Consider the following 1144759-nt stretch of genomic DNA (forward strand, 5'->3'; position numbering starts at 1 on the left):
TATTTTATTTTTTTAAAGATTGGCACCTGAGCTAACAACTGTTGCCAATCTTCCTTCTTTTTTTTCTGCTTTATCTCCCCAAACTCCCCCTGTACACAGTTGTATATCTTTAGTTGCACATCCTTCTAGTTGTGGGATGTGGGACACTGCCTCAATGTGGTCTGACGAGTGGTGCCATGTCCGCGCCCAGGATCCAAACCCTGGGCCGCCACAGTGGAGCGTGCAAACTTAACCACTCGGCCACGGATCTGGCCTCTATATTTTAAATAATTAGAGATACAAATCCAAAAACTAGAATCATAAATCAATAAAGTGTGACTGCTTTTCTAAAAAGTCATAGATCAACCTAACTATAAAATTAGTAGAGCCAAATTCTCTTTGGATGTTTCTTTTTGTTCTTTTTGAAGCAAAGCTCTATGATTTCAAAGGCAGAGTTTTCCATTTATGTTTCTTTGTTGCTGTTTTTATTTTTGCTGGCTTTGTGTGAGTTTGATCTTTTTAGCAGAAGAGAAGATCATTACATGATCATGACAGTTAAATCTTGAACATTTCACACACACAAAGTCTACGTTTCTGTTTTAAAAGTGAAAAGAAAGTTTTCTTAGAAGTGAAAACACTGATAATTGCCCAGCTGGAAATGTCAGTGATTTACACAATCAGGGTGTTGATCTATTTCCTCTGCAGGTGATAGTAAAAGTCTAAATAAAATACCACGACTTTTACAAATTAATTGATGCTGTTTTAATCCAGAAATTGATTTCCAACTACTTACTTATCCCAATGATTCCTAAAAACATAAGGAAAATGTTTAAATCTAGAGAGCAGGTCTGATGTTCCAGCCAGCTAATGCTGTATAACAAGCGGAGGGGCGCAGAATACGTGATCCCAAATTATGCCACTTCGGCGTGTAGATTATTTTGAGCTGAACACAATCAAGGCCCGACAAAGAGCTGTTTCTTTTCTCCTTAACCGCCTAAAGAGTTTAGATACAAGGTCTGTACTAGGAGAGAGCCAACATCAAAGATAACTTTTCATCAGAAAGACTTCTCTGCGTGGCCTGGCAAACATTTGTTTACCAGCCATTTCCTCTTCTCATCTTCCTGTCAATTGTCTTCCTCCCCTTTGAAGCCCCCGGCCCCTACCTGCTACTCCTTAGCTCAGGATGGCATATACACCTCAATGGCTTGACTGTCTTTGGGTCTCATGTCTTTGGGCTCATGTGCATATGAAATTTGTTTTCCTCCTGTTAGTCTGTCTTACGTGAATTTAATTATTAGATCAGCCAAACAACTGAGAAGGGAAGAAGGGAAAAGTTTTCCTCCCCTGTGCGAGCAACCCCAAACTCAACAGTTTAAAACAGCAAGCGGTATGTAGCTCACAGACCTGCACCAGGTGGACTCAGAGGGACTGACTCACTTCTGCTCCATGTGGCATCATTTGGAGCAGCACCTGGGAGCTGACAAAATCTGAAGTCCCACTAGTCTACCTGTCTGGAGGCTGACACCAGCTGTCCCCACAGCCCTTCCATGTGGCTGTTTGCCTTCTGTCCAGAATGATGGCTGGGTTTCAACAGTGAGGCTCTCAAGAGAGAGCGACGAAGAAGCTGTTTCACCTTCTATGACCTAGAGTCAGAAGTCACATGGCGTCAATTCTCCGGTGTTCCCCTTGCTGAGGCTGTCACAAACGACCACTAGGATTCAGAAACTCCACCTTTTGGTGGGGGACTGGCAAGGTTCTAGTAGAGCAAGTAGGATAGGAAATAGTTTTGCAATCATTTTTGGAAAATATTTTCTATCACACCTGATTTCATCACATCCACACAGTGTATTTATCTACTACGGAGTTTCGCCAGTGCCTTGTATCCAAATTAGAAATTCATTCATTCATTTATAAAACACATACTGAGGGGCCAGCTGAGTGGCATGGTGGTTAAGTTCGCACATTCCACTTCGGCGGCTCAGGGTTCACTGGTTCGGATCCTGGGTGCAGACCCACACACTGCTTGTCAAGCCATGCTGTGGCAGGCATCCCACATATAAAGTAGGGGAAGATGGGCACAGATGTTAGCTCAGGGCCAGTCTTCCTTGGCAAAAAAGAGGAGGATTGGCAGCAGATGATAGCTCAGGCCTTACCTCCCTGCCCCCGCCCCAAAAAAAGTACTGAGTTCCTTTAGTGGGTGATGGACATATAAACACTAATATGACATGATTAGACATGTGATAACTGTCAATGCCTCTGTTTAAAATAAATATTGCCTCCTAACTTAATAATCATTTGATTGACAATGATTTAGAGCAGTTGTTAAGAGTCAGAGTCTGCATCCAGACTGTCTGGGTGTAAATTTTGGCTCTCTCGCTCACTGCTGTCTATGATTCAGGCAAGTTATTGAAACATCTCTGGACCTTGTTTTCCTGTCTGTAACATGGGACTAGTAATAGTATCTCCCCATGAAGATTGTCATGAGGAGTAAATGTATTCATTCATGCAGTTGGTTAAACACTACCTGATACATAGTAAGCATTCAATAAATGTTAGCTAATTATCATAATAATTATTAATTAACATTACAACAATTTCAAATGTTCATGACATAATAATAATAGATGACAAAGAAGAGAATTAGAAAATAAATGATGCATACTGATAAATATATCCAGTAGGATATATTGGAGTATATGAGGAAGCCATTTGGTTTAAAACTAATTCAGCCTCACCTTGTTTTTCTAAAAAGTCCTGACACAGCCTTGGAGCATGCAATGTACATCTGCTTTAAACATTTACAATGTCCCAAAGACAAGAACGATGCCCTTAAAGACAGGAATGTGGCTTCCCCCCATATTGGCATCTCTTTAAAGATAAACCTCTCTTCCTAGAAACTGAGAATTAATTACCCACCTGCTGTGTTCACCTTGTGACCGCTGATCTGCTGTGCCAGCAAAGCAACCTCATAACTGTTGTAAAAGGGACATTCCTGCCATATGTGATGTGTGCTCTTTGTTCCAAGGTGGTACATAACCTCTCTGTACCCCCTGCTTCTTTGATGTGCTTTCTTCTGTGAGGAAGGAAGGCCCCGGGCTAGTCCTCAGATCTGGCTCATATAATAAACTCACTCCAATTTGATTTATAGATTAGTTACAGATTATTTGCACTGACAATACTGACAAATAAAAATGGCAAGCAATAGGATATATTGGAGAATATGAGGAAGACATTTGGTATAAACCTAATTCGGCCTGACCTTGTCTTTCCAAAAGGGCCTGACCGTGGCTGTTGAGCATGCATTGTATATCTGCTTTAGATATTCCCTACGGCAAGAGCAAAGGCCCTTGAGATAAAGGTACAACTTCCCTCACCCTCCCAACGTTGGCGTCTCCTTAAGGATTAAGCATCTTTCCTTAGGCTAGAAACTGATTGCTGTGCTCACCTGTGACGGCCCAGCTCGAGATAATAGACTTGCCTCCTGCTATGCCCACGAAGATAGCAGACCCACTACCTGCTGTGTCCATCAAGCGGTGTGCGACAGGGCAATCTTGTGACTATTGTGGGAGGGACATTTCAATCATATGTGAAACACCCTGTTTGGGGGTATATAACCACTCTGTGCACCCCACTTCTTTGGTGCCCTTTCTTCCTTTGGGAAGAAAGGCCCCGGGCCATGGTCCTCAGATTTCAGCTCAGAATAAACTCACCCAAATTTTCATTTACAGATTGGTTATGGATTATTTTCACCGACAATACAATATCTCATAACAAAGAACAGAAAAACTTTATGTGTGGAAGAAATTTTATATTGGAAAAAATGTAGCAAAATATTTAACATGATGTGTTGGAGTGGAAAACTGTGTAAAGTTTTTTTCTTCTCTTCTCTATATTCCAAAGATTTTTCCCCAAAAAATAAATTGCTTGTATAACTTTTTAAAATGTGTTTTAAGGAAATAGAATCTGCTGACCTATACCTAAAATAATAAAGCTATTTCCCATTAAAAGGAAAATCAGATTTTTCAACGTATACATTCTCTGTACTTCCAGTTCCCTTTAAAGCTGATCATATTGATCCGCATTACACTTTGCTCTCATCCATACAATGTACCTACTGCTGCAGCGAATGGAGAAGGAAAAGAAAAGTGGCTCGAAACTTGATGACATGTAACAGTCTGAATTCCTAATGTGAATTTGGTCAATCTCTGATGCCCCAAAGACCATCTGTCTACCTTTAATGTCTCAGATAACCATCCATATGTTTCAGATTTATCACTCTGGCCCTAGTGCATTTGCCAAACTCATGAATATTTGAATATCTAAAAATGATTGCATCAACAGAAAATGTGACAGATTTACAGCTGGGTTTTTCCTTTGGTTACCCATTGCCCTGCACTAGTGCTGGGACTTTGGGGAATTCAAATTAATTTCATCTGGAGGGATTTAAGATCCCAAAAGAAAGGACTTCCATAATAATGATAGCGAGCACTAGTCGAGGGCTTACTATGTCCTGGGCCCCAGGCTGTGTGTTTGATGTATATGATCTCTTTTCATCCTCACAACAGCTCTGCAAGGCATGAAATACTATTAACCTGTGATATTGTGATTAAGTATATATTTGGACTTCATCTCAGTTTCTGGCACAGAGCTCCTGAAACCCTTGTAATTTCCTAAGTGATAAGAGCCAGAAAGGTGTCTTTTGTTATTCATAACAAGCCCTTTTCAACCACACCTGGGTTTATGTTAATGCGGCAGTTTTTGGAAAGCCCCTAAGGATGGGAGCTTGTTGCCTGGAGAACCAACCATGTGATTGGAGGGTTGACCTTTCAGTTCCACTCCCTGCCTTCTAGGGTTGGGAGAGGGGCTGCAGGTTGAGTTCAATCACCCACGGCCAATGATTTAATCAAGCATGCCTATGTAATGAAGCCTCCATAAAAAACTAAAAAGGGGGCGTGCTGGCTGGCCTGGTGTCATAGTGGTTAAGTTCACGTGCTCTGCTTCCGTGACCAGCGGTTTGCAGGTTTGGATCCCGGGCGCAGACCTACACACGGCTCATCAAGCCATGCTGTGGTGGCATCCCACATACAAAATAGAGGAAGATTGGCACAGATGTTAGCTCAGGGACAATCTTTTTCAAGCAAAAAGAAGAATATTGGCAACAGATGTTAGCTCAGGGCCAAACTTCCTCAAAAAAATTTTAAAACTCCAGAAAGACTGGGTTTAGAGAGCTTTTGGCTTGGTGAACATGTGGAGATTTGAGAGTGGTGCTCTCAGAAAGCATGGAAGCTCTGTGTCCCTTCCCACAAACCTTGCCCTCTGCATCTCTTTCGTCTGGCTGTTCCTGAGTTATATTCTTGCATAATAAACTGGTAATGTAGTAAGTAAAATGTTTCTCTGAGTTCTGTGATCCACTCTGGCAAGTTAATCAAACCCAAGGAGGGGGTGGTGGGAATCTCTAATCTCTAGCTGGTTGGTCAGAAGCACAGGTGATAACCTGGACTTGTGAATGGCCTCTGAAGGGGGGGGCAGTCTTGTGGGACCGAGCCATTACCCTAGGGAATCTGATGCTATCTCCAGGTAGACAGTGTCAGAATTGAGTTGAATTGTAGAACACTCAGCTGGTGTCAGAGAACTGCTTGCTTGGTGGTGCGGAAAATTACCCTGCTCGTCAGAATTGGTATCCAAATTATTCAACACCATTTTACAGGAGAGGAAACTGAAGCTGGCAAAAATTAAATGACTTGCCATGGTCACATAGACAGAAGGTGGCAGAGCTGGGACTCACACGCCTTCCTTCCTTGGTGAAGGTAATTTCTCCTGGGCTGTAGTGCTCAAACCAGCTCATATAACAAAGTCACCCCAATTTTGATCTGTAGATTGATTACAGATTATTTGCATTGACAAGAGAAAATATAAACATGCAATATTCAGAATGAGAAAGAGCAAATGACTACATAGGCAGAGGATGCCTTTTAAAAAGTATGTACAAGTGTATGCTAAAAACTTTGTTGGTATTAAGAATTTTCCTAGCCTGAATTCAATAAATACTACTTTATCTAAAACATAAACATTCTATGACAGGGATGGTTTGAGTTTCTTTTAACACTGGAAGAATGAAAGCATTGATTGTTCAAGAGCTAAAACTGAAAACCAGATCCATTTAATGTTCTTCTTTTCAGGAACCGTCTGCTAGGGCTGAGGGGAACATTTCCCATGAAACCACTGCGATCTCTTAGAACAGCATAAGGTTAGAGCCAGAAGTTACCTTAGGAGGCAACTCTGCCAGAAGCCTCATTTTCCAAATGAGGAAAGCTGGATCCACTTTCCAAACTCACTTAGCTAATTAGTGAAGAGCCTCTCAGACAGAATAAAATCAACGTGTTGGCAAATGAGCCTTTTCTCTGAGAACTCCGTTAGGACAAGCCCGTTCTTCCTTCAGTTAGTTGTTAACGTGATTGTTGTTGAGGGAGATCTGTGATTAGTCCCCTCGAGGTCCAACCATCTCAACAAAGCAGCTCTCACATCCTCGCTCAGAGAATCCACCACCTCAGAATTTGGAACCCGCATAAACGTCTGAACCTACCACAGCCCGCCTGCATGACCCTGTTACCCAGCACCAGGTTCACTGTGGTACATGACAGAGACTCTCAGCCAGGTCTCAGGATATGTGGGAATATGCAAGGTAATAATGATTTAAGTCAACTCTTTTTCTTTTTTTTTGAGGAAGATTAGTCCTAAGCTAACTGCTGCCAATCCCCCTCTTTTTGCTGAGGAAGAGTGGCCCTGAGCTAACATCCGTGCCCATCTTCCTCTACTTTATATGTGGGACGCCTGCCACAGCATGGCTTGACAAGCAGTGCCATGTCTGCACCTGGGATCCGAACCTTCGAACCCCAGGCCACTGATGTGGAACATGCGCACTTAAACGCTGCACCACCGGGTCGGCCACTAAGTCAACCTTTTTGTGTTACTCTGACTAGTGGGGACTTCCAAAGACAAAGAGGAAGAAACCCTAAAGTTTAAAATGTCTTACCCAAAGAAATTCAATCCAGTAAGTCAAATTGTAGGGTGTAAGGTGGTCAAAGGGGGCCCGTGAGCATGAGAGAAAATACATCAACATGCAACATTCAGAATGAGAAAGGGCAAATGATTACACAGGCAGAGGATGCTCTTTAAAGTTTTTTCAATTTCCTCCCCTATAACTCTTCTTCGTCTTTATCTTCTTCCCAAATGTGATATTTCTTGCATAAGTCCCCTCGTTTGCTTCCACGTGAATGCCAGTACCTTTCCTCTATTCACGCTGCCTTTGTGCCTCACCATAGCCTAGACCCATCTATGAAATAGTCAGCACCGGCTTCTACCGCCCTCGCCAGGAGCCTCTCCTTCTCCCACTCCTGTACAAGGCACATGCAGGACAGTGGCCCAGACCTCGCCTGCCTCCCGCTCAGGCAATCGTATGTCTAAGTGACGTCCACCTCAAGGAGACATCAACCACACCATTTGTAGACAGAAGGCCTTTGGAAAGAGTTGATTTCCCTTCACTTCTACTATCTCCCTCCGTTCTGGTGATCTTCTAAAGACACAAAGCCTTAACTCAAAAGAATCAGCTCCAGTAATGTATGGGTATGTCAAGAAAGCAAGAGAGGGATTTGGAGGTGGAGAGGGTCTATAGAAACTCTGACTCATGCTACTGAAACGTCTGTTTTACTGGATTGCAGCTTGCACCCAGCGTTGCTCTAGCTCCTGAGTAAGTTTAAGGTCTGTCTCCCTCAGATTTCCACTTCCTGAGCCCTTTCTCATCAGACCTGCCTGAGAACTCTTCCTCAGTGGTGTCACTCTCCTTGAGCTGACCTCACAGGATCCAGGAGCATCCTGACAGCAGCGTTTAGGGTCTGAGATCATCTCTTCTGCTGGAGTTTTTCAGGTTTTGGGGCTTCCCTTAAGAGCAGCCCCGCCAGGGCAGTTGAACCTTTGATCAACACTTTCTCGGGCTTGGTTTCATCACTGTTACTATAAAGAGAGTAAAACAGTACCTGTGAGTCTTTCAGTCTAAGAAAGAGCAAAGCAGAAGCTTCCACACAGAATGCAGTTTTGTTTGGGGATAAATTAAAAACACAAGTAAAGCTTTCTTGCCAAGTGAATATAGACTTTGATATGTATCTTGTGCCTAAGGGTATCTGAAATGAGTACACTCAATGCGAACAGTCTCTCCTGAAACTTCATCAAGTACAGGCTGGCAGTGGGTAACGGCTTAGAAGGCCAGTCTGGGGTACAATCTACTATGCAATTCTACCATTTTGCAAGTGACTAAACTTCTGGGCCTTAACTTATTCATTCAAAAAAGAAAGAGTAATCCAAGCCTAGTTCATTGGAATAGCATTAGGAGGTACTATCACTGATAGCATCCACTGAAATTATACGCACAGTATATGAAGCTTTGTTTTTTGATATATTGAGAGAATCAGAGAGCCAGTTAAGTAATCAATCATTGTAATGAATTTTTTCCAATTACATTGCCCCATAGTCCATACGATCGCCCTAAAAACTGCAGATTCATGGACTTCAGAGTTGGGAAGTACCTGAGTGGTCATCATATTACAACTATCTCTCTCAACAATTCTGTGTGTTCTTGTCTTCTCATCACATTCCCAAATACCACAATTTTTGACAGCACACTTGAAAGGTTCAAACAACTCACAACCAGACCAAACAAATCAGCAACAATTTGGATGCTGTCACCCTTCAGCACTGCGCCACTGTTGAGTAAAACTCATTTCTGTTTCATCCCAGCTTGTCCCAACTAACACACCAGCTTTACTTGGTGTCAGCTGGAAACGATGCTACTTACTCACAGCAAGTTGGCCCCTCTCTGTGCCATTCTTCATGATCTCAAAAGGCTTAGCTCAATGCCTTCCTGACAGACATTACTTAAGAACATCTTTCTGACTGGAGCAATAAAAATCCATTTCCATATTATCTAAATTAGGCAACAGTCCCGTGAATGATCTTGGATACAGCAGAGTGCCGTCATACAGTGATGGAGAAACATTATTCCACCCTAATGAGATATGATGAAAACAGAGGACCCTGAATGGGTTATTAAGAAATCTGAATTGTTGAATGGGTTCTTCCACTAATTAGCTGTGTGGCTTTGGGAAACCAGCCCTCAGTTTTCTCAGTATCTATGAGGCATTTGGAAGACTCATTCTCTTAGGAGTCTTCTACTCTAAAGTTCCGTGGTTCTTATACAAGGACCGCAGTGGTTCCCTGAATGGTGTTACTGTTAGACCCCACACAGATAGTGCCTGAAAGGAGAGCAATGTCACAAATAAATTGGAAGACCTGTTTTTCCTGCTACGTAATGAATAACCAATTCTGTCATCAAAATGTGCTTAAGTCACTGGCATAGTAAAGGCTATGCCAACTGGCTATAGAATTGAAGATTGGGAACCAGACAACATCAATTTCTTGACATTCAGAAAGATAGGTAAAAGGCCAAATAGCACATCTTTTTTCATAAATGCATCATCATATAATGATTTGTGTGCACATAATCATCCCTTCCCTATGCTTTTCATCCTTCATATAGACACTTTTCAGGTTTTTGAAGCTTTTATCAAACACGGAGAAAATGTTTCATTAAATACATACCCTAATGCCATGAAGTAGTTTACTAACTAAACCATACGATGTGGAAAATTTAAAAATAACAAATTAAGTAAATGGGGAAAAGGTAATAGTCTTTACCACATTTAATGATTATATAGCTATCATAAAAGAAAGTAATAATAACTTAAAGAACTCAAGTTATCTTCTATAACCAAAGTATTCGTTGTACTGCAAGTGAATTAGCATTTTCTTATCAGTGAGATAGACTTCTTTTTTCTATTCTGAATTACAAATTTAATGAATTTTTAATTTATTTTTTCTAAATCTCTTGAAAATTATTTTTATTTTTTCCCATTCAATATTGGCATTCATATTTGGGCAAACAACTTGGTTTCAACAACCTTCAGGTCACTGCAACATAGTGTGGCGCCCAAATCCATACTCACAAACCATGGAACGGCTTCAGGAAGTCTCCAATTCCGCAAAGTTATAAGCAATCCCTTCATTAAAAAAAAAAAAAGATACTTGATCCAACATAAAACGACCCTGGGAAATTTCACCCAGGGGTTGACTCTCTGGGCTACCAGAGCAGTGCGTCAGAACTCCCTAAGACGCCAGAATGAAAGTCATTAAACACCTCACAGCAGAACCAGCCTTTCTAAGGACGGGTTCACTCCCAGCATGGGGCAAGACCTCCATTCTGGGGATCAGCAGCATCCGAGGGTCTGCTCTGATCTGAGTTTGAACTCCTGTAGGGATTCCTATGTCAAGGCTCCAGAGCGCCGAACACTTTGGATTTCGCCTGGGCTCACCTTCCCTCTTGCTTTAGTCAAACTTTATCTGATAGTCAGCTTTGCTTTTTGTAAAAGGCTGAAAACATCCCCCCAAAGATACACCCTGATCTCTGGAACATTAAATGGCAAAAAAGAATTTTGTATATGTGATTAAATTGAGGATCTTGAAATAGGGAGATGACCCTTGATTTCCCCAGTGGGCTCTCAGTGCAGTCACAAGTGTCCTCACTGCGAGGCACAGAGAAACTTGACACAGATAGAGGAGAACACCGTGTGAAGATGGAGGCAGGGACTGGAGAGATGTGTCCACAAGCCAAGGACCACCAGCAGCCGCCAGGAGCTGGAAGGGGCAAGGAGCAGATGCTCTCCTGGAGCGTCCAGAGAAAGCTGGCCCTGGCACACCTTGATCTCCACCCAGTCCTGTTGATTCTGGACTTCTGGCTCCAGAACTGTTAAATCTGTTGTTTCAAGCCATCAAGTTTGTCGTAATTTATTGCAGCAGCCACAGAAACCTAACGCAATTTTCACCTGGACTTTCCGTTGTTTTGCAGTGATTGTGACCTCAGAAACAAATGTTTGTATTAAACACTCCTGAGAGATATTCTGCAGACAGTGACTATGCTTGTTGTACCAAGGACCTCTCTCAAGACAGTTCTGCTTGAGAGAAACATCCATTTTTGTTGACATTAAGAAGTAATTCAGCTTGTTAAACACAGGAAAATGCAATTTTAGATTCCACTTTTAGCAGTTAGCGCTTCTTTATGTGCAAATAGAATTGGCATTCCTATTCTAACTAGCAGAAACTAATAAATAAATTAAATTCCATTTCCAAACTACTGAACCCTTATAATTATATTATTTATTATCTGTCTGTCCAGACCAAATCCTAATTACAGGTCTCAGAAGAGAGTTTTCAGATAAACACATTATCTAAAACGTGATAGATTTCAGAGGATTTAGTAAAAACAAGCAACTCCTTAGAAGAGGCTTTTTTTCCTTGTTAATATTTTGAATGTAGACTGCCTTTGAGATCGATGTAATTTCCAACAAATGTAATGTCAAACACTTTTATGCAGAATTATAATAATTGCTACTGTGCTGAGTTGAGACTGTTGTGTAATGTGTTTCATTAACATGAAATTCCCATTTTAAACATTTCAGCCATCCCCATCACCTCTGACCAGCACTGCTGCCGCACGGCCACATGACCACGGAATCTGCCAGCCGGGAGATGCCAGTGCTCTCAGGAGCCGGACAGTCTCCCTAATCTCTCATCTCATGGTGAAGCCGTCCAGGGCAAGGACCGAAGTGTGATGGAGCATTTCCCACTCACCCAGACACGGAGCTGACGACATCCCAGGGGAGAGCTTTCAAATGCCAACATTTGCGTAGAACTACGGTTGTTTACAGCAGCTGGGATCTGCTCACTCTAAAGTGACGTTTCACAACAACAAAACAGTGAAATGGAGCCCATTTTGTTTATGAAGTGTGAGTAAAGAGTAACTACTGGGCTGGGTTAAGCCCTTCAGGAATCAGGTCAAGGGGGATGCTGAGTTCACCCGGGGCTTTAAATAAGCAAGGAGCCCCTCCTTCGGCAGATTCCAGCTGCACCATCTCCAAGCTCCCACCTAAATAGCCCGCATCTGTGACTGGGAGGAGTGGGGTGGACACTGGGAACAAGGCCAGCCCTGGATCAACACTTGCTCAGCACAGCCACGGAGGAGAGTTTAAGATTTGGGACAATCAAGATTAACGTGGGCTGAGTATCAGGGTAATCATCCAAGCGCAAAAATGTGGGTCTGGTGTCAGAAACTAGCTTGCCAGGTGACCTGCCAACTTTTGTTGCTTGAGTTCTTCTCTAAAATTTTAATGTTGGTTGAATTGTGAATAGTCTATGTATGCCTGGTGTGGAACACAGAGGTTTACACGCGCCTCTGGAATGAGAAGCTGTGACTGAAGCAGAATTTCCTATGTTGTGTTCCAGAGAAGACTCATCCTAAGATATGCCCCCTGGAAAAGAAGGACGGCAGAGTTAAAGCAGCTGGAGACAGGCTGCATATTGAGCCCTCTGTGTGGGCAAAGGAATAATGGACATTAGCGTATTCAAAATTCTGAGAAGTCTTGGTGGCAGATATCACTATTTGCTTACCCAAAACTCCTTCTCCCCTCCTTCCATACCAACAGGGACCCAATATTTAGAGGAGGTGCCATGCAACTGGCTAAACTTTACATTGTCAGCCTCCTTTGCAGGTAGGGATGGAAATTTGACACAGCTCTGGCCACAGGGGAAATGACACATGAGACTGACTCAGATGATTAATATCATTTTCATCCTTTGATCTTCCCTTTCTTCCTTGCTAAAGTGGAAATGTGGTGGCTGGTGCTTCAGCGGCCATCTTGAGAACTCAAGGACAAATGTCAACAGAAGAGAAAACTGTAAAAAACTTGGGTCTCTAATGAAATTGCGAAGCTTCATATCAGCATAGCCTGACCACGTTCAGATTGACATTATATGAGAAGAAACAAATTCCTAATTTGGTTTAAGCCTCTGACCTCTTGGGTTTCTGCTACTGGCAGCCAAATGCAACTCCTAACTGATTCATCCTTTTGAAGCCAGCATGTGCAAACTTTTGGAATGTGCTTTGAGAAATGCTTCATGTGCACATCCACTGATCCTTAAACATGTTCACGGGACTCTCCTGTTTACTTGGAAGGCTGCACTTTTGACACTGTTTGAAAACTCAGTCTATCGCTTATAACTACACCTTTTAACTGAATAGGGGCCCCAACAGCAGTCACAGCATGCACGCTCCTTTCTGTAATTCCACCAACGTTTGGTTTCTCACAAAGTATGGCGATGCTGGCTGAAATCTCTCAGAACCTAAAGTTCGGGGGGAGTAGAATCTATCATTTTATTAAAATTAATTGTTAAATATATAATACAAAGTGAATTCAGCATCTAAGCTGATGGCACTTATAAATGGTTATATGAAGCTAATAACAGCAATTCTTGGTTCCAAAGCCTATAAATTTGGGATACCAAGGACGAATACAAGTTGTTGGCACTGGACATCTTCAAAGCAGGAGGAGCCCCTAGAGTTGTACGATTCTGCCCTAGGATGCAACTGGTTCAACACAAGAAAATCTAAAGTCTTAAATTTGAGATCTCCTTTGGAGAAATTTGACTGTTCAAATCAAATTATTGCCAGATCCTAACCACAATTGGCAGTAAGTCCTGCTGAAAAGGAAGTGCTAGTCTATGTAGTATGTAGGCTTTTAACAATTCTGATCTGGAGAGATGGGCTTAGTAAAGAAGATGTGTGGTGTTGTGTTCCTGCCTCTCTTGTGATTCTGCACATTTACCTCCTGTGGGGATGTGCTGTGATAGGCCACGTGCCGGGAGCTGGGAGAAGACTCACCTAAGATTGAGGACAGTTCCAAGGGTCAATTGCCCACTGTGGATTCGCAGACAACAGACAGAGCTTACAGGCAGGCCTCACATCCATGTTTCTGTAGCTGGAACCTAGAGGAGTCTAAATGTGCGGGCCTGTGATCATGAGTGTGGAGGGTTGGGGGCATGTCACACGGCAGTGGAATGCATCTCAGGCTCTGGGATGCACAGCTAGACTACCGTGGCTGAGGGAAAACCTCTGTCGACATGATGAGGAGAGAGGTGGTGTGCGCCCAGCCCAAGGCTCACTGTCCTGCAGTCTTCCCCCGCTTCCCCATTTGCTAATGGAAGGGACTCTGAGGGATAATGGGAGGGTGGACCTCTAGGATAAGGGGCCTGAGTCCTTGACTAACACATGGAAGGTTGCCCACCAGCCAGAAACATAACACATAATACTTGGAGTGAGAAAAAATAAATGTGAGAAGAATCTATTTCTCACTCACTCAAGGTCCAGGTGATTCTCTGGGAAACTTGCTCTTGATCCAGTCTGGGATGCTTCTGTTCTGTAGCCTGCCCATGTTGGCCTCAGTCTCCGTGCCAAGAGAAGGGAGTGTGTGGAGAGGGATTCTTGACTTCAGGTCCAAGTGACACTAGTCACATCCCTCCCGACACATGGGCCAGAACTAGTGGCACGGCCCCAACCTAACTGCCAGGGCCTGGGAAACAGAGTAATCCCATGGACTGTTGGGAGAGTGTTACTACATCTGCCACATGAATGCGGGGAAGAAGGACTCAGAGGAAGAGCCCTGAGGTAGGAAGGAGCATTGCATGTTGGAGGAAAGGGAACAAGACAAGGAAGGCTTGAATGTTGAGGGCAGAGGGATGAGCGCATGAGAGAGAGCAGCTGAGGTAGGTGGGGTCCAAGTGCAGCAGATATGTGGGAACACCTCTATTCTAAAAGCCCTAAAACCTCAGGAGAGCTGGGTACATGACATACATTTGCACTGTTAAAGAACCTTCTCCAGGCATGACCAGGTAGGAGGCTGTTTTGGGTGATTAGACTAGGATGATGGCTTTTGGGATGGAGAACTTGGTGATTGGATGTGCAGTGAAGGAGATGTAAGTGTTAAGGTTGAGGGTCAGGAGTATGGACTGTGTAAACGATTTGATAGTGGTACCTTTGACAGAGACGTGGAACACCATGGGGAGGACCAGCCAGGAAAGGATGCCCAATATCAAGACGAGCTGTGCATAACAAAGTAATTTCCTAGTCCCAGAGAATGGCTTATAGTTGAAAGAATATGTCAATGTTCTAGTGAAAATAACCAGTTATGCAGAAAAGTAGCTGTAGAATAGCAGCGTCTCCTACTTCTGTCCCATTCAGGGCATAGAGGAAGAATTTGATTGTACGCCACTTGCATTGTGAGTAGATAAAGCTGAGCTGTTCTCCCTTCTCCTCCCCTGACCGAGCACAGTTTCCCCAGCTCACCAACCACTTCCCACTTAAACCAGTAAAACCAGCCCAGATTCCAAGTCCCTGGCAAAGCAAGTCAACAGGCATAACTCCCCAGGGGCTTAAGACGGTGGCCCTTAAACATCATGGCACACCTCGAGAGCGTGAAAAATTAGTCGTAACTGTGTCTGACCCCCAAAGACCCTGACTTAATTGGTCTGGAGTGTGGTCTAGACATTTTGGAATCTTGTAAGCTTCTCTAATTATGCTTCCAGTGTGTGGCTGAGGGGAGCGCCTGGGCCAGGGAAAGAAGAGGAAGGCATAGTCCATACCTCTCTCCTCCTACTCAACAAAGGTTTTTGTTTTTTTGAATTTTTTTTTAAATTAAGATATAATTGATATATAATATTATGTAGGTTTAAGGTGTACAATGTGTTGATTTGCTACACTTATAAAATACAATACAATTTCCATCATGGCATTAGCTCAACAAAGGTTTTCTGAGTCAATTACTTGGTGGTTTGGAGTCCAATAGTTGTCCTGGCTCACAGCAGACACTTAACCCAAAATTTGGGATCCGATAGCATCACTAGCCTTTTTGTAGAACTTATTATCTGTCAATAATGAGCAATTGTCCTCCTCTCCTTCTCATCCAGGCACGCTCTGCAGATACATGTGAAAGTTTGCACTGCCGAGGCTAATTGTACACAAACACTCCACCGAATTAGAGCGTGTAACATTTTATCATGTTAGCCACCAAGTCATGTCCTCCAAATCAGTCTAGATAAGTCAGCACTTCTATGTTTTTGTCTCATTTCATTGCTTATTAGAACTAATAATCATCATAGTTTCTACTCTAACATTCATACTAATGGATTTTCAGGAAAACACTCAGCTTAGAAGGTGGTTAGTAGCAGACAGCCAGCAACCTTGCTGATGAACGCACAGATCTCCCAGCTTCTCAAAGCACCACTGGTCAGCTCTGATTCTATAGTCATGCCACAATGTCTCTGGCCTATGAATTAATAGTAATCACCCAACCGTGATGGGAAAATGGAGCAATCGCCCAGAAGCATGTGGGGGCAGGTGGCGGGAGGAGATTTGGAGATTTGGTGCGGTTATTAAGAGCTGTTAAATTTCTGCCTTATAATCTGGGAGACAGGTTTTATAACTATAAGTAGGTCATTTTTGTGTCATTTGCCTGAACAATACAGATAGACACCCAGCTGTATTATTAAGCTAATCAAAAGGATGCATACTAAGAGGCCGTGATAAAAATATGGCACCTCCAGACACATCTGGTTCTCTCCACAGTTTATGTAGTGACGAGTACATGTTAGAGTCAGACCCTTGAAAAACACCTCATCTTGCCCACTATTTCATCCTTAGTACTAGCACATAGTGGGTCCTCAGCACAAATGCAGAGCCCTCCCACACCCCAGAATGATATTTGCGTTCCAAACTAGGGAAAGACTTGATTTGTTCTGAATGAATCATTAACCTTTGTTGGTTTCTTCTGACCTTGATTAACTCAAATAACAACAACCACAATAATATTAATAGTTGATGTAGTAACTGCTTACCATGTGCCAGAAAATCCTGCTGTCATTGCCAAATGTTACCTATGTAGTCCACACCCAACCCTATGAGGCTCAGATATTACTATTATTCCCATTTTACTTCTGAGGAAACTGAAGCTTAAATGCTGATGGGGGAAATTTGGCAGCCCATGTTAAACAAGCAGTGTTTTTGAAATATTTGGGCTAAGGTTTTAAAAAACAAGAGAGTTCACATAAAAATCTAGATTTCTGAATTTTCTTTAAAAATTTGACGGTATGGCAACAAAGAGTCTGCATAGCCACATGACAAGAGTTGACTTGGCCCACAGTATGCTCTGCACGCACCTTCTGATTTGCCACCTCCCACCTGGCCCTCTGCCCTATTTATACCACCTCTGTGGCCTTTAAGGCATTTGCATTTCTGGGCCCAGCTTAAAGAGGTTATGGACTCAGATATGCAGTGCCAGAGCTGGACTTGGGTCTGTGTGTCTTCAAAACCCGTGTTGTTGCTCCTTAGAGTGTTGTAGAAGGCAGCATGCAGGGCACCTGACTGTGTCCCTTTCCTTGTCATGACTGGAAGGGGTCAGTTCTTACCATTTCCCACGACCCCATGACTCACCCTACCCAACACATGTACCACTCCCCACCCCTGTGGTCCAGCCACACATGCCATTGATGCAGGTGCATGAATCAGTGTGACTCTGTCAGATTCCAGACTCAGGTGAGGCAAGACATATAGATGGGCTGTTCCTGGCACTTGGTGAATGTGGCACCAGCTTAAAGCACCGCAGAAAACCCTTCGGCAGAGGTTACAGATGGGAAAGTTAGAAATGTGAATACATTAAAGAGACTAACCAAAGAGAAGCAAGATTCACCCAATAGATCTCAAAAGCCTAACCAACAACTCAGTTTTCCCTAAGACCACCTAATAGTGTGAGTTATCAACTCAGACTCACTAGACGGGCTCACGTTGGGATCGGCGAGGGGCCGTGGCATACCTCCTCGTAGGACCTAGGTCATTTTATGGTCTCCAGAACCAAGGCTTTAATGCTTTGCCGGGGAATATAGTGTTATGAAGTTAATAAATGGGTGCCTGGATTTTAAAATAACGTATTTTTTTTTTAAACTTGGAGAATGGCTCCATTGCCCAATTACCCAAAGAAACCCCAGTGGCTCCATGCTACCTCTTGTCCCTGGTGACAGCTAATATTTGTGAGGAAAAGTACCAGAAAAGAAAGCTCCAAAACCAGGGTTCAGAACAACAACACAAGTCTTAATTCAGAATTGGTAGTTCAAAGCAGCAAACAAAGGCAGTTTATAAACGGATGGGGCTGGATTAACATGCGCAAAGACAGACTGGGCGCCCATCCCATGGAAGAATTTGAAAGGTTCAAAGGGCCCTTGTGCCCACAGTATCATACCACAGCCATCTAGAGGGCTAGTCCTTACGCAGGATCCCAGTCAGAAGACAAGCACCAAGTCCTAGCATGATGGGAGAAGTAGCAAATTAACCAGCTAACATATTAGCAAAGACCCATTTATTTGGCTAGTCTGCTCTACCTTCTGGCTCCCATCATAGATCAGAGGCGGGAAGAGACACAAGCAAAGAGCTAGGAAAGGTTGTGGGAAAACTCAGGCTCCCAGGATACTTTCCGGCCCTGGAGGGCTGTGGTAGGTTCTGACCCATGACAGAGCAGGGTGGCCGGGCAGCTGGGGACCCCGGGGGGAGGGAGGAGTAAGGCCATCAAAGACAGCTCCCGGGGCTGGCCCCATGGTGCAGTGGTTAAGTTTGCATGTTCCACTTCTCAGTGGCCCAGGGTTCGCTAGTTCGAATCCCTGGTACAGACATGGCACCGCTTGGCAAGCCATGCTGTCCCACATATAAAATAGAGGAAGATGGGCATGGATGTTAGCTCAGGGCCAGGCTTCCTTAGTGAAAAAGAGGAGGACTGGCAGTAGTTAGCTCAGGGCTAATCTTCCTCAAAAAAAAAAAAAAGATAGCTCCTTCCTTGGCTTATGAAAGGTGCCCATGACTTACATGCCACAGGTAACCCATGACACTCCCGTGCTCCTCCCGTGAACTGAAAGGGAACCAGAGAGGAGCGTTCCTAGAGCAGACTCGAGAACCCACCCGGGGGAGAGCTCCCTGTGTCGCTGGCTTGCTGGCTGTCTCCCCACCACAACCCCAGACAGCGCTCAGAGAGACAAGGGAACTGAACTGGGAGAAAGGGGAGAGGACAAACAGAAGAGCACCTTCATCCTCAGCCAGGAAGGCATCCTCCCAGCCCTTAGGGTAAAATTAGGCCAAGTCAGGAGAATTCCTATCCCCCTCGAAAAAGCTTTGTGTAAGGGTTACTTATCGACATGAGTTTATTTGTGAATTCTCTTTTTTGATCAAACTATGAAAATAAGGTTTCTTAGAGTATCCTGGTTTGGGTGGTAGATATCTTCTGTGAGAAATACGATGCCCTGCATCTTCAAGAAGACATTTCCATGACTCCTAGGCTGCGTCAATTCTGTGTTTGCTCCCTGCACACTGCATGTAAGGATACCGTGCATGTCTTTCTCGAGGAAGTAACAAGGGTGGAGAGAGAAGTAGAATCATACCGTGTGAGGTAAGATTGAAAGAACCGCCAGTGTTTACCTGGAAAAAAAAAAAAGGCTTAGAGTGTGAATAATTGTTGCCTTCAAATATTTGGTCTGTCCAGTGGAAGAAAAACTATATTTATCCTAAGTAACCCAGGATGGCATAGCTAAAACCCCTAGGTAGAAGTTACAAATAGGAAAACTTCGATGATATTAGGAAGAGCTCTTTTATTAAGTAGAGCTGACCCAGTGGGGAATGGGCTGCCTCATAAGAGAATCATTTAATTCCTCTGAAGTGTTCCTACAGGAGCTGGGCGTCCGCCTGTCCCAGCATTGGAGAAGGGATTCATAGAAAGGCTTGGGAGGTCATTTCTAAGAGTCTTTGATTCTATATTTCAATTTTCTTTAAGTTGTCTTTTTAGGGCAAGATTGTTTATCTAAAACTATTCAACACACTGTATGGTGTAAACATGACCATGAAAGCTTTTGAACTGTGATGATATTGAGGATGCCAATGACAAAAAGAAAACTGTATCCCCCAAATGAATATCGTGTCTTAAACTAATATCCTTCTCATCGGTTAAGTTGAACTACATAAGAATCAGCAAGCACTACAGAAACTGGATAAATCAGGAGAGGAGAGAAATATAAAATACCAGAAAACTCTAGTGGAGTTTTTTGTTTATTTTTATTCTAAGGTTTCTAATTCTATAACCACCTATTCAAAAGATTGCTAAAAGCATGAAAGGGTCAGGAGACAGAAAACACAGAAAAATCTTTACCTCGAGTCTCCAATGTGAATACACGTTTTGTACAGAATCAGTTTTCAGAATCTAAACTCATCTGGACCCCACTAGTAGTGGCACCATCTCAGAAATGAGTCGCTTTGTTAATTTCCAGAGGCATCTGCAAGAACTAAGACGCATCCAGGCACTGCCTAGGTATAAGGATAGGTTTTGGAAGTGGGGGAAATACATTTTCCGCTGTAATGTAAGTTTTGAGGATCTTGGAAATGTTGAATCATTTTATGCAAGTTTGTATACTTTAAGCAATGATATATCCAGAAATAGTTTATCCAGGAATTTTTTAACATAAAGGGAAGTTAAATATACACATATATGTATATTATATATGTATGCATGTAAATAATAGATGAGATTCACAGCAACTGTGATTTGGAACAAGCTGAAATTAAAAAGCACCACAAAATTGACTTTGTTTCACTTGTTACATATTCACATGGATCTCTGTTTAATCTTTACCAGACAAGTCAATGAAAGACGGCAAGAAGGCGTGGGGTCTTTGTGTGCCTGAGGGGTTGAGGACGTCACCGAAGCAGGAGGAACAGCCAGAGCAGGAGCTGGAGCTGGGGCACAGGCCTGCCTGCTCTGAACAGCCATGGTTCTCTGACAGCTACCAGCCTGTGCTTCTTTGCCAACACAGACCCATCTAGAACTAGGAAGATCTTAAACCCACACAGTGTGAGAAGCATCTTCAGACCTGGAGCAAGTTCCTCCAAGTAGGGCCCCAGATCTTCCTTCTTGTGCTTATTGACCTGCTCATCACATATTGGGACAGCACCTACTAGGTACGTCTATAAACAGTCTCTATCCTGAGGAAATGAGCACTCTCTTAGGGCAATAGGAAATCTGCTCAAATATCACAGCACAAGCCACCATGGGGCAATGGTCTCAGAAGTGTCCCTGAGAACTAGAATAGTGAGGGCCAGAGGCGCCATTCTGACCAGGAAAATCAGGGAAGTCCCTGGACCGGAGGTGGCGTGGGAGGGGCATAAAAACAGCTTTCCCACAATTGGTCCCTTTTTAATAGTCTGATAAAATACCAAGTGAAAGAAATAGGATTTTCATTTAATAAGACTTTTTTTTTTTAACTCAAATAATGTATAAAATATCCTTACATGTATATGAAATGTTAAACAAATTGCCTGAAAATACCTGTATAATTCTGTTATTGAAGAATTCAACTGAGTTTCTATTTATTCAGAAAGTTCAGAGAACAAAATAATTCTCAACAAATGACTTATAGACGTCTAAGTTGCTAATTTTGTAGCAAAAATGAGGCATGGAAAGGGCTTCAGCAACTCCACCAAAATCAGATGCCATCATGATAAGGCACTCTCAGCTTTGTGGCACAGTGACCGGCTGAAAAAGCTCCAAACCAAAATATCCCTTTGTTAGCCAACAGCGCCCTCTTATGCTACGAAAAGAACATAGTATTTTTGTTGTTAAAATAACGTATTTGGATTTTCTACTTCCTAATGGCACACTATCATCTTGCCTTGACTTTGTCTAGACAAATGCACAGCAAGCAGGACACAGGCACGGTAAAGCATGGAGGCCCCCAGGAAGAAGCCCCTGACGACAAGGGACAGAGGGCGTGGGTCTCAGCAGGTGATGTAGGGAATCAGCATGGGGGTAAGTCAGTGAAATCTGGGCAGTTTAGCAGAAAACAGAAGATCACCGACTGCCCTGAGCAGGGAGACGTTGTGAGGATATATATTTAGGAAGATGTCTCAAATCAGTGATTTAATAGCTTTCTAGCCTGCTAAAAAGATTGACTGAGTTGCATCTCCAGAGCAGCAGCTGACGACATAGGAGCACTCCATCGTCTGACCCTCCTCATCCCTGTGCGTGTGTGACCTTGGGCACGATACCTTCTCCCAGCTTCAGTTCCCACATTTGTAAAATTCATCAAGGAGTACTTCCTAGGGCTATTGGGGCATTGAATGAGACAATGTGTGCTATTTGGCACACCTCTAAGAAGCAGCCTCTGAAGTGGAACGTGGGTGCAACAGGAGGCTGTGGGAATGCTCTGGAACACCTGAGGGGAGCAGCAGGGCTGTGCACAGGGAGAGGCTGAGCTATGATGGAGATGTGCTTCTCCCTGTGTCCAGGATCTGTCCCAGTATTCAGGAACTCGGGAAACATTTGCCAAGGGAATGAGTAAAGAATGGTTTAATGAATGGAGCTGTCATGCAGCAGTCTGCACACTCGCTTGCCTGGAGAGCACTAATCAGGTTCACAATAGGTTTGATCTTTGCTGTCTCAGACAAGTCATCTTCAGATCCACCCGCAGTGAGTCGATACTCTGGCCTGGGTCTTCCAGTCCTGTGCTCCCACCTCAGCTTCAGTTCTCACATTGCCAAAAAATCCCGTGTTGAAAGAGCAAAAGCATTGCTTAAAAATCAGGAGGAAGACAAGGGCTCCTGCTTTCTGGGCTACTATTTAACAATTTACTGGTGGCCCTATCCAATTAAATACAACAAGAAACAAAAGAGGTATAAATATTAGAAAGTTAATGATAAATTCATTATTTTTAATTTATATGATTGTCCACATAGAAAATCCAAGATAATCACTGAAAAGCTCTTGGAACTAGTAAGATAGTTTAGAACCAGTACCATATAATAAGATAAATACTTGAAAGTTTACAGATTTCCTACATATTCTTAGAAGAACTAAGGGAGAAGTGCAATGAATAAAAAGTTCCGTTTTTAGTAGCTTCAAAATATTAAAAATACCTCAGACTAAATAAGAAATGTACAAAACTATATGAAAGAAACTATAGATTTTCTTGAAGTAGCTTTTAAATAGCGTGAATAAATGGAGAAATCTACCATGTTCTTAGGGAGATAGGTACAATATTATAAAAATGTCCTTTCTACACAAATAATTTATCAACAAATATTAGTTCTAATGAAATTCCCCAAACAACTCATTTTTATAGAAGTTGATAAATTTATTTTAAAAATTGACTGGAAGAGAAAATTGCATGGAATACAAAAAAAAAGTAATGAAGATACCTACTAGAACTCAAACATAATATAAACCTATGATAATTAAATGTATGTTTTTGCATTGAAAAACACAGGTATCCATGGAATAAAAAGAGAATTCTGAAAGAGACATATTTATATGTGGAAACTTAGAATATGATAAAAGTGACATTTCAAACCAGTGGGGAAGAAATCAGGTAGTGTTGGGGGAATTATCTTTCAGTTCAGGAAAAAATAGAACCAAATTCCTGATACCTGCACTCCCAAGTTTGTTGCAGCATTATTCACAATAGCCAAGATATGGAAGCAACTCAAGTGTCCATTAACACATAAGTGGATAAAGAAAATACAGTCTATACAGACACTGGAATATTATTCAACCTTTAAAAAGAAGGAAATCCTGCTAATTGTAACAGTTCAAAGACATTGCTTACAAAGATGTTTCTAACAAGCTATATGCAAGATGTGATCACTATCGTATTATTTTGGTGAATGAAAATATAGCAACTCTGTAATGCACGTAGTGAAGTTATTAAAACACATTTAAACCAGATGTTTCTAACAAGCTACTTGCAAGGTGTTTCCATCACAGTGTTATTTCAGTAAATGGAATTAATACCCACACTGTAATGCACGTACTGAACTTATGAAGAACACCGCTTATAAAGACAAGCTACTTTAAAGGTGCTTTAATACAGTGTTTTTCAGTAAGTGGATTTAATAAACACTGTATTATATGTAGTCAAGTGTTTATAGAAACTACTTATAAAGATATTCCTAGCAAGCTACATGCAAGATACATTCCACACAGTGTTATGTCAATGAATGGAAGTAACAGCTACTCTGTAATGCCTGTAATGAAGTTATTAAGAACACATTAACAAGATGTTTTTAATAAGCTACTTTGAGGATGCATTCAGCACAATGTTAATTCAGTGAATGGAAGTAATATTCACTCTGTAAAGTATATAGTGAAGTTATTAAGAATATATATATATTTTTTCTTTTTTCAAACCTGTGTGGAGAAGTTTCCTGGGCTGGGAGGAGAAGTGGTGGTTAATTCTGTTGCTGGGCCCCTGCGCAGGCTTGGGGATTTTTTTTTTTTCCTAAGATCGGCACCTAGGCTAACAACTGTTGCCAATCTTCCTTTTTTTTAAGGATTGGCACCTGGGCTAACAACTGTTGCCAATCTTTTTTTTTTTTTTTCTTTCTGCTTTATCTCCCAAAACACGTCCCCTCCCCCCGCCCCCGTACATAGTTGTATATCTTAGTTGTGGGTCCTTCTAGTTGTGGGATGTGGCACGCCGCCTCAACGTGGCCTAACGAGCGGTACCATGTCCGCACCCGAGATCCGAACCCTGGGCCGCTGCAGCGGAGCACACGAACTTAACCACTCGGCCACGGAGCCGGCCCCAGAATATATTTAAACAAGATGTTTCTAACAAGCTACTTGTAAGATGCAGTCAGCACTGTGTTATTCAGTGAGTGGAAGTAAGGGCCACTCTGTAATACATGTAGTGAAGTTATTAAAAACACATTTAAACAAGATGTTTCTAACAATTTGTTTGTATTATGCTTCGCCTGATTATTTACACAAACGCAGTAAGAATAGTGATTGTCCATGTAGCTCTTTTTGATATTGCTTTGCTGGAACCTTGTAAGAAAGGTCCAAGCAGTCCCTCAGAGCCGTCTGGTCATATCTGAGTTTATCCACCTCAAATGTAACAGTTCTAGTCAAAGCTTTGCTAATGTAGCCAATATTTCCATTTTCTTTTATGAGGAGAATAGACTCTCATCGAATTTGTGTAAATACATATATTGTCATGAATAGACTACCTAAGAATTGCCAAATTCTGGAGGAATTGGGTAAGGAGCAAAAGATAAATGCTTCAACCTTTGTTGCAAAGATACGCTTTATCCAATGGTTATAAGTTATAGATAGCTTAAAGAAGAAGAGAAAAAATGGGTCCTTTACATCTGGAAAAACAATTTAAACAGTCATTTTTCCCTCAGAGCTTTAGACATTCTTACTCAGGTCAGTGTTATGATCTTAAAGTTATCAAAAACCTGTATTCTAGAGTATTTGTCAAAGGTTTTCCCATGAATCTCTTTGGAGATGAAACATATTTGTAAAACTCTCAGACTAAAACAATAACTGTCTGTAAATGACAAAAGATTTAAAAAAAAGCAATGGGTAAGGATCAGATGAGGATTTATTATAATGCAATTGCCAGGGAAATTTGAGTATTTTTGTGACATACATTTTTACATGGTAACTAGATTTACAAGTCATAAAATTGTACTAGGACATATCAGAATTTTAGGAATTTTGTATAGCTTTGGAACACTCATCTCAATAATATTCACTCATTTAATATAATCTAAGAAAGTCTATTATCACTTATGTAATAATACTTCCAATTTAATTTAACATACCAAGTAAGTGTAATTAATGTAGTATCTCTCTTTTTATAAGGAGAAGGAATAAATCTTTTGAGCTCTTCCAGACGCCCCCTGGAAAATTCCAAAGTTACATCCAGGTCAAAAAGATTTCACTTAGAATTTGAATTTTGAGGAAGCTCATCAAAAATATCACAAGGTTTGGACACTTGACCAAATAGGATCACAGATAATTATAAAGTATACTTAAGTATCTATTTAACCAAAGTAATAATAAAATGTCAAAGGCAATGCAAAAGGTTACATAGTTGTAAGCAAAACTTAACTCTTTTAATACGAAGACAGTTTTCCTAAGTAAAGACCTGATAAAAGCAACACAAGAAATTATTTTGCTAGAAAACAAAATTTCTGTTTTCTAGGCATATTACTTAAAAGGTAAAGAAGCTTTCACAATCTGTTATCAAAAGCAGACCAATGGCCAAAAAAATCTTGTCTTTTTAACAGAAAAGAAAGTAAAATTTTAATTTTGCATTAGGTTACTTTTGATATTAAAGTTCATTTATTCCAATCTTAGCCAGTCCTGACTGCATGTAGAATTGCTTTCCCAAGATTCCCCTCCATAAATCTTCTACAACTTTCTTTTTTACATTAAGATTTTGTCTTATGTTTCCTTTGTCCTATTTTGTCCTATATTTCATTTTGAAATAGCCAACCTCTCTTTAGGACAAAATTCTCTTCTTTTCCCTCAATAAAATACATTTCCACTCCTCAGACTTTCTTTTACTGAAACACACATCCTACTTTCCTCGCATATGGAGATGTTTCCCTTTTTACTTCTAGTAGCTTTCATTACATATATTAGAATTATTAACCCTTAGAGTCCTTAACTCTTAGTGAAAGCTAAGAAGTAAGCAATTGTGGACTGGCAAATTTGTAAATACGTTTCATAATTTCCAGAAGCATACACCCTTTTAAATAGTGCAATTTTTCAACGTGGCACAAGACATGGTTACTAACAGATGCAAACTTATCTTTAGTGTTTTTGCAATAGGAAGCCAAAAGTAGATAAACTTATGTTTAGCAATTAATGTTTTTCTTATTTGGAAAAGATTTAGGCATTCAATGACTTTCCTTTATTTAGTTTAACTTAGTGTAAGCTTTGATCTTATTGACATATATTTGAATTACCTGCTTTTAACATTCACTCTTGGATTAGACTTTAAATAGCCAACCATCATCTTTAATTACTTTCTTGCTGACAAATTCTGAAAGAGCAACAGTGTGAGCCTATCTCATCAATGAACCAGACAGATAAAAAACAGTTGCACATTTGGATTACACCCAATACTAATAACTCTGAAGACAGGCCTGTTTTTATTTTACACCAACAAACTTAAACAAGCTTTTATTTTAAGGATTATCCCAGACATGTAAACTTGAAGACTTTTGGGCTAGTTTCTATATTTCTGAGGGTATACTTGATTTATATAAATGCTTAGTTTCCTTTAAGCCAATTAAATAGAATGTTTTCACAAATTAATTTTCGCAATACCATCTGGAGGTAGAAAAATACTCTATAACACGTATACAAAGACATACATAACATATAAGACAGGCACAGATAGAGATCGTATAGCTTTCATCTAAGAAATTTTAGCCATGTCTCAGGTACAAAATTCAAAAGAATAGTAGGATCCAAATTGTATTTCTGGCAGATGTGCTAAGGTAGTGGTCCTTGCTCAGATAGTCAAAGAGGGCTTTTTTCCCAAAGATGTTTATTTGCATGCTATCAAATTTCAGAATTATTTCCCCCTTTTGAGAGAAAGAAATTCCAGCATGGTACTTTTCTAAGTCTCAGCCTAACAAATGAATAGGAATGGAGATGCAGAAGAAAAAGAGAAAGATAGTGTCAGGAGTGGAGCCTTAGCACATGATGGCTGCTTGGGCGGAGTCTAACAAAGGAGCCAGGGAAGATGAACAAGATAGCACTTGAGACAAAGAAGACGGGTGAGGGAAATTCAAGGAACAGGAGGGTGCAGAAGCCATTTTGTTCTCCTTCAGCCTTTTTTTTACTTGTTTTGGCTGATTTAGACATGATGTCCTATAGTAAGACAATTTTAGAGTTTTGTGCACGTCCTCGACACTCCAGCCTGCAGCCAGACACAGGAGTGAGGCCATCCAGGACCAGCCAGCCCCACTGACACTTTGACGGCAGACAATGAGAGAGCAGTAGGCCACCTCAGACCAATAAGATGATTTCACCACTCAGTAAAATAGTGAGCTAAAGAACTTATTGTATAGTAAAATGTCAGTTCTATAATCTAGGCAGTAGGTATGCAGGTGTGCACTGTACAATGCTTTCAATTTTTCTGAAAGTTTAAGAATTTTCAAAATAAAATATTAGGGAGAAAAAAGGACCATGGAACTGCCTGATTGAAGGACACGTTCCTGGGGAAAATAGCTAATGGATATCATCCTGTTTAGTGTCTAAATGATATTGATATCGACTCTGATATCAGTTTCCCCACATTAAACCCAGCATATATGGGGTTAAAACCAAAACACTCATTCCCTGCTTACTCTCTGGCTTCCTGGCTCCAGAATCCACTATCCTCCATGGAGAGAGACACCGTCAAGCACAAGCACCTGGACTATCTCCTCCCGCAAAGAGATATGGGCTGGTGGGAAAGCTGCTGACCAGCAAGGTCATGAGCTCCCTTCTCTCTGCAAGTGTCTCAAGGCCAAAGACAGGCTGGTGGGAAAGCTCTGACCAGCAAGGCCATATGCTCCCCCTCCACTACGTAAAGCCCCAAATAAAAACCCTTCCTTTTAGCTTTTCGGGGAGTTTGGGATTTGAGCGTTAGCTGCCCTCTCTCCTTGCTCAGTGCTGTGCAAAAATAAAATTCCTACTTTCTTCCACCACACCCGGTGTCAGAGATTGGCTTGCTGCGCAACGGGTGAGCGAACTCACTTCAGGTTCGGTAACAATATTCACATTTATAGTATATTATTGATTGTCAAAAATGCTATTTTGAACATTAAAAGATAACCATAAAAGATATTTTAAAAAACAACTAGTTGTTTTAAGTCTGTAGTTTTGGAGGTGGCTTGTTATGCCTCAAAAGCTGATTGATAAACTGAGGTGTCTGGTTCTCTGAGCTTTACAGGGAAAGCTTAAACCTCTCCCTTGTATGATGACAGCATCTCATGACGCCCCATCTTTCTAGGGATCCTGGGGGAGTAAAGGAGCTTATATTTTGCCTGGTCATCTTTGGCTTAAATTTCTTCTTGTCACTGAATTGGTTAGACTTTTGTAACCACTGCACCTACACTGTTGCTGTTCCACAAGGCATGAGCCAGACACAAAGGTCAGCCCCCCTTACTGACTGCCAAAAAAAAGAGGAAAAAATCTCACACAAGGCTATGCTTTTATTGAGGTATATTGAGGTATAATTTACACTGAATAAACATCCATTTAAAGTGTACCATTTGATGAGTTCTGATAATTTTATACACCTGTGAAGCCACCACCACTAACATAAAAAAGAACGTTTTAATCACCCCCAAATGGTACCCATCATCTATGATTAGTCATCTCTATGTTCTGGGCCCTGGGCAAGAACTGGACTGCTTTCTGGCACTATATATTAGTTTGCACTTTCTATATTTCATATAAATGGAATCATCCAGTATGTACTTTTACGTGTCTGGCTTCTCCTACTCAGGGTAATGATTTTGAGATTCACTGCATTGTTGCATATTAATGGTCATTTTCCATTGCGCTGTGTCATCTTCCATTGTATGGATATAGTGCCACAGTTTGTTTACCCATTCATCTGTTGATGAGCATCTGGGTTGTCTCCACTCTTGGCTATTATAAATAATGTTGCTGTGAATATTAGTGTACAAGTATTTGTTAGAACATATATTTTCAATCCTGCTGGGTAACTATGTAGGTATATGTTTAATATAGTGTAGTTGATATATGTTTGGTTTTTTTTTTTTTTTTCAGAAACTGTCCAACAGTTTTCCAAGGTTTACCATTTTGCTTTTCCACCAGCAGTGCCTGAGAGTTCCCACTGTTCTGCATTTTCACCATCACTTAATATTGTCAGTCTTTTCGACTTTAGCTATTTTGATGGGTTTGTAGTAATATTTCATTATGGATTTAATTTTTATTTCCTTGATGACAAATGATATGAAGCATCTTTCACATGCTTATTGGTCATTCATATATCATTTGGGGTCAAATGTTTGTCTAATTCTTTTGTTCACTCTGAGTTATTTGACTACTTCTTATTGAATTATAAGAATTATCCACATATTCTGGATATAAGTCCATTGTCAGATAAGTCCACAGATATGTATTGTGAATATTTTCTCTCATTCTGTAGTTTGCTTTTTAGCTTTCTTGATGGTATCTTTCAAAGACCAGAAGTTTTTAATTTTGATAAACTGCAGTTAATTATTGTCTTTTATGTTTTATGATTTTTTTAATGTCCTAAGACATCTTTGTCTACCACAAGGTTACAAAGATATTTCTTTTATGTTTTCCTTTAGAAGGTTTATAATTTTTACTTTTAGGTTTAGATTTATGATCCATTTCTAGTAAATCTGTGTGTGATTGTTAATTGTGTCAAGTTGGCTAGGCCATAGTATCCAGATATTTGTCAAACACCAGTTTGGGTGTTTCTGTGAAGATATTTTTTTAGATGAGACTAACAATTTGGGAAGAACAGACATTTTAACAATACGAGATCCTCCAAATTACAAACATGGCATAGCTTTCCATTTATTTAGGTCTTTTGAAATTTTTCTCAAAAACAATGTTCTGTAATTTTCAGAAAAGATATCTTGCATATGTATTGTTAAATCTATCTTTGCTTTTATTTCTTGGAGAGAGATATACATATCTTTATATACCCATATACACCTATATATCTACATATAGATATAGAAATTTCTAGAAAATAGATACACATATTTTAAAATTTATTTCCAATTCTTTGCTACTGTTGTATAAAAATAATATTGATTTTTTTATGTGAACCTTGTATTCTGAGACCTTCCTTAATTTACTTATAAGTTGTTTTGCAAATTTCTCAGAATTTTTCTATGTAAACAATTATGGCAACCCTAAATAGAGACAATCTCACTTTTTTATTTCTGATCTTTATGCTTTTTATTTTCCTTTCTTGTCTGATTGAAATGGCCAGGACCTTCAGGGCAACATTGAATAGTGTGGTGAGGGTGGAAATAGTTAACTCGTTCCCAGCCTGAGGGGTAAAATATTCAGAATTTCACCATTAACTATGCTAATTGTAGATTATTTTTTAGATGCCCTTAATCAAATTGAAGAAGTTTCTTTTTATTCCCAGTTTGGCAAATATCACAAATGAGTGTTGAATTTTGGCAAATGTCTCTTCTGTATCTCTTAGATAATTTTCTTGTTTTTCACCTTTATTTTGTTAGCACTGTTAATTGCATTAATCAATTTCAAAGAGTTAAACATATCTTGCTTTTCTAGGAAAAGCCCAGCTTGGTCATGTTGTATTATTAATCTTTTTATAATATTCTAGATTTGATTTGCTAATATTTTGTTAAGAAAATTTATGTCTATGTTTATGAGATATATTAGTCTATAATTTTCTTTTTCTGTAATATCTATCAGATTTCTTTAAAATTAGTGTTATAGTGGCCTAATAAAACACAGAAGTATACTCTCCTCTATTTTCTAAAAACGTTTATGAATCATTTCTGTTTTGGAAGTTTGATAGAGTTCACTGGTTAAACTGGGGCTTGAGTTTCTTGGTGGGAAGATTGCTGATAACATTCATTTAATACATATAGAGTCATTCAGATTTCCTTTCTTATCTTTTATCAACTGTATTTTTCAAAGAATCTGTTTATTCCAATTGTGGTGTCAATTGTTTTGGGCCTTAAGTTGTTTACAATATTCTTTTGTTATCCTTTTAGCATATGTAGGAGTTGTGGTAATCACGCCTTTATCATTCTCATTATTAGTGGCCTGTGATCTCTCTTTTTTTTGGATCAATATAGCTAGGAGTTTAGCAATTTGTTGATCTTTACATAGCATGAGTTTTGGTTTTGTCAATTTCTCTGTTTTCCATGTTGTTAACTTCTGCTCTTATCTTTAATGTTTCATTCCTTCTGTTTCCCTGGAGGCCCTTTGTTCTTTTTATAGCTTCTTGAGGTAGACCCTCAGATCATTGATTTTAGACATTCCTTCTTTTCTAATATTAGCACTTAAAGCTACACACTTCCTTCTAAAAATGCTGTAGCTGCATCACACAAATTTTCATATGTTGTACTTTCATTGTCATTCATTTTGAAATATTTTAAAACTTTGTAATTTCTTCTTGGGCACATTAATAATTTAGAAGTATGTTCTTTAATTTCCAAGTATTTGGGACTTTCCTAGATATATTATTTCTAATTTAAATTATTGATTAGTGATTTTGGATTTAGTTCCATTGTGGTTAGATAATATACTTTGTATAAGTTTAATTATTTTAAACATATTGAGACCTGTTTTATGATTCAGTAAATGTTCTATTTCGGTAAACATATACAATTTGTACTTGAAAAGAATGTGGATTCTGAAGTTTTGGGGTTTAATGTTCTATAAATATAAATCAGATCCAGGCAGTTGGTATTGTTTCTTGGGTTCTCTGTCTTTATCTAACTTTTGTCTTCTTTTTCTATTAATTGTTTAGAGAGGGATTTAAAATCCCCTGCTTTGGTTGTGGAATTGTCTCCTTCTTTTAACCCATTAATTTTTGCTTCATGTTTTTTAAGGCACATACATATTTTTAATTGTTATCTTCCTCATGAACTGATCCCCTATTAGCTTTTTAGATGTATCTCTTGGAATTATGTTCTCAGTGCTTGTTTTAAATTACATTATGCACCCTTAGATTTTTCAGTCTACTTAGAGTTAATGTTGTATTTCTTCACCAAAAAATGTAAAAAATTTGATACTATGTAGGTTCATACACTACCCTCTGCTGTCCTCTATGCTATACTTGTTATATACATACATCTACATATTTTTAACTCCACAAGATGATAACATAATTTTTTCTTTTAACAGTCATATATATTTTGAATTAAGAGAAATAGCCTTTTATATGTATATAAATACTTGTCATTTCTAATGCTCTTTATTTGTTCCTGAATATCTAAGTTTCATTCTCATATTTCCATTTGCCTTGAAGAACTTCCTTTAGCATTTCTTACAACGCATCTGGGTGGTGACAAACTCTTTTAGGCTTTCTTTTGATTTTATTTCTCAAGGATATTTTTGTGGGTTGACAGGGTTTTTTTTCCTCTTTATTCACTTTAAAGATGTTGTTTCACTGCCTGCTGGCCTCAGTATATTGTAGTCATTTGAATTATTATTACACTATTTTTTCCCTCAAATTTTTTATTATAGTAAAATACATATAACATAAAATTGACTATCAGCCATTTTTAAGTGCACAGTTCAGTGGTATCAAGTACATTTATATTGTTGTGCGGCCATCACACCATCCATCTCCAGAATGCTTTCCATCTTGCAAAACTGAAACTTTACACCTATTAAACAAAAAACCGTCCATCCCCCACCCCCACCCCAGCCCCTGGAAACCATCATTCTCCTTTACGACTCTACGATTTTGACAATTCTAAGTAAATTACATAAGTGGAATCATACACTGTCTGTCTTTTTATGATTGGCTTATTTCACTTAGCATAATGTTCTCAAGTTCACCAATGTTGTACCATATGTCAGAATTTTGAAACGTTTCCTTTTTAAGCCTGAATAATATTACATTGCATGTGTATACCACATTTTGCTTATCAATTCTTCTGTTTATGGACACCTGAGTCGCTTCCGTATTTTAGATGCTGCTGCTATGAACATGGGTGTACAAATGTCTCTTCAAGACTCCACTATAAATTCATTTAAGTATATAACCAGATTTAGAATTACTGGATCATATGGTAATTATGTTTTTAGTTTTTTAAGAACTCTCCATACTGTTTTCCATAGTGGCTGCACCACTTTACATTCCCGCCACCAGTGTATGAGGGATCCCTTTTCTTTGTACCCTCTCAACACTTATTTCTTGTCTTTTTAATAATAGTCATTCTGACAGGTGTGACGTATCTCATTGTAGTTTTGATTTGCATTTCCTTAATATTAATGATGTTGAACATCTTTTCTTGTGCCTGTGGGCCACCTGTATATCTTGTTTGCAAAAATGTCTGTTTGTACCCTCTGCCCATTTTTTGATGAAGTTGTTCATTTTTTGGTTGTTGAGTTGTACGAGTTCTTTATGCATTTTGGAAATTAACCCCTTATTGGATAGATGATTTGCAAACATTTTCTCCAAGTTAGTGGGTTGTCTTTTCTGTTAATGGTTTCCTTTGCTGTGCAGAAGTTTTTTAGTTTGATGTAGTCTTATTTGTTTATTTATTCTTTTGTTTCCCTTGTCTAAGTAGAGATAGTATTCAAAAAGATACTGTTAAGACTGATGTCAAAGAGTGTACTGCCTATGTTTTCTTCTAGAAGTTTTATGGCTTTGAGTCTTATATTCAAGTCTTTAATCCATTTTGAGTTAATTTTTGCGTGTGGTATAAGATAACGGTCTACTTTCATTCTTTAAACCTGGCTGTACAGTTTTCCCAACACAATTTATTGAAGAGACTTTCCTTTCTCCATTGTATGTTCTTGGCTCCTTTGTCAAAGATTAGCTGTCCATAGATGTGTGGCTTTATTTCTGGGCTCTCAATTCTGTTCCATTGATCTGTGTCTGTTTTTCTTCCAGTACCATGATGTTTTTGATTACTACAGCTTGTAGTATATTTGAATTCAGGGAGTGTGATACCTTTAGCTCTGCTCTTTTTTCTCAAAATTGCTTTGGCTATTTGGAGTCTTTTGTTGTTTCATATAAATTTTGGGATTATTTGTTCTATTTCTGTGAAAAATGTCATTGGGATTCTGATAGGAATTGCGTTGAATCTGTAGATTGTTTTAGGAGTATGGACATTTTAATTATGTTTATTCTTCCAATCCATGAGCACAGAATATCTTTCCATTTGTTTGTGTCTTCTTCAATTTCTTTCAATAGTGTCTTATAGTTTTCAGCATATAGGTCTTTCACTTCCCTGGTTAAATTTATTCCTAGGTATTTTATTCTCTTTGTTGTAATTGTAAATGAGATTGTATTCTTGACTTCTGTTTCTACTAGTTCCTCATTGGTCTATAGAAATGCAACTAATTTTTGTATGTTGATTTTTTTACCCTGCAACTTTACTGTATTTATTAATTATTTCTATAATTTTTCAGTGGATTCTTTAGGATTTGCTGTATATAATATTATGTCATCTGCAAATAGTGATGGTTTTACTTTTTCCTTTCCCATCTGGATCTCTTTTATTGTTTTTCTTTCTTGCTTAAGTGTTCTGGCTAGGATCTCTAGTACTATGTTGAATAAGAGTGGCAAAAGTGTACACCCTTCTTCCTTTTCTTGGAGGGATAGCTTTCAGTTTTTCATCATTGAGAATGATGTTGGCTGTGGGTTTGTTGTATATAGTTTTTATTATATTGAGGTACCTTCCTCCTATACCCATTTTATTCAGAGTTTTCATCATAAATGGATGCTGTATCTTGCTGAATGCGTTCTCTGCATCTGTGGAGATAATTGTGTGATTTTTGTTCTTCATTTTGTTAATATGATATATCACATTGATTGATTTGTGGATGTTGAACCATCCCTGCATCCCTGGAATAAATTCCACTTGATCATGGTGTATCATCCTTTTAATGTATTGTTGTATTCAATTTGCTAATGTTTTGTTGAGGATTTTTGCATCTATGTTTATCAGTGATATTGGTCTGTAATTTTCCCTTTTTGTCTTACCCTTGTCTGGTTTTAGTATCAGGGAAATGTTGGCCTTGTAAAATGAGTTAGGAAGTGTCCCATCCTCCTCCATCTTTTAGAAAAGTTTGAGAAGGATGGGTATTAAATCTTCTTTGAATATTTGGTAGAGCTCACCCAAGAAGTTCTCTGGTCCTGGACTTCTGTTTTGGGGAAGGTTTTTGATTACTGTTTCAATATCTTACTTGTGATTAGTCTATTCAGATTCTCTATTTGTTCTTGATTCAGTTTTGGGAGGTTGTTTGATTCTAAGAATTTATCCATTTCTTCTAGGTTATCCAATTTATTGGCATAGAGCTTTTCATGGTATTCTCTCATGATCCTTTGTATTTCTGTGTTATCCATTGTAATTTTTCCTCCTTCATTTCTGATTTTATTTATTTAAGACTTCTATTTTTTCTTAGTGAGTCTGGCTAAGAGTTTGTCAACTTTATTTATCTTTTCAAAGAATAACTTTTAGTTTCATTGATTCTTTGTTTTTTTTTTTTTAGTCTCTGTTTGATTTGTTTCTCCTCCTATTTTTATTATTTCTTTCCTTCTAATAACTCTAAGTTTTGTTTGATCTTTTTCCTAGTTCTTTTAGGTATATTGTAGGTTGTTTATTTGAGATTTTTCTTGTTTCTTGAGGTGGGCCTTTATTCCTATAAAATTCCCTCTTAGTATTGCTTGTCCTGCATCCCGTTAGTTTCGATATGTTGTGCTTTCATTTTCATTTATCTCCAGGTAATTTTTGATTTTTCTTTTGATTTCTTCAATAGTTGTTCAGAAGCATGTTGTTTAGTCTCCATATATTTGTGACTTTCACAACTTCCTTCTTGTAGTTCATTATTAGTTTCATACCAGTGTGGTTGGAAAAGATGCTTGATATGATTTCAATCTTTTTGAATTTATTGGGGTTTGTTTTGTTTCCCAACATATGGTCTATATTTGAGAATGTTCCATGTGCACTAGAGGAGGATATGTATTCTGCTGTTTTTGGATGCAATGTCCTATATGTATCTGTATCAGCTCCATCTGATCTAATGTTACATTTAAGGCCAGTGCTCCTTGTTGACTTTCTGTCTGGATGATCTATCCATTGATGTAAGTGGGGGTATTATAGTCTCCTACTATTATTGTGTTGCTGTCAATTTCTCCCTTTAGGTCTGTTAATAGTTGTTTTATATACTTTGGTGCTCCTATGCTAGCTACATATGTATTAATAGGTGTTATGTCTTCTTGGTGGAATGTCCCTTTTATCACTATATAATGTCCATCTTTGTTTATTGTTATCTTTTTTGTCTTGAGGTCTGTTTTGTCTGATATAAGTATGCCTACACCCACTTTCTTTTGGTTGCTATTTGCTTGGAGTATCTTCTTTGGTTGCCACTTGCTTCCATCATTTCACTCTAAGCCTATGTTTGTCTTTAGGGCTGAGATGGGTCTGCTAGAGGCAGCATATTGTTGGATCTTGTATTTTAATCCATCAAGCCACTCTGTGTCTTTTGACTGGTGAATTCAATCCATTTACTTTTAGGATGATTATTGATATATGAGAGCTTAATACTACCATTTTATCTTTTGTTTCCTGGTTGTTCTTTATTTCCAGTGCTTCTTTATCCTTGTATTTCTGTCTCCCATTTCAGTTTGGTGGTTTTCTGTGATGTTTTTCTATTTTCTCTTTGTGTTTCACTTGTGACTCTGCTCTGAATTTTTGTTTTGTTGGGTACCGTGAGTTTTGCATAAAAGATCTCATAGATGAGATAGTCTTTTGTCTCCTGATGGCATCTTATGTCCGTTACCCTATGTAGGTTCTGTCCTCTTCTTCTTCTCCTTGTATATTTTTGCTGTCACAAATTATCCTTTTTTTGGTTGTGAGTTTGTGGTTATAAATGGATACAATTATCAAATTGAAGTGGTTATAGTCATTTATGATGTTTTATTTCCCTTTAGCTTTTATGTTTTAATTGTTTACTAACCTATTCTGATATAGAGTTGCAATTTTCTGATTCTATTTATCATCTTGTTAAAAGTTTTGTAAACTTTCACATTTTTGTTTCAGGTAGGAGGGTTCCTTTCAACATTTCTTGTAAGACAGGTCTGGTGAAAATGAATTCCCTCAGCTTTTGTCTGTGTGGGAAAACTTTTATCTCTCCTTCATACCTGAAGGATAACTTTGCTGAATAGAGTATTCAAGGCTGATAGTTTTTGTCTTTCAATATTTTGACTGTATCATTCCACTCTCTCCTAGCCTGGAGAGTTTATTCTGAGAAATCTTCTGATAGCCTGATGGGGGTCTGTTTATTTTCTTCTCTCTGGACACTCTTAATATTCTTTCTTTGTCATTGATTTTTAACACTTTTAATATAACATACCTTGGAGAAGATCTTTTTGTGTTGAGATAATTAGGAATTCTATTAGGTTCATGTACTTGTATATCCAGTTTCTTCCCCAGGTTTTGGAAGTTCTCAGCTATTACTTATTTAAATAAGCTTTCTGCTCCTTCCTCCCTCTCTTCTTCTTCTGGGATACCTATTATCCCTATGTTGCTTTTTCTTATTGAATCAGATATTTCTCATAGAAGTTCTTTGGATTTTTAAAAAATCTTGTTTCTCTCTCCTCTTCCTCCTGAATCATTTCTAGATTTCTATCTTCAAGCTCCCTAATTCTCTCCTCCATAGCACCAGCTCTATTTTCAATGCTTTCCACTTTATTTTTCATCTCATCAATTGTGTTCTTCATCTCCATAATTTCTGTTTGGTTCTTTTTTTAGAATTTCAATCTCTTTGGTGAAGTACTCCTTCTGTTCATTGATTTTATTCCTGAGCTCATGAACTGTCTTTCTGAGTTTTCTTGTAATTCATTGTGTTTCTCTATGACAGATATGTTGAATTCTCTGTCGTTAGATTATAATCTTCTGTGAGTTCAGTTTGGTTTCTGGAGAGTTGTCATTTTCTTTCTGTTCTGCCATGTTACTGTAGTTCTTCATGGTACTTGATGAGTTCATCTTCTGCCAGTGCATTTATGATAGTAAAACCCTTTCTTATTTGGGTAAGTCTTTGGTTACTTTGCTTCTGAGTTACTTCTGGTTGTATTTGAGAGCCTGCACTTTCCACTCTTCACTGCCTCTGCTAGAGACATCATCATTGCTCTCTTTGTGCTTCTTGTGCCTCTGAGGTTACTGGTGCCTTGCTGCTTACAATGTTGCTGCAGTCTCAGGTGTCACCACTGGGGTCACCAGGCTACAAGCACTTCTGCCGCTTCCAGGGTTGCCTGGATCTCATGTTCCTCCACTGGTTCTCTGTGGGCTTTCCATGGGCTTGGGTGCTGCTACCCTGTGCCTCACCTCTGCTGCTGATCCTGGGTTGTCTGGGGGTGCTGACAGCACTGGTGCCAGGGGAGCTGGGTTCCTGTGTTTCACTGTCACTGCTGGGGGTCTGGGGTCTTATATGCAGCCCCCAGTGCTAATAAAGCCTGTGTCAGGGGTGCCACAACTGGGGGCTGGGTCATAGGTTCTGCTGTGGTTCCTGAAGCCTCAGGCTACAGGTTCCATCCACCACTGCCAGAGGGAGGCAGGGGCTAAGCCACAAGTGAGTGTTGCTGCTGTTTGTGCAGCCTCTGGTCCCTGGCGTGTGCCGCTGGACTTTGATACCTCAGATGAGGGTGCCTCTCCCCAGCCAGGAAGATCTGCATTTTAGAAACTGTTCCCATTGCTGAAAAGACTGGTACTACTTCAGGGGGAGGAGAAAGGGGCTGGGTAACTGGCTCTGCTCTGTGTCCTGAGATTCAGGACATGTGTACCACCTGTCACTGCTCAGGGGGCAGGGGTTGAGCCATGAGTGCCATGTCCGCCCCTGCAGCCTTTGTTCCCCAGTGTGAGGATCCATGTTTTGGATCACTGCTGGAGGAGACAGCATGGGCTACTCCCCTAGTTGCACTATCTCCTGGAGGTCTAGTCCACCCACCTTCAGATGTATAGATGCATGGATCTCTTAGGCATCCTGTTGTGCTGTGCAGGGGGTCCTTCATTGATCAATGGACATCTCACTGATTGTAACTTAGAGGGGAGAGACAAAGGGAACAGTTCACTCTGCCATGATGCTGACATCACTCCATAGTGTCTTTTGATGCACAAAACTTTTTAATTTTCATGAAGTCTATTTTGTCCATTTTTTTGTTGTTGTTGCCTGTGCTTTTCGTATCATATCCAAGAAATTATTGCCAAATCCTATGTTTTCTTCTAAGAGTTTTATGGTTTTAGGTTTTACATTTAGGTTATGGACCAATTTTGAGTTAATTTTTAAGATGGTGTTAGGTAGGGGTTTAACTTTTTTTTTTTTGTCTGTGGATATCCAGTTTTCCCAGCACCATTTGTCGAAAAGACTGTCTTGCCTCCATTGAATGATCTTGGTGCCCATGTTAAAAATCACTTGACAACACATCTGAAGGTTTATTTCTCACTCTCTATTCTATTTTATTGGTTTGTAGGTCTGTCTTATGCCAGTACCACACTATTTTGATTATTGTAGTTTTATAGTACATTTTAAAATTAGGAAGTGTGAATTCTCCAGCTTTGTTCTTTTTCAGAATCATTTTGGTTATATAGTGTTCCTTGAGATCCCATATGTATTTTAGGATGTGTTTTTCTATTTCTGCACAAAAAATCCCATTATTGGGATTTTATTACAGATTGCATTAAACCTGTAAATCATTTTGGATTGTGTTGACATCTGAAGAACATTGTCTTCTGATCCATAAACATAGGAAATATTTTCATCTATTTATGTCTCCTTTATTTTCTTTCAGAACGTTTGGTAATTTTCATTATACAAATCTCTCACCTCCTTGGTTAATTCCTAAATAATTTATTCTTTTTTTTTAAAGATTGGCACCTGAGCTAACAATTGTTACCAGTCTATTTTTTTTTTCTGCTTTTTCTCCCCAAATCCCCTCAGTACATAGTTGTATATTTTAATTGTGGGTCCTTCTAGTTGTGGCACGTGGGACACCACCTCAACATGGCCTGATGAGTAGTGCCATGTCTGCACCCTGGATCCGAACCAGTGAAACCTCTGGGCCACTACAGCAGAGTGTGTGAACTTAACCACTCGGCCATGGGGCTGGCCCCAGTTTATTCTTTTGATGCTATTTTATATTAAATTGTTTTCTTAATTTTTTTCAGATTATTCATTGTTAGTGTACAGAAATGCAATTGACTTTGGTGTGTTGACTTTGTATCTTGCTCCTTTGCTGAATTTGTTTATTAGTTCTAAGAGAATTTTTTGTGGCATCTTTAGGATTTTCTACATTTAAGATAAATCATCTGTAAGTAGAGATAATTTTACTTCTTCTTTTCCAATTTGCATACTTTTCCTTTCTTCTTTCTTGCCTAATTGCTCTGGATAGGACTTACAATACTATACTGAATAGAAGTGGTGAGAGTTGGTGTTCTTGACTTGTTCCTGATCTTAGAGGAAAAGCTTTCACTCTTTCATCATTGCTTTTGATGTTCACTGTGCGTTTTTCAAATATGGCTTTTATTATATTGAGGGAGTTTCCTTCTTTCTTCATTTGTTGAGTGTTTTTATCATGAAAGGGTGCTAAATTTTGTCAAATGCTTTTTCTGCATCAATTGAAATGATCATGTGGGGGGTTTCTTCCCTTCATTCTGCTAATGTGGCATATTACATTGATCAATTTTCTTGTATTGAACCATCCTTGCATCCCGGGAATAAATCTCCACTTGGTCATGGTGTATAATATTTTTAACATGCTGCTGAATTTGGTTTGCTAGCACTTTGTGAAGAATTTTTGCATCAATGTACATTAAAGATATTGGTCTGTAGGTATTGTTACCATATTTTAATGTGTGATTTTTTCCTGGTTGCTTTTAACGTTTTCTCTATATCTTTGATTTTTACCAATTTAACTATGATATGTCTAGGCACTATTCATATTTATTTTGTTTGGGATTTGCTGAGATTTAAAATCTGTAAATCTGACTTCCACCAAATTTAACAGGTTTTCAGTCATAATATCTTAAACTATTTTTTCCTGCCTGACTCTCTCTTGTCTCCTTCTCTGACTCTAATTATACATATACTAGAATGTTTGAGATGATCCCACTTGTCCCTAAGGCTCTTTAATCCTTTTCTTCAGCTTTATTCTCATTCTTCTTCAGATTGAATAATTTTCTATTGATGTGTCTTCAAGCTCACTGGGTTTTTCCTGTATTTTTTATATTATATTATTAAGTCAATTCAATTACTTTAAAATTTCTTTTGTTGTATTTTTCAGTACTAACTTTTTCATTTGGTTCTTTTTTATATTTCTTATGTCTGCTGATATTCCTTATATTTGCATTCATTATCAGAAGCTTGTTCTTCTTTTCCTCACTGAGCATAGTTAAAATAGCAGCTTTACGTTATCGTCTGATAATTCCACCATGTCTATCATCTTGGTGTGGGTCTCTGCTCATTTATTTTTTCTTTGATAATACCTCATAATATAATGACGCTTTGTATTTTGGGTGATTTGGGGTTGTTATTCTTGACATAGTGTATATTACATTGTGGAGACTCTGGATTCTGTTATATTCCTGAAAAGAGTGTTGAAGTATAAGTTCAGCTCAGACTCATACTGTAGCCTCTGTGTTGCTTGTGGTGGGTGGGGGCTCAAGAATCACTTCAGGTTGCTTTCAGTCTGCCCTGCAATGTGTGGTTCACGGGCCAGGCAGAAATTTGAGCAGAGTCTATATGCAGGATTTGGGTTACCAGTTCTTTGGTTCTCTTCTTTTAGCCATTCCTCTCCCTTCCCACTGTGATTGCTTTGGGATCCTTCTCCTGCTTCCTATTGCCAGGAATATGGTAAGCTTTTCATCAAAAACATTTTGTACACTGTATATCTCCACAAGCACAACTGGCCTCAGAGCAAAGCCACAAAAATAGGAAAATCACCCAAGCTAGCCAATTCCTCTAAGTTTCTACTTTCCTTCAAAATCTACCTGCTTGTGTTCATTTTCTAGTTACCTTATAGCATTGCTTTTGTATTTTGTTCAGAATTTATAGTTATCAATGTGGGAAGATCTGCTAGTTAGTTTCTTCCAAATAACAACATTTCAAATTGACAAGATATTATCTCCTGGAGTTTCACTGTATATCTGATGGAACCATAGAGTAAGTTTGCTAGATGAAGTGGGTGTGTTTGGGTGTGTGTGCATGTGATAAACTGTGTGTGAAGGTGGGGAGGTGGGAGTTAAGTGGGAAATGTAAATTGCTTGCAGTTTCCCACACACAGATATTGGTACTTTTATCTTGGAATTCTCTGTGTAGAAGTGGAACCAAGCTCAATAAGCAAAACATTTACTGCATGGGAATCAGTGCATTTTCTGTTATCAAGCAAGACAAAACTAAAATCAAACAAAGAAAGGCCACACTCTTCCAAAGTTGACAATCCATTTTTCAATAAACTATGGGGGGTTATCTGAATTCACTGAGAAACCACATCTTATAGCTCCTCTTTTCTAAATACTTGTAATAGTAGCATAACTGTACAGAGTTCATTGACCTCCCCGCCTTCCAAGGACACTGGGCCTGGGCCCTACACGAAGGAAAGTGTCTGGGCTCAGGGCCAAAGATGGCCACTTTGGCCCTGACTCTAAGGCACAAGTTACAAAGAATATGTCCTGCATCATGTTCCTTGTCTGGGCTGGCCACCCTAACAGGCACCTGACTGGACTTTAGAAACATCCCATCCGTGGGAACAAAAAAGATAGAAATACCACATCTGTGGGAACAAGAAGAAATAACTCAAAGTATACAAATGTCTGAAACCCTGAGTCAGAACCTAGAGAAAGCTTAGGATAAAAGGGAGTCAGAGACATAGAACAATTGGGAGTCTCACTGAGGAAAGGACACTTTGCCTCAGACCCAGACAATCAGCACTCCCGCCCGCCATACAAACTATTGGGAATTCCCAAGCTGATTGTGGTGCGGATGTTGTAAGTACTGATTTGTTGTTCCCCTTAATCCCTGCTCCTCTTTCTGTTTCCCTTTATCAATAAACTTTGATTACTTAAGCAACCAAGTAGCCTTGGCAGTACCTGTCATTCCTTGCCCTTTACGGCTGCGGACAACAACAACCTATCTGGTTTCTCTCTGATTTAAACCAACGAATTGGATGTCATAGTATGTAGTTCTTTGACATTTTTTCTCTTAACTGTGTGTTTTAGGGAATTTTTAATGTTAGTACATTTAGATCAACCACATAATAGCATAATATTCCACAATCTAAGTGTATCTTAATTTATTTAAGCATTATCCCTTTGATAGACATTCAAGTTGTTTCCAAAATTTTACAGTTAAAATCTCATTGTGCATAATTTTGTATATATATATAGTTGAATATATATCGATAAAAGTTGGATTACTGCTTCTAAGAGTATGTGTATTTAAATTTTCAATAGATACTCCTTCTCCTTCTCCTTCCAACATGTTGTACAAATTTATGCTCTTACCAGGAGTTTACAAGAGTGTCCATTTCTCTACCCACCATACCAGTGGATGTTGTTAATTTTTAAAATAATTTTCACAATATGCTAGATAGCGGATTTTTATATTATTTTTATTTTCACTTATATTTCTCTAGTTATTGGCGTGGTTGGCCATCTTTAGATATATTATAGGTCATTTGTTTCTCTGTGTGAACTGTCTGTTCATGGACTATATTAATTTTCCATTAGGTTATTTGTCTTCTTCTAACTGATTTTTAGAAATGCTTTATAAATTATAATCCTTAGTTTGTTATTCATATTGCACATATTTTCTCCCAGTCAGTGACATATCTTTAGTTTTTTAAATAGATTTTTTAACACAAAATTTTGTTTAATAAAAAATGTTTATGGACTCAAAACTCTTAGTTTTAAAATAGATAATTTTGTGTTGTTTAGGTAAATAATATTTACCTAAAATATTTACCTAAAAAATAAGATGAGGCTACTGCAAGAAAATAAAATTACAGGCCAATATCCCTACTGAACATAAATTAAAATATTCTCAACAAAATATAGCAAAACAAATTCAACAATATATTAAAAGGATAATATACCATGATCAAGTGGGATTTATTCCAGGCATGTAAGAATGGTTCAGTATCCACAAATCAAACACTGTGATACACCATATTAGCAAAATAAAGTATAAAAATCATATGATCATCCCAATAGCTGCAGGAAAACATCTGACAAAATTAAACACCCACTTAAGATAAAAACTCACAAATTGGGTAGAAAAAACATACCTTAGCATAATAAAGGCCATACATGACAAACCCACAGCTAACGTTACACTCCACAGTAAAAAGCTGCAAGCTTTTTCTCTAAGCTAAATAACAAGACAAGCAGGATGCCCACTCTCTCCACTTTCATTTGACATCACACTGAAAGTTCTAACCAAAGCAATTAGTCAAGAACGAGACATAAAAGGCATCCAAATTAGAAAGGAAGAAGTAAAACTGTCATTATTCACAAATGACATATCATTATATATAGAAATTCCTAAAGACTTCAAGAAACAACTGTTAGAACTAGTAAAAAAAATTCAGTAAAGTAGCAGCATACAAAATCAATATACAAAAATCTGTCATGTTTTTACATACTAATAGTGAAATGTCAGAAAAATTAAGAAACCAATTCCATTTACAATTGCATCAAATGAATAAAATACTTAGGAACAAATTTAACCAATGTGGTGAAAGATCTGTACACTGAAAAATATAAAACATTGATAAAAGAAATTGAAGAAAACATAAATAAATTGAAAGATATACCATGCTCATGGATTGAATAATTAATATTGTTAAAAAGTCCATACTACCCAAAACAACCTACAGATTCAGTAAAATCTCTATTAGAATTCCAATGAATTTTCACAGAAATAGAACAAACAATCCTAAAATTTGTATGGAACCACAAGAGACTCCAAATAGCTAAAGAAATCTTGAGAAAGAAGAGCAAAGTGGGAGGCATCACACTTTATTTCAAACTTTATTACAAAGCCATACTAATTAAAACACTATGATATTGTCATAAAAACAGACACATAGATCAATGGAACAAGATAGAAAGCCCTGACATAAATTCATGCTTATATGGTCAATTAATTTATGACAAAGGAGTCAAATACAATGGGGAGACGACAGTCTCTTCAATAAATGGTGTTGGAAAAATTGGACAGTGACATGAAAAAGAATGACACTGGACCACTATCTTATGCCATACACAAAAACTGACTCAAAGTGGATTAAAGACTTAAACATAAGACCTGAAATCTTAAAACTCTTGGAGAAAACATAGGCAGTAAACTTGACATTGGTCTTGGTGATGATTTTTTGGATTTGACATCAAAAGCAAAGGCAACAAAAGAAAAATTAGGAAGTGGGACTACTTTAAAATAAAAGGTCTTCTGCATAGCAAAGGAAACAATCAACAACATGAAAATGCCACCTGCCATATGGGAGAAAATATTTTCAAATTATCTATCAAATAAGGGTTAATATCCAAAATATATAAAAAATTTATTTGACTAAATGGCAAATAAAAAAACCCACAACAATTAAAAAATAGACAGAATATTTGAATAGTCATTTTTCAGACATACAGATGCCAAAAAATATGTGAAAAGGTGTACGTCACTAATCATCAGTGCAATCTAGATCTAAACTGCAATGAGATACCACCTCATATATGTTAGAATGTCTATTATCAAGAAAAATAATAATAAGTATTGGCAAGGTTATGAAGAAAAGGGAAACTTTACGCACTGTAGTGGGAACGTAATTTGGGACAGCCACTATGGAAAATAGTATGGGAGTTCCTCAAAAAATTAAAAATAGAACTACCATCTGACCCAGCAATTCCACTCCTGGGTGTTTATCTAAAAGAAACAAAAACACTAATGCAAAAAAATATATGAAACTTCACGTTCATTGCAGCATAGTTACAATCTCCAAGACATGGAAGCAATCTCAGTGTGCATCAATGGATTAAAAAAAGAGAGAAAAATGTGGTGTATATGTATTTTGAAAGTTATTAAGCCATAAAAAAGAAGAAAAATTTGCCATTTGCATCGACATGGATGGACCTTGAGGGCATCATGCTAAGTGAAATAAGTCAGATAGAAAAGACAAATACCTTCTAATCTCACTTATATGTAGAGTTTTAAAAATCCGAATTCATAGTTACAGAGAACAGATTGGTGGTTGCCAGAGGTGGGTGAAATGGGTGAACGAGATCCAAAGGAACAAATTTTCAGTCATAAAATACATAAGATATGAGGATATAATGTGTACCATGGTGACTATTGCTACTAATAGTGTTGTATATTTGAAACTTGGTAAGAGAATAAATATTCAAAGTTCTCATCACAAGAAAAAATTGTAAAAATGTGTGATTATGATGTTAACTACATTTGTTATAGTGATCATGTCATAATATATAGAAATATTCAATTACTATGTTGTATACCTGAAGCTAACATAATGTTGTATGTCAATTATATCTTTAAAAAACTGAATCAATGTGATACACATTGAGAAATGAATTTAATGAAATGTGTATGGTGGCTGTTTAAAAAGATGTATCTAAAAACACTACTTGCAAGCTGTGTTCAAACCAATGGTATTTCAGTGAAACGCAGTGAATGCAAGTGATTTCCCATTCTGAACACGTGTAAGTGAAGAGTTTAAGAACACTTGTAATAAGGATTTTTCTAAGAATGCTATTTGCAAAGTGCATTAGGAACAATGTAAGTTCAGTAAATGGAAATGTTACTCATTCTACAATGTGTGTAGTGAGGTGTTAAGGACACTTTAATAAAGTCTCTAAGAACATTACTTTTAAGCTGCTTGGAGAACAGTTGTGATAACATTGAATGGAAATGATACACATTCTGTATTGCATGTAATGTTGTGTTTAAAATACTTTCAAGATACCTTTTCTAGGGAGGCTACTTGCAAGCTGTGTTCAGACCAGTTTTATATCAGTGAATGGAATTGATACCCATTCTGTAATGCATGTAGTGAAGCATTTAAGAACACTTGTAAATAAAGATGCTTCTCAGAAAGCTACTTCTCCACTGCATTGGGAAGAGTGTTATTTCAGTGAATGTAAGTGAGCCCCACTCTGTAATGCAGGCAGTCAATGGTTTAAGAACACTTGTGATAAGGATGCATCTAAAAGCACTACATGCAGTGCTATTCTAGTAAATGGAAGTGATACTCTAGAAAGCTTGTAGAGCAGCGATTAAGAACATATGTAATAAAGATGGATCTAAGACTGCTATTTGCAAGGTGCATTGAGAACAGTGTTATTCAGTAATGGAAGTGATCCCACTTCTGTAATGAAAGTGGTAAAATGCTTAAGAACACTTGTAATAAAGATGTTTCAAAGAATGTTACTTGCAAGCTTCGTTTTGAACAGCGTTATTTCAGTGAATGTAAGTGATACCAATTGTCTAATTTAAATAATGAAGTGTATTAGAATGTTTATAACAAAGATGTTTCTAAGAATGATATTTACAAGCTATGCTGAGAACAGTGTTATTTCAGCGAACGAAAGTGATGCACGTGGTCTAAGGCAGGTAGTGCAGCATTTAAGAACATTTGTGACAAAATGTTTCTAAGGACACTACTTGCAGGCTGCTTTGAGGACAGTGTTTTTTCAGGAAAAGGAAGCAGTCTCCATTCTGTATTGCATGTAGAGACGTTTTTATGAACCTTTGTAATAAAGGTATTTCTAAGAAAGCTACTTACATGTTGCATTGAGAAAACAGTTAATTCAGTGAATGGAAGTGATCTCAATCCTCAATGCTTCTAGTGAAGTGTTTAAATGCTTATAATAAAGATGTTTCGAAGAAGGTTACTTGCAAGCTCTTTGAACAGTGTTAAGTCCATGAATGGAAGTCATCCTCATTCCTTACATGACTGTAAGGAATTGTTTGAGAACACTTGTAATAAAAATGTTTCTAAAAATACTACTTGCCAACTGAATAGAGAACAATGTTATTTCAGTGAATGGAAGTGGTACCCATTCTGGACCATATTCAGGGAAGTGTTCAAGAACACTTGAATTAAAGATGTTTCTACAAACACTGCTTGCAACATGCACTCAGCACAGTGTTATTTCAGTGAATGAAAGTGATACACATTCTGAAATGCATATAATAAATTGTTTACAAAAACTTTAAGGAAGTTGTTCCTAAGATAGCTACTTGCAAGCTGCACTCAATGAAATGCTATATTAGTGAACAGAATCAAACCCATTCCGTAATGCAGATAGTGAAGTGTATGAACAGTTGTAATAGGATATATTTAAGCACACTACTTTCAAGCTGTGTCGAGATCAGTGTTATCTCACTAAAGATATGTGATACCCATGCAGTAAGGCAAGTAGTCAAGTGTTTATAAACACCTGTAATAGAGACACTTTAAAGAAGGTGACTTCCAAGCTGAGTTGAGAATAGTGTTATTTTACAGAATGTAACTAATAACTATTCTGTAACGTATGCAGTGAAGTGTTTAAGAACACTTGTGATAAAGATGTTTCTAAGAATGCTATTTGCAAATGCATGGAAAGGAGTGTTATTCCTGTGAGCAAAAGTGATAGACATTGTGGAATGCATGCAGTGAAGTATTTAAGAACACTTGTGATAAAGATATTTCTAAGAACACTACTTTCAGGCTGATTTAAAACGGTGTTGTATCAGTGAATGTAGGTGATAGACATTCTGTAACTCGTGTAGTAAAGCTATTAAGAATATTTGTAATAAAAATGTTTCTAAGAATGCTACTTACAATCTGCATTGAGAACAGTGTAACTTTTTTTTTTTTGAGGAAGATTACCCCTGTGCTAACATCCACCACCAATCCTCCTCTTTTTGCTGAGGATGCCTGGCCCTGAGCTAACATCCGTGCCCATCTTCCTCTACATTATATGTGGGACGCCTGCCACAACATGGCTTCACAAGTGGTGCAGAGGTCCGCACCCAGGATCCGAACCGGTGAACCCCAGGCTGCAGAAGCAGAACGTGCGAACTTAACCACTGCGCCACCAGGATGGCCCCAGAACAGTGTAATTTTACTTAATGGAATTGATAATTTTGGATCACACATAGTGAAGTGTTTTAGAAGACTTGTAATAAATATGTTTCTAAGATCACAACTTCAAAGTTGCTTCCAGAAGAGTGTTATAATAGTTAATGGAATTGTTCTCCATTCTGTAATGCATGTAGTGAAGGATATAAGAATACTTGTAGTAACAATGTTTCTAAACAGGCTACTTTCAAGTTGTGCTGAGATTGGTGGGTCCCCAGTTGGGGACTTTTAGGGGCATGCCTAGGAATGGGCCAAGTCATAGGTGGGGACTTTTGGATGACACACTGTGCTGCCGAGTTACAGCCCACTCCAAAACAAAGATGCCAGTTACCCTGAAGCCAGATCTTGGGGGATTTCAGAAGTCATGCCATTCAAAGTGGTGCTGGAGCGTCCACAGATAACAGACACCTGGGAGCCCTGATTACCAGAGAGTTGTTCTGTACCTTACTGGAAAAAGGGCCATATGGGCTCTGGTGTGAACAACCTCTCCAGCCTCCAGAACTTCAGGGCTATGTTGCAAGGTGCTGCCACCCCAGGTAGAAGGCCTAGTGGTCAGGGGCCTGCTCTGTCCACACAACCCTAAAAGACATGGATGCCTCAGGGCAGGTGGGTGGGGGCAAACTTCACACGTATACTCCATCAAACGAGCATGCAGGTTGTCAAGGGCTCCATCCACCTGTACGGGTTGTGTAGGCACAGGCCAGGTTCCATGTGTGTGCTTTTGGGAATGCATCCTTCTGCCAGGGTCTAGCTCACTTCAAAACAAAAATGCCAATTGCCCTGAAGCCAGATCTGAGGGATCTTTGAAGCCATACCACGGCAGGCCTTGCGGCTGGGCCACCAGCTGAGAGACAACTGTGTGGCTTGACTACTGGAGGGGTCTCCCAACAAGCACTAGGAGCAGGTCCACAAGGGTTCTGGCTCTAAGGACCTTCCAGGCTCTGCATCAGGAGAGCAGCACAGGCAATCTCTAGTCCCAGGGAGATGGTCTGGTGGGTGAGGACTGCCCCTGTACACCCTGACCTAGAGGGCCTGAATGTCTGAGGGCAGGTGCATAGGGTAAACTAAGCACTGGCATACCACGTGAAGTGGCATTCAGGCCCCCTAAGATCAGTCCCCATGTCTGGGACATTTAAGACTAGGACAGGCCACAGGCAGTGATTTCTGGAGGACATATCATACTGACAAGGTCCAGCCTTACCCAAAACAGAGATGCCGATTCCCCAGACTCCAGGTCTCCTGGGAATTCCTTAGCCTTGATCCCAGGCAGTGCCAGGGATTCCACTGAGAAGAGTCACCTGGGAAGCCTGATGCCCAGAGAGACCCTGTGTACTTTACCAGCACAGGGTCATAGGAGATCTCCCTTAAATGACCTTCCTCAGGCAATGCATCGGGAACACACTGCAGGAAACCCCTGGCCCCAGCAGGTTGACTCGGTGGATGAGAGCAGGCCCTATTCAGAGAGCTTGGAAAGCGGTGGCTCTAAGCTGGTTCCTGGGGGTGGGTGCATGGGAGCTAAATGTGTATGCATGTGCTGCAAAACTCTGTGTCCAGGATTCCAGAGTCCAGTCCCTGTGTCAGGGCAATGTAGGGATAATCCGGGTCACTCTTGGGGACTTCTGAGGGACACAGCACATGGCCAAGGACCAGCCTGCTCCAAAACCAAGATGCCAATTAACCTGGAGCCAGACCTCAGAAACCATGCTAGGTCCAACCATAGCTCCAATGGATGAGAGACACCTTGGAACCACTATTGCCAGATAGGTCCCAAATCCCATAAGGACCTCAGGGCCATATGGGGTACAGCTGTAACCACCTCTGTGAGCTTTTTATCAATTGCACACAGTGGGGAACGGCTAGTCACAGGTAGATGGCCTGCTGGGTGAGGTTAGGCCCTATCTGCATAGGCTTAGAGGGCCTGATGCCTGAGCACAGGTGTGCAGGAGAGAAGGGGCCATGCGTGTGTCACATGGGCCTGGCCACAGGCACCACAGATGAGAGCCATCTGGGAGGCTTCACTACTAAAGAGGCCTGGAGGCGCCCACTGCCAGCAGATCCATAAGGAGATTGACTGTAAGGACCATTCCAGGCTCTACATAAGGGGTGTATTGCATGGAACTGCTGGCTCCAGGAAGATGGCCTGATGAACAGGGCTGCCTCTGTCCACACAAGCAGACAGCCTGATGCCTGAGGGCAGGTGCCTGAGAATGGACTGTGCATGTCCATGCAAGCGTGACTCGGCATTCAGGCTGCTTGTGATTGGTCCCCATGTCCCCACAGTAGGGATATACTGGGCCACCGCACTGGCCACCACACTGGCAAAGTACAACCTGCTCAAAAACAGACCTGCCTGTTCCCGTGGAGCCAGATCTCGTGGGAACTCCTTAGACTTACCGTCCTGGGCAGAACTGGAGAGTCAGCTCATGAGAGAACCCTGGGAGACCTGCACATTGCCCTAGTACAGAGCTGTATGGGGTCTGGCTCAAACGGCCTTCCCCACTCTGCGTCTGGATTGCAGTTCAGGGAACCACTGACCCAAGGAAGTTGACCTACTGGGCCCAGTTGGCACCTGTTCCCATAGGCCTAGAGGTATGGGATGCACGAGGACAGGTGGGGCAGGAGTGAGCTGCACATTATAGGTCTATTCCTACTCAGCATCCAGGCTCCCAGGAGTGGTCCCAAGGCCTTGGCCTGGTAGGGATCGACAGGCCACACGTTAGAACTTCCAGTGGACGCCCAGGCTGCGAGGGTCCAGCCCACTCCCAAACAGAGATGCCTGTTCCCCTGAAGTCAGGTCTCATGGGAACTCCTTAGCCTTGCTTTCCCAGACAGCGTCAGGAAATCCAATCATGAGAAACACTTGGCACAGGGCCACAAAGGGTCTGGCTGGAAAGACCTTTCCTTCTCCATGTCAGCAGTGCACTGCTGGGAGCCACTGGCTCCAGGCAGATGGTCTTCTCGGGTGGGACTGCCCCGTTCACACAGGCCTAGAGGCCCTAGATGCCTGAAAGCCAGTGGGGTTGGAGAAAACTGCCCTTGTGCCTGCCACGTCGACTTAGCATCCGAGCTGCCTGGTATCAGACCCCAGGGCTGAGCCTGTGGGGATAGTCTGGGCCAGAGGCGGGGACTCTGGGGGACGCCCCAGGCTTCCAGCATCCATCCTGCACCATAATAGAGTTGTTAATCCCCTGAAGACAGATTTGTGGGATCTTGGACCCAGATCTCATGGGATCTTAGAAGCTATTCCAGGACTGACCAGGGCCCCACGGGATGGTGGATACCTGGAATCATAATTTCAGGACAGGCCTTAGGCCCATAAGGAGAACAAGGCCTTATGAGGCCTGAGAGTAATCATCGTTCAAACCTCCTGCTCAATGGTGCAGTACAGGGAACCGATGTCCCCAGGAATATGTCCTGGGGGCCAGGGCAGGGCCAAGTCAACGAGCCTGGAGGGCTCGATGACTGAGGAAGGTGCTCGGGTGGGAACTCTGCATGTGCCGGCTGCTGCGATTCACCCCTGGGTCAGTGCCCGGGTCTCAGCTCTGTCTTCTGTGAGACACCAGGCTGCTAAAGTGCAGCTCATTTCTGAGCAGAAATGCCTGTTTCCCTGAAGCCGGATCTCAAGGACACACTTTATCCTTGCCATACTGGGCAGTGCCTGGCCGTCCAATCATGAGAAACACCTGGGAGACGCGACTCCCACAGAGGCTCTGGGTATCTTTCCAGTATAGGGCCCAGGATGGTCAGGCTGGAACAACCTTCCCCTCCCCACGTCAGGAGTGCAGTGCAGAAACCGCTGGCCCCAGGACGATGGCCTGCTGGGGTCGGGCGGCCTCCGTTCACACAGGCCTAAGGGTCCCAGATGCCTAAAATCTGGTGGGATGGGAGACAAGTGCCCATGTGCCTGCTGTACTGACTTGGCATCCAGGCTCTCAGGTATTGGACGCAGGGTCTGCGCCTGTAGAGGTAGGGGACTTCTGGGGAACGCCCAAGGGCTTCCAAGAACCATCCTGCACCATAACAGAGTTGCTAGTCCCCTGAAGCCAGATCTCTCAGAGACGTGGAGACTCGGAGACCGGGACCTAGAACTCACGTGTTCTTGGAACCACTCCGGGACTGACCAGGGCTTCAAGGAATGGGAGACACCTGGGCACCATGATGCCAGACGAGGCCCAGGCCAATCAAAACAGCAGGGCCTCATAGGTTCCAAGGGTAACCACCGTTCAACCTTTTCATCAATGTTGCAGTGCTATGATCCCCTGTCCCCAGGGATAAGGCCTGGTGGGCTAGGGCAGCCCTTTCCAACACCTGGAGGGCCTGATGCCTGACGGCAGGTGCTCAGGTGAGAACTGCACATGAGTGGGCCAGCGTGACTTATCCAGGCCACCTAGGATCAGTCCCTGGGTCCCAGCCGTGTAGGGACAGACTGGGCCACAGGTGGGGACTTCTGGGGACACACTTCGCTGCTGAGGTCCAGTTGGTTCCTAAACAGAGACTCCTGTTCCCCTGGAGCCAGAGCTCACGGGAAGACCTTGGCCTTGCCATCAGGGCAGTACAGGTAGGTCTGATCATGGCAAACACCTGGAAGGCCTGCGTCTCACAGAGCCCCGGGTATCTTCCAGGCACAGGGCTATAAAGCGTGTGGCTGAAACACCTTCCCCACCCACATCAGTAATGCAGTGCAGCGACCCACTGGCCCCAGAAAGATGGTCTGTTGGTGTGGGGTGGCCCCTGTTCACACAGGCCTAAGTCCTATATGCCTGAAAGCCAGTGGGCTGCGAGCCAACTCGGCATGCTTGCGGTGCACCGACTTTGCATCCAGCCTTCCTGGTATGGTTGAAGGGGTCTTGGCACTTTACGGATAGCCGAGGCCACAGGAGGGGCGTTTTGGGGGACACCCATTTTGGGGCTGCCAGGCGAATCCGGCTCCGAAACATTTATTAACTCCCTGAAGCCAGATCTCACAGGCTCATGGAGGCCGTTATGGGCCTAAAGAGGGCTCTGTGGAGATGCAGGAGACACCTTGGAATCGTGATTGCCAGGCTGTCCCCAGGTCCGTAAAAACAGCAGGACCTCATGGAGTCTGATGGCAACCACCATTCAAACCTCCTCATCAACGGCATGGTGCAGGGAACCGCTGGCTCCAGCATAATGACTGACGGGCTTGAGCAAGCCCTCTCCGACAGGGCTGGAGGCCTGATGACTGAAGGCAAGTGCTCGGGTGCAAGCTGCCTGCACGGGCCGCGGTGTCTCAGAATCCAGGTCCCCTGGGAATGGCCCATGGATCCCGGCCGTCTAGGGACTGACTGGGCCACAGGCAGGGACTTCTAGGGAAACACCCGGCTGCCAAGGTCCAACCTGTTCCTACAACAGAGATGTGTGTTCCCCTGAAGCTGGATTTCACCTGCACATCCTGGACTTGCCATACCGGGTGCTTGTGGGAAGACGGATCATAAGAAACACGTGGGAGAGCTGATGCCCACAAAGCCCTGTGTATCTTTCCAACACAGGGCCATCAATGGTCTGTCTGAAAGGAACCGTCCAAGCTCCACGTCAAGACTTCATTGCTGGCACCCAATGGCCCCAGGAAGACGGTCTGCTGGGGTGACATGGCCCCAGATCCCACAGGCCTCGATGCTGGAAAGTCAGTGGATCGGGAACCAACTGCACATGAACGCACCTCACTGATTCCATATCCAGGCTCCCTGGTACTAGATCCCAGGTCAGAGCCTGTAAGGATGTTCCGAGGACAGGCAGGGCTTCTGGGGGGGTCACCTGGGGATTCCAGGGTCCATCCTGCACCAAAACAGAGCTGCTAATCATCTGAGGCCAGATTTGCAAGATCACAGACAGAGATACACGGGATGTTAGAAGACTTTCCAGGACTGACCGGGGCTCCATGTTACGGGAAATATCTGTAATCCCAATTTCCATAAGGCCCATAAGGACAGCAGGGACTAACGGGGTCTGAGGATAACACATGAAACCTCCACATCAATGGCGCAATGGAGGGAAGCACTGGCCCCAGGAAAATGCCTGGTGGGCTGGGGCGGGCCCTAGTCAGCAGGCCTGGAGGGCCTGATGCCTGATGCTCAGGTGCAAACTGTCCATGCACTGACCAGCATTACTCAGCATCCAGGCTCCTCTGGCTCTTCCCCTGGGTAAGAACAGATTGGGCCACAGGCAGGGACTTCTGTAGAACACCAAAGGCTGCTGAGGGCCAACCTGTTCCAAAAAAGAAATGCCTGTCATCTGAAGACAGTTCTCACGGGAATTCCTCAGACTTGCCCTCCTGAACAGTGCTGGGGGGTCAGCTCATGAGGAACACCTGGGAGACATCACTACCACAGAGACCCTGTGTATCCTCCGGACACAGGACCATAAAGGATCCGGCTCAACGACCTACCATGCTTCGCATCAGAAGTGCAGTGGAGGGAACCACTGGCCCCAGGGAGACAGCCTGCTGGGCTGGGGTGGGCCCCTATATACAGGCCAGGGAGCCCTGGACGCCTGAAGGCAGGTGCTGTGGGAGCCAAGTGCGCATGCCAGTGCCACAGTGACTGGGCATCCAGGCTCCCTGGTATAGGTCAGTGGGTCTGGGACATGTAGGAATAGTCCAGGCCATGGACAGGAGCTTCTGGGGGATTATTCAGGCTGCTAGTGGCCCACTGGATCCAACAAAGAGTTACCAGTTCCCTTGTTGCCAGATCTCATGGGATCTCGGAGGCAGATCTCAAGGGATCTTGGCAGCAAGAGAGAATTCCTAATTCCCCTGATGCCAGATGTTGTTGGGTCAGGGGGGCACATCTCATTAAAAATCAGAAACATTTCTGGACCTCTGCAGGGTTCCATGGTGCTGACACAAATAATCCATAATCAATCTAAAAATCAAAATTGGGGGTGAGTTTATTATGAGCCAGGTCTAAGGACTATAGCCCGGGGGGGCTTCCTTCCCCAGGAAAGGAGGCACACTGAAGAAGTGGGGTGTAGACAGTGGTTATACACCATCTTGGAACAGAGAGTGTACGTCACATATGACGAGAATATCTCTTTTACTACTGTTACAAGCTGCTCAGCTGGTAGAGCAGGTCGGTGGTCACAATGCGAGCACAGTAGGTGGGTAATTAATCTTTAGTTTCCAGGAAGAGATGCTTATCCTTAAAGAAATACTGATGTGGGGGGAAGCTACATCCCTAACTTTAAGGGCATCATTCGTGTCTTTGGGACATAGTAAATGTTTAAAGCAGGTGTACAATGCATGCTCATCAGCCCATGTCAGGACTTTCTGGAAAAACAAGGTCAGGCTGAATTAGCTTTAATCCAAATGGCTCCCTAGTTTAGTCCAATATATCCACTGCTTTTCATTTATTTGTCAACGGAATGGAAGACAGCAGGGAATCATGACAGCTGCGTGGCCCCACAGTAAGAGGACAACACGGCCTTCTAGGGTCTGTGGGTAAGCGCATTTAAACTTTCTCTTCAATGACACAAAGCGTGCCCCAGGATAATGCCTGGTGGGTTAGGGCAGGCCCTCTCCAACAGGCCTGGAGGGCCCGATGCCTGAGGGCAGGTGGTCGGCTCCAAAAGCACAGGCTAGTCCAGCTTGACTCAGCAACCATTCTGCCTGTGATCAGTCCTGGGTTCTGGGGTTATAGGGACAGACTGGAACCACAGCAGGGGACTTCTGGTTGACACACCGTGATGCCAAGGTTCAGCCCGTGCCATAAAGAGAAATGTGTCTTTTCCCAAATCTACATCTCAGAGGATTTCCTCAGCCCTACCATCCCAGCAGTGCCCTCTATGGGCCTCTTGGCATGGCCCAGGCCGGTCCCCACATCTGGAGCCAGACATGGAAAAGAATGGGTGACATGGAAGGAACGACGAGAGGGCCACATGCGGGATGGCGTCCAGGCGTGGGACCCCCTCCCCTGTTCCCTCGCGGTGGCCCCGGTTGGTCCCCCCAGGTAGAGGGGCACCGGCGAAGCGAGAGCTGGTGGACCTTTCCGGGCCGCCCGACGCCTCGGCCTGGGAAGGCGGCGGCAGTCACTTCCCCACAGCTCTGCAGTCTAATCTCCGGTGAACAGATGTCACACTGACACCCTGGCACGACCAGGACGATCCCGCTAGCGCTGCTGACCTCCTGGAACTCTGCCTGGGGCACCGTGGTCAAATCCCACTCCTTGCCGTTTTGCCAGAGCTCCAGACGGAAGAAACTACACAAAAGCGGCCGCCAGACGGCGCTCGTCAACCGGCGTGAATGTGAGCGCGGGGCTGGGCTGCAGATGGCTCGCGAGGGCTCCCGGCCCCGACGCCAGGTCTCCGCCCGGCCACCCACCTCGCGTTGCAGCTCTCGGGCCGGGGCGGGAGGAGGGTGTCCAGTGCGGCGCTGGGGTGTCCACCTCGGAGCTCCCTGCCAGCACAGCGTGACCCTGGCAGCCGCAGGGGAACTTAGAAACTTGGGGGTGGGGAGGGACGTTGGCGGAAAAGGGACAGCCTCCCCACTTAACTCCGGGGCCAGCGGGCCAACGCGGACCGGGGAAAATTCCCTGGAGGCGCCGACAGGCAGGCCAGGGTGGCAGACAGGAGCGGCTGGAGCAGTCCCTGGGCTGCCTGGAGGACTTGGAAAAATTTTGCAGATGGGGAGGGACTGTAAAACCAAAACTATGCAAGTACTCATTGAACGATGGGACGGATCATTTTTATTCTGTCATTTGGAGCCCCTAAGGTCTTTCTGAAGCATACAAACAAAGCCCAGAAGTCATCAAGAAAATGACTCGCCTACATAAAACTTTGAACAATCTGTCTCTGCATACACCACAGGAAAGTCAAAGACGGCTTGCGAGGGTGCAGAACATTGCAAACGCAAGTGTGGTGATGAAAATGTGGATTTCAGGGTTACTTACCATAATAACAAAAAAGGGGTGGGGGATAATAGCTGTTCACTGAATAAGTCAAGTTCCAGTACATCTGCACAATGCAATACTATGAATGTGTGTGTGTCTTTCAAATGAAGTAAATGATGTTGAAATTGAAAAAAAGTTGTTGAACTTCCTTTGGCGTTAAAAAAATCTTTTTTAAAGTACACATATTTCTCTTAAAAAAAAAAAAAAAAACATATCCAGACAGGCAAAGGAACTAGAATCGCTACCCAACTTCAAAGAAGCAAGAAGAAACCCACCCCGATTTAATGCTTATCCATAGAGCTGATGGAGACCTGGTGTTGGCAGATGGATAGATACAATGATCAACGGAACAGAACAGAGAACCAAGCAAATATGCCCAAGTCCAGCTGAACTTTGACAGACGTGCAAGAGCAATCCCCAGGAGGAAGGATGGCTTCTCTGTCCAATGGGAGCTACTACCATGGTTCAGGATGGTGGTGGTAAGGATGAGGAGATAGAGGCAGAAGGGTTACTTGGCCATAGGATCATCTGGAATGGTTGGTAAATTGGAGAGGGAAAGGGAAGGTAAAGAAATAAATGCCAAACTTTCTGGCCTTCCAGGACTGTTCCAGGGCCGGATGACTTCTCTTCCCTCTGAATTCTGATTGAGCGCCAAACAGTAGCCCATTTCATTACCTCTGATCTTTTAAGGCATTCATTTGTGTACTCCCCCCACGAGATTGAGTGATGGGTTCTTAAAGACAAAAATAATGACAATATTTCCTCTATCCCCCAATGTTCTATATAATTTTTCATATATACATGTATTTAACAGATTTCCTTCATAAATCTAGATATACTTAAAAATGTTCTTCCAAAAATGGTATACGGGGGCAAGTCAAATTAAGTAATAACTTTATGAATTTAATAAATTAACTCTAAATTCTTTACCTTTCCAAAATATCAAATTAATAAATATTAGTTATTAAATGGAATAAAATATAATCTTACTTTCAAGAGTTTGACCTTCTACAGTTGCAGTTAAGTACCATCTTAGTAACCATCTTTAGTAATAAGCAGCTAGTGATAGCTTAGCGATTTGAATTGAGACCTAATTGATTGGATTTTTTGGACTAAGTGGCCTAAGGTTAAATATGCAATGAATGCACAATAATATATCAAACTTCATTTTTTGTTTCTCTCCTAACGGAGGCCTATTGCATGATTAGAAAATGAAAAATTCCGTTTTCAGAATTCATTTACTGTAAATTGACTGAAATTGAATGAAGAAAGGCCATGCCTACTTGCCTTATTGATGCTATTTCCATGTGGAGAATAATGATTTCTTGACATCGACTTGAGAAATGTAATTCATTTCACATTTAATCAATGGAAAGTAATCTTTGAATCAGAATCTTTTTTGTGTAATATCATAAGGCGTTGCATTCATGCAACATTTTACGTGGAAAGAAGTGTGGAATATCACTATCCATACAGATGTGTTATGAGTCATTCACCCCTTCTGTCTACCAGGAAGCTTCTGCCAATAGAGAAGAGGTCCCCTCTCAGGTGTTGCACATATCATAAGGACCCAAACAATCAAAAGTGATGTGTAGTCTGCTAAGAGAGCAAGCAGAAATCCAAGCAAGGAAAGTTTGGATGAGACACTATTGTACTGAAACCAGCCCTGCCAACCTTACTTGATGTGAAATTATAAGAAGGATGCACACTTTTAGCAGAGGACAGACAATAGAGTGGAAATGTTTCCTATCATGATGGGTAGTTTTCCCAAATCAAAAACCAAGTTCAAAGTTGTCACTCCTGCAAGGTTGCCAAGGATACAACGATCAGGAGACTCTCTAATTTTGCTTTGTTTTGTTTTGAGAAAACATGACGGTATTCTTGTAACATTACCTCATTGTTTGCGCTCTGCTGGATAAGTCTGTGGAGCCCTCTCACCATGGTCAGGTTTTCACTCAATCTAGAGTTTAATCTGGAATAACCATTTTCTGCAATTTAAGCTAACAATAAAAAATAAAAAATGTAGTGGCATCCTTAAGCACTTTAGAGTTAGACATAAAAGGGATGGCTATATTTATTATTACTTTAAGTGATAATTACTTATCATTGTACTAACTAGAATTCTTGGGCAAGTTCAGTTTTTCCTATTGAGTAACTTCCTTCATTGCATTTTATTCTATCCTTTTCTTGTATGCAGCTAAGATTCAATTTGTGGGCGGTAGCTTCACAAATCTCATTAGGCATATAAAATAATAAACTTTTATTAGATTTTACTTTTTAGAATTGTTTTCTGTTTACAGCAAAATCACACAGGAAGTAGAATTTCCATTTACTCCCTCTCCCACCCCACACTTTCCTCTAATACTAACATCTTGCATTAGTGTGGCATTTGTTATAGTTGATGAACCAATATTGCTACATTATTAGTAACTGAAGTCCATAGTTTACATTAGGGTTTGTTCACTCTTTCTGTTGTACAGTTTTATGGACTTTGACAAATGTATAATGTCATGAATACACCATTAGAGTATCATACAGAATAGTTTTACTATCCTAAAAAGGCCCTGTGTAAAGTGATCACTTTCATCCATCCATAAAATCAGTATATTGAGAACTTACCATCTGTGTAGCAGTGTGCTAGACCAGGTGCTCTGGGGAATTGAAATAAATCTGACGTATCACAATGGAGGCTCTCAGCTTAGAAACCATCGGCCCTAGCCGCTGTTAAAGGTTGGCTGTGTTAGTTTCGTAGGGCTGCAAAACACAAGACCACAAACTGCATGGCTTAAAACAACACAAATTTATTGGGTCACAATTCTGGAGGATAGAAGATGAAATCAAGACGTTGGCAGGGCCACACTCCGTCTGAAATCTCTAGAGGAGGATACTTCCTTGCCTTTTCCAGCTCCCGGCAGCCCGAGGTCTTCCCTGGCTTGTGGCAGCATCACTCTCATGCCTGCCTCCATCTTCACACAGCATCTTTCCTCTGTGTCTTCACATGGCATTCTCCTCTCTGTGTCTCTCTCTCCTTCTGATAAATCATATTGGACTAGGGGACCACCCAACTCCAATGTGACTTCATCTTAATTTTCTGATTACATCTCCAATGATCCTACTTCCAAATAAGTTCACATGCTGAGGTGCTGGGGAGTTGGGACTTCAACACATCTTTTTGGGGGCACAATTCAACCCATGACATTGATGATGCACAGATGCAGATTAGAATCAGCATCAGAGCTCAGGTTTCCAGGTCTTCAAAGCGACGGTTTTTCCCACTTCTCCTTTAAGGAGCTTGCATTCCAGTTCAACACGTAAGAATCACACATAGACAGAGCTTAGAACCCAGCAGCGGACAGGTTGTGACTAAGTGGTATGCCAGAGCTACTAAGCAGTGGGAGTGAGAATAATCGGTGGAAAATTTTTAGCATGAAACTCAGCAGACTTCATAGGGAAATGGGTCATGAGCTGTGCCTTGGGTAAGGATCAGTAGGATTCAGATAGCTGGAAGTGACTAAGAAAGGCAAGTGAGTCACCAGGGTGAGGAAAGTCATGAAGGCGCTGTGTTGACTGGGAAGGCGTGAGGGGTCAGTCTAGCATGGTCAGTCTTTGTCATGAGACAGAATCTTAAAAGGATTATGTCACCAAATCAAACTATCCCTGAAATGCACAACCATACTCTTAAGAGCTGAAATTAGATATTCCTGATTAAAATCTAGGTCATTTAAAAACCTGACCACAGTGGGAGGGCACCACAAAGTTACATAAAATAATTTTTCTGGTACGACAGGTCGCTAGGATTCCACATTATGTGTGAAAGATGACATCATTTGGCCCTGACTCTTCATACCTCCCTATTTCCACCCTCTTTTCCATACACTGTGTAGTGCCCTCTCACCATGGTTGAGTCACCCACCCTGAATCTTGACTTTGGGCTCAACCATGGACTTGCTTGTGACCAATAGGATGTCAGCAGATGTGGCACAAATAGAGGCTTGAAATGATCTTGTGCTTGGGGCTTGCTCTCTTAGGCACATCCACCAGTACCATGAGAAGTGCATGTGTGGACCGGCCTCTGGCAGAGGAGAGACGCATGGAGCTGAGGTCCATCACCAGGTTCAGCCTAGATTAGCCAACCTCTAGCCAACACCAGATGCCTAAATCAACCCAGACAAAACCAGCAAACACCTCCAAGCCAGCTCAGCCTGGATGGGGTAAACCCCAAGGTCGACGAAAAATGCCTATTTGTTGTTATATGCCACTGAGGGTTCGTGGTAATTTGTTACAGAGCAAAGTTAATTGATCCACCATGCAAGATACTTCAAAAGATGCCATTCACCTGCTTTTTTTGTTTTCCTGTTTTAACCATTTTTAATTGTACAATTCAATGGCATTAAGCACATTCACGTTGTTGTGCAACCATCACCTATTCATCTACTTTTATAATATGGAATAAAATATTCAAAAATTTGGAGACCAAAGAAAGGAGGTGAGTCGCATTCTATATGCCCACTGTGTCTAGAGTAGTGAACTGGATACTAACAGGACTGCAAAAGGGAGAAAATACTGTCCTTTTCCTCAGAAAGCTAACCAATCAAGTTGGTATGATATGCATAGCTGTAGAAAAAAAGACAAGAATAGCTACTTGGCTATTTACAAGTGGAAATTGCTTCTCTTGATGCACCTTCTGTGTGTGACACTCTGCTATACAGGTGACAACAAACAGGGAACTCACGGTGTGGAGAGAACTCCCACAGGAGACACAGCGATCCCGGTGAGAGAAACGAGTGTGCGGGCTTCAGCATTTGCGTGAACACCTGAATGCTGATCCTGGAGCTGCAGAGCCTCTGTCCGCACCTCCGCTTGCCCTTCTCTGGAGACAGAGAAGCCCCTTGTGGGCCTCCGCCCTGTGGAGCTTTCCCAGAGCAGGGTCTATAAACAAGAGAACGGCCTGTCTGCTTCTTAGGTAATGACATTCCTGGCAGATTCAGATTGCCAAAATGCAAATTCCCACAAATTAAGATTGCCACCAAGCATCAATTTTCTCTTTAAAACAAAGCTACTCTGATTCTATTCAAATCTTATAAAGAGAGCTGGAAATTTAGGAACAGCTCTAAGAGCTGCTGGAAAGTAGGGTCATATTTTGCCCCACTAAAAGAGAAGTGAAACCCACTGGGAAGGAAGGGGCTAGAAGCAGCCCGTGTTCTTCCTCCCTGGTATCCAGGCATGGCTCAACACCACGCTGCTCTTTACCAAGAACAACCGGCAGGCTCTTGCCCGAAGTGTCTCGTCTCTGGTGTGACCTACCAGAACTGCCACAAGCATTCTTCTCTTGGTTGTCATCCTCAAATTTAACAGCATATACATCAGAGACAATAGATTGTAAATGCATATTGCTTAGGCAAAGGCCAGGTGGTAGGAGGGTTTAGGAAGAAACACTGTTCCAGGAAGTCAGAAGCGTCGGGCACAGAAAAAGATTTACAGCCAGTGGGAAAATTGTGATATCAAATTGAGATGTTTTTTAATTGAGGTATAATTAACATATAACATGTGTTAGTTTCAGATGTACCATATAATAGCTCGATATTTGTGTATATTGCTAAATGATCACCACAACCAGTCCAGTTAAATCCATTACCACATACAGTTATAAAACAACTTTATTTCTTTAGCTGAGAATTTCTTTTTTTTAAGGAAGATTAGCCCTGAGCTAACATCCACCATCAATCCTCCTCTTTTTGCTGAGGAAGACTGGCCCTGAGCTAACATCTATGCCCATCTTCCTCTACTTTATATGTGGGATGCCTGCCACAGCATGGCCCAACAAGTGGTGCATAGGTCTGCACCTGCGATCTGAATCAGCAAACCCTGGGCCACTGAAATGGAACATGTGAACTTAACCACTGTACCACCGGGCCAGCCCCTGATGAGAATTTTTAAGTTCTACTCTCTTAGCAACTTTCAAATATGCAGTACAGTATTAATAACTGTGGTTACCATGCTGTATATTATAGCCCCTTGACTTATTTATTTTATAACCAGAAGTTTGTACATTTTGACTCCTTTCACTCATTTTGCCTACTCCCTACCCCCACTTCTGGCAACTACCAATCTGTTCTCTGTATCTATGAGATTGGGTTTTTGTTGTTTTTTAAGTTCCTCATAGAGTGAGATCATATAGTATTTTTCTTTCTCTGTCCTACTTATTTCACTTAGCCCAATGCCTTCGAGGTCCATGCATGTTATCACAAATGACAAGATTTTATTTTCAAGGTGAGATGTTTGAAAAGTCATTCTTTTTTTGTTAAGGTTGGCCCTGAGCTAACATCTGTTGCCAATCTTCTTTTTCTTGTTCTTCTCCCCAAGGCTCCCCAGTAAGTAGTTATATATTTTAGTTGTAGGTCCTTCTGGTTGGGCTATGTGGGACACTGCCTCAGCATGCCTTGATGAGCGGTGCCATGTCCGTGCCAAGGGTCCGAACAGGTGAAACCCTGGGCTGCCGAAGCAGAGCATGTGAACTTAACCACTCGACCATGGGGTTGGCCCCAGAAGAGTCATTCTTAAGTGGATCCATCTACTGGGATCCCAAGGAAACTGCAGAGATGGCAATGGGAAAGAGAAAGAGTGCCTCCAACAGCAACTGTCTGTTTCCACATTTTTAGGTCAGTTAAAAATGAGAGAGAGGGAGAGAAAAAAGGAGAGAGAGAGAAGAGAAAAAAATAAAAAAGGAAAGAAAATAAACATAAGGTAATGAAGCGAAGGTAGAAGACTGAAAAAAGAGCAAAGGTAAAATTTAAGAATAAGGTAAAAGAAACTTGAATCGAGGAAAAAGTTTAATACAAACAATGAAAAACCCAACAATATTAACATTTGATTCTTAAAATCAAATTTTAAATTAATTAAATTTAAACTTAAAATTAAATTTTAACAATTGGAACATAATTTAAGAAGTTGTGAATTTTTATATGGCATGAAAATAGATTTTTTTCTTCAAGTATGTTGGAAACAAGATTTTAAAGAGAAGAAAATCAGAGGCTGACCCCATGGCCCAGCGGCTAGGTTCCCATGCTCCGCTTCAGAGGCCCAGGGTTTCGCTGGTTTGGATCCTGGGCACAGACCTAGCATTGCTCGTCAAGCCATGCTGAGATGGCGTCCCACAGAGCAGAACTAGAGGGACCTACAACTAGAATATACAACTATGTCCTGGGGGGCTTTGGGGAGGAGGAGGAAAAGAAGAAGAAAGATTGGCAACAGATGTCGGCTCAGGTGCCAATCTTTAAAAAAAAAAAAAAAAGGAGGGGAAGGAGAAGAAAGAAGCCTAAGGAATGAACAGATGATGCTCACTGAAGTAGAAATTGAAAATAAATGTCAAATAGTCTGCACACAGCAAGGCAATAGAAAGTTCTAAAACTATGCTGAGAAAAGAATAAATAAAACAGAATAGACCTGTAAGGAAACAAGAAAATAGTCAGTGTAGGGATATCTATCTCTGAATTAAGTGTCTTGCCACAAGGCAATTTGATAGCAAAGTTGGGATTCATAAAAAATACTTATTTAGTTCAAGAAAAATTAAAACAACTTCCAACTTATAGTAAAAGCAAACCTACTCATCCTCCAGAAGGGATATATTGATATGAGATATATTGGGAAAACATCTCTATCCCCTCTTCAATACTTAAATACACACACACATGCATACACATTCACAATTTGTATCTTGAGAACAATTTCTTCATCTATACAATGTAGAAATTGAGCTAGATTTTCTTTTTCAAAATAATAGATTTTTTCATTTAAAAAATAATTTATGGTCATTGTAGAAAAGAGAAAGCTTTAGAGTAAGTAAAGATCCTCCATATTCCCACCAATTGGAAATAATTATTAATATCTTCATATATATTCTTGCAAATAAGCTATACACATGTATCCATATTTTATAAGTCTTAAATATTCTGTTTGGTAACACTTTCATTTATAATATCATTGAAATATCTCTGAAAAATAATATCGTTTGGTATCCTTTCTCCCAATAAACCACAAATTATATAAGTAAGCTCTCATTGATGGACTTAAAATGCTTTTCAGTTTTCTGCTTTATGAATAATTCTGTGATGATTATCCTTCTATAGACACCTCTGAACATTTATTCAATTATTATTATTAATAATTTCCTGCAAATAGAAGTTCTGTTTCAAAAAGTATGTATTTATAAATTTTAGTATGTATGAATTTGAATCATTTGATCAAGTTCCAAAGAAAAAAATTCCTTGGGAATTCGATTGGGATCTTGTAGAATTTATAAATTAGGTTAAGGAGAATTCATTCACTCACTCATTCAACAAGTATGTCCTGAGTGCCAACTATGGGCCATGCGCTAGACCAGCAGTGGGCAATCTAAAAAGCCTACAGTGAAGGCCCACTTACATAGAAGAGTCCAAAGCATCAAGCACATAGATACACAACGTGAAGTCGGACATGGCGAGCGCCAGCTGGTACGTGCTCTGAAGAAAAGCTAAAGTGAAGTAGACAAAGAGTGACAGGGCAGTGTTGTACAGATGATGATAGGAATCTGTTGGATCAAGGTGTCTGGAGGCAGCCACATGGTTATGAAGGGGAGATGCCAGGAGGCAGAGGAGCCAGAGAGCATTCTCCAGGGAGAGCAGGACAACAGCAAGGGTAGAGAGGGATCAGAAGTCCAACTCCAACAGCCTTTGGATGAATGCCAAGGATTTAGAATTTCCTTTTCAGTGTCATAAGAATCCATTGAAGAATTTTGTGCAGAGAAGTAACAAAACCCTTTAAAAATATTTCCTCTTTTCTTCCTGAAGTACGATATACTCTCCATTTATGTGTCTTCTTTATCTGTCAGAACTTTTCCATTTCAGTATACTCTTATTAAATGCATTATTAAATGTTTGTTTTACTTTATCACTCTTCTAAATAAGAATTTATTTTCATTGTTTTCAGAACTAGTGTTTTAGCTAAAGAAGACTAGAGACTCCTTCAGTACTTAATTCTATTTTTCTATGAACTCAGTGCCATGCTAATGATTTTCAAACACCTCTGTGGATTCACACAAGAAATTAAATGCCTAGGGAGGTGTGGAGAACAGCCCGGGGTTGCTTTGACTTCTGGTCCTCCCAGAGCTACCTCGGAGGGTATGTTAGAATAGATTCAACCACATTCAAATTGATGAGCTCTTTCTGGGACAACCCTCTTGCATTGGCTCCTGTGGAGTTTGGTTCTCAGGCCCTTGGGTCATTCCTAAATGAAATTTCCTAGAGCAGTGTTTCCCCAAAAGTACATTAGAATTGCCCAGAGAGCTTGTAAAAACAGCTATCCAGAGATTCCTGTTCCCAGAGATTCTGATCCCTAAGATTTCGGAAAGACTATTTGAGACCAGTTATAGACGTGCCACATTCTTCTAGTGGATCCGGGATTTCCTATCACTATTGTGACAGGAATCAGAACAGGCCTTGGAAAGCAAGGAACCTGACTGAAGTTGTTCAACGTGAAACCATTATACAGTTAGCTTCCTGATAGAGAGAAACACGTTCTTTCCTATATTGAAGGAATTCCACATCTGGGTTTTACCTGGGTCCTCATCTATAAACACATTTGTAGTCTAACAATTGTCTTAATATTTTTATAATTTTCTAGGAAACGCTCTGGATAAAATGTAGGAAGTGGTATGGCTGGAGCCATAGCACACTGGAGAGGTTATGCCCCCAGGCAATGTTCCTACAGATGAGCCTTTCCCAAGATGTGGGGAGTAACTTGGTTTAGTGCAATGACAATGAGTTAGGGTGTCAGATGGCCTAGATTCAAATCCTGAGTCATTTAACTTTGTAAAGCCTCAGTTTACTCAGCTGTTGAGTGGAGAAATAGCATGTATGCGTCTCAAGGAGTTGCTGTAAAGACCAAATATAAAAACACATATTAAAGTATTGTATTAAGGGCTGAACATGTACAAATTATCATTCCTTTAGGTTTCTAGAAGGCATATGTCATTGGTTTACTTATCGGAAGAAAGTGCTTCTTCTCCACATTCATCCCTGGGACGGAGTCTGCCAGACAGGGGAGCCTTGGATGAAGGAACACAGCTGAAATTCCTCCAGGTAACTTCAAACCACAAGCAGGCACCTGAAAAGAATGAAATCTATTTGTAATGTAGGATAGGTGTTTTTTGGGGGTCTTTTTCCCCACTGACTGCTACTCTCATCTAAGAATAACACACACACACAGAAGACAAACTCATAAAGCTTTGGGGAGTACACATTGCCTTTCTCATTTGAAGCACAGAACTCCTAAGATATTTGCAATTTTGCTGAGACCACCAGTTTTGTGACACTTGCAAAGGCCCACAGAGAAAGTACAGAGAACCAATGACACACAGAACTAGACATTATTGTTTTATTCATCAGTACTTCCCCGGCTGATTACACACTGTGTGTAACATAATACATTAAATACTACGGGGGATATGGAGAAGCATTAATTAGAAAAGAGCTTGTGATTCAGTTGGGAAAACAAGATGTACACCTGTGAACACTGAAGTAGTAATAAGAAAACATAAACAGCAATACCAGAGGATATGACATTAGAAGCAACAACGCAGTGCCCCATCGAGGTGCTGTGGCACTTTGATGCTCTCTGTGCGTGTAGGGAACATGTAAAGGCCTCAAACTCCCCTCCAGAGAGCAGAGGACAGAAGACCCTTCAGCAAGGATGCCTTTGGTTAAAGGTAACTCTTTTATCCCAATAAACCTCGACTTTCCACCGTGGGCTTTAAATGGTTGCATTCCCAAGCTTTCCCTCTGCCTTCTTCTTACTCGTGTGAATCCCTGGTCCCTCTTCCGAACCTCCTCACACCAGGATGAAAACTGCGTGCTGAAAACCATAAATCCTGAACACTATGAATATTAATGACAAAACACACAGAAGCCAGAGATCAAGCAAATAATATGACCCTGAAGGCTCAACACTCAGTGAGTGGAAAGAATTGACCAACCATTAGCCACTTGAAAAGGTTTTGCCTTAAAGCTGACTCTTTTTTAGTTGGCTAAGCTTTGTGTGTTACTGGTATTTTCTCAACCTAGAGTCTGCAATTATCAAAAAAACGTTCAGTAGTAAAAAGTTCTTTTTTTAATTGAGAGCACATTGGTTTATAACATTATATAAATTTCAGGAGCATATCATTATATTTTGACTTCTCTATAAACTGCATTGTGTTCACCACCAAAAGTCTAGTTTCCATTGGTCACCTTACACATGTGCCCCTTTACCCGCTTTGTCCTCCCCCTATCCTCTTCCCCTCTGGTAACCACCACTCTGTTCTCCTTATCTATGTTTGTTTGTTTATCTTCCACATATAAGAGAAGTCATAAAAAGTTCACGAGTGCTAGAGTTCAAATCTCAGTTCTGTAAGTAGTGGCTTTGGGCAGACTACTTAATTAGATTAATTAGAGTTCAGTTTCTTGATGAAATCTTCCATTTTCTAATGTAGATAAAATGCAGCTAATTTTGTTTTGTTGGAAAACTTGAACTGGTCTGGGAGGAACACAGTTCAAGAGTTCAAGCTTCCCGTAACTAACTGTCAAATAAGAGTCTAGGACTAAGCGGAGAATTGCAAGTGGGTCAGCCTCAGAAAAGTTTAAATTCTGACGAATTTAACGAGTGGTCTTTCCTGGATATGTTCATCCCAGGCCATAGTTCACTGTATAAAATCAGCAAGTGTAGGCGGTTTTCAAAAATGCAGCTGGAATTCCCACTAAGTTCCCATTCCCTTTCTGATTATCACTGAGGCTCCCTTTCCAGAAGTGTTAAGTTAGGGTTTCTGGTAACCTTGTCTCTGACAACTCCTCCGCTGGAGCATCTACACGCCGAGAGCAGGCACTTGAGGCTGTGGAAGGTTTGGCCCCTTACAAGGAACTCTCCTATTGCTATTGTGCTAATTGAGTAGCAAAAGGGATCTCCCAGTGACTCATCTCTTGACAGGCAGAATGTCTTCTTCTCAGGCACAAGTGAGTGGCTGACCTGCGTCAAAACCTACATAGCTCACAAAATCCTGATCAGCTGAATGGACAAAGAGGGATCATTTTCATGTAGGTTATTGTTCTAATCTAAGCAAAACAGACTCAGAAATCAAAATATTTCCATGATATCAGAAAACTTTTCAGTTCTAGAATGACCAGGAAAAAATGCCCGATTTCTTGATATTTGTAATCACAGAACACAGTGTCGTGTCGGGGACATGGGAGAATTCCCCCCACCGCTTGTCCTTTAGGTTCTTATGGCTGGTTAAATAATCAGAGGCAGGTCAGCAAGAGAAAATCAAACAAAATTTAATAGCATGTATACATGGGAGAAACCCAGAAGAAACTAACTCAGTCATCTGGCTGAGTCCGCCTGTTTAAGTATCCTCAGCTACAGACAAGGAGGACATTGGGGTTAATGATGTGGGACTTCAAAGGGGAGGAAGACAATCTACATAGAGATGGAATGCAAACGTTTGTTAAACGGGTTTTGCTAGGCCCAAAAAATGGGTTTGTTGGTGTCCTTTTATCACACCTATTTTCCATCATACTATAGCCATCACATGATATGAGCTCCTTCCTGGAACGGGACTTCTGTGTTAGAGTCCTGTAGGCGGTTTGTGGGGGGAGGAAGGTCAGATGCTCTTCCCGAGTCTTCTGAGCCTTTATTGTCTCCAGCTTGAAATAGTCTGCATAGCAGAGTGGCACATCTTGGGGCGGCCTGCCCTGAGCCCCATCAACAGTACCGTAGATGTGCAACTTACCTACCTGGAACCTGAATTTTACTGAAATTCTTCAAATTGTAAAGATAGGAAAAGGTTTGTATTTTGTGTGTGTGTGTGTGTGCTTCCTTTCTGAGGGCTGGTGACTAAATAAAATCAGAAATAAATATAAATTATTGGCATGAACAAGAAAACTAGTTGGTGGAAAATAAGCTTATTTCCAATTAAACTTTAAAAGCTTAGAGAACAAAGTATTTACTTCCAAAAGTGTCAGTAAGCCACAGTTTTGCCCCTTGGTGGCTCCCATTGTGCTTCAGTCAATTGGTTAATGAAGAAATTTTATTATTTCACTACTGCTGTCTTTTATCCTCCAGCTTTCATTTCTCATGAGATTTTAACACAGAAGGGACACTGAATAAACTTGCCTTAATACAATAAATTGCTTTCTTTAAAAAAATAATATAGAAAATATAGTGTGGCTACAGGTCACCAAAATATTAAAAAACCAAACAAGCTACTTGTGGAAGAGAAAGTTTAGTAAAAAGTTGGCAAAGTTCAGGGATATTAATTTAACGTTAAAGAAAAATCTTCATACAGCACATATACATTCACTAAATCTGGTATAGGTTTGTGTTTTTTTTAAAAAAGGCAAGAAATTCTTCCACCTTTCTCCTAGCCCATCTCCTGCAAAAATTGCTACTAAGTTTGGATTTATTATCTCTGCAGAGATTTATTATGACTTTCTTTTTAAATATTTTCAACAGCTTTATTTAAGTATAATTGACACTAAATTACACATAAAGTGTGCAATTTGATAGATTTGTACATGTGGAGACATCTGTGAAACTATCACAACTGTAGGGGAGGAAGACATTTCCTCTACCTGCTCTGAGTCCTTCTGGCCAGAGAATGAATTAAATTAACATGAGACAGAATAACAGGAGAAAATTAAACAAAGCTTTATAAGATGTATACATGGGAGAGGCTCAGGCAAGCTGAGCAACTCACCAAAATGGCTGAAGCCACCACCTTAAATATCATCTTCAGCTAAAGACAAAGGAGGATGTTGGGGGTGGGGAAGTGAGTTATGGGAGGTTACCAGACAAGTACAGTAAACAGGAGTAAGATTATTATACAGATTTAAGTCCTTGCCTTCCACATTGATTAAGAGTTTCTAGAGATAAGGTCATCCCCCCTTCTTCCTGGTACAGAGAGGGAGCACCTTTACAGATGGAGATTTCCTTTACAAATGTAAATGTCTTTTAACAAAGGGTAAGTACATTCTACTTTTCGGAGTTTCTTTCCTGTCTGCAGTTTTTAAAAGTAACCAGCCCAAAATAATCCTCATGCCAAAGAGACATATCTTGGGGCGGCCAATTCCAGTCCCCCTCATTACCATCAAGGTAATGAACACATGCATCACCCAAAAAAATCCTCATATGTAAGCCCTCCCTGTGCCTTTCTCTCATCCCCAGGCAACCACTGATCTGTTTCTATTGCTATAAGTTTGTTTGCATTTTCTAGAATTTTATAGGACTGAATTGTTTTAGTCTGGCTTTTCTTAGTCAGCATAATTATCTTGAAATCCATCTATGGTGGGGCAGGCAACAAGGGTTCGTTCCTTGTTACTGCTGGGAGATAATCTATCATACCCACCAGTTGGTTTATTTATTTAGCAGGTGAAGGGCACTCTAGCTTGTTTCAGTTTTTGGCAATTACAAATAAAGAGGCTGTAAATAATCATATACAAGTCTTTGTACAGATACATGATTTCTTTTCTCTTGGGTAAGACCTAAGAGTAGAAGAAATGGATAATATGTTAGGTGTAACTTTTTAAGAATCTTCCAAACTGGTTTTCCAAAGTGGTTGTACCATTTTACATTTCTACCAGCAGTGAATGGGGGTTACAGTTGTTCCACATCCTTGCTAACACAGAATGAGCAGCCTTTTAAAGTTAGATATTCTAATAGCTATATGGTGGTATTTCATTGTGGTGATAACTTGTATTTTCCTAATGACTGATCATGTTGAGTATATTTTTACATGCTTATTAGAAATCTGTATATCTTCTTTGGTGAGTTGTCCAAATTCTTGCCTATTTTTATTGATTTTTGTTTGCTTATCTCTAAGATTTGGGAGTTCTTGATATATTCTGAGTACAAGTTCTTTATCAGAGATAGGATTTACAAACCTTTGTTCCCCAGGCTATGACTCGTCTTTTCATTTTCTTTATAGTGTCTTTCAAAGAGCAGAAGTTTTCATATTGACAAACTCCAACTTATTGATTTGTTCTTTTGTGAAGTATACTTTGGTGTCATATCTAAAACCTTACCCAAAATCACAAAGAGTTTCTCCCTTGTTTTCTTGTAGAAGTTTTATAGTTTTAGATTTTACATTTAGGCCTATGGTCCATTTTCAGTTAACTTTTGTATATGCTATGAAGCATGGATTGAAGTCCATTTTTTTGTGGGTATGGATACATAATGGTTCCAGTATCATTTGATCAAGGACTATCTTTTCTCCATTGAATTGCCTTTGCACCTTTTTTGGAAACCAGTGTTCTGTTTACATGTAGTCTATTTCTCTATATATGTAACGTAAATATCACACTATCTTTAAAACTAACTTTATAATAATCTTGAGATCACCTGCTATTAGTCTTCTAACTGTTCTTCTCCAAAGTTTTTATAACTGTTTCAGAACTTGGCATTTTAATATGAATATGTATTTTAGAATGAGTTTTTCAATGTTTACAAAAGAAGCCTGTCAAGATTTTGATTGAGGTTACCTTGAATATAGATCAATTTTGGGAGAAATGACATTTTAAAAATACTTAGTCTTCCAATCCATGAGCAAGGTGTGTGTATATATATATATATATATATATATTTAGTTAGGGCTTTAAAACATTTTCTTGGCAGTGCTTTGTATTTTTCCATGTATAAGTCTTTAACAATTTTCATCAGATTTAACCTTAAGTATTTCATATTTTCTGATGATATTGTAACAGATATTTTATTTATTTATTTATTTATTTATTTTTAAGATTTTATTTTCCTTTTTCTCCCCAAAGCCCCCAGGTATACAGTTGTGTATTTTTAGTTGTGCGTCCCTCTAGTTGTGGCACATGGGATGCCACCCCAGCATGGCTTGATGAGCAGTGCCATGTCCGCGCCCAGGATCCAAACCCGCAAAACCCTGGGCCGCCGAAGTGGAGTGCGCGAACTTAACCACTCGGCCACGCAGCCAGCCCCAGGATATTTTATTTCTTGATTGTTCATTGCTAGTATATAGAAATAAACCTTATGTTTAGAAACTTCAGATTAGAAGAAAGTCATTTTAGGAGATGGTCTAAGGCATGACAGGTTAGAATTTTCACAAAAACTATTTATGTTTCCATTGAGCTAACGTAGAGTTGGCCCCCAAGTCCCCAGAAATCAGCTCCTGCCTCTTGGGTTTACGACCCTCCAAATGCACCTGCGGACCTTGCTGGGTAGTTTTCTTAGTGAAGCACAGACACACACACATACACACACACACACACAAAGCCGGACATCTACTATGCACACGGAGAGGAGAAATGTCCATAGAGCTCTGCCTGCAGATCTCCGTCAGAGGAGAAAGGTCAACGTTTATTCCCTTCAGGTCTTCCTTTGGAGAAGTCCAGAGTTCTATCTTCCATAAGAAGATGTGAACCCAAGTACCTGTCAGTCTCTACTTTCTGTCCCGTTTCTTAGAAAATGACCAAATTAAGTGAAAAGATGTAGAAACAACTTTTGCAAATGTAGTAGGTACTTTTCCAAATTCTGATTGTCTTCCAACCTCTCACCACTTTTATAAATAAAGAATAAAGATTTGAATATTGTGGTGTAACCAAACACCAGAGCCCTGAATTGACAAGCTGTGGGGGGAGTGTATTGAAGCTAGACGAAACATCAATGTCCATCTAATCTGGAGTCAAGAGGCAAATATGGCTTCAGAAATGTTTTGTTCAATCCTTACACTGTTAAAAGAAGGAAGAGGAGGATTTCAGTGACTTTTGGCTTTTGGTGAGGCAAGCACTCAGTTTATCACAGAAAATATCCTTGTCTAATATCGTTTTTTTTTTTCTTTCTGCTTTTCCTCCCCAAATCCCCCTGGTACATAGTTGTATATTTTAGTTGTGGGTCCTTCTAGTTGTGGCATGTGAGACGCCACCTCAGCATGACCTGATGAGTGGTGCCATGTCCACACCCAGGAGAAATAAATGTTTGCTGTTTAGACCAACCAGCCTATGGTATTTTGTTATAGCAGCTCAAACGGGCTAAGACACCATGTGTGATTTTTCAGGCCTGGGCGCAGGTAATTACACACTTCTCCCTGGCAGGCCTCATGGGGAAGGCCGCCCTCCCTGCACCAGACCTGATGCATGGCTGGGGTACTTCTGGGGCCCTTGTGCTTTCTCATCTCCTACTTGACATTCCACTGTGGGGTACTGGAATTGGCCGCCCCAAGATATGTCTCTTTGGCATGAGGATTATTTTGGGCTGGTTACTTTTAAAAACTGCAGACAGGAAAGAAACTCTGAAAAGTAGAATGTACTTACCCTTTGTTAAAAGACATTTACATTTGTAAAGGAAATCTCCATCTGTAAAGGTGTCTCCCTCTCTGTACCAGGAAGAAGTGGGGATGACCTTATCTCTAGAAACTCTCATCAATGTGGAAGGCAAGGACTCAAGTCTGCATAATAACCTGACTCTTGTTCACTGCACTTGTCTGATAACCTCCCATAACTGACTCCCCACCCGCAACATCCTCCTTTGCCTTTAGCTGAAGATGATATTTAAGGTGGTGGCTTCAGCCATTTTGGCGAGTTGCTTGGGTTGTCTGAGCCTCTCCCATGTATACAGGTTATAAAGCTTTGTTTAATTTTCTCCTGTTATTCTGTCTCATGTGAATTTAATTCGTTCTCTGGCCAGAAGGACTCAGAGCAGGTAGAGGAAATCTCTTCCTCCCCTACACCACCAGCTACTATGCTGTGAGCTCTTTGAGGTCAGAAACCCAGGTCTTCTTCATCTTCTCGTATCCACTCCCCAGCAGAGTGCAGACGCGTAACAAGGGCTCAGTTATGTCATTCTACGGAATTAGTCAGAATTCAGTAAATTTCACTCAGCTTTTGTGACAGTATGTACCCCCATGTTGGCTCTTTATTGTTTTGCTCCATGAGTTTATCATAATTTCCTTCCCCTTTAAAAGCTGGGGTCTACATATGACCTTTGACTCTACTGTTCTTAGAGTCCACTCACTCTGGGTTATCTCAACTGAAGCTACATCCTCAGTTACTGCCTCTATATCATTAATAATGCTGCAAATCTTTTCCTCTTTTGCAGACATTCATAGATTTCTGATTATTGCTGGACTTAATCTATGTCTACAGATACCAAAGCACCTAAAATTCAGCATGTTTAAAATTGAACTCATAACTACCCGTGATATAGTGATTTATAGGAAATATGTATTTGGTCTTCATCCCCATTTCTGGCACAGAGCTCCCCAAACCCTTGGAGTTTCCTGTGTTGAGAGTGATCAATGTATCTTTTGTTATGTTAATTAGGTGATTTGGGGAACTCACCTAAGGAAGGGAGCTGAGTGCCTGGAAACCACTCATGTGATTAAAGAGTTGGACTTTTCAGTTCCACCCCCTTGACCTCTGGGGAGGGGAGAGGGGCTGGAGGTTGAATCAATCCCCAACAATCCCCAATGACTTGACATTGGCCCAATGGCCAATGACTTAATCAATCACGGCTATGTAATGAAGCCTCCATAAAAACCCAAAAGGGCAGCTCATTGATCCTTTTTTAGAGAGCTTCCACGCTGGAGAATCAGAACACTTCCACATGCCACCATGCTGGGCCCCAACTCCATGAGAACAGAAGCCCCTTTGCTAGGGACCTCACCTTATGTATCTCTATATTTGGCTGTTGATTCATATCCTTTAATATCCTTTGTAATAAATTGGTAATCAAGTGAGTAAACAGATTTTTTTGAGTTCTGTGAGCCATTCTAGCAAACTAATTGAACCTGAGGAGGGAGTCATGGGCACCTCTGATTTATAGTCAGTTGGTCAGAAGCACAAGGTTTGTGACTGGCACCTGAAATGGAGGGCAGTCTTGTAGGACTGAGCCTTTACCTGTGGAATCTGATTCTATCTCCGGGTAGACAGTGTCAGAATTGAGGTGAATTCTCGCACACCCTGCTGGAGTCTGAGAACTGCTTGTTGGTGTGGGGTAGCCCACACACGTGCATTGGAATTGGGTCCAGGAAACCTTTGCACTACCCCACCTCTAAAGTTTTCTCCATTTCCAATGTTCCCAGACTTAGTAATACCGCTTTCTACTTGGTTACTCAAACCAGAACCATGGGGCATATATTTTCAATAGGTCTCTTAATTCCACCTACTTAGCATTCTTCCAGCCTGTCTCATTTCTGCTGCATGTGACTGTCTTAGTGAGTTTCTTATCATTTCTTGCCTGGAATATTGCAACTGGTTTCCCTGTTTCTAGTCATGCCCTGTTCTTATCCATTCCCCACACCACTTGCTCATTTCTCAAAGGCGACTTAACCAGTCCACTACTCTGTGCCAGTTTCTTTCCATTGCTTACAGAATAAAGTGTGAACCCCTTAGCAAGGAATATCTGATCCTCCTCATGATCTCAGCCTGCTTGTTCCTCTAGCCTATTTCCTTGTCAGTTCTACAAATGCACTCTGTGCAAAAGCCTCACTAAACTATATACACCTCCCTCAGGCAACGACACTTTACCCTTCCTGCTCTCTTCACTTAGATGCCTCCCTACCCTTGACTCATCCTCCAACTCAAAATGGCTGTCATCTTTAACTCTGTGGCTGGACCATGCGAGGCAGTTAGAAGCTTCCTTTCCCTGCTGCGTCCTATGTGGTAGCTATCCCTGCATCATAGCAATTACTACATCATTTTGTAACTATGTATCTACATCTCCTTTATGACCTGCCATCTTTGAGGGAAAGCATGTTTGTCTTCTGTGTTTCTGTATGAAAAGTATTATGATTAGTTGAATATCTTTTCAGGGAAACAGATCATAATTTACCTGCTCTGCAAGTAGACTTTAATGTTGGTATTAAATACATAATTTCTCTAATCCTCTGGTCTTTGCCTGAAAAATAGGGATAAAACAAAATGGCAAATACTTGTGCAATGCCTGGCACATAGAAGGCTCTCAATAAATGGTAGTTGCTATCATTGCCGGTATTGTCCTGTTGTTATTGTTGATTCCCCAGCATCCTTCTCAATGGCTGGTTTCTGTTAGCTACTCAGTTTAACTGTCTGAGGAATGACTATTTTATATATATAGGATTAATTTATTTGACTATTTCATTGACTTTGAATAATAAATAAATTTAATAAGTCTAATAAATATTGGACTCCCAACAACTTCTAAAATGATTCTTTTCAAATAGCAGGTATTCATTAAATCTTTATTAAGTGGATTTTTCTGTGGTCTTTTGCTTCTTTAGAAGAAGAGAAAATAATTACTCTAATTCTCTTCTTTTAGATTCATTTATTGATTTGATTTCTTCACTTACTGTCATTCACAATTTTATAGACAGTAATAAATTTAAACAGAGTATATGTTTGGATTAAATTATAGCTTTCCTGTTGTTTAACAGATTTTCAAGAAGAAGTTTAGGCTTTTGAAAATAAGCCTGGTTTAGTATACTCAATTTTCATGACCAGCTTTTAAAGCTCTTGAGAAATAATTTTAAAATATGATATACTATGCGTAGTCTAAGATGACAGCTCTCCTGTTAATTCTTGATCTTTGTCTGGATTATAAAACACTCATGATCTATTGATAAAAAGTATACGGCATGTTTATAGATTTAGTTAAGAAAAAGTTTAAAAGAAACTCTGGTGAAGTAACATTGTTTTGTATTACGTAGATATAATTACATCACGTTAGTGGCTATCTAAACCATTGAAGACAGAAAATTAGCATCATCCAGGTGGTCATTGTGGCATTTACTATCATGTTTGCTGGCCAGTATGGGGTTGATATTTTCCACAGCTGCTTCGGGTTATAATGATGACCTCATTATGTCAATGTATGCTTACTTCAAATTATTAGCCAGTGTAAAATGTCCTTTGCTAAACACATCATAAATTATCAGTATACCATGGAGTTTCCAAGTAAAACCAAGCAAACAATGCCAAAAGGCCTCTACTTACTTTTAAAACCCCACCACAAATTTCAATGCCTGCGAAAAGGGAGACCAGCAATTTTAATTCCCACACTTGTTAAAAATTAATAGACTCTATTTTTTAGAGCAGTTTTAAGTTTACAGAAAACTGAGCACATAGTACAGAGAGTTCCCATGTAACTCCTTTCTCCCACGTTCAGATAGTACAGAGAGTTCCCATGTAACTCCTTTCTCCCACGTTCACAGTTTCTGCTATTATTAACATCTTGCATTTGTGTGGTACTTTGTTACCATCAATGAACCAATATTGATACATTGGTATTAACTAATCTCCACAGTTTACCTTAGGGTTCGCTCTTTCTGTAGTACAGTAAGTTCTATGGTTTTTGACAAATGTATAATGACGTGTCCGCTACTATAGTATCATATAGAATAGTTCACCACCCTAAAAGTTACCTGTGTTCCATCCATTTATCCCTCTCTCTCCCCCAAACCCCTGGTAATGACTGATCTTTTCACTGTCTCCATAGTTTTACCTTGTCCAGAATGTCATATAGCTGGAATTATACAGTATGCAGCCCTTACAGACTGGCTTCTTTCAGTAAGCAATATGCTTTTAAGGTTCCTCCATATTTTTTCTTGTCTTAACAGCTCCTTTCTTTTTATTGTTGAATAATATTTCATGCTATGGATGTACCACAGTTTATTTATCCATTTACCTTTTGAAGTACATATTAGTTACTTCTAATTTGGGGCAATTCTGAATAAAGCTACTATAAACATTTGTTTGAGGGTTTTTGTGTGGACATATTTTCAAGTCATTTGGATAAATACCTAAGAGCACGATCACTGGATCATATGGAAAAAGTATATTTAGCTTTTTAAAAACCTGCCAAACTGTCTTCCATAGTGACTATACCATTTTGCATTTCTACTAACAATGAATGAGGGTTTCTTTGTTCCATTCTCACCAACAGAGTTGTCAGTGTTTGCAGATGTTCTCTATCAAATTAAGGAAATTCTCCTCTATTCCTAGTTTGCTAACATTTTGTATAATTAATTGGTGTTGTATTTTGTCAAATACTTTTTCTGCATAAATTGACAAGATTATGTGATTTTTCCTCTTTTCTTGTTAACGCGATGGATTACATTAATTGACTTTTCAGTGTTGAACCAATGTTGCATACTTGAAGTAAATCCCACTTGATTGTAGTGTATAATCCTTTTTATATATTGCTAGATTTGATTTGATAATAATTTATTGGGGATTTTGGCATGTATATTTATGAGAAATATTGGTCTGTAATTTTCCTTTCCTGGCTTAGATATCAAGGTAACACCGGCATCGTAGAATGAGTTAGGAAGTGTCACACAACGCTGCTAGGTGAGTAAGGCATCAATGATTCCATGGGGTAAAAGGCAATGAGTGCCCCATGTTTGGTATGTTTCCTGGACTCTGTCCTAGGTGCTTCTCTTGAATGCCTTGAACCTGTATCCTTTCCTTGTAATGAGCTATAGCTGTTGGAGTAACAGCTTGCAAACTTGAAGGTGGCTTTGGGAATCTGCTGAACATAAAGTTGGTGTCAGAAGTGAGGGCAGCCTCGGAGACTGTTCCCTCTAACTTTGCAATTGGCCTAAACTCTACACACCCTTGACTGCAATTCTCAGAGAAGTTATTCAGAGCTAGTTCAGAAAAGGCTAGTGGCTGATTAAGGATGTTCAAAACCAAAGATATTAGGCCAAAATGACAAAGAAAATAAGATATTAAGCCAAAAACGGAAAGCATTGATTACCTGAGTTTTGTGCATTTCATTACACTTTTCACAGTCTTCTAATATCACGTGAGGCGGATTTTCTTGCACTTTACATTTACATGAGTCTGTCCCTCATTAGACTATTAGCTCATAGAAGAGAAGGAATATATCTCACTCACCCTACATCTCTAGCCTAGACCAAGGCCTGGAGTACAGAAGCACTTAGCAAAAAACTGAATGAATATGCAGATACATGAAATATGCGTTCTGAAGTATTTGGCTTCTCCATAATGTCTGTTAAATCTCAGCAGAATCTCCGAAGTATTGAATCTCAGCAGTGAGAGGGTTATTAAAGGTCTTCAGACACAACCCCACCCAACAAAGGACCCTCCTCTTCCCTGTGCATCTGAAGATTTAGGGTGATAGAAGCCTCACTATCTTCTGAAGCCGTTTCTTCATCTTTGAACAGCTTAAATTAGAAAGCTGTTTATTCTACTGAGCTGACAGCTCTGGCTTTCTCCCGCAGATTCTAACTGTGTCCATAGGACTTTCCGTGCATACAAACAATCTCTTGAAAGATTCTTTGTCATTGATTTGAGAGCCATGTCTAGGCCATATGTGAGTTCAGAGTAAACTCGTTCCTGGTCTGAAGTCCTCTCACTCACCAATCCTTACAACAGATGGTTAGAAACCCGACTGAAATTGCTCAGAGCAGCAATAGCAAAGTGATGGCTTCCTTCTCAGGGTCTTACCTTTGTTTAATTAAGAAATGGCAAAAGAACTATGAGTTTTTGTGTATTAATATGTCAGCTAGTTTGCACACATTTCTTGTTTCATCTAATTTAATTATTCTCATCAAATTATAATATAAGGTGTCATTTTTTTCCATTAGCAGGTAAACTAATAGGAATAGTTAAGGGAACCAATCGTCCCTGGTTCAAAAACATGAAAACTTGCATTAGATTTTAGACTGATTTGATTGAAGAATTTGTAGAAATTATTGCATATGTTTTAGAAACAAACCCGTCACTGTCAGAGAGCTTGTCTCCCTTTAGGTTGGCAGCGTGAATCTTGAAATCAAGGAATCTGACCTTGATTTCTTGGCTCTATCTCTTTATCGTTAAGTAATCTAGAGCAAGTTATGCCACTTCTCTGTGATTCAGTATTCTAATCTGTAAGTCAGAATAATAGAATAGACTTTGTAAGGTTGAATTCAGGCTAAAATGGAATAATATATTCAAAAATTATAGTACAATGCCTGGCACATGTGTGAGCTGAAAAAATGGTGGTAGTTGTGATGATAGTGATGAAGAGAACATTATCTTTCAACCAAAGGACTTATCAAATATTATCACTGGAAGGGACTTTGCAATTTTCTAGATAAATCTTTATTGTTTCATACATACGTATATAAGAAAATTGACACCAGATCCTGAGAAGAGACAGTTTTATTCAAGATCATAGAACAAGCGGGCACCAGGCTGTCTGTCCCTGGGTCTATGCTCCTCCCAGCAGCCTGAAAGGTCCTCCAGGCTTAGCATCTTCTCACACCACTTGGTTGGAAACCAGCAGACAAGGCAGCCCCTGGCTCTCAGCTTGTCCTCCAGCCTATGCGAGGGGCGCAGGAGAGGGAGAAGGCACAGCCTGGTATCTTCCACAGGCTCTTTCTCTGCATTTTCTTTGACACTTAATTGCTAAGAACAGTCACATTAAAAAGAAATCTTCATGTCTCTGGGGTCCATCTGTTCCCACCACTCACCTTCGCATAAAAGAAATCTGCTCCTGAGTGCATCTCGATTTCAAATAAGAAGCCAAATATAATCTTAGCATCAGGCTGCCTCACAGGGTGTAAAGCCATGACAACAGGGCTCCTCCTGAGACAACAAGCTCGTCCCCTGCCCTCCCAGCAATGATGCTCCACTTAGTGGGGAGGATGAGAATAGCCTATCAGAGGGGCTTCCCCTGGACACATGCCCTCAGGCAGACAGATGTGCTGTGTGTGAAGGGAAGTGTCAGAGCTTTTCTCACTGCTGGTCTGGGTCAGAGCCAACGGGGCCAGATCATCATGGCCAATGGCCCCGCTATTCATTTCCAACTTCAACTTCTCACTCTCCCCCAAGTATGGTTTTTTCCATTTTAATATATTTTTAAAATTATTTTCTTGGACCTTCTCCCCACACCATGTGCTACAATGATACAGGATCAAAAAGGTGACCTCCTCTCTCATTATGACTGAGTGAAGAATGCAGAAGACTTTCAGGGCAAGGCTGGGAACACTGTTTCTTCTTAGCTTCCAATTTTCATTACATTCCTGCCCAATTTGCTCAGCCTGCACAGCAGGATGAGGGGTGGAAATCATCTGTCCACTCTTCTGTCTTCCTTCCCACAGAAGTGGAGGACAATGATAAGAGGTGGGGAGAGTGACATAATTTTAGGGTCAAGAGAGATGAAGGGTGGTTGGCACATTTCCGGGTACTTGTTGTTACTCAGAGCACAGACACTTCAAAAAATGGTAAATGGAATCCTCTCAAGCATGGTGGAAAAAATCAGCCTTTTGTTCACACATCAACACATATTTAACACTATCAGATTGTTTTATAACTTTCGATGTGCTTCCATATCTATCTCATTTAATCTTTACAACAGCATTAGATGGGTGTACTTTTTAGTTACTCGTTAAAGACAGAAAAGCCAGTATATACAGGGAAAAAGAAGGATCACGCACACGCCACATGAGCAACTCTTGGATCTATCCATTAGGCCTTGGGACACTGTCAGAATAAGAAGCCCACTTAACGTAAGCCTTATCTTTGTCTAGATTCTCTGGCAAATTGTCTGACACTTGACCCGTGGGTTAGAGGGGGGTGGGCAGAGAAGAGAGAAGGAGATGCTACTCTTGGCCACCAGTTCACAGAAAGGAACCCGGCTCCAAGGGAGACTAACTGTGATGCTTCTTAGAGCACATATAAACTCCACCTTTCTCAGACCAAGAAGGGACTACGGTACGGAGCAGGGGGTTCCAGAAAGTTCTTGTTCCCAAGATCATGGGAAAAATACTTAAGTCACCATCAGGATTCTGATCTCAGCAGTATCTCTAACAGATCTGCCATATGAGGCAAACCTCTTCACCCTTCTGAGCATCAGTTTTCTCATCTGCAAAATGAGATGCTTGGACAGATCACAAGCGTTGAGTGGTTCTACGGCAGCTCATAGTATCTTCTGCGAGCACGTAATTTTGGAGACTTGAAGGGACACATAAGCCATAAAGGGGGTTCTTCACATTGCCTTAATTAGTCACATGTTAGTTAGCACTGGGATTGTTTAATATATCCCAATTTTAATGATTTTTTTCTCCAAACATAAAATGGCTGAGATTAGAAGCAGGTATAATGAGGGGGGTTGTCATTTCCCAATCCTTTTACTGCTCAGATTAAGTTTTTCTGAACTCCATCTTCCCTTTTATGAGAACGTCATCCTTTCTTCCCTGAAAAATGAGAACCTTCCTTGGGTTTCCTCAAATTCCAAGAACAGTCCTAGTTGATATCCCTCCAAGGAGAGGAAATGAGAACCATGCTCAGTGCCCGGGGAACATGTGCTCTTTAGGTACACCGTCACTCACAGGAGTCACTAGCAGTTTCAGGAGCTACAGTGACCAAAGGGCTCAGGAAAATACTAGCCTGGAAAGAGTTTCTCTAGGTGCAGGAGAAAGGAGAAGGCCCTTTGTCCTCAATGTGGTGGTCAAATATTGTCACTGCATGCCAATACAGGCATGTGCTTTCCACGCCAAATGCTTTAGAAGCCCAATACCCTTGTGTGAAGCGAGAGAGAAGTCCACAAGACCACCCTCACTTCTGACGTCAATCGCAAGATTGGGTGTCCCCAAGACCACCCTCATTTTCAGTAATTTGCTAAGACTCATAGAACTCTCTGAAAGCTGTTACGCTCATAGTTCCATTTCTTTTTTTTTTTTTTAAGATTTTTTTATTTCTTCCTTTTTCTCCTCAAAGCCCCCCGGTACATAGTTGTATATTCTTCGTTGTGGGTCCTTCTAGTTGTGGCATGTGGGACGCTGCCTCAGCGTGGTTTGATGAGCAGGGCCATGTCAGCGCCCAGGATTCGAACCAACGAAACACTGGGCTGCCTGCAGCAGAGCACACGAACTTAACCACTCGGCCACGGGGCCGGCCCCTCGTAGTTCCATTTCTTATAGTGAAAGGATCCAGATTAAAATCAGCCAAGGGAAGAAAGACATGGGGCAGAGTTTAGGAGAGTCCAAACAGAGAGCTTCTAGTTGTCCTCTCCCCATGGAGTTACCATCAGTGCTAACTTTCTGGTAACAATGTGTGACAATACACACAGAGTATTGCTAACCAAAAAAGCTCTCAGGAGCCTTGGTGTCCAGAGTTGGGGCTTCATCACATAGACATGGTTGACTACTCATGTGGCTGAACTTCAGTTTCATTTTTTTTTTTTAAAGATTGGCACCTAGGCTAACAACTGTTGCCAACTTCCTTTTTTTTTTTTTTTTTTTAAGGATTGTCACCTGGGCTAACAACTGTTGCCAACCTTTTTTTTTTTTTTCTGCTTTATTTCCCAAACCCCCCAGCTACATAGTTGTGTATCTTAGTTGCAGGTCCTTCTAGTTGTTGGATGTGGGACGCTGCCTGGACGTGGCCTGACGAGCAGTGCCATGTCCGCGCCCAGGATCCGAACCCTGGGCTGCCGCAGCACAGCACGTGAACTTAACCACTCGGCCACGGAGCCGGCCCCTGAACTTCAGTTTCTAATCCCTCTGGAGGTGGAGATACTTTGAGACCCAAAGCCCCTGCTACGAACTACATTGTTAGACTACCTAGGATGGCCCAAGGCCCCCAGGTAAACGAAAACACTCTTATCAGGCAGGGTATTCCAAGGACTTAGAGAGTGCCTCCTAGGATCTGAGGGCAAAGGCCAAACCTCTCTTTGGGCAAGGCTAGTTTCTTTACTACACGCCTTGGTTTGCACACACACACACACGCACACACACAAAACCATTCCCGAGGCATGCCCCAGGTGCCAAGGTAACTGGACCAGAATGAATGAAAGCATGAGCCACATACTGTTTCTGGAGTTAGCCCTTCCTTAAGATCACGGAGAGAGACAGAGAGCCTTTCTTGGGTTTAAGAGGTCACTTTCTGTTCCTCTCACTGATCATTGACAAAACTGGAATTCTCTAGAAAGCATGTTGGTATGAGTATGTATGTGAGTGGAAGAAGGCTCAGAGGGGCTGGGCAATCAAAATAAGCCACTACCCAATCCACATAGTCCCTGATAGGCCATCACACATCATACCAGTCTAACATAGATATTTTCCCAAGGCAACAGGTTTTAGCCTAATAAATGTTTTCCCGGTAACATCTAAAGCAGGGTATAGTTTCTATGAAGAGTCAACTGTCTACTATATTGTACACTATTCCAAGCAGTGTTAACCACTGCATCTTGTACTACCTTATTCTTCATCACAAATAGCGCTTTGCTATTTTGGAATAGTATTAACATCTGTCACAGGCACAAAAGTGTACCTACCCCACTTTCCATGCTGTGCTATCAGTGGAAATAATGCATCTGACAACCAGTTTAAGATGTTGTAACAATCAAAAGATTATCCCTGAATGCCACCAGGTGTGCTATTTACTATCAAATAGGTATCGAACATTTCACAGACCATGCAGGTCTTCTCCACTGATAGGGAAGGATTGGCCTCACCGTGAATCACTCTGGTTCTGCATGAGAAGCAGTGACACTCAAAGCTCCAAGCCCTGCTAACAGGTGACTTTGATAAGAATAGAGAGTAAAACTTACAAGCTCTAAAATGAGGGCAGTGAGAGGCACCTCCTGAACGTGAGTGTTTCTCAGCTACCAGACTAACCAGCATCTCTGAGTTCGCATTCTGGAAGCAAATTGAGAATGTGCCCTTGAGAGCCAGGCAGTCACCAACTGTCAGCACAGTCAGACCACCATAGCCCACCTGTTCCTGAGGAACCACAGTGCACCAGCAGGTGTGAGGAAGATGAGAGGAGACCCCTGAGAAACCAGGCACAAACGCAAGAAATTAAGAAAGGAAAACAGAGTTCACAAGAAAATCTGTGAGGACAACTGATTGCCACTTTCGATCCAGCAGGTGCAATGGCTCCACAGAAGTGGCAGAATGCCAAGAGCAGGAAGGTAGGTGACACCTGCAGGGACAGAAACACACCTCAGTTCAGAGGACCTTGCTTTGAATGTCTGCCATGCTGTCGTGACTCTGGCAAACAGCACTCGGCCTGTCCCAACCTGAAGAATTGGGGTTTGAGTTGAATACGGTAACTGTAGAAGAACAGAATTTGCCGCCCCAGACTGTGTCTCTTTGGCTTGATTATTTTGGGCTAATTATTTTTAAGAACAAAAGACTCAGGAAGAAACTTTGATCTTCTCCCTAACTGCCTAAAAGAACTTGAGGTAGAAGACCTGTTCCAGGAAGGAGCCATCACCACAGACAACTACAGTATAATATGAACTAGGTGGGAGACAGGGGGATCCTAGCAAGGCCCCTTTGATCAAAGTCTTCACCCTGCCCCACTGTCTTTGCAAGGCATGGCAAACTTTGTTTACTAAGCATTTGCTTTTCCATCTCCACGTGAACTGCCTTTCTCCTCTTTGAAGTCTCAAATCACTACCCCCAATATCCTCTTTTATCCCCAATATCCCCAATATCATCTTTAGCTGAAGATGCTATTTAAGGTGATGGCTTTGGTCATTTTGGTGAGTTACTCCATTTTCATGGGTCTCTCCTATGTATACACATTATTAAATTTAGTTTGATTTTCTCCCGTCATTCTATCTCATGTCAATTTAATTTAGACCAGCTAGAAGAACTTAGAAGGGTAGAGGAAAATTTCTTCATTACACATAGAAGAGAAGGGACCTTTATTTAATTCTCATCAAAATGCTGGGCCTGGAGTAGTTCCATAGTACTTATTTGTTGAGTAAATGACTGAAAAGGAAGTGAGGGGCTCACAGGCTTTGCTTATGGCCAGACAGAACAGTTATGTGTTCTTGTGCTGACTGCGAGAGAAATATAGCCGCCTCAACACAGGGAGGGGCCTTTAGGGGCTGGTGTTGGGCTATATGAGGAAAGATATTAAGTTGTTTGTTTTATTTTTAGTTTGGGGTTTTTTTTCTTTGTTTCTATGTAAACTGAAAATTGTGAGAGAAGTAGAATCCATGAGAAGTTTGTAATGCACATCTGTCAGGAGCTGTGGGCAAGTGAGCAGGAGAAGTTAGATGGGAGTTGGTGCACAGCAGGAAGGAGACAGTGGGTGAGGAATGGCCTGTGCTTAAATTTCTGGGACTGGTGCAGAGCAGGAAGGAGACAGTGGGTGAGGAAGGCCCTGTGCTTAAATTTCTGGGACAGATAGAAATGGAGGAGGCGGAGCCTTCATAAGCAGCAAGAGCACTGAATGAGACCTGTATTTGACTTGTAGCCAACAAGAGGGTAAATCTGGGACCCCAAGAGGAAAGAAATCTTGCCCATTAATTCAGAGCAGTCAACCTAGGCCAGAAATGGAAATTAGAAGATTACTAGAACAGAGAGTGGCCCTAAACTTCTTCACAAGTGGTAAGAGTTAGAAGTTAACGTGGATAAGCATTCTCATGGTTTCATCACCAAGTGCTGGTGTTTTTTGATGTTTTACTTCATTTTTAACACTATTGCAAACCTTCTCTAAAGCTCATTATTTGAGTACCCCTGGACTTATTAGTAGGTGCTTCTAGAAGCTATTACTTCAGATATGAAATCAGACTTATGTGTTCAGACTCTGCCTCCTACAATGTACAAGCTCATGACAAAGACTCTCTCCTTGTCCAGACTCTAGCCAGGATCACTGAACTCCTTCCTCAACTTGGTCTCAGCCTTGGCCTATAAAGAGTTGAACAAACACTAACATAGTGTCTAACAGCTCAAGGCCAAATCTCTAGGATGACCCTAGCCCCCCTCCAAAGTGCCTGCCTCAGAAAACTCAAGGCCGCAAAAAGAATTGATTGTTCTAGCCAATGCCTGAGGACAGAGCTGCCATCTCCCAGGCTCCATGGGAGGATAGAAACCTAACTTCCATAAGTGCCAGATGAGCGTCACATGGGCCAACCCCCCTTCCCACTTTTGTAATTTTTCACTTCCCTGAGTCTACTGAGCCCCTGCTCACCTCCTTCATATTTCCTCATTTTCTCTTTAAAACACCAAATTGAATTTGAGTTCAGTTTACATTAGACTCTTTTCCCTATTGCAATAGTTATTACTGATTAAAATCTGTCCTTTGTTATTTACAAAATATAAGTGAGAAAATGGTTGGAAAATATGGACATATATTAAGGAATGAGTCTGAATGACAAATGCCCTAGGATATTAATAAAATCAGTCAAGAGGGGCCGGGCCAGTGGCTCAGTGATTAAGTTCATGTGTTCTGCTTTGGCGACCTGGGGGTTCGCAGGTTCAGAGCCCAGGCATGGACCTATGCACTGCTTATCAAGCCATGCTGTGGCAGGCATCCCTCATATAAAACAGAGGAAGGTGGGCGTGGATCTTAGGTCAGGCTAAATCTTCCTCAGCAAAAACAGGAGGATTGTCTGGAAATGTTAGCTCAGGGCTAATCTTCCTCAAAAAAAAAAAGAAAGAAAGAAAAAAGAAAATCAGTCAAGAAATTTAATTAACTTACCATGATTTTTGAAAACTCTTATAGTAGATTGGATACTGGCAACCTAGTATCTGTCTTCAGAAAAAGGTGAGGAAGAATGAACACAGAAATTACTAGGTACTAATTTTTTCCACTAATCATATTCATCTTGAGTAAAATCAATAAGGACAGAAATTCAGTGTATGACAAAAAGATTGTGGCACCAGGACCATAATATCAAGTATATTTTTAAAAAATGAACACACATTAAAAAAATAAAGATCTTTATTTTTATTTTTTTCCTATCAATATTACCAAGGTAAAATCAGAGGGAAAGAGGGGCTGGCTCCGTGGCCGAGTGGTTAAGTTCGCGCGCTCCGCTGCAGGCGGCCCAGTGTTTCGTTAGTTCGAATCCTGGGCGCGGACATGGCACTGCTCATCAGACCACGCTGAGGCAGCGTCCCACATGCCACAACTAGAAGAACCCACAACAAAGAATACACAACTATGTACCGGGGGGCTTTGGGGAGAAAAAGGAAAAAATAAAATCTTTAAAAAAAAAAATCAGAGGGAAAGAAAATAAAATTTACACTGGCTATTGAACATGATTTGTTTGTTTTAAATAACTTCGGAATGTGAGAACTCAAACCTCTTGCCAAATTATTTTTAATTGACTTATTTACAAATTCAGCAATGTAAGTGGAAACTTGCCCTTCACAAGGGATGACTGATGGTTATCTTCACACAAAACAAGTCTCTACTGAAGGGTCACAATAGCTGATCAGAAGATGTATTCCCATTAGTGTATGTCCTACATTAATGATATCAAGACCCAACATTGTGACACTGGATTGTGTTTCAATAGTGAGAGTAATTTAAGGATTAAAACTTTCATTGCACTAGGAGTTTGTGGTCAGCGTTGCTTGGGTACAGAAAGAGTACATCTAAAAACCTCAAAGCCAGGGGAAAAGTAGCTTTCAATGGGAAAATTAAGACAAATACTTGAAAGGATATAAAACCTTTAATAAAGCAAATGGATGGTTAAATGCAATTAATCCATGGAAGAAGGATATTCCCATGCTGGTGGCAACTCTACTAAATTATTTGCTAGCACCACACACAGGGCCTACTGGGAGCCATCTTCTCCTGTGCTGTGCAGTTACTGGTGAAGGCAATGGCTGTGCCAAACTTCACACATGGTTGGCCAAGCCTTTAGAAGAGTCAGATTATGACAGATTGGGGGGAACCAGCTTGATATTGTTGAAAATAAACAGTAGTGTATATCCACACTCTTGAGTAGAAAATTAGATAAAGACAGTGCCACCTTGCATATTAGTCAATGAGATTCTTTTGAGGTTGTTGTTGAGTCTTGAACCCAAGACTCGTAGTAGCTTCCTTCTCACCTCCAAAGTTAAAGGTAGAAGACTGTTTCTCTATCAAAAAATCTAAACGTGATGCTGCCAACTTCTTCTCTAACCTTGGACAAACCTTTTAGTTTGATTGAGTCTCTGTTTTTCATGTGCAAAACAGAGATGATTTTTAAAAAAAATTACTTCCTTTCCTAACTCATTTTATGAGGCAGCATTACCCTAAAAGCAAAACTAGACAAAGATATTACAAAAAAACTACAAACCAATAGCTGTCATGGACATAAATGCAAAAATCCTCATCAAAATGTTAAAATCAAATCCAACAATGTATTAAAAAATTATGCACTGCAACCAAGTCAGATTTATCCCAGGCATGCAAGGCTGTTTGACATTTGGAAATTAATTAAGGTAATCCATTACATCAACAGGCTAAAAAAATCACACGGTCATATCACTAGACGCAAAAAAAGCATTTGACAAAATCTAACATCCATTCATGATAAAAAATTCTCAGTAAACTAGGAATAGAGGAGAAATTCCCCAACATGATAATGAACATCTACAAAAAACCTACAGCTAACATCATACATAAGGATGAGAATCTCAAAGCGTTCCCACTAAGATTAAGAACAAGGCAAGGATGTTCCCTCTCACCACTCCTTTCCAATACCATAATGGGAGTCCTAGCTAATGCAATAAGACTAGGAAAGGAAATAAAAGGTATGCATACTGGGAAGGAAGAAATAAAACTGACTTTGTTTGCAAATGACCTGATTGTCTGTGTAGAAAATTAGAAGGAATAAACTACAAAATTCCTAAAACTAGTAATCAATTATAGCAAGATTGCAGAATAAAGGGTTAACACACAAAATTCAATTGCTTTTCTGTATATCAGCAATGAACAAGTGGAATTTGAAATTTAAAACACACTACCACTACGTTAGCACACCCCAAAATAAAATATTTAGGTATAAATCTAACAAAATATATACAAGACCTATATAAGGAAAACTACAAAACTACCTCATAAGTAAAATCAAAGAACTAAGTAAATGGAGTGATATTGCATGTTTGTGGATAAGAAGACTCAATATTGTCAAGATGCCAGTTCTTCTCAACTTGATCTACGGATTTATCACAACTTCAATCAATATCCCAGTAAGTTTTTTGTGTATAATAACAAACTAATTCTGAAGTTTATGTGGAAAGGCCAAAGACCCAGAATAGCCAATACAATATTGAAGGAAAAGAACAAAGTTGGAGAACAGCCACTCTCAGACTTCAAGACTTACTATAAAGATATGGTAATTGAAACAGTGTGGTATTAATGAAAGAACAGATGAATGGATCAACGGAACAGAATAGAGAGCACAGATATAGAACCATATAAATATAGCCAACTGATCTTCGACAAAGGAACAAAGGCAATGCAGTGGAGAAAAGATATTTTCAGCAAATAGTGCTAGAACAACTGGATATCCACTTGCAAAAAATGAATCTAGACACAGATCCTAACCCCTCAAAAAATTAACTCAAAATAGATCATAGACGTGAATATGAAATGCAGAACTATCAAACTCCTAGAAGACAGCATGTGAGAAAACTAAAAGACCTTGGGTATGGCAATGCCTTTCTAGGTACAGTATCAAAAGCACAATCCATGAAAGAAATAATTGATAAACTGGACTTCATTAAAATTAAAAACTCCTTCTCTGCAGAAGATAATGTCTAGAGAATGGGAAGACAAGCCACAGATTGGGAGAAAACATTTGCAAAAGACACACCTGATAAAGGACTATTATCCAAAATATATAAAGAACATTTAAAACTCAACAATAAGAAAAAAAAAAACCAATTAAAAATGGGCCTAAGACTTTAACAGATACCTCACTGAAGAAGGTATACAGATGGAAAATAAGTATATGAAAAGATGCCCCAAGGCATACGCCATCAGGGAAATGCAAACTAAAACCACAATGAGATACAAATCTGGAACATTGACACCACCAAACGCTGGCGAGAATATGGAGCAACAGAAACGCTCATTCATTGCTGGTGGAAATGCAAAATGGTACAGTCACTTTGAAAGACTGTTTTAGAAGTTTCTTGCAAAACTAAACATACTCTTACCCTAAGATGCAGCAAATACACCCCTCGATATTTACCCAAAAGATCTGAAAACATGTCCACAGAAAAATCTGCACATGGATATTTATAGCAGCTTTATTCATAATTGCCAAAGCTTGGAAGCAACCAAGGTATCCTTCAATAGGTGAATGGATAAATAAACTGTGGTGCATCCAGACAAAATAATATGATTTATTGCCAAAAAGTGAGCTGTCGAACCATGAAAAGACATGGAGGAAACTAATATGCATATTACTATGTGAAAGAAGCTGATCTGAAAAGCCTGCATTTGTATGTTTCCAACTATCTGACATTCTAGAAAAAGCAAAACTGTGGACACAGTAAAAAGATCAGCGGTTACCAGGGGTCGGGGGGCGGGAGGGATAAATAGGCAGATCACAGATTTTTAGCGCAGTTAAAATACTCTGTATAACACTATAATAATGCATACATGTCATTATAGATGGTCCAAATCCATAGAATGTACAACATCAAGAGTGAACCATAATATAAACTAAGGACTTTGGATGATATGTCAATGTAGTTCAATCGATTGTAACAAATGTACCGCTCTGATATGGGATGTTAATAATGGGGCAGGCTATGCAAGTGTGGGTGCAGGAAGCATGTGGAAGTCTATCCACTTTCTGTTCAGTTTTTCTGTAAACCTAAAACTGCTCCGAAAGAATAAGGTCTGCTTAAAAAATTATGAAATACCTTATTTTTAGGATACAAAAATAAATGACAAAGGAGAGTGTTCCCCAGAAGTTTACCCATAGTTAGGTAAATAAAACATATAATTGAATAGAAAAGAAAAGATACAAAATAATAAGGACAATGGAAAATTTACAGATAAAGTTGTAGTGACTTTATTTTAATTAACTGCTTTCATTAAGCATCAACCCTGTTCAAATTACATGTAAAGTTATCAAAAACTCTTTATAATTCCTTCCAATTTTTTATTTTATAAGCAAAATTAAAATTTTTATTCAGATTTCAAAGCAGTAACTCTTTCCTCAACTTAATTTCCCTTATGACTTTTTCTTTTGACTCATGGGCTTAGAAATATGTGGCCAAAATATTTGGAAGTTGTCTAGGTGTCTTATTGTTATTGATGTCTTTTTTAGTTTCTCTATGATCAGTGAACATACTCAGCATTATTTCAATGTATTGAAATGTATTGAGACTTGTTTTACGGTCCAACAAATGATCTCTCTTGGTGACACTTCATGTTCGCTAGAAAAGAACATGCACTCTTCAGTTGTTGAGTTTAGTGTTCTAAAGATACCAGTTAGATTATTCAATTAACAATGTTGTTCAAATCATTTACATATTGGTTGAGTTTGTCTACTTGCTCTATCAACTACTGAGAGAAGAGTATTAAAATCCCCAACTATTAGTGTAGATTTATGTGCTGACACTTTGATTTCAGACTTCTGGACTTCAGAACTGTAAGAATAAATTTTTGTTGTTTTAAGCCATCAACTTTGCGGTACTTTGTTATTGCAGCCAAAGGCATGTAATACAGATGTAAACATCTGTCTGCGTAAGGAAACCCAGCACACGCGCGGGCCTTAGAGAGTATGATAGGTAACTGCTTCTGTGTTTATAAAACTCACTGCTAAGAAAAACAATAGAAGGACATTAGAGCCCATTAAATGGGTTATATTTCTACTCTTAATATCAATTATACTTAGAAATATATAGCTTTTAGAAATAGCTTATTTTCCCAAAATTCTTCATCATTTAGTCAGTGGACTTGAAGGTCCAAATAGCTTCTCTTTTATTTTTGTTATCGCTCCCTATGAACTTCAGGTAGGAAGCATCACAGATTTCCACAGTCTTCGTGAGTACACAGCTACTGTTTGAGGACAGGAAGCTCCCTGAGGACAGGAAGTGCCTCCTTATTCCTCAGGTGGCTGCACCTCTCCCAGCAGGGTCTTGCTGCCTTGAATTGAAAGGACAGACTCTTCTAGTTAATACAAACATTCCTTCTCCTGTGTGTTTAATTATTCAGTGTAATTTTAATGGATTTCAGTGTCCAAATTCCAACCTTTTTCTTTTTTCTTCTTTGTATGATAATGGTTTAGTAATAAGAAGAGAGAAATAAAATATGTTGATTTTGAGGACTGCATTGGTTTTCTTGGGAGCAATATCCTGAAATCTTCTTCCTATGATTTTTTCTGGCACGTCAAAAGAGAAATTTGTGTGTATTAATGTTTTAATTTTCTTTGGCTTCTGTTCCAAATGTAAGTATTTATGTTCAAATATAAATATTTCATTGGTATGTGTCATCTAACTTTATAATTTTACATTCACAGATATCTAATAAGCTATAAATAGAAAGAGAAATATATTTCTTCTATTAACCTAAATTATTCTTTTTACACTTGTAGCTTCCAAATTTGAAAACATTGACCAAATGGGAATATTTTTGAAAAGAAAATTTATTTTCATATTTTATGTATATAAAATTGTGTGTCCAATCATTTATTTCTATTCTATAGTAGAAGTATTGAAAGAAAAAGAAAAAATCCATAAATTACAAGCTAATATAGAAGTAGAAAATGTCCGAACATTTTATTAAAGAAATATTCAGTTATGCTCAGTGTGTCAAGAATTATTTTAGTATAATTAAAAGGTGAATTGCTAATGAAATATCCTCCAAGTCCTACAGTGTTGGTTGGAGTATTTGTCTATACCTCATCAATCGGAGGTAACTACCATAAGATCTCCTAAACTCCAGTTAGTGTAAGTAAAAGTATTTTCAATTAGGATTCTAACATCTCTGAATGCCACCAAATATGGAAAAGGGTACTGAGGTATTTCCCATCTCATTTGAGCTAATCCATATACACACGTTGAATGGGAACAGTTGCGAGAGCTAATACTGTGGCTCTGGGAAAGACTCACTCACCTTTACAGCTTCTCTCAATCTGGTCAATAACAAGGCAGTGTCTGTCTGAATTAAATGAAATAATTTATTACTGTAATCGGCAAAGTGCCTAACACGTAATAGCACTTGATATATGTTTGCTATTATTATTTAACATGAGGGCACAAAATTAGCAATCTTTCATAAATGATACACTTAAAATCTATAATAAAGATCAATTTATAAACAACTAGTCACATACCTGTATTAATTAGCCATGCAATATATGGTATATGACCCAAGTTATTATGTATAGTGAGTCAATTCAAGTCTACAAACATTTCTTGAATATCTGCTAACAGTAGTGTTCTGAACTAAGTATTGGAAATTTCAAGTAAGGCATTTCGTTGCACTTTAGTGTCTCCCAACTGCTCTGGGAAAGTAGAAATATACCTAACTTTAATGAATTGAACAGAAGGCTATAGGAAACAGGATAAATTCACTCTGCAGGGGGTAATTGAGGGGGCATCAAGGAGAAGCTGGGCCAGGTGTTGAAGGATGAAGAGCACTGTTCCAGAAAGAGGCCTAGGGAGTGACTTTCCAGGCAGAGAAAAGTGAGCGAGCTGAATGGAGCATGTGAGGGTGCCTGGCATGCCCAGGGCAGGGTGTGTGTGGGGTTGACAGTTTCTGCAGCACACGTAAGGTGTGAGCTACAGAATGGAAGGAAATAACATCATGAAGGTAAATTGGCCCAGACATAAAGTGCAGTAATGCCAATTTCGGTTTAGTCCACAATGACTCTTATGATGATCTGTGTCCTGTAGGCAAAGGGGTCGGGGGGGTGGGGGGGGGGTCACTGAAACTGTTTTAGAGTTGGGGCATGGACAAATATTTGTTTCAGTAAATCATTCTGGAAGAAGTATAAAACATTGTGGGAAGATAGATTTTTTTATTGACATAGCTTAAGTGCAAAAGTGGTAGGTAGGACATAATGATATTAAATGAGAAAAGATTCTGTTGTTTATTTTAGGACAAAATGAAAAATAGCTGTGTTGCAAACTAGCAGAATTTGAAGAAGCTTTATCTAGTTAAACTACCTATGGATTAAATGAAAAAAAGGCAAAATATTTAGCCAATGTTTTATACACGTCTTATTAGAACAGTTAGGTATTATTCTGATTTTTTCCAGTCTATTGTATATATTTGATTGTAAATTGAAATAGTACTATTTCCTAAGTGACATTATGACCTATTTTGTTTGTATAGCTTAAGGCATAAATGTTTGATTTTCAAGAAATATTTTAGGGGCCGGCCCCGTGGCTGTGATTAAGTTTGAGCGCTCTGCTTCGGTGGCCCAGGGTTTTGCCGTTTGGGATCCTGGGCACAGACGTGGCACTGCTCATCAGGCCACGCTGAGGCGGCATCCACATGCCACAACTAGAAGGGCCCACAACTAAAATATACACCTATATACTTGGGGGATTTGGGGAGAAAAAAAAGAAATATTCTAACTTTAGATTATTAAAATGCATTTTATGTGTAATCATCCAATCTTGAAATGGCTTTTACAAGAGAACAGCTTCTCGCTCACCCTCACAGAAGTGTTTGAACTTTCATGTATCTCACCTTCACCATAGCAGCACTGAGACGAAGGCAGGTAAGACCTCAGATAACACTATCTTAATTCCATTCAAACCCTAGACAGAATTCAACAACATTGAAAAATTATGTTGGAGATATAAAAAGTGGATTGTACAGATCCTGTCTTCAAGGAGCTTACAGTGTAGAGGTGGGAGCATTATAATATAATTAGGTGCCTACAATAATATCCACAGCAGAGGGTCTTAAGGGAATCCAGAGGAACATCTAATTTAACCTGAGATGCCCAGGATTCTCCTCAGAAGATGCGACAACTGAGCTGAGCTTTCAGAAAACATGAGGAGGGGAGGGGAGGGAACTGGCTTGGACTATGGGGTATGGGGGTGGAGACGAATTTAAAGGGAAGAAGAGTAGAGAGGAGAACATCAACTAAGAATCTGTCATGAAAAATCAGGTGGGAGATTACTGCAAGGGGGCTGTGATAAATCTGAACTGTGACAATTGTATTAGGAATCAAGAGAAAGGAACCAACTGAAGAAATACCTAGAAGACAAAAACCACCAAGACGTGGAGACTAGCCAGCGGTGGGGCCTGGGAGAAACAGAACTGTGCTATTTTGAAGTCAACAGTATTTTGACGTCTACACTACAGTCTACACTATTTTGAAGTTTATATTAACGTGAAAACAAAGGCACACTATAAAACATCAGAGAAAGGTTTTAAAAAATCTCTTCAGAAAATGATTATGCTTTATTGGGAAGGAAACCAATGATGGATTGACTTTAGATATTGCCCAAGGAAGACAAGCCACATTGTGTAATTCCAGGCCTGAACTGGAACTGAAGATAAGCCATTCTTCCCAATCAATAGCTTTAAGCAATGTGTCTGATTAGTCTTGAAATGACAAGCCCGTCCATTCAATTATTTTTTAAGTCCCTTCCATGCTGAAGTGACCTTTGAATTGACAGAAAAGTAGGCAGCATGTTAAATATCCATAAATTAAAATATAATCAGATAAAGTAGCCTGGCAGATTGGCATTCCTATGTTAAGACAAGTTGATAAATTGTAGACAAAGTTGCTCAAGATTTGGTAATTTCCTTTAATAATTCTTGAGCTAAAGAGGACTACTTTATTTCGGTAACTCTAACAACAGCCGATCATCATAACAGTCATTATGGACTAAACCGAAATCTAGATTCAGCATCAGTGGTGCCCCCAGGCATAACCATAGCCCCACTGGCTATCATGATGGATACAATAAGCAAATTATGAAATCACTAAGAGCTTAACTCCCTACAGAAAGTATCGCTTGACAGAGGAGTGCTTCCTCTGCAAATGAACAAGAGAAGGACGGGAGTCAAACTAAGACATCCCTTTTAAAAAACAATGTAACCCCAATAAGATTAGGCAATAAACACCAATAACATCTGATAAGGAATAGCAAGTTATGAAGTAAAATTAGTATCTGGAAATACAGAACCAAATTTCAGGCGGATGTTGGAGCAGAATCAAGGAAGTTTACCATCAAAATTCACTTCAGGACTGAAGCCATAGAACCCCTAAAATATCTGTAGTATAATTAATATGGTATATGCTTCTGGTCAAGACTCATGCCATCATTCATCCTCTATATTTTCTATGTATGATTTATGGTTTAGAATAGGTGCCTTGAAAGCAGAAATAGGATTTTCTATCAGAATGACAAAATTGATATTTATTCCTTTTTCTTGCAATAATATTCACTTGATTGAATTAAAGAAACATGTATTGAGCTTTTAGTTGAGACAAGGCACTTTGCCAGGCCCTAGAAACCTTTGTTATCTTCAAAGAGCTTAGAGTTTGGTGGAGAAAATAGGCTTATATAGGGACAAATTCATAATATATTAAGAGCTTAGCTGAAGTTTCAAGTAGGGTTCCTTGGGAGAGCAGAGGAGAGACTCTCGGCCTAGATGAGTCTTAGCAATGTCTTCCTAGAGAAAATAAAGCCTAAGCTGAATCTTGAACTGGGTGTAGCAGTTAGCTACTGTATCAGCAGGCTAATTGCACAATAATGCTGAATAAAAGACACCCCAAAATATGGTGCTTTAAAACAATAATTGTGAGCTTATTAAGATGTTTGTTCTCATCTCCTGTCTCCCGCTGCTTTGAGACTTTCCAGGGCCCCAGTCTACCAACTCACGTTGCCATGGGAAAGGGCATGAGGTGTGGAGTTACGAGATCTCAATTCAGATCCTGATTCTGTCAAGTCTCATCTCTACCCTTTAGTAGCTTTGTGCCTTTGAGAAAGTCACATACCTTTGTCTCTGAGTCTGAGGGTCCTCCTCAGTGAAACAAGCCCAACGATACCTACGTCATGGGGAGGTTGTGAGGTTCAACTGAGATCACGAATGTAGCAGTGGTTTAAAAACTATAAAATACCACACAAATGTCGGTTATTAGACTTATTTTTTTATTCTTACTTGCTACTTTAACTACATTAGTCTAAATTTTGTACAATGTATCATGTAATATCTGTGCAGGCCTATGACAATTTTCTTAGACTTTATCTTAAAATAAACATATAAGATTATTAACCCTCTTTCAGAGATACAAAACCGGGGTTACAGAGCAGATGACTGTCTCCTCAGTGACAGGTTGGGACTGGGCCAGGGTTAGATATTAGCACAGTTCTATGCCAGTTAATTATTCTCTCAGCCAACTAAATTCTTCAGTTAATAGTCTATTATAAAATGCACTCATCTTTTATAAGGCGCTCTCATTTAATCCTCCAAATGACCTGGTGAGACAGACCATTTTGTTATACTATCTATTTCATGGACAAGGAAACTCTGGTTAAGCAAAATGCTAAGTGACCTTTCAAAGGCAAATAACTAAAAGCAGCAGAGCTGAGACTCGAACCTGAGCCTTGCCTTGCATCTCCTGACAGCACACGGCTAGTTGGAGACAGAACTAGAGCCAGCATGCAGGCTTCCCAGAGCCTCACCTGGTGTCCTCTCTGTGGAACCATGATGACGCTAAAGGATGATGGGGTAAACTTGTACATCCAAACATCTACCACTGACTTTAGGTCTTTTGTCCAATTCAAATTGCATTCTTGAAAGAAAATGAGGTCAGGAACTTTTTATATAAAATATTTGACATTTTGTATACTGATTTATTCAGCTCGAGTGTATTGAGGGAAGACAGAAGAAGAGTTTCAATTTGTTAGACTCTTAATTAAAGTAGTTCACTCCATTTCCTCATGCACTAATACACCAGTTTAGTAAAAAATCTATTTGACACAATTATAATCTAAAATGAAGACTTTTGAATTTAGATTCTTGAAGTATCAAAAATAATTATCACTCAAAAGTTTTAGAAGATATTAAATGATTTATATAAATACTATAATGTAAGACCAATTATCTAATAAGGGAAGAGGAAATATTTATCTGCATTTGAGTAGCAATGAAATAATCATTATGCCCAATTAGAAATATTTTAAAATTCCAGTGGTTCCTTGGAACCTCTATTCTTTCTTCCTTTAGCCCTGATAAAAACCAGGAAAATATGAAATTTAAATCCATATTGATGTAGAAGTTAGGTTTCTAAATCATGCATGCACCAATTTGCTGATAGCATTACACCTAGAAACCAACTAACTAAACCAATCTGACTTATTTGTGGTAAACCATTTCAAAGCAAAAGGTTACAAACAATAATTTTGCCAATAATGCATGTGATGGTTAATTTTATATATCAACTTGGCTGGGCCTCACTGCTCAGATATTTGGCCAAACGTTATTCTAGATATTTCCATGAGGGTGTTTTTGGATGATATTTACATTTAAATTGGTGGACTTTGAGTAAAGCAGATTGCTTTCCATAAAATGTGTTGGCTTCATCTAATCAGCTGAAGGCTTGTATAGAACAAAGGCAGACTTCCTCCAAGCAAGGAGAAATTCTTTCAGCAGACTGTCTTTGGACTCCATTGGCAAAATTTGTTCTTTCCGTTTCATGAGTGACCTGCCTTTGGACTTGAACTGCAACTGTTTCCTGAGTCTCTAGCCTGCCAGCTTTCCCCATCAGATTTTAGACTTGCCAAGCCTCTGCAATCATGTGAGCCAACTCCTTATAATAAATCTGTCTATCTATCCATCTGTCTATCTATCTATCTATCTATTTATTTGTCTGTCTGTCTATCTACCTATCTATCTTTCTATCTATCTATCTATCTATCTATCCGATTGGTTCTGTTTCTCTGGAGAACCCTGAGCAATACAATGCAATATGAAAACCACTGGGAAAAAAATAGCTAGTAAAGCTTTCCAGCCATGAATGACTTGTCACCATATTTCAGATGTGGCTTACTTTAGTTTTTGTATTTTAGCTTAGTGTTTTAAAAAAAATTTAGGGACATCAGCATCATGGCAGAGTGAGCTTGCCTGGGACTCTCTTCCCTCCAATATACAACAAAAAGGAGCAACAATATTCCAACAGAAAATAGCTCAAAAGCACAAGAATTCGCAGAGAGTCATGGCAGCCACATGACAGAGGGTGGAGAGGCTGCAGCCCCCCTCAGAGGAGCTGGAACAGGGTAAGAGAGAACTTTGGCCCCTCCCCTAAAGACTGGGATCACTGCTGCAGGAGGCTCCATGAGGGAAGGAGTGGTGGAGGGGTTGCGTGTCCGTGGGATCACCCAGGACTCCCTAGAGCCCTTGCATCCTAGAGGGAAGCCTTCTAACTGAGCGAAAACTTTTGCATGGGGTGACCTGATCAAGCCAAGACCCCAGGAGACCAGACAGTGAGAGCTGATCAGGAAAGCCGGGACTGCACGCAGGAGAAAGTGTCCCTCCTCTGACCTCTGCCATCTCAGCTGAAGACAGAGGGCTCAGAATATGTGGCTCTCAACCCCTATCCAGTTACAATAGGCTGTAACTGCAACCAAATAATATCACAATGGGAAAACCCCATTTTTCCAGCATCAGGCAATTTGTAAAATCTCCAGAACAGAGGGAAAACAATAAATACCCAGAATTCAGTCCTGAGGACTCAGAAATAAGTAAACTAAATGACGATGACTTCAAAATAGCTATCATCAAAAAACTGAATGAGATAAAAGAGAATATAGAGAAACAATTCAACAAATTCAGTAGCTACTTCATGAAAGAGATTAAAACCATAAAGAAGAATCAATCAGAAATACTAGAGATGAAAGACACAATGGAAGAGATAAAACAAAATACAGATTCCCTCAATGCTCATATGGACACCATAGAGGAGTAAATCAGCATAATCAAAGATAGACATGTTGAATGGCTCCAGACAGAGGAGGAGAGAGAACTGAGACTAAAAAGAAATGAAGAAAGTTTCCAAGAAACATGACTCAATGAGGAAATGCAACATAAGAATTATAGGTATTCAAGAAGGTGAAGAGAAGGACACTGGAGCAGAAAGTGTGCTCAAAGAAATAATAGCAGAGAACTTCCCAAATCTAGGGGATGAGAGGGAAATGTGTGTGGAGGAAGCTTCCAGATCTCCTAGATTTGTCAATGTAAAAAGACCAACTGCAGTGCATATCTTAGTAAAACTGGCAAAAATGAATGACAAAGAAAGAATGCTCAGGGCAGTGAGGCAGAAGAAAATAGCTTACAAATGAGCACCCCTATCAGACATTCAGCCAATTTCTCTGCAGAAACCTTACAAGCTAGGAGAGAATGGAATGACATATTCAAAACTTTAAAAGATAAAAATCTTCAGCCAAGAATACTCTATCCAGGAAAAATATCCTTCAGATATGAGGGAGAAATTAATTCTTTCCCAGACAAACAAAAGCTAAGGGACTTTGTAGCCACAAGACTCCCCCTACAAGAAATTCTCAAGAAGGCCCTCATAACTGAAAAAAAAGGGGGGGGGCGGAGAAAGGGGTCACAAAACACAGAATAAGGAGACAAATAGATAGACAGAATCAGAATAGGATAGCAAATATTCAACTATAGTATTAGGCTAAAGAGAAGGAAAACACCAAAAACAGACAATCTAGTCATTTTAACCACAAACTCACAATACAAGTTAGAATAAGATATGAGAATAATAACTTAGGAGGGGAGGAGGAAAGGGACTGAATCAGTTTAGACTAAGGAAACAAGAGACCATCAGAAAATGGACTATGTTATGCACGAGATTCTGAATACAAACTTCAGGGTGGCCACTAAACTAAGAAGCAGAACAGAGACACAAAAAATAAATGAAGAAAAAACAAAGAAATACACCATAAAAAAACTGCATAATTCAACAGGTAGACCAAAACACATAGGACAAGAAACCAAGGAAATGCAGGAAAACTGGAAAATGAGTGATATAATGACAGCATTAAGCCCTAATACATCCATAATGACCATCAATATAAACAGATTGAACTCTAAAAAGACACAGAGTGGCAAAATGGATTAAAGAACAAGATCCAACAATTTGTTGCCTCCAGGAAAAGCACCTCAGCTCCAAGGACAAATAGGCTCAGAGTGAAGGAGTGGAAGATAATACTCCAAGCTAATAGCAAACAAAAGAAAACAGGTTTCGAAATACTTATATCAGACAAAGTAGACTAGAAGATAAGGCAGGTAAAGAGAGACAAAAAGGGACAATATATAATGATCAAAGGGAGACTCCATCAAGACGAAATAATGCTTATAAATACCTATGCACTCAACACAGGAGCACCAAAGTTCATAAGCAACTATTAACAAACCTAAAAGAAGATATTAAAAATAACACAATAATAGTAGGGGACCTCAACACCCCATTCACATCATTGGACAGATGCCAGGGGCTGAGGCAGCATTTGATCAGCTGTTTGACAGGGTCCAGCGGATCAAGAAGAGCCAAGGGGTGAAGGGCGCCCCTCCACAAGAATATGAAGAGCTGGCCTTTCCCTAAGCTATGCTGAACTTTGAAAACTTGTTTTTCTTCTCTTTGTCTTATACCCCATTTTCCTACTCATGCTGTAATTTTCCAGATGGCTGTTTTAGAGAAAAGAGCATGCTCCCCCCGCGGGGTTGGTACTGCGAAAAATATGTGACCACCTTGCATAAGCCTTCAGGTTATCGCAAGGGGCAAGTTCCCCCTGACGCACATAGATAGAAGGAGAACTTTTCTCCCTAATGAGGGGTTCATACTGCACAGAGTATTTGGATCAAAGCTGCTGCCTCCTTCTGGTTAATGTTTTGCTCTTCCTCCAGTTTCCCTGATAAGCATAGATATACTTCTTCCTCTGTAGTTAATTAGAATATTCCTCCATATGTTAGTTATTGAAAAATATATTATTCCCCTGCATGTGTTTGGCAAAACATTATAGAAGTCTTTTCTTAATTGCTGAAGTCGCTTTCATGCAGGAAAAGATAGTTAACCTCTGCCCCACTAAAAGTTAACTCTGTTCCCTGTAAGATTATACTTATCAATGATTGCTTTTTGGTTTACTCTGCAAGAACATCTATACTGCTATATTTATCCCCTGCTAAAAAAGATATAAAAATGCTGTAAAAATCAATAAAGACAGACTTGCTTTGTACTTCCTTATCTCTCTGAGAATATTTGTAGAGTTATTTCTGTCCTAATCCTGAAAAATATAAAAACGACACTTGTGCGCAATAAAGACAGACTTGATTGCACTGACTCAAGTCTCACATCCCCTCCTTCACTGTGCCGACTCTGTCTCTCCCTCAGGAACCTGGACTCTGCTGGAGCTGGACTCCGGCAGACAGATCATCCAGACAGAAAATAAACAAGGAAACAGTGGAATTACATGAAAAGCTAAAACAGTTGGACTTAATAGACATATATAGAACACTCCATCCAAAAACAGCAGAATACACATTCTTCTCAAGTGCACACAGAACATTCTCAAGGATAGACCATATGTTACGAAACAAGGCAAGCCTCTATAAATTTAAAAAAATTGAAATAATAACAAGCATCTTCTCTGATCATAATGCTAAAAAGCTAGAAATTAATTACAAGAAAAAAAGCTGAGAAAGGCACAAAGATGTGGAGACTAAACAATATGCTATTGAACAAGCAATGGATCATTGAAGAAATTAAAGAAGAAATAAAAAAATATCTGGAGTCAAATGAAAATGATAACATGCCATACCAGCTCATATGGGATGCAGCAAAAGCTGTATTAAGAGGGAAATTCATTGCAACACAGGCACAACTTAACAAACAAGAAAAATCCCAAATAAGCAATCTCAAATTACCCCTAAATAAATCAGAAAAAGAAGAACAACCAAAGCCCAAAGTCAGTAGAAGGAGAGAAATAATAAAAATCAGAGCAGAAATAAATGCTATTGAAACAAAAAAGGCAATAGAAAGGATCAATGAAACAAAGAGCTGGTTCTTTGAGAAGATAAATTAAATTGACAAACACCTACCCAGACTTACAAAGAAAAAAAGAGAGAAAGCTCAAATAAACAAAATCAAAAATGAAATAGGAGAAATAACAGGCTCCACAGAAATACAACGGATTAGAAGAGAATATGACGAAAAACTATATGCCAAAAAAATGGATAACCTAGAGGAAATGGATAAATTCTTAGATTCTTACAACCTCCCAAAGCTGAGTCAAGAAGAAACAGACAATCTGAACGACCAATCGCAAGGAAAGAGATTGAAACAGCAATCAAAAACACCCCACAGAATAAAACCCCAGGACCAGACAGCTTTCCTGGGGAATTCTACCAAACTTTCAGAGATGATTTAATACCTATCCTTTTCAAGCTATTCCAAAAAATTAGGGAAGATGGAACACTTCCTAACACATTCTATGAGGCCAACATCACGCTGATACCAAAACCTGACAAAGAGAGCACAGAAAAGGAGAACTACAGGCCAACATCGCTGATGAGCATAGATGCAAAAATTCTCAACAAAATTTTGGCAACCCTAATTCAGCAATACATCAAAAGGATCATACATCACAATCAAGTGGGATTCATACCAGGGACACTAGTATGGTTCAACTTCTGCAAATCAATCAACATGATACACCACATCAACAAACTGAGGAATAAAAACCACACCATCATCTCAATAGATGCAGAGAAAGCATTTGACAAGATCCAACAGCCATTTATAAGAAAAACTCTGAACAAAATGGGGATAGAAGGAAATTACCTCAACATAATAAAGGCCGTATATGACAAACCCACAGCCAATATCATACTCAATGGGGAAAAACTGAACGCCATCCCTCCGAGACTAGGAATGAGACAAGGATGCCCACAATCACCACTCTTATTCAACATAGTACTGGACGTTTTGGCCAGAACAATTAGGCAAGAGAAAGGAATAAAAGGAATCCAAATAGGGAGTGAAGAAGTGAAACTCTCACTGTTTGCAGATGACATGACCTTATATACAGAAAGCCCAAAAAAATCCATTGGAAAACTAATAGAAATAATTAGCAACTACAGTAAAGTTGAAGGGTACAGAATCAACCTACAAAAATCAGTTGCTTTTCTATACTCCAATAATGAACTTACAGAAAGAGAACTCAAAAATATAATTCCATTTGCAATCTCAACTAAAAAAATAAAGCACCTAGGAATAAATTTAACTGAGGAGGTGAAGGACTTATACAAAGAAAACAGACATTACTGAGAGAAATTGATAATGACTTAAAGAGAAGGAAAGAGATTCCTTGCTCATGGATTGGAAGAATAAACGTAATTAAAATGTCCATACTACCCAAAGCAATCTACAAATTCAATGTAATCCCTATCAGAATCCCAAAGACATTCTTCAGGAAAATAGAGGAAAGAATTCTAAAGTTCATATGGGGCAATCAAAGACCCCGAATTGCTAAGGCAATGCTGAGACAAAAGAACAAAGCTGGAGGCATCACAATCCCTGGCTTCAAAAGGTACTACAAAGCCATAGGGATCAAAACGGCATGGTTCTGGTACAAAAACAGGCACACAGATAAATGGAACAGAACTGAGAGCCCAGAAATAAAACCACACACCTACGGTCAGCTAATCTTTGACAAAGGTGCCAAGAACATGCAATGGAGAAAAGATAGTCTCTTCAACAGATGGTGTTGGGAAAACTGGACAGCCATGTGCAAAAGAATGAAGGTAGACCACTATCTCACACCATACACAAAAATAAACTCAAAATGGATCAAAGACTTGAAGATATGGCCTGAAATTATAAAACTCCTGGAAGATAATATTGGCAGTATACTCTTTGACATCGAACTAAAAAGGATCTTTTCAAATACCATGTCCTCTCAGACAAGGGAAACAAAAGAAAAAATAAACAAATGGGAATTCATCAGACTAAAGAGCTTCTGTGATGCAAAAGAAGCTAGGATCAAAACAAAGAGACAACCCACTAATTGGGAGAAAATATTTGCAAATCATTTATCTGACAAGGGGTTAATCTCCACAATATAAAAGGAACTCACACAAATGAACAATAAAAAACCAAACAGCCCAATCAAAAGGTGGGCAGAGGAGATGAACAGATGTTTTTCCCAAGGAGATATACAGATGGCCAATAGGCACATGAAAAGATGTTCAGCATCACTAATCATCAGGGAAATGCAAATCAAAACTACACAAAGATATCATCTTACACCTGTTAAAATGGCTATAATCACTAAGACTAAAAATAACAAATGTTGGAGAGGGTGTGGGGAAAAGGTAACCCTCACCCACTGCTGGTAGGAATGCAAACTTGTGCAGCCTCTATGGAAAACAGTATAGAGATTCCTCAAAAAACTAAAAATAGACCTACCATAAGACCCAGCTATCCCACTACTGGGTATCTACCCAAACAATTTGAAATCAACAATCCAAAGTAACATATGCACCCCTATGTTCAATGCAGCACTATTCATAATAGCCAAACATAGAAGCAACCCAAGTACCCATCCACTGATGATCGGATAAAGAAGGTGTGGTATATATATACAATGGAATACTACTCAGCCAGAAAAAAAGACAAATTCATCTCATTTGCAATAACATGGAAGGACCTAGAGGAAATTATGCTAAGTGAAATAAGCCAGACTGAGAAAGACAAACACCATAGGATTTCACTCATAGGTGGAATATAAACAAGTACTGGGACAAAAAAACCAGTTCAGTGGTTACCAGGGGAAGGGGGTTCAGTGGGTCACTGGGGGTGAAGGGGAGCACTTATGTGGTGACAGTCAAGAAATAATGTACAACTGAAATGTCACATTGATGTAAACGATATTAACTCAAAAAAATTTAGGTCTGTTTTATTTATTTATTTATTTACAATTGAAATATAACATTGTATTAGTTTTAGGTGTACAATGTAATGATTTGATATTTGTGTATGTTGCAAAATGATTACCACAGTAAGTTTAGTTAACATCCATCACCACACAGAGTTACAAAGTTTTTTTCTTGTGGTGAGAACTTTTAAGATTTACTCTCTGAGCAGCTTTCAAATATACAATACAGCACTGTTAACCATAGTCATCATGCTGTACATTGCATTCCCAGGAATTATTTATCTTCTAACTGGAAGTTCATACCTTTTGACCACTTTCACCCATTTGGTCCACTCCCACATTCTGCCTCTGGCAACCACTAATCTGTTTTCTGTATCTACAAGTTTGATTTTTTTTAGATTCCACAGATAAGTGAGGTCATATAGTATTTGCTTTTCTCTTTCTGACTTATTTCACTTAGCATAATACCCTCAAGTTCCATCCATGTTATCACAAATGGCAGGATTTCCTTCTTTTTTTATAGATGAATAATATTCCATTATATAAATATCATGTTTTCTTTATCACTTATCCATTGATGGATGCATAGGTTTGTTCCACGTCTTGGCTATTATAACTAATGCTGCAATGAACATGGCATGAAGATATCTTTTCGAGATAAAGATTTCATTTTCTTTGGATAAATACCCAGAAGTGGATTTCTGGATCATATTTTAGTTCATATGGAACCTCCATACTGTTTTCCATAGTGGCTGTGTCAATTCACTTTCCCACAGACAGTACACAAGGGTTCCCTTTTCTCCACAGCCTTGCCAGCACTTGTTATTTCTTGACTTTTTGATAACTGCCATTGTAATAGGTATGAGGTGATACCTCGTTGTAGTTTTGATTTGCATTTGCATGATAATTAGTGACACTGAGCATGTTTTCATGTACCTGTTGGCCATTTATTTGCCTTCTCTGGAAAAATGTCTATTCAATTCCCTTGCCCATTTTTAAATTGGATTGTTTGGTTTTTTCTATTGAGTTCCATGAGATCTTTATGTATTTTGGATAGTAACTGCCTATCAGATGCATTTTCTCCACTCTATAGGTTGCCTTTTCATTTTGTTGATGGTTTCCTTTGCTGTACAGAAGCTTAATACTTTAATGTAGTCCCACTTGTTTCTTTTTGCTTTTGTTGCCTTTGCTTTGGTGCCAAATCTAAAAAGTCATTGCTAAGACTCATGTCAAGGAGGTTGCCCCCTATATATTTTTCTAGGCGTTTTAAGGTTTCACATCTTATATTCAAGTCTTTGATCCATTTTGAGTTGATATTTGTGTATATGGTGTAAGATAGTAGTCCAGTTTAATTCTCTTGCATGTGGCCATCCAGTTTTTCCAACAACATTTATTGATGAGATTATCACTTTCCCATTGTATAGTCTTGGCTCCTTTATCGTAAATTAATTCACCAAATGTGCATAGGTTTACTTCTGGGCTCTCTTTTCTGTTCCATTGATCTATGTATTAGGTTTTGTGCTAATACCATACTGTTTTGATTACTATGGCTTTGTAACATAGTTTGAAAGTAGGAAGTGTGATGCTTTCAGCTTTGTTCTTCTTTCTCAAGATTGCTTTGCTATTGAGGGTCTTTTGTGTTTCCATACAAATTTTAGGATTGTTTCTTCTATTTCTGTGAAAAATGTCATTGGAATTTTCATAGGGATTGCATTGAATCTGTAGAGTCTTTTAGGTAGTATGGACATTTTAACAATATTAACTCTTCCCCATGAGTGTGGGATTTCTTTCCATTTATTTGTGTCTTCAATTTCTTTCATCGGTGTCTTACAGTTTTGAGTGTACAGGTCTTTCACCTCCTTGGTTAAACTTATTCCTAGGTATTTTATTCTTTTTTGATGCAATTGTAAATTGGATAGTTTTCCTTTTAGTTGTATACAATGGAAAATCAGTAAAACCACTTTTATGAAACGGGTCCTGCTAGAAAACATAAACTTGTTTTGTACTGTGACTTTTTGTGATATGTTCCATTAAAACTGGTGTACTTCCTCATGGTAACCTCCTGAATCCAAGCAGTAACAGCATAAATAGATTCATTTTCCGGCAAAGTCTCCAGTGGAACAAAAAGCCATAGTAACCCTAGGGCAAAGAAAAGTGAGGAAAATTATTCCATGAAGTTAATGTGAAATCGTAAAATAAAGCATTCTTTCATAGTTATTCTGTGCTATTAGTAAAATAATGGGATGAGTTTGAGACCCTCATCTTTTTTGCTTGAGAGCCAACTCACGACTTCACTGCATAACTATTATGAAAGAGGCTATAAATATCCAGTCATTTCCATCCTTAGATTCACATAGTTCACACATATGTAGCCAAACACACCGGACTCAAAAGTTTTAACAAGCCCATTTAATCCTGGAGTGTGAGTTGTATGCATAATAATGAGAAAGAAAATTATTTTTGACAATAAAATAATAGCTTGAGATAAGTGGCTTCTAAATTAGAAGGTAGCAGTGCATCGTTCTGCTACTTTACAGCTCAAAAGCAAGCCTTCAGTCCACTAAGATTTTACCATGTAACTAAATATATGTGACTATATGAATTAGGTCTTGCTGTGTAACAAAACTACTCTAAAATTTAGTGTTTTAAAACAGCAATTTATTCAGTTCACGTTCTGTGGGTTGCAAATTTTTACACTGGGCCCAGCTCAGTGACTCTTCTGGTTTCCAATGGATTCTTTCTTGTGTCTGAGGTCATCTGCAGCTCAAGAGATACTGGGGCCAACTGAACCACGTGTCTCATCATCCATAAGGCTGGCTCAGGCTTCATCTAGTGGTGGCTTGTCAGGGTTTTAAGAAGGAACAAAAGCTTGTGAGGTCTCTTGAGACCTAAGCTTGAAACTGGCACAAGTCGTACTCTGCCACATTCTATTTGTCAAAGTCAGTCACAAGATCAGCCTCGATTCAAGTGGTGAGGAGACAGACTTCACTTCTTAATGGGAAGATCCTCAGAGTAATACAGCAAAGCGGCTTAGATACAGAGAGAAGAATATACCATATTCCTCCCCCTGGCCTCAATCATTTAAATAATTTCTACTCCCTTCCTCCCAAGATCCCCAAGAGGTTCATCCAATCACAGCATCACGTTTGAAGTCTAGGCTCTCATGATCTTCAGGGGTGGATGCCCAACTTCTTGATCTGAAGACAAATGAACTAAAAAGAAAAGATATTTTCCAACATATACACTTGGTATACAATGGTGAGACAAAGATAGAATAAGCACAATAACCTCTCCCATTTTAAGAGAGGAGTAAGAAGCACATGCAAGTCACTGGTCCATAATAAATCTAAAATTCCACCAGACAATTGTTGCCAGATCTCCCTACTCTGTAGGCAGAAAATGTTTATTTTTACATTGTTTGTTGTGGTAAGAAACACATAACATGGGATCTATCTTGATAACAAATGTCTAAGTGTACAGCACAGTATTGTTAACTATCAGTACAACGTTGTACAGCAGACCTCTAGAACTTTTTCGTCTTGAACATCTGAAACTCTATACTCCTTGAATAGGAATTCTCCATCTTCCTCTCCCTCCAGCCCCTGGCAACTAACAATCTACCTTCTGTTTCTATGAGTTTGACTACTCTAGATGCCTCATATAAGTGGTATCATGCAGTATTTGTCCTTCTGCAACTGGTTTATTTCACTTAGCATAATGTCCTCAAGTTTCGTCCATGTTGTACCAATTGAAAGGATTTCTTTCTTTTTCTTTTTCTTTTCTTTTTTTTGGCTGAGAAAGATTAACCTGAGCTAATATCTGTGCTAATCTTCCTCTATTTTTTTTATACATGAGTTTCCACCACAGCATGGTTGATAAGTGGTGTAGGTCTGCACCCAAGATCCAAACCCATGAACCTGGGACACAGAAGCAGAGCACACTGAAATTTAACCACTAGGCTATGGGGCCAGCCGCTCCTTCATTTTTATGGCTTAATTATATTCCATTGTATGTATATACCACATTTTATTTATCCATTCATCCACCAATGAACATTTAGGTTATTGCCACCGCTTGTCTATTATGAAAAATGCTGCAATAAACATGGAAGTAAAAGCATCTCTTTGATGTCCTGATTTCAGTTCTTTTGGAAATATATCTAGAAGTGGGTTTGCTGGATCACATGGTAATTCTATTTTTAATTTTTTGAGAAACTGCACCACAGTATTCCTCCTGGTCTCTTAACCTGTGCAAGTGATTGCATCACAGGTGGGTGGCGCAAAGAGCCAGCCCTGCCTGGGGAGGTCAGGGAAGGGATTATCCTCTATTTCCCCCCACCTAAGATGAAGGAATGTCCTATTATTTTATGTACTACTTTTTTTTTTTTTTAAGATTGGCACCTGAGCTAACATCTGTTGCCAATCTTCCCTTTTTTTTCCCTTTTTCTTCTCCCCAAAGCCCCCCAGAACATAGTTGTATATTCTAGTTGTAGGTCCTTCTGGCTGTGCTCTGCGAGATGCCATCTCAGTGTGGCTTGTGTCTGTGCCCAGGATCAGAACCCAGGAAACCCTGGGCCACTGAAGCAGACCGCATGGACTTAACCACCCAGCCTTGGGGCTGGCCCCTCTATCTTTATGTACTTTATATATTGTCACCCATATTTATTTCAACATTTTTTTCTTTATCCATAAGAGCTCACTTGTGTCCCCACTCTCTTTATTAATTGTATTCACATATATTAAAAATGAATTTATATTAGTTCTTATTGGGTGGCATATTCAGATAAATAAATTTGGTCAGTAAGTACAACACAGCCAAGCAGAGTTAGCGCTGAATTGGGGTGATTTATAAATCCTACAAAATTACAAACATTAAAGATACCATTTGTTCTAAGGTATTTTAATTTTTTAATTTTAACTTGCCGACAATTCAGGTCATATTCAAAGCAAAGAGGATTTCTCCACTGGCTCTTCTAGATGACAATAAGACCTGCGCTTGGCTCAAGCTGAAGTTAAAACGTTAAGTTACTTTTTCAATTATTTTAACCTAACAAAGTATGTTGTCAGGTAGTTGTCTGTTTCTAATAGAAGTGCCTGCTGGGCAGTAGGAGGAATAGGAGCATGTGGTGGGTGTGGAGATTAAAACACATCAACACAAAAACAAGCAGAAAACAAGCCCCTCCTGGTCTCAGTAATGCACAATGTAATCTCGGAGCTTGTGCTCCACCCCTACACTTACCTAACTTAAAATTATTTTTTTTTTAATTGAGTTAATGATAGGTTACAATCTTGTGAAATTTCAGTTGTACATTAACGTTTGTCATTCGTGTTGCAGGTGCACCACTTCACCCTTTATGCCCACCCCCCACCCCACCTTTCCCCTGGTATCCACTAATCTGTTCTTAGTCCATAATTTTAAATTCCTCATATGAGTGGAGTCATACACAGATTATCCTTCTCTAGCTGGCTTATTTCACTTAACATAATTCCCTCAAGGTCCATCCATGTTATTGCAAATGGAATGATTTTGTTCTGTTTTGCAGCTGAGTAGTATTCTTTTGTATATATGTACCACATCTTCTTTATCCATTCGTCTGTTGATGGGCGCTTAGGTTGCTTCCATGTCTTGGCTATTGCAAATAATGCTGCAATGAATATTGGGGTGCATAGGACTTTTGGGATTGCTGACTTCGAGCTCTTTGGATAAATACCCAGTAGTGGGATGGCTGGAGCGTATGGTAGTTCTATTTTTAATTTTTTGAGGAATCTTCCAAGGTGGCTGCACCAGTTTGCATTCCCACCAGCAGTGTGGGAGGGTTCCTTTTTCTCCACAACCTCTCCAACATTTGTTGCTATTAGTTTTAGATATTTTTGTCATTCTAATGGGTGTAAGGTGATATCTTAGCATAGTTTTGATTTGCATTTCCCTGATGATCAGCAATGATGAACATCTTTTCATGTGCCTATTGGCCATCAGTATATCTTCTTTGGAGAAATGTCTGTTCATGTCTCCAGCCCATTTTGTGATTGGGTTGTTTGATTTTTTGTTGTTGAGTTGTGAGAGTTCTTTATATATGATGGATATTAAGCCTTTGTCAGATATATGACTTGCAAATATTTTTTCCCAGTTAGTGGGTTGTTTTTTTGTTTCAATCCTGTTTTCATTTGCCTTGAAGAAGCTCTTTAGTCTGATGAAGTCCCATTTGTTTATTCTTTCTATTGTTTCCCTTCTCTGAGAAGACGTGGTGTCCGAAAAGATCCTTTTAATACTGATGTTAAAGAGTGTACTGCCTACGTTTTCTTTCAGAAGCCTTATGGTTTCAGGTCTCACCTTTAGGTCTTTGATCCATTTTGAGTTTATTTTGGTGAATGGTGAAAAAGAATGGTCAATTTTCATTCTTTTACATGTGGCTTTCCAGTTTTCCCAGCACCATTAGTTGAAAAGACTTTCTTTTCTCCATTGTATGCCCTCAGCTCCTTTGTCAAAGATAAGCTGTCCATAGATGTGTGGTTTTATTTCTTGGCTTTCAATTTCGTGCCATTGATCTGTGCACCTGTTTTTGTACCAGTACAATGCTGTTTTGATTACTGTAGCTTTGTAGTATGTTTTGAAGTCAGGGATTGTGATGGCTCCCGTTTCGTTCTTTTTTCTCAGGATTGCTTTAGAAATTTGGGGTCTTTTGTTGCCCCATATGAATTTTAGGATTCTTTGTTCTAATTCTGTAAAGAATGTCATTGGGATTCTGATTGGGATGGCATAGAATCTGTAGCTTGCTTTAGGTAGAAGGGACATTTTAACTATGTTTATTCTTCCAATCCATGTACATGGAATGTCTTTCCATCTCCTTATGTCGTCATCCAATTCTCTCAGAAAGGCCTTGTAATTTTCATTATATAGGTCCTTCACTTCCGTAGTTAAATTTATCCCAAGGTATTTTATTCTTTTTTTTTGCAATTGTGAATGGTATTGTGTTCTTGAGTTCTTTTTCTGTTAGTTCATTATTGGAGTATAGAAATGCTACTGATTTATGCCAATTGATTTTGTACCCTGCAACTTTGCTGTAGTTGTTGATTACTTCTAAGAGTTTTCCAATGGATTCTTTGGGGTTTTCTATATATAAGATCATGTCATCTGCAAACAGCGAGAGTTTCACTTCTTCCCTCCCTATTTGGATTCCTTTTATACCTTTTTCTTGCCTGATTGCTCTGGCCAGGACCTCCAGTACTATGTTAAATAAGAGTGGTGATAGAGGGCATCCTTGTGTCATTCCTGTTTTCAGGGGGATGGCGTTCAGTTTTTGCCCATTGAGTATGATGTTGGCTATGGGTTTGTCATATATGGCCTTTATTATGTTGAGGTAATTTCCTTCTATACCCATTTTGTTCAGAGTTTTTATCATAAATGGCTGGTGGATCTTTTCAAATTCCTTCTCTGCATCTATTGAGATGATGGTGTGGTTTTTATTCCTCAGTTTGTTGATGTGGTGTATCACGTTGATTGATTTGCAGATGTTGAACCATCCCTGTGTCCCTGGTATGAATCCCACTTGATAGTGATGTATGATCCTTTTGATGAATTGCTGAATTCTGGTTGCCAAAATTTTGTTTAGAATTTTTGCATCTATGTTCATCAGTGATATTGGCCTGTAGTTCTCTTTTTTCGTGGTGTCCTTGTCAGGCTTTGGTATCAGCGTGATGTTGGCCTCATAGAATGTGTTAGGAAGTGTGCCATCTTCCCTAATTTTTTGGAATAGCTTGAAAAGGATAGGTATTAAATCCTCTCTGAAAGTTTGGTAGAATTCCCCAGGAAAGCTGTCTGGTCCTGGGGTTTTATTCTTTGGGATGTTTTTGATTGCTGTTTCAATCTCTTTCCTTGTGATTGGTCTGTTCAAATTGTCTGCATCTTCTTGAGGTAGCTTTGGGAGACTGTAGGAGTCCAAGAATTTATCCATTTCCTCTAGGTTATCCATTCTGTTGGCATATAGTTTTTTGTAGTATTCTCTTATAATCCATTGTATTTCTGTGGAGTCTGTTATTATTTCTCCTCTTTCATTTCTGATTTTGTTTATTTGAGCTTTCTCCCTTTTTTTCTTTGTAAGTCTGGCTAGTGGTTTGTCAATTTTATTTATCTTCTCAAAAAACCAGCTCTTTGTCTCATTGATCCTTTCTACTGCCTTTTTCGTTTCAATAGTATTTATCTCTGCTCTGATTTTTATTATTTCTCTCCTTCTGCTGACTTTGGGCTTCATTTGTTCTTTTTTCTCTAGTTCAGTTAGCTGTGCTTTAAGGTTGCTTATTTGGGATTTTTCTTGTTTGTTAAGATGTGCCTGTATTGCGATGAATTTTCCTCTTAATACAGCTTTTGCTGTATCCCGTATGAGTTGGTATGGCATGCTATCATTTTCATTTGTTTCCAGGTATTTTTTTATTTCTTCTTTAATTTCTTCAATGATCCATTGCTTGTTCAGTAGTGTGTTGTTTAGTCTCCACATCTTTGTGCCTTTCTCAGCTTTTTTCTTGTAATTAATTTCTAGCCTTATAGCACTATGATTGGAGAAGATGCTTGTTATTATTTCAATTTTTTTAAATTTGTAGAGGCTTGCCTTGTTTCCCAACATATGGTCTATCCTTGAGAATGTTCCATGTGCACTTGAGAAGAATGTGTATTCAGCTCTTTTAGGGTGAAGTGATCTATATATGTCTATTAAGTCCAATTGTTTTAGTTTTTCATTTAGCTCCACTATTTCCTTGTTGATTTTCTGTCTGGATTATCTGTCAATTGATGTGAGTGGGGTGTTGAGGTACCCTACTATTATTGTGTTGTTTTTAACATCTTCCTTTAGGTCTGTTAATAGTTGCTTCATGAATCTTGGTGCTCCTATGTTGGGTGCATAGATATTTATAAGCGTTATTTCTTCTTGATGAAGTGTCCCTTTGATCATTATATATTGTCCCTCTGTGTCTCTCTTTACCTGTCTTATTTTGAAATCCACTTGGTCTGATATGAGAATTGCAACACTTGCCTTTTTTTCCTTGTTATTAGCTTGAAGTATTGTCTTCCACCCCTTCACCCTGAGTCTGTGTTTGTCCTTGGGGCTGAGGTGTGTTTCTTGGAGGTAACAAATTTTTGGATCTTGTTCTTTAATCCATTTTGCCACTCTGTGTCTTCTTATTGGAGACTTCAATCTGTTTACATTGAGAGTGATTATTGATGCATGTGGACTTAATTCTGTCAATCTGTCGCTCATTATCTTGTTTTCCTGCGTTTCTTTTCCTGTGTGCTTTAGACTACCCATTTAATACTGCAATTTCTTATGCTGGGTTTCTTAGATTTTTCCTTATTTATGATTTGTGACTCTGTTCTGTATTTTATTTTAGTGTCTACCTTGAAGTTTGTATTTAGAATCTCGTGTATAATATAGTCTATTCTCTGGTGGTCTCTTGCTTACTTGACCAATACTGATTTAGACCCTTTGCTCTTGCCCTCCTAAATAATTATTTTCATTTCTTATTCCAACTCATGTTATGAATTTGTAGTTAGAGTGATAAGATCGTCCGTGCTTTGGCAGTTTCCTTACTTTTACCCTAATGCTATAGTTGAATATTTGCTATCCTGTTCTGGTTCTATCCATCAGTCTCCCTAGTCTGTGGATTGTGACCCCTTTCTCCCTTTTTTCTTTTTTCAGGTATGAGAGCCTTCTTGAGGATTTCTTGTAGTGGAGGGCTTTTAGTTACAAATTCCCTTAACTTTTGTTTGTCTGGAAAAGATTTAATTTCTCCCTCATATCTGAAGGAAATTCTTGCTGGATAGAGTATTCTTGGCTGAAGATTTTTATCTTTTAAAGCTTTGAATATGTCACTCCATTCTCTCCTAGTTTGTAAGGTTTCTGTAGAGAAATCTGCTGACAGTCTGATAGGAGCTCCTTTATAGGTTATTCTCTTCTTTTTTCTTACTTCCCTGAGTATTCTTTCCTTATCTTTCCTTCTTGCCAATTTTGCTCCTATGTTCCTTGTAGTAGGTCTCTTTACATTGACAAATCTAGGAGATCTGAAAACTTCCTCTACACACATTTCTCCATCAATCCCTAGATTTGGGAAGTTCTCTTCAATAATTTCGTTAAGCACACTTTCTGCTCCATTTTCCTTTTCCACGTTCTTGGGAATTCCTATGATCCTTATGTTCTTACTCCTCATTGAATCCACTATCTCTCAGAGATTTTTTCCTCGATTTTTTTTAATTCTTAGTTCTCTTTCTTCCTCTGCCTGGAGCCATTCAGCCTGTCTATCTTCAATTATGCTAATTTGCTCTTCTATGGTGTCTACACCGGCATTTAGGGAATCCATATTCTGTTTTATCTGGTCCATTCTGTTTTTCATCTCTAGCAATTCTGTTTGATTCTTCTTTATGATTTCAACCTCTTTTGTGAAGTAACTCCAGAACTTGGCTTTTTTCTCTATCTTTCTCTCGACCTCATTGAGTTTTTTGATTATAGCTGCTCTGAACTCATTATCACTTAGTTTACCTAATTCCAAGTCCTCAGGACTTAATTCTATATTTTTATTGTTTTCCTTCTGGTCTGGGGCTTTTATAAATTGCTGGATGGTAGAGGCGTGGTTTTTTCACATGGTGCTAGAATTTGGTTGCAGTTATAGCCTGTCGCCACTAGATGGGGGGTCGAGAGCCGGGTGTTATGAGCTCTCTGCCTTCGGGCAAGATGGCTGCACCCAGTGGCTTTGCCAGGAGGGAGGGGCTTCTATTCTCACTAGCCGATCTGGATTCAGATCAGTTCTGTTCTATGGTCTCCCGAGGCCCTGGGTTTATGGGGTCCCCACAGACGGAAGCTTTCCCCCCGTCAGCGGGTCTCCACTGAACCAGCGGCAGGAGTCCTGGATGATCCCCGGTTGCACGGCCCCTCCCCCGCTCCTTCCCGACCCACGCCGCAGCGATCGCAGACTCTAGGGGAGGGAGCGATGTTCTCTCCTACCGTTCCAGCGCCTCCGAGGCCGTAAGTAAGGTTTATGATCTCCGCCTTCTTGGTATTGTAGGTCTCTAATGTGTTGGCATTAGATTTATTATCTGAAATTCAGTTTTTCCAATCCTTTGTTGTATTTTGGAAGGGGAGACAATCCCAGGTCAGCTCACCCCGCCATTTTGCTCCGCCCTTAGAGCCCTAATTTAAAATTATGAATTAAAAAATTGCACTACATTTAGAAAAGTCAGAAGCCTAGACAAAAAGTGTTTATTAAAAATATGAATTGCAAACATTTTTCTTTCTATAAGAGAAGGCATCATAGTTCAATGTCATCAACTTTCACATTTAGGGCAAAAGTAGGAAATTTTAATCTCTTCCATCACTAAAAGTGGTGGCGTTATGACATCCGCCAAGCACATGATACATTATTACTGGGGTTAAATATTAGGATAGAAGGAAAATGTTAACAGCTCCAAAACACATACATCCATTCTATATTCACATTATCACATTTTATTTACTTATTCATTCAACAATATTTATTTTGCTTCTACTATGTGCCAAGCACAGAGGTTGCAGAAATAATAGAAAGGAGAAAAAACAGACATGCCTCTGTTCTTCTAGAGTTTAGTGCCTAGTGAGGGGGATGCATAATTTCAAACAATCACGGAAATAAATGAGTAGACCAAGGAGAAGGCAGGGCAGGGGGAGGCCGGAGCAGGAGAGGGAGTTGACAGTGATGGGGATGAGAAGTATTTGGAGGATGAGGGAACAACTGACAGTATTTGGTGATGAGTTGGGTAAGAGGGAAGGGTGCCAGGAATGACAGCTAGTTTTCAGCTCTCATGCCTGGATGGATGGTGGTCCTTTTCATTGAGGCAGAAAATACCAAGATGACTAGTTTATGAAAAAATTCATAGGTTCATAAGTTCACCTTGACATGTTGAATCTGAGCTGCCTTTGACACACCTATGAAATGATACACAGAAGAGACATGGAGAGGTCTGGCCTGAAGAAACAAGTGTCTCATTTCTGGGGGTGGTAATTATAGTGACAGAAGCACAGGAGATCACCTAGTGAGGGGGCAGAACAAGAAGTGAAAGACTCCACTACAGGGGACTCCAACCTTTAACACATCGTAGTCAGGAAGAAGCTTGAGAGGAGCCAAAGATGGAGTTGCCTCAGAGCTAGGAGGAGCATCGGGAGAGGACTGTGGAAACTAAGAGCATACATCAAGACAGTGTCTTGTGTATTTACGTGTGTGATGTAGTAGACACTTAATCTCTATCAACCATCGGGAATTCAAGTGCATATTGCATAATTTTGAAAATTGGGAAAAAAATTAAGACCTAGGCATAAAATTCCAAAATTATAGCCCATAAAGATAATTTAGTTTATCTGATTTAGATTTTTGCTACAGCTTGATCTCTGACCATCTATTTTCAGCCAGGGCACTTGAAGTAAATATTGATACTCACTTTTCCTCCCATGCTTTCCCCAAGCCTCTGCAATCTTGCTGCTGCCCCGTCTCTTCAGTAAATGTGCTTTGCCAAAGCCACCAGTGGCCATCTTGTGCTAAATCCAATAGTCAGCTTTTAGACATTGTAGCCCTCTTTTTCCCTCTGAAGCATTTCTCCTTTCTTTAGACTTTTTCTTCAGCTTTTGTAATGGCACTTTCATCCTTACCTCCTTATCTCCCATCCTGACCTCCACAGCACCCCTTCTTAGTTCCTGCATATCTTCCTTCCTCCTCCACCAGCCCTTTAAATATTGGCTCTCCTCCGGGTTCTCAAAGTTCTCTCTGGTTTCACTCTATAAACTCTACTTGAATCACTTTTCATAAGTTCAGCCCAGGGGCAGATCCACTTGTTGTGGTGCCGAAGCTTATGCAATTCAGGGGATGCTCTTTAAAAAAGAAATTGTACACATAAAATTAGGTACTAGTCTTTGCAATGTGCCCGTGCCTCACAGGAAACCTGTCTCTGGTTCAGCTATTACATTTACACCAAAAGCTTCCAAACTAATTATTAATCCAGACCTCACTGTGAGCTCCAGACCCACATATCCAGCTGTCTCCTGGACATCTCCAAGGAGCTATGCTTTTTGCTTCTCAAACAGATGTCCAAAATGGTGCTCACAATCTTTCTCTTCACAACTGCTCCTCCTTCTTCATTCCCTTTCGCAAAAATTGGGACCAAAATTCATGGCTGTCTTTGATGACTCATGACTCTCATATATCTTAATTCTCTGCATGAAATCAATCCCCCAGGCACTTCAATCCAAATCTCAAAATACATAAATCCATCTACTTTATATCTGTGCAGCAACTTTCTTAATCCCAGTCCTCTTAGGTTTTGCCTAAATCACTGCAATAGCTTCCAAACTGACCGCTAACCATCCATCTTCTCTTGCTAATCCTTCCTCTGTAATTTCTGAATTATATTTCTAAGGCACAAATACGTTCACATTATTGACTCAGTTTAAAATCATTCACTGATTTCTAGTAGTTGTCAAGATGAGAGACTTTGCTGAGCCAACGAATTTGATCTACGAACCTCAGCATCTTCATCTCCCTTACTCCCCTGACCCTGTTCCCACCACAACCCAAGGACTATTGGAGGATGGAACACTGAAAGTTGCCCATTGACTTACCCCGTTGCATTGAACGCTCTTTGAGGACGGGCTCTGCAAAGACATGGCGTTGGGTGGGAAGGAAAGTAGTTCTGTGACTAACACAGAAAGTTGAAGCATTTCAATTTCATTTTTGTAATGTATTTTCTATTAGAGTTACAAGGAGAAACAGATTTCAAATAGAAAATATAATAGTTTCTGTGTTAAAATTACCTTAAACCGTTGAGTCTGAAATCAACTGAAAGTCTCAGAATAGAGGGAAATCAACTGGCACAGAGGAGAGCAATCAAAATGGGTGACTAGTCAGAGCATGGTGGCTGCTGGAGCCTGAGGGCTCTGAGACTCCCGCTGCCCAGGTGCTGAGTGGATCCCAGCCTAGTGGCCTGCCTGAATCTCCAATTCTGATGGTTTCATGCAAGTTGATGCCAGTTTTTGCCCCAAATCACACTACTTGGAAAATAGAATATATAGAACATATATTTTCACTGGAAAATAGAATGTATACTTAGAATATATATAGAATATAAACTGTCACAACTTTATGTATCAATCTTATAGCTGTTTTTTTCACACAAACAAGTTTTCCCAGGTTGCATACTCACAGAAAATGCTTTTTGTTCTTCCAATAATTAGTAAAAGAAAAACAGTACCCAGTGTTTAACAAGATTTTCCTCTAAATTCCACTTACAATATGAAATAAAAAATGCAAATTATTTTAATATTTAACACAATTTCCAGGACTATTTATACTGTATTTTAAGAAAATTTAATTTAAAACAGACAGACCTTCCTGTATTTTATGTAGCAAGCTAAACATATGTCAAGTCAAAATCCAAATATTTATGTTACTCAGAAACACAAAGTTTAAAGAGTTATACACTCGTTTATTTCAACAGACAGGAGTCATTCCATATACAGAATAGTCATGATAGAAGACAATATCTCAAATAGTTTGTAGATCAGAGAGGAGGTGAGCATTTGTGAAAGACTAATACTGTCTCCAAATAATTGTTGTCTTGTTTTAAAGACAAACATATTATTCAAACAATTTCATAAGATTTTGTTGGGAACCTGCTTGGCCCAGCATGTGAATTAGCCATAAATAACACACCATCCCTGAGAAGAAAGAGCCCTGAAAACTACGACTCAAGGAAGTTATATTTTAAATGAATTTCACTACTTAACTGGATTGGGGTCAAAAATGAAATTATATACCTATAACATTCAAGTTTTAAACATGTGAGCTCCCATTGCACATATCAACAGAAAGTCTTTCCTGCTGTGCCCTGAGCTCCTGTCTCCAGTGATGAGGCTGAAAGCTCCTGGTGCCCTTACCCAGATCGAGAGCCTGGCCTGGTCACGTTGCCTTGAAAGAGCCTGGGGAGGGCCGGGGATCCAGAGCTGACATGCTGCCAACAGGATGTCTCAGTGACCCAGCAGTTGTATGCCCTCCCAGCTCTGGAGGGGACCTGGAGCAGCTCCTGGGGTTGCTAAACTCCTCTGGGGAAACAAGGAGGGGGAAGCCCCCTTCTTCCAGCTCAGGCCGGGTTCCAGGGCCAGCCCCTCGATGCGCAAGCACACACACAAAATCTGCAGCTCAGAAAGGCCTTGGCAGGACGACCAGACTAACTTCCTCCCAAATTTGGAAAGCCATTGCCACTTTGTGGCTTAATGGTCTACACACTATCTTTGGTGAGGCTGGATGTCAGACGTGTCTTCTTAAAGTGGAGGCTCCACTCCTGACACCAACACTGTGGCTGCCATGGTCACTGTCCCCAGCAATATGGGGAGGAGAAAGTGAAGGAAATAAAGTTTGAGTGGTGCCATCAGCCCTGTGCATCACCATAAAGCTGGGGGTAACAATTACCACCGCTGAAATCACGTCCCCATCTCCCTGACAGGCCATTCAATAACACCTTCCATTGTATGATTAGGAGCTCAGCTCATCACCAGGATAGCACCACATAGACTAGCATTCTGAAGGAGCTGTCCAGTTAACCAACCTGCTTAGACAAATGACACTCTTCTTTGAAGAAGCAGAAAATGTTCACAGTAATCTTTTTTTCATAGAGTAAACGATAACTTAGTCTATTAGAATTATTGGCAGAGTTTCATCTGGAGGGCAATTTCTTTTTCTGCCATTGGTTGAAAACTCCTTTTATACTGTTAGCAGTTGCTGGATTCAAGGAGTCCAGTACTTTATAGTTTTTGTAATATATTTGGAAGGGAAATCAGTATCAAGTTGCTAATATTTGTAATATGTTTCAGACGCTGAGACATAAAGCAATGGTGCTATGATGAGTGGGCAACAGGTTCCAATGATTTCTCTCCCTGGCATTCCCTGTGCTCCCCTACTGCTCCTCAGAACATTGATTCTCCCACAGCTGTGGGTGCTCTGTGTGTCATACATTATTTCATGTCTCTTTGGACATAGCTGATAGGGATGGACACCAAATCCCACAGAAACCAAACTGGAATACAGGCCTAGAGAAGTTGCATAAGTGAAATAGCAGAACTGTGGTTGAGACAGCCGTTCCCTCCTGGGCACACTCAGGGAGGAGCACCAGTTTTTGGAATGAGATGGGAATGAGGATGCAGAGAGAAGCAGAGAAGAGCAGCCGCATGTGGCCTCAGAGAGACTGAAACACTCACCTTGGTGCCAGCCCAGGCTCCTGTTCTGTTGAGACTCTCCTTTGCTTTCTGCCCTTAGGTTTTGTGAGATAAGCATGTTTCCTCCCAATAAATACACCGATTTTTGCTTTAGCTAATTTGACTCGATTTCTGATTGTTTGAGGAGTGAGGTAGGAGGAGATGTGGGCAAATGATCACAGGACAATAAATGATTTGCTTCATACTGTTGCTAAGGATGGCTAGACAGTGTTAGAGTCCATTATTTTTATGATCCAGCATCACAATTCTATGTGAACTTCACATGTAAGTTAGAGTGCATATCACAGGTTGTAGGGGATATGCATGAAAAGTGTATTTTACCCTCCTTGTAAACAGTGCAAAAACTAAATTGCAAATTACATATAAGAACTACTATCAGAAACACCCTATGAGATGAGGAAATTGGCTCTAAGAAAGTGATGCAGTTTGCTCATGGTCACCTATCTACAGAGGGGCCTAATGAGACCTTGAACACAGGAGTGACAGTCAACATATGAAGTATCTGATATGGCATGGATGCGCAAGATGGAAGCTGGCGACACTGGAGCCTTGCCTGGGAGGCCAAGCCCCTGTGCTTTACCCTTTCGTTGCTGAATTGTGAGGAGGCTTCAGGGACCCTGAAGGAGGAGCACAATTGGCCCCAGCACCCAGGAGTAGGAAGTGGATGCTCAGGGAGCTCAGGACTGTGACTGTTTGCCAACCAGCACGGAAGTATTGCAGGATTTTAGCCATCCACACAACCATTCTGGTGCCTAGACATGGCTCTTGACTTCAAATTCAAGCCTCTTTCCACACCATAGGATTTAACAATGAGCTTTCCCAGGCTCAGACTTATTGTGTCATTACTGAAGTCAAATGTACAGTCATGTGACTCACAGAGGTTGCAAAGCACTTGTCTTTAGTGAGAAGTTCGCATAATGTGTAAGGCATGGGCAGCCTAGACTGAAGAGTGGAGAGGAGAGAGGATGGTGGGTGCTCTGTGGAAAGGCTCAGTGAACTCTCAGTTTCCACATCACAGAAGCCATCTAGTTAGCCTTTTTATTTATTTTTTAAATTTATTTTATTGAAGTCACACATTTATAACATTATGTAATTTCAGGTGTACATTATTATATTTTGACTTCTGTGTAGACTGCATCATGTTCACTACCATTTGTCACCATACATACGTGCCCTTTATCTCCCTCCACCCTCTTCCCCTCTGGTAACCATCAATCTGTTCTCCTCCGTAGTATCTCTGTGTTTGTTTGTTTATCTTCCACATATGAGTGAAGTCATACAGTAATTGTCTTTCTCCATCTGGCTTCTTTTGCTTAGTATAATACCTTCCATCTGTGTTGTCACAAATGGTATAATTTCATCTTTTTTTATGGCTGAGTGGTATCATATATATACCACATCTTCTTTATCTATTTATCCCTTGATGGGCACTTAGGTTGCTTCCAAGACTTGGCTGTTATAAATAATGCTGCAATGAACATGCATATATCTTTTTGAATTAGTGTTTTCATGTTCTCTGGATAAATACTCAGAAATGGAACAGCTGGATCATATGGTATTTCTATTTTTACTTTGTTGAGAAATCTCCATACTGTTGCTGTAGTGGTTGCACCAATTTACATTCTCACCAGCAATATGTGAGGGTTCCTTTTTCTCCACGTCCTCTCCAAATCTTGAAGATATACACATGGCCAACAGGCACGTGAAAAGATGTTCAACATAACTAATTATTAAGGAAATGCAAATCAAAACTACAATGAGATATCACCTCACACCCATCAGAATGGCTGTTATTAAGATGAGAAATAACAAGTGTTGGAGAGGATGTGGAGAGAAGGGAACTCTCATACACTGCTGATGGGAATGTAGGTTGGTGCCTTTTTAAACACTCCACAACAGGGCCAGTAGGGACAGGCTCTCTGATTACTGTAATGCCCCAATCCAGAGGCAGAGCTTTCTTGGATTACGTGGAGACACCTGCTCACCAAAAGATCGAAGTAAACACTTCTCCTTCACCCTAGCTATCCAGGAGCTGAGTCTGGGCTCATATGAGAACTTTGCTGTGTCCGTTCTAAAATTGTGCAACCAAATCTATATGACACTATGTTCGCACCAAAGTGAAGGTGGGTGAGTAGACTGTGAAGGCAATTAGGGGATAAATATTTATTGAGTAATGCTATGGGCCACACTTTATGTTAGGGACTGGGTTTACAGAAAAGTAATTTTAAAAACATGACTGATTCAGGAGAAAATCTCATAAACAGATAATTTCAACAGAAAGTGATAAATATTTCAATGAATGTTTACAAAAATATTAGGATAAACTCTTTTTATCACCACTGTATGGGATGAGGGTAATGAGGCTCAGAGATGCTAACTTTCTTATAGTAACAGCTGATCTCTTAAGTCAGGTTCCCTAGAAGCAGAGCCTAAGATGGAGATTCTTATTCCGGTGATTGTTGAGGAAGTGCTTTCAGAAGTAAGGGAATGAGGGAAGCAGGATAGGGCAGGAGTAAAAAGCTAAGCAAGGATGGTGTCTCAGTGATGTCTGTCCTCAGTCCCATCCCATGGGGATTAGCTGAGCATGACTTGAAATGGGGTCAGTCTCACCTTGAAGCCATGCAGCTGGACTTTTATGACTCCATGTCAATTGATCGTTGGCTAAGCATTGCCCCAAGGATGAAGGAAGGGAGCATAAACTCTCAGGCACTGTTGCTCCCATTTGACTGGGAAAAATTCTCCAGTGAGTAGAGCAGATGTGAATTTTTGCAGTCAACACTCACAGCAGCCAGGGTATACCTACATCTTTCCAGTAAAAGGGACCTGATCAGGCCATCAACAGTGTCCTCTATAGGGGACCCCTTGCATCACTCAGATGTACTTGCTTCCCATATTAAATTCATGCCATCCAGGCATAGATTCTCCAGGATTCTGTTTACTCAAAATCTCTGGGAAAATCTATAAGGCAAAGATTAGTGATGGAAACTAAACTTTATGCTGCTATAATTGTTAACAAGGCCATAACTAATACCCATAATTTCTTATTCTACCCTCCATTCTAGAGTCATCTCTCCTAAGCTATCTTTTTTTGCAGATATAAAGGGATTTCCCAGTGGGGTGCTCTGGATTCTCATCTGTATTCTAGCATTTCAGTCTGCCAAAGTCTTTGAATCACTTTCTTGAGAGTAAATAGGAAATTCTGGTATTTCAAGCTCATTTAGGGCAACTGTGGGTCCAGGTTTTAGTCAACCAACCTAGCAAACTGTTAAAGCCATTCACACCCCTTCAAGGTAATGCTTACATCTCTGCTTACAGTACTCATATGAGCAAATTTGTCTCAATCTATCATTATATTCTTTCCACCCTAATTTAACACCTTAAGTATTCATTCCCAGCCATAGGCCCCAGATTGCTATTGATAGAAGTTGGTAAAATCTTTATTTATTTACCTTTGCATAGGCTATACTTTGGCCTTACTCCCTGGGGCCTGATAATACTTGAGTCTGGTTCTATTTCTAGAGATAATGAAAGGTGGGGCATTTGGTCGTGAAAAAGGTTAGCAGGGCCCTGCAAGGCAACTACCTCAGGGGAGAACACTATAGGCTCTTCAGACACTGGAGGAAGTGTGCTTCTTTTGGCAAAGGAGGCTTAGAGGGTTGCAGAAGGACCCAGGTTTACTGGAATCTGCCCGTATGTTCCCATTCCACCCACAGGATTAATCTTTGGGATTCATTTCCAGATATCTTAGCCCTGTAATTACGGACGATAAAAGTTCCTTTTTTGCAGTCATAGAAAGAAACTTTCTGGTTTCTTATTCAGATTTTAGATTGAAAATTTAAATCCCTTAGCTCATCATTTTCTTTTCTAAAGTTCTCCAGCACACTCTGAAGCAACCAACATACTTCTTATTTTTACTAAAACATTCTCTGGCAGCAACTACTTGGTTGCTCATAGGCTTACCTTCTATAAGCGCATACCTAAGAGTGTCGATGTTAATTCAAGCAACTGTTTTGGTACTGCATGCTGTGGGTTATCAGCAGTGCCTTCACCACTGACAGGAGGATCATTAATGACTTTACATCTAATCAGAATAGAAAAATTTTCAGACAATCCACAATCAACACAGAGAAAATAACCTTAAGTTTGTTCTTCTGAAACACTTCTGGGAAAAATTTTTGTATCAGTTAGAGTTTGATAAAGTAAGAAGGACAACTATGAGATAAACAGAATAAGGAGTATATTATAGGGATTTTACTCTAAAAAACTATAAGAGTGAGTGAAAACTTCTATGAAAGGTGGTTGTCTCTGAATCTGACGTTCTGATTCACTACAGGTCAGCTGGTTAGGGTCAGGAATCTAAATAGACATAAATACATAATAGAATCAAAAATAGACATAAAGTGGGGAAGATAAAATTCAACTACACCAGTGGCTTTATTCATAATTCTAAGAACTGAATGCAATCAAATGTCCTTCAAAAGGTGAAAAGATAAACAAAATGCGGTATATCCATACAATGGAATATTATTAAAGAATCAAAAGGAATAAATTATCAAGTCATGGAAGAATCTTAAATGCCCACTGCTGGGTGAAAGAAGTCAGTTTGAAAAGGCTACATATTATATTATTCCAACTACATGATTTTCTAGAAAAGGCAAAACTCTAGAGGTGGTAGAAAGGTCAGTGGTTGCCAGGATTTTGAGGGAGAGGGGACAGTTGTACAGACGAAGGACAGGAGGCTGTTTAGGGTGGTAAAAGTGTTCTGTATGGTGCTCTACCAATAAATGAATGCATTTGTCAAAACTCATAGAACTTTAAAGAGCAAAGAATGAACCTCAATGCATGCAAATTTCAAATAACCACTTAGGAGACTGGCAGATTCCAGGATGAAATTCAGAACCTAACTATGTTACAAACGTGTGAGACAACCTCACCAAAGGGGCTGGGGGTCAAAGATGCTGACTGAGAAGTCTGACTACATACCAAAAACCAATAAGTGATCTTTTAGACCCAACCACAGGCATTTACAAAGGCTCTGCCTGGGAGGCCTCACAGGGAAGCTTCCCTCCCCACCAGATGTGGTGACAGCCAGTGCAAGGACTCAAGTCCTTTGGCGAGTCCTTGCTCTTACACATGTCTGCATCCCTAGCCCATGTCTCCATTCAGAGGTCACTTTACTGAGGCCCTCAGCCAAGGCCTCCTTAGGTGCCTCTACTGAGATCTCCTTCTGGGGGCAGGGGTGGAGATAAGCCTTAAAGACACTTTGCTCCACTCTGATGCAGTACCCAGTACTTTTCTTCTTCTGGGCTTTCTCTTCCTCCTCCTCCCAGGCTCCAGGTCTATGAAACAGCAAGAACCTTTTACTCAGGGCTCCCTCAGGTGTGGTGGGGGAGACCGGCAGGGCCTAGAGATCAGAATCTTCTCCATGTCCCATTTTCTCTCCATGACATGGCAAAACTTTCATTTACTAGACACTTGTTTTTCCATCTCCATGTGAATTACCTTCCTCCTCTTTGAAGTCCCAAACCACTACCCCAAATATCCTCGTTTGTCTTTAGGTGAAGATGGTATTTAAGATGAGGGCCTCTGCCATTTGAGAGAGTGACTCAGTTTTCCTGGGTCTCTCCCACGTATACGTGTTATTAAACTTTCATTTGTTTTTCTCTTCTTAATCTCTCATGTCAATTTAATTCTTAGATCAGCCAGAAGAACCTAGAGGGGTAGAGGAAAATCTCTTCCTCCCCCACAATAGACAAATCTCCCATGCAGAAGAATTCCAAGTAATTTATGCAGATATTCCACCCTCAAGAGCACAGAGCACAATCCCAATATCCTGAGTGTGGGCTGTGCATAGTGACTTCCCTCCAAAGAACATAGCATGGAAAAGGAGGGGAAAAGAATAACTTTGCCGTGGAGAAACCTGACACACACTACCTCAGCTGGGTGACCACGGTGAACACCAGCAGTGGTAAGTCATATTGGGAGCATGTACCTTTGATGTGATGCGATGAGAAAAGCATTTTACCTCTCTGGTCTTCCTCCGCAAAACACATCACACTAGTCTAACATGCAAAAACTCCAGAGAAGTCCCATTGAGGGACATTCTACAAAATATCTGACTCAAGATTCCTCAGAACTGTCAAGGTCATCACAAAGACAGAAAATATGAGAAACTGTCACAGCCAAGAGAAGCCTAAGGAGACATAACAGCTAAATGTAGTATGGGATCCTGGAACGTAAAGGGATAATAAGAAAAAACTAAGGAAATCTGAATACAGCATGGACTTCAGTTAATAATAATATATCAATAGCCAGCCCTGATGGTCTAGCAGTTAAGATTCAGGGCTCTCACCACCACGGCCCAGGTGTATTTCCCCATCAAGGAGCCACACCACTCAGCTGTCAGCTGTCACACTGTGGCAGCTGCATGTTGCTGAAAGCTATGCCACCAATATTTCAAATACCAGCAGTGTCACCCATGGTGAACAGGTTTCAGTGGAACTTCCAGATTAAAACAGACTAGGAATAAGGACCTGGCCATGCAATTCTGAAAAAAATTGGCCATGAAACCCCTCTAAATAGCAGCAGAGCATTGTCTGACATGGCGCCGGAAAGTGAGAGAGTGCCACGAAAAGACCAGGTAGGGTTCTGCTCTGCTGTCCACAGGTCTGTTAGGAGTCGGAGCCCACTCAAGGCCACTAACAACAAAATATATCAATATTTGTTCATTAGTTCTAGCAAATATACCATACTAATGTAAGTTGTTAATAATGGGGAAAACTGAGTGTGTAGCATATGGGAACCCTCTCTCTGTACTATTTTAATAAATTTTTCTGTAAATCTAAAACTATTCTAAAATAAAGAGTTTATTTAACAATAAATTAAAGGAGTAGATAAAAAAAGAATCTGGAATCTGTGAAGACAAACCATAACCTAGGAAGGCAAAGTTGAATCCGCATCTGCCTCTCACTGCCTCCAGCCTCGATGAAGTGGGTGACCCACACGAGAAGCTGGGATCCTGCTACACAGAGGTGCACACACACCTGGCCCAGGAGTCAGCGAAGCTGGAGGACGAGGTCCCATGAGAGATGGAGCAGTCGCAGGTTTGGCGGTTACCCTTCGCCATCAAGATGAGCAGATCCGTGACAACATGTGTGTGATACAGCAATGCCTGGTGCCCTACAATATGTTTCAGTGCCTAATGGCTGCTGCTTCACTTCCACCTTCTAAGCTTCTTGTGGCCATTCTCACCTTGTAACTATACAGGAGTTCTGGGAAACAATTCATCCTAGATAAATTAACACTGTATAAGTCTTTCAAGTAGACACAGAACCATATCATAGTCACTGGCTTAACCTATATGTAACATCCTGAAAGATAATGCTCCATCCTTGCAGGATGACACATCTAAGATGGCACTTCCAAGATGCCATTCCATCACTCTCTCAGGCCAGCAGATTCTGTATGGTGCTATATTTGGTGGAAGGTATGATAGGAGAAGGAGTGGCCATGGCAGCAGAAGTGGATGCCATGCATGGGCCCCTTTTTTCTATGGCAATATGTCCATTACCTCTACCCACTCCATGCCCCAGCCTGGAACTGGAATGATAATGTATTATATCAGGACACTGAAACATATCTTATCAGGGGCACCTTCTTGTTTCTTACATCAGACACTGGCAGAAACACTCAGTCTACATAAGCTACTGTTCCAAATTCATCCTAAGAACAGAGAGTTCATACCACAAAGAAGGTTGTTTCCTTTACTGTAATCTACATAAGGCCTGCCTCTTGTCACTCACTGGGAATGGCCTTCATTCTAGCTCTGGCTTTTGACATGAAGAGGAACTACCAGATCAAGTTCAAGCCTGAAATGGATTTTCCCACTGGGATAGATCTGGTATTTTCTGTTCAATGGCCTGACAACATTTAATACCTTTCATGTCTATACAACTTCAGAATTTTCTTTTCGTATTTCCATTTCCACAACCAGGAAAGTCTACATCTGTATACCAATGACTGAGAAAAGAAAGCTCTCAAATTGCGTAACCCTTCCATTCACTCCTCCTCCACAAGCTGAAGTCCAGACACGCAGCATTCAAGTCATGATGCACATGCATGTAGTTCTCTGTCTCCAATTCACTGAGGGCAGGGAGCCCTGTGTTGATCTCTGCATTCTCTAGCACAGAGGAAAAGGTCCAGCACAGGGCCGTTCATCATTAAGTGTATGTTGGGGGCCAGCCTTGTGGCCGAGTGGTTAATTTTGCACACTTTGCTTTGGCGGCCCAGGGTTTTGCAAGTTTGGATCCTGGGCGCAGACCTAGCACCACTCATCAAGCCATGCTGAGGCGGCATCCCATACAGCAGAGCCAGAAGGATCTATAACTAGAATACACAACTATGTACTGGGGGGCTTTGGGGAGAAGAAGATAAAAATGAAAGATTGGCAACAGATGTTAGCTCGGGGCCAATCTTTAAAAGATATAAGTGTATGCTGAATTAACACAAAATGAAAGAGATGACTAAAAATTTACATCTGCAGTGGCAACTTGGATTTTGGTGTCAGGAATAAGTAACTAGCTACAGTGAAACACCTGGACCACTTACTATGTAGCTGGTCCAGATGTTTTGGGCATTTTGAGCATCTTTTTAAATGAATGACTATGAGGTTGGAGTTATATATGAATGCCAAGCTGATTGATTCTGGGAGACAGGGTCCTGGATCAGTGTATTGCTTCCTAGGGGCCTTTGGGTGGCCATTAACTCTCAGGGCCAGAACTTCAGATACAATCCTTTAGAAGGCCCTTGATGACAAAACTACCTAAAGGTTAAGGTCACTGCAGTGACAAACATAGAGCACCACGTGAGTATTATTTGCCTAGAGGAATCTGAGGAAGAATTATTTTGTAACCTTAAGTTTTACACAAATAAACGACTTGAAAATTTTCCAGGCACAGTTTGCTTTTCTTTCTCTCCTTGGAAAAAAGCCTCCAAAATAGTCCTCACAGGGAATTTCAAGGGACTGAGCACACACTGCAGAAAGAATGAAGTGCATCAAAGATCATTTTCAGAAAAAAAATGCTTCCATTTGGATAAATTAACCAGGCGTTCACTTCAAGATGTTTTCAAAGACACTTATCATTGATACGGGGGAAATATTGCAACATAAAAATATCACCCCTGATTCGGTTTTTCCTTGAGGAATCACATTTGTCTTTGGTTTCAAATTATAAGTCAACATAATCAAAATTTATTCTTCCTCTACTCTCCTACGGAGATCCCTTTGAAGTGATTGTAACGGTGTCAGGTACAGGATATGAGGGAAGGTACTTGGTCATGTATAAATTCTTTTGTCCTGGCTTTATTTATTTCTAAAAATTTATCAGTAAGTAGCCCAGAAGATTGGTCATTAAAGGAAGCACCTGTGAAGTAGCTGCTGCGTAGCTGTGTGCTTACCTCACATCACTCGTCGCAGCACACTGAAGGGCACGACTGTGTTGAACCCTCGCTGCACTGGGAAAGGGGGAGATTTGTCAATTGTCCATTCCACCAACCGTGCCACTGAAACAACTGGGTTAATATCAGTTTAACTTGGCTCATTAATATTCGCCTCCCTCTGAAAGCATTTTTCCGCCCTGTGCTTAGTTCACAGCAATCCTTGCTTCAAATCCGGTTGCTCCCTTCCCAGATCTCTGAACGATGCAGCTGTGCGCCAGCTCTTTATTCTCTGTTCCTCATCCCTGGCTGTCCCCACCTTCCGTGACTTAACCAAAGTCATAGACCTGATGCTGGTATTTAACCCACCCACCTTCCCTCTCTTTAGCCTTTATGACCTTAATTTCTCTCTTACCACAAAGTGCACTTACTTCCTCTTTCTTGCTTATTTTATTTTTCTCTTGACTGCCTCTTCCTTCTCATTAGCCTCCAACCCTGTTTTGATTTTCATTCTCCTAAAAAATTCTTCCCTCAATTTTGTTTCTCGTTTTACCTATTAATGTATTTTCACTATTTATTTTATTGTAAAATCCCCTTAAAAACATAATCCTACCACAAAATTAGCAGATGTTAATATTTTGTTGTATTTGAATCAGATTCTCTTTATTTTTTGGTAAGAAAGATTGACCCTGAGCTAACATCTGTTGCCAATCTTCCTCTTTTGCTTGAGAAAGATTGCCGCTCTGAGCTAACATCTGTGGCAATCGTCCTCTATTTTGTATGTGGGGCGCTGCCACAACATGGCTTGATGAGTGGTACATAGGTCTGTTCCTGGGATCTGAACATGCAAACACTGGACTGGTGAAGCAGAGCACATGAACTCAACCCTTATGCCACCAGGCCGGCTCCTAGATTCTTTTTAAATAAAAGAAGGTTGCTGATGAAGTTGAAATGTACTTTATACTGTTAACAACCCACCAGCCCTGCCGCCTACAGGCAACAAGTATTTTGAATTTGAGTATATCTTTCTAGTCCACGTTTCTATACATTTTATATATAACAAAATGTATCCACAATAATGTGTAATATTCCATTGTTTATTTTCATATTTACATAAAAGTATTATAATGTATTTTTAATTATAATGTATTTTTTAATTTAAAATTTTTAATTTTAAATGAATTAAAAATTTTCCTTTTCTTATAAGGACACCCTCCCTGAAAATAGTCTAAATGACCTGTCTGGTAATTGCTTCCTAGCTTTTGTAGGGGAGAATTAAAATCCTTTCTTTTCCTTCCCTTTCTGGTTCTTCTCTAAGGCTCTGTAACAAAAGACAGATTAATAGGAGAAAAGCAAACAGAAGTTTATTAACATACATACCTCATATATACATGGGAGAAAGTCAGAGATGAGTAACTCAAAGGTTTGGTTAGAACTTGGGTTTACATAGCATCTTAGCAAAGGAATAGTAAATTTTTAGAGAAATGGCAAGAGAAAGAGAATGGACTTTGAGTATCTAGGGTGGCAAATTGTGGGAATGCAAATATATCGGAAACTAATACAAGATAAGAGCTAGTTAGTAATGTTTGTTATGTAGATTCTTCTGGTGTTCTGGTGGTTCTGGTTGAGATAAGGGTCTGAAGTTGGGCTGATAAGTGTCTAAAGTTGTCTCTAGCAATTAATTTTGTCCTTCTTGGTAGAAAACGGAAGGCAGAGAGATTCCTCGTATCTGCTGCTTCTCAGTTGCCTTCACCTCAAAATAATCATTGTACCAAAATAATCCTTATGCATATTTTAGGGTAGCATATTTTGCTACCCTACACTTTTCTTTAGCATTTTACCATTTAGACATTTATCCCAAGTTGTGTGGTTTAGCTTTGTTAGTTTGGAAATTTATATAAATCAAACTGTATAGTATATATTGTTATCTGAGTTCTTTGGCTCAATGTTACGTTTGTGTGATTTATGCCTGGTGCTGCATGTAGCACTGCCCCATTTATTTTTATCTCGTGTAGTATTCTATTTTGTGTAAACATAGTGAAATTTATTTTTTTCAATATGTTCTTGTTGGACATTTGGATTATTTCTAGGGTTTTTTTCTGTTATAACTAATGCCACTACAAACATTCTGGCACACATCTCTTTTGCATATGTGAACGCATTTCCTGAAGGAGGGGAATTGCTGGGTGATGGGGGTGCCTACCTTCAACCTTTCTAGACAATGCTCAGCTGTTTTGCAAAGTGATTGTACCAATTTATATTCCCATCAACAGTATAAAAGACGTCCTATTGCTATACATCTTTGCCAACAGTTGTTGGTTTTTCTTCTAGATGCTTTTCAGGTTCTCTCAGCATCAAACCTGAACATCTCCACCTGCCTTGAAGCACCTGAGTGAGTGCATCTTGTGTGTGTGGTGTTGTGACAAGGTCTGAGAATGCAGCAGTAAACAAGACAACATGGTCCTTGCCCTTATACAATTTATATTCCAGTGTGGGAAATAGATATCAAAAGAGTAATTATTTAGTAGCAACCGTAAAAGGTTAACATCTATAAATTAAGTAAGGCAGCTATGAGAACTTACAACAAGAGACCCGAGTTAGTGAGGGGAGTCAGGGAAGGCTTCCTCAAGTATAGGACATCAGAGACAAGATCTCATTAACTAGAGACAGAAGAGTGTAACCTTTTCAGGCAGGGGGAAGGGCATCAGTGAAGACTGAGAAGAGAGGCAGCCTGGAGGGCTCAGGATCTGAAAGAAACTCCCAGCGGCTGGAAATAGCACTTGAGAGGAAGAGTGGCCTGAGTTGAGGCTTGTGAAGGCAGACGCAGGTCCTGCTGAGCCCTGTAGGGCGTGTTAAAGATAGCGGTCTTTAGCATAAGCAAAATGAAAAGCCGTGAAACGGTTTTGAGCAGGAGAGAACCGCAAAGAGATCTGAGTTTAAGAGCTCACTCTGGCTGCGTGGTAGAGGATGTATGGAAGGAAGGACAGAGCCAGTGCCAAGCGCGCAGCTGGAAAGCAGTCACTACTGCTGAGAGAAGAGATGAGAGCAGCTCACACCAGTCTCTATTTTATTAAATCATAGACCATGGAAATCAAGAAAAATGCAGCAGGCATTCATGGCAATGTTTATAAATAAGATTAATGTACTTCTCTCAATTAAAAAATTAGCAAAACTTTATTTCTTTCTTATCAAGTTAGATAAAATATATTAACAATACTACCAAATCGTCATAGTCCAATAAGTTACCACGCACTGGCCCACTGTGATGCATTCCACCGTGGAAACCACTGGTTTAATGAGATGATGGCGCACATCCCAAAGAGAACTCAAAATTACCTCTTTTGCCAACTCATTCTGCTCCTCCTCAGGTAATCCTTATAGAAATTAAAACACCCTGATCCTCTCATTCATTCACTCATTCAACAAATGTTTCCTAAGTACTTACTAGGTGTCAGGCTCTGTGCTCTGAAGGTATGAGAGGTGCCTGATGTCTCACTGGAAGAAGGAGGCTAAGAAAAACTAGGGAGCAAAACATATGGAAATAATTGCAAGTTGTGCCAAGTGCTCTGAAGGGACATGATCAGGGTGGTGTGACCACAAGATAAAACAGGGGAGATGGAGGCGGGAGAGGCGGACATTTCTTTAGATAAGGAGTCAAGGAAGGATTCGGGGCCACTTGACTCCATTTTGTTTTTAGGTCCTAGTTAGCCACACAGAGGCCATCTGGTTCTCAGGAGTCTTTTTTATTTCATTTTACGCCACACCTTTTTGTTGTCTGCCTCAGTCTCTGGAATGTAAACTGCATAAAGGCAGATATTTTTATCTGTTTCATTCACTGATATATCCCCAATACCAAAAAAACCATACTTGATATCTAACACACACTCAAGAAATAGTTTTGAATAAATGACTGAAGAAGCAGGGTGTCTGTCATCCCTGCCCAGCCTGAGACTTTGTCTTGTCTTCCTGTCTTGGCCTGTCCCTCTGGCTCCAGCCTTGCCAATTCATTTATCATGCGCCAGTTCCTGACCATCCACCCCCTTACTGAGGCTGTGTTCTGCCCCCATTCCAGCGTCTGCTCTTTATTAGAAACTCCTCCAGTAAAACTGTCTACCTGGTAGAGCCCGTGTGTTGTCTGCTGGCCTCTCTCCCCAGGAAGTCCTCCACCTGTCTTGATGATCACCTCTGCCCCAGGGGTGTCTGATCATCGGCTCCTGAACGCTGTTGTCCACCCCATTCCTAATCCAAGTTTCTTCAGAAGCCAGAAGGGTGACACAGAATTAGGTGACTCTGGAACCACTATCGCTATCACTGACCCCAAAGAGCCTTGTGGCTGCTGTGAGGCCTTAAGAGAGAGAGAGTCATTCTGTTTTCAGCCCTTTATTTCAGGGACCATATACGTATGTGATCAGACCCTAGCATGGTGCCCAGCACACACAAACACGTAGGAGATGATAGTTGTTTGACCACTGAATGAACAAGGGAGTGAACGAGAAATAGACAGCTGAAGGAGGCATGTCAAAGAATGCCCTGCCATTCAGAACTGCTCACATGGCTAAATTTCCCCATGCCCACCTTCACTCATTCAGCAACAACTGCTGTGTTGCCCGCATCCCACAGGCCATTGGTGATGTTACTTTGGTATTTATTCTGTTCTTAACAAGAACCACCAATGGGTGAAAGACTTGGACACGCTTCAGCCAAGGCATAAGAGGCATGGATTTCCCACTTCACTTAGTCCATGATGACATTTTTGCTTGTCACACCACTGTTAAGATCCCAGAACATTATATTACTATCTCGAGTTTTTTAGCCTAGCTTCATTTTACCAAGAAAGGGTAAGGAACAGACAGCATGAATTCTGTTTCAGAATCTGGTGTCAGCTCGCCGTCACCTTGGAGGGACTAGTCAACCCAGCTTTGAACAAAGCTTGGAGCCCAGATCAGTCCATAGCCTGTGTTCTCAGATAAAATGCAAGTTTCGCTGCTTTGTGACAACTGCAGGTTATTCGCCCAGGATGAAGGCCAGAGTGGCTGTCTGTAACTCTGACTCAGGTGGGACTGTTCACTTCTCCACCCCGAGGCATTGCCAGCCCCACGCCACACCCCTGGGCCTGGAACTCCATCAGAGAGGAGGAGAGGACAGCCGGGCCAGGCAGGCATTCTTCCAGCAGCTCTGGCTCCACAGGCCTCACAACTGCCAAGAGCCAGTGCAACAGTGAAGTACCGTGTGTCCTCCAAAAGATGCCTCTGAGTCCGATTCCGGTGCACAGAAACCGCATCTGAAAAGAAAGTCTATTTTACTATTTACAACTATTTAGAAATTCAGGTCACCAAAATAAAGCAACTTTCAGTTACCTAATTGTTTTCACATGATCCAGGAAGATTAACAACATCTTCAATCTAAAAACCTATAAGTACTTCAGATGGCTTATCAGAAGCAGAAAGAGTGAGATTATCACAGGAGAATCTTTTTTTTAATTCCTTGAATTGTCTCTGACTTTCTTTATTATTTGATGTCCAAAGATTAAATAGAAAAATATCCATTCCAAAGTTTTCATCACTTATTCCTTCATTCTTTCCATTCAAGAAATAATTATGAAGTCTTACATGAGGCTTTCCTCTGGGCATGAAACGCTCATCACCCGTTAGGGGAGTGTTTCCTGACTCTTACCAATCATCAGAAGAACCTGTTCCCACTCAAAAATCTTGATTTGGTGGGTCTGGACTGAGATCCGACCTCCGTTTTTATAAAGCTCCATGGGATTCTGATGTACAGCTGGGACTGGGAGTCTCTGACCTAGGGACTCCCTGCTGGGTGAGGCAGACATTGACAAACTGTGAAAGTCCAGGAGGGCTGGGCAGGCAGGAAGTGGCATTAAATAGGTGCTAAACTGAAGCACTGCGCAGGTACAAGACGAGGGGAAGGGAAAAGCAGCCTAGCTTGGGGAGCTGTGATGAGGATGCTTGTTTCACTGGAAGAAGAGTGCTGAGCTGAATTTTGAAGGATGAGGCTACAGACACTCCTTTGCAGAGGTGGGAGGCAGGGAGGGAGAAATATAGGGGTAGAGGGGAAGCAAGGAACCATAAGCTGTGTCACACTTAGGTGTGGCTGAGTCTCATGAGCAGTGAGGAGAAGTAAAAGATGAGTCTGAAGAGATAAACAGGGATCAGATAATAAGAACTTTGTGTGCTGTGTTAAGCAGCTCATGTTTTAATCTATAGGTTATGAAACTCTATGGCAATATTTTAGGGGCCAGCCCAGTGGTGCCCTGGTTAAGTCCGCACATTCCACTTTGAGGGCCAGGGGTTCACCAGTTTGGATTCATGGCACGGACTTGGCACCACTTGGCAAGACATGCTGTGGCAGGCATCCCACATATAAAGTAGAGGAAGATGGGCACGGATGTTAGTTCAGGGCCAGTCTTCCTCAGCAAAAAGAGGAGGATTGGCAGTGGATGTTAGCTCAGGGCTAATCTTCCTCAAAAAAAAATTTTTTTAAGTAGAAAAGGAACTTAACTACTTTTTCATCCATAATGTTTTGAGATGGTGACAGGGTGCAGGAAGACCAGCTAGGAAGCTGTGGGTAATCAGGCAAGAGATAATGAGGGTATGGATTGACGAGAAAGGGAAGTGGGGCAGATGCCAGGAGGACCAGATAAAAAAGTTTAGGAGATAGAAGTAAGGGAACTTCGTGATTAATTGGATCAATTACCTCATTAAGTGAGGTAAGGGAGAGGAAGATGCCCTGAATTTTTGCGGTTTCCGGAAGATTTAGCTACGGACCAACTGTCACAGATGTCACTCAGCTCCAAGACCAAGTGCCCACCTTCTCCTTTCCCTAATAGGTCTGAGGTACCCTAAAATTTGTGTGCTACCCAATCTCATATCCAAATGGATTTTATATCAACATTTATCATAACCATTAGGCTTGTGTGCTTGCCTGCCTGACTTCCTGTCTTCCTGCCTTCATTTTTGAAATATCAGTTCTAGGATAGCATTTGGTTGTTTTTGTCAAGACCATCGCCATAGAGAAGATTTAGATAGTCTTCAAGCATGGAGGTCCGTTTATGTTGGGAGTGTGATGACAGCAGTACTTTGGAGGGATTTGTACAGATTTGTGGTAGACACAGGGTGATGGAAATCTGATTTGCATGGGACGGTCTTTGTATAACTTGTCTCCATGTAGTTATTAATAGCTCCCCATGCACTGTCAAAAGTATCCCAGTTTAGATGATAAATTGTCTGGTTACTCTAAGTATGTCATTTCCTGGTCAATCAGTGAAATGTTTTAATTGTTATTTGTTCTCGTGGTTCTCTTTTCTTCCATCCCAACAAAGTGTACATTGACTTTGCTTTTTACATTTTACCAATGCTCCAACCACAGATCCAACCTTAGAAAGAGGAGAAAAACAGTCCAGGCAGGAATTTCAAATTTTTTTTTTTTAAATCACTGACATTCTTTAGATTTGCATGTGCATAGTGATAATAAAAAGCAAAAATAAAATGCAAAATTTGGTGGGTTTAATTACTGTTTTTAAGTTCTCCACAAACAATGTATCAAGCTCACAACTACAAAACAAGGCAAGGCTAAGACCTAACTGATTTGATGGGTAAAGCTAGAATAAACCACATCTAGAGTTGGCCAGCTTATTACTTACACATAGAGCAAAAAGAAGAGTAAGCCAAAGGGGACAGCTCCCAGGTCCTTGCTTCACAGACCAAAAAGGACAACATTTAAACAAAAGGGTTGGATGAGTACAATGCAAGGTATGGACCACCCTATTGCTGGGTGCCAATTCTAGACCGCAGCTGAGGTTTTTCGTATTCTGCAGCTCCAACCTGAAGGGAGTGGGGCAGAAAGCCCTATATCTCATCAGAACCCAGGAAGTGATGAGAAACTCTTGTGGCAGCTTTCCAGGGAAGGTGGAGAGGTGAGTGGGAGATGGCCTTGTAGCAGCTTCTTACCACAAATCTCCCGTCTCCTGTGTTCCAGGAGGATGACAAGGCCTTCTGGCAAGTGTGCAGGAGATGCTATGGGACAGTCAGGAAGCTCTTCCCAATGTCCACTGTGGAATAAAAACCTAAAGCTGCTGGAAAGGGCAGAAACTCTGTCAACCTTAGGACATGGTGAAGACACATTGCAGCTTGGGGAAAGGAAACAGAAAGAGACCCTTTAACCTGCAAGAGCAGCAGAAATGTATCTTGGGCCTAGACCACTGGAAGGCTCCCCCAGCTCAGGCAGAGACAGAATCTCTCTGAAGGCCACCCTCACTGAGACCCAGGGACACAGAATCTGGCTAAGACTGAAGGTGGATTAGAAGAAAGAATGTACTTCTTCTCCAGCCAGGCTAGCAAGTAACAAGTAAGGGCGGCCTGATGCTGGCAGAGGACTGAGAACACGGCCAGAGAACTTCTCTGAGATGCAGGTGCAAAGGGGGCTCTAAAGCTGAGAGTGGAGCAGACACTGAGAAGAACCCTCTGGCAAACCAGCTCTCACTTTAAATATGAGGTAACCCTAGAGGATTGGAGAAGGGGTGCACTGAGTGTAACCATAGCAACAAACCCCAAACTCAGCACAATCCTTAGTGGATTGACTCAACCCCCACGAGCTTAACAAAAGACAAGGAGTGCCCATTTCCAGGCATAATACTATCTACCTCAGTTCCTACTCTTCTACACTTGATGTCTGATCTTCAAATAATATGTGTGTGTATTGCAAAGCCTTCAAAGAAAGAAGAGGAAAAAAAACATTGTCAAGAGACAAAGCAATCAACAAAACCAGACTCCAATATGACACAGATGCTGAAACTGCCATACAGGGAATTTAAAATAACTATGATTAGTATGTGGAAAGCTGTAGCAGAAGGTGGACTGCAGACATGACCAGATAGATAATTTCAGCATAGCTGTAAGAATGAAGCAAATGGAAATACTACAAATAAAAGATAAGAACAGATGAAGAATGCCCTCATTGGGCTCCTCAGTAGACTCCATACAGCTGAGGAAAAGATCAGCAAACTTGAAGATAGGTTAATAGAAATAACCAAATTGAAGCATAAACACAAAAAAAGACTGGAAAGAAAAAAAGAAAAACAAAGTATTCAAGAAATGATGAACAATATCAAATGGTCTAACAGAAACGTTAGTAGAATCTTTGACTGAGAAGAGGGAGAAGACAGTAAAAGAAATATTTGAGGAGAAAATGACCAAGAACTTAAAAAATTAATGATAGATGCCAAACCAAGATGCAAAGATCTTAGAGAATAACAGGTAAGCAAGATGAACACACACACCACACCTAGACATATCATATTCAGACTTCCAAAAACCAAAAACAAAGAGAAAATCTTGAGGTAGCCAAAGAAAAAAATACACTACAACAACAGAAACAAAGATAAACATTTCAGGGGCTGGCCCCGTGGCCGAGTGGTTAAGTTCGCGCGCTCCGCTGCAGGCGGCCCAGTGTTTCGTTGGTTCGAATCCTGGGCACGGACATGGCACTGCTCATCAGACCACGCTGAGGCAGCGTCCCACATGCCACAACTAGAAGGACCCACAACGAAGAATATACAACTATGTACCGGGGGGCTTTGGGGAGAAAAAGGAAAAAATAAAATCTTTAAAAAAAAAAAAAAAAAAAACATTTCAGCAGATTTCTCCTCCATGCCATACAGAAGACAATGGAGTAACGCCCTCAAAAGGAAGAGAGAAAACCACTGTTAAACATTGCTTGTATAACTAACTCCAGTTAGTTTTAGCAGAACTGGATTTATTATGTATTATTAGGTTGTTTACGGAATTTCTGGAAATGCAAGGGAGCCAAGCTTTGATGCTATGCTTCCAGCAGAAATACAGCTAAAGGAAATGCCCACCCTCTTCATGAAACTGATAAACTGGAAATCCCATTGCTATTGCTGCCTTCTACCCGTGCTACTAAGAACTGGATGCTGGATCCCTCACACAGCTACCAGAGAACAATCAAATGCTTCGCCAAAAGTCTGACAGAAAAATGGATCTCCCCACACGCTACTGTGACCTCCTCATGTGGCACGCTCCTCTAAGACCCAGCCGTGTGCATCCGCCTGGAAGAACCCAGAGCATTTGTGGAGCCCAGTTGCAGGAGACTGAAGATGTCGTTTACAGCTTTCCAGACTCCACAGAACAAGAAGACACTTTAAGAGAAGGATACAGTAGGTGCTGAGAGGGCCCATCTGTAATTTCAACCATGGTTATTTTACTGATTATCATGTAGTTAATTTGTGATAGAATCAGGATAAGGAATCAGATCTCTGATTTCTATTCCAGAAGGCTTTCCTTCTTGTTTAAAAGTGCACGAGGGGGCCAGTCCAGGTGGCCTCATGGTTAAGTTCGGCATGCTCAGCTTCGGTGACCTGGGTTCAGTTCCTGGGAGCAGACCTACACCTCTCCGTTAGCGGCCCTGCTGTCCTGGTGGCCTACATACTAAAAAACAGAGGAAGATTGGCACATATGTTAGCTCAGGGTGAATCTTCCACAGGGGAAATAAAAAGTCCCTGAGGTAAAGGCATTCTTAAGGAGTATTGATTCAATGCTCAAAGTAGTCACTCTGTGAACCGATGTCCTCTTTCTTGAACAAATTTGGCACTAATTTAAAAGGCACATCTAAAATGTAATTATAATATAGTATTTTCTCTTCCATTTTATTTTAGAAAATCTACTTTTAAATTATCACTTTATAATATAATTTTTCAAAAGCAGTATATACCACGTGATTCCACTAAAAGCATTTACACGTAGAAAAAAGGACTGGAAGCATATATTCTAAAACACTAACAGTTTTTATTTCCATGTGGTAGGATTGTGGGAGATTTTTGTTTTCTTCTTTGCTTCTGTGTGTTTCCTAATTTGTCTACCATGGGCACTGCATATGAGATTAAAAATAAAGCGTGAAGAGATACAGAACTTAGCATATGCTCCTCGCTTGCACCGCAAATTGCCCTTCAGTGTGTTTGAATGTACTTGCATAATCCCTTTCCATTGTTGTTGGCACACACACTTAATGCCAGCACAGTGCCTTGTACAATAGGAAAGAAATTTTGAAAATTTAAATTAATAAATGACTGAAAGGATAGATGGATGGACATATGGCAGATGGATGGATGGAAGCATACCTGAGTAAATGGTACTAAACTTGTTGCTTATTTTATCGTGAATTTGAACACTGGCCAAATTTTATATATTTATTTACAAAACTAAAAGCAATAGTTTTTTGGGGGCTTTTTTGTAAGGAAAATTGGCCCTGAGCTAACATCCGTGCCAGTCGTCCCCTACTTTGTATATGGGATGCTGACACAGCATGATGAGCTTGATGAGTGGTGTGTAGGCCCACACGGGGATCCAAACCTGTGTGCCCCGGGCCGCCAAAGCAGAGCACATGAACTTAACCTGCTATGCCACTGGGCTAGCCCCAAAACAATACAGTTTTCTATCTTAATTTTCCCTTCTCTCAATTTGGTATCTCACCCGAGAGATGTAAGTCAGGGTAATAATAACATTCATGAATAACAATGTAAAAATATAATTACTTCTTTTTTCATAGAATAACCTAAATCAGCACATCAGGAAATAAAATTTTTCTGATATGATTAATTCTAATATTGTTATCAGAAAAATAGTCTCATTTTATTTTAAAAGAGTTTTAACAAGAAAATTTCATGTTTCTTAGGTAAGCTGCAGCTTCAGAGATCATACTGAAAACTCTCTTTTCCAGGGCACTATTTGTAGACAAGGCACAGGGAGACAAGGCAAAGAGTTTCCTAATCTATACAATTTGATTCTAAATCATATGTAACTTGGCAGAGGTCAGAAGTGTCTATTTTTCTAATGTTCACAGGTGATTCCAAGAGTAGCCAATGCGGGTGAGGTACCATTGCCATAGGTAACGCAGGGCGGGAAGGAGGGAGGCACACGGGGGAAGACCTACCCTTGGAAATGAGGAGAGAAATGCAGTTCTCATAAATGAAAGTCAAAGAGGACAATATGTGAGCCAATTTTAGAAGAAAATTACACTCAATCCATAAATACGCGTATGTGTGTATACATATATGAGGAAAATGCATAGAAAGAAGCAGTAAGGTATACACCAAACTGTTGACAGTTTTCCCTCTGAAAGATCAAGACTGAATGGGGAAAGAGTAGTTGAAATGTCATTCAGATATGCAAGAGAGAAAATGCAAAAAACTCAGCTTAAATGACACGAGAGTTTATTTTTCTCTCACATAATGTTACAGGTGTGCAGTTCAGATCCGTTATGATGGACTCAGTGGTATAGGAACTCAGAGTCCTTTGATCTTGTTGCTCCAGCAGGCATACTCTCCACTCTCAAATTCACCTCGTGGACCAGGATGGCTGCTTCAACTCAAGCCATCATTTCTCCGTGCTAGACAACAGGAAGAAAAAGGGAGGGAAAAACATCCCCCTCCCACTCTGATCACTTCCTAGAGGTTGCACACACCACTTCCACTGAAATCTCCTGGCCAGCACTCAGTCACTTGGCCACTGCTAGCTGTCGGGGAAGCTGGAAAATAAAGTCTCTGTTCTGGATGGCTATATGCCTAACAAAAATTTGAGGGTCAATTACTGAGAAAGAAGATAAGAAAAATATTCTCTGCTGGTGGGGAAACACATTTTACACAAACGCAGAAAGCACAATCACAGGTTGTGAGCTGCTCTGTGCAGTTCGAGGAAGAGAACAAAAAGGGAGAGCCCCAGACGCTTGCCCTTGGATGCTTGCCATGGCATTGCAGGATCAGTGCCCTAGAGGGAGGCCTGTCAGACCAGTAATCTGTCCTCTTGTAGAAGAAAGGAGGAAAGACGAGGAAGAGGAGAAGAGTTTGAGGATGTGCCTTCTCCTACGGGCTGGTATTCTCTCCTGAATTCCCTCTGTCAATCAAGTGAGCTTCTCAGTCAAGTCTATGCTCAACTAGGGCGTGGCTGCTGCCTTCAGGAAGGAGCTGCTGCCAGTGGAAGGGCCCGGCACCACCTGTGAGCTCCTGCTTCGCTCCTCCATGCCACCACTCCCAGGGAGCCAGCCAGAACCAGTGGGGGGGACTTCAGAAAGGGGTCAAGAGAAGCCATTATTTAGGATAATTCTAAAACCACTTCCCCTTTTCTGATTCTCCTTTGAAATTATACCCAGCTACATTTAACTAACTCACTGGAGAGAACCCATCCTATTATTCAGTTCTCAAAGGGTAATTAAACATAGCCATTAAAATTTCAATACTGAAATCCTTTCCAATGTTGCCGAGAAAAACTCTAGAGAGCCTGTTAATTGAAATTCTAAGAAAAGGAGAGATGAACATCCAGAATATCTCAAAGTAAAACAAAATTAAAAAAATATTGTTATTGTTATTCTTTTGTTCTCCTCTTGGTGTCCATCGTGTGTACTGAAAGCTTGCCCTGTTTACTCCCTCCAAGCCCTATGTCGCTGCCAACTGCTAGGCGGATTGAGAGCCTGTGCCTGCATTAGAGCTGCCACACCAGTGAGCAGGGCTGTCCACATTTACAAAGTGCGCCTCTCCAAGTAACCTCCCCTCTCTGGGTCTCTTCCCTTGATTTCTTTAACTATTACAAGATACCAAACACTCAGCTTAAGCCCTAACAGCTGCCCCAGGATTTTCACAGCTCGGAACCACGCCTCTCACCCCAGCTCTACCCCTGCACTCATATGAATCCCCCAGGGGCAGCATCGCCTCAGCAGATTATAAAATTTCCGAGCGCCATACCCTGAGGATGCAGGGGCGGTCCCTGTTTTGTGGTCAGTTGTATGCTTCACCAAACCCTTGTCATGTCTTGGCTTTTTAATTTTCCAAGTCTTGAGCAACTTTCTAAACAGCAAGAAGCAAACTTCATTTGTGCCACCTTGTGTTCTGTAGCAGCAGGTCATGAGCTTGGTACAGTGACTCTCAACCTTGACCACACACTCTGATCACTGGGGAGTTGTCAAAAAATAGTGATACTCCAGGCATAGCCCAGACACTTTGAATCGGAATCTCCAGGGAATGGAGTCTAGTTAGAGGTATTTTTAAAATTTCCTCACCACACCCCATTGAGAAAGACAAGTCAGTGAAGTCTTTCAATCAGTCGAGCTGTCTGCCCTCACCTCCAGGAGTAGCGTCATTCCACCCAGTAATTCCCTCCTGCAGTGGTCACTCTGGGCTGCCTGGTGACTTACTTGCCATGAGAATTGCTGTCTGTGCAAGGAGATGACCCTCGGCAGGGAGAAATCCAGTCCCAGCTCAGAGATAGACTCCAATTAGTTCAAGCCAATAGGGGGCAGGTTGCCCAGCTCTGACCAATGGGATGTGAGAGGAGGTCTGCTGGAGGCCCTCTTGAAAAAGTGTCCTTGCTCTGAAGAAGGAGATATCCGTGTGACAATCCTTCATCTTTGGCTGGACGTCATCATCACCAGCAGCAGTGTTGGGAATGCTGTGGTGTCTGAGGCCAAGAGGGGACTGCTTCTAGATAAAGCAAACCCTCTAGAGAAGGGCTGAAGGAGGAGGGGGAGATTGTGGATCTGATCAATTAACTAATTCTGGAACTATCCCATCTTTGATCTGCTCTAAGCCTAACAAAACTTTGGAAAGCAGGAACAAAGAAAACAGAAAGAGGAAGTGAAGCATCACTCAACAGGTTGCTCATCCCGAAAGATGCTAAGGATCAGCACTAAATCATTTAGGCTGCTTATTCCTTTACCCTTTCCTCCTTCCTACCTTCAGAAACTGTTGGAAACAGCATGTGCAGCAGTGTCCGGAGTATAGAAGCCATCTTGCTCAGCCAGGAGATTCAGAACTCTGAACAGGGCTGCCGCAGCTGCCAGCCATCCTTCCCTTGCAGCAGAACTACCTTCTGCCTAGATGTGAAAAGCCAAATCCAGCACTACATTTCATCACTTTGGAAATTAGTCCATTTCCTCCACTTTCCAGAATTCTCAGTGTACTTAAAGTAACTTTATCAAGCTTTTCACACTCTAAGCCTCTATGGCACCCAGATGTATACCAAATAAGATATTCAGTCAAATCTCCATTTGCTGTCGGGGAAATGGATTAAAAAATCAAGCCACCAAGAAGGGTAATTTTAAGATGCTGCATTATTTTAGTTGAAACCATTGTCAGTGGTTTTTAAAGAAATAAAAATGATGGTTCCCACTTCATCTACTTATACATAGGCATATTTGTAAAGCTGTAAGGCAAAACCCTTATTCTTCTTCTGGGACCATGAAATTATATCAGATATGCTCACATATGTGTAATTGGCTTGGAGACATTTCAAGCCGTAATAGTGTTTTCTGAGATCTTCATGAGTACACTCCTATTAGAACTAGGAGTTTTCTGATAGAAAAGCATAACAGTAAACGTTAGAAAATGCCGGACTGTGGTCATTCTTTTCAGTCACGCATCTCAGTCAAGCATGATTTGGGGAACCTTGCTGCTTTTGATTTCTTCCTGGGAACTGAACCTCAGCCTGCCACGTTGAAACACAAGCACAATCAAGAGGAGAGGCGTCTCACTATTACTCAGTGTTTCAGATCCCAGTTGTCAAATAAGTCTTCACTAGAGAAATTAGTGGCATATATGATGAATTTATTTAATATAAAACTATGAAACCACATTAAAAATAAGTTCACTGCTAAACAGAGAAGAAAATGGCTCAATTGATTACGAAAAACATTTGTGCAGTAACATTAAAAAAGAAAGGCATTTGGAAAAACTCTGTTTTATGTTTGTCCCTCAGTTTTGATCGTTGCTGTCTTGCTTCTGCTCTTATTCTGGAGCTCGAGGATTTACTCATGTGCTTGGTGTTGGCATGTGAAAATGCTTTTATTCTGTCTAGGGACAGTTAAACAGCTGAGGTTTCTTTTCTTCTCACATAAAATAGTGGGGATTTGTTTGCCTTCATTTAATTGTGATAATAAAATCAAAAAGAGAGGAGAGTGCTATTTTCAAATAGATGTAATTAGAGACCTGACGTAAGAGTTTACGTTGCAGAATGAGATGTAGGCGTATAGTAAGTTCTCCAGTTAGTCAGCTACCAATTGTGTACCTAATACACAGTATATGCCCAGGAAATGTCAGTCTCCTTTGCGTGTGTGTCTTTCCAGGACTGAATCTAAGAGAATTTAGATTCTAAAGAACATAAAGATTGTCAGTACAAAAAGGCTTTATAGCAAGTTTCCAGAATATTCATAAATATATCACATTAATATTTTGTACATTAGATATTATGTGATTCATACATGCTATTAAGTGAGATAATGCTATTATTATTCTAAACTATTTTTAATACCTAAATAAATTATGACAATATTCCAGGCTTTGGGGCCAAAATTAAAACCTCATGTTATTTATTCTCACCAGAGCTCTTGACAAACTGCTGAAATTTTTGTTTAATCCATCCAGTTAAAACCAATGAGTGTACTTCTTTGATGCTATGAAACTGTTTTTAGTCAGTCTTTAATTTTCTTTTACAACCTCAAAAGCCACAATAGTACAAAAGTTTCTTTTGCAATTGAGTCAATGCTCATAATACTAGTGAATAATGAGAAACAAAGCGCGTCGACAACAAGGGGATTGGTTAAAAATGGTAAAACTTGGCATGCGATGCTATCATCAGAATGTTCCAGAAGAATAGGTAAAGGTATAGAATGATGTTCCCAATATTGTAAATATTAAATATGTATTTTGAGACAGTACATATTGCCCCATTTTTATTTTAACAAATAGGTAGATATATAGTCTTACATTTAAAAAAAGAGAATAAATAGAATGATGGCTTTAGTGTTTATCTCTGAGTGATAAATTTATGTATTTTCTTGTTTTTGTTTATTTCACTTTTCTAATTTGTGCACAATAGACAGGTTGTTGTAAGAAAAAATAGTATTTTGACATATCACTACTGTTTTTATTATTGTAAATTTTCTTTAATTATTTCTAGAAAAGTGAAAAATGTTAGGAATATCTTCTCATGACATGCAATTTAATTAGAAAACTTTAAAAATGTAATTTGTTATATGATACGTTTAAAAGAAACACACTTGCTGAGGAGATAAAGTTTTTGCTGCTATTCTCAATACCCTCTGAAACTTCCTTTTCGCCAATACTAAGTCAGCCCGTGGAAGGTACGATGACTGGTCCAGCGTGGGCTGGCGTGGGGCTGCGGGAAGTCTGAGACCCGGAGGACCTGGGATCCAGAACACGTGTCTTAGGCTCTTCATTCTAATGTTTGGCTGCAAAAGTGCAACAGAGAAGTAACTGCAAGAAAATTCTCCCTTCTGTTTTGAGTTTTCCTATAAAGTGTGGAAATCTTTGCAACATCAAAAGAGGTTTGAAATGACCTTGTGAAAATGTCTGAAAGAGCTAATTAAAACTAGGTTGTTATTGCCAGTTTCTATATTGAGTAAAGCTAAGTACCATAGGGATAATTTCCAAATGTCCATGTTTGGAAATCTGTTGGAGAAACTGTCTCTGTGTGCTCTCATAGCTTTACAAAAGCATTTTTTCACACAATCCTTGTAAAAAGAAAAAAGTCTTAGTCTTTCCGCCTTCTGTGTGTCTCCTTTACTCTCACAGGACTACCACACTCACAACACTTCTGACACCAGATGTGTAGGGGGCTTCCCCCCATCAAGCAATTCTCTGCGACACCATCTGGGTGTCTAGCAATGTAACTCAATTTGGACACTATCTGCCTGGAGACAGCATCAGATCCCCACAGGTGAAGGGCTCAGGCCCATGAGACTGCTTTCCACTTCAGACGCCAATTGCAAGTAGCCAGTCCCCAGCTTACCCACAACTGCTGTTTGGCTTGGCTATGAATGGGTTTCCCATGACCCCCTCCTCAAGTCTGATTAATCTGCTAAAGCAGCTTACAGAGCTCAGGGAAAGACTCACTTATATTTACCAGTTTATTAAAGAAGGATACAAATGAACAGCCAGATGAAGAGATGCATAGGGTGAGGGCTTGGAGGGTCCTGAGCATAGGAGCTTCTGTCCCAGTGGAGTTGGGGTGCGTCACCCTCCCAATACGTGGATGTGTTCACCAACCTAGAAGCTCTCCGAATCCCACACGATTGGTATTTTACGGAGGCTTCCTCAGGTAGGCATGATCAATTAGTAACTCCACTTCTAGCCCCTCTCGCCTCTCCGGAGGGTGGGGAGTGGGGCTGAAAATTCCAAGCTTCTAATCATGGCGTGGTCTTTCTAGTGACCAGACCCCATCCAAGAAGCCCACCCAGCATCACTTCATTAGCACAAAAGATGCTCCTAGTGATCTTACCCCTTGGGAATTTGCAAGTGTCTTAGGGGCTGTGCGAGGGACTGGGGACAAAGAGCGAGTATACATTTCAAAGACCAAATGTACATTTCTTTTTGTAAATCACTATATCATAATCCTACCGTTATTTATAAACAAGCGTGCATCCATGTGCTGCTTAATCCCCACCATCAAGCGGGTTCTCAGCACCGAGCAAGAATTCCAGTGTTTGGGGAAGGCAGGCAGGAAGAGGGAAGACAGCTCTCAAGTTTGGGAACTCTGACTACACAAGGAGACAGGTGCTCATACTCAGCAGTATGAACTGAGTGGGCAGCACGGCCACAGGCCCACGATTTTAGGGCTACTCAGAAACTTTATAATTTTTGTTTAAGTTACTGAGTTAAGTTCAGGAAGATTGATTTGAGTTTAAAGTGATGAAGAATATAGTAAAAACCAGGATGAGTATTTCTAAAATATTCCAAATTTCTTAGTATAGTCTTAAATTTCAGAAGAAAAGTATAAGACTAGAAATTAAACAGCTTATTCTTTCACCGTGATCTTTGATAGAACAGCTGTTGCATTTTTATTTTATGCAATCATTTATAGCCTTGGTTAGCACAAGCAAAGCAGCCTTTGCTGGTTTTCCACGTGATTCGTGTACCTCATCACCCCTCGCTTCAGCCTTTACTCTCCCTTGCGCTCACCATCCTGCTTCCCCTCCTTTGACTTAGCAAATTCCATCCCTGAACTCTCATGGAAGACCACATTAACCTCTTAATTTTCATTTAGGTAAAATCATGAAATTGGGTCACTTTTCTCCTATTCTCCTACTCAAATAAGCCCTGTAACACCTTGCTTCTCAGCGAAACTTGCTTGTCCATGCAGACCCCCTAACGGACACTGGTTACACATGCTCACTGTAACGTTTAAAAGATATTCATCAGAAAATATGAATTATATAACCACCTCTTAGAAGTATTAATTATTATTTCATCTCGGCAAAAGGAATGGTATGATTTTAATCTTTCACTAAGGCATTTACATCCAGGTAAAAAATCAGGTTTCGAATTCAGCTGAATCCTTTCTCATTCTTTATTTCTACAAATTATAAAGTCCTAATTCAAACTAGAGACGATCAGAAAGACCATCAAGTGTTTCATGGTTGTGGCAGATTGTGGGGTATATTCCAAAGAAAATTGGACTAAAAAACTACAGAGATTTTTCCCTGAAGGGCAATTTGTTTTTCAGATGCTAATCCACGAGTATATTGTCTTCAAAAGCTCTATATTTCTGTATGAAGATCGCAGCTTCTGGATGCAATTTTTAAACATGCTGACAGAATTATTTCTGTTGCCAAAAAGTGAGAAAAAAATTATCATGAGTAGTCAAACTTTTAGTGGTCAAGTTGTTTTTCACCTCAGTTCAGCTCTCTTAATCTCTTAAAAAATTGTGGTATCTAAACCTCATCAATAAATAGCATGATTGTTCAACTTTGAAATACTACTCGAGATCCTATGTAAATCTCTGACACTTGTCATTCAAAATCACAGCAATGTCTTTCTTGGCCTTATCAGGGCCATGAAATAACAAATCTCATCTGTCATTTCAAACACATTTGAGAATGTTCCCCCCTAACAGACTGAGTTCCTCATGGAGGAGAAGCCGTCTTGTATTTGCTGCTCTGGTGATTGAAAATACAAAAGTGTATCAATTTTATAAAAATAATATGCACACATATGTATATTTTTTAAAAAAACTAAGAAAAAATACCAAAATATTAACAATACCTGTCTCTGAATAGGAAGTTTTGTTTTGTTTTGTTTTTTGCTAAGGAAGATTTGCCCTGAGCTAACATCTATTACCAACCTTCCTCTTTTTGCTTGAGGAAGATTCACTCTGAGCTAACATCTGTTGCCAGTCTTCCTCTATTTTGTATGTAGGTCACTGCCACGGCATGGCCTCCAACAAGTGGTGTGGGTCTGTGCCCAGGAACCAAATATGGGCTGCCACAGAGGAGTGTGCCAAACTTAACCACTAGGCCATTGAGCCAGCCCAGGAAGAATTTTATTTTCTCCTTTATACCTTTCATATGTAGCAAATTGCCTACCGAGACTATATATAATTTTATAATCTCTCAAAGGAAATAAGAAATAAGGATAAAAGCCATAATAGAAAAACATTCCTTGGAGTCTGGGAGTCGCAGGTGTGCAGGTATCACGTCTATGCTGGATGCTCACTACCATACACAAAGTCTTCAAGAGGTAATTTCTTTACCATAACCATTGTCTTTTTTGCAGCATCAATTAGTAGTAGCCAGCTAAGATATTTTGTTGCGCCTTTTCCAAAAATAAATCATGGTCAAACTCTTTTCTAGACCATTAAAATTAAACTCTTCAGCATGCATATTAGTTAGGTGTATATAAAATTCCTCTGGAGAAAACAAAAGCAATTGTGAATTCCTGGGTAGGGGAGAACAATAGGGGTGAGAATGACTGGTGATGCCTGCACATGCATTGAATGCAGCCTTGGACACTGATATCTTTGGACATCTGAAAAAGAGCCTGTGGCAATCATCATGGAAAGGGAATTCTGAATGCCAGTAGCGGACAGAAACCAAAACAGTGCACGGTATACATTTGTGGGATCTACGGTCCTAGAATCCAGGCCTGGGACTATCTCTTCAAAATTCCATCTTTTGTATCTTTTGTATTAGTCAGGACTCTCCAGAGAAACAGAACCAATAGGATACATATAGCTATATAAGAAAAGATGTATTGAGAGAATTGCCTCACGTGATCATGGAAGCTGAGATATGACACAATATGCCATCTGCAAGCTGGAGACCCAGGAAAGTCAACGTCCTAATTCAGACTGAATCCAAAGGCCTAGGGGCCAGGGGAGCTGCCAATAACTCCCACTTGAGGCTGAAGGCCTGAGAACTCGCGTGGGCGGTGGGGGGGGGGGGGGGGGCGGTGTTGGTGTCAGTCCCAGAGTCTGAAGGCCTGAGAAGCAGGAGCTCCAGTGTTGAGGACAGGAGCAGATGGATGTCCCAGCTCAACAACTGAGAGAAAGAGAATTTGCCCTTCCTCTGCCTTTTTGTGCCATTTGAGCCCCTCAACGGATCAGAGGACGCCCGCCCACACTGGTGAGGGTGGATCTTCTTTATTCGGTCTACTGAGTCAAACGCTCATCTATTCAGAAACACCCTCACTAATACACCGAGAAATGATGTTTTACCAGCTATTTGGGCATCACTTAGTTTAGTCAAGTTGACACTTAAAATTACGCATCACACCTTCCTGAAGATTTATTTACAATAATAGTGGTTAATATGTATTGAGAAATTAATGTTCCAGACATTATAATAAACACCTCATATCCATGATCTCCTTTGATCTTCTCTATATCCCTATGGGTTAAGTCATCCGACCATCATTTTATAGGTGAAAAAATCAAGGCTTTGAGAAGTTAAATTAATGTGTCACAGAGCAAGAAAGAATCAGAGCCGGGGTTTGATCAAGTAGTCTATCACAGCGTAATAATCTGGATAACTACTATTATTACATCACAAACAGCATGAGTGAAGTAAAAATACCTCAAGAAATAAGATATCTTAGATAACTTATAGCTCTGCTTTGGTAAACCTCTGACACTCAGATAAAAACATAGCTCTATTTATCAAAAATGTCCAGTGTTGACAATGAATATTCATTCTCTGCATTATCCAGCTCGTAAGCACTCGTCAGGAGTCAGGAGCTCACCAGTTCTGCGTGTGGTCTCTCATGGGCCCTTCCAGCAGACCTCTTGCCCTAGCAGGATATAAAGGTTGCTAAGAAATGGGATTGAGTTCACTGACCCTCCCACCCTCACCTTGATTTTTCCTTCATTCTCCTGATCCTCTTTCTCTGCTTCCTCGCTATTTTTACAACCCACTTACCCTGATCATGGCAATTCAGATTAATGCATGACTGAGGGTTTCTTGGCCTTTGATCTCAACCCTACTACAGATATCTCTTTTATCCCCCTTGGCTTGGTGTATTTTTTTATAATTTTCAGCTTAAACTGGCCCTAGTAACTCCTTCTCTTCCTACTTGTCCACGTTGTCAACTCTCAATCTAGATGCTGTGGAAGCTGCAAGGATAGCATATGTGGATGTGCCCTCAAAGAGCTTGCAGTACGGTGGGGACAAGAGCTGCATGGTGATTATCACTGCAAAGCCAAGAGAGTTGTGCATCACAGAAGAGGTGTAAGTAAAGGGGCATGGTAAACATGAAACCAACCCACATCAGTTCCTCTTCAGAGCAAATTTGGTTATGAACAAGTTTGAAAAGACTTATTTTTTCTGTAGCACAGAAATGCGTGTGTGTGAAACTAGGTCAATTATAACATTAACATCACTATTACTCCCACCAGTAGAGAAGATTTAAGTAGAGAAACTAAGGCAGAGAAAAGGAAAGGGTGATCATGATTAATAAAACAGTCTAGTTTTTGCTTCAGTTACTTATTAAGCCCAGCTATATGTTTGACCATTGAGATCTGTATGATATCCACGTACGTGTAAAATAATTTTCCATATCCTCTTACTTCAACCAAATAATTAGTATTTAAGAGAGGCAGGACCTCAAATTCTTAAATCCACTTGTCATCACCACTGATTCCAGGGAAATGCCTACCTAGAGAATCTACCTAACTGAGCAAAACAAGCTACAAGACTCCTTTCCTCTCTCTGCCTTAAGGTCTGCAAGAAACGCCAACTGACAGCTTCCTTGGCCTCCTTCCATTAGCTCACTCTGGATCTTGTCCCCAAATGTCCCAGTGCTCTCAGGTAAGAGTACACAAAGAGATAAGCTAAGGAAACAAGTCAGTCTCCCTTAGGCCACTGAGCTGGCCTAAGCTGTCCACTCGATCCTGTCTTTCTGCTAGTTCCTCACAGTCTAGCTAGGATTTTTAGGTGAAGGGACTCTCCTCGGCATAAGTCAGGCCCAGGTGTCACCAAGACCAGGGAAAACAAAAGATTGACCAGAAAACCAACCCAAAAGAGCGATCACACCCAAAAGGATCTTATTGCAGTTTGGCTCTGCTTGCTAGAACAGGAGAACCAATATCTTGATTTTCATTAAAGCTCCTCTTCCCTGGGGCTGGAGTGGAGAGGAGGGAGATTTTAACTTCCCTTATGGGTTAGACTGTGCCGCTGACATTGCCTACTTTTAAGAAGTCTATAAATTCTATATGCAAAGATACATAGTGGCTGGTTCACTTAGAATCTCTTCACATTACATTAAAAAGAAAAAAAAAAAGAGGTCTGAAAAGGAAGCATACAATTCCCCAGAGCCCATGCCTTCAAAGCATACTACATAGTTTGATGTCCTTGTGAGAGTCAGCCCCAGAGTCTGCAGCAGACCCATCAGGTGGGGATTGCATGGAAGGGAGTGGAGTGTGCTGGATCCTGGTGGTGATTACAGACAGACATCATCAAGAAGGATTCACCTCCAGAAGTAGCAGGCTCTGCCCTGAGTGGGAAATAGTGAGAAGAGGCCCCATGTTTGATGAGTCAGAACATTAGCTATGAGAGAGTCAAAAGGAATCTGCTTGGAAAGGCCATGGGGCGGAAGGCAGTCTTAGGCCAGCACCAGTGATGAAGGAGTAGGGGGCTCTTCGAAGGGAGGAGGTGACCATTGGAGGCTTGTGGTGAGAGCAAAGGATGCTGTGAAGATGAGGCTCGTGGAACCCAAGATGGTAACAGGAACCAGAAGACAGACCAGGAAGAAAAAGAGTGCCAGGTCTTAAGGAACTGTACTTCGCTGTGGCAGCAGTGCTCTTTACATAAGAATCCAAGTGCCCACCCAAATGCCTCTTGACCACCCCTTCACTTACAAGGCACACAGATATATGGGCAGGTGAGGCCGAATTTCAAGCCTAAGTGGGCAATGTTAATACATGCTTTTGAAAGAGCCAAAAACTATCTGATTCCCTTTTTTGGATCTGTTGATAAACAATGATACTTCTGGGTACTGTTGACCTTGGACTTGTCTCATATTTCCATTTACTCATCTATAAAGTGTAATTCACACTATCTTTTAGACCAGCAGTGACACTTAAAGTGTAACCCACTCACAAAGTCCCCAGAGAATCGTGGAACTGAAACAGAAATCACACAGTCATTCACCCTCATGATTCAACTGCCTGAGCTCACCACTGCCATTTCATGAGTCACACGTGAGCCATTACATCTGCCATAATTTGCAAATGTGGGTGGAGATAACTTTAAGAATATGAAAACTAGATATTTAATAGTAATTATGAGGTATTCCAAATTTCATCTCAGCCATTGCACAATTGGATTTTTTTTTTTATTTCAGTAAGGAAATGGAGCAGGGGCCAAGATACACTCCCCTCCCCCAACTTACCCCTGACTTTCCTTCATTCTGCGTAGCTTTTTACCAAAAATGAAGTCAAATGAGAGAAACTGGAGCTAAGATGGAGTTTATGTTCAGTGAAGCAATGCCAAAGGACAATATGTCCTCCCCACTGTCACATGAGTTAGGCATCTGCCATTGGGCGAGCTTCACCACTGTCCGCTCTCACTCAGGGACAGGTGTTGGGGGCTCTCCCCTCAGTAACCCAGAGCCTCCTCTGAGTTTACAGGGGCCTCGCAGGCCTTTGAAATAAGGAGTGTCCACACAGGGCAACCCGAAGGAGCTCAGCAGATTCTCAAACAGAAACATGGATCCCCCGATGCGACTTACATCCGGAGAACTATCTCAGGCCCATCAACCCAGACGCTTCAGTTTGGCATTTTTAAAAAGTTTTTACCACTGTGTCCTCTGAGTAAATTTGTGTGCCCATCCAAAATGCATTCTCTCATTTAGGTGATCCTCTCCACCTTCTAAAAAGGTGGGGAATAGAATCATTTTTTCCATCTCACCCTGCCCATCCCCAGGTTGCTTATTTTCCCAGAAGGGTTTGCTTCCTCCCAGCACGGGCCCTAACAACTCCCCTATCTCCATGACGAGAGCGCAAGCCTCAACCAGAAGTGTAGGCAGAATTTCCCTCCCACAGAAACACCTTGCAGCCTCAGAAGATGTGCAACTGTCACTAAACGCAGTGAGACATCTGTGGGCTACCTCCCCAGCTAAATCTTCTGCCAAGACTTCCTCCTCCAAGAATCTTATCCAGTCACAGATATCAGCTCACTGGAAAGAGAGATGGGTGCCCAGAAGACTAGCACAGCCCCACTCAGTCCCCCAGCTGCTCTCAATTCTAGCTTCCACTTCCCACTGTCAGCCATGGGTTCTCTTTCCAGGCTTGATATGAATTCTAGGACCTCCCTCAGAGTAGTTCTTTAGATAAGTCCCAAGTGGCCTCATTTGCACTGCTGGACTTCCCTTCTGAAACTAGATTCAGTTCTTTAAAAAAAAAAAATTGAGTCCAAAAAGGACTTTAAAAATGGCTTTCCAGGGGTGGATTCCAAGATGGCGCCGTGAGTAGTCCTCTTTGTCTCTCGCCCTTCGAGTCTACAATTATTTGGACACTTATCGCTTGACAAAGGATATCCAGACAGCATCTCAGGACGTCTGAGACACCCACGCGACTATACATCGGAAGGCGGACGGACTTTCCTCCGGGAGGATGTGGAAATAGGTGAAAACTCTCCGACCCCGACGGGCAGCCTAGTACCCGCAAGCGGCTTTCTTCCAACGGACGCCCCCAGAGGATCCACACACATCTAGGGCAGGAGCGAGAACACAACAGAGGAGCGACGGTGGAAACAGGTGACCAGAACCCTACTTAAACCCCCTGCAATTACTCCTAAACGCAGAGGGAAACTTTGGAGTTGCACACCTGAGCCCGCGGGGAGAGTCTCTCCCCGCCATTGGCGGGGAGACCCAGCCTGGTGCTCGGGGCGCCCGGAGGGTCCCAGAGAGACGCCCGCCCCGGGGGACTAGGGATTGCCGGAGATCTCGGAGAGGACCGGGGCGGGGGAACTTTCAAAGGCGCATCCGGCGACCCGGTGGGGAAGCGCCGGAGCTCCGCCAGGCAGCAGACAAAACTCTCTGTTTGCCAGTAGCAGAGGGGCCACGCTGAGCACTCAGGGCTCCCGGCAGAGGCCCGGAGAGAAGCCCAGAGGGCGGGGCGACCCCCAGCTGCCGTTGCCCGCCCCGGGGGACTAGGGATTGCCGGAGATCTCGGAGAGGACCGGGGCGGGGGAACTTTCAAAGGCGCATCCGGCGACCCGGTGGGGAAGTGCCGGAGCTCCGCCAGGCAGCAGACAAAACTCTCTGTCTGCCAGTAGCAGAGGGGCCACGCTGAGCACTCAGGGCTCCCGGCAGAGGCCCGGAGAGAAGCCCAGAGGGCGGGGCGACCCCCAGCTGCCATTGCCCGCCCCGGGGGACTAGGGATTGCCGGAGATCTCGGAGAGGACCGGGGCGGGGGAACTTTCAAAGGCGCATCCGGCGACCCGGTGGGGAAGCGCCGGAGCTCCGCCAGGCAGCAGACAAAACTCTCTGTCTGCCAGTAGCAGAGGGGCCACGCTGAGCACTCAGGGCTCCCGGCAGAGGCCCGGAGAGAAGCCCAGAGGGCGGGGCGACCCCCAGCTGCCATTGCCCGCCCCGGGGGACTAGGGATTGCCGGAGATCTCGGAGAGGACCGGGGCGGGGGAACTTTCAAAGGCGCATCCGGCGACCCGGTGGGGAAGCGCCGGAGCTCCGCCAGGCAGCAGTCAAAACTCTCTGTCTGCCGGTAGCAGAGGGGCCACGCTGAGCACTCAGGGCTCCCGGCAGAGGCCCGGAGAGAAGCCCAGAGGACGGGGCGACCCCCAGCTGCCGTTGCCCACCCGGTGAGGCTAGGGATTGCCGGAGATCTCGGAGAGGACTGGGGCTGGAGAGAGTTCCAGAGACCCAGCTTAGTAGCCTAGGGGGAAACCCTACAGGCTCACAGAAGCCTTAGGGAAAGCCTCTGCACAGCACCAGTAGAAGGCACCCAGCCGCCAGCCACAAGGCTGGAAGACCCCAGGGCAAAAGCAGCATAGCTAGGTGTACTAACCACAGACTGAAGAAGATGCCAATAGCTCTCCTGCGACCCATAGAGGACAAGTGAGATTTGGTGGGTGCCGACAGCAACGGAGCGACAAATATAAGTGATCCCACCCCTGGCCGCTGGAAAAGCCCATAACACCGTTGCAGACCCCAAGGAGAGAGCGCATCTAGGTGGGCAACAACAGTAGGCCCCTGCAGCCTGAAGCCCCCCGTGACGGCCCCCACGGCAGAGGAGGGAATCCAAAGGGCCACTGTGGCTACGAAGAGGGGCCCAGGCCCAGTTAGCAACTACGGACAGGGTTCCTGGTTGGTGAAGTATAAACAGCTGCTCCCCCCACCGCAGCAGCTGAAACAAGTGAAAGGAGCAACTAAACTCTATCTCCATGCGGAGGCACAAATCAACATCATCAAGCAATATGAAAAAATACATTAAATCTCCAGAACAGAAAGAAAGTAACAAATACACAGAAAACAATCCCAAAGAAAATGAGATATATAACCTAAATGATGATGACTTCAAAACAGCCATCATTAAAATACTCACTGAGTTAAGAGAGAATTCTGACCGACAACTCAACGAGTTCAGGAGCTATGTCACAAAAGAGTTTGATACGATAAAGAAGAACCAAACAGAAATATTGGAAATGAAGAACACAATAGAGGAGATTAAGAAAAATCTAGATGCTCTGAACAGTAGGGCCGATAATATGGAGGAAAGAATTAGCAATTTGGAAGATGGCAATATAGAATTGTTGCAGGCAGAGGAGGAGAGAGAAGCAAGACTTAAAAGAAATGAAGAAACTCTCCGAGAATTATCAGACACAATTAGGAGATGCAACGTAAGGATTATAGGTATACCAGAGGGAGAAGAGAAGGAGAAAGGGGCAGAAAACCTATTCAAAGAAATAATGGCTGAGAACTTCCCAAATCTGGTGAGGGAGATGGATCTTCAGGTGACAGAAGCCAATAGATCTCCAAACTTTATCAATGCAAGAAGACCAACTCCATGGCATATAGTAGTGAAGCTAGCAAAAGTCAACGACAAGGAGAAAATATTAAGGACAGCCAGGCAAAAGAAACTAACCTACAAAGGAACCCCCATCAGGCTATCAGCAGATTTCTCAGCAGAAACTTTACAGGCTAGAAGAGAGTGGAATGATATATTCAAAAATCTGAAGGACAAAAACCTACAGCCGAGAATTCTCTACCCAGCAAAAATATCCTTCAAATACGATGGAGAAATAAAAACTTTCCCAGATAAACAAAAATTAAGGGAGTTCATTGCCACAAAACCTCCTCTTCAGGAAATCCTCAGGAAAACCCTCATTCCTGAAAAATCCAAAAAAGGAAAGGGGCTACAAAACCAAGAGCAGAGGAGATAAGTAGAAGGACAACAACAGAGAGTAGCAGCTCTACATCAGAACAGATTAAACCATGGGACGAGAAACAAAGGAAACTGAAGAAAACCGGAAAACAAGACACAAAATGGTAGTGGTAGGTCCCCACGTCTCAATAATCACTCTAAATGTAAATGGATTGAACTCCCCAATCAAAAGACACAGAGTGGCAGGATGGATCAAAGAACAAGATCCAACAATATGCTGCCTCCAGGAAACACACCTCAGCCCCAAAGACAAACACAGACTCAGAGTGAAGGGATGGAGAACAATACTCCAAGCTAATAATGAACAAAAGAAAGCAGGTGTCGCTATACTAATATCAGACAAGGTAGATTTCAAAGCAAAACAGATAAAGAAAGACAAAGAGGGACAGTATATAATGATAAAAGGGACTCTCCACCAAGAAGACATAACACTTATAAATATATACGCACCCAACACAGGAGCACCAAAATTCGTAAAGCAACTCTTAATAGAACTAAAAGAAGACATCAACAACAATACAATAATAGTAGGGGACCTCAACACACCATTAACACCAATGGACAGAACATCCAGACAGAAAATCAACAAGGAAATAATAGAATTAAATGAAAAATTAGACCAGATGGACTTAATAGATATATATAGAACACTTCATCCAAAAACAGCAGGTTACACATTCTTCTCAAGTGCACATGGAACATTCTCAAGGATTGACCATATTTTGGGAACCAAAGCAAACATCAATAAATACAAGAGAGTTGAAATAATATCAAGCATCTTTTCTGATCATAACGCTATTAAACTAGAAATCAACTACAAGAAAAAAGCAGAGAAAGGTGCAAAAATGTGGAGACTAAACAACACGCTTCTCAACAAACAATGGATCATTGAAGAAATTAAAGAAGAAATCAAATATTATCTGGAGACAAATGAAAATGAGAACACGACATACCAAATCATTTGGGATGCAGCAAAAGCAGTCCTAAGAGGGAAATTCATCGCAATACAGGCTCACCTCACTAAACAAGAAAAAGCTCACGTAAGCAACCTCAAACGACACCTAACAGAACTAGAAAAAGAAGAACAAACAAGGCCCAGAGTCAGTAGAAGGAGGGAAATAATAAAAATAAGAGCAGAAATAAACGATATTGAAACAAAAAAGACAATAGAAAGGATCAATGAAACAAAGAGTTGGTTCTTCGAAAGAATTAACAAAATTGACAAACCCCTAGCCAGACTCACCAAGAAAAGAAGAGAGAAATCGCAAATTAATAAAATCAGGAATGACAGAGGAGAAATCACAACAGATACCAATGAAATACAAGAGATCATAAGAGAATACTATGAAAAACTATATGCCAACAAATTGAACAACCTGGAAGAAATGGACAAATTCCTAGACTCCTACAATCTCCCCAAACTGAATCAGGAAGAAATGGAGAATCTGAATAGACCAATCACAAGTAAGGAAATAGAAACGGTAATCAAAAACCTCCCCAAAAATAAGAGTCCAGGACCAGACGGCTTCTCTGGAGAATTCTACCAAACATTCAAAGAAGACTTAATACCTATTCTCCTCAAACTGTTCCAGAAAATTGAGAAAGATGGAGAACTCCCTAACACATTCTATGAAGCCAACATCACTCTGATCCCCAAACCTGACAAGGACAACACAAAGAAGGAGAACTACAGGCCGATATCACTGATGAACATAGATGCAAAAATCCTCAACAAAATTTTGGCTAACCGATTACAGCAATACATCAAAAAGATTATACACCATGATCAAGTGGGATTTATACCAGGGACACAGGGATGGTTCAACATCCGCAAGTCAATCAACGTGATACACTACATCAACAAAATGAAAACCAAAAACCACATGATCATCTCAATAGATGCAGAGAAAGCATTCGACAAGATCCAACACCCATTTATGATAAAAACCCTCAGTAAAATGGGTATAGAAGGAAAGTACCTCAACATAATAAAGGCCATATATGATAGACCCACAGCCAACATCATACTCAATGGACAAAAGCTGAAAGCCATCCCTCTGAGGACAGGAACAAGACAAGGGTGCCCACTTTCACCACTCCTATTCAACATAGTTCTGGAGGTGCTGGCCAGAGCAATTCGGCAGGAAAAAGAAATAAAAGGAATCCAAATAGGTAACGAAGAAGTAAAACTCTCGTTGTTTGCAGACGACATGATCTTATACATAGAAAACCCCAAAGAATCCACAGAAAAACTATTAGAAATAATCAACAACTACAGCAAAGTAGCAGGGTATAAAATTAACGTGCATAAATCAGTAGCATTTCTATACACTAACAATAAACTAACAGAAAAAGAACTCAAGAACTCTATCCCATTCACAATCGCAACGAAAAGAATAAAATACCTTGGGATAAACTTAACCAAGGAAGTGAAGGATCTATACAATGAAAACTACAAGACTTTCTTGAAAGAAATAGGCGATGACATAAAGAGATGGAAAAACATTCCTTGCACATGGATTGGAAGAATAAACATAGTTAAAATGTCCATACTACCTAAAGCAATATACAGGTTCAATGCTATCCCAATCAGAATCCCAAGAACATTCTTCACAGAAATTGAACAAACAATCCTAAAATTCATATGGGGCAACAAAAGACCGCGAATTGCTAAAGCAATCCTGAGCAAGAAAAACAAAGCCGGCGGAATCACAATCCCCGATTTCAAAACATACTACAAAGCTACAGTGATCAAAACAGCATGGTACTGGTACAAAAACAGGTCCACAGATCAATGGAACAGAATTGAAAGCCCAGAGATAAAACCACACATCTATGGACAGCTAATCTTCGACAAAGGAGCAGAGGGCCTACAATGGAGAAAAGAAAGTCTCTTCAACAAATGGTGCTGGGAAAACTGGACAGCCACATGCAAAAGATTGAAAATTGACCATTCTTTTTCACCACACACCAAAATAAACTCAAAATGGATCAAAGACCTAAAGATTAGGCCTGAGACAATAAGTCTTTTGGAAGAGAATATAGGCAGTACACTCTTTGACATCAGTTTCAAAAGAATCTTTTCGGACACTGTAACTCCTCAGTTGAGGGAAACAATAGAAAGAATAAACAAATGGGACTTCATCAGACTAAAGAGCTTCTTCAAGGCAAGGGAAAACAGGATTGAAACAAAAAAACAGCTCACTAATTGGGAAAAAATATTTACAAGCCACTTATCCGACAAAGGGTTAATCTCCATAATATACAAAGAACTCACACTGCTTAACAACAAAAAAACAAACAACCCGATCAAAAAATGGGCAGAGGACATGAACAGACATTTCTCAAAAGAAGATATGAATATGGCCAATAGACACATGAAAAGATGTTCATCATCGCTAATCATCAGGGAAATGCAAATCAAAACTACACTAAGATATCACCTTACCCCCGTTAGATTGGCAAAAACATCCAAAACCAAGAACGACAAATGTTGGAGAGGTTGTGGAGAAAGAGGAACCCTCATACACTGTTGGTGGGAATGCAAACTGGTACAGCCACTATGGAAAACAGTATGGAGATTTCTCAAAAAGTTAAAAATAGAAATACCCTATGACCCAGCCATCCCATTACTGGGTATCTATCCTAAGAACCTGATATCAGATATCTCAAGAGTCCGTTGCACCCCTATGTTCATCGCAGCATTATTTACAATAGCCAAGACGTGGAACCAGCCTACATGCCCAGAAACTGATGATTGGATAAAGAAGATGTGGTATATATACACAATGGAATACTACTCAGCCATAAAAAAAGACGAAATTGGCCCATTCACAACAATGTGGATGGACCTCGAGGGCATTATGTTAAGCGAAATAAGTCAGTCAGAGAAAGACGAACTCTATATGACTCCACTCATAGGTGGAAATTAGCATATTGATAAGGAGATCTGATCGGTGGTTACCAGGGAAAAGGGGGGGTGGGGGGAGGGTACGGAGGGGGAAGTGGTGTACCCACAACATGACTAACAAAAATGTACAACTGAAATCTCACAAGGTTGTAATCTATCATAACATTAATAAAAAAAAAAAAAAAGAAAACAAAAAAAAAAATAAAAAAAAAAATAAAAATGGCTTTCCATTCCTCTTTGTTTTCGTTCTTCTGACTATTTTGTATCTGATTCTGCAAAACATTTGAAATGCTTACAACATTCCAGGTCACTGAAAAGGGGGAATTTCTTTTCAAAGAGCTCAAAGTTCTCAGGGAAAGTGTGGGCATCACTTCTCCTGGGTGGTCCATGGAAACACGAAGGCAGCAGTTGACCAAGACCACCAGTAACCATGAAGAGTAGAACAGCCAACACGCCACTGGACTCAGTTGGTAGCGGAGGGTCTGCAGGCCTCAGCTGGGCTTCCTGATGCCTCCACACTGCTGGTGAGGGATGCTGTCTCTTCGTGATGATTCTGATCCCCCCATCAGGAAACCCAGGCCAGATCCCCACATCCCTGAACCCACAAGTGCCTTTAAGATCAGCCCTCAGTTCACCCTCTTCTCCTCTCTCAGCCTGAATGAACCTTGTCTCCTTTGCTAGGACAAGGTGGTCTGTGTCCTTCTTTATCCTCTTTCCTCCTCTTGCTGGGGCAGGTTATTTCAATGTGCTACTCCTCAACTAGGGTCTTCTCTCATTTTTATTTTCAAAAGCTTTCTCTTCATTCAATAAATCTCATCTTTTTCAAAGAAAAAGCATTGTCTTTTAAAAACTACCATTTCTGATCTGGGTTTACAAAGCTTTTATTGAAAATATAAAGAAGTGTAACAATAGCCTATTTCTTTCTTTTTACAATCCTGCAATAACAGCTTAATTTTCTTCAAGGAAACACAGATACTTTTTACTAACTAGAAGAAAGGTCTTATTGAAGGAAGTGATAAAAAGAAAAATAGGAATTTATTGCATGCTATCTCACTATATCTGTTTGTAATCCAATTTATGGAAAATTAAGAAGTTCACACAAAGTTTAGCCTCAAATATAGCCTTTTTACTTTGACAGAATAAGATCAAACCCATTAGAAAGTTTCCAGTGTGCAGCTCTTTGTACATCATGCGTTAAGTCAATAATCCTGGAAAACATGGTAGTTCAGAAATGAATAATAAATGAAGCTTTCCCACATTCTGAAAGCCAGGGGAAATTTCTGGACTCATGTGATGTTTGATCCAGTTTCTATGTTCCCAAGTACTGTGATCTAGACACAATCAACATTTCATTTTTCATGGATGTAATATCTGAGGCAGTTCTGAAATTTCTTTCAATTACAAAGTTGCTTTCTAAAGGCTGTCACTCCAATTGTGCATTATTTTCCATGTTAAAGAAAAATGCTCTTAACCAACAACATATCAGATGTAGCTGGCTGTGACCCAAAAGGACTTATAGGGTGGCATCCATTTACTTTTGGAATTGATTATGGGATTGATCAGTTTTACACACTTAACACAACCTAATTTGACAGCCCACAAAAATGGATCTATTTTTGGTAGAAGCCTGATGTTAAACTGAAACAGAAACAAGCAATCTACCTGACAAAGAGTTCAAACAAAAACTCATAAGGATGCTCACAGATATTGGGAGAAGACTGGATGAACACAGTGAGAGTGTCAACAAAGAATTGGAAAATATAAAAAAGAACCAATCAAGAATGAAGAATACAATACTGGAAATGAAAAATTCACTAAAGGGACTCAATAGCAAAGTAGAGGATACATAAGAACAGATCAGCAAGCTAGACAAAAGACTAGAGGAAATCACCCAAGCTGAACAGATATAAGAAAAAAGAATTAAAAGAATGAGAACAGTCTAAGGGAACTCTGGGACAGTATCAAGCACACTAATCTTTGTATTATAGGTGTCCCAGAAGGAGAAAAGAGAGACAAAGGGGCAGAAAATCTATTTGAAGAAATAATAGATGAAAATATTTCTAACCTAAGGAAGGAAACAGACATCTAAGTATAGGAAGCACAGAGAGCTCTAAACAAGATAAGCCCAAAGAGGTCCACACCAAGACAATTATAATTAAAATGTCCAAAATTCAAGATAAAGAGAGAATCTTAAAAGCAGCAAGAGAAAGGCAGCAAGTGACATATAAAAGAAACTCTATAAGGCTATCAGCGGACTTCACAGCCAAAGTCCTACAGGCTAGAAGAGAATAGCATGACATATTTAAAGTGCTAAAAGGAAAAAACCTACAGTCAACAATACTCTATCCAGCAAGGCTATCATTCAGAATGGAAGGAGAGATCAAGAGGCTCCTAGACAAGCAAAAATTAAAGGAGTTTATCACAAAGAATCCAGTCTTACAAGAAATGCTGAAAGGACTTATTTAAGTGGGAAAGAAATGGCCACAAAGAGGGACAAGAAAATTACCAAAAAAAAAAAAAAAAAGGCAATAAAATCACTGGTAAAGGTAAAAATATAGCAAAGGTAGCAGATCAACAACCTATGAAGATAATATTAAGGTTAAAAGACAAAAGCACTAAAATTACCTATTTCAATGATAAAAGAGTAATGTATAGACACACACAAAACAAGAGATTAGATATGATTTCAAAAACATAAAGTGTGGGACAAGGAGAGGGAAAAAGTAGAGCTTTTAGAAAGAGGTCAAGCTAGAGAGACTATCAACTCAATACAGATTGCTATATACATAGAATATTATACAGGAACCTCATGGTAATCACAAACCAGAAACCTATAATAAGTAAACAAATAAGTAAGAGGAAAGAAATCAAACATATTATTAAAGAAAGCCATCAAACCACAAGGGAAGAGAGCAAGAGAAAAAGAAAGGAAGAGAGAAGAACTACTAAAACACCTAGAAAAAAAGTAACAAAATGGCAACAAATACATATTTATCAATAGCTACTTTAAATGTCAATGGACTAAATGTTCCAATCAAAAGACACAGAGTGGCCAATTGGACAAAAGAAAATAAGACCCATATATTATGCTACATACAAAACACACATTTCAGACCTAAAGACACTTACAAACTGAAAGTGAAAAGATGGAAAAAGATACTCCATGCAAATGTCGAGGAAAAGAAAGCAGGGGTAGCAATACTTATATCAGAAAAAATAGACTTTAAAACAAAAACTGTAACAAGAGACAAAGAAGGGCACTACATAATGATAAAGGGAACAATCCAACAAGAGGATATAACACTTGTAAATATCTATGCACCCAACATAGGAGCACCTAAATATATAAAGCAATTAATGACAGACATAAAAAGAGAAATGGAGAGTAACACAATAATAGTAGGGGACTTTAACACTCCACTTACACCAGTGGGTAGATCATCCAAACAGAAGATCAACAAGGAAACACTGGCATTAAATGACACATTTGACTGGATGGACTTAGATCTATATAGAACATTCCATCCAAAAACCAGAGAATACACATTCTTTTCAAATGCATATGGAACATTCTCCAGGATTCATCACATATTAGGCCACAAAACAAGTCTCAATGTATTTAAGAAGATCGAAATAATACCATGCATCTTTTCTGACCATAAAGGTATGAAACTAGAAATCAACTACAGGAAGAAAATCAGGAAAGCCACAAAAATGTGGAGATTAAACAAAATACTACTGAACAACAATTGGGTCAATGAAGAAATCAAAAGATATCTGGAGACAAATAAAATTGAAAATATGACATGCCAAATTCTATGCAATACAGCAAAAGTGGTTCTAAGATGGAAGTTTATAGCAATTCAGGCCTAACTCAACAAAGAAGAGAAATCCCAAATAAACAATCTAACAGGGCATCTAAAGAAACTGGAAAAAGAAGAACAAAGCCCAAAATCAACAGAAGGAAGGAAGTAATAAAAATCAGCAGAAATAAATGAGATAGAGACTAAAAATAATAGAAAAAAATAATGAAACCAAGAGCTGGTGCTTTGAAAAGATAAACAAAGTTGACAAACCCTTAGCTAGATTCACCAAGAAAAAAAGAGAAAAGGCTCACATAAATAAAATCATAAATAAAAGAGGAGAAATTACAACAGACACCTCAGAAATACAAAAAGTTATAAGAGAATACTGTCAAGAGCTATATGCCAACAAACTGGATAGTCTAGAAGAAATGGATAAATTCTTAGAATCGTACAACCTTCCAAAACTGGAACAAGAAGAAATAGAGAATTTGAATAGACCAATCACCAGTAAGATCAACACAGCAATCAAAAACCTCCCAAAAAATAAAAGTCCATGACCAGACGGCTTCTCTGGTGAATTCTACCAAACATTCAAAGAAGACTTAATACCTATCCTTCTCAAACTCTTCCGAAAAATTTAAGAGGTGAGGAGGCTTCCTAACTCATTCTACAAAGCCAACATCATCCTGATACCAAAACCAGACAAGGACAACATGAAAAAAGGAAATCACAAGCCAATATCACTGACAAACATCGATGCAAAATTCTGAACAAAATACAGGCAAATCGAATACAAAAATGCATTAAAAAGATGATACATCATGACCAAGTGAATTTTATTCCAGGGATGCAGGGATGGTTCAACATCTGCAAATCTATCAACGTGATACACCACGTTAACAAAATGAAGAATAAAAATTACATGATCGTCTCAATAGATGCAGAGAAAGCACCTGACAAGATACAGCATCCATTTATGATAAATGGATAAATAAAATGGGTATAGAAGGAAAATATCTCAACATAATAAAGGTCATATATGACAAACCCACAGCAAATATCATTCTCAGTGGAGAAAAATGGAAAGTTATCCCTCTAAGAATAGGAAGCAGACAAGGATGCCCTTTTTCACCACTCTTGTTTAACATAGTATTGGAAGTCCAAGCCAGAGCAATCAGGCAAGAAAAAGAAATAAAAGGGATCCAAATTGGAAAAGAAGAAGTGAAACTGTCGTTCTTTGCAGACGACATGGTTTTACATATAGAAAACCCTAAAGAATCCACTAAAATCTTTTAGAAATAATAAATGAATACAGTCAAGTTGTGGAATACAAAATCAACATAGAAAAATCAGTTGTGTTTCTATACACTAACAATCAAGTAGTGGAAAGAGAAATTAAGAATACAATCCCACTTGTGATTGCAACGAAAAGAATAAGATGCCTAGGAATAAATTTAACCAAAGAGGTTAAAGATCTGTACACCAAAAACTACAAAACATTGTTGAAAGAAATTGAAGAAGATACAAAGAAATGGAAAGATGTTCTGTGCCCTTGGATTGGAAGAATTAACATCGCTAAAATGTCCATACTTCCTAAAGTAATCTATAGATTCAATAAAATCCCTATCAAAATTCCAACAACATTTTTCACAGAAATAGAACAAAGAATCCTAAAATTTATATGAAATAAGAAAGACCCTGAATAGCCAAGGAATCCTGAGGAAAAAGAACAAAGCTGGAGGTATCACACTCCCTGATTTCAAAATATACTACAAAGCTATAGTAACCAAAACAGCGTGGTACTGGCACAAAAACAGACACATAGATCAATGGAACAGAATCGAGAGCCCAGAAATAAACCCACAGATTTATGGACAGCTAATATTTGAGAAGGGAGCCAAGAGCATACAATGGAGAAAGGAGAGTCTATTCAATAAATGGTGTTGGGAAAACTGGACAGCCACATGCAAAAGAATGAAAGTAGACCATTATCTTACACCATGCACAAAATCAACTCAAAATGGATTAAAGACTTGAATGTAAGACTTGAAACCATGAAACTTGTAGAAGAAAACATAGGCAGTACACTCTTTGACATTGGTCTTAGCAGCATATTTTCAAATACCACGTCTGACTGGGCAAGGGAAACAAAAGGAAAAATGAACAAATAGGACTACATCAAACTGAAAACCTCTGTACAGCAAAGGAAACAATCAACAAAACAAAAAGACAACCTAACAATTGGGAGAAGATATTTGCAAACCATATATCAGATAAGGGGTTAATATCCAAAATACACAAAGAATTCATACATCTCAACAAAAAAAAAAAACCAACAACCCAATTAAAAAATGGGCAAAAGATCTGAACAGACATTTCTCCAAAGAAGATATGCAGATGGCCAACAGGCATATGAAAAGATGTTCAATATCATCAGCTATCAGGGAAATGCAAATCAAAACTACAAAGAGGTATCACCTCACCCTGGTGAGAATGGCTATAATTAACAAGACAGAAAACAACAAGTGTTGGAGAGGATGTGGAGAGAAGGGAACCCTTCTACACTGCTGGTGGCAGTTCAAACTGGTGCAGCCACTATGGAAAGCAGTATGGAGTATCCTCAGAAAATTAAGAATAGATCTACCATATGATCCAGCTATCCCACTGCTGGGTATTTATCCAAAGAACTTGAAAATGCAAAGGCATAAAGATATGTGCACCTCTATGTTCACTGCAGCATTATTCACAATAGCCAAGACTTGCAAGCAACCTAGGTGCCCATCAAGGGATGAATGGATAAAGAAGATGTGGTATATATACACAATGGAATACTACTCAGCCGTAAGAAATGATGAAATCTGGCCATTTGTGGCAACATGGATGGACCTTGAGGGTGTTATGCTGAGTGAAATAAGTCAGAGGGAAAAAGTCAAATACCGTATGATCTCACTCATAAGTAGAAGATAAAAACAACAACAAACAAACACATAGCAATGGAGATCGGATTGGTGGTTACCAGAGGGGAAGCGGGGGGAGGGCAAAATGGGTGATTAGGCTCACGTGTGAGGGGATGGATTATGATTAATTTTTTGGTGGTGAACATGATATAATCTACATAGAATTTGAAATATATTACCATGTACACCTGAAAGTTATATGATGTTATAATCCAATGTTACTGCAATAATATAATAATAATAATATGAGGCAGAGCTGAGATTCAGACCTAGGGCTGTCCGTAATTATAACTGTACTGCCAGATGGAGCACAGGCTCAGTGTTCTGGTCTCTATACAAGTAAGTACTTATATGAGATTTTTCAGAAACAAGGGAATTACTTGAGAATAATCAAGAGTTTAGTATTAATAAATTATATACTGCCTTGCCATGCAACTAATTTAGCCTCCATTACTCTGCAAGCAGCAGACTGGATGAGCCTGTTGAGTCTGCTGCCTGAAACCTACTGTCCGAGCCCACAGTCTTCTGTCCTTGCTGCTTCCTGTCTCTTTCTGGTGAGACTCCTGCAATACACACGCCCAGGCAATTTGCACTCTGCCCCATCTGCGTGCTGCTTCTCTTTCCTTAACTTGCCTTCTTGCATCGCTGGCACTGCCATTTGGGTCACGCTGAAGACCCAGTTTTAACAGTTCTCTCTCCATCTTCTTCAAAGGTTCTGCTTTCTCCGAGGCTATAGTCTGCTCTCAGGAATCGTGGACTTCTAGAGGACCTCACTCCACCCCGTTCCTCTGGTCCTACTGTGTACGACCTCTCCGGTCATGAGCATCTTTGCCCACTCTGCCCGCCCTCACTGCACGGTGGTGCTGGCCAGGTCCAGGTTCATCACTGTGGTCTCAAGGCTGAGGCTGGACACGTAACTCACTGCCCCAGGGACTCTCAGTGTCAGGAAAAAGTTACCCATTTCCCGTACTTAGGATGAGGAAGGCGGTGACTGTGACATGTAGGAAGTCCCAGTGAGGCAAGGGAACAGACGGAGTCAAGGCTGAAACGACAGGAGGTTGTCTGTGAAGCAAAGCTGACCAGGGCAGCAAGGCCAGCCTCTCTGTCCAGGGACAGGCTGACACCCTTGTTGACTGAAGCAAACTCAAACCAACCAGGGTCCTAGGGTTCCAACCCAAGGCAGGTCCAACTTCATCATCAGTTCCCCGTACTAGCCAGGAAAAGCTGCTTTCTTCAGAGATAAGAGGGAAATGGATAAGCAAGGCCTCGGATGGAGCTAAGTCTGTAGCTGGAGTGTCAGAAATGTGAAGAAAACTCTATTTGGAGGAGGATTAGGGAGAAAAAGGCAGAGAAGAAAGAATGTGAAGGTGCTAGAAATAGAGTGTGTCAGGTGGAGCACCTTCATTTTTCTAGCTTTATTGAGATATAAATGATATACAACATTCTGCAAGTTTAAGGTGGTAACATGCAATGATTTGATACACATATATACTGTGAAATGTTTACACAATAAGGTTAATTAGCATCCTTCACCTCACATAATCACTATTTTTTGGTGGTTGCTGTGTAAGAGCATTTAAGATCTACCCTCAGCAACTTTCAAATATATAGTACAGCATTGTTAACTATAGTCACCACACTGTACTTTATATCTTGAGAACTTATTTCTTCTATACTCAGAAGTTTGCACCCTTTGACCAACATCTCCTCATTTCCTCTACCCCCCAACCCCTAGGGACCACCATTCTACTCTCTGTTTCTATGAGTTTGTTTTTTATAGTTTCCACATATAAGGGAGATCATACAGTATTTGTCTTTCCCTGTCTGACTTATCTCACTTCGCATAACGCCCTCAAGGTCCATCCATGTTATCACAAATGGCAGGATTTCAGGATTTCCTTCTTTTTTATTCCATTATATATATATATATATATATACATCACATTTTCTTTATCACTCCTCGGTCGATGGGCACTTCGGTTGCTTCCATGCCTTGGCTACTATGAATAATGCTGCACTGAAAATGCGGGTTCAGATAATGCTATGAGATGGTAATTTCAGTTCCTCTGGATAGATACCCAGTAGCGGGATAGCTGGGTCATATGGTAGTTCTATTTTTAGTCTTTTGAGGAACCTCCATACTGTTTTCCATAGTGGCTGCACCAATTTTCATTCCCACCAACAGTGTACAAATGTTCCCTGTTCAGATGGAGCATCTTGAAACCTCTGAATAGAGAGGTAAGGAAGGAAGGAAAGCTCCAGGAGGAGCATTGGGAGAAACCGGAGCAGCAGAAGGCTAAATGTTGTGCTGTGATTGAGTAGTAAGGATAGTGGACGTAAAGGCCTGAGAAGGAGGTGCGACTGTCATCAGGGAGAGGTGGCAAATTACTGGTGAGGTCAGAGTGTGGCTGTGAGCTCTGTTCCAGATGTAGAATGTGAGTAAATGTTGTGGCATGGAATATGGTGGGAGAATTTTGAGGCTCGGTTATCAAATGATTCACCCTTCTGAAGGCTGAAGTTGTCTACAGAAAGACTAGGTGCCCAGTCCTCAGGGAATAGGGGTACTTGGTAGACAACAGTGAAAACAACAGGGAGGGGATGAGGGGCCAGCCTGGTGGCGTGATGGTTGAATGCACATGCTCTGTTTCGGTGGCCCAGGGTTCACAGGTTCAGATCCCTAGCACCACCCGTCAAGCCATGCCGTGGCAGTGTCCCACATAAGGTGGAGGAAGGCTGGCACAGATGTTAGCTTGCCGACAATCTTCCTCAAGCAAAAAGAGGAAAGTTGGCAACAGATGTTAGTTTGGGGCCAATCTTCCTCGCAAAAAGAAAAAGAAAAAGAGGAAAAGGATGAAAGGGCTTCGCTTTCCTTAAGCACTAACTGCCCCAAGACTTCAGAATTAAAGCAAGACTTCTGGAATTCAACCAATTTTAATCCTTTAACTCATTTTATCGGTAATCTTAACCATTCCATATCCAGTCTATATTAAAAAAATAACAGAGGTAATAGAGTAGGTCAACTTGGAAAGGTATTTGTCAAAATAACAATGTCCATTTTTATCAACTTAACCTATGGCTGATAAAACCAAATAATAAAATCTGTATCACAACTGGCACAGGTTTTGAGTTTGAATGCCATGGTCAATACAGGAAATAATGAAGGCCAGTCACCACAAAACACCATAACATACACTTCTTTCTTTCCTGTCCTCCATGTTCCTCTCTCAGTCACCACTGCGAGCAGGACAGAAAGCCTGCACAGGGCTAGTTACCTGAATGGCACAGCAGGGTTCATGTTGGGGACACGTCTAATTAATGACTAAAAGCAAATCTAGCAATGAAACACATCCTGCCCTACTGAATAAGGAAAGAAAGAAACCAAAAAGAAAGAGGAGATGAGAGGAAAAAGAGGCAATGTCTGATACCAAATCTTACTGACGTTCAAGTTCCAGCGGCTTTAGGATAAATATGAAATCATTTTCTCTGTTTATGAAGGAGAATATTAAAATATGAACTTTTAGTTCAACTGTGACTTCTTTGTCTGCATTTCAATTCCAAGACTAATACACCAGCTTCAGAGGGGGCCAAAATCCACAAAGTAGACAAATCAAAGGAAGTTGAAAGAGAAATGAAAGACAAAAACGAAATGAGGTAGAAAATCTCATTAGGTAGAAATGATAGGATAGGAGGTTGAGTAAATGAAACACTATTCTACTAATGAAGCAGCGTAATAAAAAGAGAAGCCTGCTGTGCCCTAGTAAGAACAAAAGATTAGAAACAACAGCCCTTCGTAGGCTGGCCTACAAAGACAGGTGTGTGCGCACCATCACAAGATGAGTCAGGTTTTGAAACTTAGCTAGTCAAAAATGGTCGGGTGAGAAATGCCGTTTTCCAGAACAACAGCATGACTTCATCCGCGGAGGGAAGCAAGGGAAGGAGGAAGTGGGGGAGAGAGGAAAACTAGTCACTTTGCACATAAACAATACATTCATAGTCTTTTCTGTATGAACCCCAATTTTCTTAATTTGACCAGTTGAACTTTAAATGCCAAAGAACACTGGTTCTCTCCTCTCACCTAATCAATAACCAGCTAAACAAATCAAATAGGACACACAAATTGATCTCTCACTGCTTTCCCATCAGTCAGGCGACAGGGACGGACTAAGTCATCATGAAAGCAGCCTCAGGTTCCAGGCTACACTGTCTGGCCTGCACGGCTCTGCGCCGACGGCACAGCGTGGAGGAACCCACAGAGGGAAGGGAAGGCCTCCGCCGCTGGCTGGGTTTCCACATCCGTGGAAACCATTTCAGCACAGCCTCCGTGCACATCCCATCCTGGCCACTCCCTCAGCCGCCTATTCTGGGCTTCTGTCCTGCCACAGGCTTGTCCCCCGCTCTGCCACGCTGCTGCAGGAGCTCTGCTTCCCAAGGGTCAGGTCCAGTTAGTCACCATCCTGTTCAGAACAGGCTGCAAAACAGAGCACACCTGCCCGCTCGCAAAGGGGCCTTCCTGCTCGGCGCTATGCAGGAAGCGAGAAAAGAAAGCACTTTTTAACAAAGAAGCTGTTGACTGAGACACAATGTATTTCCGGGACATAGAGATCATAGATATTACTTATGAAGCAGATGAAGCTATAGGGTAAGGTTCATCCAGTCAGGGAACTTTTTTCTCCAAAAAACCCAAAATTTAGTAAAGATCAATAAACACAGACTCTCTTCCTAATTAATGTAGCTACGTTTTGACTTTTATTTAACAATAAATTGTAGTATCTGCAAGTAATGCTTAAACAATGAGCTATCTGATAAAATTAGATTAATTTTTCAAATTAATTTTAATCTTATATTTTCAATTTATATTTGATTATGTAGAAGAACAAATGTCAAGAGTTGTATTTCATCGTTAGAAAGTGTCTCATTACCTATGTTATCCTATTTAAATTCACTTACCCCAGAGCATCAAAGATGTGCTGGGAAAATAAAGCAAATACAGCAATTAAGATTAATCTCTTTGCCACCTGAGATAAATATTTTAATTTGATCTTGATCCAAAGATAATGTTTGCCATTGTCACCCATCTTAATAATATTTATGCACAGATCATACACATAGTATTAACTGATATAGAACAAAGTATAGTCTACTCCTATATGTTTACCTGAAACTTAAGGAATATGATTGCAGTTATAATAAATAAAAATTGATTTGTCACAAACCAAAATAACAAATTTGGTTAAATATAGATGCTAGTGCTTATATAAGAGGAGAACACTTCTGTCTAATCCCATCATAGAGGTAAAGTTGCATTGGTAATGATGAGGATATACCATCATCAATGGGACACTTCTCAAAAATATTAAATTGAAATGAAAAAGAGAATACCATTTGATTGAAATGCTGACTTGTTGGTTTTTGCAAAGCTATTCAGCCTTTCTTGCTATGGATGCTATTTTCTTAAGATTAGCAAAATGTGGCAGTTGGTTATAACGGTATTTACCAGGACAGCAAGACCTGCTTTGTTTGGGACCAAGCTTCAGCATGACATTTCCCCCACTGTTGTCTCATTTCAACCTTTTCTGTTTTAGTGTATATCTATTATTTGTTCTCTTCAATCTTATGAAGAAGTTCTGTGATGGCAGTGTTGTTATCAAATGGAGAAAACATCAAGTCTTTTTGGAAAAAATTAGCTATTTTCTTTTTCTTGGAAAGTGAATATGGGGGAAATTACAAGTGTGAAATGTTCATGATTGTAAGCACAAGTCCTGCCTACTGTTTCGATTTACATGGACTCTTCTCTTCCTCCCTTTGACTCCGACTCATCCTCTGTCAACTGTCTCCATTCTCCCGCCCTCTACCACATTACCCAACCTGGCCTCCACAGTCCGTACACTCTTGTAATTAAGTGCCTTTGCTATACATCTCTGGTGATGTATTTTTCTCTCCCTCATCAGATTATAAACATGTTGCAATCTGGGTCTCATTTTGGAAACTCAAAACTTTCCAACTTTACTTCCTAATTTTCTCCCTGTGCTTTATTTTATTCAATCAAAATGAAAGGTGATTTTGTAATAAAAATTTTTGCAATAAATTAATCAAAATAAGAGCAAAGAAGGTTTACCTTTCTTATTTTAAATGCGGTAATTGGCAGTAGCCTTAGATATAACAACAAACATCTGGAAAATTATATTTTTCAAGTGAAAAAAATCTGAGATGAAAGCATCATTTCCTAGGATCTCTTCCTGGCAAGTCTGATGCTAACTCATTAAGTCGGCAATGGGAAAAGAATACTGTTCCTGAATTCATCAAAGGTTTCCCACATTTTTCGTAAGGCCTAATAAACTCCAGCCCGTGCACATCAGCTCGTAAGCGGCCAGGTCACAGCCCACTATGTTGTTAGAGTAGCACCTGGAGTTCGTGTTCCTGGACAGGTCACTCACCGGTGACAAGTGTGCATAGTTGAGGATCAGAACGGAACTGAATAAACCACAGAGGAAGTGCCTGCCTGAAGCTGTGCCTGACAAAGGCATTCCTTCAGCAGAAAGAGACAGCACGCAGTCTGCCCCTTTCTTTCTGCAACCTCTTCGTCCCTGACATAGTCCTACTTCAGGATGACAAGAAAAGCCATGGGCATGCAAACGTTTTAAAACACTGTACCTGCTGAGACTTCCATCCACCCCTTCAAATGTCATCTTACATTTGAGGATATGGAAATTTAAAACTTTACATGCTGCTTTAGGGGGTAAATTTCATCAGACTCTCCCTAACTCATATTATGAGGCCAGCATACAAAAAAGAACAAATTGGGGGATTTGTTTTCCAAAATAAAAGAATAATAAAAGACAAAAAACTTATCCCAAAGCTATAGTAATAAGGACAATGTGGGAATGTTCAGGGATGAAGAAACAGAGACCAATGGAGCAGAACAGAGAAGCCAGGAACAGACTCAGCCTCATACAAAACATGAAGTGTTACAGGGCAAGGACTGTGGTTTATGGGGAAAGCATTGACTTTTCAACAAATATTTTTAAAATAATTTTTTAACAGTTTCTTTTTTCTTTTTTTTTTCGCGAGGAAGATTCACCCTGAGCTAACATCTCTGCCAATCTTCCTCCATTTTGTATGTGGGACACCTCCACAGCGTGGCTGATGAATGGCGTAGGTCTGCAACCAGGATCTGAACCTGTGAACCCAGGCCACTGAAGTGGAGCACATGGAACCTTAACCACTTGGCCAGGGGCCAGCCCCTTTAACAATTTTTTAAATAATTGGCTTTCCATATTTAAAAAATGAATGTGTTCTCTTATTTCACAGAATACATAAATAGCACTTGCAGGTAAATTGAAGATTAAAGACAAAAGACAAAAACAATGAAATCTTTAGAAGCACACATAGAATCTTCTTATGATGTCAGGGGAATGAAGAACTTCTTTAAAAAGCCACAAAAAGTTAAAATCATAAAGAAAAAGATCGATAAATGTGATCAAGTTAAAATTTAAGAACTCCTACTCGTCAAAAGACATCATAAAAATAAGGAAAAGCCACAAAGTGGGAGTGACATGTGCAACCAGTATAAAGAACTTTCACAAATAAATATGAAAAACAATAGAAGATGGCAAAAAGACAGAAACAGGCATTTCATGGAAGAGGAAATATGGATGTCCAATCAACATTTAAAAAGAATGCTCAGTCTCATATGTGATAAATGAAATGCCAATTAAAATCACAATGAAACACCCTTTCACGCTTCACAGTTGGGCAGGCATTTAAGAATGGCATGAAAAATGGTTTGGGTGTGGAATAATAGGAACCGTCATTCCCTGTTAATCGGAATATCAACACTTGTCATTACAAAGTAGAGCTGGACAAGCGCATGGCCTAGGTTTCACTAATTCTCATCCGAGGCATAGAGCAGATACATGTGAACCATTTCTGTAATAGGGAAGAGCTGGAACACTCAAATATCCATTAACAATAGACTGGATTGATGTGGTATATTTAAAGTGTGGACTACGAAGCAGCAGTGAAAATCAACTGCACGCATCAACACGGGTTTGATCTCAGAAACCAATATTGAACACAAACTAAAAATCACATCACAAAAGGATAATCATTATGTGATTCTACTTATTTAAGGGGCCAAAAGAGGAAAAGCCAACGCATTGTCTAGGAATACATATGCGTGTGGAAATCTCTAATGGAAGCAAGGGAGACACTTGCCCTAGGTTTGAGATACACAAAGGGATTAGAATGTTCTATTTCCGAAGCTGAGTGGTGAGTACATGGGTATTTGTTTTACAATTGTTCTTTAAACTATATATTTATATTAAACATGCACCTGTGCATATTTCTCAATAAAACCAAGCCACACATCAAAATAAATTCCAAGTGGAATTTAAATATAAAATTTGATACCGTAAGCTTCAAGAAGAAAGTATAAATATTTATATGATCTTGAGATGAGGAGGACCTTCGTAGGCTGTGATAGGCTGAATTGTGTCCCTCAAAATTCGTATGTTGAAGCGCTAGCCCCCAGGACCACAGAATGTGACCTTATTTGGAAATAAGGCCTTTAAACAGGTCATTAAGTGAAAATAGGACCCTTTCGGTGGGACCTAAGCCAATCTGCTGATGTTCTTAAAAGAAGAGGAAATTTGGGCACTCAATGAGAAACCTAGGATGTGCGCACAGAGGAAAGACCTTGGGAGGACACAGAGAGATTCGACTGTCTGTAAGCCGAGGAGAGAGGCCTCAGGAGAAACCAACCCTGATGACACCTTCCTCTCAGATTTCTAGCCTCCGGATCTGTGAGAAAATAAATTTTTGTTGTTTGAGCCATCCAACGGGTGGTGTTTCGTTATAGCAGCCTTAGGAAACCAAGATATAAGCATCATTCTAAATACCAAGAAAAAGCGTGATGTATTTTCTTATGTGATATCACTAAACATTTATGTGTCAAAAAATAAAAGGAGAACCACAAACACAGAAGGCTATTTGTAACATATTTAGTAAATATTCTTAACAAATAACTCCTAGATCTATAATAAAATAAACGTTCTAGCAGAAAAATTGGCAAGACATTTTCATGTGAAGAAATAGAAATGATTGCTAGAAAATAGAAAACAATTAATTTTTGTACAAACTAAGACTATTTTTTCTTATATTAAAAAATAAGAATCTCTTAACATAATTAACAATTAACAAAGAGTGTGGCTTCCATCCACTGGAGATCTCTATAGTCTAAAATCCTGCCTGGGTGGCCCTTTGATGGCACAGATCAGAGAGCTTTAAAAGTGGATTCTGTTTGCCCTAGAAATTTCAATTCTCACTTCTGGGAACTTATCTCAAATAAATAATTAGATACGCTATTATAACTGTGAGAATGTTTAGTCTAAAATGAGAAATAGGATAAGGTTAACTGTTCAACATTAAGGATTTGGTTAAACCAAGCATAGAAGCTTTCATATCATGCAAATACTTAAAATATTAAGAGGGATAAGTAGGCAGACTTTCTGGGTTGTGGCACCACAGGTGATTTCTACTTTCATGTTTATCAATATTTCCAAAGTTTACTTTAATAAATACATTTTGGTAATAAGAGAAATCCATAAAAGCTATCAAAGAAACCTGAATGCAATCACTGGATTCTGAGGAGAGCCAGCAGCAGAGCTCTGTGAGAACTGAGCTGGCTGTGGGCGTGAGAGCCCAGGAATGAGACTCACGCTCTGAGTCTGTCAGTCACTCACTCCCTCTGTTATCTTGGCCAAGTGACTAAAAGCACCAAGTCTTCGTTTTGTCATCTGGAAGATAAGGACAACTGTACTACTGCCTCAGAGCCTGGTTACAAGGATTAAATAAGATCCTGAAGGTAAAGAGCTCAGGTGGGCACAGAGAAGGCGGCTTCCCACCCGTGCTCCAACCACATACAGTAAAAAGCAGAATGTCAGCTGGAAGTAGTAAGGTCAGTTTGGATCGAGGGGAATGTAGAAGTAGAAACAGGCCACTAGAGATGAAAAGGGCCCACGGCGGGACCAGAACCCAAAGGACACTAGGAGTGATGACTCCGTGACCAGTTAGATAATTAACTAATAATTATAACTAATCATTCACTGGGATTACTGGGTATTGCTATGTGCCCTTAAATATGTGCTAATACATATATCATCTCACGCAATTCTCCATTCAACTCTATGGTATAGTAGTATTGTCGTTCTGTTTTAGAAGCAAAAGCACTGAGGGTTAGAGATTAGGTGACCAGTCCAACATCACACATATAGGAAGGTATAGCGCTAGGATGTGAATTTATGTGTAATTCAGAGCTAGCTTGTATATTTCCTATAAGCATCTCCATTTCTAAACGGATGAACCATGTCTAACACAAGCACAGTTTAATTAAGTTTTGGGTAACTGAAAAACAGTGATCTCCCACTTAATAAGCTTAATCTTATTGTGTACAATTAAAAAAATTATAAAAGTTTACTTAATAAATTACTGCCGTCATTTTCTACTAAGTATAATAAGGAAGAGAAAGAAACAAAACTGAGTTTAAATGAAACACTTTACAATACAAGGTAATAATTTTCACTGGTTAACTTTTTGCTTCCACCGTTAGGCCATCTTCCCTGCTTCTGGATGTTTACCTTTTGGGGAGTGTGCTCTGCTGCTTGTTACAGCGCAGATGCAAAGACCTCAGGAAACCCTCTTGGGCATCTCCCTCTCAGAGCTCAGGTGTGCTTAGAAGCTCTTAAGCAAGGCCTTGGGTACACAGCTCCTCCCTCCTTGGCCTCCTGAGGCTCCTCTGCTCACAGCCCCCTCCTGCCCTCAGGGGTGGGTCCTTAACATCTGCCCACAGCTCCCCCCGTCTCTTAGGAGAGTGGCTTCTAAACTGATTTTCAGAGGAAACACTTATCAGCATTATCCTCTCTCATTCTAACTCCATTTACTAATATTATAATAAAATCTCTGCTTTAAAAAAAAGATACACTTCACCACCTGTATTAGTTTCTTATTGCTGATAACAAATTACTGCAAATTCATTTTCTTACAGTTCGGGAGGTCAGAGGTCTGAAATGGGTCTCACTGTGCTAGTATCAAGGTGTCGGCAAGATTTCCTTCCTTCTGGAGTCTTTAGGAGAGAATCTGTTCCTTGCCATTCCAGCTTCTAGAGGCCACCCAAATTCCTTGCCCGATGGCCCTAGCCGGCTATCACCTGACTCTGCCTCCTCCTTCCATCCTCATATCTCCTTCTCTGACTCTGACGTCCTGCCTCCCGTCTTTCATTCCTGAGGACCCTTGTGATTACATTGCACCCACACAAAAAATCCAGGAGAGTCTCCCCATGTCAAGACCCTTAGTTCAATCCCATCTTCAAAGTGCCTTTTACCATGTAAGAAACATATTCACAGGTTCTGGGGATTAGGACACACATATCTTTTGGGGGGAGGGTGGGCATTATTCTGCTAACAACACTACCCTTCCTGCAAAACTTGAAAAAAATTATTTTACACATTCAAAAGTTTCTTGACAACAGTACAGAATATAATCAACTACTAAAATATGAGTTACAGATAATAAAACAATGGGGGCAATCAGTGTGGGTCAGAATAGATGGACCTAGAACAATGTTTTCCTAATTTTTCGCCAGCAAGAAACAAGGAGAGGACTCTCCATGGATGATACCCTGTCAGAGCGGTTTCGTGGACCAGGAGGTGGGGAAGGGCAGGTGGGGTCTACACAGCCAGGGATGAGCCAGGAGAGGACCCAGGTGAACACAGGTACAGAGTCAAGGAAAAGAACAGCCAGTCCTGCTCAGAGTTTATTCAGGACGAGACCAAGACATCAGGATCAATGGGCCCGGGATGGCAGCATGTAGCTGTGGGGAGGGGTTTTCCTGAGCTGCTAAGGCTCTTCACTTATTTGTGCAAGTACCCTGCCTTCTTTCACGTCTAGTCTCACCTTGATTTCTTGATCTAGATTGGATTCAAATAAAAGCAAAAAGCAGCAACTGGTGGGGACCACAGAGGGAAATCAGAACCACTAGGATTAAGGAGAAAGACTCAGACAGGCAAAGCCTTAAGTTAAGAATGGTAAAGCTCACTTTCATTTTCATTTTCTCCTCCCTGTATCTTTTGTGGATGATGATTATAATCAGCCAAGCTCATTTCTTCCGCTCTTTCCTATCTTCTAGTCTAACTTAGTGTCACCTTCAATCTCTAATAGACTAGGTAGATTTTTAGCAAGTATTAATTTTGTAAGTAAAATCCTATAATTAAGTATATATTAGATAGAACAGTTGTCCAAATATTTTATTAGTTTCCCAAGTCATTTAATCAAGTAGGACAATTTTACTGAAATTAAAATGGACTCAGTTATTATATTCTCCTACGTTTACTGTATATCAAGTATATCATACACTTATGTATACTGTGTACTAAGAAGTGTAGCTTGCTATCAGTTATCCACCCATAAGCTGCCTATTCAGTAGTATTCAGTAGACCATCATTTACTCTGTATTTAAGCACACACACACACGCACACACATATTCACACTATATCAGGGAGAAAACTACAAATAATGTCAGACTCTGACAAAATGAGACCCAGGTCTGTTGAAGACACAATCAATTGGCTAAAGACTTGGGAGGAAGCAAGATTTCTTCAGGCTGATGAGAGAGCCATCATGGTCAGATCATATCTCCATAAAGCTCTGGGAAGCCAGCCTCAAATTGTCCATGCCCACCTGCCCAAGGTCACCAAGAAGACACTTGTCACTAAACAAAGTTGGGTTATTGATCCTTGTGGCACCAGGGTTGGCTGCACAGCATAGACATCACAGGGCATCTTGGGGATGGTGTTAGAACGTGCTGTGATCAGGTTCGGCTTGTGCCAGGTAGTTGGGGTGTTCTGCTCTTACTTGGGGACTACCAGGAAGTGGGGACAACTCTACAAGTGCACATCTAAGTAACTTTTATCAAGAAGAGGGGGAAGCAGAATGGGGCTACAGTTGTAATTGGTAAAGAGGAAGCAGTTGTTGCAGAGCTGGGAGAGGAGGGCTTTTGATAAAATTTGTGATTTGCATGTGTTTTCATTTTTGTCCAGATATGATTGTGATACCGACCCTGACATCAGTTTCCCCACATTAAACCCAGCATATATGGGGTTAAAACCAAAACACTCATTCCCTGCTTACTCTCTGGCTTCCTGGCTCCAGAATCCACTATCCTCCATGGAGACAGAGATCTTCAAGGACAAGCACCTGGATCATCTCCTCCTGCAGAGATACGGGCTGGTGGGGAAGCTGCTAACCAGCAAGGTGATGGGCTCCCTCCTCTCTGCAAGTGTCTCAAGGCCAAAGACAGGCTGGTGGGAAAGCTCCGACCAGCAAGGCCATATGCTCCCCCCGCCCACCTAAAACCCCAAATAAAAACCCTTCCTTTTAGCTTTTCTGGGAGTTTGGGATTTCAGCATTAGCTGCCCTCTCTCCTTGCTCAGCGCTATGCAAAAATAAAATTCCTACTTTCTTCCACCACACCCGGGGTCAGAGATTGGCTTGCTGTACAACAGGTGAGCGAACTCACTTCAGGTTCAGTATCAGTTGTGTGGTGATACTATTTTTTACTCACTTTACCATAGTCACTGAGTGACCTTGTCTGATTTTGATGTTCTGGGAAATGGTTTACGTTCAACAGGAACACTGTGGCCTAGCCCTTCAAGCCAGCCCAGACCCCCGCTGACGGCAATCAGGGAGCTTGTTTCTTTTTCAGCACATGGAGTTGGAGTTGCCTGCTGGAACATGGCAGCATGCAGAGAGCAGGCCTTCGGTCCCCCCGTGTTCCCCAGCTCCAGTGCCATCCTGCACTGTGCATGGCCTCACATGCATGCAGGGAACACCCCGGCCTGCAATCCAAACTCCATCTGTGCCTCCTGCCATTGTATGCCCCTTGGCCAAAGGCACAGTCCCTGCACAGAAGGATGGTCCCAGTCAAGCAGCCTGGCCCAAGGCCCATGCAGGCCCTGAACGCACATGTTTCAACCAACATGATTTTCTGTAACAACCATAGTTCTCCAGATGGACTTGACCAGCATGGATTTGAAAGCAGAAAAACGTATTCCTCATCCCAGCTTGTCCATTTTCCAGTTATTGAGCCAGTTACTCAGCCTCTCATATAAGCTGCAGTTTCTTCACATATGAGAAATAAGAATGAGAATAGCATTTAGTGAGGGCTTGTTCCATGAGTTAAATGGAAACACACATATAAATTGTTTTGTATATTTTCTAGTATAAATTATTTACCCAATAACAGAATTGCTATTATTTTTATTGTTATATTAAATATTCTAAAAAGCATTCTAATGACTGGTGATGATTTCCAGAGGTGGGAATTGTCTATTTTAAGCACATGTGCTTTTCTTTGCTTCTGCTGTTAAAGGAGAGTTCATTTTCCCACTTGAAAAGCAACACTCTGCTAGTGTTCAGGAACACAATTTCTGTGGCTAACTGTTGCAGCAATTCCATAAACATAAGGCTGTGTGCAGAACTACCTAAGGAGACATGCCAAGACACACATCACCTCAGGGAATTTAAACTACACATAGTGGTATAATAAAAAAAAAAAACGAAACATTTTTTGGACCTCAAGAGGCAAGCGAGGGTGGGGGAAAGAAAAGAGGTGCCAGCCAAGGGGGGACATGGCACCTGCCACAGGCCCTGCTTCCTGACAAACAGGTTTCTCTCAATGTCAGAGGCTCCCTTCTCCCACAGTTCTGTCCTATCACATTCTGTGTGGCCAAGGGACACCCTTCAGCCATCTCTCAGGGCCTGGTGATGGATTATTGCTCCAGTTTACTTATACTCAGTCTCTTACATCCCTAGTTGCCTTATACTACCTGTCAGTACATTATAATTGGGGGGAGGGGGGAGGAATAAGAAAAAGTGAAAGAAAAAACCAGCAGCTCAATCACATTAGAATTGTAACTGGGCACCAACCCAGCAACAACGACCCCTCCCCATGCACAGGCCCTCCGTGGAGACGTCCATCTCCACCTCTCACAGGTCTGTGTGCAGCAGCAGAATCCATGCTGAAAGAGCAGGGGGCACAGCAGTGCCAGTCAGCCCCAGAATCACTCACCCTGCTGACATCATAGAAAACTTCTGACTGCTTCAGGAGACCATAGACACCAAAGCCTGCTCAGCATATCATTTCTTAATTCTCATTTCTCAATTCTTAAACTTGATTTTAGTATGTCTAAATCAGATGCTGCCGTGCCCTTTGTGGGGGTGTCATGGCAATATTCTGTCCCTAGGAAACCACCTCATGGGAAATAGCATGAGATTCATGCTGTAAGAATCCCCCGTGTGATCCCTATGGGGCTGACCCTAACAGCAAGGACAATGGTAGCAGGTAACACTCGTAGATCATAGTGGCACTTAAACAAGCATCTGGTTGCAGATATTAACTATAAGATAGATTCTTATTTTTAGAATCAAATATTTATGCAACTTTTGGAAGTCATTTGGAATAGATCCGGATAAAAGGACTGAAATGTCTGTTCCTCCCAAGACTTTCCTGCATGAATCCCTAGCAGGGCACTAGCCTGAAGACTGGGTAGCACTTGACCGAAGGGCAGTGCTTCATTCCCTTCTGTATCACCCGCTCTAATTCAGCAACATTGTTGGGCTGGATATTTTTGTAATCTTCTTTACTTTATTACCTCTCTCATCATAAAATAAGAGGGGTATTTGTGAACTCAGAATCCTCTCTGTCATCATCCAACTGCAACACAAAACATAGACATTATTCCTGGAAACAGGTGCAGGATTCAAAGTCAAAGATCTGGGTTGAAGTCTCAGCTGTGTGACCTGGCCAAACCGTATGACCTCTTTGAATCCTGATTTTCACCACTTGGTTTACCATTTTTAAATACGACTGTGAATGTTGGATGAAACAATTCATGCTGAAAAGAGCTTTGTCTATGTCTAATCTAAATACTTTCAGTGTGTGCAGGCAGCCTGTTGTCTAACTTAGAGATGTTGCATCATCTTAGGCTTTTCCTCAAACACCCTTAGGGTTTCTTCTCAGAAATATGGTTGTTAGCTTTTTCAACTAAACTTTACTCTTATTTCAAAAGAAACCCAAGATCAGCAACATTTCTATGCCTCAATAAAAACCAACAGTTTTAAAGGCCAGGCTCTGCCACTATAATCCAGCAGGGAGTGATTTTCTCTCTAAAAATGACAATTGTTGATTAACGCTTATTGATGGTTGGTGTCAAGATGGTGGCATAGGCAGACTCTGAATTCACCTCCTTCTGTGGACACAACCAATTTACAGCTACTCTTGGAACAATTACTCCTGACAGAAAACTGAAAACTGGATTTAAAAAATCCTCGCAAAAAGGGACAGTCCTGACTGAGGTGGAAGAGACAGAAATTCCTTTCTGGAGAGAAGAAAAAGCACTTTCACAAGCTGCAGTGCCTTACCACTGGCTGGGAGAAATCCTAAGGTACACAGCCTTCCCTGGAGAAGCAGGGAACCTGAGCGGGGGGGCATCCTTTGGACTCAGCATGACCTAGATGAATGTCATACTATCTGGCTTTCCTGGCTACTAACAACAATGGGGAATACTCCTAGAAAAGATATCCAAAATAAGGGGGGAAAAGCTGGCTCTTAAAGAGCCAATGCACAAATTCACTCATTTTGGAAAGCAATCTAAAATCACCAGAAAGAAAGGTGCCCAGTCCTTTCATGAAAAGAGACTCACCTGATAGGTTCTGGGTGCATCTCAGTGAGAGGGGAGACCTAACCAGGGACTGAGACATTGGCAGCAGCCAATGTGCAGACATTGTGACCTAGTACAGGTATGCTGACACAGCTGCTGGCAGACACTGTTGGAGTTCTTCCACTGGCCTGTTAGTCCAGAGTCTGCCCCAGCCACTGGAGCACCAATTTAATCCAACTCATCTAGGGCAGGCAGCCCACCATAGGGACTGGCCTCACACAACAGCAAGCCCTTAGGCAACTTGTGGGCCTGCAAAGGCTGGGTGCCTGGATCCTCTGCAGCCAAGCAAGTGGGTCCGCCTCTGTAGGGCAGGGCATGCGTGAGGAGTGGATGAAATTCGTGGGGCATGGGGGCAGTGTGTGGGGCTCCTGCTGTGGAGCAACTGTGTCTGCTTCAGAGGGTTGGGGCAAGTCAGGGGGCAAGACTGTGTTGATGGTGTGTGTGGTCCTGTGAACAGTGGGACTTGACAGCTGCAGAAGATGTGTGCTTCTCAAACAGCAACATAGGGTATCAGCCCAACCTTCCAAAGTCTGCAACAATTGGGTGCTCCTGTTCCTGGGGCCAGCTCCACTCAGCCACAATCCTGAGACAACTGACAATAGCCTTGTAGCTAGAGGCCTACAGCAATTGTAAGCCCCTGAGACTAGCAACCAGCCATGCTGGGGCCTACTCACTTAACAGAAAAGCTCAAACGAGACTATTAGACCTTGCAGCCAACTGTGCTGGGGCTCCCCCTGCCCAATAAAGTGACTAATGGGTCCATAGCAGCCACACACAGCTGAACATTACAACCAGCCAGCCAGGGGAACAGCCTAGCCTCCTTGGGCACCTGCAGTGAGAGCAACCCTGCCACAACAGAAGGACACATGTAGCCCAATCCGGGGATACCCCAGAAACATTTGGAACCAGTGACGAAAGGGAAACACACTGCCAAGCCTTATAAGTCAGCTCTTATATAAGGCCACCTTTTCAAGATCAGCAGACATAGCTGACCTACCTAACACATTGATACAAGCACAGAGAAAGAGGCAAAGGAATATGTTACAAGTAAGGGAACAGGACAAAACCCCAGAAAAAGAACTAAATGAAATAGAAATAAGCAATCTATCTGACAAAGTATTCAAACAAACTTCATAAGGATGCTCATTGATCTTGGGAGAAGAATGGATGCACTCAGTGAGAAGTTCAACAAAGAAAGGGAAAATATAAAAAAGAACCAATCAGGAATGAAGAATACAATACTGGAAATGAAAAATTCACTAGAGGGACTCAGTAGCAAAGTAGATGATACAGAAAAACAGATCAGCGAACTGGATGAAAGAATAGAGGAAATAACCCAAGGTGAACAGATAAATAAAAAAGAATCAAAAAGAACAAGAATAGTCTAAGGGAACTCTCAGACAGCATCAAGTGTACTAACATTCATATTATAGGTGTCCCAGAAGGAGAAGAGAGAGACAAAGGGGCAGAGAATCTATCTGAAGAAATAATAGCTGAAAACTTTCCTAACCTAAGGAAGGAAACAGACATCCAGGTACAGGAAACTCAGAGAGCACTAAACAAAACAAATCCAAAGAGGCCCACACCAAGACACATTATAATTGAAATGTCCAAAATTAAAAATAAAGAGAGAATCCTAAAAGCTTCAAGAGAAAGGCAACAAGTTACATACAAAGTAAACCCCATAAGGCTACCAGCTCACTTATCAGCAGAAACATTACAGGCTGGAAGGGAGTGGCATGATATATTTAAAGTGCTGAAAGGAAAAAACCTCCTACAGCCAACAATACTCTATCCAGCAAGGTTATCATTAAGAATGGAAGGAGAGATAGTTTCCCGGATAAGCAAAAATTAAAGGAGTTTACCACCAAGAAACCAGTCTTACAAGAAATGCTAAAGGGACTTATTTAAGTGGGAAAGAGAAGACCACACACAGGAATAAGAAAATTATCCCCCAAAAAAGGTAATAAAATCACTGCTAAAGATAAAAATATAGTAAAGGTAGCAGATCAACTACCTATGAAGATAACACAAAGGCCAAAAGAAAAAAATACTAAAATTACCTATTTCCATGATAAGAAGGTAACAGATACACACACACACAAAAAGAGGTTAGATATGATATCAAAAACATAAAAGGTGGGAGGAGTAAAAGAGTAGAGCCTTTAGCTCTTGGTCAAACCAAAGAGACCATCAACTTAATATAGAATGCTATATACGTAGGTTATTATATATGAACTTTATGGCAATCACAAACCAGAAACCTATGATAAATACACAAAAAAGTAAGAGAAAGGAACCCAAACATAATACTAAAGAAAGCCATCAAACCACAAGGGAAGAGAGCAAGAGAAGAAGAAAGGTACAAAGAAGAACTACTAAAACACCCAGAAAAAAAGTAACAAAATTGTAATAAGTACATTCTTATCAACAGCTACTTTAAATGTCAGTGGACTCAATGCTCCAATCAAAAGGCATAGGGTGGCTGATTGGATAAAAAAAAACAAGACCCATATATATGCTACATACAAGAGACACACTTCAGACCTAAAGACACTTACAAACTGAAAGTGAAGGAATGGAAAAAAGTATTCCATGCAAATGGAAATGAAAGAAAGCTGGGTTAGCAATACTTATATCAGACAAACTAGACTTTAAAACAAAAACTGTAACAAGAGACAAAGAAGGGCACTACATAATGATAAAGGGAACAATCCAACAAGAGAATATGACATTTGTAAATATCTATGCACCCAACATAGGAGCACCTAAATATATAAAGTCATTATTAACAGACATAAAGAAGAAATAAGCAGTAACACAACAATAATAGGAGACTTTAACACTCCACTTACACCAGTAGATAGATCATCCAAAGAGAAGATCAACAAGGAAACACTGGCCTTAAACAACACATCCGACCAGATGGACTTAGTAGATATATATAGAACATTCCATCCAAAAACCGGAGAATACACATTCTTTTCAAATGCATATGGAACATTCTCCAGGATTGATCACCTATTAGGCCACAAAACAAGTCTCAATAAATTTAGGAAGATCAAAACAATATCATGCATTTTTTCTGACCACAAAGGTATGAAACTAGAAATCAATTACAGGAAGAAAATCAGAAGAGCCACAAATATGTGGAGATTAAACAAAATGCTACTGAACAACAATTGGGTCAATGGAGAAATTAAAGGAGAAATCAAAAAATACCTGGAGACAAATGAAAATGAAAACACAACATACTAAAATCTATGGGATACAGCAAAAGCAGTTCTAAGAGGGACATTTATAGTAACACAGGCCTACCTCAACAAAGAAGAAAAATCTCAAACAATCTAACAGTGCACCTAAAGGAACTGGAAAAAGATGAACAAACAAAGCCCAAAGTCAGTAGAAGGAAGGAAATAATAAAAATCAGAGCAGAAATAGATGAAATAGAGATTGAGAAAACAATAGAAAATATCAATGAAATCAAGAGCTGATTCTTTGAAAAGATAAACAAAATTGACAAACTTTTAGCTAGACTCATTAAGAAAAAAGAAAGCAGGTTAAAATAAATAAAATCAGAAATGAAAGAGGAGAAATTACAATGGACACTTCAGAAATAAAAAAGATTATAAGAGAATACTATGAAAAGCTACACGCCAACAAATTGGATAATCTAGAAGAAATGAATAGATTCTTAGAATCATACAACCTTCCAAAACTGGAACAAGAAGAAATAGAGAATTTGAATAGACCAATCACCAGTAAGGAGATTGACACAGCAGTCTAAAACCTCCCAAAAAATAAGAGTCCAGGACCAGACGGCTTCCCTGGTGAATTCTACCAAACATTCAAAGAAGACTTAATACCTATCCTTCTCAAACTCTTCTAAAAAATTGAAGAGGAGGGGAGGCTTCCTAACTCATTCCACAAAGCCAACATGACCCTGATACCAAAACCAGACAAGGACAAGACAGAAAAAAAGAAAATTACAGTCCAGTATCACCAATGAACATTGATTCAAAAATCCTTAACAAAATACTAGCAAATCGAATTCAAGTCATTAAAAAGATCATATACCATGATCAAGAGGGATTTATTCCAGGAATGCAGGAATTGTTCAACATCTGCAAATCATTCACTGTGATACACCACATTAACAAAATGAAGAATAAAAATCACATTATCATCTCACTAGATACAGAGAAAGCATTTGACAAGACACAGCATCCATTTATGATTTAAAAAACTCTGAATAAAATGGGTATAGAAGGAAAGTACCTCAACATAATAAAGTCCATACATGAGAAACCCACAGCTAATATCATTCTCAGTGGAGAAAAACTGAAATATATCCCTTTAAGAACAGGAACCAGACAACAATGCCCACTTTCAGCACTCTTATTTATCAAAGTATTAGAAGTCTTAGCCAGAACAATCAGGCAAGAAAAAGAAATAAAAGGGATCCAAATTGTAAAAGAAGTGAAACTGTCACTAGTTGCAGATGACATGATTTTACATATAGAAAACCCTAAAGAATGCACTAAAAAACTTTTAGAAATAATAAATGAATATGGCAAAATTGCAGGATACCAAATCAACATACAAAAATGGGTTGCGTTTCTTTTCACTAACAATGAAGTAGCAGAAAGAGAACTTAAGAATACAATCCCATTTATAATTGCAATGAAAAGAATAAACTAGGAATAAACTTGACCAAAGAGGTGAAAATCTGTACACTGAAAAACAAAAAGATTGTTGGAAGAAATTGAAGAAGACAAGAGGAAATGGAAAGATAGTCCCTGCTCTTGGGATGGAACATAGTAAAAATGTCCATATTTCCTAAAGCAATCTAGAGATTCCATGTAATCCCTATCAAAATTACAACATTTTTCACAGAAATAGAACAAAGAATCCTAAAATTTAATAGGAAACAACAAAAGACCCCAAATAGCCAAAGGACTCTTGAGAAAAAAGAGCAAAGCTGGCAATATCACACTCCCTGATTTCAAAATATACCGTAAAGCTACAGTAACAAAAATAACATGGTACTGTCACTGAAATGGACACATAGATCAATAGAACAGAATCAAGAGCCCAGAAATAAAACCACGCATGTATGGACAGTTAATTTTCGACAAGGGAGCCAAGAACATACAATAGATAAAGGCAAGTTTCCTCAATAAATGGTGTTGGGAAAACTGGACAGCCACATGCAAAAGAATGAAAGTAGACCGCTGTCTTACACCATACACAAAAATTAACTCAGAATGGACTGAAGACTTTAATGTAAGACCCGAAACCTTGAAACTTCTAGAAGAAACCATAGGCAGCACCTTCTTTGACACTGGTCTTAGCAGCATATTTTCAAGTACCATGTCTGATCCGACAAGGGAAACAATAGAAAAAATAAACAAATGGGACTATATCAAAGTAAAACCTTCTGCACAGCAAAGGAAACCATCCACAAAACAAAAAGACAACCTAACAATTGGGAGAAGATATTTGCAAACTATGTATCTGATAAAGGGTTAATATCCAAAATATACAATGAATTCATACATCTCAGCAACAAAAAAAAAACTAGCAACCCAATTAAGAAATGGGCAAAAAATCTGAACAGACTCTTCTGCAAAGAAGATATACAGATGGCCGAGAGGCACATGAAAAGATGTTCAACATCACTAATCATCAGGGAAATGCAAATCAAAGCTACAGTGAGATATCACCTCACTCCCATCAGAATGATTATAATGAACAAGACAGAAAACAACAAGTGTTGGAGAGGATATAGAGAGAAGGGGACTCTCATACACTGCTGGTGGGAGTGCAAACTGGTGCAGTCACTATGGAAAACAGTATGGAGATTCCTCAAAAAATTAAGAATAGAACTACCATATGATCCAGCTATTCCACTACTATTTATCCAAAGAACAAGAAAATGTGAATGCATAAAGATACATGCATCCCTATGTTCATCACAGCATTTTTCACAATAGCCAAGACTTGGAAGTATCATCTAGGTGCCCACCAAGGGATGACGGGACAAAGAAGATGTGGTATATATACTCAATGGACTACTACTCAGCCATAAGAAATGATGAAATCTGGCTATTTGTGACAACATGGATGGACCTTGAGGGTAATATGCTAAGTAAGTCAGAGGGGGAAAGTCAAATACTGTATGATCTCACTCATAAGTAGAAGATAAAAACAACAACCAACAAACACGTAGAGACAGAGATTGAACTGGCAGTTACCAGAGAAGTGGGGAAGGAGGAGGGCGAAAGGAATAATCAGGCACGTGTGTGTGGTGATGGATTGTCATTAATCTTTGGGTGTGAACATGATGTAATTTGCACAGAAATTGAGATGTGCTGATGTACACCTAAAGTTTATATAGTGTTGTAAACCAATGTTACTTCAATAAAAAAATAAATAAATAAATGCATTATACCATAAACAAATAAAAATAAAAAAATTAAAATGGCAATTGTTGATTGGTTATTCCAGTATAACAACTCAGCGCAATTTTTTACAATAAAGAAAAAAGGCAAAGTTATTCAGTGGCTCCTAACCATATGTACCAACAGACGTGAAAAATTCAGAAAACCATTGATCCCTCTGAGATTTTGCCACTCTTGTCATCACATCAATGTGATATTCTAAGAGGAGATTGCCTTGTTGTATAAGACTAGAAATTCTACTTGTTTTATTCCTTAGAAAATAATGTATTGTGCATGCAATCCTAGATGCCAAAGATAGAAGGAAAATCTGCTTTTTTAGAGAATCTTCATTAGTTGACTCATCGGTGATTCTTTTATGAGACATTGGATGGGGAAATCAAATCACAAAAAATTCCAGAACATTCCAAATTCCCCTCCAAAATATAAGTGAATTTTCCAATTGCCTCATGGAGGTTTATGAGAAATGGTTTAAAAAAATTTTAGCAATAATAACTTTAAGTTTTCTAATGAAAAAACAATGAATCACTTTCAAAATGGAAAGGTAAAGTTATCAAAGAAAAAGAGAGAATAATGGCAGAAGAAGAAAAGGAATTACCAAGACTTTGTAATCATAACTATCTGGCATCTTCACAAGGAAGTTACTTAGGGTTCTCCATGGTAAAGTTGATCTTTCAATATTTTTCATAGCCCTCTGAATTTTAAACATTGTACACTTTCTTATAGGCTGAAGAGTTTAACTGGAGCACTCTTTCTGCTCCCATGAAAAAATTCTCTCTGTCCCCTGAACAGATCTAAATATTCTAACTCTTATAAAAAGAGAGACAGAATAACCACCCAATTGCATATCACAGTTGAAAAGCCATTTCTAAAACATCTAATTTATTGGTTATCAATCTGTATGTGGCTCCACTTATCTGAGGGATACGACACATTCCTGTCACATGCATATGCCCTGATGAGAACCATGCCACTAGAAACAGAGTCCCTTTCACCCAAGCCACTGGTATTTCCAAATAGCCACAAAGTGCAGTCAGCCTAGCACGGGACTCCAGAGTCACAGAGCCTAAGCAGAGTGAAGAGGGTGTCTGTGCAACCCAGTACCAGGTGTCGAAACCAGAGCAAGAGGGAAGGCATGCACTGGAGGATTCGATGTTGGTAGTGGTCCAGGGCTGGGCATCAGAACCCCAGCAAGGTGTGGAGAGCATCCATGTGGGAGGTCAAGGCCTGAATTAGAATGCTGAAGCCCAGGTGAGGTAAGGGAGGGGCATCTGTGAGATGAAGTACACAGTGTCACAGTTCAAGTGTGGCAAGGAGGATGTCCACAGGAGAACAGGAGCAATGACAACCCATATCAATGAGCACAGCTAGCACCCAAGTCTTGGTTTCTAAACATCATTTTCCATTAAAAGGAATTGGGCTCCTTAGAGGAAATAGTTGATTCTAGTGCTGGGGGAAAAGATTCAAGATAAGTCTAGAACGTTGTGTAACACAAGAAACTAAGTGCTAAAAAGAAATAAAGAAATAAAAGAAAAAGAAAGAAAGAAAATAATGAGGACATATCAAAAGGACACAGAAGTCAGCTTGAAGGAACTCCTACTATTCAAATCTGGAATTTGAGCACTGAACTAAATAATAATAGCAATGGATTACTACTCACTGAATAAAACAGGGAGAGACTATAATTTTATAAGTGAATAAAGCAATAAACAAATGCAAAGAGGGTAAAGATTTTCCTTGCAGTAGAATGCTAACTAATAAAGATCAAAGAAATGATGGATTAGAAAATCACCATTTGACAATCCAAGAAATATCAAAGGATGCTAAAACTAGTAGATGAAATTTGCTGAGGAATGAGGTGTTTACCGCATCTTGTTACGCCTTCACTGCCTCTCCCATCAATATGCATTAATTACAAAGGGAATAAGAGGAACTACAGTGGCGAAGTCTGGCAGACACCGTCTTATTCAAGTGATCAAAAGTCACAGGAACTGTAATGGGACAAGTCATAATCATGTGCCTCCTGATAGGATGCAGTACAAAGGACACATCATCACTTCTGAGAGATCCTCACCAAAAATGAAGAAGCTAAATTTAATTTTGAAGACACTTCAGACAAACTTAAATTAAGAATACTCTTCAAAATAATGATCTAGAACTTCAAAAGTGAAAGGTCACAATTGTCAAGAGAAGGCTAGTGGAGTAGGGAATTCCATCTTGCTGTCAGCAGCCTCAACCCAGACAGAGTCATGCCCAAAGCCTCTCTGTTCCTTTGAGCATTTATGGTGACATGTAGTGGGTGAAGTCCTTGTTCGAAGAAGAGAAGCCTTGGTCTGGGAGCAAAACTCAGAACACATTGGCTCACATAAACAAACTAGCAAAAGGGAAGGGTGGACCTAGCCTCGCATTCAGCTGCCCTGGGAACTCTCCATTTCTTTCGCTTTGTGTCTCATCTCTACTTCTCTCTGCTTTTTGCTTCAATTTCTTAGGTCAATTGTACATTCAGCTAGAACCATCGCCACAGAGAGCTGAAAGTATAGATTTGAACTTGAAGAATAGGCGGGTCTTTTTCATCAGTCCAGTTGAAAAATCTCAGGAAAGATTGTGTCCTGAGTCAATCACTATGGTTGAGATAGGAGAGAATCTATCTGGACATACCTCTGGACAGCATGGTCCGTGTCCGACTCTACAGCCAAGAAGCTAAGGTATCATATTTGAAAGTACCCACTGGAAACTACATGATTTATGGGAAAACTTCAGACCCTCCCAAAAGAGCCCTGACAATCAGAACAGACAAAAGATTTAATAAACAGAAACTTTTTTCCCTTTAACAATCTTCCCACTTTACCATATAAAACGCTGATCTTGGAGAGCACATATTTTCACAGAAGCATGGAACAAGTCTTAGAGTCTCCTAATATCAAATCTAGGCATTTTTTCCACTTCCTTTAGTATTAAGGTTATCTTTTAACTAAAAGTATTTTTTCAAGGAAACTTATTTTTTAAATTCATTTATTGTTTGACACCAAAAATTTTGGTTTAATTCAAAGAAAACAACAAGGTTAGGTACACAATACTGTAAATCTTGAATGTTTAGGGTGCCAGATTCTGGCCAGTTTTGAAAGGAATCCTTAGGTGTATCCTGGATAAATCAGAATTGCCCTTCAATATCGCACGCTCTGTTAAATGTTATTGAGAATTAACTAGATCTTTCACAAGAAGTTCCTTTTCTGCTACATTTATGAAATGGGAAGTTGAGTTGTATTCCTATGAACAGACTCTGAGGAGTTCCTACCATTTCAGTGGCTCCCATCCAAAGATCAGTGGCATCTGCCCTTATGTCAAAGGCTTCTTCAAAAGAAAGAGGAAGAGTTAGCCCAAGTTTGCCTTTTGTGAAACAAAACGTCTTTGTTCACCTGCTACTTTGGACTTGGGTAAAGAGTTCAAAACAAAACCTCCAAGGACACCCTGTCTCAGCACTTTAGAATTACTTTGGAAGAGTGACCACTACACACCTTCATTTTCTTTCAACTGTTGTTGATTTTCATAGCACAACTTTTTATTCTGAAAACTAAGTAGAAGTGTCTATGCTTGCCCTATAGCCAATGTGCAATTGCTTAACTGATGACACTTGTGTTTTAGGTTTAGAGCATGCAGTTGTTTTATCTTCACACATTTCAGTTCTGCTGCAGCAGCCTCTATGTTGAATCTTTCCCCACATGAATTTATCCCGCACATTTCTGCAGATCAAGCTCCCTACCACACCACTGTGCAAGTTATTCCCTGGCTCATAAATCTCTAGCGGCTCCCCCGATTCCTTAACTGGATATTCAGAATCATCCACATCTGAGCACTACGTGTTTCTCTTTATTTCCTATTAATCACCTGTCCTCTGCTTCAGTCAAACTGTCAAGTCCAGAAGAACCTTGTGTGCTGGAAATACACCAGCTTTGCAGCCAGTCAAATGTGGGTTTGGCTTCCAGCACTGAGTTTCCTAGCTAAACGTCCTTGAACTCTGAGCCTCAGCTGCCTTCTCTCTTGTCTGAGTTTCTGCCAAAAGTCCTGTAACTTAGTTTGCAGATTTTGCCATCCCACGTCCTCTGCCCATGTTCTTGCCCACTGCTCCTGATTCTCCATCCTTTACTGAGAACTCCGGTGATTGTTCCTCTCTTTTGGCCAAGCCAGGTCAACCCAGCTAAACTGGTTCTGCCCACTGGATATGTCCTAGATGTTGCTTTCACAAAGCCAGTCAGAAGCATAAGACCTATGGCTCCTGACTCCTGGAAATGGGCTTTCTCTAGTCCCTTCCCAGTGGCTGAGTGTATCATTTCTCCATCAGGGGCTAAAGATCTGGCTTTGTAAGCATGTGGCCAGGAGAACTGCAGGAGGCACACCAAAAATTACCCATCTTAGGTATCTTCCTCTGCTCTGTGGTCATAAGCACAGACAATAGGTATTAGTTCTAACTGAACTTGAGCTAGACAATCTGCTTCAGCATGCTGTGTCCCAATCTGAGAGGCATTAACTTGAGCCAACGGGAGTGCCCCAGCACAAAGGCAATCTGCAGAGAATTTGCTTTTTATTTTTCTTTCTTTACATCTGTCTTTGTCTCTGTGAGTATGTGTCCTTCCTGAATATGCTTGTGGTTTCTAAACTCTCTCATATATGGTTCTTCTGAAAGCCCTCATTTCCCAAAGAAGCTCTCTCCCAGGCTTTTCCTCCCTGGTTTTAGGTAATCTATTGTAAATCTCAATCTTATTTTTTGCCCCCAGCAGCTGTGGGTTGTTTTTCCACTTTAAAATGTTTTCAAGCAATGCATACCACTTTCATCTTGGGCGAGTTCTGAGTTCAGTAAAAGAGAGCTGAGCACCTTGTGCCACTCCTCCAGGTAGAACAAGATGTACACAATCATCTGTGGATATGGTCTGTTCTGCTTACTCTAGAACCAGGCATCAAGGGTCCCACACTAACTGCTGTCTTCAAGCCTGCTGCTGAGCCGGGAGAAGGTGGGAAAAGAGCAAGTAAAAACTCCACAAAGCTTTTCTACCAATATTTAGTTAGCTTTCCCTTGATTCAGTGTTTGCTTGGTTGCTGTAAACCTTTGACTGTTTTTCAGTGTTCTAACAAAGTTGGTTCCTACAGTTGGTGCTTGTTTTTCAATGTTTCTGTGGGGAGTACAGGAGCTTGGAGCTGCCTACTATGCCATGTTGCTAATGTCATCTTTCCTACCATTTCTAAGTTGCCTTTTTCTTTATTTGGCATTCACTTGGTTGCCACAGCCATTTGCTGTTTTCCATCTGACAATGTTGATTCTGACAGCTCCTGCTTTGATTTTGATGTTTCTCTGGAGGGGATGGGAGCTTAGAGCTGCCTGCCCCACCGTTTTGTTGGCATCATTGTCCTGAAGCACAGTTCTTGAATGGATGACAGTATCGCTCTGCCCAGTTCTCCCACGCCTGTGTAACTTAGCAGAGGGCTTCCCGGCACAGGCTCACAAAATATAACCTCCAAACTTCATCTCAGAGAACATATAGAGAATCGGAAATAACCTAGGAAGGCTGCCTCCTGACAGGAGTCATAGTGACCATTACCTGTCAGCTACTGCGTGGACTGACCGTACAGAATTCCTAACCCACTTACCAGGGCTTCTCAGGCTTTCAATTAATTCCTCTGTTGTGCTTTACTGTGAAGTGTGCAGGAGACTATGTTTTGTGCTACAATAAGTCACAATCATCAGCCAAGACAAAGAATTTGTAAAAATCAGATAGCTGTTTAACCAACATTTCAAAATCTTAGTATAATGATTAATTCTCTGGCATAGCCCACCCAAGAGGCATTCCCCTCAGGCTGAAGGACATTGCAACACGAGAAAATAGTGGTCTTGGCAAACCCATACTTCGCTTCGGGCATGAGGGTGGTAATGGTGCTATTGTTTTATCAGTGTAAGAGGAGTCTCCGCTGGCAGTTGCTGGAGAGAGGCCTGCTCACCAACTCAGATGAACAGCAGGGAAAGAACAGAGCTCGGCTAATGCTCGGCTTCAAGGCTTTCTATAATAAACCACAAATTTGTCAGGTGAACATACTGACAATGAGGGTTCTGCAAATATGGATTTTAATGGGCATTATATGTCAAGAAAGGTCCTTGGATTTAGAGAAGCACATGTTCCAATGAGCTCCACGCACAACCTCAATCCTGCTGCCTTCATTCTCAGGACACTCCTGAGAAGTAAGCAAAGACCAAACCCGGTGCTTCTGCTTTGACTGAGAGTGGAAAGAGGCAGAGAGCGCGAGAGTCACCAGGCAGCGGGGAACAGAAAGGAAACCAGTGTGGACTGTAGTTCCCTGATCTAACCCTGACTTCTTCCCCTACATGGCCCTCTTCTGTCTCTCCACAAGTTTCAGCAGGGTGTGGTTTTCACAGCCAGTGGCCCAAGCCTCCAGGAATCACGTGAGCACCAGGCTCAGCTGCACCTTGGGGCAGCACACCCAAGTATCTGCTGTATACAGAAGAAGATATATACAGCTGTTTGTTAAGGGCTCACCCTGGGGCAGCACACTCAAGTATCTGCTGTATACAGAAGATATATACAGCTGTTTGTTAAGGGCTTGCTTACACTGTGCCAAGCAGTGTGTTTAGTTGCAGTTTACAGGCACAAGTTGACTTAACTTTTGGTAAACCCGCAGATGGATGAACTGTGATTATCCTCATTTTGCACATGAGGAAACTGCTGCTTAGAGAGTATAAATGAATATCCAAACTTACATTGCAGATATCTCAACAGACAGACCATCTGATCCTATTGTTCAAGTGAGCTGGGTAGCCTCTTAAGAGCTGCCTATGAAAAGGCCATAAGGAGCAGAGGGTGGTATCTGAGCATCTGATGAACAAGTGAAAACCTCAGACGTTGGCACTCAAGGGGAGGGGTTAGATTCCTATAATACTAGATGTAACACACTTTTGGGGTGGGACAGGGTGAGGAAGATCGGCCCTGAGCTAACATCTATGCCAATCTTCCTCTATTTTGTATGTGAGATACAGCCACAGCATGGCTTGAGGAGCAGTGTGTAGGTCTGCACCTGGGATCCAAACCCACGAACCCCAGGCCACCAAAGCAGAGCTTGTGAACTTAACCACTACACCACTGGGCCAGCCCCTGGAACACACATTTTTAACTTGATGCAGTACATGAAAGTGTATACGAATTGCATTTGTTTTCGAGTCCATCACTTGGGACAGACTCACATAAAATATACTGTTATCTCAAAAAAACGTGTATTCAGTCACTTATAACTCTATATAGTGCTATCAAATGTAAGATCATTAGACAGATTAGGTGTTTCATCTAAAAATGACATTGGTAATTGCATTTGTAATAAAACGTATTTATAAATAAGCCCATTCATAAATATTTAATAACTGCCAAGAACTGCTTGAATGCGTGTCTTAAGCCAGGTATATCTATACCTCTATCGGTATCCATATCCATAGCTATGTTTATATCTATATCTATCTTTCTATCTATCCATATCTATTTACTTTACCAATATCCACAAGAGAGGACAGAATATATTCCACGAGAAGGACCAAAGCAGTAGCTAATAATTCTTACCTCAAGTCTTCTTTTGGAATGAAGTCAGGCAAAAATAAATAATAAGTGAAGTCAACATGAGCATAATTTCTTATTTATACATTTCTCTATTGCTTTCCCCATCACTTCTCAATCTTCACATAAAAGCTCTTGCCCTCCTTAAGTTAATGCCAAACACTATGCCACCCTCTCTACTTCCATCTCCTTTACCATCACCTTCTGGCCTTTAGACATTCCTTACCATGGATAGACTTTGGCATCTCAGTCATGGTCATCAGCTCCACAGTAATTACTACCATCATTCTGGGAGCTTCAGCATGTCAGGAAGGCCCCCGGGCGATACTGCAGCCTCGCAAATGCCTGGACTTCCTGTGAGCCATTGAGGAAGTCTTCTCTGTCACATCACCTCAGCCAGCTGCTCCCACCCAGAACTGCACTGTCACCGTTAGAAACTGCTCCTCTCAGAAATCACTGACTTAAACACTCCACACTGAACACCACCTTCTTTCCCTCCAAAAGTTGGCAGGACATCTCCTCTTGGATTTCTCATAGACGGTTCCAACTCAAAATGACTGAAATTAAAAGGAATCAGAAGCATGCCCGTTTAAGTCCATGGATTTAACTCTTTTTAATAGCCTGTGTTGACGGCAGTCTCCTGGGGATCCCTCAGTTGTGAGCTATTTTAGTGCTGGGTATGGCTGTGATGACTTCCACCAGGCTCTAGGACTTAAGTAGAAACATCAGCAGTCTGATCCTGGATCAGAGCATCTCATCATCAGGAAGGATGGGCACATCCCTAAAGGGGTATGGAATTCAGGGTTGTACATCACCTTCTCTACATGTTCTGGGATGACACACCTCCTGTGGTTGTTGTGGGCCTCATTGCCAGCCAGCTCCAGGATGTTGGCTGTCAGCTACCAGAAAGTAGCAGCAAGAAACACAGGTTTGGATGAGCTCAGGCACCGGGCATAGTGTCTCTTCCACAGGAGCTGGTCCACATGGCTTTTGGGGAACGGCAGTTCTGCCCTTACAGAATGAGAGCAAATCTGCTTCCTATACTTATAGGAGCTCCAACATCTCCTTTTCCTAGACATGGTGTTTGATAAGCTTTGCTCCAATTGGCCCAACTTGATTCTTCAGCTGGCCTGAGCCTCTCAAGATACCAGTGCTCAGTCTCACCCACTGTGTCCCCAGGGTTCAGCCCCTCATTGGTCGGAGAGCAGACTTGGTGACACCCTAGACTTTGGGATGTCATTGGTGTCCTCTTGGCCGTGATCAGGCCTAGGACTTTGGTAACCTAATGACTTGGCCCTCTTTTTGAGGGAACTCTAACTTTTTACTTGACTTTAACATTATAGAAAACAATACGTGCTTCAATGGAAAACCTTGCCCTGTCTAAAGGACACCACCACAGTTTACATGATTCTAGCCTGTGTTGTCTTTGAGCTCTTTTACAATCCTTCGCATATTTTGGGTCATAACAGACATGCAAAATGTATTCTCCAGTAGGGGTTCGATTTTCTCTGCTCTCACACTGTCATGAAACCAGTTTTCCCTCCATTCACATATGCACTTTAATATTCCTGATCGATATCCCTGTGTCTGTCCTTTGGATTCTTTTTTGACTGGTTATAATGTTTGCTGGTTTCTTCATGAGTTAAATAGAATATATTAACATGGGTTCCTATCTGTATGGTGTCATTACTTTACCCTTTTTTGAAAATTGTCTTTTAACCATTTCTGAGGTCACACTGACATGCCCAGTTGATTTACCTACCAGGAGGAGGAAAATTTTTGTGACGGAGAAGGGTACCACATGCATGATTGAAGCCAAAGAATGTCTCTTCTTGGCTTTCCTAGGTGATTCCAAAGCGCCAATAGAACTTGTTGACTCTCTGTTTTTCTAACTTCAATTTTCCTCTGTTCTAATTTACAGCTGATAAGCTACTTCCTGGTATAAGCAATGATGTTTTAGAGTTTGTTTTTTAAATTATTTTTACTGAGACAAAATTCAGATAACATAAAATTCACCATTTTAATCATCTTAAAGTGTACAATTCAGTGATTTTCTCTTTATTAACAATGTTATGCAACCATCATAACCATCAAATCACTATCCAGAACACTTTCATCACCCAAAAAGACACTCCACACCCATTAAGCAGTCACTTTCCATTTTCCCATCCCCCAGCCCCTGGCAACCACTAATCCACTTTCTGTCTCTATAGATTTGCCTATTTGGGATGTCCGTACAAATAGAATCATACAAGATGTGATCTTTTATGTTCAGCTTTTTTCATTGAGCACAATTTTTTCAAGATTCATCCATGTTGTAGCACATATGAATACTTCATTCTTTTTCATGGTTGAATAATATTCCATCATATGAATATACCACATTTATATTGAATATTAGAAACCTTTGAGTCAACACATTAAAATTTTATGTCATGATCAAAAGCCCTTTACGTCAGGAATGCAAGGGTGATTCAGCATTAGAAAATCCATTAATACAATAACACACATGAAGAGAATTAATGAGATGTCATGTGATCATGTTCACAGATGCAAAAAAGATATTGGCAGAATTCTACAGAAAATTATAATTAAAAATTCAATCAATAAGGAATTGGTGTAAAACATTTCCAAAAAACATGAAAACAATTTTTTACAAATGAAAAGTTATGACACTTCATGCTGTTATCAAGAAGTCAATCATCCTTTAACCAATTTATAAATTGAGTTTGATCCCAACAGAGATCCCACTTGATTGTGTTCTGGAGATAGAAATTATATCAGAAATAAAAATAAACAAAAATATCCATGAAAAATATTAAAAGAAAAAGTGAGTGAATTCTCCTACAATATATTATAAAGACTCAGAAATTAAAACTGTGTGATGTTGATTCGCGAGTAGACTGAGAAACCAGTGGAGTACAAAATCCAAAAACAGAATGCAACACATATGGAAATTTACTGTACAATAAAGGGAACAGTGATGAGAGAGATGTGATTTGGGGGTGATTTACTGGAGACTGCCCATAAATATGTAGCCGAGCCTTTGTCTCCCAGCGTGTTTGCTCCCCGCAGGGCTGGTGTTGTCACACGTGCAGGGAGGACATTTAACATGGAAACAAGAGCAGCTTTGGCTGTTGTCAGATGGACGAGATTTCTGCTGGCTCAGTACTCATTGTAACCAATTCTCAGGGCCTGCACTAAGTTCCCTGGGGAGCTGAGATGTTCCTGCTGGCAGTAAGGCTTTATCACCTCCCACTGATCCCATCTCTGTTTGGGAACCTTGGGGAAACCACACGTGGTTTCAGTAATTCCATCAGCTGATGACTTGCCTGGTGTAGGACTATCTTGGGGGCTCTTCCTCATCCCCAGGAACCATAGGTGGTAAGAGTCTGTGAACAGTCCTTGGAGGGACCAACTGCATGGGGACACAAGCATGGGCCACCCCAAGGTAGTATACTCTTAACCTATACCCCAAACTGGCACAAGCAGAAGACACCATACTCCTTTAAACAGAAGAAACATATTTGGAAATAATAAACACCCTTGGCTATGAGAAACAGAGACCATCTTCTCCAGAGGATATGCTGGAATAAGAACTAATAGATGTTCTCTGCATAGACAGAAACTCTTTCTAAGAAATGTTCCTCCGAGGAAGGAATGAAGGACTCTCTGGCTACTGTCAAGGGGCACACATCCAAAGGCAGAACCAGGGACAGGGCTGAGGAAGGTCAGAGCACCAGCATCACAATGGGCCACATTGATCATGTAAACTGATATTTAATGTTCTCCAATTACCACTGTGTCCCACTAGAAATATTTAAGGATTTTTTTTTCTTTAAGAGTCTTTGAAGAATGTGAATGCCCAATCTTTAAGGAGCACTTACAATGTATAAATCAACGCTATCAAGGCAGATTTCTTCATGATTCACAAATCTGAGTCAAGCACTAACATTTATTGTGATCGTAAAGACAAAAACATTTTAGGCACAGAGAGGCTAAGTGAGTTGTCTAAATCTACACTCTGGTCAGGAGCAGAATGGGAACTGGAGCCTGGCTGGGCTGGCGATAAGGCAAGGCATTTAACTACCATGTGCTACACTAACACATCTAGGTAGCTGTGTTCTTCAAATGATCAACATCTATATTTAAATTTATCTTAATATCTTATCTTTCTATTTTAGATTAGGGGTATTTTACACTATTATTTTGTTTGTGACATTTTTCCACTTACACGTAAAGATTTATTCTGTAAGCCAATACCAATTATGAATATAGCTTTAGAGATCCTAATAAAATGTGGATGCACAGATTGCAGCATGATGCTACAGGAAGCTACCTCATGAGAAAGTTGCATTTAAGGAACACAGGAACAGCTCAAGATTAGAATGGCAATGCAGAAACTCATTTTCTTTTATGCTTGGTGATCCAGGATATTTATGGGAAGAGAGAGATTATATCAACAGACTTTGTTATTTATCCTGAGAGTCTAATATTCCAAGTATCCCATCTCCAGTCTACGAGGTGTTCCAAATGAGACTAAAATTATTAACTATGCAGTCTTTAATGTTTCCTAATTTACAGAGTTATTTCCTTAGAGCTCTAACTAAATCTATGCAAACTAAAACAATTCACAAGGCTTTAATATAGATATTTGGATTCTGTATAGATTCCCCCAAATGGAACCCCTTCCCTGGGGATGGTGAGACAGAATCTCACAGAGATGGGTGGAGACAGAGGGAAGATGCTGGAGGGTGTGAGCTAAGGTTTTAGGCAGGAATCTTCAGAGTCTGAGAAAATTACCAAGTTCTAAAAACAGAACAAAAAACCAGGAATATGACTTTTACCTGGGAAAATGCCATTTCTGACTTCTATTTCTTTTCTTAGGTAAGATCAGCCTAAAACTCAAGATACTCCCTTCCTGGGCCACCGCCTCATGGACATGGACGAATTCAACATGTGGGGAATAGGCGGTCGGTCCTATGCTGTCCACTGGGACAGGAGGGACTCAGAGACAGGCAACTCCCACATGAAGACCACTAGGAGGTGAGCATTTCTACCCCTTTCTTCAGAACACCCTCCCATCCTAGTGGAACCCACAGATTACCTGCCAGCAGTGGGCATGTGGGCTGGACTGATCCTCCCCTTCAAGTCACAGACCCCACATCTCTGCCGGTACCTGGTGGGCACCAGCTTACTGGGTGAGGATGAGCAGAGCTCTTCCTTTCTCCTGTTCCTCCCATTCCCAGAGCCTTAAGCTCCAACTGCATTCCACTTTCTCCTCCAAGCTCTCTTCTCAGAGCCAAGTGCCTCCTCCTTGTTGGAGAGATACCTTTGTCATATGCTTAGTTTAAAAGTCATGGCTCCCCCCTACCCAGCTGCCCTGGGACCGTGTGCGTGTTCTTGGGCAGGCGAGGAGGTGAGTGGGAGAGGCCAGCGGAGAGTAATCAGCACTGGCTAAAGATTCCAGAGCCTATTTCATACTCCTAAGCAAGAGAGACTCCTCTCTCATGGTTTTCATCACATTAATCTCAAGCATCTAATTTCTTTTTTCCAGAAAATCACATCAAACTATCAATAATATGAAATCAAGAACACCTAATTCTTGGTACTGGAAAACGTCAAAGGGGAATTTACTCATCATGAACATGTGGTCTTCGTTGGACAAGTTGACAAGTTCCAAGTCAATCCAGCCCATCCTTCAATGTCTGCAGAGAAAGGACAAAGGGAACATGAAAGGAACATACACTCAGCTGGAGACTTTAGCTCGTGGCCCGCTAAGTTCACGGATCCCATGAGGAAGAAGCGGTTGAATATTAGACTAACTAGTTAAACTAGGTTTGATTATTCATTAAAAAAATCAATATCCTTTCAAAATGCATATTGAAACAGTGTAGCATTGTTTATAAGACCAAAGAATATTTTCAATATATAAAAAAGACTAGAAAATCACTGAGACATCAACATGAATCTGACACAGTAAATTTAAAAGAGAAATTAATTTGGAAATTTAAAAAGCATCTATACGCAAATGAGTTGAAAACATATGCACAAAAAAACCTGCACATGGGTGTTTACAGCAGGTTTATCCATAATTGCCAAAACTGGGAAGCAACCAAGATGTCCTTGGTGAATGGATAAATAAACTGTGGTACATAGACAATTTTATTCAGCACTAAAAAGAAATGCTAGTATCAAGCCATGAAAAGACATGGAGGAACCTTAAATGCATATTAGTAGGTGAAAGAAGCCAGTCTGAAAAGGCTAGCACTGTACGATTCCAACTATATGACATTCTGGAAAACTCAAAACTGTGGAGACAATAAAAAGATCAGTGGTTGCCAGGGGTTAGGGAGAAGACCTCCCCAGGCAGAGCATAGAAGACTTTTAGGGCAGTGAAACCATTCTCTATACTATAACGGTAGATACACATCATTACATATTTGGCAAATCCCATAGAAAGTACACCACTAAGGGCGAGCCCTAATGTATACTATGGACTTTGGGTGCTAATGACGTGTCTATGCAGGTCCATCAGTTGTAACAAATGCCACTCTGGTGATGTTGACAGTGGAGGGATTGTGCCTATGTGGCGGCAGGAGGCATATGGCAAGTCTACGTACTTTCTGCTCAATTTTCCCACTATTGTACCCCCTATTTCTCCCCAACTCTCCCTTATCAGCTCAATTTCCCGGGTTCTTCCTCTTTTGTCTCTTTTCTCCTCAACCCCCCAGCCGGGGTCGATATCCACAGGAATGGAATAAAGACGCCCCTGCCAGGAAGGGCACTTTCCACTGTGGCACCAAAAATATAAACACACTCTGCCAGGCAAAGGCGGTGGGATGAGCCTTGGGACAGAAGGAGACGAGGTGTCACAGGCCAAGGGCCGGTCATCTCCTCCAGCACGGGACTCACGGGCCTCCCTGAAGGTGACTGAGAGGGGGAGACCTGGGGAGCGGCAGGGACGGCCCCAGAAGACTAGAATTGGAGATCAGTGGGGTCGCAGAATCCCATGGCCTCCGGCGGGCGAGCCGCTGTGGGCGGGGCCTCTGGCACAAGTGGAGACACCTGGAGTCCGCAGTCCGCCGCCTGTGCGGAGCGGGTCGCCGCGGCTCTGTGCCGGGCCCGCCTTGCGGGCTGCGGACCCCGCCTGCGGGGTGGGTCCCGTCGTCGGCCGCCCCCGCTCCTTGGCGGGGGTTCTTTGCCTAAGCGGGGATGGTTGTCCGTGTCGGCGACGGAAGCCATCCCGAGAACCGCCAGGCTCTGTGCCCTGCCTTCTGGCATACCCATTCCCGGCCGTTGTCCCCACCTCTCCGACTGTCCCGTGTCTGGGCGGAGGCCTGGGGCGGGGTGTAGACAGCAACACTGTCTGCTTCTGACATAGAGATCCCCTTCTCCTTTGCATTTAGCTTGTATTATTTCACGCTTGAGATGATTTTTAGATTCAAATACCTTTGAGACAAACGTGTGAATAGGATCCTATAACGTCATTCATTTCTAAATATATTGTAATTTCACAGATTTCTGTAATTTCACGTCTATGTTTGTTTTCTATTTCTGAATATCTCGTGTCAAGTGTGGATGATGAGCTTGTAAAATGTGTGCTCTTTAGGAAATAGTAAATTATGCTTTTAATTTAAAAATTAATTTTTCTGTATTTCCAGGGACATTTGATAGAAATGTCTGTTATTTCATGTGAACATTTAAAAGAACAGTAAATCTGGATTCTCAAATTTCCAGTAGCCTCATTTATACCCTTGACACATTTTAATGTGAGATGTGTGAGTTAATAGCCCCTCTTCTGTTTCCGATGGAAATTCTGAAGTCCATGTTGGCTGGATTTTGGCAAGACCAAAGCCCATGTGTACACACTGCACACATTGCTCAGAGACTGTTTCCAAAGGCCCCCTTCTGATTTTCCTAGAACTAATGCTGATTTCTTTAACTTGTAAGAGTTTTTAGGGGCCGGCCCCATGGTGCAGCAGTTAAGGTTGCACATTCAGCTTCGGCAACCAGGGGTTTGTGGGTTCAGATCCCAGGTGTGGACATGGCACAGTGTGGCACACTGTGCTGTGGTAGGTGTCCCACATATAAAGTAGAGGAAGATGGGCACGGATGTTAGCTCAGGGCCAGTCTTCCTCAGCAAAAAGAGGACACTTGGCGGCAGGTGTTGGCTCAGGGTTAATCTTCCTGCAAATTAAATAAATAAAATAAAAAATTGAGTTTTTAATATTAAATATTTGGGCTGAAATGGATTTATATTTTGGAAGATGAATTTCTCAAGGGCAAGAGAACAGAAAACTCTGGTATTTGCAGCAGGTGGGGCAGGGAGGACAGCCCTGCCCGCTTCTCCCTCTGGTCTCCAGGGCTGAGTTCAAGTCCTGACACTTGAGCTCAGCTCACTCCACTCAGTCCTGCTGGGAAGCAGACACAGACGAAGGATCCAGGACTGCACGCCATTTGAGGGTCAAGGGATGATGACGTCTGAACTCCCCATTTACCTTTTCTTCAGCCCCCTCTCTCCTTATAGCAGTTAAGTGATGTAGCTCTGCCTGTGTGAGCATCCAGCCGATCTCCATATCTCCCTCCGGGTCAAGTCTTCTGCGTTCCCATTTATACACAGTGCTCGTGGAGTCTCCAAACAGACGGAAGTGGCTCCTCTAGGGCCCACTTGGGCTACACATTGATGGGAGGCTCCCAAGCTCCCCAGGAGAAGCTGAGCTCGTGAGATAGGTGTCTGCGTAACCAACATCTTTCCATCTCCTCTCTGGGTCTCTGTTTGTTGCCTGAGAATTAGTGTGATGAGAGATGAGGCGTAAAAAGGGAAAATGAATTTTAGTATAATTTCTTCTGCTTATGTTTTGTTTTTTTTTTTTTAAAGATTGGCACCTGAGCTAACATCTTTTACCAATCTTCTTTTTTTTTTATTTCTCCCGAAAGCCCCCCAGTACATAGTTCCATATTCTAGTTGTAGGTCTTTCTGGTTGTGCTGTGTGGGACATGGCCCCAGCATGGCCTATGAGCGGTGCCATGTCCATGCCCAGGATCCGAACCAGAGCATACGATCTTAACCGCTCGGCCACGGGGCCGGCCCCTATGTTTTCATCATTATTATACAATGAAAAAAGAGTTTCCAGGCACTCGTTAGAAAAACTCCATTGCTAAAGAGCCAGTCCTTTTTACAGAAGAAACTACAGCCCTACATAAACACAATGGTTGTGGGATGGCCGTTAATGAGAGTCACACAAATGGCCTGGAGTGAGTGTGTGTGAGGGAACCGGTGCCCCATCATTCCCTGGGAGTAACTGAACCTTCTTTCTCAGGCCCCCAAAAACATGTGACCATCAAGAAGCCTGTGTGTCCTAACGTCTCAGGGAGCTTCCAGGGTGAGAGCAGAGCTCTCCTCTGTGAGTCACACTGGGGAACCCTCGTGGGATGAGGCAGTGGATGTGTTGGCTGGGACGGTGGGATAAAGGGGCTTGGACTTGCAGATTCCAATTCCACTGTGTGGGGACGTGACCACACAAGGACTGGCAAGTGGGAAATTTGTGAATAATGGAGCTCCCAGTGTTGGAAACATCTGTCAGGCTTTTGTCTGTGTGAGTTTCTGCTAAGATCGGGATGCTCATGCCCCCAAACTGGTCTCATTTTTTTCATGATAAAATTATGTTTATGTACATACATACATATATATCTATATATTAATACTCTAACAATGCTTTGTTGGAAGTTAAGAAAACGTAGCAATCCAGTAGTACAAAGAGGGGAATGATGAACAAACGCAGTGAGTTTGTGCTCAAAATCCAGTGGCTGATGACCCACTTCAGAGATCCCAAAGCGCTCAACATGGGAGACCTCAGGTCTTTCCTACCTTCAGACCCTTGTGCACAGGACAATGCAACTCATCCACAATGTTCCCACCCTTTCCCCCACACTGTCCCCACACTGTCCCTGTTGAAAGTCAACCAACTGGACATTTTCTTTCACTCTCCATTTTTGGCCTTCCCATCATAAAGCATCTGCAGCCTCCCTTGGCCTGTCTCCAGCTGTGTTCACATCTCAGGAGAGCAGAGTGTCTTCAGGGAGAATTGGACCTATGAGACCTGCCAGGTAGCATCCGTGCCACTTGAGTGCTAACATGTCATTCTCAGCTTGTACTCTGAGCACAAGTTTCTCAAGATGCTCAGGTGAAAAGCTGCCCAAACCTTCTGGAGAACTGCAGACTTTCCCCTCCTTAAGAGCCAAAATGGGCATGTGCATTTCTGAACTAATTTGATCTAGGGACCTATTATCAAGGAGCATTTATTATAAATATTCCAAGCATCTTGGGTTCTACAGAACATCTTCTGAAAACATTGAGCTTGTGCATCTGAAATTTTCCTTAGGGCTTATGGTAGGCAACCAGTCAAGTAGTTGAAGCGAGCTTTCTGCCTCGGTTGGTCCCCAACAGCCTGGAACTGATTTCCTCTGCTATTCTTTCCCAGTGAAAGGGGTGCTGTTTTCGCCACACACAGCCCCGTGCTCACTGCTGCAACATACAGTCTGCTGTCGTACTCAGGGCCAGGTCTCTGAAGGTCTGCCCTGCCCTGTCCTTTTCCATCCTCAGCCAGCTGACTTCCACCGTTCTGTAAGACTTCTTCTAGGAAGAAGAGGGAATCATCACTTCTTCTAGGAGAAGCCTCCCCCTCCCCCCACTTCCCACCAAGCTAACCCACTCCTCCCAGGCTGGATTAAGCGCCCTCCTCTATACTTACTGCCACCATTCAACAAGTAAAAACAAAGAGGTACGTCTTATCACTTGTTTGGCGCTGGGCACTTCAAAGTGCTGAATAAATACTTGTGAAGGAGTCTCCAACTAGTATGTTTGCTCCCTGAGGACAAGTGTTGTATTTTACACATCTTTCTATCTCCAGCACCATGCAAGCACATAGTAGTTGTCCACTAAATACAGTTGTTTAACAAATACTTACATATACATCCAGCTCCTAATATCTCTTTGGAAGTCAAAATATTAACTATAAATTAATTTATACATTAATAGAAAAGAATTGGGATATGGGAAGGGCTCTTCAGCCTAATAAGTGAATTTTAAATGTACAAGAGAAGTTCATGCTGAAGACGTCACTCTGCATTTGCTGGCTAGCTCATAAGATTTTGACGTGAAGCAGGAGAGGACGGGGAGGCCACCCCACTAGCCACCACCTCCCGGTTAGATCTGGATTAGGCTCCTCCTACAGCTGTAACCCCAGGGGGGTCCACTTCTGTGCCCAAGGGCTTGCAAAGCACCTTCCCTCAGGCTAAGTAGGGTTCCATACACTCTTAGTGTTCCCAGCACGCTGCACAGCTTCATTTTTCTTTCACATTTTTGAGGTAGAATATGCAGTCAGCACTGTGTCCTACTTGTGCTGAGAAGGATTTAGGGAACTGCAGGCTAATTAATTCACAAGAATCCCTGGAGAGTGCTGCGCAAAGTGTTGGGGTGTCTCCTCTCTCGTATGACTGAATTACGCATTTATGAGACGCAGCATCGCTAACCTGAAAAGGAGGTCCAGGGCTCCAGAGGCCACAGAGCTGGGGTTGAGAGCACAAGCTCACGACACAAGCTCTGCCACTCACCAGCTCCATGACTCTCTGTAAACTGCTTAACCCCATTCAACGTTCATCTCCCAGCCTGTTAAATGGGTGCTTGTGACTAAAAGGAACTGAAATGATACAGAAAGTCTTCAACCACTAGTAAATGCTATTGTTACTTGTTGGTATTAATATCATTGTTGTCAAGCCTGCTCAAGGATGTGACAACCCTATGGTCTCTAAGACAAACATAAATGAGAACCATTCAAATCGATAGTTACCTCCCACAATCCAGTATTTAAAGCGACTCAGAAAGTAAGATGTTAAATGTACCCTGTTAAATTTTGTTGATTGTGTTTGTTTATTTCTACAGAATCATTCCCCTCCCCTACAAAGATGGAAGGAAAGAGGGAGAAAAACAAGGGAGGGGAGAAGTGCCCCAGGACAACAGTCCAGTCTCTGAAGTTTCTCCCAGGTCAGGATGAAGTGCCACCAGCCTCTTCTCTTGTCTCACAGGTGGCTCCCGGCCATCCATTAAACTTAAGTTCAGCAGTTATTTTTATTTTGGACACAATGCTTTTGAATGCCATGGAGGTACCCGATACTCTCTTAACTTGAACCCTGTTGAGCTAATGCTATGGCAGTTTGCACACCTCTATCCTCCACTGCACACAGGCCTCTTGGCTGGGCATGGTGCACACACAGCAGCATGTGCTCCTTGCACTTCTCCTACCTGCAGCTATTTGCACCCAGCCCTGGCCAATCTCTGGCACCATGGAACTCAGGATTTTCGTGCTCCATGTAAAGTGCAGGGAGCAAGGCTTGACCTCCCCACATTCTTTCTTGCCTTGGCTGCCCACCAAGGGATGTTTGATTAGCCCTCCTCTGTTTTGAGCTTCATGCCAATCTTTCTGACCAACTTGAAACACAGGTGTCTGAGTATGAAGTTGGAGAACCTTCCAGTCGCCCCCTGCCAGCCCTGGATGTTGCCAGAGGGAGAGTCTTAGGCCACACCTTCAGATAAATTCTGGTCACTACCCTTGACCGAGCTGCCCAATGTGGAGAGAGTGTGGAGGGCACATCCTGGGGAAAGTTGGTTCCATCTGGGTCTCTGCTACTGTTGCTGGTATGTTGGGGTGGGGAGGGTCTCCTCAGGGCCACACTGAGGTGCTATGCTTCAGGGGATGGTCTTCATCTCCAGGCCTGGTAAAGAACTGGCAGACACTTTTTGGCTGTGCTCTTGGCCTTCCTGCCTGACTCCTGGTCCTCCCCATGTTGCTCATTTTCTCTCTTAGAGTAGAAATTAATGATGGTAATAGCAGGCTTCCTGAAACTCTGCTGCTTGGGGTTGGCAGAGACCCAAGGCAGTAGTTTGCAGGATGGAGAAGGGCTGCAGGTCTTGGTGGGACCAGTTGAAGTCAGAGGCTTCACAGTAAAGCCCCTGGTCCAGCCCTTCAACTCGACGTCTTGTAGCCCAGGAGCAGAGAGATGGCTATTGCTTCATCACACTTCTAGCCCATCAACAAGTCCTAGATCTCTTCCCATTTGTAGCCTTTGGACATAATCAACTCAATCTGCCAGGAGTCCTTATAGTCATCTCGATAAAAGGCTCCTGCTGGCCCATGTACATTCATGGATCCCTCGTGATTTCCTCTAAAGTGCCTCTCTCACTGGGGTTGTAGATCAGGAATTTCTTGAGCAGCTTTTCACACTCCACAGACATGTAAAGGAGATTATAGTATATTCTGTTCAGTACCCACTCCCAGAGTGCCCCAAAAGTCTGTCCATTAAAAGGCAGGGACCTAGGGGGCTGTCCCCGTGACATAGTGGTTGAGTGTGGTGCACTCTACTTTGGCTGCCAAGGTTCGTGGGTTCTGATCCTGGGCATGGACCTACACCACTTGCCAAGCAGTGCTGTGGTGGTGACCCACATACAAAAATGGAGGAGGACTGGCACAGATGTTGGCTCAGGGCCAATCTTCCTCAAGCGAAAAAAGGAGGAAAATTGGCAATGGATGTTAGCTTAGAGCAAACCTTCCTCACCAAAAAAAAAAAAAAAGACAGGGACCTGGTGACCACCATGTACAGCATGACTCCAGGCATCTCACATCCCTGCAGGGCCATTGTACTTTTGATCCCAGAAGAGTTCTGGGCAGCATAAGGAGGACTGCCACAGAAGGTATCTAGCTTGTTCACAAAGGTTAACTCATTGTTGAAGCTAAAGTCTAGAACCTCAATGTTCAAGTCAACATCCAAAAGCAGGTGTGCCTTCAGGTCCCTGTGGATAGTACCTTTCTGGTGGCAGTGCTGCACAGTGAACACCGTGTGGTGGAATCTGCCTAGGGCCTCTTTCTCTTTTATGGGGCTATGATCCAGTAGGTAATCGAACACCTCTCTTCGCCTAGTGCACTTCATGACCAGATAGAGAGTTTCCTGGGTCTCAGTCATCTCAAATAACATCATGGTATTAAGGTGACGCAAAGCTTCATGCTCTAGACTTCACAGAATAGTCTCTGGAAGCTGGAGGAGCTTTGCTGACTCTTGTTAATGACCTTCACGGCCACCTCTGTCCCAGTCAGGATATGCTGGGCCAACTTCACCTCAGCAGTTACCCTAGCCAGTGGTCTTGAGGAGCTGGCGGTTGCCAATATGGATCTGCTCCTCAGCAGAGATGGCCAAGAGGTCCTGAAGTATGATGGACTTACTGCCAACAATACTAACAAAGGTAAAAAGGAAACTGAGAAAAATAACAAAGAAAATAAAGAATAAAGCAAAAAGTGGAAAAATAAAAAGAACCAAAAATTAAGAAAAAATAAAAACAAAGAAAATAAGAAAAATAAAAAAACAAAAATGAGAAAAAAAATGAGAAAAATTAAAAGAAAAGTGAGAACAAAGAAATGAATAAGAAAAAATGAGAAAAAGGAAAAAAGAAATAAAATAGACAAAACGCCAAAGAAGAAAAAATCTGCAAAGTCCCTCATCTTACCAAAAACCAGCTTCCTGGGCTAAAAGAACCAAAACTCTAGGCTGAGTCCAAGACTTAGGGGCTTGGAATTCCCTAACAATGGCTCCTTACAAGCTCATAGCAAGAAATGGACCTATCATGGCCAGGAATAATTCACAGTGGTTTTCTTACTTTTGGTTTCAAGAACACTTAACTCTTTAAAAATAAAAATAGGGAACCCCAAAGGGCTTTGAATTTATGTTGATTGATATATACCTTATTAGAAATTGTAATCTGTAGGATGCTTCAGTGGCCTTTTCATTTCTAATTTGAAAACCTGTAATAATTTTTGGCTTTTAAAGAGCTCATAATATCTACATTTAAAATATTCAATTTCTTTTTCTTTTGGGGCCGTCCCAGTGGCCTAGTGGTTGGGTTCACATGCTCCACTTCAGCGGTCTGGGGTCCACAGGTTTGGATCCTGGGCACAGACCTGACATCACTTGTCAAGCCATGCTATGGCAGTATCCCACATAAAATGGAGAAAGATTGGCACAGATGTTAGCTCAGCATCAACCTTCCTCAAGCAAAAAAGAGGAGGGTTGGCGACAGACGTTAGCTCAGGGCTGATCTTCCTCACAAAACAAAGAAAATTCAATTTCTTTAAACTTTGAATTATTGGTCACAAAGTGATGTCACAGTTTAACTGGCATCACAATACTATAAGAAAAGATTCTATTGCATAAATCACAGTAGGTTACATTATTAATAGCTATAAAGCTGAGGGGAAAATAGCTTTCATCATATTTTTATTTTTTTATAGTTTTCTCAGAATGTCTAGAGTAGACTCCTCCTTTCTGTGAGCCAGTGAACTCACCATGTCCATTTTGATATCTTTAAACGTAGAGCTTGCAGCTGTGGGTCGAGAAAGCAAGTCTTCTACTCTTTCTTTTTTAAGCTAACAATCTTTCATGCTTCATGTCTGTCTTAGTCAGCATGGATGGAGATCCAGGTGCTGCCCACGATGTCACTACCTCAGGGGAGGCAATAAAGAAGCCCCTTCATTTATTCCTTCTCTAAGTCTCTTCCTTTCCTTATGTAGATCCAAGTTTCCTAAACTATATCATTTTCCTTTTCTCTGAAGAACGTCTTTTAACACTTCTTGCCAGGCAGATTAGTGGCAACAGATTTTCACAATATTTTTGTCAGAAAAAGTCTTTGTTTCTCCTTTACTTTTCAGGGATAATTTTGCTGGGTACAGAATTCTAGGCTGATGGGGTTTTCTCCCTTTCTTGCTTTCATAGTTTCTGGAAAGAGTCTGGTGTAATTTATCCCGGTCCCTTTACAGATAAGGTATTTTTTTTTCCTTTGGCTTCTTTCAAGATTTTCTCTTTGTCTTTGATTTTTCTGCACTGTGAATATGATATGCCTAAGCGTAGTGTTTGGTTTTTTGTTGTTTTTCTTTGGTTCTTTGGTGTTTACTTGCTTACTGTTCTCTGAGCTTCCTGAATTTGTGGTTTGGTGTCTGTCATTAATTTTGGAAAATTCTCAGCTATTATTACTTCAAATAGTTCTTCTATTCATTTCTTTCTTCTCCTCTTGGTACTCCTATTATGTATATGTTATACCTTTTTTAATTGTTCCACAGTTCTTGGATATTCTGTTCTGTTTCTTTCATGTCTTTTTCTCTTTGCTTTTCAGTTTGGGAAGTTTGTATTGACATATCTTCAAGCTCACTGACCCTTTCCTCTGCTATATCCAGTCTACTGATGAGCCATAAGAAGCATTCTTCATTTCTGTCACCATGATTTTGATTTCTAACACTTCCTTTTGATTCTTTCTTAGAGTTTCCATCTCTCTGCTTATATTACCCATCTGTTCTTGCAGGTCATCCACTTTTTCTATTAGAGCCCTTCACATATTAATTATAGTTATTTTAATACCCAGTCTGGTAATTTCAAAATTTTGGCTGTATTTGAGTCTGGTTCTGATGCTTGCTCTCCAAGTTGTCTTTTTTGCCTTTTAGTATGCTTTGTAGATATTCATTGGAAGCTGGATATGATGTACAGTGTAAAAGGAGCTGAGTAAATATGCTGTAGTATGAGATTTTGTGTTTATCTACTTAGAAGTTAGACTGTGCTTACTATTCACTGTAGCTGTAAGTGTCAGAAGATAAATTTCCTCTGATGTTCTTGTTTTTTTCTTCTCTGTCATCTTTGAATTTTCCTAGAGACGTCTTAGATAAGGTCTGAGGCTTGTAGTTGTTTTCATGATAATCCCCTATCATGGTACAGGAGCTGTACATAATGCTGTGGTGGTAAGGTATAGAGGGAGAGGAAGCATTTTATAGTTCTATGATTAGGTCTCAGTCATTTAGTGAGCCAGTGCTCCTGGCTGTGACCTTCACAAGTACTTCTCAGCCACAATCACCCCTCACTTAGGTGAGACAAGAAGGCTAGAGGGAGCTGGAGTTGGGTATTTACTGTCCCCCATGTCTCTGAGGCTCTGGTAAAACCCAAGGTGGTTAGAGTCTTGTGAAATAGCTTCCCCTGAGCATAGACTTTTGTTAAAGAAAACAGAATGCTCTGAGGGTATTTCAAAGTTATTGCTTTTTCCATTTTGAGTTGATTTTTAATTGTATTTTATTTATTTTCACAATGGCCCTTTTCTTTGTTTCTCATTTTTATTATTATAATTATGATGTTTCATAGGTGATGATGGCAGGAGTGCTATCAGAAAGCAGGAACAATATTTTATATAATTTTTTAAATGTTAAACATATCCTGCAAGAATAAAGGCCTTTTAATTAAAGTTCATTACTGGTATTTACATTACTGGTAATTACAATAGATTTATTAGCATAATCAATCAATCAAGATTGGTGGGTCAATCCAGCATTTTTATGGCAATCTTCAAATCCTAGGAAGCTCTTGGTTGTTTCCACAGAAATAAACTTTGGCAGGGTTCTCTCAATTCCCATGGGTCTATAGATATATTCTCAATGAGTCTAGATTTATCAAAAATATTTGTAAATGTTTTATTTTAGATGTTAAACCATAAACCCAACCTTGATGGGTGGACAACAGTTGGGTTTGGGTTTCCAGGAATTAGCGTAAACTTAGAGCCAATATCTAGTATCCCCAAAAGGTCTGTATAGTAGATTGAATGGTGTCCCCCAAAATTCGTGTTCTTCCCAGAACCTCAGAATGTAACTTTATTTGGAAATAGGGTCTTTGCAGGTATAAATAGTTAAGATAAGGTCGTACTAGATTAGGGTGGGCTCTAAATTCAATGACAGGAGTTGATTATGAGAAGAGGAAAGGAGCGCCAGAGTTACACAGACACAGGGAGGAAGGCCATGTGAAGATGGAGGCAGAGATTGGAGTTTTGCTGCCACAAGCCAAGGAAGACGGGGAGCCACTAGAAGCTGGAAGAGGCAAGGAAGGATTCTCCTCAAGAGCCTTTGGAGGGAGCACAGCCCTGTTGATACCTCAATTTCAGATTTCTGCGTTCCACAACTGGGAGAGAATAAAATTCTATTGTTTTATGTACCCAGTTTGCAGTAATCTGTTATGGCAGACTTGGGGAGCTACTACAGTCTGGATAATTTTTTTTCCACAGTGCAAAGTAAGTAACCATGATTCCCTTTTAGAACAGATTAGAGTACAATTTGAAGTACGTACTTGTGGAGTTCTCAGTCCTACCTCAAGGTTACTTGGTTTCCCCTTCCATCAAGGAGTTCTGGTTCTGTGAACTGACTTAGGTCTGGAAACTGGGTGAAAGGCCGTAACTGTCCATTGATGTGACTTGAGTCAGCTTTCTGGCCATCAGACCTGGAGTTTTTCTTGTTAAGTAAATCATGTAACATTCTGATAGGCTGCTCATCTGTTCCATTCCTAGGGACACTGTGATTAATTTCCACTGCCAAAGATTCCTGCAGGTCCTAATTAGCCCTTTGTCTCTGATGCACATTATTATAAATGTATCCACTTTGTCTTTGGTGGTTAATGGCTACCATTTGACCTCTGCCACCCTGGAATCCTAACATCCCATTGAAAACAGAAAGCACAACACAGTGGCAGTGTCTCCCACCATAATACCTAGCCAAAAGTGAATAGCACTATAGAATTTTTGTCAATTGCTAATACTCCACTCACTGATATATTTCTCGATGCTTAAGTGACTAGAATGTCTTCATACAATACAGTGCAGATGGGAGGTCACACACACACACTATAGCTACTCTAAAATTCCTATCTTCTTAAGCTATTGTGTTCTTTCCTCTACATTATGCCAAAGAAGTCCTAGCCTCTCACCCTCATTAAACGTAGATCAATGTTGAGTCCAAGTTCTAGCCAATTAACAAAGTAAATTGTTAAAGCCACTTCCAGCTTCTTAATTAACATACTAAATCTGGAATTAATTTTAAGTGCACCCGTATAAATATTTGCAGTCTAATCCCATATTGTAGGCTGTTCCACTCAGTCTAACACCTTTAGAATCTATTTCCGTACACATTCCCTGGGTTTATGGCAATATAAGTTAATAAAAATTTGCAATTCTATTGATGTATAAGCTATTGCCTCCTTTATCAGACTTTGTCCTCACACCCTTGGAGCATACTAAGATCTTAGCCTTATCACAGGACTACAGGTAGGAAGGCAAGGGTAGATGAGATGGATCTTGAGTAGACTAGACATTCTCTTACAATGCAGCTGCCCAATATCAGATTTCTTCAAGCAAATCTCAGACATGAAAATAGGCTGCTTCCACTGGCTTGGGAACGACTCAGAGGTTCAAGATTCTTGCCTTTATCTGAGTCCTACAAGAAGTCTTCATTCCGTTTTTTAGAGTCTCAGTCCTTCACAATCAGTGTCTTAATTTTCATATAAGAGACTTGATGAGGCTATGAACTTAACTTATCCTTTGATTCTCTTTTGTAAAAACTTTATTGAGATATAATTCACATGGCATACAATACACTCATTTAAAGTGTACTATTAAATGGCTTTTAATATATTCACAGATTTGTTCAGCCATCACCACAATCAATTTTATAGTGTTTTCATTATCCTAAAAAGAAACCTTGCACTCCTTAGCCATCACACGCTAAGCCCTCAATTCGCCACCACCCCCAGATCTAGGCAACCACTAATCTGCTTTCTGTCTCTGCAGATGTATTTGCCTATTTTGAACATTTCATAGAAACAAAATCATAGAGTATGTGGTCCTTTGTGACTGGCTTCTTTCACTTAGCATAACGCTTTAAAGGTTCATCCATGTTGTAGTATGTATTGGTACCTTATTCCTTTTTATGGCTAAATAATATTGCATTGTATGGATATGCCATGTTTGTTTATCCATTCATCAATTGGTGGGCATTTGATAGCTAATGATGTTGAGCGTTGTTTCATGTGCTTATTATCCATTTGTATACCTTCTTTGGAGAACTGTGGATTTCCATTCTTTGCCCATTTTTAACTGTGTTATTTGTATTTTTATTAGTAAGTTATAACAATTCTTTATATATTCTAGAAACAAGTCCCTAATCAAATATAAACTGCAAAAATTTTCTCCCATTCTATGGGTTGTCATTTTACTTCTTAATAGTTCCCTTAGAAGCACAAAAGTTTTTCATTTTGGTGATGGTCCACTTTATCTATTTTGTCCTTTGTTGCTTGTGCTTTGGAGTCGTATCTAAGAAACCATTGCCTAATCCAAGGTCATGAAGATTTTCCCCTATGTTTTTTTCTAAGAGTTTTATAGTTTTAACTCTTACATTAGGTCTTTGTCTATTTTGAGTTAATTTTTGCATATGGTGTTAGGTAAAGGTATAACTTCATTCTTTTGCCTGAGGATATCTGCGTGTCCTGGCACGATTTGTTGAAAAGACTGTCCTTTCCACACTGAGTTGTCTTGGCACCCTTGTCAAAAATCAACTGATCGTAAGTGTGAGGTTTCATTTCAGGACTCTCAATTCTATTCCACTGATTTATATGTCTATTCTCACACTAATACCACACTGTCTTGATAACTGTAGCCTTGTAAGTGTTGAAATCAGGAAGTGTGGGAAGTATAAATTTTCCAACTCTGTTCTTTTTCAAGATTGTTTTAGCTATTCTGCATCCCTTGAATTTCCATATGAATTTTAAAGTCAGCCGGTTAATTTGTGAAAACGAAAACCTAGCTGGGACTTTGATAAAGATTGTCTTGAATCTTTAGATCAATTTGGGTAGTATTGCCGTTGTATTAATTTCCTAGGGCTGCCATAATAAAGTACCACAAACTAGAAGGGTTAAAACAACAAAAGTTTATTGTCTTCCAATTCTGGAGATCAGAAGTCTTCAGGATCATGGTCCCTCTGAAGGCTCTAGGGGAAAATCGTCCCTTGCTTATTCCTAGCTTCTGGTGATTGCTAGTAACCCTCGGTGTTCCTTGGCTTGCAGCAGCATCACTGCAATCTCTGCCTGTGTCATCACGTGACATTCTCACCATATGTCTGTGTCCAAATTTCATGCTTCTTATAAAGATGCCAGGAATATATTTAGGGACCTTCCTAGGCCAGTATGACGTCATCTTAACTTGATTCCATCTGCAAAGACCCTATTTCCAAATAAGGTCACAATTCACAGTTTCCAGGGGGACATGAATTTTGGGTTACATTATTCAACCCAGTAAAACTATCTTAACAATATTAACTCTTCTAAGCCATGATCATGGGATGTTTTTCCATGTATTTAGACCACCTTTAATTTCTTTCAATGATGTTTTGTAATTTGTAGGATATAAATTTTGCTGTTATCTTATTAAATTTATTCGTATTTATTCTTTTTGATGCTATATTAAGTGGAATTATTTTCTTAATTCCATTTCAGTTTGCTCATTGCTGCCATATACAGTTGATTTTTGTATATTGATGTATCCTACAACCTTGTTGAATTTGTTTATTAATTTTAATAAATATCTTAGTGGATTTCTTAGAATTTATGTTGTGATTCTGCAACTCAAAAAAATACATTTTGGTTTTTACTTTCACCAATATCTGCCCTGTGGTTACAAGAAGTAAGAGTTTTTTTATAACTTCCATAGAGGCTGTCTGGTTCTCTGACAGTGACCCTGACATGAGCTAAGAATTTAAGGACCAGAACTTGTCATTTGCTTTGGGAACAGTCTAGTGCTCTGAGATAAATCCACTCAATGAAATAGTCCTTTTGATCGTCATTCCTGCCATATGGTCCAGTGAAGCTGCCATTTGTCCCCCAGAACACTTGATTCAGAAGGCTTTTCATGACCATATGATTAATCATGATGCCACTGCATGCCATGGATCGATAGCATCTCATCAATAAGGAGCTTATCACTGTACTCAAATCCAAGAAAAGAACCAAAGCACTTCCTGAGTCCCATCGTTGAGGATCCATCTCCTAGAAACACTCAATTTATCAGTTAGGGTCAGCTAAAGGGGGGAAATCAAGCCAGTTATTTTTACAGAGAGAACTGAATATAAAGAATTACTAAATAGATATAAAGTTGTCAACAAAGAATTGGAAAGACAAAAGTAGAACGCTAATGTATCATTGAGGTAGCAACTAAAGAGAGCAGCTAGGACTGTTAGAACTGTTTCAACTCAGAAGCCTGGGGAAAGGACTCCATGAGGCCTCTGAGAAGGCAGAAATGGTTGGTTTATGCTGGTGTCTCTGAGGAGGCTGGTTCTTTGAACGTTGGAAAACTGGGGAAGCATGCAAGAAGCCAACAGGAAACAGACAGGAATGAACAGGTCTCTATGCCTCCCCCATCCTCGTGGTCTTCCTGTAATATCCCCTGTTGGTAAAGCATAACAGAGGACTAGCAGGTGAAACAGAAATGTCATTTGAAGAATTCCAGGCCAGCGTCACAAAGCAGAGCATAGAAGAATGGGTTTGAAGTGGAGAGATATAGCTTAATACTGGTCATGCTGTGCCATAATAATCATCACACGCTATGATGGTATGCTTTGCATGGTAAGGACACCGCAGCTCGTATGTCCAACCTCTGTCCAAAGCCCCACAACTGCGTCAAGCCTGAGTGTAAGCGCCAACAGTGTGGTTTGGCCTTGGGAGGACAGTTCACGGGAAGAGGCCTGAGCAAACTGTAGAAGCCAGCTGGGTTATCTGGGTGGAGAGTTCTAAGGTCCTGGGTACAGAGTGTGGTCTAGTTGGAGGCACAGCCTGTGAGGGCACATCTCCTTGGTCCCACTGACTCAGATAAAGGCACGGTTGGAGGAGGACTCTCTTACCTGGGGCTACAGAAGAGCCTAGCAAGAAGTAAGGGAAGCTTACAAGGTAGATAATAGTGTCACTAACATAAATGGCAACTGGAGGAGAAGGAACAGATTTAGGGAAAGTGGATGAGTTCAGTTTGGAGCGTGTTGAAAGACAGCATAGTGTACTGTTTAAGAGCACAGACTCTAGAGCCAGATAGCCTGGGTTCATAGCCTATCTCCTCTATTTATTAGCTATATTTTTAAGTAAAATTACTTAAGCTCTCTATGCCTCGGTTTCCTCATCTGTAAAATATAATAGCATCTACATCACGGGGTCATTGTGAAGATTAAATAAGTTATAGCATGTAAAGTGCTAGAACAAAGTAATTATTTGTAATCTTTGAAGTGTCTGTAGGATATCCAGTAGGCAGTCAGATATGTGAGTCTAAATTCAAGCATAAGGTCTGGGCTGGAGATACAGACAAGAGATACATAGTTGACACATGAGAGAAAGGAAGAGAATACCTCAGAGAAGTGTTGGGTAAGAATACAAGTGTCAGTGTTGGAACTCTTGAAGGCCAAGATATTCAGGGCATTAGAGGAAGAAAAGCACATGAAGAAGACAGCAAAATGTCCCCACCCATACACTCACAAGGACAGTTATTTCGCACTACAGTCACATGGATGGCTGCACGACTTTATTCCCCCACCCATGTTTGCAATAACCCATCAGAGAAAGACTTCCTCCTTTCACTCTTTCAAAACTGAATGCAGAGCCAGCCGGTGGTGTAGTGGTTAAGTTCACATGCTCCTCTTTGGCAGCCCAGGGTTTGCAGGTTCGGCTCCTGGGCACAGACCTAGCACCACTTATCAAGCCCTGCCGTGGCAGCATCCCACATAAAATAGAGGAGTATTGGCACAGATGTTAACTGAGTGACAGTCTTCCTCAAGCAAAAAGAGAAAGATTGGCAACAGATGTTAGCCCAGGGTCAATCTTCCTCACACATGCACAAAAAAACTGAATGCAAAGAAAAGTGCTAAGTTTAGGCAGTACCTCTGTAATAAGCACAAAAACCCGCAAAATTGAAATGGCAGAGCAAACTCAACTGACTTGTTCACACTTGTCATCTCTACTTGCTTGACTTCCACTCACTCTTCAAGCTATCACATTCTGGCTTCCACCTTCAGCACTCTGCTTCAACCCTGTTTTGGCAAGTCACCAAGATCTTACTGACATATAAAATGGACATCTTGCCAATAGTTAATGCTGTTGATTTCTTCCTGTTTCTTGAAACAATTGCTGCCGCATCTCTTGAATTTTCAGACACTGCTTTCGCGGGTTTCCTTCGTAAACCCATCTCAGTGTTTGCACAGGCTCTTCTTCCTTGGCATTTCAGCCAACTTTCTTTTCCATCAACACCAGTGATATTGCTAGTGAGCATAATAATAACAAATAACAAAAAAGATATAAGAAATTATCTTGTGTTGTTGAGATTAGTAGTATCTGAGATATGCAGATTGGTTAGAAATATGTTATAGGCATCTCCTCTTTATATTAACAGAGTATAGCATTCAGTAATCCTAATAGCCTGTATACAGTAGTCCCCCCTTGTCCACAGGGGATATGTTCCAAGACCCCGTGTGGATGCCTAAAACCACAGATAGTGCCAAACTCCATATATACTATTTTTTCCTATGCATACATACGTATAATAAATTTTAATTTATAAATTAGGCACAGTAAGAGATTCATGATAATAACTAAGAATAAAATAGAACACTTATAACAATATACTGTAAGAAAAGTTACCATAGAGCTTAGCAACCTCAGCATGTGATGTTTTCTTCTTGTTAAGTCAAAAACTTTCACCTTTTCACTTAAAGGAACCACTTTATGGCTTTTCTTTGGCATATCCGAATTGCCAGCATCACTGCTCTTGCACTTTGGGGCCATTATTGAGTAAACTAAGGATGACTTAAACACAAGTACTGCGATCCTACAACAGTTGATCTGATAACTTGAGATGGCTACTATGTGACTAACGGGCAGTGGGTGCACAGCGTGGATCCGCTGGACAAAGGGATGAGTCATGTCCCAGGCGCGATGAAGCAGGACAGCGCAAGATTTCCTCAGGCTACTCAGAATGGCATGCAATTTAAACTTTACAAATTGTTTGTTTCTGGAATTTTCCATTTAATATTTTGGACCACTGTTGACCATGGGTAACCAAACCGATGAAAAGCAAAACTGCAGATAAGGGGGGACTACTGTACTTCAGAGTCATGTCCTAGGCTTAGAGGCCATAGATTCCATGTCCTAGCCACTTACCTGAGAAAGCTGTTAGCTGATTCTGTCTGGCTTAGCTGAATCTTGCCACTGTAATGCTGGAGCATCAGCCCGAGTAAACCATCATGACTTAGCTGAGGACGGAGAGCTGGGATTTGACTGAGCATACAGAACAGGTTGTAACCAGTTTTGTATCTGCTTGCTTATGTGTTTATGGATGTCAGAATTTGGTGTGAAATTTGCTTTCATTGTGACATACTAAAAAGCTAGACTCACCCTATAATTTTCATTCAAGCCAGGATGCTTTTGAGAGTGAAAAAACGTCACTGGATAAAGTGGAGTCAATTATTTCTAATACAAGATTGTGCACATAGTTAAAACAAGTCATCAAGGGGATTGACAGTGAAAACAGTTCCGTGAATACATTACTTAGGGAAACAAAGAGTCAGGAAAACCACAAAATTATCAATTTATTTCCTTAACAAAATAAAATGCCATTTCAGGATAACACCTTTCTCATCACCACCTAAATCTCTGCTCTCATTCCCTCTTCCCTTGTGTTAAGTGCTGAGGAAGGAGTGCCTGCAGAGTTCAAGGAATACTGTCTCCCATGCGAGACAATACAGCTGCAAGAGGACAGCGGTGACATCTGACCTGGAGAAGGTGTTGATCAGCTCTGAGTCCCAAAGATCTATATTCAGCCTTAAGGACGTCACTGTTCTTGATGAATCAGATCTGAAAAGAATCCAAGCTTTCTATTTAAACTCTCCGTTTAGAGGTGGGAAGTGAAATGTGCACCATTTCAGTGATATCTAGACCTACTAATCAAGAGAGCTCTCTGCAGTGCTTACGTCTACTCAACATTTCTTCTGTGTTAGCATGGATCTGCTTTTAGTCAATAAGATCAGATTTTATTTCTCCTATTAGATTTTGTTTTAATTGAGGACAAACTAACATGTCTTCTGCTTCTTTACGTTCCCCTACAGTGCCTAAAATATAATAGGTGCTCAAAAATATTTTTCAATTAACCAGTTAGTTGATAAGATGATTCTCAGTTAGGAAACATAAGGACATTTACCAGGCTCAAGACATTCCAGCAACAGAGAAAAAGTCTTCATGTAAGGAGGTCCTAACAGCTACTCGAAGCTACACCCCAGCCATTTGTGGATCTCTTGATTCAAGGGGAAGGAGTTGCTTCTCCCCCTTTAACACTTCAGCCCAAGAGTGCACATGTAATTCCTCTCCTGACTTCCACAGCATGGCTGAGACAAGTTTGAGACTTTGAAAAAGACTCTTAAGACCCAGAAAGGAAAAGGCAGGCGGACACCTGAAGTTTTTGGCAATTAAACACTTAGGTTCCCTTCACTCATCCTCATCGTGGAGGTTGTTACAGTGATACTTGCATCCTCTCTCCAGATTTGCTTCACTCTGGTTGAGGCTGTTTGTAATCCCTCCCTCCAGAGGGTCTTCAAGCCTGTCTAGGCTCCTGGAAGTTCAGAATGAACAGTAAGGACAAGAGAGATAGGAGTTCTCTCCCACACCTAAGCCTAAGGGTCTGCCTGCAGTCTGCTGCTTTGCACATCTGCCCAGAGAGAACAGTCTCCCATCTCCTCTCTACTCATAAGACCATAGACCTGCCCTTCGCCTTCAACAGGACACCAAAGTCAGGCTACAGGCTAGCATGTCTAAGATCTCGACAAGACATACCACATAATATGGCAGACAGTTCTCTACATTGCCAGAAGGTTCGCTTCTGTCATCCTGGCTAGGGAAAATCAAGAATACACACTAAACCTTATGTTGAGGTATTGGTAAACAGACACTTAACTTCTTGCAGTTGTCAGCTTTGAGTAGAATATTCAGCATAGCAACGGAAATGTTTTAAGTCTTATGGCGACTGAAGAACATGTGACGGAGAAGGTCCTTAAAGTCCATTTTAGCATTAATAAATTATAATCAGAGAAAGAAATCCCAGTGGACTTCGAATGCATTGCAGGTGGAGAGAGGAGGCCTCCAGAGAAGACAGTAGATGTTGTTCTTAAACATAGTTTTTCTGGGAGCCCCTCGGCCAAATCTCCCTTAGGTTGAAGTCCCCAAATCTTCACCGTATGATTGATATTCTTCTCCTTTAGAGGAAAAGCAAATGGAATTAGCCAATTGTGTCTGGTAACTGTTAAAGTGTTACAAGGATCTGGATAAGCCTTTCCCAGAGGATAAGTTCCATGTGTTACATCCAATAGACATGTAATTCTTACCAAGTTCCCATCAGAAACCTAGCTGTGTCCCAAACTGTGCCAGTTTGCTGTTTGATGATGCTATTAAGAAAAATAATGAAGTAAGGTTGTATATAATTAGATCTCACTACAGTCAACATTTCTGCCCCAAGGGAGATTATAAATAGGGTCAAAACAACTTATTTTTAACAGATGCCTGTATTAAGTAAAATTTCTGTGTCCACTCCTCTAAGGGGGGTGGGGGGAGGGATGTTGATTTCTTACAAAAAATCTAAAGAGAAGAACTGAAAAGATCTGACCTAAGCAGTTAGCAGTGCACACAGCGACTGTGAAAGCTGCCCCAGCCCATATGCACCCTAATGAGCCTCAAGTTTCAGTATTTCCTGTTTTATGACACCCAGTCTGCAAGGTCCCTGGATGCACTTGAGTTTGATTTTGTTTCTACGGAGGCCAGCTGTGGAAGGGATGCACAAGGACTCAGAGTGACATAATACGGACCTTGGAAAATACACATATTTGTTTTGTTCATTATTTCTCTTATTATGGGATGTGCATTGCTGTGGGGATGAGAAGGGTGTGTTGAGTGGGAAAATATCTAAAAAAAAAATGGACTAGGTCTTATCCATACAGTCTTTGTGAGAGTTTTAATTTCTGAGACAATTTGGTGTAGAATCTGCTCTCTTGATGTGGAGAGTAACACAACATCAATTAACTATGCTAAAGTTTTGAACCAAATTGGTCTCGATTAGTTTTCTAGGGCTACCATAACAAATTATCACAAACTGGGTGGCTTAAAAATAACAGAAATGTATTCTCTCACAGTTCTGGAGGCCTGGAGTCCAAAATGAAGGGTGGGCAGGGTTGGTCCGCTTGGGGGAGTACAGGAGAGAATCCATTTCATGCTGTCTCCTAACTTCTGGCAGCTGCCAACGATCCTTCACATTCCTTGGCTTGTAGATGCATCACTTCAACCTCCTCCTTCCTTGTCTTGTGTATCCTCCCGTTCTGTCTGTCAAATCTCCCCCTGCATCACTCTTATAACACCCATTATTAGATTTAGCACCTACTCAGGTATTCCAGAATGATCTCATCTTGAGATCCTTAACTTGGTTATGTCTGCAAAGACCCATCCTCCAATTCACAGGTCCCAGGGGTTAGGGCGTGGACTATCAGGGGGCCGCTAATCAACCCACTACACCCTGTATTTTACTTTTAAATCCTCAAGTCCAGCTACCAGAGGGGAAGTCCTAGAGACCTGACCTAATTGCTTTCACAATCTTACTTTCCCAATAAATCCATGAGATCTATAAGAATTATTCCTCCACATTTTACAGGTTAAAATATCAGAGACTCAGATGGTGTACACGATGTATATGGCCAAGAGCTCACTACACATAAGAGAGAGAGGTAACAGTCATTCACAACAGAGTCCCTGATTTCTAAATTGTCCAGTTCTAGAGAATTATTAGAATCCAGAGCTGGCGCGTTTTACTGTGTTATTTACTGTCAGAGGCGATGAAAATGGCACCAGGCCAAAAGAAGATTCTGGTTGCTCTGCAAACTCTCTTCACTTCTCCCTTTAATGTTCATCTCCAACACTCCCCACCATGCAGTCCAAATGATCATTTCTTCAAAAATCTGAGAACAGCTATCATTTGTTTGAAGTATTCATGTCTTCAACCTCCTCTTTGAGGTTATTAACCTTTCCTGATAGTGTCTGGTTCCGTTGGTTGGGATAGCAGGCTGTCCACCTCGGGTTCTATCTTTCCTGAGGGAGCCTGTGGACTTGGGAAACCTTGGGAGGCTCCACTGGGTTGGGTGCATGCCAGCATCATGAAAGGTGGAGATTTTCTGCCTGAAGAGTAGCTCCCAGAGGACCCTTAAAACACAAATGTCTTTCAACTACTCTGTTTCCCATTGCTGTGATGGCCCATGCTTCCTGATGAGTAACAGGAATGTTATTGGGAGAGAAGGAAGGCAGGAATCTGCAAGGGGGCACCCATCCTCAGCTTAGAAGTGTTTGTCCTTGGGAAATCCCCAAAATAATCAGATCAGGGCTGAAGAAGGGAAAAACACACCCTTTGGCATCCAGGAACTGATCTGACACTCACAGCTAAGCATAAACAATATCACAGAACATGCACATCAAACAAGATCAAGATCGCTCTGACACCATGATACAGTAAGACAAAAACAAGGTTACTGTGAAACCCACAAAATACCAAACAGCCATCTCTCTCAGATAAAATAAATGGCTACTTCTTTTTTTTTTAGGAGATTAGCCCTGAGCTAACTGCTGCCAATCCTCCTCTTTTTTTGCTGAGGAAGACTGGCCCTGAGCTAACATCCATGCACATCTTCCACTGCTTTATATGTGAGACGCCTTCCACAGCATGGCTTGATGAGCAGTGCGTAGATCCACACCTGGGATCCGAACCAGCGAACCCTGGGCCGCTGAAGTGGAATGTGCGCACTTAACTGCTGTGCCACCAGGCGGAAATGACTACTTCTTTAACAGTTATAGCTTTAGTCTGCCCTCCCTATAGATAAAATTTATTTAAATGCCCAGTGATAGTATTGTTCCCATTTTCTGACAACATCCAATCCAAAGCAAACCTCCGCCTCCTTCTACCCTCCCCCAAATTACTCAACCAAAGCCCAAGTCCTATCACAGGTTTTTCTCAGATACCCTCTTACTGAGACGCCCCATGGTGAGCATTCTTTGTCTCTGCAACGAGTAACCCACCCACTTGTTCAATTTCAGGTGCGTTCCTGATGGTCTTTGGCTGAAGAACACGGACAGGTCCCTTCAGCTTGCTGATGTCTCTGTTGCTGCTCATAGCCCTCCCTCTTCCTTTCTGCATTGGTGCATTAAACTGCAAAACAACTTGCATCCCCTGTAGCCAATAAAAGAAGGGAGATAAAAATTCAAATTCTTACTATGCTCAAAGGACAACAAGAGATCATAAATTACCCTAAATAAACAGGAATGTCATTTGTAACATAAAATATCAACTGAACTCATGCAAATTTGAGATTTTCTATGCATCTTTCGAAAATTCTTAAAGTACTGTCATTTTAACCTTCTTTAATCACCTTGGTTGCTTTCCTCTGAGTGAATTCAATTTACTATATCCATTTTAAACTGCAGTAGCTTGACCTCAGCACAATGGTCCAAGTTTGATCTGACCAGAGAAAAACAACAGAATTATTCCCTTCCACACTCTGATGTCTATACCTCTACTCAGTTGCCTAAATTTGAATTTGCTCTCTTGAGAACCACATCACACTATGGCCTTCTCTTGAGTACGCTATCATCTGATTTTTCTAAGTCGTTTTATGAAATGCTACATCTCTCTTCAATTGCATTTGTGTGTTTGAGTCATTTATTTAACCAAGTGCAGACCTTACAAGTCCTTAATCAATTTTTTCAATTAGATTCAGACTATGTCTTAGTCCATTCAGGCTGCTGTAATAGAATACCATAGACTGGATGGCTTAAACAACAAACATGTATTTCTCCCACTTCTGGAGGCAAGAAGTCTGTAATCAGGGTGCCAACATGGTCAGGTTCTTGGTGAGGGCCCTCTTCCTGGTTTACGGATGGCCACTTTCTTGACATATACTCACATGGCAGAGATAGAGGGCTCTGGTTTCTTCGCCCCCTTGTAAAGGCAGCAAGCCCTTCATAGGGGCTCAGATCTCATGACCTCATCGAAATCTAATTACCTTCCAAAAGCCCCACCTCCAAATACCATCACAGTGGAGATCTGTGAGGGGCACAAACAGTCAGTCTGAGCACCATCAATCTGCTGTGATTTACAATGCAAATCCAGATGACAGACTAGCTGTAAAATAATGGAATATTTTTGATTCACCAGAATAGGTTGTAAAAGTGAATGAACAAAGCCCAGCAAAAGTAGGCACCCCAGGGGCCGGCCCGAGGCCCAATGGTTAAGTTCCCATGCTCCACTTCAGTGGCCCAGGGCTTCACTGGTTCTGATCCTGGGCGAGGACATGGCACCGCTCATCAAGCCATGCTGAGGTGGCATCCCACATGCCACAACTAGAAGGACCCACAACTAAAAAAATATACAACTATATAGTGGGGAGCAAAATCAGAAAAAAAAAAGTAAGCACCCCAAAATCCAGGCTCCCAAGATAGCTGTATATGGAATTTATAGTCAATGGGACCTATATAGGGCTCAAATAATAATAAACTAGCATCTTTTCATGGTTCCCTTAACATACTCAATTATGAAATACTTTGTTGTATCCAGTCCCCACTTATTCCTTAGGAAAATGAAATTGGTTCTTGATTGCTAGCAGCATGTGAATGCACTTGAGAAGGCAGGACTCAAAAAAGCCTCTTCATTTCCCACGGACAGATCATCACCGTGCCCCCTTTGGCACGAGAAAGATGGGCAAACTGAACAACTGCTTCCCACCCCAGGCAACTTCAAACCTCTGTCTCAGCTCTCTGCCTTCACTACTAGTGGAAAATAGCAATAACTGACCTTCAACTCTGATGAAACCTGGTTATCATTTTATGAGCTTCATATAAAAATGTATGAATAAAAACTAGACAGGGATAGCGTAGAGAAGCCCTTCAGAGAAGTCTTTGGCCGTATGAAATGGGTCACAGAAACTGCCCCCGTCATGAAACAACTCTCTCCAAGTCTACAACTAGAAAGGGCACCCACTTCCTTGGGTGAGACTTGGCCTTTTATAGAAAAGCAACTTTTCTTGGGTGGTGCACCTGGTATACTGAGTACCCCAACCCACATCAAAAGTTATTCATGGCAGACATACAACTAAAATGCACCAGCTTCAGTTTTTCTGAGGTTTGTTCTTTAGAGTAAAAATTTAGCTAAATTAAATTATATTTCAGTTAAGAACAAGAAACCTAACATTTATGGGATTTTTCTAAATTATAAATATTCATTAGTCTTCTATTACAGAAGGCAGAGAAAGATATTTAAAGAGGGAACAAGAAAGACGAAGACATCCAGGTGGGAGAGGCATGTAGGGTGAAGCCAGGTGGGTGGAGGAGCAAGGGATCCACAAGATGCAGGGACAGAGGAGTGTTTAGGGGACGAGCAGCAAGAGAGTAAAATGGCAAAGCAGAGTAAATGGGGAAGTAGCACTGCGGAGAAGGAAATCTTGCGTCTTCCCCGATGCTGGCAGCTGCCCAAGGAGGCCCTGAGGTCCATGTGCCCTCCGTCCGCCTTGTCATATGGAGGGCTCACTGGGCCACATTCACGCATCCAGGACTGCATGGTTCTCCAGCCGTCTGCCAACCTTCACTTAATCAAAGTATCTCCTTCGTATTCTTTTGGAGCCAATAGCAATCTTCCTGACTGCTCTAGAGTTTGCAAGTGGCCTGTCATATTCCAAGTAGTTTCCTCTTCAAAGATGGGCTCTTTTCCCATTGGAGGAAAGACACTTTACTCTGGGATAGTCTCTTTGACGTTAGCACATTGGATAATATGTTTTTCTTGGATTATGTAATTTTTAAAATATTTACCACACATTGATTCTGCAGCCAACGAAACATTTTGAAGAGTGCCAAGTGTCCCCATATGATATAGACTTTTCCTTCCAGCTTTTCATTTTTATGTTTTGCCTGCTTAATTCTGTTCTCTGAAAGGTCCCTGTTTTCTCTCCTTCCTGGATTAATACTGTATAATTGTCAAAGAGAAGCCATAAAGGTCTTCATTAATTGGATTACATTCCTATTAAATGTTGCCCCTGAAGATTTCTAAAATGCTATTTTCACAATTATGAGTGTAAATAAGAAAGGGACACATAATGGACACGTAATTTTAGAAAGATGGCTGGACGAAATTAATTCAAGTATCAGTTGAGGTCAGCAGATCCTACCCTTGATTGAGACAATATATGTACTATGAGTATTGGATAATTGCTTGAATTATAATAATAAATTTACATTTTAGAAGGATCTACTCGTTTAAAATGATTTGCAATGGACCTTAAAATGTCCAAATTTCTATGCATATGTGTTTAAAGTTGAGTTGATTCATTTGAGGCAAGTATTTGGAAAGACACTTATTAAATTTACTGGTTTTAGTGGCAAAAGTACTCCAAATAAAAAGACGGAAGAATAGTCACCAAAATGTTGAAGGCAATTATTTGATTATCTTCTTCTTTGTGCTTTTCTGTACTTTGAATTTTTAACAGTAAATATATTTTATTTTGTAGTCAGAAAAAGGTTACTTTAAATTATTTAAAACTACTAAAAGAAAAAAATTTTATGTGTTTAAAAATCTTTCAATATATTGAGAACTTGTTTCTTCAGCAGGCAAAAGAATATAGAAAATGCAATTAAAGTAACAATCTTCAGACATAAGAAAGAAGACTTTCTGGTTCCCAAGGATCTTCTGATAAGCTTTCTGGTTTAAACAGATAAGTCTCACCAAATCTTTAAATATTTTCATTGTTGCAATAGAACTGTTAGCTCACTTTCCAAGCACATTCTAAATCAAAAGTAACCTTTTCTTTTTTATGCTTTTTGGTAAGGAAGATTGGCAGTGAGCTAACGTCTGTTGTCAATCTTCCTCTTTTTTTTCCTCTCCCTAAACCCCCAGCAGATAGTTATATATCCTAGTTGGAAGTCATTCTAGTTCTTCTATGTGGGATGCCGCCACAGTATGGCCTGATGAGCAGTGCTAGGTCTGTGCCCAGGATCCGAACCAGCAAACCCCAGGCTGGTGAAGTGGAGCACATGAACTTAACCACCTGGCCACCAGGCTGGCCCCCAAAGTAACCTGCTTTTAATGAAGCTCTTATTTACCAAAAGCTTAAAACACTTGAATTGATAGATCTTCATTATCTTTTATTTCCTCTCACCTACTCCTTTTGCCCATAAAATTGTGATCTTTCTGAGATTTATAATATTGTAGAAAAACAAATGCTGGCACTAGTTAAAGCTTAAATAAAGTCACCACTGAGACAAATAAGCTCTAATTATTAAGTTAATCTTAATTATTGTTAGACTCGATTAGACATGGAAAGCCTTACTACCAAGTGTGGGAAATGTGAAGCCAGAAGGAACAGATATGCTGCATGAATGAACCATAACAGTAATGGTAGTAGCAGCTAGTATTTATGGAGTTGTTGCTACATGCCAGTCACTGTTCAGAATGCATTACCTGTATTAACTTACTCACAGAGCAGCCCTATGAGATATACTCAATTGTAAATCTCACTTAGAGGGAGGAATAGAAGCAAAGTGCTGTCAAATAACCTGCCCAAAGCTACACAGTGACACAATCCACAGACTCTGGGTGAAACCCAAGCAGCCTGGCCCTGGAGCCCACACTCTTGTTCACTCTGCTCAACAATTTCTCAAAAGCCGAGAGGCTAAACTTAGAGCAGTTAAACTTCATTGGGTACCAGCACATCAGCAGGTAAGTTCTGAACCTTTTCATTTCTCGCCTTGGAAATAAAACCAAGGAGAATTAAATAAACAAAGAAGATCAGGAAAAAAAAACCCTCACTAACTACGCCTTCGGTAAAATTAAGACAAAGATAAAACCCACAATCTCCAAATTATATGTAAGCATGGTCCAAGCAACTGAAACCAACAGAAATGATGTGGGAAGCCATAACAATGGGGTAGTGCCCAAGGGAAGACCAGAATGAGAGGCTCATGGCAGTGAAAATGCTGGCATCCATAGAGAGGGTCCCCCAGGGGAGGGGATGAGTCAGAACACAGCATTTAGGGAGGCCTGGGAGAGGTCCCCATGGTCTGCAAGCAGCCACAGAGAGGCAGATGTCAGAAATCCCCGTCCCTGAAAAAGAAGGGAGAACATAGGCAGGCATCGGCTGCATTCCTCAGGAACATAGATAGCTCAGGGATGGAGGAAAGAACCATCTGAACCAGAGTAAGATCAGAGAGTCAGGAAGTCTGGCTTCAGAGATGGCTCATAATAAATAAACTGTATACCATTAGAGCCACAGCGGACCATGAGTTGTGAGTTGAAAAGCCAGGGAAACTACATTGGGTCCTCCCCTCCCCTCCACTCCATCCAAAACAGCAGAATACACATTCTTCTCAAGTGCACATGGAACATTCTCAAAGACAGACCATAGGGTGGGAAACAAGAGAAGCCTCAATAAATTTAAGAAGATTGATATCATATCAAGCATCTTTTCTGACCATAATACTATGAAACTAGAAATCAGCTGTAAGGAAAAAGCTGAGAAAGTCACAAATATGTGGAGACTAAACAACAGGCTACTGAACAACCAATGGATCAATTAAGAAACTAAAGGAGAAATTATGAAATATCTGGAGACAAATGAAAATACATCATACCACCTCATATGGGATGCAGCAAAAGCTGTCCTAGGAGGGAAACTCATAGCAATACAAGCCGATTTTAACAAACAAGAAAATCTCAAATAAGTACTCTTAAACTACACCTAACTGAATTAGAAAAAGAAGAACAAACAAAGCCCAAAGTCTGCAGAAGGAGAGAAATAATAAAAATTAGAACAGAAATAAATGAAATAGAAACCAAAAAAAAGTGGAAAGTATCAATGAAACTAAGAGCTGGTTCTTTGAGAAGATAAACAAAATTGACAAACCCTTAGCAAAACTCACTAAGAAAAAGGGAGAGAAAGTTCAAATAAATAAAATTAGAAAGATGAGAAATTACAATGGATACTGCAGAAATGCAATGGGTTATAAGAGAATACTATGAAAAACTATACATCAACAAATTGGACAATCTAGAAGAAACGGATAAATTCTTAGACTCCTACAACCTCCCAAAACTGAATCAATAAGAAATAGGGAATCTGAATAGACTAATCACAAGTAAAGAGATTGAAACAGTAATCAAAAGCCTTCCAAAAAACAAAATTCCAGGGCCAGATGGCTTTTCTGGAGAGTTCTACCAAACATTCAAAGAAGATTTAATACCTATCCTCTCAAATTGTTCCAAAAAATTGAATACAGAACATTTTCTAACTCATTCTATGAGGTCAACATCATCTTGATGCCCAAACCAGACAAGGACATCACAAAGAAGGAAAATCACAGGCCAACATTGTTGATGAGCATAGATGCAAAAACCCTCAACAAAATATTGGCAAACTAAATACAGCAATACATTAAAACAATCATACAGGGGCTGGCCCAGTTGCGCAGTGGTTAAGTTCGCACATTCTGCTTCTCAGTGTCCTGGGGTTTGTCAGTTCAGATCCCAGGTGCGGACATGGCACCGCTTGGCATGCCATGCTGTGGTAGGCATCCCACATGTAAAGTAGAGGAAGATGGGCACGGATATTAGCTCAGGGCCAGCCTTCCTCAGCAAAAAGAGGAGGACTGGCAGTAGTCAGCTCAGGGCTAATTTTCCTCAAAAAAAATAAATAAATAAAAATAAAACAATCATACACCATGATCAAGTGGGATTTATACCAGGGACACAGGGATGGTTCGATACCCACAAATCAATCAATGTGATACACCACTTTAACAAAATGAGGAATAAAAACCACATGATCATCTCAATAGATGCAGAGAAAACATCTGACAAGATCCAACATCCATTCATGATAAAAACTCTCAATAAAATGGGTATAGAAGGAAAGTACCTCAACATAATAAAGGCCATATATGATAAACCCACAGCCAACATCATACTCAACAGTGAAAAACTTAAAGTCATCCCTCTGGGAACAGGAACAAGATGATGGTGCCCACTCTCGCCACTCTTATTTGACACAGTAGTGGAGGTTTTGGTCAGAGCAATTAAGCAAGAAAAAGAAATAAAAGGTATCCAAATTAGAAAGTAAGAAATGAAACTCTCACTGTTTGTGGATGATATGATTCTGTATTTAGAAAACCCTAAGTTTCCATCAGAAAACTATTAGAAATAATTGACAACAACAGCAAAGTTGCAGGGTACAAAATCAACTTACAAAAGTCAGTTGTAATTCTATACTCTCATAAAGAACTAACAGAAAGAGAACTCAAGAATACAATCCAATTTACAATCACAACAGAAGGAATAAAATATATAGACATAAATTTAACCAAGGAGGTGAAAGACCTATACAATAAACACTATAAGATATTATTGAAAGAAATCAATGATGACATAAAGAAATGGAAGGATATTCCACGTACAGGGACTGGAAGAATAAACATATTTAAAATGTCCATATTACCTAAAGCAATCTACAGATTCCATGCAATCCCAATCAGAATCCCAGTGACATTCTTCACGGAAATAGAACAAAGAATCCTAAAATTCATATGAAGCAACAAAAAGCCCAAACACCTAAAGCAATCCTGAGAAAAAAGAACAAACCTGGAGGTATCACAATCACTGACTTCAATATATACTACAAACCTGTAGTAATCAAAACAGCATGGTACTGGTATAAAAACAGACACACAGACCAATGGAACAGAATTAAAAGCCCATAAATAAAACCACACATCTATGGACAGATAATCTTTGACAAAGGAGCCAAGAACATACACTGGAGAAAGGAAAGTCTCTTCAACAAATGGTGTTGGGAAAACTGGACAGCCACATGCAAAGTAATGAAAGTAGACCATTATCTTATGCCATACACATAAATTAACTCAAAATGGATTAAAAACTTGAAGGTAAAACATGAAACCGTAAAACTCCTAGAAGAAAATATAAACAATACTCTCTTTGACATTGCTCATAGGAGCAGCTTTTCAAATGCCACATCTATTCAGGCAAGAGAAACAAAAGGAAAAATAAGCCGAGACTACATCAGACTAAAGAGCTTCTGTAAGGCAAAGGAAACCAGGAACAAAATGAAAAGACAACCTAGGAACTGGGAGAAAATATTTGCAAATCATATATCCAACAAGGAGTTAATCTCCAAAATATATAAAGAACTCACACAACTCAACAACAAAAAAACAAACAACCTGATCAAAAAGTGGGCAGAGAATATGAACAGACATTTTTCCAAAGAAGATATACAGATGGCCAACAGGTACATGAAAAGATGTTCAACATCACTAATTATTAGGGAAATGCAAATTGAAACTACAATGAGATATCACCTTACACCTGTCAGAATGGCTATAATTACCAAGACAAAAGGTAACAAATTTTGGAGAGGATATGCAGAAAAGGGAACCTTCATACACTGCTGGTGGGAATTCAAACTGGTGCAGCCACTATGGAAAACAGTATGGACACTTCTCAAAAAATTAAAAATAGAACTACCATATGATCCAGCTATTCCACTCATGAATATTTATCCAAAGAACATGAAATCAACAATTCAAAGAGACTTATGCACCTCTATGTTCATCGCTACATTATTCACAATAGCCAAGACATGGAAGCAACCCAACTGCCCATTAACTGATGAATGGATAAAGAAGATGTGGTCTATATATGCATAACTATACAAAGATGTGGTTTATATATGTTTGTGTGTATATACATATACATATATATACACAGTGGAATACTACTCAGCCATAAAAAGACAAAATTTTCCCATTTGCCAAGACGTGGATGGACCCTGAGGACATTATAAGCAAAGTAAGGCTGACTGAGAAAGACAAACATCACATGATTTCCCTCATATGTGGAAGATAAACACATGGATAAAGAGAACAGATTAGTGGTTACCAGAGGGGAAAGGGTTTGGGGGTTGGGCATAAGGAGTAAAGAGGCTCATGTATATGGTGACTGACAATAACGTACAACTGAAATTTCACAATGTTATAAACTCTTATGACCTCAATATAAAAAAAATTTCACTTAATTTTGAGTTTCTCAAATTTTTTCCTAGTATTGATTTGTAATTTCATTCCACTGTGTTTGGAGAATAGACTTTGTATTATTTCTATCCTTTTAAATTTATTGAGGTTTGTTTTATGATCTAGCATGTAATCTGTCCTGGAGAATATTCTATGTCCACTTGTAAAGAACGGATATTCCATTGATAGGTGGAGTGTTCTGTAGATGTCTTTTAGTAGTGTTGTTCCAGTCTTCCTTGTTGATCTTCTGTGTAGTTGTTCAATTGGTTACTGAAAGTGAGGTGTTATGGACTGAACTGCATTCTCCTAAAATAAATATGTAGAAGCCCTAACATCTAATATGACTGTATTTGGAGACAGGGCCTTTAAGGACATAATTAAGGTTGGATGTGGTCATAAGGGTGGGGCCCTAACCCAATATGACTGGTGTCCTTATGGGTAAACACAGAGGAAAGGCCATGTGAGGACACAGTGAGAAGGCAGCCATCTGTTAGCCACGGAGAGAGGGTTCGGGAGCAACCAACCCTGCCAGCACCTTGATCTTAGACTTCCAGCCTCCAAAATCGTGAGTAAATCAGTTTCTGTTGTTGAAGCCAGCCAGTGTGGTACTTTCTTATGGCAACCCTAGCAAACGATGCATGTGGCATTGAAGGCTCCCAACTGTTATTGTCGAGTTGCCTGTCTCTCCCTTCTTTGTTGTCAGGGGTTTTTTTCAGATATTTCGGTGCTCTATTATTAGGTATATGTATGTTTATAATTGTTATATTTTCCTAATTGATGATTTTATCATTATAAAATTACCTTCTTTATCTCTAGTAACATATTTTGCTTTAAAGTCTATTTTGTCTGATACTAGTACAGCCACTCCACCTTTTCTGTGGTTGCTATTTGCATAAGATATCTTTTCCTACCCTTTCACTTTCAATCCATTTGTGTCTTTGAATATAAAATATGTCTCCTATAAACAACGGTTTGGTTGGATCATTTCTTTTAATTCAGTCTGACAATATCTGCATTTTGATTGGATTGCTTAATTCATCCACATTTAATATTATTATAGGTGTAGTTGGATTTACAATTGCCTCTACTTTTTCTTTTCTATATATCTTAAGTCCTTCTGTTCATCCTATATAGCTCTATTCCCTTTTCCCTCTTTTTGTTGTACTATTATAATAGTGGATCTATTAATTATATCCATTGTAATATTATAACTATTAATGTTACAAATCCAATAATACATTGTTGTAATTATTCCTTTGCCATCTGTAGTTATCTCCTTAGTCCATTATAGCTTTGCTCCTACTCACCACCTTTGTGTTACTGAATTTTCACAGATTTTCTTGGACAGATGTTTCTTCATTTGTTTTTTGCCCTTAGGACCATTCCCAGGGGCTTTGAATTTTTTTTTTAATAGTGTTCATCAGCTTCACTGAAGAGCAGGTCAACAGATTTCCTCACACTGCCATGCAAGAAGTCAATCTCCTAATTATGACTTTTTAGGAATTTTTAAGCATTTTAACTTCAAATATAAATTGCAATCATTTTGTCTTTAAACTTTATCAAATATTTTAATTTAGCAGAACTAGCTTAGAAGAAAAAAATAAAGATGGCTACAGTAGCATTAAAAAAAATTTGTTCCTGTTCCGGCCAAATGCACAGGTAGCAATGAGTTTAAAATTGTTGATTTGCTGCTTCCAATTAAAGAGAGAAAAATGGAGAGGTTTACCCCTGTCAAAGACGGCAGGTCTATCATATCTGAGCTCTGACACAACTCACCACCCTGGAGAATACAGAAGTTAGCACCTGTAAGCCAACACCTGCTCCTCACGGAGTCTTCGCTGCCTTAAGGACTTTTCTCTGCTGCTGAGTGACAGCTGGAGCACGTGAACTTTTCTGTTATGAGACGTTCCACTAATGCAACTTAGGGACCATTCGCCCTAGCAAAACTTATCTCAGTGCTGTTTCAATCTACAGTTCTTGAAGTGGTGACTCAAATTTTGATAGGCAGATGACAAGCAAAGCTTTATGTTCAACAATATCTAGGGATTTTTTCCATCCGTAGAATAACAGAGATGGGGAAATAAAGAATTATATTTAGTATCACTACCAACCATATCCTGGGCATTTAAGGATTTGGCTCTGGAGCAGAGGACATTTAATTAGGCAAAAATACCTTAATAAGCTGCATGAAGGATGAGAAATGAAGCCCCCAACGCATAGATTTTAGTGTCAGAAAATAGAAAGATAAACTGCTCCTCAAGAGAAATGAAAAGGAGCTTGAAGATGAAGGAGCGTATAGAAATGAGCAGAGGAGAGGGGAACGAAAGAAATAAAGATGACTGGAGACTTGTAGAAAAATATTATCTGGCAAAAAATTTCCAGGGCAGGGACGCAGGGACGGCTGAACACTTGAGACAATAGGAGCGTCCACTAGCCGACATTTACATGTTTGTTCTCTGGTGCTGTGAAGGACCCGCCCCACCTCCCCAGCGTTCGTTTCAATGGTGCTGTGAAGGACCCGCCCCCTCCCGACCCCCCCCCGCCCCCCCCTCCCCCGCCACCTCCCCAGCGTTCGTTTCAACACTCCACGAAGTCGGCAGTTGGCAAAGGCCCCTGAAGTGTGGTGTTTTGAATAACACAAACAAAAAGGCTGCGACCCATGTCTGGGTTGGACAGACCAGAGACTGGATGAGCTGCTTATGATGCGGGGTCGGTGAGCCGAGGAGTTGAAAGAAAGATTTCTTAGACTCTCAAGATCTGGCAGTAGTGCTCTTTTATTTAGAGAATAGTGTGGAATAGCATGGGGACAGGACCCATGGGCAGGCGGAGCTGGTGCGTGGGGACAGGACCCACGGGCAGTCAGAGCTCCTGCTGCTGCCGCATGGGGACAGGACCCATGGGCAGTCAGAGCTGGTGCGTGGGGACAGGACCCATGGGCGGTCAGAGCTCCTGCTGCTGCCCCGAGTTGAGGGTTAGGGCTAAATTTAAGGCATAGATATATGATTCATCTCTTTACAAGACAAAGGAAAGAACATGAAAAAAAAAGTTAAAATGGTATCAGTGCAGGTGGGGTCTGGTCATTGGGTGATCCCATGACTTTTAGACAAGAATCAAATCGGATTAAGTAAAGGTTAGAAAGGTTAGACGCCACCACCCTAAACCAGTTACATGAGATTGCCAGAGAGCAACTAACTTAAGTTCTTGCCTTCCCCATTAAGAGCTTCTAGAGATAAGACCATTCCCCCTTCTTCTTGGCACAGAGAGGGAGGCATCTTCACAGATAGAGGTTTCCCTTAGAAATGTAAATGTTTCCCAACAAAGGGGCAAACAAATTCCACTCCTTGGAGCCTGAATCTCATCTGTAGTTTTAAAAGTAACCAGCCTAAAAATCCTCATCATAAGCCATTTTAAAATTAAGCAGCCTAAAAATCCTCATCATAAACCATTTTAAAATTAAGCAGCCTAAAAATCCTCATCACTTAGACCTGAGTGAGATTGGGGTCCAGCAGGAACAGGAAGTTTGTGACTGCAAGAATACAAGACCCCCACTCTGTCACAGAAATCTTGAGGGGATAGTCATTTCTCACTGTGTGAGGTGGAGAGGTTTCAGCCAATTAAATCTCAGTAAAGTGGAAAGATACTTGAGAACTTGGTTTCAATGTTTTAATAGAATTAACTATTCTTGTGAGATTCAACCTTTGAACATGTTCCCAAGATTATAAATGGGTTAAAGACCAAAAGTTTTACTCTAATTCAGAATTAATTTCCATATTTAAAAAATCATATATAGGTCACCAATTCCTAGGGCAAACACAAAAGCCAGTTTAACCTATAATGTAACTGAACTGTTCATTAATTACCCCGTAAACCATCCACCATAAAAAAACAAAAAAGAAAACTAAAAAAGAGAAAACAAGAAAAACGCCAGAGTTTCTATGAGAAAAATGCCCTCAAGGTATTTCATCGGTTTGCTTCGTTGTTACTTTGATTACTAGTCAACGAATTCAAAACAAAAGCAAATAATGAAATGTGAATCACTTCTGGGATTCTGGTTTTTAGTGACCCCTGGCTTAAAACCGTCACCCAGAGAAGTCCCTAAATAAAGCATTTTCCACTTCTAATGCTTTAAGTTGCGCTTGCTCATGGGAACCAAGGTAGAACACTGCCAGATGCCAAACCGCAGAACCGGTGGAAACCAGAAGGGTCCAAGATGGCGATGGGGTGCCATGCACAAAAGGAAACGTCTGCAAAGGTGCCATGCGTAAGAAGGGAAGATCTGCGCATGCCCCAAATGCCCCCACCCTGAGCAATGATGCGGAGACACCTCCCCCTTCACATCCTAGAAGAAACCTGCTCAAAACCCAAAGGGACTTTGGAGAGAAGGTGCTTTAGAGCATGCACTCTGCCTCCTCCATTCACTAATCAATAAACAAAGTTTCTGCTCTGCTGTTCCGAACCCAGTCTTGTTCTGTTGGTGGGAGCAACTCCAGGCAAAAGGACCAACTTGCAGGTCACTGATCTCTTAGGGCTCGGTAACAAAACTAGCATGCTATGTATCATTTTCAACAATTCAGGCTAACCACAGAACCAAATTTTTTGTGACACCATGAACTCAGAATTATTAGTTGTAGTTTGATATTAATATTTTTGTTTCAGTTTTCTTTCTATGAAAATGTTTTTAAATAAATTTATGAATGGCAAAAGAGGAAATAAATTCATCTCAAAATTTTTTTTTTTTTTTAAATGTTGACCTAGTACTTAGATCTTTTGCCCCTACTCATGCATCCCAGATAAACCTGTGTTGTTGTTACACAGTCCCCTGAATCCTAACTTGATACGAAGAGTCTAGTGGTTTGTTTTGCTTTAACTGGCCCTTCTCTGTGAAATTAAGAAGGAATCCACTCCAAAACCCATCCATACTTCTATCTCCCTTATAACTTCTTTGCCAACTGGCTATCTGACCTTTAAAATTATGAGTGTTTCCTACATAGTTTGAACTTTGATCATGATTTTCTTGTAGAATGCTCTTTTGGCTAAACTCAAGATAATTAACACAATTTGGCCTGGATTTTGTCAAGGCCAGAGTCCTTTTTTAGTTCATTGTAGGATGAACTGGGAAATAAGAGTTTCATCCTAGAAATAGCCACAAAGAGGCGCCATAGCCTTTTGGAGTTAGCAGCCAAGGGCAATTTCTGGAGGTACAAGCTACTTACAGTTCTCATTTTGTCCACCCACACTTCATATCCCACTTTGTAAAAAGTTTCACAATCCATTTTACCAGTGGTTGTATCATTTTCTCTCACCCTACAACAAATAGTTGTTCATTGTTCTTTTATTCAGGACCTAAATACTAATGAAGGTAAGATAATAATTACAAAAGCTTATATTTATTATTTACTGTCTTCCAAATATTGTACTTACGTGCGTTACATTCAGTCCTTGTCACAGGCTAAAGTTAAGTACACGTTATCTCATTTTATGGATGAGTACTCTAAGGCTCAGAGAGGTTGGAGACCGTCCCAGGATGTGAGCACACACACACTCTCCCTCACTCTGCACACTGCCTCCCTGGGGACTGCGGAAGCATGGAACGGTGGGAAAGCAAACCAATCGTGGAGCATGGTTTCTGTTTCAAGGGGCCCATGGACAAAAACAAAAGGTTTTTTTTACCACCCTGAATAGTAGACTAATTACTTCTGAGGTGCACAAATTTTAGCTTTTCTCATCAAAAAACAAAGAAGGAACACTAACAAAGCAGGTCATTGAGAGGACAAAAGGTACAGATAGCTAGAGATAGACAGATATCCACTGATAAAAGGCAGAGGGAGGACAGGGATAAATTTGCTGGAAAACCCCATCACAATTCCCTTAATGCCAAGAATTTTTTACAGATCCTCAGATAGAATATTAATTATGAATAATTAGCAGGTGTTTAAGCTGATAGGCATGGGAAAATATAACTTTTATTCTAATTAGTGCCAAGGAAGTGTAAAAAAATAAGTCAAATGCCCTCACATTTTTCTTAAAACATCAATTCTAGACTTCAGTCCAAGGTTCGCAGCATGATTACAAACATGCTAGCCCCAGGGCTTTAGAACTTCAGTGAGAATTTGGTTTTTGTTGTTCTAAAGCTTTCAGGTTCTGAGAAATGTTGCTTAAGAAGGCCCTCAGAGGAGCTGGCAGGACTGCAGATCTTGAGCTGCTGTTTAAGAACAGTTTCCTCTAAACCTGTCAAATTATGTAAACTAGATACTAGAAAAAGAGGTGAATACCAACAAAACTGAATTCCAACCTCAGAAGAATCTTCTTTCAAACATGTTCGTGATAAGAGAAAGCTGTGAGTCCGGTGCTGTGAGGAGGGTCAAACATTGCAGCCTCGTGCTCACCTGGAAGAAATAAGGGAGCTGAGGCGTTTGCAGGCCTGCTGTGTTTTCCCAGGACCCTTGCATCGGAACCGCTCAAGCCATTTGTTAAGCATGCATATGCCCTTGGGCTCCTCTTCAGATCTACTCTACCAGAATCTCTTGGCAAATCTGCTTTTTTGACAAGTTCCCCAGGTTACACTTTTGCACACTAAAGATTGAAAAACACTGGCAGTGAGGTACTCTGTTTTACTGACAGCACAGTGGGCAGCCTCTGATAGGAATGAGAAGCACCCCAACGTCCCCTGCTCTGATTAGCCATTACTGCTTCTCTGGCCTAGCTACATCTTGCTTTCTAGGAGCTGGGCCTGGAACAGCCTGGAAATTTTCAAGAACGATTCATAAATTTATTATTGCTGTTATTGTTATGTAACTCTAGTTTGCATCACCCCAGAGGTACTACATGCCCAGCCCCAAGTGTCAGTAGCTCCCAGGCCCCTCTCTGAGGCCCTTCCTCCTTTAACGACAAACTGATATAATGGGGTTCAGTCTCAGGTGAATGCAGCCTCTTCTATATCTGGCTCTCAGACACCGTCCAGGAGGCCCAAGCATATTGGATCCTTAGCCTGCCTTGACTGTGCCATGATCTGAAAATCGAGTATTCTGGGTGATTCCCCCCTAACAAGCTGCTCATGAGAACCCACAAAGGCAGAACCTTATCTCCAAAACTTGCCCCAATGAGACAGCTCCCTCTGAACCCCTAGTTGGAATGAAGCAGTGCCATTGGTGCCAGTGGTGATATAAAGAGATGATTGTTATTCAGCATCCCTTTCCTCTGTCTGACAAAATAACCTGCAGTGATAACCACACTCTGAAACAAAAAATAATCATGGCTAAAAAAGAAATGCAGGGGCCAGCCCCATGGCCCAGTGGTTAAGTTTGCCTGCTCTGCTTCAGCGGCCCAGGGTTTCACCGATTTGGTTCCTGGGCGCAGACATGGCTTATGCTTGAGGTACCATAGGACTGTATATCTTTGCATACTTTTAAAAGCTGATGCCTGAGGGTCTAGCTTCTAGTCAGCCTGAATCTAAGTGCTGAGATCCTCCCCTTAGTGATGCTGGTGGGTCTTGGCAAATCCTCAAGTACTGGGAACTATTAAAAATATGATAGGATGCTTGGACAACCACAGAGGTTTGACAGACAACCAAGAGCTAAGGCAAGGTTAAACAATATTCATCTCCTACACAAAGCCACTACTTCAAGACTGATAGAGGTGGTTGTTTCATCTACTGTATAGAAACCAACACAGAGTTAAGCAAAATGAAGAAACAAAGGAATATGTTCCAAATGAAAAAACAAGATAAAACCTCAGGAAAAAACTGTAATGAAATGGAAATAAGTAAGTGCCCTGATAAAGAGTTGAAAGTAATGGTCAAAAAGATGCTCACTGAACTGGGAAGAAGAATGGATGAATACAATGAGAACTTTAACATAGAAATGGAAAATATGAGTACTAAATAGAAGTCACTGAAAAGTAACTGAACTGAAAAATACACTAGAGGGGTTCAACAGCAGACTAGATAAAGTAGAAGAAAAGATTCTTTAATTCAAAGACAATGCAGTAGAACTCAACCAATCAGAACAGCAAAAAGAAAAAAGAATGAGAAAAAGTGAAGATAGCTTAAAGGACTTATGGGACAACATCAAACAGACTAACATTCACATCATAGAGCTCCCAGAAGGGGAAGAGACAGAAAGGGGCAATAAATTATTTTAAGAAATAAAGGCTAAAAACTTCTCTAACCTGGAGAAGGAAACAGACATCCAGATCCAGGGAGCCCATACAGTTCCAAATAAGAGAAACCCAAAGAGACCCACACCAAGACACATTATAATTAAAATCACAAGTTAAAGACAAGGAGAAAATATTAAAAGCAGCAAGAGAAAAACAATTTATTATGTACAAGGGAACTCCCATTAGACTAACAGCACATCTTTCACCAGAAACTTTGCAGGCCAGAAAGGAGTGGCACAATATATTCAAAGTGCTGCAAGAAACAAACTTCCAACCAAGCATACTCTATGGTCAGAGTTATCATTCAGACTTGAAGGAGAGAGAAAGAATTTTCCAGATTGGTAAAAGCTAAAGGAGTTCATTTTCATTAAACCAGTCTTACAAGAAATGTTAAAGGAGACTTCTCTAAGCTGAAAAGAAAGGGTGCTAATTAGTAACAAGAACACATATGAAAGAATAAATCTCACTGGAAAGTAAATATACAGTAAAGGTAGCAGATTAATCACTTATAAAGCTAGTGTGAAAGTTAAAACACAAAGGTAAAAATAACTATAATTATAATAATTAGTTAAGGAATACATAAAATAAAAAGATGCAAAATGTGACATCATAAACATAGAATGTGGTAGGGGAGTAATAATGTTGAGCTTTACAATGGGATTAAACTTAAGTTGTTATCAACTGAAAATAGACTATTATAGATATAAGTTGTTATATGTATGTCTCATGATAACCACAAAGCAAAAGCCTGTAATAAGTCAAAAAAGATGAAAAGAAAGCAATATAAGTGTATGACTAAAGAATGTCATCAAACCACAAAGGAAGAGAGCAAGAGAAAAAAGAAAGTAAGAGAGATAAAATACAAAAACAGAAAACAATTAACAAAATGACAATAAGCACATACCTATTAATCATTACTTTAAATTTAAATGGACTCAAATCTCTACTGAAAAGACATAGAGTGGCTGAATGAAGACTCATCTATGTGCTGCCTACAAGAGACTCGCTTTAGATTTGAGGACACACACACAGACTGAAAGTGAAGGAATGGAAAAAGATATTCCATGCAACCGGAAACCAAAAGGAAACTGGAGTAGCTATACTTATATCAGAGAAAATAGACTTTAACACAAAGACTGTAATAAGAAAGAATGGCATTACGTAATGATAAAGAAGTCTATCCAACAAGAAGATGTAACATTTGTAAATATTTATGCACCCAACATAGGCACACCTAAATATATAATACAAATATTAACAGACCTAAAAGGAGAAATAGACAGCAATACAACAAGAGTAGGGGACTTTAATACCCCACTTACATCAATGGATAGGTCATCCAGACAGAAAATAAGTAAGAAAACATTGGTCTTAAATGATGCATTAGACTTGATGGACTTAACCGATATTTATAGAATATTTCATCCAGAAGACACAGAACACACATTCTCCTCAAGTGCATATGGAATATTTTTCAAGATAGACCATATGTCAGGCCATAAAAGAAGTCTTAATAAATTTAAGAGGATTGTAATCATATCAAGCATCTTTTCCAACCACATAGTATGAAACTAGAAATTAATTACACAAAGGAAACTGGAAAAATTCATAAATATGTGGAGGTTAAACAACATGCTACTTAACAACCAAGGGTCAAAGAAGAAGTCAAAAAATACCTTAAGACAAATGAAAATGAAAATGTGACATACCAACATTTATGGGATGCAGCAAAAGCAGTTCTAAGAGGAACATTCATAGTGATAAATGCCTACCTTAGAAACAAGAAAATTCCCAAATAAACAATCTAACTTTATACCTCAAGGAACTAGAAAAAGAACAAATTAAGCCCAAAGTTAGTAGAAGGAAGGAAATAAAGATTAGACAAGAAATAAATGAAATAGAGACTACAAAGACAACAGAAAAGGTCAATGAAACTAAGACCTGGTTCTTTGAAAAGATAAAATTGACAAACTTTTAGCCAGATTCACCAAGAAAAAAAGAGAAAGGATTCAAATAAATAAAATCAGAAATGCTGCTGATATTCTCATGTTCCCAGCCTCAAAGTCTCTCCCAGAATCTCTCTCTTCTTTCTCTCTCTCCTTATCTCTCCCTCTCCCATCCACCCCCCACACCCCTCTCCCTTCTGTGCCTTTCTGGCAATGCATTCTGCTCCTACACCTGGCACTCTAAAGGGTGCCACCATGGACAACCAGCCACCAAGGGGCTAAGGCCATTCCTGTCCAGACACACTGCCACTCTTCTTCAGGGTTTTGATACCAGCTTAACACAAGGTTGATATGAGGGAAGCCATATTGTAGAAAAGAAACCATATTATAACTTTGAATGACTTCTGATTAACTAACCCTGACTCACCAGCTCCTTTGAATCTTTGTTTTAGTTTGCCTAGATAAGTAAGGGTCTGTCTCTGGGGGATTTTCAGGCTCTGTAGATTTTATGGCCCCTCCCAGCTGCAATAAGATGATAACTTTGTTCTTTTGAATTCTCTAGGAATGTGACGACCCCTGGGCAGAGAGTCTATGCTGATAGCCATCATCAGTGACAACTGAAAGATCGGGGTATAAGCTGTTGCTCCTATCTCTGATGCATATGCAGTAAAACAAAAGACTATGAGGAACTAAGATCAGATGTCTGCCCCCACCCAGAGACCAGCCCCCTATATAACTGGCCTGTACTCTTTGTTCTGGAAGATGGTTCTTTTGGACATTAGTCAGCCATCTTCCCCCTTGCTAGCAAGCTGTAATAAAAAACTCTTTCTCCTACCATCTTGCCTCTTGACTATTGGCATGTCTTGCAGTGGGCAGATGACCCCGCTTTGGGTTGTAACAGCTTTGCCACTTCCCAGGAGAATAGGCACAGATTCCTTATGTTCTCAATCCCCCATGTCATCTAGAGGTTGTATTACACATGTTTCCATTGCATTCTCAGAGATGCTACTATTCAGGCTCCCTGCAGTTCTTCTCATCATCCATCCCTAGTCTGTGAATATTTATCTAAGTTGGAAAAGGGTACCTGGATTTTATTCATGAGATAATTCTCTTAAATCTAACATTCATGCCTCTAGTTCTTTATAATATAAACACGGATGGCCCAAGAGCTTTTGCAACTCAGAATTGTGTTTTTTTTTTTCTTTTCTCAATGTTTTGTATTTCTCATCCTTTCCTGGGGCAATGACTGGAGAAGAGCCAAGGGGTACACACAAATAGAAAAACATAACCTTCAATAATTATTTTAAACACACATTCCCACTTACACACCAAACTGTAGGTACTCTTTCCCAAACTCAGAAAATTAATCTTTGTATAATTCTAGAAGAACATCTCTTGGCAAGATCTATGGAACTGTTCAATAGCAAATAGCTAGTAGGAAATGTATCAACCCCATTAGTAGATATTTTCACTGGAGCCCAAATAATTCACTCACTACTCAAAGATATCTATCCAGAAATAGAAGAGATATAAAGAGAAGAGTATTCTCTAAGTGATATTTTCTCCTGCTTCTAAATAATTTAAAGCAACTTTGAAAATAGACACTAGCCCTGGGACAGCAAGAGCCAACCTGTTTTAAACAAGTTGCTTATATTCTCCTTTGGATGTCTGTGCAAGAATACACTAAACATGGAAAATTAAGGAAACTTTTTTTACAGGATTGACCCCTACACTACAGATGTAGGTAAAGTTAATAACAAGAGAATGACTCTTAAAGGCTGAAGATGTGGCTGGGAGTGAGAGCTCCTGCACCCTTCCCCTTCAGCCTCAGTTACTCTGTTGAGAGCAACATCACCTCTCGTCTTCCTCAAAAGATAGGGAAAAGTTTCCCTTCGGTTGTGGATAGATAATCTAATTCTGTACTTGACTCAAAAGTTGGATATTAAGAAGATACCTATGAAGTCTTCATTTTGTTTTGTTTCAGTCAAGTAGCATGTCCAGCGATTGTCAGAAAATACTCATACTCCTAAGAATTCTCAGGCCATTTTCCAAACGGTTATCTAACATCATCCTCCAGTGATTCCAACGTGACAAGCAAAAGTAACAGCATTTTTAGACTCCTGTGGTAGATTAGGGGTAATTTCTGCCTGTCCTCCATCTGTGGTTCAGTGTGTTATGTGGCCCTAATAACATGGCTACTGACCTCATAGTTTGCATTTGTAATGCTTTCTCTTTAGATTCCGGACCTGTGATGAGGCCATATCCCTCTCAAATAAAATTGCCTTGGTTTTGAACATGTTGCCTTCATATGCAGGTTTCACTTATAGTGGAAGTTAACTACAGAAAATGGCATTTTTAATTTAATATTCCTAAAAATAAATCTGAGAGCTCATTGTGAAAATAAATTTAAATAAAATAAAATTTTAAAAATAAACAATACATTTTCATAATAAATAAAAATTGCAAAAAATGCCTAGATTCAACTTTGTGAACTTTTTCATTGATCTTAACTATACCTTCTGTGGCTCAATCTAATCCAGTTATTATTATTTTTTTAAATTCAGAGACTTGACCAAAATGCTTCTTTTTAGTACTGCTTTAACGTCACAGCGAGACTCCTCCTATGGCAGATGATTCTAGCCTTTTAGATTAGATTAGTATCAAAAGATACTTAATTACCCACTGTTTCCTGCTGGTTCAATGCATTTTTATCTCCACAGGTAGAATTAGAGTCTAGTCTATTACATTAGTGTCATTAACGAGGTGGACTTTGTAGCAGTGGAGTCACACGTTGCTTAATAGCGGACATCCTTTCCGAGAAATGCATTGTTAGGAGGTTTCATCCTCGTGCAGACATCACAGAGTGCACTTACACAAACCTAGAAGGGATAGCCTACTACACACCCAGCCTATATGGTACTAGTCTTATGGGACCACAGTTGTAAATGCAGTTTGTTGTTGACTAAAATGTCATTATGCAGCATGTGACTGTGTGGTAACCCAGCCTGGTGGTCTCTTCCCACCTTTTTTGATAATAACACCTCCCTGCCTTACAGGGAGCTCATTTAATGTAGCCAGGGGGGCTGATCACCACCCTCTCTCCTCCTCCCACCTCCTTCACCTTCCCACAGGCCTGGCCCATCAGACAGCCCATTCCTCCATAGGCATAGAACCTAAACAGGGTCGATCAAGTTCCTTTATCAGATTTAGAATCTGAACTCTGGGATGAAGACCTCTTTCCTTTTTTGGTATCAAGGACTTTAGTCTCATTGGAAGAGACACTGGATATATATGGGTGTGCTTTCCTGCTGCAATGTTTTTACCAAGCTCATCCAAGGACTTACAGAATGCCTTCCGCATCATCATGGCAGTTCCTCTGACCAAATAATTCATTTTATCATGAATATAGTGAGGCAGGGGGCTCATGCTCATGGAATTCTCTAGTTTTGCCATGCTCCCCATCATTAAGAATCAGCTCGCCTGACAGAGTGGTGAAATGCCTTTTTGAAGACAGTTGCAGCACTTGACTCAGTGACAACACTTTGGAGAGACGAGGCCATATCTTTCAGGATGCAAGACATGCTCTGAATCAGCAACTGGTATTTTTTTATGTATCCCATAGCAAGTTTTCATGGGTCCAGGAATCAAGGGGTGGAAATGAGAGTATCTCTTCCCACTGGCACACCTAAAAATCCATTAGCAAATGTTTGCTTTCCATCCCTGCAACTTAGAGTTCTGCTAGTTTAGAGGCCTCAGTTCCTCTCAGGTCCTCTGAAGGAACACAACAAAGGGACACAACAAGGATTTCTCTGAATCAGATGCTGAGACCGCTGTCTTGGCCAGTTGAAGCTGCAGTATTAGTTTCCTGTTGCTGCCATAATGAATGACCACAAACTAAGCGACTTAACACAACACCAATTTGTTTTCTTACAGTTCTGTAGGTCAGGAGTCTGACACAGGTCCCACTGGGCTAAAATTACTGCATAGGCAGAGCTGCATTCGTTTCTAAAGGCTCGAGGGGAGAACATGTTTCTTTGTACTTTCTGGCTTCTGGAGGTCACCTGTATTCTTTGCCTCATGACCCCTTCCTCCATCTTTAAAGCCAACAAGCTTGCATGTCTCTGTGCCTTTCTTCCATGTTCACACCTCTTCAAAAGGACCTGTGTGATTACATTGTACCCACTTGAATAACCCAGGATATTTTCCCCCATTTAAAGGTCAGCTGATTAGCAACCTTAGTTCCATAGGCCACCTTAATCTCTCTTTGCCATGTAGTGTAACGTATTCCTAGGTTCCTGGGATTAGGACATGGGATTATAGGGGAGGAAGACATTTCCTCTACCTGCTCTAGATTCTTCTGGCAGGAGAATGAATTAAATTCACATGAGACAGAATAACAGGAGAAAATTAAACAAAGCTTTATAACATGTATACATGGGAGAGTCTCAGGCAAACTGAGCAACTTGCCAAAATGGCTGAAGCCACCACCTTTAATATCATCTTCAGCTAAAGACAAAGGAGGATGTTGGGGGTGGAGGAGGAGTCTATCATGGGAGATTACCAGATAAGTACAGTAAACAAGAGTCAGGTTATTATGCAGAGTTGAGTCCTTGCCTTCCACATTGATGAGAGTTTCTAGAGATAAGGTCATCCCCCCTTCTTCCTGGTACAGAGAGGGAGACACCTTTACAGATGGAGATTTCCTTTGCAATGTAAATGTCTCTTAACAAAGGGTAAGTAAATTCTACTTTTCAGAGTTTCTTTCCTGTGTGCAGTTTTTAAAAGTAACTAGCTCAAAATAATCCTCAAGCACAGAGACATATCCTGGGGCGGCCAATTCCAGTCCCCCACAGGCTCCTTAGCGGCCATTATTCTGCCTATTACAGGTGCTTATGCCACTAAACCAATAGGTAAAGAAAGAAGTTACTGTGGTCCTCGGGGTGATTGGTCCTGATTATCAAGAGGAAATTGGATTGTTACTATATATGGAGACAGGGAATAACATGCCTAGAAACCACGAGACTCTTCTGTGGAAGTCTTAAAACTTAATGGAAGATTGTTCCGCTAGGCCCCTCCAGCGTCAGTTTGTCTGGCTTCCTTTGAGCCCCTCACTCCTCCAGGTGATGGAGTCTGGCATGGGAGGCTGAGGTACCAGGTCAACAGTGCAGAGCAGGAGGAGCAGATATGGCCACGGCTTACATCTACCTCTTCAGGTATATCACCATGGGCAACACAGGGGTTGGTAAGTCATGCTGATTGCTACAGTTTACAGACAAGAGGTTTTAGCCAGTGCATGGCCTTATGATTGGCGGAGTTCTGAGCTCGAAGGACAAGTATGGATGGGAAACAGATAAACTTCAGACATGGGATATGGCAGGGCAAGAGTCCTCTCATTCCACTGCAAAGTTATATTACAGAGGTGCAGCAGGTGCTTTAACTAGTTTAAGATATTGAGGGGGATCAGGATATGCCAGCTCAAAATATGCCACATTGGTGTAAGGATTATTTTCAGCTGAAGCCAACTGAGAACCAGCAGATGCTGGAAGGGTTCTCTACCCTCCTCTTTTTTGCCTAAAAGCAGGGCTTAAATCTCCCTTTGTGAAGGTGACCCCTCTTCCATTCCAGGAAGAGGAAAGCCAGTCATCACCAGAGAAGGAGCGTCAACACCGAGATGAGTCTGAATAAACAACTTCACTAAAATAACCCTTGCCTTCCATTAGTTTCCCCCATGTATTTTCTAATCTTTTTCCTACAATTTATCATCCCTCAAAGTCCAAACCCCCTTTTCTTTGTTAAAATGGTATGTAAGCCCCTGAGTATAGCAATTTCTTTGAGTTTCACTTCTTTTCTGTGAACTCTTATACATGTAAATTATTAATAAATTTATCTTCATTTTCTCCTGTTAATCTGTCTTTTGTTGGTTAAATTTGCAGGCCCTGGTCGTTGAACCTAAGTGGGTAGAGGAAAAGTTTTCCTCCCCAACAATATTACAAGCAGAAATACATTTAACCACTTGACAACCTGGTTAAAAGATGCCCCCCAGCATTCAAATTCCAACATGGTCATTATGCTTATGGGAAATAAAAGTGATTTAGAATCTAGGAGAGAAGTAAAAAAACAAGGTAGAGTCTTTGCATGGTAACACAGACTTATTTCTTCATGGAAACTTGTGCTAAGACTGCTCCCAATATAGAAGTGGCATTTATTAATACAGCAAAAGAAATTTATGGAAAAGTCCAAGAAGTCTTTGACATTAATAACAAGGAAAATGGCATTAAAATGGGCCATCAGCATGCTGCTACTAATGCCACACATGCAGGCTGTCAGGCAGGACAGCAGGCCTGGGAGGTTGCTGTTGAGGCCACTTCACGCTCTCACTACTGATGTGGGGCTATTCACTCCCTCTCCCACCTCTCCTCCTGATCAGCTGAGAAGGGAAACTTCAAAACAGCTTTATGCCACAGAAGACTTTAATCCTTCAACTTCTGCTCTAACTCTGAGTAAATGATTAATCTTCACTTAAAAAGACAGATTTTGACCATTGTATTTATATATATTTGCATTTGATGCAATTTCTAGATCAATTGATGTAACTATTTTTGTTAAATGCTTTCTTGTGCCCTTAACTGTGAACTGAATTCTATTAAACACACAAAGTCAACTGACTTCTGTAGGTGTGTAACAAACACTTGTGGTTACCTAATGCTTAATATTACAGAACCATCCTCAAAAACTTTGTCAATTTTTGAAGCCATAACGAAAGAGAGAACTCTTTTCATTCTGTATTTATCATTTACTTTCCATATATACAGTTTAATAACCTGCCTAGGTTTGATTTGCCAAGCGAGAATTTTTTAATGAATTCGCATAAATTCTGTACTGTTTAGAGCTTAAAGCTACAGAAGTGTTGTTAGGAATTGCTTGGACTTGAATTTTAAACATTTTGACATTGTTAACAAGTATATTGGTCTTTTCTTGTCAGTAGTCCAAGAAAAATATGCTCAACCTATGTTACTAAAGACAATGTATATGTTAACTTGTTTTAATGCCAAAAACTTGCTCTTTTGTGTAGAATTTCGTTAAGACTTCTTACAGAAAGGATTTGCTTGCCTTAACAAATAGTGTTTGGTAAAAACATAGTACAAGAGGTAAAAAGGGCGGAGGCAAGAACTCCCTACATTTAAGTGACTCCAAAGGAATGAATATTCTCATTTAGATGGCTCATCGAGGTCTTAATCTCACACAATATTGTCAGTTCACAGGATGAGATATTTTTTAGCTTTATTAATGTATAATTGACAAAATTGTAAGAGATTTAAAGTGTACAATGTGATTTGCTATACGCATACATTGTGAAAGGACGCCCACCATCAAGTGTATTAACGCTTCCATCACCTTACACATTTACCTTTTTTTTTTGGTGAGAACATTTAGGTTCTACTCTCTCAGCAAATGTCAATTAACACAATATAGTGTTATCATCTATAGTCACCATGTCATACATTAAATCCTCAGACCTAATTCATCTTATAGCTGAAAGTTTGTACTCTTTTATCAACTTCCATTTCCCCTTCCCCAGCCTCTGGCAACCACTTTTCTACTCTCCATTTCTATGTTTGACTTTTTTTCTTTTAGATTCTGCATATAAGTGATATCATGCTGTATTTGTCTTTCTCTGTCTGGTTTATGTCACTTAGCATAATGCCCTCCAGGTTTATCATGTTGTCTCGAATGGCAGGATTTCCTCCTTTTCAAAGGCTGAATAATATTCCTTTGTGTATATATGTCACATTTTCCTTACCCATTCACTCATTGATGGACACTTAGATTGTTTTCATATGTTGGCTATTGTAGATAATGCTGCAATGAACATGAGAGTACAGATATCTTTTTGAGATACTGATTTCATTTCCTTTGGATATATACCCAGAAGTGGGATTGTTAGATCATATGATAGTTCTAATTTTTGAGGAACCTCCATACTGTTTCCATAGTGGCTGTACCAGTTTACATTCCCACCAACAGTGTTCAAGTATTTCCTTTTCTCTGCATCCTCACCAGCATTTATCATCTCTAATCTTTTTAATAATAACATTCTAAATGTGTAAATTGATATCTTATTGTGGTTTTGATTTGCATTTCCCTGATGATTACTGATTATGAACATCTTTACATGTACCTTTTGGCCATTTGTATGTCTTCTTTGGAAAAATGTCTATTCAGGTCCTTTGCCCAAATTTTAATTGAGTTATTGGATATTTTTGCTATTGAGTTGTATGATTTCCTTGTATATTTGGGATATTAACCCCTTATTGGATATGTGGTATGCAAATATTTTCTCCCATTCCTAGGTTGCCTTTTCATTTTGGTGATGATTACCTTTGCTGTGCCAAAGCTTTTTAGTTTGATGTAGTTCTACCTGTTTATCTTTGCTTTTGTTGCCTTTGCTTTTGATGTCAAATCCAAAAAACCATTGCCAAGACCAATGTCGAGCTTACTCCCTATGTTTTCTTCTAGGAGTTTTATGGTTTCGGGTCTTACATTCAAGTCCTTAATCCATTTTGAGTTGATTTTTGTGTGTGGTGTAAGATAGGGGTCCAGTTGCATTCTTTTGCATGTGGCTATTAAGTTTTCCCATCACCATTTACTGAAGAGACTGTCCTTTCCCCGTTGTATATTCCTGGCTCCTTTGTCAAAAACTAATTGGCTATATATGCATGGGTTTATTTCTGGGCTCTCTCTTCTGTTCCAGTGATCTATACATCTGTTTTTATGTAAATCATATTGTTTTGATTACTCTAGCTTTCTAATACAGTTTGAAATCAGGAAGTATGATTTGTTCTATTTCGTTTTAATCAGCTTTGTTCTTCTTTCTCGAAATTGCTTTGGCTATTTGGGGTCTTTTGTTGGTTCCCTACAAATTTTAGGATTGTTTTTCTACTTCTGTGAAAAATGCCACTGGAATTTTGATAGGGATTGCTTTGAATCTACAGATATATAGTAGATGGGAAATAGATAGATAGATAGAAAGTATGGACATTTTAATAATATTAACTCTTCCAATCCATGAACACAGAATATCTTTCCACTTATTTATGTCTTCTTCAATTTCTTTCATCAATGTCTTATAGTTTTTAGTGTAAAGATCTTCCATTTCTCTGATTAAATTCATTCCTAAGTATTTTATTCTTTTTGATGCATTTGTAAATGGGATTTTCTTAATTTCTCTTTCTAATAGTTCATTGTTAGTATATAGAAATGCAATTGATTTTTGTATATTGATTTTATATCCTGCAACTTTACTAAATTTGTTTATTAGTTCTAACAGTTTTTTGGCAGAGTCTTTAGGGGTTTTTATATATAATATAACTTGATCTGCAAATGTCTTTATTATGTTGAAGCAAGATGTTGAAATTTGTCAAATGCTTTTTCTGCATCTATTGAGATGATCATATGATTTTTATCCTTCATTTTGTGAGTTTAATGTATCACATTTATTGATTTGCATATGTTGAACCATTCTTGCATCCCTGAAATAAATCTAACCAGATCATAGCATAGGAACCTTTAAAGGTATTGTTAAATTGAGTTTGCTAACGTTTTGTTGAAGATTTTCACAACTATGATCATTAACAATATTGGCCTGTAATTTTCTTTTCTTCTCAAGTGTGCTTTCTGGCTTTGGTATCCTGGTAATGCTGGCCTCCTAAAATACGTCTAGAAGTGTTACCTTCCCTTTAATTTTTTGGAAGAGTTTGAAAAGATTAGTATTAATTCTTCTTTGAATGGTAGAATGTACCAGTGAAGCCATCTTGTCCTGGAGTTTTGTTTGTTAGCAGGTTTTTGATTACTGACTCAAACTTCTTATTGGAATTAGTCTGTTCAGATTTCCTGTTTCTTCATGATTCAGTCTTGGTAGGTTGTATATTTCTAGGAATTTGTTCTTAGTTTCATTGATCTTTTGTATTGTGTTTTTAGTCTCTATTTCATTTATTTACACTCTGATCTTTGTTACTTCCCTCCTTCCACTAACTTTGGCCTTCATTTGTTCTTCTTTTTCTAGTTCCTTGAGGTGTAAAGTTAGATTGTTTTCTTTGAGACCTATCTTGTTTCTTAACACAGGCATTTATTGCTATAAATTTCTCTCTTAGAACTACTTTTGCTGCATCTCATAAGTTTTGGTATGTTGTGTTTCCATTTTCATTTGCCTCAAGATAGCTTGATTTTCTTTGACTCATTGGTTGTTCAGTAGAATGTTGTTTTATCTCCATGTATTTGTGAATTTTCCAGTTTTCTTTTTGTAATTGATTTCCAGTTTTATGCTACTGTGGTTAGAAAAGATGGTTAATATGATTTCAGTCATTTTCAATTTATTAGGAGTAGTTTTTTGGCCTAACATATAATCTATTGTGGAGAATATTCCATCCGTACTTGAGAAAAAGTATATTCTGCTGTTATTGGATGAAATGTCCTGTATGTCTGTTAGGTCCATCTGGTTTAACATGTAGTTTAAAGATTTTTTTTTTTTCCTTTTTCTCTCAAAGCCCCACTGTACATAGTTGTGTATTTTTTTGGTTGTGGGTCCTTCTCGTTGTGGCATATGGGATGCTGCCTTAGCATGGCCTGATGAGCGGTGCCATGTCTGCACCCAGGATTCAAACTGGTGAAACCCTGGGCCACTGAAGCAGAGTGCCTGAACTTAACCACTCAGCCACAGGGCCGGCCAGATCTACCCATTTTTGAAAGGAGGGTATTGAAGTCCTCTACTATTATTGTGTTGCTGTCTATTTCTCCTTTCAGATCTGTTCATATTTGGTTCATGTATTTAGGTGCTCCTATGTTGGGTGCATAAATATTTACAAGTATTATGTCCTCTTGATAAATATATCCCTTTATCATTATATAATGACCTTCTTTGTCTCTTGTTAAAGTCTTTGGCTTAAAGTCTATTTTTTCTTGTATAAGGATAGCTATCCCTGCTTTCTTTTGGTTTTCATTTGCATGGAACTTCTTTTTCCATCCCTTCACTTTCAGTCTATGTGTGTCCTTACATCTGAAATGAGTTTCTTGTAGGCAGCATATAGTTGGGTCCTGTTTTTTTATCCATTCAGCCACTCTATGTCTTTGATTAGAGAATTTAGCCCATTTACAATTACAGTAATTTTGATAGGTATGGATTTACTATTGCTATTTTGTTAATTGTTTTCTCATTGTTTTGTAACTCCTTTTTTCCTTTTCTCCTTTATTCCTCTCTTGGTCTCTTCCTTTGTTATTTGATAATTTTCTGTAGTGGTATGCTTTGATTTCTTTCTCTTTCTCCTTCGTATATCTGTTATAGGTTTTTGCTTTGTGGTTACCATAAGGCTTATATAACACATTTATATTTGAAAACTCTTGCTTTCGTGAAAATGCCTGTGCACTGCCATAGTAACAATGTGAACTCAACATAATTGTCTTTTTTACAGTCTTCTTTTTGTAAAAAAAAAAAAAAGAAAGAAAGAAACAGCCCACACTTCACACCATCCTTATCTTCTTCTCTACTTTAATTGTGCCTAGATTTTTAATGCATTCATTATTTTAACATATAATCAGCTACTATTTTATTTCTAATCCCATAGCAGTGATATATCTTGCACCTTTTACATCAGGGTGTTTCATTCAGAAAAAGAACATTGAAACAGGAAACTTAAGGTGGTGGTTAATGGAGATGTGGTGTTCTCTTACTGTATATTGGACCATCATTAGTGGAGCTATTTGAGAATGACTACAATCAGGGACACTAAAAGGCAAGGATCCCAAGCATATGAAAGAGTCAACAGAAACCACAATCAAAAACCAAGAGGCAAGCAAATCTTACACACAAATATGGATGCCATGGCCCAGATCCATTTCCCATTTCACAGACTTAGAAATTCTCAGAGTTGGAAAGGAAATTATAGCTCAACTGGTAAAACTTTAACTTTATGCTTAAGCCTTTATAAATAATATTGCTGTCATATAATCTGATAGAATGTTCCCAGAGGTGAAAAGCTCTTTATTTCTTTTACTTGTATCCAGTGTGAAGTAAATTTTGAATACTTTTATTTTTTTAACATATATTCAGATGCTAACTTTTTACTAATATAATATCAGTCTGTATATTTTGGAGGAAGAATACTTTGCCAACTCTAATGTATCTTTCCAGAAATGAATTTTTAAGACAGATCACTAATTCCTGGAAATCCCGGTGGACAAGACTCGCTATGACACTACCACTACAAAGTCTTGCTTAGCTCTTCTTCACACTTTTAGGTCTACAGAGTTGAAGTCATTTAGTTCCACCTGAAAATTCAGTTATCACAAGTTTTTTTTAAAGATTGGCACCTGGGCTAACATCTGTTGCCAATCTTCCTTTGTTTTTCTCCTCCCCCTAAGCTCCCCAGTACAGAGTTCTATCTTCTAGTTGTGGGTCCTCCTGGCTCTGCTATGTGGGATGCCACCTCAGCATGGCTTGATGAGCAGTGCTAGTTCCGTGCCCAGGATCCGAACCTGCAAAATCCCAGGCCGTCAAAGCGAGGACACAAACTTAATTGCTGGGCCAAGAGGCCAGCCCCGTATCACAAGTTTTGAACTAAATTCTAGTCCAGGATTTGGAGAATCCTGTTGTAAGAGACTGCATCAGTGTCTCCAATACTTCATCCTGCTCTAAATTCAGGACCTTTGCAGTCTACCCAGTAGGGCTACATTCCAAGCTCCTCAACCTTGGTCCCAGCCATGTGATTTGCTTGCACCAATAGAATAAGATAAAAATAAAGTGTTGGGTTAGCAGGTTTTGCATATGTCTGCTTGTGCCCTTCTACCTGTGCTCTTGCTAAGGGGAATAACATGCCTGGCTTAGCTCACTGGTCCCAGGAGGAGAATGAGAGATCTATGGAAAAGAGTCAGACTTCCCTAGCTGAGCCCACTGTAAATCAGCTGAATCTCAGCCAACTCTCAGACACAAGAACAAGCCAGCTGACATCAAGTGACATCAGCTGAGCTGAAGCTGAAGATAGCGGATTTGAGCCAACTCACAGATCCATGAGAATAAATAATTACTGCTCTAAGTCACTGAGTTTTGTGGTGGTTTATTATGCAGCCTTTTTGTAGCAATGGCTAAATGATCATATACCAAGGGCTTTGCAGCTCCAAACCAGGTCAAAATTCTCCTGGCCCTGCTGTGCCCTTGTACATTGGTTCTAGTAAAAGTCTTTTGTTAGGCCCCCGTGTCACAGCATTTGCCTTCATGACTAAGTTTGGTAACAGGTACCACATTCTTTGTTCCCTTTTAAACTTAGCTCCTAAGTTGGACTTCAGCCCTTGCAGTTCTTCAAAAGCTGAGGACTAGATTCTCAGTATTCCTCCAGAGCAGTAAGAACTCTACCCATTGAAATTAATGACCATGGCTGGGCCCAGCACTGCCAAACATCCCTGATAATGATAATATGACCACCTGGATTCCACATATTTCTGTACCTGGACTCCTGCCTGAAATCCTGGGCATGTTTCTCAACCTGTCTGAGTCTCAGTTTTCGCATTTGTGAAATAGGAATAATAATAGCAGCAGCTTTACACAGAGTTGTGAGGATGTAATGAAAATGCATGAAAAGCATGAAACAGGATTCCTGGCACAGAGAGATGCTATGCTGCTGGCTTTGAAGATGGAGGAAGGGGCCATGAGCCAGGAATGTAGGTGACCTGTAGAAGATGAAAGGGCAAAGAATTGGATTCTCCCCAGAGCCTGAAGAAGGAACACACTCGCTAACACCTTGATCTTAGCTTAGTGCGACCTTTGTCAGGTTCCCAACCTACAGAACAATAAGATAGATTTGTATTGTCTTAACCACTGTTTGCAGTAATTTGTTACAGCAACAATCAAAAACTTATACAAGCCACCACTAAAAACCTTAGGGGCTGAGTCTCTAATTGACTTCCCGAGGTAGAAACTTCACACACATATTACTACATTTTTTGTTGCTAAAGAAAGAAGTATGATCAAGTGTGCCTCCTCATAAAAAGGAAAGAGCATGAAAAGCCCACACATGGATTCTTCCAGGCTCTGTCTGTATCTTTTTCCCTTATGATCTGGCTGTGTATCCTTCCTACATCACTGCAATGAATTTTAGCTATGAGAACAACTATATGCTTGGTCTCATAAGTCCTAGCAAATCTCAGAGTGTATATGTGGTCTTAGGTACCCCCAACACAGCTATTAGATTATTATTATTATCATTACTATCTCTATTTATTTATAGTATGCTCCCCTACCTGCCCTTTCATTAAATCATTCATTCATTTCTTCAAGAAAAATGTACAGACATGTGCCACATAACAACATTGCATTCAACAATGGACCATACATACAACAGTGTTCCCATAAGATTAGTACCATATAGCCTAGGTGTGTAGTAGGCCATACCATCTAGGTTTGTGTAAGTACACTCTATAATGGTCACATAATGAAGGAATTGCCTAAGGACTCATTTCTCAGAACATATCCCTGTTATTAAATGATACATGTCTGTTTTAGGCACCTATTACATGACAGGCATATTACTAGCCCTTTGAGCCAAAGATAAGGAATTTAGTTCTTATTACGTATGAAATCTTGTGAATGAATATATGCCTCTAATCCTTCCAGGGTTCACCTATTGAAGAGGGCTGCATTTACGTTATTTTATTTCTTCTAAATATTTATCTAATTTAACAACAAGCACATACACTGTATAAACTGAATATTCCTGATTGCTAAGATGTATCTGCCTCCAAAACTTGAGACTTGATTAAAATATTTATTGAAAATAAAGGAAATACATTAATCAAATTAGCCTTCATCAATCAATAATAAGTAAGCAAAACTCTTTTTGATGTTTTTCTCATACTCCAGGTACTAAATTTGGTAGTTATCATATTAATACAAGACCAAAACCCCTTATCTTAAAACACCTTGAGGATAGATGTTTGTCAAAATTCAGAATTTTTCAGATTTGAGAAACGTACCTTTGTCATCTATCATGTAACAATTTCAGTGGGGACTGGGATGGCATCCTATAATCAAACACATTGATATTTCTGCAGCAAAACATATGAACAGTCACACTAGGTGGGATAACTATAGACCAAAAATATACTCTGAAACTGTTCAGCTCAGGTGTTGTTACTTAACAATGTGACAAACAAACTCTCACTTTTTAGAGCTTATTTGATTTCAAAATTGTGGATAAGGAATTTTGAACCTGAAATTTCACATTGTAATGTGAATAGCTGACATTTACATAGAGACCACTACAGGATAACCACGAGGATTATCTCATGTAGTTTTCCCTCATAACCACCTATTGATGTAGCTCCTACTATCCTGGTTGTACTGACGAGCCCACAGCTCAGAGCAGGAGGCCAGGACTCACCATCAGGCAGATTCTCCTCTTCCCTTGGCCTTCCACTTTGAATACTTTATTGTGCTCCAAAGGTGAAATGTTATTACCCAATGTCCTCAGTTGTCCCTTTTTCTACCCGTGTATGAAAGGCATATAGAAAGAATAACATGGCTCAAAAGCAAAGGAAAATGCACTGAATAGAAACTGTCTATGAAGCATGTCTGTCTTATGATAACTGCACTGCCAGACTCTGTGTTTTCATTGCCAAGCCCATAGAACATTTAGAAATGTAATTTGACAATTTATACATTTATTCATCCCAAAACTGCTTTTGAAAAAAAAATCGAAGCTGTTGTCAAATTCGTTTCCCACAACTTTCAATATTTGTATGACATTTTCCTACACTCATCTATTTTTGTTTACTTCTGTTAATAAATGGGAAGATATTTATTTCTAAGTTTCCATTCCTTAAGTCACGTAAAATATAATTGCTTCGCATTTTGGGTCTCATCCTTACTACCTCCATCTGTAGTTGCAAAATGTTTACAAATGAGGCATTCAGAGGAGTTCTGCTGCTCACACTACTAATAAAGCTTGGAATTAAGAAAATAATCATGGTCCTCCGGGCAACACTATCTTTGATGAACACTTCTTCCTTTTCATTGGTCTTTGTGGGATCAAACCAACCACCACTAAAAATAAGATGAGCTAAATAAGAAATGATACGGATAACAATAGGACAGAAGAAATGTTACAACAATGTTCACGTTGCCTAGTTCCACTTTGATTTAATTATTTCAATTGATATTTCAGAAGAAGTGTACTCAATTTTAGCATTTTATAACTGGCTTTCAAATAGAAAAATATGCAATTAGCCAGGTCTTACCTTTCAGGGGAAAAAAAATAGCACACCTTTTGAGAAAAGTAGAGGAGTTTGAAGACCTGAATTGTCAGGTTGAGTTTTTTCTATTGACATAATTATTTTTGTTCCATATCCCACTTTTCTCTCCTGAGGACAGTGTCTTTGTGGGGAGATTATGAAAACATTTTAATTGCCATTACTCAAACCCAAATGTTTATTCTATAGCCCCACTCTTGTCCTCAATTTTAATACTTTTGTGAATACAGAAACAAAAACTAAGTTACATAGTTTCAATATTGTAAAAGATAAAGCCAAATGTGAAATACAAATAATCAACTTGTAGCCCTTAAGCAGAATCCCATAGAGGACACAGGCAAAGTGGGAGGAGAGAAAAGGAGAATCTACTCACACTGTATTTGAGCAAATAGAAATTCACATGCAGCTACCACATTAAATAGGAATAATTTTTAAAGAAGTAATAAATTTTAAAACCACTACAACAAAAATAGAAAGAAAAAAGAGTATCTCATAATCCTTTCAGGAAAAAGAGGTTATCGATTTTAGAAAATATGCACCCAGAACAACCAAAACAAATCTTCATTATTTGAAAATGTATAAACTGTTTACAACATCAGCATAAGATTACAAAACTAAATTTATAAAAAGAGATTCTAGAACTAAGGAGATAAATTGGGGTAAATAAACACCATAATTCAAAATTTAAAAATATACTTGAAACAGTAAGGGATAGCATCAGCACAGGAAAAAACCAAGACAGTAGGGCAGAGGACAGCCTTGAGAATGTCCCAGATGATGTAGACAAAATATAATGTGAAATGAAAGAAATTAGGAAAAAAGAGATTGAAATGAAGAAAGAGTACAGAGATCTGACAACAGATCATCAGTGTCCCTAGGATAGGAAAGATAAAAAACATGTGTAGCAGGGATTTTAAAAAAAAAGAAGAAGAGTACACAAAAGGACATACCATCTGTTTAAGCCACCAGAGTTTTTGGACAATTTAAAAGGGAGAAATTTGTGAGGAAAATTTTGGACTGCTGGCTAATCTAGCTTGTAAGACTCCAGCAGATAAATGTTAAGAGCAAAACGAGAGGCAACCATGTTTGTAAACTGATTGTGCAGAGTTGTTCCAAGTCAATCCAGTTTTATAATACAAAGCTGGAGTTTTATGGAGCTGTAGGTGGTGATCTCATAGAGGCAGCTGGGAAGACAAACATAGCATTATAGTTAAGAAATTATTCAAGAAGTAAATAATAATGTAATATTACATGCAGTAACAAATCACTATAAAATCTGAAGAATGGCATAAAAGAATCTTCTAAAATCCTTCATAATGGAAACTCCTGAAACAATTCCTTATAAGACAATCAGGAAGATTAAAGCACACACACATGCATATGCCTACAGATGACACACCCTCCATGCTAATATACACACAGCGGTAGGGATTCACGAACCTCCCTACACGTAGCCTTATTACTACTTACAAGAGTCAACTTCTGAAAATTCTTTATTGTGGCCATATTTTTTTAAAGCAGAGATATTTTTTCAACCCAGATGCCAGATGACTTTTTTTTTTTTTGTATGACAAGATGGGCTTTTGGTCACACTCAAATAGGCATCTTACTGGCTTTTATTACCTCAAAGTTTTTGCTGTTTCAGAAGTAAGTGTCATTATGTCTTCCATGCAGTTGTTCAAAGGTTACATTTGATTATGGCTGTTATGTCATGGTAATAAAAGGAGATCTTAACATTTAAAATACAATTCCAAATTCCTAAAATAGAGCTGACTTAACTAATGCTAATTAACTAATTATTGATATAATATTCTTAGAATAAAAAAACAAAAATCATTATGAAGTCACTAGAATCATAAAAACTATGAAATATTTTTAAAATTTAAGCAAATGAGTGATAGTTACTATTTAAGTTTTTTAAAGTATATTTTCCAACCACATTCAGGTCAATGCGTGACTTTGACTCTTGCATAAATATCTCATTTAAATGTTCTTGCCTATAAAAGTTCAATGTCTTAAAAACTTTTGGTTTATAAACAGAAATTCTACTGCCTCCAATGAAAAATATATAAATGTCAATGAAATATCTTTGTGTCTTTTGGAATCTTTCAACAACTGTACCTTTAGTTTGTGAATGAGAGAAGCAACTAGATAATGAGTTGACTTTATCAGTGTAGAAAATGAAGTCATTCATTAAAGTCAATGAAATACTAAATTAAAGTATGTTGACTAATTGCTTCATTATCCCATTTGCTTATAGAACCTAAGGGTGTAAGAATTAAACTATAAATTGTAACAATAAAAGAGAGGTACTTTAATACTTATATCAAAGCACTCTACTGGGCGCAAGCCCAGGTCTTTAAAATTATCTATAATTGGACTTCCACTTACAGTTCCAACTTGAAAAGACCTCAGAAGTCATCATTCCCATCTGCACAACAAGAAAAAGCTGAACAAACTGAAAATCAATGACTTTTCTTGGACAAGGGAGACACTATACAAAAACAATTGGGTAATGTAAGCAGAGAAGTGGAAACTCTAAGAATCAAAAGAAAATACTAGAAATCAAAACACTGTAACAGAAATTAAGAATGCCTTTGATGAGTTCATCAGCAGACTGTACTCAGCTGAGGAAAGAATCTGTGAACTTGAAGATAGGTTGATAGAAACTTCCCAACTGAAATGCAAAATGAAAAAAAATAAGAAAAACAACAGAACATCTGAGAACTGTGGGACAACTTCAAAAAATATAACCTAGTGTAAACAGAATGACAGAAGAAGAAGAATAGAACAGAGCAGCAGAAATATTTTTTAAGAGTTAAATAATGACTGAGAACTTTCCAAAATTAACAACAGACACCAAGTCCCGGCTCCTGGAAGCTCAGAGAACACCAAGTAGGACAAACACCAAAAAATCACACCTAGTTTCAAAACCCTGCACCTAGATATCATATTCAAACTGCAAAAAACAAAGACAAAAGGAAAATCTTGAAAGACGCTAGAGAGAGAAAGCACTTGACCTGTAGAGGAATAAGGATAAGAATTATAGGGGACTTCTCAACAGAAACTAGGGAAGCAAGAAGAGAATGGAGTGAAATATTTAAAGTGTTGAAAGAAATAAAGCTCACAAACTTAGAATCCTATACCCAGCAAAATTATCTATAAAAAGTGAAGGATCCTAAGTTTATACCAAAAAGGATTGAAAATAGGTACTCAAACAAATACATATACATGCATGTTTATAGCAGCACTATTCACCATAGCAAAAAGGGGGTAACAGCCCAAATTCTCATCAATGGATGAATTGATAAACAAATTGTAGTGTATAAATACATGGAATATTATTCAACCAAAAAAGTGGATAAAGTACTGATACATGGTACAGTGAGGATGAACCTCCAAAACATTAAGTGAAAACAGCCAGACACAAAAGATCACAACAAATCTGGATTTCATCCTTGGTTGTAGAGTTGGGGGGGTGGTTCTTCCTTGGGTAATCTCTCTCAGCCTTAGGTGTAGTAGCTGCTCCTTATATCACTTTACTTCTTAATAATCAATCCCTTGTTACTCTAATCCCTTGCTATAGTTAACAATTCTCTTTTTTTAAATATTTTATTTTTCCTTTTTCTCCCCAAAGCCCCCCGGTACATAGTTGTGTATTTCTATTTGTGGGTCCTTCTAGTTGTGGCATGTTGGACACTGTCTCAGCATGGCCTGATGAGTGGTGCCATGTCTGCACCCAGGATCCGAACTGGCAAAACTCTGGGCCGCCAAAGCAGAATGCACGAACTCAACCACTTGGCCACAGGGCCAGCCCCCTAGTTAACAATTCTTAATATTAAATTTTTGCTTTCCAAATTACTATGTAAATTCTGTATCCTGATTGGGTCCTGGCTGATACAATATCTGGTATCATTACCTTTCAGCATGAAGGTCTTTCTTTAGCGTATCTAGTAATGTAGGTCTGCTAGCAACTAATTTTTCCAGTTTTTATTTATCTGAAAATGCCTTTATTTTGTCCCCTTCTTTTACTGAAGAATAGTTTTCTTGGACATGAAATTCTTGGTCCACAGGTGGGTGTTTTTCCTTTTATCAATTTGAATATGTCATTCCAATGTCTTCTGGATTTATAGTTTCTGATGAGAAGTCAGCCATTAATCGTATCTTTTTTGCCCCATGTGATGTCATTTTCCTCTCAATGCTTCAGAATCTCTTTGTCTTTCAGCAATTTGTCTACAGTATAAGTAGTTTTGATTTTCTTTTTGTTCATCCTACTTAAGTTTCATTCAGCTTCTTGGGTCTATAACTTAAAGTTTTTCAGAAAACTTGGGACATTTTTAGTCATTATTTTTCCAAATACTTTTCTCCCTCATTTTCTCTGGCCCCTTCTACTGGGTCCTCAATTACATGGATACTGGGATTACATTGTCCCACAGATTTCTGAAGCTCTACCCACTTTTCTCATCATTTTTTCTGATTGGGTAATTTCTATTAATCCATCTTCATGTTGTAGACTCTTTCTTCTGCCATCTCAAACCTACTTTGGGGTCAATTTAGTAAATTTTTCACTTAGGTTATTTGACTTTTCAGCATTAGACTTTCCATTTAATTCTATTTCATAGTTCCCATATCTTTGTTGATTTCCATATTTGTTCAATTATTAGTAGTATGTTTGCTTTTAATTCTTTTGACATATTTTTCCTTTACTTTTGAGGATATTTATAATAACTATTTTGAAATCTTTATCTGCTAACTCCAACATCAGGGCTCAGTTGGAGTTGGTTATCATTGTCTGCTTTTTCTGCCTATGTAAGGGTTACACATTCCTAGTCATTGAAAAGCCAGTGATTTTTTTGTTGAAAATTGGATATTGTAGATATCCACATAAAATTCAAACTTAATTCTGATTCAGTCACCTGGATTCTATTGTTGGTTTGACAGGGGCTTATTTCATGTGAATGATGTCCAGCTGGTTGGTTACCCTGCTCTCTGTGTCCCCCTAATGTGTCCCACTGACATAAGAGACAGAATGAATCTCTATAAATTTTGTAAAAACGTCCCTGTCTGGCTTACATCTGATTCTTTCCCATAAAAGCTCCAGGTATTAGCAAGAAGTAATTGGGGTACAAGATGAAGGTAAAGCTATTTAGATGGGCAAACCAATTTTATGGCATTGCAGGAAGAACAACAATCCTGGCACCTGAGGAAGAAATACTTAAGACCCTGGAGATGTGAAGATGGAGATATAATTAATGCTCTCTTAGTCCTCTGTATCTAGCACTAAAGCTTGATAGAACAAGCACATGGCCCAGCCAAATCAAATAGCATTTGTAGTTGGCAATCTTACTACTGCTGGGTTTGTAATCCCTTCCACATGCTACAAAAACAGGAAAATTTGTGACAACATGGCCCATTCTGAACTATTCTGCCATATCTGATGCTGTCAATGGCAGCTCTGAAATGTAGATCCCTCTCATGTGTACAAACACTTGGACCAGCACAAACTTGTTTCAGTATGACTGAAATAAGTTCACATGCTTACCCTAATGCTCAAATGACTTTGGGGTTATGCCATGTACAATGGTCAAAGCTGCACTCTCCCATGTGGCTTAATCAAACTGATGTCATGATGATCCAAATCAAATTTAACAACAAATTCTGGTGGACAGAAGACAAGATGCTATAGAATCAAAGGATGGATTACAAAGAGAGCTGTCCTCCATTGGACTCTTATGCCCTTCCACATCTTGCAAGGGCCTTGCTCACTCTTTACCCAGGCCATTTGTGAGGATTGGGATTGCAGACAGAAATTCCCCCCTCGAGGGATAAGGTAAAGTCACCCTTTGAGACAAGGAGCAGGCTTGTTTACTCCTCAATACAAAAGTCCTTAATTCCTGAATGACTGTAGGAGCATCAGAGCAAAGTGAATTGTTCCGTTAGTATCTCCCCTTTAAGTTACAACTAAATGGGCATTCATTAACCAGCAGAGGATTCCCTGTACAGCACAGCAGGACATCTAAGAGATCCACACAGCTAAATATCTGAAAGTAGATGGACTGGTTTCCCAAGAAGCCATGGAACTAGGTGAGTTCACCCCTCCTCCTCCCCAGAGGCAGCGAACCAGGTCCTGGATCTTCACACAGTGGTGGTGTGAACATAAGAGGAGGCAGGGACAGGCAAGCCTACATGAATGTTTTTGGAGTTGCAGCCCATGGGAATGCCCACCATGCTGCAGCAGGCCTGCCAGTGGGAATGCTCTATACAAAGTGGCAGTGGCTCAGCCCTCATGAAGGTGTCCACCCACTGAACACAGTACAGGTGAGAAGGCACCTTGCCCACTCAGAAGGTGGCCCCACTGGTAGAGCACAGTAACCTGCAGGACCTACAAACCATGAAAACTAGAGCTGATGTTATGAAGGACAGAATTAGTGAATTAGGGGAGAGAAATATAGAAATGTTCAGATAGAGGAAGAGAGAGAACAAAGATTTCTTAAAAATGAAGAAATTCTTCAAGAAATATCTCACTCAATTAGGAAAAGCAACATAGGATTATAGGTACAACAGAGGGAGAAGGGAAGGAGAAAGAAGAAAAGAGCTTGTTCAAAGAAATAATAGCTGACAACTTATCAAATCTGGGGAAGAAACTGGACTTACAAGTACATGAAGCCAATAGAACTCCTAATTACATAAATGCAAAAAGACCTTCTTCAGGGCATATAATATTAAAACTGGCAAAAGTCAATGACAAAGAAAAAATGTTAAGGACAGCAAAGCAGAAGAAAATAATATACAAAGGAACCTCTATAAGGCTTTCAGTGGATTTCTCAGCAGAAACCTTACAGGCTAAGAGAGAGTGGGATGATATATTCAAAATAGTGAAAGACAAGAACTTTCAGCCAAGAACACTCTACCCAGCAAAACTATCCTTCAGATATGATGGAGAAATAAAAGCTGTCCCAGATAAACAAAAGCTGAGGGAGTTCATCACCACTAGACCTCCCTTACAAGAAACTATGAAGAAAGCCATCCTACCTGATACAGAAAAGGAAAGGTTTACAAAGCTTTCAGCAAGGAGACAAATAGGTAGACAAAATCAGAAAATTACAGCTCTCTGCCAGAAGAGGTTAGCAAACACTTAATTATAACATAAAAGAAAAAAGGAAGGAAAGCATCAAAAATAACTATAAAACAAACCAGACTTAACTGCCTAGTGGTTAAAGCCCAGCACTTTAACCTGTCCAGGTTAAATTCCTGCTTCTGCTGCCTGGGTTGAATTCCTGGTTGTGGAACCACACCACCTGTATGTCAGTTGTCATGCTGTGGCAGCAACTCCCATAGAAGAACTAGAACAACTTAGAACTGGCATATGCAACCACATACTGGAACTTTGGAGGGGAAAAAGAAGAGGAAGATTGGCAACAGGTGTTAGCTTAGGGCAATTCTTTCCCTGCAAATAAATAAATAAGAATAAACACTTCAACTTGGTCACAAACTCAAACATAGAAAAGAAAAATTTGTGACAACCATAACTCAGAAAGGGAAGAGGAAAAGGATGGAACCTGCTTAGACTAATGGAGATAAGAGGCTATCAGAAAATGGACTACATCATCCATGAGATCTTTTATAAATACCTTATGGCAACCACTAAACAAAGAATCAGAATAGAGCCACAAATCATGAATAATGAGAAAACCATCACAGAAAACAACCAAATTGAAATGACAGTCAGAAATAACAAGGGAAGAGAAACAATGGAAATATAGAACAACCAGAAAATAAGAGACAAAATAGCAATAGTATGCCTTCAAATATCAATAATCACTCTAAATGTAAATAGATTGAATTCTCCGATAAAAAGACACAGTGTGGCTAGATGGACTAAAAAACAGGACCCAACAAAATGCTGCCTCCAGGAGACCATCTCAGCTCTAAAGACAAACATAGGGTCAGAGTGAAGGAATGGAAGATGATACTCCAAGCAAATGGCAAACAAAAGAAAGCAGGTGTTGCCATACTTTCATCAGACAAAGCAGACTTCAAGATAAAAAAGACAATGAGAGACAAAGAGGGGCAGTATATAATGAAAAAAAGGGACTTTCCACAAAGAGGAAATGACACCTATGAATATACATGCATCTAACACAGGAGCACCAAAGTATATAAAGCAACTACTAACAGACCTAAAGTGAGAAATTGACAGCAACACAATGATAGTAGGGACCTCAACATCCCACTTACATCAATGGATAGATCATCCAGACAGAAAGTCATCAAGGAAACAATGGCCTTAAATGAAACACTAGACCAGATGGACTTAATAGATATACAGAGAACAACCCATCCCAAAACAGCAGAATACACATTCTTCTCAAGTGCACATGGAATATTCTCAAAGACAGAACAGATGTTAGGAAACAAGGGAAGCTTCAATAATTTTAAGAAGATTGAAATCATATCAAGCATCTTTTCTGATCAAAATGCTATGAAACTGGAAATCAACTATGAGAAAAAAACTGCAAAAGTCACAAATATGAGGAGACTAAGCAATATGCTACTGAACAACCATTGGATCAATGAAGAAATCAAAGGAGAAATCAAAAAATACCTGGAGACAAACGAAAATGAAAATACAACATACCAATTCTTATGGGATGTAGCAAAAGTGGTTCTAAGTGGAGAATTTATAGCAATACAGGCCCACTTCAACAAACAAGAAAACTCTCAAATAAGTAACCTTAAACTACACCTAACAGAAGTGGAAAAAGAAGAGCAAACAAAATCCAGAGCCAGCAGAAGGAGGGAGATAATAAAATCAGAATATAAATAAGTGAAATAGAGACTGAAAAAAAAACAGCAGGAAGGATCAATGAAACTAAGAGCTGGTTCTTTGAGAAGATAAACAAAATTGACAAACCCTTAGCCACCCTCGCTAAGAAAACAAGAGAGAAGGTTCAAATAAATAAAATTATAAATGAAAGATGAGAAATTACAATGGATACTACAGAAATACAAAGGTTTATAAGAGAACACTATGGAAAACTATGTGCCAGCAAATTGGACAATCTAACAGAAATGGATAAATTCTTAGACTCATACAACCTCCCAAAACTGAATCAAGGAGAAATAGAGAATCAGAATAGACCAATCACAAGTGAAGAGATTGAAACAGTAATCAGAAACCTCCCAAAAAACAAAAGCCCAGGACCAGATGGTTTCTCTGGAGAATTTTATCATAAATTCAAAGAATATTTGATACCTATCCTTCTCAAACTATTCCAAAAAATTGAAGAAGATGAAATGTTCACCAACTCATTCTATGAGACCAACATTAGCCTGATACCAAAATGAGACAGGGACAACACAAAGAAGGAAAATTACAGGCCAACATCACTGATGAACATAGATGCAAAAATCCTCAACAAAATATTAGCAAACTGAATACAGCAATACATTAAAAGGATCATACACCATGATCAAGTGGGATTTATACCAGGGATGCAGGGATGGTTCAACATCCACAAATCGATCAATGTGATACACCACATTAACAAAATTAATAAAAACCACATGATCACCTCAAAAGATGCAGAGAAAGCATTTGAAAAGATCCAACATCCATCAATGATAAAACCTCTCAATAAAATGGGTATAGAAGGAAAGTATCTCAACATAATAAAGGGCATATATGACAAACCCACAACCAACATCATACTTAATGGTGAAAAGCTGAAAGCCATCCCTCTGAGAGCAGGAACAAGACAAGGGTGCCCACTCTTGCCACTCCTATACATCATAGTACTGGAGGTTTTGGCCAGCGCAATTAGGAAAGAAAAAGAATTAAAAGGTATCCAAATTGGAAAGGAAGAAGTAAAACTGTCACTGTTTCCAGACAACATGATTCTGTATGCAGAAAACTCTGAAGAATCCATCAGAAAACTATTAGAAATAGTCAACAACTACAGCAAAGTTGCGGAATACAGCATCAACTTACAAAAGTCAGTTGCATTTCTATACACTGATAACGAACTAGCAGAAAGGGAAGTCAGGAATGTAATCCGATTTGCAATAGCAACAAAAAGACTAAAGTATCTAGGAATAAATTTAACCAAAGATGTGAAAGATCTATACACTGAAAACTGAAAGACATTACTGAAAGAAATTGAAGAAGACATAAAGAAATGGAAAGATATTCCATGCTCATGGATTGGAAGAATGAACATAGCTAAAATGTCCACAATACCTAAAGCAATCTACAGATTCAATGCAATCCCAATTAGAATCCCAGTGACATTCTTCACAGAAATAGAACAAAGAATCCTAAAATTTATGTGGAACAACAAAAGACCCTGAATAGCCAATGCAATCCTGAGAAAAAAGAACAAAGCTGGAAGCATCACAATCCCTGATTTCAAAATATACTACAAAGCTATAGTAATCAAAACAGCATGGTACTGGCACAAAAACAGACACACAGATCAATGGAATAAATTGAAAGCCCAGAAATAAAACTGCACATCTATAGACAGCTAATCTTCGACAAAGGATCCAGAACATACAATGGAGAAAGGAGAGTCTCTTCAATAAGTGGTGTGGGGAAAACTGGACAGCCACATGCAAAAGAACAAAAGTAGACCGTTATCTTACACCATACACAAAAATTAACTCAAAATGGATTAAAGATTTGAATGTAAGTCCTGAAGCCATAAACCTCCTAGAAGAAAATATAAGCAGTACACTCTCTGAAATCAGTCTTAGCAGCACCTTTTCTAATACCATGTCTACTCAGGCAAGAGAAACAAAAGAAAAAATTAACAAATGGCACTACATCAGACTGAATATCTTCTGCAAAGCAAAGGAAACCAGGAATAAAATGAAAAGACAACCAAGCAACTAGGAGAAAATCCTTGCAAATCATATATCCAATTAAGGGGTTAGTTTCCAAAACATAGAAAGAACTCATACAACTCAACAACAAAAAAACAAACAACTTATTAAAAAAATGGGCAGAGGATATGAACAGATGTTTTTCCAAAGAAGATATACAGATTGTCAGCAGGTACATGAAAGGATGTTCAACATCACTAATTATTACGGAAATGCAAATCAAAACTACAATGAGCCATCACCTTACACCAGTCAGAATGACTGTAATTACCAAAACAAAAAATAACAAATGTTGGAGAGGATATGGAGAAAAGGGAGCCCTCATACACTGCTGGTGAGACCTTGAGGGTATTATGCTAAGTGAAATAAACCAGATAGAGAAAGACAAACACTGTATGATTTCACTCATATGTGGAAGATAAAAAACACATGGATAAAGAGAACATATTAGTGGTTACCAGAGGGGAAGAGGGTGGGGAGTGTGGGCAAGAGTGGCAAAGGGGCACATATGTATGGTGACAGGTAAACATTAGACTATTGGTGGTGAGCACAATGCAATCTATACAGAAACTGATATATAATAATGTATACCTGAAATTACTCAGTTGTAAACCAATATGTCCTCAATAAAATAGTTGAAAATAAATAATGTCTGTAGGAGACTCTAAAAAAAGTCATTAATTCCCTAGGCTCTGAGTTCCTCTGGTGCAGTGCACTAACACATACATGTTTGGAATCCCAGAAGAAAAAGAGAAAGATGAAATAGGGCAGAAGAAATATTGAAAAGAATATTGTCTGAGAGTTTTCTTGAATTAGTCATAGACATCAAGAATCTCAGAAAATAACAAATGCATAAATAACAGAAAAATAAATCCCAGAGATTGACATCAGGCATATTATATTCAAATTTCCAGAAGTAAAAGACAGAAAACACTTTGGAAAAGAAAAGGACATACATTACATGCAGAGGTACAAAAGTAAGAATAAGAATTTAAGCAGACATCTCTTCAGAAATGTTTAAAAACAAAGGAATTACATCTTTTAAGTATTGAAAAGAAAAAAGCTGTTAACCCAGAACTTTATACCCAGAAAAAGATATCTTTTAAAAATGAAGGAAAAATAAGGACTTGCTCAAACAAACAATTGTGAGAATTTGTTTCCAGCAGGTCTACTTTACAAAAAATTATTAAAGTTCTATGGGGGGAAATTGTTCCACATATAGCTGTAAATTTGGTATGTCGATGGGAGGAGGTAAGTTCAGGATCTTCCTATGTCACCATCTTGAACCAGACCCTAGATAACTCCTGTTTCTTAACATTTTTGAGTCACAGACAGATTCCCTAAATAATCTGATGAAAGCTAGGGACCCTCTCCCAGGGTAATAAATATACACACATATGTACAATACTTCACAAACAATTTCTTGTGGTTCAGGAAGCCCTTGAAAGCCATCCAGGGCCGTTCTAGAAATCACAAGGGACCAATGAAACCTCTGTCCTGGGGGAATCCTTGGCAACTTTTGTCCCAGTACTTTTGGCCACCCTTTTCCACAGACCTACAGTGCACTCCTTTCTCCTTTCCACCCTTCAAAGCCCAACCCTTCCCAACCTTTCTCTAAACCTTTCTAAAAACTACCCCCTGAACTGATCTGCTCCTCCCCAGGGACCATCATCTGCACAGTACACGTGGCTCTGTGATCATCATAAGAACTCCCTGTTTTTCTTGTCCAGGACGTCATATTGTCTCCAGAGCACAAATTTTGCACAAAATAGGTCTCAATTTTGTAATCTGTTTGTATTAGTTGGCTTAATTCCCCAGTTATAACTCATAGATGCTGGTCTTTTTATATCCTTTTTCAACCAGTAAACTCTCTTAAACTAGCTTGCTTCTTCTAAGGTCATCTTTTTTTAACTGACATTACACATGTACTATAGAAAATGGTCCTAAACTTTGATTGCTCTGGGAAAATGTTCCTTGAACTCATCACAAAACCAGACTTCAGGAGGAAAATTGAAACAACTGGGTAGGGATTCACATCTCTTTTAACATTACAGAAGCAAGCATTGTCTTTGACTGAAACACATCCTATTTTTCTTGTATTTTTCCTTTCTAGATATTGAAAAAACTGAGGGACACAGATATTTCCTCTTAGTCCCATAACATATCTCTGAAGCCAAAACTGAATTGAAAATAGGCGGCTGTGCCCTTTCAGAGCTTCTGGATTCTAAAATGCTACTAAGTAAAAACAGTACAAAATGTCAAATGCCAAGAAGTGGATAGCAATGCCAAGGGAACCACTTCCTTAATACGTAAACAGAATAAAAGTTCCAAGTAGTCCTAAAGATCTAAATATCTGAAAAGAAGAGAGAAAGTAATTACTTAGGGAAATAAAATCACCAGGAGGGAAGGAAGACTTATAGCCAATGGGATGTGAAGCCAGACGTGAAAGGGAAGAGAAGATGTTAATCCCTGGGATCAGTTCCTCGTGGTTAAAGAATGAGCATCTGACCATGACGTCAAATCTCAGAAAGGTAAAGATGAGTGCACCATAATGATTTTTCAGTAGGTAGAAGGCAGGAAAGTTTTCCTGTCAACAAGGCAAAGAACATTTGAGAAACTTGAGGTTATTGCTATTTTATTCTAAGAAGCCTCATTCTGTTTGGGGACCAGGAGATTTGTCACAAACATTTGTCAAGAGCCCCGATTTACTACATGTGTGAGCCTGGGGATAAACTAAAGGTAAAAATAAAAGCCACCACCTCTTGAAAGTTTACCGAGCTTTAGCAGATGCTCAGCACTCTGTCAGAGGTCACATAGAGGGAGTGAGAGTTAGGACTTCTGGAGCAGGTGGAATAAGACAGGTCTGAATTTGAATCTCATTTCTACATCTTGCCAGCTGTTGACTTTGGGAAAATTACTTGACCTGTGGAAGCCTCGGTTTTCTTATGTGTAAAAGTAAAGATAATAATAACTACCTGACGGAGTTGTCACAAGCGTCAAATAAAATAAGACATGCAAATCACTTAGCTCAATGCCAAGTATGCAGCACAGGCTGCCGATACATAGGATACTATTATTTAAACACATTATTTCATGTAACCTTCACATGCAGCGGTGTAAAGGAATTAGACTCTTGGGCAGGGACGTCACCTCACTACATGGCTCAAGAGATGCAGGGTAGTGTAATAAAGAGCCTGAAATGGGTTCCAGCAAAGGATACAACACAAGTACTCAGACAACTAGGATGGCTGCACATCACTATTGAGCAGCAATCACCACCCTGGGGTGGTCTCAAACCCCAGTGTAGACAATAAGTTTCATAGAATGGTACAAATAATGGCTAGAGGAGTTTAGAGGAGGGAAGAATTACCTACGGAAGGAATCCAACTGTTGTAAAACCTTAGCTTGACCCTAAGCTGGGGAATTTGAGAGCTGAAGGCAGCTGAGACCATTAGGCAGTTCAGGGACAGAAAACGTGAAGGTAGCCTCCAGGTTGACCTCAGTACCTGAGGAATGATAGTAACTAATTAGAATTCTGGTTTTAAGATGGAAGTGGTTAGAGAATAAAGGTGTGAGAATTTTGGGTAGCTGAATTTTAGTCAGAACTTGCAACACGTGGTACCATCACAGAATAGTTGTTCATACTCATTTACTAGAGGTGGAAGTGAATCTTACCTGGTCTGCAGGTGAAGCAGAAAAAACAAAAACCATGAAAAAATGGCAGGCTTATATGGAGTAGGAAATTCTACAGAGCAGATTGTAATGATGCAGTCTGCCTGTTGCCTGCCCGCCCATCTATGGTTTGTAGGTTGATTCCTCACACTATGTGGTGAAACAGATTGGGTGGTATAAATTGCAGGTGAAGTACGCGATGAGGAGGTGGTCAATAGCTGGAAGTAGGACACACTTAAGGAGACACAGAGGACATCCCCCTCGACCCCTTGGAAGATGGCTATGAACAGGAAGAGCAGTGAATGGAGACCACTCGTCAGGCTAGTTTTGCCTTTAGAGTAACTAACACTTAGAGAGTCACTCTTGCAAGGAATCTCCACAGGCGTCATTATGTTTATTCTTCTTCCGATCCTTGCTAATGTGCCAACCACAGCCTGTCCTTCCTGCCATTTGTGGTCTGAAACATAACTTCGTTATGATCAAAGTCTCAGGCCTAGAGTTATGACGCCTGCCCTGGCCCCAGAGTGATGGAATTCAGGGAGGGGAGACAGTGGGAAGAGAGAGGATTCTGAGAACAATGCCAGTGGCTGAGGGAGATCAGCTTCCACCGTCCTGCAGAGAAGGCTCAAACCAGAGAAAGTCCCCACTGAGGGAGCCTGACTGATGAGAAAATAGCCTGATGTGTGAGTTACCAGAACCTCCCTAAAACACCTCAACCCCATAATGCCAAGAAGGACTGACTCAGACAGCTTCACCCCCAGGAGGAAGGTGTTCTGCTGCAGCAAATGAAATGAAACAGACAGCTGCAAGTGTCTATTGAGCAGCAAGGCACATTACAAGCTAATTCCAGTGGGTCTTAAATCCCAGCCCCAGACCCTGTCTTGCCCTTGTGTGGACCCTGACTTCTGACCGTCAACCAAGATTTAGTCTACTTTGCTGTCATCAAAGACAGCTTTTGTCACATAGAGAAGTTTGAACCCTGGGATAAGGTCATAAAGAAGCCCAGTGAAGCTAATGTGTGGCAATCCTAATGTCTGACCACATGCCAAAAGAGCCACCCCGTCCTCCTCAGACTGAGAAGGCCTACAAATGTGAGTCCCAATTTTTGCCAAGTGGTCTCTTCCAAAGGAGACATGACGAATAAGGAGAAAATTAGGACAAGCTGGGACAGGGGCAAGATATTCTACCTAAGCACACCCAGGATGACACAAACAAAGCACGGGAAACATCATGTAGAGAGAAACCAGTGAAAATCACAAGAGAGCAAAAGCAGCCCACTGGTACAACAGTCCTGAAAGCCTGGTGGAGTCCTGGAATCAGTCCTCAGGGGCAAGAGGAGACCTCACCTCCTGATCCTCCAGAGGCACGACCCTAACAGCTCTTAAAGTGAGGAAACTGTGCCTTTCATTCCATCTCCATATTTAAGACTTATTCATTTTTTATTCAACAAAAATGTTTTGAGTAGCTACTGTGTGTAGCACACTGAGCTTAAGCAATATTAAATATATGCATATTAGATATAATATTAAATATACATATGTACTTTAATATACATATGTTACTGTTAAATGTGTATGTAAATCCTTTGTTATTATCATACAAACGTATTTACTGTGAATTTTTGTATGCGTTATTTTGTGAAATAAAATTCTTTATTAACTAATCCTTCCACAAGCCACATTCTTACAATAATACAAGGACAAATAATGTTCATAACAATGGTCTTAAAGCCCAATAAGATGTTGAAAATATTAACAGTACTTTGAGATTATCAAAGAATGATATAACACATTATATTTTAATATATCTATTATGTATTAGTCTGCTCGGGCCATCATAACAATACACAGACTGAGTTGCTCAAACGACAGAAATTTATTTTTCACAGTTTTGGAAACTGGAAATCCAAAATCAAGGTGCCGTCAGGATTGGTTTCTGGTGAGAGCTCTCTTCCTGGCTTGCAGATGGCTGCCTTCTCACTGTGTCGTCACATGGCCTTTCCTCTATGTGGTTGGGGAGAAAGAGATATCTCTGGTGTCTCTTTCTTTATAAGAAGAGAAACTTCTTATAAGGACACCCAGTCACACTGAGGGGTTAGCACTTCAACATATGAATTTGGGGAGAGGGGAGTAGGGAAGGAACAATTCAGTCCATAACATACTATAATACAAAGAAAGTCATAATCCATCCTATCCATAGCATCCATGGGAAGGAAATTAACATCAAGTATGTGCCATTTATAAGATATGTTTAATTATGGCCAATTTATCTGAGGCGATAAAATTAGTAACCAGAGAACTAGTGACCAAACATAGATCTGACTCCAAAATCTGTCATTTTTACCATTCAAACTAAGATAATTTATTGTGAAAATGGTAGCAATTTTTCTATGCCCTTTGCAGTATGACTTTGAAGCTCTTCTCATCAAGAAGTGGAGACTATTCCCCCACCCCTTGAATCTGAGTGGTCTTAAGACTTGCTTTTGTCGGCAGAATGTGGGGGAAGTGATGATGTGCCATCTCAGAACTCTGCCATTGCCACGTAAACAAGCCCGAGTTAGCCTGCTGGAAGATAAAAGACAATGTGGAGGAGAGCCATGCTGAGGCCAGCTGAAGCCATCCTAGACCAGCCTACAGCCAGCAACCCCCAACATCTGAGAAAGCCCAGCCAAGATCTGCAGATCCATCTATCTGACCCATAACTGTGCAAACTCATGAGGGAGCCTAGCCAAGACCAGGAGAACTGCTCAGTAATAAACACTTACTGTTCGAAGACACTGAGTTTTGGGGTGGTTTGATATGCGTTAATAGATAACTGATGCATAGTCTATCTTTCCTTGAATTCTAATTCCCTGAGGATCACCACAGGATTGTAGTATATGGTAACTTTCTGCTTGCCAGTGTATCTACCTAATCATAATATTGCATTCCCCAACCTCTAGGCATCCAAGACATGATTCTTAGGACTGTTCATGTAAGCACAGCGTTTACTTATGGCTAGGATAGAGGGTCTCCAGAAAATAGAATGATCAGTGGATACAATTAACTCTGGGAATGCTTCCTAAAAGTCAGTGTAAATTTTAGTAGGCTTCTAAATAATTTGTTGTGGTCCTGGAGCTGGAAGCCCCAGATTCTGGTGCTTTCTCCTTCTCCAAGTCCACCATCAAAAAGTAGCCGTAGTGAAACGGAGATTAACAAGCTACACCATCCAGCCCACACATTTAAGGCCCACATGCAGCAATGGAACATCTGATATCATGGTCCTCTGTGCGCATCACAACAGAAGTGGGCAGTCAAAGACTTGGCGTGGAAGAAGAGAACGAGAGTCCAGAAGCCCAAGTCGTAATTCTAGTTCCGCCTCTACCCAGCTGTATGACCCTGGGCATGTCACTTTAAGTTCTTTGAAGCTGGTAAACAAAATGGTTGAATTTGAACATTTCTGGGGACTTTTCTGTTTTAATTCTCTATAGTTTCTAAATCTCTATTCTAAATTGTCTTTTAAAAATATTTCAATTTTCCACCAAACTTTATCTCACAAAAGTCCTTTTTGTTGTCTCTTGTATTTTTCTTGCACAAATAAAAGGGGCAAACATCTATTGGCAGCTTACAAGCTGCCAGGCACTGTTCTAAGCCCCTTACACAGACTATTTCCTCTAGTCCTCATGACATCCCTAGAAGATCAACACTCTCATTATCATCCCCGTGTCACAGGTAAGGAAACTGAGACTTAGAGAACTAAGTTGTCCACCTTCTAATTTGTCCAAGAACTAATTTGTCCAAGTTCTCATGAACACCAAGTTGCACAATACACTTATAAACCAATTAGCATGGCTCTAGAAGCCAAAATGTACCACTGTATGGAGATGCCCCTCTCTCCATACTGCCCCCACAAGCCACACCATAAGCATGTAGGTTGTACCTTGAGGAATTATTTGTCTATGATTCTATAACATAAGGAGAGGAGACAAGAAAAATGAAAAATTTCAGTAGAAAGTAATTTTTTTATATAGCTGGAGAGAGATAGAGTGAGAAAAGATGATTGACGAACAATGGGATAACCAATCCTCAAGCTCTAAAAACAACACCCAGAAAATGACCAGCATTTTTTGCCTTTGGCATTTGTTTTGTTTTATCAAATATTTGTAAATATTTAAACATAATCTTTACTGCACATTGGAAAAAGTGATATAATTATAACATCAAACAATGAATTCCTTGAGGACAGAGAAATATTATACCCTGGTAAATAGATCTCCAGTGAGTATTTGTTGAATGAATGTTTCTTTAACAATGTTGTTCATGTGACAACATGGAGATTGTGCATAACTACAACTTTCGCAGCACCCTTCTTACTCCCAATCTTCAGGGCCTCCAGGTCCTTAGATGGACTGGACACTTTGCCACTTAGGGAAAGAATCTACCAAATTTTCACCATCATTACTGCCACCAGCCCAGCACTGAGGCCAGAGTTGCCCTTAACTTCTGGTTGATGATCCCTGCATTTGATTGCAATTGATGTTTAAGATTTATAGAATTCCCATATTCGCTCATTTTTTTTTCTAAAAGAAAATCATTGGGAATTTCATAATTGTAAGCCTCTGAGGTATATAATATGTGAATAGGCATAATTCCTGTCAAAACGAGCATTCTAAATGCTACAGAGTCTGTGGAGGGAAGTCGAGTTTGAATCAGAGTACTCGAGGCAGGTCGTCCCAGGTGAGTGAGGATAAATAAGTTTGTTACTACATAAAAGTGCACATCTGCCCACACACTTTTGCCCAGCAGCTGCAGCCACATTCTCTCTCCAACTTAGCAAGAGGCATTCTTGTGAAATCAAGGACAAAGATCAGATTCACACAAGACAATAGTTCTAAATGATTCTAAATTACACCAAATTGGTATAATTATGAATCCAAATTATTTTCCATTGTCTGAAAGGAGTTAGAGGGTTTGTGGAGAACAAGGCAAGAAGGAAATTAGTTATTCCAAGAGTTATTCTGCTGTTATTCTAAGAGTTTCAACTGGAAAATTTCATTTATACAAAGCAAGAATAACTGTTTTGTAATGAACTTATGGAGGCTTATGGAGAAGAGGTGGGTGGCACCAGGTGCTAAATTAAAACATCCTCATCCTCAATAGTACAAACATGTTAGTTTTCTGCCAAAATGTTGACATTCTTCTGGTGCTGGCCTCAGGGTAGAAGTAGTAAAGTGAACCCCCATAAATCTTCGCTTACATCCAGTGGGGATCTTGATTTTTCACTTTCAACCATGTCTATACACATAGAACCAATAGAGATCCCTGTCCTTCCCCATAGTTCAACACTTAATTGATTCAGCCTAGCTTCAGAGTTAACTATGAACATAACCAAAATGAGCAGATTTTGCTCGCTAAGATTCAGTTTTCAACTAATATAGAACCATATGCAACTGAAATAAGAAAAGTGCTCTTTTCAATGCTGAGATCCAGATTGGTTCTGGATCCAACCCTATCGGTCTCTTCCATTCTCCGTGTTTGTGATTTATTCTCAGGACATTATATTTTGTGTGTGCTTTTTTTCAAATGATAATACTTTCCATACTTTTCAAAGATTTTTCCTCTAAAATGGATCACAAGTCTCAAATTGATCAAATTCAGATTTTATGGTTTTACATTCAACATTTGAGATCTCCAAAACGTGTAATTATTCAGTTCCAAAAACATACTCAAATATGCCCTACCTGCCTCCATTCTCTAGTTTTTAAATCTAGTTCTTTTTGCAATCCCCTCCTAGTCATCAGCGCTTTCCATTTTAAATTCATAGTTGAGAATTTCTAGCATTAAGTGAAATTCTCAGAGAAGAAAATTACTTCTAGTGTAGATTATCTATTACTGCATGACAGATCCTCCCGAAATTTAGCGGATTAAAACAAAAAGAGTCATTTATTTGCTCATAGTTTTGCAATATGCTTTGCTTTTTGAGCTGTGAGCACCTTTGATTTTTTCTGTTCTGGCATCAGTTACAGTCGCTCAGCTGGGGCTGTAGTGACCACTTCCGAGATGACTCACATAAGTGGCTGGCAAGTTGGTGCTGGCTATTGGGGAGCTAAGCAGGAGCCATTGGCTTGGGGGGGCCTCACTTTTCTTTCATGTTGGCCTCTTCGTGTAACTGCTAGAGCTTCCTCCCAGCATAATGGTTTTCTCAAAAAGGAAGAATCAGAAGCTACAGGTATTCTTTAAATATTAACTCAAAAGTTCCAAAACTCACTTCTTCCACATTTTTATTGGTCAAAGCCATCATGGACCTACCCCAGAATCAAGGAGAGAGACATAAGCTCCCAATGAGAAAAGCATCGTATGCATATGGGGAAGAGTGGAATTTTTTAGCTTATTTTTGCACCTTAGCTCTCACAGTCTGCTCTCTAGCCACAACAATCCAAGTCTTTACTATACAAAAAATACGCTATCCCCTCCCAAGATCCCAAACATCTTGCTCTCGCAAAAGTATGAGCTCAAATTTCAGGATCTTGTGATCCAGACCACAAGATAAGGCTCCTCCATTGTGGTTCCTTGGGCACAAGTTCTTGGATCATTTATCTCAATTTGAAGACTTAGGAACTAAGTTATCACACCAAAAATGGAACAAGCAGAGGATCATTGCTGTCATTCCTCCCATTCCAAAGGGAAAGGGAAGGGAAGAAACACATAGTCACTGGTCCAGAGCAATTGTGAAATCCAGCTGGATTCCTTGACTAGGGCCCAGTGCTGCTGCCTGGAAGTAGTTCTCTGTGATTCTTAGCTTCAACCTATGAATCATCCTTCTTTCCTTATAAGAAATGACCTGTGTTGTAGTTGAGAAATTTCTTAGCCTGCTTTCTACCTGTAGAGCTGCAAGGCCCAGAGTCCCCTTTTTATTATAAACTGTCTTTGTCCCTGTCAGTCCAAGATGATACAGTTCCTTTAAAACCTTTGTGAGTTTCTTATGTATAATATTAGACAAAAGTCACAATTAGACTCCATTAGACAAAAGCCATGCCACATATTTTTTCTGATATAGGGATTTCTTTCCCTTGAGCTCCACATGAGACCAACATGGGAGAATGTCTTTGAGATTCTTAGAAACCTAATTGTCTAGTTGACAGGTGTACAAGACACCCTCTTGATATTATCAGAAGAATTTTTGTCTAGCTTAAAGACACTACCTTAAATCTCTTGTCTCTGATCTAAGGCTACCTCACTCTAAGGGCACATTATGCTGGAAGTGCTCTGGATTTTATCTTTGCTCTAAAGCCATTTATTACTTTTAGAATATCTTGCTATCTGGAGCGGCTGGGAATGAGAAACTGTTTTATTTCCAACACAGTAAGTTCTGAATCCTTTATATTTTCTCTAAATTCTGCTTGAAAATTAAATAGTTGCCCTCTAACTCATCTAGCTTCTCCTATACTTTGTTTTAGACAGCCGAAAGAAGCCAGTAGGCACTTCGAAAATTCTGCTTTGAAATCTCCTTAGTGAGACCCATGAGTTTGCTAGGTATCCAGTCTAACTTCCGTGCTGCCGAAGCCCGCAGTTTCAACAAATATTCCGTCACCATAGAACACAAGACCCCTTTTCCTCAGTCTTCTTATGAAAATTTTCTCCCTATCCTTCAAGCCTTCAGTAATAACCTCTTTGGAAATCCTCAGGCCTCTGCCTGTTGCTCAGACTCAAAGTCACATTTTTTAGGTTTCTGGCTACTGAGAACCCCATTTTTAGCTACAAAATTATTCTTCACTCAGTGTTCAATCAGAGATGCAAAGCCAGTATGAGTATTATGAGATAACAGAAGTCTTGTAGGAATTAGATCCTATAAAATTGTGGTAAAAGCTGGAGACATAGGAATTTGAAAGGGAGAGTTGGACAATCAGAGTGAAGTCACCAAGCAGCCCTCTTGAAGCCAGCATGTCAGGTTACCAGAGCAGGGTCACCAAGGAGAACAGGCAGGGAATGGATGGCAAGCTTGGTCTCTGCATCTGACCTAACCGTGGGCCTGGTCGCGGAGGACAGCCTGACCAGCAGTCCAGAAGAGGACCTGACACCAAGTGAAAGCGACTGGGACAAAAAGGGGTCTATTGGCACCTGTGTCGCTCACTGCCTCTGACCAGGATGGCCTTCAGAACATCACAGCTCCTGCTTGCTTCTGCCTGCTCAATTCCAAGCAACTTTCTCTTTTAGCCAACTCTGATCTGGAATCATACCATGAAGGGGATTCTGCAAAATGTAGTTTGTTGTAGCACAGAACACTTCACTTCCAAAACCAATGAGATCTGGATATATGTGAAAGTTTAAAAATGTTCTCTAGACTATATGCACCTCTGCATATCAAAAGTGTTCTCAGTAGTAACCAGTTTATTTCTCTTGTTTTGTTTTGTTTTGTTTTGTTTTGTTTTGTTTGTGTAGTGAGGTAATCCTTGGGGAAAAAAATACAAAAGAAAATCTTGACCAGCAGATGAGGTACATGGAACTTTCTTGGATGTGCTAAAATGTGTATAGAAAATTGTCCATCTTCAAATTTTGTCACTACCATAAAAAAGAAAGACCTAAAATTTGTATATGATGACCTTAGGCCAACTTTACTTTTGTGGTCTGGTTTTTATATTATATAGCCAATCCTACCAAGGGAAATTGCAGTGGAATTGGGTGAAGGAAAGGAATGGTGTGCTAGTCATGTTTTCCTCTTCTTAAATGCAGGTGGGATCGTGTCCCTTCGTCACTGGAAGTCTTTCAGGGACTACCCTCGTCTGAGTTCTGTCCAGCCTTGACCCCGCTGCTCCTTCCTCAGCTCCAGCTGTGTGGCTCAGAATTGCTGGGTTCTTCATGTGCTCCCAGGGCCCCCGCTCTGTCTGTGCTCCTTTCCCTCCCGGGGTGCCTTCCCATCCTCCGCAGCCCTCATTTATTCACTACACCCCCTTTCTGCCTGGAAGATGGCTATTCTTCACTCCAGATCCTGCTCCACATCACTTCCAGGAAACGTTTCCTAGATCCTGCAGCCCCTCATGCAGAACGGATCTAATTACTTCTGTTTCTGCTCTCAGGGTGCTTAACACATGCCTATTTTGTGGTGCATGTTACATTGTAGTAGAATGTGTACTTTGTCTGACTTCAGACCTAGCTAATGAGCTCCCATGGATCTATGAGTCTTGTTCTTCCTTGTATCCCCAGCCATGGGACAAGACTGGCACATAGATCTTCATAAATATGGTCAAATATGGATGTGCTGATAGGCAGGTAGTGGGATGAAAGCATAAATGAGAACATATGTGAGTAAATTAGTAAACATTTCCCCTGAGCTTTGCCCTGTTTCTTACTGCCAACTAAATACCATCCAGAATTAATGTGAGACCCTTAGATGACCAGTAGAGTTGGGGCGAGGAGCAGGTGGTCTCCGTGATTACCCAGATTCCTTGAGCAGTAGTTCTTGGGAAATTACAAACGGCAGTCAGGCAGACACAGCGTGACAAATCTAATGGCAAAACCCACAATTCTACCAGAAAGACAGATGTGTGAGTGTTCCCCTCCCACCCTAGATTACCTCCATGCTGTGCAATAAATGTACTGCATTTGTCACGCATTGGGACTGAGCTGCCTTCTTCTATTATGTGACTCCTCTGGCTGAAGCTGGCACCACTGAGAGATGCGTTTCCATAAACCAACTGGTGAAAAGATGGGATATGCAGAATCTTAAAAGTCCTGCCATTCACTGATTCAGACATCACTCTCTATCGTACCCCTCTTCCCAGCCATGTACTTACATACACACGCTCACACACAAACACATTCACACAGCGTTTTCTTCCTTCGACATCCACTCAGTCAAAAATTAGGCAAACCAGAGGAAGGAAACCCTGAAGGTCTGGACACAGAACACTCCTACAGGTCCTGGTGCACAAATGGGAAACAATGAGTCGAGACAAATCCCGTCCTCCACTGTCAGTTTTTTATTTTATTTTATGTTTTGCTTGAGGAAGATTGTCCCTGAGCCAACATCTGAGCCAATCCTCCTCCATTTTTTATGTGGGATGCCCGCACAGCACGACTGATGAGTGGAGTACGTCCGCACCCAGGATCCAAACCTGCGAACCTGGGCCACCAAAGTGGAACTCACAGAACCTCAACCAATCAACCCCAGGGCAGTCCTCTTACTTTTTATTTATTTTATAAATAAAATCTACCATCGTTTTGAAGAAAAAAAACATTTTAAAACTATATAGAACAAAAAGAAAACTTATTTCATCACCCCTTCCACCTCCCCCATACATAAACCCTTCTCCCTATTAGTATCTACCGTTAAGATTTTGGTATCAGGGCCGGCCCATGGCTAAATGGTTAAGTTTGCACGCTCTGCTTTAGCGGCCAAGGGTTTTGCCAGTTCGGATCCTGGGCACAGACATAGCACCACTCGTTAGGCCATGTTGAGGTGGCGTCCCACATGCCACAACTAGAAGGCTTTGGTATCATGACATATTCTATGTATATTTAGATACATACATATAGACATATGTTTTGAATGCAAATGTAAACAAATTATACATAGTTATGCAACTTGTTCTTTTCACTTAAAAATTCTTTCTATTTAAAGAGGTGTGGATTTACATAATTCTTTTTTTCATTCCCTTCCCTTCATACCCTCTTCTACATAGTCATATACTCATAGATACACACACACATATATATTTAGTTTTCATTGTTTGTTTTACCAATTTTGTAACATATTACATATTTTCTGCATCTTCCTTTTCTAACCCAACAATATCTCACGAAAATCAATTAGTTTAGCTCTAGTTCATTCTTTTTAATGGCTGGATTATTCCATTCCAAAATGCCATAAACATTCCACAGTGTGGACATACCATAAACCATTTCTCACTTGGTATATGTGACTTTTCTGTTTGTTGTCATTGCAACCAACGCTGCAATCAATACCCTTGTATACACATCCTTAAATATTAGCATTTCTATTTATATGTTATACATTCTCAGGAGTGAGCTCACCAATCCAAGGATATATTGTATTTTATTTTAAAAGATAATGTTAAATTCATTTCTCGAAATACTATAATAGTTCTAATTTCCTCTATCAATGTGAATATCCTTTCCACATATTTTTCTCAGGAATAGAAGTTATAATCCTTTTTTCCTTTTTTTTTTTGGTGAGGAAGATTCACTCTGAGCTAACATCCATTGCCAATCTTCCTCTTTTTCTTGCTTGAGGAAGATTGGCCCTGAGCTAACATTTGTGCCAGTCTTCCTCTGCTTTGGACATGGGATGCCTCCACAGCAGGGCCGACGAGTAGAATAGGTCTGTGCCCAGGATCCGAACATGTGAACCTTGCCCATGGAAGCAGAGTGGACAAAACCTTAACCACTTGACCACAGGGTCATTCTGAGAAGTTATAATCATTTTTAATTCTCACCAACCTAATTGGTGAGAAGTTAAATGTCATTGTTACTTTATTTTCCATTTCCCTGACCAACACTAAACTGAACCTTTTGCATATTTATTGATTTCTTAGATATGCTTCTCTGTGATTGGCCTTTTTATAATCTTTGACCCCCTTCTTATTTCATCATTTGTCTTTTTATTACCAGTTTGTACAATATTTTTTTTGTGAGGAAAATTAGCCCTGAACTAACTGCTGCCAATCCTCCTCTTTTGGCTGAGGAAGACTGGCCCTGAGCTAACGTCTGTGCCCATCTTCCTCTACTTTTATGTGGGACGCCTGCCACAGCATGGCTTTTGCCAAGCGGAGCCATGTACACACCCAGGATCCAAACTGGCAAACTCTGGGCCACCAAAGCAGAACGTGCACACTTAACTGCTGCACCACCAGGCCGGCCCCTGTACAATATTTTTATATTCATTTATTCATTCAACAAATTTATTAAATGCGTGCTAGAGTCAGGCACTCTTCTAGTCACTAAGGAAACATAAAAATTGCTGCCTTCAGGGAGCTTCCACTCTAATGTGAGAAGACAGACAGTCAGTCAATCAATCAATCAGCAAAATGCATATTGTGTCTGATGAGGTCAGTGCTGTGGAGAAACACAAGGCTAGAATAGAGCCAGGAAGCCCCTGAGCAAAGTCCCTTTATCTCACTTATGCAGTGAAAGTATTTTGATCCAAAATTATAATTTGTCATTTTACTTCATGGAATCTTTTGTCTTACAATGTTACTGAGGTCAAATTCTCTTTGAATACATTTATAGCCTCTACGTTTCTTGATCTGACTGAAAAAAACTAACAAAATTCAGTCCACACTTACTGTTTTCTTGATTAATCTCAGATATTTATTATTCCATACGAATTTTATCATTTTATGCAATTCAAAAAATTGGGATTTTAATTGGAATTACATTAAACTTATTTATTAATTTTGAGGTCACTGCCAAGTTTACAATGTCTTCACATCTAAGAACATAGCAGATAAGTTTATACTTTCCTATCTTGCCTTATCCTTCAAAAAGTCTTGTACTTTTCTCCATATAGTATCTATAGTTTAGCATTAAATTTAATTCCTAATAATTTCCTCATTTTTTATGCTATGAATTGGAATTATTTTTCCTATCTCAATTTATTACTTATTTTTGCTGGCTAACAACAAAAAAACTGTTTCATATTTATCTTTTATCCAATCCCCTCACCAAAATGCCATAATAATTTTATTAAGATTTTATTATTGAATTTTTTATGTATAAAATATTAGCAAAAGCAAATAATTTGATCTCTTTCAATATTTTACTATCTTCTCTTATCCCACTAGCTAGGCCTACTACAACAATGTTGAAATATAATGAAGATAGTTGGCATCTTGTTCCCAAATAAGAGGTTATAATTATTGTGGCAAAGAAAAAGGTGTATGGTGAAACCAAGACATGGATCATGAAACTTTCTCTCTTAATACATATCACTTCGGCTCATATTTCATGGGCCAAGGCAAGTCGTGTGGGAATACAATCTTCTCACAGAGAAGAGTTAGTAGGGGGTGCCATAGAAAAGAGCAGAAAATATTTTGAAAAATAATACAATCTACCACATCAGTCAGCAAACCAAAGCTTGCTGGCCAAATTCTCTTTTTGTGCAGCCTTTGAGCTAAAACTGGTTCTTAGATTTTTCAATTGTTAAAAAAAATTAAAAAGAAGAATGATATTTCATGAGACATGAAAATTATATGAAATTCAAATGTTCATGTCCATCAGTAAAGTTTCATTGGAGCACAGCCATGCTCATTCCTTTACGTGTTTCCTGCGGCCACTTCCTCATTACAACACGAGAGTTGAGTGTTATGACAGAGACCAATGGGCCTCAAAGCCTAAAATATTTACAACCCGGCTTTTTACATAAAAAGTTTGCAAACCCCTGTTCTATATAATATTTAAGAAATTTCCTTCTATGATTACTTGGGCTTTTTATAAGTAATGTTAGCTCTTTTTTTAATGTCTTTTCAACATTTAACGACACAATTTTTTTCTTTAATATGCTGATATAATAAATTACATTACCTTATTTCTTGATATCAAGATAAACCCTACTTAATCACCATGTATTATTCTTTTCATTTACTGCTAGATTCTATTTGCTAATATTTTAAATATATTTTGCCTTTATACTCATGAGGAAAAGTGGTCTACAATTCTACATTTTTATGACTTTATAATGTTTTGTTGTTATAGCTCTACTAGCTTCAAAAACATAAGATGAAATTAATATCTATCATTTCTAATGGTCTATATTAGTTTAGATAACATTGGAATTATCTGTTGCTTAAAGATTAAAGTTTAGCTGTAAAACATTTGCTTCTTGTACCTGTTTAACAGGAGAAGTTTTGTTTCTACCACGTTTCTCACTCTATTTCTTCTATAATAATCCAATTTATTTAAATCTCTACTTCTTGGGTGAATTTTGGTAGCACATTTTCTCATGTTCCAGAATCGAATTCCTATACTAGAATGAAGTCTCTTGCCATAAAACTGCACGTTTGTCTCTTTAACTCTTTACTACTCTTTTCCTTATTTGTTGCCTCTACTCATTCCTTGATCTTGCATGCTTTTTTCTGCCCTCTTTTTTTTCTTAGTTTGATTCAAAAAGGGGTTTTAAAAGCTCATGACCCACTCAGACACACACTGCGCAATCAACCTCTTAGCTCAGGTAAATGAGACATTTTGACATTTCAAATGGTGAAGTTGACACAACTGTCCTACGCCTTCCTCGTATCTCATGAAGATACACCATTGGCTGATGGCTCAGTAGAGACACCAACACAGACTGAGGCCCTGTTGGCTCAAGGGGTCTGGCATGTCCTTCCTCTTGGCTTTGCATTCCTCAGCAACCCAAAGGGCCACTTTATAGACATCTCAGCCAATAGACCACATTCTTACTGCCTGGTCACCCAAATTTTGAATCTTTAACCGGGCCCTGGGCCTAGAAAGTTTTCAGTGCAACATTTAGAAAACAATGCAGGATGGAGAGGCCTTCAAAGCTTGAGTTTTTCCAAACAGCAAGTCTGATCATCGGTTACCAAAGCTCTTAATCATGTTTACCATTTCTACTCTTTTTTAATTTCTATTTTATCCTCATTGATTCCATTTTTTAATTTTGTGCATTTTTCTCATTTCTTAAGATGAGTACTGGGTCCCTCTGTTTTCACCCTCTCTTCTTTAATGACAAAGATATATAAAGCTTTAAATTTTACTCTCTGTCCCCTGAGTCTTAAAATGAAGTGTTCTCCTTTTCATTGTTTTCTAGATGAGTTTGTAACTTGGTTTTAATTTCCCTTGATGGCTTTTTCTTAATTTCTGAATAATCAAGATTTGTTTGGTCATCTTATAACTATTTTTAATTTTATTGGATTATGAACTAACCAAACAAAGCCAGTTTTATTGGATTATCTACTGACATGATTTGAAAAACTGTTTCATGACTATATGAAAATGTATATTTTCTATGCTTGGGATACAAAGTTTTATTTATACCCACACATATACTCACTTATATCTACATATTTGCACACACACATCATGCATACACACATAAAAAGCACAGGTAGTCAAATTTACTTTTTACATTATTTGAGTCTTTTTTTGCTTAGTGGAACTATTCAAGTTTAGAAAGAATAGTGTTAAATTCCCCAAAATGATTATTATTCAAGTTACGAATAATATTATTATTTTCAAATTTTCCTTGTGATGCCAATAGCTTTTCCATTCAGCTGGTATTTTTGTTTTGTCTATACAGATTTTTGAGTATTACATCATCTTCATTGTTCCTTTCTTCACTGGATAACAACATCCTTCTTCGTCTTCTTAAAACTATTCACAAGTCCTACATTGTCTCATACTAATAAAGTCACAGCTGTTGCCTGTGTATTTGCATTTACATGGTACCTATTTTCCCAGCATTTTACTTTCAGCTCTTATTTAACGTTCCTCTTAGATGTGATTCTTTTCACAATGTATATCTGGGTTGGTGTTTTTTATCCCAAACTTGCTGTCCTCGTTTTTTTTGTTGTTTCGTTGTTTGTTTTTTTTTTTGAGGAAGATTAGCCCTGAGCTAACTGCTGCCAATTCTTCTCTTTTCCCTGAGGAAGACAGGCCCTGAGCTAACATCATGCCCATCTTCCTCTACTTTATACGTGGGACGCCTACCACAGCATGGCATGCCAAGCGGTGCTGTGTCCGTACCCGGGATCGGAAGCGGGGAACCCTGGGCCGCCAAAGCGCAACGTGTGTACTTACCCGCTGCGCCACCGGGCTGGCGCCTCTGTCCTCGTTTTTATCAGGACTCTTCAGAGAGCTCCTGGGGAGCATGCGTACACCACTCATTTGGTTTCTTCTTCCTTACTTTAGATATGCTATTCACTTAAATTTGTGGTCATCTCTTTTTCTGTTTTCTTACATTGGCTGATTTGGTCAACTGACTATCCTTCTCATTTTTAAATTTAATTTAGAAGCTCCTCAGTAATTTTTAATTCTACTCCTTGTTCCTTCCCTTTCTCAACATTCATTTTTCAACTATTATATGAAAACAAGATCCAAATATCTCCCTTTCTAAGATCTTTTATTCCGCATGTCTTCTTCTCCCTCTCCTTGGTTAAAAAGATTATTAAAATGCCTTTATTCCTCAGATCTTACACCCAAAATGCTTGGATTTGGCTGGCATAGTTTGCTATTTTTAGTCGCAGACTATTCAGCTTCCCCATGTGATGATCATGCTGTCATGCTCTGGCCTAACCAGACTAATACAATGTGTCTCCCTCCACAGAAACGTACTGGATCAGTAACACAGCCACAGAGCTCACACGGCCCCCAGACTGCACACCACATGCATGCCCATGTGCACACATTCACATTCCGGTTTAGTCCTTGACAACCTGATTTTGGATCTCATGCAGGTGCGTGGGCCCAGCTTCACAATGTAGGGTCTATAGTCTTTCATGCCCTCAACTATATAACCACCATCTCTGCCTACTTCAAAGCTACCAGCTGCTAGCTACTGGTGGCCCTCAGTTCAGATTCTTCCCTCTGCACCCCACACAGCTTATCTCCCAGGCACTTTCTATGAACAATCTTATTATATCCCCTAAAATTCACTTTTTTCAGCACACAAGTAATGACATCAACTCACAAACATTCCCATGGGACACGCCACCATACCCAACATGTCTTGGAAGAAATATGCCCTTTTTTTAAGATACCAGGCACCATTTTATTATTCACAACAATCTAAGATTTGTCTAATAATTAAATACATGCATAAAGAACATGTACATATGCAGAGAAAGAAGCTAGCATCACTGAATCAATGATAAAAATGGCAGAAGTTGGAGTTCTGTGAGACAACTGGGGTTTGATGCCTCAAAACAAAGTGGGGATATTCCACAAACATCTCCTGTCACCTGAGGGTACACCACAGGACATTAAAACATAAATGTTTCTTTGCTTAGTAATGTCAAATGAAACATCAGCCATCAGTTGAGTGTGGAATTTCCATCCACGTGTCCAACTTTGTCTGTGGCTGACTGAGAACTTCTTCATTTCCGGTTTAAGGGGGAACTTGGAGCACCTCACTAATCAGATTCGAAAAGAGGCTCTAGTGCAGAGATATGGAGAGTTAATGCAGCTCGAACTTCAAACCGAGTGTTGTCCTACAGGGAAAGAGTGCACATACCACCTTTCTTATGAGCATTCAGCAAAATAAATACCTTGAAACTGAAATCGATTACTTTGACAAAAGTGCAGAATATGATTTGATTCTAGCATGTTGACTCTATGACCTACTCTTACACTTTCTTTACTTTGTGACCTCCCAGCCCCAAGGGCAGTACCCTGCACACACAGGGACTAAGGTACAAATCCCTATTTCAAAAATAGCTGCCACCACACGTCCTCCTCCCCAGATCATCCAATACGAGCCTTCTAACAGTCTTCAGCTTCCCAGTGTGACTGGTACTCCCACGCTTCCTGCTCCACCCCCACTCACCAGTCAGGGAGCTTCTGCAATTAGAATGCAACATGACACACAAAGGCCAGTCGTCATTAAGCATTTACTACGTGCAAGGTACTGCCTTTTTATTCTTTCTACACACAATGCCAAAATTCTTACCTGCTTTTAATACGCTCCTCTAATTAAAAATCAGAGTCTTTTATATAGCATCCAAGGTTTTTTCATGATCCAAACTATGCTGGATTTACTTACCCTCCATGTCTTCATCATTCCCCATTCTCTATCCTTGCATTTAGTTTAACAAACTCTTATATAGCGCTTACAAAATGCCAGATGTTGTCCTAATTGCTTTTCAAGTGTTAATTCATTTGATCCATATAAGAACACTAACTGGTAATGTATTAGTTATGATAGGGAGGGCTGACTTGCAGTAACAAATTAACCCAAAAATATCAGTGGCTTAGCACATAAAGCTTTATTTCTCATTATGTGTGCAGTGTGGTTCAGAGAGGGCTCTCTCCACAGTGTCACCCAGGGACCCAGGCTGACAGAGGCACTTATGGTTTTATCATATAGAACACGTGGCCTCCAAAGCCCCTGCAAAAGAGAAAAGGAGCACAGCTGGGGAGGTGCGCTCGCATTCACTGGCTCAGTGTGAAATTAACACTCATCACTGCACACACGGTCTGTTGATGAGAACTAAGCCACCCTGGGTCCCAACCTAACTGTAAGGGACACTGGAAAGAAAGAGTGCATGTGATGTTTGGTGACCACAGTGTCTCTCAGGTAGGAAATATTAGTATCCTTTTTAGAGAGAAGGAAACTAAAAAATAAAGGCCTGGAAAAGTTAGGCAACTAGTCTAAGATCACACAGCTAGTCAGCTACAAATCCAAGATCCATACCCAGCCAGTCTGGTTTCATGGTCCATACTGTTAACCACTCCTTACCATGCCCCCAAGTATGTGCTTTTATCATTGCTTTCCTTCTTTTTTTGGAATGCTCTCCCAATTACATCTGCTTAGCAAAATCCAGTTTACCCTTCACAGTGCAACTTCAGCAACATGGAAAGATGTCCTCACACTCACCTGATAGAGAAACCGGCACTTTGACATCTGAATTTCCCAAATGTCTTATACATACTCCGGATATCACACTTATCACATTTACCCTTTGTGTGTCTCACGTTTATTCCTGTGCGATCCTTCTTCCCAACTAGATAATGAACTCTTCCTAGGTCAGGGACTAGTCAAACACATCCACCTCCCCAGCACCTGGCAGGGTGCCAGGCACGTGGTGCACATGACTGAGTGCTGAGTAAACAAATGGATAAATCTCTGCCTTGTTGTATGGAACGTATGAGGTTGTTATCAGGATCAAATGGGCTAATGTACATGAGAGTTCTAGTACACAGAAGGGGGTGAGAAAACAGTCAAGAGCAGAATAAGAATCTTTTATTGGGCACTAACTCTGTGTCAATCATTATTGCTGGGTTTTTTGTGCAGGTAGGTGTTCTGCAAATGGATTTCAATATATTTCCTTTAACACTGGAAGTGGAGTCTAAATAGGAAAAAAATCTAAAACTGTAAGAAATTTGCTTCCTTTGGTTTTATGGTTGGAAGCTTGTGTCTGTGGTTGACCCTCTTTATTCTGGGTGGCATGACTTTGGAGAGCCCTCTTGGTCTTACACATATGTCAAATACATGCTCTTAATTCACTGGGTAGCTCAGATATTGGTGGAGTCATCCAAATGTTAGAGCAAATGAAATAACATTGCTTCAGACCTCCATGAGAAAATCTGCACTTAAGCAGGCAGGCCTTCACCTTCCCACCACCGGGCCATCAGCTCCCACGTGCCTTTTCGTCGTTCTGGCAGAAGTGTCCCTACTCCTTTCCGAGGTCCCGCCTACCTTCTCAAGAGCACGTGTCCTGCAATCTCTCCAGCACTGTCAGCTGCCTCGCCGGGTCTGCTCCCACCTACTGAAGGTTCCCATCAATACGCAAACCTTCTCAGGAGATCCTTTCCTGAAAAGAATGCCACCTTTACTCATGCCAGCCCTCCCTCTGGACATTCTTGCATCAAAACTTCTGAAAGTAGTTGTCCATACTTGCTGTTCCACCTCCTCACTTTCCATTCCCTCGTCAAGCAACTCCAACTAGGTCCCCATCTATACAGCTGCTCCCCATTTCTCCTCTTACCCCTACAATCCATTCTCCATGGAGCAGCCAGAGAGATCCTCTTAGAACCTGAACTAGGTCATGACACTCCTGTGTCTAAAACCCCCGTGGCTTCTCACCATTCTCAGAATAAAATCTTAAGTGCATATCATCTCTCTACCTAGTGACTGCACTTCTCTGAACTTCATCTGTAAATGGGGCCAATAAGGCCACCTCCCACGTTAGTTGTGAAGATTAAATGTCAACAGATGTAAGACACTTAGAGTAATGATTGTGGCTGGCACATAAGAAATGCTATGTAAGTTATTATCATTGCTTCAATGGCATATTTTAGCAAAGATATTTGTGAGTTTGTGAAACAATAGAAAATATATATGTTGATCTTTCTTCCTGGTTCCTGGCACAGGACTACTAAAACCCTTGTAATTTCCTAAGTGATAAGAGCACTAGAAGCGTCTTTCGTTCTAATATTCAGTCTTTGACCCAGGTTCCTAACACAGAGCTCCTAAATCCCTCGGAATTTCCTAGGTGATGAGTGTCTTTTGTTCTAATGAGACAACTCTGGATGGGCTCCTGGATAGTTTCAGGATAGGGGCTGGTTACCAGAAGGACCAAGTCATGATTAGAAGCTTGGAACTTTCAGCCCTAGCCCCCCTTCCTTCAGGAAGGGGAGAGTGGCTGGAGATTGAGTTAATGATCGAATATGCCTACGTAATGAAGCCTCCATGAACATCCTAAAAGTACAAGATTATGGGAGCTTCCGGGTTGGTGAACACATCTCCATACTTGGAGGGTGATGCACCTGAGCTCCATGGGGACAAAGCTCCTGTGATCAGGACCCTTCCAGACCTCAACCTATGTATCTCTTCATTTGGCTGTTCATCTGCATACCTTATAATATCCTTTATAATAACATAAGTAAGTATTACTCTGAGTTCTATGAGCCATTCTAGAAAATTATCCAACCCAATGAGGAGGCTGTGGGAACCTAGATTCATAGTCGGTCAGTGAAAAGCACAGGTGACAACCTAGGACTTGCAATTGGCGTCTGAAGTGGGGGCAGTCTTGTGGGACTGAACCCTTAACCAATGGGATTTGATGCTCTCTCCAGGCAGTGTCATAACTGAATTGAATTGTAGGACACCCAGTCAGAGAACTTCTTGATGTGTGGAAAATCATCCACATGTATGGTGTCAGAAGTATCGTGAGTGTGTGAGCAAAGGAGAAACACAGGAGTGTTTTCTTGCCCCTGTCTCTTCCTGGTCCTCCATTCCATCTGCCTCCTTGAGTTGTCTCCTGAATCAGTGTCTCTCTCTCCTTCTCACCGTCCACCTCCCCTGACTCATTTTCACTCTCTTTTACAACTTTAGCTTTTTTGTAGTGGAGGCATAACACTGAGTACAGGATGGAGTTGTGAATAGCAGAAGAAAAGGGGCTGAGCTGCTGGACTGTATAAGAGAATACAGGGTGTACACAGGAGTTCCTTGGACGCTCTCTGGAGTTCCCTCATTCCATCAACTCTCTGGAGGAAAGAAATGGGCTGGTGATGGACCATGTGCTGCAATTGTAACATCCACTGCTACAGCTGTTCTACCAGCACCTCAGCTCCCAAGTTTGCTTTTAAATGTTCACAAGCTGACCGAATTTCTCTCTCTCTAAGATATCTCTTAAAAAATGACCACTATTTTAATAATATTTTGGACCAAGTTCTAATAAGAACTACAGAGATTGGTGTATGATTTTACAGTTCCCTAAGCACTTTCACAAACCTAGTCTCATTTAATCCTCCCAACGACCCACTTTACTTGAGGAAACTGGAGACCCAGACCCCTGGAAGTTAGAACTCTAACCCATGTCTTCCGGCTCTAAATCTAATGTCATGTCTACTCTGCTCCCTCCAAGAGATTTTTGCCCTATTTCCTTGCATAATTGGAGGGACATGAGCCAAGAAAAAGGAAGAACTGAAATAGCAAACCCACTCTTTTCCTAAGGCTTAACCAAAGCCTTAGGCCACCTTGTTCTTCCCCGAAATCTCTCTCATCTCTCCTAAATTGAGCTGCACAGGTCTCCACACAGAGGGAGCCCCCTGAGGCTTGCCTTCTCCAGAGAGCGTCCTGTGTTCCAATACCCCCTCCGTCTGCCAACCTGCCCTGGGGCCCACTCCCTGAGTCCTGCCACCAGTTTTCGCAACTAGCTAATCAGATCCACAGACCTTTGACAAAGATTCTGTGATGCTGCAAGTCTGAAGGTTGAAATCAAGGTGTCTCCTCTTTTCCAAATAACACAAACAGTGGCTTTCTGGAGGAACTTCCCAGCTATTATACACTCTTTCAACTATGTGGCTCTGGTGGGAAAGAGGCCTGTGGATTACCCTCATTTGAGCCCCCGGGCATGTTGCTGGGCACACAACTGCTCATAAACAATCCTAAGCCTGGAATGACCCTGGACCCAGCAGCACCCGGGGAGAACATGCTTTGTGTGAGGGCCAGGCCAGAGGAAAGGCACTTTATTAAAAATGAGTTTCCCTGCCTGGAAAATCAAATCAGACCTCTGTCCTCAGTCCTTTCTACCACCCACATGTGATCATCTTCCAGCTTGGGGCTGGAACTGATATTTTTAGAAATGGCCACTGAATTGGACTCTGCCCCTAAGCCCCAGGTCCATCCCCAAACTGGGCCCCATGTTGCAATTAAACACTCAGGTCGATGTGCCTGACACCAACAGTGGTCCTTCCCTGCAGGCAGTGGCAAACAGAAAACCAACACTGTTGGACCCTGAAACTTAGCAATTTTGCTTTGAATGATGGAGTTCTTGATAGTGGTTGCTGTGAAGTCCTGTGACAAGATAAACTGGCAGAACGTGGGGGTTCTCTCCTTATCTTGGCATGTGCTCTAAGTGCCCTTGAGCACACAATTCCCTCTGTCTCACTGTTTAGTCTTGTGAAACACAAATAAGAGGATTAATTGCTTCCTCTTAATGAGGTTAATGAGCCAAATGTTTACAAGATGTCTTGAGAAGTTTGCTGGAAGTTTTAAAACAAATTATTCCAAAACCGTTTCCTCAAAACCTCAGTTTATTGAATTCCTTAGATGGAAAACCAAATGCAACTCTAAAATGAGGTTTTAAACAAGCAAGCTTACAATCCCATAATATGCCATAAACCTCATCATAAACATTGGAAGCAACCTTGTCTAGCTGAGCCCAGGGAAACTGTGTCTTAATCTGTTTCTTTCCATTTCTCTAACTTCACATTACCAGAAATATGCAGTTCATTTCATATGACATTTATTCAAGGTTATGATAACAAACGAACTGTCTCTCCCAGTGATGCGTATGTTCCGGCGCTTCCTGGCCCAAGGTCTGTTTGCTTGCTCTTCTTTCAAATTTCATTTGTTCTTAGTCATCTTGGCCAGAAAGTTCCTGCTTCAGAGCTGAAGGTAAGTACATTTTCTATTACTTTCTCAGGTTCTTAAGTGCCTTGGGATCATAAATAGAGCAGTTAGGAACAAATTGAAGAAAAGGTTATGTAGAATTCTTAAGAGTTCATCTTTTTATTACGGTCTTTCATCCTTCCTGAGGGAGTATATTTTTTTCCTAATTAAACTATAACAATAAAATCTATTAATTGTTTGTCTAACTGAAGCAACCTTCCCTCTGGGTGAATTTATTGGCTTCTCTGTGTTCCCAGTCTTTAAATGATCATCAAGCTCTATTCAAGTACTGTGGCCATTTTTCTCCCCAGTGGAATTAGAGGTGAAAAACAATCATGCTTCTTTGATCCCTTCATGAAAGCCACCCTTTGACCTGATTAACTTTTCTGTTTTCACATGGGTGATAGTTTTGCTGCCGTGATGACTAGGAATGCTGGCATGTGGTTGGCATCCTGTGCTCTGGTATTAGTGTCTAAGCAGCTCTTTGGATGCAAGCATCTGGATTGTTTGTGGTTCTGGGGCAGTGTACACTCTCTGCCTTTCTCATCCATTAGTTCAGTAGTCCTCTGACTTCACTGGCAGCAATACAAGGTGTAGGATAAATGAAAGTTAAAAATGCATTTATTTTCATATAACTCCTCCAAAGCAGTCGTCATTTGGAAAGCTGTGCAGTCACTGCAGACGTCAGACACTTTGCTTGGCTGGCTCTGTCATGGGGACATACATTCTCCAGAACAGAGGTCTCAGTCTTTTTATAAAAACAGCTATTCATACTTATATTTCCCTAGGCTGTCTTGAAATAACTCTATTACCTATTCTCCTCCCAAACATACACACGTGCAGACATACACACATGTACACATACATACACATGTACACGCATACACATATACACATATGCGAAGCCCAAAAGAGGTAGTAATAGTAAAGAGATAAGAAGGGGATGTGAGAGTAAGGCCTTGAGCAAGATTGGGAGGAGGACCCCGAGCAGGAGTACAGAAGTGGTGGTTAGAAGCCGTGCTCTCTCCTTCCAGCATTGATCAAAAAGTCCACTGGATACTGAGGTGCCAGGCCTTGCTGCAAGCACCAGTCAGTGCCTGCTGTGAGCTCCAGGGGCCATGGACACAGAGAGGGGCGCCCTAATTCTGCCTTTTGAAAACTCTAGCCTAGGCTAGAGAGGGGGAGCCCCCCTCTAGAGGGAGAGCCCCACTAGAGATACAGAGTAGAGCGATACAGAACAGTCTCCATCCTTCGGTGGAGTTTTGCTCCAGCAGCAATTGCCCTCTCACAGGTTCTTGGCTGGGCTCTGGGCGTACACAGGTGGCAGGGACAGTTTTTATCCTAAAGAACTCAGAATCCATCTATGAGGGAAGACAGTGTGTTTCAATGTGAGTAATGCCATCAGAGAAATAAGGACAAACAGAACATAGGAACATGCACGGGAAGCTCCTTCAGGCTCCTTTGGGAGAGGAGAAGCAGTTTAGGAAAGTCTGCGCAGAGAAAGGGATATGCGTGCTAAACACGAAAAGGTGAAGAAGTAAGTGGGGAAGGGACGCCACACAAAAATCACTCTACACACACAGGCTCGAAGCGGAGAAGCATATGAGCAGACAGAGAGGCTCTGGTGTAGGTGGAACCCAGGTGGACTTTGGGCTCAGAGAGGTGAGAGACAAGAAAGAAGGTGTCGAAAAGGTGTCAATTGTCATTGTAAGAAGTTTGTGCTTTGCTCTCTGGCTATGAGGAGCCATGCTATTAAAATTTAGAACATGGCTTTAAAGTAAGTGCTTAACTCAAAATATGCACGTGCTAAGTTAAGCAGTGTGTTAGCAACGCATGGAAGACTTACATGGACCCTGACTTGGTGGGAAAATAAATGGTGCAAACAAGAGAGGCTAAAACGACCTAGCACATGTTCAAGTGGCAAAGTGTCAAGCCAGCAAGCGTTTCTGAAGCTGCTGCTGAGACGGCGGGGAAAGGTCAATGTGGAGAGACGCAGGAAGGGTCTTGGAGGAGGTGCGGGCCAGTGGAGTAAAACTTCAAGTGAGGAGGATTAGAGGTGGTGGAAGGTCACGGGTCAGGGTGAGGAGGGAAGGAGAGATACCCTACACGTGCAGAGAACCTCTCCAGCTGTGTAAACTTGGGCAAAAGCTCGCTTCTTAGGACCCTCATTTCCTTGTCCTACGATAGGGTACATTGTCATTCCTGCCTAATTTCAGTCTTCTTGTGACTCTCAAACAAGAAATACTGTAAGCACAGAGCCCTGTCAAGTGTTAAAGGCTCTCTACACCTGCCATAGACAGGCATCCTTGATGGCTGAATGCTCACACTGGGGAGCGCTGCCGCCTTTACCACACACTGGGAAAGAGAAGAATGAGGCTGCCTCGTACCCCAAACACAGGGTCGCTTGAAGGCCTCTCGTGATTGATTTTAGACAGAGGTCAAAGAAGGGTGTGCACTGGGTTCAGATCAGCCGTAGTCTATCATTAATGAGCAGTGCCACGTGAATAGTCAGTCTTTAGAGTTATAAATGCTTCTATTTAGTGAAATCCAGAAAATCGACAGCTGGTAAGGGTGATTCGGTGCTAGCAAAGGCTGTTGCGACAGCCCAGGTTTAGTAAGTGAACTAGAAATTCACCTATTGTTGGAATTTCTCCTCGCTTTTTCTTTCCAAGAGCACAGATTAATACTATCCCCAAGTCTTATGGTGCTATTTTTTATTTTATTTTATTTTACACCAAAACAGCCATAGAGTCGAGAAGCCTCCAGGCCCTGGTTCCTCCTGCAGCTCTATGCTCAAACTAACATGAGCCCTAAACGCCCACGTGCTTGTGGGGGCAGGACTGCTACCCAGTCAGACTAGCCTAGTGGGCCAGAATCCTCCTGCTTCCACTCATGCTCAGCCTGCAGAGGCTGTTTGGAATAAAGGAGAAAAAAATGGGCCTTGGAGCCAGGCAAACAAGTAAGTGGGTAGAACTTGAGCAAATTACTGAACCTCTCCCAGATTCAGTTTTCTTATGTATGAAATGGGTGGGGGAGCAGGAAATAGGACTAGCACCTACCTCTTATATTTAATTGGAGCATTAAGGGAGAATGTCTTTTACTGAGCAGCCCCTCTGACCTTTACCACAGAGACCATTGTAAGAGAAGCCATGGCAAAATCAACCTGCCTTTAAAGGACAGAATTTTAAGCACGTGCTGATGAATTGGGAGTTTGCTTTTTTATCTGTTAGAGTATTAATTAAAATTGCTAAACACATGTTTGCTCTACATAGTACACGGTAAATTACCTACAGCTCTGGCAGGTAAAGTCAATCCTTTCTCATCGTGTACACCACGGAGCAGCATTACTCAGATTAGCAAGCCACCAACACCTTCCCTCTTCCCTTTCTAAGGTGTGTATGTCTTCTCTCCTCAGCTCGATTTTGCTGGGTGCTATGGTGTTTCCTATCTTTTTTATTTCCAACCACACATAACCTGAAATTGGATCCTAGAAGGTGCTCACAAATGCCAATTCTTTATTTAATTACTTGGATTAAAGCCAAAAGATCCTAACGCTTTCCTTTCCTCTTCCTTCTCATCCCCCAACTCCCACCATACCTCTTAGATAACAACTGCTCCCAGCTAACACCCCGCGTCCTCTGGGACTGAGTTCCACTGTGGAGTGCACAAAGCACGAAGTCAGAGACCAAAAGCTGCCTGGCATGCTCAAGGCAGCCCTGGGGTCCTGTCAGGCTTGGGTCACCTGCTTCCCAGAGGTAGCAGTAAGAGGAGCCAGGTGAGCCAAAGAAAGCTTCAGAGCATCCATCCAAAGATATGAAGTAGGTTTAAAATTCTTCATCTGGAAGAGAAAAGCAGTTGTTTAATATTGTTTTATTTAAAGGCATTTGTTCAGCTAAACAAAGCAGTTAGAAACTATTTTGTGCTTTTGTGAAAGAGGGGAAATCTGGAGCTATTTCGGGGGTGGCGGTAGAAATGAAACTGTGCAGTGGACAATCTAGAACTCATCTTTAAGGTGAACTGCAACAAGGGTTTGGAACAGACTGAAGACAGCCTGAAATGCCAAGTATTTTAAAATGGACTTTTATTCTGCAGGCGATGAGAACTCTCTGAAGAAGAATAAACTTTACCAGGCTCACACTGCGTGCTTGGCTCTGGCCTGGGTAATTTACATATAGTATCATATATACACCCAACCGTAAGGCAAGATCTCTAGGAACTCTGTGAGCTAAGCAGCATTGTCTCCATTTACATATGAGGAAACTGAAGATGACAAAGGTTAAGGATATCTATTTCTTTGATGCTTTTTCTTGATTTCCACGATTATTTCTCTTAGACTAAAACAAAAATTAACATTCACAAAAAGTTTTTGTATTTTTAGGATAAATTGGAAATAAGACTTTCTAGTAATACCCAGAAGGTCAACTGTCCCTAACTAAGATCAAATCTTAGTTTGATCTTAATATGTCATTTCTCTCCCTCTCTCTCTCTCACACACACACACCGCTATTTCTCAGATTTCTCTTTCAAGAATATTGGAAATTTCGAAGAATATTAGAAATTGTTTTAAGGAGAAAAATAGATGAGTAAGCAGAGACCCAAAGATATATCATCACTAAAAATATGAACTCCTCCGGAGGCCAAATTCCTCATTATGATCAAGTGTTTGGAGATCAGATTTAACATCTTTTAGGTAACCCTCTGATGAACATCCTTAGCTGTATTCTTATCAACATATCCAGCTCCGTTCCCAGAAAAGTCTACCATTTCTCTGGAATATAGTTAAACAGGACAGCAGACCTAAGTATCCTACAGATTCATCCTTTCCACCTCAGTGACTGAGTCTTTTATCTTCATTTGCATCATATAATGTAATTTGAGAAAAATTAGTGTCCATTAAGTTGTGTTTATAAAACTCCAAGTATCCTATTTTGTTAGTAATCTCAACTGAGTTTTCCCTAGCCAGCTAGATAATACACTTATATCAAACCTCAGAGTAAATAAAAATAATAAGGATGACACAAGTGACAGTTGAAACTGGCTGAGATTACTATTACATTAAGGGGGGGAGGTGAAAGCTACAATAGTTCATATAAAACTTTTTTTCAATTTGGTAAGAAAGAGAAGCAAAAAAGAAAAACTCCCTTAGTGAAAACATTCTCAGCAGCGTACCTGCTGAACTTAGGTGCTCTCAAGGCCCTTCTAGCTCAGCAATTCAATTATGCTGTTCTGTATAAATGTCAATAGGGCCATAAAGTAAAGTAAACAAATCAATGAGCTTCCAATGAGAAGTTCTCCGTGCTGCAGTTGATTCTAAGGGATCCAAAGGCACAGGGAAAGAGAACTACGTCTTTGACGTTTAATAGCAACACTAGCACTGTTTCAAATTAGACTCTTCATTACCCCACAAACCACAGTGGATAACAATACACATGCTTGACTTTGGGCCATCTGTCAATCATACAAAAATATGAATTCTGGAAGGTCACACAGAATTAAACCCAATAAGAAATCAGGTGGAAGCCTTCACAGATCATTCCACAGCAGTCAATAGTGGTCATGTCTAAAAAGCATCAGCTTAAGGCCAGTGGTAGCGTTGGGCATCCAATGGCAGGTACCAGGGAAGGGCGGAATGTTGCACTACATGGACTGAAGATTAACATCACTTATAAAGTTCCTCACAACAGGCACAAAATCTTTTCAATTTGTTCCTTTGTTCAATCCCTTTTGTGAGAAGTCCTTCAAAGTAGTCTGCCCTATTCAAGTCAAACATCTGGGAGGAAAGGTGTGAACTGGCAAGGGCTCAGATCTTCCTGCAGGGGTGTGACCATGTAAAAGTTACTGGTGGGCCAATCAGCTACACACACCTTGACCACCACACTGACTCCTGCCAGGAGCTGCCAGGGCTGGGTGGTGTTGAATGCTGGGCGGGAAGGAAGATTGGGGATCCCGCCCATAGGGATGTTTGGCAAGCTCATTGACCAACCTACATCCTCCACCCTGCTCCACTCTCATTCTTCACCGTCCATCTTTTTAAGTTTCATTCAGAGCCATTAAGCTCTGGTCAAAGTCTGAATAACTCTTCCGCTTTCAAAGAATGGCCTCCGACATTTCAATGAGCTTCATCTTGATCTGCAATTAGAATCACACTCAAAATACTTCAAAGATGCCACAGAGGCACTAACCTACGAGAGCAGGAGATACCCTTTTACAACCCTATGCTAAGGCCCCTGAATTACAACCTTATGATAAGGCCCCTGGTCCATTCAGGACAAAGTCTACCACTTGGCTACTTTTAATTTACGTAAAATCTAACCTGCCCCTGCATGTTGGTTTTGAAGCTTTTACTGTTGTTTCGTATTTTTCATCTCTCCTTTTTTGCTAGATCGTTATTAGCTTATTTTACTACTCAGTTCTTCCACTCTTTTTCTTGGCTCTTTGAATTCAAGACCAAGAAATAGAAGCACAAATCAGTTATAAGGACAGTTTGTGCCCAAAGAGGAGATGCTGGGCACCTCTCGCAGCCAATATTGAGGCAGGAAAGGTCTGGTGTGTTTGTGGGCACTGAGACAGAAATAGGAAGCTAAAAGTGGAAAGGCCAAAATGCCATGAGAGTGCCCAGACGGCGGAGAGCATGGTTCAACTGGGATAACAAAGGGAGGTGATAAAATTCATGGCAAGTATGTAGGTCAAAATCTGCCAGGTGTTTCATTGGCAATAATCCAAAAGTTTGATAATCCTGCATTGAGGAGGCTATAGAGAGAAAGTGCACTCTTATGCACTGCTGGTGAGGATGTGTAAATTGGCACAACCCCTCTGGAAGGCAATTTGACAATATCTATGAAAATCATCAATGAATATACACTTCCACTAAACAATTCCCTTTCTGTGAGCTTATCCTACTTATACATGCACATGAGAAATTATATATTTACATGATTATTCATTATAACATTCTTTGTACAGCAAAGTGTTTGCAACAACTCAAGTGACTATCAAGATGGAACAGACTGAATAACTTAGGACATATCCACATAATGGAATACCATGCAGTGGTTTAAAAAACAAAAAAGAAGAAGAAAGAAAGGAAGGGAGGGAGGAAGAAAAGAAAAAGTGATCCATCTAATTCGTGAAAAGTCTCCAAGATCAAACAAGGTACAGAACAGTATGTATAATATACTACCTTTTGAATACAAAGTCAGGGGGTCGGGGGGCCTAGCACAGCAGGAGTACTAGCAGAACCTGTTTCTGCAGGACCTAGGGTTCCTCTAATTGGCACCTTTGGCTCTAGGACTCCCCATTGGCCGCGTCGAAACTTTCTTAGAGCTGTGCCACAGTCTGAGAATCTTCCTCCTCAATTCTCCTTCCTTCCCCCTTTCCACCCCCAGGAGTCTGGCCTGCCTCTTAGTCAGAAGGCTCCCCTGCCTGCTCCTGCTGCCTTTCCCCTTCATTCTTTACAGGCCTTTCTAATCCCATCTTGTCACCTGCTTCTCGGACACCCTAACTAACAACTGGGAGATGATGTACATTTTCATACTCGCTTGCATGTTCATAAAGAAACCCCAGAAGAAGATTGATTACCTCTTTGAGGAGTAGTAATGGGGCATTACTTTAATGAGATAAAGGGTTGGGAAGGAGACTTTTTACTATTCATACCTATCTCCGCATACATACATATATACATATATAAATATATGACTATAGTACTTATTCAAAGAATGAAATAAAAATGTTAACTGCATCTAGTAAAAACAAGGGAAGAAGGGAGCACAGAAGCTGGGATGCTGAGAGGACTTCTGTGATACCGTGATTTATAATAAGAAACATATATTTGGTCTTCCCTTTTCTGTCACAGAGCTCCTAAAACCATTGCAATTTTCTAAATGATGAGAGCAATAAGGGTGTCTTTTGTTATGTCAGTGAGGTGGCTTTTGGAAAGCCCCTAGGTAACCTAAGGATGGGGGCTGGTTGCCAGGGAACCAACCATGTGATTAGAGGATTGGAACTTTCAGTCCCACCTCCCTGACCTCCTGGGAGGGGAGAGAGGCTGGAGGTTGATTCAATCACCAATGGCCAATGATTCAATCAATCATGCCTATGTGATGAAACCTCCATAAAACCCAAAAGAATGGAGTTTGAAAGACTTCTATCTCGGTAAACACGTGGAGTTTTGGGGAGAGTGGTGCGCTCAGAGACCACGGAAGCTCCGCACCCTTTCCCCATACTTTCCCCTCTGCATTTCTTCCATCTGGCTGTGCCTGAGTTACACCCTTTTATAATAAACTGGTAATCTAGCAGGTAAACTGCTTCTCTGAGTTCTGTGAGCCGCTCTAGCAAATTAATCAAACCCAAGGAGGGGGTTGTTGGAAATTCCATCTATAGCCAATGGGTCAGAAGCAAAGATGACAACCTGAACTTGCAACTGGCATCTGAAGTGGAGGAGTAGTCTTGTAGGACTGAGTCCTTCACCTGCAGGATGTGATACTACCTCCAGGCAGATAGTGTCAGAATTGAATTGAATTGTAAGACACCCAGCTGGTGTCAGAGAATTGCTTGGTGTGGGAAAAAAACCCCACGCATTGGAACTAGAAGCTCTCAAATCATCCAGAGGTAATCCAGAATTCCACCTCACACATGTACCTCCACCCAGCTCAGCCCCAGGCACACCCGACAGCTCACACCTTAGACCCCAGAGCTCACTTCCCATGCTGGCTCTCTGTAAAGCCGAGCTTACAAAACTCTATCAGCTGGAAAAGCCTGAAAACCCTATAATAAAAACTACGCATCCACTCAGTAAAAGAGTAAGCCACCTTATTCTTCTTTCCTGCTGTTCTCCAGAAGAGCAACACAACAACCCCCCAGCAGCACAGAGAACATGCTGGCTCAGTGTTGCTAACTTATCATCAGAAAAGTTCAGGGGAGCCCCCCAAACACAGTCCACCATCTCCAGGATGCTTGCAGCCTTTCTGCTCGAGGCCTCCCATGGCATCGCTGTCTTTTCTCAACCAAAAGTGGGGACTGCGGGGTCTTTCCATTCTCTGAATTTCTTTAATTATCTTTGAGAGAGAAACTTGGGGAAACCATCCTGAATGAGTCAGATATACAGGTTTAAGGTTTATAAGTTATATTGTTTTTATTTTTTACCAAAGCCAATAAAATATCCTTATCAGATGAATATTTATAGAAGCGCTAAGATTAACTGATTTGTTGTAACAGATATTCATTTTTGGAGCCAAATAGGCTTTGATTTAAATTCCAGCTCCACAGTTTAAAGCCTGTGGAACTTCAGTATCTTGGCCTTTCCACCTCACCTCCTCAGATGCAAACTGGGGAGAATGTGACCACCTCACATTTTTGGCGACAGGATGAAAATGAGATATGCCATGTACAACATGTAGCAGAGTATCGGTTGGCACATGACAGAAATTTAACAGATGATAGAGCCTTCTCCTTTCTCTTAGAACCCTTTCAAAATTGAAAAATTGTATTTTTTACATTTTCTAGTCAAAGCCAATAATCAATATAAAACTCTCATTTTACAGGTGCCCATGCTCCCTTCTCTTTTGCAAAGAGCATCCGGCAAGTTGGGCCACATAACAGTAGTTGGGGCCACATTTGTTTGCCCCTGTGGTACCACGAACTCTGATGATTCATGTTTTCATGTTCCCCTAGATCCAGCCAAAAAATAAAGTTGGTTTTTGTTTTCCCTGTAGTCCTCATGTGATTATAATTGCCGCCCAATTCTCTACTTTGCACCCAAAACCTACCCCTTCAGCGCAAGTGAGTCAGCAAAGATTGTTTCTAGGTGCAGACTCTACAGCTGTGAAGGACGTCCCTTGCTTCTCCTTCATCACTCACCTTCCCATCTCTGCCTCCCAGGGCAACACCACAGAGTTGGAGCCTTTTAAGATCTTGGTTACTAAAGCTCAAGATGGAGGAGCTTGGTGTTCAGGCAAGGAATTAATCCCAGAGGTGAAAAACAATATAAGAAGGATCAAAATTTAAACATCACTCTGAAAACCAAGACTTAGCCACCGTGCAGCTCGATTAGTTGGGCTGAGAGTGGCCTCCCTTAGAGAGTGTGCCCAATAACCGGTCAATCAATAACTTACCCTCAAAATGAGGCCAGAGAATCAAATGACTGACTCACGTAGGGGAGGCTAGAGTCAGCAGGAAGAAAAAGAAAAGAAAAAAACAAAACCAAAACACCTGCTAGCTTAAGTATAAATTGATTGCCTCTTTATTTCAGAATAATAATTCTTGGTGTCTTTTCTAAAATGCTTTGTTTGGCCATCATTTTAGCAATTGTTCCAGCTGACTGAAAACGTTCTGGAGAGCTCTGATGGTTATTAATCTGCCCTCCCTGGCAGAGGGAGATGCAAAGCCGTTCTTTAGCACACGCTGGAGTCCAGATCTTCAATGGTCTAAAAGGCACTTTCAAATAAGTATTCCATGAATAGTTAACATTGTTTTTTTGCTTTTTATGTTTACCAGACACGTTGCTTTCTTAAAATAGCTAAAATACCCATTAGATTCACGTAGGCTCTGCCAAATTAAAAGAAAACAGAACCAGCCCTGATGGCTTACCAGTTAAAGCTTGGTGCACTCAGCTTCGGTGGCCCAGGTTCCATTCCCAGGTCTGGAACCACAACACTTGTCTTTCAGTAGCCATGCTGTGGAGGCGGCTCACATGGAACTAGAAGGACTTATAACTAGACCATACAACTATGTACTGGGGCTTTTGGGAGGAAAGAAAAAAAGAGAGAAAGGAAGATTGTCAACAGATTTTAGCTCAGGGTAAATCTTTCCCAGCAAGAGAAAAAAAAATTATAAACATAGTGTTCCCACATCAAATATAATTTCTCTACCCTAAAAGGTAGAATATGACTATAAATGCATGAATGCTAGTCGTGTTAATGAAACGTTTTGTGCCAAGAGAGATCATAGTGGAAGAGATGAGTGGGTTAGCAGAGGCTGGGGTCCTGAACCATTCCTTTAGTTTAGCCAGAGGCAGGTTTCAATAGAATATTGGAAGGAGAGAAGCAGCATGGATTTGAAGGGTGGATATTTATTGCCCAGTAAACTGTAAGCCCAGAAAAGAAGTGAATATAATAAAGAGATCTTGTAGATATATCTCCTGTTGGTTCTGTTTCTCTGGAGAACCCTAATGCAGGGCCCAAGGCTTGTGCCCATCATGAACCACCTATGGAAACCCTGTCTAGACAGAGACCCCTGTCTTAAACCTGAGTCCATAAATGTGATCAGATTTGGTATATATTTTTAATCTTGAATGCATTTGATGGAGGCATTGATAAAAAAAGAAATGTTCAAAGAGATTCTGGCACATCTTAAGAAGCTGGGGTTCTGAAACCCAGCTTCAGTTAACGTGCATTGCTGATCTGCTGCTGCCAATCCTGTAAATCCACAGGATGGTCTTGAATTTAAATAGAAATCAGTGAAGTCCATGGGACCACTTTCAACAGGCCATCAATCAGCCACTGTTACTGCAAATTCATGAATTGCTGCCACCCTGGAGTGGGGAGCTACAGGTGGTGTGTAACCCCACTCTTGGTTGAAGGGAGTGATGACTCTAATAGGTGTTTATGACTGCTTCCTGCGTACTGGACACCATTCTAAGCTCTCCACGTGCACTAACTCATTTAATTTTCAGAACCACGCAAGGTAGGTGCTGTTATTATCCCCATCTGACAATTGAGGAAACCATCCCGAAAGGTTAAGTAACTGCCAACGCCACACTCTGGCCAGGTGTGTAGTGGAGCCACCTCTTAACTGCCACACTGTACTCCTTTCTCAAAGTTGTGAGGGGTAACAACATATGCAAGAAACCAGACAGACCATTCCCCACCCCAACCCAAATTGCAACAAAAATCGACATGTACTATTTTCTTATTGTCTTAGTGCCCTTCTCAGAGCCCAGCAGGGGTAATAAGTTATATTAAATTTCTATGCCCCTGTTGTTCCCACTTAGGTATTGCTTGTAGAAAACACTGTCACTTGATTAAGACTTTACAATGACCCTCTGTTAACTAAACTCAATTATCTGAACTGGTGAGTTAGAGGAAGAGCTGATGTTTCTGTTGGAGTCCAGAGGCAGAAAAAGATCACTTCCCCAGCTCATCAGTCAGGTGGGAGGAGCTCCCCTTTCCTGTGGGAGCCTTTTTGTTCTACTCAGACTTCAACAGATTGGATAAGGCCTGACTACATTGGGGATGTCAATCTGTTTTACTCAGTCTAGTGATTCAAATGTTAATCTCATACAAAAACACCCTCACAGACACACCCAGAATGATGTTTGGCCAATGTCAGGCACTCCCGGGCCCAGTCAAGTTGACACATAAAATTAACCATCACAGGTCCCATCTTCTCCAGCATGTGTGGACTCTGCCGGCATACAGACTTCCCAGGGCCTAAGTAGGTAGAACTAGGGTGACTAATTATCCCAGTTTGCCTGGGACTGAGGAGGTGCCCGGGATGCAGGCTTCTCAATCCCAGGCCAAAAGGGATGGATTGGTCAGCCTTGGTGGAACCCTATCAGCAGCTTCAACCTGTCACTCCACTTCTTTCCTCATCATCTACCTACGTAACTCATAAACTTCCACCTTAATATTTGACCTCTGATCCCAGTCCTTTGTGAGGAAATTAGTTCCTTTCCAGGAAAACCCTTAGTGTAAGACAGTAATGAGTGCCCTATGGACTTTGGATCAAGAGCTACACTCCTAGATTCAGTCTCCCCAGGGCCACCTTACAACCTAGCAGCTGGCTTCCCACACACTCAAGTAGCAGGGAATTAAGCTCCATCTCTTGAGAGGAAGAGTAGAAATAATTTGTGGCCTTATCTTTATAACTGCTGCAATGGCTAAGGCAAATCTAATACATTTCATAAAACTGCCTGTGTCTAGCCATCTGGAAACTGAAACAGTATAAATTCCACAAGCTCTCACCAGAAGCAGACTTCTCAAAGCTGTGCAACTATGATCTAGTCAGCACGTTCTGCTTGAGGGCAACTGCACTCTTCTGCTGCCATAATTCAATTCCAACCTACTGAAATCTTGAAAATATTGGAAATCTATGGAAATATCATTCCTGTGAGTTCTGCTTTTGAAATAGAAGTAACACATATTGCATAGTCAGTTTCAGGAATGGTGTGTCAATACCTTTGCCATTATCCCACAAGCCGTAGGGTCAGCAGTAACCCAGAAAGACAAGCAGTGGAAAAGAAAGGACCTAAACATCTCATCCATCCACTGAACCTGGCCACCACCTCCAAGTTGAAAAAGGTTAGTCGTGTGCTTTCCTGTTTCTGCACAGGCCTTTCATTTCTTTTACTTCTTTTCTCAGTCTAATCTATCTCACATACAATTGGGTTCTTCAGAAGGATGGGGAGAGGGAGGGGGAGAGGCCAAAGATAATCTTTATTTTTATCTCTGGGCTCAAAATTCCACTAAAGGTGTTTTTCACAGAGCAGTTAAGATGAGGTTCTAGTAAACTTTTATTTAAATTATTGCACCACTATATTTAGTTGAGGCAATAGAGCTTTCTTAAAGCTGACGTAGCTTTTTATTTTGTAGTCTGTTTTGCAACTGTTATTTCTATATATTCTTTTTTAGGTGGATGTGTGGTTTTTAACCTCAGATCTCCAGCAAATACTACAAAGAAGAAAAAATTCTAAAGAATCAATCAAGTTTCCTGTCTAGTCCAAGTAACATCCCTGGTCTTAACCACAAGCAGGAGAAATGAAGCACATTGTCAATCTATATGAAAACATCAATGATACAGCAAGAAATAATTCAGACTGTCCTCTTGTGGTTTTGCCAGAAGAGATATTCTTCACAATATCCATCATTGGGGTTTTGGAGAATCTGATGATCCTTCTGGCTGTGATCAAGAATAAGAATCTCCAGTCACCAATGTACTTTTTCATTTGCAGCTTGGCCATTTCTGATATGTTGGGCAGCCTATATAAGATCCTGGAAAATATCCTGATCATGTTCAGAAACACAGGTTATCTCAAGCCTCGTAGCAATTTTGAAACCACAGCCGATGACATCATTGACTCTCTGTTCATCCTCTCCCTACTTGGGTCCATTTTCAGCCTGTCTGTGATCGCCGTTGACCGCTACATCACAATCTTCCATGCTCTGCAGTACCACAGCATTGTGACCATGCACCGTGCCATTGTTGTCCTGATAGTCATCTGGACGTGCTGCCTGGGCAGCGGCATCGCCATGGTGATCTTCTCCCATCACATCCCCACAGTGATCACCTTCACCTCGCTGTTCCCTCTCATGTTGGTCTTTATCCTATGCCTCTATGTGCACATGTTCTTGCTGGCCCGTTCCCATGCCAGGAAGATCTCAACCCTCTCTAGAGGCAACATGAAAGGGGCCATCACGCTGACCATCCTGCTCGGGGTGTTCATCTTCTGCTGGGCCCCTTTTGTCCTTCATGTCCTCTTAATGACATTCTGCCCAAATAACCCTTACTGTGTCTGCTACATGTCCCTCTTCCAGGTGAATGGCATGTTGATCATGTGCAATGCAGTCATCGACCCTTTTATATATGCCTTCCGGAACCCAGAGCTCAGGGAGGCATTCAAAAAGATGATCTTCTGCAACAGTTACCAGTACTGACCCCTGATTTTAGGAACCACAGGGATAATATTGTCAAGTGACAAAATAACATGACATACCACTAAACATTAATGCTCTCGACTGTCCTTTCCTTCCCTAACACGTATATGGATTATCCCACTAACTAGTGTTTGTAATCCTCAGTTCCAAGTGAACAGCCTTGCTGTAGGTACAACTTTTATGACTAGAGAGATAAAATAATGTACTAAAAAGAAGGACAGAATACAAAGCATATACAGCAAACAAATTTGAGAGCTTTGGGCTAAGGCAAAATCTTGTTCTCCTATAGATTAGCAAGCATCTCACTGGGGTAGCCTTTCGAGGCTGGAGGCCATTTCAACCAATTTCTACAAGTTAAAGTACCAGGGCAAGTACTCAGAGCAGAAACTACAGAATCTTTGTAAGCCAAAGGTGCTAATAAATTGCTGCAGCTGAATTTACCTGTCCTGCACTGCCATACAGAATCTCTGCTCACCCTACTCCCTCTGGCCTGCCTGCTTTATTGTATTACATCTCAAATCTTTTTGGAAGTAGGCAGGGTATAAAGTATAAATGTCAAATAACTACCTCTGAGTTTCCAATAATAAAGTCATCTGTTAGTTGTCTTTGATCACTCAGTATCCCACTGCCCTGAAAATCCCTGCCTGGTGAGAACTCCTCACACCTTAGAATTACAAATTTCAAAGAAGAAAATAAAAATTAATCCATTTTGTTCCTATGTGGGGATAAATAAAGGCCAGAAGAAAATTGTGACTATTTGCAGAAGGTATGATCAATCTTTGTGTATTTATCCAAATGGAGAAGTACAGGAAAAGAGACTCAAAGCCCCAAGGTATTTTGTGGAATAAGTAGAGTGTGCATGTGCATGCATGTGTGTGTGTGTGTGTGTGTTCACCATGCTTTTGGACTATAGGATAAACCAAGACCAAATCAACGCTTCAAGAATAGTGCTATTATTGAGACCCAAGCCATTGACTGATGAAAACATTTTACCTCCCCCCACAGATGAGTCTGAGTGGCAGATCCAGCCACTGGAAAATTTCACCCTACCATCAGCCACAGGAAACATGCCAGATATTGAAGAGTGGCATCCCCAAGGGGAATAAAAGAAACATAATTTGTAAGTTTATCTGTTTTTAATAGCTACAGATAAAGCTTAAAGAAGAAGCAAATTCTGATTGTAAATCCTTGCTAAGTTGGAGAACAATTTAAAGGGATGAATGATGAGAGAGAGAAAAGAAGCCATGTCTTCAGATGCACAGAGTGTGGTTGCTCAAGATCCACTGAGAGTCACAGTGTCTTCTGGAGGAGGCAATACTTGGCCTTCAGTAGAATTTTCCCTGAGCTGCTGAGAGGACTGCTGGTCTGGTGATGGGTTCAATATTAGATGTGAGGAGGGACAGGACCTTAACAAGCAGAGAAGAAAGCAAGGAGTTAAAGGGAAGGCAGCTGCGGGCATGTTTCCAGACAGCCTGCATCACAGATTGGAGATGAACCCCATAGTGTGTCTTCTTGTTCTCTGTGTTATGTAGAAATGCTTCTTTGCTCCTTCCCCCTCACAAAGGGATGATACTACTCTAATGTACATTAACCTGGATTATTAATATATAAAATACTATATATAAGCTTATTTTCCATAAAATCTAAAGCACACCCCTATGAATGATTTTTAAATGTTATTTCTACCATTAAAAGAATAATGTATAGCACACTTTTCTGTGATTGAACTGAGTAATGTCAATAAAATGTAACTTTTCTTTGAGGTTGTGCTGTTCTATGATACTATACATGTGTGTAACGCAATTTCGACCCAATCATAAATGGTCCTAAACTGTTGTGCTTATTGAATTCTGCCTTTGGTACTAGGTCTGCTATCCTTCCTAAGCTGTCAGCTGTCACATTCTCACTGTTGTTGGAGGAAATCACCATGAAATTCCTCCACCTCTCATTCTCTTCAATTGGTTGCATTTAATCTAAGAAACAAAGTCAAGAAGGTTATTCGAATAGTATATAAAGCAAAAATAAAGGCTGAGTGCTAACTCAGAGATATTTTCGAATCTAGGTCATCAGTTACATTCAAATGAGATCAGGGTCTTTAGTACTCATAGTTACTGAAAAAAATTATGGTTTCCTGCCTCTACCTTCAAACGTAATTCAAACAGAAACAGTATCAAACTGCACACATTTGAGTAAGGAAGATCAACAAGGTCAGATTTTTCCCTTGATTATCACTTCAATTCTTTTATAAAAATATCAAACTTTTTAAAAGCTTTGCTGATGCCATAAACATATGTTCAAGTTTTGTTGATGATCTAGCCTTGGATCAGAAAGCTGAGAATGTTAGGAAAAGGATGAAGTACTATAGCAGACTTGATGTCCTCTCTCAATGCAGGACAGAGCACTCTCTAATTAAAACAGAGAAGTTTCCTCTTCCTTGCCCTCATTTGTCCATTGCTATAGTCTGAATGTTTGCTTTCCTCAAAAACTCATAGGATGAAATCTTAACTTCCAAAGGTGGTAGTATTAGGAGGTGGGGCCTTTGGGAGGTGACTAGGTCATGAGGACGGAGCCCTCAGGAATGGGATTAGAACCCTCATTAAAGAGGCTCCAGAGACAGTGTCAAGATGGTGGCATAGGCAGACTCTGAACTCACCTCCTCCATGGACACAACAAATTTACAACTACTCTTGAGACAACTGTCCCCACAAGAGAACTGAAAACTGTATAAACACCACCCCACCACACACAATAAATGACAGAGCTGACAGGTGGCAGGGGCAGAAATTCCTTTCTGGAGAGGAAAAAGCCACCTTCAAGCCATGAGGCTTCATGGTTAACCGAGAGCAATCATAATGTACGAGCCTTCCTGGAGGAGGGGGTGATCTGAGCAGGAGAGTGTTACTACAATAAGCAGCTTTTGGACTCAGCACAACAGAGACAAGTGTCATAATATCTGGCTTTGCTGGCTGTTAACTACAATGGGGAATACCCCTAGAAAAGCTATTGGACATAAGAGGGAAAAAAAGCCTGCTATTAAAGGGCCCACATACAAATTCACCCATTTCAGAAAGCAATCTAATATCACCAGAAAGAAAAGTGCACAGTCCTTTGATGAAAAGAGACTCACTTGATAGGTTCTGGGTGCATCTTTGAGAGGTGGGACCTCCCCAGGCCAGGACCACCTCCCCAGGGACTGAGACATTGATGGCAGCCATTATTGTGACCTAGTACAGGCATGCTGACAAGAGCTCTGGCAGATGCCATTGGAGTTCTTCCCCTGGCCTATTAGCACAGAAGTCTGCCCCACCCACGAGAGCCAGCTCAGCCAGGGCAGGCAGCTGGCCCTAAGGACTGGCTCCACCCAACCTCAAGCCCACAGGCAACTTGTGGGTCCACATAGGCAAGGTGCCTCAAACCTCTGCAGCCAGGTGAGTGGGTCTGCCTATGCAGGGCAGGGCGTGTGTGAGGTGCAGACCCACATTGGTGGAGTGTGTGGAGCCTCTGCATTGGGGTGAATAGGTCTGCTTCAGTGAGTTGGGGCATGTGCATGGGGCAGGACTGTGTTGACAGGATGTGTGGTTCTGCAGGCAGTGGAGCTTGTCAACTGCAGTAGACTTGTGCTTCTCAAACAGCCACATAGGGGATAAGCCCAACCTTCCAAAGCCTAAGCAACAATTGGTTGCTCCTACTTCTGGGGCTGGCCCCAACAGCTGCAATCCTGAGAGATCTGGCAGTTGCCTTGCAGGCCAGAGGCTTACAGCAACTGCAAGGCCCTGAGCCTAGTGACCAGCCACACTGGGGGCATACTCACTTAACGGGAAAACTGCAACAGGAATATGCCATTAGACCTTGCAGCCAACTGTGCTGGGGCTCCCCATGCCCAATAAAGTGACTGAAGGAACCATAACAGCCACATGCAGCTGAGCAGTACAACCTGTTGGCCAGGAGGACAGCCTAGCCTCTCTGGGCACCTGCAGCAAGAGTAACCCTGCCACAACAGAAGGATACATGTAGCACACACAGAGGTCACTCCTGGAACATTTGGAACTGGTGATGAGAGGGAAGCACACTGCTGGGCCTCATAAGGCATCTCTTACATAAGGTCATCTCTCCAAGATCAGGAGGGATAGCTGACCCACCTAGTACATAGACATAAGCACAGAGAAAGAGGCAAAAGGAGGAGACAAAGGAATAAATTCTGAGTAAGGGAACAAGACAAAACCCCAGAAAAAGAACTAAATGAGACAGAGATGATCTACCTGAAAAAGAGTACAAACTAATAGTCATAAGGATGCTCACTGATCTTGGGAGAAGAATGGATGATCTCAGTGAGAACTTCAATGAAAAATTGGTAAATATAAAAAAGAACCAATCAGAAATGAAGAATACAATATTGAAAATGAAAAATTCACTAGAGGACTCAATAGCAGAGTAGATGATACAGAGTAACAGGTCAGTGAGCTAGATGAAAGATTAGAGGAACTTAGCATGCTAAACAGATAAAAGAAAAAAAGAATAAAAAAGAATGAAAACAGTGTTACAGACCTCTGGGACAACATCAAGTGCACTAACATCTGTATTATAATTGTCCTAGAAGGAGAAGAGAGAGACAAAGGGCAGAAATCTATTTGAAGAAATAATAGCTGAAAACTTTCCTAACCTAAGGAAAGAAACAGACACCCAAGTACAGGAAGCACAGAGAGTACCAAACAAGATGAACCAAAAAAGCCCCACACCAAGACACATTAAAATTAAAATGTCAAGAAGTCAAGATAGAGAATCCTAAAAGCTGCAAGAAAAAATCAACAAGTGACATACAAAGGAAACACCATAAGCTATCAGCTAACTTCTCAGCAGAAAACTTACAGGCTAGAAAGGAGTGGCATGATGTATTTAAAGTGCTGAAAGGAAAAAAATCTACAACCAAGAATACTCTACCTGGCAAGGTTATCATTCAGAATGGAAGGAGAGATAAAGAGTTCCCCAGACAAGCAAGAACTAAAGGAGTTTACCACCAAGAAAACAGGCTTACAAGAAATGCTAAAGGGAATTATTTAAGAGGAAAAGAGAAGATCACAAATTGGAATAAGAAAATTATTATTTTTTTTAAAGATTTTATTTTTTCCTTTTTCTCCCCAAAGCCCCCTGGTACATAGTTGTATATTCTTCGTTGTGGGTCCTTCTAGTTGTAGCATGTGGGATGCTGCCTCAGCGTGGTTCGATGAGCAGTGCCATGTCCGCACCCAGGATTCGAACCAATGAAACACTGGGCTGCCTGCAGCAGAGGACACGAACTCAACCACTCAGCCACAGGGCAAGCCCCAAGAAAATTATTTAAAAACAAAAACAATAAAATCATTGGTAAAGGCAAAAATACAGTAAAGGTAGCAGATCACCTATGAAGTTAATTTGAAAGTGAAGCTAATCAAACAGCTAAAGTACTTTTAGAAAAAAGTACTAAAATTATCTATTTATATGATAAGAGAGTAATGGATACACACACACAAAAGAAGAGGTTAGATATGATATAAACAACATGAAATGTGGCAGTAGAGTAAAAGAGTAGAGCTTTTAGCAAGAAGTCAAACTAAAAAGATCATCAACTTAATATAGACTGCTATATACATTGGTTATTATATGAACCTCATGGTAATCGCAAACCAGAAACCTATAATAAATACAAAAAAAAAAATTAAGAGAAAGGAACCCAAACATAATACTAAAGAAAGCTATCAAACCACAAGGGAAGAGAGCAAGAGAAGAAGAAAAGGACACAGAAGAACTACATTTTAGTATTTTAGCATTTAGCCCAGGAAAAATAACAAAATGGCAATAAGTACATTCTTATCAATAGCTACTTTAAATGCCAATGGACTAAATGCTCCAATCAAAAGGCATAAGGTGGCTGATTGGATAAAAAAACAAGACCCAGATATATGTTGCATAGAAGAGACGCACTTCAGACCTAAAGATACTCTCAAACTGAAAGTGAAGGGATGGAAAAAAATACCCCATGCAAATGGAAACGAGAAGAAAGCTGGGGTAGCAATACTTACATCAGACAAAACAGACTTTAAAACAAAATCTGTAACAAGAGACAAAGAAGAACAGTATATAATGAAAAGGGAACAATCCAACAAGAGGATATGATACTCATAAATATCTATGCACCCAATATAGGAGCACCTAAATATATAAAGCAATTATTAACAGACAGAAAGGGGAAATAGACAGCAACACTATAATAGTAGGGGAATTTAACACTCCACTCACACCAATCGATAGATAATACAAACAGAAGATCAATAAGGAAACACTGGCCTTAAATGACACATTAGACCAGATGGACTTAGTAGTTATATGCAAAACATCCCATCCAAAAACCACAGAATACACATTCTTTTCAAATGCACATGGAAGATTCTACCAGCTAGATCACGTATTAGGCCACAAAACAAGTCTCAATAAATTTAAGAAGATTGAAATAATACCAAGCATCTTTTCTGACCACAAAGAAACTTTGTGAAACTAGAAATCAACTACAGGAAGAAAATCAGAAAAGCCACAAATATGTGGACATTAAACAAAATACTAGTGAACAACAATTGGGTCAATGGAGAAATCAAAGGAGAAATTTAAAAAATAGATGGAGACAAATGAAAATGAAAAAACAACATGCCAAAATGTAAGGGACACAGCAAAAGGAGTTCTAAGAGGGAAGTTTATAGCAATACAGGCCTACTCAACAAACAATAAAATTCTCAAATAAACAACCTAAAAGTGCACCTAAGTTAACTGGAAAAAGAACAAAGCCCAAAATCAGTAGAAAGAAGGAAATAATAAAAATCAGAGCAGAGATAAATGAAATAGAGACTAAAAAAATAGAAAAACAATGAAATCGAGAGCTGGTTCTTTGAAAAAAATGAACAAAATTGACAAAACTTTACCTAGATTCACCAAGAAAAAAACAAAGAAGACTCAAATAAATAAAATCAGGAATGAAAGAGGAGAAATTACAATGGACACTTCAGAAATACAAAAGATTATAAGAGAATACTATGAAAAGCTACATCCCAACAAATTGAATATTCTAGAAGAAATGGATAAATTCATAGAATCATACAACCTTCCAATACTGAATCAAGAAGAAATACAGAATTTTAAAAGACTGATCACCAGTAAGGAGATCAAAACAATAATCAAAAACCTCCCAAAAAGTAAAAATCCAGGACCAGACGGCTTCCCTGGTGAATTCTACCAAACATTCAAAGAAGACTTAATACTTATCCTTCTCAAGCTATTCTAAAAAAATTGAAGAGGAAGGGAAGCTTCCAACTCATTCTACAAAGCCAATGATACCTTGATATCAAAACCAGACAAAGATAATACAATAAAAGAAAATTACAGGCCAATATCACTGATGAACATCAAGGCAAAAATCTTCAACAAAATACTAGCAAATCAAGTACAACAATTCATTAAAAAGATCATACACCATGGTCAAGTGGGATTTATTCCAGAGATGCAGGGTTGGCTCAACATCTGCAAATCAATGTGATGCATCACCTTAACAAAATAAAGAATAAAATTGAGATGATCACATAATCATCTCAATAGATGCAGAGAAAGCACTTGACAAGATCCAGCATCTATTTATGATGAAAACTCTGAATAAAATGGGTACAGAAGGAAAGTAACTCAACAAAATAAAGGCCATATATGACAAACCCACAGCTAATATCATTCTCAATGGAGAAAAACTGAAAGCTATCCCTTTAAGAACAGGAACCAGAGAAGAATGCCCACTGTCACCACTCTTATTTAACATAGTATGGGAAGGCCTAGCCAGAGTAATCAGGCAAGAAAAAGAAATAAAAGGGATTCAAATTGGAAAGGAAGAAGTTAAACTATTACTATTTGCAGATGACATGATTTTATATATAGAAAACCCTAAAGACTCCACCAAAAAGTTTTGGAAATAAATAATGAATTTGGTAAAATTGCAGGATACAAAATTAACATACAAAAATCAGTTGCATTTCTATACACTAACAACAAAGTAGCAGAAAGAGTAATTAAGAATATAATCCCATTTACAATTATAACAAACAGAATAAAATACCAAGGAATAAACTTGAGGAAAGAGGTGAAAGACATGTACGCTGAAGACTATGAAACATTGTTGAGGGGCTGGCCCTGTGCCAAATGGTTAAGTTCGCGTGCTGCGCTTTGGCAGCCCAGGGTTTCACTGGTTCAGATCCTGGGCACGGACACGGCACCACTCGTCAGGCAATGCTGAGGTGGTGTCCCACATGCCACAACTAGAAGGACCCACAACTAAAATATACAACTATGTACTGGGGGGATTTGGGGAGATAAAGTAGGGAAAAAAAACATTGTTGAAAGAAATGGAAATATATTCTATGCTCTTAGATTGGAAGAATTAACATAGTTAAAATGCTCTTATTTCCTAAAGCAATCTACAGATTCAATCCAATTGTGATCAAAGTTCCAATGACATTTTTCACAGAAATAGAACAAAGAATCCTAAAATTTATATGAAACAACAAAAGGCCCTGAATAGCGATAGGAACTCTGAGAAAAAAGAACAAAGCTGGAGGTATCACACTCCCTGACTTCAAAATACACCACAAAGCTATAGTAACCAAAACAGCATGGTACTGGCACAAAAACAGACACACAGATCAATGGAACAAAATTGAAAGCCCAAAAATAAACCCACACATCTATGGACAGCTGATTTTCAACAAGGGAGGCAAGAACATACAATGGAGAAAGGAGAGTCTCTCCAATAAATGGTGTTGGGAAAACTGGACAGCCACATGCAAAAGAATGAAAGTAGACCATTGTCTTACACCATAAACACTTGAATATAAGACTTGAAACCATGAAATTTCTAGAAGAAAACATAGGCAGTATGCTCTTTGACATTGGTCTTAGCAGCATATTTTCAAGTATCCTGTCTGACCAGGGAAGGGAAACAATAGAAAAAATAAATTGGACTACATCAAACTGAAAATCTGCACAGCAAAGGAAACCATCAACAAAATGAAAAGACAACCTAACAATTGGGAGAAGATATTTGCAAATGACATACATGATAAGGTGTTAATATCCAAAATATATAAATAACTCATACATCTCAACAACAAAAGGCACCATTGTCCCCACCCCACATTCAGAGTCCTGGCTCAGAGATTTTTGCCTGAGGAGAGAAGCAAGTCATAAAACAAATAGAGCCCAATCTGTTCCTAAAGTAACTGACTTCACTTTCAATAGAGTATGGAGAAGTCCCAACACTTTCAAAAGCAGTGGAAGTTGTCGCAAAAGGCAGTTAGGGGGAGAAGGATAGATTCATTGGAGATATAGGTGGATATATAGGCCAGACAGTTTTCTGAGAGAAGGGGGAGTGGTGGGGAGCCCTCCTAAGGTGAGAACAAATCTCAATCACTGACCTCAGGAACTATCCCTTCAAAGGATTCCAAATTTGGTTAGATTAGTCTTTGGAGCAATTTAGGACCCAGGATAGTGTTGAAAACAGGGAACAATCAGTCAGCACCTAGTGATGCTTCACAGCTGGGTACGGTCTGGGAAAGAGCTGTTAAGTAGAACCCTGTCAAAACCACCATCATCAAAGGTGATAGTAGGCAAACCTAAGGCTACACTCCCTGAGGAGAACATCAGAAGCATAATACTACAGGGTGAGGTGGAGGTACACTCCCCTAAGATAATCCAGCCAGTCACTAAACAAATAAACAAGCAACTAAGAATAACAAGCCTCAGAAGGGGGAAGGGGAACCAGTACCCAGACTTCCTACATTGTATTATCTAAAATGTCCAGTTCCCCAAAAAAATTACAAGACAAAGAAAGTTAAAGTTAAACAAACAAGAAAGTATGACTGATGCACCAGGGGATAAAAGCTGGCAACAGAAACTGCCTGTGAGAGCAACCAGATGTCAAATTCAACAAAGATGTCAAATTAGCTATTGTAAACATGTTCAAAAAATTTTTTAAACCCTTGATTAAATAAGTAAAATAAGGTGGCCAGCCCTGTGGCGGAGTGGTTGAGTTCATGGGCTCTGCTTTGGCGGCCCAGGGTTTCGCCGGTTTGGATCCTGGGCACAAGATATGGCACCGCTCATCAGCCCACGCAGAGGCAGTGTCCCACATAGCACAACCAGAGGCACTCACAAGTAGCATGTACAACTATGTCCTGGGGAGCTTTGCGGAGATAAAGAAGAGGGAAAAAAAAGAAGATTGGCAACAGATGTTAGCTCAGGTGCAAATCTTTAAAAAAAAAAACGAAGTAAAAGAAGGTGTGATTATAATGCCACATCAAATAGAGACCATCAATAAAGAGATAGAAACTATTTAAAAGAACCAAATGTAAGTTATAGAGATTAAATAACAATAACTGGACAATTAAAAGAGAATGCAGGAATGATACCACAGAAATGATGCAGTACAAGCTCCAAGAATTGGTCCCTCCACTGAAGCAAAACTCACTAAATAAAATTTTCTGGGGCCAGCCCCAGTCACCTAGTGGTTAAGTTTGGTGTGCTCCACTTCAGTAGCCCAGGTTTGGATCCCAAGTGCAGACCTACAACACTCGTTTGTTAGCAGCCATGCTGTGGTGGAGGCTCACACACAAAAAGAGGAAGACTGGCAGCTGATGATAGCTCAGGGCAAATCTTCCTTGGCAAAAAATAAAAATAAAAAAATAAATTTTCTGAACTCTAATAACCTAATTAAATACAGCAACTGGGAAGTGTTAATGAGTAAAGAGGCAGTTAAATTTCAGTAAGAAAGCATGATGGTGTATTTTTCAGTTTTATTGAGATATAATTGACATTCAGCACTATATAAATTTAAGATGTACAACATAATGACTTCACATACACATATTGCAAAATGATTATCACAATAAGTTTAGTTAACATTCATCACCTCATATAGTAATAAAAGAATATTTTTTTCCTTGTGGTGAGAACTTTTAGAATTTACTCTTAGTAACTTTCAAATATACCACACAGCGGTGTTAACTATAGTCATCATGGTGTACATTACATCCCAGTGTTTATTTTGTGACTGGAATTTTATACCTTTTGACCACCTTCATTCAATTCTGCCACACCATGGTGGAATTTTTTATTACTTACCTACGATCCCCCATTTCTCCAGCATGCTGGTGACCATGGAAATAGTGGCCCACATTTCTGGCATGACTTGCTGGTGCCAAGGGGAAAATATGGACCTTGTTCTCAAAAAACTGGAGTTGTGCATTTTGACCTATCTGGTGGTTCCCTGAGGGACCAGCACAGAAGGTGACTTTTGTTTCACTTGCCTCAAGCTGGAGCAATGTCCTAGAAGGTATGTAATGAGAGCACTTAAAGACATACACTATCCACAGCCATGAGGGCAAGGGATGGAGGACAGGGAAAGCAGCAGAAAGACTTAAAAGCCTGGGAAGTGGGATGCTAAGGAAGAAGATTCTTGGGCACATAAGGGCTCTGAAGGGCAATCATGTATACCAGGGAACGTGGAGTGCAACATGCATGTCCACAGCTCAGAAATGACCTCACAGGACCCTAAGCTTGCACCTCTGGCTGATCTTTGAGTGCTGCATAAGCAGGAAGCGAAGGCTACAGCAGAGTTAAGGCAGCCTAGCTTAGCGTTGGAGTGCCCTAGCTCAGAAGCAATCTGTAAAGACTAGGAGTGTTTCTTTTTTCTTTCCGACTCCAGGCATTTAAGAAAATCTTTGTCTGGTGGGTGGCTGACCACTGACATAATGGAACAGAGACTTCAGTGACCACACACAAAAAGAATACAGTCTTTGCAAAAATAGTTTGGAAAAATCATTAAAGAAATGGATGGCTGTCATACTCAACAGTCAACAATACCAAATCCTGGGGAGGGGAGAGAATCTGATTTTCAGAATTACCACATTATAGTATTCAAAGTGTCCAAGGTTCAACAAAAAAAATTATAAGTCATATGGAGAACAGGAAAGTATGGCCCATTCAGAGAAAAAGAAATGAAACAGACAGAAACCGTCCCTGAGGAAGCTCAGACATCAGACTTACTAGACAAAGACTTTAAATGAACTGTCCTAAATATGCTCAGTGCTAAAGGAAGCCATGAGCAAAGAACCAAAGGAAACCAGGACAACACTGAATTAACAAATAAAGAATATCAAAGGAGACAGATTATAAAAAGGAACCAAATAATAATTCTTCTTAAGCTGAAAAGTACAATATTGGCAATGAAAAATTTGCTAGAGATAGGTTCAAAAGGCTATTTGAGCAGGTGAGATGAAGAAGCAGCAAATGTAAAAGTAGAACAATTGAAAGTTTTCAGTTTGAGGAGCAGAAGAAAAAAATTAAGAACAATGAACAGCGCCTGTAGGCTCTGTGGACCACTATCAAGTGTACCAACATATGCATTATGGGAGTCCCAGAAGAAGAGAGAGAGAAGGCGCAAAAAGAGTACTTGAAGAAATAAAAGCCAAAAACTTCCCAAATTTAATAAAAGACATGAACCAATATATCTAAGAAGCTCATCAAATCCCAAGTAGAATGAATTTGAAGAGATTCACGATGAGACACATTATAATCAAAGAAAGAATCTTGAAAGCAACAAGGGAGAAATGCCTTGTCATGGACAAGGGATGCTCAATAAAATTAACATCCAATTTCTCATCAGAAACCAGGGACATTGTAAGGTAGTAGGATGGCCTATTTAAAATGTAGGAAGAAAACAAACTGTCAACTAAGAATTTTATATTCAGCAAGTTTGGTTTAACATTTGAAAATCAATTATTGTAATATACCATATCAATAGAATTTTTTTTAAAACCACGTGACCATCTCACTAGATGCAGAAAATAAATTTGACAAAATCCATCACCATTTCATCATAAAAATACTCAGCAAAGTAGGAATAGAAGAGAGCTTCCTCAATCTACCAAAGGGCATTTACAAAAACCCACAGGTAACCACCTAGTCAAATGGTGAAAGACTGGATACTTTCTGCCAGAGGTCATCACAAAGACAAGGATGACTTCTCTCACCACTCTTATTCAACACAGTGCTGAAAGTTTTAGCCAATGCAATAAGGCAAGAAAGGAGGGGGAGCACACAGACTGGAAAGGGAAAAGTAGAATTGTCCCTGTTTGTAGACAGTATGATGGTCTATGTAGAAAATTCCAGTGAATGTACAAACAAAGCAAAACAAAAAGAAACCATTTTAGAAGTAGTGCATGAATTCAGGGAGGTTTCAGCATACAAGATAAACATACAAAAATCAATTCTATTTCCAAACACTAGCAATGAACACATGGAAACTGAAATTTTAAATATACCATTTACAATTATTAAAATGTAGATATAAATCTAAAAAACATGTACAAGATTTGTATGCTGAAATCTACACAGCACTGATGAAAGAAATCAAAGAACTAAATAAATGGAGATACGTAACATGCTCATGGATTGAAAGACACAACATACCAAAGATGTCAAGTATCCTCAGATTGATATATTTGTTTAACACAATTCCCATAGAAATTCTAGAAAGTTTTCTTTTATAGACATAGACAAGAGTATTCTAAAGTTTATATGGAAATGCAAAGGAACAGGACAGCTAAAAACGTTTTGAAGAGGAATAAGATGGGAGGAATCAGTATACTCCACCTCAAGACTGTGGTATTGGTGGAGGAAAAGACATGATCAGTGGACCAGAATAGAGGACCCAGATAGACCTACGCGGGCACAACTCACTGATTTTGACAAAGGTGAAAATCAATTTAATGGAGAAGGATAGTCTCTTCGACAAGAAGTGCCAGAGCAACTGGACATTCATAAGCAAAAAAAGAACAAAAATACCTTGACCTAAACTTCATCCCTTATACAAAAATGAACTCAAATCAATCACAGCATAGACTCAAAAGTAAAATGTAAAAATCCAAAATTTGTAGAAGGAAGCATAGGAGAAAATTTTCAGGACCTATGGCTTGGTGAAGAATTCTTAGACATGACACTAAAAGCACAATCCATAAAACCACACATTTGATAAATTGAGCTTTACCAAAATTAAAAACTTTTGCTCTCTTAGCGATACTGTTAGGAGGATGAAAAGACAGCTACAGACCAGGAGAATGTATTTGCAAACCACATATCTGACAAAGGACTTGTTTATAGAACACATACGGAATTCTCAAAACTTAACAGTAAAAAAAGCAAACTATCCAAATAGAAAACTGGCAAAAGACATGAACAGACATTTGCCCAAAGAGAATACACAGATGGCAAATAAGCACATGAAAAGATGTTCCACATCACTCGCCATTAGGGAAATTCAAATGAAAACCTGAATGAACTACTCACCTATTAGAACAGCTGGTTAACATGAAAACAGTGACATCATCAAATGTTGGCAAGAATGTGGATTTCTCATACGTGCTGGTGAGGACGTACATGGTACAGCCACACTCGTAAGACAGTCTGAGAGGTTCTTAAAAGCTAAACATAAACGTACCGTACAACCCAGCAGGCACTCCTGGATCATCATCCCAGAGAACGAAACTTAAGTTCCCACAAAAACCTGTGCACAACTGTTCACTGCACTTTATTTGTGATGGCCAAAAAACTGGAAACACCCAAAATGTTCCTCAAAGGTGAATGGATGGACAACTGTGGTATGTTTACACTATGGAAGCTTACTTAACAATAAAAGAGAAAGAACCACTGACACACACAACTTGGCTGGATCTCAGGGGCATGATGCTGAGTGGGAAAAATTCCATTCATGTAGCATTGTAGAACTGACAAAACTCCCAAGATGGAGAACAGACCGGTGGTTGCCAGGGGCACGAACAGTGGGGGGCAGGGGGGGCAGCATGAGGGAGATCTTTGTAATAATGGAGCAGTTCTGCACCTGGATTGTGCTGATGGTTACGAGAAGGTACACATGATAAAATGACAAAACCAGACAGAATCAGACACACCCACTGTGCCCATGTCGGTTTCCTGGTGTCAGTACTGTAAGTGATGCAAGATGTTACCACTGGGGCAAAATGGGTGAAGGGTACCTGGGATCTTTCTGTACAATCTGCAGCTTTCTGTAAATCTATAAATATTTCTCTCTATATATGTATATATACACACACATACACTATATGCCATATTTATCAACATGTCACAGAATAGCTCCCTAAAGCTAGCCATCCCACTCTGGCTCCCTGGAGCTCAAAGCTTCCCTGAGGCCCAGGACCTGACATGTGGGTGCCGAGCAGCAGTGGAGGAGACAGGAGGGGTCTGTAGAATGCAGGTGCTGGGCTGTGGCAGCCTGTGACCCAGGGGGGCAGAGACCGCCAGGTGTGGGGCAGAGACAGCACTCAGGGTGCGCTCCTCCCAGAGCTGATGTTCTGCCTTCGGGAAGGAAGGGCCAGGACAAGGAGCTGAGCCAGCTCACAGTGGACCCTGCCTCCCTGGGAGTCCATCAGGCCCCTGCCCCTAATGCCCCCTCTCCAGCCCCTGTCATCTCCTGCCTCCTGCTCAACCCACCCCATCCCCAAATCATCTGCGTTTTACAGAGGAGGGAACTGGGGGCTGGGAAGGAATGAGCAGCTCGGCATCACACCCCCAAACTCCGGTCCTGCTGTTCCAGCCTCCAGGAGACTGCTGTGTCTCAGCACCTGGGATGCAGGTAAGTCAGGTCTGAGCAGCTGAGCAGTGGAGGGTCCCAGCACTGGGACCACACAAGTGGACCCTGTGCCCTCTGACCTCTGCCCCTCAGTCCCCACCCAGTGCAGGAGAACTGGGGTGCCCAGTAGACAGGAAATGGCTGTGAAATGCTGCCTGTGCCTGTGGGAGGGCCAGCCCAGAGGTCCAGGTCCCACAGTGCCCACCCCAGGGCACACCTTCGCCAAATGTCACTCCTCACACTGCACCTCCTCCGGGTCCTCGCCGTCTGACGCCACATTTATCCCGTTAACACCAGCGTGAGCCACTTCCCCTCAGCTCCCAGTCACCTGGACTCCGCCACCCTCCCCACTGTCTCCTGAAACCAGCAGCCCTGGAAATGGCTCAGACAGCGTCCCAGTCCCCCTCAAGTTCACCTGCCCCCAGACCCAACTTCTGGATGACTCTCCTCCCTTTAGGCCTGGCTGCTATGAGCACGTGGGCCTCCAGCACCACCCTGGGCCACAGCCCCAGGCTCTCCACCTCCACCCCGGCCTGAGCCTCAGGCTGTGTGCTCACTGGGGTCCCCACCTCACCTGAGCTCCAGCTACACTCCCTGGAGTTGAGGGGCCCATGCCCTGTAGGGCTGAGCCTGGAACCTTGGCCTCCTCCTCCCTCCCTGCCCCCAGCATCCAACTCATCACTGATTCTCAGCCCTGCCTCTTGGAGGAGCCCTCTCCCTCCGTGTCCACAGACACCCTCCCATCTCCCAACCACCTGTGCCCACCTGTCTCCTACTCAGCCTGTGTCCCTCCACCCCGCGCCGCCAGAGCATGAGAACGAATTCCACATCTCTTCCCCCATCCTGCAGGGCTTCATGGCTCTGAGCACAGCAGCCCCCGACACTGGCTCCTCTCTCCAGTCCCTCCCCTGCTGCCCTCACCCCACCCACCTGCCCCAGGGTCAGGGCCTGCAGCCCATGCCTCGGGCATCTCCCCACCCGGGGCTCCCCCTACACATCTGCTCATCAAAGGCCCGCAGCAGACAGGGGCCTGCGGGGGAGAAGCACTTGATGCGGGGCCGGAGCTCGGAGCCGTCCCATCTGGGTCTGAGCCCACGTCTGCCACAAACTGGCTGGGAGGTCTCGGCCAGAAGTGGTCTGGGAAGAAACAGCCGGTGCGGACACTGCTTTTGCTTTTCTATTTATCAGAACGGCGCCCACCTCAGTGCAGCTTTGACTTTCAGTGTCGTCAACATGTGTGAAAAGTGTTGACGGGGAAGGGCAGGTTGTCCTCAGTGTCAGCTCTCTATAGTTCACGGGCACTTTCTCAGAGCTGTGGAGACCCCTGTCCACCTCGGCTCTGCTCTGAGTCAGATCAGACACTGGCCCTGTCGGGACCAACCAGCTGGAGAATGTGACGACTCATGGGACGTGGTGCAGTGCCTGTGACCCTGAGCTGTACATCACAATCACCTGGGAACACTTCTTTTGCATTTCAACACGGTTAATTTAAAACTCACATACATCGTGAAGCTCACATCACCTCCACTCAAGGAAGGGGCCCACATTCCGCCCCGGCTCCTTTTCTGCGCCCTCCTGGGGTGGGCTGCGTGTCTGGGGGACTCGCTTGCTCTGTGTTGAGCTGGGGTGGGGGCTCGCAATTGACCAGGTGTCCAGCAGCCTCATTCACCCATTGCTGAGGTGGGTGGGATGTCTGCTGAGTGTCCGAGGAACTCGAGCCCCCTGTGCTGAACCCGGTTGCGACGCTGTGGGTCTGGGAGGGGCCCTCTCCGGCTGGGCGAGGAGCTGCTGTGCTCTGATTCCACGCACATGACTTCCTCCTGCAGAACGGGGACACCCAGCTGCGGGGCGCAGGCTGCTGAGGCGCCGGGTGCCAGTGCACGCGCTTGCGGCACCGCCGAGGCGCCAGAGGCCGACCGACCTGAAGGTGGAGCGCAAGGTGCGCGAGAGGCCCCTGCAGGACAAGCGGGCCACGGGTGGGCCATCCCCTGGGCTGGAGAAGGCGGCGTAGTACACTGTGAAGAACAGGAGGAGCTCGGGGGAGGCGCCATCTGTCCCCTCAGTGAGGCCTGCGGCGGGCACCCGGCTTTTATAACCTCCCTGTGCGTCACAATGCCCTCCTCCTGATGTCACAGCCGCACCCCTGGCCAATCGCCACGTGGCTCTCAGCTCAGTCTTGGTAGTGTGGCTAATCACCAGGCAAGTTGGCCAGCAAATCTCCAGGCAGCAGTCACTGCCCTCCTGAGCCACTGGCCCGACGCCATCCCCCATCCCTTGGCCCTCGCGCAGCCGACTCTCTCCCCTTCATTGCAGAGCCCTAATTTCACAGGCAGAGCAACCGGATATGGGGGCGGTGACCCGCCAATGTAGGGCACCCCAACCCGGTGCACCCAGGACCCTCGGGGATCTGCGAGCCAGCAGGGGGCAGGCTTTTTTGTCACCTGGTATGGGTCCTCCCTGGAGCCCCGCCCATCGCCGAAGCTTTACCCAGGGGTGTCCGTGACCCTAAGCATGCCTGTATCCTGATGCCGCGACTGCGCCTTTTGCTCCTCAGCTTCTGCCATCTGAGAGTCCGTTCTGAGGACGGGACCCCGGGAAAGGGAGCTCCAGCGCAGGCTGGGCGGGCTGCATGCGGCCTGGGGCAAGGACAGAGGAGGCAGACTCAAAGAAGAGGAAGGGTCCTCACGCCAGGGGCAGAGGACAACTGAGGGAGTAGGCTGCCCATCTGAGAAGGTGGAAGTACCTTCCTGGACGGCACCCATCACCCCTCCTATGCAGTTGTCTGCCCCTTCCCCAACGCTGTGGTCCTCAGCGAAGACTTTAGCCCCGCTCACTGCTGGCACCACCACACCCCTGTCGTCATTTCGGTGACTTCTACATCCACAATGACAATCCATTATCTACACCTGGACGTTTGGTCCTTGACCTCCTTGCTTCCTGTTGCAAACATTTTCTGTATTTTCCCCAGCAGTCGTTTCTTTCCTCTACACTGAATAACAGTAATTCTAATAAATAAAATGTAACTCGTACTGGTCTCCTGATGCCATGGGCTCAGAGGGAGTGGCCCATTCCCAGGGAATGAATCTTGACTGGAGGGAATCAGTCACGGTCCTCCCCTTCCACTTTGCTAGGAGTGGCTGAGAGCAAAGAGGGCATTTGACCCAGGTCTGGCCAATAGGGCCCGAGAGGACGCCTCTGTAGGAGGCAGGTGGTGTTTGGGAAAGTTTTCTCTCTTTAACTAAAGAAAGGCAGATGGGAGGAATCAGTCATCGTTCTCTGCCTTTGACCTGGTGGGGTGAGTATGTGCTGTTAGCAGCTGTAGCAGCCACAGTGAGACCCTGAGGAAAGAGGTGGAGAGAATCCCAGAGGAGCTGAGGTAAGACTGCCCCTGATGCATTCATCAGCCCTGGGGTCTCCCGACCCTGGGCTCCTTGTTGGTGAGATCATAGCCACCTTCATTGAAGCCACTTTGGGCCAGAAATTCTGTGACATGAAGCTGAAGGCACCCTAGCTGATCCACCTCATCCCCATAGTGATCTAAATATCTACATGTTTCTTGGGCTGATTCCACTAACTACCAAAATGTGTGTTTCTCCTGATGAGACATAGACCGCTGTAGGTCAAAGTCATGTCTCATTCTGTTGTGTCCTCCAGGGTCCTAGCATCTTGCTTCCCTTGGAGTCAGTGCTAAACATGTGTAATGAATACAAGTGTGTAACGAATGGTTTACAGTCGGGGCCATTGACAGAGCACAGCCCTTCACCCAGATCAATATCTTTACTACTGTAAAACAAGACAAAACAAGGAAAAAACAGAGAGAGAGATGGAGAACCTGAACAGCCCAGTGGACTCCTTGGGTCTCTGCTGTGAAAGCAAGTCAGAGGACAAGTCTAGGCCTGGCCCAGAGGAGGGAGGACCCTGAGGATGAAGGGCCTGTGTCCCCCAATCCCTGCGGGGAGGGAACCTGCCTCCTGCCCAGGAATTCGTCTGCGGACCATCAGATGAGCTTGTCGGGGACACGCCAGTAGGGGGTTGGCAGTTGTTCAGGCGGCTCCTGTCATCTCAATGCACACACCCTCTTCCTCTTCCTTACGGAGCCACACACCCATCCCAAGAAGACCAGGCTCTTGGCTCCCTTGAGCCCTGGTGTGGCCACGTGACTAAGTTTTGAGCAGAAGGGCTGTGTGGGATTTCTGAGGAGGATCTGGAAGTGAGGCAGCAGCCCCTTCACTGCCACCTCTACTTCCTCCTGCAGATACGGAGTGGGCACGTGATGGCTGGACCCTCTCATGTGGCACCTCAGGGGTGGAAGCCACGGGAGGGTGATGGAGCAGAAAGACGGAGAAAAGCCCCTAATCTTGGCACGGAGAATCCAGACTTTTTTACATGAGAGAGAAGAACTTCATGTTCTTTTTCCCAGTCATTGCTAGGTTGACATTTTGTTATATGCAGATGCGCTGATCCCTGACTATCCAGGGCTCATCCCCACTCCACAGCTCCCAGGGAAGGGGTCTGCCAGGCCTGCATCTCCCGATCGGCTGCTGCGGTCTCAGGAACGGGGCTCCTCACCTGCCCATGCCCACAACTCTAAAGACCCCTTCTCTTCGGCAGTTCCCAGAACTGGCCCATCCCCTTCACACCTCTGGGCCTCTGCGTGTGCTCCTCCCTCGCCCTGGGTGTCGGCCACCTGGCTATGCCTGCCCATCATCAGCTCAGTCATCTCCTCGAGGGTGCCCTCCTCGCCCCCTGCTTGCTCAGACTCCCCTGCCTTCTTCACTGTCCTATCACCATTGTAACCACAAATGCGTTTGTGGGACCGTCTGATTGCTGTCTCCCTTCCCCATGACACTGGGCAACCTGAAAGCAGGCAGCCCCATTTCGTTACCCCCTGTATCCCCAGTCTTGAGCATGGTCCTCGCACAAGGAAGGTGCTCACACATGCTCAGTCTGAGTCGGGGCCTCATGAGCCTTCGTGTTTCTGCTTCTGAGAGGTCAAGATGCTCCTGTCAGCACAGGCAGGGCCAGCAAGGGTGTTGGCCTCAGACAGAAGGCCCTGGCATGGATTTTCTGCCCAACCCCTTTCTCACAGTACAGTTTTAGGAAGGAGACTGCTGTGACCCTGAATGTGGGAGTTATTGGACATCCAGCCCCAGGGGCCGTGGGGAGATCTCTCAAGAGCACACAAAAATGCTCTGCTCCCCACTGCCACGGGCCACCTCCCACCCATCACAACCCCGAGGTGGATACACAAGCAACTCTGGATTCCATTTACCCAGGTCCTTGCTAGCTTAAGAACATTCTTCTACTTTCCATCCTTGGAGGTGGCTGATGAAAGAGGCCATGGGGCAGTCCACCAGCCTGTCCAGTGTCCTGTGGTGGCTCAGGAGATGCACAGTGACTGCACCCCACCTTCCTCTCTGCTGGCTGGAGACGCCCTTCTCCTCCTCCAGAAAACACAGGCTGGAGATCCTGTGGGGCCGGACCACAGACAGGTGAGGTTATTAGGGGAGGCTGCATGTGGGCCAATTCAGGAAGGTGCTGAGAGCCTGAAGTGGCAGAGATGACTGAGGGCCAACAGGGAGGATGGCATAGCAGAGCAAGGAAGAAGTTCCTGAGTGGGACAGACCATGAGCATAGTCTGAGGAGGTGCAGACCCAGGGGCACCACGAGGGCTCTGAGCTCTGCCCCCATTGACTCCACCACAGCTAGGACATGGGTGGGGACACATCAGGCATTGGTAGGTGGTCTCTAGATGCTGCTGGTCTGCTGGTGTGGGTGGACCCTAGGAGAGAGACTGTGGGGGTCACTGGGCAGCACTGGAGGAGTTGAGGTGAGGGCCCTGGGGGTCAGCTGGGACTGGCCAAAAGGCAGAAGAGAGGCAGCCTCAAGGGCCCATCACACCGGGGCATGGGCGGGGCTCTCCTTGGTATCACAGGCCTTTCTGTGTCTGGCCAGGTAGAGACTCCTACTGATCTTTCCAGCCTCAGAGCAGACAGCACTCACCTCTACTCTCCCAATCCTGCACATTCCAAGCAAGTCAATCGGTCCTATTTAGACCCCACCCAGGGCCCTGTGGGGTCAAGTCACCACATGCTCTCCACTACTGCCACTCCCTGGCCGTGTGGGGAGAGGCGTGGTCATAATCTTCATTTTCCTTCAGCCCCCCCCCTCACCCTCTCATCCAACCAAGGGGAAAGCATCATAATCTCCATGGTCCAGCAAACCTCGATGTGGTGGCTTTGTCATAACCGACATTTTCCGTCAACTATTTCACTCTCCCAACCACCCATGGGGTTCATTCTACAGAGGACATTTCTCTAAGACTTCCTGACACTAATGATTTAGCTCAACACTGAAAATAAGCATTCTGTTCTATTATGTGACATATTTAAGACGGTGAGGTAAGGCTACTATTGTCTTACTAAGGTTCCAAAGGAAAACCAGGACTATTTTAATATCTTTTATTTGAAAAAATTCATAGTTCTAAAGCCAAAGAAAATTTTTCTCTGCAAGAACGTATACACCTCTTCTTTTATTTCATATTCTGAAATTCAGGTAGGAACCATGCAGACAAAATTATAAATAGGAGACATCTGGGCATTTTCCCCTTGGCTGTTCCCAATTCCTACATGGCTAGTGCCTCCCGCCACTCTCTGGATGCCCATCATAGTCTTCAATGTAATGCAAGGCTCTGAGTCTTTCTCGCCATCTCTTTCTCTTCTGCACTTCCTACTTGCTAATTTCCTTCCCCAAACCATCAGTCTCTCTGAGAAAAAGATTTTCCTTACCTCATGACCTTTTTGACCTTGTCAGGTAACCAACTAATCTGCCCATCTAACCCTTGCCAAAATGATAACAGAGGAATGGCTGGCTGGGTGATGCCTCCTGGATGATATACATGTGTGCGTTTGTAAAGCAACTCTCAATGCCAAAATCCAAAAAAGAAAAAATAGGGGCATTTAAGAAGACATTTGGCCGTTTCGGAAATATTAGGAACACGTAATATTTTCAGCAACTCCTCCCTACCCTGATTGAAAGACCAGTCCAGATTTAATTCCTTAAAATTAATCACTTTCAGCCTCTTAATGTGATACACTCAGGCATTTTCAAACCTTCTCCTCAGATCCATTGTATCTTTATTTTCATTGTTTATGAATTATATCTCTAAATCATGGGTTTTAACCTGGAGAAAACATGGGGAAGGTTCATATTTGAGTCCATGCAAAGTTGTACGTGTATGTGTGTGTGGATATGTGCATTTTTCTGGGGCAGGCCAGACAGGTATCTTCAGATTCTAAAGGTGAACGGTCACTCAAAAGAGTCTGAGCCATCCTGCTTTCTGTTTCCAGCCCCTCTGGGCACATCAGGACAAGACCCCAGGAAAGCTAACGCTCTATTTCCCATGCCCAAAGTTAGAGCAGAATCAAGCGCACATTAGTAGTGAGAAAGGAGAAAAACTAACAAAGAGACTAACAACCATTAGCTTAAGCTTTAATTAAAAGCGTTGCAACATGACAGTAGCTCAAGACGAGTGCTCTGTGAGTGACCAAGATGTTTGAAGATTTTACGGGATAAATTGAGGAAAATTAGTCAAAGTTCAGTAATGTTCTGACAGTTGTTTACTGTTCAAGTTCTTGTAGGGTATGGGAAACCGAGGCGGGGTTAATCAAGGGACAGCATGAAAGGACAACAAGACTGCGGCTGTGGTTTGGCAGCCATTGGTTGGTCAATTTGGGTTTAGCAAGAAGAGTGGGAAGAAGTAGTTGGGGCTAAGATCTTGCCAAGGTCTATGGAAAATTTCAGTTGTTCAACGTCTTTCACACCAGCATGATATAAATAAGTTTAACTTTTTTCTTAAAGGCTTATTTTCTACACTTCAAAAATGCAATTTAATTAAACAATGACGAGCAACTCCTGAGCACGAGCTAACTATCAAATACTGAAAACAGACAAGTTTATGGGGTTTTTTTTTCTTTTATAAGATTTCATTTTTTTCCTTTTTCTCCCCAAAGCCCCCCGGTACATAGTTGTATATTCTTTGTTGTGGATCCTTCTAGTTGTGGCATGTGGGACGCTGCCTCAGCGTGGTTTGGTGAGCAGTGCCATGTCCGCACCCAGGATTCGAACCAACGAAACACTGGGCCGCCTGCAGCGGAGCGCGCGAACTTAACCACTCAGCCACGGGGCCAACCCCAAGTTTATGGGTTTTATAAGTAGCTGCTAAGGCAATAACATCGTGAAAGTTCTCCAGAATCGGCGACGTCTGTTTTCTGTGCCTAAGTACTTAGCCTACAACAGCAGCTACACTATTATTTCTTGACAACATTACTCCGGATGCCAGAAGATGACAATTCCCAGGAATCTACATCATTTGAGAAATGAAAGAAGTGCGGAAAAACTAAAACTGTAAATTTCATGAGTGAAAAGATTGCAAACCTTTACTTTTTTTGGTGGGGGGGTGGTATTCCTGTCTTGGTGATACGTTGTTTATAAGATCCATAAAAATTACTTTAAATAGCCACAGTCTATGTATTTATATGTACTATTAAGGTCCTGCTAACTATGGCGATAGTTTTCATAGGCAGTGTTCATCTACAAGGTACTCAACAACTGCCAACAATTTGAAAGGATCTCAAAACTTCCCTGTGAGTTGGAGCCAATATAAGCTAAAGCAGTAGTGATAACAGTTATGATTAAAGTACTTTATAGAAAATATGGCCTCAAAATGCTCCCGTAGTAATCATACTCTCAAAGAAGTCAACTTCTGCACAGATTACTCATTAGGTTGAGTGTGACAAATCAGAGCTGTGTTTTCTCCATCCAAATGAAATAATTGTTATACAAACATTTGCCTACATAATACCTATTAAACACTATTTGGAATAACTTTGAATTGTAATTTTACAGTATTATATATTAAAATAATGTTAAAATTGTAAACACTATAATATTGTACTAATTTCCAAAGTAGAAAATATTCTTGTGACAGAAGAAAAACTTCAAGTGATTCTATTAGAAAAGAAGAAAGATTTAAAATGATTTTTAAAAGACTCTGTGAAAGATTAAGATGATCCTGTGTAAGTGTGGAACTGCATTTCCTGTTCCATTTATCTAATTTTTTATCCTAATGCCTGTACCCCACTACTGTAACTTTACAATAAATCTTGAAATCAAGTAGTATAGGTCTTCTGATTCTGTTCCTCTTTTTCAAGATATACTGGCTATTCTAGGTGCTTTTGAATTTTTGTAGACAGTTTAGAATCAGTTTGTCAATTTCTCTAATACACACTGTTATTGTTATTATTAGGATTGTAGTGAATTTATAGACTCACTTTTAAAGATCAATTAATTTTTTTTTTCTTTTTGGTGAGGAAGATTGGCCCTGAGCTAACATCTGTGGCAACCTTCCTCTATTTTGTATGTGGGACACTGTCACAGCATGGCTTGATGAGTGGTGTATATGTTCATGCCTTGGATCCAAACCTGCGAACCCCAGGCCACCAAAGCAGAGCACACAAACTTAACCACCATGCCACTGGGTCGGCCCCAAAGACCAACTGCTTCTTAACAAAGTTACCAAAGCAATTCAATGGTAAAAGAAAAGAAATTCTAACAAATGGAAAATACTTTTAATAAATGAATACCTATATGAAAAAAATATGTACACCATCCCCTACTTCACACCATATATAAAAATTAATTCAAGATGGAGGATAGACATAAATGCAAAAACTGAAACTATAGAAAATCTAGAAGAAAGCAAGAAATTATCTTTATGACCTTGGAGAATAGCAAGCTTTCTTAAACAGGACATAGAAAGCAAAAAGCATATAAGAGAAAAAATGATAAATTCTGTTTCATTAAAATTAAAAAATTCTACTCAACAGGACACTCCAGGAATAAAATGAATATGCTAGCCTCAGGCAGAGAGAAAATATTCTCAAGAAATGTATCCAATGATGAACTTGTATCAAGTCTACATAAAAAATACCTGCAAGGGGCCAGCCTGGTGGCGTAGCCGTTAAGTTTGTACACTCCACTTCAGTGGCTCAGGGTTGGTAGGCTCGGATCCCAGGTGTGGACCTGTGCACTGCTCATCCAGCCATACTGTGGCAGCATCCCACATACAAAATAGAGGAAGATTGGGAACAGATGTTAGCTCAGGGCCAATCTTCCTCAAAAAAACAAAACAAAACAAAACAAAAAACCTGCAAATCAAAAACAAAAAGGCAAACAATCCAACTGAAAACTAGAGGATTGAGATTTGGCTTAGCATATAGAAAATCATAAGAAAAAAATCACTCTCTCACCAAAAATGAGAAAAAACATACAAAACACAGAATTATACATTTTGTTTGAACCTATCAGAAAGCTGAGGTCCCAGAGCAAGCAAGTGAGCTGAACTGGCCAGGCAGGTTTCACGGTATCTCTTACCTTTGACAGAGCACAGGAAGGAGAGGAAGAGGTGGTCTCTCCATTCAAGCAGTAAGAATCAATCAGGTAAAATTTCCACTAAGTCATAAAGCCCAAATGTGAGTCAGTGTGACTATTTAGAATAATTTACTCCAAGCTCTGTTCCTCGGGCTTCTACTGGGATCTCATGAGAAACATTGGTGGCAGATGGGAGTCCAGAGCAAACCCCTCAGTGGTGCCCGCAAGGGCACAGCCTACTTCCCTGGGCCCTTCTCTTATAAGATGCAAATTCTTAAGCCACTGAGGCAGAGGCAGGATACTGTCCCACCTTCAGGCCCCAGGTAAAGATCCACTAATTCTCAGGGGGTAGAAACAAAAGCCCTCTGCCTTAGCAGAGGGAGCGGGCAGGAAACCCTCTTCGGACAAGGATCCTGCCCCAACACAAATCAGAGACCAGCTACTCCTGGGAGAGGGGAAGGAAACACTCTCACACCAAAACTCACAAATGCAGGGCAAAGTTTGTCTGCCACTGGCAGGAGGAGTAGGAGAGAAAGCCCCACCCCAGACTCACAGGGCCCACCTACGGCTGAGCCTAGATGAGGAGAACGACTCCCCAGCTCCCATCACAAGCCTAGCACTAAGTTCCAGTCTTCTGCTGGGAAGAAGAGACAAGAGCACCTCCATGGCACAGGCATGCAGGGGTGCCGAAAGCAGAGCACTGAACTGGAAGACTGAGAAAGCCCTCCAGCACGGCAGGTCTGACAGAAGTACAAAATCGCAGTAACAAATTGCTGGGGGACTTTGAAGTCTGTGGTACTCTGAGGGTGATAATACTGTCGATGAAAATAATCCATAACCAATCTATAAATGAAAATTTTGGTGAGTTTATTCTGAGCTAAAATGTGAGGACCATGGCCTGGGGCCTTTCTTCCCAAAGGAAGAAAGGGCACCAAAGAAGTGAGCTATATAGAGTGGTTATATACCCCCAAAAGAGGATGTTTCACATAGGATTTAAATGTCCCTTTTACAATAGTCACGAGACTGCTCTGTCAGCGCAGTGACTGATGGAAACAGCAGGTAGGTCTGCTGTCTCGCTGAACACAGCATGGTGGCAGGTCTGTTGTCTCAAGCTGGGTGGTCACAGGTGAGCACAGCAATCAGTTCCTAGCCTAAGGAGAGATGCTTTCCTTAAGGGAATGCCAATGTTGGGGGAAGTTGTGCCTTTATCTTAAGGGCATTTGTTCTTGCCATAGGAAATGTTTAAAGCAAATATACAATGCATGCTCAATGGCCATGGTCAGGCCCTTTTGGGAAAAACAAAGTCAGGCTGAATTAGGTTTACACCAAATGGCTTCCTCATCTACTCCAATATATACTATTGCTTGCCATTTCTATTTGTCAATACCAGGAAAAAAGAGCCAAACCTAGTTCAGCTACTGAGTAGACGGAATCAACTTCCTGCAAATGAAAGCCCTATGGAGGAAGACACATACTCATCTCTGAATATAAATACTATTTACCTCATCTTTACTGTTCATCTATACCTGATACCCATTATTCAATCAAAACTTATCAAAGACACCAAAAGGTAAACAAATAAATCAACCCATTTTCAAGAGGTAAAGCAAACAACAAAACCAGATTCAAAGATAACTGAGAAGCTGGAAATAGAACAACGGGTTTAAATTAACTATGACAAATATGTCGAAACATATTAATTGGGGAAAATGGGGACAACATATATAACACATAAGGAAATTCAGTATATAGAGAAAAATTATGGGTCAAATAGAAATGTTAGAAATAAAACATATAGAATCAGAGTTGAAGAATTCCTTCAGCAAGCTTAAGTATAAGTCAAGTATAAATTATCCAAAGCACACACTAAGAGGAAAATGAGTGAAAAGCTAGAACAGAGCATCCCATAACTGTGGGACAGTAACAAAAGTCTAACACACCTGTAACTGGAATTCCAGAAGGAAAAGAAGAATCAAAATAATTTAAGATCCCAGAAGGAAAAGGGGGAAGAATAGGCCAAGAATCATCCAAAATTACGAAATGGCAGTGATCAAAAAATCCAAGAAAACAGCTGAACACATCAAAGTGACACATCAAAGAAAATCAAAGATAAAAAAGAGAATATTGAAGGCAGACAAAGAAAAAAATAGAGAGAGATGAACAAGAAAATGGATGACAGTAGCTTTCTTGCCAGATATTATGTACACCAGAAGACAATTAAATGATAGTTCTAAATCACTGAAAGCAAAACACTGTCAATGAAGAACTCTATAACAGGTGAAAAAAACCATCCCAAAGTGAAGGTAAAATAAAAACAGAAAACAGTGCCTGAAAGAATTCATTGACAGCTTGCAGGCACTACAAAAAAAAAATGTTAAAAGAAGTTTTTCAGAAAGGATTAAGATACCAGATGGGAAGTTGAGTGTATAAAAAATAAATGAAAAGGTTTAGAAATGGTAAAACTGGGGATAAATATAAAAGATATTTTTTCCTGACTTTAATTGCTTTAAAAGATATATGCCAATTAGAAAATAGGCACTTGGGGCCAGCCCGGTGGCGCAGTGGTTAAGTTCTCACATTCCACTTCTCAGCAGCCCTGGGTTCACCAGTTTGGATCCTGGGTGTGGATATGGCACCACTTGGTAAAAGCCATGCGTGGTAGGCGTCCCACATATAAAGTAGAGGAAGATGGGCATGGATGTTAGCTCAGGGTCAGTCTTCCTCAGCAAAAAGAGGAGGATTGGTGGTAGTTAGCTCAGGGCTAATCTTCCTCAGAAAAAAAAAAAAAAGAAAATGGGCACTAGGTTGAGTAGACACTTCACCAAAAAGAAGAGTTGAATATAAAGTAGAGACATGAAAAAATGTTCAACATTAGCCACTGGTGAAATGCAAATTAAAGCTATGACGAGACAGCACTACACACCTATCAGAATAACTAAAATTTAATAATGTCAAATACTGACAAGGATGCAGAGAAACTGGATCACTCATGCATTACTGGTGATAATATAAAATGATATATCCACTCTGGAAAATAATTTAACGGTCTCTTATTAGATTAAATATACACTTACAATATAATTCAGCAATTGCACTTCTGTGTATTTATCTTTAAAAAAACAAAAGGAAAAATATATGTTCACACAAAAATCTGGACACGAATGTTTGTAGCAGCTTTATTTGTAATAGCCAAAAAATTGGAAACAACCCAAACCTCTTCAATAGGTAAATGGATTTAAAAAATAATGTGATTCATCTATACACTGGAACACAAGTCAGCAATACAAAGAACTATTGGTACATGCCACAATTTGGATGGATCTCCAGGGCATTGGGCTGAGTGAAAAAAAGGAAATCCCAAAGGATTACATCTGTTATTCCATTTATATATCATTCTCAAAATGAAAAAATTACAGTGATGGAGAATAGATTAGTGGTTGCCAGAGGTTAGGGTTTGGGAGAGAGTATACCTCTTTTGGGGGGTAAAAATTTTAAGGGGTAAAATGAGGAGTTTCTTGGGCAGGTGGAACAGCTCTCTATACCGATTGTGCTTGCGACTACACAAATATACAAATGTGATAAAATTTCATAGAAATGAAAGAAAAGTTTACATAAAACTGCTGAAATCTGAATAAGGTCTGTACCTGAGTTAATAGCATCATGCCAATGTCAATTTCTTGGTTTTAATAATATACTTTGGTTATGTAAAATATTATCATTGATGTAAACCGAGTAAAGGGTACATGGAAACTCTTTGCAGTATTTTGCAATTTCTTGTATGTCATAACCTTTCCAGATAAAAAGTTATAGTAAAAAATCAATTAAAAAGGTAACTGACTGCTTAAAATAAAAGTCATATTAATAAGAATTGTTAATTACTAATAATTAATGATAATATCGTAGGGTTTCTAACATCAAATTGAAATATTCAACAACAGTAGCACAAAGGTAGGAGCCACTAAGGGAAAAAATTAAATTATATATAAGTAATAAGAGAATATCAAAGAAAAAATAGAATCATAAATTATACTTAATTTAAAAGAAGGCAGAAAGAGAGAGAAGAAAAGATGGAAGAGAAAATAACTTTCAATAAGATACATTTCAATTCAACCATATAAATATTTACATAAAATCTAAATAATGTAAACAATCCAATTAAATAGCTGAGGTTATTAAATGGATGGAAAAGTACGACTCAAAGATATGATTTAAGATAAAGACATAAAAGGGTTAAAAGTAAAATGATAGAAAAATATACTCCATGAAACACTAATCCAATAAATGGAGTGACCACATTAATGTTAGAAAGTAGAAACCAAAACGAGAAATATTACTAAGGATAAATAGAGACATCACACAATGATAAAGGGATCGAGTCATTAGAAAGACACAGCAATTCTAAATGTATATGCACCTAACAACCACAAGCAAAGTCTAAACCTGAAAAGAGAAATAGACAAATGCAGAATTACAGTTGAATATAGTAACATTCTTTCTTGGTAATTGATAGGTTTAAAACTGAAGACTTCTGTGAAATCTCAGATTCTGGTGAAAAATTCTGCATTTCCCTCTGGAAATGAAACCCGTGCCCAAATTGGATAAAATACTTATTTACAGATATTTCTGAATGTTACATAATCTGTGTGGTATTCATAGTTTTCAACAGAAGCAAAACTAGTGAACACTCTTGACTATAATTTCTGAGCAATATCAATTACAGAAGGAACATTTCTTCTTAAAGTATTTAGATTTCTTTTTATTAATATAGTGTGGTTTTTTTCAGTATTATTATTGTAGTATTGGGTCATTTCAAAGCAAAATCAAGAAAAACGTACTTTTCATCATTAGGCTCATGTAATGAAAAATTTGACACAAAGAGAACTCTTTTTAAAGCTTAATTCAATTTCAAAGGAGAATAGATTGTTAAAGATAAAAGAGATATGAGAGAGAATCTGATTATACATATTTATTTTTACTATGTTTCATTATTAAAGAAGTTACTGGGGAGCTGGCCCCACGGCCTAGTGGTTAACTTCGGCATGCTCCACTTTGGCAGCCTGGGTTCACTGGTTCAGATCTCAGGCGCAGATCTACACCACTCATCAGCCACACTGTGGCAGTGACCCACATATAAAATAGAAAAAGACTAGCATAGATGTTAGCTCAGGGCTAATCTTCCTCAGCAAAAAAAAAAAAAGAAAGAAAGAAAGAAAGAAAAAAGAAGTTAGAGGGAAGACAAAAAAATAAAATAAAACATCCCTGAGATTTTCTACATAAAGGAGGAAAACAACTTTTCTATCTTCCCTTCCACCTACCGAGATCTCTGTTCTAGATGAGCCCTCCCTAAGAACTCTAACCGGACACATTAAACAAAACCTGTATTTTCAAAGCTTCTGCTGTTCTTTGGTATGGGTAGAGTTAGATCCAGATAGGTAGCAAATTTATTTAGAAGATCATTTTAATGGTCCATTTTGTTGTTTGTTGCTGGTTTAATTTAAAAAAAGAATAACAGGCTAGGCAGGAAAAAGGTTGTGCAAAAGAGAGCTAATACGATCTGCACAATAAAGTTAAGAGCTATTTTGATTTTTCCAGCAGCAGCCTGAGGCAGGGGTGGACAAGGTGATCAGACCAGGGCAGAGTTAAGGGAAAAGGTTCAGCAATGGGAGGTTAAGAGTGAGACTTAAGGAATCATAGCAAACAAGTTCTTAGGAGAAAAAGGGTCAGTGAGCAATTTCCTTTTATAACAAAGATGGCCAACAACTTTAAAAATAGAGATTCCTAATATGCAGTTTCAAGTAGTTTCTCTTCTATAGAGTGGAGGAAACTCCCCAGCTAGCCCAAATAATCTGGAAGAGCCCTGCGCACACGGCTTTGTATTAGTGCTGCTTTGGCGAAAGACGTAGAAGAGATGCTGAGCGCAGTGCAGAGAAAGGGAACTGGTAATGAAGGGTTGAGGAGTCCACAAGAGCTGGAGTTCAGAGGGACAGCCAACAGAATCATGCAAATACCCTGAAAATCCTGAGAAATTTTGTAATGAGTTGGACTTCAGCAGGATGTAGGATGGGAAATTAGTGCTGTCTTCTTAAATACTGAATGAAGGATGAGCCCCCAAAGCTGGAGAAATTAAGAACACAATTTATAAGAACTCTCACTAGAAAAGATTCTCTGCGAGGTTCATTGAAACTTAACATAGCCGTTGCAAACCCAAAATATTTATTTAATTATTTTGCTTTAAAAATATAAGTGCCAATTTTAGTCATGTGCTCTTCCCAGTTTTCCATTTCAAGTGATCTATATGGAAAGATCCTGTGAAAGAAAACTTTATTTCTACTGAATTTTTAAAATCAAAGTAATGCCTGTTTCTCAACCCTGACCACTAGGATACTAATGGTTATTTCTCAGAATCCTCCAAAGGGCCTCAAACCAGTCACCACCTAGGCTTCTAACCCCAGCTACATCCCAATGCAGCACGTTTACTTCTCAGCAAGCCCTACGAAAGAAAGAAACCCCTCAAGAAAATGTAACCGTAGTTGCTAAGTTTTTTAAGGCTAAATGCTTCATGGAAAAATAAAAGCAAGAATATATAAGGAAACCATTCTCAGTTAACAAGAATTTTCTGGAGAGACTTAAATGCTCTATGTTTTGAATTTTGCATCTGAGATCATAAGCTCAGAAGCCCAGGGACAACAGTCACCTGTTACCTAACAAGGTGAATAATCCTAAGAGGGCTTCAACTTTTAGGCTATTTTGCCAATTTTATACAAAATAGCATTTTACCAAGATTTCTCATCAGAATGATAGTGTTCATCTACAAAGAACACTGAAAAGTCTTTACTTTGTGTGCATGGTCCCGTGAGTGCAAGGTATCACTATAAATGATAAACAATCTCATAATAAGCCCATAACATAAACAATCTCATCATTCCTGACCTTTTGCCATTTGACTTTACCAGGAAAGCCTCACCACTCTATGTTCCCCCTTTTCTGCCTTTCCATTACCCTTTCAGAACTATCAACGGCCTTCAAACTATAATGTGTTTCATACACCTGCCTCCAGCTTCCTCAGTCCAAGGCCGATCATCAAGTAGACTCTTCTAAGTACATGGGGATATCTGGACGAGTTTTCAATCACAGTCCACTGGGGAGTAACAGCAGTACTTGGTTCTCTGGAGGAGGCTGAGAAGTAGCCCTTGCAACAACTTTGGTATAAATTTAATGCCCTTTCATCACCCAGAGTCAATTTCTTCTAGCAGATTTTTGGCTAGGGCTTGAAAGTTCAGAGATATGGTAAATTTCCTTTAGGTGGCTCCAGCCACTTGTCATCAACAAATTTGAGCAATTAAAAAATGTCTTTTGAGAATTCATTTCCAGGAAAGAAAAAGGAAAATCAATTTTCTATCAATCACCTAGTGACTCAATAGCAGAAATAAGCTCATCTTAAAAACTAACAATAAATATAAGAATATTTTCTGAAGTTAACTTATAGAAAGTTGTAAGGTACAGAATTTGTAATTGAGGTTGTGACACTTTTGTGTACATATTCAATGGAAAAGTAGCCGACAAGCAGATTCATATTTTATATTCTTAAAGAGTACTTAAAATCTTATACTGTTAAAGAAATAAATGTGCATAGAGAAATCAGCAAAATTCTCTTTAATTTGGAGAAAGAAATTAAGTCTTTTGCACCTGATATTTTCACTGAAGAATGTTACCTCCTTTTGAATTCAGGCTTGTGACTGCTCCAACCAATAGACTATGGCAGAAATGGTGCTGTATCACTTCTGACGCAAAATCCTTAAAAATATACAGCTTCTACTTCGTCCACTCTTCGTGGCGACACTCACCCTTGGAACCAGGCCACAGTGCTGTGAGGAAGCCGAAACTAGCCCACATAGGAAGACCACACAGAAGCCTACATGGAGAGGAACTGAGGCCCCCAGCCAACAGCCAGCATCAAACACCAGACACGAGGGTGTACCAATCTTCAGATGATTCCAGCCCAGCCTTCCTGCCTGCCCAGACATCACGGAGCAGAGACAAGCCATCTGTGCTATTCTGCATCCAAATTCCTGACCCACAGAATCAACGAACATAATAAATGGTCATTTTACACCATTAAGTGTAGGGATAATTTCTTATGCTACCATAGTAACAGGAATAGGAATGAAAAGGGAGACATCAGAAAAGCCATCAAAGAAGGATGCTAAGAGCCTGCATGTCGCAGAAGTCAGGAAAGGAGAGACACAAGGAGGGAGAATTCTCAGCAGGGACTATCCAATTCTGAATAGAGGCCAACGAGGGTGGCAAATAGGGGAAAGTCTTTGATTTTGCAACCAAAGGAAATCTGCTCTTAGTGTCTGCTGCTGTAACAAACATACTGCCAGCTTTTGAGACGTAATGGGAAGTGGAAAGGGGGGCCGTAAATTTAGAGAATTGTTTGAGAAGCTTGGCTGTTAAAGAAAAAAGGAGAGAGGAGAGTAACCAAAGAGGGAAGTCACGGGAAGACTATTTATAAACAGAGGGAAATAAACATCTTCTTAGAACGCTGGTAGGAAGTCCATGGTAAAAATTAGCTGGGAGTACAGAGTGCAGAGGCAGAGGCTGGTGGAAAGTACAAGGTCACCTGGGAGGAGCGGGAAGGGTAGACATAGAAATTGGTCTTAAAAAGGAAAGGAGACGCTTCTTCCTCTGAGATGAGAAAATGAGGGAAAAATACGAGTAAACGACAAAAAAATATTTTAAGAAAGAAAAGAAGGAATTTGAAGGAATTTACTTCAAGTAGCCTTTTTTCCCTCTAGTGAAATAAGAAATAAACTTACATAGAAGGCTCAAGAAGAAAGGGAGTGAATGCTTGAGGATTATGTGGGATTTTTTTTCTCACTGTCCTCACTGTTTAGCTTACTGTCCTAATTTTTTTTTTTTATTCCTTCTGAAAAATACTAACAAGGAAAGCTATCTTAAAACCAATTCGCTGGCAGAGTCAAGCCACCACTGGTGATTTTTCAGACGTGAGATTTTTCTCACTTCTGGGCTCCAGCTGAATCATAAAATATCTCATCCCTTCGACATACTTCCTCTAGATAAAACATGTAACTCATCATACACTGATGGGTATATTATCTAATAACTTTGTCTTCTTTCTTGTTTTAGTGAAAACACAAGTTTGTCATTCGTTAGTTCAAAGTGGATTATTGTTTCTACATCTCCTTATTCCCCAGGGAAATTAGTCCAAGGCTATAAAAGCAAAGTAGAAACTGTTTATTCCTCTCTCTTCCTATCCTTTACCACCATCTACCTTATTCCAACGTGCCCATGAGAACAAACACTCTCCTTGCTCTCCAGATTTCTCCAGACTCAATCTGGCTTTCCTGTTTCCAAACTCCCTTTTGGGGAAAGACAAAAGTTATCTTATGAACTGCTCCATGGCTGCTCCCCTCGATCCTCCAAGCCCTGTTTGCTCTTTCCTTTGGTTCCCAACACTCCTCTGAGGTGCCCCGGCTTTGACAAAACATCTCAGGCGCATCACATCCGCTGCAGCAGAGCACCGCTTTTGGAGGCCTCCAGCATTACATACCCTACATAAGAGAATAAAAGACAATCTCTAAACTTTCTCACCCAGATCAACCAGTGGAGAGTTGGCAGGGAACTAGTGCTTCTCAACTCACCCAGAGGCTGACTAATCAATGAAGCAACCCATGAGCTGGGGCTCATGACAAACGAACACAGCAAGAATAGTCCGAGTGTTCGTTGAGCTTGGTGGGCTGCAGAGATTCACTCACAATGAAAGGAAGAATTCATTGTGAATTTAGTTTACTGAACTTGTATCTAGTTGCATTGTGTCAGCTATCACTTCCAAGCCTCAGCCTCTCTGCCATTTACCACTATCTGCTCCCACACTTGAAAGAGTGATTGCTTTTATTTAGGCAACTATTTGTACATTTCAAATGGTCATAATCAGTCCTGATTACAAGTGAAATTTGGTCCCAAAATACACCTCTACACACCCTCCCCGCTCATTGCATCCCTTCACCGTAGGATGTTATTTAACAGAAAAGTTAAAAATTTAAGAGGGTTGCTGGATACTGTTGCCATGAGATATTTTTTTTAAGTCTCCTCCCTCTGTCTGCCTTGAGAAATGTGTTTTTGATGCTCTATGACTCTAAGTGACTTTTAAAATCTTTCCCAGTTCTATGCATACGTGTCACCAGGATGACTTTCAGCCCTAAAAGGAAACTCTTGGCTAAATAATACCAAAAAATGTACACCTCATAAAATTTTCTCTAAAAGAATTAGTCAATCCACCTGTGATGCTATGAAAAGTGAGAGAATACATTGTCCCAAATTTCTAAAACACTAGAAACTGAGTAGAAAGAATGATACAGATGGACACTCAAAGAAATACACACAGCCACCAAGATTAGAAACAGAAGAGTTAGGTAAATAATGTGCCAGAATTAAGTAAAAACAAAATGTGGCATATAAATTACAGAATATGAGGAAGAGCCAAGGACATAGCACATTTAAAACTCAAATGAGACATGAAATTCACCTTCTTCAAGTGTATATCCCACTCTCTACTGTCAATAGCAATGAAATATAAAAGTAGGGTGACCAGTTGTTCAGGTGTGTCCAGGACTGAGGGGTTTCCTAGAATGATGGAATCCTAACACTAAACTAGGGCAATCTCAGCAAACCAGGATGGCGGTTTACCCTGGAGAAATATATGAACTTCCCCAACAAACTAGAGGCCGCTGAGTTAAAAAATTGCAAAGTTTGACTGTGACCCTTCTCCCCATCCTATGGTGGCTCTGGCAGAGAAGCGAAGAGAGCAGGCAGAGCCAACAGGTCAACAGGACATCAAAAGTCTGGTTAGTCTGCAGATTAGAGCCCAGCATGCACACAATCAATACCCAACTTCAAACACAATTTCTGGCTGAGTGAGGTGTCTAGACATACCAGTCACACACATGATCTAGTGAGTCTAAGGTATTTTTTCAAAAAGAAAAAATGTCACATCAGTGTGCTTGCCTTCTCCCAACTAAGCTTCACACGAAAGCAAATTGAAGCCTCAGGAGTGCACGCTGACAGCCAAGGTCCTCACTGCCACTCATGGGTCTGGGTCATGTCCTGACCCTTGTCACTTGCCTGTACTGCTGGGCTCACCTGCAGCTAGCCCCTAAAATTGTGCACCTGCACCCTGCCAGCCAGACTCCTTTCACCAGCCTCCACTGCTATGCATGTACCCATGCGAAGACCCTGCAGTGGGCAGGAGTGAAGACTCCAGAAGCCCCATAGCTGTTAGTGCATCCACAGTTGGCTCCAAACCCTGCTGCTGACTCCAGCCCCTGCCATTATGCCTGTGTCTGCAGCCAGACCCTATCACTACACAGGCATCAGCAACTGGCCCCTTCAGCCAAGCAGGTGCACACCACTGGCTCTGGCCACCACTACCACCTGCCCTGGTCCTTAGCCACTGGGCCTGGCAGTACAACTAAGGACTCTAACAACCCTTGCAGCCACTGCAGACCAGAGTGTCTCTTATCTTGCAGCTGTCACCAAGGATCACATAATTGTTGATATCATGGAAACCAGTGACCTACGCTAACAAAATATCATGCCCTCCCAGAATAGGAGCCACAAAACACCCCCACATTTGGCACCCTGCACCGCTAGACCCAGGGTCACAGCATGCTCCAGTGTGCCCCCACCCACAGGTGAAGGTCTTTTGTTACCAAAGACAGTCTGTAAGTATGGGAAGATGTGACTGTTTCTTCAAATGCACAGACACCTATGCAAGGCTACAGTCACAAAGAATCAGGGACAGATGACACTACCAAAGGAAGACAGTAAACTTCCAGTAACTGACCCCAGAGCAATGGACATACTCAAATTGCCTGACAAAGAGTTTAAAATAATTATTCTGAAGATGCACAGAGAGCTGCAAGAGAACACAGACAAACAATTTAATGAAATCAGGAAAACAATACAGAAACAAAGTGAGAAGTTCAACTAGAGATAGAAAACAAAAAATAACCAAATGGAAATTTTGGAGCTGAAAAATACAATGACTGAACTGAAGAATTCAATAGAGAGCTTCAACATCAGATTGTACAAAGAAGAAAGAATCAGTGAACTTAAAGATGAACCATTTGAAATTACCCAGTCAGAGGAGCATAAAGAAAAAAGAACATAAAGGAATGTAGAAAGCCTACAGGACTCAAGGGACACCATTAGGGAAACAATCTGCACATTATTAGAGCCCCAGAAGAAGCGAGGAAGAAAGAAGTAAAAGATTATTTAAAGAAATAATGGCTGAGAACTTTCCAAACATGGGGAGAGATTTGGACATCCAAGTTCATGAAGCTCATAGGTCCCCAAACTCAACTCAAAAATATCTTCTCCAAGACACATTATAATGAAACTGCAATAATCAAAGACAGACCATCTTAAAAGCAGCAAGAGAAAAGAACCTTGTTATTTACATGGGAACTTCCATAAGGCTATTAGCAAAATAGGTTTCTTAGTAGAAACCTTACAAGCCAGGAGAGACAGAGATGATATATTTAAAGTACTGAAAGAAAAAAACTGCCAACAAAGAATACTTTGTTTGTCAAAGTTCCTCCAGGGATGAAGGAGAAAGGAAGACTTTCCCAGACAAACAAAGTTAAGGGAGTTGGTCGTCGCTAGACCTGCCTTACAAGAAACGCTGAAAGGAGGTCTTCAAGTTGAAATAAAAGAATGTTAATTAGTAACATGAACACATATGAAAATATAAAACACACTGGTAAAGGTAAGTATATAGTCAAATTCAGAATGCTCCGATACTGTAATATGGTGGTATATTAATCACTCAACTCTGGTATAAAGGTTAAAGGACAGAAGTATCAAAAATAGCTATAGTTAAAATAACTTGTTAATGGATACATGATATAAAAAATGTAAATTGTGACATCAAAATCATAAAATGGGGCAGGGTAAAAGGGTAGAGTTTCATGTGCAATAGAGTTAAGTTGATGTCATCTAAAAACACACTGTTATAATTACAAGATGTTTTATGTAAGCCTCAAGGTAAACACAAAGCAAAAGTCTACAGTGGATATGCACAAGATAAAGAGAATAAAATCAAAGTGTACGACTACAGAAAATCATCAAATCAAAAAGGAAGACAACAAGAGAGGAAGGAAGGAACAAGGGAGCTACAAAATAGCCAGAAAACAATAAGAAGGCATTAATAAGTCCTTACCCATCAATAATTACTTTAAATGTAAATGGATTAAATTCCCCAATGAAAAGACATAGAGTGACTGAATGGATAAAAATAACAAGACCCAACTATATGTTGCCTACAGGAGACACATCGGCTTTAAGGACACACATCGGCTCAAAGTGAAGGGATGTAAAAAGATATTTCTTGCAAATGGAAACCAAAAGAGAGCAGGGGTAGCTATAACTATATCAGAAAAAAATATACTTTAAGTTAAAAACTGTAACAAGAGATAAAGAAGGTCATTATTAGTTATAAATAGGTCAATTCATCAAGAGGATATAACAATCATAAATACATATGCACCTAACATTGGAGCACCTAAATATATTAAGCAAATACTAACAGATCTGAAGGGAGAAATAGGCAACAACCTCATAATAGTAGGAGACTTCAATACCCCACTATCAACAAGAGATAATCATTCAGACAGAAAATCAATAAGGAAACATTAAACTTGAACTATACTTTAGACCAAATGCACCTAACAGACACATACAGAACAAGCCATCCAATACCAACAGAATATGTTCTTCTCAAGCACACATGGAATATTCTCCAGGATAAATCATATTTTAGGTCACAAAACAAGTCTTAGTAAATTTTAAAAGATTGAAATCATACCAAGTATCTTTTCTGACCCCAATGGTATGAAATAAGATATCAATAAAATGACAAAAACTGGAAAATTCACAAATATGTGGAAAGTAAACAACACAATCCTGAACAACCAATGAGTCGAAAAAGAAATCAAAAGGGAAATCAAAAAATACCTTGAGACAAATGAAAATGGAAACACACTCGCCAAAATTTATGAGATACAGCAAACCAATGCTAAGAGGGAAGTTTACAGTGATAAATGCCTACATTAAGACAAAAGAAAGGTCTCAAATAAACAGCCTAACTTTACAACTCAAGGAACTAGAAAAAGAAGAAACTAAGCCCAAAGTTAGTAGAAGAAAGGAAATGACAAAGATCAGAGAGGAAATAAATAAAATAGACACTAAAAAGAAAATAGAGGGGCTGGCCCGGTGGCACAGTGGTCAAGTGCACACGTTCCGCTCTGGGCAGCCCAGGGTTCACCGGTTTGGATCCCGGGTGAGGACATGGAACCGCTTGGCAAGCCATGCTGTGGCAGGCGGCCCACGTATAAAGCAGAAGAAGATGGGCACGGATGTTAGCTCACAGCCAGTCTTCCTCAGCAAAAAGAGGAGGATTGGCAGTAGTTAGCTCAGGGCTAATCTTCCTCAAAAAAATAATATAAAATAAAAAATGAGAATTCTTTAAAAAAAAGAAAATAGAAAAAAATCAATGAAACCAAGAAATAATTTCTCTTAAAAGATAAAATTGACAAACATTTAGCTAGACTTACCAAGAAAAAAAGAGGAAGGACAAAAATAAATGAAATTGTATGAACAAGAATACATTACAACTGATACCACAGAAATACAAGAGATCATAAGAGACTACTATGAACAATTACATGTCAACAAATTAGGAAAACCTAGAAGAAATAAATAAATTCTTAGAAACACACAACCTACCAAGACTGGATCATGAAGAAATGGAAAATCTGAACAGACCAATTACCAGTAAGAAGATTGAATTGGTAATCAAAAATCTCCCAACAAAGAAAAGGCCAGGACCAGATGGCTTTAGTGGTGAATTCTGCCAAACATTTAAAGAAGAATTAATGCCAACTCTTCTCAAATTCTTCCAAATTTGAAGAGGAAAGAATACTCCCGAACTCATTTTACAAGGCCAGCACTACCCCAATACCAAAGGCAGACAAGGACACTGCAAGAAAAGAAAACTACAGGTCAATATCTCTGATGACTATAGATGCAGAAGTTCTCAACAAAATACTAGCAAACTGAATTCAACAGTACATTGAAATGATCATACACCATGATCAAGTGAGATTTATCCCTGAGATGCAAGGATGGTTTAACACATGCAAATCAATAAATGTGATACACCAGAATAATATAATGAGAGACAGAAATCATATGATCATCTCAATAGGTGCAGAAAAGGCATTTTAAAAAATTCAACATCCTTTCATGATAAAAACTCTCAACAAACTGGGTACAGAAGGAGAACACCTCAACATAATAAAGGCTACCTATGACAAGCCCACAGTGAACATCGTACTCAACAGCGAAAGCTTTCCCTCTAAGATCAGGAACAAGACAAGATTGCCCACTATTTCCACTCCTATTCAACATCGTACTGGAAGTTCTAGCCAGAGCACTTAGTCAGAAAAAGAAATAAAAGGCATCCAAATCAGAAAGGAAGAAGTAAAACTGTCTCTGTTTGCAGATGACATAATCTTGTATATAGAAAATCCTAAAGAATGCATCAAAAAACTATTAGAACTAATATACAAATTCAGTAAATTATCAGAATACAAAATCAATATACAAAAATCAGTTGCATTGCTATACACTAACAGTGAACTACCCAAAAAAGAAATAAAGAAAACAACCCCACTTATAAAAGCATCAAAACAATAAAAATCAGGAATAAATTTAACCAAGGAAGTTAAAGATCTATACATCAAAAACTATGAGATATTAGTGAAAGAAACTGAAGACACACATAAATGGAAAAATATCCAGTGTTTATGGACCAGCAGAGTTAATATTGTTAAAATGTCCAGACTACCCAAAGCCATCTATAGATTCAATGCAATCTCTATCAAAATTCCAATTGTAGTTTTCACAGAAATAGGAAAACAATCCTAGAATTTGCATGGAACTACAAAAAATCCTTAATAGCCAAAGCAAACTTGAGAAAAAAAAAACTAGAGATATCACACTTCCTGACTTCAAGCTATATTACAAAGTAACGGTAATCAAAACAATATGGCACTAGCATAATAACAAGACACATTGACAAATGGAACAGAATAGAGAGCCCAGAAATATACCCAGGCACATACGGTTATCTAATAATTGACAAGGGAGCCAAGAATACACGTGAAGTATAGTCTCTTTGGTGTTGGGAAAACTAGATAATCACATGCCAAAAAAATGAAATTGGACACCTACCTTACACTACTCACAAAAATTATCTCAAAATTGTTTAAGGACTTAAGCCTAAGAGGTTTTGTATGCAACAGAGTTGAGTTGTTATCAATTTAGGTGTAAAACTCCAAGAAGAAAACAGAGGGTAAAAGCTCCTTGACATGTGTCTCGGCAGTGATGTTTTGGATATGACACCAAAAGCACAAGCAACAAATGCAAAAGTCAACAAGTTGGACTATATCAAACTAAAAAGCTTCTGCACAGAGAAAGAAACCATTAACAGGTGAAAAGGCAACCTACAGAATGGGTTAACGTGTTTGCAAACTGATAAGGGGTAAACAGCCAAATACGTAAGGAACTCTATAACGAAAACAACTCAATAACGAAAAAACTAATAACAATTTAAAAATTGGTAAAGGATCTGAATAGATATTTTTCCAAAGATGACATACAAAAAGCTAACAAATTATCACTAATCATCAAAGAAATACAAACCAAAACACAATGAGCTATCACCTCACACCTGTTGGGATGGCTATTGTCCAAAAGACAAGAGAGAAATGCTGGGGAAGATGTGGAGAAAAGGGAATCCTTGTGCACTGCTGGTGAAAACGTAAATTGGTGCAGCCACTATGGAAAACGGTATAGAAATTCCTCAAAAAATGAAAAATAGAACTGCCACATGATCCAGCAATTCCATTGCTGGGTAAATGTCCAGAGGAAATGAAATTAGGATTTTGAAGAGATAACTAACCCTGCTATGCTTATTACAGCATTAGTCACAATAGCCAAGGCATAGAAACAGTCTAATATCCATTGATGGATGAATGAATGAAGAAAATGTGAGAGATATATGTGTATAGACATATATTTTCATTCTACACAATGGAATATCATTGAGCCATAAAAAAGAAGGGAACTCTGACTTTTGCGACAACATAGGTGAAACTGGAGGGCATTATGCTAAGGGAAGTCAGAAAGAGAAAGACAAATACTGTATGATCTCACTTATATGTGAAGTATAAAAAAGCAAAACTCACAGAAACAGAGAGTAGATTGGTGGTTGCCAGGGGCAGGGGGGAGCAGGGAAAGCAAGACGCTGGTCAAAAGGTACAAACTTCCAGGTATAAGGAGAATAAGTTCTGAGGATCTTACCATAACAACAACAACAAAATGGTAATTATGTGAGGTGAAGTGTGTGTTAACTAACCTTACTGTGGTAAGCATTTTGCAATATATACACGTATCAAATCATCACATTATACACCTTACACATGTTATATGTCAATTATGTCTCAATAAAGCTGGAGGGAACAAAGCAAATTGAAGATTTTATTCTCCCTGGTCAATTCATTCACTTCCAAGAGTAGTGAGAAAAACCTGACAATGACTAAGTTTAGGTTCCAATATTTTACCCTAACTCTGTATGGTGAGGATAAAAATGGCACAAAACATTATGTTTCTTATAATAATAATAGTTTCTTTAATAATATTTTGATGAGGTCTAGTCTACTGCTAAACCTCAATATATAGTGAAAGAGATTTTGTAAGTAATGATCTATATTTTATAGGTGAGGTAAAAATCAAAAGTGGGAATGAATAATTGTAAACACAGGTCATCATCACTCAAAAGGCCAAGAAAAAGGAAAATTTAAATCATTATATTGACCACTATATTGTGTGTGAATTGTAGAGATTTTATAGAATTCAAAAATGTCTGATTTAACAATCTGTCAAAAATGCGATAAATTATTAAATTTAGTAATAGCATTACAAAATAAGTAAGAATCTAGAGCAAATCAACTACATGAGAAATTAATGAAAAAACTTTGACTTCCACTAGTTCTCGTCCAGCTTCCAACAGGCTATGTAACATTAAAAAAGTCACAAACTGTCTAAGCCTTGACATCTCATCTACAAAGTAAAATTGCCTGATTGTATAACATCAAAAAGTCCTTTGTTCTCTAAAAGTCCACTGTTCTATAATAGGTATATGTAACACATTATCAGTTTCCTGAAGCTTTTATGCATTTTTCATTAAAAGCTGTGTATGAATATCGTCTAATATGCTTGGTTAAGGAAACCGTGTGTGTATGGCAATTGCATAGCAATCTCTTTATCTTCACTTCCTTTACCAGTACTTCCATGGCTCATTCCTCAGCTAGGTTTGTTGTTTGTTGAAAATGTGTTTTGCTCATTCAGAGTATACATAGCAGATTATTTGTCTGTGGTTTTGTCAAAAGGTAGAACCCCCCATCAGGCCTTTTTCAGCACGGCATCCTGACTAAGCCAGGGAGATCACCTGGCTTCAGATCCCAGGACCTATTCTCTCCACGGCCTTGAGCAAATGACTTTGCTTCCCCTGCTCTGTTCTTCACTGTAAAATCGAGATAGTAATAGTACCTGCCTTCATGGATTTGTCACAAGGATTAAAACAATGTAAAGTCCTTAATTCTGGCACATAGTAAGCTTTATATAGATGCTTATTAAATAGTCTTTTTAAAAAATAAACTTATGGTATTCAAAATTGGATTTTTTTAACTAAAAATAGAAAAGATGGCTTATTGGGTTCCTGCATTCTGTATCATGGGTTTTACATTTTCCCTGATGTGAAATTCTAAATCACGACATTTAGATAACATGCCCAAATCATCTCCTTATTTCACGAGTCAGGAGCAAGTGTATAACTGAGTAGATGAAATCCCCTCATTTCTGTGGGAGTCATAACATCAGGGAGTTACGCCCCTCCGCAAACACACGTCATGAAGCTGACTCTCCCTCTTCATGGCGTGATCCTCAGTGTTGCTCTCCTGGTTCCTATGGCTCCATTTTTAAAAATTTTTCTCTTTAAGACAACTTGTTTAGAGGATGAATAGAGTTATTGGAAGAAAAGGTCACTGAGGGAAAGCAAATAGAAAGATTATTTAATTTCTACCTCTGTTTAGAAAACAAGGCTGCAATTTTCAGTCTACTCTCTACTGTCCACAACTTGCTAGGTAATCTAAGCAAATCACTTAACATTTTCTAAACTTCACACGTGGAACTAAAAGGAAAACTGGGATAGCTATTACCATCTCTCAGTGATTTGAAATCCCAAGACACACCTATATCTGATCCAACTCAAAAAATGCTTCAATTGGTGAAAGACTTATATGCTGAAAATTATAAGACATTATTGAAAGAAATCGAAGAGGACACAAAGAAATGGAAAGATATTCCATGCTCTTGTATTGGAAGAATAAACATAGTTAAAATGTCCATACTTCCTAAAGCAATCTACAGATTCAATGCAATCCCAATCCGAATCCCAATGGCATTCTTCACAGAAATAGAACAAAGAATCCTAAAATTTATATGGAACAACAAAAGACCCTGAATAGCCAAAGCAATCCTGAGGAAAAAGAACAAAGCTGGAGGCATCACAATCCCTGATTTCAAAATACACTGCAAAGTTATAGTAATCAAAACAGCATGGTACTGACACAGAAACAGACAAACAGATCAATGGAACAGAATTGAAAGCCCAGAAATAAAACCACCCATCTGTGGACCACTGATTTTCGACACAGGAGCCAAGGACATACAATGAAGGAAGGAAAGTCTCTTCAGTAAGTGGTGCTGGGAAACTGGACAGCCAGATGCAAGAGAATGAAAGTAGACGATTATCTTACACCATACACAATAATGAACTCAAAATGGATTAAAAATTTGGAGGTAAGACCTGAAACTATGAAACTCCTAGAAGAAAATATAGGTAGTACACTCTTTGGCATCGGTCTTAGCAGTATCTTTTCCAACAATATGTGTACTCAGGCAAGGGAAACAAAAGAAAAAATAAACAAATGGGACTACAGCAGACTAAAAAGTTTCTGCAAGGCAAAGGAAACCATGAACAAAATGAAAAGACAATCCACCAACTGGGAGAAAATATTTGCAAATAGTATATCCAACAAGGAGTTAATCTCCAAATATAGAAAGAACTCAAACAACTCAACAACAACAAAACAAACAACCCAAACAAAAAATGGGCAGAGGAAATGAATAGACATTTTTCCAAAGAAGATATACAGATGACCAACAGGCACATGAAAAGATGTTCAACATCACTCATTATTAGGGAAATGCGAATCAAAACTACAATGAGATATCACCTTACACCCGTCAGAATGGCTATAGTTACCAAGAAAAAAAATAACAAATGTTGGAAAGGATGTGGAGAAAAAGGAACCTTTATACACTGCTGGTGGGAATGCAAACTGTTACAGCCACTACAGAAAACAGCATGGACATTTCTCAAAAACTTAAAAATAGAAATACCATGTGATCCAGCCATCCCACTACTGGGTATTTATCCAAAGAACATGAAATCAAGAATACAAAGAGGTCTATGCACCCCTGTATTCACTGCGGCATTATTCACAATAGCCAAGACATGGAAGCCACCCAAGTGCCCATCGACTGATGATTGGATAAAGAAGATGTAGTATATATACATACAAGGGAATACCACTCGCCCATAAAAAAAAGACAAAATTGTCCCATTTGAAACAACATGGACGGACCTTGAGGGTATTACATTAAGTGAAATAAGCCAGACAGAGACAGACAAAAACTGCATGATTTCCCTCATATGTGGAAGATAAACACGTGGACAAAGAGAACAGATTTGTGGTTACCAGAGGGGAAGGGGGTTGCGGGATGGGAGAAAGTGGTAAAGGGGCACATTTATATGGTGATGGATAAAATTAGACTGTTGGTGGTGAGCACGATGCCATCTATACAGAATACTGATAACAATATACGCCTGAAATTTCACAATGTTATAAACCATTATGACCTCTATAAAATAATAAAAAAATAATTTTAATAAAATAAAAATACTAGACAGACTAAACAAAGCAAATCAAAACACTGTAGTGCCCCCTTATTCGAAGTTTTGCTTTCAAAGTTTCTGCTACCCGAGGTCAACTGTGGTCTGAAAATATTAAATGGAAAATTAAAGAAATTAACAATTCATAAGTATTAAATTGTGCATCATTCTGAGTATCGTGATGAAATCTCGAACCATCCTGCTCCATCCTGCCCAGGACATGACTCATCCCTTTGTTCAGCGATCCACGCTATGCTCGCTACCCACCCGTTAGTCACTTAGTAGCTGTCTTGGTTATCAGATCAACTGTCACAGTATCACATGCTTGTGTTCAGTAACCCTTATTTTACTTAATAACGGCCCTAAAGCACAAGAGTGGTGATGCTGGCGATTTGAATATGCCCAAAAAGAAGCCATAAAGTCCTTCCTTTAAGTGAAAGGCAAAAGTTCCTGGCTTAAAAAAGGAAGAAAAAAATTCTTATGCTGAGGTTGTGAAGATATAAAGTAAGAACAAATCTTCTATCCGTGAAGTTGCGAAGAAGGGAAAAGAAATCTGTGTTAGTTTTGCTGTCACACCTCAGATATGTATGTATAGGAAAAAACATAGTGTATGTATAGGATTTGGTACTATCCACGGTTTTAGACGTCTGCTAGGTGTCTCGGAACGTATCTCCCACGGATAAGGGGGGACTACTGTTCCAATGCCTGAGACCTACTCAGACCAAGCAGGGCAGAGTCGCTGAGGGTAGAGGCCAGACATAGACATTATTTTATTTTTTTAAGTTCCTGAATTGATTCTAAAGAGCAGCACTTCAATCTCAGAAGAACTTTAACCTAACATTAACTTCAGTTGTTTCTTTTATCTACCATCTCTTTCCTTTCTACTCGTCCAGGGCCCTATTGTGGATTATGTAAAATACAAGCTCACCAAAACGCAGTTTCCTCTCTCCTCTCCTCTTCTCTATCCTTACTCAGGAAAACCACCCCTGGCACCCTGTGCAATACACCTCACCCTCAAGTGCTAACTCTCCACGCGTCACGAGCTGCACCCACCTCCCCCGCCAGTAAGGCCTCCAAGTGCTGCTGAAGAAACGCAGCTGAGTCTGCCGCGGCCCTGAGAACTCAGTTTCCTGCCTCAGGTCCTGTGTCATCTCCTCTTCTTCTTTCCCTAAAAATCTATTTGCAACCTCCAGCTCTCTTCTGTCAACACCTCATTCAACTCCAAGTCGCTTATTTTGGCATATTCTCTTACCCCCTACTTAACAAAAGACCCCAACACTGCCTCTCATCCCTCCAGCCGAAAAGATGCCCCTTCTTCCTCTCGTGGCTCTCCAGATCACCTGATCTCTTGGCCTCACATCTTCATGCTTCTCTGGGACCTGACTATGCCAACCAGCTTCTCTTTCTCATGACACTGAAATCTCTTTTTCTCTAGTATCTTTCCTTCTCACCCTATAAACATGTTCAATATCACTTATCCTAAAAATTTCCCCTTGATTTCTCATTTCTCTTTTCTGTCTGATTTCTGTTCTCCCCTTATTTAAAATTGTTGAAGGAACAGTCTAGAATAATGGTACTGTGGTCATGACAGCTTTAAAGAGCCCTTAACACTTACAGACCAACTGAAATGTTAAAGAATGAAATCATATGATGTCTTGGATTTGCTTTAAAATAGTAGCGAACGGGGTCAAGTAGGAAGAGGTACAGATGAAACAAGATGGTCATGGCCATTGGCTGGTCATTGTTGAAGCCGAGTGATCAGTACACAGTGGTTCATTATTCTGTTCTATCTGCTTTTATAGATGTTAAATGTTTCCAAAATAAATAAAAAATTTTTTAAACTCTATATGCATTGTCCTCTCTTCTCACAGTCACTCTTCAGCCCGCTCTTACCTGGCTCCTTCCTATTCTTGCAAAAGTATTCTCACTATAGCCACTTGTGACCTTCAATTGCCAAATCCATTAAACATCTTTCATTAATTACCTTACTGGGACTGTTTACTACAATTGTTATTGCCAACCATTCTCTCCTTCCTGAAACACGCCGCTCCCTTTACTTCTGCAGCATGATAGTCCCTTAGCTCTCCAACTCTCTGAACTTTCCTTCTCTGTCCACCGCTCAAGTGCTGAGATCACCTCTTCACTCGGTCTTCACACTACACACTACACACTCTCCTCAAGTGATCTCAAGTCTTTGGTTTCATTTCTACCTATATGCTAGAGATACCCAACTACATATCTCCAACCCAAACTTTCCACTGGCTTCATTCTTAACTATCCAAGTGCCTAACGAGCATCCTTACTGAAGTCCCATAAACTCATTTGGCCTCAAGCTGAATCCACAGTCTTCTCTAAACTTGCTCCTTGTCCTCTGTCCTCTGTTCCTCCACCTGTGAAAACAGTTCTCTTCCATCATGTCCCTTATTATGCCAGACTCCTCCCCCCTCTTCACCACTCCCTTCCTTTCTTATCCACACACCTTCCCTCCCCAAAGTAACCAGAGACATTCTCAGAAAACACACACTTGATCATATCATTTTTCTGTTTTAAACCCTTCAAAATTCACCTTCAAAAAACCCTTCAAAATAGAATTAACATACGACTTCCTTAACATGACACACAGTGGCCTCCAAGAGCTGCCCTCCTCCTCACTTCAGTTCTCAGCACAGCATGTCTTGCAGTTTACACTCCAAATCCCTAAACTGTTTACCTTCCAGCTTGTGCGCCTTCACAGTTCTCACCTCTCTGTGTTGCTCATGTATCACTTCTGCCTGGAATGCACTTCTGTCCACTATCTGTCACCTGCTCTTTCTTGAAGCCTCATTCAGGTGCCTTTTTCTCCAGGAAGCTTTCCCTAATCCTCAGTCCCCTCCAATTAGGGTGATGGTTCTCTCTTTGCTGCTCCCACATCCCTGTGAATCCCTACAAAGAGCTCTATCTCCCCCATTAGACTGTGAGCTCCTCAAGGACAAGAACTTCTCTCTTTTACTTTAATGTCCTCAGCATTCAGCTCAGTGGCTGATAAATTATAGATGCTCAATAATTGACGACTAAATGAATGATTACCTAAAAGAAGATTCAAATGAAAGTTTTCTATCACTGGCACTTGATATAGCTATTTTACAGTCTATAAAATTTTCAATAGTCAAAATTAATAGATTCATAATATTTCTAAATAAAACACATACAATGATTGTCTAATGTGAAGAATAGCTAAAACGGTTCTATTTTGCTTACATGATATGAAATAATTTTTGTAGTGTGTGCCAGAATGCTATAAATGACAAGAACTATAGCATGCTTTTGTATAGTTCTCTAAATCAGTACTCCCACATTTACTTGAAGGTATCACAAATAACAATGACCAATTGATTGCTACCATGTGCCAGGTACTGTGCTAAATAATAACCACCATTATTTCATTTAGACTTGGTATGTTAGTTATATTAACCCATTTAGAAAAGAAGAATTTGAGGGTAAAAGAAGTTAAACTACAGGGGCTGGCCCCGTGGCTGAGTGGTTAAGTTCGCGCACTCCGCTGCAGGCGGCCCAGTGTTTCGTTGGTTCGAATCCTGGGCGCGGACATGGCACTGCTCATCAAACCACACTGAGGCAGCGTCCCACATGCCACAACTAGAAGGACCCACAACGAAGAATATACAACTATGTAACGGCGGGGGGCTTTGGGGAGAAAAAGGAAAAAAAAAATAAAATAAAATCTAAAAAAAAAAAAAAAAAAAAGAAGTTAAACTACACACCAAATATTATAGGAACTAGTATGTAACAGAGTCAGGACATGAATGCAGGTCTGCCTGACTGCAAAGAGTGAAGGCACTAAAATCTCTGAATCTTCCTGGAAAACATCAAAACCTCAACATAACTTAAAAGTACAATTTTATCCAGAATTAGAGTATATGGCATATTTCAAATACAACTTCAAAATCCTCTTTTATATCTCTATAATAACAGGATAAAAGTGTTGACAATACCCAAACTGAAAATGAAAATTAATTTAAATGAAATTATTGACAATTTTCCCAACAGCCCCATGAGTTAATTACTGTGATCCTCAGCTTTCAGATGAGGTGGTGGAGGGGACACCATGCAGTGCCTTCATTCTCGCCCCCTCCTCACCAATCTCAAAAGCCCCTTCGCCTTCTAAAGCCCTCCCAGGAAACAGGTCTGGGGAGAGACAGTTTTTTGTTGTAATAGGCGTAGAATTAAGTGTTGTTCTGGGAAGATACCAGAACTGAACAGACCGTGGAATTCCAAACATGACTTGAAACTGAAGAGGCTTGTTCAATGACAAGGAGCTCGCTCTAACCTGTACCCAAGGTTGATCCAACGAGTGTCCTACAGACGGTCCTCCATCTCGGCACAACTGTAGCCTCCCGCTTCCTCTTCGGTATGTGGAGTGACTCTAGTGTGGAAATTGGCTCTCCTTTCTCCTCTCCCAAGTTATCTCACCCCTCATTATACTGGGTTGGGCTTTCCTGTGTAATTCCTTCACTTTACTGAACCAAATAATTCATAGGCTGTCGAATAGATCCAAGATTTCACTGTTATGTTTTATCCCACTCAGATATGCAAAGTTTTTAATTAAATTTAATTTCTAATTGCATGCTGTGTCTGACGCAACAATTTAATCTGGTTCTTTGCAGGGAGAGTCAGTCAATTCACTATTTTCTTCATCATTTCAGCGTTAAACTCTGAGTTCACGGCTCAGCCCTGCCTGGCTCTCATTGCCATTTCCTCCCAGAGCGGCATATAAAGGCCGGGAGTTATCAGGGAATCAGTGACAAGGGAGTCTGTTCACAGCTTTCAGCAGGCACCTACTGACGTCCCTGGTGCCTCTGGTCTTTGGGCACTGCATCCCTCTGTAACTCCAGTTGTTTGGGCCACGCAGGATGCTCCTGTCAGATTCTGTCTCCCACTCAGCTCGTTTGCTCTCACTGAGAATCAGCAGTTATCTCCTGGCATGGCCCCACAGAGCAACCCCAGAGGAGGGCGGGCTCTCTGATCGTCAGGAAGCTGTGGCAGTGCCCACCTCCCCTGCAATCAAAGGGCCCCTGCCTCTGCCTCACTTGGCACGTAAGAGGCCAGGTGGACAGGCTGCACCTCCCCACACCCAGCGTGAACAGCCCCCCACTTCTCTCAGCCTCTCTCTGGGTCTCAGGGACTCCCACTCAAACTGAAGAGTTGCAACCAGACAAGGCAAGCCACATCTGGTGATGAAATCTCTTGGCATTCCTTCCAAATGCTGCTACAACTGCCATTATTGGTTTGATACAATGTTCCGGCTGATATTTACAGCAGAGGTTATGGAGTGAGCATGCTGTTTTCAGTATCTTTTGTCTAGATGGCTTTGCCACTCCCGTGACTCTCCAGGACAAATGTCACATTTATTCCTGGCCTCCATGTGAGGCCCACTGCAGATTCTCTTCCGCCCCCGGCTGCTGTGCTCCCAGTAGATATCAGCCAGCTCATCCCCACCTGCTCATCAAGTTAGATCCACGGAGAGAGAGTCGTCCTGTAGAAGCCCAGTAGCTTACTCACAACCAGAAACTAGGGTCGCTGACATTCAGTCGAGCACACGTCGTCCGTCTGCTCATGCCTGCAGCAGCCGGATGCAGAGACCTGAAGTGACCAGACCTCACCAAATTCTTTGCTGATGAATAATTGGGTCTGAAATCCTTGCCATAATATCTATTAATTGAGAGTTTTCTACATGTCAAGTTCTTCCATATTTTATTTCATTTAACACCTACAATGACAGGTGAGAAATTATTTCAGAGTATAAGGAAAATGCATTTTTTTGCAGATGAGAAACTGAAGCTCAGAGAACTGTGGCCCCGTGTCGGGGTCTGGGGATGGCAGGCGGTGCGATGGGGGTTTGAAGCATCTGGCCAGGCTCTCCCCAGGGCAGCCTCTGGACCCCAGGGAGACCAGTTTTCCTTTGATTGCTTCTTTGCTATTGTTTTATTTTTTCCCCTTCATATTCAAGGGAATATATTCAATCTTCGACCTTCTGTGTCATGTTTTTAAAACTGTGTTTTTAAACACAGGGGGAGGCCAGAGGGGCCCGCAGTGGGCTCAGAGCCCTGCCCCATTTCAACCAGAGTACTACTCTTTTATCTCATTTATTGACTTTCCACACATTTCATATGAGAAAAGGTTTGCAACACTTTAAAAAGAAGTCAGGGATAGTATGAATGAAAGAAAATAACAAGTGATTCAAAATCTTTTTTTTTTTTAAGATTTTGTTTTTTTCCTTTTTATCCCCAAAGCCACCCGGTACATAGTTGTATATTCTTTGTTGTGGGTCCTTCTAGTTGTGGTCAAAATCTTTTCTTAATCAATGTTTTCTATTTCTTTTATTTCAAAACCTAAGAGTGAACCGATAACAGAGTTGCCTAACAATTAGTATTTTGGAACCCCTCTCTCTTTCTCTATTTTCACCTCTAGCAGAGACAATATAAAGCACGAAATAAAAGGCAGCAGAGGGAAAGCAAAGGCTTGCATAAATAGCTCAGGAGTCATGGAGCAGTGACCAACGATTTCATTCCTCCCCAGGAATAGGAAATTCCCAGCTGGTTCACTGAGGACTGTTGGAAGTTGAGAATGATCAAACATATAAACTGTGTTTTCCAGATCAAACCAACTCAGAAGTTTTTAAATCACCAGAAAATAGTACTTCCCTGGCTCTCTCCTGGCTCTGTTAGGAACACCAGTCTGCTGACCCCCGCGCCCCCATCTGAGAGGCAGGAGGGCTGGCTGGAGCCTCAGGGTCCTGCTGGCCTGGTGCTAGCATTTACATTTCCCCAAGCTTGCCCCACTGCCTCAGGCTTGGCTCCAGGCCATGTCACCGGGAGCTGTTCTGCTACTGGTTCCCGCGATGCCCAGACCCACTGCTGTTCGCACTAGGCACCATCTCCAGTCACCTCCTCTCTGAGATAGACGCCGATCCCCACTCTTCTCTCTGAAGGGATCACCAGCCCAGCGCTGCAGATGCCCTGGGTGTTCACTGCAGGATGGGGCTCTTGGGTGTGGTTTGCTCTTTTCTTTCTGCCTTCTCGCCTGGGGCACTGGCGCCCGCATGGAGAGGTGGGGTCGGAGGACTGCCTAAGCCACAGATACCTGTCCTATTCACAGCACTTCTCCCTTCTTATTTGTTTCATTATCTCCACACTTAGTGAGCATCTTGGGGTGAGTTTTCTGGACAAAAGTATCCTCAGAACTTCATGTCAGAGCTCCACGGAGCGCTCTCTTCCAGACAGGCAGAGATGCCCCCAAATTCTCAGGTGAATGCAATTAGAACCACCTGCCTTACCTAGGATCACTCAGCCACTGCTCATCTAAGGGGTCAGCCAGCCCACAAAGCTCATCTTTTTTTATTAAACCATCAGAAGTTGGTCTAAGTCACTCTGACAGGGAAAATCTATTCATTCGATCCACAAGTATGTATTATATGCAAGCTGTTCCAAGCCAGAGGCACGAAATGAAGGCACATCTTTGAAGAACATAGGTATAATCACGATTATACACCCAGTATCTGGCATCTGTTAGCCACTCAATAAAGATTTGTTGAATAAAAAACTCAATGAGGACACGTCTCCTCCCCTTCACGCAGCTTAGAGTCTAGTGCTCAATAAAGACAATTAAACAAGCAGGGCCAATGCCGAGTGGAGAGTGCTGAACAAGGGGATCCCAGGGCACTAAGGGGACCCAGAGGAGGGACAACTAGACTCGAGAGTTAGACACTGCCTCCTGAGGGAAATTGCACTGAGGATGGGCAGGAGTCAGTGAGGGGAGGAAGGATAGGGAAGATAAGATGCTCTAGACAGAGGCAAAGGCCTGAAGGTGAGAGACAAGAGAACATGGTTCCAACTGAGGAACAAAAGGGGTGCTATGTGCCGGGAATACAAGGTACAGGGGGCAGAGTGGCAAGACACGAGGGTGAAGAGATAAGCAGAAGCCAAATCATGAAGAACACCGTAAGCCACTTGTGGAATTCAGAGGTTTGGACAGATTTTACAAAGTGGAAACGTTTCTGGGACTGGTTGGTGGGCAGCCAGGAATTAGTGAAAGTCAGCATCACTGGAGAGGAACTCAGCTTCCAGTAAGAACGCAAGAGGTAGCAGAGGGATACACTGAAAAATCATAGTTCTCTATAGACATTAGATGCTCCAACTCCTGGGTCTAATCCCGCAATGCCTTGAATCTCCCCTCCTCCCCTCTCCCCTCATTGGTTTTGGGACCTCACCAAAGCACACTGCGGTCAGAGGAAAGAGGACAGAGTCGATGGGCAGTTGTGTGAAATTTCCAAAGGACCATGCAGCCCCGTAGCTCTGGCAGGGACCACAAGCGTACCCCTGACTGCTGACTCCCTCTCACACATGCACACACAAGCCTTCTCACCCTCAAATTTTGAGAAGGAGGGGAAAAAAAAGGAGAGACAAAAATGCCCATGAGCAAGAGTAAAACGTTTGTTAGGGAACACTGTGAACTTTAATCTCCCTTTATTCTAGTATCCCAGTTGCCAACCTTCCCCAGTCCTGCCCAGCCAGTGCCCCATTGGGCCTGGTGGATGCCCAGGCCACGGCAGATGTGTCCCATGTGCTCCTATCCCTCTGTCTTTGGCCCTTCTGATGCAGGGTTGGCGAGCCGAGGAGTCAAAAGAAAGATTTCTTGGACTCTCAAAGTCTGGCAGTAGTGCTCTTTTATTCAGAGAATAGTATGGAACAGCATGGGGACAGGACCCATGGGCAGTAAAGAGCTGCTGCTATGGGGACAGGACCCATAGGTAGTAAGAGCTGCTGCAAACATGGGTTGAGGGTAGGGCTAAATTTAAGGCATAGGTATGTGAGTTATCTCTTTACAAAACAAAGGAAAGAATATGTAAAAACAGTTGTTAAAATGGTATCAGTGCAGGTGGGGTCTGGTTATTGAGTGGTCCTATAATTTTTAGATAAGAATCAAACCAGATTAAGTAAATGGCTGAAGCCACCACGATAAATATTATTTTTAGCTAAAGACAAAGGAGGATGTTGGGGATGAAGGGGGAGTGGATCATGGGAGATTACCACACAAAGTACAGTAAACAAGATGCAGATTTAAGTCCTTGCCTTTGGCATTGATTAAGAGTTTCTAGAGATAAGGTCATCCCCCCTTCTTCCTGGTACAGAGAAGGAGACACCTTTACAGAAGGAGATTTCCTCTACAATGTAAATGTCTCTTAACAAAGGGTAAGTAAATTCTACTCCTCAGAGCCTCCTTCCCGGCTGCAGTTTTTAAAAGTAACCAGTCTAAAATAATCCTCATCACTATCACTGGTCCCTGAGTGAAGCCCAGTGTCCACCAGTTTTATTTCCCCTTAAGGATTTATTTACTCTGCCTGGGTCTCATTTCAGGCTATTAGGGTGCTAAACCTCCTCTGGGCACAGCCTTGTGGCATCTGCATCACCACTAACCATTACAAGTTCCTCCTGGGAGGTTGGAAACAGACCATAAGAAAAGACACTCAAATATGGGGGAGCAAGCTCCATCCCAGAGGAAAGCCCATTGAGCTTGTGGGGGACTGGAACTGGCCACCCCAAGATATGTCTCTTTGGCATAAGGATTATTTCGGGCTGGTTACTTTTAAAAAACTGCAGACAGGAAAGCAACTTTGAAAAATAGAATTTACTTACCCTTTGTTAAGAGACATTTACATTGTAGAGGAAATCTCCATCGGTAAATGTGTCTCCCTCTCTTTACCAGGAAGAAGGGGAGATGACCTTATCTCTAGAAACTCTTAATCAATGCCAAAGGCAAGGACTTAAATCTGCATCTTGTTTACTGTACTTGTCTGGTAACCTCCTGTAACTGACTACCCCTACCCCCAACATGGTCCTTTGTCTTTAGTTGATGATGATATTTAAGGTGGCGGCTTCAGCCATTTTGGCGAGTGGCTCAGGTTGCCTGAGCCTCTCCCATGTATACATGTTATAAAGCTTTGTTTAATTTTCTCCTGCTATTCTCTCTCATGTGAATTTAATTCATTCTCTGGCCAGAAGAACCCACAGCAGGTAGAGGAAATGTTTTCCTCCCCTACAGGCTGCATCTTCCAGAATTGAAAGGCCTTCAGGTATTCCCCATTGACCCAAGAGCAGATGATCTTTTTATGTAACACAGCCTGGCCATAATATTCACTGGAAGATAGGGAAAGATGGCCAGAAAATGGGACCCTAATTGTTAACATCATACTACAATTAGATCTATTTTGCAAAAGAACCAGGAAATGGGAAGAAATCCCTTATGTCCGGTGCTTCACGGCATTATGTCTAAATGAAGGGTTAAAGGTTGAATCTAAGACTTCAAAAATACTTCCCATATTACAAGATCTTTCTGATGAGGAGGACCTGCTCCTCCATATCACCAAATATGGGACTAAGGAAAGCGCACCTCAGAGTCCACCTCGCTCATATACTCCAGCTTCGGCCCCACTGTTAGACCAGCTGGTGAGCCCCTAAGAGACCTCCACCTTATCCCCCTATCTCACCCCTGCTTAAGCCAAAGGTCGTAATGAGGCCAAACCTCTCACTCCCCCCCAACACCCGAGCAATACTTCTACAGGGAATTGCAGTCTCCAACAACCAAGGACCCATCACCCTCCTCTTCCAGACAGTACAACTAGATTCGGAACAATTGGATTAGCTACAAACCTGGGATATATCCCCTAAGACAAGTGCCTGGTGGTGAGGGGAGACTTATTAATGTGCACATCCCCTTTTCCAACTCTGATTTGTATAATTGGAAGGCACACACTAAAGGATTGAGGGCTGACCCAGAGGAATTCATAAACCCGATGAAGGGAATCTTCTCCACTCGCGATCCAACTGGGGCAGATATTCAAAGCTGTTAACTACACTCCTTACAGCTAAGGAAAAGTCAGCTGTTCTGTTCGAAGCCAAAGAACAAGCAGATAATGAATATGACCCAAGATCAGACATCTGCAGGCCTAGTGAACAGGCTGTGCCGGGGACTGACCCAGAGTGGAATCCCAATGATCCTGATGATCAAGAAAAGCTAGGATATTTGGAGGATCTGTTTTTGAAAGCCATGAAAATAGTAAGCCAGTCACCCATTAACTGGCCTAAGTTAAGAGAGGTCCAACAAGGCCCTGAGGAGAATCCCTCTGCTTCTTTTCAGAGGCTGTGGGACTGCCTCAGGCGATATACAAACTGGGACCCTGAGGCCCAGTGCAGTACAGTGATTCTAATTCTCTATTTCACATCTCAAAGTGCTCCAGACATCTGTAGGAAACTCCAAAAGCTAGCTATAGGTCCTGATACTAATCCTGCATAACAAGTAGAGGCTGCATTTAGGGTGTTTGATAACTGGGATGAAGCTGAGGATGAAAAGGAAGACAAGAAGATGAAAAGGCAAGCCGCCCTCCTAGCTGCTGGCCTCCAGTCTACTCAAGGTAACCTGAAGGAGAGAAGGAATATGCCACGGGTGAGTGACCCCAGCCCCCACTGAGGGACCAGAAGGCCACCAACAAAGTTGGGGGTTAATCAGTGTGCGTACTGCAAACAGGAAGGGCCTTGGCAGCAGGATTGTCCAAATTGTCCCCAGAGAGGGAAGAGATTGAACAAGACCAAGCTGTGGCAACTTCCCTTGGCTACAGATGAGACGTGATGGGGCTGTGAGGCTCTCCAATTGGCTCCAGGATCCCCAGATGACCTTGGCAGTAGGAAGAGAGCATGTTGAATTCTCACTCAATAGTGGAGCCACATTCTCCACGTTGAATGCCCAAAATAGACAAAAACCTTTCTAAAGGAAAGTGTGACATAAAAGAGGTATCAGGAAAAGAGAGACCAAAAGATTTCTGGAGTCCTTGACCCGTGAAATAGGATTGTCAACACAAATAATCCATAACCAATCTATAAATCAAAACTGGAATGAGTTTATTACGAGCCAAATGTGAGGACCATAAAGCCTGGGGCCTTTCTTCCCCCACAGAGGACGAGCACCAAAGAAGTGGGGGTGTACAGAGCAGTTATATACCCTTAAAGAGCATGTTTCACATATGATTGAAATGTCCCTTTTACAATAGTCACAAGACTGCTCTGTCAGCACAGCAATTGATGGACACAGCAGGGTAGTAGGTCTGTTGTCTCGAGCTGGGTAGTCACAGGCGAGCACAGCAACCAGTTCCTAGCCTAGGGAGAGATGCTTATCCTTAAGGAAATGCCAATGTGGGGGAAGTTGCATCTTTGTCTTGAGACCATTTGTTCTTGTCTTTGGAACATAGCAAATGCTTAAAGTAGATATACAATGCATCTTCAATGGCCATGTCAGGCCCTTTTGGAAAAACAAGCTCAAGCCAAATTAGGTTTACACCAAATGGCTTCTTCATATATGCCAATATCTCCTGTTGCTTGCCATTTTTATCAGAATCAAAAATGCTGAAGCATTCTTTTCTGCATGTACCAGAATGCCCTGTTCCCCTTCTACGGAGAGACATGCTATCTAAGTTAGGGGCCTCAATAGGCTGGGAACAAAACAAAATAGAGATCCAAGTCCCCAAAAGTCGGGGAGGGGAGCTGATGGCCCTATTACAGGATACAGCAGCACCTGAGAAGGAGCAGATTCCCCTAAACGTTTTAAGCTGAGCTAACTTGGAATTATGAGCACAAAGACTGGTGGGGCAAGCAGCTGGTGCCACACCAGTAAACATCAAATTGAAGCAGGTGGATCACTGGCCCCATGTAAAACAATACCCCTTGAAGCCAGAAGCCATAAAGAGGAATCTTTCCTGTAATCAACAGGTTTTTAGAATAGGGGAATATAGATTTGTTTGAGACCTTAGTGCTGTCAATGCTGTAGAGTACTGGATTTGTAATAGTATCTTCATTTTGTTTCTGGCACAGAGCTCTTAAAACTCTTGTAAATTTCCCATATAAGAGCCATAGGGGCATCTTTGTTATAATAATTACTTTAGTCCTCAGTTCCTGAAATAACTCCAGAGCAATAAAGGTGAAATAGGTGTCTTTCATTATTCTTAACAAGCCGCTTTCAACCACACCTGAATTTATGTTAATAAGGTGACTTTTAGAAAGCCCCAAAGGGTGGGAGCTGGTTGCCAGGGAAACCAATTTTGTGATTTGGGGGTTGGAACTTTCAGCCCCGTCCCCCTCCACACACCTCCAGGGTGGGGAGAGGGGCTGGAGATTGAGTTCAATTGCCAAAAGCCAATGGTCTAATCAACTATGCCTGTGTAATGAAGTCTCCATTAAAACCAAAAGATTGGGATTCATAGAGCTTCTGGGTTGGTAAATACCTGGAGATTCCAGGAGAGTGGCATGCCCTGAGAGAATCTGAGAGCTCCACGTTGCTTCCACACATATCTTGCTCTATGCATCTCTTCCAGCTGGCTGTTAAGTAAAATGTTTTCCTGAGTCCTGTGAGCCACTCTATCAAATTAATCAAACCCAAGGAGGGGATTGTGGGAGCCTCTGGTCTGCGTCTGGTTGGTCAGAAGCATACGTAACAACCTGGACCTGCAATTGAAACTACAGGGGCCAGAAATGGACCCCTTTGAACGGGATAAGCTATGTGACCAAGCTTTCAATAAGCTTAAAGCTTGCTAATGGAAGCCCCTGCAGTGGTCTTACAAGACCTGAGCAAAATGTTTGATCTATATGTTCGCAAAAGACAGAATAGCTAGAGCAGTGCTAACCCAAATGTTGGGACCCCTAAAAGGAGTGGTAGCCTACTTCTCAAAGTAGCTAGTGTAGGGGAAAAGACATTTCCTCTACCTTCTCTGGGTTCGTCTGGCCGGAGAACGAATTAAATTCACATGAGACAGACTAGCAGGAGAAAATTAAACAAAGCTTTATGAGGACCATGGCCTGGGGCCTTTCTTCCCGAAGGAAGAAAGGGCACCGAAGAAGTGGGTGCACAGAGTGGTTATATACCCCCAAACAAGATATTTCACATATGATTGAAATGTCCCTCTCACAGTTGTCACAAGATTGCCCTGTTGGCACAGCGCTTGATGGACACAGCAGATAGTGCGTCTGCTATCTTGGTGGGCGTAGCAGGAGGCAAGTCTATTGTCTCAAGCTGGGTGGTCACAGGTGAGCGCAGCAATCAGTTCCTAGCCTAAGGAAAGATGCTTAATCCTTAAAGAAACGCCAACGTTGGGAGGGGGAGGGAAGTCACCTTTATCTCAAGGGCCTTTCTTCTTGCCATAGGGAATATCTAAAGCAGACATACAATGCATGCTCAACGGCCTCGGTCAGGCCCTTTTGGAAAGACAAGGTCAAGCCAAATTAGGTTTACACCAAATGGCTACCTCATGTTCTCCAACACATCCCACGGCTTGCCATCTTTACCAGTCAATGCACACATGGGAGAGGCCCAGGCAAGCCGAGCAACCCACCAAAATGGCTGAAACCACCACCCCAACCATCACATCCAGCTAAAGATAAAGGAGGACGCTGGGGGTGGGGGGAACCAGCCACAGGAGGCCACCAGATAAGCACAACAAACATGCAGATTTAAGTCCTTGCCTTTGGCATTGATTAAGAGTTTCTAGAGATAAGGTCATCTCCCTTCTTCCTGGTAGAGAGGTAGATACCTTTACAGATGGAGAGTTCCTTTACAATGTAAATGTCTCTTACAGAGGGTAAGTAAATTCAACTTTTCAGTTGCTTTCCTGTCTGCAAAGAAACCAGCCTCAAATATCCTCATGCCAAAGAGACATATCTTGGCGTGGCCAAGACCAGTCCCCCACACTAGAGACCATGGTGAAAGGATGGCTCCCATGCTTGAGAGCTGTAGCTGCCACCTGCCTCTTAATCAAGAAAGCAGAACAACTGACTATGGGCCAACCTCTGATGGTGTGGACCCCCCAACAAGGCTCTAGCCTACTAGAAGCTAGAGGACATCTATGCCCATCCCAGAATAGAATACTACAATATCAAGCTATGCTGCTAGATTTTCCTCAGATTTCTTTAAAACTCCATCATACCTTAAACCCAGTTTCCCTCCTCCCTGATTCCAATGGGCCTGTTACCCACACTTGCCCAGACATGAATGCCAGCCACAGACGTCTCCAGAAGCAAACCATTAATTCCCGTTCTACCCTTCTATGAATTTACACTAGTCTATTCTCCTGGTGACATAAGGGAAGCCACTACACATGGTTACCAGTGGTCCCCAATGATGCGGGCTCAGTGAGTCGAGAGTCGAAAGAAAGATTTCTCGGACTCTCAAGGTCTGGCAGTAGTGCTCTTTTATTTAGAGAATAGCATGGAGTAGCACGGAGACAGGACCCATGGGCAGTAAGAGCTGCAGGCTTGGGGACAGGACCCATGGGCAGTAAAGAGCTGCTGGCATGGGGACAGGACCCACAGGCAGGAAAAGATGCAATGTGTTGAGGGTTAGAGCTAAATTTGTAAGGCATAGATATGTGAGTTATTTCTTTACAAGACAAAGGAAAGATCATGAAAAAAATCGTTAAAATGGTAGCAGTCTAGGTGGGGGTCTGGTTATTGGGTGGTCCTACAACTTTAAATAAGAAATCAGATCGGATTAAGTCAGGGCGTCCTATGCTTCCCGGAAGATGATATTGATCAGTATGTAGGGCACGGCACCGTGGGTTTCACTCCCTGGGGCAGCCTTGGTCCTCATCACCCCCAATAGTCAAGGGCTGGATGATAAACCATCAGGGGAAGATTCAAGTCCCCAAACGAACAGCTTAGGGACTCCTTAAGAATGCTCACGCTATCTTAAAACTTGGAAAAGCGGTTTGTCCCAAGATCAGCTAAATCCTATTTGGGTACGGCCGGGCTTGGTGTTACTAATTACTTACTCTTCTCTAAAATTAGAAGGAGTCACCCCTCTATGCATCACACAAGGATGAAAAAGGCTCCCACGCGTGAACAAGAGAGATCATCAAAAACAATTGATGACTCCAAGTTTTCCTGCAAACCACTCTGATTTGAAACTCTTGTTTCGGTGACACTGTACAGATACGTAAATCCCAATGACTTGTCAACCTTTGAGTGGCTGGCTATCCACCCCAGGCTCTGTCCTGGATCCACACCAACCCCATATCGTTTAGGCACAGTATGCTTTCAAGAAGCTTGCATTTTCCTAGGCAGCAAGACTAGATCCATCAGAGAAGGTTGGACAACCCAGTATGTAGACAATAAAAAAGCTGGTGGAATCTAGAGAGAGGGGGCAAGCATGCCCAGATCCTAAACGTACTAAATGCATTGAGGCTATAAAATTACAGGCGGTTGTTACGAACAACTCAGGGCAATGCCTGAGGTGACCCACAAACCTATTTGAGATTAGCTGGAAATTCTGCTCCTCTACTGGTCCCTATGACAATACCCATGCTCAGCAGGAAGCAAGTACAGAAGATGGACCTTTGACCTGTGCCCCTCGAGAATGAGGAGCAGGGCAAAAACTGGAGGAGGGATTTTGTCACTGACTAGTTACCCTAAGGAACTCAAGGGTGGTTTTGGATATTTTAACTGTTTTTCCAAATTGTTCTTTTTCCTTTTGTTATGTTAAGGAGATGCAATCACCAACCCCCCTGAAACAGACCAAGCCTCACCACAGAACTATCCCTATGACCTTGCCTTATTTATAATGCTAGATCTCTCCAGGAGAAGCTTAGGCCTTATTACCATAACCTGCAGTGTGTGTGGAAGCATGTTTTCCAACTGAGCCTGTGCAAATGAATTCCCACCTCTCCCTTTTGAATATTCATTCCCCATCCGAAATAAATGTCCCTGCTTCCCTTTGTTCAGCGACACCATGACTCTGGAAATGGTTCCTCATGGTCTCCTATCTGCTGCAAATATACCTTACTTTGTGAGACAACTACTTCTGGTGAAGAGTCTGATTTAACTCACCAGGAGGGAACCCACTTTGGTTTCGGTAACATTCGGAACCCGGTCTTATTCTGTTGGCGCGAGCAGCTCCGGGCAAATGGACCCACAAGCAGGTCACCGGTCCCTTAGGTCTCGGTAAAAGCCATGCTGCTGCACCCCCAGAAGTGGCTGGAGGAAGCCCAGAGCCACTATCCCCCATGACCCTGCTGAGGAGATGCTGCTGCTTCCAGACCACGTCATATTATATAATGATCCTGAACAGTTAGCCATAAGGTGTCCCTTTTGGATGTAAAGACTTTAGATGCCTGAAACCATGAAAGCAGCTTCTGGACAACCCAGTTATAAAACAACTTTTTTTCTTTAGCTGAGAATTTTTTTTTTAAGGAAGATTAGCCCTGAGCTAACATCCACCACCAATCCTCCTCTTTTTGCTGAGGACGCCTGGCCCTGAGCTAACATCCGTGCCCATCTTCCTCTACTTTATATGTGGGATGCCTACCATAGCATGGTGTGCCAAGCGGTGCCGTGTCCAACCAGGGGAACCGAACCGGCGAACCCTGGGCCACTGAAGCAGAACGTGAGCACTTAACCGCTGCGCCACCAGGTCGGCCCCTAAGGTCTTTGTTTGAATTGACCGATTGCTTTGCTCTCTCTAGTTGGGAGTCAAGCTAAGAAGAAAGACAATAGAAAAGTGACCAGGGTGCCAAGGTGAGGCAAGACTCCTGAACCTCCTTGATGTTGGCAAAGGCTCTTGTTCTGGGTGTGGCCATGTGATTGCAAGTTGGACCAGAGTTAAAACCAGACCCTGGAATCTGGGCAGTCTCCTGCCTTTCTGCTTTGCACAGAAGACTGAGCCTGCTAGCCCCAAAATGTAGCTCAAATGGATTTTTCATTTAAGTATCTATCTCCACTTCTTCCTGAAAACCCACGGAAATGACAGTAAAAGAATAAAAGGCAAGGAATTCATAAAAGTGCTGAAACAGGATGGGAGATGTCAGAAGACTAAAACTTCTGATGAATTTCAGGAGCGGGAGGGTAGACGGAGTCATATTGACAAATAAACAGACTAAGGGGATCACAGCCCAGGGGACAGCAGAGAGAAGACTGGAATGGAATCCACCAGTTTTTCACAGCAGAGCCCACCGGGGTCAGCAGAATGGGAGCCAGGAGGGAAGAAAGGAAGAAATTGAGGTGTTACATATAAGAACTATCTGCAGAACCATGGCATGGCCTATCCACTGTACCACTGAGGGAATCTTTGAAGCGAATGTAAAATAATACCTCCCAAAGTACCCAGGAGGACACCAGGAGGAGTCGGCTTCCCAGAGTGAGGAGCAGACCACCAGAGTAAATCCCCTCCCATTTTAGCTCAGAGGGGTGGGGGTTGCCCAGCCCATTAGTCTGTTCACACTCTTCAGGTACCATCTGACAATCGATGTGCCCCACCTACTGACAGACAGCCACTCAATCAGGCTTCTTCATCCGGGAGAGCATCAGGGAACCCCATCCAAGTACTAATTCAAACACGCCCACTCCTTCATTTACACCTATGAATGGAAAATCTAGGATCACCCAGCAATTGAGGGAAATGAGCAATACAAATGGGAAGGAGCAAGATTGATAGAATCATTGACTTTGGAGAAAAAAGTGATTCATGTAAGAGGACAGAATTTTTAAAAAGCCAATTTATCTTTAGAGAGATTAGACAAGACATGGATCTATGAATTCAAAAACAGTTTGCTATGAAAAGAAGGCAAGGAAAAGATAAATAAGAAGTCATAGGAATTAAAAATATAATTGCCAAGTTAAAAGTTCAATAGAAGACATGGGGCAAAGAAGAAAAAGTTGAGGTCTTAACGACAGGGATACATTCTGAAAAATGCGTCATTAAGCGATTTCATCATTGTGTGAACATCACAGAGTGTACTTACACAAATCTAGATGGTATAGCCTCCTACACTAGGCTATATGGGACCAATCTTATGGGATCACCGTTGTGTATGCCGTTCATTGTTGATCAAAATATCATTACGTGGCGCATGACTGCAATCGAGGAAATAATAGAAGACAATTTCCCAGAGTTGAAGAAAAATATTTGTAATGAAAAGCTGATGTTCCTGACTGTCTTTCCTTTTGTTCAAGCCTATAATTTGGATATGACGGCTAGATATTCAGCTGCCATTTTGGACCATGAATTGATCTTGAGAATGATAGAAGCCTTGATTCTTTATGGCACCCTAGAGCTCCATTTTAGCCTTGAAATGCCTACCTCCAGAGTATTTTTCTGTAAAAGAGAAATAAACTTCCATCTCAAGTAGGTCACTGTTTGCAGTTTTTCTGTTACATGAAATGAATCAAATTCTTAATTCTCTGCTGTCCAATGTGGCAGTCACTAGCCACATACGGTTATTTAAGTGTAAATTTAAATTAAATTAAAGATTAAAGTCCTCAGTCACACTAGCCATATAATAAATTCTCAATTGCTACATGTAGCTAGTGGCTGCTATAGTGGACAGGGCAGATGGAGAACATTTCCATCATCACGAAAAGTTCTCTTGGACAGCACTGTCCTAATGAGACAAAGAAAAAATGCAGACAGAGATTGTAATGTTCTGATAGAGGACATAAAAACTATCTCTGGGAGCCAACCCGGTGGTTAAGTTTGCGTGCTCCACTTTGGTGGGCAGGGTTTGCCCGTTGGGATCCCAGTGCAGACCTATGCACCACTGGTCAAACCATGCTATGGTAGGCATCCCATGTATAAAATAGAGGAAGATGGGCATGGATGTTAGCTCAGGGCCAGTCTTCCTCAGCAAAAAGAGGAGGATTGGGAGTGGATGTTAGCTCAGGGCTAATCTTCCTCATAAAAAACCTCTGTCTTACCTACCTGGCAGAATGTGCACCACAGTGAGGTGTGGCTGTGGAGTCACGGAGGAAGAGGCATTTGAGATGTGCTTGAAGGCTCACACAGACGTTGAGAGGTTGTTCCCAGCAGATTGAACAGCTTAAACAAAACCTGGAAGCAGAAAAGCATAAGTCATGTTCAGAGCAGTCTCATTTTATTGATGTGTAGGATGATTGGAAGATTAGCCAATATTTTGGAGATCATTTAAGGTAAGGGTGAGGACTGGGTACCTAATGAGGCAAGCACTGGGGGCTTTTGAAGGTTTCTGAATAGTAGGAATGACACTAGCAAAGCAGCACTTTGGGAGGTTGTGGGGGGGTCAGCAGAGGAAGAGACTGGAAGTAGTTTAGATGTTACTCAAATTCCAAACTTAGGGGCTGGCCTGGTGGCACAGTGGTTAAGTTCACCTGTTCCGCTTCTCAGCAGCCTGGGGTTCACAAATTCGGATCCCAGGTACAGACATGCCACCGCTTGGCAAAAGCCATGCCGTGGTAGGCATCCCACGTATAAAGTAGAGGAAGGTGGGCATGGATGTTAGCTCAGGGCTAATCTTCCTCAGAAAAAGAGGAGGATTGGCAGCAGTTAGCGCAGGGCTAATCTTCCTCAAAAAAAAAAAATCCAAACTTAAAGATAACAAGACTGGCCCAGTTTGTGGCCATGGGGATGGGAAGAGGAATTAAGGCATAAGACATTTCGGCTGCAGATCCTACAGGGTTTTCCAACTGATTCTATAGAGATGTCAAGGGAGAGAAAGGAGCCTGAGAGAATCCCAAGGTCTTTGGACTTAGGGACACGGGAAATGGTTCCACCAATGTAGGGGAGGCGGGAAGAGGAGCTTATAAGGCAAAGATTAAGATTCCTAGATTCCTTGTGTGCATTTTCCTAAAACACCAAGCAGAAGCTTAGAAGAGAAGTTAAGGCTGGAGATAAAGGATGTGGGAATCGTATACCTAGAGAGAGTCAAAATCATACATGTTGATGAGACAACAGAGAGAAAAATTATAAGATAAAAGGAAAAATTCTAAAGATACAATCTCAAGGCAAGCCTAAGTGTGGGAGATGAGAGAGATCAAAGAGCCAGAGAAGGTAAGGATGTTTGCACCGGAAAGTGGTCCAGAACAGGACAGGGAGTGTTTTGGAAGCTAAGGAAGTCTTAAGAAGCAGACAAGAATTTAAAATATTGTGGAGACAAAGAGGGTAGAGACAGAAAGGTGTTTGGAATTGGTGAATGGTAGGTCAGTAGGGTGGGGAGGGTTGATGCCACGTTGTCACGGGCCCAGTGGTCCTCGGGTAGAAAGGAACAGTAGGCAAGCAGTTTAGTGGTAAAGAGAAGGAGACAAAAATAGAGAACCAGCTTGAAAAGCTGTCAGGTTTCTGTTGGGAGATCCTAAGGATGCTTTTACACACTTCTGCTGTCATACTTCATTGCTTCTAATTACGTGATTGTGCCCCAGATTCTGCTGATTTGACTGAGGCATTCTCTAGTGTAAAGCAAGGATGCACGTAAGGGGTCAAGTCTGCCTTATTTATGCATCAACTCACAAGAATCTTAATATACTCTACTTAAAATGTGTATTACTGGTAAGGGCAAAAGCCAATACGTGGAAAACATGCAGTCAAGTCTTTTCTTTAGAACTAGACTTAAAAGTCTTAAAAAGTTCATTTGTTCTCCAGGTAAGAGTAGTGATGCAAAAAAGAAAAAAAAAGGAAGAAGGGTGGATTGAAGAAGAAGGGATGAGACAGACACAGAGCAAGTTGTGATCTGAAAGATAACAGGAAAAGAACATAAGAATTAGCACTCAATTTAGGCCAAAAACTCTGAACGTACTTTTCTTGAACATTGAGAGAAAAACCAACATAACGTAGGAAGAGAGTAGCAGTAACTGGCAAACTAGAATCTGAGTCCCTTTTTGTAAAGCTTGGTAGTTGACTGGGTAGAGATCCTTCCTTTAGAGTGACTTCCTGTCCTCTCCACCCACTGCACACCCAGTCCAGGCCCTCAGGCCTGCACCTTGTCTGACTGCAACAGCCTGCCTCCCACCTCTCCTGGCATTAACTCAAATTTGCCATCAAACTAATGTACAGGCACAGATTTTATTGGATCATGGCCATGTATTTTAAAAGAAAGAAAAACTTCCAATGGCTCCTTAGTTCCTATAAAACAAGCATAAGATAGAGTCTTCTCCTTGGTTTTCAAGACCCATATAATCCTCTCTCTATAATTTCTGGTACACTTTAGTGATTTTCTACTCTTGCCCAACACATACCATTGGCTCTAGTTAGGCTATTTCACCACTAATGAGCATCAGCTTTTACCCAAGTACTTTCCCACCCCATGTTCGCTTTTCTTCCATAACTGTGCAAATCCAACCCATTCCTGGAGGATTTATATAACGTGCTCATGCTTTAATCTCCCTTGATTTTACTAGTTCTAATATTTCCTCTCTCAAATTTTACACAACAGTGATTCTCAATGGGGAAGAAGGAAAGAGCCAAATATATCCTAATCACCTTAGAAGCTTTTTCAAACTCATGCCCTCATCCCAAAACTTTGCTATGGCGCCCCTCAACCACCTGTGAGTATCAGTGCTACTGCCGAGGGAATGCGCCATATCCCTCATTCCGTACAGCTATAATAAGCTACATACTACTCTAATTCTGACACCAATTACTACATGTGTGTGTTTTTCACACACTACCAACTAATGCTCTGACACCAGCTGGGTGTCCCACGATTCAACTCAATTCCGACACTGCCTACCCGGAGTTAGCATCAGATCTCACAGGGTAAGGGCTTAGTCCTACAGACTTCCCCGTCCCCATTCAGACGCCAATCACAAGTCCAGTTTCACCTGTGCTTCTGAGCCACTGGCTATAGATGGGAGGTTGCCATGACCCCTCCTTGGATTTGATTAATTGTGCCAGAAAGGCTCACAGGACTCAGAAAAACATTTTACTTACTAGATTATTGGTTTATTCTAAAAGGATATAACTCAGGAACAGCCAGATGGAAGAGATGCATATGGCAATGTATGGAGAAGGGGCATGGAGCTTCAGTGCTCTCTGAGCACACCACTCTCCCAGAATCTCCACGTGTTCACCAACCTGGAAGCTCTCTGCAGCCTGTCCTTCTGGGCTTTTATGCAGGCTTCATTACATAGGCATAATTGATTAAATAGTTAGTCGTGAGTGATTTAACTCAACCTCCAGCCCTCTATCCTCTGTGAAGATGGGGATGGGAGGACAAGAGATGTGATGGGAAGTTCCAACCCTCTACTCATGTGGTTGGTTTCTCTGGTGACCAGCTCCCATCCTTAGGTGATTCCAAATCCTTTAGGGGCATTCTGAAAGTCATATCATTAACATAACAAAAGACACATTTATAGCTCTCATCACTTAGAAAATTCCAAGGGTTTGAGGAGCTCTGTGCCAGGAATGGGGACAAAGACCAAATATATATTTCTTATTATGCATCACAATATTACACCATGCCACACAAGTTTGTTTTTAATTACGTGGAGCGTACTTTCCCACACATATGATTATTATAATGGTTCTTGGCCTGTTAGCTCCTTGAGGACAGAGACACTGAACGGCCACGCTCTTGGCATCATGCTGAGCATGCGGTAAGCGCTATTCTCCAATGTGCAGTTTGCCTCCTCCCAGGTGCATGGTAGGATTGATTCCCCAGCTCACTTTGATGTTATATCATGGAATTTATTTTGACAATGGAAATGTGAGTGGAAATAGAAACTCACATGCAAGTACGTGTCAGGATGGGGCTTCCATCATCCTGGATTCTTGAGTAATTACAATATGACTCCTTGCTAATTTGTGCTGAGCATGTAACATAATGGGAAAATGAATGTTTGTTATATTAAGTCACTGAGACTTGGGAGCTGTTTGTTTCTACAGGATAGCATTGGTTTTCAAAATGCTGCCCCTGGACCATCAACATCTGGGAGCTTGTTAAAAATGCAAACTCGCAGCTCCTACTCCAGATCCAACAGATCTAAATCCACATTTTAACAAGCTCTCCTCATGTTTCCTATGGCTATTCAAGTTCGAGAAGCACTGGCCTAGATTATCCTGACGAGCACAGAAACTGTTACTTAAAAATGACTGGATCAAGGGGCTGGCCCCGTGGCCGAGTGGTTAAGTTCGTGCGCTCCGCTGCAGGCGGCCCAGTGTTTCGTTGGTTCGAATCCTGGGCGCGGACATGACACTGCTTATCAAACCACGCTGAGGCAGCGTCCCACATGCCACAACTAGAAGGACCCACAATGAAGAATATACAACTATGTACTGGGGAGCTTTGGGGAGAAAAAGGAAAAAAAAAATAAAATCTTTAAAAAAAAAAAATGACTGGATCAAATCCTAAAATGGGTGTACAGAGAGCAAGGAAGAATGGTAATGCTTGTTATGTGGTGGAAAAAAAGACAGCTTGACTGATGTATAATATATACAATTGTACGAGGAAAGGCTAGAAAACATGACATCAATACTCTGTGTCGGTTTCTGTTGTCTCCATTTAATGAGATACTACAAGAAAGAGATGAGCTAAGGAAAGAATTAACTGAATGCAAGCAAGAGTAAAAGGAATTCGAGGTGGTGGCCCAACGATGTGAATGCACTTAATGCCACTGAACTGGAGACTTAAAAATTGTTAAGGTGGAAAATTTTATGTTATATATATTTTACCACAATTTTATAAGTAAATAAATAAATAAATAGGATTCTTTAGTGATACATTTGAAACCACCATAAAAAAAGTTTTTTTTAAAGATTCAAGAAAATCCAGAGTCAGGGACTTCAGAGTGGGAAGAGACAGCTCTTCTCAATCCAATAAGTAAAAGACAAAATTAAGAAAGTTGAACAACATAGACCAATTAAAACTCAGATCAGACACTAGGATCAAATCAAGGGGACAGCTTTCACCACCATCAAAAATCCCCTGAGTGGATTAAGGAAGCCATCTCAGAGTAAAGTCCAATAAGGATGGATCAAAAGGATCCAGTGAATCCTTTCAACTGGACAAAATGGATCAGAGAAAAGAAACTAAGAGCATGACTCTCCCTCAAAGCCTGATAGACTCAAAGCATACATAATTAAGATGAGAGCAAGAAAGAGTCCTTGGGGCAAAAAAGGAGGAACATGCAGCAAGCCTGGGAAATAGATCTGGATTTGCACTGTCCGATATGGTAGCAGTAGCTGGTGAGCCCTGGAACTGTAATACCATGGATCCTATTCTTCCTCTTCTGGAGTGGGAGTGTCTGTGTGTAGTCCCTTTTTCCATCATTGTCCATTGACTTGGAGGACGGTATCAGATAAGTTGTCCTTTTAGTCTATTGGTTTCCAAATCAAGAGGAGTCACATCTGGACCTGATGTAGAGACTACCTACCTTTTCAAAATTATACTCTCACCCCAAAACTCTGATACACCCTGCATCTACCAGGGAGAATTGCCACTACAACCATGGGAGAGTATCACAGCCCTCATTTTACAACACGTATAGTCTGAGCCTCAAAAATCCACACTTATTTATATGTAGCATCTTGAATTGTGGACAATGTTTCCATGTAACTTGAAACATTCAAGACTTGAAATAATTCATGCCCCACCAGTCCTTCGATAGCAGAGAGTCTCTAACAGCCACTGCTTCTTGCCCCACACTGAGTACTGATAGGTGACATCTTCAAAATGCTTACATTTTTACTAACAGACAGACTTTTGGGCAGTGTATAATGTCAAGTGTAGAATTTTATTTTATTTTCAGGAGTTAAATCATTTTGAACTGAGAAATGGCCATCCTACAGGTGATAAATACTGTCAAGGATACTTCACCATAATTGACCAATGAATATACCTTCTCATTTTGCAGCAGCTGCTGACAAATTGGTAAGAAGACCAAAAACATTCTGAATATCACACATCAGAAAAACCAGTTCATGTGGGTGGTCTGGTCCTTGCATTTTATTAATCATTTATTTGAACACATATTTTTACATCAAATAAAGTTCCTACAGAAACAGAATGAGTTAATATAAAATGCCATACAACAGTGAAATGGATATTTTGATTAGGGGACTTTGTGTTGGGATTCCAAGGGCTAGCTCATTTGCAGATATTTACCAAGTCACTATGTACATGTATTCCTTCCAAATGAAGACACATCTGAACACTTGGGTTATTTCTGCACTAATTATATGGAGATTAAAAGACATCTGAGCATTTCCTTAAAGACTTTTATAGAAAGGTCAGACCTTGTCTGAAGTCATGAAACACCCAGAGCAGAGAGTGAGCCTAATGGGAACTGAGTTCCCAGATGGAACCAGTGTAAACCACAAGGGCCAAAATTTGATTCCACCCATAAGATCTGCACTCTGGTGAGCTCAGGTAGCACTCAGTGAGTGCTACTTGGCAATCTGTTCTTGGGCAGCAGATTAAATACACATTTGCTTAGCAACAATAACAAACATCAACTGAGTGCCTGCTTTGTACCAGAAACTGCTGCAGGCAACAGGGCCACAGAGATAAGCAGGAAAGCCAAGCGGCTACCTTTCACAGAACCTAGGTTCCTAAGATATCCCATGTAAAAACAGACTGCGGTTTCCCATTATCATTACATGAAGATCACTTACATTCATGGATACACTCATGACCATTCACTAAAAGAAACAGGACACATTTGAAGGTCTGGCTGCATCTTCTAACCTCAGTTGTCAATTTGCCATTTTCCAAAGATTTGGATGTCTTATCCACTTTCCTGCTCATGCCAGGATCATTATTTTCTGGACTCCGAACTGCCAAAGGTGAGAGGTCATGTCTATAAGTTATTTTTGTGTACTACACCCACCCAGGAAGTTCCTTTGCCCCAACAGGCTTCAACAGCTCATCATTGTGCGGCCCTAATGGTCCACTGCTTTATTCACACTTTGTCCTTCATTTGGGAACAGTCTAGACATGAATATCCAAAAGAAAAGAGAAGATATTAACACCAAAAATAATCAAATGGAATATAAGAGCTGTAAGGACCAAGCCTTGCCGGCAGATAAGAACACTGGGATGGAGAGGTTAGAGACATACCAAAGGTCACACAGTTGCTGTGTGGCAAAACAGGCCTCCTGGTTTCCCAGCCACTGCTCTGATCACTGCCCTCTGCATCCTCACCTAGTATTTATCCCACTGCAACACTTCTTGAAAACAAATAGCCAATCCCTGTGGTTCTTTACAAGTTTTCAAGGTGTTCTCACATTTTCTCCTGTAGTTCTCATGACCATCCTGTGAGGTCAACACAGATGTGGAACCTGAAATGAGATGACTAAGGAGACATCACCTGTTAATGGCAGAGTCAGGACCTGAACTCAGATTTTCTCACTCCATTCTACTTTGGAGAAGGCAGCACTCCCTGGGTTAGAGAAGGCACCTGACCTTCTCTGGCTGCTGGAGTCAGACTGAGGTGCGATGTGCAAAGTATACAGCAACAGGGTTTGAGACTCCAAGACAGACTTGCCCCTGAGAAGATCAAAGATAGCTTGGTTATAGGCATGTGCTGCACACAGCACAGGGGTGCCTGGAGCCCCTGACATGCCCTCAAATGCTCATTTGGAAACCCTGGAGTGAGTCAGAATAGGACAGTAAGAAAGAGTCGAGAGTCTTTCACACCACATGAGGCAAGGTTTGGAACATGAAGGTTTATATCTGGGTAAGTGCAAAAACATGATTGACTAGAGGGTAATTAAGGAAATTCCATCCTTGGACAATTATGAACACAAGCCATAAAACTAGAAGTTCAGGAAAAGAGAGCTGTAGAGATGTCCTATAACAAATGAACAGGAAATGTCAAATAGAAAGAATTCGACCCCTCTATTCTGCCTCCCAAAGCATGCACAACTCCAGGAGCATCAAGCAAGGTTATGGCACTACTTCTGGGGAGAGAAAGCAGTCAGAAACGATGTAGATGTTCACAGACTTCTTTCCATTACTGTCAGCTCTTCATCACGCTTAGAGTTGCACCCAGGAGGTTTTACCTTCCCTGAGCACGCACTTAATAGATGGAGGATGGACAAGGCCCCCAGAAATGGGTGGGAGCAGGAGAAAAAGGAGGAGGAAAGCAGGACAGCAAGAAATTGTCACAGACCATTAGCAAAATGGATAAGTGGCATGCACTTGTCTGACCCAACAACTGCCACAGGAAGAAAAAAAAAGGGTGCATCTTAAGCACAAATTCGAGATGGAAAGAAGATAAGGGGAATGCACGGTTTTGATTTCTAGTTTTCCTGCTTTGCCTTGCCGTACCTGACTTTGCCATAAGGCAAAGGAAGGAGAAAAGAGAGCTGCAGGAGGAGAACTTCCTGTTTAATACCTGCTAGGGAACCTGCAGGCCATTCTGAAGCCATGGCAACAAATAAGCTCCTTAAAGGTCTTCCGCATCTCTTGGCTGCGGAAGGCATATATCAGAGGATCGATCACAGAATTACACATGATGAGTATGAGGTACATATTGAAGTGAGACATAAAGCAAGAACAGTAGAGGTTCCTAGGGCAAGAAATCATCAAAATAAGATGGAGAAAGAATGGAGCCCAGCACACGATGAAAACACCCAGCAGCATGGTCAGGGTGACAGCACCTTTCATGCTGGTCCGTTGCTGCACAGAACTGTATCCAGACAGAGCTGCTATCCTCTTGACATGAGTCTGTGCCAGGAGGAACATGTGTATATACAGAGACACCATGAGGAACAACATGGTGAAGAACATGGAGATGAGGCAAATGACGACATAAGTGGATTCATAGTAAATGATGAAAACAATACCGCAGCCTGTGCAAAAGGTCCAGATGCACGCAATGATCACCCTGGAACGCTTCACTGTCATGATGTGGTGGTAGCGCAGGGCATAGAAGATGGTGATGTACCTGTCCACTGCAATGGCCAGCAAACTGCACATGGAGGCCACCACGGAAATGCAGATCATGGAGTCAAACACATTGTCAATGTGACGCACAAAGGTTTCTGCTATCACCAGATGCTTATTATTTATTAAGTATATGGTGATGGTCTCCCAGGCATTGGACATGCTCACCAGCATGTCAGCTACTGCTAAACTGCACACAAAGAAATACATGGGAGAGTGCAGGTTCTTGTTCTTCACTATGGCACCTATGACCAAGATGTTCTCCAAGAGGCTGATGAGACCCAGAGTCAGAAACACCTCCACAGCGATGCCCATCTCTTCACATGGCAAAAACTTGCTCTTGTCATTTGGCCCCGAAAGGTTGCCTTCTGTGGCATTCAGGTTGAGATCCAAGAAATGAAGATGAAATGAAGTATTCATTGCTCCTCTTCTGGCAGCAAATTTACTGTAAAACAGGTTTTAATTCATGACCCAGAGAGGTTAACACTCTACCGAAAAAGTACAGTAGCGTGCTAAAAGCAAGCACAGCCTAAGAACAGGGCAGCATGGACTCAATGCACAGGGCGAGGCCAGCGTGCCCCGTCTGCCTTGTATCCCTGACTCCTGGAAGAGTGTCTCTCCCACAGGCAGGCTCAGAATCTCCACCAGCCTCCTCTGCCCTCCTTCCTTTAAGCTCCATTCTTTTACATACCTCTTCATGGAGTGACCACACATCTCAGTGTGCCCAGGACAGCTTCACGTTTTATGCTTGTTGGCCTGGGGCCCAAGTTCACTCTCAAAAGTGTCCCCAGCTCACAACCTACAAAATCCCTCCCAGTTTCCTGATTTTCACATTCCTAAGGCTCCTGCACTGCATTTGCTCACGTGAGCTCAGATTTCTGAAGGATATATGGGCCCATATTCTCTTAAGAGAGACAGACAGTTGCATTCTTAACATTTGTTCTCACACTTCTAAAATCCACTAGAATTCAGTCTCTGTTTTGTAACTAAGATTGTAACCAAGTTGACCCGTTAACTTGAGCATAACCACATATAAAAGTTACTGTCTTCAATTCATAAATTTAGCTTGCACATTCATGTTAAAATTGAGCCACACAGGATGCTGTTTTCCCCTCAAGAAATGTTTTCTCTGAATTCTGCATTTGAAATTCCATAAAGTCTGACTGGTAGCTTTCTAAGTTCCACATATGTCTGGCATGAAGAAACAAGGGATTGAAATTTACCAAGTTCGAGAGCAAGATAGTCCCTCCTTTGCTGCCTAATTTTTCTCCCATGATTTATATTCAAAAAGCCTTTGCTCTCCAAACTCAGAGCATATCTAGGGAAAGAGTTAAAATTTCTGTCACCATTCTCATCATCAATAATAAGTATTTATTAAACTGTAATCATTTGTTAATTAGGTCTAGTTATCAGAGTATATCAGAGATAGCAACCAATTATATTATATTAAACATCATATCAAGCTGTTTAAATATTCAACTAGCTCTCTTCTACAAGTAGATTTGGCATGATTTTGCATTCCTTTCAAGGCAATTTTAAGTGAATAGAAAGTCTGGCTATTTACCAGTGCTCTCCTTCGCGCTTCTTCTCTTGCACGGCAGCCCTTGGGCCCCTGGCTTGGGACACTGGCTCAGCCTGGGCACCTGGCATCCACGGCTGTGACAGCACCAGGGGCTAAATGCCATCACCCCCGGACAGGGACTCCTCTGAACTGAGGCAAAGGCAGCTTGAGCCTCCGTGGCCACTCCCTTGCCTTTATGCTGCCTACAGACCGCCTCCCTGTCGCCTCCCCCTCCCACCCAGAGTCTGTCCCCCCTCTCCCACAGCTTGCTCTTTTCCTGGCCACCCGCCTGAGGTACCACCTAGTGGTCAGAGCCATAGAGCATGACCCTGCCGCTCCCAAGGGGTCACTGCTCTGTCAGCCTTTGGAGCTCATGGTGACACCTGCATAGAACAACATTCTTCTCCTCTTTGTGGAAAATCCTTCCCCAAAAGTGAGTTCAAATGTTTTTTTCTAGTTGGTTATTCTTTTTGACTGCTTCTTTTCTCTTCCTCTTATGCTCTGATTAAGTTAAGCCCGTGGCTGGGTCTGCCATGCAAGATCTAACACTACAAACATGCTTTGTTACTTGAGCAAAAAGACCCCTGGCCAGATATCCTGGCTGTTAGCAATAGTTTCTGGACCTCCTGTTTTTCTGATCCCTAAAACTCTGACCTGCAGTCCCCAGGGATCTTTATTACACAGCACGAGTGAGAGATGCACAGTGACTTCTGGGACAAGCCCAGGGCGGAAATGCGCTACTTTACTCTTAGAGATGGGATTGGGGCTTCGCATATACCCAAACAACCCTTCCAACACGTGCAAGCATACCAGGCCACAGACAGAGTGGTCCAATGCCACCGGTGTCCTAGTGCCCTGCTGAGAGCCGTAGGATAGAATTTTGTGAAGAGATTTCTTAGGTTGAGAATACTGCTATGTGTACACAAGAGGAAAAGCTGACAAAACATAAGAAGATTCCAGCATTCCCTATTTGATTCCAGATCAGTGAAGGCTCTGCAAAAAGTCCTGGTTTCCCAATAAAGTGGTAAAAGTAGAGACTTCTGTCTGTTAAAGAGAATTGTCCAGACTACACAGCATGGCTGCCTTTGATGCTGCTCAAATGGCATGTGTCTCTAGGCCCTATTTGCAGATACTACTGTGAGTGCTGTATAAGACTGACCTTCTTAATCTTTACAGAAGCCCTAGGAAGTGGGTTCTATCATAATTCCCATTTCACAAAGGAGGAAACCAACATTTAGAGCGGTTACATAGCAAACCCAAGGTCCCATCACTGGGAAGCATGGTTAGTGCTTGAACCCTGGCAGCCTCACTCAGAGCCCAAGCCCTTTCTGGACACAGCGCTGCCTCTCCAAGGAGCCCTGGTGGTCATCGAACTTATTCTTTTAAAATGCTGCTGGATTTGCTTTGCAGTTTTCTTGTCTTCACACTGTCTTTAGTATTTAGGTTATCCTGGATTTGTTAAATAAATTGAGGAAAGATCTCAATTATTTTTCTATTCTGAAACGAGTTTAAGTGGGGTGAGAATTATCTGTTTCTTACAGGAAAACAATTCAGTTGAGGTCAATAGAGCTAAGAGATTATGGACGAAGCTCTTCAACTCTCCCTGCCATTGGAAATCTTCCGCCTCCTAAACAGCATCTTAATAACAATGCTGAACACACATAACACCGTGGCTTTCCATGAGCTGCTGAATTCCACATGATGGATACTCCCTTCTCAGTGAAAAGGCAGAGTAGCCACACCACAAACCCTGTGTTTTACTTTGTTTTGTGCCTTAAGCAATGACAACAGAGATGATCCTAAACTCAAATGCACGGAGAAAAGACATGCAGTCATGTCTACGATGGCTTCCAAGGGTGAATGAAATCTATCGCACACTGTGTGTCACAGGCTGGGTTCTCTGGGATGCAGACTCTGAGAGGAGTTTACTATGCAGGGTGCCATTAGGAAGCACCCTGGGGATCAGCAGCTGTGCAAGGGAGGGAGAGGGAGGCAGAGCCCTGCGTGGGCCCAACAACCTCAGCCTCCCCTATCTGGAGCTTCGAGAGGTAAAAACAGCTTGTCAGTTGCCCCACGTCAACAAGTTGTCCCACATCGGTCAAAATGGCAGGCCTTTATACCTGCCTGGCTCAGTCACCAGAAGCAAGCTGCCTCTGGGAAGGTGTGAGGTCTGGCAGGATGCACCCAAGGCCGACCCTGAGGGAGCTGACAGCTGGAGGCCGCTGCTGACCACTGCCAGAAGCTGGGCAGCAAGTCCTTCTTTGAAAAGGCCTGGGTGGCACATCTCCATGTCCATTGCTCACAACATCAATAAACCCTTTTTTTCTTTTTTCAGCTTTATTGAAGTATGATTGACATATAACATATGTAAATTTAAGATGCACAGTATGATTTGATACACGTATATACTGCAAAATGATTACACACTGAGATTAGTTAACACCTCCCTCCCCTCACATGATTACCTTTTTTTATATAGTGATAACATTCAAGATCTACTCTCTTAACAACTTCCAAGTGTATAATACAGTACTGTTAACCATAGTGACCCTGCTGTGCCTTAGAGCCCCAGAACTTACTCTTCTTATACCTAGAAGTATGTATTCTAGGACCAACATCTCTCCATATGCCCCAACCAAGCCCCGGGCAACCACCATTCTAGTCTCTGTTTCTGTGAGTTCAGCTCATTTAGCTTCCACATAGAAGTGAGATTATATAGTATTTGTCTTTGTCTTTCTGACTTATTTCACTTAGCATTATGCCCTCAGGGTCCAACCATGTTATCATAAAAGGTAGGATTTCCCTCTTTTTATGGCTGAATAATATTCCAGTGCGTGTGCATGTGTGTGTGTGTGTGTGTGTATCACATTTTCTTTATTCATTGATCTATCGATGGACACTTAAGTTGTGTGCACTGTCTTGGCAATTGTGAGTAATACTGTAATGAACATGGGGTGCATATATCGCTTCAAGATCCTGATTTCATTTCCTTTGGATAATACCCAGAAGTGAGACTGCTGGATCATACGGTAGTTCTATTTTTAATTTTTTGAGGAACTTCCATACTGTTTTTATGGTGGCTGCACCAATGGACATTCCCAGCAACAGTGCACAAGAGGTGCCTTTTCTCCACATCCTCGCCAACACCTGTTGTTGCTCATCTTTTTGATAATAGCCATTTTAACAGGTGTGAGGTGATATCTCATTGTGGTTTTGATTTTCAGCAAATTCTTTTTGAATGTCATTTCTGTGCTGAAGCCCATGTTTAATGCCATCATGGGTCCAGCCAAGAGGACTCCGAAGTCTACTGCTGAGGCAAAGCTTACCTGGATGAAACATTGAGAGAACAACACAACTCCAAAAAGTTAGATTACAATTTTTTTTAACTCCAAGGTTTATAAAACATTTTCATATATTAACTCATTTGATCCTCATAGCAACCCTGGGAAGTATTAAAGTTATTGCCATCTTCATAGATATGGACTTTGAGGATCAGAGAAGCTGAATGGATTCTTTTGACACCACTTGGTTAGTCGATGGCAGTGCCTCACAATGAGACAAATAGATCCTGGGCTGAATCTCTTTATTCACCCAGTACCCAGTGATCTGGCTGATTCTTGCTCAGACCAAACTGTACCGTAGCAGCAAAATCATAAAGTAGTCCTCCCTGACACACCAGAATATCAAGACTGAAAACCAAAAATGGCCTTGAGCAAACAGGTACTAGACACTGGATAGTCTGACACTTGTCCCCACAGCAACACTGATGTCTTCCTTCCTCAAGGAGAAAAGGGACGACTTGGAGTTTGAGGGTTTGGTGTGGGGTTTTCTGGGCTTTAAATTTTTTTGTTTATTTGTTTGTTTTTAATGTTTTCAGGTTTGTTTTGTTTTGTTTTGACTGCCAAAAAGATACGGTCTCTGTAACACCATCTGATATCCAGCTATGTAAGTCAAGATTCTGTAAATCCTTGGGGAGGTTTATTTTCAAAATCTTATGCACCTCTCATCTTTGAACAGGATTCAGTAAGCGTCCTTGGTACTTGGTACAAAGCTAAGAATCTTAGAGAAAAGGCTGAATAGAGAGTCTTTTCCTTCTAGAAGTGTATAAATCCTAATAAGCAAAGTGAACTCACTGTGTTCTTTTTGAAAGGTATTAGATCACCCACTGGAGGGCACTGTGAGATTTCTTAGCCCAACATCCCCATAATCATTGGGAAGTTAGCCACAAGATCTGGAGAGGAAGGTCTGTCAGTTTTTAAATCTTTCCTCATAGTTCTTGTGGGTACCTTGCCAATTTTTATTTCAGAAGGTTCTTCTATACTGGTTGTTACTTCAGGCTTCCCAATAAAACTGCTTTTTTATAACGCGATGTTCTCTCTACCCCAATTCTTTTCTTCTCTCCTTCTCCCTTGTCCACTAAAGTCTGATTCATTCTTTTAGATCTAGGCCAGCACCCCTCGCTGGGAATCTTTGGGAGGACATCCCTACACCAGCCGTGAGTGTCTGCTCCCTTCTGATCTCAGTGCATTACAGTTGTCTGTCTGACACCTCCCCCAGGGGACTGAGGACTTCCTGAGCACAGGACTCACCACAGTGGCCCTGGTGACCAGCACTGGCCCGACCCTTCCCCTTCCTTTTCCCATTAAGTGTTGCCTTAGTCAACCAGCGCTTCCTAGTCCATTGGTCACAAGGATTAGTTTGAGGGTGAGCATGGGATCCAATTCAGGCAAATGGGATGAAAGCAGACATTTCTCAGGGACTTCTGGGAAGAAATTTTATTTTTCTTTGGTGATCGCTACTATAAAAGGTGTGCTCTCTCTCCCCTACTAAGAGTGATTTAAGCCCTATAAACCCTATAGTCCTAGTTGCTGCCAACCATTAACTTTCACCCCAAGGACAGCCAGACTTAGGATGTACCAACACTGTGAAAATGAAGCCTAATAGTGGGAACCAAACCAGGATCTGATTGACGTTGACCCACCAGGTCCAGCCCTTCTTCAAGCCTGACCTTTTCCAGATTTTTCAGTTACATGAATTAATATATTCCCTTCATCATTTAAACAAGTTTGATTTGGCTTTCTTATATTTGCAGCTAAAAGGATCCTACAGTCCCTAAAATTCTACTGCACACTCTCTTTTCTCTTACTATCCTATCACACCACACCCTCAAAGAACATCTGAATCCTCACATACCAGCAGGTGGATTGCGCTGTTTTGACATTTCATAAAGAGCATAAACACTCTGAGTGGTTCACCAGAAAAGTGATGCAAACTCTTTCACAGAAAAAACCTTTTCCTTACAGCAAGAAGACTTTAAGATTCCATCTAGCTCAATGACTGTGCTTTCAACTAACCCACCAGCCCACAGATGAATGCATACTCTTCCATTTTGATGAACTTCCAGAAAGTCCATCTCTACATCTGCAGTCAGGGACACACTACAATTTTTTACGATAGTCTCTGAGCATTTAACAACCTTAATAGATTTCAAGTTGAATTGCTTTCACTTCATTCTCATTTTACATTGTGACTCTACGTAAGAATACCGATTTGAATTTATTATGAACATTTATATCCAGTACCACTTTCCATTCTGTCACTACACAGTCCTTCCCCACACTTATCAACACAATTTACTCAAGACATTGGTCCTCCTTATTACAAAATTCCAGTCTGCACAAAAATAATGTTGAAAGACATTGGGAAAAAATACAAGCCACTCATTTGACTAGGAGCCAATTCCCTCTTTCTAGACCACTTAAAAATCAGTCCCCAAGAAACTCCAGAGGAGAAAAGAGCAAGAGGTATCGGCCATTCTCTCTACTTGTCCAGTAGCTCGTAGGGCTCCAAATTGGCCACCCAAGCTGAAGCCTGAAAGAGCTACCATCTCCAAGTAGCACAATCAAATAATGCCTAGTTTATGAGTCAGTTATGCCTCAATAATGCAGCATAATAAACCATGCTAAAATATGGAGGCTTAAAACAAAAATAACTTGATGCTCATTTCAACTGCAGCCCAGCTAGGCTGTGCTAGATGTCAGGCTCGAAGACTCAAGATGGAGCTTGTTTCAGCTCTGCTCAAGTCTTGCTCCACTGGCTACCAGGGGCATCCTCCTACCTCATTCTAGGGTTCAAGATGAAGGGACAGTGGCGAGCTGGGGCATTCTCCTACCAGACCACCGGAGCACAAGAGACAAGTCAATCCATGCAACATACTTAAGGCCTATGATTGTGACCCTTCTCCTAACATTCGATTTTCCAAAGCAAGCCTCATGGCCACGTCCAAAATCACGTGGCAGGGAAGTGCTCCACCCACGATGGGGAGAAAGAAATGGAGTAAACATTTTCTGAACAATTATCCTGACTATTTCAGCTAGTCTCTGTTCTTATGAGCTCATCTGATTGGCCCAGCCCACAGATCATTGATCCAGGTATGGGTCAAGCAGCCTTGGCCAGGTAGAGTTTTCCCCTGGTACAAGTTTGGCACAGGCACTCGCTCCTTCCACTACGACTGAAGAGAGTGGGCAGCACTCAGAAAAGAGGATATGCACTAGGCAGTGACCAGAAAGTGTTTTGTCCACACTTCCAATCACTGGCATCTGCAAAGGAGAGAGAGGTGTGGACCTTTGAAAGTCACACACTGAAGATCCAGTGCATGTGGCAAGAATATTACTTTGGTTGTAACCTGTTTATTTCAAGAAGAGACTAAAGAGAACAGTTAAAAGAATTTTAATGTTAAAAAATGTATAAAGAATTAAAATGTTTAATTTTTAAGAAACCAATGATTTCAGGAATAAATATAAGACACATTAAACAGAATTTAACATCCAGTTTTCCTCCTTCCCAGTATGGGAAGGTGTGGAGAGGAGGTAAGTGATGAGAGAGAGAAAAATCAGTCAATCAGGATATATTTCTTATAAATATCCATGCTGGGTAAGTAAAAGTCTACAATGTAATGTCAATTACACTAAATACTTATTGAATATCTGGTAATAAAAGTGAGATATAACTATGTGGAGGTATGCTGAGACTATATTTCCTCAGTTTTCACAGCAAGGTGATCATTGTTATTCAGATTTTACCTCTTGGGGGCCGGCCCAGCGGTGCAGTGGTTAAGTGTGCACATTCTGCTTTGGCGGCCCTGGGTTCGCTGGTTCGCTGGTTTGCTGGTTCAGATCCCGGGTGCGGACACGGCACCGCTTGGCAAGCCATGCTGTGGTAGGTGTCCCACATATAAAGTAGAGGAAGATGGGCACGGATGTTAGCTCAGGGCCAGTCTTCCTCAGCAAAAAGAGGAGGATTGGCAGCAGATGTTAGCTCAAGGCTAATCTTCTTCTTCAAAAAAAAAGATCTTTACCTCTTGGTGTTTGCTTTTATTTATTTTATATTTTTTGAAACTGCTTATTAATTTGACAAGTTTTAGTCATGAGTTCTCTTACAATAGCATTCTAGATCCATTCTGTAGACCACACCTTCCATTTTTTGTTGGCATTCTTACTGGAAAAAGTTGTTAGGATCTTAGCTCTCGGACCCATGCCATCATGCATCATTTACTAAATACTGTACTGAATATAAATTAGTTCAAGTAGAGATATATGAAACTAAGGAAGAGTTTTCATGGTCCTTTCATTTACTTCTTGATTTCATTATTATCACACACAATCTAATACACACATAAAACTGGTCCTGGTCTTTAAAAACTTACATAGCCAGGAAAATTCACTAATGTGAAAAGGCTTTTCCAAGATTGTTATTAGTTAGTTTTTTTATGAACGCTTCTTAGTCCTCAAGTCTCCACGGTTGCATATGGAATCAGATACGGAAGAGAAGGAGCTACTCTTCTACTCAAAAATACCTCTATAAAAATCAAGCACCATCTCACTTAAAATATGTTTCTTTTCTAAATTGTGCCTTCATCGAATTTAACATATTTTCTAGTAATAAAAATGAAATTGAATTAAAAAAATACTGAGTAACAGAATCAATGCAAATCCACTCTCTAAAACTAAGGCAAGCAATTCATATTTACATTACTGCTGGAGTTTAAGTAGACCCTACTACTCCCCCGTGAGACTTTATCCAAGGATATAGTCCAAATGAGGGATAAAGCTATAATATGATAAAGATGTTGACTGCAGAATTATCCATAATAGCAAAAAAAAAAAAAGTAACACTAGGGTAATGACTAATCGAATCATTGTATGTCCACTGAGAGGAATATTACTCAGTTATTAAAAATCATTAATCAACTTAAAAAGGTTTAAGATATAAAATGCAAATGTACATTATGATCGTAATCATGTTAAAATATGTACACATTTGGACAAAAACTAGCAGGAAATAAAGGAAAATGAAAATAGACTGGGGTACTGGGTTCAGAGATGAATTGTTTTTCCTTATTTTCACCAACTTTGAATTTCTTAATTTTATAATGCCTCATCTGGAGCATAACGAAGTTTGACATCAGTCAGCGCAAAGTTCCAGGATGACCCCCAGCCCCTGAAGACTGGACAGTGCACACTAAACGCTTCGTGACACATCCATATGACAGGATGCTCTGCAGACAGGTTTTTAACTGTTTTAGAAAAATTGATAATGGCGGGGAGAAATATTGATGGCATGAATGTGTGATCCCAATTTCATTTGAGCAAAAGGATGACTGACTGATTGACAGGCAGATATGACTATTGGAACACATACAAAACTGTTCTCTCAGTAGTACAATTCCACGTGAGTTTTATTTTCTTCTGTGTGCTTTCCTCTCGTTTCCAGATTTTCTACAATGAATGTGTTTTATATTTGTAATTATAAACCATACATGCTATTTTTAAAATAAAGCTGCATCTCTCTGCAAATCATCAATATAATTAACATTTTATAACTCTCTCACCCACCCTAGTCCCTCTGGCCTGACCTCTATCTCACTTAAATTCGCCAGGTTTTGCTTTGCTCACCGCTGTTTTTTGTTCTGGAAATATGAGGCCCTGCTGACGCGATTATTCCGCCAGGATTCTAGCACCATTTAACCGTAACTTTGTTGCAACACATGCGCACTGGACTCTGCTTCAACTCCAATCTCCCTCAGTTTAGGCTGGTATCAACCCAGGCTGGGATTTTCCTCTGGGTTCTGATTTTTCCTTAATTGATTCCTGCGCAGACCCAGAGCACGGAGCCCTGACTCAGATGGCTCTTTGCTGCCCTCTCCTGGTCACAGATGGCACTACCTCAGCTGCCTCGAAACTCCACCAACTCCAATATTTAGACAAAATCTGAAAACACGAGGCTCTGGCAATTGGGGAGGACAGTTCTAGAAATCCTATGCTGAGAGCCTTTTATTCTATCTTAAGCAAAATAGAGGGAACTGAGCAAAGTCATGCTGCATTCCTGGCAATTTTGGGGTCTAATTTGCCATAGTAAAATTATTGTTCATCACAGCTAGGACTAGAACTTTGGGGATTATTGAAGGTGCAATTTTCAGTAGCCTGTGATCGTTCGAGAGTTAAACTTCAAAACGGAATTAGACACTGGAGTTTCTGCCTTTACATGGCAATTTGGGAATTTTGAGAGACCATGCCAACAAATTGCCAAAAACAAAGTCACAATGACACCCACTAACCATTCACAAAGACCCAAGAAAAAGTCCCAATAAGAGATGATACATTGCTACATTTCATAAATTAAAGGGAATTTGTGTTAAAAATGATGTACATATCAAAGCAGTGAGTTCTCGCTAATAGGTGCATAACAAAAGATATGTACGTGCCCAAAACATATGGATTGCTCAGATTTAATAGTCCTTCTTCTAATTCTGAAGGCTAAATACTTGAAACATTTCTGCAGATGTAAGGATGTTAAGAGCAGGTTCCATTCTAAGTGAAGCTCAGGAGCTGTTCTAATGGCTCTGAGTATGTGACACCAAGAAATCTTAAGTCCTCACAGATGCTGTCTTGTCCAGCTGTTGCCAATCCCTGAGGGACTGGTGACCCACAAGTGGGTCCTTTTGCCCAGAGCAGCTGGCACCAACAGAAGAAGACTGGGTTCACAATAACAGAGCAGAAATTGTGTTCATTGATCAACGAATGGAGGAGGCAGAGCTCGTGCTCTAAAGCACCTTCTCCCCAAAGCGAAGGTGAGCAGGGTTCTTCTTGGACATGAAGGGGAGGCGTCTCCGCATCATTGCTCAGGGAGTGGGCATTTGGGGCATGCACAGATCTTCCCTTCTTGCACATGGCACCTTTGGCACACGTTTCCTTTTGTGCATGGCACCCCATCGCCATCTTGGACCTTTCTGGTTTGGACCCAGTTCTGCAGTTTGGCATCTGGCATTGCTTTGCTTTGGTTCCTATGAGCAAGCGCAACTTAAAAAACAAAGCATTAGACATGGAAAATGTTTTACAGACTTCTCTGGGTGACATAGCCTTTCCAATGGTGTTCATAAAGGCTGGGGGAAAAGATAGAAATCAAATCTACTGATCCATTAGGTTTGAGATAAGAATCTTCCACAGCAGCATCTCAATTTGCCCTTTCAGGGATTTTTATAGGTTTCTCCCTTCTACAGATTTGGATTGTGTTCAGGGATTCATGCCCACCCCCCCTGCCTCCCCACACACACTGCCTACCACATACCTCAGAGCACACACTGCCTACCACATACCTCAGAGGAAGCTGGCTTTCCCCCCACCATACCAGTTCCAAGAATATGCCTAATGGTTTTGCTAATCCTAGTCAATGAGAAGGGGGGGGTGGATGGAATCTGCTGAAGGGCTTCTAAGAGAGCTACAAAAAAAGACAGTGCTCTCCCTCCTTTGGGAGTCATCAATGTGTGTGAAACTCTGGGGCTGCTGAAGCATCTTCTTGCCAGCAGGAAGATGGGGCCATGGTTATATGTGGCAGAACAGAGAGATGGAAACAGAATGGGAATTTGATTAGCCTTTGAATCAACCAACTCTGAGGCCCACTTTACCACTGGACCACTCAGTATAGGACATAATTTCTTATCCTTAAGCTAGCCTGAGCCAGGGTTCCTTTTACTTGCAATGAAATTCATGCCAAATAGCAGAGCTCTTTTCCCAAGTTGTTGATGCTTCCATGTTCTTCAAAATAAGCTTGCATTTACCGTCAAGACGGTACATGACTACCCTGTGAATGAGCAAAGGCACTCATTCACAAAGAGGCTGCCACTCAGAATCACAAAGAGGCCTTGCAAAGGCCCCTGGGAAGAGCTGATTCCCACTATCTCAGTCAGTCATAGATTGCTAGTTTTGTTCAGTGCTTCAAAGTACCTGCTTACCCACAAAACTAGACGAAAAGCTGCCTTTGCAGTATCTGTGGTACTGGCCATTAAGAATCCCAGAAAGCGGCTCCAACTTCTGGAATCTCCTGGAGTCTCTGAAATACAGGACCACTCCAGAGAAGAACTCCCCGAGTGCACTGTCCAGCATGGCCCGCGGCACTCCCAGGTCCAAATCCATTAACAGTCTCTGTGCTGGTCACTTTCAGTACACAGATTGCTAACGTTACAGCCTCTAACAATGGGTTTCTTTTTCCTTCATCTCATTAAAGAACTTGAAGAAAGGAACTTCTTTGAGCTAGCACCTTCATAGCCCAATATTTTCAAACAAAAGCTGAAAAGATAGTGCAGTCTAATAAAAGTACACACTGAATCAAAATTTTGGAACACATTAAACGAGGTGCCAAATCAATTTCCCCATCCCTGAATATGTCACTAAATCAGAGCTAGTCTATATGATGGCTTGGTGCGAATTAGGGAAAGGGGTACCCCCTGGGCAGACAGCCCCACTGACACATAGCTTGGTGATTAAATACTGCCTTTGTGCAAATCAGAAAAAGCCACCCCTTCTTCCAGGAGGACAGCCCTCCTACTCCCACCAGGGACACAGCTTGAGAAGCAGAGTATAGACTTCAGCTCCCATTTACTCTCTCAACTGTGGGCCTGTGCAGCATAATGTTTGTCATAGATGCACTCTAATGAGCCTCTTTTGGTCACAAGGAATTGTCTGAAGTATGCCAAGTAATTGTAGATTTTAGCACAAGGATTCAAATGCCAGGAATTCAGGAAAAGTCAAACAATTGACCTTAGGTCCTGTTAGGGCTGCTGGCTTGAAAATGGATGGGATACCCCTGGTCCAAATACTGAGCTGATGAAGTGAGTGATTATTTGGTACCAGACATAAATTCTTTGGGTTCTTTTTATTGGAAAGCCTGGAGAAAGTTTATTCCCTTTAGAGGAGCTCAAGCTGGGACAGTCACCAAGATTGATATGCCAAGCACAAATGAAAATTTTTTCTACGAATTACTCATCACACATTTTTTGACTTTCCAGATGTCCAAGACAAAGTAACAATTTCTAGACACTTGTCTAACTGCACCTGCCCCTTGATTGTGACAAAGGATACATCATTATTAAGTACTATGGGACCTAGATGGGTTCCTGCCACTGCAGTTGAAGTCCCAAGGCCTGTGTGGCCCAAGACCTGGGTTCAGAGAGCCTGTGCATCAACATCTTGCTTATCCAAGCATGTCTTTGCAGCCACAGAACTACGGATGTGCATCCTCTAAAACCAGCAGATATTTATTTACTTATTTCTTGTCAATGCCTCCTGAAAAGGGCTCACTGCAGGCACAGAGGGCTTATTGGGCTCCCACCACTGCCAAACTCTTGGTGTTGTAACTCTATGAGTTTTGACAAATGTAAAATGTCATGTATCCTCCACTACAGTATCATACAAAAGAGTTTCACTGCCCTAAAAATGCCCTGTGCTCCATCTATTTATCCCTCCCCCACCCCCAAACCACTGGTAACCATTGATCTTTTTACTGTCTCTATAGTTTTGCCTTTTCCAAAATGTCATATAGTTGGACTCATACACTATATAGCCTCTTCAAATTGGTTTCTTTCATTTACTAACATGCGTTTAAGTTTCTTCCATGTCTTTTCATGACTTGATAGCTCATTTCTTTTTATCACTGAATAATATTCCATTGTATGGATATACTACAGTTTTTTTTGTCCATTCACCTATTGAAGGACATCTTGGCTGCTTCCAGATTTTTAACTATGAATAAAGCTGCTGTAAACATTTCTGTGCAGGTTTTCATGTGGATATAAGTTCTCAGCTCATTTGAGTAAATACCAGAGAGTGTTATTGCTGGCTCGTGTAGCAAGAGTGTTTTTATTTTTGTAAAAACCACCAAACTGTCTTCTAAAGTGGTTGCATCATTTTGCATTTGCACCAACAATGAATGAGAGTTACTGTTGCTCCATAGCCTTGTCAGCATTTGGTGGTGTCAGTATTTTGGATTTTGGTCATTCTAATAGCTATGCATATTTTGTTAAATTTGTACTTTTTTGGGGTGCTAATGTAAATGATGTTGTGTTTTTTATTTCAAATTCCAGTTGTTCATTGCTGATATATAGGGAAGCAAATAACTTTTGTATATTATCCTTACATTACCTTACTATAACTGCTTATCAGTTCTGGGAGTATTTTTGTCAAGTCTGAGATTTTCTACACAGACAATCATTTCCTATGTGAACAAAGATAGTTTTATTTCTTCCTTCCTAATCTGTATACCTTATATGTCCTTTTCTTGTCTTATTGCATTAGCTAGGACATCCAGTATGATGTTGAATAAGAGTGGTGAGAAGGAATATCCTTATCTTGGTCCCAATCTTAGCAGAAAAGCATCTAGTTTCTCACCAGTATGTATGACGTTAGCTGTAAGCTTTTTGTAGGTGTTCTTTATCAAGTTGAGGAAGTTGCCCTCTATTCTTAGTTTTCTGAAAGTTTTTATCATAAATTCATATTGTTCAGCTTTTTTCTTGTTGTGAGGATGGGAGTGACAACTTCCAAGCTTTTACCTGTCAAAGCGGAAACTAGAAGTCAGTCCTTTCAATATTCCATTCTGTGTAATCTTGGCAAAAAGAATGTCTTACTGAGAGTCAATCAATATTTGACTATCTTCCCTGGTTGCCAACACCTCAGAGAGAACTATCAAAATGTTTTTCCAAAATTGATTTACCTACCAATCACTTGGTAGGTAGAAGAGAAATAATCAAGATTTTCTCTCTCTTTCTATGTGTGTGTTTGGGTAGGAGATGAGCAATAAGATGGAAGTACCAGGGCAATTGGGCCCCTCTAGGCGGTGGGTACTCCACGTCCCTGCTCAATCAAACATAAGAAATGAATTTTTAAAAAGCTTCATAGTAATTCCTGCCATACTGTAAGTTCTCTCTCAGAAAAGTCCAGAGTTTGAGAAAACTAGACATAACCAGATCCAATTTCAGCTGCCAATTGAAAGAAGTCAAATCTTTCTCTTCTTTAAAATCTAAACAACTGACACACCACCCTGACGCTTCTTCTTTATCACCTTTCTAAACTCAAAGAAATTTAGTTTAGTATGTAAGGAGGGAAATGAAAAACATTTTATATATAAAGAAACAGTCTTAGAAATATGATGTGGTGAGGGGAGTGGGCAGGGCACCAACCAACTAAGGAAAAGCAGGTGCTGGAGATTTGGAGCTTGAGGATGGGCTAACCGTAGGTGCTGAGAGTGAATCTCCTAGTCAGTATTTCTCATTACTGGAGAACATGGGCTATACCCTTTTCTCCATCCCTGAATTGGTCTTCTGCTACCCACTGACTCCTTGGCCAGTGTTTTATTCTCATGGTGGAGAATGTGTGGAATAATTGGATTTAAATGAGTGGAGAAGAGGGGAAGGCCCATCTGGGGGACCAGACCTTCTTTCTCCTTATGGAGGAGGGCAGCTCATGATACAAGATGGCCAATGGATTCTCTCTCCAGGGCTTTGAATCTGACTGGAGGCCACAAGGACCTGGAGACCTAAGGTCCAGCTTCCAACCACCCTTGTACAGCCAAGAGAGTGGTGGACGTCAAAGTGGCTGGGCTCAAAGCACAGCACAGGCATCATGAACAGACTACGGGAAGTACAAAACTCTTAGGGATACACTTATCATCCACAGGACTTAGGATCTGTGGCAGCATTTCCTAAAGGGCAGCCCATGAGCCATCTGCCTCAGCTTTCCTGAGGAGCTTATTACAAATACAGATTCCAGAGCATTCTTCAGGCCTCTGAATCAGAACCTCTGCTGGTAGGAGCCTGGGATTCTGTGGTTTGAATTAGGTCCTACTCTGAAGCACACTAAAGTTTGAAAATAACTGTGCACTGAGTACATGTTATCGGCCATGTACAGAATGTATATATTTCTCACAAATATAAGGAAGGTGTCATCCCCATTTTATAGGTGTAGACACTGAGGTTCAATATGATTAAGGAATATGCCCAAGGTCACACAGCTAGGAAGTGGTGGCACTAGGATTCTACAAGCGTAAACAAATTGCTTACAAAAAAGCAAATTTCTAATATAGAAAAATTTAAAGCAGATGAATGGGGACTCTAAAAGGACCTTCCTTTTTTTTCTTCGAATTTTTCCAGTTTGTGTTATTCTGAACACTCTGTTTTTAGATAGAATGTTGTGTCTCTCTGAAAGCAACAATGGCAATCACCACGCATAAATAGGTTCTAAATTCATGTGGATGAGAGTTAAGATGGCATGCCCTTCTCCAATTAAATTTATGAGACGTTTATGGACCTTGGGACAGATCAGTTAAATAACGTAGCATCTTGACATGAATTTCTATTTTCAGAAAATAGAGATCAAGAGGAGGCTATTTCCAGAGGAAAGAAGAAAGGAGTAGTATTTAGAAAATATTTCCTCATTTTAAAGCCTCTTCATCTTGGGAATAATTCCAGAATATTTGTCTCATGGCTGATCTTTAAAAAACACAGACATCTATGAGTTAAACTACTATTTCAATACCCGCCCTTTATCCATGAACGTGAAAGCTCCTGCCACGTGGCTCAGTTTCACGAGGGGCACAGAGATGAGGAAGACCCATTTCAGCCACAGGGAGTTTACAGTCAAGAGAAGTCGAAAGAGAGAAGCCCGGAAGGATGATTGCATAACCCAGGACGCAATAAAAGAGAAGTGCTGACAACTAAAGGAGCTGAAACTGGCATGAGTCTAACGGACTGGCAACATCCCAGCAGACGCCAGGGTTCTACAGACGGCTCAACTGAAGAGACACGCAGGGAGGGACTACTTACAGAGGGGGAGGCCCACGGAACTGGCAGCTGCAGGAGACCATGACCCTCCTCGGCCTGCAGGGGCAGGAGGAGGTTCCCAGGGAGAGCATCTTCATCCGACCCAGCAGGAGCTGTGAGAGCGTGCTGCCAGCGTCAGAACCAAGGCTCGGGCAGGGAGGGAGCAGGCATCCACGCCGACCTCTCTGTTTTTCCGCCTCTCCTCTCCTGCTGCTTCCTCCCACCTGGAGTCCGGCGGGGAGGACAGCGCGTGAAGCCGACCACCCCTAGGCGTCAGCCTCCGGGAAGATGGAGCTGCGGGTGGAAGGCCAGCGAAGCCCACAAAGGTGAAGGCCGCGTGGGAACTTCAGGCCGCACAAATCCCGAAGCTGCCACCGGAGAAGCGGAATGAAGCCGGAGTAGGGATCAGCTGGAGAAAGAAAACAGGAAAGCGAGTCTCAGGCAAAGGAAACAGCGTGAAGGAAGGCGGGACGCTGAGACGCTCCAGGTCAGAGGTTCGTCTTTGGTGGAAAGTGTCTTTAATGGAGCAGAAGGGAAGGGCCCGGACCAGAGCCTTAGGGACTTCCCATCCTTACCCACCATGAACTTGATCCTGAAAGACCTGGAGAGAATTTGAAGGGACTTAAGCAGGGGAATCACTTTGAATCACTTTATACAGAGCCAGGACTAGGGGGAGACAAATGAGGGGCTTGCCCAGGGACAAAATTTTTGAGTGCCAAAACCTCAGTAATCGAGATAAGTAACATTGAAATGCAGTATTTTAAAAAATTCAAATTAATGCAAAAAGTACCTGATGAACAAAATATCAAAATTTTGAATAAAGGCAGGATCAATTTTACTGACTTTCCCTTTGTAATGTTCATAGTTACAACAGCACAGTGAGCGTGGTGTGGAGGACACATTGGTAGCTAGAGGCAGAGAAGTCAATGGGAATGCCGTTCTGATAGTCCAGGTCTGCACTGTCCAGTACAGTAGCCAGCAGCCACATGTGGCTAGTTACCACTTGAATTCTTAATTTCATTTCATCTTAATTAATTTAAATTTTTTACATTGATACTCAGTTCAGTGATTGGAAGACTGATGTATGTTTGGATCAACTTGAACATGTGAATTTTTTTTTTTTTTGGTGAGGAAGATTATTGTTCAGCTAACATCTGTGCCAGTCTTCCTCTCTTTTGTATATGGAATACCACCACAGCATGGCTTGATGAACAGTGTGTAGGTCCGCACTCTGGACCCAAACCTGTGAACCCCAGGTGCCGAAGCAGAGCGTGCAAACTTAACCACTATGCCACCAGGCCAGCCTGAATATATGAATCTTTTTACAACTGGATTTTATGAAATCTAAATAAAGATTATTTTCTTTGAAAATTTAGCATTCAAATTGCAACGTGCTATAATAATAAAACACTAGATTTCAAAGACAGTATAAATAAAAGGATGTGAACTACTTCATTAAATTTACATTGAACACATGTTAACGTACTATTTTGATATATTCGGTTAAAGACAATATATAACCAAAATTAAAATCACCTGACAATCTTGGCTTTTTTAATGTGGCTGCTAGAAAATGTTAGATGCTGTATGCGGCTGACATTCTATTCCTATTAGCAGCACTGGGCTAGGTGGAAACAAATGTGCCCTGGACTAAGACACCTGCAGAGGGATGATGGGTGCGGCAGATGGAAGAAACAAGGAAATGGAATCTGAGATCTGATGGCTGCCTTGGCCGGGCCCTTGGAAGCAGAGCTTAAGACGGGGGATCTCACACAAGTGCTTAACTGAGGGAGTGCATTCATGAGCAAGCTGTGTGGGAGTGAGAAAAGCAGGTGAGGGCAGAAGAAGCTTGCAGGGATGTGGTTTCACTATAAATCTGGCCTCAACCTGCTCCCAGGGTAGATCAGGAGTTAAGTTGCTCCAGAGGTTGTCCTGTCCAGAGAGGAGACAGCTGGGCTGTCACACTCGCTACATCAGTCAGTATTGGCTACGGGCCACCCAAGGGTGAGAACCCGTAATCCCCTCAGCATCTTGCGGTTGGGCAGCTTTCCTCAGCTAAGAGCAGTACTCCAGAAAAAGTAGAAGTCTGGGGATGGCCAGCAACCAACCTCTGCAGTAGCTGAGAGGTGGGTTCACCAGCCCCATAAAGGGGGGCACGACAGTGTCTCTTACAGTGGATGTGGGTCTGAGTGAAAGGAATGATACTATGGTTTCCTGGCATGGCAGTTAGGAAGAGCATGGTTCCATTCACCAAAAGAAGAACTATGGAAACCGTTGTAGGTTTAGCACGAAAGATGAGGAGCTTGCTTTGTATATGTTATGTCTGAGGTGCCTGTGAGCCATCCACGTGGGGATGCCCAGGAGCCCACTGGATGTAGAGGTCTGAGCAGAGAGATGAAGGATCGCGTCATCAGCAGGAGGTGGACCCTGAAGCCAAAGGCTTGGATGAGGTGACTTGGAAGAGGTATCTGGAGAAAGAACAGAGGCCTGGGGCCAGTACCTTGAGGAATGCTGACATTTACTGTGTGCGAAGCAAACAGGAGAAAGAAGGGAGGAACATGAGGAGGAAGCTGGACCCACAGAAGCCAAGGGGGAAGGACATGTCATGGAGGAGGGAAAGTTCAACAGACAAACGCCTCCAGAAAGGTCAAGTGAGATGCAACGGAGAAGGCATGGGTGGTTTTAACAGAGCAGTTTCTATGGCGCGTGCCGTGGAAGGCAGACTGCTGCAGCTGAGAAGTGGATGGAGGCGTGGCAGACCCTGTGGGTCAAATTCCACACCCACTTCTCCTTTCTTCTTTATTAACAGAACTCCAGTTTTATTTTTGCAGCACAGCTCTAGCCAAAAATCTTGGTGACAAAGGAAAGGAAAGCAACTGAATGAGAGCAGGGTGGGTATGTGTGCCCAAGATGAATTTGCCATCGGTTGGGGATGGTGAAAAGAGGTTGTCTGTTTGGGTTCATTGTTTTGGGGTCAAGAAGCCACAAGGGATGAAGGTTGACAGCATTACCTACTAAACCCTATCTGGAGAAATGATGAATACTAGGTAGGTGTTCTACCAACCCAGTGTAGACAGCTTTCTTTTCCCTGAGAATAAGATGAACTGTGCTCCCCATGAGTGAAACACCTTTTGCCACCAAGAGCTCCCTTATGGATGCAAAACTCTTTGATCATTGTTAGATAAAGAATACTTTTGCCACCCCTTTGCTGCTCCTGTCCAGTTCCAGGGCTCTTTGGTAAATCCCCAGTGAACTCAGGAGTCCTAGGCTTGTGTGGCTCAGATCCACTATCCCCCCTGCTTCATTAGCCCAGAGACTGAGGCCCTGAGCATTCCAGCGCCAGCCTGCCACTCAGCCTCCTCAAGAGAATGTGTGTTCTGTGACTGGAAAAGGATAAAAGCAGGAGCAGGATAAGGGGGCTAGAGAGTGGGGGCAGGGTTCCAGATTATAAAAAATCAAATGAAAGAAGTGAGGAAGGGTCGTGCAGAAGGGGAAAGGGCCCTGCAGACCAAATAGCCTTTTCACAAGAAATTCTGCTTGCATTTTGAGGAGGGTTGCAGAGCAGGGGGAAGCTTCCCCATGGGTTCACAGGTTAAGAACCTCTCTGTAGGATTGACCTCAAACATTCCCTTGTGCTTCATCAGTGCAAGGAACTCCTGTGTGCCATAGTTATTCTCTCTCACTCACTTGCCAAGATTTATTAAATGTCATATTAAAATGCTAGGCATTGGAGTCACACAAAATAACGTGCAGCCCCACCAACTCCCTCAAGGACCACACAGTCTAGATGAAAAAGACAAACAAGCAGACAAACAGACACATACACAAAAGCATGTACAGCTCCATGGGTATGAAGGTGGAGCTTAGTTCCTGAGTGGGAGGTCCATGCCCTCAGGAAGAATTGACTTCTATGCTTGAAGAAAAACCAATAGGTAGTAAGTCAACAGAAGACAATAGCAATTCCTTGGGATTTAATAGGTGATTTTTTAAAAAAGGATTCTTCCTTCATATAATTTTCTTGTGCACAGGGTTAAACAAACTTTCCTTAATGTAAAATTTCATTTATTTTTAACATATAATGAATATATAAATGGAAAATTTAATGTATATTGCTTCCCAAACCTACTAGAGGGAGAATACTTTCTTCACAGGGCACTTGTATTTATTAAGTATTGTATTTACTTGGTAGCAAGTAACAGACAAGCGAAAAAGACATGGGTTAAAAAATAAGGGATTTGTTTTGTCACATAAAATGTGTGGGGAGAGCTCTACTTGTGTTATACCAGGCTAGAAAATTCAGAGTGCTCTCACAAAGAACTAGAAAAGCTGGACAAAATATATTTTTTTGATATCTGAAGGCATAGGAGAGTTATGGGTCCAAGATCTGAGAGAAGAAGGAAACAGAGAAGTGAACCCTGCATATGGGATAGCTCTTACCTCAGAGCTCTTGGCAATTCTGTGAGAGCCCAGTAAGAGGCTGAAAACTGAGCAGAACTTTCAAAGACCTACAGAGCTTAAAGGAAACTAGAGTTTAGGGGCAGTCAAAGATAGGGCTTGGGTAACCACTCTTCTTCAGTTTTGGATTAGGACCCTAAAGAGCTAAATTCTAGGAATAAGAATAAACCAGAAAGAAATAGACCCATAGGATCTTAAACTCAGGCTTGAATCACCTCAAATCCTAATTGATTAAAATGATTTGGAATTCTTAGTTCCTCTGGCCAAACAGACTACCAGAAGCAAAAATAAATGTTCTCTGAAGGAAGATAATATCATCAGGAGCTTTGAATTATCTCGGTAATTTTTCATACACAATGTTCAACACACAACCTAAAATAACCAGCAGACAATGGAAACAGTCCAGATGGGATCCAACAGCGGAGTTATCAGACAAAGCCTTACACAGGAAATGTATTAAATATAAATAGAGCAAAGGTTACAATTAAAGACTAAGATTGTCAGGCAAGGGGGGCTGGCCTCGTGGCCGAGTGGTTAAGTTCGTGCGCTCCGCTTTGGCTGCCCAGGGTTTTGCCAGTTCAGATCCTTGGCACGGACATGGCACCACTCATTAGACCACATTGAGGCAGCGTCCCACACACAACAACTGGAGGGACCCACAACTAAAATATACCTCTATGTACTTGGAGGATTTGGGGAGGAAAAAAAAGATCGTCAGGCAAGATTTTAAAAATATGATAGACTATTTAGAAAAGACATACCTTAAATATAAGGTCACAGGAATGTTGAAAGTCAAAGAATAGAATGTTATACCATGCAAATATGAACTAAGAAGAGCTGGTATGGAGTAAACAAAGACTACTTCAAGGCAAAAAGCATTACTAGAGAACAAGAGATTTATTTTATAATTATAAATGTTCAATTCATGGGAAATACAATTCTAAATGTGCACATACCTACACACACACACAGATACACACACACAAATTCTTCACCAGCAAATTCTATGACTCTTTTAAGGAAGATATAATGCTAATCTTTCATAAATCTTAAGTATGATATAATGCCAATCTCTCACAAACTTTTCTACCAAATAGAAAAAGAAAGAAAACTTCCCTTTGAGCTTTGTAAGGCCAGTAGAACCTTGATACCAAACCTGATAGACATTACCAGAAAGGAAAATCACAAATCAACCTCATGAATGAACAAAGATGCAAAAATCCAAAGCAAAATATTAGCAAAATGAATCTAGTAATATATAAAAATGATAATACATCACACAAGTTGGGTTTATCCTAGAGTGAAAGATTCACTTAAAATACAAAAACTAATAAATGGAATTCACTATATTTACAAACTAAAGGAGGAAACTCATATGATTATCTCAGTTGATCAGAAAAGTGCACTTGATGAAATTTAACAACCATTCATAATGAAAGCTTTTAGAAAACAAGAAATAGAAAACCTCCTTAATCTCGTAAATAGCATTTACAATATCTTATGTAATGGTGAAATGTAGAATGTTACATGCTCCTTTTCACTGATTCTATGCAGCCTCACACTGTGCACCCTAGACAGTATAATAGGGCAAGAAAAAGAAATAAAGATTAGAAAAAATAAAGGTGTCATTATCCTCAGATAGTATGATTATGTGTGTAGAAAATCCAACGAATTTACAGGTGAATTTTTAGAATTAATAAGTGAGTTCATCAAGCTTGCTTGGTGACAGGTTAAAATACAAATAACAGGTGTATTTCTATCTACCAGCAACAAATAGAATATGAAACTTTATTAAAGATATTACTTCAATAGCATCAACAAATACCAAACACTAAAGAATAAATTTAACAAAAGATCTCTATATAGAAAACTATAGAAAATGACTAAGAAAGAAAATTAAAGATTACCTAAATAAATGGAGGAATATTCATGGACTGGAAGACTCAATACTAAGAAATGTCAACTCTCCCCCAATTGACACAAAGATTCCACTGTACACCTACCAGAAGATTTAAAATGAAAAGACTGACAATACCAAATGTTGACAAGGAAGTGATCCAATGGGAACTTCCACTGCTGGTCATGTGTAAATTCACACTATCACTAAAGTTGATTTATAATACCCAATGGTCAGGCAGTTCTATGCCAGGAGTACATCACACAGAAATACATATGTACACCAAATTATATATATATAAGAATGTTCATGGCAGCATTGCTTGCAATAACTAAGAAAATTGAAATAACCTAAATGTCTATCGACACTAGAATAGGTAAATAAATTGTGGTATATTCATCCAATGGCATGCTATGTTAACAAAAATAAATGAAATATAACCACAACAGAGCAATATGGATGAATCCCATGGACATAATATTGAGCAAAAAACACCAAACTCAAAAAAATACGTACTGTACGGTTCCATTTACACAAAGTTCATAATCAGGAAAAAGTAAGTTCTGTCATTAGAAGTCAGAATAGAATAACTTTAGGCAGAAAAGAGGATGGTGGTTGTGAGAGTGCACGAGGGGGCTTCTGGAATGTGGAAATGTTCTTCTTGACATAGGATGGTTACACGCATGTGTTCTCTTTATGGTAATTCATTTAGATATACACTTACGGCATTGTAATGCATTTGATCATGCACTTGATGAAATTCCATATCCATTGACTTAGCTTTAAGCATTCATCCCTTTAGTTTTTCTTAAAAATAAAAATAAATTATGAGAAAAAAATGATAGGAATAGAGTAGTTCCAAGGTAAGTTAATTCAGCAGCACAATGACATTATCAAAGATCTAGAGTCCTGTCTTCCCACTTTTCCATCCTCAAATGTTTGCAGTCTCCCATATAGTTGGAGTATGGTTCCAGCAGCTTGAGGGTTGCTTGGAACACTGTTGAGAAAGCAGCAACCTAGTGCAAGCCTTATGTTGGGCAGATGCCAAATTTCAGCCCATAGAGGCTCAAAGGCTGACCCACAAAACACGCCAAGCTACTGCCATTGCAGAGACTAGAACCCCAATCTCATGGCTCCTAGTCCATTCTTCTTTCTTTTGCATTACAGTTCCAGCCCAATCTAGAAGCTTCACAAACAAAAGAAGCATTTTCTCTATCGAGTTATTATTTTTCCTTTTCATGGCACAAAATCATGCTTGAGGCTTCTCATTCTCTACTGAACAAATTAAATTTCCCAGTTTCTCATCTAAATAAAGACACTCGCCTGATTTATGAATGCCGTCTAATAATAATAATCATCATCATATATTGAGTGCTTACTATGTGCCAGGCACTTCGCAGACTGCTGAACGAGCCCTGTCTCAGTTAATGCTCATGTCAGCCCCATGAGATAGGCCCACTGATTTCCTCTTCCCAGCCTCCTTTCTTTCTCATCCTATCTAGTCCCAACTGCAATTTTACGACACCAGGTTCTTTTTTGGTGATGGAAATTAGCTGATCAGCAAGATTTGTGCTCCTTTTCCACTTGCTAAAGTCACTGTAAAGTAACTGCCATATCAGGGACCACACTCCCCAAACCCTCTCCCCACCTTGTATCTGGGTGGGGCTGCATGCTCAGACCGCTTCCAGACAAAGGTGGTCAAGAGTTAATATCTGGGCCGACCCCGTGGCTGAGTGGTCAGGTTCACATGCTCTGCTTCGGCAGCCCAGGGTTTCATGGGTTTGGATCCCAGGTGCAGACATGGCACCGCTCATCGGACCATGCTGAGGCGGTGTCCCACATATTACAACTAGAAGGACCCATAACTAAAATATACAACTATGTACCCGGGGGATTTGGGGAGAAAAAGCAGGAAAAAAAAAAAAAGATTGGCCACAGTTGTTAGCTGAGGTGCCAGCCTTTAAAAAAAAAAAAAAGAAAAAGAGTTGATGCCTGACACCGTGTGCTCTCTTGCCCTGTCTGCTGGCTGGATGATGCTAGAACAACCTTAGAGTGATGAGATGGAGGAGCACCCAGATGGCACCAACTGGGTCTTTGTGGGGCACTTGGAAGACCCGCCCAGGAGAGCCACCAAACAGGAATGTCTGCTTGGAACTTCACATGAGCAGAAGTAAACTTACATTTTATTAACCTGGGGAGATTTGGCATTGTTACAGCAGTTAACTTAGCCTACAAATACCAAAATTGTTCTTATTGGCGCTTTCCTGGCATGATTTACAATATGCACCGTGTGAATTAATATAGTTTCCAAAGCGAGTACAGATGAAACTAAGAAACACCAGTGATTTATTCATCAAAGTATTTCCATTTTAAATGCAACCAGAACTTTGCAGAAATGATAATTTAACTTATTACTTACAGCAGAGACTCTGCTACCCCAATTGTTAGTTTCCAATCAGAGACAGTGTGGTGGTTTAAAGTTTGGGGTTAAGAATCCAACAGACTGGGATTAGAAGTTTAGCAGTGTAATCTTGACCAGTTAGTTAATCTCTCAAAACCTCAGTTTCTTCATCTGTAATTTGAGACAAAGGGGTTTTGAGAAAATTAAGTGACAAACACAATGTGTGCTGGCACTCAGTAGTATGTGTAGCACATGCTAAGAGTCCAGTTTTGTTACTTTCAAAGGGAAAAATAAGAGCACTTCAGGCTCTGTGTTCTTAAGCTAGCCTCTGATGCTCTTCCATGGGAGTCTGCCTGTCGTACACGGTGTCTTGAGAGGGCCCAGCTGAGAACTAAGTGACAGAACCAAAATTCACTTGCATTTGCCTAAACATTGATGAAAGGAGGGACCTACCCAAAATAAGTGACTACTAAAATTTAAAATATCAATTAAATTACTTAGATTCAGTTCTGGAATATGGGCACTCCTGGACTCTGCTCCTCCAAGCTTCATTACTTTTGGCATCCAGCAAACAAGAGAATCGTGAGCATGCATGCTACCTGGAAAATAGGCCTTGTATTGAATTGTCTCATTCATAATATAACTGTCATGATGGTCAAATAGCAAAGAAGACTTAAATTCAGGAATAATAATGATTACTAGCATCCTCCTCCTCAACATCATTTCAACAAGAAGAAACAGTACTAGAAAAATGACTCAGACACCTTCTCTACTAAGCAAGTTATCCAATCACTCTGGTGCCCATTGTTGGAACCTGGGTTAGACATGCGAATAGACATCAAGCTTGGTCACCTTGCCCTCATCCTTCAGGGCCCCATCCTCTCATTGCTGTGCTTCCCAATGCTTCACAGAAGCCAACTCCACCACCCAGAGTCAAATGAAACAAAATCAACACCATCTTCCCACCTGAAATGATGGTTCTAAAACAACAGATGACATGGAATTACCTGGAAATCTTGCTAAAAGTGCAGATGCAGGATCCTATGGCAACATATTTCAATTGAGGAGGATCTAGGGTTGCAGCCTAGAAAACTGTGTTCTAACATGCATTTCTGGTGTGGTCTTGGGACTACTCCAATAGGTTTGATCATTTTTATGAAACATATCAAATATCTTTTAAAGGCAATGAAACAATTAGATAGTTGATTGCACTGTACTATAAAACACACTCACACAAGCACAAGCACACACACACAAACCAATAGCTTAAATAAAAGAATACTCCAACTAAATAGCTAAGAATAATAGAATATTTAGATCTCTTCTTTATTGAGATATAGTTGAAATAACATTATATTAGTTCTGGTACAATATAATGATAGGATATTATGAAATGATCATCACAATAAGTCTAGTTAATATCCATCACCACACATAGTTACAACTTCTTTTCTTGTGATGAGAATTCTCAGATCTACTCTCTTAGCAACTTTCAAATATGTAATACAGTATTATTTACTATGGAACCCATGCTGTACACTACATCTCCAAGGACTTATTTATTTTGTAACTGGAAGTTTGTACCCTTGACCACCTTCACTCATTTTGACCCCCTCCCCAGACCTCATTAAAAAAAAATGGCATCTCATTTGTACAGTGCCCAAGGTCATTCCACATGCATTATCCCATTTGATCCTCCCAACAGTCTTTTGAGAGCAGTTATTTTCTATGTTACATGTGAGAAAACAACGACGAAGAGGCTAAATGACTTTCTTAATATCATTTAGCTAAAAAGTGAGTGGAAATCCTGAACTTGAACCCAAATCTTCCAGCTCCAACTCCAGTGTTCTTCTCAGCACACTTTGCTTGCTTTGGCAAGTAAATGTGCATGATCAAATCTGCTACATACCAGGAAGACTTTTTCTTTCCACTGGCATTAATGTCATTTTATAGCAAGTAAAAAGATGAAAAAATAACCAATTTTAGGTTCTTACGGAGCCTTCTTCCAGGAAAATAGTTTTCTCAGGAAAAAAAGTGAAATGTCTGCTAAGTTCCAGTAAGCAAAAGAAAAGTAAGAGTTGAGCATACTAGAAAGTATCCACTTCAATTAGCTTTATTCTGCTGGCTTTATTGTTGAAGTTCAAGAACACAAATCTAGTCGGAGCTGGCCTGGTGGCATAATGGTTAAGTTCACCGGCTCCACTTCAGCGGCCTGGGGTTCTCAGGCCCAGATCCTGGGCATGGACCTAGCACTGCTCGTCAAGCCACACTGTGGCATCAGCCCACATAAAATACAGGAAGATTGGTACAGATGTTAGCTCAGCGACAATCTTCCTCAAGCAAAAAGAGGAAGACTGGCAACAGACGTTGAGTCAGAGCCAGTCTTCCTCACACACACACACACACACACACACACACACACACACACACACAAAAGAACACAAATCTAGTCAAAAGAGGAATCAAAGGGAAGACATTTTTATTTATTATTTTTTAAGGCACTTAGTAGGCTGGCCAATTACAAATGCAAATAAACACCAGCCAGGATCCCAGGAAGGGGACTCAGCAGTTGAAATTGTCCTCCTCGTTCCATCTTTCATAAAGAAATTATAAAGTCACTACCCTCCTTCTCCACGCGGTGGAGGGACACAGTATTTTGGATTTGGAACGCAGACGGATGGGAGGAGCCACGACGTCAGCAGGGGCGGTCCGGGAAGAAAGGCCTCCGCTTAAATGCGCCTTCTCCATACTCAGCCGGGTGAGCCGCCTCCAGTTTTCACCTGGGAACCCTTGGAGGGCGTGCTCTCAGGCCCCGCCTCGGACTCCGACATGCGTGTTGCCTGGACCTCGCAGGAACCAGGACTGCCACCTCCAAGCTAGTTCCCATCTGCTCTAGCGTCACCTCCTGGGCCTGGGCTCCGAAAGGAGTCCTTTTCAGCTCCCCTAAGAAAGAGCCATCAGTCTAAAGCAGGCCTCTCAGTTTAGTCTGCACACGAATCAGCTGCAGATCTTGAGCAGCTCTTCTCCAGCAGATTGGGGTAGTGGGGCGGGGGTCTGGGAGTCTGCTTTTCCAACTAGCTCCTTGGAAAATGCAGACACAGGTTTTTAAGATCTGATGAAATCAAAAGTGTAGTACGAATAGAAATCAGCAGATGAAGCCGTTGGTCTGAGGACCACACTCTGAGCTGCAAGATTATGACAGTCCTTCCTTTTGCCTTGGGAATAGTAGTGGGAAAGGTTCCCAAATCCTGACAGAAATCCTCAAGAACCGAACTGCCTCTCTGTGACCGAAGAATTTGCAGGCCCCTTGTCAGGTGTGTGGCTCTGGGAATCCAAAGTGAGCGGGAGGGGGCCTGTTGAGCCTCAGGTCTAAGGGGAGCCTTCTCACCACATTGCCAGCTTTTCCTTCAGGCTGGTCAAGCGGAATCTTAGGTTAGTGATTTGAGACCATTTTTTTCTTTCCCAATATAGGTTTTCATAGCTATATACTTCCCTGTAAGCACTGCTTTAGCTTCATCCCCTACATCCTGAAGTGTTTTCATTTTCATTCAGCTCAAAATATTTTCTGATTTTCCTTGTGATTTCTTCTTTGACCTATGGGTTATTAAAGTTTTTTGGTTTAATTTCCAAATGCTTTTGGATTTCCCAAATTTCCTTCTGCTGTTGATTTCTAGGTTTATTCTACTGTGGTAGGAAAAAAGACTTTGTATGACTTTAATCCTTTTAATTTTATTGATATTTGTTCTTTGGTCTATCCTGGAGAATATTTCATGTATGCTTAAAAAGAATGTATACTTTGCTGTTGTTGGGTGAAGTGTTCTATAGATGACATTCACGTTAAGTTGGTTGATAGGGTTGTTCAAGCTTTTATATCCTTGCTGATCAGGGTTATCTTTTACAAACATAAAACAGATGACCTCATTCATATAATCCTCTGTGGCTTTCCATCAACCTTGGAATAATATCCAGATTTCTTCCCACTCCTGCCTATTGCTATGTATTCATCATGTACCACTCTTCACTTTGCTCAATTAATTCAATGAACATGTTAAAGCTATTGTCTCCTGTTAGTGATGTCAGGATCAATTATAAAGATAATTAAGACAGTGTGGTACTGGTGCAAGAACAAACAAGCTGACCAGTGGAACAGAGTAGAGAACAGAAACAAACCCACACATACAGGATCACCTTATACATGACAAAAATGAAAAAATGTAGTATAGTGAGGAAAGATTGGTTTTTCTCAATAAATGGTACTGGGACAGCTGAAAATCCATGAGAAAACTTCTACCTTAAACCTTATATTACACTATTAACAAAAATCAATTCAGTAAGATTTCAGAGTGAAAGGTAAAAAAACAAAAATGGTTTTAGAAGAAAACATAGAAGAACATGTTTATGATCTTAGAGTAGACAAACATTTCTTAAGCAAAATATGCCAACCATGAAGCAAACAACTGGTAAATTGCATTATATTAAAATTAAGAGTTTCTTTCCATCAAATATATTCTCACAACACATACATTCAACAAAGCACTTGTATCCAGAATAGATATATTTTTAAAAACCAACAAGTCGATACACAAAGATAGTTCACTTGATAGAAAAATGGGCAAGAACTTAACAGATATTTCATGAGAGGACAAAGGCCAATAAGCATATGAAAAGTGCTCAATCACCTTAATAATCAGTGAAATGAAAACTAAAACCCCAGTGAGATACAGCTACATGCCTGACAGAATAAAATAAAAAAGACTGACACTACTGAGTGTTGGCAAAAATGTGGCGCAACAGGAATTGTGGAAACTCTTTGGCAGTATCCAATAAAGCTGAACCTAATGTACCTACTATGACCCTGCAATTCCACTCCTAGGCAGAAATGAGTACCTATGTGCACCAAAATTCATATACTAAAATATCTGAAGCTAGAGTACTATTGATCATAGTTCCCAAACTAGGAATGAACCAAACATCCATTGGATAAATATGTGGTTTATTCACATAGTGGAATACTATATAGCCATGAGAACAAACCATGTACAATTACATGCAACAAAAATCTCACAACACAATGTTGAGTGAATATGCCAGATACAAAAGCATACTGTTTGATTCCAATAATATAATGTCCAAAAACAGACAAAACTAATCTATGCTCTTAGAAGTCAGGATAGTGGTTACCTTTGGGGAGGTAGTAACTAGAAGGGAGCATGAGGGGAGCTTCTGGGGTACTGGTAATATTGTTTGTTGATCTGGGTGGTGATTGTATGTGTTCCATTTGTGAAAAATCACTAACTTGTTTGTATATATGTTACACTTCAACAAAATGATTTGCCTCTGCCTGGATAATCAGCTCAGACTAAAGAAATAATTCCTTCTCTCTTGGCCTCCCCCTTGGCCACTCCTAACTGATCCTTCTAAAAGGTGAGGGTGAGAGGACAACCACCTCCCCCACTCTGCCCCCTAACATACAGACTAAACTAGATTTGCTACAGGTCTGGTTGCTGAAGGAGCAGGTCTAACAAATGTGAAATCCAAGTCTACCTTTGCCTCCTGCCTGGCGACTCTTCAATTTTTCCCCTCCTCCCCTAGTAAGCTCAGGTGCCCTCCTGCTCTGTGCCTCAAAGCCTCTTACTCACGACTAACTACTCCTTTCAGGGGACATTTAAATAAGTATCAAAGTTTTGAACCAGAAGGATGGAGCTCCAATAGTTAACACTTCAAGCTACAGGTAGTGGATGGGCGAGGAGGCACCTGAACCTTTCTAACACCCCTGGAGGTAAATAACATGCCTCTGGAGTGCAGGCCCGACTTGGGGGATAAGTAGTGTTCAAATCTTGGCTCTGCCTCGTGCAAATTTGTATCCTCTCTGTGCGTTGGTTTCCTCATCATTAAAATAGGAATACTGGTGCTTACCTTATACAGTTGTTATAAGGATCAAAATGAGTTAACACATATAAAACATTTAGAAAAGTGATTGACATATAAGGTAGCAGCTTAATAAATATTAGCTGTCAACTTGGCTTTATCAAAGGTATGTTGTCCCCAAGGAAGCATGGTGCAGGATGAGTCCAGGGACCAGAGGGCTTTGGGGCCAACCCAAAAGTCTGCCCAGGCAAACTGAGGAGAGTACTCCTGGGTAGGCACATTTGCTCGGGATTGCAGTGAGGAACAGGCACACCTGCTTCGGGGCTAAATGGAAGCTGAGGAGAAATTGAGGACAGGCTAAGAGTTGGCTGTCCTCCAACCTCCATCCCCTATAAATCTGCTAAATAAACACATCACTAAATAAAGAAGTGTTGCAGTCATTGCACTGATTGCCTTTAAACAATCAGCAACATTGCTCTGGCAGAGGGTGGGAAATGAAGAAACTTCTTATCAGGTGTGTAGTATTCCAGAGAACTACAGCTAGGGAGGTGGTGACATCATACACTTATGCATCCTATTTGACCAAAGAGCCAGCAAACGCTGCAGGCATTTGATATAACTTAAACTATAGGGCCCTGGTCCCTTGATCTGGCCTCTACTTTGAAGACCCTGAAGAGACCTTGGCAGTGACTGGCTCACGATACACACAAAGCCTGAGGTAGACAATGAAAAGTTTATCAACAATGAAAAACAATGTTCAGTAGCTAGAATATTCATACTGGCATTTTCTCCCTGTAGGCAGACCTGTATAAGAAGCCAAATCTTCATTAGAAGGATACTTGAAGACATTTCAAAGTAACATAACGCTCAGCAATAAACTAAGACAGGCTGAAGAATACATTCCCAGGAGAGTTAATGGGACTGGAGATCTGGACATCTGATAGCTGACAAAGCTTTTTCTGCCTCTCCATTGCTCATCAACAACGCACCCTGCTTCTAAACCTGTCTCACTTGGTACACCTCTGCTCCGATGCCCTCTTAATGCTGTTGACACAAATTTAGACAGCAATCTAAGGTCTTCAATGTCCAAGTTTGGGGAAGGGGTAAGCTAGGAACTGTACTGACAACCCACCTTTCAGAGTCATTACACAGATTAGTTCACGGAAGTCAAAATCTCTAACCAATGCCTTCTCTCCCAGAAGGCAAGTTTCTTTGGAGAGTCACATTAGAACCAAAGGCTTGGGAGCACTGAAGGAGCAGTCACTACCCACAGGCTTGCAGCAGTCTGCAGTTTAGGACAACTTCCCTTTGGAGGCAGCTGAAAATGGCCAGCTTCTCTTCCGAAACACCGCAGCTATGTGGTGCCTTCCCTTTAGTATAGTCTAGGCCCAAAGAATTCAATTTGAGCGTTCTTAGCCATACCACAATCCAGCCATGTTCCCAGATCAATCCTCCCAATCTCAGGTTGTGTCCTTTCCACAATGGTTGATTTGATCTTTATTTCTACTCTTATCCTCAGAAGACAAACTGGATGACATGTCTGGGAGTGCCCTGCACCGTGAACTTCTTAAATCACTGACCCAACAGCGAAAAGCCATGCCCCTCTCGTAACAGTTACTAACAGTCTTGAATGGAAAATCACCAAATATTTAGACTGCAGTGTTTGTGGGGGTAAGTCCTACCAGCTTTTACCTTGGTGATGGGAGATGGTGGGCAGGGACTATCTTTTCCTAATAGTTCTTCTTGAGTCACTGCCCAGACCTTAATTGCAGAAAGGAGACATCAGGGAGTGGCGGAAAAGCAGAGAAGGCCACAAGGCCAACAAAGCTCAAAGGAAAAGGTAACAGCCAGAACTCTGCATCCTCTGAGCATGGCTCTGTGCCTCACCCGCACACGCAACAGCTTGCTCAGACCCCAGAGCCCTGCTTGCTCCATTCAGGCTCTCTATGCTCTTTTCTACCCACTGAAGGCCCTGGGGACTCCATTTTCCTCTTCTCTCTGCTTTGTATTACCACCACGTACTCCATCCTTTGGGGGAGTCTTCTCTCTCCAAAATTATTCATGGAGTAGAAGGAGCAGAAAGAGGCTAAAAATGTTTTATTACTTGCTTAGAATTAACTAAGACATTAGATGAGAATAAAGATAGGAAATAATAAAGAAGCTTTTCATACTCTACCAAACAATCAAAAATACTTTCTGGCACTTTCCCCGGAACTAAAATGAACCTGGATATGTAAGACTAAGACCTCACCCTCCCCTTCTCCCCAGCACCACTACCAAATCTTACCTAGCTAACAGCAGCCACCATAGTCAGAAGTACCATTATTTATTTCCCCAAATCACTTATGGCAAACCACTACTAAGGCAAAAAAGACTAAATTTCTGTAAACTGGTAACAGTTTGGAGACTGGCAGATTGCAGAAGGAAGAGAAGTTAAGTAGCCTGTGTTCTCTTGCTAAAAGATTTACTACTCTAATACCAGGAACAATCAACATATATAAACGAATTAAGAGACTACACTTTTTAACCACTCTGGATAATTACAGAAAGCAATGTATTTTTAAATATGCTTTAAATAAATGCTTTTAAAACAATATGCAATAACTGCTCTGCTTTGCTCTTTAAGGTTTTCACTACACCTAAAAAGTGGCAAGTTTCCTAAATGGTGATGTCAAGTAAGGACGAGAGTTCACCAGGTGTCAGTTTTGCGAGAGCAGTCAAGCAAGAAGCCAAGGCTGACAATTTTAACAGTTCCGAAATGGCAAATACAAATTCTGAAGGGTGACGAGACTCTGGACTCTAGTGTGCAAAGCATGATGCTGTACTAGAGGAAGAGGAGCTGCTGCTTTCTGGGCCGAAGAGGGGAAGGGATCTATAGCACGTAGTGCCGAGAACCTAGATAGAACACTGGGGAGAATTAATCTGAAGTCTATCAGTTTCTTTTACAGTCACATCTTCCCATTGCAGTTCCATACATAAATCTGAAGAAAATGTGCCACAGGTTTACATGGGAGAGGTTTTCATTAAATCTTAAGAAAAACAACTATAGCATTTTTGTTCAATGAAGAAAGGTAAATCTGTCTAATTACATTCTTGAAACCTAGGAACATTAATTGCTATGGTAGGAAATTCTTAAGAGAAAGAGAAAACCCCCCAAATCCAAAACAATTCTATGCTGGCATCTATACTGTTTCTATTCAGCTCCAGAATTGCATCATATTAGCAAATAAAGTATTATTTATAACTGGCTAAAATTATAGGTAACTTTTATGACCATCTAAAATTTAGTTTTAAACATAACTTTAGCAATACATATTGAACACTTACATTCAATTGTACAGAACACAATCCATTTAATCTTGAAAAACACCATATAACAAAACTACAGAAATGATCACAGACACCTGCAAATCAGTATGCTCCCTCACCAATTTTATAACTGTAATAAATTTAATACTGTAAACAAACATTGAACAAACCAGAGCACTGTGGAAAGAGTTCAGCGGCTGTAACAAGTCATATTATAATTTTTATGAGCTGAGAGAGTAGAGGCAAACGGAATTCTTAGAACATTACTTAAAAATAGATTTTTAAAGACAAAGGTCCCAACTCATTCTTATATACACACACAAAAGTTCATCTGTCACAGACAGCAAATGTTGAATTTAAACACTGGAGTTTCTGGCAGCATCCTGCACATTTAGAATAATTAAAATAAACAAATAGAAAGTTGTCAGATCTCTCTAAGATGGATCATTCAAATCTGTGTAAGATGGAACATAGCTGTTCTGGTGCTACTGCGTATGTGCTCACTGCTGCTTCTCAAATGCAAAAACCAAGTAAATACCTAAAAAGAAAATAAATAAATGTTAGAGCTTGGTTTCTCATATCCTCAGAGTAAACAGAACAACAATTTCAGCCCTGTTTGTAATTTGGTGAAAATTCTTAGGTTCTCAAGCAGCTTTTGAAGAGGAAAAATTCCATTATTTCTAAGAATTCCTCAGTTATTTTAAGTCATATTTAAGCAGATATGGGATTATATGTTTACTCGAAAACATCCACTTACTATAAGACTCAGTGACATCACAGTTCTTGAGAAAACCTATTCAACAGCTAAACATCTCTGAAAAGTTTGAGGTTAGAAATTTTTTTTTTTTTTTGAGGAAGATTAGCCCTGAGCTAACTACTGCTGATCCTCCTCTTTTCACTGAGGAAGACTGGCCCTGAGCTAACATCCATGCCCATCTTCTTCTTTCTGTGGGACGCCTACCACAGCATGGTGTGCCAAGCGGTGCCATGCCTGCACAGGGTATCCGAACCGGTGAACCCTGGGCCGCTGAAGTGGAACATACACACTTAACCACTGCACCAGTGGGCTGGCCCCCATAAGCAAAGAAAATTAAAACTAAAAAAATCTTACGACTTAATTTTTACCTGGAGCGAGACCAGTACACTAAGTGCACTACTATGAGTACTACTGGCAGTGGGACTCTAAGTTTTCTATTCAGAAAAATTAAGAAGAATTATATGGAACATACAATGTGCATGGTAAAATTCATCCAATTATCCAATTGTGTTGTAGGGCCTGGTGAGGAAAGTGAGCCAAAAGCCACATGATAATCAATGCTTACAGATATTATTTATCTGGCTTCTAAAGTGATATTCCCGCACGTATCCAGCTCCAAGAGTACTCTCCCTAAAATGAAGTTTCCTGCTTTCACATGTGTTCATGCAAAGACATCTAAATGTGTCTATGGCTCCCCACACTGAATCACACTGCAGTTCAAATCTACAATACCTTCTAAGATACCAATAGATTTCATGGTAAGAAAATACTGACAAGATGACAAATCCTCAAAACATCACAAGGATGTTCAGGGCTCGCGCTAGAACATTCAACCAGTGAGTCAAGAAATAGGCCATGTAACTGTAGAGTCCCTCTTGAGTTAACTTTTGAATAGGGGACAGGTGAATGACTGCAGACCACGGAACAGCCTCCCGATCCTTCACCTTTTTGCCCTTCCAACCCAACCTGTACAGGAGATCCATACCAGTCTTTCCAAAATACTACATTGGTCATGCTATTCTCTACTCCTTATCTACTAGTTCCTGATTTCTCTTAGGAGAAATGAAACATGGCTGGCAGTATAGGAAACAGATGGGCAGAAAACAGGCAGAGTGATCATCAACACTGTAGATTCTCCTAGAGGATAAGGAAGTAGACGATAAGGAAGCAAACAGTCTAAAGCATTCACAAGGTTGTTAGGAGACTTGGGAGAGGCCAGCATTACTGAGCTTGCCCTGCACTCCAAGGGAGGCTTCTGTAGTCCAGCCCTGCTGAACCCACCCCAAACACACCCATATGTCCTGCAAGCAACCTGGCAGCCTGTCCCATCCTGCCCTCATCTAGAGTCATTTAAAACCACTAAGAAGCAGTGTCTAATTTCAGGTAAGTAATTAGTAACTTTCTTTCCTTTCTAACTCAAATATTCTGAAAGTCTTACTCATTACATAAAATGTCTTCTGTGCAGGCATTTCCATTGAGATTTAAAGAAACAAATCTTGAACCACTTCTAAAAGCCAATTAGCAACAATTCCCTATGTTCCTTTCATCTTTAAAGCATCCTCTACAGAAGCAGCAGGCTTTGGTAATAAAAGTTTAATGATTAGACCAGTAGGAGTTTAAAACATAGCTTCTTACACTTATTAGACTGTGACACCAGGCAAGATACTCTCCTGCCCATGAAGTCCTCCAGTTGAGAATAGTGTAACTTATCAAAGAGCAGACTGACCTCGAATGCTAGATCCTGACTGCAGTTTGGCTGTTGCTCCTTTCCTATTGCTTTTCAAATCTCTAACCCCTCTTTTCCTCAACTGTCTGGGGCTATCTAATTCTTCACTTGCATGTAATCACTAGAGTCCACATTTAATATAAAAATACAGCTCTGAGCCACAACTAGTATCACCATCACAACCTTTGACCCAAGCTGTTTTCTGCACACAGTATTCTGGGATTGGCAGGATACCTAAGATAGCTAGCCCATCTCCACTCTAGGAAAAGTAATGAAATACGTAGCTTTATGCACACACTTCTTAGTTTATGAAAGAAGAGTATGTCTATAATATATCCTCTGATCCCATTTCTACTAAGGGTACCAAAATTCTCAAACAGGCTGCGAATTTTGGCCCTATTTATCTTCTTTCCTCATTGTCTCTATCCAATTTAGCAAGTCCCAAGAAGTTTTCCTTTCACATGAGCTTCCGTGAGGCCATGGTTATGAGTATGGACCACGTGGGTTAGCTCTATGACCTCAGCCAAGTTATTTAACTGCCTTCTTACCCGTGAATAGTCTACTTATAAAGTTGAGAGAATTAATTGAGTGACAACATATGAAAAGCTTAGAATGGCGCCTGGACACATGTTAGCCTCTCCTTCACCTATTTTTCCCGTTACAGTAACTTTAGCACTTAAAACAGTTTGCCTAGTGGTGCATTTATTTGTGTCTATTTCTTCCATTAGATTGTACACTTCTGGAAGGCAGAGATTACAACCTGTTTACTTTTTTAGCCCCCAAAGCCCTTTCACAGAACTTTATGTAAGTCAACATTCAATGTCCATCAGATGGATTGTCTTTGATTACCACTTACGCCTTCAACACAATCAACAAATATTCAAATGAACAGCGAGAACTACCTTTTAAGTCCTCAGGGCAACCATCTAAGGGTATTATCATCATCTCAATAGTGAGGCTCTGAGAGCTGAATTCCTCAACATCCACTTGCTGAAGAACCACAGGACTTCACAGATTTACCAGGCGTCTGACTTCTCTTTCAAAGACAGGAACCTCACTTCAGAACGTCTTTGTATCATGCCTGTCCCCAATCCCAGACCTTTCTAAAATATCCTGCTCACTGCTGCTTCACTAAGTGTCCTACTATCCATCATGGCTTCACTGTGAACATCAGAGTGGCCAGAACAAATAAAATACATGGAAGTGCTGTCTAAGCCAGAATGTACAACAGAATCTGAGGGGAAGACGTCACGTACAGATGGCTACGTAGTAATGGGCAGGAAAGGAAATGTTTCAGAACACTCATGCAAGTTTATGTTAGGCAACGTTCTGCATGTATTTTCTCTTGGCACTAAAGAGCTGTGCAAGAAAGGGGAAATAAGACATATGTAGGGACTTTGTGTAAACTAAACCATACAAACAACCGAATATTTGTCAGAAAAATTCTAAAGTTTTCAGATTTTAATGATCACTTTGAAACAGTCTTTGAAAATGTCAATACATCTGCACTGATGATATACTCACTTGTAGCTTCCCATTCTGATTTACTTAAGGTTCCCTAAAATTAAAAAAAGAAAGAAAATCTTAGATTGAATATGGAAGTACATATTATGCTTATTTTTCAATAACGGACAGAAGTGCCCAAACAACCCTAACTTTGCTACTAATACATATACAATTACTGTTAATATTATTGTGATCCGAACCTATAAAATAAGTCAATAAGATTAACCTTTAATGCCATTGTCTCACCAATTCTGCCCTCCTGCAAAATTCTGTAAACTACTGATTCTCAAAAAAAGGGGTAATTTGAATAAAGAGGGTATTCATGTGTGTGTGTAACTGGAAAAAGCATCTATCTTATATTTTTAACTTGGAAAATAAAAAAAATAAAAAAGCCTATCTTAAAACATCACATAGCTCCACAGGAGGGAATAAGATTCTTGTGTTTTTACAAATGAATCAAAATAAAGTACACATCATACAAAGGAAATAAATGATACTTAAAATAGTTATCCAAATATTAAGAAAAAATTTGTTATAGTAATGTGTGTGCTATTTTGCACATGCGTTGACTAATAAGATATAGTGGCAATTCTAGTAACTAATGTAATTTTGAGGAAGTGATGAATATAAACAATATTCTACGATGTCAGCAGAAATATGTTACACAAGTATCTGTAATTTCTATTAATGACAAAGTCACAGCTACAGGTAATACCACTGTGGTACTGCGGCATTCATAATTAAAGAAAATGTGAACTTCCACGTAGAAGTCAGTGAAAAGGAAAATGTAATTTTTTCCCATCTATGTTGATGAGCCTCTGAATTTTATCTACAGAACACTGTGAGTCAGCAGTGCCTAGGTTAAGATATAACGACACAGCAAGGAACTCTCAAACCAAGCCTATAACTTTTCCCCCATCCATATTGCCTCAGATCTAACACTCCACTCTCAGTTCACTGAAGTACATTTTATTCTATATTCTAGGGTTATAAAAAGTCATCACTAACTTAGGAGAAACAAACTACTGTGTATCTGATTTGCAACTCAGTGAACCCAAGAATTATAAACCAGTGAAATAATTTTCTAAGTTTCCATATACTCTATGCTTGTTTTCCCATTTTCTATTACATATGTCAAAAAACGAAAACTTACCAAAGGCAACCTTACTTGACTGTTCTTCATGTACTTTGCTGCATGTTCATAGTCATCTACCTTATCAGAGGCAAGTCTGGAATTCTCATTTGCAGGATATGGCTAGGGAAGCAAGTGAAATTCCTAGTTAAGATATTACATTGAAATTTACAATTCAGAATGAAATACACTAAATCACTGAAATAAAATAAGACAATAACCCCTGAGTATTACTTCAGGAATACAAACTACACATACTTTTGAAATATGAAAAAAAAATGAGTGGAGGGAATCCTCTCTTAACAAAGCAGCTCTTATGGTCAACCTTGATCATAATCATAGAATATTTACTATTGGACTAATCTGTACCATTTAATCACCACCAAGGACCACTTAGCAGCAAACACTTGCATCTCCCTGACTCCCAGTCAAAGGCTTTTTCTGTTACAACACAAAGCTGAAGGAAGGTATTATCAAAAGAGCTGCAAATTAATTTGAATATTATGGCAGTTTAATAGCCAAGGAAAGCATGACTAGCAATTAGAGAGAATACAAATGAAAAACTCCAGTCAAGAGGGAACCCTGCAAGTTCAAGAAGATAAGAAAAATAATCCAGCCTCCAAAATATAGGCAGTCTCCATATTTCCACAGGAATCTGAAAAAGGGCCATAAAAAAATGCTGGTTTTTTTAGGGTATACTGGCCAAATGTTTATTCAAATTATCTCAAGCACTATTTTTAACCCCTTTTAAGTAATATCTCTTTATATTATCAAGAACAGTGCTTTGTAATACATGTAAATTTTAATAAATTACATAGACTATTTAATATAACTACCACCTACTCTACAAAGGTTATATATTCTTTATACTTTTCTTTGTCTTATTACAACAAACCAGATACCAAGGAACCACTTTAAACCTAGAGCTCCCTGACGAATTTTTAAGAAAATGATCCAGAAATGTCTACTTTGCTATCTTCTTTTTTCCTTTTCTTTATAAATATCCTACAATAAGCTGAGGAATTAGAAATTTAGCTGTTTGCTGTTTAAAAAGCATTTGGCTTTTTGGACTTCCATACTGTTACCATTAGCAACTTTACTTTTTATTGTATCTTAACACAAAGGATATAAGTAAGAAACACACTTAGTATCACTAAGCTTTTATGAACTTTCAATCCCACATCTGGTTTCTATCACATCACAAACCTTCAAAACTTTAATTTGAAAGTCTGCCAAACTATTCTGTTGTAAATTTGCTCTTCACTTATCAGTGTAAGACTCCTCCATGAGATTATTTGCCTGTCCCTGGACATCTAGTTTCTCTCCCCCTATTGATCATTTTAAAAGACCAACAGGCCAGCCCGGTGGCGCAGTGATTAAGTGCGCACGTTCCGCTTTGGTGGCCCGGGGTTTGCCGGTTCAGATCCTGGGTGCGAACATGGCACCGTTTGGCAAAAGCCATGCTGTGGTAGGCATCCCACCTATAAAGTAGAGGAAGATGGGCATGGATGTTAGCTTAGGGCCAGTCTTTCTCAGCAAAAAGAGGAGGATTGGCAGCAGTTAGCTCAGGGCTAATCTTCCTCAAAAATAAATAAATAAAATAAATAAATAAATAAATAAAAGACCAACAACATATGATTATAAAGCTGCAAAACTAACTTCTTTCAAAACTTGCTAAAATGTACATCCTGTTAACTGTCTCCTCTTAAAGCAGTTACTTTTCCAGAACTGTTCCCAGGTGAGAAGAAAGAAAACAGGTGTGAGGACTTTATTAACTACAGTTCCTTGGCTTATGTCTTTTCATCTTTCCTTCCCTCTGCTATGATGCTCCAGATCAGGGCAAAACTTTACTGGTTCTATTGCTGAAACCCTGGGCCAGCTGAAGGCTGACAGCTTTAGGAAAAGACTTTTAATAGCAAACATCAGAAAATAGATGCATTTAAATCTCCAACCTGGACTAAGGCAATAGCATCCTGACTGTTCTTTCTGCTCTCGGCTTAACATCCCTCCAAAGCATCCTCCATACTGCCACCTGAGTGACGCTCTCACTCTTGTTGGGTCATGTCCCCTCCAGCTCAAAGTCCTTTACAGGCCTGTAAAAGTGACTTGGTGAAGAAGTAGGAAAAACTAAAGGACTTTTTCAAACTACACATTAATACTACTCATGTATGTCCTCAGAGAGCCACAGAGAAAGGTCACATCCTCAAGGATGGTACTAGGGAAGAAGGAAGAGTGGAGAACCACAGTGCTAAAGAAACACTGAAAGTTACCAGCACCTCCTCAAAACACTCCCTGCTCTTTCCTGGGTCTCTGCCTTTACTCTTACGGTCTACTTTCTGCCCAAAAGGCCCTTTTATACACTCACTGCACTTTAAATATTTCTTCATTACTGCGATTCTCACATTGGACTGAATTATTTGCTTGTATGTTTATCTCCTTATAATATACCATAAGATCCTTGAAGGAAGCTGACCCATCTTCAGTATTTACTGAGCACCCACCATTGAAAGTTTCTGTACCAACTAGGTGCTACAGAGTCTAATTATAAATAATCTGTGTAATTTATATAAATACTGAGTGTCTACATGGCCTTGAAAGAAATCTCAGAAACAGCCAAACAAGTTTACCATGACCTTCCATTTTTACACCTTTTCTAAATACTTACCTCCAGGGCCTGCATTCGTTTTAACAGCATTTTATTTTCGTTGTTCTTAATCTTTTCTTCATAGAATTCCAGAAATGTTTTTTTGTAGACTAGTTTCATATTGTACTTCTTCGCCATTCTATCCAAAAAAGATTATTTAATGAAAAGGCTTCCAAAATATTTGCAATTCCTCAATAATTTACTTTCTACAAAACAGTGACATCTTCTGGGCTTAAATATAAAAGCTACCATCTCCTTTATAAATTCACAATAGGATGATGCAAAATGAACGCAGAGGGGCCGACCCCGTGGCCGAGTGGTTAAGTTCACGTGCTCTGCCTCGGCGGCCCACGGCTTTGCCGGTTCAGATCCTACGCGTGGACATGGCACCGCTCATCAGGCCATGGTGAGGCGGCATCCCACATGCCACAACTAGAAGGACCCACAACTAAAATATGCAACTATGTACTGGGGGGATTTGGGGAGAAAAAGCAGAAAAACAAAAAGTAGATTGGCAACAGTTGTTAGCTCAGGTACCAATCTTTAAAAAAAAAGAAAAGGAAGAGCAACACACCAATAACCATGCCTCTAAGGAAACACGCATTCTAAAACTAATGGGTCACAGGTAGCGCTCTCTATCAATGTACGTAATAAATAGGTCAGGAAGTAAAATGAAAAGCTGTGAGATGGGGACGAAGTGCTGTAAGAAACACTTTTCTATTGATTCCATTTTGTTTAACTTGATCCCTCACAGCAGCACGGCAAATAGCTGCCAATTTCCTTCTTAAAATATTCTCTGACACGATACACTATTAATTTTTTTTTTTAAGATTTTATTTTTCCTTTTTTCTCCCCAAAGCCCCCCGGTACATAGTTGTGTATTTTTAGTTGTGGGTCCTTCTAGTTGTGGCATGTGGGATGCCCCCTTAGCGTGGCTTGATGAGTGGTGCCACATCCTCGCTCAGGATTCGAACTGAGCCTGGGGCCGCCGAAGCGGAGGGCACGAACTTAACTAGTCGGCCACGGGGCCGGCCCCCTACACTATTAATTTTTATCCTACATCTTGGACTGCTGCTTCGCAGTTTGTTTTACAGGTTTCTCTTACCCAAGTTCTAAGTTTTAAGGTTCTGAAGAGTCTGGCCCAGAGCCTTACTCATTTTCACTTCCCTGATGTTACATGGAAGGCTAACAGCTACCTGTTGCTCAACTCTCTCTTGTGTCACACTCATTTATTCCACCGCTTCCTAGACGCCTCCACCAGGATGTGTCACAGGCATTCTCTAACTTTCCACTTCCATATCCAAGGCTGAACCCCACTAGACTGTTCTTCTGCCAAGTTTTACTATTTCAGTAAATCCATCTTACGATTCCTGCCAGAAACCTCAAAGTTCTCCATGCCATCTCCCTCTCTCCTATGCCCACTGTGTTCAACATGCCACTACGTCCTCTCCATTTATCTATAAAATGTACTCCAAAGAGGTCCACTTCTTACCCGTTCATTGGCCCACTGTCCTGCTTCAATCACCATCACCACTAGGCTGTGCCAGTTTGCTTGTTTCCCTGCTTCTGTTCTTACTCTCCTTTAATGAATTTTCCAACTGCAGCCAGAGTAAGCCTTTCAAAAACACATCCACGTCACTTCTCTCCTTTACACCCTTCACTGGTTCTCCAACACACTCAGAACACACTTCAAAAGCCTGTAATATGGCCTCTGAGGCACTCATTTATAAAGAAATGCTGCCTCGACTCGAGCCACTTGGGCTCTGATTCCTTAAGACCCACTCACAGTGGCTTTCCTTTAGCTCCTTAAGTAGCCAAGCTCTTTCCCACTTCAGGGCATTCACACATATTGTCCCTTATGCCTGAACATTCTCTCTTCCAGTCTTCAACTGGCCGACTCCTAGTCATCCTTTAGATGTTGACTTAAACATCACTTCTCCACAGGTGGCTTCCTTAAATCCTCAATTACATTAGATTTGCCTGTTATACTGGGTTTTTTCCCTCACTGCATTTGTCAATGTTTATAATTATGTATCTGTAGGCAACATGAGGGAGCATGAGGGAACATGAGGCAACATGAGGGATGATTTCAGGAAGCAGACAGAGGAGGAGAGGAAGAAAGGGGAAAAAACTCTGAGAGGGAACATGAGAGGGCTTGTGAGGTGACAGCTGAGGAGAGAGGGTGAAGGGAAACATTTGAGGGCCACTGGGATTTGTATGTGAGAGGCATATGTAAGGCAAGATTCCCTGTAATTTGAATTAGCCCTCTTTAGGGGCCGGCCCGGTGGCTCAGTGGTTAAGTGTACACGTTCTACTTTGGTGGCCCGGGGTTCCCCGGTTCGGATCCCGGGTGCAGACATGGCACCACTTGGCATGCCATGCTGTGGTAGGTGTCCCACATATAAACTAGAGGAAGATGAGCACGGATGTCAGCTCAGGGCCAGTCTTCCTCAGCAAAAAGAGGAGGATTGGCAGCAGTTAGCTCAGGACTAATCTTCCTCAAAAAAAAAGAATTAGCCCTCCTTAGAAAGACAATAGGAGTAAAGACAAAAGTGTCTTCTATTCCAAGCAGTTCATTTTCTATCACAAATCTCCAAAATAAGCCCTTAGAAATGAATCTAAGTTTTACACCTAAGAAAGACCATAATTACAAAGAACAGAGACTCAATTTGATCAATTTGAATAGGTTTGCCTTATAAAAGCGAAGTATACTTTTGTTGGGTTTAATGAAATCGTAAAAGGGCATCTCAATAATCCCTATGCATTTCCAGATTCTGTTTCACCGAATGAATACCTGTTTCAATAAATACTTTTTAAAAAAATTTAGATGTTAAAGTGATGACTCATGACTACCATCATTAGGCAGTTTAAAGTACAAAAGATTACTGCTGCTTGCTTAGCATTTAAAAGCACTTCCATTATCTTTTTGGGTATACTCAAATTACCAACTTTGACAACCAAAAACACCAAGCCAACATACTAAACATATGAAACAACATACTCAAAACGTTTATTTAATTTCTTCTTTTATAAAGTTGAAGAGCAATAACACTTCCCAAAATTTTACTAATTTTAAGGAAAAAAAAGATTTAAATTTTTCAATTTTACAGTTTATAAATAGTCCATGGTATTTTCCTCATGTTCAGTCACATGCTACTTAATTTTCTCACATCATCGTATAAAATTATGTATTTTAGAACTCCTGAAAATCCTATACTCATAATTTTACAAGCTAACAGACACACAATTCAAATAACCACCAACCAAAAATAACTAGAAACTATAGCTCTTCTTTTTCCTCAGTGAATTGAAGACTTTTGATTTTAAAAAGTAGGAAATCAAGTTCAGCCAACTGTGACCTGGTCTACATTTAAGTTGACTCTTCCACTCTGTTATCAGGGAAACTCCCAAGGCCAAGATGTCTCCTAAGGCCTTGAAGCCCCACCTGATGAAGCCTACCCCAACTTTCCCTGTGTCTATGGTTTGCCAGGACTCCTAGGAATTCAGGTGCATGAGTGAATACATTCCTGAACCAGGGTTTTATTATCAACACTGCCTGTGAGACACAGGCAATTTCAAAGATATAGTGAAATGTCAAACAACTTTCAATCCCTGTCAAAAGGAGGATCTGCGTTTTATGAATAAATCTGTGATTTATTCATTTTATATTACCAACGCTACTAGCAGTTACTTTAAAAAAAGAATCATCTGTTATTTGCAATGTCAGGTACTTTCTGCCACAAGTTGAAGACAATAGGCTCCCTTTCTTACCTACAGGATAAAATAATTCCAGGAACGAAAGAAAACTAAATAAGTAAGGCTGTAAGAGACCTACGGCACCAACCCTGCCTTTGAGGTTAGTCTTCTTTTCAGAAGGCTGTACCTTTTCTTTAGGTCCCGTTTAAAATAAGGACTAAATAGAAATACTGATTTTTTTTCCTTTTCTTTCTGTCTTAAGGCAAAAAGAGAATAGTAACAGATTAATGACATTCTTACTCATTTAGCAATGGAAAATAGACCAAGAATTCAGGGACGTCCACAACACCTTCCAAGTTGAAGTCATATTTGCAGCCAAATAAAGGATAATCTCCTTTCTTCTGAAATTTCACAGTATATATTTCATTTCCAAATGATTCTGTTTCTGAAGCTTCAAGACGTCTTCTATAAAGGTTATCCCCAAACCAAAATAAGTAGGTTAAAATTATTAGCTCAGACTTATTTCAATGAGATTAAGCGTGTAAAAAAAACTACATGATGCAATTTAAAAAAGACACTTGATTAACTTTTTAAGTGGATTTGAGCCACTTTCCAGAAGCAATATACTAAAAGATCATTAACAATCTCATTAATAAAATTAGGCTGGAAGTAGGTTTCACTATCACAACAGCTGGTTACCTCTGCCCCTGTATGTGGATCTGGAGCTTGTCTAGCACTACAACCTCCAGCTCAATGTAACATCAATCTCCAACTTACACATCAAGACGTTTTAAAGGTTCACCTGAAAAATCTGTTTTTTGAACTTAAATTCTGAATACCGATTCAAATATACTATCAATGTGCTCAGCCCTTAGAAGATCAACATAGCATGTTTTATAAAGTCTATTTCTGATAAACATTTGCTACTTTAAAATAAGCTTAATTCTGAGTACTTTATAAACCACAGAAGTACTTACATTAGTTCAAAGCTATTGGGAGTGGTGCCAATAAAATAGCCTCCAGGGCTCAGTCTCTCACAAGCATTTCTGAGCAACATGTCAGCCTGCTCATAGGACTCAAATGAGTAATGACAGACAAACTGACAACTGCAGATGTCAAAGCACATTTTTGGGTCTCGAAATTTGTCAGTCAAAAGTTCCTGAAACAAATTAAAGTGGGTCAAGATTTTGAACTTAACTGCAACACAAAAACTTTTTAGTAAATTAATTTCTAGAATTAGTATCCTTAAAATAAAAGTAGACACGCCCTCCCACCAACCTATCCTTTCTCTCATTATGTATAATAAAGGTCATAAAGAAATCATTCTTTCATTCTGGTTCAACAGAATTTGATTCCCATTTTCAGAGTACTTTTAAAAAAACTAGGGATTCTGAAATCATGAGAAAAAATACATCCATCAAATATGACATTTAAGAGTTCATCCTTTTATTTGGCTTTACTTGAAAGCTAAACTAAAATGATATTGCACAGTAACTTGGGTTACAAGAAAACACAAAGCTGTCCTTTGGGACATTTTTTAAGAACACAATTAAGTGTTTTTAAAGGTTTCTAACCTTCTAGCAGTATACTATCACTTTTCCTTCTCTACTTTCACAACTGCAAACAAAATGTGTAGGATTAAAGGTACCTCTAATAGTTTAATGAGCTAACGAGTCAGACAAACAACATAAAGTTCAAGGTAAGACTTTCACCATTCACGTCTCTGTAGTTCTTAAACTTCACAGTTGTGAAGAGATTCAGAAACAGGTGGAAGGTAGAAAACACCAGACTCTGATATGTTGGGAAACTACTCTAATAAATTATAAGGTGAACAAAACATAAGTTCAATTCTATTTCAAAATACTGGAAAATAAATCTTGTCCAACAGAAAAGCAATAAATGATTCCAAAAGTTCAAGTTATTAAAAGCAAAGAAATTCCCAGAAGTACTCAGTGGGTCATTTAAAGAAATTTATCATTAATAGATTTTCTAGTTGAAACTGAAAATACACGTCGTAAGGTTTTTAATGTTTCAAAGCACATTTTAAAAAAATGAGCTGATTTTTAAAACAAAGCATTTATCCAAATGGAAAATATAAAAAATAAATCAAGCTAAAAAAAATCCTGTACCTTTGAACAATCAGCAGTTATAAATTCTGCATTGAAAATATATTCATTATCACGACAACGATTTTTCATGTCCTCATACCGCTGCTGACACTGTTTGACAGAAACATCAGCGATATCTGCAAGGAGGATGGGTGTTAGTAACTGTCAACAAAGACCCACAGAGATAAAATATAAATGCAAAGATGACACACATCTAGACATTAATCGCAACTGATAAACTCTGGCATGAAATCAAGCCTTAGTACAAGCAAAAAGCTTCTATTTCCTTCAAAACAAAAGACAAAAAACTCTTTGTTCCAATGCAAATGCCTTATTATTTTTCAAAAGGAATTAAAAGCTTTCTCAATAGGTACCGATAACAGAAAAATTGTATCATGATTTTTAAATGCTTATTCAAAGTTAAAAGTAGAAAGTTTAGATTCCAATTTGAATTATAAAACCTGACACTATATGCCTACTTTTGAAAATATCACGTTTATATTTTCTTAATAAAATGTTATTTGCCTTTTTCCCTGTGTTGAGATTTGCACTGACAGTGCAAAAGCAATGCTGGGTACCATGGTGGCACCTTATCATGAGTACAAGATAGTAACATCACATGGTACTGGTAATTCTTGCTATATTCTTCACCACTATACACTAGCATGAAAAAAAAAAGTCAATTTCATTTAAGAATGTCCTTGACTGAGCAGTAAAAATTTTATTACATCTTGGCTCTTGAATACATGTCTTTTTAATATTCTGTGTGATGAAATGGAAAGCAACAAAACATTTCTACATAGTAAAGCTTGAACAGGACTGGTGTGACTGGATTGTGAGCTACACTGGCCACTTTTTTCACAGAAAATTGTTTTCATTTGAAAGAACCACTGACAGACAAATTGATTATCCAGACTTATAATCTGGCAGATATTTTACTGGAAATGAACAAAGTGACCCTGTTACTTCAAGCAAAACAACAGACAGTATTTGTTACCTATGATAAAATTTGAGCTTTCAAGTGAAAATTACAATTCTGAAAAACGTGTACCTACCACCATGGCCTGGGCATCTTCTCAATACTTAAGACTTTTCTGAATGGTGGTGACATTAAACAAATGTGATTTCTTGATGTCAACATTTAGAAGATCTGCATAACTTTAGTGAGCATTATTTTCCACATATTATTAAATCTTGCAGGGCAAAAGATCCATTCAAAGTGCAAGATAGATCAATGGATTTAAATCTAACAGAACACAAAAAATTCATTGATATGGTTTCAGATTCCACATGGTAACTGACCTTTAGGGAACTACGACTTGCCAAGTTTTGATGTAGTATCAAAGACGAATATCCTCAATTATCTGAAAAGGCTATTAAAATATTCCTTCATTTTACAACTACTTATTATATAAACTACCACAACATATTGAATGCAGAATCAGTTGTGAGAATCCAGATGTCTCCTATTATTCCAGACTCTAAAGGGATTTGAAAAATATTTTTAAAATGCCAGTTGTCTCACTACATTTTATTTTTTAATGAATTCAAAATATTTTTAAAATTCTCAGTTTTAATTTCTATAATTAATAGATATAACCACATACAGAAAAGCTTTCTGGGGTCCTCGGTCATTTTTAAGAGTGTACAATGGTCTAAAATAAAAAACTTTGAGAAGTGCTAATTTAGGCAATACTTCATAGGGGGTGGTGTGCACATCCTATTATTCGTGACATTGGAAAGAACACGACATCTGCTTGTTCCACTTCAGTGTTAAGACTGACCAGTGGGTTCAGGTGCTTGATTAACTCAGTCATTAAGTTCCTATCAACATTTCACCTACTGTTTTAGCATCTTTTTATGATTGTTGCTTAGATCTATTATTTCATCAAGGGTGGAAAAATAGCGATTTTCATTATTTCTCCTGCATTTATTTATTATACTCTTTCAATAAGGAGGAATTTCCCTTTTCAACCATTTGTTTACCTTGAAATACATAGTTCATATAGGGTGGGCAAAATAAATACTCAACTCTCCTGCCCCCACTTAATTTATGAATTTCAGAATAATGAGTAAGTTTCCTAGCAACCTCCAAGGGTGAACAATGAGATTTTTGCCTTTATTTGATGTGGTTCAATCCACTGTAATCACTAGTCTTTTTTGATGATGAAATTGTCCTATCTCCGGCAAGAGGAAGCCTTTTTAAGTATGTGCTTTAGACATGACTCCAATTATTTTTCTTTGCTTCTTTCCTTTTAGGAAAGACAAGTTATCCCAGGCTCATTAACCATATTATAACACCATCAGTAAAGTCTCATAACTCGTTTAAAAAAATATACCCATTTTGTGTGCAGCCTCCAGATATCTTTTTGGAAGACATTTTAGTGTCATGTTGACAATGAGATCCTTCTTATTCTCCATTTACCTGACCGACCACAAATTATACTTTTCCACACCATTATTTATCTTACCAGTACAAACTAGCTTGTTAATTCTTCCCTTTTTCCACTTGAGCAAATCTCCACCTTTACCACATCCCAGGTCCAAAACAGTGATATCACATTTTTTTTTCTGTCGCACCTTTTCTAAAAATTCCCCTAAAAGAGAAATAAGTCATAACAAATTATCTCTTCTCCATTTTTCTAAAGCATAAACTGTTACCCCTAATAACCTACTAACTTCTGCCTGACATATAACATAAACTACTACCACACATTCATTTATGTAATTAATTCATAACTTTTGATAAGCTAAAATATGACTTTTTGATAAAACAGAATATGACTAACAGTTAATTAACTTGACCCTGTAGCTTTAAAGATGAAAGAGTATATGTCTGGTACTTAAGAAAGTTAAGACAGGTATTTGAAGGTTACTCTAGAATTTGATTCAACATTAAATAGCAGGCATTTTAAATTTTAATTAATACAAGAAGACAATATTTGTGGAAAGAGAAAAAAACAATTATTCATGATTTTTTGTAGTTTTCTCTTTCTAAAGCTAAGTGTTCAGCTAAATAAATCAAAATAATTATGGGATCATACAATTGCTTGATTTTCATAAAACCTGTAAGGTTTACCCCAAAAGAAATACAAGAATTAGTCAAAAAGCTATACATACCTCCTATTTTTACTATAATCAGAATTCCTAAATACTCTGAAGTAAAAATGGGATCTTTTAAAATTTATTTTATTTTTCCTTCTTCTCCCCAAAGCACCCTAGTACATAGCTGTGTATTTTAGTCATGGGTCCTTCTAGGTGTGGCATGGGGGATATTGCCTCAGCATGGCTTGATGATGCACTCAGGATCCGAACCAGTGAACCCCTGGGCCGCTGAAGCAGAGTGTACAAACTTAACCATCTGCCCACGGGGCCAGACCCCAAAATGGAATCTTTTATCCTATCCACTTCATAGGTGGCGGTGTGTATGTCCTATTACTCATCACACTGGAAAGAACATGACTTCTGCTGGTTGGGACACTTTTACCCTAATCTATCAAATCACATTAATAGCCAATGGATAATATCAGTAGGTCCTCATACATCAATAGCCAAATGGTTCAAATATCAGTTAAAGGAATATTAATATTCTTAGACAACCAAAGTATTCAGCAATTCTAAAACTTGGTACAATACTGAATCCTAGATCTACTCTTCCTATCTTTATTACTCTGAGTTTAACTCTTTTTTACTTCATGTGTGTACTATTTTGACTGCTGGAACATTCTATATAAATACTTCTACCTTTCACTGTCTATAGAATCTTAAAGTAATTTCGACAGAAGCACAAGCATTCCGTATGTAACTTTCTGCTATGACTCTTAAGAAAACAGCATAAAAAATAATACTGAAAGAGTGAAAAACAACAATAATTATAAAATCTCTTTATTTCCACACAGTAAGACTAATGAGAGAGGACATCATTGTGAAATTATTCAAAGATATCTTTATCACACTTAAGAATAGTACTCAACTAGTCACTGAGCTCTAAGCACCAACAAGAAAGAGAAAATGAATGACAAAGAATGGGTATTGAGAAAAGAAAGTAAAAAGCCATACGGGGAGCTTGGCACAGACCAAACTGATTACATCAGCTCCAGAAAGACAGGTGCATACAGCAAAGCACCCATTGAGAGCTGCTGGAACAGCTGAAGAAGCAAATACCATGAATATGCTCAGAGAAATTTTTGCTAAGTCTGACTTAAGACTTTTTAAAAACTACCTGTTTTCCTGATTATAAAAATAACACAACTAACAATATGGAAAATATGGCTGAACTTAAAGATATTTATTCAATAAATACATGAATATGTGAACGAATAAATAAATACTTCAGAAAAAATACCTAATGATAAGTTATCTGCAGTGTGAGGATGATGAGGAAGAGAAAAGCTGGAAATTAACTAAGACTAGGGTTCCCCTTTATCACCACTCTTATTTAACATAGTTCTGGAGGTCCTGGCGAGAGCAATCAGGCAAGAAAAAGGAATAAAAGGAATCCAAATGGGGGGGAAGAAGTGAAACTCTCGCTGTTTGCAGACGACATGATCTTATATATAGAAAACCCCAAAGAATCCATTAGAAAACTTTTAGAAGTAATCAACAACTACAGCAAAATTGCAGGGTATAAAATCAATTTACATAAATCAGTAGCATTTCTATACTCTAATAACGAACTACCAGAAAAAGAATTCAAGAACACAATACCATTCACAATCGCAACAAAAAGAATAAAATACCTCAGGGTGAATTTAACTAAGGAAGTGAAAGACCTATACAATGAAAATTATAAGGCTTTTCTGAAAGAAACAGATGATGACATAAAGAGATGGAAAGACATTCCATGCACATGGATTGGAAGAATGAACATAGTTAAAATGTCCATTCTACCTAAAGCAATCTACAGATTCAATGCCATCCCAATCAGAATCCCAATGACATTCTTTACAGAAATAGAACAAAGAATCCTAAAATTTATATGGGGCAACAAAAGACCCCGAATTGCTAAAGCAATCCTGAGAAAAAAGAACACAGCTGGAGGCATCACTATCCCTGACTTCAAAACATACTACAAAGCTACAGTAATCAAAACAGCATGGCACTGGTACAAAAACAGGTGCACAGATCAATGGAACAGAATTGAAAGCCCAGAAATAAAACCACACATCTATGGACAGCTAATCTTCAACAAAGGAGCTGAGGGCATACAATGGAGAAAAGAGAGTCTTTTCAACAAATGGTGCTGGGAAAACTGGAAAGCCACATGTAAAAGAATGAAAATTGACCATTCTTTTTCACCATTCACCAAAATAAACTCAAAATGGATCAAAGACCTAAAGCTGAGACCTGAAACGTAAGCCTTCTAGAAGAAAATGTAGGCAGTACACTCTTTGACATCAGTATTAAAAGGATCTTTTTGGACACCATGTCTTCTCACACAAGGGAAACAATAGAAAGAAAAAACAAATGGGACTTCATCAGATTAAAGAGCTTCTTCAAGGCAAGGGAAAACAGGATTGAAACCAAAAAAAAAAGCAACTAACTGGGAAAAAATATTTGCAAGTAATACATCCGACAAAGGCTTAATATCCATAATATATAAAGAACTCACACAACTCAACAACAAAAAATTAAACAACCCGATCAAAAATGGGCAGGAGACATGAACAGACATTTCTCCAAAGAAGACATACGGATGGCCAACAGGCACATGAAAAGATGCTCATCATCGCTGATCATCAGGGAAATGCAAATCAAAACTACACTAAGATATCACCTTACACCCATTAGAATGACAAAAATAACCAAACCAAATAGTAACAAATGTTGGAGAGGTTGTGGAGAAAAAGGAACCCTCATACACTGCTGGTGGGAATGCAAACTGGTGCAGTCACTATGGAAAACAGTATGGAGATTCCTCAAAAAATTAAAAATAGAAATACCACATGATCCAGCTATTCCACTACTGGGTATCTATCCAGAGACCTTGAAGTCAGCAATCCCAAAAGTCCTATGCACCCCAATGTTTACTGTAGCATTATTTACAATCGCCAAGATGTGGAAGCAACCTAAGTGCCCATCAACAGATGACTGGATAAAGAAGATGTGGTATATATATACAATGGAATACTACTCAGCCGTAAAAAAGAACAAAATCGTCCCATTTGCAACAACATGGATGGACCTTGAGGGAATTATGTTAAGTGAAATAAGCCAAATAGAAAAGGACAATCTCTGTATGACTCCACTCATATGAGGACTTTAAACCTGTGGACAAAGAGAACAGATTAGTGGCTAGCAGGGGAAAGCGGGGGTGGGCACAAAAGGTGAAGGGTTGCACCTACAACACGACTGACAGACAATAATACACAGCTGAAATTTCACAAGATTGTAACCTATCATTAACTGAATAAAAAATTTTAAAAAATTAAGACTAGGGTTCAAAGATTATCTTAAAAGTCTAGACTAAAAGTGCCATTAATAACTACCTTAAAAAAAAAAGAAGCTGACACCCACTCAATTACCCTAGCTGACACCTGGCAAAATCAAATAAATCATACTTTTGTTAATAAAACATGAATATCGGGGCCGGCCTGTGGCCGAGTGGTTGAGTTTGTGTGCTCTGCCTCAGTGGCCCAGGGTTTCGCTGGTTCGGATCCTGGGTGCAGACATGGCACCGCTCGTTAGGCCACGCTGAGGTGCCGTCCCACATGCGACAACTAGAAGGACCCACAACTAAAAAAAAATATATACAACTATGGACTGGGGTGACTTGGAGAGAGAAAAAAAAAAAAAGATTGGCAATAGTTGTTAGCTCATGTGCCAATCTTTAAAAAAAAACAAAATGAATATTAAAAACAAAAGTGAGAGAGAAAATATTAAAATGTGTTTGAAATAATGAGCCTAGTTCTCACTCTTTAATACTTGTCAGAATGGATAACCTATCTTAAAAAATTAGTAAATTATCATCAAAACTAGTAGAAAGTACCCATAATCGGCACTCGATTCTTCCCAGTGTACTCAAGAAAGCGTTCTCACTTTTCCTGAGTGAGGATGACTTTTAAAAAAACAGAAAACCTTATTGTGAAAAGCTTTAAAATACACTGGCTTTTAAAAATTCTCTAAACTCATGTGAGAGACTGACTACTTAATGTACTAGATATACAAAGTAATAAACATATTCCAAATCATATTTCCTCCACTGACTTCCATTTTAATTTCAAAGCTGAGTTTCCATAGATAAAATGCTGGCTCCAAAAAGTTAAATGTCTTCATCAATCCTCAAAGTAAACTTCTCTCCAGACACCGTACAACAAAAAAAAAGCTCAATGGATAATCAACACACAAGACCTTTACCCACTCATTAAAGGCCTTGACATCAAAAAGCATGGCACCGCCCATTTTCTTAATTTAATGGAACCTGAATGTTTAATCCAATAATATGTCTTTGCTCCAAAACTATTAAAGTAAAATATGATAATTACCTAATAGCACTAGGTAATCTAAATTCTAAGTATAAAAGAAGAACAGTGCCTTTTGAAAACCTTATTAACTTAACAACTTAGTATCAATTAAACATTCATTAATATACCATGTAGTCAACCAAAAGTAAATATGAAAAGAATTTCCATTTTATGATTTAGTTTTAGTTCTGGCTCCAGTTTTATAAGGCTAAGGTTTGATAATTACATGACTAGGAATTAAAGACCTAGTAGCTCACTGTATGATTAACCACTGGGGATTTAAAAATGAGACATAAGCTGAAATAAAAAATTCCAAACTACAAATCAAAAACCAATCATACCAATGAGGACACTTTTCATCCAATTATTAAAGTTTCTTAGGTAAAAAATACGACTTTGGCTACGCTTCTCCAAACCAACTTCCTGAAGCTCATTGTAGTGGGCGGCCACTGCTGAGCTGTGTCCTTCTTCCAAGCTCTGAAAATAAGAAAATGGAATAAAATCAAGGATCAGAATAGGGCAAAAATAAGTCTAAAAGAGTATCTGACCTATATAAGGATAAAACACTACTGAAATTGGTAAACTTCATTAAGCAACGGCATTAACCACAGAAATCTCACTAACTATAATCAGACATAAGACTTGTTTTCCCCTATTCTCTATTTTCAAAAACACTTCTTAGTTTAAAATTTTCATCTTGATCTTTCATCTATATCATTTTGGCACCAATGTCTTATTAAAACCAGTACTCTTCCAGAGTTCTGATCTATTCAATACAATAAATGTCAGTCAGTGGATGGGGTTCCTACAAGAGAATAAAATAGGAATGTCACATTTATTATATTATTATAAAATTGTTGTGAGCATTAAATGAGATAATATACACAAAGGGATTAGAAGCCAATAGGCTATGTTCAGTGTCACTGATTTCTATTATCATTTGCTATTAACCTAATTCAACAGTTTCAATTTGTGCTCCCTACCTAAGACCCTAGGCATTCTGCAAAAATGCCATGGTAGCTAAAGGGCTTCCCATCCCCCTACTTGCCTGTTCAACCAAAGTGCTTCATCTTTTACCTATTTTACATATTAGGTTTAAGATTTTCACTTGAAAAAAGGATTCTGATGCTAGTAAAATTTTAAAATCTACATATATAATTCAAGCTCTTCTCTTCACACTCCACCAATAACAAATGCCTGGGCTATCTGCCACTTTCCTCTTCAGGGCTGATGGCAGAATTTCAGTCATTCACTGAAGTACTGTTCATCCCTCCAAATCTAGATTCTGCCTCAGATTCCTTCATGACATGATATTCTCAGATGAAAATGACTTGCTGTCACTTGCTCTATAACATCCCTGCTAAATATCAGGCTTTTGCATGTTCTTAGCTAAAACTGTAACTACCCCAAGAAGAAGCTGGGAACAAGAGTTTAAGGAATTACATTAAGAAAACAATGTAAAGCTGGGTATGATTTTTGAAATTCATCATTTTAAGTGATAATCTCAACTACTTCAGACACAAAAAAGGAGATGAACACCTAATAAAAAAGGAAAAAAGGTAAATCATCTGGACTTTATCCTCTGTCTTTTTTAAAACACTAAGAAAAAGCAAACTACAAAAACTAGCTTTCAAGTTCAACTAATAAGAGTTCCGAAAGAACATAAAAATTATCTCATTAAAAGTTTCACCTAAATAAAAATAATTACATTTCAAAAGTTTAAACTCTAAGAGATGGAATCTATTAAAAATAGAATATTCTTAAGATTATGTAAAAACCAGTATTATTTCACAGCTGCTCCACATTTCAATTTGACATATTCCACCACGAATAAAAGAAAATACATTGGACATACTTTTCGCTTTTCAGGAACATCCTCAAGTTCTATTTTTCTCTTTTTCTGAGTGCCATCTCCAATGGAAGGTCCATCTTTTGGAAAATCATCAGTGTCCATTCTTCTTTTCCTTGAAATGCCTTCATCATCACCAGAACCTTTTTCCTCTGGGACAATTTCAGCATCAAGCTTTCTTTTCTTGGACAGAGTGTCTTCCCCACAACTAGAACTTTCCTTTACAAGATCATCTTCAAACTCCATTTTCCTCTTTTTTGGTGTGTCTACTTGCCCAGAAGTAGGAGCCGTTTCAGAAAGCCCAGTCCCAGGAGAGGCCATGTTTTCACTACTACTCAATGAAGACTCCGTTTCCAAATCTAGTGATGCTTTTGCCTCTTCCAGAGAGATCTTTTCACATTCCTCCGCTTTTGCAGAATTTTCCATTTTTGATTATTTAAATAGATGGTAAAACTTCATGAACACTGGAATAGCAAAAATTTGACATTACTTGTAAACACTAACACTGAGACTTAAAATAATTTTAACCAGAAACTAGCCATTTAAGTTCAGCGATCAATCAGTTTAAAAAAAATCTCATTATGGAGAGAATATTGAAAACAATGTCAATTGATATATATTACATATAAATTTCTGAAGATGCTAATGTGGAATACTACTTACAACCCCGAACATTTCTACATCTTATCCATAAAAGTCACCATTGGCATAAGAACTGACAAATGAAGTGGGGTTATTGTACAAGTACTGGTTCCATTACTATTTGATCCTTACTCTATAGCTTCAGTTCCCAAATTGGGTGCTGGACACTACAACAAACTTGTACAGGCAGAGCAGGATATTTTAAAATTTTAAGGGAAACACAGTGTGATCTGACATCTGGAAGATATCACAGATTCAGCTTCAAGTAGAGCAGTTTCAACCCAGCAGACTGCACTACAGTCCTTTCAATGACATCAGCACTTTGTGAAGCTGAGATGTTCGTGGTACCATAGAAAATCAGTGTTAAACAGGAAATGAAGTTGGCAGTGTTGAATCTGATTTCAAGGCTTGAGAAGTTGTACAGTACCCAACAGGTGTGCACATTATGCACTCGAGGTTAAGAATTAAACACAAATATTATTTTTTCTTACAATTTGTGTATTATTTTTAAAATAAAGTTGATAGGACATAAATACTTATTAAATTCTTTGGACTAAACTACTTAATAAGTGGAACTATTAGGTTCTTTTGGCTAAAGACAGTAAGGGCACCAAGAACAGGAAAAGTCTCGGAACCTACAGTTGACTTCTGAAATCCTTATTTCCTTTCAGGTGTCAGAATTACGAAGAAAGTGAAGAGAGCAGAAATGGCTTTGGACAGAAATTTCAAGACCCACTCTGCACTAAATGACCACTAAGCCTCTTTCACATGTTCCTTCACCTATGTGTAAAATGGGAGGGGGAGAGAAATAAGTAAACTATCTATTGGACAGGAATTTATTAAGTCATTCAACAAATTTACTAAACTCCTACTACAGAGGAGCTCAATGAAGCACTTTGTGAATCAGTCTTCAAAAAACTTACAGCTTATATACCACTTTTTTTTTTTTTTGAGGAAGATTAGCCCTGAGCTAACATCTGCTGCCAATTCTCCTCTTTTTGCTGAGGAAGACTGGCCCTGAGCTAACATCCATGCACGTCTTCCTCTATTTTATACGTGGGACGCCTACCACAGCATGGCTTTTGCCAAGCGGTGCCATGTCCGCACCGGGATCTGAACCAGGGAACCCCAGGCCGCCAAAACGGAACGTGCGCGCACTTCACCTCTGCTCCACGGGGCGGGCGGCAGGCCCCCGGCTCCCTATAAACCATTATTAAAATGTTAGGCTGTGTTAGTCAAATCAAACGAAGAAGGGAGAGCAAAAGCCCAAAAATTAGTGAGATTCAGCAAATTCAGAACCTGAAAGTTATGAAGAGAGAGAAAAAGTCTTTTGAGTAAAGAAACAGAATAAGAAATAAAGTTGCTTGAGGGAATGGGTAAAAACAAGTCACCATAAACTGGGAAGGATTTCAAGGGATATCAGCTTTCACTACCCAAGGTCTGAGGTTCAAAATACCAAGACGAGCCAAAACAGGAAGAACTGAAGAAGAGGGGGGAGAAAACCACCCAGAAATGTAATTTTTAGAATAACTACTTAAAATGATTATCTAGTAAAACTGGCCACTGAATTATCAAATCCCTATCTTCTCCCTGCCATTTATTTCCTAATAACGAAATGGAAATTGTTTTTAAATTCAAATAAACCCATGTGATTTATCATCTTCAACTGTAATTATCGCCTTAGTATTGCGAATAAGAGTGAATTTTATATACATAGGCAAATCTATTTCCACAGATGAGATGCCAAAATAAACGACACAAAATTCCAAACGACCGCAGAAATGGGTAATAATACTTGAAACTGAGGGTCATGTTTGAAACTGAGCGTCAAAGTGGAATAAGGAACACATTCCCAAAGCAAGAGAGGTGCCCCTCAGAATCCTCCAGGAAGGAGCTTAGGGTAAATAAAGACTGAACTGACACAGGGACGGATACGCATTAAACGACCAGAACGGCATTTCGATCTGGCTTTCCAGTCACACCTCTCCGCCTAGCCACGTCTCCGTCATCCCAGTTTCTCAGAGAACCGGAGAGCAGGGCGCGAGGGCCGCCGGGCTTCAGCTCAAGCCGGATAAGCTCTACGCCCCGACCCGCCAGCTAGACAGGGTCAACTGGGGGGGCCCAAGAGGACGCAACAGAGGCGAGAAGGGAATTCTGCAGCCGGGCTCACCCTCTTCAGGCACTGGCGCGGCCTAGCTAGAAACTCTGGCTCAGGTTTCCGTTCCGCCGCTCAAGACATTACAGACACTTCTTCGGATCCGACGCCCCCGCCCCAGCCCGCCCCTCGGCGCAGCCCTGGGGTGCGATCTGATACAGCTCTTCGGGCTTCTCCGGACCCGGGCTCGCTCGGTCTGGAGGAGCAAGAGCACCCGCCAACCCCCACAAGTATTGCCCATTCTGATGCGGGCTGAGGGCACAACAAAACTCTCGCGACGGGTACTCACTGAGGCACAGGGCTACTGCTAAGCGAGCCTATGTCAGTAGTGCCGTACCCCTCCCACCTCGACGGCGGCGGAGGGCCTCAAGCCAAAGAAGAAAGGGAGGGCCGGAGCTCCAGGCGCCACACTCACCCATACAGCTATCCACGATTCTGTTTGCGGAAGCGGCGCGCCGCGCCACGCGTGTGTTGTTACGGCACTTCCGGGGAGTGCGTGAGTCACGTGACGCCACTCTTGGCGAAGAGTGGAGCGTTGCGCAACCTTCGCGCCGGGACTACGAGTCCCGTCGTGCCTCGCGCGATGCGTGCTGAGGGACACGCCGAGCGGACACGGGCGCTCGCGAGCACGTTGCTGGTGGGCGCGGCTGGCTGGGCCCGGAGTCGGGGAGAGAGTCAGCCTGAGCCCCGCAGGTTCCGGCGCCCTGACCCACGCTGCCCTCGGTCACTCTCCTGAGTGACACCGCCGTGGCATCTGAGGAGCTGTCGTCCGTCCTGGGCGGCTGGAAGCGGTGGCTGCCTCCACGTTTTAAGAGGTAACCTGGGCCCAAGACCTCTGGGGGGCAGCGGGAGGGTCGAGAGGGCACCTTCAACCCTGTGCGCGTTGGGGAGCTGACCCGGGGCGCGAACCCGACAGCTGCGCGGCGCACACAGCTCATCTGGTTGTGGCGGGGGTCTACCAGCGGGGCGGGGGTCATCTACATTAGCCCGCCCCACTACCCCCGGCAGCCGAAAGAGGTCACCCCCGCCTTTCTATGTCGGGCCAGTGTCCTGGCAAATCCTGCCTTTGGGACTGTTTTTCGGTTTTCTGCTCTGTAACCCTTCACCCTGTGTTCTTCCCTCCCTCGGAATCCTGCTGAGGAGGGGCCTGGGAGCCCCGCCCTCGGAGTTTTAAAAATGAGCAACATCTTACTTCTTAGGGACTGGCAGGTCATTCCCTACCGCCATATTTGGGAAGCCATGCCATGCGTCCCTCTTTCTCATCTGTCAGATTCTGGAGAAGGGGCAGCCCATACCTATTCTTGAGAAACGTCTCAAGGTATAGTATTCTGTGTTGGCTGGACGTTGGTATGGGATGGTTGGGGGCACAACAATTTCTTTGTCCATCCCTCCAGCTTTCCACTGGAGAGTCGAAGGCACCTGCTATACTGAAACTCGAAAGCGCCATAGTTCAGGGCTTTCACACCCCCCCCCCCCCCCAGATTAGGGTCAAAACTGGACCTGTGGACTACGGGGATTGATGCGTCTGCATAGTATTAACGTTGTTGTGCCTCAGCACCTCCCCACCTTCAGGGTGTAAAAACGTGCTCAGATTTACAATCTATCTTGAATTATTCTTTGCCAAAATTGGTCCCTTACAAGCAGCTTTGAAAATGTGCTTTACTAGCCTGCCTTCTTGTCAGTAGGCACAGTTATATTAATGAGTACACTTTGCTTTGGGGAAGGCAACGTTTGCAGCGTATACTTTACAATCGAGTCACTTCCAAATTGTGGATATTAACCTTTCTGAGATTGTTGACCCCTTGTAAACTTTGGACCAACGGTGAGGTCTATTTTTAGCCATATATTTAGTGAGTCGTCAATTTCAGAGGACTGTACTTGTATTTTTTATTATATGCAGTGAGCTAGATTGAAAATTAACTTCAGTTTATGAATATGGACAGCCTCAAAGGTATAGGTCGTAGAGATTGGAGAGACCATTTGCATATCCAGGCATTAGAACTAGGCAATTACACAGCTCTTATTTGCTGCTTCTAATGCTAAAGTTTCTCGAGGTAATTGCTGTTGTAATTTCAGGGAAAATGAGTCTAATTTTGACTTTTTAAGAAACTTTTTCATTAGATTAAAAGCCTGTTAAGTATGTGTTTATACAGAGTCCACCATGAATTGATAATGTGCATGAGATAGGTGGACATCTCATTTTGTAGGTTTTATGTACTTAACTGGAAGTCATGGATATTCTGTTGAGAATACAGGAAGAATTCTTGCAGATAGTAATGGAGGGAGTAAATGGGCCAGATAAAAATGTTTTAAAAGTTAATCATTGGTGTTATTTTCCTCCATTATTGCTGGAGTAATATCTGGTTTTCTGGAAATTGAATTAAAGTAATAGCTAATGTTTGAGTATATTCTATGTGCTAGATTAAGTGCTTTACACATTTGAGCTCATTTAACTCTTACCTAATCCAGAGGGGTAGTTGTTATGATTGTTTTTGATTTTTAGGTGAGGGTTAAGTAACTAGGCCAAGGTCATGCAGCTGGAAAGTAGTGGAGCTAGGATTTGGATCCAGGCAGCCTGGCTCCAGAGACGTAGTCTATGCTAATGATGAAACGGTGCCTGCTAGAACGCCAGACTCAAAACTGGAAGTTGGCTGGCACATAGTAGGTTTTCAGAAAATGTTTTGATACTTCTTAGTGGTTGGGTTATTATGTTCAGAGAGAAAATAGCTGGATTGTGATGTTATCTTGCTAGAATGTGAGCTCCATCAAGACAGGATTATCATTTTGTTCAGGGGTTTAACCCAGGTTCCTTGAATAGTGCCCAGCACATAGTGAGTCCTTATTGAATGAATGAATCATCAAGAAAGGTTTTTAAAAATCTGTTTATTTTAAAGGACAGACAGGATTTATTTCAGCCCATTTAGAAGATTTCTTCATGTGCTGTTTTGAGTATTTGGCCCACTCACCCACTCACTTAGCCTGGTATGGATTTCTCCTGGTTTGGATTCTACTTTGTTAGTGAGAGAAAATGAAGTAGTAACTTGTAAGTTTTCTGGTCAAAGTAAAGGCAAGCAACAAATTCAATAGATACCATCCCTTTTTTTAAGTCATTAGTTCTCAAGGTGAGAGAGCATGCTGAGGTGTAATTTTAGTGTGATTTCCGTTGTAGAGTTGAAGATCACATTTTTGAAACATAGAAAGTGTTTTTAAAATGTAGGTGCAATGTTATAACTTCCTAAGAATGGTGTTCTTCAAGGTAGGAAAGAGAGGTGGTTTATAGAAGGTTTGTTTCTCCAAACAGTCTTGGAGGAAGAACTGTTGCTCCCATCCACTCTCCAAAATGTCCCTGCTGAAATTTTACTGCCTTTTTGGAATACATAGATAGTTAATGATAAACTTTAAGAAGTTTTTCCTATAGTTGAAAGTAAGATTTGGTTGAGAAATCTGTAAGTTTATTATATGTGATGTTTAGTTTTGTGTATCACTTTGACTAGGCTTTAGTACCTGGTTATTTATTTGAACACTAATCTGGGTGTTAACTGTAATGGTATTTTGAAGATTTGTTAACATCTACAATCAATTAACTTTAAGTAAAGGAGATTACCCTCAGTAATGTGGGTGGGCCTCATCCAATCAGTTGAAGGCCTAAATTTCAAACAGAAGTGTCTCAAGAAGAAAAAGTTCTTCCTCAAGACTGCAGCATTGATTGCTGCCTGAGTTTCCAGCCTGCAGATCTGCCCTACACATTTGAGAGTTGCTAGCTTCACGAGTGCGTGAGCCAGTTCCTTAAAATAAATCTCTATATATTTAGATAAAAATAACCTAATAATAGATTTCTAATAGATAGAAATATCTTTATCTAAATATAGATAGATAAACCTAAAATTAGATAGGTGTATATATTTTTTCTGTTGGTTCTATATCTCTGGAGAACCCTGTCTGATTCCGATCTTGGTACTGAGAGTGGCTCTGGAGGAATAGAATCTTAAGGATGAATTTTCTGAATTGGTTATGGCATGGTTGGAATTGGTTCCCTAATCTGATTAGTTTTAAAGGCACTAATGACTGTTTTCAGTGGTAAAAAGGACACTGATGGTCCATGGTGTCATGTGGCAATAGGGATACACAAAATATCCGCATTGGGGTTCTGGATGATTATGTATTTGATGACTTAAAATTTTTTGTCAAATTAACAAAAATAATGAGACTGTTTGCTGCTAACTGTGCTGGAGAAAATGGGGAAAGAAAAAGATGAGCTCAGATCTTCAAATTCCCAGCTCGCGCTCTGCGTAAATGACCTGAAATTTCCTTTGTCTGCCTAGAGAAACTCATATCCTGCAGATGCAGAGCTGAGATTACCGAAAAGTATCCAAGAGTCTCATCCTACAAAGTGGCTGAATCACAATGCAAAATGAATTCCCAATCTAACAGGGTGTCTGCTGTTAAAACGATGGCATTGATTGGGAAAGACTGAGATCCTCAACTGTAGAATGGGGTACTGAACCCCTGGATTTTGATCTGCTTTGCCAGTAGAAGCAGTGGTTCCACACTTGTTGAGAAGTTAACCCTGCTTTGCCTGGAGAACCTGTAGTGGCCTTCCCTGAAGTAGGTGCCTTGCAAGACCTTGCTGCTTCCCCTCAGGAACTACCCTTACCACACGTCTTTGCTTCTAGACTGTCACTAGAGTCAAGTCCCAGGGTCAGCTACAGAGTGGGACCCATGAGGAGGTGTGCTACACTCTTAAAAAATTGCATGATTTCTTTTAATTTATAAAGGTAGAAATCTGGGGGATAGGTGTGGGTAATGGTGGAAAGGACATAAAGTTTGATCAGGCCAAATTCATTGATAGAGGACCACTAAGCAGAGATTCTAGATTCACTGTTATAGCCTGAGGGATTAGAAAGGGCTCTAACAGTTTGGCTGGTTGGCTGAAGCATGGACCAAAAGGTGATCTTCGTTAAATAAGTTAAAATGCCAGACCTGCCTTGGTACACTGTAGAGGAAGGGATCCAAAGACTTAGGGAGATTGGAACGGATTTCTCATATAAGACCAGGTCACCCACTCTGCAAGGGTCCGGAGGAGATAGCTTTCACCATGACTGTGAGAAAAAAAGTTTGTGAGGAGAGCCCCAGCATCCATGGAAGAGCTCTATGATCACTCTTCTCTGTGGGTCAGAAATTACAGTGGGCCCTGCTGCTGCTGGACTGGGGATCCTTAAATGCAGTGAGGATAATTGGAAATTGGGCAGATATTACAGATACCGATTTTCTTAATGGCATATCTATGTGCCGAAGGAAAGAAGCCAGTGGAGAGGGCAGTTGAAGTACAGGAAAGAGAATAGCAGTAGAAAAATACAAGGAAAATGTGTTTGAGCAGAGTCTTGGAATAGAGAGGAAAGGATAGCTCTAGAACACACGATTGGCCTCTGAATGGAAGTTCATTTTCTGAGGAAGGAGTTAACTGATTCTGAGATGGATGTGGATGCAGGTAACTCTGGAAGAGGGAAGGCTGAAGTTGAGAAAATTCACCTGTAATAAGTTTGGTTCATTTTTAAAGGGAAGTGGGGAATGGTGCCATCTCATAGTTTATTCATTCAACAAATATTTTTGGAGTGCCTCCTTTGTGCGAGCCAGACTTTGTTTTAGGCACCTAGGATGCAGCAGTGAACAAGAAAAAAATCTCTGTCTTTGTGGGACCATAAGTGCTAAACACAGTAAGTAAATTATGTAGGATGGTAGAAGATAAGTGCTAGGAAAAAAGAAACAGCAAGATAAGGAAGATTGGGATGTTGGACTGGAAGAGAGGAGGGGAGGATTGGGAGCAATTTTAAATAGCATGGTCAAGGCAGGCCTCACGGAGCAGGTGCTGTTTGAACAGAGGCTTGTAGGAAGTAAAGGAGTTAGCCAAGTGGATAACTGGAGAAAGACTGTTCCTAGCAGAGGGAGCAGCTAATGCACAATTCTTAAAGCAGGAGCCTTTTTAGTATGTTGGAAGAGCTGTAGCAGGGCTACTGTGACTGGAGCAGAGTGAGCAAGAAGACTTGAGAGTAGGTGATGCATTCAGAGAGGGAAAGGGAGATTATGTAAGGCACTGTAAAGACTTATTGTGCTCTTACTCTAAGAGAAATTGGAGAGTTTTAAACAGAAGAGATATGATCTGATGTATATTTTATTGTCAGCTGAAAGTAAAGTATAAGAGACTTGAAGAGATTGGGAAAGGTGTGGAGTGGTCATTGAGAGGAATGGGAGAGGAAGCTGATCAGGAACCATCTTCGCTTGTCACGCAGCATCCAGAGCCTTTGTGAGATAGGGTGATGTGCCATCAATGTATGCTGGTACTAATTTACTACTTTGTGTGGTTCTTGTTAGTGCTCAGCCACTGAGATGTAGTTGTGGGAAAAACAGATGGCTGAACTGGCTCAAGATTAGATTTTGTGGGCTGGTATTGCAGGACAAAGTAGTAATTCAAGTAATGGACTGTAGAATCTAGGCCAGACTGAAACCAGGAGGAGTCGTTAGATTTGAGGGGAAAAAGGGGGTGGGGTAGGGTGGGGCAGGGCCCTAGACTGGAGACCAGAGAGAATAAGGGAGTGGAGGCTGGAAGTAGGAGAGGCCACAGAGAGCAGGAAAGGATAGTTTCAGGATTTCATTTGGAGAGCAGTATCAGATAATTTCAAGGTCAAAGTTATGGCCACTCACGTGAATTGCTAAAGAAGCTGGGATTTTGCATGGTCACCCAAATGGAATAACAAAAGTTTAGATGAAGGAAGAATATGAGCTTGGTTTGCCCAGGTCAATAGATGAGAACATGGAGGGAAACTAGAACTAATTATTGATACAGCATATGAAGTGCTGAATACTTAACATACTTTATCTCATTCAATCATCATAAATACCATATGATAAAAGAGTGATTAGTTAATCCCATTTTGGGGATGAGGAAGAAAAGCTAAATAAAGTAATACCAGAAAGGATTGGAACTCTTATCTTTCTGATTGCAAAGCCTGCATTCTTCCCATTACAATGGCTTGTGATAACAACTGCCAGAGCCAAAAAGAAAGGGAGTGGAAGTGGAACCAGGTGGATTCTGGGCCACCGTTACCATTACAGACCACCATGGCTTGCTTGCCTTAAGGAATTTATATCCTCTGAAAAGAGATGAAGAGAGAAACATTTGTGTAAATGGATAAATTTATGTAGTTATTTTGGAAAAATCATTCATTTTCTTTATAAGTGATACATTTGACATTTAAGACTGCTCTGGAAATCAGTGAATTATTAACGAAATTCCTTGGGAGTTCACTAGGGGACATAATTTAACTTTTTCTGAAGATTAAGGATTTAACAGTGGCTCCATTATTACCAGAACTGTTTATTGGCTCAATTCTGGTATCAGAAAGCTCAAAAGCAGAACAGGATGAAGGAGATGGATTATACAATAGAAATTAAATTGAAGTATCAAATGCATTAGGGAGAAGGAAAGTAACGGCCCAGAAAGTACTACAGATAAACTTGCATGCTTTTACTTTTTCTAAGCAGCAAACTAAATTTGATTTGAAACAGCAGTCAAGATGTGATTAAGAAAGAGATTGAAATGAATAAATTAGAATGGTAATCTGAAAGAAGAAAATTTGAATTTCCTCCTATTTGGTGATAATTGAGAGTTTGTATAATTAGAGGCAGTTCTTTTCTTCAGATCCCTTTTACTGTGTTTCAACCCAGTGAATTCTACGTTTCTTTCTTTCTCATGCCTGTACTTCAGGTTAAGGCCATGCTAAATATCAGTTGTGTTTGGCAAGGCCACAGTGTACTTTTTAAAGAAAATTACTTACTAGACTATTTTTTAGAGGAGTTTAGGTTTACAGAAACATGGGGCAGAGACAGTACATAGAATTCCCGTGTTATCCCTTGGCCCCTCTATACACAGTTTCCTCTATTATTAACATCTAGTATCAGTGTGGTACATTTGTTAGAACTGGGGAACCGATATCTGTACATTATTACTTAGTTTACATTAGGATTCACTCTTTGTGTTGTACAGTTCTCTGGATTTTGACAAATGTGTAATGACATTTATCCAGCATTACAGTATCACGCGGAATAGTTTCACCGCCCTCAAAATGCCTTGTGCTTTACCTGTTCATCCCTTCCCTCCTCCACCCTGGAGCCCCTGGAAGCCACTGGTGTTTTTACTTACTGTCTTTATAGTGTTGCCTTCTCCAGAATGTCAAATAGTTGGAATCGTACAGCATATAGCCTTTGCAGACTGACTTCGTTTACTTAGCAAGATACGTTGAAGATTCCTCCATGTCTTTTCATGACTTGATAACTCATTTCCTTTTATTGCTAAATAATATTCTATTGTAAACCTCAGTTTGCTTATCCATTCACCTATTCAGGCATTTCTTGGTTGCTTCCAGTTTTTGGCAATTGTGAATAAAGCTTCTACAAACATTTGTGTGCAGGTTTTTGTGTAGACATCACTTTTCACCTCATTTGGGTAAGTACCCAGGAGTGCTCTTGCTGGATCATATGGTAAGCCTATTTTTAGCTTTGTAAGCAACAGCCAAACTGTCTTCCAAAGTTACTGTACCATTTCGCATTCCAACTAGCAGTGAATGAGAGTTCCTGTTGCTCCACATACTCACCAATATTTGGCACTGTCGGTGTTTTGGATGTTAGTCATTCTAATAGGTGTATAGTGGTATCTCGTTGTTTTAGTTTGTAACTCTGGTAACATCTGATGTTGAACATCGTTTCTTTTTCTTGATATATAATTGAATATAACATTATACTAGTTTCAGGTCTACAGCATAATGATTCAGTGTTGGTACACCTTGCGAAATGATCACCACAGTAAGTCTAGTTAACGTCCATCACTACTCGTAGTCACAAATTTTTTTTTCTTGTGATGAGAACTTTTAAGATTTATTCTGTTAGCAAGTTGCACATATAAGTATGGTATTATTAACTATAATCACCATGCTGTATATCACATCCCCGAGACTTTTTTTATTTTATAACTGAAAGTTTGTACCTTTCACACTCATTTTGCTGTCTTCCCCGCCCCCCACCTCTGGCAATCGCCAGTCTGTTCTCTGTACCTATGGGTTCAGGTGTGTTTTTTTTTAGATTCCATATATAAGTAGATTATACAGTATTTGTCTTTTCCTGTCTTATTTCACTTAGCATAATCCCTTCAAGATCCATTCATGTTGTTGCAAATGGCAAGATTTCCTTCTTTTTATGGCTGAGTAATATTCCATCGTGTGTGTGTAATATACCCCATGTTCTTTATCCATTCATCCATTGATGGACACTTAGGTGACTTCTGTGTCTTGGCTGTTGTAAATAATGCTGTACTGAACATGGGGGTACATTATCTTTTTGAGTTGTTTTTTTATTTGTTTCTTTCAGATAAATACCCAGAAGTGGAATTGCTGGATTATATGGTAGTTCTATTTTTAAGTTTTTGAGGAATCTCCTGTTTTCTATAGTGGCTGCACCAATTTACATTCCCACCAACAGTGCACAAGTGTTCTCTTTTCTCCACGTCCTTACCAACACTTGTTATTTCTTGTCTTTTTGATAATAGCCACTCTAACAGGTGTGATGACTTGAGCATCTTTTCATATGCTTGTTGACTGTCTGTATATCTTCTTTAGTGAGGTGTCTGTCCAGATCTTTAGCCCGTTTTGTCCAGATCTTTAGCCCATTTTGTAATTGAGTTGTGTTCTTATTGTTGAGTTTAAAGAGTTCTTCATATACTTTAGATACAAGTCTTTTATCTAATGTGTGTTGTAAAAATATTTTCTCCCAGTGTGTGGCTTGTCTTTTCATTGTCTTAACCATGTCTTTCATAGAGTGTGAGTTTTTGATTTTAATGGAGTACACCTTACCAATATTTTCTCTTGATCATGCTGTTTGATGGTGTATCTAAAAAGTCATTGCCAAACCCAAGGTCACTTAGATTTTCTGCTAGAAATTTTATAGTTTTGCATTTTACATTTAGGCCTGTGATCCATTTTGAGGAAAATTTTGTGAAAGGTATAAGGTCTGTGTCTAAAAAAACCATAAAAACCTGAATTCATAGATACAGAGAACAGATTGGTAGTAGCCAGATGCAACGGGGAGGGGAAATGGCAAAAATGAGTGGGAAGGGTACAAACTTTCCTGTATAAAACAAGTAAGACTCATTTTTTTTGCATATGGACATCTCTGTGTTCCAGCACCATTTGTTGGAAAGACTACCCTTTCTCCATTGAATTTCTTTGCGCCTTTGCCAAGGATCAGTTCACTGTATTTGTGTGCATCTCTTTCTGGACACTATCTGTTCCATTGATCTGTCTCTTCTTTTTCCAATACTACACTGTCTTGATTATTGTAGCTTTACAGTAAGTTTTAAAGTCAGGTACTGTCAGTCCTCCAGCTTTGTCTTTAAGTATTCCATTCGCTGTTCTTGGTATTTTCCTTTCCATATAAATTTTAGAATCAGGTTGTCTATATTTACAAAATAGCTTGCTAGAATTTTGATTGGGATTGTGATGTGGAATCTGTAGATCATATTGGCAAAAATTGACATCTTAACAATATTGAGTCTTCCTAACCATGAACTTAGAATCTCTCTCCATTTATTTAGATCTTTGATTTCTTTCACCAGTGTCTTATAGTTTTTCCTCATATAGATCTTGTACCTGTTTTGTTAGATTTATACCTGGGGTCTTTTTTAGTTTGTTTTGGTTTTTCTTGGTGCTTTTATAAATGGTATTGTGTGTGGTTTTTTTTTTAATTTCAAATTACTATATTTCATTGCTGGTATTTACAAAGGTAATTGACTTGGACCTGAGCTAACATCTCTTGACAATCTTTCTCTTTTTGCTTGGGGAAGATTATCCCTGAGCTAACATCTGTGCCAGTTTTCCTCTATTTTGTATGTGGGATGCCACCAAAACATGGCTTGATGAGTGGTGTGTAGGTCCGTGCCCAGGATTCAAACCCATGAACCCCAGGCCGCTGAAGCAGAGCGTGTGAACTTAACTACTGTGCCACCAGGCCGGCCCCAGTAATTAACTTTTATATATTGACTTGTATCCTGTAACCTTGCTAAACTTGCTTGTTAGTTCCAGAAGTCTTTTTGTGGATTCTTTGGAACATTCTACGTAGTCAGTCATGCCATCTACAAATAAGACAGTTTTATTTTTCCTTTCCAGTCTGTGCACTTTTTTGTGTTATTGCACTAGCTGGAACATGCTGTATGCTGTTGGATAGGAGTGATGAGAAAGGACATCCTTGCCTTGTTCCCAGGCTTAGGAGGAGAGTGTCCACAGTCTCTCACTGTTAAGTATCGATCAGCTGTAGATTTGTCGTGGGTGTTCTTCATCAGGTTGAAGAAGTTCCCCTTTACTCTTAGTTTGCTGAGAGTGTTTAAAATCATGAATGGGTGTTGGATTTTCTCAAATGCTTTTGCTGCATCAATTCATGTGATCATGTGATTTTTCTTTAGCTTGTTGATATGATGGGTTACTTTCATTGATTTTCGGATATTGGACTCCTCTTTGCATATCTGGATTAAATCCCATTTGGTTGGGGCATATGATTTTTTTAAACATTGTCGGATTGGATTTGCTGTTATTTTGTTGAAGGATTTTTACATCTATGTTCATGAGAGATATTGGTGTGTAGTTTTCCTTTCTTGGATATCTTTATCTGGTTTTCATGTTAGAGTAATGCTGGCCTCATAGAATGAGTTAGGAAGTCTTCCTTCTGCTTCCATTTTGTGGAAGAGATTGTGGAGTGTTGGTATTATTTCTCCCTTAAATGTTTGGTAGAATTCACTAGTGAAACATCTGTGCCTGGTGCTTTCTTTTTTTGAAAGGTTATTAATTATCATTTCAATTTTTAATAGATATAGGGCTATTCAGGTCATCTATATCTTCTTGTATGAGTTTTGGTAGTTTATGTTTTTCGAGGAGTTGTCCTTTTCATCTGTTACCATATTTGTGGGCATAGAGTTGTTCATAGGATACTTTTATTACTTTTTTAGTGTCTTTGGGAATCAGTAGTCATGATTCTTATTTCATTTCTGATATTGGTAATATATATTTTCTCTGTTGGTTAGCCTAGCTGGAGATTTATCAATTTTACTGATATTTTTCAGAGAACCAGATTTAGATTTTGTTATATTTTCTGTTGTTTTCTTTTTTGATTTCATTGATTTTTTTTCCTCTGATTTTTATCTTTTTTTTCCTGCTTGCTTTAAGGTTTATATTACTCTTCTTTTTCTAGTTTCCTAAGGCAGAAGCTTAGCTAATTGAGTTTAGATCATTTTTGTTCCCTAATATGTGCATTCAGTGCTGTAAATTTCCCTGTAAGCACTGCTTTGTTGCATCCCACAAGTTTTGATAAATTGTGTTTTCATTTACTTCAAAATATTTTTTTGAACTTTTTAGACTTCTTTGACTTCTGGATTATTAGAAGCGTGTTGTTTAATTTCCATATATTTAGAGGTTTTCCTAAATAGCTTTCCTAAATATTTTTCTGTTAATGACTTCTGGTTTAATTCCATTATAATCCAAGAACATATTCTGCATGATTTCTGTTCTTTTACTTTGTTCACGTATATTTTATGGCCCAGGATGTGGTCTATTTTGTGGAAAGTTCTTTATAAGCTTGAGTAGAATGTATATTCTGCTGTTGCTGAATAGAGTATTCTATAAATGTCAATTAGATCGACTTGATTAATAGTGTTGTTTAGTTCAACTATATCCTTACTGATTTTCTGTGTGTTGGATCTATCAGGTACTGACAGAGGGGTATTGAAGTCTCCAATTATAATAGTGGATATATCTGTTTCTTCCTGTCAGCTTTTGCCTTGTGTACTTTGCTCCTCTCTTGTTAGGTACATACATGTTTAGGGTTATTATGTTCTCTTTACATTATCATTACATTATTGTTATGAAATAATCCTCTTTTTCACTGATAATCAAGGAAGTTCTGAAGTCTACTTTGTCTGAAATTGGTATAGTTACTCCAGCTATTTTTTTTTTAGTTAGTATTAATGTGGTGTATCTTTCTCCATCCCTTGACATGTAACTTATTTGAGTCTTTATATTTAAAATGGATGTTTTTTAGACAACATCTAGTTGGCCCTATTTTTTTTTAGTCCACTCTGACAATCTATCTTTTAATTGGCATGTTTAGACAATTCACTTTTAAGGTTATTTTTACATTTTTGGATTAATATCTACCATGTTTGTAAGTGTTTTTTATTCATTGCCATTTGTCCTTTGTTTCTTTTTCCCTCTCTTTTTCAGCCTTCTCTGATTTTAATTGATCATTTTATATGATTCTATTTTATTTCCACTTTCAGTGTACCAATTGTACTTTTTAAAATAAATTTTCTAATGGCTTTCCTAGAGTTCGTAATATACATTTTTATCTAATTTAAGTCCACTTTCAAATAACACTATAATACTTCATATATTGTTGTAAGTACCTTATCAGAGTGTTCTCAGTTCCTCCCTCTCATTCTTTGTGACAGCACTGTCTTTCATTTCACTTATTCATGTGCTATTAATCATATAATACATCATCATTATTATTACTTCAGACATATACCTTTTAGATCAATTAAGAATAAAAAAGATTTTATTTTGCCTTTATTGATTCCTTCTCTGATTCTCTTCTTTTCTTTATGTAGATCTGAGTTTAATTATTTCCTTCTTGAAGGGCAAGTCTACTGACAGGCAATGAATCCCTTCAATTTTTTCTTTGTCTGACTTATCAGACTTTAGTCTTTATTTCTTTTCCACCTTTGATGGATAATTTTGCTGGATATAGAATTCTAGTTTGGTGGTTTTTCTTTAAACACTTTAAATGTTTACTTTAGTCTCTTTTGCGTGGATTCTGATGAGAAGTTGGCTCAAACCTTTATGTGTTTTCCCTTATAAGTAAGGTATTTTTTCCCATCTAGCTTCTTTCAACATTTTGTCTTTGGTTTTCTGCAGCTTGAACATGATATGCCTGGATATGGATTTTAGATATTTATTTTGCTTAGTGTTCTCTGAGCTTCCTGGACCTGTGGTTTGGTGTTTGTTAGTAATTTTTGAAAATTCTCAAACTTTATATTACTTCAGATATTTTTTCTGCTCCTTTCTCTGTTTTTTCTCCTTTTGGCATTTCTATTATGTGTGTTACGCCTTTTGAAATTGTCCCATAGTGCTTGGATGTTTTGTTCTGTTTTTTTTTGTTTTATTTTTTGTTGGCTCTTTCTCTATTCCTCCCTCCCTCTGTCCTGCATTTCAGTTAGATTTGTTTCTACTGACCTCTCTTCAGGCTCACTGATTCTGTCCTTGGCTGTGTTGAGTGTGAGTCGAGTCTGGCTTGGCCATGAGCCCATTGAAGGCCTTCTTCATTTCTGTTACGGTTTTTTATTTGGTAGATTCTTTCTTAGAATTTCGATTCTGCTTATATTGCATGTTGTTTACTTTTTTCCATTTGCACTTTTAATATACTAATCATAATTATTTTAAATTCCCTTTAAAAGACAATGTTAATTTTTGTCAGTCCCCAAAACTTCGCAAACTAAAGGTACTACCTTGATTTCAGAAGTCATTTGTTAGAGATAAATTGAGTCTTTTAAAAACTGACAAATTGTTGACATTCACTGAACTGAATTTTACTGAGCACCCACTAGATGCCAGGTTTTGCACTAGTCCCTGTAACTAGCAGGTATAAAGACAAACTTCTTGCCCTCCAGAAACAGAATCCACAGAGAAAAGAAAATTCCAATATCTGATAAATTTTCAGTGGAGTTTCTTATCCAGATTGTGAGATTCAGGGACTTCAGAAGGAATTAGTGCCTGTGTTGTGACTTACAGGAAAATGGCAATTAAATGAAGTAGGACGGTCATGTACAGAGAATTTGTCTACTTTGTGATTGTGTTTTCACAGTTAGAGCTTCTGTGGGTGTGCCCTGTGGGCTGCAGGAGGTGGGAGCAAACCAGAAGGTCCATTCCTCTCAGTCTTGCTTTAACCTGAGCAATTTTTGCTTTGTTTATGTTCTTTATTGGACTTCCAAATAAGATTTTGTTTAACAGAAGAGTTTTTCAAATTCACACAATTGAGAACCAAATCTTGCTATTGCCAGTTGTTGTTTCAACTCTATATAACTTTTTGGTCAATGTCTTTTCATTTTTTATAAAAGAATGTAGTATAAATTCGTTAATTCCTTGTCCACTCACTTGGACAAGCAGTATTTCCAGTGCTGCCTGAATGTCTTAGGCTTCTAGGTTGTGAGGAATGCAAATGTGTTCATATAATCTTGAGCAGCTTGGGTTTGGTAAGGATCTAGAGGGAAGAAAGGAAATCTCGTGAACTAACTTATTTGGCTTTATGGAACTGGAATTTCAGGATATAGCTGCTGTAGAATCCCAACAGCACTCTAATATTTGTTTTCTCACTGGCATTTGTTCCAATCCATCCTACACTCCCCTCTGTTCCTTTAACTCAACTTCTCTTTTGTTGATTCCCACTGCGTCCTTATTGGTTTACTCTTGACCGCTGTCTTCACTCTCCTCCTCTCTGCGTCGTGACTACTACATGAGAGGCTCCTAACTTTCACATATGTGTTTTACTGCTTCCTCATGCCTGGTCTTGGGCCTGTCTCTAGGACACTGGGTATTATTGGATTGATTAGCTACAATTTCATAAACTAAGCTAAACTTCATGATTTTAAAAGTTTATTATTGAAATTACTGTGTTTCATTGGAAGAAATTCAAGATTAAGTTGTTCATCACTGCAGTTCTGCATTTGTACCAGACATATTTTAGGGGTCTCTTAGTTCATAATTTCTTCATGTCCACTCATCTGTTTGTCCAGATGTAGCTGAGTTGAGCTGGGTAGGGTTTATGAGAAATGGCACCTCCATCATTGACCAATAACCAAAAACTTTTATCTTTAATTGAAAAGATGAGCAGACTAGTAAAAATCCAGAAATGGAAGCTGCCGGTGAGTTGAGACCGTTATACACAAGTACTGGCCGTGAGACAAGATAATTCCTACTTTGCTTTGTTTTTTTTTGTTCCTGAAGCCTATCATTCTAGAATAGTTGTGATACTTACTGTACGTCCCCTCTGCTTTTACTTGCACTCATCTGGAGTGGGTTTGTTCTTTGAAATCTAGTGAGTGTTATTGTGTATGTCATCACTATTGTGATTGATTACCTTTGGAAGTCTAGAGCTGCACTGTCAGATATTGTAGCCATTACCCACGTGTGGCCATTTAAATTTAAATTAATTTAATTTTGGTTTTCAGTTTAAAATTTAAGACTCATTTCTTGGGCCCTATGTTTCCTTAGGGAACTTTTACCATATATCTTGGTCTCCTGAAAATTGTCACTGTCTCTTTGTTCTAGAAGTGGCCTTCTAGCTTAGTGACCCAGCATGGGCCTGTGGTGAAACTAGGTTTGAATCCCAGCTGCTTTGCTCAACAGTTGATTGACATTGGGCAAGTTATTTTCTCTGTCCGTGCTTTGGTGTCCTCAGATACACAATAATGACAATAGTCCCTCCTTCATAGGGTTGTTATAAGGATAATATGAGTTAATACATGTAAAGTGTTTACAAAACACCTACCACATAGTGGGGGCTCAAAAACATCTTCCCATTATGATGATGGTGATGAATGATACCTTTGCCACTATGCTGCCTCTGGCACTGAAGCGATTTGCTGGACCTGGAGAGATGGCCCCCAAATTCATATTGTCGGATGGGACCTGGCTGCAGGAGATTCTGATTTATTAGGTCTAGGTGGACACCAGGAATCTGTATTTTCAGACCACCTCCACTCCTGTGCAGCGTCTCCAACCCCCTGTGATTCTGATATACAGCCAGGTTTGGATGACACTAGCCCAGAGATTTCTCAGGGAATAAAGGTAAATCTTAGCTCAAGAGGTAGTACAGAGATGACCCTTGAAAAAACCTGCTAAGTCAAAGAGGCCAATCACAAAAGACCACATACTGTGATTCCATTTGTATGAAATGTCTGGAATAGACGAATATAGAGAGATAGGAAGTAGACTAGTGGTTGCCTGGGGCTGGGAGGGTAAGGAGAATGGTGAGTGACTGCTAATGGATATGGGATTTCTTTTGGGGGTAATGAAAATGTTCTAAACTTAGGTTGTGGTGATGGTTGCACAAGTGTGAATATACTAAAAACCATTGAATTCTACATCTTAAATGAATTAATTGTATAGTATGTGAATTACATCTCAATAAAGATGTTTTTAGAAACAGGCAATAAGAAGTGGAGAGGATAAAGATAGTTTTTAAAAATGGGAGGGTGTAGTTGGGGAAACCGGGGGAAAGGGTGCAAACTGGAAACTTAGAAAGATACCTTTTTTTAAAAAAAATCCTTTTTCTTTTATTCATATGCACGAACACATAATAATCCAGTGATCTGAAAGTTAGACTTATGGGAACTTCAACTTCTGGAAAACTGCCCTGTAAAGGAAGTAAGTTTAAAAGAAAAAAAGAAAGCCTTTTGCGTTCAGAAAACCCACCTGCACTAAAGCCATGGACAGGAATCATTCAAAGATAATGGCGCTAGAGAAAAGCCTCAGAATAAATCCAACCAAAGTAGAGACCAAAACTGTAAAGTAAAAGGTACAAAAGGAATTTTTTTTGTATGAAAAATGAAGCTGAACTTTATATTTGACAAATTTTAGTTTATAATTCCAACTGAGCTAATTCTTAGAATAAACAACCAATTGGTGATTTTTCCCCTTGACATACGAGTAGCATAGATTTATAGATAAAGATATAGATTGTAATAATATATCTTTTACTTAATGTCTGATTTTCACAGCAAATAGTAAGTCAGTTTTGTAAAAATAATTAAGGGCCTAATCATTTTTCTCTCTGGCCTTAGTCATTTAATATTTAAATCACTCTTTATTTGAAGCACCTGCCCGTATCCCTGTAGCTTTTCTCTTTGGTTGTTAACTGGTCTGATTTTCAGATTGTTACTTGTCATTGACTTTGCTTTTGATTATAGCAATCTCCAGTATCACTTTTAAAGGCTTCCTGGGAGCCTGTTTGTCTTGCAAGATTTGCAGTTTAAATTAACTTACTTGCATTGTGTTGTTGGATTATCTGTGAGACCCTGGTAGAAGCTGCTGTTAATTATTAATTAGGGAGGGTATGAGTCAAGGGGTTAATTTTATAGGGGGACAATTCATTAGTGGATGTTTTTATATGGTGACAGTCAACTTTGTACTCAGATAATGTTCATGTAAAATGGAGTATCTGTATTTATCGGAGTGCTAATTTACTGGGGTGCTAACTCAAATCTTGTTGACTCTTATTTAGCATACAATTTAAAAAATAAGATTATTCTCAACATATTAGAAGTACTAAGAAACTGGTGCGAGGCAGGGTGGAGATTGGGGGTCAGGTGGCACTACTTGATGCCGAGGGAAGGAAACTGATTTGCTCTGTAGGAATGCATAATCTAATTGTCTTTTACCAGTAGGGAAATGTATGTCTAGAGAGGTAATTTGCTCAAAATAATACCACTTACCACTATTAACTCTAATGGTTCCATCTTATGCTTAAGTCTGTGTTCTTTTAAAATTATGTTCTACTGTCCTTCTGACAAAAAGTTTCAGATATCTGGAAAAGTCTCTCTCTCTTCTCACCAACCAATAATGTGTGATTTACAGGTTTATGTAATTTAGTCTAAAGGCATTATAGAATAAATGAATACTGATATCAACTATTCATCAGACCTTAACATTTGTAATAATAACTAACACTTACAAAAGCAGGTTTACATCAGAAATTTCCTGTAATTCGTGTAACAACCCTCTGAGGTAATCCTCATTTTACTAGTGGACTTGGGCTAGGAGTCTAAAAGGGAATTGCATGGAATTGTCCCCCAAACATTAGGGCCCAGGTCTTTTGCTTCCAGATCTTATGATTTTTTCCATTATGTTACACTGTTTCTTTGTAGAGTAGCAGAAGCCCTACAGACACCCCTTTTGTAGTAATACAGTAGCCTCAAAACACTACTCTCCATGCTGTTCGCTGGACTTGTTTACTATATCCTATTTAAATGATGTGTTTTAATGAAATTTTAAAATTGAGCTATGTTAGAACACTATTCCTTAATATTAATTTCTGTGGATTTGGTAGTAATATCTGTCCTTTTACTTCCTAATAGTTAATGATTTATTTTTAGGGGGTTGGTTTAAAATGGAAATCTATACATAATCTAATTTTTTTTTTTTAAATCCAGTCTCTGTAGAAGCTGAAATCCATCAGTCACCATTCTTCAAAATGCAATGGAATGTATCAAGGACTGTACTCCAGGTGGCACATAGGACATGCACGGAACCACATAAAGCCGGTCTTTTTGGACACTGTCAAAACATAAAGGGACCATTACTTTTGTATAAAACTGAATCCAGAGTAGTTTTGGTACAGGGCCCTCAAACACAATGGCTGCACTTACCTGCTGCCCAGTGTGTTGCAAAGGAAAGGAAGCCATTTGATGCTCATCCACCTCAACCGGGGATCCTGCACCATAAACAGTGGGAACAAGATATTTTATCCAAGAGGGTTATATCATCCAATGCCACATCCCCCAAAAAGGAAGAACCTGATCCTTTACAAGACAAATCTATTAGTCTTTACCAACGATTTAAGAAAACATTTAGACAATATGGAAAAGTTTTGATTCCAGTGCACCTAATAACTTCTTGTGTTTGGTTTGGAACATTTTATTATGCAGCCATAAAGTAAGTTTTTGCTTGGTTGAGTACCTTTCCCTGTTTTACCAGAATGTTAATCTTAATTGTGCTAATGAAAGCCTTAAATAGTTTTTTAAATGCTTTGTCTTTAACTGATAGAGGGTGACTACTTTTCGTAGCTGTTTTTCATGTTATAGTAGTAATAGCTGACATACTGTGCACAGCAGGTATTATGCTAAATTTTTTAACTGTGTCTTCTCATTTGATCCTCAGCAGCCATGTGAAGCAGTAGTGCAGTCATTCCTATTTTATTGAGAAAACAGATTAAGCAAGAGTAAGTCAAAATAACTTACCTTTTCCCAAAATAACTCGGAGTCGGACTTCAAAGCCCATGCTCTTAATCACCGTGCTAATCTCCTAGCAACATTTAGGATGGCAGAGAAATAGTGTCAGATTTCAGAAACTTGACAGCACTGTGAGCTTACTTACATATTTCTTAAAGTATTCACAAAAGTCAAAAGATATCTATTATTTTGCCATGTGTATGATTTTGGTGGGAAATTAGTAAGATGTTTTTCCAAAGCCTGGTTAACGTCTGTGCTAGACACAAAAATGAGCAAATGGAAGACTGTTTTAATGTTACTCACATCTGATAAATGTCAAGGTAAGGTCTGTTGTTCTGATTAGAAGTTAATTTGTTGTACACTTAAAAATTTGTTAAGATGGTATATCTCATGTTAGGTGTTCTTAAAACTTTTTTTAAAACGTTAATTTGGTGGGCCTAGCCTCAAGATATTGTAAAACATAGAATTTCTAAATTTCCCTTTCTTATTAAGTACTGTTGCTTTCTTTTAAGGTAAGTTGTCTTATTCACATTGTTTTAGAAGCAGGAGTACACTGAGAAATAGCTGCTCCGTGATTTCTGGTTTGTTTCCACTGCTAGCAGAGCCGAGTGCGTGCCTGCGCATGCCCGTTGCCTTGGAACTGCTGTGTGGGCTCTCCTTGTGGTGGTCTGGGCGTGACCGGCCAGGAGCTCGTTGTCCTGAGGCCATGAGAAGGCACATCGTAGACCACTTTGATGTCTTAGTAAACTCTCCCAGGGGCTTTAGAACTATTTTATACTTTCCAAAAGTTCACTGATTTTCAGTGGTTCACTTTGGGTATATTTAATGGTTTCATGTTAAGGTATTAATAAAATATGATAGTTTCACATATAAAGCTCACTCCTTGGAAAAAGCTTATTATTTACTAAATTAAAAGATAATGGAATGGAGACTGTACTTATTCCTGGGAAATATGGGATTAGAGATGTTTCTTTACCAAGGTTCTGAAAGGATTTTTTACCTTGTGTAAATTGGTGCTGTTCTGTTTCTCTTCATATCTTTCTTTCTGTTATGTTCCTGTTATTCAGTTATATCCTCCTTCATTATGTATCATTATTTTCTTTCTCCAAGAATTGTTCCTTTCTTCGCACAAGGTCCTTGTATGTACACTTTATGGAATTATCTTTTTGTTTATTAATGATATTTTCCAGACATGTATAATATGTATAGAAGTCTTCAAAACTGTCCTTAGTTTTTTAACAGAGCATAAAATCGCATGCCATTTTGAATAAAAATCATTATAGACATTCAGTTCTTCTATTTAATTAATGACTTTCTACATATTAAATTTTCTTTTTTGAGGCATTGAGGATTTTTCTGATTCAGTATTGTGGGGGATGACATGAGTAATATTTGTTTCTTCTCCCTCCTTAGGTTGTCCTTAATAAGCATTGAACCTCCTGGCCTTAGAGGGAGAAATCTAAGTTTTTAATTCATTGAATATGAGATTCTCATTTGGACTATTAAAAAGAGTACTTTTGTTCCTTTCGCTTTTTCTTGCCTTCTTTAGTAAGAGTTCTATAACTAAAAAAACAGACTCCCACATAACCTACTGATATTAATTATATTTAAGATTTTTTCAGTGCTGTCTGGTACCTGAGGCAGTTGTGGTGACATTCTGCCATACCCTTGAAATGCATCTTTTTAGTTTTATCCTTCTCGTTCTGCGGAATGCTTGTGTGTAAACATGGTGGTAAGACTACCCACTTTAAAATCATATCCCTTATCCACTGCAACTTGCCTTTTCGCTGTTTGTCAGCATGGGAATTTGGGTGCCAGACCCATCACTGCTGTCCAGCTGTCACTACTGGTCCAGTTCTGTTATGGCATCACATAGCTAATTTATATTGTGCAGGTTGTGTTGCTTCCTAGAATAATCCTTGAAAGTTGATTTGTTCTAAGTGAAGATCTTATCACAAGTAATACTTAGAAAATTAGGATTTAGGATATTTTCGTATGGCAGTGTATCTTTTACTGTGAGGTGATTTTATTGGAAAATTGAATTGTATTAAATACAGATTTTCAATTCAACTGACAAGAAGCTGGCTTTATTTTATTTGGTTTTACCCGGAGAAAGTTCTCTCTTACTTGCTTGTTGCCTACTTACTATTAAAAGAAAGGGGAAAAAATAGTTTGTACCTTGAAGGATAGGCACTTGCCATCACACTGCATTGCTGCCCAGTGTTTGTTTTAGTCACTCTGACAACCAGCATTACTCCCCTTCTAGGCACTGTAGAGCAAACTGCCATTCTGTATTTAGTTAACTCAGCAGTAAAGATCACACACTTTTGAAATACTTTATTTCAGGGAGATCTAAATTGTACATGCTGATAGATTTTTATTTTAAACTAAGCTTTGTTGTCACTTCTGTCTGGCAAAAGCTTGCAGAGATCTTCTTCTAACCAGAAGTGCTCTGTTTGATCAAATGTAGCTCTGTGATGATAGTTTTTTCCCTACATTTAGCTGCCTCTTAGTTTGGGCCTCACGTTCCTAAAGTTACAGATCCACTGTGAGGCAAAATCTTGACTTATTTTTACTATACTTTATCTGGATTGTGGACATGCTTTTGCCCTTGTATGTTTCTACATCAGCTGAAACATCCACAAAGCTGGTGGTTTGTGAAGCACAGATTTCAGTCAGACTACAGGAACTTCAGAGTGAAAAGTGACAACAAGTGTCTGTTACTGTTTGAATCAGACCCTCATTAACGCTTCATATTTAGCAGTTCCAAAGAAAATGAAAGTTATTTTTATTTTTAAAAAAATCAATTCATCAAGTCAGTATTTTAGAAATAAGTGGAACCAGTTGCTTTATTTTACAAAGGGTACTTGTGCAAGTTGTCTGAGGTAATTATTGTTTGATCTTTATCATGGTTTGTTGTTGTTGATTTTTGCTGAGGAAAATTGGCCCTGAGCTAACATCTGTTGCCAATCTTCCTCTTTATGCTTAAAGAAGATTGTCACTGAGCTAACATCTGTGGCAATCTTCCCCCATTTCGTATGTGGGATGCCGCCACAGCATGGCTTGATGAGCAGTCTGTAGATCTGCACCCAGGATCTGAACCCGTGAACCCCGGGCTGCTGAAGCAGAGCATGTGAACTTCACTAGACCACCAGGCCGGCCCATGATAGTTTTTTGAAAATCACTCAGTTTTGTCTGCCATTTGATTAAATAATTGTCTTTTTTCCCCCTCCTGATTGCTGTTAAATATGTAGATTTTACATACTGGTCTTAGTCTGAACTAGGAAGTGATTAATGAAATAATATTGTATTGGTACTATAAAATATAATTAGCATGTTGTGGTGGCATGTAACCGTACACAGTGACTTGATTAGATCCATAGAATAGCTAAATCTTTGCAGTACAGAGTCTTGCTTTAATAGGATTCTGTTATCTAAGAAACCAGATTGGACTTGCAGTGGATTTTTTAGTTTAACTCTTTAAAGTTTCCTTCAGTTATCTGATTTTCTCTTGTTGTAGATGGTAGATAATTTCCTTGATGATGATCAGCCATATCTATTGAGAGTAGTTCCTGATTTCTTAGTATTGTAGTGAAATCAGAGAAGGGGACAACTTTTTCCCAATTAATCAAATTATTTTTTAATATAAAAAATAAATTAGGAGTTTACAACTACCATAATAATAATGGATCCAGGCAATTCCCTTAATTAGAAAGAGAAAGAGTACCTGTACAGTGGAGCAACCTGTGGACCCTGCCTTAACCAAGAGTCACAGTTACTCACACTGATGATGGAACAAACTGACATTATGTAGCCATGGTTGTGATGCACTGAGATGGAGACAGGATCAACTGTGCAGTTTTCCTGTTGAGAAATATTTAACCTGAATCTAATCATAAGGAAACAAGCAGATAAATCCAAATTGAGGGATATTCCACCATGCAACTGGCCTGGAAGCTTCAAAAGTACCAAACATCAAGAAAGACTTATGCCTTTCTCCTCAACAGAAAGTGTTGGGGAGCAATTCTAGAGAAAAGGAGACTAGAGACATGACAAGATAGTAATGAGGGACATACTGGGACAATTCAGGACATTTTAATATTAAATAGTATATGTATTATTGTATTAACTGTGTCCTGTTTATATGTTAAATTTCCTGAATGTGATTATTATATTATGTTTATGTAGGTGCAGGGCAGAACAAGAGCCTTGTTTTGATTTAGGGGTGAAGGGTCACAATATCTGAAAAACTACAGACAGTGAGAGAGTGAGAAAGCCAGTGTAGCAAAATGTTGGTAATCAGGGAAACTAAAAGTAAGTTAGGGGTTAACAGCTCAGATTAGAGACATTCTCTGCCTTCTCTCGCTGCCTCTAAAAATGTGTTGCCATTTATCGTAATTGCTTCTTTACTTGCCTTTTAAGTCTGATAATAGAATAGAAGCATCCTTTTAGAAAAATTAAAGTTTTCATCAAACCCATAGAGTCATTTATTCTTTGCGTGATAACACAATAAATGATATTATAATATCACTTGCTTTAACAATAACAATGTAGTGTGACATGTAGTTTTAGAGGTAAAAATCTTAGGCCTTCAAGTTTGAGTTGGAGCATTCTAGGGAAGTGGTGTTTGGTTGAGGAAACTAAGATCAGGTAAATGATTCTCATCTTTTTTTCCTCTTAGGTTACTTAAAGCTATTAATTTTGCTCTGATAAATGATTCTGTTTTTCTAAATATGTTAATCAGGTATGTCCATGTGCAGAAGCAAAGCAGAAGTTGTAAATAGTAAGATACAGGACGATATTGATGTTTTGTGTATATGTTGTTCTTTAGAGTGAAATTAAAGTGCTTGATAATGAAGAATCAACTTTTAAACAAAATTTGGTCTTGGTGTTTTTAGATAATCTTTTGAAAATATTTATCCCTAAAAGTTTGTATATATATAAATTACTTTCTGTTTCTTTCTTAGAGGAGTGAATGTCGTTCCTTTTCTAGAACTTATTGGGTTACCTGACAGCATAGTAAACATTCTGAAAAATTCTCAGAGTGGAAATGCACTAACAGCATATGCCTTGTTTAAGGTAGGTACTGTTATAAATAGATTGCACCTCACACTTAACTGATGACCTGCTTGGTTCCCCATAAAACTCCCTGTTAGCTTCCAGTAGTTATCTTTTGTAACTTAAAATATTGTATTTCGTCTCTTATATGTCTCATGACTAATGTAGAGTTAAAATTCTTAAGTGTAAATAAAATGATGGTTTAGGCAGAAGTGCCTTGAAAATAGGTAGATGATTCATAACCTGCTGTGATCAAATGTGAGACTTCTGAATTTCCAGGGTAGAAGTCATCTTTTTGACATTTCTCCTATTGATGGTATATTAATTTTCCTGTTCTGAGATCCACATGCCACCTGACTTGTTAGTGAAATTTAGCATTTATTTTACTGTTTATGATATAGTTCATCTTGTTAATTCATAAAATTGTTTTACCTGATAAACTTCAGGCTTAGTTGTTAGATGTTATGTTTCATTTTAGAAGTTCATAGTCTGTTGTCTGGCTTCAGACAGTGCCTTCTTTGTAAATAGATGGTTTCTACACTTAAGGGTCTTTATTTTGGGAGAGGAGACTCATTGTAAATTGTGCTTCAGCCATATTAATCTCATTTTTCCCAATTGATAAATAATTATGAGCTTCCATGTAGTTTCATCCTAAGGAAGAAAAAACAACTAGAAAACATTTGGAAACTAGATGTTATTTCATTTTTCTTCTGTTATGTAAAAATACTTACAATTATGGTTTTATAGTAGTACTCAAAGTAACATTGTTTTATTCTGTTGGCCTCATTAGACTCCTCTGAAATCTTGGGAGATTGCTTCCTTTATTATAATTTTGGCTAGAGGGCTAAAGCTTAATTGCTGAGTTTTTCAACATTAAAACTTATTAAATTCGTAAATTATCAAGTTTCTAGTTATTATGGGTGTAATTTAACCTTAGTAAATCAGACTATTATGGTGATGATTTCAACCATTTCCCTGTGTATAATTGCCCCATATCCCGTGCCCCCGTAACGTGTGGAGCTCTTGTAGTTCATATCACAGGGGCTGTGTTAGGTTTTTTTAATGTTTGTTTTCCTTACTTAATTATGCGCCTAGGACTTCAGAATCATGTCTTCATTTTCTTTGTATTTTCACTATGCCTGGTATTGTGCCTTGTAGGCAAATCAATGCTCAGTGCATGTTTATTGCATTGGAATTGAAACAGGAAGCTTTACCTGTAGGTAGATTAGTGTCAGCAGTGTTTGTTCCCTCTCACTGTCCCCCTGTGAGGTGGGAAATGTGGAGGGGGGTCTCCTGGGTATTTTCTGTAACCTACAGTTTGTCAAGTAGAGCAACAAACACTGGGATTTATTGCTGCAATCAGGCAAAGCCCCAAAAAGAGGTGGCAAAGATGAGAGAAAAATAACCGGTGAGTATGACCTTGTGGCATTGGCTGGGGTGTGCTCGTTAACCCCCTTGCACTGTCCTTGAAAGGCGCCATTGTTGGAGTTGAAAAAAATTTGTTGAGGCCCGACTGTGTGCCAAGTGCTATTCTAGGTCTTGGGAGTACTGTAATTAAATCAAACAGTACAAAATCCTGCCCTCATGGAGCTTATATTCTAGTGGCTGGAGGCAGACAAAGACAGTAAAGTTAAAAAACAATACACACCCACACGAAGGAAAGTGCTAAGAAGAAAGAACAGACCAGTTACGGGGGGTATGTTTGCATTGTTGTTTTGTTTTGTTTCAGAGGAGAGATTGCAAGCAGGTGAGAGAGTTGCTTAGGCAGCTGTGTGGGAGAAGAGCATTCCAAGCAGGAGAAACCCAAGTGCAAGGTCCTAAAGCTGCAGGATAGCTGGAGTGTTTGAGGGAACAGCGAGGAGTGAGTGTGGCTGGAGTGAGTGAGCACGCAGATAGGCAACAGAGTGGCCAGATTGGGGTGACCTTCCAGGCCATTGTGAGCATTCTGGCTTTTGTTCTGAGGAGATGGAAAGACACTGGGCAGTTCTGAGCATCTGACTTGTATTTTAACAGAATCACTTTGGCTGCTGTACTGAGAACAGTCCAGAACAGGGCAACAGTAGACGCCCAGAGACCTGGCAGGAGGTTATCGCAGTGGTCTGGGTGAGAGCCAGCAGCGACTAGGACCAAGGTGGTGGCAGGAATGGCAGGAAGAAGTAGGTGGATTCTGGATATATTTTGAAGATGGAGCTGATGAGATTTTCTAATGGATTAAATGTGAATTATGTAGGAGAAAGGAGGAGGCAAAGCTGTCTTATAGTATGGTTTTTGGCCCAAGCAACTGAGGAAGAGAGTCAGCATTTTCTGAGGTGCAGACAACTTTGAGAGGAGCAGGCTTGGTGTGGGACCATTGAACATGAAGAGGTCAGTTTGAACAAATGGCATTTTGAGATTGTATTAGACATGCAGGTGGAAATGAGTAGGTGGTTGTGTATACTGGAACTTAGGGGAAAAGCTCAGTCTGGAAATCTAAATTTAAGAATTCTGTGTATAGATGGCACTACAGACATGAAACTGGAGAGTACCGCCAAGGGAGTGAGGTAGGTGGAGAGGAGAAGGGGTCCAAGGGTTGAATACTGTCCCACCATCTTCGGAGGTAGCCAACCGGAGGAGGAATCAGCAAGGAGGACTGGAAAAGGGGCAGCCTGTGAGACAGAAGGAAACCAGGGAGGTGGGGTCTGGTGGCCAAGCCAAGGAAGCGCTCCCCTCCGAGGAGCAGAAAAAGCGGACTCAGATGGTTCTGTTGGCTCAGGGGCTTCCACGGCGACTGTGAGGAAAGCAGTTTTTGTGAAGAGTGGGCGGTGGGGGCGGCGTGGCGCTGCTGAAAACTTGGTTTGATAAATTCAGGAGAAAATGAGGAGGGCAATTGGAGATTGAGAGCACAGGCAGCTCTTTCAAAGGGTTTTTGGTGCATGGCACACCTACAGTTATGACTGAATTTTAAAACAAAAGCCTCAGAATGTGATGCAGCCTCTCTCTGCTTTTAGATTCTCTTTGTACCAGTTCATCTGCTATTTAGTTTGGTCCCTAAATCTCTGGTTAGAGTTAAACCTGTGCAAATCTGCAACCTTGTACAGTTTTACCACTTTTTGGCCTCATAGACGTTGCTGGTTGGGATTCTGGACCCAGGGTGGATTGTAATGAGAAAGTGGCATAAAGCCTGGAAAAGACAAAGGAATGAGATTTGGAAGTGAAACTAAATTCAGTGAAGAATAACCGCTTGGCCCATGCTTGCCTCTCACCATTTGAAGTGCTTTGTTTCCAGTTCAGCTCTGGGTATACAATGGCTGCAGGTCAGCAGCGTTTTTAAGGAATGGAAACGTGTGCCTTTGTTGTTGGTAGTGGTCGTGACCCCTTGTTCCGATTTCCTGGTGAACCTGCCTCGTCAAGGTGACTAACACTTGATTACAGACTTCAGTGCCACAACTGCAAATATTCTGTAATCCTGGGTCAGTGTCTGAGTGACAGATATTTATAAGATGAGTTCACAGAGGAAGCATCCCTTGTTAGACAGGAAAACCATACTGGATGTAACTATATTAGCCTTGTGAAGCAGTAAAGTAATTTGTACTATTTGGTTATTACCAAGAATTTTAATTTCAAATCATTTCTGCTTGAGCCAATAGTTCTAATCAGGTGTTGATCTCCCTCTGCTGTTTTCTTCAGATCGCAACCCCTGCCCGGTATACGGTGACTTTGGGAGGAACCTCCTTCACTGTGAAGTATTTGCGCAGTCGTGGCTACATGTCGACACCGCCTCCTGTTAAGGACTATCTACAGGACAGGATGGAAGAGACAAAGGAGCTTCTCACAGAGAAAATGGAAGAAACGAAGGATAGACTCACTGAAAAATTACAAGAAACCAAAGAAAAAGTTTCTTTTAAGAAAAAAGTGGAATAGGGTGCCTTATATAACAGGTTATAGACAGTTCCTGCACTCTAACCCTTCGGAGACTGTGGACAAAGATACATGGCTCCTGATTATTTTTTGGTTAGTTGCCTAAATATACCAGTTCTCTGAGGGTTAAAGAACTATGATACCTTTTTAACATTAAATATCACTAGAAAAATCAGTGTTTTTTGAAAAGAAAAAATGAACCCAGTATGAGAATTTCACATCAATAGCAGCATTAGGCAGTAGTTATGCTTTACGAGTCAGCGCTCTTACTCAGGGTCGGCAGAAGCAGAATCGTACTGTGCTTTGTTGCAGCTCTAATTTATGCAGATGAGGCCGTTGACACCTTGAGTAACTGAGGTGGCCCTCAGGAGGGTCTTCATCTTTATGTTATTCACTGAGGTTTTAACTATATTCAGTTCTCATTGTGGAGACAAACTGATCATCAAAACTACCTGTGAATAAGAGGATATTTAAGTCTTATGAGAAAAAACAATTACGTACCAGTTAAAATAGAGACTTTATATGAAGAAAGCTGAAAAAAGTGTAAACAAGATGTATTGGTTATATGTAAATGAAAAAATTGACCCTTTAAAAATGATTTTTACCTGAAGCTTGTCATTATCAAGATTTTTAAAGCAAATATATATGGCTATAGTACCTTTTCACTTAGAATATAAAACTCTACTGTGAATCATTTATGGCCTCTTCAACTAATCTTTCAGAGGAAAAGTGAAAATCATTATACCTTAAATTTGTTGTTGAAGTCAGACATTCTTGAGCAGCGACTCAGGCTTGTGGTTCTCGAGCAGACCCAGGTTTGGGAGGATGGAAAATGGCATCAGGCTGTCAGGGAGCTGACTCCCAAGGTCTTCCTTCCACAGTTAATGTTGATTTCCTTGTGGAGTAAATTTTTAAATTGTAGCTGCTGCTTTTTCCCTTATATTGAAACATCCTTGCTTGAGTGTTTTACTTGAACTTTTTCTATAGCAAAGCTATCTTAAATTATCTGCTTGCCATGAAATTCAGCCACTGTTGGGTACGAAAGTTGCCGTGATTGTGTGGGTGTGTTAAGGATGTGTGTGCCTTGTTTCCTTTTGCTCTAATTGCTTTGACTTCAATTCTAACCCTGAATAGGTGTTCAGAAGAGACAATGGACTCTTTCTAGGTTGTCGTTCTTGCGAGTGATCTGATAAAGCAGGAGAATGTCAGAGGGTCTGCCAGCAACAGTTCTGCAGGACTTTTCTATTGAATACTTAGTTTGGTCAAATTTAGAGACTACTTTAAAGGGAAAAAATGTTTACGATTGCTACATCTGCTACACGTCTAGTCATTACATTGTAACACTGTGGGTAGAATCTTTCTTGTCTTTTTGGATGTGGGGCAGAGCAGGGAGGTGACAGCTGCTGCTGTGCCACATGCAGTCTTTATCGGGCAGAATGGTTTGTCTCCTGATACAGAGTTGAAATCACAGTGTGATTTCAAGTTGACAGCACATTCTCAAATCTAAAACATCTTACATGTTTTAGCTTATTAAATAATTCACATTTTTGCAGATATTAAATGCCAAGATATTAATAAATTTCTTGTTAATTTCTTTTTTTTTGACCAACTTGAGAGTATGCCTATGTTGTAAAATCTTGTGTTATGTAGAACTCTTTCTTCTAAAACAGTTTCCTTTTACTTTTCATATTGCACAGAACATATTTTCCAATGGGGATAAATTGTGAGTTCTTAGAAGTACTAATAATCCTGAGACTAAGATTTGCTTTTCCTGAGTATCTGCCGTTTGTTCAGTCCCTTTGAGTTTTGTTGCCATTCAGTTTCATAATTGTGTTGTGTTACCAGTTATGGAAAGTGAGATGCTGATGAGTGCTTTGAAATTCTCTAGTAAAAAATTCTCTGAAGATGTGAGAAGTTTCTTTTGTCTTTATTTGGCATCAGGAACATTTCTATCATGTCAAATGCTGTTGCCTAGCATATTGCTAACCTGGTCCTTAAGGCAAGCTGCAAATTGCTTAAAAGAGGACATCTATAATATATTATTTGGAATATTAATAGCAGGCTAACAGAATATTTTAATGTGTATCAAGTTAAATTATCAAGAGATGTATATATAGTAAATACAGTTTGCTATATATAATAAACTGTTTCATTTACAGTAAACCTTATGCTTTGGATTGATTCACCCGTAACTTCTGTGGGCCGTGGGGCAGGCAGCCCACGTCTCATTGCAGGTCTGCATTTCAGTAAGATGTGTTGACAGGGTGAAGGGGCAGCTGTGACTGAGATTTAACCTATATGAAATGGATGAAAAGGGTTTACTCAGGAAATTAACAATTAAATAAAAAGATAGATTAGGTAAGAGACTTAGATTATTCAAGAATAATAGCAAAACCAACCTTTTTAAAAAAGTACCAAAAAATGTCTTTTACTGAAACAACTTTTTGCATACAAGAGATTGCTGTTTACAGATTTCAACAAAGGAGGAAAAGAATGCATATTTTGAGATTATCTTCCTCCCCCTAGTGAAAATAATAAAATTATGCCTTCAAATATAATCCTCAGTTTATTCGTTGTTATAGAATCTGCCCCCATTTATTTACAAATGAAAGGTAGTACTGTGGTCTTTTATGCTCCAGGATGAAATGGAGCTGTTGGCTATCTTATTTCAATAATTTTAGAAGATAATTCCAGAAATCTTAAAAATCTTAACAGTTTGAGTAGAAGAGGTATTTGAGGAAAAGAAACAAGTTGTGCATTACACATCTAGTTTTTCCTTTCTTCTTTGCACGGGGTTCAGTCCGTTTTCAGGATTTCTTAACCAGTTCAATCACTGTAAACAAGGCCACTGTAGAAGATGGTGATGAAGCGGACAGGAGGTTATTTTAGCAAACGATGCAGAAAATGCGTCTTTCCTAATATTTTGAAAAGATATCACTTCTATAAAATCTATTTGTGAGATAAACATTTCTGAATTACTTAAGGATTCTTTCTGAAAAGTACTTTGCTTGGTAATGTAGACATATTTCTTCTGTTGGCTACAGTTCAGTTTTTGAAATGGAGACCTTCATTTATTTCAGATTTTCAAAATTGAGTCCCCATAAGAAAGGCCTAATCTAAAATAGAGTAAATGTTACCAAAGTTGATTTGAAGTATTTTTCAGTATTAAAAGCTTACTACGTAATTGACTGTCCATGCCGTGTGGTCTGCAGGGCATCAAAGCGTCCTGGCCTAGCTGCCGAAGTAGCACACGAGTGTTCAGATAGCACGGTGTGGGCCCCTCTGCCGCCTTGGAATTTAGCAGCTGAACTAGAAAATCTGTAGAACCAGAGGTGGGTACTTGTAATTTTTCATTCTGCATATATGAACTTTGTTTGGTCTCTATTAGTCCATCTGTATGTTATGTAGTATCAGGTTAGTATTAAATGGGATTCCAAAAGAGTCTGCCTCATGTACCTGAAGGTACAATAGAGTCAAGACTTCATTCTTCTTCCTTAAAGACTTGAATGGTCTAGGTGACCCACTCCTCCCAGAATTTATCTTCAGCCGTGAGTTTTAGCCTTGATTCTTAGAAGATCTTCCTCCTGCACTTGGAGCTTGTAACTTGTATTTGAGAAATGCTGAGTCAGACCAATTGGATATATTTTTCCTCCTCTTTTTCCTTTGTGACTTCTGTGTCGAGTTGGTTCATGTCAGCCAGTCAAAACAACCATTTGATTGTCTTGCTTCTTCAGGGTGAGGCTTTGAAAATCAAGCTGTATTCTTCCCTGTGCATCAGTGACAGTCACCCACAGTAATAATCACAGATCATAATTATCTTGTGGCAATTATCTGGCTATTTTAATAAGAATGATCTTCTTAGTAGAAAGAATGCATCTTGATTTCAGAAACCTTCAGGGCAGAATCTAACATTCTAACATTAAAACTATTCTTTATTCTGATGACTTAATTGGACAGTCAGTGTGGGGAAGTACACCAGCAGCCCCAGAGTCATCCTCAGAACACGGGGCTTTTCTTCGCAGATCAGAGTGCTCGTGGAGAGTAAGGAGAGAGAGAAAGCAATTTCCACATTTTTGTTTTCCCTGGGACAACGTGGTCCATGAGAGCGGAACTCATAGGATAGTGAGATGTTCTGCATGCTGCCATTCTTCCTGAAAGTGAGGATTGCATAGAACATTTCTTCCCTCTCCCTCCCTTTGTCCTCCTTTTTCTGTTTTGAACTTTGACCAATTTAAATGTTAGAAAACTCGCTTTCAAGTGAGAAAGGAAAAGGCATGCTTGCACATGAGCAGCCTCACCTTCCAGGGCGTGGCCTGCCAGTCCTCCGTCTCCATCTCTGGGGGCAGATCCACGTGGCCCTTGCTCAGTCAGAGGGGGACTGTCAAATACCTTTTACTCCATTGTGAGAATCCATAAAGGTTACTCTAAGCACGTGACATAGGAAATAAGGGCAATTCTGTATCTTCCCTTATGTCAATTAGTTGTTTTAACTCCTTAAATCTAAATTAGATTTTTTTTTTTAAAGAACTCATAGCATTTTCTCTATATACACAAATATTTCAGCTGTTACCTTCTATGCGCTTCTAAGTGCTAGAACTGAGGGATTCTCTAATGATTGAAGCATATGTTTTATTGAATTTGAGTCAGTATTTTCTTTGGACAACTTTATATGGTGACTTAATTGTCACTGTCATTTTACTTCTCTAAGAACAGTGGCTACTTTGATCCTCTCTTATGCTAAGGGTGCCAAAAGCGAGGTGTGTGAAGTCGTCACACACGCCCTGGCCGCCCTCAGCCGTGTCTGAGATAGAGTCACGGGCTCAGTCGCCATGGTCCTCCATCAGCATGCACTTTTTATTCCCCTAGTGAGGAAGATGCAGGATATGGTGGGTTGTAATTTGCATTTCTCACTTCTTTTGGTTGAGGAAAAAAAGACAAATCTTAGTTTTCCCAAAAAGTTGGAAATATTATCACGTTTGTCCACAAAAACCTCAACTTTTGTTGAGAAGTCTAAACCATTTAATAACTGCATTATTTTGGAAGCATTTTAAATTAATAGTTTTCTGAGTCAAAAACCCCAGGCTTATAGAGAATTTTTATAGAATTTTGCCTTTAGTCTGTCACTTTAGAACGTTGAGGCCAATAATTTTCATTAAAGAAAGAAAGAGGCCCAGGAGAGCTGGGTCTGAAGTTGGGATCTCAGCCTCCAGGTGGGTATTGTTCCTCATGCCAGCCATTGAGATAGTCGGTCCATGCTTTGGGACTTTTGAAATTCCTTGTGTGTTTGAGCTAAAGCCTATTTATTAATGTTTCTACCCTCTCTTCTTCTGCTAGTGCCTTCCACCTTCTTTCAGCTTTTAATTTCATAATTTTTCTCTAATTCTTTTAGACTCTTACCATTTGCATCTCTTTCTTTAGAGGGCTGGAAAGGGAGAGAGCGGCTGTTCTGTCTCTTATTGATGGTTACAGAAAGGAAACGTTCGTTCGTGTCTTGTGCTCCAGCTTTGTTTTCCTCTCAGATTGTGTGAGGGGAAGGTTTGCCGCTGGCCAGTTCAGTGCTGGCATCTTGTGGCTATCTAGGTTGACCTTGGCAATGCAGTTAGGAGCTATTTTCAAACACCTAAATCCACACTTGAGAGCAAGTAATCAAAACTTTGGTGATGAGATGTAGTCTTTATACACCTGTACATGTTTAATCTATCATATATCCAAAGAGGATTTGACCTCAGGAAATACCCCAGTGCCCTCTTGGTAAGAAAAAGTGAGTTTGTTTTTTCCTCTTGCCCCTGTGTGCAGGTCATGCTGGGGGGCATGATGTCTAGTCTGTGTTTGTGGCATACTTGGAGCCAGCTCAGGTTGGAATTTTCCGTTTACTTGGGGCCAATCATTGAAACATCTGAAGTGATCAGAAGCTGGCATTTGTGGAAAGTTTTAGCACTAAGAAGTTCAGTATATCCCTAATTAAGAACTATTAGGTTTCACCAAAGGACAGAGCTTGGCCTCTGAAGCCCATGAAAATGACCAGCCGTATACCTTGGCTCTTCATACCCGTGTGCGCAGCTCTATGATCATGAAGTATTGCAGAGAAACCTGTGTTCTCAGTGTCAGCCTGCCAGGCCCTTTGCTCTGTGCAGGGAGACTGTCTCTTCTGGACCCAATAGGCTAAAACTTGCCGGCTGCATTTGCCTTGTGTCCCTCACCACTCGCGTGTGGGCAGCATGCGTGCATGTGGAACAGCTGAACAGCAAGAGGGGAAGCAGCAGATTGCTGCCGTCGTGGCAGTGGCCCTCTGTCTGTGTGCAGAGGGTGCCTGGCTCGTAGCTTCCAGCCTCTCCGGGGCTCTACTTTAGCTGTGCTGAGTGGAGACACTGAGAGGGAAGCCGCGCAGATGGTGAAAGATGTGTCAGAGTGAGCCGGAGAACACTTGCTTTCCTCTGAGGTTTAAAGAAGGTTGATGGGAAGGCGAAAGGCTGAGTGCTTGTGGGTAGTATTCCAGAAGGCAGCAAGGCGCCCATGTCAGCAAAGAGAAACGAGGAACATGGCCTGGGCTCTGGATGCAAAAAGGCAGAGGTGCCTAAGTGCAGAGCCCGGCCCCTCGAGCCTGAGGCCCATCCCGGGTCTACTTCAGGCCTAACCTGGGAAGTGGAGGGGAGCTGATGACAGTGCTCAGGGCAGCGTTAGCTACCCCCCAACCCCTTCACGGAAGGAAAGCCAGAGAAGGGAAAAAATGGGTGGGAGAGGTGACAAGCAGGGAAATTGTTTTTTTTTTTTTAACTATTTTCCCTTTGGATTTTCACATTTTATTACTGAGGCCATAAGACTCGTCCTCCCCCACAGTGTGGTTCATTAGCCAAAAATACCTGTATCCCTCTAGAATGATGGGGAAAGAAACAGACGTCGTTTACTTAACACCTGTGGGGAGGAGGTGTCATCTGTCCCTGGCGTTGACTGCTCCCCGATGTGGTCTGATTGCTGGAGCACCATGTCAGTGCTGCGTCCTTCACTGGCACGACCCTGCAGCAGCTGGTGCAGACAGCATTCCAGGGCAGAGTGCTGTGTACAAATCTGTAGTAATTGGGCAAAATGTTTTTAAAATTAAATCTAGAAGATGAAAGTCACAGTAGTCGCAGCTCCCTTTGTTGAGGGCCCTGTGTGGCGAGCACACTCTCTCCCTCAGTGTTCCCATCCGTGTTCCTGCTGTACAGGTGACACTGAGAGACAACCACTCAGGCCTGTAGGCTCGAAAGCCTGTGCTGCCCTTTAAGGTAAGTCGGGAATCTCAGAGACGTGGGGCAAAGGCCAAATCACCTGAGTCCCAGGCCAAAGTCGGGAGTGACAGACGGAGCCACCACTTAGGCAGCAGCTCAGGTTGGAGAAGAGGTGAGGGGTGGGGTCGCCTGCTGGCCGCCACGGGAGAGAAGGATGTGTGTGCTTTGGCTTCAGAGCTCGTGTCCTCTGTTGGCTAGTGCGGGTTGTAACACATTTTGTGCTTACAGATGCCTGGTGACAGTAGCGACAGTACAACTCTAGGAATGCAAATAGCTTTGTAAACAGGTCAAGTTACACAGAAGCTACTATATACAACTGTTTGTAAATATACATAAATGCTTATTGGGGAGGCCGTTTGAAAGTCTGCACTTTAGTCACAACCATGCTATGTTCAAATGATTAAAACTGTAGCTTTTGCACTTCTAATTTTTTAAAAAAGTGAGAGTGTAAAGTGGGTGAATGAGGTTTGCATTATTAGGGCAAAAGCCAAAGTCTAGACAGAAACATGGCATTAAAACAAAGAACTTTGCAAATGCAAAGTTTTTACTTTATGGCTGCTGTTTCAAAATGTGCATTTTAATTACAATCCATTTAAAGCAAACAGATCAAAACAGCATAATGAAAGAAATCTAATTATGATGTTCTGAGTAACAGACTCATTATAAGCTGTTGTATGCAAGTATCATCACAGAGAGTCAGAAATACAGTCTTTTGTTCCAGCGCTCACTGTATGGGATCTCTGGAAGATTCTGGAGCAACTTCGAAGCCTGCCCTGCGTTTCTGAATGTTCCCCTGAGGGTGCAGGGAGACGGCATTGCCGGCGATTCCTAGTTGATGAGCTTAGCAGGTGGCAGCTCTGCTCTTTCACAAACAAGCTGGTTGACAGAAAAAGTTGGTCAAAGAAAGCCAGAGGCTGGAGGGTTTGGGGTGCAGAGCGGCCTGTTTCGGCAGCACTGCAGTGCAGCGCAGGATTGCTGCAGCCCCAGGCTGGGGCGTAAGGAGGCCCAGGCAGAATCGGGGACCGTTGTCGAGGAGAGAGGTGCTAGGCTCCTTTTCTTACCGGGACTGAGCATAAGCCCATCTGGGAAAACAGTGGGTCCAGAGCTCGGCGTCCCTCTGCCTGGCTCTCCTGGCTGACAGTGCCTGGCACTTTCCAGGATGCTCTTGAGTGTGGTGTGCACTTTTGCAGAGGCGTGGGAGCGCCACTCTGATGCTTTTTGGCCACCATCATTTCAGCTCCAGCTGGGATGGACAGTTCCTGTGTGCATCAGCAGCTTCCAGGCATTGGTTGTCTGTGTTTTTCTGCCTCAGGGCTTCTGAAGTCTTCAGAGCTTGCTCAGTCCACAGTCAGAGCGGCTCTGGGAAGATAATCCCAAAGGTCAACGCTCAACAGTGGAGATGGGTATCCCTGCCTCTGTCCTTTAAAGGTGCAGCCTGTGTGGTTTCTGAGCCCCTTTTGCTTAGAGTGGAAACCATTGCGAGCAATTCACTGTCTCCTCTCCCCCCTCCCTCATTCACCTGCTTCCACCTCTGGGAACAGCTCCCAGATAAGCTACCTGCATCTGGATCCTTGACTCCGCCTTTACTTCCAGGGGACCCCACACCAGCAGCTACCAGATGACACTTGGTATAGACTCCTGGCAGAGGGGGAGGGAGGGGCGCTGTTGCTCTGTTGGGACAAGCTGACCCTAGGGTTTCCTGAATCTGATCATCAGGTAGGAATCTCAAGCCCTGAGTCCCCTGTTTGTTTCTGTGCAGAACTTTCTCTGTGATTTCAGTTTACACTAGTCTTAGCTTTACTCAGGGATAGCCAGTTTGGAGAATATTCTTTAATATTTCTCTGCTGAATATGAGATTAGAGTCTTTATTCCTGAGCATGGTGTGGTTTATCAGTGACTATTTGCTGTTTTAAAGGAAAGACATCCTTTTCTTATAGCTGTTTTACTCCTTATAGCTTTCTAATCCCCTTCCCAAAATAATCTTAAAGAAATTAATTCAGAATTTAAAATGGCTGTTATAATTATAGTTTTGGTCCCATACAATTATTTAAATGGTATTTTTAAGATTTCAGTTTCTAATTTCCAAAGTTGATTACTAACATATAGAAAATGCAAAAATAGATTGTATTTCCTGCAACCAAGCTAAACTTACTCTAGTAGTTTGGTAGATTGCGTAAGGTTGTGTACCTACACAACCCTGTCCTCTGTGAACCCACATGCTTATTTAGAGCTTAGAGATGGCATTATTCTAATCTCTCAGTGAAGGAAGTTGAGTCCTTTTGCTATGTTATCATGTACTGAAAACTTCTGGTCCGAGGGCCTTGCCTCTGAGGGCCTCTGTCTGATGCTGAATCGCCTGTTAGAAATCTTGGTCATGTTTTGGCTGAGTCAGCTTCGGTTCTTCTGTGACAGCCACCCAGAAACTTAAAGAGGATAACAGACTCCTCCGGCACCTCTGCTCAGGTGAGGCAGTCTTCAGGGCTGGTCCCGGGCTGAGGGCTGAGGCCGGCCCTGTGTGTTCTCTGTGGGATGCAGAGTGGAGAAAAGATGTATGATAGGATCTGACCAAGAGTTGTTTATAGCAGAATGTAATGATTTTTGAAAAATCAGAGTGAATAAAAGCTGAATGGAAAGGTTAGTTAGGGAAACAAAAGAACCATTTCTTTGAGATGAATTTTAAAACCTGCAGTTTTTTTCCCACATACATGCTTTGTTTTTGAAAGGGTAAAAAAAAAAACACATACACCAGGAGACACATGTCTATCACTGATTATTTTTAATGATTTTTATGCTATGGTTTGACCACAGCATTAAGAACAAGCAGAAAAAGCTGATTTCATCACTAACAAACAGCACTTAGAGCGACATCTTCCTTTAAAAGTATTGCAGTTAGGACCGTAGGTCTAAGCACTACACCACCATTGCTCAGTAAGAGAGGCAGGTGCACAACAGTTGGAAACCTTTTCTGTATATAACTGGGAATTATGTTGAAAAGTAAGCACAAATGCCTGTTAAAAAAAGACTTAAATGACTTGTGATTATTGTAGCTCATATAAACAACTATTGAAAAGTTCAAATACAGTTGTACTGTAGTAGGCTGCTTTATAATAAAATTTAGATGAACTAATGCTGTGAATAGTATTGTACATATTTTAAAACAGCTCTAAACTAGACAAGTATACAATTAGAAAATGTGATTTTTGAAAGCCATAAAATGAAAAGTAGCAATATACCAACAAAGCACATTAAAATGAACCAGTATCATTAACAGTAAAGTCTAAGCCTCAATTAGTTCTATAGAAAGGAAGCAATGGTGTGGTAACAAATTTTAGTACCTCTGAGTCTAGAACATTCTCTGATGACCCTCATGCTCAATAGTTCTCCCAAGAGATTGAACCTGGAGGGGTGGGAGTGTTGTTTCTGACAGTAAGGAGCCTTGGTTCTTAATGCTGAGTCTCGAGGGAGCCCCTGCAGTGGACAGCGCAGCAGACAGTGCAGGCGGGGCGGGACAGAGAACACAAAAGATAATTATCTTTTCATGGCCCTTTCAAAACAGATGATAAAAGAAGGGCTGACTTTTAGTTAATTCAGCATTAAGAGTTGCACTGTAGAGGTGTTTTCAGTTTAAGGATAATGGTAATTTGTTTTCTGGAGGATAAGGGTATGATTCTGTTGCGATTTTCAAAATCAGAACACACCACAAAGCAATAAAAAACATGAAATCTATTAGAATATCCTCTGGTGACAGAATAAACTGGAAATATGGATCAGGCAAACTTTCACTGATTGAGGCCCACACCCGTGATTCAACAGCGGTCTTAGTGAACACATTGTTTTGGGTTTTCTTTTTTAATATTAGAATATTTGAAGATAAATGCAGAAGTCAGAATCAGACACTAAAAACTGAGCTGGAAACAGATGAGTAAGAGAGGTGTGACATGATGTGCAATTGAAGACGTAATCCTTAAGTGACAGCAAAACCTAGTTTTTTGGGGGGTCGAGATCACTGAGACACCAAAAGGAACGGATGTAAGAGTCTCCCCTTGACTGATAGCCAGTTCTCTGCTAATTGTAACCCATAACGAAACGTGTTTTCTAAGAATGGAGTCTCGGTGGGTGCGTTCTTCCTGAGGTATTCTCTCCCTGGAAACTACTGTTAGTTCATTGGCGCCACAGCTTCCATTTGTCAAAGAAAAAGGGACCCAGATGGTCATAAACGAGTCTGTTCATGATGCAGATGGTCACGAACAGAGGCCTCTGCTGCGGGCCGATTCACTTACTCGGACATAATTTTTGCAATTTTAACAAAATGTTCACTTTTCACTGGGCGCTGACTTCATTATTCTACAATGAGATAATGTCTTTTCATAAAGCAATTTGAAAACTCAACATTTTTTTCTGACTATAACACTGATCCAACTGAGCAGTCCCAAACAGATTAAAATAAGAAGCATCTAGTGGCAACCAAAAAGCTGTGGGATTTTTTAAACTACTTTTTAAAAATGTTTTCACAGCAAAGATGTAACTCTCAATTGCTATACAGACGCTGGTCATAAACTGTGGCTTGCTTGTTCAGACTTCTTTGCTTTGTGTTATAATATTGATATTTAATAGGAAAATAAACTACATAGACTTTTATCTGTATGCATCCATTTGCAAATTTCCTTACAAAAGAGGACAGAGCACATAGGCATTCACAAATTCTATGCCATTTCTGTTAAAATTGGTATCTATACATTATACTACAGTATTAACAATTTTTTGTTCTACCCATTGGGTAGGATATGTGCATTATATATTCAAGTTATATACAGCACCTTACAAATAAAAACATAAGAGAAGACAGATAACTGAAAAAGCACCATTGTAAGTGAGGCACAACAAAGGTGGGGGCACAGAGTGTGGCAGTGGGGGAACTTGGTGCCTCTATCTGCTGAAAGAATATGCGACACCTTGGTTGCTTAACTACTACTGACATGCAGAACTCTTTGAAATGATACGGCTCTATGTGATATGTGTGTAAAGTGTGTGATAATCTCTCTATAGCTTTACCCCCACCACATTGCACATAAACAAGCACGGAAACCACATGTGAGGAAGGAAAGAAAAGGATGAGAGGGAGACAGCACTTTCTTAGCCAGGCATTCCTACTCACACACACTGGCTTTCTAAGGCAGCCAACCTGGAAAGCAGCAGCAGCAGCAGCAGCAGCGAGCAACTGACGATCTAACCCTGGTAGTAAATTATAAACTTAAACCATGGAAGAGATGCAGCACTTTGGGTATTAAAATAGCTTAAGCTGAAATCTTGATTCCTAGAAAATGTAGGATATTGCACGGCAGGAGAGTACTTTCCTCTGATCCCTAGATGGGTTCTGGCAGCTGGCCACAGGGCCTTGTTGGAATACATGAGTTAAGTGAGCCACGAAGCTGCTGAGACCAACATTTGTGGTCTGAGGTGACAGCCAAACTCCTTAATCTGTGACTCTGGGGTGCCCCTGGTAGAGACAGTGCTCCTCACACTAAGGAGGGGAGACTTGCCAACTTGTCACCCAATTGTGTTATCTAAATTTGCCACGGCCGTGGGAATCTAGGTGAACATAAGCAGAATGGGAGCCTGCATCCCTGCTCTTCAGCTAAGACTGGGGATGGGACACTGGTAGGGAGAGAGGAGGTGGGCTTGGGGGATTATGTCACCAACTAAGGCTCGGTGCCAAGCACTGGTGTATTTCTAGTTTTAGTTACATAGACAAAATCAAAAAGTTAACAAAAACCAAGTATTCTTGCTAGCTTCTTTTCCTTCATACGTTGCTGAGCTTTGACAATTTTAAGAAAAAAAAAATGAATGGCATATCAGTTAACAGCAGTTAATGTTGCCCTTCCAAGTAGCAAATGTGAAGGAGCGAGCACCAGCACGGCAAACACAAGAGGTGAGGCGCTGACCAGCGGAACTGCAGGGGTGAGCAGCCTCACAGCTCCGCTGCATTGCGGCTCAGAAAGACGCAGGAGCCTCCAGTGGCCAACAGCATGCTTTTCAGGGGCGGTGCAGGGCCCGGTGAGTCTCTGTGCTAAGGATCAGCATCTGAAGGGCACCACACCAGGACTCTTCCTAAAGACTTCCTAGCGGGAAGAGCAATTGGATGGAAGATGCAGGATCACCCATCAGGATGCAACTACCAGTTCTGAGAGGAAGGCAGGGGTTTGAATGGACTCTTCTAGATCAGAAGTTTCTAAAAGTGCTTGCCTTATGAGTGCTTCTCATTCCCATGAAACTAAAATAAAAGTGAAGAAGATCAACTGGAGATATTTAGAAACTCTCATCTGTGTACCACATTTCTATGCCAGTGTTAGAAGGCCTCCCAGTTTACTACTGGCCTGTATTTGCTCCCATAAGTTTGAGCTAAAATGAGTGGATTTAAGTATAGTCCTCATGACAAATCTTTGTAAATTTCAAATATTCTCCTCTGCCATCTTGAAATGTCTTGTGCATTATGTGTCCATGTGTACATGTGGTGGATGGATAGAGGCTATACTTGTCAAGCTTTCTTAATACTAAGTTTTGGTCAGAGATAGAAAGAAAAGATGAACTTTTGAAATGTGTAATTTGTTTAGCAAAATCTCCTTTGTACTAAGGACTGCTTCAGTATCTGAAGAAACTAACTTTCTGAAAAAGCAAACAGATGCCTGCAGACTGTTCCTATAAAGGGGACTCAATATGCCTTGGATTTCACACTCCTGGAACCTCCTGGAACAATGGACAAAAGTCACAATAGGATGCCCAGGAGTATCAGTTCCCACCAACTATTCTTTCAAACAATGCAATCCCTTACCACTACTGAACTAATAAACCTATCATTGATGGCCTAAATCACTGGTTTCTAAAATGGACCCTGAGGTTCCATAAGCATATAATGGCTTTTTGAACATTAGGCTCCACGGTACAAGTTGCATCTTCACAGTCATTCCTCTTTCTTTCCACGCCAGGCCAGCATGGGCACAGTGTGAACAGGGTAACTACAACCTTCAAAAGCCCTACTGATCTAAATCAGCCTTTCTCTGCGTTGAAGGGGAACTGACTATCAATTCAATTTATGACCTTGGCTGGATAAACTAATTCATTACAAAGGCCTAGCCTCAAAGACCATTCAAGTCATGGTTTGATATGTCTGTGTCTTTAAACAACTATTTAACCTAAAGGGCAATTCTCTAGGGTGGCTGAATGGAAGAACCTCTCTTTTGAAGGAAGATTAAAGTTCGCTGAATTAAATAATTATTTTGCCAGTACTGTGAACATCTGCAAATGTCCATATACTTGCAAAGTGACTAAGGAACGTACAAGTTTCTGACCACAGCTATTCTTGCAGCAGGTAGAAAAGTAAGGACTACTGTAAAGCCATTTTGAGCTGGAGTCATAGGATGGGTTCACACACTACCAAAACTGCAGGCAAGATTTGGAATGATGACACCAGTAGCTAACCTCATTTTGCGTCTGAGGGGACACTGACCACCAGTGGGGTCCTGACTGGGACAAGCGCTTCCTAATCTTCACCTGACAGGGCGAGGTGAGGCTTCACACCCTGGAGATTCCCAGCTTCCCTCAAGCACAGGCTTGTGATCTAGGTGATCAGCTACCTGTCAGGAGGCTCGAGGGTGGTGGGAAAGGAAATCTCTGGTCCCGAGTCGAGGCGCCCAGGGCTCGGCCCAGTCTCGGAATTCCCACTGCGACCCTCAGCGTACACACTTCCAAACAGGTCTGAAATATGGGTGACAACTGTCGCCCACATTTTTTCTCTCTCCTTTTGAGAGTTTGACTATTTCTGTGGATGTTACTATGTGAAATGGATGAATCTAATGGAGATTCCGATCCTCAAAACAAAAACCAGCAACCTACTGACCAAGAAAAGCAGCAGAAAGCAGCAGGGGACAGTGGACAGGATTTGTAGTTCAGAATGGTCTCTCCAGCTCTCAGCCAACAGCACAAAGTCACCCACAGAGAAACCACCTCGGAGACCCACAGACAGGAACACATTCAGCATTAACCGCGGAGACCAGAGTCCCTGAGTCATCACTCCAGTCCACTCTGGCACGCAGAGGCCGAAGGGACCTCACAGCACACAACAGGCTGGTGCTACCCTGTTAAGATAGGCCTGCCATGGGTGGTACTGGTCGAACTTGCTGCTGCTGCTGCTACTTATAAAGGCCAGATGCTTGCTTCTGCAGAAGAAAGTTATTTTACATAAGAATGAATGTTGGTAAATATCAGGAATATTAAGACTAACAATATTTAAAATTAGTTTCCTAGTTGCATTTTAACTGCATGTTGTGCTTTTTATCCTGTGCTCCCTGCACTGAGTTATAACTGACCGTCAGTTCTGGCCACCATCACAAAGGCTGAGTGGACTCCCGCAGCAGTTTGGGCGAGTGCTGAGGACTGCCTTCCTCCAAGAACACCGCGCCAGCGCTAGTCAAGCTCAGGGGCTTATTATGCTCAGCAACTTCGTCTCCTTCAATTCCAGGGCCTTCCTATGTGTGAAGTAACCCACTGCCGGTGCCACTCACACACCTGGGCGGGCGGGCTGCATGGGCAACGGCTGCTGAGAGCCGCCCGCGCGCTGACCAGCCGTCCAGACCGCACTGCACTATCTGGGGAAGGAGAGACAGCGAGGATGCACTGAGCAGTCACATATTTCAACAGGATTCAAAATAACCACCGTGCATGTTAAACAATTTATTGCATAAAATAATGTATGCATCTAGGTATATTTCATGCTACAGTGAAAAAACCTAAATTACTGAAGAAACTGCACTGCTGGAGGATGAGGGCAGTACTGCATGATACTGGATACATAAATGCATGTGTTGGGTTCATTTTTAGTAAAGTATGCAGCCTAAGACTAGCAGAGTGACTCAATAAGTCAGAAAGGCTGAAATTTAGTCTTTCCTCTCTTCCATCCAAAAGCCTCCCAGTGCTTCAGTGATGCACCGACATTTGACTCGCAACGCCGATGACTCTCCTGATTTACGTAAGTAAGCATATGTTAGGCTACGCCCCCAAACACCTTTTCTCGCATGATTGTGGACGACACTCCGGGATATTCCTTGGGCCTGATAATCCACAGGTGAGAAGACAACATACAGAACTTCACATAAAACAGTTCCCTCATATATATTTTAAACATTAAGATAGTGCAACTTTTAAAAACACATCGTCACAACACAAATTAACTCCTTGCATTCATCTAACTTCTCCACTTTATACCTTGGCACACAAAACAGGAAATGTGAATCATATTTTTAAAACAAAATAAAAGTTCCACACCTTGGGAGAAAAAGCAAACTGGCCACTTCTTCCCCATGATAATATATAATAACGGTTCCTTCTTTATTCAGTTAATTATAAAACGGGCCATTCTGGCCTCTTTCTCTTCAAAGTCTCCTTTCACAATTAAATAAATCAAATACCTCTGTGGGTTTTATTTCATGGTATCTTCAAATCCCTTTCTCTGTGTTCCCCTGCCCACCCTTTGCCAAAACCACCCCCCGTCCCAAGGCCTGCTCCCAAAAAAACACTGTTTGCGGTCAGACCAAACGGAAGTTTGTATTATTTCAGTCTAGTTTGCATGCAATTCCCCTGAAAGGAATCAGAAACAAAGATCACGTTTGCACATTTGGTTTTACTTAGTTGTAGCATGTAAAACTGAACAATGTTGTGCTCGGGAGCGGAGGGGCAGGGCAGCCCGTCTCCCTCCTCAGTTTCTTTCTCCTCAACTCGAACACACGTCGGAGGGTCAGACGAGGTTCCCAGGCTTCCTGTCTTTGCCCTGGATGGGCACCACTGTGCTCCCCGAGCTGTCCTGCTGAAACGGCAGTCTGCTCCCTCTGTGTGCGTTGCTGTGCTGGTGATGGAAGAAAGAGGCGCCTGGGTAGTGGCCCATCACCTCACTGTATGTGGGCGGTGGCCCCTCCATCCTCCCGTTACTGCTACAGGTGCTGGCACTTATGCCCGAATTGCTGCTGGGCGGGCATGGGCCCCCATTGTACACAGAAATGTCTATCAAATCGCTGTCAAATATGGTTCGGTTGGGTGGGGCCCTCACAGATTCTCGGTTGAGTTCCATCTGCTGTTCGGGGTCCCGGAGCTGCAGGGTACAGGGCCCCTGGTAAGGAGGTGGCTCCTCCCCGTCTGACAGGGAGATGGTAGGAGGAAGGTCAATTTCATGCTGCACGTAGGGGTAAGTGGGCTGGAAGCGGCTGAACCGATCCCTCTGGATAAAGGATGGGGCAGTAAACCTGTCCCTGGATCGCGGGGCGTACATGGTCTGCAAGGAAAAGAAGGGAGGCTTGAAGACATTCTCGGCACGATAATGACCCTGAACATGATGCTATCAAGGAAATTCATGCTTGCTCTGTGTTCTCACTCATCTGAAAAATTTTTCCCAGACAAAACAGGAAAAGGCTATTCTGGTAAAGAAATGTAGTTTTCTTATTCCTCATGACTTAGACCACTCATCTTGCCAAACTAGGGTTTATCCAGGATGGTTCAACAATGGAGAATTATGGTTAACTGAAAATCTGGGTTTCATAGAAATTAGTGCATATGCTATGTATACAATTTCCACCAGTTCAAATAGAATACAACAATAATTCCTAGAGTGCAGTAAATAGTAACTAGTGGAGGGGCATTGTGCAGGCAGGACTCTGGTCCTGTCTACCACGTGACCTGGCCCAGACCTCCGCTCCACCAGAAAGTAAGAGGACTGGCCTGCCTGCCCACTTTCTCAGATCCCTTCCAGATCTCACAACTATGACTCAGAAAAGTGGGGAGCAGCTCAGCGTTTTCGTTATCAATGTAAGTTATAACTTCACACAAGAGTACTTGGAGCAGGTACGAGGTATTGGATCAGTTTATGAATTGGGCCATTTATGGGTCAATTATGAATTTAGGAGCTTGTTGCTCTATCAATTACTTAAAAAATATATGGAACAAGTGACTTCTTTTTCTTTCTGGTTTCTAGACTTTTCCAGTTATTTCTTTCTGGATAAAACTTTCCTGTAGTTATTTTTCGTAACTGACATGAAAAATGTTTTCTATTCCAAAGTAAATATGATTATAGATTTTTTTTCCCCAAAATGAATCCAGGTACTATATTTCTTACATAATCCTCTCATCTAGTCTACCATCTAAGTTTCTTCTAGAGGAAAGATATTTTATATATATACACATATATATGTATGTGTATATATACATACAGATATATCCATTGACTCCTCTCATACCATATTTTTAATTTAAGGCAAAAAACTATGTTATTTTAAAAATCATACTATTAAACTCGGAGATGTGGGAATGAATCATGCTAAGGTATTTATAAACTATGCCAACATCTGCCAGACCTCATTGCTAGCAGCTTATGGGATCCTGTGAAGATCAGTGATTCTCAATCTCTTTCTGGAAGGAGCTTTAGACTAGCACAAATAATCCCTAGGAGTTCTGGGAAAAAAACCCCTCCCCACCTTTTGAACCAAAGTTACAGGCATATGCCTTAATTTAAACCTGTTATTTCTTAATCTATGCTGTAATACATTCAGCCTTTCCACGAATTTTGCTGTAATGGTTTATTTCCCTCCTCCCCTCCCCTCCTGCTACCCACACTGCACCCTTGTCAACCCCCTTACCTCCGAGGCGCCTGGCCGAGGTCCAGAGCTGTCTGAAGGCCACAGGCGCCCTTCCTGGCCGTAGAGGGGGGGATAAGAAACATCATAAGAAAATCATTAGTTTCATACAGCAGCACCCAAAATTATGGGATCACATTCCTCTTTGACAGTAGCAGAACTGCTTAAAACCCTGGACAACAAAGAACTGGTCCCTTATTACACCTACCACCTAACTGGAGAACTGTGACCAAAAGGACAAGTTAGAAAGTTTAGGTCACGGCCATAGTGAATTTGAAATAGATTGTATTTGAAATAGATTTAAAGTCAGACATCTTTCAATCTATACACTTGTATGTTTGAAATACATTCAAAATGTCGTCAAACCGTATTCAGTCAGTCCCTGGACTTGGGTCGGGTCTGGGTGAATTAAGCTTTCGTGCAGAGGCCTACCCCACACAAAGGTGTGTCACCACAGCCGGCTAAGCGCCAGCCAAGGCCCTTCTGAATTGCAACTCAGCTCTGAGTTAAGCAGCAGCAGAAGAAAGGGATTGCCCAGCCACACAGGATGGCTTTCAAACTGAAAACTGAGTTTCCAAAGCTTCAATGCCCTTCAGGCATCTTCTAGTGAATTTATTCTTCAGTCTGTATATTCATAAGGCAGATGTAACTTGACATCTAGTTGCTTATCTTTTTGCAAAAATGTTTGGCCAGACTGACAAGGTGACACACAAATAACAAGCATTATTAAGGGTCATTTATTACACCTAAACCTGTCTGCACAGCATTTCAGTATCTTATCCCTTTTGAACCCAAATTGTTGGCTATTAACAAGGATCTCTTGGGCTGCTGGCTAAAGACCTGTTACTGTAATAAAGAAAATACGAACTATTGGGAGGAAGCAGATGCCTGTATTTTTGGACACCCAGGAACATGCATAAATGACCTTGTGCAATCACTGAGCCTCCCAAGAGCCCACAAGCACCCCAGTGGACCTGGGAGAGGAACACCCCTCCGTCTGCAGACCCAAAGGCCCATTCTCTTGCTTTCTCATAGGCCAGCAGTCTAATACAAATATGCCCTTCCCTGCTAAACAGGGTGTTTGCTCAGTATTTACAATCTGTTACTAAGATAGCCACAGGACATTGTTCCTGGAATCAGCAGCAAGAATATGAACGGACCCAAATGCATTTAGAGGAAGCTTGGACTATCAGATTATGTAATGGGCCAGCATGGTGACAGGTGACAGACCAAAGGTGAATCTAATGAAGTGGCTGAGGGCAGCCTTCACCGGGCAAAGGCAGCTCGTACAGCGCTTTAGAGCGGGTTATTCCTTCGGGTCAAAGTGAAGCAATCCTATAGTTCTTGGCTGCTGCAGTGACTTTCATATTGGGAATAGTACAGAAACTCATCCTCCCATGTTTCTCAGAGTCCTAATTCCATCCTAGCTCTTCTTCCTGTCCTTCAAACTGCAGCATGGTGCCACTCCTGCCCACCAGGCACTCACTGATGTCCAGTTCTAACTTCCATCCTGAGAACTGTCAGCAGGCCACAGTGCGCAGCATAAGGGCCAGAGAGAATACCACCAAATGAAGTGGGAGGGCAGTGACCCAGAAGGGGGGGTTGCACATTTTCTGAAAATGGCAATAACCATCCTCGGTGGCTTTATTTTCCTAAAACTTAGCAACACTGGAAAAATGCTTCAGAGCCCCACATCCAGCCTTGGGCACACTCATTCTTGTATTTCACCAAATTCACATCAACCTCCTTGTCACTAAATCCACTCAGTGCTTTTTGGCCCTCTTATCGCCTGGCCTCCCAGCAGCACTAGACCTTCTCTCACTGACCCAGCAACATCACCGGCTCCTAGTTCACAGCCTGACTTCTCTGACCACCCTGCCTGCTCCTCGAGGCGTCTCTGGTTCTGCACCTAGGTTAAATGTCAGAGTTCCTCAGAGCCCTGCCCTGGGCCCCTCGCCTCTCACTGCAATCTCCCTGGGCACCTCATTCCCTCCGCAGCTTAAAGGGCCATCCTCAAAGTGATGGGCCTGTCTCTGGCCCCACCTTCTCCCACAAGCTCCAGATGTGGCTAACCACTGGGGACTCCAGGATTCTAACAGACTTCTAAAACTAAGTATGTCCAAAGTGGAACTCACTGACTTCTCCCCCAAACCTCTCATTCCTCTGTACCGGCGTGGCCTCACCAACTAACCATTCTCCCCCACCCTCACTCCACTTCCCTCTATTGCCGCCATCACTATTTTAATAATGATATAATTTATTTAGCTTTTCACTGACAACTGCCCCACCCATCTTATTTTTCAGGCCTTTCACCCATGTGGTACATAGGAGATGTTAAAACTACAAAACCTACAAGATGCTGTGGTGAGATTGGTTAAGGCCAACAGCCCAGAAAGCTGTCATTCCAATTCTGTGCCCAGTGCTGATATGTAGAGAATACAGACCTGGAAGATGACCAGAGTTCTAGAAAGACTGGATCCCAGCAGTCCTAATAGTTAGGGACCTGTCTAGCACTAGATTCATGCCACAACCTGCTCTGGCCACTCATCTCTGGGCTATCCCACACTGCCCATCGCCAGATCACCCTCATTAGCATTGAACTTCTCAGGCTGCTGGTGGAGCCCATGGATTCTTGTTCTCCTTGGTGAGTGAAGTCCTCTATGATCTAACGCCGTGACCAGCATTCTCTAAGGGCCCTGTATCATCTGAGAGACTACAGATAGCTAAACTCAAAGATAGGGGCTCTCTTGTCTAGACTCCTCAGTTTCTTCGTCTCCAAATGCTAGTGATGCCATTTTCAGGGAGAAGGGGACTTGTCATACAGCTAGCATCTACTCAAATAGCAGCATTTCCGGATCCTCGTTACAAAACCAATTTTTATCTCACAACGAAGCCTCTAATGTTCTTGGAAAATGCTTGTTTTGTTACATTGTATTATACTTGGAACAAGCTATGAAATAAGATAATAAAGTAGTTCACAGAATTTTGAGTAATAGGAACAAAATATCGCCAGTATTTTTACACAGGCTTAAATGCATTCCCTCTCTTATGGCTGTTTCTTTCTAAGAATACCAACCAAAAGGAAGTGAAGCATCCACCCGTCTTCATTACTTCATTACACATCTGCTGAATGCCTCCTAGCAGCAGGTCTTGATCCCTTTCCATTGCAACACATGGGATGATGGGCACAAATAACCCGACAGGTACTGTGCCGCGCCTCCCATGGGGCAGGTTCGGGGGGACGTGGAACGGGTCCGTGCAATCCCGAGGATTAAGGTGTCACCCTGACCCCTTTCTTCTACTTAAGAAAACATTCTGGAATGCAAGTGAGCATGACAGTACTCTAGGGATCACTTCAAATCAATTCTAGTTTATTTTTTAAGGTATATTATTCTCAAGTCACTCATGTTTTATCTATTATTAGTACGAGTTACTTGAGACACATGAAAACTGAGCAGGACATATGGGGGACTGTCACACCTGCTCCAGGAAGCTTACAAGAAGGGCATCCAATCTCAGGGGTGAAGGAAGCAGGCCTCAGAGCCCTCTCTGTATGTGCAGTGCCTTGCATGCATGTTTCTTATTCTCTAGTTTTTCTCCCTGGCACAAAGGCCCTGTAACAAGAAAGGTAATGAGCAATTATCTGATGACAATTTAATATTACCTGGATGGATGACACAGCTATCGACACAGATAGGGATCTGTAAGGGCAAGTTGACTCTGAGCTGGGAAAGCCCTAGACCAGAATCCTGGCACTGTCACTCTTCAATCTGTGCCCTCAGGCAGCTTACTTAGTTTTTCTAAGCCTCATTTTCCTTCTTTGTAAAAGGAGGTGGTTGTGAGGCTCAAATACATCAATGAATGTAAATTCCTTCACAGTGCCCTGCACGTGAGTATTCAATAAATAGCAGCTCTTAACATTACAGATAATGGTTACCTGCTGTTATACACAACTAAAGTGGGGATAATTTTCAGTTATCTCTTTCAAAATAATGAATTCACTGAAATTTCCTTGTTTGTTTGTTTATTTACTAGATCTATTCCAAAGGTGGCATTTTGAATGGAAAGGCTGGAAGCATGCGAGAGGCTTAAGCAAAGGTGCATTTATCTCAGATTTTTTCAGGACCTTTCTCAGTTGGGAGCTGATTCCTAAAACCAGCATAACTCACAAGACTCCTCACACAAGTTCTTCTCCACAGCTGCCCACTGCTTGATTTCAGCAGGAACCCAGGTGCTACACAGAACAAAGGCCCACAGTTGCATAATGACTGTGTGTGCTCTTCAGTCATTAGCTCAGCCTGCAACTGACTGTCCCCTGAGGAAACCACCATGAGCACAAACTCTGGCCGAGATTAAAAGGCCACACCTTGTCCTTCTGATGCCACAAGGTGAAAGCAGGAAGATAGCAGGCAGGTTAAAAGAAACAACTTTATAGCATTCAATTTTGTGCCAAACTTTTACTCTCTCTTGGATCTTCTTTTATTTGCTAAAATGAAATCTTTATTGTGAATGAATATGTTGTTATTTGTCATTCTCCTGCTAATGTAGTCACTGTCAGGAGATCACTCGTGTTTGACCATCTCTGAGTAGGGTGACAACACTTTTCCTCTGAATCTGCAAGGCTGTGGGCAGAGCCTGGACCACACAAACATGCTGAGGGAGGGGCTTTCCCTTGTGACAGTGTCCCTCAGCCTACATCCACAAAAACCACAATCACACATGAACACATACATGAGTGCACGTGTGTAGTTTGTCTCCCATGCTAAGTATACTTAGAATCATAAAGTCTGGTGCCCTGGCCTCCCTGGCTTGGCCCTGGAAGTTGCTTCCATGGGTGCACCGGTGAGCACAGACACTAGGACCCAGGCCTATGAATCCCTTTGACCACTATGAGGAGCTGGTTGGTCATCAAGGGGCCCTACTCAATCTAATCTTGTGGAAAAGGGACACAGGAGAGCTCCAAATTTTGCAGGCTTGAAGACATGCATTTTTAGACTCCTTTACACTTGAGGAATCTGCTTTGTATTTTCCCATTTCTGAATGGTCAGTGGACAGCCATATTTACGGAAAGATTTCCCATAAATTGAATCTGCTTGACGCTAAGACGTCTGCATTAAAGATTAAAAAATCACCTGATCTTTCAAATGACTGTATGATGCCAGCAGCCAAGATGTGTTATTTGCAGACCTGAAACACAATAATTGGATTTTTTCCCTTTAAATCTGACTGTTTGGCACCTTTGGGGGTTAGGAGGGGGTGGGAAATAAAAATCGACTTGTCTTCTTTTTTTATTGTTGTAAAATATACATAACATAAAATTTACCATTTTAGTCATTTAAAAGTATACAGTTCTGTGGCATTAAATACTTTCACATTGTCGTGCAACTATCACCCCCATCCATCTCCAGAACTTTTTCATCTTCCCAAACTGAAATGTTATACCCACTAAACACTAACTTCCCATTCCTTTCTCCTCTCAGGCCCTCCTAAGCACCATTCTATTCTCTATCTCTATGAATTCAACTATTCGAGGTATCTGGTCTAAGTGGAATCATATAATATTTGTCCTTTTGTGGACACATACTATTGTATCCTCCTTTCACTCAGCATAATGTCTTTAAGTTTCATCCATGTTGTAGCATGTGTCAGCATTTCATTCCTTTTTTAGGCTGAGTAATATTCCATTGTAGGTATATACCATATTTTGCCTATTCATTCATCTATTGATGGATGTTTGGGTTGTTTCCCGCTTTGGGCTACTGAGGAATAATGCTGCTATGAACAGGGGTGTACAAACATCTATTTGAATCTGTGCTTTTAAGTCTTTTGGGTATACAGCCAGAAGTGGAATTGCTGGGTCACATGGTATTTCTATGTTTAATTTTTTGAGAAACCACCATATTGTTTTCCACAGCAGTGGCGCCATTTTACATTTCCAACAGCAATGCACAGGGTTCCGATCTCTTCACATCTTCACCAGTACTTGTTGTTTTTTGATAATAGCCATCCCAATGAGAAAGAGAAAGAGAGAGAGAGAGAGAGAGAGAGAGAGAATTTGCCCTTCCTCCACCTTTTTGTTCTATTCGGGCCCTCAATGGATTGAATGATGCCTGCCCACATTGGTGAGGGCAGGTTTTCTTTACTCAGAATACTGAGTCAAACGTTAATCTCTTCTGGAATTGCTCTCCCAGACACATCCAGAAGTAATGTTTTATCAGGTATCTGGGCATCACTTAGCCCAATCAAGCTGACACATAAAATTAACAAATACAGTTAATGATACTGAGTTCCCATGTGCTTATTGGCCATTTGTATGTCTTCTTTGGAGAAATGTCTATTCAAGTCCTTTGCCTATTTTTAAATTGGGTTGTCTGTTATTTTGTTGTTGAGTTGTAGGAGTTCTTTATACATTCTGGATATCAATCCTTTATCAGACATATGATTTGCAAATATTTTCTCTTGTTCTGTGAGTTGCCTCTTCACTCTCTTGATAGCGTCCTTTGAAAAACAAAAGTTTTTAATTTTTGAAATCCAATTTATCTATTTTTTCTTTTGTTGCCCGTGCTTTTGGTGTCACATGCAAGAAATCATTGCCAAATACAATGTCATGAAGCTTTTTCCCCATTGTTTTAAGAGTTTTATGGTGCTAGCTCTTACATTTAGGTTTCTGATCCATTTTGAGTTAATTTTTGTATATGGTATAAGGGTTCAATGTCATTATTTTGCACGTGGATATGCAGTTTTCCCAGCACCATTTTTGAAAAGACTGTCATTTCTTCTCAAATGTTCTTGGCACCCTTGTCGAAAATCATTTGACCCTATATGGAAAAGTTTATCTCTGGGCTCTCTATTCTATTCCATTGGTCTATTTGTCTGTCTTTATGCCAGTATCACACTGTTTTGTCACTGTAGCTTTGTAGTAAGTTTTGAAATCAAGAAGTGTGAGATTTCCAACTTTGTTATTCTTTTTCAATATTACTTTGACTGTGTGGGGGGAGGGTGGTCTCTTGAGATAGCACATGAATTTTAGGATGGACTTTTCTGTTTCTGCCAAAAATATGTTGGGATTTTGATAGGGTTTGCACTGAATCTGTAGATTATTTTGGGTAATACCAACATCTTAACAATGTCAAGTGTTCCAATCCATGAACGTGAGTTATCTTTCCATTTATTTGCGTCTAATTTGTTTCAGCAACATTGTACAGTTTTCAGTGTACAAATTTGTCACATCCTTGGTTAAGTTTATTCCTAAGCATTGTATTCTTTTTGATGCTTTTTATTGTAAATTGAATTGTTTTCTTAATTTCCTTTTTGGATTGTTCATTGTTAATGTTAAGAAATGCAACTGATTTTGTAGCCTGCAACTTTGTTGAATTTATTTGTTCTATTAGATTTTTTTTGTTTGTTGGAATTTTTAGAGTTTTTTTACATATAAGATCATATCATCTGCAAACAGAGATAATTTTACTTTTCCTTTCCAATTGGAATGTCTTTTATTTCTTTTTCTTGTCTAATTGCTCTGGCGAAAACTTCTAATAAACACTATGTTGAAAAAGTGGTGAAAACATGCATCCTTGTCTTGTTCCTGATCTTAAGAGGAAAAGCTTTCAGTCCTCCACCACTGAGTATGATGCTAGCTGTGGGCTTTTCATAAATGCTCTTTATTAGGTTGAGATACTTTCCTTCTATCCTAGTTTGTTGAATGTTTTTATTATGAAAAAGTACTGAATTATGTCAGGTACTTTTTCTACATCAATGAGATGGTTCATGTAGTTTTTTCCCTTCATTTTGTTATTGTGGTGTTTTACATTGATTGATTTTCATGTGGAACCATCCTTGAAGTACAGGAATAAACCCGCTTGGGTTATGGTGTACAACTTTTTAGTATGCTGCCGAATTCAGTTTGCTAGTATTTTGTTAAGGATTTTTGCATTAATAGTCATAGGGGCAATTGGTCTTTGGTTTTCTTTTTCCGTCATTTCTTTGACTGACTTTGATATCAGGGTAGTGCTGGCCTCAGAGAATGAGTTAGAAAGTGTTCCCTCTTCAATTTTTGGAAGAGTTTGAGAAGGACTGGTGTTAATTCTTCTTTAAATGTTTGGTAGAATTCACCAGTGAAGCCATCTGGTCTAGGGATTTTCTTTGTTGAGAGGTTTTCAATCATTGATTCAATTTCCTTACTAGTTACAGATCTATTCAGATCTTCTATTCTTTACGATTCAGGCTTAGTAGGGTGTGTTTCTAGGAATTTGGCCACTTCATCTAGGTTATTCAATTTGTTGATATACAATTGTTCACAGTACTCTCTTATAATCTTTTTTATTTCTCTATCTCTTAGATCTTTTTCCACCCAAAGCATACAACTACAGCATTAAAAGGGAGTAATATGTGACCATGACTTACTGGGGCTTCCACTGCAAGCTGCAGCTGAAGCTTGCGGCCTTGGGTCCATGTGAGACCACTCCCATGCCCCAAAACTTCTTGGTTTTATGCTCTCAGCTAAACTCTCCTTTCTACACACAGAGGACCATAGGAATCATCAGATTTGGGGACTGGAAACAACCAGCTCTCTGTGGGAATGGAAACATCTCATACAGTGATTTTTAAACTGAGCTGCAAACTCTTAGACAGCTAGACAATCAATTTAAGTGGGTCACAGCCAGCATTCCAAAAAATGAAACAGAATAGAAAATATCTGAGTACGTTGTCTCTAAGTATAGTTTGGTGAAACTTCTGCCTTAGTTGTGTATATGAGTATTGCGGATTGTGATGTAAAATGTGTTTCTTACTGTTCTTCATGGTCAAAAACAATCTGAAGGTCTCTGATCCAAGCCAATTATCCCTCATTTTAGATGGGAGGAAACTGAGGCCCAAAGAAGGTACACTACTCACTGGAGATGACACAGTTAGTTTGTTGCAAAGCAATGCCATTGCTGGATATTTTGGCTTTTACCCAAGACTTCCTCCCAGTGAATGAATGTATTATATAGCCTCAAATTTGAAAATCTATTTTTTTTCCCCTGTCCCGGGGTGAGAATTTCAAAGCATAGGTAAAATTGATCTTTGGATATTCAGCAACACCTTTACCTTTTGATAAAATCAATTTTCTTACATTTCTTCCCTTTTTCCATGCAACCTCTCCACCATCCAGATACTTTAGTATTACTGTCTTTTCCACCCTAGATGGCAGTAACAGCTTAGATGTAAAGGCAGTACCTCTAGATGTCAATGACTGTGTTCTCTTCAGCATTTCCCCCTTTATTTCCTTCTGGAAATCCATCATCAGACTTCTCAAGACTCAATATTTCCCTCCCGACTCTACTCAATCTAGGGCACTTCCCTTAAGAGAAAAACAAGTCATCTAGGAAGGTCTGTTGGGAAGCAAAGAAAGGGAATCCTTTACACTTCCAGAACACGGTGGATGAGGGGGATCCATAGGCCCTGAGGAGCCAGCAGAAAACGAGCTGCGTGGGGCCTCTCCTGGGCTCGGTGCAGGGACAGAGTGAGCAAGTAGACTTCACGAGAAACCAGCCTGGGAATTAGAAAGCTCAGGGCAACAGGGAAATGTGGAACCGTACACTATCAGCCTAGGCGGGCACAATCACCTCCTTTAATTTGTGAGAGGAAGCTGAGGCACAGGGACAAATGGTTTCCCCAGGTCAGAGAGCTAGCAGGGGATTCACACAGAGCCAGAACCCAGCTTCCTCCCGTGGCTGTCTTTTGACAGCCTTGGGAGCCTCCCCAACAAGGACCGCTCAGAATTAGAATAATTTAGAGAACTTTTTCCCCCCAGAACAAACCATATCAACTTTCAAGGACTAAGTAAAAACAAACAAACAAACTTTGCCAATAGATTATTAACGCTAATGCCTATTTAGAAAGTTATTAAAATTTGTTTATGGGGCTGGCCCCGTGGCCGAGTGGTTAAGTTCGCGCGCTCCGCTGCAGGCGGCCCAGTGTTTCGTTGGTTCGAATCCTGGGTGCAGACATGGCACTGCTCATCAAGCCACGCTGAGGCAGCATCCCACATGCCACAACTAGAACGACCCACAACAAAGAATATACAACTATGTACTGGGGGGCTTTGGGGAGAAAAAGTAAAAAATAAAATCTTTAAAAAAAAATTTGTTTATAAAATTTTTATCAATTTTATTTAAAAATCTGATTTTAGCATACTTCTGTCACAATACAAACCATATTCAAATGAGTTACCTTGGAAGTTTATACATGATCAGAACATGATTGGAATTGTCTTCAGCATCAGTTGATGTGAGCAGAGGATGTTTTTTAATTGCAAAAGTAATACACAAATACATTCTTACCATAAAGGTTTTAAGAATACAGAACAAGGCTCCTTTGCCCACCTCCTCCCACCTCTGCTCCTCCCTGGAGGAAGCCATCAGTTTGCTATGGGTCCTTCCTGACTTTTCTCTACAGGATCAGTTTATAACTCAGACAACATCAGTGGTACTAATTGAGTCACACTTGGCTTTGAACCAAAACGGTATTCATGTCCTTCATATGACTTAAATCTAAATGGATTTTAGCTGATACCAAAAATGAAATCCATCTTCAGAGAATAAATAAGAAAAAGGAAGACTTGCCATCATTGAGAAATTTTTTTTTAAAAAAACTGTCCTTGAAAACTTTCCAAAAACTGACCTACAAACTCTGAAGGTAATTTCAAAACTGTTCTGTGCAACAACAACATCAGTTGAAGGACTCTTTGAGCTCTTGATATTGCTTTAAAAACAAATCTTGGGGGGCTGGCCCGGTGGCGCAGTGGTTAAGTTCGCACGTTCTGCTTCTCAGATGCCCGGGGTTCACTGGTTTGGATCCCGGGTGCAGACATGGCACCACTTGGCAAAAAGCCATGCTGTGGTAGGCATCCCACATATAAAGCAGAGGAAGATGGGCACGGATGTTAGCTCAGGGCCGGTCTTCCTCAACAAAAAGAGGAGGATTGGTGGTGGTTAGCTCAGGGCTGATCTTCCTCAAAAACAAAAAACCCCCAAATCTTGTCTATTAAAAAGGTCTGTCTACTTTTGTTCAGGTAAGAATCTGCTGTGTAGTAGCTATGACCTAGCATTCTTATCCAATTTTTCCAGCAACCTGGCCTCCTGTTTCTCTTACTTGAAGGGAAACATTCTCATTTTGAAGTTGTTAAAATTATCTATTTTCTAATGCTTCAATTAGAAACACCACAGGGTAAAACCTTTTAAATGGTCATTCTGGCAGCTTGACTATATGAATGCCCTCACTCATTTAGAGAGAGAGACAGCATGGCTGATGGTAGGGAACCTGTGCTTGGAGTTTACAGGAGGTGCTGACCTGCCCTTGCATTCCCCTCGACACTTGGAAATGCACTTTCAGCAGCTCCTGAAATAATGGAGAACTGTTATTGGGCAAAGCTGACAACAGAGAGCCCTGGTCTTATGGTGCAGTAAGAATTTGCCTCACCCACAGGAAAGCTGCCCCCTGACATCTTTCATCCTAGTCCCATGCTAAATGAAGCCTGTGCCTCTCTTTAGTCTGAAGTGTCAGAGATGTGCCTATTATAACTGCATCATCGAGCCCTTTAGTTCATTTTTTTTGCACCTTACTGAAAATAGCTCATTTCTATCATTTTAGAAATGCTTTTCTAAACACAGGCTGAAGTAGGGAGAAATGAGAACAGGCAGGTGCATGCAGTCCAGCTCTTCAGTCATGGCGGGAATGAACTGTGTGTGGTAATTACCACACCTCCTTCACTGGACCCCAGGACACAGCCCGTTAGCTTCTCAAGCACCATAAGCTCTGAGTCCAGTGCAGTGGGTTCCTGAGAAGCTTCTCAGAAGTGCCCAGAACTGCCCATTCTCTGGCCATCCTTGCTCCCAAGACCAACAGAGAGGAGCCCACAGCCACCTTTGCCCTCCTGGCCACAGACTCCAACCACAGAGAGATGGGCCCTGCCCCAGGAGATGACTGGACAGCACAGGCCAGGAATAAACATGTCAGACTGGGCATAGGAAACACTGTACTCTGTTGGTGCAGACTCACTTGGCTGAACAACTCATCTTTTAAGAATGCTCTTTACTTCCACAAGGAAGTTCTTTTCCATTTTTCTGGAAACCAGTGGCCCTCTTGGTTTATCTTTGTTTTCACTCTTCTGGTAGAGGCATGAGTGCAGAAAAATATTTCCTCTGAAAAACAATCACCACTGTGTAAACCAACAAATGGCAATGGCACCCTGCCCACTGCTGAAGGTTCCACATAGAGAGATGGGACCACAGCCAAAAGGTGAGCACTAGGCTATCTTAACTAGTGGCTGCTTTGCAGCCCCAGCCTGGGGGGTGCCAGACAGCAATAGAGGCCAGTGTGGCCTGATATGCTCATTTTTCGAGAAAAGATGTAACTTTCAGTTTTTAAGTGAAATCTCCCAATTTTTACAAGTTTGATCAAGTTTTGTCAAAATACTCTTTGGGGCAAACCACATACACTGGCCATACCCCAGGCCAAGTCTACAACTTCTGCAGAGAGGGTCTTTGGGTGTGGACTTCCACCATCCCAGAGCACCTTGGATAAGAAGAACCCAAGTTTCTACACCAACACAGCTGGTGACCACAGTCCGCATCCTCCTTCCCAACAGCTGGGGGACAAAACAAGTGGTCTCCTTCCCCACACCCCCCATGGAGCTGGCGTAGAACAGGCTGCGCTGAGTGCTGGCCTGGCCCTGCTCTGTCTCCCCAGGGAGGCCCAGGCGCTGGTATTTTCACAATGATTTACTCCCTGCAGCAGTTGGTAATAAAGAAATGCCTGATGTGACTCCTTTTGTTAATTTTTTAATTGAAATTGCTGTTTTTATAGGTCAGAATGGCTGAATATCCACAATTTCATATGGTTAAAACTAAGTAAAATGTTCCTGTCCCTCTGCTGTTCCTCAGTAGATGGCCAGCTACTTGGCCTTGCCTATTGGCCACTGCCCACCGTGCTCTGGGCTGTCCCGACAGGTTCAACTAGCCCCGCTGGGCTGGAGTACAGGCTGTCAGAAAAAGTCACTCAGGCCTCCCCCAGTTCTGGCAAGAAAGGCTCCAGTCACTTGTGCAAACATCTCTCATGGCTATGTCCAGAATATTTATGCCCCTTTATTGTTTTCCTATTACTTGGCAGTCTAAGATAAAGAAAAGAAATCTAGACAGTCTCAAAGCTTTGAAATCACATAAACCAGGCTCTAAAACATAAGCCAAGCCTACCTCAGAAAGAACACCTACAGGTTTGTATCAAAAACCCACCCACTGCTGCTTGCCATTATTTACACATTTACTTTTCTTGTATTTTAATTTAAGCCTGGGTTGCTCTTTTTCATTTTCATCCAGAAATGGCTGCTTCCACCAAATTCAAGGCTGTCCCATCCCCTGGGCTCCCTGAGAATGGTGTCTCAGAGGAACTGTAGCGATGAAGGATGACTGGCCTTGGCCAATGCAGACTCCATTCATTCCTCTCTTCGCCAAGAGGGGAGCTGGCGCACAAACTGTGTGCTTTTAACAGGCACTGTTGGAGCCAGCAAGGGCGGAGCCCAGGGGAGAGGGTACTGTGTGAGGAAGAAGGGGCGTGGTGGAATCAGAGGTGCTGGCACTGCCCTCACTGAGGAAGGTACCTTTGATTGCACAAAGCAAACCTTCTGGAATTAGGGCGAGCCCAGCACTTGGTCCAAAGGGGCAACTGGTCCAACCCACCATTTTCCAGAAGAAGACCTTTCCTCAGAACCAGGGAAATTCAGAGCTACTAAGATCCTATCTTATTAACCTCAGTCTTGCATTTCCCTTTAGGTTGAAGTGGAAAGCTCATTAGTGAGGAGAGCGGCAGCTCACACCAGGGTAGTGAAGTTTCCTCAACCAAATCAGAACATCTACATGTTTAGCCTCTTCCTCGAAAACAAAACCTAACTATTTTGTCCTTAATTTTTCCATCTTGACTATCAAGTCTTCCAGTAAAATATATAAAAATAAATTTAACCAAAAATGTTAAGTGCCCAGCCCTTCTCACATCAGTTTAAAATAAATACACCCTTCACTAAAATGCTCATGGAGACCTCACACAGTTCCAGAAGAAATGGGCCAAAAGCTCCCTAGAAGGGAGGCAGGGGATGGTGTCCTAGCACTGCACAAGCTCAGAACCATGAGACACTCACCCACAATGAGGCTAGCAGGGGGCATCCCACACCCACAAGCTGCCAACTAGCTGGGCGCTGCAGCCTCCTGCACTCAGGCCTCCTGGAAAGAGGGGATTTAGATGCTGACAAAGTGAAAGGCACTTCAGAAGCTCTCAGGTGCTCTGACAGACATGAAACCACATGGAAAGCAGCAGCCGCAAATACTCATCCATCTTCACCAGTCACCTTTCCCACAAGGAGCGCAAATTCACAAAACGCCATGAGGAGCCCAGGAGGCCGTCAGTGATGTGCTCTGTGTCAGTAAGAGCAGGGCCTTTCCCATCACACTGAGACTGTCCAGCCATGTGCCTGCCCTTCTAAGCCCCTCAGCAGAGGAGGCTGGTTGGAACAGGTGGCCATCTTGGGATTCTGAGGGAGGGCCACCTGGAAGGGCAACTTGATACTGCCCCATGCTGAATCCTCATGCCCCATTCCAAACCTGTCCTACAGTTTACAGCCACCTGATACACACCCCACTCCACATACACAAACGGCCACTAGAGACCCCCAGCCCTCCCAATAAGATTGAGAAATGCCAATTAGCCTTAGCCAGGTGGGTGCTGCTGATGGTGGGGAGGAAGGTCGGGGAAGACCGTGGCAAGGACACATTGCATTGTTTCTTCATTATCTGGCTCAGTGTCTGGTTCATGTCCAGTGAATGACTGAATGAACAAAGGCAGGCAGAAATCGCTGGGGGAGACTGTTTCCAAGGCAGAGTCCCAGAGCAGGACCCTTTGATCACGGAAGTTTCCTGTGGACCCCCAACTCTTTCCACCATGCTGCTGGGAAGTGTGCTCTTCACCCTGTTGAAGCCTCAGAGCCAGCCAGGAGAGACCCACTTATATTAACAGGGATTCTCTTCTACCAGCAAAGTACCTCTGGGAAGCGTGGCATTCAGCACCTGGCGAGATCAGGAGTTCTCCATTTTGGCAACACTGACATTTGGGGTCAGATATTCTTTGTTGTTGGGCTGTGCACTGCAGATGTTTAGAGCATCCCCTCCCCAAGCTGTGACAATCAAAAACACCTCCCAACATTGTTAAATATCCCCAAGGGAGCAAAATCACCCCTGGCTGGGAACCATGAGTGTAAATAAGATTGCTCTCCCAATACTATATTAAGAGAAGTGGCATTTTTTAAATGGAGTTAGGGAGGAGAAGTAGGTAATTAGGAGACAAGATGCCTGCGGGGGGGTGGGGAGGGTGCACATTCCTGGACAGAGAAGAGGACTGCAAGTGAACGTGTGGCTGCACTCACAGTGTCACCCTGATTTGTATCTGTGTTAGGAGAGAAGTAAGGTTTCTTCCTCACCCTCGCTCTTCCCTCTTTGGACTATAAGCTAGGCGAATAGTCTGGGTCATGAAATGGAGCTACAGTCTGGGCCTGAATTGTCTCTGGTTACTGTGTAAAAATGCATCTTGAGTTTGTAAAATGTTGAACAGAGCCCACTGCTAAGCTGTGCAATATCTATCTACATTCCCATTTTATTGAGGAGAGAAACCCAACCCTTGAGAAGCAACAGCACTCATACTGGGTCACTCCAAGAAAAGGAAAAATAGCATAGTCGTAGCAAAGGAATTAAACCCGATGCTGTGTACAGCCTGCAGCTCTACAACCCTTAGCTCAGAGCTCGGATGGAGCTCTCAGGGGCAGAGCTTTGAAGTGTTTATTAACAAAATTAGGCACAGACAGTGATAAAGATCTCTGCAGACACAATCAGTAGCTATTGATTGTCTTCACTTGCTGTGCTGCGTGTGGCCCTGAAGCAACTTCTGAAAGTCACTTAATTACCTTCTCGATTTCAGGAAAGGGAGGCCCTGCTGCCCAGCAGTCCCTGGAGCAGGGTGGACACAGGCAAACTGCTGCCCCCGGGAGAGGGGCTCCAGAAGAACCCACTTCCAAATGAAACAGGAGACACATTCCCAAGTAAAAACATACTTAAATTTTTGCTTTTCTACCTTTGTAAAATTGTCTTCCTGTTGCACCTCTTTGCTGGCCAGAGCAGGTGTGTGCCCATCCCAATACCTGACTGGGCTAGGGAGATCTCAGTCCAGGGGCCGAGACCCATGGCAGGCACTCAGGCAACAATGGATGGGCACAGAGATAGCAGGAATGGCCACATCTGCACTGAGGAGTGGAGGAAGGAGCCACCTCTCCCACCCGAGGGACTTGGGGGTGGGAGGGGAAGCAGATGGGCTGGGTGAGGACGAGGCTGGCACTGGAAAAGCAGTCTGAGCTGCCCTTGTGCAGCGACTCCAGCATGTTGAGGTGTGGAGCAGAAAGTGTAAGACAGGAACTTGGATAAATTCATGATCAGTACTTTGTGGAAACTTGAGAGCTCCTTGTTGATGATGACAAGGAGCAGGACAGTTTTACATATTTCCCCCAAGGCCGAGGTTCAGCATTTACAGTCCTTGCATGATGGCTGATCCTTCTGTAGTTGTGAAACTGTTGCTGTGACAAGATTTTCTCTCTGTCCTCTCTCTTTAAACTCAGGAGAATTACACGTATTTTGTATTCAGAACCAGAAGATTCGGTTCCTTCCTTCAGGTAACAGAGCTGTCCTTATACAACAGTGGGAAATCTGTAGGCATCAGGACACCAGTGGTCAGTGAGTCTGGACCCAGGGAGTACCGGACTGCCCAGATAACACAGGGCCCACGAGGAAAGCCATGTTAACAGGGCCAGGGGTGTGGTGGGGAGCTCATAGGCCTGACTCAGGGCCCAGGGAGATGAAGGTAGGAGACAGCAGAGGACGAGGGAAAGCAAGAGGGAGAAAAGGGTTTTTTCTCAGGACTGATCCTGGCCTCCCGATGGCATCCTGTCTCCTCTCTGGGTCTAAGGGGTGGCACACAGCAGCCCCATATCTTCCCTCTCCCTCTGCCTCTTATGGACACAGAACACTCAGCAAACCTCAACTTCCCCCATGTCCATGGGGATGGGACAGCAGTGCTAACGGCTCACTGAGCAACTCTGCAGCCCTGATGAAGCATGACCCCATCCTCCTGAGGGGTCCCAGAGGCCTTGGGCCCAGCTGCAACTCCACCATACCTGCCAGGACAGCTGCACCCCTCTACTCATCATGGCCTCTCTAAGGCAGTTTACCAGGCAGCCCTGATCCTGACACATACACTCTGAGTGGCTGAGAATCATGAGGGGATTCTGCCTCCTTTGCGCACTACCAAAGTCAAGAATTTATAATTGCCTAAACTCACCCTTCCCAGGCCTTTTGCTGAAAGCCACCAGAATCACAGACTATAAAACCAGCTCAGAACAGAAAGTTACAGTGGCCCTTGGTCTCCCAGGTACAGATCATAGGACAGTTTAGTTGAATATTAGAGTTTTATTTTCCAGAAAAGGAGGGTGATTCAGGGCAAAAAGTAGCTAGAAACCTTAGAAAATCAACCTGAAGAGCCTTCCTCTTATGTTCTGCTGTTCTGTAAGCCCCCTACACAATCCAACCCCCACAGACACACCTGAGGAGGCCCCAAGCCCCCACCGTCTGCACTGCCCTTCTAGCTCACCCACCCCCACGGCCCTGCTGAACCACCTTGGCATCTTACGGATGGAGGCAGTGACGCACGAGTCTGTTATTGATCACTGGAACACCTACCTCCTGGACCACATTTAAGAACAGGTCTCTTCATAAACAGCGTGGATGGATCTCACAAATATAATGTCGAGTGAAAGAAGCCAGACAGGAAGGAGCACCTGCTGTATGATTCGACTGTTATAGGGTTCAAAAGCAGTTGAAACTAATCTGTGCTGACAGCTGTCTAGGCAGTAGTGACCTTGTAGGGGGCAGGTCTGGAAGTGGGGCCTGAGTGGATTTCTCGGGGCTGGTCAAGTCTCTTTCTTGACTAGGTACTGGTTACACAGGTGTGTTCAGTTTGTGAGAATTCACAGCTGAACACTCAGGGCGAATGCACTTTTCCATAAGTTTATTAACCTTCAGTAGAGAGTTTTCAATACCTCTGAACCACAGTGGGCTAACGCGAGAGGCTGTTCTGCTTTGTGGCCCTCACTGGCACCCGGCCTCACTTTTGGAACCTGATACAGAGGCCTAGGCAGTACCCCAGGGGCCTAGGCCCACACTTACCGGCTGCAGCCCGTCCTCCTGCCTCCGACTCTGACTCGGGCGGTTGATGAAGGACCGTGTGGAGACTTTGTAGTGATTCAGCAGGCAAACGATGACCACGACCATCACTGTGACCACCACGACGATGATGATGATCTGGGCGAACTCCAGCTCCGCTGTGAAGGGAGAGGAAAGCGCTGCTAGCCACATGCCCCTTTGTGCCATTACCCAGTTCTCCAGACACCCACCTTCTTGAGGCACTCTGATCATTCCAACCATCAGGCACTGAAGGCCTCTTGCACAAATCCGGTCCTCATAAGGACCTCATGAGAGAGAAAATATTTTCCCCCAGATCTGCTGCCCAAGGTCCCTGCCAGACTTTGACATTCTAATAGCATTTGAAGAAAGGGAGACCCAGGCATGGGGGCCTTCCCACAGACCTCTCTGTTCAGCCTAACCTTGGTGCTCAGACAAACTCTGTCTTTGCAATTTTTTAATGAGAAAGGCCTTAGGAAAATATATTCTGTTGGCCCTACAAGACCTCTAGAGGTGCTGTGCCATGAGTGACCCCATTTCACACATGGAACTCAAAGTCAAGCCCAGTGTGCATGCCATGGCCACCTCATGGGCTAGCCCTCCTCAAGGGGCAGCCAGGCCCTCGAGTGCTGTCTCTTGGAATATGAAAAGCTCAGTGCTCTCCATTATCTAAACTCCGTTCTTACCAGATAACACCCTCCATACCCCCACCTCCAGGGGACTTAAGAAAGTCTCTCAAAACTGAAGTTGTTTCTCCTAGTGTAATCTCTCCAGGAAAGTTAAAGCCATCTTTATGGTTAAGTCAAGATTCCCAAAGCACATCCGCACAGGATCTACAGAGTACACTGAAGGGAAAATAGGTTTGTTGATAAAAAGCTCCAACCTCCCTTCCTCAAAGGCTTTGACTTTATAAGTAATTTAGGGAAAACATCTCCACTGTCTCCAAGCCTGCAGGCTGGAGACCCATAAAACCATATTTTATGAGCAGTCAGGTCACCACTGGGTTTCTGACACTGCCATTACAAAAGATTTCCTGGGTACCATTACTACACACTTCACACACGAGTACAGTGCCATGGAGCTACTTCTAGAACAATAGCACGTTGAGTTGGCAATTAGAGGTAGGGAATTCAAGCCCTTCAGTTTTGCAGGGAGGAAGCTGAGGCTCAATGCTCAAGGTCAGCCCTAGAACCCAGACTTTCTGCTTTCTGGCTTCTAGCTCAAGGCTCTGCTGAGGGTTGCTCACCTGTTTTCCTCTGAGTCTCCCCACACACTGAAAAGAAATGATTGTCTGTGCAGGGGAATCAATTTAAAGAGCAAGAGGCTCTGGGAGGAAGTGAGGAAGACACTGTACAACTTTGTTGTGAGGTAGGGAAGTATGGAGTATAATGAAGGACAAGAGAAAGAGGGAAGAGCCCTGTCAATTGTGGTACCACCTCGAACTTGCAACACACACACAGGCACACATGGACATGTGCATGCATACAAACACGTGCATGGATATATACACAAGAGCATGATGCATTCATGTACACATATACACACATGTATGGATACACACACAAGGCATGTATACAAACACAGGCATGGACACATACACACATACATGTGCACGCATGCACACACACACACTCTCAAGAGTATCCTCATTCTCAGGAAGATGCAGGAAAAGACTGGGTAGAATCTTTCCCCAAATATCTACAGGTGAGTGTTCCTGCTATCCACATCTTGGGAACAGAGAAGCAGGGCTGGGAAGGGGGTAAATAGAGGGTCTTCCTGGATTCCATCATGTCCTGTCCTGTGGCACTGCCCTCCTCCCAACACACACCTGAAGGACAAAGATTTACAAACATGCCTGCTGCACTGGGCTGGACTGTGCTTGTCACTGGGCCTGTCGGGGGCCTAGCCCGGAGATTTACCTTGGAGAACGGTGAGCTGAGTTTGAGAGAAGTGAACTGCTGAGCCCCATGTGGTGAGCCGCTGGGGCCAGGTAGGTCTTCCAGGCGCACCCCCACCTGGCAGTAAAAGGGCCGATCCCAGTGGGCACGGCTGACTAAAGAGGCTTAGGAGACAGTGCCCCCATGCAGCTCTGGAGGCTGGTGGTCAGCAAGGCCCAGGTGCTGGGCTCCCCACCCCACTGCACCCTGCGTAGCTGTCATTGTGCTGGATACCCCCCGAGACCTAATGGCTGATCAGCAGGGCTTGCAGGGGGCCTGGGTGCCCAGTTCAGCCCCAGGAGAACGTCTGAGCATCCACCTCCTGTGGGAAGGAAGCCACCAAATTTACGTACACTTAAAGGCCTCCCAGGGACTATCAGAAATCTTCATGGTGAGAACCTCCTGGAAAAGACTGAAATCGCTCCCAGTCAGCGAGGGCACAGACTGAGACCTTTGCAATTGGAGTACAGATATAAATGCGACCTCATTTATCCCCACAGGTGGTGGAATATGTGACATGTTAACCCAAAAAACTGTTTGCATGTCCAGGACACCCTGTGTCTTTTGGTGCCCATGTAACATGGCACCCATGTGAAGCCACCCTGGCCATGTGGCTGGATCTCTTGCTTTATCACTTATGACATGAGATGTGACTGTGTTTTTTCAGTCTGTCTCTCACACAAAACTATGATCAGGAACCTATTTTTATTTACTTTGTATTCTCGGTGTCAGGCATGGGGTGGTGCCTGGCATGTAGTTAAGCGGCTTCATCAGTAAGAGTCATCAATGAATGACTCTGGAGTACACACACTACAGCCAAGAGAGGGTTTTGGGGTGCATGGCTCCAGGCGCGTTCTGCCCACCTGCACAGGTGTGCTCCCTGTGAGGACAGCTACTGCTGACGGGACTGAGGCCTACATTGGCTGCAAAGCACAAGGAGTGCATCTCGAGGAACTGTGAGAATGTGCAGAGGGGCAAGCCACCAACCCAAGGACCATCACCACAGTGACGAGCAGATAAGGAGGCAGGGAGTTAATTCTGCTTAGGTCAAAGGCAGCTAATGTAGCATGAAGATTGAATCCAAAATAATGCCTTGTTTTACCAACGCTTATTTTGATTTTGTGGATGAATAGCACAGTGTTCATAAATTGCCTTTCAGGTTAAATCATGTCCTGGAATTAACAAATATTTTTCTCAAGAAAACTTAATTGCTTCATGGACATGGAAAGAGAGGAAAGCGATGACTACAGTGAGGGGTCTTCCACAAAGTCTTCATGGGTTAATTCCTTACTTGGAGGATATCTTTCTACATCATCTTTTCTTGAATATGGAAAGTTATACAGATAAACATTGGTAGCAGTCAAATTATATTTTCATAATTCTATGGACATTTTCGAGTATATTTGTTTTTTATTTGAAAAGGATTTTTATTATAAAAATAATGAAGACTTCTTTAAACAATATAGAAGGAAATGGCGTACAATGTAAAAGTTCCCCTTCACAGGCCTGCAGCACTCTCTGACCCCCCGCTCAACCCCACGCCATCCTAGGGAGGAGCACAGTTCACCCATTGTATGTATCTGTGCATTTGCCTATTGAATAAGGGCTTTCTTCTTTTTAATGAATGGAATCATTGTACAAATACATTGTTCTGCTTTTTTTCACTTAATACATCACAGACATCTTTAAACAAGAAGATACACAAACTAACTTTATGGTGGCTATCTATTCCAGAAGACAGATACACTAGAACTTACATTCTCTAAGTGATGGATGTTTAGGGTGGTATTTTATGTTTTGTTTTGTTTTGTTTTTTCTTTTTTCTGTTATGTGTGTGCATGTGTATGATGTGTGCAAGTATGAGTGTGTGGGCTGACCCACATTTGTAAGTACCTCTATAGGAAAGATCCCTAAAATTGAAATTTCTGGGCAACGATATATATCCTTTTAAATGTTGATGGCTACTGAAAATCTGCCTTATGAAAGAGCCTTTCCAAGGAGAGGGCGTGCCCCCACACTCTCATCAACCCTGGGCACTCATGCTTTTCATCTGTACTAATCTGACAAGTGAAAATATAAAGCTTGTTTTATTTTGTATTTCTCCAATTACTAGCAATTTTAGATCTTTCCCTATGGTTACTGGTAATTGGTAATTTTCATAATCATATTAGTTCATATTAATTTATTTGTAGTTTTCTCACTTCTTTCTTATTTATTTGTAAGTAGTTTTTACATATTACGGATACAAATATTTGTCTCTTACATGTGCTGCAAATATTTTCTCCTAGTCTGTCACTTCTTTAAACTTTGCTGTGAGTTTCTCTGTAGAAGATATACATTTTTATGTCATCAAATAGTGTCCATCACTTTCCCTTATGGTTTCTAAGATTCCTGTTTGATTAGGAAGGTCTTCTCGAATATTCTAAAAATATTTCTTCTAAGGTTTTGTAGTTTGTATTTTTAGGTTGAGATCTTAATTTGCTCTGGATTTTATTTCTTTTGGTCCGAGATAGCACATAGAACATTTTGTATTGTCTGAAAGTCATGAATCTTCTGATGTCATATCATATTAAAAGTTCATCACAAGCAAAGGTAAGAAAGATCTAAGTTGTGGGGAACAATGTACAGAATCACCATCATCTTTGTTTTAAAGGGGACTACTTGCTCTTAGGCTGTGCTTCACCAGCTTTCTTGTCAACGTGCCATGTATACTGGGCCCTGCTGCGCCCCTGTGCACCTGAAAGGACCCCCTCTCCCCCTCAGGTGTGCAAACTTGCTGTGCTTCCTCCCTTGGCTCCACCTTCCTGGGCTGCTTAGACAGCAACTCTCAAGTGCTTTGGTCTCAGGACCCTTCTATACTCTTAAAAGCTACTGATTATTAAAACTGAAAATTTTAAATATGTATTCACTAAAAAATAAACTCATTACATGTTAACATATGTAACACAATAAAAATAATTGTATTCTTCAAAATAAAAAAATTCTAATGTTAAGAGTAAGAGTGGCACTGCTTTACACCGGCATATCTCTTTACTATGTGTCTTAATAGAAGACAGCTGGATTCCCCTCTCTGCTTCACCTTCAATCTGTTGCGACATGTTGCTTTGGCTGAGGTATACGAAGGAGATCTGGCCTCAGTGAGCACCTGGGAGGGTCTCAGAGATCTTCAGGCTGCACTTGGAGAACTGGTGGTCTAGACTTACTGACCGCAGATGCTCTAGTAGAAACGGTAACAGCCTAGGTATCTTGCAGGCACTACTGATGCCAGGATTTGAGATGTAGTCAGCAGCTCCTGGGTCATTGTCCTGAGTTTTCACACGTGAGTACGGCCACAGCAGGTATGTCTATGGCACACAGGACACACAGCGACCCAGGGGGTTCACGGGCATTTGAGTAGCATGGAACTCATGATGGGCAGCGCCAGGGCACTGCCTGGCATGAACCGGGTCCCCAGGGCACCACTGACTGAGGCAAGCAGCTCAGCGGTGAAGCCCGACTGGCCACCTTGGATGACAGAAGCCCAGTCAGAGCCTGAGCTACGACATCCGTCCGGCAAGCATGAGAGGCAGCTCCTCCCGCAGGGACTGGCCCACAGGAGCGAGAGCAAGCACGGCAGCAGCAATTCGGCCCCTGGCTGCCCATCAGGGTCGCCTGCGGCAGCTCCTTGGAGGCCCTTGAGGCTCCAACATCAGGGCCTCACAAGATGCAGCAGGGTCCTCGGGTGTGGAGTGCACGCAGAGCCTCGCAGCCCCCAGTGCAGCATGCAGCAGGGTCCTCGGGTGTGGAGTGCACGCAGAGCCTCGCAGCCCCCAGTGCAACATGCAGGAGGGTCCTCGGGTGTGGAGTGCACGCAGAGCCTCGCGGCCCCCAGTGCAGCATGCAGCAGGCCTTCGCTTCGAAATCGGGCAGAATCAGTCAATGAAAACAGACTGCTTTCTTGAACACTAACAAACAGAACATAAGGTTTTAACTCTCTTTGGGGCTACAAATACTTCCCCAAGAGGGGTCCAAAGAATTCTCAGAGTGAAAACTGGAATACACAGAGAGAGGGTTCTTGGGGACAAGCGTAATGACTTCCAGACCCCTGAGTCCTGTGCTACTGATAACCTTTCCCTTCAAGATCCCCTTCAAGCTCAGGACGGAGTATGCGAGCATCCCCCCACACCACATCTGTCCTCCCACACCCTCTTTCACTTTAAACAGGACAATTCTACTTAAAAAGGCATTGGAGGGGCTGGCCCCGTGGCCGAGTGGTTAAGTTCGCGCGCTCCGCTGCAGGCGGCCCAGTGTTTCGTCGGTTCGAATCCTGGGCGCAGACATGGTACTGCTCATCAAACCACGCTGAGGCAGCGTCCCACATGCCACAACTGGAAGGACCCACAACGAAGAATATACAACTATGTACTGGGGGGCTTTGGGGAGAAAAAGGGAAAATAAAATCTTTAAAAAAAAAAAAAAAAAGGCATTGGAAAAGGCAAATAAGTAAAGACCATACCACCAGCAGGATATCTGCAGCCGGGATGGTAGGTGGGAAAGGGGCTGGAGTCCCCCAAATCTAGCCACCCGCCCCTCCCCTTCCTCTATCTCCATACACTTTGTAATAACTGTGACAGGTGATTCCTGTCCCTTCATTTGCCATTCCTGAACCCCCTCCTAAAGCCCCCCACACCTTCATGGAGACTGCTCAGAGACCATCAGGGCCCCCAAAGTGTTTGCCAGCCTCTGGATGTGGCTCTGTTGCCAAGGGACTGATTTTACACCTTCTTAAGAAAACAACTTTCACAGGGCAAGTAAAAGAAACTTCACATTAAAAAAAAAAGCAAAAAACCCTTGCATTCCCACTTCTGAAAGTGAGTACCATACAAAATTCAGCACACCTGTTCAGTTTCAAGGTTTCTGCACTCCTGATCTCAACCACAGATGTTTTCAGGGCTTCTGGGGACCTCATCCAGCAATTCCCTGGACTGTGCAGTCAGGGTTCAGGCAGGCCGAGTGCTCTCCACTTCTGGCTGAAACCACCATCCCTTCAAGGCAGCAGTTCCTGACCATGTTTCCCCACACAAGCACGCACACATACATACCCTCCCGCCTTACACTTTGCTCATTTCTCTTCAATGTGCTCCAAGCTTGGGAGGCCCAGGGTGCAATGGCTGTGCACAAGGCAGCAGAAGATATTGTGAGGCCGTTACCCATCCCACAGGGAATTCAATAGGCCCTGAAGGGGCATATTCATCAGACAGACTCAGGCACGCTACTGCTTCCTGAGAACCAAGGTGGCACCCAACCCTCTGCCCAGGAGCAGCAGTCTGCCCAAAAAAGTGAGGCACACACCAGCTGAGACCTGGCACTGCACTGGGGCCTCGCTGCCTCTCCCTCCCCCTGGTCTGCCCACATCTGGCCCTACAAGATGTCTGTTTTCCTGTGGTAGGGGAGAGGAAATGTGCAATGGTGCATAAAACTTGGGGTACACAGAAAAGAAAAATGCTTGTGGTTTTGGTTTTGGGGGATGGGGTGGGAAGAAGAGGCTGAGAAGAGAATGAATTCTGGAAGAACTACTAAAAGTTTTTTTTAAAAAGCCTGCAGGAATAATAAAGTTCTGAGAAAATAATAGGATACTTTAAGGCTTCCAAAATTTCATGTTCTCAATATGGATTCTGAACACAGCCCACTGGTCAGTTTTCCTTGATTCCAACAGCTACTGACGTCAACAGAAGAATGCCAAAAAGCAGGCCCTTCAGGGAAAGAATTTTAGGCAAAAGTCAAATTTTCACACTCTCCCTCCCTTTCATGGGGCTGCAGTTCAGGATGTTATAATAGATGAGTCATTGCAATCCCAACACCAGAAATTTTATAATAAATCTAGTCTAAAATTTACAGGAAGGCATCATAGAAGTTTATTACTGTAAAACAGTAAAAGAGATGGCAGTGATGATGGTATCTATTTTTATAGAAATGTCTCCAAGAAATTCCAGGCTGCACAGTGGAGAATTACAGGAACAGAAGAAATTGTGTGAGGTCTGTTGGTCTAGTCCTGGTTCAATGAAGAGCTTAACTGACTCATATTAGAGGCATGAGCGTCTGTACTATTTTTAAAGAACTCTGGGGAAGTGTGGTTCTACCACCTTAGGTTCCTAATATAACACTCATTTCTATTTGTGGGATGGTTAACACCATCTTCTATTTGGTCTTTCCTCCATTAATATATCATCCTTCACATAAGTCCTACTTTCTAGATGTCTAGTTGTTTTTAAGCCCCAGATGTGTAATTTATGCTCTCACAGAACATATAATGGGGGAGGTGGGGCAAAGTCTGGGCCCCTCATTAGCCCTCTCCTTTCACCAGGCCAAGTAAGCACCTTGGCAGCATTCAGAAAAGTTGTCATGCAGAATACTACGACATAACTGAAAGGGCTTCATGCTGTCCACAAATCCTTGCACAATACCCTGAATGGTTCCTCTCCCACCCTAACCAACAGCAGCACCTCTACCTCACTCGCCCAACTGCTGGAATCTACTGGGAACACTGAGACCAAGGCTAGCTGCCACTGAGGCTTACCCTGCAGGCAGCTCCTCTCTCCCAGGGAGCTCACCTAGGTCCCCACTATGGCTCAGGCACAGTGAATGTGTGCCTGCATTTCCTTCCTCTCTGTCATCCTGGGCAGAGATGGGTGTGGTGAGAAGATGACAGCCTTGGGGGTGTTTTAGTCTTTATTTATGGCTCCGTGACACTTTTAAAGTGCTGAATGTTCCTAAAGGCTGGAAAATTCTTTCCCAAATCCTACAGAGACGGGGTGGTAGGGGCAGGAAGATGGGTGGGGGCAGGACTGGAATCTACACAGACTATAATTGCCTCAAGTTTGTGACCTGTTAGTATAAAAATACTCTTGGAGACTCTAATGGCTGAATGAAAATTCACACTCATTAAACACCACGGTCAAGGGGAGAAAATTCAGCCTGTGTTATAACTTCAAAATTTGAAGTTCAGAAGGCAAAACAGTAAGAGCTGTCATCATAATGATTATATATATTTTGAATTTACTTTTCCTTGGGGTGGGTTTGCTGCTCCATTCTATCCCACAAAAGTAGAACAAGAGAACAGGAAAAGAGTCACCCCACAGAAACACCCAGATTTGGTGTTACCTCCCAGCTTTATCTTCCTTTAGAAGCTCTTTCATAACCCCTTGATGACGGGCTCACTACCCTTGGAAGGCTCCCTTGTGTGCATTCGAACCCTGTCTCAGCACTTATCACTGTCCTGTTAATGCCCATTTTCTGGTCTTCTTCCTCCAGGGAGTGAGCCTGGGAGAGTATCTTGTTCTTCTGTAGCATCTTCAGCAGGTAGCATGTGCCTGGCACAAAGTCAGAGTTCACTCTAGATAAACTGATGAAGAAATCCCTAGGAGGAAAGGGCTCTAATTGCCTAATCTGCTTTGAACAGTGTCTAGCACAGAACCATATTCCACCAAACACTAATGACTTCAGTGGTGCTGAAGTTTTGCTAAAGATGTTCATATTCTGTAACAACTATTCAACGATTACTATTCTAGGCAGGGAAAACTGTCACTGGAAAAAGAGCCTCATGGTTGCTATAAGTTACCTGTTTACAGAATCCTATTTATATTCATGTATTTACGGTATATAAAACATTTTGCAAGATAATAAAAGTGGGAGATGATACCTATGATCTGTGGGATTAGAGATAGTAGCAGAGTGCAGTCAAATGGCACAGGGCCCTCTGAGGATAAGGTGTGGCCAGGGCACATGTGCCTGACTGCAGTTAAAGGACATGTGCCTTCGATGGCATTGGCAGGCAGGTAGCAGTCAGTGACAATTAGATTGGTTATGGAATCCCTAGAATGCAGACACCGTGAGTCCATCCAGCTAGAACAACATGTTTTAAATTTACTAATGTCCAAGAATTCATCCAACACAACTTTTCACTATGCATTTCAGAATCTAGAGTTTTATGATCTCTTCAGAAAGAAATTTAGCTAAATACGTTCCAATCAAAGATGATTGACAGAATTTTCTGAAAACACAGCAGAGGAGTAAAAGCAATTACAAACCTTTTAAAAGTCTATCCCTCTGCCATGCTATACATGGAAAAAAAAATACATACATAAAACCATAATTCTCTCTACAGAAGTCATTTAAAATCCACCCTCACATTATTAATTTAGGAAAGTATTAGGAAAAAATACAGCTGCACAAGAAACCATCTTATTCACCATTAAGAGGAGTGGTTTCTGAATGCTCCCTAGCTAGCAGTCTGTCTGTCTGTCTCTCACTTTCCTTGGCTCTCTCTCCTCCCTTGAGAGTCACAGTTCTCTTTCTTAATGTCTACCGTTACTGCACTGTAGTACTGTAGTGACCTGAGAAACTACCCAATAAGCCACCCACATCCTGAGAAATACATCTTTTCTTTAAAATAGTGTTTTCATGACTCAGGGTAGGAAAAAAAAAAGTACCCATGAGTCTAGCAGTGAGTAACAGAATTTCCAGGGGAGGTTTTAGCCTCATGTACAGAGCATTGAAAAAGCAAAACTCCAAAGCAACAAACCTGTGTATTTATGCATAACATCTCCAACAGGAACAAACTGATCACAGATGAGAAAGAAGATGAAAAAACCTCAAAGACATCTTCCTAAAGAGAGTCCAGCCCTGAAGTGATCTCAGAGCTGACAGACCCCTCCTAGGCAGACACAAACTTCTGGAGAAAGTTTCTACTCTTCTCAATTCTGTCCTCAGACCAAACTCCAAGAATAACCACAAGAAACCCGAGAGAGCAGGCAGCACCCACAGCTGGCCTTTGGAAGTGTACCTTTTTTCAAGAACAGGTCTTTAAACGGGGCCTCCTTCAGTGTGCTGTTGTTCAGGTGGTCAGTGGACATAATCGAGTCCTCTGTAAGGGGGGGGTCCAACCGTGACACAGCCCTCCCCAGTTCAAAGCATCCCTTCAGCCTCAGACGATCTCCTCTCCAGACAGCTCAGAGCTGCAGTTATAGCCAGCGTGGGGTGTGAGAGAGAGAGAGTGTGTGTGTGTGAGTGTGTATGTGTTTCTGTCTGTCTCTCTCTCTACTGTATCAGCGGGGCCCAGCCCAGGTGCTAGACTCAAATGCTGTGGCTCTGACCGCAGACTGTGGCTACCAATTACCAACTGCTGTCCACAGAAATCAGGAGCTCTGTGGCAGGAAGCTGATGGTGTCACAGAGGAGATAACAAGTCCAGGGTCTCAAATCCTGAGAGCAGCTTAACACCCGTGTTGTATACAGCAATATATAGCAATGATTAGCCTGCATTTCTCGTATTTGGCCTCACATGGGACATGTTACACACACACATGAGCAGAATGCAGCTCGACAGATCCTCTTGTTCTATTACATTCAGTAATCTTTTTAACAGGCAAATATCAAACCAGACAAGGCAGAAAGGGGAAATCTGCAAATCTCAACACAATATTTCTTCCCTTGATCTCTGCTAGAAGCTTTCAGAGTTCGAGAAATGGAGAGAAAGAGCTTACCAAGGCAGCACGTGCAAACAGGCAGGGACGCTTAGCTACTCACGCTTCTCTGCTGTGGATCCAGCTTCAAGAGCACGTCCCAGCTTGAAGCGCCCACAGAGACCCTCACGCCAAGAGCCAGGCTGTGGGCTGTCCTCTGGGTCCTCCTCTCCCCAAAGTCTCTAACTGATGGGAGCAGCTCGCATGGCTCTCACAGCTAAGCTCAGTCCTGGCAACTAACAAAGTCACAACCACAGCAGGAAACATTCATAGCTTTTCTTCCCTTCCGCTTTCCCTTCTCTGTTAGCTCTGCCCCTTTCCTCTTCTCATTCTCTCCCCACCTCTTTCTTTCTCTCCCCACTCCCTATTCTCATCATTATTTCTCAATGTATGGTAGCACACATATACCACAGAGACTACTATAAAGTCAGGACTCTCAACCCTACTATGCAGTTTTAGTCTACAAGGTTCAGAAATTAGAGAGAAGAATCCTCGGTAGTGAGAAAAGGCAATTCAAACACTAAAGCAGAGACATATCTCAGGAGGGTGCTTTTTCCTGGTTCATTTTGTGCATGCACAGTGCCTTTTTCCTCAGAGGTCTAAACAGTTTGTTTCATACGTGGGTAAAACATCTCTGGTGCATTCTGATGCCCTGGGGCTGTGTGAAGAGACTTATGAGAAGGCTGCACGTCTGTCGCAGCACTTTTCAGAAAAAAATCACTGTGTGACCACAGTGAAAAGGGCAGCATGCTACGGTAATATTGCAAATAACCCCAGCCACAAGCACTGCTCTGTGCCTAAAATAGCCTTTGTTTTTCCTTATTTAGGGTAAATAGCAGTGACACGTGTGCCATGATAATAGTTTGGCTGTAAGAGGAGTTGTCAAAGCAAAACTAAACTCTGTTGGTTACTACCAGCATTAGAAACGAGGACAGTTACGTCAGCAGCCAGTCCCTGCTGTGGGACCCAGTGCGTCACCTGAGGCCAAGAGCAGTGTCTGGGCTTGATGGCACTGTGGGTCCCCAGGTTGGCCAGAAGACATCACTATTTCATGTTCTAATTACTGGGGGCTGGAGCAGAAAGGGAGAAAAGAATCATCAAGGAGATTTTTCAGAGATTTCATATGGATAAAAGAAATGGGAATTTCAGCAGGAAAATTAACAGTTTGCACGTGCCAATCAAGACAGCCTGATTTTTCTTGAGCAATTTCCAAATTAAAACATAACTCCCCTCTCTTGTGTTATATTTTTCCCCAGTTTCTTCTCAGAGTCACACAGCTGGGTGGACGAAGGGGAAGCAGCTCAGGAGATTGGGCTTGGGTGCAGTCACCAAGCGCAGGGAATCCTCCTCAGAGAAGAGCTTGCTTCAGAAAGCGTTAGCGAGTGCTCCCATTTCAAGCTGGCCTCACTGGTCTTGCGCTCTCCCTTGTCCCTGCAGCCCTGGGGTCCTTGCGATCTAGGGATAGCACTTTCTGGTCAGTTTAGTCAGGGTGACATGATCGCTCTGAAATCAAGCCCTTAAAGAGGAATATTCACAAGATCTCATATGACTGTCATGCATGTCTGTTTTTGAAAATTAGGGATTTAGTCAACATTATAGGATCTGAAAATCTGTTTTGTTGTTTGCTAATGGATATCTGCATTTTTAAATGGCTGCAAATAGTCCACTTTGGGGTTTAACATTATTTAATATGCATTTTTCATGTATCAAAAAATCAACATATTTTTTCATTTTTAATGGCTGCAGGATATTCCACTCTGCCTTAACACACTTATTTTGTTTGGGTGCTTCCTTATCACTGAGCATTTGGGTCATGGGAGTCAATCTTAATTAACCTCCTGTTCCATTCTGTTTAATCATTCTCACTGTTTGATCTGCTTAAAAACCACTTTAAAAGCCTCTGGCTTTACGGATGACAGTTTATTTTCAAAACATTGCCCACACCTCACACCAGACACACTGCTGGCTGGCATGTGTTCCTGTGGGATGTGTGCTGCCCTCCTGGCTGAGGGGAGTGTTCAATAGAGCCACCCAGTCTGTGTCTGACGTGTGCTCGCCATGCTGCCTGGTTAACGTGGGCATGTCACCACTCTTCAGCATTTGCTGAAGGGGTGTCCAGGCTAAGTCACCAGGTAGTGGTCTTAATCTTGTTCCTATTCGCTTTTAATTATCAGCCTGAGGAGGATGCTTCAGGAAGACAGCACAGAGGTCAGACCGTGATCCAGGGGTTCAGGCCCTGATAAACATCACATTCTAGCTGACCCTGACAGTATGTGGATTACTGGGGCTTTTTAATTGATAGGTACCAATATTTCTTTTCCCTGAATCCAGGGAAAATGGCAGCACACACAACAGAAGGGTGTGGGAAGAGACTAATTTGCTGAACAGAAACACATAAGTAGGAAAGTGTAAAAACATTTGCATTCTAGAACTCTTTCCTCCCTCATTGTCTTTAAATATGCATCTTTAAAATGATGCCCTACAGGCTGATTTTACTAAGGTAAGTTTTGTGTAGTTAATGAAATATCACAAAGCGGTACGAGATTTCTCTGTGTACAGCAGAAGCCTTGAAAATGGTGCAAGGAAGGGTCACCTAAGACGGACATTTTCTTAAGAGTCTGTTGATAGCAACATGGACGTAAACGGCTTCTGTCTTCACAAGCTCACTCTACCAACATTTTCAAGGTTTCCTCTATAAAAGTCTTCAGTTCATTAATTCATCTGACAAATATTCACTAAGCAGCTACAGTCCTCAGGAGGAAACACACTGGACCTTCGATGTAATCTGACAGAGAAGCATTTATTGCAGGATTGCGCTCGTCTTAGGTTCCACCTGCAGGATTGAATAAGCTCTAATGATTGGCTTCCAGCCAGGATCTGAATATGACAAGTAGAGGTGACTGGGAGTATCTAAGACCTGAATGGCCAAAAGAGGCAGCACAGGGCAGGGATTTTAGCTCGGGGGCTACTCATTAGCTTCAGAAAAAGTCTTTGGGTGGTAGAGGGGTGCTCTGCTAAACCAGCATCTCTCTCTGTCACGTATAACCTGGATAGCATCCAGCCTGGTCCAATCCTCCGATTTAATCACCACAGGCCTCTAGGTCATGCCCTGCTGTCTCTTCCTCATGTACTCCTGCCCTCAAAGGTTATCCCACTCACAACAGAAATTTTCACAGACAAAGATCATTTGGAGAGTTAGGAATACCTTTACAATGGTCACACAGCAGAAAATTAGCATCTATAAAGCATTTCTATAGATCTACTGCTATGTTCTAGGCACTTTCAGGCACTGTATAGCTTTTCTCTTCATACCAACTCTGTGAGGCACATGTCCTTATTCCCTCTTCAAAGAGAAAGGAGCTGAGGCTCAGAGCGGATGAGTATTTTGTCCAACGTCAAATGGCTGCTAAGAGGCAGGATGGGAGTTGGAACCCTGGGCAGTCCGACTTGGAAGCTCCTACCCACCCCTCCATCATTCTGCTCAATCAGCGGTGAATTTAGAATTATCCAACAACCAACAAACCAAAGTCCCCTGAAACTAACCAAAAGACGTTAGCAGATCAGTACATTTGGATTGTTTTTAGCCTAATTGTCTGATTTCTTTTGGGCACTAACTTGCAAATTCATGTTAAAGATTCTATATCTCTACATGATGCCAGAAGCTCTTGGAGCCATTTTATGTCTCATGTGCCTGTTAATGAACTCCTGTTAAGAATCGATGGCCCCCACCATCACAAATTCCCACGCTTTGAAGTCTATGACTATGCTGTAAAATTCTGCTCTGAGATGAAGTTTTCCACATAAAAATTAAGCCCTGGAATTTGATCTTTAGAAAACAAAACAGTACATTTTAAGTAAATTTGCTATGCTTAACGTCATGAATGAGGATTTTAAAAGAACACAAACTTTATGTTCCTGTAGACTCAAAACGTAGCAATAGTTTATTTGATATTTGTAGAGATTAGCCTATAGCAAGGAATAATTTACTAATTGCTTAAAAAATTGCAACACAGAGAGGTTTTTATGTAGAAATGTGAATGCTCTGCATGTGCTCCAATCACAGGGCTTGCTACTCCACCATTTGGTAGAAACGTCAGCAAATTTAAAAATACACGACATGATGGAGCTAGCAAGCTGACAAGGTGGATTAAACACTTATTGAATACATAGTCTAAATTAAATAGCCTAAAAATAGCTTCCTAATATGCAACAATACTCCCTGTATTAACAGACTGTGGAGTTTATCTTACACATTATCTATGCCACTACAGTATTTTTTTCCTCTAATGAGAAAAAAAGAATTACGTATTATTCTGCGTTTATGGTGGTATAGATTTTTATAATGGCTAAGATACTCCATCCTAAGTGGGTTATACACCTTTGAAAACTGCAGTTACTCTCAGGCCCCAGAAGGAAATGGAAGGCAGTATAAAGTTTTTATAGTGGCTAAATTCAGGGCCAGTTAGGCCTAAGTTTGGCTTCCAGTCCTGCCATCTGACTGTGTCAGCTTGAGCTAAGCCCCCTCTCCTCTGTAAAATGAAGCTAAGAATATCTATATCTTAGATGGTGGTCGGAGGACGAAATAAAACAACACATCCAACGCTTGTACTCCAAGTGTGGTTCAAGGACCAGCAGCATTAGCATCACCTGGCAACTGGTTAGAAATGCAGGATCTTAGATCCTGTGCCTGACTTACTGAAACCAGAACCTGCATTTAAACAAAATCCCCAGGTGATTCATCTGCATATCAACGTTTCTTCTGAAATTTTGGTCTAATCCAAACTCCTCATTTGGATTAAATTAGCAAACCTTGGGCTCTGAGAATCTGTGATTTGTGCACACCACACAGAGGAAATGAGAGTAGAATCCAGGTCTCCTGCTTTGGCTCCAAGCAACTGCTACTTAACAATAATTTTAAAGAACGGTACTCAGCATGCAGGTGTTAGTGTGTACATGTGTGTAAAATCATAATACTGTTCTCCTGGGCTAAGGGCAGGGTCCAGTACCACAGGGCAGGTGTTTCCTGCTGTCCTCCCACCTGTGCTGATGGGCGTTACTCATCCATCCACACCCTTTAGGAGAAGTAGTAGGGGCTGACGGTGTTGTCAGGGCTCATGAGAATGGTGAAGCTAATCAGCTTATGTTAACAGAGTCTCTGGTGTCAGAATACAATTGCTAGGGTATTTGGCATTTTTCATAAGAACTCCAGAAGTCCCTCAGGATTTCTGCTTACCATATGTTAAGAAAGAACTCCAATTTTGCCTTGGGGAAAAACTCAAGTGCCATGAGCAGACTCTTCTTAAAGACCAAGTTATGAAGATGCCATGGGTTGGCTCATCCCTGTAAACCTGGCCTGGCTCTCTCAACATCCTCCCCAGTCTCCCTGCTCCCTAAGAGAGCCAGATGCCAGGAAAGTAGAGTCCTGCCACTGGAGATTTCCAGAAATAGCATTCCACTTCTGTTGCATGTGTTCTGCTAGTGGTCAGCTCCTGGCTGATTTACTGGATTTTAATACTTAAAATATTCAATGTAGTTATTCAGAAAAATATTTTACTTTGCTTTTTAGATATGTTACATTTCTCAATTTCACCCAAAAGCTAGGAGGCTGAATAACCTTCACAAGTCATCCTATTTCTGAGTAGACCATAAAAGATGAGGCTGAAGGTGTTTGTAACTCAGATCCTAGATACTACTATTCTAATTCCTAGTGCTTAACTCCTTAAAAACTTTAACTGCCCCTTGAAAGATAGAAACCCCACTTTCAATAGCCCTATGCTCCAGGCAAACATTATGCACTCTTGTATACATACAGTATGTGGCACACATATGTGGCATTCATATTTGGTGTGTGTTGTTGCTAAATTACTGAACGACACTGTGATTGTTATCCTTGAGGATTCTAAGACAATGGTCCCTTTGCGATCGCAAGCATTTCTTAGATGATCTGAATGTGAAGGAGAGATGCATGCTATGGTCTCTGAAGCTCTTGTTATAAATTCTAGGATGTGTGCAGATAGTTTTGATACCTTTAGGCTCCTGGCTTTGGCAAAAGCATTAATTTCTTCAAATGTTGAGATAAAGTCACAGCACATTCCAGGGTTTTAGTTACTGTATTAGAGCATATACTAACAGCATATACTTTGGCCTAGAAAAATCATAGGTCAAAAATCCAAGTTAATCCCAAATCACATGAAATCTATATAACTATATTCCATTTTCATCTTTGGCACTTTAAGACTAGCTTAGCACAAATATGCTTTAAAAACAGGAATCACCGCTGTCTAGTATCAGATCACCTTTGAAAACATGAGGTCAATCCTCATTTATGTCAGTTCCAGAGCTGAGCACTTACCATGTGCCAGTCACTGTGAGGGAACAGAGGATACAAAGAAAGCCAGGACTGGTCCTTATCCATGACCATCTCTAGTTCATGTCCTAAGCAAGAGCTAGCAAAGTAGTGAGAACAGTATGACTCAGTGCAACACCCACCAGAGTGCTCAGCACGGAGCAGGTGAATGAATGAATGGGGGTCTGGTAGGAGCATACAGGAAGAGCGCTTAACTTAAATAATAACAGTAATAACAGCTACCACTTATATAGTACTTACTATGTGCCAGGCAGTATTCTATTTAAGTAAGCCATTTAATCCTTACAAGTAACCATATGAGATGAGTACAGATCTTCTTAAACTTATGATGGGGTTATGTCCCCATATACCCATCGTAAATTGAAAACATTGTAAGTTGAAAAAGAATTTAACATACCTACTCTACCAAAGATCATAGCTTAGCCTAGCCTACCTTAAATGAGCTCAGAACACGTACATTAACCTACAGTTGGGCAAAATCATCTAACACAAAGCCTATTTTATAATCAAGTGTTGAATAGCTCACGTAACTTATTGAATACTGTACTGACAATGAAAACCAGAATGGTTGTATGGGTACAGGATGATTTATGGGTTGTTTACCCTCGTGATGGCGTGGCTGACTGGGAGCTGTGGCTCACTGTAGCTGCCCAGCATCATGAGAGAGTATTGTACTGCATATTGCTGGCTCAGAAATAGATCAAAAATCAAACTTCAAAGTACAGTTTCTACTGGATGCATATCACTTTCGCACCATCCTAAAGTTGAAAAATCGTTAAGTCGAACCATGGTAAGTCGTGGACCATCTGTACTAGTTATCATCCCAGTCTCACAGATGAGAGAACCGAAGTACTGAGAGGTTATGTGACTTGCCCAACGTTACAGAGCTAGTAAGTGGCAGTGCCAGGACTTGAACCAGGAAGTCGCACTCTAAAATCTCCTCCTAACCACTCATCAGGCTAACTCTAAAAGTGGCAGGTCCAAGGATGACCCCTGAGCCAAATCCTATTTTTAGAATGGCCTTGATCTACAAGTCCCATTTAAAAGATTCAAGGAATTACTTCTCTGAGACCAAGTCTCTTGGAAGGGCTGGCAGTGCAGAGACCATTTAACTCCACCATCCAAGAAGGAAGTCTTCACATCTCAGAGAAGACACTGTTGGAAGCAAACTTAATTGTACTTTTGGGCAATTTTCCTTTATGTTAAACTAAACCTGTCTTTTTTTAATCCCTTTCCTTTTCTTGAGCTCTGAAAAGATGAAGTGGCTGGTTCCATACTGATAGCATAAAAAGAGAAATGAAAATAAATTTAAATATTTATTAAAAGGTCATTTTTAAACCCATTATGATGTCAGTCAGATTTCTTCATTTAAAATGAGGAATATTTATACATATGCGATGAAATCATCACATGGAAACAAAAAGAATTTACGTGCACACATGAGGCCCCTGCTTAACCAGAGATAATGAAGATCAACTGGGCTTTATGAGGACATCTTACCACCATGAAACAGACAAAAAACCAAAATGGTTAGGAGAGCAGACACTCACTCGCTCAAAAAGCCTGAGAGTGCCTTCTACATGGATAAGGATAAATGTGGTCCTGTTTTGATTAAAAGTGACCTTATTCAAGTCTGTTATTCTCAACAATAAACACCCAAATTAGGAAAGCAAAAGAATACAGTAAAATAAAGTAGCAACAATAAAAATGTTTGGACTTTTCACAGGAAGAATGGTTTTCTGTCAGAAACTCACTTAATTTTGGTTATACAAATAAAACCGAATTTTTCAAAATTTAAAGGGCTAGAAATGGTAATATTGCAAATGTCTTTATAATTTTTTTTTCTGTAACATACCTTACAGAAAAACTTTCAAAAACTGTCTATTAACCATTTAATCCTCTTTGAGGCAGAAATCCTATTGGTCACACCTTCTCTTCTTGGTGATTTTTACCTCAAACAGATAAAAAAGCAAATGGAGAATCTTGATGGAATTTTAGAGAAACGGCTTATAGGTCTCAGGCTACAGATTCTCTCTGTAGTCGTTGCGCCTAGAACACTGCAACATTAGCTCCTCTTGGTGCGATCTACTGCTGGTCAGGAGACCCAGTGCCAGTGCCATCTCTACTGCTACCTGAGAGTGACATACCACTGCTCAGTCCTCAGATGTCCTCTCACTTAATTTTTGGGACCAAACCCCAGTGTTCTGCACACTTCAATCCTTCAAGTCCCACCCTTAGGATTCTTAAAATATCTGCATTCCCCACTTGTACTACTGTTTACTTAATATCGATTTTTAATGGGACTTCAAATTATTTTTAGAAAATTTTAACCTCTCCTGAGCAACAATATCCATGAAATCATAGGTCTGATATGCTAGGGATTTTAAATAAAATACTATCTTTAGCTAAGTATATTATTAAAAAATCACATAATAAAATTAAATTTGAATACAATCTCTAATACCAATTATAAAATATAAAGAAAATTTTCTTACTGTTCACCCATTTTTTAAAAAGCTTGCTCTATAATGTAGTTTCAATCAATTATATAAGGAAAACATGATTTATCTACATATATGTTATGGTGTGTTTGAAATTGAACATACTTAAAATATATTATGGGAAATCCACTTCAAGAATAGTGGGGTAAGGAGCTCTATGGATCTGCTTCCCAGGAAAACAAATTTAACTGGTAAAAATTATTAAAAAATAACTATTTAAAGTCTATGAAAATTATACAAAAGGCATAAAGAAAATTAAGAAATATTTAGGAGTAAGTTAAACCTAAAGCAAGAAGAAGGAGAGAAATAATAAAGATTAGAGAAGAAAATAAAGTAATCAACGGGAAAACAGAGAAAATCAACAAAACCAAAATTTGGTTCTTTGAAAAGATCAACAAAATTGACAAATCTTTAGTAGATTGACAAAGAAAAAAAGACTCAAATTACTAAAACAGGAATGAAAGAGACAACATCAGTACCTATCTTACTAAATATAAAAAGAATTATAACGGAATAATATAAACAACTGTATGCCAACAAATTAGATAACTTAGATAAAATGGAAAAGTTCCTGGAAAGGCACTAACTATCAAAACTTACTCAAGAAGAAATAGAAAATCTGAACAGACTTCTAACAAGTAAAGAGACTGAGTTAGTAATTTTATAACTTCCCACAAAGAAAGCCCAGGCCCAAAGGGCTTTATTGGTGAATTTTACCAAACATTTTCACAGATTCTTCCAAAAAATAAAAAAGAACACTTCCCAACTCATCCTATGAAGTTAATATTATCCCGATAACAAACTCAGACCTCGCAAGAACAAAAAAATTACAGACCAATATCTCTTATTAAATTAGATACAAAGATCCTCAACAACATACTAGCAAACTGAACTCAGTAATATATAAAAAGGCTCATGCATCATCACCAACTGGGATTTATTCCAAAACTACAAGGTTGGTTTAACATCCAAAAATCCATTAAAGTAATACACAATATAAATAAAATATTCTTCTATTCAACATTTTAACATAGGTTTTAGCCAGGAAAATTAAGCAACAAAAAGAAATAAAAGGAACCAAGATTGAAAAGAAAGAAGTAAAGCTATCTCTATTCACAGATGACACAATCTGGTACATAGAAACTTCTAAAGAATCTACCAAAAAATTACTAAAACTAATAAATAAATCCATTGAGACTGCAGGATATAAGTTCAACAGACAAAAGCCAAACCTATTTCTATTCACTAGCAATAAACACCTCAAAAGTGATATTAAAAAAACAATTTCATTTTCAACAGCATCAAAAAGAAGAAAATACTCAGGGATAAAGCTAACAAAAGAAGCGTAAAACTTACTCCGTTTCAATTGCAAAACATCATTGAAAGAAATCAAGGAAGACCTAAATAAATAGACTATCCTCCACACTCATGGATTGGAAGACAATGGTACTAAGATGCCAGTAATTCACAAACTGATCTACAAATTTAACATAATCTCTATCAAAATCCCAGTTGGGTTTTTTTCAGAAATTGAGCAAGCTGATCCTAAAATTTATATAGAAATTCAAGGGACCTGGAATTGCCTAAAGAAGTAATCAACCAATGTGCTACTGGCATCAGGCTAAGTATTATCAATGAAATAGAATTGAGAGTCCAGAAATAAACCCTCACATTTACAGTCAGTTCATTTTTGACAAAACTGCCACGACCAATCACTGGAGAAGAAGAGTCTTTTCAACAAATGGTAATTGGAAACTGGATATCAACAGGCAGAAAAAATGAAGTTAGATATCTTCCTTATACCATATACAAAAATTAACTCAAAATGGATTATAGATCTAAATGTAAGAACTAAAACTATAAAACTCTTAGAAGAAAACATAGGAGTAAATTTTCGTGATCTTTAATTAGTCAAAGCCTTCTTAGTTACCCCACCAAAAGCCCAAGCAACAAAAGAAAAAGAGACATATTGGACTTTATTAAAATTAAAAACTTTTGTGGTTCGAAGGATGCCATCAAGGAAAAGTAAAAAGACAACCCACGGAATGAGAGAAAATTTTTACAAATCATATATCTGATAAGGGACTTATATCTAGAACATATAAAGAACGTTTACAACTCATTAATAAAAAGACAACCCAATTAAAAAATGGGCAAAGGATCTGAATAGATAGTTCTCCAAAGAAGATATACAAGTGGCCAACAAGCATATGAAAAGATGCTCAGCATTATTAGACATCAGGGAAATGCAAATCAACACCACAATGAGATTCTACTTTACACCCACTAGGATGGCTATCAAAAGACTGATAATAACAAGTGTTGGTAAGAACATGGAGAAATGGAACCCTCACACATTGTTGATGGGAATGTGAAATGGTGCAGCTGCTGTGGAAAACTGTCTGGCAGTTCCTCACAAAGTTAAACATACCACTACTATACGACCCAGCAATTCCACTCTAGGTGTATACCCAAGAGAAATGAAAACATATGTTCACACAAAAACTTGTACACAAATGTTCACAGCAGTAACATTCATAATAGCCAAAAAGTGGAAACAATTCAAATGTCCATCAACAGGTGAATGGATAAACAAAATGTGGCATATCCACAGAATGGATAAAAGTCATAAAAAGAAATGAAGTACTGATCCATGCTATCACGTGGATAAACCTTGAAAACATCATGCTAAGTAAAAGAAGCCTGTCATGAAAGACACATATTATATGACTCCATTTATATGAAACGTCCAAAATAAGCAAATCTATAGAGACAAAAGTGGATTAGTATTTGTCTAGAGCTGGGAGTGTGGGAGAAAATGAGGATGACTGTTAATGGGTATGAGGTTTCTTTGTGGAGTGACAAAAATGTTCTAAATTTAGATTGTGGTGATGGTTGCACAACTATGAATATACTAAAAACTACTGAATTGTACACTTTAAATGGGAGGAATTGTATGTCATGTGAATTATATATCAATAAAGCTGGTATAATAAAAAACTATGAAATGAAATTGTTTTATGATATTAATAATTAATAGTTGCTTTTACTGATCTTTATAATTTTTGTCTTTCCACCCTTAGTAATCAACGGATTTGTTTTTCGTAATATTTATGTTTTGTACCACCATTTGTAAGCACCCTTCTAGGTATGGATAATCTTTATTCTCAATAAATATAAAATTAGCCTGAATATAATTATCAATATATTTTTCCTCTTTAACATTAAATTTTGAAAAGCCAGAAATATCTATCAGAATAATGAAACATAGAGACTTGGGCAAGACTACATTGAGATAAATTTGCAGAGTGATTATAACTTTTTAATCTCACCACTAGTATTACCACATTAGAGTTCCTTGGTTAACCAGTGGTCCATAATGCGTATAAATTAGAATAAGGACAAGTTGAACCTATAGTGGTCAGAATCACGTTGATGGGTGGCAGTGTTAGCTGAGTGGCAGACCCACAGAGGGCCTGAGCCAGGAGCCGTCTCCTCTAAGCTCCGCTCCCACCAGGCGAGCTCATGGGCACACACTCCTGCTGCACTCACAGTGCTGTTCCTCACAGCACTGCTTCGGAGACACAGATTCTCTCCAGGATGCTGACACATGCTGTATGTAAGCTGTAGTTCCAGGTGTGCACATATGAATGTACGCACTTGCTAAATGAGGATGGTAATGGAAAATCAGAATATAAGAAAGTTCAAGAGGAAAAGAAAAATTTAAAAAGGCTGCCCAGTGCTCTCAATCCCATACTCCTCAGCACTCCCTCCTCCATTCCTAAACCACAGGTCAGACACCTAGGTGCAGGCTAGGCTTCCCTGCTACAAATGATCACAGAACATCTCCTGTGTAACCACCACTGTGCAAAGCACTCTGAGAAAAGAAGAGAAATCCACACCGAGGTCAGCTCATAAAAGCCTCACAATTTTGCTGAGGAAACAAGACCGGGCCAAAAAAAAAGCAATTAGAAAAATTTTAAATAATATTATTATTTTGCAAATGCTCTTCATAAATTTAAAAATGCTTCTACAGGTAGAGGCAATCAAATTTTAAAATGTGAAAGTCAGATAATAAATTCATAAGAAATTACTAGAACCTGAATCGCTTCACCATGTTTTGGGTTTCTTCCACACTCCAACTGGGAACCAGGACTTCTAGAAGAAACTACAAACTCCTTCTAAAACATTTGCAGATTGTAAATTTTATTTTTTCATGCCTCTGCTTCTCATCTCAGATTTCCAAGAGTTAAAGGCAACATTAAAAACTAAATGAATTACAAGATTCATTATGCTGCTTTGGAAAAAATCATACCTACACTCTTTGTGCATGATATTTCCTTAAAAGAGTTAAAATCCTGGTTGACAACAAAGCGCCAAGCCTACTAAGTTTATAAATAATAATATTTCCTATACTCTCTACACCAAATAATATTCATTCTTTGGCCTACAGCAGATCTTTCCATACGGCTCTGTAAGACAGACAGGTCTATATTTCCCTAATCATGATGTTACCCTTTTCTTGGCCTTCAGAGAGAAGAGATGCTGTGCATTGTTATTCAAGCCATGGGTCACAATCCATTAGGGCAGTCAGTGCAATAGAATGCAACCAGCATTTGAAGAAAGAGTAGAACAGAAAATATCAGAGTATAAATAGTAAGGATAAGCAATGTGAGAAGGTTTGTTTGGGCTCTGCATGTATGTGTCTGTGTTTGCACTGGGTTGTGATATAAGATGTATTTCTCAATGTAGGTCAGGTTTAAAAAAGTTTGAAAGGCACTGGTTGAAAAAGTAACTGACTATTCAAATATTTCATTTTTCCCCATTTAACAAGGTAAATCATCTTCTTCCATAAAACTCCATCCTTCATTGGGAACATACTAGCAATACACTAAAATGAAGGACTAATGAAGGTCCTTTTAAAGTTTGTGGTTGCAATTCAGAAGACTAACACACGCACACCAGGGTGGTGTCCTTCCAGTTGGAGGTCTCGGGCTGGAACCCGATCCGCTACCTGTGAATTGTATGACTCTGGATTAGTCACATAACCTTCCTTAGCCCCAGTTTCTTCTTCATCACCCCTAAATGCCCTATTTAATCATAAAGATAAAATGAAACAATATGTGTGTAAGTGGCATACAATTAAAAAGCATGTATTATTGGCCACATTTACAAGTAACAGCTGAATTCTATATTGCCTCCATTGCTCACAATCCTTGAATCCAACTCTGCATATATTCTTTAGAGCAGCGGTTTGCAAGTGGCTGCAGATTTTATCACCTGGGTATTTTACAAATACCAATGCGTAGGCCTCATCTCAGACTGGCTAAATCAGAAGTCTCAGAGGTAGGCTTAGGCATCTGTAATTCTTAAAGCTCCCCAGGTGAGTTTAGTGTGTAGCCAGGGTTAAAAATCAATGTCCTACACTGGATCACTGCACAGAATTTATTTTTAAATTCTGTCTGCTGTCTTCCTCTCTCTATATATAGACAGACAGGTGCGTGTACACACACATGTCTTTTTGGAGTACATTCCTTCATATTGAGGCTGACTTCAGGAAGAAACAAAAAACTAAGGCTGATTTACTTAACCTCTTCCTTCCTATTCTAATTACCCTGTGATATTAAATGTGAAACTCAAAATCTTTGACACCAAAACAGATTGTATAATAAAAGTCTTTAATTAAGTTAGACAAATTATTACTTTGGATATTCTCTAGGAAATCCTCAAAGAGGTTTTATTTACATGGCATTATTTTAAAATTATTGAGAGAGAGAAGTGGAATTCTACAGTGACCAAACAGAGCACAAGATCTGAATTTTGTTTTTCTTCTTCTGAATATTTTGACTGTTTAAAGACAGTAAGAAACATCTGAAAACAAAAGCACCAAGAATTCCAGTCAGAAGACAGGTACCAGCCTGAAGGCCACTAACTCACTCTGTTCTGCTGCTTCTTTTCCATTTGATTATAATGAGATCTCTGGATTAAAAATAATAAGTTGGTCTTTGAGACTAATTTTAAATGTAAGATGCTTTATAAATTAAAAAACCCAAAGTCAGAGTCAATCTCCAGTGCAAGCGATCAGCAAGTACTCACTGAGCTTTTAATGTGTTTGCTGGTCTAGTGGATACAGGAAGGACAAGTCACGAAGTAGGCTCTCTTTGGGTCTAGAGGCTAATCGTGTACATCAAACAAGACAGGGCCTGGTTGGCCAGAACTCCAAGACAGGTTAAATTGTTTGTAGAGATCATAAACGTTGTAGATTTTAAGAAGAAAAGAAATCAGTGAGGACTGTGGCAGAGGAGGCCTTTGGGAAGGATGGATGCTCCAGGGACATGTAAATTCTGAATACACAACTCAGAACATACAAGAAGTGGCATGCCCCAGACATGTGATGTTTCAGATTCTGGGTCATTTTGATTTCCTGCTACACATGAGTGGGCTTTCAACAGACGACCACACATACACCCTCTCACTTTCTCAGTACCTTCCTGGTGTCTTTCCCTATTTGCTTTATGTTTTATTGTTGTAGGAAAGGCCAGCACCTCAAGCAGTTAGGTATTTTCTCCTCTGTCTTCCACTCCTTTTGCTTATTTACTCCCCTCCACCACACCTTTACCCCATTTACTTCACCCAGACTTTCCTTAATTCTCCAGGCACTTTCCCTTTTCTCCTAAACCCCTCTTCTTCCTTCTCTGAGTTTCTTCTCTCCCTTTTGACTTTTTGTTTCTTTCTACCTTCACTATGTGAATTCTGCAATCTAAGTCTAGTTATGTTTGTGGCAACCCTGGATGTAATGACACTACCGGGGGGAAAGACAGACCAAGGTGAGGCTAGAAGCAGCTGCAAAAGTCTGGGTAACAGAACTATGGGTTCTGTTAGAGACAGAGCCAGAGACAACCATCATCCCTCTGCCAGCTACCTTGACTCAACTCTTTCTCGACTCTGGAGTACGTGCAAGAGGGCATGGCTGTAGTGCCACAGTCCATCCCCAAGAAAAACATCAAAGCAAGCTAGGCTGTCAGAAAAGCCGATGAGAATAACACCAGAAACTTTGATTAAAATATAAGAAATATGGCTTATGCAAACTCTCTCTCGGTCTCCACCAAGGATTTACAAACAAAAACAAACACCTTAAGTCTTGTTGGACGAAGCTGAGCTGTCGTGGGGTGGGGCAGGGGGTGGTTCTTTTCTACATCTCAGGAGCCACCACACACACGTGGACAAAAATCCAAGCAGAGGAGGGCAGCCTGCAGTGGCATCAAACTGTTGTTTCACTGCCTTTCTCCTACCACAGATTATTTAAACAGATTAAAAGATTCTGGAGGCAGGAACTAAAAACAAAAGAAAAAAGATGACAGGTGATAATTTAGCTGAGCTTCCTGAGTGCGCAAACAGCTGAACGAGGACACCATAAACCACAAAATCGATGTTGCTGGATTCTAGGATTAGGGAAGCATTACTTCTAAAATAGGGTCCAGATAGTTCCAAGAAACCAGCGGTGATCATATATATTTTTTTTGGTGAAGAGATTGTGCTGATAGCACAAGAACAAATCAGTCCTAGAGGCAGTAGGTCTAAAAAATGTTTTCCAAAATTGAAGCTGCTTATGGAAAATACCACGTGAGTCTGCTGCAAACCAAACCATGGGGAGAAATATGTGCCTTTTTTTCCTTCATGTGGTGAGGTAACAACCAGATATGTTATACTTTTCTTAAAAAATTCTAAGAAAAGGGAAGAAACCTAAATCTTAAAAATAATGCATCATTTTGACAATATATTTGAAAATATATTCCTTATTGGAGGCCCATTTGTGAATCTATTTTTAATATTCTACTTGAAAAATAAAAGATAATAATCCAAACATTTTCAGGAAATGGAGAAATCAATATATAGACTTGTTTCTCAGGCCTCCAAAAATTACTTTATCTATAAAATACCTGTGTAAAAATGTATAGCTCCAACTGGTTCATTCAGAGTAGAGAAGCCCAAAATGATATTGAAAAGGGGAAGAAAAAGAAAGCACCTGCCAGGGGTGTAAGAGAAGGCACAGGTGCATCCCCAAACACAGTGACACCACCTCTAGTGTAAATGTCAATCAAGACTGAGTCTATCTTTTCACAGCATTTCCATAAAGCTTCTCAAAATTTCACTGGGCTGAAAGGAAAGGAAATTATTCTTATAAGAGTATTATTTCATAGACAAATGATGTCAGACCATGTTCTCCTCAGGAACCTAGAAAATGATGCAACCCTTATAAAAAAGCTTTCTGGATTCCATATGTGAGGTGTTCCGTGAGCCTAAAACAAAGAAATTATTGGTAACTTAAAGGACAGCCATCCAATTTACATGAAAGAGATCCAAGATGAGCTATTATTATTTACACTTATTTTAGGATTAAATTTTTAAGGTTGAAAATAATCCTGTTTTTTGTAAACACTGCAAAGCTAAAGAAACAGACAAAGGATTCGACATGAGTAAACAGGATCATGAAGGAGTAAAGGCCTGATCGTAAACAACAGTTCTTAAATACCGGAGAAAAATAATCCCACTCTGTACCTGGCCAGGGCATTGGCCCTAGAAAGGATCCAAGAACCTACAAATCTGTACAAAGATCCAGCTATCCAAGAGAGAGGTTACTCTGCAAAACCTACTATCACAGGTCTACTAGAGATGGGAAAGAGGTCTTGTAAGTATAGGGAAAAGTAACTGGAATTGTCTACCCTTCTGTGTCTTGAAATGTCATCCCATTAAACTAAGCATGGACCCAGGAATTAGCAGGTCCTCAATTTATCCCTGAAAGTGGGCTTAGGGTGAACACGGGTTTTCTATGAAGGATGCTGAATGGTTGGCTGTTCTCAATAAAGGCCAGGACAGTGTGTTTCTCATATTTCCTGCATCTAGCACAGTGCTTGCTACCTGGTAAGCATTCAATAAATATTTGCAAAATATATGATCATGAGACTACCTAACACAGATAGAATTCTAAAGCGTGATGCCTAGGGCAGTGTTTCTCAAATGTGGTTCCTGGACCAGCAGCATTAGCATGACCTGGGAATGTGTTAGAAATGCACATTTTCAGGCCCATATCATATCTACTGAATCAGAAACTCTGGGTCTGGGGCCAAAAATCTGTGTTTCATGGAGTCCTCCAGGAGATTCTAACACACACTAGAGTTTGAGAACTGCTGGCTTGGGAAGTGGTGGCATTTCAAGAGTGAAAATCTCCAAGAAGAAAATGAATATACACATAATGTTTTGATATTTTCAACTTCCTGGGCAATCTGAATTCTCTAGATCTTTCATTCCCATGACTCTGGACTTGCAATCCCTTTTGTCTTTTTGAGTGGATGTAGTGTAATGTTACAGGGACACATTCACAAATAGGTCCACTCTAAATTTTTAGGCATCCAGACTGTTTCAAGATTGACTTACTGAAAGTTAAATCCTTGAATATTTCAGCGTGCATTTGTGAGTGCACACAAGTGCGTATGAGTGTGCAGGTGTATTGTAAATTAATATAGAATCAGAAAGTGTACAGTATCTTCAACTCACCCATTCAGAAAAAACTGTATGATAGGAAACAATTTCCTGAAAGGGACCTTGTAAAATCACAATCTTGTCAAGTGCTCTCTGATTTCTGATGAGAACAAAAAGAAACCAACGCTGTTTGAGAACAGAGCCTTGGGGAAGCCTTTGTTAACTCAAGACAGGCTTCCCCTATTTTGCCAACTAGGGTCTCTTTCTGATGTAGTAGTTTTAGTTATTTTGTTTTTAGAAATCTACTATTTTAAATTAATATTGTGACTGAATCAATTGCTTCTCTCTTTAACATCTCTCATTTCTGCTCATTTCACATGAAGGTCTAATTTCTTCAAGAATTCCACTGACAATGATAAATATGTAGACCATTCTGTATTTTGAATTTCCTCCTTAATTTCTATTTTGACTCATTAAATTTCATCTGCAATGGAGAATCTAGAACCTCTAGCCATATTAATTAAAATGATTATTTAAAAAAAAAGAATATGAGTCAAAATAACTTAACGATCAAAAGAAAACCCTACTTCTGATCACATTGTGCCCTCCCCCTACTGTTCCCTGCATGTTACTTTGGCTGAGGGAATTAAGTTCCTCTTTATATCATTTCAAAACCAACATGAATGTCACAGAAAAGCTAAGGTTAGGAAGGCATTTAGATGCTAGAGGAGGTAATGATAAATAATGCATGGGGAGAAAAAAGTAGCTTTCTACTTTTAATTCTCCTACTTGTATTTTATAAAGCAACTGGCCAGTTCATCTCTAGTAGTTACTCTACTACATTTCATAACATTTTCATGAAACTGTGTCTTTTACATAGTTTTTTCTTTTTTTTTGAGGAAGATTAGCCCTGAGCTAACTACTGACAATCCTCCTCTTTTTGCTGAGGAAGACTGGCCCTGAGCTAACATACATGCCTATCTTCCTCCACTTTATATGCAGGACACCTACCACAGCATGGCTTTTTGCCAAGCGGTGCCATGTCTGCACCCGGGATCTGAACTAGCAAACCCCGGGCCTCCGAGAAGCGGAACGTGCAAACTTAACTGCTGCGCCACCGGGCCAGCCCCTACACGGTTTTTCATTCTGTTATATCTGAAGGATACAGAAAGCAACCACCTATTTAAGCCCTAGCAGGTAAATCTGACAAACTCCCTGCCCTGGCTTCCACGTCAGGCAGACAAATGGATAATGTGCGACTGAGAACTTTTTGAGAAAGTAAACTTTTTCTTATCTGATGTCATACTGCAAACTTCCTAGTTGAAATCTATAGCTTTAAGAACACTGAAATGAAACATAAAAGCATTTTCTCTATGTTCTAGGTTTGAAAATAATTCTCCTTAGCTGATGTTCTTACTTCCTCTCCTTACTTTGCATTGTCTGTTTCACCTGAGCTCAAGTGATCTTCTTTTTTTTTAATAATAATAGAGGTCAAAGCCACAAGAAATGAGATACTACTTAATATCTCGGTAGGGAAGGAGAGAGAAGCGGAGAGAGAGGAGGGGAAGAGACTGTACGGGTGTGTATTTCAGGGCTCTGAGGCTTCCCCTACAATGAGACAACCGCTATCATAAAATCTGACTTCATTTGGCCTATAAGAGAAAAAAGACAAAATGCTACCTGTGACTCAGAGCCCTTCTCAGTTTCTATTCTTTACAAGGTACTTTTTTCAGCTCCCAGATTACAGTAATTTTTGCCTTAAGGAGTTTACCACACTTTCAACTTTCATTCACTTCAATTCATCAGTTATTCAGGTATTAGCTAGCTTGTGCATTACAAAATATTTTTGATCAGCTTCTTTAAGGGAAGAAGCAGGGGAAATCTGAGGGTTTGGTGGACAAATTCATTTAGGAGGAAGTAAATTTGCAGGTATTAGTTAATTTACAGTTCCCCATTTGATTTGTCCCCCTGACTTGGTATAAATTTGAGATATTTTTCTTCCAACATAGGGCTTATTATTATTACCGGGAATCTGCAATCTCCATATAACGTAACACCAGTCTATGTTAAGTAACAGATATTTTGGTTGATGTAGCAATTGTGCTTGCATTTGGAGAGAGTGTGGGAGAGCAGTTGTCTGCATCAGTAAAATGCATCACTAAAATTAAATGTTTTAATTTTCCTAATAGGCTTCAAAGGAGGAGGGAAATCAAATGTGCTTTTGAAAGATAATCTCCTGGAAGAGGAAGTCTGTATACAGACTTAATCAAATCTGGGGCAGAAGTTATGTTGCCAAAATTACTAATCATCAAAATGACCCTTTGTGCTCATTACTAAGTGTGGATACCCTTCACCTGGAGCAAGCTGCTAATCCCCATAGTCAGGCATAATCTGTTTCTTTTCTCCTTTCTTTACCTCGACATTAAAGGCTTAGAAAAGACCCTTTTTAAAAACAAAACCCAGAAGGCACTGTTATTTACCACCAAAGATAATAAATTAATGCAGCTTACAGCATTTATGCCAAAATAAAGAGAGCTGGTAACAGATTTGTTCCTGATGCATTAGAAATGAGCCCGCGTGACAAACTCCTGTTCTGTCTCCAGTGAAGCTGATGTACTGACTAGACAGGTAGATATTAGGTACTCAGGCTGTCTGGGTGCTATGGAAATCACGCCGAGAGCATTTGACCATCAGCAATGGGGCCAGACAAGCATGAGGCTCATTCTTATTCCAGCCAGGAAAGGGCCCTTGTTTGCATTGGCCTTTTCACTGAAAGGCTGCCATATTTGTCAGCTCAGACATGTTAAGATAGGCTCTGTCCTCATTATCTAATATTTCACCAGGCAGTAAAACCAAAGGATAAGGACAACCTAAGTGCCCATGTGGGCAGGAAAGCTTGAGTGCCGTCAGGCCCAGCACAAAGCCTGAAGCCTGGACAAGAGGAAGTCTACAGCAGAAGTTAATCACTTCATTTCAAAGGAAAGCTCTGAGGGATTTCAACAAACAATTATGATTTATCCTGGTTATATAATGAATCAGGAGACAGATGCTAAGGCACTTACTGCAGTATTATCCTCAGACATGTTCTTTATTTTCTTCCCCACTACATACTCTTAACTTAAATTTAATATAAATTAAACAGAATTAAAAGAAGTGGAGATATGCAACCATTGGTCTAGCGTTATTGAAGAATGGGTATGAGGAGAGATCACTTTTGCAGCCATTCCTCCACCTAGCTACCCAATGATCCATCCATTTATTAAAGCTTCATGAGTACCAGGCACAGTGCTAGTCACTGATGAGAACAAAATGGATAAGTTCCTGTTCTCAGAGAAGCCTGGACTTGCTGGGGGTGGGAGAGGGAATAAACTGATAGTTACAAACCAGTTGGCAAGGACTGTAACACAGATATTACAACCCACAACAGAAAAGGATATGAAGTACCTAGCCAGTGGGAGGAAGAGAGAGCTGGGAGAAGGCTTCCTGGTGGAGGTTAAAAGATAAGTAACAATTAGCTAGATGAAAGAGGGAGGGGGGAAGGAGACAGGATTCCAAAGGAGAGAGACCACCATGAGACAAAGGCTTAGAGACGACAAAGAGCATGGTGTGTCTGGGGCAACCCTAAGCAATGTGATGTGGCCAGAGCATTACGACAAAGAAGGCAAAGGAGGTGGGTACAGATTCCAGATCCTGGGGATAGGGGGAGCTACTGAAGAGCGTGGGGTTATATGATTCAATATCAACCGAGCTCTGTGGAAAATGGGCTCTTTGGGAAATGGATCAGAGGAGGACAGGGAGATAGGTTAACAACCTCTTCAAGGGAGGAGGCGATGAAGCCGTGAGCCATGGGCACAGCGGGTAGAGTAGCAGGCCATGGAAATACACAGGAAGAACAATGATAGGACTCAGGGGGAAAGGAAGAAGCAAGTGTCAAAAAGGACTCCCAGTTGTCAAAGAATGGCATAAAGTGGCTACAAGTTCAATTCTCTTCACTCTGAGCGTAACATTTATTAAGGCAAATAACACACCGGAATTGTGGAACTCAGAGGAGTCCCCAAAGAAAGCCAAAGGCAAAGCCAGAAAACAATGACAAACTATGCCAGCAAGGCTACAAGGTAGCAGTACCCTGCCTCAGGGTGTGATCTGTTCGAGGACTTCTGTGACAGCAGAGATAGTACCCACAACAACGACTCAAGCAGTCCTTGGCACATGGTGCACACCCCAAAACTATTTATTAAGTGAATAAATAAATGAAAATCACACCAATGTTAAGCCATCTGGCCTCTTACTCTGTGTATCTTGGGGAAAATAATAATGTCTCTTAAAATCTAGTTTCTCAGTTGAAAGTAGTTATAAAAATGTCCCCCTAAATATCTTAAGGGCCAAACTACTGTCTTTCTTTTTGGAACTCTAATAAAATTTACTATTTTTGCAACTTCTTTAGGTTCCCAATCCTATGTTTTCTAGAACTACTAACTAGATTCTAAGCATCTGAAAGGTGGTGCCTGGGCCACATCCTTCCCAGAAGGCTCAGCAACAAAAGGCATTCACCAAACACATGAAGATCAGGAGACCAGTTCCAGCTCTGCCCTTAGGAGCTGGGCAGGTATCTTTAAGTCAGTTGGCCATACTTTCTGCACCTCACGCTGTCATCTGCAAACATAGGCAAATATTTCCTCGACCTATTTCATAAAGCTGTTTTAGAAAAAAATAAGATCGTACAAAAGTAACACTTTGAAACCTTAAATTATATATATTTATATGATTTAATGATAATATTACAAAAGCAACTAGTTTGTGAATAGCAACTGATCTACTCTGGTTAGTGAATAAACCTTAAAATAAGAGCTTTAACTCACAGTCTTATAGTTTAGGTAAAGTAATCTAAAAGAACAATATGAATAAGCGAGCTTTTGCCCAGGAATATGTAGCAAGGTCTGATTTAGATGAGTGTTGAGATGAAGTGAGGCTATGTGGGGGGTGGGCCATGCAAGGGCAGAGCCCAGCAGCAAGCATGGTGAAGACACGGGCTCAGGCTGGACAGAACGCCCACTCAGGGCTCAGCATGGGGCCCAGCACAGAACTGATAGGGACACATATTCATTACTTCTCCTTCTCTCTCCAACAGCCTCTTGCCCTTTAGGCAACTCGAAGGTGAAGCGAAGTGACAGTTGCTGAGTGCTTCTGTGCCACACACTGTGCTAACCACTTTACGTTCTTTTGTTTTTCTTCCCTCACTTTTGGCAGGAATCACTATGTCCAGTTGTACAGAGGAAGATATTGAGGTTGAGCAGGATATTGTTACTTGACTAAAGATGCATGGCTAGCAAGTGACAGTAACTCCAACCCTCAAAGGCCATGCTCAGGGGCCGGCCTGGTGGCGCAGCGGTTAAGTGCGCACGTTCCGCTTCTCGGTGGCCCGGGGTTTGCCAGTTCGGATCCTGTGTGCGGACATGGCACCGCTTGGCAAAAAGCCATGCTGTGGTAGACGTCGCATGCGTAAAGTAGAGGAAGATGGGCATGGATATTAGCTCACAGCCAGTCTTCCTCAGCAAAAAGAGAAGGATTGGCAGTAGTTAGCTCAGGGCTAATCTTCCTCAAAAAAAAAAAAAAAAAGAAAGAAAGAAAAAGCCATCCTCATTTCAGTGTGGAATAAATCATGGAAAGATACATGCATCTTTTAAAAAGCTCTAGGGGCTGGCCCTGTGGCTGAGTGGTTAAGTTCACATGCTCCGCTTCGGCGGCCTGGGGTTTTTCCAGTTCGGATCCTGGGCACAGACATGGCAGTGCTCGTCAGGCCACCTTGAGGTAGTGTCCCACATGCCACAACTAGAAGGACCCACAACTAAAATGTACAACTATGTACTGGGGGAATTTGGGGAGAAAAACCCAAACAAAAAAAGAAGATTGGCAACAGTTGTTAGCTCACGTGCCAATCTTTAAAAAAATAATAAAAATAAATAAAAAGCTCTAAACTGTCAAATGCTGTAGTGTGCCCTCCGCTAACCCTCCACCACACACACACGTGCACGTATACACATGTGTGCACAAGTACACAGTCCTGGTAAGCACAGCAGCCGAGCTCAGAAATGTCCAGATGCCAGCAGTGCAGTGAATCCTCAGCCCCTGCCTGCTCACCCACCCACCAAGATGGGTTTGCAATTTATATTTTTAACCACTGGGTAAGGGGTGAGAGCCAATAGAAACCACAGAACTAAAATTACCAGGTTCACATTCTGGACAAACTAGAAAAGGAGGAATAAAAAATGAAGGGTAGACAAAACAGAAGCTAATGCTAAGATGCAGTTTTATAGTTGTATGATCTCTCGTTTCTTTTTATAACTGCATGAGTCCCTTTTTCAAGTTCCCAAAGATAAGGCTCCAAAGAATTTAGAGGAGTCTATCCAGAGAAGAGAGAATGCAAGCAGCTCAGCTGTTTGAAATATGCTACACTGTCTCCAGACAGTTTACTAGGGAGAGGAAAAGGAGAGACAAGCCTCTGTAAAAACTGCATTACAAGAAAAACAAACCAGCAGAAATGTATTATACAGAGCACAAATCCAGGTATCAACCAACTGGCATCCCTGTAATTATCCAATTTCAGAACTAAAAGTTGTATGTGTCTGAGTTTTTAAAAAAGTGAGCTTGTAATAATTAAGTGATGCTGCTTTTCTCTTTGCCAAGAGTTTCCTTAAAAATAGAGCTATAGTTCAAAGACATTTTTATGGTTTCATAAACCAGGAAAATACAAAATCCTTAGTGACCATTATTAGGTCCAGAGGCCTGCCTCTGGATGAGGCCATGATCCAGTCAACCAGGAGAGGAGGTACTGGTGGTCAGTCTCAGGAGAAATTCAGGGATGGGGACAGTCACCCTGTGCCTCTGTTAGCACCTACACCAGTGGTAATCATCCTCAGGGTCCAGAAAAGGCCTCCCAACAGGCAAGGTGATGCTCTTATTGTCATTTAAGCTTATTACAAGAATATCCTTGTTAGCAGCAGCCAACAGTCACAGAGCACCATCTTACATTGTGTGGGGATGCTGGGGAACCAAGCAGATTGAGACACAGTCCCTGAGCTAGAGGGACTCATATCTGCAGGCATGGAGAGCCCAGTGAGTGGTTCTAACAGAAAAGCTAGGGGACTGGAGATGACTGTCGAGACTGGGGAAGGTGCAGAAGCTTGCAGGAGACTGAGCAAAGGAGATAAGGCGGGGATGCACACAGCTGTGCCCAGAGCCAGGCTGACTTTCTGAAGCAGCAGGGAGCTCAGGGCATGTGATCCAGTATGGAGAACTTCGGGGCCAGGAGTTGGAACTCTATCCTATCAGTAGTGAAAAGATGTTGAAGGTTTTGGAGCAGAGGCTAGAGCATATGCAGCAGAGGCTAGAAAAAGCAGACTGGTCAGGAAGCCCCTGAAGTTATCTCAAGGAGGGGTGTCAGCAGAAATGAGAAATTTATAAGGAAGGACTGTGAGGAAAGCATAGCATTAATAATTTAGGATTCATTTATGGCTAACAAATGGTGAACTAGGAGAAGAGAAAGGAAGGAAAGGGAGAGCTATGAGAGGCCTTAAGAAGGAAGACTTGATGGGACCTTGTAGCTCACGGTAGCCAGCATTAGCTCTGCTGAGAAGGGACATGGAAATGTGAGAGAAGTCTAACCTCTTGCCAAGTGCATATGGCCCTCAGCTGACGTATGGACAGACTGCATTCCAAAAGCTCACTAAAAAAGTCATCTTTGGAATTTGGAACTAATTTTTCCATAGAAAAAAATATATCACAAATGGTGGGGTAGTATCTAGGACACCTCACAAGGTATAAGTGAAATATACGCCATAGGCAAAGGTGGCATTTCGGCTCTATTATATATAGAATCTTTGGTGGATTTGGGAAGCCAAATCCAACGTCATCATGTCTCCACCAGTTTAAACCTCAAATTCAGGATGATCCCAGAAACACCTGAGCGATGTGGGCACCTCCCAGCCACAGCAGTCAGCAGCCAAGAGAACGCCCTTTAGGCACCACATGGAGACAAGCGATTCTCTTCCTTTCAGCCATGCTAGTCATCCACGAAGGAGGAGGCTCCCCAGCTGGAGGTAAGTTGGAGAGCTTCAGGCTCAGTGAGTAAGGAAGAAGTGATTTCCTACTAAAAGGAACTGGCCTACTTAAATGCTTTACATATACAATCACATAACTATACATAAAAAATCAAATGACCACAACCTGACAATTACTTCTTTTGTGAGTATTTTCTGGATTTTTCTCACATTCATAAATCACCAATATCATCTGAAACAGATAGCATTATGTTATCAACTTATAGCAACTTGTGGTCCTCTGTGATCCCTGACTCAAAAAAGACTTAAACATCTTTTAAACTGGTCACTGTATTTTCATGGATTCTATTTTGATCTCTTGTATTTATCATCACTGAGTTTCAGCTTGTTTTTCATACCATCAAAAAACAAAAGTTGCTCCAAGCTAAATACATTACATTTATTATTATTGTTATTATTATTATTATTACAATATAGTTAATAAGTCAGCATCAGCATCTTATTCAGCTGCTTTCATGATCTGCAATACGTACCCACAAACACTATGTGTCACTGTCTCTTCTCCCAAGGGGAGACCGTGCCCTCTTCCTTTGAAAGTTAATACTTCTACGTGTTTCTCTTTCCTATATATTCCCTCTAGCTTATTCTCTGGCATCTAGCACCACACTCAGCAAACACTACTTGGAGGAGGACAGTGAAGAAGATGGTGGTGGTGGTGATGACGACGATGAAGATGAAGATGATGATATGCTGGTCTGGCAGGTCACAAGGTGGAACAAGGAAGTTATTCTCATCTCCTCGGAGAAGAGCGGTCCCAGATTGGTCAATCTAATTTGAGGGAAAATTTCAAGGTGTTCCATAGGAATTATAAATAGTTATCAAAATTAGAAAATACAATAGGAATGGAATCATTCATCAGAAAGATGATGCAAGCCGTTGTTTTATTTTTTTAAAAAAGGGACCCAGGGCCTGCCCAATAGCGTAGTGGTTAAGTTTCTGCACTCTGCTTCAGTGGCCCAGGGTTCGCAGGTTCAGATCCTGTGCATGGACCTACACACCATTTATCAAGCCATGCTGTGGCAGGCATCCCACATATAAAATAAAGGAAGATGGGCACAGATGTTAGCTCAGGGCCAATCTTCCTCAGCAAAAAGGGGAGGATTGGCAATGGATGTTAGCTCAGGGCTAATCTTCCTCACCAAAAAAAAAAAAAAAAAAAAAAAAGGCACCTATCAAGTTTGCAGCAAGTACTTTGAACCGAGACTCCATGGATGAGCTTCACTGGTTGGCCCTGTAACTATAAACTAGATGTGAAACTTGGTGTATTTGCATTTTTCTGAGATGAGGGTCATTGGCCTGCATCACATACTCAAGGTTAAGGACCACATGTTATTAGAGATCAATTCTCCCTATTCAATCTCTTATCCCACCAAAAAGAAGCAGAAAGGCATTGACCTCCCTCTCCTTACTCCCATTCCAGCTTCATTTGGGTGTGGAAGGTATACGCATAGTCTCTATTTAGAGACAAAAATTGTAGCTCAGTTTTAGAGATAACAATAGAAAAGCCCATCAATGATTGAGGAGCAAATTAAAATTTCAGGATAAGACTGTGCTTTTTCACCTTGAAAGTAACAGTCCATTTTCAGGTGACCTGATTTTGTTTTCTTAAGAGCTATGCTTCACATAGCCAAACTATACTAGAATTAGCCTAGAGCAAATCAATTTGCAACTAATAATGCAGTCGATAGTTTTCTTTATTAGGGTTCCATTTATTCATTAAAGAGGATTTGTGTAATGCTAAAGATACTATACACAAAATCTCCTTTCTTCCTTCACGTTTTCTTTCCCTCACTATCACCAAAAATGAATTCACATTTTAGTTTTCTGAGAATAAGAACAGCTCCATTTCTTAGGTTTTCTCTTAGGATTTTTCTCAAAGGTTGCTCTTTTTTCTAATTACAATCCACAGAATCATAACTCATACTGCCCACATTTCTAACATCACAACATTGAAAAGACTGGCCCCAGATAAGCAAAGCTTGTCACTGGCATCTCCAGGTGTTCCTCAGCAGCCCGCAAACCAATTTCAACACAAGCCACTCTTTGAGACTGTCGGTACTCCAAATGCAGGGTAGCTAAACATCAGTTCTCAAATCCTGGTGAACATGCCTTTTTTGCCCATTACACAACCACTAAAAAATTAGTCTCATTTCTCAAAGTAATCAAATTTCTTTTTAGTTAATGCAGGCATGGAACAGCATGCCTAAGAGTTTGCTTTCCCTTTATGAATCCTGTTTGTGTTTACTATATTATCACATCTGCTTCAAATCACACAGGTTGAAACTTGCAGAAATATGAAACTAGTCTCAAGCAAATTTAGATACTTACAAAAAGGCTAAACCACAAAGAAAAAAGAAATGCCACTAGGAAATTAAACACAGGATATTTGTTAAGTGTCAGGTCAAGACATCCAATAATAGTTTTAAAACATATGCTAAGGATTCCTTTCCACAGAAAACTACATATCGTTTTGCTGAATGTTGTCAATTCTTTCTTCAAAGCCACATCCTCACTGCCACCGAGCCAACAGGTTTCACTAAGCAGTGCTCACGGCCACCTTTGTGGGCCTCCCTCGGGAGACCCCAATGCCACACTGTCGACATCCCTCACCTAACACTCCATCTTCCACTACCCCTGGACGTCCTCCTGCTACTGTCTTGAATTTAAACTCGCCATGTGCCTTTGTTCTCTCACCCAACAAATCTGAAAGTTCTAAGCTCAAAGGGTCTAGCAGAGTGTCATAAACAGAGAAGATAATCCAGTCTGTTAAGTGAAGTGAGGATGAAGACTTGATTTAACTAACTCAGGATAGCATTTGTCATCTAGCTCATAAGTTTAGTTAAAACAATTTTTAATTGCAATCAGGAGGGCTTAAAGTGAAAAATATCTGAACATGATTTGGTGAACATTAAATGATGTGCTGTAAACTAGGCAAGAAATTGGGCAAGAAATCTACTCTCTTGATACTTGCAATAACTTTTAGGAGACAAAATACTCTCCCCGAAGATTTTATTCATAGTAACCCTCCCTTCAAACTTTTCCTTTGTATTTCTGGGAGTTTTTCTTTTTTAAAAGTATAATTAGTGACTCAGCTGGGGAAGGAAAAAACTGGGATGATATTTCACTTCTTCATTCTAAAAAAGCTTTGTGCTCTAAGAGGGCAAGAGACAAAAAGGGAGGGTGGGGTCTCCAATACAAATATTCCCATCAGAAAGACAAGTTTCAAGCTCTGAATTCCTTTTGGCTACTACTTAGAACCTGGTAGAATCTGATTCAAGAGAAGTAGTAAGGTCTGTTTGTTTCTAACATTTCACAGCAATTTGTAAGGAGATTCTTGAGAACACTTGCCACAGTAGAACTCCCTTCTAGGTTGTGGCATTTCAGAGGGCCAACAGAGAGCAGTGCGAAAGCTCCAACAGTGTCAAAGCCCAGGATTCTCAGGCAGCAAGGGAAGTGAATCCTGAGATAGGAAGATGCCAGGAAAAGCCATATTGTTCTGTCATTCTGCAATGCACTGTATGGTAAATGTTTCTGTAGTGCTTAGATACCAGGTGCTGGGGGTACAAAGATGAATGGGACATAGATCCTGCCCCAAAAGAGCTAGTACCATGATGAGGAAGATGTCCAGGTGAATGAATCACAATGTGACAAGGATCTAAACAGGAGTCTAGACAGGATACTGTGGACAGTGGAGCGAGCGGCCAGTCTGCCTGGGGCCAGGGACAGCACTGGAGAAGTGCTGCCTTGGCTGGTTTCACGCAAGAGCTGTATAGCCCAACCACATTCAGTTTTTTTCCTAGCAGACTTTCTAATAATACAAAAATAATCAAGTAAGAGGCAAAGATAACAAATGGCAGAACAGCCATTATTAAATTTGATAATAGATGTACTTTTGCAAATCTGGTCATCTTAAAGCCTTCTCAATTATCAAAGAAGAGAAGTGAGCATTCGGAATGACTGAAAGTTACAGACTTCCACTAGGCTTAACTTAATATCTTCATCAGCCCAAGGTCTCCATCCCAGGCTATGCATGAAGCCCACAGAGCTCAAAGTGGTTATAGATATCAGCCTGGAAAAAATGCAGCTTCTCTTTCAGGAAGTTCCTGACCAGAAAATATTGAGATGGGGACATGAGATGGAGCATGTCCACCATAAAATATTTGGCTTCTCTTCCCTCCAGAAGATCTAAACCTGTGGTCTCACCTTCATTACCTGAGCAGGTTCTAAACATATGAAATTGAATATGACATCAGTCTCTCTACCCCGAGTCAATTTCTCTGATTATACTCCTTCTACCAAAATACTATTACACTCCTCCCCAATCTAATAGAAAATGAATTCCAATCCAGGCTTGTTTGCTCAGCATGAATAATTGCTCAACCTATTCTTGTCACCTCTCACTTGAGCCAAGCATACTCCTAAGATTTCTAAGAAAAAATTAAGAAAAGCTTTATAGGAGAATCACTGTGAAGCAAAACTTACAAAGCAACAATTTCTTCCCAAACACTGACCTTCCCAATGTCCTGTAACAAGCACCCTGTGCAGGAAGGAACAGCTCCATCCATTTAGGGTGAGCACACATGTCTCCCAGACTTCATGAGGGCTTTGCAAGTCTAATTCACACTATTTTGTACCTTCCAAGATGCTACCATTAGGACAGGAAAATGCAAGTCCTTCAGCTAGAAGTCTTACCACTGGTACTGGTAAGAAATTCCCCATTCTATGAGGGGCCAAGTAAAAACGATCACTTCTGGATAAACAATGGTTTAAACAAGCTACCCTAAAACACCACCTGCCAGTTACCAGGATTTAGCCACCCTAATTTAAGTAAAAAAATGGTGAACTCTGGGCACTGGGAAACATTAGCAAGAGGCATGACTCAGAATTCATAAAACAACTCTGAGAACACCTACTTTGTTCCCACTGATTGTTACCTTCTCTGCTTTCCTTCTGGAGTTTCTTAATCTATGTGCATTGAAGGACAACAAAGATTTGGGGAACCTTTTGAATATGACAGCTGGCTGAGAAGGCAGCCAGAGGGAAGACCTGATGGGGGACTGATTTCTTCTGTTACTTGAAATCTATCAAGAAATCTGTAATCTTAAAGCTATTTCACTATCCCTCCAAACAGTTAAAACACTGGTCTGGCCTAAAGAATGAATCCTGTATATTCTTCACCCATGTTAGTAATGATTCATGAATTAATTACAGTTTTGAATATAGCTTGCTCTACCTTTTTGTTCAGAATTCTGAGCAACAGTGGCATTTGAACAGCATCAGGCAACCTCAAACCACCCAAAATGATCATCTACAATTTTAGGAGAACACATTTTTTCTGACCCTGATGAAGATTAACCCCAGGTCTTCATTTCATTGTCTACCAGAGACAGCAGTAAGCATGGAAAAGGTGTGGGTTCTTGGTAATCCCCACATGATGCAGGGGGCGTGGATGGAGATGGCAAAAATAGTACTGATTTTAAGCAGCTACGTTCAGCTTCATATGCTTTATATAGGGTCCTTGGAAGCACGGGAAGCTACAGGAATTGAATGTAGTGGTTCTCAGCTTTAGACTGCTTTCTGGAGGAAAGAGAAGACACGCTTACTAACTTCACACTTCAGAAAGGCAGCCCAAGACTGTATCTTATGGTCACCAGGGTAGTGCTCACCCCCAAGTAGTCCTGGGCAAAGAAGACTTGCTAGAGCCCTGGTGAGGTGCCCACTGGATCTCATCATAGGCAGTTTGCAAGAGACCTCAGACACAGAGCCAATCAAGGGCTTCTTGTTTACCTCTCCGAGTACAAAATCAGGAGCATGCCCTTTAAATGTATCTAGAGCTGTGATGATCAGCAGCATTTCTCCACTCATTAAGTACCCAATTAAGAAGACACTTGGCCAAGGCCATGCCACTTCCTTGCTGCCAGACTCCTGCCTTTCTTCACTGAGCAGAAGGCAGGAAGGTGCCTGGCAGAGTCCTGGGGGTGCTGTGAACTCCCTCATTCTCACTGGAGTCTTTGCCACTCTCTGGCTCTGACGACTGAGGCCAGCGGATCTGGCTTTCGGCTTGGCAGTAGTCCAGGCAATGAGCTGCAGTATAAGGTCGCTATGTCCTGAGCCATGAAGTGGTGTTTTGAGAAGACCTACTGCCCACTGTAGGGCTGACACACACACAGAGCCAGACTTGCCACTTTCTATTGTTGTGACCCTCCTAGATGGTCATGTGTCTGTAATTCTTTGTTGTCAGATACAAAGTATTCTGAGGGTCAGTTTGTTGAGCAAACTAAAATGTCATCTTCTATCACCACCTTTTATCTTTGCTTCAGTTAGATTGAGAATGTTCTTCCAGAGCCTAATGATTTTTTAAAAAGAAAAACCACCTGCAAAATAAAATACAACCACTACCACTCCCAAAAACACTGCTTAAACCCAGAAGCTTAATTTTGATGGAGATCAGCTGTCTTGCCTCACTTATGTACAACAAAGAAAGCAAATAAACAAAAATAAATAATACCTTATTCTTCTAGGGGAAATTTAATACAATTCAACCAAAATGTTGATATAATTATCAGTTAATATCAAAAAGGAAATTAACTCAAAGTAACGCTAATCATTAGAACAGATTTTTTTTAGAATATTTTTTCCTCAAAAGACATAAAGAGAGACTTCTTTTATAATAAGATGAACATAAGCAGAGTCCAACTTATGAATTAGATTGGTTCCCAAAATTCAATTATAATTGACTTATCCTACAACTGATAAGCATTTTTTCCTATGGAAACAAGAGTACAATGATTTATTCCCTTGACAGCTCAGCTCTATTACTGAGCTATTAATATTTCAGTCCTGAATGTGAGCCTGAGCCTGTAGGAGGACAAGATGGCTGCAAGAGGGCAGAGGGCTAGGATAGAAGCTTCTGGGGCTGAGCAGCATGAGGTGAAAGTTTCGATGGCAAGGAGGAGGGAAAAGGACACTTCTCTGGTTTCTACTATGTGCCAGACTTCTGAAACCTAGGACACCTCTCTAAGATGAGCACCTCAAGACAATATAGCCTCTGACACTGGATTACTGTCACAACTTCTCTTACCTTCTTATAAACCTTTTTTTCCAAATTATGTATTTGCTTCTATCAATACCCTGAAGTAAATTCATTCATAAAATATGTACTGAGTGCCCATGAAGGGAATTAAATTGAGAAGAGGGTACAGGGTGAGTGGGGCTAACATCCCTTATGACCTAGGTACTCATCAAGGTGGAGTACCAGGGCCTTTCCATGTGCCCTTTCACAACAACCATGCAGATTAGGTATGCTTATACTGATTGGATCGATGAGTCTAGCCAAGCTGTAAATTTAAATAACTTGACTAAGGTAAGAGCCAGTTAGACCTGAAAACTAGACCCACCTGGCTTAGAAGAACATGCTCTGCCTACTACAACCTGTGAACCCTAAATCATAATTAAGGGTACATGTCCCGAAGTGGTGGAAACTTCTCTGGCTTTAATTTCTCCTTCCCCTTCTTTAGTAAGAGCGAGGCATTGCCCAGCCTGTCTCGCAGCTAGGTGTGGCCATATGATGGCCTTTTGACCATGAGATATTCACAGACGTGTTGTGTGGGACTTCTAAGCAGGGTCTTCAAAGGAAGGGGGTGTGTATCATTTTGGACTTCTGCTCTTCCTCCATGGTCCAGCCTGCAATGTGGATGTCAGGGGTGGAGTTCTAGCAGTCATCCTAGACCACAAAGCAACCTCACAGTTGGAAGCTAAGTGATGGGAGGGTGGAGCCAAAAGAGAGAAAGACCCTGGGTCCCTGAGGACTTCGTGGAGCCACTCTACCAGCCCCAGATTGCCTTCTTCCAGAATTGTTTTTAACGTGAGGGAAAAAAATGCTTGTGGTTTTAAGGCACTATAGTCAGATGTCTGTTCCTCACAATTCCTAATAGCTATGCCCAATATAATAGCAAATCCACAGCGTAAGAAATTTATTAAACTACATTATTTTTAACAAACCGAGACATTTTCAACCTAGAGTTTAAAAGCAGAAGTTATCATTGTGTTATTCTCATTTTAAAATAAGCAGGTATTCTAACATTTTTGGCAAAAAAGTTCTCATAGCTCCATTTTAAAGAGAGAACTTTCTCTATTCTACCAACACAATTATGACCAGTGAGATGAACAGAAACCAGCAGAGGAAGTTCATTTGCATTCAGAAAAAAGAGGAAACGGAGCCAAGAAAAGACTCTTGGTTTGGTGCTAATAGTCTCAAATCTTCAGAGAATTTCAATGTTGAGAAAAATGTTTTTAAAAGCTGTAAACGATATGAGATTTTTATTTAGGTATTGGGTCTTCTGCAAAAGAGTAAATTCCTCAGCGCTGCTGTAATGACAGATGAGGACAGTGTTTCTGTGCGCAGGCAATATGGGGACAGCAGAGTGCACGGTTCCACTTCTGAGTAACAAAGAAGTTAAGCAAAATTAGCTATAAGAGCTCCTAGGCCAATAAGCCCCCACAGGTAAAAAGGCCTCATCTCTGCTTTCAGTCCATCTACTCCAGGAATTTCAAGCAATCCAGATACCTTTGAATTAGGAATATTCAAGGGACAAACTTTTCTTCCTTAAGTGTATGCATCTCAGCTGCATCCACAAAGGCTTATGTACCCACAAAAGTGCACATCATAGCAAAACAGTGAGGCTGGATGATGGGGGAAATGATTAATACCAACCAAAACAACACAAGATGAGGAGAAGGTCAGTGAATCCAAAATAGGAACAACTCAGAAGCATTAGCAACGTTCCTTCTCTTGTGGCGTATGGACCAAGTTCGGGCTTGGATTCTGTCTAGCTCCTCTACTTTAGTTGTGTAACTTTGTGCAAGATACTTAACCATGCTGGGCTTCAGTGTTCTTATCAGTTCAATGGGTATGTAACACTCTCTTCAGAGAGATACTGAATTGATTAAATTTCTAGCACAATATTCAGCATACAGTAGACGTTCAATAAATCTAAGTTATTTCCCACTTTCCATGACACTTTCACATCCTTTTGGGCAGATGTTTATAAACAAACAAAACATATGTATTTTTTAAATCTCCCTTCTTTTGGAAGGGGAGACTCACGTGTCAAGGACAGTATAAAGTCATAAAAACATAGCATAACACTACATTAGTTATTTTCACCGGGCCAAGACACATCTGAAGTCATTTAACACATAATAAGCATGCCAGGCACATTATTCTATTGAGAACAGAAGAAAACTCAAGCCTATCATGCCAAGCAGAAAAAGAGTGTTAGGTTCCACTCCAGTTCTATAATGACCTTCAAAAAACAGGGAAGAAAGCGGCCAAGGGAACACCTTGTTCACCTTGCTCATGACCTTCCCTTTGATCTCCCCTACACTGACTGGAGGTCCCCGTCCGAGGCCTTTCGGTCTTATCATAAATTCCCACCACATAGATGTGACTGTTAAAGCCCCACGTCTTAGACACCCGGCCCTTTCTACTAGACACCATGCTCCTGGGAGCAGAAGCTGTGCAAATATATTTCTGTAACCCTGGAGGAGACAGTTCTTGTACCAGAGGAAATTTGTAGCCCAGGTTTGCTGAATAAATGAAATGATTTATTGATTGACATGTCCGACTATAGCATCTAAGGCTTTGTTTAACGCTGCATAGAACATCATCCTATTCTTCAGAGCCACGTCTGATCAACACTGATGGAATTCTTCCCTCTAATACAAACACTAACTCTTTAAGACTCCCTTCAAAATGTGTGACCACACAAGGAAAGGGGGACTGTGTCTTAAGCACTATAAAAATACAAAATACTAAATTTTCCCCTCTTGACACAAAAATAAGGTGTAGGTACAGAATTCTGCTATAAATCAGTGCAACCATTTCTTTCCCTTAGCTGAGACAGGTTCTGTTCACTGCATGAACCACAGTATCATCCCTTTTGTTTGTTTGCTTGTTGACAAGGGAGTGTGAGAGAGAGAAAAGAATGAGTATTTCAGTACAGCTGGGCTGGCTCCCTCTGAAGGCCTGAGACCAGGTGCCAGGATGGCCCAGCTGTGAGGGCAGCTCATGCCAATGTCACGACCCAGCTACTACAAGAGGCTGTTATTTCCCGCCTCTGGTGGACAGCAGCCCCTGGCTGTGTGGCTGGAGATCTGCAGTCCCCCTCTCTGTCCAACACCCTGGAGGGCTGCACAACTTTTCTCAGGATGGCACTGGTGGGCCCTGACTCAGCTTGGTGTTGGAGACAACTCTGTTCCCTTCTGCTGCTCAGGCCCCTTGCCATACAAAGTCCTGTGAGAGGGGCTGTCTGGGATCAGGGAAAACACTCTCTTCAGCCATGTCTTTGGTCCCACCCTGGGTGTCTCTTGCCTGCCCCTCTATTATAGGCAACTGGTAGACCTAAAAGACAATGCAGTATTATTTTACAAAAACCCTCAAAGGCATAACTAGCTGGGGATGCATTATGTTTTATGGGGAGTTATAGGCACAGAAAGCCTATTTCTTTGGCAGTGTGACTTTGTTTTACATTGCTACTTTGAGTTCAAATCATAACATGAGATTTAATTACCTTTACTTTTCAGACACGGGCAATGGGGTAAAATACTCTATATTCCAAAATAGCACTGTAAGCATAAAATGACATTGATGGAGCAACTTTCACTATAAATCCAAACTGGCTGAGCCTCACTTTTTTTCTTTTGAGGAAGATTGGCCCTGAGCTAACATCTGTTGCCCATCTTCCTCTTTTTGCTTGAAGAAGTTTATTCCTGAGCTAACATCTGTGCCCATCTTCCTCTACTTTATATGTGGGACGCTGCCACAGCATGGCTTCATGAGCAGTGTGTAGGTCCACACCTGAGATCCAACCCATGAACCCTGGGCCACCAAAGTGGAATGTGCAAACTTGACCACTACACCACTGGGCTGGCCCCTGAGCCTCACTTTTAATGTCTCTTTTTTCTTTCCTTCTTTCTCTTTTTTTGTTGGGGGTGGGGGGGGCAGTGTGGGCAGAGGCACAGAAAGCAAGAATTCTTCAGAGAAGTCAGGAAATTCAAACTTAAGCTGTGCCAAGCCTAAAGAATAATACACACCTGGACACTTTAACAACCCCCACAAGCTACAGGGAAATTAGCAAGGGAGGACTGGAGGGCCACCACTTTGTAATGAAAGAAAAGTGCTTTCTAGGAAAACTGCCAAATCAGGAGAAAGAGGAGGTGGTGATGAGAGGGAAGAGCTGGCAGGAGCAGAGGAAAGGTTGCTGGGACCCCTCAGTGTCCCTTACCTGCTATGGCTAAACACTGACTTAGTTCTCACAAAGGCTTGGGGGTTTCCTTTTTCCTTTTTTGAAGAAAATAGAAACATTTAAATGAACTGTTTACATTCTCAAAAACCAAGGAAAGCAGGTAAGGAAAAGGTTCTCAGCACACTAATCATGCAGGTCTTATCCGACAGGGAAAGACAAGCAAGCCCAACCCTCAGGGACCGGCCCCCTCAGGAGAGGTGGGCAGCGTGGCTGCTGGCCTCAGTTCACATACACGGACAGAAAATTGCCAGAGATGTGCAATTTACCTTTAAACAGAACAACTCCCACTTGCTTCTGATGAGGACTACTTGAATAACTGTGATTTTTCCAACCCAGAATACTGCTCCATTTAGGGGGAAAAAAGGAAAATACGAACAGGAATCTGTCTTGTGGCTTTTTTTTCTCCCATGGGGCCAGGAATTTGATAAGCACTTAAGTATTTATTTATGTATGAGAACTACAGATCCGTCTGTTTATCAGCACTAGTAGCTATGACCATCTATACCTGTTCACCTACTAATGTTATGACTGTCAAGTCATTCTATAAGAATGCTCTGTACCTTATATTTTCTTTGTTGAGGTGAAACGAGTAACACGGAAAAGCAACAGCAAATGTCCATTCTCTCTATAGACTTATCTATCCTTAAATGAAGAATAGCTCCCTTTCACGTCCTTCCTTATACCACTATATCTAGAAAATTATTGTTGTGTGAACAGATTTTGGGAGTCAGAACACTCAATATTCACCCACCAATGATTCTTTACGTTGTTCTATGGTCCAACCATCCAGAATCCACCCACTCTTCCTACTGGCATCCAAAGGCACGGCTGGAAAGATTTTTATCTGAGTGCCTGGAAGGCATCTCTGTAATTCCACCACCCATCCCAAATTAAACTGGATCTAATTATCAGCCTAAAAAATGCTCTATGGATTTTGGTTTAAAAATTATTCAGGTGTCATGAACACCCTCATGTTACCAAAAAGAATCTTAGTTATCCCTAAAACACAAAGACGTCTGTCACATCCCCAATGATAAAAATAGTTTTACTAAGAAAGACAGACAAACAAGAACGAGTAAACCTTCAGGTAAACCGTCAGGTCTGTCCCCAAAAAATCAGAAATGGGAAAATGGGGGGTTGTTTCTTACTCTCCTAACAAAGAACTGTACTATTTACACTAGATCAAGCAAAACAGTCTCAATATAGAGGGTAACAGTTGGTTCAAGTTCTACCTTCCTTTCTCAATCTCATCTATTTTAAGTCTGTAGCACAGGAAACTTGGCAGCTGAATGTTTCCAAAAGTTAGCATGCCACTTCCCTACTTCAGATCACATATGAGGGCACAGCCTGGGAAATACAGAGATTCCTGGGGTGGGAGGAGGGCAGGCATCAACTCAGAACTCATATATCTCACAGTTCATCAATGTCCTATCAATAGTCTTTACTGAAATTGTTTTTAACTGAAATTCACTGAAAGTAAATTTGAAAAGGAAAGGACCTAGTTAAGATGGTGGAGAAATGGGAGAGGCTCAGATTTAACTGATTTAAGTCAACGGAGCTGGCTGAGAGTTACAAAGTCTCAAGGTGGCCAATTTGGGTCCTAGGGGTCAAGGATGATGTCAGTGACAGTCCCTCTACCAAATACAGTGTACACTGTCATTTACTCTCACAACAATCAACATCTACCTCTCTATAAGTAGGTATGACTATCATCTTTTTACCAATGAAGAAATGGAAGCTTAGAGACATTAAATAACTTGCCCAAGGGCATACATCTTAAAAAGTGACAAAGGCATGATTTTGGGGCCTGAATCTACCTAGTCTTAAAATTCTCAGTCACTCTGCAATCTCAAAGGTGTGGGAGGTCTCTGATGCCAGATGGTTGAGTGAAATTAAGGAGCTATATAATCTTTATTGGATATTTTAGACATTCTACTTTTTTTCTTCTGTTACTCATTGTTATACATCTTTGGTCTTTAAGTTTTCTCTAGTATAAATAAAACAATGATCATTTATAACTACAGGAGGATTTGACAATCAGGAAAACTTTTAGGTTCAGGCTTTCTGAATTTAATTTCAGATTCATAGTGCATCCTCCTTATGCTGTACCACTAGAGTAAATAAATGTATATTTTAACACCTGATACCTCACAAGGTCCAAGAAGCATCAGTATAAATCCTACACCAAATAAAGGGAAGTTTCAGTGTATGTGTTTGTTAATGGGTGTCATCACACCCTTGAGTTCTCTGAACATGTTTCTTGAACTATAATCAGGATACCACTCACGATGATGAAGAACACTTGCCACAAATGACTCCTCTGATCATCAAGTATCCCAGCTGCAGTGTTTAATCACACGGCAGAAACCATTTATTTTCTCATATACTTCTCCTTCTTGAAAAATCTCTTAATTATCTCATTTACTCCAATATTAAAATGGTGCTCAAAACTTAATTACAAGTCGGGGCTGGCCCCGTGGCTGAGTGGTTAAGTTTGCACTCCGCTGCAGGCGGCCCAGTGTTTCGTTGGTTCGAATCCTGGGAGCAGACATGGTACTGTTCATCTAAGCCACGCTGAGGCAGTGTCCCACATGCGACAACTAGAAGGACCCAAAACGAAGAACGTACAACTATGTACGGGGGGGCTTTGGGGAGAAAAAGGAAAAAAATAAAATCTTTTTTTAAAAAAAAAAAACTTAATTACAAGTGCAAAATCTTAAGGAGTTGTAAAGTGTGCATCTATTTCTCATTGAGAAATTTTCAAAATTCTAAATTCTATGGCCTGAGGAAAAATAATTAGGTGACGCTCTAAGAAAAGGTTAAAGGACAATAAGATATATTAACAGTAGCTCATTTTAAAAAGGGACAAACAAAACAAATTACTTACATATTGTCCCCCAAAATAATTTTACCTATTCATTTCAGGTCAGAAATCTTAAAATCTTTCAACCTTTCAAAATACAGAACCTGAAGAACACCCACAGTGTAGTGTCCCTAATATCTACTTGGAATACTCCCTGAGACAATAAGGTCTGCAAACTGTGAAGTTTTACATATCCCTCAGGCCATGTGACATACTCATAAGCCATTTACAAGTGAGGAAAAAAAGAATCAGAGCTCTTAGACTTTCCTAAGGTCACACAAGACTGCATGTGGAAAATTCGAGAGTAGCTCACTTTTGCTTTATTCCACACAATCTTGAAGTTTCCTGTTGAGAGAGCCATAGTTATGGGCACTGACTAGCTCACAGCGTACTTGCAGACTCTTCGATGAGTATTTCAACCACAGCTGTGCATTTTATTTCCTACATTATTATCAACTACACTGACAAGAGTTACTGCTTCTTGAACACTTGACATTGAAATTGGAGTATTCTTTTTCTTTTTTTGCGGGGGGGGGGGGGGCTGCTGAGGAAGATTGGCCCTGAGCTAACATCTACTGCCAATCCTTCTCTTTTTGCTTGAGGAAGATTGTTGCTGAGATAACACGTGTGGCAGTCTTCCTCTCTTTTGTATGTGGGACGCTGCCACAGCATGGCTTGACAAGTGGTGTGCAGGTCCATGCCCAGGATCTGAACCTGCAAACCCCAGCCTGCTGAAATGGAGTGCACAAACTTAACCACTACACCACCAGACCAGTCCCTGGAGTATTCTTTATTATTCTCAACATAAAAGGTTGAGGTTGAAAGAGGAAGCTTCATCTCATTAAGACTCTTTCATAGTTGAGCTAAGAAGATGACCACTCAGGGCTGACCCTGCGGCCGAGTGGTTAAGTTCGCGCGCTCCACTGCAGGCGGCCCAGTGTTTCGTTGGTTTGAATCCTGGTCGCAGACATGGCACTGCTCATCAAACCATGCTGAGGCAGCATCCCACATGCCACAACTAGAAGGACCCACAATGAAGAATATACAACTATGTACCGGGGGGCTTTGGGGAGAAAAAGGAAAAAATAAAATCTTTAAAAAAAAAGAAGACGACCTCTCTGATTTGTCTTGTGAACAAAAGATTAAATTCAAAAATCAAGGATGAGAGAAAAATTTTTGTTTTCAAAATCTTGTCACTTCAGTGACCTAAAAACCTTTAAGTCAGTCACTCAGAATCCTACTGGGTCACCTGAAATGCAAGTCCATATGGGCCCTTTGGAAGAGGTGTCAGCCCCACTTCTTCCCATTGGCATGGAGACTCTGATACTTAAGATGTGGGTCTCTTCTAGGGCTGGCCTAAGACAGAAGTCACAGAGTAGGAAGTAAGAACTCAGAATTCTCTTGGGTTCTGAGATTGTGCCAAGTTACCTCTCACTTCCGAACATCTGCTCAGAAGCCACAGAGAAAAAGTCAGCAGCCAGACAGTCTCACAGTGACTTGGAGTGTCACACACCTTCCTTCAGCAGTCTCTCCTACTGTATTTTGTGGGATATAGCTGGCTTATGCCAATAGATGCAAAAGCAAAAGGACACTCCTGTGTCTTCCTGACAATCTTCCTGACTCTTAAGAATGTAATCTTGGTCTCTAGACTTTGAGGAAATAATATTTAGATTATATGTACATATATATACACACATATATATGTACATACATATACTTATATACAGATACATATACATGCACACACATATATATTTAGAAATTTTAATTCTAGACAAATAGAGGCTAATAATCCTGTTAGATGTTTTAGCGGATTAGGCTTTATAGGTAATTAATAAATTATAAAAATAACTTAGTTATTTTTTGGGTTTTTTTTCCCCCGAGGAAGACTAGCCCTGAGCTAACTACTGACAATCCTCCTCTTTTTGCTGAGGAAGGCTGGCCCTGAGCTAACATCCGTACCCATCTTCCTCTACTTTATATGTGGGACACCTACCACAGCATGGCTTGCCAAGCGGTGCCATGTCCGCACCTGGGATCAGAACCAGTGAACCCCGGGCCGCCAAAGCAGAATGTGCGCACTTAACCACTGCGCCACCGGGCCGGGCCCTAAAAATAACTTAGGTTAAGTATCAAGACATCTTCCATGAATGCTATTTCAAGGCAGGTACCATTTTCCAAGCCTCTGCCATTCATTCATTCATTCACTCATTGGCCAGGGAGATGAGTCACAGAAATAGCTAGTAACATTTCAGAGATCCCTGTGATGAAGCAGCCACGCAGATGTTGTTCTAATCACCTACTAGGTATTGAAGTATCCCTTTGTTATTAATTAGTCAACAATTATTTATTAAGGAAAAATGAAAGTAGGGATTCTCTCTTTCCTTAAAGAGACCTTTACAGCCACTAAAGATTGATGATTCACAATCTAGACTGTTAGTTACTTTTATCTACCATGGAATTTTACGTTGGTCTTGCAGAAAGTGGATGCTACTGCATTCTGGAGTAGTAGCAGTGACATATCTAGTGACAATGACAACATTTAAGTTCCTGAAAACTGGCAAGACATTCCTGAGAAGAAAGGTATCAACTGGGTAGTTGATGTGCTTCCGAATCCCGTGATTGCCCAAGCTCACCAGATGGCCCACTGAGAACTTTCTCTTGCAGCATGTTGGGGATGGGGGAAGTTACTCTTGGGAGAATTAGAGGTACACATTTTTACTAAGTTAAATTATACTATAAGGTTTATTCTTAATAATACCTGTTAATAGAAAGTAACTTTGGCATAAATATTCTTTGGGAATTCATGCATGACACTGTTATTAATATTTTTCTTAGCTATAATGTATTTAACTAACATCAAAATTACTTTGCAATTCTGAGCAAACACTAACTGATACGGAAGATTACTCAGAAGCATATGAAGTCCCTGTGGGAATTTTTTGGCTAGCCAATAAGCATTTATTACTGAAGCCCTATATGTACGTATCCTACTAGAAATAAAAATTTGCTACCCATATACAAGCAAGTGCTGCCTATTATTCAGGTTCTGCCTCCAGAGATAGCTTTTCTTTTTACTGCTGCTTTAATGCTTTATGAATAAGCTGGGTTGGCTGTGGCCAAAATGTTGGGTGCAAAACAATGTCTTCCACAAGTGTTTCTCTCAACATTGCTTTAAGAACCTGCCCCTCCTGGTCAGAAAAGCCCAGGCAAGAATGGAGGAACTATGGACAGAACAGGGGCCTCTGTGTGCCCCACCCCAATGCCTGGACTGGTCTCCCATTGATGTCTTCCTATGCTTCAGACCTTATTATCTCTTGTTTTCTTCTGCCAGAGTGACACCTACTGGAAAGTATGTATGAATGCAGTCCATTCCTGTGGTATAGTCCTACTCAACATTCTCCCTAGTCTATTTTTGTACATGGGCAAGAATTTCAACCAGCTTGGATAAACACACAAGTTGCGTGGCGTGAAGATAAATTTGGCAATGGTTGCTAAGGAACTGACAACAGTACAATCAATAGGCAGTTTCCCAGAGCGCCCTACTCCAACGCCTTTTAAAGTACCAAGCAAAGTTTGCAAATATCATTCATTATATGTCAATATGTGAAATTTCCTTATACCTTGAAAAAAAAGATTAAATTTTTTTGTTGTTGAAAAACTTTTACCTAATTCAAATTCAAAGTAAATTTGAAATAATGAAATTTGTTCTCAAGAATTTGGGTATATTGGTGTCTGATATCTGGGTGCTTCAGCTTTCAATGAAAGTAATAATAATTATGAGGGAGAAGATGATCACAATAATCTTGAAAATGATGGCTAACATTATATAGTGATTACTACATGCCAGATGCTAAGATAAATGTCATTTCTTAACAATTTCTAGTCTCCCTATAAAAAATTTCTTCTAAAGAAAACCACCTTTAGGTACCAGTTTTTGAGAAAGTCAAGTTTAGATTAGGATCTTTTTCAAAGTGAAGGCAAAGTCTAGTATTTGCTTACTATTTTCTTAAGCCTGATGAATGGTCTGGAATATCCATGATTTTCCTGGATTGAGTTTCATCACAATTCATTGATAATGTCTATATTTTATAGAGCATTAATCACTCTTTAAAGGGTGGCTCCCTTTAGACAAGGGGGAAAAGAGTAACTTTACAGTGGAGAAACTTGACAAATACTACCTCAACCAGATGAGCAAGGCCACATCAACAGTCACAAGTCACACTGACAGTATGTAACCTTGATCTGATGTACAAAGACCAGGAGGTCATCAGCAACAACCAATCCTTCACCATGAAATTTTCCAAATACATTCCAACTTTTCCACTGGCATGTCTTTCTTTAGCAGCTGAAATTCCTTCTTCCTCAAATGCATCCCCTACCTTTGAAAACCTACTCAGACTTAGAAGACCAGGCTTATGTGCTATCTGTTCCATGAAACTGTTCTTGCTCCCTAAGTCAGAAGTTATTACTCTCTCTTCTGTCTACATGACTATTTGATCTAGGCTCATAATTAGTCTTTTTATAAAAAGCCTATCTGGGTTCAGGCAGAGCCAAGCAGCCATGCCTTACTCTCCCAATGTGTCCATTTTAACCCTCACCTATGTATTTCACATGATTAAAGAGATATACATATTGTAGATAATCACATGTCTTCATTGGATTGTAAAGTTCTTGAAAGCAGAATTCATAACTAATTTCTGTCAACTCAAACTCATCTATTCCAGTGAAGCCCTGTGGCCTCCTAATAACATGTAGAAATGGCAAGACCTATCACAAGAAGATAAGCTTGCTCACTAAAAATGTTTCCTGATCGCTTGGAAACAATAATCAATAGTCTCAGAAATTCAAAGTGACAATAAATAACTCACATTCAAATCAAGTTTCCAGACATGATGAATTCTAGAAAACAACATACACTAACGCTAAAGAAGATGGGTTTTATTTATCCAATTTATGAGTATGCAAATTATGTATCTCCATAACTGACTATATAGGGCAGGAATGAATTCCAAAACTATCATTTCCCTCATTCTGGCATAATAAATCTAATGCTTAACATAGACTTGTATTCTTTCTATAGTAATGAAGTCGCAAGGAAGACACTGACAAAGCTATTGAAACAGAATGGAAGAGAATAATTCACACACAAAAAACTACTTACCTACCTTCTTAGAAAAGAATACAACTCGTGAATAAGCTCTAAGTAATAATCTAAGCCTCAACTTTACTCTATCTATAAAATAATTCAATTATATATTCTAGAAACTTCTTTCAATTTGTAATTCTGTGTCTTTGTCTAATTACAGTGAGTTTCTTTGAGGCACACCCGGTTTACTTGTTAGGACAGACCATGCAATTATTTCAACCCAAACACCAACCTGATCTACATTTCTTTGTATTCTAAAGTAACAACCGCTATATACCTTATAGAGCTACGTAACAAAATTTAGATACTTTTAGTTTGCTGTCTTCTGGCTCATTTCAAATAAAAACAGTAATCTGAAAATCAACAATTTATCTAATATTGCATTCCACAGATAAGAGAACATCAAGACGTTTCATCAGAAGTAATCCAGGTGAATAATTTCTAAAAAACAGAAAGAGATGAGGAGAAGGAGGGAGAAGCCAAGCTGTGGCTAATTTTATTGCTGTCTTATTGAAATTGTACTTAAAATTTTGTATCCCAAACTAATTCAGAAGGGTAGCATTCAAGTAACATGATTCTACTATATGTCATTCTTTTCTCTTATAGGTCATGATCAAAAGAAAAATTAACTGTGTCCATAGTTTGTTTATATTTCCTTATTATTATTATTATTTTTTTACCTCGTATCCTTTTTCTGTTCCAAGATCCCATCCAGGACACCACATTACATTCAGTCATCATGACTCTTCAGGCCCCTCCCGGCTGTGACAGTTTCTCAGACTTTGCTTGTTTTGATGATCTGGACAGTTTTGAGGAATATTGGTCAGGTATTTTGTAGAATTCCTCTTGACTGGGAGCTGTTTGATATTCTCCCCCTCATGATTAGATTAAAGTTATAGGTTTTGGGGAGGAAGAACACAAAGGCAAAGCATCATTTTTGTCACTTCATGTCAAGAGTTCATGCTATTCACATGCCATCACTGCTGATGTTCACCATCACCTGGCTGTGGTAGTGCTTGTCAGATCTCTCTACTATAAAGTTACTCTTTTATGCCAATTTTCATATTACAGATTTGTAAGGCAGTCATTATGCACAGCTCTAAGGGGTGGGGAATTATGCCCCCCCCTTGTGGATGGAATATTTACATAAATTACTGATTACCTTTTGAAAATATGCACAAGTAGAAGTTACTCACTAAAATAGTATTTTTAGGCCAAGGTACTAAAACTTAAATTCTGTTATAATGTTCCTGAACGTCAGTTTTCCCCAAAGGAAATAATAACATTAAAGGGCAATAGTTCATTGTATCAAAAAATTAAGTAGAGCTGAGTCTCCGGTGTCTAGACAGTCATGTGCAGATTTGGTATCTACACATTCCCCTTTCCAGCTTATGTATGTAACCATATAAAGGTGATATATTAACAGAAAAGGTCCTGTCTATAGCCGCATTTTAAATTAAATGCTTGAAATAGTACTACCAAAATATACAACTATTTCATTTAACATATGTGGACTCCTTGACTTAGAAAAACACATAAAAACAACTAAACTGTTATATTCTCAGTTATATACACTACTATGGGCTAATGTTGGATTTTGGCCATAATTTGCAATATTTTTATATGGGAATTATATTTTTAATTCAAACAACTGACACTGAGCAAATAGCTGGAATACAAAATGTTTGTAATGCTTGCACTGCTTATGAATCATTCATCGATCTATTGATTCAATAACCACTTATGTACAGAATACCTACTGTGTGTCAGGCATCAGGGTAGTAGAGAAAAACAAGATAATTATATTATCTATTCAAGCACAAGACAGACAACAAATGGGATAAATGGGATTAAATTCCAGCTATGTGACTAGCATAATTAGAAGAGATAAAACATACAAAGAGTGAAAAACGAGCTAAGCAGAAACACCTAGACAGAGAGAGCACTGGATGGTGAGACTTACTCAGTAATTCGCTGTGCAAATGGCAACTTCAGTGAACAAATATCAGTTACACTTACAAAAAGGAATAGTCCAGCTAACTTGACTTGCTCCCAGGTCACAGACCACACCCATATGAGACCAGTCAGGACTACCTCCTATATTAACACCAAAGGGGGAAACACACTCAAAACACATAGTACAAGATACTGGTGGTGAGCCAAGGCTAGTATTTTTATACGAAGCGCAGACACTATTATCAGCAGTAGAAATGGAGATTAGCCAATGTGTCTGAGCTGTCAAGATGTAGATAATAAAGGTATAAGAAAACTAAAGATTAATTAAGTTCCATGGCTATTCATGGGAATCACCCCCTGTTCTTGGCATGGCTCAGGGAACACAATGTTTCAACTTCTGAAGAGGAAAAACCGATGTTCAAATCATGCAAATAATTATTTTAGAAGAAACAAGTCCTTTTAATTTAGGATTTTGCTAACTCTGTAATTTAATTTATTTGTGTTAAGAGGCAGTTCACAGACATATTTTAAGAGTGCTGTTCTTTAAAATCTCGCCTCACATCTTCAGACACTCTTCTGTCACTATAACCAGTGTCTAGACACCCAAATTAAGTACTGTAAACCCAGCAACAACCAAAATGACCCTTGTGACTTAGATAATGTGTACACAAGGTCACAAACACGTAAGTGTACAAATATTTTCAACATGCACCAAAGAAGAGACCTTTATTTGTAGACAAAAATATTGATGTTGCTAAGTGATAGTGAACAAATCATCAACTATGTGTCTTTTTTATTTACTTCCATCTATTTCCCACTCATAAACAATTTCAACACTGTTCCAGGTCTGTATATATTTAGACTCAACTAAAACACACTTACTAAAAATATGTAATAACAAAATACTAACCTATTATCATTTTTCAAATCCTTCCTTAAGAATATATCAAGGATGGGTGAAGTCTTAACTAATCAACATAATAAAGAAAGTAAATGAATCAAATAAAATAATTATGGTTAGTTTCAACCTAACTCTAGGTCTTTTTTTGCCAAGCATACTCTCAATTTTTCTTAAAAAGAGACAAATAAAGCCAGGTAAAGAAAATACATAAACAATCCCAAACTGAAACTCAGAAAATAAACTACATGCACATTCTCATAGGGTAGCCAATGAAGAGTGAAACTGGCTGATTTAAGGTTCTGTCATCAACCTTGTACCTTCTAGAAGAGCAACATCTTCTAAAATTGAGATACAACAGGGAAGGAAGAGTAGAAAGCAAAAGTCCCTTAGAAGCCACGGCAACAATCAGTCCCCAATCATTAGGAAGTGGTGGGAGAAAGATGGGCACCTGCCTGCCAACCAAAAGTCCAACCAAACTGTGCAAAGAACAGAGAGGGGCAGAGGGAAGGAAACATGGCGAGGGTAGGGTAGCATCATGACTTGTCAGAGGCTAAAGGAACCAGGGGCTCAAGGAATCCTGAAGATATTTTCAAAGATGCAGAAACCCAGCTCTCGAGATAATGTATGATCCCTCCAAATTCATCTAAAAAAGTGCTTCCAACATGCCTTCCAACAGCTCTGGGATTCCATGTCTTCAGCAGCTATCCATCTGCACTTCCCCAGCAAGGAAGAAGCAGAAATGTCATGGAAAAGGGCTGATGGACAACTGCAGAGATGCAGGTTCTTGCCCTGGCTCATCACTGGATGCTGCAGGACTGGGACACTCAGTTCACCTCTCTGTGCCTCACTTTGTTTATCTGTCCACTTCACAAGCCCAAATGCATTGGAGGTCTGGATTTTCTCATTCTGTCTCTGCAAGTGATTTCTTTCCCATTCTCCCTGATTTTCCCCTTGGCTGGGGGACCTCTATTGTCACCTCTCGTGTGCTCCATGATGCTTTCCTGCCCACTCATGTAACATCATTTCCCCCAATTTCACAGAGTTGCAGCTACTTTTAATCTACCCCTGTCTTTCTTCTACCACTCTCACTCTCCCTGCAAACAGCAGCGCTTGAGGTCACCCAAGCAAGGGTCACTTCCTTGCTCTCAGCTCTATCACATATGCTCTGTGACAGGTGAGGTTTCAGCCACCTTGCAGGACTCTCTTCCCAATGCATCAATATGCGATTCTGGTCCAGGAGCAGGACCCAAATGAGTCTGTACATAGATGAAGTACAAAATAGATTCTCTGCAGAAGGAAACCCAACAGGAGCACTTAATCAATGTGTCTTTACACAGTGACCCTGAAGGGAAGGTCAGCACAGCTGTCCCAGGACTGGGCGGGACACTCACTGTTACTCCATCAGAAAGGCCCCACTGCTGCTTACAAGGGGATGAAAGATCCTGCTTTGTTCATGACCAATGGAGGTGAAGTTGAAAACTGGGTCCTGCCAAGAGTTTCAGGAAGTGGCGGTGATGGTGGTGGTGGTTGTGGCGGCATTCAGAAAAATACAGAAAATCGCTGGCAAGGCACCTGGAAGATGAGAAGTGCTTAGTGTTCTGCTACTTCGTGATCCAGAGGTCAAGTTCCTGAGCATGGATGGAGAAGAACTAGCGTCCACACCATACACTGCTGCACAGAGGGTATGGCTCAGGGGTAGTGCGGCCAGAGGGTCCCAGCCCAGGGTGGCAGCATCTGTGTACATCAGAGGGGGTTCAACTGAGGTAAAGAATGGGACATGCCAAATTGGAAATCAGCACTGGCTGGAGACTGAGGAAGAGACTCATGCTGAGACAAGGGTCAAGGGTCAGGCTCTGGACAGCACTTTCAGTGTCAGTCAGGTTCCTTCTCTTCACAGGACTCTAGAACACTCATAGATCTGGGCAGCGACTGGGGGGTTGTCAGCTGGACCAACTCAATATTCTTAGGCTTGCACCTAGACTGTGGTCAGCTCCTGGTATTCTGATTTTTCTTAGCCCAATGGTGATGTGAGTCCTTGTGTGGTTATTTAAGCATATTACAAAACACTGCTTAGCAGTACTCAAATCTTTACAACCACCTCAACATAGCCAGTCCCATCCATCATGTCCAGTACCTTCCCTATTGCTGTTATCAGGAACACTTCCTTTCTTATTACCAAAACACACTTTCATAACACAATTGAACCCAGTCACTTTCTATATCTGTGAGCTTTGATTTATTCCAAGCTCTTTGGAGCTACCAATATTAAATCTCTCCACAGATCCATTATGGGTTCCAGAATTTTGTTTTTATCCATCACAATTTGCATAACACCAATCAAATGCAGATTTTTTCTTATGTTAGCTTTCCCTTTATTCTATTACAGAAATTAAACAATTCTGTGAATGAAGCCATTTTCCTATTACATTTGAAGTGAATTTCTGCTCAGGGCTCTGTATTTTTTTTTAAGACTGGCCCTGAGTTAACATCTATTGTCAAACATTTTTTCCTTCTTTTTCTTCTCCCCAAAGCCCCCAGTACAGAGTTGTATATTCTAGTTGTAGGTCCTTCTAGTTGTGGCATGTGGGATGCTACCTCAGCATGGCTTGAGGAGCAGTGCTAGGTCCGTGGCCAGGATCCCAACCATCAGAACCCTAGGCCACCGAAGCAGAGCACGCGAACTTAACCACTTGGCCACGGGGCTGGCCCCAGGGCTCTGTATTTTTTATACTCTGCAAGAAACCATCTCTTATTCTCTCTACAAGACTACAGTCATGCGTTGCTTAAAGACAGAGACAGGTTCTGAGAAATGCATCGTTAGGCAATTTTGTTGTTGGGTGAACATGATAGAGTGTACTGAAGGGCAACAAAATTTCCCACCCCAAAATAAGTTTCTTTAACATGCGGATTAATTTAGGCTGGTTATTTTTAAGAAAAAAAAGACTCAAAGTTTTTTCCTCTTACCTTATCCTTAACTGCTTAAAAAAATTCAGATTTAAAAAACCTATCTCAGGGGCCAGCCCGGTGGCGCAGTGGTTAAGTTTGCATGTTCTGCTTCGGCGGCCCGGGGTTTGCCAGTTCAGATCCTGGGTGCAGACATGGCACTGCTTGGCAAGCCATGCTGTGGTAGGCATCCCACATATAAAGTAGAGGAAGATGGGCACAGATGTTAGCTCAGGGCCAGTCTTTCTCAGCAAAAAGAGGAGGATTGGCAGCAAATGTTAGCTCAGGGCTAATCTTCCAAAAAAAAACAAAACTTATCTCAGGAAGTAAGCTATCTGCTCAGCATAACGTGAACTAAGTGGTAGATAGGGAGGAATCTAGAAAAGCCTGTTTGCTGGGCTCCCCTCTGTGTCCTTCTGGGTGGCCAAACACTTGTTTCCAAACCTTTGCTCCTTTTCATCTACCTGTAAATTGCCGTTTTTCCTTTGAAGTCCCTGACTTTCCATCCCCAACATCTTTTTTTGTCTTTAGCAGAGGATGATATTGAAGGTGAGGGCTCTGGCCATTTTGGTGAGTTACTTGGTTTTCCTGGGTTTCTCCCATATATATGTGTTGTTAAACTCGTTTGTTTTTCTCCTGTTAATCTGTCTCATGTCAATTTAGTTCTTAGACCAGCCAGAGGAACCTAGAGGGTAGAGGAAAATTTCTTCCTCTTCTACAGCACTTACACAAACCGAGATGGTGTAGCCTACTACACACCTAGGCTGTATGGTACTAATCTTATGGGACCACTGTCACACATGTTGTTCTTCATTGAGCAAAACGTTGTTATGTGGTGCATAACTGTATGACAGTATTTTATTGGAACCTTTTTTGTGGTACTTCTCATGTTCTAATTTATAGCAATGTGTTTTCCAGTCTAAAGTTAAGTCGATAATAAGTTCATTGAAGACAGCAACTGTGCCTGATTTCTCTTTGTGGACCCAGTCAACATTCCAAAAAGAAAAGGTTTACTAAGTGAAAATATGCTGGCTGGATTATGGTAGTAGTTCAGAATGATCCATGAGGCAGGTAATGTCATCTCCATTTTATAGAATAAACGCAGCTCAGGATAATTAAGAAACTTGCCCACATTCCCCTGGCTTCTAAAGTGGCAGTGCCTGAATTTGAACCTTCTTGACCACTCTGCTGCTGGGTTCACCAGAAAAACTAAGAAAGCAAGAACTTCAAAAGCTGGAAGCTGTTAAATTCCACAGACTAAAACAAGACAGTCCCATCTGCCCTAGGGCACAATTTGTCTGGAACACAACATGGTCCAGGGCTAATTTTAACTGTTTCTCTATTCTTACTAAATTTCTCCCCTCCAGTCTTCTACCAAAACTCTTAAGTCCTCTTCTTTCAGTGGACACAGCCTTTTTATGTTTCACTCTTATAGCACAAATACTCAAATTCAGTTCCCTTTCTTTAGATATGTAAAACATAATTACATATTTGTTCTTCAATTTAAATGCCTCTGTGAATAATATAAACTTAACAGAACCATTTGGTCTTTTTAAATCTTACACACAAAAACTCCTCGCCCTTAAGCTCTCTGACCAGACATACCCCAGCATCTTCTAGAAGGTATACCTCAGCCTACGATCTGTACTATCTTCCCTGGCTGGTGTTGATTCCTTAACCATGTGACTTTCACTGTTTCTGAGAAATGAAGGTAGCTGTTTTCATTATGGTTTTAGCCTAAACAAAACTCAAACTTCATATTATGAATGTTTAATAAAATTAACAGGGTGCTAAAAAATGCCAGCAGGGAGCTTAGCAAATTAGATGCTTGCATGGTACCTCCCTCTGTGCCTAGATGCAAATATTTCTTATTTTCATACAGCTTTTCTTTTCTTTCTTTTTTTTTTTTTTGAGGAAGATTAGTCCTAAGCTAACCACTGCCAATCCTCCTCTTTTTGCTGAGGAAGATTGGCTCCGAGCTAACATTTATGCCCATCTTCCTCTACTTTATACGTGGGATGCCTACCACAGCATGGCTTTTTGCCAAGCACTGCCATGTCAGCACCTGGGATCCAAACCAGTGAACCCGGGGGCTGCCGAGAAGCAGAACGTGGGCACGTAACTGCTGTGCCACCGGGCCAGTCCCCTCATACAGCTTTTCTAAAATCATAGTGCCATCCCAACCAGGCATCCCCCCTCTCAAATGTAACTATGTCTTTGTAAGGTGCATACCAGCACCAATTTATGATGAAAGTGAAACTCAACTAAGCAGCTACTTGCTTTCAGGGAGCTGGAAATTCAAGAAGTTGCTTTAGGATTCAGGAAATAATTCAGAGAGCCCTACCTTGAGATGGTAAAATGGAAGCAATCAGTATTTATTATATCATGTCATCTAGTATTTATTAAGTACCTAATAAAGTGGACCTGATGAGGATTATTTTGGGCTGGTTACTTTTAAAGACTGAAGATAGGAGGGAAACTCTGAAGGGTAGAATTTGCTTGCCCTTTGATGAGAGACATTTGCATTTGTGAAGGAAGTCTCCATCTGTGGGGGTATCTCTCTGTCTGCACCAGGAGGAAGCAGGGGATGACCTTATCTCTAGAAACTCTTAATGGGGAAGGCAAGGACTTAAGTCTCCATAATAATCTTGCTCTTGTTTGCTGTACTTGTCTGGCAACCTCATGTAACTGACCCCCCCACCACCGACAACATCCTCCTTTGTCTTTAGCTGAAGATGATATTTAAGGTGGTGGCTTCAGCCATTTACTTAATCCAATCTGATTCTTATCTAAAGTTATAGGCCCACCCAATAACCAGACCCCAGCTGCACGGATAACATTTTAAGGACTTTTTTTTACATATTCTTTCCTTTGTCTCTTTTTAAAAAAATTTTTATTTATTTATTTATTTTTGAGGAAGATTAGCCTTGAGCTAACATCTGCTGCCAACACTCCACTATTTGCTGAGGAAGTCTGGCCCTGAGCTAACATCCGTGCCCATCTTCCTCTACTTTATATGTGGGACGCCGGCCACAGCATGGCTTGCCAAGCAGTGCCATGTTCACACCCGGGATCCGAACAGGCGAATCCCGGGCCACTGAAGCAGAACATGCGCACTTAACTGCTACGCCACCGGGCCGGCCCCTTTCCTTTGTCTTGTAAAGAGATAACTCACATACCTATGCCTTAAATTTAGCCCTACCCTCAACTCATGTTGGCAGCTCTTACTGCCCATGGGTCCTGTCCCCATGCCAGCACCTCTTTACTGCCCATGGGTCTCGTCCCTGTGCTATTCCATACTATTCTCTGAATAAAAGCACACTACTGCCAGACCTTGAGAGTCTAAGAAATCTTTCTTTCAACTCCTCAACTCACCGAGTCCACATCAGACCCACATTGTTAGACACTGATGGATTTTTCAACAAATTTAAGACATTGTTCTTACTCTCAAGTAGTTTGTGCAGGAAGCTAATTTTCCAAATAGTTCTAGCTTTCAAAGAAGCCCAGAATCTGTCATCTCAACTTTAAGGTATAAAGAATCATGTGCTGGGGCCAGCCTGGTGGTGTAGTGGTTAAGTTTGCATGCTCCACTTCATCGGCTCGGGGTTTGCAGATTTGGATCCTTCATCAAGTCAAGCTATGGCAGCATCCAACACACAAAACAGAGGAAGACTGACATAGATGTTAGCTCAGTGACAATCTTTTTTCTTTTCTTCAAGTAATTTATTGGGATTATAATGATTTATAACATTGTGTGATTTCGGGTGTACAGTATTATCATTTCCTAAATACACTCATTGTGCTCACCCCCAGTAGTCTAATTTTTATCTATCACCATACATATGTGCCCCTTTATCCCTTTTGCCCACCCCCCAATCCCCTTCCCCTCTGGTAACCACTAATCTGTTCTCTTTATCCATGTATTTGTTATCTTCCACATATGAGTGAAACCATGCAGTGTTTGTCTTTCTCTGGCTTATTTTGCTTAACATCATATCCTCAAGGTCCATCCATGTTGTTGCAAATGGGACTGTTTTATCCTTTTTTATGATTGAGTCATATTCCCTTGTGTGTGTGTGTATATATATATACACACACACACACACCACATCTTCTCTAGCTATTCATCCATAGATAGGCACTTGGGTTGCTTCCACATCTTTGCTATTGTGAATAATGCTGCAATGAACATAGGGGTACATAAATCTCTTTAGATCATTGATTTCAAGTTCTTTGGATAAATACCAAGTAGTGGGATAGCTGAGTCATATGATATTTCTATTTTTAATTTTTGGAGAAATCACCATACTGTTTTCCATAGTGGCTGCACCAGCAGTGTATGAGGGTTCCCTTTTCTCCACATCCTCTCCAGCATTTGTTGTTTGTTGTCTTGGTTATTATAGCCATCCTGATCACTGTAAGGTGATACCTCATCGTAGTTTTGATTTTCAGCGACAATCTTCCTTAAGCAAAAAGAGGAAGATTAGCAACAGATGTTAGCTCAGGGCCAATCTTCCTCACCAAAAAAAAAAAAGAAAGAAAGAAAAAGAAAAGAATCATGCGCTCTGAATGGATGCTACTCAAGTAAATAATGAAATGCTACTTATTGCCTTCCTTTTTACCTCAAAAGACAATTTAACTGAAATATAGTCAGTAAGAGAAAGGAGATTAACAAAGGGAGACACATTATTTTCACAGGCATGAGAACTATAAATGCCAACATTTGGGCCTGTTGCAATCTTTTCTAGCATTAATAAATTCCAAGATGGCAAAAAAAGAAAACTGCAACAGCTGCACAGTCTTACCTCACCAAGCAGAATTTCAAATATTATCTTTTTAAGTGGCATAAATTCAAGACAAGGGGATGCCTCCATCAAGGGGAAGGTAGTAATACTGTCCCTCTAAGTCAGTTCACTCCATGCAGCGAGTTCACAACCTGACCGGAGAAGCTAGCTTTTCTGCTGCTTCATAACCCCTGGGATGACCCACCGGCAAGCAGGAATAGCACCCTATATCTGTGCCTTCGCTAAGCCGGGTGAGCAGTGTGGTGGGGATGGGGTGCCCCTCGACAGCCTCAGGCCTAATTAGTTCATATTAAGTGCCTACCACACTGACCTAGAAACGACAGTGAGTGAATGCCCTCTTCAGGTGTGACAAAGTTTATCACTTTTACTCCAGGATGCTGAGTAAACCCACCAACATTATTCAATTACATCAAACTGCGGCAGAGTCTGTGGTATTAAAAAAAAAAATCACCATGTTCAGCCATTTACTGTTGAGCTATTCCACTGCTAAATCATTCTCAAGTAGCACATGGTAATGAAATGGCAGGAGAGTAAGTTTGTAATATTCCTCTGTAGAGCTTTCCTTGCTTACTTCCTTTCTCTCAGCCATAGCTTTCCACCTGCTAAGTTACAAACATCGACTGCACCCACCTCTCTATCTGTGCACGTAAACCTATTTCTCTGCCTCAACTGCTGTTAGCTTTCAAAAACTCACTCTGAGCTGAGCTCCCAATAGAATGGCAGAGGGTAACCCATAAGCCCTAATCCTAAAAGGCCTCCCAGTAACGATGCAAATGCTCTCATTTCACAGGTAGGGGAACAGAGGTCCAGAAAGGGGAAGCAATGGGCTTGTGATCCCACAGTTATTGTGACTGCTCCAAAATCCCTTCTTCCCATACAACTACTAAATAATTCCATCTCAGCTTTGGGTTTAAACTAACTCCAGCACTATGACTCCCCAAATGAAGCCAATGGACTCTCTCACCTATTGGATTCTTCATAATCCCAGTCTTGTTCGATTGGCTTCCCCTGTCTTTTAAGAAATGTTCATAGGCATCACGTCTTAATGACTCAACCCCACCATGACCTGAACACAGCAGGCACTCACTAAGCGCCCTGGTGTAATACTTTAGCTTTCTTTGCTCCATAACATCTCCCATCTCTTTCCTGCCCCTCTAGTTTTACTGCCTCCCCACCCCCATGACTCATTTGCAGCTGACAAATACCACTACTCATGATGGACTGCTACAGGAAAGTCACATAAAAGAGCAAGCAAAGTTACTTCTACTAGTACTAACGACATTACTCCATAAAAGAGAAAGCCATTAACGAATCCCAACAGAGATAAAACAAGATTATACAGGACAATTCTTTGGGCACTGGGATATGGAAGGTCACTGAATAGGTCCTAATCTGAGAAAGTTAACATTTAACCAAATTTGTATTTTCCCAACTTCACCTAAGGATTCAGCCTGAATTTTGATTCTTCCAAAGGATTCATTTACATACAATTTGTATATCACAGAGCAAAGCCCCCGAAGAGTCTTCTTCCCTTCCATATTTATAGACTAGAGTTCTTGAGTTCTAGGCATTTGATGTGAATATGCATGCTAGTGGGTAGCTCAAAAGTGTGGTAAAGAGGCAATGAGTCTTGGGGAGCAAGGTCAGAAACACACAGTCTATCCAAGTCGTGGAACCACCTTCCCTTATAATCCATCTAGTGTCCATGAGATTCAAGTTGCCTAGGCAGTTAGTCGGGATCATCAAGAGGAGGATGATAACTCTGCCTTCTTCTCTTGGCTAAAGACCTTCCAAGGAACCCCAAATGGATCAGCCTGAATTGTCTGACCATTAAAACTTCAGGGTTGACTTCCTTCAATGGATATTTATATTCTCAGAAAGTTGGATTTATGCTTCATCTAATAATACCATCAATTACAAAAGTAATACCTGCTCATTACAGAAAATTTGGAAAATACAGAGAAACATGTAAAGAAGAAACACACAAAGTATCACCCACCATTATTTCTAACATTCTGAAGTGTTTCAGGGAGTTGACCCCTAGGTAGCATCTGAAACTTGAACTAAACTTCTCTGACCCATGGAACATCACTATTATAAAGGTGGCTTCTCTCTGTCTGCTGAAAATTTGCTGGTGTGTTCAGTCTTTAGTTTAAATGTCAATAAGTCCCTGGTTAGGTCTACCTAAAAACTCTGACTGCTCTCCTTTCTTTTACCCTACGTAAGGGAAAACAATGTGTTTCCAGTAGGTTCCTTGTAACTACACACAAACTCTACTTTCACAGTCCACAATGCAGGCTGCCACCATCAACAATTATTTCCAGAAGCTACTCAAGGTAAACCAATCTCTGGGCCTACTGCTGGGCTGATTTCACAATTTTCTTATCTCCTAAAAACACATCTTTGTACATAGTTTTCTTTTAGGGTTTGTAACTGTACTAAGCTCAGGGCTCAATTTCTTCCAGCTTCAAATACCTTCCCTGCTTAGGAGGTATTCCCTTAGGAGGGAAGGAAAGCACAGCTTCTGCTATTTATGGTGTCCAAGAAAGTTTGTTTACCCTATTAACAAAATCAACAGTTGTGACTCCATGGCACCCTAAAAATGTCCCTGGCCTACTGCAGCACCCTGATTGGGAAATAACACTCCAGGAAAACAGCCCTGGGGCAGATCAGTTCCTAGGGTAATAATCACATTTTCACTAAAGTTTCCCAATCCTCTTTCTGAATGTTATTTTTGAAAAGCAGCATGGTTCCCTAGCAGGCCCAGTAATTTAGACATCAGTGTCACGAGTTTGCAAATGGTAGGCTCAGTTCCATGGGTGACTCACACTGTGTGCATGTGTACACATGTGTGTTGTGCACCTTTGGCATGGGCTTTGTTCCGGTGTCCTACTCCATGCCAGTGCCTGTGCTGGTTCCCATCATCTACATTTCCTTAATTAACCCTTCCAGCAGCCCCCTGTTTGAGGTAGTTGTTAGGTCCTTATTGAAGAAACTGTGAAATCAGAAAGATTAACTGATTTCTGCAAGGGCATAAAGCAGATAAAGGGCAGAGTTTAGATTTGAACTAGGGTCTGGCTCACCCCACAGACTGCCTCTCGCTCACCAAACAACAGGTGACTTCACCAATCTAGCTCTAAGACCTAATGTAAGACTGACCAAGAGGGTCAATGTGCAAAGATAACTTATAAATTCTTACTGAGAGATGAAGTGCTAATTTTAACAATAATGCAACAGTACAAATTTTCTCGAGTTGAATAAGGTCTTGTTCTTCAATTCAGTTTACTGACCCTCCTTCAGGGTTCTCAGACCTTTTAGACCCTTAAATTACACACGTCCATGGCCCTTGTTCCCCACTAGCACACCATTCAGTAAACAAAAGCACTGTTACATACATTCCACGGGAGCACAATGGACAAAACGATAAAGGTCAGAGTCAGATGGTCTCAAAATTCAGATGGCTCAACACCCAGAAGGCTCACAGCTGCCAGGAGTGTTCTGGCAGGAGAAGACTGCAGAGATAGGATGGAGATAATTTTAGAAGCAGGCACTTAAGACCTTCAGCTCCAGCCCAACTTAAACACCATGCTTGTCCCAAGAAGGCACAAGGATACACAAAGCTGACTGCTTGTCTGTGCACTTCTTACCCAGGTTCAACAGCTTTCAAGGGAGAAGAGGGATTTAATTGGCAGGATTACATTGGAAGAACCATATCAATAAATCTTTAAGAAACATAAATGGGCAATCCCTAAATTGCCTTTCCATGAGCATCCTGGCTAACACAGCAGGGGTGCCTCCATATGGGGGCAGGCTGCTCTGTTCGCTGCCCAATTGCACCAGGTAATCACTAGTAAAAGGCAGCAACTGTAGACCTTATTTATCCAGAAAAGTGATTCTCCCTTAACACATGGGCAAGAGGGCAACAAAGTGATGCAAAAGAGAAACATCAGGAAGGACTCAGAGGGGATATAGGCAAAGGGGAAGCACCTTCCAATCCTTGGAGATTGGACACACGAGAGGCCCTTCCTTCTCGTAAACATGGAGAACAAGCAGATCCATGCTTGAAATAGCTTCAGTGGCAGGGAAACAAACTCCAGGGAGAGAATTTCTTTAAAAACACCAAGAACTCACAAGAAAAGGCACCATAAAAAGGAGAACAGAGAGGAGTTTCGTGTTTCTGGAACAGCACCTCCCTCCCTCCCTCTCTCACTATTCCTGAGGGCAGCGATGAAGAGGACAGCAAGCCTACCGTCCCTCGAGGAGCTGACAGAAGAGGAAGGGAGACTGACATCTAAACAAGAAGGGTGACACAGTGTGCACAGGATCATCATAGAAACCTGTGTAGAGATGTGAGGAGAAACCAGTAGGTTCTGCCTGGAGGCTCAGGGATGGCTTCATCAAGGAGGGGATATTGATCTGATTCGGGTAGAAAAGATGCACCAGGGTAGAGGAAACAGTGTGAGCACAGACGTGCAGACGTAAAAGGGCTAGTGGTCCTGGGAAATTCTGCACAGAAAGTGATCAGACATGAGGCAGGAAGGAAGATGATGCCAGATGTTGATTGCGTGCTTCAGGATTATGCAATAGCCAAATACTTACTGAGTCAGCAAGGCCTAGTCCAAAACTGGATATTAAATAACTTCTCCAAAAAATACACTGACTCATATTCCAAATTGACACAATTTTTTAAACCACGAACTGAATCCCCAATGTAAACTATACAGTATCAGTTGCATGAATAGAGCCTTACTACTGTTAGAAGTAGAATTTCAGTTCTAAATTATTCTTTTCATATATTATATTCACTGTGCTAAACTTCTCCCATCAGACAAGGACCCAAGGTAATTTACACTTTACCGATTTAGAGAGCATTTCCAAACACTGTGACTATGGGATAGTGACCCAAGGCATCTCAACTGCTAGCAATATTCAGCATTCACTAGAAATATGCCCACTGCTGAACAATGTACGTTCAGTGAGAAAAACCAGTTCTAGTCTCAACAAACTCACATCTCAAAAGAGAACCCAGGTATCCCACCTCCTGAGAAAACCACTGTCAATGTTTTGGTGGTTATTCTTCCTTATATCTCTATACACACACACACTCAAGTGTGCATACACACTTCCACATAACAGATCAAGGGCTCTCACTGTTTTTTTTTTTTTCACCCAACAATCTGTGGTGAATCTCTTTCTATAATTTCTTAAACCAAGTCCCCATGGTTGGCATTGGTTAGTATGAATCCAAGTTCTCACTATTATAAGGAACAATTTAAAGCAAACCATTTTTAATTGTTACAATGAGCATCCTTGAATATTTATCTTTGTGCACTGGTCTAATCTGCTGAGTAGAGCAGTGTGCATATTTTACATTTTGTTACATTTCCCCCAAAACCTTCCAAAATGGCAGTCCCAATTTACACTCTCGGGGGAACGCCTTGTTGGGTCAGGTTGGTTTTGTTTTTTTTGTTTGCTTTTTTTTTTTTTTTTTTGAGGAAGATTAGCCCTGAGCTAACTACCGCCAGTCCTCCTCTTTTTGCTGAGGAAGCCTGGCCCTGAGCTAACATCCTGGACCATCTTCCTCTACTTTCTACGTGGGACGCCTACCACAGCATGGCGTGCCAAGCGGTGCCATGTCCGCACCCAGGATCTGAACTGGTGGACCCTGGGCCACCAAAGCAGAACGTGCACACTTAACCGCTGCGCCACCAGGCCGGCCCCTCAGGTTGGTTTTGGAGGTGAGAGAGAGGCCTCAGCTACTTACCTTCTGATGAGGCCATGTTGACCACATGGAAACTCCATCATGGAAAGTGGAACAGGAAGGCCTCTGTGCGTCTAAACACGCAAATTTTCCACTACACTCACAGACAGCTGGCAGCACTCACAGAAAAGGGGCCAGGCACTGGTTCTGCACAGTCCTTATGTGGAAGTATCCACAGACTTCACAAGACCAGAGTGGGCAAGCCTCCTGGCAACTCCAGATGTAAGAGTAGAGAAAAAAAATGCTGTTGAGACACCAAGAGTCTTCCATCTTAAAAACTGCTATCAGCAGATAGCAATTATCTGTGTATTTCACACCAGATCTTTCTCCTGACACCCTGTAACTAACAACATGTGTGGAGTTTCCTTCAAATTACCTTTCCTACTTCTCATTATAATCTGAAGCGATTTATAAAGTTCCTACAAATCATACTGGATAGATTATTTTCTTTAATTCCAGCCACAGCTGTTGAAGTAGACTAATAAATAACTAACATAGATCCTCCACTGAACTCTCTGAAAAGGCTGTAGATATATTTAACAACCCACAGCATAAACACATCTCTAGCTCTCAACCAGGACTGAATACCTCTCAGAAACACTGTTATGAATATATCTAAAGGGGAAAAAAAAGGCTCTATAGGACAGATTTGGAATGCCTATTTCTTCCAGAAAAAAATACAAGCCCCAGCACTTCCTGTTTCCCTTACCCCTGCCCTTAACAAATGCAGACATCTGCAAACATTAGTGCCCTTATACACATCGAGTTTATTTAATGTCCATAATTTCAGATACAAATCTACTTTGTCTTTCGAGACTAAACAAAGAATTATGGCGTTCGCAATTTCTTGGCCACATCTTTTATTGATACACATTTTTTTAATTTGTATTTTTAACAAAAGACAAATACAGATAAATTGGAAAGATCTGGTGCAAAAACTGAAAAAACTAACCTTGTTTTACTCCTAGATTACTCTGCTAGCAACTGGTCCTGTAATTTTCAACTGTATGTTTTACTTATTTCCTTGTTCTTAGGCCAGAAGGAGTGGTAGCATGTTGGTGTCTACCAGTCTGCCCACCTCCCCAGGGATGTCAGGGCCTCCAGAGCTGTCCTAGCAGGCCTGACCATGGTTTTCAAGGTCCCAGTCAGCCATAGCTAGCCCAGGGCACAGCTACTTGGCCCCCTGTCGGGACATTTGACTGCCAGCTAGGCATCTGTTCCTCCCTTCCAGTATGACACTGGTTATACTTCCTTTATGTGCACTGGAGATTTTCTTTTTGAAATAAGAATTATATCTAGATAGTGTATTCTTTACCTGTTGCATGTGCTTAATCCAGGATGCAACTGAGCAAATATGCAAGCATCAATCCTTGTTAGTTTAATAAATTTCTGATGTAACTTCTTTCCTCCAACCAAGACACAGCCATCATGATACCTAATTCATCTGTTATCCCAATTTGGCCAAAGAGGAAAACACAAAATCATAACATTGATGAACACTGAAATAGGCAGGAGTAGGGAGTAGTAGTATAGATTGTCTTTAAAGTGGTGAAAAGGTGGTGGAAAATAATCTGTTTATCTGCAACACATACACACACACAAGAGCTTTCTACAGTGAGTCAAAAAGAGCTTGCATCTGTTTTTCCTGCTGGCAAAACATGAGCTTCCTCAAGTTTTGATTCCTCCCTTGAACAGCTCTATTTCTATGCCAATAAAACAAAATGAAATTGAACTACATTTAGTGACTGAAAAGTTACTCTGCTAAATTCTTCCTTTATCTAGTCAGTTTTCGAATAGGCACCCAGTTGCTCCACAGTGTGGATCTCTGTGCTCATCCATCAGATGCTCCACACCCACTTCTGGACCTCAAGTCTCTCCAGAGGCCTCAGAATAAAGTGCTATTGGGAAGGCATAAAGATGATTTCCAAACAAGGTTTCACTACTCCAACAAGCCTGTAAGAGTAATCACTCCACTTTGAAAAAAGGAGACCTTGGCAGGAACCACTTGTGTGGGTTTTTTTCTTTGTAATAATGGGAGGAGAATTAAAGCCAAAATAAAAAATTATGCCAAAGGAAACTGAATTTCTCATTAAGAACCAAAGAGGTGCAAAAACATTGGCCTCAATGTCCCTCCTAGGAACAAATAAGAGATTAGTCATCATTCCTTCAAAGGCTTCATTAAATGGATAAACCCTAGAGCCCTGAATGCTAACCAGAGCCAAACTTCCCTAAAGAAGGTTTTCACAGTGACAGTAAGATAGTCACAGAAAGAAATAAAAAATTTAAATGACACCCTTCACATCCAAAAAAATCTATGGATGGAAAGCTGCTTTTTGCTCCCATTTACACCATACCGTCCCTCCACTCTTTAAAATGATTCTTTAATGGTGCTTTGTCATATGCAGAACTATCCATATACATTAATTAGGTATGAGATAAATACAAAAGTATTCTTATTACCATTTTAGAGATGAGGAAATCAAGAGTCAATAATATGATCAAAGTTATACATACTATTTTCATCCATGCCTGGACTGCAACAATCAGGAGACCTGATTTCCTGATGCAACTCAGGCGTTGATGAACTGGATGCATATAACCCTGATCAAATTGCTGATCTTTAGTTTCCTCAGTTTCCAGGCAACCTCTCAAGTCTCCATTTCTGTAAGACACTTTTCACTTTTCTCTATACCCCATCCATTCCTTTAACCAACTTTCAGAAATAAATAAATAACTTCAAGTAAATTGATTGAAAAGAAACATAATACAAGTAATAAGCATAAAAAAGCTGAAATGGCAAGCAGCATTAATATCAAATACAAGAGACTTCATGACAAAAAGTATCGCCAGAGATAAAAAGGGATATTTTACCATGATGAAAGGGTCAGTTTATCAGGAGGACATAACAACTATAAATGTGTATGTGCCTGAAAACACAGCACCAAAATACAAAAAACAAAAATAGACAGAATCAAAGGGAGAAACAGACAATTCCAACTATCGTAAGTGAAGATTTTAATCCTCCCTCTTAGCAGTTGCTAGAACAACTTGATGGAGGATCAGCAAACTTTCTCTATTCAGGATGAGAGAGCAACTACTGTAGCCTTTCCGAGCTATACAGTCTCTGCGACAACTAGTCAACTCTGCTTTAACAACACAAAAGCAGCCAGAGACAATATGGAAAAAATGCATATAGCTGTGTTCCAATAAAATTTTATTTATAAAAATAGGCAGCGAGAGACATTAAGCCCACAAACTGTAGTTTGCCAACCTCTAAATAAATAATAATAATAATAATATAAAAAATGGTAAAGACATAAAAGATCTGAAAAACGCTATCAACCACCAGGACTTTTAAAAGACATTGTGACGACAGCATAATAGATATTCTTTTCAAGTATATGTGGAAAGACCCACATGTTAGGCCTTGAAACAACTGGCAATTAATTTTAAAGACTGAGGAGCCAGCCCGGTGGCACAGCAGTTAAGTGCACACGTTCCATTTTGGCGGCCCGGGGTCTACTGGTTCAGATCTCGGGTGTGGACATGGCACCGCTTGGCAAGCCATGCTGTGGTAGGCGTCCCACATATAAAGTAGAGGAAGATGGGCATGGATGTTAGCTCAGGGCCAGTCTTCCTCAGAAAAAAGAAGAGGATTGGCAGCAGTTAGCTCAGGGCTAATCTTCCTCAAAAAAAAAAAATTTTAAAGACTGAAATCACACAAATTACAATGTCTGACCACAATGAAGTTAAATTAGAAATTAACAATATAAAGATAACTAAGAAAGTCCCAAATAATCTGGAAATTAAACAATCCATTTCTAAATAATCTATGAGTCAAAGAAGAGATCATGAGGGAAATTACAAGATATTTTGAAATGAACAGTTACAAAGATAAAACATCTCAAAATTTGTGGGGCAGAGCTAAAGCAGTACTTACAGGGATGGTTATAACTTGAAATGCTTGCATTAGAAAAGAAGATATAAAATCAATGATCAAAGCTCCCACTTTAAGAAATTACAAAAAGAAGAGCAAACTAAATCCAAAGTAAGTAAATGGAAGGAGATAATAAAGATAAGAATACAAATCAATGAAATAAAAAATACAAAAGTAACAGAGAAAATAATGAAAAGAAAAGCTAGTTATCTGACAAGATTAGTAAAACTGATAAACGATTAGCTAGACTGGTTGAAAAGAAAAGAGAGAAGACACAAATTACCAATATCAGGAATAAAAGAGGAAATGCAACTACAGATCCAACAGATATTAAAAGGATAATAAAAAATATTATGAACAATTTTATGCCAAAAAACTTGACAACTTAGATGAAAATGGACAAATTTCTTGAAAGACATATGAATGCAAAAACAAATGGAAGAAAGAATAGAAAAATTGAAGAGCCTCATGTCAATTAAATAACTTGAATATATAATTGCATCTCTCTCACACACACATACACACACACATTCAGACACTCCAGGCCCCAGATGGCTTCTCTGATGAATTCTATCAAATATTTAAAGAAGAAATAATACCAACCAGACACAAATTATTTCAGAAAAATAGAGGAGGAGGGATGATTTCTCATTTCATTTTATGAGGCCACTATTACTCTGATACCAAACCAATACAGACATCATAAAAAAGGAAAATGATAGGCCAAATCTCTCATGAATCCAGATGCCAAAATCCTTGGCAAAATTTTAGCAAATAGAATCCAACAATATATTTAAAAAAAATACACCATGGCCAAATGGGATTTATCCCGAGAATAGAAGGTTGGTTTAATATCTAAAAATCAATGTAATTAATGAGATTTATAGATTAAACGGCTTTTAAAAACCCTATGATTTCAATAGATGCAGAAAAAGTAGTTGACAAATTTCAACATTCATTCATGATTAAAAAAAAAGAAATTTTCAGCAAAGTAGGAATAAAGGGAACTTCCTCAACTTGATTAAAAGTATCTAGAAAAACCATACAGCTAATATTATACTCAGTCACAAAAGGCTCAATGCTTTCTACCTAAGACTAGGCAGGATGTCCTTTTTTATCCACTTTTATTCATCATTGTACTAAAGATTCTAGCCAGTGCGATAAGGCAAAAAAAAAGAAATTAAAGGCATATAGATTGGAAAGAAAGAAATAAAACAGTCTGTGCAGACAATATGACTTGGTGCAGAAAAAACCCTAGAGAATCCACAAAAGAGCTGCTAAAACAAGTAAATTTAGCCAGGTCACAGGATACAAGGTTAATGTATAAAAATCTAATGTATTTCTTCAAACCAGCAAGAATGACTTAGAAATGGAAAGTTAAAAACAATTCCGTTTACAATAGCATAAAAATATCCTTAGGAAAAAATTTAATGAATGATCTGTACACTGAAAATTAAAAACTTTACATAAGAAACTCAAAGTAGATCTCAGTATATGGAGAGAGATACAATGTTTATGAATTGGAAGATTCCATATTATTAAGATGGCAATTCTTCCCCACTTAATTTTTAAATTCAGTCAACTGCAATTAAAATCCTAGCACACTTTTTCAAACAGATTGACAAACTAAATTGAAAATTTAAATGGAAAAGGACCTAACGCCATAAGAGTCTTGAAAAAGGATACAGTTGGAGGACTTACACCACCTAATTTCAAGTCTTATAAAGCTACAGTAATCAAGAGAGTGTGGTATCAGTGTAAGGACAGACATACAGTTCAATGAAACAGAATAGAGTGTCCAAAAATAGACCCATTCTTATATGGCTCATTGAGTTTCAACAAAGGTACCATGGTATTTCAGTGGTGAAAAGACAATGTTTTCACCAAATGATGCTGGAACAACTATATCTCTATGGGAAAAGTGAACTTGACTCTTACCTTACGCCATACCCAAAAATTAACTTGATAGGGACATGACTAAACACAAGAGCTAAAACTACTCAACTTAAAGAAGAAAACATAGGAGAAAATCTGTGAAGTTAGGTTAGGCAGAGATTTCTCAAACTGGGCACAAAAACCACAATCTATATAAGAAAAAAATTATAAAATGGACTTCACAAAAATTAAACTTTGGGGCTGGCCCCGTGGCTGAGTGGTTAAGTTCACACGCTCTGCTGCAGGCGGCCCAGTGTTTCGTTGGTTAGAATCCTGGGCGCGGACATGGCACTGCTCATCAAACCACGCTGAGGCGGCATCCCACACGCCACAACTAGAGGGATCCACAATGAAGAATATACAACTGTGTACTGGGGGGGTTTAAAAAAAATTTAAACTTTGCTCTTAATTATAATTAAGAAAACAAAAAGCAAGCCACAAATTAGGAGAAAATATTTCCAAAATACATTATCTGACAAGTTTATATACAGAATATGTACAGGTTCCTTACAATCAATAAGAAGACAAACAACCCAATTAAAAATGGGCAAAATATTTTAACAGACACTTCACAAAAGTAAATGCACAAATAACCAATAAGCACATAAAGAGATGTTCAACATCAGAAATGCTCAGTCACCAGGGAAATGTATATTAAAACAACAATAAGATGTATTACACAACCACAAAAATGACTAACGGTAAAAAGATTGACAACATCAAGTGTACAAGAATGTGGAACAACTGGAACTGTCATTCACTGCTGATTGTAATGCAAACACAGCCACTTTGAAAACCAGTATGGCATTATCTTTTAAATTAAACATAACCATATGACCTGGCTAGTCAACTCTTGAGTATTTACCAAAGAGAAATGAAAATATATGTCCACACAAAACTTCTTTGTGACTATTTATAGCAGTGATTATTCATAGTAGCCCCAAACTGAAAACAATTCAAATATCTATCAACTGATGAATGGATAAACAAATCATACTATAGCTTTACCACGGAGCATTGCTTAGTGATAAAAAGGAATAAATACTGATAGACACCACCACATGGATGAATCTCAAAAATGTTATACTAAATGAAAGAAGTAAACCTAAAAAGACTATATAATGTATGCTTCTATCTTTACTATATTCTAGAAAAGAGTGACAGAAAGCAGATCAGAAGCAGCCTGGGGCTCGGGGTCAAGGGAGGAATTGAGTACAAAGGCAGCTGGTAAACATAAATACATGTGTGTTGACTGGACCAGTGATAGCTGTGGTTAAAAACCAGTCTGCTCTGTCAGCAACAGTCTCCATGCTCAACAGCAAAGGAAATAACCCTGTGCAGGAGTCTTTCAGAGTATTCCAGTGGACAGGTTGGCTTCTCAAGCCCTCGTTGCATGCCTCATGTCTGCCTCTCTATCTACCTTTCCTCTTTTTAAGAGTCAACTTACACATAACTAAAAGGAATGAGAACCCAGCATGTGGATGCTGCCTTAAAGAAAAAGAGAGTAAGTGATAGAGAAGTGTAGATCAAAACTGCCTTGAAATAGTAATCTGTAAAATCTAAAGAAGGCAGTAAAATATAAAACCACCAGGGGTTTCAGCAGCAGAAATGAGAAGGAAATGGCTGGTTCTAACAATCCACAGGAAGCACAAGAAAGAAAGCAGCTTGGAGAGCCAAGAGATACACCTGAAGTCATTCTAAGGAATTTAACAGAAATACAAACAGGAAGGCAACAGCTCATGGCCCATTCAAATTAAATGCACTTTAAAATTGCATTTTATTTTATTTATTTATTTTTTTAAAGATTGGCCCTGAGCTAAGACCTGTTGCCAATCTTTTTTTTTTCCTTCTTCTCCCCAAACTTCTCCAGTACATAGTTGTATATTCTAGTTGTAGGTCCTTCTAGTTGCATAAAAATTCCATTTTAAATTAGCACATTTCATACAGTTTTCACAGCATCATTCCATTTTGCCTCTTGTCAAGTGAGAAAACTGTGCAAGTTTCCTTAAACCTTTACAGTCCAGTGAAAGGCACACTATGTTCAAGAGAGAAACTTAGACGTCCCTTTAACTCCCAAAGTAGAACATTATTCACCTATTGAGGTGAGTCATTAAACTCAATTCAAAAAAGCCTAGCCATCCATCCTTCTAGCTATAGACATAGATATTTTTTAAAACCTCTCACTCTATATAAACTCAGATATATGGAATACTACCTTATAGTAAGGGTGAGAACACAATCACTTCCAAAACATCAATGGTGATGAGCAACTGGGGTATCATTCATAAATAAAATTAATATTAAGTTAAACTCAGATATTTAAAACCAAATTTTTTGCCAGACCTAGCGTAAAATGCTTTGGTTCATGCAAAGAATATGAAAAATTGAGATCATGAGCTAAATGTAAATCCTTAATTCTGTTTCTACTATCGTGACCATTAAACCTTTTCTTCTTAAGATGCTCTACAACCCCAAAATCCACTAATTTCAATGTTATTTTCTTTATTTTCCCTTTCCTACTCTTTCAAAGTAAGTAACGGGGATTAAAACAGTCAAATGTTTGACAATAGTTGAGGACCAAAAATATATCAAAGTGAACGGATTATCAATCTCAAAAATCAATTATATGGATTGGAAGAATAAACATAGTTAAAATGTCCTTTCTACCTAAAGCAATCTACAGATTCAACGCCATCCCAATCAGAATCCCAATGACATTCTTTACAGAATTAGAACAAAGAATCCTAAAATTCATATGGGGCAACAAAAGACCCCGAATTTCTAAAGCAATCCTGAGAAAAAAGAACAAAACAGGAGGCATCACAATCCCTGACTTCAGAACATACTACAAAGCTACAGTAATCAAAACAGCATGGTACTGGTACAAAAACAGGTGCACAGATCAATGGAACAGAATTGAAAGCCCAGAAATAAAACCACACATCTATGGACAGCTAATCTTCGACAAAGGAGCTGAGGGCCTACAATGGAGAAAAGAAAGTCTCTTCAACAAATGGTGCTGGGAAAACTGGAAAGCCACATGTAAAAGAATGAAAATTGACCATTCTTTTTCACCATTCACCAAAATAAACTCAAAATGGATCAAAGACCTAAAGGTGAGACCTGAAACCATAAGGCTTCTGGAAGAAAACGTAGGCAGTGCACTCTTTGACATCAGTATTAAAAGGATCTTTTCGGACACCATGCCTACTCAGAGAAGGGAAACAATAGAAAGAATAAACAAATGCGACTTCATCAGACTAAAGAGCTTCTTCAAGGCAAATGAAAACAGGATTGAAACAAAAAAACAACCCACTAACTGGGAAAAAATATTTGCAAGTCATATATCTGACAAAGGCTTAATATCCATCATATATAAAGAACTCTCACAACTCAACAACAAAAAATCAAACAACCCGATCAAAAAATGGGCTGGAGACATGAACAGACATTTCTCCAAAGAAGATACATGGATGGCCAATAGGCACATGAAAAGATGCTCATCATCGCTGATCATCAGGGAAATGCAAATCAAAACTACACTAAGATATCACCTTACACACGTTAGAATGACAAAAATATCTAAAACTAATAGTAACAAATGTTGGAGACGTTGCGGAGGAAAAGGAACCCTCATACACTGCTGGTGGGAATGCAAACTGGTGCAGCCACTATGGGAAACAGTATGGAGATTCCTCAAAAAATTGAAAATAGAACTACCATACGATCCAGCCATCCCACTACTGGGTATTTATCCAAAGAGCTTGAAGTCAGCAATCCCAAAAGTCCTATGCACCCCAATGTTTATTGCAGCACTGTTTACAATAGCCAAGATGTGGAAGCAACCTAAGTGCCCATCAACAGACGAATGGATAAAAAAGATGTGGTACATATATACAATGGAATACCACTCAGCTGCAAAACAGAACAAAATCATTCCATTTGCAATAACATGGATGGACCTTGAGGGAATTATGTTAAGTGAAATAAGCCAGCGAGAGAAGGATAATCTGTGTATGACTCCACTCATATGAGGAATTTAAAATTATGGACTAAGAACAGTTTAGTGGATACCAGGGGAAAGGTGGGGTGAGGGGTGGGCACAAAGGGTGAAGTGGTGCACCTACAACATGACTGACAAACATTAATGTACAACTGAAATTTCACAAGATTGTAACCTATCATTAACTCAATAAAAAAAATCACTTATAGTAAGGAAAACCTCTCTCTATGCAGATTAATGTACACAAGTTCATTCAGATAGAGACCTCTCTGACTATGAGGGGCAGGGACACTGTCTGTCTTCTTCACTGGCTTATCCTTTAACCCTTGACATATAGCAGGTGCTCAGAAAATATGACAGATGAATTAATAGAAAACAATGGATGAATTAATAGCTGTAATTAACCAAAACCAAGAAAAACATGGTGCACCCTATTTATGGCCAAGTGAGGCTCATTTCTATTTTGCTGCATTTTGTTCTGCTTTCTAGCCAGCAGATTTGACACTGAGTCTCTAAGCTCCTGGCCAAGGGCTCCTCCTATTGCCGCTGCTCAGGATGGGGTCCACTGGCTTCTGGCTCTGGAGGCGGGAGAACTGAGGGCCCAGAGCCAAGTGTGCCATTACATAGTAGGAACACAAGAGGCCAAGAGGGCTTCTGCCATAGGGGCTAGGAATCAAAATATTTTACAAATACTATTGCTATTAAAATTGTTATATAGATGAACATGCTTCTGTACTGCCAAGTCTGATGATGGCTGATTCTTCTCCATGTATATAAAACCATACACAAGGCAAGCATCAAAAGATTAGGGGTGAGATTAAACTAGTTACTAAGGTCATTTGGTTGCCTGGATTGTTAAATTCCTTACACAAATCCCCTTACTCCAATGCCATCTAGCCACCCCACTTCAGACTTCTTTAGGAAACAGAGAAAACAGAAACTCTTGTGTCAATATTTCTTTTTTTCCCAACCACATGGTCCATGGAGTAGTAATTTGGCCCAACCCATTTGTAAATAAACTCAGATCACCAAATCATAGTAACTGACAGACCTACTTTATAATCAATTTAATGCCACATTTAGTCCAGACAGAATACTACAACAGAAGTTGCAGCCTCAAATTTGAATGTATACATGTATATTTCTGGGAAGAAGGAATAATATTTAATCCAAAAGTCTGCTGTCTTGGTGCCCCCTCATCACTCTTTAATATTTGAATTAAATAGTCTGAGCCCTCTTATCTCACATACTGCGGGAAGTTCATATCTTCCCCAAGATTTTAACAATCCCCAGGCATTTATGTCCTTAGGACCTGATTTACCGCTTCCATTGAGCTCTCCACCACCCAGTCCCTGCCTTGTTCCATTCTCTCAGTACCATCGCCCAGCACTGCACATGGTCTTGATTCTCAATTAACATCACTGAAAGAGAGGCTAGTACACCAGGCCTAAGTCAGGGGCAAGGAGGTTAGTGTCAACATCATAGCTCGGCACAGCAAAAACTGAAGGTCCTCCAAGCAATCCCGCTAGCAGAGACTTGATTAGCCCCGCTTCCTCCTCAGGTGCCAGCCTCCTGCATATCACTGCCCTCTCACCCTAAGGACGCTTTCTCTATTTTCTCCATTTATCCTGAACCCTTCACACTGTCTGATCGTCAGGACAACTCCAAATTTCTCTAAGAAGAGAAATCCAGCTCTTTCTATATTTTCAGATTATGAGCAGTGGTTGGAAGGAGTAAAAACTTTCTCCTTTCATGCTGAAGGAGGCTCATCAAGGTTCTAGCCCAAAGAGCAGATTTTTGATTACCAGGCATACTGCCTGCTCCTAATTCAGATGATAGCCAGCCAGAGTAACTTTTTTCTTCCCACTATACAATTTTCTCCACTATATTGTTATCATAAAATGTGATTATTATGTCATAAGACTGACTGCACAAGTAGGATACTCACACAACTGTCTCAGTATTTACAGTCTTTGTGCTGAAGGAACATCAAACATGAGGTTAGATCCTGACTTATAACTGGTGCCATCCTTTCCCAGAACCTTTGCTGCCTCCAGGAATGGACTGGTCCTAAGCTCAAGGCAGGCCACGGAGTTAAGAAATAGCAACTTGTGGTTTTGTACAGTGTAGGAGCAGTGGGTAAGTGAACGAGGCATGAAGGCAGCACAGTGTGGTCAGCAGATGAAATTAATGAGAACAATTCTGTTAAAAGGGAGTTTATCTCTATCCTAAATCCAAACTCTTAGCATGGAAGCCTTTTTCAATGAAGCTCCCTCAGAAGGAAAACTTTTTGCCTGGGCCTACCCCAGCCCATATGACTATAAATCCGGGACTTCTGCCAAATACTGTGCCCCAGCTAACGTTTCTTGTGCATCAACAACTTCTTCCCAACTCAACTATAAGCTTCCAGAAGGCAAGACTTACAACTCTCTTTGGGGTCTACTCTGGGCTCTGCAGAGTTCCTGCACATTACATACGTTGCCAAACTGTAATTAAGAACCTATGTTTTTCATACCAGAGGAATGAGATCTCTGACTCAGGCCAGCACAGAACCCATGGTGCCTCACGCCACTTGAGTCAGTAGACTCAGCCTGGCTGCCTCTCTCCTCTCGACCATTTGGAGATTGTTCTTAGACCAATTTGCTCATACTGTAGATGTTGTTAGAAATTTCATTCATTTTGGCCAGGATATTTTTGGAATCATGCTGGTTGGACACTTTGCCCAAGAACATGAAACACTGCTAGAACCATGCTCTTCCCTATCTAGAAACTTACTCCCTATTTCATAACCTACTCTAAGATTGTTCATTAAGTGGCTACAGGATTTAGTTAAAAAATTTTTAAAAAATTTTTAAACGGTGATATCTTTTAGATCCAAAGATTGTTTTTCTTCTGGAAGAAAAACAGAAGTTAGATGTGTTTTTCTTCCTCTTGTTACTTGTAGAGTCTGTAGGACACACTACATTCCAAGACAGTTATATTGATTTTTATGTTTTTTATCACAGCAGCCTGGTGACTCAATAAATTATCCTTCAAGAAATCTGGCAATACATGGCTAGAATCATTGGTGGGATCAAATTTCATTCTTTTGAATTAAATGTGAACTTTATAACCAGGTCATTTTTTGCCTCTATAACTTGCACCCTAAGGACACACATTTGAGGATAAGACTCAATCTGAAATATCATTTAGTCATCTTTAATTATCTGAGATACTTTGAAATAGAAAGCTTTCCACTAAAGTGATAAACATATCACTTTCATGAAAGAAAACATTATCCAAAGATGACAGTGCTTCAAATGGGAATCTCTTCCTCAGTGGGATGGTGCCAAAGGATGCCTCTAAAGAACAATAACAACATACAATAGGATGCAATGTGTGTGGAGAATGTATGTGGATGTAATGCAAGTTAATCACATCAGCAAGCTGTCATCTGCCCACATGTGTATTCAAACATCCTGCCAATATTCAGAGAATGGCTCTCTATTGATCTGAAGATTAATTTTTCTTTCTCAGAGTTTTTTCACACTAGAAGGGCTAGCAACTCAAATTTCTGGTTTTTGGCATGTTCACTCTGAATATGAAAAACACACTCCACAAAGCAACTTTATAGATTCCATCATAAAAGCATGTATTATTTACTTGTGCCTCATGCTCTGAACTCCACAGCAGCCCAGCTTCCTACAGGGCTTCCTAAAGGTCCTGCACAGCTACAGCTTGCTTTGAGGCTGCCAAAGTCTCAGTATGCATCTTATTATTTGCCACATGTGGATGACCTCCTTTAAAAAGGAGCTGATGTTTCAGGTAGCTTGCAGTAATCACCACCCATTTGTCTCATCAAAGGCCATCCTCAGAATGCCTTTCTGGGGACGTGGAAGATACAAATCAGAGAGTGCCTTGAACTCTCCCCCAGCAGCTAGTTCTTCCTAAAAGGCCACCACTGCTGCACAGTGAGCATTCGGCCTGTGCTAAGCACCCGGAGGGGCAGCACTGCCCAGTGAGGGTGGTGATGGGGGCAAGCCCCGGTCTGCTCAGAACCAGAATCAGAGAGTGCAGTCTTTGACCCAGTTCTCCCTACACATCTTTAATTTCTGTATTTTCCAATCAAGGGTTTCAAGTAGCCAATGCTATATCGATTTCCCATCAGTCTGACCTCAGTTGGGTCCTGTGTCTCTTTTGCTCTCCTGTAATCCAGAGCACTGCAAAGCTAGAACTATAGCCAAGAATCTAACCATCACTATTCTAAGCGTGGTCCACAGACCAGCCGCAGGCATATCACCTGAAAGCTTGATTAGAAAGGCAGAATCTCAGGCTTCATCCTGATCTCAAAATCAGAATCTGCACATCTTCATAAAATCCCTTAGGGATCCAGGTCAAGCAAATGGCAGGGTGCTGCTGACAGGAGGCTGCAGAGCTTAGGGGCCAAGACCCAGGGTGTCCCAACAAGGGGCAGTGGCAGCACAGAATAAACTTGTTTGTGGGCACATGGGAAATATCCCCAGGAAGTACCTACCCTAAAATATTTGAGAGCACTAAGTAGAGTCAAATGAAGTCACATTAACAGAAATTTCCAGGGATCTCTGTCCTCTCCTGTTGATACATGGCCTCCTGTCCCTCCAAAGTCACTCTCTGCTTGAGAATTTCCACCAAGTTCTGGTAGCCACTTAGGCTCTGCCGTCCTGTCACTAGTTCCCGGAACCCCAACTAGTGCCCAAACTCCTAGTGGCCTAGGGTGCAGGGAGGGAGAATGGCAGTTTCTCCTTTTTATTATACTCCTTTAGAGTGATCACAGCTGCATTTTACATAGTTTGGTAAAAAAGGTCTTCAGTTTTTCATTTATAGAGCAACATTCTCCCTGGGACCTGGTCCCTGTTAAGCTGGAGTCCTGGTTCTCACCCTGTGCTCAGGTCTCCTGCTCTCCTCCAACGGCTCAGGCATTATGACTGCACCCAGCTTCACCTGCATGGTGCCCTTTTTGAGGATGACCCCCAAACCTGGAGTGGCCACTACTTAGGTCCCTCTTCCAGAGGCTCCTCAAGCCAAATAAGGATGAGCCTCTGGTAGGCAGGCCATCCCACCACACTTCAAGACCCTCCCAGATACAATGGAGACTGAAGATGGGATCCCTGCCACCTGAAGCAGGCCCATTAACTTTCAATGGCATTGGTAAAATTTCTGCACAACCAATCAAGTTTACGAGAAAACCCATGTCTTCCTGGGGATCCTGACTGGTTAGTACTCCAGTTGTCCAGCATTACCAGGATCCAGAGGTAGCTCTATGGTCTGAAAGGCAGATTTTAAAATGCTTAGATGTAACATTTGAATGAGAGACTCAAAGGGCATGGAACCTACTACCTACTGAACACTTACTGTATGCCAAGTGCTGTGCTATGCTCTTCATTCTTCCAGCAAAACAAAAAGTTAATGTTAGCATCTCTATTTTACAGATGGAGACACTAAAACTCTTGGATGTTAAGCTGAAAATCACAAAAATAATAAGTCAGGGCTCAAAATGCAGATCTGTCAATTCCCAAACCACTCTCTTTCCATCATCAAACACTGTTTTCCAAATGAATCTAGTTCAGTGTACCTAAGTACCAGTGTGTCTGTGCCTGCTTGTGAGCATGCCCCCGTGCAAAGGCACACACATACTCACAAACCAAGCACAGGAATTGTAATTAAGCTCTTGTAACACTCAGGCACAGCGAGGATAAGCAGCTTTAACTAGGGCAGCCTTAATTTAGAACTGGGGTGGGATAGATAGTGACATGAGCCAGCTTAATTGGCATTTTAATTCTTTTTAAGATCAAAAAGATCAAGTCACACTTAAAGCTTCAGAAGCTGTAAGTAAAATCGTGGGTTTAGTTCTGACCTGGAGAAGAATGTAGGGCTTCAACTGCAGAGAACCTGCATTAAGCAACATCTACTTTGGGTGGAGCTATAATACATACAGGTCATTGCAGGTGATCTAATTGTCACGGCTTTTGCTAGAATGAGCAGGTTTTGAAGTAAAGTCAAGTGGGGAGGTGGTTAGTGAGCAATAATAAATGGTTATTGTTTTAAGCCAGTGAGGTTTTCAAGTAGTTTGTTACACAGTATCACTAGGTACTAGCTAACTGATACAGACAGTAAATTTCCTGTCTAGTAATAAATAAGATGTCTGGGAAACTTAGGGCTGGCCTTCATCAAACTCTATTGCCAGACAATAGAGTAACTACTCTGCTTAATGTTTTTCCTAAAAACCCCAGATTAAAAGATATGCCTCTATTTAACTTCATTTTTTTAAAACATAAAGAAACTATATATTGATTTTCTTTAGAAAAAAATTAAACAGGTATAACAGGATGTGAAATTGAAAGTTTTGAAAGAAGCATTAAGATGCAATAAATATAATATGTCAAAGCAAGGGTACAGATCAAGCATGTATTTTCAAAGGAAAGCATAAAATAAAAATAAACTGACACCAGACAGTTATAAGACCCTTCAACCCTTACTTGCACTGAAGTACACAAGGGCCACAGCAACAACTGAGAAGGTGCTTTCTCTGGCACTCTGAGGCTCATTCCCAATCCCAAGGGAAAGAAGAGGAGCACCTGATCTAGACTGACCTGGAGGCCCTGAAGTTGGAGAGAACTCTGTGAAGAGAAACTTCTCTGGAGAGTTTGTGCTGTGTATCTCACTAGGACCCCTGGCCCGGGACAGGGTGAATGGTGCTTCTCCCTCTTTCGTTTCAGGCCAAGGCAGATAGAGGTTCATGGGACCATCCAAAAAGTTTCAAACAAGTCAGAGGGGCTCAGTAGACTGCTGCCTGAGTCCCCCTGCAAGAAGTCCAGAGACCAAAGAGACATGCTGACTTGCTGCTTTGGAGGCAGTGAAGGAAAGCAGCTGCTCCTGCTGAATGAGATGGAGGCAGAGGGGTTTCCTAGAGTCTGCCAAAGCAAAGGATGTGGATCATGAGGGAGAGCTCACTGAAGTCGGTTCAAATGCTCCCCAAATAGTCCAAGTGGAAAAGTGACGGAATCCCAATGGAAAGAGTCTGTGTGCAGGGGGTTATCCAAATAGCGGGGGGGGATGGGCAGGGAAGGAAAACGCATCGCCTATACCAAGGAAAGTGCAGCAGAAGGTTCCCAGTGGGCAACTCTGAAGAACCCACGTAGACCAGTTTTCCATTGTTGCATAACCAATCACCAGGAACTTAGTGGCTGAAAACAACACCCACCGATTAGCTCACAGTTCTGTAGGTTGCAAGTCCTGCATGGCATGGCAGGGTCTCAAGAGACTACACTCTTATCTGGAGCTTGGGATCCTCTTCCACATTCATCCATGTTGGGTGACAGAATTCAGTTCCTCGCTGTTGTAGGACTCAGGTCCCCATTTCCTTCAACGTGGCCCACTCCTCTCACAACATGACAGCTCACTTCTTCAATGCCAGCAGGAGGGCATCTGCTACTGCTTCTTATCTCTTTTAAGGAATCACCTGATTAGATCAGGCCCATCCAGGATAATCTCCCTTTTGATTAACTGATTGGAGATCTTAATTACATCTGCCAAATCCCTCACCTGTGACACATAATGTAACCTAATCACAGGAGTGACTATCCTATAATAGTCACAGCTCCCACTCTCACTCGGGAGGATATTATCTAGTGTGTGTAAACCAGAGGCAGGAACATTGGGGACCATCTCAGAATTCTGCCTCAGATACCATGAAAGCACCAAAAAGAGTCAGCTATAAATACATGGAGATTCAAAGAGCACAAATGGTCCTATGGCCTTGCCACGCAGGCACGGCATTCCTCCCGCAATCCCTGCATGATGTGGTCTTGGTAAGAATGCCGGAGGAGGAAAGATGGAAGTGGGACAGATAAACAACTACTCCCCGCTCTGCTCCTTGGACTCCCACCCACAGATGCCAGCTTATATACTTGATACATTTAAGATAACACTATAAAAACATTATTTACAAAAGAGTTGGTAATATCATGAGTTTCTTACTAAAATTCCAAAAACAAAAACAAAATCAGTCTAGGATTCACTGCTAGGTTTTTAAAGAACTTGGGCTCATTTAAAGGAGTAAAAATACCTTTGGCCCAGGTAAATAAGACAAATCTAATCATTCAGGATATAGCTTTTGTGGCTGATGTCGCATCGCTCTGGTCCCTTTGTGCAGTGTGAAAGCTTCTATTTGAATGATGCAGATGAGGACTGCTGAGTATTTCTAGTAGGTGCCATGTTCCATGATACGAAGCTTAGTCAGTCAGTTATATCTCAGAAAACACATCTCATAAGCACAGTAATTTTTTAAACAGAATTAAGCTCTCAAGACCACCCAGTACAGACATGAAGACTGGCTTCTCCAAGTACCTGGGAAAATAAGCTATGTAAAATAAGACATTAAGCACATTTACATGATTAGGATACAGTATAATTCTACACAAATGTACAAAGTTGGCCTGTTGTAAAAGATTTTCTAGAATCATTTATGGATAATGTTCCATTTCAGAGGGCTGACTGGGCAGTGGCATCAGAGATCCTTTTGTTCTACATAACAGCAAGGCTATCAAACAAGCTGGTCAGAGAACTACACGGCTTATCCAGGGAGCGAGAACTCAGCCTGGCACAGCCAATGCTGAAAAGTAGATTAGACAGGAATACTGAAGCATTTATTACTTTAACCAAAAGAATCAGATCAGAAATATCTTCCTGTTTCACTACACTGCTTCAGGGAAAAAATGGTATAAGCAGCCAGAATCAACAAGTGACATTTACTGAGTGCATTCTAAGAGCCAGGAGGAGTTAACTAAGAGCTTCAGATGAGTTATTTCACCATAGCCCTGTAAAGTAAGGACTAGTATTGTTATCTAGCCTGCAGACAGGAGACCTGGACACTGCAAGTTCAATAACTTGGCCACAGAAACAAAGAAGCATCAGAGGTGATCACTCACTAGCCTTACAGAAAACGCGGATGGGACTAGATTTCAAATTATACTTCCAGTAATGACTATTTCTGTTTATAATTTAATTTTTTCCATATTTCTCATTTTTGTCCTAAGGTATCGCCCATGTTTGAGATATGTTTTAAATTCCAAAACACAGGGCAAATAAGCAATGGGGCTGGGGTAAACTCAGATGACTCCTAGGGGTGTATTCAAGGCAATGGACCCTGGGACAAGGATGGCTTCCAAATTAAAGCTCCTCCTCACACCATTCATCATAAAACAGTGATAAAGGATGCCATAATCTTGTGACTTTGGTATCAATTCCCAATTCATACCTCTGGCAGTATATCCAGCACAGGTACTCACAGAGGATATTTTTAAAGGCATTCTGTCATAATTTGAAATCTCCTGGTTTGTTTTATTGTATCCCATCTCTAATGAGAGCAAGAGCCAAAGCTCTTAAAGACTGTAGAATATCTTCCACAACAGGCCAACTTTTACACCTGTATCAAATTACAGAATAGTCTAATCATGTAAATACGCTTAACAAGAGGATAATCTTCTCAACCAAATTTTCCTAACAAATATTCACAGTTAAGACAGAGAACAATTCCATTTAGGACGTTCAGAGAACACACACACTTGATATTTATAAAGTGGATGCGCTGGAATCTAAAATTGCAGCACACAGTGGGGAAAGGGTCCAGGTTCTGCCTGGAGAGCACTGATCTGTTAATGGCAGATGAAATGGCATAAGAAAAGGATACTTGGAGGGGAGGACAGAGAAGAGAACAGAACGGTTATCTCAAGTTTGGCTTAAGTGAGGACACCTGTGAAAGCTCCTAGGCAGGGTTAGGCACATTGCTGACTCTGATTAGTTTTCTTCCCACATCTGGAATTCATCTGTAGTACCCATGTCCCGGAAAATTCAAAGTTCGAATGTCCTCATAATTTATAATGCCAGGCAGCATCAGAAATTGAAAACAAGAGCATCAATTAGAACAATGTCTCCTCTCAAACTGAGCTCCATGGAACAGACACAATCGGCAAGTTGCTAACAGAATGGGTCTTTTTCTAGAAACAGAATTCCATGGTTACACAGGTATGGAGACTGCCACATTAAGCAAAGTTGTATAGGCTTTCCGACTTCTAAGGACATTCAAACTTCAGGCTAATGTGAATGATGAGTCTTTCAGAAGAGAAATATAAGTGGCAGGGCCAGGAGGAGGCCAAGGGTGGGGTGCACATTCTCCAACAGCAACATCCCCTCTATTTTTTTGACAAATTCCTGTCTTCTTAATCCCATGTAAAGATGTATGTGAGTGTATTTTTTTAGTTGCCTCCTCTGGGTCACCTACCCTAAAGAATAGCTGTTCCTAAACACTTCCTGTGGGGCATTCTTGAGCAGCTGAGGGGGTGTGTACACAGTGTCTCCCACCTTGTTTGAATGTGAAGCTTCCTTTGTCAAGGAGACACCTATTAATACGTCAGCAAACAGAATATAAGAGATACAGGAAATGCAGTTTAGGAAAAATCAGACTAAAGCTATTAAGGTGATGGTTACTCTTCTATGCCCCACTATTATTCTAGGTTCATGTTTCTCTTCATCAGAAAATGCCAACTGGGCCACTTTCTGGTGATCCTGGAAGACAGTATTTAGCAGACTTGGTAAGCTGCCTCCAACTAAACAGTTAAGAAAATCAGACTCATCCTCAAGAATTCTTCTGAGGAATTACTAGTAACTTATTTCATTGCCCAAGCTCCTAATAAGGGTATTTTCAAAAAGAACTGGTAAATTACAGGGTCAGAACTATTTTTTGGTTCAGAACTATTTTTTGTTTTCAAATGTACACATATCTTCTACCCTCTTTTTCACGTGTATGCATTACTTGTGTACCTAGAGCTAGGTACACATTTCATTTTACCTAGTAAATTCCAGGTATGTTTTTAAACTTCAAGCTTCTGTAGGTAACAGTATCTACTTTGCACAACAGTAATTGATTATAAAATATCCTTAGAACAACTTGGAGCTCATGAAAAGGAAAAATCAATATGAACTGGCAAACCATCAGTACTTTTAGGGTATTTACCAGAGATAATATGAGATATGGTAGAAATTTTCATGTCTGCTAACTTTTGGAAGATGTTAAGTCTTTCTGGAAGAGGCCAAGTCCCTCTTCAGGAAGTTAATCAAAAGAAGGAAAACCCGAGGCAGACAGGGAAGCGCTGACCCCGACTCCCTCTGGCACACCAAGAAGAATACAGCACATTGACTACAAATGTTTCTGGAACTACAAGGAAGATGAATTCCATTTCTGGCAATATAGTGAATGAGATCCCCAGATTCATCCTATGCTGGAAACTAAAGTGCTGGATGAAATGAAATAAACAAACTTTAAAACAGAAATAAGAAAGCAAGCAACACTCAGAAGCAAAAAGCTAAGTGAAAGTGGTCACTTAGGGAATCAGTGAGCACTGAAGGTTTTCACCTTCAAAATATTTGCCAAGGCAATGAAGCCGAGTTTCCATTTTAATGGCTCTTGCAGAACAGCAGACGGAAGACAAAAGCTAGGGCATTTCCACTGTGGTGGTCCAACAACGGACACTGCTGCTGGACAGACCTGGATCAGAGAATTATATCCTCAGTGTAACTGTGAACTAAAAAACGCATCTGCTGTGCCCATCCTATTCCAGGGGCCTGCAAGGAAAATTACTAGTCTGGAGTACATGGGAAAACAATCTCCCATGAGAATTTGTAACCCTAAGCTTTCCCTTAGACAGGTTTTTTCTGGGTGAGTCAAAAACACTCAAGCCAATTAACAGAAAATGGTCAAAAGCTGAGAGAGCTCCAAGACATCTGGTAGATCCACGTGCATGTAGTTCTGGAGAGACCCACCTTCAACTCAGGTCTCAGGAATTCCCATAGATATAGTTCTAAGAAATATAAGCTTACACTTAAAAAAAAATCACAAAACAAACAAGAAATAAAGCACCATGAGTGAGAATGAGCAGAAGCATAGAAAGCTGAATGAAACTTGCAAAGACTTCAGATATGGAAAATATCAGATACAGAAGATAAAATTGAGTACATTCAATATGTTAAAAGAAGGGACTGGAAACTCTGTATAAGGAGCAAGATAATTTTTAAAAATGACCAATCCAATTTGAAAAAGAACCAAATAAAACTTCTAAAATGAAAAATATAAATTAAATACAAACTTACCAGATGTGTTTAATAATACACTAGACAGCTGGGATGTGTACTAATGACTGGAAGGAATTATCCAGAATGTAACACAGAAAAACAAAGAAATGGAAAGTACAAAAGAGAGATAAAGTGACATGGAGAATAGAGTCAGAAGGATTCATAGACAACTAATCATAAAAGAGGAGAAAGAGAACAAGGCAGAGACAATATCTGTAGAGGTGATGGCTGGGAATTCTCCAGAACTGCTGACAGACACCAATCCACACATTTGGGAATCTCACAAAATACAGAAGGCGGCTGGGGGAAGGGGGATAATAGACAGGGAAGGAGAGGAGAGGAGGAGGAGGCAGAAAAAAGAAAAAGAAATCCATGTCTAGACATAGAAGAACAGACTATCCTATATACAGACCTTAAAAACAGCCAGAGAGAAAAACTGCCCTACCTGTGGGGCCCCAAGAACTGTAACAAAACTTTCTTTCCAGGGGTCCCATGCGTGCCTCCAGGACTGTAATTCTTGTGCAGAAGACACGTATTCACCTGCCACCTTCCCAAAAACATGGTGACCTTAGTGGTGGTCATAAGAGACATTACAATGTTTAAGGGAACACCACCAGTAGATCAAGTAACCCTCAGACAACTGTGGGGCTCTCCCCAAAATGAAGCTACCCTCGGTTACTCAGGGTTCTTCTTAGACGGGTAACTGATCTACGTGAATCCTGCAGACAGCTGACATCCTACAAAGGGAGTCATCCAACTAGAAAAAGTGGAACAAAATTTGTCCCTGATCTGGTCACCTGTCCTTGGCTCTGGAAGGCAGTGAGGTCAGCCTAAACTCACTGGGCAGGGTTGGTATGGATGACAGACTTGCCTGGACTCCTGTGGGCCAAGGCAGTCTGTAAAATCATCGATCCATCCTGCTGTACCCAGATTAATGCCTGGGCCAAATGGAAAGGTCAACAGAGAAATGTAAGGAAAAGCCGCTTGACTTTCTCAGGCAGACTTTGATGGTTTATAAGATTTCTTCAGCTAGCTGGGTCTGGAACCCTGAGGGTCAAGGTTGAGGTCAATTCTGTTGGCCTCATTGTGTTGGAGTTCTGTTGATAACAGCCTTAATTAAACGCTGTATGAAACAAATTGAATGGATTTGGTCTCAGCCTTTGTCATGATCAATACAATGGCAGACTCGTGGGAAAATCTGCCAGAAGCCAATTTGGTATAGAAACAAGAGGTGGATATTATTGGAAGATAATTCTCCATGGGTTTCTTGTGGTTCTGCACATCTTGTGAGCACAGGCACTGACTGTCCTTTGTTCTGGATTATCATTTCAAGGACATCTGGATAGTAAACAGCCTTGGAAGATAAAGACAGTGTCTCTCTCTCTGGAGGAAAGGACATGTTTATTTCAGTATAACAAAGACAATATTTCCCTCCAAACCAAATGACAGACATGCTTACCGCTCATTATAAAAGATTTTGATTTCCTAAACTCAGGGTTTATCTAATTCAACCCACTGTATGTGCAGGCATCCACCTGGGCCCATCTGCACCTCAGCAGGATTTGGGGCAAGGATAATTGATGCAAATATGCTGATGCTAATACTGCTTGTTATTCTGTGAGTAATAAGGTCCTTTGTCTCTAATCCAGGAGTCTCATGTCTTCTACCTGCATCCAGAATAATGGCAGCCTAAATCATTAGCTTTTGTAAGTAGGGTAGAACCTCAGACTCTTCACAGATCTTGACTCAGACAAACCAAGAGAAAATGGGCAAAAAAACCTGAAGAGGCAATTCACAAAAGAAAAAAATCAGAATAGCCCGTAAGTGTATCAAGTAGATCCAAATTAGAACTTCAATGAGATGTTATCTCACACTCAACAGTCTGACAAAAATTCAAGATTCTCACAATATCAAGTGTTGGTGAGGACAGGAAGGAACTCAACACTGCTGGTGGAAGTGTGAATTAGCACAATCACTTTGGAAAACACTTTGTCTTTATAGTACAATTGAAGATGTACATATCCCATGATCTGGCAATATCATTCAAAGGCAGATGTACTAGTGAATCTCTTGTACATCTGCACCAAAAGACCTGAACAAGGAAATTTATGCCAGTACAGTCTGCACTAACCAAATATTTACGCAACTCAAATATCTATCTAAGGGAGAATGCATATATTCACCTTGTGGCACATTTACACAGTAGATTACTACACATGCAGCAATATGGGCGGATGTCATAAACACGTTGAAAAATAAAGCAAGCTGCAGAAGAATACAGATATTATGATTCCTCATAAAGTTTAAAAATATATAAAACGAAACAAATTAATTGTTTAGAAACACATACATACGAGGAAATCTATAAAGAAAAGTGAAGAAATGATAACCACAAATTCTGGGTAGTGGTAACTTCTGAAAAGAGAGGAAGCTCAGAGTAGGGTGAGCTCAGAGTAGGCATACATGAGACATGGAAGATAAGGGTAACATTCTTTGGTTCAACTGGGTGGTGGGAACATAAGTGTCCACTGGACAGTGATGTTTCTTAATACCTCACGCAAACATTACGAATGTTTGCTTGCAAGAAGCCATTGTTTTAAAAGGGATGCCAGCTGCCTAAAGAGCACAGGCTGATGCCAGCCTGCTTTCTTTCATAGAAGGCACCATTCAGCAGCATTGCCAAGAGCTTTTTCTCCCAGTGAGTTGCCACATTCTGGAATAACAAATGCAAAGTCATTTTATATAACCTCATCCACAGTTTGTAAACCTTTTTGGGGTTAAAATACATTGATGCCCTGAAATACTGATCCCTGAATCAAAAACAGCGTCAATGTGAAGTGCTGTTCTGTTGGTTTTTAGGAATAAGTGGAATTTAGAATGCCACCCAAACAATAAAGAGCCTAACTATGAAAGCATGTGTCTTGCTGTCATAGAGAGACAGGGTTCTGTCTGCATCCTCAGATTTCTACACAAATCACACCCTCAACTGCAGCCTCACAGGAAGAAGAGACAGGTGCTCACTGGATCAGCATCACATGAGACCAAGGTGATAAGTAAACAAAGATGGGAATGCCCCTGGCAGCACAGAAGTCTAAAACTTTCTGTAAAAAATGAGATCTTCTTCAGATCACTGAAAGAGATTATTCATGATTTTACTGCTACAGGGGCTGCTATAAAGATTCAATTTTATTAGAACTTTGTTATTGTAACATGTATCTGTAACATCTTCATTGTTCTACCTTCAATTTTGGGGCAGGGAAGAAGGAAGAGATGTAAATAAATCTTGATATAGGTCCAAGACTCACAATTTTCTTTTTTCTCACACAGGGAGACTTTTCAAAATCAAAACATTTCAGCTTGCTGAAGAAACATGCCCCCCAAAAATGCAAATATCTCACGCATAGTGATCTAAATACAATTTAGAAGTGTTTTTAGCCCTAGAGATCTTATATCATTGTCTGATTATTTTTTTAGGTCCTAAAAAAGGTGAAACAAAGAGAAACCATTGTTAAATGATGAGAATTAAACATAGGAATTTGTAAGTCAACTGAGATTTCTTCAAGAGGTTAGTAAAAACCTGAGGGGGGCTTCCATTAATGTTGCACATTAGCAGTAGAGGCATCTGTACTTTCCGGAAAATTTGCCTAAATGTCTGATCAACGGCTTGATTTGTCTGAAAATTTAAAGTTTATTTATTTATCTGGGATTCTTTGTGCTTTCAGGTTTTTTTTAAGACAATTGTCCCATAACCACAAGGTTTTTAGGACAAAGTTAGCTTTCATAGTTACATTCAAACTGAAATACAAGAGCAACCACCACTTCTAGGACCGAAATGGAACCCTGTTGTCTCTTGTCCTTTGCTATATATTTGGAAGCTCTACAAAAAGCAAAGTCAAAACTACCCATCTTTCTTTCACTCATGCCCTCAGGCAGCTCACCAAGGATTTTGGTTTATTTAAAACAGAAATAATTACAGAGGTAAGCTCTCGTGAAATAGAAGAGTGTGTTGCCAGTGTTCTGCACAAGGCAGGTATGCTCTCTGAGCCGTCTCCAGAACAGAAGACTATTTACACTGTTTTCCACTACTTACATTCTTTCTCTAGCAATAGGTGACCCCGTAATACTCAGGTAATTTAATTACTTCCTATTCAAATACAGCAAAAATATCCATGAAGAGAAAAGTTGCCCGCCCACTCAGTGGGTGCTTAGCCCACAGTGGTCATGGGAGAAAAACAACGGTGTAGAGTTGGCGAGGTTTTCGCTAACAGCACCCTTTAATTACAGCAGAGAGCAACGTTAAATTCTGCTGCTTGAAAGACCCTTTTCATCCTGCTCATCTATAAACAGTGACATGAGGGAGATTTGAGCAGAGACATTGAACCTGGAGGTCTCACCTACCCACTGGGACAGTGGAAGAGGCTGCGGCAGCAACATGGGCCTGGGTTTCACCTCAGGGCTTATGAGTGTGCTTAGATCATCAGTCTACACTGGTTAAATCTGATTTTGGGATGAGCTCTGAGACACAGCTACTCAAGGTAGAATTTAGACTATCAAATGGACTGACAGCTTCTTCAAATAGACACAACACATAGACACAAACACTGAACCTGAAATAGAGTCTTAAGACAATTAACAAGCAGCACCCCAGGAACTGATCTTATAGGCATATCATTATTTGGTCAGTCGCTATTTTGAGCCCCAGAATCTTGGTTCATCCATCAGCTAGGCCCTCATGACTCAGATATCTGTTTAATTATACAAGAATGGATTATTTAATTCTGAATGTTATAAAGGGAGAGAAGGAAGAAGGAAACTGAATTAATATTTGTTGGGTATCTGTTATATATTAGACACTGTGCTAGGTAACTTATTTGCATTCATTTAATTCCCACAGCAATTCCATGAAATTGGTTTATTATTTCATTGTACAGGTAAGGAAACTGAGGTTGAAAGAAATTAAGTTAACTCTTTCAAGGTCACATACCCAGTCCTGGAGCAGGTCAGGATTCAACCCAGGATTTGAGCACTCCAAAGGTATCATGGATTCTTTGAAAACAGGTGGGTCCATATTTATGGAATGAGAATGATATACAGTTTACTAGAAGTAAATGTAAGAGTCAATATATGCAACACACTACAAATGAAATACAACAATAGCAATTTCCAATCTCTCCATCTTCCCATTTAGAAAGTGGTGGAATGTTAAACAGAGTAAGGGAAGAGACACATACCTCTGTCTGAGACTGTTTGAATCATCCTCTTTTCATCAGCCCAGTTGCCTGCATTTATGCATAATGATATGCTATGAGCCTTATAGCTGAAAAAGACTTCATTACTTTCTGCTCGGAATTCTCAACCTGTTTGTATGCAATTTCTCCAAATTCCAATTTTGACTCAGTCTTCATCAACTGCACTTCTAAACTTTCTTGTATCTTGCAAACTTAAAAGGATAGGCTAACATGTGCCAGGTTAGGATCCACTTTTTACTCTTACCTTGGTTTGACAGGTGTTTTATAAATAATTTTTAACATGCTCCAGTGAAATCAAAGCCCAACATATCACCAAGGCTTAGCGCCCTGACATTTCTACATGGCAAGAAAACTCAAAAGCTCTTGAAGCTCACAGAAAACTAAGACACCATGAACTGAGGAGCAAGAAAGGTGAGAGGTGGAAGTGTGTGATGACCCATGAGCTCCCCATCAACTGATGGGTACACCCTCCCAAGAAACATGCAAAGCTCCTGAAGTTTGAATTTTCCCCGATGAAAGAAGGGAAAGAAGCATATAATTTAACTACTTAACTATCTAAGTATAGCAAAAAATGTTCATGAAGAAAAAAGTTGCTCACCCACAAAAACTTCTTGTGTTTAGTTCACAGTGGTAATGTGGAAAATGTAACTTATCTACTGCTGTCTAAATGCTTTCTGAAGCATTTGACAAGTCAGATTCCAGAAACCAGTACTAGGCTGAATACAACCCTAAAGGCAGGAATGGTGGAGAGATTACAGTGAGGACTGACCAGACACAGCAACCCCTTCAGGACCAAGCTCTGTGACCACAGGGTAGGGTTATCAAGGAAAAAAACAAAATGTAGTGTAGGGTAGACTGAGATGACTTGTTAATCAAACCATAAACATTTACTGAGCTTACAAAATGTGTAAGATCCTGTTCTGGTGCTGAGTAGGCCCCTCTGGGTGGTTTGGGCCCTTACTAGTTTAAAGGAAGTGCTGCTGGGCAACTAGTGTCTGTAGTCAAATAGGAGTCACTACACTCATCATCTGATATTTGAGAGCACAATCTCTGAATTCCAAAAGGCAGTGAGAGAAGACAGGATTTTTCCCCCAAGGTAATGTATAAAATAAGCCAGAAGAATTTTACTTTTTTGGTTTGTGGCAAATAATCTACATTGCCAAATTTATTTTTAAGCAAAATGTGACACCCCAAAATATTACAACCAATGGGAATTTGACTAATAATACCCAGGACAGTATTTGAACCTAATCACCCCCAAAAAATAGATGGAAAATTTAAAATTAAATTAAAGATGAATGCAGTTATGATTACTAGATGTGGGAGGGGCAGAATACTAGGAAAAATCAATCTCCAATTTGCTCAAGTTAAATGTAGTAGTCGTTGGTTTCCTAAGGCTCTCCAAGAAGAAATGATCAAGGCAATTTAACACTGGAACTAGGAACCACATAAAATAAGTCAATGAATCTAAGGAAGCGGAAATCTAGCATGTGAACAACAAAAGCAGTAAATCTCTTAGGGACATAATACACATTCAAAAAAAATCAACATTTGAAAGGAATCCAGCACTAAAATTGTGAGCATCCAACCTTCTCCACTCAAGAAATTCATGGTAAATGCCTTATAAAACCAATTAGGATATTCCTATTTCAGAATATTTTCTTAAAAAGTTGTCCACAGGAAACAAGGCCATGGATTAAGTGGCTATTAACTATACAGGGATCTAAAAAGATGAAGCACGTATTGTGACTCTGGAGGATATTTCTAATTTTAGTCAGGTACTTCATGCCACTAAAGGTGCGTAGCTGGAGGGTTAAAAAAATGGCAAAGCCAAAATATGGCCACATTACCTTATTATGCCTATGTCCATCCTGGAAGCACAATGCAAGAGACAACCATCAAAAAAACAGGAGGGAAATTACATTTAAAAACAAAACACTACAGTTTGTCTTCCAACCTATCTTAGAAAAATATATTGACTGCTATAAGAGAATTAAAAAGAACTTTAGTGATAAGCAGTACAAGTACTCCTTGTTATAAACGTAATTTCAATGCCGAAGAAATGTCTTCAACTAAATACATAAGCAGTCACAATAATGTATGCTCCAGATGTTTTACCTCTTTGCAGTCCCTGAAGCATCTTTCTCCAGTGCCAATGACAATAAAAATAGATTTCTGAGGTGGTTTCTGATACAGTCTGATTTTGGGGGTTTAAGGCAAGCAAACAAAATAGAGGCTAAGGTCATTTCTTTGTTTTAGGTTTAGAGATTTTTACTCTTGAGGGCCAATACTTCCCAACCCAGCACATCCAAAAGATAAATGCAGCTGGGTGATATTGTAGCAGATATAGTGACACTGTGAGCCTTTCATATCAGTGGGTCAAAACCAACCACTCTTTCTCACCCCCAAATTTCAAAGTCCTCTAGGGAAATTCTGTGATCATCAGAAGAAGATCACAGAATTCATGATATTTTCTCTATCCATAATTGTCAAAGAACACGTCCATTTTCTAGTGAACTGATACCTGTGTGATTATTTTTAAGAATATTTTCCTTTCCCTTTTCAGAAACAGGACTAAAAAGCACAGTGGAGAAGAAGCCTTCCAAGCTTGGCCAGTTTACTCCTCTTCCTTCCTCAGGCTGCACTTGGACCATTTCTCACAGATCCTGTTTGTAAAGATACAAGCGATGCTAGACTGACAATTTCCATGGATAACCCAAGCTAGGCTCAAAGGATCTTGCTCCCAAAAATTATTTCCATTTCCCTAACCTTAGTGTTTTAGCTTTTATTTGGAAGGCCTGGGTTTAACTCCATTTTTTCCAAGTAGATGAAAAGACCACTTCAGCAGCACCACCTCCACACCTCTTCCTTGTTTTTTTTCACAGTTTTTCTCTTACTCCTCATACATGCCACGTAGGATTAATCACAGGATATTATAGGATATATAGGATATTACAGGATTATAATCCTATAATTGCTTAAACTACATTTCCCTCGTTCTTTAGGTTAAGCCTCTTAGCTCCCACTTTCTGTAGTGGAGACGGAGGATCATTTACCAGGCTCTGGGTTGAACTCACCAGGTGCTGAAACCAGTCACCATACATCACGAAAGCTAACCCAGTTGTCTTAACCCTTCCTCAGATGTCTCCTTTTTCAACCCTTTAATCATCTTTATGACTTTCTCTGGAACTCTCTTTATGGTATGCCCCCACACCATAGAATCAAACAGTTTTAGAGCTGGAAGAGGTTTGTAAAGGTCATCCAGCCTTTTATAGGAGAGAAAACTGAGACCCAAAGAGGCTGAGTGACCTGCAGAAAGACTTCCAAATGATTACTGAGGCAGTTTTAACTAGAAATCATGGGTTCTGAGTCCTATGAAAACATATCACCTGTTGTGTTCAAGATCTAACTGTATACAGACTATCCTTTCTTTACACAGTTCAGATATGAAAAAATGACAGTTACTATAGTTTACTTAAATAACACCATCCCAAACAACACACTTCAAATTTCAGTTATCAGAGTATATTAACTGTGAGTAATTGCATAAAGTACAAACTCTACAGCTAGCTCTTCAAGTCCACAAATTCCTATGTAAATAACAGATGAGCATCATGATCAGTGACCAATCGCATCACTTCAAAATCTGCTGGCGATTGGTCACCACGCAGCTGTTATTCACACACAGACAGCAAAGAGTGTCGTTGTGCCCTGTCTCCCAGGGGTACACATACATGACACTTTACAAAGATGGGTAGTCAGAAGAGGGAACCAGCCAACAAAGATAAAAAGAAACGAGAAGTGCTATTGCTGGAAGTAAAATTTGAATCTACCATAAATGGAGGTAGAGAAGAAATAGCTGAGAGTGGGAATGGCTGACTTTGCTGCTGCCCAGAGAAACTCCATGAAGCTGAGCCTATTGACATATAGGAGGAAAGTGGTTGTGACAAGAAGGATGAAGCTGTCCAAGAAGAAATGATGCCAGTAAAAAAAATTCACATGAAAGGAACTCTCAGATATTTCACAACATTGAAAACACAAAGGATAAAATGTTGGAAGCTGAACCAAACTAAGAAAGGAGTATGACAATTCATCAAAGCACAGGAAAAATGCTTGCTCTGTATCAGAAGTTATAAAACAAGAAGACAGTAAGTACTGTTCAAATTATTCTTGATAAGTTTTACCAAGAAATAAAACACTTTAATTCTCAATGTCCCTAATGTTTAAATTACAGTATGCTAAATAAACATTAGTTTTACTATTATTTGTCATTTCCCTATACATTTATAACTGATAATAAAAGAGTTTTAAATGTTTTGACGAAAAGTGTTTAAAGGTCAGAGAACAACTATAATTTTTCCCATTGATTATTAGTGGGACTAACCTAAAAAAAAATCTCCTTTTTGTTGGTAGAAGCCAACTGAAACACGTAGGTTATGGGTGACTAGCTCCCACCATCTAAGGGAATTAAGAGATATTATTACATTTCTTTATTCAAAGCAACCACCCTATCTTGGAGTTCTCACAATGTGATAGAGCTTATGCTATGGGCCATCATGACAATCCTGTGAGATAGGGATTAAGTGACTTGTCCAAGCCATGTGGCAGAGTTGGAATCTAAAGCCAGTTCTCCCGTCTCCAAGCCACCCTCTCTGCCCACCCCACCATAGCCTACTCAGGTCCTCTTGTGGGAAGAATGGCACCTTTTATGAAGGATACATATTCCCACAACAGAATCCATCAGAAACAGCATTGGTAAGTAATGGGGGCATCTTTGCAGGAATGTTGGCATGGGATTATTAACTAACAGCCAGAAAACCTAACATACTCCTGCCTCTTCCAGAAGAAAAAGTGTGTATTCTATATTACTTATTTATCTTTGAGTATGCAACCGTTCACTGAGAGACAATGGATATTCTTCTTTAAAGCCATGGTCTTGCCTTTCTCATCTTCTGCTTGATCTATAGCCTATGATGCCCTCCCAGAATAAAACAAAATTCACTTCAGTATGGGCCTCATTCAAAATACATATTCTTTGCTTGTTTTGGCCTTCTCTAGTAAGCCTATGCTCATATTTTCCATACCTGCAATTGTTCTATTTTATACAGAGCTGCTTTAAACTGAATTCATAGGTCTCTTTCCTACCAAGGAAACCTCTTTTGATTCTTTTTCCTCTTTCCTTTTCATATTTGTTTCCCTTTTCTGATATTTAAAGTAGAAAAATCCAAAAGATTAAAAAAAGTCTCAATTCCCATTTAGAGTCTTTAAGATATTTTTACTTAGGAGTGGGAACCTCATGGATACCACTATTTGTTCTGGTACCTGATGGTGGGAAACATGTTGCCTGTTGGAAACAGTGGCCGACTGCCAACTATCTGTAGAAAAGAATTTTCAGAGGCTACAGAGAATAGAAATATTGCTGGGGCACAAAGTGCTGCATTTTTTCAATATCACTTACAATAGTATTTGGGGCTATCTTCCATGTAACTGAGGGAAAAAATCATGGGGTAAAATAAGTTAAAAAATAAATACTCTTAGTATCAATCTCTACTTTCGGGTATATAAATTGTAAACATTTTATCACATATTATCAGTTGACAGTGGCCATTTTAGATAGATAAACCAATAGAGACAGAATTCACACACAGTCAAAACTTAAAATTCCATGTAACATCATCAGTACCTCATGTTCATGTTAATAATCCTGACATAAACAACAAACTCTGCTGTTACCCTTCATTCTTAAGCTCTTCCTCCTCCAAATTCTTTCTATTACAGCAAATATTGCTGCATCCACTGACCTACAACAACCATCTGGACATAAAGTCCTACAAGACAGAAAGGAATCCACTCCCCCAAACAGCTCATGACGAGTTGTCTGATGAGAACCAATCTCAGCCTGTGGACGTGGGGCTGCTCCATGGATGACTACACAGTCCAGGCATGATTCTCAGATAGCTGAGTTCTCTGAGGATGCTGGGGAAAAGTCAAAATTCACCCCAAAGCACTGAGAAGACCTTCATATGCAGATCACCTTCATAGCCTTGGCCCAATCCTCCCAGTGGGCAGTCATTGTTTGGTGTCAAACCTGTGGATTTGGGGCAGTCACGGCCCAAGCTGGCTGAGAGTATATGAGAAGGAGAGCTACAGAGCTTGGCTCATTCTACCACCAACAGGAAGCTACTTTATTTTTTAGCCTATATATTATTTCTTCTGTAAAGGGTCAATAAATAATTAAGAATTTACTGAATAGCCATACTGTATACCTATGAGCTTAGTACTTACAGTATTAAATTTTTTTTAATAGGGGCTGGTCCAGCAGTGTAGTGGGTAAGTTCACATGCTCCGCCTCAGCAGCCTGGATTCACTGTTCAGATCCTGGGCATGGACTTACACACCTCTCATCAGGTCATGCTGGGGCGGCATCCCACATAAAAGAACTAAAAGGATATACAACTAAGATATACAACTATGTACTGGGGCTTTGGGGAGGAAAAAAAAAGAGGAAGATTGGCAGCAGGGCCAATCTTCCTGACTAAAAAGAAAAAGCATACCTTAAAAAAATTTTTTTTTAAAAAACTTGGTGGCTAGAATGAACTTCACATGTAAAACTTTGGTAATCCACAGGTCAATAATCAGCATTCAATTGTGGGTGTATAAAGGAATTAGTACAACTTAAACCCAAATAAGAGTATTGCAGAGAAAAAAATTTGTAATAAAATGTACCTTGATACAGTCCTAGAGCTGGTTAACAATCAGGGACAACAAAGAGGCTGTTTAGCTCTATGAAGGAATTTTAGAAGATGTGACCCCAATTGACAAAACTAAGCCACTCAGTAGTAATAGCACAAAACCTATATGATATGGAAATTTGAGTCAAGAGCTAAAGAAAACATAAGGCAAGCTGGTCCTAGGAGCAGATGGAGTGGTTTTCCATACCCTATCTGGAAAATTTATGGAATGAATATTTGCTACTTTAGTGATAATTCAAAGCCTTCTCAACATTTTCAATATCACCCAAAGATTTTACTTTCTAACCTAGATTTTCTATTGTGCTTATCCAGAACTTCTACACTGTATCCATATACTAATTTCCAAGATGTGTGAGGCCAGTAAATAAAAGGATTTTAAGTGTTATGTTTTCTTAGGTTAGAAATATCAAAAACACATTTTTGGTACAATTTCAAATGTTTCAAAGTATTATTTTATTTGCTAAAAATCTTGAAATAAAACTTCCTTCATTGTAGAATGCCCCTTGTACTTACCATAAATTAAAACAAACCAAAACAAAATAAAAAATCTGTTTCATTCACCTGTCCCTGATTCTTACAAAGAAAGAGGGGTGTGTGTGCCTGAGAGCATGGGGATGTTTGTGTGCATATGTGTGTGTGCACGCACACACGCACACACACACACAAAGGCACTTCACTTTTCCTCCTCTTAATTCTAACTGTTCAGGTCTCTATTTATATTAATACCTGCCCACCTGGTTGGCAGACCTTTTCACAATGTGCCCTTCAACATAAAAAAAAAAAAATCAGCACAATTTGAAAATAGACAATGACAACCCTGTGGAGGGCTGGAGAAAGAAAGAAAGGAACTAAGGGTGAGACCCAGACAGACAGACACGCTCAAGGAAATCACTTCCAACCATGGTCTGGGGCTATGCAGCTAATCAGGCAGGTATTCAGCTCTTCACTTCTGCAGACTTGCTTAGCATCGAAATCGGCTGTCTGCCCAGGAGGATGAGGTAATGTCTAGGTTTAATGCCAAAATCTCTCAACTGGCAGGACACATCGGGTAAATATTTCTACTGCAGGAGACCACATTCATTTCATGCTGCTGCCAGTTTTATTATTGTTATTATGCTCATTAATATTAATACTTAGCCATTCTACCTGTTTAAGATTGAAGATGGAAAAGTCAGGGTTTTTGCTGAAATCATGTTAGCAGGTATGGGAGGAAAAGTAAGCTTCCCACTCTGCTCCTCACCCCCAGTCGTCCTCTAACAATGACAGTCTCAGCACTTTCCTCCTGCAATTGCTTTCACACACCCTGGGCTGCACAGAGACCTTCCCATCCCGCCTGTGCCCCTCCAAAACTGCCTCTCCAGTGGCTGTAAATCTGGAACCTCTGGGTTTCCCCCCATTTCACCCTGTCAGTGAGAACGAGTGAGGGGGGTGGGCAGGTGGGGCTTGAAGCCCACTTCAAGCTACCTTAATAGTTGTAGTATTTGGAAATGTAGTAGATTGCCAGTGGTTTCTTCTCCATTCTAAAAAACAATTCTAAATTTGCTACACCATCTATTTTTGATGGCCTGTTCTATGGCCTCAGAAATTATGGGTACCATGGTCTCATAACTTGTTTCCTGTCTCTGTGGTTACTGTCAACAATATACATTCATGTAGTAGCATATTATCTTACCGAAGCATTTACAGAAATGATTAAGGCTTCTTTAAATTTTCCCTGTTGTTACTGATGAGGCTTCTGGCATCTGCCTTTATTCAGTTAAAAAGACTGGACTTTTGTTCTGGGAGTCAGCAACTGAATGTCAAACTTCACATGGGTTCATGAACACCTACAAGGGACAGCAAAACTTTCACCAATCTTATCTCCTCTCACCAAAGAGTTGGGAATAATGCTTCCCTCCCACAGGAGGGAAGGGGCAGGAGAACACGTTGCCAAGGCAAAGTCTTCCCCAAAAAGGCACTATATGGGTAGTATTATGTGTGCACAACATGAAAGAACATCTGAGACTGGACATCATTCTGCAACGAGAGAGAGAGCGAGAGATGCACTTCTACACTCTGACATCACCTACATCACCTCAAAGAGCAGGAGGAGTCCTGGAGAACACAATCAGGAGACAACACCTCAAATGTGCCAAAGGTGGGAAAATAAACAGAGGTGCTATTCCTGTGCTTGGTTAGGGCCAGCCCAACCCAAATAGCTGCTAAGATTGTATATACAGTGACTCTATCAAGTTAGTTTAATATTTTTTTAAAAGATCCAACAACCCTCCATAAAGAAACAGTTTCAAGTTATTCTTAACATTTCCAAATTTCAGAGTCTTGGACAACATCTCTACACCAGATATGTGCTTCTAAATGGGAAACCAAAATTCCCTGTGAATCATGAAGGTAATTCATTGTAGATGGGAATTGGAAATAGGTTGGAAAGGAAATGAGACAATGGTGATGTCTTATTGTTAGAAGAATGGAGACCTGGCTGTTTGTCCCAAGAATAATATTGGAAGGAGAGATAAGAGTGAAAAAGGAAGGAGATCGTGGAGGTTTTCCACAGTTGGGGAAGGTGTGTGGTCAGAAGGATTTCTTCAATGTCATTCTCATCTGGGCTTCCTCCCATGGTGACAGTTGAAAGGACTTTTCTTGCCCCCTCCCCATTGACAAAATATTCCTTCTCACCATAGTTTTGGTTTTTAGAAGTCATCCTTCTTTCTTCTCAAAAGGGGGGACCTTTGTCAGATACAAGAAAATTAAGGCCCCCCAAATGTGTTTTGATCTGATATTATGACACGAAAGCCACTTGTGCCTTCTTACAGGGCTTAGTGAACTGTTTTGAAAAATAGTAATAATTAAGAAAGGCTCAAAATGTACAACAGTCACCCTTTTAAAAATGGTGTAAGAACCCTTTTCTAAGCTATAATAAAAAGCTAAATAAAATTCCCAATAACTAAGCAGTCTAAACTTTATTTAGACTGAATGCTCATTATGAGTCGGGCAACAGTCTGGATGGAAATTACTAATTAACTGAAGATTATAGCTTTAAAACTCATTAATTCATCTTACTGCATTCCCTGAATACATGCACATTTTTTATGTTTTGTTAAACTAATAAAAACACAATTTTAAAAGATTATTAATGAGGGGGTTCTAATCCTTGTACTGCTTGGTTATCTATCTTCAAATCCACTGAGGTGCCAGTTGCAGGGCCAAGCACCTTCAGATTTGCTGAAGCAAATACATGTGTGAGTATGACATTTTATACTACGTGGTTTTAATTTTGGCTTACGTTAATGCAGTGGTTTGGCGGTAATTGCCACAAACCTTTAATTCACACCCTTTTCCTCCCATCTCCCAATCCCTTTGTGAACCTCAACTACGGGAGACCTTGACTCAAATACCAAAACCAAGAGTCAAATTTCTGTGAAGTCCTTCTCTCTGAAACTATTGAATGGTGCAACCCAGTTCAGTGTCGATTCTTGAGTCTCCTTAACTCTAAACACTCTAAATTTAACTAGATACTTTAAAGGATGAATTCTGATTTCCACTTCTCTTCATCTCCACTGGGAACATGGCTTAACTTCCACAGGAAAGATTTAGGTCAGATGAAAAGATGGTATTAATATCTTCAACAAAAGACTTGTTAAGCAATAGACTGTGCTACTGACTGTGGAATTCTCATCCCCTGAAAATGTTTTAGTAGAATCAAGAGGGAGGATGGGGGCAGAGCCACCTGGCTCACCCCATGATTGTAAGCAAGATCTCACTAAAATCATCCTGGGCAGTGAGGTTGCCTTATTTTTAAGGTAAGTGTTTTGTTTTTCGAGAGAAGCAGATTCCACAATCTTCCTTAACAATCTACTCCAATTCCTGCCAGTCATCACAACTTAGGATTCAATTCCTTATGCTTAACCTAAATCTTCAAAGCTGCCACTGGTGCTCATTTCCTCCTGTGTTCTCATTGGTACTGATGCAGAACAGCTGGTGCCTGTCCTCTGCATAATAACTCTTCCTGTTCCTCCAGACACAGCCAAATCTCCTTCAGGCCAAGAAGAGGAGGCCAGAGGGGTGGCAGGACAGCCAAGAGAGCCTGGGATTTGTTACAGAATTAAAAGAGGGACCTTAAAGGGCGAGGAGGGAGGAAAAATCAATGGGAAAAAATATTCCACAAAGAGGCTGGCAGCTGAAGGAAAAGGCAAACTGTCTGAGTTAGGAGATGAATGAAAATCTTCAAGCTTGCTTAATTTTGTAAAATAACAGTGCTACGATTTTTCTACATGATCTAGGTGGGACATATAATTCCTCTGAGTTTCAGCTGTCATCTCAGTACAAAATTAATAACTTAATTGCCTAAATACAGGAGGCTGGGCCCGATGACCTTAGAGGTCTCTTTTTGTTCTAGAATTTGTAATTTTATTAACCTATTCCTGACACATCTTAGCTACTCTGAAGGTTACTGACCCAATTCTGAGAAGCAGCTAAGGGAAGATTTAAGAATCCTTGACGTATTTCTTTCCTTTTTACTAGGCCACATTCTTACTAACAATCCCCTTTCAAGAACACCATCTCATACTTCAGGAAAGGAGAAAAAAAATACCCTTTTATTTTCTCTAAAAGATAAATAAATGGACTCACTGCAAGTGACAGCACCAAAGCTGTTTCTTAGGCTGATGAATAGAAAACATTTGTTGACTGAAGGCAGGCTTAGAGAAACAGAGGAGAAACATTTAGAATTTCATTTGTCAGTAGAATTTCAAGCTCTGAGATTTGTCACCTAAAGAACAAAAGAGATTTAGGTTGAATTCCTTTCTCAATTCCAGCTACTCCTTCTACCATCCACATTCACCTTTTGACACTGGAATTGAAACCGTTTCCAAATTTACAAACCAAGGCCATTAGACCAAATGATTTCTTTCTTTTTTTTTTTAATCTTCCTAGGCAATTCTTTTTTTTTAAAGATTGACACCTGAGCTATTATCTGTTGCCAATCTTCTTTTTTTTCTTCTTCTTCTTCTCCCCAAAGCCCCCCAGTACATAGCTGTATATTCTAGTTGTAGGTCCTTCCGGCTCTGCTATGTGGGATGCTGCCTCATCATGGCCTGACGAGTGGTGCTAGGTCTGTGCCCAGGATCCAAACCAGTGAAGCCCTGGGTTGCTGAAGCGGAGCATGCAAACTTAACCACTCAGCCACAGGGTCGGCCCCACAAATGATTTCTGATTTCACTTCTATAATGAAACTCTATATTTATGGATGTAGATTGGAATTTTAATACTTTTTCCAAGAATCCTACCACCTAAGCCCTTCTGAGTAGTTCCACACATTTACATTCAGAGGTCATTTTCTCAGACAATGATTTTATGCACTGTGAAAATCTGATGAACTTGGAAATCTCTCCTCAATGTCAAATAAGATCTTAAGAGCCATCCTAACTGCCATGCCAGAAGGCCAATGGCACTAGGGTTGAGGTAAACAGGGTTGGGTTGTACCTTAAACTGAATGTTAGCCCATTAGGCTCACTATTGTATCAAGAAAAAGTGTCCTTGAAGGACAACATGTACAGAGAAGATAAACAGTTACAAATTACTATTTTATAAGACTTGTTTAACAATCATTTAACAATTCATTGATAAAGCCTATATCCTGGGAGGCAGTGGGGGGACACCTAAACTTCTTACAGGTTATGCATTTTCTTCAAGTTCCCACTATAAATGTCATTTGTTTAAATGCATATTTTTCTATAGTATATGCATATTGTCAACACGTTGTATAAGAGAAGACACACTTTACTGGTTTTGTGAAGCTCAGACATAGATTTGAGAGAAGTCCTTAAGACAGAATTTGTTTCAGTGGGCACACTGCATTATGAACTCATTAAGAAATAAGCTTTTACAGACTTCGGTAACTAAGCTTCTCAACTGAGGCCAGGCTGGAAATGAATCATATTAAGCTCTCTCTTTTTTTTTTAACTGAAGTCCCTCGAAGCAGAAGTTAGATGAAGATTTTATTTCCCCTTTCAGTGAATAGATGCGTTTGTGTCAGACAAGCCAAAAGCTACCACAGTTGGAATACAGTAAATGTCAATATTTAATCTGTCCCTTCCTTTTCCATTTTTAAACCACAATGCATCATCTCAGCTTGATTAATAACACTCATCCCGCTTCTTCTCCCCAACTGATTCCAGCTCTTTTTGTTGCTAGGTAATACCGTCAGCTGTCCTCCAAACATGGGGAAGATAGCTTTCTGGTAATCACTGCTGATGGGCCTCCAGTCCACATCTGAGGATGGCAGCACAGCAGCTACTATGTCTGGGACCAGCATGCCTGCCTTCATTCCGCAGGGCACCACCAGTGCCTTCTCGGGACATGGGGACCTCTTGGCTCACCCGGCACATGGATGGGAGGAAGCGAGGGCCCTACAGGGGATGAAAGAGGCCCAATCTAACAAGCATTCCTCTTCCTAAGGATTGGAGTGGGGGCAGGGACACAGATGAGTGTGACTGCAGTTTTCATTTCTGCCTCCCTTTGCCTATTCTGTGTGCTCTTCTTCTCTAAAATAGTGAGGCCCAGTGACAGACAAAGTAAAGAAACTGTGATCTGCTCTGTGCCCTGCACTGAGACTTCCTGGTGCAGCACGTGGAAAACCACTGAATCTTGGCCTCCCTCAGTTTCTTGCTTAAAGAAGAAAAGCTCTTATGTTATGAGCCAGGCAAAGTGTTCTATGACTTAATGAAAGGATACTATTCAAATACTTGGAAAATATTTCCAAAGCATTCCAAGCAATTCCCAACTAAGAATACATTTCTTCTCAGAACATTAGGGACACCAAAGTCAGAAGCAGTAGGGGGCGTACAGTGCAAAAAGAGGAAAAACGCTTTCTTTCTACATAAGTTACTTTTAGTGACTAACACTTCTGAAGATCTAAATTTTCTCTTAATTTTTTCTAGTCCTAAAAGCTGACTCCATGGTCTAACAAAAACATAAAAATAAACTTCAAAATGTTTTACACAGAACACTTTTGTGCAAAAAAAAAAAGGAAAAATTCAAACAATTGAAAAGGAAAACCAGAGTGTCAGGACTGGCCTTCAGACAAAGAGCAGGCACACTCCCAGCAGTGGTGGACTTGCAGAAAATGGTTTTAAAATTGTTTAAAACAATTAAGTTTATGGGTTGTGGGCAAGATGTCAAGGTATTTAGAAGACAGGTTTATGTTTCAGGATTCCCCTCTATTTACTATACCCTTTTGGCAGGGCAGAGACATTGAGAGAAAGCAGGAGAATGGGAGCTATGTGGATGGAAGAAATAAGGAAGGTGGGACTGTGGCCTGACCTGTTGCTACTATGGAGCATCTAGATGGTTCAGGCACTTCAGCATCGACCAGAAGGCACAGGCTTTTGGGGAATGGCAAGACCGCTGCAGGACATTCTTCAGTCTCTGGATTCTGGGCATGCACCCATCTCAGGTGTCAATCAGGTGGGCTCTGCACAGGGGGGCTCACAGGAGGGTCAAGCCACTACGCCCAAGATCTCCCTGGAAAAAATCTAAGGTCCTAGGACAACCTTCCCAAGGCTGCCCTGGTCTTTGGAGACCCCACTCCTGGGTAAGTTTGGACAATGTCCCTTAGCCATATACTGTGTCCTCTTCAGGGAGGCGGACTGTCCTGCTGGGCCAAGGACAGTTTGCCTAAGGAGCCACTTCTTCCTGACAGATTATAAGAGGAGTGAATAAACAGGAGCAAGCTGGGATTAGGACATGGAGGGAAGGATAATCGCTTTTGTTATATAAAACAGACATTTCACATGATTTATACCTTTACAGCAAGGCAAAGGGAACAAGCAAAATCCTGGGCAGGGAAAGGACATCACTTCAGGCAGAGGCAACTTGGAACCAGAGGAAACCTTCTCAGAAAGCCAAGATTCCATCAAGAGCCCAGGAACATGGAAGGGAAATACCAAGATTCACCTTCCTGAATGCCTGGGTCATTGAGAATCCTGACAACAGGCCACTCGCATATACACTTCTGTACTTCTAAGTCCTGAGAGTGTCACCTTATGATCTCAAGCCCATCCTGATCATTCAAGGAACATAAACATGACCTATTTCTGGCCAGACTTGGTCTATGGTGGCACAGGTCTTAAAGAATGACAAGCTGCATTTTCAACTCCTGCCTAGACACTTATCTATCTTTATTAGCTTTGTCGTGGACCAACAATGAATGGTGGGCAAAAATTACATGAAAGCAACATAAATGACCTATACTGTATTAATTATATCCATAAAATATAGTATTACAGTGCTAAATACAATAAAGCAAGCTTAACAATCATCCATGAAGTGATGATAAAAACACTTCTACTTCTCCTTCAGTGATTAATCCAAGCCTCTTTATGGAATTCTGCAATTTCAGTGACCCAATAGCACCAACGTGCAAAGCTTTGGCATGACAAGGCACAGAGCTTCACACTGTCGCCTAGTGGGAAAAGTACTGGGTTGAGAAACAAGAGATCTGTTTTCTTGGCCTCTGGCTCTAGATCTTATTCTTTGTCTGTAAAATGGGCATAAAACTCACCTCTGGGCAACCTGACATTAACTTTATTACTGCTTACATACAAACAGCCTTGCCACACTCAAGTGCTTCTCTTGCTATAAAATCAAACGTTAGCATCTTAACTACAGGTTACTAAATTACACTTACCAACACTACATATCTTTAAAGGAAACAGACACAAAGTAGAGTCAATGGTGCCAGCAATTGATTATTTCAAATAGATAGTTTCTTAAAAAGTGATCAGTGAAATTTATTGTCATTCAACTTTAAATGTGTCTATCTTAGGGCATCTCTCCAAAAGTCTCTGTCTTTAAGCTGGAAACAAACACACAAGTCTGTAGACTGAGCATGATGGATGCATTCAGTAACACAGCCAGTGACCGCTGGCCACCAAACTTGGGTTCCAGAGCTTATCAGCTCCAGACAGAAAAAATAATTCTTGGGATGTTTTAATTATCCCAGTTGCCTTACAGGTAGACATTTATAATAAATTATTTAGAAAACACTCTCATGTAAATGCAACACATCTCAACCCCTCATCATTAACTACGAAGGACTCTGCATGGCATGTAGCAGGCTGAATAGAGTCCACTGCCTCTTCCATAAGGGTGGTTCTAAACGACAGCAAAGTGGCCCCCTATCCCACGAAGAGGATCAGAGATGCACTGGCCCCCCACTGTGTCCAACTAAATCCCTCTTGCAGCCCAGGGATTCACTCTGCTGCCAATTTTCAACCTCCAAGAGATTCAGGATAGAGTCACAGAACATCGTCATTAGAGAGAGGAAACAGATTATTTAAAGGGAAGGTAGTATAGGAGCCTTCAGTCTGCCTCTCCCCGCCCTGTGCCAAAGACTGCAATCTCTGGCACGGCCAACATCTGGTAAACTCCTAGGTTGCAAAAAGAACCCAAACTCACTATTTCACATCCTCTGAGGAGAGAAGCACTGCCGGACGAGTCTATTTCAATTCTAGGGAGGGGAAGCACTTCCCATTCACGACATTACAAAAGAGAGGTTCTGCCTCAGTCCTGCCTCACATTCTGGCTTCCTCCCCTCACGTGGCCCAGAGGGCCTGTATTGGGCAGACCCTCATCTGCACACACTCAGTGCTTCCAAGGACTGCTCCAGCCAGCCCAGACGGCAAAACACCCTCCAGTGATCAAGGCCACACTTGTCAGGGGGATGGCGGAAAGTTCACTTTTTGTGTTTAACATTCCTTTTTTTCCTTTCTGGAAAACACTATAAAAAACTTCCCATGGAAATTTCTATAAACCATAAGATGAGGTAGGGCTTAAGAGAGTTTTGGGCTGTATTTTAAATTTTTTATTGAGGTGTAATATGCATATAAAAAAGCACACATATCACAAGTTACAGTTTTCAGAAACTGAACACACCGATGTAAATTCTTTACTTGGTCTATAATAGTTTGAAATAAAAATTTCACAAAAGGATACATGAAGTGAAAAAATATTCAATTTCAATTGCTATCATTTCATAATACTTGGTAACAAAGTTATAAACAAAGCTTAAGGGAATATAATCACTAGACCACATTAGGTCATAGCAAGTCATTTTGGATACATTATCCATAATGGTAACTGGCCATCAGCACTTAGGGTAGATGGTGTATCCAAGACAGGAGTCTCCTGGTCTCTGAAGAACTAATCACAGTTTTCTAACTATTATGGAGGTTTAGGACAAGCATTCACTTCACTTTGCCACATCTCTTCTGAGTGGAGAAGATCTGGATTTTATTCACTTTTATCAAGAGCTATTTCCAGAAGGAAAAGAGATATAGGTAACTTTTATTCATCTTTTAGCCATTTTCTGTCATGCCTGGTAAACAATCCCCCCTCCCTTCCTCTTCTATTCCAGGTTCCTATAAGTCACTCATGTTAAAAGAAGTAGACAGACCCTAGGGGTATTTGAATGCAGCAAAGGTGTTTAGCAGAGATGTGACTCTGACCCACATGTTGGAAAAGACTGTTGCTACGACCCAATTATATGCCTGTTTGTGTTAGGAACACCTGGCAAGGGAGCCTCTATCCAGGCTGCGCTGCTCAGGGAATGTAAGTACTTTGACTTATGAGTCCTGACGAATATTTTCAATCTGTGTACCTACTATGGATGTAACAGAGCATCAGTGCTCACATGTGAGTGTTCACATGTGAGTGTGTACGTGTGCTATGTGCATCTGCAGAACAGGAGAGAGGGCATGAGATCAAGTACATACTGATGAGTCCTACATGATGAAAAAGAAGGATGATTCTGTTACAACCAAAAATGCCTAGAGACAAACACCAATTAAGTGTCTCCAGAGGCCTCATACCCCTCACACATCCAGAGAAGGTGCTTGACAATGTATGTCTTCTGCTGGTTAATCGGAAATTGCTGTCAGTGTAGTTCTCACGTGGTTTATGTAGCTCAGAAAGGCACATGGACGGGTGGCAGAGAGAAAGACTAGATAGATTTCAAGCCCCTACAACACTCAGGGCATATTTCAATCTTGCTCCTCTCCCCTTCAAAACAGCACTGTGGAGAGCACAGAGGGCCCTCTGAGAGAGAGCACTAAAGGAAGTGTCAGCTCTTCTTTAGCAGGTCCTGCTCCAGCTCTGCCCAGGGATCCTCTCACCACCAGGGTGTGGAGATAGGGACAAGGACCCAAGAGCAGAAACTTGAAGCAAGAGCAATGACACACAAGGCCAGATGGCAGATGGGGAGGCAAGTGGGACAAACAGGGCGAAGCCATCTCTGGAAGTCCTTGACAGTCTTGGGAAAGGGTGAGCTTGGAGTGGGGCAGCTGTGCTGGACCCAAAGAGTCAGATGGTGTCTCTTCCATGAGGTAGCCAGGGTTAGCCTTTAAAAACCCCAGTCAGCTCATTTTTCCTGGCGCACAGCCCTACACTGCCTTATCCTCTCACTTGGAGTAAAATTCAAATTTCTCACCAAGGCCCATGACACCCTAACCAGGCCTCTGACCTCTGTGCCCCTTGCTTATGTGCTCCAGCCACTGTGGCCTCTGTGCTGTCCCTCCTGCCTCAGGCTTCCAAACTGCTGTTTCTTGCACTTGGATGCTTTTCCATGAACCAGCCACATGGGTACTCCCTCACTTGATTCAGCTCTCTGCTCAAATGTTGCATTCCGGAAGACCTTCCCAGCCATCTGCTGCCACCACTCTGCATCCCCTCCCTGTTTCATTCTTCTCCAGCACACCTGTAATCACTTGACATTACATTATGTTTTTACTGATTATTTTTTGTCTCTATGAAGGCAAGGGCTTTGTTTCATGTTTTATATCCAATGTTGAAGATATAATAAGAGCTCAATGACACTTATTGGATGAATTCAAGAATAAACTAACCAATTAATCAATTAATGTGGGCAGGCAACCTATGGGTATTAAAAACCCTGACAATGAAACAGAGCAACAGCAGCAGCAGCAAGAAATGAAGTTGATGCCGTGATCGCTTCTTTGTGAAGGTCTCAGCATTCTCGCCCACAGAGGGCAGGACTGCCCCTCTCCAGGTCAGGGGAGCCACCTCTCTTCCTCTGGCACCCTCTCCTTGTTCTTGCCAGGTGGCTGCCAGGAAGCCACGGGGGCTCCCTGAACCGACACGCTTTTGTACTTCTTTCTGACTGCATCCCCAACCAAACAGCGAGGGCCAGAGACGTCTTCCAGCTCAAACGCCCTCCCACAGGCATCCCACAAGAAAAGGGTGAACAACCTAGCCAAATGGGCCTCTAGGCCACCAATGAGGGCAGTGTACCTTTTGTAATGCTTCCTGGAGATGGGGGCCAAATTCTTTAAGTTTCCTGAAGTGGATTATGGTTGGGGAAGAGAAGTGATAGCACTCTCAGAAATTTTACTAGGGAAAAAAAGATCTCTATTTAAAACAGAACTACAAAAATTCAAATGACCAATAAATATATGAAAAGGTCACTTAGCCATCTAGGAAAGGAAAATTACAGTTTCAATATAATACTACTACCCACCCACCAGAAACAGCTGAATGAAAGAGCCTGACGAATATGTGGAACAAGCAGAGCTCTCATAACTCTGCTGGTCAGAGTGGAGATGGGAAAGCCTTTTGGCCCCAGCAATTTCACTCCTACATTTCCAACAAAAATGCAGCCCAAGGGAGCTATGTGGGTGGCTGGTTGAGTTCTGCTGCGGCTGCTTTTTTTTTTAGGTGAAATTCACATTAATATAAAATTAACCACTTTAAAGTGAACAATTCAGTGCCATTTAGTACAGGTGTGTTCAATGTGTAAAAAATGCAGTGAGTTTTTGATATGCACTTTTCTAACGTATATATAGTCATGTGTCACTTAATGCCAGGGATACATTCCGAGAAATGCATCATTAGGTGATTTTGTAGTAATGTGCACATCAGAGAGTGTACTTACACAAACCTAGATGATATAGCCTGCCACACACCTAGGCGGTATGGTACTAATCTTACGGGACCACTGTCACATATGCGGTTCCTCGTTGACCAAAACAGCATTATGCAGTGCATGACTGTACTAATTCAATAAAAATTTTAAAATAGAATGACAAAATAAAAATGAAATCTCTTTCCTTGCTTCCACACCTTAAAAGAACATCTGTTTTGTAAACAGAGACAAGGTGAGTGCAGCATTTTCTCTTTAGCCATCTCTGTGTTATTTCTTCTTTCTCCCTGGTAGAATGAGCCTTGGTTGCTTTTGGTTACATAATCGGCCCTCCACATCTACAGGTTCTGCATCCGCGGATTCAACCAACTACAGATCAAAAGGTTCACAGTGGTTGTGTCTGTCCTGAACATGTACAGACTTTTTTCTTGTCATTATTCCCTAAACAATACAGTATAACAACTATTTACATGGCATTTACATTGTATTAGGTATTATAAGTAATCTAGAGATGACAAAGTATACAAGAGGATGTGCCTACGTTATATGCAAATACTACACCATTTATATCAAGGACTTGAGCATCCTCCAATCTGGTATCTTTGGAGGGTCCTAGAACCAATCCCCCACAGACACGGAGGAACAATTGTATGTCATCAGATATCTCTCCCAGATGATTTATGGGTTTTCCAAAAATGTGACAAAACCCATTAGGGTAACCTTTCTAGGTGGCTTTAAATTGTACCTTGCTATTTGTTTTCACAATTAGCCAAGCCAGCATATTTCCACTTCTCTGAAGAAAGAAAACTGCTTTACTCCAGTAAGGGGAAACGTCATAAAGAAGTAATAATAACCAAAAATAAATGTGCAGCAAAATTATTTTGCATGTGAAAATCACCTACAATGTCATATATCCCATGTGTGCAACATGCAAGTGCTTTTCATACTCGGCATTCACCATGCTAACAGCACTCAGAGCCCTTGGAGAAATAATGGTGTGTATTTAGTCACTATTTCCTCATTAGATGGTTTCCAAAGCCTCATCTTATTAGTGTTTGGAAAGCAGATAACGGGGTTAAAATTCAGTTTCCTGGATTGCTTCTTAGTTCTCGATATTTCCAAGTGGCTGATGCATCCCAGAACCATGGGTAATTATCAGTAATACATTGCTACTTCAGCAGAGGCAGCTTTTGGATTATCATAAAACTAAACCAAGGAGAAAAGAAGAGAAAAGGCCCCTTTTAAAGCAATTAATAGGCTTTATCTTTTTGTATTTTCAACCACAATTGATGTTTCCTGTTCTTATTTCTTGTGGTGATATTATTTATTTATCCCAGTACATTAATATAAAAATTATATCACACAGGACTCACTACTATCTGACATATGGGAAAAATTATTTCATTACTAAAATTGAAGCACCTAAGCAGATCAGCAGTGAGAATCCAGTGAGTGGGCAGGTGACCCTGGGACCATACACTGGGACAGGTTAATACCCAGACAAGAGCAGCTGCCATTATCACACATGGATTCACAGAACTGATGCCCTACACACATCCCTGTCTGCACTTCCTGCACAGGAAGTCACCTGAGACCGGGGAGCAGCTAGGTCAGTCATATGACCAAGACTTCCTGGTCAGGACTGCTGGGCTGAGATTGAAACTCAGGCCTTCCTGACTCCAAATCCATGTTTTTACTCCCCAGCTATACTGCCTCACACCAAGGCAAGATGCCCAAAGAACAAAAGCAGAGATGAGCAAAGTGAGTCCTCCCCCAGGGGTTTCAGTCAGCTGTGAGAAGGTGGGCACAATGACAGCCACTCTCAATACACGGTGGAAGTGTTTCCATGGGTCCCGAGGAGGCTGAAGAAGCAAACGCTGGTAGCCAGAAAAATAAGCAGTGAGTAAATCCCAAGGGCTGCTAGACAAAAGACACTAAGTGACTAAGCCCAGAGTGAGAAACAGATCCGAGGTGCCCTCGAGGCCCATCAGTGGATCTATGTAGACCAGCTGTGCAAACTCTTACAAGAGTCCAAGTTTTGACCTCTTAGGGGGCAGCAAGGTATGGCTTCCAGGCCAGTCAAGTGGTGCTCCACCACCTGCAACAAGCTTTGTCACGTCCTCCAGGAAGCCCTCTTGATTCTCGCAAGGAGATTCTGACACTGGGATGAGACCTCATTGTGCCTGGCACATGTCCCCACTTTAGCAATACTCACTGTTCTCATGACTTTTCCCATCAGCCTATAAGCTCCCTTCAAGGAGGGTTGGTCTTTTCTTCTTGGGATGCCCAATATCTAGCAAAGTCCTAGCAAATAATAGGTCTTCGGTAAATACTGGCTAAATACATACTGCAAAATATTTCTCCAAATATGTAGCTGGTGCCACCATAGATCACTCCCATTGGGTAATGTACCTTTCAAAATTCTCAGAAAAGCTGCACAAGTAAAAGTTATATTCTAATTTTTTAGAACAATCCTCTACAATAAGTGTTAAAATACGTCTAATAATACTGCTGTATCCAAGGCTGAGCTTAAGCAACTTTGTACAACTACCAAGGATATTTAAATCCGCCACCAAAACATCCAAATCAATATCAGATAAGGTAACACTTATCTGAAAAATCAAAGAGGGTATAAGCACTTGTGTTAGATATTTGCATTAAAGACTATCCCTCCTGGGGTGGGAGTAGGAGGAGTTACATCTTTTTAATTCTGATAGGAAAGAAAAAATTTCTTGAGAATGTTCATCAGTGAGATAGAAAGTGTTTTTAATGTCTTCTACAGGTCACATAAAAATCGTAGCTTAAAATTTGTTTTCTAAAACTACTCCCAAAATTCATGTTTTGCCCACTCTGACCTTTCCTCCTTCTAACCACTGGATCTCCTGCTCCTCTCATATGCCTGCAGAATCTTTCATCTCTCAGCAAAGGCCCCACCAACATCCACTGGGAGGCGGAGGGAGAGGCTAAGGCAAGGCCACCACTAGGGTGGGTTCCCCTCCTGGACACATCCTAATTGCTGTCAGACAAGAAGCTTCTCTTTTCTGGCCAGAACCAGCACCCCCAGGCTGGTGGAGGCCTGTGTAGCTTGGATGAGGCTCTGGCACAGAGGGACTGCTCAAGAATTGCCTGCTGAGCTAGGGGTCAAAGATGTGACCAGGTGTGAGTACTTTGCCCTGGCTGAAGAGGGCAGGGATGGAACACACACCTCTGCTGATCCCTTCCCCTGAGTGTGAAGTGGGGGTGGGGACTAATTATAAAACTTAACAAGATAACTGCTGACTACCAAAACAACGCCCTGTGTCTCACTCCACTGTCCCTGCAGTTTAGGACTTTCACTGAGAATTCCTTCACTGAATGGAGCGAAGGAGAATGCAGATATCCTATAGGCCTGCTTGGAGAGGGCTAGATCCGAGCCCATCAGATCAGGTTGGGGTGCGGTGCAGGCATGACAGCAGGAGACAAAGCAAATGTGCTGAGTCTGGGGTCATTATGAATGGGCAGGGCATGAGCACTGCTGGGGCAAGACCTGGATAAGGACCTGCCCCCAGGAACCTCTTGTCTCAGTCACTTCAGGACGTGGTTTCATTTTTCTGAGTCCCTGTTTTCTCATCAGTAAAATGGAGATAACATCTACCCTCACAGAGAATGGGAAGATTAAATGATACAATATACATAGCACCTGGCATTCAGTTCAACAAACATGTCTCGTCTACCTCTTCACAACTACTGGGCCAGGAAGGTGGACTAGAGGCACGGAGCCCACACACCCTCCACCCGCACTTGTAGAAGGTGCACCCAATGCCAGTGCTCCTTTCCATTTTAGTGGCTGCAGCCTCAGAACCCTTCCCAACATAGCAGTTGGGCAGCCACATGGGTTAGTGATGGCTTAAAATGGTCCCCAGGTCCAGGGGTGCATCTGGGCAGGGGCAGGGTAGGTGTTTTACAAAGATTTCAGCAGCAAAAATGGAAGACTGGACCTGGGGACAAGGTGTTTTAAGGGTAGAAAACTCAGTTCTCGGCACATCAGGCAAAGCTCAAAGCCTCAGGATATGTGAGACATTCAGTAACTGCAGCCCTAAGTCATGGCAGGTCTGGTCAGATGCTGAACCAGGGAGCACAGGGCTCAACAGATCCCCTCCAGGTTTGAGTCCAGAGACAGAACCCATGCCGAAACATGAGCAAGGGTTCAAGTTAGAAAGAAGTGGAGAGAAGGAGACACCCCTCTGCTGTACCTTTGGGCATTTCCAAAGTGTGAAGATCCCCGGTCATAGGCCCAGAGAGGATGCTGCTCATTCTCCTGTCTAACGGGTGAAATTTCCACTCCAGGCTCTCAGATCTTTGTGACTTAGAGGGAGAGAATTCTTTTCGTCTCCAAACTAGCATTTCTAACTCTTTGCTTCTGTTTCCACCCACCATCATAACATAGGAGAGGAAAGTTGCTAAAGGAGATGCAGCAAGACCTAGCTACTGACAAGCTGTAAAACTCAAACTGAGGGAGCTGGCCAGGTTCCCTCCAAGATCCCTTCTCTCCTATATTATCACACCACACAGAAAGGTCTGTGAGAAGTGACTGATTTTTCAACTGATTTGGACTCCTCTTCATCCCTCTTCCTACATTTTTTTTCTAGTCAATCACTTGATCACCACCTGGCTTAAGAGCATTCCCTGATTACTGTCTCCAGCAGAGCAACTACAGATAAAGGTGTAAGTTGCTGAAGAGAGAGAGGAAGAAAGGCACAAAGGGAGCAGGGGGAAAATTAAACATTCAGACTAAACATCAATTTCTGAGAAAACTGAATCAATTTTGACTTTTGGTAACTAATGCACTTTCTACCTGTCTTCTCCTTAGGTATGCTAGACAGCAGATCTCTGGCATCTTCTGGATTTCTTTGATTCCTAGGACAAGGGTTGAAGGCATACGATAAACAAATCATATGCTAAATTATTAGCAGAGCTGCAAAATCATTTTGCAAGTAAAAGGGTCATCCTTTCTCTTCTGGAGAAGAACATTTTTTATGTGCTGCTCCAACTGGGGGTGGCAGGGGTAAAAAGCAACCCAGAATAGAGATGGGTTAGGGTGCCAGAGGAATGCTTTTCCAACCAGCCTGCATTAAACAAGGGTATTATTGCAAACAAAAACAAGTGGGGAAAAAAAGAAATCTTTGGGAAAGAAAATCAGAGCATTATGGATAAAAACTGTGAGCACCTTTAAAACTCTGCATGTTACTACATGAGAAATCATTGACAACTCCACAGTTGTACAAATATTTCACCAGCTCTGCCCCAGCCCCATATCAACTTTCTTTACTTCCCTTCACCTTTCAGGCACTGGGATCCAGACACACACGATGCTCCATGCAATTGCCCATCCCAGCCACTACCTGATGTCCACCAGGTATCACAAACTTAACAAGTCCAAACCCAAACTACTCACTCCCACATTGCCCATGTCTCAGTCAATGGCAAGTGCATCCTTCCATGAGCTCAGGCCACAACAACCTCGGAGCCCTCTTGTCTTTTTTATTGCTCTCACATCCCACATCTGATCCTTCTGATCCACAGCAAATCCTGTTGACTCAACATTCAAAACATACCCATTACTATCCAAAACCAAGAGTGACAAATGTTGGAGAGGCTGTGGAGAAAAGGGAACCCTCATACACTGTTGGTGGGAATGCAAACTGGTGCAGTCACTATGGAAAACAGTATGGAGATTCCTCAAAAAGTTAAGAATAGAAATACCTTATGACCCAGCCATCCCACTACTGGGTATCTATCCTAAGAACCTGAAATCAGCAATTCCAAAAGTTCCATGCAACCCTATGTTCATTGCAGCATTATTCACAATAGCCAAGTCATGGAACCAACCTAAGTGCCCAGCAACTGATGACTGGATAAAGAAGATGTGGTATACATATACAATGGAATACTACTCAGCCATAAAAAAGGACAAAGTCGTCCCATTCACAACAGCATGGATAGACCTTGAGGGTATTATGTTGAGTGAAATAAGCCAGACAGAGAAAGACGAACTCTGTATGACTCCACTCATAGGTGGTAGTTAACATATGGACAAAGAGAACTGATCGGTGGTTGCCAGGGGAAAGGGGGGTGGGGGGAGGGCACTAGGGGTGAAGTGGTGTACCTACAACATGACTAATAATGATGTACAACTGTAATTTCACAAGGATGTTAACTTTCATAACCTTAATAAAAAATAAATTAAAAATAAATTAAAAAAACATACCTCTTACTTCTTATCCCCCTTCACAGGTACCACCCTGTAGGTCCATCCCACCATCATCATCTCTCACTTGTGAGGCAAACATGATAACCACTACCCTACGGAAACTCTTCCTTAGCTCTCACTTATATTATTTCAGTTTCCCTGCTCCCATTCTTGCCCTCATGGAGTCTACTCTCAATATAGCAGCCAGATGAATCTTTTTAAACACAGATCACATCATGTCCTTCAGAACCTTCTAGTGCCTCCCCACTTCAGAGTAAAACTCCTTCTTTCAGTAGTCTGTGAAGCACTACATGAGCTGGCCCCTCACTCTCCCACAACACAGCTGCTTCCTTGATGTACCTCAATTACAAAAGGCAGACTCTGCCCCAGGGTCTTTGCACCAGAGGTTCCTTTCCCTCTAGGTCTGCACGGCTTACTGCCTTTGGGTCAGCATGCAAATGTCACATCTTCAGTGAGGCCTTCCCTAACCACCTATTTAGAATTGGAACCCCTGTGAAATTTCTGATCTCTATTCTTTCCTTTATTTTTCTCCAAAGCACTCATCACTTTCTACTGTACTGTTTAACTAATCACTTTAGTTTAGCTCTCTCCTTGCACCAAAATGTAAGCTCCATGAGGGCAAGTACTGTCTATTTTGTTCATAGTTCCTGGAACATAGTAGGTGCTCAATATTTGTTAATGAATGAATGAATGAATGAATGAATGAAATGACCTTTTCACCTAAAGTCTCCATACAGGACTCACATATTATTAAGCGTTAACTTCCAGCTATCTCCCCAATCCTACCCTTAAACTCAAGGACAAAATCTAGAGTCCAAGATTTCTCCTCATCACACAAACTGATATTTAACCAGTTTTCCTTCCACCAGGTTCTTTATATTTCTTTTCCTATGGAGAAGCCCACTCTCTTCCCTCTTTCTGGTCCTGTCCATTCCCTACTCAATCAACCTGCTCCATTAGTCATGTGTTCAATACATGAGCACCTTCATGGCAAACAATGTTCTCTGTGATACACAGACACACCTATGACTGTTTCAGAAAACAGACAAGGAGCTTTGAAACAGTACTGGAGAACTATTACTCTTTACTATGAGTCTTTAAAAAGATGTGTATTAGGTTTATATATACAGAGAGAGAGAGAAGGGTGGGGGGGAGGGAGAGGGGGCTTGGTCCAACTGCGCAAAATCATTTAAGGGTTATCCAAAACTCATTGTTTATTAGCAATGTCAAGTGTCCTGGTTCTTCTGATTTGAAAAGAAACTAAAATCTGAACCATTAGAAAGTACCTAGAAGATCTGCAGGCTTTGCAATGAATTCCATTTAGTGTTTTCACAGTCAGAAAGACATGTTACTTGAGGGGCAGTTTATTTATCTGAAATTAGAAATAACAGTCACAATTGTTTTGAAGGGCTCTAAATGGTTTCAGAATTTGGGGAGAGTAATTTGGTCTTTTGCAGATAGGGAAATACATAAAATATAACTGAAACATGCTCCTCTAAAATAAAAAGTAATTCTTCCTTCCCTTGATTTCCCATCATTCCAGTTATTTTTGCTTTTCAAACATCTTAATGCCTAGAGGTCCTTCTACATAGGGCAGAAAGACACCCTCTTACCTTCAATCCCTGCTTACTACCTAGAAATTTGAAACCCTTTAAAGTACCAACTAACTGACTTCTTCTATTTCCACTCCAGTGTCTACCAGCTTCCTCTCCCCTTCCTTTCTTTTCATAACCAACTCCCCATCTCATTAGGCTGCATATTTGCTCCTCCAGGCTTCAGGGCTCACCTCCCTTGCCCACTGAGGCAAGGAGAGTTGCAACTCATCCCTCAGCATTCACTGGGTGCAGATGGATGCTTCCACTGGGAGCCAAGACTTGATACCAGCAGACAGAGCCCAGGTTAATTATCACTGCCCCCCCCATGGGAGATGATGACAAGCACTTAATCACCTCGAGCTGCCTAGCAGACACCAAGCAACTCCTGGCGGTGACCTCTTCACCCATCACCTTTGGGAGCCATCGACACGCTCAAAGGACTATTTTCCATGCCATGTGAGTCAGCTGGTCTCGGAGAGGCACTGCCTTGCAGTCACCACAGGCCCTAGACTCCACAGGACACCTCTGGCCTAGAACCACTCTCAGTCTCCTTGTGCTCCTTCCCCCTTGAGCAAATTGGCACTCAATTGTTTTTTTTGTTTTTGAAGGGAGGTGGGAAAGTTAAGATATTTAAATACTTGTAAACAATCCCTTGTCTAATTGCTCAATAAGAGGGGTGATTTTTGCCAAGCAAAAGAACTTATAACCACATTGCTAATAGGAATCTGTGTTTTGGGAAGGTAGAAGAATGGTGTTCACCAAAGACAATGGTGTGGTGTAGGAGAGCTGCCTGGACTCACCCACCACAGAGCTTTACCTTGCCTATGGTGTAGGAAGTGGGGTCCGAAGAATCCGGTGACTGTGGGAGTTGTGAAAGGCACTGATTCTCCCCTTGAAATGCCCCACTCTGGCCCTTCTCAGCAGGCCCAAAGCCCTCATCACAGTCCAGCTCCCCACTGTCTCTCCTGGGGCACAGTGTCTACCACTCTGAACTTGCTCACCTCTGTCACTTCTCCACCTGCCGCCACAGAGACCTCTTACTCTCCTTCGCAGACTCCAAGAGTCAAGCCTTCTTTGAGCCATGTCCAGCAGGCCCTCACTCGGCCTCACCTCTGTCACTCTGTCTCTCCTCCAGTAACAACCCCACCCCCTGATTCCCATCCCATCCCTGTACATGCTCTGCCCGCTCTCTCTCCTTCTCTTCTCTTGTAGGCCCTCCACATGCTACTCCCTCATCTGCAAACTCTACTCACCTTTCATGTCCCAGCTTAAATGTCATTTCCTCAGGGAAGCCTTTCCTGACCCTCAAAGTTGAAGCCTGTTATTCAGCACTCTCCCATAATTACCGATCTAATTGCCCACATCTTCGAAGAGATTGCAAGCTGTGGAGGACAGATGGGACTTTGCCTATCCTGAGCCCTGCAGAATTTCCCTGCCCAGCACAGGATCTGACTAACAGCAAGCATTTAATAAATATTTGTTGAATGAATGAATAAATGAATGATGGTGTCTGGGGATAGAACAAGGTTGTACCTGGAAGAGGTATGAGTAGTGGGGATAGGTTTAGGGGACTGGAAGGAACAGGAAGTGTGACAACAAGAGCCAAGCCTTGGGTAGCAGTCACAGCTTGAGGGCCCACTGGAGCTCTTCCCAGCAGATGGGGACACATGCTCAACTGTGTCCTATCATGTCCCCTAAGAAATCATGCCACTGCAACAGTTAGTGTCTAACCATCAGCCTCCACCTGCAGAAACCTTGATTCCTCAGGTTTGAGCCTGAATCACCCCATCTGCCTAGAAAGCAGTCACGGAGTTAGAGGCCTTGAGGTGAGAGAGAGCTGAGGCAGAGCAGAGGGAGATGCCTCCTCTGCACCTCTCTCCACTCCCAAACAGTCTCCTCATCGACACTCCCACAACTAGGCTACTTCCCCCTGGCAGGCTCACTCTCAATAGAGACAGAGATTTCACCCATCTGGGATAACTGTAGAAGGTGACGGGCAGACAGCTATATGTCAGTCAGTATCAAACTAAAGCCACTCTTCAGCCCACACTGGCATGTCTGTCTATGGCCCTAAGACACATGCATTCACGGCTTCCAGTTTAGATCTCCTGGGAAGATTGATCAGGCTTTACCAGAACGCTGAAATTTTGCTTAGGTGATCATTATATGTTCTTTCTTAAATGCTAACTCTGGCCACATCTCTCTGGCTGACATCGGTGACAGCTTGAATGGGAGGGACATGGGTATATGTGTGGCTGGAGTGACTTTCTATGTTCTATTTCACGTTATCTGTTTCTGACATGTGTCACCATGGTCCAAATTTAACTTTAAAAGTGTTCTTTCACATTATGAAGTTCTATTCAGGATGTTCTTAACTAAGAGGAAAAATTTGAAAATATTGAAGTTTTACACAATAGTGTATTTCAAATATTTTTAGTAGTTTTAACTAATTTGCTCTAAGTTACTATATGATTCCCTTCTTTGCCAGAGCAATAATTCCCTAATGAGAATAAGAAAGCCTAATTTGATTTTCCAAATTACAGTTACATGGTTATATGTCAGACTCATTTAAAATGGAAATCAATAACCATAGCAAAAACATTGAACATGGCATTCTAGCCCTATGTGTAGACACTTGCCAGAGAGCACCTTGTCTGAGGTGACACTCTGTGTGCCTGTGCTACAGTCAACTGAACCCAGAAGACACAGTGGCGATAGTGAAGTCAGTGCTTAGGGGTTGGCCTAATGTCTTACCATGAGTTATTTTAAAGGCCAGATAGCAATATAACCTCATCATGAAAGATTATTTTCCCTAAAATGAAGAAGACAAAAAAGCACCTAAACATGCTTGTTAGAACAAATCTTTAGTTTCTTGTTTAAGAACTGCTTTTGTTTTTTAAATCCTGAAAATTATTATATGGTGAACTCCACTCTTTAAGAAAGTAATTCAACTTAACAACTATTGCGTTTACTCACATTTCCTGGGAGTACATATGCTTCTGTTTGCATCCAGCCCTTCCACGTTCTGCCTCTGTGCTCCCTCAAACACCGCAGCATCTGATATCAACACAGAAACGCTCGACTAAGACCTCCAAGGGAACTCAGGGCCCTTCACTCTTCCTTTCCTTCCCCCATCCCCTGAATTCCAGCCAGCCACATCTGACTACATTTCAACCATAGCCTTTAAAGCTTTGAGAGTAGAGAGTAGGAGTTCCTTTCCTTCCCTTGAGGCCTGAGAGTCCAAGTTTCTATTTCTAAAACGGAAAATCACAAAGAACAGGTTTAGACCACAGTAGGAGGTAAGACATTTTTAAAGAGCTTACCAGAATCTGAAGGGTGGTGGGGGCCTCAGATATCAGAGGACAGGGGCTTTGCCTAGCTTGTTTGGCCACTTAGACTAGTATTTATGAAACACAGGCCCATGTCACCAAGTACTGTTGTAGAAGATTCTTCTCCAGAAGCATTTTAAAGGCACAGGCAGCTTCCCAAGTAAAGGAATACAAAACATCAGTGATTTGCAAACTTTTCTTGCTGAAAACCTAGTGTTCGACTCAAGGTCTGAAAGGGAACCACAGCTGTGGCTCTTTTTTAAATAGCCCTCTTAATGTATAACTATTATTATATCACCAAAGCAGCCTGTTAACCTACAGAATAATATTCCTGTTGAGCTGAGGCCTCCTGGCACCCTTTTCCACTGCTGTTCATTCAGCTCACACACACATACTGAGAACCTGCTTGTGCCTGGCACCCGTGCTAGGATCATAGCATGCCCTGAGGACCATATGGACAACAGGCAACAGAAAAACCATCAGAGAAATCGGCACGTGAGCCCGGATATGGCATGACACCTTAGAGAAGGAAGTCTGAGCACAGCCTTAAAGCAAGCATAGGAGTTGAGTCAAGTGGGTGAGGGGAGAAGAGCACTCAAGAAGTGACGTTCAATGCAAGAACTAGTGCTGCAGGGAAGTCAAGTAGGGGCTAGACTGCAAAGGGTCTTGTGTCTGGTAAGAAAGGCAGAGCCAAGCAAGGATTTTAGGCAAGGAACTAACATAGCTGGATTTATTTTCAAACCAGAACTCTGGTTGATGTTCAGAATGGACTGAAGAACAGATGCGCCTTTTGGGAGCGGGGCAACCATCTAGGACAGCATATCTCAACTTGGATGTCCATACTCATCACCTGGCAACTGTGCTAAAGTGCAGACTATAATCCAGTTGGTCTGGGTGGAGTCCAGGATTCTGGATTTCTAACTAGGCCCCTGGTGACACAAATGCTGTGGGTTTTCAGACAACACTGAGTCACCAGGGTCTTGGGAGAGAGAATGAAGGTATGAGCTCAGGCAAAGTCAGGCAGGAGGGGACAGCTTCCAGAGGTAGATACATTTGACTGTCACTCTTGTTGTTCCCCCTGCATCTGATTATCACAAGTAGGTCGACAGAAGGAAGGGAAGGAGATGAAAGGGTCAGTGAACAGATGAATGAAGACAGCATGCCTTTGGCATCCTTAGTTGACCTGAGATGGATCATCAGAGCCAGAGACCAAGAAAAAGCTGCCACCTTTCCCCTAACCAATGGGACATGCCTGCTGGATTTGTCCTGCAGCCCTGGTCCTCTACTACATCAATTTGAAGGATCTCCTTGACTGCCCATCAGTATGGGCATGTGTCTCTTTTACACTTTTCTCCTTTCTAAATGTGCACATAGCTCATCAAAAGGAGGAATGAATTGGGGGTTAGGAGAACAGCTGTGTCACATAAGTACCTGGATGTCCCCTGGACTCATCACCTTGCTTTGTGGACGACAGTTTTTCTCAGCTAAGAAAAAAGGGGGTTGGAATAGAAAATGTCTATGGTCCTCCTTCCATAATCCTATAACCCGAGCTCCACTCTCAGCCTTCTAAAGCCCTCCCCTTTCTTTCCAAAGATCTGCCTTCCAAGCCACTCTACCTGCACAGAGTCGGGCTTTATCCCAACTCAGCCTTCAGCAACTACTGAAGGGAAATAGAAGTAGTTCGCAAAATGAAAACAGGGAGCACTTTTCTAGAATAGAAGTGTTTCTGCTATTGTTTCTGTTTCCTTTACTGATTATAAAGGTTAACGGGTGGGCGTGGAGGAATTGTGATCAGCTGCTTTCTCAGGCAAGCGTGCATTTCCCAGCCAAGTGGACCTCTTTCAGCTTGTTCTTCTAGTCATGAGTCCCATCAACAAACACCTCTTCCTGGGATGGTCAGGGCCTCAACTTCACTCAGAAAGGAAGTATAACACCACAGGTGTCTTGCTGGAAGGCAAAATGAGGCATAAAAAATGTTCCTCTCTTAGGGAAAATCAGGACACAATAAGGGTTTCTTACTCCTGGTGTTCCTTCTTTTATTCTTTATCTCAGAAAAGTTCCACCAAATTATTAAAGTATTCATTAATATAACTTCAGTCTCTCAAAAAGCCTAGTTCTACTGTGGGGTCAAATTCAAACATGTTCATAAAAACTGATTTAAGTAACTTTTTTTTTAACGAGATATACTTGACATATAACATTATATTAGTTTCAGGTGTACAACATAAAGATCGTATATACATATAAAGGTTTCCCCTACTATCCAAAAGTTCGCTTTCCACAACTTCACTCTTACGAAAGAACTACGTTAGTACCTGTTTTCCCTAACAGAAAGAAATCTGAAGAGGATTTTTGCTTTTACAAAAAATGGTGAAAAGTGAAAATAGCGGTCAGAATTTTTGGTTTTTTTAAAGATTGGCACCTGAGCTAACGTCTGTTTCCAATCTTCTTTTTTTCCTTCTCCCCAAGGACCCCCAGTAAGTAGTTGTATATTCTAGCTATAGGTCCTTCTGGTTGTGCTATGTATGTGGGACACCATCTCAGCACGGCCTAGATGATGGGTGCCAGGTCCGCGCCGAGGATCCAAATCCACGAAACCACGGGCCGCCAAAGCAGAGCACAGAAACTTAAGCGCTCAGCCATGGGGCTGGCCCCACGTTCAGCGTTTCTTTTGCAGCAAGCCTTTATAGAGGCAGGATACATCCCCAAGGAGCAGGAGTGGCGCTGCCATGTTCCTTCCCCGGGAACTACACTCAGTATCTCAGCATCAAGTCGCCATAGCTCTTAACTGTGTCTGTGAGCATCTGTGCTTCATCTCAATTTATTTTGGTAGGTTATTTTTTGGATCTTGGAATGCTCAAAAATTTTTCCCATATAAATTAATGGTACTTGCTTCTTCACTTTATGCCACTTCGGCTCTTGAAAGGATTCACAGGAACACTCTAGTTTCGGATAGCAGGGGAAACCTGCATATTGTGCAATGATCATCATAAGTGTAGTTAACATCCATTACCACATATAGTTACCACATATAGTTCTTGTGATGAGAGCTTTTAAGATCTACTGTCTTAGCAATTATCAAATATACAATACAATATTATTAACTATAGTCACCATGCTGTACATTACATCCCCAGGACTTACTTATTTTGACCACCTTCACCCATTTTGCATAAGTAACTTTTCTTGATACATCAAAAAGAATAAGACAAAAAATGTTAGCCAGTAGAGAAGTTTCTCTGATATGAGGCATAATCTAACCTGATTTCAACATTACCCACCTCACTCCATTCTCTTGTTTAAAAATATCAGGCCAGGCAAACATTTGCAGGAGACTATACCTGGGAGCAGAAGACACACTCATCACCAGCTGTGGGGCAGGTGATGTCAGTAAGGTAAGTGGGCTGGGTGGAAGAGAACAACGAAGCAATCCTCACAACATCCACAAGAGTCTTGGCTTCTGGGTGGAGGAGACAGCAAGGGCCATGGGGAACCAGCTGCTACTCGGTCCCCACCAGGGACCACCAACAATGCAGGCCCAAATGTTACTACATCTTCCCATTTTCTGAGAGAGAAATTCGACCAGGTTACAGGAAGTCTCCTAATTTTTTTTAATGTTGGCAGTTTACTTATAATTTTTAAAACACTGAGAGACAACAGTATATACATCAAACTTAACACATGTCTGGACCAGATGTGGCCCATGACTGCCAATTTGCAACCTCTCACATACAAATCAATCCCCCGTCCCTAGGGAATTTACAGTCCATGGGTTTACAATCCAGACTCTCAGTTGCCTCCGTATCAAGTGTTAATGCTCTTACAGATTTAAAGATCCTTCATTGTCTGATTCCCCCAGATTAATCCAATTTATGTCACATATTCCCCTAACAAACAGTCCATTCTAATAAAACCGACCTACTACACCCCCATGAACATACTATTTTCATTTCCATCTCTGTCCCTTTACCCAAGTTATTTTGTTCTCTTATAACGGCCTCTCTTCTCTCTTCCATTCATGACATACAATCACATCCTACCTCTCCATACCATTTTCCTTCACTCCTCTGGTGAATGTATCTTTTATTATCAGTAGTACAGTTTAGCATGCAGTCACACACAGCTGTTATTGTGAGCTAACTGTTTCATATGTATTCATTATTTCCTAATGAGGCTGTCAGTTCTGGGGGGAAGGGGCACGGTCTTGTTGGCTATTCATAAGATCTCATGTGTTTTAAGCAGCGTTAACAGGACTCCACACATACCATAAGATATAAAGGCATTTGGGACATCAGCCACAAAACACACTACATTAATTAATATAAGACGGAACAGTCACTGCTAACTTGGCATTCCTTATAGTGGGAGGGAGAAGAGCTGCCCAGCCTAAATGAAAAAAGTCTAGTAAAGAAATAGCGTAAATCACAGAACTGAAAACAACAAACCAATGTGCACATCCTTGAATTCACCAGTCTGCTCTATTTCCATTTGGAGTCAAGTCACCAATTGATTGGGCTAAACCTTACTTGGGGGCTTTCCAGAAATCTGGAGGAGCCATACAAGACCCAGGGCAAACTCAGGTTCCAAACTGCAGCTCCCAGGAGACCATGGCATTTCTCTCTGCTCCAGGAACCACCTTACCCCCAGACCAAACAGGACATATACTCTTGCAAATGAAATCCAGAACCAACCCCATCGACTGGAATCCTTGGGTTATCCATTTTCCTAGACCAGCCTGAGTCCTCTATAACTGCCACCAGCAAACCCTGAGCCAGACATATCCAGCCTGACCTCAGGACTCCAACACTCACAAAGTATTTGAATTTGTCTAGTTGGGATAGTGTAGTCATTCAGAAACACCTTGCCTATGGACAAGTGCCAACAGCAACAACTAGAGAAGTTAGAGATGGCAGGAAGCGTCAGGCAGTGTGCTCCTTCCCTTTCCATCTAGGACTGTAGTCTAGGCAAGATGAAGACACATTTTAACATCTCTCTTTTGAAGCAAACACAACTCACCTGGCATATGATTGTTACGCTATAATTAGGTTTGCTTTTTCTGTGAACTATACTCTGTCTTCAAGTGCTTAAACCCATCTGACGTGCTGGTGGGGGTTGGGAGAAGGGGAGGTCAGCATTCACTGTATTCCTGTATAGTATTTTCATTTCAATTGAGAAGCTTAATTAATGTTGATTTCTACAAACAAATGCTGTTCAGAGAATGATAATGAATGCTGAGATTGCGAGTAAATTAAAAACTAACACTATCTTCAACAGTTTGTAAAGAACAAGCAGACAGGTATCTCACCACAAAGTCTTCTCTACATATTACCAAGGGAAAAAGAGATGCATTTTTGCTCATAAATGCCCACTGTGAACTATGAAACGTGGCCTTTTTCATTCACTGAAAACAAACGTATTTGTGGAGCAAGATTATTCATAAGATAATATAAAATTCTGTATTGCAGTAACCAGGGACCTATGTGATTCATAAATAAAATCATTTTATTGCACTTGACCTTAAACTGTCTTTCCATAACCTTCCTGCCAACATTAAGGCTAGGCAGGTGCAAGCTAAGGTAAGAAGACAGAGAGGAAGGGGTAGGAGAAATGAATAGGATGAAGGAACCTGTCAGGTGGATTTTTCATTAGCTTAGAGGATGCCCAAATCCTCAGATTTGGCTCACAGCCTTGGCAAGGTCAAGATACTGCAGACTCCACAGTGCTGCTCCTTTGTTCATATTCTAATTTGTTTCACAGCACAGGACAGAAGCTACACTGTTATGCTGAAACATTTCATGAAACTCAAGTCTTTTATCTGAAACCAAAGCCTAAATGACTTCTTTTATCTGCCCAGCTTGCTGGCCATCTCCTTCAAGTGCCTGAAGGAAAATGAGGAAGGCCAGTGCTGTTACATTTCCAGGTTTCAATGACCACCACCACATCTCAGAGGGCAGAGAACTGATTTGGTTACTGGGACTTCAGAAGGTAGTTCTTCAGAAGATGGCAGGGTGCAGGAGAAAGCGTTGCCTATGGACTGGCCATGGTTGTGGCATTGGCTGGATGGAACAGAGTGAAGCCTCATCCAACAGTCATGTCTTTTCCACCCTCTGTCCTAATGGGCTGCTGGTAGGTGTGCACTTCTGATTTTGGTGGCTAAGACAAATTCATCCAAGCAAAGTCCTTCTGCCTAAAACCAAGATATCCAGTTTCTTTGACTAGAAGGTCAAAACCAATACTTTTATGATCTGAGTATCCTTCTCCTCATGACTTTCCCTTATGAGATTCATATCTACTCTTGGAATAATAAGGTATTAATTATTTAGTAAATTTCTTCCATAGTGCTAAAGACTCCATAAAAGGCTGAAAAGAAATTTAAATAAATAAATAAATAAGAACCAAAACAAAAAACACTGTTCTTCAAGAATAATGTAGCATCATCAGTGAATGATAAGGACGAAACAGGGGAGAACTCGGTTTATCTGGACTGGTGGCTGTCCCAGGCAGAGCTGTGAGGTATGTAATTCTGTCCCAAGCATTATTCTCTTCTCCTAGCACCTCCTTCCTTTGCTGCCTCCAGGGACAGCTCTCTAGTGTCCTAGGCTAGTGGTTCTCAAAGTGCGGCCCCTTTGACATTGAAGCAGCAGCAGCATTGTCTGAAAACTTGTACAAAACAAACTGTCAGAACACCCCAGGTCTTCTGAATGTCAGAGGATGGAGTGACCTGATGCATGAAAAATCAGAGAAGCACTGCCTAAGCCTATTCGTTCCTCTTTCTCCCCTTTAAAAAAGAAAAACAGTGCTTCGTTTCTTTCTAATGGTGATGATGAAGCATACTGTGAGTGACAGATGTGCTAAGTGCTTAACACCGTCGCTACATTCACTGTCCCTAAGGGGCAGATACAGAGTGACAGGCTATCAAAGCAGAGAAGCTGATCAGTGTTCACTATTATTATTTGCACATAGCCTTAACCAGTCAAGGTTAAGAAGCCTTATGATTCCTCCAGATGCCTATTTATGCTGTGCCACTCTGAGGCTACAAAGGGCAGTCTTCAGTCTGAGACAGGCATTGGTCCTAAGAGGCAGGTGTGGAGCCCAACAGAACAAACCAGTCAGAAAGGCCACAGAAAACAGCCAACGGGGAAAACACCACCAGTCTCGAGGACATACTGAAAGTATTGCATACTAAGTGTGACATTGTTAATGATACGTAGAAGACTTTACAAAAAGATCGCTAAGAATGTGATTTCACCCACAGTAATGGCATTCCAAAAAATTGTCTGAAGACAAGCTTCTTTAACCAGGTCAGCCTGGGCATGGAGAGGTGAGTGTGGTTGCAGAGTCAGTAGCAAGAGGAAGGGGGCAATTATGATGGCCCCGCATGTTTCATCAGAGTGGTCTCAGTGCAGTGCTCTGGTTGCCCAACATATTAGGAAGAGATGCCAGGTGAGGGCAGGGCAGAGCACGGGCAAGTGAGGAAGGTGCTTGTGCAGCCAAGGGGTGAGGCATCAATCTGGGCAAACAGGAAACAATTTCCTTGCACCTCAGTCTTCCTGCACCCTGTACGTGGGATGAATCAAGAAGCTGCAGTCCTCACTTCAGAAGGAGAAAGAGGAAATGCCATTACTGTAGATCAAAGATTCCATTTCCCAAATTCATTCCTCATTTTAAAGCGTATTCTTTAAAAATAATGCAGAGAATAACTAAAAGCACTGACAGATTTAAGATTGTGGTTTCAACTACTTGAGAGTGACCTACTCACCCATTCATTCAAGAAATACTTCTAGACCTCACACTATATGCCAGGCAGGGTGCAAGGTGACTTCATATATAAGTCTCATGAAGCTTATGGCCCAGTGGTCCAGGACATTTGCTCTTTTGCTCCAGTACAAATTTGAGTCATGCGTTGTGAGGATTATATACAACCACTATGGGGGAGAGAGCCAGCTAAAGGACTGGAACCTGCAACTCACCCTGACATTTTTACTTTCTCACCATTCTTATACACTCTTGCAAAATGCTGAAAACTTTATTTCTTTGTGAAACATGACCATTAAACTTGAGGGTGAGGAAACACATGGGAAACATTTATTTCTCTATAAAAACATGATATTGGAGAAAGCCAGGAGACTCTACAAACATTTCTGCAGCCTCACATTTGGAGATTTGCAAAAGTCTTCAGGTACATCCTTCTGGATGTCAACAGTCTACTGAATATTATCTTCTTATATATAGTCATAGCAGAAGGAGTTTATTACTCAATCTCTCCTGATCCCCAGATCTGTGTGACATTAGTCTGGAGAAGGAGAAAACTCAACATTATTAATTCCATTCCAAATAATTCCTCTTCTTTTCTAATTTTTTTGTGTAAAATATATATAAGAAATTTTTCTCTTTTAAGTATACCATTCAGGAGCATTAATTACATTCACATTATTGTGAAACCATCACCCTATGTGTTTCCAAATCTTTTCCGTCATCCCAAAGAAATTTTTGCAACAAACAAGCTCCCCTCATCTCCTGACAACCCCTAAACTACTTTGTCTATGAATTTGCCTATTCTAGATATCTCATATAAGTGGAATTATACAATAATTGTCTTTTTATGCCTGGCTTATTTCACTTAGCATGTTTTTTCAAGGTTCATCTATATTACAGCCTGTATCAGAACTTCATTCCTTTCTATGACTGAATAATATTCCATTGTATGGAAATACCACATTTTATTTATCCACTCATCAAACGATAGACATCTGGATTGTTTCCACCTTTGGCTGTTGTAAATAATGCTACAATGAATACTGGTGTATAAATATGTGTTCGAGTTCCTGTTTTCAGTTCTTTGGGGTATATGACTAGGAGAGGAATTGCTGGGTCATTTGGTAATTCTACATTTAGCTTTTGAGGAACTGGCAAACTGTTTTCCATAGCAACTGCACCATTTTATATTCCTACCAGGAATGCACAAAGGTCCCAATTTCTCCAAATCTTTGCCAATGCTTGTTATTTTCTGATTTTTTATTATAGCTCCCCATTAGGTGTTAAGTAGTATGTGATTATAGTTTTGATATGTATTTCTCTAATGACTAAGTATGTTGAGCATCTTTTCATGTGCTTTTTGGCCATTGGATTTCCTCTTTGAAGAAATGTCTATTCAAGTCCTTTGCCCATTTTTTTCCTTGACATTTTATTTTTATTTAAATTTTTCCAATTTTATTGACATATAACTGACATATAGCACTGTATAAGTTTACTGTAAATAGCATAATGATTTGACTTACACATATTGTGAAATGATTATCACAATAAGCTTAGTTAACATCCATCATCTCATACAGATACAAAAAGAAAAAAATGGTTTTTTCCTTGTGATGAGAACTTTTGGGGTCTACTCTCTTAACAACTTTCATATATACCATACAGCAGTGCTAAGCATAGTCATCATGTTGTACATTATATCCCTAGTACTTATTTATCTTATAACTGAAAGTTTGTACCTTTGACCACCTTCATCCAATTCCCCCTCTCACCCCCCCACCTCTGGCAACTGCAAATCTAATTTCTTCTTCTATGAGTTTGGATTTTCCGTCTTTTCTTTTTTTTTTTTAGATTCCACATACAAATGAGATATATCATATAGTGTTTGTCTTTCTCTGACGTTTCACTTAGCATAATGCCCTCAAGGTCCATCTATACTGTTGCAAATGGCAGGATTTCCTTCTTTTTTGTAGCTGAAAAAATTTCTGTGTGTGTGTGTGTGTGTGTGTGTGTGTGTGTGTGTGTATACGACACTTTCTTTACCCATTGGTGGACACTTAGGTTATTTCCATGTCTTGGCTACTGTAAATATTGTAAATAATGCTGCTATGAACATGGGGGTCTAGATAACTCTTCAACACAAAGTTTTTCATTTCCTTCAGATATACTACCAGAAGTGGAATTGCTGGCTCATATGCTAGCTCTATTTTTAATTTCTTGAGGACCTCCATGCTCTTTTCCATAGTGACTGCACCAACTTACAATCCCACCGAGTGTGCATAAGGGTTCCCTTTTCTCCACATCCTTGCCAGCATTTCTTCTCTTGTTTTTTTGATGACAGCCATTCTAATAGGTGAGAAGTAATATCTCACTGTGGTTTTGATTTGCATTTCCCTCATGATTAGCGATGTTGAGTGTATTTTCATGTACCTGTTGGCCATTAGTATAACTTCTATGGAAAAATGTCCATTAAGGTCCTTTGTCCATTTTTAAATTGGATTTTATTTTTTTTTTGCTATTGAGTTGTATGAGTTCTTTATATATGTTGAACAGTAACACCTTATCAGATAGATCATTTGCAAATATTTTTTCCATTCCATACATTGTCTTTTCGTTTTATTTACCATTTCATTTGCTGTTCTTTGACCATTTTTTAAGGGAGTTGTCTTTTTGTTAAGTTTTAGGAGTTCTTTGTGTATTCCGGATATTAAACTCCCATCAGATACATGATTTGCAAATATTTTCTCCCATTCTTTAAGATGTCTTTTCACTTTCTTGATAATGTCTTTGGATGCACAAAAGTTGTTAATTTCGAGGAAGACAAATTTTCTACTTTTTCTTTTGCTGCTCATGCTTTTGGTATCATATCTAAGAATCCACTGCCAAATCCAAGGTCATAAAGATTTTCCCCTGTTTTCTTCTAAGAGTTTCATGGTATTAGCTCTTATATTTAGGTAATTGATCCATTTCAGTTAATTTTTGTATTTGGTGTGAGATACGATTCCAACCTCATTCTTTTGCATGTGGAAATTCAGTTGTCCCAGCACCACTGTTGAAAATACTACTCTTTCCCCAGTGAATGGACTTGACACCCCTGTCAAAAATCAGTTGGCCATAGATGTATGGGTATATATTTCTGGACTCTCAATTCTATTCTGTTGATCTAAATGTCTATCCTTATGCCACTACCATACTGTTTTGATTACTATTCCTGTAGCTCTGTAAGTTTTGAAATTGGGAAGTGTGAGTCCGCTAACTTTGTCCTTCTTTTCAGATTATTTTGGCTATTTAAGACTCCTTATAATTCCAGATGAATTTGAGGATCTGCTTTTGCATTTATACAAAAAAAAGCCGTCGGAATTTTGACAGGGCTTGCACTGAATTTGTAGATCGTTTTGGGTAGTGCTGATATCTTAGCAATATTAAGTCTTCTTATCCATGTATAAATGATGTCTTTCCATTTAACTAGATCTTTAAAATTCTTTCTGCAATGTTTTGTAGTTTTCAGTGTATAAGTCTTTCCTCCTTGGTTAAATTTATTTTTAGGCATTTTATTCTTTTAGATGCTATTTTAAATGGAATTACTTTCTTTTTTTTTTAAGACTAGCCATGAGCTAACGTGTTGCCAATCTTCTTCTTTTTTTTTTCCTTCCCAAAAGCCCCAGTACACAGTTGTATTCCCTAGTCGTAAGTCATTCTAGTTTTTCTACATTTGATGTCATCACAGCATGGCTTGATGAGCAGTTTGTAGGTCTACGCCCCAGGATCTGAACCAGCAAACTTTGGGCTGCCGAAGCAGAGTGTGTGAACTTAATCACTCAGCCATGGGGCCAGCCCCCTGGAATTAGTTTCTTAAGTTCCTTTTCAGATTGTTCATTGCATGTATATAGAAACACAATTGATTTCTCTGTGTTAATCTTCTTCCCTGTAACTTTGCTGAATTTGTTTATTAGCTCTTGTAGCTTTCTTGTGGATTCTTTAGGATTTTCTATACATAAGATCATGTCATCTGTGAATAAACATAGTTTTCTTTCTTTCTTTGCAATTTGGATACCTATTCTTTCTTTTTCTTGTCTAATTGTTCTGGCTATACTTTTTAGTAAAATATTGAATAGCAGTGGTGAAAGCAGGCATCCTTGTCTTGTTCTTGATCTTAGGGGGAACACTTGTAGTCTTTCACTACTGAGTATGGTGTTAGCTGTGTGTTTTTCATAAATTGCCTTTATTTTGTTGAGGAAGTTCCTTTGTATTCCTGGGGTTTTTGTTTTTTTTTGAGTGTTTTTATCATGAAAGGATGTTGGATTTTGTCAAATGCCTTTTTTGTGTCTACCAAGATTAGCATATGGTTTTTTTCCTTCATTCCATTAACGTGGTATACTACATTAGTTGACTTTCTTATGTTGAACTACAATTCCACTATTTTTTAAAAAGATAATTAATTCCAAATATTTATTACTATACAAAAACTATGCTCTGAGTATCAAGTTAAAGATTAGTTCAGGGGTCAGCCCCATGGACGAATGGTTAAATTTGCGCACTCTGCTTCAGTGGCCTGGGGTTCGCCGGTTCAGATCCTGGGCACGGACCTACACACTGTTCATCAAGTCACGCTGTGGAGGCATCCCACTTAGAAGAACTAGAATGATTTACAGCTAGGATATACAACTATGCACTGGGGCTTTGGGGAGGGAAAGAAAAAAGGAAGATTGGCAACAGATGTTAGCTCAGGGCCAATCTTTCTCACCCAAAAAAAAAAAGGCATTAAAAATTTTTTTAAAAAAGATCACTTCATTATTTCATTCAACATATATTAATTGTACTCCCAGGTATTGTTCTAAGTATTGAAGGTACTTCATAGTGAACTAAAAAGACATATCTACCCTCCTGAAGTAACATTCTGGAAGAAGAGACAGACAACAAGCAAGGTAAGTAAAACATAGAGTATGTTAATTAGTGACAAGTGACAAGTGACAAGGGGGGGAAAAAAAGCAACAGAAGGGGTAGAGAGAATGAAGAAGGTGAGATTTTAGACAGAGAGGCCTAACTTGCAGCATTACAGTTTATACACATGTCCATAACTCAGCATTGCTAGAAATAAAGAAAAACACTTTTTTTTTTTTTGATGAGGAAGACTGTCCCTGAGCTAACATCTGTGCCAATCTTCCTCTATTTTGTATGTAGGATGCCACCAGAGCATGGCTTGATGAGCAGTGCGTAGGTCCATGCCCAGGATCTGAACTAACCACCTCCAGGTCACCAAAGTGGAGCATGTGAACTTAACCACTACGCCACCAGGCCAGCCCCAAGAAAAACACTTGTAATGAAGAGGAAGAAATTGTCTAAATGTATTTAGTGTCTTTCCCACAACAATCCTCTGCGAAGCCACAAGCCCTACTAGGAAATCCCATTTCCTTTTGGCTTCACATCCTCCACCAACAGATACTGACCTTGATGTCGAGTGTAACATGATTTTTGGGTATTGTGAGCCAATGAGGGCATAAAAGGCACCAAATACTGCCCTCTTGAACTAGAACAAGATTGTTGAGTCCAACAAGTGATGAATGAATAGTACTTCAAAATCAAATGCTTCAACACACCCACTCTTTCCAATTTTCATCCCTTTTATTAATTTTTGATAGTTGAAAATATTCAGGACTGTGCATTTGTCCATAACTCCTATACATTAATTTCCTGATATTATATGATTCTTTAAGAAGTTATAAAAGGTTAAATCATCTTTTCATTTCTAGCTCCAACATGATAACAGAATCTGAACATATTCATCCGACCTTCAGAATAAATGAAAAATGCAGCATAAGAATGAAGAGCAGGCATGCTATTTGATAAGCTGATTTTAACATGCAAGCAACAATTGAGTACTGCTTAACTGAATTATAGCAATAAACAGAAAATATATTCACATTTTTTAAAACAGATTTTATGCAGGTTAAATATGACTTCATTTAAATTACAAAATAGCAATATATTTATTAGGAGCTATGTAGACTTTTACTAGGGAGATTCTTAGAGAAAATAATCATTTGACTTTACATCCAAGAGGCTGCCATCCTGCGCTGAGCAATGTTTCTTTTAGCCCGTTCACCTCACTTGCCTTTCTCCCATCACAGCAGACAGGATGCACTGTGTGAGCAACAGGAAACCTGTGCTTCCTAGTCTTGTGCCCAGGCCAACCAATTAGCATGTCACCAGGAGGGGCAGATGCACATGAATATGGAGCACAGAGCCTCATTTTTCTCTTCAGTCTATCAAGCCATGAATTCACTAATCTAGTTTTGTCCTAAAACCTTGGGGTGGGGACGGGGGTTGAAGAGAAGGAGGGTTCACAAGCCCCATCCACAGGGATGTGAAATTCAAAACAGTCAGGCTCTGTCAGCCCCAAAGGGTATTTCAGAATGCAAAGGCTCCACCTTTCTATATCCAGGTGCACTTTCTGGTGGAAGGTGCTAGAGACACAGCAACCTCCAAATTATTCCAAATGGCAGACGGTTTGGATGTTGTATCATTCATTTACATAAAGGAAAACTTGCTGTAAGATTTTGAGCCTAAAGATTTTGATACCTAAACAAAAGGTATAACCAGACATTTAATAAGGAAAACCAAAACAATGAAATGAGATTACTGGTTGACATGAGCTCAGAAAAATGTAGGGAAATGAAAATATGCAATGCCTAATTGTATTTATCAGATTAGAGCATTTTCTATAGAAACCTACTATTCTTTGTTCATTCAACAGTTTAAGGCAATGTAAATACACCCTTATTGCTACTGCACCTAAATACTTCTCTGCTGAGCTATTAGCAATAGTTTCATATTATAAAAACCGTAATAAAAAATGTGGCCAAACAGCTAGATGGAGTGTTCCCAGCAATATGGAGAAACAGTTGTGTTTATGCAGAGATTAGTCTTTAAAATTGAGAGATCTCCAAAGCTCCATTTGTACTTGAAAGGCTTGTCTTTTTGTTACCCAGTAAATAACTCATTCATATTCTACAAAGAAAACTCTCCAAATTGGGAGAAATAGTCATATTTAACATTAGGTAGGGAAATGGGGCTAAAAGCAAGAAAAGAAGTCTATTTCCCCCAGTTTCTTGGACTAGATTAAAGCTTGTCTTTATAATTTAAAATAGCCTCTGTTTTTTCCACATATAAAAGGCAGAAATTTCATGAAATGCTGAGAAACACTATCAATAAATGCAGAAATTATGCCAGAGAACAAGTTAAGAAACATATTTTAAAAAGAAATCTTGGGTCCTTTTCTCTTAGTCTGCAGCATATATTTCTTAGCTGCTAAGATTTTCCCCAAAGCTAGAAGAGTAGTTGTCAAGATGGTCTGAAATGCAGTGTGCCACAACTGGTCTTCATGCCAGGGCCATCTTTCCTACAGCACAAGAGTGCCCATGAGAGTATCTTGGGAAGACTGAAATGTGACCTGCAGTTAATTTCTCAGAATTAGGAATAAATATCAGAATTGTGTGAGCAGAGTGTACACTATCTGATATAAATCAGAGCCTCTGGAAGGCACAACGTACTTTGATCAACTCACTATCACAAAAACTGAGAATATGTGTTAAGAACTGTTTTTAAGCCTGTTCAAATATAAAAATAACACAACGGAGCTACAGCACTAACAGGCAACAAATGCAATGCATCCAATTCTTCATCAGTCAAGTGTCCATGGGTCGCTCCCTGGCTATGCTCTTCCAAATCCAAGGCTGGGGTGCAAATAACTGGAAAGTGGAGCCTGGCAAGCAGCAGGCTCTCTCAAAGAAATGAAGACGGAGAAAGGAGCTTTCTTCAGAGACAAAAAAGAGGGTTAGGGAAAAGGAGGGAGCCTCAGGGTCTATCCTCACCTGTGGAAGTCTAGAGGTTATGTGACCACGCCCAGGAAGAAATCACTGCTCACATGGCAGCCCTTCCCTAAGTGCACACACACACCGTGCCTGAATCTAGAAATTCTGTGTGGTATCTTCAGGAAATCACCAATTGTTTCAGAGAGATCCTTACAGCCATGGCCCCAGAGCCGCAAGTAGGAAAAACGCTCCACTATCCCTTAGAGCCATCCTCAGTTGTTGTCACTAAAGGTCTGGACTTGTCTGTTTAGCTGTTCCTTAAGAGCTGAGGGAAGGTTCCCATGGCAACCCCACCCAAAGTGTCCAGATCTCCCAGAGACACTTCCTGACAAGAGTGCTATTACACTGCTTGAGTCTAGATAGCAAATTTTCACCAACACATCGGATCCCTCTGGCTCCTTCATTACAGACAAGTTCCTAGATGGCGCTTTCCTTAGGGTCTTTGCATTTCTGGGTGATGTCCTGGGACAGCCCTGGTCCACCCCTTACAGCTACAACAACTGAGCCTGCCCTGGTCTTCTGCACCATCCCCCCGCTGCACTAACACACTCCTTCCTTGGAGAACTTTTCAAAGCTTGGGCATGGAAGACTTTTGCATTAAGTAGAGATGACAAATCCCAATTACATACCTCCCAGATTTCTTTTTTACAATCATTGAAATCAGTTTCAAGATGTAACTACTTATAGGATACTGAATAGCTCACAGTCTTATCTAAAATTCAGCTTATGTTACACCAAACTTGGCATCTTTTCCTGAAAAGCAACCCCTCTCCAACTGCAGTCTGGTGAATCACATCTTTGTTCACCCAGGCTTGACACCTGAACACTTACCCTGGCTTCTCCTGCCCTACCACCCAGCTCCACAGTCAGTCCGTCATCTTGTCTGTATTTAAGTTTTGAGAGTATTCACATTGACCCCTTGCTTCCTAGTCTTACTGCCACTGTCCTATTCCAACCTATCTCACACCTGGCATGCTTTATTTCCAGAATGTCCACAGTGAACAGTCTGTCTACTTTGGGGATAGTGAAGGATTCTACAAGCACTTGTTGTTGTTCTATTGCTGTAATTAGTTGTTATTGCTATCACAGTATACGATGTTAGTCCACTGCTCAAAAACTTTATGTAGTTTCTACAGAATGAAGTTTAACTACGTTAACTAATTAAACAATTGACTTCAAACCCTTCTTCATAATTTCCTTTCCTGTGAGAACTTTCCACTCTCCTTCAGTAAACTTAGTGTCTCTGTTCTTCAAGTCTTCCTGGATCTTCTTTGCGTTTGTTTCTAATGTCCCCCTACACCTCCTCAGCGCTCCCCACGACTTTTAAAATCCCAAACATTCTTCAAGGCTATCTGTACCCATCCCCAGACGCCCAGCTCTGGCTCTTCTCATCTTCTATAGTGGTCTGGCATTCATGAATACATCCATTCATTCACTTGACAGTTGTTCATGGAACACTCTTGTAGGTAAGCACTGTGACATTCAGTGGGGACAAGATAAGTCAGCTATCTGCTCCCACAGAACTTACAGAGAAAATAAACCAATCCATTCCAATATGGCATGGTAGGGAGCATTAATCACTCATAATAATGGATGAGGAGGTTGATGCCACCAATGGAGGCTGAGTAAGGTCCTTAGGGTCACGCAGAGGGCAAGCTATGGAGGACTTCTTCTAGAGCAGTACTATCTGCTATGAGTGGCACACACCTCAGCAGGGTGACTCATTCACTGTAGGAAGAAAACATGAGATTTCTTCTATCTCATTTCTTGGTAAAATCTATAATTTTGTGTTTATCTTATAAAGTTTATAATTGTAAAATAGTACATGTGTATAATTTTCAAATAATTAAACACACATAAAATGGGGATTATCCTCAAAATCTTTTACTGACAAGAGGTCCATGATCTAAAAAGTCAGGAGCTATGAATTCTCTACCTTAAATATCCTCATCTCTAATTCTCCTTTTTTGTTCCCTCACAACAGCAGCATCTCCCCATAAGACAAACATAATTTTCTTTACCCAGCAAATCTATTAGAAAATACAAAAAAAAAAAAAAGACACATATGACATTGGGCACATGATATGGGTCCACTCTAATGGACTGCTCTAAACTATCAATTTAGAGAACTAATGTTAATTAACTATTATTTTCAAATATATCTCCACTCCTCTAATGTACTGTATCCATGTAAAACACCTCCCTTTAGTATTCCTCTTCAAAAGGAACCTTGAGAAATTGTTCAGTGAAATGACAATACCTATGAATGAGGACTCAGGAGACTGTGGTTCTCGATTCACCTCTCTGTCATTGTGTGACATGACCTATGATACAGAGCTGGATCAAGTGTGTGACCTAAGGCAGAAACTTAGGGAATGCTTATGAAAATGAAGAGGTTGGCCTAAAATTTGTAGAGTTGGAGCTAATGTAAATGTCTCTATTTCTCAGACAGTGTAAACACTGAGAAATTGCAGAACTGGAATTTTTTCTTCTTTTTATTTAAACGAAAACTTTATATATGCAAGACCATATGTATTAGTTCCCTAGTGCTGTTATAACAAATTAGCAGAAACTCAGTGACTTAAAATACACATTTATTATCCTACAGTTCTTGAGGTCAAAGTCTGAAATGAATCCTACTGAGCTAAAATCAAGGCGTCAGCAGTGCCGTGTTCTTCCCCAGAGGCTCTAGGAGAGAATGTTTCTTTGCCTTTTCCATCTTCTAGAAGCTGCCCACATTCTGTGGCTCAAAGCCCCTTTCTCCATCTTCAAAGCCAGCAATGGTGGGTTGTGTCCTTTTCACATCACATCTCTCTGACTCTTCTTCCATTGTCACATCTGCCTCTGACCACAGCCAGGAAAGGTTCTCTGCTTTTTCAGGCCCACGCATTTGGGTCTGTCTGGATAGTTCAGAGTAACTTCTGCAACTCAAGGTCCTTAAAGTAATTACATGTGTAAAGTCCCTTTCGTCATTTAAGGTAACATATTCACAGATTCCAGGGATGAAGACACGCACATCTTTGAGGGACCATTATTCTTCCTACTATACCTTACATGTAATTAAACAAAACAATGCAGTGAATGTTTCAACATATGTGCAGAGCTGCTCTCATGGAGATATGTCTAATTTCACCTGGCACACACACTCCAGCCTGGCCACAAGTCTGGTCAAGTACGAAGCCCCAGATGATGCTTGTAAAAATGACATGTGCATAAGAAAGACCCATTCTCCTTCTTCAGCCAGAGAAGTGGAGCTAAGCCTTACATCACACATGCTGACAAAGCACTTTTAAAGTAACATGCAGCTTTCCTTCTTAGTTGCTAAATTTATTTTGCCTGAATGGCATTTTGAATCCCTTGTCATGCAGAGTCAACACAACTGTGTAGATTTGTTCCACTGTTCCTGCCTTAGAATCACCCACCAAGCTCCTCCCTATGTCCCCTCCACTCGGGACCTTCATGTTCTTTACGCTGTGTTCTTGATCCAGTTGGGAGTCTCACTATTACTACACTTTTCAAAAAGAAATGCATGAAAGTAAATCCTTACAACTCTCACCATTAGGAAAGGCAAAGAAATCATTAGAGCATGCAATAACGACAAAGATTATGGTGCTGGAACACATTGTCTTCCAAAAATATTCATCAGTTTGTTCACTCAATCAACAAACATTTATTAAATACTAGTCATATTCACAGCACTACGCAGGATAGAAAGATCTCTAAGGTATGGCTCCCTGCCTTCAGGGAGCTTATAACCATGAAGGCCAGGAGGATAAGCACTGAAATAAGTAAACAAGCAGAAGAGAAGGCCACATGTGCTAAGAGAATGGAGCTGAGAGTAATTCCTTACAGTAGAGGGCACTGGGGAAGCTTTTGGAGGGAGGCATTAGAGTGAACCAGGAAGGACACCAAGATAAGAACCTTTGGAGATGAGAGAAAAGGCAAAGGAGGGGTAGAAGTAATTTTAGATAACACTGTAAACCACAGAATTTAGAAGAAACCATGTGTGTTCAAGGAAAAGCAGGTGGCATAGTTCTGCTGACCTACAATTTATTAAGGTTCTTCAGCTTCAGATTGAGGTCCAAACCTACACTGACAGTCTAAATTAGTTTATGTCTGAAAATATAATATTGTTTTCTCATTTATAGGAATAGTTTACAAAAATAAAATTATAATAAATATATGTGTCTATAACTGACTTGTATATAATGTGTGTATATCTATGAATATTATGTCAAAATCAACATACATTGAGCGTCTACTATGTGGTAGGCTTTGTGCAGGACATTGAGGGTCTACAAACGAATAAAACACAGACCCTATCCTGGAGGGATTTACTCAGAATCTAGAAGAGGAGTAATTAAATAAATAATTAAAATCCAACATGATACAGGTTAGACGAATCCACAGAGTGATAAAGTAGCACAATGAAAAGAAAGAAAGAAAAAGAAGTCAACCCATTAGGAATCTAAAATGGCTCAGATACCATGATAGTTGCTCCGCTGGCCTTCCCAGGAGCACCTTACCCAAAGCTGCTCAGAGGAAGAAGGGCAGAGCTGTGCAGGAAGCGGTAGAGGAAGCCGGCAGTGCAGCCCACTGGGGAAGCAGCACTCTCTTATGGGTAGAGCATGCTCAGAGAAAGACACGCAGTAAGAGGTGTAAGTTTTAACCATTTCTAAAATCTAGTATCCCCTTTTCAAGCAAAACTCCTGCCAGCCCCTCAATCCCCTACAAATTGGTCATTTTAGTAATTATGTATTTATACCGTAACCCAGACCACAGGATACATTTTCCACCTAGACTTTGGACCCATCTCCTGCCTAGCAGCCTATGAGAAGGCTTCTCATAGAAGTCTTGGTTCTTGGAAGATGTATTCAAGTATTGCAAGTGAAACATGCAATTCTTCCCCTGCATGCTGGGAGCCAAACAAGAACATGTTTCTTCTAACAATGGAAAGAACTTGTGAGATGACTGGCACTCCTATAAGGAGACCTGTTAGACATACACATGGAAAGCAAAAGAATCATATATTGGAAGCAGTGACTGCCGGGGCTCTGAATAAAAAATAGACCAACAAACAGGCTCATTTCACAAATATTTTTGCTTTCTTCGTAATCTTAAAAATATACTACTGTAATTTATCATCCATTCATCTAGTGCCACCAATATTCGTTCAACTGTACACTAAACTATCAAAAATGACACCAAAAGCACTATGGTTTCCACAAGAGAACCAGTGATTGCATTTTGGGAAATTGAGAAAGATTTTTTACTGTACAGTTATAATAAAATAACCTTTCAATAAATATTCTTATACGTATTATAATTTCAGTTTTCCTAGTCCTTTATTAATAAATGTCTAAAATCAATGCAATAAAAGCATTTTGTTAAATGCTGATAAATTGAGCCCTTTGTGTTAACAAATATATTTGTTTTGCCCCAAATTTATACATTATAAATAATATTTTTAAAGGTGTGACTTGTTAATACAATACTTATATTTTTCTCCATACAGTGATAGTGTATTGTATATATTTTTTGTTTTCTGTATATTATGATATTTTGACATCTTAAAAAATTTTTCTAGCTGGGCAGTGACTGACCCTCCCAGGGCTAGCCAATGCTTTGAGATAGCCAAGGGCTCAGCCTGGAGCACACCTTTGATGCGCAAACTAACCAATCCAGAGCCAGACCTCCTCTACCTGGCCCATATACTCGTGGAGGCAATACTCCTCTGCCAGGGCCAGGTACCAGGCAACTAAAGACCACCCCTATAGCCCAAAGCCTGCCAACTAGCCAATCTTAAACTGTTTACCCTGACCTGCCTTGACTTTCCCACAAAAACCCCAATAAAGGCTGTGGCCCACGCTCGCCCCTCACTTTTCTCTTCTGCCTCTACTCCGACATTTTCTCCTGTGGCCCTGCATGGCATGCAGTGACTCCTTCTCTTGGACCTGTGAGTATAATAAACTTCTTTCCAAGCCTCGTTCTCTTCACCTCCTATGGCCACACCAACTTGACCTTACCACATCCAACACATACATTCTTCGAACAGATAGAAAACCTACAGTTCATTAACATGCAAGAATCACATCCAAAGAATTTGTTAAGACAGTTGCCAAAAAGAAAATTCACACCATGGAGGAGCTAGAGGATTGGAGAAAGGAAAAACATCAAAGAGAGAGCTTGAGATGAAATTTTTATGACTCATTCCCTTGTTCTCTTTCTTGTGCACCCATTACATCCTGTAGGAATGAGTCCACAGGCATCTTCTATAATAGGTGATATTTCCCATTGTAGGAAAGAGGGCAATTTGATTCTCCCATTTCAACTGAAGGCAAAGATAATGATTGGGTATTTTATATAAGGTTCCTGGAGTTGAGTGTTTAAGAAAGGAAGGAAAAACCGTATTGGTTTTCTCTCATTGCTCTCTAGTAAATGATGTCCAAGAAGAATTACTCAAGGTGGGACCTCTGCTCAAAATGATATAGAGCTGCATTCAGAGAAGATGGTTGCTAGAACATTATAAGTGAGGCTCAGTCACTGAAAAAGCCATCTCAGGATTCTAAGGGATCTTCCAATCTTGCAATTTAGAACATCAGGATGCTATTTTTAAATAAACAAAAATATAAACTACAGGCATGTACAGCCACACAAACACCCCACACATACACACATCACACACCCTTTGTCACTCCCCACTTTGTGTCTGTGTTCATTTCAGACCACACCCCACTTCTCAAAGTCTTTATCAACTTCTGTGGCAGCTGCCCACAGTGTTTGAAAGAACCCCAAAAAGACAAAGGCCAGGACCTGAGCTGGCAGGCAGGTGTTAGTGGACTCCCAGTGTGGCCTTCCTCTTCTGGTGTATTAGGGAGCCACCGTTATAGGGCTGTGTACCCTCTGTAAATCTCTATCAGCCCCTGAGATACGCTCTCATTCCCTGTGCCTTAACACCTCTGCTGAAACCTTCATTCTACATTTCATTTCAAACAGCCCCAAGTACAGACAGCAGACATCATTATCCAGTTTAAGAAGAAAAAGAAGAAGAAAGAGAAGTGAAGGAGGGAGTCAGATCGGTGGGGTGGAGGGAGGGAAGGGAAAAAAGATGAGGGAGTATATGTGTGTTTCAAAGTTTAACTCCTGTGTGGGAAGGTAGGAAGCAGAAAAAAAAAAGTTGTAGAAAAGTATCCTTCCAAAATTACTGTAATGATGTATTAAGAAAAGCCTAGGAGAGGGGTGACTGTGGTTTTAATTAGAACCTATGATGAGTTTCCCGCTGCACAGCAAAGCACTTTATATAGTTCCTCAACTATATATTAGTGACCTTGACTGCACATGAGACATGTTAGCCATGAATCCTACTGTAAAGAGAGATCCCAGGAGAATAACGCTCCTGATACATATATATAGGTTGACAGAGTGCTATCCATCACACTGTTGGGAACCATTTCTCTTTCAAAGTCCCCCTTGGCAGCTACCCTACTGTTGTGTTCTTCAGGTGAAGGGATGTCTTCTCCTCTCTCGCGTGGGAAGAGGGTCCTGCCTTGTGAAGATAATCCTGGTATGTGCCTGGGCCAGCCTGGCAGGCTGGGTTCTAGGACCAGAGCAAACCTTCCTGTGCAGGTGGAACTGAGGAGGAAGCACAGGAATGCCCAAATGAGGGGTTAGGGGCAGTCCATAAGGGGATGGGCACTTACCATGCCCTCACTTTGCTGTTGTCCTTCAACGGTAAGATGTATCTTACTGCCTAAGCCCAACTATAAATTCTGGGAGAGCAGGAACTCTAGCTTTATTCATCCTGCTATCACATAGCAGGCTCTTCTCTCCATAAATATTTACTGCTCAGTTCACATTTTCAGGGATGTCTGTGCTAACACTCCTCGACTGCCGCCTAGTGTGGGGCTGAACACAGATGAAGAGGAGGTGGGCAGCCAAGCTCCTGGGCAGCTTACCTGGGAGCAGACACATGCTCTGTTCCAGTTGTAAAGGGGTTGCATCTCTGTACCTGCTCTTCCTCTCCTGTCTTAAACAGGTGCACAAAGTAACTGAGCCCGACTCCTCCATGAAGAGTGAGGACACAAGGCATGGTGAGGAGGGCATGCCCGGGCTATGGAATAATGCTGAAAAGCTCCTGGTATTTCTCCACCTTCTCAATCAGGTGCAGGTGTCACTGCAGGCTCCAGCCTCTTCTCACCACAGGCTGCCCAGGGTCACGTCAGCATCTGCAGAGGCCTCACAGACGCACCCTAAACCACTGAAGCACACCCACATCCCACATAAGACAATGAATCATAGTTGACTAGTTGACGTGCTTTTATGTTCTGCTGACATTTAATTACAAGTGTTCATTTCAATTTTGCAGTTTTTTTCCTATCATAAAGGCAGTACCATTTTTTTCAGGTTTCCAACATTTGTGTGGGCCCTTGAAAAGCTTGGAGACCTGGAGTTCCCTGCCTAAATGCCCACTGGGTAGAATGACCTGCCTACCAAGCCTGGGGAAACCCTGATCGAGGTGCCAAGATGCGCTTCAGCATGCTTGGTCCTCTGCCGAGCTTCTCTTGGCCCCTCACCAGCAGTACCCACTCCTCCTTTCTGGGGGGGGGGGGGGGGTGTGTGTGCGTACAGGTATCCCAGCACTGGTCTACTTTACATCCTTTGTAGGTAAGGCCTGCCAAGTCTTACACAATTTGAATTGCCCAGCACAGTGACTGGTGCATATGAATCTTTTCAACAAATACTCATTGAATACTTACTAGGTTCCACATCCTGGTCTTGCTTTGGGGGATCCAGCAAAGTGCATACCCGAGTGGGATATCTGATGAATGAAGGAATATATAAATGATTATGACCTATATCTCTGAACTCAGTGTGCTATGATCTCCAAGGCAACACAAAACATCCAATATAACAGCATCTATCATAGGAACCAGTGCTTTCCTGCTCCCCAGCACCTTCTGGACAAGGTCCACTGTGTGTCAGCCTGAGCCTTGAGTGCCCTGGCACTCAGCACTCTGCCTACCTCACCTCTGCCAGCTGCCTGAACCTGTGGCTTAGGTGAACTCCCATTGTAGGCTAGGCATGTCCTCCTGCCACCCTCTTGCAGAGAGTAATCCTTCAATTTGGACAAATACCACCAGCCCTGTACAGCAGATAGTATCCAGCTATCTTTTCCACTAACTGAGTATGTTTTTCACCCAACTGACTTCTGCAAAGTGAGAGCAAGCAAGTAAGTGGAGGGAAGAGCCAAGGGTGAGTCTTAGTATTAATAAGAGCAAAGATTATGAACAGAACAGAGGCATTTGTTAATATAAGTCAGGAAGCAAATTCAGGACAAAACTGTAACCCAGAAATTCAAAATTCTATTTATTTAAAATTTAATTTAATGCACTTAAATCATCCCTTTAAATGTGGTATAATGGAATTCTTTTACACATTTATGTAACACATTTAGAACTCTTTCTAGAGCTCAGAAACTCCACCTAGGTAAAATTTAACCATAACAAGATAAAACCTAATTTATTTTAATCAAATGACTGCTTCCTATCATTATCGTTAACATTCCTCCTTCATGTGAACTCTGCTCTCTTGCTCATTCTCCCTAACTAAAGGGGGTTCTTCTATTATCGTAGCTGCAGAAAGGCAGCACACTTTATAAAGGAGACAGGAGGGCCCTTTCAGAGAATAACACTGCAATAAACAACCCCCCCAACAAAACACTGGGATATGAACAGCGCACCCTCCTGTTCTGTCCCCACATTCGGCAATAGCACCAAATGAACATGTGCAGTGTAAAAGCAGTGCCCATTAGTTCCTGCAGCTTGTTAGCATATTTTAATGCTGCAATCACAGCTCTCTATCAAGGTGCTACTAGGTGCCAGACTCTGGATTCACACATTGCATCATTAGTGTCCCCAGTGAACAGATTACACAGCAATATTGGGGATGAGGTTGCAAGGTAATGAGAAGGGGTAACAGTGAGAAAGGCAGATGGAGCACCTGGCAGTTTGTAATGAACAGATGAGCCGATCACACAGAGGGAGGGTCTAATTTTAGCTGACACTGGCAGACATTTTCTGCCCTGATGAACACCTCTCTCAAAACCCTGAAAATGATTATATTAGTTAGAAAGAAACACCTCTCTTGAAAAAATGTTGTGTCCAATATTTATCTCATTCAAGTTGATAACAGAAAAAGTCACTGATTCAGATGCTTTTTTGAGCCACAAGGGGCTCTAGGGATCAAAACTGCCTCCTGTGCCAGCAGGCCCAGAAAACCAGGGCCCAAGGTGCTAACAAACCAAGGTCACTGCAGAGAGCAGCAGAGCTGATGATTCTGTATTCTAACTCGTTCCTGTGACACAAGTAATGCACAAATCCATTGTCATCCCATGATAAACACAAGTTTCAGTGCTGGGCCTCCGAGAAAAATATCATTAAGGGTCCTGCCCCTTCTGAAGATTATACCCAAAGTTTCTATGTAACACTATGACAATTCAAAAGTCTCCTGATTTCCATAATACATGCATATGAACACATACCACAAACATACCAGCAGCAAAGCAAAACAAAGTCCATCATTTGTTTTCAAAGGGGAAAAGAGATGGACCCTACATCTTTTCTCAAATACAATGCCCACTGTTAGGCAAATGTTACATTTGCACACAATAAAATCCCATGACACACATGCTCACTCACATACACATACATGCAACCCAGAGGGTGAGAGGGTGAGAGAAATAGGAAGAAGTTGGTAAAAGGAACAAATTTTCAGCTATAAGATGAACAAGGCCTGAACTATCTAATGTAAAACAGGGTGACCACAGTTGATAACACTGTATTGTACATGTGAAATTTGCTAAGGAGAGCAGAACTTAAATGTTCTCACCAAAACAAAACCAAAAAAGATAAATATGTGAGGTGATGGATGTGTTAATTAACCAGATGGAGGGAATCTTTTCACAATATACACATATATCACATCACCATGATGTACACTTTAAATATCTTACAATTTTGTCAATGACACCTCAATAAAGCTGAAATTTAAAAAAGAAATTTTTTTAAAGAAAGTTGCAAAGTATGACCACATGTTGACTGCTATGACTATGGATCCTTCCTACGTTAGTGTTTTTTTCAACTCCCCAGCCCCAAGCTGACTGGTGGGAGAAGACCCCAACCACTTGTACTGCAAAGATCCGTCCCATGAGGTACTCTTCCTTCCTCCTCCTCTGCAGTTTGGTGAGCATCTCCACCTCAGCACCAGGTTTCACCCAAGTCTCCCAGGAGGAAGCTTCTCCCTTCTCTATGGTGGATCGCTTACCCCTCTAGACTTGCTCATGGCGTCCTCCTCCTCCTCTAGAGTCACCAACTGGCCTCTCCAAGACATCCCTCTGCCCTGAAATGACCGCAGTCTCTCCCTCCCTCCCTTCTTCCTTTCACAGCAGTGAGAGCCTGAGGGCTATCAGGCACTGCACTGGGCCCTGAGATTACAGCAATGAGAGGTGGGCTGCAGAGGCAGAGCAGGCCACATACTGGGAGACACTCCAAACTGGGGTACACCTCCAGGCTGAGGCACACACTAACTATCTATCTATTCATCTCCTGATGTGGCTTTCACACTGATTCCTCCAAATTCCTTTTTTTAAATAACCTTAACAATTATCACAGCATTATGACTATCTTCACAAACTGTTGAAAAGGTCCCAATTGTGGTGACTGGGGGCCTGCCCCCTCTGATAACCTTCCCAGTTATGTTTCTGTGTCTGTGCCCTCGTGGAGTTTACATTGACTTCACCTAAAGGCCACCTACTCTGTGGGGAAGGGTCCTTCCAGGTGACTCCCTCTTTACTCTTTGTCTTTCCCTCTCACTGCCTAATCTGAGAAGTTAGTGTGAGGACATCATACAGTGGGAAGAAAACTGGCCTAAGAGATAGGAAGGTCTCTGCCAATGACTCTTTTTGTGACTTTGTCTATAAAGTAGGGTACAGAGCTAGGTGATCTCTAAGGACATTCATGCACATAATTGCTTTGTAGCATAGCCTCACTCTCTTACTCAAAAACCTTCAATGACCTCCTTTTTTTTTTTTTTTTGAGGAAGATTAGGCCTGAGCTAACTGTTGCCAATCCTCCTCTTTTTGCTGAGGAAGACTGGCCCTGAGCTAACATCCATGCCCATCTTCCTCTACTTTACATGTGGGACGCCCACCACAGCATGGCTGGCCAAGCAGTGCCATGTCCGCACCTGAGATTCGAACCAGCGAACCCCAGGCCGCCAAAGTGGAACGTGCGAAGTTAACCGCTGCACCAGCGGCCTGGCCCTCCTCTCCACCTTTTAAGGTCAGATTGGCATTTAAAAACTTGGTTTCATGCCAAGCTCTGTCCCCATAAATTTGATAACACTAGACATTTCTATCTTCTAAGCGTATGTAACAGCAAGAGGGGAGGTCTCTCTGAGGTGTGCATTTTCTTTGGTTGCGCTTCTGTAGAAAATTATGTTAAGTCATAGACATAGACCTAAATCAAGTCAAAGAAGGTAAATAATTTTCCTTGCCTGGCTCAGCCACTACCCCTACAATAGGGAGAGCCTCAACTGGGCTTCAACCTGCTGCCTGCTTCAAATTCAGACTGGTTGCAAAGGCTTCCAGTCTGAGTACACTCCACTGCTGCACCTTACCAGAACAATACCTGGGCCTTTCCCCCAAGATGTAAGGAGAAAAGGGTCAAAGGTTTAGCTCAAGTTCCTTTTTCTTCCATTTTTTTAGAATCACACAAATAACGGAAGCCCAGAACCCGATTAAAGATAAGGGGGTAATACGCCCAGGTGCCCATTCCAGAACAGGTGGGCACCAATGGGAGGGGAGGTACCTTTTCTCAGAAAGGGGGAATAATACCATATTCTCCTAGACAATGCACATACACATGCCCACGGGTCACCCCACAAAATCTCTGGAGTCTTTGAAACAGGCAGATGCGTGTTTTTGTTTCTCTGATTGTAAGGGAACAGAACCAAGAGAAGTTGGCATTCTGCCAAGTGTTATGGTTTGCCTTCCGGACACCTGAGGCTATCAGTATAAGCTGGCATTGCACCCCCACATTGCACCTTGTTGCCACAAAAGGATGCTCCTTATAGATTATTCAAAGGGTGGGAGACTTTATGCACTAAGTATAAGAGTCTGATGGGGACAGCAGGCAAGAGTTTTAAGGAAAGAAGATGCCTTTCTGAAAGACCGCTGTACCTTCAGGATGACCTCGGAAATATTTCTGAGGAGCTATTTTGGAACAAGGATGGAATTGCTTGCTGCTTATAGCTGCAGCTCTTAAACACAGATTTCTTTCTTTCCTCTCCAGAATTGTGTACTTTAAAAATATTTTTCATCTTTGATTTCTTTTTCTTTCTGGGAAGAAAGAAACAAAAATCATCTACTTTTCCCTCTGCTGTTAGCTCTTATGATATAACAAGAATGGATGAAGGAGTGAAAAAATGATTATTGCTAAATTTAGGTTGTTGGAGTTTTTTCCAAATTAAAAGCCTAGGCTAGTGTCTCCATTGAGACATGACTAAAAGAGCTAGGAGCCCGGATGGTTAACTCATTCAAGGCCACTCCATCTCTGTAGTACAGAACACATCACATGATGGTTAATTTCAGCTTTATTTTTGTGATTACTCAAAGATGGTCCCTTCCAAGCTTGACTATAGACTCTCTTGGGTAATTTTTCCAAGGCAAATATATGACTAATGACAGTAAGCCCAACAATGAAGCCCCCCAAGCTGAGCTGAGTCATGCTCTTCTTGCCATTGGTCCCCTCACATTTCCCTATAATTTCATCCTGATAGCAACACACCCTCATGTAAGCACCATTCCTGGGTCTGAGGAAATACTGAGTAAAATGACCAGCAGAAAGTGGCCAGGTACTGGAGTGCAGCTAAGCAGGGGACTCTTGAGATTTTTACCTCATTTCCCACAGCATCATTAGCAGAGCTGATTGTGATAAGACCCAGCTTGGGAAAGTTCTCAGAGATTCATCAGAAATGAAAACAAGTCAGTTAAGTCTCTAAAACCCTTCTTAATTAAGAGACTAAACCCTGAAAAATGGTCAGGACAGACAGTCTCAACTGAAGCAGTACCAGGCTCATCAATACACACAATTAATACAGGTCACTCCATGCTCTGCATTCTTCTTTTAACGACCCAACAAGAAGTCCTCCTTTTCTGCTCTTCTGCAGCTTTTCAAGGACCATGTCTGAATTAAATCATTCTGTATTCTGTGGTGGAGTACAGTTTAAATCAATAACATTATCATACTACAACTCTCCTTTCACACTCTCCCTAATGCCTAATATTAGTCAAGTTTGCACTAAAATTGATCAGTAACAGAGGGCGTTTTCTCTTAACATCCCCTCTCCATCTAACCTCTCACCCACCCACCTCCTACCCTGCCTCCCCCAGGAAGCAGGATTGGCATTGATTTCTATCTGATTACAGGAGAGCCTGCCCTGACTTTCCCCAGTTACTTAAGCCGGCGTCTCATTGCGTGTCCTTAGAGACCAGGGCTTCGCTCAGGCAGAGAGTGTCTAGACAGTATTCATGACCCATCTGTCTGGCACGGCCCAGCGGATGGCAAACTCTATTAGAACTGAAACCATTTTTCCCTCCTCCTCCTCCCATCTCTCTCTCCCTTTGCAAAGCAGGAATCTGACACTGAAAATTACTATCATTGTTGCAATTCTCAAAATAGCACTGCCAGACTTTCATTAACATCCACGCTAGACTACTAAATATTTAAAGAAGTGGATAAATTTCATCTGAGGTGGGACAGCCCCACACACATGAAAGCAGTAACAGAATCAAAATGTAAATCTAAGAGGTTGTTTTTATCCACGTAAATTTAGTGTCACAGCAGGAGGAAATGATGCCTAAGGTTTATTGAAACTTTCCCTCCCATTTGTTCTCTGCCTTTGTTTATTTGAAAAGGCAGAATTGCCTTTCAAGACCCTACAAGATTTTAAATGATCAGAAAACTGTCTTGGAGAAACAAAGGCAGCAGACCAAAGAGGTGGGCAGGGGAGGGGCCCTCCTCTTCGGCAGAGGAGGAGGAGGGTGAGCACTGCCAGCACTTCCTCTGTGGCTCACCCCACAAAACACACGCAGGTAGAAATTTGTTGACAGCAACAACCCACAACTCGACTGGGCTCAGGTGAAGAGATGCATAGCCTCCTCCTCATCTTGTTTTAAATACCATCTTGGATCATTTTCACACAAGTCAATAACTGTTTTGCCATGGATTCTTTTTTTAAGTTGAAAAGGGGTGCAGGGAGCCCTGTCAAAAGAATACACACTGCTCTGCAGAACAGATTGATTCACTGAAAGCAGCCTCTACTATTGGCCTAGGCCAGAATTAAGCAAGTGGAACATTCAGAGCCCATGCCACTCCTACGCTACCATGCTCTGGACACAACAAAACACACTGGAAGACCCTTGTCCCACCCTTCCTGCAGTCAGCAACATCAAAAGTCTAATCCATTGAGCACCTAAGGGCCCAAGAAGCAGGAAGAGGCCCACTCCTCTGCCAGCACAGCTGAGTCTGAAGGGAGCACAGCATTCATACAAGATCCATCGGAAAATTAGGGGTCTAGGGCTAGAAAGCTCATATTTGGCCAAGGAGGGTGCTTGGTGCTCACAGCAGGTGAAGGAGGGAGAGTAATGGCAGAAATAGAGTCGTTCCGTTCATTGTGTACCACCAAGCTTGAGCAAAGCTGGCATCACACTCACCCTCCTGACAGAGAAAGTAAAACAGAGAGGGGAAGTGACTTCCCCCAGGTCATGTAAATAGTACACAGCCTGGGAGGAATTGAAGAAAGGATTAATTAATTAATCAATTAGTAGAGGAAACCCAAAGGAACTCAACAAAACCAATGATCCTGGATACACTGGGGCTCCTGGGTTAATTTTTTGTAATCTATTCGAAAATCCAGGATGTAACCAAGAGTATCATTATCTATATATCAATTAAAAATTTACATATAAACAGTTGCTCTCAATGCACTGACTTCTATGGGCCTTCATATTAATAGATGGTTTGATCTCCACCCTTCAAATCCTATAAACCTTTAAAAACTGATGAAACCTTTAAAAACTTGGAAAAATATCATGGAAAACAACAGCCAGAAGCAAAAACAAAACCACAGCCTGAGTTCAATTCCCAAGGGCAGCATGTTCTAGTTGTGTGACCCTGAATAAATTACCTAACCTCTCTGAGCACTGTTTCCTATGAAAACTTTCTAGGGTGATTTTGAGAGATAAATGAAATGATGCACGTAAAGAGCTGGCACTCAGCAAATGGCAGCAACCTGCCTATCTCATCTCCATCTCTAAGAAGCTGCAGGCCTTCAGATAAACTCCTTACACCCACTAGTCATCAAAGAAAGGGAGCAGTGTGGCCACTTCATCTTTAACTAAGTGATGATAAGATACATGGGAACAGAAAAGCGTGAAAAAAACAGGGTTGGTGAGCTCCTGGTATGCACCCCTGTTCTTGAACATTCAAGATGATAAAGACAGGTTAAGGCTGGGGTGGTCTAAGTGGTCTCCTAGCACAGCTTCCTCCCCAGAGTATTCCTGCACTCGTCCATTGAAGCCCTGCTGAGAAACACAAACTGCTATGACAGACATGACTAAGGCAACTGGCAAGAGTTTAATGTGGACTGTGTGTTAGAAAATATTACTGCAGCAACATCACATTTCCTGAGTTTTGGTAACTAAACTTTGGTTACAGAAGAAAATGTCTTTTTCTTTGGAAATATACGTTGAAGTATTTTGAGGTAAAGAGACATGATGTCTGAAACTTACTCTGAATTGGTTCACAAAAATTAAAATGTAAATATACAGAAACAATAATAAAAAGGATAAATTTTATAACTTTATTCTAAGTTTGAAAATTATTCCAAAATACATTTTAAAAGACAGCAAATAAAGACACAGGGCTGTAAATGTAATAATATTTATTGAGCATTTACTACACACCAGGCATTATTCTAATTGCTTCACCTAAACTATGTTATTAAATCCTGAGAAGAACCCTGTGAGGGAGATACCAATATTATCATCTTCATCTTACAAATGAGAAAATCAAGGTATAAAGAGGTTAAGTAACTTGCCTAAGGCCACAGTCAGTGAGTGGTGACTTCAGATTTGGAACTCAGGGCCTGATACTGTACTTTGTAGTTTAAACAAATTGTAGGACCAGCCTGGGAACCTAACCACAGTTTATAACATTGTTTATAACATTGTATCCACAGGAAAATATGTTCTCTCAGTAGCAATATGAAACCCAGGGTGCCAGGGATACACTGGCACAAAATGGGGACCTGACCTGGGAGGACTAATCAATCAAGTAACTGAAGCTACATACCATGCCCACACTCAGACACACTCACATGCTCACATACCCAACACATACTCGTGCACACACACACCACACAGAGACTCACATACTCTTGCATATACTCATACTTCTTCAGTGCCCAGCAGGAAGCATTTCACCTCACTAGGCTTGGCATGAACCAGCCCTTCCTATAGAGCATCTGGATATTCAGAAGTCAAAGGTTTGTCTCTCAAGGGTTGCCATGTTGGGAAACCCTGACCCCAGTAAAGCACAGTAAAAGTCTATCATGCTATTGGAAGCAGAATAAACAATTTACACCAGAGTAGGCTTATACTCTGGTTAGTATAGGTGTTTATAGTAATTAAATATACACTGTAATGACAGACAATTTGAGGGGATGTACCTTATGTCATCTTCTTTCTGTGTTCTATCATGTAGGCTGCTATGACTGTATAGGTTATTTTCAACCCTCCAGTTTCACTAGCAGGACACTAAGCCATGCAAAACAAAAATTTTTTTCATCCTCTGGTCAGACTTGAGTTTTCGAAAATAATCGCATTCATCCATTCACTCAGCAAATATTTACAGGGCCATGCGCCTTATGCTATATATGCCGTGTAGTTTATGCTATATATGACACATACCATACATTATATATGCCATACACTGTGTGCTGTGTAGGCTATGTACTATAGGCTACACATGCCATGCACCTGCTATATGTGCCATGCAGTATCGAAGGCACTAGGGCTACAGAAGAAATCCTTACAGGCACTGTTCAACTGAAGACCATGCTTACAGCATGCTGGGAAGTAGCAGACAAAGGATAAATGGTTTCCAATTCAATTCAATAAATATTTTTCAAGCGTCCATATGTACAGTCCATGTATGTTAGGCGTGTCAGAGCTTCCAAAAATGTAAGCATAGCCCCTGTCTTCAAAGAGCTTAATATCTAGTGAGAATTATACTTGTACAGGCATATCTCCTTTTATTGTGATTTGCTTTATTGTGCTTCACAGATACTGTATCTTTTACAAATTGAAGGCTTGTGGCAACCCTGCATGAGCAAGCCAATTGGTGCCTTTTGTCGAACAACATTTGCTCATTTCATGTCTCTGTGTCACATTTTGGTAGTTCTCACAATATTTCAAACTTTTTCATCATTATTATATTTGTTATGGTGATCTGTGATCAGTGATCTTTGATGTTACTATTGTAATTGTCTTGGGGGTGCCATGATCCAGGCCCATATAAGACTGCGAACTTAATAAATGTGTACGTCTTGACTGCGCCACCATCTGACCATTCCCCCATCTCTCTCTCCCTCTCCCCTGGCCTCCCTATTCCCTAAAACACAACAATATTGCAATTCAGCCAGTTAATAACCCTACAATAGCCTCTAAGTGTTCAAGTGAAAGGGAGGAGTCATATGTCTCTCACTTTAAATCAGAAGTTGGAAATGATCAAGCTTAGTGAGGAAGGCTTGTCAAAAGCTGAGACAAGCTGAAAGCTACGCCTCTTGTGCCAACCAGTTAGCCAAGTTGTGAATGCAAAGGAAAAGATCTTAAAGGAAATTAAGTGCGACTCCAGTGAACCCAAGAATGATAAGAAAACAAAACACCCTTATTGCTGATATGGAGAAAGTTTTAGGAGTCTGGATAGAAGACTAAACCGGCCACAACATTCCCTTAAGCCAAAGCCTAATCCAATGCAAGGCCTTAACTCTCTTTAATTTTACGGAAGGCTGAGAGAGGTAAGGAAGCTGCAGAAGAAAATGTGAAGCTAGCAGAGGTTGGTTCATGAGGTTTAAGGAAAGAAACCATCTCCATAACATAAAAGTGCAAGGGGAAGCAGCAAGTGCTGATGCAGAAGCTGCAGTAAGTTCCCCAGAAGATCTAGCAAAGATCATTAATGAAGGTGGCTACCCTCAACAACGGATTTTCAATGTAGACTAAATAGTCTTATATTGGAAGAAGATGCCATCTAGGACCTTTATTGCTAGAGAGGAGAGAGGAGAAACCAATGCTTAGCTTCAAAGCTTCAAAGGACAGGCTAACTCTCCTTAGGGGCTAATGTAGCCCGAGACTTTAAGTTGGAGCTAGTACTTGCTTACCATTCCAAAAATCCTAGGGGCCTTAAGAATGATGCTAAATCTACTCTGCTTGTGCTCTATAAATGAAACAACAAAGCCTGAATGACAGGATATCTATTTCCAACATTGTTTACTGAACATTTTATTCCCACTGTTGAGACATACTACTTAGAAAAAAAGATTCCTTTCAAAATATTACTGCTCACTGACAACATACCTGATCACCCAAGAGCTCTGATGGAGATGCATAATGAGATTAACATGGTTTTCAACATAACATCCACTCTGTAGCCCATGGATCAAGGAGTAATTTCGACTTTCAAGTCTTATTACTTAAGAAATATATTTTGTAAGGCTATGGCTACCATAGATGGTGATTTGTCTGATGAATCTGGACAAAGTCAATTGAAAACCTTCTAGAAAGGATTCGCCATTCTAGATACCATTAAGAACATTTGTGATTCATGGGAAGAGATCAAAATATCAACATTAACAGGAGTTTGGAAGAAGCTGATTTCAACCTTCATGGGTGACTTTGAAGAGTTCAAGACATCAGTGAGGGAAGTAACTGCACATGTGGTGGAAATAGCAAGAGAACTAGAATCAGAAGTGGATCCTGAAGATGGGACTGAATTGCTGCCATCTCATGACAAAACTTGAACAGATGAGGAGTTGCTTCTATGGATGAGCAAAGAAAGTGATTTCTTGAGATAGAATCTACTCCTGGTGAAGATGCTGTGAAGACTGTTGAAATGTCAACAAAGCATTTCAAACATGACATAAACACAGTTGATAAAGCAGCAGCAGGTTTTGAGAGGATTTACTTCAATTTTTAAACAAGGTCTACTTTGGGTAAAATGCTATATCAAACAGCACTGCATGCTATAGAGAAATGTTCATGAAAGGAAGAGTCAACAGATACAGAGAACTTCATTGTCTTATTTTAAGAAGTTGCCACAGATACCCCAACCTTCAGCAACCACCACCCTGATCAGTTAGCAGCCATCAACATCAAAGCAAGACCCTCCACCAGCAAAAAGATTATGACTCGCTGAAGGCTCAGATGATGGTTAGCATTTTTTAGCAATACAGTATTTTTAAGGTATGTACGTTGTTTTCTTAGACACAATGCTATGGCACACTTAACAGACTACAGTATAGTGTAAACATAACTTTTATATGTACTTAGAAACCAAAAAAATCACGTGACTCACTTTATTGTGATATTCGCTTTATTGCAGAGATCTGGAACTGAAACCGCAATTATCACCGAGGTATGCCTGTACACATGTAATGATCAAGCAGAACAGACAACATCTTAAAGAGAGGCACAAAGTGCTACAGGGTTCCACGTAGGAGAAATTTTTTTTGGTTATGGAGAGGGGGTCAGCAAGGGTGACCAAATTGATATACCTAGCAGATGGTCAAAACACTAAATACCAAAACAGAAAATACCAAAGGAGGAATTGGTCTGGGGGTGGAAGGAGAAAAAATTGATTCACCTTTGAATGCTCAGAGTTTGAGAGGCTTGGAAGAGGGCTTACAAGCAGTTGGACACTTTGGTCAGGCTAGAGATAAAAATATGGGGGTGGTTTTGATGGCATGTGGTGTCTGGAATTACCCAGGCAAGGGCAAGGAGTGAGAATTGTGGGCTAAAGGCTGAAACCTAGGGGACAGAGGAGCTGCCAAAGAGAGGGAACAGCTGAAGGTGTCCAGCGAGACCAGTCAGCTGCAGATCCTGTGACCCAAGGGCATGGATAATCTCAAAAAGGGTATGATCAACCTTATCAATTGCAGAAAAAGACTAGTAGTGAAAGAAGAAATGGAAAAAAAGTCCAGTGGATTTGGCAGGGAAAGCAAAAGCGGCTAGGAGAAGGGGAGAAGAAAGGGTTAGAGAGGGAGCAGTAAGGGGCTGTCGAACTGTCTTCCAAATGCAGCAGAAGACAGGCTGGCACTGGGAGGGAAAGGGACAGGAAATAGATGGAGGGTGAAGGCGAGCAGGGCAAGTCTGGATAAGTGTGGAGGAAAGCAGGAGAGGGCTCCAACTGAGGCGCTGCAAGGATTCTCAGGGGTACTGAGGGCCCTGCCTGAATGGAGGCTATCTCCAGCCATCATGCGGTGCCCGTTAGCAGTGGAGGGCTTCTAGGTAGGAGGTGGAGAGCAGAGTGCAGCCCTGGAGTCTGCAAGGTGGGTGCAACAGAGGGCTGTGGGCTCAGAGGCACAGGGTTGTAAGAAGGCACTTCAGGAAGTCAGAGGTAGGTAGGTGAGGACAACGGGCAGGAGGAAGGGGAGAGTGCTTGGGAGGAAAAGGAAGGATTAACCAGTTAAGATGGAGCAAGTGTGAGGGAGGGAGTTCCTGAGACTCCCAGGTGCTACGGGACAGGGTCAGACTGTCCCCCAGGTCAAACTCCTGCACTCCTAGAGTTTAACATCTTTGAAGTTAAACAGGCCACTGGGGATCACAGAATCCTGAATAAAGCCCGGGAGTTGGTCACTCAAGTGCAGCAGAGGGCGTTTCTAAAATGGTTTCATGCATACGTCAAATATGTTTTAATTCATCAGTTCATAATGACACATTATGAAAAAGAAAATCTGATTGGTTACCTCTGAAGGGCGAAAGGGAACTTTCTCATTATTCAGAAAACTGATCCTATATGATATCCACTTTATGGTAATCACATAGTTGATGGGGAATTTCTCTTTATAGAAATATTCCCACGAATAAATGGAGACAAAAGGATAAAATTAGGTTATGACCCTTTTGCAACCCCAATGACTGGTAATAATCACACTACAGAGAGACAACCAGATAGGATATGCCTCCCGATGGAAGACAACAGCACCTATTAAGTCACTTCACACATACAACATTCAAACCTGAATCTCCCTAAACCTCTAGACCTAACTACCAGCTGACAGGAATTATAAGGAACAGAGGAGCACATTCAGTGACTTCATGGGAAACCATTCAGCAAAATCCCGAATATGGAAACTCTACAGAACAAACAATCCAGACCCTTCCACCAAAAATTATAAGAAGTAGGGAGAACCCATAGAGTAAAGACTTCTTAAGGGACACATCAATCCACCCTGGAGCAATGCAGGGAGCTTCTTGGATCTTGGTTCAAACAAACAAACAAACTGGAAACAGAACAAAACACACATTTATAAGACAACTGGAAAAATATGAACTCTAACAGGATAGTCCACGATACTAGAGGATTACTGTTAACGTTTATTGAAATAATTATAGAAAAAAAAGTAAAGGTCTGGTCTTTGTGAGCCTGGTAGATAGGTTTTCTACATGAGTCTGCTTCCAAATACAAAATACTTGGTACGAACTAAACTTATTGTGGTGATCATTTTACAATAAATGTAAGTCAAGTCATTACGCTGTACACCTTAAACTTATATAGTGCTCTATGTCAACTATAGCTCAAAAAAACTGAAGGAATGAGTGAATGAATGAATGAACAAACAACAAACAAACTTGGGAGGTAGGGAGTTGACAGCCAAAGGTGAAGCACAGGATAGAATACCTCAGCGTAATGCTTAAAGCTGACTGATATCTTGAGCCTAGATGACAATTAGGATGCCAGTCCCCTTGGCAAAAAAAAAAAAAAAGAAGGTGGGAAGAGCTGGTTTGGGAAGAAGGACATTCAGCTCAGATTTTAATATGCTGAATTTTATCTTATTTGGTTGTTATTACCCTAAATGGCCTTGGACAAAAAAAAAAGTTTCCTTCCGAAAAAGTCCTGAAATTAAAGTTCTGGCTTAATTGGGTACACTTTATTAGCTTCAGTTCATTTGATTTTGAGATTCAGTTTAAGAGGCCACCTATGGAGAAAGAAGCAACTTCTCCCTCCAGTAGGGATGGGAGTTCCTCCACTCTCCACTTTCCCTGAATCAGATCCTCTCAGTTAATTGGAAATTCCACTGAAGCTCAAAGTGAAAGTTGTTCCGATCAATGACTGGCTCCATGTCAACTTTGGTCTTACTCTTAAAGTCTAGTGGCATGAATTCCTTAGTAGTGATTGCTTAAGGAAGGTCTATTCTTGCCAACACTTTCAAAGAACACAGCTCTTTCCAAGGCTACTCAATTATTGCTTCTGGGAAGTCAAAGGAACTCTGCTCTCCCCCAACAAAATGTGGCAAAGGGGCTTTGAAAATGTAGTGTTACAGAAAACATGCAGCTTGGTAGGAATGGTGAAGCAGAGGGTTCACTGAGTGAAAGTGTGGGAGTGGTGATGCCAGCATCAACCAGGGCAACAGGCAGGCAGTGCAGCTCTCCCCTACACATGCCCAGCAGACCCACAGGCAGTCTCTTTTTAGAGACAAGAGCAGAAGGCATAGCATGGTTTACCGGCTTTTCTCTATGGGCCCAACTCACCTTTCCAACTCTATCTCAGGCTACCCTCAGCCCAGACCTTCTGTCAGATCAGGAAGTCCACCTTCACTCTCCCCATGCTCATGTTATTCTCAGCCCAGACACTCTGTCCTCTCCATGCCACTCAGCACGCCTCCTCCATGAAGCTACCAGAATGATTCTCTGTAAACTCCTGAACCACAAATTGTTGAAACCGCTTAGTTCTCACTACCCTGTGTTCATTTTCAGTTATCTGTCTGGAAATCTTCTCAGCTTCCCAACTTGCCTATCAGCACTTGACTGTTATCCTTGATAATGGGATCTATGTTTTCATTCATCTTCCACAATGCCTGGAACAATGACCAAAGAAGGTATTTAACAATTTTATTTGTAAATATAATAATTTGCATAAAATAATTTTATTTTTATACATAATAAATAATTTTATTTGTATAATTTTTAGTTTTAGTGCTCAGGAGTACAATATTTTGATGGAGCAGACAAGAGAAAAAACATGAGAAAAGTTGGCAATTCGGGCTGACAGCATTTTCCCTCTTCTGCAAAAAGATGTGTCCAGCAAAACTCTTTCCCTATGAGACAATCAACACCAGCCCAGTCCTCCACATCTGTGCAAAACCCTTTGGAGCTCACAGAAAAATAAACTAGCTTCAGTCAATGGATAGCCTGACCACAGTTAGCAAAGTAGAAAAGCAGGTGAAATTACTCAGTGTTCCAAAAACCTTTTTTGAAGAGAAAAATTATTTACAGCTACTGTAAACAGGGCTTCCATTATCATTATCATTGCTGACTTCACAAACGACAGTTACATTTTCTTTCTAACCTTAATTCAGGCTAAATTCTAGAGAGACAGAGATGACCCACGACATCTGAGCCATGGTGCATGACCACAGCCAACAAAATAGGCAGAAAACTGATTCGAGCTCATCTGGAAATCCAAAAGATTCTACCTTGCTTTACCCTAAGCACAATCAAATAGCAAAACACTGAATGTTTCCTCCAGGCAGGAACAAAGCAAATTAAGTAAATAAATCGTGTTCTTTTTTTTTTTTTTTTGAGGAAGATTAGCCTTGAATTAATATCTGCCATCAATCCTCCTCCTTTTGCTGAGGAAGATTGGCCCTGAGCTAACATCCCTGCTCATCTTCCTCTGCTTTATATGTGGGATGCCACCACAGCATGACTTGATGAGCAGTGTGTAGGTCCACACCCGGGATCTGAACCGGTGAACCCCAGGCCACCAAAGCGGAATGTGCAAACTTAACCACCGTGCCACCAGGCCGGGAAGAACAAGGAGGAGGCACTATTTGTTCTTCTGGAATGTAACATTTTATACACAAGAATTCCTGTAATATTTCAAGTTCTTAAGGTGGAAAGGGGAGCCTAATCATCAGAGTTAGCACTCTGTGCAGAGCAGCATATTGTCCACCTGCTTGTAGGAAATGCACTGGTAAATTCATTAAAACCCGCTTACAAATGGAGAACCTCTAAGCCTTGTTACACAGCTATTAATTGGAAGTAAAATATCCTTTCTTTACTCTATACTCTTGCCTGATAAGGTATGGGGAAAAAAATATCCCTTTCCTTATCAGATCATCCTCTAGCATCAACAAAGAGCAGGGGAGCTACAACCTTTCCCAAAGGCTCCTGACCATAAAGAACAGACCAGATAAAACAAATTCAGAGCAATTGTCCCAAAGGGACAAATGGACCTGGCTCCCTCTGGTGCTTGCAGAGAACCAGGGGAAAGCAGTGTAAAGGGGCTGCTAGCCAGATCACAGCAAGCCACCTTCAGCTGGCAGGCTTCCCTAGAAGGTCCTCCCCAGGGGACAGAGTAGGTGGGAAACATCCAGAACTTGTGGGGATGAACTCACCTTTAAACAGCTGGAAATTCCTCTTACATACAAAGAGAGGCTCTGGCATTCAAAAGTAGATGATACAAAGTCAGGATGGTCCACCTCTCCAACAAATGGCCACACAATGACTGGGGATGATGACAGTCATGATGCAATTATCTAGGCTACGTTTTCATGTACATTATTTCATTTAAATCCTCATAGCAATCTTATATGGCAGAAATTATTCCCATTACACTGATAGAGAAACTAAACTTTAAAAGGGTTCAGCCACTTCCTTAAGCTGGAACCTGAACCCAAGTTAACCTGAAGCCACAGCCATGGTCTTGCCCTTTATTATTCTGTCTCTTGGCTCTCAAGTCTCTTAAAAGAGTACATTGCAAATAACCTCCCATTTTAGCTATTAGGACATAACGATTTCTAGCTATATCTGAACAGTAGGAACCAACAGTTTGCCAACAGGATCTTAGGATTCCTCTGTTAGAGCAAAACTCTTGTAGCTGCCTGGGCAACGCTGAGCCATTTATAGATATAACTGCTTCACCTAGCTTCTAAGCAAAATTAAAGTGTTCACATTTTTAAAAATGAATGGATAGGATATTTGGAAATAGGTTTTAAAAACCAGGAAAGAATGAGAAAGGGAGAGAGGTGGGACGGGAAGAGGGTTCAACACGGAAGGAAGACTGCAGTGAAAGAGCCCTGAAGTGAAGAGGCACCTTCAAGAGACCCAGAAACAGCCTGTGAAGTGCCCCAGGGCAGAGGGCCAAGGGTTAGTCTGCCTGCTTTTCACACAGCACTCTCAAATCCAGTCAAGGTACCACACAAGATCACGATATTCTTTCCGCAGTTTATCATGTATGTGTTTGCTGTTACTCAAGTCTAGAGAAAACAAAATAAGAAATTGCCTTTATATGCTCTTCTCCTCCCAAGACGCCCTGGCAGAGACTAGAGGACATACATCAAGTGCTTAAGATTCTGTTCTACGAGCTTTATGTGGACCATCCCCCTCAATCCTTAGGATACTCACGCCCCATTGTGCAGATGAGGGCACAGAGCTGCCCAAGTGTTGGGTAAGTGTCAGGGCCAGGATCCCGAACCAGCAGTCAGGCTCAGAGCAGGAAGGACAATTCACTTCAGGGACCCCTTGCCTACGTCCAGGAAAGCTGCAGTATGCAAACTACAGTGTTGAAGACCACAGGCCACTGCACAAAACATCACCAGAGGAAACACACAAACCAAACACCAAGAAAGCACAGTCCTAACCTTAAACTGTCTTCTCAAAGTACAGAGATGGGACTCTAAGAATGCAAAATATAAGGAAATACAAATTGACACAACAGAAAAACTTCAGGAAAACTACTGCACTGTTAGACTCTTGAATTTAGCAAGCCTAAAGAGCAGGCTTAAAATTTGCTAGGCACAGTCATTTTCTAAGCTTTCCCCCTTATAAAAATACAGTAGGAATAGAGAAAATGGTTTCTTTTTAAAAATCTCCTCATGTTTCACATTACAGTATCAGTATTTACATAGTCTGATTTCCATAACAAAAATTTAAAAACCTGTAAGTAAAAATAAATATAATTCCTCAAAATAATGTCAGTAAAAGTGGGGAGAGAAGCTGAATGTTTCATGAAGTGACCTCAGTAAGAAGACCCCACAAAGAGGGTCAGGGCTGCAAACATCCCTCCAGCACGCACTACTGTAAAAGCACTCTCATCCTCAACCCACTTACTCAGCCCAAGGAAACACAGGGAACAACAAGCCACGTTTCCTAAGAGAAGTTCCGCAGTATTGCAAAGCTGCCTCCCTTCCCTTTCCTCTTCATAAAAACCGTGAGATCAAAAATCAGTGAACTTCAAGCTCTGATTCTACCTGTTTCAAGTTCAAGAAATGCTCAAAGCCTCAGCCTTGGGATTCACACATGTAAACACCTCACTTAACTTATTTTCTATCCAGTATCAAATAGAAAAATACGTGATCAGAACCTTTTTTAAAAGTCCCATATAAATTTCTTTCCTATTTTAATTAAACAATTATGAACTCTCCACATCTTTATTTAACTTTTTTAATTAAAGATTTTTATTTAAAATTACTCTAAAAATTCTACAAAACTGGTATGAAGAATATGAAATCAATATATTATTTCTCGGAATCCAATCAGTGCTTCTAAGATAAGTAGCAAAAGCTTATTCCAAAACACAGTGCCACTAGCCATCTTTGAAAACAGAATAAATTTCCCACTTTTAGACACACCAGCTTTCTATCCTAAAAGAAGAAAACACTTTTGTGAAAATGCATATGTCTTTTCTTTTCCAAAGAACAGTATCCTTCCCGTTTCCCCGTGACCTTACCTCCTACCATTTCAAAAATGCAATTAGACTTGATGCCAAAGTAAGTAGGAGGGACTTACAGTTGAAGATGCCTGGAGGTGGGTGTTCAGTCACCAGGAGACAGTTTTCTTCATCACTGTTGTCCCCACAGTCATTCTGTTGGTTACAGACCAATGAACCAAGATACAAGCATTTACCGCTGGTGCAGGTGAATTTGCACTCTGAAAAGCACAATATAAAGCATGAAGTAGTCAATGCAAGTTTGACACTCTTGAGCTGTTATTTTTTTCTTCCCCATTTGCATGCCATGATAGTTTGAGAACTCAGTCTCTCTGGAGAGCCCAGGAAATTGAACTCAGAGGAAGGCTATCTTGGTAAAGGCCTTCCTTCTATGAAATGCACAGGACAGGGCCCCTGGGGTACTCTGGGGCCTGCCACACCTTACTCTTCCCACATCTCTAACCCACAAAAAGGGTAACACAGGCGCTTTCTCTCCATGACCTGCCCAGCAAAAGTCATAGCTATAGGGCTTATATTTTGCTTGAAAAAAGTCCTTGGCTATTTTCCATGCCTCCAAGGATGAGAAGAGCCTGTGCAGTAGTAATTGGGGCTACAGCAGAACTTGGGAGCTCAGGCTTGACAAAAGGAGGCTCATATGTGTTACTTCCAACTTGTCACTAGATGTTGTAAAGCTCTGGGCAAAATATTTAACCCCTCTGGTGTTCATTCATCTCATGCCTAAGGAAAACCAGGTTTAATACCAGTCAGGGGTAGCACTGACTTTGTAATATAAAACATGGGAAAATAGTGTGTGCTCTCTGCTACCTGAGAAGCATCCATGCCAAGTGCCATATGAGTGACTTAAAGAATAGGACAGAGCCCAATCCAAATCTCTATATGCCACACTGAACATGGGATCCCAGAAATCTGTACAAACCAATATTTGAAAACGGAATTTATTTTTATAAGACTCTAACATAAATTTGCAAACTTAACACAATACTATCAATTTAAGCAATTAAGGATAAAGGAAATTATACAATTACATACACATGGGCACATAAAATCTACATATATCTTACATTGAATGTCACCTTGCATTCTGACTATGAGCTTTCTCCTAAGAGCACCCACAGAAGCTGCCAGGATTTTCCCACTCAGTGGGCAGCTGGTAGAAAACCTCAGGAAAAGGGTCCCAGAACTCCCACTGATGCTGACTATCCCAGCCACCTCATTTCTCCTCAATTTTTTCTGTCTAGAATATGAGTGGAAGGCCTAGAGCAAGTCCAAGGTCCTTTCCACTCTAAAATTCCATTATTCAAATGAAACTCTGGGCATCAGCACACTGAGGCCTCCTCCAGAACACTAACAACACATGCAACTGCGAAGAAAATAACCCCTTGCCTGTCGTAAAGAGACAGAACTTCCATCCTCAAAGCATTTCTGTGACCCAGTATGAAAGGGATATCACAATTCTCCATTTGTTCACATTCTCCTAAACGAGTAAAGAAAAAGAGACCAACCACAGCCCCTGACCTAGTTTAGAATAACATGTGAATACAACCCAAATGCACAACCACAAGTTCGTCACTGGCTGCACTGTCCAGGTTAAAATATCTGTGTGCTGAATGTGATCCAGGCCATGTGGTAGGAGTGTTGCTGAAGCCAAACTCTCTCTTCCCATAAGGTGGAAGGATTAAAATCCAGCTGTTTGAAATCATATTTATGAAGTGACTTTTTTTAACTTAATGGAAAAAAGGGATGTCAAGGAAAGAATTTATCCTCCTTTCCAAAAGAAATACTGGAGTTCAGATTAATACCAAACATGAAAAGGACATCAGCCAAAAACAGGTACTCCTGATGTTGTTGAAATGGTAATTGGAAAAAAGGGAATACTAACCTAAATTGAATTAAACTTCAACTAAAAAATTAACCATTGCTGTGGTTTTAAAGGATCTCAGGTTAGACTACTATGTCCAAGTTCAGGTGGAACATGAAACCAGCAGGGAAATGAAACCACCTCCACACTTTACTCATTTCAACTTGTTCAAGGGAGCCACAGTATAGAGTGACAAAATATTTTCAAGGAAATGAATTATGTGATTCATTCATTCATATAACCAATATTTTAGCCCCTTCTATGTTACATGCCAGGTATTGAGACATGAAAACATGGAGATGAAAAAGCAAGCCCTCTTCAAAGGGCCTACAATATAATAATTTTTTTAAATGTGAGCAGTGACTAATATATTGGCTAACTCCTTCCAAGATGTATTTTCCTTCTTTATATCATTCACATCTAGAGTGCTGCCCGGCAAGTAACAGGCACTTGGTGAATCATCTATTTGTTGAATAAATGAATGATCTAATCTGAGCCTCATAAGCACCCTGTGGACTAATTAGGGTAGATACTATTATTCCCATTTCACAGATGAGGAAATTAAGACTCAGAGATTAAGTGACTTGCCCATAATTAAACTGCTAATAAATGGCAAAATCCAGATAAGTGCCCAAATCCTCTGCCTCCTGTCTCAGGCTCTCCCCATCACTACCTCTGAGTTTCCAAATCTGCTTTCAAGAATGTGTAAGACTCATTTGTAACGAGGATGCCCACCTATGTAACAAAGTTGTCAAAAGAGTTTGTTTTCTTAAGTAGGCTTAACGTTACTCAGGATGCATGAACAAGGCTTGTGCTACCGATTTCCTTAGAAATCTCTTACTTCTTAGATAACAGAAATATTAACATCACCCCATTGAATTTCAAATTCATAAAATCCAAATCTTCTCAGTGGTAAGTCATTAGGTGAATATCAAACTAAAGGTCTCTCCATCACAGGGCAACTTGAATCAAAACAACTAGGTTGAAATTTTGAACCTATTGACTACTTCATGTGATATAGAAAATACTAGAAAATTGCTAAAGTGCTATTAAGTGTTAAAGATTAATGCTAAAGCTGGAATGAAACTGCAGACCAGAGTAAAACGTCTATCCAAGTTAACATAACTGGTGTTGATAGAGGCAGACTTCCAACTTGATCCTGACTCACCCTGCAAGGCCGTCTCCACCACACTTTGCTATCCAAAAGTCCAGTGGTTTTAGACATTAGGGGGTGGTCCTCTAACAACCAAATTATTGTGATATTTCAAACAAACTAAGAACCCTAGATGAGAGGCTCTAACCTTGGCTACATACTAGAATCACCTGGGCATCTTTCAACACTACTGATGCCTGAGCTCCAGCCCAGGCCACTGCTCTCACCGGCCCGAGGTGCAGCCTGGCAGTGAGGGTTTCTAGAGATCCTCAGAACGATTCTGATGGCAGCCAAGATGGAAAACCACTGCCCAGTGAGAAGTAGATAACTCATTTATATTAAGCCCTCTCTTTAGCTAACAGTATTTTATTGGAATGTTCAGTTGGTATTTGCTAATTGACTTAAAAAAACCACTAAAAATTAATCTCTTAAAATAGGCAGGTACTGTGATGATTCCTGGATATAAGGCCCAGTTGCTACAGCTCTGTACTGTCAACAGGATATTTCAGGAACTTTGAGACCACGGGTGTGACCCCTAAGCTACATTTTGACACACTAGAGCCAGGAAACGTCCTCAATGGAGAAAACGCAAGTCAGAGAAAGAAGACAGGAAAATAAAAACATACAGTTTCTTATTATATTTTGTATATTCTTTGCAGAACTTGTTGAGTATTTCTGCCAAGTCAGAAGCTGAAGGAAATCAGAGATTGTTAAACACTGGAAACATTCTGGCTACAAATTCATGGTGATTTCACATGTATAATATTGGAATGGAATACAAAATGAACAACTCAAAAACCAGTTTTTCCTTCAGGAGCTATAGATTTAATAAAAAATTTTGCAATATTTAACTCCTCTTCTTTAGAGTCAAGAATTATTAAATGAAGAAAATGGCAGTCCTTTCTGATTTACGAAAAAATTTCTAGAATCAGCAGTAGATCTTACAATCACTTTATATATTCTTAGCAATAAATTTGGGGTCTTCTTTAGTTTCTCTACATTCCTACATAAAGCTTCTAATGAATTTCAGTGACTTTGAATTGTCATAGATTCATAAAGTTCTAATGCTGAGAGGGCCCTAGAGACACAGTGGTCCAATCTCTCATGTCACAGATGAGGAAACAGTCCAAAGGGAATTCCTAATTTACTCAAAGTCAAAGAAGGAATTTCCAATAATGGAACATAAAACCCAGAATTTCTACCAAACTGCAGGAAAAAATCTTTTTGTCCTAAATCTCATTCTAATTATGCACAAAATAATATTAACCAGTCGGAGTATACCATTTGAGAGAGGAGAAAGGAAAAGAATGATTAAGAGTAAGAGAATTTCTTAATATTTTGTTACCATTGGAAAAAAACAAGCAGTTTTAAGAACCCTGAAACCAAGAAAGAAATGAAATATCCTAAGGTGTTCTGTGAATTTCAAACTTTTATACAAAACAAAAAACTATATTAAAAAAATTTTAAGGACCAGTAGCTTAATAATTTGAATATTCTAAATCTAAACATGGACAGGGTTCAAAGATAAATGCTCAATCTTGATTTCTAGGAGAACAAATATGCATCTCAGAGACCAAAGTTAATCCACTTGGTAGAGTCAACATTATATTAGTTAAAAGGCAACAAAAAGTACTTGAAAGTTGCTAAGAGGGTAGATCTTAAATGTTCTCATCACAAAAAAAGAAATAGTAATTAGGTAATGTGATGCAGGTGTTAGCTAACGGTATGGTGATCATCATTTTGCAATATATAAGTGTATCGAATCAACACATACACCTTGAACTTACACAATGTTATATGTCAATTACATCTCAATAAAGCTGGAGAAAAAAAGGCAACAGAAAGTTGTTCTCAATTTTTCCTACACTGTTTTTAAAGCCTCAGTTTTCACAGATATGATCTCAGTCACAAAATAAGGACCTATGTACAGTATTACATCACAGCAATAAAATCAGCATTTTTTGTGAATTGGCTAAGTATTCTACGGTAGCTATTTCTGTTAAAATTCATGTAACAACATCGACTCAGTCAGTTCACACTTTTATCATTCACAAACCTGAAAATCGAGAGTGATTTTGGCTCCAACATTTCTGACAGTAAAATCTAGGACTTGTTCTCAGTAATGAGGGCTTTCTTAATGTACTTATATTGTGAATAAGAAAGAGATTAAATTTAGCCATTAGCAACCTATAAGTGAAGAATTAACAGGTCTCTAAAATTAGTATAAATAATTTTACCATAACCAATGTAAGTTTAGTATAGAGATTACAATATTTTTATTGATTTATATATATATTGCCTACTCCACACTGCAAGGTACAAGATTACATATCATAAAAGTAAAGTTCAATAAAAATGAAAAACAACCAGTAAAAGACAAAAACCATGAACCTAGAAAAGCAAGGGAACAAAGAAAAACTTTGTGACTGAAGAGAGTTCCAATAACTGAGCACTAAACCAATCTCCAAGCAAATGAGCTGCCATGGAGACAAGGAAACTAGAGGCAGGGTGGTGAGCCCTTGCTGGCCTGTAGTGGTAGGCATGCCAATTAATCAGAAACAGACTTTCTCCTGCTTCTAAGACTTAAGAGGGTGGCCGGCCCGGTGGTGCAGCAGTTAAGCGCTTCGATAGCCCGGGGTTCGCCAGTTCAGATCCCGGGTGTGGACACGGCACCGCTTGGCAAGCCATGCTGTGGCAGACGTCCCACATATAAAGTAGAGGAAGATGGGCACGGATGTTAGCTCAGGGCCAGTCTTCCTCAGCAAAAAGAGGAGGATTAGCAGCAGATGTTAGCTCACGGCTAATCTTCCTCAAAAATAAAAAAGACTTAAGAGGATCTGTCACTCTTTTTATTAAAAGGGTGCTATACAACAATATGGAGCCTACCTTAGATACCAATTTTATCAAAAAGGGAAAAGGACTCCCCATATTATTTCCTATACCAGCCTTCAGTGAGGTTGGAATACTGGAGTAATTTCTATAAAGGGAGCCAGAATGACAGCATCCAGAAAGTAAAGCTTTGAGAATCTTCAAAAATGAAAAGGTTAATCCTTAGGGCTATTCTTCTTAAATGTTAGCTTTTGAAAGCACGTGAATGGCATATGGATGATATATGTACATTCTCTTACAAAATTTTTCAATGCAAGGAATACATTTTGAGTAACCTGTAAGAGAATTAATACCTCACATATTATCAACATTGATCTCTTTGGAAATTTTGTATGTGTGTGCAAGGAAGATCGGCCTTAATGTCTGTTGCCAATCCTCCTCTTTTTTTTTATTCTCAAGCCCCATTACATAGTTGTACATCCTAGTGGTAAGTCATTCTAGTTCTTCTATGTGGGATGCCACCACAGCATGGCTTGATGAACAGTGTGCAGGTCTATGCCTAGGATCTGAACCAATGAACCCCGGGACGCCGAAGCAGAGCACGCAAACTTAACCACTTGACCACGAGGCTGGCCCCTCTCCCTGGAAATTTGAGGAAGAGATCTGCAGATGTTGCATGTTCCTCACCTAACATCACACAGAGATTTACATGGCATGCTGAGAGGTAAAAGTAAAGACAATGCATCTCTAACAACGTTCTCCCCTCACTCAAAAACAGGGCTGACTTTCCTGATCATGAACTTGGAACAAAGGGGAATTTAATTTGAAGGTTTACATTCTGTGTAATGAATTAAGCTATCCCACAAGCGTTTAATAAAAGTCATATCTTAAGTGGTGCTACTGAAACCATAGTTGTCCTTCAGAAAGATGAATCTGACATGATAAAAGGATATTAGCCCATATAATAAAATTAACATAGAAGAGCCTTCTACTGAAGACAGGAATAAGACTTTTTAACTCAATCCACTTGATGATGTGGCTTATCCTTCCCACTATGGTGCTGAAAAGATTATTTCAATGTTTCTGAAAGTCTCTGAGAATCATAAGTGAAAAGTGTGCTCTTAAAAATTCAAGGTACTTTCAGTCTTTAGACTTTTGGTTCTACAATTACCCTTCAGAGCAGCTTGAAAAAATTACCCAACTTTCATCAAAAAACCATCAGGCATTTTAAAAATGAGTAAAGTCCTTCAGGACTTGAACTGCCAAACAACACTATTTCTATGTTTAAAACCAATGAACGAATGAATTTCTTGCTGTGTTTTTCTAGATAGAAAACGTGAGAAGTTATTCTTAATAACTTCTTAGAACAGTAATAAAAGCAAGCAGGTAAGAACCACCTTAAAACACTGAGGAACAAAAAACAACATATGCAACACACATGGGAAAATAGTTTGAAAGGATACTGACCAAAATACAGACAGTGGCCACCTCTGGGTGCTGCAGTCATTAGCAATTTGTCAGTTTCTTGTGAATTTTATGTATGACTTTATAATCAGGAAAAATACAAAGCCTATTTTAAGGGGAAAAATCTCTGTGAAAACCACATGTTTTTAGAATTCTAAATCCATCACAATCCTAATTTTAAAGATGCTAATAAAGTATCTAATTCTCCATGGCATCATCCAAACAGAAATCCAGACACACAGCTCCAACCCCACAAGGATAAACATGATTTCAGTTACATTTCATTTCATGAAGTACATATTGAGCACCTACCATGAGTGGAGCAGTAGTAACAGTAGGGATACCATTTGGCAGTATCTTCCTGAGTAACTGTCTGAGGGTCGAGTAAGGGGATAGGAGGTCCGCCAAGAGCTGGGGCCAGTCCTGTGGAGCCTTGTGGGCCACTGGACAGAAAGCTGCTTTGACTCCAAGTGAGACCTGAGGCATTAAAGGATTTTGAGTCCAAGGACTGATACTCTGACATTTAAAAAAATATTTTATTAGAGCACTGCGTGTGTGTGTGTGTGTGTGTGTGTGTGTGTGTGTGTGTGTGTGTGAAAGGTCCAGGTCAATCGGTTTATATAGAGGGGAAAAAACACCCATGTAACCAGCACCATGATCAAAATATACAAAGGCACATGGGGTGGGGGTTGTGGGGGTGCGGGGAAGGTCCCTGGGGTGTTCTAACTTTCATTTTAACAGGATGCTACTGTCTGTGATGTGAAAATAAGACTTGGGGGGCCAGGCACCCAGTCATGGATGCCTTGCTGAGGACTGTTAATGGCTCTCAATCTATAAGTTTTAAATGTATCTGAATGTCATGGTAACTGGGGACATTACTGAGCATTTAACATGTATTCATCAAGACTAACCTTACATAAAACCTTCTCATGACTTTGCTCCACTGAGTAAGCAGCATAAATCACAAAACTCAACAAGAGTTCTAAGTTGTCCACTAAAAGATGTCCTTTCCATATGCATTTGGGGTACACAGGTTATGAGGACCACACCTAACTGGCAGGACCAACATAAACACAGGTGTTTTACAACACAAACCTGGACCCCAGAGTGGGTACCACAGGGGTGAGAGGGCAGCATTTATCCTGGGGTATTGCTACCGCTGGGCCTCAGGGCTCTTTCCATCTAAGCTATTCATTCATCCAAGAGTCCTGCACTGCTCTGGACAAGGAGCACAGCCACAGGCACCAAAGAGAGAAGCAGATAGTCCATTGTCCTGAGATTCAGGAAACTGGCTTCTCTTCCAGCTCTCAAACTAAATACTGTGTTTATCTTCAGTAAAGATTAAGTTAAGCAAGAATCGTAACCTCTAGATTCCTTACTGATAAATGAGATGCCTGTATTAAACCTTTCCTCTGAACAACCTAGGTGTTCCCCTTGAGGCCTCAGAGTCTTTGGCAGGAGATGGGATGGGGTAGGGTCAGCAAAGGAATACTGGCAGGTCCACTAAGATCTGCATACAGGTTAGGGTTTCCTCTGAGACTTCGTTGGAAAAAGGCATCCCCCAGCTAAAATATCTGAAAGCCACTGAATGTCTTCCATTCTAAAAGTCCTTTCAGTTCTTATAATCCACAATTCCATAAAATTTTAAGAATCTTTTTCAATTATTTTATTGAGGTCATAATGGTTTATAACATTGTGTAATTTCAGGTGTACATTATTATTTACCAGTTTCTGTATAGGCTGCATAGTGCTCGCTATCAATAGTCTAATTTTCTTTCTCCAATCCATTAAGAAATTCTTCCAGCTTTACCTTCAAAATACATCCAGAAACTGGCCCCTTCTCACCATCTCACTACAGTCACTCTAGTCCAAGCTGCCATCATCTCTCACCTAGATTACTTCAATAGTCTCCTAGCTAGTCTCCCATCTTCTCCTGTGTCCTTCCCAGCACATTCTAGTCCCAAAAGGGCAGACAGAATGTTCCTGCAAAAATGGAAGCTATATCAGGTCTCTCCTCTGCTTAAAACTCTCAAATGGCTTCTATTTCACTCAGAGGGAACCCAAAGTCCTTATAATGAGCTCTGTACAACCCTCCATGATTGGGCCCCTATCAACTCACTGACTTCCCCTCTCCCTCCCTTAGTTGGCTCTGGGTACAGTGGCTTCCTTGCTGTGCCCTGACCACACAGGGCTCACCTACACTTGCTGTTCCTCTGCCTGGAACACACTTTCCCGGGGTACCTGCTTGGCTAACTCCCTCACTTTCGTCAAGGCTTCGCTCAAACGTCACCATCTCTGTGGGGTCTTCTCCAACTACTTTGCTTAAATTTAGACACCCCTCCCCCCATTACATTCCTCCCATACTCCTGGCCCTTCCTAACCTATTTTCCTGCTTTATTTTTCTCCACAACTCTTATTTCCATCTAACATTATATCTAAATATATACATAATGTTTCTCGTCATTTTTTTCCCACTAGAACGTAAACTACATTTCCCAATAGAATATAAACTATATAAGGGCGGGTAGGAATTTTTGTCAGCCTACTTTTACTGATGAATTCCCAGAGTCTGGAACACACCCTGTCATATAGTAAGCATTCAATAAATATCTGTTAAATAAATCAAGCAACAGAAGTAAAAGCTTGTCGCGAGGTTCTTATAGGAACCACAATTAACTACTGGTATCCCTTTGAGTGAAGAGAGCTTTCTCTAACTGAGCAAATATCCTCCCTAGGGAGAGAGAGAGACAGAAAAAGAGACGGAAAATGAGGTAGAAAAGAGCCAAACAGAAGGGAATAAAACTCAAATCTACTATTAGCAAATTACATAAGATTTTTTAAGACAAGGAGCTGGTTAAAATTATTAGCCAAAATAGTTTAATTACCTGTGTTCTTCAGTAATGGAATCATTTCCTCTCTTGTCTTCAATGTCATAAATATTTAGGCTCTTTCCATCTGTCCCTTCTCAATCATCTGGCCTAATTCCTAAATCATAATGTCCTCTCTCAGTGGTAGTCCCCATGTGTTTTGGAAAGAAAGCCATTGTCTGGCTAAAGCACTGGACTGTTTATTTATGAAACAGCTAGCTCCTTCCCTCACAGCTTCCAGCACCTTGAGAACTGGATGTGGACACTCAGTTCTCCATGTGTCTTATTTTTTAATATTTGCAAACAAGCTCAGGAGCAAAGGAGTAAGGCAGATATTTACTGATTCATGGTGTTGCAGACCCAGTCTAGTTCTCACATTGATCACAGCTAGTTATTTCTTCTTATTTGGGTAAAAACTGCCTCACTTCTTGCCTTGAGTCTCCCCTGGCTGTCTCCATGGTAGGTCCTCCAAATGTCACCCACCTGTTACGAAATTTCTCTTCTTGAAAACTTCTACCTTCTGAGACCTCCATAAAATCAAACCTTGAAGACCTCAAAAGTGCCACAGGGAGTTGGCTACATAAACTCCTGTGTTCCCTGTCTCCTTTAGCTAACACACACTGGAATTTTGAGATGGTATCTTTATACTTTTATAATGAATAGTAGGATGCTCCACTGCAGGGAGAATGTCCCCTGCCCTAAACAAGGAAGGTTTGCTACCCTTTTGTTTTGTCTTATTTCCCCTATTGGTTCCTTAGAGGTCCTTCTTTGTCCCTTCAAATAAACTTCCCTCTTTAGGCCTTATTCAGCCCTCCTGTCTCCCAGGATAAACTTACGGCCTCATATTCATGATGGTGCCATATCCAGCTAAGTCTCAAAGCTGCCTCGCAACACACACAGTCCTAGAGATGCTCAGGGATGTTGGTAGACAGAGCTATCTCTTCATCTCTAGAGGAAGACCTTCAGATACTTAAAACAATGGCCTTTGGTTTCCACAAATAGTCAAATTTGAGGCAAGGGATGGATCAATGTGGGCAGAAAGCCACTGCCATGTACTCCCTCGAATGCCATACTTTAGAGAGAACAAAAATAGGGGGGCCTTCTTGGTTCTCAGCAGGAGGCTCCCAGTGATCTAGGAGCAATTCTGCCTTGGCCAGGAGAGATGTAGGAACCTCTAGCCCTGCAGTCCACTTCCATGCATGGTTACTGCTTTAGTGGAGAAAACGACCTATTTCTGACAACCTAGGCCAAGTTCCACAAGAAGACTTTTTCTTGTCCTGAACATGCTCATTTCATAAAGAATTTCTTTACAGTACCATGGACCAATTAAAGATTACCTGAATTCTTTGTCTACCTCCCCAATAACCAAAAAGAGACTATTTCTGGTAACTTAAGAGACTTCAAACCAATGTGATTAATAATCAGGACCAGGGTCTTCCACCCTCCTCAGCGAAACATTGGTTGATAAAAGTCCTACCTTCTGAAATTAATAACTAATCTGTCTTTCTGCTCAGTCCTTCCCAAGGGCAAAACCCAGCTGGGAGCCTGTTCCATTTGTGTGATGTGACCTAATGACCCAGCACCTAGGATCTCTGGGCATCCTCTTGTTCTTGGTCATTTGTCCCCAAATCTCCTCCTGCTGATCACTCTGCTCCACAGACCGATGCTCAAGAAATCTTGTCTCCCTATCACAGACTAGAATCACTCTCAACCTTTGCCTGGCTTCCTTTCTGGCCCCCCTTCCGACAGAATGGGCCTCAAATGCCCTACTCTAAGGACTCATTCACCATTGTTGGAGCTGAGCCCAAATCAGCTGGACTGACAACCACAGTAGTATCCATGACTCCATAGTGTAGAGGTACATGATGAGAACAATTCATCCTCCCTAGGCCATCCACTCCAGTATGGAAAACTCATGTTTGTCCTCACTCCAGCCTTAACGCTCCTGCTGAAGCTAACCGCATTCTGTCTTGTTCTGTCCTTAATGGAGATGGAAGTAACTGGAGTAACTAAGCAAACAGAGATAGAAGTCTAGCTTAAATAACCATTCACATCCTCGAACATGGTTCTGAGGTTACTCTTTAACTTTCTCATCTCCAAACTCTAATTTGCCAAATTTTTCCACATTACTAGAAGGAGTAAATACACTAAATGGACATGAAATCAAGTTTATTTCTATTTCACAGCCAATATAGGAGTTTCTCTCAATACTATTTCTGTAAACAAATGTATAAAACAGCTATATTAATTGACATAAATAAGAGATGAATATGGCATAGAATCTGAGTCCTAAAACACGCAGTGAAAGCAAATTCATAAAAAAACACAAACCAAAGTAATTTTTCCTTACATTCAAGTATAACAAAGCATCCTATTTAAAAATGTAACATTCCCCATCCATGTCTAAGATTCCCTATCTATGTTCCTTGCTTTATTTTTTCTATAGCACTTAACATCTTTTAATAAGTCACATAACTAACTTCTTGTTTTGCTTTTTTATGTAGTGACCTCCAATCACTAAAATGTAAGTTCATCTAAATGTAGGGAATTTTAATGGAATTGTTTATTGTTACTTTCCTGAGGCCTAAAACAATATCTGGCATGTAATAGGTTCCCCCAAAATATTTGCTGAACGAAGGAAAGTTTTTTCCATCAAGTAAATTGTTATTTCTAAATCATAAATACGACATCATTTATCTAATTTAAATCCTTCAATAGGTTCCCATAAGCTTCAGAATATAGTCCATATTAGCTAGGCATATAAGACCCTCCCCCTCCTAATGTGGTCCTGACCATCTTTCCAACCTCATTTCCCATCCTCTCTACACATCACCCTGAAAACAACCAGACACACCAAAACACAAGGAGGTTCTCAGGCACACCCATGGCTTTCCTCATTGTGCCTTAATGCACACTATCTCTCCTGGCTGGAATGATTTGATCCCTCCCCACCCGCCTCTTACCTGACAAATGCCTACAACCTTTCAGGCAAAAAAAAAAACCCCTGCCATGTCAGTAAAGCCTTCCCCAACCTCTCCATTCTCATCCACAATTAAATACTGCTGCCTCTACGTTCCCATGGCAACCTGTGCATCCCTCCAGTATAGCACTTGTCACGTTACTGTCATTATTTGTCTATTTGTCTGTCTCGCCCACTGGCGAGACCTCTTGAGCCCAGAACACGTCACATCTTTGCATCCCCAGCATCTAGCACAGTAGGTGATTAATAATTGCTTTGACTTAAATTGAATCAAAAGCACTGGGGTGAGGTAAAGCGAGAAGTGCACTTGGGGTTCAATTTTGTTTCTTCCACCTGCAGCTGAAGTCTATGCTTTCATCACAGACTGTCCACACACTAAATACAAGCTAAAGAGAAAGATGTAAAAAAAAGCAGTACATGCTTCACTCTACTGGTTTCACACTGAACCAGGAAGGTCCATTCGTCTTTGTTAATTCAAGCCATTAAAACTGTGTAAATCATACAAACTAGTATGCTTATCTCCTCTCCACTACATGTTCAAATTAGAAGCCAAGAAACACTAGAAGATAATTTAAGTATATATGTTTTTCATACAGAGAGAAAATTATACATAGAAATAATAAAATGTCAATGATTATAGGTTTCCTATCAGACAAAGAACATATCAGAAGGAACCACATGAACAGGACTCTCTACAATTCTTCAAGTGCGCACATGGGGAACAGTCACCAAGGATTTCTATAGATAAATGAAAACAATGAGTTAGTAATAAGAAATGCAGACTAGGCAGGAGGGAGGAGGACGAAAGGGGTGGTAGGGCACATGTGTATGGTGATGGGTACTAATTAGTCTTTGGGTGGTGAGCATGATATAGTCTACACAGAAATTGAAATATAATGATGTACACTTGAAATTTATATAATGTTATAAACCAATGTTACTTCAATTTTTAAAAAAAGGTCACAATTTAATCTGGAACAAAAAAGAAATGTAGACAAAAGAGTGACTGAATGTGAGTACCCATGGACTCAGCCTTCCTAGTTCCTGGAAGCAGCCAAAGTCACAACTCAATGGGAAATGTAGTAAATAGGGATTTTCCTAAGTCTCCTTAAAATCAGCAGCTTTTTTCCCTAAGGGCCAAAACTGATCAGAGTTCTAGACAAGTGGTGACTCACTATGATTACACCAATATTATGAGATAAAATAAAGGCTTCTGGACACCAACAGTATTACAGGCATTCACTTATCAATCCTCAATAACAGGTTAAGTTATGCTCAGCCAGTGAAAACTGCTGGGATTAACCATGGGACTCACTCAACTCCCCAGGCTGCTGCTAGTAACTGCAGCCATACTCCTTTCCCAGCGTCATCTTTTAACTCCTGTTTAGTGGAGATCATGTTACTAAGGTTGAGCTGCAAGCAGCTAGAGGCCACAAGCGGTGCACAAGCAAATTAAAAGGGAAATTCGAGCCTGTTACACCTCGGCAGTGGTAACTAACAACATACTCTTGTGGTACATGGCTTGTGGGGACAGAAAAAGAGGAAAAAGTAGGTATCTTACTAGAGACAAACCTGCAAGCATAATTTTTGTTTATTGCTCTTGTTTTTAACAAACATATTTGTAGCAGTATGCAGGGTCTCTCTTTACTTGCAAGTGGTAATTAGTAAGGCCTAATTATACTAGAGACAGAGAATATTTCTTTGGATACTGGAACTTGAAGGGCTAAAGCCCTTTTCCTGTCACCTTCTACAGTGTGAGCCCCATGGAACCAGTGTACTGAGCTATTTTTCGATAATATAAATGTTCAACGAATAAAGGAATAATAAAATAACGGAATGAATTAAGGAAATACATATTGGCAAAAAGTTGCCATTAATTCACTAATACTTAGACATGAATGGGCAACTTGTTAATCACAACAGAAATTAACATGTATTCACCCTACAATGAGCATCGAAAGTGTAAGTCAGCCATTGTGTTGGAACCAACTGGTTACCTTACTGCCTGGGTCCTAGATCAGAGATGTTTCAAGCTGTTTGTACAGGTGGAGGACACCAGTATAGGTGCAGTATGCACAAACCCGAGGCTGCAGGTACAGTGTGAGTTCATCTGTGCCCATGGTCTCCAGCCCCTCCCCACCAGTAGGCCTGCTTTGCCTGCAGCTGACACAGCTTGTGTAAATACCTGCATTTCTGCTTCCCCTACAGTGCCCAAGGTATCTTTCAATTCTATAAACAGCAATCAGGGAAACACCAGGGCGGACGGGGGCAGCCTCTCAGAAGAAGGTCTACAAAATGCAGGGAGGGAGAAATGAGAGGCAGCCGGCAGCAGGTGCTGCGCCGTCTTCCGCCAAGGACAGACTCTGTCCTCAGTGCCCCAAGGCCAAGCAGAGACTCACAGAACCCTAAGAGTCCCACGTAGCAAGGAGGCTTGGATCAGGTGAAACGGACACTCGGGCTTCAAGGGGGAGCACTCACCCCTGGACACAAAGGCCTCTACAGGTTTCTCCACAGCCTTGGACAAGTTACAGCATCCCCACTCTTTAAGTTCCCCTCTAGACTAACCAAAATTAAAGCAGTCACCATCCAAACTTACTCTCACCAAACATCAGATGCCTTTAACTTTTACTTTCTTTACCCCCATTGTTATTTATTCAATCATTTAGCATTCGGTCAAAACAACTACTATATGCCAGGTCCTGTAATAGGGGTTTTTTGCACATTATCATAGATGAGGAAGCTAAGCCTCAAAAAGCTTCAGAGAGCAGATGGTCACCTGAGGAAGAGCCAGGAAACAATCTTTCACATGCTCACTCTCCCCTGCTCTGGGCACTGAGCCCCCTTGGCCTACATGGAGCTGTGGTGTGTGGGTGGCAGGTGGAGGGGCAGGAAGAAGGGGCTCCTGTGGTAACAGTGGTGAGAGAGCTGCAGCATCTGCAGACCAGAGGAGAGTAGTGCAATGCCCAGGTTGGCTTCCTAAATTCTACACACCTTTTCCTCCTAATCCACTGCCTATCCCCAAGACACAAGTCATCTGGAAATGCGTCAAGAGGTACAAAAGTATCTTCACACACAGGCCCAGAAACACATGCACACAAACAACCTCACACACAGTAAGGGCCCAAAAGGCAACTTGAATATTCTATCCTGCACAGCTATCCCCCTCTACAGAGACTTTAAAAAGTTAGTCTGTGGTACTAAATGCAGAAAGGTATTCTCTGCTCCTTTTAAGGTTCAATGATTATCTTTCCTAGCGACCCTGGTATGCTTTTCTGGTATAATGTGGAGGAAGGCTACTTTGGGGAGCTTCCCCATCCCATCAATGTACCTGGGGGGGCTGCTCAGGTGAAAATATCCTCCTGACTTAAGTCTCTGCCAGGCTGCACTGAGTCCCTTGTACACTTGGGATGCAGAAGACTGAGGGGCCTTCCAGCACCAGCGAATGTAACTAATGTCTTCTATGGTGTCCAGACCATTCCAAAGTGAATATTCCGCAGGCATCCATTACCCTCTGCAAAGCTCAGGAAGCGATGAGTCAGGGCTGACCAGGGACCACAGTGTTCTATAAGCCATGCAAGAAGGCTCCCACTTGGTCTCCAAAGCCTAAACAATGTTTTACTTGGACGTCTCCAGCAGAATAAACGTTGGTGCTCAAATATGCTTTCATGAAGTTTATCTTCAATTAAGGCCTGTGTTCTATACTTTTGTGAAGAATTAAGATGTTAAAAAGACATTCTGTGCTCTGTTGGCTGTGTCCCAAGAACCTCCCTCTTTAAAAAAGGTTCTGAATATTGCAGTTGTCACGTTTTCCATTATAAATCACACAGTATTGTAGCCACTTGTTAAAGGACAGTTGTTTCTCCTCTGAGGATGCATGCAGAATGGTAGAGATTCTGTTCTCATTCACCGCACTCAGACACATAATTTATGCAGGACTTTCAACAAGACCACCCAGCTGACGTCTGCATAAGTGGGGCCTGTGTGAACATGTACACAGGAGTGCATGTCCAGTCTTCTACCAGCCGAGAACACAGAATGTTAGGGCTGGAAGAAACCCTAGAAATGATGTAATCCAACTCTCTCATTTTAGAGATGAGAAATTACAGGTCCAAAGAAGAGGGGAGCTATAAGCAGGAAATAGAACCAGAGTGCCTGGGTTCAAGTCCTGGTGTGACCATTTATGACCTGTGTGACCTTAGGCAAGTTAAACAAGTTGGGGCACAGTTTGCATGCCTGTAAAATACAGACAACAGCATCTACCTCATGGGGATATTTTAAGGATGAAATTATATAATTTGTGTAAAGAAATTAAAAGAGTCCCAGATTTATAACATTAGATCTGAAACTAAGTTTGGTCAAATCATGATCCAAAACTTTGGCTTAATGACTTCAAAGCTAATTGCTTCCCTACTTGGATCATCACTTATATTGCACAATATGTTATAAAATGACACAAAGATTGAACATCAAAGAACATACATCTGTGTTATATATGTCTATATACAGAAGTCCTTGTCCCAAAACTTAGGTGGATTCCCAAATTCCATTATAGCATATAACTTCTCCCAGTAAAATGCAGTAAAGTGTAACTGAAAAATTTAAGGGACGCATTTAGACTCTTAATGATTCTATAAATATAGCCCTAAGGTAATTTATAAAGCTAATAAAATACATTCCATCTGAAGCATTTACTGCAAGTTTTTATTGCTGGTGACAAAAGTACGTGAAGTTTTTTATGTCATATAATCAAGCCACAAATGAATTCAATAATCTTTGTTTTCATTTACACAAAATTTCTATTTTCTGGTTTTGAGAACCAATTGTACAAAGAGTGTAAAGGTGGCAGAGTTGGGATGAAATTGCCTTGAGGGTGGGAGTCACGTGTGATGTGTGACAGGCTAGTACTTTATCTCTGGCACAATGCCTGGCTTATGAATAAATGCTTCTGAAACCAAACTATTGTCTGGCAGGCAGTGCCAGCAAACCATAGCTCAAAATGTGTGTTCATTAGCTGCTATTCAAAACTTTGAACTTGGCACAGCAAAGGTGATTTAGGTGTTTCAACATAAAAGGCACAAAAGCACAGGTTATTCAAAAGGTGACCATTTTAGACCTGAGGGCTGTCCATAGCGACAAGAGCCTGAAATGTAATAATAAAGACCCAGAAGCCGTAAGAGATGAAGCTGAAGACAAAGAAAACATGAGAAGAGATCTGGGGCAGTGATGGGAGATGCAGTTTTAAGGGCCCCTCAGGCAGGAAGAATGATCTGGAAGAGGCCTGGCTCGGGCCAGGTCCAATGGAGTGAACCTTCACGTCCCTGATGGCAAGCCAGACAGGAGCACAGGGGCTGTGAGTCGCTAGAACCAGGTGAGGTTCCCACCGAGCTGACCCCTAAAGACAAGTGTCCAGGCAGGGGTGGCAGCCCTGGGACAGACCCAGTGCCCAGGAATAGGGGAGGGGAGCATGAAAGAGCCTGCTCCCAGCACCACAAGTACCCACCATGGCCAAGGCTGGGCTGGGAGGTGAAAGAGAGTAATAGGGAAAAGGCTAGAGAGGAAGAATGGGACTAGCCTGTGAGCATCTCAGGTGACAAGCAGGTGTTCCAGAGTTCAGTGCAGGCACAGAACTCCTAAACACCCCAGAATCCAAGCCTCCAGGACTATCAACAACTTAAACAAAGGATGAGTGGAAGAACTGGGAAAGCCTTTCATTTCCAGGGCCTCACTTCCCCAGTGGATGAGTGTTATCTACCAACACAGACCTGCAGTCCAGTGGTATTAGGATTTGGCATGTTGTAAAACATATAGTAAAGCAGGTAGATAAAAGGAAATGCACAAAAAATTGCCTATAATAAATTAATTGAGCAAATAAGAATCCTGACATCACCAGGCCACTGTAATGGGGGCATGAATTCATGTAATTTGAAATAGAGAAACTACTGAATCATCAAATTATTTGCAAATAAAGTGATGTGTAGGCCATCGCACTAAAGCAGAAAAAATTATTTGGTTTTCTTTAGCACCTTACTTTTGCACTGAACTTTTGTACAAAGCTTGTGAATTATATAAGGCAGTAAAAGAGAATGAATCAATTTATACAAATATATTTCTTAAAATACTTTTTCTAATTTTCAGTACTTGGTCAGATCTTGGCCTGGTCTATCTCTACCACACTGAGATGTGAACTATGGAATCTCAAGCTATAAGCCATTCCCCATTCAGAACTATCTGCCCTCATTTTTCTAGTGTAGTAATTGATTTCAGAGGCAGTATAGCACGGTGGTTAAGAGTGGATACTGCTGTCAGAGTATCTGGGGATTTGAAGCACTGCTCTACTATTTACCAGCTATGCAACACTGGAAGTCACTTAACCTCTCTCTCTCTCTGTCCTCCAGTTCCCTTAGCTATAAAAAGGAGACAGAAAGAAAACCTATCTCATAAGGTTGCTATGAGAATTAACTCAAATAACATAAACAGAAAGCACCAAGAATGGTGTGTAGCATAGAGAGGACCACGTAAGTGTATGCTATGATTATTAATGACACCTTCTATTCTAACAAATTTGGTTTTTTTTCCTTTATTATAAATCTTGTGTTGTTCATATTTTTTCACCAATAGCATCCAGCATAGCTTTTTTTGCTATAGGAAGTAATTTTTTTGCAAATAGAAAACAAAATTTTGCTGAATAAATGAGTGAATGAATGAATTCCTATTTCACTACATATAGGTCCAAAAGTTTTAAGGCACTAGCATCATACCAAGAAACACAGATATCTGAAGTAGGCACAGACCTTTTCACGAGCCACTATATAATTAACACAATGGTTCTTTGATGAAGTCTGTTTTCACTATTTATCACTACAGCAGCATGTGATAATGAGCCCTGCTGACCTAATGCATCAATAAGATAAAGAACCTATGAGTGAAGGTGAAGCCACAAACCACTAAACACAAAGTTACTGTTATTGTTGAAAAGAAAACTGGAAACAAAACCAGTTCAAAAGGTGATGGTGTTAGGATGATCCTATTCACACAACTTGAAAAACAGCAAGAACATGAAGAGACCCAGGGCTGCTGCATGTTCTGGCTGGTGAACACAGCAATCACGATCACTCACATTCGTAACTGGGCAACGGACTTCAGAAGCATTATCTCATTTAAGATTCACAACAAACCCACAAGAGATATTACTGGGCACGACTGGGCCCACTTTCCCAAGGGTAAACTGAGGATGACATTTTGCCACAGTTCAGGACAGCTAATGTGTGGCAGAGTGCAGACTCACACACAGGGGTTAGGACTCCAGTTTCCAGTATCAGCTCTGCTAAAAAAAAATCTTTCCTTCAATCCAGCAGCTTCCATTATCACAAAGAATCAAGCCCCCCACCAGCCCCAGGTTGTTACTGAAGATCTGGTTGACCCTCCCGTCAGCCCCCTGACTTGAAGTCACTGAGTTGACTAACAGCCAATGTAGAGCCCAGAACCAAAGGTCTCCACAGTGGGCAAAGCACCACGGAGATGAGGTTAGGAGCCAAACACAGCCCTATCCACCCACCCTTCCATCCTGGAAGGATCTCCGCTGGGACTCAAATGCAGCTTCAGGAAGGACTGACTTGGGGCAGAAAGCATCCCCTCCAGGCAGACAAGGCTGCCCACCCACACTGCTGATTGATGGTACAGCAGATAAGGCAGCCAGGAGTCCTTGTCTCTAGACCACAGCCTTGGAGAATTGAAATTTAGTGGGAAAGATGATACCGTGTACTCCAAAGGGTTGCCAAGACCTGTCCCAGGGAGGCCGGGGCGGGGCGGGTGAGGTTTGTCCCTCTGCTAAGTCCACTTCAAGTATAAAGCCCTGGGGCTGTTTCAAAAGCAAATCAGGTCCCATCAGTACTCGACATACCTCGCAGCCCCAGGAGCATGACCAGCTCCCTCAGACAGTCTTGACCACAAAGGAGACACAGCTGCTCCCCAATCAGATGTCCTGAGTTCAGAAAGCACCCATACCTCATCCTCAGTGGAGTAGCATCAGGACCTCCCCTGCTGCTCTCCAGAAAGTCTAATCAACAACTGAGGCACATCACATGCTGGAGATAGACATGCACAAACCCCATTTGTTGGGAAGGCTAATTATCTGGAGAAAGGTCATTCCTCTAGTCTATTACCCATCTTAATTAACAAACGCAAATGACAGATCTTTTTCAGGGCAGAACAGACTGTGTGTTTTGGAAATATGAATAGTCTCTCAGCTGAGAGTAAATCAGCATTTCTGGGACCAAAGATCCTATGTTCTACTCTTACAGAGACCTCCATGCAAGGGAAGACCCCAAACATCTCCTCTCTAGTTTGAACTACAGGTGAATCTCAATTATCTACGGTCATGGGTGAAAACGGTAGTAATGGTGATTCTCCAAAGAACTGTTCACATAGGCTTCACCAGGAGGTTTTGTACTTCATTGTGCTTAAAGATGAGCCTGGTGTTCAGAGAGTCTACTTCATGGCAAATAATGAAGCCACCCTAAGAAGCGCTACACTGTCAAAGGGCTGGGGGTTGTGTGGGCTCCCTCCTGCTCTGAGCTTCCCGACACTTCAAGCTGAAGAAGGTGCAGTTTGAAAGCCAGCCTCCTGGTTCACTATCCCTGGCCTGAGAAGATGAGGTCTTTTGATGTAAAGGACCTCCTGCTAGGCTGCAGTAAACACAGAAACACAAAAGTAAGAAGAAATGGCGAGTTGCATCAGTGGGGAACTTTATCGTATTCTCCAGTTCATCACATCATTATAAAATTGAAACACAATTTCTGTCTTTAAATCCAAATTCCACAGCCTGATATCAAAAGCACTCCGGGATCTGAGTCCTGCATGCCCTCTGGCCTCTAAATGACAATGACAATCATGATGCTGACTGTACAAGGCACTAAACTGCGCACTGTACATGCACTGCTCCATTTAATCCAATGAGGTAGGTATCAATAATCCCACCCTACAAGGATGAAACAGGCTCCAAGAAATGGTAGAAATGACTGTTTCTCAAGTCTGCTTAGCTCCAAAGCCCACCTGTTTGTCCTTTCAACCAAGAGACCCACTTTCTAACAGCAGGCATTATGACTTGTTCATCTTTGTATTTCTTTTGTGCCTAGCACAAAACTAGGCACAAGGTAGGCCTCCAATAGGTATTTGTAGAACAAAGGGTAGCTGACCATTCAGTTCATCTATGGTTTGAGAAAGTATGTCCAGAATACCACCAGAGAGAATGTCATCCATTTATTTAATTGCCACAAACAAGGAAACCTTGGATGTGATTAGAAATGCTAACTCTCTTTTTATAACTACTGTTTTCCCCAAGGATTTCATGTGCCAATTGTATTGTTTCATATAAAGACGACTAAAAATTTCTTTGGAAAAACTTATTAAGTAATGCAAATTATTACACAACAACCTCAATAAACCCTAGACATCCAGTAAAATTTTCTGACTGAATGATGGACTAGAATTCTCTGATTTCTAAAGATCTAATTTCTGTACTCAAGCAGAGTCACTATCACTTTTCCCAAATCACATTCCACCATGCTATTTTCTGTAAAAGATATTGTTCTTGGAAAATTACAACAAGCACCCGGTCACAGGCCTGAGGCCTCAAGTGCTCACACTAGAGACAGGGTTAAATGGAGAAATTCAGTTTACAGAAAACTTGATGCAGATTTAAAATATACTGTGATACAAACTTCTGCATAAGCATACATTTACTTTGTCCAAATTTTCCATCAGCTTAAACACATAATTGCTGGACATTATGAACAGCCAATCAATTGCATTTCAGTGAGTAGCAGACATTTACAATTCTCTTTTCCTGCCCAGCACTGAAAGTTTTTGTTTAGGGAATTCCCTACTTAAAGGTTCTGTGGGAAGTGGAGCTCCTTCACAACAGAAAATGCAAATACAAATACAGCCCAGGGCTCCAGCCTCCCTTGCAGCCAGGGTGCAGTCATGTGACCTTAGCTCCAACAACCCAACACACCGTTCTGGGCTCACCTAGACTTCACACCTGTGGTGTGAGCTAGTGGTGTGAGACAGAAGGGTCAAAAGGAGCCCTTCCTGCTGGTTTCTGTTGCTTGCATTCTGCCCTGTCACATACGCCACTTTCACCATGTGCCAGAAGAAGGAAGCAGCACTTCCAGGAAGTCAAGGAGAAGAATCACTAACAGTCTTCTTTTGAATAGCTCAGTCCATAGATGGTAAAAACGTGAGAGTCTGAGAGTAAAGTGATCAACTATATTTCATGTGCAAATCAGTACATTAAGTGCTCAGTTCATTTGGGCATTTACTGAGCACAGAGTAGCTGCCAGATTGCTATTCCACACACCAGGGTTACAAAAACAAGGAAGACAAACTCCACGCACTCAAAGAACTCATAATCTAGAGGTGGAAGAAAATCATCTTCTCACAACCATAATTACCTAATTAGCTGTCTGCCTGCCCTGGTAAAATGGAGGACCATAAAATCAGGCAGCTTGTCTGTCCTTTGCTTCTGTCTCTCCAGTTCCACAAGTTCCCAGCCCATAACAGACAATTGGATGAATGGATGAGTAAATAATTGAATGAACTGAGTTCATTCAAACAGAAACGTTATGGTAAACCTTGTAACAGAGAAATCTAGAGTCCTGCAGTCAGAAAAGATTTCACAAAGGAAATACTTGCTAACCTAAGCCCCAAAGATAAACAGGAATTTCTCAGAGAGAGAAGAAAAGTGAGCATGCTCTAACAGCAGGAAACAAATGAGCAGAGGCTGAGCATAAAGAATACGCCAGGCACTGGGAATAGCAGGCTGTGTGATGGGGCCGGCATGAAAAGTATGCATGGGGAAGGGGCGGACAGTGTAGTAACTGAGGCAAAGTCACTGAGCTGACTGCTGTCAAGGAGTTAGGGGTCTACCCTGAGCAAACACCAATTTAAGAACTTGGTGCAGACTACTGGTAGAGTCTCGCAATGGCAATTTCGACAAAAACATCCTATTTCCAGGCTTACAACAGTACAGAAATACTTGCTCTTTTATATGAAGCCATTGTGTCTCCAGGAGTTCCCTATAAAAAATGTAAATATTTTACCTGGAAGTAGTAACATATTAGTTCATATCAAACACTCTGTTCAAATATCTATCAAGCACCTATTATGGCAAAACTATGAGATAGTGGGACTAAAAAAGATGATTCTGCCTTTGAGGAATCTACACAGATTTGCTTATCATAATAACTAACTGCCCCCTTCTATGGCGGCCATGCACCTCATAGACCTCTAACTGTAGGAGGGAAGATGCTGCACTCAAAGTCCATCTTCTCATTTGTGCTGAATTTCTGCTCCCCACTAGCAAAAAATCATCCACTAAAATCAAGCTAACTTCTTAGAAACAGCACTTTCAGTTTCCCATAAAATGACATCAGTTTTATGAATTTTTCTAGGCATCCAACCTGTCTGGTCTCACCTCATATTTTGCTAGGCTAATCACAAGCCAAACTGGAGGAAGGGGAAAAAATTTACATACAGTGTATTTCAAAATCCAATGTAAACCAATATCTGTAATTTTTGACTCCCTATATGCTATGTTTTCATTCATTAATGCAAATGATCAAGCATGACTATATAAACAATAGCAAAATTGAATGTTTATTAAAAGGGTATATATATCTGTAATGGATTTTTTAAACTTATTTTGAGATAATTTTAGACTTACAGAAGAGATGCAAAAATACAACAGAGTTCCTATACACCCTTAATCTCACTTCCTTTAGTGTTATAATCTGGCAACTACAGGACAATTATCAAAACTAAGAAAGTAATATTGGCATAATACTATTAACTACAGACATTATCTGGATTTCACCAGTTTTTCTCAATAATGTCCTCTTTTCTGTTCCAGGATCCAACATGGGAGCCCAGGTTGCATTTAGTTGTCCTGTCTCCTTAGTCTCCTCCATCTGTGACAGGTCCTCAACCTTTCCTTATCTTTTAGGATCTTGACACTTTTGAAACGTATTGGTCAGGTATTTTGTAAAACGTTCTTTGACTTGATTTGTGTGATGTTCTATCATGATCAAACTAAGATTATGCATTACAGTGAAGAATACCACAGAGGTGATGTTCCCTTCTCACTGCATCATATCCAAAGGTACAAAATGTGGATATATTTATTACTGCTGATGTTGACCTTGAGCACCTGATGTCTGCCAGTTTTTTTCACTGTCATTTTTTATTTGTAACTAATAAAATATTTAGCTTGAGGGAGATACTTTAAGACTACTCAAATATCCTTTTTCTTCGTAACTTTCACTGACTAATTTTAGCACCTATTAATAGATCTTACCTATAGCAATTATGACTATGGTATTCTAATGGTGAGTTTCTATTTTCCTCTTTTCTTCTACATGTATCAACTCAAATTCTCTATGGGAAAATTGTTCCTTCTCTTCCATCCATAATGCTTTTTATTCTTGTGAACTGTTCCTAATGCAAGAATGAAATGGTACATTAAGAGGAATTAATCTAGGGGACGCCCATGTTGCAATATGTAATGCATAACTTGCAAATATTCTAGTACTAAATGACAAAATACAGGTTGCAGATACAGAGGTTTAAGAACATAAGTTCCACATAAGATATAAGAGGCTAATAGTTTGACTGATCAGTAGCTTCAAGTCTTCCTATGTGTACTAGCAATAAATAAGAGGGAAGATTACTTAATAATCCATAACATGGTAACCCCAAATGGTACAGTGTAAAATCACCTATAGTCAAGGACAGACTCCCCAGAGGGCAATTAAGCATTTTAAACAGTATCCCCAGGGGGACCTCATATACATTCCCCTTCTCTGAGGAGCAAAGGCAATGGCCTTGCCCTCCTGGGCTCCACTCAATCACCCAGTATCAGGGGGCATGTCTTGTCTGCATTATGAAGGCTGCCCAGTGACTTCCCTAGTGAAAGAACATGGTGTAATTATTTCTTGTAAGAAAGGTAAAGCTGGAAACAGGCAGAATCTAGTTCATTAAGGGCAAACCTACTTGGGGGTTAGGGTGGGACTATGGCACAAAGGCAAGATCTTCACTCTGTGCACACAAAGACGAATATAGTAATCACTTGCTGTAAAGTGATTTTAAGCTAATTTCCATTGCTCAAACATGTAACTCATATTTACAGTAAAAGATTTATAAAACCTAGACAAACTAAAAACAAAAGAAGGAAGAGAATGAGAAGAAAGACAAAAGGAAAAGAGAAAAAGGGGATTAAGAGAAAAAATTAAAAAATGCATCCTAACATCATGAACCAGAAGAAAGCACTGTTAATAACTTGTGTATCTTCTACTGGCCATTTTTTTTTTTTTACAAAAATGGGCTTATACTTTATGTTCTCTATTTCTCTTAAGATTCTATACTTAATTGAGTCAAAGGCGATAGTAATTGTAAGACATTACTTTATGTGTCAATAAGAAAGAGAAAATACAAGCAATTTTAATTTTAAGATGTGATCATATCCCAGTTTTGGAGATGTGGCAGTTGGGGGCGGGGGGGGGAAGGGTGCAGAGATATGCTCCAAATTGACTAATTACAGTTTCTTAAATACTTTCTATGTTATTAAAAATGCCTTCCAAGCATTATTTTAATGGCTGTATACTGTCATATACACTGCCAAATTACCTCCAGAAAAATTCATTCATTCACATAGTTACTCAATATTTATTGAGCACCTACTTTGTGCTGAGTGCTAGAGGTAGAATAACTAGCACAATGAAATGGAGTCCTTGCCTTCAGGGACTTGGAGAGACAAACAGTAGTAAAAGAAAAAACACATAGATATATCATTAGAAACTATGATAAGGGTGTCAAGAAAAGGTCTGTGAGGCACAGATAGGCAGTCCACTGTCCTGTCCACACCCAGGGTACCCTTCTTGGACAGTGGCCAGGCACATTCCTATCATTTGGCCAGAGACTGGTTCTCTGAGCTCTGAATGGCCATCTCCACCAAAGGAGGTCAAAACCTTGAACAGAGAGCCCTGGCACAGGTCCTCCCTCCAGCAACATTGGTACAGATCAGAAGAGTCAGGTTACATATGAAAGTGACTGGAGGGGAGACACCCTGTCTTGCTCATCTTTACATCCAATCACAGTGTTAATGCAATGCCTCAGCACTGTAGGAGTTATATAAATGCTGGGTAAAAATTCTTCATGATAATCACACCATCCCTCAATTAATCCATTGTTATAATGAGGAGAAAATGGCATTTTCCTATAAGCTAAATTATTTGTATGTCTCTAAAAAAAAATCAAATTAGCGAAGCTGTAGAATCACATTCAGACTGGCCTTTATGAATGAAGCACCCAGAGTTAAGCACGTGATGTCAAATAGTAAAGCAAGTAATATGTGCATTTAAAACAAGCATAACAAAAGTCTTCCAAGTTCTTCACTCTCTCGCACTTACCCCCAGATTATCCAAAACATTCTGCAAAGGGAAAACAATCAGAAGAAAATCTTAAAATCCATATCACCACGTGCATTGTTTATTATTCTATTCCACAGTACCTCAGACCATGTTAAATTTATGGGACACATGAAAGAGCACAGGCCAACAGTGCTGGCCTTAAACTGCCATTAATAAACAGTCATTTTATTTTACTGCTGAATCAGTGTCTTGGCTCCAAAGGTCAAGGACTCAAATCCACCTTCAATTGCCACACCACCCGATCCTTAGCACCCTGACAATCGTATTTCACCTCACGGACAGTTGGCCTCTGGAGGACACACACTTCACCCTGTAAGCGTGTGGAGGCCCCTGGACACCTCCCTCAGTGTCCTCTTGCCCAGCACACATGGGAACCACTATACTGAAGACCTACAGGCAAGCAGGGACAGGATGCTGCCAGTGAGAGCTGGCCCAAGTGCTGTGAGAAATTGTGTGCTATGTGGCTGGTTCTGTGTTCCACTCTGGTCTGCCCCAGCTCCACTCCAGTTTCCTCTTGGAGAGTCAAGCTGAATGAGTAGGCATTTCTGGGAATTCTGGAGCAGGCAGATTAAGTACACCAGGGAAACAGGCTGCCAATAAGTAAAATCATCATTTGTTCCATGACACGTATAGGACAAAAAGGACAAAGTGTCCTCCTTAATGTGTCATCCAGTCTTGGTCCTGCATGATGCCAGACCCTCCATCTTCTCTGTAACAAAGAACAGGATTAGGCAGCACTGCTCACGTCACTCTTTTTTCACTGAGGTCACATTGGTTTATAACATTATATAAATTTCAGGTGTACATCATATTTCAACTTCTGTATAGACTGCATCGTGTTCACTACCAAAAGTCTAGTTGCCATCCAACACCTTACATATGTGCCCCTTTACCCCCCTCTCACTCCCATCGCTTCTGGTAACCACCAATCTGCTCTCCATTTCTATGTGTCTGTTAGTTCATCTTCCACATATGAGTGAAGTCATACAATAATTGTCTTTCTCCATCTGACTTATTTTGCTTGGCATAATACCCTCAAGGTCTATCCATGTTGTCACAAATGTCAAGACTTCATCTTTTTTTATGGTTGAGTAGTATTCCTATTATATATCTACACCACATCTTTTTTTTTTAATGGAGGTAACACTGGTTTATAACATTATATACATTTCAGGTGTACACTATTATATTTCAATTTCTGTGTAGATTACATCATGTTCGCCACCCAAACAGTAATTACCATCCATTACCATACAGGTGCTCTTTTACTTCTTTTGCCCTCCACCTTCTCCCCTTCCCCTCTAACCACCAACCTAACTTCTGTATCTCTGTGACTGTTTGTTGTTGTTACTGTTGCTTATATCTTCCACATGAGTGAAATCACGTGGTATCTGGCTTTCTCCGTCTGACTTAGTTTCCTTAGCACAATACCCTCAAGGTCCATCCACGTAGTCAAAAATAGCAAGATCTCATCGTTTTTTATGGTTCAGTAGTATCCCATTGTATATACCACATCTTTTTTATCCATTCATCAGTTGATAGGCACTTAGGTTGTTTCTAAGTCTCGGCTATTGTGAAGAATGCTACAGTGAACATAGGGGTGCAAATATCTTTTCAAATTAGTGCTTTCATGTTCTTTGGATAAATACCAGAAGTGAAGTAGCTAGATCACATGGTGGTTCTATCCTTAATTTTTTGAGGAAAGTCTACAGTGTTTTCCAGTGTAACAGTGGTGGGAATTCCACAGTAGTGGGAATGTAAACTGGTGTTTTACATAACAGCAGTGTATGAGGATTCCCTTTTCTCCACATCCTCTCCAACATTTATTTCTTGTCTTTTTAACAACAGCCATTCTGATGGGTGTGAGGTGATATCTCAATGTAGTTTTGATTTCCATTTCCCTAATAATTAGTGACACAACATCTTTTCATGTGCCTGTTGGCCACCTGTATATCTTCTTTGGAAAAATGTTCAGATCCTTTGCCCATTTTTTAATGGGGTTTTTGTTGTTGTTGAGTTCTTTATATATTTTGGATATTAACCCCTTATCAAATATACTTGCAAATATCCTCTCCCAATTGTTAGGTTGTCTTTTCATCTTGTCAATGGTTTCCTTTGCTCTACAGAAGTTTTTTAGTTTGATGCAGTCTCATTTGTTTATTTTTTCTTTTGTTTCCCTTACCTGGGGAGACACACTATTCAAAAAGATACTGCTAAGACCAATGTCAAAGAGCATACTGCTTACATTTTCTTCTAGGAGTTTTATGGTTTCACGTCTTACAGTCAAGTCTTTAATCCATTTTGAGTTAATTTATGTGTATGGTGTAATCTAATGGTCTACTTTCATTCTTTTACACATGGCTGACCAGTTTTTCCAACACCATTTATTGAAGAGACTTTCCTTCCTCCATTGAATGTTCTAGGCTCCTTTGTCAAAAATTAGCTGTCCATAGATATGTGAGTTTATTTCTGGGCTCTCGATTCTGTTCCATTGATGAGTGTCTGTTTTTCTGCCAGCACCATGCTTTTGATTACTATAGTTTTATAGTGTATTCCAAAATAGGAGAGTGTGATATCTCCAGCTTTGTTCTTTTTTCTCAGGCTTGCTTTGGCTATTCAGGGTCTTTCATTGCTCCACATAAATTTTAGGATTCTTTGTTCTATTTCAATGAAAAATGTCACTGGGATTCTGACTGGAATTGCCTTGAATCTGTAGACTGATTTAGGTAATATGGACATTTTAACTATGTTATCTCTTCCAATCCATGATCTTAACAAATACGGATCCACAGCTTCTTGTTTATAGGTCACTGTCATTTCAGGAAGCTGAGCAACTTGCAAAAACCAGCCATAGTACCTCAGCACCACTTTCCCAATAGAGACACGTGATCCTTACCAGCTGGAAGTTGCCAAGGCCACTTGGAGGTTGGAAATTCGCCAGGTGTCATCAGTCAGGAGGGCTGGTTAGTAAGAATCCAGGGTGGATCTGTCTGGAAGTCCCAGGTACACCACTCTGATGAGGGGCAGCCATCATGGTGCATGGCTCTGTTAGACCACAGAATGAAACTGCTGCAAAACTAGAGGTGACTTTATCAGTCACCATAAAGAAATGTGAAATTGCTGTTTTGAAAGTTGCATAGTAAGAATTATCACAAAACCTTTACTCAGTCTAAAGAAAAGAACTTAGGGAGGAACCACCTCTCACAATGAAGTGAACTGTCTGCTCTTTTAGAGGAAAGAAAGTGAGATGTGCCCAGAAAAGGGTCCAGGAGCCCCTTGGTGCTGGTGTACACCCCCCCAGCACCATCACATACCTTCAAAGTCAGCAAGGGGCAAAGTGCCCATGTGTTCCAGAAAAAGTCAACAGTGAAAATGCTCCAAATGGTAAAAACACTCACATACTCACACATCAAAATTCTTCTCATTAAAAATAATTTTTGTGCCCATGGTACTGACATATGAGAGAGGAAAAACACACTGTGGCTGAGATCAAATTATTGTGATAGTATTGTCTTTATGTAAAGAGGAGGTGATGAACTTGTTAGTTTCTAGCCTCCATTCTGAACAAGGTACTTTAAGAAGATCATATATACTAGTTAAGGCAATGGGTTTCGGTACAAATTCCACCTCTACCATCAATAAGCTGTGCTGTATTGTCTCACTAAGTCTCAGTTTTTTCATGTATAAAAAAGGTTTAATACCTGATTCTTAAGGTTGCTGTGAAGATTAAACAAGATGCTATACAAGAAGTGCTTAGTACAGTACTGACTGATGTTACATATATAATAAAATGGCAGTTAATAATATTATATTTGTTATTATCATCATTATCATTAACACCTGTTCATCAAAAAACAAATCTGAAGCTACAGTTAAGACATCCATGCCCTTTCCCAGGGAGTGCCCACTGCATCAGGGAAGGGCAGTACTGTCCTCATGAAAGAAGGGCACTTATAGAGACTGCTATGTTACACCTACTTTTATATCAATGTAATTTCATTAGGTTTCTCTCATACTACATTTTTCTTTCATTACTTATATAATCCACATATTAGATTTGTGATTCCTGTTCTTTGCATGCATTTCTGAAATATCACAGACAACTGAAATGGATATTAAAATAGGTCCTCAATTTGTATAATTACTTTTTAAAAACCTAAACATAAATTTAAAATAACAACAAAAAATACTTTTGGGGAGAAAACCCTTGCTTAGCAAGAGTTCCTATGAAAAGAATTAGGAGTTTTCATGTTGTGTAAATTGAGCATGTCCGTTGAGTCACACTATGACAAGTGTAACACCTGGCACAGAGGACACTTGCAGTAAACAGGCCATGCCAAGGTGGGAAGGTTGCTAAAAAGATTAACATATTCTCATGCTGTGTTGTCAAGCATGGAGCCCAAGTCGAAGTCACATATCACAGCACTCTACACCATCAGACATCTGGACTCTGGAGCATCCTGTGCACATCTGAACACCCACTTTAGAGGGCACTTAAAAATAGTGTGAATACAGAGCAATGTGACAGCAAAGCTGCCAAAGGAAAGAGTAGCCTGTGACACAGCATGGACCCCTGACTAGAGGGGTCAAGTTCAGAATGTAAAACCACACATCAGAGATACTCAAGAAAGGATTCCACTCTCCAAGACACCTCTCAACCCCATAGGACATTAATCAAGAAATAGCAGAATTTGAAACCACTGGTCTCTCAGTAAAATACACTTAGAAGGAGAAGTAAAAGTCATTTTCCAGGCCACACTAACCATGGGGATGGGAAGTGGGACTGTGATATTGTGATTTATAATCAGAGATATATATTTGGTATTAGTCCCTGTTTCTGCACAGAGCTCCTAAACCCTTGGAATTTATGAAGTGCTAAGAGCCACAAAGGTGTCTTTTGCTATTCATAACAAGCCCCTTTCAACCACACCTGAGTTTATGTTAATGAGGTGACTTTTGGAAAGCCCAGCAAGCTGAGGGCTGGTTGCCAGGGGAACCAACCAAGTGATTAAGAGGTTGGAACTTTCAGCCCCACACTCCAACCTCCAGGGAAGGGAGAGGGGCTGGAGGTTGACTTAGTCACCAATGGCCAATGATTGAGTCAATCATGCCTACACAATGAAGTTTCTATAAAAACCCAAAAGGACAGAGTTCAAAGAGCTTCTGGGTTAGTGAACACATAGAAGTGCTGGGAGAGCGGCGAGCTAAGAGGGCCCCTTCTCACATACCTTGTCCTAAGCATCTCTTCCACCTGGCTCTTCCTGAGTTATATCCTTTAAAATAAGCCATAATCTAGTAAGTAAACTGTTTTCCTGAGTTCTGTGAGCCACTCTAGCAAATCAATCAAATCTGAGGAGAGGTCATGGGAACCTCCAATTTATAGCCAGCTGGTCAGAAGCACAGGTGACAACCTGGACTTGTGATTGGCCTCTGAAGGGGGCAGTCTCATGGGACTGAGCTCTTACCTTGTGGGATCTGATGCTAACTCCAAGTGGACAGTGTCAGAATTGCATTAAATTGTAAGACATACAACCAGTGCCACAGAATTGCTTGGAGTGGGAAAAATCCACACATTTGGTGGCCAAAAGTGTGAGTGTTGTCCATAGACAAGGAAAACAGAAGACTTTCCTTTACAGGGACAAACAAATAACAAAAATCAGAGCTCTCCCATCTCTAGCCTCTATTCAGTTCAGTTGTTTGCTCATTTCGACTCAGACACCACCTCCCTTTGCGTGCTTCACTGTGGGCAGGGTGCATGTGGATGATCTTGCTCTCTTTCACCCAAACATTTTCCTTTCAGTCCTTGCCACTCTCCCATTATCCTGGGATTTATACACAACATTAAAAATCTGCTTTAGGGTCAGACTCCTCATGCCCTTTCTTTTAGATGTAATATACATCAGGATCAATTTTAATTCTGTTCATTTACACTCTAGGTCTTATAAAGACATAGGCCTATGAGGTTTCTGCACAGCAGTAAGACATCCCCCAACAAAAGACAACTAACTAAAGTCAGAACACGGCATACAGAATCATCACATCATACAGTTCACCATCAGAAGGAGGTCTCAGAGATCATTTTAATTCCTGATTTCACAGAGAAACTGAGGCACAGAGAGGTTAAGTAACTCACCCAAGGTCACCCAACTAGGTAATGGAAGATCTGGCAATATATACCCCATTGTCATTTGTTCCCAAAAAGAATGGTAGGAGTTTTAGTATCCATTCTCAGTTGTGCTCTTTTAATAATAACATTATAAAACAGTAATATTAAACTATACTGGACACGTGCAATTGATTTTTACCACAAAAGACAGACCAGTTATTACTGGCCCATTATTTTTATAAAATATTTTCATTTTTACTTAAAGAAAGAAAATTTGTAAGATACAGTAAGTAAGTACAAGAAAGTAAAAATCACACCAGTGCTATCACTCAGACGTAGCCACTATTAACATTTTGGTGCATACCCATTTACATTCTCTTTGTTCTTTGAGTACAAAAAGATAAAGGATCATCCTCTTCATATTGTTTTATGATCTACTTCTCTTCGCTTACAATCTAGCATAAGCATTTCTCCAGGACATGAAATACTCTTCACAAACATCCTTCGTAATAGCTACACAATATTTCATCATAAGAATCTACCATTATTATTTAACAACGTATTATTCTGAGCCTGGTTCATCCTATTTTAATATTGCTATCTTTCTAAATTTTTATTTTGTCAGCCAATGACTGTGCAATTCCTTCTAGTTTCCTGTCATGTGCAAATGTGATATGCACGCTTTTTATCATGTTCACTCAAGTTCTTGACAAAAGCCTTGAGACACACCATGAGAGAGTTCCTGCACGGCTGACACTTACTTGTTCCTTCATCAACATTCTTTGGGATGTACAATTAGGAATTCAAATAATGGAAGAGTCCCCCCAGTCATCACAAACAGGTGACGTTTCATTCATTCAATATATGTTTACTAACTGCTGTCTATAAACAGCACTGACTTAGGAGCTATAAAAATGTCTGCAAAGTGTTAGGAATTTATGATTCTTGCCCACAAAAATATGCTCAGATTTGGCATCCCAAAGGTTACCTAGAAGGCTTGAAAATTTTTCATAAATTTTTTTTTTTTTTTAGAAAGATTGGCCCTGAGCTAACTGCTGCCAATCCTCCTCTTTTTGCTGAGGAAGACTGGCCCTGAGCTAACATCCATACCCATCTTCCTCTACTTTATATGTGGGACACCTACCACAGCATGGCTTTTACCAAGTGGTGCCATGTCCGCACCCGGGATCCGGACCAGTGAACCTTGGGCCGTCGAAGCAGAACAAGTGAACTTAACTGCTGCACCACCAGGCCGGCTCCCATAAATTTCTTTTTAATAAAAAAAAATCCATGCAATACCAAAAACATGTTTTGGAAACATATCTAGATTATAAAAACTGTCCAAGTTACTGGAGATAAAAATCTTATAATTCAAGAGGATCTCGTCATGATGTCAGCATAAGCAGGCTCTGAACATCTCCTCCAACGAACACAACCAGGGTACAAATATTTTTGGAAAAAATACCTGGATAGAAAACATAAAATTGGATAAAAAGAAACCCACAACAAGGGGCAGTCCTGACTAAGGCGGAAGAGGCAGAAATTCCTGCTGGAGAGGAAAAAAGCCACCCTTGGGAGCAGCAGAGCTTCTCAGCTGGCTAGGCAGGAGTCACCCTAAGGTACGCAGCCCTCCCTGGAGGAGTGAGGTCCAGAGCGGGGGCGACACTGCTATAAGCATCCTTCAGACTCAGCCCAACTGAGATGAGGGTCTTACAAGTCTGGCTTCGCTGGCTATTAACTGCAGCAGGGATACCCTCAGAAAAGCCATAGGCTGAAAGCCCAAAAGACCCGGGTCTTAAAGGGCCCATGCACAAACTCACTCACTGCAGCAACCTAAAATCACCAGAGAGAAGGCTGACAGTCCTTTGGTGAGACAAGACTCACCTGGGGGGCTCTGGGGACATCTTGGTGAGAGGAGGGACCTCTCCGGAGCCTGAGACATTGGTGGGTGCCATTGTTCTGACCCGGTCCAGGCCTGCTGACACAGACCCCGGTGGGCACCATTGAGGTTCTTCCCTTGGCCTGTTAGCCCAGGGGTCTGGCACATCCATTAGAACACAGATTTAATCCAGTTCAGCCCCAGGGACCGGCCCCACCCAAGAGCAAGCCCTCAGGCTACTACTTTTCAGCCTGCATTGACTGGGTGCCTTGATCCTCTAAAGGCAGGCCAGTGTGTTCACCTTGGTGGGGCAGGGCCTCTGTGAGAACCAGGTGAACGGTGTGGGGCAATGGTGGAGAGGTGGGGGCCTCTGCAGTGCAGCATCGGGGTACATTCCAGCAGGAGGTTGAGAACTGTGCATGGACCAGGACTGTGTTGATGGTATGTGTGGGGGTGAGGCTTATCAGCAGAAGAAGACCTGTGTTTCACAAATAGCCATAAAAAGGATCAGCCCCACCTTCCAAAGCCTGAAGTAATTGAGTGCTGCTGAGCCTAGGGCCAGCCCCACTCGGCTGGACCCCTAAGAAAACTGACAAAAGCCTTGCAGGCATGAGGCCTATCACAGCTGTAAGCCCCTGAGCCCAGCATCCAGCTATACTGGGTAACAACCCAATTAAGAGGATAGCTGCAATAGGAGTGTGCTGACAGACTTTGTAACCAACAGTGCTGAGACTCCCCACACCGGATTTACAAACAGCTGGCCAGGGAAGGAAAGACTAGACTCCCTGGGTACCTGCAGTAAGAGCAACCCTGCCACAGCAGAGGGATACAAGAAGCCCACAAAGGGGTGACTCCTGCATCATTTGGACTGGTGATGAGAGGAACAACACACTGCTAGGCCTCATAAGGCATCTCATACATAAAGCCACTTCTCCAAGATCAGGAGACACAGCCGACTCACCTAATACATAGAAATAAGCACAGAGAAAGAGGCATAATGAGGAGACAAAGGAAGCAAGCAAGGGAACAGGACAAAACCCCAGAAAAAGGACTAAATGAAACAGAAATAAGCAACCCATCCAACAAAGAGTTTAAACAAAAATTCCTAAGGATGCTCACAGATATTGGGAGAAGACTGGATGAACACAGTGAGCTCATCAACAAAGAACTGTAAAATATAAAAAACAACCAATCAGAAATGAAGAATACAATACTGGAAATGAAAAATTCATTAGAGAGACTCAATAGCAGAGTAGAGGATGCAGAAGAACGGATCAGTGAGCTAGATGAAAGACTAGAAAAAAATCACCCAAGCTAAACAGAAAAAAGAAAAAAGAATTACAATGAGAACAGTCTAAGGGAACTCTGGGACAATACCAAGCATGCTAACATTCAGATTATAGGTGTCCCAGAAGGAGAAGACAGAGACAAAGGGGCAGAAAATTTATTTGAAGAAATAATAGATGAAAATTTTCCTAACCTAAGGAAGGAAACAGACATCCAAGTACAGGAAGCACAGAGAGCTCCGAACAAGATAAGCCCAAAGAGGCCCACACCAAGACACACTATAATTAAAAGGTCCAAAATTAAAGATGAAGAGGGAATCCTAAAAGCGGCAAGAGAAAGGCCACACATGACATACAAAGGGAAGTCCATAAGACTATCAGTGGACTTCTCAGCTGAGACCCTACAGGCCAGAAGAGAATGACACAACATATTTAAAGTGCTAAAAGGAACAAAACTACAGCCAAGAATACTCTATCCATCAAGGCTGTCATTCAGAATGGAAGGAGAGATAAAGAGCTTCCCAGACAAGCAAAAATTAAAGGAGTTTACCACCAAGAAACCAGTTCTACAAGAAATGCTGAAGAGACTTATTTAAGTGAGAAAACAATGTCCACAAATAGAGATTAAAAAAAAAAAGTTATCAAAGAAAACAAACAAAAAAAAGGCAATAAAATCACCTGTAAAGGTAAAAATATAGTAAAGGTAGCAGATCAACTACCTGTGAAGATAATATGAAGATTAAAAGACAAATATACTAATATCGCCTGTTTCAATGATAAGAGGGTAATAGATAGACACACACTAAACAAGAGACTACATATGATTTCAAAAACGTAAAATGTGGCAGGAGGGGAATGAAAAAGTACAGCTTTTAGAAACAGGTCAAGCTGAAGAGTCTATCAACTTGATACAGACTGTTATATACATAGAATATTAAATAAGATCCTCCTGGTAATCACAAATCAGAAACCTATAATAAGTAAGCAAAAAAGTAAGGCAAAAGAAAACAAACATATTACTAAAGATAGCTATCAAAACACAAGGGAAGAGAGCAAGAGAAAAAGAAAGGAACAAAGAAGAACTACTAAAACACCCAGAAAAGAAGAGTAACAAAATCGCAATAAATACATTATTTATCATTAGCTACTTTAAACGTCAATGGACTAAATGTTCCAATAAAATGCCATAGGGAGGTCAAGTGGATAAAAAAACAAGACCCATGGATATGCTGCATACAAAAGACACACTTCAGACCTAAAGACACTCACAAACTGAAAGTGAAAGGATAGAAAAAGATATTCCATGCAAATGGCAAACAAAAGAAAGCTGGGGTAGCAATACTTATATCAGACAAAATAGACTTTAAAACCAAACTGTAAGCAGAGACAAACACAGGCACTACATAATGATAAAGGGAACAATCCAACAAGAAAATGTAACACTTGTAAATATCTATGCATCCAACATAGGAGCACCTAAATATATAAACCAATTAATAACAGACATGAAAGGAGAAATAGACAGTAACACAATAACAGTAGGGGACTTTAACACTTCACTTACACCAATGGATAGATCATCCAAACAGAAGATCAATAAGGAAACACTGGCCTTAAAGGACACATTAGACCAGATGGACTCAGTAGATACATATGGAACATTCCATCTAAAAAGCAAAGAATACACATTCATTTCAAATGCACATGGAACATTCTCCAGGACTGATCACATATTAGGCCACAAAACAAGTCGCAATAAATTTAAGAAGATCGAAATAATACCATGCATCTTTTCTGACCACAAAGGTATGAAACTAGAAATCAACTACAGGAAGAAAACCAGAAAAGCCACAAAAATGTGAGGATTAAACAAAATGCTACTGAACAACGATTGGGTCAATGAAGAAATCAAAAGAGAAATTAAAAAATTCCTGGAGACAAATGAAAAGGAAAATATGACATGCCAAAATCCGTGGGATACAGCAAAAGCAGTTCTAAGAGGGAAGTTTATAGCAATTCAGGCCTAACTCAACAAAGAAGAAAAATCCCAAATAGACAATCTAAAATTGCATCTAAAGGTACTGGAGAAAGAACAACAAACACAGCCCAAAATCAGCAGAAGGAAGGAAATAATAAAAGTCAGAGCAGAAATAAACGAAATAGAGACTAAAAAACAATAGAAAAAATTAACGAAACCAAGAGCTGGTTCTCTGAAAAGATAGACAAAACTAACAAACCCTTAGCTAGACTCACCAAGAAAAAATGAGAAAAGGATCAAATAAATAAAATCAGAAATGAAAGAGGAGAGATTACAACGGACACCTCAGAAATACGAAAGATAATAAGAGAATACTATGAAAAGCTGTATGCCAACAAAGTGGATAATCGAGAAGAAATAGATAAATTCTTAGAAACACACAACCTTCCGAAACTGGACCAAGAAGAAGTAGAGAATTTGAATAGACTGATCACCAGTAAGGAGATCGAAACAGCAATCAAAAACCTCCCAAAAAAATAAAAGTCCAGGACCAGACGGCTTCCCTGGTGAATTCTACCAAACATTCAAAGAAGACTTAATACCTATCCTTCTGAAACTCTTCCAAAAAACTGAAGAGGAGCAGAGGCTTCCTAACTCATTCTATGAAGCCAAGGTTATCCTGATACCAAAACAAGACAAGGACAACACAAAAAAAGAAAATTACAGGTCAATATCACTGATGAACATCGATGCAAAAATCCTCAACAAAATACTAGCAAATCGAACACAACAATACATTAAAAAGATCATATATCATGAGCAAGTGGGTTTCATTCCAGGGATGCAGGGATGGTTCAACATCCACAAATCTATCAATGTGATATACGACATTAACAAAATGTAGAATAAAAATCACATGATCATCTCAATAGATGCAGACAAAGCATTTGACAAGATACAGCATCCATTTACAATATAAACTCTAAAGAAAATGGGTATACAAGGAAAATATTTCAACACAATAAAGGCCATATATGACAAACCCACAACAAACATCATTCTCAATGGAGAAAAACTGAAAGCTATCCCCCTAAGAACAGGAACCAGACAAGGATGCCCACTGTCACCACTCTTATTTAACATAGTATTAGAAGTCCTAGCCACAGCAATCATGCAAGAAAAATAAATAAAAGGGATCCACACTGGAAAAGAAGAAGTGAAACTGTCACTCTTTGCAGATGACATGATTTCATATCTAGAAAACCCTAAAGAATCCACTAAAAAACTTTTAGAAACAATAAAGGAATACAGTCAAGTCACAGGATACAAAACCAACGTACAAAAATGGGTTGCATTTCTATACACTAACAATGAAGTAGGAGAAAGAGAAATTAAGAATACAATCCCATTTACAATTGCAACAAAAAGAATAAAATACCTAGGAATAAACTTAACCAAAGAGGTGAAAGATCTGTACACCAAAAACTGTAAAACACTGTTGAAAGAAATTGAAGAAGACACAAAGAAACGGAAAGATATTCCATGCTCTTGGATTGGAAGAATTAATATTGTTAAAATGTCCATACTTCCTAAAGCAATCGATAGATTCAATGCAATCCTTTATCAAAGTTTCAACAACACTTTTCACAGAAATAGAAGACAGAATCATAAAATTTATATGGAACAACAAAAGACCCTGAATAGCCAAAGGACTCCTGATAAAAAAGAACAAAGCTGGAGGTATCACACTCCCTGATTTCAAAATATACTACAAAGCCATAGTAACCGAAACAACATGGTACTGGCACAAAAACAGACACACGGATCAATGGAACAGAATCGAGAGCCCAGAAATAAACCCATGCATCTATGGACAGCTAATATTCGACAAGTGAGCCAAGAGCATCCGATGGAGAAAGGAGAGTCTCTTCAATAAATGGTGTTGGGAAAACTGGACAGCCACATGCAAAAGAATGAAAGTAGACCTTTCCCTTACACCATGCACAAAAATCAACTCAAAATGGATTAAAGCCTTGAATATAAGACCTGAAACCATGAAACTTCTAGAAGAAAACATAGGCAGTACGCTCTTTGACATTGATCTTAGCAGCATATTCTCAAATACCATGTCTGACTGGGCAAGAGAAACAAAAGAAAAAATGAAGAAATGGGACTACATCAAACTAAAAAGCTTCTGCACAGCAAAGGAAACCATCAACAAAACGAAAAGACAACCTAACAATTGGGAGAAGATATTTGCAAACCGTATATCAGATAAGGGATTTCTATCCAAAATATACAAAGAACTGATACAGCTCAACAACAAAAAAACCAACGATCCAATTAAAAAATGGGCAAAAGATCTGAACAGAGATTTCTCCAGAGAAGATATACAGATGGCCAACAGGCACATGAAAAGATGCTCTACATCATTAGCTATCAGGGAAATGCAAATCAAAAGTTCAGTGAGGTATCACCTCACTCAGGTGAGAATGGCTGTAATTAACAAGACAGGAAACAACCAATGTTGGAGAGGCTGTGGAGAGAAGGGAACCCTTCTACACTGCTGGTGGGAGTGCAAACTGGTGCAGCCGTTATGGAAAGCAGTATGGAGTATCTTCAGAAAATTAAGAATAGATCTACCATATGATCCAGCTATCCCACTGCTGGGTATATATCCAAAGAACTTGAAAACGCAAAGGGATAAAAATACATGCACCCCTATGTTCACTGCAGCATTATACACAATAGCCAAGACTTGGAAGCAACCCAGGTGCCCATCAAGGGACGAATAGATAAAGAAGATCTGGTGTATATATATACAATGGAGTACTACTCAGCCATAAGAAACGATGAAATCCAGCCATTTGAGACAACACGTATGGTCCTTGAGGGTTTTATGCTGAGTGAAATTAGTCAGAGGGAGAAAGTCAAATACTGTATGATCTCACTCATAAGTAGAAGATAAAAACGACAAACAAACACACAGCAATGGAGATTGGATTGGTAGTTACCACAGGGGAAGGAGGGGAGGGCAAAAGGGGTGATTAGGCTCACATGTGAGGGGATGGCCTATAATTAGTTTTTGTGTGGTGAACATGATGCGATCTACACAGAATTCAAAATATATTACGATGTACATCTGAAAGCTATATAATGTTATAATCCAATGTTACTGCAATTTAAAAAAAATAAAATAAAATAAAATTTTAGGCGCCAAAAAAAATCTTATAACTTAAGATTTAACTACTGGGCAGCTATCACTGCTAAGTAATGAGTTTATGAAAATGAGGTGTTTATAATGAAAGTTTGAATTCAAGTCACAGTAGCATGGTCCTATAACCAGAGCAGCAGCTTTGGTTTTGAAGAAAGGGCAACAGGCTGTACCTGACTTCTTTGCAGAAACAAGGAAACTCAAGGTTACAAGCAAAAAGGAACCAAGAGCCTAAAGCCTCAGAGAAGAGCTGGAAGAGAAGGACAAAGGATATTTTTGGCTCTTATCTATTTAAAAGGCGGTATTTAATGCTGAAAATATCATGAAAAGTGCATCAGATGTTCTCATTTTAAGTGAGAAAAGACAAAGTATGGCAAGATTAAAAACTGATTTGGCAAAATGCCATTGGTACTGATTCTGATCACTATTTTATTATGTAGTTGTCCTGGATAAGGACAAACTACCCTTGGAAACTATGCTGTGAAGTAAGCCCAGAAACCTAAGAGAAATAAACTCCAACATGAACTGTTGGTGGTGTTACCTGCCAGAGGGGTGGCATTTTGAAGGATGCACAATGAGAAATAGTCGTGGTGTTGGCTGAGGTGGGGCCAGCTGGGAGAAGAAAAAAGGGGCTGAAAGGATCCCATTCTCCACATATCCGGCCCCAAATGACTGCAGCCTGCATCTGAGGAACAAAGCTGGGAGTGCTAAGACTGAGCAAAATGTTTGTCATGTCCTTCATGTCCCTTGACCTCTGCTGGAGAGAAGCACAGGCTCTCCTTAGACCCGAAGATTTCATCCCATGGAGTGTCTTCTCTCCCATTAGACTTGCCATTTTGTTTCCCATTTCTTAGTAACTCACAAAGAGAATTTTTTTTTTTTTTTTTAAAGATTTTATTTTTTCCTTTTTCTCCCCAAAGCCCCCTGGTACATAGTTGTGTATTCTTCGTTGTGGGTTCTTCTAGTTGTGGCATGTGGGATGCTGCCTCAGCGTGGTCTGATGAGCAGTGCCATGTCCGCGCCCAGGATTCGAACTAACGAAACACTGGACCGCCTGCAGCGGAGCGCGCGAACGTAACCACTTGGCCACGGGGCCAGCCCCTAACAAAGAGAATTTGCTTAGCCACCACCTGCAGTTGTTTCTCTCATACTTGTTATCAACACGTTTGAGTGATGTGCTTAAAAAGTGCCAGAAAATACAGAAATTAAAGTCTAAGAACTGACCTTGAAGATATAAGCCCTTTTGGTGGACTGAGTATTTGAAAGATGGACATTTTTTAAAAAGCAGTGATTCAAAACAAGACATAATTTAAATGTACCAAATACTGTTATGTGCCTCATAATGTTTTGGTCAACATTGCACTGCATATCTGACAGTGGTCCCATAAGATTACTATCATATAGCCTAGGTGTGTAGTAGGTGTGTAGTAGGCTATACCATCTAGGTTTGTGTAAGTGCTGTAGGAGAGGAAGAAATTTTCCTCTATCCTTCTAGGTTCTTCTGGCTCGTCTAAGAACTAAATTGACATGAGATAGATTAATGGGAGAAAAGTGAACAAAAGTTTAATAACATGTACACTTGGGAGAAATCCAGGAAAACTGAGTAACTCACCAAAACGGCCAAAGCCCTCACCTTCAATACCATCCTCTGCTAAAGACAAAAGAAGATGTTGGAGATGGGGAGAATCAGGGACTTCAAAGAAAAAAAGGTAATTCACAGGTAGGTGAAAGAACAAGGGTTTGGAAAACAAGTGTTTGGCCATACAGAAACAGAAGAACACAGAGAGGAGCCCAGCAAACAGGCTTTTCTAGGTTCTTCCCTATCTACCACCTAGTTCACATTATGCTAAGCTGATAGCTTACTTCCTGAGATAGGTTTTTTAAATCTGAATTCTTTTAGGTAGTTAAGGGGGAGGTGACAAGAAAAACTTTGAGTCTTCTGTTTCTTAAAAATAATCAGCCTAAAGTAATCCTCATGTTAAAGAGACACATTTTGGGGTGGTCAATTTTGTTTCCCTTCAGTAAACTCTGACGTTCACACAATGACAAAATCACCTAACAATACATTTCTTAGAAAGTGTCATCATTAAGTGTCATGTGACTGTATATAGCAAACAGCACCAGCTAAAACACAGATAATTACCCAGATTCTCCTTCCCTTTAGAGAGAACAGTAGGCATCAAAAGAACATAAAACAAAAGCACCTTGACCACCCATTTGCCCAGCTCACTCCTGGCCATGTGACCATCCAGACAACGGTCTTGCTGTCTCTCAAACATCAACTTTGTTCTGACCCCAAACCCTCTGCACTTGCTGGGCCCTCTGCCCAGAACTCTCTTTCCCTGCATCTCCACATGCTCTCTCCCTCCCTTCTCCTTAGAGAGGCCTTCCCATATCACCCATCACTCTCTTATCTTCTTCCACACTTTATTTTCTGTAAGATTTGATTGCTATCTGAAATAACATGATATATTTGTTTATTTCTTTATTATCTGTCTCCTCAGGCAATCTGTGAATTCCTTGAACGCAGGGGCTATCTCTGTCCTGTTCACCCCTGTATCTCCAGTCCCTACTACAGTGCCAGGTATATAGCAAGTACTTAATAAATATGTGTTAAGTGAATAAATCTAGGAGTGGGACTCACATCATGGACCCATAAATAAACCACATCCACTGTTCTATCACCATTAAGCCAAAAGTAAGGCTTCCTCCTGGTCCTAGTGTTTTTAGAGAACGTATGAGAGAAGAGAGATTTGGTCCCACACACATGCTGTCAATACTGATCAACTTATAAAAACACATGTGAACACAGCTGGGTTTGTTGTTACCCCAGTTTGTTTCCAGCCATGGGCTCCCATCATAAATCCTCTTTTCACCGTCTTGAAGTGTCTCCTTCCCTGTTATCACATTTAAGAGTCTTGTCTGCTCACCTGTGAACTGGGCTACATAAACAGAGGGACTCACTCAGTGCCAGCAAGTCTGGGCTCCACACTGAGTACCAAGTACTAAGTCCCTGCTTCCTGAGGGGTGCACCCTTCCCTCACTCCTCTAGACTTTGACCCAAGCCCAAATTCCTGCTGGAAATGGAAATTCCTTAGGGCCTCCAGGATCTTAAAGGGACATAGGGTGGTACATAAAACACCCTCATGGCACATTTTTTACATTCATAAATAAAATCACCAAGTCTTGCATGATCCCCTCTGTCTCGTTTTTTCCCACACTAAAAAATAACTTAATTGTATAAATATATATGACATGGGCATGCTGCCCTGAAAAAGCCTGCCATCCAAAGTAAACTATGCAGTGTTTTTATTAAATGAAATGTTTTCCTGTTTTGAAAGTCATTCCACCATTATATTCCCAGCGGCTAGCCCAGTGCCTGGCATAAAAGTCAGCAAGAGAATCAATGCTGATTGGCTCTCCAGGCCCAAGAATATTCTTCACATCAAGCAAGACAACAGGAGGAAGGGTAACAGAAAACATACAGAATCTAAACTGTTCAGCAGCATGTATGTTTAAAATACGTTTCTACCTTATTATAAAATAAAGCAAAAAATTTGTCTTTAAACGACAAAGATGTAATAAAGATTCTTACTGTAGCGGGAAATCAATCTTCATTGAATGCATTCAGAATGATTAATCATGTAGGAATATTAAATTCAACTTACAAGTGGTATCCAAGAACTAGAAGTTTGCTTTGTTGTTGTTTAACAAATGTCTTAGAAAAGTATATACTCACATAAGGTTATACAACGAATTCCAATACTGTTACCTCATTCAAAACTCTCTGGAACAGCTCTTATGGAAATGTCCTCAGACCCCATGGGCAAACATGATGCCACGTGTGGACCCACTGACATTGGATTGAGGTTTTCAGAGGCAGCAAAAATTCATTTGGGGGCCAAGTTATATAAATTAGGTGAGTCTATAGCTAACAATTGCTTGCTGCCATAAAGTCGTGTTTTGAGTAACAGCAACATCCCTCAGATAACAATAATAATATTTATATAAATAATATTTATTGAATTCTTACCATATGTCTGGTAAGTGCTTTACCTGCATAAACTGATATATTTTCCCAACAACCCACTAAAGTACATACTATTATCTTTATTCTCATGTTACAGATGAGAAAAGTGAGGCAGAGAGAGGTCAAGTTACTCACTCAATGCCACACAGGCTGCTACGGCAGAGCCAGGATTTGAACCCAGGTAGTCTGGATCAGAGGCCACATGTGTTTAAGCACATTGCTGTTCTCTCTCTCTCTACAGCAAAACATATATAGCATCTTAAGATGACTGCTACTTAGAATATCACTGATTTGGATATTAAAGTTTTAGATGCTCCTTGGAAAATGGTCATGAATGAGGTATGTGTGTGTTATGGTTGGAAAGTGCATGGAAAGAGCTCTTTCTTCCTGGAGGTAGGGTAACATCTTAGAGTAAGATCCCCTAGAAGGGAGTCAAGACACCCCTATGTTCAGTGCAGCATTATTCACAATAGCAAGACCTGGAAACAACCCAAGTGCCCATCAATGGATGAAACGATGAAGAAGATGTGGTATATACAGACAACGAAATACTACTCAGCTATAAAAAAAGATGAAATATTGCCATTTGCGACAACATGGATGGACCCTGAGGGTATTATGCTAAGCGAAACAAGTCAGAGGGAGAAAATCAAATATCATATGATTTCACTCACAAGTAGAAGATAAAAACAACAATAATGAACAAACACATAGATACAGAGATTAGACTGGTGGTTAGAGGGGAAGGGTGGAGGCCAGATAGAGAAAGGGGTGATAGGGCACATGTGTACAGTGATGAATGTTAATTAGTCTTTGGGTGGTGAACATGATGTGGTCTACACAGAAATTGAAATATCATGATGTATACCTGAAAATTATATAATGTTATACACCAATGTTACTTCAATTTAAAAAAAAAAAAAGAAGGGAGTCAAAAGTCTAGCCACCATCTCACTGATGAGCTTTACATCCTGGTCTTCTGAGAATTAACAGGACCAATCTTATAGGTAGATAATAAACACTGAACAGCCAAAGGAATCTTGAGAAAGAAGAACAAAGCTGGTGGTATCACGCTCCATAATTTCAAACTATATTACAAAGCTTGAGTAATTAAAACAGTATGGTATTGGCATAAAAACATAGACACAGATCTATGGAACAGAACAGAGAGCCCAGAAATAAGCATGCACATATATGTCAACTAATTTACAACAACGGAGCCAAGAATATACAATGGGGAGAAGACAGTATTATCAATAAATGGCATTGGAAAAACTGGACAGCCACACGCAAAAGAATGAAACTGGACCACTATCTTACACCATACACAAAAATTAACTCAAAATGGATTAAAGACTTGAACGTAAGACCTAAAACCATAAAACTCCTAGAAGAAAACATAGGTGGTAAGCTCCTTGAAACAGTTCTTAGCAATGATTTTTTTAATCTGATACCAGAAGCAAAGCAACAAAAACAAAAATAAACAAGTGGGACTATATAAAACTAAACAGCTTCCGCACAGCAAAGGAAACCATTAGAAAAACAAAAAGGCAACCTACTGAATGGGAGAAAATATTTGCAAATCATATATCTGATAAGGGGCTAATATCCAAAATATATACAGAACTCATACAACTCAACAGTAAAAGAAACAAATGATTAAAAAATGGGCAGAAGACCTGAATAGACATCTTCCCAAAGAAGACAAACAGATGGCCAACAGGTACATGAAATGATGCTCTACATCATTAATCATCAGGGAAATGTAAATCAAAACCACAATGAGATATAATCTCACACCTGACAGAATGGCTATCATCAAAAAGAACAAGAAATAACAACTGTTGGGGAGGATGTAGTGAAAAGGGAAGCCCCCATGCAATCTTGATGGGAATGTAAGTTGGTGCAGCCACTAGGGAAAACAGTATGGAGATTCCTCAAAAAATTAAAAATAGAACTACCATATGATCTAGCAAGTCCACTTCTGGGTATTTATCTGAAGAACATAAAAACACTAACTTGAAAATATATATGCACCCCTATGTTCATTGCAGTGTTATTTACAATAGCCAAGATATGGAAACAACCTAAATATCCATCAATGGATGAATGGTTTTATAAAGAAATTGTGAGATATATATATATATATGCATACACACACACACACACACACACACGAATATTATTTGGCCATAAAAAAGAATGAAATCTTGCTATTTGCAACATGAGTGGACCTCTAGGGCATTATACTAAGTGAAATAAGTCAGACAGAGAAAGAGAAACATTGTATGATCTCTCTTACATTTAGAATAAAAAAAAAAACCAAGATCACAGATACAGATGATATATGGGTGGCTGCCAGAGGTGGGGGATGGGAGGCAAGAGAAAAGGGTGAACTGTTATGTTTTTGGGTTTTTTAGTTTAAATAAAAAGAGAGGGGAAAAAAAAGAAATCATCTAGTTCATTTTAACAATAAAGAAATTGTTCAGAGATGTTAACTGATTTTCCAGACTATATATATAGAGAGAGAGAGAGAGAAAGAGATTTAAAATATACACCATCCACATATTTTATATAATTTCCCACTAAGGGCTTGTGGCAAAGAGAAATAGAAGAAAGAGGATGTCCCCTTTTGGTGTGCTAATTTGGTCCTATCTAGACTTCCACTTCTGGGTGGGTGCACTCTACCCTCGAAACTGATTCATATTTTCCTTCTTTTCTACTCTCTTCTTTCCTTCTCTAACTATTCCTTTTGCTGTTTATCCATATTTGTCTTTTCTTAAATTCTCTTTCTTTCAGAGTCCAAAATATTGCACTGAAAGATTTTATCAAAATTAGGTTAGAGTTGGGATCGGTGCTGGAAGAGTTAGAGATAATTTCTGGCATACAACAACAATAATAGCAACAAAACCCTATGCCATATTCTCTTACCATTATTTCTATGCTAGAAAACACAATAATGCTTTTCATAATGGACTTTTCTGTCCAGCAAGTTCATTATCTTCTTTGTGGCTAAATGATCTATATACATATTTAAACTTTCAAAATATGAGAAAAAAATAGTATGAGAAGCTCGATATATACATGTATCAGTATTCTTTAGCTACAAACAATAGTAACAAACTCTTGCTAACTAAAGCAAGCAAGCAAACAAGCAAGAAAAGAGAGAGAGGGAGAAAGCAAGCAAGCTAGCTAGCTGGGCAGATTTACTACTGTAAGGCTACCGAGTGGCATGCTGAATAACCAGGCCTGGGAAAGCCAGGGACTTGGGCATTTAGGTAATCTACGTAGCAGGAACTCACGTGCTTAGTATGTTAGGAGCTGCCATTAGATGACTCAGTCCTAACTGCCTTCTAGTTCTCTGTGTCTCTGTTAATGATTCAAACTCCTAGAAGAACGAACCTGATCATTCTGGCTTAGCTTGCCTCTGGAGTCTGTGACTGACAGCTCACTAGAATCAGGTAGAATGCCAAAAGGACAGATAGCTCCCACAAAAGAATGGATGCTGGGAAGGAAGCAGAAACAAGACAAGTCTATAAGTTCTAATTACTGGCCTTACAACATAAACACATGCCCTTCTTTCCATAAATACCATTTGAAAATATTTCAAATATAAAATATTTGGGGAAAAAAACACTAAACAAACAAAAAACTACTCCTCTCACCCCACACTACCTGAACTTCACACCCAATGTTGTCATGTCGATGAATTCCTGCTAATGATAATTACCACAAAATCTTCTATTAAAATACCATCACCTCTAGAGTAGCCCTCTCAGCCTCAAGGTGGAATCAATGAGTGCTGAAAGAAGTGAGGACCAGTGAGGAGGGAAGGCGCAAAGCAGCAGAGCTGGCCCGGTTTCTCTCTCTCCAGACCTGAATGGGCTGATGGATTGTTTCCAGCACACATGGCCACACACAGAACCTCTCCTTATCTGTTCCTAACTAAGGAGTGGACTTTAGGAGTCCCCAGAGTTCAGGTCCAGGTAACACTGGAGTTTTGCTAAGAGAACTTTAGTAATTCTCCAAAGGGGCAGACACAGTAGGGGTGGGAGTTAAATGGAGGGGCCCAGAAACAAAGGCATGCACATGTACGAGTCTGCAGAGGCAGCTTTCTGCTAACTTTAAAGTCTAGCCAAGAATAGCCTGGGCTGGCATAATACACAGAGCAGCCATACCGAATTCCTTCTCCTGCTCCAGCCCTGACTGCCTGTCTGCCAAAAGAGCTCCCGGACTTTATGAGGATGTGGGGTAGTATTGGTTCTACTTCCGGAGTCTTTAGTTACTCCCAGAATCTGCTTTCAAGTCTAGATCTTATGCTGCTTCTCCCTCTGACCCAGGGATGGGCTTCATTTCCATTCCACAGCCACTCTGCTCCCCTGCGGATCCTCCTCTGGACCCAGGAGGGAAGACAGGACCTACCTGACCCCAAAGTGATCTCCTGGGCAGCAGGACCCTGCACTGAATTCACCTTCATTCCCTCACTCCTCCATGAAGAGGGCAATGGCTTTGGCCTTGGCCATCCCATCCATGTTTTGCCCACTAGTCTATTTTAATCTGTTTAACGTGTATTCCCTGGCAGTCTGCTGCCTGCATCCTCCTTCACCCAGCTCTCCCTTTAGCCCCTTCCCCCCTCTCCAGACTTCGTTATACAAAGCTGTTCACATATCCCCCATCGCTCACTGCCCATGCATGCATCCATTCCTGACCCCTCAGGCCATGTCCTGACACCCTCCCCTGGACGACCCCCTCACTCCAGCTGTGCCCTCCATGTCTGCATTGTCCTTTAATGCCCGTCTTCTACACCGTTCTATCCTAAGCCTCTTTCTTCTTGGGCTATATACCATCTCTCCAAAATTGCATTCCCTCTCTTGGCCTCAATTATTACCCAGTGAAAATTATCCCAGTTGCTTCCATGCAGAAACACTGGAAATAAAATGAAGCTGTATGTGATCCAAGATGAAGGAACAACAACCTTTAAATCTGAAGCTGCGGCAGGCCAGTGTACACATGGAGTAGACCACCCCTTTTCAGAAAAGCCCAGTGATAGGTTCCACCTCTTATATGCCAGTGGGCTCTGGGCATGGTCTGGAAGCAGGAGAAGACAAGAGGAATCATGTGATAATGTGTAGCAATAGACCCCTGTGGGCTGAAGTCTATGAACAGGCTTTACTGGCTCCAGCAAATAAAAAGTGGGGTCCTCAGGAGATGTGTGAGTGTGTGTGTACATGTGTAGAGAAGCCAACCAGAGAAGAAGAAAAGATTCAGGAGATGGGGATACAGCTTCAGCTCACACTGGCCCAGAATCCTCAAAGGAAAATACACTCTGGGGCCCCATCCACCACGGACCAGGCAGCAATGCTACATGTAACATCAGGTTCATGTGTCCTGCAGCTTGCTCCATGAGGGAAAGGAGTGGATCCCAGGGCAAGACAGGTGAGTAGGAAGTGGGGTTTTCCTAGAAAGGAGGACGACAGAGGTTTACAGGGGAGGGCTCTGTGAAGCAAGAAGGAGCTCTCTTTCTGAAGAGATAGAGACAGGGCAGACCTCCAGACAGGAAAGAAAGAGCAGGAGCAGGCTGTCCCCAGGAGAGGATCATCTATAAAGAACGTTAGTTTTGCTTTTCTCCCAAACTCTGTAAATTGTCTTATTTCATACATTATGTGTTCATTCCAAAATTTTGTCTCCTATCCTGTAGCTGCTGCTGGCTATCTGCAGCCTTCAGCAAAGCTGGCCTCACCTCCGCCAAGAATAGTTCGGTACAGAAACATTTTTGAGGGAGGGCAGTAGTCCAGCTCTCCCTGTGGCAGACACAGGGGCTGGGGAGCTCAGAGCGAAGTGGGATGAGAAGGGAGGTGCTGGGGGCAGAGAGGCAGCATCAGTATGCACAGAGGAAGAAGGGTTGTAAAATGTGCTCCTTTCCCCAAAAGTCTGCTGCGAGGAGGGGAGGTAGGTATTTGCAGTACAGACAGTACTACCAGCTACAACTGCTGTTTCCCAAATCTCCACATTCAGCCCTGATTAAAGACGGATACACCAGTTCATGTCCAACTGCATGCCTGACATCTCCACCATCATGATATCCTCAAGCACCTCAAACTCAATACATCCAAGACTAAACTTGAGGTCTTCCCCACAACATGTCCTCCTTCTGCATTACCTACGTCACCCACCTGTCCTCTAGGTGCCTCAGTGGACATCTTAGCATTAGTTTTGACTCCTCCTCTCCCTCACGCTCTACTTCCAGTCAATCATCATTCAACAGAACCTACCTCTAAACTGTTTCTCAGTTCACGTCCCTCCTTCCCACAGCCACTGCCACTGTATCAGCCCTGCTCATCAGTCCACCTCATCTCTCTCCACCCACATGCAAATTCTAAGCTCTGGAAGGATGAAGCCACCGCCCAGGCTTTCCCCACTCATCTCTGGGCTGTTGTTCCTGCTCTCCAGACTTCCTGGGACTACCTCCTACCCTACCTACTCCCTCATTTGGCCAAGTCCTACTTCTGATCTCTGTTTATAAGCCATTTCCTATGGAAAGCCCTTCCCTGGTGTCGGTTAAGCCTTACAGCGCCCTGGAAATGGTGGCAGTGATGGTAAGTGTTTACTCCCCAGTCTGGGTCCTCTCTCAGGCTTTACGCCCCCTGGGGGCTCACCTCATACAGTATGTGCCTGGCACATACTAGAAGCTCAACAAACACTCTGAATGGAATGGATGAATTTGGTGTTGACTTAGTGGCACAGCCTCATCATCAGAGGTTTATACAGCAGTGTTTAACGTGGATGAAATGAGGTGATGTTACTTAATTCTTCAAGATGTACTTCTTCGCTCTGCTGAGAGGCTCTAATATTTTGATAACTTCATTTGGCAATCATTTTCTTTCTAAGGAAGATACACAAAGTCTGACAGAAAAATAAAATGAGGTGAATATCAATCACAACTTGGTTTTAGTCATTCTTATTTCTTCTTCCAAAACACCAAGCTGAGCAAATCTCACAAAGTTGACTGTGGTCTCCCAGCCATCTGAATTCTACAACCAGATGAAAAGCACACAGTGGCTTTTAAAACAACGCAACTCTTTGGCAAGAAAGTAACATTCCATCAGTTAAACTTAGGCAACTTATTATTTGCAGGTTATTCCACTTTTGGGGTAAAACTACATTTATGATGTACATATCTTAACTCTTTTTTTTTTTTGTCTTAATCAACACAACCCCTCTTCCCACTCTCTGGATACTGACAGGTGTTTATAAATCTCTCAGCCATAGATCTGGCTTTGAGCAATAGGAAACAGATTCTTAATGCTCAAGAAAAGAACGTGTGTCTTTGACATAAACAGACAAAAAGAACCAGCGAGCCTTGCCCAGAAACATCAAGGGGGAAGGTGAAAGGGAATTTAAAAAACATGCTGCTCAGCTGAGCATCATCTATGACCAAGCACAAACTTCCTTCTGCCTGGCCTCAGTCACCTCTGCTCTCCCCAGGATGCTGACACGACACTAGCTCTGATCAAATCACTCCCCAGCTTGAAACCCTCAAAGGCTCTTTACTCACCTCCACATAAACGCCATACCCTCACTCTGACTGCCCACCTGCTTCCATATACTCCTGGTCAGGAGCCACTTGCGCCTCTACTACTCCCGCCTCAATTTCTCTCCTCTGCTGCCTGGAATCTCCCTCCCTGGGCTCCAGGCTCAGCTCAGTCTTCCTAAGCTGCCCCAGGAGCCTGCCTCCCAGCTACCCTAAAGTGCTTCATTGGTGCATTCCTTAGCACTCAGAATCCTCTGCTTCATGTTGTAGCTATTTTGTCCACACCAATTAGTTATCTCTCCCAATAAAACAGGATACTAAGGTTAGGAGAAATGCCAAATTAATTTTCATTGCTCCTCCATCCCTGGCCAAGAGCAGGTGATAAAAAACAGAGAGACAAAGAATAAACAAATAACACCACTAAGAGTGCTTCAGTGAAGCCCAAAAGACAAGGTATTCACTCATAGTGCAACTGGAGACCAAGGCCTCTACTGATTTAAAAACAAAAAACAAACTGATGAGTTTCTGGCATTCATCAGTAACAACTTCTGAAGTTGCCCCCTCAGCTCTCTCTCCCCTGCTCTCATGACTAGGCACCAAATTCAGCGGTTCATCATACTTAACAGCAAAACATCATACTTATTTAGTGGATAATTGTGTATAATTCTTAAATTTAATAAAACAACAAACTTTAATTTCAATTAACATTTACTTGCATGTACATGAACTGGAGCAAGGTAATTCGCTGGGAACTTGGACAGCCCTCATTAAACCCTCACAACAGACCCATGAAGGAGGTAGCGTCCACCTGAAAGATAGAAGTGGACATCCACTCTCACTGCCACACAGCTAGTTGGTGGGGAGAGAGGGCTGACCCAATTGTGAGGTGAGCATTCCTTACACTGTGCCATATTGCTGCAGAGTTTATTTTCCAATTACAAATGTTTCACTGAACAGAAAACCTCTACTGATCTGAAAGCCATGTTTACACACAGCCGTTGCAGACATAGTACAGTGCGAAGACGATCCAAGGAAGGCTTCCTGTCACTATTCAGAGCCAGAAAAGAGTCACTCCTTTGGTCAGGGCATCAGCCATAACTAAAGTGATCATATACATGATTGATGGTCCAATCTAGGACATTTTTTGAGAGTGAGAGGGAGCACTGTACAACAGGCATACATGGGGACACCTGGCTACCCTTTCCATAAGGAAATACTCTGACTAGAAGGGTTCTCTGGCATCTATACATCATTATTAGAATTATTAACTCCTGTGTAACATTTTAAAATTTGCAAAGCACTTTCCAAGTGCTTTTTTAAAAATTTGGCTCTGTATCAGCACCTAGGAAAGTGTACATTTATACATGTCCCATCTTACGGATGAGAACGGTTTCAGAGAAACAGAACGTCTATGAAGGTGCATAGTTCCAGGTAGAAGAGCAGGCCAGACCCAGTGCTTGTGTGTCCACCATTCCAGTGTGCTCTGATGTGCCCTCGCCACTCAGGTTGCCTTCCAAGAGGCAAGCTTCTTGAGAGAACAAGACAACAATGTTGGCAAATGACAGGAAATGGAGAGAGAAGGAGGGGGCGCTATTCTAAGGTAGACAGAGGGCTCGAGCAGGGCAGCCCTGGGGGGCCACAAGGGAGGCAACAAACGGTTCAGATCCCAGGTGCAGACCTACTCACTGCTTGGCAAGCCATGCTGTGGCAGGTGTCACACATATAAAGTAGAGGAAGATGGGCACGGATGTTAGCTCAAGGCCAGCCTTCCTTAGCAAAAAGAGGAGGATTGGCAGCAGATGTTAGGGAAGGGCTAATCTTCCTCAAAAAAAAAAAAAACTGAATAAAGAAACACTAGACGTGTAGACTGTACAGTAGGTTCTGTACTGTGACTTCCCAGATCACAAACTCAGAGAAGGGCAGGACAGAGACAGAATTAACCATCAAATCCATCCATAATCCCCTCACTCCATTATGGCCTAAGGTCCCAGCATCCTGACCACCAACACAGTGTCAGGACTAGCCACATACAGCCGCATGGCTAAGTTTAAGTTGTAACTTGCCTCTCTGCTCACACCTACCCTCTGTGAATGTGCTACAGATACATGAATTAAAGACTAAAGGTAGGCACAGAGGAAGCCTGGGCCCAGCTGGAGAAACTTCATCCCGGACAAGTTGCCTGAGCCTGTCTCCACATCAAGGCTTTGTGGATTTCAGGGTTCTTCATAGCCTAGCTCCTGGGTCTTTCCAGCACGGCAGGGATGCTATGGAGGGAAACTAGCAGCCTGGTCTGGCACTTCACATAGCTTTTAGCTATCTCTTTAGCTATTATAGCCATATGGGGTTGACAACATGACTCCTATTTTATAGGAAAAAACCCTGAGATCCAGATTAAGTAACTCACTTAGATCCCACCCCTAACAAACAGCAGGACTTAGATAAAAATCTAGATCTTATGAGTCCAAGCCCACCCTCTCCTATCCATGCTATGTTCTCAGCACAGAGAAATGGCTCTATGTGTGTGAGTCGAGGGCGGTGGGGGGGGGGGGGGGGCAGTCTGCTGTATGTCCATGAGAGGCATTCTCTGAGTGAACTGGAATCTTTATACTCCAGGTCCAAATAAACCTCCTCCCTGTCCTATGAGCTGCTGCCCAATGTTTGAGCACTGAATGGAGCACCATGAGGCAAGAGCAAACCAGAAGCATGAGGAAGGCAGATCTTTATTCCATTCTAGATTATAAGCCAAAATATCCAAATAACTGGAATTTTTCTCATTGTTCATGTTTTTCAGAGAAAAAAAGACCTTGTGAGAAACAAGGTTTATACTGAAAATATACCAGCTTGATTGTTGAACAACACCTGGCTGTACACAACATAATACAGGAAAAAACACAGGTGTTCTAATGCTTCCATACTTGCTTACTTCCAGACACTCTGAAAGACCATCACAGTGACAAGACACACTCCTGTGTGGTCTAGCTGAGCCTAGAATTAGAGAAGGTGAACAGGGCTGTACGTCCACATACTGGAAACCACTGTTTGCATACAGGCTACAATTTTATCAATCTTCTGTCAAAAAATGTCCTTACAGCCCAAGTTTTCTTAAATATACAACTGTAATATGCATTTCCTCATGAGCTAAACCACCTCTCCTAGAGTGTCATTTAGATCCCAGGTCTCTGTGGACACTGATAGGCTGGAAGGGAAATACCTCCTGACAAAAGTTGACCTTCACCACATTTGAGGCACAGTCCAGTCATCTGTGCTGACTCCAGAGGGTGAAGGCTCTAATCTTAGCTATGCATCTTACCAGAGGTGTAACCTTGACTTAACCTTGTGCCTCAATTTCCTTATCTGTCAAAAGGGCTTCATAATAGCACCTATTTTATCGAATTGTTTTGAGGCTTGAATAAGATCATATATGTCAAGTGCTTCTATATATGAAATGCTTAGAAGATTGCTTGGCACATCGTAATTTTCAATTAGTACCATTTACTCTCTCTCATAACCTTCACCCTGAGGAGGCAGGGATGAGGAACCATATGCATGTATTCACATTATACTTAGTCAAGACTGGACAACAGCAGAAGGCAACCAGTGAAGGCCAAGGCTGGGTGTTTAACAGATAGGAAAAGGGGCTGATAGCTTAAGTGGCAAAGATAACTCACAGCGGGAGCACCAGTGTGGTCCACACATTCCTACCTTGGAAATGGCGCTCCCTGGTACAAGCATTGGCCTGGGTCTATCAGAGGATCGTCTCCACAAAGTGAGCCAGGATGAGAAGATGTACGTGATACCTGGAACTAGGTACACAGAGCAGCTAGAATTCACAGCACAAGCAAGGAAATTGCGTCTAAGAGTCCAAGGCCAAAGACCAACTTGGAAGACTTAGAAAGAGATACACAGCACCAGCTGCTGGAAGTTGGTGTGAGGCAGGGATGAGAACAAGAAGGAACTCAAATAATATTACACAAGGAGGTGCACGAGGCAGGAGGGGCAAAGGGTTCTAAACCAGCAACAGGGAAAGGTGCCTCTGTATCAACACCTTTTTCTGAGTGACAGCTGCCTTGTGTCTGTGATGTTTCTGGAATGTCAGCTCCTTCCCTGGTTAGGCTGAATACTCCTGAGGTGGTCACAGCAGAGTCTCCTGCAGCTTACAGAGCACCTTCTCTTTTGTAAGTCTCCTCTCTTCTTGCCAGGCCACACAAGATAGCCAGGGAGGCCATGCATCAGCCCAAGTCACAACAAAAGGAAACCCCAAGAAACCACAATGTTCTAGTCCCATCCGCCCCATGGAAAGCAGCCTTCCAGGATTTCCTGGCTTAAACTCACATTTTCAACATCTCTAGCCTCACCACTAACCCCATCCATGGAGAATCAGATTCCAGGGCATGCCAGTCAAGAAGTCACCCAGAATGCCAATCTATACCAAGCACCAACACAGTACAGGGGACCCCAAATATCTTTACAAATATCAAGACTTGGGGGAAACTGCATTTATCACATCTCTTTGCACGAGCACACAGTATGAGCTTGGAAGCGACGTTATGATTAGTACTCTGTACGGGAAGTGAATCCCAAGTAGTAACAGGTGGTTGTTAAACTGCGTTCTAGGGAAAGGGGCTGCTCACCTGCAGGGTCTTCACTTTGCTGAGTGGGATTCACATGTTTATCGCCAGCAGTGCAGAGGCTGTGTGGGACACCAGCAGCTCACTCAAACTCGGCCTCTCCTCCCAACAAATACGGTACCAATATTAACGGAGTATCAGTTCATCAGCATGTCCAACTGTGGGTACACCTACCTCGTGCCAAACTTGCCCTTAAGCCAGAGACCCTCGCTCTTCCTCGCACACACAACTATTCTCACCTCCCCACATGTCTTTCTGCCCCTTCTTCTCTCTATCAAGACCCATGCTCAAATTTGAGCTCTTCTGATAAGCTCAACAGTACTGGGTTTGTTTGTTTTTTTTATTTCTCATAACTGTTTGTTTTTATTGTGGTAAAATATATGTGATATAAAATTTACCATTTTAACCATTTTTAGGTGTACAGTTCTGTGGCACTAAGTACATTCACATGGCTGTGCAACCATCACCACCATGCTTCATTCTTGCTTTCACTCCTAAGCATTGCAAAAGCAGAATGACATAAAAACTGGTGAGGTTATGTTAAGAAGTAGACACATAAAAGTCTGTATTTTCCAACTTACAACACAGACAACACTATCTAACAAATGCTTAATATGCAAGTTCAGTTTAGAACTTCAACTTCCTATCTGTCTCTCCGTATGTCCCTCTCACCCTGTATTGGATTCTGAAGGAAATGCCTGTTTTTATCTGCTCTCCCACGTGCTCCAAGGAACTGAGGCAGCACAGTGGGAGACACCAGGATCTGGCTGTATTGCAGACAGACTTGCAATTCAACTCTGGCACTGCAGCCAAATAGTCAATGTAGCCTTGAGCAGGCTGTCTCTGGGCCCGTGTTGTTCCCTTACCAATAAATCTGGGATAACGCACATACCTCTGAAGGCTGTTACAGGGACTGAATGAGATCACATATGTGAAAGCACCTGGCAAGGCAGACAATTAATCTTCATTCCTTATGTCAACTCTGTGAAATATCATATCTGAGATCAATGATAGCATAATTCCAAAAGGGCAAGGAAAACACCCTTAATTTTCTGAAATTTTATCACAAAAGAAACAAATAAGTTTGGATGATAAGACCAGCATGGTTTCCCATCTTACTCCTGATACAAAGGAGCCTGGAGCCCAGACGCTGCCTAAAGGTGTGTGGGACCATGTGCTATCATCCTGCATCTGGAACCGAGCAGTGTCTTCCTTACAACGCTCTGGAAACATTCTAAAATACCACAGCCAGCTGAGAGGAAAAAACGTCCATATTACTATAGTCACTGCTGTTGGGTAAAATTTTAAAATGGAACCATAAAACACCCACCCCAATGTTAAATGTGTTTATTTCCTCTATTCCATTTCTTGGTTTTCACATTTGAACATAGTGTCCTGAAATGCACAGATGCAGACCTGTGATTCCATCTTAGGCCCATGGAGGCACACATCCGTGACCTGTGATGACTCTGTGTTTGATACTTTATATATATTACTTCATTTAACCCTTACCAAAACCCTATTAAGTACTTACTATTATCTCCATTTTAGTGTTGTAAAAAGTATACCTCAGAGAGGTTAGCTAACTTGTCAACATCATAGAGCAGGAATTGGGGGGAAGGGAGTACCCAGGATAGGCTGCTCCTGCTGGAAACCACGTCCTCTCTGGCCTCTGAGCTTATCCTACAATGGTAAGCGCACAACAGTCCAAATGAAGGATTCTAGAAATATCTGCACACCAATCATCAAGAGTCTAGGACCCAAGAAAGAAATTCAAGAGGCCACAGGTCAAAGCAGTCACCTGCTTTCTGCATAAGTCTCTGATTTCTCCAGAGCTAAAGGGCTCCATTTGGTGGTAAATTTAACATTTGAGTCTCCCTTTAGGATACTCTGCTCATAAATAAAAAGAGCTGGGAAATGGAAGGTTTTAGCAAAACAAAAGCATCTGTCAGAACAAATAGTAATTTGAATGTTTTTTACTTTATAATTCCTGTATTTGTTTTGATGTTATAGCTATTTAAGAGCTACAAAAATAAGGAGTTTATAACTATCTTTATGTTGTATATATTATGTAACCTTAAAATAAATACAATTTCAGGCAACACTGAAATTATGTCTTGTCCTTATTGTAAATGGGTATCGACACTCCTCAGACATTAGGCTACCATAATGCCTCTAAAAAAGAAAACAATCACATTTGTCGCAGTAGGAAAACTTTGGAAAGAGTGTAGAATGGTTTATAGGGAAGAAAATGGAGATGCATTTGGCGCTTATTAGAAAAAAATGTAAATTTTGTATTATTTACACACAGAAGAAATGTTATTAAATAAGGGTTAGGTTTGTAACTGAGGACCAGATGCCAGGCTAGATGGGGCAACGTAAAAACCAAGCACGCACACCACAGTATGTTCTGATGGCTCTCTTAGTAAACCTAACTTTCCTCATGCCAAGAGCATGCAAGATTTTACAAAAAGCCATTATCAATCATTTCTACATCTATTAAACTGCAAGCGGGAAGATCATCTAGGCTTCTGTGCATATCACAGAAGATTTCATAGATTGGGGCTGGCCCCATGGCCGAGTGGTTAAGTCTGTGTGCTCCGCTGCAGGCGCCCCAGTGTTTCGTTGGTTTGAATCCTAGGCACGGACATGGCACTGCTCATCAAACCACGCTGAGGCAGCGTCCCACATGCTACAACTAGAGGGACCCACAACGAAGAATATACAACTATGTACTGGGGGTCTTTGGGGAGAAAAAGGAAAAAATAAAATCTTTATTAAAAAAAAAAGATTTCAGGGGCTGGCCCCGTGGCCGAGTGGTTAAGTTCGCGCGCTCCACTGCAGGCGGCCCAGTGTTTCGTCGGTTCGAATCCTGGGTGCGGACATGGCACTGCTCGTCAGACCACGCTGAGGCAGCGTCCCACATGCCACAACTAGAGGAACCCACAACGAAGAATACACAACTATGTACCGGGGGGCTTTGGGGAGAAAAAGGAAAAAATAAAATCTTTAAAAAAAAAAAAAGATTTCATAGATTATGAAAGACAGAGAGGAAGACAGTGGAAAGACAGAGTCTAAGAAAGATAAAAAAAGTATTAGTAAAAGGATCAATATATTTAAAAATGCAGAAACTACTTGGGGATGAGAAAGTGATCCAGTTTGTCTGGAATTTCAGTCCCAGCAAGAGAAAGAAGGAAGACAACACCAGGGTGCCTTGAACTCCAGGCTGAGGAGTCTAGACTCTTTTTAGGAAGCAAGGATATTGGCAGATCTAGAGAGGGGAGAGAATAGAGGCAGGAAAACAGACTGCCTCATTACATTCCTTTCATCTGCGACACTTTACATATGGCTGGCAAGAGCTCTGTAAAAATGTGCTTAATAAAAGCAGTCCCACTAGGGAACTGCTGTACCAGCACTAGCAGGACAGGGACTCCTGAACTGCAGATAGAAAGGGGGCAACATCACAGACCATGCTGTGGGGAGTTGTCCCTCTGTGTTTTTCTTTCTAAAGAGCCATCAAGGTCTTATTATTTGGGAAATGCTGCCCACTGTCTGGCCATTTGGGACCTTTATATTGCACAGTGTCATATTAAAGACTTGAAAAGTTCTACAGTAAAGAAACCAATCTAAATTTCTTCTTCCAGAATTTGGCCATGAATGTATCCCTACCCCTTTTATTGAGAAACAGCTCTCAATATCTCCTAAAACAAGCATCCTCCAGGCAACTTTGGAAAGTGAGAGCTAAGATCACCCATGGGTAGCACACGGATGCGAGCTTGTAGGGATGAGTAACAAGCTGAAGGTCTGGGTGGTAGGAATGGGGTGGGTCAGCATCCTTCGGGGCTCTTTAGAGCCCTGGGAACAGTGCAGCTTCGGTCACATGTCCAGGTAAGACCACATCCACCCATGCAGAGTCCCAGCACTCTTGCTAGTGTGAAAGAATCCCATGGAGGAAAAATCGGCATCGCAACAACTCAGTTTAAGTGATTCTTCCTTTTTGGTCACTAGTGGCTAAGAAAACCTGGTCACCAGCATCCATAAAATAGTTCTCTTTGAGATATCTGAAAACTATTAAATCAACTCTCATCCTTCTCCTTTATGAGTGAAATCACCTAAATTTATTTAACAACTAGGTCTGATTATCCTTTTCACGAGAAAGACTTGTAAATCCTACAGGAATTTAGCTCATTTATCTAGTTATCCAAGGTTAAATGTTTTTTCTAACATTGAAAGAAATGATTCAAAGAGCCAAAGGAACCTAACTGTGTAAACCTTTATGGTATCTAAAGGTGGCATTGGGGGTAGGGAAGAGGCGGAATCTCAAACCAGCAATTTCTTTAGGATGTACACAGTAATACCAGGTAGGCTGCTTTGCAAGTCACCTGAGTAAATGTCAGACGAAATCTCCATCACCATTGTAACGCTTCAATGGAGAGATGACTGATCCAGTCTGGAAGTATTCCCATTTCTCTCTGCCCACAGGCACTGGGGTTTGTTTTTATGAGTCTTATCTTGCTGGAGTCTATCCATCTACATCATTACCTCAGTGAACTACAGCCAGGCAGAGAGACTGCCTGAAAGAACAAAAACAGTAAACTTAGGATGCTTGACTTTTCATTTGCCCAAATGAAATATTAGCACTGTCGTCATAACTCCTGGCACTCAGGTAGCCTTTAGAGCAGCTGCTGCAAAGAGCGCCATAAACATGCATTAATTTCATGACACACCACAGGGCAGGCAGGGCTGCTCCATCTCACAGCTGAATGGCAGAGACAGGCCACAGCAACTGTAAACAGGCAACCGGAAGAAACTGAGATCAGCACAGTCTCAGAAGTGAAGACCAACCATTCTTTTTGGAAACTCAATCACGAACCTTAATAAAGTTCAAATCTTTTGACCCAATAATTCTGCTCCTGGGAGTTTATCTTAAGGAAATAACCCAATATACAAAAGAGCTTTTTACACAAAGGTGTTCATGAGAGTATTATCTATAAAGGCAAAACAGTCAAAAACTGCAATGTCCAACAATAAGAGCAGAATTTTAAAATTCAAGTAAACATATATAAAAGAATATTATGCAGCAATTTTAAATCATGTTTGTAAAGAAAATACTCATAATGTAATATAAAGAGAATGACCAGGTTATCAAATTGAATATATATTATTAACACAGTTATGTGAGAAGAAATTTGCACAGGAAAAGACTGGAAGGATACAAGCCAAAATGTTAACAGTGGAAAGCTTCATATGGCAAGACTATGTATGGGTAATTGTTTTTCTTCTTTTGACTTTTCTGTACTTTCCAAATTTTCTTACAATAAGCAGGTATTACTTGTAAAAGGGGAAAATTACATTTTTTGCTATAAAATAGTATCTAAATAATTAAAATTATTTCTAAATTACAGGTGCTAAGAAAATTACAAACAATCTATCAATTCCTGTATGCAAAGATTAGCCTAAGAATATCCTAATTAGGAAAGTGAATTTGCAATATGTATCCATGTGGGTATACCTACATTCACACAGGAAGTAGGATTTAACACAGGACTTCTAACCACACAGGTGGCCCAAGCTTCCACCACCTGTCACGGTAATTTCACATACTCCAAACAAGCAGTGGGCTTGCCATGCAAACACAGCTTCACACAAGTCTCCTAGCCTTCTCTCCTAGCCAGACTGTAGCTCCTAGGCACTTCTTAAATAGGAATCCTGCCCCCCTCACCCCACCCCCGCCCCACCACCAAGAGAACTAGAACATAAAATATAAACTGATAAATTTTTTTCTTTTTTGTTTAAGTGCTCTGATGACCTCTTTTTGTGTGTGTGAGGAAGATTGGCCCTGAGCTAACATCTGTTGCCAATTTTACTCTTTTTGCATGAGGAAGATTGTCCCTGAGCTAACATCCATGCCAACTTCCTCCATTTTTGTTCATGGGATGCTACCACAGCATGGCTTCATAAGCAGTATGCTCGTCCGCACCTGGGATCTGAACACGCAAACCCCGGGGTGTCAAAGCAGAGCTCGCAAACTTAACCACTACACCACCAGGCCGGCCCTCATAAACCAACAAGTTTTTTTAGGTGAAGGTATGGTTAACTGTGTACTGACTTTTGTCTTGCCTTAAAACAAGATTTAAAGCCAAGGAAAAATGCTTTAACCCCTTCACTATTTAAGATATCTAAAGCAAGACTCCTTTCCATTAACCTAGAGAATCAGTAAAATCAGTGAGAAACTAAGATGTTAGCATTTTTAGTGGCCCTGGGATAAGAAAAGACTAAAGTCAGAAAACATAAGAACAGCAAATCAACTAAGGGGGTGGGCACCAGCCTCCTGCTCACCTCCATCTAAGACTACAGCTTTACCCAGCTGCTGGGGCAGGGACTGAGGATCAGCTCTTTCATCCTACACCATAAGTAACTTCTACCAACTCTGTGGGTAAAGAAAAATGAGAAGAGCAAGCAAAGAATAAAAATGATGAGCCGAGTCCACAGGGATCCACCTCTAGAGAAGGCCAGGTACTTACACCTCCTTTATTTTACCACTGGTTATTTCCCAAAGATATTGGGAAGCTAAAACCATTGTATGCCCAGCTCTGATGACTAATATTTAACACTTGACATCTTCTTTTAAGAATGGGCACATTAGTGAATTCGATCATCCCTGTTGAAGGAATGGGACAAGTCAATTCCTTTTTTCAAGAATTGACTCTCCCAACCCACCCTTCCCCTTTAAACACCACTCTCTACACAGTGCTGGCTCTCAGTGCTTCCCAGACTTTCACATGCACTGAGCACCTCAGGATCTTGTTCGGATGCAGGTCCTGATATAGCAGGGCTAGGCAATGCAGAGACTAATTAAATCTCAATCTCTGAGGGTGAGACCAGGCAGCAGTAAGGCTTCCTAGGTGACCCCCATGTGCAGCCAAGATTGCACACAGCGCTAGAAGATTTGGAAAGGCCACCAGCTCAATCTAACTCCTGGCTACTCTGCGTGTGCCCCCTGCACCAGCAACACCAGCACGTCAACACTGGCCTCAGAGTTGTTGTGAAGACTGACAGAGGTAATACAGGTAAAGTACGCAGTAAGTTCTCTAAAATATTAGCCATGGTTATTATTTTACTACTAGTAGTAGTATGATTATTATTCAGGCTGATGCAACTGAGAGGAGGCCAAATTTGTAAGGAAACAGAGTTCTTGGGAAAACTTTGAGTTAAAAGAAGATTAAGAAAATATGGGTTGGGGAAGAGCTTTGAGAGGGTAGCTGAGAGCATGTGCGTGGGGAGGTGATGCAGGGCCCTGTGCACTGCCCACTACTAGGGTGGTAACAGTCATCACAACAGCTGCCATTTATTTGGGCCTTAATTAATGCACCAGGCACTGTCCTAACTACCTCAAATTCTCCAGGCAAAACCTAGGGGGTTTCATTACTCAGAGTCTACTGTCCCAAGGCCCCAGACTCAGGGCAGCCTTGGATCCTGATGAAGTGGGGGCTTTCTTTCCCTCAGGGCAGAGGAGTTGCAGAGCACCCCAAAGAGTGGTGAGGACTGGACACAAGTATCTAACTGTGAGCCAAAGTGGACCAGCACCAGGCTCAGGATGGTGAGGAAACTGTGCCTACAATCCCTCCCCCGCCACCTCCACTCCCTGGTCAGGTCCCCCTAAAGGGCTAACTGCCCAAGAGGGTACTGGCACTAAGGCAGGAGGCTCAGCAGCCAGGCAAAGGAGGCGACAACTGCAGGAGCTTTTCAGCCCTCAGTGGGCAATGACACAGCTGGGGAGCATGGGGCCTAGTCCAATCTACATTTTGAATCCTGTGTAGCTCTTCCTCAGGTTCTTTTTGTCCCATCCTATCCTCCTTCCCTTTTCTCATTCTCTCTTCCTCTCAGAACTGCTTTTAAAAGCTTCCTCATGAGCAAGCTGTGATGGCCTAGTGGTTAAAGTTCAGCACACTCCGCTTTGGCAGCCCAGGTTTGGTTCCCAGGCGCAGAAACACACCACTCATCTGTCAGTAGCCATGCTATAGCAGCAGCTCACATAGAAGAACTAGAAGGACTTGCAACTAGAATACACAACTATGTACTGGGGCTGTGGGGAGGGAAAACAAACAAATAAACAAACATAAATAAATAAATAAAAGCTTCTTCCCATGTACCTCAATGCCTCTCTCCCTCCAGCTGTCTCCCAGGGAGTAGGGAAGAGAGAGTGAAGGGTGGTGCACCTGGCCACTTCACAGAGGTACTTCCTGTCATGGCCCTGCATGCCCAGAGGGGGAGATGACATTTCATGAAGTAACAGCTCATGTGACTGAAACAGCTGAAGTGTACCACATAAGGGAAGATCGGGCCAGCCAGGCTGGAGTCTGAAGATGGTTCTAGAGAGCTCAGCTTCATGTACTATTCTGAATTGACATTTAAATAGCAATTTCACTCATTTTCAATGGGCCATGATCATCCTAGGAGGACCTTCCCCAGCACAGGCCCCAGGATGGAGGCTCTCATGTTACAGATGCAGATACTGAGAGGTCTAAGGAGTTTGCTCAAAGGTCGGAGCACACGGAGCAGCAAAGACTGGATCAGGCAACCTGACTCCAGACTGCGACTCCACATCAGAAACCGCCAAGGTCTGGAAAGCATCATGTTCTGTGTTCAGCATCTCACATATGTTGTCTCGTTTTTCCTCAGAGCAACACTGTGAGAGCTGCACATGACTATTTTTATTTACAAATGAGCAAAGACAAACAGAAAGGAGCTCACTGACTGTCCCGGGGCAGAGCCCTAGTCAGTGGAGAACGCAGAGTCCAAGTCAAGTCTATGTGGCTCCCCAGCCTGAGCCGCAACCTCTCTCCAGACACCCCAACAACCTGACCTGCTCTCTCCACAAAACTGGAAAAGCTGCAAACTTTTAGGACTCACAAGACCAGAGAATATGGTCACTTCTTGTGATTATTTTACCACCTTTCAATTTTAAAAAACCCCTCTTTATGTAAAAGTGTTTTCCCTGGGTTCAACTTCACAGCCTCCATTTTACAAGTGAAGAGCCAGAGGCCCAGAAGGATTAAGTGGCTTCCTGGGATATTAAGTGAAGCAGACAAAGAACCAGGACCCAAATTCAAAAGCCCCTGTGTCTCAGGCCATGGCTCTGGGGCACCAGCCAGACTGAGAGGTTCCCTGCAACACGTGCAACTGGTAGCCAGGGGTCCTATCACTGTCAAACAGTGATACCAGGCTTCTCCATGAACTCATTTATAGGAGAAAGATTCTAACTGCAAGGTTAGTTCAGCAGAGTTGCTACCCCACTACTATTTGCACACAAATAACTCTGAGGAATATGAGGAGGGAGAGGTTAATCATCAGCAATAACTTTATTCTCTCAGAGAGTCTTCCCAGTTATGTAAAGAAAAATCACATCCCCTGTACCTTGCCCTGCAAATGACACATTTCCTTTAGAGAAGAGACTTTCAAGATATTGGGTGTGCCCTATTACTCAAGAGAAGCAAAATCATAAGATGTCAAATGCTTCTTCAAATTCCTCTTTAGAGAGAAGGAATACAAGCTGTTATTTTGTGAAAATCAGTCACCATGGCAGCCTGAGCCCCTTGACTCTGTATGGCCTTCAGTTCATAAATGCAAATGTACATTCATTTAATACAGCTGTTTGGTATTTTATTACCTATCAACTAAGAGTTAAAATAAACTTTACATTTAAGTGTGGAGGATTCTCACCTGTGAAAGCATTTGTGGCCTGAAAACCAGCTTCCTGCATACTGCTCCCCAGACAAGCCTGTGCTCCAACTCTTAAGCTGTCCTGTCAAGAGGAAACCACCTGGACGAGGCCTCAGGTCACTTCCATCTTAGCTTGTCGGAGTCCATCGCTCTGCCCTGTCCAGCTTTTGGTAGCATCTGATGCCCACCTGCCCTGCTCCCAGACCCTGAGAGCAGGCAGTACCTGGGACGGCACCCAGTCCCACAACGTGCACACTTGGGGCACACAGTCACGTCAGCCGTCCAGCCAGAGAGTGGAGGCCATGGTGAGCCGAGGAGTGGAGGAAGCTGTCCCGCTGAGACCTGCTTTCCCACCTTAGAGTGAGGGCCTCCTCAGCCACTTGGCAGCCAGCATCCTCCACGGATCTCAGTCACTCCAAGGGAGTTCAGTATGGTCTGATCCGTTGTTCCCTGTGCTTCGCCTCTCCACTTGCTGAAATTAAAAAGAAAGAGATCACTTTCCTGATGACCTGTAGGAACATTAAATTCAGTAGACCCAGAGAGGCCAAAAAAGAAAAAGAAAAAGCTACCCAGAGCTGTGCTCATGACCACGTTGTGGGCACTGGGGGAGCTCTGGGCAGGGGAGGGCTATGGTGCCTTTTCCTGAGTGCCTGTGAAGGGGCAGGAAGGGGGGCTTGGGAGTGGAGCCCACAAGACGGCATTCGCTCCTCCAAGCCTCTCTAAGAACAGCCACAAAGGTCACACAACATTCAAATGTCCTTCCCGAGATTACTCATAGTTCACAGACACCCTGAAGAAGAAACCCATTTCCCAAGCTGGTTCTTGAGGTCTTAGAAGTGGGGTCTGAGGTTCATATCCACTGCTGTCAGCACTCCAGGAAGGATTTGGGTTGAGCAGTCTTAAAAAGTGACTCAAGGGGGAAAATAAAGACCCATATTAATTTTTTAAAAAGAGTGGGGAAAAAAAGCAAATTTAATCTATAAACTGTTCCATATCTATTAAATAGTAATAAAAGCACTTTACAAAATTCTTTTCAGATATTTTAATGTTTCAGATATTTATATTATACAAGCAGCAACGTTAACAACAAGAATGTCAGAAGGCCAAAGGACCAGACTTTTAAAACACAATGCCAAATATGAATCTCCAGTATTGGAGAAAAGAAACCTTTTTTCCATTATCATGACTTCATCCTAATCAATTAATAACTAATTTTTAGAAAATGTAACCTTATTCCTCTTTTTCACCATCAAACTAGAGAAATGAAAAAGAAGTTAAGAAAACAGCGCATAACAGAAATGAGCCCTCTGTTAAAACACTCTTGCTGCTGTAAACATGAATATAAGGTAATAAAGTAAAACGTCACTAATATAGACTAACTATAAGGAAGATTTCATGTATTAATGAAGCACTTTAATTATATTAAGAAATTCAACTGCACTGCCTTCATGTACCTGCAGTAACAATCTCAGTTAATAAGGTATAGACAAGTAGGAGTCCTTAAGTTTAATGAATAGGTGAAAAATTCATTTTAATTAAAAATAATTGGGGCTGGCCCCGTGGCCGAGTGGTTAAGTTCGCGCGCTCCGCTGCAGGCGGCCCAGTGTTTCGTTAGTTCGAATCCTGGGCGCGGACATGGCACTGCTCATCAGACCACGCTGAGGCAGCGTCCCACATGCCACAACTAGAAGAACCCACAACAAAGAATACACAACTATGTACCGGGGGGTTTTGGGGAGAAAAAGGAAAAAATAAAATCTTTAAAAAATAATAATAATAATTTATGTACGTAGTTTTGAAGCACTTGAAAATATGAGAAAACTTTTTTCTCTGAATTTAAACATTTTATATAAAATGACCAACACATACAGTATCAGCATACCAAAGTCCCACACTAACTTCTAAAGTAAACTGATCACATGCACTATAGTTATCAATTTTAGGAAATGAAACTGCCAGAAAGAAAACAAAAGCCCAACTGCCCTAAAACCTTGATTTTCTTTGCCCTTTTCTACGATGTTTTCAATGCACAGAAATGCTAGACTTTATTTGTTCTCTTTCTCTGAACTCAGAGACAACCTGAAGTATGGTGAGGCTTTTGTTGTTTTATTGTGGGGTTTTTGTTTATATTATTTTGTTTCATTGCAAAAGGTATGCTATGTCTCTTTTTAAAAAAGCAAGCTATCCTATATTACATTTCAAATGGCTATGGGAAAGATTGAGGCAGATGTGGATAGAAACAGAAGAAACAACAAACTTTTTTTTTCTTTTTATGTCTTTATCACTGTCACCAATTCTTCTAAAAGACAGGTATGGCAACAGGTGTGTAACAGCCCATTTTGAGGTCTCAGGTATGGTCTTGGCCAGTATTTTTAGGGCATGATGTCTGTGGTTTCCAATAAAAGCCAGAGGGAAACAATTGTGTAATCTCATTAATAGATAACTTGTATATTCCTACATACTCTCTGAGTCTCCTTATATGCAATTTTCAAGTTAAAACAAAACTGTAACTGCCATAAAATGTTCTCTTCCTAACCACTCACAGTACAGATAAGATATACTTTCTAGAAATATATAAGAAAGAAGTGAAGATCCCCAGAACCTGTTCAGCGAGGGACCCGACCATCTGGAACAGGGCCAGGAACCCAGCCATGCTCAGTAAGACAGTGTCAGAAGACCCAATGGGCTAGGGAACAGAGGAGGGTGATGGAGATCAAGTCAGCAAAGGTACAGCACCTCTGCTTTCACAGCTTAGTAACCAATCAAGAAACAGCAAAAAGGCAGAGAAACTGAACAAATGGTGCCTCACAGGCTTGTCCTTCCTATCTTCCACTCTCATGTGGCTCCTGCTCATGATTCGCTGCTCTACTTCTAGTCTTAGCTCAAACAACGCTCCTCAGAGATGCTTCCTTTAGCATCGCCCAGGCTAAATTCAGAGCCTGGTTACCAGCTTCCAGCTTTCCAGCACTTGTCATAGTAGTGGCTGCATGCAGGGTCCTGATGGCTTAGCACCCATGTCTCCACTGTATTCTAAGCACCATAAGGACAAGGACAGGGACTGGCTCACTCTCCATTTTCCCTCAGCACCTAAGACACTGCATGGCACCCAGTAGGTACTCAGTAAATACGTGTTTCCTGAATAAATGGATGAGTGGATGAAGGCCATTGGTGTTCAAGGAGTGCACACAGAAGAGCTCAGCAAATACCTGCAAAACAAACCCACCCCAAGCCGTGAACAGACAAACAGCATTTCCCAGGCTGAGAGGCTGTTCTGCAGCTCTGGGTCTGAGCCTCTGAACTGGCAGAGCTTTTCCTATTACCCCACTACTTAAGATGAGACAGTGATTATGAGAGACCATTCCTATTGCATTCACACTTCACAGAACGTCCTATCCAATAAAAGCCCTTAAAGGTCATTGCTTTAAATCTCCTCAAACCACAGAGAGAAAACCCTAACCCCACAGAGGTTAAATACCCTCCCCCCAAAAAAGTAACTTAGCCCCAAAAACCAGTGTGCAGGAGTCAGGACTAATGCCTCGGTCTCTCGTCCTCCAACCACTAATCTTCCCACGCTACTTCTGAATCTGAGGCAATTCCCTAAACTGAAAGGCCTTTAAGCCTGATAATACTCAAATCAGGAAAATTAAGGGGGAAAAACAGACAAGAAGAATAAAGACAGAAAGAGGCAACTTACCCAGGATGCAAGGGCACAAAGTAATCCTGAGCCATACATTCAAGAGCCCCCTCTACAGGTATGCTGCCATCATCCTGTTGTCTACACACAGACACACACAGAAACACAAACACACACACACACAATGTTCTATTTATACAGGGAAGATGGGCAGGACCAACCAGGAAATAAATTAATTCAATATTTCACTTGAAAAATGTCATTAAGTCCCTCCCATAACAGAGCAACAGTTACTAAGGAAATAGAGCACACCAAACGGAAAAACACCCCCACAGGAAGAGACATTTTTTTAAAATATGAACACTCACAAAACCTAACCAAATAAGTTGTGGAATATGTTTGCTTTACCACTTATTCATGAAAATGTATACGAAACACAGTCCTCCTAAGAATCATTGGGGAATGAAAACTTAACTGCATTCAACAGATCACAGCTTTCATAAAAGTACACTGCAAAAATAGACATACGCAATTCAGGAAACATTAGGGTCACACACTGGGCACAGAGGCCAAAACCCAACAGAGAAGTGAAACAACCCTTTTTCAAAATCTAGTCACATTAAAAAAAAATTGTAGTGCATAAAGAATAAACACTGCAGTTTCATTTTTTATTTCCTCTCACTGTGGACAGACTGCTTCGCTGGCCAAGTGTCGGTTACCTAGGTAATGGCTAGACTGAGCAGCCGTATGGGCTCCGGGCTGCAGAGACTCTGGGAGCTGAGGCCCCATGCCTGTGTCTGACGACCCGTCACTGTTCTACCCCTCGGAGAAGTCCCAAGGAGAAAAGAACACTGAGAGATGAAGAGATGCTTCTACCTTGACAAACTGAGGCACTGTTGTAAAATTTAAAACATAAAAATTAATACATTGAGTTGTACTGCACTGCTTACTGAAAGAAATCTCAACTACTGGATGGTTCATTTAAGCTCAAAGTGGCAGTGGACTTTGAGTGAGACAGATGTGAGAAAAAGTGGCAAAAAGAAACCTGAGGATCTATTTCCAACTCAAGTTTGAAACAGGTGTCACCCTGGGAGAGAGATACCACACTTCTGCACACAAGCTCCTCTGCCTCAGGAACAGACAGTACAGACCTTGGCAAGTGCCCATCAGTCTCAAGATTTCCTAACAGCAAAAAAGGAGGCCCTTAGAAAAAACACGGCCCCTGCCCCAACAGCAGCTGTGAGACAGAGAGGAGCACCAGACAAGGTGTCCCTCCACTGGTTCTGGGCCCACTTACAGGACATGGTCAAGTCCCTCAGCCTGTCAGGCTCCTATTTCCTCATTTGTCAAGTGAGAAGGTGAAACTCAAGGTCCTTTCTGATCTGAGTATGCCCTTGTGGCCACGTCTCTGGTCAAGGGACAGGACAAACATACAGGAAAAAGACACAGCAAACAAGGCAGAAGATCTGCACATAAATGCAAGTCTGAGAACAAGTCAGAGAAACAGGATGCCTGCAACCGGAGGAAGATGAGTTGGGGTGTTACAGATTCTTTATGCTACTTTTAATTTCTGTGATTCAGGGGTGTAAAACAATTCATAGCTTCAATGGTCTCTGGTTACTTAGTCACCATTTCAGGAAGCAAGTCCAAAATCTAAAACACTCATTTCAAATACACACAGGCTGTGTACAAGAAAGAGTGGCAGTTATATTAGAACATCTTTTAAGATGTCACCTTGGCAGTCCGGCCTTGTGGCCAAGTGGTGAAGTTCGCATATTCCACTTTGGCGGCCCAGGGTTTCCCCAGTTTGGATCCCGGGCGTGGACCTAGCACTGCTCATCAAGCCATGCTGAGGTGGCACCCCACATAGCAGAACTAGAAGGATCTATAACTAGAGTATACAACTACGTACTAGGGGACTTTGGGGAGAAGAAGAAAAAAGAAAAAGATTAGCAACAGATGTTAGCTCAAGGCCAATCTTTAAAAAGAAAAAAAAAGAAAGAAAAAAGACAACAAAAAATTCCTTAAAAAAAATGTCACCTTGGCAAATAGAACACTTGAGATAAATCCTGAAGAATCTATAATCTGACGCTGTACTCAAACCAAGTTGGAGAAAGCTTCCCCCCAAATAATGAACCAGAATAACTCTAATGAATCAGTAAATCTGTAACTGTCTCCTTCACACTATCTAGGAGCGAATAAAGCCATAAGGGCTCGTCTCTCCCACCTCTTCATTTCATGAGGAGACTGAGGCTTAGGGAGGAGACGGAATGCAATGAAGGTGACTGTGATGATGAAGGCAGAGCTGGAACCAGGACCCTGCGCCCATCTAGGGCCACGCTCCAGGTTCTCCCTTGTACACAAACTGGCCAAAGGAAGAAGCTGAGAAGGGAGCACAGTGCACACCTCTACCAACTGCCAGTAGGGATCAGGGAATACTGAGATAATTTCTACTTTCCCAGGCCCAAATTGGGCCATGCCCACAACAAAAAAAAAGGCAAGGAAGGGTCAGAGGCTTGGCACAGAGTCAGACAGTCCCCAGGCGAATGTGTACTGAAGGTCATCTGACCTAGTCCGAGCACATCACAGTCACTTGGAATGTGGATGCCAGCTGAGCGGAGGACGGCTGCGGGAGAAATGGTTTCCCCTCCCAGCCTCATGTGAGGAGCACAGGCTGGCCACACCAGTAGTGGGGCTCTGAGATGCTCCACACCTAGCACTCACCCCCAACCCCCAATTTTCTTCAGATAAAATCAGGCTATAATGGGCATGACAGGCAAAGAAAAAGGGGATCATACGGGGCTAACAAGTGTTAGCAAAAAGGGAAGGAGAGCTGTGTTCTCCTCCTTTGGCGAGAATAGGAGAAGAGAATATGGACTGACAAGCTGTTTGTACAAAACAATTTTTCTCCTCCTTGCACACACTCTCCAGTGCCCTCATCACCCATCAATGCCTGCTCTGCCAACACCTGCACTGGGAGTGCCCACACCAAGTCACTGCCCTGCCTCAGGCTTCTAGTAGACATCTGCGCCTTGTCCACGATTTTCCCTGCTCTTTGGCCTACAGAACACCGCACAAGCTGCATCTTCTCATTCAGTATTTCCACAGCTATTTGTGGGGTCATTATTCTAGCCAGGCATTATTTTAGGTCCTGGAGGGATAGCAGTGACCAAAACAAACCAAGCTCCTGTCCCAGTGGTGCCTATATTCTTGCATACCTGTCTAGGGAGATGTTTCCTGACAGAAACCTTTTCTTGCTAGTCGTTATATCCTCAGCATTGTCCACAGAGACTAGAATACAGCAGGTGTTCAATAAATGCTGGTTATACTGCACTGAATCACATCTGAGGTTCAGCTAGGTCACCTCCTTGTCACTCTACTACCTCTGTACTACATTAGCTGCACAAAGTACCAAGGGCACAGCACACAAGGAGGCTGCTGGCTACAGGGCACTCAAACCCTGGAGAGCACTACATCTGGGAAGTTCTGGCTGGGAGGCTACAGCACAGGCAGTGCCAACTCCTCCGCCATTTAAAACACGCTCAAGTGAGAGCCTCACACCCAAACAGACTAGAGGACAAAAGGCCAGGTTCTGAGTCAGACTACCTTGGGTTCACCTCATTTTAGGCTATACATGATTTTGGCAGTTACTTAACCCCTCTGTTAAGTTTCCTCATCTGTAAAATGGAAACAACAATGGCATCTACCTCATAGAGTTATCATGCAATTAATGAGAAAATATATACAAAACATTGGTCTCTAAGAAATGCTAAAGGAATAATAGTTGCTAAAATGATTAAAACTCACTCAGCAGATGAGCGATAAATTATGCCTTTGAGAATATGCCCCACCTACCCTCTTCCAGTTCTTATCTGACCAAATCGGACACAACATGGCATTTTATCTTGTAGTTCCTCAGTTGATTTGTCTTCATTTTTTTTTAAGTTCTCAATAGACTAAAATCTAAGCTCAAAATCCTTCTATGTCAGCTAAAATTAATAACAAGAGAGAAACAGGGGAAAGGATACAAAATTAGAGAAAATGTGTGGGTGAGGTATTTGGTAAGAAATGTGGTAGAATAGTAGAAGAAAAAAAAAGTGACAAAAAAAGAGACTTGCCCTTAAAAGGAAGAAGAACCTCTTGACATTCAAATTTTTTCATGTTTTCATATTGAAATATCAAATTTAAAAAACAGCAATAGGCAGTAATAAATAAATTTAACCAAGGTTTTACATCTTCTTGACAGATAATCGTGTATGGGCCAATTTGCCTTTCTTCCATCCTTTTCCCTGTTTGGTTTGTTCCCTTTGTAAAGTGCTAACTTTTTAAGCCCTTTACACGCATTTCTCAAGCTTTCACAAGGCCCCAAGAAGGAAATTCTGCACAGAAAGGACATCTTACCAACCCCTCCCAACAGCTTAATAAATCCACCACTCTTCTATACAACAGGAGGTGTTGGAACAGAACCACCAAATACTTCAATAGCTAATAAAAATTAATCAACAGTAAAACAGCCAATGCTCCCTATAGAAATGAACAATTTGCATAATTTCAGTTGCTTGCATCAACAAAGGTTTCCTAAATGTCCCTTGTTTATGAAGCTCCAAACCAGCTCCACATTTACCTCTTTAATCAAAACACACAGGGAATGCCTGAATTTTCATTAAGTATTTTTGTCTTGTTTGCTCATATTTATCTTCTGAAAAATACATTCCTTTACGAAAAAGAAAACTTTCCGCTTCATAATTTTTTACAACTCAATATCCAGTTTGAGGTGGGTAGTGGTGAAGACAAATACTCCAATAATATTTTTCTTAGATATTTCCAAAGAAAAGTCTATGTTCCAGGACAGACATGGGAGAAAGGAGATGTACAATCAGCACCTGACAGGCACCTCCCCAACACCTAGGGCCTGCAAGGCTCTGACCAGCGGCCGGCCAGCAGAGACCATTGCTGAATTTAATGTAGGTGCAACTGTGGGTCACACACACACAGTGTTGTTTACCAATTTCTGCCCTAGTAGACTATTTACTGCCTGAACATGCCAAATATGACAAAATTTAGGAGAAGTCTCACTTACCTCTGGAGAGAGAAGGAGATTCCTATTGTCTGCAGAACAGATCCTTCTCATAACCTCTTAGAACTTAAACTTCCACTCAACCACTGTGCTTTTTCTCTCATTTAAGGAAACCAGAAGAAGAAACAATATGCAATGTATCACACACCACCATAGGAAGATCACAGATCCTATGACTACCTTAGAGAAACCACACGTTCTCACATAAGAGCTACAAGATAATCTCTAGACTAGCCTTTGAAGAATGACTTGGAATTCAACTGGGAAAGCTGTCATTTGAGACACACCAAATTCTGTAAATAGAACACATTTAGCCCAGTTAGCCTCGGTGGAGTAACTTAATCTGATCACAGAAATCTAAGGAGGTGAACATTTCAGCAGATGTCTGAAGGACATAACACAAAATGGTACTGTCTGAGGTTGGCCCCCGGAGCTGATGTCATCGGCAGCAACCAGTCCGAAAGTGTGACAAACAAGCTCTCAGTGGTACAGTTACACAAAATAATGAACGCTACATCTGTGAGAGGCCCCAGCACACCAAGCCATTTGATGAGCAGTGTCTGACTCCACATATATTAGGGAAACACTGATAGAGTTTCACATCTTCCTGGAAGGCTGGATGAGGCAGGGCCATGAAAGTCCATCTGTCCTGAAGAGCAGCTGTTGAAAGGGTCAGAGAATTCAGGGGAAAGGCTGCCTGGTATTTAACTAATAGGACTACACAAACCCTGTCCCTGTGTGTTCTCGATGCCTCCAGCCAAGCAGAAAGAGTTCATTAGACCAATTTCCGCTGCCTTGGTAACAAAAGCCTATGCGTGTGCTCTTACACAGTAAAAGCAAACGAGTGTTATTCATGGGGGAAAGCACTACAGACAGGTACTGTGTGTCCCGCGAAGCAGCACAGGCGGCAGTGGAGACATGCCCTCCTGTCATAAAGAACTGGCCCCTCCACAAGTCCAGTGTGATCAGAAGCAGTCTCTTACAGCACCTGAAGCCATGTGTTTACGAGTTTGCTCAGATTTAGAAGCACTTATCAGGGCTACAGAAACTATTTCATTCTGAATAGTGTGCTCAAACCAGCATCAGCATCTTTGATGCCGAGTGAATCTGTCTTACATGTCCACCATCAGATGTGGATAAGAGAATTCTTGGCATATTACCAAAGAAAACAGCAGGGCTCTGGCAGCAAGAAGAAATTTTAACCACCAAATTTGGAACCTGAAATCACTGTTCATGTTCCCATCACTTGCCAAAGTTAGCTACACACTGTCTGTGAGGCCTTCCGTGATTAAGTATGACACGGACCTTCCCAGCATGACAAGTGACTTTCTCTGCATTTAAAATAACATCTTCTTTCAGTTCTTCCTTTTTCCCTCTCAAAATCTAGCCCTTGTTATTCCCTTCTCTTCTCAGGTCAACAAGCAGGAAGTGACCCATTCTAACCCCTGCTCTGCAGTGGAGCCCTCAGCAAGCTTCTTCAGATAGAGGCCAGGGCCTCCTGCCTTCACATCCCCCGGAGGACAGGAGAGAGGTACAGACGGTAGAAAAGGGAAGGCAGGAGGAGACTTTACCATAATGTACAACATCATCAACCCATTTCCCACCTTCCCACAGTCTAGTGAAGTGAATTAGTTCCCTCAAACAGCAAGGAGGAGGATTTGATTTCATTCCTCCAGGAAAGCTGTTGCTGCTTTTCACCATAATACTCTCTCTAGGCCAGTGTTCCCCAAATATCCCAAGAGGAAGCAGGCAATCATCAAAACTAAATTTTGTCCATTTTGACTTAAAAACTAAATACATCTGAAACAGGAAAATACCAATATGTAAATACAGAAGACTAACATCAAAGACCAAGGAGCTGCCTATTTATTTGGGCAACCTGGCAGGAGGAAATGATGGAGAGAGAGGATGGGGGTAGGTGCTGAGAGTGGCTCCCATTAAGAGACAAATTGTTGCCATCAGGGGCTCTGCAATCTTCCCTGCACTCACAGTCGCACACTCCATGGAGACACTGCTCAGAGGAGCAAGCACAGCTTTGGAGTTAGACAGATAGGGCTTCCAACGACAATTCTGCTGAGAAGTACACAATACCCTACTCAGGCAGGTTACACAATCCCTCTGAACCTCAGTCTCTTCATCTGTCAAACGGGGCATTAATATACTACAAGGCAGAGGTGAGGACTAAATGAGAAAATAAATGAAAGGCATGTACATGGCGCCAGAACATCTAACAGGCCCTCAATAAATAGTTAAGGCACTTATGGGGAGCAGGAAGGAAGGGCAGGGATGACACTGCCTGTACTTGTCAGACCCTTGAGAGATGTGTGAAAGGTGTAGTCAACTGACCAGGCTATAAGAAGGGTGGGAGGAATAGCAAGGAAGGAAAAGGAAAAATAGAGCATCTCAAAGGGGCCCACTGAACAAACTTCACTCCATGGTTGAACACTCAAGAGTTAAAAATCTAGGGCCTGTTAGATTAGAATTTAATATTCTCATCTTCAAATAATTACTTAAATAGGTCAACATCAGGTATGTTTTACTTTTTTCCTTACCACAGGTGAAAACTCGGGCATCCACCCTGCCCCTGCTATCCTGGCCCTCCCCTTTCACCCCATTAGGCCCTCATTCCCACCCCAACACACAGAGCCAATCAATATTTACTGCATACCCACTAACTGTAGGGATTCCCCACATCAGAGAAATGACTCCTATTGAAATGATTCATCTCCTCACTTCCTTTGAATAAAAACATGTTATTATGTTCAATAAAACCATACAAGAAATAATAGCTAAAGATGACATTTAAATAACTTATACGAATATCTAAAAATGGCTTCCTGGAAGAAAAGGAAATGATTGGCATTTTCAAGGATATTTTAAGAGCTCCATCTTTTCTCCTCCTTCTGCACCCACCTCCCCCATCGAATGAGACATGACCACAGTCAGAACTGCACAGGCCCCTGGCCTAAATGTAAACTTGGGTAAAAGAGGGTTTTATAGTGAGGACGGAGGCTGCCATTGAAATTTAAAAGCAGTCTAGCTACTCTACTACCATCTCTTTCCCTTCTGGTTCCCATGGAAACAGACCTCAGATCGCCAAAAACAGGGTAAAGATAGCACCATGCCCAGTTTTCCTGCAATCTGTTTCCATGGGAACTAGAAGAGAAAGGAATGGAGGCTGGGTAGCTAGACTGCCTGCAAATCTCCATTCCCGTCAGCTGGAGATGCAGACAGTGCTGGCACGCCAGTCCAGTGGCCTGCAGGTCTCCACAGGCTCTTCAGGAATGACATGTCCACTCAGGGATAGAGTCTCAGAAAAAGGAAAGCTCAGCGGGCTAGACTGTGGGACCAAAGTCAGCTGCGATCCTCCAGACACACACTCAGCAGGTGATTCACCTTCTCAAATGTCCTTTCACCAACCAGGGTTGATCCATTTCAGACCAGTGTTTCCACATCGGGCTGGGCAGCAGGATCACCCCAGACCTAGTGAATCAAAATCTCAGGGGGCTGGGACCAGTATTCTGTAGCTTTTAATCAGCTCCAAAGGTGATTCTGACGCTTGGCCATTCTGGGAACCCAATGATCTAGATCAGAGCTTCCCAATGTTTAAGGTGCTCATGGATCCTGTGGGGACCCTGGTGAAACGGAGATTCCAGTTCAGCAGGTGTAGGGTGAGACCTGAGATTCTGAATTTCTAACCAGGTTCCAGAGGATTCTGATGTTGCTGGTCTTTGGACCACATCCGAGTAGCGAGGATTTACATTCTAGTGAATCTGGCTCTAGAAACCTCCTCCACAGACCAAAGATGGAAACTACAGCCATTCCCACAGTAGCAGCTTATTCCCATCTTCAGCCATCAGTCTACACCTGAGCCAGGCCTCTAAGGCAGATAGCTCTGGTCTTACGGGCTGAAGAGGAGTCAAATCATACTTTATATTACCCTCCCTCTACCTGTTTTCTCTGCCTCCAGAGACAATCTGTGTGGATAAGAAGGTAACAGAACAATCAAAATTCCTCTGTACTCATCAGGGGAAACAGGAGTGTCTCCTCCAAATCTGATTTCTCTAAGAAAGGTCAAAGCAAATTCTGCATAGTTGAGGATCAACTAGCGGTGGAAAATATACAAAATATTTACAATATTTATAAATAGAGATGCATTATCAAAGAAGAAGGGAACTGTCCACATGTCATTTTAAAAGAAGTGAGAGAGAATTTTGAAAAACTCTACAATTATTATAAGGAAATAACTCAGCTGGCCTTAAAATCCCTAATCTAAGATAAAATGTACAGAGTAAAAGTAGACTCCATGTTTCAACTAAAACTATGCAGAATAATAGAAAAGTAACGTTTATTTCTACACTGAACCGCAAAATAGTTTTAAACTATACAAAATGCCAGTGCGTTAGTCAAAAGCAAGTCACTGATTTTCAATTTTAAGAAATCTCCATTTTGCTTATATATAAAAAGGGAACCATTTCAATTTATGTCATTAAATACATTTTGTATCTTCTCCAAAAAGCATAATATATATTAATCTTTCAAAATTAAAATATACACAAAGAATTCAACTATAAATCATTGAACTACATTACAAGCTTACTTGAAAAATAATCTTCTGATTCTAAAAATGTAAAAGGTGCAAATCAATTCTTTGATTAGTCAGCACACAAGCAACAAGGAGAGCTCGGCATCTTGTATAGTCCTCTAACTGCAGGCAGCCAAAGAAAACTTCCCACGTACAGTCTGTGACACACACTTTCATTCCAATGAGGCAAAAATATACATAGATTTATTTATACATGTGTGTATAATGTCACATACAAACTTTAAAAAAAAACATGAGTTAGTTTTGAGACTCAGTTGCTTTTTAGGTTCCCAAAGCACATGAAGCCAGAGTGCTGTAACTGCTGTGACGAGAAAATAAAGTCAAAATAAGAGATTTCTGCATTTGCTTAAAAACAACAAACACACACAAAATAACAAACAGCTGTAGAAGAAGATGCCCAAGGGGAGTGAGCTGTTAAGTGCTCCACTAAAAAAAGATAAAAATAATTGGGAATAAATGCAGAGATGTGCATACACCCAGCTCTACTGAAATCTGTTAGTCTGCGAGACCCTAGCCAGAAATCTGTTGTGCGTATTTATTAGTGTACATGTGTTTACTTAGTGTCTACATGAAGAAACAACTAAAGCAGGGTCAGCAAACTTTCTGCAAAAGGTCAGATGGTAAATGGCTTTGCAAAGCATGTGGTCTCTGTCCCTATTCCTCAATTCTGTCGTTACAGCATGAAAGCAGCCACCACAAACAACACGTAAACTAATGAATGTGACGTGTCCCAATAAAACTTTATTTATACAAACAAGCGCTAGTTAGGTTGTGGCCTATGAGTCATAATCTACCAACTGTTGGACTAGACTACAAATTCCTTATTTTGGGGGAAATGTCTTACTCAACTTCCTCTCCATAGCTTCAGGGAAGGGAGGAGGGAAAAGGCAGTAGGATCTGTCTCATATCCATTTTTCAGTCACCCCTGAGGAAACCCTGGACTCTCAATAGCCCAAACGTTCTGGCATTTCCCAGCACTTATACACAGGCTCTGTACAGCTGCTACTAATTAACATACAATAATTACTTGTTGTGTGCTGTTTGTGTTCTCTGTATTTTTCTTGCATTTATCTTGTCTCTTTCACCAGATTCTAACAGTCCCAAGGGCAAAACTTGTTTATTTGCATTTTCCCTCAGAATTTAGCTTAATGTTCACAGTTAAGGATACTTCTGACAGACAAATCCCTCCTTTTCAAAGAGTAGGTAGACATATGGCTAAACAAGAAAAAAAACACTACCATCTTTTATGTTTACCCCCAATGCAACTGTGGCAGAGAGGACAATCTCCAGGTCTACCCTACAAAGACCAGGTGTGCAACAGACGTGCTCGCTAGGACTGTCTGAGGGCTAGGACTGGCCTTATCTGATAGTGTCCCTAGCTATTGCACATGGTAATAGTTATTGAAGTCAACAATATATCAAAGTAGAAGGAACTGTATGGTGAACTAAACTAATTTCTTACACTTGAACAGAATCGTGGAATTCGGGAACAAGAAACGCTGTTATATATAATCCAGTTCAACCCATTGTCCCATATAAGTAGAAATTATGGCTCAGATATGACCACAAGTTATGCAGAGCCAGGCCTAGAACAGAGTGTAAAATTGTGCTAAATCTAATGCAGTCTTAAACATAATAAAGAAATGCTTGCTGTTTTAAGGAACCCTATAATGAATCTTCCTTTACAAATAAAAACATATGCATTACAAAGATGTTTCTTCCCTAATTGAGAAGTTCCTTGAATGTGGGTTCTGATAGACTCAGTGTGCCTAGTGGAAGGCACATCAGTAACTACTCACAGTGTTTATATGGGAGATAAGGACAGTCCGCGGAGACAATATAAAGTTGTGGCTTGGGGTCCAGCAGGAGCAAAGTATGGAACACCATGCCTCTGGCAACTGCCCCAATCTGAGAGTATGCTACACCATCCATGGGACGCATTTCACAGATCTGGCTCCTCAATTTCAGTTTCTCTGTTCTCATGAAGCATCAGAGCAAAAAGAACACAGGTAGCAATTTCCAGAGCCATCTAAATTGCCAAGCAAGAGAACCTTCCCTGCGGCCATCTCTACCTCCCACAGCTGGAACCTGGTTTCTAAGGAGAGCAAAACCTTCCTGGAGCCACTAGCTTAGTCTGAAAACCTTGGTAGCATACTCTGACAAGAAAAGGTGGAAGGATAGAAAACCACGAAGCGACATCACCCTCGTCTAAAAACAAGGTAAGGCCTGATGTCATAGAAAATGGCCAGCTCCATGGACAATTCCAAGCTGTTTCTTTCAGCCACTCTGGCAGAACAGGAAACAGAAAGAGCATCACCTTTCATGTTTGTATTATTGTGAACAATAAAACTTGTCTTATAGGGGTGATGCAAACACTAAACAATGTAGAGTCTTTATAAACTGCCTGACACAGAGCAAGTACTCATTAGTGTTATTATTACACTGAGCATTGCCTTAAAAGAAATCATTAAGGACAGTCAACACAATCAACTCAAATAAAAAAAGGCAAAGTGAAAACAAGTTTCAAATAACGTGTTCACATGGGGCTCACTGATTACAGTGTTAAATCCAAGGCTAGAGTCTCTGTGACACATAACATAGTTCCATATGTGCACCCTTTGCCTTTTTCTCTCTGTGCCCACTGGCAAATGAGCAGAGACCACAAACGCATCTCTGTACCCAAGACTGTAAGTTCCTACAGGGCAATGTTTTTCAAACTTCGGGTTGTGACCCATTAGTGGGCTGTGAAATTAATGTAGTGGATCATAACCAGTACTTTTTTTAATAGAGAGGGAAAGAGAATACATTCCAGGAAGTATGGGTGAGTACTGCCTCAAGAAACTTTGGCACAGAAATATATATGTGTGTACTACTATGTGAGCACCAGGTCACAATGTAACATTTATTTCTTACTGTGAATCATGGTCAGGATATAACATTCATTTCTTACTGAGAAACATTATGCTATTAACACAGATCATCTACACAGCTCCCTGTGTGAAGGGCCACTTGCAATCAGGAATTTAATTAGTGTTTTTGCTGAGTATTAAAAATGTCCATGCACTAACTATTCCATACTAATGGAGATATATTCTAGTGATAGGAGCGCAAAAACTCTCCAGAATCCCCCACAGTTCCAAGCCTAAGCCCTGCTCTTGGGCAGCTGGCATGGCCAGGCAGCAGAGCTGGGCTGAAAGGGACGATCTTCACAATTACCCCTGACTTGAAGATGAGGCAGAAGACACAGGAGGAGGCAGTCTGACCTCACTGTTTACTGAGATCACCAGCAGAGAAAAGACACTCGAGGAAAGGATATTTATCTAGAGAACATCAAGTTCATTTTCAATATTTACTAACAGGTAATCAAAGTATTTATCAAAGGTCTGAGGACACAGAAGTAGCTCTCTAGAATGCAAATCTGATCAGGTTGCTTCCCTGCTTAACATTCTTCAATGGCTCCCCACTGCCTTCAGGATGTAGCTCAAACTCAGGAGCATCTATGGCCTTTCATGGTCCAACCACTGTCTCCCTTCCCATTCTCATCTCTCTCCACTCCCATGATCCAGACGACCTGAGCATCTCCACAGATGCCATGGCCAGCCCTGTGCCTGCAGTGCCCCTGCCAGCAATGCCCTCATCAGGACCTGAGCCCCCACACCAAGGCCAGCTTGGTCCTCAGGCCTCTGAGGGTTCCCATCACACACAGCTCTCTCTTACAGCACCTGTTACCCCAGAATATTTTTCACTTTTCTGTTTGTACCAGGCTGCATTGCTCCTTGAGGGCAAGAAATGCATATCATTCCTGTACCTCCAGCACCAAACACAGGGCTCCAGAGGTACGAGGTGCTCCATAAACACTTAACTGAACGGAAAAAGACAAAATACACCAAGAAGGAGGGTGAGTGGTTGCCATTCTTCAGTTCACACATGCCCTGCCTATGTGAACCTGGCCTCAGCATCTGGTTAAAGTACACTGTCCTACAGCCAGCCCTGGCCCTTCCATTCTTCATCTCGATGTCCAGCTCACTGCTGGACACATGCACACTGACTGAACTTCCTCTGGCAAAAAGAATTATGGTCTATAATATTTTATTCTTTCTCCATTGACCCTCTACCCAACCTGAACAGAAAGTCACAACACTAACCAGAGGGGTAACCGGAAAAGAGAACAGACAGCTTCCTAAAGCTACAGACAGCTCATAGATAAAGACTCTGAGCTGGAAAGGACTGTTACAAGTAACACGTGAACACATCTTTGTGATATATAGAGACTGTATAGTTACTTACAAATTATATATATGTTATATATTGTGCATTGTCATATATATACAAGGTATATATATGAGTACGTGTGTGGAAATAGAGTATAAATACAGATATAGAGATAGAAATAAAACATACTTATCAATAAAGATGAATTAACACATGGCATTGGGGGTAAAAGTCACACATACTAGGTTCATCTCAACAAGATGACAAATCCATTTCCAAAATCCAAGAGATGAGTGACTCTGCTTGTGAAGTTATAATAAACATTAGAAATGGCAGCTATTACAAATGACAAAGCCATTATTGGGGGGGAAAAAAACAAAACCTGTGTGTGGTAAGTTCCTGGTGGCGCAACATAACCTGCCCAGTCATTGTGCATTCTCTTGCATGCTGAGCCTGCTCATGCCCAATCTTGGGGTAACAGAAACTCACTACCTGCTCAGCAATGCCATTCACTCACCTGCATAGGTCATTGGCAGGAAGGCGAGGTGTGTCTGTTTTGTTGTTTGTTGTTTTTTTTTGAGCAGATGAGCCCTGAGCTAACATCTGCTGCCAATCTTCCTCTTTTCACTAAGGAAGACTGGCCCTGAGCTAACATCCGCGCTCATCTTCCTCTATTTTATATGTGAGACGCCTGTCACAGCCTGGCTTGACAAGCAGTACATAGGGCCACGCTCAGGATCCAAACCAGCGAACCCCGGGCTGCCAAAGCGGAGCCCATGAACTTATCCTCTATGCTACTGGGCCGGCCCAGGTAGGCCTGTTTTCGAAAGGATTCAGCGGGATTAAAGGACAGGAGAGTCTGACTCTGCTGCGGAAACCAGGAGCACTTTTGAGCAAGAGAATCTCATCTTCTGAGCCCATGATGGGGCAAGCCCACCCTTCTGGTCCAGTCCACGCCCACATGGGAAACCTTGCCTGTTTCTTCCTATGGGCAAAGGAGATATTACTATCCAAGAAGATAAGAAGGAAAGGAGCTGCCCTAGTAGTTGGTACTGACAAACCCCTGGCACAGGTAAACTCATTAGTGTTTCTAATCCAGTGTATAAGCTTGTTAGAGCCTGAAAACGATGCTCACTGATGTAGCAGATTTGCCCATGGAGATTAGAGCATTCAGGAAATCTTATTAACCCCTGCCAGCTTTCACAAATCAAAAGTATTTCAGACTCAAAGAAAGAGGGGATTGTCAAGGACAGACATTCATTTTGCACACCACTAGCCGCATAAGCAGCAGAGCTAAGGGCATCTTAGGGCCTCCACCTCACCCCAAAGCTGAACCCTAACACCCCTCCCCAATCGGACTCCTGTCCCATGGCACATGTGGCTTCCTGGCGTATGTGATGTTTAAGTACTTTACCTCCCAGGGGAGGGGCAGGGTGAGAAGGGGGCATACGCTTTGTGGGGCTCTCATCCTGCTGCGCTCCAGAGAAGCTCTGCTTCTTCCCATCCTGTCTCCCTAGCGACCAGTTCCTGGTGTATAACCCCAGACACTCCCCATACGGACTCCCTGAATCACAGACCTTCAAGCTCTCAAATGCTTCATCTTACAGAAAATCCTGGGGTCATTTTTTAATTCTGATGGGCATTTCAAATATTTCAAAATAATAACTGACATGTGCATATATTTCTTTACAGCATAACATTATTTCACATCTATTATGAGGCTGGTCTTTCCTACAATCAAGTAATTTTACCTCTCTCTCCCTTATAGGCAAGACCAGTCAGAAAGGCTAAATAAAGGCCTCGCTGATGGCTGCAAGGATAGACTGCAACAAAATTCGACTTACAGGACCTCTTCCCGCTGGAAAGCCAGCCTCTTTAGACTGTACCAACTCGGCTTCTCCAGAGAAGCAGAGCCAGGGCTGCAGCACCATCATTACCTCCCCATCACAAAAGAATAAGAAAAAGTGCCCCTTCCCCTGACTCCAGCCCTGAGGAGACACTCCACGTGATCATGACTACCCAGAAACTGAGCAGCTGGATCTAGCACCTACAATAACAAACAACAAACAAGAAACAAGAAATACAACAAAACAAAGAAAGCCAAATAGCTTGGACTTCACCTCTCCCAAACAAAACAGATCAGAAAGGGCAAAAACATAAATAGGACAAAAAAGAACCATAAAAGAAAGTCCTAGTGCTTTGCTAGAAAAACAAATTCAGGTTAAAAAGGGGGCAGGCAAGAGGGAGATGGTGCTTGGCTGGTAGGAAGCGAAGACGACTCAGTTCACTGAGGCCTGGGCTCCTGTCACCCTCCCCTGACCTTGGACAACTAATTAATCCAACTTCCCTAGTCTCGAGCTTCCTCACAGGTAAAGGGAGAGACAGGACTAGAAGCCTACCAGAGGCCCTTTCTGTTCCAAAATGTCTGAAAGAAGAAATTTATGAACAGTGCACATTAAGCTACTAGTTTCTACAAAGTTCAAACAGGCCCTTGGCTAGGAGCACTTTGCAAAACTTAAGGTGTTCCTAAACAACCTGGTCGCAAAATACCCACAAGAAAGTGCCTAGAGAAATACTATAATTGAAGTGAATCAGGTACGTGCCATGGAAATATCTACAAGAGGGCCTGGGCACACAGCAGGCTCTCATTTACCTCAACGGATGGATGGGACAGATGAACCAAAGACACACAACAGAAGGATAAAATCAGAGTTGCTTTATTAGAGAAAACTGCTGTTTTTTAATATTCATTCAATTCCAATATGATTTTTGAAGTGAAGTTCTGATGTAGGCTGGACTATTAGTAACTACAGATCCTTTAAGAGAAAGTAGCCACACCTGGGGTCCAGGCCAGGGGGCAGCAGCCACTTTACATGGTCAAAACCACCATATGCATTCTCCCCATCCCACTGCAGCACCTGACATCCAAGTCCTCACCCTCTCCAGGTCCCCTCCTGATATATCTGTTATTCTTCTCTTTCTTTTGTTGCTTCTTCCTCCTCAGCTCATCCCCTAAGTGGTGGTGTCCCCAAAGTCCCACTATCATGTCTCCCATCTTATCCCTCTAGAGACTCATCTTCACAACCATCTATGTGCTGATAACCCCAAATCTGTAACTTTGGCTCAGGAAACTTTTCCTGAGCTCCAAATCCACTTCCTAGTCTCACTTGCATATCCTCCCAAAATACCCAATTTTAAAACTTCAAAAACAAATTCTTCCTCCCAAACCTATTCCTTCTCTTTTTGTACTCCCTGACTCAAAACAGAGGGCAGTCATCCCAGACTCTCCATATTCCTTACCTGTACTCTCAGTCACCCAAATCGAACCTCTTCAGTCTACTCTGTTCACACTGCCATGGCTATGTTTCTAGAACACCCCTCTGTTGAGGGCTTTCCTGGATGGAAACTGACTGTGGTTCCCCAACGCCTATGGTGTAAAGCGTAATTCCTGAGTGTGATCCATGGAACTCTTTACATTCTGACTTTCCCAGACTGTTGGCCTTCCCTCCACCCATGTCCCTACAATCAGCCACACTGGGCTTGTAGCCTTCTCCTAAACCCATCAGGCTCCTTCCTGTCCCAAGGAGTGACCCACAGAGGTCTGGGCCTGAGACCTCTTTTCACTCCTTTCCTGCCTACTAGTCCCTATGTATCCTGGAAAGTACTTCTTAAACTTCATGTGCCTTCCTTGGCTGGACCCACTTCATTCTACCAGCTGTCCGCACCACCCAATACACAGCCCTCTCACACTGTCACAGTCCACTAGTCTCTCCCACCACCATGCAGTGGTTCTTAAGACTCTGTGTGGATCAAAAGCATCTGGGGAGTTTTTTTTAAAACTAAGATTCCAAGTTGCGTTTCCACAGGTTGTATTTCAGTGGAGCTCAAGTGGGTTATAATGCCTTCCCTCACATCACCAAAGGACTTTTGCATGAACAGTAAATAAGACTACCCTACATGGCTCTGATAATCAGAACTAGGACAAATGAGTGAAAAATACAGTTTCCAGTCATTGACAGAAAACAAGTTTTAATAAATAAGAATGATGCAAACTAAAATGGCTTGCCTATGAGGCAGTAAGCTCCCCATCACTGCACTTGTTGGAGAAAGGCTTAATGACCACGTTAAGGATACTGACGAGGGATTCGTCCATCAGATAAGACTGCATCAGATAGCCAAGAAATGCTTTCTACTTCTGAATGATTTTACAAAAATAGTAATTGTGTATGGGTTAACCCTTACTGAATCTCACTCAGAACTCTATTGTCAACAGTGACCTCAGGGACACACCCTAAAGGATGAATGGTTCTCTCTGATACCAATTAAAGACCAACTATGACCCAAATTCCCATAGAAGATATTTACAGACAGAAGGTCCAGAACTAAGGCCAGTATTCATCAATTTTGCCTTAAAAAGGGAACTTAAACCTCAAGTATTCTTGCTACTAGAAGCAAAGAGGTATGAAGGATTTTTTTTTTATTTGAGAGGGATTAGACCAAAGAGAATTCAGATGTTAAAGACCAAACAACCCACATATTTACTCAGAAGGATTTTTTCTCATGTTGAAGTTTTCAATATCAAATAAATATATTACAGACCGTGATCTCTAAGAGCCTATATTACAAGATGGTCAAACCAGACATAAAGGAATATCGATCTCCAAAAATCAAATATTTAATTTTAGCTGATCAATCTAACAAGCCTGATTTTTCCACAGAAGGACCTTCCACAGGAGTTAATCATTCCATCAACTGTCTTTAGGGAGACAGTGTGAGAAAGAAACCATGCTCTGGATTAGTCTCTCCTTCTACTGAAAGTAACCAGGTTCTCCTACGGAACACTCACTGACTTTGAGATAAACACATAATTCACTGTGAGTTCAGGACGTACAGGAACAGATATTTACTTTGAATTTCAAATAATCAGTATATCCTTATGGCAAAAAATAATAATAAAAGACAGCTAGGGAATCTTTGTGACTTTGAGACAGGCAGCCCTTTGAATGAAATGACTTCAATCTAAGAGGCTTTTACAGGAAGTATATTTCAGTACGAAATCAATTTACTCTAATGACATATCCCCACATCTACATACAAACTGGGTGTTGTCAGAAAACTGTCAGTGGAGGGTGTGCATAGGCTGTCTTCTAAGTGACATTGTTGAATTTTACTTATGAGCAAAAGGTTCTTTATAATGAATTTCACCACTCTCTACAGAGCACTACAAATATTGACAATTATCATTTCTGTAACATTGACTACAAAATTAAAAGCAGCCTGACTTGGTGCTAAAATTATCTGTCTCATTTCCCACAGACCAGCTTCCATTCTCAGGTGGCATTAATGAAGACATGTGAGGGGAACAAAATTTCCCATGTGTCTACAAGAAGGCAGCACCCAGATTTAGTTAATAGAGCTTTTTAACTCCTGTAGAACCAACACTCAAGGTAAACAGGTAAAGAGCTAAAGACTGACACTGGAGCACCAAGGGTGCTGACATGCAGGAAACCTTTCCAAGGATGGAAACCTGCTCTTCTAGGGAAAAGAACAAACAAAGCAATACTAAAGTGTTTCCCCAATGACTCCTATCTACATTCATCTTTCCCTTTCCAACTTGTTTGCACTCACTGTCTGCCTCACACCATAAGCAGCTTTTCTAACTGCTTGTACTGCATAACTGAGCAGCACATCACATACTATATTATTCACTAACTGCTTTGAGTGTGCACCTTGTCTCCCCAACCAGACTGTAAGCTGCTTATGGATAAGGACATTGTCCTATGTTCCTCTTATCTACTCCCTCAGAGCACTTTACACACTTCCAACACACAGCTGGTATTCTATTGAATATACAGTTAATACTGCCTGCCTGCTGGGTTGCTTGCTTGCTTCTTCCCTTTCTTTAATGGGGAATTATTGAGGGACTGTTGCATATATAATAGTATCAAAGCATCATTATCTTTAGGTATGCAGGAAACAGAGAACAAGGCGTCTCCACTGATGATTTTAAAACTGACTTGTTACTTGTATAACATGTGCCCCTACACAAAAAAAGTCAAATAATACCTGTCATTATAGAACATTTAAAAGAACAAAGCAATAATGTTCACTGTGGAAAATACAGATAAGTAAATAAAAAAATTAATACTTATAATCTCATCACCAAAGCTAACCAGTATTAATATCTCGGCACATATACTTCAGATGAGTTAACTATGCATACACATTATTTTAACAAAAATAGTATTATATTACAGAGACGATTGTATAATGTTTTCATTAAATATATAATTCATTCTATATTAATTCTCTTTTGGAACAGAACATTTATGTGACCTCACTATATTTGAGGACAATATTTTAAAATTTAAAGTAAAACTCATCTTCACTCCTTGCTGATAACAAGATCAGGTCTAGCAGAGATGGCAGCAAAGAACACAAACAGTATATGGAATTATTTAGAGACTTTTAATACTGACAGGCATCGCAAAAACTAAAGTGTCAAGTCGCATTATGATTCCACCTAAAAGAATGTTCTAGTGTTGTTAATTCGGCAATTAAAATGTTTCATATTTTTAAAAAGGAAACTTTATAATTATAAAGACTCATGGTATTATGAGACCACAACCAGTATTTATTTTATTTTTATTACAGTACTACTCCTGACACTACATATTTTATCATGGAAATGAGAACTACTATTATCATTGTCAGCTGTCAAAACACCTCCTGAAAGCCAAGGTCATAAGCCAACACTAACTCGAAGACAACGTGATAGTTAAAAATGCAAAACTGTCCTCAAAGCTGACTCCTAGACTCTTCTGACATGATGCTTAACAGGTTTTGTTCTGTTCAGACAACGCTCTTTTTGGTGCTGGAATAATTAAACCACATAGGTGCACTTGAGAAATCTGCATTTTAATTCCTACTATCGTTTTCCTCTGGTAGAGTCCTAAACACTTTCTTTAAAGGAAGCAACTTGCAGCCTGCCCACCCAGCCACCCCCATTCTCCATTCTTTCTATTCTCAAGCCTTTTCTGCCAATTGGCATTTTTATGATTAACCTCGTAACTACAGCACACAGAACCGGTTAGAAACATGATTAGTTTCTCCAAAAAGATGAGTCAGGCAAACTCTCATATCTCAAGCAAAGAAAAAAGAATAATAGTTTTCCACTTAAGCTATTCTCCGAAGGTATAAAAGTATCCAACAAGCTCAGATCCAGCGACCTACCAACTTCTCAGTAATTTTCATAATGGGAGTCAGAAGGAAACTTTCTGCCCTTAACACAAATAAATACTAAATCTCACTCAAGAATAATTTGATGTTTACCATCTTTGCATTCTCTTTTTCATTTCTATTAAATTGGTTTCCATACTGTTAGATCTATCAAGCTGCTTTCTGCTAGTTTCACCTTTCGATTCTTTTACTTGTTTTATTCAATTTGTCTTCTAAGATATGTTTATATTTCTACTAAGGTCCAGGTGGAAACATCTGGATGCATTCCTAAAGCAAGTAGATTGAGATCCGAAGGTCACCTGGGCTGTATCCTGCCGGGGCAGTGGTTTCAGCATCAGACAACTACACTAGGTTGGCTCTATGGTATTCTTAAATAGCTGCACCAAATGATACCTTGATCTCTTATGGGTCAGTTTCCTCTACCTACAGACTTTATTGGCATATTCCAAAGCTCCACACGAGGTCTATTTGAACTGCAAAAAACTTTGAATGATAAGGTCACTAGAACACTAAAGTGACACAAATTTCTGAGAGTAAAATTGTGACTCATATGCTGAAAAACCAAGAAATGTTCCAGCATAAGCTGTTAGAATATCAGACTGGAACTGCTGCCTGACAGTCCTACATAAGCTAGCACAACACACAACTAGCCTTAACAGAAATGTACAAGGCAAAGCAAGGATAACAAATTCCAAAATGGCCTCTCTTCTCTTACACCTCTGCTCACATTGTATTCTGAACATGTCTTTGCCCAACCACCTACCTCTGTGGGTAACAATCACAAATTTATGCTCCCCTTGCCAATTAAACCACCATATAGTCAAGACGTGCCAACGACGTCAAAGCCTGTTGCTGCGATGAATCAGAGCAGGCATGCCTGGCTCTGCTGTGACCCTCCTCTGACAGGTGACAAAACCCCCATGAAGGACAACACGGTGTGTAGCTGACATCATGCTAGGATAAAGAAGCCTTTAACGGGAAACATGCAACTCATTATTTCCCATCCGTCAAATTGTTCTAACAGGCCCTTCTCAGCTGTGTCAATGTAGTCTTCACTAGAGCAATAATACCTGACACGAATGAGGGTAGTGATGATGTCATCTAGACAACCCACAAGGTTATATGCACTCAAGCCGATGAAAGAACCCAGAAAGGTGATGTCCTAATCTAGCAGAAAAGACAATACAAATCTGGCTTGGGGCCATGGTGTTCTTGGCTGTCTTGTCTGAGGGGTTGTACTTAGAGCCATAAAACCATCATCCAAATGAAGTGCAACAAGAAGCACTTAGAGCTTAAGGAAAGAAGTATACACTCTTCTTCAAACTGAACATCTATCTCCCCTACTAAAAATCATCACCAGAAAAGTTGGCACACTGTGTATACCAAAATAACACAAGAAATGGGAACTTACATTCACAGGCATATTTTGAGTGAACAAGAGAAGAGAAGCCCTGTGACCACATCAAGGATCTTCTTGATGAGCAATGGGGTCCTTTCACAGGGCTTGCTTTGGTGCTCAGAACTTTAAACATATGCTACTATCCCCACCCTCCCTACTCCATAAGCCAGTATCTACAACACACATTCAACATCTAAACATTCGGTGCAAACCTCAAAGGTAATTTTTTTAATTGAGATTCATAATACATCATCGTGAAATTTCAGTTGCATATTATTTCTTGTCTGTCACCACACAATTGCTCCCCTTCACTCCCTGTGCTCACCCTCCACCCTCCTTCCCCTGGTAACCACTGAACTGTTTTCTTTGTCTATGTGTTTGTTTATATCCCACATGAGTGAAATCATATGGTGTTTGTCTTTCTCAGTCTGGCTTATTTCACTTAACATAATACCCTCCAGGTCCATCCATGTTGTTGCAAATGGGATGATTTTGTCTTTTTATGGCTGGGTAGTATTCCACTGTATATATATAGCACATCTTCTTTATGCAATCATCGGTCAATGAGCACTTGGATTGTTTCCATGTCTTGGCTATTGTGAACAGTGCTGCAATGAACAGAGGGTACATGTGTTACTTCGGATTGTTGATTTCAAGTTGTTTGGGTAGATACCCAGTAGTGGGACAGCTGGGTCATATGGTATTTCTATTTTTAGTTTTTTGAGGAATCTCCATACTGTTTTCCATAGTGGCTGCACCAGTTTGCAGTCCCACCAGCAGTAGATGAGCGTTCCCTTTTCTCCATATCCTCTCCAACATTTGTCATTTTTTGTCTTGGTGATTACAGCCATTCTGACTGGTGTAAGATGATACCTCAATGTAGTTTTGATTTGCATTTCCCTAATGATTAGGGATGTTGAGTATCTTTTCATGTGTCTGTTGGCCATCTGTATAACTTCTCAAAGGGAATTCTTTATATAAAATTTGACAGAGTTGTTATACTCATCTTCACCCATGTGCCTCCTCCTCTGGGAAAAGAAAGACCAAATTCAGTGGGGAGAAATGGGGGGAAAGGTGGGATGGAAAATATCAGAAATTCTCCCTAGGGCCAGGAATGGACACCTTCCCTTACTTGCACAGTAGAAAAGTAACACATACCAGTCTTCCTCTTTTACTCAGTTTCCATTCCTGAGAAGCCTTGTGTGAGAAGATGTCCAATTGCACTGCCTCTCAGTGGCTCTTTTACCTTTTGAGTAATGATGCTAGAGATTTCTTCTTGTGTCAAATTATCTTTGCAAATAAACTTAAATGGCCAGTACATTTATTGGCAGAAATTGGAAAATACATGTTATATTTACTTATGTTCTTTTCATGACTATTCATGGTTATTTTGGATGTATGACCTGGAATTTCCATGACTTAAAAACTCAGGGATCTTTTATCATACTCACTTATTGTAGTACTGATCTCTATAACGGAGGCTCAAGATCTAATCAGATAAAACACACAATGGCATTAAGAGCAAAAACTAAAGAAAATCATCACTGATAAGTACTGGTAACTGTCCTTGGTGGGTACAGTGTCATACTTTATATATCCTCACTTGTATTTACCTTGCTACATCCCCAATTAGATTACAACTTTCCTGAGGACAAAGAACACATTTTTCTGAGAAGAGAAGCTCTATAGGATATTTTATTCTTAGTCTAACCCTAAAATAAAGCTGTTTCCAAAGTGGCTGAGAGACGTTGATTTTTTTCTCCACTGATAAGGAGAGAAATACCAGCAGGAAAGCTGAAAGCCTGGGTTCTGAGTAAGGCGACCTTGGCTGAGATCCTGGGTGGCCAAGCCTTGTCCATCACTCAAGAGAGAACACCCTTCTCCAAGACTCACTACAGCTTGAAGTTTAAGTCTTTTCATTCCATGGTCCACCTACAGCTCACATTCTCTGTGCTCCGTCAGAAGCTGAAAACACTTTCGTCTCAATGATTGCAAACGCCAAAGAGAGTTCAAAACTAATCAACTTCCAACTGCACCTTAGCCATATGCCTGTTGGTTGGAAGGAAATCTTTGAAACACACAAGCCAATCACAAGAATAGTGTCACCTGAGAGTGAAACAGGCTGGAGGAATGTGTACTCTCTGCAGTCGTAGCGGGCCTGCACCAGGATGTGCTTAATGTAGCTGTCACCAGAAAATTTAATTCTCAGGGGCAATATTTTGGATGTAGTACCAAAATTCATATCATTTATCATTTATGCAATTATAAAATCAAATTCAGCCGGCAGTGTCTCTGGATTAGGTGTCCACAAGAGACAACTCCCAGGGAATTAAATTTCCAAAAATGAGTTTGCAATCATGGTTACCAGCCTTAAAAAATTCAACCCCTTCCTTGCTATTACTACATAGCAATGGAACAGCAGAGTATTAGAGGTAGCAGGTAATGGTATGATTTTGCTTTCAAGCTGGCTTAAACAATTGTAAAGACAGGGAAGCTCATTACTTGACAAGAAGTCCAACCCATTGTTGGACAACTCCAATTGTTAGAAACTACATTCTGACAATGAAGCACAACTTTGCTTCCTTATACCTTGTACCCACAAGCCCTGGACTGATAATCTCAAGCAGTGCCAAAACCCCACTCCTTCCTCCACCAAAGAGCTGCTCCATTTATTTGAAAGCCTTTGTCTTGCAACTATAGAGTCCTCTCCATCCTTCGGCTCCTTGGCTGCTTCTCATGTGACACAATACTCAAATTCTTGGCCATCAGTGTTCCTGCCTCTGAACCATCTCTAGTATGCCAATGCCTATACTTTAGCACAAAATCTGAAATTGAACCCAGATGTGGCCTGACCAATGTGGGCTTCCATGGGGCAATCACACGTACTGGGTTAGACACTAGTCTTCTGTGAATGCAGCCCAAAAGTCCAATGGTGGAGTTTTGTTCGTTTGTTTTCAGCTGCCTCATATTCTTGATGTACATCACAGTTTGTGGTTTTGTTGTGTTTCGTCTTACTGCTAATCCTTTCCCCTTCTAGTCTTCTTCACTTTCTCATCCTAAAATTGTGTAACTGAGCTTCTGAACCAAAATACAGTTCAGACCTTTATTTCCACCCATGTTAAATTTCAGCATATTTGTGTTAACTAACTTGTCTAGACTATCGATATCTTTCTGAATTATGATTCTGTTATAACATATTTACTGTTTCCAGCTGGAAATACAAGCCACCTATCTTAGTCCATTCGGACTGCTATAACAAAAACACCATAAACTGGGAAGCTTATAAACAACATTTATTTCTCACAGATCTGGAGACTAAGAAGTCTAAGATCATGGTGCCAGCAGATTTGGTGTTTGGTGTCTAGTGAGGGCACACTTCCTCACAGACAGCTGTGTTCTCACTATAACCTCACATAGTGGAAGGGGAAAGCTAACTCTCTAGTGTCTCTTTTATAAAGGTACTAATTCCACTCATAAGGGCTCTGCCCTCATAACCTAATCACCTCCCAAAGGCCCTACCTTCCTAATACCACCTTGGGGATTAGGATATCAATATATGAATTTTGGGGAGACACAAACATTTAGAGCTTAGCAGTATTTTTATAAACTTCAATTACTGAAAAACTCCAAAGAGAACAGTGTTAGAATCTCCCTACCTCTGCAATAAACTGTTTTCAGTAATCATAATTGGTGGTGGTAGTATTAGTATTTTTCTTCTAACTCTGTTGTACATGTAAAATGAGATAAATCAAATCAGTAAGCATAAAATATTCTAATTCCATCATCCCTCATGTCCATGAGAACCAGGATTCTCAGAAGGAAGGATATAAATGTAATTTGGAAAAGGTTTAGGTAAAAACCCAGTAACCCTAAAATCCTAACTCTGAGGCAACAGTGGTTTATAACATTATATAAGTTTCAGGTGTACAATATTATAATTTAGTTTCTGTGCACACTACAGTGTGCTCACCACCAAGAGTCTAGTTCCCATCTGTCACCATACAATTGACTCCTTTACCCATTTCACCTACCTCTCAACCCCCTTCCCCTCTGGTAACCAACAGTATGTTGTGTGTATCTATGAGTTTGCTTTTGTTTTCTTTTGTATCTTCATTTTTTTAATTTCACATGAGTGAAATTATACAGTATTATCTTTCTCCGTCTGACTTATTTCACTTAGCACAATACAATACCCTCAAGGTCCATCCATGTTGTTGCAAATGGCAAGATTTTATGTTTTTTATGGCTGAGTAGTATTCCACCTTGTGTGTGTGTGTGTGTGTGTATACACACTTACACACATCCATAGATACACCACATCTTCTTTAGCTATTCCTCTGTCAATGGCACTTATGTTGTTTCCATATCTTGGCTACTGTAAATAATGCTGCAATAAACATAGAAGTGCATATATCTTTTCACATCAGTGTTTTGGTATTCTTTGAATAAATACCCAGAAGTGGAATAGCTGGATCATAAGGTAGTTCTATTCTTAGTTTAGGGATCTCCATACTGTTTTCCACAGTGGCTGCACCAATTTACATTTCCACCAACAGTGTACAAGGATTCCTTTTTCTCCACATCTTTTTGATAACAGCCATTCTACAGGTTTGAAGTGATATCTCATTGGGGGTTTTGATTTGCATTTCCCTAATAACTGGTGATGCTGAATACCTTTTCATGTGCCTGTCGGCCATCTGTATATCCTCTCTGGAAAAATGTCTATTCAGATCTTCTGCCCATTTTTAATTCAGGTTATTTGTTTTTCTGCTGTTGAGTTGTATGAGTTCTTTATATATTTTGGATATTAACCCTTTATCAGATATATGATATGTAATATCATCTCCCATTCAGTAGGTTGCCTTTTCATTTGGGTGATGGTTTCCTTTGCTGTGCAGAAGCTTTTTAATTTGATGTAGTCCTATTTATTTTTTTTCTTTCTTTTTTTTTCCTATTTGTTTATTTTTGCTTTTGTTTCCCTTGCTGTTGGAGTCAATTCCACATAAACATCACTAAGACCGATGTTAAGTCGCTTATCATGTATGTTTTCTTCCACGTATTTTATGGTTTCAGGTCTTACATTCAAGTCTATAATCCATTTTGAATTAATTTTCGTGTATGGTGTAAGATAGCGGTCTAGTTTCATTCTTTTGCACGTGGCTCTCCAGTTTTCCCAACACCCTTTACTGAAGAGACTTTCCTTTCTCCATTGTATGTTCTTGGCTCCTTTGTCATAAATTAGTTGTCCATCTGAAATCTTTAAATTGAATATATTAAGATGAATTCACAAGATCTTTTATCCTGTGATATGTATATAGTGCTACCTCTGTCCACTGTAAAGGCCTAAAAAGGACCTAATATCAGTGAGCATCCCTAGTATTCAGACTATGCTCTTTAAATGCAATGTCCCATTAAAAGAAACCAGGACTTTTTGGAAAGATGGTTCGTTCCAGGTCTAGTGCAGAAAATGTACAAAATGAGCCTGGAACATCTTGTCATACCAGATAGCGAGGAAACCATCAAAGGCTGCTAGGGTCATGTCAGCAGACAACTGGAAGAAATTCTCATTGGTCAAGAATGGGATGATTTGAACTTCAATAATAATAATAATTGTAATGGATTTAAACTCATTTGTTTAAATCCATAAGTTCATAATTATATTTTAAAAACTAATCAGTCATCTTTTGAGGGTGACAGGGAAACTTGGTGACTAAAAGGAACATCAAGCATTTACATGAACTGTACCACTGGGTAACCAAATGGCAGATAAGGGGAAGCATCTCCTTACAAAAATGCTCCAGCTAATAATAAAAAGAAAATAACAGAATTACAACATGACCAGCTTATAGCCCCTGATAAACTAATAGAGTTAGGAACATTAAAAAAAAAAAATAGACAAGCAGACATTACATGCCTCCTGGTGAAAGAACACAATACATCTTCTGGACTTGCCAAAGAGACCAAATTCTGATCAAGCTTCTGGATACAGCTACCAACTTACAGGAATTACAGAGGACAGAGAAACATGTTGAACCGCACTATGACTGTGTAAGTAGCAAAATCCAGAGTGAAGGAAGCTATAGGTTAATAGGTCCCAGATCTTTAACAAATAAACTTCAAAGAAAACAAAAAGGATAGAGGGAAACCCTGCATATTAAAAGAAAACTTAAAAGACATATCAAGGTTTTTTTCATTGGGGAAGATTATAAATTAAACTGGGATGATAAAATCATAAACAAAGTCAGGAAGTCATTATTATAAAAGTCTAGATAGCAGTTACCTTTGGAAGGAAGCGGGGAGGAGTGAAATGTGATAGGAAAGGGACACATATAGGGGCTTCTTGGGGCGAGTGGCAAAGTTCTATCCCTGACATCAGTGGTAGTTACAGGCGTATTCACCACAGAATAACTTATCGACCTATATATTTGAATTGTATGTTTCTATATCTGTTTTATTTACAATAAAAAGGTAAAACTTTTAATGATGAGAAATTATTTTTAATTTTAAATAAAATGCCTGTCTTGCCTTTTTCTTCTTTCTACACACCCTGCATCTTCTCCATTTGACTTATGCTAAAACAGATATTAAAAGTGGACAATAAGAATTTTTTTCTCAATCAAATATGCTAAACTAGCTTGAAAACATGCACTTGCATTATCTGGGTCCATTGCAAACTTGGTTTAGTGGCACTGCACCCATCCCAAGCAGCTGTGGGTTCTGGCTGTCAATGGCTTACAGCTACTCCTTCTATAGAACCTCCCGTTGGCTGAATAAGAGCCACCTCCCTCAGAGGTTATACATGACCCACACTGCATTTTTGAACCCTCAGCCCCCAGGCAGCTGGTAGCCAAAGAGTGACTGATACTGAGGACAAAAGGCCTACCCGCTTCCCTCACAGGGGGACTAATCCACAGTGCAATTCATGCTCTGGAATCCCCACAGGACGGTGCTGAAGCAAGACTCTGGCTGAGACCACTTACTTACTTATCTCCTTTCCACACTGCCCAATCCTGCTCTCCTCAATCCCCTGCCCCTGAGAATATGTCCTCAATAAATCACTTGCGATCATATGGCTATCTCAGATTCTGCTTCTAGAAAACCAACTTAACTCTCTTGAAAATGAAAAGTCACTTTTGCAGTAACGAAAGTGACTTCAGCATACATAAATTACTGATAGGTATGCTAGGTCTCAGTAAGTCATAATAAGTAAGTGTTTTGCCATTCTAGAAATACAAAATACCATCAGCATGTCCCAACATCTTTCGTTACCTTATGTGGATGAGCCACTAACTCCCTCAAAAAACTCCCTCATAACTAGCTTCTAATAGCAACTTCTTAGGAAGGACACAAAGTAGAGGATCCTAATCTTTTGTTAGTTGATAACCAGGGCTTCTGTTCAACAGCATCTCAAGAATTGTCTAGGTTATCCAGATGAAAAGATCAACTTGGCATCTCACTAAATCTCCATATTCATCAAGCCTTCAAGTCTTCCTAAGTTTTAAGCACTGTTGGAGTATCAAAGTTTCACTCCAATTTTAGATTAAAAGAATAGGTAAGGTCTGATTCAATGAAACAAGCAAAAAACTTGACAACACAGACCAAAGTAGAGGAGCACCCATAGCCTCTAAGACGTTCCCTCTGACTTTGTGCCAAAAACTCTTCACCACAGTGTGACAGTATGACAACTTTAATCTGCTCATCAATCCTATTTACTATCAATGTGTCAAAAAATCATGAAAATGAGGTGGAAACAAGCATCTCCTTCCATTCATTTCCCTTTCAGGAGTCCAATTAAGTCAAATTGGAACCCTCTCTGTGTTGACAGTGGGTTCCACAGCAGAACCTCCACGAAGATGGATACTGGTGACACCGGAGATGGCCTCAAGGCACAAGGTCGACCCTAAACTGACAAAGGACACAATGAGGGTCTATAGCATATCTATCATTATCTAATAAAAAAAAAAGAAGCCACATTCAAAACAGTAGGAAATTTCATGGCATTTTTATTCACTCTTGCCTCAACACATTCCCAGCCTGGCATGACCTTGATTTGGAAGAGGTGGCAGCCCAATTTCCAATTCCCTCCCTTGAAACAGAGGGAGAAGAGCAGACCTAATTTTCAAAGTTCTAACCTCTCTACGGACTGCCTGACAGAATGATCTCTGTGTCACCTAACTCAGAGCTCAGACAACAAGAAAGTAACATAGCTTGTATCTAAGGCTAGGGAAAGCACTGGGAAACAGGATACAGCAGTAAAAGCTGCAGGGAGACTACGAGATCCACAGATGCCAGTGGTGAGAGATTACAGAAAGAGGAATATAACACAACATTTAAGGCCCACAGAAGAAACCAAGGTGAGACTCATAGGGAACTAAAACATTTGAAAGCAGCCACGTATATGGGGAAATCAAAAAATCACACACACACACAGGCCCAAGCAAGAGATATATCCAAAAAAGGCCTGAGAAGACATTAATCCTTCACAACTGGTTGATGTCAAGGCTCAGAATACAGCCAACTAGTCAGTGAAGGTCTTCCCTAGCAAGTAGCCACTCTGAAAAGACAAGGATAAGTGGCTGTTTTTTTCAAATGCATAGTTTTCAATGAAAAACATAAAGCATACCAAAAAAACCCCCCAGGATTTATACAGTGATGTATGTCAATTATACTGTAATAAAGCTGGAAAAAAAAAAAACATGGAAAACATTCATAGGAAGAAAATAAAGTGGCAGAAACTGTTCCTGAAGAAACACTGGTATCACACTTACCAGACAAAAAGCGACACATTCAAAGAGCTAAAGGAAAACACGAGCAAAGACCTAATGGGAATCAGGAAAATGATACATCAACAAAATGGGAATATCAACAAAGGGACAGAAATTATAAAATGGAACCAAAAAGACTTTTTAGAGCAGAAAAACACAATAATTGAATTGAAAAATTCACTGGGGGGTTTAATAGTAGACTCCAACAGGTAGAAGAAAGAATCAGAGAACCTGAGGACAGTTCATTAGAAATTATCAAGTCTGAGAAGCAAAAGAAAAAACATTGAAGAAAAGTAAACAGAGCCTAAAGAACTTAATGTGACACCATCAAATGGACAAATACATGCATTATGGGAGTCCCAGAGGTGAAGAGAGAAAGGGTAGATATTATTTGAAGAGAAGTAGCCAAAAATTTCCAAAATTTGGGGGAAGACATAAATCTACAACTGCAAGTAGTTGAACAAACTCCAAGTAGAATAAACACAAGGAGACCCACACAAAGACACATTATAACCAAACTGTTGAAAGACAAAAAGAAAATCATGAAAGCAACAAGAGAAAAGCAATGTATCACATACACCAGATCTTCAATAAGATTACCAGTGGATTTCTCAGCAGAAACCTAGCAGCCCAGAAGACAACACAATGATAAATTTAAAATGCTGAAAGGAGAAAAAAGCGTCAACTGAGAATTCTCTATATGGCAAAATTGCTTTATTTAAAAATGAGGGAAAATTAAGATATTCCTAGATAAACAGGAGCTAAGGGAGTTCATTACCACTAAACATGCCCTACAAAAAATGCTAATGGGGGGCCAGCCCCATGGCCAAGTGGTTAAGCTCGTGTGCTCCACTTTGGCAGCCCAAGGTTTCTCCAGTTCAGATCCTGGGCATGGACATGGCACTGCTCATCAAGCCATGCTGAGGTGGTGTCCCATATAGCACAACCAGAAGGACCTAAAACTAGATAACACAACTATGTACAGGGGTGCTTTGGGGAGAAGAAAAAGAAGAAAAGAAAAAAAATTAGCAACAGATGTTAGCTCAGGTGCCAATCTTAAAAAAATTTTTAAAAAAGAAAGAAATGCTAATGGGAGTACATCAAGCTGAAATGAAAGGACACTAGACAACTTAAAGCCATAGAAAAATATAAAGTTTTCCAGTAAATGTAAACAAATGGACAAATATAAAAACCAGTAATATATAATTTTGGTTTTTCATCCCACTTTTTATTTTTATACAGGACTTAAAAAGGCAAATGCATAAAAAGTAATTATAAATCTACGTTAACGGATACACAGTATACAAAAAGATATAATTTGTTACATCAGTAACAAAGTGGGGAGCAGAGATATAAAGGAGCATTTATATGCAATTGAAGTGAAACTGGTATCAATTTAAAATAGATTGCTATAACTTTAGGATATTATATGTAATCCTCATGGTACTGACAAGAAAAAGCTCTGTAGAAGATACAAAGAAGTAAATGAGAAAGGAATCAAAACACGTCACTATAAAAAAACTCAACTAACACAACAGTAACAGAGGAAATAATGAACAAAAATGCTATAAAACAAACAGAAAACAGATAAAACAAAATTTTTAAAAAATAAGTCCTCACCTATCATAAATGGATTAAACTCCCCAATCAAAAGACACAGACCGGCGGGGTTTAGAATTAAAAAAAACAAGATCCAACTATATTCTGTCTATAGGAGACTCACTTTGAATCTAAGGATACACATAGGTTGAAAGTGAAAGGATGGAAAAAGATATTCCATGCAAATACTAATGAATAAAGAGCAGGAGTGGCCATACTAATATCAGGCAAAATAGACATTAAGTCAAAAACTGTTACATGAGACAAAGAGCATTACATATGATAAAAGGGTCATTAAACTAAGAAGATATATCAATTACAAACATATATGGACCAAACATTAAAGCTCAAAAATATATGAAACTATATTAACAGAATTGAAGAGATAAATTAGCTCTACAAAATAGGAGATTTCAATACCCCACTTTCAATAATGGATACAAAGAAGACCAATAAGGTACATGACCAACACTACATAAATCAATTTCACCCTAGCAGGCATACACAGAACTCCACCCAACAACAGCAGAGTACACATTTTTCACAAGTGTACATGGAATATTCTTTAGAGTATAACATTCGTTAAGCCACAAAACAAGTCAATGAATTTAAAAAGACTGAAATCATAGAAAGTATCTTTCTGATAATAATGTAAAACTAGAAATCAACATCAGAAAGGAAAGAAGAAAATTCACAAACTTGAGGAAACTAAATAACATGCTATCAGACAACCAGGGGGTCAAAGAAGAAATCATAAGGAAAATTGGAAAAAAATCTTTAGATGAAAATAAAAACACAACATACAAAACTTACAAAATGTAGCAAAATAGTGCTCTGAGGGAAATTTATAACTATAAACACTCACATTAAAAAAGAAGATCTCAAACTATGTAACTTTACACCTCAAGGAAGTAGAAAAAGAAGAACAAACTAAACTCAAACTTAGAAGGACAGAAATAATACAGATTAGAGTAGAGAGAAATGAAATTGAAAACAGAAAAACATTAGAGAAAATCAACAAAACCAAGAGTGGATTCTTTGAAAAGATCAAGAAAATTGTCAAACTTTCAGGTGGACTACACAAGAAAAAAGGAAAAGATTCAAAATACTAAAATCAAAAATGAAAGTGGGAACATTATTACTGATTTTATAGAAATAAAAAGGATTATAAGTGAGAACTACAAACAATTATACGCCACATATTGGATATGGACAAATTCCTAGAAACACATAATGTACCAAGACTGAATCATGAAAAAACAGAAAATCTGAATAGACCTGTAACAAGTTAGGCAATTGAATCAGTAATCAAAAACCTCCCATAAAGGAATATCCCAGGACCAGATGTCTTCACTGGTGAATTCTACCAAACATTTAAAGAATTAACACCTATCTCTGTCAAACTCTTCTAAAATATTGAAGATGAGGGAACACCTCCTAACTCATTCTATGAGGCCAGAATTACTCTGATATAAAGCCAAAGACACCATAAGAAAACTACAGACCAACAACCCTTATAAACACCGATGCAAAAATCCTCAACAAAATACAAGCAAACAAATGCAACAGCATATTAAAAGAATTATACAACATGAAGAAGTAAAATTCATTCCTTGAATGCAAGGATTATTCAAAATAGAAAAACCAGTTAAAGAAATATACCACCTTAACAAAATTAAGTGGAAAAAAAACACATGATCATCTCAATTGATGCAGAAAAAAGCATGATAAAATTCAACACCCGTTCATGATAAAAACAGTCAACAAACTAGGAACAGAAGGAAAATACCACATCATAAAGGCCATTTGTGAAAAACTCACAGCTAATATCATACTCAATGGTGAAGGACTCAAAGTTTTTCCTCTAATATTTGGCATAAGACAAGGAGGCCTACTTTCACCATTTCTATTCAGTATAGTACTGGAAGTCCTAGCCAGAGCAGTTTGGTAGGAAAAAGAAATAAAAGGCACTCAAATTGAAAAAGGAGTAAAATTATCTACTCTGTTCACAAACGACATGCTCCTATATGTAGAAAACCCTAAAGATTCCACACAAACACAAAAAAGAAAAACTTAGAACTAATAAATGAATACAGCAAAGGTGCAGGATACAAAATCAACACACAAAAATCAGCTGCATATCTATACACTAACAATGAACAATACAAAAAGGAAATTAAGAAAACAATTCCATTTACAATAGCATCAAAAATAAAATACTTAAAAATAAACTTAACCAAGTAGATGAAAGATTTGTACACTGAAAACTAAAAAACGCTGCTGAAAGAAATTAAAAGAAAATATCAATATAAATGGAAAGATATCCCATGTCCAGAGATTAGAAAACTTAATATTGTTAAGATGTCAATACTATCCAAAGTGATTCTACAGTTTCAGCGCAATCTCTATCAAAATCTCAATGACATTTTTTGCAGAAATACAAAAATCTATTCTAAAATTCACAGGAAATATCAAGGGATCCCAAATAGCCAAAACAATCTTGGAAAAGAAGAACAAAGTTGGAGGTCTCACACTTCTTGATTTCAAAACTTGCTACAAAGCTACAGTAATGAAAACGTGTGGTACTGACATAAAGACAGACATACAGTCTAATGAAATAAAAATCCCAGACCATTCAATGGGCAAAGGACAATCTTTCAACAAATGGGTTGGGAAAACTAAATATCCACATGCAAAAGAATTAAGTTGGACCCTTACCTAACACCATATAAAAAAATAAACTCAAAATGGATCAAATCTAAACATAAGAACTAAACCTATAAAACTCTTAGAAGAAAACACAGAGGGAAAGTTTCATGACCTTGGATTTGGTAATGATTTCTTAGATATGACACCAAAAACACAAAAGAATAAATAAACTGGACTTCACCAAAATTAAAAACTTATGCATCAAAGAACACTATCAAGACAGTGAAAAGGCAACTTCCAGAATTGGAGAAAATATTTCAAATAATATATCTGATAAGGGATTGATATCCAAAATATATAAAGAATGCTTACAACTCAAAAACAATAAAAGAAAACAACCAGATTAAAATATGGGTGAAGAACTTGAATAGACATTTCCCCAAAGAAGATATACAAAAGGCCAATAAGCACATGAAAAGATATTCAACATCACAAATCATTAGGAAAACGCAAACCAAAACTACAATGAGGTACCACTTCACACCCATTAGATGAGCTATTATCAAAAAGAAAAGAAAATAACAAGTGTTGGTAAGGACATGGAAAAATAAGAACCCTTGTGCATTGCTGGTGGGAATGAATAATGTTACAGCTGCTGTAAAACACAGTATGGCAGTTCCTTAAAAAATTAAACAGAGAATTACCATATACTCCAGCAATTCGACTTCTGGGTATATATCCAAAAGAACTGAAAGCAGGGACTTGAACAGATATGTGTACACCAATGTTCAGAAGCATTATTCATAGTAACCAAAAGGTGGAAACAACCCAAGTGTCCTTCAAAGGATGAATGGATAAACAAAATGCGGTGTATACATACAACAAAATAGCATTCAGCCTTAAAAAGGAAGAAAATTCTGACATTTGGAACAAGACTGATGGACCCTGAAGACATTATGCTAAGTAAAATAAGCCAGACACAAAAGTACAAATATTGTATGATTTCATTCATATGAAGTACCTAGAAAGTCAAATTCATAGGACAAAGTAGAATGGTGGTTGCCAGGGGGCTGGGCAAGGGGGAAATGGGGACTTCGTGTTAACAAGAACAGAGTTTCAGTTTGGGAAGAAGAAAAAGTTCTGGAGATGGATGGTGGTGATGGCTGCACGTAATGTCATGGAGCTGTACAATTAAAAATAGTTAAAATGGCAAATTTTGTTATGTATATTTAACCACAGTATAAAAAAAGTTAATTTTTTAAAAAAAATTAACAATAGCTACCTCTAGGAGTGATTTTTATTTCCTTTTTAAAATTATTTATCTCCATTTTCAAAATGTTTTCAAAATCTTTTATTACCATTTTAATAACAAAAGACTATTTTCGTTTTATTATTCTAAAAAAAGAATATCAGCATTATATTTTGGTACTGTACCTATTCTGGCTATAAATAGTTTTATTAATGTTTAAATATGCTAACTTTTTACCTTTACATATGAAAAGGACACAAAGATTAAGAAATAAATAAATAAAAGGAAAACATATTTAAAGAGATGACGTGCTCACCATACAAAACATTAATTTTTGAAAAGCCATTATTTTAATCAGTGAACGTTATTCTCAAGCTGCAATGGAAAGCAGTACCCAAAATATGGGAAATCAAACTATTAAATACTTCCCTTTTCTCTACCAAAATATGCTGCTATGTCAGAGGTATCATAAATTAAGCAGAAACAAAATTTTAAACTATTTTATGAGTTATTCTACAAGACTGTGTCTTTTCCCTCATCTAACCCCAAAACAGACCAAAAGAAAAAATCCCCTAGACTCAACGACTGTCCTCTTCAGAGAAAACAGTCAATGGAAAGCATCATTTCGAAACACCATCATCTTCCCTGTCTACTCTCCACCCTGAGTCTCCACAAATTTACCCAGCTAAAAACAATAAAACACACTAGCCAGAATCTGTGTATAGGACCCATATGTATAAACAACTACGTTTGATCCTACAACGATCTTAAGTGTTAGCAATTAAGTCTTCTTTTTTTTTAATACAGAGTAAGAACCACCAATAATTTCTGAAAACTAAACTGTTTTACACAAAAATGTAAAGATGGAGAACATGGCACAGTTCAATGCTATTTTCACCAGAACCCTATCTTTGCAGAGTAAACATATGTGTTAGAGTAACCTTTACACTCTTAGAAACATTCACAAACAAATCCACCAACGCAGTATTCAAGACAGGCACAGCAATGTTCAGGGCCGAGGATCCTGTCAGAGTCAACAGCAGCAGTTACTGTTTTTAGATCTGTCTGTTTCAGGAAGCTCAACCACTCTAAACTTGTGAAATTAGACAAGAAAAGAAAAGAAATCTGATTTTACCCACTCATTCCTCACCTCCATAGAGTATCTGACTAGAAGTCCTCTTAAACAAAATAAAGGGAGAACATATTATATTAGTTAGTCAGTTGTAAAAAGGAAAAATCAAGAGAGAACAGAAAGGAAGAATGGTGGATGATATAAAACATCATCACATTCAGAGAAGTTGCAAGAAAGACAGCATATGAGAATAGAGAACCTTATCCACCCTATAGTTGTCTTTTTGGGTCACAGAAAGAAGGAAAAAATGTAAGAAGGGAGAGGGGAAACTTGAAGCTGTAGGAGATCATGAAATTCTTAGCGTTCCACTAAATGAAGGCTCAAAAATGTTCCAGCATCGGGCTGGCTGAGTGGTGTAGTGGTTAAGTTCACATGCTCCATTTTGGCAGCCTGGGGTTTGCCGGTTCAGATCCTGGGCGTAGACGTATGCACCACTTATCAAGCCACGCTGTGGCAGGTGTCCCACATATAAAGTAGAGGAAGATGGGCACAGATGTTAGCTCAGGGCCAATCTTCCTCAGCAAAAAAGAGAAGAATGGGCAGCAGATGTTAGCTCAGAGCTAATCTTCCTCCAGAAAAAAAAATGTTCCAGCACCATCACTTGCTACTTATATGCATCTACCTCTGTAACCAATATCCAATGAGACTAAGGTTCCTTTGACTATACAACTACTCTCTGCCATAATTCTATTTCCAGTCCTGAATAAACATTGTGGTATAGTGAAAGAGAGTAAGCTTTTAAACTTGGTTTTGAATCCTCACTCTGCCTTTTGCTGAGTGACAGTAATCAATTAACCTTTGTAAAACTACTTTGCTGATCCACAATAATGGAAACAACAGAACTTTTTCCTTCCCCTCTGGATATCAAACAAACACAAAAGACTGAAAAAAGGTTGAATGGAATTTTCAAACTCCATTTTCCATGCAATTAGGAGACAGATAGAATCTACAGACTTCAAAATGCCTGTAAAGACTGCTAGAGGCAGCTGAGATTAAGCAGAAAGTTCATAGGCGGAAGTGAAGAGGAGCACAGAGAAATGAAAAGACTCAGGGTTGGAAGATCCCAAGCACCACAGGTGAAAACATAACTGAAGGTGAAGGGAACATCCTGAAGAACATAAGCCTAACGCCATGATTGCAACAATGCATGCAAAAAACAGGATGAGCAAGGTGGTGGCAGAAGCCCTCCAGGACCTACATAGGTTCAAAGAAGCAGAAGAAATAAAACTGTTCAAAAAACTCTCAAAGCTGGAAAAATAAAATCTCATGAATGAGCCATATTGATGCAGCAGAGATGGAGGGAGGCTCTGGGTTATGAAGCTTGGAAAGCCACCCTGGAAGCTTCCCCATACCCCAATATCTCTTACAAAAAGTTAGTCTTGTAAAACCCAACTCACTCAATGATGAGTAGTAGAAATGGAATTGGAAAAGCAATAAAAAAGATATTCTATGAAAAACAACGTAAAACCATAAAACTTACCAAGAGACAAAGAACACTCCCTAGAATGTTGCCATTGGGCAGATAAAAGTTGTGACCAAATCTTCTGCCATAAATTTTTAAAACTTAAAGAAGTAATCACCTCTATGGAAACAAAGAGGATGGAAAAGAGGCCACAAAGTACACTAGTAAGATAATATAATTGACTAACATCAAGTACAGGAGGGGACAGAGGGGAAAGGGAGGAAGAAGACATGTGCTAAACATCATTGCTCATTGTAGGAGCTTCTCTCTAACAAAATACAGGAGTAAAGGTATTTCATAAAGTCATAATGAAAAAAGTTACTACTAGAAAAAATATAAACAATTGTAAATATCAAAAATAAAACAAATTATAAAAATATCCCATTATCAAGAGACTTAACTATAAAAACAGAAACATAAAATAGTATAAAAGAACTCAGACCAAATATATAAGCATAAATAGAAAACAGGAAACATAACAAAAAACACTTAAAACTATAAAAACAGAAGACATATAATGTAACAGAATTTAGACCAAACATAGCTATCATATCAATAATGACCTTAAATCCAAACTAAATTAACTTACTTCACCAATTAAGAATTTTCCAGATGAGGCCATAAGCAAAATTCAACTCATTCTCAGCAAACGAGGAACAGAGGGGAACTTCCTCAACTTGATAAAGAACATCTACGAAGAAACCTACAGCTAATATCACACTTAACGGTGAGAAACTAGCTTTCCTGCTAAGATCAGAAAGAAGACAAGGCTGTCGCCTCTCATCACTCCTTTTCAACATTGTACTGGAAGTCCTAGCTTATGCAATAAGTTAAGAAAATGAAATAAAAAGTATACAGATTGGGAAGAAACAAATAAAATTCTTTGTTCACAGATGGCATGACTGCCTATACAGAAAAATCCAAACACATGGACAAAAACTCTGGAAACTAATAAGTGATTATAGCAAGGTTGCAGGATATAAGGTTAATATACAAAAGTCAATCACTTTCTTACTACCAGCAATAAACAAGTAGAATTTCATATTAAAAACAATACCATTTAGATTAGCACCCCCCAAAAATAAATACTTAAATGTAAAACTAACAAAATATCTATAAGATCTATATGAAGAAAATTACAAAACTTTGATGAATGAAATCAAAGAACTAGATAAATGGAGAGATACTCCATGTTCATGGATAGGAAGGCTCAATATTGTTAAGGTGTCAGTTCTTCCCAACATGATCTATGGATTCAACACAATCTCAATCAAAATCACAGCAAGTTATTTTGTGGGCATCAACAAACTACTCTAAAGTTAACATGGAGTGGCAAAAGAACAAGAATAGCCAATACAATATTGAAGAACAACAAAATCAGAGAACATACACTACCTGACTTTGAGACTTACTATAAAGGTACACTAACCAAGACAGTGTGATACTGATGAAAGAACAGACAGACAGATCAATGGAACAGAATAAAGAGCCCAGATAGACCCACATAAATATAGTCAACTGTTGACAAAGGAGCAAAGGCAATACAATGCAGATAAAAATAGTCTTTTTAACAAACAGTGCAAGAACAAGTGAACATCCCTATGCAAAAAAATGACTCTAAATACAGACCTTACACATTCCACAAAAATTAACTCAAATTGGACCATAAACCTATATGTAAACTGCAAAGCAATAAAACTCCTAGAAGTTAACATAGGAGAAAATCTAGATGACCTTGGGCATGGCGATGACTTTTGCATACAACACAAAAGTCACAATCTATAAAAGAAATAATTGGAAAGCTAGACCTCATTAAAATTAAAAACTTCTGCTCTGTTAAAGATACTGTCAAGAGAATAAGAAGACAAGCCACATACTGGGGGAAAATATTTGTAAAAGACATATGTGATAAAGGACTGTTATTTAATATATACAAAGAACTCTTAAAACTAAATTAAAAAATGAACAACCTGACTAAACGATGGGCAGAAGACCTGAGCAGGCACTTCAGCAAAGAAGATATCCAGATGACAAATAAGCATACAAAAAATGCTCAACATCAAATGTCATTAGGGAAATGCAAATTAAAACAATGAGATACCACCACACATCTAACAGAACAGCCAAAATCCAGAACACTGATAATATCAAATGTTGGTGAGGATATGGAGCAACAGGAACTTTCCTTTATTGCTGGCAGATACACAAAATGGTATAGCCATTTTGGAATACAATTTGGTAGTTTCTTACGAAATTAAACATACTCTTACCATAGAATCTAGCAATTACACTCCTTGGTATATACCCAAATGAGCTGAAATCTTATATCCACACAAAAACTTGCACACAGATGTTTATAGCAGCTTTATTCAATATTGCCAAAACTTGGAAGCACCAAAGATGTCCTTTAGTAAGTGAATGGATAAATAAATTGTGGTACCTCTGAAGCCAGGTACCTGAGGGTTACTGTAAATATTTAATAAAATTACCTTTTGACTTTGTTCCCAATACAGACATAGATGCAAAGAAGTTAATCTTGTCAATTTGCTTTTTCTACTTTAACCTGAGGGGTGACTCAAGGGCCACAAAGATTTATGAGCTTGTTTTAAGCAATTAATGCCTTCAAGGAAGTTATGATCACCAGATAACCAGCCCCCAGCTGCCACTGAGCTCAGACGTCAGACCACCCAAGGGCTTATCTAGAGCGAAAGAAACACGGATTATCCCTTTGTTTCTCCACAACTCCCCCCACCAAGTCCCTTCGTTCTATAAAACCCCTTGCTTTCTTCACTTGTTAAGGCATATTTGAGAGAACCTATCCTCCTGCCATCTCATTTTGGCCAATTAGAATAAATCTTTCTCCATCGCCAAGCACTGATGCCTCAGTGACTGGGTCACTGCACACTGGGCACCCAAACTTGAGATTAAGAGGTTCAGTATCACATCCAGACAATGGAATACTATTCAGCACTAAAAAGAAATGAATTATCAAGCCATAAAAAGACATGAAGGAATCTTAAATACATATTACTAAATGAAAGAAGCTAATCTGAAGAGGCTATATACTATATGATTCCAACTTTATGACTTTCTAGAAAAGGCAAATCTATGGAGACAATAAAATAATCAGTGGTTACCAAGGGTTGCAGGGAGGGAAAAATGAAGAGGTGGAGAACAGACAATTTTTAGGGCAATAAACTGTTCTGTATGATACTACAATGGTGGATACATGTCATTATAAATTTGTCAAAACCCACAGAATATGCAAAACCAAGAGGGGACTGTAATGTCAACTATGGACTTTGGGTGACAATCACGTGTCAATGTAGGTTCATTGGCTGTAATGAATATACCACTCTGGTGTGAAATGTTGACAGTGGGGCTATGGTATAAGGGGCAGGAGGTATATGGGAAATTTCTGTACCTTCCACTCAATTCTTCTGTGAACTTAAAACTGCTCTAAAAAATAAAGTCTACTAAAAAAATAAAAATTCAACCCATAGAGGATTGTTTTGCTCAACTCAATACAAATAAATTTGAAATTCTGAGTGAAATGAAAAGTTTATAGGAAAGTATAATTTAACAAAACTCATCATACCAAAGCTTTATTAACTGACTGACTTTCACAGAAAAAAAAAATAGAGAAGCTTGGCAAAGAGCTACCCCACAAATAGCGTCAAATCAGTTTCCCTGGAGTAGTCAACAATACAGATAATTCTAATGCTATTTATACTGCTCCAGAAGAGAGAAAGAGAGAAACTTCTTATTTTTTATAAGAAGCAAATATAACATTTGATACCAAAGCCTGACAAAAAGTGGACTATTCACTTACTACATTCAATGCAAAAATCATAAAGCATTCTGCAACATCAACTAAGAGTATAATATGATCAAGTATAGTTTATTTAGGAAACAAAAATAGAGTTAACAAATTTATTATTTATCATATCAAAAATTTATCACTATTATTAATCATACTAGTCTTGCTTAATAGAGAAACACCAGATGCAAAACTAGGAATAAGACAAGGATACTTCCTACCACCACTGTGTTTAACACTGTACTAGAGGTACTGGCCAATGTGCTCTGATAGCTGTCCAGAAAAAAACTGAAGATTTTGTTAAAAAATGGAAAAGAGGAGGTCAAATGATGGCTATTTGCAAATAATATGATTGTATATCTGGAAATTCCAAGAAAATCATCTGAAAAACTGCTATAAATAATCAGATCCTATTTACAGTAGCAACAAAAAAAGATTATGCTTCCAAGATTAAACACCAATAAGATTGTATACAGAAAAGCTTAAAACACAACTGATGGACACAAAAGAAGACTTGAATAAATGAAAAGATATACCATGATCTAAGATAGGAAGATTCAACACCATAAAGACATCAATTCTCCAAAGTGTACACTTTTATCATGATCCCAATTAAAAAATACACACTTTTCAAAACTAGACAAGGTTGATTCTACAGCTAAAATGGAAAAAATTAACAAAAAAGTATAACCAAGGGAAACAGAGGGGAGTGGGAAACCATATCAGATATTAATATATGTATAAAGCCTTAATTAATAGATTAATTAAATGAACAATGATTGAAAAACAGAGAAACAGACCAATGAATTAGTATGAAAAGTTCAAAACTAAACCCAGATACAAATGGTAATTTAGCATATGATAAACGTGGCATTTTATTAGTAAGTAAAAAATGGACTATGCAATAAATGGTATTAGGATTGGGTAACTATCTGAGGAAAAAAATTGAATCAATAACATACACCACAGCAGGATAAATTCCAAACAGATGAGATTCAAACGTTCAAAAAAAGGGGAGGGGAGCTCTAAAAGTAATAGAAGACGAGATGCGAAAATTCCCTTATAACTTCAGAAGACCCTCCTAACTATGATTCTAAATCCAGAAGTCACACACAAAAAAAGATCTGATGATAGATTTGACTAAATGAAATGAAAAACTGAGGCAAGGAAGGGGGAAAAAACCTTTAGTGTAAAAATCAAATAAACATTTGAGAGGAAATTTGTAATTCATATCACAGAGAAACGATTAATCCCCTTATTATATAAAGAGTTCCTGGAGATCAATAAGAAATATGACCAATAATCCAACAGGAAAATAGGAAAAGAGTATGAACAAATAGTTAAAGAAAATGAAATACAAATGACTCATAAACATGTGAAAAGATGTTCAATCTCACTAATAAAAATACAAATTAAAATAACTCAAGTTTTACCTAGCAGACTGACAGAAATTCTATAAAAACTGATAACATACTCTGTTGGCAAAGATGTGAAGCAACAGGACTCTGGTATACTGCTGATGATCATTTAAATTGGTACAACCCTAAGGAAAAGCATTGGTAATAACTACTCAAAATTAAAATGCATATATTGTTAGTACAGCAATTCCACTCTGGGAATTGACCCTGCAAATGTATGTTCACATAAGAAAATATATCTATATAAGGTTATTCATTTTAGCATCATTGGTAATACCAAATGACCAGATACAAATAGATGTTTATTTATATGACATTGGGTAAACAAATGCTAGTATATCTATTCAATCCAGTCTAATACTATGAGGCTATACAAAAAAGAATGAGGCCACTCTCTGTGAAGAGATTTATGAGAATTTTCAAGATAAACTGTTAAGTGAAATAAAGCAAGATGTAAAACAGTGTGTACAGAATCTACAATTTGATCATAAAAGGTAAATAATAATATATTTTATATTTGATTTTATGTGCTTAAAATTTTAGGAAGTATATCCAGGAAAACAACTGAAATGGTTAAATATTGGGAAGTGAGAGAACCTGATGGGATGGAGAATAGGGACAGGAGGGAAACTTTTCAATAGATGTCTTTTTTTCTGAGCTTTTTAAACCACTTAATGAAAAGGCATATTTAAAAATTTGAAGTTAAAAATGAACACAATATATTCCACAGAGTTGTGAAGATCAAATTAGACAGTCCAGGCCCTAATACAAAGTAGATGCTCAATAAATGTTAAGTTCCCCCCATCAACAGAATAAGGACAACACTACAAAGCATAGTGATGACAGCCCAAAAGCAAAGCAAGAGGGCCACAAGACACTGGACTCTCGACATCCCCACATGGGAACTCAGTGAGGCCCATCAGAAGGAAAATACCTCTGTCTCTCCAAGCCCGACCTGGTCTCTGGGCCCCTTCAGAGATCCAGTTTTCACATCTCCAGTTTCTCATAATTCATTAGCCACTTTCTTTCTCTTTAAAATGAGTCCACAAACTTTCCTTCATCCTGCTAGGCCATCTAGTACTACTTCCATTTGATGCCAAAATCTTTAATTAAAAAAATATACATGCATGCACCATAGGAAATCTGCCACTTTCTCTCCACCTTCCCCTTCTAACTTCCTTGAAATCTGGATTCCATTTCAAAGACTTGCCTGAAACTGTGCTCTTCCACAACAACTCCCTTCTTGCCATTTTGATGGCTTTTGCTCAGCCAGCCCTTATCCAATTTTAATCTTTCTGCACAGTGATGATGCTGCCTGTCCACTCTTTGATGCTCCTTCCTTAATTTCAGCAGCACCATATTCTTCAATGCCACAAGTACTTATTTTATCAATTAAGGGCTAGATGCTGTGCTAGAATAACCTCACAGAGCTGTGGTGAGAATTGATGGGTTAATACTTTTATTTTATTTATTTATTTATTTTGAGGAAGATTAGCCCTGAGCTAACTACTGCCAATCCTCCTCATTTTTTGCTGAGGAAGACTGGCCCTCTGCTAACATCCGTGGCCATCTTCCTCTACTTTATATGTGGGACGCCTGCCACAGCATGACTTGCCAAGCGGTGCCATATCTGCACCCAGGATCCGAACCGGCGAACCCCGGGCTGCAAAAGCAGAACGTGCGAACTTAACTGCTGCACTACCAGGCCAGCCCCATACTTTTAGAATGCTTAGAAAAGTGGCTCGATCGATCACCATCATTATTATTACTATCATCACCATTTGTTTAGAAGACAATGGGATAACCAATCAGAAGCTCAGGGACATGAAGATCTACAGTGGAGTTATTAGTCCACGGACAGCAGTCAAACAGAAAAGCAACAGGCCCATGAAAAGATACTCACTTTTAAGAATAAACACACGAGGAGGATCCCTAATAAATAAAGGGAGAATCAGATGTCAAAGAAGTAGTTTACTAATGATAGTAATAAAGATAATAATATAGTGTCTACCTTTTATTGAAGCACTTGCTTTGTTGCACTTCGATAAGCACTTTAATATACTGTCTCATTTAACCACATATAATTTTGTGAAATATGTATTGCTATCCTCATTTTATGAGGAAATTGAGGTTTGCTCCAAAGCACATGGCAGTTTCAAGATGAGTGAGTACTCAACAGAGCCTAATGCAGCAAGGAAGTCCAGTAGAACAGGCCTGACAAGAACCCTTCAGATTTGCTAACACGAAAATCATTGTGAAAGCAATTTCAATGAAGTAGAGAGGGAGATGCTAAATTGGAAGCAGCTGAGAAGTAAACAGGACGTGAGGAAATAAAGAGAGCCCTTAAACATTCTCTTTAAAGAAGATCAACCATAAACCGAAGGACAAACTGGTCAACAGAGTGAGCGGGGGTGTTCGTGTTGGTTGTTGGTTTGGGGTCTGGTTTTCCACTGGGTTGAGCCGGGTTGGGTAGAGTTTTGACTAGAGTATCTTGTAGGCTTAGTGCACTCTCCAGATCTTCCATCTTTCCAAGTCCTACTCAGTCCTCTTTGATGGCTCAAAGCTCGGCCATCAACCTCCCACAGAGATCCACACCCATGACTTGAAGACGCACTTTGCATGATAGGGACTTGAGGTTCTAGACTTTTGGTTGTGTTCCAGGCCAGCCCTTCCAGTGGCCTAGAAGGATATGTCCACCTGAATGTCCCACCATCACCTCAAAATTAAAATGCTCAAACCTGAAGCCATCATTTAAACCCACAAGTCTGCTCCCTCTTCCGCATTTGTCACTGTTCTTTATACATAGTAGGTGCTCAACAAATACTTACCAAGCAAATCATTTCAGAACCTCCTCCAAAAAGATATACACACTTGTACCCAAAGCAGTTAATAGAGCAAAATGTATAAAATTCATTTGCAAGATTTGGTATACTAACTCTGACAACTTTTTGAAGATTACGTCTTTACCTGAACTTGACTTTTCCTTCTTTATTATGAATGTTCACTAAGGAACAATACCAATGTGAAGAGGTTAATAAAATATCCCAAAATAGTCACTGGAAATCCTTATCCCTTATATACATTTCACATCATTCTCAAGAAATCTGATCCCATATGCTGAATACTTACATCTTACCAGAAAGCGAATCCTTTCCTTACTGACACACAATCAAGAATGAATTCCATTCATAAAACTAAAATAAAATCAAATATTCATCTTAATATATCCATCAAAGTATAAATGCTACAATTTACAGCAGTATAATACATTATCAGAAATTTCTGCTTGTGGTGATGTATTAAGCTATTTTCATGAAATTTATTAAAACACTCCCAGAAAGCTTAAGTGGTAAAAGCACCTCACTATTTTTATTTCTCCAAAATAAATAAAGCAAAGGCATACAATTCAGATCCTTTAAAATGCACATACAACTCACCTGCAACAAAACAAACAAGAAAAGAAAAATTGAGATGAAACTAGCTTAACAAAAGTGGTACATCAAACAAGGTGTTTGGCTATTAAGCCACACTGGAGCCTGAAGCAAAAGGAAACCAGTGATATTGATCCTGTCTTTATTTAAAATTTTAACATTTCGTTCATCAGGAACTTACATCATAATTTTGATTTTTTTAAATATTCTTTATCTTCATTACTGAGGGGGTTTTTGGCGCCTCCTTAAATTTGGTGCCTGACTCTAGTCTTGGCCCTGTGAGGTGATGACCTGATTTGGGAAAAATAAAAGAGCAAATAGCACTAACATATTTACCTTCTATTTCCTGCTTAGGACACAAAAATGATCTAGCTATACAGCCCTTACACTAAACCATCATTCACTTAAAAACATCTATTCCTCTAATTGCTAGTCCTGCCATTTACACAGCACAAATTCTCACCTTTAGCAGCTTATGATAAAAAAGGAACATGACTAGTGAAAGCAAACAAAGAATATGTAGGGAAAAAAATTAAAATGTACCAAGATATATTTCTTAAAAGAACATTTTCTAAAGAACAAAAGCAAAGTTTTTTCTGAGGAATTTGAAGGAAAGCAGTTTTCTTTCTACTGCTCCCCTTCCCAACTTCTTCCCCCACTGACCAAACTGCACAAAAGTAAAAATCCACAGTTGCTGGTGCTGATTTCATAATTATGTGTGAAGAAGAAGAAAACCCTGAGTCAAAGCCTTTACATGACACAAATTTACATTATCCAAAAACTGATCTGGGAGGTATAATGTTGAGTACAAAAGGAAGTAAGAGGCATTTTTAAAATCAGGTTTGAAGTAAAATCCCTTTTATGAAAAGAAAAACAAGACGGAAAACAGATAATTTTTCACATAGAGAAACTGTCAAATTACATAAGTGAATTGCAATATAACACAAAACCTGACTGCATCACTTGATTTTCTTCTTAGGATAAAGTTTTCTATGCTATGAATTAATATTTTCTATGTCATTAAAAAGAACAGGATTTTTTTAAAATTCTAAATATAACTATACTGGCTCTCACTGCTTTCTTCACAAATAAAGATTTTAAGTTTTTGTGTTTATTCCTAATACATTATTTTTCAAAAAAGAGTCACCAATATAATTATCCAAATCTGACAGCTATAAAATTGTATGGAAAAGACTAGAAAACAGAAGACACAAAGAAACTAATACAGAGCTATAAGCAACACAAAATTTGAGGCAGATTAATAGAGCTCAAAAGAGAATAAATAGCCACTGAAGCCAAACAAACTATGGCTTTAAAAAATCGCACAGTCACAGGCCTAGAAATGTGTTTTTGAAAATGTCTGCTACTATACCTGAAATTACAGAGTAATAACTTTCAGAGGGGAGCTAGAGAGGGAGCCAAATAACGAAGAGATTTCCGTGGTGAGAAGCAGTTCCCAAGAAGGCAGACTCAGAGGTGCAGGGATAGAAAATAAACCTGTTCTTCAGTGAACAGCCTGTCTGCTAGACCAGATAAGAAATGGGGAGCTAAATCTCTCAGAACTTTGAAGGATGCTCTGGATGAAAAATAACTACCCTCTGCTTGCTGACTTTATAAACACGGAAGGAGACCAGGGGACAAAAGGTTGCTTTGAAAAAAGCTCAAAATCAAGTATCTTAAATCATGCTCTCCTTATAGAGCTCATTTTGTCTCACTAAAATATTCCATTTACTCACTACTGCCAATTTACTTTTCTCCACTAATTTATTAGAAGTCATTTCACGCACAGATGCAGGCAGAGAGGGCCCAGGTCCTGGAGAATCCCACACAGGAAGAACCCACAATCGCTCCTGTCAGGCTTTGCAATGTATTCTTGAACTACACTTAAATATGGTCCACCTGATGCTGTGGGCATTCATAATAGGTCAAAGGAAATACTGAGGTCAAGAAACATCTTGAAGTTCAGAATTACCCTGCTTCTCACCCTGGCTTATCTCTCCAACGCCCTGTTACCAACAGGCAGCAATATTTCAAAAGCCTTCACTGAGCTTATCTGGTGAGAATTACAGAGTTTTCGCCTCCATATAAAGAAGAGGTTTCCAAAATTAGTGCAGTCCAGAAATAGGATTAACACCACCTTCGTAGGTGGTAATTCTCTGATAACTGGAAGAGTTCAAGAACAGTCAGGGTAACCTCTTGCCAGAGGGAATTCATTCATCCACAGCAAACTAATTGTCCTGAGAGTCCTGTTCCCGCTGCAGTCCTAGGAGGAAAGCAGCAGACTCAAATGAGGTTTTCAAAACACTGTCCCTTCCCTGGGTTAGAGGATGCATTTTAAATGTTTTAGTTTAAAAGTTTCCCTGCTAGGCTAGACATAGCATAAAAGTAAAAAATAAAGAAGATGCAACATATTACGTCAACACATGACTTCATTGCACATTCTACCTAATTAGATTAATACAAACTTGAAAGCAGGATGCACAGAGTTGGAGCTAAGAGACCTAAAAATGAAAACTACAGAAGCATTTCTAATGAGATATGCAATAAAATTCATTATCTCATTAAAAAGTCAAAATCTCAGGATAACCTAAGAAGTAACTCCGATAGTATGATTCTGCAACAATGTGGACACCACTGTTTCCAAGTCAAAACAAAAATGTCTTATGGTCAGTGAATCAGCAATACATAGTTTCTTGGTTTTGTTTTGTTTTTTATCCCTTCTTCCATTTAGGGATACAGGTCAAGAACTGTTTATTATCATTTAAAAAAAATAATAAAAATTCAACATAGTGATCCTGAGTAATGCAACCTTAGCATTAAATTACACCAGTTTTAGAACTAGAAGCCAATCATGTCCTGAAATACACATATTTAGAAGTCACTTCATTCAGGGTTCCCAAAATTTCAGTCACTTGAGTGCCCTCTTCTCTATTTTTGCCATAGCTCCAGATGAACTGACTATTTACTTACTATTTTTCAATAAATCAAATCACTTTTTTGGCTGAAAATAAGTTTATTTAAAAGGAGATTTCTTGGTCCTGGAGCTAGTGGCGTCCAAGCTCAAACCCTTCATAAATTACCACACTCTGGTGGGCACACACGCACCCATGAAGGCCAAACATCTCTTTCAGGAAGCAGTTACACCTGCTATTGAGAAGGACTTCAAGGATGAGACTTTTGACCCTGAGCACCCAGAAAAGTAAAGCTTTGAGCCCAAGTAGGAAGGCAAGCTCTTCCAGCTGTACCCCAAGAATTCCCATGCCTGGAGCAGAGAAGTGGTGACCGCTGGGTTTGCCTGTGAGCTGAAAACTGCACTGAATCATCCTCACCGACCACCAATGGCGCATGTGAGTGAGTGGGGAGGCTTTTCTCTCATTTCATTTCCATTAAAGATCTTGACTACCATACAAAAACAGATTTCTATCACCACCACAAAGAGAAAGCCAGTATCACGAGGCATAAATAAGAATAAATCTAAAACTAAAATAACAATGAGAAAATAATCCAGGAATAACTTTTAGGAAGAAACATTTAAATGAACGTTAACAAGTGTCTCAAATGAATAATGAACATGGCTTCCCTGCAGGGAAAGAGTTCAGTTCCTGCTTCCACCACCCTGTAAAACTCCAGTTTTCTTGATCTACCAGAGGTCCAGAGGCAGCCTGGTATCTGTAAACAAAGTACCATCAAACCAACAAGAAAACTCAAGATGTTACACCTGGCTCATGCTTAGCAGCTGTAGGATCCTGGGCAAGCCATTCCACCTCTCTGCACCTCTGTTTCCTGTCAGTGAACTAACACCACTTCCCATGGCTACTTCACAGGGCTGTTCATTATTAGTGACAATCAATTCATGCTTTTATAAACCATAAAGTCCATACAAACAAAAGGTTATATCACACTAGGAGTAGCAGTAAATTAATCAAGACAAGTAAAGATTTAACCAATATAAAAGGCTTTATGAAGAAGAAGAGCAGCAGCAGCATTTTTTTAAAATCTAACCAGTGAAAGACCTCATACACCAAACAGCTTGATGTGTGACAGATGCAGCAGGATCCAAGTTCATCAACAATTATTCCAAGTATTGATTTTTCCCTATTAATTCTTGGGCTTTCCTTGTTCAAAGCCTGAAAACTTTGTGCAACAGATGAGTCCTCCTGCAACTCCATGCCTGGGTGGGTGAACGTCAGGGCTAGGGCCAGGGCCAGACTGTGGAATTAATAAAGCTGATAATTTGCAAACTAAGTGATTTACCTTCAGCTGTCACCATTTGCATAAAAAGTGAACTCTACAGGAGAAAGTGTGAAATGTTGGCTGCCCCCCAAGAGATGTGATTTCAGGAGCTGAGCCCAGAAAAAGGAACCAGAATCTGGAAAAGCAAGCTTCTGACGTCCCAAGAGAAAGAAGGGGACACTGAGTCAAGGGCAAGTAGGGACTACTATCCTTGGTGGAGAGGGAACACAATTTACTGTGAAGCAAGAGAGCTTTTCCAACCTGGTGGAAACAGCATTGCCGCAGTTCACCCAACAGCCCACCAGACAGCAACTCCAGCAACAACTCAACACCCAGGGTCCTCCCGGGGTCTGTGGCCTCTGTGGCACGATATCAACACATCAGCTTGGAATCATCAGAACACCGAACATCCTATTAAAAGTAGCATTAAAGCTCCCATTGTCATCCAGTGCCATTTTAAACTCAGATGAAGAAAAAACAAATCCAATTTTAGCCTTATTGATGGGCATTTATTCTAATTTTTGAGGACAGGCTTAAGATCCACCAAAAGCTCCATGACCAAAACACAGAGATGGCCACAGGCAGAAGGGAAGGAGGGGGTGAGGGTGAAAAGTGGGAGCTACAGGTGAGGGAGTGGCCTCACCTCTGAGGGACTCAACTCTTGTCACAGAGAACACTCCTAATGCTGACACACTAAAGCAACCATCACCTTAACAACAGACATGAGGAAAGGTCAGGTACATTGTACAAATGGACCAAATCATTCAAAACAGCAGATACTCAACTATGTGGTAACACAGAAAGTTCTATTTCAAATGACATTAAGAGAAAAATATTCAACACAATGTGAAATTCAACTGTGTACATTAATAAAGATTAAAAGAAGACATAGATTCTCCTGGCAGAAATAGCTGGTGTCATACAATAAGGGATTTTTTTTTCAAATAACTTTTATTTTTACCATACGAGTAATAAATTTTCATTGGAGAAAATATGAAAGTACAGATAAACAGGGAAGATGAAATCAGCGATGATCCTTTCATTCGATGATCCTTTCACAGACACATTATTTCTATTTTGGTGTATTTTCCTAGACATTTTTTATATGATTATAAACATACACATTTTTAACTCAAGTGGCATCATAGTGTTCATACTACTGTTTTGTAACTTGCTTTCTTTAACATTTTTCATGTTCAATAACTATACTCAAGCAATATTGTAAGGTCTTACCCGTGGCACAACAGAAAATACACAAACATACCAATTACTCAACTAATCTCTGTTATGAATTTATTAAAAAGATGGAGGTTAATCAATTTCAAACGTTAATTTTTTGAGTGATGGATGCCTCCTAATGAAGAAATGCTATTTGTAAATCTATTAAAATGAATTCAGGCACACATGAAACACTCTATCTTCTTAAAAAAAAAAAAATCACCTCAGTAACTGAGCAAGCATGCGTCTTCCATCCAAGTTGCTTTTGGGAATGTGTGCATTATGCTTGGGAGTTGAAGAAGTTGGGAGTCTTTACTGACTGAAACTGTTCCTAAGAGCTTTGGGTACACCTGGGGGTAAATTTAAGGACTATCTCTTTGTGGCAACAGATCCTGCCTTTATATTAAATTATCTTCCTTGGATATTGATGTCTTATTATTATGAAATATCTCTATCTTTAGCAATGCTGCTTGCCTTACATTGGTATATAAGCTACACCAGCTTTCTTTTGGTTGGTGTGTGTGCATGGTGTATCTTTTTCCATCCCTTTACTTTCAACCCTTCTGTATCCCTTTATTTAAGGTATGTCTACCGTAAGCAACAATCTTTTTAAATATCCAGATTGACAATCTCTTCAGTTAAACAAAGTATCTAGTCCAGCTGTTACTGAACCAGATTCCTTTTTACCCATTGCCCAGAAAGCCAATCACCAAGACAAGATTGCAGCAGAGAGAGAATTTAATCACAAGGCAACCAAGTGAGGAAGTGGGAGAACGAGTCTCAAATCTGCCTCTCTGAAAATGGGAACTCAGGGATGTTTATGGGGTAGGGAGCTACATAATCTGAAGTGTGGGAAAAGATGATTGGAGGTGAGGAGAGGTGAGGTAGCTGATACCTGCGCAAGCGTAGTCAAGCTTCATGCCTCTTCATAGGATGCATATTCACAAAATGGTGGCGTTAGCATGATCTAAGGGTGGAGTTTTTAGCTCCTTGACATCAAAAAGGTCACTTGTCAAGCATTTGTGCAGGCCCAGTTGATGAGCTGGTGGTCTCAACCGGCCTGAATTGGACAAGGCAGGTCTCAGTTCCTGAAATACCACTCTTAATTACTCTGTTGATAAAACAAGGTCAGTTGAACTGGTCCAGGAGGGCCCACGGTTACACAGCTACATTTTATGTAATTATAAGCTTGAGTGAAAACTGACCATGTTGCTATTTGTTTTCTGTTTGTCCCACCTGTTTTCTCTCTCTCTCCTTTCTTACCTTCTTTTGGATTCATCAAGTACTTTTTATCATTTTAATTTCCCTTCTATTACCACATAATTATACATTATTATTATTTTAGTGATTACTATGATTACTACACTCTTAACTCATTAGAATCTAACAAATAAGTACTTCAACAACTTAACAATGAAAGTGCCTTTACTCCACTCCCATCTTTCAAGCTATTATCATGTATTTTAATTCTATATACATATTACACCTCACACAAGATACTGCTGTTGTTGTTCTGTAGTCAATATTCATGTAGAATTATCCAAACATTTATTGTTTTTATTGCTCTTCATTTTTCCCTATTTCCATGCTTCCATCTGGCAGCATTTCTCCTTCTGCCTCAAGAATTCTCTTTAGGATTTCTTTTACTGTAGGTCTTCTGGTAACAAATTATCCCTGCTTTTGTTTGTCTGAAAATGTCCTTTCGTTGCCTTCATTTTTGAAAGATATTTTCACTGGGAAGTGAATTCTCGGTTAACAGTTACCTTCTTCATCCCTTTAAATATTAATCATTTCATTGTCTTCTGATTTCTATTATTTTTGTTGAAAAGTCAGCTGTCAGTCTTATAGCAGCCCCCTTTAAAATAATAGGTGTTTTCTCCTCTGGCTTTTTAATAGTTTTTAATAGTTTCTGTTTGTGTTTTGGTTTTACTATGTGTCAGGAGTGATTTTCTTTGTATTTATCATGTTTGGAGTTTACTGAGCTTCATGAATCTCTGACTAGATGTCTTTAGACAGTTTTGGATAATTCTTAGCCAGTATCACTTCAAACATTGCTTCTGCCCCAATCTGTCTCTCCACTCACCATTGCCCTTTACTTACACACACGGTGGATCATCTCACCATGTCTCATATGGTTCTTATGCTCTTTTCTCTGTTTTTCTATTCTTTTTTCTAAGCTTCAGTCTGGATATTTTCTATTGACCTATATTGCAGAGTTTACTAATTTCCTACATCCAATCTGCTATCAAATTTTTCTATTTAATTCCTCATTTCATTTATTGCATTTTTCATTCCCAGCATTTCCATTTGAGTCCTTTTTTTATTCCATTTCACTTGTGAAATTCTCATCTACTTCCTTGAACATCTTAATGACAGCTCTTTTAAAATCCATACTAATTATTCCAATATCTGAATCACCTGTTGCTGTTTTCGCTGTCAGTTGTTCCTCATTTTTTATTCTTTTAATCACTTGGCCCTACTTCCTGGCATGCTTGTTAATTTTTCATTGAATGCCGAACACTGTGTATCAAAAATTAATGAGATAATCTGAGATTCTGGCTGATGTCATCATCCTTCAGAGAGGATTTATTTTTGCTTTCTGGCAGGAACATAGACTAGGAACAGATCACTGTAATCCCATCTGAATCAAACTGGTTCAAAGGTGAGTTTTAGTCTTTTGTGAAGGCTGTCCTATTTCAAGTTTCCTCTTATTCCTAGGGTGGAATCAGGCCCACACAGGAAGTCTAGGGTGCTTATCAGGGACCCTCCTCCTTTGCAAGTCCTAACTCCAATTTTTGTTTCCCCAGATCCCTGACACTGCCTTCACAGCCTCCCGGCCTTTAAGAATAGCTCTCTCTTCACTTCTTAGCCGCTGAGTCGTTAAAACATCAACAAATGCCTTGAAGAGAATAGCAGTGCAGATTATTGGGCTCATCTTAATATTCTTCCCTTCCCCAAGATCCTGTCTCTTAAGTCCACACTGTCTTTGTAGCTTTAACTCTAAGTTTTGTCACCACAGCACCAGAAGACTGCCAGCAGCTCCATCAATGATCCTAGCTTCCTGGAAGCCACTTTCTGTTTGGTTTCTTGCCTATCCACCCCAAGTCCCTTATAAACTAGCAAATATCTCAAGGGGAAAAGCATCACAGAATGTTGGGTTTGATCACTATGCTTCCCTTCTCTTCAGTATCCTGGTTCCTCAAGTGCTAGCCACTTTCTTTTTGTACTTTGTCCAGTTTTTCTAGATCACTCTGTGGGAAAAGTTGATCTACAAGTCACTTCACTTTCACTAAAAGCAAAAATCCTTCTATGGTAAACCAAACTACTGCTTTCATCTTTGAAGCTCTGTCCTACCCAGGTATCTTCCCTCTTCTGTTAGAAGCTGCTCTAAAAGCCCTTAAAGGCACTTAGTTAAAGAACAGCTGATTTAAAAGCCTAGATAAGCAGCATCCAATTATTCTAAATATCCATCAGAACACTGCCCAGGCCAACTACATACACTCCCTTGCTCTTGTTGCAAGTCTGAACATTTCCTGGGCTTTGACCAACTTGGATTTGCCAACTCCCACTGTTGGCTACATCTCTATGCATGATAGCCCACATCTGGTCTAACTTATTTTTCTTATGGGAGAATCTTCCTTCTGGGTCTACCTGCTCCATACTCCCTGTCACTATACCAGGTAATCAGACCCAAACATAACACTCAACTTCACCAACCTTGACAAATCTGCCTATACTCTCAACCCAAGTCAAGCACCGTAAAATGTCTGTATTCCAAGCTTCAAGATCTTCCTCCCCTTTCACAAGTTTCTCCTGTGAACTCTGATGGTAAGCTGGCCTTCACCTTCAGGCAAGAGAGGAAGGTATTCGAGCTCTGTTGTGTCAGTCTCAGTCTACTGACAGAGATGCTATGGGCTAGGAATGCCTGAGGTACTCACCTGGCCCAACTACCTGTGGCAGCCCCCCCATACATTTCCCTGACCAGTGCCAATGCTGTGGCTGGACCAGGCCTTGTGGTTCTTATTTAGATTGCAAGACACCTAAGCAAAAAAACATCAGAGAACTTTGAAGAACAAGATTTATTACTCAAAGGTCCTGGAGAATACACGGCATGCCCAAGGAAACACAGTGAGGTCACAGGTGGAGAGAGAGGCAGGGATCACAGACCTGAGGTTCTGCCTTTATTAGGGTCTGAGAGTGGAGTGCCTAGGGTTTTGTGGGTTCACTCTTTATTGGCAAATTTAAAACATAAGAACAGGAATTAGAGAGCAAGAAGGGAGAAGTGGGGTCACTCAAGCAATCAGGGCATTCTAAAAGGAGAACTTCATTGGTGGGGCAGCCTGGTTCCTTATCTAGTTGGTTTGCTAGTAACTATGTCATACAGTATACTTATTCAAGAAGGATATCTTTGAAATGGATGCCTCAGCAATCAAAAGCTTAACGTCAGGCACTTACGCTACAAGCTCACTCCAAAAGTAAACTAGCTTCTCTCAGCAGCAAAATATCTAAGCCTTCTGGAATATATAACAATATACTCAGTTACCTGCATAGCAATTTGCTGCTTTTCAGATCTTCCACAATGAAATTTTAATCTGTAAATGACTTCTGTGGACCCCTCTTTCAGGTTTTGGGGTTACAATGCTTCCCATCCTCTGCCACTCACCAAGAAAAAGAAATACTCAAATAACTGGGGTATAAAAGAAACACAGAATAACTTGAATATTAACCATAAACTGGAAAAGTCACTAAGTCTTCCTTCTCTCCAAAAAAAACATGATGCATCCCAAAGACAGATTAAAAAATCCTATATTTTCCCTTAATATATATAAGATAAGTATTTTTATACCTTTCTCTTAAGAACGAGGGCATTTTTGAGCCCAGAAAATGTGTGATTTAATACTGTATGTAATATACTGTGCAATTGATGCTTATTCAGTGATAACATTGATTTTAGCACCAGCATTATTTACATAAAAAAATATTTTAACCCACACATTAAATAACAACTGTGTTCCAAGATTTTCCCAATTTTCCCCATTTACATCTAAGAGGCAGATTGTGCCATTTTCTAATAAATGTAAAAAGTTAACCTTTATTTCTTTGTTTTTCAATACTGGACTTTTCCAACGTATCCCACCTGGGCTCTTCTCATAAACCACTTGGGAAGATAAAGCTGACAGAGTCAGCAGAGGAGGTGTCATTAAAGGCAGTCCTTTGAGCACTATTCCATCCTCACAAACATACAGGAATAATTTGAAGGACTGATTTTCACCCATAAAGCCCAAAGGTTCAAGTTGTCCTCGATGCCATACAGCTGTCTAGGGACAAAGGCTCTCCTTCGTCAGAGGGACATCTGAGAATTTTTGTGACTTGCTGTCACCTTCCTAGGGTGCTAGGAGCATGTTGCCACAGCTGGCAGATCTGCAGGCCACTTTGTCATGCTGGCTGCATTGGGAAGACTGCACCACAGCCCAAGGTCACAGGGCTATGATCTACCATAGCCCTCAGAGATCACAGGGACACAAGACCCTTTAAGCAAGGATGATTCTCAAGCAAGGGTCCTTCTAGGGTTGCTATATATTCACACAGAGGTGAAAGGGTAGAATAAAATAGGCTCTCTGAGGGTCTTATGTGCAGAGGTTCCCGGGACTGACCTTTTTCCAACCACTCCCAGGACTTCTCTCTCCCTTTCTCTATGGTATTGTGGTGCCTCTCACTAATCTGAAACTGGCGAGATGTAGGCACAATTTTGCATCTCTGATACATGAAGGCCCTCCTCTGTGTGCAGAGTAATCCCCAGGCTGCTGTGGGAGCCTTGCTTGTTAGAAAGGTGTGTGCACTTAAAAGTATAGTATCGTATAGCATGAATGAGACATAAACTATCACACACTGGGGATTCATTTGTGGTCAACTTAGCTCTGCAATCAAAGCTAAACACCTTTAAAAACAGAATCAGAGTATATCAGTGTTTTACCAGGTGCTATGGGTTGAGGTCTGGGTAAAATAAAGAGAAAATATGTTCCTACTTCTCCAAAGACCACAATTTGAATTTGATAAGAAAAGCCCCTGACAGACAACACCGTAGTCCCCCCTTATCCACGGGAGATATGTTCCAAGACACCTAGTAGACGCCTGAAACGGCAGATGGTACTGAACCCTATATACACTACGTTTTCTCCTAAACATACATACCTATAATAAAGTTTAATTTGCAAATTATGCACAGTAAGAGATTAACAACAATAACTAACAAAAACAACTATAACAATATACTATAATAAAAGTTATGTGAATGTGGCCCCTCTCTCAAAATATCTTATCTCACCCTTCTTCTTCTTGTGGTGATGTGGGATGACACGCTGCCTACATGATGAGATGAAGTGAAGGGAATGACATAGGCATTGTGACGTAGCAAATTTTCCATTTAATATTTTCAAACCACGGTTGACCGTGGGTAACTGAAACCAAAGACGGCAAAGCCGTGTCTACTGTATGCTGTGATGGGTCCTACTTCATATCACAACATAATGGCACCTGTGGGTCAGCCACAGGCTGAAAAACTTTAGTCAAAGAAACTCCTCTGAATTCTAAACTCTCTAGAAAAGGTCTTTCTAACCAACAAAGTTACCCTGAGCAGTTGTCACCATTCTTGTCACTTTGAACACATCACTCAGTTTCTTCATCTATGAAATGACAGTTTTTGAGAAAATTATCCCTAAGCCCTTGACAACTCTTACATTATATAAATTAACAGACATAAGTGCTGCCCTGACACTCTTGGTACCTGATGTCACCATCTATGTGGTGGGTGAATCAATGATTCTCCACCTAAAAGGAGACGTATGTGTCAGGAGGATTCCAAGGGAAAACAAAAACTCCCTTTTGATGAAATCAAGATGTAGGAAAAAATCTGAAAGGTGGGAGCCACTGGACTATCTTAAGGCCTAGATGGCAAAAGAGATAAAGGGAGCAAAGGCAGAAACAGGCAGAAATGGCCATTGTCCTCCAAGTCCTTACATTTGGAAGAAGAAAAAAATCAACAAAGAAAACAGCTGTGAACAATTAAAAAATGGTACATCAACAGATGCAAAATGTTTTTGTTCAGATGAAATGCACACATGAGTGCCAAGGAGACTAACTTCATGTTCACAACACAGGGAAGACTGCAGGGGAAGGCAGTCCTTTAAATAACTGTTTACCACAGGGAAACCAGGTTCACCACAGAGATAAAAACCACCAAAACTTGAACTCTTTTGTCAAAGGAAGAAAAGGATCCAAGCCTGAATGGTACTTGCAGCCCATGTCCGCTCCCTTATAACTGCATGGCAGTATGCTGCCTGCTAGCTGGCTATGGGGAAGGAATTTGCTTGTGGCACAGTCAGAGCTAAGAAATAACTGACTCCCACCTCTGCTGCAAGGTCAGACAAGGCTAGCATCCTAACCCAAAAAGATGGGCCATACATCACATGCCGACTCACACAGGTATCTACAAAAATAAGAACACAAAAAATAGGAGGAAGGAAGAAATAAAAATCAGAGCAGAAATAAATGAAATAGAGACTAAAAAAAAAAAAATAGAAAAAATCAATCAAACCAAGATCTGGTTCTTTGAAAAGATAAACAAAATTGGCAAAGCTTTAGCTAGACTCACCAAGAAAAAAAGAGAGAAGGTTCAAATAAATAAAGCCAGAAATGGAGGAGGGGAAATTACAACGAACACCTCAGAAATACAAAAGATTATAAGAGAATACTATGAAAAGCTACATACCAACAAAGTGGATAATCTAGAAGAAATGGATAAATTCTTAGAATCATACAACCTTCCAAAACTGAATCAAGAAGAAATAGAGAATTTGAAGAGACCAATCACCACTAAGGAGATCAAAACAGTAATCACAAACCTCCCAAAAAATAAAAGTCCAGGACCAGACGGCTTCCCTGGTGAATTCCACCAAACATTCAAAGACAACTTAATCCCTATCCTTCTCAAACTCTTCCAAAAAATTGAAGAGGAGGGGAGGCATCCCAACTCATTCTACGAAGCCAAGATTACCCTGATACCAAAACCAGACAAGGACAACACAAAAAAAGAAAATTACGTATCTCTGATGAACATCGACACAAAAATCCTCAACAACATACTAGCAAATCGAATACGTTAAAAAATCATACACCATGGATCACGTAGGATTCATTCCAGGGATGCAGGGATGGTAAATCAATCAATGTGATACACCACATTAACAAAATTAAGAATAAAAATCACATGATCATCTCAATAGATGCAGAGAAAGCATCTGACAAGATACAGCATCCATTTGTGATAAAAAAAAAAAACTCTGAATAAAATGGGTATAGAAGGAAAGTACCTCAACATAATAAAGGCCATATAGGACAAACCCACAGCTAATATCATTCTCAATTGAGAAAAACTGAAAGCTATCCCTCTAAGAAGAGAAACCAGACAAGAATGCCCACTTTCACCACTCTTATTTAACATAGTATTGGAAGTCTTAGTCAGAGCAATCACACAAGAAAAAGACATAAAAAGGCTCCAAATGGGAAAGGAACAAGTGAAACTGTCACTATTTGCAGATGACATGATTTTATATATAGAAAACCCTAAAGAATCCACCAAAAAACTTTCAGAAATATAAATGAATACAGTCAAGTTTCAATATACAAAATCAGCACACAAAAATCAGTTGCATTTTTATACACTAACAATGAAGTAGTAGAAAGAGAAATTAAGAATACAATCCCATTTACAATTGCAACAAAAAGAATAAAATACCAGGAATAAACTTAACCAAAGAGGTGAAACATCTAATGCACTGCTATAAAACATTGTTGAAAGAAATTGAAGAGGATACAAAGAAATGGAAAGATATTCCATGCTCTTGGATTGGAAGAATTAACATAGTTAAAATGTCCATACTTCCTAAAGCAATCTACAGACTCAATGAAATCCCTATCAAAGTTCCAACAAGACTTTTCACAGAAATAGAACAAAGAATCCTAAAATTTATATGGAACAAAAGACCCTGAATAGCCAAGCAATCCTGAGAAAAAAGAACAAAACTGGAGGTATCACACTCCCTGGTTTCAAAATATACTACAAAGTTATACTAACTCATATGGTACTGGCACAAAGACAGACACACAAATCAATGGAACAGAACTGAAAGCCCAGAAATAAACCCACACATCTATGGACAGCTAATGTTCAACAAGGGAGCCAAGAACATACAACAGAGAAAGGAAAGTCTCTTCTATAAATGGTGTTGGGAAAACTGGACCACATGCAAAAGAATGAAAGTAGACCATTATCTTAAACTATACACAAAAAATTAACTCAAAATGGATTAACGACTTGAATGTAAGACCTGAGACCATTAAACTTCTAGGTGAATACCTATGCAGTACACTCTTCGACAATGTGTCTTAGCAGCCTATTTTCAAGTACCATGTCTAATCGGGCAAGGGAAACAACAGAAAAAATAAACAAATGGGACTATATCAAACTAAAAAGCTTCTGTACAGCAAGGGAAACCATCAGCAAGAAGAAAAGACAACCTAACAACTGGGAGAAGATATTTGCAAATCATATATCTGATAAGGGGTTAATATCCAAAATATACAAAGAACTCATACAACTCAACAACAAAAAACTAACAACCCAATTAATAAATGAGCAAAAGATCCAAACAGACATCTCTCCAAAGAAGATATGCAGATGGCCAACAGACACATGAAAAGATGTTCAACATCATTAATTATCAGGGAAATGTAAATCAAAACTACAATGAGGTATCACCTCACTCCCGTCAGGATGGCTATAATTAACAAGACAGGAAACAGTAAGTGTTGGAGAGGATGTAGAGAGATGGGAACCCTCACACATTGCTGGTGGGAGTGCAAACTGGTGCAGCCACTATGGAAAACAGTATGGAGAATCCTCAAACAATTAAGAGTAGATCTACCATATGATCCAGCTATTCCACTGCCGGGTACTTTTCCAAAGAATATGAAAACACATGCCCCTATCTTCATCGCAGCATTATCCACAATAGCCAAGACTTGGAAACAACCTAGGTGCCCATCAAGGGAAGAATGGATAAAGAAAATGTGGTTTATATACACAATGGAATACTACTCAGCCATAAGAAATGATGAAATCTGGTCATTTGTGACAACATGTACGGAACTTGAGGGTATTCCTAAGTGAAATAAGTCAGAGGGAGAAAGTCAAATACCATATGATCTTACTCATAAGTAGAAGATAAAAACGACAAACACATAGAAACAGAGATTGGATTGGTGGTTACCAGAGGGGAAGGAAGGAGGGAGGTGGGCGAACGGGGTGATTAAGCACGTGTGTGTGGTGATGGATGGTAATCAATCTCTGGGTGGTGAACATGATGTAATCTACACAGAAATTGAAATATATAACAATGTACACTTGAAATTTATATAATGTTATAAACCGACGTTGCAGCAACAAAAAAAAGAAATAAGAAATAAATAATAACAAAATGTAAAAATGAAAGAAGTGATCATTAGTTTATCAAATACCAATAAAAAGAATTTAATGTACAAATGAAAATAAAAGAACACAAAGTTTTGCAAGCTTGTCCTTCCTTCCAAATAGAGATAGCAGAAAATGAACAAAATAACAGATCCCTTCTAGTAGACCCAAAATTCTATGAAGCACGTGGCCTTCTTTAGCACTTGATCATCAAAATTCCTTCCATATACAGATCAAGCTCCACAGCGGAATGCAAAGCAGAACAACTCCCTCCAGTGTTAACAAAATCAGTAAAAAGATCAAACATAAAGAAAAATGGAAAAATCCCCCCCCACAAATAGAACCTTGTGTTATTTTTATATTATTTTATTACCGTCTTTTTTAAGCTCTAGGTTTAAATAGTCAAAAAACATCTGAGACATATAACACAAGTGAAGCTGAGGAAGAGTTTTCCCCAGCGGTTTTATAGTTATAATTATTTAAGGTATCTCATTCATATAACTGTAAGAGGAAAATTATTCAGTATTACCTTTAACCTTGAACTCATTTTTTTAAATGGTGCTTTCCTATAGTTCCTGTAAGTATGTAACTATTCCCATGAGTTTTTATTTTCCAGGTTAGCCAAGGGCAGCCTTGATGACTCTTGGGACTTTTCCAAAGCAACCTGAAAATGTAGGACTCCTTCCAGTCAAGTCTGTGGGCATTTCCTCCACCTCCAGGCTAATCTACCACATTCCCTAAAGAAGATGATAAGGGAGGCCCCCCCGGTAACACAGTGATTAAGTTCACGTGCTCCGCTTGGGTGGCTGGGGGTTCGCTGGTTCGGATCCTGGGCGTGGACCTAGCACCACTTGTCAAGCCATGCTGTGGGGGCATCCCACATAGAAGAACCAGAAGGACCTACAACTAGGATATACAACTATGTACTGGGGCTTTGGGGAGAAGAAGGAAAAAGAAAGACTGGCAGCAGATGTTAGCTCAGGACCAAACTCCTCACACACACACACAAAAGTAATTACGAAAATGTATTAAAAAAAAAGACAAGATGATGACAAGGACACCAGAAGGCATCGCCAGTTCTCACAATGCCCAAGGCATTCAGCTTTTGAAGACCTCCATAAAGCTTATTTTGAAATCTCCCCTGAGAACACTGTAATAACTGACTGAAAACATCATTCACTGTGGTTTACATTCCTGAGGATGACACCGGAATAAAAGTCACCTCTGCTGGCCAACACAAGTGGTCAGACCTATGGCCAGGAAGAATAACAGTCCCTGAGAGTCCAGTGAAAGCTGAGGCTTGATGGACATGAGAGCTTCTTGCCACCACCCCCTACTGCCACTAGGATATACAAGGACTCTCTCATATGAAGGATGGGTCTGTAGGCAGGGAGTGTCAGGAGACCCTGAGTGGGTTCTGCTGCTCCACTCTGACAAGACTGAAGTTGGACCCCTGAGCAGCTCTTTGAGGGTGGGGTAGAATCTTATTTGTATTTGTGTCCCACCTATAACAGATCCTGGCATACAGGAAGCACCCAATAAACTCTGATTGACTCAACAGTAGAATGGACAGATGAATGAATGAATGAATTTGAAATATAAAATAGGAAAGGTTATATGGATCCTCTGCCTTCCCCAATAATAGTCATAACTTTTCATTTGCTCTTATCTTTACAACAGCCCTCCAGGTAGGTACTGTTCTCCCCATATTGCGGAGCAGGGAACTGAGGCCCAGCAAGTTAAACAATTTGTCTAAGGCCACAGTAATACTAAGAGGTAGAACAGGAATTTGAACTTATATCTCTCTGGTTCCAAAACCTAAATCTTTCCAACATACCAAATCATCTTCTTAATGAAAGTTTTGATTCTGCAAAGTTTCCCAAGTAAAACAAAAGAATAAGCAAAAGTAAATTTCAGAATTAAAAAATTATTAGACTGTCCACTGTAAATAACATGAACCAAAGCATGCCAAAACACAAAACTAAACTGAAGCTCAAAACCCATCTGGAAGCTGTTATTCTATTGCAAATGGAAACAGAGAATGAAGCCCTGCAACCTCAGACCCAGTGAAGAGGAAGTCAGGTCAGGACTGAATGAAGAAGGAGTTTAGGGGATGAGAAGAGAGCAGGGCCGCCTGAGGCTGCCTCCTCCACTCCTCCCTCAGGGAGAATTTACTGCTTATTCCACGCCAGTGCCTATGGCCTCTCTGATTAGATCAGACTGTAAAATCTCTTAGGGCAAGGACTGTGTCTTCCACCTATACTTTTTTTCTACCATGTCATGTATCACCACACTGCACATATCACAAAGGTTCAAAAAAATGTTAGTTGGATTAATGCTAAATCTAACCAATGAACAAATGAATGGTGAACTCTGTAAACAAATCAAAGTAATAGCAAAAAAGAACTGAAGTGCTCCCTGGAAATGGAAAGGGTTATACTTTCTTTTGGTTGTTAGAGAAAACACAGTCCCACTCTTTTCTTTCCCCTGACTGCAAGCACAAGCAGGCCTACCAGCACTTCCTCTCTTGGTTCTGATATGAAAGAAGTGGGTAATGCCAGCCTGCAGATCACAAATATTATTTATCCTGGCCATTTATCTAGCTCTATTATTTGTCCTGATGCAATTGGTAAGTGATCACATGACCATTCTAGCCATAGTTCTAAGTTTAGTGATGGAATACTTCAGAGAAGGTGAACCCTGCAGAATGAAGGCCACATGGCTTCAGTCACAAAGAAGGGCAATAATCCCTCCCAGTAAATTCACTTCTGGGTGTCCTGATAATCTCAAGTAGAAACTATCTTTTAAAACTTTATGTTTAGCAATTGGTTGGAGGTAAGTCACATGGGAATTGTATATCATACTAGCAGATCCAATAACAAAAACTTTGTGACACTTTATGGAGTAGTTCATACGGCACAGACACTCTTGAATGAAGAATGGTCTCCCATGGGTCAGCCTTTCCATTCAACAGTGTCTATGGGGAAAGAACCCAAAAAACAGCAGGATGTTCACTTTTCATCCCACACCCAGGTTTCTGAAGGAGCTGTGGCAAAGCTCTCCAATGCCCTCCTAATTTCCAAATCCAATGAGTCTCATTTATTCTCCATCTAATTTGACCTTTAAGAAGCATCTGATGTGCTGAAGGCACCTGCCTGTCCCCCTCCACCATTACCAGAACTCCACTCTCCCGGTCTCTCTCTGACCATCCATGGTCTCTGACATCCTCAAGGGCAACTCTTCCTCCACTGAGCCCCTAAAATTTGCTCCTGCCTAGGGTGCTTCTCTCAGCAAAATCATCCATCCTGAATTTTATTGACTTTACCTAAATTTGCACATCGGTGGAGAAAAGCGAAATGAAGGATGGCAGGAAGAAGGAGCAAGAGGGGGAGGAAGTAGAAGAGGATAAACCACAGGCTTGCTCATCTACATGTGTGTAACTGGCAACCACACAATCAAGACTCAAATGTGTACAGAATTTAGCTTTGGCTGTCCTATGGCAGGAATTCAAAGCCTAAAGCTAAGAAATCACCTTCATTTGCTTTGTCACTGTAGTTGCTTAAATTACATAGAGTTAAAACAGCCACTTGCTAACCGACAAACAGCAAGATAGGCTTATTATAGTTGACAAAGATAATGCCCAGTACAAGCTGATTACAGCTCCAGCAAGGACAGGCTGAGTCCCCAACAAATCATTTTTCAGAAAGGCAGGCAGTGGATCACCCAGTGTTTTTTGGTTTTATATACAGTCATCCTGAAGTCCCTCTCCCTTCTTTCCTGCATCATTCCCAATGTCCCTCAAACCTCACTCTGAGTCCATCTCCCAAGTCACAGAAAATGCTTACTCCATAAAGATGGATCATATATAAGATCTTATTTTAAGTGATCAAGGTCTAAGCAAATAGTTTTCTGACTGACTATAATCTGTTTTTTCTTAAGGTCTTTAACATCTTTAATATATGATTATTAAGAGTGCTGTAGAGTCCAAAAGGAGATGGGGTGCTCTGTCCTATGGGACTCCTCCCATGAACCAACCCCCACGTCCTCAGTAAATTCACACAGAGAAAAATAAAACTGTAAGTAATAAACATAACAGGTTTGGCACATTTAATAATTACTTGCAAGAGAAACTAGAACCAGAATGCACAGAAAAAAACCTATTTGGAATTCAATTTTCATTGGCCAAATCATCCTCAACCAACTCATGAATTCTCAGGGCCATTTGATGGGTATTTGTTACCAGCATTCTGAGGCACTCTAGAGTGACACTCAGAACCATACCCTACTTTCCAACAAAACCAAATGTCTCTCCCGTGACAGTCCATGGTGCACGCCAGGGTGTGCGTGGAGGGCAAGCCGAGTCACTTACAGGCCCCAGGGCCAAGTACAGCCCTCTGACACATCTAATCTGCTCCACTAAGAATATGCCCTTCGTTTTTCCACTTTCAGCGGCAATTACAATCTTTTTCCAGTTATAGAAAATGGAAAAATGTACTAAGTATATCTTATTATTTTAAATAAAGTCAAGAAGAGAGGACAAAAGCAAAGGACATGAAACAAAAAGCAAATATAATATGAAAAACCTGTGTTATTTTCAGGTTTTAGAAACAGAAACAGATTCTCTAAAACCAGTTAATCCTGAACAACAGTGTGGTTCCACAACCATGCTGGAAATTCCTTCCTAATTATGACTCAAAATCCAGAAGACACAAAAGAAAAGACTGATAAATATAATCACATAACATCAAAACCTTTAGCCTGGTAAAAATCAAAGTTAAAAGACAAATGACAAAAACTGAGAAACAGTATTTGCAAGTTTTACCACAAAGTCTACTTCCCTAATATATAAAGTGCTCCTAGAAATCCATAAGACACAAAAAGTGCAACAATCCACAAATACAAACAGCTCTCAAAATCTTATGAAGGATGCACAACCTCACTTATAATAATATAAATGTAAATTAAAACCACATTTAGATATCACTTTCCACCTATCAGGTTGGTAAACGCCAAAAATGTGGTAACATAGTCTGTTGCTGAGGATGTGGTAAAACAGGCACCCTCACCCACTGCTCATGGGGTGTGTGCTGGTTCAACCCCCAGGAAGGGCGACTTGGCAATCAACCAACTGCAAATGCATATACTCTTTGACTTGACAATTCCAATTCTGGGAATTCATCCTAAAGGTATGCTTGCTTGTAATTAATCACAATGAAACTAGGTGAAATGAAATATTCCTTGTGTTTTACTTGTATGTTATTGTATTATAACAATTATAACAATTAAGATTATTATTGTATGTTACGTTATTGTAACATTATTATACAAATAACATTCTATGCTATTCATTGTACTTTGTATAGGCAAAATCTGGAAATAAGTCAAATGTTCACCAATAGAGGACTGGTTCAATAAGTTATGGTACATCTATTAAACGGGAGAACAGACAGCTGTAAACAGGAAGGGAGGGGAAGAGAAGGGAGAGGAGAGAAGAGGAAGGAAACTTTCTATGTGCTGATGTGGAAGATCTCCAAGACATATAAAGTATAAAAAGAAAGGTGCAGGAAAATGGGTATAACACTTTTTGGATAAACAATAGATGGTGATGGTTAATATATTTTCAAACTTGTTTATAAATGCATAAGGAAATTCCAGAAGGAAACAAAGGAAAGTAATAACAGTGATTGTGGGGACAAGAGTAGGGACAGAGTGGAGAGAAGTAGATTTCTGAATGAACATCTTTCGATAATTGATTTTATTTTTGATGATATTACCTAATCAAAAAAATAATAGTTTTTTAAACATGACGTGACAGCTCTCTTTCATACCAGACTCCGTATCAGCAAGCTGAGGAATAAGAAGACTATGAGTGCATCTTCCTCAGACAATTCTTTTGTCCCCTACATTCTTTTGTTACCTACATCGTTTGCCCTTCCCCATCCTCAGGGGATCCTTAATAGCCCCTTACAGTACTTGGTTTACCAATCCTCTATACTCAAGTCTATTTCTATGACAATGAGTTTCAGAAAACAGAAATTATTCTTGAATATCATAATTTGAAACAAAACAGATGGAATCCATTTTCCTAAGCCAGCACTAGGTAAACCTGGAAAAGCTGAAACCTCTTACGTTAATCAAATAAGAATAGCTTGTTGACCTTCTTAGACATGAGTGAGTTTGAAAGACAACCACCTTCCCTAGCCTCTCCCACAGCACTTTTCCAGACGGTCTGACCTACACCCTGCACTGTGCCAGACCTGCAGGGATATCTAAGGTGCAATGCCTTGGACAACATCGACCAAGACTGGAGCTGAACAAGGAAACCTCAAGGCCACCCAACGGTCCTGGTATAGAGAGCCTCTGTGCTGGGGTCTAAGACAACCCACCCGAATGTAAGTGCCTGGATCCACCCTTACAGGATATAGGACTGTACTCAAATCCTTCCAGTTGTTTACCTTTACCTAAACATTTCCAGAAATGACTTTCCCTAGTGACAAACTGCACTGTCTAACAACACTCAGGCCATAGTTTTTGCACAACTCCTTGGCCTCTGTACAATTTAAGCTAGTTCCTTCTTACCATATCTTATGGAGTAATTAGGACCACTTTAATTCTTTTACTGTTTGAACCTAGTGCTCATCTATCTAAAGCCTTTTATCAAGAGATCCGTAGAACAATACATGTGCTTTCCATTCACAAGTGAGTTTTATTTTGTTTTTTGTTTTGTTTCTTTTTTAGCTTCCTTCCTCTTTTGTAGCATCTTGGGGAATGAGGGGCAGGAGGGTTAGTTTAGAAAGTTTTAGCTCATGTATAAAATAACTCCTTTTTTCATTCATCAAAACCTAAGTCCTCAGAAGGCAAACTGAATCTATTTCCCCCTCAATGGATATGAGAAGACACATAGGTAACCCCAATACAGTCAGCCAGGCCTCAAGATCTTGTATGGCATGCAGTCTAACACATGCTCTCCTTATGCTGTGCTCCTGCCTGCCTTGTGCCTTTAGTGTTGGCAACTCTAGGGTCAACTGAGCAGCCAGAGTGAGACAGCCATATATTGCTGAAGAAATCTAGAGAATCAGTCTATTCATTAAAGATGACCTCCAATAAATCTTTAAAAAGAAGGAACCAAAAGCTTTCCTTTTGGACCACGGCCAAGTTCTCATTTTACAGTCAGCAGCAGGCCCCAGCACTCCAAAACAGAACCAGTAACTGCGTATTTTCCTCTGTTCCCTCTGCAGCTGGAGAGCAAGCATGACGTCCTGTCAGAGAGACCACAGGGGGCCTCGAGGAGCCTACTCATTTGCCTGCCCCATTCCTGGAACCACTGCAAACATTTTCCTTTCATTCCAGCAGTATAAATTCCAGAAAGGGACTCATCTGCATTTGGCCTCGATGCATATCAGTAAATATATAAACCAAAATTGTGAAATATCTCCCATAAATAACACTGAGACAGGTAAACCAATGTAAGCCTCCTTAACCCATCCAAAAATTACCTCTTCTCCTGAAGCATCACTTCCCTCAGGTAGCATCAATCCTTCTTAAAGCAGCTGCTTTTAACAGTTTTCTTGGGAACTAAATATCATCTTAGCAAGCTGCTACTCCCTTCCACTGAGTTGCTGAAAATTAATAATTGAGCTGTAAACACCAGGGTCAGCAAACTTAGGCTACGGAAAATTATTACTCTCATAACGGCAGTTTAGAGGTCTCCACAAAACTCACATTTCCAAACGAAATAAGCCCAGTTCCCAAAATGGGCTGCACTGGAACAAGGAAACAGTCAGAGACAGTAATGAATTACAAATGACATGCTAATTACCAGTCTACATCCAAAAATAGCTCAAGACTGCGGAGTTGTTGTTGTTGTTAAAATAACTACAGCCTTTATTCTAGGGTTGGGCAAAAGCATCTGATTTACTCAAATGCTTCAGCTTCTAAACATAATCACTTTTATATGTACTTTTATGGGAGGTAGGGAGTGGACAGAAACTTTGGGGGCCAAGGCATGGGCCCTCAGAGATAGCAGTGGGCTGTCTGGGGAGACCTGATTACCGTCTCTCAGGCATGTCCACTAGCATCACCAAACCCACCCAGTATGGCTGATGGAGAGGGGCCTCTCCTGTTTGCCCTGTTAGTGGCACCCATCTAGACTCTACAGAGAAAGGAAGGGGACAGAAGAAACAAAGTCTCTACACAGTGTCATTAGCACACTCATCACTCATTCCATGGTAGGTGAATGACCAGCAACAGTGCCCAGGGTTTTACACAGTTTAGATTAGAATCCTGCCTTCAAGAAACTTATAATCTGCTAAAGAGAAAAACAGGAAAAAGTGCACGAGCACGACAGAAACACGGTCATTTCATGCCACTGTCCTTGGTTCCGTAAGGACAAGATGAGCATCTCTCTCTGCATGTGCAAGTTCAGCTCAAGAGATAAATACCACACGAGAGGTTCCTGTTTGTGCTCTGTATGCAGAGCATGGCCTCCAAGGTTTAACTTCAGAATTTGGAGTCTAAGCCCTGTTTAAGAGACTAATGCCCCCACCCTAGCCCAAAACTCAACCTTCTGTCACCTTATTACCCCTCTAAATATGTTCCATCCTCCCACCCCATCTCTCAAATTCTAGAATGCTCCAGCAGGAAGTCTCCTTCAAGGTCATCTGGTCCAGGAAAAGTTCCTCCAGGCTTAATGGAGCTGTGGGAAAAGAGTGTTCTTGTGTGAAATAAGTTTAGGAAATTCTGGGTTAAACAACACTAAGGTTTTCTTTACCACAGGACTTCTCAGCGCCTCTAATATGCTAAAGGTACATTAAGAATCTCCAAGAAAGGGATATAACAGGCAGCATTGATAAATTCAGTTGACTGGAAAATATTTTCTTTCGTCTATCTCCTAAGACTACTATTCCTCTGAACACACACTGGGCTAGGCTCTGGGCCCACCTTCTCCTTCAATTGTTGGGCAAACATTTGCTGAGCACCCACTCCATCTGGGCACACACAGGACACTGAGGATATAAAAATAGAAAAGACACATTCCTCCAGGTACTCATGGCTGAGGATTCTGAGACTCTGAGAGGTGTGCTGCTCAAAGTCCTGGAGCTAGTTACCAACTGGTTTCAGAGCTCAAACTAGTTGCCAGCTCCCCGTTAATCACACTTTCTTCCTTACCACACCCCATCACTGATCATAAGAGGTATTCAGCCTTAGAAATGTAAGATCAGACAGAGGTCTCCAGAGAGAGGTCAGGAGTGGCCTAGATCCCTCATTAAAATAAAATACAGTGCATTCCCTTTGTCCACTTGAACAATCCTGTTTAGCATTAATACAACCAAGGAATTCTTGGGTAAGGTAGTTGATAATAAAAAGACGAAATAAAGATATCAAGTTCCTCATCCTGCTGTCACTCCAGTTTTCATCTAATGGCAAATTCTCACATACCTAGGCAAAAAATCAGAGATAGATCCAGGCATCTCCAATGGGACTGGCAAAGGAGAATAGCTGAGCACATGAGGCATCTACACCACGCAGCATAGGCACTAGTACCCACACCACAGCCCTCCCTTGGGACAGGGGTCATGGCTGACTCTGAGGACACCATGTCCTTATGACAAAAGGCCATCAGAGCTTGCCCCTCTCAATCCTGCCTGAGGTTGGGCAGGCAGGGAAAGGTGGGAGTGTGGGGAGAAAAGCCACAGTCTCCCCTCTGTGCCCTCGACAAGCCCCACTGGCAAGAAAGCACTCACTGAGCCTTAAAACCATGGCTGTGTAGAGACAAGCGAGGACAGGAAGCCGCTGCTAGGGAGGGCAGAATTCCTCGAGAGCCAAGACTTATCAGGCACTGGGTAGAGCCAGATGGGTTGTGACCAGCTGTTCCTATTTCCAGTACCTTCTCCTAAGTGCAGGCATTCACTCTCCAGACAGAGCCAGCAACTTGACTGTGAAAGGCTGATCTGTGTAGGCACCAGGTAAACATAGGTAGGCAGCCCTTCAACACAGTCCCTCTTCTGAGGAGAAACAAGACCCTCCAGGGGCCCAGGGGCACTGGACTCCCCTTTGTTTCTACACCCATGCATGGAGACCCTAAAATACCCTTCACCACCAACAGACATCACCAATCGCATCTGTGTGGAGATCCCGAGTCTGAATATTTCCCTGAAATTCACTTGTAATTGTCAGGCCAGCCTGGTCTCCCCACTAAAAGCTAAAAGTTGCATCACAGAGGGCTTTTATCTTGATTTCAGGACTAATTCAAGAGTGTTCTAGTCCTGGTTCCACATGTCTCTGGCCCATGTAGTCAGTTACTCGGGCTTTCCCTTCCTCTGAAGCGGGGAGGTTGTGGTAGGGGGTGTTAACGACTTAACTTGATGCTGTGACAAACAAACAGGTGTTCCAAAAACAAAACTCTAAAGAAAGATCTTCAAGTGCTCTTGCTTCGAGATATCAAACAGGTACACCATAAACTTGAAAAGCTTCCCTACTTCTATTAAAATGTGTTAATTTCCAGAAAGAAGAGTCTGGCCCAACCATTAATCTTCCACAATTGCTCACACATATCCACCATCCAAGGCAGTGGGATGCAGCTGACTGTGCATTTCCTATCCAAACCGGGGCCAGTTTATAAAAACGATCTTCACTTTTCAAAGGAAATCAACTCCTCCCTTTTTTTCTTCTTCTTCTTCTTCTCCCCAAAGCCCCCTAGTACATAGTTGTATATTCTAATTATAGGTCCTTCTGGCTCTGTTATGTGGGAAGCTGCCTCCGCATGGCTTCAAGAGTAGTGCTAGGTTGGCGCCCAGGATCTGAACTGGTGAAACCCCAGGCCACTGAAGCAGAGCATGAGAACTTAACCACTTGGCCATGGGGCCGGCCCCAACTCCTCCCTATTTTTAACCACAAATGTCACTTAAAATGCCTAAACACTACATAAAATCATCACTCTAAGCACTCTGTCCTAGAATTTCAGAGGGAATAACGAAGGCATCCCACGGCTGTTTCCCTCAGAATTTAAAGAATGGAGTAATTTTGGACAAGCCCATATGTTCAGATTACACATATGCATGACTTACTGACTTCTGCTTTCCCAGACTGTGACAATGGGGCCCAATGATGTTCCCACCTGTCCAGGACTTAGAACAATTCCAAGTTGAAGCAGGATGGACTTAAATTAGACTGCTGCATCCCAGGTGCTCAGCAGCAATCCTGTCAATGTGTACCTGGCCCCAGGAGCTGTGCCCTGGAACTGTTCTGGTCAAACTGCATTTTTATCCAAGCTCCCTGGCGCCCAGGCCCCATAGACCAGTGAATTTCTACCAGATTCTACAGAATGCCAACTTCCTGTTGATAAATGCCAGGGATCTCTGCTGTCTTTAAAAGCTAACCATGCCCTCACTCTTGCACTATCTCTCCCCAGGACCAGAGCCCTGCTCCTGAACGTGGCAGGGAGGTTGCCCCTCCACAGCCACCTGGCTCCTCTATGGCTATGCCAGGCCTCTCACACCAAGGTGCCCCTATGTGGCCCACTGCATGCCTGCTCCTGGGAGTCCTCCTGGTCAACACCTATGAATAGGACAGGTCCCACTCTACTTCCAGCTTTAGTCCAAATCTTGGCCCCACTCCATACGCCTTCTCATCTGAACAATCAAAGAAAGGTCTGTCTATCATCTTAGATATAACACATAGGCATGGTAGAGACTCGACATTAGACTTGAAATTTTGGCACCAGTATCATGGCTCTGGAGTTTGGGAAATGACATTTCAGTGTTTCCATAACTGAAACAGGTACTTCCCTTCAATCTGGTCCCCAAGTTTACCAGGGAGCTCCGGTAAAGAGTTGAATTGTCTCAGGCCTCTATAGGACACTAGAGAAAGGGCTATATTACCTCTACTAGGCCAGAAAACACCAAAGGGCCAGTGCCACTCTTCCACCCGCAGGTTAGCAAATCAAAGGCCCCTCCAAGATGAAGAGACCCTCAGGGCCCCAGAGTCACTCAGTCTTAACCTCCCCTCCTATGAACACCCACAGCCAGCCATGGGAGACTGGAGACTTCTCTTATCAAACAGGGCAGTAATTTCCTTTCAGACCTGGCAGCAAAATGAAAAACATCCCTAGGAGAGAACATTAAGCAGTGAATGGTACACCATAAAAGACCAGGCACTACATGGACAATATTTCCCTCATCTCCATAAGAACCCTATGCGAGTTTAAGGTATCTTATTTTACAGATGAAGAAACTAAAATCCAGAGAAGTGAAGGAACTTTCCCAAGGTCATACAACTAGTAAATGGTAGGCCCAACAATCAAACCCAGGTCTGTCTGCCTCCAATGATCATGAACTTTTCACATAGCCTTGTATTATATGACTATGACCTTACAGAAAGCAGATACTTTAAAAAATTCTTAAATATTAAAAGACTGAAAAGAAATGCACAGAAAGGAAAAGAGGGGTTATGTGAAAATAATGAAACCATGGGAGACTTTTGCCTTTTTCTTTGTTTCTAAATATTCTTGCTTTTATTATTTAAAAATGTTTTAAATTAAATAATAAGATGCTGTTCAAAATCAAAACTGCATGTACATCAGTGAAAGGGTACTTTCCATTAATTCTATTATAATTTCTTAACAAAACAAAAGGAGGCCTGTCAGTCATCAGTGCCATTCACTGACAGGCACATGGAAGGTGAAGAGCCCTGGCCTCTCATGGTGGGGGCTACAAGATTGATCCTGGTCACTTCTGGGCCAGAGCCTGGAAATGCTGAGACAAAACTTTCCATATATTACCTGAAACAACAACATAAAGTCACTCTTCCCAACTTGGAAGTCACCAGACCACTACTATCATAACTCACTAAGTATACAATGCTAAACATTTCAAGGTGCCAGTTGATCCTTTAAAATTCATTCTCTTTCTTCTACAGGTTTAAGCTCACATACAAGCTATTTGGATACGTGAAGCGATATTTAAATGTTACTAGTAGTCCTGGGTGATACCACAACTACAGGCTGACTCGTGGGGAAATGGCGAAGAAGCCCTGTGCCCACACCCAGACTTCCAAATGTGGGAACCACTGGTTCCCATGGTTCAGGCTCAGGCACAACGTGATCTCTACATGTGCAGCTTGATGGGGGAATAATTCTACAGAAGGAATCCTACAGAAGAATCAATTTCTAAGTTTCCCTAGTCACGGGATCCATCACAGCTTTCCAGGATGTTGGGCACTTTATGCAAGCTTACACACGTTGGTATTTCGAAGGCAAGCCTTTGTATGAGGGAAAATTCCAAGCAAGAGAGTAAATATCTCACGTTTCTACAAAGTCCAGATGCCAACAGGGAGCCTCACTACTGTAGATACTCTTGTTTAAGCAACTTCCCTTAGAAAAGCTGTTGGCTTAATTCTTCAGTTGCAAACAAAGATTCCACAACTCATTTCATTCAGGGCAAGACGGGTTTACCTACAAATCAAATGCTTGATTTTCACTGTGCTTGACTACTACAAAATATTTATGCATGTCCCTAAAATCTGACCAGCCAGTCACCAAAGTGCTCTTTTATTCCTGAGCATTTTCTAACGACCAGTGAACAAATTCGACAGAATTCACTTTTATATCCATTGAGAGTATGTACTGCAAATTTCTTAGCTTTTCTACAATCTCTCAGCTATTCCATATGAGATCAAACTAAAAAGATAAATATTTTTTACTCTTCTACACAATGGGCTGGCTCTCAAACAGGCAGGTAGGCTGGTCTAACATTAATTAACAGGTAAAAAGTGTACAACCAGAATTTTCCTGGCGACCACTAAAACTATCGCTTTCAGCTGGCCTTACAACATCCTCCAGCCACATCCTCTGGTGTGGGTGAGGTCTAAAAGGGGTATAGGCTACAGTAAAGAGCTCTCACTTCAAGGTTCGCTCCATCACTTACTAAGAGTCTGACCTGAGGCAAGTCACTTAACCTCTTCAACTTCTATTTATTCACTTGTAATTGAGGTTTTTGAATATATTTGATAGCTTTGGTCCCTTTCACTTCTAAAGAAAGAGACAGAACTTGCTCTCCTGTTAATAACAGCTTTAAGCTACCACACACCTCATCTTTTTGATGACAAAAATCTCTTGCTATGTATTCAGATTGAGTGATTAAGTCTTTTTAAGAAGAGATCATTTATCATAATTATCTCTTATCTAAGCCATTTCTGGTCAGGTGCTTCTGATGTAGCTGAGGCTACAGCCTCCAAGTGACAGTCACCTTGACCATTATCAGTCCTTTTATCAGGGGCAGAAACTAGCATTTAACATGTACATTTCTCAGCCTACTATATAGAATTAAAGGAGAATCTCTAGGACAAATCTGTCATTCCAACCTCAGAAATAATTTAGCATGAATTTAGAAAAAGCTACCACTAAACTTTTACTAAAGGACTCCTCCAGCCCCCAGAGGCCTGTGAGCCTGACTCCTACAAGATCCCTAAAGAGGACAGATATGCCTAGTTTTGGACAGTGCCATTAACATATGATTCTCTGGGACTTAAAGCAAGGTAAAATGCAGTATTAAAAAAAAGTTTAAAGGTAAATTTTAAAAGTAGCTTCAAAGAGTGATCAGCAGAGGTTACAATGACTAATGAGGTAATACTAACACCTGAAAATTCACATGCAACATGAAAAAACGAAGGAAGGTGACATTCATCCAAGACTTCTCACTTAGTGAAGCAGTCAGATTTTTTAAAAGAAAAAGCATTCTAAATTTAAGATTTAATCCACAAATGAACCATAAGATAACTGTACTTTCATAGTTCTTCTATGATGGCAATGAAGGGCGGGTACATTACAATATTCCAGTCCAGCCAAGCCAATTTATTAGTCTATGATTTGCATATATTTGCATAACTTCTACATGAGTAGGTGTTCTCTTCACGCATCCAAACTTAAATAATTTCAGTATCTGTTCTGGGGCCATAGAGGGGAAACAGAAGCCATAAAATAATCACAAACTACTAACTTACAGAAAACACACAAACACATATAGTAACACATGAGATCAACTACAGTTTGACTATATGGTAAAAGCTTCCCAGCAGCAACCTAGAAATAACGTCTCCTCTGCCTCTACCCACTCTGCTAAATTATTACGTCCACAAAACGATCAGTTTTCCAAAAATAGAAAACTTATTTAATTCGATAGAGGCCATAGAAGGAATGTAAAATTGAATTACAAGGAATGCCAACCCATGCTCCAATGCTTCAAAGATTGTCAAAAAATTTCTAACTTCGCCAAGATCTAAACCAGTGATTTCAGGTTTATATTTTCACCATGTGTCCACCTTAAAAGTTAAGAAGTCAAGAGTGAAGGTTCACAGTATTCCTTTGACGGGGTGCCCAAGCCCCAGAACCAAAGTACGCTTGCCCCAGGAGCATCCTCACCAACATCCAGAATTGATCTCCACACTGCTTTGGTCATTCATCATTCCATTCCTGAGTGTCCCCTGGATTGGAAAGATCCCAGATATCTCTCCAGTGGCCTTTGTACATCAGAGGTACCAAGGAACAAGTAAAGGGGTAGCAAATGAAAAAACCTGTATCAGGACTGTTGATCTCCCACAAAGTAGAAGGCAATTTATTGCTGCCTCATTTATTGCAAAATAAATCCTCCGTGTAACAACCAGAAAACAATGTGCTGCTAAATCAAGTGGAGAGCTAAATTAGGTGGAGAAAGCAGAAACCAAGAAATCTCCACTTTCCACGCTTCGTGATATTCAATCAACCATGTAGCCCTCTTAGGCTTCAATTTCTTCACCTGGAGGCATGATTTTTAAAGGTTTTCAACATTTCAATTTTAAATTTTGGAGAAGAACTGGGCATGAGAAAACTTACCCAAGAGTATCCTCTCTCCTTTCTCAAAATTCAACTGGAGATGTTTCATTTCATTTGATATTGTGAAGGGTATCCCAAAACATAAAGATTGGAGAATGTCTAGAATATTTCTAGATGCTAAAAAGATTTTATAACTCAAACTTCCCTGACCTATAGTCATCTCAAGGCACATCATCATTTGAATTAGCTGGAGAAAGCAGCAGGAATAGAGTATGGGTCACAGAATCACAAAAAAGCACAGAACATACCCAGGAATAATGTCAGCAGTCAATCCACAGATAAAGCATGTTCACATCAAGGTATACTCAACATTGCTGTTATTGTTTGCCACATGCTTTCGAAACATCTAAGACAATGAACCAAGAAAAACATCAGGCCTTCAGAAATGCTTTATGATTGTCTCCATCCACTCCACTATCCAAATTGTAGCCAAATAGCTCCTTGGGCCAGGAAATTTCTGAATCCCACACTGCTTCCTTGTTATCTGCTGAGCCCTTGGACGGCATACAACAAATGCATGCAGACTGACTAAACTACAAACCCCAATATCTAGCACTTCTTTCGGTAGCCTAGAAGGGTAAATTTTGTTTTACTGGGACATTTTCCAAAATTTCATCTGGCTGGCTCAAAAAGTAACCTAATCAGCTAGCCCAACAGATTTGGGGGCAATATGTCCCTGGTAAACAGGAAACTCCCTATGCTGTGGCCTCTGCTTTGGACACCTAATCTCAGGCATAAAAAGCAGTCTTCAAAAAAAAGAATTATAAGCTTAAGAATGCAAAAGAAAATTACAATGGTCATGAGATGGCACATTTTTATTCCTAGAAACACTGCTTTGTTAAAATTCAGTAGTTCTTAAAGATAAATCACATTTATAGTAAATGTAACCCTCCTTGTTCCTGAGACTCTTAAGACCTTAGTTGCTAAGGTTTGAAGTAAATCAGCTGCGATTCAGACCAGGCCAGTCTACAAGGTTTGCTGTGGGAGAAAGAAGGGCTGAGCTTGTGATGAGGTGAAAGGCGTACTAGGGACCCAGAGACCTGAGTCAGGTCCTTGCGTCTCCGTTTACAAGCTCTGCAACCATGAGCAAATTATTGCAGCTGTCTTGAGTCTCAGCTTCTGCAACTATACAACTCAAGTTGTAAAAAGCTTTTGCGAGGACTAATATTTTATGATTTCAATCAACAAGTACTCAACAATTATTTAATGAATAAATAAATGAGTGAATGTATAAATGAATGAAAAAAACTAACAATTGATTTTGCCTTCAGATGCTCCTTTTGGTGGCAGAGAGAGCTTTGCTGCTGATTCTATCATTTATCGTTTTGTTTTCCGGAGCACAACAGACTGAGCCTCAGTCAGAGAGGTATAAACACGTCAGCAAACACAGACTGGCTGAGGAGAGGAGGAGAGGAGCAGTGGATGTGTATGTCACTATTCAGACATACTCTCTCGAGGGGCTATTTTGCTGTGACTCAGAGGCCCAAACTCCATGCAGTCTTGATAGTCCATTTTAGTTTTGCTCAGGTTTTTACTGCCTATAAACTGAGGAAATACCTCAGAGTTTAGTTAGCCTCAGGAAATTAAAATCCCAGTGTGTCACAACAGATCCGGATCTGTCCGCTGTGTGAGCTGTCTCTCAAAAGCCATGGTCTCTAGGTCTGCTCACTGTTACTGGTGATGACAGTCCTCATGTAGACTGTGCCCTCCTAACTTAGAGGCAAAGGTTGGCATAAATCAGCTACAGTTTCAACTCAGGAATAGAAGTCTGGTTCATTTTTCAGGTATACTCTAACTTCTTAGAACACACCCAGCGCTTGACTTCTAATTAGTTTTACATCTCAGTAAGTGTTTTGCTGCTGCCCACAAATAAGGAACAAATAAGGAATAAGTCACACATCTGACGGTGGACAAAAAAAACTCTTTCAAGATATCCTGATTTTGCTTCTTATCAAAAAAGAAAATATGCACGTATTAATACAAGAATAAGGCATAAAAAAGATAACCTAAAACAAACCCAAATCTTTTTTTTTTAAGAATATCTGCCTGGAGAGTAAATTTTTTAAAAAGAGAAAAATGAAGAAAGCAAATAAATGGAATATTTAATAGCTATCAATTCTTCTGGCCAATCAAAAGTTGGATAGTGTTCTAATGGGTTCAGGATTATTTTATCCAGAATAAGTTAGATACCCAAAGACATAAATGTTGCGATAGTAGGAGAATGCTTAGATTATAAACAAAAGCAGATTAATGAAGAGGCTGCTGCTACAAATTCTTAAACTGACTTTATTAGTTAGGGTTCTCCAGAGATATAGAACCAAAAGGATACACACATACACACACACACATACACACACACACACAGAAAAGCTACTAGTGTAATTTCAGTCCAAGTCCAAAGGCCTGAGAACCAGGGGAACCAATGGTGTAAATCCCAGTCCAAAAGCAGGAGAAGACCAATGTCACAACGGAAAGAGGCCAGCAGGAAGCAAAAGGGGCAAAGTCATCCTTCCTCCACCTTTTGTTCTATGCAGGCCTTCAACAGATTGGATAATATCCATCCACATTGGGGAGAGCAATCTACTTTACTGAGTCCACCAACTCAAATGCTAATCTCATCTGGAAACACTCTCACAGATACACCCAGAAATGTTTAAACTGGGCACCCTTTGCCCCAGTCAAGTTGACACACAGAATTAGCCATCACATTGACTACGAGCTAAACATTTTAGCTACCCAAAGTATTAACACTTTTCTATGGAGAACCATGAACAGGAAGGAATCCCCAGTTCCTCTTTCTCTTCAAGGATCATGTGACCGAGGTGCCTGAGAATCACGGGGAAACAAAGTCATCCAGTTTGATGATAATCAGCAGAAGGAACGGATGCCTCCATCAACAACGAGGAGGCCCATCAAGTGTCAGGACCCTGCTTTCTCCTCCAGCCACATTCAGTTAGGACGACTGAAGGTCTTCCCTGGGGGTGTAGCCCCACCCAGCTCCTGAGCCCACCACATCTACCAATGTATAAAAACTATACAACTGGATGTGGGAAAGATACACATGCAGAGCAAGGAATCAGTCTCGTCGTCCCAAACGGAACATACAGAATGTTCCCCCAGAAGCTGCTGCACCTCTCACGTGATCTCCCAACGCTCATATGAAAGGCTGAGACAGACTCTGGTTCTTCTATAGGTAGGAGGAAGCCTATTCTTGAGCATGATTCTTCACCCTTCTAGGCTCAAGTAGTCAAGTTTAGCAAAGAGTTTACAACTGGTGATCTGCAATCCAGCTGGTCTCTCCATACCTCTCTCTCCATGGCAGTCTTCATGGCTCAGGACTGCACACAGCTGTGTTTGCAGGTGAGCAGAGCTCTCTAAGACAGGGACAGATGGACCCCAGATGATTTTACCAATGATTTAAATGTCTTTCACTTTGCAAAGTATTACACTGGACAACTAGCAATTCTTAATCATAGTCTTATTTATGCTTTCTCCACCAAAAACTAAAGATCCCAAAAGATGGAGTCAATGTTTTTTATTCAACTGTAAATCAAAGACAGATGACACTCTGGAAGGTTTAAATTTAAGTGATTAGACAATTAATTAGCCAACTAGTCGTACTAAATCTTATTTATATTGACAGATTTATCAATCTTTGAACAGTTCAATGTGCTGCAATCTACAATACTCTATTAATCCTTTCTAACACTGTAAAAGTTATCACAAATACTATTATATGCCTCATATAATCTCTCATTTCCTCAGTTTCCATCTATACAGTAGGGACAAATGGGAAAATGAATATGATGTGATTTCAGTCCCTAAGAAGTAAACCATTACACACTCTGGAATGAAATTATTTTACTTTTAGAACTCAGAATAATATAATACGAGTTCAGAGCACATTCAAAACAACTACTATACAGGTCCAGTGTTAGGACCCTTACAATAATGTGGAAAATATCAAGCAGCAGAGCATTCTGAATTGTTGCAAAGCAGAACAGAGCCCGAGCTCCTTATGAAGTCCAACTGGTGATTCTAAAAGCCCCCAACTGCCAAAATGTCCAAAGGCTTGGATGCTGCTCTGTTTCCAGAGTGTCTTAGTTCTTCTGCCAAAGCTCCATACTTGCTTATTTTTTTCTAGGTGGTGTTTTAAATGCTTCTAAGTAGGACAGTTGTATCAGTAGGCATTTCTGGTTTGTTAGTGTCGCCAAAGAGCAGAAAGTACGGTCTATCGCCAAGGTTGGTGGGATCGTTATTATAGCCCTTAATTCACCTTGTAGAATTAGTTTCTAAGCCATTTTTCATTTGTAGACACAATACAGTATTGCATTAATTCATTTATGGATCCCTTTTTTTAAAGATTATTGAAACTGTATTACTTCAACAATATTTTAGTGAAATAGCCAAAGGTGTATATCTGATCCTGTCATTAAATTTTCCTTTGTGTAAACTTGAGATAATTTTCATGTAAACAACTCTAATATGGATGGTCAAAGTAAATCTTTCAGTTTCAATAAACTCTTGTCCTTTAAACAGATATGGAATAGACTTTACTGGTGTAATTTGGGCTAACATGATGTGGGTTATATTCTACTTACATTTAGTTGAGAAATTATAAAACTGCTATAGTTTATCAATTTTAAAAAGCCCCACAGAACACAATTAGAAGTGCTACAGAAGTAAATCTTTAGTTCAAAATGTGAGAGGGATATAAATTGATAATTATTCCAACTCCATCATCTTCACAGAATAATTATTTTGGAGATAATGATAATAGTACCTGGTCATTTATCTGATGGCTTCTAGGTCTATATTAGATTTCCTAAAAACTCAAATGATTAAATTAAAACTAGCTATGCAGGTACATTTTGCCTTAATCTCTTTGCCTCCTTTGATATAAGGTTGTTAACATTTTTCTCTTCATTGAACCAATGTCACCGGTGTTTTTTTAATTGATCTTCTATTAATTATTCTCAATTGCAGGAAGTTTATATTAATTACTAGCACTTTCTCTGAAATAAATATTCAATCATCTTATTTTAATTTAGATTAAGTCCACTCCTCACAATAAGTGTTTCTCTCTCTACTCGCCCATACTAACTTCCATATGAAATCAGACTAGTAACAGTAATAAGAATTTGGTTGCTCCTCTCCATAATTTGAGAGCGGATGGTGGAGAAAATGTATGAGCCCGCTCAAAAAACTCAAGTCATCACAGCCAGGGCCTGAGACAAGACTGTAACGAGTACGCACAGGCCAAGAGTAGATTATTTATCCAAAAGATGTCCCTACCTCCTCATCCACCATCCAAAGTAAAGCAAGGGCTCATTTCTCACATCTCTATATCAGATCCAACACAGGAGACAGAGAACACAAAACCCATTTTATCCTTACCTTTGGTCATGTATTAATACATAATATTCATTAAAATGGATTTGTGAAAGAAGATTGATTACAAAGCTTTTCAGTGTTCCCAATTTCTAATGGCAGAAAATCAACAGTGAAATCTTTCCAACTGCACGTAGAGATGGAGTAAAATTCTTTCTTTTTTCCAGCTTCATTGAGGTATGATCCACAAATGAGGTGAAATGCTTAAAAGTACTTCTGAGTAGTTATAGGAACAAGACAAGATATTACTTCAGGGGATTCTGAAACCAGGAGTTCACTAGCCAAAATCACCCAAACTGAAGACTTTCTGTAATACATACTATGTTGGGTAATTTTTTTTAGATGATATATGTAAGAGTGAGCATGAGTTGCAACAGGCCCAAGGCATCCAGGCATAGACAGGAAATACTTTGGATAATACGTATACCAAGGGCTAAATCTCTAAGGCTGTACTGATGAGTTAAAAGGATACACAGTACTAAATGTTAAAGCTCAACAACTGCTTTCTGACAACTCGTGAGAGACAGACAAAAACCTAACAACAGAATAGATCATCGCCATTATAGTAACACTTCTTAAGTCATATACTTGCGGCCTTCAGGCCCTTTTCAGAAGACCTGCTCTCTTACTTGTTCTTCATCTTGGGATGATCTTGCCATAGGCCGACAACCCCCAAATTTCTATTTTGTAGTGACAATCTCTTGTGGCTTCAGACTGCTGTCTAACTGATCTCTAGCCATGTCTCAACGGAGGTCCTAAAGGTGTGTCAGTCAATGAGTCTCACCCCAAGTGAGCTCCACCTCTCAGGCTGCCTCTCTCTGCTCATACCATCTTCTCATTTACCCAGGACTAAAACCCAAAAGTCATTTTGGAACCCACATTCGCTCAATGGGCACACCCAGGGCCTCCTTGCTCCAGGCCCTCTTCTCTGTCACTGCTGCCTAATTCAGGCCTTTTCACTTCTGCTAAGAGCCTCCTCACTATTCTTTCTGGCTGGTCTTCTCAGCTTGTCTCTCCCTTCCACTCACTCCTAGCCACGGCCACCAGACTCAACTTGCCTAAACACGTATCTAATGACATCATCGTCCCTGAAAAGCCCAAAATGTTACTCCTACAGCAGAGGATAATCTATGCACAGTATTCAAATACTTTATGGTCTGGCCCCTACTTTGTTTTCCAATCTTATCTCTATCTCTCACCTTCTTTCTCAAGCACCCTACATCCCAGCTGCATCTGCTATTCCCCTAATATACTGTTAGTTTTCTCACATCCTGCATTTGCGTGAGCCTTTCCCTGTGCTCAGAATGCTCTCTCCTTATATTTTTCCACCTTGAAAACTACAGTTCATGCTCTAAGACCCACTTCAAATGTCACCACCTCAGTGAGCGTATCCACAAACCTTCCTAGATAGGTATATCTCTGCTCTGGGTCCCCTCAGCACAACATGCTGAGCACGTCACTGTGGACTATGACCAAGGACATACTTGTGGGTCTCCTCCATCAGATCATGAGTCCCTCTATAAGGCAGGGCCCGTTTCCCATTCATCTTTGTGCCCAAATACTGTACAGAGTGCCTAGCACATAGCAGGAGCTCTATATGTGTGTGTTAAAGATAATTTTATCACAAGCTGGTTATGATCCTTCTTTCCCATTGCTCCTCTTCCAAAAACAGCTTCTTTGTCTTGGTGACTTATAAGTATCTTCATATACTTTTGAAAGCCAAGGTGTGCCCAGACTGAGACAAGCTTCTCTATCCTCTCACATTCTAGTTTTATTTCTTGATTTGACGCGGCATTCCATGCACTAAAGAGAATGGAGGCATAGAAGATTGGCTAAGGGTGAGCCTAGCCTTACAAGCTGCCATTCTACCCAGAAGGCACTGCAAAGATTTGATACTGTAAACTTAATATGAAAACCTTCCTACTGTATCTGATTGTTAGAAATCATTCCAGTAAAAACCTTGAGGAATTCTTATCATAAATAATGTATTATTAGCCTTAAAAGATCACAACTTAAAATTTTTCCAATTTTCAGGAAAAACAAGAGTCTGACTAGAAATTTTCCCATTTTTCCATTTCTTCATGTTTTCTGATGGTCTCCCATATCAGCAGCCCTGACAACACAAGAGTAACTTGAAGGCAAAGTGGGTTGTTCCTAGAAGTTGGTTATCTGGCCCTACCCGGAGTCTTGTCTAAAGATTAAGCCTCACTCAGAAACATGTCCTAGAGGGTTGCTGGCCTCTAATAGTATTTATTACCTCTAGGATAAAGTATAGCTCTCAATTCTGTTCTGTCTTTTACTTTCTTTTACTTAGTTCATATTTGTAAATCTTGTAGTTTCAAGTAGATCACCTCTATACTTCAGTATACCTTTCTTTTGGATTCCTAATGGTGTCTGAGAGTGTGCTTTAAAAAAATAAGTTTTGGGGGGCCAGCTCGGTGGTGTAGTAGTTAAGTTCGTGTGCTCTGCTTCATTGGCCCGGGGTTCATAGATTCGGATCCCAGGCATGCACCTAGCACCACTCGTCAAGCTATGCTGTGGCAGCATTCCACACAAAATAGAGGAAGATTGGCAACAGATTTTAGCTCAGCATCAATCTTCCTCACAAAGAATAAAAATAAAAATAAAAAGTTTTGGGAGTTTAATTAAAAAAAAATGAGGATACCCAAAAGAACTAAAAGCAAAGACTGGAAGAAATATTTGGACATCCATATTCATAGCAGCAATATTCACAATAGCCAAAAGGTGGAAGCAAGCCAAGTGTCCACTCAACAGATGAATAAACAAAATGTGGTATATCCATTCAATGGAATATTATTCAGCCTTAAAAAGGAAGGAAATTCTGACATATGCTACAACATGGATGAACCTTGAGGACATTGTGCTAAGTGAAAAAAGACAGTCACAAAAACACAAATACAGTATGATGCCACTTATATGAGGTATCTAGAGTAGTTAAGATCATAGAGACAGAAAAGAGAACAGTGGTTGCCAGGGGGAATGGGAAGTTAGTATTTAATGGATACAGAGTTTGAGTTTTTCAAGATAGTTCTGGGGATGGATAATGGTGACAGTTGCATGACAACGTGAATGCACTTAACACCACTGAACTGTACACTTAAAAATTGTTAAAATATACTGTTTTCTATAGCAACTATACCATTTTTTCATTCCCACCAGAAGTGCACAAGGGTTCCAAATTCTCCATGTTATGTATATTTTGTCACAATTTTTAAAAAGAAGAGCAGACACTTGAGAACCAATTAAAGATCAGAAAATAGGTACCCGACTTAAATATCACAATACTAATTGGTAATAAGTTCTTTTAATGATGACTCAAAAGCACCCTTATATCTTGCAAAGCACTAAAAAACAGTTCAAAAACCCACCTGGACCCATGAAACAACTTTTTCTCAAATGATTCAAGAATCTCAGCACATTTTCTTATTTTTATGAAATCAATGGGCATACAGAGACATGAGGAGTGAAGTGATGGGACGTGTGGCAGTTGCCACACTAACATCAACACCACAAGACGTAGAACTCCTGCCCAGTCACTGCACTAGGTAAATGCAGCTCAATCCAAGTCTAGAAATCAAGAATGCCAAAAGCAGCATCATTATAGAATGTAACAGCATGGGTAAAATAGAACAGAACAGAAACTGCATAACAGGTAATAGCTTTGGAACTTTAGTAACAGCTTTGGAACTTTAAAAAAGTAAACGTAGACTCAGGTTGCAGAGCGTTTAGGATGAGTCCTCCCTGCCCCAATGCCCCATCTCCAAAGCACCCCCTTACACTCCACTCTGGAAGACAGAGAAGTGATCGTGGTAACTGACAAGCCCAGCACACCATGGCTTCCCTGCTCCTCTAGCTACATCCGTGGTCTCAAGAGAAAAACTTCTGTTCCTAAGTAGAATATGCTGCCTAGGCAGTGTGAGCACCACTCCTGACCTGTCCTAGGCACTCTCTCCTACATGATCATTTGGCAGCTGTAACGCCTTGTATCTGTAAATTATCTTACACTTATTCAGCAATCCTGTCTCCCAAACACGACTTGCCCGGTCAGACCGAAGGCACTGTATGAGAGCACAAGTGAAGAGCCCCAAAGCTCACAGCATATTGTGAAAGCTGAGATGAAGCACTCATAGTCTGAGGCTTCCTCTACTATCCTCTAAACAAGTGTGTCCCTTGACTTCCCTACTGGAATCCCCTAGTACAGAAAAATGTGGAGAACCATGGCAAAGCAGATCCCAGGAAAAGGAGGAGGAAATTGTTTAGTAAAGATCAGGCTGAATCCACACAGACCCAGACACCCCATCAACAACAAGCACTTCTCCCAAGCACTGAGCTTGCAAAGTTAACCATGCATCAACAAGCAGCCTTCAGCAGGAATCATCCCCAATACAAAAACAAAATATTATATGTAGTTCAATAAGAAAGTCTACAAAGAAAAACCCCAGTGGAAAACTCCGACAGTCCCCTTTTGCGTTGTTGGGTTACACAATTTATAACTGGATCTCTCTTCTCCCTCTGCTTGTCCTCTCCAAATCCTGTCGACAATCCTCAGTCCTGTCAACATGTCCCTCTGCCTACACTCATTACATTTCCAAAATGATTTTTCCAAGTTAAATGAACTTCACATTCTCATGCTCTACTGCAAATGCTCTTAACCTTTTTGGAGGTCAAAACTTTACTGAGAATCCCATCAAAGTTCTCGCTTTCTCTGCAGGAACAGGCACAATTTCAAGTAATTCACATATCTCCTGGGTCCCCTGGGGCTTAGAAACTTCTGTCCTAGTGGCCGCCTCCTTCCATTTTCTTTCTACACTGAATGTGAGAAACACTCAGGCAGCCTATCTCCACTTGTAAGAATTATGTAACTCTAACAAATTTGAAGAATCCATAAGGACTCCTTTTAAAGGAGTGGCCCTGTCCACCTTGCTGATATCAAGACTCTAAGGGAGGGTCATCTCACCTAGGCTCAAGAGCTTCAGCCAGTCTGACACGCAGCAGCCCTGAAGGACATCCCTCCTTCCAGATTATGACACCTGCTCCCAGTGACTGCCCTCACACATGTACCAATGTGACTTTATGGGGACCGCTGAGACTCAGTCTGTTACGACTGGCATCAGTTGCCACAGGCAAGTTATCACAAGAACATGACCTTGGTAAGCACATTTTACACTTGAGTGCTGTTCATCCGGGTGACACCAAGCAGGGGGCAGGGAGGCAGGAAGACAGACAGAGACGGTGCCAGAGTGTGTTGCCAGGCACTGCCCCCCACCCTACAAGCTGCAGAAGCTGCCTCATCCACACAGAGAAATCGAGCCCACGAAGCCAAATTTTTGAGCTGCTGCTGAGAATCCCATAAAAAGCAATGCTATTTCTAACCTCCTGCACCATGGAAAAATACACATGCCACCAAGCAACCCAGAATCTCTGAAAGGTTTATTTTTATACTCTTTCCCCACGCCCCCCACGTTTACCTCCCCCACAAAATTTTTAGGTGGAAAATTTGCTAGCTTTTTAGCAGTTTGACACTACTGTGCTAGGCACTGACTAATGAAGCTGCTGGCATGTTTGATTTTAAAGTGAAACGTAAATGTGTTTTCCTAATACCACTCTGAATGTCTACTTAATAAGAAAATAATATGGTCTAATAGTAAGACAGAATTCAACAAATAGGCAGAGAAAATTTCCAAGTTCCCAGGCCATAGACAGAAATGACAGAAGTAACGATTTTCTGTTCCCAGCCTTTAAAGTGGTATTCCCGCCTGCTGGCCTTCCTCTCTGCATTGCTGGCTTTTCCTAATTCAAACATTGCACTCAGCATCCCTGATGTCCTTGCTGAGTTTCACTTTTTCTCAGTGCCACTCTTAACCTTAAAGTTGAAGAATGAGGGGAAGATAGTGAGATGGAGCTCAGATCTGAGTCCCTTGACTCTGCACAGACATGGAGCGCGCAGAAGGGAGGGAGGAGAGAGAGGAGGTAGGAGGGCCTGAATGAGGCCTAGAGAACCTAGAAACTCTTTCAGAAGCCAAAGGGGACCCTAGAACTAGTCCACCTGGAATCTGTCCCAGGAACCCTCCCACTGGGAACCTTGGCATCACTTCCCTCACGACAACCTGGAAGGCCAAAGAGGCACCAACCCACCACTGCCCAGCTCCTCACACAGACAGGAAGTCTAAGTGCAGCTCCTGAATGATCCTAGCCTAAGTGTAAGGCGGAGTTTAAAACCTCCTTCAAGTTAGGGAAGCCTCAGAACAATCTGGTCATTTACACTACAGCTCCCAATGTTTTTGTTTGATCACATTTTCACAGTTTAATCTATTTTGTGGTACAGTGTTAAAGATACATCTGGAGAAATAAGCTTTGTTTTATTTACCATTGTAGATAGCAGGGACCTACACTCAAAGGTGATGCTTCTCCCAGCACTACTGGTCCTCTTTGATTTACCTTAAAAGTTTAAACTTAACACAAAGACAGGAAGTTCAGGTAGAGGATGCATCACCTGTATCTAAGGCTATTTTTTAATTGCTGGAGCATCTCCCGACTGGGACAACAGGTCTCACACTGGAAGACTTTCGCATGGCTCCCTGGTCCTCACCATCCACTTCCCATCCCTTAAGGACTCTGAAGGAAACTAAAAGGGAGGTGGGACTTTTCCCCAATTGAACCTTTCTCATCTGGGCAGAGAGCCAACCAGATCTAAGTCTGAGGTTTCATCCTCTCCCATGAAGAAGACAGAAAATGGTGCAAAAAGTTTAAATTAATGATTTCTTCACCTACATTCCAGCAGCGTTGTGCTCAATCGAGGCATCAGCACCAGCATTCCACCACATCTGGCTCCAGCAAGATGCCTCATGAAATTCCCCAGCTAACCTCCTTAGTCCTGAAAGAGGACAGAGAGATCTGTGCCCCTGCACTCTCTCTTCCTCTGATCCTGCCAGCACATGGTCCCTGGGTAAGAGCTAGCATTTGGATGGAAAATAATAACTGACACTTTATTGAGTTCCAACTGTGCATCAAAAGCTGAATTAGGCATCTTCACAATTATTCCACAAGACAAACATTAGCCCATTTAAAGATGAGAAAAGCTAAGACTCTGAGAGGGTTAGGACTTGCCAGAGTAACAATATGAATAAAAGTGGCAAGGACAGAATTTGAGCCAAAGGCCATGTTTCTGACTAGACCTTACAAATGTGAGGTTAAAATTTTAAAATACATTAATGACAACCTAAACACGGGGACCCAACCCCATTTTAAAACCAAGTTCAAAAAAATCCACTGTACAGTAAGACAGGACATTCTGCAGTTAATGCAAAAATCCAGATCTCCTTGGGCCTTCCCAGCCAAGCAGATGGAGCAGAGTGGCAATGCCACCTGTCCATCTTATCAGCACTTAGGAAAGTTTCACGGTCCAGCTGTGAGCTTTAAGGGACAGAATTTTACAAGTAACAGAGCAAATATAAACTCCAAGACACTCAGCTGTAAGAACCTATTTTAGGTGTGAAAGTTCTTATAACACCTCAGAATCCAAAAATGTGCCTGACAATGACCCAAGATGCACAAAGCAACACGTAGTTCCGCAGACAGGGATGTGTTCTTTAACCACCATGATGTTCAGAAGGAGCAACAGAGCTTTGTATTTTACTTAACATTCACATACAGTAACGCAGTCAAGAAAAAGTTTTCTGTTACCAATTTTGAAAGTTGCTTAAAATAGCTGACAGAATGAGGTAACCCCATACATAGGGGGAAATCAGGTACTTAAGTAATTTGCAAGAATTATTTCTATTTTTGTCAACATTTTGTAAATCAAGCTGCACAGTTCTTAGGGTCCAGTGGTGTGTTCAGTTACCTAGTAAAATTCTACTTGAAGACAGTTTTAGTTTTTGGTGGGTAAAATCAAAAAGGACTGTATCTGAGATGATGGAAGAGAAACTAAACTGTGCCTATACTCTTCAGCCCGCGTAGAGATGAGTGGCCGCCTCCCATGTTAAGCTGGTGGTGGGTGTGCCAAATTATGGAAGAAAAACAAGGCAACTCATCAACACTCAACAAGTCGGGAAGATAAGGGATTCTCAAACATCAGGCTGTCCTGTCAGGTAATATAGAACACATGAATGAGAAGTATTTCATCAGTCACTGAACATCCACGAAGTGCACAACCTGAATGCTCCCTGGGAAAGCTTACCACTCAACCTGTGAGAGCCTATCAAATGGGCTCCAAGTTTTCAGATATCTCATAAGTAAAATCCACTTAAGAAAGAAACACATAAGAACAGCAGACACTCAGCAATACAGTGGAATTGCACACAATACTGACTCAGGGTATGTGGTTTGTTACGTACTGCAGGCTTCTTAGCACCTATAATTTTAAGAAGGTTCCAAACTGTGCAAAATCCATTTAAATTCAAGAATCTGTATGCCTCAGTGAGGAAGCGCATTAAATCTCTCCTGATTCTCCAACTGCCTCATCTATTTCCAACAGCAAACAAAAATAAAAAGGCTTGGATATGCACTGAGAGCGCCTCCAGGGCAGATACTCATCAATTCATTTGACAAAAGTTTTATTGAACTCCTCCTACATACCAGGCACTGTTTTAGGCCCTGGAGGAAAAAATAAGTGGGAGGGAGGGAGATTCCTGACCTTACAAAGCTTGCACTCTAGTAAGGAATTTAACATGAACAATGAGTCATACCTAGCATATTAAAAATTTAGGGAAAAGATCCACCTTATATTCCACAGATTTTCTTACTTTCCTGAAGACTCATATATTTCTTCATTTGATGTTCCCCACAGCCTGGCAATCAGGCAGGACAGGAATCACTTAAGAGTTGACAAAATAGAGGCACAGAGAGATGGAGAGGCATGCCTAAAGTGAAAAGCTGGTGATGGGCAAGCTGATGCACGGCAGGGTGCTCCTGGTACCCTCCCAGCACCTTCACTGACTGTCCCCCACTGGGGCTGGCTCCAAATAGGGTTTTGGGTCTGAGGATGTCCAGAGATGACCAAAACACATAGGTGTCATCTAAGCTTCTACTTCCAGATACCCCAAGGCCCAGCCACTTACACCTCACCCTCCAAAAAGAAACATACAGCACGCAAATGTAAAACCAAATGCAGTAAATTAGGAGGTCAACCCCTACTTCATAGTATAGACCACATGTGCTACCGATACAGATAAAGAAAAACTTGCTCACTTGATGTCACAACAGCTAAGAGAGAGAAAGGAACTGAAATTTATTTAGTGTGTACTATATGCCAGGTATTGTATTAAGCATAGTGGCTTATTTATTTCTCATGGCAATCCAATTATTATCCCCATTTTATGAAGTAGGAAACCAAGCAAAACAAAGAGTTTAGAATGAGAAATAACGTATCTGGGTATTAAATGCTCAGTCTCAGCAATAAACACAAGCTGAACAGCAAGATTATTTTTCTTCAGGTATTTTATTAAAATCTACAAATATGTGTTTTATATACATTTACAGCCCAATGTGAGTCTACTTGTGTATTAAACAAAAAAGAAAAGTCATACTTAATCTGATATCATGTAACCTTCCTCCTTTCAGAAAAAGATAAATTAGTAAGAGAGTCTTTGCATCTATAAGTTGGTAAGACTTTCTTGAGAGGAACACCATCTCAGAACAGTTAGTGCTGTGACAAGCTCTGCTTCACAAACACTATCAAAGAGAAGAGTCTTAAGTCTACTCACCTTTTAAGCTGTATGAAAACTGGTATCAGTTCTTGAAAATGGTCCAATCAAGAGACAGCAGTTGGATGTTACAAATGTAGAGCTTAAGCTGCTAAAAGAAAAAAAAGAATTTCAGTGAACCATTTCCTGGTTTCTCTTATTGCATTATCCTCTTCCCCAAGTTGCAAAAACTATTTGAGGACTGTCACAATAAAAGGCACAAATGCCAAAATGAATAAAATAAGAACACAAAGATAAGCATCAAACAATAAAGAGAAGGAAGAGAGAATTACAGCAAAAAATCTGGGGTAAGGGATGTGACTGAACTCATCAAGTTCTCATCTTCCAATTAAATGATACATACTTATTCCTCCAAACACACAGGGCTTTTCTTCAATGAGAAGCCACAAACAAATAATAGACAATGTCTTTATTGGATTTTGGGAGTTTTTTTAATCACAGACACCCTAAGTATGGCTGTAAAAAGAACATTTTCTTTCTTAACAATCCAAATTATCTCCCAACCACACAGATCCACCCAACCCTTAACTGTAAAAGAAGGCAGGCCCAGTAGCACCTTTTCCCTCCCATGAAACACACGTCTTAATTTTGTGAGAGCAGAACTGACTCCTGCATGGTGAAGACCTAAGCTAGGGTGATGACATCCAAGATTCTGTCTGCAAGGCCGTCTTTACACCTCCCCTCCACCCTGTTGGTAGAACATCCTCCCATTTGGTGCTCCAGACTTTGTCTAGTTCCAGTTTACACAATCTGTCACCAGCATCTTCATTCCAGATTGATGAGTATACTCCGTGTGCACCACACCATTCCAGGTCACATCAGGTAACCGCTTCGCACCTTACAAAGCAGTTTCAGGTAAACTCAGTCAGCTCTGCCTCAGATACCACAACCTCTCAGCACCTAGCCTGCCAATGTGCAGTATTACACTCCTGTCCAAGGTTGAATAAGCCTCCATCTGTCTAGCTTGTGTACGCCGCTGTGTACCCTCCAGGAGACTTGTCCCTCAAAGCATGTTCCTGCCATATGTCACTGCAGAGTGAGCAGCCAATGCTAAGACATCCGGATAAAAAATAACTGTGGCTAGCCAGAGGATCCTGTGAGATTCCTGTGGAGGTCCACCCCAAACTCATAACCCAAACAAATCACTGTTTTTATGTAACTCCTTCCTATCAATACTGTGAACCTACAAACATTATTTACTTCTTCTATTTTCTACCTACTGAGAGAAGAAAACAATCTACTTCTGGTTTTCCAGACGATTGTTTTTATTTCTTAACTGGGACTGCTCTCTTCAGTCTTTGTAGGACTCAAATGCTCAGATTTCTGGGGAAAAGAAGTCAGTGGAATAACCAGAAATGTACCGTGGTAGGCAGAATTCTATGGTGACCCTCAAAGGGTCACATCTTTGTATAATCCCCTCCTCTTGAGTGCAGGCAGAACCTGTGACTTGCTTCTAACCAAGAGAATATGGTGAGAGTAACAGGATATCACTCCCTTAATTAAGTTATACTATTAAGACTACAGCTCAGCAGACTAGAGATTGAGAGACTCCCTTTCTGGCTTTGAAGAAGTGAGCTGCCATTTCGTGACAGGGACTGTGAGGGAGCCACATGGCAAGGAACTGCAGAGGCCTCGAGGAGCTGAGAGCAGGCTTCCAGCTGGCAGCCAGCAAGGAAACAGGGACATCAGTCCTACAGCTAAAAGGAAATGAATTCTGCTAACAACCTGAATGAGCTTAGAAATGGGTTCTTCCCCACTCACACCTCCAGATAAGAACACAGCCAGGCCGACACCTTGATTGCAGCCTTCTGAGATCCTGAGAAGAGAACCAGCTAAGCCATGACCAGACTCCTGACCCATGGAAACTGTGAGATAATATATGGGGATTGGTTTAAGCTACTAAATTTATAGTAATTTGTTATGCAGCAACAGAAAACAAATTCACTTTAGTAATTAAATATAGAAATATACAAAACACATATGTGTATACTAAACGCATACACAACTATTACATCAGAACAGCCTTCCCTACCTGCCTCATCCATCCATAAGTGAAAATTCATTTCTCCTACTTGACAATGAGCTCCTTGTGGGCAAGAACCACATCACCATCATCCTGGCACCCCCAAGACTTTGCAGAGTATGTGGCACATGGGAGGCCCTTAACACTTTTTTTGAAATAAGCCAAATTAAAAGGGTTATGATTTGTCAATCTCTAGTTACTTCAATAAGGCTAAAGCAACAGAACTTATGCAAGCCTTCAAAGCAGAGATCAGAGCCCCAAAATTAATTTCAAAAGAGGTAGCAGACACTTAGCATCACGCTCTAACCCCAGATGAAGAATATACAATTTCTCCAGTACTGGTTATTTCATTTTACCTGTGAACCTGAGTCAGTGCTTAGAAATGTTCCTCAGCAGTTACTACTTTTGCCAAATATCCTCGCCACTTCTCTGACATTTAGCTAACAGCTGAAGGTTAAAAAACATTCCCTAAGAAATTTTCCAAAGTAAGAATTTGTGACTTGTTCTTAATTTTCCATTCATATCAATAATTCATTCCCAACCAAAATGGAAAAACCTATATGGGTCAAATAACCCAGCTCTAATTTTGAAACAAAATGCTAATCCAACTTCTTGACAACCTATTTCTAAAATTCTTTAAGAATTTTTTCTTTTTAAATTGATGATTTTTAATTCTTCTAAGCAAGATTTTATTTAAGCTCTGTTTAAAATGAAAGTTCAATACTTAAATATATTGTTTCTACTATCCTTAAGTGATAAATTGTTTTTTATTATAAAGAAGACTGTGACTAAAGTTGTGTCTACTTTAGATTTTGAAAGGACTGATTTAATAGAAAGGATATTTTAAAATATTCAAATAAGTTAAGTTACTTGAGAGTACAAAATAAAAACTTCACTCATTACAGAAACCTATCATGCTCTCCTGAAATCTATATTCAGGATCTTATTATATATTCCGACTCCTTCATAAATCACTCAGCAAATCTGAACATTCTCTCCAAGGTTTATCCCCTGGTACTCGGCCTCTCAGGCAGCAGAGTTGTCACATTCAAGCCAAGAAAAACTAAAAACACCAGTTCCATGACATATGAGACAGAGAATTTCAATAAACTCAACTCTTCTTCTCAGCATAATTTTAACTCTCTTGGGCCCATCTCTACGAGTGAAAACAGCCAATGAGCCACAGCAGGTAACTGGAGGAGTCACTGAGTCAACCCCTCCCTGTGCAGAGGAAGAAACAAGCCTAGATGATAGACTCCACCCAGTTCCCTCCACCCTCAATTCTAGTAAGTGCATGCCTTTTCCATAATCTCACAAAACACAGCTCAACACAAAGTCCAGTGCGTCAGAGAAAGAAGACTGAGCATTAATATTATGGCCTCCCCAAAGGAAATTAAGCCTTCAAAAGAATGGTTCCCTCAAGAGAAAAAAACTGAAGAGAATTAATAATCACAGGCGTTCACAGAAGGTGCTGGCAGAGTCCCTCATATACATACCATTCCCCAATGCTTGAAGCATTTGAGGAATCCATGCGTGGCTTTCCAAAGTGATAAAGTATGGTCCTCTGCAGCTGATGATCTCACTAGTCCCAAACCATCTCCTGAATGCCATGTTCCTGACACATTTCCAGCAGTTTACGCAGCACTGTAGGTTCAGTGGCTGCAGTTTGGGAACCATGAATTGGTGAGAAGCACAGCAAGAAGACGCAGAGGGCAGGTATTCCTGAAAAGAAACATGCAGCAAGGACCTCCCTAGCACCAAGAAGGGGATACATGAGTGGTGAAGTCTGAAAAATCAAAACGGAAGTGAGGCACATTTACTCTCAATCTTAACAACATTCTCATTTTCTCTTTGAGGTAAAGGAAGACATTTGTTTCAGACAAACGTTAAGAGAGGAACCTGGCTGCACGCTTCCTTCCTTTCTCTGAAACAGGACTGGCTCCCGCTGGTGACTGGTTCCTGTGAAGTGAAGCCATTTAAAACACAATGACTTCTGGAGACAAGAGGAGAGAGCCATTTCATAGAAATTATAAACTGGAATAGGAAAAAACACAAAGCAGTAGGTAATTTACATTAGTCTTACAGAAAGAGATTAAGGAAAATAAAAAACAGAGGCTCCCTTCCCAAAACTATTCTTGCTCTACGTCATTTTTCAGAAATGTTGAGGGGATACTTAGGATGAACCCACACTCCCACCGTAGATGCAGTAACAGGCATAGATTTTTGTGACGTGTCATTTTCACGACATAAAATGCACGTGTGCCTTCATTCAACTCATAAATTCCGCAAGGATTTTGTTTTGATATCTTTCTCTCCTGGGGCTGAATTATTTCAGAGTAAACTGACACCAAGAAATACTGACCAGGTGCCCTGCCCAAGGATCTGCTCTCTCACCACCTGAGCTTGTCCCGGGGAAGGGCCGGCGGGCAGGTAGCACTGCCAGCAGCCTCCCTACAGAGCCCAGGCAGTGATGCACACCACCCTCCACAAAGCCGACGGCGGTGTGGACACACGCAGGGTCCAGCCACTGAGCCACCAGGAGTCTGACAAGATGTTTCTTAACAAAGCATGAGCAACCATTTCATCGGGTGCCTCTCAAAACACGGAAAGGGCGGCTTTGGGCAACTCCCAGCAGACACTAAGCCGGCCGGGAGGAAGGAGAGGGATCTCGAAGCCAGACGCCGTCTGTCCGCTGTCTGGCTTACTTCTAGCAGAGTTTTCCGTTCCAAAAATAGAAACGAGGGACCTCTTCAAAGCAGATGCAACAGTGAAACACGTCCCATTCTGCTTGCTGGGAAGAAATAAGGCATGGCGACGGCCACGCCCGCAAATCATCTCTTCTTGCAGCACCAAGGACCAGACAAGCGGTCTTTCCTGGAGGACGGCTGAGGCGGCCAGGCTCTTCAAACAGACCCTGTCCCCAAAACCCCTCGAGGGTGCGGCGAATGGACGAAGGCAGACCAAGCGGGCTCCCACACAGGCCTCCTCTGGGCCTCCGAGGTCTGCGCCGACAAGGCGGCAGAGGACAGCCGCAGACTTTCAGAGAAGGGGCCCCAGGCCAGGGCTCTTCCCGTTCTGCCTCGCCCTTCAACCCAGAAAACCTTTCAGTGCATCTGCCTAAAGCTAAGCAACACACAGGTTTCCCATCTCCCTTGCTGTTTTGGCTCGAGTTCTTCAGGCTGCAAAATTCAAAAGCTCCGTGTCCTAAGCTTATAAAGGCCAGAACCATCTATGAAGAAACTAGGACAAGGCCACCCTCAGCCAACGCTGTCCTGCAACGCAGCACCACATCCAACATGGCGGCCAGGACCCTTCACGGGGACGCGACGGAGCCTGTGCACCCACGCACGCATGCGCACGCGCACACGCACACGCACACACACAGGCACGCACACATACCTACATACTTGGAAAACCTTCCGACGGGATGCTTCAGGATCCTAAATGGCAGAAGTCAATATTTCAAAGCATAAAGGGGGCGAAAGTTTTTAACAAAGCTAGAAAGAGCACCTTAAGGAAACAATAAAAAAAGATTTCTTGTAAGTGACATTCAAGTCCAATAGTGAATAGTTTCCTAGTTATTTCCAAACTCAAGGGAAGCAAGACAAAGATCGACATCTCCGCAAAAGATCACAAAGTACTTAAAAGGAATGAAAAACTTCACAGCGATTGGAAGACGTCAAGATGCTTTTTGCTGCTTCTGCAAGAAGTACTGTCTCCTTTCCCAAGCATCCTGGAAGGAGTTCTCAGGGTCAAATTTTCTACCATATACTATCAGAAAAGAAAAAGAACCTAACTTATTTCTCTGAATATCTAAAATTTAATATGGGAAACAGGACAAACAAATAAATAAATCTGTGCTGTTATACTACAATGTCAAGCCTTTTTCATAAGCCAAAGATAAAAATTTTCAATATTCTGTTGACCTCTATTAATATTTAACATTAAATACAGACCCAACTCTCCACAGAGAGCTGTTTCTATGTGCTGAATCCCTGGGACTGTGAGGAAGGAATGCTAAATGCCAGAAAGCGATCTGAGAAGTCACTGCGTTATGTGAGGTGGAAAGAAGAAACCCAAGTATGTCCAAATCTACACTCAAACTCATTCAACCGCGCAATCCGCTGGCAGGATATATGAGCACCCACTAAGTGCCAGACACAATCCCAGGCTCTCAGGGACATCAGCAAACAGAACAAGGGTGAAGAGTTGAACAGTGAACCTACTGAACACATAAATTAAGTAGTTTGCTCAGAAGCGGTAAGTGCCACGTAGAAAGGCAAGAGTAGAGCAGGGTGGGAGACAGCCAATGCGGGGCCAAGGGAAGCAGTGCTGGAGAAAACTCCCTGAGAAGGCAGTATCTGAGCCAAGCCTGGAAGGAGGCAAGGGTGTTAGAGGATGAGTCTTCCAGGGAGAGGTCCAGGAACAAGAAAGCAGCGTGGCTGGACAGAGAGAATGAGGACAAAAGTATCAGGAGATGAGGTTGGAGAGGCCACAGGCATCCCAGGGGCTTGTAGGCAATAGTAAGGACTTGGCTTTTACTCAAGAAAAATGAGGAGGTACTGAAAGAGTCATGCATTCATTCAACAAGGACTTACAAGATGGTAAACATGCCAAGCCCTGTGCCAGATTCTGCTGAAGATGTGGGAGGAGGAAGAAGGTTGAGAAGAGGCAAAAACTGGACTCTTCAACCTTCAATAGTAGCTAAGGTCTTCATTCAGTAGACTAAGTAATCAAGAGTACACTCCAAGCCTTAAGTGGGAATCTGAAAATGAGCATTCTATGGGCTCAGAGGATGCCTATCCATCCTCTACTTATGCATAGATACTGAACATTTACCACAGTAACACCAAAGATACAGAAGATCCTAAAATTGTCTAAAGCAGCAGTGAAAAATCAAAATTAAGTTCAAAATCATTTTAGTCTTAACTATACCCCATTGGATTCTAAATATTTAAATCTATAACAGTATTATGATAGCTCTAAAGTAACTACACTGGTTTAAAAACAATAACACCCTATTTCCCAATGTTTCTGAACTGCAAAATGTCTACTGTTCATTGATATCTAGATACGTATTTTTTTTTTGTCATTTTGGTAAACTGAGCCAATAATAAAACCTATGCTTGGTATTTTTCCTCTATTAAACTACACGGACTATATTTTTTAATACTTCCTCTGTAACTCCTCCATAATACTAGTCATTCTGTACTTTCAAGCATTTTTAATGCAATATATATGTGTGAATGTGTATCTATACGCATATATATGCATATACATACACACATATATATGCGTATATACATATATATGAAAACACATATATATGTATATACATATGTACATATACTGAGTTATGATATTAAATATCTGCATCTACATATCACATGCATAACTTTTTTAAAGTTTCTAAAAACAAAACTCAGCCTTATTATGTGAACTACCTTCTATCTTCTCTTCTGCTCTATTGCAGATCACTTTTTTTTAAATTTTTTATTTTTTCCTTTTTCTCCCAAAGCCCCCCGGGTACACAGTTGTGCATGTTTAGTTGTGGGTCCTTCTAGCTGTGGCACATGGGACGCCACCTCAGCATGGCTTGATGAGCAGTGCCATGTCCGTGCCCAGGATTCGAACTGGTGCAACCCTGGGCCACTGAAGCACAGCGTGCAAACCCAACCACTTGGCCACAGGGCCGGCCCCTGCAGATCACATTTTTAGTGCTGGGTGTGACCTACTAAAATGATTTTATGACCTGCCAATGACTTGTGACCTGCAGTTTTAAAACATCGGTCTAGGCACTTAAAATAATTCAGGTACTTAATTAATTTATAACCATTAATGAAGTAGTAACCCACGTCACAACATCAGCTATCCTCCCTTTGTCCACCTACCCTCCCAGCCTGCAGAGAAGAACAAACTCTAGTCTACTAGTGAAACTTTAAGGTGTCCTGAAGAACAATCCTTCAAAGCACAACCCTGCAAGACACAAGCGCTAACCAGAAAGCAGTTCTCTGCTGGAGCCAAAGAGACCTCACCCCATCTGCACTATCTGTGCACAAACTTTCCAAATAAAGTCTGGGATCCAGTATTCTGAAATAACATAATGAAAACGCAGTCTACTGCTAAAAGATCTTTGCCTTCAGCTTCCAATGCTTTGATAAAGTTGTAAATGGTCATTAAAACAGGCCCAGTATAAGCATGACTTTGCACTCCAGCGCAGAGCAGATTCAGAAGCAGCAGGTCTGCAGTGAGCCCCAAGACTGCATTTCTAACAAGCTCCCAGGGGATGTCAATGTAGTCGTCCAGTAACAAAGTGCTAGACAGCCCCAGGTTGTTTACAGATCAAGGTAGCCCTCCTTAGCCCCCTAATAAAGTGTATTCACATACACAGCAGACCCCTCACAGGCAGCACCTGCTGTGAAGGCAGGTGTTTAGGTGACATCCACAAGCATGTTAATGTAGGCTTCAGCTAATGGCAGCCCATCAATGGTGGTGATAGAAATGGCCATCTGGGAAGAGTGGAGGACAGCACACAAGTAAGGGAGTAAAAGAACTCAGAGAGGAAATCAAGTTGGGAAGCAGGATCAGGCATAGTGCAAAAACCTATAAACTGTCCCAGAACGAAAAAAGAACATCTATTTGGAAGTAACCACATATATCACCAACTTGGATACACTAAAAGTAAGCCGTGTTATGACAAATGGGCCTGCTAAAGCTCCAGTAGGCTGGAAAACATCTATTGATGATGAAACCATCATTCAAAAAGATGTCCATTTACCCTATTTTATTTGAAAGGATCACAGATGCTCCAAATATTCCCAAGTCAATTGATCATTTTAATTGAAAATGAACACATACTTCTACTTCCTCATTAGGGGTCAAGTTCAGAACACAAAGATTGATTATAAAGACTGTCATTAGCCAATTGTTTATATTCTATTAGGTCACAGCTTTTTTAAAAAAAATACCACATTCCTCTTCATTTTACATCATTCTTAGAAAATAATTCCTAGCATTTTTTCCATGAAATCATCAAAAAATAACTATTGGAGTTGAAATTCTACCCACTTGGAGGCCACTATTTAACAACTAAAGTCTGCACATGCTGTTCTACATGCTACTGAATCAATACGGGTAAAAATAAAATTCCAGAAAAAGCAGAACCTACACAAGTACAGCCTTCTCTGATTTGAAGCCATGCAATCTTTCCTCATTCTTGCGGGTTTCATTAAACTAAGAAGCACAGAACACTGTAAACTGATTTGCTAGTTTCCATACTTGCTGCCAAATTTCCACTTCTGCAAAACCAATTTCAATTAAAAAAAAAAAGTAAAGCTAATCTTCTGGTTCTTCACATGGTCCAATTTATTCAGAAGTGGGATAAAAAGTTGGAGGGAAGGAAATCAATCATTGGCAAATAACGCAAATGTTAATTTATTGTCTTTATTTTTTAAATCGCTACATTGTCTCAGAATCATTTCCTCCTCCAAGTTCTGGAAAGTTTTTAAATGTGGACACTGCCAAACAATGACCTTGTTATAAGCCAAAGTTTAGTTATTTTAAGGAATTTACTACCTTTTAGCTGAAGGAGTTCTCATGAAAATCCTTTCAAACCACCAACTTTGTTAAGAATTTTTACAGGTTTACAATATAATACTACATAGCTTCTAAACATTTTAAGATTTTACTCTGTGCATTAGTTTAGCCTTTAAGAAAGCAGTACAATCTAAAATTAATGACATAGGTAAGAGAAAGGGAAGCTAAAAGGGTTAAGCATGAAGCGACTTTAGTGTAGCAACACTACATTGCAGGGCAAAATCAAGCTAAGGGCAGGATGCAGTGTGTGCGGTATGTTTAAGCTGCTAGGTACTAGACAGAAGAGTAATCTTGAAAGCATAACATTTTATGTCCACTGACTTAAAAATATCTCCTCTTCTCAGGGTCTTCAATAGTAAACCCAGATATGCATATAAAGACCAAGAAGCATGATGTTTTCAGATCCTCAGATGAAATTAAATCCCACTTAGCCAGAATCCAAACAGCTGGGAAGTTCAAATAACTGGAATTTTTGTGAGAAGGAAAACAATTACAACCACCAGACCTTAATACACAATATGACTGTCCAAGTTCCCAATTACAATCGCTGCCAGGACCAAGAGGGAGAGGGGAGAGGAAGAAGAGGAGTCAAGCCAAGAGGAGAAAGCAAGAGAAAGGGACCAAATGGAAGAGGAGGGTGAAGGAGGAAATTGAGGCATGGGGAAAAGAATGGACTGAGAGGAAAGGCAAAGAGTCAGCACTGTCTGCAACGTCTCAACAGAGATACCACATATTCTGCCATGTGATAATGAAAACAAAGGAAATCAGTATAATGCTGTGGTCTCAGCCTTAGGAGGAAAATCTCTCTCCATACATATCTTGAAAAGTACAAAAATAAGAAAAAGTTTGATTAAAGAATGCACCAGTCTGCACATTACTTAAATCAAAGCTCAGAAAGGACAGTTAGTGACTCACAATCTATGTTAGTTCTCATCGTGAGACAAGCTCTTACCACAGGCCCCAGGAAAGCTGCTGGACAATGCTTATGTGTAGGTGGTCTCCACTACACCAGACTGAGTGAGGTTCCACTATCTCAGGCTTCAACCTCCCAGGGTAGCAGAGGATGAGACTGAACAAGTGAAGGAGCCAAGCTGCATATGACATCTGAAGTGAGGTTTGTTCATCTCAAGCTATGCAGCAGTAGGAGCTAGATCTGAGCAAAAACAGACAGCTCATCTTAAGCATGTGAACGCTGCACAGGTTGTTTTCAGAAAGTGAATTATCACACATAAGCTATCCCCCCTGGAAAACTTCACGATCCTGATAAAATTGTGTGCCTCCTTCTCAAATTTCACCACAACATGTGACAGGTGGAATTGGTGCTGCTAGTTTCAAAATAAATAAGACAGATCACTCTTCTGATAACTGTTAATGCTGCAGGCCTGTGTACATACACAAAAACAACACACACACACACCTCTAGTGACTGGAAGTAGAGTTTTCAAAAGTAGCAAACATTTCTCTGATAACTTACAGTGCATGACTACATATGATCACAAGTAGAAAATGTTTCTAATACATTTAATTATTTGGGGCTTTCAAGTAAAAGTACATTTTACAAATATAGGTATAATTGAAGACTGCCATGCAATTTTAGAAGTCATCTTCATAATTCAGAAATGCAATCTGAGAATATTTTTACCAACCTCCCCCTTGCCACAGATACCCTGTTGATTCTAGCCAAGACCTCAGCCAGAACTCAGAAAATGATGGTATTACAGGAAGAGATTCCATGTGAAAGTGGATCTACCATTCAGATAACATAGAAGATTTTCTATCTCACTGGAAGATAAAAATTGCAACTTTTAGTATTGCTCTTATTCAGAATGCTGTTCATTTCAATTCTACACCAAGTCAATGACTCGTCCACCCTTTGAGGTTGTGATGAAAACTTAGCTAACAACTTGAAGGCAATTCCAAGGGGTGGGGAGGGGACAGGGCTCCCGGAATTGGGCCAGGACTTCCGGGCTGGGCTCACCTAAAGCAGCTCCCTTTCCTCCACATAAGAGCTATCACCAACTACCATCCCAATACGAACGCCACTTCAGCCACTTCCTTTCATCTAAGATGATCATTTTGCCAATTAAAAAACAACTCATTCTCAGCAATGCCTGGTAGAAGCCTAGAACTAGAGAAAGCAGCCATTGGAGACCCTGAGAAATTTCCCCACCTCTGACCCAAGAGCATAATGCCAGAAAGAAAAGAAAATGCAAATCCCTGAGTTTGGTGCCTGCCTCAGTTTGTGGCATGCACTAGTCTTCAAGACTACTTCTGCCCACATCAGTGTCAAGTCTGAGGCACAAGGCTCTGTGCAGGAAGAATAAAGCATACGCTTTGTCCTCAAGGAGTCCACGATCTACTTATGAATCTCCAGCTGGGTAGCAGAATGATTTAACTATTCATAGCAAAATGGCCTTCTGTGTCTCTGAGTCCAAAGGGAAAAGGGGGTGTGGTGTGGACAAGTGCTACTCGATGCACAACCTACAGAACCACTGCAGCAAAAGTGCCCGGCGCTCTGATTAAAACGCACACTCCTGAGCACCATCTCAGCTCCCTGGAGTCCAGAATCTCTTGGGGTGGAGTCTAGGAATCTACATTTTTAATAAGCTCCCCAAATAATTCTTAAACAACCAGCATTTAAAAAACAGAGCTCTAAACCCAAATTAAACTGATCTACCTGAGGGAGTGAGAAAGGGTGCTTAGTGTCTAGAGGCTGGAGGAGAAGAGGTGGAGGAGAGGAGACTGGGAGGAGCAGGCCAAGAGGCTCCATGGAGTGCAGAGCTTAGTGTAGCAGAGCAAGGATTCTCTAGGAATGACACAGGGGGGCTCACCCCTACCTGGGGTGACTTGAGCAAACCCTGACTGTCAAGCACCACCAATGAAGTGGGGGGCAGGGTGTGAGTGACAAGTCCTGGGGTACACACTCCATCCCCAAATAACTGATACAAGCCCTCTTACCTTTCTTGGTGACTTGGGGCTCAAATGAGATTTAACTGCTCTAGAAAAATAAAGAGATGTAGCATGCCTTGCTCCTGAGTACCATGGAAAAGTTCATTCCTATTACACATTCCAACAAGTCAAGATGAGCCCAGAAAAGTGCTCATCTCTCCAGGTGACATCCATGCTGCACAACAGAAGAGGGTGGCATTCCAGGTAGAGAGGCCAGGAAGGGCATGGTCTGTTGGGTGTCACTAGAGAAATGGGGTGAATTGGGGAGCACTGGGAGAGGGGCTGGAGACAGAGACCCAGCCCACGCCACTGTTACCCTGTGGCCACACAGGCAAGTCCAGCCTTTACCTTTTGAAGCAAGGCAGGGAGAAGTCAGCTGTGCAGGCCAGGTAACTAGAATGATGGCTCTCAGAGTTGGGGTCCCAGACCAGCAGCATCAGCATCCCCTGGGAACATGTGAGAAATGCAAAGCCTCTGGCTCCATTCCACATCTACCAAATCAGAAACTGCATTTTAAGGAGCCCTCCAGGTGATTCTGACACACAATGAAGTCTGAGACCCTCTGCTCTAAAGTACAGGGAAGGACATATGAGGAGAGGAGAGAAAAAGCAGAGGTAGAAGGCAAGTAGGTCCAGAGGCTGCTGCAAAAGTCCAAGCAAGAAACACTGAGCATCTAAGGCAGTACCTACATGTAGGAATGGGAAAAGTCAGGTGGAAAGATACTCAGAAGTAAAATTGCAGGACTTGGTGATACAGAGACCAAGTGTGCAGAGAGGAGGTGGGGAGCCAGAACAAGTCCAGGTTTCTGGCTTGGGTAACAAGCTTTAAAACAAGTAAAAGTGAAGAGAGCTTTTACATCATTGTACAGATAAACTTGCCAACATCTGCCTCAACCCTGAAATACTCGTCTGTTTACAAACCACCTCGGAATCTTCCAGACTCAGGAAGATTGTCTTTTAAACGCTTTTATAAAATAACACAGTTGTGAAGTGCACCCACGTGCTTTCTTCAGATACATTCTTCAACTACATTTTTCAGCGATGCCTCCAGGAAAGCTTTATAAACAAAAATCAGTCCCGATTCAAAGTCCTGGAAGAAGGGAAAGGCTATAGAGAAATCACTGCACACACTCCAAAGGGCAGCCATTTGCAGAGAAAACCATGAAACAATGCTTACCACTCACCACAATTTTGAATAGGAAGGAAACGCAGTACAGTGTCTAATATAAAACACATGTTAAAGGCTTCTTTGCCCAAGAATGTTATTTACCTAAGTTATTGGGCTCAGGATATCTATGAAAAAAAGTCCACTCTTAATTAGCTATCCTCATAAAGGAAGCTGTATAAGTGAATGATGGCAAATACTTCAAAAATCATTCATTTCTGGCTTTATAAAATGTTTTTACACTTATTGTGAAATATGGGTTTGTCTAATGTTTTGGATATCCCCTTTTAAAAAAGCAGCAGGCCCACTCTAAGGATGAGACTCTGGGGAGCTGGGAAGCTGTCGGATGTATCTGTCTCCAGGCCCTGTCCTTCTCTCAGCTGCTTAACACAGAGCAGCATCCGGCAGGGCTGTCAGGTCCCGTCATTGTCGTCAGGGTCAGTTGTACAGGACCATGAACAGTCACTTTCGTCATTAGGGCTCCACCCCCCACCCCGCCCCAGCCCCTGCTCTTTGAAATAGCATCCAACCAACCAACAGCAGCAGCGCGGGGCCTGGAAAGGGAGGAGCGGGGTCTGATCTGAGGCAGGAGGGACCGGGAGGCATGAAGGCCTCCCTGAGTCCTTCACAGCACCCACAGACCTCCTCCTGAGCCATCCTGCACTCAACAACCACCTCCAAGATTATATTACAGTTTCGCCCCAAATTCTAAAGTCCTGCTGGCTGTACTTTATTAAATGAAATAAGATTACTAATACGGGAGAAGCTGAAGTTCAGCTATAACTCAGTGATGACCTTCAGACAGAGAGGTCATGTAGTCAGACAGACCTGGGTCCTCGCTTACAATCATAATAAACACTGGGGATAAGCCAGACATGTTTTAAGCACTTAAAACTATTAACTATGAAAATCTTTATAAGAACTCTATGAGGTGGGTGATTCTATTACCAACATCTTCCTTTTACAGATGAGGAAAATGAGGCATGGGAAGGCAGAGTGAACCACCCAAGATCACACAGCTGGGAAAGGGCAGAGCTAGGATTTGAACCAGCAAGCGCTGGGAGGTGCTCTCCCTCCTGGCCAGCTCCTACCTCCACGAGCCTCGGTGTCTTTGCCTGGTGCCCTTGCTGGCTTCTCCAGGCTGCCGTGAGACCTGCTAGAATGCAGCCGGGAAGGCTGGTGCTCAGCGCTCAGGAGTGCACACCGTGGGCACTGCTCAGAGTTCAGTTCCCGAGGAGGAAACTCCCTGTGGGCCCTGCTGTACCCATGGCATCACCCCTATTTCCTTACTTTCTCTTTGTTCTCTCATGCCTGGCTGCATGTGCAGTCCTGCCTCCAAGGCCCTCACCATCTTGCCCTTCCTAATGGACAGCACAGGTTCTGCACACAGGCCTGGAATGACCCCTCCAGCCAGCTAAGCCATAAGTCTCGGGCAGTCTTCAGTACAAATGAGGTCTTTACAAACCCTGGACCTCATCCCTGAAATTCAAAAGATGGCTAGAAACACTGCACTTTCTAACAACACTATCTAAGTTTCTACCCATGAGGTTAATTTCTCAGGTGGGCTTCTCATCAGCTTTCTAGACCTAATCAGTCTTGCCTTTAGGATGCAACTGCCAAAACAACTCCCAAAAGTTCTGAAGGTCTCAAGTTGAAAATATGAAACCAACAGCAAAGATTCATATCCACAACTTGACTGAACTGGGATTTTTACAAGCATTTACCGAAATCTACTCTGTCCCAGGCAGAGCATTCTCTTGAAATTATCTTTCTATAAATGAGGAGACTCAGAGCACTCTAACAACCGTTCACCAGGAACCAGGAATCCAAGTCCTTGGCTGAGAAACCACATTCTTTCTTGGTAAACAATATGAAGAAAATCTATCATCTAGCAAGCAGAACAGCGAGAACCCACTGGTCTGTTTTTCCACCAGTAAATGGAATGCTGGGGCAGAGTTTTGCTGTTCACTGGAGCCAGGACTAAGTGCCCCAGCACCTCATCCTCGCCAATGCTCTCGTCACCTCATCAAGCCTGCTGTGCTAAGACACAGTTCATCATTGCCAGATCTGGAAAGCACTCCTACCACCATTTGGTGAGCACAACCTCGTCTAGAAGAGGAACATTGAGGGGATGTCAATGGGCTAGAGAAGGAACAGCAAAAGCAAGCTGGGCCCTCCGACCTTGAAAAGAGGAGGGTCACATGGGACATCAGAAGTGTCTTCAAATATCCACAGAACTAACATGGAAGAAAAGCAAACCCTACTCTGAATCGTAGGCCAGGGGAAGCACATTTCCACCGATCTAGGGGGAGTTCCAGCTGCTGCCCTGTCCTCCAAAGGGGCTGCATTCAGTGGTGATGAGCTCCCTGTCCCTAGAGAGGTTCAAACCAAGGCTGGATGGCTCCTTTAAGTCAAGTGACATAACCAAGAATTCAAGATTGGATGGGTGCAGGTGACCATTCACGTCTATGAGACAGAAGGTCAAAAAAGACAAGGAAAGTCCTAGAATGGAAGACACCTGAAAGGAGGGAAGGAAGCAGTGGGAGAAAGAACAGCAGCAACAAATAGCACATTATGAAAAAGGAAATAATTGGCTGTGTCACAGAAATGCTGTACTTTAGAATCTTGCCATTTCCCACTAATTATCATATGCCCCCATTCACCACAAACATGAACAAATTTGGCCAAGTTGATGTAAAACCAATACTACTCAGCCGTTTTTCAAAAAAGATTAGAGAAAGATTTGCAAAGCGCTTTAATACATTTAAGTCGTTAATGATAGTACATAAAAGACAATCTTCTACAGTCAGGTTCCTAAGGCAAACAAAGGCTTCAGAGCTTTCAACAGGGCTGTTAAAAAGCTGAAAATGGTACTGCATTCACAGACACCAAGGGAGCAGTCACCTAAGAGAGAACACATTTGGTGCTGTGGTCAGAAAGAAACTCAAGGCAGCAAAGGGCACATTTCTGACAGATATAGACAGATGATAAAGATGATAGATATAAATAGATTGATAAATACATATGATAGAAATACATGTATATAGATGACAGACAGATATGACAAACAGATAAATGGGTATATAGAAATAGATATGGATAGATGATAAAAATGATTGACAGATCGGAAAATAAGCTAAAGAAACAACTGGAAGAAAATAAATCAAAACTGTATAACAATGTGTGATATATAGTCATCCCTTGGTATCCACAGGGGATTGGTTCCAGGACCAATCCCCTCACCCAGCCCCATGGATACCAAAATCCTTGTACGCTGAAGTTCTTTATATAAAATGGCGTAGTATTTCCATATAACCTACACATATTCTCCCGTCTACTTTAAATCATCTCTAGATTACTTGTAATACCTAATACAATGTAAATACCATGTAAATAGTTGTTATACTGTATCATTTAGAGAATAGCAACAAGAAAAAAAAAGTCTGTACATGTTCAGTACAGATGTAACCATTGTGAGCCTTTCAACCCACAGTTGGTTGAATCCACATATGCAGAACACACGGATATGGAACTCACAGATATGGAGAGCCAACTGTATATAACAGAACATTCTAAGGCTTATGGCTTTTTTTCACTTAGTACCTCTCTAACAGCTACAACTGTGGTACGTTTTAACATTAAAACTCATTTTACCCAAAAGTCAATTAGAAATTAGGAGGTAGCCACAAACTATACAAGTTAGCCTTCCGTTTAGGAGGTGTTGTGAAATTGTACAAATGCTACAAGAAAACAATACCCTGCAAAAACAGAGTGTGTTTCAGGAACACACCATCATCCCGAATTGAGCATAAGACGATAAATGATAACCTGCCCTGGGGACTCACGGGTTTGCCATCGCACTGGCCCCAGAAGTTGTGTATGGCAGCAGCATCTATCCAATTGTGGATTAAAAGTATGAGTCCCTGCAGCTAGGGCATTTTCTGGGAAGACCTTGTTTTACAGAGGTTAAAAGGCCAATTCTTTTGGCCTAATCCTTTCTCTGCCTTATTTGAATATTATCAGTAATCTAGCTAAGGAAAGAGGAAATCTGTATCATGAAAGACCAAGCCATGGCCTCAGTGATAAGCTAGAAAGAAATATTATTGGCCTAAATATTGAATTAATGAACAACAAATTTGTCAATTACAAATCTCTATAAGTTGGAATCAGACCACAAAAGCTTTTAAGGGCCCTAGTGAAAGAAAGGAAGGGCAATTGTGGAAAAGAACTTGACATTCGGTACACAGGTGGTAGATTATTCCAATCCCAGAACTTCCCTCCAATTGTTTTTAAACATTTGTTTAAAGAAACTTGAATTTTGAAGTCATGAAAGCAAAATTTAAGTAAATATCCAAATTCAGTGACCATAAAATCTTCAAGAAAATGTATCACATTTCCGGTGTTTTCACCATTGTCCCCAGTGGCTATTTTATTAGCAGGCTCCATTTTAGTGCTAACAAAAAAGGATTTCATAAAATTCACTGATTGAGACAAATCAAGAGCTTAAAAAGGAAAGACCTAACATCCCTTTAGAGAGATGCTTCTTCAATGTCAAGCAAAACATTCTGGAAGCACAGAAGAAAAGCAGGGCTATCTATGATAAAGGAGTCTGCCCATCTGGACCTCAGCAGTTTGCGACTCTGTCCTGGTTGGAAAAAATGGATTTGGGACAATGGAATTTCTTTTCTGAATATTAAGTAAACTAAATGGAAAAGGAATAGAAGCAGACGTTGGAAAGCTGACATCTTTTCAACCACTATGTGGCCAAAGTATACATTCTAATCTTTACTTACGATTATCCATTTATCAAAACTGCCACTAGCTCTAAAGCAGGGTTTCCCAACCTCAGCACTATTGACAACTGGCGCTGGATCATTCTTGGTCGTGGGGGCCATCCTATGCATTGCAGGACATTTACAGGATCCCTGTTCTCTGCCCATTAGATGCCAGTAGCGCCTCCTGCCACCCAGTTATGACAACCAAAAATGTCTCCAGACATTGTCAAATGTCCCCGGGAGACAAAATCGCCTCCAACTGACAACCACTGCTATAAAACATCCAGACCCATTAAAAAATACCCCATATGATTGTTTAGTTTCCCACAACTCAAAGCCACAGGCTGCAGATGTCTGCCATGAGCACAAGGCGAACAGGGTGGGACAGGTGAGTCAGGGCAAATCCACCATTATTAGTGGGAGAACACCTGCATGCCATGTTCCATCAATGAAAAGCTAACAGCTCCACCCCTGAGTCTGACAAACATTATCACAAAAGAACAAGAGAGGCACTGAATTCCTCTCTATCCTAGCCATCAAAGGAATGGCTAAATCTCAAACTTATGCCTTCAGACCACTAAAAGGGAGAAGATTTTCAAAACAGAGCTTTTCCACAGGAACCAGGCCATTTTCACTCTTTACAATTCAGTTCACCAATTTAAAAACCAGACCTATAGCATACATGCTTGGGCCCTTCTTGAGCTGGGGCCATGAGGGCGCACACATCCTCCCAGACTCTTCCACTGCTACTTGATTTAACAGCAGCACATTTTAACTAGAAATGATTTGTGACAGCTCATAAACAGCTCTGAATACAAACCATTGTCAAAGGAGGTATTAACAAATTTGCACTTCTTGAGTTCCCACACAGGCAATTTTCTCATCATTCTGACAAGAGAAATGTTTAAGGAAAATGCAACAAACAGTTCTGAGATCTACGGGCAATGTTTTCCAAATAAGTGCACCAACGTACATCAGAAAGCTATTTCATTTCAGCAATACGAATTTCCTCTCACCCCAGCGGGTGCACCTGCAGCACTGGGTGCCCAGTCACCTGGGCTTTCCCCCTCCATTCATTCAATCCCCACTTTTGACCCTCTCCTTACAAAAGACAAGGCTCTCAATGCATGCCAGCACACACATCAGCTTACCAGGGGTCTCATTTTCAAAGGGCTCTCTAAGAAAGCATCTATGGAGTACCAGACTACTGGAGATGCTGTAGCAGGTGATCTATATGTAACTTGACCCTATTCACACCAGCTCTACAGACCTGCTGGTGTTCATTGGACTTAAACCCAGTGATGAAATGCTGACCTCGAAGCAAGAAGGCTTCAGAAATACTTAAAATCGTTCTCACTCAGTACTCCTCAAACTTTAAGGTGCGTGAATCCCCTGGGGACCTTGTTAAAAGGAAGGTTCTGGGACCGGCCTGGGGCCGAGCAGTTAGATTCGCATGCTCCGCTTCAGTGGCCCAGGGTTTCATGGGTTCGGATCCTGGGCACGGACCTAGCACTGCTGTCAAGCCATGCTGAGGCGGCCTCCCACATGCCACAACTAGAAGGACCCACAACTAGAATATAGAACTATGTACTGGGGGGCTTTGGGGAGAAGCAGAAAAAAAAAGGAAGACTGGCAACAGATGTTAGCTCAGGGCCAATCTCTTAAGAAAAAAAAAGGTTCTGATTTGTGGGTCAGGGGTGAGGCTGAGAGTCTGCATTTCTAACCACCATCACAGGAGGGTAACTCAAGATAACAGAGCCAGGAAAGGGACCCTATTTTAAAAGAGGAGCAATTTATACTCCCAATAGAGAGAGGACCCACCTCAAATACAAGAGGATGTTTTTAGAGGAAGGAAACAGATTTAGATTCACCCAAACTTCCTGCTGCCACATTGAGGGCAGTTCATGAATTTGAACACATATAACCACTGCTCTAATTTTCAATAGAATAATAGAGCATTAAACCTTGCATGTACACAGCACCTTTTTCCTTGGGGAGTCAAAGTGCTTTAAACTGAATCTTTCTTGCAAAGAAACTCCATTTGATTTCTGCACAACGATTAACACTCATAATGTCCTGAATAAGTGGGACATTGTTTTCTAAAAGGTTAGCAAGCACAAAGATCAGACAAAAACAAGATGACAATGAACAGAGTAATAAAAGTCACCCAAAATACTACTAATACTATTAATACTACTATTAATGATACTAATAATAAGCTGTCTTCTCACAATAAACACAAATAGAAACTGCTCCTTCCTAATCTTCCCCATCCTGATAAAATACAACTGAAGCAAAAACTCTAATGCACCCTTATCTTTCTCAGCCCTCGGCAAATCCCTGAAGCTCCACCTTCAAAGACTGGGCCGTGACTCCCTCCCTCCACTCTGACCACCTTGGCCTGGGGAACTACCCTCTCTAGGGACTTGACAGTCCAACAGCCTCCTATACTGTCACCCACTTTACTGCAGAGAGACCCTCATGAAACTTAAGCCAAGATACGGCTCTGCTCCAAGCCTGGAAGGGCTCCCTTTGACCAGAGCCCGACCACACAAATGCACAGCAGTAGGCACAGGCACACAGATGCACACATGCACACACACACCTCACCTCCCTTCTCTCTCTCTCTCCTCCCCTTGCTTCTCTCCAGCCATATGACTGTGAGCACTCCAGGCAAGCTTTTTTTTTTAATTGGAGTAACATTGGGTTATAACATTATCTAGCTTTCAGATGTACATCATAATATATTTCGAATTCTGTGTAGATTACATCATGTTCACCACCCAAAAACTAATTAAAGTCCATCCCCTCACATGTGAGCCTAATCACCCCTTTTGCCCTCCCCTCCTCCCCCCTTCCCCTATGGTAACCACCAATCCAATCTCTGTTGCTATGTGTTTGTTTGTCGTTGTTTTTATCTTCTACTTATGAGTGACATCATACAGTATTTGACCTTCTTCCTCTGACTTATTTCACTACACATAATACCCTCAAGGTCCATCCATGTTGCCACAAATGGCTGGATTTCATCATTTCTTATGGCTGAGCAGTATTCCATTGTATATATATACCACATCTTCTTTATCCATTCGTCCCTTGATGGGCACCTTCCAAGTCTTGGCTATTGTGTATAATGCTGCAGTGAACATAGAGGTGCAGGTAGCTTTATGCTTTTGCGTTTTCAAGTTCTTTGGATAAATACCCAGCAGTGGGATAGCTGGATCATATGGTAGATCTATTCTTAATTTTCTGAGGATACTCCATACTGCTTTCCATAACGGCTGCACCAGTTTGCACTCCCACCAGCAGTGTAGAAGGGTTCCCTTCTCTCGGCATCCTCTCCAACACTTGTTCTTTCCTGTCTTGTTAATTATAGCCATTCTCACCAGAGGGAGGTGATATCTCATTGTAGTTTTGATTTGCATTTCCCTGATAGCTAATGATGTTGAGCATCTTTTCATGTGCCTGTTAGCCATCCGTATATCTTCTTTGGAGAAATCTCTGTTCAGATCTTTTGCACATTTCTTAATTGGGTTGCTGGTTTTTTTGTTGTTGAGATGTATGAGTTCTTTGTATATTTTGGATATTAACCCCTTATCTGATATATGTTTTACAAATATCTTCTCCCAATTGTTGGGTTGTCTTTTCATTTTGTTGATGGTTTCCTTTGCTGTGCAGAAGCTTTTTAGTTTGATGTAGTCCCATTTGCTCATTTTTTCTTTTGTTTCCCTTGCCCGGTCAGATATGGTACTTGAAAATATGCTGCTAAGACCAATGTCAAAGAGCGTACTGCCCATGTTTTCTCCTAGAAGTTTCATGGTTTCAGGTCTTACGTTCAAGTCTTTAATCCATTTTGAGTTGATTTTTGTGCATGGTGTAAGGGAATGGTCTACTTTCATTCTTTTGCATGTGGTCCAGTTTTCCAAACACCATTTATAGAAGAGACTCTCCTTTCTCCATCATATGCTCTTGGCTCCCTTGTCAAATATTAGCTGTCCATAAAAGTGTGGGCTTATTTCTGGGCTCTCGATTCTGTTCCATTGATCCGTGTGTCTGCTTTTGTGCCAGTACCATGCTGTTTTGGTTACTATAGCTTTGTAGCATATTTTGAAATCAGGAAGTGTGATACCTCCAGCTTTGTTCTTTTTTCTCAGGAATCCTTTGGCTATTCGAGGTCTTTTGTTGTTCCACATAAACTTTAGGATTCTTTGTTCTATTTCTGTGAAAAGTGTTGTTGGAACTTTGATAGGGATTGCATTGAATCTATAGGTTGCTTCAGGAAGTATGGACATTTTAACTATGTTAATTCTTCCAATCCAAGAGCATGGAATATCTTTCCACTTGTTTGTGTCTTCTTCGATTTCTTTCAACAATGTTCTACAGATTTTGGTGTACAGATCTTTCACCTCTTTGGTTAAGTTTATTCCTAGGTATTTCATTCTTTTTGTTGCAATTGTAAATGGGATTGTATTCTTAATTTCTCTTTCTGCTACTTTGTAGTTAGTGGACAGAAACGCAACCAATTTTTGTATGTTGATTTTGTATCCTGTGACTTGACTGAATTCATTTATTGTTTCTAAAAGTTTTTTAGTGGATTCTTTTGGATTTTCTATATATAAAATCATGTCATCTGCAAAGAGTGACAGTTTCACTTCTTCTTTTCCAGAGTGGATACCTTTTATTTATTTTTCTTGCCTGACTGCTCTGGCTAAGACTTCCAATACTATGTTAAACAAGAGTGGTGACAGTGGGCATCCTTGCCTGGTTCCTCTTCTTAGAGGGATAGCTTTCAGTTTTTCTCCATTGAGAATGATATTTGCTGTGGGTTTGTCATATATGGCCTTTGTTATGTCGAGGTATTTTCCTTCTATACCCATTTTATTCAGAGTTTTTATCATAAATGGATGCTGTATCTTGTCAAATGCTTTCTCTACATCTATTGAGACGATCATGTGATTTTCATTCTTCATGTTGTTGATGTGGTGTATCACATTGATAGATTTGTGGATGTTGAACCATCCCTGCATCCCTAGAATGAAACCCGCTTGATCATGATGTATGATCTTTTTAATGTATTGTTGTATTCGATTTGCTAGTATTTTGTTGAGGATTTTTGTATCGATGTTCATCAGTGATATTGACCTGTAATTTTCTTTTTTGGTGTTGTCCTTGTCTGGTTTTGGTGTCAGGATAATGAAGGCTTCGTAGAAGGAGTTAGGAAACCTCCCCTCCTTTTCAATTTTTTCGAAGAGTTTGAGAAGGACAAGTACTAAGTCTTCTTTGAATGTTTGGTAGAATTCACCAGGGAAGCCGTCTGGTCCTAGACTTTTATTTTTTGGGAGGCTTTTGATTGCTGTTTCACTCTCCTTACTGGTGATCAGTCTATTCAAATTCTCTACTTCTTTTTTGATTCAGTTTTGAAAGATTGTATGTTTCTAAGAATTTATCTATTTCTTCTCCATTATCCACTTTGTTGGCATATAGCTTTTCATTGTATTCTCTTATTATCTTTTGTATTTCTGAGGTGTCCGTTGTAATCTCTCCTCTTTCATTTCTGATTTTATTTATTTGAGCCTTCTCTCTTTTTTCTTGGTGAGTCTAGCTAAGGGTTTGTCAATTTTGTTTATCTTTTCAAAGAACCTGCTCTTGGTTTCATTAATTTTTTCTTTTTTTTTTTTGTCTCTATTTTGTTTATTTCTGCTCTGATCTTTGTTGTTTCCCTCCTTCTGCTGATTTTAGGCTTAGTTTGTTGTTCTTTTTCCAGTACCTCTGGATGTGCTTTTAGATTGTTTATTTGGGATTTTTCTTCTTTGTTGAGGTAGGCCTGAATTGCTGTAAACTTCCCTCTTAGAACTGCTTTTGCTGTATCCCACAGATTTTGGCATGTCGTATTTTCATTTTCATTTGTCTGTAGGAAATTTTTGATTTCTTCATTGACCCAATCGTTGTTCAGTAGCATTTTATTTAATCTCCACATTTTTCTGGCTTTTCTGGCTTTCTTCCTGTAGTTGATTTCTAGTTTCATACCTTTGTGGTCAGAAAAGATACACGGTATTATCTCAATCTTCTTAAATTTATTGAGACTTGCTTTGTGGCCTAATATGTGATCAACCCTGGAGAGTGTTCCATGTGCATTTGAAAAGAATTTGTATTCTCTGGTTTTTGGATGAAATGTTCTATATATATCCCCTAAGTCTATCTGGTCAAATGTATCATTTAAGGCCATTCTTTCCTTATTGATCTTCTGTTTGGATGATCTATCCATTGGTGTAAGTGGAGTGTTAAAGTCCTCTGCTATTATTGTGTTACTATCTATTTCTCCTTTTATGTCTGTTAATAATTGCTTTATATATTTAGGTGCTCCTATGTTGAGTGCATAGATATTTACAAGTGTTATATCTCCTTGTTGGATTGTTCCCTTTACAATTAAGTAGTGCCCTTCTTTGTCTCGTATTACAGTTTTTGTTTTAAAGTCTATTTTGTCTAAGTATTGCTACCCCTGCTTTCTTTTCTCTGCCATTTGCATGGAATATCTTTTTCCATCCTTTCACTTTCAGTTTGTAAGTGTCTTTAGGTCTGAAGTGCGTCTCTTGTATGCAGCATATATATGGGTCTTGTTTTTTTATCCAGTTGGCCACCCTATGCCTTTTGATTGGAGCATTTAGTCCACTGACATTTAAAGTAGCTATTGATAAATATGTATTTATTGCGATTTTGTTACTTTTTTTTTCTGGGTGATTTAGAAGTTCTTCTCTCTTCCTGTTGTTTTCTCTTGCTCTCTTCCCTTGTGGTTTGATGGCTTTCTTTAGTAATACGTTTGATTTCTTTTGTCTTACTTATTTGCTTACTCATTACAGGTTTCTGATTTGTGATTACCATAAGGATCCTATATAATACTCTATGTATATAACAGTCTCTATTGAGTTGATAGACTCTTTAGCTTGACCTCTTTCTAAAAGCTCTACTTTTTCACTCTCCTCTTCCCATATTTCATGTTTTTGAAATCATACCTAATTTCTTGTTTTGTGTGTGTCTATCCATTACCCTTTTATCATTGAAATAGGTAATTTTAGTACTTTTCTCTTTTAACCTTCATATTATCTTCACAGGTGGTTGATCTGCTACCTTTACTATATATTTGCCTTTACCAGTGATTTTATTGCCTTTTTTTTTGTGGGTTTTTTTGATAATTTTTTAATCCCTATTTGTGGTCATCGCTTTCACACTTAAATAAGTCCCTTCTGCATTTCTTGTAGAACTGGTTTCTTGGTGGTAAACTCTTTTAATTTTTGTTTGTCTGGGAAGCTCTTTATTTCTCCTTCCATTCTGAATGACACCCTTGATGGATAGAGTATTCTTGGCTGTAGGTTTTTTTCCTTTTAGCACTTTAAATATGTCATGCCATTCTCTTCTCACCTGTACGGTTTCAACTGAGAAGTACACTGATAGCCTTATGGGCTTTCCTTTGTATGTCAATTGTTGCCTTTCTCTTGCCACTTTTAGGATTCCTCTTTATCTTTAATTTTGGACCTTTTACTTATAATGTGTCTTGGTGTGGGCCTCTTTGGGCTTATCTTGTTTGGAGCTCTCTGTGCTTCCTGTACTTGGATGTCTGTTTCCTTCCTTAGCTTAGGAAAATTTTCATCTATTATTTCTTCAAATAAATTTTCTGCCCCTTTGTCTCTGTCTTCTCCTTCTGGGACACCTATACTCTGAATGTTAATGTGCTTGATATTGTTCCAGAGTTCCCTTAGATTGTTCTCACTGTAATTCTTTTTTCTTTTTTCTGTTCAGCTTGGGTGATTTCCTCTAGTCTTTCATCTAGCTCGCTGATCCATTCTTCTGCATCCTCTACTCAGCTATTGAGTCCCTCTAGTGAATTTTTCATTTCCAGTATTGTAGTCTTCATTTCTGATTGGTTTTTTTTTTTTATATTTTCCAGTTCCTTGTTGATGAGCTCACTGTGTTCATCCAGTCTTCTCCCAATATCTGTGAGCATCCTTAGGAGTTTTTGTTTGAACTCTTTGTCAGGTAGGTCACTTATTTCTGTTTCATTTAGTCCTTTGTCTGGGGATTTGTCCTGTTCATTTGCTTGGAATATATTCCTTTGACTCCTCATTATGCTTCTTTCTCTGTGCTTATATCTATGGATTAGGTGAGTCAGCCATGTCTCCTGATCTTGGAGAAGTGGCCTTATGTAAGAGATGCCTTTTGAGGCCCAGCAGCATGCTTCCCTCTCATCACCAGTCCAAATGATCCAGGAGTGACTCCTTTGTGGGCTACTTATGTCCTTCTGCTGTAGCAGGGTTGTTTTTAATGCAGGTACCCAAGGATTCTTGTCTTTCTTTCCCTGGCCAGCTGTTTGTAAATCCTGTTTAGGGAGCCTCAGCTCTGTTGCCTACAAGGTCTAACAGCACACTCCTGTTGCAGTTTTCCTGTTAATTGGAAAGGTACCCAGTGTAGTTGGTTGCTAAGCTCTGGGGCTTACAGCTGTGATAGGCCTCAGGCCTATAAGGCTGTTGTCAGTTCTCTTAGGAGTGCAGCTGAGTGGGGCTGGCCCTAGGCATGGGAGCACTCAATTGTTTCAGGTTTTGGAAGGTGGGGCTAATCCTTTTTACAGCTCTTTGTGAAGCAAAGGTCTGTAGCTAATACCCCTCACCCTTCACAGGACCACACACACTGTCAACACAGTCCTGGTCCATGCACACTTCCCAACCCCCTGGAGCATACCCTGACACTCTACTGCAGAGGCCCCCACCTCTCCACCAATGCCCCCCAACAGTTCACACAGGCCGTGCCCCACAGAGGCAGACACACTCACCTGCCTTTAGAGAATCAAGGCACCCAGTCCATGCAGGCTGACAAGTAGCCTGAGGGCTTGCCATTGGGCAGGTCTGGTCCCTAAGGCAGGCTGAACTGGATTAAATCTGTGCTCTAGTGGGTGTGGCAGACCCCTAGGCTAACAGGCCAGGGGAAGAATTTCAATGGCATCTGCCAAGGTCTGTGTCAACACACCTAGATTAGGTCACAACAATGGCTGCCACCAATGTCTCAGTCTCTGGAGAGGTCTCTCCTCTCACCAAGATGCCCCCAGAGCCCACCAGGTGAGTCTCTTTTCACCAAAGGACTGTCAGCCTTCTCTCTCGTGATTTCAGGTTACTGAGATGGGTCAGTTTGTGCATGGGCCCTTTAAGACATGGGTCTTTTCCACTTTCATCCAATAGCTTTTCTGGGGGTATATCCCTGCTGCAGTTAATAGCCAGCGAAGCCAGACAGTAAGACCCTCGTCTCAGTTGGGCTGAGTCTGAAGGATATTATAGCAGTAACAGCCCCCACTCAGGACCTCATTCCTCCAGGGAGGGCTGTGTACCTTAGGGTGGCTCCTGCCTGGCTGGCTGAGTAACTCTGCTGCTCCTGAAGGTGGTTTTTCTTCTCTCCAGAAGGAATTTCTGCCTCTTCCGCCTTAGTCAGGACTGCCCTTTATTGTGGGGGTGTTTTTTATCCAGTTTTCCGTTTTCTATCCAGGGTAATTTTTCCAAAAATAGTTGCAACCTGGTTGTGTTCATGAGAGGAGTGAGTTCAGAGTCTGCTTACACTGCCATCTTGACGAGATCTCCTCCAGGCAAGCTCTTGCCTCAAGGCCTTTGCAAAGAGTTCCCTCTGGCTAGAAATCTTCCCAAATACCCACATGAAATATTCCCTCAGGTCCATGCTCCACTGTCACTTCATTCGTGAGGCTTCCCTGACCCCTGAACATGGAGTCCAACTTTTTGTTAAGAGTGGAACTTTTTAAATTAAAAGAATTTGAGGTTTTTCTTTTAAATGTTTTTTTTTTTCACGCTTGTTACTTGTGGGCATTTTTGTTTGTTGAGGCTTGCTCTGGTTCAGAGTAGAAACATACCTACTTCGCAACAGCCATGAACACAAAGACAGTATTAGATGTATCTGTAAGACCAAACACTACGGCTGGAGTTTTAGGTCCAGCTATGCCCCAGATCAGCTGAGCGGCCTCAAAGCAGCCCTTGCCCGGTGTGCACCTGGCCTTTCTCATCTGTGCAAGGTGAGGCCCTCCACACACTCTGCCCAGTCTCCACACTGGGGCCAAGTGAAAACAAAGTTTGTCATCCCACTGCTTCAAACACTCCAATGGCTTCCTAGGATCCCACATGGTCTCAGAAGAGAAAATCCTTACCAGCCTACGGGCCCCCTATGCTCCCTCCTGTCCCAGTTGCTCAGGCTGTCCCCCTGGCTCCACTGTAAGCACCTGTTCTCAGTCAGCTCTCCTTCCACTGCCAGCTCCCACTTCTGGAAATCCCCAGGGAAACTCTCTGGTGTTTATCCTTGTCCTTGCTGCCTCTCCCCGGGGACAAGCCTACCTTTATTCATAGGACTGCCTGATCACTGTGTTCTCCCTACTTTACAGTCAGCTCTGCAAGGCCGGGCTGAGCACACTGAGCTCTGAGTGAGCAGGTGAGGAGGCCATTACCCAACAATCTCATGGTCGTTGACACCTGACCATGAGTGTCATGCCATGAGTGTGAAGGGGCAAGCACAGCCCTGTGCCCAATCAAGAGGGCTTGTGTTCATTTCTACAGAAAACAAATAAAGGTATGATAGATTCTGATCTTTAGGCCTTTAAGGGTATACCAAAAAGACTATTCTGAATCCCAGGTTTTTCTGTTTTCATTGAATACATTCCTTCTTTCCTCCTCTGTCTCTGTCTCCCTCTCTTGTTTGCAGAATTCACATGATAACACACTGTACCTCCCATTGCAAACTAACCCCCAGTAGCACCATGTCATAACCCCAAAAGGAACCTTGCCTGCAGGTATCAAATCAGTCATAAGAAAGACTGATTAGCCATCCTAATGCTAGTTTACCCTACAGACTTAGGAATTCCTTCAAAGAGTGAGGGGAAAAGAAGAAAAAAAGAACTTTTTAAATATTACTCTTCCTAGATTCATATCACGTCTCTATAAAGAAATGGAGTAAATGGCACATTTCCATAAACAGCCTAAGCATGTTCATGCTACGAATGGCAGAAGCATAAAAAAATGTGTCTGCCTTCCCTCATAATGGTCGCCTCTGGTCACTTGGAGGCTCTGGCTACTTGCAGCCCCAAGATCACAGCTCTCTCACGTCCTCAGCAGCTGCAATGCCTGACACTTCTTCGTCTCACTACTCTTTTCTCCTGTGGCACATCTCCACGCTGCCTGTGCATCAAGACTGAAGATGTCCACCACCTAGGGGTCCCCTGGGACTAGGCCGAGCAGTCTAATCCTGCATCTCGAGCCCAGGCAGAAATCACACAGACTTGGAAGCAGGGGCAAGAGAGGCGGTGTGCCAAGGAGTGAGCAGGCCTGGACCCTGGACCCTCTGGCTGCCCCAGCTTCTACCTGAGCATGTGTTTGTCTCATGCCATCTGTTCCCTGAGGCCTCGTGGTACAGGCAGTGGTTTGGAAAACTAGCAAAATGCCAAGATACAAAATAAACAGAAGAAAAGCCTAACAAGACTATATGGATACTATGCTAGGAACAAGGATCGCCTCTCCACCAAGGGCCCAGATTCAGATGTCCTTGGGCTGACACGACTGTGGATGTGGAAGGAAGATGGCAAAGGATGCTCTTTCTAAATGTTTCATATAAGCCTTACACGTTATATCAGCCAGCGGCATCTTAGTTTCTGACACCGGCTTCTCTGCATTTTTCAACTGTCTTTATACATTATATAATTCAGATATTTGCCAGGAGTCACAATCATCTCCAAGATTCCACCTCGTTAAGTGTGGACTAACTTATTCACATGAAGATACTATGTGACACCAGAGAGATACAATGTTATACTTTTATGTGACAGTTACACACAAAAAATGCACCAATATCTACCCAAAATGAATTCTTAATTCTTAAGATGACTAAGTACAGAAGTTAGACCTTGTTGCCCACATCTACAGCAGTCCCAGCACCTAACGCCACACTGGGGACCCACCAAGTGCCCGTGGAATGACTGTGGTGCCAACCCTGCCATGGATCTTGGTTTTCTATTCATAACTGTACTAATATTAGCAATGACTATTGGAAGTATATCATGTGTGCATCAAAGGCTACCCGAGACCCCTCACCTGGCCAGACACAGATCGATGCCCTGCCCTGCGCCCCAAGCACCTAGCAGAATGTGCACAGTAAATAAGTGTTGAAAGAATGAAGATATTCACATTTGAGCTTCAGCAATGATGTCAATTTTTCATTAAAAACTTTATTTACGGGAAGGAGACTTATTCCACTAAGAGGAGATATTCCAACACATACTGTTTCTCACTGAAGGACCCAAGCCCCCTTCAAACAATCATATTTATATGGAACCATAAAAACAACACTCTTTTCAATTTGCCTCGTTCAGTCACCAGGGTTAAGTTTTCATATATGCCACTAACTTGTTTTGAAGAGTAAGAAAGGCATCCTACTCTCCTCCAGTAGCTGGCCACAGGGTCAGGAATTCCACCTTTCGGTTAAGCAACTGCTCTTCAAGACACTATCTTCTTAAAATGTAAATGACCCCAAGGCGTCCACACTGAAAACACTAAGAGCTATTAACACCTTGGTGGGAAGTAGCTTAGTAGTTAAACTCATAAACCTATTTATTAGTAGGCTAGTGGTTCACTCATTCATTCAACAAACAATTACCAGATAACGCCTAATGGAGGTAATGACTGTGTCAGGTGCCAGCCAATAACTGGGAAAAGGCAGAAAGCAGGAGAAAGATCAAATTCAGTTCTCATTTAAACGTGCTTGCAGTGGAACTCCAGAGCATTAGGAAGGGACCATGTGATGACACACAACTAGCATGCAACCAGGTACACACTCTGCAGGAGATGCACATGCCTATGAAGGATACTGCCAAGGGTCACGATCACTTGTTTAAGACCAACTTATTCAATAGCAAATGGTGGGGGACTGAAGTGAGATTAGCCGTATGTTGATCATGGTTGAGAATGGGTGATGATCGACTCGGATTCACTACACTGTTCTCTACTTTTACAGAGTTTGAAATTTTACCATAATAAAGAGTTAAAAATGAAATTGTTTAAAGAATAAAAAAGAACAGTGGCTAAATGCAATATGGCATATTGGATTGGATCCGGGAATAGAAAAGGATGTTGGTAGAAAAACCGGTAAAACCCAAATCAAGTTTGTGATTTTAGTTAGCAGTTTTATACCAATGTTAATTTGATATGTGATCAAATTATCCCAGTGTGGGGCCGGCCCGGTGGCGCAGTGGTTTAGTTCGCACGTTCCGCTTCAGCAGCCCAGGGTTCACTGGTTCGAAGACCGGGTGTGGACATGGTACCACTTGGCAAACCATGCTGTGGTAGGCGTCCCACACATAAAGTAGAGGAAGATGGGCATGGTTGTGAGCTCAGGACCAGTCTTCCTCAGCAAAAAGAGGAGGATTGGCAGCAGATGTTAGCTCAGGGCTAATCTTCCTCAAAAAAAAAAAATTATCCCAGTGTTACTGTGATAAGCCTGCCATGGCTGTATAAGATGTTACTATTAGAGGAAGTTAGATAAAGGGTTCACGGGAGCTCCACACTATCTTTACAAGTCTTGTGTAAATCTACAGAATCAATTATTTCAAAATAACTGATGGAAAGTTAAAAAAAAAGAAAAGTAGTGGTTTAGTGATAAAAAGGGGAGGGATACGGACTTTAAAATTCCTTAGCCACCCTAAACATTACCCATAATACCTACTACCTCCTTGCACCTAAAAAACTAGCCAGGTAGGAATTTCAAAGACTGTCTGGTGAGGACGGATGTGTTTCTAAAGACGACGTTTAGAGGCCTTGAGTTTATCCCTGGTCTTTATTGTGCTTAGCACACTATCACTGTATCTGTTTGCAATGAATACATACTTTCTGTTAGGAAAAATGTTTTAAAGTGCTAGCAGATAAAAAGACACCACAGACTTTCAGGAACAAAATTAATCTGGTTTTAAAAATCTCAGCTATTGGTCATTTGTGATCTACCTGCAAGACTGTTTAACACTGAGGTTACTAAGTGCGCATGATCTCATTTCTAAGCGTGATTAACAGAACATCAGGAGTGCAGACCACTGGGTCCTCCAAAGAACTGACTACACATTGCAAGAGAAGAAGACAGCATCTAATACGGCTCACTCCATAGCTCACCTCCGGAGGCCAGTTTTCCAAGACAGCGACAAAAACGGGGAATTCTGTCACCTTTATTTACAGAACCCTGCCCACTCCAATACCTACTCCAGCCAATAAACGGCGGGCCAATCACCCAGTAAAGGCTGCGGCACCTGCACTTTATAGTACGGCAGGGCCAACTAAAGGGAAGCAACTGCATGTAACCTCGGTATGTGAGCACCCATCGATAATAAATCACTCTCCCTCTCCTCATCACCAGTGAAGCACTTTACAGAAACCTGACCACAGATTTCTGCGAGTGATTTACACAAGTGGCATGGGAGAACTCCACACGTGTCCCAAACAGGGCTGCAGAAACACACTGAATGTACATCACCAGGCGCCAGGCACCTGAGGTCCCCAGGGCCAGGCCCCGTGGGCACAGTCTGATCTTAGTATGGGCAGAAGCAGGCAGCACCTGATGGCAGTGTCAGCCACAGACCACTGGACCTCTGCAAGCTATGCATCCTATGCATCCTATGCAATTAGCTCTTCAGTGAATGCTGTATGGCGATTTTAGATGATATGGGTATCTGAATTTATCATTGTTCATGCACTTTAATTAGCCTCTAAAAATACAGGGCCCCAACCTTCATGCCAATCTTTGTTCACACATTGGATACATTTTTAACAATGCATTTTTAATTTGCTCTTGAGCATCTACTTATACATCTGTCAGTGCCCGCCTTGTAATTCCAGGCAGAGGCCCACTCTGTAGAAAAGAGCACTGACAGCTACAGTGTTCTGAGTCCCACTACACACTGGACACATGCTTAGCACTCAGCACACCCTGTTCCCCTAGTCCTACCACTGGGCCACAGGCGGGTAGATGCGGAAGCCAACAGGAAGAGAAGTAAAAACCAGGCCCACGCTCACATTTGGGCAGAGCTGTAAGGGCCTTTACCCCCTCACCCCCAATGGGCGGCCAGGCACTGCTGACTGTACAGGTGATCCAGGAAACATCACTCTCTTTGCCTTCTTGAAGCAAAAACAATCATGCTGTCTACTCCGGTCCTGTTTGGAGAAATTTTACTGTCCACATTCCTTAGGGATGCATGGGCTGTAGCAAGACAGGTAGAGAGCCAGGGTCAAAGACGTGGGCTTGAGGGACAGAGCCAACTCCTTCCTGTGTGGGGTTGACTTGGGCACATCACTCAACCTCTCCGAGTCTCAGTTTCCACATTTGGAAAGTGGGGATGGCAATAATATCCATATAGTAAGCATTTGGCAAAGTCTTATATGAATAGTAATGAGAAGTAGTATTTCCTGTTAGAATAAACTCAGCGAAAACTGCAGGCAGCCCCCAAAACTGACATCACTTAAATCCAATGCATGAATAAAAAACTCTCCCCTTACTTGCCTGTCTTACCTGGAATCTCCCCCTTTATCCCTGGTACTGAATAAGGACTCACTAATGGCAGGCCAAGGTGGAATTAAGCATGCCCCCTGTAGGTTGGGGCCACAGTGTAGTCAGCCCTTCCTAGGGTTCAAGATGGACTGGGTGACACACCTGGTGCTCTTCCAAGTCCAGAGACACGTAGTTCCAAAAAGTCAGGGTCACTCCTGCATACGCAATTCATGCACACTATTTGCCCCCTGAAATCATTTCCTGACATTTCCCCTTTATGGCACTGACTCAAGCACAGCTCTACTTATGGGGGGCACTCCACCAAATGGAGTGTGCAGGTCCACCAAAATGAGAAAACCGAGAGTACTCTCCAAGAATCTCATGTGCACAAGAAGCAATGCCCCCCAAAAATGAGACGGCCCACGGGACACAGATAATTCATGTGCTTTTGTTTGTTTCCTCCAGAATGCTTAACAAAATTGCTAATGAGGCATATGATGCAAGCTTTCTAAATATTTATTAAATTTAACTTTAAAATGAGTACTCCCACCTGTCCATAAAGACAGAAAATCCCAACCATAGGCTCAATCCACAAACTCTGCCAAAAGCTCAAACTCCACACAGGAACATTCAAACATACGACACTGTGTGTGTGTACATCTGAATGCATGTATATCTGTGTATGTGGCATGAGTGTGTGTCAGGGGGAGGCAGGAAGGAAGACTAAGCTTTCGACGGCAACACTTACAGTAATGTAAGTGATTATATTAACCACAATACACTCCATGTGGATCAATAAATAATTTTTAAAGATTTCAAAAGTTAATTAATAATTATAATAAAAAAGAGAAGCATAAGTAGGTAATAGAGAAAATTGGGGGCTTTTACCCTAACATTAATTTAATTTATGCTTGGCAATTAAGTTTAATAAGCGAAAGACAGATACATAGGTGGGTGGGGTTGGGTGGGGTAGATGCATACATGGATGGATGCTCATATGCTGATGTAGTTTCAAGTGCCGTGTCCCATATTATATCTCATTTTTCCTCCTCACAGTTTGAGAGGCCCCCTCTTCAGATGTTAGTAATGTGCCCAAGGTTAAGAGCCAGAAGTGGCAAAGGGAAGGGACAGCTCCAGCGGGGCCTGCCTCCCATACCATGTTGGTCCATGGCAAGGTGGCCTTACCCCTTTAGAAAGTCAAGTTGTAAAATGCTCTCAAATAAAACATGGCCTGGTTGGGAAATTAAGATCAGCTGGGTTCAGACGCAAAGGCTCTAAGAGCTTCTAGCATAAAAGATGGCTCCAAGACCCTCAAATAGGGGATGCAGAAAGGAGAGATGTGGGAACAAAGGCACAAAGGCGGAGCGAGTGCACCCTGAGAGCTGAGCCTCCGAGAGATAGGCAGCCGGGATGCTCTCAGCAAAGCGGAGAGAAGGCAAAGCAGCAGGCAGCACCGCTGCTGCCCATAAATGAGATGAGGTGCTAACCTGGAGCCACCGGGGCTCTCCCTGCACAACAGCAGAAATGAAGCTGGGACAAGGCAGGTCAGAGCCGAGTGGAAGGCCAGACAAAACTTTTAGAGGACATTAAAATAAACTACTTGGAAATTACTTATATTAGAGTTAATAAAACAATACATCTTTTGCATTTAGTTATTTCACTTTCTACATACTATATAGACTACATAGTATACCAGGATTACCATATTTTAAAAGCTAAAATATTATCAATCTCTGTATTATTGCTCTGAAAAAACCACTTCTTAATGAAAATCATTAGTAAGTGCTTAAAGGTAGTTTTCCATATCTGAACAAAGCCTATAAAGCTCTTGCCTGCCCTACTATAACGAGATGTCACTAATCACCAAACACAGCTCCAGCCCTGAGACCAAAACACCAGTAGGAATTAGCCTCTTTAGAGCCCTAAAACTTTAAACTCTTAACTGGAAAAGAAATGTGAACTTGGTGTTGGGTGACTTGAAGTTTCCTTCTCTTGGGTAAAACTTGAAATACCAGAATCCTAAACAAAATTGTTTCAATGGACTTTCCTGGACACTTGTAAATAAAGGATTCTAGTAAGTCAATACATCTGAAGTACTTCTTAGATTAATAAAGCTATGTTCAAACTCATATTTCTTTTTCCTAAAACCCTCAATCTTTTATTATTATTTTGACATTACATGTATTTTCTTAGATGTCTTTAAATCACTTCTGGAAGGAAGCTGGGCATGCATAAAGAAATAAATAGAATGCATCCGGTGCAGGAGGAACAAATCCAAGATCCCCTATGGGATATATTCTCTGATAGAGACATTAGTCTGAGCTACTCTCAAACATGATGAAACTAGACTCTGAGGCCTGAGCCCTAGCCCCACAGCAAAGGGTGACAGGCAACAGGAGCCATTCTGTATGCCATAACAAGGTCGTCCTGTCTCGTGCAGATGGCAGAAAATACAGATGTAACAGTCCATTTCTCCAGAAACCCGACCTACCCTGACCTCTGCGGTACATGAGAGTCTCTGAGAGGTGAACCTTACAACATTTATTTTTAATTACATTAAAATACGTAGATATACTAGACAGTGGGGTAGTCATCTTTATAACCGTGGCCTACAGCAAGAGTGGTTTTGATGATGCTGTTTAGTGCTGTCAAGTCGATTTCAACTCCTAGCGACCCCATGTCCAGCAGAGTGGAACCCTGCCCGGTCTTTTTGCACCATCCTCACACCTTCTGGCACTATATCAGACAATACCCCACTGCTATTCATAGGGTTTTCATGGCCATTTTTTTCGGAAGTAGATGGCCAGGTCCTTCTTCATAGTCTGTCTTAGTCTGGAAGCTCCACTGAAACCTTTCCACCATGGGTGACTCCACTGGTATTTGAAATACCAGTGGCATAGCTTTCAGCATCACAGCAACTTGCAGCTGCCACACTGTGACAACTGAGAGGCGAGTGGTGTGATTCCCTGACCGGAAACAAACTCGGGCCCCAGGGGTGACAGCACTAAATCTTAACTACTAGACCACCAGGGCTGGCTGAGTTTCATGTACAATGTGCTTAATAATGTCCTATGAAAACAGCATCCCGAAGGCTCCATCATGAGGCACACTGGGGGCAGTGATGGAGGAGCCCATTTTACTATTGAAGGAAGAGCACTTTTGCAGCACCACTTCAGGGGGAGAAAACAAAGTTCAGAGGTCACCCTTGCATTGGCCAATTGGTCAGTAAAGGGCAAGAAGCTGTGAGGCTGGCTGACCATCAAGGCCCTCAAATAGCAGCCCTCTGGCAAGGAGTCCTGGGGGTCTGCACCCACAGCTGCTCCCACTGCTCCTAACCTTTGTCCCTCAGACACGCTGATGGTCCAACCATGCTGATGTTGATTTAGCCAAGGTTTTGCTGTCTCTATCTCCAGGTGGGATCTCTGCCCCATCTCAATTCTCAAAGTATCAAAACTTTTTTTTTCAGAGTGATAATGAACGTTGGAATTGCTGAAGAGCCTCTGGGAGGTCGTCCCTGAAGAATATTCTGGCTGAACTTCTGAATCCACAGACAATGATGGGAAATCACAAAGGAAGCACTATGACCAGTACCAACTTTCAGATGTCTTTGGATCTTCATAAACTAGCACCATACCATAACGTGTGAGGTGCCCAATAGAGAGATAAATAAAGGAGTAGGGGATCAAGTCTGCCTAAAGCAAGGCCAATTCTTTCTTAGACAAAAAGCATGAGATTAGACCACAATCTGCTATTACCCCCCTCACTGCTGTGTCTCATCTATCTCCAGCTGTCACTGAAGATCTACTATGCACCAGGCCTGTGTTGGGCACTTGGAACATGAAAGTGCACAGTACAGAACCCAATGGTTCAGACTTTATGGTCTGTGTGGAAGGCAGGTGCAAGCACAGTCCATTAGCAAACAGTGGTGTGAGCTCATATGAACATACATGCACAAGCACACATGCACACGCACACATGCACACACAATGCATGCACCTGCATGCAAACACACGCACACTAGCACATGTACACACACTATGATCAAACTCTAAGGAAGCAAAGAGGAGGGAGGGGACCTGTCAGCCCCCTTGAACATGGCCTTGGAGAACCTCAGGGGAAGAAGGGAAGGTGGAGCAACACCTCCTAGTTCAAGAAGACAGAGGAAGGACAAGAGGGTAGGGAGTGAGAGCAAGGAGAAGGACAGTGGCATGCAGAAGGGGAGGGCCCAGGTGCAGAGCCTGCAGCTCACAGCACCTGCCAACCAGGAGCTGAGCTTTCAACATGCTGGACCACGCAAGGCTGGGGCATCCTGGCTGCTCTGTTTGTAAATGAACCTGTGACTCTTTCCAAAGCATCCTGAAGATGGGGGTGACCTGTCTCCATCATCAAAATGGGTCTGGGTTGGGTCTTTGAAAATATGAGCCTATTTAACTATTGAGCAATGAGCTTCTATGTGCAAGGCTGTCTGAAACACAGCAAGGCCAAAGAAATATTGACATACTTATGAATTCCCTTCACTGGCCAAAAAGGGGCAGCCCCCTGTCACCGGCGTGGGGAGGGCTTGCAGGGCCAGCCACTGCAAACATAAACACTACAGCCCCAGAACCAGTCAAGGCCAGCCCTGGGAGGGACGTCTATAGCCACAGCCTTTTCTAGCAGGGAAGCTGGTGAAGCCGCGTGGCGGGGCACACTGCAGAGCACGTCTGGAGGCCCGCCAGTCACCAACACAGGCTCTGCTCCTCCCAAGGCCACCAAGGAGAGTAAGGTGCCCGCATCTTGTCCCCACTCCACACTGCTCTAGTCCGGGCTTTAAAGGGTAAAGAATGCAGTGTGAAAAGAGAGCCCAGTCTTTCTGAGACTATTTCAAGTCCCTCCCCTGATGACTGGCTGAAGCCCCCTTTGGATAACCACTACTTTCATTTGCTCTAAGACTGTACAATCATTAATACCTGTAATTCATCCTAACTAATCAAAATTCATACTAGTTAATTCACCAGCTAATTAGAATTTAAAAGGGCGCTATTGCCATTCAGGCCAGCTCATTTAGGAGCTATTGAAATCCTTATACAAGACTAGGTGAAAAGGGAGAACTGAGTCTGTTTAAACTTCTAAGTGGTCCCTTCAATACCCTTTGTTCCCTCAAATCCCTTAGCTCAGTAGGCTAATCTCATTGGATTAGCTGCATTAACATTTCCAGTATCCTCTCCCCTTCCATCAGGCCCCCCCACCAGCAAGCTGGGTCCAGGACACAAATCTTCTATCAAACCCGCAGTTACAAGCAGCAATCTTTATGCTCACACTTCATGCAGAAACTGCCGCGTGAGCCCTGCTGGGGCGGGGGCTCCAGTGGGTGGTGGGCGGGACGTGTCCACAATGGCCTTCACCGAGCAGTCTGACAGCCAACCTGCAACCAGCTTTATAAACATTTCCACACTCCAAACACAGGCACAGTCAGCAGTCCTGTAGCACCTACTGCATGCTGGCCCCAACTCAGGCATCACTCACTGATGGATCTCACTGAGTCTCTCCAGGACCCTAAAAAGTAATACACCTTTGGAGCACATTTCAGCAGAGATTAGAACCCAGGTTGGTGGGGCTCTAGAGCCCACATCCTCCCCATGCACCACTCTGCCTATTTGCACATCTTCTCTCTTGCTCACCCTTTCTCTTAACTACCCAGCAACTTTATGAAATAACCCAGTTTATCACAGAAACTCAGCATACCAAGTAAGATATAGAAGTCTTCCTTTTGTGTGAAAATTAGCAACTTAAATAAAGAAGGCCCTCCAAAAGAGCTTTAAGGACGTTTAGAAATATTTTAAAAATGGCATAGCGGGGGCAATTCCAATATCCTTCCAGTTGAGCAAAGGGGCTGCCAACAAGAGGAGATGCATAAAGGAGACCAGCCAGACAGCAGTGCATTTTTGAGAGCAAAGACAAGATGGGTCTGCCTCACTTTACAACTAACCATGGCCAGTCCTTAGAGTTCTGCCTCCATTTCCTCTCCTGGAAAACAACAAAGAGAAATCCTAGACCTGTACTGGTGCTTGGGTGGCAAAGTGAGAGGATGTCCCTACGACTCAGATATTTTGGGCATTGTTATTAAGTCTGTAGCTCCCAGTAGTTCATAGGGTTTTAGATGGATTTTTGGAGCACTTGCTTGATGTGTAAGAATGAAACGGAAACATCCCCACTCCACTGTCCATTTCCTACAATCAGCCCAAGAGCCATGACTCCTGAGGGGGTAGGCTCCTTGAACTTGTGAGCCAGGAGAGGCCCAGGGAGCCACTAGGCTCCACACCAGCCACTGATTTTGGAGAAGACAGCTTAACAGTGTGTCCCCGAGACAAGTTGCTAAAATTCTTTAGGCCTCAGTTCCCTCATCTGTAAAATGGGAATGATCATACACTACCCAACCCCATAAATGAATTAAATGGACCAAACGAAATATGCATAGGAAGCACTACACAGCAATGCCACCCTGAAGGGGGTTTTCAGTGGGGAAACTGAGGCCAGAGGTCTTAAACGACCATGGTGCGTGGTCCACGACAGTCAAGCACGAGTGTCCACTGAAGGAATGGATCCAGAGTTGCTCTAGGGACAATGCTACTAGGGGACAGAGCTGGGAACAAGAATCCATGAATGTCTTCCAACTGCTTTTTCCATTAAGCAGAACCACCCCAGTTCCCCTTGGCCCTGGGGCTAGGAGTAAAATAATCACCTGTCTCCAAGGCAAGAAAGAAACAATATGCTAGCTGGCCACTGTCCACAAGTCCCTCGATCACAGTAACCTTCCTTCGTACCAGGCATCTAAACTAGAAGCTGTAGGTGCTAATAGGCCATCCATGGTCGCTTCATAGAGCCGCAGGCCATCAGATCATGAGAGGAAGTCGGTAGGATATAGCAGGACACGGAGTGACCCTGCCAATGACCAAGACATGGGGGCAACGCACCTTCCTAGAACTTAGTCTTCTGCTTCTCAAAGCAGACACCTGCACCATCTTATCTGACAGTCACAATAACCCTATGAGAAGGCAAGTGTCACCACCCCCGTTTTCCAGATGAGGGAACAGGTGGAACTCAGACTCACCTAAGATCACACCGCCAAATTGAGAACACGAGCAGCACCAGCACGGGGGCCCCTGACATCCAGTCCAGTGCCCCCACCAGGGTTCTGAGAATGCCACCCGATTGCAACCAGTTGGCTGCCAGGTGTCCCAGAGTCAGCATCTGCACCACCATACAAGCCCCATGAGTCCTCCAGTGATAACCGAAGACCCACAAACAAAGAGAAGCCCTACTGCTTTTCTTAATCACTTTGTTTCATTCTCCATTAAATGTGAAACTGAACTTTATTTGCATGCATTATGTCCCCACCATGACTCCAGGACAGAACGTTATAACTTTCTCTCTAGTTGAGATGGGACCACATTGCTTCTAAGCAAGTGTATGAAGGGAAGGAGACTGGTTTCGAGGGGCAAAGCGAAGGGAAACGAAAACAGAGTCTCTGAAAGAGATGTCGGCACTTCTGCAAAAGAAAATCAACTCCAACTGTGACAAGAGTATGACGCTGTGCACTCTGTTCAAGAAGCACCTCTACTCCACCAGCAAAGACAGAAATCCTTCAGACCGTAAGTAACGCACCAAGTCTCACAGGTCACAACAGGACAGAACAGTCAGAGGTTGCAGAAAGCAGTTTAGAATTGTGTTCCTGCTATTAGATCAAAGCTAAATGGTGATTTAAGGGAGAAAAAGATGGAATCGTGATTCTATGTGTAATTGTTTCCACATCTAATGAGAAACTCTGCTGTGCGTAGGACTGCCTGGCTCAGATCAGGGAGCATGTGGTGCCAGATGGAACCACTCTCTGTAGAGAGTAAACCTTACCGTCCCCATGGCAACTCCATCCATGCTTCCAAAATGCTTAAAAAGACACACATCAAATTGTTTTCCACAATTTTTCAGAAACTGACTTTTTATTCCATGCCCTGAGGAAATCAAGTTCAGCGGGTATTTTCTTGTTATAAAAATGATCATTGTAGGAAATATGGAAAAGATGAAAAGGTAGAATTTTTTTAAATCACCCTTAGTACTACACTGGAAGACATCTATTTTTAATGTCCTGGGTGCACTTCCTTCCAGTCTGTTTTCTAGGTGGAGAAAATGGCATGTGCCCATGTCTTTCAAACCAGAGATTCCCAATAGAGGCAAAGATTGGAGCTCAGCCCTCGAGAAAACCCACTCGACCTGGGGCTGGATGTGTGCTGTCACTGGTCAGGGCAGGACTGCAGATGTATCCTCTGGACGGGAAGGAAAGGAAAAACTTGTAAAGGGAGGACCTTGATCTAGCCAAGGCTGACTTTCCCATCCGCAGGCATGGCTAGTGTGTGATGTATATTATACAGCGGCTGAAAACCATTAGTAGAAGTGAATTGTTGTATTACCGGCCACTATTTGAAATTTGCCTTACTCAGGATTTTTTCTCCCTGTTCCACTAGGAATTAATTTTCACATCCTTGTGGATTTTAAATCCAAGGCAACAAAATGAAACTCAAGAAGATATATCTAATACCAGAATAAAAGCACAGTCAGATGTCTAGGAGATGAGTCAGACTTCCAGGGAACTGTCAGACACTTAGTCTTCTATGAAAAGATGGAAAAAAGAGTCACAGACCATAATTTTCTCTACTTTGAACTTTTCCTGATCCCAAGAACAGAAGAAAACAGCTGAGGGGAAGCAAGATTATAATAGCAATATCTTGTCTAAAGAGAAAACATCTACCTATGATAATTTTAATAAAATTAATAAAACTGATGATTTACAGTTTGATAAGTTTGCTTGAAACATAAAAATAATATCTAATTCATCCATAATTCATTTAGCCAGCAACTTAAATTTGGGGGAGGAGAGAGGGAGGGCAAGAGTCAGTCCAGGGGGGCTGGCCCCCTGGCCGCGTGGTTAAGTTCACGCACTCTGCTGCAGGCGGCCCAGTGTTTCTTTGGTTCAAATCCTGGGCGTGGACATGGATGGCACTGCTCATCAAACCACGCTGAGGCAGCATCCCACATGCGACAACTAGAAGGACCCACAACGAAGAATATACAACTAGGTACTAGGGGGCTGTGGGGAGAAAAAGGAAAAAATAAAATCTTTTTTTAAAAAAAAAAAAAAGAGTCCAGAAAACAATTGCTTCTCCTGGCTCCTAGTAGGTAGTTTACTTTAGGGGGGTAAACAGTAAAATAAAACGCTACTGTAGGTGAGCAGAAAACCTAAGGGGGTGAGAGGCCGGGGGATGTGGCGGCCTTCTTCTCCTCCCTGTCACTTCCATGGCTGTACTTTAGCATTTCCGGTAGGACTTTCTGTTTGCACGGAGGTCTGCCTGACCCACAGTGACTGAGGTGGGACGCCCAACACCCACACCTGGCCCCACCCAGGAGCTGCGAGGGAGGAGGGACTACACTACTGGACCTGAGCGGCCTGGAGCCCCCCTGAGCCCTGCACTGTCCACACTTCCACTGTCCTCCCGCTGGCCGTGCACCACAGCTCCATGTTCCCTTGGTCATGCGGCTGCAGTCCCTGGGCTGCCGCTGGGCATCTCCCAGAATGAGGGACAAGAGGGCAATATGCCTGCCTTCCCATGCTTACTTTCTAGGTGGGAAGATAACAACCAGCACCTGTGGAACACACCGAGAAAACCAGGACAGGGTCCAGGCAGGGCCCATGGTCAGGGATGGCCTCCTGAGGAGGGACACCTGACAGAGGCCTGAATGACGTGAGGGGACAGACAAGCCGCCCAGGTGGGAGTTTCAGCAGAGCAAAACAAAGGCCCTGTGAGGAGGAGTGGGATGGTAAGCAGCTGCACGGGGAGGGGTGCCAGACCCCCAGGCCTTTACAGAGGGGCAGAGGAACAACGCAATCGCTGGGCCTGGTTCACAGGGTTGCTGGGCTGAGACAAGACTGTGGGATGGGGAGGAAAGTGGCTAGTCAGGAGACTCTGGCATGAGCACGGGAAGGGATACACTGAGCTGCTAGCAGTGGTGATGGTGACAAGTGACCAGATTTGGGGCAGACTTTGAAGGCAGAAAAAAAAGGATTTGATGATGGATGTGGTCAGCTATGAAAAAAAAAAGTCAACAAAGACTCAAAGATGTGCAGCCTGAATCACCAGGCAGACCGGAATGCTGTTACTGAGATGGGACAGAAAGAGGCAGGTGGGGGGAGCCAAGGGACAGTGGGGAAGCAGGTGGGGGGAACAAGAGGACAGTCAGGGGCAGGTGGGGGGAAACAAGGGGAGAGTGAGGGGAGTAGGACATCGTTTTTAGGTATTGGCTTGAAGATGCATACTGGACAGTGGAGATGCCCGATAAGCAGTCAGATATGAGTGTGAAGCTCAGAATCCAGGGGTGAGATCCTCTATGTAAATATATAACCAATTTCAATACATGAAACAGAATTCTGCCTCTAATCTTTCTAGATGTGGGTATAAGGTTTTCAGTTCAGAAACCTCTCTCCACTGACAGACAAGGGAGAGATCCCATAGAACACCGACTCTGAGACTGATCATACCTCCTGGCAGCGTTACTCAGCAGGCTACATCACAGAGGCAGGGAGACCAAGCACCCAAATACGTCTTACCTAGAGAAGGTTGTCAATAAAACTGCAGCAGAGTCAGTGACCAACAGGTCCCAGAATGGAGTATTTCAAATAAGAGGGCACTTGGTTCTTCAGCCAGCTCACAGAAGCAGCTGTTATATTCTTTACTGGGCTCTGCTTGCTGCTCCCTGCTGTCAACTCTAAGAGCAAGCCAGAAGGACCCACCGACATCGTGCCATCTTCTTGCCACAGTGAACAAGCCCATGAAGTTAACAGATCACAGTTTACACTCTATTATCCAACAGCAGAGACTATACTCCAACCGTACAGAAGATGTTTGCTTTCTAACCAATGGAAAGAGCACATCTCACCAGCACTACCCTTCAGGGCTGACCCCTCCTCAGAGGCAGGGCCACGTTATTACAAACTCTCAACCTAATTCACTATGCACTTCTACAACCACAAACTGACCCCTCTGCCACAGTTATTTAGTCCTTATTGATCATACAAACTAATTACCCAAAGATATCAGAAAGCCCTTCATTTGCCACGTAAACTACTGAATGATACCTAAACCCCCTTTACTGGGTGTCCAAGCCAGAAAAAGCTGGCAGACACTCCAACCTCTGTCTCTTTAGCATCAGCCCAGCATGCAGAAGTAGGCTTCCCACACGCGGACCAGGAGGTTTCCCGACTCAGTTTTAGTGAGCGGGAGTTAGAGGCAGCACTTCTGAGGTCTGTGGAGGAGAGAGAGCAGAAAACTGCAAAGCAAGTGTGAATGGCAGTGTGAAGAACTTCTTGGAATACAGGAAGGAGAGCAGAACACCTGGCAACCACAGTGGAAGAGGCAGAACCGCACACAACAGCAAAGAGCTGAGTGGAGAAAAGAGAGCAGCTAGACGTAGAGGCATGGGCTGGGCAGAGGTGGCCAGGCCCTGGCCGAGGGCTGAGGCCACAGGGCAGCGTTATATAACCCAGACAAAGGGCCCCGATGCGGAATGAAAACTATTTTGCTAAAAGAGGAGAGACAGAATTGACGGTAATTTGCATCCACAGCTGAACAAACTGATACCACAACAGAAGCCAAAATCACCTTGAGAAAAAAGGAGCACAGGCTGAGGACAGAGGTCCCAAGTGCACTGGACACACAGCACGCAAGCAGAGGGTGTGTTGGAGCACCCGCTCCACTGTTAGCAACAGGCAGATACTTTAGATTTGCCAGAACCTAATAGAGCTTTTTAAGTGTCACAAAGAGATCACCAGCAAACCTTCCTTTAACAAAAGAGATGAGAGGCGGCTCCTGCACCCACCCCAGGCTGCCCGCACACTTCACTTCAACAATGTCTCCATTCTGTGCAATCCATCCGGGAAAGGACTGCATGGTTCGGCCCCTTTAGTCTCCTTGATTCAACTATGTGTACTTTCGAATTCGATTTTTAGTGCCTTTCCCTAACCTCTCAAAACTATGTTGACTGCGTGCCTGCTCAGCCAGCAAGCTGCAAAGCTTTGGTCCCAGAGAACTTCAGAAAGCATGCCGCTATACAGCTTGGACAAGGACAGGGTATCTCTTTCCAATTACGTTTTGCACACTAAAATAAACTCCAATCTGAACTCCACCATCAGCTAATAGCCATATTAGAGACGAATAAGGAGCAAATCCATTAATTATACTTCTATGTGCATTTCATTAATTATTCGTTCCTTAAAGCCAAGGAACATGAAATTAGATGTTGTCTGTGAAGAGGTTTAAAAAGTTACAAATGTTTTGCAAATAGAAAGCATTATTATTTCTGTATGAAAGCGATAAACCTGGCTTCCTGGTGAGAATTCCATGGAGAATGAAAATCTAAGCATTTTGTGAAATTGTGAACAAATATCGAGTATTAAAGAACTGTAGTCAAGACAGTCTCCAGCACAAGCAATGGATATGAAAATAGACACAAGGCAGGTATCCCAACAGGCTTGTTTTCTTCACCATTACTGGCTGGTTGATTTGGTTTTCAGCAAGGATGGGAGAAAACATTCCACAACAGAACCAGTCTTGCCTACCTAAATCCAGCGCCATCATAATGACAAACTCGTTTATTCAGCGCTAACCACGAGAGCGCCTCCAACGGACTGATGTTCAAACACACCTCCAAGTTCCCCGCCTTTCTGCACTCTTCCAGCAATCCCTCCTTCCCCCCGTCTTTGCCCAGCTAGCATCTGAGGCTCATGTCAACTGCCATTTCTTTCACAAAACCTGTCCTGAACCCTCTCGCACTTCCACCCATCCCCAGAGAGAACCTTCTTCCTCCAACACCCCCAGCACTGGGCTCCCTCCTACCCCACCTGCTCGCTGCCTCACAGAAGAACACCTACATATATCTGAAATGCAAAACTCTGGCCACGATGTATATTCTGTGAAGGCAGGAAAAGAACCAGTGTTTACTTATCCCTGCAGCCCCCTCAACATAACAATTGAACCTCACCCATGTGACAACCGTGTGGGCCGTCTTCCATCAGTGTGGGGACAGAGCCAGTGCTTGGACATCATAATGCTCCATGAGTATGGAGCAGAGGCAGAGGGAAGGGAGGGAACGAGGAGGCCATCAGAGCTCACTGCCCTTTAGGTCCAGTGGCCTCACTCTCTCCAAGTCCAAAGCCTTTCCTGACTAGATGGCTTTCCTGACTTCGTGGCTTGAACAGTGTTTCCCAACTCTTAACCCGAGACTTGATTATAAACTGCCTACTCTTATTTGCTGGCTGCTTCCTGTAGACAGAGTCTATCTTCTTGAGTCTCCAAGTCCCCAGAGGGCAGGAGCTGGCTCTCCACCACACCAGGCTGGCAGGCGCTTCATAAATACTTATTTGATGTAATGACAGCTGCCATTTACTGAACACTCACAATGGTAGCTGGACCCCTCCCAGCTGTTGGCTGCATACATATTATCTTACTTAATCATCTTCAAAACCTAAGAGGTGGGCAAATAGTGTTTTTAGAGAAGTGCAAACTGACCTTCCCAGGATCACACAGCCTCCCAGGGACGTGGCCGGACAGAAGCCCAGAGAGACAGCTAGGAGTAGCAGACGAAGGCAGCCCCCTTACGGCAAAATCTTCCCCAAAACCAGGAGATGACACATCTGCTCAAATCTTTCCACACACACTACGGACAGCAAGTTGTTGTAGGCGGCTGCCACTCAGGCCCACGTTTTAGCCTTGACGTTGCTTCCTCGGGTGGGTCAAGTGGGGACAGCCTGCTTCATGGCAGATGCCAGAATAGGAGCCATTCCCTTAGGTATGTAAATGTACCCTGATTTTAAAAAGCCAACATATAAACCACGTTATAACAGTAAAAGGCAGAGCATTCACACTACAAAGTAATGCACTAAGAATTCCATTAAATAGCAAATGTTCAACTCCATTTAATGTTCAACTTTATCAGAAAACAAATACTATGATTTTTCTGGACTAAACTGACTACATGCTGCTAGTTATGACTGAATATATACATTATTTGCTTATTATTTTTACATTACTCTTCAGATGAAAAAATATTTAAATCACAGGCTCTAAGTTAGAAGTAAAAGGTTTTGAATCTCACAGTGAAACACCAAGAGGACGAAAGCTAAGTTCTGTAGGGGTGCAATATTTATCCTAATAACTGAAGTGGCAGGAAAACAAGTGTTCAACCAAGACATCCCACTGTAAACATCACCCCTACCCTTGAGATTATGCATGCATTATGTCCAAAAAGGCCCTCTGTCCCCACTAGAAAAACATTCTGGCATTTTATCATTCTGCTGAAGGAGCAAGCCAAATCCAGCCAGGTCAAATTAAACAAAAGTCTGTCAGCCCTGTGTACATCAGCCAACAGCAAATGGGGAAAGTACACAGGATGTATTTTTCAGTCACCCAAAGCGCCCTGAGCAAACGTTCCAGCTACCTACTCAATAACACTGCTAGTACGCAACGCCCCTGGGGACGTCCCATCCAACCCCAGCAAGGGACCCCGATAGGGCTGCTCCCTTGAAGACACTGCCCGACCCCTGCTGGCCAGACCACTGGGGTGGCCACTGACCAGCCCTCCCATTCACTGGTGATCCTCTGCACACTCCACCTCCAAGGTCATGGCTCTGTCAGCGCCACCAGCCATGGCAAGGGTGGGTTTGCACCTGGAGTACAGCATGTGGTCAGCTGGCTGGCCAGTAGGGAAGAGATACAGGACAAGTGACGAGTGTCCATGTGGAGCTCCCATCTGTGCCTGGAGTGTGGGGGCCCAAGTACCTGAGCCTGTGGGCCCTGAGCAGTGTTCACCAGACCACGCCACAGGTGGCGCACACCCCCAGCATGCACACCTGGTGAACAAACAGATGTGTAAAGGTGTGTGTCAACAGAACAAGCAAATTAGGACTAGCCTCAAAGATGCAGGTGTGATATCTTGCTCCCTCCAACCAGCACTGTAAATGGGCTCCCCTCCCGCTAGTCCCAACCTTTCAACTGAAAAGGCTGCCTTTGAAGAAAACAAAACCCACTGGCCTTTAGTTAATCACAACCTACTAAAACGATTTTTCCTTTCTCTCAAGGTTCAGGAGCAACCATCTTAGGAGGCTAGACACTGTTAATAGTTACATCCAACTCCGAAAGGGCTCAGGCCTTGGCTGGAAGCAGAAAACTCTGCCAAATTTGTAGAGGGGAGGAAGTGAAGCACCCTCAGCAGAGGATACCAACATTCAGTGTTGAGCATCAACCAGCAAGTGAAACAATACGGCACTGAATTTTATGTCTGCATCCTTGGACGCAAGGCTAGGGAAGAGTTTAATCTCAAAAAGCGGTCATTCAAATGGAGAGAAGTGACTGAACAAGATGTCACAGAGCTCTTTAAGCAGCTGGTTGCTGAAGCCACTCCCTTCTCTTGGCCCTCATTCCTCCATCGTGCGTCCAGGTTACCCCTGTGGAGAGAGGGTTAGAATCGTGGGGAAAGACTAGGTACGGTCCTCGGCCACAAAATCCAGTAATTTTATTTAAAAATATATTATCACACTGTTTCATGCCCTTAACCTACCTGAGAGGAATATTTTAAACAGCATAAAGGTTTTATTCCCACAGTGAGCTCATCCACTAACATCACTGCATTTGCCCATAACAAAACTCTAGCAAACAGCAAAACTCTTTTTCACTTATAATCCAGATGACATAAACCTAGATTTTTATAACAAAAGGACAGGAAGGAAAACATCATACCATTTTACTGACAAATTTGCGAAGATTTCTTTCATAACAATATTCAGCATTGGCAAGGGTGTGGTCACCCTCATATCTGTGGGAATGTAAAGTGCCCCATCCTCTCTGAAAAGCCATCTGGCAATACTTTTTGAGGACTCTCTAAAAGTTCTTATGCCCACCAACTGCCCGCTTAGGAATCTATCCAAAGGATGTAATCAACATATTCAATGCACTGTCATTTATAATAGAGAAAACCAGCAATAGCCTCAATGTCCCTAAGCAGGTTAAAAATAACAATATAACCATAGAGTAGAATATTACAGTCATCAGCAGTGGTATTTCTGGAGAACATTTAAATTACATGAAAAAATGTTCAAGATGGAATGAATGCTAAGTTTAAAAAAAGTATGTAAATTCTATACATGATTTTATAATTAATCAGTAAATAAGCCTGGAAAGACTCTCCTAAACTGTTAACAGAGGTCATGTCTAAAAGTAGTGGAACCACAGGTAATTTCAATCATTTTTATTTTCTTCTTTGTTTCATATTTTCCTAATTATCTTCAATAAGCATATAATCATGAAAAAAAATATTTCAGAGACTAGATCTGTGACCCTAGTTTCAGCCAGGCCTGAAAGACTCTATGGAATAAAAAGTCAGGTTCAAACACAGTGGGCAGAGCGCTGGACCAACAGCAGTGCACCGGGCCCCCCACATCTGTCCCTGACTGGCTGTGCTCACATCTGCCTCACAGGTGGTGACATGAATGGCCACTTTGCAACAGGCCTCATCCTGGTCGCTGATGGCTACCATGCAGTCTGGGACACACCACATGAAGATGTATATGCTCAGTGCTGTGGAGACAGACAGGACAGAGCATAGACCACAACAGGACCTTCTAGAGGCCTGCATTGCCTCAACCACAAAGAGGAGCACACTTGTCCAACCCCATTCCAGGCCACTGTGAGGATCAAAGGCAATAAAGGCCCAGAAATGCCCTACAATGTGTGGGCATCATAATAGATACTTATACAGGAGACGGCACCATTCCAGTCACCTGGCTGAGCTCAGGGGCTATGATGGGTTCCTATCCCTGTCCTGCTGCCAAGGGAAGGTTTCCAAGAGCTGAAGAGCTGTCCTGCCAGGCACAAGTAAGTGTGCATCTCCTGGGAACTCGCTCTAGGTCCCACAATCTCGAACACTTAGGTTTGTCCAAGACAGACAATATTTCACAAGAAGTACATGTTGATATGTATGGTTGACTAATCTATGCCCCCACGGAGCGGAATGGAGAATCTTAAAAATATGATTGCATTTTCATTTTTTTTCCCAACTGTGACGTAGCATTCCACGTACTGGGCCAAGCTGGATTCTTCTGAGTGAACAGACAACCGAGGAGGGCCTCATCTGACCTTATCCCAGACCCACAGAAGACGGAGGGCTCGTCGTCCTCAGGCCTCCATTCATCCCAAGAAAACGGGTTCTGATGCTCCAAAAACCTACACCCAGAGAAGACTACCAGAAGTGGTCTTTACAGGACGGTGCTGAACACATCCAGGCAGCAATAAGACTCCTGCTGATTTTTACTTTGCCTCTCTTTCCAGGAACTCAAGGTTCAATGTAGACAAAGCAAAGCTGCCAATGGCCCAATTCTCAAAACCAAGGCTCTTACCACAGGCAAGAAAGGCAAAGACAGCAGAGGTTAGAAATAAGAACGGGAACAGAGGTAAGAGGGTTATAAATCAGAGCCACAGACAAAGGCAGGAAGGAAGAAGGAAGGAGCTTGCTGGCAGGATAGAGTCACTAGGGCCTATATGGGGACAAGCAGAGAAATGGCACCATCCCCCTCTACCCAGGTGGTGAGTGGTCCCTGATGAAGAACTTCTGACCTGGGCTCTGTCTCGTGCAGCTCCAGAGTCAAAGCCCAGACCCCAAGGGAGAGACTGCCTGGGCTGCGTCCAGCTCCACCCATTGTTTACAAGTGGTGTGACTTTGGGCCATTTCAGGCCTTCTTGTTGCCTGCCTGCAAACTAGGGGTGGTAGCAGTACTATAGCATAGGGCTGCTGTGAGGATTAAATTAGTTAATATACACTCAGCACTAAGAACAGCCTGGCACATAGTCAGTGCTATGCAAGTGTTTGGAATGGCTGCTGCTAGTCTCTGGCCAAGTGCCCGGGTGGAGGTGGGGCGGCCAGAGGTCCAGGAGCCCTTCCAAAAGCAGCCTGGCCTCCTGCTCTCCGGCTCTTGCCTTCAGAAGCAGTGCGATTTTTTTATGGAAATTCCCTCCCCAACTCTGTGTAGAAGTTGCAGGCCCCTGGGGCCACAGACATAAAAACAATGCCTGGCTGTGCCTCCACCAGCCGTCACAGCCCAGCCCATTTCTGGATAATGGTGGCCATGCACAGGAACCAACAAGGCACCGCAGGAAGCCTGCCATTCTGCAGCCCCTAGAGGCAGGGAGCCCGAGCACAGAGGGTCCTTGCCACACCTCACTGGACGGATGGCTAGCCAGGGGTGGAGGGGATGAATCCCTTTTGCAAACTAGATGGAACGGCGTTACTTTGAAAAGAAATTCTAGGTCCAGCTAGGGACCATGTGGATGAGGACACACAGATGTCACTCATACCCACCCAATTCCTGACCTTAACATCACTTGAGCAGTCCAGGCTCTGAATCCTGTCTGCAAAGAGAAAAGCAAGTCATTTGGCAGGGGCCCAACTTAGGAGGTGGCTTTGTAATATGAGCAGTGTGTCCGCTAACAACTAGAGCAAGACCATTAAGTTCATTACACCTGTCACTCTGCCAGCTGACTATCCAAATTGCCAGAGATGAAAGTACATTATGCCCAAGGAGTGCCACCCAGCCCCCTCCCAGGGCAGCACACACACTTATCTCAGACAATTTGTTCTCAGTGTCTGCACCTGCAGAAGGAACGCAACCATAAACAGCTTGAAACTTGGCTTTGAGAAATCTTAGGGCCTGAGCAGCTAAGAACAAAGTTTAGTTTCATCCGAAGCAGGTCCCTGGGAGGAAGACTAGGTGCCATGCCCCCTGGTATGGAGGAGGGAAGAATGGGGGGAGGGGGAGTAAGAAGAGGAAGGTGAGGGGCAGGGCAAGGGGGCAGAGCCGCCCAGCAAAACCAAGGACACAGGGCTGCTACGCGGATTCTGCTGCCCTGCAGCACTGCCAAAAATAAACGCAAGAGACACACCCTTTTCATTTCTGAACCAAGTCACAGAATTCTAGGCAGTAGGCAGACGCCTTCCACGCAGCTGCACATCCAACAGGCTCCCTGGGTGCACAGCGCCCAGCGGGCCGGCTGCAGAGTGCGTTTGCAGTGCAAGCGTGTTGCAGACAGCAGTAATTTATTTATCCCTGTCATGTAACATTAGCAATCTGTCTGGAGCTTGGCAAGCACCAACTTGCACTGTCATATAAACTGTCTGACAAACTTAAAGTTTCATAAATGCTTCTCTTTTCCAGCAGACAATAAAGCATCATAAAAAAAAGCTGTCATCTCCTTTTCTGTTCCTTTTCTCTCTTCCTCTTCCAAAAGAAAAGAAAAGAAAGAAAAGGAACAAAAAGAAAGAAAATCAACAACAAAAGAATCCATGCAAACAGAAATGATCCCTCAGCAGGATTCTTAACCTTGAAAGTCTCAACATTTTTCCAATGCCAAGTAAATGAGTAAATAAATGGATGGGGGAGGAGGATGGAATGGTGGGGGTCAGTCGTGAGGGGGGTACGGAGCAAAATCTGCAAAACAAAAGTACAGTCATTAAAAATTAATAAAGGGTGTGGACATCAGCTCCCCACCCCCTTCTGCTCATGGGGATTTGAGCCAGACATTCTGCATCCTCATTAAGTGGTGTCTGGCAGGCTGCCGGAGTTTTAGTGGGTTCTGGGAATGCCAATATATTAACCAGAGGACTTTTTGCATACCCTTTAGAGATTTTATTCTAGAAAAGTCAACCATTTGGCACAGCGCAGCCTTATTTTTGTCCGGGAAAGCTCTCAGCTGCCAATCAAGGGAGAAATTATAGCTATGTTCTTCGTAATTTCCAAGACCTATCTGGAAAACAAGTTTGGTGGAAAGAAAAGTCCTCACAAAAACAGCTTAAAAGGCCAAAAGTACCATTTTTAGTGGGAATTCAAAGAAAAGCAATCCATACTTAAATCACAAGGATATGAGATAACACAAACATTATTTTCAAGTCTTCCTATGATAGAGAAAAAAGCAATATTAATTGGAAATATGAACCAAACGTCCCTGTAACAATTAATAATACAGGTGCTCGCCTGTTTCTTCAGTTGCCTAACAATGAGGCAAATAACACCACAAAAAAAATATCTCCCTAAAAAGTGGTAGGTCAGGTGGCCTACATTTTCAAATGATAGGCAGAAGCTTTACATTCCTATTTTAAAACTTAAGATTCACTTCCCATGCACACCTATAATATAGGTCAAGGTGTAATTCTAGACTAACAAATCCCATGTAAGCAGAAAGTCACTTTGACATCAGAAAATCATGGCTTCCAGGAGTTTTCTGAGACCCAAAAAAGGAAGAATTGAAAGGAGGAAGGGAAGAGGGGAAAAAGGGAGGAAGGAGCAATTTGGGACTACATAGCAATTTTGCCACTGTTGACATTTAATAGGCATGTGTTAAAGTATGTTAAACACTTCTAAAAATTTTCCAGGTTGACATAGGCTGGTCTTTTATAGCCATCGCTCCTAGAGTTCGCTTTATTCTCTATTAACTCTTGCCCAAAGGACAGACACTGCACAGAGACTCCATAAGCCTAGATTCAGAAGAAAGATGAGAAGAAACATGGCAAGGGATACCAGAAAGATCTGACCAGTCACAGCTGCAAGTGTTCCTGCCCCAAGCCCTGAGAGTGCTTGGGGTTTACACGATGACACAGAGCAATCACCTCCTGCCCAGACAGTCTCTACTTGACCGCAGGCCAGAAATACCCTGAGAGCAAAAGTCACTCTCGCCTCTCCGGGTTCCCTGTCAGGCTGGGAGGTGCCCCTCCAGCAGCCCAGATAAAAAACAGACAGTGTCCCATGAACTGCAAGGCTGCTCTGCCAGGCTGCTAAGTCAACCAAGACAGCAGCACAGTCCCAAATTGTAAACACCTCTGCAGACAGACGGGTCCTTGCTCTCAGCACGCCAGGCAGGAAAACTATTCTTAGAACACTGTCAGCAGTTAGGGGAAAATAAATATTTGTCTATGTATGTATATACTCTGGTTGGAGAGAGGGGTGGACTTTGAATCTCAAATGATGTGCCAACAAATTGGCACAAAATCCCTTAATAAGCAGCTGGCACTGGCTGGGTTCCTCTGCAGGATTATTGTCATGCAAACGGAGCCCCAAAGAGGATTCAAGAGACATCCCTAAAATCCTGCTGGGGAAAGACTTCTCCATGGTAAATACAAACCTACACGAACTAGAACCATGGCCAACAACAGCACATTCTTCCAAGGGTAACAGCAGAATGTTAAGAAATTAGAGAAGTCTCTTAAAACAAGGGAGGAAGGTAGCTATAACTCCATTACAGCAAATCCCTTACTGGCATTTACAGTCTCAGCCCTAATTCCTAACAGTGTGTTCAATGTCAATAGCAAAGTGAAGCTCTTAAAAGAATTAAGCTTTCAGAGATCATGAGGAATTTACCCCCACTGTTATGCAAGGGCCATCAAATGGCATTGAAGGGTTGATAGCAAACCCAAATTATAATTCAACAAATGTACACGGGTAGTATTCAGATCTACTCATTTGTCTTTGTAATGACTCAAATTTGACATTATGATCCTTTACTGAACATAAAGAATATGTTCCAAGAGAACTGTGCAGAGTACAAAGGCAGATGTAGAGATGACAGTAAACCCAATATTAAGAAGACAATATTAAGAAGACAAGAGAAGACAACACATTCATATGCAAAATGCAGAACATGACTTGATGCAATGGCAGTTTCTCAGTGCAGACTCTACAGAACCTTTGCTGTAATCCAATACTCAGTCCTGAAGCTCCAGGGGAGATACAAAAGGGAGAATACCTTTCTTGGCTAGCAAAACAAGGGGAAAGAGCCATTTTAAAGGGACGTTTCCTAGCCCTAGCCCTGAGGGAAGGCACCAACCTCCATGCCAGCCACAGGACCTATATATTTTTAAGAGCCAAGACTGCTCACCATCTCTACCCACCTCTACTGCAAGAAACTTAGTAACAGTAGCCCTCAGAATCAACCTTTTGTACAGCTTATCTCGTTTCACATCCCACGATGCCTAACACTTAGTAGGTCATCAACAAATATTTATGACAATCGTAATTAACATTTAGAAAGCGGCACTGAAACATAAGTGAGGGATGAGAAGTTGCCAAAATAATTAGAAGAGAAAAAGAGAAGGGAATAGATGGGACACAGAGGAAGAGAAAAGAAGCAAATCAAAATTACCCAATTCTAGCTAATTAAAAGACTCTTCGGGGAAAACAAAAATTAAGCTAGTTTATGTGCCCATTGCCACTCAGCAATCATTCCAATGCCTGGGTAGGAGCGAGGAAGCCCTGCTTGCTTTAAAGAGTTTCTCCCTGTCCTGACCCCGCAGCGCGGTGACCCGCCAGCTAACCCGAGAACCAGGGCACTAGCAGATGCGCCTTCCCCAGGTGCCACCCACCTACCACGCATCCTTGTCGTCCTTCTGAAAACCTCTGCCTCAATGGGAAGCCTCCTTCTTTTCCAATTAAAAAAAAAAAAGTTTAAAAACAAGCAAATGCTTTCTCCGCCACCACAGCGAATTAACCTGAACCCACGGTCTTCCAGCAGCTTACTTACAGGGCGCGCCCCCAACCCCAAGCCGGGCGGCGCGCCGGGCACGGGTCCCGGAGAAGCTTCCTCCCCGCCGTGCAGGGCAGACCCCACAACAAAGGCAAGTGCCGGGCCCAGGCTGGGTGCTCGTCGCTTCCTGTTTATTCCTCCGTGAGGGTCAAAGAGAAATTCAACACACGCCTGCTTCCTCCGGGGCTCGGAGACCCAGCCTAAGAGTAACAGCAGCCGCCCGAGACAATCGACTTCCCAGCCAACGCCGGGAGCTCCAGGCGGCCCCGAGACCGACGTCAACGCGCGTGGGGGGACCCGGGCAGACGCCGGGTGAGGCGGGTCCGAGGGGCCGGGGCGGGGGAGGCAGGATGCGGGGTGCCGGGGCGCAGAGCCGCGGGGCTGCGGGGTGCCCGGCTGCAGGACGCAGCGCACAGGGTACGGCCAGCTCCCGCCCCCTTTTCTTCCCGCAAACTCCCCGGCAAGGTCCTGCACGATCTTCCCGCCTCCCGCTGACCTCTAGTCCCCCCGCCTGCAGTGGTTCATCGAGAGGCCCAAGGGAACTGAGACTGCAGTTTGGGCAGCCACCCCCACGGTCACCCCGGCCTCCCCGTGGTGCAGGATCAAGTCCTGCAACCGCGGGACAGCCAGCGCTGAGGCACCGGGAAATAGAAAACGGGGTAGGGGTCGGCAGCGTTCCTCCAGCAGAGCATACCCGCAAGGGCGGCGGGGCCGCGGTTCGGGGGGTGCGGGGACGCCCTCCCCACACCCGCCTCCAGGCGAGCGCCTTGCCCACCGGCTACACCGCCTCACAGACCTCGCGCACTCGTCTCCAGGGGACTCGCCGGGGTGGGGAGGGCGCACAGTGCCGGGCCGCTCCCTCCAGCCCCCTCCGACGGCGCAGGCTCGCGGACGTCCCGTTCCCGGAGCGTCCTGTCCCCGCGTCCCCCGCCACCCCCCTCCCCCGGCCCCAGCGCAGCGCTGAACTTGGGCCAGACGCCGCGACCACAGCAACCACCTCGGGTCCGCACTCACCTGCGGCTGCCCCTCCGGAGCGGAGGCGGGGACCGCCCGCAGTGCGGCTCGCGGGGCCACCTAGTCCTGCTGGCCGCGGGGGAGGGGCGCGGGGGTGCGGGCCGCCGCGGCTGGGGGCACGCAGCGGGCCGGCGGGGAGCGCGGCGCGGCGCGCCGGGTCTCTTTAAGAGCCGGGGATCTTCACCCGGGCCTCCCCCGCGCTCCCCGCCCCCCTTTCACTTTCCCAGGGACTCGCAGCCTGTCTGGCGGCGGCGGCAGCGGCGGCTCCTCCCCGGCTCGCAGGGGATCCCCGGCCGGCCGCGGAGGCGCGCGGGGCGGGCAGGGCCAGCCGCACTCGCCCGCCTGGCCCGCCGGGCCCTGCCCGCAGCCTCCGGGCGGGGGAAGTGGGTAGACGGTGCTGCGGCCGCCGAGGGAGGTGTCGTGCCTCCAGTCGCCGGAGGGGGGGAGTGTCCCGCCTCCCGCCGCCGCCGCCGTCTGTCTCCAGCCGTAACTGTGCTCGCCGAGGCTGTGTCTGTCTCCAGCAACTCCAGTCTCTCCTCCCTCCCCATCCCCCTCCGCGGCGGGGACCCGGCCTGAGGCCAGGCCGCGGGGGCGGGGGCCGCCCTGCTGGCTGAGGGGTGGGCCGGCGCTGACCCCGCGCGCACAGCCCGCACCGACCTCTGCAGGCTCCGGGCACGGAGCTGGGGGCGTGCGGGCGCCGAAGCCGGGGGACCCCAGGGCTCAGCGGGGCCGGCCGGCTGTGCACACGGCAGAGGGCTCGGCCTCGCGGGGCGCGCGCCCACCGCCGGCCGGACAGGGAACTCCAAGTGCCGAGAGACGTCAGGCTGGGGCGCCCGGAGAAGCCGGCTGGTTCAGCGCACCACCTACCTCGCGGGCTACGTGCGCTCATCAGGCAGCAGGCCTTCGGATACCAGCCCCAGACACACAGTAGGGCTGCAGGACACTTAGTGGGATGGATGAATCCGCAGTGAGCCAGCCCCGCAGGGCTCCTCCTGACCCCACGTGGTCACCCCCTTAGGATGCCCCCCCTCTCTAAGGGAAATGGCTCCAGACTGGAAAGTCAGATGGATTCTTCCCGCCACGACCCTTTCTCCTTGAAGGACCTACATCCCTCCTCCTCTGAAGGCTGCTTCGGACTTGAACTCCACTTGAGTGCAGACAGTATGCATTTTGTCTTCCAGAAGAACTAGCATTGCCATCAGCCAATGTAGCTAAGTTTGATAGGGGTTTGGTTACTGCCATAACATATGGACATTTTAACCCAATTTTATTACAGTCACCCAAATTGGACAAATTCCGCTCTGCCAAAATTATCCCCCCTGCGGTAATACCAAAATATACTAACCTGAGGTTTCAGGCAGGGCCTAACAGAGGTGCAGCCAAGTAAAGGGGTAACAATTTTCAACCTCTCCTCTCCAAAACTGACCGGCTCATACTTCCATAATACCAGAGACAATCTTTTGAAATCTATGATTAACTCGTCAGTAACTGCTTTGTTAGTGAAATGTTGGCATAATTCCACTTCCTCTAAAGAGCCAACTATCATGGTAATTGCTATGTAGAATTTGATCGGTGCTCATATGTAATATAATAATAACTAACATTTATTGAGAGCAATATGCCAAGCCCTGTACTAAGTACTTTACATAGATTGTCTTATTTATTCCTCACAATAACTGTGGCAGCTGTTACTTCCTCATTTTACAGATGAGAAAGTTGAGGCCATGAAAGATTTAGTAACTCGTCCCCAGACCACAAAGAGACGGGTTTTAAAATGCCTAACTGGCGACATATAAAGCGGGGAGTTGAACCATACTGCCACCTACCTACAGTAGCTTTGACATCCAGTTCAGCTGAGCTCAGCCCAGCAAGAATTGACACCATCTGCTCTATGCCAAGCCCTGTGCAGGCGCCAGTCTAGAATGCCCAGGTCTCAGGCTAATGGGGGAGCATTTAGACTAGTGGGGCAACTTTGAATCTGGCTGCTAGGGTAAACTTTTTCACATAATCGGTGAGCTGATAAGTGCTTAATACAGGTTATCTGAATCTGACAAGCATATACTTGTGAGTTTATATTTAATGTACATGAATGCATACCACACTAATAACAGCTCACATGCTATGGGGTTGAAGAATTGTGTTCTTACCCTCTTGGGGTAGAAAGAGAAATGGCTTTTTCCTTCTAAACCAGAAACTGCCCATGGACAGTGAAGAAGAAAATGTTTTTTCCAAGAACACGAAACAATTTGTTCTTCTATTTCAGTTGTGTGTGATCTCCTTGTGTATAATTTAACTGTTTTAAATTGAGAGCTGAATTTTAAAATCTTAACTTCAATTTTCCCATTTATGATGAATCTTAATCTTGCATTGCCTTTTCTTATTGTCTTCCATAATTTATAACTAGAAACTGAGGATCCATATTTCCATTTCTAGGAAATAGCTATGGAAGGAAACTTTGCCTTCGTTCTCCACTCTGTCCTCCCTGTACTTGTTTTCCATTTCAGCTGTTCTCTTCCATACCCCTCCAAACACACACACACACACACACACACACACACACTCGTTACAGCAATGGGAGAGTTGGAGGCACTTGGATATATGTTTGCTCTCTGTAAAATTCAACACAATCGTCTGTCAGCTTTACCCTGACCATTAGTAGTCTGTTGCATTCACTCCAAGGGCCCAGACTGAAGCCCAGGAGAGCAGGGCTTTGTTCTGCTCAAAATAATGGAGAATGTGTATCCTCGGCACACAGAACTGTGCCTGACACTCACTAACGGGTCAAGAGATATTTGTGGAATAAATGGAACCTCATATTGGGATGGACAAGTAAATAATATTGAGGTAAAATATCACCAAATTTAGTGGAAATCAACTGAAATTTGTTTCAAACAGTGGGACATGAGAAAAATTCTCTCTCAGTATAAATCCATTACAGTTTACCTAGGATAGATTATATTCCAACCATACTTAGTCCATTGAAGAAGGCCAGTCATCTAAGGAGACAAAAATAGAAAGGGTAAACTGAGCAAATGTTGAAAACAAAAGATTCTGAGGGCCCCAAATGACCACAAGATGAATGTGAGAATATCATTCTGTTATTTGGATCTCATGCATAGCATTTAGATGAAACTTAAGCTATCCAGAAAGACAATCTGTCCTACTCTTTGTACCTTTTAACTTAAGTAAGAAGTGGAGAAGAGGAAGTGAGAGAAGCTTGCATTGAGGGTAATTCTGCTGAGGATGTAAGAGCCCCAGTCTGGATAAATATATAGGACCAGAATCCACGAACAAGCTCACCTCCAGAGAGAGGTATCTGTCCCATATGCCTAAACGATGTCATGGGCACATTTCCTCATGTTACTCTGCACCATCGTACTGTCTTGGTGTTCAACCTGCAACCTGGAGATAATAATTCCTACCTCACAGTATCTGTTGTGAGGCTGGCCATATCCCCATCTACACACATAGACCCTCTCAGGGATCTGGCTGCCCCCACTGCTCCAGGACCCACAAACTTTGCTCCTCCTTCAATGCTCCTCCTTTAAAATCACAAAAGATAGAAAGGAAAATATTTTGCAGGTAGCTTCTGCTTTCAGCTTTCTACTCTCCTTGAGAAAAAAAAAAATGCAGTATCTGCTCTCTCTCCTTGAAGGGAAGGGAGTAAAGGAAAAGGAAAAATATAGCAAGAAAACAATGTAGATGATTACCTCAAAGATTATTCCTCCAGACACATTTATGAATGGTATCTATACATCAGTTAACAAAAATGATGGAACAATTCCTGACCAATGACTAATTATTTTCAAATCATTTACAAATATTAAGGAATAGTAAAGTCTCCTCAGTCTGTTAAGACCACAGCAGTTTACAGCTTCTGCTTCTTATGGTCCCCAGATGGCCCCCAAATTAACCCACACCCCTGCAGAGCATCTCAAGGCTCCCTGACCACTTCCTGAGCTTTGGGGCTCTCCCTCTGCTGCAGTTACCAGCAGCTGGGTGTAATTGACTGCTCCAGCCCCACCCTATGCTGTTGCTTTCTGACACATGGTCTGGTCAGCGCCTTCCTAGAGTATAAATTGTCAAGGAGTTCAGCATTTAGCATAGTACCTGGCCCAGAATGTACTCAATAAATATTAGCTTCCTCAGTCCTTTTCCTTGCCAGCAGGGACAGACTCTGTGATGACTTTGTACCATGTCAAATTATCCACACTGGATCTGCGCTTCCCAGAATTCGCTTCCTCTGGTGTTCCAGGTGCTGAAGTAAATTTCTAAGCTGAAGATAGAGCTGCTCCTGCCCAAGCTGCCCCATCAGCAAACTGAAACTTAGATAACTTTCATGTCCCTGCAAATGCTCTTCTTGTCCAGAAACACAGTTCCGTCACGCGCCACACAATGAAGTTTTGGTCAATAACAGACGGATTATAGTATTTGACAGTGCCTTCTTCCTGGGTGGTTGGGAGGGTAAAGTGGGTTGATGGAGAAGGGAGAACCTGAGAAACTCTTCCTCATGGATGGTTGGGAGGGTGAAATGGTTGATGCCAAATGTAGGTTATGACAATGCCACCACGCAGAGGTTTGGTGGACAATGGAGATTATGATGTTTTCCCCTTGGGGGGATGGGAGGGTGAGGGGGGCTGGAGGAAAACAGAGATTATGACCACGCCTCTCCTCACACAACCAGAAAGTGGCAGTAGTGGAGAGCATGTGGTGACTTGACCCCATGGGGCCCTGGGTAGGGTCTAAACAGGACCGATTGACCCACTTGGAATGGGTGGGATTGGGAGAACAGGGGGGAGCGCTTTCCGCTCTGAGGCTGGAAAGATCAGCAGGAGTCTCAACCAGGCGGGACACAGAGAGGCCTAGGATACCAAGGAGAGCCCTGCCCACACCCCGGTGTGATTGGCCCGTGAGGCTGCCTCTCTTCCGCCTTTTGGCCAGTCCCAGCTGACCCCCAGAGCCCTCACCTCAACCCCGTCAGTGCTGCCCAACGACGACCCTCAGTCTCTCTCCTAGGGTCCACCCACACCAGCAGCATCTAGAGACCACCTACCAAGCCCTGATGTGTTCCCCACCCATGGCCTAGCTGTGGTGGAGCCAACGAGGGGAGAGCCCAGACCCCTCGTGGTGCCCCTGGGTCTGCACCTCCTCAGACTATGGCCACAGTCTGTCCCACTCAGGAACTTCTTCCTTGCTATGCTATGCCATCCTCACCGTTGGCCCTCGGTCATCTCTGCCACCGCAGATTCTCAGCACCTTCCTGAATTGGCCCACATGCAGCCTCCCCTAATAACCTCACCTGTCTGGGGTCCAACCCCACAGGATCTCCAGCCTGTTTCTTCTGGAGGAGGGGAAGGGCGTCTCCAGCCAGCAGACAGGAAGGTAGGGTGCAGTCACTGTGCATCTCCCGAGCCATCAGTGGACACTGGACAGGCTGGTGGACTGTCCAATGGCCTCTTTTATCAGCCACATCCAAAGATGGAAAGTAGAAGGATGTTCTCAAGCTAGCAAGGACCTGGGCAAAGGGAATCCAGAGTTGCTTGTGTGTCCACGTTGGGGCTGTGTTGGGCAGGAGGTGGCCCATGGCAGGCAGGGAGTGGAGCATTTTCATGTGCTCTTCATGGGGTTCTCCCCATGGTCCCTGGGGCTGGATGTCCCATAACACCCACATTCAGGGTCTCAGCGGTCTCCTTCCTGAAATTGTACTGTGAGAGAGGGGTTGGGCAGAAAATCCATGCCAGGGTCTTCTGTCTGAGGCCAACACCCTTGCTGGCCCTGCCTGTGCTGACAGGAGCATCTTGACCTCTCAGAAGCAGAAACAGAGGCTCATGAGGCCACGATTCAGACTGAGCATGTGTGAGCACCTTCCTTGTGTGGGGACTACACTCAGGACTGGGGATACAGGGGGTAACGAAACGGGGCTGCCTGCTTTCAGGTTGTCCAGTGTCATGGGAAAGGAAAACAGTAATCAGACGGACCCACAAACACATTTGTGATTACAGTGGTGATAGGACAGTGAAGAAGCAGCCAGGGGGATCTGAGCTAGCACGGGGCCAGGAGGGCACCCTCGAGGAGATGACTGAGTGGATGATGGGCAGGCCTAGCCAGGTGGCTGACACCCAGTGTGAGGGAGGAGCACCCGCAGAGGCCCAGAGGTGTGAAGGGGATGGGCCAGTTCTGGGAACTGCCGAAGAGAAGGGGTCTTTAGAGTTGTGGGCATGGGCAGGTGAGGAGCCCCGTTCCTGAGACCGCAGCAGCCGATCGGGAGATGCAGGCCTGGCAGACCCCTTCCCTGGGAGCTGTGGAGTGGGGATGAGCCCTGGATAGTCAGGGATCAGCGCATCTGCATATAACAAAATGTCAACCTAGCAATGACTGGGAAAAAGAACGTGTTCTTCTCTCTCATGTAAAGAAGTCTGGATTCTCCATGCCAAGATTAGGGCCCTTTCTCCATCTTTCTGCTCCATCACCCTCCCGTGGCTTCCACCCCCGAGGTGCCACATGAGAGGGTCCAGCCATCACGTGCCCACTCCATATCTGCAGGAGGAAGGAGAGGTGGCAGCGAAGGGGCTGCTGCCTCACTTCCAGATCCTCCTCAGAAATCCCACACAGCCCTTCTGCTCAAAACTTAGTCACGTGGCCACACCAGGGCTCAAGGGAGCCGAGAGCCTGGTCTTCTTGGGATGGGTGCGTGGCTCCGTAAGGAAGAGGAAGAGGGTGTGTGCAGCGAGATGACAGGAGCCGCCTGAACAACTGCCAACCCCCTACTGGCGTGTCCCCGACAAGCTCATCTGATGGTCCGCAGACGAATTCCTGGGCAGGAGGCAGGTTCCCTCCCTGCAGGGATTGGGGGACACAGGCCCTTCATCCTCGGGGTCCTCCCTCCTCTGGGCCAGGCCTAGACTTGTCCTCTGACTTGCTTTCACAGCAGACATCCCAAGAAGTCCACTTGGTTGTTCAGGTTCTCCATCTCTCTCTCTGTTTTTTCCTTGTTTTGTCTTGTTTTACAGTAGTAAAGATATTGATCTGGGTGAAGGGCTGTGCTCTGTCGATGGCCCCGACTGTAAACCATTCGTTACACACTTGTAGTCATTACACATGTTTAGCACTGACTACAAGGGAAGCAAGATGCTAGGACCCTGGAGGACACAACAGAATGAGACACGACTTTGACCTACAGCGGTCTATGTCTCAACAGGAGAAACATTTTGGTAGTTAGTGGAATCAACACAAGAAATATTTAGATATTGAGATTATTCTGGGGATGAAGTAGATCAGCTCGGGTGCCTTCAGCTTCATATCAGAATTTCTGGCCCAAAGTGGCTTCAGTGAAGGTGGCTATGGTCTCACCAACAAGGAGTCCAGTGTCAGGAGGCCCCAGGGCTGATGAATGCATCAGGGGCAGCCTTGCATCAGCTCCTCTGGAATTCTCTCCACCTCACAGGGTCTCACTGTGGCTGCTACAGCATCACATACTCACCCTACCAGGTCAAAGGCAGAGAGCGATGACTGATTCCTCCCATCTGCCTTTCTTTAGTTAAAGAGAGAAAACTTTCCCAGACACCACCTGCCTCCTACAGAGGCGTCCTCTCGGGCCCTATTGGCCAGACCTGGGTCAAATGCCCTCTTTGCCTTCAGCCAATCCTAGCAAAGTGGAAGGGGAGGACCGTGACTGATTCCCTCCAGTCAAGATTCATTCCCTGGGAATGGGCCACTCTCTCTGAGCCCATGGCATCAGGAGACCAGAACGATTTACATTTTATTTTTTGATATTACCGTTATTCAGTGTAGAAGGAAGAAATGACTGCTGGGGAAAATACCAACAATGTTTGCAACAGGAGGCAAGGAGGTCAAGGACCAAACGTCCAGGTGTAGATAATGGGTTGTCACTGTGGATGTAGAAGTCACCGAAATGACGACAGGGGTGTGGTGGTGCCAGCAGTGAGCGGGGCTAAAGTCTTCGCAGAGGACCACAGCGATGGGGAAGGGGCAGACAACTGCATCGGAGGGGTGATGTGTGCCGTCCAGGAAGGTGCTTCCACCTTCTCAGATGGGCAGCCTACTCCCTCGGTTGTCCCGGGCCCCTGGCGTGAGGACCGTGAGGACCGTTCCTCTTCTTTGAGTCTGCCTCCTCTGTCCTTGCCCCAGGCCGCATGCAGCCCGCCCAGCCTGCGCTCGAGCTCCCTTTCCCGGGGTCCGTCCTCAGAACCCACCGTCAGATGGGAAAAGCTGAGGAGCAAAGGGCTCAGTCCCGGCGTCAGGATCCAGGCATGCTTAGGGTCATGGAAACTCCTGGGTAAAGCTTCGGCGATGGGCGGGGCTCCAGGGAGGACCCATACCAGGTGACAAAAAAGCCTGCTCCCTGCTGGCTCGCAGATCCACGAGGGTCCTGCGTGCATGAGGTTGGGCTGCCCTGCGTGGGCGGGTAACCGCCCCCACATCCAGTGAAACGTGGGCTCTGCGATGAAGGGGAGAGAGCTGGCTGCCGCTAGGGGCAAAGGATGGGGGATGGCGTCGGGCCAGTGGCTCAGGAGGGCAGTGACAGCTGCCTGGAGATTTGCCGGCCGAGTTGCCTGGTGATTAGCCACACTACCAAGACTGAGCTGAGAGCCACGTGGTGATTGGCCAGGGGTGCGGCTGTGACATCAGGAGGAGGGCATTGTGACGCACAGGGAGGTTATAAAAGCCGGGTGCCCGCCGCAGGCCTCACTGAGGGGACAGATGGCGCCTCCCCCGAGCTCCTCCTGTTCTTCACAGTGTACTACGCCGCCTTCTCCAGCCCAGGGGATGGCCCACCCCTGGCCCGCTTGTCCTGCAGGGGCCTCTCGCGCACCTTGCGCTCCACCTTCAGGTCGGTCGGCCTCTGGCGCCTCGGCGGTGCCGCAAGCGCCTGCACTGGCACCCGGCGCCTCAGCAGCCTGCGCCCCGCAGCTGGGTGTCCCCGTTCTGCAGGGGGAAGTCATGTGCGTGGAATCAGAGCACAGCGGCTCCTCGCCCAGCCGGAGAGGGCCCCTCCCAGACCCACAGCGTCGCAACCGGGTTCAGCACAGGGGGCTCGAGTTCCTCGGACACTCAACAGACATCCCACCCACCTCAGCAATGGGTGAATGAGGCTGCTGGACACCTGGTCAATTGCGAGCCCCCACCCCAGCTCAACACAGAGCGAGTCCCCCAGACACGCAGCCCACCCCAGGAGGGCGCAGAAAAGGAGCCGGGGCGGAATGTGGGCCCCCTCCTTGAGTGGAGGTGATGTGAGCTTCACAATGTATGTGAGTTTTAAACTGTGTTGAAATGCAAAAGAAGTGTCCCCGAGTGATTGCGATGTACAGCTCAGGGTCACAGGCACTGCACGTCCCATGAGTCGTCACATTCTCCAGCTGGTCGGTCCCGACAGGGCCAGTGTCTGATCTGACTCAGAGCAGAGCCGAGGTGGACAGGGGTCTCCACAGCTCTGAGAAAGTGCCCGTGAACTATAGAGAGCTGACACTGAGGACAACCTGCCCCTCCCCGTCAACACTTTTCATACATGTTGACGACACTGAAAGTCAAAGCTGCACTGAGGTGGGCGCCGTTCTGATAAATAGAAAAGCAAAAGCAGTGTCCTCACTGGCTGTTTCTTCCCAGACCACTTCTGGCCGAGACCTCCCAGCCAGTTTGTGGCAGACGTGGGCTCAGACCCGGATGGGACCGCTCCAAGCTGCTTCGGCCCGCAGCAGGTGCTTCTCCCCGCCCCCCCGCCCCTGACCACCCCCCCCGCCCCCCCCCCCCCCCCCCGCAGGCCCGTCTCTGCTGGGGTCCTTTGATGAGCAGATATCCGGGAAGGGAGGAGCCGGGGAAGCAGGGGAGGCCGGAGGCTTGGGCTGCAGGCCCTGACCCTGGGGCAAGTGGGTGGGGTGAGGGCAGCAAGGGAGGGACTGGGGAGACAGTCTGGGGTGGGGGGCTGCATGCTCAGGGCCACGAAGCCCTGCAGGATGGGGGAGAGACATAGGATTTGCTCTGATGCTCTGGGGGCAGGGGTGGAGGGACAGAGCGGGCTGAGTAAGAGACAGGTGGGCACAAATGCGTCAGGGAGACGGGAGGGTCTTTGTGGACACGGAGGGAGGGGCTCCTCCAAGAGGCAGAGCTGAGAATCAGTGATGAGTTGGATGCTGGGGGCAGGGAGGGAGGAGGAGGCCAAGGTTCCAGGCTCAGCCCTACAGGGTGATGGGCACCTCAGCTCCAGGGAGTGTGGCTGGAGCTCAGGTGAGGTGGGGACCCCATGAGTGGGCCACCTGAGGCTCAGGCTGAGGTGGAGGTGGAGAGCCTGGGGCTGTGGCCCAGGGCGGTGCTGGAGGCCCACGTGCTCATAGCAGCCAGGCCTAAAGGGAGGAGAGTCATCCAGAAGCTGGGTCTGGGGGCAGGTGAACTTGAGGGGGACTGGGACGCTGTCTGAGCCATTTCCAGGGCTGCTGGTTTCAGGAGCCAGTGGGGAGGGTGGTGGAGTCCAGGTAACTGGGAGCTGAGGGGAAGTGGCTCAGCGCTGACGTTAACAGGATAAATGTCGTGTCAGACGGTGAGGACGCGGAAGAGGTGCAGTGTGAGGAGTGACATTTGGTGAAGGTGTGCCCTGGGGTGGGCACTGTGGGACCTGGACCTCTGGGCCGGCCCTCCCACAGGCACAGGCAGCATTTCATACTCATTTCCTATCAACTGGGGACCCCAGGTCTCCTGCACTGGGCAGGGTCTGAGGGGCAGAGGTCAGAAGGCGCAGGGTGCACTTGTGTGGTCCTAGCCCTGAGACCCTCCACTGCTCAGCTGCTCAGACCCGACTCACCCACATCCCAGGTCCTGAGACACAGCAGCCTCCTGGAGGCCAGAGCAGGCAGGACCCAAGTTTGGGAGTGTGATCCAGAGCTGCTCATTCCTTCCCAGCGCCTAGTTCCTTCCTCTGTAAAATGCACAAGATTTGTGGATGGGGTGGGATGAGCAGGAGGGAGGAGATGACAGGGGTTGATGAGATGAGAGGGGGCATCAGGGGCAGGGGACTGATGGAGTCCCAGGGAGAAGGGTCCACTGTGAGCTGGCTCAGCTCCTTGTCCTGGCCCTTCCTTCCCGAAGGCAGAACATCAGCTCTGGGAGGAGCGCACCCAGGGTGCTGTCTCTGCCCCACACTCGGCCATCTCTGCCCGCCTTGGTCACAGGCTGCCACAGCCCAGTACCTGCATTCCACAGACCCCTCCTGTCTCCTCCACTGCTGCTCAGCACCCACATGTCAGGCCCCTAGGGCCATAGGGAAGCTTTGAGCTCCAGGGAACCAGAGTGGGATGGCTAGCTTTAGGGAGCTATTCTGTGATGTGTTGATAAATATGGCATATAGTGTGCGTGTATATATATTTATAGATTTGCGGAAAGCTGCAGATGGTACTGAAAGGTCCCAGGTACCCTTCACACATTTTGCCCCAGTGGTAACATCTTATATCACCAGAGAACAATATTGACACCAGGAAACCAGCATTGGCACAATGGGCATGTCTGGTTCTGTCATTTTATCATGTATACATTCTCGTAACCAGCAGTACAATCCAGGTGCAGAACTGCTCCATTAGCACAAAGATCTCCCTCATGCTGCCACTCCTGCCCCCACTGTTCCTGCCCATGGCAACTACCAGTCTGTTCTCCATCTTGGGAGTTTTGTCAGTTCTACAATGTTACGTGAATGGAATCACAGCTGTGACATTTTGAGATTGGTTGTGTTTTTTCCACTCAGCATCATGCCCCCGAGATCCATCCAAGTTGTGTGTATCAGTGGTTCCTTCTCTTTTATTGTTGAGTAGGGTTCCATAGTGTAAACATAGTATAAACTGTAATACCACAGTTTTTTCATCCATTCACTTTTTGAGGAACACTTTGGGTGTTTCCAGTTTTTCAGCTGTCACAAATCCACCTGCAGTAAACATCTGTGCACAGGTTTTTGTGGGAACTTAAATTTCATTCTCTGGGATGATGATCCAGGAACATGATTGCTGGGTTGTATGGTAGGTTTATGTTTACCTTTTTAAGAACCTATGAAACTGTCTTACCAGAGTGACCATACCAGGTACATCCTCACCAGCATGTATGAGAGATCCACATTCTTGCCAACATTCGATGTCACTATTTTTATTTTAACCGGCTGTTCTAATAAGTGAGTAGTGATATCTGATTCAGGTTTTCATTCGAATTTCCCTAATGGCGAGTGATGTGGAATATCTTTTCATGGGCCTATTTGCAATCTGTATATTCTCTTTGGAAAAATATCTGTTCATGTCTTTTGCCCATTTTCTCTTTGGATGGTTTGGTATTTTACTGTTGAGTTTTGAGAGTTCCTCGTATATTCTAGATACAAGTCGTTTGTCAGATATGTGGTTTGCAAGTACATTCTTCTAGTCCGTAGCTTATCTTTTCATCCTCCTAACAGGATCTTTAAGAGAGCAAAAGTTTTTAATTTTGGTAAAGTTCAATTCATCAAACGTTTTATTTTATGGAATGTGTTTTAGTGTCGTGTCTAAGAATTCTTCAAGCCCTAGGTCCTGAAGATTTTCTCCTATGCTTCCTTCTAAAAGTTTTACACTTGTACATTTTACTTTTAAATCTATGCTGTGATCAATTTGAGTTCATGTTTGTATAAAGGATGAAGTTTAGATCAAGGTATTTTTGTTCATTTGTTTTGTTTTTGTTTTTTGTTTTTTGCCTGTGGATGACCAATTGCTCTGGTACCATTCGTTGAAAAGACTATCTTCCGTTAAATTGATTTTTCACCTTTGTCAAAAATCAGTGAGTTGTGCGAGTGTAGCCCTACTACGGGGTCCTCTATTCCAGTTGAGCATGTCTTTTCCTCCACCAATACCACAGTCTTGAGATGGAGTAGACTCATTCCTCCCGTTTTATTCCTTTTCAAAATTGTTTTAGCTATCATAGTTCCTGTGCATTTCCAAATAAACTTTAGGATAATCTTGTCTTTGTCTATGAAAGAAAACTTTCTGGGATTTCTCTAGGAATTGTGTCAACTAGTATATCAATTTGAGGAAACTTGACATCTTTACTGTGTCGTCTCTTCCAGTCCATGAGCATGGTATGTCTCTCCATTCATTTAGTTCTTTAATTTCTTTTACCAGTGCTGTGTAGATTTAAGTATACAAGTCTTGTGCATGTTTTTTAGATTTATATCTGTTTTACTGATTATAAACGGTATATTTAAAATTTTTGGTTTCCACGCATTCATTGCTAGTGTATAATATTGATTTTGTATGTTTATCTTGTATCCCGAAAACTTGCTGAACTCACATATTAGTTATAAAGTGGCTTATTTTTGTTTTGCTTTGTTTGTACATTCACTGGAATTTTCTACATGGAAAATCATACTATCTACAAATAAGGACAGTTTTATTTTTCCCTTTCCAATCTGTATGCCCCCCTTCCTTGCTTTATTGCTAGGACTTCCAGCACGATGCTGAATAAGAATGATGAGAGAAGACATCCCTGCCTTGTTCCTGATCTTAGGAGAAGAGCATTCAGTCTTTCACCATTCGATGTAATGTTAGCTGGAAGCTTTTGTAGATGCTCTTTATCAAGTTGTGGAATTCTCCTCTGTTTTGATTTTTTTTTTTTTTGATAGTTTATTATGAATGGGTGTTGAATTTTGTCAAATACTGTTTCTGCATCAACTGATGTGCTCATATGATTTTCCTTTTTTAGCCTGTTGATATGGTGGATTTTGTTGTTAGTGCCATCGAGTCAATTCCAACTCCTAGTAACCCTGTGTACAGCAAAGCAGAACCCTGCCCAGTCTTTTGGTGCCATTCTCTCATCTTCCATTGCTATATCAGACAATGCTCTCCTGCTATTCATAGGGTTTTTGCGGCCAATTTTCTTGAAAGTGGGTGGCCAAGTCCTTCTTCCTAATCCATCTTAGTCTAGAAGTGCCACTGAAACCTGTCCACTGTGGGTGACCCTGCTGGTATTTGAAATCTCAGTGGCATAGTTTTCAGCATCATAGCAACATGCAGCCACCACTGTATGACAACCGACAGATGAGTAGTGTGGTTCTCTGACCAGGAAACAAACCCAGGCCATGGCAGTGGGAGTGCCAAATCTTAACCACTAGACCACCAGGCCTAGCTTAATGGTGGACTACATTGATAGATTTTCAAGTATTGAACCTGCCTTCATCTCTGGAATAAACTTCACTTGGTCATGGTATATGATTCTTTTCATATAGTGCTGAATTCTATTTGGTAATGTTTTATTGTGGATTTTTGGCATCTCTCTTCATGAGGGATATTAGTTTGTAGTTTTCTTTTTCTATATTATCTTTGTCAAGGTGAGTATCAGGGTAATACTGGCTGCATAAAAGAAATTGGATAGTGCTCCCTTGTTTTCCATTTTCTGGAAAATATTATGTAAAATTGATGTTAATTCTTCTTTAAATGTATGGAAGAATTCTCCAGTGAAACAATCTAGGCCTCAAGTTATCTTTTTTCGGGAAATTTAAAATTATAAATTCAATTTCTTTGATCGTTATAGGGGTATTCAAATTGCCTATTTCAAATGGGGGATGTCTAACAGTCTGTGCTTTTTGAGAAATTGGTCCATTTCACCTAAGGTGTCAATCTGTAGAGGTGGAGTATTATTATTCTTTTGATGTCTGCAGGGGCTGGGCTGATATCCCTTGTTTCATCCCTGATATTGATAATTTGAGCCTTCTCTTTTTCTTTGTCAGTTTTACTAGAGGTTTGTCATTTTATTGATTGATATTTCATTGATTTTCTCTATTTTTCTTTTTTCAATTTCCTTGATTTCTGCTCTTATTTTTATTGTTTCCTTCTTTCTGCTTGCCTTGGGTTTATTTTACTCTTCTTTATTCTAGTTTCTTAAGGTGCAAGTTTAGATGATTGATTTGAGACTTTTCCTCTTTTTTAATGTCAGCATTTAATGCTGTAAATTTCTCTTTCAGCACTGAATTAACTGTGTCCCACAAATTTTAATATGTGGATTTCATTATAATTTAGTTCAATGGTTTTAATTTCCTTGAGACTTACTTTTGACCCATGGCTTAAATAAAAGTGTGTTATTTAGTTTCCAGGTGTCTGGAGATTTTTTCATAATCTTCTATTATTTTTTAGTATGATTCCATTGTAGTTGGAGAACATACTCTGTATGATTTCAGTTCTCTTAAATTTTTTGAGGTTTGTTTTATGATCCAAGGCACAGTCTATCATGTTATATGTTCTGTGGGCACTTGAAAACAATATGAATTTTGCTATTGTTGTGTGTAGTGTTTTATAAATGTCTATGTCAATAATCTAAACACAAGTTTGTTTTTCTGTTTTTTGTTTCCATTTTTTTTTTAACCATCCTATGGGTGACTTGTGCATGAGAGGCCCTGGCAGGACGAGTGGGCCGGGGCGTGCTATCCTCTGGGCTGGAGAAGGCGGCGTAGTACACTTGTTTGTAATTGCTTGTTGAAGCATTTTTCTGATGGCTACTTTAAAATTCTCATCAGATAATACCAACATCGGTGTCATCTCTGTGTTGGAGGTCTTTTGATCGTCTAACATATTCAAGATGATATTTCCTAGTCCTTAGTATGACGAGTGTTTTTCAATTATATCCTGGATATTTTGGGTGTTATACTATGAGATTCTGGATCTTGTTAAATCTTGCGTGTTAGCAGGTGGTGGGTCTAGGAAAGTGTGACTAGCAAGTGTAGCCCCACTTATGTGCCCTAACTGGAAGGAGCAAATTTAAGCCTGACCAGAACTACAGCTGCTCAGCCTGGTCAGACACGGCTGGGAAATGACAAATTGTGTGGAAAGTCAGATCGTGACGGCATTCTCTCCTTCAGTCAGTGATGAGAGCACATGCCACTAACACATTGTTTGCTGAATTTATTCCTAAGGATGGATGAGAACTTTCCAGTGACCAAAACTCTGGTTGGGAGTGGAAAATCCATAATGGGCACCTCAGTAAATCTCTGTTTTGCATGTTGAGCACATTTGAGAAGTTTAGTGTATGCTGGTGGGAATCGGTAGGGACGGACTTACTAGGATGGTTGGTATTGATTTTGGGCTTACTTAACACTTAAATTAAGGTGGCCCCTTCTTACTAGTGTCCTTGTCCTAGGTGTCATTTCCCAGGATCCCCTGAGGGAGCCCAGGCTGTGGGGGCAAGCAAGGATGGGCCAGTTCCACGATGGGCTAGAGCGCTGCACTAACGTGAGATGGGACGCACGTTCCCCACCTATCCACTCCCCCCAATTTCCTGCTTGTGAATGACCTCTGCCCTCATCCCCACCACCAAAATGTAGTCGCAGAGGGAAAATAGCCTGGTAGTCACCTCACCTGGAAGCCCCAAGGGCCAGTCTCTCCCTCTCCCTGCATCAGCCTGGACCTGATGTGTGGTGCTCCCACATCCACCTGGGCGCTCCCTCAGGGAACTAGAGCCTTCACCAGCCATTCCAGAACCAGGATTCTCATGGAGGGTTCTCCTTCCAGGCGGCCACCAGGGCCATGCCCACACCCAGCCCAGCCTCTTCCAGGCTGCAAGCCTCAGGTACCTCCAATAGATTCCTTCTTGCTCAGATTATCCAAGGCCAGGCTCTTTGACCCAGGTGATACAGAGCTGTGAAATAAGTTGACTTTTCATGTCACCCAAATTAGACAGAATGAGGGGAATACCCTTGTTCCCCACAAAGCGTGGATCAGGCATTTCAACCCAAGTCTGTCTATACCCAGAGTGTCTCCCCACATGGTCAATCATAGCTGGCCCCACAGATGGGGCAGTCTGTTTATTCAGGGCTAATCAAAATATATCTTTGGGAAACTCTTATGCCAAACGTAACCCTGACCCCTTTCTACACCAAAACGGGTTTCCTGAAATGAAAATGGTGGCCTGAACCACATTCTCAAAGTCAGGGGTTTCAATCCAGAAGACTTCTTCGGCTGAACTGAAGGTGAGCTCACCGTGTTCATCTCACGCTCCTCAGTGTGGCAGCGGTGGGAGGCCTGGACTGGAGTGGGTAGCCCAGGGTGCAGCTGCAGCGATGCCCCAGATGCAGCTGCTGGACTCAGGGTTCTGTGGGTATTGTGGGACAGTCAGCCTGGAGGGAGCATCGCTGTGCAGAGCCTTGTAGATGCCCCTGCCTTTGTAGACATCTGCTTTCTTTTATGAAAACAAGTGCAACTAGGCGGGCTGAGCCCTCTGTCCAACATGGCAAAACGAGAGATCAGATTCAACGACATGGGACCCAGGAGAAGAGGTGCCGGCTCTCTGGGCAAATCACGGAAGTAAAGCTGATGTTTCAATACTCCATTTTTGAATATCAGATTTTCTAATGCAAATGTAAAATATAATGTATTCATATAACAGTTTGCAGTAAACTGTGTTTCCTACACCTCGGCAGGAAGGAAGACGTCCCCCCATTTCTGCCCTGATTGTCCCTGCTGTCCCCCTTGCTCTCCGCCATCTGCACTCAGGGCCCTGAGGCGGCCTCTGTCCTGCTGGCCACAGGGAAATGGAATGGATGTGTAGTAATTTCTGAATCAGAGCAACATAGATGTTGCTAAAAACACGAAATGAGTTGAAAGAAGAGGCAGCAGAGAGGGATGGAAGCTGAGGACTCTGTCCATCGTCCACCCATTTGACAAGGATGACCGCAGGGCTTCTCCCGGCTTCAAGGGCAGGGGCCGTGCTGGGCACGGGGCGCAGAGGGGGCCTGGGTCTGTGAGACAACGCTACACGAACCTCACAGAGACGGTCACCCCAACTCCCCACCTGCTCTTCCTTCCAGTTGCTTACGCCCCAAAGTGTCATCCTGCCCCCTCCTCCCCGCACAGCCCCCCACGGAGGCATGCTAGCGGGTTGGCACCTTTCTATTTTCAGGAATAAGAACATGAAGCTCAGTTCCGTTCACACTGTCACCACCTCATCTAAGGAGGGAGATTTTCCCACCCCCTAGGAAGGACACAACTTCAGAGAAAAGCCAGTCCCTTCCGAGAAACAGGGACAGGTGGCTGATTGTCCAGGCCAGGCCCCTTTGAGGGTGAAGGGACGTTCCCCACCATCATAGGACAGGGGGACAACAGGCCTCACCAGTGGTCAGGCACAGAGGATGTGCAGTCACCTGCCAGGAGAGGGCGCTGGGACGCAGGTGCCCTGCGGAGCCTGCTGTCCTGGAACCCACACGGAGAAGGTGCCTCAGGGGAACAGGTGTGGTCAGTGTGTCACTTGCTGAGGGGCCAGGATGGGGGCACAGTGCGCACCAGCTGGTGGGGGTCAGGTGGTCCTGCTGGTCCCCTTGTGTCCCTCTTGCTGGTTCCGTGGGTCGCCCCCAGCTGCTGCATCGTGGGCCCCTGCAGGCTCCTGCAGAGGACTGCCCTACGTGACGTGCCACTTAGGCCCAGGTGCAGGGAGTGGAAGCGACGGGCACTCAGGCTGCCCCCAGGTCTCCCGAGCCTTTGAGCCTTCGGCTGGCTGGCACTGGAGGAGGCAGGTGTAACTTGTGCCCAGGGCCCCACAGGATCAGATGGCACACACACACCACGTGGCCTCTGGGGTGCTGTGCAGTAGACCTGGCCCACTGGGAAGCAGCCCGCCAGCCCAGACCGCTTTCCACACTTAGGACGCCACCAATCGGCGGCAAACGGGTTGAGCCTGGAGGAGAAAGCTCTCCCTACGGAGCCACAGCAGGTGTCCTGGATGGCCAAGGGCTCTGCCCCAGGATCTGTGCGCTCCTTCCACACAGTGGAACGAGTGGGACGGAGACGGGTGGATCGGCAGGTGAAGGATTTCCCACCTTCTGTGATGAACAGGTAGCTGTTTGAACTACTCTGGTGTCCTCTATTTAAATAAGCTAAACTTCCCCTGCTTGTCACCATCTCTGGTCTCATGTTTCTACAACCACTTGATCGTTTAGGAAATCTCTTGGGTGACCTGTGACCAGTCAAGCCCTCAGCCGGCCTCAGGTCAGGTCACCTGCTGGTTGCAGGAGGAGAACTTCCTGGGCTGGGCTGCCTCCACCCCTGCTGAGGGGGCAGCTGCTGCCTCTGACGCCCTGTGTGCCCAGCTTCTGAGAGAACGGGGTCTCGGCAGTGCTGAGAGCCAAAGTCAGAGGCTCACACACCCCGAGCCAGGTCAGCCCCTTGGCCCTCATCCCCCCTCATCCCCAAACAGAGCCAGCCGGGACCCTGCAGGGGCTCCAGAACCATCAGCATCGGCACCACGGGAATGCGGACCCGCCCGGGACCAGGATGTCCCACCCTCAGAGCAGTCAGGGGTGGGGCCGGAGGAAATCCAGGACAAAACATTTGGAGATGGAGTGTGGTAACAGCTGCTGACCTGTCCACCAGGCAAGACCCTCCACCTGCAAAAAGATTATGACTCATTAACAGCTCAGATGGTGGTTAGCATTTTTCAGCAATAGAATTTTTTAATTAAGATGTGTACATTGCTTTCTTAGGTATAGTGCTATTGCACACTTAATAGACTACAGTGTAATATAGACATAACTTATACTCACTGGGAAACCAAAAAATTCGTGTGACTGGCTTTATTGCGGCGGTCTGGAACTGAACCCGTAATATCTCCAAGGTGTGCCTGTATTCGGTCGGCCAATCCCCAAACACCAAGCCAACTCTGGCCCTTCTCACGCCAGACAAGGTTGACTATGTGGCCACAGCCAATCAGATATTTTCTATTTGTCTCTTCCTTGTTCTTTATTCTTTATCCTATAAAATCTTCTTGCCTTCTGCTCCATTGTGCAGTTCTCCTGAGGGAGACTGTCCACTTCATGATGTGTTAAATAAAGTTTGTCTGTATCACCTAAATTGTCCTCTTTAATCTCTTTTTTAACACAGATTAGGGATGCCACAGGAGAAAATTATGTGTGACGTGAAAGGAGGAAGTCAAGCAGTGGCCACTACCCTTGCAGGGGAACGTGGGAAGCCAGGCACTATGAAACTTGCATACGTCACTGACCTGCTGTCCCCTCGGCCCCTTGTCTTGTGTCAGGTGAGGGTCTGCGGCCATGTGGTAAGGTCCCAGCCTCTTCTACAGGTTGCCTGCATTAATGAAGCTGAAGGGACACAAGACAGACATGATATGTTTGCCTTCAGGGGCTCCAGGTTGTCCCTGGATGTGCCAGCCTGTCCTTGCTCTCCCCCACTTCAGACCCAGACTCAATGGCCTTCCACAGGCTTTTCACTATTGCCTTGTCACTTACAAAGCTTCTACTTCTATGATTGAACTCTGATACAGAATCATACACCTGTGTATCTCCCTGTCTTAGCTAGAGACTGATTGTTTGTAGAGAACATAACCTTCTCAGTCTAGCTTTCTTTAAGGAAAGGTATTCCAAAAAGAAAAACGGGCAAACCACTTGAAAAGGTACTTTACAAAAGAAGATACTAAATCTCTAATAAATACATGAAAAGGCACTCAACTCATTAGGGAAATGCAAGTTGAAACCCTAATGAAGTAGCACACCCACCGGAATGGTGAAAATTAAAAAGAATGGCGATTCTACATGTTCACAAGGATGTGGAACGACTAGAACTTGCATACCCAGCAATTCCACTCCCAAGACACCACAGAGAAATGAGAGCAGATAGCCACCAAAAGGTAAATACAACAATGTTCACACCAGTTTATTTGTTAATATTAAAAAGAAAAAACTGGAAACAACCCAGTGTCCGTCAGTGAATAATGAACAAATAAATAAATTGTGGTGTACTCATATAATGGAAGACTACACAGCAGTTTAAAAAAATCTAAAACTGTTGACACACAACATGGATGAATGTCACAGAAACTTAGTTGAGTGATGGAAGATAAGTGCCACACAGCAGTCTCGACTCATTCCTCCTGAATGAGTGACTAGCTGGTGCTGAAGAGGACCTGAAGCTACGACGTGCTCACATCGATGTGAAGACAAAAGCCAGTGCCCAACATGTTTCCATCAACAAGCTGATGCCCCTTGGAAGCTCGCTGGATGTTCTTTTAACCTGTTCCACCTGGACAGCTGGGGAGATGTGGCAGGACTTGAGGTCTGGATTCAGGACTCCACCCTCAGAGGGTTCTCTGCTCAGTCCAATTCAGGCCATAAGACTCAAGAACCAGACATTCTGTTTAATTCCAGTTCGAATTGTAAGTTGGCTGTCAGATAGCAAGGGTTAAATTAAATACTTGAAGTATAAAGTGCTACAAGAAAATGTATGTGGATATATTATCTATCAGCATTGTTGCTATATATGTGTATGTGTATACTGATATAGGTACATGTATATTAATATTGCTAATATTAGGACCACACCCATAACACATACCCCTCTAAATCGATACATCTATACACTGTTGTTAGCATATTTTTCCTGAAATGCCGTTCTATCTTTTTTATTGTTTAGAGAGTATGAATCCCAGTCCACAAACCCAGATGTGCAATACATATTTTCTTTTCTGTAAGTCAATGTAATTTCTGACCCTAAGCTTTCATTCTGCAGAGCTGGTGGGAAACAATTCAGTCCGTGGGGATGTCTTCTCCCCAAATTTCAGCACTGTTCTGGGGTATTTGGGAATGTGGGGGGGGGGGTGCGGCGGGGCACACATTTCTGCTCTGACATCTATTGTCATCATCCATGTGGCCACCTGAGACACAGTGGCTTACCACTGCCTGTGCCTCCAGCTGCCTGTGATTCCATTTGCTTAGTCTTCTTCTGGGATCCGCCACCTCCCTGGAGAGTCTTCTGGGAAGTAGGGCCTGGGAGGCTCTGCTCTTACCCACAGCTTTCTCAGTCTTCTCTGGACAGGAAAACCTTCCCACCTCCTGATTCTAGAAGCACTCTGTCTTCCTCCACAAATCTCTTTCCTTTTTACCTCTTCCAGGCCTCCCCCCAGCTCTCCTAGAGGCCTAGGATTTTGAAGATCAGAAGCCAGAAAAGCTGACAGGCTATTCTATTTTCAGTCACACCACATGCCTTGCTAATCCCTTGAAGTACTAAGTGAGTACTGTGAAAGTGAGTACTGCTTGAATGGAGGAGAAAAAAAAGGAAGAAAATACAGGAATATGTTTGTTAAGTAAGTGTGTTGGGGCACAATTCTAAGATGACCCCACGTGACCCTTGCGCTTGTACAATGCCCCTCTGTGAGTGGGTAGAACCCGTGAACACGATGAGATAGCACCTCTGGGACTGGGTTACGTTGCACTTGAAGATAGGGAGATCGTCTGGGGAGCCTGGCCTGATCACACGAGCCCTGGGAAAGTAGCTTTCTCTGGCTGGCGGCAGAAGAAGAGGCAGGGATTCAAAGTCTGAGAGTGATTCCAAGCCAGGGAGGGTCTCCAGCGCTGCCTTTGAAGATGGAGGGGGCCACATGGTAGACCTCTGGGAGCTGAGAGGACCCCCACCTGACAGCCAGCCAGGAAGTGGGGCCCTCAGTCCTACAGCCACAGGAGTGGAATTCTGCCTCAACATGTCAGCTTGGAAGAGGGTCCGAGCCTGAGACAAGACCCGGGCCCAGCTGACCCCTTGACCGCAGCTTCAGGTGAGCTGAGAACCTGCTACACTGACCTGCAAGAATTCTGACCTGTAAGCTTACCAGTGGATGTTTTAAGTCACTAAGTCTGTGGTATTTTGTTACTCAGCAACTGAAAATTAATACAATAAGTTACAATATGAAAATATTGTCCAAACGGATGTGTTTTGTCTGGCCTGGTTTATCTACATTGCATGCCCCCTGCCAACAATTATTTCTCAAAGGGAAGAGGCTGATGGTTTAAGGGGCTCAGTATGTAGCCCACCAGACGCCAGGCTCCGGTGACACTAAACAGGCTCCCGGGTCAGCTGCTGCTGGCTCCCAGTGCCCTAGAAAGCTTCTGTTAAGGGACAGAGCCACATTCAGGTGTCCCGAGCAGCAGGTGACTTCTGCAGAAAGCAATATTTAAAAGTCTCACCATGCCATTTAAGACTCTTGTGGTGAAAAGGAGAAAACTGAGTGTCAGGAAACCCAGCTCTGCCATTAGCCAGCTGAGCAAATGTGGGCAAGTTGCTTTACCTCTCTGAGCCACAATGCCTCATCTAGAAAATGAGAGACACAGACTAGGTGGTCTCAAAGGCCCATTAAGACCTTTCATGCTTCCATTTAACAAATGCTTGCTGAGGTCCTAGTATGTGCCAGGTCCTGAGCAAGGCGCTGGGAACACAGCTGTGAATTAGACAGAACCTGTGCCCTCACTGGGCTCCGATTTCCCATGGGAGTATTTGACAGTCCACACAGGGAAGAGAGGACTCCCACTTAGAAAACAGTGGGTGTTTTAGGCTGCCACAGTCCCCACTAGCTTCATCCTGCCTTTTCCGGGTGACGTCTCAGCTCGGGCCCACCACACCAGGCCATGAAGTCCTCACACACCGAAACCAGAGGAGAGCCGCAACGGTCCGGTGCAATTTGGAAGAAGAAAGGCTTGAGGAAGGGCAGAGACTCCAGCTCATTCTACTGCAGGACTTTGGGCAAAACCCGCCCTTCATTTCATTTGGCCACTGAAGGACTAATCAAAAATATTTAGAATCAATACCAACCTTTGATTAGGTCAAAATTGTTAAAGAGGCAACTTGTTCTCAGCTAGCTGCCAACTAATTTTGATTAAAGCGAGAGCCAATAGCTCGACACTTTTATGGAATTTCAGAATCTCTGGGGAAGTGCCCTGAAGGGTAAAGCCGTCTCAGAAATCTCTCTACCACCTTCTTGCCAAGTGGTTTTCCAACTCTCCTCAAGCTCACTGCTTTCCTGGGCAGCCCTTGTGGACCATGCTGTTTTGGAAAGCTGGGTCTTTCCCCAAGCTGAGACCTGGGTCCTGGCAGGCTTTTTCCTATCGCCCTGCTCGGCTCTCCTGTGTGTGCACATAAGCCAGTGTCCTCTTCACGTGAATCCCTGTGGAGGGCTGCTTTCCTATCGTACTTTCTTCCTCCAAGTCAGGTGGCCATGGTTCTTCCATCCATTTTTCCAGTTTTGTGACCTTGAGTCCCCTCATCATTTGCTCTCCTGCAGACACTGCTGGCTCACCAGTCCCCTCCATGGAGTGTGGTGTCCAAAACCCAGCTATGTGTGGTTTTTCACTAATTAGATCAGGTTGGTCCACTTCCTGGATGTGGTACGTTGGTTAGTGCAAACTAATACTGTATTAGTTCATGTTAGCAACCAATCACAGATAGCCCACAACTAAGCAGCTAAAACCCCAAAGTCCTTTTTCAACAGGATTATTTTGATGGGAAGTGATAAGACACAACTCAAACTGATGCTGAAAAGGAAATTTCTTGGCTCACCTTACTTGTGAATTTCAAGGGTTGAATGTAGCTTTATGCAAGGTCTGTCTGCAGCCGGGTCTTTAATGAAAGTGCCGCAGTTCTGTCTGTCTGTCTCTCTCCACGCCATGCCCCGGTTCTGCTGCCTCAATTGGGTCTGATACTCGACTTGAGGGAACCAATGGCCCCAGTTGCTCCAGCCTCCCATCCTACCAGCAGGTTAGCACCCCCAGTGAAAGAGTGCCTCTTTCCCAAGGTCCTGGGAGAACTCTGTCCTGGGCTGATCACTGTTCGCCAAGATCCAATCACCGAAGCAGGAAGATGGGGTGCTCCAACTGACCAAGCCTGATCCGGCAGCCACCCTCACGTCAGGGGTTCCTCAGAGGAAAGAGTGTTTTTACAACCAAATGAAGGCAGAGGAACACTTGTTAGACGAACAGTAAATGCTCGCTCCAGTTGTGTCTGCTCGCTCCAGTTGTGTCAGCTGTATTTAAATCTTGGCCATTCTATGCAGCCATCCTGGGCATGGAATCAGCACCAAGCCAGCGTCTGCACAGGGAAGTAATAGCCCTCTCAACACGGATGATACTGCATGCTGCTTTGTAATCTGTTTTATTTTCACTTAACGTTATAAGATAAACATTTCCTCAAGACATCAAGAATTCCTTATGACATATTTTAAAATACTGTATACTATTTCATCTATGTACCATCGTTTGTCTAATTATTTCCCTATTCTTAGACACCATGTTATTTTCTTCCTTTCTTTTTTTGTGTCTGTAAATAATATACAGCAATTTGAACATTTTTTTCAGAATTTCTGACTATTTCTTTAGAATAAATTGTATTATATTGGCTAGAAATTTCCAAGCTTAAATTTGGAGACCATGAACAAGGAGTTTCTCATTCTAGACCACCCAGGATGAAATGGCGTAGACGCAAAGTTCACAATGGCCACCTCAGCCTCTCAACCCATCTCATTCCCCCTACATGCCTCACCCATTTTCCCCACCCCTTCTCTTTTAGAAAAAGTGCTAATACGATCATTCACACTAAATGGCTGTAAAGTTTTATCCAAGGAGATTAATTAACAGGAAGCAACGTTAAATAAATTCATCCCTCATCCTGACCTTTCAGGCATCAGTGAGCTGACTGGAGAGATGCCCTTGGGCAAACCTCCCCATGTTCCTGTAATCATGCAGTGTAAGCAGCTGCCCTTCCGAGCCCATCCTAAAACTCATCTTAGTCCTATACACACTCAAGGACAGGGAGAATTGTAGGCTGAGTTGTTGATATTTAGACGGCCGACAATATATTATTTGTAGTATATCAGAGTATCATTGGGAAATCAAAGTAGAAATTGGGAATTCTGGTAATAGTCCCTGTTGTACAAGAGGAAGAAATAGACCAATTATGTTAAAATCATCCTGTGCCAGCTACCATTTATTAAGCGTAGATGAGCACACAGGCACCCAGAAGTTACAAATTTATTTCATCCTTAAAAACAAACCTTCATGGGGCTGGCCCCGTGACCGAGTGGTTAAGTTTCTGCACTCTGCTTTGGCGACCCCGGGTTTTGCGGGTTCGGATCCTGAGTGTGGACATGGCACCACTCATCAGGCCATGCTGAGACAGCATCCCACATAACACAACCAGAGGGAGCTACAACTAGAATACACAACTATGTATTGGGGGCTTTGCAGAGAAGAAGAAGAAGAAAACAAAACAAAACAAATTCTTGAGTCTCAGAAACATTAAATAATGCACCTAAATCATCCAACCACAACATCCGGGGTCTGCCTTCCAAGCCAATGTCTTACTGCCACCTCTCCATGTCTCAAAGTTGGCTCTCTACAGTGGCTACCCATCCTGGCCTCTCAATACTGGGATATCACTTGTCCTCCTACATGTGTAGCATAATGTTATTAAATGAAAAAGTAGTTGAAACTGATAAAATAGTTTTAAATTGCTCATGAACCCACTATGGATGCTTTAATATTGGTCATTCACAGCAAGCAAAGTGTCTGACTCTTGATGGTGGCTGGGAACAAGAGCGTCTTCTTCTGAAGAGCATGATTCAGAGTCACGGCTGCAAATCTAATGCCCCTTCAGAGTTACTTGCCCTCCCTGTCCTCAGCCTTAACTCTGAGAGGCAGGCATGGACAGTGCCCCGTGATTACAGCGTGGTGGAAGGACATTGCACATCGTTAGCCCCCTTTAAGCCCACCCACAGCAGAGGGACTGAAGCATCCCCGCTTCCCCTGGGGGCTTGCCTTCCACCTCCCTCCCTATTACCCACCCCCCCAAAACTACCTCTGTTACATGCTTTTCCTCAGCTGTGTAAAGGAGAAAAGTTTGAAGACCAATGGTAATTTTAAAAATACCTAAGCTGCAGGAATATTTTATCTTTTTATACCCACTCATTCTATCACTTTTTCCATCCAGCAAACTTTGAAAATGCTTCCTGTGAGCAGAGGTCAAAACCTCAATGACATGTCTCATTTGAACTCCATTATTTTAAAGGATATAACTTGGAAGATTTCACATAAAAATTTCAAATTTCTGCTTCCCCTAAAAAATGGAAAGACCTAGCCATTCAGCCCCGCATTCCCACGAGGCACCAGGGCTGGAGTGGACTGCATCAGCCCCATGTGTGGGTTGTGGGCAGGAGTCCGCATGCAATCTCCTGTCCAGTTTTAAATGAAGGAGTGATGGGGCATGGTTTGGTTTGAAGGTTTTTTAAGTTTTAAACGTTTACCTTGGGTGGACTGTGGACTTAGTTTGGATGGAAGCTCTGGTGGATATATCCAGAATCTGATTGCTTCTTACTACCTCTGCCCCTCCCTAGTACAAGTCCCCAACTTCTCCCACCTGGACAACTGCAACAGCCCCCTAACTTCCAGGCTTCCACCCTTCCTCCTTCTATGGTTTAGTCTCACAGGCATCTGAATGGTGTGTTTAAGACGTGATGAGACTATACTCAGAATCTCCAATGGCTCCCAACTCACTTGGAATCCAAAAGTCCCTTTCAGAGTCTACACAGCCCCTGCCTACCCCTCTGGCCTCACCTCCTACATTCTCCTCTCCACCTCTGTGCTCCCAGCACACACGGTCTCCCTGCAGTTCCTGAGCAAGCCCAGCTTGCTCCTACCCTGCGCCCTGCATCTGCTCTTCCAGTCTTGGTGCTCTGTGGTCCTAGAGCTCAGCTGGCTGACTCCTTCCCTGCCTTGGCTCTCGGCTCAGACGTTATCTTGATCCCCTGCCAACTGAGATCAAACAGGATCCCACACGTTCCTATCCTCCACCACCTCTCTCTTCTGTTTTATTCTTCTCACAGCACCATCACCGCCTTACATAGAAGGGTTTGTTTGTTGTTAATCTCTGTCCTCAGCTAAATCCACACCAAGAGCTTACTGCTGTGGCCTGGGAACCTAACACCATCCCAGCACATGGGGCTGTGCAATAACCACTGTGGAGAGAATGGCTGAGGGAAGACCTGTAGGAAGGGTGTCCATGTGAGGCCAGGTGAGAGATCACAGGGACATGGCTAAGGGAACGGGGCTGAGGCGGAGCATGGAGGAATATTTGAGAACTATCCAGGGAGAAAGGCCAACTCACTGTGGTGAAGGGCTGCAGGGGCATCAGGATGCCCTCCAGATCTCTGACTTGCACAGTGAGACGGAAGATGGTACCACTTCATCTAGAGAGATCACCAGGAGAGAACCAGGCTGGAGGGAAAGACGATGAGTTTGGGTTTGGACATTGGACATTGGACATTGTGTGGTAAGTGAAAGCTATATGGATGCCAGAAGAGGAACTGTCCTATGGTCACTCTAAGATCTTTCTGTTCAGAACAAAGGGCATGAGAATCCATTGCTAGCAGAGGAATCACACAGAGGCAGGAGGCACAGGACTGTGGCTGGCAGCCTCTCTGCCCTGTGTCAAGCAGCAGCTGGCAGCACAAGACGGAGAGTGCTAACCACAGGCACTCTCATACCTGGTGAGCCTACAACCTGTAGCTGGCTGTGGAACTCAGGGTAGGATGTGGTGGGCTCCGAGAAGCTGACACTGATGTGCCTCCTAGCAGCTGACTGACCCGATGATACAGCTGTGTTCTTTAATAAAGTAAAGCTTTTCTTTCTTTAAAATCTGGGGGCAGTACTTTTCTGATAGAAACCAATTCAAAACCTTTATATGCCCACTGCACCTGAATGTCAGGAACAGCGTGTACTTGGAAAGTGATAGGAAAATAAGGAGGGCGAGGTCCTCCAGATGCCAGGACAGCCTAATAGAGGCATTGACATCTGGCTGCCCAGGAATTCTAGGGGCTTCTGGAAAATTCATCACAGTGGAACTAGAAGGATATTTCCCCTCACAGTCCTGAAGATTTGTTGCATTAAGTGTAGAAAGAGATTAAAAATGAAAGTAAAGCATTGGCTCACAAAGCAGGCTTCGGAATGAGGTAAACAGCCAGAGGAGAGACACATGGCCCCGTGAGAGATTAAACATGGCAGGAATCACAGGTATGGGTGTCAGATAAGCCTCTACCCCCAGTGAAGCCAAGGATTCTGGCAACTAAGGACATGTCTACAGCATAAAATAGCAGAGTCCTCCTCAATTAAGAGGGAGGAGGAAGAGAGAAGCTGAAAAAAGCTTTACATTTTAAGAGATTAAATCCTCCCCATATACCACAAAAAAGAAACCAATTACAGGAAAATTTCATTTTAATGGCCACTCTGGTTGAATATTATCACCGTTGACTGTGAGGAATTCTGTTTTAGTATGTGTGGGTTAAATCCTCTGCTTTTATAGACAAGAACACCTTCTGCCAATGAGCTGTGACTTAAAGCTGGGTGATTTATGTAAATGTGTGGTAATTAATTGAGCTTTAAAAATTGACTTTGAGAGTCTCAAGGTCTCAGAAATGGCTGTTGGCTTGGAAAAAGTCACCTTCTAAGAAGATGGTCAAAGGTACTTAATTGACACAAAGTTCCTCTAAATTTATTTTGGAAAAGGTGATTTTAAAAAAAATCTATATGTGTTCAAAATGGATAAAATTTAATTTTTAAAATATTTTAATATTAGAAGAAAATAAAGAATGGCTTAGTAAAGTTGGAGTTGAATGAGAAGCATCAATATGAGCTCACATACTTTACAGGGATTCCAGTTCCGTCACTAACAGCAGCACTGGGAAGCCCCTATTTCTCCTAATGCCTGTCTGCAGCCTGTACCACAGGGAACCCCAAGGCCTAGTTCTTGGTCTCTTCTACTCTTCCCCACAAATAGGGATGACAAATCCTTGGAAAGTCACTGAGTCCACCTTGAGGAGAGGGAAAAATCAAGATGGTTCAGAGAATGTTTTCCAAACTGAAATATTACTAAATAAAACAACTCTCACTAGCCAAATTGTGATTCTTTGAGTATCAAAGTTGACCATTGTAGTCAACTGAAGCACGTTAGGCTATAAAAAACCATGAGACTGTAATAAACCTAAAGGAAAGGAGTTTTATTTTTTTTTAAATGATGTAGGTTAATCTATCCAAATTGTGTGAGTCCTAGACTCAAGTTCTGATCACCTAAACTGGCAATCTCAAATAACACAGAGGAATATAAGGCCATAATTAAACTTTACAAATAACCATTGTTTATGTCCTTTGTAAATTTTAAGGTAAAATGTATTAAAATATATGTTGACAATGTAGGGATGGAGTTATCCAAAAACTAAAGTAAGAATAAGTGTACAAAATGGCAACTAAATGAAACTTTTATAAACAATTTTTAAAACTAAACTGCCCTGACTGTATGATATAGCAATCATACTCCTTGGTATTTATTCAACGTACACAAATATTTACAGTACCTTTATTAATAATTGCCAAAACTTGGAAGCAACCAAGATGTCCTTCAGTAGGTGAATAAATAAACAAACTGTGGCACATCCAGCCAATGGAATATTATTCAGCAATATAAAAAGAGCTATCAAGCCATGAAAAGACATAGAGGAACCTTACGTTTGTATTGTTAACTAAAAGAAGCAAATCTGAAAAGGCTCCGTTCTGCATGATTCCAACTATATGACTTTCTGGAAAAGGCAAATCTGAGGAGATAGTGAAAAGATCAGTGCTTGCCAGTAGTTTCCTGCTCAGCTTTTCTGTAAACCCCAAACTGCTCAAAACATATTATTAATTAAAATATTAATAATTAAAATAAAACTTCTAGCTTCTTTCTACCCACCTCATAAAATGGACCAAGAGGAGACTGAGGCAGCATCTCTGTTACCAGACACAACTAGAAATCAAGACTGGTCCAATAACAAAGACATTTACATATCACAGGTGCAATTGACTCAAAGGGATCATCAAAGCAGCCTCTAGGCTAAACCTTGGTGTGTGTCCAATAACATCAACATTAGTAATAGTTACTTTATTATTATGTTTGGCTCATCATTTATATTGCCATACTTGTCACTTCAATCATCAAGTTCAAGTGTCACAAACTTAATAATATGTATACTTAAAAAGTAGTTTGTGGGACAAGAACTATCATGGGCTTCCAGTTAAATATGGTAGATTAGCCTCATGTGTTTATCACTCCCCCTTCAAAAGTCCTGCTGAAATGATAATAAAAAAATAAAAAAGGGCCAGCCCTGGTGGCCTAGTGGTTAAGTTCTATGCCCTCCACTTCAGCGGCCCAGGTTTGGTTGCCGGGTGCAGACCTACACCACTCGTTTGTCAGTGGCCATGCTGTGGTGGTGGCTCACATATGAAATAGAGGATTGGCAGCAGATGTTAGCTGAGGGCAAATCTTCCTAAGCCAAAAAGAAAGAAAGAAAGAAATGTAAAAACCCAGAAAGTTGAAGACAATAGGAGAAGAGACCAACTGCAGACAAGAGGTTTCAGTGGCTCTTTGGAGAATAGAAAGAGGATGGAGCTTAGAAAAGTGAATACAGAGATCATGGAGTGAGTCAATTTGCTCCACAGAACCCGGGAGACACCTGGAATGGCAAGGGGAGGGGCTAGGGAAAGTGTGAACTGGGAACAAAATTATATGGACAGAGTGATTTAGCCAATGAGTGCCCTTTCCTACCCTGAGCAGGCAAACGATCTCCCTCTTCTCACTCTCTCCCTAGACACCGAGGGTTGTTCTCTGGAGAGGTCACAGCTGTAGGCACTAGACAAGGGCACCAAATGAAGCAAGGAGACACAATGTTAAAGGCAGGAAGACAAAGCGCCCAACTGTGCAGCCCTCTGACACTCCTCTGCCTAACTCTCAGTCATTATTCAACAAATATTTGTTGAGCACAACTTTGTACCAGATGCTGTTTTAAGAGATTCAATGGTGAACCAGACAAGCAGAGTCCCTGATCCCACGGAGCTGGCATTCCAGCAGGGCAGACAGGCAGTAAGAAAACAGACTAAGAGATACGTATTAAAAGTGCAGGTAATGCTTGAAGAAGACAAATAGGATAATAGGAGAGGTGGTTAGGGCAGTTTGTCAGAGGAGGTGACATGGAAGGAGAGACTTGAATGAAGTGAGGGATCTGCCAGGATGTGAGGACAAGAATTCTGGGCATTAAGTGCAAAGGCCGTGAGCCAGGAGCTCACATGGCTTGCTTGAGGAATACCATGGAAGCCAGCGGGTGTCAGGCATGCAGTGACCCAGGGAAAAGTAAGGGATGAGGTGAGAGAGGCTGACAGGGACCAGAGCCTGTAGGTTTGGAGACTATGATGAGAACCTGAGATTCCAAGAGAGATGAGAAGTCACTGGAGGGTTCTGAGCATATCTGAAGTCCATTCTAAAAGGGCCATTCTGGATGCCATGTGGAGAATGGATGAGGGGGAAGGGGGTGAAGGCAGCCAGACCTGTCGGGGCTATAGAAAAGGACCATTGACAGACTGCTCATCACCACGAGCACACCAGCAGAGGGAGGAGAGTCTCCTTTGGTGCCAGCAAATGGCCTCCAAGAAAGAAGCTCTGCCTCCCAGCATCAGGGGCAACTGTCGGAAGGCAACAGACTCCTGGTTACACTGGAGGGCAGCCCACGAGGACACTGCACAACAAAGACCAACACACACATGCACGTGGAGCTCCCAATCCCCTTTTCTTAATTTTTCTAATTTTCAATTATGAAACAGTTCAAACACATAAGTACAAGAATAACATGACACCTATATAACACCAGCAAGATAAAACAGAAACTGATGTTTTACCTTACTTGCTTCACATTTTTCTGTTTTAGAAAATGAATGAATGAACTAATAAAAAGGAAAACTATTATAGCTGTAGCTTGAAGTCCTTCCTTCTCTGTCCTTCCTCGTGGGTAAACATTACTGTAAAGTTAGCGGGCATTATACTCATTTTGTGCTCTTATTATATATTATTATATCCATAACAATCTGAACTATTGCTTTGTGTTTTTAAAATACACAAATGACATCATGCTGTATGTATCTTTTGCATCTTGCTTTATTCACTCAATATAATGTATGTGAGATACTTCCACTGATGTGAGAGATGGCTTATTCATTTTAACTGCTGAAGAGAGTGGTATTAAATCAACAAACCACCACTACAACTACTGCTCATGTAGCACTTGCAATGTGCCAGTCACTGTCTAAGCACTTTATTTGTATTAAGCAGTTCAATCCACAAAATGACCCCAAGATATAGGAACTATTGTTAACCTTTTAGTGAACCCAACTATAGAGAAGTTAAGTAACTTGCTCAAGGTCACACAGCTGGTAAATGGCTGAGCTGGGCTTTGAACCAAAGCAGTTTGGCTTCAGAGTTGTCTTCTTGACTGCTATACTCTATGGAAAAAGAAGTTATTTCCAATTTTTCACGATTATGCAGAGTGCTACAGTAAACATCCTTGTCCATATCTTCTTGTGTAAATATGGGAGAGTCTCTCTGAAGCAACCATAGAGGGTTATAGGATATGTGCATGCTTGGTTTGATAGGCTGAGTAATGGCCTTCAAATATGTCCATGTCCTAATGCCAGATACCTGTGGATATGATATCTTATTTGGGAAAAAGAGTTTGCATATATGGTTGAATGAAGGACCTTAAGATGAAGAGAATATCTTGGATTATCTGGATGAGCCCGATGTAATCACAAGGATACTTATAAGTGGGAAGCAGAAGGGTCAGAGTCAGAGAAGGAGATGTGATGATGGAAGAAAGGGTGAGAGGGAGAGATGGAGAAAAGGACAGAGTAAGAGAGAGAGAGATTTAAAGATGCTACACTGCTGACTATAAATATGGAGGAAGGGGCCGTGAGTCAAGGAATGCAGGGAGCCTCTACACACTGCAAAAGGAAAGGAAACAAATTCCCCCCTAGAGAGTCCAAAAGGACTGCAGCCTTGCTGACTCATTTTGGACTTCTGACCTCAAAAACTCTAAGACAATAAATTTGTGTTTTTTTAAGCCACCAAATCTGTAGCAGCTTGTTACAGCAGCAACAGTGAACTAATACATCTGGAGTGTGCATAAAACAGCTGAGCAGGGTGGCTGATGTAGAAGGTGTGGAGGTGAGGGGTACAGGATGATGACACGAGGTTAGAGAGCAATAGGGGCCAGATGGATTAGGACTGTTTAGGCTGTGGTCAGGATCTTGGCTTTTACTCTGAGTGACGTAGAAAACCATTGGAGGGTGTAGGACAGAGGAGTGAAACAATTTAACTTACCTTATAAAAGAATTACTCTGGCTACTAAGTAAAGAATAGACTAGAGGGTAGTGGATAAGAGATGAAGAAGGGTGACTATAGCATACCCAAATCTGTGCCTCCCTGAGGAGCCAACATCAGAGGCTTAATACTACAGAGGGAAATAGATTTCTCTATAGTAAGCTGACCAGTCACTAAACAAATAAACAAGCAAATAACAACATCAAGCCCCAGAAAAAGGAACCAGTACCCAGAGTTGCTACAATATTTTATCTAAAATGCCCAGTTTCTAACAAAAAATTATGAACTATATAAAGAAATAGGAAAAAAAAAAAAAAAAGCAGGCAACAGAAACTTCCTGTCAAAAAACCTAAGAGAAACCACGCTTAAAGAAGTAAAGAAGGGAATGAGGTCATTGTCATATCACATAGAGAATATCAATAAAGAAATAGAAATTATTAAAAGTAAGCAAATGGAAATTCTGGAGTTGAAAAGTACAATAACTGAAATGAAAATTTCATTGGAGGAGCTTAACAGTAGATTTGAGCCGGCAGAAGAAAGGATTAGCAAACTTGAAGATAGGTTGATGGAAATTATGTAATCTGAAGACTGGAGAGAAAAAAGAATGAGGAAAAATTAAGAGAGCCTCAGAGATATGTGGGACATCATTAAGCACATCACATACACATAATGGGAGTATTGAAGGAGAAGAGAGAAAGGAGCAGAAAAATATTTGGAGAAATAATGGCTGAAAACTCCCAAATTTATTGATAAACACTAACCTAGACACCCAGGAAGCTCATGGAGCTCCAAATAGGGCAAGCTCAAAGAGATCCACAAACAGACACAAGTAGCAAAAACGTTGAAAGTCAAAGACCAGGAGAAAATTTTGAAAGCAACAAGAAAAAGACAACTCATCACTTTCAAGGGAGCCTCAATAAGATCAACAGCTGACTTATCAGCAGAAACTATGGAGGCCAGAGGCAGTGGGATAACATATTCAAAGCGTGCAAAGGAGAAAACTGTCAATGAAGAATCCTATATCCAGCAACCTATCTTTCCAAACTGAAGATAAAATAAGGACATTCCAAGCCAAGCAAAAGCTGAGAGGATTTGTTCCTAGTTGATCTGCCTTACAAGAAATAATCAAGCAATTTCTTCAGACTAAAAGCAAGTGACCCCAGATAGTAATTTGAATCCAAAATGTGGATGAACTTCGAAAACATGTTAAGTGAAAGCAGCCTGACACAAAAGGTCACATATTGTATGATGCCGTTTGTATGACATGTCTAGAGTAGGTAAATCCATAGAAAGAGAAAGCTTATTGGTGGTCGCAGGAGCTGGGGGGAAGGGCGGAATGGAGAGTGACTGCTTAGTGAGTAGAGTTTTCTTTTGGAATGATGAAAACGTTTTGGAACTAGATAGAGGCGGTGGTTTCACATATTACAAATATACTAAATGTCACTAAATTGTTCACTTTAAAACGGTTAATTTTATTACATGAATTTCACTTAAATAAAAAAATTGAATCAAATTTTTAAAAAAGAAACACAAAGAGGGCCAGCCCGGGGGCTCAGAGGTTAAGTTTGCACGTTCCGCTTCAGCGGTCCAGTTCGCTGGTTTGGATCCTGGGTGCGGACACGGCGCCACTTGGTAAGGCATGTTGTGGTAGGTGTCCCACATATAAAGTAGAGGAAGATGGGCATGGATGTTAGCTCAGGGCCAGTCTTCCTGAGCAAAAAAGAGGAGGATTGGCAGCAGAGGTTAGCTCAGGGCTAATCTTCCTCAAAAAAAAAAAAAAGAAGAGATGAACATCATGAAAAGTAATATGGAGGAAAAAGAAAGGAGATTTAACCTATAGATTACAAGTTTTCTGAAGAATAATCAAGAAAGAATAAAACATGGGCAATCATCAGACCCAATAAGAAAAAAACAACTTAAAAAAGTAAAACTCTTTCCAGAGCTGAGACAGAAGCAGTACAATTCTGACACATGGGTTTTTTCCCCACCACCGAGAAATTCGCCTACTCTAGCTGGGTGTTCTACAACTCGATGCAATTCTAACACTATCTACCTGGAGATAGCATCAGATCCCACAGGTTAAAGTCTCAGTCCTACATGACTGTCCTCCCCCCCCCCATCTCAGACACCAATCACAAGTCTGAGTTGTCACCTATGCTTCTCACCCACCAGCTGTAGATTGGAGGTTCCAATGACCCCCTCCTTGGGTTCAAATAATTTACTAAAGCAGCTCACACAACTCAGAGAAACATTTTACTTACTAGATTGCCAATTTATAATAAAAGGGTATAACTCAGGAGCAGCCAAATGGAAGAGAGGTGTAGAGTAAGGGATGGGGAAAGGGAAAAGCTTCAATTCTCTCTGGGCACACCACTCTCCCCATATCTCCACATGTTCACCAACAAAGAAGTTCTTCAAACCCCAGCCTTTTGGGTTTTATGGAGGTTTCATTACACAGGCATGGTTGATTAAATCATTGGCCAACTCAGTCTCCAGTCCCTCTCCCCTCCCTAGAAGTTGGAGGGCAGGACTGAAAGTTCCAAACTTCTAATTACATGGTTAGCTCCCTGGCAACCAGCCTGCATCCTTAAGTGATCTAGAAGCTTTCCAAAAGTCACCTCATTAATATAACAATAGATACTTTTTATCATCTCATCACTTAGGAAATTCCAAGGGAATTCCAAGGAAATTTAGGAGCCCTATGCCAAGAATGCAGACAAAGCCTAAATATATGTTTCTTATTATAAATCACAATATCACAACCTGGTTCACAGATCAAGAGCACTTACCACATTCTAGGTAAAATCAGTGAGAAAAGGCCCATATTTAGACATATTCTAACAACAGTTTTACATTTATGATAAAGAAAAACTCTTTAAGGATTTACTCAGAAAAACATGGGTTACCTACAAGGGAGTAAGAATCAAGGTGACCTAAAACTTCTCTGTAGCATTAAGTTTCAGGAGAAATGTCACAGTAGGTACAAAGATTTGAAGGGCAGAATTCTTTATCCAGCCAAGTTTTTATTCATATATTACACAAAGTCTCAAGAAATATATTTCTTGAATGTCCTTGTTGAATAATTTGAATACATAATACACACTAGGTATAAATGTGTTATGAATATGTACCACATCTGAAAGCCAAATACTCAAGAATAAGAAATGTGCAGGATAAGGTACTGTTAGTAAAATTCAAAAAAAATTAAAAATGTAGAGACTGAAACAGTGGCGTGCTGGTAGATCTGGGGTGCAAAACCCTAATTTGCAGTGTTTACTGTTTTCTGGGGCTAAGTCTTTCCACCATGACTAGTTTCCAGATACCTACATGATTTGACAAAAAAAAAAAATTTAATCCTCATCTCAGCTCATATACCAAAATTAATTATATAAGCATTAACACATCAAATGTAAGAAACATCAAAACCTACTACAAAGCTTCAGTAATCAAAGCAATGTGGGGCTGGCATAAAAACAGACATACAGACCCATGGAACAGAATAGAGAGCCCAGAAATAAATCCTCAAATATATTGTCAAATGGTCTTCAACAAGAGTGCCAAGACCATTCGACACATGGTGCTGGGAAAACTGGATATCCACACACAAAAGAATGAAGTTGGACCCTTACCTAACACCAAACACAAAAATTAACACGAATGGATCAAAGACCTAAATGTAAGAGTTAAAACCGTAGAAGTCTTAGAAGAAAACATAGGGGAAAACTTCATGACATTGGATTTGGCAATGTTTTCTCAGATATGACACCAAAAACACAAGCAACAAAAGAAAAAATAGACAAATTGGTCTATATCAAAATCCAAAACTTCTGTACATCAAAGAACATAATCAATATAGCGAAAAGGAAGCCTAAGGACGGAAGAAAATATGTACAAATCACAGATCTGATACTGGGTTAAGATCCAGAATTTACAGAGAACTCCTACAACTCAAGAACCACAAGACAAATAAATACCTGATTAAAAAAGGGGAAAAGGCTTGAATAGACATTTCTCTAAGGAAGGTATACAAATGGCCAATAAGCACATGAAAAGAAGCTCAACATCACCAACCGTTAGGAAAATGCTAATCAAACTACAATGAGATATCACCTCACACCCATTAGGGTGAATACTATAAAAAAATGGAAAATAACGTGTTGGTGAGGATGTGGAGAAATTAGAATCTTTGTGCACTGTTACTGGAAATGTAAAAGAGTACAGCTGCTGTGGAAAATGGTATGGTGGTTTCTCAAAAAATTCAACACAGAATTATCATATGATCCAGCAATTCCACCTCTGGGATGTACCCAAACGAAGTGAAAGCAGGATCTTGAAGAGATACTTGTGCACCCCTGTTCATAGCAGCATTATTCACAACAGCTAGAAGGTGGAAGCAATCCAAGCGTCTGTAAGTGGATGAATGGATAAGGAGAATGTGGTTTACACATACAAGGGAATATTATTCAGCCTTAAAAAGGAATAAAATTCTGACATATCCTGCAACATGGATAAACCTTGAGGACATTATGCTAAGTGAAATAAGCCAACCACAAAAAGACAAACCCTGTACGATCCCACTTACGTGAACTACCTAGAGGAGTCAGATTCATCAAGACAGACAGCAGAAGGGTGGTTGCAGTGACTGGGGGAGAGGGCAGTGAGGAGTTGGTGTTTAATGAGTACTGAGTCTGAGTATTTCAAGATGAAGAGTTCTGGGGATGGATGGTGGTGATGGTTGTACACCAAAGTAAATGTACTTAATGTCACAGAACTGTACATTTAAAAATAGTTAAGATAGTAAATTTTATGTGTACTTTATCACAATTTAAAATTTTCTAACATAAGAAAAAAACACAAAAAATGAAAAGCATTCATATCAATACTGAAAAAAAAAAAAGATAAATACCTCTATCCAAACCCCAGAGCTTAGACTTTAGAAGTCCACTGGAGAAGGAGGATCCAGCAAGAAGATGGGGGGATAGGCAGGGAGGTAAGTAGAAGACTAGGACCGTGCGGAGCCCCAAAGATGAAAGGAAGTGGTGTCTGCAGCGTGTGATTCTCCGTAGATGTGGGTGTTGTGTGTCTCCTGTGTCAGCGTATGTTTTTCCTTTTATCTCTTTTTAAAAATATCTATGTACTTCCTCTCTGTATCTTTTTCTGTCAGTTTTCTTTTCTCTCTCTTCGTTTTTGTTTCCTTCCCATGGTGTCTGTGTCCTTTAGTCACGTAAGGAAGTGAAGACACTATTTTACTTGTTGTTAACTATTTATGTTCATTTTACTGACTAAAACAAATTAATGGATTCTTTTATCTTTAATACTAAATAAACATGGAAAAATACAACCAAATAAGTGTGCTATTGACCCTTAGCTGATTATTTTTTCTGTTAATAAGTGGTTCACAGGGGAAAAAAGGTTTCCCACCTTACCTGAGGAATGGAGCCATTCTTCAACAAAAATGATACCCTCATCTTTCTGGCATGTTTCTTCTTTTTTTTTTTTTTAATGTACTTTTCACTTTCTTATTTAAAATATTCCAGACATAAAAAATACAGACTAATATAGTAAACACTTATACATACTAGGATGTTGCTACTAATCGTTTCAGAGTCTTTTCTTGAGAGATTAAATGCCACAGCCCTCCTTTGACACTGTCTTATTCTATTCCCCATCTTCCCTTCCTAGAGATGACTCTTACCCTGAAGGTAGTTGTTAACAGCTATGAAGAATCTGAAATTTTACCCTATTCGTAAGCTGGCAAATTAGCCTGTTACTGTTTCTTGGTTGCTAGCAGAAGACATGAGACTCCAGAATCAGAAACAAAGGAGAATTTATCACTCACAGCAATAGCAGTATCAGCATTCTGGCACCCATATTCTGAGCCCTAATTCTCACAGAGCAAAGCAAAGAGGGCCAGATGACACTTGCATGCACAGCGGGTTGCATTATAGGAAAGAAGCCCTGAGTTCAGGGACTTGAATCTTTTATACTGGGCAATAAGCATGGCTGGCTTTGCCCCAGAAGGAGACAGTATCTCTGTCTTCCAAGACTGTTGACCATACAAAAATCCTTCTAAAGACAGTCCAGAACAAAAGGCAGTCAGTGATTCACTTGGAAGACACGCTGATATAGAAAAGATCAAAGGAGAATTGTCTCCCAACATTAGTACATTCCTTTCTATACATGTTTTATACTTATCCTGCATATAAACATATATATATATATATATGCTATATCTGAAACTATACATATGTGCTATATTGCTTTGTATGTTTCTAAACTTTACATAAATGCTATCATAGTATACATATGACCTTTTTTCACTTATTACATTGTCAAAATTTATTCTGGTTGACACATATAGTTTTAGTTCATTTATTTTTACTGGTAATAGTATTTCACTATGTAGATATGTCACAATAAATATACCCATTCACCTGTTGATGGCATTTAAGAATTTCCATTTTTTTCACTCTTGCTTGTTACTGCAATAAACATCCTTGAACATGTCTCTTTGCATACATGAGTGAGAGTTTTTCTTGGTGTCTATATTAGAATGGGATTTCTGGGCCTTTAGCTATATTCATCTTCAACTTTTGGTTGCTTCTTTTCTAAGCAGAATCTTGATGAAATTGTGTCTTTACTGGTCATTTGTATGCTGCATCCAAACGCTTCCTGCCAGCAACTCCATCTCCTTTTTGGATAACCTTCTATCATGCCTCCTGCTGGAGATCTACCCCTCCAACCCCATTCAACAGGGGGACGACATGTAACCTAGGTGAGGCCAATTAGATGCTCTCACAGGGCTTAAGTGAGTGGTTTGAGGAAGTGGAAACTACTGGAAGTCATAATCATCAGAAAAGGGATGCTCAAACCAGGTTAGGTCTGCTGTGTGCCCTCAGCCCTGTGCCTAGGCCTCCAGAGCACTCTCAGTACCTGTCTATATTCAAGCCTAGTTCTTATTCTGCCATTAAGAACATGTGCCAATAAATTTCCTTTGTGCCTAAGAGAGCTACAGTCAAATCCTGTATTTGGCAATTAAGAACTCTGATTAATAGATTATGAGGGAAAACAGAAGGAGGTAGGAGGAAAGGAGAAAGAGGGAGGAGTAAAGATACAGAGAGGGAGGAAAGAGAGATAAAGGGAATGAACACAGTTTTCACTTTTCTTTTTTATTCAGAGAGCACACTTTGCCAAGTAAGCAGGAAAAGTGTCTCTTCAGCAGTATTAGTAAGGCTTTGCTGGCAAAGTTTTAAAACATGTAAAAGGATAATAAAAACAGAGCAATTACAATGTACTGCTTACTGAAATAATAGGCAGTCTAGCCAATTTTGCAAAAAGAAGATTGTTGCCTCTGGTTATGGGATTTTTTTCAAGTAAATATCAATACTGTGATACTTTTTACATAAAACTTAATAACTCTTTTCCCTTTGTTTCCTGTTGTAAATTGCTTATTTAACTCTATTAGCAAATAAAGATAGATCTTTGGTTAAAAAAAACAAAAAGTAAAGTACGTTAATGCGTTATATACAAAGGAAATAAATTACGTAAGGAAATAAAACTACGTAAGGAAACAGCAGAAGGAGACTTTTTTCCCTGTAGAAATCAAGATTGTTGCTGTGTGCTGTGCTCATTGATTGCTGCATAACAAACGACCCTAAAAGTTAGTGGGTTAAAGCAAGCACTTTATGTTGTGCACGTTTGTGTGGGTCAGGAATTCGGGGAGTGCTCCTCTGGGCAGTTGGTCTCTGCCCCACGCAGCATCAGCTGGGTGATTGTAGCAAGGCCCACTTCCAAGGTGGTTTCTTTGCTCACCTGTTGGCAACTCAGGCCCCTTGGCCTCACTCCCTATATGGGGTCTTTTCTTCTAGGACTTCTCACAGCCAGGTGTTTTCAGAATATTTGCTGGGCTTCCTAGAGGAAGGAAATGTAAGCTGCCAGGCCAATCAAGGGCATCACTTCTGCCATATTCTGATGGTCAACGCAGTCACAGAGTCAGCTCAGAGTCAACAGGGTGGAGGAACAGATTCACTCCTGTTGGGGTAGTGGAAGTTCACATTGCAAAAGATTGTGGGAGATGGCAGATACAGCTGACTTTAGAAAATACACTCAGCCAGTGTGAAATAATGTTTGCTTTTATTCATTTGCATGGTCTTGGGATCAAAAGATCCTCAACTAGAAATACTAAGGGGTTTTCTTCTTTATTAATTTTTACTTTATTGTCTTTACATAAACTTGAAATTTAACAAGTCACCTATGCTCACATGAACAAGTGAAACTACCCAAAGATATTTTTTAAAGTTAATAAAATCTCTCCAGCACTCCTTCGATTTCCACTTTCCTGATGTAACTGCTGTCCTTCTGCATATTTCTGCACTCCCACACAAACCTACACACAGACACTGATACTTGCAAATACTCCTGGGTGGTTGTTTTGAGAAAAGTGGGGTGACAGTGTGCATCTTACTCTGCAACTTGCTGGTCACTTTCTAGACAATGGGCATCCCTCCAGGTCTAAATCTAACTCATTTTGTTAAGGACGAGTTATATTCCATGGCTGGATGTAACTATAATTTACTCAACCATTCCCCTGGTAGAGAGATTTTTACAGGTCAACCTGCTACCCTTGCAGCACACACAACTTGATGTTTAACACTACCAATGGCCTCCCTTCCAGGCCAAAGCATTGCACTGCCAGTGTGAGTAGCTGCAGGCTGCTCTTCTACTGTGGCAAGTGTGAACGCACATCCCAAGGGCCAGCCTCAGCCTGGCTTCCTGAGTGATCATGGGAAGCACAGCTCTCCTGCAATCCTGCCTTGTGCATGTAGTGTGAACTAGAAATAGACTTTGTTGTTTTAAGCCATCGATTTTAAGCTGTTTGTTATGTTTATTTCCATTGGCTGAACTAGCACATCCTAGAGGGCACAGCCTTATTGGTGGACATGAGGCTGTTTGGGGTTTTTTGCTGCTACAAATAATGCTACAGTAAACTCCTTCATATACAGACACGTCTATACACACTGGTGCTTTCATTTTTACAGGATAGACTACCAAAGGTTGATTTCTGGGTCAAAGAAGTTTAATTTTTAATAGGTATTTTTGGATTACATTCTCCAAAAGTTTTAGCAGTTTGCATTCCTACGAGCAAAGTAAGGATGTTTCTCAATCATTTTAATTTTTATTGATTTGGTGAGTAACAACATTGGCATATTATTGCTTTAATTTGCATTTCCCACACCAATTTCTAGCAATTCACACTCACCAACAATGTAGGATGCATGATGCATTTTAATTTTTCAATCTGATGGGTTAAAAAACGGTATTTCAGTATTGCTTTAATTCACATTTTCTAAACCAACTTTCAGATGTCTACTAACCATCTAAAATTTTCATTCTGTAGAATGTCTGTTCATGTTCTTTTATTCACTTTTCTATTGGATCGTTCTTCCCTATCAATTTACTGGAGAAATATCAAGTGTTGTAAATGTTTTTACCCAATGTATTGTTTGTCTTTTGTCTTTGCATATGACATTTTGTCTGCTGTGCAATATTTAAATTTCCTGTGTTAAAATCCATCTACTGGGGAGCCAGCCCTAATTGCCTAGTGGTTAAAGTTTGGCGCTCTCATCGCTTTGGCGGCCGGAGTTCGATTCCCTGTTGCCGAACCACACCACCCGTCTGTCAGTTGTCATGCTGTGGTGGTGCTCACACAGAAGAACTAGGACTTACAACTAGAATACACAACTATGTATTGGGGCTTTGGGGGGAAAAAAAGAAAAGAGGAAGATTGGCAATGGATATTGGCTCAGGGAAAATCTTTCCCAGCCAAAAAAAAAAAAAAATCTGGGAAGATTGAAAAGTTCTGGAGATGAATAGTGATGATGGTTGCACAGCAATGTGAATGTACTTAATGCCACTGAATTGTACACTTAAAAATTTAGGGGCCAGCCTCCTGGCTGAGTGGTTAAGTTCATGTGCACCGTTTCAGCGGTCCGGGGTTTTGCCCATTCCCATCCCGGGTGTGGACCTGGCTTTTCAAGCCATGCAGAGGCGGTATCCCACATAGCACAACCAGAAGGACCTACAACTACAATATACAACTATGTACTGGGGGCTTTGCAGAGAAGAAGAAGAAGAAAACATGGTTTAAATGGTAGGTTTTATGTTATGTATATATTGCCAAAATAAAAAGAAATATATCTGACTTTTCCAAATAGCTTCTAGGTTTCCTTTCCTCCTTAGGAAGTTCTCTCCCATCCAATAGAAATATTCTCCCAAAATTTCCTCTAATGTTGTAGTTTTATTTTTCACATTGAAATTTTCAATCCATCTGAAACTTACTTTTAAATATAATATGAAGTAGTGGTTTTCCAACTGCTTAGTCAATTTCACGACCTTGATATTTCTCTTTTATTTCCATTACTACATCTATTTTCTGGCTTTATTTTTTATTTAACAATTAGAAATTACTGCTGCATGTTTTTCTACCAAAGTCAAGATGTTATTTTCTCTGAGAAGACTATGAGATTTCTATAATCAATGAAATTTCTAATCACTCTTCTTAGGGAAACACATACATACATAAGTTAAATTATCCCCAATGAAGTTATTCTTTAGATAATTAACTTGTAAATAGTCTTCTAAATAGTCGATGGAGAGTATTTTTCTAGAAGTCTGCACTACTGTAACCAAAATGAAGTTGAAATTTGGCAGTTAATTAAATTAATCAATATGAGCAATAAAACGAAATGCTTGTTGAAGCTTGAATTATTCACTTTGACTAACCAACAATTACAAACAGCCAGTTCAAGCTGTATATTGTATATGTGCACTAATCACTCTTGAATATTAGCTTCATGTTTAATATAACAAGATTAAAATTAAAATAATACCTCAAACTATAGATACATAGCAGCTAAATCTATGTCCCATATCTAGTTTTCTAGGAGTGCTATTGCTAATGAGTTACAATTGCTTGTGGGCATTTTCAGCAGACAGAGATAGAAATATGGATTTTTAAAAAATCATGAGTGCAAGCTAATATTTCTGATTTAAATTTAACCTCAAAGGGACTTTACTTAATATCTTGATTTTATCTTTGAATTATAATTTCATATTTTTTCTCTTTTTTCGGTGAGGAAGATTGACCCTGAGATAACATCTGTGCCAATCCTCTTCCACTTTGCATGTGGGATGCTGCCACAGCATGGATGGAGAGTGGTGTGTAGGTCCCTGTCCAGTATCCAAACCCATGAACCCTGGGCCATGGAAGCAGAGTGTGTGAACCTAACCACTACGCCACTTGGTCAGCCCCTATAATATCACTTTTATCTTCCACTAAAAACCTTGGTTGCTAACAACCTTAATTTAATTACTTGTTTGCTTTATCCTGGTATGTATCTGCTTATGAAGAAATTTTAAAATATATTTAATAAACATATAAAGTAATAAATATACATTTATGTTATATATTTCATATAATGTATAAAATAGTTTGTTTTATGTATATAATGGTTTTCAAAATAACAGTTCCATATTACTGTGAACAATAAGACTACTGAATGAAGTTGAAAGGTCTCTTTACAGCTCTACTTCTCTTCAGAAGACTTTCCATTAGGGATGTGTAGTGTTCTAAAGTCTCTTAAAATAACTATTTTTTTATGAGTGGATATGCCACTAACCAAACAGGATCTTTCATTTCAGTTTCTTTTTGGGGATTGTTTTTTGACTTTTTAAAAATATATAAGGTATTTACATGACCCCAAAGTCACAAACTGTATGGAATATTCTATTCTGAGAAGCCTCGATTCCACGTCAGTGGCCTCTTCACCCTGTCCCTTCCCTCCCCTGCAGTGTCTGGATTATCCTCCTGGTGTTGCTTCTTAGAAATACAAGCACATTCATACACACATATTCATGTTTCTCTACCTTTCTCACCCCAAATGCATACAGTTCTGCATCTCAGTTTTTTCCACTTCACAGTGGACCCTGGTGCTCCCTTCCTGTCTGTGCATCGCATCCCCGGGCCTCTCCTGAGGGCCTCAGCCCCACCGTGTGAGTGGGCCCCCGTGTACTGAGCCAGGCCCCTGTGATGAGCATTTTTTGCAGTTACATAGAATGCCACAATGAATAACCTTGTGTCTGAGTTATTTTGTGTTTTCACCTGTGTGTCTTTAGAATAGATTCATAGAACATTATTGTGTTAACATCAGACTTAGGGGAAATGTCTGATAGTTCAAAGAACAGTGAAATTTTATTTTGAGACTAGAATAATCCTCAAGCACTTTCTCCGCCCTTTCTTCTCCAGTCCTGCTCGATGCATGCATGGTTTCCCAGGTCCTGGCTGGGATCTGGACCCAGGGCCCTGGCATGTGAGGGTCGCAGTGGCCTGCGATCTGGCTGGTGGGGACACAGTCTCCTCTGGGCATGAGTGAGGCAGAGACAGCTAACTTCAGCGCAACGCCACGTGACAAAACACACAAACATTTCTCCTAAATACAAGAAGTAAGCAGAAAAGATTTAGAAATTAGGTTCCAATTTTTATGTAATTCATATCCTTAAGTTAGATAGTAATTATTGAAGCAATATAAATACAAAGAAGAAAACATATATAATTCACAAAGTTTACTGCATATTTATAAACAGATCTCTCATTTTACCACATTTCATTATGGTATCTATATTTGGAGTTCCATCACTATTCCTGCATTCTATGAATAGTTGCATTATAGAAAAGGAAATTTTTGCAACTCAAAGCGTGACTTGGAAAAAGGTGTTGCTCCTCTATTTCATTACATTTCTCTTCTTCCTTTCTCTGATGAGCCTTTGCTTGTAGATTATGCCACAGGCTTTTGTTTAAAAACATGTGTAAGAATTATTAACTCCAGCTCCTGTCACGGTAAGCCTTCAGGAACCGTGGTCCCTGCAAAATGCCTGACATGTATTAATCAATAAATATGCCATAGATTTTACAGTGGAATTATTTCATGAGAAACCCACAGGCATACATGAGTGACGATCAGCAGAAAAAGGGCACAGAGGATCTTCCCTTGGAGTAAGGCGAGCCTTAGGGAAGCTGTGCTAACTGGATCGGCCGGACACCCCTGTTCACCTCTGAAGCAGCCAGATTTTCGGGGACACTCTGCCCTTCATTTGGGGTGCGTTGGGGAGGTCAGAGCAGCCAGAGGGCAAGGCTGTGGCTTCGGGGCCTCTGCACCGGCTGACTTTGAGGCACATTTCATCTCAGCTTTAGGTTCCTCGTTAGTCCCGGGGACGTCAAGAACTGTTCTCATGGGAGCACTGGACGTTCAAAGTGAAGGGTGTATGTGACTGTGCTCTCTGAAACGAAAGCGCTGCGAAAATGTAAGGGGTGTTCGTCGTACCTGTCTCAGCCCTTTGAGCTTTCCGAGGACTGAGGTGGGTCCCGCCCTCTTTGTAGCCTGAGCCGTCAGAACAGTGCTGGGAGCATGAAGGTTTCTGGAGCTGGGGCAGGTCGCACACAGCCCCGAGCGCTTGGGAGGGGCCTCGTTTCCTCTGAGAAGGTGGCAGAGCAGCTGGGGTCACCGACGGTGCAGGCAGGGCAGTGTAAGGCTGAGACAGGGCCCCCAAGAGGCCTTGTTCCGGGGTCAGACCCAGGGGCTGCACGTTCCCTGCCCGGCCTACCTTTCTCTGGTCCCCAGGCCTGGGGTTCCTCACCTGTAAGGTGACGAGTCAGGCCTCCGCTCCACCATTCAACAGGGATTTATTAACCACCATCTGCACCATGCCTTGTGGATACAAAAATAGATAAAAATGGCCCCGCTCTGGAGATGCTGCTGTGAGGAGAAGAGACCACCCAGGGAAACTTCGGTGAGCTGTGGGACAGCGTGACAAGGCCAGTACAGGTGGATGGGGCGGGAGTGGGACCCCCAAGTGTCCCAGGGGACAGGGCCTTCCTGGAGGGGGAAGCTCTCTCTGCCCTAAGTCTCTGTGGATGTGCGAGTTTCCCAGCTGGCCTCAGAGACAGACGACCCCTCAAGCCTGAGCGCCCCCCAAGGGTGCTGTGCAGCCACTCTCCCAGCTCTTCTCAGCCTCTCTTGCCCGCCCACTGTCCTAGGGTTCCAGGCTGGTGGGATGGAGGGTGGTGACTCCTCATGATGACTTGGACTCACCTGCACTGGCTGTCACATGGTGAACCATTGAGCACACGTCCTGCCACCAGCCAGCTGCTGGCCCATGGCCGGCAGACGCACTGCATGTGGCAGCTGCATAGTGGCTGTAGCTGGTCACTGGCTCGGGGCTGGTGTTCATGTCACTGTAATAGCTAAACATGCTCCAGGCCTCAGAAGACAGCACGAGCTGCCACCCCCAGACCCTGGGCGAGGGCCAAGGCTACTTCTCCAGCTTACTCATGTCAGGCCTTGCTGCTGCTTTTGTCGTTTGCATGTAGGTCAGTGTTGTCCCCAGAGCCTTTCGCTCCACTGATCTCTTTCAGTTCTTCCCATGCCCCTAGCAGCTGTCACTGCCTAAGGAAGGGAGGAATTGCTGGTCATGACCTGAAAACAGAGCTGCTGGGTTCTAGCTGGACTTTATGCCAATGGGTCCACCTAAAACCACAGCCATGATGATCAGACTTACCAAGCCTGCTAAACGCTTATGAGCCGGGCACCACTGCTGAAGCCTTACCTACGTTAGCCCAGCTAACCGCCCAACATCCACAGAGATGTCGGAAACACTATTATTATCAACACCCAATTCACAGACGAGGAAGCAGAAGCCTGTGAAGAGAGCAAGAAGTGCCCAAGGCACACGCAGCCAGTGGTCAGTCTCAGCTCTGACCGACGCTCTGGCGTCTGTTGTGAAGGAAACTTCCTGGATTTTCCCACTGACCAGGTTGGAGATGCAGCTCTCCCTCTGCTCTTGAGTGCTGAAGGCCGGGCATGCCTGTGAGGGCAGCGTGTGCTCCACATTGAGCACGAGGGTTTTCTCTTTTCCTGGATGCCTGATGCGCCTGAAGCCCTGCCCTTGGAAGACTCTGGTAATCAGTAGGGAGGCTAATTAAGCCCGGAGCCTGACATCAGATGCCCAGCTCTCACAGCAAACCACATTTCCAAGTGCCAAGGATAAAACCAACGTGGCCCGGGAGCCAGAGTGCCCAACGTGAGGGATGAGATTGCGGTTCTGTTGAGGGCAGGCCTCGGTGCAGCCTCTGGCTGTGTGAAGAAGCTTTAGGACAGAAGTTAACCCCTAATCCTGGTGAGAAGGGAAGTGCCGCCTCAAGTTTGAGTCCTGACAAATCCGTCTCATCAATCCTTACTCCACTGGCCAGCGTCGCCTTGGGCTACTTGATTCCATGCTACAGGCCACTCACAGTTCTACTTCCACCCTCCTCAACTCATTTACTAAAAAGAGAAATTTCCTCCTACCCTCTCAGGCCTCACTAATGACTTTCTGGTCCTTGAATCCCATGGCTCTTTGCCCCTAGGTCTATGCGCTCCTCACTGCCATGGCCCCTCTGCCTTGACTCCTCTTGAAGAACGCCCAGCTCTCCAGTCCGACTCCTGGGGTGTGAAGGACATGGTGTGCCCAGACTACCCCTCAGGAGCAAGGGCTGCTGGGAGTATGGCCAAAGACAGCTCTCAGCTGTAGCCTCAGGGGCTCACTTTGGCCCTGGATCTGGTCATCCCTCCTTTCAGAGATGGCCCCAGCCAGCGACTTGCAAACGTGCTGATTTGAAGGCCTGGCCCTCACGCCACATGCAGGACAGCTCTGAGGGCCATGTGAGCCCCAGACCTCTGCATGGGACCCGTGGAGACCGCACAGCATTTCAGCTTTTCCTCTGCTCTGTCCTGCTCCCTTCCCCCACTCACGCCAACCCCAGCTCAGAGCCCCCCTCCGGAGAACCCAGCTGTGCTGCTGGGCAGCATTTTCTGGACCCTCTTCTTAATCCCCTCTGAAAACAGAGACTCTCCCCACATCTTGTCTTCTCTTCTCACCCAGCATTATTGGCCCCCTCAGCTGCTTCCAGGGCTCACACCGCTTCATCCTCACAGTAGCTGTGCAGAGCTAAACTCCCACCACAGCCTCTCTCCTGAGCTCCTACCCTACCCATCCAACCTCCTACCACCTGTCTTCTGTTCAGGCTAATCGAACCTCATGCTTAGCCACAAATTAAATTGATCCCGTCCCCACAACTAGCCCCCACTACCGCTAGGGGCTCACTTTCATCCATGTATGTGACCAACTGTCATGTATTAAGAATCTTCTATCTGATATTGATAAAAATTTGTTAAGTGCTTACTATGTGCTGCAGGCCATTCTAAGCTCTTCATATGTGTGTCTCACGTAACTCCCTAAAACTCAGAGATAGGCGCTGTCATGCTTTCTTTTAAATAGATGAGAACTAGAAGCACAGAGAGGTTGAGTACTTTGGCCAAAGTTACACAGCTGGTAAGTAGAGAGGCCAGATCTGAACCTGAATAGAGTGATTAGTGGTTTGGAACTTTCAGCCCCACCCCTCAACCTCTGGGAAGCTGCGGGGCAGAGTGGAGATTAAGCTCTATAAAAACTCGTGAACAGTGAGATTTGATGAGTTTCTGGGTTGGTAAACACACTGAGAGGGGCGTGCACCCCAGGAGCCACGGCTCTCAGGGCCCTTCCAGACCCTGTGTGCCTCTTCATCTGTGTCCGTCATCTTATCCTTCCTAACACACTAGTAAAGACAAGTGTTTCTGTGAGCTTTGCTAGCTGCTCCAGCAAATTAATCCAACCCGAGGAGGGAGCGGCGGGAGCCTCTGATTAAGAGCCAGCTCGTCAGAAGCACAGGTGACAACCTGGACTTGTGACTGGCATCTGAAGTGCGAACAGTCTGTGGAACTGAGTCCTTAACCTGTGGGATCTGACTCTATCTCCAGGTAGATCGCGTCAGAATTGATTTAAATTTGCGGGACAATCAGTTAGCGTCTGCTGACAATTAGAGAATTGCTTGGTGGTGTTCGAAAACACAACAGACTCTCTAAGCCTTAGTTTTTTACCCAGAAATAATACTGCCTATCGCCTAAGGCTGCTGTGAGAGACCAATGGAGACTAATTGGTTTTTATTTATACAATTTATTTAAACTAAAAAAACCCAAAAACAAAAACAATTCACCAATTTTTCCAACCCCCTACCCCCAACCTCTGGCAACCCTCAATCTGTTCTCTGTATCTATGAGCTTGGTTTTTTCTTTTCTTTTTTGTTAGACTCCACTTATAAGAGAGATCATACAGTATTTGTCATTCTCTGTATGACTTATTTCACTTAGCATAATGCCCTCGAGCCCCTCCATGTTGTCACAAATGGCAATATTTTATTATTTTTTATGGCTGAATAATATTCCGTTATATACACGTGTGTGTGTGTGTGTGTGTGTATGTACATATGTACACATGTTAGTTATCCATTCATCCATCAGTCCATCAGCAGGCACTTAGGTTGTTTCCATATCTTGCTTATTGTAAATAACGCTGCAATGAGCATGAGGATGCATGTATCTCTTCAAATCAGTATTTTTGTTTCCTTCACATGAATACCTAGAACTGGGATAGCTGGAACATTACAGTGATGACTCTATTTTCAACTTTTTGAGGAACCTCCATACTGTTTTCTATATTGGCTGCACCAATTTACATTCCCACCAACAGCGCACATGAATTCCCTTTCGTCCACATCCTCACCAGCTCTTGTTATTTTGGCCTTTATGATGATAGCCATTCTACAAGTGTGAGGTGATATCTCGTTGTGGTTTTGATTTGCATTTCCATGATAATTAATGATGTAGAGCATCATTTCATGTACCTGTTGGCCATCTGTATGTCTTCTTTGGAAAACTGTCTGTACAGATGGTTTGGATTTTTTTGCCATTGAGTTGTATGAGTTCTTTATATATTTTGTCTATTGGCCCCTTAACAGATATATGATTTGCAAATATTTCTCTCGTTCAGTAGATTGCCTTTTCATTTTGTTTGTGGTTTCCTTTGCTTTGCGGAAGCTGATGCAGTCCCACCTGTTTGTTTCTGCTTTTGCTGTCAAGAAGATTGACAGATTCAAAAAGTCATCGCCAAGACCTACATCGAGGAGCTTATAGCCTTTGTTTTCTTTTAGGAACTTTATGGTTTCAGGTGTTATGTTTAAGTCGTTAATCCATTTTGAGTTAATTTTTGTCTGTGGTGTAAGGCAGTAGTCCAGTTTCATTCTTTTGCATGTGGCTGTCCAGTTTTCCCAACACCATTTTGAAGAGACTGTCCTTTCCCCATTGTATATTCTTGGCTCCTTTGTTGTACATTAATTGACCATATACGCATGGGTTTACTTCTGGGCTCTCTATCTGTTTCATTGATCTGTGAGTCTGTTTTTATGCCAATACTACTCTGTTTTAATTACTATAGCTTTGTAATATAGTTTGAAATCAGGAAGCGTGACATCTCCAGCTTTGTTCTTCTTTCTCAAGATTGCTTTGGCTGTTCAGAGTCTTTCACGGTTCCATACAAATTTTAGGACTATTTGTCCTATTTCTGTGAAAAATGCCACTGGAATTGTGATAGCAATTGTATTGAATCTGTATATTGCTTTGGGTAGTATGGACATTTTAACAATATTAATTCTTCCAATCAACAAGCATGGAATATCTTTCCATTTATTTGTGTCTTCTTCAATTTCTTTCGTTAATGTCTTGTAGTTTTCAATATACAGGTCTTTCACCTCCTTGGTTAAATTTATTCCAAAAGATTTTATTCTTTTTGATGGGATTGTTTTCTTAATTTCTCTTTCTAGTAGTTTATTACTAGTGTATAGAAATGCAACAGATTTCTGTGTATTCACTTTGCATCCTACAACTTTACTGAATTCATTCATTAGTTCTTACAATTTTCTGATGGAGTCTTTAGCGTGTTCTACATATAATATTACGTCATCTGCAAAAGGTGGCAGTTTTACGTCTTCCTTTCCAATTTGGATGCCTTTTATTTCTTTTTCTTGTCTGATTACTGTGGCTATGACGTCCAATGCTATGTTCAATAAAAGTAGTGAGAGTGGATATCCTTGTCTTGTTCCTGATCTTAGAGGAAAAGCTTTCAGCTTTTCACCATTGAGTATGATGTTAGCTGCAGGCTTGTCACATATGGCCTTTTGTTTTGTTTTGTTTTGTTTGTTGAGGAAGATTCACCCTGAGCTAGTATCCATGCCAGTCTTCCTCTATTTTGTATGTGGGTTTCCCCACAGCAGGGCTGATGAGTGGTGTAGGTCCACACCCAGAATGTGAACCCGTGAACCCAGGCCACCAAAGTAGTGCATGCTGAACTTAACCACTACACCATGGGGCTTGCCCCTGGCCTTTATTATTTTGAGGTACATTCCTTATATACCTACTTTGTTGAGAGTTTTTATCATAAATGGATGTTGAATTTTGTCAAATGCTTTTTCTGCATCTCTTGAGGTGATCATATGATTTTTATGTGGTGTTAATGAGCATGTTAATGTGATGTATCACATTGACTGATTTGCAAATGTTGAACTATCCTTGCATCCCTGGAACAAATCCCACTTGATCACGGTGCTTGATCCTTTTAATGTATTGTTGAGTTCAGTTTGCTAATATTTGGTTGAAGATTTTTGCATCTATGTTCATCAGGGATATTGGCCTGTAATTTTCTTTTCTTGTGGCATCCTCGTCTGGTTTCGGTCTCAGGTAATACTGGCCTCATAAAATAGGTTTGGAAGAGTTCCCTCTTGTATTTTTTGGAAGAGTTTGAGAAGGATTTGTATTAATTCTTATCTGAATGTTTGGTAGAATTCACCAGTGAAGCTGCCAGATCCTGGACTTTTGTTTGTTGAGAAGTTTTTGATTACTGATTCAATCTCCTTATTAGTAATCGGCCTGTTCAGATTTCCTATTTCTTCAGTCTTGCTGGATTGTATGTTTCTAAGAATTTATCCACTTCCTCTAGTTTATCTAATTTTTTGGTATATAGTTATTCACAGTAGTCTCATGATTTTTTCTATTTCTGTGATATCAGTTGTAAAGTCTCCTCTTTCGTTTCTGATTCTATTTAGTTGAGCCCTCTCTCTTTTTGTCTTAGTGAGTCTAGCTAAAGGTTTGTCTATTTTGTTTATCTTTTCAAAGAACCAACTCTTAGTTTCATTGGTCTGTCCTATTCTCTTTTTAGTATCTATTTCATTTATTTCTGCTCTAATCTTTGTTATTTCCTTTCTTTTACTAACTTTCGGATTCATTTGTTCTGTTTTTATACTTTTTAAGTTCCTTGAGGTGTAAAGTTAAGTTGTTTATTTGAGACTTTTCTTGTTTCTTGAGGTAGACATTATTGCTATATACTTCCCACTTAAAACTGCTTTTTCTGCATCCCATAAATTTTGGTATGTTATATTTCCATTTTCATTTGTCTCAAGGTATTTTTTGACTTCTCTTTTTGTTTGGTAGTATGTTGTTTAATCTTCACATATTTGTAAATTTTCCAGTTTTCTTTCTGTAATTAATTTCTAGTTTCATACCATTGTGGTCAGAAAAGATGCTTGACATGATTTCAATCCTCTTAAATTTATTAAAACTTGTTTTTTAGCCTAACATATGATCTATCTTGGAAAATGTTCCGTATGCACTTGAGAAGAATGTGTCTTCTGTTGCTTTCAGATGGAATGTTCTGTAAATATCTGTTAAGGCCATGTGGTCTAATGTGTTGTTTAAAGCCAATGTTTCCTTATTGATTTTCTGTCTAGATTATCCATCCATTGATGTAAATGGGATATTAAAGTCCCCTACTATTATTGTATTGCTGTCTATTTCTCACTTTAAGTCTGTTGATATCTGCTTTATATATTTAGATGCTCCTATGTTGGGTGCACAAATATTTACAAATGTTATATCTTCTTGTTGGATTGACTCCTTTATCATATGTAATACCCTTCTTTGTCTCTTATTACAGTCTTTGTTTTAAAGTGTATTTTGTCTGATATAAGTATAGCGACTCCAGTTTTCTTTTGGTTTCCATTTGCGTGGAATATCTTTGTCTATCCCTTCACTTTCAGTCTGTGTGTGTCCTCACATCTAAAATGAGTCTCTTGTAGGCAGCATGTAGATGAGTCTCTTTTTTTTTAATCCATTCAGCTACTCTATGGCTTTTGATTGGAGAATTTAGTCCATTTACATTTCAAGTAATAATTGATAAATATGTGCTATTGACATTTTGTTAATTGTTTTCTGGCCGTTTTGTAGTTTCTCTCTGTTCCTTTCTTCTTCTCTTGCTCTTTTCCTTTGTGGTTTGATGACATTGTTCAGTGGTATGCTTATAAGCCTTTCTTTTCATCTTTTGCATTTTTACTATAGGTTTTTGCTTTCTGGTTGCCATGAGGTTTACAAATAACAACTTATATCTACAACAGCTTATTTTACGCTGATAACAATTTAAGTTTAGATTCCATTGTAAAGCTCAACATTATAACTATCTTTCCCCATGCCCACATTATATGTTTTCAGTGTTACACTTTACATCTTTTTATCTTTTGTCTTTTAACTAATTATTGTAATCATAGTTATTTTTACGACTTTTGTCTTTTAACCTTCATGCTAGCTTTACAAATGATTAATCCACTACCTTTACTATGTATTTACCCTTCCTGTGAGATTTATTCTTTCATATGCATTCTTATTACTTATTAGCACCCTTTCCTTTCGGCTTAAAGAAGCCCCTTTAACATTTCTTGTAAGGCTGGTTTAGTGACTATGAACTACTTTAGCCTTTGCTTGTCTGGAAAACTTTATCTCTCATTCACTTCTGAATGATAACTTTGCCAGGTAGAGTATTCTTGTGGCAGTTTTTTCCTTCAGCACTTTGAACATATGGTGTCGCTCCCTTCTGACCTGCAAAGAAAAATCTGCTGCTAGTCTTACGGGGGTTTTCTTGTATGTAACAAGTTGTTTTCCTCTTGCTTTTAATATTATCTCTTGTCTTTAACTTTTGACATTTTAATTAAAATCTGTCCTGGTGTCTGTCTCTTTAGGTTTCTCTTATTTGGAACTCACTGGGCTTCCTAGATCTGCATGTCTGTTTCCTTCCCCAGTTGAGAAAAGTTTTCAGCCATTATTTCTTCAAATAAAATTTCTGTTCCTTTCTTTCTCTTTTCTCCTTCTAGGAGCCCTGTTATGCAAATGTTAGTCTGTTTCATGTTGTACCATAAGTTCATTCACTATCTTCACTTTTTTTCATTCTTTTTTCTTTTTGCTACTTTGATTGGTTGAGTTCTACTGTCTTATCTCTGAGTTGACTGATCCTTTCTTCTACTTCATCTAATCTCCTGTTGAACCCCTCTAGGGTATTTTTCAGTTCAGTTATTGTATTCTTCAGCTCTGTGACTTCTATTAGGTAGTTTCTTATATTTTTTCCAGCTCTTTGTTGAAGTTCTCACTGTGTTCATCCATTCTTGTCCCCAGTGCAGTGAGCATCCTTATGACCCTTACTTTGAACTCTTTGTCAGGTAAGTTACTTATCTCCATTTCATGAAGTTCTTTTTTTCTCCATCAGGTTTTATCTTGTTCTTTCATTTGGAACATGTTCCTTTGTTTTTTCATTTTGCTTGACTCTATGTGTTGGTTTCTATAGAGTAGATGAAACAACCACCTCTCCCAGTCTTGAAAGGGTGGCCTTGTGTAGGAGGTGAAACTTGTCATTCAACCCCACCACAGCTCTTGGTTGTCTCTCAAGCCTTTGTGCTTGTCTAAGTAGCCTATTATATTTTTAATAGCTCCCAGTAGAAGATGTGCCAAGAACTGTCAGTATCCAAAAGGAGATGACCTCAGGACTGAGGTTTAGGCTGACTAGAGACAAAACCCTCAGGCATTAGCTTTTAAAAGCATGCACATATATACAGTCCTATGGGGCGGCAAGCATGAGCCCCATTGGTCACCAGAGCCAGGGGATCTGGAGGTATCCCCTTGGTGGCAATTGCAGAAATTGGGGCTCCAGATGAGTGCATAAGCTCTTTTCTGGGTGATAGTAGCTGGAGCAAGGCAGAGGGAGAGTGCCAAGATGGCATCCACAGCCTACTTCCTAGAGAGCACCTCCATAGGCCACTAAATGTGTGCCAAGCCTGAAGCCCACCCCTCAAGCTGAAGCTCTAGGACAAGCAAAGAGGCCTCCCCTACAGAAAGACTGGGGAGTGTGACTCAGTGCTCTCTCTGTGCAGTGCCCTGAGGGTGCTCCCCAGCCCAGAACCATCTTTCTGACTGCCACAGTCCTGTGGGACCCAGAAATGCAAGCCTTCTCAGCCACCAGAGCCAGGTGGTCTAGGGGCATCCCCTGGGTAGCAGACCCCAGGGCAAAACAAAAACCAGGGCACCACACACAAAAACCAGGGCACCAGATGCATATAAGTCTCCCCTCCAGGAGACACTGGAACTCTGGAGTGTGGCAGAGGGCAAACTGGAAGATAGTGTCTGCCCTCCGAGGTCTCTGGAAAGGATTACAGTCTGCCCCCAAATGCACGTTTAATTAGAAGCCTGCCCCTCAGGCAGCAGTTCTGATGACCAGCTAACAGGCCTCCTTCACAGAAAGACCGAGCTCCTGGGTCTCTTGCCTCTTACGATGCCCTGGAGGTGGTAGCTGTTTAAGAACTCCTTCTCTGTTGGTTACAGTCCCGTGGGACCCACAAATATTAGCCCCACTGGCCACCAGAGCCAGGCAACGTAGAAATGTTCCTTGGCAGCCACCGTAAAAATTGGGGTACTAGACAGGGAGGGGGTATGAGCTTCTTTCTGGGTGATACTATTATAGTCCCATGGGACCAGGAACACAAGCTCCCCTGGTCAGGCTATCAAGAAATGGCTCCTAGATGGCAGCCGCAAGGATCAGGGCACCAGACACGTATAAAAGCTCCCTTCCAGGAGACACTGGTGCCCTGGAGCACGGCAAAGAGAGAGCGTGACGATGGCTCCCACCAGTCTCCGTCCCTGCAGGTGTTCCAGCAGGCTCCTAGACGTGTTAACTTAGACGCCCACCCCTCAGCCCAATGCTTTAACGTAAGCAGGTGAGCCGCCTTCACTTTAAGTCTGGGCCCTGTTGGCTGCCTCTGAGCCAGTAAAAATAAAAACAACTAATAAGACTTTTTCTTGATTTTTATCTATATGGAGTATAATACAAGCATACATTTTATTTTTTATAAGATTTGAGTTTGTTTTATCTGAAATAGACCAGATAATCTGAACTTCCTAAACTTCTCATTTTGGTTTCCTGCTCAAATAAGTTAACCCTACCTCCATGTAAAGCTTTAGATTAAAAAAATGTAAACTTGTGTTCAACTAACTGGAATTATAAATCTGACAAACTTTGTTGTACCAACAGTAATTATGTTCTGTGGTATGTCGCTTTATGTATAATTTCCAAGGTTCTTAATTAACTTTAAGACTTTGAGTGAATATTGAGTCAAATAATGAATAATCTTTAAATACATGTTTCTTCTTATTTTTATGTTATAGAGTGGCGATACCTTTGGGCCATGTTAACAAATGTGTCTGTCCATTTTTGCCACTTGCATGTGTGCGCTGTAGAGATCCTCTTTTTTGTGTATGAGCTTCGCTGGCTGTGGCAGACGTTGGGGTGCGCAGCCTGGGCTCCCCTCTGAGGAAGGACAGCTGCCTCGGTGGCAGAGAGCCGCCTCACCTGAGATCTGCACTGCCTGGGCCTCCCTATAACTGAGCGAGGTGGAAGATCCCGTCCTCCACCAGTCAGCCAATGCAGGACCCCTCCCTCTGTCACCTCTGGGCCCAGAGATGTGTCTGGACCACACTGACCACCCCTCTGCCCAATCCTGCTTTCTCTCCCTCCTCCCTAAGTGTTGGGCCCCGAAAACCATCTGCACACCCAGCTCTGTCTCAGCAACTGCTTCCAGAGGCCCCCACCTGCATCACCGTCTGCTAAAAGCCTTGATGGTGGACAGTCCTCAGTCACCCACCTCCCAATTCTGTCTGCGCGATCAAAGTTAATGACTTTGGTTAACATAGATGATTAACACCGGTGGCTGAGACACACTAGAAGCAACAGAGGCAAAGAAATGTGACAGTATGTTCAGCGGGATGTGCTTTTGTTTATCAAGGAAAAAGAGATTTGTTTTGTCTAAAGTAAAGTGTTCGTTTACTCCAGGATGGGAAAGAGAGTTGTAAACGACACAACTTGAATGAAAATAGAAAGTTATGGAAAGTTTGAAGAAAGTAAACTTTGTTTTCCTTGGTTCCAAACATCTGCAAATAAGGAGTCTGAAAAGAAGTAATGAAATGTGTTCAACTTTGGCAACATTTGTTCCTGTTTAATGGATCTGTTCACAAGAAAAAATAATTCTTTGCTGCCAAATATTACATTGATGCAAGACTAGAATTTGGTTTTCTGTCTGTTAAAATGACAAACTGGTCTTGGGGTATTTAGCCTGCTATTTAAAAAAATGGTCGTGAATTACTATAGTGATAATGCATGGACATGGATAACTAACACAACAACGTTGACAAATCTAAATGTCAGACATATTAAAAGAGTAGGATTCCGCTTATAAGTTCACAGCAATAGACAACCGAACAATGGATATGTGGTGTGTGAGTGAATGTGTGCATGCAGGTGTGTTCAGGAACCAGGATTTAAAACACAGAAAGGCACAGACAGGAGTTACCCAGTGTGGAGACAGAGGGCTGAGCCGGTGGCTGCATCCCTGCGGATGCTCAGGTTTCCAAACTGGAGGTGGTCAGGTGCCTAGACAGCCAGGCAGGTGGACATAAGGCGCTGGTGGACAGGAGCGTGGGGCTGCTGCCTCTGGTCTGGGATTGGCCTGGGCACCGTCGGCCGGTGGTCAGAAGAAGAGGACAAGCTGGCAGCTCTGTGAGACCTGCACAGGGTGGCAGCTACCACGCCGTTCTGCCTTCCCAACTTTGCCCATTTCTCTTTGGGCTTCCCCTCACCCAGCACTGTGCGAGAGGGGATTCTGGGAAACACAGTCCCGGCTGAGCCAGGTGGACACAGGGACAAACTAGGAAGGAACTTACATTCTCAATAGAAAGAAGAGTCTCCAAGCCTCATGGGAAGGACTCCACCAAGTAGATCAATCTATTGATGCTTCAAGGAAAAGTCACTGATGCCGGTTTCTGAGTGACATTGCTCGGACACCGTGAGATGGCACCGGGGACTCTCTTTAGTCTGGAAGCAGAGAACTCCAGGTATAAGATCCTTTGGAATAAGAGTTAATTAAGGAGAACTGAACGGATGCGTGAGGGAAATCTATGTTGTATTTTCTGATCTGTTTATCGTGAAGCCCTTTCTCTTTCTTCTCGATCTATCTGTAAACTTCAATTTAATAGATTATGCTTTTGCAAGCTGCTATAAAACACTCTTCAATATCTTACTCTTAATTACATCCTAGGATTCATAAACAAATCATTTTACTGAGTTTCTTTGCTTTGAATGGCATTACTTGCATAGGTTCAATGAGAACCTGTCCTCCTTTTTATCAGGATATAATTGGACAAGTTCATTGTGCAACCTTGTTTGAATTTCCTGTGCTGTTATATTTGAGAATAAATTTTATTTGATCAGATGTGACAAACCCGTTGTTGAGGAACACGGATTGGCCTTCATACGTGGTGGCAATACCTCTAACGCCCTCCTGAGGAGAAGGTTCAGTGCTTTGAACAGGGAGTAAAGAAGGCCGTTTCCCACCAGGCTAGGACTCTTAGCAGATTTTAGGGCCTCAGGGAGAGTGGAATTCACCCTCTTTTATAGGTTCTACAGGCAAAACTGAATGGAGATTCATTTCTTGGGTTTAGTGTCCCAGTCTCAGAGCAGAAGAACACATAAGAGAATTTTTTAAATCTCTGAAATGGTAAAGGCTATTGAAAAATGCAATCCTAGAGTCCTTATGAAATCTCCAAACCGAAGTTCATTTTCTGGCCTCATTTGTACTCAACCCTTTCGGCTCTACCTCTGCTGACTAGACTACAAGGAGCCTCACCCGGCTAGACGAAGACTCTGGCTACTCATGGTAACTGAACTAGCCAAAACATGGTGAGACAGCCTTCTCGCGTTAGGAATAACATTGGGAGATTATTGATGATTATAAGGGGGAACCGTTGAGAAAAGCACTATATCAAACCTAGAGATAGGAGAAAGGCTGAGGGCCTGTTCTTTTGTACTGAAGCGCTGACTAACTGGCCCGCAAGGGGTGATCTGACCTTCCAGCAGTGTCCACCTTCCTTTTCACTTATACTATTTTCTATTGACTAGGGTAATTTACAACCCTGATAGTGTAGATGTTAACTTGTAGGACACTGATAGCCATGCAAATTATCCTCGTCCAATGGTAATGCCACGAATTTTGTCCTGTGGACATAAGAATGGTCACTGTCCCATAGAAAAGATGACAACCCAGAGATCGCAGTTTTATTGCCCTGGAGCACTGAACAGTTTTGTATATAATTTAGCAATTTTATTCCAACACTCTTTGACTAAAATACTTTTTAAACCAGCTCTACCATCCTGCGTGTCCCCTCATCAATGAGTTAAATAAGTCCTTAATATGTGTTCATTCTTAAAAAACAAAAAGAGCAACATAAATGAAGGCCTCTTTAGAGCGGCTGGTGTCGCTGTCTAAAGCACTGGCTCCTTGCATCTCTAGGCCTCGAGGGCCCCACGCTCAGCGTGCTGGGCTCTCAGGCAGCTGCCAACCTTACCAGCCCCCTGGTCCTTCTTCAGGTACTGCCTGGAAGGGGCTGTCTGGCCCTCTGCCTCCACACGCCTCTCCCACTGGACTTTCCACATTCTGTTGATCAGTCTTTTCCACCGAACTAGGCCTCGCTCATCTCTGTGTTTTCAGCATCCAGCACACAGCCTGATCTGTGGAAAATGCTCCAAGATGTGCTGAACAAGCAAACAAATTCAATCTAGTCTAAATCTCTCATATTACAATAGAGAAAAGGAGTTGTAAAGAAGTAACAAACTTGCCCAAGGTCCTGTAGCCAGTTAGTGGCAAAGCTGGGAAGAAATCCCAAATCTCTTAGGGCCACTCTAACACCTGGAATTCTGGACAGCTGCAGACACCATGCTGGACCTGATGATCAAGGATACAGGTGGGCGTACCAGGCTCCATGAGAGTTCGGGGTGAATACCAACGGTGACACGGGATGAAGCCTGACTGGGGGAGGGTGCTCAGGCCCGCCAACAAGCCCTCCCTTCTGGCTCCTCCTGGGGGATTCAGCGAAATAAGCAGAGCCCCTCCCATACTGCAGGTGCGTCACCAAGCTCACTATCTGGAAGGTAGGAGGACATGGAGGAGGAGAGGAAAATCATGACAGTAACTATCACTCCAAAATAAAAATGTTTGCCTTCCCAAAGAGGGTCCCTCACTGCTGGGAATGTTTGGCCAAAAGCTAGAGACCCCCTGTGGGCTGAGGGCAGGGGAAGGGGGTGTTTCTATCCCTGGGGAGAGGTCTGGGCCACGTGGACTCAGCCCCCTTTCAAAGCCCGAGTTCAAGTCTCTGACTGGGCAGACAGACCAAGTCACACTGCCAGTGGCGAGGCTGCCCACAGAGGAGAGAATCTGGCCCCAGGGCCAGGCTGTCTTCATTCCTGGCTGCATGGCTTCCACAAAGGGATCCCAAGGTGCTGTATCCACAGCTTTTATTATTACTCTTTGCTTCTACAGAACAGCTGCACTTCTCCTGGGCTCCCAAGATCTATCATTCCTGGGACTTTTTTCCCACTAGGTGCATTTTCACCAGCAGGCAGTACACTCTCTGTCATGCCCAGGCACCTTACGCCGATGGTAACATTCGGATTCCAGGGCCCCAGCTTGCCACTGGCAATCAGCACGAGGCAGCCAGCGTCACTGCGGATGACAGGACAGAAGGGAGAGTGCCCCTCAACAAATGGAATTCACATAAACGTGAAATTCAAACTCCTTTTCTCAACATGCCAGACCACGTTCTCTTTGCCTGCCAGAATGAAAGCGGTGACGTCCTGAGGACAGAATGTCTAGCTCAAGTGGCCCAGAGTCCAGTCACTGCTGTCACCTGCTGCGAACCAGTTCTGGCTTCTGCGTCTTCCCTAGGAGGTGATTTTGTACGTGGACCAAGAAAGTGTCAGCGTCAGGAAGGTGGACTATCCATCAAGGGGGTGATGCAAAGAGGCCTGGAGTAAGAGCGTGAAGACTTGCATTCTGCTCTTGGATATGCCCCTTCCTACGGAGTAGTTGGAGCAGGTCACTTAATCAGGCCCTCGGTTTCCTTATCTGAGAAATGGGGATAATAATACTTGCTCTTTCTATTCTGCAAGATTATTCAAATCAAATGTTTATTTCCTTAGCCAGTACGACAAACAATGCTCAATTGTTCATTGATTTATTGCCTCTGAAGTAGCTCTTCTACTTTTTTCTCCGAAAGTATTTTGGTCCTTTAGCCATTGAAAAAGACAGCACCAGATTACACTTCCCAAAATAAAATTACTTTTTGCTCAAAAATACTCCCTACTCACTGCCACTGAACTAAACACTTAAAAGTGGTTAAAAAGGGGGCCGGCCCCATGGCCGAGTGGTTAAGTTCAAGAGCTCCACTTTGGCCGCCTGGGGTTTCGCCATTTCTGATCCTGGGCGCGGACATGGCACCACTCATCAAGCTACGCTGAGGCGGTGTCCCACATGCCACAACTAGAAGGACCACAACTAAAATATGCAACTATTTACTGGGGGGATTTGAGGAGAAAAGGCAGGGGGAAAAAAAGTGGTTAAAATGGCAAATTTTATGGGGCTGACCCAGTGGCGTAGTGGTTAAGTTCTAGCACTCCACTTCAGTGGCCCAGGATTCACAGGTTCAGATCCTAGGCACAGACTGCTCATCAAGCCATGCTGTGGCAGCATCCCACAAAGAAAATGGAGGAAGATTGGCACAGATGTTAGCTCAGGGACAATCTTCCTCACCAAAAAAAAGGTAAATTTTATGATATTTTAATTTTACCACACATGTACAAAAAGCACCTTCCACTCTCCCATCCCAACCTGGAATGTTCCTCTCACTCCTACATACCTGTCAGAGTCCCGCAGCAGCCAGCTCAAGCTCCACCCTCTTGTGGTGCCTCCCCTGGCCTGTACCAGTCCACAAGGTGTTGCCCTCCCCCGCATTAGGGCACCTGTCACCCAATGGCTATAACAATTGGGGACATTAGGCCTCCCCCACAAGATGGCCGTCACCAGAATTCAGAGACCAAGACCCCTAGCACGTTGGCCAACATGTTACGCAAGAGAGGCACCCAATAGTTGTTTGTTGGCTAGCTCATTTCTCTGTCCACAGTGCAGAAAGGGAGGTGAGGCTCTGGCCCTCTATGGACGTGCTACTTTGTTGGGTGCCATTTGTCCTCTGCCCCCTCACACTGTGGATTTTACTCACTGCGTCCTTTTGACATCCGTATTCATTTCCATTGCTGTTGTAAGAAGTCACCACAAGAGAGTTACCTCAGCAAGATGGCAGAACAGGAAGCCCCGGACCTTGTTTCCCCACAGAGATATCAAGTGAACATCAATATATGGTCCCAAAGGGCCCGAGGCAAGCTCAAAGCCAAGAACAGACAAATTGAGACAGGTAGGAAGAACTGTTTAATTTCAACCCCAATAGCCTTTCCCCCAAGCCAGCACAGCTTGGTATGGCAGAGAGAAAGCACCCAGCATGCAGCTTCTCCCTGAGGAGGGAAAAAGAAGAGTGGAATGTACATCCGACATTCCAGCTCTTCAAGGGGCTGCCTGAGGGACTGGTTTTTGTCTCACCTGCCTCAGAATGCTGATGGAACCAGCATGCTTTTGATGCCCCGGGCTGTGGAGAGCAAAAGAGAGCTCAGAGGCTCCTTGCAGCACCAGAGAACTTGCAGTACCACAGACAGACACCAGAAGGAGCAAGAGATTATGAGCTTCTAAAAAAAAAGGGCAAACCTCTCTGATTGGGGGATTACCGTACAGGGCCAGCGATGATACCTCCCCAGAAAAAGTTTGAGAGGCTCACAGAATCTCTAGCTGTGCTGATTTGTGAAGGTCTTTCCCTGTATGAAGCCAGTCTGCAAAGATCACAAAAAAGTAAAAAGCCAGACACATGAAGAAACAGGGAAACATGGCCCAATCAAAGGAAAAAAGTAAATTTCCAGAGACCAGTCCTAAAGAAACAATATATGAATTGCCTCACAAAGAATGAAAAATAGTTGTCTTAAAGAAGCTCAGTGCACTACAAGAGATAGATAACTAAATGAAATCAGGAAAACAACGCATGAACAAAATGAGAGTATCAACAAAGACATAGAAACCATAAAACAGAACCAAGCATAGGTTTTGGGAAGACGGCAGAGTAGGAAGTACCAGGAATATATCTCCCCAGCTAGACAATCATTGCATTGGCAGAATCTTCAAATAAAGCTATTTTGGAACTCTGGAGTCTATTGAAGGCTTGCAATTTCCAGGAGAAGGCTTAGATGAAAAATTGCAGTTAATTTTGGTCAACTTCAGCTCTTAGCACAGTAACAGCTGCCCATCCTCCACCCGTCAGCTATGTGGCCGGCAGCTACACACGTATTCCTAGAGCAGTTTGCATGTAGCTATGGGCGCCAAGGTGGGCAAAAAGAGCCCTGTCCTCCAAAATTGGGGATCTGTGCTCTGACTGCTGATTGTTGCTTCTGATCATAGAAGTGCAGACACAGAAGCAGGCAGCCATTGTTTCACCTCCCTCCATTGCTGAAGCCCCTCTCCCCTCTTGCTGAAGTGACTTCCAGGGGATTTAAAGGGCCAGTGCCCATTCTCCCATACACACACTTCATCTTTTTATTTTTTCCTTTTCTGGGAGCCAGACATTAAAGACTAGGACATTCAAAAACAACTGCATATATGGGGAATATTAGAAAGTGACACACATGCCCAAGAAAAGGCTCAGAGAAGACCTGAGATGACCTTAAGTTTACACCTCAGGCTGATCCTTGGCACAGAGACAGCCTACAAGAATTAAAACACAAAACAATAAGAAAACCCAGCAAACCCTGGGGAAGGGGGAGAATATGATTTCCAGAGTTACCACATTATTACACTCAAATATCCAGAGTTTAGCAAAAAATCACAAGGCATATAAAGAAACAAAACTATGACACAGTCAGAGGAAAAAAATAAATCAACAGAAACTAGCCCTGAAAAAGACCTGATGGCAGGTGTACCAGACAAAGACCAAAACAACTATCTTAAAGATGCTCAAAGAACTAAAGGCAGATGTGGAGAAAGTCAAGAAAATGATGTGTGAACAAAATGAAAATATTAAAAAGAGATAGGAAACCTAAAAAGAAACTGAAAAGAAACTCTGAAGCTTAAAAGTACAATAACTGAAATGAAAAATTCTCTAGAGGGACTCAAAGGCAGATTTGAGCAGGCAGGGTAAAGAATTAACAAACTTGAAGATAAGACCATGGAAATTATTAAATCTGAGGAAGTGAAAGAAAAAAAGATTGAAGGAAAGTGAAGAAGCCCTAAGGAACCTGTGTGTCACCACCAAGTGGACAAACATATGTGTTGTGGGAGTCCCAGAAGGAGGAAAGAGAGAAAAGAGCAGAGAGAATATTTGAAGAAATAATGGCTGAAAACTTCCCAAATTTGATGAAAGACATAAATATAAACATCCAAGAAGCTCGACGACTCCAAATAAGATGAACCCAAAGAGACCACACTGACACATTATAATCAAACTTTCAAAAGACAAAGAGAGAATCTTGAAAATAGCAGGAAAGAAAAGAATCATCATGTCCAAGGGATTTTCAATAAGAATATCAGCAGATTTCTCATCGGAAACTTTGGAGGCCAGAAGGCAGTGGGTCTATATATTAAAAATGCTAAAGGAAAAGACCTGTCGACCAAGAATCCTATATCTGGCAAAACTGTTCTTTGAAAGTGAGGGAGAAATTAAGACATTCCTAGATAAACAAAACCTGAGGATGTCTGTGGCCACTAGACTTTCCCTGTGAGAAATGCTCAAACGAGCTCTGCAAGGTGTAATGAAAAGACACTAGACAGTAACTTGAAGCCATATGAAGAAATAAAGATCTCAACAAAGGTAAATAATAGGTAATTATAAAAGCTAGTATTATTGCAACAATGGTTTGTAATTCTACTTTTTATTTTGTATGTGATTTAAGAGACTAATGCATTTTAAAACAACTAATAGTCTACAAGCTAGTATTGTTGTAACTTTGATTTATAATTCCAAATTTTGTTTCTATGTGATTTAAGACACTAATGCATTTAAAGCATTATTAGTTTATGTTTTGGGGCACCCAATTTACAAAGACATTATTTTGTGACATCAACAACTGAAAAGGGTGGAGACAGAGCTGTAAAGCAGCAGAGTTTTTGTGTGTTTCTGAAGTTAAGCTGGTATAAATTCAAATTAGAGTGTTTTATCTTCAGGACGTTAAATGTAATCCCAATGGTAGCCATAAAGAAAATACTTATGGAATATACACAAAAGGAAATGAGAAAAGAATTTAAACATTTCACTATAAAAAAATCAACTAAACACAAAAGAACAGTAACGTAGGAAGTCAGGGACAGGAAATCTATAAGGCATACAAATAACAAATAGCAAAATGACAAAGATAAGTCCCTCCTTATCAGTAACAATTTGAAATGTAAATGGATTACACTCTCCAATCAGAAGACAGAGGTAGGCAAATGAACAAAACCCACACAATCCAACTATATTCTGTCTACAACAGACTCACTTTAGATTCAAAGACACAAATCGAGCGAAAGTGAAAGGATGGAAAAAGATATTCCATATAAATAGTAACAAAAATAGAGCAGGGGAGGCTATACTAATATAAGACAAAATAGATCTTAAATCAAAAAAGTTTACAAGAGACAAAAAAGACATTATAAATTAATAAAAGTTTCAATACCACAATAAGATATAATAATTATACACAGTTATGTGCCTAATATCAGACCATCAATATGTGAAGCAAAAATAGGTAGAATTGAAGGGAGAAACACACAACTCTAAAAGAATTGTTGGAGACTTCACTATCCTACTCTCAATAATGGATAGAACAACTAGAAAGAAGGTAAGTCCGGAAAGAGAGGACTTGAACAACACAGTAGACCAACTAGGTTTAACAGCCTTATACAGAATGCTCTATCAGCACCAACAGCATACACATTCTTCTCAAGTGCCCATGGGACATTTTCCAAGATAGATCATATATTAGGCCACAAATTAAATATCAATAGATTAAAAAATATAGATATCATACAAAGTATCTTCTCCAAACACAACGGAATGAAGTTAGGAATCAATAACAGAAGTAAAACTTGAAAATTCACAGATTTGTGGAACTCAAACAATACACTCTTAAACAACCAATGGATCAAAGAAGAAATCACAAGGGAAACTGAAAAATACTTAGAGACAAATGAAAATGAAAATACAGCATACCAAAACTTTTAGGACTCAGCAAAAACAGTGCTAAGGGGGAAATTTATAGCTATAAACACTTACATTAAAAAACAAGAAAGATCTCAAATCAACAAAATAATGTTACAACTTACAGAACTAGAAAAAGAAGAACAATATAACCCATAGCTAGCAGAAGGAAGAAAATAATAAAGATTAGAGCAGAGATAAATGAAATAGAAAAATGATAGAGGAAATTACTGAAAATAAAAGTTAGTTCTTGGAAAAGATCAACACAGTTGACAAATCTTTAGCTAGATGGACTAAGAAAAAAGGAGAGAGGACTCGTTAAAATTAGAAATGAAAATGAGGACATTACTACTGACCTGACAGAAATAAAAAAAGATTATGAGAGTGCTATGAACAATTTTATGCCAACAAATTGGATAACCTAGAAGAAATGGACAAATTTCTAGAAACACAAAATCTACCAAGGCTAAATTACAAAGAAATAGAAAATTTGAATAGACCTGTAACTAATAAGGAGATTGAATCAGTAATCAAAAATCTCCCAACAAAGAAAGGCCCTGGACCTGACGGTTTCATTGCTGAGTTCTCACAAACATTTAAAGGAGAACTAATACCAAAATTTCTCAAACTTTTCCAAAAAATTAAAGAGGAATTTTCCCTAACTCGTTCTATAAGGCCAGCATTCACCTGATAACAAAGCCAGACGAAACACTACAGGAAAAGAAAACCACACACCAACATCCCTTATGAACATTGATGCAACATCCTCGACAAAATGCTGGCAACCCAAACTCAACAACACATTAAAAGAATTATAAACCATGATCAAGCGGGATTTATTCCTGGAATGCAAGTTTGGTTCAACCCAAGAAAATCAATGTAATACACCACATTCACAGAATGAAGAACAGAAACCACATAATCATCTCAATCGATGTAGTAAAAGCATTTGACACAATTCAACACCCTTCCATGATAAAAACACTCAACAAACTTGGAACACAGGGAAACTACTTCAACATAATAAAGGTCATATATGAAAAGCCCACAGTGAACACCATGCTCAATGGTGAAAGACTGAAAGATTTTCCTCTAAGATGAGAAACAAAGCAAGGATGCCCACTCTTGCCACTTCTATTCAACATGATACTAAAATTCCTAGCCAGAGCAACTAGGCAGGAAAAAGAAATAAAAGGCATCCATGTCAGAAAGGAAGAAGTAAAACTATCTCTGTTTGCAGATGACATGATCTTATGTGTAGAAAATTCTAAAGATTCCACAAAAATCTGTCAGAACTAGTAAATGAATTGAGCAAAGCTGCAGGATACAAAGTCAACACACAAAAAGCAGCTGTGTTTCTACACAGTAACAATGAACACTCTGAAAAGGAAATTAAGAAAATCCCTTTTACAACAGCATCAAGAAGAACAAAGCACTTAGAAATAAATTTAACCAAAGACGAGAAAGACTTGTTCGCTGAAAACTACATAACAGTGAAATTAAAGAAGACGCATAAATGGAAAGAAACCCATGTTCTTGGATTGGCAAACTTAACGTTGTTAAAATGTCCACACTACTCAATGTGATCTAGAGATTCAACACAGTCCTTATCAAAATCTCAATGGCATTTTTTGCAGAAATAGAGAAAACCATGCTAAAATTCGAACAGAATCTCAGAGGACCCTGAATAGCCAAAACAATCTTGAGAAAGAAAAACAAAGCTGGAAGCCTTATATTTCTGAATTCAAAACACGTCACAAAGCTACAGAATAGTTTTGCAAGATGAAAAAGTTCTCAAGATCTGTTGCACAACCACGAGCTTATAGTTAACATGACTGTACTGTACACTGAAAAATGGTTAAGATGGTAAATTTTATGCTTTGTGTTTTTTTACCACAATAAAAAAAAGGAAGATAAATTCTATGATGACAAAGACTTTGTCCACATCCCAGGGGCTAACACAGTACTGGCATATAGTAGTTGTTCAATAAATATGTACTGAATAAATGAATGAATTCATGACTCTAAAGCCTATGCTCTTAATTATTATAGAATGTTCTCTTTCTAAAGTAATAATGACCATCCTATTTTGAAGATTTGGAATTATCTTGTCCAGTCTGTTCATTTAGTGGAAAGAGAAACTGAAACCTAAAGCAGTTCTGGAATTTTTCCAAGGTCACAAAACAACCCTATAGGATGATTTCTGTAGAAATGATTGTATACAAACGTTTTAATTATATGCTTGTACTAAATAAAAGTATTTGGGGGAAAAAGGTCACCACAAGCTTAGCAATTTAATCAAAACAAATGTATTCTCTGACAGTTCTGGAGCTCAGAAGTCCCATTTGAGTATCACCAGGCTAAAGCCACAGCGTTGGCTGCCTGCCTTCCTAGAAGCATATTTCCTTGCGGATTCAGTGGTGGGGTGCCTTGTGGTTGTGTGCCAGAAGTCCCTGTTCCTTTGCCGGCTGTCAGATCAGTGCTATTCCCCACTGCTGGAGGCCACCCACAGACCTTGGCATGTAGCCCCTTCCTCCATCTTCAAAGCCAGCAGTAGCAGACTGAGTCTTTCTCTCGCTGCTTCCTTCTGACCTTCTCCTGTGGTGGCGTCTCTCTCTGACCGTGCTGGGAAAGGTTCTTCGCTTTTAAGGACTCAAAAGCCCACAACCTTAATCACATCTGCAAATCCCTTTTTTGCCATGTAAGTTTCAGGGGGCATCACAGGGGAGTGGACATATCTGGGGGGCCATTCATTATTCTGCTTACGACAATGTCACCGACATTTCTTTGTAATCCCATATTTCCTGTAAGCTGTAGTTAGATCTAGAGATTTGAACACATTCAGGCTTGATTTCTTCGGCAAGACTTTGTTGTAGGGTGGTCTTCCCATTGTGCCACAGGAGGAAGAACAAGATCTCTCACTTTTTTTTTTATTGAGTTAATGATAGGTTACTATCTTGTGAAATTTCAGTTGTACATTAATGTTTGTCAGTCATGTTGTAGGTGCACCACTTCACCCTTTGTGCCCACCCCCCACCCCACCTTTCCCCTGGTATCCACTAAACTGTTCTTAGTCCACATTTTTAAATTCCTCATATGAGTGGAGTCATACACAGATTATCCTTCTCTCGCTGGCTTACTTCACTTAACATAATTCCCTCAAGGTCCATCCATGTTATTGCAAATGGAATGATTTTGTTCTGTTTTGCAGCTGAGTAGTATTCCATTGTATATACATATACCACATCTTCTTTATCCATTCGTCTGTTGATGGGCACTTAGGTTGCTTCCATGTCTTGGCTATTGTAAACAGTGCTGCAATAAACATTGGGGTGCATAGGACTTTTCGGATTGCTGACTTCAAGCTCTTTGGATAAATACCCAGTAGTGGGATGGCTGGATCGTATGGTAGTTCCACTTTTAATTTTTTGAGGAATCTCCATACTGTTTCCCATAGTGGCTGCACCAGTTTCCATTCCCACCAGCAGTGTATGAGGGTTCCTTTTTCTCCACAACCTCTCCAACATTTGTTACTATTAGTTTTAGATATTTTTGTCATTCTAATGGGTGTAAGGTGATATCTTAGTGTAGTTTTGATTTGCATTTCCCTGATGATCAGCGATGATGAGCATCTTTTCATGTGCCTATTGGCCATCCATGTATCTTCTTTGGAGAAATGTCTGTTCATGTCTCCAGCCCATTTTTTGATCGGGTTGTTTGATTTTTTGTTGTTGAGTTGTGAGAGTTCTTTATATACGATGGATATTAAGCCTTTGTCGGATATATGACTTGCAAATATTTTTTCCCAGTTAGTGGGTTGTTTTTTTGTTTCAATCCTGTTTTCATTTGCCTTGAAGAAGCTCTTTAGTCTGATGAAGTCGCATTTGTTTATTCTTTCTATTGTTTCCCTTCTCTGAGTAGGCATGGTGTCCGAAAAGATCCTTTTAATACTGATGTCAAAGAGTGCATTGCCTACGTTTTCTTCCAGAAGCCTTATGGTTTCAGGTCTCACCTTTAGGTCTTTGATCCATTTTGAGTTTATTTTGGTGAATGGTGAAAAAGAATGGTCAATTTTCATTCTTTTACATGTGGCTTTCCAGTTTTCCCAGCACCATTTGTTGAAGAGACTTTCTTTTCTCCATTGTATGCCCTCAGCTCCTTTGTCGAAGATTAGCTGTCCATAGATGTGTGGTTTTATTTCTGGGCTTTCAATTCTGTTCCATTGATCTGTGCACCTGTTTTTGTACCAGTACCATGCTGTTTTGATTACTGTAGCTTTGTAGTATGTTCTGAAGTCAGGGATTGTGATGCCTCCTGTTTTGTTCTTTTTTCTCAGGATTGCTTTAGAAATTCGGGGTCTTTTGTTGCCCCATATGAATTTTAGGATTCTTTGTTCTAATTCTGTAAAGAATGTCATTGGGATTTTGATTGGGATGGCGTTGAATCTGTAGATGGCTTTAGGTAGAACGGACATTTTAACTATGTTTATTCTTCCAATCCATGTACATGGAATGTCTTTCCATCTCCTTATGTCGTCATCCAATTCTCTCAGAAAGGCCTTGTAATTTTCATTATATAGGTCCTTCACTTCCTTAGTTAAATTTACCCCAAGGTATTTTATTCTTTTTGTTGCGATTGTGAATGGTATTGTGTTCTTGAGTTCTTTCCCTGTTAGTTCATTATTGGAGTATAGAAATGCTACTGATGTATGCAAATTGATTTTGTACCCTGCAACTTTGCTGTAGTTGTTGATTACTTCTAAGAGTTTTCCAATGGATTCTTTGGGGTTTTCTATATATAAGATCATGTCGTCTGCAAACAGCGAGAGCTTCACTTCTTCCCTCCCTATTTGGATTCCTTTTATTCCTTTTTCTTGCCTGATTGCTCTGGCCAGGACCTCCAGAACTATGTTAAATAAGAGTGGTGATAGAGGGCATCCTTGTCTCGTTCCTGTTTTCAGGGAGATGGCGCTCAGTTTTTGCCCATTGAGTATGGTGTTGGCCGTGGGTTTGTAATATATGGCCTTTATTATGTTGAGGTAGTTTCCTTCTATGCCCATTTTGTTCAGAGTTTTTATCATAAATGGCTGTTGGATACAAGATCTCTTTTTATGAGGCTGGGAGTAACCGGTGGTGCTGCTGTTGTCAGCCTGATGGATCCATCAGCTGTTCACCTATTGTTTCAGCAACATGGCCGTGATTGCCCTGACCAGTTGTTTCATTAAAGGTTGCAAATGGTGATATTCTATCATTCCTTCTTTATTCTGGATAATAAGCTGGAATTCCTTTATTAAAAAAAAATTTTTCCTCATCAGCTATTACACTGAGCTACCGTTAACACAAAGACAGGGTAATGCATCCTTCTTTTCTTTTATTTACAAGTTTTCAGAAAAAAGTATTGGCTTCTTAGCGTCATCTGAAGGTAAGCGAGGAGTTGTGGTTTTGCTTATTTGTTGTTTTAGTACTATAATGAAGTTAGGGAGTTAGACATATTAAATGTGTTTCAATCCTTTGTAGTTATCATTTTTTAAAGTTATTATTCTTTTTAATGTTCAAATGGCCACATTTTTGGCCTAAGGAAACCCCTTGAAGTTGGCGGTGGCGTCTTTTTGTGCTGACCCTGGCTGTCTGTGACGACTTCCTTGCTTTCTGTTGGGACAGAGTGTTCCAGACCCTGCGCATCTTGCGCTTCAAACCCGGAAGGAGGTTTCTGCAGGGAGTTCTGGTTCTTTCTCCCGTAGAAGCTCCTCTGGAAGGCAGGGGTGCTCCTTGCTCCTGGGTTAACACGGCTTTTAGTATTTTTCAACACATGGAGCCAGGAAATAAATTTTTGGAATGAAACACATTGTAATCTAATATTAGCAATTCATATTTAGTGTTAAAGAGTTTTTACTTAATTTCTTTAATTTTATATGTCTCTCTCTTCTCATAGGCTGAAAATCTTGGCTCCTAATGACATAACACAATTAAGTATTTGCTTTAGCCTACCAAATATAACAGCTTCTGAATCACAATGCCAGTAATATTAATAGTAGTAATCATATTATTAATGAGACTGGTATACAATTCTTCACAATATGATTCCTAAAAGAGTTGAAGATATTTTTGCAATGCTTTTTGCCCTCAGGGTATATCGCACTACAATTAAATTATTGAAATCTAAAGTCATTTGAAGTAATTTCTCTCTGCATGGTGTTAAGCCATAACTCAATAGAGTTAGTTTCATTTGTTTTACTTTTATTTATTTTTACAGATTGATTTTTTAAACTTTAATTTAATATTGATTTATAATTATGTAAAATGTTTACATGGTTTTAAAATCAAATCTACAAAGCAAGGTACATTCAGATTAGTGTAATTTTCATCTTCTCTTTCTTCCCTCATCCTATAAATAAAGATATTTATTCTTTCATTTTTAAAAAATGTAAATAAATACTTTGTATTTGTATGCCCCTGCATGCGTTTTCCATTGCTGCATAACCAACCACATACTGAGGGTCTGAAAACAAGGCCCACTGACTAGCCACAGCCCGTAGGTCGGAAGTCCGGCCGGTTCCCCGCTCAGGGTCTCATGAGGCTGCGCTCGCCTCTCCATGGGAGCTTGGAGTGCCCTTCCAAGTTCATTCGCTTGGTAGCATTCCCTTTGTTGCTGACAGTGGACTGCCAGTCTCTGTCCCCTCCTGGAGGCCTTCCTCAGCTTCTTGGGCAGGACACACCAGAGCTGTTTGCTTCTTCCAGGCCAGCAGGAGCTCGTCTCTGTCTTCTTCCTCGGCAACTCACTGGAGAAAACTCAGCTTTTTTTTAAGATTTTATTTTTCCTTTTTCCTTTTTCTCCCCAAAGCCCCCCAGTACATAGTTATATATTTTTGGTCGTGGGTCCTTCTGAAAACTCAGCTTTTAAAGGGCTCATCTGATTAAGTCAGACTCACCTCAGATTCTCTTTTGCCATAGAACAACATAATCACTGGAGTGATATCTGATTATATCTAGAGGGCCACCCACACTCAAGGGGATCATACAAGGTGTGTACACAAGGGGGTGGCCATCGTGGCAACCACCTTAGGATCTGGCCTGCCATCCCTGCTTTCTTAGATACAAGGTAGCACATAAATTACACCATTCTGAACTTGCTGTCTCCACTTAGTGTTTTCTACAGTTCAGCCCAACTAAGTACATAGAAATATTTCCTCATCCCTTTTGTTGTTTCACTTTCACTTTATTCTCTTTTAAAAAGTATACATGCAGTAAAATTTACTCTTTTTGGTGTACAATTCTGTGAACGTAAACATATGCACATGGTCACGTAGCACCACCTGAATCAAGACGCAAAACAGCTCTATCGTCCCCAAAACTTCCCCGACACTGCCTCTTTGTGATCCGTCCCTCCTTTCACTTGCCATCCCTGGAAACCACTGATCTGTCTCCTGTATCAATCATTTTGCCTTTTCCAGAATGTCTTATACAGGGAATCCTACAGTATGCAGCCTTTGAGTCTGGTCTTTTATTACTTACCAAACAGCATTTGAGATTTATTCATGCTATTGCATGCATCAGTGGCTCATTTCTTTTTATTGCTGAGTAGTATTCCGTGATGGTGTTTATCCATTCACCAGTTGAAACATTTGAGTTGTTTCCAGTTTTTTGGCTGTTATGATAAAACTGCTATAAACATTCATGTGAGGGTTTTTCCATCAACAGATTTTCATTTCTCTTGGGTTAATACTTAGGAACGAGATTGCTGGTCATATGGTAAGCACATATTTAATTTTGTAAGAAACCAGTAAACTGTCTCCAAAATGGCTGTAGCACTTGGTGCTTCCACCAGCAACGAATGAGAGCCCCAGTTCTTCCACGCCTTCGTCAGCATTAGGACTGTCAACTTTTTGTTCTTTTTATTTTTTAACGCCATTCAAATAGACGTGCAGTGGTATCTCACTGTGGGTTTAGTTTGCATTTCTCTAATGACTAATGATGTTGAGCATCTTTCACTGCATTTAGTTGCCATCTATATCTTTTCGTTAATGAAATGTCTACTCAAATATTTTGCCCATTTGAAATTTTATTCCTTATTCTTAGTTTTGAGAATTCTTTATATATGATGGATACAAGTCCTTTGTCATGTACGTGATATCAAATATTTTGTCCCAGTCTGTGGCTTATTTTTTCATTCCCTTAATAATGTCTTTTGTAGAACAGGAGTTTTAAAGTTGATAGAGTCCAGTTTATCAACCTCTTCTTTTACGGATCATATTTTTTATGTTGTATCTATGAATTCTTTGCTTATCCCAAGATCCCAAAGATTTTCTCCTGTGTTTTCCTCTAAAAGTTTTATAGTTTTAGATTTCACATTTAAGATCCAATTTGGGTTCATTTTTGTATAAACTTCAAGGACACAATGAAGCTAATTTTTTTGCATACGGATGTCCCATTATTCCAGCACAATGTGTTGAAAAGATTATATTTTCTTCACTGAATTGCCTTTGCACCCTTGTCAAAAATTAATTGACCGTGTATGTGTAGGTCTATGATACATTTTTGTTTAGTTTTGTATCAAGCATGAGGTACGTGTCTAGGTTCATTTTTTTTTTTTTTGCATATGAACATTCAATTGTTCCAGCACCATTTGTTGAACAGACTGTCATTTCTCCATTAATTGCTTTTGCAATTAAAATCAGTTGAATATATTTGCGTGGATCTATTCCTGGGATTCCCATTATGTTCCATCGATCTATATGTCTATCATTTTGCCAATACCACACTCTTGGTTCTTGTAGCATTATAATAAGTCTTGAAATCAGGTAGTGTAATTCCTCCAATTTTTTTCTTCTTTTCCAAAATTTTTTGGCTGTTCTAGTCCTTTTGCCTTTCCACATAAATTTTTCAATCACCTCGTCAATATCTATAAAAATTCTGATGGGAGTTTGATTGGAATGGCATTAAATTTGTTAGGACCCTAACAAAAGAATTAGAATTTTACTACATTTATTTTTACTCACACAAAACAGTGGATTGCAAAGCCTGCCAATCAGGCAAACTTCGCCTTTAAATATAAGTTAACCATGACTCTCCAGGGAAACTATCACCACTGCCTCCAATTTGTGTAATAAATGTGGCTATTTTTTCAGAAATTAAACATTTGGTTAATGTGCACCCAGGAGAGCAATTAGGCCGCATCAGCCACGCTTTTCCACAAAGCATTCCCATACACTCAGGACACGGGCACGATTTATGGAATGACAAAAGGCTACTATCCCCCTGAAGAATAATACATTTGGAGAAATCTGTGGATGGATCTGCATTTGAGACTCACCTAAATAACGATCTCATGAACTTTGAAGGAGACGAACTTACAGAGTCAGCTCCAGTTTAAGTTACAATCAATATTCCATCCAGTGAATATAACTCAGTTTTAGTTAAAATACATCAGAAATCTCAGCTCTCTGCAAAAAAACAAGAAACTATTCTTGTTTTAAAACTATGTCCTTACATGGAATATCACGTTCAGCTGCGACAAATAATGAAATGGAGGCAAGGACTCTACAGCCCCGGAGAAACGTAGGGAATGAAAAGAGCCACCCGATCGTTCTCATTGTATTCCATTTCAGGTTGGTTATTATTTTTATCTTGCCTACTTTTAAAAGTTATCTCTAAATAGAATGTGCTAAAACTAACTGATTTTATGTAAGTGATAAAATAGGATGAAAACAGAAACTAATTTAAACATTTTAATATACATTATTACATGCCTATGTCATTTTAACCACCTGTGAGAGCAGAGGTCAGGATTTTGAGCCCACACACTGTCGGTGCTGGGAGGTGGCCATCTCTCTGCCAAGAGCCCAGTGTGAGGCCTCAGTTCAGGCCCCGTGATGACAAAGAGGAGACAGAGCCACTCCCGGGGGACGGAGCGCACCCACCGACGCGTGCGGGGCTCCCGCAGCGCCGCTGGTGTTGAGGGCTTAGTTCGCTCGGTTTGTTACAAACGAGGAGACCCAGGAGGTTGGGCCCAGGGCCGTGCCTCCCGGCTGGCGGCGTCAACGTCCCCCCCCCCCCCCCCCCCCCCCCCACCTCGGGTGCGGGGCCTTTTCCGCAGACCGGCCCAGGCGGGCTCTGCTCGACCCGAGTCCCGGTAACACGCCCACCGCCTCTGTCCTCCAGCAGCTCCGGGTCTTGGAGCCGCTCTGGGGCTGGTCAGTCACAGTCAAATCCAGGGCTGGAATTTGGAGTCTGGGGGAGTCAGGAGTGGTCCCAATGCCACCACACTGGGCTCGGCCGGCTCCCAGGCAGCCAGCTGGGCGCCTCCTTTGTGGGGGCTGTAGGCGTCCTCTCTCAGCCTTCGCGGTGCAATCCCAAAGGTCTCACTGTCCTCATCATTTCTAATATTCCTTATACTGTTTGTAAATGTTAGGAAATTGAAAAACAGAAAGTATAAATCACAATTCCAGTGCCAAATAATTATTAAAGAAGTCTCCAAGACACCCCGATAGCGACTCCCCCTGAATTTACAGACGCACATGGACACACACGCATCTGTCCTTCCATCTACACTTGCAATAAAGAGAACAGTGCTGGACACGTTGGCAGGCAACTTGTTTTTTTCACGCAGCGTGATCGCTTAGACCTTTCTATCAAAACACAGACCCCCTGCCTCTCTTTCTTGGCTGCATGGCATTCTGCTGTGGGAGGGGGACTTCATCAGCGCCCCCAGCACCAGGCAGGCTGCTTCCACGCTGCCAGGCTCACCACCGGAAACAAGCCCCCTGTGCGCGGGGCCACGTGGACTTGGGCGAGCGTGGATGCAGGAGCCCAGGGAAAGCCAGTCTCCTGCTTCTGCTCTGGATGGGGCGCATTCCGCCAGCAGGCCTTCATGCGACTTCTCCACCTCGTCGGCCTCAGTGGAAAAGAAAAAGGGAAGCTAGGGCCAAGGAGGGAGCTGAGGGTTGCAGTTCTGCCCCTCCAGGGCTGGTGGAGAAGGGTTGTGGGTCTTGGTTGCACTGCAGGAGGGGCTGTGGTAGAGGGGCTTCAGCCTCCTCCTCAGAGCAGTGGACCAAGTTGGTTAAAGCCTCCAAAATGTTTCTAGCACTTTTGGTGTCAAACTGCTCTACTGAGGACATTACACCAGCTCAAGGTTTCAATTTCCTTCCCTGAGAAGATGGAGGCTCTTAATACTAACTAACCGTGCCCCGATGTCTCTCTTAGGACTAGGACTAGGGGGTCTGCACAATAGCATCAAGAAGCCGAAATGTGAGCACCACGTCAGGACAGTCGAGGTAGAGCCTCCCCAGTCCGCACCACTAGAGGGCGCCCTGGGCCCACAGTGGGCAGCGGACCCTGAGAGCCTGCGCCACCTGGTGACGGCCCCAGAGTGTCCGGGTGTCCAGGGCAATGTCAGAAGTAGGCCGGATCCACCCTGTGCTTCAAGAATAGAGACCTCGGGTGCGTGGAAGGCAGGCGCATCTGATCAGAAACCTGGACCCCAAACCATTCACTCATCTACTCAACAAATGCCCGTGGGGCGCCTCCTGTGTGACACACACTGGCCTAGGCCCAGCGCATACATCCGTGGACAGGATGGAACCTGGCCTCATGGAGTTTCATTCTGTTGCCTGGAATATTCGTGGGTCAGTGAGGCTATCATGAAAAAGTAAACGGGGAGAGGGAAGTGGGAGTGGGGAGAGGCTGACATTTTACCTGGGGACGTCAGGAAGACCTCAGGGAGAGTGATGTGGGGGTAAGGGCCACCGATAGGAGTGTGGGGGAATATTCCAGGCAGAGGGAAGAGAGGCGCCAGGGCCCCGAGGGCTGAACGAGAGCAGCTCTCAATGCCTCCCTGGCCTCTGCATTATTTAATATGACTCAGAAAAAAATTTATATCTAAATATTGTTTTGTGATTTACTCTTCAACTTTAACATTTTTTATTGTAGACTTTTTTTTTATTTTGAGGAAGATTAGCCCTGAGCTAGCATCTACTGCCAATCTTCCTCTTTTTGCTGAGGAAGACTGGCCCTAAGCTAACATCCGTGTCCATCTTCCTCTACTTTATATGTGGGACGCCTACCACAGCATGGCTTGCCAAGCGGTGCCATGTCCGCACCCAGGATCCAAACCAGCAAATCCCAGGTCGCCGAAGCGGAACGTGCACACTTAACTGCTGCGCCACCGGGCTGGTCGCTGTTGTAGACATTTTTGAACATAGACAAAAGTAGAAAGAATAGAGAGAGGATATGAACTACTTATCCATCACCCATCTTCAATAATTATCAACATTCTTCAGTCCCTTGCTTCATATGTTCTCCCCCTACCCAGCTTTTGTCTACTTTGCCAGAGTAAAGTAAATCCCAGACAGTATTCCGTTGTATCCATAAATATTTCGATATATACCACTAACATACAGAAAATTTTTAAAAATTATCATTATCAGATAATAAAATTAACAATTCTATGTAATCTACACAGAAATCAAAATATATAACCATGTACACCTGAAATTCATAAGTTATAAACCAATGTTACCACAATAAATAAAAAAAGAAAAAAATTCCTTCTTAATATCCAATCCCCTGTCCATTTGTCAATTTCCCTTGCCTCAAAGTGTCTTTTTACGGCTAGTTTGTCGAATCAGGGTCCCAACAAGGGGCCCGCAGCTGCTGTGGATGGTGTCCGGGTCTCTTGACCTGGATTCACTCTTTGGTGCTGTGTGTGGCGCCTGCCTGTCTGTGCCAGCATTTCCACCTGTGAAACCTGTGCACTGAACACTCCCCTCACCTCCTTTATGGGACACCTGAGACGACACCTGCAGAGAGCCAGGGATTGGCCGACAAACTGTCACCGTTTCCTGGGGCCCCACTGTGTGTGCACAATCAAAACACGGTGCCTCAGGGAGTGAGTGAACCTCCATTCCGCACTAGAAGAGTGGGCAGTGTGGTGTGGAGGGCAGGCGGGCTGGCACCAAGCAAAGCTCCTCAGCACACTGCTCACCAGATGCACCCACAGCCAGCACACAGCAGGGGCCTGACCAGCAGTCACAGGCCTGTGAATGTGCCCTGACCCACTCGGCAGACTCTCCAGGGGCCCCACTTTCTGCCTCTCCCCAGCCAACTTCCACAAAACAAACAAATGGGCAAAACCAAAACAGAACACAACACTTCCAAAGGGGCAGATCCCAGTGGAGGGCTGTGTAACCTCGCCTCCTGAGATGGCTATGTAAGAGTAAAGGATTCAGGAGATGGGGGCCACGTGACACCCAGTGACAGCCACACTATCTAGGGCTCCCTGTTCCAAGCACCTGCATTGCATACTCACAGAAGTACTATTATACTATTATGAGCCCACCTTTTCAGATGAGGAAACTGAGGCACAGAGTGGAAAGGCTCCAAGGTCTGGTTGCGCCAGCTCTTGAGGCCAAGTAGCCAGTTACTTGGAGCACTTGCAGCACCAGTACTTGCAGCGCCCGCTCCTGTCCTCCAAGCTCACTCTGTACTCCTCACCCCAGAGCAAGGGGACTAGTGCATATATTGGCTGCCTGGAGAGACTCTAGGGAGAAACTGAGGATGGAGATGGATTTTCAGGAGAGAGAGGAAGAGAACAAAGAGCAGAGGGTGAGAGGCTAAAAGGGAAGGAGAGGGGAGCAGACCAGGGTTTGGTGCCTCAGCCCAGGTCTGGGGCCCTGGAGAGCGAGGCCGGAGGCAGTGTGGATGCGGGAGGGGGCGTCAATGCTCTCTTCCCCATTAAAGCCTCTGTCCCGCAGGAGTGCGCTCCATGCCAACCCCCTGCCCCGGCCAGTGTGAGAAAGGGTGGTGGGCGAGTTCCTTCCCTCCTGTTCAGGAATCAGTGCTGTATCCCAGATGGCCCAACCCCCCCCAACGGCCTCTCCAGACCCTAGATCCGTGACCTTAGCAAGCATTTTTATCCTGCCAATGCTTTAGCCTGTGTGACATCTGCAGTAAGACCGAATTTTATGCTTTTGGGTAAAAGACGAAGTAAACAAGTTGTATATCCTGTTATCCCTTCTTTCAAAATTCAAGGGGGGGGGGGGTGTGGGTGTGTCTGGAAGGGAGGGGTGTGTTCCATGTTTCTAATTCTGGGGACGGGGGAAAGCAGGTTTTCTCTGGCTCTCCCTCCATGCCCTCCCCTCCCAGGTGGAATCTCTAGTCACTCCACCGGTGGAAGCTGTTGTGTCCCCTGGATCATTTAGTTGTCCCATTCAGGATTCTTCCAGCTCTGGCTTGTCGTCCTCCCGTTGCCCCCTGACTTTAGCGCTGTCTGCTTCTCTGCTCTAGAATTCCTGATACGCGGGGCCGTGTGCCTCCTCTGTTCCTTTCTGTCAGCACAGGAGAACCTGTATGAAAACAGGCTCCCCCAAAGGGATCAGGCCTCCCAAGGCCGGTGCGGGGAGGCGGGGACCAGAATTCGCAGGACGGGTTTGGAGGCAGGGGTTCTTGCCAAAGGCTAAGTGAGCTATCATGGGATTTTCTTTTTGCCTTTATATTGTCTCGTGGACAAGATCTAAGACACTCCAAGGCAGAAACTCAGGGCACCCTAAATTGAGAAGAGACCCCCCCAGGTTATGGAGGGAGGCACCTGAGGACTGGTCCCCGAGGGTCCCTCGGCATTTTCTAGCCCCCAGAGTGGAAGCAAACAGGGTCGCTTGCATGTGCTCAGAAGAGGGGACTTAAGCGAGGAAAGCTGCCCCCTTCCTATTTGAGTGCGGCTAGAAGCCTCTAAATGAGACCCCTGTAGTTTTTTGTCTACAAGACCTACGGGAGCATAAAAGCTTGTAGAACTCAAAGAGGTTTTGCAGCATGCTCCCATGGCCTCACTGAGTCTGTGTGTGGTTTTTTAAAGCTCATATGGATCTAGTCACCAGGAACTTTAGAGATGCCAACTCTAAAATAAAAAAGAGAGAAGGAAGAAAGAAAGAAAACTTGAAGGACTGATAAAGGATTGCAATGAAAATGTGAGACACGGAATTTCTCAGCCTTCAATGTGGCCAAAGGTTCAACTGAGGATGTTCAAAAAAACCAAGACAGCCCTGTTTGGTGAATAGCCGCCGAGTGGCTTTGTTTTGTGGTCAGGTTTTCTTGCGCCTTCGCCACCGAGAGCAGTTTCGGGAACGGCATCAATCCGTGTGCGGACGCCGCTCCGGCCCCAGACCCGAGCCTGCCGCGCCCACCCGCGCTGGGGCCCCGCGACCCTGCGGCCCCGCTGCCGCTCTGCGCCCTGCGCGCGACCAGCCAGTCGTCTGACACCATGGAAAGTTCTAGTCTAAATGAGATGCTACGGGGAAGAGCCTTTCTATAGAAATTTTTGGCACCTTTCCGTGACTGATTTTATTAATTTTACACCAGAAAAGAGGTTAATTGTTTTTTTCCCCAAGGTAGGCTGACTGCAGAGTTGTTTTTTTAATTCCTCATCTTTTCCCTTCCCTATCGACTCCCAAGTGGTTGGGCCTCCTTTTTGATGCAGGCGGGGCGTGGCGGCGCTTGCGGTGGCGCGGTCGCCTGCCTGTCGCCTGCCCGGGGGCCGCGGGGGCGCACGGCGCGCGGCCCGGGTTCAGACTTTTCAAAATGGCAAATGTGAATGGCTTCACTGTAAATGGTTTCCTGGTGTTCACGACACAAACGGAGCGTTTGAATATTTATTGTGAGCACGCAGCGTTTGGGAGAGAACGGACAAAGATCTCTTACGCAATTATCTTGTTCCAGCTTTAAAATATTCGCTGTCACTGCTTTCACGGGTCTTGTGAGAAAGAAAAGTCTCTTTTTCTTTAACTCTCTTTTCCCTCGAACGCAATTACCATCTCATTCATGGCTCTTTGTGGCCACCTAATCTTGCCGATTATGCCGGTGACACGGCCACAAAGCGACATGACTGACGTACCTGACAGCTCTGGCTGGTGACACAGCGGCCACAAAGAGGGACGGCCCTTTGTGGGATGAGTCCCACCGACTGCCAGCCTCGAGGACCTCTGGCTGGGAAGGTGCAAGCCGGGAGGGAGGCCGCGCACTTGCTAGCCCAGCGCGCTGCAGAGCAGGGACTCCGGAGCACACCTGCCTACTCGTCCCTTGTCGCCTCCAAACGGCACATCTGCACTCGCGTTCAATGGGTCACCGCACAAGACGCAGCAGGCAGGTCTGGAGACCAGTGCCCACGACCGAGGCCTCGTCTGCCTTCCCCGGGCCCTCCCAATCCTGCGCTCCGGGGCTGCGTGGGCAACACACGCCGCTACAGCCAAGCGTGCAGTTGCACACCTTGTAGAGGGACCCCGTGTGCAGGGACCCCGTGTGCAGAAGCCTGTGTGCGGAGCCCTGTGTTGGAAAGAAGCAGATACACTAACATGTACTTGCCCCGAGCGCCACAAAACAGCCCCCAGGCTGGCAATCGGATCTCAGCTCCCTGGGCTGGCGCAGTCACTGGCCCGCGCGCAGCCACTCAGGCAGTGTGGCTAGGGTCTGGTGCATTGGGTGGGTTATGTTCTCTCACTTTTGGTCTTTTTTCCCCACTTTCCTTTTCAGACTACAAAAATAATACATATTTATTATTAAAAAATTATCCACCTTCCCATAACACTACCTGGTTATCAGCGTGGAGCACGTTCTCCAAAATCTTCTTCTTTGTACATTTACTAACATCCATACTATTAACAGTAATTTGTCTTACAGAAAAGGATTGCACTATACATACTGTTTAACAACTGACTTTTTTCTTCATTCTATCTTGGTCATCTTTGCACGATGGACATTTTTAGCAACTGATTTTTAATCGGTTTTAGGGGTAGCTCAGGCTTGGGCTCAGGGAAATGGTCTACAACCCCAAGAGTCAAGGCCCTGCCTCACTGGCTGACCAGTGACCCCATGGCCTGCCCCTCAGCACCGGGAAAACAGTAGCTTTCTTTGTGTCCAAAGATTTAAATAGCTAGAAATATGCCAAACCTCGCACTGGCTTTAAGATTGACATTAAAATAACAGAACGGGGAAAAGCAAACTTGTAACGCAACAGAGTGACCAGAAGCAGGGTCACCGAGGGTATCCAGGTGTGGTTAAAACTTCCCTTCCAGTAGGGGCGGCAGGTGGGGAGAGCAGCTGCAGCTGAGAGTGACTGGGAAGCCCTCCCAGGCCTCAGACCCTCGAGAGCCTCTCTCATCAAAGGTTCTCCAGGTGACCAGCCCAGAGGAAGCCAAGCCACCCAGCTCTTTCAGCCTCAGTTTCCCCATCATGAACACCAAATCAGAACACGCTTTGTAAGCAAAGCTGATGTGCATCAGGCCACCTGATTACTCTGCCGTCTGAGAGGCCACACGCTGGGCCCTGAAGAGAGAACCCTCGTCTCCCCAGTTCAGCGAGACACCTGTGAGAACACTGAGGGATCTCGAACCCACGTTCTTCAGAAGGAAAAAATTGATCTAGAATTTTACCAGGAGATGTCATTTCAAAAGCCTTCTGAAAAATACTGTCAATAGGCAACATTTGGCTGCCACAAAAATCTGCACAAACACCTTAATTAATCATTGACACATTCCATTAAGTTTACCGAATGTCAGCAGAAAAAGTGATGTTAAAATCTCTTACTGAAAGAATTCATTTGTTATGTATACCTTTTAAAAAAATTTATTACAAAAATAGTCAATGCTTGAACATGGTAGAAAATTGAGACAGTCCAGTGAAAGGCAAGCCCTCCTCCTACCTCCATACAGAGGTTCCCTGTGGTTCTGCCTGGAGACAAGCACTGTTAGAGGCACTGCCATCAGGGGGTTCCACACATACTAGCAGGGTCATGGGCTTTCTGAACAGAGCCGTTGGAAAGATTACGTGCAGGTAATACGTGCAGGAGCCTAGCTCAGTGTAGGCTGTTATTCTAACACAGTAGGAAGCCTGGGCCAGCAGTTCCACAGCAGCCTAGGCGGCCCAGGGCATCCTCCTCTGCCCTGCCATTCTAAGTTGTCTTGTTGTCCACATATTCGTCAATATTTGGTCACGGATGGCTGCCACTCCTCCAGGTCTCATGTGACTGCATCCAGAGCCCAAAGGGAAGGATGGGTCTTCTCCCCAGGGGTTCTCTCTTTAGAGCTCAGCTACAGAGGATGCTAGGAAAGCCAGCATCTGGTGCATTCTCCTTTCTTTGCTGGAGCCAGTCCTGGCAGGAAGTGGGTGAGGGATGGCTCCTGGTGGCCACCCACAGTACCTGCCACAGTGGGCTCTGCTCCCAGCATTCAAAGTCATTGTGCACATTAAAACAGACACCATTTTTCACTATTAGAGTAGAAAAAATAGAAGTTTGCTAACACAGAGTTTTGGCAAGGATGTAGAGAAACAAGTGCTCTTCATAAATTTCTGGCAGGAGTAAAACCTGTACAACTGCTGTGGAGAGCGATTTGGCAATCTCTCTCCAAATGAAGACTGCTCACACCATTTGACCCAGCAATTACACACTTCGGGCATTGGATCCTACAGATAGCCCTGAACATATGTGAAATGACATCTATAAGAGACAGTCTTAGTAGTACTGTTTGTGACAGAAAAAGTCTGAAATAGCCAGTATGTCCATCAAATAAAGATCATTAAATAAATAATGGTACAGCCATACAATGCAGCCATTAATGAGAAAGAGGCAGTTTTATATGTGCTGATACAGAGTGATTTCTCAGGTATATTTTTAAGTAAAAAAAGCAAATATAGTATACTACCACTTGTATTTTAAAAATTAAGTATATAATTATATAAAACTAAAGTTATATAACACTTTTATATCATTCATTATGTGTCAGACATACTGTTCTGAGCACCTTACAAATACTTAATTTTCACATTAAGTAAAAACTTATGAAACTATGAAACAGATATTATCCTTATTGTACTAGTGAGCTTGCCCATGTGACACACTCTAGCCCATGGAATGTGGGTGGAAGTGACAACAGCTAGTTCCAAGTCAAGGACTTGAGTCACGGCACGTGTCTGCTGGTCCTCCATCCCTGCTCTCCCCACGAGAACACGATTCGATGCCTACAGGCCCCGAAGAATGAGAAACACAGGAGCTGCGTGAGCCCGACCTGCAGCCTGGGACCCGGCCCAGCCAGCGCAGGCGAGATGAACTGTCCTCGCACGTCGCACCCACCTCGTGAGCGAGAAACACCAATGTGTCATTTTAGACTGCAGAGATTAAGGCTATTTGAAAGTGATTAATACACTTATTTAAAAAAAATTTTTTTATTGTGGTCTAAATAGTTTATAACATTGTGAAATTTCAGTTGTACATTATTATGTGTCAAACACCATATAAATGTGCCCCTGCACCCCTTGTGCCCACCTTCCCTCCTCCTTCCCCCGGGTAACCACTAACTTGTTCCCTTTGTCTGTAAGTTTGTTTATATTCCATTCCACGAGTGAAATCATATAGTTAATACTTATTTTAAAAATCAAAAAAAGTTATTTGTATTTCCTTTCTATTAACTGTCCACTCATGTCTTTTGCCTATTTTTCTATTGGATTGTTTTTTCTTATTAATATCTAAAGCCCCTTTACATAAGTGTTGCAAATTTCTTCCCAGTTTGTCATTTGACTGTATGCTTTTTCCATCAAGATTTTAATTTATATGTGTTTGAATTTATCAGTTTTCCTTATAGCATTCCCTTGAGTTTTTGTTTCATAATTAGAAATTAAAAACTGAAATTGTTATCCCATATTTTCTTCTGGGACTTGTATAGTTTCATTTTTAACATATGATTCATCTGGAAGATACTTTGGGTAACGCATTTTTCCCCACTGAAACACCATGTTTACCATATACTAAATTGCTGTAGGAATTTAGGTCTTTGCGGAGTCTGTTCTTTTTTCCTTGTTTTGTTCATAATCCAGTCTCACCCTGGCTATTTACTGTGTTAAGATTTGTAGTGGCCAATGAATTACACTACCAGCTTCTTTCCACAAGTTTCCAGTGACAGAGGGAGGATGAAAATACAAGCTTCATTCTTGTCCTTCTCTCCTGAATTAAACCAGCAGACTCAGACCATCAGTGGCCCACTGACCTCATGCAGAAGAGAGAAATGTGAATCTGGGCACTGATCACTTTGAGAGAAAGCCCAGAATTTATTCCCCCCTGGTGGGGGTGAGGGCAGAGGTGGGAGGTGGGGAGAAGCCAGAAGTGTCCCTGGACCATCTCTCCAAGGGGATGAAGAGACAGCCTCCCTCTCACGCCAGGAGGTGACAACTGAAGCCTCCTGTCTGACTCCTGGTAGGACCAGCCTCCCTCACTAGTCTGTTCAGCACTGTCCTGGTTATTGCACGGCATCGTTCCCTATCAATCACTTTTAGAATCACTTTTCCACTTAAAAAGTACTTTGTAGGTATTATTACTGGAAAGCCATTAAATAAACAGATCAGTTTAGGGAGGATTGACAGATTTAGTTATTGGACCTTTTTCATCCAAAGTAGATTCTACCGTAATGCAAAATAGTATTCCTAACAAGCCTCCCATTTGCACGCTAAAATTAGGCTACGGGGAAAGCAGCGTTTGGGGGCAACCACTTAAAATCTAAGCAACCTTGTAACTAAAGCAGCAATGGTAATTATTACACCAATCCTAGTAAAACTCCAGCACAGTTAAAAGGACATGTAAAATCCTAATGAAGATATCCATTAAATGTAGGATTTTATCCTTTAAGATTGATGGAGGTACTCTAAGGCAGGTTGAGGCAGGAGCAAAGATGTGGCAGGTGGACAGGCAGTGCAGGCCCAGCTCAGAACCCAGTGATCCCAGAGACGCTGGTTGTGGCCATCACCCGTGATCGTGGAGAATTCCCAACCAGCATCAGGTCGCCAAGCGTTAGTCAATCCACCTGCGCCACTGCCCTCCCACAGGCGCACGGGGTCTGACTCGAGTGACAGATAAAGCACCGAGGTGAAGTGGGCACATGTCATTCCTCCTATTCAAGCGTCCGGTGTCCCCAGTGAGACTTTCAAGTTTTCTTCATATAAACTTCACATGTTTCTTTGTATGTTTATTCCTAGGTTACAATTGTTTAAATTAGTGTGCATTTAAAAACTTACCTACAGGATTCTTTGTTCCAGTATGCCTAGCTCTTTACCTGGGCATAAAATTAGAAATTTAAAGATAAAACACAACCAGAGACTGTCCATTTTATTTAAGATTAAAAGACAGCTTTTTAATCATAAAAAAGATCAATAGTTGTTGGGTTGTCTCTATTCTTTACATGTTTATTCACCAATGTGGGTGATTCAGAAGAACTTGTTAACATTGCAGCGCAGTGGTTTCTCTTTTCCATTAAGCACCCACTGTGTTACCTATCGCTGCATCACAAATTACTGCCAACTTCGTGGCTTAAACAGCAATCATGTACAATGTCAGTTTCCGTGGGTCGGGAATCCAGGCACAACTCAGCTGGGCCTCTGCGTTGGGGTCTCTCATAGGCTGCAGTCAGGGTGTTGGCCAGGATTGGGTCTTGTGTGAAGGGCTTGACTGAGGAATCAGCTTTCAAGCTCATTTACGGGGTGGTTGACAGGATTCACTTCCTTTTGGCCTGCTGGACTGAACTCCTCAGTTCCTTCCTGGCTGTTGGTTAGAGGACGCCCTCGATTCTTTGCCACTTGACCCTCCCCAGGATGGCAGCTTGCTTCATTAAAGCCAGCAAGGGAGAGTCTGCTAGCAGGGCGGAAGTCAGGATCTTTTGTAATCTAATCACAGAAATGATATTTCCATCAACGTTATTCTATTGGTTAGAAGCAAGTTCCTAAAGTGGAGGGGATTACACAGGGCCAGGAACACGAGGTGTCAGGAGTCACTGTGGGCCGCCATAGACGCTGCCTACCACACCCACTCGATTCCTTACTAATTGTGCTTACTCACAAAGCAAGTACTTTTAGAATGTCAATGCTCTGAACATTTTTAGTTATCTGCTCATTCTCTTATCCAGATGAAGGTAAGATAAAAACAGGTGAATTACTTCTTCTTTAAAATAAACTTAATATTTGAACTGTTTAGTTTCACTACTTTAACATGTCATTGGCCTGTTAACAATAATGACAGAGAAAGTAGTGATATCAAATAATTTCTGCAGTGGTCCTGTAAGATTTGGGGATTTATGAAGAGGTCTGGGGCAAGGAGTCCCAAGTTAGTGAGGCAGAGTGACACCACAGAGCGGAGCTGGCAAGAAGCTGGACCTCTGGTTGTGGGAATTCAGTGGCATTTTGAAATTTAATAAAAGCTGACTGGCAACCTAAAAAGATACAGTTTTCATAAAATTTGAAAAGTAAAATTTATCAGATGCCAACTTAGTCTGCTACTGGAGTTTGGGAACCAAGAATATGAGATCTGCAGATCTTATGCATCTGGATATCCAGAATGTGCCATGGCCGAGAATGTATCTTTAAGAAGGTTGATAAATTAGTTTTCACTAGATGGAAAGACATAAAAAAATGTATCATTTAGGAATATGCTGAGAAAATAGTTTTTCACTTCAGAACAAGGTTTCCATCAAGCCTCCAGAAAATACAAGTATCTACCACGTTAAATATAAAAATTTAGGAAATTAATACTGAGTTGAAAAGGGAGGAAAGCCATTTAAGAAACAGAGCAAAGAGAACAAGTTCATATTTGTGAGAAACAGCCCAATTTAATTCTACCCGGAGACCTGTGCCCCATAAAATATGTGTATTGTACATATAAAACCCTCCCTACCTCAGAGTTTAATTGAAGACTAAAAACAGATGCCCTCTGATCCAGTCTCATTTCTGGACTAATTAAATCAGTAATGATGCACACGAATCATCACTGAATCCTACAGAACTTCATGTCTCGCCTGCTAAATGTCTTGCCTGGTTGACAAGCAGGACTATGTCCAATGAGCTAATCCTGGCGGGACACGCTCGTTTGTGATCTCAGGGTTGCATTACAACCAAAGGGAATTGAACTTTTAAAAGCAGACATACACCAATGTCATGGTTTCCCTCATTACTTCAAATAGAGTTTCTATTATCTGCAACTGGGCACCCAAGTCAGAAAAACCAAGGTTTGATCCGAGCTCCAACCCTTTTCACTGTGTGACTTTTAGCTAATACTTAACCAGCCCAAGCCTGAATTTGTTCATCTACACCAGGCCATCCCAGGCCATCCCGCCCCCTCCTGTTGCTCAGCCCCACCCAAAGCCTACTATCAATCCACTGTCTTCCCATAGACCCTGTTGTGGGTACCTGGAGGCTGCAGCAGGAGGAAGGCCTCTGACCCTCCTCACCAAGAAAGAGTCTTTCTCTGTAAAGCTGATGACAAAGAAGGGTGACAGTGTATATAGAACATTACCTGGCACATAGGAAGCACTCAACAAATGTTTAACTATTACTATGAGGAACTGTCTAAAGGAGACTGGTGAGAAACCAGGTAGGGAATCTTGGGGGAAGCCTGAGATGATGTTTACTGGGAATGGTGAGAAGGAATGGCGAGAAGGAATGGCTGAGACATTTGGATCAGAACAGTGAGCAGAGAACCTTCCAGACCAGTGAATGTGGCCCAGGGAACTGCTGGGCAGTAGGTCACATCATATAGATGAGGTGCTGACCAGGTGTGGCGATGCAGTGGTGAATAGGGGAGACTAAGTCTGTAGTCACACAGAGCTTCTGTTCCAGAGGAGAGAGAGAATTAGCTAGTAAACAAATGTGCAAGAATGTATCAATTAGAGATGGGGGGCTATAATGCCAACAGTGTGATGCAATGAGGATAGTCAGGGGGTACCTTGGATAAGGTAGGCAGGAAAGGCCTCCCAAGGGAAGTGTGGAGCCGCCACACAAAGGTTGGGGAAGAGCCTTAGAGACCAAGGGCCCAGCCAGTGTGAAGGACCCAAGCACTAAGCTGGAAGAATACACAAGCCACACAGTTGGAGCTTAGTGAGCAAGAGGTTGGAGGGCGGGTGAGGCCGCAGAGGGAAGCAGGGGCCAGATGACAAAGGGTCTCCCAGGCCACAGGGGAGTCTGGTGCGGACTTCAGATTACATGTAATGTAACTGTACACATAAGCAGTGGAGCCTTGGTGCTGGTCTACATTTTCAAAAAATCTAACTGTCTACTGGTGGAGAAAGGGTTCTAGAGTCAAGAGCAGAAGCTGCAGTCTGGTGAGGTAACTACCACAGTGGTCTGAGACAGAGGTGATGGCTGCGGCACTGTTGCCAACACTGGGCATGGACTGAAAGACTTATTTGAAATACATTTTGGAGAAAGTTGATATAGGTGATGAAGGTAAAAGACACCAAAACCTACAGTTTTAGCTGAGTAATTAGATAGATAGTGGTGACATCTATTGAGATAAAAAAAACTGGAGAGGCCAGGAGGGAATCCAAAGTTTGAGATGCCAATTTGCTAATCAAGTGGAAATGTCTGGTTGGACATGAGTTTGGAGCTCAGAGGAGAGGTTAGGACTCAAGATAACAATTGGGAATGGATGAGAAGGAGAAACAGCTTCTAAATGAAAGGCTAATTAAAGGAAAGCTTATAACTTGGTCTATTAGATGCTCTCCCACATTACAGCTTACAGTGAAGGCAGCCAATGGTCCCTAGTTGCGTGAGGAGTGATGACTGGTCACAATGAATCACTGGTTCACATCCAACTGCTCTTAAAACTCTAAGCATCTTGGTTCCAAAACATGGAGGCATAGGAAGAAATGCATATCCATGAAAGGACATGGGTCTGTGGAAGGAGAGTCTCTTTTAAAGATTTTTTTTGCTTGTTTAATCCTTCTTTTTTTGACCTCCTGAGTATAACCTAAAAGGGAAAATGATGGTTACAAAGAAATGGCAATATCATAACCCTTAGGAATTGAAAGACCACGGCAAAATTTTTAAAAAGCAATACCACTGTTTTAAAATTTTTGAGGCTGTTTTCAAATAAATACACATTCGAGTGACGTCAGCATCATGGTGGAGTGAGTTGTTTCCTTTGTCTCTCTCCTCTAAGTTACAACTCAATGGACATTCATTAACCAACAAAGGATTCCCTACATAGCACAACAGGACGCCTGAGAGATCCATGCAGCCAGACATCTGAAGGTGGGTGGACTCGATACCTGGGGAGCACTGGAATTGTGTGAGCAGACTCCTCCTTGTCCCAGTGGCAACAATCCAGGTCACGGATCCTCACACAGTAGAATGTAAGAGGAGGCGGGGGCACCTGGTCCATATGCCAATGCTTTCGAAGTGGTAGTCCAGCCACTGGGAGTGCTCACCATGCCATGCCTTGCCTGTGAGAATGCTCCCATCGAGTGGTGGCAGCTGAGCCCCCGCAAAGGAGCCCTACACACCAAATGCAGTAGCTTAGCAAAATTGCTGGTGAGCACAGTGCTGGCCCATATGAAAAAGACTGCCCCTCCCACATAGTGCAGCAGATCAGTGGGTCACCTGCCAAGCACAGGAGCCCTGCCCGCACCACAGCAACCCACCTGCTGAGCACAGAAGCCCCACCCATGCATGCATGCATGACCTGCTGAGTGGCTGCAGCCAGCCTGCATAACCACAGAGTGGCCCTACTGGCACATCTTTCAGCAGATGTAGCGGGTTCAGAAAACACAGCTCCTGCCCACTTGCACAGTGGTGGCCAGTGCAATACACAACCTGATACTACCACAAATGCACTGGCAAAGGATCAATTCATCAAACACCATGAAGAACTACAGTAATGCTTCAGGGCAGAAGGAAAATGACAGTCTCCAGAAACCAATCCTGAAGTCACAGAAATTAACAATCTAAATGACACAGAATTCAAAATAGCTGTCATAAAGAAACTCAATGAGTTACAGGAAAACTCAGAAAGACAGTTCAATGAGCTCAGGAATAAAATTAACGAGCAGAAAGAATTCTTCACCAAAGAGACTGAAGCCCTTAAAAAAATCTATACAGAAATTCTAGATATGAAGAACACAATTAATGAGATAAAAAATAATCTAGGAGCTATAAAAAATAAACCTGACCTACTGGCGGAGAAAATAAGTAACCTAGAACCTAGAAATGCTTTAGGTGGAGGAGGAGAGAGAACTAAGATTTAAAAAAATGAAGAAATTCTTTGAGAAATGTCTGACTCAATTAAGAAAAGCAAAATAAGGATTATAAGTATTTCAGAGGGAGAAGAGAGAGAGAAAGGAGCAAAGAGCTTGTTCAAAAGAATAAGAGTTGAGAACTTCCCAAACCTGGGGAAGAAACATGAAGCCTATAGAACTCCTAATTACATAAATGTAAAAGGACCTTCTCCAATGATATAATATCAAAACTGGCAAAAGTCAAAGACAAAGAAAAAATATTAAGGGTAGCAAAGCATAAGAAATTAACCTACAGAGGAACCTCTATCAGGCTTTCAGTGGATTTCTCAGCAGAAACCTTATAGGCTAGGAGAGAGTGGAATGATATATTCAAAATACAGAAACAGAGGCCAGCCCCATGGCCAAGTGATTAAGTTTGTGTGCTCCGCTTTGGTGGCTCGGGGTTCACGGGTTCAGATCCCAGGTGCAGACCCACACACCACTCGTCAAGCCATGCTGTGGTGGCATCCCACATACAAAGTAGAGGAAGACTGGCAAGAGATGTTAGCTCAGGGTCAATCTTCCTTACCAAGAAATAAAAAAATAAAAACATAAAATAATTTTTTAAAACTACTGAAATACAAAAAACTTTCTGCCAAGAATACTCTATCCACCGAAACTATCCTTCAGATAGGATGGAAAAATAAAAGTTTTCCCAGATAAACAACAGCTGAGGGAGTTCATTGCCACTAGACCCACCTTACAAGAAACGATGAAGGAAGCCCTCCTACCTGAAACAAAAAGGCAAACGTTTACAAAGCCTTGAGCAAGGAGACAGACAGACAGACAGACAGAATCAGAAAAACGCAGTGATCTATCAGAACAGATTAGCAAACATTTAATTATAACATAAAAGATAAAGGGAAGGAAAGCATCAAAAATAACTACAACACTTCAATTTGTTCACTAACTCACAAGACAAAAAAGAACTATTTGTGACAACAATAACTCAGAAGAGGAAAAGGATGGAATCTGCTTAGGCTAATGAAGATAAGAGGCTATCAGAAAATGGACTATCTCATCTATGAGATCTTTTACATCATGGGAACCACTAAACAAAAACTCAGAGCAGAGACACAAATCATAAATAAAGAGAAAACTGATAAAACCATCACAGAAAACTACCAAACTGAAAGGGCAGTCTGAAATACAAGGCAAAAGAAACTATGGAAATATAGAATAACTGGAAAACAAGAGATAAAATGGCAGTATTAAGCCCTCATATGTCAACAATCACTCTCAATGTAAATGGATTGAATTCTCTAATCAAAAGAGTGGCTGGATGGATTAAAAAGAAGACCCGACAATATGCTGCCTCCAGGAAACAGATCTCAGGCTCTAAAGACAAACAGGCTCAGAGTGAAGGGATGGAAGATGATACTCCAAGCAAATGGCAATCAGAAGGAAGCAGGTGTCGCCATACTTATAACAGACAAAGCAGACTTCAAGATAGAAAAGACAAAGAGACTAAGGGGGGCAGTATACAATGATAAAAGAGGCACTCCACCAAGAGGACATGATGCTTATGAATATATATGCACCTAACACAGGAAAAGCAAAGAATATAAAGCAACTATTAACAGACCTAAAGGCAGAAATGGATAGCAACACAATAATAGTAGGGGACCTCAAAACCCCACATACATGAATGGATAGAACACCCAGACAGAAAGTCAACAAGGAAAACAGTGCTCTTAAATGAAACACCAGACCAAATAACACACACACATACATATATATATATATAAACATCCAAAAAGAGCAGAATACACATTCTTCTCAAGTGCACATGGAACATTCTCAAAGACAGACCATATGTTTGGAAACAAGGCAAACCTCAATAAACTTAAGAAGACTGAAATCATATCAAGCATCTTTTCTGATTACAATGCTATGAAACTAGAAATCAACTCAAATAAAAAAGCTGGGAAAGTCACAAATATGTGGTGACTAGACAACATGCTACTGAACGACCATCGGATCAATGGAGAAATCAAAATATACCTAGATACAAATGAAAATGAAAAATGAAATACCACATACTAAAGCTTATGGGATGCAGCAAAAGGAGTACTAAGAGGGAACTTTATACCAATACAGGCCTACCTCAAGAAACAAGAAAAATCTCAAATAAGCAATCTTAAATTACACCTAACAGAACTAGAAAAAGAAGACCAACCAAAGCCCAAAGTCAGCAGAAGGGAAATAATAAAAATCAGAGAAGAAATAAATGAAATAGAGAATAAAAAAACAGTAGAAAGGATCAATGAACTAAGAGCTGGTTCTTTAAGAAGATAAACAAAATCGACAAACCTTTAGCCAGACTCACTAAGGAAAAACAGCGAAGGTTCAAATAAACAAAATGTGAAATGAAAGAGGAGAAATTACAATGGATACCACAGAAATACAAAGGATTATAAGAGAATACTATGAAAAAGTATACGCCCTCAAATTGGATAACCTAGAAGAAATAAATAAATTCTTAGACTCATACAATCTTCCACAATTGAATCAAGAAGAAATAGAGAATCTGAACAGACCAATCACAGTAAAGAAATTGAAACAGTCATCAAAAACCTACCCAAAAACAAAACTTGACAACCAGATGGCTTCTCTGGAGAATTCTACCAAACATTCAAAGATGATTTAATACTTATCCTTCTCAAAATATTTCAAAAAATTGAAGAAGACGGAATGCTTCCTAACTCATTCTATGAGGCTAACGTTAACCTGATACCAAAATCAGACACGACACGCCAATTACAGGCCAATATCACTGATGAACACAGATGCAAAAATCCTCAACAAAATATTGGCAAGTCGAAAACAGCAAAATATTAAAAGGATCATAAACCATGATCAAGTGGGACTTACATCAGGGATGCAGGGATGGTTCAACATCTGCAAATCAATGTGATATACCACATTAACAAAATGAGGAATAAAAACCACATAATCATCTCAATAGATGCAGAGAAAGCATTTGACAAGATTCAACATCTGTGTATGATAAAAACTCTCAATAAAATGGGTATAAAAGGAACGTAACCTCAACATAATAAAGGCCAGATATGACAAACCCATAGCAACATCGTATTCAATGGGGAAAAACTGAAAGCCATCCCTCTAAAAACAGGAACAAGACAAGGATGCCCACTCTTGCCACTCCTACTCAACACAGTACTGGAAGTTTTGGCCGGAGCAATTAGGCAAGAAAAAGAAATAAAAGGTATCCAAATAGGCAAAGAAGAAGTGAAACTCTCACTGTTTGCAGATGACGTGATTTTATATATAGAAAACCCTAAAGAATCCACGAGAAAAGTATTAGAAATAATCAACTACAGCCAAGTTGCAGGGTACAAAATCAACTAACAAAAATCAGTTGCATTTCTATACACTAATAACAAACCAGCAGAAAGAGAAGTCAAGAAAACAATCCCAGTTACAATCACAACAAAAATAATAAAATATCTAGGAATAAACTGAACGAAGGAGGTAAAAGACCTTTACACTGAAAACTATAAGACATTATTGAAAGAAACTGAAGACAACATAAAGAAACAGACAGATATTCCATGCTCTTGGATTGGAAGAATAAACATAGTTAAAATGTCCATATTATCTAAAGCAATCTACAGATTCAATGCAATCACAATCAGAATCCCAGTAACTTTTTTCACAGAAATAGAACAAAGAATCTGAAAATTTATATTGAACAACAAAAGACTTCAAATAGCCAAAGCAATTCTGAGAAAAAAGAACAAAACTGGAGGCATCATATTCCCTGACTTCAAAATATACTACAAAGCTATAGTAATCAAAACAGCATGGTACTGGCACAAAAACAGACACACAGATCAATGAAACAGAACTGAAAGCCCAGAAATAACACCACACATCTGTGGACAGCTAATCTTTGATAAAGGAGCCAAGAACATACAATGGAGAAAGGAAAGTCTCTTCAGTAAATGGTGTCGGGAAAAGTGGACAGCCACATGCAAAAGAATGAAAATAGACCATTCTCTCTCACCATACACAAAAATTAACTCAAAATGGACTAAAGACTTGAAGGTACGACCTGAAACCATAAAACTCCAGGAAGAAAATATAGGCAGTATACTCTTTCACATCAGTCTTAGCAGCATCTTTTCAAATATCATGTGTACTCAGGCAAGGGAAACAAAAGAAAAAATAAACAAACAGACTACACCAGATTAAAGAGGTTCTGCAAGGCAAAGGAAATGATGAAAAAAACGAAAAGACAACCCACCAACTGGGAGAAAACATTTGCAAATCATATATCCGACAAGGGGTTAATTTCCAAAATATATAAAGAACTCATAAAATTCAACAACAAAAAATCAAACAACCCCGGGCTGGCCCCATGGCTGAGTGGTTAAGTTCACATGCTACGTTTCAGCAGCCCAGGGTCTCGCTGGTTTGGATCCCGGATGTGGACCTAGCACCATTCATCAAACCACACTGAGGCAGCATCCCACGTCGCACAACTAGAAGGACCTCCAACTAGAATATACAACTATGTACTGGGGAACATAGGAGAGGAGGAGAAGAAGAAGAAAATCAGCAACAGATGATAGCTTAGGTGCCAATTTAAAAAAAAAGACAACTCGATCAAAAAATGGGCAGAGGATCTGAACAGACATTTTTCCAAAGAACATATACAAATGGCCAATAGGCACATGAAAAGATGTTCAACATCACTAATCATCAGGGAAATGCAAATCAAAACTACATTTAGATATCACCATACACCTGTTAGAATGACTATAATTACAAGACAAAAAACAACAAATGTTGGAGAGGATGTGGAGAAAAGGGAACCCTCATACACTGCTGGTGGGAATGCAAACCAGTACAGCCACTATGGAAAACAGTATGGAGATTCCTCAAAAAATTAAAAATAGAAATACCATATGACCCAGGTATCCCACTACTGGGTATTTATCCAAAGAACTTGAAATCAACAATTCAAAGAGATTTACGCATCTCTGTGTTCATTGCATTATTCACAATAGCCAAGACTTGGAAGCAACTCAAGTGTCCATCAACTGGCACATAAAGAAGATGTGGTAAACATATACAATGGAATATTACTCAGCCATACAAAAGACAAAATAGTCCCATTTGCAACATGGATGGACCTTGAGGGTACTATGTTAAGTGAAATAAGCCAGACAGAGAAAGACAATCACCATATGATTTCACTCATATGTAGAAGATAAACACATGGACAAAGAGAAACAATTAGTGGTTACCAGAGGGGAAGGGGGTTGGGGGATGGGCAAAAGGGACACATATGTAAGATGACATATAAAAAACTGGCCACTGGTGGTAAGCATGATGCAGTCTAGCCAGAAACTGATATATAATGATGTATACCTGAAATTACACAATGTTATAAACCAATATGACCTCAATAAAATAATTTTTAAAAATAAAATAAATAAATAAATACACTTTAGAGCCTGAAGTCATCTCATATTTGATGTACAAAATCTAGGATTGGAGTCGGGTAATGTCACTAAAAGCAGCAACTGTTTAACTTATGAAAAATGTTTTCACAAATTTGATTTCTAAGAAAGAATTTCTAATCAAGAGAAAGTGAGGTGAAGAGGAAAGAACGAATTTGTTTTTCTATTTCAAACTCACAATCATTGGTTCAAAACTGCTACTGGGTTTAAGTCATCTAGGCAGCTTTTCAAACACTCTGAGGTCTTCCTGCTCCATCCATAACATCCGATTGTCATCATGTCCAAGCTACAACCTAGGATTTTGTTGCTCCAAAGGAGAAGGCTGTTGGCTGTGGCTCAAGATACTTTACCAAGAGACTTACTAGCAACGCTTGAGAAGCAATTAAGAATCATGCTCCTCCTGGGTAAGGCCAGGTAACTGGGTCACCTTCTCTTCTTACTTCACATCTTACCACAGCTCAAGATGTCACATCAGGAGAGCTCTTCTGTCCCCTTAGTGACTCACCACCCTCCCGTCTCACCCTGTGTCCCACTAGCACCTGCTTGCAGAGAGCCCCTCCTGGATTCCGGAGCAATTGTTCCATCTAGCTTTAATTACAATAAATGCTATCTTAAGATATATCAACCTCTCCATTATACTCACACAGAATACGAAGATTTTCCCTACTCTGGAGAAAAATAATTTCTTTGAAAGTAAGCTTCCTTTCTACCCTGAGCAATTAGCTACAAGACAGAAGCAACAGAGAAGGAATTTCTTAGGGGAAAGGAAACTATATAATGGAGGAGAAAAATCACAGAACAGACCCAGGAGCTTGGAAATAATTAGCAGGATAAAGTAATATTCCGATTTCTTTATGACATCACCTAAAAAAGGCAAGTTCAGTGGAAATTAAGTTTATTTCTAGATATACCATATTAAAATATATGCCATGTTTATTTAGAATAGTATAATCAATGCAAAAATAGAACTCTCCTCTGTAAAAGTTAAGAACAATACTGTAGGCTAGATACATGATATTTTAGTCAGGTCTTCAGTATTAGCATCTCAGATCAAAGAATCTAGTTATACACACCAACTTATCATACAAAATATATACAAAAGCATAATTGTAGTGTAGAAAAATGAAGTTACCAAAATATAACTTATGTAATTTACTTTACAAAAAATGTATTCCAGTTAATTTTTTTCAAGAGCTTCACCAATTAGTCGAATAGCGACACTCTTGCCCTCGTCTGTCTGAATAACGAGCAAAGCTTCAAATCTGCCCGCCGACTTTGGTCTGAACTGCACGGGCATGTTGATGTAATGCTGGGCCCTGTGAAGAGAAAGGGAACATGAGCAGCCTGACGCCACAGAAACGTGTGAATCACCTGCCATAGTGAGCACAAAGCCTGGCAGAAAGCTCCAGGAGGTTTTTGATGAAAGAATCTAGTCAAGTTACATACAGCTTAAATTTAGCTCTCATTTCTCTGATGCTATAATTAAATAAGAAACTGGCACAAAGTAGAGAAGAATCTAAACTCTGATTCAACAGTACAGCACATAGATTACTGGCTATCCAATAAAAAGAGGAAAAGGGAAATAAGAGGTCTGGTCTGTTGTGTCTGGAGCTTCGCAGTCTGTCTGCAACAGCAGGTGGCCGTCGACCTCAGAAAGAGTCAGGGGGCCTCCTCCACACCCCGACCTTCCGACCGTGGCAGCACACTCAGCTGGGAAGAACATTCAACCGACCTGCCCCGTGCCTATCAGTAACAGGGCTGTAACGGTTTTTGCTCCAAAATTCATACAAAACTTTTATCAAAAATCTTCTTGAAAATGTATTTTCAGATTATACAGTAGGTAATGAGTGCTCTATGTTTAAAAGTAGTATGTTGGGAGGTTTGTTTTTGTCTATAAAACCAGGTCCAAAGAGCTTCAAAAATATACCTTTCCTCCTGCAGTGAATGAGACCACATATACTTTATCACCGCCTATGGACGTCATTGACTTTCAGTCTTAGTTGATAGCTTTTAGACTTTCCTCGAGAGGAGGTACTTCATCCCTCAGTCTCATCTCAGAGCTACATGTTTTAAAGTTCAGCAGTCAGAACTGATAGACACTTTTATTTCCAAAATATTCCTGATAAAACCCAAGACAGTATTAGGTTTTGGGTTCACAATAGCACAGTGGATTAGAAATTTAGAAAGTATTTCAAAGCCCTTTTCCTGGATATAATTGATAACGCAGAATATATACATATACACATATATTTAAAGACTGGGTTACTTTCCCCAAATGCATTATACCTTATTTTTCCATGTCAAAGCTAATGTGCCTTTAAAAAAAGTACCTGTTCCATGGCATTGACAAATCACAATTTTCTCTTTCATGTTAGCATTTCAATATTCAGAATAATAGTACAATTTGCCAACTTAACAGACTTTATAATTTATTAATTACTAAAAGTAATAAAATATCCCAAGGTAAATCCCTGGAAGATCCCAATATTAGCAAATTTCAACATGGAATATAGAACTGTTCTATATTCAACTGAGGAAGTATTTTAAAAAATGTATTGTGATGAACATGTATCATCCACTTTAGATATACAGATACTTTGAGTAAACTATAACACAATTTAGAAAGAACTATGAACTTTAATATAGCTACAGAATACTATCAATAAGATGGACATATTTAAAATAGTAGCTTGTATTATTATTATTAAAAACTGCTTTAATCTCTCTCTCTCCACACACACACACACACGAAACGGAAAAGGTAGTAGTAAAGTATGCTGAACCTAGTGGAGAGGTCTCGTTCTGAACCTTTGCTAGCTAATGGCCCATCTTACGGCAAACGCATATGAGAGCACAGTTTGTGAAGAGAGCAGAGAGGCAGCTGTGGACGTGCATTCTCAACCACCTCGTGCGCTACAGGCCCCGGTCTACATTTAAAGGGCTTATCAGAACCTACAATTATTTAAGCCACACTTTTTCTTTCTTTTCTTTTTTAATTTAAAAGCAATACTTTGTGTAAGAAAAAGCTAGTACGTTAGCACAGCCAAGGTACCATCATTATCAAAGAAATCAAGAAATTGCTTGGGTGAGAAGTAACGACAGTAACGACAGTGTTGTTCCTTGGCTGTGACTTCTGTGAGCACTGTCCTTCCCTCTCAAATGACACAGGACGGTGTGTCAGCTGAGCAGCTGCAGCTTGCCAGGACCTGCAGCATGCTGCTGCATGGAAACGCAGGCATGGAGGAGGGGAGGCATGTTAGACTTGAAAGAAAACAATAGGTGAAGAGGAGGATGCTCTTCAGGGATAAGCGGGAACATGAACAAATTCTTTTTAAAAAGATATGAGAAAGAGATGAATACCCAGAATCCAAAAAGGAACCTTTACAAAAAACCCTTAATGTTTCCTTTTCCCTATTACCTCCTGTATAATCGGTCACGTTAAGGGGGTTAACATCCCCAACATACAGACACATTCACCCATCCCTGCATGAGGCAGAACTCATGCAAGTTCTGGAGGAAGCTCTCCCGCCTATTTATGTCGCTGTCAGTCGACACCCCAAAGGCCACGTGCTGCTTTATGCGTGAGCGTGAGAACTCACTGAGAGCAGCCCCATCAGGCTTCACAACAGCCTTGGAAAAGGGGCATATTTGTAAGGCAATTATTACCTCATGTACCCTACAGATGACTAAAGTCACGTTGTTACTCTGGAAGGGCATAGTTAATGGTGTCACAAAGCAGAAAGCGATCTAATGAATGAAAATGGGATTAATGAAAGGCTGGGAATAGCTTCTCATGATTCTCAAAACAGATCTTGTTTCACTTGCCAAAGCAAGCTAACTGTTGCTCTCAACCAGCAATTAGATTTCATGATCCCTTGTCCAAAGTCAAAGTGTCTCACACTTCAGACAGATACAAAAGCACTCAATGCTTATAATGAGAACGAGTGCTACTATTGCAGTTTTGTGGTAAAAAATTTCAAGTGAGATACTGTAGCAAAGTTCTGCTTCTTTTCCACAGTTGAAAAAAGTCATTTTTTTTAAGTATGCTTTTTGGTGAGGAAGATTGGCCCTGAGCTAACATCTGTTGCCAATCTTTCTCTTCCTTTTTTTCTCCCCAAAGCCCCAGTACATGGTTGTATATCCTTGTTGAAGATCATCCTAGTTCTTCTATGTGGGATGCTGCCACAGCATGGCCTGATGAGTAGTGTGTAGGTCCACACACTGGTGAATCCCGGGCCACCAAAGCAGAGTGTGCAAACTTAACCACTCAGCCACGGGGCTGGTCCCAAGTGATTCTTATGTATAAAGAAACCACCTCTCTGCCTTCCTTTACATAAAATTTAAGCCTATGGATGTGCCATGAGAGAAGAATTTTCTCTGACCTAGGATTTACTCATTTGGTTAAATAGATCACAGAGTTACTCCTTTATAAACATGACTTTCTTATTCATATTTCATGAGGTTTATACTGAGTTGCTGCTATTAAAGTTGATGCTGGAGGGGGTCAGCCCCACAGCTGAGTGGTTAAGTTTGCACACTCCGCTTCGGTGGCCTGGGGTTTACGGGTCTGGATCCTGGGCACAGACCTACACATTGCTTATCAAGTCATGCTGTGGTGGCATCCCACAGAGAGGAACTAGAATGACCTATAACTAGGATACACAACTATGTACCGGGGCTTTGCAACAGTCTTCTTCATCAGGGCCAATCTTCCTCGCCAAAAGAAAAAAAAAGTCGATGCTGGAATTTGTAACATCATGCATTTATCCTGAGTTCCGTAATGATAGTTAATATGGATGAACACTTTCCAGAAACTCATCATGATCAGAATAACTTAAGTATCTGTCACAAGTAAGGTATAAAATTATCTTCAAAGTATAAAAATTTAAAAATATTTTAAAGTAATAACATGTTCAAAGAGTATAAAGCAAACAAAATTGTATCCTGTGATGGTAGCTTATGTAAACTGTCTAAATTTTGCTTAATTTAAAAATACATTCCCATATTTATAAATTGTTTTAGATGCCATTAATATGACCTAAGCTGCACAGAAAAGCAGTGCTCTAATTTATGACAGCTTAAAATTTTCTAGCCTTGCAATGGCAAGTCAACATGCTCAACTCTATAAAAATGTCTACTTTTAAATGGCTAGCAATGAATACATTTTATATTTTGAAACTGGTTTTTAGAAAACAAGTTAAAGCTAAGCAAAATGCCATTTCATTTACAAACATTGAATTTCTCATTAAAAATGTTTTAAGTGGGGCTGGCCCAGTGGCGCAGCAGTTAGTCCACACGTTCCACTTTGACGGCCTGGGGTTTGCTGGTTCAGATTCCGGGTGCGGACATGGCACTGCTTGGCAAGCCATGCCGTGGCAGGTGTCCCACATATAAAGTAGAGGAAGATGGGCACAGATGTTAGCTCAGGGCCAGTCTTCCTCAGCAAAAAGAGGAGGATTGGCAGCAGATGTTAGCTCAGGGCTGATCTTCCTCAAAAAAAAAAAAAGTTTTAAGCATCATGTTTATAATATTGAAGTCGAGATACACATGAAAAGGAGGAGGGGGAGGAGGAAGAAGTGCAGCAGCCGTTGCAGCTGTTATTAAGATAACTACTAAATCCAGGAAGGTTCACAAACAAGAAATAACGCTACTAGCTTGCTACAAAAATCAGATAAAGAAAAATAAAGATGGCTAATATGAAAATAATTTGACAATTTAATTGCCAAAATTATATCTCAATTTAGGTAATGTCCGTATTCTATGAATTTATAATACCTCAATGACAATTATACTATACCACAGAAGGACTGCCACCCCAAAGTTCCCCTTCTATCTCCTTCATTCAATTGGTCTTGTTCCTATATCCCTATTAGGAATACACTCTGCCACGTGCAATCCTATTGCAATGGAATACGTTTAGGTTCTTTTTCTGCAAGAGTCAAGGAGGTAGAGGATTTGGCTTACAAATTTCAGCTGAAATAGAATTTTTAAAAAAATCTGTGAAAGCAAATTAAGCAAAGAACATAACATCAAAAGAGAATTTGAAACCACAATGCCTTCAGTAATGAAAGTTGGAAAATGAATGTTTAATTCCAGGAAGTTTTAACTGCATCATCCTCTAGCTATAAAATGGGGAAAAGTGACATAAAGCTAAACAATTTAACAAGCTATTTTAAATAATGAGTCTTTACCACAACTACAGATAAGCTGAATGCAAACACTGTTTTAAAAAACTGGTAATAGGGGCCAGCCCAGTGGTGCAGCGGTTAAGTTTACACGTTCCGCTTTGCCAGCCTGGGTTTCGCTGGTTTGGATCCTGGGTGTGTACCTACCCATCGCGTGTCAAGCCATGCTGTGGCTGGCATCCCACATATAAAGTAAAGGAAGATGGGCACAGATGTTAGCTCAGGGCCAGTCTTCCTCAGGAAAAAAAGGAGGATTGACAGCAGATGTTAGCTCTGGGCTACTCTTCCTCAAAAAAAAAAAAAAAAGCATGGTACTAGGCTGTTAAAGGGAATTAAAAAAAAAAGATCTGTAAAATTTCTTAGAATTATTTTTTTATTTTTATTTTTTTTAGATAAGAAGAACTTCTTCAAACAAAAATCTGAAGCTCTTCCAGAAGTTGTGACATGTGTACGCTAGTTTACACATAAGTATTCCACCTGAACCACCTTGCATTTAGAGATATACTCCTCCAAAAAGCTGGTTAAGATCAGGATATGAACCAGGCAGAGAAGAAACGGGAAGCAGAATTAATAATGCAGTTATGACGAAGTCTGAATTCAGATAATAACAGCGTTCAGGATAGACCATTTATTCAGTATCTATTTGTACTCAGTTCCTAAGGAGTTACCATCACTGGGAATTTAAATGATCTATTTTTAAATAAACTAATTGCTTCTGCAGTTATGCCACTCTGTATTTAGGAGTACCAACCTCTAATAACACGCAGTACAACATTGCTAGCCTTAAGCCATCAGGGCAAACCTTTAACTGGAGGGATCACAGACTGCTGGGAGACAAGATCTCAGAGCAGAGAACTCGGAAAACGTGGACTTAGTCGTTTTTTAAACTTAGGTCTTTCTCTTCTGTGTAGTTGTTGAAGGGCTCAGTGGGAAAGCACGGATACGATGTTCTATCAAAATCTCTGGATGGACCCTGCGGGCAAGGCCAACTAAACGGAGGGAGGGCTTTATTAACAATGCTGAGGATACCATCGTCTGCTGAGTGCTTCCTATGACCAGGCACTAATACCCACACGTCTCTGATGAGTTCCTCCTAACAATTCCATGCTGTCAGGAGCGTTATCATCTCCACTTTACGAATTAGGAAATTGAGGCTTAGAGAAATTAAGTCTATGACAACTTTCTAGATATATTCATTGTTGAATCTGCACAGTTTGCCTTCAGGTAAGTCTCCCAGAAGGCAAAGGAAGTGCTTAACTCTCGAGTACATAAATAACACGTTGTATAGTATATTGGATGGGGAAGGGGTGGTGAAAGAGTGAAAAGAAAAGGTAAGAGGTGGCAGGAACAGGCCTCCCACAAGTCATCTTTTCACGATCTAGAGATATGTGTAAGTTTCTAGAGCACAGCACTGCTGGTCTTAATAATTCAGTAAGACAGTCCGAGAATGGACTTGCAGAGTGGTCCAAGTTTTCATAGAATATAACATGTTTTTGGAATAGTCTCCTAATGTTAAAATGAAAGATCTTATACTAATTAAATGGTTTGATTAAAGATTCAAAGATGAAGATAAAATTATTCTTCAGTATTAAGCTCAAAAGAACCCTACTGTTAAAATTCTAAGTAACAATGACAACTCAGTTTGAGATTTCAACCTAAATATACATCATAGGGAAAAAGAAAATTAGCAAGGATGACAAGAAAATGAGGCCCTGATTTAAGAACAATATAGGTTATTTGAAGAATGACAACTGGAAAATACCATAGTAAAAGTTTTCCCAATTAGTCTGGGAAGGTTTTTGTCCTAATCAGTGAAAATTTAAATCCCTGATTCTTAGCATAGTGAAAATAACATTCAAAGCAGGAACTGTTCTAAAGTTAATCACAAGATAATTAAGGTTCTACTGCTAGGTAACAGGAATCATATGCTAAGTCCACAACATCGCTTGAAGTTGGGGTTTCTAGATGGTGAAGCACACCTGGGGGCAGTCAGGCACTGCTTTCCTGCAGGCTCCTTCTCTCTGTCCTGCTTATGAAGATGCAGGTGCTCAATGTTCTGTGGGGCTGGCAATGAAGATGAGGGGCTGTAATAGCGGGAGACCGCGCAAGTCCTAACTCCCAAGAGGAATTTCGGTGTCCTTGAAAACAAAGTCCTGAACTAGGATGAGAACATTTTGATTTAGGATAAACTCACCTCAAAGAATACTTTGAATGTTTGACGTAGAAAGGCTCTCTGGGACTTAAAAACTTCAGCTGGAATTTAATATGAAACACTTCATGAAGTTATGCAAGTCAGATATTTGAGCACACTTAAAACATACATTTCTTTAGTTAAAGATAACATTTTATAAATTTAAGTGTAGTCACAAAATTAGGTAAGACAATAAATGCTAATGAAAATACATTTAAGGAAATTTTAATATGAATTTACTCTAGTTTTGACTAGAGTAAATGTCATCCAGAAATACGTAGGTGTGATGGTTCAGAAGAAAAAGAGAAAAAGCTAAAAAATGAAAATATGAAAACAAATGCTAAATATTTTCAATCTTCAGATAAAGGGTCATGAACTTCCCATGAGTTTATTTTCAAATACATATTAAGGCATTTTAAAAATTAACTCATTATTACAACTTGAATATAACCTATAAAACAAGCTTCTTACTATCAGGAAAATGTTTACCAAACAGTTGAATACGCTGACTTTTCCAAAACCCACAGTAGTACTGCCAACTTACTGAGTGTGTAATAAAAGAATTATTTCGCAAATTGACTTTTAACATCCTTGATTCTCCAACTCTAGTTGGCAGAAACTGATACACATCTTCTGGGGCATAAACTCCACGGTGGGTCAAGTCAAGCTGCCTGCTTTGGAAATAGGTTTAAAAGTTAATTATTTTAAAGATCCATAGTAATTTAAACTATTTATATATTAAATTATGAAGTATTGCTTTAATTTCTGTTTTCTCTCACAACTCAGCTAAAAAACAGTTTTGTAATGGCAATTTAACTAATCTGTATAAAGATAATGCTGACAGCAGAAATACTCACATAAAGGTCCTAGGGTAGCTGCTCTGTAAGACAGGAGAGCAGCAGCACCTCCACCCGCTCTTTCTCACTGAAGTCTGGCTTGCCAGGCATCTCAAACCCTGTTTGTAGAAAGGCGATCCTTCCACCTGAGTTTATTTCACCCAGACTACTCACAGTACAGTCCACTGGATGATCTTCATTTTCACAGGGATACACACTACTCTGAGAGTACGGGACAAGCTTTGGCCTCTAGGCAGCATTTAATGGTAGTGACCACTTCCTCTTGCCTTGGCTTCCAGATTGCATGCTGCTGACTTTCATTTCTCTGGCCACTCATTAGTCTGTGCAGGCTCCTCTCCACTCCCTCACCTCTAATGCCGTGTCTCAAAGGCTTGGCCCCGGACATCCCTAACAGCTCACACTACACTCTCCTTAGGCAATCTCATCTCAGCTGATCCAGCGACCTCACACCTATGTGACTTCCAGGTTTGTATTCTCAGCTCAGACTGAGCCTCTGGACAACATACCTATATATCCCGTCATCACACAATTTTCTCCCTTTGGCTATCTCAAAGATATCTTTGTCTCTACAAATACAGACTAAACTTGATCTTTCTCCTCAAACCTGATCCTCTACTTGTATTTTCCATCTTGGGGAATGGTACCTGGGAGCCACCTTTGACCCCCTTTCTCTCTCACACCTCTTTATCCAATCTACCATGAGTTCTTCAAATTTCTTTCCTACATACTTCTCAAATCTGCCCATTTCTCATCATCTTCCTTGACTTCATCTTAGTCCTGGACTTCTTAAAAATAGCCTCTGACTTGTTTTACCCTATCTACTCTTGCCTCCTTCTAATCAGTCCATATAAATACTTGAATCTGATTATGTCACTCAATGGCTTCCAATAGCTTCCCAGATAAACACTCAAATCCTTCATCTGACATTCAAGGCCCTGAGTGGTCTGCACTCTGCCCACCTCCCTCTCTAGCCTCACCTCACACTATTCTCCCTTCTACTCTGTGCTGTAGGCCTGTGGGCTGCTTTTGGTTTCTCAAGAGCCAACAATCCTCATCACCTTAGTCTTTTACACAGCTGGGAACTTTTCCTACCCTGTTCACCTAGGTCATTTCCACTCATCCTACTCAACTTAAAGGTCCCATTTCAAGAAGGTTCCCAGATATCACAGATCAAGCTCCTTCTGTCATGTTTCCCATTTATTTCCTTCCAGTCCTTTCCAACCCTGTTAGTATGATTATTTGTGATGTGACTCCTCCTCTAGAAGGTGAAGTCCAAGGAGGCAAAGAGCAGGGCAGCTTTGCTTCCTGTCTTATCTCCGCTACCTGGCACAGTGAGCATTCAGTAAGCATGGGATGAGGAGACGAGCAAAGACATAGAGGGTGTGGTAAGAATATACTCTTTAAAGGATTCTAATTTCTTACAAAATGCATTATTCACTCCCATTAGAAAATAAATGACCACATTTATATTAAGTTCAACAGGTATTGAACATATCCATTTTTCTTACAAGCAACTTCCTCCAGAACTAAGTCAGACCTAAACATTAGTTAATTAAGGATTAGAAGAAATATTTTCATTAGGTAAAATACTTAAATATTATCAATAAAGCTACGTAAGCTGCTGGTATAAAATATACATTTTTTTAAAGTTTTTAAGAATCTATTTTCATATACTACTTTTGGGAATAGTTTTGAGAAAACTATTTGGCGGTTTACTCCAAAGTTAAACTCATGCTTACCATATGACCCAGCAATTCCACTCTTAGGTATTTTTATCCAAAAGAAATGAAAAGGTATGTCTACAAAAATACACACACAATAATGTTCATAGCACCTTCATCCATAATGGCTCCAAATTAGAAGCCAACCAAATGTCAATAAGGAAATGAACAAATTATGGTATGTTCATATGATGGAATACCAAACAATACAAAGTAACAAACTACTGATATACTCAACAACACAAATGAATCCCAAAAAACATTAAGAAGCTAGACACAAAGACTGCATATGTATAAGAAATTCAGCAAAACCAACCTACAGCAATAGATCAGAATAGAACAAATCTTGGGGTACGGGTAGGGGTTGACTGCAAAGGGACACATAAGGACTTTCTGGGGAGAGAGAAACACTCTCCATCTTGACTGGAGTGGTAGTAACGCATGTAAACTTACAGGTAAAATCATTGAGCATTTTACCGAATGCAGTTACATCTCAATAAAGTACTGGAAAAAAATTCATAAGAATGACAGAAACAACATACCCAGGTATGAGAGCAGAAGCCTCTGATGCAGCTTGTCTTTGGGGCTTAACTAAATTATCTATTTTAATGAGGGTATTTGTGGAAATGCATGGATTTTCTGGTTCATTTTCTGCTTTGACACTCTGTATAAAAAAATCACAGGGTGGTGGGGGAGAAATAAATACTCTAGGAAAATATATGGATATTTACCTATTTGAATTGTACTATTTCCCTCATAACTTTTTAAGAGGAGAAAAGATTTTTAAGTTCCCTAAAATTACAAACTCTATGCTTTCTTTTACACACACACACACACACACATACACACACACAATCTTACCTAATCAAGTCAAACAGAGGTTTCATAGAGCCAAACCCAGACCTTCAACATGCCAATCAATAAAAACAAATGAGAAAATTAAGATTATAGGGCTATACAACAGAATTAGTAAAACAAGAATACCAGGAAAATAGTCTGCATTTTCAAACCAGTTTTTCATGTCAGTTTCACTTAGTGTTTTAAGTGAAACTTTAACTTATTTACTTCTAATAATTTACTTAAATTCAGTGTAATACTCACTTGTCCAGAGAGTTGAAATCTCAAGGTGTGTTTCATGTGAGGCTCTTTAAGGGGGTGACACTCAACATCCCAAAACTGGGCATAATCCCCTTTATCTCTGGGCAAAAACGTGATGGAGACCTACAAAACAACACATCCAGAAGAGAGATTTAGACACTGAAACTTACACACATGTAGCTAGATCACCAATTCAAAGTGTCGGTATGAAAAATTAAAGGAAAAAATGTTTTTGCATTGGCTAGTTTTGCCACTAATTGAAAAAGAATTTGAACAATTCTATTTTTAGTGGGCTTTTATTAGACCAGATCCAAAATACATTTTTCTTTAAGGGTTTATGTAACATGGTCTTTAAAATATAAATTTTTCGAACTAAAAAAAAATATATATCAAAAAGTTCTAGAACTGTCAAGTAGAAGACCTAAACGAGGAGGGTCCAACGGCAAAAACACAACGCAGTCTTTCACTGCAATATTTTTGGAACCCTCTGCTGGCCAAGTGGGAGAGCACTACGGCCTAGCCCACGCCACCAACTGGAGAGACCGAAAGCACACACAGAAAAGTGAAGGAAGGAGTCGGGGTGTAACAGGAGGCAGAAAAGACAAGGGCTGCTAGGCTACGGAATAGCAGTTTTTCTTACGATTCACTTCAGAACGTTGGTCAGAACTAGTTACCTTGACCATACAGCTCAAAGGTATATATATGAACTGTATGCGTACAACCTGTAAAAAGCTCAATAATGAGAAAGTGGTAAAATTTAAAAATAGTATTTTATCAAGTTTACCAGTATTAAGAACTTTCTTTGTCAAAGAATTTAATGTTAAAAATACTGACTACGAGCTAGGTTAGTTAGGTTAACAGTTAATCAGTATCTTAGAGTCTGGACTTAACATTAGAACACTTAAGTGACCTAATCTCTGTCGATACAGAACATAAGAAACAATGCAGCCAGCAAGCCTGAGAGTGAAGGCAGAGGCAGGATGCTGACAGGGATGAGATCATTGAGATTAGGGAATGACACTGGAAAAGATGATAGGGACACTGAGAAGATTAAGGAAGAAAAGAATGAAAACAACCATGTCCTAAATAGTGAAAACATACAAATTATGTGGAACCACTGGGGACTACAGTACCACATATTCTACAGATGCCACTTACACCTGCTTCTATCACCAAAAAATAAACAACGAGGAGAGAAACACTTAGTGCATGTTATACACTAGGCACATAATGGGAACTTTAACACTGATTAGCTCATTTAATCCCAAATCAAACTGACCAGTGTTTCAAAAAATTACTGTGTACATCTCTTACTGTAAGAAATAGGTTATAATTAACATTTTTTCCCCCTTGTAGATCACTATTATATACATCAGTAATTGTGCTATTTGGTAATACTTCCCTAAATGGTCCCAAAATGATGTGCTTTACTTCCCCCTGCCTCCCCCCACAACAAATTAAATAACCAGACCTAGAGTTCCTTTGATAAATAATATTTGACAATGTGGCCAGCAATTAATTTGGTCAGCATATACAGTCATGAACACAACAAAAATCAAAGATCTCAGGGAGCTTATATTTCCACTGTGTGAAGAAGAGAAATTCCTGGGAGCCAATCTAGTCCTGCATCCTCACTCTTCTCCTTTTTTACAGTTTTACTGAGATATAACTCACATACATACAATTCACCCATTTCAGGTGTAGTCAGTGGTTTTCAGTATATCTCCAGAACTGTGAAACCATCACCACAATCTAATTTTAAAATATTTTCAATAATCCCCAAAGAAACCCCATACCATTAGCAGTATTCCCCACTCTCCATCCTCACTCCCAGCCCCAGCAATCACTAATCTACTTTCTGTCTCTATAGATTTATCTGTTCTGGACATTTCACATAAACTGAATCATACAACATGCTGCCTTTTGTGTCTGGCTTGTTTCAGCATAGTCTTCTCAAGATTCATCCAAGTTGGTAGCATGTTATCAGTAATTCATTCTTTATTGCCAAACATTTCATGGTATGGATATACCACATTTTGTTTATCCATCCATGAGCTGATGGACATTTGGGTTATTTCCATCCTTTTTGGCTATTTTGAATAAGGCTGCTAAGAACATTTGTGTCCAAGTTTTCATTTGAATACTGGTTTTCAATGTTTTTGGGTATATATCCAGAAGTGGGGTTGCTGACTTATATGGTAATTCGACATTTAATTTATAGAGGAACTATCAGTTTTCCACAGCACCTATTCCATTTTCCTTCTCCACCAGCAGCGTATGAGAGTTCTAATCTCTCTACATCCTCATCAACACTTGTTTTTTTTTAAATCATAGTCATCCTAGTGGGTGTGAAGTGATATCTCATTGTGGTTTTGTTTGGAACTTTGGTGATGACTAGTAATTTTGAGCATCTTTTCATGTGTTTATTGGCCACTTGCAAATCTTCTTTGGAGAAATGTCTATTCAGATCATCTACTCATTTTTTAAACTGCTTATTTGTCTTTATTTTATTTTAAACTATTACTAAGTCACGTACTTTATTTATTTATTTTTTTGTGAGGAAGATCGGCCCTGAGCGGACATCTGTTGTCGATCTTCCTCTTCTTTTTTTCTTCTTCTCCCCAAAGCCCCAGCACATAGTTGTATATCCTAGTTATGAGTCAGTCTAGCTCTTCTATATGGGATGCCACCAAAGCACGGCTTAATGAGCGGTGCATGGGTCTGTGCCCAGGATCCAAACTGGCAAACCATGGGCCACCGAAGCACAGTACATGAACTTAACCACTTGGCCAGTGGGCCAGCCCGTCTTTATCTTATTGAGTTGTACACATTCTTACACATTCTGAACATAAGTCCTTTGTCAAATACTTGATTTCTAAATATCACCTCGCATACTCTGGTTGTCTTTTCACTGACTTAATGGTATCTTTTGACACACAAAAGTTTTTAATTTTGATAATTCATCTAGTTTTTCTTTTGTCACTTGTGCTTTATTGGTGTTATATGTAAGAAACCAATGCTTAACTCAGAGTCATGAAGATTTATGTTATCTTCCTAATATCATGTGAGTGCTATAGTTTAAATGAGTCTCAGCTATCAGCATAAAAAAGAAAAAGTACATTACTGAGGCCAAGTGAACAACTAATGTCACTAAGAGATATCTGAAGGGGCTATGTCAGGTCTACAAATGAATTAAAATTTAAGAGGTCATGGTACTAAAGGGATCCATCACCACGCACCCATGAAGATATACTGCTGACTACAACGTGGACATTGAGTTGTTTTTGAGTAGTGGCAGATTTTTCTGACTATGACTGGTGGACAAAACCATTGTCTAGATCAGCGCTACTTGAAGTGTGTCCTAACTTTAGCAAGCTGCAGCCACATGAAGTGCTTGTATCAGAACATAAATCAATCATACTACTAAGCATGGGGCTTCATTTAGCTGTTTAGAAAGCCAGACTTTCTGCTGCAGGAAGCAGCAAACTGACTTGCACTGATGCAGGCCTCTTCTCCTGTGGCAGCCTGGCTGTGAGGAGCAGTGGTCTAAGTGTAGCAAACTACTCTGGGTGGGAACAAATGAGGCACTCCTGGCCAATCAACACCATGTTCTTACCAGCTGGCTGTGAAAAAAAGTCAGAACTCACCTTTTGGATTCTGTGGCTTTCCAGTATACCAGAAATAGGAGAACATCTGAATGCTGTATAGGTGGCTCTAAAAACATATCCACTTTCATCGACTCCCTACAAAGTAATCATTTAAACAATCATATGAAAAAATATAAAAGTCAACAGATCAATTTGGAGTGACACCATTACCTTTTGGTTATTGAGGACACAAACTCATTTTCAGTGAACAAGGAAAGCTCAAGGCCTGCCTGGTGTGGTAGCACCACTTGACGTGGCTCACAGAAGGCCTCTCCTCCGTATGTCAGCAGCCACTCCTCCCTGGCTACGGCGATCTTGAGGATGCTATTCGTAATGTTGAAGGATTGCCTTTCCCTCAAAGACCCAGAAGAACTTGCTGAATGTACATTTTAACATCCTATGCAATACTAGTTATTTCTTTTCAGTAGGTCCAGCAGTATCTTTTGGACACATTTTATTAATATTATGGCTCAAAACTGTTACCATCACACAAAATACGTGGCAGGAAAGCCATGGTGTTCTAAACAACATACATGACAACACACTCAATTCAGGCAGTGCCCACTGGCGGAGATCCTTGCACTACACAGTAGGCTAACACTGGCAAAGAACATTCAATTCTGCCACCTGTACTAGCTCCCACTGGCTGAAAATATACAACAGTATTTGGAAAACAGGAGAGAAAAACTGTGTGCATGCGCACATACACACAATGTTCTACAACAAAATTTTTATATATTTTAAAAAATTACGTTATTTCAGATAAAAATCAGGGCTGTAGGCGATAAATGGAGCAAGCACCTATTTTCATATACATTTTCTAATTTGACTCTCAAAACCACCTTGTGAAAAACACCGGGCATGTATTAGCCCCACCAACAGAGAAAATCAAGTAAATGGATGTGGAATAAAAATCCAATAATCTCAACCTAAGCTCATAACTCAGTTTTTAAAACATCCTGCATAAAGTTTAAACAATAAAATGAATTTATTCAAGGCAATTATTACGAACCTTGACATAAGCTGGAGCTAAAGATGACAGATGCCACTTCACGTCTGTGTTACCATGATTCTCAAGTTCCAGATAATTTTCTAAAAGGAACACATATGTAACGACTCAAACCATCTCTTGGAAAGGCAAATAAACAGATTACTGTGATAATGTGTGATAATTACTGTGATTACCTCGTCACAGGGGAAAAAATACAACATTAAATCCCTAGAGGAGTCCAATAAGAACTGTAGTATTTTCTAAGAAAATCAACTTTGACAGATTATCTTATTTTGGATTTAATCAAAGTGCAATGCAAAGCTACTGAGGGGCTTAAGCAAGGAAGCAATAAGATGATTTACATTTTTAAAGAAGTACTGGCTTCTGTGGATAAAAACTGCAAGAGAATGAGAGAGGAAGGAGGAGGCTGGTAAGACGTCACTGCAGCAGCTCAGCTGAGAGATGATGCAAGGGTGGCGTGCATCAGGCTTGAATCACAGCAATGGGAGGAAAAGCAGCAGGCAGATACGGGATCTAGTTTGAAGACAGACTCCAAAGGACTTGCTAATGGACTGGAGGGGCAAGGGCAGACAAATCAACTTCCAGGGATCTGGCTTAACCAAAAGGGTAGATAGTGGTACCACTTACTGACATGGATAAGGCTGGAGGAGAAGCAGGTTTCATGGGTAAAACAAGAGTTGTATTTTTGTGAGATGCACACATGCAGAAGCTGAGCAGGTGCCTGGGTGTGCACATCTGGGGAACACCCCAGGAGAACAGAGAGAAGGAAGCGGACACAGGCAGGCAGAGAAGGAGGAGTCAAGCAGTGAAACCTGAGGAGGAGGAGATGAGGCAGGGAAAAACCAGGAGAGCTACAAGAAGGAAATGTTGGAAGGAGTGGTTAACAGTGTTGAGAGGTCAAATCAACAAAGACACATAAAAGAGACCTAGGATTTGGTAAAATGTATCTTTTCAGTGACCTTGATAGGAACTGGTTCAGGGCATGCTTGGTGGTACCAGCTAAACTGCCTGAGGAAGTGAAGGCAAGGAGCACAATCTTCACTATAAAGGGGTGTTGAGGAAGGCAGGAGCTGCAGCAAAATCTGGGGCGAAGGAAGGAATTCCTTAAATAAGTGATGGTAGAGTGTACCATGTGCTGATGGAAATGCATCAACAAAGAGGGAGAAACTGATGACGCAGGAGGGAGAAGGGGCCAGAGGAAGTCCCTGAGAAGGCAGGAAGAGGTGGGCCTAGATTCCAAGCAGAATGGCCTGTGATGGAAATAGAAGCCTTTCATTTAGTGTAACGGTTTCTACATTTTCAATGTTGTGTGAGGCAAAGTCAAGAGATGGAAAGAGTGAGAGCAAGAATAGGAGAGGGGAAGGGGAGTAGAAGCTTGGAGAAGAAAGAAGCTGTTAAATAACTGTTGGAGATGGGTAAAGGACACATACTAAGGAGGGCTGGTAGAAAAGCCTAGTACTGAGGGGGTATCTGAGAGTTGAGATATGCATAGGTCAGCACAGTTGTAGTTTTCTCCAGCAATGTTCTGATGTTAGGGTGGAGACATGGAGTAGGCAGACAGTTGGGTTTAACAAGGGTTGGGATTTTGCCAGACAAGAATGCAAAGAGGGTTATAAGAGAAGTGGGACATGGGTGGGGTGATGGAGAGTGAAAGGGTAGTAGAGCCAGTGGCCTGGAGGTCTGAATGAGGTCAGACAACTGCTGTAATTCCTAGAGTAAGTGAGCTGGAAAGATGGGGAGTAGGGGTGAGGGGATGACGGTCAGCAAGTGACAAGGTCCAGGAGAGGACCATGAAAGCAGCAAATTGAGCTTGAGTGGAAGACAGAATCAATGACAAAGGCAAGGAGCTAGAAGGCCAGGTGACAGATTGTCCCAAATCTTTTCTAATAGGTCCCACTTAAAATCCTAGTCATTTAGACTGAGCCCTTACAGAGGGTGGGAGAAAGCAAAAAGCAATATTCTCAGGACTTTTGAGGAATTTTAGCAATAGTGAGTGTCTGCTACATGGCAAACACTATGCTAAGTGCTTTACATATATTATTTCATCTATTCCTCAAAGTCCTCTGTGATAGGTGTTAATTACAATGGTCATTTTACAAATGGGGAATCTGAGCAAGTCTATTTAACCTCTCTAGAGCCTCAAAGTCATATTAGTAAGTGACAGGACCAGGTGCTATCCACCTTTCTCTCTTCTTCAGCTACTAACTAATTAGCAGTTCTGGTCAAAGATCTAGTGAGAATTGGGGAGAGATGGTCGTGACCACATAAATTCTTAGACTCCTGGCATATATAGAGCTGATAAATGCCTAGATTTAACATCTTATGATATTTAAGCTCCCTCAAATTCAGCCCATCAGTGAAATGATTGCCACTGACTACTTGATTTTCTTCTGAAGTAGGGGGGGGAAATTTTGTACCTATCACTAATGATGGTTAAACAAGAAAAGGACATTAGACTCAACATATCAGTAGGCATTTTAATTACATAATCTTGTGATGCAATACCTGAAGTTTCACCAGGTTCTGTTGTAGGAAAACTAACAGTCTTGTTTCTTATCTCAATTATTGTGGAAGGTGGTTTTGTCATTGGTTTTACCAGATGACTAACTGAAGGCTCAGTCACTGGGGAAAGGATTCCAAACGGTCTGGAGGCCAAACGAGTGAGAAGTTCCTCTTGGGTCAAGTCTTCTTGAATTTGAACTTTCACAATCTTCTGAAATGAGCCAAATAAAGGAGGAATAAGACACAAATGTAGCTGTCATTTTTATTTATTTTTTTAAAGATTGGCACCTGAGCTAACATCTGTTGCTAATCTTTTTTTTTTCTTCATCTTCTTCCCAAAGCCCCCAGTACATAGTTGTATGTTCTAGTTGCAGGTTCTTCTACTGGAGCTATGTGGGACACCACCTCAGCGTGGCCTGATGAGCAGTGCTAGGTTGCACCCAGGATCCGAACCAGTGAAACCCTGGGCCACAGAAACGGAGCATGTGAACTTCACCACTTGGCCATGGGGCCGGCCTCAGTAGCTATCATTTTTAAAGAAAAAATTCCGATTTTTAAATCATGGTAGAGAAAAGGAATGAACAAATGATTATTATTCATTATCATTCATATAAATGAAACTGATGAATTTAGAAATTAAAGTTTATTCAGATCTCAAAGTAAATCTTTGACTTCATCCCCTCTCCCCCAACTCCCTTCTTTTTTTCAAAGCAAATTAATAATGGCTTCTATGCCCCACTCTCCACTCCTGCCCAACCCAGGAGAATCGTTCAGATCACTAACTGAAAAACTCTGTACTAAGTGCTCTATTTAAATAAACCTAGTTGGGCTGAAGGAACAGACACTTTCCTTTGATTTCTGTAATGTAAGTGCTAATAGGGCTTATGACAAATTACAAAATAAGAGAAATGTTGCCCAAAAAAACACTTTAAAAAGTACCTTCTGTCCATTGTCACAGTGTATATAGATCAAACCACTCCATGGGAACATTGACTGTTTTGTGGATAAGGAGGAATTAGGACTCACAAGAATTTGTAGTTTACTCCTTAAAAAAAAGAAATTTAATAATGAAAACCAAGAATATCATATACTTTAATAGCAATAACAAGAAGAATTATAAATGCTATTCTGTCAATGACCAACTATTTCCTTCTTGCTCAGAAAGAGCACAGAGCAGAGGTGAGCTCCCACATACATCTGATTTTGCATCAACCCCAACTCAGTGGCTAACAAAAACCTGACTGGCATGACCCCATGAAGCTAAGGGAAAACATGTGAAAACAGACCATGCCATAGAAATACATTTAGAACGCAATTCAAAATAAAACTTTCTGGAGCAAAAGACCAATTCTATCAATTATCTGAGCCACTTGATAATAAAGAATGATACAGTCACAGTACAAAGAGATCTAATAGCTGGGGAGGAAGCTGGAAGAAAAAGGGGGAGATGGCAAAGGAATGAATATTGTTTCTTTTTTACCCAGCTGCTAAAATTTTCTGCACTCATTGGTCTAAGAGCTATGGGATATCAAAGATGACTTTTAAAGTGTGGATGATGTAATCAGATTTGTAACTTAAAAGCAATCACCATGGGGGCCTGCTCTGTGGCCTAGTGGTTAAGTTCAAGTGCACTCTGCTTCAGCAGCCTGGGATTGGTTCCCAAGCGGGGACCTACACCACTTGTCGACAGCCATGCTGTGGCAGCGACCCACATACAAAATAGAGGAAGACTACAAAATAGGACAAATCTTCCTCAAGGAAAAAGAGGAAAATTGCCAACAGATGTTAGTTCAAGGCGAATCTTCCTTAGTGGAAAAAAAAAAAACCCACCACCCGTTACAAAAGGTATTTCAGTACACACAACAAAAACGGCAGAGTAAGATTATTTTCCATTGCTAAGAGCTAAATACATGAGGCAATGGAAAAAGTTATTTGTGAACAACCTGTCCTATCAGTTCCCTATCTTTTCAACTATTAATTAGTAAATGTTTAACTGATTGCTTTTGTCCTAGGAATGTTTCTCTGTAGTGTCCCTAACCATACCTTAGCTCAGTCTTAGTCAAGTAAACTCTCCTAAAATGTATACTCCATCATTTTGCAAAAGTAAATAGATTTTATGTTGCTGTTCTGCAAAGCTGCTATTCCCAAATATGAAGGAACTTTCAGAAGTGAATGTTCTGTGCCAACCCAGATAAAGTCCCTGAAAAGCTGCAGAGTTGTGGCTTTACCTCCTATCAATGATTAAGCTGCAAACAGAGAGCAGCTGCATCAACGTGTGGCTGCAAATGACTTCCTTGTATCTTAGAATATTCTTTGTAGAAAATGGAGAACTAGGTTATGGCTCAGCCATATTAAAAGTCAGAAAGCTTTGTCTATAAAATGCCCTTTAGACAAAATCAGCCAAATAAGTGAGCCAAACCCAAGGTAATGAAGGGCAGAACCATCTGGGCTTTAGAGACCACCACTCCTCATCACATGCCTAATTGCATCCCTTGCTTTGTAATTTTGTAGGCAGAGTAACACATCTGATGTCTTCCGCTCCAGGAAATCTTTCCCACCTCACATGTCTCTCTCGACTCTTTTAGGCTACATACCATAATTCACTGTGGACATGGTCTCTACTCTCGCTAAGCTACATGAGTCTTGAACTCACTGTGGTTCCACAGAACAATACATGGCACTCTGTACAGAGTCAGAACACTGCAAAATTCTACCGAATAAATAAAAATGGCCTATCATTTGAACCTTAAAGAGTCATCATGCTAGCATCTGAATGACACCCAGAGGAAATGGAAGCCATACTTACTCTGGTGCGATAAATCCATGTTGTGGTGTTACCGTAAGACAATGTGCCGGCCAGTACAGCTCAAATTTCAGTAACCTAATAGAATTATTTAAAATATGGAAACGTCCAGTTTTTGCCAGATCACCTATTAGATCAGATAAATGTTACTTACATTTACTGTTAGTGAAAAAAATGTTAATAAATAGTAAAAATGAACCCTAAATAAATACACTAGTATACCAATTTATTTTGCTTTCTCAATTGCCCAGTTACAGGAATTTCAAATCCTTGGTAAAGCAGACCATTTGTTTACTCTTGGAAACTACAAAGACATTGAACAAAGTTCAATAATGAACAAAGTTAGAAAAAAAAGGAAATATGGAAATTGTTACTACCTGGTCATATCTTAGGCACACACATAGGTACCACATTTGTTCCTGCTCTGAACCAACTATATCACTGTTAAGGGTAAAAGAGACCAAGTGCCAAATGAGTTCTTTGGGAAACAGGATGTGGTTGGAGGAATGGCCCACGAATGGGTGGCTCTGCCGTTTGGGGAACTAGGAGCATGGCCTGAGGACCACGGCCCTGTGTCAGGATGATACTCCAGTGGAGTCTGAGTTAGGTCACTAGTAAGTGAGAGGAGGATGTGTGCAAGCCATTGGTCACATTTGCAAAAAGTCCACGGATACGCTCTAGATGAGCCAAGGCTACAGAGAAGGTACAACCCTGGGTTCCAGACTGCAGTCCTGTCATGTTTTCACTGACATACTCACAAGGAGAAGGGGCCACCAAAATCAGCTGTTCAGGTTGGACAGTCCACATTTCTTCAGAAGACGATTTATCTTGAGGTGGGCGAACAGCTTGTGAAAGAAGTGGAGAACCCTGAGGACCTTTAACTGGTAAAACATCCAAAGAAACATTGCCACCATGCTTCCCAGAACTATCAGATTCACTACAGAGAGAAGAAATTAAAAGGGATAAAAAGCCAGACTGTGTCACGTGTTTATATTAATTCTTCATAAATCTAAACACATTTAGCTAAAACTAAAAATGTATTATATAGTTTGTATTGTTCACTAAATAAAAATCCCTCACACTGTGTATTCTTAAAGTAATGCATAAAAAAAAAAGTACAGTATAGGTCAAATATTATACTAATCTGTAATTAGAATACTCAAATGATTTAATTTCTTTCCTGCCTTGATTTCTGCATGCCACTGAGGTCTCTTGAAAGGTTTACTAGAAAATTACCCATTATTAAGAATATAAAAAAAACAATGAAACTCAATGTATCTATAACTGTACAATAACTGGTTTCATAATGCTAACACCAAAAAACTTTAAAACAAGAAAGTCTTCTGGGAAAAACACTATGGTAAGAAATGCCAATAAAGTTTAAGAAGATTTTTATTAAGTGTTGAAACAGTGTTTTCCAATAAGCTTTAGATTACAAAAAATTGTAATTCAAATAAATTTTGTAAACACAAAAGCACAACTTAACTGAAGTTCAACTGTGCAGGACCCAAATTCTCCTACCATACAGTGGAGCTAAATCTTTATTTTAAGTCGGCTTTTCAAATCAGACCTCTACTGCCCCAGAGAAATAACGGAGGCATCAGCCAAAAGTCAGAAACAATTTTTAAAAACTTGATTCTTGGCTTTTTGGCTTCCTAAGAACCAGTTGCTCACTATTTAAGTGGTTTTCAAGATAATTTTAAATATATGTAACTACTATCTTTAATTCTTTCTTTGACAGACTATCTTAGAAAAAAATTAACACAAAGTATAGGGAAAAGCAAGCAAGCTGGCATGAGCTGGAGGCACTGTGTGCTGGGTGGGTGTGAGCCATTAGTGAGCTCTCAGTTGGTGGCACTGGGACCTGAAAGGAACTCTCAGTCAGTGTTGAGTTGGCAACACTGGGCCCAGGGCGAGAGCCCATGTGATGAGAAGATTGGTTAAAGATCTTCTCATTGTTTACCCCTGGAGAAGGCACACTGAGAAAACAAATGGCATCACTTCTGCGGTGTTCTGAATCTGCAAACTGAAACTGAGGAATATTTTACAAAGCAACTGGCCTGTACTCTACCAAAACATCAAGGTCATTGGTAAGAAAAGGGTTAGCAGCTGGCCTGCAGCCTATTTTCTCCTTGTTACCAGGGAATGCCCAGGAAAAAATTAGGTAAATGTAGTAAAATGTTAACAAGTGGGAATCTCAGTGCAGGTAGCAGATGGGAGTTTTCTGTACTGTTTTTTAAGTTTTCTGTAAATCTGAAATTATTTCAACTTAAACTAAAAAATAAAGGTGAAATAAACATTTTGAGACAAAAAAAAAGTACAAGGACAAGATCAGCCCTACTACGCATCAAATAATCTTGAAATCTGATGAAAGATGTTTTGTTTGTTTTACCTTTTAGATACTAACCTGGCTTTGGAAGAAGGCTGAAGAAATTCTCTGTTAGAAATGGAATCTCTGAATTCTCCAATTACTGAAAGTATAATTTTACGCATGTTTCCATAAAAGAGCTGAACATCGTTAGGGCGTTGGGGAAGATCATACACTGAAATAGAAAATAATGTTTGAAATACAAGAATCTTTACATAACCACATCACAAAGTAACAGATAAATTTATATATTTACAGCTATAGAATATTATTTTCCTTGGTTGGGGTAGGTGATATTTTGATTTTTAATACTATTGATTATAGGAAGTTCAGCATCAACGACTCCAGTCTTGGATTTGAACTACAACCTTGCCAATCATGAGCTCTGTGACCTTCAGCAACTTAACCTCTCTAAGCTTTTGTCTCCTCAAGTACGACATGGAGTGACAATCTATCTCAGGCATTGTTGTGAGCATTAAAATAAGAATGGTTTTGGGGCCGGCCTGGTGGCATATTGGTTAAGTTCATGTGCTTTGCTTTGCTTCAGTGGCCCGGGATTTGCAGGCTCGGATCCCGGGCACAGACCTAGCACCACTCCTCAAGCCATGCTGTGGCAGCATCCCACATAAAGTAGAGGAAGATTGGCACAGATGTTAGCTCAGCAACAATCTTCCTCACAAAAAAAAGAGAATGTTTTTAAAGATACATGTGGCAACAAACATTTACATAAAGCTTACTGTGGGCCACACACTGTCCTAATCCCTTTGTATTATTAACCTAGTTAGTTTTCACAACTCCTCTTTGAGGAAGGTATTATAATCTGAAGCACAAAGAGGTTAAAAGCACACAACTTATAAGTGGTAGTCTCACAGACATTTAACTTAAGCAAATCTAGAAACCAGGCAATATTAATATAACTAAATACAGTAGATTAATAAAACAGGGCTTGAGTTGAACACCTTTATATTAATCCATCTGAATTTATATATACAAGGAATTTTATAGAATATGTTTGTATTCTACATATAAATCAGACATTAAGAATTATTTTTTTTTAATGATAATTTGTGTGTGTGTGAGGAAGATTTGCCCTGAGCTAACATCCATTGCCAGTCTTCCTCTTGTCTTTGCTTGAGGAAGATTAGCCCTGAGCTAACACCTGTGCCAATCTTCCTCTGTTTTGTATGTGGGATGTCTCCACAGCATGGCTGACGAGTGGAGTAGGTCTGCACCCGGGATCCGAACCTGCAAACCCTGGCCTGCCCAAGTGGAGCACATGGAACTTTAACCATTCGGCCCTGGGGCTGGCCCCCTTAAATGGAAATTTTAAAAGATCACAGTAAGTGTAAATTGAAATTTATAGTAACCAAGACATCAGACTACAAAAGTTTAAATCAACTGTAAAAATATTTGCCACTAATTACACATTTTGCAAAAGTGAGATTACAAATACTTCTAATAGTAATATGCTCAAACAAATGTTATTCAAAATAATCATGTAAAAAGTTCAATTGCAACATTCTCATAGGTGATCTACTCTACTAATGAACACAAAATTAAGTGGGATTGTTTCCTCCCTCCACCTGGATGATAAATATACCATCTCAAGGAATCCCATATTCCTTGAGGTGGAATCTGGAGTCCCAAAGACAGACCTGAAGTCTCAACTCAATCCCGTCTTAGATAGGTAATCTCAGCAGGTCACCTGAGCTCTTGGTTGAGTTTATCAATGAGACTCTTAATATAACACACTTCTCGAATTTTTGTATATGCAGCTGTCTCCCCTGGAACATCCTTACCCATGTAGGTCCCTGTGTTCTCCACCTTGTCAGCTCCTCCTCGTTCTTCAGGATACCTCAAGAGTCACCTCATTCTAAGTGGGGTATCCTTTCTCTGTGCTCTCCCAGATTCCTAAATGCAGCTCTATCATAGCACTTTTCATACTGTACTTTAATCATCTGCCTTCCCCTTAGTCTGTAAACCCTTAAAGGGCAAGAACTGCATCTTTCACCTCTACAGACTGGCACCCTGTACTCTCAAACACGTCCATTTAATGAATGAAACATTGGTGAATCATGAAACTGTGTCAAATTCTGAACCACTACAAACTCACACTTAATTTTAATCACAGTCTTCATTATTGCTGCAATATGTCACTAAGTGTTTGTGTTTCATCTACGTAGCATAGCTCAGTTTAACTCTTTTATTAGGATCTTTCTTATGAGGAAGAGATAAGGATGGTGAAGCTCACAAGAGCTGAAAGTGGCAGAGCTGGGTCTTGAATTGAGTTTCAACTGTAAATCCAAGGTTCTTTCAATACTCTGCTACCTTAACACATGCTGACAAGATCCATTTCAAATCTTTTCATTATTTTTAACTAACCCACCCTGCCTTGCCTTTAGCAGATGATCTAGACTCTTAATTACTGAAAAGATCAAAGATTACATTACATCATCTCTACAGAGGCATAAATATCCTTTTCCTTTACTATTTCATATTTCAGAAGCAATACATGTTACATCATTAAAAAACTAGAAAACAAAAACAGGGGGGAAAAACATTACCACCTGAAATTCTACCACCAGAACATAACTGTTGTTAATATTTTGCTGTGTATACCCCTGCTATTTTGCCTATGTAGTTATACATAGACACATTATTTTTACCAAAATGAGATCTTATTATGCAAACTTTAAAAATAATTTTTTCTTAATAAATGAAGAGCTTCCCATACTATTTAATATAGAATATAATTGCTTTAATAGCTTCAAAATATTCTATTGCATAATCAAATAATTTTCTATTCTTGGGCACTTGGGTTACTTCTGACTTCTTGCTATTATATATAATACTGTGGTGAAAATCTCTACATTTTTATAAAATTTGTATGTCTCAATATATATATTTTTTGTATCAGTAATAAACACCAAAAAATACTTGAACTGTTTAGCTCAGATAGGGCTAAACATCTAAGTTAGAGTCACTCCACCACTGTCTATTCTGGATTATTTTTTTTTGCCACCATCACATCCTCCATAAATCGTATAGTAGGTACAAAAGCACAGAAATCTCAAAACGAGTGTAAGTTCACAATCATTAAGTCTTAAATAGTAATTAATTTGAGTTTAACAATGACCATTTTCCTCCTCCTGTTTACAGGTCTACCCATAGAATAGGTGCAATAATATATTAATCATATCTTAACATTTACGTTGTAAAGCTCTCTCACTTTATCTTCACAATTCTGTATGATGAGAAATTAGATATTATCATTCTTTTCATTTTACAGATAAGGAAATTGAATTTTAGTGACGTATTTGTCCAAAGTCATACTGTGGCTCAAACTCAGCCTGATGCCATATCTAAACTCACACCCTCCCCCCTTATTTCAATCACCAGACCTAAGTAATACTACAAATGACCCAAAAGATTTAAGACGTTGAAATTCTTACCTTCAGTTACCAGTAGCTCATCTTGAAATGCTTCGGCAAAATCAATGTTCTGTAGCACACTATGTTCTGGAAGTATCTGTTTTATAATCCCTGGTTTATGCAACAGGGCTCTGCCAGTAGAGATTTTCATTCAAAACTTAGATATAAAATTACCTTAACTAGATTTTCATCAGCGTATGTGGCAAATCCCACTAAGAGCATGATACGTTAGCACATAGATCTCATGTCTTAAATCCTAATATAAGTAATTTTAAAAAGAAAACCTATTCTGGAAGTTCCTTTAGAAGTTATATATGGTAGTACAATCATCAGTTCCAGCCAAATAGTAACATCAAAACAAGAACTCCCTAATGTAACAGTAGAAAGAAGAGTAAAATTAGATTCTTTTCAGGTCTAACATTTTCATTGTTTGTGATAATTTGGTTATAGTTAGAAATTTGTCTCAGAAAAAAATTATGCTAAGAAAATGATACAAATAAGACATCAGAGGGAGACACTTAAATTACCATGTAACTATGTTTATCTGGCCTCCTCTAGAGAATCTTTGAGGTGAGAGTTGAAATGTAAATTTCTCTGTAGTACTCAGATGTTCACAAACAAAAGAAATCTCATCACTGTAAATCTGTGGCAAAGAGGAAGCTCTAAAACAATATGCTGATTTCTATATCCCAGTAGACAGAAAGGAAACAAAACCCAAAAAATCTAGAAATCGAATTTCTCCAAATGTCAGTTTCTATTTCTAAAACGCTTAATTGAGAAACAAAACCATGTTCAAAGTTGAACTTTTCACATTGCGTCTGCTCTAACATCATGTGGCAATTTACCACAAAACTCTCTCTTTTTAAACATTCCAATAATCCTCAACAGATTAAAAATAAAACAAAACAATTTCCTAAATTATGCATCAGAATAAAACAGAGCAGAGCACAAAGGGTTGGAAGAAGGAAGGACTGGTACATGCATGTGCCCCGCTTCCACCGGGATTTAATGATTTCCTACTAACAGAGGAAACATTGTGAGCTTCACTTATTTATATTATATTCAGGTCCTCCGGGCTAGGAAACAAAATTTTATAACACAAGAACTCTGAATTCAACATACAAGAATGTTACCTGTATTTAAGTCACAAGCTAGACATAAATATCTAAATTTGACAACATTGCAGCATATTAAACTAATTTAAACTAGATATACCAGATTTTCTAGAAGCACCTGCTTTAAGTAGTTAGCAGAGTTAAACACCCTACACATTTCTAAAACATGACTTGATCCTTTCACATAATTCACAACATTCCCAGAAATATTCCAAATAAGTCAGGTGTGTTTACAATATACTCTTTCAGTAGTTCTTAAATCTTTCCTGAAACTGATCTACCATCACTACAAAGATGGTCCTATTATGAAGTCTGAGTCTCCTATTTGAGTAAGAGAAGATGCACAATAAATATGTCTCAAAAAGAAGGTACATTGCAAACATACGAAATGAGTTTCCTACAGGTATTTTCTCTTCACATTACGGTAGCTTATCAGCTACATAAACTTTATCAAGATTTTTCATCTACCAGTTCACTAAGAAATAGTGAAACATGTTTCAGAAATTCCAAATCCCAAACCATTTTTTATGACTTCATTATTTCTACTGAATAGTTTCCAATGCTGTCTAAGATAAGTAACCTACCTTCGATACTGCTGTCTTGAAATTTCATCTCCACTAAAGAAGTACACAGTTGACAGTTCTGTTGTGGTTTTATAATTGCTTTCTCTGTCTGACGGATTATATATTATAGTAACATCCTGAAGCCAAGAAAAAAATCAGGAGTGATATTAAATATTTTTCTTAAGTTATTTCACTATGAATAAACTCTCACATGAGCCTAACCAGTCAAAATAGACATGAATGTATATGCATAGCATTTCCAAGAATATCAGATAAGTACTTCTATTCCAATATTATTTCCAAATATTATTTTAGTTTCTAGCCATAAGATAATTATCAAGAAAAACATGAGTTCATATTTTTAGTGCAAAGACTTTTATACTTACTTCTTGTGTTTTTTCCTTGAGCACAAATTTATCTGGAAAAATCCTTAATACTTTAGGATCCAGCAAAACCTTTTTCTGAGAATCCTTAAAACCTATTGCTTTAACAAAAGCTGCCCGAGAGCCAGTGTTACGGACAGAAAAAACAATTCTCCTTTCTTTGCCAGGTATTAAGTCATTCACTGTTACCATGTAACTGTCAGATAATTTTTTGACATCTTCCAAAATAAGATTACTTGTTCCTCCATATCCAGACAAAGGTATCTAAAAGCACAGAATACATACATCCAAAATTATTCCTATGTAAACAGAAAGCAGAAGATTAAATTATAGTCAGAGAAAAAAATACATACAGATTTAACATAACTAAAATTATTATTCTTTGTGTACTTTGGCTACTTGTTACCCCACTTCCAGTCCAGCGTTATACTTAAAACTTTGTCTTAAGAGAAAAACAAACTGAAGAGCTGCAAAATTACCTTCCAATATGCTAAGAATAATTATTTCATTGTTATGAAAGCCAAGTTTAAATGATAAAGAAATAATAAAAAGATTAGTACTGTACAGATATGCTTGCTTAAGAAGTATTTAGGGTGAAATTTACTTATGTTTGTAATTTACTTTGAAATGCATAAAAAACAGATGAATGATGGATGGTTAGATACGTGATGAGAGAAATATAGGAAAATCTTAACTGTAGAATCTAAGCTGTAGGGTATGTGAGTGTTCACTGTCTAATTCTTTCAACTTCCTAGTAATTCTGAATTTTTGAAATAAAACGTTTTTGGGGAAAAATCTATTGTCTTATAATCCTGTTAGCTTTTGTCTAGCACAGTCAGAGAGAAGCATGCCAAAGGGACCAAATAGAAGCTAGGCACTCAAACAACTCTCAGAGGACAGATGCCCCGGTAGCGGGGCTGCAGACTAAAGGCAGCCTTTAGGTGCTGACTGATGCTGTCCTTGAGCCAGGATGCTTTCTCAGGGCTCAGTGCTACCAAGAAACAAGGATTCACGGAATAAACTCTATAAATAAGAATGTAGGAAAATAGATGCCCTGTTAGAAAACAAACTTTTCATTGTCTTTAAAATGTACTCCTTTAAAAAAGATCTTTCATTCCTAATTATTAAAGTAAGTGCCAAAGAACCCCTTGCAAACCTGAAAACATCAATAGCTTATTTTGAGTTATGTTATGCACTTATCAAAATAACATTTTGAAAAATTAAATTTAGGCTCCTCATAATTAGTAATTGCTTGCTAAAATTAATAGCATTTTAAAGGGCTTCAGATCTGAAGCTCCTACAAACCCCACCTCATTTAGAGTGAGCTCTGGGAGTTTCAGGAGCCAAAAGTGTTCCTAATTTTTCTTTTCCCACAGAAACTTGCAAATAAATTTTATGTTTGAAACTAGAAAATAACAGGGAAAAAGTTAGCTTTTGAAAACACTCAATATAAGTATTCTTCCTGTATTTTCAAAGTCTAAGAAACCACAAATAACTACTGAGTAAACAGTTAAGAAAAAGAATGCTTAAATAAAACGAAATGTGACTAATGCTAGTAAGTCCAAAGATTCAACAGAAAAACTGACTGTAGAGCAGGGTTTCTTACCCTCGGCACTATGGACATTTTGAGCCGGATCATTCACTGCAGTGAGGGCCACCCTGTGCACTATAAGGTGTTTACCCGCATCCTTGGCCTCTACCCACTTGATCACAGTAGCACCCTTTTACCGCTCCCAGTTATGACAATCCAGAATGTCTCTGGAAATTGCCAAATGTCCCCTAGAGGGTAAAACAGCCTCCGGTTGAGGATCGCTGCTCTATGGGACTAGAAAACAGAGAGCTAGTATGAACACCTAGAGCCTGCACAGTGGATAATCATGGGCTCTGCAGTCAGGTAGCCTGAATTTGACCACTTACTGGCATGTAAGATGCACAACCATGGGCAGGCATCTCCCTGGGCCTCAGTTTCCACATGTGTACAATGGAGATGGTGGTATGATCTCAGACAGTTGTTTTGAAGATAAAATGTGATAATCCATGTAGTGATTAAGAGTAGTGCCTGGCAGATACCCATAGCATGCAATGAATATATTTTTATTGCAGTCCCATCATGTTTTATAATACAGAAAGCACAGATAATTTCATTTGTTTCTCACAACCAAACCAGGAACTTGGGGTGGTAATTAGCTGCATTTCAGCTAGGGGAGTGAAGCACAAATGAGTGAAGAGACCGATTCAGGGTGAGGAATAGAGGCCCGGATTCTCTCATCCCTAGAGCTCAGGGCACTTCCACCACTGAACCCAGCTACTTATCTCCACAAAGACACATTAACGTTGATAGTCTAAGTCTTCCTGTGAGATAAGAGCCATATTCATCTGTGCACTTCAGGTCTCCGTTCAGCCCACCTCTGAGAGAGGAGAGGTGGCATCTACCTAGCTCTGATTCCCACTAGGATCCTGATATGTCTTAAGAGACTATCAACCCAAACTTCTGTTTGGTTGACTGTCAAATCAAATGGTTCTGTCCTAACTGACCAGGGAATTATTAGCTCTCCAGAGATTCTTGTTGAAGAATAACTTCAAAATCTTGGCTAGTAAACCTGAAACTAATCAAAATATATTCATGATCGTCTGAAAGATACAGCCCATTTAGTCCTCTCCACAAACCACTTGATCATTATATGAAACCAGATCATTAGAGTATGTAGTACCTTGGCATTGTGTCCTAGGTTCACATGTAACGATGTTAGTTCTAAAAATGACCACTTATATCTTCAAACAATTTTGCCCTCTATAGCTCACAGGGCCAATTGAAGAGTTCCACAGAGAATATGTCAAGCTCCAGCATCAAAAAAAGTTAAATTTGACATAAATATCTCTACAAAAAGAAAAAGCGTCTAGGTATTGTTAACCTTGACACTAGGAAATGAACCTGAATTTTAGCGCCAGCCCCACTGCCAAACAACCGTACAGTTTTAAGGTATGCACTTCTACAGAGCTCGAGTTTCACTCGACTATCTTGCCCTCCTTTCCTTTTCTCAGTGATATATCACTTTTCTCTCTTAGTGCTCTGAATCCATCTATGGAAATAACTTGAAATCCTTTGTAAAATTTTTAAAAATTATGCTAGGAGGAAAAAAAATATAAAAACTCCTATCTGTGTATCTCTATATCTGAAACAGGGTCTGCTAAATGGTGTCAATAGATATTTTGCTGAACCAAAAAAGTAAAATTTACTTGGAAAGTCAACATCTTAAACAGTTCAATCTGGATTTACCAAAAAATCTGTTCCTGAAAAGTTTGGGTACACTTCAAAATTCTCAAACTGAAATGAAAGTTAAAAGCATTAGAAGAGATTGTTACTTACAGGAACACTATGGTGGCTGTTTTTATAACATGACAATTCTACAAAGTATATAATTACTCTCTAACTTGTTTATAAATCTAAGCAATTATATATTTTGACTTATAAGAAGCAGAGTATATATAATTTACCAATATTAAACTAATAGTTATAACACATCATAAACTCTATGGGAGGAAAAAGAACAATAACATTATCTTACCGTGAACTTAATGCCTGGTTGTAATCGAATTCCCAGTTGTTTAATTTCTAGTTTAGCCAACATACAAGATAATCGAGTAGGTGCAAATAATATAGAGATGTTAATGTCTTCTTTTGGACGAATTCTGATCTCACAGTTACTGGTCAATCGCTCTTCTGAACCAAAAGTGTGCTGAAGCTACAATTTAAAAACAATCATTGCATAAAACAAAGCAGTAGCACAAATAAAACATGCCATTAACATAAACTCTTCAAAGATGACTAACACAAAACAGTCTGCATATCTAAGTGTTCTGCATCCATGTTACCAGCTCCTAGTTAATACCAGCCCTGATATTGGTTCCCCTACAGTGAACCCAGTATATATGGGTTAAAATTAAAGGCACACATTCCCAGTTCCCTGGTTCTTTAGTTATACTCATGTAAATGCTTGTTTCTTTAACCTCTGACTCCCTGAGCTACAGAGCCAAATAGAAGTCACAAATTGTTAAAGTCCAGATGACCTCACACTGGGCTCCCACTAAAGTTGTGGCTAATCCCAGGACCTTGAAGTTCTTTTACAGAGAAACTAATGTCCAGAGAATATCAAGAAACCAAAGCTTCCCAGGCCTAGCTCCTTGGCTTCCTGATGTTGGAGTCTACCTTCCACCATGGAGATAAACAGCCAAGGACACTCATCTGAGAAATCCTTTGTCTCCTCTGCTGGAAGGAGCCCGAGACACAGGCCAATGGGAAAAGCCTGACCAAGGAGGTCCTGGACCCTCTCCCCTACCTAAAATCCCCAATAAAAACCCACCGCCATTTCTTAACGGGGAGCAAGCAACTTATGGAGCACTCGCCCTTGCTTTGCTCCCTCTGCCTGGCAAAGCAAAGCCTTCCTTTTTCTCCCAAGACTCTGTTCTTGTTATTTGGTTTGGCATCGGGATCAGAGACTGAACTTTTGGTACCATCCAGATGGAACATAAAACAGAAGAAAACCATGCACTCCACAAACCTGAAAGCAATCCTGATCCTGTCCTCTAATAAGCAGTCGTAAATGTTGGGTTGTAGACGTAGAATCATTTCTTAAAGCTAGTTTCTGAAGCCTAAAAACAATTACACATTTTAAATGTGGTTTTCCTCCATGGATATTGCTACTATTATAAAAACAAAGCCAATTAAAGTCAACTGCAATGTTTAGAGATGGACTGATTGCATATGCCATTTTAGCAGCCTGGAATTCTCTCCAAAGTCCTAGAAGTCTACATTTCTGAAAACATATGCTCAAGACTCACCATTTCAGAGAAGCTTTTGGCTTAATCTCTCTCCTATTACAGCTCCTTAGCTGCCCTTATTATTTATACTATATAGCTATGATCTGTCCTACGAAACAATCAGTGAAAATCAAGATTAACAAATTCATTAAGTCATTAAGTCAATACCACACTTAGCTCAAATATCTAGCTTTCATGGAAATAAGGGGTCCTAGGCACACTGCCCAGATTTTTCACTCTAAGAGACTTATTTGCACAAAGCAGGCTTTTAAATAGTATATTGAATTAACCTTTCTTTTGAAAAGTTACAATGCGGGGCTGGCCCCATGGCCGAGTGGTTAAGTTCACATGTTCCGCTTCAGTGGCCCAGGGTTTCACCGGTTTCGATCCTGGGCGCAGACATGGCACCGCGTACCAGGCCATGCTGAGGTGGTGTCCCACATGCCACAACTAGAAGGACCCACAACTAAAATATACAACTATGTACTGGGGGGATTTGAGAAGACAAAAAAAAGAAGATTGGCAACCATTGTTAACTCAGGTGCCAATCTTTAAAAAAAAAAAAAAGTTACAATGCAAGTAGAATGGACATATGAATACCAGGTTGCTGATATTAAGAAGCTCTTTCCATCTTCAAAAGTATATGAATCTTCTCATCATTGGAGGATAGAGAATACAAGAGTAATCTCTATTTTACTCACATTTTGAAGATTGGCAGTTATTATTTAATACTTAATTATTTAAGCAGTGGTCTATGCCGTGTCCACCTTGTGTTAAAAGGGAAAGGCTGCTGAGCCTAACCTCAGAATAAAATCTAAGACCTTTGGCTAACAGCACACCTGAGAAAAGCCTTCCACAGGTACACTGACTGGGAAAGACTTACCTGAAAAACATCATTTAAAAAAATTTTTCCTTATTTAGTTTTAAAGAAATGAGGTTATCATTTTCAAGTAGTAGAGTTTTCAAGTGGGGGGGCTCAGTTTCTAATTTTAAAAATAAACTATACAAAATAAAAAGGGTTAACATTTTTATTATATAAAGAGTCTGGACAAATTAATAAGAAAAAATATTAAAATTCTAACCAACAAATAGTCAAAGTATATAAGCAGACTTAAGAGAGAGAAACTAGAACGAATGAATAAATATATGAAAAAAACTAGAACTTTAGAAATCTAAAAATACCAAGTTGGAATGAAATGCCACTTTGGACCACTTTACACTTAGAAAACATAATTTTAATTTATTAATTATCATTCCTATCTGCAACTGAGGCAAAACCCATTAACTCAATGAGAATATTGTCCCCTAAATTATATATACTAATTTCTCCTCCATACTCTGGAAGAAGAGCTCACTTTAAATATCCCTTTTGCAACAAGCACCTTTTACAAAGGCAGGTCAGGAGCAGGCAAGTGCCGCATAGGCAGAGGATCTAGTTGGGCATCATCATCTCCCTGCCCTGTTTCTGAGTCCCCTCCTAGCACCCATTGGGTCACAGCTTTTGTCTGCTCCTACAACATTTCACAGTGGGAGAGAAAATAGGAAGATTCTTTAATAAGCAGATAGAACACCTCTTTATCAGGAACACTGCTGCCACATCTTTACAGAAGAGTAGCAGGAGCCATCTGTGGTAGGAAAAATTACTGTTCTCAGCAGAACACCAAGATGGGAGGAGAAATAAAGAAACACAAATCCATAATTTAGCTAGGCGCTGCACTAAACACTTTACGTACATTAACATGTTTAATATCTATTAACTCTCTGGAATTGTTACTTTCACAAGCCCCCTTTAGCCATCATGTGGCGTACCATCAACTGACTAAAGAAGAGCCATTCTTGCTCCTCCAGGCTGAGGTAAGACATCTAACCAACTCCTGTAAATGGGGGACATGATAGGCTTTTCAGGTCAATTCCCTGCACTGGCATGGGACTGACTCATAAGCTGCTTTTGGAACAAGACAAGGTACAGATAACCACATGAATGGTTAAGCAGACGTATGAACTCTATAAAGTAAGGAGGTTCAATTAGATCCTCTGGCACAGACAAAACTATAATTTTACAGAAGTAATTTCTTCACATCGTGAGTCGAGATTTAACCAGAACTTTCCTCTCTCTCAGGTACCACAGAATGTATGGTAAAACACTTAGGACAAACACAAAAGCACAAAATATGAAAGAATAAACATTCAGGTTTAATTATTTCCTAGGTTGTTAATTAGAAGTGTTTACTGATTTGGGGTCCGTAAAAAAATCTAGATATGTTGCTAAGTTTATGAAGGGAAAAAATATTACTTTACTACATATTATATGCCAATGAATTTTATTAACTCAGAGTTATCCATAATGTATAACCAAAATAAATATAAGATTAGAGACATAATTCACATTAAACTAAGACAGAATATATCTGCTCTATTAGACACTCCAGTACTCTTTACAGTAAGATGTATTCACCGAATAGTTTGTAAACTCCTTAAACAGAATGCAATGCCTCTAATTATTTTTCTTCCTACTTGTCCATAGTGCCTTCCAGAGAAGGAACAAAGATACTCATAATTGCCTAAATTTGGTAATCAGTAGAGAATTTACCAAAGAGCTTAAGAAAACCAAAACCTACTTTTTTTGGATTACATTTTAAAAAGAGGTGAAAACTTTAATTAAAAAATTTTAATTCATGATAAGAAGATCAAGGAGTATAAAACAGCTTTATCTCAATTCTAAAAACATATAAATACAGCAGAGAATAACAATAGGTGATGACAGCAAAACTTTAGCACTCGGAGGCTGCTACATGCACACTTACTGTGTTCTACCAAGAGGGACGCCTCCCCAAGCCAGAAACTGCTTGTTGGATAAAATTGATGGGATATCTGAGCAGCAGGGTCCAAGTGTCACAGGTTTACTGCCTGAAGAAACTACTTCACCTTTTAACACCACTTCATATTGAGGTCCAAATGGCTGCACAAATATTCTCAAGATCCTAACAAAGAAAACCATCTAAGTTGAATGTTCAGAATTCAATTCTTTTGGCAACTATTTCCTACATGCTTCCTTTGTCCATGAGATTGATCTGGGTGTTAAGGATACAATGACATTCCCACCCTTAGAGCTTAATATTCCAGAGGAGAATGCAGACAAAAAAGAGTCTGTTACAGTACTATCTATACGGTGGAAGAGGAGAAGGTCACAGGGCTATAGAAATACTACTAAACACTATTTATGAGGAATTTGGGAAGAGTTGAGGAAAGCTTCCCGGATGATAGAGTTAACCCAGTGAAGTTGAGGGTAAGCATTCAGGCACAAGTATTCACACTTGCGCGGGCCAGCTTTTCTCCAGTAAGCAGTAGCAGACCGAGCACACCAGGGCATTCTATACCCAAGGTGGGCCATAGGCCACATGTGGCTCTGGACAGCATGCTTCTAAGCTAGGCTTATCAAGCAAGTTCAAATACTAATGACAATGGTGCTCTAACCATTGTGAGGTGATAGTCACTTATGACTGGGTGCCAAAAAGTCAGAGAACTGGAGAAGCGGTGGTGAAAAGTATCTTTAACAACTGACAAGTCAATCAATAGTTTCCTTGGAGAGAAAGAAAAAGTTAACGAGAAACATCAAGATTAACATTTTATTATTTACTTTTCTCAAAATATACTTGAAAATTGTGATTTCTTAAATTCTAGTCAGCTAGTTTAAAAGGAGATTTTTAGTAAAAAGAAAAGAAAAAACCTGAGGCTAAATGAAAGAGATTAAACAGAGCTATATCATCTATAGGTGAAGTAAAACATGTACTCTATCATTCAGGATGTGGATTGAAGAATAGCTTAAATAAGTGGCTGTTTTGAGAAATGGGTAAAAAACTTGTCATTATGAACAATTTTATATTACCTTTCCTCACAGGCTTTGGGATCCTTTGGAGTAAATGAAACTATAATTTCGTGTTCTTCTCCAGGTTTAAGGAATAGAGTCTCTGGATCCACTGAAAAGTGACTTCCTTGATCTGGGATCTAAATATTTATATAATTATAACTAAATGCCAACTTAGGCAAATATGGCTTTTACACAGTTACTCTCCTTATGTGTCTTTCTCCTTTACTATGACAGATTATTTTCCCCTTCCTCTTTGTCCATCACTGTCCCACTTTGTCTTATTCTCTTGGAAAAAGTACTTCTTTCTCCTTCCTCTTCCATAACAAACTTTATCTTCCACCCCACCCCTAATTCTTGGTCACTAACACCCTCACATTTGCCCACATGTCTCAGAAATAATGTCTACATATGTGGATCATTCTCCTTCAATTCTACCTAGCCACAGGATAATACACACATTTTTTAGGAACTAATCTAGAACTTGCTTCTTACAAATAAAACATTAGATGTTAAAGTTCCTTATCTATTTTATACTAGTATAACACCCAGCTTTTAAAGCACTCTCAGATTCCTCCATTTGATCTCACAGTGTGAGGAAACACTATGTTACAGCACTCTGACATCAATTCTTACCTTGATATCTAAGTAAACGTTAATATTCCCAGCATTTTTCAAAGGTAAGTGCTGCTTTGTTGAGGAAGCCACACTGGCGAACAAGTGTATAGTCTAAAGGATGGGGTAAAACAGGCATTTTAAACATATGTCACTATGAGAATGAAATCAACCTAATACAAAATAACGCAAAGAGAAGAGTTTAGGGTACCTGTAAGTCTTTCGGAGCATGTATCCTAGCTATTCCTGTTCTTGCTCGAAGACTAATACTTTTAATGACTGGTGTAGGGTTTGGGCTATCAACTTCTATATCAACCCTTGCCAAGAATTCTTCTGCCGAGTCCAGAATCTCTGTAAAAGTTCATTCTTTTAGTTCAGACACCAGAGAGTTATTTAATTCTAAACGCCACGAGTGGTCCAACACTAGGCCCTCAGAGGCCACAAGGAATCTTAAGCAAGATGATCTTTTAAAGAACTCAAAGAGGAACAGAAATGAGCGAAGGAGAGAAAGAAGAAAAAGGAAGAAAACATCCAATCGGTAGATGTGATAAAAATCAATTAACAGAAAAGATCCCAAAAGTTTTCAGTGGTACTTGAGTCAAGTTACATGAATAGAACTCAAAACAGCACGCTCTCTGCCCCATTTAAAAAATAACATAAAATATTTGACAAATTAGGGGCTGGCCCCGTGGCCGAGTGGTTAAGTTCACGGCTCCGCTGCAGGCGGCCCAGTGTTTCGTTGGTTCGAATCCTGGGCGCGGACATGACACTGCTCATCAAACCACGCTGAGGCAGCGTCCCACATGCCACAACTAGAAGGACCCACATCGAAGAATATACAACTATGTACCGGGGGGCTTTGGGGAGAAAAAGGAAAAAATAAAATCTTTAAAAAAAAAAAAATATTTGACAAATTATGCAAAGTATTCATATTTACTGACAGAGGAAATAAGCCTCAACTTTGTAGTTTATTTAGCTACAGAGTAAAGCAATTCCCACAAAACATAAACATGATACCTGAAGAAGTGACCTGTTTCTTTGGACTATGGAAAAGAACCCAAATCACCAGAAATTCTGGATCCTGTAAAATAAAAAAAAAAAAATTTAATGTACACTGGCATTAAGATCAAAATCTTAATGAAAGAAATACAGTTTAGAAACCTAACTTACTCTTTCATTCTAAACCAGTTCTTCAATCCACCCAGCTTACCTGTCCATCATAACTGGCAGGCATCATGTGATTGATCACAGAAGGAGCTGCCAGCTGAGCAATCACGTCAGCATAAGGAGCAGCGTTCATAGAAGCATGGACAGGTTCCTTGGAAAATGTGAAGCAGCGCCAGGCTATGGCATTCTGTTGAGAAATAGAAGAGTTAGTTTCAATAACGTGAATGGTGTAATGTTAAATTTGTTGACAGAATCCTCAACAAAAAAATTTACTTTCATAAGAAAAATTGACCAAGAATGATATGCCAGTGTCTACAATTCCAAATCAATTTGCTCTGTTAGCAGGTTCTTAATGTACATTAGTACTTACTGCATTAATAATAAGTCTGATAGGCACAGTGGCACGTGTCTTGTTTATCAATTTTAATGGAAGAGCTTTCCAGCCTCCATAAGTCAAGTCCCCAAAATCAAGAAAATCTTTTTTTTCTGTTTCCACCTAATTATGGGGGGAAAAAGAAAGACTGATTTATAAAAAGGAATAAGTCACCAAAATCAAGAACATCTTTCTTTTCTGTTTCTACTTAATTATGAAAAAAAGGGACTGATTTATAAAAAGCAATATATTAATAAATTTCACAGCTTATGTGCATATCACTGCGCTTTTTAGCCACAAATAAAGAGTCAGCATTAAAGGTAAACTTAAGTTTCCCCAAGCTATTTTACAATTGCTATTTTCTACAAAAATAAATGTTAAATTCTTTTTTTGAGGTAGCCTATATACCTAAATATACTACAGAACAAAGCAGTATCTTAGCTGCTGTTATTCTGAAAAGACTATTAGATCTTAAGACAAACTGACAATTTCATAAAATATATAAGCCTCCCTTCAATGAGCTCTATTATTACAATATTAACTTCTCAATTCCCTTCAAAACATATGTTGGCATTTTCAGATTTAGTCCAATCTTCCGACAATACTGAAGATGTCTACAATCATATCAAAACAGACATATCAAAAGTTTAAAATGAGTGCCTACCATCATGACAGACTGACTTCTTTAAACATGAGAAACCAACTTAACAGACCCCTCACACCCACTCATGTAGAAATGCTGGATAATATTTAACACACACATGAATTTTCTTGGCCTAGCCAAACATAAAATAAACAGAAATTAAAAGCAGAGTGGCAAATGGGAGCTGACTTCCCTGGTAGCCCATGAAGGTTTGGGCTTGACTCACCCACAAAGTGGGTGAGCTTCAATACCCTCCTGAGAAAGAAGGTAGGACCTTGAGCTTGTTGTGCGCAGAGTGAGGCTGGAATAAAATCTAAATTCCCTGCAAAAAGTGCAGAAATTCAAAGTGCCCTTTTTATGAAAAGAGAACAGGAAAAACTCTGTTTACATGTCTGAGGGGACAACAAGAAAGCTTGTCCAGGGTTGAGTGGGCACTGGAAGATCGACTGCAGGAAAGTGAAACCCTAGGCCTATGCCACAAGTGTATTTCTAATTTATTTCAGATTATTTCTAGTTTCAGGTCCTAATTCTTCCGCTAGTTAGTTTTGCTCCATCTCACTGATATTTTCTTCATGTAGTTTCTAATTTTTTAATTGATATTTTAAATTTTTTAGTGTAAGCTCATATTCACGTTGGCTGCTTTTTGCTATAGAAATCCCATGTGTTCTGGATTTTCAGTGTCCCTGAAGAATACTTTGAATAATGCTGGGAGCACTAAAGGTTTCAGTGATTTTCAGCTTGGAGCTCCCATACCTGAGTGGCCCACAAGTGGCTTACGCTCTAGTGGGGACAAGGAAGATCAGACAATAACAATACACAGATAAATATTTAGTATGTCAAATGCTGAAAAGTGCTAAACAGAAAAGTAAAGCTGGCTAAAGGGAAGTGGGAAGTGGGAATGTGGGGATGAAGTGACAGGCGGTGGCAGCCATTCTATGAACAGTGTTCAGGTGACATCTGAGCAGAGATCTGGAGAAAGCGAGAAAGGAAGGAATGCGATGATCTGTGAGAAGAGTATTACAGTCAGATAACAACAGTATTGAAACTCTGACAGGGATCGTCAGTACTGGTGGCTGCTTCCTCACTAGCGATACTTTCCGAGCTGTCTTCACGCATCCAGAGAACTTAGCTTTCACGTGCAGCCAAACTGATGCCACACACTTTCTAAATCTATATGTGATGTTATCACTGAAAGTTATTCCAAGCTGAGACATTCATTCATAAAACATAGGGCAGTTGTTTTATTTATCTTATAAACATATATTCAAGATTTCCTCTACCTAACCACTTAGTACATTGTTTCTTAAAGTGATATTTAAAAGGCTAATGTATAACATCCAGCATTTACATACCACCAGGAATAATCACTGAATCTGGGTAAATTTCTTAATCTCCTGTTGTTTTTTTTTCAAACTGATTATGCCAAGTAACTTTTCAGAATGTCCCAAACTAACATTCAAGAAATTCCAGGCTAATGTGTTACCTTCAAAGAGTGAATTTGAAGCAACTCCTCCCTCTTTTCCAAGAGATAATTTCGTGGAGGAGGAAAGACAAGCCTGGTTTCATATTTGAGATACAGGGTCTTACCTGACTTGGTTCTTTTTAGAATTTCAGCCCAATCAAAAGAACAAAAACAAAAAGAATTGGAAAGAAGAGCCAAGGAATGCAAAAAAATAATCACACAGCATAATTATTAGCACAGATTTATACTCCAGAATATCAGGAACATCTACAAAAATCAGTAAAGACATCCAAAACAACAGAAAAATGGGCAAGAAATATAAACAAGCAGTTCAGAGAACAGGAAACCAGAATGGCTAACATACACAAAAATGCTCAACATCACTAGTAATACAAGTATACAAATTAGAAAGTTATTTCACATCCAAGAAGTAAGCAAACAATTTAAAATCTAACAATAACAAATGCTAGCAACAATAGGAACTCTCATACTTTTATTGTGGGAACCTAAATTAGCAATTTGGCAATATCTAGCCAAACTAAAAGTCCATATACCATAAAATATGACATTTGCTGTAGGTACCTGGGAGATCCTTTATGAAGTTAAGAAAGTAATCTAACGGTTTTTACAGATGTGGCCTCTATATAAAATTCCTAAACTGTCTCTCATGGCGAATACTGTTCCCTAGTCAAATCCTGCTGGTCCTTTAGCGCCCAAATACTCTTAGTTCCAAGCCTCCCAGAAGGTTTCCACTGGTCTGGCTAACACTGAACCATCCTTATACCACTGGTTCCCAAACTTGTCTGTATGTTGGACTCAAAGCCCAGACCACACCTCAGACCAAGAAAATCACAGTCTCTGGAGGTGGGGTACAGACATCAGCATTTTTTGAAGTTCGTCAGGTGATTCCAAGGAGCAGACAAGTTTTGGAACCACAGCCTTACACTATTAAATATCACTTATGTGAGCCACTCAAAATATGGCAACTTCAAATATTGCTTGGTTTTCATGTCTGCTACAAAAATGTAAGCTGTTTAAGGTCAGGTACAAAAACCTAGTATAGTGGAATGTATGGAAATGCAAAAAATTATTGACATTGGTTCTCAAGTGGGGGGTAACTTGGCAATATCTGGAAACATTTTTGGTTGTCACAAGTTGGAGGAAGGAGATATTACTGACGCCCAATGGGTAGAGACCAAGGACGCTGCTAAACATCCTATACTGCACAAGACAGCCCCTCACCTCCAACAAAGAATGATCCAGCCTGAAATATCAACAGTACCAAAGTTGAAAAACACTGCCCTAGAGAACAGCAAGCATTGCAGAGCTGATTTAAAAGTATATAAATTGGCATACAAGCAAAAAGAAAAAGATCATTAAGAGTTTATAATATGAGAACTTCTATAAACTCTACTTCCTCTTCCATGGCCCTGAAAATAAAAAGTTTCTTGAGCTAAGTTACTAAGCATTCTCCAGAGAAAAGGCACATGCACAGTGAAAAGAAACCCTGAATGATTCTCATCAGGCTCCTCAGGAGGCTAACCTGCCCCTCATTCCCCACATCCCACCACTAAACAGAAGCCCAGAACTTTGTTGAATGAAACAATAAATTAACTATAGGAGTCAGTAACACCTGTTAAGTGTGGCTAAAATATTAGGTTCAATTCACATATTAGGATTCAACAAATTTTTAATTATTATGACGAGCTGTTCTGATTTTCCTGTTTTATACCCTCCCCATCTCTCCCTCACACATTCCTTAATCTTGTTCAGTATGTTAGTTCTAATTTCACTCATAATCAACCAAGACAAGACACTTCTTATACAGCTGTGGTTGTTAACTAAAGCTGAAATTTGCAATCCTCTGGTGATATTTATAAATTATTGATACCTAGCTGCCTCCCTGCTCCTCCCCGAATTCTGATTTAGTTGGTCTGGGTGGGACTCAGGCATTGGGGTGCATTTAACACCCCCAGTGTTATCCCAACATGCAGAGAGGGTTGAGAACCATTGTCCTAAAGATGCATATAATCCAGCAACTGCTTCATTATCCCAAATTGGCTAGACCAAGTTTCTTTCATTTCCAAAAAATAAGTGACTGTGGAAGAGGAACATTTTCAGTTAGCAAATAATCTTCAGGTATAAAAAAGAAGAATATGAATATGATACTTTCCTAAGTGCACATCAAATTACATACATACTAGAAACCAGTTGGAAAATAGGGTTTAATGTTATACGTCGCTTTATAAACATCTTAGCAAGCATATCTGTGTTTCTGTAAAACAACTAATAATTTTAAATTTTGGAATAAGAAGCTATTAAGAACCAGTGTTTAGCTTAATTGTAACTTTGTGGCAATTCATTTTTCCCCAAATATTACTTCTAAGGTAAAACAGCCTTGACTAAAATACCAGGTATGACAAAGGCCCGTTTACAAATAGTTACCTCAATCACAGGGGTCTCAGCAATAGCAGTAAGAATGACTCTGCTTGCCAAGGCTTCTGATTGTACTATTGTTTCCGGATCTGCTGAAAATGGCCAAGAGGCAACACTGAATGTACATCTGAAAATCCCAGGATCAGATGGTATGAAAAGTACTTTTATCTCTTCTGTGGCATGAGGTCTTATGATGACTTTATTCTTGAAAACTAAACAACGATATGCTGAAAGATCCACCTTAAAAAAAAAAGTCACATGGCTCGTTAAGAAATGCCCTGACATTGAAAATCAAAAGTTCAACTAGGAAAAGTGACATCAGCATCATGGTGGAGTGATCTCTTCCCTTAGACTCTCTCCCCTAAGATACAATGAAAAGGACATTCATAACCCAACAGAGGACATTACACAACACAACAGACATCTGAGAGATCCACACAACCATACGTCTGAAGGTGGAGGTGCTGGCTCCCCAAGGAGGAAGTGGAAGGAGGTAAGGGGAGCTCCTCTCCCTCCCTGGCAGCAATCCAGGGTGTGGGACTGCGTGTGGCCCTGCAAGAAGAGTGGGGAGGGGCAGCTCTCGTCCAGAATGCCTTCACTCTCCAAGTTGCTTCCCAGTCATGAGAAAGCCCCACACAGAAAAAACCAAGCAACTGTCAGGGTTTCTTCATCAAGCCAGCACACCAGGAGGGTAGATAGTGAGGGCAGAGCAAGAAAGTCCCAGGGATCATACACGTGAAAGAAAGCACCCTGCTACCTGTACCAGCTTCGTAGGATGGCCAAAGCAAGGGACTCACAACAGTGTCCATGTACATACATTTATAAAGTGGCAGCAGCGAGCGGGCAATCGCAGACTGGCCCTGGCAGCACAGATTAAAAAAGACAGGCACAGAAACCAGGGATCACAATGGGCTCAGAATACACAGATCCTGCTCTCCAGTGGCAGCAAGTGGAATCTGTGATCAGATACTTCCACTATGAAAAGGTACAAATCCACTCCATCAAATAGTATGAAAAGGTACTTAAACATTCCAGATCAGAAGGAAAACAACAAGCACCCAGAAATCAATCCTGAAGGCACAGAAATTTACAATCTAAATGACAGAGAATTCAAAATAGCTATCGTAAAAAAACTCAATGAGCTATAAGAAAATTCAGAAAGACAGTTTAATGAAATCAGGAACAAAATTAATGAAATTAATGAACAGAGGGAATTCTTCACAAAAGAGATTGAAACTATAAAGAAAAACCAATCAGAAATGTCAGAGATGAAAAACACAATGAATGAGATAAATTACAATCTGGAGCCCTTGAACAACAGAGCTGATATTATAGAGGACAGAATTAGCAACTGGGAGGACAAAAATATAAAAATGCTTCAGAGGAAGGAAGAAAGAGAACTAAGACTAAAAAGAAAAGAAGAAATTCTCTGAGAAACATCTGACTCAATTATGAAATGCAACATAAGGATTATGAGTATTCCAGAGGGAGAAAGGAGCAAAAGCTTGTTCAAAGAAATAATAGCTGAGAACTTCCCAAACCTGGGGAAGGAGCTGGAAGTACAAGTAAAAGAAGCTAAGAGAACTCCTAATTACATCAATGTAAAAAGACCTTCTCCAAGGCATATATTAATAAAACTGGCAAAAGTCAATGACAAAGAAAAAATATTAAGGGAAACAAGGCAGAAGAAAATAACATACAAAGGAACCCCTATCAGGCATTCAGTGGATTTCTCAGCAGAAACCTTACAGGCTAGGAGAGAGGGGAAAAATATATTCAAAATTCTGAAAGATAAAAACTTTGAGCCAAGAATACTCTATCCAACGAAAATATCCTTCAGATATGATGGAGAAATAAAAACTTTCCCAGACACAAATGCTGAGGGAGTTCATCGCCACAAGACACCCCCTTTCAAGAAATGATCAAGAAGGGACTCATACCTGAAAAAAAAAAAAGAAAGAAAGTGTTTACAAAGCTTTGAGCGAGGAGATAAATAGGCCGACAAAATCAGAAAACTGCAGCTCTCTATCAGAACAGGTTAGCAAACAACTATAACATGAAAGATAAAGGGAAGGAAAACATCAAAAATAACTATAATCTTGTCATTTTAACTACAAACTCACAACACAAAATGGAATAAATTGTGACAATAACAACTTAGAGGGGGAAGAGGAATGGGATGGAACCTGCTTAGACTAAGGAAATAAGAGGCTATCAGAAAATGGACTATCTCATCTACGAGATTTTTAATCCAAAACTCACATTAACCACTGAACAATCAGAACAGAGACACAAATAATAAAAAAAGAGAAAACGGAGGAAACTATCACAGAGAACTACCAAACATAATTAGCAGTCTGAAATACACAGGACAAGAAACAAGGGAAATACAGAATAACTGGAAAACAAGTGATAAAATGGCAGATTAAGCATTCATATCTCAACTATAACTCTAAATGTAAATAGACTGAAGTCTCCAACGAAAAGACACACAGTGGTTGGGAGCTGGCCCACTGTTGATGGGTTGAAATCCCAGGTGTGGACCTGGGCACTACTAATCAAGCCATGCTGTGGCAGCATCTCACATACAAAATAGAGGAAGACTGGCAACAGATGTTAGCTCAGGGCCAGTCTTCCTCACCAAAAAAATAAAGGTAAAAAATAAATAAAAAGACAGAATGGCTGGATGGATTAAAAAACAAAACTCAACATTAAGCTGCCTCCAGGAAATATCTCTCAGCTCTAAAGACAAACACAGGCTCAGAGTGAAGAGATGGAAGATGATACTCCAAGCTAATGGCAAACAAAAGAAAGCAGGTGTTGCCATACTGAGACAAAGTAGACTTCATGATAAAAAAGACAATAAGAGACAGAGGAGCAGTATATAATGATAAAAGGGATACTCCACCAAGAGGACATAACACTTATAAATCTATACGCATCCAACACAGGAGCACCAAAGTACATAAAGCAACTATTAACAAACCTAAAGGAGACATTAACAGCATCACACAGGGGACCTTAACATCCCATTTACATCAATTGATAAATCATCCAGACAGAAAGTCAACAAGGAAAACAGTGGCCTTAAATGAAAAACTAGACTATATGGACTTAATAGATACATATAGAACACTCCATCCCAAAACAGCAGAATACACATTCTTCTCAAGTGCACGTGGAACATTCTCAAAGACACACCATATGTTGGGAAACAAGACAGGCCTCAATAAATTTAAGATTAAAATCATATCAAGCATCTTTTCCAACCATAATGCTATGAAACTAGAAATCAACTATAACAAAAAAGCTGGGAAAGTCACAAATATGGAGACCAAACAACAGGCTACTGAACAACCAATGGATCATTAAAGAAATTAAACGAAAATTTTAAAAATATCTAGAACAAAGGAAAATGAAAATACACCATACCAACTCATATGGGATGCAGCAAAACTGGTCCTGAGAGGGAAATTCATAGCAATACTGGCCCACCTTAACAAACAAGAAAAATCTCAAATAAGCAATCTTACACTACACCTAACATAACTAGATAAAGAAAAACAAACAAAGCCAAAAGTCAGCAGAAGGATGGAAATAATAAAAATCAGAGCAGAAATAAATGAAATTGAAACCAAACGAACAGTAGAAAGGATTAACGAAACTAAGAGCTAATTCTTTGAGGAGATAAACAAAATTGACAATTAGCCATACTCACTAAGAAAAATAGAGAGAAGGCTCAAATAAATAAAATTAGAGATAAAAGAGGAGAAATTACAATACTTACCACAGAAATACAAAGGATTACAAGAGCACACTATGAAAATCTGTATGCAAACAAACTGGACAATCTAGAAGAAACAGATAAATTCTTAGACTCTTACAACCTCCCAAAACTGAATCAAGAAGAAATAGAGAGCCTGAATAGATCAATCACAAGTAACAAGATTGAAACATGTAATCAAAAACCTCCCCAAAAATAAAACTCCACCCAGATGGCTTCTTTGGGGAATTCTACCAAGCATTTAAAGAAGATTTAATACCTATCCTTCTCAAATTATTCCAAAAAATGGAAGAAGATGGAACATTTCCTAACACATTTTACAAGACCAACATCACTCTGATCCCCAAGTCAGACTAGGACAACACAAAGAAAGAAGACTACATGCCAGTATCACTGATGAACATAGATGCAAAAATCCTCAACAAAACATTGGCAAATTGAATACAGCAATACATTAAAAGGATCATATGCCATGATCAAGTGAGATTTATGCCAGGGATGCAGGGATGGTTCAACAGCCACAAATCAATCAATGTGACACACTACATTAATATAACGAGGAATAAAAATCATGATCATCTCAATAGATGCTGAGAAAGCATTTGACAAGATGCAACCTCCATTCGGGATAAAAACTCTCAATAAAATGGGTATAGAAGGAAAGTACATCAATATAATAAAGGTCATACATGACAAACGCACAGCCAACATCATACCCAACAGGGAAAAACTGAAAGCCATCCCTCTGAGAGCAGGAACAAGACAAGGGTGGCCACACGTGCCACTCTTATTCAACGTAGTACTGGAGATTTTGGGCAGAGTAATTAGGCAAGAAAAAGAAATAAAGGGTATCTAAACTGGTATTGAAGAAGTGAAACTTTCGCTGTTTTGCAGACGACATGATTTTATATACAGAAAACCCTAAAGAATCCATCAGGAAACTATGAGAAATAATCAACAGCTGCAGCAAAGTTGCAGGGTACAAAATCAACTTACAAAAATCAGTGGTATTTTTATCCTCTAATAACAAACTAAGGGAAAGAGAACTCAAGAATACAATCCTATATCCAGTTGCAACAAAAATAATAAAATATCTGGGAATAAATTTAATCAACAAGGTGAAAGACCTATACACTGAAAACCATAAAGTGTTACTGAAAGAAACTGATCATGACATAAAGAAATGGAAAGATATACCATACATAGGGATTGGAAAAATAAACATAGTTAAAATGTCCATACTACCTAAAGCAATCTACAGATTCAATGCATTCTCAATCAGAATCCCAATAACACTGTTCACGGAAATAGAACAAGGAATCCTAAAATTCACATGAGGCATCAAAAGACCCGAAATAGCTAAAGCAGTCCTGAGAAAAAAGAAGAAAGCTGGAGACATCACAATCCCTGACTTCAAAGTATACTACAAGGCAATAGTAATCAAAACAGCATGGCACTGGCACAAAAACAGACACACATATCAATGGAACAGAATTGAAAGACCAGAAATAAATCCACACACCTATGGACAGCTAATCTTCAACAAAGGAGCCAAGAACACACAATGAGAAAGAAAAGTCTCTTCCATAAATGGTGTTAAGGAAATTGAACAGTCACATGCAAAAGAATGAAAGTAGACCATTAACTTTTGCCATACAAAATAATTAACTCAAAATCGATTAAAGACTTGAAGGTAAGATGTGAAGCCACAAAACCCCAGGAAGAAAATATAGGCAGTACACTCTTTGACATCGGTCTTAGAAGGATCTTTTCTAATACCATGTCTACTTGGGCAAGAGAAACAAAAGCAAAAATAAACAAATGGGACTTCATCAGACTAAAGAGCTTCTGCAAGGCAAAGGCAACCAGGAACAAAATGAAAAGACAACTCAGCAACTGGGAGAAAACATTTGCAAATCATATATCCAACAAGCGGTTAATCTCCAAAATATTTAAAGAACTCACACAACTCAACAACAAAAAAACAGACAACCCGATCAAAAAATGGGCAGAGGCTCTGAACAGACGTTTTTCCAAAGAAGATATACAGATGGTCAATAGGCACATGAAAAGATGTTCAACATAACTAATGATCATGGAAATGCAAATCATCACTACAATGAGATACCACCTTACACCCATTAGAATGGCTATAATCACCAAGACAAAAAATAACAAACGTTGGAGAGGATGTGGAGAAAGGGGAAGTCTTATACACTGCTGGCGGGAATGCAAACTGGTGCAGCCACTACGGAAAACAGCAGGGAGATTTCTCAAAAAATTAAAAATAGAAATACCGTACAACCCTGCTATCCCACTACTGGGTATTTATTCAAAGAACTTGAAATCAACAATTCAATGAGACTTATGCACCCCTATGTCCACTGCAGCATTATTCACAATAGCCAAGATGTGGAAGCAACCCAAGTGCCCATAGACTGAAGAATGGATAAAGAAGATGTGGTGTATACACACACACACACACACACACACACACACAATGGAATACTTCTCAGCCATAAAAAAAGACAAAATTGTCCCATTCCCAACAACATGGATGGACCTTGAGGGTATTATGTTAAGCGAAATAAGCCAGACAGAGAAAGACAAACACCATATGATTTCACTCATATGTGGAAGACAAACTTACACACAGACAAAGAGAAGTGTTTAGTGGTTACCAGAGGGGAAAGGGGTTTGGGGGGTGGGCATAACGGGTTAAGGGGCAGATTTATATGGCGACTGACAAATAATAATGCACAACTGAAATTTCACAATGTTATGAACTATTTTGACCTCAATTAAAAAAAAAAGTAGAACCAACTTGTTTAACATCCCTTTTGACAGTCACTCCAACTACCAAATGTAGACACTACCTCTTCAAAAATACCCAAGTCTTTTAACTCATTATTCATAAAGTCCAATCAGTCAAAATTATCAAGACTTAAGAGGATAAGTTATCCATACCCTCACTTTCCTTGAAAAGGGCACTGAAAATGGCAGTGCTTCACAGCCCTGTACCTCACCCTAGGACCTGGTTTCTGTACCTCTGTAATGGAGGGGCTTTGACTGATCTCTAAGATTCCTCATCAGGCCTCCACGTCTACAATTATGTCTCACTCCAACCCCTCCCTCCTCACTGTAAATGAGGATCTTCTTTTCTACTCCCACTTCCAGAGACAACATTACTTCCTACATGCCCAATTTCTCCTCCTTCCATTCTCAACTCTTTTCTCCAACCACCTGCTTTTCCTCTAACCTCAGGATCAGAGAAGAAAGACCAGGAAAAAGGGAGAGAAAGAGTAGACACAGTCTTATTTTATCAGGTAAATAAAGGTTATTACTAGGAGGTAAGAGGGGAGAGTAAACCCATCTACTGATGTTTGTCTCTAAGTAGCAGTCGCAAAACCAGGACATTCCAAAACAGGAACTGCTGACCATATTTCCCACCCTCCCTATTCACTGATTTTCAAATGGTCATTGTAATCAATGAAAGGCGATTTAGAGTCTGGATCTTTAGCAGCTGTTAACTGCTAACTGATCAGGTGAGAAACCCTTGCTCTAACAGTTAATGTGAAAACTGTATTTCCAGGTATTTCCAAAGATCATATACAAACATGATCAGATAAATTAGTCAAAAATATTCCACTGGGGCCAGCCTGGTGGCGCAGCAGTTAAGTTTGCTTGTCCCGCTTTGGTGGCCCGGGGTTCGCCGGTTCAGATCCCGGGTGCGGCCATGGCACTGCTTGGTACGCCATGCTATGGTAGGCATCCCACATATAAAGTAGAGGAAGATGGGCATGGATGTTAGCTCAGGGCCAGTCTTCCTCAGCAAATAGAGGAGGATTGGCAGCAGTTAGTTCAGGGCTAATCTTTCTCAGAAAAAAAAAAAAGGGGGGGTGGGAGACTCCACTTACTAAATGTAGGCATAGGTCCCAAGAGTAACTTGTTTCTTTGTTTTTTTTGATAAATGACAGTAACTTACATTCAATTCCATTTAACAAAACTGAAAAGCAGAGATCAGAAATCAGAGCTTTCAGTTAATGGTGTAAATGACAACACTGAAAGCATATTTACATGATTTTATAAATAAATGACAATGTAATATAATGATTAGTAAGTAAACAATAATAACTGATGGAAAATGAGCAACACATTCAGATTTCACTTCTTACACTAGAAGCACAACAACAAAGGGATGACTGAGAAAAAAAAGATACCATTCCAACAATTCCGTACAAGGTATGGGGAGGGGGGCATACTCTGTAATATAAAAAGAAGAACTAGAACAAGGAGAAATCCAGCATTAATCATAATCCAATAGCTAAGTCAAAAGAGAGAGACACAGAAAGCTTACCTTTTCACCATTAACACTAACACTGAGAACCCCAATGCTGACTTGCAGCCAGCGGTCAGTTGGATTAAGTACACTAAGGTGGGTTTGTGAAGCAATGCCAACACAGCAAGCGTGAGGAAACTTCAGCTCCTCAGGTACTCTTACATTCCCTGGGAAAAATAAAGCATAGTCAAAATGCAAGTTATATCAAACACTTGACTCAAAGCACAATTGGTTAAATGAAAATTTCTATATAAGACTATCTGTTTATACCCAAGAGCTATGGTATAACATGCCCCAAGTCTTTAGGAGGCCTTGAGACTGTATACGCCTCAGTGAGGCTGGCCAGTAATTTTTTCCTGCTGCATCCAGCTGATGAAGAACAATAACTAAAATTGATCGAACTCACAGTTTACTGCTAATCAACTCTTACATATTACTACCTATTAGTAATCTCTTCCTTTTTTCTCTCACAAATATAAGCCACTGGAACCTAATAAGAAATGAGAGGCTCTAACTTGAATTTTTACTACTACAACCAATCTTTTCTCCACCCTTCTGCAGTTACTCTGAAATTTCCTTCAGAAGAAAGGGCAGAAAAGAAGACAGCACTCCAGTGGCCATGTGCACTGTGCCAGAAAAAGAACAGCGCCCAGCTCTGCTCAGCAGAGTGACTGTCAACAAGAGGACAGGGGGCAGCGCAGCCACTACAGACAAGAGCAGAAGGGTGCTGTCTCTCACTACCGCAACAGTTACCCCGCAAAAGGCTTACAAGCTAGAAGGAGACTCACTCCTTCAGGGAAGCAACCCTAAACTGGACATTTCCTAATTGAAAGAATAACAGAAATCCAAGTGCAAAGCACAAGAGAGAGACAAGAAACAAAGGCATCAGGGGTTTCATTTGCATAAGTTCTCATGTTTTTCTAAGGCCACTTCAGGGTCCCTTGCACAGAAATGTGTTACGGTCTCTGTTCCAAACTCAGGACAAAGCAAAAAACTTTCGAGACATTTAGGTCAATCAGTATCTCCTTGAAACAAACTAGATTTATGGTCTCATTTGAGAAAACTCAACTTTTAAATAATAGCAAGCAAAAATAATCATCAACAGAGAAAAAGAATCTTACCAAATCCTGATGTCATTCCTGAATCCCATGGTTTGATTCCTTGATTTGCACCAACAGACTGCACAGGAAAAGGTTTTGCTGTACTTAGAAGATTCTGATTTAAGGCATTAGAATATGGGTTACAAAGAGAAGAGGTACCCATCAATCCAGAGCCAATATTTTGTCCTAGACAAATGCCCACAGCCACCGAGTTCTGAACATGCTCTCCTGTGACAACATGATAAGGATAACTTCCTGAGAATCCACAGACTGCGGCAGTGCCAGCATGGCACTGAGGCAAAGCAACATCTCCAGCTGAAGGTAGTGTTCCCAAATACTGCTGGGCTAAGGGAGCTGCAGTAAAAGAATGCCGAGTCAAGAGTGTAGGAACTGTAGTGGGCACATTCTGCATCTCAGGAAAAGAACCACAAGCCACAGGGCTGGGAACAGCAGCACACTGGTTTCCAGAGGCCACCTGATGAGGAACCTGGCCACCTAATGCACTGTCAGCAGTTGACGGATCTTCAGAAGTTCCTCTTTCACCTTCGTTCACAGATGCCTGATGTGATACAGGGAGGCGTGGCATCACTGACACAGCCAGGTGGCTGAGACCTGACTTGCTCAGTAGACCCAGGTTGATCTGGTCCAATTCACTGGGGTTTGAGGTCAAACCTACCACATTGGTTTCTGATAGATCTCTACTTTTGCAGGAGAGATCATTACCCAATCTAAAGTTAGGTTTTACATCTTCGGGTTTGCTACTCAGAGAAGTAGTTTTAGTCACTTTTTCTGTATCTAAGTTTTTCTGGATAGTATATGATAATGTTCTTTTTTTTCTACTTTGAAATGGACCTTTTTCTCTCAACTTTTCCACAGCCTTTTCCTCTGATAGAACTGGACTGGCTTGAACAATTGTGGTGCTCAACTCATCGGTGATATCACTCTGCGTGTGACAAAAAATGTTTAGAAATAATCCATAGATAAACTGAATATTACAAATTAAAACCATGCTGATATAACTTCAAATAAAATAATAAAGAGATCTACATGAGATTAATTCTGAAAAAAAGTTGCCTTACACAAGGAAAAGTAGTTTTACAGCTGTGAAGTACACGATTAAAAGTTAGAAAGTGTGCATTCATTGTTTTATAGAAATAATTATGAGGAGACTAAAGAGGAGGCATACACCAATTACATCTCTGAAAAATTTACATAAAGGACCAGAGACAAGTAATTTTTTGCAAATTTAAGGGATTTTTCCTGTAACTGTATAATAAAAATTTAAGTAAATTAATAACAAAGGAGTATGCGGCGAGCAAGCTTCCCAATGATATCAACATGAGCTTAGGAAGCAATGCAAAGCCAGGTCACAGGTTCTCTCACCCCCATTATTTGTTCACACTGTTGTTATGCTTGAAGAAGCTAATTTTTATGAGCATTGAGTCTTCTCCAATGTGTAAGCTTATGTGGTTCTGTTTTCTTAAGGATGAAATAATAGCCATAGTCAATGTTCATACAGTCATTTCTTTATAAGGCATCACCTTGGGGGTGACATCTACAGCTCTGGAGGGTAGACCAGCCGGAATTTACACACAACTTAAGATACACTTGACCCTCACTGATTATTCTTGGTACTTGGTTTGCAAATTTCTCCTGGACCAAAGCTTTAGAAACAAAGACATTGATAAATACCCAGATTATTTGTCAGTCATCATCATCAAGAAATCAATCATTAAACAGAAATAAACAGCAGCCTGCACGTATTCAGTGGTGACTTCTTGGTGCCAAGCCCGGTCCTCACATCACTGTCTCTCCTTACAGATGAAGAAATAGGCTTGGGGAGGTTATAATCTATATCAGAAAGTAGCAAAGGAGAGGCCATCTGACTCCACAATTCAGCTCTTAATCACTATGCTAAGAACATAGAGACCCAATATCTAACAGCATCATCAAAAAGACAGCTTTCAATGAAATGGGTACACTGATTTGTCCAACATGATGTCGTGTTTAGTAACTTTAGTGGATATATTTAGTAATAGCTGGGTGGAGAAGGCCTCTATTGCATACTCACAACAGTCATATTCAGCTCATTAACAAACAGTAGCCACATTTACAAAACACACACACAGATAATAAAATTCTAGCTTCTCCTACACAAATCTCAGATCTACCTATTTCTCTCCCACCCCCACTGCCACTACCTTAGTCCAAGCCTGCACTATCTCTCGCTTGACTGACTACAGTAGCCTTATGTCAAATCTTCCTGGTTCTGATCTTGCCCCTCCTCAACACCTCCACCACACTGCAACTGCAATGAGCTTTTAAAACATCAACACAGATCATATCAGTGTCCTGCTTAAGAGCCTTCAAACTCCCAAATTTTACATCCTAGACTCTTCATGGTTTGGCCTCTCCTCCTTTCCTCATGTACATAGATTTATGGCAGCCATTCCATTCCAAACTTCACAGAGTCTCTCAAATGCAGTGTGTATTTCATAATTCCATGCCTTCTCCCATTTGTTTGTCTGCTTCATCCCTGCCTAATTCCAAGTAGTCCTGCAAAATATGGCTTCAATACATTACCTATCCCTTCCATAAACCTTTGCTGAACTCTTTTGCCACCTGCCAGTCAGATTTTTAGTAACCTCCTTCTGAATCCCCACAGCATAGGTCTATCAAAGTGCATTTCATTACACAGTGTGTCTTGTGTGCCCTCCACCAGACTGACAGCTTTTGGAGGGCAGATACTAAAATATTTATACTTCTAGTGCCTACCCAGCATGAGTAGCTGTTTAATCAAAACACGTACACGCACATATTCATCTTACAGGTAAAACAGCAACAGAAATTATATAGACCTGAACTTCAGTCTGAGTCCTACATCAGTAACACTTTGGAGCCAGAAGCCTTACTAAAGAAATAAAAAAAGAACTACCCACCTTATGGTCTTCAAGGCCATGATCTGAGGTCATGGTGGGACACGTGCTCTCTTGTTCAGACACATAAGTAAGCCTGCTCACACTAGCCTGTGGACACATCAACTGAGACAACTCACTTTCACAGGCGGGTGTCTCATGATGAGCTGCTGAACCAACAGACTCTACAGCACACCTGAAAGAGAATACCTCGTGATCAGAGCTATCCATTCCTTTACTCAACATTATCTACACTAGCAAAAAGCCATTCCTGCTTGCCCACAATCTTGTTAATCTACAGCCTCTGCTCTAGGTGGCATGTAGAGTAACTCAACCATGGATTCAATTTTTTACACTTAATTATATAAATCATAAATTATATTCCTATTGAATGAAGTATCTGGCAAGCTACTGTAAAAGAAAAATGCTGTGCATTTTCATTAATAAATTCCATGTACAGTCACATAATGTTAACCACTCATTCAATAAAAGTTTATTGAATACCTGACACAGAGCAATAAGCAGAGTATTCAAAAATTCCTGCTCTCAAAGAGCAAAGATAAAAAAAAGAATCATGTGGATAAGTGAAAAGAAATGAGAAAAGTAGGGGTTAGCCCTGTGGCCAATTGGCTAACTTCCTGTGCTCCACTACAGCGGCCCAGGGTTTTGCAGGTTCAGATCCTGGGCGCAGACGTGGCACTGCTCGTCAATGCACGTTGAAGCGACATCCCACATAGCACAACTAGAGGCACTCACAACTATAATATACAACTATGTACTGGGGGGGTGGGGGGGGCGCTTTGGGGAGAAGCAGAAGAAGAAGAAAAAAATAAAGACTGGCAACCGATGTTAGCACAGGTGCCAATCTAAAAAAACAAAAAAAAAAAAGGAAAGAAATGGAAGAAGTAATATACCGCTGATAGGAATATAAAGCGGTACAACTTTTGGTTGAGCAATTAAGCAATGCATATCAAAAGCCCCTTGACTCAGATACTCTACATCTAGGAACTAATCCTAAGAAAAAAATTAATGCTAATTATAAAGACTGCTAAAAGGATATGTCATCATATATCACTATTGATAATAAAGTAGGGAACCTTAAATGTCATACAGGAAGAATTAGGCTATGGAAATTATGGCACAAACACACAATAAAACACTATGCAGCCATTTTAAATCATGCTATTGAATATTATCCTTTGACTCAGAAAGATATTCACAATACATTAAGTAAAAATAAAAAATTAGAAAGCAATGAATAGTAAGATCCCACATCAATTTAATACATGTGCCATATTCTGTTAGTCAATACTCATCACAGGGTCAGCCCTATTCAAGGAGAGAGACTGCACCTCGTGAGGAGAAGTGGCAAAGTCACACTGGACAGGAAATTTTGTCGCAGCCACCTCTGGAAACACTTGCTGCACCTACTGAACACTCTGCCATTTAGTTTCAATTCAGTCCTTAATTGACTGAATTTTACCCCATCATTTTTTTGCACAAAGTTCAGAATAGTCAGCTTGGCAATGAACACAGACAGAAAATTCTGTTTTGAATTTTGGATTTTCATAAAGCCCCAAATCAAGACAGTATTGGCAAAATACTAGTTAGTGAATTTCTAACCAACGGAGACAAAATATTAACTAAATTGCTCCGGGCCTATTTTAGCCACTGTATAACATGCACTCTACCTGGGTTCCTGTATGCACATGCACACACATGTGCATACATACACAGACACCATGATACAGCATGAAAAAAGTTCCGGGGTACTGGGGTGATGTGTTGTATTAGTCTACCTCCTTTGGTTAAAAGGAACAAATGCATTTAGGATGTATTACCTCAAGTAACAAGAAGTGAACTGTAAGAACACATGGAAGTAAGAGGAGAGAAATTTCAGTCAAGATGTCCAACTTCAAAGGAATCCAAAAACTGCCAAGGTGCAGTCACACCAAGTCTCAAAGGCAGTTCTGGAATCAGAAACTCTAAATCAGCTCTATGGACCTGCTGGAAACTAAGCCACAGCAAAACTTATCAGATGAAGTGCACTCACCAAAAAAATGTTGCCATTGAACAAATGAAAATTCTGACCAATATTTCACCATGAATATAAAAAAACAATGGAATATGAGATGGCCGAAACCAGGAAAAAAGTAGAACAAAAATATCAAACCCATTTTACCACAACAAAAAAGTACAAAGAGGATTTCAATAAAAATAAGCGAATACAAAATTAGAGCCTACATTCGCAGCAATGAAAAGCATAGTTGATGCTACAGAAAATCAGAGACATAAAGGATAAACATTGGAACAGCTATCCCACAATACAGAGCGAATATATACAGAAAGGAAACTCAGGAAAGAGCAAATGTTCATGGATGACGAGAGAAAGGAGGATCAAGTAATGGGCAACCAACGTACTCAAAAGGAGGAGGGAATAAGTGGAACACAGACAGTAATCAAAGGTAATAGAAAACAAAACTCCCCTCAGTTGTAGAAGGAACTGTATGCAGAGATTATCATAATCCAAGAAAATCAACTGAAAGCACATTCATTTGAAGTTGATGAGGCAAAAATGAGAGAAAGCAATAGTAGGAACATAAAAATGGAGCCAGAAATTAGGCTTAGACAAAAACACATATTGTGCGACAGGAGAATGGATAAACAGAATGTGGTATATTCATGCAATGGAGTACCACACAGCAATCAACACAATGAGCTGCTGATAAATCTACTGCAACAACAGGATGAATCTCAAAAACACATTAAGTGGAAGAAGCTGGACACACAAAAATGTTCTAATATGATTCCACTCACATGAAATGCAAGAACAGATAAAACTAAACCATGGTGATACAAATCAGAAAGTGGACGCCAGAGCAGGGGTGGAAGGAAGGAGGAGAACTGATTGGAAAAAAGCAAGGGATTTTTACTGAGGTGATGCAAACAGTCTATATATTTTAGGGGGAGGTGTTTAAATAGGCGTACGTAAGTGTCAAAAACTCATTGAATGGGGCCGGACCAGTGGCATAGTGGTTAAGTTTGCACACCGTGCTTCCGCACCCTGAGGTTAGCAGGTTCAGATCCCGGGGGTGGACATACACATCACTCACCAAGCATGCTGTGGTGGCATCTCACATATAAAATTGAGGAAGACTGGCATAGATATTAGCTCGGGGACAATATTCCTCAAGAAAAATGAGGAAGATTGGCGACAAATATTAGCTCAGGGCCAATCTTCCTCATCAAAAAAAAAAAAACCTCATTGAATGACACCTTTAACATCTGTGCATTTTATTATATGTTAATTATATATAGATAAAAATATAATATAACAATGCATACTGTGAAATCCTAAAACTGGGTTAGGAGTGGGCCAAAAACCGACAGTAAGCTTGCTAGCAGGCTAAACTGTGTCCCTGAAAGGATTCATGGATTAGTCTACATGCCATATACTGAGGAGATCTCAACCAGTATTTGCTTTGCCAACTATAGCAAAAAACATATGTTAAGCAACTCAGCAACACAACATCACTCTCATTTCATCTTCCCCAGGCATTTTAGTTCAGAGTACACTTACCCTCTTATAAGTTGGCCTTTTCTCATTAAGTCCCATTGTTTTGCCCCAAGCTGAGAGGTGAGGGTGCAGGTGCTTGGCTAGCCTACCCACATGGAGTAAGATTACCAATTCCATGGTCATGTTAAAAGGTAAACATGATGCCCTCATTCAAAATACCTAACCATATGCCAAGTTCATGAGAAAGTTTGGCATCCACTCCCACAGGTGTGCTTCCTAAACTTAATGAATAAGTATATTTTCTCAGGAGCACAAGAAAAAACAGGTGGGTCCAAGAGTGAGAGACCATCTGGCCCAGCATTTTGTTTCCGATCATGCAGTAAAGGGCAGTGTGAAGGAAAAAAATCATAAAGTTTTAAGTCTTCTAATGTAATAATAATAATAGGCGTTCTCATAGTTTTTATTAAAAGCCTTCATATACAATTAAAAACTATCAAAACCAAAGAAAACAGGATGAAATTGTGTACACGGGGGAAAGACACATTGCAAGAAACACCCTAAGGAATCTAGATTTTAGAAATGTGATGTGCAAATGAAATGAAACAAGTAAGAAAGAGGCAGATCACTGTGACGATGGAAAAGTTCTGTATCTTTGATTGTGATGATGGTTACACAAATTCACACCTGTGATAAAATGACACTGATTTCTACCCACACGTTGCACCCATGACAAGTTCTTGGTTGTGATCCCATGCTATAATTATGTAAGATGTAACTATTGGGGTAAACTAGGTTAAGGGTACACGAAATCTCTCTATACTATCTTTGCAACTTATTGCGAAGCTATAATTATCCCAAAATAGAAAGTTCTTAAAGAAAGGATTAAAGAGAAAATAAATGCACAAGTCAGGAAAAATAGATCCCACATATGCATCACTGGAGTTCCTGGGGGCAGTAGGGGTTAGAGCAGGACCAATATTTTAACCAATAGTACAACAGAAACTTTCTTAAATAAGAGATTATTTGAATCCACATATTGAAAGAGTATGCTGTGTGATATGGCAAAGTAATCATGAAGACTCAACATAGAGATACAGCCTAATAAAATTACTAGACTTGAAAGATAAAGTATCTTCGGCATAAGCTTACCAAAAGATCAAGTCAATTCTGAGGTAAAAAGAATTAGGGTAGCCTCAGATTTCCCTCCTGTATTCATTAGAGACAGTAAAGCAATCTCTACAAGCAACTTAAGAAAGCGTAAGCCAAAGATTTCAAACAGTCATGCTGTCCTTCAATCACAAATGCCGCAGATCAACTTTTGAACATAAAAGAGCCTAAGGAATATTGCTCCCTCAGTCCTTCTCTGAACAAACTACCACAGGACACACTTCAGTCAACCAAGAGGGGAAATATCTGATGGCAAGAACTGAATACATTAAACTGTAAAACAAAAACTAAACAAGTATAGGGTACAGTGATAAACCACAATGTGAATGAAATGTCAATGTAGAAATTACATAACTAAAAAAAAGTGAAAAGAGAAAGAACATGAGAATAAGTTCACTAAATGTCTCATTGGTAACAGACGGTGTTACAGGTTGAGTTGTGCTCCCCAAAAAAGATATGTTGAAGTCCTAACCCCCTACACCTGAGAAAGTGACCTTATTTGGAAATGGGGTCACTGCAGATGTAATTAGTCAAGATGAGGTCATAGTGGAGTAGGCTGGGCCCTTAATTCAATGTGAATGGCGTCCTTATAAGAAGAGAGAAATTTGGACACAGATACAGATGGTAGACAGCCCTGCGATTACAGAAATGCATCTACAAGCCAATGGACATGTAGGGCTAACAGAAGCTGGAAGAGGCAAAGAAGGACTCTCCCCTAAAACCTTCAGAGAGAACATGGCCCTGGACTTCTAGCCTACAGAACACGAGACAATAAATTTCTGCTGTTTTACGCTACCCAGTTTGTGGTATTTTGTTATGGCAGCCATGGGAAACTAATACAGTTGGGAATCAAAGAACATCATTTAAAAACTGAGAAAACAAGTGTCAGAAGTAGAAGAACATTTAACAGTACAAAATTAAACACTTAAAAATAATTTTAGAGACAAATATGAGTGGGGAGAAGAAGGAGGAAAAACCCCTGGATGACATCGATGATGACACATCATAGTCAGATGACCTTCACATTTGGTTGGGCTGAATGACTTGGAATGTCCTTTAAAATATGAACTTAATTGTTAAAACAAGAGGTGGCTGTGTATATGAAAAAGTGTTTAAAAATGAGGTATCTAGAAGGAGTCATTGAAGCAGGAGAGAATTAAGCTCTCCATTGATATTTAGCTCTAACTTACCCATACCATTTCAAATGAATATGCAAAATTTCAATGGTACCTTGGGAAACAACAGGGAACTGTGAAACCAAATATAACATCAATTTTTTCAAAATATTGATCATTTTTGAGAATTTCACTGTTTAGGTAAATTTTTCTGTTTAATAAAATCTTTCAGGGCCAGCCCAGTGGCCTAGTGGTTAAGTTCAGTGTGCTCTGCTTCAGCAGCCCAGGCTCGGTTCCCCAGTGCAAACCTGCACTGCTCTGTTAGCAGCCATGCTATGCTGGAGGCACACATACTAAAAACTAGAGGAAGACTGGCATAGATGTTAGCTCAGGGTGAATCTTCCTCAGGAAAAAAAATCTTTCAATAGAGAAACACATAAAAGATCTTTTATAAAGCCATAAAAGAAAAAAGTCATAAATTTAATAAAATAAACTTTCTGTATGGCAAAAAATACAAGTAAAAAATATTCTAAAGACTAGCAATTATAACTCATATCACAAATAAAGGGCTATTTATTCTCCCTAATACATCGAGGGCTCCTAGAAATGGAGACAAAAAAGACTAACAAGGGGCTGGCCCAGTGGCATAGTGGTTGGGTTTACGCTCTGCGTCAGCAGCCCGGGGTTCGCAGGTTCAGATCCCAGGTGCAGACCTAGAACTGCTCATCAAGCCATGCTGTGGAGGCATTCCACATAAAATAGAGGAAGAGTGGCACAGGTGCTGGCTCAGCAACAATCTTCCTCAAGCAAAAAGAAGACTGGCAACAGATGTCTGCCCAGGGCCAATTTTCTTCGCACACAAACAAAAAAAGACTAAGAATTCATAAGAAAAATGGACAACAAACATGAATAGTTATTTATAGAAAAGGAAATACAAATATAGATGAAAAGATGCCCATCATCACTCAAACAATATGAATTAAAGTTATATTGAAATACTATTTTTCTCACCTATCAGATTAGATAGTCAACAATCCAAAAGTGTGATAAACAGTCTTTTGGTGAAGCTGTGGGGAAACAGGCCCTCTCCTAAACTGTTGGTGGAAAATTAAATTAACACAACCTCTATGGAGGGGTTTTACTAATATAAATGTGAACATGAATGTATATATAGTCTTGTGTCACATAACAACAATTCAGTCAATGATGGACCACACATACAATGGCACTTCCATAAGATCAGTATCATATAGCCTAGGTGTGTAGGAGGCTATATCGTCTAAGTTTGCGTAAGCACACTCTTATGATTTTCGCACAATTATGAAACTGCCTAACAATACATTTATCAGAACATATCCCTGTCATTAAGAGACATGCGAATGTACTCTTTGACCCAACAATCTCATTTCTGGGAACTACAGATATATTTGCACATGTCCATAGTAACTATAATACAGATGAAGCTGTAATGAATAACTTTATAGGGCAAAACATAAGAAGTGTGTAAAGGACCCTATGTTTAGTGTAAAAACGGATGACAATAAGAATATATATTTAGGGGCTGGCCCAGTGGTGCAGCAGTTAAGTTCGCTCATTCCGCTTCTCAGCAGCCCAGGGTTCGCTGGTTTGGATCCCAGGTTGTGGATACAGCACTGCTGGGCAAAAGCCACGCTGTGGTAGGCATCCCACATATAAAGTAGAGGACAATGGACACGGATGTTAGCTCAGAGCCAGTCTTCCTCAGCAAAAAGAGGACGATTGGCAGTAGTTAGCTCAGGGCTAATCTTCCTCAAAAAAAAAAAAAGCAAAACCAATATATATTCATATTTGCTTTTCTTTTGTTGCTAGTGCCATTGAGTTGATTCCAATTCCCACCAACCCGGTGTACAGCTGAGTGGAACCCTGCCCAGTCTTTTGATGCCATCCTCTCATCTTCTGTTGCTATATCAGACAATGCTCTGCTGCTATTCATAGGGTTTAATGGCCAATTTTTTTGGAAGTGGGTGGCCAGGTCCTTCTTCTTAGTCTGTCTTAGTCTAGAAGCTCTGCTGAAACCTGTCCACCATGGCTGATCCTGCTGGTATCTGAAATACTGGTGGCATAGCTTTCAGCATCACAGTAACATGCAGCCACCACAGTATGACAACTGACAGACAGGTGGTGTGGTTCCCTGACCAGGAAACAAACCCAGGCCATGGCAGTGAGAGCTCCAAATCTTAACCACTAGACCACCAGGGCTGGTCATATTTGCTTATACACACATAAAGAAACTCTAGAAGAATAGCTAAGAAACTAATAACAGCTGGTGAAGAAAGTAATAACATGGTGAAGGGATTGGGGAACCAGGCAGACGAGGAACAGCTTAATGGAGGAAATATACACAGCACATCTATACGCAAATACACGTATGTACATTTGATAAAGCAATAAATTTACACTGTTCAAAAGTTATATATACATACACACATATATCTATATATGTGTATAATTTTTGAAGAATGTTACCTTACGGCCTTTTTGAAAAATTAAATTTTAAAAAGTTCTTATAACTGGAAGGTTAAGTTAGTTTATAGCTTGGGTTAAAACCCGTGAAATATTAGGATTCTTATTTTAACCCTTGAAAAAGCATTTTACCAATTTCATTAGTATTAAAAATGTAAATTAAGACTATAAAATAAAAAAAATCCAAAAATATAAGTTATTTAAAATTCTGATAGGAAAACAGTGTGATGGACACTCTCATCATACATTGATAGTAAGAGTGCAAGTCTCTAAGACACTTTGCAAAAATAATTTGCTAATATAGAGAGCCTTAAAATATTCCTACTCCGGTAATTTCACTTCTAGGTATCTATCCTAACGAAATCAGTCAAAATACAAAACAAAATTTTTATAAGCCAAGTTGTTCATCTCAATATCATGAAAGTGGCAAAATATAATAGAATACTTAGTAAGAATTCACCAGAAGCCTCAAATAAACATGACAGATTCATTAGGCAGTCTGTAACATTACTAATTTTCTTTTAAATACAGCGAATTATTATAATAAATGAAAGAAACAGAGTATAAACATTTGCACAGAAAAATGGCTTGAAAGAAATCTACAAAATATTTACAATGGTTACCTTTGAGAGATGAACCTACAGATGATTAATTTTCTTCTTTATATTTTTTCTATACTGAGCATGTATTTTTATTATTAAAAAAAAAAGGTAAGCACCTACCCGGATAAACTTGTTCCAGAAATTTCACTAGGAGAAGAATGACTCAGTGGAGAAGTTGAAGGTCTGAAGCTATCCTGGTCATCCTCTGAGCCATGTCCACCATGCTCAGGAGAGGGATTTTTCAAATCTATGAGAAAGGTGTATTGTCTAATGAGAACAGAAAAAAAACAAAAAAACAGCAACCACTCTGTAATTTTATAAATGTGATCAATTACTCTGACACTTACCAACATTTTTAGGTGAGATTGTGAAATGTTTATCAAAAGTTATATGCTTTTCACTGTTGCTTGTTTCACTAACATACTCATTTTGCCTCTGATTTTCTCCATTACTTTGTATTTCTTCACACTCTTCTGACAGCCAAAGGGATGCTTTTCTGGAGTTCCGTACTAATGAATAACTATTAGATGTTGGAGTGGACACTGAGGTAGCTTTTTCACTGTTACCAACATCTGGTAATTTGCTGTCAATGGAATATGGCTTCACATCAACTACTGTGCTCTCATCCTCTCTTATACTTCTAAGAATCGAATTTGAAGAATTTATTGTTTTAAATGATTCCTGGTTCTCGCTCTCTTCGTTTTCACCAGAAAAAACAGCTGCTGTATTTTCTTCTGGCTTCCTTACACGTATATTAGTAGTATCTAACTCCACTGTATGGATGTCTTGTGTAGTCCGTTCTTTTGGCAAAGATAAATCACAAATACCAGACATATCAGCTCTTGAAAAATCACCTTCAAATCTACTAACTTCTGTTTTTTTAAGGTATTTCTCCATATCAAATATGCTGGATCCATTAGTTTTTTCTAAATCATTAGGTAAGAAATGAGACACAATGGAATAGTCCTTTTGTTTATCATCTTCCTGAAAAGTCTTCTCTCTGGTTTTATTTGAAAGTGCCTTCATCATGGCAGCAAGCTGGGAGGGATCAGTATTCACTGATGCATTTGCAATGGCTGAGGCAATGGTGCTTATCCTAAGTACAGAATCACCATCATCAGGTAGTTCACCTCTGTATCTTTGACGTTTGCTGTTCATGAAGAATGTGTCCTAGAAATGTGAAAATTTACATCAGATAAACTTACCTCAGTTCCAGACAGGTACATATTAGTTTAATCTTTATTTCTAAGTACTACATGAGATTTAACAGCAGCAAGAAATTAATGGTACACCAGTTAAGTATCCTAATGAAAAAAGATAGCTATTATCAACTTTAACTTAGAATACTGCGTTACTTACAAAATCAGATTATCAATTGTTAAAAAAAAATCTTCAAGAGCTAAATAGATGCTAAAACAGAATTAGAGAATAATTTAAAACCAAGAAATTAGGACACTGTGATAGAAAAACCATTGAGACACTTTGTTTGCAAGTATAATTCTAGGTAATTTCATTCACCTGTTAGAATTATTTATAAGCAAGACATAAATAGGAACCATGGATAAAAAACTGAAATGGAACCAAAAGCAAAGAAACATAAACCTATTGAATATTAAAAAACGCAAGTTAAGACTTCTGCCTCAAGCAATAGTAGATTAAGTAATGCAAACCAACTCTTGCTGAGAGCAATTAGAATGGGACGACATATCCAAAGGCATCTCTCAGAAGGCACTAGAGAGCTAAAAAAGGAGTAAAAAACTATGGGGCCAAAATCTAAGAGAAGAAAGGTCCCAGAGAGATCAGCCCAGTAATAAGGATGCTTTCCCCTAGGGGATCTGCTGTTTCACGAAGAGGCATCTGACTTCCTAACACATTCTATGAGGCCAACACCACTCTGATAAGAGAGCCTGACAAGGACAGCACGAAAAAGGAGAACTACAGGCCAATATCACTGATTAATATAGATGCAAAAATTCTCAACAAAATTTTGGCAACCTGAATTCAGCAATGCATCAAAAGGATCATACATCACGATCAAGTGGGATTCATACCAGGGACACAAGGATGGATGACATCTGCAAATCAATCAACGTGATACACCTCATCAACAAACTGAGGAATAAAAACCACGTGATCATCTCAATAGATGCAGAGAAAGCATCTGACAAGATCCAACAGCCATTTATGATAAAAACTCTTAACAAAATCGGGATAGAAGGAAATTACCTCAACATAATAAAGGCCATATATGACAAGCCACAGCCAACATCATACTCAATGGGCAAAAACTGAACTCCATCACCCTGAGAACAGGAAGGAGACAAGGACGCACTCTATCACCACTTTTATTCAACATAGTACTGGAGGTTTTGGCCAGAGCAATTATACAAGAGAAAGAAATAAAAGGAATCCAAATAGGCAATGAAGAAGTGAAACTCTCACTGTTCGCAGACGACATGATCTTATATATAGAAAACCCCAAAGAATCCACTGGAAAACTATTAGAAATAATCAACAACTACAGCAAAGTTGCAGGGTATAAAATCAACTTACATAAATCAGTAACATTTCTATACTCTAATAACGAACTAACAGAAAAAGAACTCAAGGACACAATCCCATTCACAATCTCAACAAAAAGAATAAAATACCTTGGGGTGAATTTAACTAAGGAAGTGAAAGACCTATACAATGAAAACTACAAGAGTTTCCTGAAAAGAAATTGATGACTACATAAAGAGATGGAAAGACATTCCATGCACATGGACTGGAAGAATAAACATAGTTAAAATGTCCATACTACCTAAAGCAATCTACAGATTCAACACTATCCAAATCTGAACCCCAATGACATTCTTTACAGAAACATAACAAAGAATCCTAAAATTCATATGGGGCGACAAAAGACCCTGAATTGCTAAAGCAATCCTGAGAAAAAAGAACAAAGCTGGAGGCATCACAATCCCTGACTTCAAAACATACTACAAAGCTACAGTAATCAAAACAGCATGGTACTGGTACAAAAACAGGTGCAGAGATCAATGGAACAGAATTGAAAGCTCAGAAATAAAACCACACATCTATGGACAGCTAATCTTCGATAAAGGAGCTGAGAGCATACAATGGAGAAAAGAAAGTCTCTTCAACAAATGGTGCTGGGAAAACTGGACAGCCACATAGAAAAGAATGAAAATTGACCATTCTTTTTCACCATTTACAAAAATAAACTCAAAATGGATCAAAGAGTTAAAGGTAAGACCTGAAACCATAAGGCTTCTAGAAGAAAATGTAGGCAGTACACTCTTTGACATCAGGCTTAAAAGGATCTTTTCAGGGGCTGGCCCAGTGGCGCAGCGGCTAAGTGCATACGTTCCACTTCGGCGGCCTGGGGTTCACTGGTTCAGATCCCGGGTGCCAACATGGCACTGCTTGGCATACCATGCTGTGGCAAGCATCCCACACAGAAAGCAGAGGAAGATGAGCACAAATGTTAGCTCAGGGCCAGTCTTCCTCAGCAAAAAGAGGAGGATTGGCAGCAGATGTTAGCTCAGGGCTAATCTACCTCAAAAAAAAAAAAAAAAAAAAAGGATCTTTTCAGACACCATGTCTTCTCAGACAAGAGAAACAACAAAAAGAATGAACAAATGGGACTTCATCAGACTAAAGAGCTTCTTCAAGGCAAGGGAAAACAGGATTGAAACAAAAAAACAACCCGCTAATTGGGAAAAATTATTTGCAAGTCATATATCTGACAAAGGGTTAATCTCCATAATATATAAAGAACTCATACAACTCAACAACAAAAAATCAAACAATCCGATAAAAAAATGGGCAGGAAACACGAACAGATATTTCTCCAAAGAAGATACACAAGGAGCCAGCCCGGTGGCGCAGCAATTAAGTTCACATGTTCTGCTTCAGCGGCCCGGGGTTTGTCAGCTTGGATGCCGGGTGCAGACATGGCACCACCTGGCAAGCTATGCTGTGGTAGGTGTCCCACATATAAAGTAGAGGAAGATGGGCACAATGTTAGCTCAGGGCCAGTCTTCCTCAGGAAAAAGAGAAGAATTGGCAGCAGTTAGCTCAGGGCTAATCTTCCTCAAAAAAAATAAAGAAGATATACAGATGGCCAATAGGCACATGAAAAGATGTTCATCATCACTCATCATCAGGGAAACGCAAATCAAAAACTACACTAAGATATCACCTTACACATTAGAATGGCAAAAATAACCAAAACAAAAAGTAACAAATGTTGGAGAGGTTGTGGAGAAAAGGGAACCCTCATGCACTGCTGGTGGGAATGCAAACTGGTACAGCCACTATGGAAAACAGTATGGAGACTTCTCAAAAAATTAAAAAGAGAAATACCATATGACCCAGCCATTCCACTACTGGGTATCTACCCAAAGAACTTGAAATCAGCAATTCCAAAAGTCTCATGCACTCCTATGTTCATTGCAGCATTATTTACAATAGCCAAGATGTGGAAGCAACCTAAGTGCCCATCAACTGATGATTTGATACAGAATATATGGTATGTCTATACAATGGAATACTACTCAGCCATAAAAAAGGATAAAACTGTCCCATTCACAACAACATGGATGGACCTTGAGGGTCTTATGTTAAGTGAAATAAGCCAGATAGGGAAAGGCAATCTCTGTGTGACTCCACTCATATGTGGAAGTTAAACATGTAGACAAAGAGAACAGATTAGTGGCTACCAGAGAAAAGCGGGGGTAGGCACAAAGAGTGAAGTGGTGCACCTACAACACGACTGACAAACAATAACGTACAACTGAAATTTCACAAGGTTGAAAACTATTACGATCTCAATAAAAACTGAAAAAATAAAAGAAGAGGCAGCTGATAAGACTTCAAGTAGAAGCCAAATAAAGCTCTTCTTACGGGAGTTAAGGGTATAAAAACTCAGTTCAGAGTTCACCAATACAAGAGGGCAGAGGGTAAACATGGTAAATATCCATACTTTAGGATAAGATCACAAAGGGTTACACCCTAGGAGTAAAGGTAAACCAAAATTAAACTGGTCCTCATAAGGTTGAGGCCCAGCTCCAATCAGCTCAATCCCAGTAACTGGATTAAAGTTATGTGAGATTGCTGTGTTCCTCTTCCCTGTCAAAAGCAAATATAAATCTCGTCTGGAAGATAACATCTCCCATGGCCTCAAATTATTTCCACAACTTTTCTTGTAAAAGTAAACCTCTCAATGAACGAATAACACTTGATGTTCCAAGATAATATGGCCAAAATCCCAGAGAAACAGACTCACAGGGGGATACAGAAAATGGAGTCATCAGAACCCAGAACACACCTAAATCTAAAATCTAAAACATAAACTTCTAAAACATATTTATGGAAATAAAAGACACTATTGAGAACTCTAGCAGAGGACTAGAAATTATAAAGGAAAAACAAAATGTAAATTCTATAATCGAAAAATACAATAACAAATTAAGACCCCAAAGGATGAGTTGACCAACAAATGGGACTCAACGGAAAAAAGACTCAGACTTGGAAGAGAAGCCCAAAGAAAATATCCAGAATGAACCATGAAAGAGAAAGTGTGGAAAATACACAACAGAACAGAAAGAACATAAAGAAAAAAAGAGATACTCGGAGAAAATCTGACAAACTTTAAACTCAGCAGAAAAGAGAAGAGAAAATGAAACAAAAATTACATTTGAAGAGATATTGGCTGAGAATTTTAAAAACTTGTGAAAGTCAACAATCCAAGATTTAAGAAGGCCTATAAACCCCAAGCAGGATAAAACAACAGACACCTAAACACATCATAGTAAAATGCAGAAAAACCAAACAAAGAAAAAAATTTTAAAGGAGTCAGAAATAGTAAGATACATTATCTTTAATGAAGTTAAGAAGATTGACAGCAAACTTTTAAAATAAAACAATTTGAAATAACATATTCAAATTGCTAAAAGTTGTTTCTAACCTGGAATTCTATACCAAACAAAAATATACTTCAAGAGTGAAGGTAAAATAAAGATATTTTTAGAGAAACAAAAAACAGAGAATTCATGACCAGCAGATCCTGACTAAAAGAAACTGTAAGGGTAGTCTTTAAGTAAAAGAAAATTAATCTCAGACGGAAGGTCAGAGATGTATATTGGCTGATGAAATAATAATAATCACCATCATCATCATCATAATGTGTTATGGAGTTTAAATAGAGATAGAATTAAAATATAAAACAACAGTAGCTTACAAGACTGGAGTGGAGTAAACTGAATGTTTGATGATCCTTGTACTGTCAAGTAAGAGGCAAAAACCAAAAAAAAACGCCCACTTTCATTAAACATTGGTAAGCAAAGGCGACAGCTTATAATTTCCTGACTAACCATTAAAATAACATGAAAAGAATATATAATTACCAAATTAATAGAGGGGGAAAATTAGAATAATATAAAATACTTAAACCAATCCAAAAGAATGCAAAAAAGAAAAACAACACAGTCTAGGTGAAACAAACATAAAGTGAGTAAAGAGAGCAGATTCAAACCCCCATATATTGGTAATTCTATTAAATATAAATGGAAAGAAAGACTGTAAGACTGGTTGAAAAATAAAATCCAACTCTCTCTTCTTATAGGAGAAACATCTAATATGTAAGGATATAGAAAAGTTAAAAGTAAAATAATAGAAGAAGACATAACATGAAAACACTAACTAAAGAAGGCTGGCGTTAACTATGATAACATCAGACTGGACTTAAGGCATAAAGCCTAACTACAGACAAAGAGAGCTATGCACAATGTTAAAAGGTTCAATTCACCAAAAAAAAGAGAGAACAATTCCAATTTGTATATACCTAAAAATATAGCCTTGAAATTTTTAAAGCAAATATCAACAGACTCATAACACTAATGGACAAATCCACAATCATGGTGTGAGATTTTAATACTAAGTAATTGAAAGAACAAGCATAACAATTTTAAGAATACAGTTTGATCATCATGATTTTAAACATTTCACCTTAATGAAATATACAGAAGAGGGCAACCAACTATCAGACACTAGGTATTCCTTTCACGTGCACAGAAAATATTTGCAAAAACTGAACAAATGCTGAGCCATGATATATATCATGTCTCAACAAATTTCAAAAGACTAAAACCAGAAGTTTCTCTGACTACAGTGCAACTAACCTAAAATCAGTATTTAAAAATTTGAAAAATCCTCAAATGTTTGGAAACTAAGCAACACATTTCCAAAAACCAATGGGCCAGAGAAATAAGAAAATACACTGAAAGAAATGATAATGAAAAAATGACATATCAAAACATAGGATGAAAAAAACCAGGAAAGGACGCAAGAAAATCTCTGCTTTCAGGCAAATTTATACCATCAGATGCTTATATAAGAAAAGCAGAAAGGCAGAAAAATTAAGCTAAGCATTCATCCCAAGAAGTTAGACAAATAACAAATTAAATTCACAGACAGTTGAAGGAAGGAAACGAAGGCCAAAAAATATGAAATAGATAACAGAAATAAAATTGATAAATTAATAAAACTGAGAAATACCTTCTAAGAATCACCAAGAAAAAGAGAGAGGCAAAATAACCAATATTAGAAATAACAAAGAAGACATCCCTTAAGAGCCTAACATATTAAACAATCAAAAAAGGATATTATGGTCAACATTACTGTGACATATTATCAAGTTTAGGTGAAAGATTACAATTCCTAGAAAACTACAATTTACTAAAACTGACACAAAAAATTTTAAACATCAGATTAGTCCTATAACTATTAAAGAAATTGAATCTGCAATTAAAAAGTATTAGATAAAGAAAATTCCAGACTCAGATGATTTCACCAATGTATTCTACCAAAACCTAAAGAAAATAGTACTAATCTTAGAAAAACTCTTCTGGAAAATCGAAAAAAAGAGACCAGCAAAACCTTGATATCAAAACCAAGCAACAACATTCTAAGGGGCACTCACGAATACAAGTGCAAAATTCTAAATAAACTATTAGCAAACCAAATCAAATGATCTACAAAAGGGATAATGTATCATGACCCGAGTGAGGTTTATTCCAAGCATAGAAGAATGGTTTAATATTCAAAAACCATTTAATGTAATTCACCACATTACCAAAAGAAGAGAAAGCTCATGTTTACCTTGATAAATGCGAAAAAGCATTTGACAAGATTCAATCTCCTTACAAGTTAAAAACAAAAGTAGCAAACAAAAATTAAAAGGGAATTTTTTAAATCTGATGATAAATAAAAACCCACAGCATTTACCAAATTTAAAGATAAAATACTGAAAAGCTTTCCCGCTGAGAGAAACCGGGCATTATCACTTCTATTCAACACTGTTGTAAGATGCCATGAAGTAAGGCCAGAGAAGGAAATCAAGGTATAAAAATTAGAAAGGAACAAAACTACTGTTATTCTCAGATGATAATAACTGCATATACAGAAAACTCCAAAGAATCTACAGATAATTGTTAGAGTTAATTGTAAATTTAACATGGTGGTTGGATATAAAGTGAGTATATAAAAAAACGTATTTCTGTTTAGCCACAACAAAGGGAAAATGAAGTTGAGAAAGATAATATTAAAATACCATTTCAAAGACTTAGGAAGAAATCTAAGAAAAGATATGCAAAAATCTCTGCACAAAAAAATCATAAAATACAGAGAGAAATTAAAACCTAAATGGAAGAATGGATAATTTTCATGGATTAGAAGATTCAATGTTATAAAGATGTCAATTTTACCGTTCTATAGATTAAATGCAATCCCATTTAAAAGCCCAACAGGGTTGCTGGTTGCTTAGTTTGAGGAAGGTGACAATCTGATTTTAACACACATATGGAAATGCAAAGAACCGAGACTAGCCAAGATACTCTTAAAGAAAGATAAGAGGGGAGACTTCCTCTACTAGATGTCAAGACCTACTATAAAGCTGCAATATTTTAAGTTTTACATTGACACAAGACAGACACAAGAGAGATCCCAAATGTCCATCAACAGTAGAATGGATATAGCAACTGCAGAATACTCACAGAAGAGAAGTCTATATAATAATGAAAATAGGCTTCTATTATACTTAACATAGTTGCATCTAGCAAACAGAAGTGAAAAAATCAAACAAAAAAGAATACATGCTACATGACTTCTTGGACATAATGTTCAACAACAGGCTAAATTAATAGTGTTAGAGGTCAGAGAGGAAGGAGTAGCATTCAGGAGGGGCAAAAAAATGGCTTCTAGGCTGTTGCCAATGCTCTTTCTTGAACTAGGGTGTATACAGGTGTATTAAGTTGTGATAACTCACTGACTCTAAGTTTGTTTTATAAACTCTTTTGTATGTTTACTATATATTGATAAAAACGTTTTTAAAAATTTAAAGAACACTTGTAACAAAATTGAATCCAAGAAAAACCCAACCATGTTATACTGCATATATTTTTCATGTCACCTTATCTTGATCTTATACAAGAACTACGACAACATGGTTTTAGCTTTCCTTCAGGAAAAGCTTAAGATACCTCTGTTTTGCCTTTATTGGCGGTTAATGTCACATCATTATCATCCACTTGTGAAATACTCTCCAGTTCTTCAGCCTGAAGTGTAACTGATTCTTCACTTAGTAGCTGTGCCTTTAAATCTCCTGTAGGAAATATACAATATTCAACTTACATCTATACAGTATCTCACAGAAACAATCTGTGGGATAAGGACCATTCAACATAATTGCCAAGGAAGAAGTCTTTGTACTCCAAATATCGGCCATCCTCACCAAAATTGTTTAAATGTACAGTCCCTAGGAGAAAGGACCATAGCACTGTTAATTTGGCTCAACTCTACAAAGTCTAAACTTTGAAGAAGACTGGATTTTACTCTCTCCCTTGCAAATACTGACAATCTCATTTAATATTTTTCAGCTTTAAACATTTCACAAATACACAATAAATTGAATTTAAAAATGAGTACTTCTTTACAATAATAGAAAAATCAACCAATTGTATATTCAGTCTCTTGATCCCAACTCCTCTATTGGAATACAGGAGCATTAATAAGCACTGGAGCATATCTGGTATACAGTTGTGCACCACATAATGACATTTTGGTCAACTGAAGACGGTATATACAACAGGGTTCCCATAAGATTAGTACCATAATCTTAGTGTGTAGTAGGCTACACCATTTAGGATTGTGTAACTACACTCTACATGTTTGCACAATGATGAAATCGCCTAATGATGCATTTCTCAGAATGTATCCCTATCAAGTGACGCACGACTAATTTTATATGATATGTAGCACCAGACATTGTACTAGCAAAAAGTAGCTGTCCTATAGTTGTATGTTGTTTGATTTTAAATAGCTAGCATAGATACTTATCATATTTAGACCATCATAGTCCAAATCTTAAAAGACTTCTTTAACTAAAAGTCTGCCTAAATAATAAATATAATAGCTATAATGCATTAACTCAGTAGTTTGATAGGCCAAAGTTAACTAGCCCATTTGAACAAGTTACATTTCATTTATTTTGGTTTTTACAAAAGGATTTAGGTGGATTTCAGCTGACTTGTTCCCACTTTAGATTGAAAAGGCAATTTGGGGTTATATAAGAATCAAATCTGTAACTAATACTGAAGAAATTCAAAGTGGTATACACATTTTCATTCATAAAGAACATGATCTCACAACCACTAATTTACAGGTTAAAAAAAAAAAGGTTACCAAAATCTCCGTCCTTTAATCCATTACCTGACAATAGACCATGGTTAAGATGGGCCATTTCTTTTTCCAAATTACTTCTTGATAAATCAGATTTTCTTATTAAAGCAACAGGTTCTCTCTTCTCTGGTGATCTAATAAAATAACCAAATGATGGCTACAAAATAAACATGTGAATTATTTCCTTTCGTATTCAACAGCTTTGGGAAATTCTACTTTATCTTAATACTAGTAACTTAGCTAAATGACTTCAACAAAATAATTCTGTCCTTTCCATTTAAACTTAAATTACTGAAGACGAACTTTAAAAGTCCAGATAGAACCTTTAAGTTCCTTATTGCTAGCTATATTTAATCATCAGAACTAATATTGTCTTGTTGCCCTTACTAAGGAATCCAAATTAAAACCACCCAGAAATGACACTTTTTTCCTTTAGTAATTATTATTGAGCTCTTACTGTATGCCAGGCACTGTGAATTATCATTAGTGACATATCAGTGAGAAAAAAGATAAAATTTCCTGCCTTCCTGGAACTTACAGTATAAGGGTATTTTATTCCATAAAATAAAAACATCCTTGAAAATCTGTATTAAGATTAGGTATGTTCCTACTGGCCTGGATGAAAGTTTTTGAAAGATTTATGTTCAAGGACCCTGCTAAAGGGCAGGGAATTCCCATTTGTCTTTCTTATAGATCTTTCACATGATAGACACAAAATGTGAATTTGTTAAACGCACTCAATTTTCAATTGATCTTCACTTGGGAATTTCTTCCCTTGATCCAGCAACTTGAAGGTAAGTAACATTTCATAACTAATACCAAAATAGAAATTCCAAATGATAGACCTATTTTTCCATGATCTAGTGCTTTGTTCATTTGTTTAGTAAGGAATTCAGTTACTCTTCAACTTCTCTCATAATGTCAAAAATCCCAATAGATCCAGGCAGAAAAATCTGCCTCTCTAAAGTATTTATTTTCATTTTTTAATTCATTGCACAGATGGGACCCACAATTCAGTTTCAAATTTAAGTTCTGTAAATTAACTGTGAGTTCTAACACCATAGCCATTATTTTAAATTATACTCCTAGTGAAATTCAGTTTTAATAAACTTCCCTCCAATAACCTTAACACCCTAAATGGAATTTATCAACAAGTCCTTTGACTCTACCTCCAAAAGAAATCTTGAATCCTTGAGTTTTGCTGTTTCCATATTATCATCCTAGATCCCAACTTTCATTGTATCTCTTCCCGTGTATTAAAGTCTCTGCCTGCTTCACTGCCTTTCTCCATGCAAGCTCCTGACATACATGGTGGCATCCTGTCACACCTGGAGATGGGCCTGGACACCAAAACAAAGCTGCTGCCTCCCTCCAAGCACTTCTTCCCAGTTCATTAGAGATGAACCCAAGTCCTACAAGGACCCCTCATGATCTGGCTCTTGTCTATTTCTACTATTTAATCCATACTATCTTCGCTCCCCGTCCCTACTCACATTAGCTCTATTTGCCTGCTTTCTTTTCCTCCAATATGCCATTCAAGTTCCTACTACCAGGCCTTCACATATATGGTCTCCCTTTGCTGGGAACACTCTTCCTCCAGATCCTCGGGTAGCTGCCTCCTTCTCATCATTTAGGTCCCAGTTCAATGCCATCTCCTCAGATGTCACCCTGAGCACCACAGCTAAAGCAGCTCCTTCTACTCACTCATTCCTCATAGAACTGATCACTATTGCTTGCATTTTTAAAATTTCTACATGTATCACATCTTATTAAACAAAAACACTCCTATATTTCAAAACATGTTTTTAGACTAGAGGTTAAAAATGTGAATCTTTCAATTCGTCCCATCAACCAATGATAGAACAATACCAGTGGCAACTGACAGGTATTGAATACTTACTGCATGTTAGGTTCGGTGCTAAATGTTTTACATGCACCATCACATTTAATTTTTACAAAACCCTATAAAATAGCATTCCATTTTAGAAATTGGAAAATTAAGGCATAGAAAAGTTGAATAAATTGTTCTGTGTCATAGAACTAGTTAAAAGGCAGAGCTAGGACTGGAGTCAGGGTCTGACCAACTACAAAACCTAAGCTTCTTACCACTATTCTATCATGTCTCTATTCTGTCTCTGCTTTAAAGATCCTATGCTCTAGCTATACCATAATAATATTCAAAATATAAAGGCTGGTGAATTTAACCACTTATAACACATATCATACTTACTCTTTTCACATTGTAACCACCACCAAGGCAACCAAGAGCTTCAGACCTTTGAGCAAAGAACTCTCCTAAAGACAGGCATAAATAACTGGCATCATCTTTGTCCAAATCTGATGTGCTAAGTGATTTCCTCAAGAAATTGTAATTAATTGAAGTCCCCCAGGACGTATCCCCTAGTGCAACTGAAGTGTTCCGGGCATCTATATTTTCTTCCTAGGAAAAAAGTTATTGTTTCATTTTATTTCCCCAGCGAGCCCTCTTTCTGTTCTTCTAATATGCAAAAATAAACAAATGTAACTAAGAAAACCTAAATATTTTAATTGTTTTAAAACTTGAATGAATTCAAGCTTAAGCAGCTAATAAAGGTAATGAAGTCCAGAAGAAGAGAAATTCATTTTTTAATACTTGAGTTAGAATATGCATTATTTTAATATATTGCTTAATGAAACCCTGATTGTCATCAATACAAATCTTTAGAAAAGAGCGCATCTTCAATAAAAATAAATAGCATTACCTCATTTTAAAACATGGTTAAAAACTATGAAACTATCTTTGAAGCCTATTAAGGCAATTTTAAGTGAATTAAACATTATTTCAGTGTGCCAGTTATTTTTCAATTAATAATTTAGATTATGAAAGAAAAAGCACAAATTGTCTAAACACGAGAAGAATAAGAATATTCTATACTATAAACTCTAGATCTATTCAGAAATGACCATTTTGCCTACATTTAAATTAATTCAGAAAAAATTTTAAACTTTCCTTAATGCCAATAAAATACAAACCTGCATAAATTGATGCTCCTTATTAAATTCTTCTTCATCTTGTGCAATCAAATTCAATGCATCAGCTTAAAAAAGAATAAGTGTGTATAATTATACTAATGCCTAATTAAATACTAGCATATAAATAAAACTTTCCTTGTTAGCAAAATGAAATACTAAAGAAATAAAATTGAAAAAAGTATGTGAAAGCTTCTATCACACGAAGGATGCATCTGTATTAAGCCTGTGGTTCTCAAACTTTTGGTAATGAACATCCTACTGTGACTTATTTCATCAGCTACTAACTTGCCCTAACTTACTAAAGGGGCTTCACAATGTAAGCTTTTTATTTTTAAAAGATTCAGATTAATTTTAGCCTTGAAGATTTGGCACACCTGAGTTAAGGTACTTGCCCATACATACCTATGGAGTTTCATCTGGAACTATCAGACTGACAAGTCATGCTGCAAACGCATCATGAAGATGGCTGCTGGGGTGCCCAATCTCACCTGTTTGCTCAGGACTGTCCAAGTTTTACAAAGGACAAGTCCCACATCCCAGCAAACCCCACAGCCTGGGCAAACAGGGATAAGTGGTCACCCAACGTCTGCCCTCCAAGTTCCTACCGAGGAACTCAGTCCACCTTACAGAAATGAATGTGCTCAGACACTTTCAATGTCTAAGCCAAGGCCATAAACTAAAATGCCCGGGAAGCTAGGGGTGAATGAGCAAAGGTGGCCAGGTGTAACACAATAGGGAGTGGTGGGATAGTGACAAACTAGAAAGCATATGATCCTGCTCAAGGCATCAGAACTGAAAAGAATTTTAAACATGTTGGCTAAATCAGAAAAGTCTGCAGATTAGACTCTAGACTGCCCGTCTGCGGCCCACGCTGGGCCTTTGCCTGGTACTTTAGGATAGCAGCAGAGAAGGGAAGAGTGAACAGCAACCCAGAAGGGACAATCCACTCATGGCCCAAACAAGAGAGATGTCCCCAACTCTCATTAGTCCATCAGGGGCAAATCATATCCAAACTACCCTTTTTAAAACCCTGACAGTCCAACATCAACATCTTGAGAGACAAAAGGAGAACAGATACAGGAGAGTATTTAAAGTCTGGAAAAGTAGAGCTCAGGATTCTTACTTGTTAGGACAGTGCTGCTTCTTTACTTTGAGAATCCATCATTTTTTATATAAACACATTCTTAACCTAGAACTCTATGAACGAGCATCAGGAGAACCATGAAGCTCCTGAAATCACATGCAAAATATCTTCCACATAAAAATTTTTCCAAGATTCTCTATAGGGTCCATGACTCAAGGTAAGGACACTGCCATAAAATGTGAAAGCATCAACCAAATCTAACAGCCAAAAGAGGGGAAGTAGGAAATCAGCCCCTAACAAGGTAACCCAGAAAAACTTACTTCAATGAGCGAAATATGGTTTTTAAATTATTAAACAGCTCCAAATGCTATTTATTATACTCCTAAGTACCTTTTCTCTGAACCTTAAGAGATTCTTCAGTTAAAGAAAAATCTACAGTTATATTGTTACCTTGTATGCACATCAGAAATCAGTCATGAATTCTGAGAAAGCAGAACTTAGTTTTTTATAAGAATTTATGCCCAATTCTTTACGAAATCTAAACAACAGTCCTCTCAAATGTCACCTGAATGCTTTAGTTGTTAAATTTTGAAGCAGTCCTTATGTCCCACTTTCCCACTCCACCCACCAAAGCCCATTCAGTGTTTAAATCCTAGGCCAGAAGCAGAAATAATGTGGTACCTCATATGCATGGAACTATCAGAGAGTGGGAAGGCAGAAATGTGGAAGAGGGAAAAGTATCTCAAGGAAATTTTCGGAGTAAAGTTTAAGTAGATAAATTTTCATTTAAAATGACTGATGGCATAAAATTAAGCCCTTAGTCCAATCTTCTTCTTCTGAATATCTCTTCTTACATTTTCGAAATTCTCTTCTCTAGTTCATCCTCCTTTCTTTCCTTCCATTAAACTTTTTAATTTTCCATAATCATTTTCCCCATTTCCTTACCACCCATGCTAGTCATTCTTTCCCTAACCACAAGGATGGTTTCATTAAATTCCTCCATTATCTATTTTCATTTTTCCTTTAATAATAATACACCCACATAGTTCAAAATTCAAAAGATCTATTATGTAAATTATGTTTCAATAAAGAGTTTTAAGAACTTAACCAAAAGACATAAAAAGGAATACAACACAGAAGTCTCCCTCTGACCCCACACACTACATCTCCAGAAGCAACCAATGTATAAAGTACCCATAAAGCCCCTCACTATTTGAATTTATTTGATTTTTGAGTTCAAGCAGCTAGAGATTCCTGTAGTCCACTTTTTTTTTTAAAATCTCTCCACTGGATGTATTTATAAATACATGTGTGTGCTCCCCTCTTCCACCTTTTTACACAAATGTTAGAATATTTTATATGCTTTTCTATGTCTTGGATTTTAAATAATTTCTTTTGGTGCTCATTCCATATCAGTATCTAAAGAGCTCCTTTACCATTTTTTATGGCCACAGGGTACTTCCCTGTGTGGATGTACCTTATTTGATCAGTCTCCTATTTTGTACATCCATGTTGCTTCCAACTTTTTGTTATTATAAATAATGTGCAAGTAATAACCTCGCACATGCATCACATGCCATTTGTGCAAGTGTATCTAAAGAAAAAATTCCCAGGAGAACTGCTTGGTTATAAGGCACCTGCATTTGTAATTTTGCTAGATGCCGCGATATTGCCATAACTAGAGGCTGTGCCTATAATGTACTAGAATACCTGTTTCCCTCATACTCTTGCCAACACAGTTTCATTATCAAACTTTTGGATCACTGACAATGAAATCGAAAAATAGTATCACAGGGTGGTTCCACAAGAAAGAATGAACTTTTTCTGTATATTTAACAAAGATTTTTATTTCCTTTTCTATAAATTGTCTGTTTACATACTTTGCCCAATTCTATACTGAGTAGTTGGTCTCTTTCTTATTGTTTATTAGAACTACTTACATGTTAGGGAAATGGGCCCTTAATCTGTAATATGAATTACAATTCTTTTTTCTCAGTTTGATCACTAATTTTTACGAACTTCTTACCAAAACTTAATATACATATGAAAAGTATATAAGTGTACAACTCAATGAATTTTCACAATCTGAACACATTTGTATAGCCAGATCAACACCCTAGATCAAGAAACAGAATGCTCCAGCACCCAAAATGCCCCTCGAGCTTCCTTCCCATCACTATATGCCCAACCAAGGGTAACCACTGTCTTTACTTCTTACTGCACAGAGCAGGGTATGTTTGAACTGTACAGAATTTAAATACGTTATGTAATGCTATATAAACAGAGTTATATAGCACGTGTTCTTAGTCAGCCTTATTTCATTAACAGATCTGTGAAATTCACCCATGTTGTTGCAAGTAGCTACACATCCTTCATTCCTACTGCTACATAGCATTCCAATGTATTGTCCAAACACAATCCATTCCATTGTTAATGGGAATTTGGGAGTTTCTAGTTTGGGGCTAATACACATAGTGCTGCTATAAACATTTTAGTGTATGTCTTTGGGTAAGTATATACACTCTATACACTAGGTATATACTCAGGTATAGAATTATTGGGTCATAAAGTATGAAGTTCTTAAAGTTCACCTTCACAAGATACTGCCAAACTCGTTTCCAAAATGGTTGTATCAATTTACACTCCCACCAGCAACACATGAGAATTCCAGGACCACTGACTTTTTAAATGAAAAAGTCAATATCCACTGTCCAGTCTGTACCCTCTTGTTCTTTCTAAATCAAGCTATCATTGATCAAGTTCTAACTGTAACTTAACCTCCAATTTCTGACTCATATTTTCTACTACTGAATATCCCCACCTCAAATCACAGTCATCCAAAATTTTACAATTTCTTCTGATTTTCTCCATCTTGGTCAATGGTACTGCCATTTTCCCAAATAATTCAGACTACAAACCTCAATGTTTTCTTGCCTCTCTAATATCCCCTGAAATCCAGTCATCAAATCCTAACCATTTTATCTCCATGTCTTTCATTAGCTACTTTCTTTTCATTCTCACTGTGACACCTACAACATCCTAAGGAACCTCCCATTCAACTGACGATCACTGCCAGAAGACGACTCACAAAGCAAGTTGAACAAGCAAGTCTTCTATTGCTGACCAAACAAACCTCAACCTCTTTGGCATGGTACTCAAGGCTCTACCCACTCCCTGGCCCGATTGTTCCTCTCCAGCTTCATTTCTTCATCTCGCATTACTCTCCCCTTCCCATATCTTACTATAAATACCAGCCACATTGGACTATTTACCATTCTCAAAACATGCCCATGCTTTCTCATTCTTGTTCGTTGGTTTTCCAGTCCTTTGGAATTTCTCACACCCCCAAATATTTACCTGTTAAAACTCTACCTCAAAATCCACCTCTTACGTGAAATCCTCTGCTATCCACTCATGCAAAAATTCTCTTTCCCCTAAATTCCAAAAGCATTTGGTTAGTGTGTCTTATAATCCTGATGGTTGTTTTGTATTCTTGTCTGATGGACAGTTTCTTAAGGGCTGGAAAAATGCCTTATTTATCTCTGTACTTCCACATCATTAGACATTTAGGAGGCCTTAGTACAAGCAGCAAGTAGAATAAGTGCTTCCTCTGACACCTTCTGAGCCTATTAAAAATAAGATGGCTTGACAGGCCACTGGACGCTTTTCCTCATCCCGGGTTTAGAGGCACTTAGGTACCGGAGGCTTCAGAGCACAGCAACTCAAAATGTCATGCCTTCTGCAACCTAACCCGGTTTATCCTTTCACCATCGTACATTCTGCAAATCAACAAACCTAACTGATGTTCCTAACACTCATATCCTTGGAGATTTCATTCATCTTTTTCATCACTTTTCTCCCATCATTTCTACATTTCTTAGCTTTTACTCCAAAATTGACTGGCTTTTGTAACTGCTCATTTATCAGAATACTTCTTTTGTTCAAGATAGAATTTTAAAAGTGACAAAGTAAAAACCCTTAAGGGGTCTTCCAACTCTACAATATGAAGGTTCTAAACTGAAGTAAAAGAGTGCTGGTCTGACTCGGTGTCCTTACTTAAGGAAAAGGCTCAGCTCATTCTGCAATGATTAGCACTAACTAACTCAAGCTTTTGTTCCTATAAAAAACAAGTGAAGAGCCTAAGTATTATATATTCCAGAAGGGATTTGATGTGGCCAACCAACATACACAGAGTAATCTCAGAAGATCATCAGAAACAGTGAAAATAGTACAATAAAGTGGTTATCAATATACTTACAACCAGATCTGAAGTCTTCACCCATCTCATCAGTTAGAGACATGTTTATATCTTGTTCTTTATTAAAAGATGTATAATAGGCAAGGTCAGTGACCCATCTGCCCTCTTCATTTTGATAGACCACACTCTGTGGTAGATCCATTTCTAAAAAATAAAATTCCAAAATATCTAATAACACATACAACAAATAAAATGACATAATATTCTTAAATAATTTTATTTACTTGACTTATTTTAGTTATCAATAGTACTGAAATCTGCCCAAACCCAGTTAGAAAAAGGAAATCCATTTCCCCAAAAGAAAAGTACCTCTGTGATGGTGGACAAGCCAGCCTTAATCACAGTAAAAGTCTATAATGGAGAATGAGGGAGAAAGGAAAAGAAGACTAAGACTTAGAAAGGTACACGTCCACTAGATCTATAAATAAAGATACCATTTTTTTCATTCATAAAACACTTAAATATTTTAATATGAAAACTTAGGCAAGTTCCACTTGGAAATATATTCTATTCCCAACATATAAACATTTTATATACTTCTTTACTTTTATTAAAAAAAAAAAGCCCACTTACGATCTTTACTCTTCTCAATAGACTTGTTACATTCACATGTTCGCCTTTCACTAGTTGGTGAGCGGAGAATATCAGTGGAATTAATTCCATTGTCACTAACAGGCTTCAAAGCTGCTATGTCCACAGTTTTTTGAATGGACACTTTAGGAGTCTCAGTGTCTAAACAGCTATCCACAGGCAAAACTGTTTCTGAATCTGATGCCAAACGCTTATTTTGATGAGGAGACCCTGCCTCCAGCTTTAAACGGTCTGTTGAGTCAAAATCACCTTTACTGGCATTTATGTCATGAAAATAAACAGGGTTAACTTTTTCATTAGTAGCCCTGACAGTCTTCACCAGAATTTCTTCTCTTGCACTTTCCTTTAAAAATAAACAACAGAGCAGCAGTAAGTTTTGTTTTTCATAACTCATTCCTAAATTTTATGGGAAAAAATTATGTAGCTGCCATAAAATGTTTATTATATAAAGGAACAGATTATACAGTATTTACTACAGTCTTCTAGAATATATATGAACCAATGTTAAGCAATTTACCAAAATCAAAATTCAATAATGTAATCATCACAAATATATACCAAGAGATTCAGATACCAAAAGTGGGTCCAACATGTTCATCACCTTAAAGGATGTTAGAAATGTCAGTGTAACTTTTATAATTACCACTAGAAGTCTCTACAAGGATGGTAAGCCCTTTACTGTGACCAGCCTTATAAAATATAAATAACAGCCCTTGAAAATACAGATATTAATATCTTTTGAAAGAAACAACAAGTACTACAAATGGCCCTGAGAAGTCCAATAACAATTGCATCTGACATGGCAAATTAAGCCTTAAAACCATGCCCTCCAACATACTTTCCCAAATGGCACTTCTTTCTTTCCTAGAATAACAACTGCTGAAAAGGAAGGCTCAAGTGCCTACATTACCCTTTGCAGACATTCAGCTATCACCATTACCTCAAGTGCCAATAAAGCCTATAACAGCAGTCTTTTCTGTTGTAAGATGTAGGATGACAAAAAGAGCCTCATGGGCAAAGTTCTTTAAAGTTAAAACACTAAAAGGAGGTAGTTCTATATAAAAGAAAAGATGCTGACTTTGAAATAAAGTCATAGGTTTAAATCCTAGTGTCACCATTTATTAACTGGTTGATTTTCCAACAGTCTTATAGAAAAATTAAACTTACATCTCTACCTTATATCAAAATAAATTCCAGATGTCTTAAAGATTTAGATGTACAAGTACTAGAAGAAAACACGGATGGATAGTTTTATATTCTTCAGCAGATAACATCTTCTAAGTGTAATATTCTGGTGGGTTAAATTGTGTCTCCCAAAGAGAGATATGTCCGAGTCTTAACCCCAGGTACCTATAAAGTGTGACCTTCTTTAGAAACAGGGTCTTTGTGGATGTAATTAAGTGAAGGATTTTGAGATGAGATCATCTTGGATTTAAGATGGGCCTTAAACCCAGTGAGTAGTGTCCGTATAAGAGAAGAGAGAGGAAGGGCTCAGAGGGGCACAGAGACAGAGAGGGAAAGGCCATGTGAAGAGGAAGGCAGATACTGAGTGATGCTGCCATAGCGAAGGAACACCAGGAGCCACGAGAAGCGGGAAGAGGCTGGGAAGGAGCCTTTGGAGGGAGCTTAGCCCTTCCCACACCTTGATCTCAGACTTTTGGCCTCTAGAACTGTGAGAACGAATTTCTGTTGTTTTAAGCTAGCAAAATTTTGGTAATTTGTCCCAGCAGCCCTAAGAAACTAATACAAACACTAAAACCTAAAACACATAAGAATGAGCAGAGGGAAGACCATGTGAAGACACAGGAGGAAGACAGCCATCTACAAGCCAAGGAGAGAAGCCTAAGGAGAAGCCAACCCTGAGAAAGCCTTGATCTTGGATTTCTCCAGAACTGTGAGAAAATAAATTTGTTTGAGCCAAAAAATTAAATAAATAAATAAAATGCATAAGGATCAAAATATCACCTTAACATAGAAGGTTATAAAAACAATAGTTAAAATATGAATAGCCTGATTTAAAAAAAAAAGACAAAGGAGGAGCTAGCCCGGTGGAGCAGCAGTTAAGTGCACACGTTCCACTTTGGTGGCCCAGGGTTCGCTGGTTCAAATCCCGGGTGCAGACACGGCACCACTTGGCAAGCCATGCTGTGGTAGGCGTCCCACATATAGCAGAGGAAGATGGGCACGGATGTTAGCTCAGGGCCAGTCTTCCTCAGCAAAAAGAGAAGGATTCGCAGCAGTTAGCTCAGGGCTAATCTTCCTCAAAAAAAAAAAAAGACAAAGGAGACAAATGCCACTTAAAACTAGATAATTATTTTTCACATATGATACTAGCAAAGATTAAAAAGAACCAGAATGTGAGAAGTTAGCTCTCTCCTCAGTAAAGGGACTTAAAACAATCTTGAATAAAGAATGCAGTCAGGTGATGACAGTCTCCGGAATCACTGTTACGCTTTGATGAAGACCCCTTTACGTGCTTGGCTGAGGAGTCAATGGTGGCAAAGCTTCTGTCTATGGGAAGTTATCAAGGTCTTGAGGGGAAAGGGAAGTTATTGTTTACTGGGTACAATTTTTGTTGGGAAATATGAAAAAGTTTTGGGTATAGATTCTAGTGACGATTACACAGCACTGTGAATGTATTTAATGCACGGAATTGTATACTTACGAATGGTTAAAATGACAAATATTATGTGGTATATAAAAGAGTAATTAACAAAAAAAGTCATAAATACTTGGAAATTAGAAATAAACTACTAGGGGCCGGCCCCGTGGCCAAGTGGTTAAGTTCGCACGCTCTGCTGTGTCGGCCCGGGGTTTCGCTGGTTCGGATCCTGGACGCGGACATGGCACCACTCATCAGGCCATGTTGAGGCAGCATCCCATGTGCCAGAACCAGAAGGACCCACCACTAAAATATACAACTATGTATTGGGGAGATTTGGGGAGAAAAATCAGAAAGAAAAAAAAGATTGGCAACAGTTGTTAGCTCAGGTGCCAATCTTTAAAAAAAAAGAAGATTGGCAACAGTTGTTAGCTCAGGTGCCAATCTTTAGGGAAAAAAAGAAATAAACTACTAAATACCATTCATTGACTCCACGAGGAAACAAAAAGGGTTAGATAGAATTACATACTATCTAGGATAGAATTACATACTATCTAGAAATAAAGGAAAAGGCAACAGCCACAACGGAGTATGATACATTAAGGAAAAAAGGACTATAGTTACATGCAACAATATGGATAATCTTAGTAGCACTGAGTGAAACAAGCCAGTCACAGAAGATTATCTATAAGATAATGACCTTGGTATAAAGTTCAAAACTAACACTAAGTAATGTATTACACACATATGCATGGATGTGGAGAAACTGGAACTCTCACACATTGCTAGTAAGAATGTAAATTGATGCAGCAGCTATGGAAAACAGTATAGCGGTTCCTAAAAATTTTTTAATAGAATTACCATATAATCCAGCAATCCCACTTTCCAGTTCTGGATATATATTCATAATGATTGAAAGTAGGATCTTAAAGAGATATCTGTACACTCATGTTCATAGCAGCATTATTCACAATTGCCAAAAGGTGGAAGCAACCCAAATGTTTGTTGACAAATGAATGGATAAACAAAATGCAGGATACACATACAAAGCAGGATTATTCAGCCTTAGAAAGGAAGGAAATGCTGAAACATGCTCTAACATGGATGAACCTTGAGGACATTATGCTAAGTGAAAAAAGCCATTCACAAAAAGATAAATTTCTGTGATTCCACATATATGAGGTCATCTAGAGTAGTCAAATTCATAGAGACAGGAAATAGAATGGCAGTTTTCACGCAGTGTGGGGAGGTAGGAATAGGGAGCTGTTTAATGGGTACAGAGTATCGGTTTTGCAAGATGCAGAGTTCTGGAGATAGACTGCACAATGGGAATGTTCTTAATACTACTGAAGTATACGTAAAATTGGTGAAAATGCTAAATTTTATGTTATGTACATTTTACCACAATTAAAAATTAAAAATATATTTAAAGCATGAAAAATGAAGACAGAATAAAGCAAAAAAGCAAGCATTATTTCAGTAAATATGTAAAAGTGGGTATCAGTGGAAAAAAATTAACCCAGGTTCAAAACTCACATCGTTGTTTATAAAACTATATTATTGTTAGGAGAAAATGTTGGAAAGGGGAAATGCTTCATGACCATTGAAGAAATGGAGCAGAGAGAACAATGATAGATTCTAACAAGTGGAAAATGTTTAGGTAATAATAGGTAATAAACGATATACTTAAAAGAAAAACTAGAATGAAGGAATTGTGAAGGAGACAAAAATCTTATGATCCAAATTATATGTAAAGAACTCATAAATACGAAGTTGATAGCTAAAATCCTCTTGATAAAAATTTTTTTCCAATTTTTTCCTTTTCAGGTATGGAGAGTTTTCACCACCAGATGGCACCTATGCTCCTGCAACTCCCACGATTTACATTATTCTGGTGGGGAAAAAAATGTCTATTTCTTATATACAGCAAAATTACAACAAAAAAGAAAGAAATTTACTTAAGATGGTCAGAGTTGTTTAGATGACATTCAATAAGAAATATGGGCTGCTGATCCTACCAAATCAAGGATACAGTATTATCACCTCATGGTAACACAAAACCGAATCACTTTAAAATATGAGAAACATAAGACATTTCATGAATTAATGTAACGTATTTTATGACTGACCTACAGGTAGGGATCTCCCCCCATCCAAACAGTAAAGCTGTGATGAATGTGTTCATTCCACACTACCCCGATCGTCAGCTGCCAGAGGCCAACCCTCCCTGTCCCTCCATACTCACTGCCTTCCTTCAACCCCTGCCGAGGACCTCAAGACTTCACCATCAGAGAGCCTGAAGGCTCCTAAAGAACCTGGCTATCTTATCAATTAAATACTTTTTTAGAAGATGGACTAGAAATGGATCATCAGAAACTATGTTTTTACTAACACAGAACACTTCCAAACTTCAAAAAACTTTTAGAATCTACCTCAATTAGAACTTAGGGACTTCTTTCAATAGGTACAATGAGATTCAATAACCAGGATTCTGCCTTACTATAAATTATCTAAGTATTTCTTTTATTTTCCTACTAAGTTTCACGAAGAGAGATTATCTTTGTATGACCTACAACACCAAGCACCATACCTATCACTAAGCAGGTAGCCAACAATTCTTTATGTTGAAATGACCTGACCAAGATGACTAGAAATTTGTGAGTACGCAACAATATCAAAACTAAAAATATTCTGTTTTTAATGACAAATAGTCACTAATTAGAAAAATGATTACTGTACTATAACAGAAGGTCCTTAGCCCAAAAGCAAATGGCCACAGATAGATATATTTGTAAAATTTATGAACTATCACATTTTGACAAAATCAAGAGAATTAAAGAGATGCTGTCTCCTTTTCTTTCCTGACTTGCTACCCCTAATCAGCTGAAGGCTGGAGATGTGTTCAATAAATATATTTAGAACTATAATTCCATAATGTCAGATGACTAAACATATGACCAAGAGTAAACAGCACTGTCCTAGGAGGGAAAATCCACTGATTTCTAGAACACCTGGAACTAGATTTCTAGAACTAGAACACCTGTTCTAGTTACATGAGGGAAGGGGTATTGTACTTTTCTGTATTTGTACGAAACTGAGAAATAATAAATTCTTGAAGCTGCTGAATACGCAACTTCTGGATAAGTAAAATATTCCTATATAGAACGAAGTACTATATTGTAGAATACAATCTCAATAACAGAAATTCAAACAAATTGATGTAGTCTAGACCTACTGAAAAGTAACCAAGGACTTGCTCTACCTAAAACTGGAAAGATAATTATAATCTGGATTAAGGGAAGAAGGGAGAAAAAAAGTAGGAACAGGGATTTGTAGAAGAAATATGCAAGAGAAAAACTAACCCTGGGCCAGACTTTAACGTACTTTAAGGATTATTAATTTGAAACACAGAGACAAAAAGAATATTATATACACACATATATATGTCATTGTAACAACATTAACCTAGTGTTGACAAATAGAATGGAATGGTAAAAATACTGCAAATAGGGCAATAAATTAGACACATGGTGGAAGCATCTTGAACTTGAGTAGTGGTAAAGGAAGCAAACAGGAAAGAATAAATCTAAGACATGGTCCTGAGGACATACTGACAAGACTTCGGTCTTCTGAGCTTCATTGCCTTTAAAATGACAATCCCACCATCACTTGCTGCTTTAATACACTCTGAGGATCACTGTGAGGATCAAACAACTGTCTCTCTATATATACACACACACTCCCTATAAATTAAAAACCATCATACAATACTGAGGCATACTTTACTTTTAAAAGAACGACAAAGAGAGCCATGGTGTAGTGGTTAAATTTGGCACACTCCACTTCAGCGGCCCAGGTTCCCGGGTTCAGATCCAGGGCGTGGACCTAGACCACTTGTCAGCTATGTGTGGTGGAGACCCACATATAAAATAGAGGAGGACAGGCACAGATGTTAGCTCAGGGCCAATTTTCCTCAAGCAAAAAAGAGGAAGACTGGCAACAGACGTTAGCTCAGGGCAAAACTTCCTTAGGAAAAAAAAAAAGAAAGACAAAGAATTGATAAAAGTGAGAAACGACTACCAAGTTTTAAGTGTAGGAGTAATGGGGTACCATTAACAAACAGAAAAATATGAAATAATGAAAAACAGGCCAGAGCAAAGTTAAAGATGATCACTTTGCTTTTTTATTTAATGTTATGCACTGAGCTAAAGAACTTTTCAAATGAATAGTCTAAATGCAAGCCATTAAATATTTAAATTTAAGAAAATGCATAAGTTGAATATTTAATATAATCTTGATAGATAATCTTGATATCAAAGATACACACACACAGAAACATTATCATTAGGGATTTTTTTTTAATCCTCTCTATTTTCCAGAAGTCAGCTCATATCATACAAAAGATTTTTTATCCTTTTCACAGAAAATTTAAAGAAAATGCATATGAACTTACTCCACAGGATGCAGAGCAATACCCTTCAAACTTTCTGCCCTTTCTTTCTCTTTTTCAATTCTCCAAATATTAGAGGAAAATGGGAAAACACCATCTACATGCCTTCTACTATCTCCAGTACCTACAGAAGGATGCCTGATAATTAATGTAGAAGGAAGTGGAAAAATCACCATTGTCACCACCAATGTAATAACTGTTTCTGGGAGGCCTCAACATGATACTAAAACCAGTTCTTCACGTGACCTCGATGTATGATCCCACAGATTATTTATTGATAACGAAGAGGGAAAGAAAGGCACCTTCACCAGTAGATATTTGGCAGATACTGCATTAACTAAGATTATCAATAGTGGGACAGACTCATACATCTCCTGATGTGATGTAATGAGAAGTACACAACATTTCCCGTTTAATCGTTCATGAGAAAAATCTTTCATCTGAATTCTTGCCAAAATGTTTAATTAGGAAAGAAAAAAGCAATCAGATATATCATAAGATGAGTCATTTTAGAAAACAATGAGCCTAGATTTTACAAAAGTTTTTCAAAGACATGAAAGAACTATTCCAAATTTAAAGAATAAAGAGATGTGACAACCAAATGCAAGTGCAATCCTTGATTAAATCGTGGATCAAAAGCAATAAAAGGCCATTTTGGAGACAACTGGGGAAATCTGAATACGAACTGTATACTAATTTAAATTAGTGTATCAAAGTTAGATAACAGAATTGTGATTATGTAGAAAAATGTCCTTATTCACAGGAAATAAATGCTGAAGTATTAGGATGAAATGTTATAATATCTGCAACTTACTTTCAAATGATTCAGTAAAAAAGTACATAACTTACAGAGGGACAAAGAAAATGCAAAGATGGCAAAATGTTAACAATTGGTTAATCTGGATGAGGGGTATATAGATGTTCACTGTACTATTAATTTCTCTGTATGTGAGGGAAAGGTAAGAAACAGCAAAGGACGGGAAAGGTATTTCTGGGAATCAGTTTATATCTGGGAAAAATAAGATTCGAAATAAAACCAAAAGACTAAGTTTTATGTTAACATCCAATGAGACCAGTAATAATTTCCTAATGTCAAATTTCTGAAAAACCATAAAGACTGGAACATACCTGACTAGGATCACTTGTAGACAACTTAAAATCTTTTTCTGGAGGTTCCTGTCCTTCCAGATCTTCATATATCATTCCTGGAATCGCCAGCTGTTCAAAATAAGCCTCCAAATGATCATCATAAAACTCTTCATCATCAATATCATCATCTATTAATAAAATGGAGAAAAAATTGGACAAGAGTTAAAGCAGTAACTGAAAAAGTGGAAAAATGGCAGATTATTCAGAAAATGGTATGGCAAAGGGTAACTATCGAAAAACGATAGATAAGCCTATCATAGGAGAAGTAAAAATAAATTCTAGGTGAATTAATGATTAAATGTAAAATGAAACCTCAAACAATATTTGATCTTGAGAAAGGAACTAAGGAAAAAAGATATAACAAAGTTGAACAGTGACAGATATGATTAAAAAATATTCAACCTCCATCAAAACCAAAAAGTTACAAACAAACCAGTAAAACAACACTGGCTCTGGTTTTCAGTATTTTAACACCCAGCCCAACAAGGGCAAGATAAAACTAGAACTCTCAATCACTAACAGTTTGAAAGTTGTCACTGCCTTTTCAAGAGGATAATTTTGTAATCAACATTAAAAGCCTTAAAAGTGCTCATAACCTTTGAATTAGCTATTTCATCTGTAAGAATCTAGACTACTAAAACAACGACCTGTAACGAGGGAAACAAAAGAAAAAATAAACAAGTGGGAATTCACCAGATTAAAGAGCTTCTGCAAGGCAAAAGAAACTAGGATCAAAACAACGAGACAACCCACCAATGGGGAGAAAATATTTGCAAATCATAAATCTGACAAGGGATTAATCTCCATAATATATAAGGAACACATAACTAAAGAATAAGACAGCACACAACCTGATCAAAAAGTGGGGAGAGGAGATGAACAGACATTTTTCCAAAGAAGATATGCAGATGGCCAATAGGCACATGAAAAGATGTTCAACACCACTAATCATCAGGGAAATGCAAATCAAAACTACACTAAGATACCACCTGACACCACTTAAAATGGCTGTAATCACTAAGACTAAAAATAATAAATGTGGGAGAGGGTGTGGAGAGAAGAGAACCCTCTCACACTGCTGGTGGGAATGCAAACCGGTGCAACCACTATGGAAAACAGTACGGAGATTCCTTAAAAAACTAAAAATAGAACTACCTTATGACCCAGCTATCCCACTACTGGCTATCTAACCAAATAATCTGAAATCAACAATCCAAAGTAACATATGCATCCCTATGTTCACTGCAGCACTATTCACAATAGCCAAGACACGGAAGCAACCCAAGTGCCCATCGACCAATGATTGGATAAAGAAGATGTGGTGTATATATATATATATATACAATGGAATACTACTCAGCCAGAAAAAAAGACAAATTCATCCCATTTGCAACAGCATGGAAGGACCTAGAGGGAATTATGCTAAGCGAAATAAGCCAGTCTGAGAAAGACAAACACCAGATGATTTCACTCATATGTGGAATATAAAAAAACACGTGGACAAAGAAAACACTTCAGTGCTTACCAGGGGAAGGAGGGTGGGGGGTGGGCACAGGGGGTGAAGGGGAGCACTTACGTGGTTACAGTCAAGAAATAATGTACAACTGAAATCTCACATTGATATAAACTATTATGAACTCAATTAAAAAAAAAAAAAGAAGAAGAAGAAAAACAAAGACCTGTATAAATTCAGGTCAACAATTCCTTTTGCACAATTCCCCAATGCAAAAATATCTACAAACACTGGCAGCAAAACCTGTCCTGAATTTAGTTTCTATTTAGCCCACTCAGCTCATCAGCCTGGCCTTCAAAGCCATTAATAATTTGGTCCCTGCCTATTTTTCTGGGTTTATTCTCCAATTCAGCCACCTACAGGTGCTACAAATCTGCCACAAAAAACCACTGGCTATTCCCCAAACACATTCTATATGCCCCACCTTTGGGTCACTGCTGAAGCTGTTCCCGCTTCCTGAACTATACTTTTCCTCCTGTATCTATACTAGGGCCTATCGCAGACAAGCTTTTTCAAGAAAGAGGAAAAACTGCATCCTCTTTCAATAAAACTTCACAAATACTTTTAACCAAAGTTAATTTGTCACCCTCCTATGATTCCCCCAGTTTGTACTGTTGAGATATACTTAATACAGTCCGAGGTTAAGCTATGCATTTCTTTTCTTACTTGGCAGGTCTTGCAGAGAACAGAGGCTAAATATTTCATTGTTCCCCAATTTCTTAACATACTGCTTCATACTGAGTAGCACCTAAGGTGACTACTTTGTACCATAATGATATTAAGCTGAGGGATGAGCATAATCATATCAGGATTGATATACAGGAATAAGTTTTTAAAAATCCCATCACTTAACAGAAGTGGCCATTTGAGTGCTGGTAGGTAGGGGGTAAAGGAAAAGCCAAAGAAAGAAAACGCTGGCATAATAACTACTTTGAATGAAGCAGAAAGCTGTGGAGTGGCAAGAAAAGACGAGGAAAACACAAGTTACTTTACGGTACCAGAAGAACCTTCCAAGCTTGTCAGTGACATAAGTTTCTCATTTTCTATTAAACTAGTATGGCTTAAGTCATTGTTTGGATTCTTATCTTCAAAATGTTTTCCATCATCAGGAATAACAATCTATAAAAAAAATAACACATGGTTAAGAGAAGCACACTCACAGCTTTGAAGACGACAGTACAAGGCTGCAAAAAAAAAAAAAAAAAGACCTCCAAAGTGCTCTGTATCTGTAATTCACAATTTAGGCAATGACAAAGGACTAGTTATTTTATATGTATTGATACCTTTCTTTCTGCCCCCTTACCACACCCCCTCCCAACTCATCCAATGAGACACTAACGTCATATTGTGTGCACACGCTCGGAGGACCTAGTAATATAGTTAGTATGCTAATACACAACTGAATTTGAGCAACACTAGGCTTGCAATAGGAAGTGAAGATAATAGCAAAGTTGGACTCAGCAACTTAGACTGGAACAATCAGTTTCTCTGTTCCTCAACCCAGGGACCATGTAACCCTAAGGGCACACAGCAATTTGCTAAGGACACTCAAGGCCCAGAATAAAATATAACGTTTCCTTCTAAGCGTCGATTTTATTTCACAATCATATTAAATATATATCAAACAATATCATCTTAAGAATTAGACTGCAAAATGCACACTAATTCTTAAAAGAAAAACATGAGCTCTCAATGCAATCGCATAACTGCACACAGCATAACAGTGCTGAGTTATGCTCATAAAGATCTAAGGCATCAGGGGCATAAGGGGCTACTGCCGTGGAACATAAGCACTGAGTTTTGAAATTTTTCATAATAAAAAATTGGGGAAAATCTACATGAGAAAGAACAATATATAAATTATCTCTGCCCTTTTGGTCACACCTGCTACTGAGAACTCTATCCACTCTGCCCTGCTTGGTGCCTTACACATGGGCCAAGAGACCCTGCAAAACGTTTCTATTCCAATAAAGTGGTATAGCTCTTACAGTTTAGACAATGAGACCTACAAAAACATTTCCTTTGCTGACGTGGCAGCCTAGACAGTCAAAGCTAAACCAAAAGTCAAATGCAATAGTGGCTCCTTCTGATCTAAGGTTTTCTCACATATTTATTATCCCCCTGCTTTCACTTTTTCACCCCTTTTATCAAGTATCTTGTGTTTCTACACTTGTTTTGCTGTTTTCCAGTTTTATGGTCCCTCTCTTTTATTATCAACGATTTCTAATACTTTTAGGAAGTCAATTCTTCAACTATCCTAAAAAAATAAATTACCTACCATATGGAAAAGTTATGTTCTCTTTCTTTAGAAGCCATTTTTTATAAATGTTCTAAAATTAAGCAAGTAAAGTATAATTTGTTAAAGAAGAAGAATTAAATTCAATGATTAAGAAATCACACTTTCTGACTTCATTTCAATTTGACTATATCTTTACTTCCTCTAAAAACACATCTGTCACACTTGAAAGTTATTAGTGGTTACATATAGGGAGCAAGCATACAGCGCAGGAGTTGACAAACATTTTCTATAAAGGGCCAGACAGTAAATTATTCCAGATTCTGCCAGCTACACAGTCTCTGTCACAACTTCTCAACTCAGCTGTTGTAGCCCAAAAGGAGCCATAAACAATACAGAACCAAATGGGCACGGCTGTGTTCTGATACAACTTTACAAAAACAGGCAGCAGATCAGATTTGAACAATGAGCTACGGTTTGTCAACCCCTGGTATTGGGAAATAACTCTTACTTTAGCCCCTTTTGTAATCATTTCATGAAAATAATCTTAAAAATTCTTATGAAAGTATGGGGCCAGCCCAGTGGCTGAGTGGTTAAGTTCGCGCACTCTGCTGCAGGCGGCCCAGGGTTTCGTCGGTTCGAATCCTGGGTGCAGACATGGCACCGCTCATCAAGCCATGCTGAGGCGGCGTCCCACATTCCACAACTAGAAGGACCCACAACTAAGAATACACAACTAGGTACCTGGGGGCTTTGGGGAAAAAAGTAAAATCTTAAAAAAAAAAAAATTCTTATGAAAGTAAAACAAAAATTACACCTCCTTTTTATAAGTTTTTAAAGTACTTAGTTGATATTTTATCAACAAGTATCATAAATATGAGACTACAGGCCTGCAATCCCAGTTCACTGTTTATGTTGCACATAAACTGTTTATCTGCTTAGCACCACTTCCTGTGAAGAACTCAACTCTTTATACTTCATGTGGTCCTGGTGGGGTTGTCAGTCACATTCCTCTATCTGTACATGTACATACACTGATGCATGTGTATGCACATACACACACACACAGAAGTGGACACAAGGTACAGGCTCATAAATCAGAGTACTTCATCCCAACCCACCCCTGGCACAGTGATTTAAACAGCGGGAGATGTCTGACACAAGAGCTCAGTAGAGTTGTCTTATCTTTTTTTTTTAATTTACCCTCAAAGAAAGATCACGCTCTTCTTTTTTGATCATGAATGTTAAAAGTGTAGATTCAGGTTACCTACAGATGAAGACAGCCTCCCTATCATTCAACAAATTATTCAGTGCCAACTATGTACTAGGCACTCCGGATACAATAAACAACAGAGAAACCTGTACCCTTGTGGAGTCAACATTCTAGAGGGAGCCAGCACAAAACGAAGTAGAGAAGAGGTGGAGATAGTCCTGACGACACACGAAGCCCAGGAATACAAAGGCCCTGGACCAGCACTGCTCTCAACATCCTGGTTACTTGAAACAGCAGGTTGCATTTCTGCTCTTTATAAGTAGAAGATTTCTAACTAATATTAATACTACTTAGCACTTATATATGTGAAATAGGGACTTTCACTTTCCTAATAACACTCTAGTAATTGATAACAAACATAACACATTACCTTGTTATCCTTATCATTCATCCATGATGGTAAACAAAAATCAACAGGTGAGTCTGTTTAAGAAAAAAACAAAAACTGAAAGACCAAGTTATTTTATCAACCAAATACACAATAATACCTAAAAATAACAAAATTAATGAACTAAACACTCTTCCCTTGAAATAGAATAGAATACTTTCAAATGATGGTATAGCAACCCATCACTGGTTAAATTAAAAAACTATTACAGTGGGGAAGTGTAAAAAATTATATACATACTAGAAAAACTTGAATATGAATCTAATCAAGCCTTTAAAGCTAACTGCTGCTTTATGGGGGATATGAGGAAGAAGGAAACAAACAAACTTACTCATGACACCATAAGTAAGCAAAAAGACAAATCCAAATAGGGCGACAATCTACAGGGTGACTGATCTTGCTTTTCTCAACAAGGCCCTGACTTGAGAGAGACAACAACAAATGTCCCAGAACGTAATATAACCTTCCTTGGACCCCAATTCAAGCAAACCAACTGAGATAATTAGTAACTGAACATGGACTAGAGTACCAAATGATAATAAAGGAACTGTTAAGTTTGTTAGCAGTGTTAATACACCACTGTGATTATGTAAGAAAATGTCTTACATGCTAACTGAAACTGAGGGATACATACTTAGATACATACTAACATATGTAGAAATAAAATGACTTTTGGAATTTTAAAATATCAGAAAAAAAGTAACAAAAGAACAGAAGAGATGAAGCAAGTATGACAGATCTTATACTAACTGAAACTGAGGGATGGGTATATGGGGAGTTTTTCTTTTAACTAATATAAAATTTACATACCCTAAAATCACCCTTTTAAAGAGCACAATTCAGTGGTTTTTAGTATATTCACAAGGTGTACAACCATTATCACTCTCTAATTCCACAACATTTTCATTACTCCAGAAAGAAACACTGTGCCCATCAGCAATCACTCCCCATTCGCCCCTTCCCCTAGTCCTAGCAACCACTAATCCACTTCGTCTCTATGGATTTGCCTATTCTGTATTTATAGATTTATCTATGGATAAATGGAATCACACAGCATGTTGCCTTTTGTGTCTGTCTTCTTCCACATGTTTTCAAGCTTCATCCATATCATAGCACATATCAATATTTCACTCCTTTTTATGGCTAAATACTCCTCCATTCTATAGACATACTACATTTTGTTTACCCATTCATCAGCTGATGGAGATCTGAGTTGTTTCCACTTTTTGCCTACTGCGACTAATGCTGCTATGAACATTCATGTACAAGTTTTTGTGTGGACGTATGTTTTCATTTCTCTTGGGTATACACCTAGGACTGGAATTGCTGGGTCATATGGTAACACTATGTCTAATGTTTTGAAGAACTGTCAAACTATTTTCCACAGCAGCCGTACCATTTTACATCCCCACCAGCAATGGATGAGGGTTTCAATTTCTCCATATCCTCACCAACACTTGTTCTTTCCCATCTTTTTGATTATAGCCACTCTAGTAGGTGGCAAGCGGTATCTCATGGTTTTGATTTGCATTTCTCTGATAACTAAAGATGTTGAGCATCTTTTCACGTGTTTATTGACCATTTGTACAGCTTCTTTAGAGAAATGTCTATTGAAATTCTTTGCCTATTTACAGTATTGGGTTGTCTTTCTATTGAGTTTTAAGACTTTCTTTATTCTAGATGCTAGTCCCTTATCATATATATGATTTGCAAATATGTTCTCCTATCTTTGGGTTGCCTTTTCACCGTCTTGATAACGTCTTTTGAAGCACTAAAGTTTTCAATTCTGATGAAGTCTAGTTTACCCATTTTTTTATTTTCTTGCCTGTGAGTGTGAGGAGTTAATGCCATTCTCTATACTTTCATATATATTTGAAATTTTTCTTCAAGAAATACAAAAATCTCTTGAAATTTTTAACTTAAACATGTAAATGCATATTGATTCACCAATCTTATAATTAGGCGCAAGCAAGGGTTTTTGAGTATTGAACCACAGTTTGAAGTTACTTTGCTACATAAGTCTATAATATAGTTTTCAATTTCTAGTTTTGATTTCTTTGAAGAGAACAGAGTACTTAAAAGCAATCTGACAGCAAAAGCCTATAAATTTAATTTATTTATTTTATAATTTTCCCCACATTTTTACAGTTTCTTTCCCAGATCTAATTTGATGGCAATTTTTCAAATGACTCCAAAGCATTCAACTTGGTTTTCTTAGAAACAATTTCTTTTAGAATTTTAATTCACTAGTTTATATAAAAACAAGTTTAGGAACAAAAATGACTGTTGAGAAGAAGATAAATTAATTGGTGGGGGGAAATATGAAAGGTGTATTAGAAACAGTCTCCTTGTCTTGAATATAAAATGTGCTGTGGCAATCAGGCAGCATGGTTTCCGAAGGAAAGGAGATTTCAACTTAATCAGTAAAGTCAATTAAGAGATTGATTAAGAGACTTTTTCCTATAAAAGTATTATAAACATGATATTAATAGGCAAATGCCAAACAAAAGCATTTTCAGCTTACCATATGATAGCTTAAGATAAATACATGTCCAAAGATAGAGAAATGAGAAAAGAAATTAAAATATACACATTAAGAAATTAATTTCTAATAGTTCAGTACCTTGCATTTGTTCCAGTGGTGAAATCCGACCAAAAAGATCTTGGCTCTGAAAGGATTTTGCAGTTTTAGTTTGCTCCTCTTCTGTTCTTGCTGTATCTCTTTGAAAAGCTAACTCTTTGAGGACAGCATCTGACAAATGTTGACTTTCCATATAGTTCTTTTTCTTAGACATAGAACTTTTTTATTAGGGCAGAATAATGATAAAATGTTAGTTACCTTCGGTAATCTATAAAATATCTATTAATCTATTATCTATTATGTATTTCATCTCTCAAAAAGAAAAAAATAGATACAGTGAAAAGAAACATTTCTGGGTCTAGCCAGAAACTACAATTGGTAACGCTCTGAGTGTCCTGGGGACTGCAGCATCATTTTGGGTCCAGTGATGTAGTCTTCAAAATCAAATATCATATTGCTACTCTGCCTCTCAAGAAATGAGGTTTTTCCTTTCCCGCCTAAGTATCTCTGAATCTATCACAGCTAGAGAAAAACTCAGCTTTCTAAAATCAAGGTAGACTTAAAGGATACCAGTATATTTGCCAAATAGTTAGCTAATTCTCTGAATAACTAAATGCTTTAAAAGTTGTACTTTTAGCTCCTGTCACTGGTTCTTGTCCCCATCTTTCTACTTCTGTTGTTTTATATATGGATGAAAATGTTTTTCCTTAAAGCCAATTTTCCTTCTAATCTACTGCAAAAGCTCTTGGGTCTATCACAGCTCACCCACAGCCATTTCACCAGCAATAAGGAGGGGTAGGAATGCAACTTTAGGAAAAAGCCTCTAAATACAACAAATTCATCATCTGAAAAACTGATACCTAGGGCCAGGCTTAGATCTGGCCAGGATGCATGAAAAGAAAATAGCCCTTCCATATGTTCCAAATCTTAACTCTTTCTGCCTGAGGCAAATCCCCAGCTTTAATTCACTTCCCAGTTTCGCTGTCTCTTTATTGGGGTGCTACAGTACACAGAAAGCCATTACCTTAATCCCAACGTGTGTTCATAGGTAGGTCTAGGAAAGTTTCACCCCAAATAGAAGCTGAGTAAAAGGGAGGGAAGGGGTAGGTGGAAAGACTACAAATGGATACAAAGTCCTATGGTTGAAAAGACAGAAAGAAAGAGAGGTGGGGGGAGGCAAGATGGTGACATGAGATAAATAAAAGCAAGTCCAGATATTTAGGTTAATTTTCAAATCTTAAAGCCCTCTCCTGAGAAGAGCATGTAGCCGGACCTTTAGAACTTCAGAGTAACAGAGACAGTTAAGGGCACTCTAAATTAACCACTGCCACTCCTCAAAACAATTTACTTCCTCAAACCTATAGCTTTCCATTGTTTTTATTTGCCCATAAGAATTTCTCAAATCAAGTCCTAAGCTTAAGTAAAAGCGGCAAGAGCGACTTCCAGAAGTCCATTAAAATGACAGTAAGGAAACCTGTAAAAGTAAAGCAATCTGGATGAGAGCTACCATTCCCAGCCCAAGCTTACCTCAGATTCTACAATCTGAAAAGCAGATGGGGTATGCAGGAGAAAAAATAGCTGTTGTCCAGAACAAAAACAAAAGGACCCAGAACCAGAAAACAAATCAGCCAAGAAGAACCGCAGAAAGTTTCCCGACTAGAGTCAGAAGGATGACAGGAGGGAGCCAGGAGGAGAGCAGAAAGGAGGGGTCAACTGAAGTCTATCAGACGACCATGCCAGGCAGTACTCTGCTCCTGCTCCCCAACCCACACAAACAAAACAGCAGTATCAACGTGACACTGAACACCTGGGAGGAAGGCTCTTCTCCAGACAAGGCACATGACACTTCTGTGCAGAATGAAGCTATGGTGATGACAGCAGCCCAGAATAAAGCGTTAAACACCTGGCATGAATTTAAGACTCCCAGACTGCTTGCCCTAAAGTACTGCTGCCCAAGAGTACTGTCCCACTCACACAGGACCCAAAAGAAATGAGACCTGGACACACAACAGCCGAGGATGCCTCCACTAGCAACCCAGAGGACAGCCACAAATCAGACACAGGAGAAGGAGCAGCTCAAGAGATAAAAATAAAGATGAAAAACTGAACAAATAACCCCAGAGACAAGGAATAATTTAGAGAACTTTGAAAAATCTCAATTAGAACTCTCAGAAACATTCAAGTAGCTATTACATCCACAAAAAGGGCCATTACAAGAAAATGAAAAGATCAGAAAAAACAGCTCTCAAAATTATGAGTGCCAAGTGATTGAATAGAAGGGTCATCTGCCTTAGTACCTGCCTTAGTACAACTCTAATCCTTTGACCCCTTCTAAGCCTCCAATCCATTCATACTGCCACAGTTCACTCTCCCTCATCCTTTTGATATCCTCTCCTCTACCTTAACCTAAATCCCATGGCCAATCATCAAACACCCTCAACTTCCTTATCCCTCACTGCCTTCATCAAACTGCAAGCCTGTTTAAACCAAACATCACCATCACACTGAGCAGCCTCACACTAAATTTATGACCATGGTCCTAGAGTGGGGCCCCTAATGCTGTCTGACAATCCTACTATTTCCCTTGTCCTTTCACCATCCCACACTCCCATATGATTATTTTATATCTCTCTTTCAAATTAACTCCTCACTGAGTTGATGGCCAAGCCTCCTACTTCACTGAGAAACCTGAAGCACTGAAAAGACAACTCCCACAGATTCTTACCACACATACCCACATAGTCCACCCTCCCACCTACTACAGAGGAACTATCCATGGGCCTACCCCTCTAAACTCATTTTCTCCACTGCACGTTAGATCCTAGCCTCTCTCATTTACGCAAAGACTTTGCTCCAGCAATTCCCTTCTCTTTCCACATAATCAAATTTTCCCTTTCCAGGAGATCATGCTATTACCATTCAAACATGCAGTAACTTCTTCCACTACAAAAAAAAAGAGAAAAACTTCTTTTGACCCACTACACCCAGTAGCCATCACAGCTCCACTTTTCTGCACTCTTTTGCAGCAAAACTCCATGAGTCATCTACTCTCACTGTCTGCAATACTAACCTCCTATTCTCTCTTAAATTCACTCTACTGTGTAACTGTGCCTCCCCGTACTTCCACCAAAACCACTTGTCAGGGTTAGCAATGACCTATCCTCTGCTAATTCCAAGGGTCACTTCTTAGTCCTCATTTTATTTGACACAATTGGGTCACTCTCTTCTTTTATATATTTTCTTCACATAGCTTCCAAGACACTCTGTTTTCTTCCTACCTCTGATCACTATTCCTTAGTCTCTATGGCTATTCCTCCTCTCCCAACTTCCTAATGTTGAAGCACCCTGAAGATCAGGCCTTGGCAATCTTCTCTTCTCCATCTACCTCACCACTTTGATAATCCAACCTCCAAAAAGGCCTTCCTGCTTCCAGTCTTGCCTCCCAACAGTTTGTTTTCCATACAGCAGCCAGAGTGAGCCTTTCAAAACACAACTCAAATGGAACCCTCTGATGGGTTCCCCTTTCACTCAAAGTCAAAGTCCTGGCTCACCCCATTCCAGCCTCCTTCCTGCTCTTTGAATATACTGGGTATGCCCCTACCTTAGTGCCTTTATGCTGGTTGCACCCTCTACCTGAAACCTCTTCCTCCTGCTGCCCGCATGGCTAACTCCCTCCTTCAAGTCTCTGCTCATATCTTACACCTCCTCAATAAGACCCACACTGACTAGCTTCTGCCTTCCTGATAATCCTGCTCATCATGTTCTATTTTTTTCTAGCACTTTTCCCTTCTAATCTACTATAAAGTTGGTTTATTTTAATGTCTTCTTGTTTAATATCTGTTTTGTTCACTGGTATTTCCTAAGCACTTGGAGAAGTACCTGGCACATAGTAGGCACTCAGTCAAAAATACACATTCAACGAATGAACATACAAAGAGTTAACATCTTCAAGATATAGAAAGTGCTTACATCTAAATATTATCAAGAGACAATTCACAATAGAAACATAAGTAACGAATAAACATTTAAGTATGTTCAACCCATAAATAGTCAATTACAAATTCAAACACAGAAAGCTTTAAGACTATCTGTAATACCACCATCAAGAGATAAAGACAATTTACATTTTGGTTTATAGCCTTTCAGACTTTCTTCTATGCATTTATACGTGTGTATAATGTTTTTTTACTTCTAAAATTAAAGATAAAAAATAATACCACCAAATGTTGAGGAGGGCTCAGAGAAGTAGGCATTCTCATGTACGTCTTCTAGCGGAAGGGTAAACTGGCACAAGTCTTCTAAACAGCAATGTGGTAATTTGTAATGGTCATCAAAATTAAATATTTGTAACTCAGTAATTTGAATCCTAGGAATTTATCTTAATAAAATAATCTGGTAGGTATGCAAAATATATGTATAAATAAAGAAGATCATTAAATTTACAATAGCAAAATTCTAATAATCTAAATGCCTCATATGGTAGAGCCATAACATTATGTCACATATCTTTTTTAATTGTAATTGAAAGGTGAGCTCAATATATTAATTTTTACAAGTTATGAGCAGTATGTACAGTTTAATCCTATTTTTGTAAAAAAAATTTTATATATATGCACATAGAAAAGAGTCTGGAAGATTATAAATAAAAATGTAATCAACACCTATTCTCTAGTTAGTGGCATTATAGACCTTTATTGTATTCCTTATAATTCTCTGTATTTTCTACTTTTTTCAATGAGCATATATTACTTTTAGAATCAGAAAAAGTGTTTTCAAAGACTAAAAGTGTTTGTGATTAAAATCATATAAAGAAAATTCTTAAAGATTCTTAGAATTCATCAAAGACACCATCACACTTTCATTTTTCATAAGACACGGTGAGACCTGCTTGTAACACAGTGAGAGCAAGACAAAGGTAGGAACTTACTCATCATCCTGGAAGCTAAGCTGTAACTTCTCTCTTGGTTCAGCTTCACACTGGCTACTGGGAGATGACTCAGATGGAATAGAAAATCCCCCTTCTACTAAATAAGATGCCTGGTTATCAGAATACCTACACACAAAAAATTTTGTTTTAGTTGTTAATAGTTAAATTATGCACATTTAAAATTCACCATGTCATAGCGCTGCGTGATTGTAAAACCAACCATCAGGGATAAAAACAAATAGGGCCGCCAGTGTTCAAAACCATGATCCTACGTGCAAAGGACTGAAAACCTACGGATCAGCAACGGCGTGTGCATGTATTAAACAAGCGAGTCACAGAAATCTAATAGCTAAAAGAGTTTTTACAGAGTTAATCCAACCCCTTCATTCCAAAAGTAAAGAAGATGTTCCTTATCAAACGTTAGCTTGGGAGGAGAACAGAAAAGTGGCGAGATATCTAAGCATGGGCAAACTACACATCACACAGGCTGGGTGAACTGTACACACCACATTTGGAGACACAACTCAAATTGCCAGCCACCAATAAGGCTGACCTAATACAAATCCAAAACACTATGGACAGAAAAAACACTTAGTAGACCAAATGGTCCCTGATGCTCAATCACACACCCACCTACCCACCACTGATAAGGCAATGGAATAGGGAAAGGGTAAGTTTTTAAATATTTTTTCTAAAAATTTTACGTATATGGCCATCTCCCTTAGATAAAGCAAAAGCTCAAGCTTGCCTGAGAAATTTTACAAAAGTATCAGCATATTGCAGACTTTATGGACCTAAAAGAAAATATATGATTTGTTCAAATAATTCTCACCTGTTATTAGTGCTGCATTTATCTCTAGCAAGTGTGGAAACAGCAACAGGCAAGCCAAGATTTGAAGAAAGAGTGACATTTTCCAAAGTCCCGCTATTAGCAAGTAATGAATTGGTGAGAAAGCTCGGAAATGACTCTTCAGTTATACCTCGAAAATCTTCCATCTCACTGCAACAATAAAAGTATTTTTATAAATCAAATCTTACTATAAAATGTTGTCAAATGATTAAGAGAGTACAAGTTTCACAAATCTTAGAAAACTGATAAATCTTAGAAAAAAATAATTTTAGGGGAACAGCACTAAGAGGGGATACTACTGGCAAGCATTCTGAGGTAAAGTAATTCTCAGAATACTTTGCTACTTTATAGGTGAGAATATAAACATCAAACTATCTTCCTATAATTCACATAATAATGAAATACAACACAGCCTAATTTACTCTTGGATTGCCGTAGCAAGGGATATGAATTACAAACTTATCTAGTAAAGAAGCAAAGAAGGCACAACACTGATGGTTTATACAGATTATTTTAGGATGTACTTAAAAGTTTACCCGTTGGGTACTCATTCTAACATGGAATAGGAAAAACAACTAGCGAAATCTAGCCCCTGATTTCAGAGACTACTGTTAAGGACGAGTAAAGGGTTTAAAAAGTGAGTCCATTCAAAGAAAAACTTTAAGTATATTTGGCACAGGGACAAGGCCAAAAATGGTAAAAGAGGTACACAAAGGACTAAGTCTGGAAAACACTGGCAAAGAATCTGAACTACTGATAGAGAACCTCCAGCCCACACTGGCCATTGGTTCAAGCTGACCCTGACCACAGTACTCAGGAGATGTTACTCAATCTCAAAAACATTTCGGAGTGTTTATCACGAAAGGGCTATGTGGAATTCAGTAAAGAAAATAAGTAAATTACATCAGGAAAGTCTTAATAAATGAGAGTACTGGCCCTGTAACTTGAAGAATGAGCATAATTTTTATAGGCAAAGCATGAAATGAAGGAGCTTTAAAGGATAACAAATAAACATAAGCAAAGGGGGAGGAGAATTAAGATTTATTGCATACCTACTACCGTAACTCATTTGTCCCCATTTTACAGATGAAGAAACAAACTCAGAGACTAAATTAGCTAGATTTACCTAAGGTTGTACAATCATTAAGATTTGAACCCAGGTCTGACTCCAAAATCTGCTCTAAGTACCAAGTGCGTGGTGGCAAAAGCAAGTGCTCCAGTGTATTTTGGCAACAGGCATACAAAACAACATGGTGAATGAAACCATAGACCCAGATCCTAACAGTCTTTAATAGTGTATTAGGAAGCCCGGACTGTATTCTGTAGCCCAGGAAAGCATTGATCCCATCAGCCTAGTAGCAGAGGAAGGGAGAGGGCTTAAAGCCTAGAAGGATATTCAAAGAGCTACCACACGTGGTACCATGGATGACAATGAAGGACTGTACTAAAGTCAATGACAAACGCATTGAAGTAAAGATTTTAGGTAGTATGGACTAATTTAATTACTCTATAAAAGTAGAAAAAGTTTTAAGACCACTAGAGATCTAAAAAGGTTATTTGATTATGAAGTAGCCATGCTCCTGTAGGAAGCCCACCTCTCCACTTTGCAATTGATCCTAACCCCTCTCATCAACACAATGACAATCACTCTAGCAACCGTCCCTCCTCTAAAACATCATCAACTTTCTCTCTGTGCAGTCATTCCCACCAGCATGCTGTTAGTTCTCCCACCTTTTAAAAAGCCTTCCTCTATCTCACACCCTATTATCCCCCTGCAGCTGCCACCACGTCTACCTATCTACACTCACTTTACCACATACTCCTCCAAAAAGAAATCACTACTGGCCACTACTTCCAATCTTGTCATCTCCTGAACCCACTCCAAGCTGGTCTTCATCACACCACCCCACCAAAACCCTTGGCAACACCACCACTGATCTCCTTGTTGCCCAACCCCAAAATGCCACGGTCAATTTTGAGTCCTCATCTTCTTTAACCTAACAGTATGGGATTCACACTCCTTCCTCATAGAAATACTTTCTTCACTTGGTTTCCAAGACATAGCTGTCTGGGTTCTCCAACTTCACCAGCTGCTTCTTTTCCTTCTCTTTGGCTGGTCCCTCCTTATCTCCTGGACCTCCACACAGTGAAGGCTCCAGGGCTTGGTCCTGGATGTCTTCCATCTACCCACCCTCTCTGGGTGATTGCCCTCAGTTTCAAAGCTTTAAATACCACAGGAAATTTCTATCTCCAGCATTGGCCTCTGCCCTGAACCTCAGATGTTCAACTGTCTATTTGGTATTTTCACTTAAATATGTAATAGGCATCTAAAACCTGAATCTTGATTCCATCTCATTCCAACCATCTCAAGAAAAGCCTGTTCTCTGGTCTTCCCCACAGAGAAAATGACAACTCCATCCTCTAGTTGCTGAGACCAAAAACTTTAATCATTACTGACTCCTCTCTCCCTCTCTCTCTCTCTCTCTCACATACACACACACACACACACACACACACACACACACACACACACACACATTCTACGTGCAATTCCTAAGCAAATCCCAATGGTTATACTGTAACAACATAACCAGAACCTACCATTTCTCACTCTTCCACTCCTACCACCCTGGTCAAGCCACCACCATCTCCTGCCTGGCTACTCACTGCAACAGCCTGCTGACTGTCTCCATGCCTCCACTCTTCTCCTAGCCCATTCTCCACACATTAAAGTTACCCCTGTAAAACAAGTCAACTACTGTCACTAAGCTCAAAACCCTCCACTGGTTTCCTGTCTCATTCAGAGTAAAAGTCAGTCCTTAGCAGACCTCAAGAAGAGAAGAATCCACCCAACTCTGTAGGTATTGCAGCCAAAATCTGATGACAAGTCTTTGATTTGGTTTTCCTGGCCTCAAGAAACCTTTAAAGTTCAATCTAAGATTCCTTGTAAAAAGTTCCAGCAGTGTGGATTTAAAAGAACCTCTATGATCAATGGCTATTCTTGCTGTACTTATGTAAATAATTGGGCCAAGTTTATTGAAATTAAACTTATTTTGCAAACAGGTTAGTCTTAATTTGGCTATCTTTTATAAAAATGAGGGTGATTTTAGAGAGAAAAATTACGTTTCAATAAAAACTATAGTACACATTCATGGATATTAGGTTCTAGTTCTGATAATTGTCTTTGAGGTTTTTCTTCTCTATCTGTCAACTGGACTGGATCCTGAATTCTTCTACTCTCTTGAAATATCTGGCTACAAATCTCCAAACTAATGTTTTCAATTTTTTCCCATCATTTTCACTTGGAATCATTGAGAATGGAACCTGCCCTTTTTCCTAAAGCCTTGCAAACTAAAGCTGGACAACTTGATATAAACTTGAGAGATTTTGTGTCTGTTGCTGTATAAGATACCTGAACACCAGAGGACGTCATCAGAGACATTTCAAACTGCAAAAGACGCTTCAACTCTGACACGTAGAAATCTTTTTGACTGGCTGCTGCCTGGGCTCAGAAAGGTTTATAATTTGCTGGTTTATAATTTGCTCCCACCATGAATCTTGTTTTTCTTTTTGTCCCTCTAGAAAGACTTATTAAATACCTGGTTACTTGTTTACACAATATATGCCTAACTTTGGGAGCCCACCTGCATCACTGTCTTACTAAGAGACTGGTTCAATGAGATGGAACAACCTACACCCCTCATCAACAGGATAGCCCTCAAGATTGAGGATGAACAACAAAAGGAGGAATTGATACTAGCTTAACACAAGGTTGACAAAATGGAAGCCATATTGTAGAAAAGAAACCATATTGTAACTTTGAAGGACCTCTAATTAACCCAGACATGCTCTGTAGATTTTATGGCCCCTCCCAGATGCTATAAGTTGATAACTTTGTTCTCTTGAGTTCCTTAGGAATGTGATGACCCCCAGGCAGAGAGTCTATGTTAATAGCCATCATCAATGACAAGTGAAAGATCAGAGTATAGGCTGCTGCTCCTGTCTCTGATGCATATCCAGTAAAACAAAAGACTTACCAGGAACTAAGACCAGATGTCTGCCCTCACCTAGAGATCAGATGGAGACCCCACTAGGATTAGGTCTAGTTTTCAGGGACTGTTAAAATTCAGGTAGTCCATACTTCTCATCCTTCTGGTCCAATACTTAATTATAAAATGTGCCTTTAGATGTTGTTCCAAAACTGTTGAGCAAGGTACAAAATTCTAATAATACAAAATGTCAACATGAAGCCAAGAACAAGAGAATATTTCCAAATGAGTGCTAAACAGTTTCATTCCTCTAACCCAGATCTATGCCCCAACTCAGCAGGAAGTAGCTAGATCAGTCGTTGTGCCAAATCACTCAGGAATGAGGAATACCAAAGAACAAGAGGGAATGAACCTGGCAAACAGTCAGCCATTGATGATTAAGTAGCTAGGAACTAAAGGTTTTTTTCCTTTTTGCAATTACTTATTACAGCTTTTAGCTGTTTAACCCACCCATTGTTTAGGCAATATCTCTGACTCCCACTAGGTTTCTATAGATATCATCTCCCTAGAGCCTGGCTCACTGCGGTAATGGGTGTTTGAGCTGTTCTTCAGGAATTAGAACCCCTCTGTCCACTCCAGGCCGGTTGAGACTACCAACTAATCAACTGGGCCTGCGCTGATGTCCAATAGGGGACATTTCGACATCGAGGCTAGAAACTCCACCCTCAGATCACACTAATGCTGCCATTTTCTGAGCACACATCCTATGAAGAGGCATGAAGTCTGACCACACTCGTGCAGATCAGCAATTACCTCACCTCTCCTCACCTCCAATCATCTATCTCCACACTTCAGACCACCTTGCCACCTACCCCATAAATATCCCTGAGTCCCTATTTTCGGGGAAGCAGATTTGAGACTCACGCTCTTGCTTCCTCACATGGCTGCCTTGGATTAAAACCCTCTCTCTGCTGTAATCTCGTCATCTTGGTGTTTGGCTTTCTGGGCAGTGGGCAAAAACAAACCTGGTAGGGTAACAAAGCTCCTGCCTCAGAGCTTTGCCCTTGCTCCTACCTCTGCCCAGTACACCAATGCCCGAGATATACTCTTATCTTGCTCCTTCACTTCTTTCCTGTCTTTGTACAAATGTCCACTTTCCGGTCAATACTTCCCTCATTAATCTACACAGTCTAGCATGGCATTCCAATCTGCTTGCCATTTCTTTTTTCTGTAGTCCTGACCACCATCTGGCATGCTATATAATTCACCTCTTTAACTATTTCCTCCCCATACAGTCACATGTCACTTAATGGCAGGAATATGTTCCTAGAAATGGGCTATGTGGTATGAGGCTGTATGGTACTAATCTTACAGGACCATCATCGTATATGTGGTCCATTGTTGACCAAAATGTCGTTATGTGGCACATGACTGTACCAGAATGTAAGCTCCATGAGGGCAAGGACTCAGCCTGTTTTACCACCGAATTCTTTTCTAAAGCAATGCCATGCAGAGCAGACCCTTGATAAATTTGCTGAATGACTGAATGTGTTCTAACTATGTCAATACACAGCAAATTCATCACCAATCATCATGTAAGCACCCTCCTCTCAGACATGCCCCAGTATTTTCCTCTCTTCGATATTTCTATTTCCTCTTCTTAATTTCTATATACATGTTCAAAACTCTCCCGTTAGGTTGGAGGAGGTGGAAAACCTGTTCCCATCCTTCATTTGCACTTCCTGCCACCACTTTCTCACCTTCCTTTCACAGCCAAGTGTCTTAGAAGAATCCAAAATTACTACTTCTATACCTCACTTGACATCCCCTTCCTCTATCTGCTCCTTACATATTAGGGATACCCAGGATTCTGACCTCAGATCTTATGTCATGCAGTGTACATCTATCTCAAACTCAAATCCTTATTCTCTTGCTATACAAGCCAGACACCTGGAACCATTCTGATCCTTCTTCTTCGAAGCATGTTCAAAATACACCCGTCCTCTTCCCAAATTCTAATGCTTCTAAATGCAAATGTATTTCTGGAGCTGAGATCCACTTCTATATTCCCAGCACGTGCTGCCCATCACGTTTTAATCTGAACTACTGCATTAGTCCCCCAGTGTCTACTCCTGTAATTACTAAGTTATTCATTCATTTACAAATATACAAACCACATTAAAATATATACTGAACTCTTTAAGAGTTATCCCTACTTAGAAGGAGTCAAATCCAAGAAAATTCAAATATTAAGTAAGGTTCATTCTGGCAACAATCTTTATCAAACACAAATCAGGAAAGACACTCTCCCTGCACCAAGAATACAAAAACCCTCAGGGAGCTGACAATAACTACCAATTATGAGACATAGCGTTAAGTGCTTGGATCGAGCTTTGTCACAGGTGCAATAGTAACACAACCCAGTGCAAGATTCCACAGGATGTAATCTAATACCTAGGCTCCCTTGTTTCCAGAAAAGATTACACTTGTTCTAAACCATCCATAGACATACCATACTCCTAAAGCTTTCCCAGAAGGGAAAATTCTCGAACTTCCTATTATTTTTCCTTTAAATATATTTGAATTAAGTAACCATCTTTGGGATTTCCCTTGCTATTTCCTTAAATTAGTAACCTCAAATTTCCCATTTGAGGTTACTAATACTTAACTGTTCTAATTACATTTCTGGATATGTAAAATATCACTTACTCCAGTCGTTAACTGGAGGTCTGCATGTACAATTAAACACACTTACAAGTATAAACTGTGGGGAAAAAACACAGTCAAACTTTCCCAACACTCATCAGCTACTATTGGCATTTTAAGATACACTTTAGAATTAGGTAGGCATTTCGTACATTACTTTTAAAAGCTTACCATAAACAGAACGATATTAAACACTGTCTCATTTCAAGTTTTTTTCATAAAGAAATCAGATGCAAGGAATGTAGTAAAGCGAATGTTAACGCGGCCTAGCAGAAACCAAAAGTCAATAACCGAACGATCCGGGCAGACCCCTTGGTATTTAGTTAACAATGATACTATTTCCAGGGTCAAAGTTTTAGACAAAAATGAGAAACAGAACCGGTGATGCTACGTAAGAGGCAAACACGGCAGGTCAACAGACCACTCTGCAAAAGAAAACTCCAGAGCAAAGCACAACGCGTTTGTTCCTCAAGAGTTGGAAGCAACCGCGGGCGGGGGGGCACGGACATGGACGGACAAGGATGTCATCCCCGAAAATCAAAACACGCATCTTTCAAAACCCATCTCTCAAGCTTGCCCAAGAGCCTCAGACATAGAAGCGTCCAATTAAACTCAATGAGCGTGGCAGTCGGGCTGGGTGCGAAGGGGTGGACGGAGCGGAGCGGCCCGACTCAGGCCAGCCCCCCGCAGCCCCAGGCCCGGAGCCTGTGCCCCAAAGCCAGCTCCTGGCCCAACCGTCACTGCCCCGCCAGCCTGGCAGCCGAAAGGCTGGCCAAAAGTGGATTCGCCTGCCTCCTCCCGAACCGCACGTCAAGAGAGGGAAGACCCTTCTCACCGAGGCCACGACCCCTAACTGCAGGAGCCGAGAGGCGGGCAGAACGTCTGCAGGGTGCAAAGGCGTCTCGGCAGAGCTGCAAACGCGCGTGCGCATGCCCCCCAGCGTCGGTAGCCGCACGGATCGGCCGTACCGCACGCCCCTCGGGTTTACGTCTGTTCGCGGCACCAGCCGAGGGGCGGGGACTCAGAGTCGGCTTTGGATTGGACAGAGCGAAGGGACGGGGCGAGCGGAACCCGATGATTGGGCGAGGACTGCGCATCCCTGGATTTGAAGCGAGGAAGCCGCGCTGTGCAGATCCGGAGCCGCACTTGAGCAATGCTTGATGCCCGGCGGAAGGCCTTCCCGCTATAAGGTGAACTGAAAGCGCCGCCTCCAAGGCTACAAGGCCTGGGCCAAATTGAAACTAACGCTTATCTAACTTAGTTGGAAGACCCCAAAGCACTGTCACTCACCTTACATACAAATATTTCCCGTGACCAAATAACCTGATACTACCCTGAGTTTATTATTGTTACCACCTTTTTGTCCTTTCCTAAGTGCAGGTCTTTTCTGTCACCATTTGTTAGACACTGAAATGTGTCACTTGCCTTATGTTACACACTGCTAATAAGCTTCAATTAGGAAATCATTCCTCGAAATCCAATTCAGGATAGTTCGCTACACCTAATGGCCTCTGTGACAGAGTAAGGTTGGTCTCGGGTGGAAATGGCTGAGGAGATGACACAATTCACCCCTAATTACTTTCCCTCGTTTCCCCATCCTCTTTAGGCCACAAACCCCATCACCGACGTCTGCTCAGCACAAGCCCTTAACTACTACTTTACTGAAACCATAGAGATGATTCAATTTCACACCTTCTGCTTTCCTTTATCTCAAAATTTCTTTCATACAGTCTCAGAGGGAGAGTCTCTTTTCCAAAGCTAACTTCTGAACTTCATCCATCCAACAGTTATTGAATGTTTAAGATATGCAACACACTTGGGAGCAGAGAAAAGGAAAAACACAAAGTTGAGTTGAACAGTCCCTACTCCTAATTTTAGCATGGGGAAGAGAGGAGTGAGAGACATCTATCTGATCACTTTCCTTTCTACCTGTACAATATTGCCTATCAATTCTGGATACCCTCTCCCCTGGTTCCTTTCTCTCTGCCTTGAAAAGGGCCGCATCTATCCAAAAAAGGAAGGAAAAAACCCAAAACTCGAAACCTTCCTTGTTTCTGTTTTATCACCTAAGACCATTCTCTCTCTCCTTCCATGTCTCCACTTGCACACCTTATCACTCATTGCACGTCATCTGGCTTGGTCCTGAGCACCACTTTAACACTCGCTTTCATCTATCAGGCTGGCCTCCTGTCAAACTCAGTGATGTCTCTGCAGTTCTCTTGACATCTCTTCTTGAAACCGTCCAGCCTTTCGGCAGTCGCAAAGCCTAATTACCCCTGAACTACCTTTGTCCACACTCAATGAACAGAGAAAGTGGACAAAATCTCAAGTTTCTGAATCCTGAAAAATAAACCAAATGCTTAGCTCTAGAGCTGAAAGTATGCTATTTGAGTGTAATGACCCACCCTTGTTTCACAAAGTATCTTAACTCCTTTATTTACACCATGGCCATACATTGGAGGTGAAGTGCTGGAATGTCTGTATATTCCAGACCGTCATTCACCTTGTATCCCTGGTACCCAACTCAATAAATGTCCTTCCTCCATAAAAATCAAGTGAGCAAAGCTCTCCCCACAATGCTCAATAACCTGGTAGGACTCTCTAGTGACAGGGGTCTATAATCCAAAGTATCTGCAGGCAGGAAAGCCTCTGATGCCAGACTGCCTAGATCTCAATCCTGGCTCTCTGACTTCCTAGCTGTATAGCCTTGGGCAAATAGCTTTAACCTGCCAGTTTCCCCATCTGTAAAATGGAGTTAATCAGAGCACCAGCCTCAGAGGTTTCTTGTGAGGATTAAATCAGTTAACTCACATAAAAGTGCCTAGAACAACACTGGCACATGAGAGTACTCAAGAAATATTAGCTATTATCTAACCTTACCTTCTAACTGAAAAGTAGAAATAGAACTCCCAGTGAAATCCAAACCTCCTTAGATATTGAGTAGAGGTTGCAGAAGCCCCATGGCCGGGGGTGCCTCCCAGGGAATTAGCCTTCTACAATGTGACCACAAAGTATGATTGCAGATTAACCTCCCATCTCTCTAGCTCCCCAAATGAACCTTTCATCAGACTACTACTTACATCTTGTTGCCTGAACACGTCCCTGTCCTTTTACATCTGGGCCATCACCCTGGAATTCCTACCCTCCTCTGCTTCTACTACTTCACCTGCAGAAATCACACATCCCTTCCAAATCCTGCCAGCTCAAATAAATGTTTTATACTACTATACTGTTTCAACCTTTATTATGAAGCTGAATCATCATTACCTTTTGTAAATTCTGACGATGCCTTCTCTCACTAGAATGAGTTTGTATGCAGACTACCTATTTTTTACATATTTCAGAGTGTTTAGCACAGTATCTTGGACATAGAAGATGCTCCATATTCAGTAATTTGGAGTGAGAATCTGTTCCAATTCATTATCCCAATCTAACCCCAGGCAACTCTATGATTGAAATCTCAAAGACATGAATTCTTAATTCTGAGCTAGAGTCTGCCTTAAGTTAGACTTCTTGCTTTGAACCTAAAAAAGCCTACAAGTCTAAAACAAGTCCCTTAACAGAAGGAAGACCTTTAAGAATTATTTGGAAAGGATTTTTTAGGATTTTTTTTCTTACATTGGAATGCTAAAATGCTAACTTTACAAACAAAACATTTTAGTGATTATATGCAACAAAACTCAAAATGTTCCTTAAATTAAAATTAACACAATGTATCTTATCAGTTCTTTATCCTTTGCATGTTAATAAGCTCTAGGGGTATGACACTATTCGTAGGAAAGGTGTCTTTGAAAATTAGCTTATAAATTATA

The 1144759-nt window shown here is 40.9% G+C and overlaps 6 protein-coding genes, 6 long non-coding RNA genes, 1 other non-coding gene and 1 pseudogene across 81 annotated transcripts; 9 read left to right on the plus strand and 5 right to left on the minus strand.

The window, feature by feature from the left end:
- Positions 1–6588: 6588 nt before the first annotated feature.
- Positions 6589–13713, plus strand: LOC139084798 (uncharacterized). Its single transcript, XR_011542550.1, has 3 exons — positions 6589–6661; positions 11544–11870; positions 12367–13713. It is a non-coding gene; the product is annotated as an uncharacterized lncRNA (long non-coding RNA).
- A 245747-nt stretch (positions 13714–259460) lies between these two features.
- Positions 259461–260635, plus strand: LOC103555007 (ras-related protein Rab-2A-like; annotated as a pseudogene).
- Positions 260636–307813: 47178 nt separating this feature from the next.
- Positions 307814–417004, minus strand: LOC139084799 (uncharacterized). Its single transcript, XR_011542551.1, has 5 exons — positions 416584–417004; positions 389938–390066; positions 318774–318924; positions 311787–312027; positions 307814–308235 (listed from the first exon to the last, which is right to left on the minus strand). It is a non-coding gene; the product is annotated as an uncharacterized lncRNA (long non-coding RNA).
- MC2R (melanocortin 2 receptor) lies at positions 308101–324599 on the plus strand. 6 transcript variants are annotated; one of them, XM_070629502.1, is made up of 4 exons: positions 308101–308195; positions 315153–315341; positions 321382–321484; positions 321815–324599. In XM_070629502.1, the coding sequence occupies exon 4, from the start codon at positions 321941–321943 to the stop codon at positions 322835–322837; it is 897 nt and encodes a 298-aa protein (XP_070485603.1). In that variant the 5' UTR covers positions 308101–308195; positions 315153–315341; positions 321382–321484; positions 321815–321940; the 3' UTR covers positions 322838–324599. The 6 variants fall into 6 exon arrangements, with proteins under 6 accessions (XP_070485603.1, XP_070485604.1, XP_070485608.1 ...); XM_070629504.1 differs by lacking the exon at positions 308101–308195 and adding an exon at positions 312282–312464; XM_070629503.1 differs by lacking the exon at positions 321382–321484.
- LOC139084800 (uncharacterized) lies at positions 340740–341590 on the plus strand. The gene is made up of 2 exons (XR_011542552.1): positions 340740–341005; positions 341116–341590. It is a non-coding gene; the product is annotated as an uncharacterized lncRNA (long non-coding RNA).
- On the minus strand, positions 395699–400606 carry MC5R (melanocortin 5 receptor). Its single transcript, XM_008526341.2, has 2 exons — positions 400437–400606; positions 395699–399317 (listed from the first exon to the last, which is right to left on the minus strand). Exons 1-2 carry the CDS (start codon positions 400520–400522, stop codon positions 398315–398317), a joined length of 1089 nt encoding a protein of 362 aa, XP_008524563.1. The 5' UTR covers positions 400523–400606; the 3' UTR covers positions 395699–398314.
- Positions 417005–430309: 13305 nt separating the features above from the next.
- RNMT (RNA guanine-7 methyltransferase) lies at positions 430310–460841 on the minus strand. 2 transcript variants are annotated; one of them, XM_070629509.1, is made up of 11 exons: positions 460604–460841; positions 457398–457855; positions 455884–456019; positions 450551–450676; positions 448101–448216; positions 446949–447130; positions 446272–446436; positions 442297–442414; positions 439653–439754; positions 438518–438551; positions 430310–435048 (listed from the first exon to the last, which is right to left on the minus strand). In XM_070629509.1, exons 2-11 carry the CDS (start codon positions 457815–457817, stop codon positions 435011–435013), a joined length of 1437 nt encoding a protein of 478 aa, XP_070485610.1. In that variant the 5' UTR covers positions 457818–457855; positions 460604–460841; the 3' UTR covers positions 430310–435010. The 2 variants fall into 2 exon arrangements, with proteins under 2 accessions (XP_070485610.1, XP_070485609.1); XM_070629508.1 differs by having other exon boundaries at positions 460478–460669.
- FAM210A (family with sequence similarity 210 member A) lies at positions 460696–491401 on the plus strand. 5 transcript variants are annotated; one of them, XM_008526336.2, is made up of 5 exons: positions 460713–461003; positions 477643–477701; positions 479486–479987; positions 485251–485362; positions 489008–491401. In XM_008526336.2, exons 2-5 carry the CDS (start codon positions 477662–477664, stop codon positions 489239–489241), a joined length of 888 nt encoding a protein of 295 aa, XP_008524558.1. In that variant the 5' UTR covers positions 460713–461003; positions 477643–477661; the 3' UTR covers positions 489242–491401. The 5 variants fall into 5 exon arrangements, with proteins under 5 accessions (XP_008524559.1, XP_008524558.1, XP_008524560.1 ...); XM_070629558.1 differs by lacking the exon at positions 460713–461003 and adding an exon at positions 461392–461506; XM_070629559.1 differs by lacking the exon at positions 460713–461003 and adding an exon at positions 476871–477122.
- Positions 491402–492450: 1049 nt separating this feature from the next.
- Positions 492451–515743, plus strand: LOC139084802 (uncharacterized). The gene is made up of 4 exons (XR_011542555.1): positions 492451–492570; positions 510483–510822; positions 511246–511381; positions 512214–515743. It is a non-coding gene; the product is annotated as an uncharacterized lncRNA (long non-coding RNA).
- Positions 499260–926407, minus strand: LDLRAD4 (low density lipoprotein receptor class A domain containing 4). Of its 50 annotated transcripts, none has more exons than XM_070629532.1 (9): positions 926267–926407; positions 868548–868638; positions 769896–770367; positions 701946–702086; positions 682576–682637; positions 681775–682076; positions 526469–526623; positions 508182–508235; positions 499260–506824 (listed from the first exon to the last, which is right to left on the minus strand). In XM_070629532.1, the coding sequence occupies exons 6-9, from the start codon at positions 681920–681922 to the stop codon at positions 506294–506296; spliced, it is 888 nt and encodes a 295-aa protein (XP_070485633.1). In that variant the 5' UTR covers positions 681923–682076; positions 682576–682637; positions 701946–702086; positions 769896–770367; positions 868548–868638; positions 926267–926407; the 3' UTR covers positions 499260–506293. The 50 variants fall into 50 exon arrangements, with proteins under 50 accessions (XP_070485633.1, XP_070485634.1, XP_070485635.1 ...); XM_070629533.1 differs by having other exon boundaries at positions 868548–868635; positions 926267–926406; XM_070629534.1 differs by lacking the exon at positions 926267–926407 and adding an exon at positions 925096–925252.
- LOC139084801 (uncharacterized) lies at positions 625006–633581 on the plus strand. Its single transcript, XR_011542554.1, has 5 exons — positions 625006–625133; positions 625562–625652; positions 627019–627145; positions 629903–631484; positions 633115–633581. It is a non-coding gene; the product is annotated as an uncharacterized lncRNA (long non-coding RNA).
- Positions 926408–934974: 8567 nt separating the features above from the next.
- On the plus strand, positions 934975–943650 carry LOC139084803 (uncharacterized). The gene is made up of 3 exons (XR_011542556.1): positions 934975–935982; positions 942407–943235; positions 943461–943650. It is a non-coding gene; the product is annotated as an uncharacterized lncRNA (long non-coding RNA).
- An 83527-nt stretch (positions 943651–1027177) lies between these two features.
- Positions 1027178–1141951, minus strand: CEP192 (centrosomal protein 192). Of its 10 annotated transcripts, XR_011542557.1 has the most exons (44): positions 1141783–1141951; positions 1134235–1134402; positions 1133403–1133528; positions 1128518–1128693; positions 1125877–1125929; positions 1122996–1123116; positions 1120464–1120612; positions 1112266–1112626; positions 1111693–1111836; positions 1106351–1106415; positions 1105569–1105778; positions 1103369–1103495; positions 1102141–1102262; positions 1092943–1093765; positions 1092716–1092842; positions 1083717–1083888; positions 1080799–1081720; positions 1079696–1079844; positions 1071564–1071794; positions 1067011–1067136; positions 1066684–1066827; positions 1066491–1066554; positions 1065685–1065824; positions 1065495–1065587; positions 1064880–1064998; positions 1063798–1063974; positions 1060735–1060825; positions 1059742–1059918; positions 1056179–1056439; positions 1055814–1055929; positions 1054136–1054245; positions 1050723–1050858; positions 1049074–1049252; positions 1048319–1048442; positions 1046452–1046557; positions 1045516–1045723; positions 1043011–1043090; positions 1041999–1042094; positions 1038355–1038474; positions 1037796–1037917; positions 1035533–1035630; positions 1035220–1035346; positions 1034679–1034737; positions 1027178–1027615 (listed from the first exon to the last, which is right to left on the minus strand). XR_011542557.1 is itself a non-coding variant. In XM_008525298.2 (43 exons), the coding sequence occupies exons 2-43, from the start codon at positions 1134396–1134398 to the stop codon at positions 1027477–1027479; spliced, it is 7356 nt and encodes a 2451-aa protein (XP_008523520.1). In that variant the 5' UTR covers positions 1134399–1134402; positions 1141783–1141951; the 3' UTR covers positions 1027178–1027476. The 10 variants fall into 10 exon arrangements, 6 of the variants coding, with proteins under 6 accessions (XP_008523520.1, XP_008523519.1, XP_070485664.1 ...); XR_011542559.1 differs by lacking the exon at positions 1035533–1035630 and having other exon boundaries at positions 1048319–1048393; XR_545667.2 differs by lacking the exon at positions 1035533–1035630 and having other exon boundaries at positions 1035220–1035349; positions 1048319–1048393.
- LOC139084979 (small nucleolar RNA MBII-202) lies at positions 1114707–1114777 on the plus strand. Its single transcript, XR_011542916.1, has one exon. It is a non-coding gene; the product is annotated as a small nucleolar RNA MBII-202 (small nucleolar RNA).
- Positions 1141952–1144759: the final 2808 nt, after the last annotated feature.

The sequence above is a fragment of the Equus przewalskii genome, chromosome 7 (assembly GCF_037783145.1).
Source record: "Equus przewalskii isolate Varuska chromosome 7, EquPr2, whole genome shotgun sequence".
NCBI classification, from domain to species: domain Eukaryota; kingdom Metazoa; phylum Chordata; class Mammalia; order Perissodactyla; family Equidae; genus Equus; species Equus przewalskii.

Excerpts from the sequence above, each read along its gene's own strand:
- MC2R (XM_070629502.1), top strand. The coding sequence starts at position 321,941 with ATGAAGCACATTGTCAATCTATATGAAAACATCAATGATACAGCAAGA.
- MC5R (XM_008526341.2), bottom strand. The coding sequence starts at position 400,522 with ATGCCAGGTGCCCAGGCTGAGCCAGTGTCCCAAGCCAGGGGCCCAAGG. Across the intron at positions 399,318-400,436 it reads AAGCGCGAAGGAGAGCACTG|TAAATTTGCTGCCAGAAGAG; the intron begins GTAAATAGCCAG and ends CCTGTTTTACAG.
- RNMT (XM_070629509.1), bottom strand. The coding sequence starts at position 457,817 with ATGGAAAATTCTGCAAAAGCGGAGGAATGTGAAAAGATCTCTCTGGAA. Across the intron at positions 442,415-446,271 it reads TATTTTCCATTGCTAAATGA|AATGGCGAAGAAGTACAATA; the intron begins GTAAGAATGTCA and ends TTTTTTGGATAG. Across the intron at positions 439,755-442,296 it reads AACGAATGCAGGCCCTGGAG|CCATATCCTGCAAATGAGAA; the intron begins GTAAGTATTTAG and ends TTGCTTCCCTAG.
- FAM210A (XM_070629558.1), top strand. The coding sequence starts at position 461,433 with ATGCGTCCCTCTTTCTCATCTGTCAGATTCTGGAGAAGGGGCAGCCCA. Across the intron at positions 461,507-477,642 it reads TTCTTGAGAAACGTCTCAAG|TGATCTGAAAGTTAGACTTA; the intron begins GTATAGTATTCT and ends ATAATAATCCAG. Across the intron at positions 477,702-479,485 it reads AAAACTGCCCTGTAAAGGAA|TCTCTGTAGAAGCTGAAATC; the intron begins GTAAGTTTAAAA and ends TTTTAAATCCAG.
- LDLRAD4 (XM_070629510.1), bottom strand. The coding sequence starts at position 769,935 with ATGCAGGAAGCTGGTTTTCAGGCCACAAATGCTTTCACAG. Across the intron at positions 526,624-657,840 it reads CATATGTACTCCCAGGAAAT|CGGAGCTGGAGTTCGCCCAG; the intron begins GTGAGTAAACGC and ends CTCCCTTCACAG. Across the intron at positions 506,825-508,181 it reads CTCGGCCAGGCGCCTCGGAG|ACCATGTACGCCCCGCGATC; the intron begins GTAAGGGGGTTG and ends TTTTCCTTGCAG.
- CEP192 (XM_008525297.2), bottom strand. The coding sequence starts at position 1,134,398 with ATGGAAGATTTTCGAGGTATAACTGAAGAGTCATTTCCGAGCTTTCTC. Across the intron at positions 1,065,588-1,065,684 it reads ATGCTCCGAAAGACTTACAG|ACTATACACTTGTTCGCCAG; the intron begins GTACCCTAAACT and ends CCCATCCTTTAG. Across the intron at positions 1,045,724-1,046,451 it reads ACTGTGACAATGGACAGAAG|AAGATTGTGAAAGTTCAAAT; the intron begins GTACTTTTTAAA and ends GGCTCATTTCAG.